General features: G+C 43.2%; 1 protein-coding gene, 1 non-coding gene and 2 pseudogenes across 2 annotated transcripts; 2 read left to right on the top strand and 2 right to left on the bottom strand.

The window, feature by feature from the left end:
- Positions 1 to 68,576: 68,576 nt before the first annotated feature.
- On the top strand, positions 68,577 to 562,377 carry LOC124545846 (optomotor-blind protein-like). The gene is made up of 9 exons (XM_047124804.1): positions 68,577 to 68,621; positions 68,808 to 69,253; positions 280,145 to 280,258; positions 289,480 to 289,642; positions 499,595 to 499,741; positions 501,852 to 501,928; positions 545,101 to 545,381; positions 550,317 to 550,638; positions 558,329 to 562,377. Exons 1-9 carry the CDS (start codon positions 68,577 to 68,579, stop codon positions 558,915 to 558,917), a joined length of 2,184 nt encoding a protein of 727 aa, XP_046980760.1. The 3' UTR covers positions 558,918 to 562,377.
- Positions 323,577 to 323,694, bottom strand: LOC124546283 (annotated as a pseudogene).
- On the top strand, positions 494,633 to 494,707 carry Trnak-uuu. Its single transcript has one exon. It is a non-coding gene; the product is annotated as a tRNA-Lys (tRNA).
- A 53,948-nt stretch (positions 562,378 to 616,325) lies between the features above and the next one.
- On the bottom strand, positions 616,326 to 616,444 carry LOC124546152 (annotated as a pseudogene).
- Between the last annotated feature and the right edge of the window lie 402,529 nt (positions 616,445 to 1,018,973).

Here is a 1,018,973-nt window from a genome sequence, read left to right as displayed (position 1 = left end):
CGTACTCAAACATTCACTAAAGTGACACACAATATTTTTAGCGCAACGCAATCTGACTTTCAGTAATCGCTACGAAGAATGGCCCTGACTAACATTAACCTATACCTTTCACAAATCACTTACCTCACAAAAATCTTCGTTACTCGAACTACTGCAATACAGCGAGCGCCACTACTGCCAGCTAAATAAAAGATTCAAACTACTGAAGGCACTAACTACTGATAGGCATAGTTACCAAATGAAAGATTTTGATAGAGAACAAACAATATATTTACCTAAATAGTCATAATATATATATAGCAGTTCATGCCATCAAGTCTTACAAATTTCAAAACTCCGCCATTTCTCTCCCCACATCCACCACTGCTGGCGGCTCAACTCCAACTGCGCAACGCTATGCGCTGTTCACATCCAGCTGCCCAACACTACAATGGCAGACAACAATGCAAACTAGCCACAGACTGCACACAGCACAGCCAGTGATTTTCATACAGAGCGCTACGTAACGTTGCCAATAAGAAAACATACACAGCCTACTTACAAGGGGTATGTAAAGGGTAAAACCTGTAACGACAGACAGAGATTGGAATACAGCCAACAAATAATTGAGCGCATAAGAGAACATAGGAGATAAATTCGTGGGGGGCTCATCTCACCAGTCAGAAAACTGAAGACGTAAAATAAAAACCGTAAAAATTCCAGGGACAACACAGTTCTAGTCTGATCAGACACACAAATAACAATACAAAACATTATTAGCATGAACGTACGTTTCCAACGGTGGTTACGAGTCCGTGACCAACGAGTATCTCAGCTACTGGGAATAGGATGAAAGTACATGAGCGGAGACCTCAAGGAATAGCTTCCATGCTGCTTGAGAAAGCTACAGACGAAAAAGACAGAGGCTGGAAGATGTCCTAGAAATAAATGACGAAGTAGAATGCAGTTCTACTCTGAGATGAAGATACTGTCACAGGATAATTCGTGACGGGTCGCAGAAAACGAGTTACAAAACTCGCGAAAAATACTAAATATTAAGAAAAAGAGTGAAGCTTCTACATGATCTCCGAACAACGGTATATCTTGGGATTCCATGCAATAACAAATCGTTCCTAGAGGTGAGATAAGATAATAGAGATGGAAAAAAACTTAGGACCACTTGACTACTGAATATCAGACTTTTAGACAGATACTTGTACAGACATTATTCAAAACTGCCTGAATGACAATTAGCGGTCCTGTGTCGATAAGTGGTCTTTTATGGAGCTGAATGGTACCATCAGGTGCCTACACACAAATTCTGTATTCTTTTCGTGTATCTTGGGCCCACATGCTTTCTGTTTTTGTTTTAAAAGGAGAGACTATTTGAAAGTAAAAAATGTTTAAGAATAGCTACTCTTGTACATGGTACAAAGTGAAATTAAACGGAAGGTATGGCTCATCGCACCGTCGATGTCGTGGTCTTCAGACACGGAGTACTTTCTCAAATTGCACTAAGCCAGCTGAGGGCCTATCTGCAGTACTAATGTGTAGAGATATGAAGATGGCACGACTGCGTAGATGCAGTTATAAGCAAATGAGGTGCAGGCTACAGTTCATTCTAAGGATACAAGGAAATAGCATATTTTTACAAGAAAGAATGACATACAGTACACCAGCATGACCGAACCCTCAATACTGCTGTCCTTCAGGTAGGGCTGACTTGGATTACGCAGCATACACTGATTAAGGAGGGGGGGGGGGAGATGTCTTAAGTTTTACTTTTATTGAATTTCGATTATACTTACCGTGTTTGGAAGTTTGAAGTTCAAAGATCTGAAGATCAGTACACTCATTCAACGTTATGCATCCCCAAACCATAACAAATGGATCATAAAAATGATGATGTTCGACAAAGTTCCTGGGTGCATTACGTGTTATAACAGTCGAACATGATCGTTTTGGTGGTCCAGGAGTTACTGTATCGAGAAATATAATGTTGCATGGGCGCACTAACCCCCAAATCTTTTCATACTGTAAACTCATCGGTCAACGTTATTGTGACACACAACTCCTTCCCCCTGTGTATATTTTGAGGGCAGAATTCGGCTCTGAATTCATTTTTATGGACGACAATGCGCGACAGTATTGTACAGCAGAGGTGGAAGAATCCTTGGGTCAGGAGGTTACTCCGTGAACGGACTGTCCTGCCCGTTCCCCATACTTAAATCCCATGGAGCACGTGTGGTGTGTGATGCGTTGGGGAGGCGTATTGCAGCAGGTCCACATGCAATATAACTTTTAATCCGTCTTGATTGCTAAATGTTTATTCATATGACCAGTTTCGGTTCCTTTAGAACCATCTTCAGATCTGATATTTGGGTTACAGGAGTAACCCGTCCAGATGTGTGTGAAATCTTATGGGACTTAACTGCTAAGGTCATCAGTCCCTAAGCTTACAAACTACTTAACCTAAATTATCCTAAGGACAAACACACACACACACACACACACACACACACACACACACACACACACACACACATACGCCCGAGGGAGGACTCGAACCTCCGCCGGGACCAGCCGCACAGTCCATGACTGCATCGCCCCAGACCGCTCGGCTAAGCCCGCGCGGCTCCGTCCAAAAACAGCAACTTTCACATGCCGAGTCACATGCTGTGACGCAGCATGTGAAAGTTGCTGTATTTGGACGGGTTACTCCTGTAACCGAAATATCAGATCTGAAGATGGTTCTAAATGAACCGAAATTGGTCATATGAATAAACATTTTGCAATCAAGACGGATTAAAAGTTACATTGTAAGATCACCTATTGCAACTATCCTATCAGACATTATGTCTGTTTTTGCAAAGGTCCACATGCACCAATGACCACCGGAAGTTGTCCACCGTGCTGGTGGTGGAATGGAATGCCCATTTACAAGAATTCTTACCAACCTGAAGGCCAGCATGGGAGCTAGTCGCAGAGCATGCATTGCTGGCTGCCGGTGGGGATCATACAGCCTATTCAGAATCATGTCCCACCTTTTGCAATGTCCAGGGGACCATCATGAATCGTTGAGACTCAGTGCAATTATTGTTTTTAAGTAGGAGTGTCATTTGATTTTGTGTCAGTGCTAGTTTCTTTTAATTATCTTCTGTACTATACTGTAGCTATTCTTTCTACGTATTGTCCACATTCCATCGACCTATGTTACTTGGTAGTGGCACATCTAGCGAAAGTTGCTTTCGCCCTTAAGTTCTGCACGCAAGTTTACTATCTCTATACCTAAACGAAGCGAGATAGATGGTATTATAAGGAATCTATTCGTCGTGGTGTGTAAGTGCACGATCGCTTTCCGATCTCGAACTGTAACATTACGCTATGCCAAAATTCACCAATATGGATGAAAACAGTGGCAGAGCGCGAACAGTTTACTACAGTTGTGTTCTTCCGCCTCTTCTGGAAAATACTGCGTACGAGGAACGACACAGAAAACTGAGACTTAGGCTTCCCATTTACGTATTTGCCAATTAAGTTCGATTCGTGGTTGTCACCTATAAAGCAGGGCCAACTTGAGTTTACATGCGTCTGCATACGCGCCTTTTGCGGCTCAGAAATTTTCTACGCGATGTTTTCCGCGGGGATATTTGAATGGTATGAAAACTGACAGTTGACCCTAAATAATGAAAAGTGTAAGGTCATCCACATGAGTGCTAAACGGAATTCCTTAAACTTCGGTTACGCGAAAAATCAGTGTAATCTAAAAGCCGTAAATTCAACTAAATACCTAGGTATTACAATTACAAACAGCTTAAATTGGAAGGAACACATAGAAAATGTTGTGTGGGAAGGCTAACCAAAGACTGCGTTTTATTGGCAGGTCACTTAGAAAATGTAACAGATCTACCCAAGCAGACTGCCTATACTACGCTTGTCCGTCCTCTTTTAGAATACTGCTGCGCGGTGTGGGATCCTTACCAGATAGGACTGACGGAATACATCGAAAAAGTTCAAAAAAGGGCAGCACGTTTTGTATTATCGCGAAATATTGGATAGAGTATCATAGAAATGATACAGTATTTGGGATTGACATCATTAAAAGAACGGCGTTTTTCGTTGCGTCACGAAATTCCAGTCACCAACTTCCTCCTCTGAATGTGAAAATATTTTCTTGACACCGACCTACATAGAGAAAGATATAGGTGTTCGTTCTTTCCGCGTGCTATACGAGATTGGAATAATAGAGAATTGTGAAGGTGGGTCGGTGAACCCTCTGCCAGGCACTTAAATGTGATTTGCAGAGTATCCATGTAGATGTAAATGTGGATGTGGGCTCTGTAGGAGATTCACTGTTTTTGCCTTCTGGCGGCTCACATGAAGACATCTGTTGCAAACTGGTCATTCAGAGCCACTGAGATGATTAGTTTCGTGTAGCTTAGCGTAGTATAAATATTGCTTGAGGTAGGAAAACGATTGAGCAATTGTGATGCCAAGACAAGTATTTCCTTAGCAGACGAGCGTTTTTGTTTTCTTTCGGACGAGGTCGTAGGCGTCTTTAGTAGACACAACAGAAGGAAGGAAGGATGATTACGGTTTGATGTTCCATTGCCGACGAGGTCATTAGAGCCAGAACTCAAGCTCGGACTAGGGAAGGATTAGAAATGAAACAAACCGGGTCCTTTTCGGGAAAACCGTCTCAGAATTAGGCTTTAAGGAAAACATAGCCGGACAGGACTTTGAACCATCGAGCTACAGAATGTTAGTTCAGTGTCTTCCTACCAGTGTACCACGGCGCTCGGTCAGACAGGAAGAGCCAGCTCAAGGGATCATCGCAATGCTAACAATAATCAGTCGTAGTCGATTGTATAACAGGCTGCCTTCATAAATATAAGACGTACAGGGTGAGCACAAAGTCTTTCCCCACTACAAAAATTGATTTATATGGAACTACGCTAGATACAGCTATACTTTTCGTTGCAAGTGATAGTGTAACCCTTTAAAGTTTTTTTTTCTGTATACACTTGCATATGACTCCGTTTTTCTACAGGTGATAACTTAACTCATGATTTTTTTTTTATCGAAACCCTTTTACTTCTGCTCTGACGGCATCTCATTTCTTTTCTCTTTCTCTCGTTACTGGTAGTGTAATTTTGGTCTACAACTGCACAATAACGTCTATGCACGAGAAAGACCAATGTTTCTTATGGGTCCGTGGAACACGGTCGCCTGTTACAGTTCAGCAACAGTTCCGAAGTGCCTATAATCGAGATGTGCCAGATGTGGCAGGTATCAAAGGCTGATACGAAAAGTCTAAAGAGACTGACAATATTGGTGATATGGCAAAATGCGGTAGATCTAGAGTGAATGACGACACTTCGATACCGTGCTTACAGCTTTTCAACTGAGTCCGCGGAAATGGACGTGTCGTGTTTGCAGAGAAACAGGAGCGCCTGAAAACACTGTTGTGAAGATTTTACGCAAACGACTGAATTTCTGTGCATGCTAAAGGCAAACGCTGCGTCCTCTGCAGCCATACAATAGGCCCAGTCGTGCTAAATTTCTAGTAGCACGCGGGACTGAACCGGTGCAGACAATGACTACCTTAATAAAGTTTGTTTCTCCTACGTAGCTACTTTTCTCTTCTCTGATAATGTAAACGAGAATAATATATGGATCTGGGGCTCCGAGAATCCACAAATCGTGGTACAGCAGATAAGAAATTACCCGAAAGTAAATGCGTATTGTGGCTTAATGCAGTACTCAGTTATCGGACCCTTGTATTTCACTCGGCTTTAATCATTAGGGCAACAGTTTACCTAGACGTATTGGATTTTCACGTTGCACCTCAGTTACAGGTATTTCAAACACGTAAATTGTTTCAACAAGATGGTGCACTGCCACACTGGGGGCTATTTGTTCACCAATCCTAGAATGAAACCTTTCCGGACAGACAGATGGGTATAGATTGTCCAACACCAAGGTCATCAAGGTCACAAGACATAATCTTTCTTGACCTTATTGTGGCGTAATGTTAAAGATAATGTGTTCATTTCACAAGTCCCTGATGTGCATACTCTTACGGCGCAAATGAAAAATGCTGTAGGAGCGTTGATACAACAGATGTCAGAAATGATATGAAGAGCAACTGAATATCGCCTAGACATAGTACAGGCAACAAATGGAATACTTTTGGAAGTGTATTCGTAAAAAACTTTATGATCTGAGCTACCATCTGCAACAAATCACGTAACATTATGTATTATGGTTCCTCAGAAATAAATTTTTGTAGTGATGGAAATACTTTAGTCACTCCCTATTTCACCGACGACATATATCAGATGGTTATAACTAAAGTGCAGGTTCTCACAGAGGTCCAGTGTGGGCTGTAATTTTCGTGTGACAGCGAAACTTGGTAGCGGAGCAGAATTAGGCTGGAAAAAATTAGTATGAGTTCGGGCCACGAGGTATCAATCTGCCTCTGTGAAAGCAAGAAAGACGTATATATATGCTTCCGTGTGTAACGGATTAGAAAAGGGATGTGGGCAGAATAGGTCAGGCAAGTGAGAAACGCATAATCTTGGTTTTATTGCTAACCGCCGTTTTCACAATTTGTTCAGTATGAGCACCAGAGATATCAACGAGATGCAGCGTCCATAAAACGACGTGATCAACAGTTACTCGCAGCTGTTTCGGTGGAATCTGAGCAACGTGTTGCTGTATACTAGTCTTCAGATCAGGTAGAGACCGAAGATGTAGCCGGTAAATGCAGTCATTTAAATACCCCGGAGCACATGGATTCAGATTAGGTGATCTTGCAGGGCACGCATATGGAAGACCTCTGGAGGTAACACGTTTGGGGAACACTGTATTAAGCAGGTCTTTCATTTTGCGAGGGACGTGAGCTCTTGTCCCATCTTGTATGAAAACGATTGTTCCCACACAGTTGCGCTCTTATAAAACAGGAATCACATGGTGTACAAGCAGGTCTCTATAACATGCAGACGTCACGATACACTTGACAAGACCTCTGAGTGTACTCTATATAAAGAAAAACTGGCCGAGAATAATGGTGCTTGGGAATCCACACCACACAGTAAATATGGCGAATGCAGTAGTTGTTCTTGCACAACACACAGTATAACAGTACCCCAAATTCGGCGGTTCTGTGTATTCACTGCGCTCTTTAGTGTAAAACGTGCCTAATCACTTCACAGAATATTGCCCAGCCGCATGTCATCAACTTTGATCCGTGCCAGGAACCGAAGAGCAAATTCAGAACGTTGCTGCAGATAAAACAGACTGCAAAATTTTCCATACTGTTGACCATGGGATGGACAATTCTCTTGACATTGCACTAGCAGTACCCGGAGCGCGTGGTGCACGGTCAGTTACAGCAGCAGCAACCTCAATAGCTTGCACTGGGATAGGACGACTCCCTCTTCCCGCTGCCACATCGAGTTCATCCGTGTTTTCGAATTTCTCCTCTTCTTTAAACCATTTAATGACATTGGCCCTTTTACAAGACTTTTAAGTCGGCGATGCGCTCACAATGCAGCACTGTAATTGCTGCTATTCACGTAAAACAATTTCACTATCAGAACACTCTCTCTCTTCTCGGTAGCCATTCTGTTCACTCATGTCTTATCAAGTGACAGCATGGATCTACAGGGTCACAATTATTGTACTATATGAAAAAAAGTATATCAGTTACAAACTACGGCGTGCACACACCTTATCTCACAAGTAAACGTCACTATGTAACGTGGCTATAATTTCGCACCTTACAAGAACACATCCACATACAACACAATTAGGTATCATGGGAGTGTCTTTGTTATAAAAACGGCGTAATGAATGATTGCCTATACTAGCAGAGGTTGGAACGCCAGTGGAGATGAAACGGCAGGCAGAACACAAGCTCTGGGTGGGAGGCCCTCACAGGTGTTGGTCCTGCTGAAACACAGGAAGTAGCTAGACGGACGTCGTGGCACCTGAGCTCTGGAGCACAATAGGGTGACGGCCAGCCACTATCACAGTAGGGGCCGGAAGGATAACCGGATAATACTTCCGAACGCTGGAAATCTTTGACGCGGGTGAGAGGAACGAAGAAGTGGCACCTCAGAAAAGACGCAGGCTGGGTTATTACCAAGGATTTTTACTCAGAAGCGTACCATTCATTGTACGAGTATAGGTTTTTTCTCGCAAACTTTCCGCGCTGGACGACAAAAGACTCGGCGTTCGGAATAATCTGTAGAGAGGTAGAATATTCCGTGGTTTCAGGAATATGATTCGTTTTCGGAATTACGATGGTGGGGATCTGAGCCTTGCTGGGAAGCCAGCGCTGGAGAGACGAGGTCTTATGTTGTGAGCGCCCGTGTGTGACGGTCGCTCGGGATCATCTTTGTTGGTACAGACGGACTTGCTGTCGTTGCTCTCAGAAGAGTTTATAGTTAGAACAGTTAGGCACTGTACTTTTGTGAACCTATACGATTCTGGACTTGACCTCCGGGTTGGAAGTCGTCGTTGAGTACGCGGCTTTCAGTAATTGACATCACTTCCTCTGCCTATACTTACGTTGAGACGCTATCTGAACTCCGTCCTTGCGGCTGGGACTTCGCGTTTCTCCTCTGTAGAACACAGAGAGGAGGAGACAGTATTAGAGTATATTAGTCAGAGCACCGCCTCCTGCCGTCCTAATGTTTGAAAGTGTTTTATTTTGTGGTTGGCGGTCTTCCATTGACACAGACGTGTACGAGAGCCGGCACACCGGCGCACCAGACGCAGTACATACGGTGATATCGCAAACTGCTTCGGCTTATTAGGGCTATAAAGCTAAACAGCTGTGATCTCGTTAGTGTATTTCCATTGAGGTTCCACACCACCGTAGATCATCTTTGAAAGTAGTGTCTTCTAGTGTTTGGTACGTAGATGATCGCAGTCGTTTCGCGTTATTGATGTTAGATCGCGCAGTCATAATAAGGGACAGAGTTGGACAATTGATTAGTAATTTTACTTAGGAAATGTAAACTTTGTAATATACAGGTTTTTTTAATCTACAATAAAATATAAGCAGGAACAACGTTTATCATTTAGAAGGATTAGTTGCCTTCATCATTCATTTGTGTTTAGATTGTAATTTATAGAATTAAGAGATCCTAAGATCTTCTTCACGGGGTAGTCTGACAGGGCCAAATGTTCATTCGTTTATTATTTTCCATTGCACACATTCATTTTACACCCGCCTCGAGTAGCATCTTGGAACTACAGATAATCAGATTTAGCTTAGGACGCGTTCGATATGCTGCCATCATTGGCGATTATGTGGGGCAGACAAATAGCGAAATTCTCCATGATTCGTTGAAGTGTGGGATCATCGATGCTCTCGATGACCTCCTAAATGGTTGTTTTCAGCTCAGCAATGATTTTGGGGTTATTGTTGTACACCTGGTGTTTAATAAAGCCCCACAAGAAGGAGTCGCACTTGTTTAGATTTGGAGAATGTGGCGGCCAGTCAAGGCCCTTGCCAGTGGCCTCTGGGTCCCCTATAGCGAGAACGCGGTCCCCAAAGTGTTCCTCCAGGATATCAAACACTTTCCCGCTTCGATGGGATCGGGCTCCATCTTGCATGAACCACATGTTGTCAAAATCATGGTCACTTTGGACAATGGGCATGAAATCATCTTCCAAAACCTTCACATACCGTTCGGTAGTTACCATGCCATCAAGGAATATCGCACCGATTGTTCCACCACTGGTAATTTTGGTAATTTGTGGTAAGATTTTATGGGACCAAACTGCTGAGGTCATCGGTCCCTAAGCCTACACACTACTTGGTCTAACTTGAACTAACTTACGCTATGGACAAGACACACACCCATGCCCGTGGAAGGACTCGAACCTCCGACGGGGGGAGCCGCACTGACTGTGATAAGGCGCCCATAGACCGCGCGGCTACCCCGCGCTGCCCGTGACTGGACATTGCAAACCACACAGTCACCTGTTGAAGGTGAAGAGACTTCTCAGTAGCGAAACGCGGATTCTCAGTTCCCCAAGTGCGCCAATTTTGCTTGTTGACGAACGCATCCCAATGAAAGTGAACTTCATCGTTAAATCGAACAACAATGTGCATACTAATCATCATCATGCCCAACGGCCAACCGTGCAGTTTGAACGTCCTAACGCAAACCATTCAGAAGTTAAGATGATTTTGTTTCATATAGTTCAATAACTGCCACCCTGTTATACCTTCATACAAACGGAGTGCAGTGCAAATTTGCGCCCAATAGTTAAAATTGAAACGAACTTTTTTTCCAACATAAATCTACTCCGCGTTAATACATCCACCAAGTTTCGCAGTCAGTTGATAATGTCACTGTAAATCCTTGAGTAATTTTACTTTTATTGAAACTTCCAGGTAGATCGTATAGATGATTGCGAAGTTTGGATATTTGAACTGTATCATCTCTACATTTAACACCTATTTTTGACCTACTTTGCATCTGTATCGATATTTCTATGTCAATCTGTAGTATTGCTTATGCATAATGTTGTATCTGTCACGGAAATTGTTTGACAATGTATAAATATTTCAGTTATGTGAAATTTTGAACGGTGTTATTTAAACATGCTTGTGAATTTAAATAACTACCGGAATAATTGTTGTATAATGTACTGTAAATGTATTGGTCCACTGTTAGGGAAAGCACTATTGAATGTAAGAGGTGTGAGGAAGCCCCGCAGCTACGGAAGTAGCCTGGCGGAGTGGAAAAGCTGTGGTTGGCGCGCAGGTGGCAAATAGCCCTATGTGATGGGTAAGGAGACTGAGCTGAGCAGTGCTGTGGTTAGCATCTCGTTAGCACTAGCTGATCATTGTGGCTCATATTCCTGGAGTTTTGAAGCCAGAAGAGCTTAAGGGCAGTATTTATGGGTCTCGGATGCTGCATCTGGGATGCCATTATCATGGCATGGTTTTTGGCCCCATAAATATAATTCCGACGCCAAGAAGATATGTAACAAGGATAGACCAACAGTACTGCTATGACTGCATCGCTGCCAGGTTAATAGCCACAGCAAATTATGCAGCCAGTACTACCAACATTCCACTAAATTGTTAATATTGGGCACTCTGTAGATTGACCAGGTATTTCTGAAATTTGGTTGATTTGATAACAATAATTGTGGTGTTGCTAAAAGCTCTGCCTTATACTCGTGATTATCACAAAGCTGGACAGGAATCTTGTCCTAGTGAATTTAATTCTGAGTGTCCTGATTTATTATGAGAAAGTGGTTGAGCTTGAATTTAATGTTGTGTTGTTGTCTGCACAGCCAATTATATTTTTGAGTAGGTCAAAGACAGCTTATGAAAGCACATTTACTATTTACAGAGTTATAGTTTGTTGTGCTTTACTTAATTAATAATTAATGATAAGAATACTTACGATTTCTCATACATACTGATATAGTTTTCTTAATGAACATGGCTCTTCAAGCCATGAAAGTTTAAGGGTCCTCATGTACCAGCCTAATTAGTTAATGAATCATTGCAAAGGTTCCTTCAGAGCCAGTGTAGTTAGATTTGCATTCTTTTTAGTTGCTTCAAACCAAGTTTAAGAAAGAACTATTTACTGTGTAATCTTTTCTAATGCAAGTTGATTAATGAAAAGGTATAGATACCATGTACTAAGAAATGAAGTTATAGACCCTCTGATTTAAATTAAATCCTTTCAAACTTTTTCCTGCTCAGTATTGCCGCTAGTTTGTTAGTGTTATAAACTGTTACAATTAGTTCATTTTTGGTATGTGTCGTTGACAGGCATATGTTACTGTTTATTATGTCATTGGTCATTTGTTTGTTAGTAGCACATTTATCTGCAAGGTTATGTTACTGTATTGCAGTATGAACAGATACAAGAAAGAGTTTAGTGTGTGTTGGGGAAGGTTAGGTTAGCCTCAGCACTGTCTTCTGCTTTAACATTTTGCTTGACACAAGAATGCCCAATCAGGCTGGCGATCCGTTTTAATATGTAATGTTCCAACTTGCTTTTGTCCTGGGAGAACGTCTGTTCCTGACCCACCGTTTATTGTTAGTTATACTCTGCTGCAGTGTTTTGGAAACGAATCCCAGTTTGACTGTTCTGTTTCCATTAGGTTATCTCACGGTAATAACTTTCGAAAATTCTTCGCATAGGTATAACGTTAGCATCGATTGCCGTTTTAAGGTGGTCGGTGGTACCGTTACATATAGATTTTCAACTAAAATGTATATCTAAGCGAGCTAACAAGTAAACGGAATTTAGTGAGTCAGGCACTTCATTGGGGATCTCCCAAATTGTTACTATACTCTCTGTTCTATTGTGATCTTGAGTTTGGACTGTACAGAGTCTAGGCAGTCCCGCTTTGATCGTGGTGCCGTAAGTGCACGCCGCTTTGGTGAGGATGACTGTGATAAAGAATGATATCAGGGACAACGCCAGTGGAACAACAACTAAACCCTAAGTAGAGGCCAAGAGGAGTGCACGATGCCAACCAGTCTCCGTGTCATCCTTCGCAATATGATGCCAATCGGAAGTGGTTTGGAGGGGCACTGCTCTCCCAGACGTTGCTGACTCTCCAAACCTTCACATTCCAGAAACCCCTCAGTTGGAATCCCAATACACTGCACAGCCTATTACAGCCCTCCCACCAAGGAAATTCGGCTAGCAGCACCGGAAATGAACCAAGGTCTTCTGCATGACAGACGCACTGCCCGGTCAGCTATGGTGGAATACAGTGCCAGGGGAAGCAGTTGTCGAAAGCTAATTGAGAAAATTCAAATGAAGTCGGGCAAATGACTGTGGATCAGAAATATTTTTAGGAGTATAATTTCTAAAGTCATTTGGATTTTAACCAGTTTTCCTTGAGCCGTTCTGGTTCATATCGATAGAGGTTGTCCCCTATTGTCTGTGGCAGTTACCTAACAACTGGTGTGATCTTTTTCCCACCTGCCAGCTTTTACAGGGCTCCTAACACAGGCTGAGATTCAGTTTGTTTTCACTTTCGGGCTGTAGCAAGCGAGTACAAAATAGTGCTTGCCAAGCATAACGGGCTTTGGGCTGTGCTGACTAGCAAGTGGAAGGCGACGCACATTCCAGATTGAATACTGCAAGGGTGTGCGGTAGCCCAAGGGCCTACATTGGTAGTGGACGGAGGCCAGATGGATTAAGGAACCAGCTGCCCACTCCATCCCATGCACCAGCTGCCGTCACCAATTAATAAAAGTTGGTGAGAACGTTGCTGAACATTTGCCTTCAATGATTTCCCGTTTTACAGACAGTGCCTCGTGTTTCGACGAGATAAATCTTGGCTAATATTGTTTCATTGCCAAGTTTCATCTATTTCTGTAACAACAAGGCAGTGTGACCAAATCATAACAGTATTTCTGACATTGAACACGGTGTGAGGCATGGCCCTTCTATTGCTCTCTGGCCCCAAAAGAGGCCTTCTGGAGTTTCGTTTATTGAAGCCTGATCTTTGTTTTGAAGTTTAACAAATTTATTAATTTACCTTGTATTTTCTAAAGTTCACAGTCGTAATTTCATACATTTTTTTGCTCTGTGTTTTCTCCAACTTAATCACTTTACTGATTCTTTAATTAATGTTATTAATTTCTGTTCCATGGTTTGAAGTGTAATAGTTTTCTTAATGTTTTAAAATTTTCAGTGCTCTGATACTTATAGGGTTTAAATGTTCTTGAGAGCATTTATCCAGTACATCCCATCATGGAAGCTTGCTACTTATAGATTTTAATAAGTTTATTTAATGGTATAGTATGTCCAGTTACTGTATGAACTTAACCGCGGCGTCGAGCAGAATGCCAGAGACTGAGGCTGGCTCCTGCTTGTATGGCCTGAGTTCGACCATCGTAAGTATATTTTATGTCAGACATGAGGTTTGTCTTGTTGTTTTTTTTATTTTATATATTTCGGCAAGTAATGCAATTTATTCTCTTATTGCCGTAGTTGCCTGAGGAAATAAAATAATTCTCATTCGGTGAAATAATTATTTTCTTGGTCTAGAAACTTCCACACCCAGCTCCTCATGCCCTACCTTTAGCAGAGCGTAGTTATTTGGCTGCAGCCAAAAATAGTTATATAAAAAAAAATCTTCTTAATAAATCAAGTTGCTGCAGGTTAAGAACTGAGATGTATGATATGCAGAGTCCACCCTTTTATGTTCGTGTTTTGCGTGCTTTATCAGCTATGCAACAAAGACGTGTACTGACGTTTTAGTATTTAAAAAAGGAGAGGGCCCAACATGAATTGATACATGATACAATAAATCGGTACATCAGGAACCTTTTTTCAACAGTAGATTAGGATACCAACCGTCATTATTGAAATTTACGATTCCATTCTTTATTCTACTACTTTTTTCATAACTTGCAAATCTGATTTTCAGTAAGGGAGACTTTGGGATCGATGTATTGTATGAGAACAATTATTTATAATTTCATCTTTTTTTCATGTGCTTCGTAATATTTTCAGAATCGATTTTTACCTGTCATTGTAAAAAAAGTTAGTTATCCAGTAAATTCCATTTGTTTCTTTTATCTGTTTTGCCATTATCTCATGTTTTGTATTGTTTGGTCATTCAGAGTCCATTCAAAATTTTGTGCAAAAATATGTAATCATAATATTGCTATAAATTTTCTTTACATCCTGAGTCACGTTTCCTTGGTAACTGTTGACGCAAGCCCACAGAAAAAAGTACAAGACTTATTTTGCTTATTTGTTAGTTTAGGAAAGATATAGAAATCACTTCTGTAAAGATGTATCCCTGATACATTTTAACAAAGAGTTGTGCTATCAGTATGTAATTTCCATGTAAAAGAGTCTTTGTTCAGCTTTCGAAGAGTACAGTCTAGTCTTGTCAGTGTCATTGAGTGAAGTTTTTCTGGCGTGACTTCGGTGAACTCATTGCACAACATGAATGTCGTGTTTACCTAATTCTACAACTGTTAATGAAACAGGGAACTGAAATGCACCATAGTCTCATCAATCTGGACTCCGTTTTAGTTTAACTGTGATTTTTTTTGGTGAAGTCAATAAAGTTGACAATATGAAGTTGATTCACCTACATCTATGTCGACACGGCTATTCTACAAATCACGCTTAGGGTTCGCCGAACCACCTCCACATTAATTTTCCATTATCCACTCTCGAACAGCGCGCTGAAAAAAAGTACACCGATATCTTTCCGTGCGAGTTCTGATTTTCCTTATTTTATTACGATGATCGTTTTTCCCCGTGTAGGTCAGCATCAACAAAATATTTTCTCATTCAGCGGAGAATGATGGTGATTGAATTTTCGTGAGAAGATCACACTCCAACGAAGAATGCCTTTGTTTTAATCATTTCCACCCCAAATCCTGTATCACGTTCGTGACACTCTCTCCTCTACATCTCGATAGTAAAAAACGTGCTACCCTTCTTTGAGCCTTCTCAATGCAGTCCGTTAATCATATTTGGTAAGGATCCCAAATCGTACAGCATCATCCGAAAAGGGGACAGACAAGTGTAGTGTTGGCAGTTTCTTTAGTAGATCTGTTGCATCTTGTAAGTCTTTGGTTCACCTTCCCCACAACATTTTCTGTGTGTTACTTCCTGTTTAAATTGTTTTTAATTGTAATTCCTGGGTATGTAATTGAATTTACGGCATTTACATTTGATTTATTTATCGTGTAACTGATAGTTAACGGATTCCTTTCAGCACTGATATGGATGACCCAACACATTTAATTATTTAGGGTAAATTTCCAGTTTTCACAGCATATGTAAATTGTTTTGCAATTGGTTTTGACCTTCTGATGACCTTACTAGACGATAAACAACAGCATCATCTGCAAACAATCCGGACAGCTGCTCAAATTGTCTCCTAAATCGTTGTAAGGATAAGGAACAGCACAGGGCCTGTAACACTACCTTGGGGAAAGCCAGAAATCACTTCTGTTTTACTCGATGACTTCCCGTCAGTTACTAAGTACTATAAGTTTTCTGACAGGAAATCACATATCCAGTCGCATAACTGAGATGATATTACGTAAGCACGCAATTTGATACTAGCTGCTTGTGAGATACGGTGTCAAAAGTCTTCTGGAAATGTAGAAATACGAAATCAGTTTCAAATCCCTTGTCGATAGCTCTTAACACTTCGTGTGATTGAAGACCCAGTTGTATTTTTTTTTTTTTTAAACTATGTTTTCGAAATCCGTGTTGACTTTGTGTCAATGGACCGTTCTCTTCGAGTTAATTCGCAATGTTTGAACACAATACATGTACTAAAATCCTTCTCCATATCGACAACGATGATATAGGCCTGTAATTTAGTGAATCACTCCTGTTGCCTTTTTTGAATATTGGTATGACCTATGCAACTCTCCAGTCTTAGGGCAGCACTGTCATCGAAAGTGTTTCCATTGCTATTGTGCAGAGAAGGCACTGGTTGTGTCTTGCCGCTAGCATATTTTACATACGACCAAAATCTCTTTGGACTTTCTGTCACATTTCGGGACAATGTTTCGTTGTGGAAACTTTTATAAGCATCTCGCACAGAAGTTGGTGCTAAATTTCGAGCTTCTGTAAAAGATCGTTGATGTTGGTGATTTTGTGTTCGTTTAAAGTTGACATGCTTTTTTCTTTGTTTTTGCTACAGTGCTCTGACTTATTCTGTGTACCATCGGGTCTCACGCCGGAATCCTTTGTTTTTGTGAAGGTGTTAATTTCACTTTGTGTGGTAGATACAGTGATCCGTTCTGAAATATGATTTTAAAAAAGAGTTCCTGCACCAAGAAGATGTAAAAATTTTGAATTTAACCTGGATATGAATATTACGGACCAAATTTGTTACAAGAGAAATGGTTAGTGTTAGCTGAGAGTAAAAAGAACAATAGAAAATATTTCTGGATAAAGTGGGTTGTGATCAAGTTATTAAAAATGATAATAACTGCAGTTATTCTGAATCAGGCAGTAGCACGTATCTCATATCAGTCGGATTTTAGACCAGCCGTAAGTTGATAACAGATCAGAACTGGACGATTTGCTACGAAAATTTTTAGGTCAGGTGGAAAAATTAGGCAGTAAATCAGAGAACATGGAATCTAAAAAATTGGAAGGATAGAATCAACAGCAAAATCCAAGAGTGACGTTTTTGAAATCTAAAATACAAAAGAATAATGAGCAAGTAAACAATCAAATCTCAGAATTAAAAATTAAGGTGGAAGCTGGCTTAAAAATGGTGAATGCCAGAATAGATATAGTTGAACAGAGTCACGGTTTTATAAAATGAATTCGTCAAAGAAAATTGCATTAGGGAAAGGACACCGAAGAGTTAAAATCTGTACACAAATGAATTGAGGACTTGGTTGATAATTAAGGTACTGAAACAGAGGAAAAAACAACTAAATCACTCACAGATTCGTAAATAAATGATATATGAGCAACTGTTACAAATGATGTGAATGTTTTAGTCAAAAAGGTAAATGAAATGTAGGAAAATATTGTACCTAAAAATAGTATATGAGTAGTGGTACAATGTGGTCCAGTTTATCAGTGAACATCTTTCCTTGTGACGAACGCCTTGTTGACATTTCAGACCTCTGTGAAGATGTCTTTGAGTCTGGTATATCAGAGAAGTTAAAAATTAAATTTGCCTCTTAAAGAGGAGGCTCTGTCATGGGTCAATCAAAATTTTGATCACTGGGGAACATTTAGTGATTTTAAGAAAATTTGTTTAAACAAGTTCTACTTACCATCTGAGGAAGCTAGAATTAAGAGTGAATTTCTGAATTGGTCTACTTGTACAGAGAGAAATGAAAGTATATAAAATTTTTGCAAAACCCCATTACAGAAACTAGTTCAATTAGATAAGTCTTTCGGTGAAATGACTCAGATTATGCATCTAAAGGAAGATTATCTGTAAGACTACAGTGTGGTCTATTTCTGGCGCCAGACGATTGACTTGATCAGCTTATTGAATACATAAATAGATTAGGTAGGATTATGGAGAGAAATCATTCACAAAGCTTTAACTTTGAGAATTATCACCATTGAAGAGAATTATAAAAGAAGTGATCATGGGAACTTTAGACTTGAAAATCAGGATGGTAGGGCAAGAGGTTACAATTGAAATGTATGATACAGAGGTTGGGAAAGAAATTTTAATAATAGAAATGGAACCAGAATGAAAATTTCACTCTGCAGCAGAGTGTGCACTTATATGAAACCTCCTGATGGATTAGAACTGTGCACCAGACCGAGACTCGAACTCGGGATGTGTTGCTTTCATGGCCAAGTGCTCTACCAAATGAGGTACTCAAGCACAGCTCACGACCTGTCCTAACAGCTCTTAGTTCCACAAGTACCTCGTCACCTACCTTCATGGAAGTTCTCCTAGGAAACTTGCACAACTATCACTCCAGGAAGAAAGGATACTGTAGAGACATGGCTTATCCACAGCCTGGGGGATGCTCCCAGCTTGAAGTTTTCACTCTACAGCGGAATGGGCGCTAATATGAAACTTCCAGGCGGATTAAAACTTTGTGCCAGACCTCGACTCGAACTCAGAAATGAAAGATGAGATGGAGAAAATAGAATGCAATAAAACTGAAGGCAGGTCAGTAGAGGAAACCATCTGGAAAACATTGGATCACTTCAGTAAGGACTTGCAGTTTCTGTGGTGAACAGATCAAATTACTATAGAATATCTAATTTTTTTGAAAAACAGAGATGTGGAATAATTTTTATAAAGAAACACAAATCACACAGGTATAGCATCAAATGAATGATTAAATTTCGATAAAAAATCTGGGGAACTATGTGGAACAATGATCCAGTAATGAATATGTATGTTCAAAAACGAGTTGAAAATTAAGTATGGGTATGGAGGCTGAGAGTGATTTTTTCAAATGGTTGAGAGTGAGGTTCAAAATAATAATGAAGAAAGCAAAATGTATAGCAGTTCTGAATTGGAGAGGGTGGGGGAGGAAAGAATAATGGTTTAGTGAATAATGGTACAGGGCTACATGAATCTGTAAAGATTATGCAGGGTGGGCAAAAGGTGAAGACATTGTTGTTGTGGTACTATTGTTAAGAAAAGAGATGTTGAGGATTATGAGGGTGATTATAATGTGAATACTGAATTAAATAAAAATGGAATTTTGAAGCTGTGTGTAGATAATATTTTTGTAGATGAACTCAGAGAGAATGTAGTGATTCCAGAATGAGATTTTCACTCTGCAGCGGAGTGTGCGCTGATTTGAAACTTCCTGGTGGATTAAAACTGCGTGCCCGACCGAGACTGGAACTCGGTACCTTTGCCTTTCGCGGGCAAGTGCTCTACCAACTGAGCTACCGAAGCACGACTCACGCCCGGTACTCACAGCCTTACTTCTGCCAGTATCTCGTCTCCTACCTTCCAAACTTTACAGAAGCACTCCGCTGCAGAGTGAAAATCTCATTCTGGAAACATCCCCCTGGCTGTGGCTAAGCCATGTCTGCACAGTATCCTTTCTTTCTGGAGTGCTAGTTCTGCAAGGTTCGCAGGAGAGCTTCTGTGAAGTTTGGAAGGTAGGGGACGAGATACTGGCAGAAGTAAAGCTGTGAATGTCATTTTTACTTAATTCTACAACTATTAATGATACTGCAAACTTTAATTAAATGCAGTCTTATCAATTTGGACTCCATGTTTGCTTGAATCTGAATCTCTTTAGTGAAGTCCATAAACCTGAAAACATTAAGTTGATAGTCTGAAATGTTGGACTGAAAATGAACTGCACTGTTTCAATACTGTGAAGTAACGTCTTCAGGTATGCCTAACAAACCCTGACCTCAAGAATCATACGTAAGATACATTAAGATGACGAGCTGAGGCTAGGTATTTCCGAAAATCGGGATGAGTGTAAAAATTGTTTTTGATTACTGCGTCACCACTTTTAAAACTGATATCCTACAGCCCTGTTTCCCATTGCATTGTGTTTAGCATTTACAAATCGGATACTTCTGATAAGGAAATCTTAATACTTCATTTACATGGTTGTAACATATTTTGTTGACTGGAATGAGTGAAGAGGACTGTTAGTGTGACTAGCTAGGGAAGACAGCATTAGTAAACTGTGTAGAAGACTACGTGTGGTGTTCATTTGCGTGCTATAAGTCGCTGTGGCCAACGTTGGTAAAGTAAGTGCTGCTCTAAGTGTTCGTTCTAGTGTTCAGTAATCTTTGCCAGTCTCAGACACATTGTGTGCAGGTTCAATTTAATCATTCGTATAACCGAGTCCAGGACTTAGTCAGTGAGTGCAAATAAGGATCAGATCCTACCAGCTGAAGAATTACAGAGTAAGTCACCAAGTTGCAAGTTATACCTAGTATATTAGAATGGTACGTCATACTATTTAACAGTAATGAGGAGTCTTCGTCTATGAGCGAAGTTGTAATACCAGCGGCAGTTGACAGGTCGCCAAGGGGTGGTGCTGGTGAGGTATCTCCCACAATTTAATAAGTTACCTGACCACATTCCGCCCATGCTTCAGAGTATTGGCAGTTTATCTCATGGGAACGGTTCTCAATTCAGTAAGAACACCATGCACAAATGGTTGAGGTTGTCCGTTTGGTTACTGTTCGAATGACACATCTCGTAATTCAGGGTTGCTTGGGCGGAATGGTTGCCCCAAATTTGCATTATGGGGATTTGATGAACGAATTACGGGGATGGGTTGTCCATGAAAATTTATCTAATTGACTCCAGAACGAACTTTCTAACCATACTACTTTCGGTTACAGTCTTGTGCAGAGATGGTCATGCACTTTATCAAGCAGATCCGAACCGCAATTTTGGCGTTGCCCTAAACGTCAGTGAAAGGTGACCAGTGAATAACATTTTGGGGGAGTGCGACCTGAAATTTGCTTTGCATATATTGTATACAAAGAAACCTAGGACTCTCGCTAGCCTCAATAAAATTGCTGCAGTTATAAAGACCATTCACTCTTATGATGAATAACGTGATGCTAGGAGTCAGGTTAACGATTCTTTCTTTAAAACTCGGTGGATTCGCAAAAAAAAAAAAAGTATTGTGTGATCCCACCCAAAAAGAATTTATCACTGCGCAAAGCCTAGGCATTTTGTTCAAGATTGTCCAACTGGATGAGAGAGATTTTGGAACTGCTGGCGCCGAAGAAAAATGAGCTGGTGCAGGGACAGCTCCCTGGTGTAACAAGATCAGAATGGTTGTGAAACAATCAAAATTGCGTGTGCGCTGTTAATCATGAACCTGTGTGCAACTTGTTAGATTCACGCAGCAGTGTATTAATTCTGGATTATGCCTGAATTCGAAGTACCTTGATATCTGTAAGTTCTATCTACTGCAGTCGGTAAATCATCAATTACGCTGCACTACCAATAGACAGGTATTGCCATTAGTGGTTATCATGACCAGAAAATTTTGTTATTAGCAGGGCCTTGTCCACTGATCTTTTGTTAGGTTGTGACTTTAATGAGAGGGCTATTTTGATTCTTGGGTGTTACGGAGGCAATTCTGTTTTAAATTTCAGCCATGTGAGATTTAGCGATTATGTAATCATAGGCGCAATCAAGGCACTAATAACATCTCAATAATTCTGTTGAATAAACGCTGCTCAATTGGAGCAACAGGACGCCAAACAGCTTTTAAGGATGCTTAAGCGGTTGCCTGATATACTGACTAACAGAATTTAGGTTCGAATAAGAGTCAGCATTAAATACAGATGACCTCTAGCGTAGTAGTTCGCCACGCACGATATTGGATATCCTCTTCAAAGATGGTTGTGCCAGATTATTGACAGTCTGGTCGCTGATGGAGTTATCGGGCCATTGACCTCGCTCCGTACTTTACCCATCTTACTAGCGCTCAAGAGAAAATCTTTGCTAATGCCCAAGAGAAATAGCGCAGGCTATAGGTCGGTCATGGAATATCGTGCCTTCAACTGAATGGTAGTCTTGCAGTCCACTTCATTACCAGATTCACGTAACTGTTTCATGTGGTTCACTGGGGTGCGTTATTTTATTATGTTAGGCCTTAACGAAGCATGTCATAAGGTACTCTTAGTAGGAGGAAGTAAACACCTTACAGCATTTTGTACCAATTGCAATTTATTTGAATTCAATCTTTTTCATTTCCGGTTATCTTAAGTTTAAATGTGTTTATAACTACACTCCTGGAAATGGAAAAAAGAACACATTGACACCGGTGTGTCAGACCCACCATACTTGCTCCGGACACTGCGAGAGGGCTGTACAAGCAATGATCACACGCACGGCACAGCGGACACACCAGGAACCGCGGTGTTGGCCGTCGAATGGCGCTAGCTGCGCAGCATTTGTGCACCGCCGCCGTCAGTGTCAGCCAGTTTGCCGTGACATACGGAGCTCCATCGCAGTCTTTAACACTGGTAGCATGCCGCGACAGCGTGGACGTGAACCGTATGTGCAGTTGACGGACTTTGAGCGAGGGCGTATAGTGGGCATGCGGGAGGCCGGGTGGACGTACCCACGAATTGCTCAACACGTGGGGCGTGAGGTCTCCACAGTACATCGATGTTGTCGCCAGTGGTCGGCGGAAGGTGCACGTGCCCGTCGACCTGGCACCGGACCGCAGCGACGCACGGATGCACGCCAAGACCGTAGGATCCTACGCAGTGCCGTAGGGGACCGCACCGCCACTTCCCAGCAAATTAGGGACACTGTTGCTCCTGGGGTATGGGCGAGGACCATTCGCAACCGTCTCCATGAAGCTGGGCTACGGTCCCGCACACCGTTAGGCCGTCTTCCGCTCACGCCCCAACATCGTGCAGCCCGCCTCCAGTGGTGTCGCGACAGGCGTGAATGGAGGGACGAATGGAGACGTGTCGTCTTCAGCGATGAGAGTCGCTTCTGCCTTGGTGCCAATGATGGCCGTATGCGTGTTTGGCGCCGTGCAGGTGAGCGCCACAATCAGGACTGCATACGACCGAGGCACACAGGGCCAACATTCGGCATCATGGTGTGGGGAGCGATCTCCTACACTGGCCGTACACCACTGGTGATCGTCGAGTGGACACTGAATAGTGCACGGTACATCCAAACCGTCATCGAACCCATCGTTCTACCATTCCTAGACCGGCAAGGGAACTTGCTGTTCCAACAGGACAATGCACGTCCGCATGTATCCAGCGCCACCCAACGTGCTCTAGAAGGTGTAAGTCAACTACCCTGGCCAGCAAGATCTCCGGATCTGTCCCCCATGGAGCCTGTTTGGGACTGGATGAAGCGTCGTCCCACGCGGTCTGCACGTCCAGCACGAACGCTGGTCCAACTGAGGCGCCAGGTGGAAATGGCATGGCAAGCCGTTCCACAGGACTACATCCAGCATCTCTACGATCGTCTCCATGGGAGAATAGCAGCCTGCATTGCTGCGAAAGGTGGATATACACTGTACTAGTGCCGACATTGTGCATGCTCTGTTGCCTGTGTCTATGTGCCTGTGGTTCTGTCAGTGTGATCATGTGATGTATCTGACCCCAGGAATGTGTCAATAAAGTTTCCCCTCCCTGGGACAATGAATTCACGGTGTTCTTATTTCAATTTCCAGGAGTGTATTTGTATGATGTAGTAATACATAGCAAGTATTTCAGGATCATCTGGAACATGTTAGGTGAGGATTAGTTCGTTTTGGTGAAGTGGGATTGATAGTGAAACCATCCAAGGTCGATTTCGCATATAAGGACATTTCCTTTCCAAGACATTTAGTTTCTGCTGCCGAAGTGAAAACTGATCATAAACCTACCAAAGCTATCCCGATTTCCTCCACCTAGGAAAGGTGTGGCATGATAAATTTCTATAAGAAATCCATATCTAATTTCGCACAGGTAGCAGCCCCCTCGAATCAGGAGATTCTTCATTCAATGGACTGATAGTCCGCACGCTTGATTTGATGTTCTCAAACTTGTCTTAAGTGGGGCTCCCGCGTGATTTTGAACGGGCATTTATACGTCAAACTGATGTTTCCAGTACTGGAACTGCTGATGCCCTCCTTTAGGATCGGAACAGTGACAGGAAACCAGTCACTTCTAGGGCCTCGTCTGCTACCGAACTTAAATACTCTGTCTACAAATTATAAATTTTGGCAGTTCTTTTCGCCTCGAAAAATTCAATTTTTATCTGGAGCATGTGGTATTTTAGCTAGTAACTAACAACCAAGCGCAAAGCACGGTGCTCGCCCAGCTGTATAAAACAGAAGGGATCACTTATTGCGTGGTCCGCATTTCGCCTTTCGTTTTTCAGTGAAACATACAACAGGATAAGACAATTCGGTCGCAGATGCCATGAGCCGTATGTCTGATCCAAAGAGATTTAAGTATACCGAGTAGGGAGGGGAGGGGAGGGGGCTCGATTTCGGCACTAATGGCCGATGTATTTCCGCTGTTCAGTAATGTAAGGAAAAACAGAATCAAGACCCATAGTGTTAAAAGGAGGCTTCTCGATTGGGAACACATACAGGTTTAATAAAGGATTCTTTGTTACCTCATCCATTATGATAAGAAATTGAAAATTTGTCTACACAAGTAGCTTGTCTCTGCGGTTTACCTGAGTCTTTGGTTGGAGGACTTGGGAATTTATGACACTGTAGTGAAAATCAAAGAGCACCTCAGTTCGGTCCGTAAACTGAAGGTGTCAGAAGGCTGGTTAGTGAGAGCGATGCCTGTAAGGTCGCTAACCACAGTCCTAATACTTGTTATGGTCTTCTTCCTTCTACCATGAAGAGAAGCCCATGGGGAAGTGTATAGATTATTTGGACTGCTTCCTCGACCAAAAAGGGCAAGACATATGAGCTTGTGATTGTCGACAGATTATCCAGTTTCCTGTAGTTAATACCCAGTAGAGAGATGATAGTCAGGTTCACCATTCGACATCTTGTTAACATTGCTTTCTATTTTTGCTCTTTATAGTACCCCCATTTTTGTGTCCAGAGAGTTTAGGTCATTCTACTTTTGGAATACGATGTCTCAAATTAACACCATTCCTTATCATCCGCAGGCGTCCTTTGCTGAATAGGTTAATCATAATCTTAAATCCACTCTCATTATTTATCATGCTCACACTCAGACTAAGTGGGATCAGTCTATAACCTGGCTGAATTTGGCATTTAATAGTACGCACTCAAAAGAGCCAGAAGGGATCCCCGGCTAGTCTGATGTTTGCTTATCCACTCAACTCTTCTCTGTCCCACCGGTGGCCTGTTAATGGTCTCCTTCCAGAGAAGGTTAACTCTGAGCTTATCCGAAGAAATTGGAGTCGTGCTAAAAATAATATTGACCTTGCACAACAGAGTGGCTGAAAGTTATAATTAGAGCAGGAGGCGCTCTGCCAATCTGAACGTGAAAGAATTCATCTCTGTCAAAAATATAGGGCCCAAGACCGGGGTAAAAAGAAAATTTCTGGTATATTATTACTACGTTTTGTAGCGCCCTGAAGGGTCGTTAAGATTTTGACCCCAGTTAGTCTGTTTGTAAAAATTCTGTCTACTATTGCCATGTTCACCTAAACGTTGCTAAAACTGAGCAATGTACATAACTTGTAAGCCATCATATTTTGTTTTGGGGAGTGGGTTGGAGGAGGCAGGGAGACTGAGCCATGTCAGCTCATATCGCTGAAGATTGTCCTACCTTATCTGTGGCAGTTACCTTGCAACTGGTGCCGCTGCATCTCACTATAGTGCACGACCTGCCTGCCGTCTCTCACAGGGCTCATCATGCAGTATGAGATGCATTCTGTTTTCGAGCTCGGAATGCTTTGGCCAAGTGCAAATTCGCGCCTGCCGAGTGCTGCAGGCCGTGGGATGTACAGACTAGCAGAGTGAAAGACGACGCGTTGGCCAGATTGTATCTTGCGAGTACATGTGTTAGCCCGAGAGCGCGGAGTGGTGGCTGACAGAGTCTGGATGGACAAAGGAACCTGGTGCTGCCGACACCATGAGCCAGTTGCCACTCCGAAGGAATTAAACTTGGTGAGAACGTTCCTGAACATTCGCTTTCAACATTTTCGCATTCTGCAAGCAGTTGATGACGCTGATCTCGGCTCGTGTTGTTTGGGTGGTAAGTTTCATCAGCTTCTCTGCAGATTGAGCAGTGCATCCTTGTCTTTGTACTGTTACTGACATTGTGCACTGTGTGAGGCATGGCTCTTCTATTGCCCTCTGATCATAACAGAGGTCAGTCGGACTTGGGTTTGACTGATGGCTGTTCTGTGCTTTGGAGCTCGACAAATCCATTAATTTCATCTAGTATTTTCTGAAGTTAGTGGTTGTAATTTCATTAATTTCTGCTCTTTGTTTCCTCTTCCTTAATCACATTACTGATTTTATTGATTAAGATTTATAGTCTTATTAATGTTATTTGTTTCTGTTCTTTATTCTCAAGGATAATAGTATTGTTAACGTTTTAAAATTTTCAGAGCTCTGACACTTTTAAGGTTTAAATATTCATGAAAATGACACTAAGTTTGTCTTATAGCTTTTTTACTGTAAGCCTTTTGGCAAGTAATTAATGTATTTTATTCTGTTAATGCAGCACTGAGCTATTGGAAATCATATAATTTTTTGAGGGAGGCCACCGCTTTACACAGTAAAGCTTTACTTGTTCACAGAGACAATATGAGGATGCTAGATAGTCTTGTTTATTTCCACACCACCATAGCTACTGTGAATGACCTTTTGATCATTACGATAACTTAAGACGTAGGCACAAAAGAAAGAAAAAGAAAGAAGGATGACTGGGGTTTAACGTCCATTGAACGGTGTGGTCATTAGAGTCGGCGCACAAGTTCGGAGTGGCTGGAAGATAGGGAAGGAAATCGGCCGTATACTTTTCAGTGAAACCGTTGTGGTTATGAACCACCGCCCTCTCGAAAGGAAGTCCAGTGTGTTCACCACTGCGGCACCTCGCTCATTAATGAGCAGTAAACGTATAACCGTCAAATAATCTGTATTTGTTATGACTGGATTATGTCCTCAAGCTCTGCTGACCTTTCTGTTTGCATATGTGGAGGACATACGTTCTTACATGTGTTTTTTAACTTCACACGACACCATATGACATTTATTTGCTTGCGCCGATGCATATACACATTGTACATGCAATAATGTGCACTGACGTGACAAAAGTCATGGGATACCTCCTAATATGGTGCCGTACCTCCTTTTGCCCAGCTTAGTGCGGCAACTCGAAGTGACATCGGCTCAACAAGCAATATTGAAGCTTGCTGCCTTTATAGCCGTTCTTAATTACCAAAATGTTACCGGTGCAAGATTTTCAGCACGAACTGACCGCCGCGCGGGATTAGCCGAGCGGTTTCGGGCGCTGCAGTAATGGACTGTGTGGCTGGTCCCGGCGGAAGTTCGAGTCCTCCCACGGGCATGGGTGTGTGTGTTTGTCCTTAGGATAGTTTAGGTTAAGTAGTGTGTAAGCTTAGGGACTGATGACCTTAGCAGTTAAGTCCCATAAGATTTCACACACATTTAAACATTTTTTTGAACGAACTGACCTCTCTATTAAGCCCTATAAATGTTCTGTGGGATTTGAGTGGGGTGATCTGGGTAGGCAAACCATTGTTACCCATTAAAACTAGCTATAGGTGAATTCCAAATAGCTTAACATGTCCATTTTCAGTCACTGATCGGCTCAGTTGGAGCAGAGAATCCAATCCACTCCTTATAAACACAGCCCACGCCATTATGGAGCCACCATCAGCTTTCACAGTACCTTTTTCTCAATCTGGGTCCAAGGCTTCGAGGGCTCTGCGCCTCACTCGAACCCTACCATCAGCTTACCAACTGAAATTGGGACTCATCTGACCATGTCACGGTTTTCCAGTCGTCTAGGGTCCAACCAATAATGTCACGAGCCCAGGAGAGGCGCTGCAGACAATGTAGTGCTGTTAGCAAAGGCACTAGCGTCGGTCGTATAATGCCGTAGCCCATTAGCGCCAGATTTTGTCGCAATGTCCTAACGTATATGTTCGTCGCACGTCCCGTAGTGAATTCTGCGGTTCACGCAGTGTTGCTTGTCTGTTAGCACTGACAACTCTACGCAAACGCCGCTGCTGTCGGTTGTTAAGTGAAGGCCACTGCGTCGTCTCTGGTGAGAGGTAATGCCTGGAACATGGTAATCTTTGCACACTCTTGACACTGTAGAGATCTCGGCAATCTGAATACCCTATCTCCGAAGTGGGATGTCCCAAGTGTCTAGCTACAACTACCATTCCGCGTTCAAAGTCTGTTAATTCCTGTTGTGCGGCCATAATCACTTCGGAAACCGCTTCACGCACTGCCATTTATGTACGCGATACTACCGCCATCTTATGGCAAGAAAAAAGGAATTAAAGTAAGCTAGTGTTAATACTTTCATCCTTCTTTACCTCCTCTGCATTACTGCAGATGACGTGTCACTGAGCACATTTGTACTGTGCATGCAGTACACGTGAGGTGTCTAGTTGTTTCCACTGCCCTGTGTGGAATACGTAAGTTCTTGTACACTTCACTAACCTGCTGTCATCATGATGATGATGTCCCCAGCGCAGAAAACAGCACGCAGGTCGTGGATTCTTTTTCTTGAGGCTGAAATTAATTTCACAAGGAACTGCTGCTACGAATAATGGATGCCACTCGCGTTTTTATTGATATAGACACGAGAACCTATTCTTGATCGCAACGTATTGAACATATCTTTCCACAGTCATTATATCTGGCTAAAATAACATGAAATGCATCCTGCCACAGACAACATGTCTGTCTACTGGAACCGTCAGAACTGGAGAATAAAATTACATGAATCAAATACTACTATTATAGACATGTCTGTACCTAGCGACGATCGGAACTGTAGTAAGTAAAATTGCATGAAACAAATACTGCTATAACAGACAACGTGTCTGTCTACTGGAACGGTCAGAACGGGAGAGCTGGACTGCCCGAGACACTTCGCGCGCCAAGCCAGCAAGGCGTGACCCGAACGCCACCGAAGTGCATCGGCAGTAATATCGTCAGTCTTTTGTTTTAGTAATACTTTGATTTTAATAATTTTGAAATGACTGATTGATAGCTGGCTATTGAGAGATGTTTATTCAAAAAAATGAAGTAATTTGGATGACAGGTTTAATTAATAATAGGAACTAAAGTTTAACGTTTTGGCGCCCTGAAACGTCCCCTTAGAAAAATTATACATGACTGTGCTTAAACTGACACACAATATTTTTTAGCGCAACGCAATCTGACTTCCAATAATCCCTACAAGAGAATGGCCCTGACTAAATTATCCTATACGTTTCACAAATCACTTACCTCACGAAAATCTTCGTCACTCGAACTACTCAATACAGCGAGCGCCACTACTGCCAGCTAAATAAATGATTCTAACTACTGAAGGCACTAACTACTGATAGGCATAGTTAGCAAAAGAAAAGTTTTGATAGAGAACAAACAATGTATTTACCTTAATAGTGTTCAAAAATCATTATATATATATATATCAGTCCATGATATCCAATATTACAAATTTACTCATCCTGAAGGACAGACGTCCAGATCGTCCGCTCTCAAAATTCCGCCATCTCTCTCCCCACATCCACCACTGCTGACGGCTCACCTCCAACTGCGCTGTTAACAGCCAACTGCCCAACACTACAGTAGCAAATTCCAACAATGCCACCCAGCCACAGACTGCAGACAGCACAGCCAGTGATTTTCATACAGAGCGCTACGTGGCGGTGGCGTTACCAATATAAGAACCTAAACAGCCTACTTACAGCCCTACCGCCGAACACAGCAGCCAATCAGAGAGCAGCAGCATCATGCAGGCGGTCTTTCTCACGGGAATGGTACCGAATCTGTCACCGGTACCTCATCTCACATTGCGTCATCTCTATGCTTCTTATCTCGTGGTCGTGCGGTAGCGTTCTCGCTTCCCTCGCCCGGGTTCCCGGGTTCGATTCCCGGCGGGGTCAGGGATTTTCTCTGCCTCGTGATGGCTGGGTGTTGTGTGCTGTCCTTAGGTTAGTTAGGTTTAAGTAGTTCTCAGTTCTAGGGGACTTATGACCACAGCAGTTGAGTCCCATAGTGCTCAGACCCATTTGAACCATTTTTTTCCTATGCTTCTTGCAACTCCACTGCCCTGGGAATAGCTTCCTGGAGCCTAATATGATGGCTGAATAAGCCAGAAATATTACAATCTGTAGACGTGCATATCGGTATCCCAAGACTTCTGTCATCTCATCGTATTATGAGTAAGAAAGTGAAGGAAGTGGCTGCGTGCCTACGAATAGTGAGAATTGAAAGAAACTGAGAAATTGAAGGGGGGGGGGAGGTGTTGGGGTGGGGAGACTGGCATTAAGCATGCAGAACGCGTCGCGGTGAAGGGCAGAGTTGTGCTCGCCGCCTTGAGCGAGGTGCCGCGCGCTCTGCGGGGCCGCGGTGTTGCGGCGTGAGGTGGCAGCGAGGCGAGGCTGCGCGCTGCGACACGCAGCATCGCATGCTGCCGCCACGCCGGCCGCCGGCACGCGCCGCACGCATTCCCGTCACGCAATGCGTACATCATTAAGGGGCACTGCCATTACCTGCCGAGCGCGCGACGCGCAGCCACTTCGATCTGCCGCTCGCGGTCTCTTCGATGACCCGCGGCACATGAAAAAGATCAGACAATGCAAGAAAATACGTGTGTGTGTGTCGAGTTTACGTACGCGTCACTGGCCAGAGGCTTGGATGGTGAGGCTAGTCATGGAACAGTCTTCATATCGAGGTATCGATTTTCAGACATTAGCTAACAAGTATGAAAAAATTGCTCCTAGCATAGTACAAAAAAGGCGAATATGTCCTGCGCCGAATTTGGGATGTAAAAGAAGAGAACTAGCTTTTCGACTGATGTGGGAACTGGAAAGACATTTAAATCAAAAGACTTTGACATATTCGCGCTTTTCTTTCTTTTTAGTATTAATACACTTGTCATCTAAAATAATTCATTGTGCCAAGTAAAGTAACATCATACATTGTGCCATGCCATATAACATACACATTCCGTCATGCCATCCGACATGACATTTGTCACGTCGTGCAAGATGACACGACGCGTCGTCAAAGTTTAGGACCCTGCATTCCCACTCTGGGAAAGTTCCTATTACAGATACACCCTCCACGCCCGCCGCTGTGGCCGAGCGGTTCTAGGCGTCCAATGTCGGCGTTGACGGGCCCAGGCGAGGCGTAAGGCTTTGTATCGTGCAGTCATCAAGGGCACACGAGTGGGCCTTAGTCTCCGAAAGCCCATATCGACGATATTTCGTTGAATGGGTCGCACGCTGACACTTGTTAACGTCCCAGCATTGAAATCTGCTGCAATTCTTGGAAGGGTTGTGCTTTTGTCACGTTTAACGATTCTCTTCAGTCTCGTTGGTCCCGTTCTTGCAGAATCTTTTTCCGGCCGCAGCGGTGTCAGAGGATCGATTTTTTACCTGATTCCTGATATTCACGGTACGCTCGTGAAATGGTCTTACAGGAAAACCCCACTTCATAGCTACCTCGGAGATGCTGTGTCCCATCGCTCGTGCGCCAACCATAACACCATGGTCAAACTCACTTAAATCTCGATAACCTGCCATTGTAGCAACAGTAACCGATTTGACACCTGCGTTGACACTTGTTGTCTAATATAGGCTTTGGCGACCTCAGCGCTGAATTCTACCTGTTTACATATCCTTGTATTTGAATACGCATGCCTATACCAGTTCCTTTGGCGCTTCAGTGTATTTTTCCAATTTGTGTAGCACAATGATTTTACTAAATCGTTATTTAGTTACGATTAGTCTTTATTCGGCTATTATGCGATTTTAAAGCGATCCTGCAATATTAACAATGGTGATTTTTTTGCGTAAACTTATAAAATTATATGGTGTATGGCTTATGTCTACACGATCCAGTCAGATTAGTTTGACCACCGCCTGCTCTCGACGTCAACGTTCAGTAACCTCCCACAAATGGCAAGTGGCAGCACTAGCAGTGGTGGGCACACGAAGCGCCTCGGTGGGACACGGAAAGCGGTGCAGTCATTGTCGCAAAGCGAAAACAGAGAGACTTATCTGACGTCCAAAAGGACATCGTCATTGGCTTTCACATCAGGAGTGGAAGCATTGCCGTAACCAGAATGAGATTTTCACTCTGCAGCGGAGTGTGCGCTGTTATGAAACTTCCTGGCAGATTAAAACTGTGTGCCGGGCCGAGACTCGAACTCGGGACCTTTGCCTTTCGCAGGCAAGTGCTCTACCAACTCAGCTACCCAAGCACGACTCACGCCCCGTCCTCACAGCCTTACTTCTGCCCGTACCTCGTCTCCTACCTTCCAAACTTTACAGAAGCTCTCCTGCAGACCTTGCAGAACTAGTACTCCTGAAAGAAAGGATACTGCGGAGACATGGCTTAGCCACACCCTGGGGGGTGTTTCCAGAATGAGATTTTCACTCTGCAGCGGAGTGTGCGCAGTTATAAAACTTCCTGGCAGTTTTAAACTGTGTATCGGGCCAAGACTCGAACTACGGACCTTTGCCTTTCGCGAGTAAGTGCTCTACCAACTGAGCTACCCAAGCACGAAAGCCAAAGGTCCCGAGTTCGAGTCGAGTAACCATTAAGTTTATAAACTGTTTGTGCGCCGACGTGGATAAAGTACACAGGACATGGCAAAGTGGTGACATCCAAAACTGGCGTCGAGGCAGCTATGGAGCACCGCGGGCCGCAGATAACAGGGGTGAAAAACGGCTGCGGAGATGCGTGAGGGCGACTAGATGCGCAACTGTTCAGCAACTGACGGTCCAAATGAACCAAGTTGTTCATCGGCGACGAAGGCTGGAATCTGTACTCCAGTACTACAACGGGGCGTTCACTGAGTGACAACAGGTGGCCTTTGCATATGAATCACGTTTTATGTTCCGTTGGACAGGTGGCTGTTGGCGTGTACCGTGTGAAACGTCTGAAAGCAAACACACTGTAACAGTCGACGGAATGGTGCTGGGCGGAAGAGTGAGCGTTACGGTCTTGGAAATGTTTTCGTGGCGCTCCCTGGGTGATCACGTCATTCTGGAAGACGCAATGGATCAACACAAGTATGAATCTATCCTTGGGGACCACGTCTATCCCCACCTGCTGTTAGTTTTTCCTCGGCAAGACGGCATCTACCAGCGGGACGAGTCAACGCGTCACACAGCTCGCACTGCACGTCCGTGGGTGGAAGAGCACCACGACGAGTTTACCGTACTCCCCTGGCCACCACATTCCCTGGATTAAAACCCTATCGAGAATCTGTGGGACCAGCTCAATAGGGCTGTTCGCAAAATAGATACTCAACCGTGAAACCTAGCGCAGCTGGCCACTGCACTGGAGTCTTCATGGCTCCACATCCCTGTCGGTACCTTCGAGAACTTCACTGACTCTCTTACCTGTCTTCCTTCGCGTTGCAAAAAGTGATTATTCAGACTTTAGAAAGATGGTCAGCCAACGTCCTTGCCATAGTGGTAAGATCCCGTCAGATCACCGATGTTAAGCGCGATCGGGCTGGGCTGGCACTTGGATGGGTGACCATCCGGTCTGCCGAGCGCTGTTGGCAAACAAGGGGCACTCAACTCTTGTGAGGCAAACTGAGGAGCTGCTTGATTGAGGAGTAGCGGCTCCGGTCTCGTAAACTGACATACGGCCGGGAGAGCGGTGTGCTGACCACTTGCCCCTCCATACCCGTTGGGCTCTCCTGGCCTGTTCGGACGGAGACAGATGGTCACATTACTGTGAGTGGACCGCGAACGTTGTTAATTATTTGCTTTACGTTTCAGGTGGTACAGTATAGCATCCCGGACTGATCTGCTCGCTTATTTTTCAGTTTTCGTGTCATTGTACTACATCAGAAATTTCATTTGCGCCTATATTCGTTTTACAGGAAAGCTTACTCCAATGATGCGTATATGTATACAATGAGTTTACATTAGTGGAAAAATTAATGGCGATAGCCGCATTACGAACATCGTATTGCTATATGTTTTCATGTATCGTGCAAAGATATTATTTGTGTTGAGAGTTCTGCTATTTTTAATGTATTTCCCGGTATCGTGAGGTGATGAAATTCACCCTCTTTTCTTTAGGAAATCAATAAAATTTTCTAAATATTGTTTGTGCTTTAGTTCCTTTTCTTGATTAAGAATTTTGTGGATACGCGTCTGTGTGGATGTAGATATAGAGCTCTTGCATGATATCCGTGAGAGTTCCTTCGGATACACATTGCAGAATTTTTGTTGAATTATCTATTCGTTCTGCTTTGTGTTTACGATTGCGTAAGCGCATGTAAAATGTAAACTGATTATTTTCTCAGAAGCGAAGTTCTTTCGTGTTTAGCCAATGTGAAATTGGTTACTATCATTGCATGAGATTTTACATAGCCTATTCAGCACCTCACGACACCAAGAAGCCAATTAAAAGCAGCAGACTCTCAAAACAAATACGGCTTTGCACGATAGGTGAAAAATATAATAGTATGACAATTGTAATGTAGCTATTAAAATTCATTTTCAGCGTATTTAAACACACAGGGTAATTTGTCTGGTACCGCACGCCGCGGAATTTAGAGCGAGGGCGCCAAAATGGAACACGTGGTTGCACCGGCCAATAGCGGCGCCCCCGATAGCGTACTTACGCGCCTGCCTCTCGTTCAGCCAGCCAGTCTAATCTCGCCTACGTCGTTGGACACCTCACCTTGCATTACACAGCTTACTTCCTTGTTCTGTGTACGATTCGACGTGTTTGTTTCCTTGTGACTCCGTTGTCGATCTTGTTGTAATGGTTCTGTCCTTCGTTGATCGTATCCGTCCTCTCCCGTTGTGTCGTTCGCGGGCCTCTCTGCGGGTCCCGCCGCGCTTTCCGTCATTGCTACCCCGCGACCGTCTCGGTCGCAGTTACAACAATTAGAGTTAAAATCATTTTCAAAATGGAGACAAAAAAATTTAACTAATATTTTACCACTAGATGGCGCTGTAAACGTCTGAATACGAAAACAAAAGTCGCGAGGGACACAGATGTTCCTCAGTTCGCATCCGAGACGCTCAGTATGACTGTCTCGATGAGTGATGTCGCACTGTTGGTGATGCTCTTTTACAAGAGCGGTGACTGTGCACCAGTAGCTCTTCAGAGGTTCCGGACACTCGACGGCACGAAAAAAGGCGTTGGTCCGATGTCTACCGAGGATCTGAAGAAAATGATTACTAAATTCTAAAAGAAATGTTCTTCTGAATCTGCAGCGTGACAGAGGAAGAAAAACAATTAATCTGACGTCACTGAATGTGGCCACAGCATTGCTGGAGGGCTCGATCGGCGGTCTGCAAACACACAGTGGGCGGGGAATTACACTGACTTCGGACTCGCCTAACAAGACGATGTATAAAATTCTACGGAACATTACTATCATTACAAAATTATCCAAATTCAGGAGTTGCTTCATGTTGACCAGCAAGTAACATTAACGTTAGATCTAAAATCTATCGCTCGCATGGAAGGGAACAGTGATGAGCCATGGAGCATCCTGTGGACAGACAGGGCCTTTTTCCATATCCAAGGACAGGTATACGCTCGGACATCAACTGATATCGCTTCATTCTGTAAAGGAAACTGTGTGGTGAGGCTTGACGGAATAGTTTATATTAAGGCCAAATTTTTTATGTATACTGTCATTCACTGACTTCTGTATGCTGCGGGCCCGTCAGAAATGAGAGTTTTAGATGTGGAGCTTTATTCAAAAAAATTCCTGGAGTCGGCGGGCTAAAACGTAGTAAGAAACGTATTGCTTCCTCCAATACAAATTCTGTGTAATGAACACGACGTTAAATTAGACAACTGCTGCTTTCGTACCAAGGGGCTCTGATGGTTTTTCATCTGGTGTATCGTCCGTGAAGGAAATGCGACTGCAGTGGAGCGATATTGGAACACAATGTGCCCTCCAACATACACCGGCATGCTGAGAAGAGACAGATGTAGATGTATAGACGAACTGTGATAGCGTTATCGCAAAATTCAGTCACAAACTGAACTGTAGAAGTGTTTGACGAAAGTAGTCACAATCCGCATAGTTAGACGCACTAGAGCGGCTCGACATTCGCCTTAAGAAGTTGCAAACTCTTGGTAACTCACACTTAAAGGTACACACCACCTTGGTTTAAGCGAACAGCGATTCGCTAATAGAACCTCGAGTCATAATCATACCTGTGTTGTAACTGATGTGGAGATGTGTTCAGGTCTGTCCAGGTGGCATGGTCATCTTCTCCGTATCCGCTATTAGTGCTAGTGGCCTGTAACGGTCTCAGTCCATCTCCTTGCTGGTCTGTCTTCGTCTCTTCTACCTCTGCGTTGGTATCTGAAGACTTTTAGGGGAATATGGCAGGTCTTCACTACTAATACATGGTCCTTCCAAGATGTTCTGTACTGTGTTGGGACCTGATTTTATTTTGAGATCCTTAAGAATTTCGTTAGAGCTTTTCCTGTCTTATATTGTTCTTGCTACGAACGGCATCTTGGTGTTCATTAATCCCTGTTAGTGATTTCCTTGGAGTATCCAAGCTTCATTGGCATGCAAGACGGTAAGAGTGGCCAAGGTACTGTGTAGTTAAGACAATGGTGTGGCGCTGAACAAGAGGTGGTCTGAAGATCTTATTTATTAATCCTGTGACTTTTGTGAATTTTGTGTTGTATTTATTTTGCTTGAATTTAGCAGAGTTCGCAACCTAAGTATGTGAATGCTGGTACTTGCTCGAGCCTTGTATTGCCTATTGAAATTTGGGTTCTCTTGTGATCTTTCCCCACGAAGATCATAACTTTGGCTTGATTGAAGGAGATCTTCACGGTGTACATTTTTGTAGTTGTGTCCAGGCCGTACACGGATCTCTGTGAACTGTCTTCGGATTCTGCAAAAAGTACCTGGTCATCTGCAAACATTAGTGCGTCTTGAAGGCAGCGTAAGTCAATCCCACTTCACTATGGAGGGCTCACAAAACTGGCGTGCGAAATGGCTGTATTAGATAAGGTCAAGAGAAATCCAGAAGATGTGTGAAGTGTGGGAAACTGTTGAATCAGAGCCTTCCGTTGTGGCCGAGCGGTTCTAGGCCCCTCAGTCCGGAAACGAGTTGCTGCTACGGTCGCAGGTTCGAATCCTGCCTCGGGCATGGATGTGCGTGATGTCCTTAGGTTAGTTAGGTTCAAGTAGTTCTAAGTCTAGGGGACTGATGACAGGTGTTAAGTCCCATAGTGCTCAGAGCCATTTGAACCATTTTTTGTTGAATCACAGTGGATAAACCTGACCAAAATTTTGAAAGAATCAACAAACGAGAGCATAGGTACATGGTATCCGTCTGTCGGACTGAAACACGAATCTGAAAACTTGCCATTTGTGGATAATACTCTTACCCACTGACTTATTTTCACTTCTGACAATACTTCTCTCCTACTCCTTCAACATCACAGCTCTCCCACATACCTTTTTGACAAGTCTGTCCTGGAAGGAGCGCTTCTACGAAGTTTTGCAAGTAGGGAGGAGGTACTACAAAGCGAAACTGTGAGACGCACCTGGATAGCTTAGCTGGTAAGATTTTTGCTCGCAAAGAGCGAAGTTCCCGGATCGAATCACGGTATGGCACACAGCTTTAATTTGCTAGAACGATCCAAACAACATACGCTCCACTGCAGAGTGAAATATTTATTTCGGATTTGCTGTAACGACAGCGAGTCTTGATTAAACCTAAAGAAATACATACAGTATTTGATCCTAAGTACCCGGACATCCTGCGTCATCTGGAATTGACCAAGAGGGGCGTATCAGACAGTATTCTTTTTCGTAGATCAGCGTCATCCACGTCTGTGCGGCATTGTTGGACGCTACACTGCAATTGATCTGTAGATCACCAGAGTTTCACAGTGAATCTCTGTCCAATGTATAGACGTATTGCCCACAAGAATCGCACTGTCTCGCAAACTTCAACTTCGTTAAAATTTCCGGTTCTCGCACCGTCTTTACTTGCAGTAGCAATCTGAGCAGCAGGTGGTAACACAGTGCCACAACGAACTGTCACAAACCCGATACTTCAAGGACAGCTCCGAGTCAGATGCCCTGTAGCGTGCATTCCACTGACCTCAAACTTCTACCATTTGCACTTCAGTGATGTCAAGCGGGAGCTCATTGGAGGGCAGAATGGAGGTCTGTTGTGTTTTCTGACGAAAGCTAGTACTGCATCGATGCCAGTGATGGTTAGAAGGAGGCCAGTTGAGGGCCTGCACCCAAACTGTCTGCTTGCTAGACACACTGGACCTACACCTGGAGCTGTAGTGTGGGGTACGATTTCTTATGACAGCAGGAGCACTCTCTCGGTTATCCCACTCATCCTGACTGAAAAACTGTACGTCAGTCTGTTGATACGACTTGTTGTGCTGCCATTCATGAACAGCATTCCAGTAGTTGCTTTCCAAGAGGATAACGCTCGCCTACATATTGCTGTTGTAACCCAACATACACTACAAAGTGTCGATATTTTGCCTTGGGCTGGTCGATTACCATATGTGTCTCCAGTTGACCACATCGGGGACATCATTGTACAATAACTCCAGCGTCATCCATGAACAGCGTTAACCGTCCCGGTATTGACCAACGAAGTGGAACAGGCACGGAACTTCATCCCACAAACTGATGTCCGACACCTGTACAACTAAGTTCATGTAGTTTCAATGGCTTATCTCGCGCTTACATTAACGTGTGATCTTCCAGTGTAAATCACATGAATATGTTATCCATATAACCGTATTTCGGAATTTCACAACTGTGCATTAATTACTTCTGCGTGCTGCGATTTTCTTCGTCACTGTATACCCGTATCTGTCGAAGGCACCGAAAGAACGCCAATATTTTGGTGTAACTGTTTCATCAACTCCGATGTAGCAGCCGTTGGGGTATTTTCCCATTAAGTGGAACTGCATAACTTCTCCCACTATTCCTGGTCCCATAACAAAGGAAATATCGCAGCACAACGTATGATATGATAACATGCTTGTAGACAACGGCTAATGCAACCGATTGCATGTAGGATATTTAGCACAAGGGATCTAGCAGGGAACTCTGTTCGCCCATCTTCCGTCACTTCAAGAGTCTACACGCTTCGGCCATCTCTATTTCAGTTCTGTAACACTCACGAAGCTAGTAGTGCTGCGTTACGGATAACAGGTGTATCACAGAGTGCGTCAAAAACGGCACAGGAACTGGAAAAGTACTCCGAAGGCGAAGTACCCGTCACAGTACGATTGTTGTCGGCAAAACGCCTATATATTTCACAGAGATTCACGGTGAAATTCTGGCGGGTTATGGACGAAATGAAATGTCGCATCCAGGCATAGTGAAATGGTGCCAAGAATTTGAGCAAGTCCGCATAGACGTGGGTGACTCTAATCGTGATTTTAGACCCTTGACGTCAATCAATATCAACACTGTCCAGACAATCGAGGAAAAACGTTTGGGGGAAAGATTTCCGAGGATAAGGATATTCACACAGCGGTTTTGAATCGCTCCGTAACCAAGTAGAAGATTTCTATCGCCGAGGAATTTATCGACTGGTCGAACGTTCCGACCATTGTTCATAGAGACTTGTGACTATGTGGATAAATACACCTGCCTAATATCATCTAGGGCTCCAGCGAGCACTCAGAAGTGTCACCACACGACGTGGCATGGACTCGACTAATGTCTGAAGTACTGCTGGAGGGAAGTGACACCATGAATCCTGCAGGGCTGTCCATAAATCCGTAAGATTACGAGGGAATGGTGATCTCTTTGAACAGCGCGTTGCAAGGCAACCCATACATGCTCAATAATGTTCATGTCTGGGCAGTTTCGTGGCAGCGGAAGTGTTTAAGCTCAGAAGAATGTTCCTGGAGCCACTCTGTAGCAATTCTCAACTTTTGGGGTGCCGCATTGTCCCGCTGGAATTGTCCAAGTTCGTTGGAATGTAAAATGGACATGAATGGATGCAGGTGATAAGGCAGGATGCTTACGCACGTGTCACCTCTTAGAGTCGTATCTAGACGTATCAGGGGTCCCATATCACTCCAACTGCACACGCCTCACACCATTACAGAGCCTCCACTAGCTTAAACAGTCCCCTGCTGACATGCAGCGTCGAAGGAATCATGAGGTTGTCTCCAAACTCGTACACGTCGACCCGCTCGGTACAATTTGAAATGTGACTCGTCGACCAGGCAACATGTTTCCAGTCATCAACATTCCAATGTCGGTGTTGATAGGCCCAAGCGAGGCGTAAAGCTTTGTGTCATCAAGGGTACACGAGTGGGCCTTCGGCTCCGAAAGCCCATACCGATGATTTTCCGTGGAATGGTTCGCTCCCTGGGGCTTACTGATGGCCCAGCATTGAAATCTGCAGCAATTTGTGGAAGGGTTGCTCTTCTGTCGCATTGAACGATTCTCTTCAGTCGACGTTGGTACCGTTCTTGCAGGATCTTTTTCCGGATATAGGGACGTTGGAGATTTGATGTTTCACCGGATTCCTGATATACACTGTACACTCGTAAAATTGTCGTGCTGGAAAATCCTCACTTCATCGCTACCTCGGAGATGCTGTGTTCCATCGCACGGGCCCGACTGTAACATCACGTTCAAACTCACTTAAATCATGATGACCTGCCACTGTAGCGGCGGTAACCGATCTAACAACTGCGCCAGACACTTGTCGTCTTACATAGCCGTTGCCGACCGCAGCGCCGTATTCTGCCTGTTTACATTTCTGTAGTTTCCTTGGCGCTTCGATGTAGTATCACGTATCTGTCTCGCTTTCAGGAGCACTGCAGCTGCTTGGCGTGCGATACAAATGTGAACAGTGTCCCCTATTCGGTTCTTATTTTATAAACCATTTTAACACTCCTCGGATAACTTAGTGTTTGTATCATTCGCACATTTTAGTTTCATTTGCCATTTTTTCGTGTCATAACCTGTAATACTTCTCTATTTCACAATCATTACGAAGTTAAGCTCGTGCTCCACACTCACTCTGCCAAATAAATTTCGAGCCAGGTTTTCTTTTCCTTCTGTGCCCATATGCTGGTCGTCTTTAGTTGCGCGAAGTACACGTACACTCATGTTCAGAAAAAGCAGAACAGCTTGAACGTCTACAGATAGGACCTTCATATTCACAGGACATGTACATTAGTGTGTTCTGCAGAAATGACTAGCATTTCTGATGTGTCGACAGAAGTGCCGACACAGTGTGGTTTGAGGAGACCGAAATGCACGCTATAAGCTCACGCAGGATGGCGCGAGGTCTGAAGCAGGATACGTAATGAATGCTATAAAGAAAAGTACGTAGCTTCTGGAATACTTAACTTTAATCCATCATTTGTATACATCGTTCTTGACGATACAAGTGAGACTTTGTAGATACATGCAATGTAATGCTAATGGCGCCTTGCTAGGTCGTAGCCATTGACTTAGCTGAAGGCTATTCTAACTATCTGCTCTGCAAATGAGCGGGGCTTCGTCAGTGTGCATCGCTAGCTAAGTCGTCCGTACAACTGGGGCGAGTGCTAGTAAGTCTCTCGAGACCTGCCGTGTGGTGGCGCTCGGTCTGCGATCACTGACAGTGGCGACACGCGGGTCCGACATGTACTAATGGACCGCGGCCGATTTAAAGCTACCACCTAGCAAGTGTGGTGTCTGGCGGTGACACCACATTTTCAGTCACCTCGCTTCAGCATGGGACCTGTTGCCTAGTTGGCACAGGGTCCGCCATGGGCCCTGATAACTTGTTTCACGCGTGATGGTATCGACGCATAAGAGGCGCGAAGGGCGTCCTGTGGTATAGTCATCCATGCTGCACTCACCTCGTTCCAAAGTTCGTCTGTGGTGGTTGACATTCGGTCACAGCGCTGCACCCGTCGTTTCAACGCATGCACACATTTTCGATAGAAGACAAGTCTGGTGATCGGGCGTGCCACGGCAAAAGGCTGACATTCTGTGACATCAGGAAGGCACGTGTTCGTGCAACAATGTGTGATCGTGTGTTGTCTTGCTGAAAAGTGGCATCTGGGGTGTTGTACAGAAAGAATGTGGCTACGGGTCCCTGGATGACATTCACGTAGGTCACACAGCGCCTGGATACGCACCAGCTATGATTTGTGGCTGTACCCAATAGCCCCCTCACCATAAGGCCTCGAATTGGGGCTGTATGTCTTGCGCAAATGCAGTCAATGTGATGCGCTCTCCCTGTCTGCGGCGAACCAAAATGCGGCCATCATTTTCAATCAAACAGACCCTGGAAGTATCCGAAAACACTACCTGAAGCCATTCCTGCCCCCGTGCCGTCGTTCCATACAACGTTGCCGTCTAGCACGTTTTTACACATTCGTCAAATGTAGGCGCAAAAGTGGACGACACGCGCTTCACCCTCGGCTTAATAAACGATGACCGTTATCCCAGATAGTGTGGGATGTGTTAGACTGTTTCAGTGTTGCGCCAGAGCCGAGGAGAATGCAGATCTGTTCTGGAATGCAATTCGGATGAGGTGTCAATGTTCTCGCGAGTGGTCTGGGTGATGCGACTTGACCCATCTTGTCATGTTCTACGGCCTTCCGTGAACTATTCTGCACTCACCCGTTGCACTGCCGAAAAACTTCGTTGCACATTAGCAGCAACTTCCAAGATGGATGTATCACATTCTTTCATGCCAACAATGCGCCATCTTTCAGGGTCGCTGATTTGTCGGTATGGTTCGCGCAGGCGTCCGTGAGGCATACTGAATGTCTGCTCAAGTCACGCTGATCCATTACCTTCGGTTTATAGTGACAACGAGGGGCCGGCCGCGGTGGCCGTGCGGTTCTAGGCGCTTCAGTCCGGAACCGCGAGACTGCTACGGTCGCAGGTTCGAATCCTGCCTCGGGCATGGATGTGTGTGATGTCCTTAGGTTAGTTAGGTTTAAGTAGTTCCAAGTTCTAGGGAACTGATGACCTCAGATGTTAAGTCCCATAGTGCTCAGGGCCATTTGAACCATTTGATCTGACCACGAGGCCGCAGTCACATTTTACCTGTAGGCGGTGTTACGCCGTGATATCAATGTTTACTTTGCACCTGCGGGCCGACATGGTTCAAATACTAATCATTTATGCACAACATACAAATGTACATGTCCTGCGAATATGAACGTCCTACCTCTAGTTGTTCAAAGTGTTCTGTTTTTTCAAAACATTTTATTTATAGACTTGTTCTGCAACTAAGCATCACTGTCTTCTCTTCAGCATAGGTCTACTTACATAATTCCGGCCTTCGCTCATACTTGCTCTATTAATTTCATCCAATCCTGTTCCAAGTTCTGCTGCGGTGACTGAATAACGGTAGAACAGTAATGAAGCGGTCCGCAGTTCATCACATTTACACTGTCTTATAAGGTCGAGGACACCTTGTCATGTAATTAGCTACCAAGAAAGGACGAAATAGCACTTCTTGATGAAACCTTCACAAATTCGATTCTTCCTTTTCGTCAGTCTGTCCAGTCATTATATACAGGGTGACTCCTTTTAAAGTTGAAAAACCCCCAAAGCGACTTAGGTGACCCTCATACAAGTAACTTAATATGAGACACATGGATCGAAAATGTCGGGAAATATCCCAAAAGTGGATGACAAGTGTTGAACACGTGACGTCGTCAGACGACGTAAGTCGCCGCACAAGTAGCGGTTGAACCTATCGATCTATCGCATCTGATCATCCCTACCCAAATAAAGAATTCACATCGGTGTGGCTCCGAGCCTACGTGGGTAACTTTAGCGCGTGCGGCTGTGGGTTAGAATCTTGCGTTTAGCAGGCAGTATTTTTTACATCGCGTTAAGCAATTGTGTGTTTACATAGAGGTAATATTTATTATTTTATCACCGGTCTCGCGGCCTCCGCTGGTTTATTCCAAAGTGCAGTACAACAAGAACTTACCGTATTGCGTCACAATTAAATTAGTATAAGCTTCCGAATTACGTCGTTACGAGTAAATGACCCACGTTTTCTTTACTAAGTAAAGTCTGTGAACGAAACAAGAAGCAAAGAAATGGAAAGAAACTCAAAATAAAAACAAGTTTTGCTTGGCTGCATCTGGTGACGTCATAGTCTAACATTTATCATCCCACTTTTGGGACATTTCCCGACGTTTACGGTCCTATTTATCAGTTTAGTTAAACTGTTCGTGTACAATGTGTAAAACATGTGACAGAAGTGTTACTATTTAGAAAAAGTTTAGCACCTACGTCTTCTTATTACCTCTGAGGACTGAGTACCTTTAAAAAAATCACCATTTACTGTAGTTTTTACGACATTGCTTAAAACATGAGGCTCGTACTTATGCAATGAGGAAACACATACCTTTTCAGATTGGAAATACGCCAGACTACTGATTACAGATATTGACAAAATACATAATGACGTTGATCGCGTGTACAAGGAGAGTTTCGTGTCGAAAGTTACAGGCCTTATCGTTACTGCTTGGGTACACGTGAACCGTCTGTTGTCACTCGGGGTTATCGTCACGGTTAGGTTTCGTAGTGGCAGCGTTAAGTGTCATGTGACCTTCGCTATCAGCACCGTGCGAAGTCTGAAAACACACAGCTCTTGTTTCCACGCCACGTGCGGTACTATCTTTGACGACATCGCCATTGTGGAAAAATAAAATTACTCCGTGGAAGGCGTTCCTATCAGAGAAGCAACCAGTGTTCGATTGGATATAAACCAACCGAATTCATATATGAAGATCGTAACCGTTCTTTCGGACATGTCCGTAAGAACAGATACCACCTTCATATAGTTAACGCTAACCGGCCGTTGACCTTCTTCTTCTATGCTGGATGCACACGCATTCCCCGAACTCTTACGGGACTCTGTAAGATTGTCTGCCGGCAGTAAAGAGTGTAATGGGCGGGGGTACTACGAAAGTAGCGTGCGGACATTAAGTTGAGAATGTGGGTCTCACGGGGAGCGTGCAAGGGATAAGTCCCTGAAGTCGCACTATCATCGGTGGCTCAGATGGATAGAGCGTCTGCCATATAAGCAGGAGATCCCGGGTTCGAGTCCTATTAGGGCCACACATTTTCAACTGTCCCCGTTTATGTATATCAATGCCTGTCGGCAGCGTAGGGTCTTGATTTAATTATCATTTCAACTTCGATTCAGTATTCGGTGTGGAAACTATAACCTAACGACAAAATTATTTACCTTATACACAGAATGCAACCAGTGGAATTGTAGAAGTATGTGAACATTAAATGGGGTTTGAATATACGTATGGGTGTCAGAATATCGTCGTGGTTTCGTAAAATAGCCATGTGTGAACAGGGAACAAGGGAAGTTTAATGTGTTAGCATCGATTATTGGCAGATGGGACCACATTATACTGCTTAAAAATATGAGATCGTCTAAAGTAATATCCTGACTCGTCGACCAGTAATAATAATCAGTGGAGACAGGAGGATTTCGGCGGTGTAACAATTCGGAATCATCGGCTACTCCAAATTAACATCACGTAAGAGAACAGAGTGGAAATTATTCCTCCTGAAACAAAGATGTTATTTATGTCAATGACTTTTTTTTAAAATGTAGCGCCTATTGTGCTGTAACGTAAATCAGTAGTCGACTTAAACTGCCGAACAGTTTCGCTAGTGCCCTATATCCTTCATTTACACTTGTGTACTGTATTGTCAATAAATTCTTGTCTAAAGCCAACGAACATTTACCTAAGGGGGATAACGATGGTTTACAAGAATATCGGTCCCGTTTTTGAAGTTTGGAAGTGAGCGGCTGATTTCAAACGTAGCCGCACTTTTCTTGACGATAGAGTAAGTGACATACACCTGAAAATTGCAATCCCAGATGAGTAAACAGAGAAAGTGAACAATATGCTGCCGGACGGCCAGTGATTATAGGCACGTAACATAACCGACAGCACAAGAGTACCGGAAGAAACAGTACGATGCATTGTACACAGAAAGTTGAAAGGTCCCTTCGTGTCATTACTCATCCTTTCCGTGTTGTTCGCAGTCTTATGGCACGCGTACACGGTCGAACTTAACTGTCAGAATCTCTCTTATCTACCCACGTATTTGTCGCAAGCCAGTACATGACCCAAGAAGTTTGTCACTTGAAGCTCACTTCTGAAGCTGGCGCTGTTCGTGTATGCTCTATTGTGACCCTAGTTGGAATGGTTACAAAAGCATACGAAGCCCCTCTGGCATTGACTCTGGCACATAAGGGTAGGAAAGGCGCGACACCTCTACCATTTTTGTAAATTCCAGTGTTATTTTGTTTTTATCCTATTCGTAGTTTCCATAATTATGGAAACTTATGACACAGTGAGATCAATTGTACTAAAACTGTTTTTCACTAAACGTATGCGGAGAGACGTCAACACAAACGTCCACCAAATTTTTCGTGAATCGAAATATCTCTCAAACACGTCAAACACACACTATGTTTGACAAACACTTAAAATATCACTGTACACTGTCAAATATTTATCAAAGATAGCAAACTTTGACAAATTTCTGAGCGTTACCGCGGCCAGGAAGCACACGTTCTGGCGGGCGCGACACAAATTTTACAACGTATTTCTCCAAATATTATCTAGGAAACGATTATTGGTGAAGTCAAGTGGGTTCACTGCGCTGATATATTTAAAAAATATTCTTGCTAAGGTTCGCTGCCTCGATTTTTCTGGTTAGGTGGGGTAAAATATGTCAGTTCTCCAAAACCAAATGACTGACGTCGAGGAGGTTTCTAATTACATTCAGAAAGATTCCAACATTAGACCACTAGACTGGATAACTTACATCATGAGTGACTACACTGCCTACACAGAATAAGTCAGTACGTCATGAAGTCCAGCAGAATAACCACAGTGCAATTTCCCACGGAAACAAGTGCAATTTTTCGCTCTCAATTAGGCCTCGCCAGGTCAGTGTCTTTTGTCTAACACCAGCTAGCTACTAGTTCCCAGTCGGATAGTGGGCACCTTTCTACCAACCACGAGGAAATTCATTAAACCGCAACAGTCGCCCACAAATCCGAATAATGCCTATTTAAAATTTTATACCCACAACCTAGAACGCCCTTGTAAATTCTTATAGGCTTTCTGCATCGATTGCAGAGGATCACTCGCTCGCAACGTGGAAGACATAAGACTGTTGAAACATAACCTACAGCCCTTAGGACGCTCGAGGCCTCCTACGTAGTAGAGCTGCAGTAATGCTCCAAGCAGCTCCACAGAATTGTTGTAGCGTTCAGACCTGTCAGGATCCAGCCTCTTGAACAGAACGAAAACTTTTTCTCGGGTCGTTCACTGCTCTCGCTAACCGCTGCGGCTTTGCTTCCTGCCACTTCTTTCTGCAAAGTTTATTTCCAACGGATTGTGGAAAGCACCAACTTTCTTAAGGAAGTACGAGTATGTAGGCCTGAAGCCAATCTAGTAGGCTTCACCCACAAACGACTCTAGCCTGATGACGGAGCGACCAACCCATTAGCTTCCATCTCGATAATGCCACCTAATGGTTAACGACTCTGCTGTCCCAAAATAGCTGTGAGGATGATCCAACGCTACGGTGTAGTCAGGAATAATGGTGTACAAAATCAACAAACTTTCTACAGCAAGAGTGTCACAGTTATTTAAAGGTGATAAAAAGCAAACGTAAATTCTTACCAAATTTAGAAGAGAATCTATCAGAATGTCAACAACAACTCATTTCTGTGGCTGAGACGTGTGTCAATCGCTTCATGCCAGAAGCGAACGAGCACTTATAGAATGTGGACTCGAACCAAACAAAAGCGAAGTCCCTCTCATCGTACAGAACTGTTACATCAACTATATTATGAAAAGGGTAGATTGCTACGCACCGTAAAGATGACTGACTGAGTTACAATCGGGCGCAAGGAAAAGACTGTTATACATTGAGTTTTCACCCAAAGCCTTCTTCGGAAAAGAAAACACACATTCACACAAGCAAGCACACACACACACATATATATATATATATATATATATATATATATATATATATATATATATATATATATATATAAAGCCTGTCTGCAACTCAGTGTGACGTCTTTACTGTGCGTAGCAATCTATCCTTTTCATAATGTTGTTGCTCTTGTAAGTAGGCTGTTTAGGTTTTTATGTTGGTAACGTCACGTAGTGCTCTGTATGAAAATCACTGACTGTACTGTGTGCAGTCTGTGGCTGGTTTGCATTGTTGGAATTTGCTATTGTAGTGTTGGGCAGTTTGCTGTTAAACAGCGAGTAGCGTTGTGCAGTTGGAGGTGAGCCGCCAGCAGTGGTGGATGTGGGGAGAGAGATGGCGGAGTTTTGAGAGCGGATGATCTGGACGTGTGTCTATCAGAGAGAGTAAATTTGTAAGACTGGATGTCATGAACTGATATATGGTGACTTTTGAACACTATTAAGGTAAATACATTCTTCGCTATCAAAATCTCTCATTTGCTACCTATGCGTATCAGTAGTTAGTGCCTTCAGTAGTTAGAATCCTTTATTTAGCTGGCAGTAATGGCGCTCCCTGTATTGCAATAACGAGTAACGAAGATTTTTGTGAGGTAAGTGATTTGTGAAACGTATAGGTTATTGTTAGTCAGGGCCATTCTGTTGTAGGGATTATTGAAAGTCAGATTGCATTGCGCTAAAAATATTGTGTGTCAATTTAGTGATGATCAGAATAAGTAAAGAGGGAAATGTCAGAGTACGTTCAGTTTTGCTCAGCTGTTTGAAAATCAAATAACGTAAGGGGTTTACCAGCACAGTAATTCACTAATTTTTGTAAGGGGACGTTTCACTCTTTCAACCTGGAGCTTCTGTTGTTAGAAATGCTACATGGATTGTTTCTGGAGTGCAAAGAAGAGTTCTTATTTTTGAAAGTTCGCAAAGAAAATAACAATAGCCACTAATGCTACGCAAGTCTACTGATAGAAATGTTAGTACAGTTCGTGAGCAGAAATCTGTAAGAAAACAAACTCGTTGTCAGCTGTCATCAGGACACCGCATCTGCCCACAATGATTTTCTTGAGGACAGGAATCTGGAGGGGTATTAAGAACGAACTGCTGAAACATTTTCTGTACTCACTCTTCTATTCACTATTCCATTTACTCTATTGCACCATCTGACCGTCAGCTAAGTCCACACCTAACGAATATTTTGGGAGGTAAATGTCTTTAAATGAAGGTATCGAGGCAACGGTAGATCAAAATCTTGTATATATTCAGCAACGGAATTTACTCATTGTAGGGAAGGAGCACATTATTGTATGATAGTGAATATTATGGAAAGTGCGAAAACCAGAACAGAAGAACGAACGTTGAAATGGCAGATATTGAAATAACCGATCGCGGAATTGAAAAGCAGCTACAATCGCTTAGTAGTGGAAAGGAGTCAGGGACAGATGAGATACCTATAAAATTCTATAAAGATTATGCGAAAGAACTTGCTACCCTTCTAGCAGCAATGTATCGTAGATCACTTGAGCAACGAAAGATACCTAACAACTGGAAAAAAGCGCAGGTCATTCCCGTTTTCAAGAAAGGCCGTAAGACAGATCCACACAATTATAGTACTATATCGATAACGTCAATCTGTGGTAGAATTATGGAACTTGTTTTATGCTCAAGGACTATGACGTTTTAGAAAAATGAACATCTCCTCTACAAAAATCAACATGGATTCCGCAAACAGAGGTGCTGCGAAAATCAGCTCGCTCCGTTCCTGCATGAGATGCGCAGCGAAGTGGACAACGGCGCTAAAGCTGCTTCCGTGTTCCTTGATTTCAGTAAGGCATTTGACACCGTTCCGCACTGCCATTTAATTAAAAAATACGAGCTTTCGGAGTAACGGAGCAGACTTGCGATTGGATTCAAGACTTTCTTGCAGATAGAACTAACCCACCGCTCTTAACGGAACTAAATCGACAGATGTAAAAGTAATATCTGGAACACCACAGGGAAGTGTGATAGGACCGTTGCTGTTTACAATATATATAAATGATCTAGTAGAAAGCGTCTGATGCTCTTTAAGGCTACTTGCTATTGTACCAAAGTAGCAATGCCGGAAGATAGTAAGAATTAACTGAACGACCTGCATAATTTATGAATGATGCAGGCTCTGGCAGGTGACCCTGTACGTAAATGAATGTAACATAATGTGCATACATAGGAAAAGAAATCCACTACCGTACAGCTACACTATTGATGACAAACAGCCGGAGACAGCGTCTGCCGTAAAATATCTAGGCGTAACTATCCAGAGCGACCTGAAGTGGAATGCTGACATAAAACAGATAGTGGGAAAAGCAGACACCAGACTCAGATTCGTCGGAAAAATCTTAAGGAAATGTAACTCATCCACGAAAGAAGTGGCTTATAAGGCGCTTGTTCGTCCGATTCTTGAGTGCTGCTCGTCTATCTGGGATTCCTATCAGGTAGGACTGATAGAGGAGATAGAGAAGATCCAACGAAGAGAGGCGCGTTTCGTCACGCGATCGTTTAGCTGGCGAGAGAGCGTTACGGGGATGCTAAACAAACTCCACTGGCAGACGTTACAAGAGATACGTTGTGCATCACGGAGAGATTTGCTATCACAATTTCGGGACAGCACTTTTCAGGAGGAGTAGGACAACATATTACTTCCCCCAACATACATCTCGCGTATTGACCACGAGGAGAAAATTCGAGAAAGTAGAGCTAATACAGAGGCTTACCAACAATCATTCTTCTCATGCACTATTCGCGAGTGTAACATGGTTGGAGGGATCAGATAGTGGTACCGAAAGTACCCTCCACCATACACCTTTAGATGGCTTGTGGAGTATGATGTAGATGTAGATGAACATTGAAGCCTTTGTGGTGTGGTGCTACAGAAAAATGTAGAAAATTAGGTCGACTGATAAGGTAAGAAAAGCCGAGGTTCTCCGCAGATTCGGCGAAGGAAGGAACGTATGGAAAACATCGACAAGAAGAATGGAGAAGAAGACAGAACATGTGCTACGGCATCAGGAAAATGCCTGCGTGGTACTAGAGGGTAAGAACTGTAGAGGAAGACAGAGATTGGAATACATCCAACAAACAATGGGTGATGTAGAGTGCAAGTGCTACTCTGAGATGAAGAAGTTAGTGCAGTAGGAGAATTCATTGCGGCCCGCATCAAACCAGTCAGAAGACAGTTGACAAAAAAAGTGTGCATACTCTTTCACTGTCACATGGCGTGCTTTATCATCTCACCCTCATAGCTGACTATATGTTCAGAATATGAGACGAATGGTAGAACCGAAATAACACGGCAATAGAGACTACATTGAAGAGGCCTTCATATTGTGTTATCGGACTGACGGTATGCAGAAACAGAACGCACAAATTAGGACTGAGGCTTACCAATCAAAATATTGTCCTCCTTAGAACTAAACTTGTAAGTTCCACGTCGTTAGCTGTCAAAAACTGCACCACTTGATACGCTGGCGGCCCACCTATGGGAATGGCGTGAAACCTATTAGCATTTCTCTATTAATAGTTAAACAGGGAGCAGATTTCGTTATTTACCTATGCATCACAATATACGGCACTCACCGGCTAATGACGTGGCTAATGACGTGTTTCATGACGCAGCAGGGAGCTTTGAGAGTGCCCATGTGAACCTAATCTCACGCAGCCTACCAGCAGCTATCTCAGTTCCGAAAACAAAATAAAATAGTCTACAGTGACAGCGGTAGCTCCGACGGCAGTAGTTATTGCTACCGCGATGTGATGTTTATAGTTACACCTTTGCGACGCAGCTTTGTATACGTCTTCTGCGACGCTCATGCAATGCTATTAATTGTTCTTGGGCGTCGTTTCAGAATGGTTACTGAAACAGTTGTCAGGCAAAAGAGAAACGGGAAAAATGATGGATATCGATCAACCGGAGGAGATGAGTTCATCTGAGGCAGAACACAGCTCCTACTGGAGAAGCACCATCGAAGAATTTGGCCGTAATTGTATTCAGAAATCTCTGAAAATTTAAATGTAGTGGGTGAGCGGGGTTATGAATGTCACTCCTCGTGAATACAAGTCTAACGCCATTTCTGGTAGCTTCATAGCATTCTTCTTCTTCTTCAGCTGAGACAGAAAAGGTACACCTATTGCCGGAATCGTTAGCAGACTCGACAAACCGTTGCGATTCTGTTTTGTCCCAGACAGGCTTTCTAGATCAAGAACGATTGCTTATATTACTTATTCCATGTGCCTGGCCGACTTCGGCTCCTTGACCGATTCCTGGAGGGTGACACCGAAGCCGCAGACCAATTTGCTGTTGCTTGCTTTTCTGTACGCGACTGTTGGAAATAGCAGCAAGCAATATCATTCTGGAACCAATTGCCAATCAGAACACTTTCCCCATATTCTTTTATTACAGTAGACAGAGCAGCGACTTGGTGGTGGTGCGTATTTAGTTACCCTATATGAAGAATAGTCTGTTACCGTAGCCCAGTGGTCACCGTGAGCGACTCCTATACGGAGGATCCGCGATCGATTCCTTGTGCCGCCAGAGATGTTTCCTCGGTCGAAGGAGCGGAACGCGGTACACTCTGCCTCGTAATACCAGCTGAGGAGCTACGTGAGCAAGGAGTACCGGCTCCAAGGTCAAGAAAGCCGACAACGACCGGGAAAGCGGTTTGCTAGCCTCACGCCCCTTCGTACCGCATCCGATTAGGGCATGTGCTGGGGCAGACATGGCGATCGCTAGGTCCTGATTGGTCCAGCAAGGTCAGAGCGAGGAGCTGCTTAGTTTAAATTTGAAGAATACACCGACGGGAGGGCATGCAGGTTAGGTTCATTTGTGTGATAAGTAGAGACACGGCCAGTATGTTTCAGAACTATTTATTATTTGTTATGTTTAGATGTATTGAGTCTTCTACCACTGTCGAAGGGCACATATTTTTATTGATGTTTTAATTAACCATCAACAGGGATTGCGGAGAAGAACGCGCCATTTAACACTTATAGGTCTGTCACCTACACTCTGCATTTTTTACAGAAGATCTTCTGCTCGCGACTCCGAGTGCAGTTTGTGTTGCAAGGTTTTGGGAAATTATTGTTCTGTCTTTTGTTTTTAACTGTATTGTATTGTATTACCTTCTGACTCGAATAGATAATAAAAGATGATAATAATCAGCTTTCGTGCTTCCGACAGAAGACAAGTCTTTGGTGACGTACTGTAATGTTGTAAATTGTGTAAAAGTATTTCAAATCGCTTTACGATCGTTTTACTGAAGGTATGCAATGTATCCATACACAACATGATTACTATACTGACACGGCCGGCCGTTGTGGCCGAGCGGTTCTAGGCGCTTTAGTCTGGAACCACGCGACCGCTACGGTCGTAGGTTCGAATCCTGCCTCGGGCATGGATGTGTGTGATGTCCTTAGGTTAGTTAGGTTTAAGTAGTTCTAAGTTCTAGGGGACTGATGACCTCAGATGTTAAGTCCCATAGTGCTCAGAGCCATATACTGATACGAGGGCTCGTTTTTTCCCCAAACTTCGATCGGTTGCGAAATTAGAACCACAGTGTAACTCCGATAAAGCTTTGCGCAGATGTCTTACGCCGTGTCTCTACTACCCTAGTCCAACGCATCACGTCGAGCGGACAACGAGCTGCAGACCACCGTAGGGAATTGGCGGAAATCACAAGCGACTGCCTTCTTTGACGAGGGTATTGGAAGGTAGATAACACGTTACGACAAACGTTTAAGTGAAGCGGTGACTATGTAGAGAAGTAGCTGGAAGGTGTGACTAAATCTTGCAAACAAAACATTTTTGATTTTCACTGTGGTCTCCATTTTGCAACCGATAGGTGATTGAAAAAAGATTGCCCTCGTATTCAACCCGTTTTACCAGTGACTGTCATAACTTTTCGAAGATTTGGAAGCGCCGAATTTTTTTTTTCTTTTTTCACGTCTACGCACAGAACAAATCTATTGGCGCTGTCTATTCTGATCACCTAGGCCATTTAGACGTATCACCCTTTGCCTGTACACTGTACCTCGTAGTTTTTTTCATACAGGATGAAACAACAAAAATAGCACGTAATAGGTTCAACATTGTAAAGTGCATCTAGAGAAAGTACACCTCCCCCGTACTATAGACCTCAAAGACGGCTGTTACTAAGCCGTCATTTTTCTGACCGATCGGAATCATCCACTGTCTCTTTCTCCTTACTGCTGATTGTTGATATCTACGTACTTACTAAATCCAATACAGTCAGTAATATAATATTAACCTTCTTCTTTACGTTTTCCCTAAAATGACCTTTCCAGAAGCTATCTAGTTATTTCTGCATATCTTAGCAGACTTTCCACTAACCAATCCCGTATTCTGGTAAGGGTTTTCTCTCTTCGTCTTTCCGATTTGTAATTTGTCTTTTGGCTTAATTTTGAATATTCTTCTGTGGCACCATATTTTATTAGATCCAAAGCAGAGCCAGCAAGAGAGGATCCCTGACAGTTCCAGTGGTCTTAGCGGGGCCGCTTCGAGAGTCTCCCTCAACTAATCACGCAATTCGATTTTGTATACGTCTCTACGCCAACGCCACAATACTTTGGCGTCCAATAGACGACTATTGTTCCTACGTGTAACCGTTCACATTTTGAACTTGAAAACTGAGGACAGAGGTGCCAGCAATCACACATAAACTCACACCGAGTGTACTACAGTTTCTGCTTCTTTGGTTGCTTTTTTTTCATCTTTAGATATCAGAGATTTTTCACTGCATTTACTGTATCTCCCCAGTTTTGAAGGAGAGCTTGCAGTGCTTTTCTTCTTTCAAATGCATGTCGTGACGTTACCTATAGCTTTCATTATGTCTTCCCTAAGGTTCGAAGCTTTGGAAGCTGCCCGCACTTCTCTTCTGCGCCTTTCTTACCTCAGCCCATGAGGTGTAAGTCGCAGCAACCTTAACACGATTATCTGTTCACTTACACTTTATTTCTGTTCCAGAATTTTCTTTTCCTCGTTCTTCGCTTCTTCGGCGAATGAAAGTGATCTTTTACCATGTTTACACTGACTTGATTGATTTTATTACTCTTTTAGGAGTGAGTGGTGTGATACTCCTTTCTAAAAAATTACTTTTTGTGTAAAATGTTGTGTTAAGATTTGTGACCAAAGAGTCGATATGTTAGCGTATACGTTATCTGTACAATTAAACGATGGTGCTGCCTTCCATTTTTTCTTGGTCAACCAGGAGATGCATAACTGTTCGCTTTTGTTTTTTACTTTCTCGCCTTCGTCGTGTAAGCGTCCTGCTCTTTAGCTCTACATAATTTGTAAAATATTAAGCTAAATCTCAATTAAAATGTGTTTCAGTACCTTCTTGCCATACCACTTAACTACCAGTGTATTACCTGTTGGATTTTCCATCCTTTTGTGGGACAGACGAATCATACCGACGTGGCACCGATCCGCCATTGGCGTGAGTGTATTACTAATTCTCAGTGTTTATTTATACCTTATTGTGCGACCTGGACCTGCAGTTTTTTGGAAAAGAAGTCCGAAAGTTTTATAATTACTCCGTATAGAGCGATTACTAGATAGCGATGTTCAGTTTACATTTCAAAATTCTATCGGTCTACATCTTTAGCTGGCGCTCCTCCCAATACCAGTCTAGGACAGTTACATTGTACATTCAGGTGATTTTTTAATGAGCGGAGGTGGAAGCCAACTCACAGGGGAAGGGGAGACAGGTGGGACGCACAGCTCCAGGGCATAGATTGTTTAATGAAAGTCAATCCACTTTGGGAAAGTTAGTCAGTTCTCTGAGCTTTTGCCCGCCGCAACATGGGCGGAGAATCACAGAGAAAAAAGTGGAGAAATTTGGATTTTTTTGAAAGATCAGGAGGGCTTTATTTGAGACTCTCGAGGAACGAGTTTAAAGCACAGTCTCATTCAGTTCCTTTTTTCTGACCACCGTCGACTCCTTTCTCGTTCTTGCCCAATCCGACCCAGCACGTAATCGCAAATGCCCTTAACGTCGACGAGGCATTAAATATTCTTCCTTCCTTCCAGCTGCAGTTGGAATAAGGGGTGGTACGAACATAGTGTCCACTCTCTTGGCACGGTTAATTGCCTTTTACTGACGTAGATTGCGATGTGACATTTGATTTGCGCAAAACAAACAATGAAGGTGAGGAGAACTGTTCTCCATCTGCATCTCGCCAGCGTGGTAGGCTCGCCGCAGAAGCGGCACCCCTTCGAGCGTTGAAGAGCTGGCTGGACCGGTGTTTTAAGGATTGTTACCACCACCCTGGCAGCACCGGCGGTGTTTGCGTTCACCGCGAGGCCAGGGGCGTCAGGTGACTCTGGCACCGTGTCTACACGCAGGGGCTGTTGGGGGCAGGGTGGAGCTTGTCTCTCGCCGAGGGGTGACGGGCAAGACGAGTTCTCGCCACACCCGCCTCTCTCGTGTCCGTCTGAATGGGACGCGAAGCGGACGCGGCTTCCAGAAGACCACTTGACTGGATCTTCTTTCTAACGTGATTAGCGGTTCTCTGGAGTACAGGATCCACTCAATGGCCACACCAGCCTACTGACTGGCCGCTTGCTGGTAGCAGTACCGGAAGCACTCTGGAGAACCGCATGCTGCTACTATGTATTACGACCGCAAGATGAAGTGCATTCATGCAAAGTGCACTCCACGTGTTGTTCATTTAAGGCAATCCTTTTGTTAAGAAACCATTTCCTTACAACGGTAACCATACGATAACTTACACAGGATTGGGGGGGGGGACTTGGGAGTGTGGAGTATTTTTAATCTTTGGAAGACGAATATAATCTAAGTAGCCATAAGAAAGTCCCAGTTCAGACGCTATTAAAAACCTGTTTAATGCCGAATTCTAAATCATTTTTTGAAAGAAAAACACCTCACTACACTTCCCTTTCCTGAAAGCTAGGGGGGCGCCCTGCCCCCCCCCCCAACCCCTCTCTTCCCCACCTAGCCAGGGGCATGTCAAAATGCGCCAGCTTCGGCTGTATTTCAGTCATTAGTTCAGTCACTAGAGTATATACGTCATTGACTCGTAGCGAAGGCTGACGATCACACTTCGACTGTATGCCAGCGACTAGATTCTCCGTCTCCTAGTGGACCTTTTGCTTTGTACCTTTCCTTGCAATTACTTATATATCTCACCCTTCATAACATGTCTCAAATAATGCGTCTTTCTTTGCTTCGTAAAATGTCGCAAAGAACTAGGAAGATCAATTGAACGAAAATGGATAGAGTCTTGGAAAAAGGTTGTATGATGAATGTCAACAAAAGGGGTAATGAAATATTTAATTAAATCAGGTGATACTAACGGAATTATATTAGGACATGAGACACTGAGAGCAGTAGACGAGTTTTGCTGTTTGAGGAGTAAAAAGACAGACGATGCTCGAAGTAGGATATAAAATTTGGGCTGGCAATAGCAAAAAATGGTTTTCAAGAGAATAGAAATTTCTTAATATCTAACATACATTTCAATGTTTGTAAGACTTTTCAGAAGGTATTTATCCGGGGTGTAGCCTTGTACGGATGTGAAACACGAAAAGTAGACAGCTCCGACATTAAGAAAATAGAAGCTTTTGAAATACGGTGCTACAGGAGACTGCGGAAGATTAGATGGGCAGATGAAATATCTGGAGAGGTACTTAATCCGACTGGGGAGAAAAGACATTTACGACACAACGTGACTAAAAAAAAAAAAGGGATCTGGTTATTGGACACGTTTTGAAGCATCACTGAATCTTTAGTTGCGTAAGGGAGTAGAGTACGGTGATTTGGGGGGGGGGGGGGGGTCAAAATGGGAAGCAAAATTGTGGGCAAAATGGGGGGCAAAAACTGTACCGAACGACTAAGGCTTGACTGCAGGGACCAAATTCAAATGGTTGTAGGTTGCGGTAGTTCTACAGACAAGAAGGAGATTGCACAGGATATTCTAGTGTGGATAGCTGTATAAAACCAGTCTCGACTGAAAAGCACGTCAACAACAAACAATTCCACTTGTTCTTTCACTTGATGAAAGTCTTTGACATCTGATATTTTTTATGTACAGGGCATATTCAGCAAATTATAATGCAAATAAATTTCAAAATCGTTAATTCCTTTTTCACTATTTGTGTCCAAGATTCAACTTTAACACGCATAAAGGAAAACAAGTAGTACGTAGCACCGAATAATCCTGGTTTTCAATTCGTAACTGTGGTACGACGTCATGAAGAGTTTCTTATATCGATGAATTGTTTCCCGGCTGTTCAATTCAGAATTTTTATCCCTCCTTAGGAGTCGCGTTATTAGTCCTATATGGCGCCGAAGTATTTGTTGGAACATGCGTTTTCAACTTATTGCATTTCTTGTGAGATTTGTTTAGATTTCCTTTTAAGAGAATACAATGAATGTTGGTCTTGGTAGGGTTAATAAATAGGCTTTTGAGTGTGGTGAATTAGGTGGTTAGTCATGTATTGATGCCTGATAATGTAGTCGACATACCTGTTGTTATTAACAAGTTTCTCATTTATTGTAATCTTCTGTCAACGAATCCTTGAAAAATTGCCTCGGAACAAATGTTGAACAAAGGAGGAAATAGTGCAGTCATCACGAACAGTCTTCATGGTTCAGGCCTTCTCTGAAGTTCCTTGATCAATTTAGACATCCACTATCTGATTCCAGTATATGTGAGTGCAGGTCGTTGCAGTCAATACCGACCTGAGAATGATCTTTCTTAGTTTTTCACGTTTTCCAATTTTTTGTAATCTACAGAAGAGATATAGATATCCACATTCACATCCTTGCACCGATGTTCAACACAGTTTTCGAAACCGAACCGATTCTGGTCTATGAGAGACGTGCTGCTAGGTTTATCACCGGTAATTTCGATCAACACACTTGTATCACGGAAATGCTCCGTGAGATTAGATGCGGATCCCTGGAGCAAAGAAATCGTTCTTTTCTCGAAACCGTGATGAGTAAATCTGGAGAACCGACATTTGTGACAGACTGCAGGACAGTTCTACTGACATCAAAGTGCATCTCGCGTAAGAAGACAAGATTAGACATATCAAGCTCGAAGCAGAAGCTTATAGAAAGTTTTATTCGCTGGCTTCATTTGGAAGTGGACAGGTCTGAGAATGGCTGGTAGTGGTAAAAGTTGCCCTTCGTCGTGCACCGTATAATGGCTTGCGGGGCATGTACATAGAGGCAGTCACGTTTCTTATGTATTCGCGAGTGTATGATACTCAAGAAAATTGTGAGTATATTGTACCTCATAGTAATCATATGGTAGTAGTCGCACTGAGATGAGACGAACTTCTTTGGCAATCGTATGAACTAAGGCAATAAGAGGGTCAAAACTAAAAGGACACGAACCTTAACATTTCGTTTACATGAACTAAAATACGTCTGAAGTAACACATTTACCATAATGAGTTTCCGATCTCAATATGGCATCACACACGTTTTATTTCCGAACTACCTTGAGTTTTCGCGCAGCTCTTCTTTGATCCAGTCAAATCGAACTTAATACCTTCTGATACATTTCTACTTTAGGGAAGATAAAATAATCTAGAAGAGACAAACCTGAGGTATTAAATGGATGTAGGACTGTTGAGACATGCTTTACAGTGAGGAAGTAACAATTCATTGCTTCCGGCTGAAGCAGAGCGTTGTCGAACAGTGAAAGAAGAGAAGTGAAGATGTGCGAGTCAACTCCTTGGCTTCCAGCAAGTAACCTTTTTACCACTTCCTAATAGAATTCATTACTTACTGCTCTACTTAGATGCATAAACTCTTTGTGACCGACGCCACTCCTCCTAAGAAAATGCTCAATATCATCTTCGTGGCAGATATTTTTTAAGTGCAGTTTCTAGGTCATGGTGATAATTCACGGATCTATTAGAAACAATGACGTTTTAAAAAGTTTAGATGAAAATTACAGATTCTCATAATCAGTAATAATCTTCCGTAAAACTTTCTCATCATGATGAATAATGTCTGTACTCACAGTGCGAAACACGAACACAGAACAATGAGTCACACACTTGCACGACGATGGGTAGACTGCTACCTCTCAAAATGACTGTCCAAAAGGATTCAAGCTATGTATTTGAACAGCCGTTCGATGGCTAGGGTTAACAGGAAGGCTGAGAACTTGTATTTCACATTCAGGTAAGCTACTGCTTGCAGTTAGATTTTTACTTCAGCCATTTTTAACCTCCTTATTACAATATTTTCTATAACAATTATGTTGATGGCAATGGGCCACCTTTGATGCTGCCATTGCAGACAATGCTGTCCAGTTGTCTGGTGAATTACTTTCTTCTATGCGCAAAAAGAGACACTGTACATTTCATTCGGCTCACACTGATTTCATGTGTGCTGTCGTAATAGCGATCGTAGACAGCAAGGGAAACATCATTGCGCCCACCATTACAAAAACATACACGGCAGAACAGTGGACGGAATAAAACACTGAGGGATTTTCCTCTCATAGGATGGCAAGGATTCACCAGAAAACTGAACAATATGATTTGCACTCATTAGCAGTTTTTCATGAAAAATGTTGCATTATTTGATTTAAGTATTGCTGAGGTTGTTCGGTATATTAATTGATGCAGTGCCTATAAGTGTACTGCCAGAGAGAGAACCGTTTCATAATTAAAGAAATTAAAGAAAACAATTATTTTGACTAGAAACTGAGAAGTGATTAGTAACGCAGTCATGTTAGAACGAGAAAAGGGTGACAGTTGTTATTTAAATGTTTAGTAGATCCTGAAATTGCCTTATGAAGTGGCCACTGAGCATAGTGGTGTACTTTGTAGGAAGTTAAACAGTGTGAAAGTTCATTCCCATATCATAGTGCTCTACTGGCTGGGCAGTATTGAACGTGGTGTGGCCTTGCTTGTCCAGAACTGCGGATTGGCTCTCCGAGTGAGCTACAAACGAATCCACATTTAAGCATAAAAAAGGTTTTCAGTTTCATATAATCGTTGACAGAAGTGGTAGTCGTATTAAGAGCTACAAAAAATGCTAAGAGTAACCTGAAAGCGAACAGTGGATGTGTAATCTGACGCATTCCCTTGGGCCAGCGACCAACGAAACCTGATATGATCTCAGAAAACAAATAGGCTTAACAATTGGCAGTTGCTAACGTAGACATGCTGCTTGCCTAATATACTATGATTAAAAAGCTGTGTGGCAAAGGAACAACTGTAAAGGGGCGGACTATGGAAAGAGAAAAAAAAATGGTTCAAATGGCTCTGAGCACTATGGGACTTAACATCTGTGGTCATCAGTTTCCTAGAACTTAGAACTACTTAAACCTAACTAACCTAAGGACATCACACACATCCATGCCCGAGGCAGGATTCGAACCTGCGACCGTAGCAGTCGCGCGGTTCCGGACTGTGCGCCTAGAACCGCTAGACCACCGCGGCCGGCTATGGAAAGAGACGTGTCAACATGGTTATCAACTACTGTTGGCCGACCTCAGGTCACACAAAGGAACTAGGAACGTCACTGGAGACACAGAATAAGGGCGGCGGTAGACTGTAGAGTCAGATTCGCAGGGTCCTCATCTTCTTCTTGTTTTTGTTCTCTTTGACAGACATTTCCCGTCAGAACAGGTGAATTCGATATTTTTAACAGTAGGAACGAAGTTTACCGGATCGCACTCTGATAAGTGAGATCGGTGCATACAGGAGTCCTATGGATGCAGTTGTTTTCACTGGAATAGCATTTGACAATTTTTTTATTGTTGGACTAATAAGGAGCAATAAAGATACAGTAAAAGAAAGAGAAATTGTTGGAGTTAAACATGCAATGCAATGTGCTAAGAAGAGCCCTTATTTCTTCCAGATCTCTGTAAAAGGAGCAGAATGTAACTACAGCAGCGCTGTTGAATAACTCATCGACAGTAAACAAAAGTATGGATATATCATGTTGAGTTGTATTGCAGGATAGGGCTCGATTTGATCTTAAGAAGTTCTGCACTTCGGGTAACTCTAAAATGAAAGCATTCACTAATGTGTATTATATGTTTAGCAATACATACATTAGTCCAAATGATATCCGATATTACGTAAACTATGAACTAAATCTACTTAGGGTCCCTGATTCCTTTAGTGTGGACTCTAGCTGATTGAAAATAGTTCAGGTATTTGTGATGTGAACGCGTACAGGTATCTTCTAAAAGATAAGCAAGTAGATACAGAGATACCAGTTGCGTTTATTACATCATATGGAGAGAAATAAACCAGATTTCTGGTGGATTTATGGAATCGGTAAGTCAGTTACTTGGAATGGAGGAAACGAAAAAAGGTCATAGCTTGGAATAGGCAAGAAAAATAATTATTTTTCGTGAAACACTGCCGAAGAACTGGGAAAGAAGTTTCCGAAAGCGTTTGCTTAGATGACAGAATTATTCTGAAGTGAAATCGGACGAGAAAAAAACTGATTCTGTGGGAAAATATTGAAAATGGAGAATACCGTCAGTGGAAAAAATTGGTACGGAATGATGTCTATTGAAAGCGTAGGCTTCCGTGGCTGCTGTCGTGTTCAGTACAAATTTTGTGGGTGTTCGACAGCGTCTTCATGTCGCTATATGGAGCAGTGTTTCGGTCACTTCCAACAGTGGTCGAGATTTGGTCAGTAATACAACATGATGGCGCGGTATCATAACCAAAAGAGTTCTATTGACGAATTCTGTTCAAATATTTTACCGACTCCACTAATAAATTTGGAAGAGTTTTACTGAAGGTTTCAACGCAGAACGTGTGGTTGCTCTAAACCAGTCGAAATGCCAGTGGCGCGCTAAGTGCTGTAGCGAATAAAATCACCGGATAAAGCACTTTCACAACCTAACATCCAATGTAGAAGAAAAATTATTTTGCCACCGAAGTCAATTTTTTCACGAACAGGTATCAAAACCACAAAAGTAACGAGAGTAGAAATGTGAAGTGGGACGTGTTTTAAAAACTAGTAACTTGGCCGGTACAGCCGTGAGAAAACGTTCAGTGACGGATGTGAACCTGATCTACATAAAGCGTACATTGTCAAGATCTTACATATCATATTATGATACATTCGAGGCCTGATAGAGTCCAAAGGATGAGAACGAGCAAACCGCCTCAGTCACATTCTTAAAAAAACTAAGTGCAACACAAAACGATACAGGAAAGAAAACGATATTTTTGTTTCAGGTTAAAATAACATACCGTTCATTCGGAAACAGCTTAAATGATTGAAGAAAATTTTGTAGCTATATATCACATGTAGGCGAACGGAGAAACTATATAATTATTTCTTTATTAGTAAAAATTTAAAATTTAGTAAGCAGTCGGTCGGCGAATATCCGGAAATTCAAGAGAGAATGTAAAGAAATGCCGTAATTTTAAAAGAAACTATCGTACTCCTTGCACGTAAGATGGAGAAATTCTTGTTACTGCGGAACGCTTGAACAATACATTATGCTACAATCAGAGTACTTGTGGGTGGATGGATAGTTATTTTCTCGACCACTTCTAGCTTTAAATACTTAACATTGTGCAATGAGTTTGTTTTATTGGGATGGATAGGACGTTAATGAGAACAGTTATGCAAATGGGTTTACGTGGTTTTCAGAAATGTCCTGGGCTCAGTGTAAACGCCAGAAAATGTGAGAACGTTATTTTTTCCTCTTCCTTTGTCAGAAAATTAGTGAGGATAAAGCATACAGGTCTGACTGGAACTTCCAACTCGGTTGGGCAATAAAAGCAAGAAGACCTAAGTGAAAAAATAATGGTTAATATCCGATCGTCAGTTCAAATACCACACTAAAAATCTTAATCTAACTGAAAGGCGTTATGCCTTTTACAGCCGCTAGCCTGTGAATCATTCATTCTAATCGTTATGAGGAAATGACAGTTCATTGTATGAGTAGAAAATCACGATTGCTGCTAAAGAAAGGTTCTGTCAGAAGTGAAACGCACTGAAAGTATCAGAGGTAATTGTTAATATCAACCCGACCATTTAATTCATTATTTGACACTTTCGCAGCCAATTAGTCTATTTCACCAGTGGCTCATGAAATCATATAAAAGTGAGGAATTGTCCCATCTTTGCGTTGCTTACGCAATTTTCAAGAAACAGACAGTAGATACTTGTCTGACTATATTAAGAACTACTATCATTTTGTTACTTATAGTTTCTACGTTCTCAAATCATCTAAGGTAAAGCGTTTTCTTGGACTGAGTATGACAGATTGTTACCGTCGGTCTTCGGTGCCCCGTGCGACAAACCAGAACTGCTATTTAACACAGAATTATTGCATAGTGATCAGTAACAAGCAAGACTGATCAATAATACGTCGATGCATATGACTAGGAGAACGCGACATGCGCCTTGATATTTCAACCACTGACTAGTACGTTATGTAGCAGTGGAGGTCGTAATATCAGTTCTCATTTCTTCAGTGATAGCGTTATTTCTGTCAATAAACAACAACGGGCTCACTCTTCATTGGTGAAGACGTGATCATGCCAGTCTTGAAGGTAGATAGTGGAACACGCAGATCAAGCTTAGCGCCAATATGTTTGATGCATAGCTGGATGCGATTTGGAAATCGTTTCGAGAATAATTGAAAAAGGATAAAGTTCTTTCCTTACTATTTTACGGAAGTAGTTTTTTCACATTCATTTCCAAAAAGTATTATTCGCAGGTTGCAGTTATATATTTTAGAGCGCATTATTTTTATCCTTAAAAATAGTGTAATGTCAGAAACATACGTGCACTAGGTTTTTATTTTCGAGAACAGTCATATGTTATACTGTTGATGCAGTAATTACAAATTTGCGTTAACCTACAGTCGTTTGGTAGGACGCTCTGATGTTTGGTTACGAGAACATTTGCACATACACACAAGGACCAAGGATTGAGTTATTTAAATGTATCCTAATTCTTGGATTAATGTTCCTCAACTATCGGTATCAGATACGCAAAGCTCATTGCGAAGCTACCAAATTTCCGCTCAGGGCTACGAAAAGTTACGCAAGAGTTTTCGAAATTGACAAAGTGTGATCCTCGATATGAGAGTACGTGATTCTCTTCCCGTCCCCCCCCCCCCTCCCCCCTCCCGAAATGCACCACAAACTAAAATGTCATCAGGCCGTGTTGTTGTGTTACTGGCCAACAAGCACGCAGACATTCGCCAGCGTCCATGTTCACTGGGCAGTTAACAGGACTGACTGTATTAAACACTAAGAAAGTTCAGATCAGTCAGTCTCGCAACATTTCTTTCGAGCAAAATTACTCAAACATGGTGACATGGTGATTCGAGAAATCTGTCTCAGTTTCCCTCAGCCAGATCAGTAAGTGATCTGCGCAGATTTCAACATTGTCGGGACGCAATATATGCCAATATCAATAACGACTTGTTTGTCTCGTCGGAGGCCACCATTGAGATGCTGAAATACCTCAACTGGCAGAGCCCCGAAGACAGACACCAACTATCTCGATAAAACCTAAAAGTTTCTAGTACCAACGGTAAGTGAGGATTTTGGAAATATACTACAACAGTGAATTTCGGGCTGGCATTCGGTGGAACATACTCAATGTATCGTAATTCATCCACTAAAGAACTAGTTCACGAAACACTTGTTCGACCAGTTCATGAATATTGTTTATCAGCACCAGATGCTATTAACAGAAGAGCTAGAGAACATCCAACGGAGAGCGGCCCATTTCATCACGGTATCGCTTGGTAAGTGCGAGAGCAATAGCAGAGTCCTAACAAATTCCAGCGTCTGTCTCTACAAGAGAGTCGTTCTGTATCGCAGTGAGAATTACTGTAGCAATTCCGACAGCGTATGTCCTCCGACATGTCTCTCAAGGCATGACTACAAGGTCAATATCAGAAGGATATAAGCTCATATGGAAGTTTGTGGACAATTGTTCTTCATATGCAGCTTTCACGAATGGAAGAAGGGTAATTTGGAAGAACACTTGCAGGCGATATATATCGAAGATGCGAAAAGACGGAGCCGAATATCCACAGTGAGGATCGATAGATAATGTGCGACGAAGGGAGCAACTTTTCGAATACGACATGAAACTAATATCCCGTGTTAACATGAACGTGCAACAATAATTGCGTCAATTTTATATAATTTATATAAAAATAGACACAGTTCTTGAAATGTTGGATGTACTTTTTATTACTCCTACAAAGTGTGGCAGCATAATTAACTCTGTATGACGAGCTCATATGCGTCTGTAATAAACTCCAATACTCCACATATACAGTCAATGAAGACCACGAGGCTGTCGTGCCAAGCCATCTCTTTTCCAAATGACCAGTGATTCGAATGATTTTTTGTAATTAAATCGAAGGGCGGAATATGTGAATGGTTTAAAGTAACTGGATCAGTTTTTACTGTCAAAAATAATAACACCGAACATATTGCTCCCACAGGGACAGCGAAATAAGGATTACGCTAATTACAGCGCAAACAGAGGCAATCAAAAAATCACCACACTGCATTTGGAAATGAAAAGTGAAGAAGCTATAGTAGGTAGTGCAATGAAAAGTACCCTCTGCCATGCACTTCACAGTAATTTACAGAGTATGGATGTTGATCCGCAGATTGTGGCTGCGCAGAGTGTAGTGTTCTTTTGTTTATCTCAGAGATTGTATGCGGCGAGCACGCGCAGTGTTTGACAAAGTGCGGCGAGGCGCGACCGCGCTAGCTGCCGGCATGGCGCCGCCGGCCGGCGCACGAATTACGAGATAAGCGATAAATAAAAAACACAGCGGAGCCCAAGGAGAGGAGGCTGGCTGGCGGAGCGCCAGGCTGCGGTTACTCACTGCGCCGCGCCGAGGGCCGCACACGGAGCTGTCACTCAGGGGCGCGAGGGGGCGGGGCCAAACCGCCGCCCTCCCTCCTACCACCCCCTCCACGGGCCGACACGCTCTGACCGCCGCAGCGCCGGACGTGCCACCTCCAGGGTGCAAAAATCTCTCCGCCGCCGTCGCCGTGGCCCAGGCGACGCAGTACGTACGTGTGTGTGTGTGTGTGTGTATATGGTTGGATGAGCGTCGGTGTGTGAGGGACGGGAGGGGTGATGAAGAAGCGGGTGGGAGGGGGCCGGCGCGGTCTGACGCCCCTGCCTCCGGAGGGGTGTCGCAGGGGAGGGGCGTGCGCGGAGTGGGGACGGGGTGTCAGGTTTCGAGGCCTCGGTGTTGCAGACCCGCGCCTCGGACCAGTCCAGCGTGAACCATTGTTTGCCGCAGCCGCAAGTCTGACGGCGCTCTCCCGGTTGGCGCTGCAGAAGGTCGTCCGGCTTCGCAGGCGAGCAGGGTAGCCGCCACGGCGACGGCATCTGGCGCGGCGCGGACTCGGCTGCTGTGGCTCCAGGCGCTGCTGCGAATATTTTCCTCCTTTTTGCGGCCGAGACACCGTACGGAGAACTGAGCGGCAAGACGGCGGCGGCAGCACAGCGGGAAAAGGAAGACTGGAGAGGAAGCGAGAGAGAGAGAAAGAGAGAGAGAGAGAGAGACGGAGTGAGGAGAGGCAGAGGGGATTACGACTACCAGCCGAGGTGTTAATGTTCGGACGCTAACAGCGCGCTCTTTCTCTGTCTCTCTTCCCCGCCGCGACGCTGCCCAGCCGCGCTACGGCTTCGCGCCCCCTCCACCAGTGAGAATCCCGACGCGCTTGCGCACTATTGGCCGTGCGGCGCCACCACTCGCGCCGCGTGCGCCAACCGGCGGGCGGCTACCCCCTCCACGGCCGAGCGTGCCGACCGCTCCACCCGGCGAGCCGGCGGGGAAGTGGCCGAGCGGGCGCCCCCTCCCCAGCGCGGCGCACACTTCCCCTCATTAACACTGGAGAGTGGCGCGAGGCCGGGGTGTCGCTCGGGTGCTGAATCTCACGCGGCAGGCGGCCGGAGCGAGGCGAGGCGTGGCCAGCGCCAGAGCGACGCCGACGCGGACGCGCACACCACGCAGCGCGCGCCCATATCGATTCGGGTACCGCCGCCGCAGTTTTAGGCCTACGGCTGGACTGTGTGGACGGTAGCGGCTTACCGCGGCGCCCGGCGCGCGCCACTGGCGTCGACAGTGACTGTGTGTGACTTGGGATTGTTGTCCTTTTTTTTCTCATTTGGTTTTTTGCGCCGTAGCGACGGTTTGTTTGGCTCCTCTTAGACAGTGACAGTTTCGTGTGCGAGTGCAGCCGGGACAGGACAGTGCCACGTGTGCGACCATGGCGAGGCCCCGAAGGAGGCGGCAGGTGTCGTCGTGCGAGCGCGATGCCCGCCGTCGCTGAGGCGGCGACCAGCGCGCGAGGCAGCGGGGATTTGCAGCCACAGCCCGTCGAGCCGAGCGCTCCCTCATGAGATTCGAGCAGAGCGAGATCCTGCGCTCGCCCCCGTCTCGCGCCATGGCCTACCACCCGTTCCTGCTGCAGCGGCCCACGGACTTCAGCGTCAGCTCGCTGCTAACGGCCGGCGGGGGCGGCGGCGGCCTGTCGGCGAGCGGTGGCGGAGGCGGCAGCGGGGGCGGCAGTCCGGCCCCACCGCCCCCGGCCGGCTGCCAGGCGGGAGGCGGCAGCAGTAGCGGAGGCAGCACCAGCAGCAACGGACCCGCGACGACGCCGCCCGGCGCCGCGCAGCAGCCGCCCCCGGCCCTGCCTCCGCCCCCGGCGGCGCCGGCCGTTCCTCCGCCGCCGCCACCTCCGCCGCCCCCGCACCCGGCGACGGCGGCGGCGGCGCACCAGTACCACTTCCTGGCGGCGGCAGCTGCCGCGGCGGCGCTGGGAGGTGCCGTCGGCCCCTACAAGCTGCCCCCGGTCGCGGTGCCGCCCCCGCTGGCGGCGCACGCCGCCCACGCCGGCCCCGGCGGCCCGGCGCACGCCTACACCACGGCCGAGGAGGTGCTGGCGGCGGCGGTCGCGTCGCACCACCCGCACCACCCCGCGCTCGTGCGGCCGCTGAGGCCGCCGCTGCCGCCCGACGACGACGGCGTCGTCGACGACCCCAAGGTGACCCTCGAGGGCAAGGAGCTCTGGGAGAAGTTCCACAAGCTCGGCACCGAGATGGTCATCACCAAGTCCGGCAGGTTAGTGCCAGTGTCTTCTTTCCGTGTGCAGTAGACCGCCTCCATTCGCCTGTGACGAGTGTACATGTGCTGCTGTGTGACTATAACGTCGTGTATAACCTATTCGTGGCTCTAGTAACTCTATCGGACGATTTACTGCCGAACAAATTTTTTCCAAGTGGTAAACTTACAGTTTTCTACGTTTTATACAGTACGAAAATCTTCTATAATGATACACCCTCGCCCGCACCATAAGCTTACTGAAAAGCCTTGCAAGTTCCGGTCAGATTATCATCACACGCAATAGCCCCCATTAATACTGTTCGGAATTCACCGTCGTAATAACAATGTCTCGTAGCCTAACCATTAAGCCTAACGCGCTACAGCGTTAGTAAACAACGGCAATACCGTCGTTAATCGGCGTTCACGCGTAACAAAATAGTTCATTCCGCATGGCTAATGACAATTCACAACAACAGAAACCAGAGTGTCGTCGCAGATAATCATACAAACACGTTTCACCACTTTTAAAATCGTTTTAATTGGTCTTAGTATTTTTACGCTATACGCATAATATTACGGACATTATTACCCATTTTGCATTGATTTTTAAAATTTTTCTAACAAGCTTCACTGCATCCGTACGTCATTTATACGCTATTTTATAACTGTGCACACAACTGCCCCTTGCCTTTGGTTGCAATTAATATTTGGCACGCATCTGCCCGAATGTCGCCCTGTTCTCTAAAAGTATAACCTGCTCCAGTCTTGCGTTAGAAACTATACGCAACGACTTGAAACAAACTCTGATGCCGATGAAGCATTGTAGATTATACGATAAAGAATTAACAGTATTGCACGTTTTTTAAAAATTTTTACTGCCTCTGTTAACGACGTAATTTATTTCTTACGGAACGTAGAGAGCTGCTGCTTCTACAAGCGTTCTTTTTTCAATAAAGCATACCAAGGGTAATTGAGAAGTGTAGTTTCCACTCATTCGTTTCGACACAAATTCTTGATACTATGCCCCAAATATAATTTTGCAGAGGCGTCATGCGAATGCAGTTTTACTCAGGGCAGCTACATATCTGTAATTTACGCTACCACATGCGTGTGTCGCACCTGGTTTCGACTGTTGTACTGTCACATGATCAGTGACGTCTGTTTCCTCTTATAGCTTACATCAGCAGTGTTAGTTATTTAAATGTTGTGCGGAAAGAATTTACGTTGCGTTTATATTTCTGTGCATCCTAAACAAATTTTTCGAACCACGTGGTGATACTCTTCTCTCATTGAAGACTGACTCATCGTTTGTAATCCGTTAGTGGTCAGTATATTCTAAAATTTGTAGTTATATTGGAAATGGGATTTAATGTTTCAATATACACAATACTATAAGGCACGAATATTCCGGATATTCATACGACCTCCTATTTTTTTGTTATTTAGGGGGAAAAAGTGAAATTTAAAATAACTTTCACAGTAACGATTGCTTTTGGCTTTCGATTAATCGTGCATCGAAATATTTGTCTTCATTGGAACTAATTTATCGGGCATCTATGTCAGGAACAATATCTTCGACGTTGTTGCTCAAATTAATTGCGTGAGAGAGCCGTCTGTTGAAATTCCCCAATAATTTGTAGCCCGAAATAACATAATAACATCCTATTGTAGCCTGAAAAAATTATACCCGATTACATTGAGGAAATTATAATCATTCAGTAACCATTTACACGATAATACGCTCCGCATCAAATAAACCCGGTTTAGAAAATATATTTTCATATCTTCTCGACACTCCTAAATCACGAAGTTAAACGTCAGAAAATACAGAACACTGGAACCAGACGTGCTTGTTTAGTATTTAACGGGAAACCCATGTTTCTACGTGACTGTCGTTTGTTGTACGCGAAGTTACGTATCCCGCAGATTATGCTTTCAATTCGTACAACCCAACAGTTGCCTTAATACCACGTAATCTTCACTTCCTTAATTCTCTTTATTTACGTGCGTAATAATAATCTAAACAGAATCTCGGATTTTTCTGTAATTTTGGGCGCTACACAACCCTGTCAGTCCTCATTAACGCGTGTCGTGTTGCAAAAAGGAGCTATGAATTGTAATAACTATTAAAATTAAAACCATCGGTGTTTCAGTTTCGATACTTTTTGAGTATATAGTCCTGTCTGAGTGAAACGTGTATCATTTGTCTCTGAAAAACATTATGTTTAGCGACGTTTGGCAAGTGTTTACCTAAAAGGGAAAATGTTAATCGAGAAAAAAAATCAGTTACTTTTTTTTCGTTAGTCACGAATTCTGAACACAAGATGATGTGAGTACTAAATTCTCTTTTGTTTTTCTTTATTATCTGTCAGTTTGCCTTATTTATGCCACAGTTATTGAAATAACCGTCTCATGATTGTGTTTTGTGAGGCGCAAGTGACTTCACGCAGACAGTTTTGGTGTAAAAGTAATCTGACTGAAATCTAATATACTTATAAACAGAAAATATAGAGTTTTCACTCTTTGTTACGAGTCAGCACAATGTATTAAGTTTCATTAGCTCCCTGCGTTCATATATTGTCTTAACAAGGTTACAAATTTGTCAGTATGCAAATCCGTCGCTGAACAAATTACGCCTACCCGCTCGCTACGAAGCGCGTGCGTTTAACTCTTTCCTCCTCTATGGGCTTGGCGAATTTGACGATAGAAGTCCGAGCGATGTATCTCTGGCCGCTTCATCACGATCGGCTGTTTGACGAGCTATTTGCCAGTCTACGATGAGCCCTAATGCGTTTGCCGGCGAGTAATGAACCGTGTTACAGCGGCCGTTACGACCTAGCCTCTCGAACTCGGATAATTTTTTGTTCGCGCACTGTCGTGTTCACACGCTCACGGGGAATTTTCCGGTAACCACCAGCATCCCGGAACTCGTTACAATACTCAGAAAAATTTCCTTAACCAATCGGACTGACGATCGTTGCATACGACAATTACAGTTTTCTCTCTGATTCACAAATTATGTTCTTGCTTCTACTGCGGTCGGACGATGCTTTTTCCGCGTGTCTTTGAATGCTCTCTTTGTTTATACTGCAAATTCTGATCGTTACTGTAACGCTAAATATGACTGTTACTCGTAATATCAATCCGAGTCCGTTAAAATATAGCGTTCTTTTCTTGGTTTCAGTAGCGTATCATGTGCTTCTCTCTCACACACCCCAGTCTGTGCTTGTAGTTCTGTTCTTTTGAAGCTCCTTACTTTAAATATTTTATTCCTGTGCACTGAGAGAAGTTAAGTAGATGACAATCGTACTGTTCAATATAATAACCGCAAACTCGACGGTTCTATAAGTAATTTTCTACAGCCACAATCAAACAACACATTTATAATATCAACTAAATTTTTCCCTTAATAAGACAGTACAATTGTTGCACAGAGTTAATAATCAGTAGTATTTAAACCACACGTTAGAAATATATATTATACTGTAAATTGAAAACCAGAAGCATAAGAGCACTAATTGAGAGAGGGACTGCACAAGGATGTGTTTTTCAGTTTTCCCTACTTATTCTACACTTCTAATGCTATGCCGCAACTGTGCAACACGCTGCTTCCCATCGTAGAATGAGAGGAAAGGTGCTTTCGTGTATCTTTATAAAGCCGTTCCGATACAAATATAATCGTATCAGTAAACACCAATTCCTTCAGACACGAAGAAGCTCTTTATTTTGCTACCAGTTTCCATCATAAGCAGTTATCACCAGTACAGATGCCTTCACGTTCGCGATAATTTGCACGGACAGAAATTATGCCTCTACTTTACTAACTTGCTGTGTGGTTTTTCATTCGCTTAAGCGACTACGAAGCTATCTGACGTCAAGTACTTACAAATTCCTAAAAAACTAAAGGATCTCTATTCTGACTTCTGCACTTGCAAGCAAACGTGGATTTCTTAGAATGGTCACTAACACTGCAGTGTAAGTAGACAGACGGGTGAATAGTTGCAGAAAATACAATCCGTCACCTACCTCCTAATATGAAGCCCAAAAACTGCGGCCATGCGTGGCATCACTAAAGAAAATGTTATTTGAGAAATTTTTACATTACAAGGACTCAGTTCACAGATGAAACAGTGATTTCCAGTGCACCCTTTATTTTTATTATGTAGGAAAATATGCTGAATGAATAGGTAAATGATTACACTCAGCAAGCAAGAAGAGGTGATACTGTGCTTTCCTCTCTTTTTTTTTATACTTTCCTCAAACATACCCTTTTGCTGCTGCTTTAAATATTGTAGTGACGCGCAAAATTTTGTTCTAATAACCTACCACTAAATTTGTTCTCATAATCTGTATCAAAGCTTGCTTTAATTCACTATAAACATCCCTGTGGTGTTTTACGGAAGTTACATCATGTGTAATTCTTTCGTTCTTAAGGATGCACTCTTCTAAACAGATGCGAGCAACTAATTGTTACCTTATAAATAACAGTTCCATTATCTTCTGTGTGTGTTTCCCAGTTGCAATGACGATATATTTATTACAGATAATTCACAAGAGTTATACGAAATAAAAATAATATGGAGGGAGCATTAAATTGTGACAGAAAAATATTTATGCCTCTCTTTGAACTTATGCCCGGTGTAGTCGGTTGCTTTTGGAACTGATGTGGTTCCTGCTATAGGACCCAAGCGACAGATTCACTTGCACTGCGCAGAAAAAAAAGACAGAGAAATAAGCAGCTCAAGAAAGTGGTAGAAAACGCGATATTAATTCATCCAGTAGTTGGTGATGTAATGATTGACGGATTTACGTCCTGTTATGACCTCATCGTTACTGACTGGAGTTGCAGTCTTTCTGGCAGACAACGCAGTATCATTTGTAGCGTCACTTGACGGGAGAAATGATGTGTAAGAAAGCATTAGATTTTTTAAAAAAAGCAGATGCATGCAATTCAAGCGCTTGACAGTGAAAATAATAAACGGCTGTTTTCTGTCACCGTCTCCGTGCAGCAGCTCTTAAGCCTCAACGCTATCGGTGAAGATAAAAAAAAAAAAATCAGAATAATCCCAATGCCCTCGGCTGCAGTTTCCGCAGACCACGAAGCAATTTTCACTGCACGACCAACGGCTCTGAAAAAAAGAGTTCAAATATTAAAGAAAGCACCCTTCGCTGAAAGTTTGTGCTTTACATCCCTTTAAATAAATTCTGCTGCAGTTTACTATCCACGTATACGACACAGTTTTTCTACAGTATTGTACCAGCCAGCTTGCGTCTAAAACTTACATTATACTATGGAAAGCAGTTTTCGACTTTCGAATTTCAGAATTTAGTGTGTACTCTATTTCACAAGTAAGTAAATATAAATTATGTTACTTAATAAACTGATACCAAACAAATTCGGAAGTAGTGATGTGCGATTACTGACATATCGCTGCACTTGTTCTGGAAATGCCAAAGCGGTATTCCAGACTGCTAAGTCGTTTAATAAGTAATATGGATTTAAATCTGCCATAAGAAAGCAACAAAAACTAACATAGTTTTATGTTCTTACTCATTTCAACATTGTTGTCTACGAGATTATTGTTTTCTTGTGCCGTTAAAACTGTGGACGAGGAGTGAATTATGTTCCAAATCTATCTTCACCTACGTTTTTTATTATAAGCATTTCCCACCTGCAGAAATGTTACTGAAAATTCATACAATTAGACAGGCGGTAATAGAGGATGTGAACGGAAATGATCACGATTTACCGCCAATATTTGCGATGTGCTTCATGAGGAACGGTAGAAAATAGCATAATTTTAGCAGCGCAGTCCTATGCAGAGAATTTGCATCAGTGAGTCATGGCGAAAGCAATTCCTTGACGTGCACTTTGTGAATTAAAATACTACTGCCAAAATTTAAATTTTAAGACTAAATTTGTTGGCTTTTCAGTAACTAAATGTGCATTCACATAATCGAAATTTTATTCGCATTTGCTCTGTTTTGAATCCCCGCAAGCCACTAAACATGAAACAGATTGTGCCAAGCATTTAATAAAGTTAAAACTTGTCATAAATAATGAAATTTAATGTCATATTTTTCTCACTTTATGTTCATCAGACAAGAAGCAGCCACAACAGCGTTGGCCTTGTAAGACGCCGTTTTCGGTTATTATGTTGAACATTTCCTACGTATACAGTGGATAAAGATGCATCAACACACTGCTGTTACCCTACGAAAAATTTTGTCCCCGTTATTCAGTTCAGCAGAAATTCCGTAAAAAGTGTTTATTTGAAAACACTAGATGCAAAGATATGTTGCACAAAATTCTGTCTATTATATATCGCCCACAAATAGCACTGCAGAGACATTATTTTTACCACAGAGACGGTTGCTATGCAAAATCTTGCCACTGAAATGTAGCTAGAAATGTTGTGACGAAGTTTCACATAACACCTATTTTCGTGTCGTATTTCCGATCGGTAGAGTTATACTCGCTTGCTGATTTGACTGTTGCGCATAATTTGCTTTAATTTTCACCGCTGGTGCTACCTGTAAAATATCGGGTTGTCTTTAACAGGCGAATCTGCAAATCTGTTACGATCGTATTTAAAATTTAGTTTAAACGCTGCATGTATAGGATATTTTCACATTGGAAAACGCAGTTTTACTGCATTGTAAAATCCACGCTAGCAAATAGTTTCCCCGTTTAGCGAAAACCGTTGGAATTTTTGAAACTTCATTCAAAGCAATTAAAAAGGTAGAGAATAGGGGGGGAAAACCGAATGCTAATTGCGGCCGGGACAGCAGTATTACAGGTAGAATGTACAAAGTTTAAACACGCCCCTGAAATGTAATATGCAGACAAAATAGCCAGCAGAGGGTTGTGTTAAACAGAGTATTGCATTTCGGAAAAGTGCTAAACTGACCGTGCAGTCCCCATTTCGTTCCCAACAAAGCGATGAAAGCAATTAGCGATGCGTCGCGAACATTACGGAGTGGAGAATGAAGGCAAAACACGCGGCCTGTGAAACTACAGCTATCAAATTCAGAGCTATTGTACCGGCGAGATTTTTTGCCCCAGTTCAGTGGCGATGTCGTTTCAATGAAAGAAACAAATTCAGAGGTTTCCTTTGACGACTGTTGCTGGGGTTTTCTTTTTCGTGCTTTTTAGTTGAAGTGAAAAATGACATGATATTATTTGGTGCTTGTGATTCACGTAAAAACTGGAAACTTCTATCGAGTCTGTCACATTTATAAAAGAGCGAAGTTTTTAAATCAAGTGTCCTAAATTAGGAATTCTTTACTTCTGCATGTCGTCTGGTTTGAAATGGTCATGCAGTTTAAACTACTTTAATCACGTATGAGAAGGTTTCGAGGGCGCAGATTTTTTTCTTTAGTTGCCTTAACCAAATGTACGTATCAGAGAACCCGCAAGTTTACCTGTGAAAGCCGTGTTGGGCAAAGTCAACATTTAATGAGTTTCGGTAAATCTATAGAGTTTTGTTTTCCTTGACTGTATAATGTAATCGTATCTCCTAAATGTACGCAGAACATAATATGACGGCAGTTGTAGCTATTTGTTCGTTGACAAAAAATTAGAAAGGTTTGAACACGAGAGATGTCAGATACTACTTCGCTGAGTCCTACATCGGAATCAACGCGATAACATCCATAGTTTAAATGCCCAACACACTTTTGTTTCCCTCATTCGTTTCATATTTGTTAAGAGATACTGACTGATTCGTCGCACCTTACATGTCTCTTCAAAAGTGAGTTTTGGCATCTCATATATATTAAGTTCTGCTTCTGTGAGAACTTGGTTCAAATTGCAGATTCTGTTAACAAATGTAGCTGTCCAGTCTCAGGAGGATTTCGTCCAAATCAATTGATTCCCACTGCATCATATGCTATCAAAGTAAAGTTACTGTGAGCTTAATGTAACTACCTTTAACTAATGACATTGGTTACTGACTGAAAATTCAAGGGTCTGTTACAAAGCAACCAATGAAAAGAAATCAATTTCTTACGTCTCGTCGCCAGTTGCCATCCATGCTTGCGTTGCAGGAAAATTACTGAAATAATTTTGTGCTCTCGTTTTGCTTTTGAATATGTTGCAATTATTTCTTAAGGTATGTAAACACACTGTGTAGCTTCCACTGTCTTGTACTTCCGTACAGAAATGTGGCGTGACAGTATCCTGTTCGGTGTTTCCTTAATACTTCAGATTTAATTGTTAACCGGTATATACAAGTATGACCAGCAGCAATAAAATTATATTGTTCGTAATAAAATATTGCATCGTATCTCCATCGTAGAAAAATCTCCGTAGGGACATTGAAAGAAACAAATCACATGAGATTTCCTCTGCACAACAGTGACTAGCGAATTCTGCGTTTTCGTATTTCTTCTCCTTCAGAAATTTTCCTTGGAGAGTAACATTTCTCCTCATTCTTTGATGCGCTTTTCGGTTTATTTCTGTACTCAATTGCATTGGTGTCACCCCGTGGCAATTTCCTGCCAACCTTCCAGTCGCAGACTGGAACATAACAGTACTACATACTACATTTGAGATCAGGATTGTTCTTGTTTTAACTGGCTCCAGGAGTGTAAATCTAAATCTAGTCTATAGCTGATCGACAAACAGTCCTCACATCATCATAGTTTTTATCGTTAAATTACAACGATTAACATTTTCATCGCGTGACAGATTCACGCTTCTTCTTCTCAGTACACCTAATTCATTAGTTTTCTGACCCACTTAACAGCAAATTTGCTGCTGGAATGGTAAACCAATCTGCCAGCTGGTATTTTCTTAATGCCCCTTTTACATAGTTACCACCATTTTAATCCATGTGAATTCGGCGCTTTCTAGCCGTTTGTACATTTATCTCCCGCAGCCTCTTTTGCGGTACTAGCTAAAGCCTTCCAGGAATATGTACAAAATTGTGCAAGACTGTTTTCTTTCAATGTTAACTGCCGCTTGTGACGTGGAGAAGTTTCTCGCTGTTCTTAAGTATTGTACTATCCTCTAGTTGCGTACCGTGGGGAACGAATAACGATTTGCGCTGTTTATCTTTGCTGTGTGTATCACAAACGCGCACGATAGGTCATGATTTTGAGATATACACGTACGGTATGCGTTGTTCGTCTTTGATATGTGCCATTAATACGCCCCGATAGGTCAAGATTTTGAAGTCTACTCTTAAGTAATCTTGCAAGTGTATCTTGTAAGTGGTTTTCGTGCATAAAAGTGTTACAGTGAATTTTAAACCGATTTTCCACTTGGTGCACATTATTATCCTAGTAGTAATGTCATGTTCTCCTCAAAAGCAAAACACTGACTTAAAAAAATACGATAGGAAAATTCATTCATTTGCGTAAAAATAACTACGAGTAAAACATTCTGAAAATGGACGGAATCAACACCCACCCACGAACTCTAAATCATGCGTCTACAAACCGAATGTAACGAATTTCACGAGAAGACTCATATTTCCAACTTTAGTTATTTAAGTTGGAACGACCACGTAATTGTAGTTAGAGATGAGACCCATGGATACTAACATCAGCAGGAAGAATCCCAAGGATGGAAGAAATCGGCCACGTACCAGATTCATTCAGCCGATTTTTCTGCACTGCCTGAATGAATTCGTGCCGCATTAGAGTCAACGGGAAAGGTACATAGGATGCAGAGAAGAGCTGTGCGATTCGCTAAAGTTTTGTTAAGGCAATGCGAGGACACAGCAGAAGCTATCAATGGCCTCTAGTGGGAGACAGTGGCTATCACTCTTAAAATTCTAGGGCGTTCCAAGAAGCTTCTAATTCCATGTCCTACTTCATGCCCCCAAAAAACAAATGAAGACGATGTGGGGACACTAACTACCAATTGCCATTTACTTTATGATGGTTTTTGTAGTGCATAAAAAATGTAGTAGGTTGTTGCTGTTTTGATCTTCCGTCTGGAGACTGATTTGATGCAGCCCTTCAAGCTAGTCTGTCCTCTGCAAGACTCTTCATGCCTGTATAACTAATGCAACCTACATCAATTTGAATTTACTTATTGTAGCCATTTCTTGGGATTCCTCTATAATTTTTACTCTCCAGACTTCCGTCCATTACCAGCTTAGCGATTTCTTGATTTCTCATAAGGTGTCCCATCAATCGATCCATTCTTACGTCAAATTGTGCCATAATGTTTTTTTTATCATTTCAAATCAGTACTTCCCCATTGCCTACTCGATCTGCACACCCAATCTACAACATTCTTCAGTAGCATCACATTTTGAAAGTTTCTATTCTGTGCTTCTCCGCACTGTTAATCACCCATGTTTCACTTCCACTCTACAATATAGACAAACACCTTCAGAAAAGATTCCCACACATTTACATTTATTTTAGATATCAACAAAAATCCTCATCTTCACAAATTTTGTAGCTACAGCCTGCTTTCACCATCATCATTTATTTTGTTGCCCAAATAGCAAAATTCGTTGACTACTTTTAGCATCTCATTACATGATCTAATTTCCTTTTCACTACCTTATTTACTTCTACTGTTTTCAATTACACTTGTTTAATTTTGTTGATATTTGCCATGTAATCTCTTTCCAAGAAACTACCTATTCCTTTCAACTGATCTTCCCAGTCCTTTGCCGTCTGACAGATTTACAGTGTCGGCGGCAAATCTCTAAGTTTTAATTTCTCCTCCCTGCACTCTTTCCATGCGTCTCTTCGATTCCCTGCACTGCTTGCCCAACGCACCGACTGAATAACGTCAAGAATACACTACGACACTGTCTCATCCGCTTCTCAATCACTGCTTCTCTTTCTGTCCTTCTACTCTTCTTTAAGGAGTGAATTGGCGCTGGGGTTAGCACTGTGGTGTCGCATTCGGGAGAACGACTGTTCGATCCCTCATCCGGTCATTCGGATACAGGTTTCCCGTGATTTCTCTAAATCACTCCAGGCGAATTCCAGGATTGTTCCATTGAAAGGGCACTGTCGATTTCCTTCCCCATCCTTGAAACAATCGAAGTTTGTGCTCCGTCTCTAATGATCTCGGTGGCGACTCGACTTTATATCCTTTTCTTACTTCCTTCAATCCTTCAACTGTTATAACTGCAGTCTCGTTTCTGTATTTCACTCCTACTGCTTCCAAGATTTCAAAGAATGCATTCCACTCAACATCGTCCAACGCTTCCTCTAAACCTACGGATGCTGTGAAATAGGTCTGCAATTCTTTAACTTGTGTTATGCTAGGTGGTTCAGCTGCCACCACCGATGTCCTTTTAGCAGCCCGCAATGCTATAGCTGGACTTCCAAAACCACGCTCGAGATTTTCATATTCTCTCGCTCTCTATGGGCAAATTATTGTAGGAAATTTAAGGTAATTAAATTTTGTACTGAAAAACAGAAAAACTTGCAAAAGTCACCTTCGGACGCACCCCCATTCCCACACTCAGCCCCCACGAGTCAGAATTTCTTGTATGTTGCTCATGACTACAACTGTACAAAAGTTTGCGACTGCACGAATTATTTCCCACATTCGACCATTTTTGGTCTTCATTGACTGGCCTTATTACACCACAGGCTTAGTCGAACTCTTGCAAATTATAAAAATGACGTCTGTGTAAATTGCAACCAACAATTTTGGAACTATAACAGTAAAGAGTAAACAATTACATCGTTGCTGTCGTCAGGCCTTCTAAATGCGAAACTGCTGTGTTTGTAATGATTAAGTTTGGCTCGAACTGTCAACGTAATTAGTTTTAGCGTAAGGTTTCTGAAAAGTCGTTTTTCTTTCATTACCAACGCAGGCACCTTTAAATTAATAGTGTGAACGAAACAGCCTACTGTTCTGGTGCCGTAATGGTCCAATCACTAGAGACCAAAAAAGGTCGAATATCGGGAAGAGTTCTTGCAGTCGAAATTTTTTGTATTGTGGTAGGAGGCGAGGCCACGGACAACATCCTAGAAATGCTGATTCGTGGAGAGATGGATGTGGGACGGAGGTGCATTTGAAGGTCCTTTTTCTGAATAACTCGAGAACTGTGGCATCGGGTGGTCACGTTTGGGATTTAACTATATTAAATTTCTTACAAGAAGGTCCTGTTCATTTCTTCTGCGCGGTTGCGAGTGAGAGAATATAAAAATCTCCCATGCAGTTTTTGAAGGGCGGATATAACGTTGCGGGTTGCATAAAACGGCATCGGTAGGGTTAGCTGAATCGTACTGTATACAAGCGGATGGTCAGTACGATATAGAGTACATTACTGAAATCGGTGTCGATTACTGGGCAGAAGCATGCGCGTGACTGTGGTCGGCACCGATCGTTGCGTGAAGCCGACAGACCACAGAGCTAGGAGCGTGTGCACGCTCGTAGGAGGACAGTTGCACAGACGTCGATGGCGGGCGTGCCGGGTGTTTCGGTATTGCATTCGATCGCCGGGGGCGCCTCATTCGGACCCGTTCGCACCGCAGCGTACCGCGGTCGGCGCCAGAGCCCGCATACATATTAATGTGGACCACACTAAATCACGCTCTCTCATCTCGCGAGCCAACGTTTTAACAGCGAACTGACTCACGCCGAGCTCTAAATCATGGCTTCAGCCGTCGTGGCGCGGCGCCACCTCCGTGCCGGCTGCACGAAAATCCTGCCGTCTGACCGTTCCTTTCCTGCCGATCCACCTCTTTCTCCGTAGCGTTCCAACTGAATTAGTGATTTCCCACGCTAATTCGCGCAAAGTAGCCTCGAAAGCTGCTCGAATTTTTGGGTTCCTCCTCATCGTACCAGCCATAAACGAGAGAGAGAGAGAGAGAGAGGCAGAGAGAACGAGAGACGGAGTTGGAAGTTTGTAGCTCGGGTCGTTATCTCCAGATTTATTCCATACCGAAAGGATTTCGAACGTTTCGAGAGAATTTCAGTGGGATTCGTTGGAACAGAAGTGATGACAATTGCAGTAATGTACAAGGTATCGAACTTTCTTGACCACCCCAATTAAGTTTTGTCAAAAATATATATATATATATATATATATATATATATATATATATATATATATTGTTGTGTAGCTACTAGCGGGACATAACCTACATAACCGCCTTTCTTGTAACTTCATTTCGTTACCAAGATACAAACAGCAGTACCTCTTTCGTAAACTGCATCACATATATTTTTAGAGCTCCGTGCCTCTCGATCTGTAAAAACGGAACCCTTGAAGTAACTCTTCGTTGCCCGTCTGTCTGTCTGTCTTACTGTTAAGAACCCTTTTCTCAGGAACGGATAGACTTATGAAGTTGAAATTTAGGTCACATACTAAGGTTTATGGTTCCCTGGCTATGTAAGAAAGTAAAGTTTGTAGGTCAATGCGGTCAAAAGATACACGCAAACTCACTCATTATAACCTGTAAGGTACATCTCGCTGGCGTAGAATCATGAAATTTTGGCAAGAAGAAAGGTTCACAGTAGAAGTAACGGAAAAAAATCAGAAAATTGTTAATTTGTAATTGTACGACACGAAAAAATATTTTTTTAACATTTGATATCAGACTGAGTGTCCCTCTGTTAAGTCCCCTGTTTCTAAGGAACGGGGAGACGTATCGAGCAGAAAATTATGTCGCAAACTAAGGTCTATGGTCCCTTGGCGGTGTAAAATATTTCAGCTTATACGTCAATGCAATCAACAAATTCCGCCGTTTGTGTCACAAACTTTGATAGCTTGCCGGTATGGATTCCGAGAACAGGCAACAATCAAAATGGCTTCAAGTACTATGGACTTAACATCTGAGGTCATCAGTCCCCTAGACTTAGAACTACTTAAACCTAACTAACCTAAGGACATCACACACACCCATTCCCGAGGCAGGTTTCGAACCTGCGACCGTAGCAGCAGCGCGGTTCCGGACTGAAGCGCCTAGAACCGCTCTGTCACAGCGGCCGGCTAGGCAATAATCGTCCACATTCTCGACTAACGAGATGGGTGAACAGTCTATTTACGTAATTAAGTTTGTACGGAACCCTCTATGCACAAGTCCCGGTCGCATTTATCTAGATTTTTTTTTTTTTTAATTTTGTAATCCACTTCCGTTCCTCAAAACTGGTTCAGAAACGTATCACAGTGTACCACTCGCTAAACATTGCTATCACAAAGTACAGGTACCGTGGGTACCATAGTTCCTCGACATGCAGGAGTTCACAGTAAAGAAATAGAAACAAAACCAAAATTTACAACTAAGAGAAGGTAGAAATGCTACTGATCTATGAAGGGTGTTAGTTAGCAGAATAGTAACTGCAGTAATCATTTCTTATTTAAAATACGTATAAATTTAGCACAGTAATGTACTAGTCTCAAACGATGTGTTCTGTTTAGTAAAGTCCCTTCTTCATTAAAAACTGTATCGTCATTACTTTCCTGTCATTGTGGTTGACTGGCCGACGGCTGTGCATTTCCCATGTGTCTCCATTTGTTTACTGTCAACTCCAACAAGTGGATGGGTTGTGCTACCCAGAGCACGTGCATTGGATGCTTGTACATAAGAATCAAAGCCAGTTTCGAGCAACGTTCTTATTATCTTCATGTTTACCTGAATGGTACGCCGTGATACGTTATTCAGCAGGTCTTGCTAGAGCAGAGGACGTGGATCACCGAATAAAAAGTATTGGTAATAATTTAAAAAAGAAGTACTGCTGTTCATATCTTCGCAACGAACGAAGATAAAAAAAGAGGCAGTCATGCTAGATAATGTCCCTCTGGTAGCTAACCACTAGCTTGGTAAATTAGGTTGTTTGGAATGGTGCGGTAAATAGAACACCCTATATATCGCTATTACATTCTCAAGTAACGACAGTGTTTGCAGAAGAACGGAGTACTGGAACCACCAGAAATTGTTGTAATAATATTTGTTCACGGAAAGATAAGAGAGATTCCTCGGCGTAAAATACGCCAAGAAACCTTTCTTAAGCTTGATGCAGTATCAATCTCAGACTTGAAGATCGCCGCTCGATTGAAACTAATTATTTTTGAATAAATATTTTATTACAGGATCTCTGGTTAATTCCATGATGCTGTTCTTTAAATACATTGAAGTTGTGTAACACTTCTCATGGAAGGAGTAAAATTTTAATAGTGTTCGAGAAGTACCGTTTTAATGTCTTTTATTGCTATGTGGCACAATCGATAACTTGTCATTTTCTTTCTCTGCAAATATCAAATATCAAGGGGTTTCTAGTATTTTAAGATATTTGTTTGGACAAGTAACAGGCCATTATAAGCGAATGGAGAGGAGGGATCTCCCACACTACCTAATTTTTTTTCTTTTTCCTTTCTGTTTTTTTTTTTCTGTGCATACCAATAAATTACACTTCACAGTTGCCCATTCTTCAGTGAATAGACCACTTAATGACATCTATCTTCGTAAGTCGGAGTGTTCGCTCATATCCGCTGAAGACAGGCGAGGAAGGCTTCCTTGGTCAAATACGTGGTATGTGAGAGGAATTTCATACATTGTTGACGTCTTCTGAACGACAGACGGAGATCTTATGGTTTGCGAACTAAGGATAAAAATAAATTTACCCGATCTTCTGAAGACTGTATTTTCATCTATCACCGATTGACAAAATACTCGAACAAGTCAAACTGTTTCTACAGAACCTGAATCGCTACTCAGAAACTAATGTAGATGCGAGAAAAATATTTCGAGAGAAGCCCCAAAAGAATTAAAAGCTGGCCGTCAGATAGACAATCGTGTTATACATTGGGTGGTATTGAACGCTGAGACAAGATGTTAAACTGCATAGTAATCTATAAGCTACTGCTTTTCCCGTAGCCCACCCCAGAACGAAATGGTAAGAACATTTTAAGATGTTTACAGCATAATTTACGATTTTATCGTGTGGGCAGGCATCAAATATGCCAAATAGAGATATTTTAAGGTTATATGGCATTCGAAACACAGCACAGATTGAATATCGTACTTCGTAAATGTGAGGTACGGATAGTGTTTAATGCATATAACAACATTAGCATTCTTGACATCTGACATATATATGAAATGTGTGACATTACTAAACGTTGTGATAACTATTTACAAACTGTGACTGATTGGTCGTATGACTCCCATATCCAATTTTTTCTGATTGCTTCTTTATCATTTTTACGATGGCTTCCCCATGCTCCTCTCAATAGATTTCGCGTAGTTCACACGGAATTTGGAAACAGATTATGCTAGTCAGTAAGAATATTAAATTAAACGACTGTCCTCACCAGATCGATTCCATTTGGCAGTTCGTGTTCCAAAAGACGAAGAATGAAAAATCTTTGGTTTGTATCGTTTTCCTAATCATATCTGCCGTCACTCATTTGCCGAATTGGTCAACGTTGTAATCCACAATCGATTTTATAATTTAGTGTGCGTATCCCGTAGATTTCCACTTAATATGGTTCAACGAAATAATAATTTTGGTTTTCCCAAGGGAAAGCAACGAACTCCGCAATTACTTCGACTGTGGAGGACGCTGAAAATATATACCATAATAAATTCCCAGCGAACTTTCAGGGAGGCAAATTTGAAAAGAACGTGAACAACGAACTATCTCACCTACCACCTTCTTCTCGTAATTGTAGAATGCATAAAAAACGACAAGAAAGGACTTTCGACGTTTCACTGAGTTTCAGGAGCATCGAACAGAATGCACTAATAGGCGCTTGTCAGTTGGCACTGTCCACTGGAATCTCTATTATGAAGCATAATTTCAGTTCTTAGACTACAATTACGCCATTGAAATCGATACTTGGATTTCTTTTTCCATTTCTGTTGCGTTTCACTGAGGATTCCTGCAGCCCTGATACTGTAACTGCCATCACAGATAAGTAGAATTTTGTAATCGTTATTAATTAAATCTCAGAAAAATATTATGCTCCTCAACTGTATTGTCCATTTAATTTATCACACTGTTTAGATCCTTTGTCCGAAACGCGGTTCACTAAAAGATCCCGATAGATGCGTTAGTAAAATACGCCCCCACAGAAGCGACTTGTGTAAACAGTTTGTGATGTTGACAGCAGTGGCTACATGAATGCGACGTCCCACCGTTAGCTGAGGAGCTGTTGGCGTGATTTGTGCAGTAGCTGTCTCTGCTACGTTCCACTCTGCGGCGACAGTCCACTGTCGTAAATATTCTTCGGTGCGATTTCGCGAACAATATCGCCGTCTACTAGTCCAGCACCCGTTGCGCCCGCTAACATATTTCAGTGACAAACAAATACGTAGCCAGTTACATATGCTTGCAGAGTATAATAGCTCCTTTATTCGTGATAGATAGGGCTCATAATTTCACCTCCGTTTTTCTCTTTCGTACTTCGAACGTCTTTATTTTTATTCCTTTGCGAGAAATCGCATCTACACGTCCCCATTTGGTTCCGTGGCTACCACTTTCTGCGTCTTTTACACATCTTTCAAATCGTTGGTATCACGTAAGTTTATGTTTATTTATTTAACTTTACAGCTACCATCAGCCCGAATGCTGGTTTTGAACACCGCAACACTACAAAAATTATTCCGCTTTGCAATGCTTTCCTGAGTTCACGAAAGTAATCAAGAAGAAAGCTATATAGCTCACGGCATAGCACCTCTTGGTTGCCCTCGAGTCAGAAATGAATATTTCTTTGCTGACATATTCAGTTTTGTTCTGATTAACTACGTCAGCTTTGTATCCTTAACCGTCAAAAAGTATGTTTAATTGAAAATTTACTTTTCCAGATTTTTTAAGTGATTATGATTTGTATCTGATGAGCGTGGAGACGTTTCTAGAACTAAATAGGGCACTGTTTCAAGCGTAAGACACAGATTTCGCTTCAAGTTAGGTTTCTGTGGTGACTGTAACTAAAACAAGCAAACAAGGAAGGACAATATGCTCTCGTGTGCTGGTTAGATGTGAAATATTTATTATTCACGTTGTGTGCAGTGATCCACTTTTACTGCTTCTGTAAATGCTTACGAATGGCTGATTTGATGGGACGTAATGATGACATTGAATTATTATTATTCCACTAAGGTTTTTTTAAAACACTTTCCGGAAAATAAGCCGCGTATCCGAAATGATGCGCTACGTAAGCAGAGTCTTGAGTATTTGCACGGTCTGACACTGCACTCATTTTTTTAAAAAAATGCGCGATGGTTTTATAGCTTATGTAAGCTCTTCGCAAGCTGATGCAGCAGTTCGTTTCAGAGTAACACCTCTTGTGCACTTACTCGTTGCAGACACTTGTAAGGTTTAAAAATCTACTTTAGAAAAATTGCTGAGAACCTTTTCGTGAATTGTTTTCATAGTTCTATATATTTAAATATCAGTGGAATACATGCTTCATTTTTATGTTCGTGTATATAAGCTATTTTCTGCACGCAGTAAAGGATCGACACAGTGTATTTGAACTGTCACAGTTATTCAAGCAAAAGGCAGCACTATTTTAAAGTTTGAATCTGTGCAGAAGATTTTCAGAAAACATCCGGAAACATTTAGTACTCGTAAGTCAGATCGTCATAGCAGTTTGCCTGTCTGGCATCTTTTAAAGGAAATATACTCTTACCTGAAATTTTTTACTTATTTTCTATGACTTTCCATCTCACATATTCTCTGAAATTCTGAATAAATATTCGGAGGTAAATCAAATGTCTGTTTCACAGTTAGAGGAACGTTAAGAATTTCGTTTCTAACTTTCTTTCTGACTGTATTGTTACATACTCTGACTATTGTCGCATTCTAACTGTCGATGTGGCTCAAATTCTTGTCTGTCACTTGGAACATTAATAGTTAAAATCTCAGAAAGTTCTTCCATGGTGACATTTCAGTCCTAAATTCAAAATAATATAAAAAGCTAGACGTCAAACTGCAGCATATTTAAGGTGAAACATGTGCATGTATCAAATCTGTAGGTATTTCTTTTGAGATTAATTTTTTTTATGCTGATGGGAAAGCTATAGCCATTAAGTAGATGCAGAAAGACGTTAGATGTTTTCTGTGGTGTGAAAATGTAGCTTTGTTTTTAAGCATAGCGGGAGCTGTACATTTGTTGTGGGAATGCATTTTGAACAAAATACTGACGAATTCAGAAGCCTCCTTTTGATATAACCCCCTATACTCGAATTTAAAACACTACCATGAATAATCGAATACTATATTTTGAAGACTGTTGCACTTGTATTAAAGATTTCCGCAACACTTCAGTGAAAATTGAAGGGTTCCTCCGGGAATCTGCTTTTCATTTGTTTAAATTGATTGTTAAATTTTGTAACTAATTTAGGTTTATATGAAAACACTTTATTTATTCGTGTAATCCGAAGGGTCTGTAGGCGAATATTAGGAACCTTTAGGTATTAATATTTATTTCTCAATATCTTCATCTCTTCTTTTGTTACACTGATTTAAAAAGAACTGGTATCTCGGCCCTTCTATCGAAGCTGTTCGATGAATTTGTACAAAAGTGTCTGCAGTTTGTAGAGTATAGGATCACTGACGATTTGAACTTGTTAGCAGATATAAGATTAGTTGTAAAGGAATAAGTAGCAATTTTGTGGTCACTCACTATGCAATAATTAACTTCAGTCAACAATACCTGTGCCTGAAATGAAGCTGGAGTTCAATTTGAATATTACTCAGTGGCACAGGTGCACAGAAATTGAAAACTATAAAACTTTCGACGTTTTCACGAGTAGGGTGTGTCTTTAATTTATTGCATTATGGTTTTCAAACCGGTGAACTTATAAACTGCATGAGGAACAACGCAAGCATTGTCTGACACGTCACATAGCTGTTAAAATAATGTCGGTTTAAATGACTCACTGCGGCATAAAAGTACTGTTGCCATGAATTTTCGTGTCGGATGGTAAATCTAGCGATTTGCACTCGTGTCGCTGAATAATAAGCCTATATTTCACATTTAATTCTGTTGAAATATGGATTCCTGTGTTTCCATATTGCTTCCTGAACTGAATTAACGGTTCACCCGGCAGTGATAAATTAATGAACGAAGTGCGGCCGCTTCGGACGCACCTCCGAAATTAACCCGCAGTGGACCTTTTCGAAATTTGCTCAGAATTATTGACTGTCAACCCAAATAAGTTAATAAATTTCTTCTTTCATCTGTTTGCCATTACCAGCTTCCGCCCTGGCGGTCGGTGGATTTGTTTTCGCTTTCGCTGCACCACTATTTGTCACCCGTCTTGTATGCGCCAAAATTCGGGGTTTGTTAGTGGGGCCTTTTCGCCACACGACCGGCGAGAAATAATGGCCCGTTTAATTAGAACATGAATCACGTTTTATTTCCTGGGAACATCATAATCTAGTCTTTTATTATGCGCCAGTATGTAATCAATCCGGAACAGCTGCGAAGATTACTCCGCACAGATCGTGTTTTATGCGTAAGTTCTATAATACAGTAGATACCATTTACAATTTGCCTGAAGCGCTCCTACTTGGTATTTTTAGTATGTCCCCTCTCTCTTCTCTCGATTATCAATTTCATTCCTCTATACCCTTCAAATCAAATTTCTCAATTGTTCTACCAACTTTCAGAAAAAACGTTACAGTTCCTTTTGTGTCAATTGCGTATCGCAGTTTTCTCCTTTCACAGGATCCATATAACACGGTAGACAAACACTTCTGAAAGCCAAGTTTTATTGATCGTTACTTCACGTTCTCTATGTCTGAAACGAATGCATTGTTTCGCTTAAGACAGTTATCACATATCCTCTACTGTACGCGTCAGTTGTTATTGTACTAAGAGTAAAAATTTCTACATTTTGTTTCTGGTGTCCATTTAAGATATAACAGTACGTCTGAAATCTTGTTTGCATACTACTGATAAAATGGTGTCAGGCGTATATGCCTTCTTGTCATAGCTGCTAAGAGCTTTTCCCCATTCAACGCAAAATTAACGTGAAACCCTTCTTCACCGTCTAACTCTGCAATGTTGCCTGCAAAGAGTATCCTGTCTACCCTTTCTGTCCTCCTTTAGTAGCTTTTTAGGTATTAAGGAGTTTATTCCTACCTTACCCACAGCCCGAATCATATTAATTTGTCGTTTCATTGAAACTGTTAAAAGAGAGACTCGAAGAAAGAACACCAGAAACGCTTTACGGAGAACTTCTCACCCGTGTCCGATGTGGGAAGCTGAATGCAACGTTTTAGGACAATTTAAAGATGTCACCAGACCGCTACACAAGTAAACAAATAAGGTATTATGTTCTTGTAGGAACTTGGTACATACTTGGAGGCAGAACGAAAAAATTCTTAAGGTCATAGTGACTGAATAGCTATTTATGTTGCTACTTAGTAGCTTCCTTGTATGAAAACAGTCAATGTAAGAGATTGTATTCGCTCTGGAGCTATCAATAGGACTAACTGTGCCAGTGGTACATTAATCCTTGCAACGTTAGTCTGTATGTCCGATTAAGATTACATACTTAACGTAGTTTTGCATCTTAATAGCCGATTTAAGGCAATGCTAATAATACAGTGACCCATAATAGTGTAATCACTGTTTCATACTTAAAACCGATCAGAGTTTTCTTCACTTACGATAAAATTAGGAGCCATAGTAGGTTTTGATTAGATCGTGTTTTTGGTAAGTTCAAATGTTTGTCAGCAAGAACATTATACATGGCAAACCAGGAGTGTCCTATAGAAAACGATTTAAAACAGCGTTGCAGTATATGGACGAAAGTAGCTATCACTCCTAAGGTTGGCAAATGATTAATGTAATTCTTCTACTAAGTCAACGGATGCTTTGGTAATTAAAAGAGGTGGGCTGCTTCGAACAGTGAAGAAAAAGACGGAAGTGATGTATCAGAGAGCCCAAGAACAATTTGTTTAACATAAAATTCTTGGTATACAAACCAGCATAAGAGGAACAATCTGATTGTCAAGGTGGTAAGGTTATACAAGATGTCCTTCTTACGAGGCGAAGAGGCAAGTCACAGTGACGTGCGTGATTGTATACGGTTCTCACTCTCTTATGCATCTAACTGTCACTGAAACTGTGCCGGTGGATGTGACGTGGCATTTTATTTTTACACTGGATGAGCTAAAATATTTGGATTAGCGTAAATACGTGGCAGATCGTCAATAATGTGGTGGACAACGACGCGAGATCGACTAATTGAAACAACGGTAGACAATGCGCGGTTTTTGGAAGTGATTTCCTGTTGTGTGTGAGATTCCGACAGCTGACACAGTATACAACCATTGATCCTATAAATGTTTCAGTCTCAGTGACAAAAATAACGTAGTTCATTGCTGTAACTTTACCAAATCTCGGGAGAGATTAGTTGCATATTAAAAATGGAATAAAAGTTGCGAGGTCCGTACTTCGTTAGGTTGCGGTAATATTATTGACAGTTTGTTCTCAAATCGATAAAGAGCTTTACATCATTTCGGTGTGGGCATTATCTCTGGTTGTTTGGAAGTCTTGCCGTTACACAAGTTCGATTATACATTGAAGAGAAATGTGTTTTCATTTATTCAGCACTATAAAAGACGTTTTTTTCAGATGTCAAAGAAGTATGAAACATTGAAAAATTCATCATCATCCATTTCGATCACTTGGTGAAGTGGCCTCTGACGTGCAACGTAAATTTCTGCCAATCTTGAGCCTCCTATAGGCAGCTGAATCCGGCTGTCTTTGTTACATCTCTGTCCCAGCTGTCCGCTGGTCATCCCCTCTTTCTGTTTTGGTAAATTAGCCTCCAGTGTAGTAACGTTTTTGACCATCTGACATGTTTTCTTTTGGCGACATGACCAGCCCATTGCCAGTTCAAAGTATTTACTCTTTCCATTATGTCACTGACCTTTGTTGTACCTCTACTACTTTCCTTCTCTATATAGCCCAACATTGATCTTTCCGTTCCTCTTTGAGATACCGTGAGATTTCTGATAGTAAACTCACTTAATACCAATGTGTCACAGCCATAAATTATTCCTGGCAGTATGCATTGGTGAAAAACTGTCTTTTCTTTTCAGCTCAGTCTACATCCTAGACGTGAAAACTAAAGAGTATCTTCCGCACGCCTCACGGCCCAATTTAATAGGTCGAAATATTCCTGGTTTGAAGTTTCCTTTCATATTTGCAAACTGACCCATACAGAAATATTCTGTGACCCTTTGTAGCTGTGTATCTGCAGCACATGTAATTCCCTCCTATGTCGATTCATTTATCATGACCTTGGTTTTATCATAATTCGTTTTTAGATCACCGTCAGAGAGGATTATCGCAATTTCGCTGACTAATTTCTGAAGTTCTGAAAAATCCTCATAAGCAAGGAATGTTAAAGTAAACAAAGAACTGACTATAGAACCTACTAATTTTATCGTGGGTACACTGTCACAAATCTAAAGATATTGATGTACGACGAAACTGAAGCTGTGTTACTCAAAATAGCTTCTTTGGTTGACTAGAAAAAAATACAGGTTGCATTCTGATAGGAAAGCGTTTCGTTTTATTCTGTTCTATTATTTCAAAAGAGACAGGATACAATATTCCATGCGCAGAATAGTACTACCAAATTCTATGCAGATAGGAGGTATTTTTTAGGTAACTGGTATCGATGAAAAACATATTAGCAAAGATAGCTCTCAGTCGCAACAACCTCTAACATCCGTCTTTTCATGTTGTTGTGTAGAATCCGTAAACTCCTCATCTCAAATTCTGAGGCTCTGTAGCCTATCTTCTGTTGTTTCGCAACAAAATGTGTCATATTGATCAGAAGAGATACGTCGTCAGCTTCGGAGCTACATACCATTTATGATACAATTACCACAGAAAGGAGCTGATAGCGCACAGGGAGGAGACAGAACGGCATGTACTAGAATTCCGAACACCGCTGTCATCACCTGTTCCATGAGCTTTATGTAACATGGCTGAACACTTAAATAGTGGAAGTGGCTAGTAACATAATCTGAACCTTCAGTGCATAATTGGTATTTCTGAGATTGCAACTCCTTTTGAAACGCAGTCTACAGTAGTTTCAAGGTTCGCCTCGCCGGATTACGCTCCGTTCGCTAGACCCCTGTCACTAATAACGCACTCGGCTACTTTACAATTTTACCTCATAACTGAAGTACAGTTCCTTCACATGGAATCCTTATATAATATCTTTTCGCTGTTAGATTATACGTTTCTTAACGGATATCTAGTACTTTGATTAATAGCATATAATATAGTGGATTTTCAACAATTGCTGCCGGTTAAAACTGAAGTTTTGTAACCAAGGGCGTAGATGAAGCTTGTGTAATGGTGACAATTAAATTTGTATACAGAGTTACTGACACCTAATTTCACACACACACACACACACACACACACTGAACGTCACTCGAAAATTTTCAGTTATGTTTAGTACATATTCCGTATAATAATAAACATCTAACAAAAATTAACGTGTCTCCGGTTTATGAAGTGTTTAGATTAAGGAGCTATCAGATGGGTTATTGATATATTCAGTGATTAAATTTGCAGCGAAATAATTCCCAGTAGTTCGCACTCAATAAAAACCACCATCGGCGACAGGCGTTTTCAGCCCTCCCTTTGCAGAATTATGTGAAACATCCTCATTCTACATTCCAACTCGTTTATAAGCTTGCCAATGCTTGCAAAGCAAGTTACCTGTCCGTCTCTTACGCATTGTTCAAGTCTGCATGCTTCGCTTTCTTCCACTCACACACAAAGCCTTCCGATGAACTAATAGAAAACTAAGGACACTGGTCATCGTTGGCGATCATTTGTTCTCAGAATTTTAGCTTCAGTCTGAAAGATGTAGTTATCCTGAAAATATATGCAGCAATAGCTGAAAGAATAACTTTCGATGAAACTGTATAGACGGCTTTGAACAACAAAAAGACACCATATTATTTTAAGATCGCACAAATGACATATTTATAGAGGAGCAAAATTAGAGATATGAACTGAAAATTGTAATAGTAAGTGGATATTGGGGAAACTGAGTTCTTTTACGCCTTAGACCTCCTATCATATATTCACAAATCATCATCTTTAGAAAATGGGACACATATTTATATGAATTTATGTATTGCAAGTGACGGGTATTTGCATTAAACATAAAAAAATTCCACTTCATTCATAAAGGATACGCCATTATGACCCAAATGAGTTTGCGTACGTTCGTTGCATATGCATTTACGCCGGTAGTTGTGTCTAGTGTGTGCTGCTCATGGCAGAAATAAACAAGGTAGGTACGAGATGACACAGTGTTCCATAAAATAAGTTTTTATTATTATTGTTTCTCATAGAGCTGCCCCGAGTGCGTGTAATTGTTATAAAAGCCAGTAAACTATGAACTATGTGTTATCCTGTAGTAAACCTCTTTTTAACAGACCTAGAGCAACCTGTATCCCGGCATTCTTCTAAAACCGGTGAAGATGAAAGCTGCGGGCTTGGAATGAATATCACATATTTTGTAAAATCTCTGCTTTACTAAATAATTTCGTTTGTTATGTTGCCTGAGACAAATAACAATCCTTTTGTCAACTCCAGTGGACACAATTAAATCAGATTTTAATACCTTTTCTGTTGCTATTTCTTAGTTTCGCCTTGTGTGGGTGATGGTCGACATCTCTCCATTTGCACATAATGTGAAGGACTATCAAACAATTTAAAATCAGAGATGGGAAAATAATCTATAGTAAAACTGAGTGCAAGTCCAGATCCGCACTAGCTGTTTATTGTGTTTTATACTCTGGAGGTATATCCTCAGGTCCGATCTATGAGGTTATCTCTCCAGTCGTAGAGACGGGTTAATGATCCTACTTCTGTGCACAGTAGCTCACAGGCTGTGGCCCATACAGCCTGATTTGAGTTCAGACTGTGAGTACACATTCCCTCGTAGCACCTGATGAATGCAACTAGGTCATCCGTCGAAAAACTGAATCGCATGGCCACCTGGACACCTACCTCGTACAAACGTGTTGTCTTTGTGGTCCAGTCCACTCTTCTGTATCGCACGAGTGTAGTCCCTGGTACTGATTTTAAGCAAAATACCTTGCGTCTAGTACTGTTAACACTACACAGATTATTTACTCATTACATTTCTAAAACCTGTCGAGTAACACTTAATGAACTTCGATCATGATATGTCGGCCACCTCTGATTACTATTATCTTCATATGTGCGTCCACAGCCTCGACGTAATTTCGAAAATCTAAATTTCAAATATCCACTGCAGGCTGTGAAATTCCTTTCACAAGATGACCTTTATTGCATCATGAACTCATTACGTTATTGGCCAGTTGTGGCCTGTGTCCGTTTTGAAGAGCCAGTAGTATGAATATCAACAAAATACAACGATAAAGTACTTTTTTGACATCGTTACACATTGGATATTATAACTGCTTTTAACGCTACACAGTTACATATATCACCGTCCCAAGTGTAAACAAGTTAACGGCCATTACAATAACCGAACTGTAACGATGTCAAAAATGCTGTATACATTTTTTTACTGTGCTGGTATTGTTATTACAGGCATCTGAACATGACCACAGACTGAAATTGGCCAGTAAGCTAACGTAATACATGACGCAATGCAGGACGTCTTTTATACAGAATATTACAGGCTGCGGTGGATATCTGAAACGGTTTTAGCATTCTATTATGGTTGAACCACTCATAACTCAACGTTTTTCTTTTTGCCACTAGTCTTGCGAATGATTTATCTGTCCTCCAAATTTTCCTTTCTTGTGTCAATCATTTCATTATTACACTCAACATCCCCAATCAATTACTTTTCGTCTCCCACTCCTTCCAGAGGGTACTACTGTACTTTCCTGTTGGCCCTGCCGCAGCACCAGTTTGACTTATTTATGGAAATCGCAGCAGTTTTCCCTTTAACCAGTCTCTTCTTCTGATAAGGATCGTCCCTAGACTTCTATCACTTGTTATTTTTCATACATCTTCATTTCGTATTTTTCTGCCCGCTTAAATTTTTACATTCTTGGATAGCACATTATTTGAAATCCTTCAAGTTTCTTCCTTTTCGATTTACGATCGTCTACGTTTCACTTCCAAACATTGCTGCGCTCTAGAAATGCCCTATCAATATTTGACACCACGAGAGCTCCTTCCCTTCTTGGTTCTGTCAGTGTAATTTTGCTTCTCTGAGAGCAGAATTCTTCTACTTCTTCCACTGCCGTGTTATTACCAGCTTTCGTGTTAGTAAGGTCTTTACCTTCCGTTTCTGCTACTCTTCATAATCTCTGTCTTCGTTTTGTTTATCCCTCCGTCACATTCTTTGTTAGATATACTGTCATTACGTTTCAACAGTTCATCTAAGTTTTCCATACGTCTGGCCAGAAGAGCTATGTCGTCTGCGAATCATTATCGGAGAAACAATGAAGGAAGTGAAATAAAACTTCAGAAGAGGAATCAAAGAGCTTTGGTAACAGACACCACTGCTAAGATTCCAATTTTGTCCGATTCGATGGTACTCTGTCGTCCCACTGATATTCTCTTAAATCTCTTGATCTCACTGCTTATACAGTTCCCTCTCTCCAAGGTTTCCTCGGCCTTCCACGTTTTCTGTGGATCGGTGGTATCTGCTGCATAGCCTTCTCAGGCAACCTGCATCCATCGACCCGTTGCACAAGACCATACCAAATTAATAGTTTCTGTTCGATGTCAGTTTTTAAATGGACCATCCACACTCATTCCTATTCGAAACCCTTCCTTACATATTTTATGTCTTCTGGAGATTCCTAATGACGGTCTGAACACGTCTGTACCGGAGGCCTCCAACTTTTCTTTCTGTTTCTTGTAACTCTCCGTGCTTCTGCCCCATAAAAGGCAGTTTTATAATTCGAGTTGCGCAGGTAAGGTATTTCCGCTTCTTTCCTATTTTGTTTCTCCAAAGGATTTAATTTGAACAAGAGGCCAGTCTTATAACATAAGTTATTCGTTTCACAACTTTTAATCATCTTTCCCCGTCTTATCAAATTCTACTCCTAGATACGAGTAACTGTTGCAAGCTGCAATTTTCTCTGCATGGAGTTGGATGCTAGACAGTCCTGCCCCTTTTCTTCACCTTCTTCCCTCACTTCAGAACCTCTTTCCGTTTCTGCTCGTCGGTTGAAAGATTATTTCACCTCATATGTGCATCAGGGAGATGTAAAGATGATAATATGATGCCCCAAGTCAAATGAGTGTGAGAGTGGTTCTAAACATCCCAACCAAATGAGTCCAAGAGCGCCTTGGTGGCTATAGTGGTATGAGGAGGGGCGTTGTTGTGCAACAGGCGCACTCGTCTCGCCAGCATCCCCCTCCTTTTGTTTTGAATGCTCGTTTTGAGATTTTTTTAGTGTCTCAAAATATCGTTGTACATTGATGGTGTGCCCATGCGGCAAAAATTCTATCAAAAGATGACTTTTCGGCCCCAAAAACACTGAGACCAGGATTTTTTCCCCTGAAATTTGGTTTTGAATTTTTAGCAGATAGAATATTGGTGTGACGCCACTGTAACGGAGATCTTTTTGTCTCAGGCGTGTAATGACCACCCTCGTTTCAACTTCAGTCACAAGACAGCTCAGACAATCCTCACCTTCAAATTCATGTCGCTCAAGAAACTTGCGGGCGCTATTGACCCGATTTTTCTGCCGCTGCTGTCAGCTGTTTCGGGACCCATCTTGCGCACTGTCACCTGTATCCCAGCGTTTCTGTGAGTGTCTCGCATAAGTCAGTTCTGCAGCGTTGTGGAAATACGGCAGAAATTTCATCCGCTGTCAGTCGGTGGTCTTCATGAACAGTTTCCTCGTTTTTCTGCACCAACGTGTCAGTCAGAATGGGGGATCTTCCACTCTTCTGTTCATCACGAACATCTGCTCTGCCTCCACTAAATTCCTTACACCACTTAAACACACTCCCTTATAACATCTTCGCTGTAGGCCTAAACCGTTTCTACTTGCAAAAAACAAAAGAAAAATGTAGTTGTACCTCCCGCAATTAGTAACTGGAGCACATTACGTGGTCGCAATAGGCGCGATTTCTTAGCGACATCTTTGTCGCAACTAGACACTACAAAGTGAGTTTAGGTACTACCGTGTTCCTTGCAATGCTCAGATATTTCTGCGTTTGGATCACTGCATTGTATTGTAGGGAAATATGGACTGTGGGAAATCCGGAACAGCAGAGAAGCGAAGAATTTGACATGTGGTCCTACAGAAGGATGTTGAAAATTAGGTGACTTACGAGGTAAAGAATGAGGTGAGTCTCTGCAGAATCGGCGAGGAAAGGGATGCATGGAAAACACCAACAAGATGAAGGGACAGGATCATAGGACATGTGTTACGATATCAAGGAATAATTTCCATGCAACTAGAGGGAGCTGTAGAAGGCAGAAACAGTTGAGATAGACAGCAAATAACGTAGGAAATAGGCCGCAAGTGCTACTCTAAGACGAAGAGGCTGGCATGAAAGAGGAACTCATACTGGGCCGTATCAAACCAGTCAGATGACTGATAACTCAAAAAAAAAATTAAAACTTTGACTACTGCTCGTAAGCTTGAACAAATATCATATGGAGGCTGACACTAGGAAGACTGTCGCTGTCTGGGGCGGGGGGGGGGGGGGGGGGGGGGGGGGTGAGTGGTGGATGAAAGGTGACGAGTCTCCAACGCTTGGTTGCACCGTCAACAATTTCGGCACCCAGCAAATTGCGCCCCCGCCTTGTGTGGCAGCCACGGAATGGGACGCATGCGCGGGTCCTTCGCACGGTTTCAAAGAGTTGGCGGGATTCTGCTGTACGCATGGGCGCCTGCGAATAACGGCGGCCGATCCTGGCCCTTTCGCCTCCGCCGATGCGTCGTTGTGCTCGGCGTCGGAGGCGTCGCGACGCTGAGAAATCTGCTTAGCGGCGGCGCGCACAGCCTAACAGGTTTAACGCCTCGTAAACCGGAATATTGTGTTATCTGGCTCAGCCTGCTCTGCTGAGGACGAGCTTTGAGTTCGGGGGAACCGCGATCGACCCTCAGTCGTATTCGATATCACAGATTCCCATAAGGGGATAGGAAGGGGAAACATTTATGCCAACTCCAAAACGCCGCAGCTCTATGAGCCGTGCGCGCTTGGTTTCTTAGATACACGACAGCTGACATCAGTCGGTATGATATCCTTGCAGTTGCCTCTTTAGTGACGTATCATCAACTAACAGTACTAATAAACAAATAATAACACACAGAGGGAGAACGTTTTGACGAAACAAACTTCTCTCTGCCACCATCCCTCCCTCCCTCCCTCCCTCCCTCCCTCCCTCCCTCCCTCCTCCCCACTCTCCCCCTTATTTAATAAAGTTTGACCATGATTGAACAACAACGCGATCTGATTTCTATTAGTGAAATGTTAGGTAATAAGAAATCTTTCAAAGCCCAACGGAATATGTGAAACGGCCTCTAACAAGTGTTACAGCTACGCAAAATTATAACGTAGATATTCACTCACTCTGACATAACATGTAAGCGTAGGTGCATCTTCTCTTATAGAGGAAACGCGTGACATGCAGATGTAAACTGCACCTTGTATCGCCAAACACGTGATAGTAAGTAACATGAATCACCAAAGAACCCACACTCGACGTATTCAGGACTGTAGTACCTGTCTTGAAGTTCTCCGCAAGTGAAACCTACCGAGCTGAAAACTGTATGCAAAGAAGGAAAGTACCTTACCGAAAACCGTTTCTCGTTGTGTTAATTTCGCGGAAGACAGTTTTTTTTTTCCAATGAGCATCGTGTACGAACGGTGACAAAGGATTAAGAAACCCACAATTGAGCACAAAGTTTAGAAATCCTAACGCAAAAAAAAGGAAGAAAAGATAGAATTGAAATTAATTCCCATTACTACACAAGATATGAGCATAAAAGTACATAAGCAAGAGATACATTTCACTCATCAGACTACGTATAAAACAATACAACTTATTCTCAAAAACATGAAAGAACCCCATGTATTCTCAAATCCCCATGATATTATGGACAAAGAGCTGTAACCTTGTGTACAATGGGAATACAGTTGCAAAGCTGAAAAACCATGTAATATAGAATGAAGGCAACACAACACTAGCAGGCAGATCTCTCACAAGGTATCCTGAATATTGCAGTGTAGAAACGCCCATTTCCGTAGTACAGAAGACACTAACGTCTGGGTTTAATGCATAGAACAGGTTAATTGCAACGGTCGCCGACCACACGAACAAACAGCGACAAGGGCAAGTGCAACTATCCAACGTGAGAGACAGAGGAAGGGGAAGTGTCTTCTTCCAACGCCTAGCTACCTGACTGATTAGCACGCTTTTGGCTTCAAAGTACAGCGTGTAGAGATGCTTTACTACACAACCATAGGCGAAAGTTCCCTAGCAGACGCCGGCCGTAGTGGCCGAGCGGCTCTAGGCGCTTCAGCCTGGAACCGCGCGACCGCTACGGTCGCAGGTTCGAATCCTGCCTCGGGCATGGATTTGTGTGATGTTAGGTTTAAGTAGTTCTAAGTTCTAGGGGACTGATGACCTCAGATGTTAAATCCCATAGTGCTCAGAGCCATTTGAACCATTTGGACCCTAGCAGTCGAAAACAGTGAATAGATAGTCCTTGAGCCATGCTAGTGTCTTGCTACTCATGTAGTGATCAAAATAATACGAACGACATTTAGCATTAGCAGAATCATTTTCCTATTCTTCGTTTCGTCTGTGGGTAGTAGGCAGGAAGAAAGGATGTCTCAACTCGGGGTGAAGTCGGACGCCAAGAACCAAATTTCGGAGATTGTTCAAGGATATTTTCTGAACATTTTGGTTCAAGGGATCCATGGTTTCCGGTGGCTTGGCTTGTTGCAGGGTACTGGCGTTGCGTTTGTTTTCTTACCCCCGTTTACCTTTGTATCAGTATTACACAGAAATTAACTACATAGAACTGCAAACGTTGGCGGTATGAGCTGTGCGTCATGTTTCGAAACAAACTCGTAGTATTCATTCACAATGTGATAGTGCTCACTCAACACAACATAGTTGGTTGGTTGGTTGGTTTTGAGGAAGGAGACCAGACAGCGAGGTCATTGGTCTCATTGGATTGGGGAAGGACGGGGAAGGAAGTCGGCCGTGCTTTAGTCTCTACTTTATCACAAGTATGTTTAAAACAATCCAATTAGAAAACAAACAGTTTTGTTTAACGACATGAGACAAACGTTGCTAAAATTGCTCGTGACTTATTGTTAATGTTGCTGATATATAGTGTACTTGTCGGTGCTTGTAACAGTCTTACACCCATAACACTGTATGTCACGTTCCAGATGTCTTCGTCTCCTAGAAGAAGTGATGGTAAATACAGGGTGATTCCGTGACAGTGTTACAAACTTTGAAAGATGATGGAGAAGGGTAAATGTATCAATTTGAGGTAAGGAATCCCTAGTGAGGAAACGACCAAGCCAAAAGTTATAAGCGAAAATCGCTCTGTTACCTCTGACGCTGGAACACATGTACTGTTACTGTTGTTGGTGAGATCGTAGGGCAGCCAACTTTCAGAGGTGATAGTATGGACTAAAACAAGAAAATTTTCTAGTAAGCATGGGCACTAAATTGCATACCTTCACAGGTATCTTAAATAGTGTGAAACACGTCTGGAAGCTCTTTGCTTTCCATATTTTGGAGGAAGGTGGTATTCACCAACACAAGATGAAAATGCCCAGCAACTGAGGGATCTAAAGTGCATACCTTAAAAGCTACGAGCACTCGTTCATCTTGGCTACTGTGAAAAACGTCTCTTCTACTGAACACACTTGTTCTTAAGGTATGCAATGTAGAGCCCATATTTATTGGACATCAGTCCGCAGCTCGTGGTCGTGCGGTAGAGTTCTCGCTTCCCACGCCCGGGTTCCCGGGTTCGATTCCCGGCGGGGTGAGGGATTTTCTCTGCCTCGTGATCGCTGGGTGTTGTGTGTAGTCCTTAGGTTAGTTAGGTTTAAGTAGTTCTACGTTCTAGGGGACTGATGACCACAGATGTTACGTCCCATAGTGCTCAGAGCCATTTGAACCATTATTGGACATTATTTCCTTGTTTTGGTCCATACAACCATCTCTGAAGGTTGCCTGCTTCACAATCTGAGCGACAACAGTACCAGTAGCATCTATCAGAGGTATTAGAACGATTTTCGCTTATAGCTTTCCACTCATTCGTTTCGGGAACAAAGTCTCTTACCTCGGATTGATACATTTACCCTTCTTCATCATGCCTGAAATTTAGTAACATCATCATGGAATCACTCTGTATTTGTTGTCGACCAGACTGTGGCGTCTGATATGGAATGCTGAAGAAAAACAATAGGCGATGTAGTCTTGGGCAATGATATCGCCCTTTCGTGCCTCGGTTGTTAGCCAGCACTTCATAGGCATCAGAAGTTCAAACAAACCATTAAAAAAAGAGGATTATCAAATGGAATTTTTGCTAAATTTTTGTTTATTAAGTAACCACTACTCTTACTACAGTGAGATGGAAGCAGTATCTACTTATCGGTTTCTACTTTTACAGTTAAATTTGCTGGCCGTCCATTGACGGAGTTCTTCTCGTACGCTACCGTCACACAGTCCACTGTTCCGTGTTTTCGTTATTACCAGCTTTTCCCGTTTTGTGTAAACCCGTTGTTGGTGAAAGCCAATCATCTGCATCTGTGACTGCGTCTTTCATGTCGACACTGTGCCACTATTCTCTGGCTCACATCCCTTCCTCACCCAATACGAGCAGGTACACAAGCAGAGCCACGGATTTTTAAGCAGAGGAGAAGTCGATGGGCCTCTTTCGCATGAGAACTCGCCAACTTGGGCTCAAGACGACAGCGTCTTTAACGAGCCGGCGGTCGCAGTAAGTGCGCTTATCGACTTTGCTGTCGACTTTTCTCGCCTGCTATCTCGCGTGCTCGGGGCGGTGTATCGACCAGCGCGCGGCGGCGCGAGTACACCGCCAGCCAGCATCCCGGAGCCACACAGACGCTGCGCTTTATTCTCGCCGTGGCACGGCCGGCCAAGGCAGCGGCGACCGCCCATGCTGTAACGCGACCACGATTAACGCCCTGAGTCCGCGCCAGCGCCCATAACTCACTCCCCGTAAGCTGCGGTCGTCTCCCAGCCTTTGTTTCCCGTGCCAGCAGGTTGTCTGTCTCTGCTGCCTGCCTCTGCTGCAACTGTTGTGTCTTACTCTCCACCGACAATCCGTCCCCGCTGAGGAAAACTGGCGAATACGTCAGACCTCCGTCGTCTAAAATTCACAGGCTGCATGCGATTCGTTTCTCGTTCTGTCAGGGCTTAAGGTCTCGTCAACATTCTCCAGAAGGCTTGACACTGTTGTTCAAGTCCGGCTCTCAATCAAACTGAGTGCAGTCTCCATCTCAGCTGTGCGACTGAATACATGATTTCCTGTCAGACAGATCACAGTTCGTAGTAACTGACGGGAAGTCATCCACTGGAGCCGAAGTGGTACCTAGGATTCATCAAGGAAGTGTCATAGGCCCTCTCCTGTTCTTAAGCCACATAAACGATTTACGAAGAAACTCTCTTAGGTGCTGTCGTCAAAAGTCATAAAAAGCTCAAGAAAAATTGCAAAATGATTCATACAAGATAACTGTAAGGTAATATTATCATCAGTCCCAAGATTTTTTTGAACACGACAGAACTTTCCAAGGCATGCTCCAACTGGAGGTGGTGTACCGTTGTCTTCTCCCGAGCTCTGAACGTTTCTCACATCAACAAGAATTGCCAGAGCTGAAAGAAGTGATATAATGACAGATATAAATCCTAGGATTGACCGGGCGTCGAACCTGAGACCTTTCGATTTGTAATCCGGCACTTTACCACTGAGCCATCTGATGCGAAAATTGGCAATAAACTGTAAACGATAACAAGTGTGGGACACTTCATATGATTTCTGAAACAACATTCGTTGAATTTCGGTTATGCATAAATCGAGCAAATTTAATGGTTGTCGATACAACTAAATACCTAGTGATCACCATTACGAAAAACTTAAATTGGAACTATCATACAGAAAGTGCTCAAAATGGCTCTAAGCACTAAGGGACTGAACATCTGAGGTAATCAGTCCCATAGACTTAGAACTACTTAAACCTAACTAACTTAAGGACAGGACACACATCCATTCCCGAGGCAGGATTCGAACCAGCGACCGTAGCAGCAGCGCGGTTCCGGACTGAAGGGCCTAGAACCGCTCGGTCACAGCGGCCGGCCCATAGAAAGCGCTGTGGGAAAGGCGAACCAAATGCAAGACACTTTCAAGGTACAACAAACCTAACGCATCGACTGTTTACACTACGCTTGTCCATCGTCTTCTGGAGTATTGCTGAGCAGTATGTGACTGTGGTTCGATTGACGAAGGACATAAAAAAAGTACGAAGAAGAGCAGCTCGTTTTGTATTATCGCGAAATGGGGGACAGAGTGTCACGAATGTGATATCAGAATTGGGGGTGGCAGTCAATAACACTATGGCGTTTCTCGTTGCGGCGAGATGTTTTCACAAAATTTCAATCACCCACTTCCTCCTCCGAATGCGAAAATACTTTACTGACTCCCAGGTACTTAGGGAGTAATGACCTTGATAATAACAAGAGAAATTAGAGCTCGACACTCTGTGATTTAGTTGCTCATATTTTCCATATGCTAATCGAATGTGGAACGGCCGAGAAATAGTCTGAAAGTAGTTCTGTAGACATTCCGGCAGTTGCAGAGTAGTCATATAGACGTAGAAATCGGTGAAAGATATCATCGGAGACGAACATTCGCTTCACTAGGACAGGGATGCAGGAGCTTCCAGATGTGGACCGTTTGTTGCTCAGTCCCATAATTCGTATAAAACAAACTACAGAAACAACTGTTTAGGATACCCTCTAAAAGTACTCTATGGGTACAGAGAAATTACAGGGGCAGACGTCTTCAGTCGGAAAGCTTTTTAGTTTACCCGAGACGTAGATCCTCGTTCAGCATTGACTACTGTTGTTTATCAGAATGACAAGACATGGCTTCCTTCAACTTAGTCCGTGTTTCAACGCACCAAGGTGTCCGTTCTTCTGAGTAATTACTGAGAGGAGTAGTCAAGCAGCGTCTGGGACTCCAACCTGGATGTTTCCCCGGATAGTTCAGTCTAAAGAACATTACCCTCATATGGGGGTTTTGTGCTTCAGATCCCGGTCTGGTAGAGTTTAACTTGTTACATTGAATGGGAATCAACAGAGAGATTGTATCCCTCACAAGAAAAACAAATTTCTTTTCGTTTTTTTCACATTTCACAAAGTCAAAGTGCCTGAAAGTAGTGAACAGAGAAGACACTCGTCTATTCTGCAGCGCTTGCGTTTTTTCATTAAGGGTTTTATGAGTCACTGTGAAGTCCAGGTACGAATTATTTGAAATCAACTGTCGTTATGCTCTTCAATTCCTTGTTGACACCTGTCTCCATGGTTGACGAACGAATGACTCAGTACATTGTGAATAGATTTAGAATGCGTCTGTTTGACGAATTTCTTACGATTGCTGGTGCCATCACAGAGTTTAATAAATAATTCTTCACTGCTGTTGTTTTAACTAGCTTTCACATCAGTACTAACAAAGACGGCTATTATGCTGAATTATAAAATACAGTATTACGTAACTAATAAAAACACCGTAAGGGTTTAAAATAAATTTGAATTCCATAGTGGTATAATGGATATCTTATGTGGTTTGATGATTTCTTTTTCTTTCACAGGTCTTTGCTATCGATTTTAATTTTTGCAGTTAAAAATATATGCTAATTTATTCTTCACCCTGCCCGATTAAAAAAAATACGATTGTTTTAACCCGTTGCAATAATAAATATCTTTTCCATACCAAGGAAACGTAATGAAGTTGTAAAAAAAGTTATACTGTATGAGAATATTTTATTTAGTATACAATGTTCATGCCTGAGTACTATCCCACAGTTACAGAAAAGCAGTCACAAGGTGGCCGAACTAGAGATAAAGAAACGATTCTGCTATCTTAAAATCAAGAGCTACTTTTATTTATAAGTTATCTTTTCCGAGATCAAAATGCTCCCGTATTCTTCCTTCATCGCGATAGTAGGTCAGAACAGAATCTACGTTGCTGCAAACCCTTAAAAGAATACTTTCCAAAGCTACACTTTAAACAGTCGACAAAAGGACGCCACTCTATTACGCTGTGTTCCGAGTACCCAATATTCTAAATTCAGTTAAAAAAACCAACGAAGAAAAATTAGTGATTATTCGATAGAGTTATTTCAGATTTATTCGCAATTGTACGTACACATAAAATGACATCTATATGTACACGGATACTCTGCAAGTCACTCAATAATAGAAACAAAACGCATATTTATTTATTATTCCCTGTTCAGAAAGAAATTTATTATGCTCCCTTACAAACTCTCTAAATATTTGCTTTCGTATATATACATAATACGCTGCAGATTCCAGCTGTTAGTCGGTTGCTGTTGAATTGTTGTCGCTTTTGAGATGGTTTCCATCTTGTTGGTGCATCGGTGGCGGGAGGGTGACGTGCTATGGGAATAAATAAAACTACAGCGACAGACACTACAGGGAAATTATTGCGAAGTAGAAAATATATAGATGTTCGCATCAAGCCGCTTTCGCAGCCCGCTAGTCAGCTGTTCGTCGCTGCGTATCTGCACCCACGTCGGTGTACGCACTTTGCCAATGGTACTCAGCTGCCCCGCCACTATCACACTACGCGCCACACCTGGCCTACACACATGCGAGAAATCGATTGCGCTAATTAGCAGATGCGTGCTTCGTTTGCGAAAATACTGCTGCGCTGACTTCTAAGGAGACTTCAAAGTCGGCGCAATCTTTTGTCGTTGCTCGCTCTTTACCATCGAAGTCATGTTATTACGGTATTGATCGACGTTTGCCTGTGTGTGTGTGTGTGTGTGTGTGTGTGTGTGCGCGCGTGCATGCCTGATGTGAGTTCGGTCGGTAACCAAACATGAAAGACCGCAGGAATATTAATTGCTGGAAGGTATTCGCTTGTAAAAGCCAGGCAACTTTATTTACCCATCGCATCGCCAGCAACTAGCAGCGTATGTGTGTTTTTTTTTAGCTCAGCGTTATAGAATTCCCCGCATTGTTCGTTGCCAGATCTTCATTGGACTTTGACGCACATTTCTCGCGGAGGTAATTACAGTGCTAATCGGGCCCTCAAGTGTTTACGCGGGACAATTAACTCGTTACTTCGGCCACAACAACATCAACAACAACAACGACAGCGGGCTCATCACATCACATCACATCACATCACATCGGCTCTCTTTTGAATGTTGACTCCAATGGATGACATTTTCAGTGACACGGCCTCTTCTTCCATTCTGTGGCGTAGCTAAGTGCACCCTCTGTCAATCCGTCGCTTCGACACCACGTCACGAAAACCGTCATTTGTGAATTACAGACGTCACTCTCACTGTTCGCGTAACAGGTATTTGTACTGAAAAGATAATTAGAAAGCACCTTTACTGTTCACATCAGAAGTATTTGCACCGAAACGATGATTAGAAAGCTGCCTTACTAGAAACTGATCTTACCCTGCTTACAGTGTGATCTATCAGTTAAATCAATCAGACTTGTCAGTGACGGCTGTTTACAGTATAACCAATTACTCTCTTGATGCAGTGCTACACGAGGTACGTTAGAATATCGTACTACAAATCGAGTCATCTCCACCTGCCTTGTCAGTCCGACGCTTCCTGTTTCCAGAGTTTAGTTTTTTCAGCTGAAGTTAAGTCATTTCAGATCATGAAACAGGGAGTGTTCCAAAAGCTGTTCTTCATTTCAGAGGTTGCTCTTTTAGGCTACAGTCAGAATGTGGTGGTATGTCACAAGACACCGTGGACAAGTGTTGGAAGTTACGTCCACACAGTCCCACGCACACTACATTAATTTCTAAAAACGTTTGCAGCACGTGTGACATGAATTAGATGCATACTGCTGTGCTAACTGAAAGTGATACTCACTGGTACTTCAGCTACCTTGAACCGCAGTACTGATATACTCGTGAGAATTTATTTTATTTGCTATAATTACGACAACCTAAACGATTATGTTGCACTTCAGACGTTGTTGCTCTGAGTAGACAGAATTCTTCGTAACTGATGCTCAGCCTGCTGAGCAATGGGCTCAAAAGCCTCTGAAGACGATACGATCACCGAGAGACTCATTTAGAATGTTATATGGGCGCTGGAGCAAAGAATTAGAAAACTTTCTCTTCGCTGGACTTCAGTCGCCATCCATTTTATTCTTTGAACACTGATATAGGAAATTTGTTGGTAACTCAGAACAGTATTTCTTCCGTATTTTTGTCTTATCTACAGATATCTCCGTAGCAAAATAGCTCCTCCGTTGGAAGCAGCATGACGAAATGCTGAAAGCAACTACCCAGCTGTCATTAAACTGCTGTATATCAGCCGAGTACCGGGTTCAATACAACAGTCTCCCACATGAAAAGGAAACAAATGAGTACCTTGAAATACTACTAAAGAAAAATATTCTTGGTAAAAAATATAAAATTAAATATTTAATTTCTTATAAACGTAAGTACGTAATTTGAAAGTTCAACGGGTTTTCGAAGGTATCTCATAACGGTTTCCCCTACTAAACACGTACATGCTTTTTCATGTTACCGTTGCTTCTAATTTTTGCAATGCTATTCTCTACACCTTCGTTTCTAGAGAAGAACTCTATCATTAATTTAGACATCTACTTTCTTACAAATGAGTTACAGAAAACATTACATAGAGTGTTTGGCTTTTAAGGATACAAAAACTAGCAAACTCTTCATAGTTAACGATAGGAGAAAAAAGTACTCCTCATAAATGTGTCACATTTTCCGATAAGCTGTATGTGAATGAAATTTTCATGGATTATAAGGTAATTCGCTCCAAGGCAGATGTGATACCGATAAGCAAGTGATGACATTTTTACTGTTTTATACTTACAGCTCTGCACGAACATGCGTGACTACCATAGCGTTAATTGTATTCTTCGAAAACGATACAATGAGAACACGTTAGAATACGAGAAATGGAGAGAAAGTTTCAGTACCCTTTTTGCGACAGGAATTCATCAGGAAGTGGCTTCACAGATACAGTTGCTGCCTTGATGACTGTTTACTTTAGAGTGCGTTACTCACAATGAAAGGGGAAATCGGTTCTCTACATACCACTGTTAATGTTTTTCAGGGTGATTACTGCATGTGACCCCTCATCATGTCTTTTAATAGAGGTCACGAACGTTTTTAATTTAAAGCAAAGAGTGTAGCTCACGTAATATAGTCTTATCTTTACAAAAGCGAATAGGTTGTCAATGTCTGAGAAAGGTGTATTGATTACAGTTCGTGTTTTCAAAATGCATTCTATGAATGTAAATGTCGATATGATTCATTTTTTCCTTACGTGCTTCTCTCTCTCTCTCTCTCTCTCTCTCTCTCTCTCTGATTGTGTGTGTGTGTGTGTGTGTGTGTGTGTGTGTGTGTGTAAATTTTCAGGTGTGACATGAACAGAATCTGTGATTATGTTGCCTCGGAAGAAATATACTCCAGATGCCGTACGGACGCATGGAGATATTTGTCGAAGCGTAATAGTCGTTGCATAGCTTCTACTGTGTTTTTTTCTCTTCGAGAGCTAAGAAAATGAAAATAACTGCTTAGAACTGTTTGCCGTGGTCTTTAGCTCAAAATGTGTCTGTAACCAAACTACCACAAAAAAACTCTCGGAAATTTTGTATCTATGTTTATCAACAATAATAAGCTGTGCTGGATACTCAGTCATTTTAAAAAATCATTCATAGAATGCAGTAGAATCTCGGGCCTTTAGCAGGTACCTAAAGTATACTAATTTTTTCCCCCAATCGTATAATACAACGTACCAGCGCAAGTTTTGTGCCTATGTGAAATCAGATGTTTAATAACTATTGTAGAATGATTAATCTCTTGCAGAAATAAGGTAAGATCTTATGGGACCAAACTGTTGAGGTCATCGATCCTCTTGCAGAAGTGCTTTCGCTTTTGTTCATCTACCAACATCGTTTCTGAACGAAATTAATTGAACGAACTTCTTCGTTATCGTTCCTACAACAATGTCTAAAAAATCTTTCCGGCAGCAGTACAGTAACAACAGTGATCTTAGCCTGTGAACGAACATTGAAGTACCAATTTTAAGACAAATACAAATTATTGTCGATTTTAGATAGCAGCAGTGTTGATGTTTGCAGTCAATAACTGCTCGCATTTCTCATGTGAACAGCAGATAAAGACTTGAACATTTTTCGTTGTTTTAAAGTGCGCTCTTTGCGACGTGCAAAATATGTCCCGTGTTTCAATCGCAGAAAAGAGCTTGCGCTTGTGGGATGTTAAACGTTTCCCTTCCCAAACTTAATCATTCCGTGGCCGATATTGTGACAGTTACTTAACCATAAAATTTCTCTCTTTCTTAACACGATACAGACACGCACGCACTTAAGAAATTCACTCAATAACAAATTTAATAAATTTTCACCACCCCATGAATCACTGTTGCACATGGACACACTGGTTTAATTGCAATTCTTCTATGAAACATATGTTTCTATTGGTTCGGCTCTGATTCTGCAAAAACCCACATCTCCGAAACATGTTCCGACTTCTTCTGTGATCCGCTGTCGATATATATATGACAACATGCGCGCGGGACTTACTCGCTTACGGCAATCACTCCTACTTGGTCTTTCAAAGTCAATAATTCTTACAAAACTTACTTTTTTAGAAATTTTATTTTGTAGGTATCCAATTTCATAATGTAAGATAATACAATTTATTGGTTCATGGTGCTTGTTTCTGGTAAATCAATGCCAAATGTAGATTTGTAAGCTCTTTTAGAGTCCTCCAATTGAATTTCATATTTCATCTGTTGTATCAATTATCAAAGGCTTTTGGGTAAGGACAGCAGTGAATATATGAGCTGGATAATCAACGCGTAGATTGTCAGCTGAGAATTGTGCTTTAAGATAGGTCACATTACTATTTGTCTGAAAATGACGCTGGGTTCAAAGACCGGGTAAAATTTTATTTTGCAGTTTTATTGAGGCATCAGTTCATACAATTCAAAATACCTTCCTGGCATTATCATAGCTTTCTGCAGCTAGACTTTACAGGACTGTATCATAAATGTTATGTACAACGTGTCCATGCGTATACCTTGTTTCATGCTAGACTGTGGCTAATAGAATACTAATTTTCCATGAAAGTTGTCAGTGATGTTGTTTGCATTCAATTTTCACGATCTGTTTCATGAACTAAAGATTGCTTGTACAACTTATGGCAAGCCTAGTTTATTGTATTTGGCACCAAATTACATCGCTCTTTTGTCAAGCACAAATGGAAGCAGAAATGAGTTTAATATTAAGATAACTTCAGAAGTGGAAATAAGTAATTATTTTTGAATTTAGTCGTCCATACTGTTCACATGAAACTTTTGTAGCCTGCTGTTGCTTCTAACTATTAAACTGTAGTCGTGTACATTGTATTTGCGTATTTTTCTACTTCTCTGCTATTTATACACTCCAGTATCAGTGTCCTTGGAGAACACACCTCACAAATCAGTTTGACCTTCACCCATCATGAGTTTGATCTTCATCTATCCTAGAGCTGTTATTAAACTGTACCAAATGTGAAATACTTTTCTATACATTTTCTAGCAACAGTTATTCTGATACTGATTCGTTCTGAGCAGACTGTGATCCATTTCTCTGCAACATGAAGCGTTTTTTATGTATCTTTATTCCTGTAGATGTTCTACCCCATTTTGAAAGTTCACGAAACAACTTGAACTTCCTTTCGGTCATTAACCTCAGTTTTAAGGGTATATCAGTCCTAAAGTTCAATGTTCCCGTCTTTATAAGGGCACAATTGTAGCGTTTTTGGCCTATTGCTCACAATCTGAGTTTTAGCGAGATCTGCGCGTCTGTATACCATATTCTTGCTTTTGTTCTGGAATTGTTCCGTATAATTTTCGTAAGATTTCATTTTTAGTAGCTTCTACTTATTTTTATTGCGTTTTCCTTTTTTATTTTGTATTCTTCCAACAACGTGTTTCGGAATAATATTTCATATTACTTTAAATAAGGGGTCTAGTGTTCTCTCCCACTTCACCTATTATGTATCGGGAATGTTAAGGAATTACCATCTCACAAAATTAAAGCTTCCTGTTGTTTTAGCTGTTAATCCTGGATAACAAAATTTAAGGACTGCTTTGACACCGAACGATATTTTTTAACAACGTGTAAGTAGGCTGTTTAGGTTTTCTTATTGGTAACGCCATGTAGCGCTCTGTATGTAAATCACTGGCTGTGCTGTGTGCAGTCTGTGGCTAGTTTGCATTGTTGTCTGCCATTGTAGTGTTGGGTAGTTGGCTGTTAACAGCGCGTAGCGTTGCGCAGTTGGAGGTGAGCCGCCAGCAGTGGTGGATGTGGGGAGAGAGATGGCGGAGTTTTGAAATTTGTAAGACTGGATGTCATGAACTGCTATATACATTATGACTTTTGAACACTATTGAGGTAAATACATTGTTTGTTCTTTATCAAAATCTTTCATTTGCTAACTATGCCTATTAATAGTTAGTGCCTTCAGTAGTTTGAATTTTTTATTTAGCTGGCAGTAGTGGCGCTCGCTGTATTGCAGTAGTTCGAATAACGAAGATTTTTGGTGAGGTAAGTGATTTGTGAAAGGTATAGGTTAATGTTAGTCAGGGCCATTCTTTTGTAGGGATTTTTGAAAGTCAGATTGCGTTGCGCTAAAAATATTGTGTGTCAGTTTAAACGCAGTCATGTATAAATTTTTCTAAGGGGAAGTTTCAAACGTTTATAATTTAACAACTTCAGTTGTTTCAATAGTGCGACGCTTAATTTCAGACGTTCACCAATGTATTATATTTGACCATACGTACCTGGCTTTAAGTGCTATTTTCAGTTAATCGTAACATGTTCACGACATACAGGTACGCTACATGCTGTCGTTGCAAAGCTTTTTAGACCAAGGTGAACATTTTCAACTTTGATAACATTGAGCTGTAGTGCCAGGTATAATTTCTTTTGAATATGTAGACAGGGGAAGACACGAAAATATCGTTTACGCATTAATGTTATACACCACAGCTACGGAAGTAGTAAGTATGTCCTTCTGAGTTTGAACGTCATAATGTCGCAGGATTCATAATGTGCAGAGGTGGCGCCCCACTGTCTACAAGGAAGCCTTCGATGTAGAAGAAGACTGTTATACAATGATAGCCTCTGTAACATGCTATTATCCGTTGCTCTTCCATGTGACGTGGTGTTAAATTCGATACCGCATTGACGCAAATTGATGTACATGGAGGTCAGAACAGTCGTGTGAAAAGACAGGTGTAATGCATAACGTGGTCGGAAAAGATTCCTTTACGAGGTAAGAGACTACTGGACGTTTGATTCCTTGTATCAGACTAATATATTTACACATTTGGTTCATACTTATTGCGCCTAAGTAAATTTGCGACGATCGGTAAATTTTATAGATACTCAGAACCCTTACTCTCTCATTTGTGGAAGTGAAAGGCACAGAAAATTAATAGAAACAGAAAACTGTTTCCCTAAAAATTACATGCATACATTGTCAAATCAGAAGTATCCGGACACTTCATGTAATGTGGAATTGACCACTAGATGCCACTAGAGGTGGACATGCCAGTATTCGAGGCTCACTCCAAAAGAAATGCACACTATTTTTGTAAAAATACAGTTTTCATTTTGCATGTGTGAAAGTTTCACAGTGTGTAGATACATCCTTCCCGCTTGTTTTCAAACTTAGTTAAACCTGTTCCCGTGAGTGGCGCCGTCACAGCATGTCTTCAAGGTGGCTGCTACACTTGACGTTCGCTAGAAGCAACGTGCTGTCATAGAACTCCTGTGCTGTGAAAACGAGACAGTGGGAAACATCCACAAGAGGTTGAAAAAGGTGTATCGAGATGCTGCTGTCGATTGCAGCACAGTTGGTCGGTGGGAAAGCAGGTTACGTGATGAAAGCGGGCACGGAAATGGCTCTGAGCACTATGGGACTTAACATCAGTGGTCATCAGTCGGCACGGAAATATTGAGGACTGTCCTCGCAGCGGCAGGCCTCGTGCTGCACATACTCCAGACAATGTGCAGAGAGTTAACGAATTGGTGACTGCTGACAGACGAATCACAGTGAACGAATTGTAACGCTACGTTGGGATAGGGGAAGGAGGTGTTTGCAGAATACTGAAAGTGTTGGCGTTAAAAAAGGTTTGTACCAGGTGGATTCCCAGGATGTTGACAGTGGCTCACAAAGAAACAAGAAAAACAGCATGCCTGGAACTTTTAGAACAGTACGAGAATGGTGGAGAAAAATTTCTTGGAAGAATCGTGACAGTTGATGAAACATGACTCCATCATTTTTCACCAGAGACGAAGAGGCAAGCAATGGAGTGGCATCATGCAAATTCACCCAAAAAAAAAAAAAAAATTCAATACCACACCTTCTGCTGGAAAAGTTATGGCTACGGTGTTTTGCGTTTCCGAAGGACTCTTGCTTGTGGACATCATGCCAAGTGGAACCACCATAAATTCTGATGCATGTCTGACGACACTGAAGAAACTTCAAGCTCGACTGAGTCGTGTTCAACCACATCGGCAAAAGCAGGATGTTTTGCTGTTGCACGACAATGCAATGCCACATGTCAGTCAAAAAACCATGGAAGCGATCACAAAACTCGGATGCACAACACTGAAACACTCACTTTACAGTCCGGACCTAGCTCCATATGACTATCATCTCTTTGGGGAACTGAAAGACTCTCCACGTGGAACAAGGTTTGAAGATGATGACTCCCTTGTGCACGCTGCCAAACAGTGGCTCCAACAAGTTGGTCCAAAATTTTACCATGATTGTATACAGGCGCTGGTTCCAAGATGCCGTAACGCAGTTGACACAGATGGAAATTATGCGGAGATATGAAAATACTGTTCCTAAAGGATGTATCTACACACTGTAAAACTTTCAAACATGTAGAATAAAAGATGGGTTTAAAAAAATAGTGTGCATTTCTTTTGGAGTGACCCTCGTAAAAGAAGGTGGGGAGTATTGTGTTGTCAGTAGAGAAATAATAACAACGGAATGGATCTGTCACGAAAACTCAGTGGCTCTGAACGTGGACTAGTCTTTGAATGTCTCCTGTGTAACAAATCCATCACGGATATGCCAGTCTTCGTAAGGCTGCCAAGCCATCTGTTGGAGACGTGATGGTTAAGCGAAAGCGCTAAGGAACAGCCACAGTTAAAGCAAGACTAGGCACAACTCATGTGCTGACGGACAGGGACCGCAGATCACTGCGGAGCGTGGCTGTAAAAAATCACATGAAATCAGCAGAGGGAATCAATCGTGATTTTCAAAGTGCTACGAGCAACAGAGGTAGCACGATGACTGTGCGTAGGGAGTTAAAAAGAATGGGATATAATGGCCAAGAAGCTCCTCATAAGCGACAAACGATGACTGAGATGGTGTAAATATCGACGCCACTGGACAGTGGATGACGAGAAAAGTTTGGAGTGCTGAATCATCCTGTACTCTCTGTCAATCCAGTAGATAGGTTTATGTTTGGCGAATACCAGGTGAAGGCTACATACTACCATGTGCAGTGCCAACAGTGAAGTGCGGTGAAGATTTGGAGGGGGGAGGGGGCCGTTATTCGTCGTTAAGGTGTGGAAAACGCTAAGTTTGGGAGGATATGGTAACATTTAACAAGATTGTGCGCAGTGTGTAGTATAAGAACAATTCGAAAGCGTTAATGGTTTGTACCAAGACGACAACGCACCCTGTCAGAAAGTAGCATCTCTGAGGCAATAGTTTATGGACAGTAGCGTTCCTGAAAGAGACTAGCCTGACCAGAGTCCCGACCTGAAACCAGTGAGACACATTTGGGATGAGTTAAAACGTCGAATTCTTTCCATACCCCATAACTCAACATCGCTATCTTCTCTAGTTTCTTGAGAAAGAATGGACTACCACTCCTCCATAGACATTCAGATAACACACTGAAAGTGTCCCCAGCAGAGCCGGCCGAAATGGCCGAGCGGTTCTAGGCGCTACAGTCTGGAGCCGCGCGACCGCTACGGTCGCTGGTTCGAATCCTACCTCGGCCATTGATGTGTGTGTGATGTCCTTAGGTTAGTTAGGTTTAAGTAGTTCTAAGTTCTAGGGGACTGATGACCTCAGAAGTTAAGTCCCATAGTGCTCAGAGCCATTTGTGCCCAGCATAGTTGAAGCCGTCATAAATGCGAAGAGTGAACACACACCACATTGATGTCCGCTAGCAGGTATCTACACACTTTCGATCAGACAGTGTATTTAATATCATGATGTCTATACTATTCTTATGAGGGAAACATTGCAATGTGACTCAAAAAAATGGTTCTGAGCACTATGGGACTTATCTTCTGAAGCCATCAGTTCCCTAGAACTTAGAACTACTTAAACCTAACTAACCTACGGACATCACTCACATCCATGCTCGACGGAGGATTCGAACCTGCGTCCGTAGCAGTCGCACGGTTCCAGACTTACGCGCCTAGAACCACTCGGCCACACTGGCCGGCAATGTGACTCAATTTAAATGAAATACACGTGCATGACCACAAGGTATATCTGCAATGATAAAATAAGGGGACACCGAAATATAGATCAGTTTGGAGTTGTGGCGTTTAGCATGGGATATGCAAACGATATCTTCGTTTCTTTAGCACTTGAAAGCACAACGGAAGTGCTGCGTGGTTTGCCATATCATAATTAAAACAGTGAAGTTTAGAGGAGAAATTTCGGAACCATTCCTCATAAAAACAGGCTTAAGACAAGGAGACTGCCTATCACCATTACAGTTCACCTGTGCACTGGAAAACATAATGAGAGAATGGTACAAGGACAACCCAAAAATGATAAGAATTGGAAGGGCAAAAGATGATATTAGCTTAAACTGCTTGGGATTCGCTGATGATCTTGCTCTCCTAGCCAACACCGTTCAAGAAGCCAGGCAAAAAGTGAAATCACTACAAGAAATAGCAGAGAAAGTAGGCATTAGAATATCATTTAAAAAAACGGAGATTATGCTAACTGATCCACCACTTGCAAACAAAATTACAATAGGAGAACAGGAAATCAAAATTGTTGATAAATTTAAATATTTAGGCGAAATAATAACATACAATCTAAATGAGAAGCCATCATGGCAGAATAGAATAAAAAAACTGAACTACGCAATTTACATTACCAAAGCTACATTCAACAAAAAAGCCTATCTATAGATGCAAAATTAAAACACTATAAAACAGTTACACAACCAGAAATAACGTATGCAGCTGAAACTATCTTCAAAACAACTAATACAGCAGAAATTGACAGAATACTAAAAGTAGAAAGAAGAATAATCAGGACATGTATAAATAAACAGTATAAAATAAATGGACATTGGAGAATAGCATCAAATGAAACAGTATATAAGAAAATAGAACCAGTCATGAGCACAATCAGGAAGAAACGCATCTCATTCTTTGGACATCTGATGAGAACTCCAGAAAACAGAATTAGTAAAAAAGTAATACAAAAATTGTGGAATAGCAAGAGCGACATTAAATGGATCACAGAAATTAAGGAAGATATAAAAGAACTTCAAATTACAGTAGATGACCTAAAAAACAAGACAGAGAGAACCAGAATACTGCAAGATCCGCAAACCAGACTACAAATGAAAATCAATAAAAGGAGTAGAGGAAGAGTGGTCTCAGATGAAGAAAGAAAGAAAATATCTGAAAGAATGAAGAAATATTGGGCAGACAGAAGAGCAAAACACCTTTCATACAAGAATAGACTCTAATAATTATATTACCTAAAGATCGTATTAAGTTATTGTTGAACCAAATTGCATCCCTGTGTAACAACTTATTTACAACTTTGTATTTTTGACTAGAGTGGTCCAATGAAGGCCATAAAATAAATAATAATAGTAATAATAAAACAATTCGTGCCCGTCGACCAGCTTTCCTCTGGCGCCCACACGCACCAGTGCTCTGCCGGTTCGCCAGCAAGCGCTCTACGCCCCCGCATTTCTCCCATTTGCTGACGCGTCACTACCACCACCAACCAGCGTAGCGTGTGGCCCCACGCGAACGGCGTCTCAGAGGAAACGAGACGATTTCCAGGCAGCACGTCCCTCTGCTCCGGCTGGCCAAAAGAAAAGCATTTGGCGCGCGGCTTTAAAGGCAGCGGCGCAGGGCTTAGCGGAGGCCGCTCGCAGCACAGGGCCGGCGCGCCGCGGCCCTATCGCCCTTTACGGCTGAGGGCTGGGCTGGTCGCTTCCCCGAGGAGCACCGCCACTGCCGCCTCCACCGCTTTTATTGGCTCGTCTTTCACGTGGTTTAGTGGTGCCGCGGGAATTCTTCACCCCTCCCCTTTTTAGCTAGCCCTCAACTTCTTTTCCTTTTGAAAGTCATATTAAGATCTCTTCCGCGGCGACGGATATACATAAAAAATGGAAGAGTGCCGGGGTATCAGAAGCAGCAGGAGTGAGGGAGACAGCGAGAGCAGAGAAGTGGAGTGGGAGATAAGAAATGGTCTTCCCTCTCTTTTCCTCCCTTTTTTGTGCATTGTTATTATTTCACCGTCACCCTCGGTGTACCGCCGACCGGTGTCGTCTCGAGAGCAAATCAGGGGAAAAAAGGGAAGAAACGAATGAAAACAGTGCAGTAGGCTTGGAACTGAGGCGCGATATTAAGCGATTAAAGAAACGCAAAAGAGCTTCCACCGTTTCTGAAGGCACGAGTCCCACTCGTAGCGAAAAAAAAAATGTAAAAATCAAACAGCTCGTTTCATTGCCAGCAAATCGAGGATTTGAAAATAAATTTCGACAATATTGACACTCGACAGCTCACCCTGAAAATGCGGTTTCTAAAAGTAATAGTAGATCTGGAAAACACCATGTTGATCATACAGGCCTACTTTCGTGCTCATATATGTATCCTCGCTCTCCACAAACTTTTGAAAAAAAAAAGTTTAAATGGCTCTGAGCACTATGGGACTTTACTTCTCAGAAGTCCTCTAGAACTTAGAACTACTTAAACCTAACTAACCTAAGGACATGACACACATCCATGCCCGAGTCAGGATTCGAACCTGCGACCGTAGCGGTCGCGCGGTTCCAGACTGTAGCGCCTAGAACCGCTCGGCCACTCCGGCCGGCCACAAACTTTTTAAACAGGATTTGTCCGACCGTGTAGCACCTAGATGATTCGTAACAGATGCTGTCACGTGGACTGTACAACAAAGCGTCTAATCGCCTCTCATCGCACTTGGCGGTGCTACACAATGTGTTTGTCCTGAAGGTCGAGTGTTCGTCGGAAACAAAAGCAAGGTCGGTCACGACCCGGGGGCGAGTGGTCTAACAATTCATGCTCTTAATATATGCAAAGGAAAGAGTGAACGACACTCTTATACTTTCGGATGGCGATGCTGTTCTGTATAGAAAACTACTGACCACTAAAAGGGAGGTCCATTCGTATTAATCTACCATTTTCCCTGTGCCTTCTGAGTAGAATCTCACTTTATCCGAAAGCAAATGCAAATACTGCATATAAGTACGGGGTGGCAGAGAAGCAAATGTGAGTATTCAGGTGTGTGACAGGAACAGTCACTTGAAACAAAAAACTTCATATCACCAGATGCCCTTTCCCCAATGGTTTTCAAGACAGAACGTATTTAATGTACATTACTATTTATTTTCTGTATTTCTCAATACATATTCGGGTTTACACATATACACCGGTACAACAGTTAGTAAACATTGCAACGAGCTGATAATTTTAACATGGTTTGGGGCCACAGTCATGTAAGACTTTTTAAATGAAAGTTCCTCAATTTAAATGTATAGATCGTTTATTCTTCTGTACAATCATGACTTCGGCGTTTGGCCATTATCAGGTACCACAATGTTGGGCATGATCGGACTTCATTATAAAAGAAGTCATCGTCGAAATATATTAAACTTGGTCATATATTGCAGGTGTCACAGTGTAAAAACGAGAACTAAAACATAAATAAACATAAATAAATTACAACATGTGTTTTACAAATTGAAAAATACGTATTTTAAAACATTCACTACCTCACGCGTCACATTATTGCTGTTTGTCCTGTTGAAGCAGATATGGCTTGATTCTCGCCTTCTATTTGTGCACAGTCAACAAACAACATGTGCCGATGTACTTTGTGGCTTAAATTGCTATCACCTAGACATGCTCATTTAATTTCAAATACTCTAACTTTACGTGGACTTTATCAAATAACAAATCGATCTTTCGCTTTTGAATTTACCCTAAAAAATTAACGACGAAGGCTGACGATCTGGTAAGCTTGGATGTGGCGGTTTCCCACATCCCATCAGATTCATACTGGGCTGGTACCCGCATCCCGCCTCCGATACACGCTACGTAAACATTTAGAAGAACCTTCTCGCACTTTCACGTGAATTCAACTCTAGATGATGAGGTACACAGATTTCGTCCTGAGGGGTGAATAAAATACTGTTTTCCTTAGATGTTAAGTCTCTTCAGATCCTTAATCAATAGCAGGAGCTCTTTTGAACTTCCACAGGAGAGAAATTTCCTCTACGTTAGTGGTGTATTTTCTGAACTGGATATTTTTGAGAGAGGGCTTGGAACTGCATGCCGGACTGACACATGAATTCGGAATTCAGGGAAGTGAGCTAGTGTGAAAGGCTCATGGACCGACTGTGAGCATCGCCAGAACAAAAAACCACGTGCTACCGCAGTGTGTAGCAGGCGGGAAAACGTAATGAGGTTACGGCCACGGTCTCGCGACGTGGCTATCAGTTTGACGGGTATGAGCGCCGGAATCCCTTTTCTTCTTCGCCGCCTGTTACTCTCCTTAATTAGTCTGCTTGGGAAGCGTGACTGTCGTTGAGAGCCGGTATAAAGGAGACCGTCTATGTAAGTGTCAGCAGCGATTGCGTTCTCAAGACGCCGTGACACAGGAAAATAACGGTGCAGGAAACGAGCACACTCCTACATCGTTGAATGTGGTGGGAAAATATTGGAAGTGTCGAAAACTGGTTGAATTCAAACAGAATTTTCATTACTCCACCATGGTCCAGCATACTTATTGAAATTTTGAAAGTAGCTGGAAGGAGGGGAAGGAATATCAAAACTACAGTATTTCTAAGAATCGAACGACGTGAAACAGAAGCAGCAGTTCAGAAGGGAGTGAAACATGGTTGCATGCTACGAGTGCGTGCTAATTAGTCTTTAACTTTGTAGGGAAAATAACTGAACAAAATTATTTGCTCAACACATTCCCCCTTGACCTCAGCACATTCGTGGCATCTTTGCTCTAACTTCTTTAATCCCACTAAAAAATAAATAAAAATTTAAAAAAAATCGATTTCGCTGCAAACCGCTCATTTGTAGCCTTTCTGGCTTTCTCACTGTTCAGAAATCAGCTTCCCTTTCGATGTTTGTTGAAGTTAGGGAACAGATGGTAGTTTGACTGGGATGGATGTTCTAGGATTTAAAACTGAGGAACTCTGATTTTTTTGCTGCGTGATGGCTGCCTTGGGAAGAGAGGCATTATCTTGCAGAAACAAGATCCCTTTCCTCAGCTTTCCTCGAAATTTGCTTCACTTTGTCGAGCAGTCGATAGGTTCTACATAGTACTTTGGCGTCTTGGTTTTACCATGTTGTAAGTAGTCAATAAGTAGGATTCCATCATTATCCCAAAAGAGCGACTTCTCTGCTGATCTAAGTGCTTTGAAATTCCTTGAACGTGGAGAAACACTGTGTCTCCATTCTTTGGACCGTTCTTTGGTCTCTGAATCATAAGTGTACATCCATGTTCCATCCATAGTGACGAGACGACCCAAAAACCCCACAGAATCCCGGCGAAACTGGGCCAGAATGACCTGTAAAGCAACCAATCTTTCCCGCTTTTATCTGTATTGAGACACTTAGGAACCCATTTGGCTCAGACCATTCCCATGATCAAAATCTCATGAACAATATGACCCACACGTTCTGGCATATGCTTAGGGTCTCTTCTGCTTTCTTAGCAGTTATGCTCCGACTATCCAGGATCACGGAGTGAACAGCATCCACTGTTTCCGGAACTATGACTTGAGTTAGCCTTCCAGGACGCTCTTCATCTGCAGTGATGAAATACCCCGTTTTAAATGTAGCAGCCCAGTTCTTGATAGTGGAGTAAGAAGGGCAGTTACCACAAAATGTACAAGACGTATCATCATAAATTTGTTTGGTCGTGTTCCCTTTAAAAAGGCACGACGGTCTTTAACTGTGAATACTCTATTTGCTTGAGCCATCTTCACTACAGACCCGCTCAGAAAAATAAAAATCAAAGTTGGTGCTGCCCAAATACTGTCACATGTAATGTATGGAAAAAAAATTAGTGCCAAAACATCAGAATCAATCTACATCAATTTTAAATAGGAAAAGCCGAGGATGTATCAGCAACCTCCCGTATGCTCGGTGTTATTCAATTTATAGCCTGTTTCAAAATGAATATCCGGATTTTAAGGCTTTGCAGCATTCAACTTACAGTTACATTCAACTTACAATTGTAAATAACACATCAAATAAAAAAAAACTCGGTTTTTCTTACGAGTATTCAATGTGAGCATCACTCACCGCAAGGCACATATCGAGTCAATATATGGCAGCTTTGCAAACGAAATGTTACCGCATGACACTGAAGATTTTCTAGATCGTATCGTCTTCAGTAATGAATCGACACTTCTCCTAATACAAATCTTTGATGTGCTCTTACTGGGGTCAGCAAGTCCCAGCAATATGGTGCAGTTCCAACGAGACTCTTCTAAATCGACAGTTCTTTTGTGCCATATCCCGGTGTAAACTTTATGGACTTCTCTTCTCCAGTGATGCAAGTGTAGCTGGTGTTTGCTATCTTGATGTGCGAGAACTATGATACTTTCCTTAACTGGAAGAAGCTGATCTGCGGACCTTTATTTTGTAGCAAGATGGTGTGCCGCCGCAATAACATAACTCAGTACTCGATTGGTTAAATGACTTTATACCCGACCGCTGTATTGTCCGCATTGGCCGGATGACAGAGCTTGTTTTGCATGGCCTCCACGTTCACCCGGTTTGCCATGCGTTTTACCTTTGGCGGTTCATAAAGGATCATGTGTACGTACCTCCGTTACCAGCTGACCTAGCCGACTTAAGGAAAAGGATTGAAGCCGTTATTGCAACAATTACACCACGCACAGAGAACAAGGCTTGGGGAGAACTCGTCTATCGACTCGATGCGTTCCTTGTGACGGATGGTCCTCACACTGAAAATTTCTAAGGAAAACTGTTCGAGATGCTCTTTCATTCTATGTATTATTTACAACTGTAAGTTGACCGTAATAAATGTTACAAAGCCTTAAAACTCGGAGATATATTTTGAAACACTCTGCATTATGTACATTGGACAAGCAGTAAAGGAAAAAAAAGATGGCTCTGAGCACTATGGGACTTACCAGCTTAGGTCATCACTCCTCTAGAACTTAGAACCACTTAAACCTAACTAACCTAAGGACATCACACACATCCATGCCCGAGGCAGGATTCGAACCTGCGACGGTGGAGGTCGCGCGGTTCCAGACTGAAGCGCCTAGAACCGCTCGTCCACCACGGTCGGCGCAGTGAAGGAAACCAAGGAGAAATTTGGAAAGGGCATTACGAGACAGGAGTGACAATTCCAGTGATAGTAGTGATCGGGAACGTTTCACGAGCAATCCAGTCTCAGCGTAATACGTGTCGTAGAGATGGTTAAAGTCTTAAGAATGACAGAGCAGTAACACATAGCACGCAGGCGCAAGTGCAAGACCACGGACAAAGTGTTTAGATGTGGCCTTGACGCCCCGAACAGTGATTGCTACTTGCGGCTGTGATTGTGCCTGTGGCGACGCGACGTTCACCTGTCGCCGCGGCCGAGACGTCGACTCATGGGATAATGCGCGGTCTACTGTCTGAGCCGACGCCGCCGAGGCGCGCCTGAAAATGCCTCGCCCAACGTGACAAAACGCTGCGAATTCACTATAGCGAGCCATTTTTGTTCGGGAACTTTTGTCACAACGAAGATTCCGGTACTCTTCTTTTGCGAATGCATTGCTTATCGGCACAAGAAATCAACACTTGTTTTCCTTCCTTTTACCCCAGTTCTGTTTCAACTGCAACGAGTTCACGTGTTGCTTTTGCTCTGTCCACGTCTCTTATGTGGTTCCTCTCTCTCTCCTTTCCCGACACCCCGAGTTCGTGTGGCTTTCCTGATTGTGCCTCGGTTCTACAATTTCTGCGATCTGTATTCTTTCGGCGATCCGTATTCCTTAAGGTCTTTTTCATTTTGTTCGTACCAGTTGGGTCAACTATCCTTATTTTTCAAGACTGTGTGTATCGTGTTGGTTAGTGTATTTTGGTCCATTCTTCCTCTGAGTCCGGTGCGCTGAACACTTCGCATATGTATTGTAACTAGCAAATGACGCTTTTAGTATTATTATTATTATTATTGAAACGTCACCGTAGAAAAATTTATGAATTACTGTGCTGATAAACCTCTTACATTATTTGGTTTTCAAACGGCTGAGCACAACTGAACGTACTCAGACATTTCGCTCTTTACTTATTCTGATCAACACTAAACTGACACACAATAGTTTTAGCGCAGCGCAATCTGACTTTCAATAATCCCAACAAAAGAATGGCCCTGACTAACAATAACCTATACCTTTCATGAACCACTTACCTCACAGAAATCTTCGTTACTCGAACTATTGCAATACAGCGAGCGCCAATACTGCCATCTAAATAAAAGATTCTAATTACTGAAGGCACTAACTACTGACAGGCATAGTTAGCAAGTGAAAGATTTTGATAGAGAACATACAATGTATTTACCTTAATAGTGTTCAAAGTCATCAGTTCATGACATCCAGTCTTACAAATGTACTCTTTTAGGCCAGCCGGTGTGGCCGAGCGGTTCTAGGCGCTTCAGTCTGGAACCGCGCGACCGCTACGGTCGAAGGTTCGAATCCTGCCTCGAGCATGGTTGTGTGTGAAGTCCTTAGGTTAGTTAGGTTTAAGTAGTTCTAAGTTCTAGGGACTGATGACCTCAGAAGTTAAGTCCCATAGCGCTCAGAGCCATTTGAACCATTTTTTTTTTTTTTTTTTACTCTTTCTGATGGACACACGTCCAGATCATCCGCTCTCAAAACTCCGCCATCTCACTTCCCACATCCACCACTGCTGGCGGCTCACCTCCAACTGCGCAACGCGACGCGCTGTTCACATCCAACTGCCCAACACTACAATAGCGACTATTCCAACAACGCCAACCAGCCACAGACTGCACACAGCACAGCCAGTGATTTTCATACAGAGCGCTACGTGGCGTTACCAATATAAAAACCTAAACAGCCTACTCACATTATTATTATTATTATAAACAGTAGTGTTTCACTTCAAATCGGCGCTCCTGTCATACCCATGAATATTAACCATTCCTCGTGGGACATCTTGTATTAAACCATGATAAGCAACTAATTTTCTTATTCGAAGCACTGACGCGTCGACAGGCTGTAACTTGTTACTCTGAGTAATAAATTTGAATATATAAACCGGTAATTAAGTATTTATAAACTTAACTGACATCTTCGTTAAGGTTTTAAAAATTTCATTTAGTGCCAATTAAGATCACCGGGTACACAATTCACCCACCGCCACCAAACTTGTGACACACACTCTCGTAATAACTCATAACGACACTAAAATATTTTACGACTGCGAGGCAACTTAACAAAGACTTGTGGGCTAACGGGCCTATCGCATATCATCACGCACCACAAATGATTCCGAAGCGTCGAATAAGAAAACACGGCGATACTGTAAGCCATTTCTGCGAAGTTTTTATTCCACATAGTAAATTATCTCTTTGTTAGCTGCTCTTAGCAACGTTAATTAGCAGGAATATCCGCGTGCACGACCTGACTTCCGTGCATGTTAGGGTCCCTTGTTGTGACGTTTACTGCATTTTTGCTCGGGCGAAGTCCTGGTTAAAAGAAATTTATATGCTAGCCAGCCTTTTGGTTCGCTTTACTATAGTGTTGCGGATATTTATCGGCGACAGGCGTCGCTCGTCATCATGCGAATGTTAAGTCTTTATATGCTTCGGAACTCAATGACCAGAACTTGATTGTGAGCTATGCGTCGACTGCGGCTCGAGAATGAGGGTTCATAAATGTAAATTCAGCCCGCAAAAATATCGCACTCCCACTCATATAAAATGAGAATCAAGAATACTTAGATAATCTTTGGAAGCGAGTTCCGTACACAGAAACAAGGAAAAACTACCAAGAAAAGATATATCTGGCAATTCATAGTTTTTGATTTATTATAGAGAGAACGACATTCATTTACAATATTCATTACCTTATAGAAAACGTTCACAGTCTTCTTACTGCTTCTAAGGAAGCACGAACTCTTCAGATTGAAGATAGTAGCTGGCTCTGAGCACTATGGGACTCAACATCTTAGGTCATAAGTCCCCTAGAACTTAGAACTACTTAAACCTAACTAACCTAAGGACATCACACACACCCATGCCCGAGGCAGGATTCGAACCTGCGACCGTAGCAGTCCTGCGGTTCCGGACTGCACCACCAGAACCGCTAGACCACCGCGGCCGGTGAAGATAGTAGCATCCTTTCAAAGGATTCCTAAAGTCCCATGTTTCTATGACATATTGAGGAAGTCTCTTCATGTCTGATATATTATTTGGATGCTGATGATGATATTTGGTTTGTGGGGCGCCCTACTGCGCGGTCATCAGCGCCCGTACGAAGCCCAATTTTGATCCAGTCCGATTTTGCCTCTGTTTCGAATGGTGGTGGTGGTGGTGGTGATGATGATGATGATGATGATGATGATGATGAAATGATGAGGACAACTAAGACACCCATTCCCCGGGCAGAGAAAATCCCCAACCCGGTCGGGAATCGAACCCGGGACTCTTTTGGTAGAAAGCATAGAGCTACCCGCAGACAAAGTGGAGTAGACTGCGGTCGGATGAATATGGTGACCACACAATTGATCTTCCTTCTGCTGCCTTGATATGTTATTCATTGGCAAAAATATTTTAACAAAGCAATTTAAATGTGTTTGGGCACAGAATCATTGACTCATAAGTCCTCTTATTACTAGAGGCACGTTTTATTGGAGGTTAGGAAGAGTTCTTCAAACGGTTCCTTTTTGTCGGCAGAGTCACATATACTGTTCTTTCCATTCGAAATTAAATATTTTTGCTCATAAATTAACGTATATTTTCCTTGTTCTGATGTTTAAGACACTGATTTGAACTTCAGGAAGTGCGAGTTTCTTCTAGCTGTACCGCCATCGGGGTTCTGGTTTCCTTAATTCGTAAGAGTCAGACACCGGGATGGTTCCTTTGAAAAAAAAACATAAGGAATTACTGTCGTCTGTTCTTCACTTTCCCACTTTTTGCTAAGTCTCGAATGAGCTTGTAGTCGATGGGACATTAAAATCTAATATTCGTTCATCCTTGCTTGTTGTGTTGCAAGCAACCTTCTCGCCAAGTTGATAGAGGTACTTCTGTTATAACCATTACGTTAATAAATCCAACTAGTAGCTATTAGTCAAGAAGCAATTCTCACTGTGTCCATTTTATTCGAAGTCCAGTTTCCTGAGAGACAAGAGCTCATCATTTCTTCCCGTCATTATTTGTTTCAGAAACTTATCCGTCTCACTTCAGTTTATTTGTTTGCTTGTTTTACTATCCCTGTTCCTGACTTTCTCTACAAGAGTTACACAAAGTCTTTTGACACTCGCTTGCTACACTCACCATCCTTTATTTGCAGTACTATAAGCCTCACTTCAGTTTCAAGTTTCAGTTCTTTCGTTTATTGAAAAATTATGTTTCTAGAACTGAAATGAAGGCGAACGTTGCAGCTTGATTAATTGTGTTGTCCCCTAATACTCATTCCGCCTCATTAGACGGGAGATATTTTAAGGTTTAGGTATTCAAGGCCTTGACACATTATCGCCAGATGGAATATTTCCGAATTAGTTGAACTCACAGAATGACTCTTCACTAATTTCATTTGTAAGGAAGCGAAACTTTGTTCCTCCTCCTATCTGGACGGTATTACCGGTTTCTTACCTTGTACTCAATATAAGTTGCTATACTTATGAAGCTGAGTTTCTCCTGATTGCATGTCACCGTCTACAAAATTGGAGCCATTATGTTTAGAATTAATTTCGTCTATCACTTTTACTGCAATATTTGATCGTTCTCTACGGGGACATAACCTTAACCCTTTCTGGTAAGCTGTCTTTGATCTCCGGATGAGTTTCGCTTTGTCCACTTGTGATCTGGTCCTACAAGTGAAATTAGGCTACTCGCCAGTGAATTATCCGCACAATAGTTCCTTTTATCGGAACCCTCCGTTAACATAACTGACAACACTCTCATTTCCTTTCTTGATAGAGCCAAATTAGGCGAAAGAGTGACAAAAGACTGGACTTTCATCTGAAAGAAACTGACTTCAGACTCAATTCGGCCACAATGTTTTTCGTTCGAGAGGATTGTTCCTGTTGCTGTTTCCGCCTATGTCATGCGGACATTGTTCTGTCTGTAAGGTCCTTTACCAATAGACAGAGCTCAGCGCCTAAGAAATAAGACCTTTCTTCGTATCTCCATCTGCTTAATTTCATTCAGGTTTTTCGTGGCTACCCTAACTGCAATCCACGAATCAGCAGCCATTTTACGCACATCTCTCTCTGTCAGTGTGCAAGTGAAATTCAGGTTTATTTGCGTCAGGCGGAGTGACAAGCAGAAATAAACTTTCGACTGAGGCTGTAATACCGCAGGCAGCACGTCGACTTTTGTTATGGATCATTTTCATCCAACACCCAAATGCCGAAACACAATTAAATTTTTATACGTTGTCTTCGGGCAATGTTTACGCAACATTAATTGGTATTTCAAATGTAAACATGAGCTTACGGTCACTCTAATTAATGGTAAATTAATTAAGCGGAGCGTGTATCGGATTTCGAGGGCGGCGCATAACGCTTTCGTCAGTCCGGCACGTAATGAAATTTGGCGTAGCGCTCTATTTGTTCCATCCCAGCCAATAGACGTCGATTCTGCGTCGCATCGCGCGCCATTGTTTCGCTTGTACGCGTTCGTTCACGACGGGGATGAATCGCTAAAAGGTTTCCTCTCACGAAAGTCGATGTAATCTCTTTTTCGCAGTGCGAAAATTTTCGTTTATGGTTCAAATGGCTCTGAGCACTATGGGACTCAACTGCTGAGGTCATTAGTCCCCTAGAACTTAGAACTAGTTAAACCTAACTAACCTAAGGACATCACAAACATCCATGCGACCGTAGCGGTCTTGCGGTTCCAGACTGCAGCGCCTTTAACCGCACGGCCACTTCGGCCGGCTTTCGTTTATGGTTTGGCGGCAATGCATCTATCGAGACTTTCACTGTTTATAATAGTTTCCAGATTCAGAAGAAGAAGAGCTACTGTTTTAACGTCCGGCCGTTGCAGGCTGAAGATTGTATTGCATCCTGGCAGAATTAATACTTAAACGGTATAAACTGTCTCTGCACCACCGAAATAGATTTCCGAACATTTGTCTCATAACATATCCCTTCGATGACGTGGTCGCTATAGAGGGACCAGAGAAGACACATCCTGTAGTTGATAGCGCCAGAGTCTTTCGACGCATATCAGCTTCAGTTCATTTCTGGAAGCTAGTATACGGTTTTAGAGCGCTCTAGTTGTGCACTGTACACGATTTATTTGTGCAGATTGCTCTCTTTCGCTAATTCATTTTTGTGAAAGTTAATCTGTTCTGAGAAGCTATGAGCGAAAGAGTTTCCTGGCAGTGTAAAGAGAAACCAACGATGCCTTTCGAGTACTGGATTCTTGGCGGACCGCTCGGTATAACCTGTTAAACAACCGACGTGCTTCGTCAGTTACAAAAGACGTAAATTATTACTAAGTTCAGTATAAAGAGTGGAGAGCGCTAGAAAGGAAAGAATCAGAAATTTCCTGCGAAGCAGAGAAGACACTTTATTCTTTTACCAAAAAGGAATTATTTTAAGTGTAGTTTCTTCCTCCGTACACTTTTTTTTTTAAAAAAAAGGGCATAAAATGAAGACACGGAACTAGTCGTCGATTATCATATACTGTTACGGCTCTCTTTTCCCATGCTTGCAAGATAATAAATTTATAAAAAGTGGATGAGAAAAAAGACCAAATTGTATCTTGCAAAAGACCGGTCTCGACATATTTCTCAGAGACTGACAGTAGCTGTGTAATGCTCTAATCCTTCTAATGATGTGACGTCTGATTGCTCTCACTTTTCCACATTTCAAAGAAATAAGTGCAGTCGCTGTGTTAATGGACAATTCTTGTTCGTGCTGTCCTTGTGGAGGTTATTATTACTCGACTTCTAGGTGCTCTAAGTAAATTATGCGTACTGAACACAGCTGCTTAACCCACACAGTTCCGTTACTGATCAGAGACCAAAAGAACATTCGCTCTATGCAAATCCTAGTCCACATAAGCAATTACATTCTGATATTAACAGTGGCGTTGTCAGAAACCGTCTAACTACAGAAAGAGGAACAGATAAGCGAGTATACTGCATTATAGCCACACATCAGGTTGGTGTTGGCATTGAAATTACTCAAGGCACGGATGACCTGCTATATTATTCTTATACAGCAGATACGGGAGACCGTGAACAGTCATGAAGATGAGTGACGTGACTGATATGTTAAATGTCTCCCACAACATTTAGCGAAATCAGAAACGAGAAGTTGAAATTTGCACAGTCAGCTGCGTATAGATGTAAAATTTTAGTGCGTCTTCTGTTAAGCGTGCCTGTTCGAGACGCCGTTGGACACAGCATAAGGACCGCAGCCTGTGGCACATTAGTGGTTTGCCAAGCTGATACCTGCAATTTAAAATCATCTGTCGATTTTCAAAAAGGCTTATTCTTTCACTTCGAATCACTTACTTTCTCCAGATAGCATAATTTCTTGTCTCGGTCAAGTGATCATTAAGACTGCGTCACAAAAAGCAGATTAAATGAGTTACCCTTCATGGTCCCCAATACTCTCAACTGCTGTTCGTTTCTCCGTAGGTGTCATATCCTACTGTACATGTTTCATACTTTGACACATATAGTAGAATAATGGTCTCCCGATTTTCTCTGCCTAGGCAAATGCGTATTTAGACGTATTTATCCTTTTTAGACGTTCCGTACCTAATTAAACTCCTACTGAAGACTACAAGAAACTGTGAATGGTTGTGATTGTTTTACCTACCTTTTTGTAATCTAAACATGCTATTGCAATCTCGACAGCAAGAAGAATCGACATTTCAAATGAACAATTCACGTATTGGAAAAATAATTGACGTATAATGTGAAGTAAACCACAATAGCTTATATTATTCTGCAATGTTCATTTCGAAGCATCGCTTAAGTGATTGTGCAGGCCTTCTCCACGATGTCAGTTCGGTGGAGAATATTACCTGAGCAAGTCTGATTGACTGTAGACGAAGAAATGGTTGCAAAGCACGTTGAGTGTACAGCGTGTTTATAAATTAGTTAAACAAAAACAATCTTTCATTGTGAGAAAGGTAAATAACGTACAGAAATGATTGATACAGCATCGAATTATGCATATGTTGCATTTACAAATGTTCAATGTGGTTTCGTTCTGTTACACGACAAATGTCCAATCTGTAATCAATTCCTAAAAAGCAAGTTTCGATGTATGGTGCCAGCTGCTTGTTTTATCCGTTGTCGCAACTCGTCGACGTTACCCGGAAGGGGAGGAAAAAACACCCTGTCTTTAATGTAACCTCATATACAGAAGTCCATTGAGGTTCGATCAGGTGATCGTGGTGGTCAAGGATATTGCACACCTCGTCCAATCCAAGTCTGCACATTCCTACAGAGGTACGCAGCGATTTCACTATGATAATGTGGTGGAGCGCTATTAATAACTCTCTTTTATGTGGTGGCTTGCGATATTTGTCTCTGAACTGTAGTAGCGGATTTGGATTCGTAGAACCATAAACAAAACTACGCACTGTCACACGACTCCATGACGAATGTGGGAATAATTCATTCGCGCATTTAACCTAACGGGAACGTCGGGAACTAACAGCATTAGGGGGGGGGGGGGGGGAATAAAAGGCCGCGCGGGATTAGCCGAGCGGCCTGAGGCGCTGCAGTCATGGACAGGTTCGAGTCCCCATGGGTGTGTGTGTTTGTCCTTAGGGTAATTTAGGTTAAGTAGTGTGTAAGCTTAGGGACTGATGACCTTAGCAATTAAGTCCCATAAGATTTCACACACGTTTGAACATTTTTTTGGGGGGGAATAAAACTTGAAGATAATACTGCATCCAGTGCTGTATCAAACATTTCTGCATGTTATTTCCTCTTTCACAATTAAAGGTTACTTTTGTATAACCAATTTATAAAACCCTAAAAACTGAATATTCCAGCTTACGATTTATCTTTGAACAAAGTGCTAATTTCTCGCGTATGACATCGCAATATAGCTGCTTCCACTTATCATTCCACTTTCACGTGCTGAAGAGCAGAAACTTTCTGTGAACTATTTATAAACTCGACAAAATGTCAAATAAACGTAGACTCGTATACAAAAGTGTGTTTATAGATTATCTCAAAATTACGAAAGTCAGTAGAACGATGGACTAACACCCACGCCGCATGCATCACTTTATGGTGTCAAAGTGGTAGGTACCATATAATACACACTAACTGAATTATCACTGTCTTCACTGAGGCTCGTTAGATGATGTGAAATGAAATTATTCTGTGTTTCGGCCCCGACGCGTTTGTAGTGCAGATCAGTTAGTATTTTTAGTAAGACTGGGGCCCATTTCAATTTGATGCTTCGATAGCTAGTTATATATATTAAATGCAGTTATCCGTTGTCAAGAAGAAATTTTTCTGGGATTGCCTACTAATTTCCCTGTGGCTACCATAAAACGCCAGTATTCGCATGACGTGATTTGGGAAAAGTACGGAACAGGGCACAGTAAAGAGAAAGGAAGGTGATAACGAGAGTGCAAAATCGTGCCAGTGGTGTGGCGCGTCGGTGGCTACATTAAACACTGGAGGTGATGGAGTACCGGCGGTCCACAAACGGAGCCCCGCGGAGCGCCGCGCCGTGCCGCGCCTGCGCAGTGGTAGCTGCGTGCAGCGCGCGGCGGACCACCGCGGTAGCAGCCTCTGGCCGCCGGCTGTTTATAGAGGCCGGCCGAGCACGGAAGGACCGCCAGACACGCGCCCCGGCCCGCCAGCCAGGTCCGCCGTGGGCGCGCTCGTCGCTCGCCGTCCCGTGGCAGTGTAACTGCGTTAGCGCTTTCACTCCAAGCTGCTACCGAGACCGTTAAAATTAAACGCGACCTAAACTTTCTGAAAGTGAACCCTTGCTGTGAAGAGCGCCGGAGGATGAAATCTAGGATGATGCGACACAAAACAGCTAAAAATTACCTTGTGAGACTTTTCCGTTCTTCTGTCTCTAGAGTTATCCTGACAGACCTAGCATCACTGCACGTTTGGCGTGCATCTTTTAATTGTCGCCTGGGCTGGACATGAGGTAGAAAAAATTAACATGTGTGTGAGGATGGGTAGATGGTGACGAAGACCAACAAACTGCACCCAGTGTAATACACGGTGATGCCATGGAAAGCTTCTTCCTTGTCATTCTGATGGGGTTAAGCCACCAAGGATTATCTCTGAGTTGGGAACTTTCATTTCGCTCTTGCGACGTACGATATATGAACAAAAAGTAACGGAATTTTCTAATGTCGTGGGCATTAAACAAGAGATTTTCAAATCTTTGTCTTGTTAGTACAAATGTTCCTGATGTATGCTTGCATTTTCAGTTATCTTGAATTCTTAACTTATTATTGATAGTCAGAAACATTATACTTGTTTTCATGTACTCGGTGAATTTTTACTTCCGGTAAAGATGGATCAAAGAATCTGCGTTAAGTTTTGTTTAAAAAATGGATTAAAGTGCAGCACCACACTCGAAATATTAACTGCGGCTTCTAGTGAATCTACCACGATTAGGACAAGAGTTTACGGGTGATATAGCCGCGAGGGATTAGCCGAGCGGTCTCAGGCGCTGCAGTCATGGACTGTGCGGCTGATCCCGGCGGAGGTTCGAATCCTCCCTCGGGCATGGGTGTGTGTGTTTGTCCTTAGGATAATTTAGGTTAAGTAGTGTGTAAGCTTAGGGACTGATGACCTAAGCAGTTAAGTCCCACAAGATTTCACACACACATGAACTTGCACGGGTGATATAAACGTTTCAAAGAGGGTCGAGAACACGTTCAAGACGACGACTGCTCTGCACGCCCTACCACATCAATTACTGACAATATTGTGGAAGAAGTAAAGAAAATGGTACTGAAAAACCGCCGAATCACCATCAGAGATGTTACTGATGATGCCGGCACATCCTCTGCCTCTTGCAGATTTTTGGGCGTGAAACATGTAGCAGCAAAGTATGTTCCGAAATTTTTGAATTTCGACCATAAACGACGTCGTATACACATCGCTCACGAATTTCTGAATGAAGTAAACGACGGTCCAAATTTTCTAAAGGAGGCTACAACAGGTGTCGAAGCATGGGTATACGCGTATGACATCGAAACCAAGGCGCAACAGTCCCAATGGAAACTGCCTGAAGAGCCAAGACCGAAAAAATTCGACAATTTCGATTACCAATGAAGATTATTTTCACCGTTTTCTTCGATTACAGTGAGACAGTGCTTCATGATTTCCTGTCTTATGGCCGTACGGTCAAGCTACCTCGAACTTATGCACCTTTGCGTCAAGCAATCCGAGGAAAACGACCAGAATTGTGGCGAAACCACTCGTGGAAATTGGTCACTATAATTCTCCCATTCATACCTCAACGTTTGCTCCCGATTTTTTGGCAAAAAACAGAACTGTAATGTGGTCTCAGCCACATGACCCCCTGCAATTTTTTTTTATTCCCATAGGCTGAGGACAACCGTGAAATGACGTCCTTTTGCCACCGCTGATGAGATAATAACTGAATTTCTAAAGGAGCTGAACACCGTAACGAAGAACGAGTTTCAAAAGTGCTTCCAAGATTGGGAAAAGCCGGGGCACAAGTGTATTATAGTTGAGGAAGATTACGTTGACAAAAGTGCTTCCAAGATTGGGAAAAGCTGGGGCACAAGTGTATTATAGTTGAGGAGGATTAATTTGACAAAAGTGATTCCAAGATTTGAAAAAGCCGGGGCACAAGTGCACTGTTGTTGAGAAGGACTATTTTGATGGGGACAAAGTTGATGTTGCTGAATAAATGAAGAATCTTTAACCAAAGCAAAAATTCCCGTTACTTCTTGATCACACCTTGTATTTCTGCCAGTACCTCCCAGTCAACTTGTGGGTATATCGTACTTCACATTTTAATGTAGTGCGTTTCATATTTTGACACTGGTGCAGCTGTAAACTTATGACATTTGGCCCTTCGTTCTGTGTTCAAGTGACGCCGATGTGAGTGGAGGGCTTCTATTAAAACTGTACATAACCCATCTTAAACAGGTTTCCGTATGTTTTAAAGTGACTGGCTTATCCAGTTTTAGTTTAATGATGCACCATTCACATGTATCTGCTGTTATTTTCTTATTTTTTGGTGCTGAATCTATTCTTTTTTACATATTAAACAGTAGACTTGCTACACGCTTGGGGCTAAACAAGTGCGTAGTTATAATCGGGAAGAAAAGTGTGGGAACACAATCTTTAGCACCGACACACAATTAAGTAATATAGCACTGTCGTAAATTACATGAAGGAATTTACTAATAAAGTAGAAATAGACAACGAATTTAATGAAAATTACAGTTGAGAATTATCTGATAATGTATAAATAAATATGAAACGAAAAATGTTTCATGCTTACCGGAGTAGAATAAGCCTAACAGAGGCAGCTAAGCACTAATTCCTAAACATCTAGAAACAATATGAGAATTTAACACAAAACTTTAAGACAGCATTGCAGACTTAACAGGAAAACGATCTGAACTTCGATAACAGACCATGCACTCGAATGTGCGCACTATTTTGTGAGCTCCAATAGCGGTGAAAGAAGATTGGCACCAAAGGCTGTAGTGGAGTATTGATAGAAATTGCTAGCAATGATATTTTTAAGAGGGGTTTTAGGATTACCGTTTTACGTACCATGGACGACGAGGTTTCTGACAGTTATAGGGAAAGAAACAGCCCCTATCTTTAGAAAGAAACTATCCGGCTTTAGTCTTAATTGAATGTCGAAATCGACGGAAAATCCAAATCTAGATGGCCGGATGGTGGTTTGAACCCCTATTATTTAAAATTCAAGTACAGTCTGTTATTTATGGTTCCGCTTACAGCTGAGATCAGCATGTTGTGAAGTATCTATGCACCTATGGATACACATGTATCTTTGACTCAGATCGAAGAAAGTAAACAAAAACATGTTGCCAGCGTGTCATGTTCTGTTTTGACTCTTTATTAGTTTTGTTTGACGTAAAGGTGCAGATGGTCATGTAATGCTCCTCCACGTTAGAAATTTAAGTGGATGGCTTTGGGAACACATCCGACATTCACTTTATGGATTGTGAGAAATTCCTAAAGGCCTATCAGGAGCTGGATGCCACTTACTCTATGGATGGTCAAAGTAATGTAATTGTAAATTAGGCTACAAATTTTTTACAGAAAGAGTTCAGTTTACTGCCTAATGAAAGTACCCGATCTGTAATTTTTTTCTGTTTAGAACAGGACAGTTTGTTATCAGTTGTCAGTTGTATATTTCCTTCGGGCCACTCACGCTGAAGTTACCGATTTCCGTCGTCCGCAAAATATAGCAAAGATATTTCGGAAAAAAGTGGTCTGATAGTGGTTTCAGAAACTTTTCTTCGAATATTAGATACTTTTTGTGCGGGATCTCAATGTATGAAGAGTCTGTGAACTAGCTAGTATCGTACCGAAAGCCTTTATTGCATGTTGCCATCTGAAGCCAGGAATTATTATATTGTCTTCCACAGTTCGTGTAATCTAGAAATGCGCCGTTAACCATATACCCAGTGAGATTCGCCGTACTTTTAAAGCAATGGACACGGATCTATGGGGTCGGGTATGTTCCCACGGCGCGACGCTTCGTACCCATTGTCCGGTTACATGCACCAACGGGAGACAAGACCAAGTACGAGTACAGAATTGATGGCTTCGAATGATTGCCTCAGCGGGCATAGATTATGTGGTAATGCCTAGTGGAGAATTACGCAGTTGACTTGGTCGCGTCTCTCGTTCTCCAGGTTGATATACGGACGAGCGGTACTGCACAGATTACCATACCGATGAAGCGCTGTTCGACTGATGTTCATCGAGCTTGTGTTTCTCAGAATATATTCGCTCGAAGAAAAACACATTTTCCACATGCCACTTTTGCACTACATGCCTTAACGTAAAGACGACATAAAATTTACTTTCACTTAATAGTGCTACCTATAAGATGCCTGCAACGTTTACATTTTTTAAAGTTTTTTGTTAAGACTTCAAGATTAACTGAAGTGATGTTTGAGACTTCGTAAATTTGCACGTTTGTTAATAATCCAGAACCAAACACCACTTACGCCAATGTTGTAGCGACAGTCATGACAAAATTTGTTCTATAGATGTACTACATCTATGTGCTTTTTTATGTAAGCGTTGCAATTTCTCTGCGTGTGTGACAAGCAATATTGGAAAATGGTTAACAGTAACTCCTTTTTGTACTTCACACTGTTAATAATTCATACTTGGGATATCATTCATCGTTAACACTAACACCGCACAACCGACGAATGACAGGAATCGTTAATCAGTAGATTTCACAGATTTTACAAAAGATACCGTAACAGTGGCATGATTCGTAAGAAACATTAAACATTTCCATGGTCCCTTGTTAGATTGCGTAAAAGTGCCGAATATAATGCTGTCAATGGATTGCTTCTTCATGTACAGAGAACATGGAAATATGGGAAATAGACTGTTAAACGAACAGCGAAAGAAATGGATTCCCCGACGTAAAAAGGAAACAGAAGAAATTATCCTTTTGTAACACCAATTTGACGTTGTACGTCATTGATAATCATCACGACGTTGAGCATCCAAAATGAACGTTGTACACGAAAATACCAAGTTAGATCTCTGTGAAACAAATACTAAACAGTGGGATAATCTCTGGTTGCGCACGAGTTCGTCCGTTGTTTTCGGCTAAATGGCGTCGAGAAAACGTTTTCGGAACAATATCAAGTGAATAAAGTTTCGATAGATACGAAGAATTTTGATGATGCGAAAGTATTCTGTAATCTAACAACGGGGAACGTTTCACGTTGAAATGGTGAGTGCTTGTAGTTACTTCCAAAAATGTATTCGCCAGCTTTACTGTATTACATGGAAAGTGACTGAATTATCTTAGGTAATGAAACACTGATAAGGCAGAGTACCTAGCGTATAAAATAACATACGAATAATTCACATTAGATTATAATGGATTAGTGCAAATGCAGAGTGTTTCTTGAACGAATAATCTATTCCGCAACTCGTATCGTTCATGTTCGTCAGAGATTACAAACAAAAGCGTTCCCTCTAGATCGCCTTAAATTAGTGATGCCGTAGGTCTCTGACTTAGTATCAAAATGCTGACCATATAACATTAAATATTCTGTCCTATGCTCGTACAGCTAATAAAAATAAGCTAAAAATATCAGCCAAAATAAATGTTACACATCACTTGATACCCACATAGATTTAACATTTTGCGGTTGTGACGACTAACACATTCACATCGATTTCTTTGGCGCTCGGGTGTCTTGTTCTTAATCAGAAGAACGCTGAAGGTTAGTGAAATACGTTATGTATTATTCAGATACCGCTAACACCTGCGCTGTCGCAATAGTAACCATAACGATTTTGTTGAATTTCATTTCAATTATGTTTGTGGGACCTGAAAATTACATTTTTTGCAGTGTACACCGTTACGCGCTATCATTTTATAAGGACAATTCTGACTTCGTTCATAGACACATTTAAGCTTTATGGGAATGTAGCAACACATTTGACCTTTGACAAGTCGGACTGAGAATAAATAAACATGGAGGTATTAGTGTCAATACTTGACTTGTTACCGCGTGACCGCTCCGGTTGCAGGTTCGAATCCTGCCTCGGGCATGGATGTGTGTGATGTCCTTAGGTTAGTTAGGTTTAAGTAGTTCTAAGTTCTAGGGGACTGATGACCACAGAAGTTAAGTCCCATAGTGCTCAGAGCCATTTGAACCATTTTTGAACTTGACTTGTTAGTTATAAAAAGTAAATATTTACAACCGGTATTCTAATAAATACACGTATAGTACAACTAATAATTTGTTTACGTGTGCGTTTGAAGAAACAGTGGTGATTTCGAACTTGCTGGCCGGCAACAGCAATTCCAGGCAGGAGTTCAAGTTCGCAATCTTTCCACGTAGCCTCAAAAAGAAAAAAAAATAGATTCAGATCTGAGAAATTGATAGCCATGGGTCTGGTCCCAGCTTTCTAATTTAACGAGATAATTAATATTTTTATAGAGAACCACTAAGGATTCTAATGGCATTTAATGTGTCAATAAAAAAATTCTAGGCGAATGATGTCTACGTGTGACCGATTAACCAAGCACTGTTTTTAAAAATAAAGCAAATTAAATTAAGTTTTACAACATTTCACCATCGGATTAACATATTTTTCGAATATTTTGAAACATTAAGAGTAGTTCTGCTGAGAATGTGTCTGCTTTTGTGACGCTAGCACTATTCTTAACGTTTTTTAAAGTTTTAATTCTTTTGTTGTGCTTACTTTTTCTCTGCATTCATTGGTCAATAGGTTTTGTGCATGTACTTTGGTCTGTAGTTTAGAAGCAGCGTCACCGTCCTGAGCGAAAGGCGCGGCTTCGAGTCTTGTCTCGGACATAAACGTCTCTTTCAAATGTGACTCTGCTACGTATGGTCTCGAAACACTTCAGAATGTAATTGAGAATCGACTCTGATTTCGAATTTTATGCTCTGCGTCTGATAAATGCAGAACTAGTTGAAAACATTTCTCTTGAACTTCAATTGCTAATATTTAAAAGATAGATTAAATTTTAAAGAAATATGACACACTCCAGTTGCAAGTTCCCGTCGTACATTTCATTCCGCATTTATTTTCTAACGATGACTTTAGCGAGCGACAAGAAATAATACATTCCTTCTAACAAGAAATCGTCGGTCCAATAATCTGTTCGATGTTTAATGTTGTTCTTATCATACTCCAGAACGCAATCAGGTAGTGCATTACGAATTGATGAGCTAGGTGATAAGAACGGAAACTCGTGAGAAAAAATTTGGATTTAAAGTCTCCTTGATGAAGAGGTCGTCCGCGACAGGAATCAAACTCTGATAGTGAAGCGTCCAGCCATCCCGATTTAGATTATCCGTGATTTCTCTAAATCTCTCCGCGCAAATGCTGGAGTGGTTCCCTTGAAAGTTCACAGCCGATTTCCTTCACCGTCCTTGAAACAACCCGAGTTTGTGCTCCCTCTCTAATGACCTTGATGTCGACGGGGCGTTGAAAACTAATCGTCCGTTTTTCCTCCTGCAAAAGCGAGATTCTATAAGGAAGTAGGTTGTGTGTTCTCAGAGGAACCATCCTAACATTCGATATAATCGACGTAGAGAAGCGACGGAAGACTTAAATTTGGATAGTAAGACAGAAGTTTGCATTTCGCATCTCTCGAATCTGACGTCTTTATCCAGCAATAACAACTAACAGACTTACTGCCGATAAGAAATCGTTAGACCAGTAGCGTACTTGTCGTTTCTGGTTGCTTTTTTGCATGCCCCAAAGCATCCACGAACAATATTTTGGGATTGATAAATTAGGTGATATGCATCTACATCTTACGTCTACATGGCCACTCTGAAGTTCACAATTAAGCGCCTGGCAGAAGAGTTATCGAACCACCTTCAACTTATTTCTCTACCATTCCACTCTCGAACAGAGCGCGGGAGAAACAAACACTAAATTTATACGTACCATCTCTGATTTCTCTTACTTTATTACGATGGTCTATCATCCCTATGTAGGTGGGAGTCAACAAAATATTTCCGTACTCTGAGGACGAAGTTGATGATTGAAATTTCATAAGAAGATCCTGCCGCAACTAAAATCTCCTTTGCTTTAATGATTGACACCCCAATTTGAGTATCATATCCGTGGCATTCTCTCCCCTATTTCGCGATACACGAAACGAACTGCCCTTCCGTGAACTTTCTTAATGTTCTGTTCTCCGTCAGTCCTGTCCGATGAGGGGTCCCACGCAGCACAGCAGTCCTCCAAAAGAGGAAGGACAAGCGTAGTGTAGGCAGTCTCTTCAGTAGACTGTCGCATTTTACAAGTGTTCTGCCAGTAAATCGCAGTCTTTCGTTTGCTTCCCCCACAGCATCATCTACGTGAGCGTTCCAATTTAAGTCACGCGTAATTGTAATCCCTAAGTATTTAGTTGAATTTACAGCCTGTCGATTTTGTGTTTTATGCTGTGACCGAAATTTAGCTGATTCCCTTTAGTAGTCATGCGGATGACTGCACACTTTTCATTATTTAGAGTCAATTGCCCCATTTCGCACTACACAGATGTCTTTTCTAAATCATTTTGCAATTTGTTTCAATCATCTGATTACCTTATTAGACGATAAATGACAATATCATCTGCAAACAATCTAAGAGGGCTACTCACATAGCCTTCTAAATCGTTTGTGTAGTTCTGGAACATAAGAGGACCTGTAACACTCCCTCGAAAACGCAAGACATTACGTGTCTTTTACTCCATTATTTTCCGTCAGCTACAACGAACAGTGGTCTTTCCTGAAAGGAAGTCACAAATCCAGAATGAAATTTCCATGCAGCGGATTGTGTGCTGATATGAAACTTCCAGCAGATTAAAACTATCTGCTGCACCGAGAATCGAACTCGGGACCTACGCCTTTCGCGTGCAAGTGCTCTACCGAATATTTTCTTTTTTTACTTGATTTTGTTCGTTAGCGTTTGATCGGGGCAGATGTCACACGACACCCGTTCAATTCGTTATTGCTTTCTTCACTCAGCTTTTTATCACAGAGGGCGGGCAACTCTCTCACTGAACACGTTGGCCGCGCAGGAATAGCCGAGCGGTCTGAGGCGCTGCAGTCATGGACTGTGCGGCTGGTCCGTGTGCTTGTCCTTAGGATAATTTAGGTTAAGTAGTGCGTAAGTTTAGTGACTGATGACCTTAGCAGTTAAGTCCCACCGGCCGGGGTGGTGGAGTGGTTCTAGGCGCAACAGTCTGGAACGGCGCGACCGCTACGGTCGCACGTTCGAATCCTGCCTCGGGCATGGATATGTGTGATGTCCTTAGGTTAGTTAGGTTTAAGTAGTTCTAAGTTCTAGGGGGCTGATGACCACAGATGTGAATCCCATAGTGCTCAGAGCCATATGAACCATTTCGAAGCATTCTGACAAGAAAGAATACTCGTATGAAGGATGGAGACGGGGGAGGAAGAGCACTGTGTCCTTTCCAAAAGACCCCCCTACCCATCCCCTCGGCTGAAGTAGGTTCAGAATGGTTAAAATGGCTCTGAGCACTATGGGATTTAACTTCTGAGGTTGGGGTTGTTTGGGGAAGGAGACCAGACAGTGAGGTCATCGGTCTCATCGGATTAGGCAAGGATGGGGAAGGAAGGCGGGCGTGCCCTTTCAAAGGAACCATCCCGGCATTTGCCTGGAGCGAATTAGGGAAATCACGGAAAACCTAAATCAGGATGGCCGGACACGGGATAACTTCTGAGGTCATCAGTCCCCTAGAACTTAGAGCTACTTAAACCCAAATAAGCTAAGGACATCACACACATCCACGTCCGAAGCAGGATTCGAACCTGCGACCGTAGCGGTCGCGCGGTTCCAGACTGTAGCGTCTAGGACCGCTCGGCCACTCTGGCCGGCGACTGAAGTAGGAAAACGAGGCAAAAACTAAATTCGCTTCGCCAGACGAAAATTTGACCTTAACTCCTCAAGAATTCCAGTTCACCATTGTGACCTCTGCGCTACGTCTCTCTCTCTCTCTCTCTCTCTCTCTCTCTCTCTATCTCTCTGTCTCTCTGCCGAGACTGGAGTGCCTGCTGACTTGCCGAGAGGCAGTGTTTGCCGCAATTGCCGACAAGCTCTGGCAGGCAGTGCAAATATTTCATATGGAGTAGGTGGCCACATAAATGTTTCGTGACTCCGGCAGTGTGTTCGACCTGAAGGCGCTTCGCCCGAACAAACGGAATGGCTGATCGGAGCCGTGCAGTATTCGCCCGTCGCCCGCGGACTCAGCGTTTATTCAGGTGGCCAGCCTGGAGTACCCGTCCGCTTCTTCCGCCGCCGTCGGAGACACGGTTGCGCATTTAGAATTTATCACCAGCGCCGTCGGAGACACAACGGGTGCCGCCAGTCGACGGCCCGTGGAAACACGAGAAGTAATCCGCGATAAATGGACGAAAATTGACGTCGTGTGCGGCACGGAAGGTGGCGTGTCTCCGCCCGCAGAGCCGCGCGGCTCGCGCCACCCGCCTGCCTCCTGTAACGCGCTTCGGCTTCAGTTCACAGAATTACGCCCGAAAGAAAAAAAAAGTGGAGCGGAAAAGGTCGCGTCATAGACGAATTCTGCCCGAACGCGGAACCGCAGTCGCGGTACTTTTGAAAGCGAGAAAAGGAAAATGCGAGGCAATCGCTGCCGGCAGGTCGGCTTGATCCGTTCGTATCTCGCGCTCGGCAAAGAATCGTGAACGCTCGGATCGCGTGAAAAATGAAGCGTGTCTGTGGGGCCGAGCCTTCTAGTCACGACATCCGCAAACGGCCGTCCGGTAACGATGTTGTTAAATATTTGTAACGGCGACAGAACCACGTCCGGAAAGGGAAAGGTGGACGGTACACTCCTCTCTTGCGCGTCAACTAATTCCCTATTGGTAGCTATATGCTATTACATGGATGCCTCCCGGCGGGACGTTCTAAATTGTAAGGAAATGCGTTACACGTTGGAAATATACACTACTGGCCACTACACCAAGAAGAAATGCACATGATAAACGGGTATTCATTTGACAAATATATTACACTAGAACTGACATGTGATTACATTTTCGCTCAATTTGGGTGCATAGATCCTGCGAAATCACTACCCAGAACAGCCACCTCTGGCCGTAATAACGGCCATGATACGCCTGGGCATTGAGTCAAACAGAGCTTGGATGGCGTGTACAGGTACAGCTACCCATGCAGCTTCAACACGATACCACAGTTCATCAAGAGTGGTGACTGGCGTATTGTGACGAGCCAGTTGCTCAGCCACCATTGACCAGACATTTACAATTGGTGAGAGATCTGGAGAATGTGCTGGCCAGGGCAGCAGTCGAACATTTTCTGTATCCAGAAAAGCCCGTACAGGACCAGCAACATGCGGTCGTGCATTATCCTGCTGAAATGTAGGGTTTCGCAGGGATCGAATGAAGGGTAGAGCCACGGGTCGTAACACATCTGAAATGTAAGGTCCACTGTTCAAAGTGCCGTCAATGCGAACAACAGGTGACCGAGATGTGTAACCAATGGCACCCCATACCATCACGCCGGGTGATACGCCAGTATAGCGATGACGTATACACGCTTCCAATGTGCGTTCACCACGATGTCGCCAAACACGGATGCGACCATCATGATGCCATAAAGAGAACCTGGATTCATCCGAAAAAATGACGTTTTGCCATTCGTGCACCCAGGTTCGTCGTTGAGGAAGTTTCACTACAACGTGTTCTCTGCTGGAAAGTTAAGGAGCAATTCTGAAACCCAATCACTCACTGTAAGTCAGACACTATCTACCTTATCCTTCGTGTCAGAGCTGTTAACCATCCAAGCGATTCAGGAGAGCATGTGCAATGAATGGTTGGATATTATCAAACAAATGCTCTGACTCGAACAGTGATACGTATTCTGACAGACCAGTGATTGTGGTATTACCTGAGGAAACAACACACTTCCGAACGGGCAGACTGGAACAAGATGCGTGCTGTCCACCAGTCACAGCTGTACCACAGTTTTATGGCGTCAACTACCCATGTTATTTACTATCAAGTTAGGCGTCGAATTGTAAATCAAAACTGCAAAACAAACAGGCATTCATGTGAAAACACGATGCAGATTAGAATAGTGACTCTAAACTGTCTCTCTTTGTTCCAGTGAATAGATTTAGGTGTGATACACTCTGCCTAAACTATAACACTGAGAGTTCCCGGTGCACTTAGATACACAAGGCCTATACTTGCCAATCATCACATGCTTTTTGCACTATCTTTCAACTAATCCACCAAGGTAAGTTAGTGTAAACGTCATATAGACATCGAAAATAAGAGTTAGGACACTAGTTCGGTCGGTCGGGGAGGGGGGGGGGGGAGGGAGGGGGGTAGAGCGGTTCTAGGCGCTACATTCTGGAACCGCGCGACCACTACGGTCGCGGGTTCGAATCCTGCCTCGGGCATGGATGTGTGTGATGTTCTTAGGTATGTTAGGCCATTGTCATAAGCACTGCACCATCTCACTCGGCTTGCTCACCTGAACTTTCGCGATTTTGTTCTTCATCGCTGTTTTCTTTTTTTATTTAATAACGGAAATCGCTCCGGAAGCTGTTACTTCCTGTCTGGGGAGAAGTTCGACACGGCTCCGGTTTCCTACAGCCCATTTCTTTGCTCTAGGTGGAAGGTTTTCTTTTCTTTTTTACGGCAGCAATTCCGGTAGTGCTGCGGCCCGAGCACGGTGTGTGGTCTATGACTGGCGTTTAACCTTCCGGGCAGCCCGGAGCAAAGCGTGGCAGCTGCGCCTAATCTGGTGAGCGACCGGGTCTGCCCGCTTCATAACTGCTCCAAGAGGGCCAGTGTTGGGGGGGGGGGGGGGGGCGTCGGCCCGCGCGTCCCGAATTAATATACGACTGACTGACTGTGTGTGCGCCCAATTACGATAGCTCAATCTCTTCTGGACCTTGTTTCCCTGGCCGTCACTCCCACCCCAACATTCCCGGCCTCCGTCTCAAAACACACACACACACACACACACACACACACACACACACACACGAGTGCCTTCTCCCTCCGCCCCTTCTTCCATCCGTTTCCCCCGTCTCAATCTATCCTTCACTTCTCTCCTCGCCCAGACACCGGAATACTGATGACGAATTTTCCAGGTAATCGCCCGCAAGTCGTCAAATAATTAGAGCAATCTTGTGCCATAAATTCGAGGACGATGTATCTGGTCCCGGGGTGTTTTAATAGCAATATCCCATTACGAGGCGGAGAGGAAGGTAGCGCCAGCGACTGGCAGCCGTCTGGGGGGGAGATGGCCCTGCGGATAGCGAGCCGCGGCGTTCTCGGGCGCGCCGTTAACAATTAGCACTGGCGCCGGGCTACCGGCCACCGGCTGCTACTTGGCTCTGGTTCTGCTGGCGCTGCTGCTTCAGCTACATTTATTATTACTCTGGTCGCGATCAATAGCCGGGAATCTGCCGCCGGCTGGAGGGACTCGGGCGGGCCTGGCTGAGAGGGAAACACAGGGACCACCGAACGCTCGGGAAGCATCTTATTTCAGCTCCCCCTCGCTTTTTTTCGATTATCGATTTTTAAAGGAGAAAATGATACCAAATGTGTACTATAGTACCCAGACGAAGACACTCTTTGGAGAGACAGTGAAACAGGGAGACAATTTCTCACACCATATCATATGAATCGAGAAATAAGAGAGGATTGTGACCCATCTTCCACGTTATCCATTCTGTAGATTGAGCGAGATGTATACGAAACCTAAGAGAAGTTGGACGGGGGATTAATGCCCATGGAAAAGATTATATAAAAGATTTGCCGGTGACACTGTTATTCTTGTAGTGACGGCAAGGGACTTGTAACATCGATTGAACGACATGGCTGTTAACTTGAAACAAGTTATAAGATGAATACCAACAAACCTAACATAAAGGCAGTAAAATGCAGTCTAATTAAATCAGGCGATGGTGACGAAATTAGATTAGGAGACATTAAAATTAGTAGACGAGTTTTGCTATTTGGGCAGCGAGAGAACTTAACAATGGCCGATATAGAGAAGAGGTAAAACGTAGAGTGAAAACCATAAAAAAAGGTTTCCTGAAAAAAAAAATTATCGTACGAAAGTGTGGTGTCTGTTCTTTCGGACACTGCTGCGCCAAGCGTTCGTACAACTGATTCGCCTCTATTGCCTACGGATGCACAACCTTCAGTGGGGAAGCACTTTTTGCGTTAGACCTCCAGCAGGAACGTCAAGATACTCAGCGCATTTGCAAGAAACACTATGTCCGAATGGGGCAGTGATTAACGCAACTGCCTAGTGTGCAGGAGATCTCGGGTTCGAATCCAAATCACACATTTTCACTTGTCGCCGCTGATTCCGCATAAAGTCCCGATGCGGCTGATACCATTAGTTACTTCCCTTCTCTTTCCTCTCTCCACCTCCAACGTCAGCTTGTGTAAAAATAAATTCGTTATCTATATAAATTTCTTATGCATATTGATTAATGGTTTGATATGAAGCTCAAAGGGCAACTAGTATGGTTTCAGCAGGCATTAAATGAAGCAAGCATCAACGTAATGGACACCCATAACAGTTATTTGCCAATGGCTCTGAGCACTATGGGACTTAACATCTGTGGTCATCAGTCCCCTAGAACTTAGAACTACTTAAACCTAACTAACCTAAGGACATCACACACATCCATGCCCGAGGCAGGATTCGAACCTGCGACCGTAGCAGTCTCGCGGTTCCGGACTGAGCGCCTAGAACCGCTAGACCACCGCGGCCGGCTAACAGTTATTTATTTAGGATAAAAATTGAGAAAATAGTCTCCAGAGACGAACAACAAAGGATAAGCGCAATAATTCGGACAATTTTGGAAATAGAGATCTAAACATGTGAACAGAATATGGGCGAAGAGGAAGAAGAATGTATGCAGCAAGAATTGGAGTGTTGATTTGACGTGCTCTATAATAGTGTGTGTTCAAATGTATGTGAAATCTTATGGGATTTAACTGCTAAGGTCATCAGTCCCTAAGCTTACATACTACTTAACCTAAATTTTCCTAAGGACAAACACACACACACCCATACCCGAGGGAGGACTCGAACCTCCGCCGGGATCAGCCGCACAGTCTATGACTGCAGCGCCTTAGACCGCTCGGCTAATCCCGCGCGGCTCTATAATAGTGCTACTCGAATAAATAAATAAATAAATAAAATAAATTTCTGAAGTCAATATCCTGGGGTGTAGGATTTTATGGAACTGAATTATGGACAATAAAATGGTTCAAATGGCTCTGAGCACTATGGGACTTAACATCTATGGTCATCAGTTCCCAAGAACTTAGAACTACTTAAACTTAACAAACCTAAGGACATCACACACATCCATGCCCGAGACAGGATTCGAACCTGCGACCATAGCGATCGCGCGGTTCCAGACTGAAGCGCCTGGAACCGCTCGGTCATAACGGCCGGCCCAGTGAGGAACAAACGCAGGTATGTTCCCCCAAAGACTATCAGATACACTAAAAGAAAAAAGAGAGAGGCAAAAATATTTAGAAAAAAAAGTGAAAGGAAGTCTGCTCATAGTCATCTTGCAGATCATATTTCAAGACACCTGAGACTGCTGGACTTTATAAGTGCTTTTCTTAGTTCTGGATTGATAGCAGTGGTCTGCTTCCGTGCTGTTCTGTTGGTATTCGTACCGCGAAGAAGTTCTTGTGTACAGTTTTGCTTGCATTGTTAACATGTAGAGCTGTCAAATCCGATAAAAACTAATCTTTTTTTTTTTTTTTTTTTTTTTTAATTGGACTTGTAGTCCGGGGTGAAAAGTTACAATACAGCATCACCGGTCTATTGCGGTCTAACTGTGTCGGTGAGGCAGTAAATTTCCACAGGGCAGTCAGAAACTGTAAACCTTAAACGACAAATACTTTACCTCATTCTCACTTCAAACCGTGTAAATTCCAACAAAGATTATTTTTCGTTCTTTCTTGTGTATGCTATAGAAATAATAGACGTTTATAGGCCCTTCTTTATCTGTTTTAGTACAAACATATGAATAAATATATTGTAGTGGAGTCATCAGTTTCATGCTGCAATGACGCTAGCCTTTCATGTGAACGGCCGAAAATTCTGCAGAAGACCGAACGCTGCAATAGCCCCAAATAGCAAGGACGCAAAATTATTCCTTTTAAATTGATCAAACAGAAACAGAAATGATGTGACTGTTTGTTCGTACTAGATGGCTTCTGTCCTCGAGAAGTCCTGAATAGGGCTGATGAAGGAGAGCAGAAAGGCCTCTTTCCTACTTTGCTTGAAGGTTGTACGCCACTGTGAAATATCGATGCAATTGTTTGTCGATGAAAGTACAGTCGTGTACCCTTTCAGAAGTTATAAATGTCAGAGCAATCCAGAAACACTACGCCGGAAATTTACTCCTTCTCCTACGTCACTGCACTGGCCGGCGTCGGCAGATCGCCTACAAATGACCGCAAGGAAAAGGGCGTAACCTTTTTTTTACAGCACCGTCGACATTATTGGCAGGAGTTTTGCAATGCACTATGACATCACCTACTCGTGTTGTTTAACACTTCTGTCAATGAAGCCTCCAAGAAAACAGCTGTTCCACTTTGCTTTTACCCGTCTCACAGTTTACTGCCCATTGTTCATCCCGGTAACAATGTTCACACCTCATGCCTAAAACCGGCAGTTCTAAAAAGTCCTCAAAATTATAGTTGTCACTCACTGCAGTAGTAGATGAACCTTGTCCAAAATTTTCTTTGTGTAACAATACCTTTAGCTGTTTTACTTTTTGGTAAATAAACACACGAGATGTAACACATCAAGCATATGAACTGGTAAATGACCACACGAGATGTAACACATCAAGTGAACTCTTTTTTCGGGTTATCAGTCGAGTAGCAGCGTCGTCTTAAAGGAATGTTCCCTATTTGGCCATTTTCGTTTGGAGAAGACTTGCATCTAGACCGGAAGTCACTCGGTCGGTAACCCAAGAACAACAACAAATTTCGGAAAGAATAATGTCTTCCCTTCTGGTGATCATTCCTATGGTCACCTGAGCGGCTCTGTAAGACTCTCATATTTATTTCTCGGCTAAGTTAACACACGAGAGGAAAGCTTTAAATTCCTTCGTCTTCCTCTTAATTAGACAAGGTAAAGAGCTCAGCCACCAGAACAATACTTACAAAGAGAATTGTTTTACACTCATAATATAGTTTTCACGGATAACTCGAAAACAGAACAATACTTGCACACATCGTACCCAAATGAGACATGTTCTTTAAATTTGCTCCTGCGTTTCCGGCATTTATGTAGCGTCTTACTGAGCGAGACGAATTTTTCTTTTCATTTATCCATTAGCCTGAATAATACCCATTTTCATACATTGTCCTCGCAGTCTTTCAAATCAATTAATGCACGATTTTTTTTCTTTCCTTTCCCCCAAAAATAATTTCACGCATAAGTCTAGTGGCCAGATGTTTGTGCGGATATCGCAAAATGTAATGCGAAGTTGAGAAACACGTTCTCCAATTTTTGTTCCCTTGAAAATCTCACTAACAGAAACAGAATTGAGCTTTTTAGAAAATCAAAAATGGTTCAAAGGGCTCTGAGCACTATAGGGCTTAACATCGGAGGTCATTAGTCCTCTAAAACTTAGAACTACTTAAACCTAACTAACCTAAGGGCCTCACACACATCAGTGCTCGAGGCAGGATTCGAACCTGCGACCGTAGGAGTCGCGCGGTTCCGGACTGAAGCGCCTAGAACCGCTCAGCCACCACGGCCGGCTAGAAAGTCAAGATCTGGTCTATATATTCTCTTCGCTTTTCCCATCCTCTCATGGTTACTATAGCCACATTGCTCGATCTACTTTAAATAAACTGTATGATTTTACGTGTTAAAAGTAAGTGTAATGCTGTAATGCGACGGGAAACGACGGTAGGTTTTCTTCATCAGAATATAGTCACTCATAAAAGGAAGTTTCATTAGCAATTATATGAGGAATACGTACTTATTGGACAGGGTTGACGTGAAAGAACCACCTACAAATAGGTGAAGGAAACCAAACCGACCTTCGCCTTACCCCCTTTCGAATCACACTCCTTCCCAATACAGTGGCTGCGCCATCTCGCTCAGTAAGTTCCCTGGCTTCATTTTGGTCATACCAGTGGTATGGCTTACAAACAGATATACCGTGTAAGTGCGTTCTTCACGTCAGTGTTGAGGGATCACTGGAGCTATTTGGTTGTCCTTACTTGTGTCTAGTGTACAGCCATTAATAAGTTGCGACCGTGAAATTGCGATTTTTACGCGAGGAGAGACTATAGAATTCTCCAGCTGCCACTTTGCGACTGAACAATGTCGTAGGTATCCGCTGCTCGGCCTGTCAGATATTAATGCGCCTGAATGGCAGAAATGACAGGCCTGGCGGACGCCACTTGTGACGAATAAAGGTTATTGATTCCGAGGTCCGCACTGCTGCTGCGACTTTTGAGGAAGAATGGAGCACCTCCGAACAGTGGCTCCTCGCCATCATTTTTTCCCATTGTACGTATTTATAGGCGCTACCATTATGGATGCAAATTAAAAAGATGCTTAAGCTGGGCGATTTGACGATGTATTTAAGACGTTCTGCTCCTGCTCAAGAGAAAGAGAAGAGCGCTAACATTTGCTGCTTCATTCCTCCGCGAAGAAACCATTTAGTAGATTTTTTTTCAGATGAATAAAATTTCTCTGTGGCAAAGTATTCGCTGAACCGGATGTTTGGAAAGAACTGAAACTCAGTGTTGTACTGGGACTCGAACCTGTCACTTTTTCGTGTTAGTACTCTTACAACAGAAGCGCAGTAGTTAAGGGACAGGAGTAGCTTTCGAGACTACCAGAATCATCATCTGACCATCACGATTAAATTATTCCGTGGTTTCCCTAAATCACTTAAACTGATTCATTGAATGGTTCCTATGAAAAGGACGAGGCCGAATTCCTTTCCCGTGCTATTCAAAAGTGACATTTACTGCGTCTCTAAAGGCCATGTCGTCGACGGAGCTTGGCAACAGGGCATACATTCAGTTAATCTTATACTGAACACCTGTAGGCATGGTTCCACCTCTCATTTATATAATCTGCCATATTTTTTTCTTTCTAAATTCCAAAATTTCATATCCTGGCAACGACAAAGTCAGTTATTCTGTGTGTTATGGTGTAATCCTAACCTGAAATCAATAATCTCATTCCAGTAAACTGGATTATGCTTCTGGAAGTGCAGAATCTTGCGGCTATTGACGTATCTGAATTGCTATCAGTAGTAGGTACAGGAGTATTTCAAATTACTCACCGCAATCTTGATATAGTTTTTATATTGTTTCATCATTAAGCAACTGCGACAGATGTATAGAAATCTGAACTTCACTGAGTCTCATTAGATAATTGAAATGCCTTCTCCAGGGTTCCAGAAATTACAAGTAAGCATTCAGCCTGTATCATTAGGTCGTTACATTCTCTAGACTTTAAATGGCGTAGTCTTTGAAAAAAATTGTAGCACATAGAACTCCCTTACGAACATGATCGTAACAGTATCGATGGTAGTTGCACCTCTTCCGTCCAACAAATGTGAAAAATGAAGCGATTGTCACAATCTTTATGCCTTAAATGGAAGATTAGGGTCTAACAACCCGTCGATGACAATTTCATTAATGACGAGAACAAACTCTGGATTGGAAAAATGTTGGGAAGGAAGTCGGCCTTGAATTTTCAAAGCAATCGTCCTGGAATCTGTCTTGAGCATTATATAAATAATAGAATATATATATATATATATATATATATATATATATATATATATATATATATATATATATATTCGTTTATGATGTTCTTTTCTTTACGGTGAAGTATATCTTGTTGACTCATACCAGGATCATCATTTCTCATACATAGGTTTTGATCCTGCATTGCGTTCTCTACTTCTCTGGATCTCTCAGTAAGCAAACTACGTAAATTATCACAAAAAACTGGATTCATTGCTGGGACAAGCTATTTGAAATGCAGTTTTGTCTTTATAATTTAGATTGCGTACATTTTAAGTTTTCGATTGTACAATGAAATCAGAGATATTTAGCAGTTGGCGATAACACGAAGAGGTATCAACGCACTTTGCTCAAATGAATTTAGCTCCACTTTGTTAAATAGGATTACAAGCTTTCCGTGTGGACCCCCGTTCACTTGTTGGACTTTTTCCTTCTCTGGCTGAGTCAGCAATGGGTGTTGCGTGTAGATGATGGCGAGAAATGAGCACCTGTTTTTCCCGCTGGCCGTGGACCTGCTGTAAGTATAGGCGTTCGCGAGTTATTTGTTCTCAGATAGCGAAACATGAGCAGTGTAACAAGTAGGTATTGAGATCTCGCCGAGAGATTACCGTGGTCTGCAGTGGTGGAACTGACGAACTCGTCCGCATGTATAATTCTCTCTGCATCGACCAATTTTCGCTGCATGTTTCACCCTTTTCGTACATTTATAATGATTTATGCGTTGATCGTTATCCACGTTCTCGCAGTTTGACAATTTGGTATTACCTTCGGAAGGCAAACAACCGAGAAGTGTGGAGCGTGATCGGTAGCAGGACTGGGATTTGAACACGGGACCTTTCACTTTGAATTCTGGTTTTATTGTTTCCTTAAAGGTTAACAAACGAATTATGGAATGGTTCTTTCAGTATGATAACGTTTTCTGCATGTCTCTAACATCACCAACTACTATTTAAAAATAAGCCGCTGAAAGTAATAATCTCTTACAAATTACTTCAGAAATTTCTAACATTTACACCTTGACTCACTGCTAATGTGTTAGCTTAGTGCTTCACTTGATAATGTTCTTACATTCCTTAGTTTTCCACTTAATTTATCTCGTAACTAATTCGGAATTACAATGTTCATCGATAGTATCTTGCGGACTGTCCCTCTGTTTAATTAGATACTTTGAAAGTTAAAAAAGGTAACAAAAGATCTCTTCTACAAATCATACTGAAGCAAGAAAATATATTTGTAATTCAGCAATTGAATCTTGCAAATAAGTGAATCCAGCTCTGAGAGAAATGGTCTACATAGACAGTATGAAAGGACGGGACAATGCTGCTATGGAGATAATTTATGAAAACTAGAATAACGACTAATAGCAAGTAGAAGAAACTGATTATCATCAGAAATTTTAAGCTTAAACACAGGCATTTAGGTCAATAACATAGTGTAATTATCTCGAGATGTCACCCAGAGTTATTATTACATTTTAATAGTATTTTTAGAACAGAGCACTGTACACACGGGAAATATCAACTACGAGAAAACCACAGCTGCCTCGTGGCCGTAGCAGCGAACATGGACTGATTTACATACGCTGAAATAGACATACATCTGTTATATGGGCCTGTGAATTAAAATGGACGAGCTGCAGTGAGAAGTAAGTACCGACAGCGCGATCTGAACCGACAGGTTCCACAACACCAACCTTCATGACGTCTGCATCACCAGCTACGTGAAACATGTACTTTCCATGCACGAATGCTTAGTACAGGTCGGAATACAACAGTGAGAACTCTCGAAATGGAAGACGACATTCTGCGACATGTTGAAGACTCTCCGTCTACAGCTACACAACGTATTGCACACATCCTTCGCGTCGGATGTAATCTCGTGTGAATTGTGGTACATGACCAGCACCTTCATCGTTTTCCTCTTCATTGCGTGGCTGCAGAACCACCTGAAGGTTTTCCCCAACGCTTGCAATTCGCACAATGGTTTTCACAGCAGAGTGCCCCCAATCATTATTTCCGGATGAGGTCCTGTACATCGACGAGGCTTTGTTTACCTCTGAAGGCTGTTTCTATATCCACATTTGGGCACACATGAAAGCACGAGATACTCGACCTCGTGCTCATCTACAATGATCCGGTGTTAATGTGTGGGCCGGCATTCTCGATGATAGTTTGATTGGACTATTCATTGTTCCATTTCGCCTCAACGAACTGAGAAATCACATATTCGTGAAACTTGTGTTGCTACAACTGAAGGAGGAAGTAACTCTGAGTGATATACAAAGGCTGTACTTCCAGCACACTGGGTGCCAACCCATATCAGCAATGCTGTGAGGAAATATCTGAGAGCCACCTTGGGAATCGATGGATCAGCCGAGGTGACACTGAGGCCTGGCCATCCGGATCACGTGACGTCAATTTTCTATATTCATCCCCCTCACGGCACATGAAGCAGCTGGTGTATGAAACCGCTGTGCTGTGCTGCACTTTCTTCCACTTCAGCTAAAATGTAATACAAATTCTTTGATTCATCTTCTCCGAAAGTGAGAATTCGCTGAGTATTCGAAAACATCTATAACCTTTTCGGCTGTCAACAGTAATGCAGAACAGCTGAAAATGCAAAGATACATGAGGAAAATCAGTACCAGCGAGATAAAAAAAAAAAAAATTGGAAATTTGATACATAAAGCCTGTGAAATTAAAAAAAAATTGCCGTTGCTTTTTGGTCACACCTTGTACATTTATTTTGATGTTCTTTGTCTCCTGTATTAATCTGAAATAATAGGAATAGGAGGAATGAGTAGTTGCAGTAAGCCAATAAGAGAAATAACGGAGAGCTGACAGCGTCTAGTTGTGCACTTGGCTGGGAGCAGCTCTCGGGCTACAGCAGGCGGTGCCTCCCACACTTTCTGTGCCCGGCGAGTGCAGCCGTGACATCAAACAGCGGGCACCAGAGCCGGCGCGCGGCTGTGGCGAGAGAGACAGAGCGGCTCGCAGTGCCGGCGGACCGGCGATCGATGCGGCCGTGTGGGCCGTGTCGGGCATTTAGGCGCGGACCTGTTTGCCGATGGCTATCTGGCGGCGCGTGTTTGACGGCGAACTGGGCCGCGGCCGGCCGGCGACACGAATTGCCTGTGTCGGGACACCGGACACTATGCTAATGCGCCGCGCCCTCCCGCACAAAAAGCTGCCGCCGTGCGTCCACGGGCTAGGCGCCTCTACATCTACATCTGTAGCGCCGCCGACCACTAACTTACCGCTAATGCGCCACACTGCTACCACACCATCTGGGACTGTCCTGGGACGGTCGCCAAATTTAATATGGCTCTTCCTGCATCATTCTGTACAGTGCAAGTTAGTTACAGCCGTGCGTCCACAGGCTAAGCGCATGTACACCTATATCTGTAATGCCCCTGGCCACTATCTTATCGCTAATACGCCACACTTCTACCACACCGTCTGCGACTCTCCTGTCACGGTCGCCATATTTAATATGGCTCTTTCTACCTCAGTCTGAACAATGTAAGTAAGTTACAGCTGTGCATCCACAGGCTAAGCGCATTTACACCTATATTTGTAATGCCCCTGGCCACTATCTTATCGCTAATACGCCACGCTTCTACCACACCGTCTCCGACTCTCCTGTCGCGGTCGCCATATTTAATATGGCTCTTTCTACCTCGTTCTGTACAATGTAAGTACGTTACAGCCGTGCGTCCACAGGCTAAGCGCATTTACACCTATATCTGTAGTGCCTCTGGCCACTATCTAATCGCCAATACGCCACGCTTCTACTACACCGTCTGAGACTGTCTTGTCACAGTCACCAAATTCAAAACAATTCTCCCTGCGTTGCAAAGTTCAAGGAAACTAAGTTGGAGACACGCAGCCACAGGCTGGGTGCCTCTACATATACACCTGTAACGCTGCTGGTCACTATACTGCTAATACTCGACACTTCTGCAGCAATGTCTGAGACTGTCCTGTCACGGTCGCCAAATTTAATACAATCTCTCTGCATCACTGTGTACTATGAAACTAAGCTGTACACACATGTCTACAGGCTAGGCGCCCCTACAGCTACATCTGTAATACTGCCAGCCACTAGATTACCACTCATAGGTCACACTTCTACCACGCTGCCTGAGGCTGTCCTATCATAGCCACCAAATTTAGTACAACTCTCCCTGCATCGCTGTTTATAATGAAACTGATACACTGTTGTAGTGCAACATGAATAAGAACATTCGTCATTAAACGATTTAGACACTATGTGTGAACCTCAGGCTGCACAGTGGGTCTAACTTTTCAGTCCTCGATCCATAAAGTTAAGAGAGACTAGGGATCAGAAAAACCGACCAGCCACTACCGGTGTTTTAGTTCTGAATAACCGATATTTTGTGATATTTATTTGATATCGGTTATAAGAGTCATTTTTATTTTTTTACTAATAACCGGGTAAAAAAAAGAAATATCAGCTAGTCATAGCAGCAGTGCTAAAATTTGTCGTTACTAAAGAAATATTTTTTAAAAAGGAAGAAGTTTTAATTCGAAAACTTTGCATTAGTTTGAAATATTGCGTTGTTACAGGAAGTTGGGAAAGCAATCAAAGCATTTTAAAAACAGTGCCGACGGAAACAAGTAACAATCACATGGCATAAGAATTGAAACAGCGCTGCTGAGATAATAATGTCCCTGTTGCCGTGTGTCGTGGCCTAAGGTACGTGTGTGCGTGCAGTGTGGAAGACTTGCACACACCTGGTCTGTATGGTAGTTTCTCGCTGACGTCGACAATTGTCCTTTGTATTGCAGAATGGCACCAATCAGAGTCTGGAAACACTTTACGAATTGACGTAGCAGTGAAGTACAATGCTTCATTTGCTTTGAAATATTAAAGCTTTGTGTGCCTTTTCTATGAACGAATAAAAAAGGAAGGAAATTATGGTAACAGTAACAAATCAAAAACTTAACATTTCATTCATAGTATACAATAAAAATAGAAAGTAACTGATCTGCTAACTGTGTGTACATAATACGCCTTTTTCTGCTCGTAGCATTTTAAAACGGACAGATTAACACGAATAATAAGATTCCTTCAGCATCAGTTTCACCCTTTAGCACTGACTATTCGTAATGCCCAAATAGTGGTACGATCCCCGGTTACAACATATTTTTTGAGCAGGATTTTTAAAAAATTGGAAACAATACTGGTTATTGTCTGTAGTGTTCAATTACTTATCACTTTTCGAGGAAAGCAGCGAACGGTGAATCAGTTAGTTTACTTTTATTTGCCTGTTTAATTTAATATTTTGATTCTGTGCATATTGAAACTAAGCAAGTCAGAATTTTCCAATCTTTGTTTGATTTCTTAGTTTATTACAGGAAATAATTAGGAACCAAAAATCGGCAATTTCAGAAAGGGGTTATTCTGAGTCGTTTTAACAGTCAGGTTAAACTGGCGTGGGAAGAAAGCCGTATAATCGAAAACCTGTTATTTCACCGATAACCACTTTACCTAAGAGCCACAGTTAATCAGAGTGTGCACGGATTCAGAAAATGTCGTTCCTGTGCTGCACAACTAGCTCTGTATTCTCATCACGTAATGAGTGCTACGACAGGGGATATCAAATTACATATTTCTGGATGTACAGAAGGCTTTCGATAACGTCCCTCACAGACTCCTTCTAATCAAGGTGCGTGCCTGTGTAGCGTCGTCCCAGTTCTGCGGGTGGATTCATGATTTCCTGTCAGAATTATCACAGTTCTTAGTGATTGACGCAAAATCATAGAGTAAAACAGAAGTGATATCTGGCGTTCCCCAAGGAAGTGTTATAGACCATATGCTGTTGCTAATCTATGCGAACGATTTAGGAGACAATCTAAGCAGACCTCTTAAATTGATTGCAGGTGCTTCTGTCATTTACGGTCTAGTAAAGTCATCAGAAGATCAAAACCAATTGCAAAATAATTTAGACAAGATATCACTATGGTGCGGAAAAGTGGCAACTGACCTTAAGTTACGGAAAATGTGAGGTTATCCACACGAGCTCTAAAAGGAATCCGTAAAAATTCTGTTACGACAAGTCACGCAAATCTAAAGGCTGTCAATTCAACCAAATCCTAGGGTTAACAATTACGATCAAATTAAACTGTTACATTCACAGAGATAATGTTGTGAGGAGGACGAACCAAAGACTGTGTTTTATTAGCAGAATATTTAGAAGATGCAACAAGCCTACGAAAGCGACTGCCTACACTACACTAGAGTATTCCTGTACGGCATGGGGTCCTAACCAGACAGAACGGAGGACAGCGAAAAAGTTCAAAGAAGGGCCGTTCGTTTTGTATTATGGTGAAATAGGGAGAGAGTGTGATGGATATGATACGTGAAAAGGGTTAGCAATCACATACGCAGCCTAGTAATATTAACGTGACCACCGCCTATGTTCGATGTCAACGTGCAATAACCACTAACAGACGGCAGGTGTCAACACAGTGTGCGTAGAATGTATCGGGGGGGGGGTCGCGGAAAACAGTGCAGTCGCTGTCGTAATATGAAAGGTAGAGATTTATCCGATGTCCAAAAGGACATGATCATTTGCATCCTGGCCAAGGCTTGATACATTTCCGTATTTGTATAACGTGCACTCAATAATCGCTTATTAACTGCTGTTCTGTGTCTACGCTCCTTTGGATTAAACAGCGTCACATACACTCCTGGAAATGGAAAAGAGAACACATTGACACCGGTGTGTCAGACCCACCATACTTGCTCCGGACACTGCGAGAGGGCTGTACAAGCAATGATCACACGCACGGCACAGCGGACACACCAGGAACCGCGGTGTTGGCCGTCGAATGGCGCTAGCTGCACAGCATTTGTGCACCGCCGCCGTCAGTGTCAGCCAGTTTGCCGTGGCATACGGAGCTCCATCGCAGTCTTTAACACAGGTAGCATGCCGCGACAGCGTGGACGTGAACCGTATGTGCAGTTGACGGACTTTGAGCGAGGGCGTATAGTGGGCATGCGGGAGGCCGGGTGGACGTACCGCCGAATTGCTCAACACGTGGGGCGTGAGGTCTCCACAGTACATCGATGTTGTCGCCAGTGGTCGGTGGAAGGTGCACGTGCCCGTCGACCTGGGACCGGACCGCAGCGACGCACGGATGCACGCCAAGACCGTAGGATCCTACGCAGTGCCGTAGGGGACCGCACCGCCACTTCCCAGCAAATTAGGGACACTGTTGCTCCTGGGATATCGGCGAGGACCATTCGCAACCGTGTCCATGAAGCTGGGCTACGGTCCCGCACACCGTTAGGCCGTCTTCCGCTCACGCCCCAACATCGTGCAGCCCGCCTCCAGTGGTGTCGCGACAGGCGTGAATGGAGGGACGAATGGAGACGTGTCGTCTTCAGCGATGAGAGTCGCTTCTGCCTTGGTGCCAATAATGGTCGTATGCGTGTTTGGCGCCGTGCAGGTGAGCGCCACAATCAGGACTGCATACGACCGAGGCACACAGGGCCAACACCCGGCATCATGGTGTGGGGAGCGATCTCCTACACTGGCCGTACACCACTGGTGATCGTCGAGGGGACACTGAATAGTGCACGGTACATGCAAACCGTCATCGAACCCATCGTTCTACCATTCCTAGACCGGCAAGGGAACTTGCTGTTCCAACAGGACAATGCACGTCCGCATGTATCCCGTGCCACCCAACGTGCTCTAGAAGGTGTAAGTCAACTACCCTGGCCAGCAAGATCTCCGGATCTGTCCCCCATTGAGCATGTTTGGGACTGGATGAAGCGTCGTCTCACGCGGTCTGCACGCCCAGCACGAACGCTAGTCCAACTGAGGCGCCAGGTGAAAATGGCATGGTAAGCCGTTCCACAGGACTACATCCAGCATCTCTACGATCGTCTCCATGGGAGAATAGCATCCTGCATTGCTGCGAAAGGTGGATATACACTGTACTAGTGCCGACATTGTGCATGCTCTGTTGCCTGTGTCTATGTGCCTGTGGTTCTGTCAGTGTGATCATGTGATGTATCTGACCCCAGGAATGTGTCAATAAAGTTTCCCCTTCCTGGGACAATGAATTCACGGTGTTCTTATTTCAATTTCCAGGAGTGTATACACCAGGAGCTACGTGGTGGCAATGTTAAGAGTATTTGTGACTGGCGTAACACCACGAAGGATACCAGAGAATCTCCGTTTTGAGAATTTCCTTGTTGTATCTTCTTTCGATAATAGAGTGCTGCGCAGTAAGCAGTGAATTAGCGAGAATGAATTCCCACGGTCAGTCTGACAATGAAATTCGTGCCAAATAAGGTGCGCTTATCAATTAGTCTGCCACATCATATGTTACATATTCCAGCACAGTTATTTAGCACTGTTAACGCTACCAACTCAGACTCTTACACGACAGCCAAGTTTCACCTCACAAGTGCTGTACGAGGCTGTGTCCCAAATTGGACGCATGGCATTTAGCTTGTTGCATTACCAAGTAACAGTGCCTTGTTAGCGTATTTCTGTCCTTTAAAGCTTTTTTCATGAGAAATTACTTTCTCAACTTTTGCCCAAGAGCATACGTTAAATGGGTCCACGAGAATAATGTGGGTAATGGAAGTCCGGAGAGAAATTACACGTTGCGTAAAAGAGTAATTTAAGGCAGCTGAGTTGATGGTTTCTCGGCATGTGATCCATGTAAGTAAACAACTAACTGGTGAAAAAGCGACCAGATTTACGATCCAGAAGGTAAATTGTCGCTTTCGCAACGTAACGCTCTTGACACAGAACGGGATGTGCCTTGTAAAAATGGTGAAATGCTGATTGGAACGGTGAGTTTTAATATTTGTTGATTTATGCAGTGCGTTACGTCACACACAAAATCCATCAAAGGTTGGCAGCAATAGGGTAACATTAATTTTCCATCAATCAGATCCAAAAAATAAATTTGCGTTTCGTAGGCACTGAATACCACTGGCCTCCACACATACCCGAGGAAATAAGTATGTTTCCTCATAACTTAGTACCACGTATAGGATTTTTTTTTTTTTTTAGCGCGTAGACTACGAATAGGAGATCAAAGGTTGTCAGTCCTGAAAACTAGATTTCCCGTCTCAAATTTTTGCGAGGTGTGCTGTCTGTAAACAACTACTGATCTTAAATTCGAAATGGAGGAATGTATCCTTTCATCATTATCGTACGTTCTTCTGGGAAGCTATGGATATTTCCGGTCGCTTATGTCTGATTTTGAAATGATAAAAACGAAAGAAAGGCCGAAAACCATATATAGCGTTGTAAATTTAGTACCACAAGGGCAGTAGAAATGTAAATATTAACAGATTTTTTACACTGGAGAACAAAATTTAATCTCTTTTGTCTATATCTTAGAGGAAAACCGCAAACCTGTTTCCTGGGGGCCTGAAAACGAAAATATTCATCAAGATATATCCAACCCTTATAGTTACTACTGTTTCTGTTACTTACATTTATTCCAGGTGTCCGTCACTAACAGGCCCAAAGTGTGGATGTAAGAAGTTTGAATCTAAGAACATATTTCACCTTATTGTCTCATAGCTCCACATGCAGTCTTTTCCTACTTTTGTACTTCCAAAGAAATGTTCAAATGTGTGTGAACTTCTAAAGGAGCAAACTGCTGAGGTCATCGGTCCCTAGACGTACACGCTACTTAAACTAACTTAACGCTAAGGACAGCACACACATCAATGCCCGAGGGAGGACTCGAACCTCCGGCGGGAGAGACTTCTATAGAAATTGGACACTTCATCAACTGAATTTAAGTCTATCTTATAAGTTGTGACAGTACTGTACAAACGGTTACCCATGAACATATTTCTCCCCAACGGGCGAAAGCAAACTCCTTTATTTTGGCTTCGCTGTGACGTGTTAGTTTCATAATCGTACAAAACTCCTATGCCAGTTTTGTCCGTGGCATGAGTCAAAAATTGAATGTAGGTCTAATTTACATCAGAAATATTGAGCAGAATTGACTGATTTCTATAAGTTCATTGCGTTATGTGCTCAACGTCGAAGTGACTGACACGTCGTCAAATATTGCTGTATGTAGCGACATGTTTCGACACAGAAACAAGAAGAAAAGAATTTAGAGCGATTTTGTTATAAGCTCAGTAATGTGAAAATCGCCTTGAAAAGCAGCCGCTTAAAGTGTCATACTCTTTTTATTGTATACATTATGTCATCAAAGCTACCCAGAAAACTACTATTAGATGTTAATGTGAGGAGAGTTTACCCATCGCCTTTATGACGGCTTGCACTGCTAGAGACACTTCCAGTAAGGCGTTTGAGTGTCTGTGGAGGATCGCCAGCCCATTCTTCCTCGAGAACCAAAGCCAGGGAAGATTATGATATGATGTTCGCCGCTGTGCACTGGTCAACGATCTGACTCATCCCAAAGATGTTCCACTGGCTGCATGTCTGTACCCTGGTAGGGTCAGTCCATTTCAGGAATGTTATTGTTCACAAACCGTTGCCTCACAGACGCTGTTTTATGGACAGTTGTATTGTTTTGCCCATACAACCATCGCCCCGAGCTGCTCCTCTACCGTCTACAGTACACAATGATATAAAACGTAAATCTGACTATGAGACAGAGCCATCTAAAAGGGAAATACCCGGTCACCCCTACGCAATGCAGAACTGACCACTAGTATCGCGAGAGATGGACCCGCCAGTATACTAGGAGACGGCGGGTATCGTGTTGTCAGCAGAGATGTAGTAACAGTAGAATGGATCTGTCAGAAGAGCTCAGTGGCGCCATTGTAATAGAAATTTGTAGTAAGTTCCTATCGGACCAAACTGCTGGGGTCACCGGTCGCTAAACTTACGCACTACCTAATCTAACTTAAACTAACTTACGAAGGACAACACACACACCCATGCCCGAGGGAAGACTCGAACCTCCGACGTGAGGAGCCGCGCGGATGGTCATTGTATGTCATCTGAGTTACGTATCCATAAAAGACGTTTCAGCCCTTCTAAAGCTGCCCTAGACGACTGTTGGTGATGTGAGTGTGAAGTGGAAACTTGAAGCAACAACTACAGCTAGACCAAGAAGAGGCAAACCTCACGCATTGATAGACAAACACCGTCCAGTATTGCGAAGGGTGGTTGTAAGGAATCCCACGAAATCTGCGGAAAGATCACTTTTGAGTTCCAAATTGCTACCAGCAGTCCAGTTATCACAATGATTGTGCGCAAGGAATTAAAATGTATGGAGTAAAATGATCGAGCAGCTCTTCATAACATCTAAGTCTACATGATTACTCTGCAGTCCGCAGTTTAGTGCGCCAGGCAGAGGGTTCATCATATCTGTACTCAGTGCTAAGCGATGCTTCGTGACTCTTGAGTTGGTTAAAGAGCGACGCAACTGGACAGTGGATGTATGGAAACGAGTGACCTGGAGTGATAAATCACTCTATACATCTGTTAGATTTCGTAAGGGACCAAACTGCTGAGGTCAACAGTCCCTAGACTTACACACTACTTAAACTAAGTTATGGTAAGAACAACACACACATCCATGCCCGAGGGAGGACTCGAACCTCCGCCGGCAGGGGCCGCGCAATCCGTGACATGGCGCCTTAAACCGCTCGGCCACTCCGCGCGGCTCGCAGCACTCTATACCCTGTCTCAATCCGGTGGAGGGGTTTGGGTTTGGGTTTGGATTTGGAAAATGCCTGGCGAACATTATCTGCCACTACGTGTAGTGCCAGTAATGAAGTACCCAGGAGGTGATATTACGGCAGGGAGGTGTTTTACGTGGTTAGTGTGTGGTGCCCTTATTGCGCTTAATAAAACGCTAAATGGGGAAGAATTACATTTTGGAGCATTGTGAACAGCATACAGTAGAGGAATAGTCCGGAGATAATGACTGTTCGTATCAGCACGACAGAGCACCCTGTCATTAAGCAGTGTCTGTGACGCAATGGTTTGTGGACTAAAATAGACTATCCCCCAAGAGTCTCGGCCTGAACACAATCGACACCTTTTGAAAGAGTCAGAACGTTGAGTTCGCACTGGACCCCAGCATCTGACATCACTCTGGTTTCGGCTCTTCCGGAATTTGGACTGCCTTTTCTGCACAGACATGCAGACACCTCATTCAAAGTGTCCCCAGCGGAGTTCAAGCCTTTATAAAGACGACGAGTGGACTAATAATAGGCGCACGGATACTTTTGATCAGATAGTGCACATTTTTGCAATTGGTCGTATATTACTCCACCAGCGCAAGTAGGACGTTACGGAACGAGAGAGAGGAAATGTCCGGTAGAGCAGATAGACCGGTGTGGTGATACCCAAGAAGGCGCGCCAGCTTGGCAGGTGCTAAAGTAATCGGCGGTGAGCCGGTATTTGCATGCAGATGGCCGCCGCAGCGATCAGCCGGCAAAGACACCGCCCAGTCTGTCACGCTGCTTCTGCCTTAATAGGAGCCGCGGCCCACGGCGCTTCCAGCGCTGGTTGGTCTCGCAACCCGTGGACGAAGCCGCTCTCCTCAAATGTCAGCTGCTTTCCACACCGCTCGCTCCTGGATCCCACTGTTACACCGTTTCTGCCTTGCGTATTAACGGTTATCCGGGAGCTTGGAAAACGAGCAATATGGAGATTCTATTACGGGGATTAAGGCTTGTGTGCCATGCAAGAAGCAATATTTCTTATGCTCATGCTGGCAAATTTGTGCTATCATCAGTGGATGCTTTTCTTTGGGTCTGTAAAATAAATCATGTTTAATGTCACATTTTAGTCTTCTTATGTGGATCTATAGCGTCGACGTAATTTATAAATGACAAAACCATTTCAAACATTCACCGAAGGTACAGAACAGCTATCTCGCAGATAAACCTCATCTTAAGGATATCGGAGAAAGATGGCCTATAAACCTCGAGAGCCAAGACAAAATTCACGAAAATTTCGAAAATACGCAGAAATCGTTGAAAATAGATTCCAGAAACGTTAATATTGTACTAAAGTTAATAAAGCGGAAAAATTTTAAATACTTCGGAGCTAGTCGCGCGACCCGATGATTCATTGCAGGAAGCTACGAGGGCGTGCTGAAAAGTAGCGCCTCCAAATTTTTTCTATGAAAAATCTTAAAGCTCTTTAAATAAAACAAATGTTAGTAACATTGTACATCTTTATTATTCATGCCTACATATTTATTTCTCAGCATAGTTAACCCGGCGGGAAAAGCATTTCTCTCAACAACATACTGGTTTGTTGACACTGTCAGTGTAAAATGTTCGACATTGTTGACGAACCTCACCCCAGCTGTAACACCCCCTCATCACTGTCGAAGTGAAACCGTCGAACGCGGTCCTTAAGTTTTGGAAACATGAAATTCGGATGGGGCCAAGGCAGGACTATGTGGAGGATAATCGATGACAGTGAACCGAAGGAGTCGAATTGCGACAGATGTCGCAGCGCTCGTATGTTGTCTGGCACAGTCATAATGGAGAGGATGCCCCATACATGGACGAACTCTTCGAATTCTAAATTCGATTAAGCACCCTGTTTCTCACCCACCTCACGGGTATTTTACAAGTTACACAGGTTCAGCAAGTGCCAGAGACGATGCCAATACGTTACGGAACTGTGATTTGTGAGGTTAGCGACTCTTCTGTGTGTGTGAGCGCGCGCGCTTGTGTGTGTGTGTGTGTGTGTGTGTGTGTGTGTGTGTGTAGTTGCGGAATAGGACGGAAATTTACTAGACTTGTATGCAACCCAGTCTAGAAACCACATTCAGGGTGTGTTATCCAGAGCACTGTTTCCATTCAGGATGCAAAATAGTGTTTTACGTATTACATTATACAAACATGTACGACGAAAATGATGAATATAAAAAGCAATCAGTCGTACTACCATTGAGATTATATTTGTAAAAAAACCAGAAACATTGCTCTCCGAAAGAATCAAACGAAAGAATCTGTCCGTCTATTCAAAACTCCATTACAGAACACAGATCACAAAACGGTTGTATTTGTTGGATGACTCCACTCTGACAGCAACTGTTACTTTTGGTCTGTTTGCGCACTGTTGTAAAATTGTGGCCTTTGGCCGTTGTCATTATTCCATTAAGAGGATGTTCAATAAAATAATAATAGATCTTGAGTACATCATTTTTACTTACAGTTAAAACGAATGACTAAACGTAATTTACACTAAGTATAATAACTTACTGGATACATTTGTAGCTCCTAGATCATAAGATGGAAAACTTTAACAATGTACTGGTAGTTGTTGTTTTAATGAACTTCTTACAGCGGTACACTGCATATTTGCAAAGATGATGCACATATGTGCCATAGATATTCCGTGGCTATCTACCAGCGTGCATAAAGGGCTAGGAATAGTACGAAACTTTAATGACACTTCAACATTGTGTAATCTATCAGTTACAATAAAATAATAAAGCTAGTAATATCTACATATTAAACACACATCATATTACGAAAATAAAGTAAAACTTATCAGTTGCAGGCAGTCATTGAAAAAGTTTATTCTAGATGTTTAGATTGCTTCTCGTACCTTTCCCTAAACCACCATATCCTTTTTGATACATACTTCCAACTTTAAACTGTGAATTCCCTGTCTTACGATTTACATCAATTTTAAATCTGCTAAAATTTTTCGGACTGCTATCCAGTGGTCACAGGGATTACATGGAAAATCCCAATGTTTCGTCCGCGACCATGAAGAACATCTTTATGAGAGGGGAAAGGTTGGGAAGGGGGGGGGGGGCTTGCTCAACGTACGAAAGCAGTGGCTTGCTACAGATAAAAGTGAGTTTTATTGCAGCATACACGTGCACTGAAGCTTGACATTTGATTCTGACATCGTGGTGCTGGCTGAGGTAGAAAGAGACCTTTGCAAATCGCAATTCTTTATCCACGATTAACGTCGACTCCGCTTTACCTTTTTTTCTGATATTAGTCAAGTTTTATCTCTTACTCTCCCGCCAGCAAGCTTTCTCCTTTTCATACCAATCACCCTAACCTATCCCTAGTTGTTCGCGATGAGAATTGGCACCAATTTTGTTAGCGTCTACAAATGCTTGTCTCATAATTCCAAGGGCAGACCTTTAAAAGCAACTGGTGACTTTATCTTATCCGCAGAAGAGCGTAAGTTTGTGTCGAGGCTATTCCCCCATGAGCTTGCACGCTAACTGGTTACTACTACAAGTAATGATAATACGTTACCCCCAACAATATCTGCGCAGAGCATATCTCAGAAGGTAATGCCGCGTATGTTTACCTTGACAGGGCCTGTATGTGACAGCTGGTGAATTACTTGTATTTGTGGAGTGCCGAGGGCTGTCACCGGCCATTCTCCGTCACCTATATCAAATTTAATATATTCTGCTTAGGAGCTCTTATAAATTAGACTACTGATCTGCAACGCGATTAATGTCTTGCGATCAGAGTCCAAACGAATGACTCTTACTTGGGCAGTTTATTTTTTCTGCTGGTGTTCTTGCAATTGAGCTATCGTAACAAGCCTCGGGAATATATTCAAAGGTTCATTGTATCATGACATATCTCTTTCTTTCTCATTCTTCACAGATGGTGGCACGCAAATTGTTCTGGCCTTATGATGTAGGGAACGCCGTAGCCACATTTAAGGATTGGCAAGAGTGTGGAAGAAGAAAGATGACAGGCAGAAAATTTCTGCACCAATTATCTGGAAAGTTAGTTCTCGACGATTTGTAGATTGGGATCTCGATTAAACACAGTTACTGCACGAATTTCCATCTTGCTGTGCTTTAACTTGAAAATCACAACGTTCGCACACGTCTCACGAAGATATCTTCATGGGGGAAGGATGGGGGGGGGGGGGGGGGGGGGTCGGAGTACGACCACTACATCTACAATAGCAAGCAAATAATGCGTCATTGGTGAGTACTTTTTTTCGGAACCGGACGAACGCTTACCAGACGTGTGTGAAACCACACTCAGATTGGTCTGCGTACCTCACCAATGGACGTTATCCAGCGCACGGTTTCGATTGAGGAGCCAAAATAGTGCTCTAGTACTACATTACACAAGCACGTACGACCAATACGATGTTTAGCCTATGAAAGGCAATATATCGCACAACCATTGCGATAATACTTGTAGAAACTAAAAGCATTGCTGTCCGACAGGATAAAAAGGAAGAATCCGTTCGCCTATATAAAACGCCATTACGGAACACAGATCGAAAAACTAATAATATCGTTGATGATAACGATGACCGTGAAAAGAAGAACGTTTACATTCGTACCAGATATAATTTTTTTTTACTGAGGTGTTTCGTTTCCTCGTTAAAGCGAAACATTCGCTGAATAATAATCAGGCGGATAAATGTGTGACTTACGACTGCGGTGAGTGCGCATGACATTTAGTACAGGAGTGGCGCTGCCGGCGGAAGGCTAGAGGAGGGGGCGAGTGTTGGGAGTTAGGAACACGCATTATCTCTCGAAATAAAATGACTTTATAGCTGTCTCGTGGCGGCGTCACAGGGCGTTAGCAGCGTTATGTACTGACTCTTGTGCCGCACTGCGGCGTGTAGATATTAAAAGCGTTCGCCATATAGCCTAATTGGCTTGACTTGACCGTGTTGCGTAAAGCGTAGCGCGCTAGCTTGTGACACAGGTAAGAATGAAGGAAGGTTCGCGTTTAACGTACCGTCGAGCTCAAGGACAAGCGTTGGGAAAGAAATCCAGCGTGGCCGTGTCTTTGCGTCTCCGAATTTACGTCGACCGATTTCGGATGTGAGAAGCCCGAACGGTACTCGTCATCCCCTACCTTCGTGAATATCAGCCCACTGTCTCGGTGAAACAGGGAAGTGAGTCAGATCTGCTAGGATAAAAACACTGGGAGAGGTGCATCGATATGTGGGAATGTGATTTCTTATCTGTTTCCCGCACCGCTTTAGGTAAGTGACAGTGTCCACGTCTAAAGCGCAATATATATCAAATAAATCATAGGAAAGAATCAACCCTTTCGTTGGTACACAGTGCTTAGCTTTATCGTCTTTTGTTAATTGCCATCAGCAACAACATCCGGCCACAGAAATACTACACAAATGTACTGGTGAAGGTCAAGATAAGCAAAACACGACTAATTGTACTTTAGTTTTAATAGTAAAATAATTATAAATCCTGATCCCTCATGGAGTTAAAGGAGGGAAAAATAATAATAATGGCAACAAAAATCTTCTTATGACTGGCTTCTATGTTAATACATCTGTCCCTTTTGACCTTTTGATTCGAGTAATCTACCAAACCTAACACAGGAAGTGTTCTTTCAGGCCGCCTTTTGTATCAGTCTCTCACGCGCCCCATTTGTGCGTAGTGATACCAATGAGATGTATTTCGTTCTCAGGACCTAATTCCTAAATTAATCTTATTAGATGGCGGGCCCTGGTGGTCCAAATTCAGCATGAAAAATGCAGTGGGTTTCCAAGTTAATACTTTCTGCTATTATTATTTCGTCACTGCCGTCGGGTTTCACAACGATAGTTACTACGGCATAGGTGAACAATGACCCAAAATGCGCTATCATGATGGCTGACGACCCCGTGGTATCGATCCGATACTTGATTCGACAAAAAGTTGTTGTTTTAAATTACACTTGAACTGATTTGGCAGACACATTCATTACGCTCTGCATTTTTAAAAGTCTGGGACAACACACAGAAATAAATAGATCCATTCCTACGCTCATTTATAAAATTCCTCCGTCCATTGTATAATTTTACGTCTCCAACAATGTCCTGGGTACCTGTGGCATACCAGTAATATTAGTTTTGTCGAGTGTTCGTACAACGCATACAGCCCAACGACATTATCCTAGGTTATGGGTAATTTCCAGATCTGAAATGAAACAACCGTGTTAACGATTCATTATCCCTCATCAACATACTTCGGTGTTTCGAAATAAGACGCCATAAGTGACCTGTTTCCATGAAATTGGTCGGTGCTTCATTGGTCATGATTAATTCGAAATGTTGCCTGCATTCTCTATACCTCACTGAGATTGTCGACAGGACACCTGTGTTTAATTACACTCACGGAAAAGTAATCACAGTAACAAGAAATAATTGAGCGACATAAACGAAAGTTGATCAGCTCTTTCTACATCCCAAAGATAGTGTCTATTCAAATTTCGCTAGAGTCGCATAAGAGTGACGCTATGAGGACAAAAGTCACGTTTGCTTTAAATACATGTTGTAATGGCCGTGAGCGTTAGTTAGCTTTGAGATTGCACGTAGTGAGTTGGATTTAGTCAGTAATGTCTTTCAGGCGACAAAGACAGCACTGTCAACACCTCACTGAGTTTGAACGAGGTTGTGTAATAGGGTTACGAGAAGCTGGACGTTCCTTTTGCGATATTGCAGAAAGACTTGGCAGAAATGTAGCCACTGTACATGACTGCTGACAGCGGTGGTCACGAGAATGTACAGTCGCAAGAAGACTGCGCTCCGAACGGCCGCATGACGCTACCGAGAGGATAGACCATTGTGTTTTGAGTACGGCTGTGGGGCATGGTACTGCATCTGCGGCAGGTAGATGGCAGGACAGTGACACAAACAGCTGATACAAATCGTTCACTTGAAAGGCAGCTCCGACACCCTGTAGCGTGCATTCCACTGACCCCAAACCACCGCCAGTTGCGACTTTGGTGTCGTCAAGTGAGAGTTCATTGGAGGGAAGAGCGATGGTCTGTTGTTTTCTTCTGATGAAAGCTGGTTCTGCCTCGGTGCCAGAGACGGCCATGTCTTGGTTAGAGGGGGCCAGTTGAGGACCTGCAACCAACCTGTGTTCGTGCTGGAGACACTGGACCTACACCTGGAGTTACGGTCTGAGGTACAATGTCGCATGACAGTACCAGCACTATCTTGGTTATTCCACGCACCATCACTGCAAATTTGCACTTCAGTTTGTTGATTCGACCTGTTGTTTTGCCATTTATGAACAGCACGCCAGGGGCTGTTATCCAACATAATAACGCTCTACCACAAACCACTGTTGAATCTATAATTCTCTACAGAGTGTCGACTTGTTGTCCTGACCTGCTCGGACGACAACTCCAGCGTCATCCACAACCTTCTATAGCCGAACATGTACTGACCGACCAAATGCAACAGGAAGGAACGGAACTCTATCCCAGAAGCTGACATCCGTCACCCGTACAACACAATCATGCACGTTTGCATGCTTACGCCGGCGTCTGTGGCCGAGCGATAAGGCGCTTCAGTCTGGAGCCGCGCGACCACGACGGTCACAGGTTCGAATCCTGCCTCGGGCATGGACGTGTGTGATCTCCTTAGGTTGGTTAGGTTTAAGTAGTTCTATGTTCTAGGGGACTGATGACCTCAGATGTTAATGCCCATAGGGCTCAGAGCCATTTGAACTATTTTTGCATGCTTACATTCAACAATTTGGTGGTTATACCTGATAGTAATTACCAGCATTTCAAATTTGCTATGCCTCACCTCGCACTTACATTAACCTTCGATCTTGCAATGTTAATCAACTAATCATCTTGTCTAGACAAAGATATTCCCGAAATTTCATTACTCTACATTAATTATTTTTTGGCGTAGCGATATTTGTACCATCAGTGTATTTACGGTAACGAATCGGACTTTTGTCTAAGTGATATTTCAGGTTCCAACTAATCTCCGCATTCGACAATTTATCTCTGTCTGTGGTACTGCTCTAAGCTTAATGTTACAGACTCCGTTCGAGATCGCTGGGGGGGAGGTAGTGTATGTTTGCGGTCAAGCAGATTGCATTAAGGTATCGATCGCCAAAACGGGTACCGCCTAATCAAAAGGAGTGATGTTTCTCCATTTAAGGCCAGGTCGAGTGGAGCGCTATCTCGCAAGACGGGACTCTGTGTGGGGCAGTGGTGCAGCGGCGAAAGCCAGGTGGCGTCTGGCGTCGCCCGCCCGCTGCGGCGGCCGTGAATGCGGCGCGCGGGGTGGCAACGCGAGGGCGCTAATTACGCGCGCGGGGGCTGCGAGAGGGCTAATTTGCGACACACGCGCCGCTGGGCCGCGCCGCGCCGGGCAGGCAGCGCAGCCACCGACTCCTGCCCCTGCTCGGAGCAGGCGCCCGGCATCCCGGGCTCCCACACACAGCAGACCGTTCTCTTAGACCGGCCTCACAGCTCCACTAGTAGTAGTAGCACGTAAAGTCCGGGCAGGGAAAGGGGAGGCTGACATTGTTTGCTCATTTTCGGCCGATCGGGGAAGTGCTGCTGTGACACAATCGTCGCAGACGCCCTGCAGTCTTTCTCAAAAGGTTTTACAGAAAGTATTCGGCAAAAAAGTTTCATTTTTGCGTTACTTATAGCTTTATACACTAACGAGTAACAACATTATGACCACCGACTTACTATCGATATAAACCCCTCCAGGCGATAGCAGTGTCACCTGGCGAGGAATGACTATAAGTCAGACACAGGCACAGAGCATGTAATGTCCGTGACCGTGTTGTACGTGTGTAGAACGGGAAAGGCACGTGATATATCTGGGCAGGCTGAGGACAGATTAAAATTACCCAGAGACTCGGCACGAGCATTTCGGAAACTGCACGACTTGTCGGGTGTTCGAGAAGTTCTGTGGTGAGTGTCTTCAAAACCTGGCTGAACCAAGGTGAAACCACGTCTAGACCTCGTGGGGTTGGGCAGCTGCTCCTTATTATGTCACAGGCTGGGCATACTGTTAAAACAGGATATTCGGCGGACTGTGGCGGAACAAACATCAGACTTTAATGCTGGACGGAGTACAAATGTGTCTGAACACACAGTGCACCGAACACTTCTAACGATGGGCCTCCGCAGCCGACGACCCGTGCATGTGCCAATGTTAACACCACGACATCGGCAACTACGACTGAAATGGGCCCGTGACCATCGGCACTGGACGTTGGCATAGTGGCAGAGCGTTGCATGGTGTCATGAATACCGATACCTTCTTCATCTTGCCGATAGGAGGGCGCGAATCCGTCGTCTTTCAAGGGAACAGCTGCTTCACAGGTGTACTGCGGGACAAAGTAAGCTGGCGGCAGGTTCGTTACGCTCTGGGAATCCATGGAACCTGCATGTCAGTAGGGGAATGTTCGAGCTGGTGCAGGCTCTGTAATGGTGTGGGGCGTGTGCGGTTGGGGTGAAATGGGACCCCTGATACGTTTAGATACGACTATGACAGGTGACACGTACGTAAGCATCCTGTCCGATCACCCACATCCATTCATGTCCATTAAGCGTTCCGACGAAATTGGGCAATTCCATCAGAACAATGCGACACCCCACACGTCCAGAATTGCTACAGAATGGCTCCAGGAACACTCTTCTGAGTTTAAACACTTCCGCTGGGCACCAAACTTCCCAGACATGAACAGTATTGAGCGTATCTGGAATGCCTTGCAATGTGCTGTTGAGGAAGGATCTCCACCGTCGTAATCTTTCTGATTTGTGCATAGCCATGCAGGATTCATGGTGTCAATTCCCTCCAGCGCTACTTCAGACATAAGTCGAGTGCATGCCCTTCTGCGAGTTCGCTGGGGCCCTACACGATATTAAGCAGGTGTACCAGTGCATAATGTTTAGTGTAAGTACATATGCTGCGCGCCCAAATATAATGCGACAAATTTCGAGGAATTTAGAATGTGTTTTGACGAACTAATCGAGGAACCCATGTCCGCAAACGTCATTCGACGACGCTACAGAGAGTCTTAGTTAAGAGACGCCAACGCCTGCTATTAGGCCACCCCTATTGCAGCAAACGTGACTGATCGTAGGCTGAACATTTCGCATTGTTGTTTGTTATTCAGTGGTTGCGACTGATAGCCATAATCGCCATTGGAGAAGATGAAGTTAGCTGATGCGGAGACAGACCTTGTCTTCTATTAATTTGATGCTCTGATGGCTCAGTGAATGACGGTTAAGGACAAGGGTTTTTATCTCGCAGTTTATTTTTCTCCTGGAACCCTCTAAAATCTCCAGTATTTTTCGATGTACAGGAAAATTAAACAAATGCAATATTAAAACCAGTACTATAGAACTTTGCAAATACTGGAAAGAAGGACGATCTACGCTGTTGGCAACCCACTACCTGTCATTGGCTGTTGGGGCAATTACCTGCGATCGTCGAAAACAAACGTACATAGCGAGACGCTCTGGCGACGATCCTTCATCGTATAAAGCCCTGTCTGCTGCCGAAGTGGTGACCCAGCGACTGGCGTCGACGCCTATGACTTCGACTCACTAAAGTTCGTTGGAAGACGCTTCCCGACACTGATTCCTATCCTTCATTGGCTCCTCGAGATACCCTCCACAACCTCTCAAAGTTTCTCCAATATTTCTTCGACACGCTGTATGATGTTCGCGTTGACGTTTGCACTGGGTGGTACTTCTAAGAAAGAAATAAAAAGTATACATCAGGACAAATGGTTCAAATGGCTCTGATCATTATGGGACTTAACTTCTGAGGTTATCAGTCCCCTAGAACTTAGAACTACTTAAACCTAACATCCAAGCCCGAGGCATGATTCGAACCTGCGACCATAGCGGTCGCGCGGTTCCAGACTGTAGCGCCTAGAACCGCTCGGCCACTCCGGCCGACTATACATCAGGACAAGTGAAATATTTGTACCTTTAGCTAATGGAAGTAAGTGCAACCACACTCGAGAAATCATGACAAACTTAAAATGAAAGAAACACCTCATCGTTCTATTGGTTGCTGCAGTCGATATTCAGGAACGAAAGGCTACAAATCAAACTCTCCATTCATTCTACAGCCGAAATTACGCAATATAACGACGAAGTTCGCGTTCTGAAACACGGCGGAGTCGCTAGGCAGTGAGAGGGTCTCTTCATTCCTCAACTTCCGTTGAGCCCAGCACGCCGAGGGAGGGTGTTCCAGCGGAACACAGTTGCGCGGAGGAGGATGTGGGTTCGCAGGTCACCACGGAGCGGCACGTACGTACACACCATTTGGCCGGTAAATTAGAGGAGTTCCTTAATTGCCGGCCTTAATCTGCGCCGCCGCATCTGCCGCGCATTAAGGCTGCCGCCCAATTAGAGGCTTCGTTACGCGGGGGCGTCTCCGGCGCCGGATCACCTGCACGCCGCGAAAGGAGCGCCGAGCTCGATGGTCTCAGGCCCTCCCGAGACCAGTCTCGCCCGACGGGCTCGATCACGGGTTCCGCCGCACACTGCCTTATCTACGCTATTTTATAGGCCCCTACACCTAATATCACTGCTATAGCCAACGGTTGAATTCAAGCGCGGCCCAGACGTCGGATTTGAAGGGGATCCCCTCAACTTGCTGTCATCCTCACTTATAACGTGTCACAGATTCAGGCGATTTTAATAATAAAGGCAATAAAATACATAAAAAGGTTCCATTACAATAATCTGTATCGAAATACATACTCCGGAAACCATTATAGGGTGCATGGCAGGTGATACCTTGTATCACTACTTGTAATTCAATTCCCTGTTTCACTCGCAAATGGAATGAGGGACGACTGTCTACATGCTTCCGCACGAGTCGATGATTTATCTTATCGTCTAAGTTCTTATGCGGTGTATACGTTGGCGGCAGTAAAGGGACATCTACGTCGTTCTCCGCTAGTCCCCTAAAGGTGCGTGGCGGAGGGTATTTTTGGTACCACTAACTGACCCCCCCTTTCCTGTTCCACCCGCGAATAACGTATGGAAAGAAAGCCTCTGTATTACCTCTAATTTCTCGAATTTTCTCATAGTGGTATTAATATGGGAGGAATAATATTTTGTCCGATTCTTCCCGGAAATTGCTCTCTCGAAATTTCAATAGTAAATCTCTCTGTGATGTACAGCGCCTCTCTTGTAACGTCTGCCACTAGAGTATGTTTAGTATCTCACGCTGACTAAACGATCCCGAGAGGAAACGCGCCGCTCCTCGTTGAATCTTCTCTATCTCTTCTATCAGCCCTACCCCCCGGTAAGGGTCGCACATTGATAAACAATACTAAAGAATCGGCCGAAGAAGCGCATTGTAAGCCGCTTCTCTGTTGGACGAATTACGATTCCTTAAGAGTCTGCCTATGAGTCTCAGTCTGGCTTCTGCTTTTCCTACTGCTTGTTTTATGTGTGAGGTCGATCTAGATAGGTACTACTAGGTGTTTTACGGTAGATGCTGTTTCCAGCAATTTCTAATCAACACTGTAGTAGTGCAGTAGTGTCTTCCATTTCCTATGAATGCGCAATATGTTACATTACTTGTGTTTAGGATTGACTGCCTAAGCCTGCACCATCCTCCACGGGACTTTCTGCAAACAGACTGAGGTAACAAATACCGTAGGATCGTGTCGCACCACCTTCTTCCCAGCGTATTGTAGCAAATCGACGTGGCATGGACTCAACAAGTCGTGGAAGTTCCCTGCATAAATTCTCCATTGTGGTGCTCAGACGTTGTCCACTGTTGCCTTGACGACGAGTATACCTGCGCTCTGTTCGCAAGCAGTCTAACATCGGGCCACTGTCACACCTGAACGCCTTACAAATCTGGATATTGCACGATTCGACCAGTCGGCGAATAGAGAACCACAATGACGCTCCTTCCAGTCTGTCAGGTAGCGATAACGCTGCCTCACACGAGTACGTGGTACTTCGTCTCAACGTATGACGCTGTTCAAGCTCCCCTAGGTCTGGTAACAACACTGAACGTGAAAAATCTAACACACTCTTGTGGCCATTCTACCCGTCACTTTAATTGCAACTTTAATCATTTACATAACTGCTTTTGGTGTGTACGAGTGGGAGGTTACATTGACATACGACCATGCTTCACTTCTTTTTTGTCAGGCAAAGTATTTAAATTTCAAAATAAGTGTCACACGCTGAGTATAATTTCTTGGAAGTGACGCAGACATTGTCAAGTGACGCCGCAATGCACCATAAGACGGAGAACGAGTTAAGTAGGTGATCATCGTCGAAGTGTTCCGAAATCCTTACATCACCGTTGGCGACGCCACGTCATCTTGCTTGACCACGCCCCCCGACCTGCGAGCGGCGTTGTCAGCTTGACGTTCCGAGTCGGCCAATCCACTTGCTGGCTCCATTGAGGCTGCTCTCTTCCTGCCACTTGTGACAGCGAGCGGCACGCTGGTTGTCCCGGCCCCTAAGTGACCGCTCTTCCGCTGGTGCCAATCATCATCTTCAGCAGCAAGCACTGTGTCATCTGTGAGGGCCAAGCGAGAGTGGCGAGAATTCTCACACATCACAGGTCTGGAGAACCAACGGCACGATAAAATTAAAAAACAAAAAGGAAGGAAGATCTGAATTTAGCGTCCCGCCGACATAGAGGTCATTACAGATTGAGCGCAAGATCGGATACGACTAAGGATGGAGAGGGAAACTAGCAGTCTCCTTTTCGAAGGAACCATCTCAGTATTTGCCTTAACTGATTTGGGGAAATAGCAGAGAAACTAAATATCGATACCCTGACGAGGATTTGAAGTCCAGTCCTTCCGAATGAGAGACCACTGACTTAACCACTGCTAGAGCGCTAAGTGTAAACGATTCTTCGTGTTCAGTTGTATGAATAAGCTAATTTAAACAGTCATTCGTCCGAAACTGGGGAGAAGGTACATTGCAGCAGAAATCAACACACATACTGAGCACACAACTAGTTAATTCTACTACGATGTAAAGGGAATAAGTCACGTCATATCTCATAAACATCCATTCGACCTTCACGTGCTCGATGCAAAGGAGATGTATATTACGATGTAGAAAAACATGAAAGTGTATCCCTCTGAAGATCTTTAAAGTTATTGGATCATATTCTGCTCCTACTCTCGGGGAATATGTTCCGCATTCGGGAGGATGACTGCTCAAATCCGCGTCTGCCCATCCTGCTTTAGGTTTTCCGTGATTCTCCTGAATCGCTTCAGACAAATGCCGAGATGGTTCCTTTGAAAAGGCGCTGCCGATTTTCTTCCCCATCCTTCCCTAAACCGAGCTTGTGCTCCGTCATTGTCGACGGGACGTTAAACACTATCTCCTCCTCCTCGTCCCCAGTATAACAAGGGGTCACGTCCCGTCAACGGAATTGCTCGTTAGATGGGTATTGAGTCAGAGAAGGGACCGTGTCCAAAGATAACCCGTTGATGAACATTGCTTTCCAGTTTCCACTGCTCAAAGGAAGTTGTAAGGTAGAACTTGCAGATAATCAAGCAGTCTAGTGTACCAGTTCCAATAAAAAAAGAAGAAACTAGACGATGTAAAAAACGATTCTACAAAACGTACTTGACGAACAGTAACCATTTTATAACAGTATATGCCAGTGGCCAATGAAGAATGGACAAGATAAAGATAGTTGAAAGATACCCACTATAGTCTGCTTTATCGTATTTTGACTGTCGTCGTATCTTGGGTATAAACCTGCGTGCTCGTTACAACCTCTTCTATTGCCATAATAAATACGAATGATGTAAATTTGCGTGACATTATCCTACTGTTGCAAACAGCCTTATCTAAATCTTCAGGTTCGAAAACTGTTCATCTCCATTACATTCAAACTGGATTACTGAGTCCTCTCGATGGTTAAAGTATGTTATGATGGTGAATTTTGTTTCATTGTGTAGCCAACTGCTACATAGTAACTCCACGAGACCATGCTTAAACCCGTTGCTCGACAGTTTTTTGTGTCTCCTGAAAAATTTACTTTCTGGGGAAATGAGCCCTTTTCTAAGTTACCGATTCAGCTGTTATATTGTTTTTTCCTGTTTTTTTTTTAAATTAGGTTAGCAATTTTTTTAGAAATTTTTTGTACGATGGTGGCTTAGATATGGGATGTGATTAAGCAAAAGACGAAAAAATCGTAACTGGAGGCTTTTTGATCATATTTCCTTTTAATTACCTCCCCAATACTTATTCAATCGTGATTGCGAAATGTGAGTATTCAGTGGTGTGACGATGGACGATTGGAACACCGGCGGGCCGCCTTCAGTGTCGGGGGACCCTTGGCAGCGCTGCGCCGGCTGGCTGGCTGGCTGGCTTTGGCGGCGACTTGAGCGCCGACGCCGGGCGTCGCGGCGCGCACAGAGCAGCCCTGTGGCCGAGCCCGTATCTGCGACTGCCATCGCGCGTGGCGACGGCGCGGCAGCCCAGAGGTGCGCTATCGACGCGTTATATCCGCCACACAGACACACACCACACATACCACACCTGCCCGGGCCGGGACTTAATTCTGCCCGCGCAGCTAGAGTTTCTGCGGGCGCCGCGTTCAACACTTTATTTGGCGGCGGTCGCGCTCTCCCGCTGCTCGACCCTTATGAAAGTCCGCTCTTTTTATAAATATACAAAATGGCGGCGCTCTACGCCAGAGATGTTATCCTTGTTGTAAATCATATCACCTTCAAATAGCGCGCTCCACAGGTATTTTCGTTCCCTTACGTCAGAGACTGTGATCATTGTTGCCTAATCTCTGGCAGCAACAATTCTCTTGTGGGGTGTACTGGTAGGAACTGCTGATCTAATGCTACACTATGTGATCAAAAGTATCCGGACATCCCCCAAACCATACGTCTTTCATATTACAAGCATTGTACTGCCAGGTACTCCATATGAGCGACCTCAGTAGTCATTAGACATTTTTAGAGAACAAAATAGGGCGCTCCGCGGAACTCACGGACTTCTAACGTGGTCAGGTACCTGGGTGTCACTTGTGTGATACGTCTGTAAGCGAGATTTCCACACAATTAAAGATCCCTAGGTCCACTGTTTCCGGTGTGATAGTGAAGTGGAATCGTGAAGGGACACGTACAGCACAAAAGCGTAGAGGCCGATCTCGTCTGTTGTCTGACAGAGACAGTTGAAGAGGGTCGTAATGTGTAATAGGCAGACATCTATCCAGATCATCACACAGGAATTCAAAGTGCTTCAGAATCCACTGCAAGTACTAAAAGGCGGGAGGTGAGAAAACTTGGAATCATGGTCGAGTGGCTGCTCATAAGCCACACATCAAGCCGGTAAATGCCAAACGACGCCTCGCTTGGTGTAAGGAGCGTAAACATTGGACGAGTGAGCAGTGGAAGAACGCTGTGTGGATTGACGAATCACGGTACACAATGTGGCGATCCGATGGCAGGGTGTGGGTATGGCGTGTGCCCAGTGAACGTCATCTGCCAGCGTGTGTAGTGCCAACAGTAAAATTCGGAGGCGGTGGTGTTATGGTGTGGTCATGTTTTTCATGGAGGAGGTTTGCACCCCTTGTTGTTTTTCGTGGCACTACCACAGCACAGATCTGTATTGATGTTGTAAACAATTTCTTGTTCCCCACTGGGGATTGCTTCGTTCAATACGATGGAGCACCTGTTCATAAGGCACGGCCTGTGGCGAAGTGGTTACACGACAATAACATCACTGTAATGGACTGGCCTGCAAAGAGTCCTGACTTCAATCCTGAAGAAAACCTTTGGGATGTTTTGGAACGCCGACTTCGTGCCAGGCCTCGCCGACCGACATCGATACCTCTCCTCAGTGCAGCACTCCGTGAAGAATGGGCTGCAATTCCCCAAGAAACCTTCCAGCACCTGATTGAACGTATGCCTGCGAGAGTGGAAGCTGTCATCAAGGCTAAGGGTGGACCAACACCGTACTGAATTCCAGCATTACCGATGGAGGGTCCCACGAACTTGTAAGTCATTTTCAGCCAGGTGTCCGGATACTTTTAATCACATAGTGTATGTTTGTGCCGCATCCGGTTAAAATTTCGTCATATTTCAAATACTCAAGATAGCTGTGTAGTCAAGGAGTACTAGAACTTCTTTTTTGTTGACGTCAGCGACGAAACATTCGTATGACGGTAATACAGCGTCAAATGAAGAATTAATTATCCGGTCCCGATCAAGGATCTGTGACCTCAAATGCAGTGTATCTTCATTGGGCGCATGATCTCTCCTTACTGCCAAAATTACTCCAACTTCCCTTCACGAAGACTACGTGTAAATGCTTTCCTCCTTATCTGATTCTGCCGGCCGCGGTGGTCTAGCGGTTCTTGCGCTACAGTCCGGAACCGCGGGACTGCTACGGTCGCAGGTTCGAATCCTGCCTCGGGCATGGATGTATGTGATGTCCGTAGGTTGGTTAGGTTTAAATAGTTCTAAGTTCTAGGGGACTGATGACCTCAGCTGTTGAGTCCCATAGTGCTCAGAGCCATTTGAACCATTTTATCTGATTCTCAGCTAAAGCGTCCATTATGATGTTGCATACGTATTGCGGAATTGACCACTAGGTGTCACAGGAAAAACGGCTCTGAGCACTATGGGACTGAATATCTATGGTCATCAGTCCCCTAGAACTTAGAACTACTTAAACCTAACTAACCTAAGGACATCACACAACACCCAGTCATCACGAGGCAGAGAAAATCCCTGACCCCGCCGGGAATCGAACCCGGGAACCTGGTCGCGGGAAGCGAGAACGCTACCGCACGACCACGAGCTGCGGACGTGTCACAGGAGGCCGACCCTCCAGTATATGTAACATTTCATCCTAATTTATTTTTTGCCTACTGAACATTACTTAATATAGTATAACGCAAGTGTAACAGTGTAACGAAATGTTTGGCTGTGTGACTTCACTATTTACCTCCATGAGCTTTACAATCGAGTACCGTTTAGACGACATGGGCTGCAATATAAATACGATAATCTCTGATTTTTATTGTATTCATTCCATGCACTGGCCTGACACGTCGAATATAAAGAATACGAGACTGTTTGTCATGCAAAAGGTCGACATAAACAGACAGCCAAAGCTTCCACTTCATATACTCCACCCTGATGACAGCTCTGGTTGTTATATTGTGCGATACTGGCGCGGATGGAAACCAGTCTCATCTCTTTCTACAACATGAAAATTAATAAAGGTAGCACGAAAACACTAGTGATGAGCAGACAAAACATCGTTGCCCAGTGCTCACTCAACAGTGAGCGACTGGAGACCGTCCAATTCTTTTCCTATCTAGGGAGTTGAAGTACTTCAGACCAATACAATAACCTTCTCATGTTTCGGCTCTTGGGGAAGAATGAACTGCCATTTCTGCACGGACATTTAGGCACTGTACCACACAAGCAGCTCGTAGTGAAATTGCGTGCTTATGGAATATAGTCTCAGTTATGTGACTGGATTTGTGATTTCCTGTCAGAGAGGTCACAGTTCGTAGTAACTGACGGAAAGTCATTGAGTAAAGCAGAAGTGATTTCTGGCATTCCCCACTGTAGTGTTATAGGCCCTTTGCTGTTCCTTATCTACATAAACGATTTGGGAGACAATCTGAGCAGCCGTCTTCGGTTGTTTGCAGATGACAATGTTGTTTATCAACTAATAAAGTCATGAGAAGATCAAAACAAACTGGAAAACGATTTAGAAAAGATATCTGAATGGTGCGAAAAGTGGCAGTTGACCTTAAATAACGAAAAGTGTGAGGTCATACACATGAGTGCTAAAAGGAACTCGTTAAACTTCGGTTACACGATAAATCAGTCTAATCTAAAAGCCGTAAATTCAGCTATATACCTGGGTATTACAATTACGAACAACTTAAATTGGAAAGAACACATAGAAAATGTTGTGGGGAAGGCTAACCAAAGACTGCGTTTTATTGGTAGGACACGTAGAAAATGTAACAGACCTACTAAGGAGAATGCCTACACTACACTTGTCCGTCCTCTTTTAAAATACTCCAGCGCGGTGTGGGATCCTTACCAGATAGTACTGCCGGACTACATCGAAAAAGTTCAAAGAAAGGCAGCACGTTTTGTATTACCGCGAAATACGGGAGAGAGTGTAACAGAAATGGTACAGGATTTGTCTGGACACCATTAAAAGAAAGGCGTTTTTCGTTGCGACGGAATCTTCTCACGAAATTCCAATCACCAACTTTCTATTCCGAATGCGAAAATATTTTGTTGACACCGACCTACATAGGGAGGAACGGTCACGACGATAAAAAAAAATTCAAAATCAGAGCTCGTACGGAAAGATATAGGTGTTCATTTTTTTCCGCGCGCTATACGAGATTGGAATAATATACACTCCTGGAAATGGAAAAAAGAACACATTGACACCGGTGTGTCTGACCCACCATACTTGCTCCGGACACTGCGAGAGGGCTGTACAAGCAACGATCACACGCACGGCACAGCGGACACACCAGGAACCGCGGTGTTGGCCGTCGAATGGCGCTAGCTGCGCAGCATTTGTGCACCGCCGCCGTCAGTGTCAGCCAGTTTGCCGTGGCATACGGAGCTCCATCGCAGTCTTTAACACTGGTAGCATGCCGCGACAGCGTGGACGTGAACCGTATGTGCAGTTGACGGACTTTGAGCGAGGGCGTACAGTGGGCATGCGGGAGGCCGGGTGGACGTACCGCCGAATTGCTCAACACGTGGGGCGTGAGGTCTCCACAGTGCATCGATGTTGTCGCCAGTGGTCGGCGGAAGGTGCACGTGCCCGTCGACCTGGGACCGGACCGCAGCGACGCACGGATGCACGCCAAGACCGTAGGATCCTACGCAGTGCCGTAGGGGACCGCACAGCCACTTCCCAGCAAATTAGGGACACTGTTGCTCCTGGGGTATCGGCGAGGACCATTCGCAACCGTCTCCATGAAGCTGGGCTACGGTCCCGCACACCTTTAGGCCGTCTTCCGCTCACGCCCCAACATCGTGCAGCCCGCCTCCAGTGGTGTCGCGACAGGCGTGAATGGAGGGACGAATGGAGACGTGTCGTCTTCAGCGATGAGAGTCGCTTCTGCCTTGGTGCCAATGATGGTCGTATGCGTGTTTGGCGCCGTGCAGGTGAGCGCCACAATCAGGACTGCATACGACCGAGGCACACAGGGCCAACACCCGGCATCATGGTGTGGGGAGCGATCTCCTACACTGGCCGTACACCACTGGTGATCGTCGAGGGGACACTGAATAGTGCACGGTACATCCAAACCGTCATCGAACCCATCGTTCTACCATTCCTAGACCGGCAAGGGAACTTGCTGTTCCAACAGGACAATGCACGTCCGCATGTATCCCGTGCCACCCAACGTGCTCTAGAAGGTGTAAGTCAACTACCCTGGCCAGCAAGATCTCCGGATCTGTCCCCCATTGAGCATGTTTGGGACTGGATGAAGCGTCGTCTCACGCGGTCTGCACGTCCAGCACGAACGCTGGTCCAACTGAGGCGCCAGGTGGAAATGGCGTGGCAAGCCGTTCCACAGGACTACATCCAGCATCTCTACGATCGTCTCCATGGGAGAATAGCAGCCTGCATTGCTGCGATAGGTGGATATACACTGTACTAGTGCCGACATTGTGCATGCTCTGTTGCCTGTGTCTATGTGCCTGTGGTTCTGTCAGTGTGATCATGTGATGTATCTGACCCCAGGAATGTGTCAATAAAGTTTCCCCTTCCTGGGACAATGAATTCACGGTGTTCTTATTTCAATTTCCAGGAGTGTAGAATTGTGAAGGTGTTTCGATGAACCCTCTGCCAGGCACTTAAATGAGATTTGCAGAGTATCGATGTAGATGTAGATGTAGACCTCAATGAATGTGTTCCCAGCAGAGCTCAAGCCGTCATAAAGGCGAAGGGTAGACAAACCTCATATTAACGTCCGTGAATAAGTGCCTGGACATTTTTGATGAGTTAGTGTATACTATAGTTAACGTAGTAGCTAACTCTATACATTTTGTTGACTGTTAGCCACAGTATGACTACACTGAGAACTATTACTAATCTCCGCCAAGTATCTTCTGTGGCGTACGGTCACTTTTAACCTCAAGAAAGCAAAAAAACCAAAACAAAAAAATCAGTTCAGTCGTAATCCAGCGACTTCAGCTGAAGATGAGAGCGAATCTTGGTTTTGTGGGAACGTCGAGCAGTCCGAGCCTCTCGACTATCGCGGCGACGCCTGCCCGCAGAGCTGTCGCGCGCAAGGTGAGCAGGTGGAGCGACTGCGTAATTGCCGCACACGCACACGCAGTCGCAGTGCGTGAGTGCGTAATGCGGCACCGCGGCCACAAGACGCGCCGCCAGGGCGACCTTCGCAACATGCCACTTGCAGCCACCTTATCGCGGACTTATCGCGTGCTTCAGTGCCGTACAGGTGAAAATGCAACTGTGTCTACCGCGTCCAAGGCCTTTCGCAATCAAGGCAGATGGCGTCAGTGAAGTGATAGTCGTACTTTAGGGGAGGAAGGCAAGATTTCTCAAATCAACGTACGAGTATCGTGGAATACATAATGCAACACATTTTTATTCTGAAAACAAGTTGGCTTTATTCAGGATTCCATTGCGCCATATTTTCTCCACATTTTTGGCTACAAAACCCTATTTTTCAACAGTCTCCGTTCAGTAAGACGTCCTTACATCACCCTGCTGTGAGGGCCAGTATGCCCGCATCGTACCACTCTAGAGGTCGACGTCAAAGTTGCCTCAATAACCTCCCCGTCATCCACGTACTGCTTCGCGCGAAATAATCCTTCATTGGGACAAAGAAATAGAAGTCGGAAGGTTCATACTCCATTGAGTATGGCCCACAGAGACGTCCAGTAGTGCAGCGAGGTGTTTGCTTGTGATCCGTCGACCACATCGAACGAGAGTGTCCGCACGTTCCAACACTGCAAGGAGTCACAGCTCTATGCTGCCGGGCGGCACGCGACAGATCAGACACGTTTGAGCGACCTTGTCGCGATAGTGAAAGACGACTCGTCAGCAGGTCACGGTGCTTTTCTTCACTGTCAGATGTCCGCAGACGTTCTGCAAGCGCCTATGAGTGACTGCGATGCTCTGCTAGTCCGCCAGTGTCCAGTAGATACCATCTTGGATACTAGCGAGAAAGCTGTTCGGTATCACTTGTGGGCGGCTGCTAAGCACTTATACAGTGTCCAGTCACATTAATCTGACCACTTGTCAAAAACCTGAAGAACCACCTTTTAGAGCGCGAGACATACAGCTAGAGAGTGAATGAGTTCCTGAAAGATGGAGAAAGTGATGTGGAGCCATGCAGACTCCAGTTCCGTGGCTAGTTGCATTAAGTTTCTCGGGTGGGGATTCATGGCGCGAACAGCCCGATTGAAGTTGTCCCACAGATTGTCGATTGTATACAAATCCGGAGAGGTTGGGGCCCAGTCGAGCAGTGTAAACTCATCCTGGTGATCTTCAAATGGTTCAAATGGCTCTGAGCACTATGGGACTCAACATCTTAGGTCATAAGTCCCCTAGAACTTAGAACTACTTAAACATAACTAACCTAAGGACATCACACACACCCATGCCCGAGGCAGGATTCGAACCTGCGACCGTAGCAGTCCCGCGGTTCCGGACTGCAGCGCCAGAACCGCACGGCCACCGCGGCCGGCCTGGTGATTTTCGAACCACATCCGTACACCTCAAACTATGTGACACGTTTGCATTGTCCAACTGGTAAACGCTTCTCTTCCGAGGAAAAACAAACTGCATGTAGATGTGGACATGGTTACCAAAGGTTAGATGCATACTTTTCTTGATCAATTGTGCTTTCCAGACTGACGAGACCACTCAGTGAATGCCACGAAAACATTCCCCAGACCAGAACGCTCCCTCCACTTTGCAGGGTTTTTACTTTCAGACGTATTTAGACGTACACGCCAACAGCCATTTCTCCGTTGGAACATAAAACGTGATTCATCTGATAAGGCCACCTGTTGCCACTCGGGGCATGTCTAGTTGTGATATTGGCGTGAAAATTCGAGCCTTCGTCGCCGATGAACTGTAGTCAACATGGATGCATGAACTAGGAGTCTGCTGCCGAGTCCCATACTCAACAACGTTGAGGAGACACTGTTGGTAGCCCCTTGGTTCATCTGGACGGTGAACTGCTCAACAGTTGCATGTCTATTCACCCGTACACATCTCCTTAGCCATCGTTCACTGGCGTCATCTATGGCCATTGGTGTACAACAGTTGCTTCGGAGTCGGTTTTGGATAGCGCCATTTTGACCTGCACGGTATAGTTTATCCACGGCGGCACGTGAACAGGTGATACGAATTTAGCCGTTCCGGAAATACTTCCACCCTTGGCCCGAAAGCCACTGATCATCCCTTCCGGCATTACTACAACGACTGCAACGTTTTCCGCGACTCCCGGCACGCTTTATATGCCCTCCACTGCAACTGCTGCCGCCTGCTGTCTGTGTGTTGTTGTTGAACCTTAACGTCGAACGTAGGTGGTGGTCATAATGTGAGTGGGCGGTGTAGATCACCGTAGATTCTTAGCGCTTCCTTCGTCTTGGCCATCGTGACACGTCTAGTGTCACCAGACCGAATAGGCGTAGCGCAAACTATGAGGAGGGTCTCCAATTCAGCTGTCAATCCCAGCAACTTCAGAACAAGATCATGAAGTTGTCGCTTGTAAATGTCTGTTTTACGTTTAGATTGTGGTGCCTGGCAGAGACGCTAGAGAAGTTCGGCTTAATTGATAAAGCGAAGTGCAGCGGCGAGCCGGCGGTATCGAGCTGCGGGCTGTTTGCGGGATGACCGCGGGGGCGGCTATTGTCTCCGCCGCCCATTGTGGGTGGCGGGGCGGCGTGGCGCGGAGCCCGCATTCGCCGCCGGCAGGCGCGCACTCCTCTTACAGGGCCGGCGCCGCGGCTGCACGCCGCTATGCCTCCAAACCGATTCCGCCGCCCTGCGACGGTGCAAGCAACTCCTAAAACTCCCTGCTCTCCTTTCAGTGAAATCTACGCAGCTCCGCCGTAAACATCGATCACGTCGAATATGAAAACTGAACACCAGTCATCACCACACGCTTTAAGACATTTATCCTACCGGATGATCAGCTCCTGTTTCGTAGAACGCGGTCGGTCGCTGACGGATCAACATCCGCACTCTCGTCGGACTGAAACCGACGTCCAAGCATGTCATTCTTCAGGTCATCAAAGATGTGGAAATCAGACGATTAAAGATCCGGGCTTTAAGGAAGATTCTGCAGTGTTTCCCAACCAAATCGCTGGAGCGTAGCCTTCGTCCGATTGTAGTTTCACGCCCGAGGAATTTGTTTTCATGTGGTCTCTGGAGTCCACGCAGTGAGCGGGCGAGGAATGCATATCACGTCTGTTACATAACTGTCTGAAGGGTAGTCGATTCGTAGGCTGTAGACGCATGGTACTACAACAGTTTAGACGAACGCACTAGTCGACTCCGCCGACAATTAGTGCCGTAACCCAACAACTGCGTGTACCTGAGAGGAGGCATTATGCCGTTCCCGTACCACAGCCGTGACAGTATTTAAGCGTAACAACAGTGGGGCCACCTATAGCGCGAAATGTGTGTGAAGACGAGTATTCGGTTTTCATTTGACTGCCTCTTACACATCGCAAGTGACTTCAACCTCTCTCCTTATGAAATACCTTTAAGAAAACAATCTACTGGCATATAACCAGTAACGATTCAGAAGAGATTGTTCTTGTAAAACACAGATGGCTCTATTTTCACACGAAGTGCTATCACCTCAGGTTGATTTCATGTTTCTATATATCCAATAAGCTTTTGGTGCTGTTTCTCATATGCGACTTCTATTCAAATCATGTCCCTAAGAGTTCGTCTGAGTTACGCGACTGCGTTCGTAATTTCCTGTCAGATAGTACATAGTTCAGGTAACAGACGGTCAGTCATCGAGTGAAACCGAAGTGTCGTCTGAGATTCCTCATGGGAGTACATAGATCCACTGCTGTTCTTAATCTATACAAACTATTTAGGGGACGATGTGAACAGCCCTCTTAAATTGTTTGGAGATTATTAGTCATCGGAAGATCAAAAAGAACTGAAAAATCATTTTGGCAAGATCTGCGCATGGTGTGGAAAGTGGAAACTGACCCGAAGCAAGGATAGGTTTGAGGCCCATCCCATGAGTACTGAAAAAATTTCTTAAAAATCAACAGATTCAACCGTGGCCATATCAATGGATTAAAACCAAAAATAAATTAAATTGGAACCGTTTCATAGAAAGTGTTACGAGGAAGCAAGACAAAGACTATATTTCATTGGCTGAACAGTTAGAAGCTATTACAAATCTACTAAAGTGGCTACCTACGGTACACTTGTCCGTCATCTCCTGGGACCGAGCGAGGTGGCGCAGTGGTTAGCACACTGGACTTCCATTCGAGAGGACGACGGTTCAAACCCGTGTCCGGCCATCCTAATTTAAGGTTTTCCGGTTTGGTTCCTTTGAAAGAGAACGGCCGACTTTCTTCCCCATCCTTCCATAATCCGATGAGACTGGTGACCTCGCTGTGGTTGATTTGAGGGAGGGGCCAACCATCCTCTAAAGTACTGCTGCATGGTGTGGAATCGTTACCAGACAGGACACCGAAAATGTTCAAAGAAGAGCTGTTCATCTTGTATAATCACAAAATTGGGTATGATAAACTAGTTGGGGTGTCACTCATTAAAACAAAGGCCTTTTTCGTTGTAGCGCGAGGTCTTCACGAAATTTCTATCAACGACTTTCTGCTCTTAGTGTCAAAATTTCTTGTTGACTCGTATGTAAATATGGAGCGAAGTCTATCGTAATAAAATAAGAGCTGCCAGTGTTCACACAGAAAGACAGAGGTGTTCACTTTTTCTCACATACTATGGGAGAGTAGAACGATCGACAAGTAGTCTGAAAGTGATTCTGTGAACGCTCTGCCAAATACGTAAGTGTGCATGTAGTAAGAGCTCTCCTTTTCTTTCTGTTGGTAGTTGTCAGTTGACTAGAGAATTCAGTGATTTTCATAAATAAAAAAAATACAGCAAGGACGCGAGTAAATGAATCCACCGGTTTTACGATGTACCTTTTTGAATACCACATAATTCCGTATTGCAGGAACTCTTACTAAGAAAAAACTATTGAGTAAGAAAACAGTTTAATGCCCAACCGGTAACAGCGTCTTTATATGTGTGAAGAGGAAGAGAACTCCAAGCTTGCTTTGTTGAAGGAGTAGTTTTAGAACTCGCTTAAAATGCAACATATTAAAACAGTGCTCCTCAGCTACTTGAATGTGTTGAATAAAGTCGTTTGTGCCGGCCGAAGTGGCCGTGCGGTTAAAGGCGCTGCAGTCTGGAACCGCAAGACCGCTACGGTCGCAGGTTCGAATCCTGCCTCGGGCATGGATGTTTGTGATGTCCTTAGGTTAGTTAGGTTTAAGTAGTTCTAAGTTCTAGGGGACTAATGACCTCAGCAGTTGAGTCCCATAGTGCTCACAGCCGTTTTAAAGTCGTTTGTATGTAATTGAAGCTGTGTAATACCAAAATATTTTTACAGTTTTGTCAGACGAGACCTCTTATTTGAAGAGAGTTCTGTTTTTGATGGCAGCATGTAAGTCGTCTTTTCATGTCAAGTGCGCTGAGCTGATACTTGCCCCGCATTGATTTGCTCACGACATCTGTACTTTATGCTTCGTAAAATGCTCAAAATTTTTCGAGTTACGAGTTTTGTTACTCGATTGTGAAACGTTTAAGTTCCTTTTAATTGTAATTTATACATATTATGGACTACTTTGATTCTTGAATCACTCACTCCCTTCTAGATTCCTCCTCTGTAGGCTGTGTTTGTCTCTGACCACTCTACGAAATATTTTTGCTGTAATAAAGCACATCTGTGGACTGCATCTTGCGCATTATGAATACTGTTTTCGATTGATTTTCTATAAGGTCAGTGCGTAATAGTTTTGATTTTCTGTTATGTGACGGCGCATCGAAAGAAAACTACAAGAATATGACCCTCAATCTTCACTTAACTTCTTTCTGGCCTAACAACTGGCTTCTAGCGCTGATCGTAAATGTGTTGTTATTCTAAATACAGGAGTGACAACTCACAGTCGGAATTTGTCACATTACTCAAATATGTGACTGCATCTCATTTATCAGCAGAGATACTGGTGAGCTAACCATTTCATTAAATACTACTCATAGTGCACACAAGTTGCACATAGAAATGAGTAGCAGTAGATCCATGGTCTTGTCGCTTCTTAACATTAAAAAATATTCATTTGTAGCCCCATGTTAGTACCACTCCATATATGAAATTAGGTCCAGGCAAAGTCTAATCTAACCGGCGACAGCAGTCATGTATAACGCCTGGAACGGAAAGCCACACGTGGTCGCTCTCCTATAACAGTTTTATGACCGGAGGTGTGCCGTGTTCGTACACTTTCTACGGGTAAATTTATTTTACGCTCAGAAGCGAAACACGGCTCTAGACCTTTAAGTGGCTGTCTTCCGAAGCAGTTGGTGTTTACGTGTGCAAATAGTGCGCGGAGTACACACGTTCGGTGTTAACGGTCTAGCGAGTGCCCTCTTCTCACAGTGCCGTTAGGAAGTGTCAGGAGAGAGGGAAGATTTCTCTCCCCGTCGACACAGATGGTGCGAAGACCAGGTAAGTAAAGAAACATGTCGTATCTTGCTTAAATACCCTGTATTGTAATTTCTTCGACTCAGAGCCTACAACAGTATAATGCGGCTGACCTTTGCTTTCTACAATAATATTAAATTCGTGCGTCTGCGTGTTTTAGGGTTTCAGACGAGGATGCGCCAGAGGCATGATATTTCTGTTTAAGAAAGAACTTTGCGTTCGGAAATCACTCTGAGTTTCATTGTGTTGCTGCAATTAGAATCATCTCGGGCGATTACTTAGCGGTCGGTAAGAATAGTCTTCAAACGGAAACACGTTTTTACTAGCGTCACTCCTAATTGCTCTGATTCAGTTCCAGTGAGACGACAGTGTTGTAGGACACAGAAATTCTCGAAACGGGTCGGATGTTTTAATTTAAATATTCCACATTTTTTCTCAGTCGCTCTTCCCGGGTATGCAGGGATAGTAAGCTGCAAGATCTTCCTTAACTGCCTGAGCCGTGATTCTTCTGTGGTGACCATGTTCTCGACAGAACAATAAATGCCGTTGGAAATAAGATGCACTCGTTGCATAGTCATATCTGATCGAATGTGTGCTGCATTATCACGTGTTAGTTACATCAACAACTTTTTCTTTTTAATTTATAGTCTGTTTCTCCTGTTTTCGATATTTCAGAGAATGGATAGGGCGTGACGATAGAATAGAGCGGTTCATCTGGATACTGACGTGCTTCTTACATATCTTCTAGTTACATTTACCTACGCGAATTACAACCCGTAAGACTTTATAGCGGTAATATTCTGGACCTCGGTGGGTGGGTGCTATTTTCGTTAACATGAATAAGCTAAGGAAGAGTTAAACGTTAGGACATTTACGGCTAAACGTCATGCTGAGATCGAGAAAATTCCTGGCGGACACGTAAGTTTCACGGAAGAGGTCGTTCTATCTTCAAGAAACCACCCCGGCATTCGCTTTAAGTGATTTTTGGGAATTCGGGTAAAACCTAAATCAGGATAGTCGGGTTTCAGTGCGACACTCGTTCACTTTACAGAAGGATGCTGAGTTAACAGTGAAAATTGGTTACAGATTCCAGCGCATTCTAAAGAATTTTTTTTCGTGAAATCTTTTCCTGGTACACAACGTATTGGATTTCTTCTCGGAGTCTTCGGCAGACATTTGAGTAACTATATGTGAATGGTATCTGTTCTTTCGGACGTGTCCGAAAGAACAGACGCCATACACATATAATTCCGGCGATGAAAAGCCAAGGATCATTTCTGTGCGGATGCACACATACGCTCGAACTCATGCGAGAATAGGCCTTGCCACGAACATTGGGCTGGGAGCACTACTTTTGTAGTGTGTGGAGTAAGTTGAGAATGTGGGTCTGCTGGAGAGGGGGGGCGGGGGGGGGGGACGTGCTCCGTATAAGTCCGCGCAACCGCATTTTTTCCTGTGTCCTCGGTGGCTTAGGAGTTAAGAGCGCTTGCCTGGTAAGCAAGAGATCGCGGGTTCGAATACCGGTCGGACACACATTTTCAACTCTTCAACGTCCCGTACACAGCTATATTTGTAATTCAACAAAAATTTTGATGGTTTACTCAACATTATTGGTGGTGGACTAGACCCAGTGGTGCAGGGTGACACTTTAACATAGTCAGTCACTAGTGTTGGTGAATTTCGAAGAAAAGGGGGAAAAATGCATTCGAGCAATCGTCGCCCGAAGAACCAGAGTAAACATCAGATTTTGACGTATACAGCTTCCATCACTTCAGAATATATTGCTAAGATAATTGCGCTGTTCTGCTCTGCGCCTTATGTTCCGCAGTAATAAGCACGCTGCGTAGATTCTGACTGCGGTCCAAGCGACATCACGCGACACTGGGCGGGGGTGGGGGGCGAGGAGCAGCGTTGCACTCAGATGAGGCACAATGCCTCTGTGTTATCTCCCCACCATCAGCGACCACTCTTCTCGCTGTGAAGAGCCTTCGATGAGAAACAGATCTGCTGTGTACGGAAAGAGTCACACCTCTCAGTAACCAAGATACTCCCTACTTCCACGACACAGCAGCCTTGCACGCGACGAAATATTGGTGTGGCGTTCAACAAGTATTCCAAGAATCATCTGAGTATGTTGGTCTTCCGTTACCACTACTAACAAGCGAAAAAAAGTTGTCCGGAAGTTACCAGAAATCGACGAATAAATATTTCAGAACTGTACTTCCAAACTGAAGACGAAGTAATTTCTTCCCGCTGTGTCATCTGGTAGCACCTCGGTATTGACTCCAGTATTAGTTCCGGAGTACTGTCGCTAACGAAATCTAGTGAAGTTGAGCAACTAGTCATTAAGAAAGTGGCGTTACAACGACACACTGGTGTCCTTGCATTTTGTCCCTTATTGACTAAAGTGAATATTTTTTTGGAGACAATATTCTGTCCCTCTTTGTGAAGTATATGCAGCATAGATGACGTGAGACAAGTTAAAACAGTGTGCCTGCATTCAAGCACAGTCCCCTACGCTTCCCTGTCACTGCTTAACCAAAATTTTAACTGATAACGATTTTCAGGTTTCAGAAAGACAATGTGAAGGAAACAGTTCTGTTTGCTGAAGAAAATATATGGAGTGCCATAGCAAGTTTTCCGGATGTTCCATACTGAAAATAATAGCGAGTAATAAAACCCACTGAAGACGATTTATAGCTGTCGAAACATATTAGGGTAAATAACAAGAAAGCAGAAACAGTTGGTGAATGACATAACCAGCCACAAATACTTTTTAATGTTTTATTTTAGTGCCGTAACCGGTTTAGGGATACCATGCCCATCTTCAGATGGCCATTATTTTTCGTTACGTAGATATTTTGATCAACTGCTCAACACTGCACAAGATTATTCGAATATTTGATGCCACTATATCAGTTGTTTTCTTAATAAAAATCCCCAAAAATGCTTGCATTTTTAAAATATATGTAGATGATGCAAAATATTTGTGTTTGCAGTGGGACTGCAATGCTATTTAAAGGCTGCACTTTCGCCGTTTTCCCTCTCCCACCACTCAGACAGTCTGACCGTGAGCCGAAATCTAGGTCGCCCCTGTTCTAGATGGTTCTTCTTATTGCTGTTAAGGGCCGCTATGGTGTCTCGTATAAGGTTTCCTGAATTAATGCTGCTTGAGATAATAAGCAGATAAAGTTTCCCATAGCTCTGTCGTGTTCCCTCATACATATAGACCTAATTCTCCACTAAAGGTCTCTAAACTGTCCCAGTATCATTCTTTCAGACTCTATGGAAGTTACCTGAGATTTTTGATAAGATTTAACTAGTGTGTTAAGCTCAAATGCAGTGCTTTCAGTAAAGAACGAAACTAAAATGCATAACTGCAGACATTTCAACATCTATGATTTCCCAGGACAAATGCCTGTTGTGCAAGGCATCCTATGTGTCACAGGCTTGAAAACTCTCTCTTCCCCTGACCTATAAGCTGCCCAGAAAAAAACTACAAAGCTGGCCTGTACTATTCCCACACAACACAACTGTCATGCGAGGCAGTCTATACAGCAGGGGCTGGAAAACGCGTTGTTGCCTGTATCTCCGCTCCTACTGGAGCTAGGAGATTATAAAACCCACAGTGCTCATACTCGTAAGGCCCGCTGTTTCGGTGCCAAATTTAGTTGAAACTGATCCAAGGGTTTGGAAGGAGATCCTGTACATACTCCGATACACTTTACATAACTTGAACTGACAGTGCTGAGAGATTGTCTGATCGTGAGATGCAGCTGGACCACAGTGTGGCCGGGCGAAAACTTCTGGAGCTTATTGAGCATCCCAAACGACTTGTGCCTCTGAGTGTAACTGGACAACGTAAAGTGTAGCGTCTTTCCTTGCCTCTTCAGATCAGATCTTAACCAAACACCAGTGAAGCAGATACTACTTTTTTCAGAGTAACTGATCCCTAGACATTCTCATCTTGCTACTACATGCCTTTTCTCCCTGTCAAGAGCTTTCTTGGCTACCGTATCATTGTGCAAGCCGGAAGACAATTCTCAAAGGTTGTCTCTTACAATGGTCTTCAGTCTTGTTAACGAAATCGTTAATTTAAGCAACCAAAATGAGTGTCCAAATATCTTCTAAATAGCATTTAAACTGTCTAGTATTGGGTCTGATCTTTCAGAATTTGACAAATTTCATTTTATTATTTAACTTTGTGGCCATATGCTCTTGTCTCTGAATCGAGTAAAATCTGTTCCATGTGTCAAAGTATTTCAACTGTCGATGTATCCTGTGTCTTTGAGGAACAGCCCAGCATTTACCTAAACGATCGTTGTAAGCCGCCTAAAAACCAATCAGCCGGTGTATCAGCCCTTGGTCGTTAACTCTCCGCGGGTCTCGAAAGTTAGCTGGTTGATTGTTACGCTATAAGAGCTGGTCAATGATATTACAAGCGTAAATATGTTGAAAAAGAACCGAGCATAGAAAGGATTCGGTGTTACAACTGTCGCTTCTGGCTTCATTAGGGAACATGCAGGAAATTAATCTTAGAATCTAAAGCCACATTAAATATTAAACTAATGTGAAATTACATTAATACGCTGCTCCAGCAGTCTGAAGTGCACTCTTACGGGCTGCCGAGTTAGCTGATACAAATGGGCTGACAGCCGTGATACTGCTGTTTCACGCCGAACCCCGTGCCGAGCGCGGCAAGACAGGTGGAGGGCGTCGCTGCGCGTCGAATCAATCAGCACGGGAATCAGCGGCAGACCCGCCCACACGTCAGCGCGCCGCCGCCCACGCACCGGGCTGCGTGTAGTCACCGCCGCGCGCTTCCCAAGCCTTACGTGCTGCGTGTTCGCGAACGAGTGTCTGCCGACGAGGGGGAAAGTACCGCCCCGCAAACGACCTTAAAACACCACAGTAGATGCTTACAAATTCCCGGCATCCAAGTCGTTGTGTTGAGACAGGTGCCGCAATGGCTATAACAGTTCCGTCACTTCCGGGAGGGGGGGGGGGGGGGGAAGGGGGAAGACAATTCAAATATACAACGCCCCATCTGACATGGAGCGTCCGGTTTTTGGCCCATCAGTCTCCTGACTGGTATGATACTGCCCGCCACAACTCATGTGACAACCTCTTCACCTCAGAGTAGCAATTTCTTCAGTTATTGGTGGAATATATTCCACTCTCTGTCTTCCCCTACAATTTTTGCGGTCTGCAGCTCCCTCTAATGCTGCACAAGTTAGTCGCTTCTGCCTTAGCAGATGTGCTACCGTCCTGTCCCTCCCTACAGACATTGCTTCCCACATTTCCTCGCCGATTTGCTGAGAACCACCTCATTCTTATCAGGCCACCAAATTTTTTGACACCTTATGTAATACCATGTCTTAAACGCTTCGATTCTCTTCTTTTCCTGGTTTCTCATAGTGCGTGATTCAGTTCCATATACTGTTGAGCTCAACACTTACAGACTCCGAAATTTATTTCTCAAATTAAGATTTTTTTGTTTGACATTAGTAGATTTCTACTAGAAATAATGCCATCTTTGGCTGAGATAGTCTGCTTCTTATATCCTCCTTGCTGCGTCCGTCGTGCGCGTTATTTTGCTTCCCAGCTAGAGTTCCTTGACGACATGGATCCCAATTCCGATGTTTAAGTTTAATTTCATTTCTGCCGCTCCACAATAATTTTGTCTTCCTCTGGTCTACTTTCAGTCTATATTCTAAGCTCATTTGACTTTTCATTCCATTCAACGGGTTCTGTAATTCTTCCCCACTTCACTGAGGATGGCAATGCCACAGGCGAATCTTCCGATTGATCACCTTGTATCACAAATTTTGATCCCATTCCATGTGCCTTTCCTAATTTTCTTTCATTACTTCTTCAACATATAGTTTGAGCAGTAGACCGAAAAGTCTCTCTTTCTCTCCGTTACACCGTTTTCAAATCGATCGCTTCTCTTTTGCACAAAAAAAAAAACAAACACACATTCAGTCACAGATCGTGCTATTTGTTTCAATATACAACGCATTTCAAGTTCTGGTGGCTCATCTTCAAGTGCCAATTTTTTGAATTTTGGTTACCACTGCTCTTGTTAAAGAGTACATAGGTACAGCACAGCAGGGCATATTGTGACTACAATTAATACAAAACTTACGCAAAACTGGAAAATAAATTAATGTGTACTGGAGTGGTTACATAGTTCCAACGCACGGTTTGAGAAGACATTTATGTACATACACAAGCTCTTTGTCTCACAACACATTTCTCAAACCAGTCAAAGTAGGTGCTTTGAATTTTGTATACACATGTGCTGTGAGACGAAAAGTGTATATTTGTATGAAGATGTCTGCCCATACTGTGTTTAAAAATACGAAACTACTGCAGGAAACATTCACCTTTGTCTTAGTTTTGTGAAATTGTGATAATGTGACACCTTGTAATATACCGATGTTCTCTTAACGGGACCAGCACAACACTAAATGAAGCAGACTGATAAAGCAGCTGAAGATGAGTCCAGTAGACTCGAAATGGATCGTGTATCGAAATTAAAAAATCACGATTTGTGACTAAAGACATTTGTTTTCCTCTTTGCGAAGGTGATACAACCGCAGCAGCAGCACTGACAGCAATGGACAAAATTAAACTCGCATCTCGTTCTCCCATTCCCGTTGTTGCCTCTTGGTGTTTGCTCAGTGTGTATAATTCCTGTCTCTCTTCGCTATTTTTTTCAGTGGTTTGGTCTTGGACTCTCATTCGGCAGAAGCGAGCTTCAATTCTTCGCTCCGGCGTCCTGAATAAGATTCTTCGAGCTTTCCGTTAACTGTTTGATCCTGTGGAACGGCTACAATCGACTTCTTGTCCCACCCGACTCATTTCCTGCTCGTGTCCATGTCTGATGGTTCAAAATGGCTCTAAGCACTATGGGACTTAACATCTGAGGTCATCAGTCCCCTAGACTTAGAACTACTTAAATCTGACTAACCTAAGGACATCACACACATCCATACCCGAGGCAGGATTCGAACCTGCGACCGTAGCAGCCGCGTGGTTCGAGACTGAAGCGCCTAGAACCGCTCGGCCACTGCGGCCGGCCATCTCTGATGACTGCGACATCGACGAAGCGACAAATCTCAGTTTTCCGTCTTACTCTACGCGTGATGTGGTTTCGCTCTGCGTGTGTGTGCACACGCAAGCACGCTGTCGTCTCACTAAGTGGTGGTGTTGCCGTGCAGCCTTGGCGACACGGTTGTCTTCAAGACAGTCGTCGCTGTGACGAAAGACGGAACGGCGCAGTGGCTGCTTCCACGGCGGCCGGAGAAGCGGTGCGCGGTAGCCTCGCCGGCCGAGAGTCGCATTCCTGGCCGGCGAGCGGTGACGGCGCCGGCGTGTGTCACCTGCTTGCGCAACGGGCCGTCCATTGCTAAGCGCGCAGAGCGGGCGCTTCCCATTGTATGCCCGGCCTTCCGACTGTGGCGTGAGCGCTCTGCAGTCGGCTGTGGAACAAATAAGACAAATAGTCGGCGACCGTTAATACATTTCTGGTGCAAATATACGCTTGAATGCATCTAGGTGAACCTCTATTCTGAGATAAAGGAAAAGCCGTCGTCAACGCGTAGGTTGGTCTGAAGTAGAGATCAGAAATGAGTTCCGCATATTCGCTTTAAACTCACCAACGAGTCCTGTAACGTCATCTCCGAACTCGCCGTCTTCGTATGCCCCTAGGCTCGACTCGTGGGTCTTCGTTGCAGCCCACCCGTCACCCGAGGCTGCTGTCGAGTACACGTGGACTCGATTCAGTCAGAAATGAGAGCGAGTACACGTGTTCGCAAATATAACCGCGGACTCGCGGCATTCCTGCTAAACATGCAACCGTTTTGAAACAAATTTCTTCCATTAAACTGTAAACCACTGCTCATTGATCTCACACAGTCATGATTTCGGGTTTATATCTGTGGTGTGCGTACTGTAAGACCTTCGGTACACACACCACCAGATTATTTGACTTGTCGCTCTAACGAAGTAGACGAGTGTCAGCAATATGACTCGTGGTCGTATCGTGGCGTGTTTATCTTCTGCCATTAAGTCAGGCGATAGAAATGTCACTTGCACGCTTAGAGTAGAGATTGACGGTGACCAACTTTAAACAGAACTTGATTAATTTTCACACACATTTATTAAAATAATAACAAGCATAAACATTACGTAACTTGATTCTGGATGCTATTTACAATTGACATTCTGAAGTTTTGGTCTTGGTATGTTAATCTTATTCTCACATATCTCTAATACTTGACAAAGTGTCTATACATTTATCTTCATGGCTATGTGAAGGAATATGATAATCTTCTTAGGTGCAGACTGGAACTTGACTATAGGCTGGTGCAGACAAATGCAGACTGGTACAGACTGGTGCAGACAAATGCAGACTGACTAATCAGAGGTCTGTACACTCGTTATAATACCTCGTGCGCTCAGGTATCACTGCACGAGTGTGATCCGCAAGGAGAAAAGGTTCTACATTAGCAGCAATCTCATTGGCTGCGTTACATATTAATACGCGGATCGGCGGAAGCAGAATTTGGTCCGTCTCTAAGGCAGCGCCATCTCGTAGTGCGGAGACGGACGAGCGCTGCGCCTGCGCTGTTGTGCTTAGCGGGGCGCACTCTAGTGGGAAAGTTGTGTACGTGCTGACTACGCGGAACTATGTACACAACAATATCCATCCTAAAGTGCAAGTTGGAATGTCACAGAATGTCCGACCTGCCTAAATGACAGAAGCATGTTCGATACAAAGACTGGCTGGTTAGCAGTGAATATTATTCTGTTTCTACATACATTTACATAGATAAAACTTTTTCGAAGAATGCTGTAAATTTATTGTAATATTTAATAACTGTTCAGATAGTGTGTAAGAATTACACTGGCGTATGCACACGTCTGAGGCGTCAACGAGTTTGTAACGACTGAACCAGAAAACATGAGGCTGAAATGCAATCTCTAAATGGTGACTGATTACTAAAATAAATTACAGAGAACAATCATAATCTACTCGACTCGCTGTTAGCCAATAAACTCAAGTTGTCATGACCAAATGACTACAGAAGTAGCGCGCTTTCCTGTCGCGAAGATTTAACAGTGACGTTGCTCTGTGCCCACTCTCGTTTGACGCAGTCCGTAAGTTTTCTCATGGTGAAGGTGGAAAAATAAAAATACAAACATTGGTCGAAATTGGTATGTTTTTCGTCTGAAGCGTGGACTGTAGCATGAAACTTACTCCAGGTATCAACCCTCCTTTACTGGAACACGACTGCAATTATGTACCATGCCGCAATTAATTTTCGTCTTACACCTCCACAGTGCCACAAAACACAGCTTCGTTAAAGACCATCTCAGCCGTCTTGTCAGTGCTACTTTGCAACAGCAAGTCGTGTACTGAACCTCCTTACTAGCAATAAGTTACTAGTAGCCTGACACTCCTGCATGCTTCAGTAAGAGGAACGATGTGGACGAGTATGAAGCGACCGTAGAGCCACAGTTCTCAGACTCGTCATGCTTACCGAACTACAGTGGTAACGAAGAAAGCCCGTTAACACTGCTGTAACAGCGGCGCCTTGATTTGTGAAGTATGCGACCCGAAAATTAGACTCCTAGTAGCTCCATTTCTGACCTGTAGTCTAAACAGCGCAGTGCTGGTCATCGTCTTATTGGAGGTGTCGGGTCCTTAAGTCCTCGTGACCTTTGAACTGACTTCCTTGCCCACTTATAGAGTAACTTACCATTGAACGTTTACACCAAACCGCGGTACAAATTGACATTTTTCTCATTAATAAATAATTTCCAGAGGTCTTCATGATCATAATCAGGGAGGAAAACGTAGGGAAAAATCGTGTCCACGTCTCGTGGGACTGCTTGTACGTCTGTTTTTCCTAAAACTTCCATTGGAATAATAGCTAAGCGTCACATAACCAAACTCTTCTTTTCGAATGACCTCGAATGGTGGCAGAAAAAAGTACATGGTTTTATCCCAGCAAACTACAAATGCTCAAGTTTACCGATAGATGAGAGCCTTGACCATACAGAATAACTTGTCGGAAACCTGGGTTGGATATCTTAGACCATTCTTTTTAATATGAAGAATAATGTCACATCACAGCAAGTTCAGTTGGACAAATTGGTTGGCCTGTTTTTTACACTCCACAATACAGCTCAGTAAAAGTGAAATCCTTCGACTGAAGAGATGTAGGACAAAGAGAGGCCAATATCTGGATCCTTCTCAAAATAATTGGTCGTAAGTTCTCAGATGGCCTATACCGACTGGAATGATTAAAAGTATGTGACACATCGAATCAATCAGGGAACGAACACATTAGGTTCTACGGACAACATTATTAAATGGACGAGAAACGATTAACGTTACTATTTTTATAGCTCTTCGCAGTATTAATGTTTCGGACAAATGCTTTAGAGAAGCTGGAAAATGTGCAAAAAAGACATATCGTGAAACACAAACACAGAACAGCGACCTTAGAAAGGAAAGAAAGCAAGCAGCCAGCCAGGGAAAAACTGAGACTCTGCGCAGAGACGAAGACAACCAATAAAGTGACAGCTGACCGTGTTCTCTTATATAACTTGTATAAGCATTACGACTGTGTTGAAACGATTACACTGTTGACAATTAACACTGAGTTCTAAACAAATAACATTAAGATGCCACGCGCTTCGAATGAATTCTATTCTTAATGACAAATATAGCATACAGAATTACATTCTCTCTCAAACTAAAGCTTTACCTACGTAAGAGTCTCATACGATTATGGCTTGTAGCATAATTAGTAAATAACGATTTAATGCATAAACAAAGTGCTTAACACTGTTTTCAATGAACCAGTAGGAATAATAAAAGGATCTGCGATCAATCGGACTACGTCGTTCGTATCCTCTCGTCCCTTATAGTGGCCGAATATCTTGTCATCTGTACTTATTTTTATGCTTCTATCAATAACGTGAGCACCAACTGTTAACTCTACGAGAAGTAACTGAACTGTAAACTGATGGTTTTAGACCAGCAGCATATTTGTGATAAGATCTTGGTTTTTAATAGTTGACTGTAATATGAAGATTATTTGAAGAGATGCAGCACTTATCTCATACGCCGTAAAGCCTCCATACGACTTGCAAATAAAATCTTTTTTACAGCACGCGTTCACCGTGTTTTTTATGTAACGAAATAAATACCAACGTGCTTAATTTTATATCATAACGGTTACAATAAGCACCTAACGGAAAATAGTAGAATAAAAGAATATCGTTTTGGAGTAGCTGCTCAATATTGTGTTTACGGCATCGTCATCTGACTTGCTCGCCTTTTTCGCCCTTGTACCTCGACACCGTTCCCCAGACAGACAACCTCTTCTTTGTTCCTCGTAGGGGACCATGATAAGCAGCTTATGTATACCGGACGCAGTGATCCACGCACCAACGTGAAAAATTGCATAATTCATGAGCTCTGCCCTGAAACAATTACATACCACTATTTCATAAAATTCTAGAGGCTGCCCCGTCAGTAATTGCTTGTGACAGCTCTCTGTCACCTTGGTATCCTGTACAAGGCACCAATTTGAATGCCTTTATTACCTCTCGTGTTAATTTCACTAAACGTGAAAACATAGTCATCACGCCGTTGTAGCATGATGAATGTCCACGATTTCCATTGTTTTGCTACGTCACACTGACAACTTCATCATAAAGTATGTAATTACTTTTGTAAAAGAGAGCTTATCTCAGATTGATCGGAATACTTTAATTACATTGCACGTTTGTCAGGATGTCACTTCACGGCTCTCCTCTGAGTTCGCCTGGTACCGAAAAAGCTGTCCCCCGCGCTTTGAAAGAATTTCTTCTCTTTCTTCCCATTGACCAATAGGAGCTTGTGCTACAATCATCTCATCTTCGACGAGACATCAAAACCTGACCTTGAGAAATGCAAAGCTGCTGGATTCGAGTCCTGGTCCGACACACAGTTTTAATCTGGGAACCACTTTCAGATCAGCGTTTATTCCGTAGCAGAATGAAAATTCGTTGATAAACCCAGACTTACTTACTTTTTAACTGCTACTCCATTCCACTCAGGATAGAGAATAAAGTTGCAAGTGGTATGTTTGAGCAAGTGGTGCAACAAAACGTTTACAATGCACTCATTCTTCTACGTGACAGTTGTTACGTGCAATGACTTCCTGACTTATTACCACAATGGTACAACAGGCGTAATACCAGTTGTAGAGGTTGCATTTTTTTTTTTTTTCGCGGTGTCAGTCTTTTGGCTGTTTTGATGCAATTTTATATCATTTACTAACCTTTTTGTCTATACGCTCTCTACACATCCACTACGCCCAACTTTTTAAACAAGTTTTGTAGATTTCGGTCTTTATGTACCCAAAATATGTAAACTATTGTAAAATGTAAACATTCACGGCAGAAAATGTCAAACCTATTAAAATATTCTGGGCTATAATGTCACGTTCAGGTGAGCTTGTTGTTGAAGCCCCTCGTTAAATCCCCATCTGCTGAGGACATCTTCTTGAAAAACTCTTGACCGATTTAATTAGATTTTTTAAACGACACTTTACTAAATATTTGGACAGACATAGGCAATAACTTTAGTGTAAAGTGCAAATATATATAATATATATTATAGGGAAATATTGTTAACAAAAATCTCTAAATGTTCTTATGCTATTTACTTCGCGATGTTCTAAAACTCATTCAGACGGACTAGGCTATATATTTTTTTTAAAAACCAATGTACGAGCTTACTGTTGAAACCGACTATATAGAAAAAAATATTTTGCTGAGCTGTGAAAATGTGCTGCGTCGTTTTCTTCCTCTGTCAGTGTTACCGACGACATCAGGGCATTTAAAACATCAGACAAATTATGTTTTCCTTCTACTTACGTATTTTTAAACAAAAATTCTATGCAATACCAATGTGCTGTTTTGTTTTCTTCCTCGCTATCGGTTGTTACAAGGAACAGGAAAGTTGTATCGGCTTTTGAGCAGAATATTACTAGGGAATCTGAATTGTCTGAAATTTTGTGATCCTTCGCAATTAAAACAATGCGAAATTCTGTCAATATAAGAGTGCAGAGTCTCGCGGTGGTAACATTCATGATGATGTTGATATTTGGTTTGTGGGGTGCTCAACTGCGTGGGTATCAGCGCCCGTACAAAATCCCAATCTTTTCACTGTCCAGTCACGCCACTTTTCGCGAATGATCATGAAATGACGAGAACAACACGAACACTTGCTAGTCCCCGGGCGAAGAAAATCCCCGATCCAATCGGGATTGGAACCCGGGACCTCTTGATCCAGAAGTAGCAACGCTGGCCACTAGTTCACGAGCCGCGGACCGGTAACATTGAATGAAATGTTCTCCCTTGATGCGGCTGGAAACCAGAGAACTTTTTATTCGCTGTCATTGAAGCAACTATCCTCAGAACTCCAGGAGCTGGAGATGTCTCTCTCATACCTCGTATTTGAATTATCCCAACCGATTTATTACATCATTTGGAGCAACTTCTATTCCCAGTCAACGTTTCCTTTTCCTATAGGCTACTAATCGGCAAGCCTCGAGGTCAGAATGAGGAGGGGAGAAAAGGTAGACAGAAAGAAAGGGGGTGGAAATGTAAGTGGAGAGGAGGATGGAGGAGATGGAGAGAGGGGGAGAGGAGCAGATTTAGAGAGGGGAGGGAGTGGAGATAGTGACAGAGAGAGAGAGAGGGTGGGAGGGAGGGAGGACGTGATAGACAGAGGGAAGTGGAGATTGACATAAAGAGATTAGGACATACACACATCAAAAAAAGTTTTGCATCACCTCGGTTCCGGGAGTTCTGGAACCTGTAAAGAAAACTGGAATAGAGATCAACATAAATATCATTTCCACGCTTTTTATTGCTCATGAAAGCCACACATTGCGTGTTGTACTACCATACAGCGAGACCTTCAGAGGCGTTGGTCCAGATTGCTGTACACACCCGTACTTCTAATAACCCTCAGCACGTCCTCTTGAATTGACGCACGCCTTTAGTCGTCGTGCCATATCATCCACAAGTTCATCCAGATTGTCCCACTCCTCAACGGCGATTCGGCGTAGATCACTCAGAATGGCTGGTGGGTCACGTCGTCCATAAACAGCACTTTTGAATCCATACCAGGTATGTTCGATAGGGTTCATGTCTGGAGAATATGCTGGCCCCTCTAGTCGAGCGATGTGGTTATCCCGAAGGAAGTCATTCACAAGATGTGCACGATGGGGGAGCGAATTGCCGTCCGCGAAGGCGGATGCCTCGCCAATATGCTGCCGATATGGTTACACTATCAGTCGGATGATGGCATTCACGTATCGTACAGCCGTTACGGCGCCTTCCATGACCACCAGCGGCGTACGTCGGCCCCACATAATGGCACCCCAAAACAGCAGGGAACCTCCACCTTGCTGCACTCGCTGGACAGTGTATCTAAGGCGTTCACCTTGACCTGGTTGCCACCAAACACATCTCCGACGATTGTCTGGTTGAAGGCATATGCAACACTGATCCGTGAAGAGAACTTGATGTCAATCCTGAGAGACCCATTCGGCATGTTGTTGGGCCCATCTGCAACGCGCTGCATGGTGTCGTAGTCGCAAAGATGGACGTCGGGAGTGAATCTGTGCATCAAGCAGTTTATTGCGCACAGTTTGAGTCGTAATACGACGTTCTGTGGCTGCACGGAAATCATTATTCAACATGGTGGCGTTGCTGTCAGGATTCCTCCGAGCCATCATCCGTAGGTAGCGGTCATCCTCTGCAGCCATTGGGCGCCCTGAGCGAGGCATGTCATCGACAGTTCCTGTCCCTCTGTACCTCCTCCATGTCCGAACAACATCGCTTTGGTTCACTCCGAGACGCCTGGACACTTCCCTTGTTGAGAGCCCTCCCTGGCACAAAATAACAATGCGGACGCGATCGTACCGCGGTATTGACCGTCTAGGCTTGGTTGATCTACAGACAACACAAGCCGTGTACCTCCTTCCTGGTGGAATGTCTGGAACTGATCGGCTGCCGGACCCCCTCCGTCTAATAGGCGCTGCTCAAGCATGGTTGTTTACATCTTTGGGCGGGTTTAGTGACATCTCTGAACAGTCAAAGGGACTGTGTCTGTGACACAATATCCACAGTCAACGTCTATCTTCAGTTCTGGAGACTGGTGTGATGCAAAACGTTTTTTTGATGTGTGTAAATGCAATACCCATACATCTTTAGGAATTACGGACTACTACCCTGTTCGCTAGTATTTTATAAGCGTGACTTCGTCATGCTTGGATGTGGTAGTCAATGTGCACTGAATTGTTCCTTTTTCTAGTGAAGGCCACGAATAGACTTTCGCCTGTACTTTTCCACTATTTTGCAGGTTACCCTTCCATTTAATTTTTAGAATTATTGGATTGCACCATATTTAAAATGCTCCTGCTTTCTTTCTCTGCGGTTTTCTGATAGTCCTCTTTTCTCTTCCGATACGAGAGTGCAGTAGCCGTTATCCTGAACTCCATCCAGTCACTTGCACTGTTACAAGGGAATGAGTTGTTTATAACGATGGACGTCAACAGGGCTCGAATAGTACGGCAGATGCCCCGCGTGGAAGCTGTGAAAGCGACCACCTGCCTGCAGACGCGGCAGCGAGACACCTGGCGGTCTCCGGGTGTGGGCCCGCACGTAGGCCGCGCCTTTAGATGTAGATGGGGCAAGAAACACCGGCAGTGCGCCTCGCATGGCTAATCCGGCATCTTCACCGCTGGCGGCGGGGTGCCGCTGTCCGCGGCCAGCATGCCGATGCGGGGCCACTGATTCATCCCGGAGTCGCGCCGGCTCGCGTGTAAAGCCGTCACATTATGGCAGGTATACTGCCACGCCCGCGCCGCCGACGCCCGGGCCCGTGTCGCGTCCGAGGCGGCGGGCGTGAGGAGCGTGCCGGACGCGTTCGCACCCGACCATGGCGCTCTCGCTCTCTCTCTCTCTCTCTCTCTCTCTCTCTCTCTCCCTCCCTCTCTCCCCTCCCTCCCTCTCCCTCTCCCCCCTGCCTCTCCCCTTCCCTCCCTCCCCCTCTCCCTCTCTCTCTCTCTCTCTCTCTCACCCTCTCTCTCCCTCTCTCACCCTCTCTCTCCCTCCCTCCTATCTCTTCTCCTCTCCCCTCCCTCTCTCCTTCGCGTAGGAGAAGCAGTCAGCCTCACATGCTCTACTCCTCAATGGCACCATCGACGCTCACACGAGGGTACCGTAGAAACATTCCGTCGTCGATTTCATTCGTATTGGTAGGGTCTGTAGGGTACCACTAAGATTTCAACATATACGTCGTGAAAATTAAGAAAACCGACGAACTGCAGGGACGGATTCCTGATTGAAAATGGAGGAAAAATGTTGTTATGAAAATCTGAGGTAAGATCTTATTGGACCAAACTGCTGAGGTCAACGGTCCCTAAGCGTATACACAACTTAATCTAACTTAAACTAACTTACGCTAAGAACAAAACACAGACACGCACACACACATGCCCTACTAGGGATGTTTCGAACCTCCGACGGTGGGAGCCGCGCGAACCATCGCAGGGAGCCCCAGACCGCAGGGCTACCCCACGCTGCATGTGTTCGGAAATGCACAGCGTGCGTGCTACGACAGCACATCGTCCCTAAACACAGTACAGAGCTGCATCCCATCACGTCATCACAGATGTTCAAAGTGATCTCCGTGGGATTACATTTTTTTTTATTTTCGTCTATGATCACAAAATGTTATATCCTCAGACTATCGATTTCGGTGAGCAATGAACATCTTTAGACCTGTTTTAGAAACATGTGCTAATACAATGTGGCTACAGGAACATCGTCAACGGTTCTAGGTGCTTCAGTCCGGAACCGCGCTGCTTCTACGGTCGCAGGTTCGAATCCTGCCTCGGGCATCGATGTGTGTGATGTCCTTAGGTTAGGTAGGTTTAAGCAGTTCTATGTCTCGGGGACTGATGACCTCAGATGTAAAGCCCTATAGTGCTTAGAGCCATTTTTTAACATCTTCAAAATGATAAACACAAAATCAGCTCAGATTCGTCACACATTAATGAAACATTGTCTATACCAGAGTCGTTTTGTTAACATCGCTACTGTTCAAAACAACCTCCGTGGGATTGCAGGTGATAGGTATATCAGCGGTTGTCATGCAGGATACACATAATCGTACTTTTGCTTACACCATGTTGGAGGGCCACTTCCCCGGACGTTGTGCTAGGGTTCGTATCAATATTGTGCACAACCCGGTCCTCCGAATCTGTGTTTACTCAGCCCGCCTCTTATCTGCTCGTTCGTCTCGCTGAAAGGACCCATGATCACACAAACGCCCAAAAGGGATTTGAAATGTTGCGTGATGTGGTTGATGTCTCTGAGGGTACTTGTTTTGGTATAGTCGTGCTGTCTCCCGACCGTTTCGGTCTGCTTGGCCGTACGCAAAAACCATTTAGGGTTGTTCCCGACATGAATACCGGACCATTCTACTGCTTAAGAACGCTGCGTCAGTCACAAAGCCTGCAACACACAAGGATCACACAGCACATGGACAGAGCGGGCCGAAGTGGCCGAGCGGTTCTAGGCGCTACAGTCTGGAACCAAGCGGCCGCTACGGTCGCAGGTTCGAATCCTGCCTCGGGCTTGAATGTGTGTGATGTCAAATAACAAACCTCGTATTCTTAATATCAGACATCTAAAACGTCTACTTTTAAACCTCGATAACTTTGGTGATACTGCCTTGTAAAGATATCGCAAGTAGGATCGAGTTGGTGCCGATAACGTCGCTGTACAGCGTTTATAGGTCTGGAACATAATAATTTCCACTTTTAAGAAGCTATTCTCTCAGGCTATGAGTCGCAGGGGGTTCTGCATTCGACGGCCGCACATCTAAATTGTTCCGGTAAACGATCGTGTCACGAATTATGTCAAATATTATGGCAATTAACTTGCAGAATCTTCTATCGCTTCTCTTCGTTTTATTTTCTTTGCGTCGAGTTTGTTTTATAAAGGTAGAGTAAAAAAGACGGTAACCTCGATGAAGGCGGAGGCAGTATTACTACCTCTGATCACCAGTCAAAGGAGCAAAACTTGCACTCGTGGCATGCAAGTGTTTCAGTTTTCTCGTTTTTGCACCTGTAGTTGCTCCGCCTCCTGGCACAGTGATGGGGGCCTGAGTTGAGGCAGACCTTCCTCCCACGGGCCAATCATTCGCTGAAGCCATAAACATCGCAGTGGCCGCTAATTGGTTGTAAGCAGCGAGTGCCTTGCCAAAATAAGTCACGCCAGCAGTCCATCACAGCGCCACAACCTGTTCTCAGCGCGCAGCTCACGGATGTGACGGCGTCCCACCTATACACTTCAGAATATATCGGAAGAGGGTAGACCGCATCGTATCCTTCTGAGGTCGTAAAGGCATGAGACCTACATTCGTAAAGGAGATCAGAAGCAGATTTTAGAAATTATCATCATTATTAAACCTTCCAAAAGCGTCACATACCTTTCACTACGTACACTCTACGGAAAAAAGACAAGGGCGCACCTCGAAGCGTTATCCGAGTGGAACGGCAACCGGTGGATGGATGTACAGGTACAGACAAACAAATGATTACATATTCAGAAAAATGAATGGTTTATTCGAGAAAAAGAGCTTCACAACTTGAGCAAGCCAGTACCGCGTTGGTCCTCCTCTGTCCCTTGGACAAGCAATTATTCGGCTTCGCATTGATTAATAGTGCTCTTGGGTGTCCTCCTGAGCGATATCGTGCCAAATTCTGTTGAACTGACACATTAGATCGTCAAAATCCCGAGCTGGTTGGTGGGCCCTGCCCAAAATGCTCCAAACGTTCTCAAGTGGGGAGAGATACGGCGACCTTGTTGGCCAAGGTAGGGTTTGGCAACTACGAAGACGAGCGGCAGAAACTCTCGTTGTGTGTAGTGGGCATTGTCTTGCAGAAACGTAAGCCCAGGATGGCTTGCTACGAAGGGCAACAAATCGGGACGTAGAATATCGTCGACATACCTCCGCACAGTAAAGGGTGACGCTATGAAAGGACATGGCACCCCAGACCATCACCCCTTGTTGTCGGCACGTATGGCGAGCGACTGTCAAATTGGTACCCCACCACTCTCCAGGGTGTCTCCAGAGACGTCTCCGGCCTGGAATCTAATTGACAGGGTAAAAGAGTCTTCTGTGATGAGTCCTGCCTCGAACTGAACTCCGATGATCTCCGAAGACATGTCTGGAGACGTCGCCCCCAAGATACAGGCGACTAAATCATGCACTTCAAGAGCACCGGATTTATGGTACTCAAGGGGTACTCGTTTCACAGTAATAGTGTTTACTCGCCGCCTCTTCAAAATTACATTATCGTCAGCGCCATTTTCTATTTTAGATCGGAATTACATAATTCTATAAGGTGCATTCAAACAGAAAGAGCATGAGGCTATGAAATGAAAACCGCTGAAGGGATCGTAATGCCATAGCCTACGGAAGAAGATATGGTTAGTGTAAGTGTGCTGAGACCACAAACTCGCCACTGGAGGTCTTGGGTGCACACCAACATGAAGACAGAGCATGGGACTTAACTGCTAAGGTCATCAGTCCCTAAGCTTACACACTACTTAACCTAAATTATCCTAAGGACAAACACACACACACCCATGCTCGAGGGAGGACTCGAACCTCCGCCGCGACCAGCCTCTCAGTTCATGACTGCAGCGCTTAAGACCGCTCGGCTAATCCCGCGCGGCAGAGCGTGTGCACGTCGACCCGAATACTGTGCTCAGTAATGCTGAAAACAGAGAAAAGAAGGCTTAAAAAGAAGAGAAAAGGAGTGTCGTGCGTTTTCTCACAGCGAAAGGTACGCGTGGATCGAAAATTCATCGAAAATGGCGCAAGCGTACGGAGAGCACTGCACGTCCGCTGCAGTTCTGACGCTCAATTCGACCTCTGGGGCAATGGCTGTCAGCGAAACTCTCCGGTCGTTAATAATGAGGACAGCCACCTGCTGGACAATGGTATCCATAATGCGGTATGGCACTTCACATTGTGCGTCATCGCTCAACGACATCCGTCCTTCCTTGAATCACTTTTGCCGCGCCTTGTCCCTTGCAACGGACACGCAGTACTCTCGGTTCACTCGCGCCATACTTCGATGAATTTCCGTTCCCTCCACCGCATCCGCTAAACGCGTGACACCCTGTGCTCTTCTTCAGAAGCCTCCATTTCACCATTTTCAGCACGCCTTAGTCCAAGTGACGATCGACGAGTGCGTGCGCTTGCATGGATGACACGTGGATGTGCGCCCGTGTCCCTCTAGCGGCAGGTTTGTGGTGTCAGCGCTCTTATACAGATACCTCTATATTCCACAGGCAATGGCATTACGCCAACGGCCTTGCCTCGGTGGTGCCACCGGTCCCTGTCAGATCGCCGAAGTTAAGCACCATCGAGCTTGGCTTGTACTTGGATGGGTAACCGTTCGTGTCTGCATAGCGCTGTTGACAAGCAGGGTGCATTCAGCTCTTGTGAGACCAGTTGAGGAACTGCGTGACTGTACACTAGCTTTTCAGGTCACGAAAACTAACATCAGTCGGGAGAGTGGTGTGCTGACCACATGCCTCTCCATATTCATATCCAATGATGCCTGTCGGCTGAGAATGACACGGCGGTCGGTTGTCACATTTGAGCCTTGCGAGGTCTTTTCGAAAGGAGAAGAGAGAATGGTATTACTATTTCTTCATCGGTTTTCATTTTTCCGGCAAGTTTATTTTAGAACGCACCTTGTACAAAGAGACGTACAGCAGCTAAGAAACACAACTACTTTCATCTATAGTTTTACATTGACTTACGTGTTGTTATTCTAAATTTACAACTGTTATCCCTGCTACTTAGCTCCTTCTTATAGAGCGAGTTTCTGCTCCTGCCAAAGAGGCAGGTGTGTCTGTGCCACTGTTTTGGAAAGTCTGTAGTAAACTCTAATATCATTACTTGCAATGTTTTTTTAGTAATTCCAACGTAGTGTATTAGTAACCACAAAACGAAAACTACTTCGGAGCAGCGCAACTATAAAACGAAAGAAACTGAACACATTATACCGCACCCCAGCAAGAACCGTGACGCAACTCCGAAACGCTATATTTGAGAAAAATCGACTTAGGGAGTTCTACGAAACTTATAGTGAAATAGTATCAGCATCTTTTAAATTTCAAATATGTAAATTTGGCAGTAAATTCCATCGTATTTCATATTACAGTAATATGGACAAACAGATATCTGTTCGCGACTAATGTGACGTGTTATCAGGTAGTTGTTGATTAGTTCTTTACCATTTTTCTTGATATTCTAGAAATGATACTGTACGTGTGAGGTGGCGGGCAGGCACGACTCTGTGAGAAAGGCAGCGCGGTCGGCGCCTGTGGTCTGCTGGGCTGAGCTGCCTCTGAACAAATATTTCCCGGAGCGGCGGCCAGGCCACCGCCGAGGAAGGTCCGCCGTATTTGTCGTGGGCGGCGCGGCGATGTTTATGTACAACAGCGCCCGATCGGGTTTCTCCGCGGCCCACCCGACCTGCTACAGGGCTGGCGGGCGCTCACCAGCCCGTGTCTCCGTGTGTAAGCCTACTGTTCTTCCGGCACGTAGTGTCCATCATCTGCATCTCGTTCTAAAGAAACTGGGACTGACCCAACGAGAGTGCTCGTAACCATTCCTGAAATGTAAGACAACACGCAGTCAGCAAACGTTCCTTTATTAATGTGTAACTAAACAGCAGTGAGTTTGGATCTCTCCCCACAACATTCATCGTATCAGTCTGAGCGAAAGAAAAAAGTGTGGAGAGTGGTAGATGGCATAGGGGTCATGACGTTCCCCTCCCCTCCTTCCCCCTTCCAAAAAAAGAACATGTTACTAACAGCGTTTGTACTTGTGAACTTGCACTATCTGAACTTGCACTATCTAGTCAAAAGTATGTGAACATTCCTATATAAAGCGCAATGGGCCCTGAATGTCACTAGACGCGGACTCGCCCGTACAAGAGGAGACAATGTAGCGTAGTAGTTAGTGCGTTTACCCAGGAGACCCAGGTTCGAATCCCGGCCTTGGTACAATTTTTCATTCGTCTAATCAGTCTGAGTATGTACATCACAGATGTTTGAGACATGGAAAGATCCCTGCAACCGCATAGTTTCATTCGATTAGAGACAAGGAGTATTGTGTTGTCAGTTGAAAAGCAGCAACAGCAGACTCAGTGACTTCGAACCTGGACTAATCATTTGATGTCAATTAACCAACAAATCAATTGAGGACGTTTCAACCCTTCTAAAGCTGCCAAAGTGAAACTCTCGGTGACGTAATTCTGAAGTGGAAACAGGAAAAAAACAACTACAGCTAAACTAAGACCAGGTTCAAATGGTTCTGAGCACTATGGAATACCCTTGATATTAGTTACAATGTAGCTTATCTCCAAACCCCAAAGTCCAACGTACTGTCTTCTCTGGTTTCGGCTCTTGAGGAAGAATGGCTCTGTCATTCCTCCACAGACTTTCAGGCACTTCACTGAAAGTGTTCTCATCAGATTTCAAACCATCATAAAGGCGAAGAGTGAGCACACTCCATATTAATGTCCACTAATAAATATCCGCATATTTTTGATCAGACAGTGTGCTGGTAATGAAATTCCGGGAATAATGTAGGGTGAAAGCAGCGTCTTGAAAATGGCAAGGTATGTTTAACAAAGGATACGTCGCAGTTGCTTCCCTTACGGCCTGCCCACTTGCACTGGCTTGCGGCGCACCTGCAGAAAACTTTCCAGTCAGGTAAGCAGATAACTCTGCCGTTAGCCAGGCTGAACATACGTGCTGCCAACAATAAATCCTACACCGTTCCTGACTCGACAGACAGATCCGGCAAGTCACTGGAAGTTGAGTAAGGCAAATCAGAAGTGGAAAAACCCTCCTCTCAGAAAATGCTGACATGAAGACTGAATAATCCGAATGTGGACGCAGTTACACGCCTGATTAGCCATAGCTTGCAGACCTGCGTTCACAACCGTAGTGACAGGTAAAAATACTTGCAATAGGGAGCACATTTCCACGTAAATTACGACATTGTCAAAGCTGTGAGCGTTCACTGGTTTAGTTTCTTCGGTCGCGTCCTCTTCGGTGAACCATCCCTGCATAATCTCTGAGCGATTCAGAAGGAACTACAGAAAACCCTAAATCAGTAGAACCACGTGGGACTGGAAGTCTTCTCCTTCCAATAGGAGTCTACTGCCTTGACCTCTACACACCCTCGCTCTATCGCAGTATTTTAATCACAAGACTCATAGCTGGACATCCAGATTCAGAAATTTTGGCGGTTTCTTCATCAGTCTTACGCGTTTCTAAGGGATGAAATAAAATTTATGTGCAAACTGATGCAAAAAATCCTGTACCTGCTGTCGACCTCCAGTAGATTTCCTGTTCCAGTAAAATTACTTACAGCGGTCACTGACGACATTCGACCTTAGCGTTAAGCTCCTAAGAGATTTATGTACCACATCTAAAGAAACTCTGAACGGTGTTCATAAAGTGAGACACTGTAGACGCTCTTCTTAAAGGTCTAGAAATATATTATCGGGAGTCTTATTCACGTCAGCCCACGACAAGTGTGGACTTCAAAAGTAATCTCCAATTTTTTTCATCTCTCGCAGAAAAGGAAGAAAAAAGTCGCACTGATCTCAATCTCTTCGCCGCAGAACATACATGAGTAGATGTAATCAGGCGTAGAAGTTGGTTTTGACATAATTTTGGGACCTCGTAGTGCACACATTGCTTGTCATAGGTCCTCTTCACTCTTCTGGAAGGCATACGAATAACTCCGGTAGCATCTGCGAATAAAACGACTTTCGCTTCATTTCTCGCGCAGTATCCAGCCATTATTAAGTCCCTGTTGCCCATCAGATTACCAACAGGAATATCGAATAAGATACACCGCGAGAGATGTGAAATCCCGTATGCCGTGTCACGCCCGACGATGGATGTGACGACGTCAAGCCGTAGTATAAGCTTACAATGTTGTTGGATCACACAACGTGCAGTTCCGCTTCAGATAAAATGCTCGAAAAGTTTTATTTACGTTGCACGTCGTGGGAAGACCCGTGGTATTACTCAAGCGCGTGTGGAAGAGCCGGAAGGTGGACACTCAGTAAGACGTGATGAGCTTCGGCAACAGACTGGTGGAGGTTCGGGTGAGCGCCGCGGACAGCCCTACGCAACATCCAAAGTACTGTGCTTCTACTGCAGTTCTCTGTTATGGACCATTCCACGTAACCTCCGCAGAGATTCGTAAATTGGACTTTTTTACTGCCATGTAAATGAGGAAACTGGCATTAGCATCTGGTTTACATGCTTCTCGTGCACAATGGTAGGAGAGACTAAGCAGTTCTTTCCATGAGCTTTGAGAACCGCAAAAGCTGCTACAGGATACTAATGAGAGAAAGTAGTTAAATAAGGAGAGGGAGGCAGAAAGCATATAGTTTCAGCATTTGGAGTGAGGAATAAGACTTTGGAGGAGTAGAAATCCATATTACATTGATTTACATAAGGCTATTCTTAATGGTCCTGACATGCATTCCCCATGTCCGATCGGTTAGTCGTTTTAGTCTGTTTTGGCAATTTTTTATGATTAATAGGTGAGAGTTGCAGATTAGTTTGTAAATGAGTGTTGGTTCTAGATATTTTAGTGTTTTAGTTAAATGGATTGTCAGGTGAAAATCTCTAAGGCGGAATGCTCATGTGGGATTTTCTATAATTATTGACTGAGTTTTCGTAGTACTAATGGAAAGGAACAGCTGATTATAGTAGCAGGTAAAGTTGTCGAGATAGGGTTGGAGGGAGTCGTTGGGATGAGTAGAGGATAAGATGGGCTCCCAAGAAGGTAGTGTCATAAGGGTATTAGTGTGCTGTTGTTGCTCAAGGGACGACTGAATAATTTGAGAACAGCTGTTCTGCAACTCATTCCGATGTGCTGTGAGCCTCCAAATTCCGAGCAGTTCGTACTAGGCATCTGTGTGGATAATAATTCGTCGTCTAGTTTACGACGAAAGTACAGTGTTGTGCTGACAGTTTCCAGGAACTGTACTGGGTTCATCATAAGAATAAAACTGATGGAAGGGTTATCCATGTATTCTTCCACGTTTGCTGGAATCTAACTGGATTTCCATTCACGTGGAACGGAAGCCAAGCTGTCTCCAGTCCAGTACCATGTAAAGATATGTTTTAAGCTGTGCGTTACGCGCACATCGCCAGAGCAATAATATGGGACAATACACTGGCCAACCTACACTGGTGTGAGCGGCTGCAGTTACGACTTAAAAAGCAACGAGCAGAGAAACATTATAGCTTAGAATGTTATTTAATTTTTAAACAGAATGGATTAATATTCGGCAGAACTCCACCAATACCGCACGCTTCTTAGGGGACCAGGCGGAAAGCATAACATTCTCTCGTTCGTAGATAACATACTATTGTAATTAAAAACAAGACTGAAGCCATTGAAGGTAGTTACAGTCAGTTGTCTGGTAATGTCACAATTAATTCCATGTTAACTTCCGATATTTCAGTACTGAAACTATCATCTGCTACGTTGATAACGAGCCGATCAGCAACAGAATCGATAAAGCCATCCAGACCCCCCCATTTTCTCCTCTTCTGTTATGACGGCTCAGTTCGGTTGTGTTCACATTGCAGTGGTACGCTGGGAACTATGAAAGTGCGGCATTTGTTTGGTGTACTCAGTGCTGTGAACATCATCGTTGTCATGTTTCCGCGACACTTAACTACTCTGACTCGCGTGAAACCACATTTGGGGCATAAAACAAAGGATACAATCCAAATAAAGAGTACCTGATTTTTAATTTTGGTCGTAGATATGTAATTTGCCATGTTTTCTTAATGTAAACAACCTTACCTTTATTCACAATCTTTTATAAAATATCTATAGTTAAGAATTTATATTTGCAATGAGAACTGGAATTTTGAATTTAGTGTGTAGTTAGAATCAAGAAGACGTGCATTTTTCTTTAAAATGATGATTAGATATATGTTAATTGAAATATATTTGGTGAATTCTACATTTAAAAGGTGTAGGTATTCCAAATTAAGCGAAAAAAGGTGAAAGCGAGATTTGAACCCTTGATTCATGGGTTGTGCAGAATTATTATTGTACATCGCTACCGATTCAGCGACGCATGTTTCACTACGGAACAGAAACCAGCGTCAGACGTTTTCACACTTCGTGCTAACAGCTCGACAATCAGAGCTCAACGGTACAGAGACTGCGACCGTACACGAGTTTTGAAATAGAAACTACATAGCTTAAATATGATTAAGAAAAAGGGTGATAGCTTTTAATACACTAGAATAACTTAAAGTTCCATAGGAATATGAAGTCCAATACATACGCAATACTTTAAAAGCGAACATTTTAGGTTAGCCTTTACCGAGACTGTTATTGACATTAAATGAAACAACAAGTTTACTATTAGCAGTCACTGTTTATTTATCTCGACGACGCGTTTCAAAGGTTTAAACCTCCATCATCGGGTGTATTTACATTTGTTGGTATGACGTGTGTGTGTGTGTGTGTGTGTGTGTGTGTGTGTGTGTGTGTGTGTGTGTTGTGTTATTATTTTTGGGGGGGAACTTAAGACAGTATACATGTGACGTGTTAAGAGTTACGACAGTGAAATGAACCTCTGACCACTGGAGACAGTCTATAGGTTCCACCGAAAAACAGTAACACAACACACACACGTCATACTAACAAATGCACCGAGTGATCAAAAAATGAGTATAAATTTGAAAACTGAATAAATCACGGTATAATGTAGATAGAGATGTACAAATTGACACACATGCTTGGAATGATCAGAATAGCAACAATTAACATAACAAAGTAAGACAAAGCAAAGATGATGTTCTTTACAGGAAATGCTCAATATGTCCATCGTCATTCCTCACCAATAGCTGTAATCGAGGAATAATGTTGTGAACAGCACTGTAAAGCATGTCCGGAGCTATGGTAAGGCATTGGCGTCCGATGTTGTCTTTCAGCATCCCTAGAGATGTCGGTCGATCACGATACACTTGCGACTTCAGGTAACCCCAAAGCCAGTAATCTGGGAGGCCAAGCATGACGAAAGTGGCGGCTGAGCACACGACCATCACCAAACGACGCGAGCAAGACATCTTTCACGCGTCTAGCAATACATTGTTTTTTTTTTTTGTTTTTTTGTTCTAATAAAACCTCATGTCATTCCAAGCATGTGTGTCAATTTTTACCTCTCTATGTACATCATTCCGTTGTTTATTAAGTTTTCAAATTTATACTGACTTTTTTGATCACCCGGCACATCCACCTGATGATGGAGGCTTAAACCTTTGAAACGCCTCTTGGAGGTAAATAAACAGTGACTGGCAACGGCGAACTTGTTGTTCCATTTAATAACATACGTAGGATCTACTTCTAAGAGCGTAACAGTGCCAATGTATGTGTGCTATTGCTGCTGACCAGTCATCTCGTTTGTGCTTGTTTGCATCAGTTTTATTCTTATGGTGAACGAGGTACACTCCATATTTACGTGTCATAGCCCCCCCCCCCCCCCCTTTCCTGCAGCGTTAACGTGTTGTAGGCGAAGCTCGTGGAGCGGGTGACGTGTGGAGAGGGCGCGTGCGGGCGGCGAGTTCGCCGGCTCCCGGCTCTGCTCGCGGGAACGTTTGATCGCACGCGGCGCCGGCGCCTGCGTCTGCGTCGGCTGTAACGCGCCTGCTTTGCACACGGCGGGCCGAAATGCGGCGCCGTTCAGCCGGTCGATAAACTTTTCATCAGAAAATGCGGAGCGGGGTTCGGAGGCGGCGCGGAGACGCGCTGCGCCAAGTCGCGGGCCGGCCGACGCCTTCGCGTGTTCTCCACCTCACCTTTGCACACCGCTCCAGCCTCCATGTTAACGCGATTATCTTCTTTTTTATCCTAACTAAACATCCGTAGCACACTGTTCCGCATAGAAACACCAGCACCCTAAAATCGGCAAGAGGCTTTATCTGACATGGGTTCAAATGGCTCTGAGCACTATGCGACTTAACTTCTGAGGTCATCAGTCGCCTAGAACTTAGAACTAATTAAACCTAACTAACCTAAGGACATCACACACATCCATGCCCGAGACAGGATTCGAACCTGCGACCGTAGCAGTCCCGCGGTTCCAGGCTGAAGCGCCTAGAACCGCTTGGCCGGCTATCTGACATGGGTATCGTCAGATTCTTGTGTAACATCTCGTTCACTATCAGGGAGATGGCCCATGGGTGCGACTTTTTGAAACCCTCTATACGGTCGCGCAGGTTATGGTCCAGGCTCCACACTCTGCAGCCATTGACGCTGGTGGGCCCTCTTTTGTGAGTAATCCGACAAAAATCAATTTCATAATTAGCGTGGTATTCTAGAGCTTTAAAAAAGTAGCAGCACGTAGATGGCGGTGTATCACAATGAATAAGTCACATTTATTGCGCGTAGAGGTTTGTGGGTTCGAATCTCCTCAGGTGCCTTCAATTTTTTTATTTCTTAATCCTCATTGAATTTATGTATGAAACGCACACGACACTGGTGTAATATTGTACAATATTTATTATTCTTTACATGAACATGTTGTCGGTTACTACGCCATCAGGTACAAAAAGCAGTGAAATTTTGTTGGATCAAAGATGTTAAACTACGGCATCTACAGAGCATCTCTATTTCCAGACATGAAAAATGTTAACGTTAGAATTAGGAATAAAACAAGATGGATAATTTCAGTGTAACTGCGATGTAATATTATTTGACTAAGATAAAAAATGTGGCACACTAAATAATAAACTGTAGACAAATTACAGTAGTTGCGCATAGAAGCACATAATTGAACAATAAACTTAGGTGACATTTACATGACGGTACAACAGCCGAACACTGGTTCGTGTAACAAATAATAAACGTTGGAGGATATTACACCAGTTTTGTGTGTATTTCATTCATAATGTACAAAATATTCTACCAAAAACCGACGGAAGGGTCAATCAATAATAAACGTTGGAGGATATTACACCAGTTTCGTGTGTATTTCGTTCATAATGCAGAAAATATTCTGTCAAAAACCGACGTAAGGGTCTATCAGTGACTGACCGAAATGATTTTCATCATTTTTTATTCAATTAATTGGTTTAAATGAAATATTTTTATTTGTAATCTTTTGTCACACATAAAAATTATCGTACCAACTTTTTTATTTGCTCTAATTTTTTCTTCCTTTTATTCTTTTTCCATTTGGAATTTACGTGCATTGAATTTAATTATGTTTATTTATCTGTCGTAATATTCAAATATTTGAAAGTACCGAACTATCGATCAGAAACAAAAGATGAAAAAATTTAAGCAACATGCACATTTTTTCCGATGCTAATCATCATACAAGTATTTAAAAAAACAATTTGTTATTAGACTTTGGACAAAATAACGCAGCTGAATATTTCAAAGGAGGAAATGGTTATAAGTAAAACGAAATTCAAGCAAAATGATGAATTGAAATAATGAATGCAATAACACGCACGAAAATATTAGATGATGAAACTAAGACATTAAATCGAAGTTAATTCATAATAGTAATAATTATAAAATCACACGAACAAAATTCCAAACGAGTGAAGAGTCAAAGAAAGAAACATGAGAGCAAATGAGAAAGGTGATATAATAATTACGATTATGTGAATAAGGATCAGAGGTAAAAATTGTTTAAATCAATTAATTGAATAAAAATAATAATGAAAAACATTTCAGTAAAGACGAAAAAATAAAAAATTTCAAATCATCGGAGAAGATTCGTTCCCACGTGAAGAAGACACCTTAACCATTACATTCCACCCCTAGCCCGAGTAGTGCCACTATTTTTAAACCTCTAGAAAATCACGCAAAATTACGATTTCTTTGTCGTTGATTACTCGCAAACAAGAGCCCACCAGGGTGGGGTGAATGGCTGCAGTATGTGAAACCTGGGACCCTAACCTACAAAACCGTACACATGGTGTTTGCTGAATGTAGATCATTGGCGTCTTACCTAGTTATTTCCACAGTCAGGGAAGAAAGTTAGCTGTTAAAAACCTCTTTAACTAGCGACTTGTGAATGTGTTGCACATACATGGGAACACCACATGTAACGAATTGTTTCCTCTGATACTGCTCGTGGGCTACCGTCTAGGTATATTTCGGGGATATATTTCACCTATTGAGAACTAGGTTGGCATCATACAGTGCTTTTATTCTTGACTATACAGCAGACTAGGATCAAATTTGGTTGCGACTGTTAGGTGAAACAAATTAAACTCAGGCTTTACTTGAGGTAATGACAGCGAAACTCGTGTGTTTCATGAAGTTCTGGTAGTACACGCTGTAGTTCTGCTATCTTTAGGCGAGTGAATGTTTGGTGTTTGCAGAGATAACTGTTGCATCTAAAAGGTTATTTCATAATATGTTATTTAATAATATTATCTGAGATCATTTTGTTTGTTGCTACTGTTTCGAGATCATTCGTCTTGTCTGTCGATACTAGTTGGTTTAAGATACACAGTGTTTTTCGAACTAACTGTCTGATCCCTAAATCTTTAGAGGGAGAAGGCAAGATCGCATTCGCTACACATGTATTACTGTTCTAAGCGCTTCAAGTTTTCGTGGCTCCCTAGGAGGACTCAGATACTTCTCACATTTCATTAAATATGCTGACAGACGTGACTACTTCTGTACTTCTCGGTACGCTCCAGCTGTTACATTCAACGGTCCAATTTTGGTCTCGTTAAGTTGGTATTAGTTGCTAGTATTTTAGTTCTAATTGTTCCGTTCTTCGTGTAGTGGCAATGTGTCGACGATATCAAGATATACAGGGTGGTCTGAAGCAGTGTGAAAAACTTGTAAGGATGTTACGGGGTGGGTTGTGCTGAGAATTAATTGTTAAGAATTACATTTGATATGTTGTACCGTTTCCGAGTTAATAAGCACTGAAGTTAGCCAATAATGCCGTTTGTCGTGCACTATCATTAGCACTATGAGAACGCCTAATTGTATCTGGCGGGCCGCTTGAATTTGCGCGCGCAACTGCCTGTTTGGCTAACTTCAGCGCTAATTAACGCAGAGACGGCATAACTTATCGAATTTTTTTCTTAGCAATTATTTCGCATTACAATCTACAGCCCGACAAGCTTTATGGACTGTTTCTTACCACTCTGTGTACCAACATAAATTCACGTTTATCTACTGAAGCTTAGATGGAAGAAATGTGAACCACTTAAAATTTACCAGTTGTTTTCTTTTATCTTTGATCGTCTTCCAAGATTACAAATTCTCCATAGAAAAATGTCATCTTCAGAGATCAGTTTTACTATTAGAGATGTTAATGATACTTGTTACAGGTGTAGCAGATGAGTGAGTGGAAAGTTTCTCACCGATAAGCGTCAATCCGTACCCACTTGCTTAGTTGAGTCCATGACGGGGGCACAGTCGTGTTGATAGCACCCTGCTCGGTGTGGGACTTGGGGTACCAGTTGTGCTCGGGCTCGGCGTAGCTCGCGTCAGCAGAAGGCCTGTCGCGCTTCGCACCGCAGAGCAATTTGTTCAAATAATCGAATCCATTAGGGTCAGCGAGTGACTGCGCAAGAACAAGGCCCGCAGGCAGCGGCGGTCGGCGACGAGTCCTGAGTCAGAGGAGGCCGCAGCGCGGGCGGTCCTGCGCGGTCGATCAGTCGGACCGGGCCACATTCATTCCTCATGCACAGCAGTCGCTCTAAGTCTGCAAGTTTTCGTTTGTTTTGACCAACGGAAACGGTGCCGGTGCAGATTTTCATGGCTTGCAGATACTGTGAAACACTATAGAATTCTGCCTGCTTCACCGCGATGTTCCGGAAAGAATTCTCTCTCCGGAAAGTCCGCAGCTCGCTGTCTAGTGCCTAGCGTTGCTGCCTCTGGATCGTGGGGTACCCGGTTCGATTCCCGATCGGGTCGGGGATTTTCTCCGCCCGGGGACTGGGCGTCAATGTTGTCCTCATCATCTCATTATCATTCCGGTAGTGGCGAGACTGGAAATGGGAAGACTGGAACTTGAACGGAAGCTGATGGCCACGATGTTGAGTGTCCCACAGACCAACATCACCATCATCTCTCCGGAAATCTTAATGTGTTTTGGGAGTCATGCTAGTAAACAAAAGCAATGTAGGGGGTTTAAACAAGTTCGTGGAAAATCAGGGACGTTTTTGCTTAAATATCTAGTCGGATCAAGTATTTGCCACAAGGTTACTTTAGTACAGAACACTTTTTTTAACTGTGGGTGTCTGTGAGTATCTACTCGTATAGTCAGTAATACCCCGATCCGGATCGCATGCTTTGTTGTCGTCTGGAGTCGGTCAGTGTCATTCCAGCTGACGCGTTTTGTCCGAATTCACATATTTTATTGACTGTTTTGTAGCCGTATTACGTAATACACATGACCATGACTCTTAATTGGGTCGAAATCGGTTGTGTGAATATAACTGTAACATAACTCGCAACACCGTTGAAGAACTCGGCGCTTCGAGGAGTGGCAGTTCACTCACTTCGTCATGAGTAGGACAACATGAAACTCGTTAAAATATGCGACGAAACCATGATCCATGCTTCTAAGACAATGGATTTTTACCTCTGCTACCACGTAAACCTCTGCCTTCAAATCGAACACATTTGCTATTCTTTTTTCTAAATTCTGGAGCACTTACTGAAAGACAAGTGTCATAATACTATGCTCGTTTTTGAAAGAGTTATCTAATATAGTTGAATAACAACATAGTTCCATTAAAAAACTGCAGCTGTGTCGTTAGACACGGCCAACAATATAACTTGGTCTTTTGCGTGCACTCTGTATTCAGAATTGTGTTTCGATATCGATGCTTATCAGACCAGTAGCGGTGTCCGTGTTACGTGACTTTTCCCGTGGCCAGTGTCGTTTGGTAGTTGTCTACGGTACAATGTTAGACAGGACATATCGTTGAAATACTCTGTATTATTTCTCCTTTATTATTAGCCTACCGCTCATCTTTAATTCGCCGGCAGAATTGATCTAACCATACACACACACACACACACACACTCACTCACTGACACACACACACTCACTCAAATGTATTACACAAAGTAAAATTTACATAATAGAAAACAGAAAGTAGGTCAATTATTTCTGTTGATGTGCTGTTCGTTATTCGGCTACGCGACTGTCACTTCTGTTAACTGAGCCTCTATCAATTCCAGCAAGTAAAGCTTTTACAGCCACATATCGCTAACGAGCTTACTGCTGTCACTCCTGCTCAGTTTGCGACGACCTACGAAGTCAGATTCACGTCTATCACCGAGTTTAACCCTCCAATGCATGTGCTACTGATTGACAAAATTTGTATGAAACATTTTCGTTTGATTTCGCCTGCGAGAAAGCTTCAACTAAAACTCTGATAATTTAAGTGTGTGCCTGCACTGACAACGCTATCTCACCAGCATCTTTAAAATCAAAAGTATACATTGGAATCGTGCGGATCAGAGGTACTGATTGCCTTTCTTCGTTTCTCTACAACTGAAAAATGTATGTGGCAGCTCGAAACGTTGCGCTCTCTCGCACAAAAATTTGCGTGTTATCTCTTCAATTCAGCCCGGGATAAATGTAGGAGACCTTGAAGGTTGGTACAAGAAACTCCATTGGAGTCACTGCTTGGCGCAAATGCCGTGCGCCATTTAGCAATGACTGAATCATTTTCTCCGCGATTTAACATCTGCAACAAGTCTGGGGACATGCAACGGAGTACCAAGGACACAATAACCGTGAAAAGATGTTTTGATAAGAAAAAAGGAGCATTTAGAATGTTTACCATTTCCACGCTCCATACGGCACATGACATAGATGCATAACTGAAAGTAAAGAGAGAGAGGAACATAAGGAAACAAAGAAAATTCCGTCACAGTACCAAAGGGAAGAAGTAGCGGTGCGCAGGACGTCGCCCGCCGGGGAGAGTCGCGTGGGTTGTGGCGCCCTCGCAGTCGCGATGTTATCACGCGCGCCCGGCACCCAGCAATTGAATTGTCTGCAAGTCGGCCTAACCACTATCATCAGCTAAACAAACATCCCATCTGTCAAATCCCCACTTGCGGGCCGCTCCTTCCCCCGGCGCCACGGAGCGTCTTCGCTGGCTCCGTCTGCTCCGCGCCTACTCCTCCTTTTCTTCCTGCCCGGGTCCTCCTCGCCCTTGTTTTATTTACGAGCCCCTGGCGCCCGCTCGGGACCGAGATTGCCGTACCGAGGCCCGGCAAAAACGAGCGCGTCGCGGACCGCAAGGTGCGCATTACGCGAATACTTTCATTACAAACTGCTGGTAATGCGGCGCTATTATGCGCTGCCAAATCACACAGTCTGCCGTGCGGGCCCCGACTCCGGGGCATCACACCTCGCGGTTTGGGGGCGGCTAAGTGTTTCGCTGGAAATGCGCAGCGGCGCGGTCTGCCGGTTCGTTACACACGCCCATTCACTTACACGAAGGAGGCAGCCCCGACCGGCGCTCGTTTCTTGCCGGGATCCTTCGGCAGCTTCCCACGGGCGCGCAGACATCTCCTTGTCACTTCCGCGCGTAATTTTGTTCCAGTCATTAGGCAACTACACTGCACAGGTAGCACACGAAGATCGTAGAAAAAACCTAGAATGAGAATCTCGAAGAGTGTGGCTGGAAATGAAAATTAAGTTATTAAATAGAGTTGTAAAATTACTAAAGGCTACAGTAGGCTATTATAAGTACGCTTAGACTACGGTAGTTTTCTTACCAGCCCTGGTCAGCTAAGATCGTAACTGCGTTACCAGTACATTAGGTCTGTTGCATACCTGTCAGGCGTTGCCTCACTTCGGTCTCTTTGTTTGCTTATACGATCAGTGTTTTACTAGATTATTCCAGAAACTGGAAGTGGTGAACCATCTAGAAAAAAAGCGAGCATACGTAATGGGCCGTGCCATCAACAGAACATTTCTGTATTTCCTTGTCCGTCACTTAAAAATAAACTGAAATTGTCAACATTTAATCCAGATTTAATTCGAAAATTGTTGATCCGTAACGTGAAATAGCGGAATGTTGTTGTAAAATAAAAAAAAAAAAAACAGATTTATCATACAGCGGCAGAAAATGCAAATTCTTCACAAAAAGATAAAATTAAAAAAAAAAAACACACTGTCTCTTGTCAGCGATCACAGGCCCTGTAGACCGCGCGCTACATCAACGATCTGCTTCCATCTCCTTCTATCTCTCGCAGCCTTTCTCCACCCTGTGCAAATTCCTAATGCTGCGATGTCCTTCTCAATGTCATCTTTCCACCTTGTACGGGGTCAGCCCAATGGTGTTGCTGCCTGAAGAGTTCCTTCAAATGCTTTCTTGGTGATTCTTTTGATTTCCATTCTAGCACACTGCACAAAAAAAATATAAAACTTTGCTTCAGTACTTAAGTATATAAAAGCTGTTTCTGTTATTTATAAACACTTTCTGCACTTATTAATAATAACAGGCATTCGTCAAACCCAAAACTTTCCAACGGATTGTCTCAGGGTATAGCGTGATTCATCGCTCCAAATCACTCGTTTCCAGCCATCCGTCGTCCAGCTGCGTCGCTCTTTACACCCCTTCAAGGGTCACTCAGCACTGACTACAAAAATGTGTGGGTTCTGTGGAATTGCTCGACCATTGCAGCACACTCCGACATCTAGTGGTCAGTTCCGAATCCACCTGCCACTGCGCAGTGCCAACACTGAAATACGGAGGAGGTGGTGTTACGGTAGTGAGGTGTTTCTCGTGGTTAGAGCGTGGTCCACTTCTTGCGCTTCAGAAAACGCTAAATGCGGAAGGATATGAACATATTTTGTACCATTGTGTACTGCATACAGAAGACGAACATTTCGGGAACGACTGTTTGTATCACCAAACAGTACTATCTGTTATAAAGGAGCGTCTGTGAGGCAATGATTTGTGTATAATAACGTTTCTGAAATGGAGTGCCTTGCCCAGAGGCTCGACCTCAACTTAACTGAACACCTTTGTAGTTAGTTAGAACGTCAGCCTCGGTTAAGACTTCCTTTACTTTCGCCTCGTGACGGGGAATGTGCTCAATCCACCATAATGGCAGAGGATGGACACGCTCCATAATAATGCCTAGTGACAGGTGTCCAGATACTACTCATCAGATAGTGTATTATGACTCGCCTTCTCCTTGCCAGGCGTCAGCTGCCTCGCTTGGGCCCGAAAATGCACGAATGCTTCGTACATTCTAGTCTCGTAGCCGGGACAGAAAAGTCGTGTTGGCGCGTTAGTACTCGAGTCTAAGGTAGCCCGTTCGATTTCTGAACGTGAAAAAAAGAACTTCTTCGCCTGTATTTGGTTGGGTAGGTGAGATGGAGAGGCGTCTGTTCGTGACCTCCAAACGGCGTGGGAAATTCCTGGTCGTAACCTCATAAAGTGAAGTCTTGTGACGCAGTAGCTGGTCATCCGCCGCGCGGGATTAGCCGAGCGGTCTGAAGGCGCTGCAGTCATGGACGGTGCGGCTGATCCCGGCGGAGCTTCGAGTCCTCCCTCGAGCATGGGTGTGTGTGTTTGTCCTTAGGATAATTTAGGTTAAGTAGTGTGTAAGCTTAGGGACTGATGACCTTAGCAGTTAAGTCCCATAAGATTTCACACACATTTGAACATTTTTGAGCTGGTCGTATATCCAACGGATGATTAATTTCGGTAGCCCCTTCGATGTGGTTTGTCGTAAGCGTAACGAAATGAGTATTTCGTAGGGACTACCTCCACCACACACGGGAACGAAAGGAGCAAAGGAACTGTGAACACAGGAAAGAAGAAAGCTGACAAATATTTTGAACATCCTTTTTGAGGGATTCTCAGCCGATCACGCCATATTTTTGTTTTGCCAGCCCCGTAGTGTAACCTAACAACCAAACGCAGAGCCGCTTTCTTCTCTAGACTATCGGCGAAACGGGTCAAAATGTACCACACTGAGTTCGGCACACTGTGCGTATCGCCAGAAAGCAAAGTTGTGTTAGCACGATGACACTAGTCGTGAAGGTTACCGGTTCGAGTCAATGTTTTGTTTGATAATTTCATCAAAAGTGTTTCCCACACAAGATATGAATACTACTGTTCCCATTTGCGGTGTCATACTGCAACAATGTCTGTGGACGAGACATATTGAAGGTGGAGAACGGAATTAAAGATAATCACAAGATCAAAAGGCGTTATAACTGTGTAGAAAAAGCGCGATTGTGATCGTGAATACAATTCCTAGCATCTCAGTTGCTATTTTCAGATCTGCAATACGGGCCAGCATGTAAGCCGATATGTGAGTTTGCTGCCGTGTGCGACGGACACGCGTCGCCTCCTTTGCTACTGTGTCCGCTTCCTTCATGGCCCGCTGCCCACCGGAAGGACACCTCTCTGACGAGGGGAATCGCGGTGGTGTACTATAACTACCGCCTGCTTTCGGTGAGCGGTATAAACAATCTCATAATAAAGACATAGTTCAACGTGGGGAGTACAAGGCTAGATTTATGACGCTACGTGTCGTTTAAGACTGGTTATGACCGTGGCATTTTGCAGTTCAACTTTCTCAAGTCCGTCTTAATCACATAGATTTCTTTACTCTTTATGACCGGTTTCGGCTTATCGCCATCTTCAGATCGTTAAAATATTCTGATATAAATCATCGTCAAGTTAGACATGTTTAACTTATCGCCACCTTCAGATCATGTTTAACTTGACGATGATTTATATCAGAATATTTTAACGATCTGAAGAAGGCTATAACCCTAAACCGGTCATAAAGTGTAAATAAATCTATGTGATGAAGACCGACTTGAAATGATCGCGGACTCATATACAGACTTTATGTCTTCAATTGATAAATTCTGCATTTCGTAAGCAATGTATGTAGGCTATCAATAGGTCCGTCTGCACCTCATGAAAGACAGTAGGCAACAAAATTTTGTGTTCCTGATTCGCTTTACTGACTGGCCACAGCCTTTGTCTGTTCTAGTGTTGGCGCCCTATTTTCATGCACTTCCACTACCTCAATCGGCGAGTTCACCTCCTAGGCTTGGAGGGACTTTCCTCCTTCTCTTCCTGTCATACATAATTCTAAAAGCCCTAAGCATGAACCAGATAAATTGCATAGTACATTCATAAAATGTAAAAATGAGCATAGACTTTAAAATAATATTTAATAAAAAATGCACAAATGGGAAAATATGGAAAATTAAGAAAACAATAAAATATATACTTGTATTTGTGCATGACTGAAAGTGTTGCCACTGTTACTTCACACGCCACGGTCGCAGGTTCGAATCCTGCCTCGGGCATGGATGTGTGTGATGTCCTTAGGTTAGTTAGGTTTAAGTAGTTCTAAGTTCTAGGGGACTGATGACCTCAGAAGTTAAGTCCCATAGTGCTCAGAGCCATTTGAACCATTTTTTTTTTTGTTACTTCACAGATACACCACGTGAGTTGTTGGGGTCTTCAGTCCGAAGACTGGTTTAATGCAGCTCCTTGTGCTATTCTATGCAGTGCAAGCCTCTACATCTCTGTATAATTACGCAGCCTACATCCTTCTGAATTTGCTTACTGTAATCATCTCTTGATCTCTATCTGCAATTTCTTTCCCCTCACACTTCCCTCAAATACAAAACTGGTGATCCCTTGATGTCTCAGAATGTGTCCTACCAACCAATCCCTTCTTCTAGTCAGGTTGTGCCACAAATTTCTTTTCTTCCGAGTTCTTTTAAGTATCTACCTATTAGTTTGTCTACCCACCCAATCTTCAGCATTCATCTCTAGCACCACATTTCAAAAGCTTATGTTCTCTTCTTGTCTAAACGGTTTATCGTCGATGTTTCACTTCCATACATGGCCACACTGCACACAAATACATTCAAAAAAGAGTGTCCAACACTTAAATCTATATTCGTTGTTAACAAAATTCTTTTCTTCAGAAGCTCTTTTCCTGCCATTGCCAATCTACATTTCATACCTCCTGTACTTCGCCCATCATCAGTTATTTTGCTGTCCAAATAACAAAATTTGGCTACTAGTTGAAGAGTCTCGTTTCCTAATATGATACCCTCAGAATCACCTGATTTAATTCGACTACTTTCCATTACCCTTGTTTTGCTTTTGTGGATGTTCTTCTTCTATCCTCCTTTCAAGACACTGTCCATTCCGTTCGACTGCTCTTCCAAGTCCTTTGCTGTCTCTGACGGAATTACAATGTCGTCGGCAAACCTCAAAGCTTTTATTTCTTCTGCCTTCCTACTCCTAATTTTTCTTTGGTTTCCTCTACTGCTTGCTAAATGTAAAGATTAAATAACATCGGCGATAGGCTACAACCCGGTCCCACTCCCTTATCAACCACTGCTTCCATTTCATGCTCCTCCTCCCTTATGACTGCCGTGTGGTTACTCTACAAATTGTAAAGAGCCTTTCTCTCCCTGTATATTGGCCCTGCTACTTTCAGAATTTCAAAGACAATATTTCAGTCAACATTGTCAAAAGCCTTCTCTAAGTCCACAAATGTTATAAACATAGATTTGCCTTTCCTTAACCTGTCGTCTAATATGAGTCGTAGGGTCAGTGTTGCCTCGTGTGTTCCTAAATGGTTCAAATGGCTCTAAGCAGTATGGGACTTAACATCTGAGGTCATCAGTCCAATAGACCTCGAACTACTTAAACCTAAAGACATCACACACAACCATGCTCGATGTAGGATTCGAAACTGCGACCGTAGTAGCCGCGTGGCTCCGGACCGAAGCGCGTAGAACCGCTCGGTTACAGCGGCCGGCGCGTGTTCTTACATTTCTCCGGTGTCCGAACTGGTCTTCCCCGAGGTCGGCTTCTACAATTTTTTTTTTCCATTCTTCTGTAATGAATTCCGTGTTAGTATTTCTCAGCCATGACTTGTAAGACTGATAGTTCGGTAATATTCACACCTGTCAGAAACTGCGTTCTTCAGAGAAAGCAGCATACACAGTTTACGTGTTACAAAATCTCTCAAATCTCAGATCACACACACACACAGGCCAGTGTGACTGTGGCGGTGTGCTCCGAGATGGCGGCCCAGTGGGTACCTTTCAGGCGTATTACGGGCAGTTAACACACGGCGGCTGCGAGCGTCTTCTCGGCAGCGGCTGGGGGCCCGGGGAGGGGGCGCCGTGCCATCTGCGTGTGTGGCGGGGGACGCGAACAATGCGCACGGCTAATTACCTGATGGGCAGGGACCGATCCGTCCGAGCGGGCCGCCGGTTGCCGCGGCCATTGTCTGGGCGCGCCTCGTGGGTGGGTGGGTGGCGGGCCGACATACACGTCGGCGCCGCTGACGCTGACGCTGACGCCCCGTTCCGCGGCTCATACGCGCTTTGTATGAGCGCGATTATGAGGCGCCCGTCAATGTTCCGGTCCGCGCTGCGGCTCTCAGCCTGTTCGCACAGGAACAACTGTGCGGCCGCTGCAACTCGCGTTCAGGCCGATACTGGTAGACGGCCTGTCAGCGGGGCAACTGTGCGTGCCGGCATTCAAAAGGAAAAGAAATACCTAGCTCGCTCAATGCGTCTGTCATCGATGGTACAATAATACATGACGACCCAGAAGAAAAGGGCAGGAACATGGGAATATTATACGTCTCACTGACGTCTAAGCCGTTGGACACATGACACTAACGGCTTGGTTCAAGGAGAAAAGTATACGACCGTAGGCTATATGATACCATTGTATTCGATCGAATTTTCTCATACTGAGAAATTACAAGAAGTAATATGTTTCCCTTGGGAAACCTTTCTGCCGGATGCTGTGGCCGAACGGTTCTAGGCGCTTCAGTCCGGAACCGCGAGACTGCTACGGTCGCAGGTTCGGATTCCCCTTCGAGCATGGATATGGATGATGTCGTTAGAACTATGTAAACCTAACTAACCTAAGTTCTAGGAGACTGATGACCTCAGATGTTAAGTCCCATAGTGCTCAGAGCCATTTGAACCAGAACGTTTCTAAATCCAAGATCGTAATAAATATTTATTTATTTACAAACAACCAGTTTCGACAGATTTCGCTGTTATCTTCCGGTCTTCAAAAGTGTGTCTTATAAAATGTTCTTCCCCGCGCCCGGCCATCCTGATTTAGGTTTTCCGTGATTTCCCTAAATCGGTCAAGGCAAATGCCAGGATGGTTCCTTTGAAAGGACACGGCCGACTTCCTTTCCCGTCCTTCCCTAATCCGATGAGACCGATAACCTCGCTGTCTGGTCTCCTTCCCCAAACAACCCAATCGAATAAAATACATCGTACATTTTTGAACATGGAACTCCGCAGCGGACCACCCTTACGTGTTCACATGTTGACCCAACGGCATCATCAGTTACGATTGCAGTGGACACGGGACCATCGCGATTCAACCGTCGATCGATGGAAAAATGTCGGGTCTTCAGGTGACTCACATTTTTGCTACGCTAGGTACGTGGTCGTCTGCACAAACGCCGTCATTGAGGTGAACGGCGGCTCGAAACGTGCAGCGCGTCACGGACACAGGCTGGTGGGAGCGGTATTAAGCCATGAGAGACATTCTCCTGCGCTTGCATGCGACCTGTGGTAGTAATGAAAGACACGCTGACAGCTGCGAACCACCTGCATCCCTTGACGCTTGATGTTTCCCCCGAAGGCGATGTTGTCTTTCAAAGTATAACTGTCCACGTCTCGGAGCCAGAACCACGCTACAATGTGGGACCCATCTGGGTCTCTATCGGGCGCTACCATGGCGTACGCAAATCAGCGGCTCGTTATTCGCTCGAATTACGTGACCTGAGCATTGAAATCTAATGCCACATTCCTTCACAAACCTACTGACAACTATCAGATTCGTGATACGCAGAATCATGTTGTATTTCGTTCCACAGACGGACATACGACCTATTAAGCAGGTTGTCGTAATGTTTTGGCTCGTAAATATATAACTAACATTGCGGGTTGCATAAAACGACGTCTGTAGGGGCAGCTGAATCGTTCTCTACGTAATAACCCAAACTAATAGTACATCCGCGCTGCGACAAATGCTGCAGAGAGGCAGCCGAATCGTCCTCCCGACTCCTGCACTGACTAATGTCTCCGATGTGGACGGCGCGTTAAATCGTAACCGGAGTGAAACGCGGCGACCCCGAGTGGCGGCACGAGAGGCTGTTTCCCGTATTTCATCGCGGGATGAGTCACGGCCGCAGATCTGGCCCACGGCGACTTTCAATTAGCGGCCGCGGCGGGCCGTGAGTCAGCGGGCAGCGGCGACAGCGCGATAGATAGCGACCGGCCGCCGCCTTTGAAGCAGCAACACGCCGCCCACGGTTTATCGGCTGCGATTGTTCCTACAAACAGGCTGCCGGCGCGCCGCCGCCGTCCCAGCCCTAACTCGAGAGTCCGGTCGTACTTGCCTACCACATAGCGCCGACCTGTCTCCAGCCATGGCGTCGCTTTCTCCCCAATATCTTCCTCGCCCTTTTCCACAGCTCCCTAAGATGTTCGGGATCCGGTTCCTCTAAACTCTCCTGACACAGCGATACTGTTCCAAGTTCCTTTCTGATTCGAAATAAGGAATGATGGTAGCATAATACAACGGGATGGTCAGTTTAGCCTTCATGTACCAGTGGCTTCAACCAGAAATCATTTTTTTAAGTAAAGTGCCTTTCGCATGAAACCATCAATCTTATTTCCAAGACGGAGACATGTACTGGTATACTGACGTACTTCTACAAATGTAGTGCACTGTACCAATCACTTATAGCGTTCAAAACAACAGCGCGTGCAAAGATTGCGCTACGTGACTGTAGGAGATCGTGACATATGTGTTTTTAGTGATCATATGGAGATCATTGACAATCCAAGTACCTGTATCTAAAGTTACAGTAACGTAACTTTTAGTTTTTACTACCGCTGTTGTGAGTGGTTCCGAAATGAAACCACTGGAGCAGTATGTTGGCTCTGAGCACTATGGGACTTAACTGCTGAGATCATCAGTCCCCAAGAACTTAGAACTACGCAAACTTAACTAACCTAAGGACATCACACACATCCATGCCCGCGGCAGGATTCGAACCTGCGACCGTAGCGGTCGCGCGGTTCCAGAATGTAGGGAGCATTATGTAGTATTGATATAAATTTACTAAATTTAGACCCAGTTTTGCTTGATATTTAGGACTATAATTTGTTTGGACTTTATGGGCTTATGGAAGTTTCGAGACGTGGGACTATGTATAGGAAAAACGCGAAATTGTTTCATATAATTACATTTCATCAAATGATTAGCGGTTGAAAACTGCATGTCCCACTGGTTCCAAAGCGAGACCACAATTTTAAAACAATTGATTGTTTACTTTTTTACAATTTCTTCTTTATTCGTTGCTTAACATGACAATGAAAATTAATATTCTGAAAAAATGTAAAAATTATATTCCAAAGTGAAACCACCTCCTTAAAACAAATGATTATTTAAATAAATTTTTTTTTGTTCTTGGGACTCAGAGGGTTAAATGGTGTAAATGTTCCAATAATCAAGTGGTGTTCTAACCACGAAAGTCTGAGCTAACAATAATGCTATTCCAACTCAAAAATCAATGGATTAGTACTCCTGTTATCGCTCTGTACCTTTTCTCACCGCACAAAACCCAGATCAGAAAAACACGCATCATTCTCCCACATCTATAACTATTATAAATTAAAGTCCCTCGCCTGGTTTTTTCTGTGTGTATGTTGCGGCTAATATCAGGAACGGCTGTAGAGATTTTGATACTGTTTGCCCTAACAGATAGGCAATTCAAGAGGAAGGCTTGTGTATGTAATCTATTGTTAATAATAATAATGAGTGTGTAATACACAAGGTGAACGAGAATTCCAAAGACAAACTTTCAGAGTTGGCAGTGTGGATCAAAATACGTACAACAAAAAAGGTCCAGTAAACGAGGGCTCTAAAGTGCTTACCTGAGATGTATGAGCACTTGTTCATCTTTGCTACTCTGAAACACTTCCCTTCTACTCAGCACGTGCTCGAAAGGTATGCATTAAAGAGTCCATATCCACTGGACATCCTTTTCTTGTTTTTCCCCACACTACTTACTCCCCAAACTGGGAATCTCTCGCATGGATCTTCAAGCGAATTTTCTCTGGTGTTTCGAACATAATTTTTGCAAGTTGGAGTCACCATCCCCCCTCCCTCACATCCCGCTCATCACGCCTCACATACGACGCCCTGCGTCGACGTAGAGGGTCGTTTGTTTCCCGTTACAAATTTATGTTTAAATCGTAATTTTACGTGCCCATTCGGTAGAGCGGTCCCAAAGTAATCTAGTGCAGTGATCGCGAACCTGGGGGTTACTAGCCCTTGAGAGGTAAAATGTAGCTTTCAGAGCAGTAAAAACTAAACGATTCGATTTTGTTTCTGTCACGAAACTAAATTATTTTGAAATGATCGTTACTGTTGTCACCATTTTGTAAGACTAATACTACACCGCGCGGCTTTTCTCAGTTAGTAGCATTAATGCGGTGGTTTCAGGTTCCTCACATAGTGATCCCACTACATGCACATGTTGTGCTTTGTCGCGCACACCGCTGGCGATAAAAATTATATGTATACGTACCAAATGCTAAATACCTCAAGAAAATGTCTTGTCCTAACTGTAGATAGTACCTGCAGCAGTCCAGAAATTGCTTCATTACTCGCTTCGAAACAGATAAATGAATTAATTTGCACCACTACACAGCAGTAACTACACAAGGGCTACTATAGCGCTGTTAGACACAAAACATTAAGAGCCTGAATTCGTCCAGTTTCTGCCAGTTCAGAAGTTAGGAGTGCAGCAATAAAGTGATTTAGGAACAACAAGTATAGTGCACACATCTGAACTTGTTTGATTTTAAATGGGGTTGCAGTGTGCAGGTCAAACAAGTGCCGCAATGGAGAGTAGTAATACAGGGGAAGCATGTTTTGTAACAAGTGTGTACTCCCGCTGTGGATAGAGAAGGAGTTATGGGTAGCAGCAGCGATGCACTAGGAATTCCTTCGTCATTCATTCTAACACACACACACACACACACACACACACACACACACACAGACGCGCGCGCGCGCTGTGTAGTGGATAGATTTTCCAACCATCAATATACGGTGTGCACGTGAACCTATCATAAGTGTGCTTTGTTCTGCCTGATTGAGATGCGCTGTAGGTGCTGCATTCAGATTTGACAGCAAACTAAATATCAAACATCATTCATCATTTTAAAAATAAAAGTGTTCCGAGAAGGTTCTTTCATTATACAGTTTCGTTAGATGCTCAAGTCGGCGATAATGTGGGGGAGGAGGGCAATAGTTGGCAGGGGGGGGGGGGGGGGGGGGGGAGGGCAGGAGTACTAGCTAATATTTTATTGCAGTCAGAGGTAATGGTCTAAGAAACGTTGGAAACCACTGGTCTGCTGTGTCACTCGTTTAATTGGTGTGTATTCTGCATGTCGGTAGCAGTCGGTGCGTGTCATGGCGGTGCTGTCGTTGCTAGAGTACTGGCTGTTCTGGCTGTTTGCCGTGATTCCTCTTTTTTTTTTTTTTTTGCCCATGTACACACATATCGATAAAACGAATATCGTCGAATGGGCACGAAAAATTCTACTTCAAAAACCATTTTGTTTGTAATGGGAAACAAACCGATGCCATCCATGAAAGCCGCGATGAGCTGTATTCGTTTCGGCTGATTCCGGCTTCACTTTGAAAAATCGAAATTGCAGATATGTGTCGAAACACTCGAGAAAATGCGCCTGACGCATCATAGACGAGAGATCCTGTATGTGGAAAGGAGAGCTTGCAGTAAAAGACATGTCTCTTTCAGTACCGAACATGAACAAGTGCTCAACCCTCGTAAGATACGCAATTTAGAGCCCGTGTTTACTAAACTCTTTTTTTTTTTACTTGTTTTGGTCCTTACTACCACCACTGAAAGTTTGTCAGTGCAGTTCTGGTTCGCCCTGTAAGTATTTTATCTGTTCCATATGTAATTGGCGTTTAGAGTGACCTCTCCTGGCGGTGATGGGAGGTAGGGGTTGGTCAGTTAAAGAGGAGGTAGTATCTGAGGGGAATACCTGTAAACATTCGCCGCAACTCCTGCGACCATCGAAGCTTGATTACAATTTATACACACGATAAATTAATGTCCCCGCCACTTTTTTCTGTCTTTGTATGGAGGCTAATCTCGGACCTGCCGCAGGGATTTTGATACGGTTTTCATTAATACATAATTCGTGAGGAAGGTTTGTGTACATCACTGCATATCACAAACAAGTCGTCCTGTCGCAGATATTTAGCGCTACCTCTACGAAGCCGAGGTGGGTCGTTAGCAAAGCAATGTTTCCATGAGTATAGAGTACTAGTATTTTTGAATAATAAGTATGGATGCACCCAGCAATAACTCTGTCATTAGTAATACACTGACGTGCCCAACCCTTGCAGCTTGCGTAATATTACAGACGAATCGACTTCAAACACGTGAACACCAGCTGTCAAATTTGAATGCAGCACCTGCAGCGCATCTCGATCAGGCAGAAAAAAGCACACTTATGATAGGTTCATGTGCACACCGTATACTGATGGTTTGAAAATCTATCCACTACACGATTTCTTTTTTGCACTTCATAACGTATTTGGTACAGCACCCAGTACGTGTGATACGGGGAAACAAGCAGTCGTCTTTGCTATGTTAAATTTTTTTGTTATTTACCAATGACACGTTTCACCTTTATTTAGGTATCTTCGGACTGGCTGATATTAGGTGCTGATGGGTACATGGGATACGAAACATAAAATATCCCAGCAGGTAAATGGCCCTTATCAAAGCTTTAAAAACGCTGTGCAGTGTCATTATTACGACATAGGCGCAGTCCACTGCAAACCAAACGTTATCAGGCCCACAGTAAAGCTTTACATCATAAACATGCCGGAGGTGTAGTACATATTCTGGTTACACACATCCGAAGATGCTAAATAAAGGTGAAACGCGTCATTGGGAAATAATAAAAGATATATAATACTGTAGCCAAGACTGTTTGTTTCTTCACAAACGATTTTTGTTATTTAATACGTGATAAATCAGAATTTGCGGAACGTGGCATGCACTGAATGAATAAGAGCATATGTGTTTACTATTGTACAAATGAAGAGAAATATTGTGAGAGGGAGGTGGAGAAAATATTACATCTGTGAGTTAGAACATGTGCTGGTATTAGCGAAATAGTACTGTAGACCCGAAATCGATCCAAGGCAATGTTACATGTGGTAAAGAGAAAACACATAATACGCAGCTGGCATAGTTGAGAGCCTGCTAGTGGTGCTTAGTGAAGGTCTTAGTTAAACAGAGAGCCTCGTGGAAATGATGCGGACCTTTAAAACTACCGAGCCCGTGGTGTCCAGTCAAAAGTATTCAAATATGTGTTAGCTATGCTCTTATATCCCTCAGGTAACTACTTTAATATCTAATGCCCTTCAGAATTTTACTTGTAGATTTCTTTTCATACATTTAGTTTCTGCGTTTATGGCTCCCTGTATAACAAATCAGCAACGTCGACGTATAACCACTATAACACTATCATTTTCAAATTGCTGCCTGCGTCAACACTAAAGTTGTTTTGAAGTTGCTAACAGATTGCGGAAATTGTTCAAAAAGTCTCATTCTCGTGTGTCTGCCATCCTTTAACACACCGGATCTCAATTCAGCCACCTCCTGGAACGTGTCGTCCCATAACAAAGTCTTCCGTAAAGGACCGGAAAATTTGATAAAAAAAAGTACATCCGAAGCAAATTTGAACTATACGTAAAACCAATATTTAAAATTGAAATTCTGATACAGAGAGAGAGAGAGAGAGAGAGAGAGAGAGAGAGAGAGAGAGAGAGAGATATGGACACGTGGAAGTTTATGCAAATGCCGTTTCGTAGCGACAATGTTCTTACGCATTAGAATACAGTTTCAGAAAGGGGCTCAGCAGGATTCGAACCCGCACCGCCTCGGGTTCTGAAGTGGGCGGAGCTGCGCATGCGCGCTCGGCCATCTGTCGACCTGCCCGCGCTCCCAAGGTGTGCAGCCGGCGGCAGCGGCTGCCAATACAAGGCCGGACCGCCCCCGCACACAGCCGGACCAGTGACCACAGCATCCGTACACTGTCTCATTTCACTTGGTGGGCTGCTGGCGGCAGTCCTACAGAGGCCTGCGACGAGACGAGAGAAAGACATGTTCCTAAACAAAGATCGCGAGAACAGTGGTCAATCACTGACGAAGGACGTTAGAAGAATAACATATTGCTAGGGCACAACAAAACGCAAGTTTCACATTATGATGGCAGGCCAAGTAACTTCAATTGACTATTGCATTACACTTCAAAGCGACACACACACAGTATACCCACCAAGACTGTAAATAAATGTCGGAAATTTCTACTAATTGTCGAAGACTCTCGACGAAAGTAATGCGCTCCTTGGTCACGGAGCCATTAGAGAATCTCTGTGTGAAGTCTTCATTCTTATTTTTCGTCCCCGGAGGTTGTTTCATCTTGCCGAACAGACGAAAATCGCTTGGTGAAAGTTGTGCACTATATGGCGGACCAGCATCGCCCTCGTCTGTTAGGCCTTGCTCAAATTGCTGGCATCATTTCACTGGGTCTGGTCGCGGCATTGTATTCGGTCTATACGTCACCAGAATTTCACGGTGTATCCGTGAGCGGTTTAGATGTTTTGTCCAGAAGAATCTTACCGTAGCGCGTACTTCAAATTTGAAGTAAGTCTCCAGTTAGCGCGCCATTTTACTCGCACTGTGGGATGCTCCTGTTACCCGTGCCGCAAGAGACCTGTGCTTCCAAGATACACGGAACATGTGCTCCCTTCTGACAATACTTCACTCTTCTTGCGTAATGGTCTTAAGATGTGATGACATGTATAACTTTAGTGTCTGAAGTCCCACCCTGATTTCTTAACTCTGTCACGGAATTTAGCAAGTAATTATCTGATTGAATCACGTCGCAGTTTTCTTTGAATCTGATTTCGTACAGTGTCAGTAATGTTAGCGCTACCATCACCTGTCGGAAATTTTGAGACAAGAATTTACTCGATAATTCCATAACATCCTTTTTCATAGTAACCTCAGTAAATATAACGCAATCAATGATTTAATATTTAACGTTTTTAAGAAGTAATTTGTTATATCTTGAACTTGCCCCAACTGCTTTTCCTAATTGATAACACTGTCTCTCTATTTTTGGTTAATCTGAAGTTGGGTCTTCAACAAATGAAACTATTATCTAACTGCATCTTTGTATTGCAATCTGCACGAATAAATTTATACTGAACTATTACGGGTCGCGTGTCTTCTTAATTGGCTGCCAGGTCTTATAAAATATGTAATACTATATATGAGGAGGACAACTATATAATTAACGAAACTAATTGGAACCAGATGATACAAAGAACGCTTGCAAGCTGTGGAGAGAGAAATCAACAACGATGACGAAATGAAATTCTAGAAGGTGATGGCTGGCTGCTTTATTAGTATACGGGTTGGAATGCTTCAAAATGTTCAAATGTGTGTGAAATCTTATGGGACTTAACTGCTAAGGTCATCAGTCCCTAAGCTTACACACTACGTAACCTAAATTATCCTAAGGACAAACGCCGGCTGGAGTGGCCGAGCGGTTCTAGGCGCTACAGTCTGGAACCGCGCGACCGCTACGGTCGCAGGTTCGAATCCTGCCTCAGGCGTGGATGTGTGTGATGTCCTTAGGTTAGTTAGGTTTAAGTAGTTCTAAGTTCTAGGTGACTAAGTCCCATAGTCCTCAGAGCCATTTGAACCATTTTTGAACCTAAGAACAAACACACACACACCTATGCCCGAGGGAGGACTCGAACCTCCGCCGGGACCTTGGAATGCTTGCCCCTAAAAAGTTTGACCTTATGCTGATACAAAAATAGCGTGCGATAAAATGTTGCAACGGTGCAGTTAAAAATACAAGTGATCAGAGGGAGACAACCAAGCGTTCTTGTCCATAATAACAGGAACTATACAGTAGGACGAAACTACATACAGACAATATCTTCTGAGAATGTTTGAGAAGAGGATTTCGAAGCAAATATTGGATTATAACTATACAGCATGACTATCAGTGGGAAGCCCAGGAAGAAGTTAGTGCAAGTGGAACATACTGTCTCATTCTCACTGCGAGCAATCAGGTGCAAGAATAGCAGAAAAAGAAACGAAGAATGCTTTCCAGCTTTCATGACTGTGTACAGAGAATAACCGTTTGTTTTTCGCAGGGCTTCACAGGCATCACGTCGACGGCTGTTTCTTACACGCCCTCTGCCTCTTCATTGGCCACCGCGTGTTGTCCCGGGTCAGTGCGGAAGCGACATAACTCCGCAGCGAGGGGCGGGTGCCGCAGTCCTGTCGAAAGGCGTAAATTAAAGTCGAGATATCTGAGAATCGGAAGGAAGGCGTAGCTCCACCCGTGTGCAGCACCACACAAAAAGGCGGGACACGAGTAATTAAAACAACCGCATTTATGAATTAATCATTCCTATCTAATAACGTTGTCAACCCACGCCCACCAATGGCCGTTTGTAACCGGGTCATCCATTATACATGACAAGTAGACCAAATTGCCTGACAAAAATCACGGTTATTACTGGGGTGTATGTTTCTGAAATTGATAATAGATTACGGCCTGTCGTTCGTTTTTCTCTTACGACTCTCGTCTATGCAGTCTCCCTCTTCGGCGTTCATTTCTTTTTCGCCCGTTCGCCCAGCCGTTGTCTTACCATATTTTTTCCTCTCTCCTTCGTTTTGTTTTGTTTGTTTTCTTCCTTCCTTCCTAACTCGGCATGCCCCGGCGCCAGGCGGACCCACCACCCCCACCCTCCCTCGCGCTCCCCGACCGGTCCACCCACTCCACCGAGACGGAGACAGAACATCTGCAAAAGTATGTATCATCATCGTATCAAGTTTCGGAAAATTACAGCTTGCGCCGCTGGTCCGCGCTGCACCATTTTTATAACGACCTCTAAAGAACGGGCGCTGGCGCTGGACCGGCCGGGCGCCAGCCACAAAAAGGAGCAGCGCGCGCCCGAAAACAAACACGCGGCCCCGTCAAATTATCTACTTAGACGTAATAGGTACGCGCGTAATTATTGTGTTTTGCATGCCATCGCGCCCGCTGCAGCCGTGCGCCTCCCCTTTTTTCGTCCATTCACGTAATGGTGGGGCAGTCTCAAGCGCAGGCGTACGGAGCAGGGCAGCAGTTATGCCAAAATTATTCTGCACCGATGATCCCTCGCGAGTTATAGAGACGTGAATTGATTGCCAGCTTGAATGTGGTGGGTGCGATTATTCGTGACGAGGCGCTACGTGCTTGTGTGTGTGTGGGGGGGTGTTTAGAAACTCGCTACTGGCATGACCACCCGTATATTTAGTCATGCACCTGATCTCCACGAACTAACGGACGGTGATACACCAATAGCCTATAATTCTACGCGTACCACTTGGAAGTGCACCAGTCTACGTTAAACACGATTTTGTGGCGTCTCACAAAAATACCTAACTCTATTATTTGTCTGATGACAAGAGCTGGATCTATGAACAGAACCAAGGCGAAATAAACTGAAAAATAATCGGCCAAAATAAAAAAAATACTGGGTAACGAGAAAAAGGAGGTACCAACATCAAACACACCCACTTCTCGGTTTTGACTGTCTAGAAACCAAAAGGAATAAATCAATATCCATTGGCTCAAATGGCTCTGAGCACTATGCGACTTAACTTCTGAGCTCATCAGTCCCCTAGAACTTAGAACTAATTAAACCTAACTAACCTAAGGACATCACACACATCCATGCCCGAGGCAGGATTCGAACCTGCGACCGCAGCGGCCGCTCAGCTCCAGACTGTAGCGCCTAGAACCGCACGGCCACCGCGGCCGGCCAATACCCATTACATGACCATAGAAATCACATGTTATGTTTCTTTTTGTACCAGATATCACTGCACTTCCTAGCAGAGGTATTCATTATTTTCGTACCTCAAGTTGCCTTTTTAAGGATCCGTGGTTCTATCTTAAAAACGGATACTTATAGACACGCTTTGTAGACCGTCAGTTCGTGTCTGACTGCTCGTATGGCAGTTAAGAACCCTTATCCTCAGGAACTGGTAGACATATGGAGATCAAATTTATGGCTCAAATGAAGAACTATAGTCCTTTGGTGGTGTAAAAGTTTTAGGTTTATAGGTCAGTTCAGTCAAAAGATACAGCCATTTATCACACATATTTTGATCCTCGAATACTCACCCATTAAAACCTAAAGGGTACTCCCCGTTGGCTTAGACTCATGAAATTCGGCAGGAAACAAGGTTTCAGAGTACACGTAGAGTAAAAAAAAAAAAAAGAAACTTTTACTTTGAACTTATATCCCACAAAAAATTTCTTTTCGGCATTTGAACATACATTGAATTCACCATTCAGAAGTGCAATAGACGAACATTACTGCGTGCAAACCTAAACTGTGAGTTGTAGTCATGGTGTTAGTAAAGAAATGAATATTTCGTCCATAAGGGACGCCATTATGAGGGCGGCTTCTGATTTATTTGTAAGTAAATAAATGTTTAATTAAATCTTCTCTCTCGCCATATATAAACTCAAGCTTCTTTTGTACATCTACTATAGCCTGAGGAACTACAGTACAGATTTTGATACGGTCTTAGAATTTCCGGGATCATTATCTTCACAGTATCGATATCGATAACAGCAAAATTCATATATCTCATAGTCTTCCTTCCCTCCTCATCTAACTTTTCTTTCCCTTCTTTTGTCGTTGAGAACGTATATTATGTAGTACAATTAATTCCCAGTTTCAGAAACGAATTTTAGTACCTGATGTTGGTGGTATCTGAGGGATTTTAACACGTAATTTCTTTCATCTTGGCCGGCTGAAGTGGCCGCGCGGTTCTGGCGCTGCAGTCTAGAACCGCGAGACCGCTACGGTCGCAGGTTCGAATCCTGCCTCGGGCATGGATGTGTGTGATGTCCTTAGGTTAGTTAGGTTTAACTAGTTCTAAGCTCTAGGGGACTAATGACCTCAGCAGTTGAGTCCCATAGTGCTCAGAGCCATTTGAACCATTTGAATCTTTCATCTTGCCTTTTTCACGACCGTTAACGGCATAAAATGAGCAGTTCTTGAGTGTTTGAGATACGAAATCTGGCGTAGTTTTTGTCCGCTGCAGAGATAAGTCGTTGATAAACCGAACAAGGTTGCGCTGTTGTTAACAGGTTGGCGCTATATTCAGGCGGACATTCCGATTTTCCCTAAATTACTTACAAATGTCTGAATGGTTTCGGCTATGAGGTCGCTGCCACCTACCTCTTCAATCACTGTCGAAGCTGGCCTGTTCTGTAGGTAAATGCATGTATGTATGAATTATGTTCTTAATCGTTAATTCCATCACATCCCCAGTATTTTAAACAAAGTGATCCACGAATGTAATACCATTACCACTTCATCGAAATTGAGGTACACTGAGGAGTGATATTCAACGTTTATCGGAAGCTGCAGCTTCAGACAAAAGTCCAACGTAGAGCATACTGCTTTACAAGCTACTGTGTTGTTGCCATTTGCCTTCACTGTTTCCTTACTATTACTGCTTTACAAGCCACTATGTTATTGCTATTTGCCTTCATTATTAACTTGCTATTACAAGTGATTATCGAAGTTCTCTTTTCCTTTTAAAATGTTGGTATAATGAACAACACCTACGAGAACTGGGATAGCATTCTTATTCAGTGGCATTTATGTTGTATTATATTCCTTATTCCCTAGAGTTCATTTGAGTTTTGAAGTAACAGAGGGAACTTAAAATGTGATGTCGGTTTCCTTGCTTGTATATTTGCTCCTCTTGCGATGGTATCGTTAAAGCAGTGTGACGACTGTGTACGGATATATCATTGATGGCGAAGAAAGAAAATAATTGCTGTCGCATGCAGGCAAACGAAGTGCTACAGCTGAAGAGTCCAGTAATTGTATAGATACGAAAAACAGTAAAGGCGCAATTAGAAATTTCATATATTTCAGAGATAAACAGACGGACAAGACAGAGTTGCGTCTTCTTCAAACAGTGGCTCAGAGGCAGGTCAAGCGCTCTCTGTAGAAAAATGCAACAGGTGTGCAATGTTCAGTAACAACAACGAAAGCCTGGCCGTGTTTCCGAATTTTTTCATTTTGATTCGACGATAACCAGGGCGATATCTGTGAAACCGCTGATGGAACGTGCTTGGGGCTGGAGTAAGTCTTAATGAATGGTGACTGCCGCGTGCTGGGTGTGACGACAGCAAGGGCTGGGGCGGTGGCCCACGGAATGTGGTGCTTGCCGTCTATGCGTGGTATGCGAAACGAGCAGCCGTGGCTTCGTCTCGTGCCGCCCAAGCCTGGCCATCCAACTGCACGCGCCCTTGAGACGCCGTGCCGCGCGGGTAGGTAGGGACTTCCCATTAACTTGCAGTGCTAACAGCTCAGCGAACTGCGATGGCGCTCTCCATGTTGGGCCCATCCCCGTTATTTTTGTTATGTCGATCATGTTTGCACCTGCTGGTCCAGAGGCAGGTTCGGGCAGTATGAACCTTGGTGTGTGTGTGTGTGTGTGTGTGTGTGTGTGTGTGTGTGTGTGTGTGCGCCCGCGCGTGTGTGTGCATACTTGGATGCGTGCGTGTTTGTTTTATGCGGAGAAGACAAAACTTACACCGTTGGTGGCACCGTAATAAATACGCTTCAATTGTTATCAAAAGGAACGGTTTTAGAATCTCGATCTCATTATTGTGACAAAAAAATTCTCATACATCGCTATAATCATTTCGGTTTAGTCACTTCCGTAAGACCGCGGCTGATATCTTTCCCCTATATTCTGCTGCAGAGCTGGTGCTCTGATAACCCCGATGCCGATGGAATTCCTTTCTAGCATCACATTTTGTGGGCACAAACTTTGCTTTCAGCTCATAGAGTGTGTTGCATGAAGCAATACTTCTTGCAGAATAAAAAGGATTTAAGTCGCACTGCGTACTACCTTGTTCTTCGCAGATATCCCAGATATTGACAGATGGAATTTAGGCTTTACCTAAGGTGAAAAAAGAGCTGTAACAACATTTCGTGAAGTAGATACATCTTGCAGAAGTCTCTGAAGCTTTTAAGAATTGTTACGCTCGCTTTCCAGTACATTTACTCTGCAGTGGGTTGTGTTACTGACACTAAAAATCAGTTTCATTTCACCTACGACAGAGCAAATCACAATTAACGACACGAAAATAATTTTTATTTAGGCTTTGTCTTCTTGTTTAGGGTTCAGAGTTGAGTTGTATACTATGAAGTAAAAGTAATCAACAATCTCCAGTTAACGAGTGTGAAACTGAGAATCACAACCAATTCATACGAAATTAGACATTCCTTCTACAGATTACCTAATTATCTACATTAAAGACTAAATATTCATTTATGTTCATGCCAAGTGCCAGTATTCGTGGCAAAACTGCTTGACAGGCAGGAGTGTGTTTTAAATAGACCTATTAAACTATTTTCTTTGAGAAACAGCCATTCAAAAAACTAAATATTAAGTTATATGCAGCGGATAAACAATACTACCTGATGAAGGAAGCAGATTTTTTTTTCAAATAAAGTTTTATTTATAATTTTCTAGATTCTATTAACAGTATGACAATTATTGAACTATATGAAAAAAAGTTTATTAGTTAAAAATTACGGCGTGCACACACTTTGTTCAACTGTAAACGTCACTACAGATATTCGGATTTAGTTTGTGACATGTTCGATATGCCTGCAATCATTGGCGATGATGTGACGCAGACGAATGACGAAACTGTATGACGCGCTGAAGTGTCTGAACATCGATGCTGTCGATGACCTCCTGAATGACTGTTTTCAGCTCAGCAATGGTTTTGGGGTTATTACTGTACACCTTGTCTTTAATATAGCCCCACAAAAATGAGTTGCATGTGTTCAAATCTGGAGAATGTGTACCCCAGAGCCAGAATGCGGTTCCCAAAATGCTCCTCCAGGATACTCCTGCTTCGATGAGGTTCGAGGTCCGTGTTGCATGAACCACATCTTGTCGAAATCAGGTTCACTTTGGGTAATGGGGATGAAATCATCTTCCCAAACCTTCACGTACCATTCGATAGTCACCATTCCATCAGGGAATATCGCATGGATTGTATCGTGTCTGGACACTGCACACCACACAGTCACCAGCTGAGGGTGAAGAGACTTCTAGGTTGCGAAATGCGGATTCTCGGTCCTCCAAATGCGCCAATTTTGTTTATTGACGAACCCATCCAAATGAAAGTGGACTTCTTCTGTAAACCATACCATATTCACATACTAATTGCCATCATGTACGCGGCCAGTCGTGCAGTTTGAACGTCCTAACGCAAACCGTTCAGAAGTTACGACGATTTTACTTCGTATAGTTTAGTAATTGTAACGCTGTAGCTGTCGTTAGTAAGTATTGTTGTCAGCAAGATATTGATACTTGATTGTTAATACAGTTTGCATTTCTCCTTCTTAATGCGATCTACAGATGAAGATGAATGAATAAACGAAAAAAAATAATTGCAGGCCACTTCCTTCAATTTGCCTTCAAGTCAGTTCTTAATATCTCTTCATTTTCATTGCTTCCAATGGATAGTTTACCGAACTGGTGTGGCAACGAACGGACAGTGTGCAGAGTTAGTATTAGTTGCCAAACACGAGAAACAGCAACGAAGGTTTAAACGATAGGGACTGGTGTGCCGGTCGACAGAGAGAGAGAGAGACAGAGAGAGGTGTAAACCAGTCGCCCTTTTCTCGTCCGGTGTAGCGTGAGCTTCATACGAGTAAGCTCAGAGCACGGTCGTGTTATTTGAATTAGGTGCTTTTACGTTCCCTAGTCGGTTTCACTGTATGTGTTTATTCGACGGCTACACGCTTTGCCCGACGACAACCCACGTGGGCACCGGGTTCGTAGCTCCGCTGTGCAGTAGAACCGCTGTGCAGTAGGCCAGTCATTAATCTAGAGAAATGTCTTCTCTGGAGACGAAGAGGGTTGTTCCCAAGCCATTCGCGTATATGTGACCCATGGGAGAAAATACGGTTCGGACGATAATTATCATCATCAAGAGTAAATTCGATGAAATACCACACACAGACACTTTTTATTTCTGCAGTTCTTTTTACTCTAACATTTTTGTTACAGTCTGTTCACTCGTTTGTCTTTACAATAATTATCGATATCGTTCCTATGTTTTATTTAGTTTGCAAACTCGTCTACTATCACTAAAATGATAAGGACTACTAAAACACGTCGATTTTATTCTGGTACACAGACTTACAGATACGGAAAAACACACACACATTTTCGTCAGCGAGGTATCGTCCCGGAATAAAACTTAAAATAGCTCCAACCCCCAAGTCCTTCGCCTATAAGCCAAATGTCAGAAGTGGTAATCCTCTCCAAAATATTCCAAATGCTTACATTGACACCGTTCTCAGACTGTCCGATCTATTCCTCGGTGTACATAATACTACTACTAATAATAATAATAATAATAATAATAATAGTAATAATAATAGTAATGCAAAACCGTACAGTAGAAAAATTTGTAATAAATGTAATAGTTAATAAAATGGAAAGAGCATTTTTTTAAAAAAGTCTACATCAAGAAAAACATATCTAGTCAAAGAAAACTAAAAGACTTTTTCGGAAAGCTAAGACCGGAATGTTTATATGCATATGAACGCTTAAGGACGAACTGTAAGCTAAACAGAAAGAGCTGCTTAGAAGCCGGATTATTAGAAAATAATAGGTGCAATACAAGCTAGAAATGTTTTAAAAATAAGAAGTAATGAGGAGATCTATGAAAATACGGAGGAAATATCAGAAGTAACAGCGAAACCAAGATTAATCCTCTTTGGACACTTCTTCCGAAAAAATGAGACTAGGTTAACGAAACAAATATTCCTGTATCTCTGGAAAAACAAATTGACAATATCTTGGATTACAATAACAGAAGAAGAACTATAGAAAAACTACGCCGAAGAAATGAAATTGCAGAAATGAATCTTTTTAAGGATAAAATACTTAATTTTGAAGTATTTCAGGGCATAACAAATAAGAAATGAGAAACAACATTGACAGAAGGAAGGAAACCACAACACGAGGAGAACATGAAGTACTGGAAGAATAGGAAACAACAAAGAAACAGGAGGAGGAAAATAATACTAATGAGGACAAAAATACTTAACACGTGTCATACAAATTTTTCAATGCCTCTAATGCATTTTCGAAAAAAAACAGCACATTGTTAACGATCAACGACAGCTATCATCAATGTTTTCCTGACCAGAGTTTCACCAATTCTATGAGGTCGTTCATAACTATTACCTGTGATGACGGATTTTTACCTTCCTATTCTGCCGAGACCCTTTACTGAAACCGCTGTGTAGTTTATACCGTTCCTCTTACATTTTTTGCAAAATTTCTGTGTGTACCTACTCTTGTTCTGTAGATGGCACAAATATCTTTGCAGAACATCATTAATTTCTTCTCGGTACTTGACTTTGAAACTCACTGATCTGTTTGTCTTATTTCTGGCGAGATATTCTTTGTTGTTCATGTTATCCATTCATCTATAGTTACCATTCCTTTATTCTTTTATTAGATACTTTTATACGGAAGTTCATGAGTTGTTTCAGAAAATGTGCATCTTCTATTTGGCTTAATCTGTTTAAAATTTTTCTATCTCTTATTTTCAGTCAGTTCCTACAATTTATCTACATTTTCTGTCCACGACAGCTACTGTTTTACACTGCTGCAAACTGGACCCTATAGAATGCAGCCAGCCTACAAAAGTGTTCATTCGATTAATGCCGAAAGTATGTCTGAAAATTCGTGGGCAAAAATACAGATAGAAACATAATTTAAAATACCAGCTGTTTACGCGGCAATTAACTGAAAATTAAAAACAGCTACCGCTGCAGTATTGCAAGAAGTTGAGAACAAGCCGACAGGCATCTGAGGTTAGTGTTGCGAGCCATTCTCGATACCCATTGCACGTTTTCTGGAAAGTGATGCAGCAAGAGCTTAATTGGGCATGGAGGGGGGGGGGGGGGGGGGGGGGGAAGCTTGAACCAATTTGGAGAAATCTCAGGAAAACTAAATCGGGATGAATGCACACAGATACCTATGCCCTTCCTCACAAACAACAATGCAATGTGGAGAATATTACACCCGCTCACTTGATGATTAAAAAGCAAGAAACCTCTAGCGGACAAGTCAGTATTTAGGTCTTGTCTTTCTTTAAGAATCACCAACAGAGCTTTGTTAGAATCGTGTCTTCGAAACTGCGCGCGAGAACCTCCCAAATATCCCTATGGAACAAGAAACATTTACTTTTCCCTCGTCGCTCTGTCATTTCTACCTCATCGTATTCCTGCAATCATTTTTATTATGAATACTAAATTCTTCCGTATCAAAACTTATTATGTATCGATCCTACGTTCATATTTTACGAGAACTGTTGGATTTCATACCGATAACATTAAACAAATTTATTGTCTATGTTTTGTGCTCATGAAAAAGTTTTGCTGATGAATGTATCACCATAATTTTCATCGGATGAATTCTACAGAGTTATTAAGCTGAAAGCTGCAGATGTTTCACTGTCAAGACGTACCTGATAAATCGGTTTCATGGGGAAAATGTACGAGCATCATAGAACGTCTTTCAATAGAATCCCGCTTCTGAGAGTACGAGCAGCTGAGATGAACACGAATAAGACGTGGTTATCGGAAGAGAGTATCCGAACACGGCAATTTGGTTGATGGCTGGATACCGTATGTAAGCATATTTCTATGATAAACGTACTTTCATAAACAAAAGTGTGTGTGGCATTTTTCATCCACCTAATGCAAGTCTTTTTATTTGACAGCAGTTCGGCAATTTTCGCGTCTATGATGATAAAATGGTGATGAGCACAAATCGCACATCCAGCCCCGAGCAAAGAAAATCCCCGACCCCGTTGGGTTGCCGGGTATTGAAAGCGGGACCCCGTGTTCATCAGCAACGCTAACCACAGACCACTGGCTGCTGACTGTACTTTAAAAAGAAAAGTACACGTGAGGGAAAGGACGCAGTGTCACTGCACTTTAGTAATTCGTTTGAAAGTCATGAAAATAGTGTTCTCATTTTCTTGTGTGAACTTCGCACAGGATTAAGAGCTGCGAACCGTTCGTTCCGCAGGAGTATTTGAGAGAACTGCTGCTGCCACGGCGTCAGCGGATGCACGGCAAACCCGGGGTTGTTTTTTGTGCCGCGTCGCGTCGTTCTCCGCCTGAGATTGTCTTAAACCTCAAATCACTGCTTGCACCACACACAGCCATTAAAGTGGCAGCCCGAGCCTCTTGTTTGCTAACGCGTCCTTCTGGCTCACTTGCTCTTGCGCAGCTGCTTTTGATGAGCCACGAGAGAAATGTTGGTTGGGTGCCGCTAGGTGGTTTCTGCCGCTTTCCGTATCGAACAGGCGTCCTCGTTCTTTAATAGCCCTAATTCTGGCTGGTGCGACTCCCGTTGGAACCGTATGATAAAAATTTCTGAGGGAGTACGACATTCGGTTGAGAATACTGAGGTGTATTTTCCAGTGAATAATTCAAAGGGTTCAGAAAAAGCGCACTAACACACAGGAGCATATTTTTAGTTATTGCATGTTACAAATTTGGCTGAATTCAAAGCGAAGAATATCAATACAATGAGATAAAACAATTTATGCATTAGGCTACATTTTCTAGCGGTATATATGGAAGTACTTAGTATCAAGCTGTGGTACATTCGAAAACACAACAGAGAACATTATCAGTTAATCCTTCGTAAATTGAGGGTTTGAACTTTCTTCCGCCAGCACCTTCAATCGAATATTATTTTAGTTTACTCATCACTTGCTGTTTAGCATCCATTCCACTGAAGTTTCGAGCACGAGATGTATTTTCCCGTGAATAATTCAAAGGGTTCAGCGAAAAAGCGCACTAACACACAGGAGCATATTTTTAGTTATTGCATGTTACAAATTTGGCTGAATTCAAAGCGAAGAACATCAATACAATAAGATAAAACAATTTATGCGTTAGGCTACATTTTGCGTTAAACTAACAATGTTCAATTTAAAATTCAGCTGTCCTCGCAATAATGTCGCATACCTTCTACCACACCTTCCTCCTCTTTCTCTCTCTTTTCTACACACACACACACACACTGATACGAGCAGTGACGTTAACATTAATTTGTTTCCAGTTAAAGATACTCGTAGTAGCTTCTGTCGATCCACTTTCCTCCACTTATATTACATTACAGCGTTTAGATAGGATGTTTGGCATCCAATCACTCTCAAGCGTCAGAGCTGTGACGTTCTTCCTAAAAACTGCGATAACAACGGGAACGGAAAAAAGAAGTATTGCATAATTTCGTTGGTATAAATGATTTCCTAATATTATTTCCCTATTTTCAATCTGTCACACTCTGTCCTCCAATACTAAATTGGTGATCCCATGATGCCTCAGAACACGTCCTACCAACCGATCCCTTCTTCTAGTCAAGTTGCGCCACAAATTCCTCTTCTCCTCAATTCTGTTCAGTTCCACCTCATTGGTTACGTGATCTATCCGTCTAATCTCCAGCATTTTTCTGTAGCACCCCATTTCGAAAGATTCTGTTCTCTTCTTGTCTAAACTATTTATCGCCCTTGTTTCACTTCCATACATGGCTACACTGCATACAAATACTTTCAGAAAAGTCTTCCTGACACTTGAATCTATACTCGATGTCAACAAATTCCTCTTCTTCAGAACCGCTTTCCTTGTCGCTGCTAGTCTACATTTTATATCCTCTCTACTTCGACCATCATGTTCTTTTGCTCCCCACATACGAAAACTCATTTACTACTTTAAGTGTCTCATTTCGTAATCTAATTCCCTCGGCATCACCTGATTTAATTTTACTACATTCCATTATCCTCGTTTGACTTTTGTTGATGTTCATCTTATATCGTCCTTTCAAGACACTGTCCATTCCGTTCAACTGCTCCTCCAGGTCCTATGCTGTCTCCGACAGAATTACAATGTCATCGGCAACCTCAAAGAAGAGATACTGGCAGATTTGAAACTGTGAGGACTGGTCGTGAGTCGTGCTTGGGTAGCTCAGACGGTAGAGCACTTGCCCGCCATAGACAGTTTTAATCTGCCAGGAAATTTCAAGTCTCGAAGTTTTTATTTTTTCTCCAAGGATTTTAATTCCCACTCCAAATTTTTCTTTTGTTTCCTTTACTGCTTGCTGGATAAACAGACTGAATAACATCGGGGATAGGCCACAACCCTGTCCTCACTCCCTCCCCAACCACTGCTTCCTTTTATATCTGCCATCTGGTTTCTGCACAATTTGTAAATAGCCTTTCGCTCCCTGTATTTTACCCGTGCCTATTTCAGAATTCAAAAGAGAGTATTCCAGTCATCATTGTCAAAAGCTTTCTCTATGTCTATAAATGCTAGAAACGCGGGTTTGCTTTTCTTAATCTATCTTCTAAGATAATTCGTAGGCTCAGTATTGCCTCACGTGTTCCAACATTTTTACGGAATCCAAACTGACCTTCCTTCCCTAGCACAGGAAAACAATGCTCAGGTCTCTGCGCCTCGCCAGCGAATTACGCCTCGAGTAAAAATAAATGATAGTGATGGTGGTACGTCCCTATGGGACCAAACTGCGGAGGTCATAGGCCCCCTAGGCTTACACACTACATAATCCAACTTAAACTAACTTACGCTAAGGATAGCAAACACTCCCATGCTCGACGGAGAACTCGAACCTCCAACGGTGGGAACCGCGCGTAGCGTGGCAAGGCGCACACTAGACCGCGCGGCTACCCGCGCGGCAAAAATAAATGGTATGAGAGGCGTTTTCTAACAGATGGCTTGCACCATAGACTACAGCGTCATCAGCAAACAGTCAGAGAATTGCTGCTCGCCTGTCCTAGGCGATAAATGCGCAGTTTCTTCAGCTGCAGCGTCTGACACACATACAAGCGAAAGCAATCCAGGCGTCGGCTCGCAGAGTGCGAACACGCACCGCGGCAGCCCGCGGCGCCCCCGTATCTAGATGGAGAAAAGCTACGGTGCTATCACAGTGCCCTGCGGAACGCGGCGCTATCTCAGGTTGGGAGAGACGGCGGAGCCGCTCGTCTCCGGGGCCGGTAGCCGGTCCCGGGTCGGCGTAATGTATGCAGCGAGATGTTTTCGATTTCCCGCGGCCGCCACCGCCGTCATTAAGTGGCGACGCGTATCTCTGCGGCGGCGCTCTAAGAGCCCCCGGGGCCGTGGCCGCGAGATAAGCGGGCGGCTACCGGCGGCTCCGCGGCCACAAAAAAGCATCACCGGGTCCGGCCAGCCCGTGCCGGCATCGGGCCATCTCGCGCCGACGCGACCCGCGCCTGCGCCAGGCCCCGTGTCCGCTGCCTTGCGTGCGGGCGCGCGTAAACACGCCTCGGCAGTGCGTGTCTCGCACGTCTCTGCTTCTGCGGCTGGGGGGAAAAGGGCGCAAGATGCGTGGGTGGACCGACTGGAAGCAAGCGCTGGAGAAGTGTGGCAGAACACATTAGCCTTGTATCACGATTGTTGGGCTGTACTTTGGAAATTGCGATTGTTTATGACATCAAGTACGCACATCAGAAAGGTTTTGCATCAATTCGGTCACGAGAACTCCTGAAGCTAGACGTTGACTGTGGATATTGAATCACAGACACAGTCCTTTTCACTGTTCAGTGATATCGCTAAATCCGCCCGAAGATGTAAACAACCATGTATGAGCAGCAACGGGGATCCGACAGCCGATCAGTTCAGTCATTCCACCAGGAATGAGGTACACGGCTCCTGTCGTTTGTGGTTCAACCATGCCTAGACGGTCAATACCGCGGTCAGATTGCGTCCGCATTGTTACTTTGCGCTAGGCTATGGCTCTGAGCACTATGGGACTTAACATCTGTGGTCATCAGTCCCCTAGAACTTAGAACTACTTAAACCTAACTAACCTAAGGACATCACACACACCCATGCCCGAGGCAGGATTCGAACCTGCGACCGTAGCAGTCGCGCGGTTCCGGACTGAGCGCCTAGAACAGAGAGACCACCGCGGCCGGCTTTGGGCTAGGAAGGGGTCTCAATAAGGGAAGTGTAGAGGCGTCTCGAAGTGAACCAAAGCGATGTTGTTCGGACAGGGAGGAGATACAGAGAGACAGGAACTGTCAATGACATACCTCGCTCAGGCCGCCAAAGGGGGATACTACGGCAGTTGGTGACCGCTACCTACTGATTATGGCTCGGAGGAACCCTGACAGCAATGCCGCCATGCTGAATAATGCTTTTCGTCGTGTTGCGACTGAAACTATGCGCAGTAGGCTGCAAGATGCGCAGCTTCACTCCCGACGTCCATGTCGAGGTCCCTCATTGCAACCACGACACTATGCAGCACGGTACTGATGGGGGCAACAACATGCCGAATGGACCGCTCAGGATTGACATCACGTTCTCTTCACCGATGATTGTCGCATATGCCTTCAACCAGACAATCGTTGGAGAGGTGTTTGGAGGCAACTCGGTCAGGGTGAACGCCTTAGACACACTGTCCAGCGAGTGCAGCAAGGTGGAGGTTCCCTGCCGATTTTGGGTGGCATTATTTGGGGCCGACGTACGCCGCTGGTGGTCGTGGAAGGCGCCGCAACGTCCGTACGATACGTGAATGCCATCATCCGACTGATAGCGCAACCATATCATCAACATATTGGGGAGACATTGGTCTTCATCGACGACAATTCGCGCCGCTATCGTGCACATCTCGTGAAAGACTTCCCTCAAGATAACGACATCGCTCGTCTATTGTGGCCAGCATGTTCTCCAGACATGAATCCTATCGAACATGCCTGGGAGAGGTTGAAAAGGGCTGTTTATGGACGATGTTACCTGCCAACCACTCTGAGGGACGTACGCCGAATCGCCGTTGAGGAGTGGAACGATCTGGTCCAAAAGTGCCCTGATGAACTTGTGGATAGTATGGCACGGCGAATACAGACTTGCATGAACGCAAGAGGACGTGCTACTGGGTATTAGAGGTACTGGTGTGTACAGCAATCTGGAGCACCACCTCTGAGGGTCTCGATGTATGGTGGCACAACATGCAATTGTTGTTTTCATAAGCAATAAAAAAGTGGGAATGATGTTTATGTTGATGTCTATTCCAATTTTCTGTACAGGTTCCGGAACTCTCAGGACCGAGGTGATGCAAGACTTTTCTTGATGTGTATACATTCTAAGACAAAAGAAAAAAAGAAAGACACGACGTACTAGGAAGGAATTATTGGGATGGGAAGATAATCATTTGATGTGATGTACAGGAAAAGATAAATAAATAATTACAATTTCAGAAAAATCCGATGATTTATTCGAGACAATAAGCTTCACAAATGGAACGAGTCATAAAGGCGTTGGTACAGTTTTGACCCACTCCCAAGCAGTTATTCGGCTTGGCGTTCATTGATAGAGGTCGCTGGATGGCTTGATGCGGGGATGTCGTGCCAGATTCTCTCCAATTAGCACATGAGATCTTCAAAATCTCGAGCTGGATTGTAGCGTCCCGCCCATAATGCTCCATTTATTCTCAACTGAGGAGAGATCTGGTGACCCTTCCGGTTAAGGTGGGGTTCGACAAGCACGAAGGCAAACAGTAGCAACTCTCGCCAACTGCGGGCGGGTGTTATCTTGCTGAAATGCAAACCCAGGACGGCTTGCCATGAAGGGCAGCGAAACGGTGTTAAAATATCGTCGACGTCGCGCTGTGCTGTAAAGGCGCCGCGGATGACAAAACGCCTCCTGCTACGGAAAGAAATGGCACCCCAGACCATCACTCCTGGTCGTCAGACCGTAAGGGGGGCGACAGTCAGTCTGTTATCCCACACCTGTCTAGGGCACCTACAGACACTTCTTCTGCCTGGCATCTCATTCACTGGGCAAGAATCGTCTTCAGTGATGAGTTCGCTTCGAACTGAGCCCCGATGACCAGTGAAGGAACATAATTCTGCCCGCAAACGGCAATAGTTTCTATTGCTTGTGTTGGCAGGTTTCAAACCATACCTTGGTCAGCAAGGTCGCCGGATTTGTCCCCAATTGAGAAGTTTGGAGCGTTATGGGCAGGGTCCTCCAAGCAGTTCGGGATTTTGGCGATCTGACGCGCTAAATGGATAGTATCTGGCATGATAACCCCGCAAGAGGACATCCAACAACTCTATCAATCAATGTCAAGCCTAATAACTGCTTGGATATGGATCACAGATGGGACAGAGCCTTAGTGACTGCTCAATTTGTGAAGCTCGTTGTCTTGAATAAATCATGGAATTTTTCTGTCGATTTCCGGTCCATTCTGATAATTCCTTCGTGGTACCGTTTTTTTTTTTTTTTTGTTTTTTTTTTTTTTTTTTTTTGTCTTGGAGTGTATAAGTTAAAACAATTATGTCAGTCACATTTATTTGACCCACAAAGTGTATAGGGGGGTTACGCCCTCATCCTTAGGTGAATCAGTGACTACCGTTACAGTTTCATTTGTTGGATATACCCGGCTACCTTATTTCACTACAAATCTATTGTATATTACTAAACGGCTGGATTGGTAGCCCGTTCCTATTGGTAAGCTGCCTATCGAACTCCTTGCAAAGCGCAGTCATAATCTACTCGTTAAGAGGTATAGTGATGCTTTAAAGGTATCTAATGAATAGCATCTCTATAACTCAGTCTGTGTGAGCACTGTCCGTGAAATCCAAAGTTCCGCGTTCGATTCCCGAACCGATCGATAATTTTAATCTTCCCGGATGGTTGAGGAAAAATGATTGTTATAGTGAGACTCTCGCAGGATGTCGTCAGCGTTTGTAAAATCGTTAATGCAACATTGTAACAGCCGATTTACATTAACACGCTGTTTTCAATCTACCACGTCGTGGCGCTTTAATGCATAGTGTTCGTCCAACTCAGTTGTATGCCAGAGAGCCAAAATGTAAGCTGTACCAACTTTCATGTGGTTACATGCAACTCAACAGTTTGTCGGTATTATGTACCCTGCGATGTTAGATTTTTGGTGGTAGGGAATGGATTCGAACATCTCACACGCATAACATCGTCGTATATTATGCATTAATGTATCGTTAGGCACTAGATTCAAAATAACATCATAATCGAAATCAACCGACAGCAAATACTATAAAGATGTTACAGAAGCGAGCAGTGACTTCATTTAAGTAATCTAGAATGCCTGCGGGAACCTATGTCGAGGAAACTCCATTGGGAATTGACGCAAACATGGATATGCTGCTGTGCAATGATCTGAATTGTTCAGTATTTGAGGTAACGGCTGCTTTTCTACGGGTATCTCTGTCAAGAGTACACGAAGACTGTTCCAACGCAGTCGAATTACGTGCGAAGGAATGAATTCTTCGACGAGTAGTAACGCTCAAAAGTCTTTTGTCAAAGCTACATTGCAGCTAATGACCTAACGAAGATATCGGGAAGTGCCCGAGGGAGGTCCGTGGAATTGGCGTGAATAAAGACGCCCACCATCCGCGCGCAGAGAGACAAAGTGCCTCAAAAATGGCAGATTGCAGACGTGAATGGCTCTAATTTCAGCGAGACTGGTCAGGCAGTTGTGTCGTTTTGAGGCGAAGCAATTGTTATCTCGGTATCGAGCTGACGAGAAGAACAGTCTCTTTACTTTTCCAATGCGCCATAAACTGCTAAGATATTTCGTAGGGCATTCTTCAAGCTGTACGAAGGTATAGAGGTTAATTTTCACCGAGCTCCGTCAATACTATTTTTCTACAGATCTTGACATTTATCAGTTATGTGACGTACTTATGACCTCGGAAGGTATACAGGTACAATCAGACTAAGAGAACAGGGTCTCTGTGCTATAACGCTGCATAACTTTAGGTGAAAACATTTTGAACTACACTGTTCTCCAAAACTTAAGGACGAAATAGATAAAGTAACATAAGATGTTAATTAGTCGGTGGGAATTAATGACAGTTCTGGAGCGTTTTCAAGAGGTCTCCCAGACGGGCACAGAAACCTGAATTCAGTGTGACTACAGCACCACTCAAAATGAGGCATTAAAGGAACAGGAAAAGTATAATGTGTGTGTGTCAATCAGCGAGCACTATGGTGGGATGTGATGTTCTTCATTGGAGTATGGTCCGGAGACAACATTTGGATGGCTTCACACGGGGAATGATGATGGAGAAACTGGCAGAAGGACGAAGTGTGACGACTGTAGTCCAAGAGATTTGAACTGCTCACATTATCGTTTCACATACATGGGGAGCTTCCCACATTACAGGCACTGCTGTTCGAAGCAGCAGAGGTAGTCGATCACGGTCAACTTCTGCGGCAGATGACTGCTGCATTGTACAACAGGCAAGAAGGGACCGACGGGAAACAATTGCCGCCACATCTAACAGGATTGGAAGGCACACAGTGTCATAGTCAGCAGTGGCACGGAGACTACTTGGAGATGGTCTCATTGCCCGACGTCCAGTACGTTCCACGTTGTGCACCGTTTGCGAGAGTGACAAGAGCATAGGGATCTTACTTTCATACTTACACTTATTGAACAAAAAGTGTTCACAAATACCAAAGAGGTAATTATGATATTTGAATTGTAAGAAGAAAATTAAAAGACGACAGGATAGAGAGCACATGTTTGCCCCACTACCTCAGGAATCCAGGGATGAAAGTCTGCATATGGTTCCTCGAGCTATAGCATAAAACTGGGCCAGTGAGAAATGGGGTAGCGTGCTCTTCTCGGATGAAAGCAGATTGAGTCTGAGTAGTGACTCTGGACGTACCCTCATATGACGAGAGGTGGCATCACTTAACGCTCGCAGGAACGTAGTCTGAGATGATTGTTTTGATGGTCCAATTATGCTGTGAGAGGCTATAAAGTTGCTTGTGCGTACTTTTCTCTGTAGCCTTCAGACTTCTGACTGGTTTGATGCGGCTCGCCACAAATTCCTATCTTGTACCGACCTTTTTATCTCAGAGGGGCACAACAGCTCCTCAGTAAGTACATACAGCCAAAAAAAAAAGGATGCACCACGAAAAAATTATCCGAATGGGACGGAAATCAATAGATGTGATGTACATGTACAGGAAAAAAAAATGATTACAGTTCCAGAGAGGATGATTTGTTCAAGAGAAAGGACTTCACAAATTGGTAACGCGTTGGTATACCTGCGGCACTTACGCAAGCAGGTATTCGCCTGCTGACAGAACTGGTGGATGTGTTCCTTAGAAATAAAGAGCCAAATTATGCGTTAGATCGTCAAAATCCCAAGCTGGAGGGCTCAACTGCGAACAGATCCGTCACCTTGCTGGCCAAAGCAGGGTTTAACAAGCACGAAGACAAGGTGTAGAAACCGTTGCCGTCTGCGGGCGGGCATTATTTTGCTGAAATATAAGCCCAGGATGGCTTGCCATGAAGGCCAACCTGATGGGGTGCAGAAAATCATCGACGTACCACTGTGCTGTAAGGGTGCCGTAGATGATAATCGGACTGGTTTTACTATGGAAAGAGATGGCAGCCCAGACCATAACTCCTGGTTCTCGGGCCGTATGCTGCGCGGGGTAGCCGCGCGGCCTAATGGCGCGTTGCCGGCCGGGGTTGGCCGAGTGGTTCTAGGCACTACAGTCTGGAAACGCGCGACCGCTACGGTCGCAGGTTCGAATCCTGCCTCGGGCATGGGTGTGTGTGATGTCCTTAGGTTAGTTAGGTTTAAGGAGTTCCAAGTTCTAGGGGACTGATGACCTCAGAAGTTAAGTCCCATAGTGCTCAGAGCCATTTGAACCATTTTTTAAGGGCGCCTTGTCACAGCTCGCGCAGCTCCCTCCGTCGGAGTTTAGACTCCTCCCTCGGGCATGGGTGTGTGTGTGTGTTGTCCTTAGCGTAAGTTAGTTTAAGTTGAACTAAATAGTGTGCAAGTTTCGGGACTGATGACCTCAGCAGTTTGATCGCATAAGATCTTACCACAAATCACCAAATTTTTGAGCTGTATGGCGGCAACAGTCACTTTGCTCTGGAATGTCGTTGACTGGAGTAGAATTGTCTTCAGTGATGAGTCTCGCTTCGAACTGAGCGCCGATGACGAGCAAAGACGTATCTAGAGAGTCCACAGACAGTGTTGGGATACCAGCCCGACTGTCGCCCCCCATACGGCCCAACACCTAGGAATCATGTTCTGAGGTGCCATTTCTTTCCAGAACAGGTCCTCTTTGGTTGCCATCCGCGACACCCTCACAGCACAGTGGTACGTAGACGGTATTCTATTCCCCGTTTTCTTGTCCTTCATGGTAAGCCTACCTGGACTTACTTTTCAGCAAGATATTGTCCGCCCGCACAAGGCGACAGTTTTTTAATGTTTATCTTTGTGGTTGACAAACACTACCTTGGTCACCAAGGTGGCCGATCCGTTCCCAATTGAGAACGTTTGGTGAATTTTGGACAGGGCCGTCCAACCAGCTCGCAATGGGCACGACATCGCACAGGAGGACATCAAACTATTCTGTCAATCAATGTCAAGTCGAGCAGTTATATAAGGGCCAGAGGTGGACCAAAGCATTGAACTTCACATTACATCACTTGTCAATAAGATGGTTTTGTCCTTGAGGGTGTTGTATATTTTATTCGCACAATACGTTCCCATGTACTCGACTTTTCAGTTGCACAGTACTTACCACCGCTCTGCTAATATCGTCACTCCTGTCGTCTAGTGCAGTTTCATTATTACCATCCCCTACCCCGAGGCGATCTCAGAAGAGTGCAGCGCTGCTTGTGGAACGCGAGGGGCGGTCCGGTCCTGACGCGGCTGTTTACGTTTGACAGGGGCGCAGGGCCTTCGGTGCCGCAGAGACAATGGCCTGCCGGACCTCCCGCTGGGACGGGCACGCCGCCGGCGCCACCGCTACGCCTAAACCCTGCCCAGGGCCCGGGCTGTGTCCTCGCCAACAACCGCCTGAATCCTACCTGGTGTCGAGTAAAAGTCCACACCGCTACAGCTCTCAGCTCCCTCCCTCCCCCCGTCCCTCCCCCCCTCTCTCTCTTTCTCTCTTACCATTCGTTCTCAGTTCCCCAAGCGAAATTACAGCAAACTTCATACGGTACGTTGTTATTTTTTACTTTGGGACCGTCTAATCGCAAGCGAATAAAACAAAACTTTTGTGCTATACGCGTTTCGCCCTTATGTTTGCGAGACATCTTCAGTGACACATTTAGTGGTTGGTGATCTACATGCGTTTTTGTTCCTTTGTTACGGCTGTTCACCGTCTACTACTGCCATTTTAATTGAGATTTCGCTGTCACGCTCCACAGTTTTTTTTTTTTTTCTTCTTCCTGAAACGGTTCTGCTTATACAGGTCGTTCACAGAGCCTCTTCTAAGCTTCTCTTTTCTCACACAGTCTATCATTTGGCATCTCCTCCCATTGCAGCCCTCTTCTGTTCACATTATGTTTCCTCTGATCTCTCCACCTCGTTCGCGCTCTTCCAGTTGAGCTACGTCCGCATTATGTCCATTCTGTGGCTCTTCTTGCAAATCTTTCGGGCCCCACTCTTTTAATGTGGCCAAACCATTTAAGGCTATGACTCTCCACTTTATCTGCAGGGTGTGTCGTATTGTTTCATTCACTATCCTGTCCCTTCTCCTCTAACCCAGGATTCCTCGCAGAAAGCACATCTGTTTTGCTTGTGTTTTGACGGATTTTTCTTTTTTTACTTCCAACACTGTGATCCATAGGTAAAAATTGACATATAATATGATCTCCATATCATGATCCTTGCTATGGCAGATATTTTCCAATTTAATTACGTCCAATACACAACAATAAAATTTCGAAGAATTTTCAGTTCTCTCTGAAATTTCATCCTTGAATCCTTGATGTGGATAATTTACTTCCTAGATACTTTAATGCATCTACTTCTTTAATAATTTTCTCATTGCAGTTTATATCCTACATTTTCCATTTTTTTCTGATGATTTTATTACTTCACTTTTTGTCAAACTTATTTACGTGTCTGTTTCTTCTATTATCATCACGCCATCTGCATTGGCTACGATTTTCATATCACCAGTTGTTGCCCTCCGCCAGCTCTCCTTATGATGTTGTCCACCACTGTATTAAAATGCACTGGTAAGAGCACAGTTCCTTACCGAACCTTCTGATTTTTTGTCGCCTGTCGTTGCACAATTCAAATGGCAGTAAGCAAAGAAGAACAGCTGCAACAAAGGAAGAAGAACAAGTGTAGATCAGCATCCACGATATCTCCCACTGAAGATGTGTTACACACAATAAAGGTGAAATGGTAATGGCACAAAAATAGTGTTTTGTTCAGTTGTAATCAAACGGTCCCAACGTACCGAAGTATTGTAAGCATCTGAGAAACACAGGACTACAGACTTAGAAGATGTTATAGTATGCTTGCTCGAGCCCTGGAAAGTTCTATCCGATGCGTTTCAGAATCATGAGACACTGTATAAGATCTTCACTTTCACTTTAACGTTATATAGCTGAGCACAGTTGGTTCCATCCCTAGTACCACATTCCTGAGCTTCCTAAATATTCACTTGTGTCGACAGAGTAGTTTTCACCTCCAGACATCTCATTTAGGAGTATCTTTATTCATACTTAGGTTACTTTTACCGGGATACTGAACATGTCTAGGTATGTATTACACTTCACGAACAACAAATGTATACAGTCATTTACATACTTACACGTCTAGTTTGATCAGGATGGGATACTTAATCGGCCGTGATCTTATGATAGGATCCATCCCGGCGTTTACCTGAAGTAATTTTGGGAAGTCACGGAACATTTAAATCATGATTTCCAGATGAAGATCAGAGCTCCTGAAAACAAGATCAATCTGTTCCAAATAGTGCTACCTTATTCTATTTATCCCTAGTGCACAATACTGTTTTATGGAGAAGATGTTTAATACTGTAAAAGACTAGTGCTACACCGTTCATTGAATTCTCACTGCCGGTCACTGCACACTCTACACACATTGTTTTATACCGTGAAACTGCACACACTATCGACAGATGTCAGGACCACGGCGACGACGCCTGGCTTCCGTTTCATGTACTGCAGCTTCCCATTCTCTAGCTTGAAAAGCTGAATCAGCAATCCTCTGTAACGAGTGATATGCTGAGTTCCCAAAGAGGATGAGATATTAGTATTATACATTACATAGCTTTGGGAGTAAGTCTTTACAGATAAGAAAAAAATAAGTACAACATAGTGTTATGCGAAATAATATCTGCTTTATTATTGTTATTATTATTACTTAACGTGTTACGTTTTCCACAGAACCCCAAATCTTTGTTACTAAGTAAATCTTTCAATGTATGGAATGTACTGCTGCACAGGTATATTTAACTGTCTATTTAAATAACCTCTTTAATCTCCCTAGGCATTTTATTGAACATGTTTATTCCTTGGCAGAAAATGCTGTCCATTTGTTCATCAAGCAGTACGTATTCAGTTTATCGTAGATTTCATATTTATTGCTTCACGTTACTGTCATGATGAAAACTATTTGCTTTTTTGTTTGAATATTGTCGGCAGAATTTTCATTCCCTGCTTTACTCTTTCCGTACGTTAAGTATTCTAATTTTCGTTTCAATGCAAGCCATTCGCATACCCATCCCGTTTTAGTTATAAACAAAGCACTTATAGAACCGAAAGTCAGGTCTGAACATCATAGCGCTTTACGAGGCTTGGTCCTCTCGTAGCCGGCCCTGTGGTCGAGCGGTTCCAGGCACTTCAGTCCGGAACCACGCGGCTGCTACGGTCGCAGATTCGAATCCTGCCTCAGGCATGGATGTGTATGATGTTCTTAGGTTAGTTAGGTTTAAGTAGTTCTCCGTCTAGGGGACTGATGACATCAGATGTTAAGTCCCATCGTGCTTAGAGCCATTTTAACTATTTTTGGTGCTCTCGTAAGTTCAGTATCCGTACCTGACTCCAGCCTGGTACAGCGATTAGGTAAAAAAAGTGTGTTTTCTTAATTTGATTCGAAATAGAGACGATCAATTTGGCTTTGTCTAGTGTATAGAATTTTTCTCAACATTTAAGAGAGAAACATTTTTAGGTATCGGTAGCGATTTTCGTCTGTTTTCAGTATGGTTCAGTCCTCATCTACAGCAGGATCATAATAATAACGTAGCTAAAAGGTACACTGAAACATTTACTACGGGTAATAGTATATTTGTTGCTTATTGCGACTTCCTGATTTGAAAGCTTCCTTGTCAGCTTGAAGTTTTATCTTCTCTTTCGAAGCTCCCTACCACTTTCTCTAAATGGGACTTGGACTACGACGATAATGAACTTAACCATTGCTCCACGAGGACTGGGAGCAGACATTGCGAGAATAAGTAAAAAAGGACGGTAGATGAAGAAGTTATTGTTGCTTATGAAAACTGAATGAGTTAGTGTTTAGACAAACGAAATGAATTTTGCGAACAGTACTGTCTTTGCTCTATCACCTGAGAAAAGAAACAACCTGTGTGATGAATGATTTACGGATTTTCTCTACCTCGTTATGACTGGGTGTTGTGTGATGTCCTTAGGTTAGTTAGGGTTAAGTAGTTCTAAGTTCTAGGGGACTGATGACCATAGATGTTGAGTTCCATAGTGCTCAGAGCCATTTGAACCTTTTTTTTTTTTTTTTTTAATGAATTACAGGAAGCAACAGGCCGGAGAATGTAGGACTCTTAGCCCTGAAGAATGGGGAACAAAAGGACAAGACTTTGTACAAAACAAACAAATGACTGACTATAGTTAAGGTCTCACTTTGTGACCAAATGTCTAGAATATGCGTCTTGAAACCAACTGTTGTTTCCTAACTCATCGCCTTCATGTGCCAGCTCTTCAGGGCCTGTCGAGACGAGACTGACAAAGCGCCACCCCACCCCACCCCACCAAGTCGCCTGGTTGCCCGCTCACCTTGAGACAGCAGCGTGAAATTCGTCACTTAGCCAGCCCGCGGACACAATACACTGTTTCCTAGGTAGCGAGCGACCCGTTGTCCGCAAGGTTGCCGCGTCTTCCTTTTCGTCAACAGACACTTTCTCCAGCTGTACAGACGTTCAGAAACTAGTGAATCCAACTGCTATAAGGTAACTGCTCATCTAGCGTCGTGCACCAGTGATAAAGCTGTTCACGAATCAGCAACTACCTCGGTTCTAATAATCTTGTCGTAAATATTTTGGCCACCCTTTAGCTTCGCTCCGCCTTCGTTTCGGCTTCACCTTGAACTGTAGATCCTCCTATCTAGGAAAGTTAGTTCAAATGTCATACAAAGACCAGGCATACCACCTGCTGCAGAACCTTGACTAATAATGCGGTACAGTGTTGAAAGCAAGCTTCCGGCTAAGGACACATTTACCTCAATATTGTACAACGATGTAATACTACAATGCGCCAATACCACTGCACCTAGTAAATGTTTTCCCATGAGAGTTCTTGTACCGTAGTGGTCAATCCACACTGAGCATTATGGAACAGAATTTCGAAAGATTCCACAAACAATTTAAAATTACGACATCCAAACAGGCCGTCAAAGAAACGGTGCGGGGTGAAATGAAAAGGAACGGGGCGGATGGGCAGGGTCTGTGTCACGTACTGGTATTCTCGCGAATAAAGTATTGGCGTTGGCGTTGGTTGGTGGAACAGGGGCGTAGTCTGCTAAGGTCGTAAGTTAACCCTACAGGAGAAGATCTCGTACTTTTATTTTTCGGTAATCCTGCTACCGCTTGTTTTGCTTTCGTGAGACACTGACATGGTTGCCTGAAGACTCGAATACATCTCCTATTAGTCTTCAGACTTTGGCAACTGGAAGAAGCGAAAAAATTGTTTAAGTTTTGCAGTGCCTGTACAAAGGAAAAATCTACCAAAAAAAAATGGTTCAAATGGCTCTGAGCACTATGGGACTTAACATCTATGGTCATCAGTCCGCCTAGAACTTAGAACTACTTAAACCTAACTAACCTAAGGACATCACACAACACCCAGTCATCACGAGGCAGGGAAAATCCCCGACCCCCCGGGCGCGGGAGGCGAGAACGCTACCGCACGACCACGAGCTGCGGACAAAATCTACACTGTGCAAGAATAAGAACGTAATGAATCTTCTTGAGGAAAATGTTAAAACAGCCAATTAGCTGCAGAAACGTAAGATTAATTTAGACCCCTTGACTAGGTTTCGACGTCTTTAGAAAAATCTTCTTCAGAAGACTCAACAGTTAGGCTGGTTACATAATGTTGTGAAGATGCGTTAAAATTATTGCCATAAAGCATCAATGAAAGATAAAATTCACCTACATGATAGTAAAACCATAAAAATCATATTGATCGTTGTTAGACGGTACTTCACAAATGTAACTAGTGCAGCTGCTGCTTCCGGCCGTGTTCAAGAACACAAAGAAACAATTATCACAAAATAATCCAGTCTTTACGGGTGAAAAAGTCAGTTCTATTGGAGATCAAAAAATTTCTTTTGACGTGATTTGGCACAGAGAAAGAAAATAAGATAGAGAGAATAAAGTAAAAAGGTGCTACGTACTGTTTTCTAAATATTGTTTGGCGTATTTGTATTTATAGATTTTCTTGAGAAACAAAGTTTCACGTTTTAAAAAGTTTGGACGTCACTGTACCTATTCTTCCAGTTCTCAGCCATGCTTACCGTACGATTCATCTTGCATTGGCCAATAAACTCACCCATCATTGCTGGTTCTTCAAGTATGGTACCATATTTCGCTTTCTTCCCATCGACCTCATTTTCACCGTCCTGTATGTACGTCTACGTATATACACCGCAAGCCACTGCGTAGTGAATGACAGAAGATGCAACGTATGCAACGTATCATTATTATCGATTTTCTTCCCTGTTCGATTCGTATATTTAACAAGAGAAAAATGACTGTGTACATGTCTCTGCACGGTCTTAATTCCTCTTATCTGGCATTGCCCCAAGCAAGTGTTATGGACACTCTGCGGTTTCTAACTTGATGCTTGTGTTTACCGTCTATCGGAGGATCTAGACCATTTGGAAAATGATTTAGATAAGATATCTGTAGAGTGCGAGAAGTGCCAGTTGATTCTGAGCAATAAAAAGTGTGAAGCTATGTGTACTAACAGGAATCTGTTAAATTTTGCTTACACGATGAGTAACACAAATTTAAATGCTGTCAGTTCAACTAAATACCAATGAATTACAACAGCGAACAACTTGAATTGGAACGATCGCGTAGAAAACATTCAGGGGAAAGTGAACCAAAAATTGCATTTTATTGGCAGAACGCTTAAAAAGATACAACAGTTCCACTAAGGAGACTGTCTACACCACACTTGTCCGTCCACATATTGCTGCGTGGAATGGGATCCATAGCTACTAGGATTGACGGAGGACACAGAAAAAGTCCAGAGACTGGCAGTTCGTTTTGTACGCTAAATACTAGAGAGTATGTCTCGGATATGGTACAGTTAAATGTACACCTGTCATGATTAATTTGCAATTCACACATAAATGCCTGGCAAAGGGTTCATCGAACCAATTTCACACTATTTCACCACTGTTTCACTCTCGAAAAGCGAGAGGAAAAACGAAGAATTAAATGTTTTCGTGTAAGCTCTGGTTTCTCTTATCTTATTTAGACGATTGTTTCTTATCGTGTATTGGGGCACCAACAGAATATTTTCGCACTCTGGGAAGAAAGTTCATGACAGAAATTTCGTGAAAAGCTCTCGGCGCAACAGACAACGCCATTATTTTAACGATTGCCATCCGAAATTGTGTATGATATCAGTGACACTCTCTTCTATTTCGATATAATATAAAACGAGATGTCCTTTGAAATTTTCGACGGGCTCCGTCGTCAATCGTATCTGATAAGGATGCCATACGGCGCAATAATACTGCAGCAGAGGACGGACGAGCGCTGTGTAGGCAGTCACTTTAGAGGGATTCCTTAGTGGGATTTATACGTGGTTCAAAATAGTTCAGATGGCTCTGAGCACTATCGGACTTAACTTCTGAGGTCATCAGTCTCCTAGAACTTAGAACTACTTACACCTAACTAACCTAAGAACACCACACACATCCATGCCCGAGGCAGGTTTTGAACCTGCGACCGTAGCTGTGGCGCGGTTCCAGACTGTAGCGCCTAGAACCGCACGGCCACTCCGGCCGGCATTGGAGATCTAATATTTGTAATAAACTAACCATAACCTATACATTTTGACTTCCTTTGAAAAAAAATTGGAGTAATACGATGTACGACAGTTCAGTAGCAATTTAATAGCTCCCTCCTTTAGTGTACTAGTGTTAAGTGTGATTTCCAGAGTGGTCATGTAGATGAAGGTGTAGATGGCATGATCTCTGGACGAGATATGCCTCGGTGGCAGCGTAATTGTGTAGTGTTATTGCAATACACATTATTTGAATTTCCCGATCAGTGTTCCACGAGAATTATATTGTCATTCTTTCGAGAATTCGACGAGCATTTCTGTTCCGTTTCGTATGGGCTTACCAACCTGTTACGGACAGTACGGGGCTACGATTGTGAGACTCTACTGCACGGTCCGTACAGCGCGAACACAGCTCCAATTCACAGTGGCTGCTCCTTCCATCCCTTTCTGTTGAGGTCCAGTGTGAATCGACGTCAGATCTGCGAGTGGCCGTGTGCCCTGTCGCCCCGTTAGCTGCGAGGCGTGTCGGTGGCGGCCGGGTCGGAGCAAGTGGCAACGCCGACCGCCGCTGGCTGCGGCGCCTCCCGAACAACGCGCCGGCTCTCATTTACACGGCTAACGGCCCGGAAACGCGCCGCGACCACCCCGGGCCGTCAGCGCGGCCAGACAAACGGACGATACACGGCCGGCCTCCCGCTGCGCCCCCTCTGTCCGCCACTGGCGCCAGTCCGGCGAGAGGGACGCCGTGCTAACTGGCGTGCCGCTGGCGCTCCGCTGCACTCCGTACAGCAGCCCGATCGAGCGAAATTGTGCGCGGTCGTAGCCGTAGTGGCACTGTGCAGCGTTTTGTATCCGTATTATACTCACGAGCAGAACACGGCAAGTGCAACAGCCCGATTTCCAAGAAACTTCGCTCACAATCAGTGGTAGAGGGGTCAAAACAAGAGACCACGTGTCTCGGCTTATCCGTAGACACTCGACCGTTTCTGAGAAAACGACCGTCAAAGTTTTCGACGTACTTTATGTGCCTCTTTGCGACTAAACAGTTCAACCGCAGCGATGGCACAGTGGCTAGCGTCGCGTCTTTGCGTTTTTGGGCTCCGTTTTCGAAGTTCGATAATTACTTTTAATTTTGATTTTCATATATCTACCCATGTTCGTAGAAGATTACTTAAACGCATGTTTTCCTGCTTGTAATGAAATAACGTTGTATATGAAGGTGGTATCTGTTCTTTCGGACATGTCCAGTAAGAACAAAAAAATGGCTCTAACCACTATGGGACGTAACATCTCAGGTCACCAGTCCCCTAGAACTTAGAACTACTTAAACCTAACTAACCTAGGACATCACACACATCCATGCCCGAGGCAGGATTCGAACGTGCGATCGTAGTAGTCGCGCGGTTCCAGACTGCAGCACCTAGAACCGCTCGGCCACATCGGCCGGCCAGTAAGAACATATACCATCTTTATTTACAGGGTGAGTCGTGTAAGGCGTAACACCCCCTTTATTCCGGGGGCGATTGCACGTATCGGCATGCGGTTTTCGGCGAATCATAGCGGACTATGGGGCACATAGTTGGTACATGCACAATAATCACAAGGTTTATATTGACCGAGATAATGAGGCAAGTACATGTTTTCTAAATGGGACGCTATACTTTGTTTACCATCATTTGAATGCTCTGGAAAAGACGCGTATAGTGATGTAACGCATGTTGCTATTGTGATTCAAACTTTGCTTAAAAGAGGGCGGATGAGTATTTACCTACGTAGCGTAGGTCGTGCATGCTGCATAGGGCACGGCAACTCGGCCTGCGGGTCGCGCGAGGCGTGTTTACAGTCTGCAGCCGCTTCCGACCGCCTCGACCTTCAATCGTACAATATTTCCCAGCGTCTTTTAAGCGAAGTTTGAATCACATGTAGCAACATGAGTTACATCACTATACGCGTGTTTTCCAGAGCGTTCGAATGATGGTAAAAAAAAGTATAGCGTCCCATTTAAGAAACATGTACGTGCCTCATTACCTCGGTCAATATAAACGTGATTATTGTGCATGTACCGAAGTATGTGCCCCATAGTTGGCTATGATTAGCCGAACACCGCATGTCGGCCGCCCGGTGTGGCCAAGCCGTTCTAGGCGCTTCAGTCTCGAACCGCGTGCCCGCTACAGTCGCAGGTTCGAATCCTGCCTCGGGCATGGATGTGTGTCATGTCCTTAGGTTAGTTAGGTTTAAGTAGTTCTAAGTTCTGGGGGACTGATGACCTCAGATGTTAAGTCCCATAGCGCTCAGAGCCATTTGAACCGCTTGTCGATACGTGCAATCGCCCCCGGAATAATGGGGGTGTTACGTTTTACGCGACTCACCCTGCATAGAGTTAAAGGCTCACCGGCCATTTGACCATCTTCTTTAGTGCGGATGCACAAACAGTGCCCGAACTCTTACGGGAATCGGCGGTAAAGCCGCGAGCAGTGAGTATGATGGGCAGGGACAATAAGTTGCGAATGTGGGTCTCCACGGGAGGCGTACCAGAGATAAGTCCCTGCAGTCGCACTCTATTGTGTGTCCTCAGTGGCTCAGACGGAGCCGGCACGGTAGCTCAGCGTGTTCGGTCAGAGGGTTTAGGTACCCTCTGTAATAAAAAACTGAGTGAACAAATCAACGAACAACATGAACGAGTGTCATCGGACGTCCGCCACGAACAAATTCAACGAACAATATAGAACAAAAATGAGATAAAAAAAAAAGATGGATGGAGCGTCTTCCATGTAAGCAGGAGAGCCTGGGTTCGAGTTCCGGTCGTGGCACACATTTTAAACTCTCCCCGTTGACTTATATCAACGCTTGTATGCAGCTAAGGGTGTTCATTTCATTGTAATTTCAAAATAACGTATTCCTTATTCGTCTACTAATACTAAAGTGAATGATTTGAAAAGACCAAAAAAAGACAATAAATGAATGGAAAAATCATATTTTCGGTGAAATTCCTGAAGTGTACTTTAATTCACAACCAACTGAAAGCGTCACGTTTCGGAAAAGTGATCTGTTACGTGTGGTTTGTCACGAAATTATTGCCAACGCGTGAAACATTCAGAAATGTTAACGGCATTTCTTTCCCTGGTGAGAATCACAAGAAGAAATGTCGCTGTGGCAAACCTGCCTTCGAGTGGTGCTCATTTTGTTTGGAATTCCTACGTTTCGAATGTTTCTACGATCGGTATCATCCCAGGGAATGCGCCAATTCTTCAAAAATGGTTCAGATGGCTCTGAGCACCATGGGACTTAACTTCTGAGGTCATCAGTCCCCTAGAACTTAGGACTACTTAAACCTAACTAACCTAAGAACATGACACACATACATGCCCGAGGCAGGATTCGAACCTGCGACCGTAGCAGTCGCGCCATTCCTGACTGAAGCGCCTAGAACCACTCGGCCACATCGGCCGGCTGCTATCCCTTGAGTTTTGACACTTGAGTGTATACTTCGTGAAATACAAAACAGTTAAACTGGGTCCATCTTTTTGAATAACCCTGTATATTACTGAGTGGTGAAAATCAGTATGCCATGACCAGGTGTTAAACATGGACATCATGGAACAGCTAGGAAGCAGCGCTTTATTCTGATACACAAGCGATGTCTCGCGTCTTTTGTAGTCTATTAGTATCTCCAGTCCCCAGTACCGGCGTCATATGGATGGGGGGGCGAAGTGTGTCTAAATTTGAGCCGGCTCTAAATGATGGGCGTGGTAAATCTTTGTAATCTAATTCACAGGCGATGATACTGCGCTGTTACACCGAATGAAAGGGGAAAGGGAGGGGTGTTGCGGAGGGCGCGTTAACAGATCACCGGAGGCAGGGGTCGCGTGAAAGCGCTGTCGGACCGGTCCGCGGCGGCCGGCGCGCGCGACCGTGAGCGTGAACGTGAACGTGCGAGAGAGTGCGCGTGCACGGGTGGCGGCTGTTGTGCCGGCCGCGGGCAGTTGGGGAGCCGCATCTGTCACCGCATCGATACTCGTCACACGGCCAATCGCAGCACGCCCCGCCGGCCTCGGGGCCGCAAAATGGCCGCCACCACATGCGGTACGTAGGCCAGGCCTCAGCTCCGGGACCGCGTGCTTTCACACCACACGCGCCGTCGCTCGCAGCCTCGCCAACCGTGTCTCGGACCCTGCTGCTGCGTGAGCTTCGCGGAACTAGCAGTGACGTAGTAGTACTAGGAAGTCACTTTCTTCCGCGTCGGTATTTACTTTATTTACTTATTTGTATTGGCATTTGGTCATACTGACCGTACAGTCATCTATGCATTAAAAGGTTCCAAAACACAAATACAGGGTGTTTCAAAAATAATGACCTGTTATAAAAACTCCACAATTATTGATAAAAACATACTAGAAACGGGTTGAATTGCAAAATACTCGCAAAATCTTGAAGTTGTAGCTATTCTACTGTGAATGTTCTGTGTGTCCACCACCAGCAGCAGCAATATCTGGACAATAGCTAAGTTCGTCATAAACTTTACACAATGTATCTGTTTTTACAGAAGTTATGGCGTCTGTTATTCTGTTCTTCACTTCTACGTCACGAGGTAAAGGGGGGATGACCACACTTTCCTTCGCGTGTCCCCACAAGAAAAACTCTCATGGGGTCATGTCTGGCGATCTTGGATCCCAAGAATGTAGGGCACTGTCTCGGGGTTGAGTCTAGTGTCATTGAGAAACACACATACTTCGTTGTGCCATAGTTATAGAGCTCCAACCTGTTGCAAAATGAGGTTGTCAGAGTCCTCCTGAAGTAGTGACAAAAACGAGTACTGCAGGATTTGAAGATAGCTCATTCCAGTCACTGTGCTTTCCTCAACAAAGAAGGGGCCGTACTCTTTCTTTCACGAGAAATGGCACAAAAATTTCACTTCAAGTGAGTCTCTTTCATGCTCAGTAATGGCCTGACTGTTTTGCAGTCCTCACATGAGCACGTTAACGCTAACATGAAATGTTGGCTCATCACTGAAAAATAAGCGTGGCAAAAACGTAAAAGGATGTCGTTCGTGTGCAGCTGGTGTACACATAGAGCTTTTGGAATAACGTAGCTAAGACTTTAATATTTTGCGAGTATTTTTAATTTCATCCCACTTTTGTAGCATGTTTTTATCAATAAATATGGGGTTTGAAATCAGGTCACCCTTTTTAAAACGTTCTGTGTGTTACATTCGCACAAAAATTTTGCTAATACTTGGTGGCCAAGATAAAACAGGCTCCGTGTTGTATTGAACATGGTATTTAAAGCTGAGTGTTGTTATTTCTTAACTCTAAGGCGGCGCTTTAGCGTGTTCACTCGGATGTCGAGCTGCGATTTAGAGATCAGTGCTGCATTGTTAGTAGTTATTTTGAGGTTTATTGTGAATACAGTTCTGCAGAATGCCCTTTTCCTTCGAACAAAGAGTGTTTACTGTTGTACTTTTTTTGGATGCAAATCGTTTAAAACGTTAAATGGAAGGTCCGCGATAAAATATCCAGAGACAGCTGCTCCTGCAAAAAGTGTTGTGCAGAAGTCGATTACTAAAGTTAGAGCAACAGGTTCAGTTGCTCACGCCACACGTAACGCGTAAAGTAAGTTGTTCGCCGGGAAATATTGAACGTGTTCACGAAACTATGGTAACAAGACCACGGAAACCAACTAGACGTCTATCCTCATAACCAAACATCAAACGAACGTTATGCCAGAACTTGTTGAAGCTGTTATGTATGAGAGCATACAAAGCAAGAGCAGTGGAAGCGTTAAAACTTACGGATTACGCCTACCGACAACATTGTTGCGAACGGTGATGGATATATTGATTCAAATCCTTACATCAGCTCACACGAAGCGTGGTTTCACCTTAGCAGGTACGTGAATTCTCAAAACACACGCTATTAGTCAACAGACAATCCCAGGGAACGCTTTGACGTGTGTCTGCACGATCTGAAAGTTGGCGTATGGTGCGCAGTTTAAGGCCAACAGACTGTAGGCCACATTTTCTTTAGAAACACTGAATTCGCAGGTGTGTATAGCGGAATTGCAACCATTCATAGCGCACCTGACGGAGGGAGAACGAGAGTATGCGTTTTTCTAGCAAGATGGCGCTACGACGCATACTTCACGGTTCTCGATGTCACACGTCCAAGAAGCTTTCGGAGACGTAGTAGTTTCCGCAGGTTTATGGCCTCCTAGAACTCCCAGTCTGTCTACCTGTGATTTCTGTTTGTGGCAATTTTTACAGGGTAAAGTCTACAGTAACAACACGCGTACAACTGAGGAATTGAAAACAATCATTCGCTATGCCATGCCGGAAATCACACCAAATGAAATGGCAAAAGTTTTCAGAAACATGTTGAGACCTGCTGTGTTGTTTATTGATGTTAACGGTGAACATGTTCAGCTCTTCCTATGAACTATCGATTTGTTGAATGTTCAGTACATTGTTCTTCATAGTGATAATTTAATGCTCTGTATTCTGCATTTGCAATAAATGTGTTAGTGCGGCCTTTTGTATTTTGCCTACCCTGTATTTTCATACAGTCTCGTATCGTTTGTGGGTAGCAAATAGCCATCAACAGTTGGCAGCTGTTGGCCACATAAAACTTAATTGGTTTGTAAATTTTTTATGATTGTGAGGTGTGGTTCGAAACTCCAACTGGTGTTTTATTACACTCAACATAGGTACCCAACAACCATAAGACTAGAAAATGAACCTGGTTGAATCAGACCCTTATAAGGTATACTATATGTCTTCTGTTTTCCGTAGAAAAAGGTTAATCAAAGTTTTGGCATACATCTGCCCGCATTTTTGCGTGTGTTTTGCATCTCCACTGTTCCCATTCCTGAAAGGCTCATTTTTTAAAAAAAGTACATTGTCAATTTCAAATTGTGTTTGTTTAAAATGAACAATACTTCCCTCTACAGTCTTTTGTTACAATGCCAGCTTCAGACGTTTCTAGGATACAGAACGTAGCCTTGTGTGTTATAGAGAGCAATCTACGGCCCTTTCTATAGACGATCTGCAGAGTATCAAGATTTGAGTGGGAAGAACACTACTGAGACTAAAGGTCGTAGTAAACGAGCAGCCACTTTGATAGTTTTTATTTTTCGAATTACACGTCGTGTTCCAAAATTAAGCATACAACAGATGTTGTTCATTATCATCATCAGCAGCAGCATCAATAATAAAACCATTTCTGGCTGAATCTAATCGCCGAACTCTTGGGCACAGCCCTCTATCCCTCGATGCTTCAGATTCCAGTAGTCCGTGTTTCTGTTTGGAACACTGTGCCCTTGGTTTATCCATTACACACATACGTTCAGTTGCCCGCATCTCGTGGTCGTGCGGTAGCGTTCTCGCTATCCACGCCCGGGTTCCCGGGTTCGATTCCCGGCGGGGTCAGGGATTTTCTCTGCCTCGTGATGGCTGGGTGTTGTGTGATGTCCTTAGGTTAGTTAGGTTTAAGTAGTTCTAAGTTCTAGGGGACTGATGACCATAAATGTTAAGTCCCATAGTGCTCAGAGCCATTTGAACCATACGTTCAGTTCATCTCTGTGTTCTTGTTTAGGCATTATGTATCTCCAGTTCTTGCTTTATATTTTCGTTTCTGCTCCTATCCTACAGCGTATATTTCATTTATGATCATTAGCACACTGAATTAGTGAAAATTTCGGAGTTTTATACTTACGTCGTAATTGGATACAGACTTGAGGCTGCAATACAGGTATCACAACTTCAGGAAAAATGGAAATTTTTTGTTAAGTCAGGATCGGAATTGTTACAGTGTCACATTCCTAGTTTCGTCAAAATATAAAGAGCATGGACCACAATCGTCAGATTCTTCCTTCGGGAGTAGCAACATCATTTCTTAGTGACGTCATTGAGTGAGTCTGGTCCAGTGAGAGACCAATGCGCTCAAACATCAACAGCATGATACCGCATAATGTTTTAACCTGTATGATGCAACAGCGAAGGTCTATTATACTTCTTTCTCTTGTCGTCCCACTATTAGGCTGACAGCACTGATTACGTTCCGTTTCCAAACATTCCACCTCGTAAAGGCGTGATATAGTGCCCGGAAATTGAAAGCAGCATCTTGTAGTCAATAATCAGTATTGGAAAACGTTAGTCCAGCAAGGTGGCCTTATCGCTGTTGATCAGTGGAGATGTTACAAAGTAAAACTGCACCATTTAACTTTCAATACATTTATAATTACATTTTTTTCTGTTCGCCAATGTCGCCACCACATCTGCATTCTCGGAAGCTGTTTGTTCTGTGCTTTGTCTTATTAACACCATATTTTTTTCTTAGATTATTGTTCCTGTTTGACTGATTCCTGTTTGATTGCAGAACTGTGCTCCGCAAAGAGAGTGACTGTGCTTATTTTATTTATGGTTTAGTATAACCTTGATCTGCTATTTTTTGACGCTGTTTGCAGCCGACACTGGCTACGTGAGTAGCAAGGCCCTCTCTGCAAGATGATGCCTTCCTTTTTCTGTGACGCTGAAGAGTTCTGCTGACTGAGTGTGTGGTGTTTTCCTTACAGGCAGATGTTCCCGCAGATGAAGTTTCGCGTGTCGGGGCTGGACGCGAAAGCGAAATACATCCTGCTGCTGGACATTGTGGCCGCCGACGACTACCGGTACAAGTTCCACAACAGGTAAAGGCGCCGGCTGTTGTTTCTCTCCCCACAGAGACGCGACTCGCACGGCCGGCCAGCGGACGCGAAATTACACGCGGACGGGATACTCGCGTTCTGTCACCAACGGCTGCAGAAAGAGATGTAAAAATGTATGACGAGATGTACAAAGCACAGGAACGGAAAGCATAGAAAGGAAAAACAAACACTCTTGTTTCTGTTTTCACAGACGCATGTTTCCCGCCTACAAAGTTCGAGTGACAGACCTCAACAAAAAGGCAAAATACATCCTCCTTATGGACATCGTCGCCGCTGATGTCTGCAGATTTAGGTTCCATAACAGGTACAACCAAAAAAAGATTGCATCTTATTCGCAGACGAAGTAGTGTCGGTTAGAGATGGTTCTTCCTGCCAGTCCATTCGCGGATACTGGTTTGTCTTTTTCGTGTCAATTGTGTTAGCAACTGAAAAGACACGCTTCTTCATTCCTTCCGTCCTGCGTGAATCTCGGTCAGACTAGCTTCCTTACTGTTCGTTGCGTTAGGCGAATTCTTCTCAGAGTTGTGGTGCTCCATAAAGGCTGGTTACATTACTGATTACAGTCAACACGAAAAAGACAAATCATTGGTAACAAAGACAATCTCATGTATCGTTTTCATTCATTACTGTTCAATGCGAAAGGTTTTACAATTTCATTCCTAGATTAGTGTAGTTTTTATTTGATTTTTACTTTATTTTTCCTGTTCTTTGTAATTCTGGCCCCTTTTGTTATAGACGTGGTGGGGGTACTATCTGCAGAATTAGTGAACGTTTTCACCCATTGTGAAACGCATAGTGAATCAAACCGCGTAACATTTGAGCCAAATACTTTTGTCGTACGAACATATTTAGTCCATCAAACGTGAATAAGCGGAACATGACCTAGCAGCATGATTTATACTGGGACTGACAATCTTTTTTTGGTTGTATTATATAAAAGCAAACCCTGAGTCGTTTTTCGAATCCAGTTCCAGCATCTTTTTCTGCAGCAATAAGTTCCTGTTCCCATATAAACCGTAAATTATCAAATGTTACAGTTTATCGTCTTTTATTTATTTTCGAGGTACGTTACAACTGGTTACTATGGGTTTCCCACGCAGGTCTAAGGTAGAACCGTCTAGTACTTCATAAAAGGTTCAAGATATTGGACGAAAGTTTTTGCAAGTGATTCTAAGAAAACAAAGCAGTATTTATATTAAAACAAAGGAGGGCATTTTACTGCGTGGTTAATCGTTTGGAGAAAGGCTTATTGTAAATTTGCTTAAAATGAAATTATGTCCATTTTTAAAAGGCATTCGATGCAGTGAAATGTATCACAGACACCGGCCACTGATATCCTGGATAGCAGGATGAAATTTGCCGCACAAACAAGTTCAGTCCTTTCTGAGAAATGTTATACTGCAATGAGTCTAGATATTTAACCTTCACTTTCAGCTACGAAACCGGAGCTCCTTTCCAAGTATCACTACAGACACGGACAAGTAAAACGAGACACATAATTTTTCGACAGCTGTACAATGTTATTAATAAAAGTACTTTAAAAAGCTTTAGAAACTTCAATATACTATCGCCTAAAAATTTTTGTTCCCACATCTTGAATTGTTCATGAAAGAAATCATGAACATGCTCCTTCTATGAAATAGCCTTTGTCTGCTGTTCAGAGTTCGCTTGCAACTTTCTACCTTCTTATTAATCAGGCCTTCTGTCAACTGCAGTTAGCTGCAATAACAGTTAAACCCCAAAAGCACAGCATAACCACTGATTAGCTTCATTTAGTGACGAAGAAACGGGGAATCTACGCTTCATTTTGAGGTGTACTTCTCGGATTTTAGATCGTCAATGCAGCGCTCAGGAATGAACCATCACTGCATATTCAGATATAATGAAGATATGTAGATCAACTTTGATTTAACACAGAAACATCATTTTTTATGTGCCGCAGCACATAAACATTTGGAGTTTTTTTCTTATTTTACATGTTTACTTAATGTAATGAGCTCTTTAGCTGAACTTAATACTATTTTCAGTTCTCTAAACGAATCTGTCTGCATAGAAATTACGCTGACGATCTAAGATGTACGATTGTCGTCTAAAAATGCAAGTAAATCTCAGAAACGCCTCCTAAATAAGTAACTTTTGCTTCAGTGGTTTAACAGACCAACGTACTAGTCAATTTATTTTAAAGAAGTTACGATACTATGAAAAATACGCAGCTGCAAAAGCAAATAAATACAAAGGGAATTTCTGTGCTTGTTTCGAAACGCTTCTGCAGCCGGTTGAGCAGCTTCGAACCGGCGTATCGGATCTCCTCCCAAGTTCCCGCAACATTTGATGGACTAATGACCCGTCCGCTAGCCGAACTTTGTGTGACGTGTGGTGTCTGCTGTTTGCTCTGCTGCTGCCGCTGCCGCCGCCGCCGCTGCTGCTGCTGCTGCTGCGACACGCTTGTGACCACTACGGCGCCCTCCGCTGCCCGCCGCAGAACAGTAATCCGACACGGGTGCGCATCGACTTGCCTTGTCTTGCCTTGCCTTGCCTTTCACCGGTTCTCAGACCGCAAAAGGCTCCTCGGTCCGGAGACCGCTTTGCGACCCACGCAGGATCTGGGAACTGTTCTACAGCGTCCGAGCTTATTGCGCGTCGAAACAGCGCCTAACTCGTCACGTAGGCGTTTCACGTCCACGTTCCACCCGCAGGATGTTGGCTATAACTGCAACCCACTACAGGGGTTTAGAACACCATAGGTGATCCACTGGTAGCGAGTATGGAACAGATTGTACAGGGAGGACATGTAATGATATCTTCTACAGCAGGAGTGTCCAACTTTTTATCTTACTTGTGCCACAATGGAAGAACACGAGTATTTTTGGGGCACACTTTACATACTTAACACTAACCGGTGAAAAAAGAAAGAAAAAATGGTCGGAGGTTTATAGTTGGCACATTTAAGTAATTTAGAATTTATTGATTTATGATTCTTTACTCTAAAAAAGCAAAATTAGATTAATCTGACATTTTACACATGAGATTTCATTAATAATTTTATATATAAGTGATTACAACTCATAGAATTAATGTCACAATTGACTTACGGTACTTAACAGTCTTACGGTACTGTGAGACAGCAAACATTGGCAGTAACTGCAATCCGCACGAGGATTTCTAACAAAGGTTCTCTATCACAACTGCAAAAAAATAACACAGAATTTCCTTGGATTTCCATAAATTAATTTCCTTGTACGTGTCTACATCTGTAATTTCGCAGTTGCAGTCGAAGTAGCCGTAAGACAACATAGCAAGCGCTTATGACGGATTGGCCGGTTATATGAACGAGACTCTGGGCTTTAAAATATAACACTAGTGGCAATGTTAAGAACGTGATGGACTAATGATAGAATAGTATCGTGTGACAGGAGTTTCAAATTGAAAATATTAAGTTTATAACAACTTAACATTTTTTTGTTTTTCTATTTTTACCGATTGTCTCATGCTCACTCTTTGGGCAGCATTGAAGTTGCTTTGGTCCGCATCCGGTATGTGGGTCGCTAATTGAACACCCATAACCTACTGCCTAAAGTATTAACAATATTATCTTATGATGATTTCCAGCTGTAGTCAAAATGGCAATAAAGTATTAATTGTGTCGTGCTGTCGGTGACACCCTAATTGAGTCTTTAGTGCATTCCGGCAGATTTCAAGATAACTCAACGCTTGAGAACAACAGCATAGAGTTACAGGAGAATAAACAAAGAATAGAGCTGAAAAATATAAGCAATGCCACAAAGGATTTCAGCGCAAAATGGATAATCCTTTATAAATGAAATCTTAAACTTCTAGTGTCAGAATTATAGATACTGCAGAGGATCCTACGCTACATGTGTTGAGATTTGGGACTAATAGCATTTACAGTTTTCGTTGGCAAGATGGAACGAGGTGGCAACAGCAGTTAGCCCACTGGACTCGGATTCAGGAGGACGTTGGTTCAAATGCCCATCCTGATTTAGGATTCACGTGATTTCTCTAAATCGCTCCAGGCAAATACCTGGATGGTTCATTCGGTAAAGGCACGGCCGATTTCCTTCGCCATCCTTTGGTAACCCGAGTTTGTAATCCGTAATTAATCACCGTGCTGTCAACGGGACGTTAAATTGTAGTATTCCCTCCTCCTTTTCTTTACTGACATGAAAAGTTTACACTCACAGCAATATTTTAACTTCACAGCAACTGCTTACTACCGCTGGTGTCAATGCGTGGATTATAGAGGCTTATAAAATTTTCCCACCCTCGTTAATATCCCTTTTGTCTGTTCTCACTATACTTGGTTTATTATCATCTGCGTACCTGTAAAATTTTGATCCTGATGCTATGGGACACCAGAATGCCTGTTATCTAATGGAGCTACTAAATGACAGGAAAATATAACAAAATTCGAATCCGCCAGAAGCTAAAAGCAGTTGTTGAAACAAAGTCGCCAAAATTCGTATCGACTATAAAAATAAAAAAAAAAACAAGTATAAAGTTGAGCCCCATGTCCAGTAGCTATTTTGTTAGAACAGTGGTTATGGTGATACGAATCTAATTAATATCGTTTCTCCCAACACTTCCAAAATGTAGCAGATATTCTTGAGAACCATAATAAAATCAAAGAAAGTAACATTTATGATTCTTTGAGAAAGGAAAACAAGGTTCAGAAAAAGGCAAATGGTTTGTGAGAAACTGAAAACAGGCGAAGACTGAAATCTCTAAATACGAAGAAAGCATATACTGGAGAATACACGTCTCGGGACACATTTAAATTCAGCGTGGGTGATATTACCAGCCAACAATGAAATCTAATTAATTGCTACTGCTCTCCTAAGTGGTGTGAATTGCGTATGTAATAATTATTCTTAGAGTTGTAGCTTTCCTGCATGTGGTCTGCAACGAAAATTAGGCTTACTGCGCATTTTCATAAGTGCAAACTGCCACAGCTTATCTGTTGTTAGCGACTGGCGATGTTGTCAGTACTGAAGACGAAATGATGTGCGAAACGTCCTCAATACGACTTTCTAGCCTGTTTGACCCCTTTTAAATATTCTTTTGTATAAAGCAAAATGATATCTCAATGTTTTATTGAAGATGACAATAACCCGGAAGCCAACGACTGCACTTGTAGGAAACTTGTTTGATAATGTTCAGCGGTGGTGATATTTGGATTTTTAAGGAACGTTTGTGGTCACAAGCCTGTTTCTGCCTTCAACTCTTTGATATAGCTATTTTATGAACGGTAGTGTAACTATTTTATTAAAAGTAGTGTAAGTATAAAAACATTTATCACGCTGAATGTGTCACTGATTTTTATTGATTATCTTATTCATAGTGTAAAGGTATTTTTTATGTTTTGGGTGTTGTGTTAATTCTGTTATTCATTATCTGTGTCGATTAGGAATCAATCAAGTGTTAAAAAAAATGATGAAATATTTCGTGAAAGATACCAAGTGTGTTCTGCCTACTTGCTGTCATTTTTCTCATTTTGTCCAGCTCATTTATTGGTAGTTAAATATAAATCTTACTTTTTTTTATTTTGCGAAGATGTCTGCTCTGCTGAACAACGTTGTAAATGATTTCTCGGTGAATCATTGCCCTCGACAATTCTCGTTGTACATTTCATACCCACTCTGGAACAAAGCTCAGCTTTGTAATGGTGAATACTGTTCTAATCACACAGTAGCTTTTAATGTAATCGACCCCGTGAATATGAAATTAATCCCTGGAAACAAAATTTCCTTTGTTATTTCTTGTCATGTCTCCTTGGTGTTCTTCGTTCGTCATACGCGGTAAATAAATTTTTATAGCTAAGACTCGTTATGGAACAAAAGACAGAGGACATAGAATATAATACTTACAATCAGGAATAGCGCTTTTATCGTGTCTACGCTTTGTGCTTATATTGCAGATGCTAGGAGTACGGCAGTTTAATAAACAATTTCTCGTATCAAAATCAGATACGTTAGAAATTATCTAAATGTACATTTAATTCCCAAAACTCTCTTCTTTGATACGTTCACAAATTCCTAGTAGCGTAAACAGTAAGGCTACAGTGAAAGCGGAATGAGGAGCGAGAAGTAAGAAGCAACGGACTCCTGTGGAATCACTTGAACCATGTCTGCAGCACATCCTCTACGCCGCACACGTGAGATGAAGTGTTTTTGTACCGACGGTTATGGACGCGGCTGGCTACTTAGAAAGCTCAGGAACGTTGTCGGGATTCACACATCATTGTTGACTTCATACTCCCAGCTGTGCGTCAGAGGTTATTCCAGCACTTGAAGTGAGGAGCAGGGAGCTGAACGATGTTTGCAATACAAGGCGCTTCCCTTGGGTAACTTGTACTTAGGCCGAAACACTGAGGCAAATATTTTGGCAGCAGACCGTGCCGAGAAATTCACACGTAATGTAGCACTGCACATTGGCGACCGTAAAACTGAGATATCAACAGACACCTGCGGCTGACCACATTTAAGCATTATAATATTTGTACTGCGTTTCCTATTTTTCTAGTCATCTAATTTATACTACATACCACACGCAAAAGGTCTCGCAGCATTCTACCCGAGGTTTCTTTTCCGCTGACTACGAGCACGTTAAAACATGGCTAATTCTGAAAGTTAAGCGTAGAAAACCGATGTTATTCTTCAGTACGAAAGTCATTCTCGAATGAAATAGTACATTTATGTTCCATGAATTTAATCTCTCGAATCATGACTTCGAGAAAGTTTGAAGGAAAAAGAATAAAACACAATACATGTAAATTTTCCAGTTTGTGTGAGAACGTAAAATTAAATGGTGGAATAAAAACAATAATCAAAGAAAGGAAACGAACTACAAAATTAGTTCTCACCTCACTTAGATAGCAATTACCAACCCGTACTTAATGAAGGTTTTCTATCAATAGCAGACATCATTGTAGCGCCTCGCAATTTATGTTTACCCGTGTCTTGTAAATCACCGTGAAGTGTGTCATAGAAGAGTTTTGGACTTATCATATGACTTCTCTTCTGGTTCACGAATGATGATTATGTTATTACTTTCACGAGACCACCATGAGCGGTATGTGAGAAGTCGCAGGGTATGTAGTCTATAGATTACTCACTAAACATAGCGTTACACAAATTTTATACGGATATTTTTCACGAGATAACCCCAGCGTTTCCTAATTTAGATTTCTCAATTCCGTTTTAATTAACAAATGTGTCGCCATTCGTACACCTACTCTCTCTGTGCAACGGGTATATCTAGTCACTCCACACTTTCAGTTTCTTTCTGAGACTACTTTTAGAGAACAACAATATTTCTGTGCCCCGTGCCGAATCTATTAAGGCGTACCAGTCACAGTGAGAGTAAAAGGCTTAAACAAATACGAAAAATTTGCAAAGGAAAAGTTATTAAAATAGCATACGAACAAAAAGTTATTTGTTGTCATTTTTTGTTACAGTCTCCACTTCTTTGCAATAGAATCAGTTCTGATTGCTGGAAGGCTAGGGCAATTGTGATTTCTCTGAAAACAATGTATTTGTGCTGGCGCACGCTAACCAATAACTACGTTCAGCTAATTCAATGTAATAACAGATAATTCATATCGAATTTCGCTATTAAAACACTCCCCCACCGCCCCTCCTTCCCTCTATCGCCCGTGACCCGCAAGCATTTCAGTCTATTGCAGGTACCAGCAGCGTAAAACAGCGTTCCTTCCATCATTAAATTTTTTCAAATTATTTCACTAGCAGCTAGTTGTCGCGATAAACGTTCGGTGTGGTAATAGGATGCTTGTGACTAGCTCTGTTCAGCTACAAGTGCAATTCTGAATCTGCATAATTTCATTTATAAACAACAGGAAAACTGCTATTAAAAGTATTTCAAAGTAATATATATTCAAAATACCACTGTCAAAGATTCAACGCTCAGGAAGAGTTTTCTGCACTTCCGGGCAGAACAACGTAGGGATAATGAAGAGGTGGAGGTGCACCGTTCCCTAACACAAATTCGAAGATTGACACCTTCAACTTTTGTAGTCGTATCTTCCTCAGTTGCTTGTAATATTACGGTATATTCACAATTTTTACGTTTTGGACCGTCTGTCTACAACTGTGTGAAACACAATTTTCGTGCCATACGCGTTTCGCCTTTATTCTCTGCAAGGGAACTCCAGTGGCCTGGAATACGTACATTTTGGGGCAGTGTACCCATAGGTTATAAACGATTCTGGTGTTGGTTTTTGCTATGATGTAGTAATATTTTAAAGTCTACTTGCAGGTTGCGTGGATAACTTTCTACATATTACGCTTCTGTTCCATTTCTAGTGCCGTTCCGCTTCTTATAACTGCCACTTGGGGTCTTTTCCGCATTTCACAGCACTAGGAACTGAACACCTGTTTTGGTGCGAAACTTGTGTTTCATTCAGTTGCAGTCAGACGATCCAGAAAATAAAAATTATCAATATATCGAGGAGTGGGAGATCTAGACATTCAGTTTTAGCAGTATGTTTTATTCAGCAGACTTTTATCTTTTTTTTTTTTGCCAGGTTCTTTTTCTAGTGGTGCAATTCAACTGTCGCGGAGATGATCATGGAGGAATAAGTGACATTTCACCTAGCATTGCAATCATACGTATGAATTCATATTTTACAACAGTTTAATTTCATAATGTCACATTGTTTTCAATAAACTTCGTAATTTTTTGTGTAAATTCTTACTATTATTAACAACCACTAGCTTCTAGTTCAGCATAATGGAAAAAATGTTGCGGCAATGGTTGCACAAGTCAGAACGATGGTAAGAGTTGTTCCTAGATGTATCGACGCCGTACAAATTTGGTATCATCCTATTTTCTGAAACTGACAGTGCCATTATCAAAGGTTTCCTTTTATGCCATTGATTAATCGTATTTATATTTTTAGAAGAAAAAAGTACAGCTTGCTTACCTAAGACTTCTTGTTGTGTGCCACCATTGTCAGTCATGAGCGATTTTGTGTTCTTATCTTGACGTTGCATCACATCCGATTCTTAAATCTAGTCAAGAGTAATGTAAAAGTACTTTGACATACCAGTCTTTTTAGTCGCTAAGCATTTCCTCTGCTCTCCGTCGGAGCGCGCCATATTTTGTAAATTTAGTGTCTGTTGCTAATGCAGTATGTGATGAGTGCTGTCTGTGTCTGCTGTTCCCAGCCGGTGGATGGTCGCCGGAAAGGCTGACCCTGAAATGCCTAAGCGCATGTACATCCACCCGGATAGCCCATCCACGGGCGAACAGTGGATGCAAAAAGTCGTTTCCTTCCATAAGCTGAAGCTGACCAACAACATTTCCGACAAGCACGGCTTTGTAAGTACTGTACGTTCGTATCCACCACATTATTATTCTCTTTTTCTCTTTTCCTTCACTAGATGTCGTAGTTTGTAGTTTGCATGTTTGAAGCGCAAGCGTTGTGGGTCACCTCTGATGAATACTGAAAACCAGACAGGTGCAACAAGAGAGCTGTTTGAAAGTTTTGGACGCGCTTGACAGCCACATAATTGAGGACAATCAGCTGAAAATATCGGAGATATATTTTATAGTAAATAATATTATGAAACAGAAAAACGAATTACTGTGCACCAAGTCTCGCTCTAAGTTTATACTTTACTCTAATGTGATATTGAGCAGCAAAAGCAGCATTCAGGAATTGGGACTTTTTATATCGTGCAATCATGTATTCAGTTACGTGTATAATTCATAAACTGTTGTTTAATTGCAACAGTTTGTTTTCATTTGAAATGTTATAGACGACCACGTCCAATTAGATAGCAACATCATCAGGCTGAATAGTATGCTAATCAGAAGAGTGGTGGCGAAAAAGTAGTTCTGTACTTAAAATAACTATAGATTTTTAAAGCGTTCCTGGAAGATATAGCCCATTTACCACAGTTCTGATTGCTACTTGCCCACGTTAGGTTGGCAAAGCTGGTAAACACAACGTCCATAGAAAGTTATGAGGGCTCTGTACTACAGAAGCTTTACTACTAGCCAGCGTGTGACAACCACTAAACACACATTGTGTGTTTCAGAAATATAGTGAACAGTGTTGATGAAATTACTTACTACGCAGTTTTAGCAGATTGCTCATTGCAGGAATTTTAAAACCTAGTGGTTCTGTTCAATGTTGCCAACTATTAACGTTTTAGCTGTGTACCTACCATAGTTGATGTAAGCATCTAAGAAGTTGGTTTTTAATTCTCAGCATGCCTAAGAACGACAGCTCTTAATATTTAAAGTCCGAAATAAAGTTCAAAATTCACTGTAGAACTATTGGATCGTTCGAAGAACCTTATTTGAAAGTGATTTTATTCATTTTGAGTACTATAGACTTTTGAATTACTAGCACTGGGAACAGTACACTGAAATTCAGTTGCCTGCAAGCCTATGTATAGTACAAGGAATATGTATTTCTAACGCACTTGGTAATCATGTGCATTTCACACAGATAATTTTAAAATGAGATTGCGTAATGTGTTGTTAAAGGATGTATGGCAATAACGTTGTACACGTAAGTGTAGCAGTATTTCGGTAAACACCTACATTCAAAAATTCTACAGTCTCATTCACCGTTTGAATCCTATAATTGTTTCGTAGTAGTGCTTCGAACATCGTATCACCAAAACCGCTAAACCCGACTACCGTCACAATTGACTGTCACCGTAGTGACTCAAGTATAGATACTGTGACTGCCCTGAACATTTGTTTCGACTTGCTACCAGTCATATTATTTATTTTGTTTTTTAAGGGGAGAGCACAATTGAATTAACAGACACTAAATACTAAGAAAGAAGCATATGGAATATCAGACCAACTATGTGACTGGACCCAAGAGTTTATTGCAAACATAACACAGAATGTCATTCTCAACGGAGAGAAGTCTTCAGATGTAAAAGGAACTTTGGTCGTGCACTCAGAGAGTGTGATAGGACTATTACTTTTCACAATATATATAAACAGCATTGTGGATAACGTCGGAAGTTCCGTGAGACTTTACGCAGATAATGTTGTTCTATACAGAGAAGTCGCAACCCGCCAGGAAAACGCAGCAAAGTGCAAGAGGACCTGCGGAGTATTGACGCCCGGTGCAGGGATTGGGAATTGATTCTTAACGTGTTGTGCACAAATAGGCAGAAAAGTCCATTGCTGTCTAATAACACGACCGCAAAACAATCACTGGAAGCAATCACATCCGTAAAATTTCTAGGAGTATGAGTGCAGATTGGTTTAAACTTGAACGACCACATGAAATTAATAGCCAGTAAAGCAGATGCCAAACTGGGATTCACTGGAAAACTCCTCTGGATTTACAAAAACGACGTTGAATCAATACTTGATTATTTTTCATCAGCGTGGGCTCCACACCAGAGAATAGGGGAAACGCAAAATGTCCAAAGAAGAGCGGCGCATTTCGTTGCATGTTTAGTAAACGCGAAAGGGTCGCGGAGATGTTCTGCCAGCTCCAGTGGCAGAGAGACGCGTTCTGCACGGCGTTCTGATTTACTGCTCGAATTCCGAGAGCGTAAATTCCTGGAAGAGTTTACCAGTATACTCCTTCTTCCTACTTATATCTCCCAAAAAAGGCTAAGGACGCTTACGAACAATCTTTCTTACTGCGAACCATTCGCGACTGGAAGACGAAAGGGGGAAGTGACAATGGTATGCAAAAAGTAAACCTCCGCCAACATTGTACATGGGTCTGTGGACTGTAGACGTAGGTACAACTTAACCTTTACGTATTTTAGTTCAAATTCGAAACACGTAATTTGATATCATCGCTATGTCCTGTAACCAGAGAGAAAGGCCTCACTTGAAGACAGAATTTCTCTATATAGTGGGCGGCAATGGGGCAGTCTGACTGTAGCGCAGGACAGATTAAATGTAATTGCTGCGCGGAGGGTGTGTGTCGGCGAAGATGGCACTACGCTCCACCACGGGGGAGCGCCTCCCCGTCTTGGCGAACAATGGAGCGGGTCGGCCATTGTGCTCCGAGGGGGCCCGTAGACAAATTGTGTCTTGCAGGGGTCGCGCGCCGATGACTCGCGCCCAGCCGGAGTCCGGCCTGTGGGCACATCAAAGCAGGCTGCCGGAGCGTCTTCGATATTCGTGGGAAGAAAATTCACTAGTGGACGGGATAACACGTGAGGCGGTGTTTTGCATACATTAAACCTGAAGAAAGTTCTGAGGTCCACTATTTAGCTGAATTTAATGCACTGGAGAAAGCAGGGGAGCTTAAACAAACGACTGGCTGGCTCTGAGCACTGTGCGACTTAACTTCTGAGGTCATCAGTCGCCTAGAACTTGGAACTAATTAAACCTAACTAATCTAAGGACATCACACACATCCATGCCCGAGGCAGGATTCGAACCTGCGACCGTAGCGGTCACGCGGTTCCAGACTGAAGCGCCTTTAACCGCACGGCCACACCGGACAAACGACTGGAACCTACGTGATATACTGATACAGAGTTCATTCAACTCGTTGTCATAAGTTCGGGACCTAACCATCGTTTCGCCCTAGGACTTTCTGTGTGACATTCGAGACACCTTTCACCTAGTACGAAGAACTGTAAAAGTACACAAATTTCTATTACTTTCTACAGCAACAACATAAAGTGTGCGCTACCTTGCAACTACCCAAAAACATTTTAAGGGCTTCTTTCTTCGGCCTAATAGTGAAACGTGTTATTCCTGAAAATTTCGTGTTACACTTCAGCTGTGCGGTATCGACTGACACCTGTCACAAACGATGAGCAATTATACACGGCGGATGCGTGCACCGGTTCCTCACGTTATCTTTAATTCAAAAATAAATACGCGTTTTGGAATGCTTTTTATTAAAATGTTAAGTATTCTCGCTGTTGTTCCACAGTCATGTCGAACGCCTGTATTTCTGTATTTAAAAGCCCAGAATTGCGGAATGTAACATCGAACGATAATAATCCAAATTATTTTATGTCAGCATTTTACGCAGCAAGTACAGAACTATTCGTTCTATAAGTTCAAAAGCCTTTCTTGTGCTAAATTATATGTTCCATACTCGTTTCGCCTTATGCAGTAGTCATGATCAGTCGATTTATTTCTTGCATTGTGCTGTTTCGTTTGTACATATGATACTTTTATTCATATAAAAATTATGGCGTGAATAGTTTCTGGTCTATAGGTACGGGACCTAAAGAAAAAAACAAAACTAATCTTGGAAAAATAAATCTATTGAAGAGGCCTTTAATATAAATGTCAAAACTTGAGCGTAACGTAAAGAAACCTTACTTTACAGGAAGAAAAGGCTTTTGAATTTATAGAAAGGATAGCAGTTCAGTAAAAATTAATTTTCGTCGGTAGAATCTACCAGAAGTGCAGTAGTTGACGTACAAGTGCTTTAATATTACTTTGGCATATTTTTTGACGTTCTGGGCGACAGACATTCCTCAGTTACGCTGATAGAAGCTACAAGAGCGGAGGACGAGAAAGCTATGCACTGCTTGAGGTGGGCGAGACATTTGCGCAATATAGCGGATAAGAAAAGAGTGCGGTATGTGCAGAATACGGGTAGTTGACTCTACGAAAATTTCACCCGGAACGTTTATTAGACGAATCCGAATTGGCAGGATTCATATTAAGGCTTGACATGAAACACATATATAAAGATTTCCCTCTGAAGAGTGAGCAAAGGCTCTTGGGATAAGCGTGCATTTTTGGATTTTTGAACTACTGCCCTGCTAATTGTTGAAGACTTGCGCCTAGAGTACTTAAAACATAGAAGTAAAGTACGCCGTGGACAGAGGTGGTATATCGGCGAGCAGGGCCGTCAGAACGCACGCCAATGGAGATCGTTTGGAGCGTTTGGAGCAATGCCCTCCAACCAGCTCGAGATTTTGACGATCTAACGCGCCAATTGGATATAATTTGGCACGACAACCCTCAGAAGGACACCCAACAATTCTGTCAGTGTCAAGCCGAATAACTGCTTGCGTAAGGGCTAACGCGTTTGGAGTTGCTCAATCTGTGACGCTCTTTCTCTTGCACAAACCGTGCAATTTTTCTGAGTAGCAATCATCTGTCTGTCTGTGCATGTACGTCACTCTTACGGAATTCCGCCCCATTCGCATAATTCCTTCGAGGTGCGTCTTTTTTTCTTTGAGTGTATTTCAAATTTTGAGAGTTGTTACTCTCTTTGGTTGAGAGCTACGGCCGGCGCTCAAATGGAGTGTTTTTGAGAAGCAGCTTAGGAACGTTGCACACGATTTCGCCCAGCATAAACTGCCTCTTAGAAGAAAGATTAAGGAAAGGCAAACCTACGTTTCTAGCATTTGTAGACTTAGAGAAAGGTTTTGACAATGTGAACTGGAATACTCTCTTTCTAATTCTGAAGGTGGCAGGGGTAAAATACAGGGAGCGAAAGGCTATTTACAACTTGTACAGAAACCAGATGGCAGTTATAAGAGTAGAGGGACATGAAAGGGGAGCAAATGTTGGGAAGGGAGTGAGACAGAGTTGTAGACTCTCCCCGATACTGTTCAATCTGTATATTGAGCAAGCAGTAAAGGAAACAAAAGAAAAGTTCGGAGTAGGCATTAAAATCCATGGAGAAGAAATAAAAACTTTTAGGTTCGCCGATGACATTGTAATTCTGTCAGAGACGGCAAAGGACTTGCAAGAGCAGTTGAACGGAATGGACAGTGTTTTGAAAGGAGGGTATAAGATGAATATCAACATAAGCAAAACGAGGATAATGGAATGTAGTCGAATTAAGTCGGGTGATGCTGAGGGAATTAGATTAGGAAGTGAGACACTTAAAATAGTAAAGGAGTTTTGCTATTTGGGGAGCAAAATAACTGATGATGGTCGAAGTAGAGAGGATATAAAATGTAGACTGGCAATGGCAAGGAAAGCGTTTCTGAAGATGAGAAATTCGTTAACATCGAGTTTTGATTTAAATGTCAGGAAGTCGTTTCTGAAAGTATTTGTATGGAGTGTAGCCATGTATGGATGTGAAACATGGACGATAAATAGTTTGGACAAGAAGAGAATAGAAGCTTTCGAAATGTGGTGCTACAGAAGAGTGCTGAAGATTAGTTGGGTAGATCACATAACTAATGAGGAGGTATTGAATAGAATTGGGGAGAAGAGGAGTTTGTGGCACAACTTGACTAGAAGAAGGGATCGGTTGGTAGGACATGTTCTGCGGCATCAAGGGATCACCAATGTAGTACTGGAGGGCACCGTGGAGGGTAAAAATCATAGAGGGAGACCAAGAGATGAATACGCTAAGTATATTCAGAAGGATGTAGGCTGCAGTAGGTACTGGGAGATGAAGAAGCTTGCACAGGATAGAGTAGCATGGAGAGCTGCATCAAACCAGTCTCAGGACTGAAGACCACAATAACAACAAACTGCCTCTACGTACGTAAGAAATTAGTACTAGGGCTGAGAACAAAAAAAATGGATATAATTTAATGCTGCACTAATTTGACGGAAAATGTGCGTAGACTGTGGAGAGTTAACGGAAGATACGGATTCATATTAGGTCGTGCCCTTCAGGCAGTGTATTAGACTGACGTTTGCATTTTCTCCGAGGGAATAGCGACGGCGCAACAGAGGGGCTTGCGCCTTATATCGAGCACGGGTGAGTGCGAGGAGTATCGCGCGGCGGCGAGGGACCCGATGCGAGCCCAGCGCGCCGCAAAATGCGCCCGGCCACGGGGAGCGGAACGGAGTAAAGCTATTTCCCCCGCCGCCTGGGATTCGGGACGTGTGGGTCTGCTTGGCGAGGCTCCTGAGGGCGCGTGCGCCGGGAATCGATATCCCCGGCGGGGCGGAGCGGGACGCGGGCTGGGAACGGGCTGATTGCTGACTTGGCTGATGTCTTCTTTCCTGGTGCTGCTGCTGCTGCTGCTGCTGTTGCCGCCGCCACAATGGCGGAAGTTCGTCCCCGAGCTGAGTCAGAGGTGACCCACCGCAGCCGCACCGCAGATAGTTGCTCGCATGTTGCTGCATGCCGCCGAGGAAGCTCCTTGAACAGCTCCGTCCCTAATGACCTCGATGTCGACGGGACGCTGAACTGCAAGTCGTCGCATTTTCATTCGCTTCCGGCAAACACTACCCTGTGTGCTAGGTGGTTTTAGGTAGGTACTCCATAACAAACAGCTTTCTCAATACCTTCCCCATCGTAGACCAAGAAATTTTCGTGACTGTACCGAAAAAAGGCGTGACGGTAATGACACACGGCTGGATGAGCGTTTTTTCATTAAGCTATGAACTCTTTCTTGCTTTTCTGCTCGCCCTTTGACTGCACTGAAAAATGGTTGCTTCTTGGTGCCGGTACATACTTGATATTCGCGCTCGAATTTTCAAAACACGGAAATTCGTAAGCTAGCCTGACTGGAAGGGATTTTGAATGAAAGGAGAAAAGAGACTGCTACCCTCTCCCGTAGCCGTATCACAACGTTCACGTAGATTAAGTTCTGCGCTAATATCCAAAATCGGAATACTCGTAATTGTCAGACTAAGTTTAGCAAGTCAGTGATCAGTTGCCTGACTGCAGCATTTCATTTGGTGCGTCATAACAACAACATTGTTACCCACTGTCACTTTAGCCGGCGACATTCGTATAACAGTAGCAAAATCTAATGTTCTGAGTCCATATTTTAGAAAGAAAGCTGCTACAGTTCCTTTCACACATAATTCAGTATAGGACTTCTTTTTCCTTGCGCATTTTCGTAACAGATTGTGTGTTACTTTTCTCTCACCAGATAATCAGCAGAGCTGTGGAAAAGAGTTTCTCACGCAGTCTCTGCCGTCAATAGTTTCGTTTTGCGTTGCGTTTGCGATGTTTACAGTGTTCAGTCTTGTGAGCCGAGTGTTCTGAGTGCAGATCATCAGAATATTGGCAGGAATTTCTGGAAACAGCACGTGGTTTAACGAAATGTGGGCCCTTCAGACACACATGTGTTTGATATTATTTAAAAACAGTTCGCTGCTAATCTGATGGGTACGCATAGCCTCACATTATAAGTAATACAAAGTAATATTCCCAAGCTTATCCTTAGTTCTAGAGACTGAAAGTACGATAACTGTAATACGTGGCAAAACCTGTATGTTTCTTGACAAACGCCATTTCCAAACAAATAGGGACTTTCAAATGTATTCCATGCACTCACCTCTGGTTACCCATTATTTCTATTTTTCCTTCTCCAAACGCAAATCACCACGAAGTAATTGACTAGAGCGTGTGAAAATTCATTTTCTGTACCTCTGTTGATCATCTACTAAAAGAGAATCAACGCACAATCTTTGATTAAAAATGCATTAATGAAAAAAAAAGCGACATGAGGAGTAGTGTGTCAACCAATTCCGAAAAGCAACAGTGGTTGGAATATCGCAGTGTAGCAACTGATTATTTACATTCCAAATTAATTTTGACACTTCTGAGTACTTCGACCGTGTTGATAAGGGATTTCTTTTACTCCCTCCAGACGACGCCTTACAAGAAAACAACACAAATGTGTAATAGCGCGTTCAAGTTCTTCCGTGAACTGTGCAGCGGCAAAAATCTTGTCGGACAATGGTCTGTTAAGCATTCTGCGATTGCTGCTTCCTTATATCGTTGTTCACGTCAGTATCTTTCAGTGCTGAAAGACTGAGTCCACAAAAGGAAATTTCTAATGTTAAATTCGAGCATGAGTTTGCTGCTCCATGCCGCCACATCCTTGAAAAGCCTAATCGTAGGTCATTCAGTAACGCGTTATATATATTTTTAGAGAAGCATATCTAACAAATTTGTCAATTCCTATGCACATTAGAATACCAAATATTTAACATCCTGTCTTTCTGTGCAGTTTCTTTCGTCTTTGAGTGTACCCAGGACACTATCGTAAAAGTAGTAAATGCACAGTTGAAATTCATGGAATGTAGGTGTGTTATAGAAATTTGTGATGCCAAGAATACACTCCAAAATGTGTTATTTTTTGATATGCAAAGGCTTTTGCTGGAACGTTTTCAACTAGCCTAGCAAATTTAAAGCTGTTCAGTGAGCTTCCTCTGTTATTTTACGATTTATACATATTTTTTTCAGGTTTGCTACACAGAAAATATTTGTTATATATCGTTGCTGTTGTTTTCTTGTACTGCCACTTAATTCATCTTAAATTAGCGCTAAATTAAGCAACAGAAAATTTATGGATTATCTCCTCCATTACGCGTATGCCGGAACTACTGCAACCTGGTGCCTACATATTTTTTGACGGAGTTGATTTTGTGTTTTGGTGTCTTACTATCAACAGAGAACATTTTTTTCTGTTTTTGCAATTCAGCATTCAATATCATTCTCAATGTAGTTGATTAAACATAAATGCTAGATGAATAGATTTTTTATTAAATTTATTTTAACCATCAGCTGTTTTTTTGTCCCAATAGTCATCTACGGTTTCTGTTATTAACCATCATCCAGGATGTAGTGTATAACAGATTAGATAAAAACATCCCATATTCTTTCGAAAATGAACAATATCGAAATTATCTGGTGAAATTGTACAAACACCTGACATAATTTGTCTTAGAATACTGACAGTCATATCTCATGTCAAATAGACAAACAACACAGGAAAAACACAACGAACCATTGCTAATTCTAAGACAAACTGTGTCAGGTGTTTGTACAATTTCACTGGATAAATTCGATATTGTTCAGCTTCAAAGGAATAATGGGTGCTTTTAACTAATCTGTTGAACCCTTCATCCTGGATGATGGTTAATAACCGAAACCGTAGATGACTAATGGAACAAATAAACAGCTGATTGTTAAAATGCACTTTATAAAGTACTTTACGGCTATTGAGCATCACTCTATGGAAATATTACGAATATTTTGTTGTCGATGGTATTGTCCGAAATCCGAATAATGGTCTGAAGACAAGAACTATTAGAAAACGTAAAAATTATACTCAAATATTTTTAGGATATAGTCTTCATGATGGGATTTCTTCGTTGCATATCTAACTGAAAATGAACTGCTCATTATTTTGTGGTCAACCGACATGCGATCAGAAGTTGGTCTCAATGAATGACTATCGGATTACCTGATGATTACGTTTTGGTCTTATTCCTTATTCTTTTGCCATCCAAACATTTATAACCTTCAAGATGCTTGACCATCTAACGTTCATGGCAGAATGTATTTAATCAAGGGTACGAACAGCTCTACATCATCACCTTCAGCGTGTTAATGTGATTTTTGAGCATTGACTATTTCTACATTGACGATGATATTCCAGACAGATTTTATTATAAACGTGGGTTGAATGCCTATGTAGCAGTAATGGTTCGCAACATAGGAAACGTGCACTTTGAGCAAGAGAAAGAGTAAGAAAGCGGCAGATACCGTCGGCGGTGTTATCAGCAACACTGAGTTACGGGCTCGGAGGAAGCAGCGGGCGCACAGTAGAGACCGATGCGCGGGCGACCAATTATTTAGCGCCGCGGGAGGGCCAGTCGATATGGTTATCGGCGATGCCGTGCGTGTGTCCCGCCTGGCCAGCTGAATATTTCACGCGCGCTTTCGTGCTGCAGCGCCGCGTCCGTGCTATCGCTGAAACTCTTTCCGCCACCTGCGGGCAAAAATCACGTAACAGGCGCCACGAGGGGCAGCCTTCCTAGTAAATCATGTTGGGTTACTTCTGTGTGTATGCTAGTACATCCATTTTACGTGTGAGAGATGTAGTTGCCAGGACTAGAATTACGCGTTTGTCAAAGCGTTGTTGTTTGGAAAGTAAACACTCGTACTAAAAAAAATGGTTCAAATGATTCTGAGCACTATGCGACTTAACTTCTGAGGTCATCAGTCGCCTGGAACTTAGAACTAATTAAACCTAACTAACCTAAGGACATCACACACATCCATGCCCGAGGCAGGATTCGAACCTGCGACCGTAGCGTTCGCTCGGTTCCAGACTGTAGCGCCTAGAACCGCACGACCACTCCGGCCGCCAACACTCGTACTAACTTCTAAGTATGCTAGAGCCGAATGACTTAGAACCGTTGCGTTTTTTTTTTTAACCATTTTGTGGTTAGCGGTCTCTCAACATGGATATAAATCGGATACCCGTACATCTGGCATTTATGGGAAAGGTAGTTACCGTCAAGCTATCGAGCTTAGCGATACTGTAAAGGCAAGAATATATTTCTGACCATAACCCAAGAGCTATACATCACTGCTCTTGCTGGTACAATGCTGCTGAGGGAAAGGTCAGTCTCTTGACAGTAATACGCTTCTCGAAAAATATCAGTTGAAAAAGTATATGTGTCGTGATCATAACTACGCTGAAACACAAGAATTCAGATTAATTCAGATCCGGTACGGTGCTTAAAATGGCCTTGCCGCAGTGGTAACATGAGTTCACCGAAGTTAAGCGCTGTCGGGCTGGGCTAGCACTTGGATGGGTGACCATCCAGTACGCCGAGCGCTGTTGACAAGCGGGGAGCACTCAGCCCTTGTGAGGCACACTGAGGAGCTACTTGATTGAGAAGTAGCGGCTCCGGTCTCGTAAACTGACATACGGCCGTGGGAGCGGTATGCTGACCACATGCTCCTCCATATCCGCATCCAGTGACGCCTGTAGGCTGAAGATGACTCGGCGGCCGGTCAGTACCGTGGGCCTTCATGGCCTGTTTGGGTGGAGTTTAGTTTAGTTTTATGGTGCTTAAAAACGAACGCGAGTATTTATTTGCCAAACGGAAGCGTGTTTAGTACCAATCCTGACATACGGCCGTGGGAGCGGTATGCTGACCACATGCTCCTCCATATCCGCATCCAGTGACGCCTGTAGGCTGAAGATGACTCGGCGGCCGGTCAGTACCGTAGGCCTTCATGGCCTGTTTGGGTGGAGTTTAGTTTAGTTTTATGGTGCTTAAAAACGAAAGCGAGTATTTATTTGCCAAATGGAAGCGTGTTTAGTACCAATCCCAGCGAGACTAAAAAAATGGTCTTTACCTGAAATGCGTCGTCTATTGCATAGTTCCAACAAAAAATCCCAAGTTAATTTTATAACGACTTATTTTTGGACTGAAGAATATGGATCCTAGTTTTTCTTACATCTAAAGCGGTTATTAGTACGTATTTTCAGTGAGAAGTATGTACTGTATATAACAGCAGAAGTATACGCTGTTAACATTTTATACAGCAGGGAGTCGCTATTAATCGTCATTTGAAAGATTTCATTCCTCATTCTCCTCCAAATGAACTACTTTTACGTCTCCAATTAATTCACTATCGACGAATCGTCTTATACAGTCTCGCTGGCCACAGAAATCTGACGGTTTCTTCGCACTCCAAAAGTTTTCTTTCTTGAATTTTTCAGCATAGCTGTAATGGTGATGATTCTTTCTTTTGACAAACTGCCTACTGGCTTCTGTCTCGGGTTCTTCAGTCCTACGTTCATCTAATGATTTTTCTGACGTTTCACCAGCACGAGTGGCTGACATTGTCAAAGCTTCACCCTCCATTGCCGGTGGTGGGTGAAGCTTTGACAATGCCAGCCACTCGTGCTGGCGAAACGTCAGAAAAATCATTAGATGAACGTCGGCCGAAGAACCCGAGACAGAAGCCAGTAGGCAGTTTGTCAACAAGTGGCCACGAAAGCCTCAACAATTTTGTATTCTTTCTTTTGTTACTTGCGACGCAATGATTGAGACACTGGTTTCATTTATGGGTCGAGAAGATTTCAAATTGTAATCCGCGCATCGAGGTACAGGTTCTACTGAACGATGTTAGTGTTATTGTTTCAGAAAAATCTCAGACGATTGTTTGGACCAACAGAGCCCAGATGAGATAGTATTCCGTCTTTAATATTCGCGATATAGAAAGGACTTGAAATTTAAATTATTTCACCTCTTTCATCTGAGTTTTGACTACTGCCCCAAGCAATTAGCACAGGCATTTTTTAAAAATTCTTTTGTATACTGTATGGGAGTTCCAGAAAATCTGATTACGGAATTCAGTCGCTCCTCAAAAATAATAAAATAAGGATTCGTATGGTAGGGAATGAGACAGAATATGGCGATAGTCAAGAAATTAGACAAGGTTGTCCAGTGTGCCTCATCTTTCACAATAATCGTACTGACGGTATCATTAGTAATGACACATTACGAAGTGATAATATAAATTACATGGCGCTGCTATTTCTACTATTTGCCTGTGATAAACTTATAATACGAGGATCAGAAGAAAACTTTTAAATTAAAGTAGACAAATAACTGAACAAGGCAGATGACGTAGACCAAAAATTGGCCAGATTCAGACAATTATGTGAAGCCATGCAACGTACATGAAATATAACGTGGGAAAGAAACGTTAATTAAACTTTACATGGTAGTAGCCATGCCTTTGCTGCTGAGTGTTTGCGGATGTCGGATCCTAGAAACTGATCAATAATGACGAAATAAGTCAGTCATCGGACCTTTAAAGAAACATTGATATGAGACAAGAACTAAATGAAGAGATCATTACCACTGTAAATAAAAAAAATGCAAACCGGACTGCGATCTAATGTACATCTAATGACAGAACAATTAAAGCTGCAACGCTATATAACCCAGTAGGAAAAAGAAACGTTAGATATCCCTTAAAGTACGCGTGAACAATTCTGAGGGGGTTAAATATCTTCAACATTTCGCGGCCTTTTCAGCAACTGTATAAATATTTTTATTTTAATTTTAATATAGAACAGTCTCAGTTGCACCGTTTACCCAGAATTTACCTAGGTTTCAGTCGGGATAACCCAACCTCCTTCAGATTAACAGTAACTACCGTCTGTCCATAGTGGACATCGTCAAACTAAAACTACAAATCCATAAATTATCGTCAGACTATAAAACTTATCTGGCACTGCCTCGGCCCCACTTTGCGACCGCGATGCGGCAGCACTAGTGCTGTACTGGAAATTAAATTAAAATTAAAATTAATTCTGAGGGGGAATAGGCCAATGAGCTTAATCGTTGCAGACAGTAATGCTGATGATGATGATGACCATATATTACCCGTCTTTCCCTACAACCTACAGCTGTTTTCCTGAGAATTTCGAACATCTTACATTGTCGATTGCTTTTTCTAGGCCATCCCCCCCGTCGAAGGTTCGAGTCCTCCCTCGGGCATGGGTGTGCGTGTTGTCCTTAGCGTAATTTAATTTGTGTGTAAGCCTAGGGACCCCCAGCAGTTTGGTCCCGCAGAACCTTACTACAAATTTTCAATTTCTAGGTCAACAAGTGTTATAAACGTATCTTGATTTGTCGCAAGTCTCACTTCCCCGATCAAGCGCAACACTGGACCGAATCGTTCAGTAAAGTCAGAGCCACTGGCCGCCCCGATCTAGAGCTCCGCCCCTGATGATCCGGCCGTCAACGGCCCGCTGAACCCTTCACGCCGGCTCCCTCGCAGTGGCCCACGCGCCGCCAGCGCCGCTTCCTGCGCGCTTACCTGCCGGACCGCCGCGGCGCGCCAAAGAGCGCGCGGGCCTTTATTTTAGAGCGGGCCGGGCCCTGCCTATCTGAGCAAAGAGGCGCTCGGCCCCTTTCAAGGTGTAATCTTAGATGCTGGGAAAAGCGAGCGCCCGTGTTATTCTACCCCCTCCACCCGACCCCTGGGCCAATACGTCCTCCTCCTTTCTCTCATCCAGTGCCCCCCTCCGCTCGATCCTCTGTTTCTGGTTCCGCCGGTCTTTCTGGGGTACCTACGTACACAGTGACCCCCGCGACGATGGTTGTGTCGGCGGCGGCCAGAGTGGTTGAAAAACTCAAACACGGCGCGGCTGGACGCATACCGCGACCCCCACCCCCTCCCTAGCCCACCGCTCGCTGCCGCTGGAGTGCGAGGGGGTGAGGAGGGGGAGGGGGGTGCATCCTGCCGCGGTGATATTTGCGCAGGCGGCGCGCTCGGCCTAAGTAGCGCTCTCGAGTTGCTGTTGTCCTTGGCGGCGGCGGCGCGCGTTTGACGAGGTGGACACCGCTCCCCGGCGCCTAATTGAGTTTCGCTGTCAGGGATGCAGCGCCTCCGGACCCCACAACCTGAAACCACTGGGGCCGGCGCCAGCGCCCAACCTCGGACACGCCGTCCTGCTGAACCTTCTACTCTCCCTTTTTTTTCTCCTCCCCTTTTAGGGATGCGCCCTCCGCGTATTTTTCCGGGTCGCTTTCGCCGTTGTCTGTCCGATCGCATCCAGTTCAATGACCTCATTGTCTAACGTCTGTAGATGCAGAACCTGGGAAGATCTTTCTAGAGATACTGGCAAGCAAACAGGCGCAGTGGTCCACCATTTAGAAAGGATGCCAGTTCAAATCCAATTTCTAGGTAGTGTCCTCTCGTGTTTTCCCTGGTCGCTTCAGCTGTTGCCTTTCGTATTGCATCCAGTTCAATGACCTCGTTATTTAGCGTTTGCAGATTCATAAACTAAGAAGGTATCTTTAGTAATACTTCCAAGCAATAAGACGCAGTGATCTGCAATTTAGGAAGGACGCCGGCTCAAATACCATTTTTGGGTTGTGCCGTCCCCATTATTTTCCAGGTCGCCTTCGGTGTTGCCTTTCCGATCGCATCTAGTTCGATGACCTCGTTGTAGCGTATGCAGATGGAGAAACTAGGAGGATATTTTTGACAGTACTACCAAGCACTGAGACGCAGTGGTCTAGTATTTTGGTTCACGCTGGTTCAAATTCCCGTGTGATCAACGATATATGTTTTCCGCAATTTTCCTGAATCGTTTCCCGCGAAGTCTAAGGGACCTTGACAAGGTTCGCTCGGTTTCTCCTGTCGGAGGTTTCGAGTCCTCCCTCGGGTATGGGTGTGTGTCTTGTCCTTAGTTAGTTTAAGTTAGATTAAGTAGTGTGTTAGCCTAGGAACCGATGACCTCTGCAGCCTGGTTTCATAGAAAATTTACCTGAACCGCTTAAAAGCGAATGCTGAGATGGGTCCCCGAAAAAAAAGACATGGCTGATATTCTTCCTCAACCCGAGTTTGCCACTAAGGATCTCTTCGTCGACGAGACAGTAAGCAATAATCCTCCTTCCTATTGTTAAAGTGACTCTGTAGCAGTACAACAGGAAAGATTCTAAATGCGGTTTAATGCAACAGAGAAGAGCCCCTAAATTTGTAAGACGGTTAGAGCAGACCCGAGTAGCGCCACCGACATATTTGACAGGCAGAAATGGTACACAAAGCAAAACGAAGAAAGAAATACACGGGCACCTACGAAAACCCTTAGCCTTATGATAGGATGACAGCGCTTAATGCCAGGGCTACTTGCTTAAGTTAGTACTCCGTCTAGCGTCCTTGCATGTAGATGTTTAGAGACAGTTCTCCAACATCTTTGCCCGGCAACACTTGCTTTATACTTCCAAACCGGTCTCTGCGCAACTTATTGATGAAAGGCTGTATGCTACACTAAAACAATACGGATTACTGTCGTCGATTAGTTATCCAACAATCTTTGCAGGAGAGAACGTTGCACAACTTATTTACAAGAGCTTGATTTACAAGTGTCAACGATTTTCTCCATCTGTTTCTTAACTCTCAAAATAATATAAAACAAACCACCAAGAAATACATCACAAGCTTTACACACAAAAATAGATACATATTGAAGAAGTTGTACGAAATGTTTTTACAAAATGATGAATAAATGGCTCAAGTTGGTGATGCATTTTGTCTTCTTTTAGAGAAGATATAATTTTTTTTTACAATAGGGTCATTCTTAGAGTCACTTATAAACAGGTTAAATTCTTCCGCAGCAAGCAGTGACTTAGTCACATGGCGACACCATCAATAGCGGGGTGGGCAGCGATGAGAGAGCAGTACCTCCATGCACTTGTTGCTCTGGTCAGCACGCTGTTATCTCATTAGCATACATGTCTCTTCCTGAAGCCGTTAAATACGACATTAACTATCCTAAAAAGTCTACGTAAACTATAGGGACTCGCTTCTGTGGCCTGTAGCCGCTAAATCAGTTATTTCAGTGATACGCTGCTCCATGAAGCCGGTTCTGCTCTAAAGCGGCTAGGGGAGGTAGATAAAATTGGCTGACATCGTGAGATGGTGATTGGTCAGCGCATAATACCTTTTTACCATATTGTTTCCTGATGAGTTGAGTGCAGTTACAAAGGCTGCCCCAATATCTTATTAGGTGAGGTCATGACTGTCATTCTTGTGTGGTACTACAACATGCCATCAACTAACAGCAAGAATTCAACTACATAACTCCTGGGGGAGAAACGTTCCTAGAGACCGAGTGGTTATTTGTTTCACAAAATATAAGGCATGGTGGAATTGCAACCTAGAGTCAGTCCGCAACTGAAGGACGTCCAGGTGTGCCTACTGACATGTACGGTGCTGGTCCGTTGGGAACTCATTTACTATGTTGCACTGCGCGACCTGGAAGATTGCGCATCCGAAGAGTTTAGAATTTCAGTTTTTTTGTGGTTGTAGCCTTCTGGCAGACAGGACGAGATGGGCCTACTATTCGGTGACTGTGTGCCCCTCACCCGCGGTCGGAACGAGCAAAAAATGGAACCCAGAGGAGTGAGCGTCGTCATAACGACTGCTGAAGTTGGACTGCCCGCTGGCGTAATGGAGTTCACGCCATCCGAGTACTTCGAAATATGGTAGTTTTCTTGTGAGCACAAAAAGCTCAAGATCGGAAAAGTTCAAAGAAGGGCAGCTCGTTTTGTATGATCGTGAAATAGGAGAGAAGGGAAGGTTTTCATGGTCATGTACTTACTTATACAGAAAACAGAAACGTTCTAGTACGTGAGTTAGTGAAAAACCTACCAAATATTGTCATATATTTTCCAAACGGTAATTGTTGAAGCTATTTATGTTTATTCTTTCGTCTGGCCATAATACTGTTTCTACAATATATACCGAGACTGGATTACGCCACATTCTTTACTGAGCGTGCTGCTGAACGAATTTTTCGATATCCCTGTGAGAAATAGTTGTTTCAGCAATGTTTTCGGCTTTCGAGTTCCGATTTCCGAATTAAAATGAAAGCTTTAACTTTATTTACTTCAAGTCGACAGAGAAATGATACAGATAACAACTAGTCAATATCAGATTCAATGTGTGCTAATGAGTTGAACAGCACATACGTACCTTTATAAGACTATTCTCCCCATGATATTTGTACTGTTACTTTACGTAAGGCATTTATCTCCTACGCTGGAATCATGTTTTGTTTTCATTTAAGTCCTTGATTAAACGAACCTCAAATGCTGCATACTACATGAACAATGCTTACCAAGCAATGCTATTCTCTGGTAGATTGTCACGGGCATGAACCGCGAGTTGCGGCTGCATCTTTTCACGAATTTCACATCACCAAGTTTCTGCTCCGAATGCAAAAATACGCAAATGATCAAACAAGCGAAATCAGAACTCACACCGGAAGATTTAAGTGTTCGTTTTTCCCGCGCGTTGTTCAGAACTGGGGCGGTAGCTTGAAGGTGGTTCGATGAACCCTCTGCCAAGCACCTTAATTGTGAATTCCAGACTCTCTCTCTCTCTCTCTCTCTCTCTCTCTCTCTCTCTCTCTCACACACACACACACACACACACACACACACACACACACTCTCTGTCGTCCTTCCGTTTTAAACATGGATACCATGTAATAGGACTCTATTCCTGTGTCTGCTTCATCTTGAAATGTCCGCGAATGCTTCATATTGCACTAGCATTGTTTGTATAATTTAGGATCACTCACTTCGGTTGACTAAAGCTTTTACGCTTGCTCGTATTCAACTTCCTCTAACTTTCGAATAAATTAATTGTCGAAATGATCTACACAAATTTTCATTTCCAAGAGAGAAAATTTTATTGACTATTGTCTGTCTTTGCTCTGCATTATGCTTTATAGTCTGTTCACCTATCTCGCTTCGAGCAGAATTACCCGTTATATATATGTATGTCACTCTGCAATATTGCGTGCGGAGTAGCGGATCTTCCGACAAAGCTTAACTGACTTCCAGAGCTGGACTCACAGACCGTCGCTTTAGCCGTCAAGCTCTCGTCAGAACAACTATCCAGTTATGCCCTAAAAACTAAACTGAAAAAAAAAAAATATTATCAGGAAGGCGACAGGAATGCCAGGAAGCTTTAAGAAAGGTCTCTTCCTTACCCCGCCCCGTTTTCTTTGTTGCATAGATAATGGGCAAGATTTCCAAGCAGTGAAGGCATTTACATTGATTCTAGATATTCATTGATGAATGGCTCGAAATCGAGACAAGCCATCATGATTTAGATACACTACTGGCCATTAAAATTGCCACACCAAGAAGAAATGCAGATGATAAACGGGTATTCATTGGACAAATATATTATACTAGAACTGACATGTGATTACATTTTCACGCAATTTGGGTGCATAGATCCTGAGAAATCAGTACCCAGAACAACCACCTCTGACCGTAATAACGGCCTTGATACGCCTGGGCATTGAGTCAAACAAAGCTGGGATGGCGTGTACAGGTACAGATGCCCATGCTGCTTCAACACGATACCACAGCTGATCTAGAGTAGTGACTGGCGTATTGCGACGAGGCAGTTGCTAGGCCACCATTGACCAGACATTTTCAATTGGTGAGAGATATGGAGAATGTGATGACCAGGGCAGCAGCCGAACATTTTTTGTATCCAGAATGGTCCGTACAGGACTTGCAACATGCGGTCGTGCATTATCCTGCTGAAATGTAGGGTTTCGCAGGGATCGAATGAAGGGTAGAGCCACGGGTCGTAACACATCTGAAACGTAACGTCCACTGTTCAAAGTGCCGTCAATGCAAACAAGAGGTGACCGAGACGTGTAACCAATGGCACCCCATACCATCACGCCGGGTGATACGCCAGTATGGCGGTGACGAGTACACACTTCCAATGTGCGTTCACCGCGATGTCGCCAAACACGGATACGACCATAATGATGCTGTAAACAGAACGTGGATTCATCCGAAAAAATGACGTTTTGCCATTTATGCACCCAGGTTCGTCGTTGAGAACACCATCGCAGGGGCTCCTATCTGTGATGCAGCGTCAAGGGTAACCGCAGGCATGGTCTCCGAGCTGATAGTCGAAGATGCTGCAAACATCGCCGGACTGTTCGTGCAAATGGTTGTTGTCTTGCAAACGTCCCCATCTGTTGACTCAGGGATCGAGACGTGGCTGCACGATCCGTTACAGCCATGCGGATAAGATGCCTGTCATCTAGACTGCTAGTGATACGAGGCCGTTGGGATCCGGCATGGCATTCCGTATTAACCTTCTGAGCCCACCGATTCCATATTCTGCTAACAGTCATTGGATCTCGAGCAACGCGAGCAGCAATGTCGCGATACGATAAACCGCAATCGCGATAGGCTACAATCCGACCTTTATCAAAGTCGGAAACGTGATGGTAGCATTTCTCCTCCTTACACAGGCATCACAACGACGTTTCACCAGGCAGCGCCTGTCAACTGCTGTTTGTGTATGAGAAATCGGTTGGAAACTTTCCTCGTGTCAGCACGTTGTAGGTGTCGCCATGGTTCAAATGGCTGTGAGCACTATGGGACTTAACATCTGTGGTCATCAGTCCCCTAGAACTCAGAACTACTTAAACCTAACTAACCTAAGGACATCACACACATCCATGCCCGAGGCATGGATTCGAACCTGCGACCGTAGCAGTCGCGCGGTTCCGGACTGAGCGCCTTAACCGCGAGACCACCGCGGCCGGCAACCTTGTGTGAATGCTCTGAAAAGCTAATCATTTGCATATCACAGCATCTTCTTCCTGTCGGTTAAATTTCGCGTCTGTAGCACGTCATCTTCGTGGTGTAGCAATTTTAATGGCCAGTAGTGTTTGGTTGGTTTGTTTGGGGGAAGAGACCAAACAGCGAGGTCATCGGTCTCATCGGATTAGGGAAGGATGGGGTAGGAAGTCGGCCGTGCCCTTTCAAAGGAACCATCCCAGCATTTGCCTGGAGCGATTTAGGGAAATCACGGAAAACCTAAATCAGGATGTTCGGACGCGGGATTGAACCGTCGTCCTCCCGAATGCGAGTCCAGTGTGTTACCACTGCGCCACCTCGCTCGGTGCCAGTAGTGTAGTTGTCCGTCACTTGAGGACTAAAAATCGACGATCGACGTGTTGTATGTCCGATTAGACTGGTGCTCCGTTTTTTATGACATCGCTGTTTCGGGAAAGGGGGGGGGGTCAAGTGTTATCACGGTGGAAACGAGAGAGGTTGCCTCTCCGGAGAGCGTCGAAGTCTGGCGCTGGTTGTCCGGCAGACGTGCCTCAACTGGAAGCAGGGCGGTGTTGACAGGTGTTTCGTGGACTCGCCGGCAGCGGGCGCGGCATGGCACGGCGCCGAACCCTTGCCGTGCTCGGCCGCTGCGGCTGTCGCCGGCGCTGGCGCTGGCGCTGCTGGGTGTGCGCGCGGCGCCCCGCTGCCGGCGGCAGCTGTGTCGGCAGACATCAGACGGCCATTGTGCCGCGCTGAGGGCCCAGGAGCGGCCAGCTGGAAGCTGCGCCACCCCACGCAGCCCCTGCCGCCGGCTGCCGTCGCTGCTGCTGGCTCCAAAAAACCTGGCCGGATCACCGCCCTGGGTGCAATGCGCGCACAGCCAGAGACACTGGACCCGGCTGGTCCCCCGCGATACGTTTGTGCCCGGCTTCCGCAGAAATTTATCTGACAAGCAGATCATCCGACCTGTTAACACTTTGCCTTCCGCACCACTCGTACGAATCTATTCGCTTGGCGCCGTGTGGTGTGCGTACTGTAAGACCTTCGGTACACACACCATCAGATTATTTGTCTTGTCGCTCTAAGAAGTAGGCGAGTGTCAGCAATATGTCTCGTGGTCTTATCGTGGCGTGTTTATCTTCTGCCGTTAGGTCAGACGATAGAAATGCCACTTGCACGCTTAGAGTAGCAGATTGACGGTCTCCAACTTTAAACAGAACTTGATTAATTTCCCCACACACATTTATTAAAATAATAAAAAATCGTAAACCTTACTTAACTTGATTCTGGATGCTATTTACAATTGACAATCTGAAGTTCCTTTGGTCTTGGTACGTTAATCTTATTCTCACATATCTCTGATACTTGACAAAGTGTCTATATATTTATCTTCATGGCTATGTACAGGAATATGGTAATCTAAGGCGCAGACTGAAACTTGACTATAGACTGGTACAGACAAATGCAGACTAATGCAGACTGACTAATCGGAGGTCTGTACACTCGTTATAATACCTCGCGCGTTCAGGTATCACTGCGCGAGTGTGATCCGCTAGGAGAAAAGGTTCTACGTTAGCAGCAATCTCATTGGCTGCGTTACATATTAATACGCGGATCGGCGGAAGCAGAATTTGGTCCGTCTCTAAGACAGTGCCATCTCGTAGTGCGGAGACGGACGAGCGCTGCGCTTGCGCTGTTGTGCTTAGCGGGGCGCGCTCTATTGGGAAAGTTGTGTACGCGCTGACTACGCGAAACTATGTGCACAACACGCGGGCAGCGCTAGTTCGGATTAGTTGGCTTGTCGCCGGACGATTGTCACCTTTCCGTTGATGACAAGCTTCAAACACATTGACTTTAATTTTCCTGAAATCTTCTATTTTGCCGTATCGTTCTACAAACACGAATCTTCTTTTCAAGCAACTTCTCTGCAAGTTCTACACTGTTATAGTAATCATCCCCGCACAAGTGAAAAATGTTCAAATGTGTGTGAAATCTTGTGGGACTTAACTGCTAAGGTCATCAGTCCCTAAGCTTAGACGCTACTTAACCTAAATTATCCTAAGAACAAACACACACACCCAGGCCCCAGGGAGGACTCGAACCTCCGCCGGGATCAGCCGCACAGCCCATGACTGCAGCGCGTATGACCGCTCGGCTAATCCCGCGCGGCGCAGAAGTGAAGCCACTTTCCATCACAAGGTATCAAAAGTTCCATCACTGTTTTTGCTAAGGGCTGTCCAGCGCCAGAATATATCTTGAACGAGGAAATGTATCCCGTACTCTAATCACACAGTATCCGAATGAGTATGCCGTATTTAGTAATTTTCGACGGATTGTAAACTTTGCAATGTAACCGTCCAAGCCACGGTATCATTCTTTCAATTTAGATGTTTTGACTTAGTTTAAACGTTTCTTTAAACTTTTTGGAAAAATAATCAATTACGAATTGCACTTTGACAAGCCGGTCGGCATTATCCGGTTTATTCTTGCTTTCGGAAAAATGTAAAAATTATAATATTTGGCCGGCCAGGGTGGCCGAGCGGTTCTAGGCGCTACAGTCTGGAACCGCGCGACCGCTACGGTCGCAGGTTCGAATCCTGCCTCGGGCATGGATGTGTTTGATATCCTTAGGTTAGTTAGGTTTAAGTAGTTCTAAGTTCTAGGGGACTGATGACCTCAGAAGTTAAGTCCCATAGTGCCCAGAGCCATTTGAACCATTTTATAATATTTGACTGAATCGGTTGCGGGACATTGTTTTGCGAAATATCGGTGTGTGTATCAACGGATTCGTTGACCAAAATCATCGATCCATGCTTTTTTTACAATTCCCATAAGGATAGCAAGACAACGTCGACAATTTTTTAAATCCAGTTTCCTTCTATTGCAATTTTGACTGTAGTACTCGTTGGTTTCGTTGCTCATATATTCAGTTATATCGTTCCCAATATATAATTCTACGATATCCTCGACGCTCTGTATCTCTTTGGGAAATATGTTTGGACTCGGGGACCGTCTCTCGAATGGCCACTAACTAGGTACTTAGGAGAGGTCCCTCTACAACATAGCTGGCACTCGTCACATTCCGTGATTAACACGTCTAATGGTCCCCTTGTGAAAGGGAGCAAGGTTCTACATCTTTTTTCATATAACTCATTTGGCGAGTTTGACACTGTATCGTGCCTCAAAGGCTAAGTTTGATATGATGTCCAGGTAACGATTGAGAGCTATCTACTCGAAGTTAGTGAGGTAATTTGCTTTGATTCGTAAGTGGTTGTCTCCGTGATAAAGTACCAGACTGTAGATCCAAAGATCTCGGGCTATATCCCCAGTCAGTCCTAGAATTTTTACCTGATGCTTTTCACTTCTTTCACCTCACGCAATGTTTGTTATTGCGAGAAATGGCGAGTTACACCTTGGTTTCTACGTTAATCTGTATATTCTCCTATATCTGGCTGGTAAGTCAGTTCAAAGCCTGGAGGAAGGTAAAGTATACCGCCTTTCGTAGGACCATGCCTAGTATGTCCTGTGGTGTTTAAGCTGCCCTTCCAGTTGTTGACAGCTGTATCTCTTTCTTCAAATAAATGGTTAGCGTATTTTATCAACGTATCCAAAGTATATCTTTGCATGTTGTTTGATTTTTGATTAAGTGATCTGAAATTACACACTTCTTAAGATTAAAGTCAAAGTATTAAGAAAAATTGCATTCATATACAAGGATTAAAGTGCTACTGGAAATTAAAAACCGGAAATTAAAAAAAAACGTAATAATGACAAAATCCATTTGGATATCAACAAAAATAACCAGCAAAAAACTACACATTAGTACTCTTCATAGTGGTGGCTCAGAAACTGAACATTGAGGACAGGCATTCAACTTTGATGCCATATATAACACCTTCTTTGCTTAGAGAACTTCACATCTGATCACTTTAGTCGATTTACGTGATGCTTTCATGTCTACCAGTGTATAATTTTGATTGGTATTATTAACGTTAAACAAATGTATTTTGAAAGCTATATTTTTTGGGTTGTTTAGGTAAGTGTAACCTGGCACCAGCATTCGACTAGCTAAATATAGGAAACCTCCCAAAATCACCTGAAACTGGCCGGGAGAAATGAGTTTTAACAACCAGGAATTGAACTACGGTGGTCTTCGTCTCCATCGTTTGGCACAGAATGTTGTGCAGCCATGTCAACTCATATTTCCCGTCGCGATCAGCGGTTTAGTAGAATCACAGACAGTCGTTGCTAAAATGAGCGATAATTTAGCTATGAGTAAAACGTCTATAGCCCCAGATTTCAGAAGGGGGCTAGTGTCCCTCTTACAATCGCGTCCTTAGGCATGCCAATGAATATGTGGCTGCCAACCGATTCTCGGTAAACGGCATTCCGTATCTAGTGTCAGGATTAACGTTTTCAAACACCTGCCGTCCCGCTTTATATAGACTACCTATATATTTTATGGGCCTTTTTGAGATGGCAACAAGATACCGCCGTTCGAAAGGACATTCAATATCAGGTATTAGAAGAATCGCCCATTAATGCTTACAGTTTGTTTACTTGGCTGATTAAGTTTCATTACGCAATATTTACACGAAACTGCGTTGTTCCAACATGCTCCGACTTTATCTTTAACATTTGGCCCAGTTTTTTCCATTAATTTCCGGTGAACATTGTTAACCGGAGAAGTCCTGCCATGAAGAGAAGTGGGACCGCAGATCATCTATTTTTGTTGGGCCGCATGTCGGATAACAGGCAGGTCCGCTGTCTGGGGCGCCTATAGTCACGTCTTCCCTGTTTGTCGGAGCTCAGTTCGAAGCGGGACTCATCACTGAAGACAATTCTACTCCTCTCAATGAGATTCCACGAGAAAGACGAGTCTGGAGACGCCCAGACGCCAGTGGATTGGGGTACCAAGTTAACTGTCGCCCACCATATGGTCTGACAGCCAGAAGTGATGGTCTGGGGTATCATTTAATTTCATAGCAGGACCCCTTTCGTTTACATTCACGGCACCCTTACAGCACAGCGGTACGTCGACGATATACTACGCCCCATTCTGTCGCCCCTCATTGCAAGGCTTCCTGGGTTTTCATTTCAGCAAGACAATGCCGCCCGCACACGGTGACGGTTTCTACTACTTGTCATCGTTCTTACAAAATCTTACCTGTGTTTGTCTGTACATGTATGTCACATCTACCGATTCCAGTCCTAATCGTATCATTTCTTCATGGTGCATCGTCCTTTATAGAGTCTATTAGTGATAAAAATTCCTTCCAGCACCAGGATTAGAGCCCATTTCAGCAGACTGGCGTGCATTAGCGACCTCGGCTTCTCGGGCAAGCTATTGTGCAACTGAGAATTCTTTCCCTCTGTGATCATGCTTCTATCGATGCGACATCAAACTTCAACATTCCTTTCTCCTTTACTTAAAAGCCCGATGTCCCAGGCGTAAATTAGGAGCGGTGGCAGGAAGCCAGTGGCCCGCACGGCAGTCCTGAAGATTCTAAGGATTGCGAGGGCGTTTCGGCAGGGTGCGATGCCTTTGGCCGCGACTGTATCCCGGACCCCGGAGACCCACCACCACGGTCGAACGACACGAAGAGCCGGGCGGCGCTATTTGGCCAAGCGGATTAGCAAGCTGCAGCGGCGGCGGCGTCTTCACCCTGTTAGCGGTGTCTGGCGCACAAGAAGAGGAAGATGACAAACAGAGGAGCCGCGCCGGGCCAAACTGGAGCAAACAGCCGAGGGCCGGGCCCGGCCGGCCGCAGGTAGGGAAGACACTGCGCGCTGACAAAGATCCGCCACTTAAGGCTTTCAGCCGACACCGAGCCGGCGCCGACGCGAGCACACACGCTCACACACACACACCCGGCATGCTACCCCCGCCCGCCTCCAGATCGCCCTCCAAATTGTTTCTCTTTGTTTCCGCCCCCGCTCTCGGGTTACAGTTTCCGCGTCGCGGGGGCGGCCGTCCGCTGCCTGCGGTCGCCCGACCATTAACTTGCTCCACCAAAGCGCCGCACGAAAGGATAAACATCTCTATAAACTGACCCTGCCGCTCTCTCCGATTTACCATCGCCGCTACAGCTGTCGCTCCGGACATAAATTTCCCACGCCAACAACCCTGCATCTGGTCACAAGCTGGTGACAATCCCCTTTTTTCGCTGGCAAAAAATTTACCACTGGCCTTCGAATAACTCTCTGTCGTTATTTATGTATCACATATTTCAGTCTCAGATTCTACTCCCTCCAACTACTGTTGAGCAATTATCAATAATGAATTGCGTAGATGAATTATCAACTATGTGTGTTGTGTGTATACCACATTAGTGGTAGTAGAACACAAAAAGAGAACAGTTCATCTTATCTTGTTACGGTGTCAGTTTCCAGAAACAGCTACAAACCATTCAGATACTCCAGAAATGACGTCGGGTCTTGCTACGAAATGACTGAAATACTTTTCTTAGAATTGCACATTTTTTATTAAAAACTTTGTTGTCACATCCATAAAGTTCACAACTCTTTTCATGAAATAGTGTAAGTTTAAGTTAGATTAAGTAGTGCGTAGGCTTAGGGACCGATGACCTCTGCATTTGGTCCCATAAGACCTTACCACAAACTTGCCACTGATGAGTAAAACGGCGCGAATGTGTCGAAATATTTTGATTTAAATGTCTTTGAAGCTGCCAGATAATTCGAAAAGATAGTTCCCTTCTGTCAAGTCGCTAACTCTGACCATGACATCATCATCTTTTTTGTGCTACGACGATGGCATTTCTCATTATGGTTTCCTTATGATGATAGAATTCCCTGTACCCAGCGTCTTCGTCAGAGAACTATCTTGTACGAATTGAACTTGACTTGCGAGAAAAGCCGTCATGCTCTTTCTTTTTTAATGTTTCAATGTCCGTCTTTACAATGGGACCAACAGGAGCATTAGACCTTTTTAAAAGTGCTCCTCGAAGCGCTACGGCGTAGCCTATCCGACGAGAAAGGCGTTGGTGGCAGAATGGCCGTGAGAGGTTGCACGTCTACCGCCGTCGGTTGCGGCCTCTTTGCAAACATTATCCTTCCTTTTAGCGATCGGCGGACCTGCAGAGCACTATTTTGCGGGGAGCGCTACCTGCGTGGGAACGCGTGGGCGGTAATTGGGGTGGCACCTCAAAGGCCCCGCCGCGGATCGAAAGCGTCCGCCCTCTGGACAGCTTCACGCCAGGGCGCGCGCTTTGTCTGTAAGATCACTCCCCGGAAAGAAGAAATAAAAAGTAATAAAATATCTGGTGGTGGGGCCAGCCTGACCTTACTGGCAGTCTGTTTCCGCGTAATCGCGCACATCAGCCTCTGACGTCATTACATGAAACGTTACTTACTCTCGCGTCCGCATCTTTAACCAAGGGCATCCGTCTGGTGTGAACAGCTCTGGAACGCGGCAACTTTCCGTGGGTGTAATGCTTGTCTGAAGTGCTCTGAAACAAGTGTATTTCTAGTCATAGCTAGTGATGTACTACCCCTTTCATTTCCAGCTCGCGGAACTTCCATTTGTTCCTATTGCAGTCGATCCGTAGCAGACGACAGGATACACACTAAGCTCACGGTTTTGCTTTACCAATAGTTACCTTTTTTTCAGGTCTAAGCTTTCTCAGGTACGACAGAACTGATGTGCGCGGAAATGTCGCTAAAACACCAGGTCGTAATGAGAGATGAAACAGCAAAATAAATTAATATTTTCATTGAGTTTCGAAGGAGCAGAACGCTACTTCCTGTTACTAAGTTTGGTCGATATTTGAAATATCACAATAGTTCTTGAGTACTATATAAACATTTGCTGCTCTCGCTCCTACGGAGATAATGACGGCTGCTTAAAACGTCTTTACTGACTGATGACAGTCATCTGTCATCGACGAGAAGAAATAATTTTGTCGCCAACAGTTTAGCATGCTGAAGACAAAAGGAAATGGAAAATGAAGCTACGAAGCTACTTTTTTGTTTTTCACCTTATTACTCACTCCGATCTCGTGAAAGTTAAAGGAGAAGTAAACATTGCTATCAAGTCTCAGTTATTGACAAATACTCAGGCAGTGACTGCTGACATCGCAAAGGATTTGTTGTCTTGTATCGTCTAATTTGGTTTTGAGGTTCTAGAATACATCTTTTCCAGTTTGTTAGTGTCTTCATAAAGTTTTGTTTCAGGACATATTCCATTACACGTCTCTCAACACTGCTGGGAGTAAATGTGTTGTGACTAATTTACTTTGTTCTTTAACGTTTCAGACATTCTGCTCAGGTTACTCGGAATCGTATCTGAAAAGCAAGTGGCTCGGTGGTTAAGCGGATGATTCATTGGCCCGGGAATCCGTCCTCTGTTGGCGCTATGATTATTCATTTCTTTATCGTTCCTTTCATTTGGGTAAATGATTGGAATAGGGTGTGACAAATGTCAAGCTGCGCCATGACTGGGAGTCCACTTGAAGCCGTAGTTGCCCCAGTAACTGGCTACGTACCAACAACCTTCGGGTTTATCTCAAATTTATCTTGTCTTAAAAATATGCTGTCATTTTCAGACCATGTTTAATTCCTGGACGTTGACAGAGATATCCATCTCAGTTTGTTTCTTAATGGGTGAGTGTCGAAAGCCATAAACTGTGCCTCGCATTTCATGATCGCTATGGTGGCTATTCTCAGGAAAATCGAAACAGTGTAATAAATGAACAGCTCATTAATAAATTCGGTCTACTGTCTTCTGAATAGATTTTTGCTGTACCAGTGTAGATTTCGAAGCCAACGGACCTTCATTGCTACTCATATGTAAATGTACCAGACATTCTGTTCAGGAAATATGCAATCTTATCTCAAAAATAAGTAGCTCGGTGGCTAATCGGGTAAAGTCCACCATAATTTCGCCAACTAGTACTACTACTACGTGATCAGGCCCAGTGGACCGCACGCATCTACAAGTTTCCTCCTCCACTGTACTCTGTCCATTGCTGCTATCCGCCATTCGTCCACATCTATTGACATTTGTTTTAAATCTTCATGGAGTCCATCCCTCCAACGCTTCTTGGGTCTCCCTGGCGGTCTCTTTCCTGTAGGTGTGAAATCCAGGAGCTTCCGAGGCCATCTGTGATCCTCCATCCGGGCCACATGGCCGACCCACTGCAATCGTTTGGCTTTGCAGCTCCTGCTATGTTGGGCTGCTGGTATAGTTCCTCAAGCTCTTGGTTGTATCTGATCATCTGATCCTCCATTCCCCTGTATCTGCATCCAGAACCGGACCGAAGATCTTCCGAAGCACTTTTCTCTCAAAGACAAGGAGCTTATGGAAGTCCTGTTTCCGGATACTCCATGTCTCACAGCCATATAGAACAACAGGCTGGATCAGGGTTTTGTACAGTCGAATCTTGAACTGTCTGGAGAGAGATTTCGCCAACGCCAATTAATAATATAGAACGGCAATAAATTTGGGGACAATATCATAGAAAATGAAGAAGAAGAAGGTGAGGATGAGAGGGGAGATATGATACTACAAAAAGAAGTTGATAGAGCAGTAGAAGAAGTAAGTGAAACAAGGCCCCTGGACTACACGACAATCCGTCACAATTATTTAAATCCTTGGGACAGCAAGTAGTCTCACAATTATTCCACTTTGTGTCCAAGATATGTGAGACAGACGAAATATCATCAGACTTCAGGAACAGTGTAATAATTCCAGTTCCAAAACAGGTGGGTGCTGATAGGTCTGAATATTCTATGCGGTTTCGGGATTGTAGCCGGATCATGTTGACTTCTTGCCACAATATTTCGGGTGGCAAGCGTGCAGCCATTTTCACCTGTGTATCCGCCACTGGAGACTGCTAGCTCACGGTGACGGCTTCAAAGGAAAAACTGCCGCGGAGACGCATGCGATAGTAGGCAGGTGGTCATAATGTTCTGGCTGATCAATGTATATGCCCTCCGTACGGGCCCTAATTTAGAAGAAACGTTCTGCAGTCAGCCTCAAAAGCCGATTCTCAAAATTTTCTCAATAGTGTTTTCAATTCTTTCAGTGTCTTCCCTACTCCAGGAACCCCTATTAGTTTTGCCTCCATAGAGGAGATTGTGCAACGATCAAACGACGGTATGTTTGTTCGAACCTCCTGGTTAAAATTTAAACGCGAAATTTAAAACTTCAGATTTCCTATTGCTGTCTTTTATTGCCACGTTAGAATGATCAACGAGTGACTGTATAGAAGTCTTAGACTCATTTAGCGATTTTACGGAGGACCAGAAATTTCTCGGGTTCTCGGCAATATCTTTTGTTACGGTATGACGGTGAAAGTTGTTGTGCACTTCGCTCATCGATCTTATTACCGATGCACCAATTTATACTAATTTTGGCAAGCTGGTTCAGACGGGAGCGGGATGTGGTAGATGTGCCGAAATGAAGAGGCTTATACAGGATGGAGTAGCGTGGGGAAGTATATCGAACCAGTCGTCGGACCGAAGACCTCATCAACAACAATGCACTGTAGGTACTATAGATAAGCATTTCTGTCTTGTCGACATCGCAATGATTGCCTTTACATAACGACCAGAGTTCCGCTCTACCAAAACTATTGTTCGGCAGTCTTGGTATACTACATAAATGACGTAGTAAATGGTAGAATTACCGATAATATTGACAGAACTGGCAGGGAAAGCAACATAAATGAATGTGAAAGAGAGAAAATTGGAGCAGACAACTTCTCTTTATTTTTTTGTTAATTTGATCTTTTGTTTTGCTCATAATTAGAACCTCAGATCGTTCAGTGTCTGACCATTACGTATTTTATATTCCTACAGAATATAAATTACAGTCTGTAGGTAATAAAAGTTGGTTGCTCGCAGAACTTCTGCGTATTTATGTAACCAAGGCAATTACTTTTGATGCAAGTACACTTTACAAGCAAAAACATGCAAAATATATATAATGATTGCTGTTTTTTGTACTCAGTTCAACGTTCTTCATCATGCTCAAAGGCAAGAGTTTCCTGTTATTATTGATAAGTGCGACAGCTGTTCACGAGTAACTGAAACGTGTTTTATATAAGATCGACGAAGTATTGAGCGGTATTTGATGTATTTTTGTTTGGAGGTTCTTTTCTTTTACCTTTTCGTTGAGGAAATTGTGCTTTATAGCGCTATGGAATAAATTTGTATCTTTTTAAATTTTTAGTACAACATTGCTTCTGTTTCATGTAACAAATCAACAATTTTCGAGCAAAACCTGAATTACACTTTGACTACTTTGGTTTTACTATAAATACACTATTTATTATATAACAGACAGGGGGATAACTACGTAAACAAAAATGTTCCCTAGGTCACTGGCGCTTTATATATATTCAGTCATGAGGCTGATCCCGGTGGAGGTTCGAGTCCTCCGTCGGGCATGGGTGGGTGTGTTTGTCCTTAGGATAATTTAGGTTAAGTAGTGTGTGAAATGGTACAAATGGCTCTGAGCACTATGGGACTTAACTTCTGAGGTCATCAGTCCCCTTGTCCCGGTCCGGCATACAGTTTTAATCTGCCAAGAAGTTTCATATCAGCGCACACTCCGCTGCAGAGTGAAAATCTCATTCTTGAAATATGCCCCAGGCTGAGGCTAAGCCATGTCTCCGCAATATCCTTTCTTTCAGGAGTGCTAGTTCTGCAGGGTTCGCAGGAGAGCTTCTGTAAAGTTTGGAAGGTAGGAGACGAGGTACTGGCAGAAGTAAAGCTGTGAGGACGGGCCGTGAGTCGCGCTTGGGTAGCTCAGTTGGTAGAGCACATGCCCGCGAAAGGCAAGCACTCAGTTTTAATCTGCCAGGAAGTTTCAGTCCCCTAGAACTTAGAACTACTTAAACCTAACTAACCTAAGGACATCACACACATCCGTGCCGGAGGCAGGATTCGAACCTGCGTCCGTAGCGGTCGCGCGGTTCCAGACTGTAACGCCTAGAACCGCTCGGCCACCACGGCCGGCCGGCCAGTGTGGCCACGCGGTTAAAGGCGCTTCAGTCTGGAACCGTGCGACCGCTACGGTCGCAGGTTCGAATCCTGCCTCGGGCATGGATGTGTGTGATGTCCTTAGGTTAGTTAGGTTTAAGTAGTTCTAAGTTCTAGGGGACTGATGACCTCAGATGTTAAGTCCCATAGTGCTCAGAGCCATTTGAACCATTTTGAACCACCACGGCCGGCTAAGTAGTGTGTAAGCTTAGGGACGGATGACCTGAGCAGTTAAGTCCCATAAGATTTCACACATACATTATACTCAGTCGGTTTGTATACGGTTCACTGCTTCCGGTTCTTAGGGGAGTCTAGTAAGACTCTGATTGCACACATAAAGAAAGCGATCGTTATGAAGAAACGCCCGGTAGGTACGCAACACACCTAACGCTCAGGTAACACGGGTACAGTCTTAATTGGCCAAAGTTGCTAGAAAACCTACCGTTGTCTACGATTACTTACAGTAGTCTACGATAGTTTTACCTCTTTAGTAGCGACTGAAGCACGACAATGAAGCAGCGAGTTCTAAACGTAGGTTGACGTAGTAGAAATGGTATTTAACAGACAGCAGTTGGGTTTGATTTGATCAAATTCTACTTTTTCACTGCACGTCGATGAAGCCAGACGTTTTGACCTGCGAGGGGACGTGTTCATCAGTGTATTTGGTCAGATGGCAGTACGGAAGAAACTCGTACGTGGAGAGCGTCCTCCGGTGCGCAGTAGGGCAGGGCCCGCGCCCCGCAGTCTGCTTGTGGAGGCACGGCGCGCCGGCGCCTCCGCAGCCGCCTGCCGCTTTGCGCGCGCCACGGCCACGCGCTGACTGAATTAAGGCGACAGCGACGTCGGCGACTGTGCCGGCGCTCGAGCTGCGGCTGGCCGCGCCATGTTTTAAACATGCCCGCCGCGTCCACAGCGCGCGCTCTCGTAAAGAGCTGGAGGGACGGCCGCTCTTCCCGGCGCCTCGTCACGTCTTCCCTTCCCGAGGATTCCACCGCCGCACAAACCGCACCATCTCCATGGGAATTTCGGTTCGGCGTGTCGGCTGCACAGACGGATTGCGCGAGTCAAGTAATTTCATGGCAAGATCTAGAATCTTCCAGCCGTCAGCGACTGTTCCTGAGCTACATACTTCTCGGTAGAGGATAAGGTCTTCCATACAGGGATAAAAACCTGCGCGTTAGGTAGCCTGGAGTCAGTTGCGCTCGATTTGTGTTGTGCTGTGACTTAATTCCTTTTGAAAGCATGCCACTAACTTTTTTACTTTAAAACACTAAACTCCTCCCGAACAGACCATGAAGGCCCAACGGCACCGACCGGTCGCCGTGTCATCCTCAGCCCACAGTTGTCACTGGATGTGGTTATGGAGCGGCATGTGGTCAGCACACCGCTCTCCCAGCCGTATGTCAGTTTCCGAGACCGAAGCTGCAACTTCTCCATCAAGTAGCTCCACAGTTTGCCTCGCAGTGACTGAGTGCACCCCGCTTGCCAACAGCGCGCGGCAGACCGGATGGTCACCCATCCAAGTGCTAGCCCCGCCCGATAGCGCTTAACTTCGGTGATCTGACGGGAACCGGTATTGCCACTGCAGCAAAGCCGTTGGCTTTTTTACTTTAATCTGGGAGTAGATAAGAGACTGTTGTGGTGTAGCCGTAGAACGGGGTATCAGGCAAAAGTGGGTACCTTACGATAGCACCGCAGCTAAAGACTCCAAACCCAAATCGAAGACATTGGCGTCGACACACCCCGAAGTGTTATATTACGCCACCAGCGCAGCCGAGAAATGATGTATGTTTGAGCGCAATGGCTCTCTCCCTCTGTTAGCGATCGATTGCAACAATCTCTTACGACGTAGTACATATCCGGCCCGGTGAGAACAGAACAGTTACGCTGAACTAAATATCAGCAGAGACTACTATACTCTAATATGAACTACCATTCTGTAGTGAAGTGCTAAATTTTGTAAGTGCCAACGGCAGCATCATTCATATTGATCTGTGTGAATACCACTTGTTTAAGAAGTTAAATTACTCTCTCCCTCTGTTAGCGATCGATTGCAACAATCTCTTACGACGTAGTACATATCCGGCCCGGTGAGAACAGAACAGTTACGCTGAACTAAATATCAGTAGAGACTACTATACTCTAATATGAACTACCATTCTGTAGTGAAGTGCTAAATTTTGTAAGTGCCAACGGCAGCATCATTCATATTGATCTGTGTGAATACCACTTGTTTAAGAAGTTAAATTTTAATAAATTACTAATAATCTCTGTGCGTGTTGTCGTATCCGCTCCACCTCCTCAACTACACTTGATCACAATACGCTACCCCTGTTTTTATGCGTGAAATGTTAACCCTTTTTATACATTGCCGGAAAATAAAAACGCAGTGCCCTCAAGGGCAAGGTCATTTCATGGACAAGTGATGTGACAGGCAAAAAAATTAAAAAATTTAAACAAATATTATCCAAGAATCAGTAAATAATGTGCAAAAAGATCTATGCTCATTGCTCCATTAGTTAAAAGTGGTAAAAATCGCTTATTTTATGGGGTGAGTGAGGACATTGGACCTTTAAGACGAATACCTTCAGAAATAGCTTCCTAACATTTAAATTCATATTCGTGCGTCGTAACAATTTTGTCTTCTTGAAATTTATCGTCAATAAAGGTTCTTCTTCAGGTCGCTTAGGTATATACCGACAGGTATTATTGTACATTTGTTTTTTCATGATACTGGTAGGGTAAGGGTGGCGTATTTGACAAATGCGCCGCTGGAGAGCAGCTCCCGGTACTTGCGAAGAACCCTTTGGGAACAAAAGTGGTGCAGATGCCTTGCTGTCATTTTCTTGTTAGTTCTGGAGAAAAATTACATCATCTGTTTTGGTAAGCCGAAAAGTTGTCGTTTGGTTACATAATTTTAGTATTAAGGCTTATTTTTCACGTGCTGCAGATTTTTCATTGCGTGCTTGGCAAATGTGTAGGCATGAAACTAAGCCAAAATGGCCACCGAGTTCGTGCTTAAAGACAGAAGCCGGAGTGGTCCATCCCTCCTTGACAATTAGGAGAGATAGATAATCGGGACAAATGGACCAGTGTTATTTGGGAGAGATGGACCACATGTTTTAATGTGAGAGAGCTGGAGCACAATTGAGTTTAGCTTCAAGGCACGTGCAGTAGTCTCGGACTATGGTTGTTTCTCGGAAGACTGTGCCAGCAAACGGAAGACCAGAATCTCACACGCAGGCCAACTAATCACTTTAGAACTCATCAAAAGACCTACTGATCCCAAACACACCAGAAGAGCAGACTTATCTGCGTAAGTCAAGTTCTTTCACTGACACAACTCCGGACTCAGCTCCTGCTAAATCTTAAAGTTTAAAGATAACCACCTCAAAACTGACTGTTCCTAAGCCAATAGGCTACATACAAAATCTCTGGGAAGAAATATCATCTGTTCCTTCAATTGATCAGTCCATGCATTTTAAGAGAGACACAGCAACTATATCCAAAGGGCTAAACTCTGCAAAAAATATTAAACCTGTAAAGAAAAAGAGGGATAAAAAAGCAGAAAAACGCAAAAAAGATTATCAAAGGAAGATACTAGTGAAGAGGAAAACAGACTGAAGAAGCTAAAAAGAAAAATACTGAAACAGTTCACCGTGTTCATCAGATGCCGACATTGTAGAAGATTACGAACATAACTCTGGTCGATGGGATGAGAATGAATGTGTTGGGTGTGCTGAAATTCATTACGAAACTAACAAAAATGACGATTTGATTCAGTGTGTTTTCTGTTCACGTTGCTCACATGAATGTTGATCAATATCTGGTAATTAGTGTAATTGCTGTGATGAGAGAAGCGCGAGGCAATGCTTGAACAAAGCTAACAACTCATTTGAAAAGCCAATGTTCAGTCAAGATTTATAATAAACTGATAAAATTGTTTTGGACTAACATATTTAATAGTATAATTCCACGTTCATTACGACATTCACCAAATAAAAATATGAAACTTCAACTGACTCTTTTCTTCATGTGTAGCCATTTTCATAGCGTCCATCTCTCCCAGTACACTGGTCGATCTCATCTACACAATTACGGATGAGACGGACGACTCACCTATAATTTCATTTTATCATATGTCTCGTATTTTAAGTGGCAGTGATATATTGCACTTAAGTTTATATGACACTCTATACGAACATGCTGCCAGAAGTCCAAAGGAGCTGAAAACCGCACAAATTTTATAGTGAAGGAAAAAAGTTATTAAAACCTCCCGGAGTTACCCTAGCGTTAACGATAGATGAATTATGGTTAATTTCTAAGAATTTGATTCGAGAGAGAGAGACAAGAGTTATTTTAAACAGCCGCAGCTAGTTGCTCGTTCAGGAAAAACAGCAGTCAAACTCTGACACTGTTTAAAACGAACCCAACAGCTGCGCGTGCAAGGTACTCAAAGGGACCGCGACCCGAGAATGTACTTTCCACTTTCGACGGCGGCTTCTCTCAAGTGCGCGCTCGTCTGCTGGAACTAGTATGCATAGGCGAGCCGCCGCGAATCACGATGCCAGCGGAAACGTGTCTAGGATGGCGTACTCGGCGCGCGCCATAGACCTGGCATTTGTTGTCGGAGACGTGCGCCTCATACCGCCGAGGGATCTCCTTGCGGCGACCGTGGCGCTCCGTTTCTCTTGGCACGCACGACGAAGCACCTGCGTACGAACACCCCTGCCGGTCTTACGTTACTCGCTAGAGAAGATCTAGCAGTGGCACCGATATACTGCAGCTCTCGATTGAGTTCTTGTATTGCCACGGCGATTCATCTGCTCGTCCCCGTTTTTGCTGGCACGTATTCGCAGCGAGGTCACCGTGACCAGTACTGCATTGCACTGTTCTTGTTTGGCGAAGTAACATCTGTTTCAGACCAACATAGCGTGTTAATCACAGAAGAAAACGACCTTAAGCAAAGCACTGGATATGTAACGCAGTTTGCTGATTGTTTTTATCTCGGCGTAAGAGAGGGACTCACTTGAAGTTAGACTTTTGACTCTCCTCTCATTTCTAATAGTGCGCCTTTGGCCAGGGTTTTCGGAGGTTCTCCTTGGCTATAGCCTGAATGCCAGAGCTGTGTCCGATAATTCCCAAATTGGAAGAGATAAACAACGACGCATCCATCCCCAACATCAAAACTTCAAATGGCTCTAAGCACTATGGGACTTAACATCTGAGGTCGTTAGTCCCCTAGACTTAGAACTACTTAATCCTTACTAACCTAAGGACATCACACACATCCATACGCGAGGCAGGATTCGAACCTGCGACCGTAGCAGCAGCGCGGTTCCGGACTGGAGTGCCTAGAACCACTCGGTCACAGCGGCCGGCTACCCAACATCACAGCAAAACGAAATAAAGATGCAAAACTGAATAAGATGTCCTCAAATTTGGCTGGAAAAGACAATGAATGTCTTAAAACAACTTACTCTTCCCTTAATATAGAGAGAATGAAACGTGATTTAAAAAAAAAAAAAGACATTGATAATGCACGTTTGGAGAGTAGCATTGTACGGTAGTGAATCATGGTCACTGGAAAACCCGAAACAGATGAGAATAGAGGCGTTTGGGATGTGGTGCTATAGGAGAATGTATAAAATCTGCTGGATCGATAACATAACAAATGAGGAGGTTCTATGCAGAATTCGATGAAGAAAGGAGAATATGGAAAACACTGACCAGAAGAAGGGATGGGATGATTTGGCAGTTACAAATAGCAAATCGAAAGCCCAAGTTTTAAATTTCGCGTTTAAGAAATTATTCACGGAGGAGAATCGTACTAACGTACCATCGTTTGACCAACAAACAAACTCCCCTGTGGACGACGTAGTAATAAGCATCTCTGTCGCAGAGAAAGAAGTGGAAAAGGTGAAAACTAAGAAGTCGCCAGGTCCAGATAGAATTCCAATTGGTTTTACGACGAGTACTCTACAGCCCTGACCCCTTACTTAGCTTGCATTAATCGCGAATCTTTCGCCCAGCGCTAAGTCCCAAGCGACTGGAAACAAGCGCAGTTGTCTCTTGGGTATAAGAAGGGTAAAAGCACGGATCCGCGAAACTACAGACCAGCATTCTTAACATCAGTTTGCTGTAGAATCCTTGAATATGTTCTCAGTCCGAATATAATATATTTTTTTAAGACAGAGAAACCTATGTCCACCAATCAGCACGATTTAAGAAAGTATATCTGGTGAGAAACTCTGCTTGCTCTTTTCTCACATGATATACTACGAACTACGGATGAAGGGCAACAGACAGAGTCCATATGTCTATATTTCCGGGGACCATTTGCACGCTGCACCGCTGCAGAACATTAACGAAGTCACGAGCATATTGAATAGGGCAACAGATATGTGATTGGCTTGAAGACTTCTTAAGTAATAGACACAGTATATGGTCCTCGACGGCTAGAGCTCACCAGAGACAAGGATATCGTCAGGAGAGCCGTGCGGTTGGAGGCGTCATGTCACGGGCTGCGAGGCCACTTCCGGCGGAGGTTCGAGTCCTAAGACTGGTTCACTTGTAAAGGAGACAGCATGTAAGATGCTGCTGCGGCCTATTCTTGGGTATCGCTCAAATGTTTGGGATCCATACTAGATCGGATTAAAAGAAGCCAGCGAAGCAGTTCAGAGGTGGGCTGGGAGATTTGGTACCGGTAGGGTCGACCAACATGTAAGTTTTACGGACATGCTTCGGGATCTGAAATGGTAATCACTGGAGGGAAGGTGACGTTCTTTCCGACAACACTATTGAGAAAATTTACGGAACTGGAATTTGATGCTGACTGTAGAACGATTCCACTGCCGCTAACATACATTTCTCGTAAGGACCACGGAGATAAGATACATGAAATTAGGGTTCATAAGATTGCATATAGACAGTCGATTTTCCCTTGCTCTGTTTGCGAGTGGGGCAGGAAGGTGGTACAAGGTACCTTCCGCCACGCACCGTACGGTGCCGTGTAGAGTATATATGTAGATGTAGATGATAAGATGCTACGGTCGCAGGTTCGAATCTTGCCTCGGGCATGGATGTGTGTGATGTCCTTAGGTTAGTTAGGTTTAAGTAGTTCTAAGGTCTAGGGGACTGATGACCACAGATGTTAAGTCCCGTAGTGCTCAGAACCATTTGAACCATTTTTTTAGATGATAAGACGTATGTTAACGTACTAGAGGGAGACAGCAGGTGGAATACATTCAGCTTGTAACTGAGGACGTAGGGTGTAAGTGCTACTCTGAGATTGAACAGGTCGGCGCATGAGAGGATTTCGTGGCGGGGTGCATCAAACCAGTAGAAGACTCACGATTCAAAACAAAACAGAATGCGAACTTGTCTTTTCTTTTAAAAAAAATTCTTATGTTCTTTCAGTATCTGTCCATCTGTAGCAAGCTCTGCTAATGATTAGAACTTGCCCATCCACAGTTTGTGGGATCCCTTCCTGAGGTCACAATAACCAGCTCCCCTAACGACGGAAAGCGCTATGCTCCATGTGCCTGTGATTCGAGTAGGTTGTTCTGTGTGCTGTTTCCAAGCGATAGGGGTCCAGGAGAGAAGTGTGGTAAAATGGCCTAAAAATCTCATAATCAGCGCGACAGATGATCCACATCAACGGTCATCAATTCAACAAGCAAATCCAACCTTAGTCTCATAAGCAAGCGCCCTGTGATCTCAGCATTTTAATGGTTAATTTAATAAAAGAAGATAGCTTCCTTCCTTGGCACTCACATTGTAACACAAACATTTTAGTGCTAAGAAGAGTGAAAAAGTGTAGCTCAAAACGTAATAACATCGTACTTTTAAGTACGAGAGTATAGTTTAATAATAATGGTTAAGGAATCTATTTGTTGAACTCCTCCGTTTACCGCGACCGTGGTTAACTTTGAAGGCACCTGTTACTCACGAAAGAACGTTCCACAAATAGGCAAAGATAACAATTCCTTGTATTCCGCACCCACCATGGTGTCAACCTGACACAATGGCACGCTTTCTCTATCACTGAGGAAACTGTCCCAATCCGAGGCTAGGGACTTTCAGGTAGAACCATGACGATTTCGAGGTAACTGTAGCACCCCAGCACACAAAGCCAGGGCAGGCGGTCGTTAAACCATTAACGTGGGTAGGGGGACAGGACAGGCGTCGCTGGCAGTTTCCTCGGAGTGCCAACTGAGCATTATCGCGCGTCAGATCTTGCTTCACACGTTACAGCGTTGCCATTTAGAAAAGTTGCACCAGGCGACCGCAGATTGCATAGCTAACATTACACGACAACCAACTCCCAGTCTGGGATTTTATCCCGGAATGAAATATTTGGTACGTCGACGAGCAATCTCCAGATGACCATCCAGCGTCAGAAGTCTGAAGCGTTGTGCAACCATACAGAGTCGTACAGCAAATCTGAAACGCATTTCACCAGTTTTCAAGCGAGTAAGATCATGCAGGAGCAAAATAAGTCATGAAGCTTAACATCCATATAAACCACTAATAATTCTACTTCACATAAAGAAGAATTTCCAGTGTCAATTCACGTTTTGAGTAAGTAGTTGAAATGAGATTTAAAAACTGCAGCGTCGGATTGTTAATCTGAGATAAGGGGCAATACCATAGATGAGAATATTTGAAATTTACGGCATCTCGCATACTAAAGGGCACAGTCAAAATGACTGCGAAATAGGCATAGTCGACTATCTGCATAATAACTAGAGGAAATAGTATCTATAACTTGTCTGTGGGTTGGGTTGGGTTGTTTGAGGGAAGAGACCAAACTGCGAGGTCATCGGTCTCACCGGATTAGGAACGGACGGGGAAGCAATTCGGCCGTGCCCTTTCAAAGGAACCATCACGGCATTTGCCTGGAGAGATTTAGGGAAATCACTGAAAACCTAAATCAGGATGGCCGGACGCGAGATTGAACCGTCGTCCTTCCGAATGCGAACTTCTCTGTGCTTATAATTACGCCCAAGGAATATTTTGGAGAGCACCGCCTATCCTAATTCCATTTGTATAGAAACCATGAATACTGACTTGAGTGAACGACTTCTTAGAGTACTTATCAAGATTTTGTGAACTTCCGTTGTTCATCAGTAGCACAGTGTGATGGCTCCAGACGTAATAACATTATGGAAGTCGGGTACAAGACAAATAAGGAAGATCGAGTTACATATTAAAATGCTTACTACAGATAATCTAAATATTGTCAGGTCAGCAGGTGTGAATCCGTTTCATTAATATATAAATATTGTACACGAACTTGGAAGTCAAAAAATAAACTTTATTGTAAACTCACAGCTCTTAATACTCTAGGAACTCAGCTGCCATAATTATTGTAGATCTTGAATATGAAAGTTATTACCCATGCCCCTTTTAACGAAAATCTCTTCGAACAGAAAAGAGAATTAGGAGCAGCAGAAAAAAGATTTGACAGCAAAGAAGTGCGGCTTCGTGATATAGAACTACTTTAAGACTGTTTAAAGAAATAGGTTGATCAAGAATTTATTGAGGGAACTGTATCTTAATCAGTCATTGTCATGACCTCAATTACTTTGAGTACTTAATATTATTCTGGTTGCTACACTCACCTGACAAGATACCTTAAGCCAAGTATTCACCATTTGGTGCCATTTCTTTCCTTACAATCTCTTCTACGCATCGAAACTCAGATACAGACAAAAAAATATTATGCTATGTGTCTATGTAGTATTTTTATGTAAGTATTAAGTACCTTCATCTAACCCAGTTGAGACAACGCTGTTGAACGAAGTACTTACGGACCTGTTACTACAGAGTAGAGGTACAGATGATGCTGTGCCATCAAACCTTGGGCTCACATTTAGAGTCAGAATAAAAAGAATACATTGTTCAATGTATGGCAATAAGAGCCTTAGTCACATATCGTGGCACACAGAAAATTGAGAGTATTAACCATAAAACAGAATACTTCCTTCTTCTCTTTTTATGATTTTGACCTGGCTGTGAATCAGCACGTTACGTGAGGTCTTCTACGTGCGATTTTCACCACTTGTCAGCTGTCTTTACTATTGAGTTACGAAACATAAGAACCAAAGTGTGTATTACGGTATGAACACGCTCTTTGACTGTAATAATAAGGGGTAAGCTGTGATTATTCATACATAAGTAATATGATCATTATAGTATAGAGTTGGCACCACATCTGCACACACAACTAACCTAATTCTTGTAAATTCCGGGGAGGGTTGAGAGACGATGAGCTCTCACATCATGTACAATCACATCCCAGATGTGTTTGAACGGGCTCGGATTTGAGGAGCTGGGTACCACCACATCAACTGGCACTCGCCACGGTGTTCCTCAAACCACTCCGTCACTGTCTCGGCCTTGTGACATGGCGCATTACCTTGCTGAAAAATACCACTGCCGTCGGGAAACATGACCGTCATGAAGAGGTGTCGTGGTCTGCAACCAATGTACGATACTCCTTGGCGTAGGCGTCTTGGCGTGAGCTCCACTGGACGCATGGATGCCCATGTGAATGTTCCCCAGAGCATAATGGAGCCGCCGCCAGTTTGTCTCCGTCCCACAGCACAGGTGTCAAGGAGCTGTTGCCCTGAAAGACGACAGATTCGCGCCTTCCCATCGGCATAAGGAAGAAGGTATCGTGATTCGTCATACCATGCAACACTCTGCTACTGTGCCAACGTCCAGTGCCGATGCTCACGTGCCCATGTCAGTCGTAGTTGGCAATGCCGTGGTGTTATCATTGACACATGCTTGGGTCGTCGGCTGCGGAAGCCCATCGTTAGAAGTGTTCGGCGTACTGTGTGTTCAGACATACTTGTACTCTGCCCAACATTAAAGAATGATGTTAGTTCCACCAAAGTTCGCCGCCTGTCTTGTTTTACCAGTCTTTCCAACCTGCGACGTCCGACATCTGTGATGAAAGATGGCCGCCCAACCCCACGACGCCTGGACGTGGTTTTACCATGGTTTCGCCACATTTTGAAGACACTCACCACAGCACTCTTCGAACACCCAACAAGTTGTGCAGTTTCCTAAATGCTCGTGCTGAGCCCCCGGACCATCACAACCTGCCCTCGATCAAACTGAGATACGTGGCGCCCTGCCCCAGTTAAAAAAAAAAAAAAAAAAAAAAAAAAAAAAAAAAAAAAAAAAAAAAAAAAAAAAAAAAAACAAAAAAAACCCTCTCTGTGTGAAATCTTGTGGGACTTCACTGCTAAGGCCATCAGGTCATCAGTCCGTGTGAAATCTTATGGGACTTAACTACTAAGGTCATCAGGTCATCAGTCCCTAAGCTTACACACTACTTAACCTAAATTATCCTAAGGACAAACACACACACCCATGCCCGAGGGAGGACTCGAACCTCCGCCGGGACCAGCCGCACAGTCCATGACTACAGATCCTTCAGATCGCTCGGCTAACCTCGCACGGCCCTTCCCCAGTCTACATACGAACAGCACGCTCATTCATACTACATGAACCGCGCGTATGTCTGACTAGCAGTCATTCCTCGCTAGGTGACGCTGCTATAGCCTGGACGAGTTTATATCGATAGTAGGTCGGTGGCAATAATGTTCTGCCTGATCAGTGTATGTAAGTGGCGTGAGGTAGGAGAGTGGAGTGATGAGATGGGAGGAAGAAGAGGATGAGCGTGTACACGCATTTCCTTGAAGGTTTCACGTTGTCGGGCACATCAGGGCTGGGAGATTAGGCAAACTTCGCTCTTGTTGGCCAGCACGGCAGACCTTCCAAAATTGATCAGTCTAATGTGGAATCATTCGACAAGTGATTTGTTCGCACAGCCCCTCGGCGCTACGTGACATTTGACCCGCTACACGGCGCGCTGTGTAATTAAAGGGTTGGGAGGCCGGCGACACGTTTGCTCCCGTGTTCGCGTTCACAACAGCGGCTGGACGACGAGTCGCTAAAAGTCGTGCGTCCGCTCGGACACAGGGGTGGCGGCGGCGAGGTAGGGATTCGCGCGGCTGGCGCGTAGCTAAACAGCCAATCAGAGCCGTCCCCCGACAAACATCATCAGCTTTTCAATTTGCGTAGCCCCCGAACTGTTTGGCCGGCCTGTGTTAAGTGCGCCGCGGGGCCTTCTGCCGCGGGGGAGAACAATGCGACAGTAGCGAGTGACCCGTGCAAATAGCACGCGCACAAACACACCGCCACGACACACACAGTGTCGGGTTGCGCTCGGTTTGCGCGGCGCCGGGCGCCGGATGTGGCCGCGGCGTCGGGGGCGGCCGGAGGCCGCGGGGGTGGGAACGGGGCCGGCAAGGGACCGCCGACCAGGCCAAACAACGCGGGCGGACATCAGCATGCCGGCTGCAGCCAGCTGGCCGCGCCGTGTCAATAGCAATTTAAAGCGGGCGTGAGCTGAGTGGGCCAAGTCCTCACACCGACAACGCCTCCCGGGCGCCCTTCATTTCGCGCGGCAGCCACAACTTGGCCTCGGCGAGGTAATCCTCTTCCAATTCACGAGATATGTGCTACGTTAAGACCGTACCCCCGATATCCCGATTTTATTCCTTTGTGGGATAAGTACTGTATTACACGAGAATCCTTCGAGTGAATATTCTGGGTACACTAACTTGCCCAGTAGACATGCAGAATGTTGAAAGTAGAAGCGTTTGCGTCCTATTAGCTTCTTTGCATGCAACATACATTGTGCAGCTGTGCCCTGCGCTATCTTTTTTTACTCATTAGTGCACAACATGATCGTGGAAGTGATGCTGGGGGCTAGGTCTCAGACTTGCTGACCCAATTTTTCCCACAGACTAACAGTCATCGGGGACAGTTAAAACTTCCGGGCTGAGAAGCTGTGGTCAATGTATTAAATTAGTTCCTGACGTTCCCTCCTTTTCGTTAGCAAGATTGTGGGGCGCACCAAAAATGGTTCAAATGGCTCTGAGCACTATGGAACTTAACCTCTGAGGTCATCAGTCCCCTAGAACTTAGAACTACGTAAACCTAACTAACCTAAGGACATCACACACATTCACGCCCGAGGCAGGATTCGAACCTGCGACCGTAGCGGTCGCGCGGTTCCAGACTGTAGCGCCTAGAACCGCTCGGCCCCCATGGCCGACGTGGACCGCATCGGGAAAGTGTTGGGCAAGTACGGCGATGAAACGATCCTTAAACATTTTATAAGAAGTCAATTCGAGTAACTGCAATATAATCTTTATTTGCCTCTGTTAGGAGATTTCTGCACAACTAGCTTGCTGTTTTTGCATACAATGTCGTTTTCAAATGCACCTGTGGGTTTTCTCAGTAGTGAATCTTATTTATGTCTCACTTATGTTCAACAAGTCAGTTTTAAAAATTACTTTTTGCGTAGTACCAGTAGTTGACGATCATACGGAATTTATGGGCCAACTGTGAGCTCTTTGTTATGAAATATTATTACCATAATCACATAGTTTTTATAATGTGAAATTTTTCAAGGTAATTATCTGACAGCCATTTGACAGTTATGGTCATTAGATGCTGTATTTTTACAGACTTTTCATCTTTACAGGTCAGGAATGGTGTTTGTTGCACAAATACCTGTGATATCGTGTGTTTCTATGGGTCAAAAATGTCAACAAAATTTTCTAAAAGCCTCTTAGAACCAACAGCAAAATGAAAGGGTGCTTCAGAACGACAAAAGTCGTATGACAACCACTAGCGACTCCTGGAGTATATGAAAATCCCTATCTGTGGGGAGAAGTGTACATTGGAACCACAAAAATAACTTTTAACGCCTGGTCAGCCGAACACGAAATAAACTGTCCTTTTACACAAACTGACACATCGGTCAAAGCGGAACATGATTGCCGGAATGGAAACCACGAAATAAAATTTACACAGACAAGTGTTTTAGCAATGACCACCAATTAACTTGCGCCCATAGAGACGCCATTGAGCTTTCATACATCATAATAATTTTAAAGGAAGGAGGAGTTAAGACAAATAAAATATTCGTGCATACTTTGTGGCAACAGATAGGCGATCGAATAATTTTCATCCAGAACGTTAACGCCAGCCAGAGAATATTACGCGTTCGGTACTATATGACGAACAGTGATGCACTCTATACAGCTTACACATTCAGAAGAATGGGAAATGGGGCGAAGCTTTGATACAGTTGCCGTTTGACCTCCGAAGATATCTCCCGCACTGAGAGATGAAACGTCACGGAGTAGTTTTAACTGACGGTAACATCTCAGTTTTAACTGACGTTAACCCCTGCCATAAAACCCTGCATTATGTAAATCGTTAGGGACTTTCATAGTGGAATGAAAACGCTCTTTGTTCTTGTTTCGGATGTCACTAAACGTTGATGAGATTTTATAATTTCCAGGGATTCCAGTAAGCCACCATTACTTCATTACCCTCACCCATAAAACACCAGTACCTATTCGTTGACCACATCACCGTGACCACTCCACGCTGTATCATTTAGCACCCTCACAACATCATTGCACACTTCTTATATGCGAAACCTTCCGTCTTTTAAATTTACCCATCAGATGACAATGAATATAATTGAGTTCCACGGTTGACTATGTAATAGACAATAGCTGTAAACATTTAATTCAAAACCTTTACTGAAAAAATAAATTCATATTATGATATTCATTGTACGTTTATAAACGTGCAGAACCAGAAGTGCATTGCGGGGCTAAATACATGCAGTGGCGGTGACAATGGTGAGGAATCGTTTGAACAGCACAAACTGAAAATCACCTCTGCGTCGTCTAGGGCTCTAGGCCATTCGATAGATACCTACAGAAACAGCCTCGTAAGATCCTTTCGTACGAAGTTAGTAAGTCAAACACTATCTTGAATTATGTTGTTTTGCGAAAAATTGTGAGTTTTCACTCTTAGAAGCAGTATAATTTGATTCGAGAAAATACTGTAATTCGAGAACATTCTCAAATATCTCTGAAACCAAAAACAGTGTTGTGGACACGAGATAGTAAATAGAGAGAGACAGAGGAATCAATGACATATAAATAACTAGCAGAAACTGAATTCATCGATGTATCTCAAATGGTTTCCGACAACAATAATCGGTAACCTGTTACAAAGTAGAGGTTGGGTTAAACACCGCAGTGCTTTACTAGGCATGGTCCTATTGCAGGTGTTCTCCTTCTGTTTTCCGACCTATAAACTATTACCCAGCCAGTTACAGGTGTTCCTACTACTTAAGGTGGTGTCCGAAACCCTGCATTTTTCACATAAGCAAATTATTTCCAAAGATGAAGCAAATAAAAATCTTAGAACGGCTGGCGGTCGAATCCACCGCCAGACATCGATAATCATGACCAGTTTTGGTGGATTGGCTCCAACCTTAGGTCACAGTCTTTCATTTTAGCTCACATGAAAAACTCTCAGGCACGCAAACTGAATAGATATTCTAAAATTAATTAATTAATTATTTAATTTATCAGAAAATGTAGGCATCTTTAAAGTATTGACACAAAGAAGTCTAGAATTTTGTCCCATTTCGGAATAAAGGACTATCCTGGAGAAGTGTGATTGTGAGCTTAATACTATTTTGAAAGTTCTTAAGTGCGTTCTGGAGAACTGTAATGACAAACTAAATCCGAACTTATCATCTGGAGATGGAACGCAGCTTCCGTAATGTGTCGTGCTTGATAGCAATAAATAGTTGCGGAGTGTTGCTGTTCTTTAAACACTGACGTAACCAGAATGTAACACGAGTTCCGGCTAAATGGAGATGTTTAGGTGCTTCGAAGCGCTCCAAGACGGCGAATTAAATTTTTTCCCTGTCTATAGCCTACGCGATAGACTCCAGGCTCCACAAAAGTACCATATGGGAAGAACCGAGCAGCAGCGCGGTGAACGACACCCCACCTAATCCTTTGATCGGCGGCCGGGTTCGCGGTAACAGCTCTCGCGGCCGCTAATAGGATTGTAATGCGGGCTGCGCACCCTCGGCAGCGTCTAAGTAGATTTGATATCGCCGCAGCTATCCATTACGGGGCGGGGCGGGGAGCCTGCCGCCCCTGGGACGGTTGATTTTAATGCTGATAGAGAGGCTCTGCCCATCCCTGCGCTGGTACAGGCCCGCCACACCACCGCTGCTGCAGCAGCAGAGTCTGTGTCGCGGGACGGTATCTTACGCCTGCTTGGCGCCCGCCCAGCGCACACTGGCTCCCGAAAGGATTTTACGGCAGTGGTGGATCTGGACCACATCATATTGGCGTGAACCAAGTACTCGACCGTACAGATGGTGTTATACACCAGATTGGTTGTGAGAGGCTATTCTCTCCCTATAGTGTTCAAAAATGGTTCAAAGGGCTCTGAGCACTATGGGACTTAACTTCTGAGATCATCAGTCCCCTAGAACCTAGAACTACTTAAACCCAACTAACCTAAGGACATCACACACATCCATGCCCGAAGCAGGATTCGAACCTGCGACCGTAGCGGTCGCGCGGTTCCAGACTGTAGCGTCTCGAACAGTTTTATATGGGAGTTCGGTCCTTTAAAGAAACGCAGGTGGGGGAATTAGTGGTATAGACTAAGAGAGAACGTACAGGGACTAAAATTTTGACAAGTCCGCCTACTTGTAAGTCTGAGAAAAATACGCAAACACAGCGCTAATGGCAGTTCGCAATCGCAGAATGCCGTTAAGAATGGTGCGCTCCTCCGTGTTTTGTTGCAACAGCACAGTGAGTGGCTGGAAACCGGCGAGGCGGCAGGTGAGAGACGGTGCGCCGTGTGCCGGGTCAGTGAGCTGGCGCGGACCGCGTAATTTGCAGACGAGGCCGGCAGTCTGCAGAGCGGCCTGTGTGGCTGGCCTTTGGGCGCGGCGTGGGTGCGGTCAAGCGGCGGCCGGCAGCTGGCGCTGGCGCCCAAAAGGCGGCGCCGCGCTTTGAAGTGCCGCCGGGCGCCTCATTAACTGCGCTCTCGCCAGGAATGCTCGCCGCCCGTCACACCTCCAAATGAACACGCCACGCCCTCTCCACTGTTCCGCAGCGCGGCCACACCGGTCACTTTACCCACCACCGCCGTCCGTGTCGCAAGCAGGACGCCACCGATCGACTCAACGGACTGATACTTCGTGATACTGCGCACTGAGCCTTCATCACTTCATCGTATGATGTCGTCATCTTGCGACCAGAAAACCATTTTTTCCATTCCCTAGGTAGAGCTGGATCTTCGGAAAATGAACTATTACAGAGTCTGGAACTTTTCAGCCAAATACCAGACTAGCTGGAAGTAGGGCAGAGGTTGTCCCAGCTAGGACAGTTTGGAGATTTCTAGATTCGACATTTGCCTCAAAACCGATGAAAATCTGCAGAAAACTCTAGTCAGGAATGGGGAAAGGGAATTCTTTTTTCTTCCCGGATGGAGCAATTGAGGACCAATTTATTCGTTGTTCTTTTGTTTTCTCCCAGTACTCTTTCATTTATTTTAACTAAAGTTCAGTCTTCATCACAACACTTTTGTCTCAATAACATAGGTGACCGGTTTCGGACCGAGCGAGGTGGCGCAGTGGTTAGCACACTGGACTCGCATTCGGGAGGACGACGGTTCAATCCCGTCTCCGGCCATCCTGATTTAGCTTTTCCGTGATTTCCCTAAATCGTTTCAGGCAAATGCCGGGATGGTTCCTTTGAAAGGGCACGGCCGATTTCCTTCCCAATCCTTCCCTAACCCGAGCTTGCGCTCCGTCTCTAATGACCTCGTTGTCGACGGGACGTTAAACACTACCCACCACCACCACCGGTTTCGGTTATATTTATATAACCATCTTCAGACCCATGGCTTCCTTGCAGGATGGTAGGCGGAGCTCTCCTCGGCTGCTACGAAGTCTACTGATCACTTCGTAACAGCTGAGGATAGCTCCGCCTACCATCCTGCAAGGAAGTCATGGGTCTGAAGATGGTTATATAAATATAACCGAAACCGGTCACCTATGTTATTGCGACATAAGTGTTGTGATCAAGACTGAACTTTAGTTAAAATATAATACTTTATTGATCACTGTTCCAAAAATGTTTACCAAAATTGTACTCATTCATTTATTCACTATGTTTTTTCGTCCTCTCTTCTGACCACTTCAGATCATCTTTTTTTTCACTCTCCTATACTGTAAATCCTTCTAAACTCAATACTTCATCTCTAAATACTTCTCCGTCATTATTTCAACAAATTTTATATAACTTCTTAAACACTGTTTCACTTCGTGGATCCAGTTTCTTGACTTCTTATCCTACAAATAAGTGAAGAACTTTATGGTCAGTGTACGGTCCTGCATTCGATGTAGATGTCCAAAAAATATCAGTCTCCTTTTTCTCATTATTTCTGATATGTTTTCTATCTTTCGATAAATTTCATCGTTTCTTCGTAATTTATAACTTTCCTTAGTTTTTTGTGGGCCTAATATTTTCCTAACGATTCACCTTTCTAGTATTTCTAATCTACCTAAATTAAAATTAACTGCTAAACATTAATTTGTATAGAGACATTCTGGTTGCAATACTGCATTATTAGACAGGCATTTCTTATTGTGAAAGATCTTAGTCATACCATATGCCTCTCCCATTTTATACACCCTTTCTTCTATAGCTGCCTTTTCTAATCCATTTACTTGAATTATCCCATCTCCTGAAAATATTTCTAATTCGGTTGTCTTTAATTAAAGTGAGAGGATATGCCAGTAACGTGTTTTTGAGAATGCAGACAGTTGTGAAACTGACCTCGAGTTATCAGTTCTCTCTGCATTACCAAGGCACAACTTGTGTGTGCTTTAGGTACACTGAAAGAATACCTTAACTTAACGATTCATTTATTGTACTCGTTTATGGGTCTTGTGTGTTGTCTATGCGTGCCTTCAGAACAGAGATTGGAAATCATTGATACCGGCAAACTTCTTGTTTTCAATATCTGTATTGTCTTCCTGAATTCAAGCTCTATTGCGGAATATATCATTATACTCACTGTGTATGTCATTGTTGGTACTGCATGTGGCTTTAGGAAGAGTTTGTTGCTACTTTTCTGCAACATCAGATGATTAGGTCTTAGTCATTTTCACAATTTTCCATTTCTTGTGGATTTTCTGTCACTCTACCCTGATCTCTGATTTGTTTGTTGTTACACTTTTCTGACTTTTCCAGTGTCATGTTTTATATATTTTATGGTAAATAGCCTGTATGATTGGAAGTAAGTGTGTATTGTATGACTCTAAAGAACTGTGTATTTGTGTATGTGTGAAAATGTATTTGTTTATGTGGACACAGAGTGAACGTGAAGACTTGTCCGACATATGCAGTATCCCTATGTTGGTGGAAACACGTAAATAACAGTCGTCCGTCTTATGTGATTTTTCTTTCTTTCATTTACCCTGCCTGTTGGATCGTGCTGTGTTATATTATCAAACATTATCATCTTGCTTGCATTGGTTGTTCCAGTTGTATTTTTCTCCATGTTTGCGAATTAAATTTGGTTTATTAAAGTCTGTCTTCTGCAAAACACAATGTATTTCTTTTTTCTATTCCACTCAAACGTGTGTCGACACGCATGTGTCATTTTTTGTGAGTCTTGATTCATTTTTGGAAACACATTCATTGTGAATCTGGATTTGTACAGTTTGGCTTACTTTTACGCACTTTTAAGGGTTGATGGGGCGTCGTGCTTTCCTACGTGTTATACACTTTTAGTTTTTTCTATTTTAATTACAAGTGCCGTTGGAAAGAAAACAAAACATAAAAAAGTACCTAACTGTTTATTATTTCAAAAGTAGCCACCATAACCGTTGATGCATTTATCCCTCTGCGAGACAAAACGGTCAGTGCCTTCATGAAAAAAATGTTTGCGATTTCCCGTGTAACCGTGATTGCACCCAGGTGTGCATCTTTTCGTCCGAAGAAGTCGATGGCCACGAATATCTTTCTTCAGGGCTCCAAAAATATGGAAATCACGCGGGGCTGATCTTGACTGTATGGAGGATGTGTAAGGGATTCCCAGCAGAACTTCCGCGGCGTAGTCGAAACACACTTGACAAAATGTATTAATAGTAATAGCGATTACTTTTGAAATAATAAATAGGTTATTTACTGCTTCTTCCATTTATATCGTTTCCATTTGACTGCACCTTATACAGACACCGTTTTTCGCACGTTTTACACTTCGCTCTGATATAGTACCATACATTTCCATACACGAAAACGATATCTTGGAGAAAACGTATGTCGCCATACTCATTGAGAGTTGATATGCCCTCAGACATTCGTTGCTACTGCGTTTTCTACGAAGACATGTGTGGTACATTCTCATTATATACTGTCGCAAATCATCACTAAAAAATTTAAAAAATAAAATTATCGAAGAAATCCCTCGTAGAAAGAATAACGTCATCTTCACATATGAACATTTGGCAGCACTTCTAAGAAATCTTACACGTTGAACGTTACCGTGCATTCGGAATTTTATTTAGACGCTCAGGTAAGTCAATACTTTGTAATTTCTAACCTGTTGGTGTATCTAGTAATCTTGTTTCATTTTATCAACACTCGTATTGAAAGATTTTCGGGATTAATGTCGATCTTGTCTTGGAAACTGCACGGTGTCCCAACGAGGCCGCTGTTCGTCATCTTTAGGTGCGACTGGAGGTGACTGCGTCTTTGACATACCGTGCAGTTTCCACTACAACATCCGAGATTACGACCGAGAACGTTTCAAGCAGTATTTACTTCGAGAAAGTCTCAAATAGACTAACGTTCTGCTTCATGCAACAATTAAAAATACGAGCACCCGACAAATTGATTGAAAATAAAATAATATGACTCTACTCTAGCTCGTTTTGTAAAAGAAACGACTGCCTAGTGAGAACAAAATAGAAAAGATGCTTGAAATAATATTACAAGCACTACGCTTTTAAAAATAATCTTCCTAACAAGTCATTAAAACATGAATGTTAATTGCAGTAGCTCTAGCCTGGCGCTGCTACGAACATGTCAGTCCAAAACAAATACAATAAAAGACTTACTGATCTAAAAACAAAATTTTCTTGTTACTGCACGGCAACAGTGAGTTGTGGACTCCGTGGTTTTTGGCCGATTGTTCACTTGCAAATAAGTCTTCACCTGTCGACCTTCTACCACCAGTCAGGAATAATCCGAAATTAACATTTTCTAACTTCTATTTGAAATTAATACTTCCGTGGGGAATAGAAAAAGGAATGCTACTGGACCGTTACAACTTTGAAAGTATGTACGTAAAAACTTTTCATTCCTTTATAACTCGAGTTGCTGTTCAGATGTTCTGCCATTCAGGAAGCCTTAGAGTAGCTGCTGTACGGAACATTCTGCAGAGGATGGCCGCTGGCAGTGTGTGTATTGCAGCAGGCAGGCGCCGGACCCCGCAGCGACCAGCGACTGTATCGTGCGTCATTAACATAACGCATTCCCTGGCAGGGTGTGCCGGCGCGCCACACGCGATAGCCCTCGGGGCGGCCGTCAGCCGACCACCAACTGCTGAGGACGCCAGGAGAGCCGAGGCGAAACAGCGCAGCCGCGCCGTGCACAGACGCTGCTAATCCGCACAGTGGTTATAAGCCATTCTGCTCCCTTCAGATCCAGACCACCGACGACTGCTACTCACTTGGCGTGTCGTTTCCCTCGTTTTGTGTACATGATACTTTGTTTTATCGTTGATAACTGCCAGTGGACTAAACCTTTACAATTCACTGTCGACTGTGTGACACGCCTGTGGCTTTACGATAGCAAGTTCGAAGGTTGGACGAAGATCATCCCAATGTTAACGGCTGATTGGATCACTAAATGTACTGCACTGGATAATAACGGTATGCTAATGCCAAGGTCTTCAAAAAGTGGTTCAAATGACTTTAAGCACTATGGGACTTAACATCTGAGGTCTTCAGTCCCCTAGAACTTAGAACTACTTAAACCTAACTAACCTAAGGACATCACACACATCCACGCCCGAGGCAGGATTCGAACCTGCGATCATAGCAGCAGCGCGGTTCCGGACTGAAGCACCTAGAACCGCCACATCCACAGCGGCCGCCCTCAAGTTGTTCGCTTCTCTCAGTTTTCGCTGAGTGACCATTGTCATTGTCTTCCTCTGATATGTTGCTGTGCTCTTCAGTCTGAAGATTCATTTGATACTGTTCTCCATCTAGTCTGTCCTGTGTAAATCTCTTCACCTATGCATAAATAACGCAACCTACAATCTTTCAATTTGCTTACTGTATTCAAGCTTTGGTCTCCCTCTACAAACCCTCCCGCCCCCCTCCCCCACTTCCTTCCGTTACCACTTGACCGTTCCTCGATGCCTCATAAGCTACGCGATCTACGCACCTAATCTTCAGCGTTCTTCTATTGCACCGCATTTCAAAAGCGTTTATTCTTTTTTGTCTGTGTTCCCATCGTCTACGTTTCACTTCTGTACAAGGCTTCACTCCAGACAAATGTCTTCAATGATGACTCCCCTAAATTTATGTTAGAAACTAATGAATTCCTCTTTTTCAGAAACGCTTTCCTTGCTATTCCCCGCCTGCATCTTATATCTTCCCTACTTCGTCCATCATCAGTTATTTTGCTGTCCAAATAAAAAAAATTTATTTGCTACTTTTAGCACCTTAAGCTTAATCTAATTCCCTCAGTACCGCCTGATTTAATTCGACTGCCTTCTATTATTGTTGTTTCACTTGTATTGATGTTCATCTTATAACCTCTCTTCAAGACAGTCTACTGCGTTCAAATGTGCTTCTAAGTCCTTCTCCGTCTCTGACAAAATTCCAGTGTCATCAGCACAGCTCAAAGCATTTATCTCTTTTCCCTGAACTTTAAATACCTTTCCAAAGTTCTCCTTGGTTTCCTTTGCTGCTTGGGAAAGGGCTGCAGCCTTATCTCATTCTCTAACTACGACTTCCCTTTCATATCCTTTGATTCTAATAACTTCAATCTTGACTCTGCGCAAGTTGTAAATATCGTTTCGGTAAGCATTTGTGCCTGCTACGTTCAAAATTCCAAAGAGCGTAATCCTGACCATATTGTCAGAAGCTTTCTCCAAATCCACATATGCTGGATACGTAGGTTTGCCTTTGTTGAGCCCATCTTCTAAGATAAATCGTAAAATTAGCATTGCTCCGTCTGTTTCTTGTAGATAACGTATCAAGAGTGTAACTGCACCTTGTTTATTTATGCGTGCAGTGCTATTTATGTGTGCAGTGCTATGTGTATGGGCGAGACAGTTTATGAAAAAGAGGGGATGGAAAAGATCATATGTGCTTCATCACAGACGGCATTCCTCTAACTTGCCACAAAGAAGCCTCCGTGCTTAGCATACCCGTTCGCTGAAGAGTTAACCATAGACAGTAAATTTATTCAGGAAACCATTCAACAGCTTGGCTGATAAAAGTCGAATTACTAAGTAACGTGAACCGTGCTTCTTTTGAAGAGTATGAGGGAGAACACAGAAATTACAGCCCCTTGCTTGCATGGAATCCACTGCCCTCATTCCTAATAATTTTACTGGAAGTACAATCAGAGAAAAGCTGCACACCAGAATATTCTCTCCGATTGTGGATCAGGCAGCAACGATCGTCTTCAGTCGAATTGGCAAGCTGCTTTTGAGAGCCGCCGCGTTACAGCACGCTCGATCATCTAGGTGACTGATTGTGTGATTACGTATTCTGTTATCAGTAGTCCGGTGATTAAATCGGTTTATAGATTTATAAAGCATCCACTGAAATAACAAATTCCACGAATTGAATTTCATGTTTATGACTGATTCTTTTTATGTCGTTTTTCATGGAAGGAGAATTTTAGGTCCTCTGTCAGATCGGCCCATGATGAACATTCTGTAACCGCCGCGGAGGCTTTGAAAGTGCTACCACATCAACGGCTGTCCTCTCCAATGGTCGTTGAGAGATCTCCTGGCCCAAAGTAGCCCTCGGCGCGCCTATATCAGTTGCAGCCACTCAACGTGATGAAACGCAGCGGGGACTAACTAGTGTCATTAATAAGCCTGAGGGCCTCATTTGGCACTCGCCAGCCAGAAATCACTTTGCCGTAACCTAAGGGCAGATCTGGATAGGCTGACCGGCCAAGCGCGATCTGCAGGCCGCAGAGCCATTAATCACGAGCCTGTTTGTCTGGCGACACGCGATACTACAACAGTCCGACAACAACCAGCACCACCTAATGACCACGCGTGTGTCCTCCCCCCCCCCCCCCTCCCCCCCTAACTCAGTGCAGTGGAGTTCTAACACCTAACTCTCATTCGTTGCAGCTGCTTGCCGCTAGATTTTGCTTGTCCATCCATTCATCCCTCATCCTTTTCTTCATCAACAACTTTTCACTAATGGACGTAAGACTACCTAAGTTTCGATCCTTTCTCGCGTCAATCACTGAAGAACGATAAATAGATGTGCTGTGCACTTCTTCTGGCTACAGTTACACAGCTGTGGATACTTCACTGCGTTATTAATCACTCCCATCCCTTCTACACTTTCCAGTGGGACATGAAAAAAAAGAGCTCCACAGCACATTCTAATCTCTCTTTTTAGTATTCCGTAGCCCTTAAACGTCATGACGTCACGGTAACTCATTGGAGGCTTGAACCAGTTGTCTAGGGACTAGGGTTAACATCTTTGGCTAGTGATCAAAACGTCCTGGCCCCTGGGTTCTAATCCAGCCACCACTGTTAAGTGAGGGAACTGGCCACCCACTGGCAAAATCAAAAGATAGTAACGAAATAGAACAAAAAAAAAATCGGTAAAGAGCCAGACAACAAATCGAAGCATTACGTGTTCGATGCCCGATCACTCCTAGCACTTTACTCTGTCATTTGCCATTTCTTACACCACTGGCAATGTTTGTTAAAGTGAAAATACTGAACTGACCGTAGTTTTCAGTCAACGTCAAACCATACGTCCCCTTATAATACACCCTCTACTTCTGACTGCCGGCCGGGGTGGCCGAGCGGTTCTAGGCGCTACAGTCTGGAGCCGCGCGACCGCTACGGTCGCAGGTTCGAATCCTGCCTCGGGCATGGATGTGTGTGATGTCCTTGTGTTAGTTAGGTTTAAGTAATTCTAAGTCTAGGGGATTGATGACCTCAGATGTTAAGTCCCATAGTGCTCAGAGCCATTTGAACCGTACACGCCAACAGCCATCTTTTCGATGGATCATAAAACTTGATCAGTCTCAAAAGCCCACCTACCGCCGCTCGGTGGACGTTCAGTTCCAGTATTAGCGTGCGAACTCTAGTGTTCGTCACTGATGAACAGCAATCAGCAACGTTCACTGAACGCTTGTTGTGATCTGGGTGTTGTGTGATGTCCTTAGGTTAGTTATGTTTAAGTAGTTCTAAGTTCAAGGGGAATGATGACCTCAGAAGTTAAGTCCCATAGTGCTCAGAGCCTGTTGAACCATTTCTACTTCTGACTGGGTAGCCAGTTGAAAGGTCGGAGGACGCCAACGGCGTATCGTTCATGACAGCTTTATTTACCTTCGCCACTACACAAATTATATGATGGTGTCCTCAGAATCTTTCTACAGGCTGACTTCAATACTGACCCTCTACAGCTGCTCATCTTAACAGTGTGCTACATTTCCAGAGAGTTTCAAGTAAGGTAATCGCTTTTCGAGAACTCTTTCATGGTTGCTACTCCAGCAGCACATTTCTATATTCAGACACCGACTCATTCCGTTGAGGATTACGAGCATTCGGCTAATTTAGAACAGCAGTTCTCATGAAATATTGTACGCAGTCTTCTTTGCAGAGACACTGCGCTCTCTCAAATATCTCCCAATAAATCTTTCGACTCTCAGGCTCTCTTCAATCCGTTCCCTCTAACAGCTCTTATGTATTCCTTGGTTTCAGTACACTTTGCGGCGTTCAGGGCTACACATCGAAATGATTGAGCGAAGTACGATATAACCTTATAATGTGCAGATCAGCGTGATTGTTAGACTAAAAAAACGGTATATTGACACAGGCAACCACAAAATAATTATACAATTACATTAATCCTCATGACGCATACAAATTAGTCTCACTACACTAAGGAAGGTTACCTTATTGTTCCAAAGCTAAAATGGAACAAAAATCTGGATTAGAACCAATGACTAGGCAACTACCAATGACAATGACCAACAGCAACTAACGTATTTCACCGTGATCAGAGACCAGGATTCACTTTCACGGAACAGACCTTCGGTGACGAGAATACTTTCCCTGGAAACTGCCTTTCGATTCTCAAATTGAGCCATCAATCATAGTCGAAAATGTTCTGCAAAGGCATTTTGGAGTAAGGTTTGCTGTAGTCATGTGAGATTTTCAGTGGAAATACAGCGGAATTTATATCGCCGCGTAAAAGAAATTGCAAAATCGAGGGGAGTCACCATTATTGTGTATGTGTGTGTGTGTGTGTGTGTGTGTGTGTGTGTGTGTGTGTTTGTGTGTGTTCGAGAGAGAGATTGAGAGAGAGAGAGAGAGAGAGAGAGAGAGAGAGAGAGAGCTGAATATTGTACGAAAAAACCGCCGTTTCGGCTGCTCCCATCGTCACGCAACAAAAAACCTGCAACGTCCATATTAAGGTCCAGTGCCAGTGACAGCGTTTTTATGGTGACACAGAAATTTGTTTTCCAAGTTCTAAGATCTTTGATATTTGAGGACGGCAGTAGTCGAAACGACATGAGAAATAAAGAAATTTATTAACAGACCAATTGAGTTTTATTCACAAAACATTCAAGTGGCCTTTGCTGAAGGCTGCTGGCGAACTGCAGCATCCTCTAGCAGTTACCTCTACAAGATTCAGTGGCGTGAACCGGCAACAGACCGGAGTACTGTGGCTTGGGGCACATGTTCGCTTGGTAACGTCCTCTGGTGAGCCGTGGTCGCTGGCGCCACTTATTGTAGGGAGTGGTTGCTTCCGGTGGCGCCACGCAGCGCTGGCGTATGCCGCCAGCTCCCAGGGACCAGGCACCTCGCCGCCAGTCGGCGCGCAATGGGCACCAATTGGCGCGCAGCGTGTCGCTCGTTCGCTCAAGAGGGAAGTGCTTCCTCGCTGCCGTGAGAGGCGTCTGCAGAGGCGCGAGGCAGTCCGGGCTTCCCACCGCGGCCCATCACAGTGCTGCGTCTTCAACATCTCCATTCGCTAAGGAGCCGTCAGTTAGGCCTTAACAATATGTTGTAAGAGGCGATCAAAAAATTTCCGTTCGGAGGTCGTACAGTCCAGATCGGTATGCCAATAAGACAAAATCGCCTTGAGCACTGGAGGCAATCATCCCAACGACGCACCAAGTCGTTAGGTAAAACACCTTCTTGCTGCTTGAAGGAGTTACGACTGCCTACTGCACAGCCTCGAGATCTTTTTTTAGGGAACCAAAGGCATGATAATAGCACTGGGGGAGATCAGGACTGTAGGTCGGGTGATAGAATGTTTCCCATTTGAGTTGGCGTAACTTCTGCGTTACGACATTCGTGATAGGGGGAAGTGAGTTATCATGAAGCAGCAGCGGCCCTTGTAGTTTTCCTGGACGTTTCGCCTTCATTGCACGCCGCAATTTCTCCAGCGTTGCGCAGTACCGTTCCCTAGCGATGGAGACACCAGGTTCCTCGAGGCTGGCCTCCCAGATCGACCAGTGTCTTGTGTCGAATTGAAAGCAGCACCGAACTCGGTTCACCATTCCACAATCGTGATTTTCGACAGACGTGCTGCACCATACACATTCTTCATTCTCCGATGGTTGTATACCGGTGTTTGACCTTCGACACCCAAGAAAAGAGTAACAAAGTTTTGTCCCTGTTTGGGTGCATTTGGTAATAATGTCGCCATAGTTCACACTTCCGTATTTACCGTACGCACATCGGAAACACACGGTTGCCACATTATCCCTTGTCTGCATGTCGTTGCTTATACAGCAGCATCGGAGTCGCGCTATATTGTAAATACATTGCAGCAACGCCCTCCAACGGAAGTTTTTTATCACCCTTATACTATAATGAGAGCGGTTACACGATATCGAATAAAAAGGTATCGATTCTTTACTCATAAATAGTAACGTAAAAAAAAAACTATTGTACTCTTTTAAGTATCGAAAGAGGTGTATCGAGATCCTGAGGTTTTCGTGAACTGTAGACTGGAAATGGGAAACACAGAAAGTGAAAACTAAGTAAACAACAAAAAATTCCTTGATAGATTTACATTAAAAATTATTTTATTCGAACGGATACAAACTATAATTTTCGTGCACATTTTCTACGAATCTTGGTGCCCTAGTTTCTGAAACCGTACAAGCAGCTAGAGCAGACCGGTTTTAAATTGGATTTTTGTGTTAGGCCAAATAGGATAGAGTGTGTTTTATGTCATATAAATTGGTTTATTCAAGACCATCACAAAGGGACAGAATGAGGAATGATAGCTTTGTATATAAAAGAATTTAGAAGTCAAACTGATGGGTAATATTATGTGTGATGTATGGAAGTAACTAACTTTTATTGGTGTAAACACCCCCGCCTCTTTCCCCAGCGAGAAATGTGGCCATTTTTCCCGATTAGATGCCATGTCGACATTAGTGGTTCATTGAGGAAACTGTCAAACCGAAAGAAACAACAAGGAACAAAATTTATAGGGGAAACGACGTTGTTTCGACATCAATAAGATATAAAAGTGTTACTTTATGCATAAGTGAGGAATAATGTAAACGACTGACCTTTCATTTCGCCACTGAAAATCGGAAAAGCTTTTACTAAAAAATGAAAGAGAGAGTTTCCTGTTCCCAACTCAGTAACAATGATGGTGTGTATTAGAACCAGGTTGACCACTTACCGGCAGGCAGCAGCACGGTTCAGGGGAAAAAAATCGATAACAACTCTTCCGCCCTGGCCATTTCACCATACTTTTCTCCAAAAGATATTGGTTTTAGGGTTTCATATCTCAGTCGGTAAATGTCGAACCCTCACAGGATCACTGTCTGTTTGTCCGTCTGTTAAAACCCCTTTTCCTCAGGAACGGGTAGACGTGTCAAGTTTTAATATGAGTCAAATACTAACGTATACGATCCATTGGCGGCGTAAAAAAATTAAGCTTCTGATTTCCTGGAATTAAAATATACTCCAATTGCTTTCTCATGGAGCACATACTCATTCTCGGGGTAGGCTGGTGTTCTCCAGAACAAAGTTTGGGAACCCTGTTCTAAGCGGCTGCGTTCAAAATATACGACCATTTATGTCACATATTTTGATACTTTCAAACTCATTCATTAAAATCTGTAGGTATCTATATACATAATTAAATCTGTAGGCCTACACAACCCACCGAGCGTGAGTTCATGCTCACACTTGTCTGGCTTTTTTTTGTAATCTTAACATAGTTATGTTTAAAGAAAATAGGCAATTGTGTTAAGTCCATCAGATATCCGGTATGCAAGAGCTTGATTTCAATCGATATGCTCTTTTGATGTAGTTCCTTGCAATTTACGGAGGGCGTTTCATATTGATTTAAACTTTATTTTTTACCATCATTTATGGTGCGCCATTTGACTCATCATTACAGTTGCTACTAGGTTTTCATCTAACCGTAGGACAATCACTAGAAGTGTAATCCTACCACAGTTCATCCCATCTTCCGACTGCTGTAATTACGATAGCGGACAGGTTCGACCATCGGCAGCCCTGGACGATGTGGTTTATGTAGAAGGTGGGTGTAAACAATGTGGATATTCACACTGTGTGGAAAGTGTGCACCATCACCAAAAATGCTCTCGCAACACAACAATGCTCGACCACATACGAGCTGAAAAACCACGACTGCCGTCACTGAAATGGGGTTGGACATACATCGACGGTATTCTCCTGATTTGGCCCCTTTAACTTCAGCATTCCCTCCTCGAAGCACTCACCACAGGACAGCTGCTTGCAGCCAAGCCAGGAGAATACGGTGGGTGGGGCAGTACCTGAAACCACACTTCAGCGTCGTTTCGAAAGAGCACTTTTTGTGACAGTGCACACTCTTCTCTCTCTGTCACCAATCCCTTGTGAATATGCCCTCTTTCCAAGGAAACTACGTTATTCAGCGCTGCCCCTGGTGATCACATAATGACTGCAGTTGGGAAAATAGGCTGTACTGTGGATACTAGAATACATACATGTAGGGGTCCGCGCAGGCGGCTGTAAGCTGTGACGTCACCGTGGACCCTCTAAAGACTCCGCACTGCATCGGAACTTATGGGCACACATATTTCACTCATACTCAGGTATGAACATAATCGAATTTTCCATGTTTTAGTATATTTACTGCTATTATTATTAAACTTTACGTGAGTTAGACAACTTTTTCTACGGTCGGTGAAATGCTAGTGTAAAGTTTCCGAAGGACGTCAACTTCTTTCATCATCTCGAAACGCATTGATTTATTTCTGGGCGAAGAGACTCACTCAGGCTTAGGCCTCATACACCTGTAGTACGAAGAAATCCCCATAATGTCATTTTAATCACTTTAACTGTTTTAACATGTTTCGTTTTTCTATTACGGAAAGTTATGTTGCAACTTTTTTCAGTTTTTGTCTTTGTTCATTCTCAGTATGCTTGCTACCTTTGCTCTTTTTTCTTTGCCTTGTTGATAACTTTCATTGTGATGAAAATGCTCGTTCTACGAGACACATTACAGCAAAGTCCTGACAAAAGGTGGCGCTTTATAAAATAGGCAACGTATAATCGCCGCGTTTGCAATATCTTCAGATGACCAGTTAGAACACCGTCCCTTCGTAATCACTTTCTATTAACCAAGAAAGATCCCTGAATCACATTTCGAATATCTCTTAATTTCAGGAACTCAGCGCTACATAATGAGAGATGATCCTGTAAATCTGGGTTCATTTGCCTAAGATCTTTGATTTCTGTTTCCATAGTTTCTAAATTTTTGCGTGAGCACGCCTTGCCGCATTTTCAATTGTACTTCTTTGCACGGTTAACGTTGTGTCTAGTAGTAATTCTTCTTAATTAGTAATATATTTACCTGTAAAATATTTTATGCTTTCCGGTAGCTTCGATTTTGTACCCGAATGTTTCCTTCATTGCACCAGAGGATGGTACATTTAGATCTGAAACGGTATCAGTCTTCAACTTGCGTTTCGAATGAATAATCAACAGTTCCCTTTTCAAGTGCCTTAATACGAAACAGTGAGAAGTGTTGGGCAGACGCCAGCATTTTCAACTAGACACGAGCGTTTTCAAATGGAAACGAATCTGCATCGTTACAAGTATTTATCAATTTCGTCTCATTCTTTTTACGAAATGTATGAAATTTAACTCCTAACTTATTTATTTGTCTGCTGTTCTAAGTACAACTGGCGATCGCGCAACAAACCATTGTTTTTCACTTAAAAACTTACTCTGAGAAATCCTTAAAAATACCGAAAATTGCGGCGTCATCTGTACTCAATCGACAGTTACTAAGAAAAATTCACGATTCCGTAATCAACCTTGTTTTCACTCATAAATGCAATTACCACGCATTACGTCATGGCAAGTGCAGGCTACTGAGTGCTGGGTTCACTCTGACGTCAGTGGCGCGGTTTGCTACTGCGCGTACACCTTGTGATCCCTACCGTGCATTCCTGTATCCGTGGGCTGTACTGTGCAGGGATAGCACTTCTCGTGATGGCCTCGTCACCTACGGTTAGACCATAATACTACATACCTGCAACTTTAATGATGAGTCAAATAGGACACCATAATGATGGGAAAAATAAAGTGTAGATCAATTTTGGACGACCTTTGTATGTATCGATCATAGCTGTCGTATTTGGAGGAACGTTCCAACTATTGACGTAGTATAATACTCTCGGTAGAGACCAAGAGGAATTCGCAATACTAGCTGCTTCGTGGACGTAAGGGATCAGATGGAGGGAGGAGGAGTTGCGGCCGGTAGGTGCGTGTCAGGTGGAGCGCGTCGGACTGTACCGCTGTCCGCTGTTTGTTTTTGTTATAATGAGCTGTTTGTTTACGGCCGGGCCCCCGGCGAGGTCGGTGATGGATGGCGGAGAGGCGCCCGCTTCTACCTGCGCCGCGCCCGCGCCCACCTGCTGGCAGGCGCCGACAGCTGATCGGCGTCGGCGCCAGCCCGTTCCGGCGTCTTCGGCATTCCTCCCTCCCCCCTCCCACCCTTCCCCTCCCCATAACAGTCGTAATCCTCCTACCCCCACCACTCGAGCTTTGTTCCGAGGCGCCGGCCGGTCGTTAGCTGACCAGACTGTCCGCCAGATAACTGATGTAATTTGTTTCGTGTCTACTGCGGCGCGGGAAATCTGATGCCACATCTTCTTCCACGCTTACATTCGTCTGGCTGTGCGGTAGGCGCCCTGTGTAAATGTGTGACGCGGTATTCGAATTCCATCGCCTACCTGCGCCGCTGCGCGCATATCGCTGATAAAACGTCCGGCGGCTACTGCGACCTTCCCGGCGCCGTTAATGTGGCGCGTTGTGTTTATTCAGGCACAAATGCTGTATGATGGGCTGCGGGACGCATCCTCCGACATTCTTTCTCGATGATCGAGCCAGCTACTAACTCCGGAGAGAAATTTGCATTTCACAGTAGCTACGCATCCTATCTCGTTTCTCCCCGTAACTGTTGAGAACGAGGCTGTTAAGTCCCCAGAAGTACCCCATTAAGTCGGCGCACCAGGAAGTTGTCTTCGGTTTCCTGCTACGACGTACATTCTCCGACGCTCCCACGTTCTTTTGACTTCGTGTGTGACCGTCTCTCATTGCCTACTCTCAGTATTTGAGGTCCCTGGGTGTTTGTGTGATTACAATTGAATGATCGCTTGTATAGGGGAAAGCCGGATTCAGTCCTCAATTTGTTTCCAGTGGTTATCCTGAAATTTGTTGAAGCGAATTCACGTAGTTAGAGACACAGCAGTTTAGCCTATTGGAATTTATGCATGGTCAGGGAGACATAAATGGAATCTTCCTCTCCGCCACCCCTTTCCAAAGTAATAGTACCATGCTGTGAGCGAATCACCGGCTTTTCAGTTCTTGTTGATAAACTCTAGCGTATCGTTGAACGCTCTACATTCCGAGGAACTTATCAAAGTACTTAGCAAGTCATCTCTCTTCTACGGCGGCGGCACTACAATTTTGTGCGATAATCTGCATGTAATTAAGGACGCAGTTTACTGCGCCACCATCATATAAAGAGCCTGTCGATGTTTGAAAGCCAGGTCTTGGAGAAATTAGTGTGCTGAGAAAATAAACAGCGACTGGCTAGATTCTGCTGTGTGTTTTTACCCCTGAGTTACAACTTCACGAGAATGATGTTTCATATTCCCGTCTGCCCATCCAGATCTAGTTTATTCATAGTTTTCCTTGATCGTTTAAGACGAATGTCGTTATGGTCCTTCGAAAAAGACATAGCTAGATTCCTATCTCATATCTCCCCCCAATAAAACCTCAGACTCCGCCTCGAATGACAGTCCTCGGCAAAATGTTAATCGCTAACCTTTATACATTACGCCCCAGCGTTCAGTAGCAATTGAAATAGTCAAGGTAAACTGATCTGCATGTATTCCAGTTAATGAAGTCACATTATTACACTGTAAGAACTTAATGTCCTTGTATTTTACCAATTTGTATTTAATATGTTTGACGTTTATTCAATAACGTACACTGTCCTTCAGAAACGTAAGTGGGAGCTTATAAATATACGTCAGGAGCAGATAAGAATGCATACTGATACACACACAAAAGTTACGAGAATATTAACGTGACGTAGAAGATGATTCAGCTGCCCCCACTGATGTCGTTTTATGCAACATGCAGTGTTATATCAGGTCTTCAAAAACCGCGCACGAGATTTCCAATTCTCTCGCTTGACACGTGCAAACCATTAGTTTTGAATAAGTTTTTGCTGGAGGCCACGGTTTTCTAGTAATTCAATACAAACGCAAAAAAATGACCTTCAAACGCGCTTCCAACCCCACACTCATCCCTCCTACCATTGTACAAAAATTTTTGACTAAGCGAACTATTCCCGATATTCGACGTTTTTGGTCCCTATTGATTGGGTTATTATTCCACCAGCATAGCATTTCGTTAACAGTGTATCAGTTATTATTTTATTATTGATTATTCAACGCGCCTGTGAGGGTAATGAAAGAAAAACAAATGTTGTAAACGTTACGCTAAAACTAATTACTTCGAAAATTCGATCGAATTTAACCCTTACAAGCACAGTAGTTTTGAAATCAGAAAACCTGACAAACAAAACGATGTAATTTTTTATTTTATGCTGTCATAATTCACAAAATTGTTAGGTAAAATTCACACGAACGTCAGTTTTACAATATGTAAATGCTCGACTAAGTCGGTGGCATAATAAGGGCTGTCAATTAAGACCAAAAAAAGGTCGAATGTGGGGAAATAATTATTGTAGTCGCAAATTTTTGTGCAGTTGTAGGAGGTGGTATCCTGACCGATATACTAGATATCCTGACCGGTGGGTCGGAGTGTGCGAGTGGGGGTACATTTGAAGGTCAGTTTTGTACATTTTTCTAGAATAACTTGAAAACTACGACCTTCAGTAAAAACGTATCGCATTTCAAAATTCAACTACATTAAATTTTCTACAAAAAGGTTATGTTCATTTTTCTTTAGGACTAAATAGCGTGTGGTGTTTGAAGTCCAGGTTAACATTGCGGGTTGCCTAAAACGATATCGGTAGGGGCAACTGAATCAACCTGTGCGGATAAAAAGAGTCTCAGTAAAGCAATGATGCGTTCCCGAGCTGATAGAAGCTGCGTACGATTAGTTCCTTGCAAACCCTAACTACCTAATTTCACTTAGTCGTGTGTTAGAATATCACGAGTGAGTCGACAGCCGATCCTCCAGGATAGGTGGCGCTTGTGCTGGCCTGGCGCAGCTATCTGAGGTACCACGCATTGCGTCGTGCTTTAGAATATGATCGAGTTTGCATGAGGTAGGAGACTGCCAAGTGAGAAAAGGGGGAGGGACTCAGGAGGAAGGGCGATAGCAGCGCCAGCCAGCCTGCCCGCCCGCTCTTTGCCCTTCGCCCTTCCGAAGCGACCCGGCCCCGGGCCATTTCTCTGCACCACAAAGGTCGCGTCTCACTTCGGCCTTAATCATGTTCTGTAGCGGTACAGTCGACTGCAAGTGTCTGTGGAGCAGCTCAGCCCACCAGGCCCGTACCTTCTGCCTCCCCCCTCTTCCTCCTCCTCCTCCTCCTCCTCCTCCTCCTCGGGTCTTTGTTCACAGTCTAAGAGTTAGTGTCTTAAAATGGTATATACACCAGCTCACTGCAATCATCACCCTCCTCAGACGAACAGCAGACAGAACACCTCTGAGAGCTATACTACAAACTTGTACTTCCACGTAAGATCCGAACTTATAATGGTAACTTTCTGACATCTACGACTGCAGAAAGAACGGAAGGAATTGCAAAAAATGGTTCAAATGGCTCTGAGCACTATGGGACTCAACATCTTAGGTCATAAGTCCCCTAGAACGTAGAACTACTTAAACCTAACTAACCTAAGGACATCACACACACCCATGCCCGAGGCAGGATTCGAACCTGCGACCGTAGCAGTCCCGCGGTTCCGGACTGCAGCGCCAGAACCGCTAGACCACCGCGGCCGGCGAAGGAATTGCAGATACAATAAGATCTCGTGGGCAAAACTTGCCTCCCGACAAGAAGTCAAGCATGAAACTGGATATAAAAGTGCTTTAAAGTGACAATTTAGGGTGTATGATGAAGCGTATGTACTCTGTGTACCACTTTCACTGCCCCTATATACTTATTCCAGACGAAAGTTGTTCGTGGAAAGAACAGTTGTAAGTCTCCATGTGAGCCAGAATCTCTCTCATTTGACGTTCGCGGCCTTTACTCGAGATATGCGTATTAGTTGTCTCTTCTTTTAACGTGCGCTTTCGGAATTTTAACACGAAACCACACTGTGCTGCAGCACGCCTCCTATGCACCGTCTGGGACTGCAGTTGGCTGAGGCTTTAGCACTTACTAGATGGACCTGTGACGAAACACACTGCTCTTCTTTGGATCTTCTCCATTTCCTCTATCAATGCTACCTGCTGTTGATCCCAGACACTCTAGTATCTACCTTACCTACAATTGGGTCACTTTATATCGCTCCCTACTCATACTCTCAGAATTTAATGCAGGTAACCGTTTCTAAGGATTATTCTGAAATCAAATAATCTTACAATAAAGGGTTGTACGCACAATACGTTAAAACTGCTTATGTTGCAACTGCATCCAACTTTGATGCTCTGCATGTGTTCCTGCATTTCGATACAGTATACAAGCGGACTTACAGAAGATAGATGCTTGCTGCAGGTTAAAGAAATGTAATGTACTGCTCATAAAGAGTCAGAACACCCCATTATTTTTAAGATCGACGCCTGGTGCACGGATTTATAGCTGAAACGAGCGCACCAGTCGTAACTGGAACAGGCAAGAGGGCTCTGAGAACTATGGGACTTAACTGCAGAGGTCATCAGCCCTCTAGAACTTAGAACTACTTAAACCTAACTAACCTAAGAACATCAGACACATCCATGCCCGAGGCACGATTCGAACCTGCGACCGTAGCGGTTGCGCGGTTCCAGACTGTAGCGCCTAGAACCGCTCGGCCACTCCGGCCGGCAGGCAAGAGGGGCAGAGAGAGTTGTACATAGAGAGATGCGCTCTACCAAAACTACAGCGCTGTAGTTTTGGTACACTACATAAATCAGGTAATAAATGGTAGAATTGAGGATGGTACTGATAGCATTGGTACGGAAAGACGCATAAATTACTGTGTGAGAGAAACTGAGACCCGAAGAGTTTTCTATACTTGTTTGTTGATTGGTTTGTCTGTCTATCTTGCTCATAATTTGGGACCACTCATCGTTGAGTGTCAGTCCACTGTGTATTTTATATCCTCAAAAAAAGTTAAATACATGTTAAAGTGATAAAAATAAGTTGATCGCGTAATTTCTGCGCTTCTGTGTAACCAAAGCAATTGCTTTCGATGCAAGTACAGTTTACATGCACTACCATAAAGTATCTGTAAAACTGTTGTTATTTTGTTCTCACTAGAACTTTCTTCAAAACGCCTCTGAGCACTATGGGACTTAACATCTTAGCTCATCAGTCCTCTAGAACGTAGAGCTACTTAAACGTAACTAACCTAAGGACATCACACACATCCATGCCCGAGGTAGGATTCGAACCTGCGACCGTAGCAGTCACGCGGTTCCTGACTGAAGCGCCTAGAACCGCACATCCACCGCGGCCGGCCAGAACGTTCTTCACCATGATCAAGAGCAAGAGTTTTCTGTTGTTACTGATTAGCTCAAAAGTTGTTTGTATAAAACACAAACGTGTTTTATATAAGTTCGACGAAGTAATGAAACGATGTTTGATATGTTTTTCTTGTGGGGTCGTCTTTTTTCCTAAATTTTACCTCTTTTTGAGGAAATTGCTTTCTATCTCTGTGATAAATAAGTAGTAATATATTTCCACATTGAAATTTTCACTCTGCAGCGTAGTGTGCGCTGATATGAAACTTCCTGGCAGATTAGAACTATGTGCCGGACCGAGACTCGAACTTGGGACTTATGCCTTTCGATGGCAAGTGCTTTACCTCATCCCGAGGTCTAGCCTTGGTGCGGCACACGGTTTTAATCTGCCAGGAAATATCAAAACTGTATTATTTCTTTTGCTATAATAGTCCTCTGTTTCAGGTAACAATTCAACAGTTTTTATATTAAACCTGAATTATTCATTGTCAGTTTCAATTTTGCTATATATACTACTTACTCTAAAGTAACAGACAGCAAGATAACTAAGTAGAATGTAAATGTTCTAGGTAAGAGGACCATTTACGTTTCCTCATTCAGTTTGTAGATGGTTCACCGCTTCCGGTTTCTAGGAGAATCTAGTAGGACACTGATTACATATGCAAACAATGAGATGAAAATGAGCTTAGCCCCGATAGGTATGAAAGACATCTCACGTAAAAGTAACGCTGTTGCGACCTCTACAGGAAATCAACGTTAGTCTACGCTTACATACGGTAGCTTACGGTAGTTTTACAACTCCGATTGTACAAAAACCATCCTCCTCCATTCGCGATAAGGCTGCTTGCTGAGTACAGATGTAGATGTAGAGCAGAAGTTTCACAGGAATCAACGCACTTCGAACTCAAAACACTCGCGGCAGCGCGTCTAGATTCATCAAGTGGAGCAGTTTGCAAAAACTGCATCTGCGTCGGATCACAGATTTTGGAGGTTGCCACTGCTCTCGTGGCAGTAGCTCAGTCGTAGTAAGACGGGTAGATTTCAGAGCGGCGCCCCCATTGTCGTGCGAAGAAATTTGGCGTATTGCGGGTGCTCACGCAGGACCTCGCGCCGCTAATGCCCTTTGTGCGTGGAGAGGAGGCAGCGGCCGCGGTACATTACGGCGCGTCCGCTGGCGCCGTCGCCGGCGTCGGCCGCAGGTGGGATTCGCTTTGAAGTGCACGCCCCCGGAAATTCAATCTCCCCGGGGACGCCGGACGGCGTCTGCGCGCGGCGTCTCATCCGGCGCCACGGTCTGGTCGACGGCAGATGTAATGAAAACTCCCTGTGCTCTGCGCCCTCCAACGAATTTACTCGTTCGGCGCCATCGCCGGCAGCTCGTGCTCGTCGCAAACGGCAGTTTTGGATTAGCTGACATTGTGACCGGTATCTGGAACTTGAGCCAATCGTTCGGTTTCTGCTTCATCGCAAATAGTCTCTGACAGTACCACTGCGTTACGTACGTTGTTGTTGTGGTATTCAGTCCGAACACTGGTTTGTTGCAACACTCCATGCCAGTCTACCCTATGCAAGTCTCTTTATGTCCGAACCAGTAAACCCGGCAATGTATCGCAACTCATGATATACAAAGGTACAGTATAACATCCTAAACACCTTCCTTCCCTCTCTCTGTGCCCATCACCTTCTCCCCATATTCCAACTCCTCCTCCACCCCCATCTGTCGAAGCTTCACCTTCTCCTCCCTCTCTCTGTCCATCACTTCGTCCCTACTTTCTATATGCATTTCCTCCCCCCCCCCCACCCCCCCGCTTCACTGTCCTCTTCCCATCTCTTTGTCCTTCCATCTTGTTTATTGTTACTGCAAATGATTTGATTGAGAACTGATGTTGCTTAAAATGAATAGCTAAATTGGTCGGGATCATTGGTACACAGTGTATGAGAGAGACCACGCAAGCTGTTGGATCTGTGAGGTAGTAGCTTCAATGACAGTGTTTTGCATAGCTTCAGTCTGCAAATGGTTAGGATTGTGATGTTTCGTACCATTCAGATTCCGTAGATTTATTGCAATCATAAGCCAATATGCCATAAATAAAAGTTTCCCGTTTTCTTTTAAAACCGGAAGAAAATCAATTATGACATTGTTATGTATACAAGTTTTCTTTAAAAATCTATATGGAGAGAAAGAATATGTTTGGGAGGGGGGGATTTTTTCTAGTGATTTAAATGCTCTGCTATCGTATTGTGGATCGACTGCGAGGGAGAAAACGATACTGCACATTTTCACTGTGCAGAACAGCATTTTCTTTCTCGCAGTTGGTCTTAACAGAAAGCCTGCACATTATCGTTACGTTAAAAGAAATACGTAACCTACGTCTATCTCTGAAAATTTGTTGGAGTGTTGTGCAAAACTTTGAACAAAATCGGTCAAAAACTTTTCGAGATTTTTGGTAGCAATGTTAAACATCAACTTGCCTGCATATAATAATATAGAAGATTTTAAACATATGTTTATATACGAATACAATTTAAAATTAAATAGTCTGAATCTGTGCAAAGGTTTATTAGAGTTCTCGCGTAAGAATCTGAAGTTCGGCAACCGTATTTCGCGAGATATTTACTAGTAACATTGCTTCTATGCATAGTGCATAAATTCTTATATATTCCAAAAATAAGTAGCCTATGTCCGTCCTAAGGTTTATTGGAGTAATGTGCAAAATTGGAAGCAAATCGGTCAACAACCTTCCGAGATTTTTGGTAATAGTGTTGAACTCAAACCTACCTTTATATGGCAATATAGAATTTAAATGTATGTTTACGTACCAAATACTTTAAAAAAGATGTAGCCTATGTCCTTCCGAACTTTCGTTAGAGTATAAAGTAAAAACATGAAGTAAATCGGCAAAGCATTTTTCGACATTTTTGGTAACAACATTAAACAACGACTTGTCTTTATATAGTAATGTAAATAACTACTGCAACTATAAACAGCTGAACCTAATTCTCTATACATCCCTTGGGCTGCCTCTATATTTCTTATCCCCCACATTTCCCTCTACTGCCAAACTGCGAATTCCTTGATGTCTGAAGATCTGCCCTGCCAACCGACCTCTCCTTTTACTCGAGTTGTGCCATACTTTTGTTTATTTCCCAATCGGATTCCCTCCCTCCTCATCAGGTACTAGAACTATGCATCTGACCTTCAGAACTCTTCAGTAGCCCTCCATTACGAAAGTCTTTACTCTCTTCTCTTCTGAACTATTTGTCCTCCACGTTCCACTTCGGTACAAGACTACACCGCATACAAATACATTTAGAAAAGGCTTCCCAACTGTATTAGAAGTTAAAAAAATTCTCTTTTCCAGTAATGCTTTTCTTATTATTGCCGACCTATGTTTTAGACTCTCTATATTTCGACAATCCTCAGACAGTTCACTGCCCAAATAGCAAAACTCATGTACTACATTTAGTTGTACTTTCGCCTGACTGAATTTGACTATATCCCACACCATTGTTTCACTCTTCTAGATGTTCACCTTGTAATTTCCCTTTAAGGCACTATCCATCCCTGCTCTTCCAAGCCTTTTGCTATTTCTGACACAATTACGATATCAACAGCAACCCTGATGTTTTTATTACTCCCCCCCCCCCCCCCCCCCCCGAATTTTAATTCGTTTCTCAAAATTTCTCCATGGTTTTCTTTACTGCTTGCTGATGTATACATTGAATAACACCGGGATGGACTGTAATGCTGTCTCACTCCCTTTCTCTATGCTGTTAAGTGCATACCCTAACAGCTACGAGCACTTGTTCATCTTCGCTACTGCTCACATCTCTTCTAGTGAACAAATGCTTATAACTCTTAAGATATACATTTTTGAGCCCATGTTTACTAGACATTTTTGCTTCGAATGAACGATCCTGTCACAGCCCTGATACTAACTATTCCTCTTGGGACAACTTGTATATTCACCCTGTATATTAGGACTTTTTGTATCAGGAATATCATCACTTTTACCGTTCGATGTAGCTCTAAGGGAAGTGGCTTTGTGTTGACATTCCGTCTTGTGTAAACACACCTTAATTTAACGGTGATATTCTCTTCCATTCGGTAACAAAGGGATGTTAACGTTTAACGTCCCGTCGACGACAAGTTCATTGAAGATGTAGCACAAGCTTGATCTGGAGAAGAATGGGAAAGGTAATATGCGGTACAGTACAAAATTAACCATCCCTGTATTCACTTTTAAACGATTTAGGGAGATGAGGGGAAATCTAAATCTGTGAGGCCGGACGAGGCTTTGAACCTCTGTCTTTCGGAATATGAGTGCAGTGTCTTACCAAAGTACAACTTCGCTCGATCCTTCCGATACGTTGACGCTCAGTGCTAATCGATCTTATCTTCAAATACCTTTCTTACAGATTGCTTGCTACTGGAGTCCTTAACCTTAAGAGGAGAGGTATTTGTATGGACTCTTCGGATTTGACTTCTGCCTCTGGAATCTGTGGTATACGTTCGGGATAGGGTGCGAGCTGATGACACGGAGTGATAGTGTTTTGTTTCCGATTTGGCTCAGAACGCGGCGTCAGCTGGTTGGGTGCCGATGGGGCAGAGCAGATACTAACGGCGAACCATCCGGAAAATGCGGGGTAATTACAGCAGGCGGGATCCCGGGGCTACCTGCAGCGTGGTGCCCGCGGCCGCCTCGTTTCCCTGCTCGGGCGCGGGTTCGCCTCCCAGGGCGATTTAGTGGCGGGTAAATTTAGTGGTGAGGTGTCAGCCCCGGAACGCCCCCGGCATCGGGAGCGGATAATTACGCCCTCCTACCTGCTCCTTCCTATAGCCGGGCCTCGCTCCAACCAGACACGCAACTGCCGTCCCGAGCTGCTCAGCGCGTCCTCACACAGTCCGCTGTGCCTTTACCGTTCCTCGAGAAAACGCGTGCCCACACTTGTGACAGGTACCTAAATATGATCTACATGAAATGTATTCGCTATTGCGAATATGGACAACCGTCACTTGTATAATAGAATGACGACAATGTAAATTTTTGCTGGACCGGCACTCAAACCTGGATTTCCCACTTGTCGCGAGCGGTTATCTTAGCATCAGGCTATCCGAGAACGATTCATGTCGAGACCAAAATTTCCAAATACCGTCAGCCATGTGTCGATAGCCTGCACTTGTACACGCATTGTGTATATTGCCTTACAGGGGAGTCATTTTAATTTGGAGAAGCTTGCCCGATGTCGGTGTAGGAACAGATGTATTGATTGTATGCACAGTCTTGATCAGGATGGGTGACCAGTTTCGACCACTGTTGTGGTAATCTTCACACCATTGAGTAGGAACCTCTTTCTACTGATTCTCCAGCAGAAAGAGGTTCCTACTCAATGGTCTGAAGATGACTGTTGTGTTGGCAGAAGAGTCAACACCGTGTTACTAGAGGAGGCCGAAATGCACGCGTTTTAGCTCACGCAGGCTGGCGTGAGGAGGGACGGACTATACTGACGTGAGGTCTGGAACATGACCAGTTTCGACCACTGTTGTGGTAATCTTCACACCATTGAGTAGGAACCTCTTTCTACTGATTCTCCAGCAGAAAGAGGTTCCTACTCAATGGTCTGAAGATGACTGTTGTGTTGGCAGAAGAGTCAACACCGTGTTACTAGAGGAGGCCGAAATGCACGCGTTTTAGCTCACGCAGGCTGGCGTGAGGAGGGACGGACTATACTGACGTGAGGTCTGGAACATGACAAGGAATTAGAATTCAGAAAGCGGACGTAATGTGTTTGATACTTAACTTTAATCCATTAATGATGAACGTCGCTCTTGACGGTACATGACACACAAGATTATCTGTTCAGAAGACATAGTAACCGAATATGGCGCCTTGCTAGGTCGGAGCAAATGACGTAGCTGAAGGCTATGCTAAACTGTCGTCTCTGCAAATGCGAGCGTATGTAGACAGTGAACCATCGCTAGCCAAGTCGGCTGTACAACTGGGGCGAGTGCCAGGGAGTCTCTCTAGACTAGACCTGCCGTGTGGCGGCGCTCGGTCTGCAATCACTGATAGTGGCGACACGCGGGTCCGACGTATACTAACGGACCGCGGCCGATTTAAAGGCTACCACCTAGCAAGTGTGGTGTCTGGCGGTGACACCACAATGACCACAGCAGTGGTCGAAACCGGTCACCCTAATAAATAAATCGTAATCAAGACTGTTTTTAATAGTAAATATTTGTAACACATTGATCACTGTCACTCCCATAATGTACTTAAAAGTAATTAAAAGAAATGGTTGAAAAATGCTTCCTTGTGGAAAACCTCACTGCTTTTGCCCCCATCACAACTGGAATACTATTCAAGAATGTGATAGCTTTCAAATGGGTCTTGGTGGTGTATTTGAAAGAGTCTCTAATACGAATCCTTGTGGATCGCTAGACGTTACTTGCGCGTGTGAAGGAGCCTCGGCCCATTATTCGGCACGAGAATGCGTGTGTCCCACGAGAACACGGGCGGGAAGGGCGCGCGCCCGGCGTCGGCCGCGCACCACCTCGCCTCCCACACGGCGCCATAAAGCGTGCTCCGTGGCGCCGGCCCCTAATGGTGATCCGAGTAACTCCACAAGTAGGCAGGCGGAGCGACGGCCGCCCCGCGATGCCCCCGGGCTGCCCACGGCTCAGCCGCAGCACAGCGTCCGGCTATCGGCCGCATCTTTACTGCTGCTTACATTAACGGTGATTTACGCCCGTCACAAACTTGTAGCTCGCTGGTTGCTTTGCTCCGTTTATTGCTTGGCTCCGGGGGGCGTCGATATCATTAGCGGACGCGCGCCTGTCAGTCTCCGGATGGGCTGGGAGGGGCGGAGCGGAGGCGACGTAAGAACAAAGGATTCGCCAACTCGGCAGCGTCGCGTCGCTCAGCCGTGAAGCGGCCTCCTGCGACACGCGGCCCCCGTGCGATCAGTCGACGCCTCTTGTGACGACATTTTTCGTCGTTCGCCGACGGACAGGTGTCGGGGCCCCAACCCTCCGAGTCAGCCGTAATTTTCTGTTACTGTTATTTATTAACCCAATCATTTCACACGGTACTGAAATAAGGATAACGATTTAAACAACAAGTTACTATCAAGCTAATTTGTTCTCCGAAAATCGGTAGAACTGTCCGATATTACCACAGTGACTATATGTACAGGCATTTGTTTACACATGGCTTTGCTAATCCGTCTGCTTCCGTAGCTGAATCGTCGGCGTTGTTAACTGCCTTGCGGAGGGCCCGGGTTCGATTCCCGAACCTGACAAGGGATTTTCCTTGGTGAGAGGACCGGTACTGGGTGCGCTCAGCCTCGCGAAGCCAATTGAGGAGCTACTCGACCGAGTAATGCCATCTCATAGTCACAAAAAGCGACAACGGCTGGGAGAGATGTGTGCTGACCCCACGGCCCTCCGTACCGTATCCATTACGGTTCACACACAATCTAAAAGAGTAATAATACTAGGGCTATTCGAAAACTAAATTTGGAAATTTGTGGTAACGTTCAAAAATGGCTCTAAGCACTATGGGACTTAACTTCTAAGGTCATCAGTCCCCTAGAACTTAGAACTACTTGAACCTAACTAACCTAAGGACATCACACACATCCAGGCCCGAGGGAGGATTCGAACCTACGACCGTAGCAGTCGCGTGGTTCCAGACTGTAGCGCCTAGAACCGCTCGGCCACCCCGGCCGGCCAATTTGTGGTAAGCACTGTGGGATCAAACTGCAGAGGACATCGGTCCGTAGACTTACACACTTCTTAATCTAACTTAAACTAACTTACGCTAAGGATAACGCACATACCCATGCCCGAGGGAGGACTCGAACGTCCAACAGGGGGTACCGCGCGAACCGTGGCAAGGCGCCTCACACAGCGTGGCTACCCCGCGATGCTCAGACAGTGATGTACGATCTGTCGCGAAATGGAAACCACTGTGAAAATCAGCTGAAGTTTTGCACAGGTGTGTCGGGCAGTGTCCCTAGTATGCCCATCGATAGAGGCATGTCGCTCCTTCCGATTCTGAGCGGACAGTGAACACCTAACGATGCTTAGAACAATAGCGTCTACCGCCAGGTGCACTATGTGACCAAACGTATCCGTACCCCCCAAAAACATACGTTTTTCATATTAGGTGCACTGTACGGCAACCTACTGCCAGATAAGCAACATCAGCGACCTCAGTAGTCGTTAGACATAGTGAAAGAGTAGAATGGGGCGCTCCGCGGAACTCACAGACTTCGAGCGTGGTCAGGTGATTGGGTGTCACTTATGTCGTGGGAGATTTCCGCACTCCTAAATGTCCTTGGGTCAACTGTTTCCGATGTGATAGTGAAGTGAAAACGTGAATGGACACGTACAGCACAAAAGTGTGCAGCCCGACCTCGTCTGTCGACTGACATAGACCGCCGACAGTTGAAGAGGCTCATAATATGTCATAGGCAGACATCTAATGCAGACCATCACACAGGAAATCCAAACTGCATCACGATCCACCGCAAGTACTATGACAGTGAGGCGGGAGATCCGAAAATTTGGATTTCATGGTCGAGCGGCTGCTCATAAGCCACACATCACGTCGGTAAATTCCAAACGACGCCTCACTTGGTGAAAGGAGCGTAAACATAGGAAGACTGAACACTGGAAAAACGTTGTGTGGAGTGACGAATCACGGTACACAGTGTGGCGATCCGATGGCAGGGTGTGGGTAAGGCGAATGCCCGGCAAACGTCATCTGCCAGCGTGTGTACTGCCAGCAGGAAAATTCGGAGACGGTGGTGTTATGGTGTGGTCGTGCTTTTCATGGAGGGGGCCTGCACCCCTTGTTTTGCGTGGCACTATCACAGCACCGGCCTCCATTGATATTTTAAGTACCTTCTTTCTTCCCACTGTTGAAGAGGAATTCGGGGATGGTGACTGGATCTTTCAATACGATCGAGCACCTGTTCATAATGCACGGCCTTTGGCGCAGTGGTTACACGACAGTAACACTCCGGTAATGGACTGGCCTGCACAGAGTCCTGACCTGAACACCTTTGGGATGTTTTGGAACGCCGATTTCGTGTCAGGCCTCACCGACCGACATCGATACCTCTCCTCATTGCAGCTCTCCGTGAAGAGTGGGCTGCCATTGCGCAAGAAACCTTCCAGAACCTGATTGAATGTTTGCCTGCAAGAGTGGAAGCTGTCATCAAGGCTAAGGGTGGGCCAGCACCATATTGAATTCCAACATTACCGATGGAAGGTGCCACGACCTTGTAAGTCATTTTCAGCTAGGTGTCCGAATACTTTTGATCACATAGTTTATGAGGACCTGGAGAGAGATTACGTCTGATGTCGTGCAGCATACATAACATGACTGTAACGCGTTTCGTTCTTCATGACAGTTCTCGGCCGCACTCTGCACCGTCAGTGCCCCGTCAGTGGCTCGTCCTGGTTCAAAAATGGCTCTGAGCACTATGCGACTTAACTTCTGAGGTCATCAGTCGCCTAGAACTTAGAACTAATTAAACCTAACTAACCTAAGGACATCACACACATCCACGCCCGAGGCAGTATTCGAACCTGCGACCGTAGCGGTCACGCGGTTTCAGACTGAAGCGCCTTTAACCGCACGGCCACACCGGCCGGCGCTCGTCCTGGTCTCATCTCTGCTCACAGGAACCGGTCGCTATGAAGATAACATTTTCGACGCTGACCACGAACTGTAGACGAGCGTAGAGAAATGGCGAAGAGCATAGGCAGCTGCCTGTTATGATGAGTGTATCGGAAAGTTGGTTCAACGCTACGACAAATGTCTAAGATGTAATGTGTAGCTAAGTATTGCTAATAAAACCTTTTTGTTTTTCACAGAGGTTTCCATTTTGCGATCGATCGGAATTTACTTTCCGAATAGCCCTCGTAATAGTACTACTGATAATAATAATAACAGTGTAGACAAAAGTGGTCGGAAGAAAGTAGACAAACCTTCCCCGAAAGAATGAAAGCCTGCTGGAAAAACGCGCTGAACCTAAAGAAAATTTGAGTGAGTTATTTCGTTAACGTCTTCCGTTTATTGGTAGAGTCCGCTAATAATAATAATAATAATAATAATTACTATTATTATTATTTCTTTCCTTTGTCAGACGTTATGTCTGGTTAAAAATGGAAAGTGACACGGACCTTGATCAAGCGTGACTTCCTTTTAACTGTACGGTATATGTTACATTGCATTTAGGAACTTTCGGGTAATTGAACATGTATCAATAATTACAGATTTCTGTAGTTGTATATATACGTTTGGATGTAGCTGTATTGAGTTGATGTACTGGTGGATATTGTGTGGTATGACTCCTGTAGCTGATAGTATAATTGGTATGATGTCAACTTTATCCTGATGTCACATGTCTTTGACTTCCTCAGCCAGTTGGATGTATTTTTCAATTCTTTCTCCTGTTTTCTTCTGTATATTATTATTATTATTATAACTGTTAGTATCCAAGTATTGTTTCCTTTTGCTGATGATGATACTCCCTCTGATAGACTGACAGTTAAGACAAATGACGTAGATACCATTAGATACCGAAGAACGATGGATCGTCAGCAGAGTATTCACTGATGTACCCTCGGAAACTCTTGTACCAAGAAAACGAAAATCTGGCTACACACACAGAAAGAGATTGGTTTAATGGTGATTATTCGAGATAAAATAATAAAACTCAACCAGTATCTGAATTCCAGACAGAAATAAAACAATGCAGAGGATGTGGTATACTCGTGAAATTATAGATCTTACTTACATATCACAATATGCTGACAGTCGCTTCGCAGCTTCTGTTACACGCACCGTAGCTGCAGCATCTTAACCAAACTCTCATAATCATAGAACTGACAAAACTTGTTATTAGCCGTTGTGTGTGTGTGTGTGTGTGTGTGTGTGTGTGTGTGTGTGTGTGCATGGCATTTGGAAGGACCTGGAAGAGCAGTTGAACGGAATGGACAATGTCTTGAACGGAGGATATAAGATGAACATCAACAAAAGCAAAACGAGGATAATGGAATGTAGTCGAATTAAATCGGGTGATGCTGCCGGAATTAGATTAGGAAATGAGACACTTAAAGTAGTAAAGGAGTTTTGCTGTTTGGAGAACAAAATAACATGATGGTCGAAGTAGAGAGGATATAAAATGTAGACTGGGAATGGCAAGGAAAGCGTTGCTGAAGTAGAGAAATTTGTTAACATCGAGTATAGATTTAAATGTCAGGAAGTCGTTTCTGAAAGTATTTGCATGGAGTGTAGCCATGTATGGAAGTGAAACGTGGACGATAAATAGTTTAGACAAGCAGAGAATGGAAGCTTTCGAAATGTGGTGCTACAGAAAAATGCTGAAGATTGGATGGGTAGATCACATAACTAATGAGGAGGTATTGAATAGAATTGGAGAGAAGAGAAGTTTGTGGCACAACTTGACTAGAAGAAGGGATCGGTTGGTAGGGCATATTCTGAGGCATCAAGGGATCACCAATTTAGTGGTGGATGACAGCGTGGAGGGTAAAAATCGTAGAGGGAGACCAAGGGATGAGTTCACTAAACAGATTCAGAAGGACATAGGTTGCAGTAGGTTCTGGGAGATGAAGAAGCTTGAACAGGATAGAGTAGCATGGAGAGCTGCATCAAACCAGCCTCTGGACTGAAGACCACAACAACAACAGTCGCAAAATTCGAAGAACCATGGAAGAAATGCGATGATAGACTCGTAGAAAGTAATGCACTCAGACCATGTTTTTCCTAGCGCAGAATCCGTCGCTAGAGTGAGGAATGCACATGCTATCTCTGGCATGTCGTACAGTGATGTAAGAACGAACTAAGAAACTGGAAAACGGAGGAATGTAGACTACAACTTACTCTAAAGAATACAGCAGAAGGGAAGGAAGTTACTCTTTGACGAGTTCAGCCTTAAGAAGGTTGCACAGACTCAGTTGTACAAGGTCGAGAGGGAAGAAAATGAAATCCATTTCACGTGATTCACGGAACCTATGTACAAAATCAAGACGGCTGCAAGAGCATTAGGACCCCATTCCTGAGTGAGAGTCTAGTAACATAACAATGCTGTTCCTCTCTCACTCGAAAATAGATGTCAATAGAAGTAAGTAACGACTATCGAAATACTCGCTATAAGAACTTTTCTTCAGTTGTATTAAGACGTTTCCGTAAATTTCCATGTTGCTTTGTCACGCTTCTCATTTTCTCTCCTTATGCAAATATGATTGTCGCATTTCTCAGGCATAGCTGGTACTCAGTCCCGCAACATGTAATCTCTGGCTTTTTTGTCGGTGTTCGCTATACGTTGGGGCGTTTTTATACAGACTGCACCGTGCTTTATAGACGCGCGTCGGTCGAGCTTCGAGTCGGAGAGTGGTATTACGTTACGTAATCAGGCACTGATGCTATTTAATTGCGGCGTGGAAGTCGAAACTCGTAATTTTTCAGCGCGTCAACGAGCCGCTGTTAGTGCCGTCGGGGCGTCAGCCGTAATAACCGTCCGAGCCCTCTGGTGGGAGAGGAGGCCGGAAAAAAGGAAAATGAAACCAACGGGCTGCCAGTTATCCGTAGCTAGTAAAAGTACCAGCGGGCTCACTGGGTGTGCTGTGTGTCATGAAACGCGGGTAGAGTTCTGCCCATGTATTTGTATGTGCATATATATATGTGTGTGTGTGTGTGTGTGTGAGTGTGTGTGTGTGTGTGTGTGTGTGTGTGTGTGTGTGTGTGTACGCGTGCGTGCTACATAGCCAGAATCTCGTAGTACCTCATAAATTTTGCGATTACTGCCTCCACGTCAACAATTAATGTGAAAAAGCGCGTCAGAAGCTCGTTTCCACGCAGATGGAATAACCAGAGGTAAGCTGTAACTGGGAATATTTAATGCTCGGGCAGTGTTGTTACGCTAGAATTTATCAAATCTTTGAACAGGTCACTCTATTTGGTGACTGTCTATACTATAGACCCATCTCTGTGATACTGTTACCGTCTCCGCTAAATCGCAACGGAAACCTGTCGATGAACAACTTGTTTCTAGTACGTTAACTTGACCGGATAATTAGCACTAGTCAGTCGATACAACTAATGCAACACTAAAAACATCAGTTGTGTGAAATCTGATGGAGGTTACCGACTGGAACATTTGTGATGCACCTATTTTATTGAACAGATCTCTAAGTAGCTGCAGAATTTATATCGGAGTTTCAGTTTTGTAACGGATTGATAACTTTTAAAATCGGTTCCGAATAACTTCGTAATTGACCCAACTTAAGCCCAAATCTTTTTTCGTGTGTTCCTTCGAGGGGGGGGGGGGGGGTAATTACGGGACCACTATTTTTATCATAAATATCAGTCGCTTTGCTGATAATTTCAGTTGCATACTTGCGCCTTATGACGGTCGCCAAAATGCAGCATGACACATAAAAACTACTTCGTTTCATTGAACGTGTATACTGTATCTGAAAAACGACATCATGTTAAATGCTTGCAAGATATGATTTGAAATGCTGTTAGTGTCAAAGATCGTATCACATCTAGTCAAAGAGAAACATCGGTAATGATCATTCCAGATAAGGTTTAGCAGAATTATTGTTTAATTCCAAGTGAGAAACGTTTTCTCATTGCAAGGTCAGGTGCTTAGTGCAACTCTACTGCCTGAAAGCGTAGTGTACGTGCGAAAAATGCGGTTTTATGGCCACATTGATCTGTCGTATTTCACTTGATTGCCCGTAACTGCTTGTATTCATTGCCTCTGATTGCGGATGAAGGGCCTTACATACAGTTTTTCCAAACAGTAGAGCAGTGTATTCTTTAAATAAGCTGCATGTTGCTAGCCTCCAGCACAAATTAAAAACTTATGAGTTCCACTTCATTAAGGCTACTCCAGTGTTATCAGCATACTATTTATCAAGTATTCACGGTGTCATCGCTTGACGTACGATTACTTTTTGTAATACATTTAATGAACTAGGCTGCCATGTAGGTAGAAGAGCTGGAACATCCAAAAACGAAAATAACTACGAAAACAACCAAAACAAGACTTATACAAATGTGGCTTATACGCACTTCAAAGTAATGATTGCAGTTGGTCAGTAATTTACAAATCTGGAAACGAATTTTACCCGTGTAAAGTATTCCGAAAGTAATGGGTGCATTTAACCATGTTTTTATCAATTATTATTAATTAACATAGATTTTAATCGACTGATATATGAAATATGTTACACAATTTCCAATAACTATACAGAAATAAAAATGGTACTGAAATGCTTCCTTGTGGAAAGGTATCACTGTTCAGAGTCTGTAGGAAGATACAGGATGACTTTGACAGAATTTCTAGTTGGCGTAGTGAATGGTAGTTCGCTCTAAATTAGAAAAATGTAAGTTAAGGCAGATAAGTAGGAGAAACAGTCTCGTAAAGTACAGACACAGCATTAATACTATTAATACTGTGCCACTTGCTCGACACAGTCGCGTCGATTAGATATCTAGGCGTACCGCTGCAGAGCGATATGAAATGGAAAGAGCTGGTAAGGGCGGTAGTAAGGGAGGCGGATAGTTGGCTTTAGTTTATCAGGAGAATTTTAGGAAAGGAAAGGAGAGAGCGTGTAGAATACTAGTGCCATCCATACTTGAGTACTGCCCGAGTGTGTGGGATCCCCACCAGGTCAGATGTAAGAGGCACATCGAAGTAGTTCAAAGGCGTGCTTGTAGATTTGTCACCGGTAGGTTCGAACAGCTCGCAAGGAGTACCGAGATACTTTGTGAACTCAAATGGGAATTCCTGGAGGGAAGATGACATTCTTTTCTCGACGCATTATTGAGAGTATTTAGAGACCTGGCATTTGAGCCTGACTGCAAATCGTTTCTACTGCCGCCAACATAAATTTCGCATAAGTATCATGAAAAAAAAGATAAGAGAAATTAGGGGTCGTAGGGAGGCATTCAGAGACTCGGTTTAACCTTACGGTAGCTTGCGGAGTATTTAAGTAGATGCAGATGCAGAAACGTCACTGGTTTAATACAGAGTCTTTTAGGCGGAACATTTCACCTGTATTGAAGTATTTTGGCGTCGTACATAGGCGGTGGTATCTCAATTGCTGCAAAGTGAGTTTTAAAGTAAGTAAGCTGTGTTTTCGTGGGACCAGTTCATGGAAGATAACCCTCCAAAAATCGGGTTACGTCACTGCGAGTAAGAAATTCTCCCGACTTCCAATAAATGTTAGGGAAACCAAACGCGAAAGCTTCCAAATGCAAGATGTGAGAGATAAATATAGTTAAAATATACTGATATGATAGTTTTAAAACTATGGTAGCCACAGATGAGGTAGTTATGTGTAATTGACTGAGCAGCTCATACAGTACATCACTTCCGGCTACCGGGCACACTGTGGATACCTCGTAACTTGGGTTGTCGGCCGGTACTATTACTATTATGTTGGGTGACAAACATACGTAAGCGTATCGGCTTCCGGACTCAATATTTTCCTGGTTAACATTTACGAGCGACATCGTCCATTGCTTGACATAGTCCTACAGGAACATATTTTAATCGGTAAAGTGATGACAGTTCGTGATTTTAACATAGGTTCAAATAGTTCAAATGGCTCTGAGCTCTATGGGAATTAACTGCTGCGGTCATCAGTCCCCTAGAACTTAGAACTACTTACACCTAACTAACCTAAGGACATCACACACATCCATGCCCGAGGCAGGATTCGAACATGTGACCGCAGCGGTCGCGCGGTTCCAGACTGTAGCGCGTAGAACCGCTCGGCCACTCCGAACACCGGTTCGACATCCATCATTGGTGATGGTTTTACCAAGTGAAGGCAGAAAACTTAGCCTAACCACGCCAACCGTTACCCTCTGGCATCCTCTAGTAGCTTCCTATACCACATCACATTGCATTATATTCAACTGAAGATAATACTTTAAAAGTTGCGAAACATGTTGTGTGAGTTTCTAACCGACTCCAATAGAAATAGCTACTGCGGACTGTTGGACTTTCCATTAGGTTGTAGACTGTAATAGCTTTAACACCTGTATATACATACACCTGGTGTATTGTATGAATTGGTCAATCAGTTATGTATAGACTGACATGAATAAGACCGGATAATTTCAGCTAATTTAATGTCGTACCCAAAAGTGTCTCTTATGTTACATCGAAACCAACTTTAATTCGCTAAAATTGAGGCTATGATTAACAAGAGCCCTCCATCTGAAGCGGTCGCTTACGTGGAATGCTTGGAATCGGTCACAGATTGACAAAAAGAGTGGAGAATTATACGCAGAAGAACTAATGCAGCTGATAGTGCCTGAAGAAGCAAAGAGCACGTCTCGAGTGACTGGCGTCCGACGAAACACGCTCGGCCGGGCAGGCAGACTGCGGCGCTGGAAAATTGGGCAGCGTCTGGCGCCGGAGCCCCGCGGGAAATTGGGGTCACGGAAGTGTGAAGTTTGTTTTACCATTATGTAAATAACAGTGCTCGCCACCTACCATATCATTAAGTGTTTCTGCCTGGAAATTTGTAGGAGGTATTAAAAAAGAATTTAGTGTGTGTAATGGCGGGCGAGCGGGCCCGGGACGGGAGAGATGCGAGGACCGGTTTTTGTGGCGAGCAGCCCCGTCTCGTTGTCACTGGCTAATGGCTCAGGCCGGCTTTATGGCAGCTCGCCTCAATTGGCTTGCGGTCTCTGTCGGAGCGAACGGTCACTGACATTCCGGAGGAATCGCTGCCGCTGTACGCGGCCAATTAGAGCTGCCGAGTAATTCCCGTAGTGACCGGCGGACACTTAGCGGGTACCGACTTATCGCTGACCTCCCCGCAGGGGCACGGCCGCGGGATTTTATCTGATGAATGCTCGGGAGTGGAGCCTCTTTTGCTCATGCCGAAGTGCCAGCGGCGCTGCAGTAGCTTGTCAGCGCTCCACACTGCGCAAAGGTGTAAGGCGGAACAGTTTAGTTTGTGTCTGAATTCCTAAGGGATCAAACTGCTGAGACTTACGCACTACTTCACTTATCCAATGAATAGCACAAACACCAATGTCCGAGGAAGGACTCGAACCTCCGGCGGGAGGGGCCGCGCAATCCGTGAAATGGGGCTTCTAACCGCGCGGTAGTGAAAGTCAGTAGAACTTATTTTTAAGATTTCAAAATCCATTGACACGTATGAAGCAGGATACAAGATGACTTAGCCTGAATTTCTAGCTGGTGCGATGAATGGCAACTTGCTCTAAAATAAGTAAATAAATAAATAATAAAAAATACACACACACGTCTATTAAATACGATACTGCAGTGCCTATGTTCTTAAGAAGTGCAATGTAATGTTCCTTCCGGCTTGCCGAACCAATATGGCATCGTACATCTTAACAACACAGGCTCTGCACGGATACGCCGAACGAACATTGTATCGTGTTTCTTAACGACACAGGTATTGCTGTATAGTATTTGTCCGCCAATACGAAGCAACAACTTTCAATTACAGTGTCCTCCCCCCCCCCCTCCCCCCCCCCCCCCTACCGTACGGGAATTGCATAAAGTCTACGAGTGCAGGTTGCGTCCGCCCCCGGATAATCTGTAGTATATGTAAAAAAGTTTCTTCCACTTCTGCTCCATCTATCATGGTGATGTTTCTCTCATACTCTCCCACCTAACAGTGTAAACTAGAGGAAGAGATCAAACCAGAATACACAATGTGCTTGTGGCATCACAAGTGCTTCACATACAGAAACATGAACTCAAAATCTATGCATCGATGCTAAATATAAACTGTTATGCCTGTCCTGCAATGTCTACCCCAAAAAAAGATGACAATGACCATGTAAAAGGGTTTAAGGAACAACAATAAGAGGAAAACGAAAAAGGAAAAATATAAAAACGAAAACCTATAAAATGACAGTAATATTAACTAACATTAGGAATATAACAGGTTAATAGAATAAAATGTCTTTTTTAAAAAATGTATCGTTGTTAATATATTTAAATAAATGTATATGGTTAAAAAAAAGGTAGCTGAGTGGTCAGCGCGACAGAATGTCAATCCTAAGGTCCCGGGTTCGATTTCCGGCTGGGGCGGAAACTTTCTCCGCTCAGGGCCTGGGTGTTGTGTTGTCCTAATCATCATCATTTCATCCCCATCGACGCGTAAGTCGCCGATGTGGCGTCAAATCGAAAGACTTGCACACGTCTAACGGCCTACCCGACGGGAGGCCCTAGTCACACGACTTTTTTTTTTTTAGTTCAATTTGTGACGCATAAACGACGACATATTTGAAGTTTGGATCCGGCCGTGAGTCGTGTACATGGACAGTCACAGGGGTTAAGGCGACAGATCGTTCAAAACTAAAAATCCGGGAATGGGAAATACACATGCAGTGAAAGCATTTGTATACTTGGACGTCCATATTGTAGATGACTACCTTGTTTCTGAGTTGGCGAGACAGTGTATTTCCAGACAGTTTGGTTGCTTAACAGTATTACTAACAATGTCGTACAAGTTCCCTGATTATTAAGGTGTGCAGCACTTGTAATGAATACAACCAGGCTGAAGAAGTGTCAACAGTAACGGTTATTAAACTACCGGCTGACGAAAAACTCCTCTGAATTTGGCGGTTACTCAATCGCTTCTCATGTCCGAACACCTTTTTGAAATGCGCACTGCTACCGTGTGGCGACAAATGCCGTCAAACGTACTGACTATGAAGAAGTAGCCAGCCTGTAATTCCTTTACGTCTTAGCGAACCATTACATGTTTACACATGTCGTGTACCCTACGTTGCTTTGAACCAGCTTACCGAGTTCATTTCTTGGTTTCTCTTCACAGTTTTTACTACTACTGTTACTAGCCCATGAATTATTAATAAACCCTTACGAAGTTTAAGTTAATCAACAATACGAAACTTTCAACGTATTCATCCATTGGACATTTAGGATGACTGAAAAACATTTCAGTACTGTATTATTTATTCATTATCGCTATTAATTATAGTTCTAGTATTTAAACATATAACATTATTCGTCATAAATCTGATCTACTCAGCAAGAAATATTTTTGAGAAATGATCTCTTACTGCCAATCCGACCATCGGGATTCAAGTTACTCGAAATTCCCCTATTCCCTTATTAAGTCCAGGCGAATGTCAGCATGGTACCTTGAAACGTAGCCACGGTCTATTTCGTTCCGCAACCTTTTCCACCTTATTCAGGCATTCACGTAGTAACATAGCGTTATTAGAGGACGTCAGTCTCCTTCCATCCTTCACTCTTCTAGTGCTTCTCCTTACCGTAGCTCCCTGCAAAATAATGCTCATTATACGTCAACATCACGCCATCATTTCATATTGCCTGTACAGATCACCCCAAAATCTGCGTATTATACTAATTGGAAGTTCAGGTCTGACATCTGCCGAGAAAGTAAGTGAATCAGATACGTATGTTAATTACTTCTTAATTGTGAGAACGAGAAGGTGCAGGATTTTATACCACTTTCCTCCATCCTGGAAAGTCTTCACGCAGACTTGGGCCTTCGCTGTTCATCGAGTATACGAGGCTAATTAGGGGATCGGAGAGACGCGAGGGAAATAACTGGGCAGCTGCCGGGCGTGAATACTCCGTCTTATCTCTCACCTCTTAGCAAGGCTTTTCGAGGTGAACTTGTACCCCAGGCCCTTTTAACTTGAAACTCTGCCCTTATCACGTGATTTTATGATACTCAAGCGTTATAGCAAAATCTTGACGCACCACTACTTTGCAGTACCGCACGTGTTACGTACCCGTACTCATTATTCACTGCATTAGCAGTGAAGCTGAAGTGGGAACGAAATAAAGTACCAGCAATTAAGATCATTTTGTTTCTTTTGCTTCATACAACTCCTTGAGTGCAGCGCTACAGCGAGTACTGCAGTTCCCGAGAAGTTATCAAAAATGTATTTTATGTGAAAATATCACTGTCTACCACTACAAACTTCAGTACCAACTCCTCCAAGGAGAGAGATGATGTTTGGGAGGCACGGAGCTATAGTCCCTGTAACCCATTCACGCCTGTATTTAGACTTTTTTGGTTTCCTTAAGTCGATAAGACTTCCCCGTTCTTCTTCACCAGAGCTTGTGCTCCATCTCTTAATGATCTCGTCATAGTCTGATCAACTCCTGCACTCAACGTATTTCGAAGATTATTTGAAAATTACGTGCTTCACTACATCAGTAGATAAAAGGTGAGACAATTGGGAACACAACAAAATGCCTACCCGTAGCTTCAGCTAGCTCAGAATAACGTGGCACCAGCGAAGAAACACATTTTCACCGTGAGAGCTGGACGATTATGTCTTGTTGTTCCGAAGGAGAGGGTACCCCAGTTGATCGGCTGCACACTTCGAGCGTTTTCATGGCACATATGTATTCATGCACGGTATGCAGGGAATGTTGTTTGTGAGCAGCTATCATCAAATTTTGTCAGAATAGGCGAAAAGGAAGCAGAAAGTCTCATTAAAGATTGTGTTCTTGAGAGGATTACAAGAACCGATACGTATTTCAGTTTCTCACAAAAGAGAATAGAGAAGGAGAGAGAGGGGGGCGGGGGGGGGGGGGGGTGTAGGAGCGGAAACGTAGCTAAAAGTAGTTCCTAAGACGTGTCTACTTTTGACAGATGTACAGGAACAAGAACAAAATTTTATTTTTAGGTAATATTGTCGAAGGACTTGTCAAGGAATTGACATACAATTTTAAGTTGACACATTTTCCTTATTTTACTTTTTTCAGGGTTGTAATAAGCGATATTATCTGCTATCTTTTGTATGTATGGGCATCATGGTCGCTAAAAATTTATCCAGGGAAGCCATTGTCCTCTGAAGGCTGTTTTTATTTTTGAAATGAACACTGTATTTCACGCTTTTTCGCTATTAGCTAATTACAACTCCTTGGGTATTTCTAATTCGGGGGGACGACGGTTCAAACTTGCTTCCGGCCACCCAGATTTTTGTTTTCCGTGATTTCCCTAAGTTGCTCCAGGCAAATGCCCGGGTGGTTCCTTTGAAAGGGCACGGCCGATTTCATTCCCCATTCTTGGCATAATCCGAGCTAGTGCTCTGTCTCTAACGACTTCGGTGTCGATGTCGTTCGTTTTTCATCCCTTCTTTGTTTTATGAGATTTCATTCTGGGAGTGTGTGATTGATCTTGTTCTCTTTGGCTGATCCTTTGTTTATGATTCTTCGACATTCTAATGAAAACTGCTGACTTTGAACGTCCAAATTCGTCGAATACATAATCTGTGAATACGATTGTTTACAGACTTACTGGTTGTAGCTTACAAGATATGCAAGGTTTGTCTGTAAGCTTTTGCTGTTGAACTCGGCGTCCCCTACCGTACGGTGCCTGTTCACAATGGAGCCCCCACTACTAATATTGTCCCCTCCCCTATTGCGCCGTCCGCGAAGGTACGAGTCAAGTTATTTTGTGCGCACTGTAACTATTACTTTTGGAGATAGCTGATGTTAAATGCTTAAGTGAAACTCTTTTATAATGAAATCGATATGTGTTCTCGCCCAAGAATATTTTGTATTGTCTCCTGCAGCATAGCGGCAGCAATAAAGAAGGTAACACAGCGTCAGATCCAGAATGAGAGATACCTAGATTGTGGCGCTCGACGGTAGCACTACTGCACCAAACTCGAAGCTCACTGCGACACCATACGAAACATGGAGCGCATCACACGCTACCAGTCCACAGCAAAAGAGTTAGGGCGTTCGGGCGAATAACCGCGCCGTGGTCCGGTTAATGAGGCCCCTAGGGGGGAGCGGCCGAGAGAGACAAGACTCCAGAGGTTCTGCGGCGAGGTCCACCGTTCGAAGCCCGCGGCTCTGCGGTTTCCAGTTCCCACAGCGCCGCCTTTTGTCGGGTCGGCTTTCTCGTCTCGCAGGTGCGCTGTCGCTTCACTGCAGTCCTTATTGGAAGCGATGAAGTCCCGAGCTTCATATCCCTCATTAAGGCTTCCGAAAGGGAAAGGAGAGTACTACGCCGCCAGCATTAGTAGCGAATAATTAACCAGAGTACAGCGTGACCAGCAGCAAAGTGATGAAGAACACAGGTTCGTATCCCCGAAACTGTAATTTTTCTGTCTTAAGTATATTGCAATGTAAGAGAGTGTTACACCAGATATGCTCATCCTGCATATTGGTATTACTGTCTTCTTAGAGATGTGGTTCTTCGATGCAAATAAATGATAGGCTTTTTTGTGTCTTATGATTTGCTTCCTTTATTAGCCCCTAATATATATTTGTGGTGTTCTGTAATGTTTCCAGATGTCTTACTAGATTAGATGTTTTTTTCGTTATTTTCGTATTAGCAGATAAGAAACAACTTTTTGGAGCCTAGTACCCATCTGTAAGTGAATCATGAAAAAACTATAATTAGTAACGCATCTAGAAATACTATAAAACACATTTATATTATGGAAACAACAAACATCTATGGATGCTGCGTAAATAAAAGGAAGCGAAACAGTACGGCATAAAAACAAATAGACTTTTTTTAACGCTGAATAGATGGACCACATCTCCAGGAAGATGATAAAAATAATACACTGTATACCACAGTCATCAGCAAACTCTGTTTTTAATCTGTGAGATTTAAAATGTAGTGGGATATCGTGTATAGTACATTTCCACAACGTCCCCTGGTGATGCTCTATTTATAAAAGCGAAACGCATCTCGCGTAGCACTCCTCTAAACTTTAGTATACTTACGTTACGACAAAAAAAAAAAAAAGGATGTAGCAGTTACGGAAACGACCATCCAGACAAACACTGTATATTTATTTACATAACTGAAAATAGAAAACGTAACAAAATTTATTAGTTGGTAAAGCTTACGCGACAAGTGGGCTGTTGGTGCAAGTGCAAGAATAGCGAAGAATGTTACCTTTCGATTCAGATGAGCAGAGAGAGAGGGAGAGAGAGAGAAGAGAGAGAGAAAACGAGTCACTTTTGTTACAATTCGAATCGCCATGCGGATTTGGGAGAACCCTGAGTCACAAAATTTGATGTGGCCAGATGATGCGAACTTCCATCAACCGCAAAAGAGTCCAGCGACTAAATCACATCGCTCCGTAAGTACATGTAGACATTAATTTTCTTTACGACCAAGAAAACTGATCAGCTTGCGGAATAACAGAAGTAGCTTCTAGAAACTGCATTTAGTACTGTTTTGTAGGGACTGATATGCCATCGGACGAATGTTAAATTCATACGACCTCTCAGATGGAACTGGTCTTTGTGGCCGAGCGATTCTAGGCTCTTCAGTCCGGACCCGCGCTGCTGTTACGGTCTCAGGTTCGAATCCTGCCTAGGGAATGGATGAGTCTGATGTCCTTAGGTTAGTTAGATTTCAGTAGTTCTATGTTCTAGGGGACTGATGACCTCAGATGTTAAGTCACATAGTGCTCAGAGCCATTTGAACTAGTTGAACATCAAATTGGGCGAAAGTTAATGCTATCCTCCTTCCCTCCATACGCGATTCACATGTTTCGCAATAGTTTTGTAGGAGGCGTCGCATATACGATGCCATCTTTTCCATTCTTCTCCGTTCCATTCGCGAAAAGTCAGTGCAATGAAACACCATCAGTACGTCTCAATTTAATCTATAATCCCTCTTACGTTGTTTACATGATCATTTTGCAAGACGCATGTGAGAGGTAGTAATGTATTTCTCGACTCTTGTAGGCGTTACAACAGTAATCCCATCCATGATGCGCAACTCTCTTTCGTATCGTCTGCTATGGTCGACCGAATTTTTTGTTGACAAGGTACTTTGTCCTAAGTTTCTTCCAGTGAATCTTAGCCTCGCTACTGCTTTTGCTAATGCTAATATAATGTATTCATTTCACTTTGTGTTGCAACAAACGACTGATCCCCTGTATTTTAGAGAAAGGAGAAAATGATTCGGATTGTATTTTACTGAAACACAGATTTGACATTAGCATATATCTGAGTGGCGTCTTCCCCGACGGCCGCGCGGGATTAGCCGAGTGGTCTCAGGCACTGCAGTCATGAATTGTGCGGCTGGTCCCGGTGGAGGTTCGAGTCCTCCCTCGGGCATGGGATAATTTAGGTTAAGTAGTGTGTAAGCTTAGGGACTGATGACCTTAGCAGTTAAGTCCCATTAGATTTCACATACATTTGAACATTTTTTTCTTCCCTGTCAGGCAAGTCCGACAGATATCTATATTTCTGAAAAAAAAGGATAACTGTTCCTCGACGTTTGTTACAGCGCGAATGCAGAAATACTATCTGAACTCCTACGGGAATCAGGATTTGCTAGTATTGAGTTTAATAGACGAGGAAAGTTGCATTGCAGCGTGCGGTAGTTAAGCTGGAACTCTGAGTCGTTTAGAGACCGTGTCCGGATGGCCGAAAAGGTTAAGGCAACCGACCATGAGAAGCGCTAAGTCCGGCACAAATTGTTAACTTTCATCCTTACATTACCACAATGCTTTGTGCGGAATGCTGTAACGATATCCCACTCAGCCTTTCCCTTTCCTTCTCTTCCCCTTATTACATTTCATGTTACATAGATTTCACATCTACTTACCTTTTGACATCCATTTGTATGAATGATTTTTCTACAACGTCTTTCATATATCAATTTGTGGCTTGATAATGTTCGACAGTAGCACAGCATATTTTTCCCCTTGAGACTCTACAGCACATCTCATTTCATGCTGAGGACTCTGCCCGCTTGCGGTATTTGCGGGGCAGGAGGTACAGTGTTTTGCAGCAGCACGCGCGTGGCGCGGGCTTTTGCGGTGAGCTGTACCGGCGCCGCCGCCGCCACCACGCCCACGTCTTCTCTAATGGACGGCGTCGGCGTCGGCGGGTGTGGCGCCCGGCCATCCTGGCGTCGCAAGAAAGGGAGGACGTCCCGGCGCCGCATTAAGCGAAATCACATTGCCGGGGACCCGCCCTGCGCCAGACGCCGGCCGCCACTCCCCACAGTAGACTCCTGCACCAGCTCCCAACTCAGCCGCCTCTCCAGGGAACTTCTGATCACACGGCGATTTTCCTCGGAAACATATCCATCTCGCCACATTGCTGTTTCTGCTGTGTACCACACAGCAGGTGTTACATCGCTAGCATCTACTGCAATCTGCAATCACTTCTTGACGAAAAACTTCCATTCAGTTTTTGAGGGAAGCTGACTGACTGGTAAACCAGTCTCGTGACATTTATAAAGGCCGTCAAAAATTTTCGTTTATACGTTTTGAGCTTGATTGTATCCATTGACGATCATGTCCTTTACAGCTGTGCAAGGTATATGGTTTTTACAGGTATTTATTACGTCTCTTTCTTATCTATCATTTCTGTTATTACAAATTTTGCAACTGATTTTAAACAAACTTCCCCATGAGCTAGAGATGCAGTATTAACTCGGTTTCTTGTTGGACTATTCGGTAGGGGTTGGGATGAAAAATATCTGTAGCACCTGACATCTTGGCTTTTCTGCACGACCAGTGTATTGTGCAGGTAGTATCGAAATGTATTCCAGGAAGTATGCGAGCTGAAGGGCATGAATGAGCAGAGCGAGGGGAAGAGGACAAGGGCAGGAAGAGGAGTAGGAGAAAATGGGTTCAATATATGCCACATACACGTACTTGGGTGTAGCTGTAGATAAAAAGTTAATAAAAAGCAGAAAATAGTTATTACCAAAAAATTTGGTGCACGTGTTTACAAACTGGACTAAAAAGTATAAAATAATTTCTTTTTCTAAGACCATACAGATAGTCATGAAAATAAGTGCTTGTGACTTTTTAATATCTGTGACAGTACTTCTAAAACGACAAACGTGTAACACATGCAATAGATAACTGTTAGGATGTGAACTATTCACGCATCAATGATGTACTGCATGTGCCCCATGTTTCCCGTTATGAATCTTAGAAGTATTGTCATAGTTGTTAGATATTTACAAGCAAGAAATTTTAGAATTATTTATATGGGGTTCGGAGAAATTATTTTATACTTTTTTTTCCGATTTGAAAACAAGTTATGTAAGGGGCGATCAAAACGTTTCCGTTTGAGGGCGTTGCTGCAGCGTATATGCAATGTAGGGCGAATCCGACGCTGGTGCATGAGCACCGACATGTAGACAAAAGACTAGCGGAGCATTCTTACCTTTCCGAAGAACGTACGATACATGCGGAAACGTGAACTATGGCGACGTTATTAGCGAATGCGAGCAAATAGGACCAACGTTCTGTTATTCTTTTCTTGGCTGACGAAGGACAAATACAGGTAGACATCCGTAGGAGACTGGAGATTGTGTATGTGACAGCATGTCCGCCGAAAATCCTAAACTTCGGGGAAAACTACGACAAGGTGTGCCGCTGCTTTATAATAATGCAGCTCCTCATCTCGTAAATGTAGAACGCAGAAATGGTAGGCACTCGAACACCGTTCCTATAGTCCTGATATCTCCCCAAGCGATTTTCACTGCCTTCCGTCCCTTAAAAAAGGCCTTGAAAGGTTGACGGTTCCGATCAGACGAAGATGTCCAGCAGCCGATCACGCTGCGGACATGGCGTTTTACAAAACAGCTATCTTGAACCTTTGCCCTTCGATGGGACGATCGCCTTAGTGCGCAGGGTGATTTTGACTAATTGACATACTGATTCTGGATTGCACGGCCTTCGGACGGAAACTTTTTGATCGCCGTTATAAGAAAACATTATTTTTATTTAAATAATTTTTGTCATCTATCAATGAGCATACATCTATTTGTTCTCTTGAAAATGAACCACACGTTCGAAACCAGTCACTAAGAACCGAGTGAAAACTATGTCATTCTTTGAAGTTTTTCATCCAGAAGAAGTAAATAAACATATTAACCACACGCAGTTGCATTATCCTAAAACTAAAAAGGCACTCTTCGATTAGACCCGGTTTGGCTTGACTGCAAGATGTGAAACGTTCCTTTCATCCGTTTCTCGGACCAACCGAAACTTGACCTGCGGCCTAAACAGGAATCCAGATACTCTTGGTGATGTGTGGCTAGCGGGATGAATTACACGACGTGCCGCTCCCGAGGTTTACGGGGAAACGTTTTTGGCGGTTCCAAAGCAGCCTAAAAAACGATGACCAAGCTCGCTTTGATCGACGAGGCACATTTAAGCTTCTCACTACTCCAAAGTCAAAAATTAAAGGTCCTGTTACAATCCATCCACTTTAATTAAGATTCTGAGTGCCGATTACTGCACACTAACAGTTGGTACACCACCTCTACCTGTCTCCTAGCAACTTCCGACAACAAAATGTTCAAATGTGTGTGAAATCTTATGGGACTTAACTGCTAAGATCACCAGTCCCTAAGCTTACACACTACTTAACCTAAATTATCCTAAGGACAAACACACACACACCCATGCCCGAGGGAGGACTCGAACCTCCGCCGGGACCAGCCGCACAATCCATGACTGCAGCGCCTGAGGCCGCTCGGCTAATCCCGCGCGGCCCCCGACAACAAAGCCAGTGGGGAACGAGCCACGCAAAATACCAGACTTACATTTGCACAGAAACAAATGAAATTTATAGCCTTCAGTTAACCTTAGACAAGTCCGTCACTTTTATCCAGCACTACCTCCAGTTAGTTACTGGTTCACTTTCTGTTCTAAGGCATCTTTTTGCCGACAAGTCCACAGTCCCTAATACACAACACTCATGGGGATAAAAAGCGAAGCCACAAGGAGCATCGCACGCTCGCGCAACCAGAGCGCACTTTCGAGAGCGTCGCAGGTTTCCTGTACTGGAAAAGTAACCTTTCTGGTCATACTGGATCACTAGCTTCGATTTCTGGAAGCATTACTATCACAAAACACAAACTCTGCCCCAGAGAGACCACACTTCCCACTTCAACCACAATTTCTAAATATATATCTTTGACTGTATCCAGCTTTTTGGTGTGTTTCGTCTGATTTCTATGATTGGTCTTCTACAAATCTGTCAATGTCAGGGTTGTAATTTCAAAACTTGTATGTCGATACAACTCGGTTTTTTTTTTGTTACTTTAATAGATTTTCACCTGCCACCCCCCCCCCCCCCCGCCCCCCCCCCCCCTCCCCCGCCTCTTGCATGCATTCATGTAAAGCAATGACGCTGATGACTTCTCCGTTTAGCGTCCTAAACGTATGGTCACCATCATCATCAACGCCATGAGGTCTCCCCAATATCGCAAGCCCCAAAAAGACCTCACGAAATTAGCTTTCAGTCCATCCAGATAATATCTGCTTCGGATGTTGGAAACCAATGGCCATTATTAGGAAATTACCAGTCACAGAAATCAGCCTACTCGTTTCCGACCACTGCCTATTTAGGAAGATTAGGGAAAGACAGGACAAACGTCCAGAGGCCAAACATCAACCTCCAATTTGCCGATACAGGCCCCAGCGATCGCGACAGCGCACAAGAATAGCACACTACCGCGTCCAGAAAATGAAATGTTGCAGATGATCCTCGATATATATATATATATATATATATATATATATATATATATATAGAATGAGGCGCAGTATCGGTTGATCGGCTGTGGTCGCCACAGCTTGTTTCGACCTCCTCTATCCCGCTCCACGGCTTACGGCGGCAGCGGCGCATTATCTGCTGCCCCTCGTCGGCGCGTACTGCTACAAAATAGCAATCGCCCGCAGTCTCACTTAACGACCTCCGCCGCTAGAGCGCGCGCCGCCGGTGTCCGTCATCGTTAAGAGCCACCGGGCCGGCGACATTTTTCTTGCCGCGGGATCAGATAAAACGAGGAAGGCGCTTTTTCCGCCGCCGGCTCGCCGGGAATTTTCCTTGTGCTCGGCGTTTTAGACTCCTACGGGAGCTGGCGACGGAAACGGGGCCCGCACGTCATCCGAGGTGTTCTTGTCAGCGGGGACGTCCGGCGCGTGACAGGTGCGAGGCGCCTGTGCTCACACGGCAGCGGCCGGTTACTCGGCTGGCTTTGGCAAGGACCGTACTTCTTTATTTGTCTTATATTCTCCCCAAGGAACGCGTCTGTTAGGTTAGATGTGCTGTACCTGGTCCTGTCTCATATTATACGGGGATACTCCGAACCAAAGAGTTTCGCTTAACATTTGGTCTGACACTTCATGATATGGACATGTACAACAGCAAAACGCCGGTTTTCGCTGACTGTCATCGAGGTGGCCGCTTTGACCCCTAGTAGTGGAAAATAATTTAATACCAGTATTTGACTGCCAAGAAGGACAAGAATACCCATTTGTAATGTTACAGTAGCATCAGCAGTCTACACAAACACTACTCACACTATCAGAATGAATTTTCACTCTGCAGTGGAGTGTGCGCTGATTTGAAACCTCCTGGCAGATTAAAACTGTGTGCCGTGCCGGGACTCGAACCTTTGCCTTTCGCGGAAAAATATTGTACCGACTGAGCTATCCAGGCGTGATTCACAACGCGCTCTCCGTTTTACTTCCGCCAGTACCAAGTCCCAGGTTTGAGTCCCGGTGCAGCACTGTGTCCTAATCCGCCAGGAAGTTACTCACCATAATTATTACCACAACACCAACGGCTTGTTAGTGTCGATACAGTGGAGGGCTTTAATTTCTTGAGTATATCCTACAAACAATTTAAATGGACCAAAAAGTGTCAAAGATGAAAGAATCGACGATAGGGAAGGAGATTATCGCTTCGTTTCTATCGTTTTTTCTTTTCACCGTCATTTGAAACGGACTGTTAAAACCGCTAGACATAAACGTATCCTGAAACGACCGATTTTCGGTTATTTTTATTCCTACCTATTATTTCCTGTAATAAATGTAGAAAGTGAAAACATGGAATAATTTTAACTCCCTCAGTTTCAAGATACATAGTAGATCAAAATATTAAATCAAATAGACCAAAGAAAATTTAGTCCGTCCACTTTTCGGTCCTTTTTTTCGTGAAGTTATATATAGCTGACTAGCACAAAAAAAAATCACCAGTATTCTCTCAGTAGCTTCAAAATTTTTGAAACTCCGCTCAAATGTCACACTGTAACCGGGAATCATACCACTATTTGGACATACAGGGAGTTAGTGCTACAGGATGAAAAATGAGGTTGAAAAACTCTATTTTTTGTGTTAATTTGTCCGTTTTCATTGGTACAAGCAAGGCGTATTACGTAGACACATGCAGCATATTAGCTGGTTTCTATTTTTATTGTACGTATGATTGTACTGTTACGCTCTAAGTTTTCTATTTATATTATGTCACAAGTTTGTTGTGGCTTCTCCCGTTTTTAAACATTTAAAGCAAATGGAGCATTGGATTTCCCTGATAGCGCACTTCGTAACATATTTCCAGACTAGGGATGGTGCCTTTCTGTATTACAACTGATATCTGACGACCGAAGTGAGGCATTGCCTTGGAGACGAAAAGGGGTAAGTCTCGCATATTGCATCTACATGTGCACCGTGTAACAGGCGACGCCACATGGTAATAGGCAAATTAACGTCTCAGCAATGCTGTACCAATTCTAATGTCATGTGTTACTCGTTTCTGTCAGCATTATTATGAAAATAGCCCTGATAAAAAAAAAAAAAATGTTCAGAAATGGCTCTGAGCACTATTGGATTTAAATTCTGAGGTCATCAGTCTCCTAGAACTTAGAAATACTTAAACCTAACTAACCTAAGGACATCTCACACAACCATGCCCGAGGCAGGATTGGAACCTGCGACCGTAGCGGTCGCGCAGTTCCAGACTGTAGCACCTAGAACCGCTCAGCCACCCCGGCCGGCAGCCCTGATCACTTCTCCCATTTTCTGTAATAACGCAAGATTTCGAAGCAATGCAAATATTACAAATAAAAATTACTCGTTCTCTATAAAGGGAAAGAAAAATGTTAGCACAGCTGCTATGGGTGATTGATATTTCGGTCTTTCACCCTGTTGCGATTAAATAATAAAAAGTCTGTTACAACCGAGACCAAACAAATACCTAAAAATACCGGTTATTCGAAACTAAAGTACCGGTATCGGTTTTAACCGGTCGGTTTTGCCCGTGCCTATAATCGACGCGGTATACTAAAAATGATGTAGATGTCAAGCCAAGTAAAGAGTTGGGTCACACGGAAGAAAGTGCTATTGTATATTTTTCGAGCTCACTGTGTCTTTTCCGCAGGTAACTCCGGAAGCTTTGGAAATCCGCCCGGCCAGCGCTGTGAAATATGGACAGCGCCCTTCCACGGGAAAGACGTGTTGTGTCTCTGAGGTCACCGCGAAATATTACTTAATTATAAATAAGAGGCAGATAGGAGGACCTGAAAGGCAGGGCGGCCACTTTTTGGCCGCGGGCCCCCGCTGAGACGTCTCTGGACAGTAAATCCGTGCGCTCTGGCCGCCGCCGCCGCCGCCGCGGGTTAATCAGTCGGTCAGCGGCGAGGCGAGAGCAGCGGCTACCGTGGGCCTTCCTCCCGCGCTGTCCAGATAAACCCCATAATTCAGCGCGCCGCCGCGCATTAATCACCCGCCCGCTACCGGCTGACGTGAAAACATTAGTCACGGCCTCTACTGGCCGGCCCGCAAACATCCGGCAGCGCTGACGGTAATTACCAGCAGATTGTACACACAGTCGGCGGCCTAACTCATATTACACCTCTCTGCGCGCGCGTCTCCTCGGGAGCTGCCACGTTTCTACGGCTTATTAATCACTGGCGGGCAGTCACGGTCCGCGTAAAAGGGCGCCCCTCTGTGCGGGGAGTATTCCTGGAATGAAATAAGCGGCCACAAAATAAAACGAGCGCCCTAAAGCGCCGCTGTGTGCCTCTTGTGGTGACCGCTGCTGGGGGTGCGCCAGATATGAAACGTTTCCCGAAGGCGACGCCGATGTTTTGGGACATTTCGTGGTAGGAGTACACAAGACAAAGCCGCGTAAGAGGCTGCAGCTCATCAGCGATCTTATATTACACTTACATGACTTTTCTTCCAGATGATAAACTTACTGTACATTTTGATGGAACCATTAGACTTCATTGAATGACCAAAGCTGGTACCTTTGTGTTTCCCATGGATTACCCAAATCATAAAAGCCGAATACTACTATAGTTAGTACTAATAAGTGACAGCTGATATTCTCGTGATCCCGTAGCTGGGGGCTCTGAACTACTGTTCTACATGAAAGCGCCGGAATTCGGTGAAAATTAATCGAAGTCTTACCTCTCGTCTCGTCTCGTTTCCGTCACGTCTTATTAGCAGGCGACATCCAGTAAATCTCTGCTGTCTGCCGGTGCTAAGTGTTTGGTACTGAGAAGTTCAGTTAGGTCGCGATATGTCGTATCTGTAATTAATAAATAAAAACAACTGTACTTGAGGACCGATAGCCGGCCAGTGTGGCCGAGCGGTTCTAGACGCTTCAGTCTGGAACCGCGCGACCGCTACGGTCGCAGGTTCGAATCCTGCCTCGGCCATGGATGTGTATGATGTACTTCGGTTAGTTAGATTTAAGTAGTTCTAAGTTCTAGGGGACTGATGACCTCACATGTTAAGTCCCATAGTGCTCAGAGCCATTTGAACCATTTGATTTGAAGACCGATAAATGCTTTATTCCAAATTTCAGTATGTCGCCTACCGATCGAATATACATCTGCGCACGTCTGTGGCAGCAACCAAAATACCAAAGAGCGATGTATTAATCTCTAAAAATATCTTAGTTTGTTCACCAAAAGCATTCTAAGCGAAACAACAGAATCACTGTAGAAATGTTAACTAACTGAAACAGATTCGCTGTCTGGGAACATTACAACATGTTCCCCTTTCTTTGTCGTTGCTAAAGAAAGTAAAATGAAGCACTCTCATTATTACTGATATTGTTTCCATTGCTATATTAATTCACAAATTTCTCATTCACCGTTCTGGAATAATGAGCTCTTGAAAGAGATGAACTCCAAGGGCTGTGTTTGAGGAGTCTGTTGAAATGCAAAAATCAGTAGTAAGATCGTGGTGAGGTAACAGGGGTGCATCTATAAGGTGTTTTAGTGTCTCAAATTCCTTTTGAGCAGTATTGCACGGAATTCCGTGCAATGGATGACGATGGCTCGAAGCGTGGGGGTAGAAAGTAGAAGTCAGTGTGGTTGGGTTTTCTTTAGACACTGCGACCCAGGGATCTGTCCGTTCTGCTTTTAACTAACAAACCGAGAAGAGGTAGCTGGTCTTCTCTTCCGAGTTAGGTTATAAATTTTATATTTATTTACTGCTATTCAGCTTAGGCCTTGGCTCACTTAGGAAGTAAGACTCGAACTGAGAGGCTGCCGTATGACGAAGCGTGGGGAAGCTGACGCCACCCGTGCGATGGCGGGCTTTGGCGCCGGCCGAGATGCGTATCCCGGGAGTCGGCACAGAGGCGCGGCTGTTCCCAGGGCAACACCGGGAGCTGGCCCGCACAGTGGACGCTCTGTCTTCGCCGCATTCCGGCCCTATAGCCAGCCGACACGGGTTTGTCGGCGTTTTCACACAGCGCGGCCCGAGAAATACGTGACGGCCTTTCCAGGACCCCTCCCGCCGTCTCAAATAGAAGGCAAATGTCAGACTTACTGATTCCATTTAACTACATTTTTTCTTCTTCATATTCTTCTTCGTCTACATATTTTTCCATCCATTTCTGGCGCTGTTCGGTCTCACCTATTAAGTCTACCAGCATTCCCTCTGCTTCCTGGGTGTTAGTGAAGTTGCTCTGCATGTAGTATAGGGCTTTTCAAAGAGATTCATCCAGTTTCACAACACTGTATTTTGTTCGTGATTGAATATATCGTTTAGCGAGCAAGATATGAGCTTACCGAGTATATGGCCCAATTTTGACAGGATTCACGACTTTCTAAGAGACAGAACTCAGCATGCTATTCCTATCGGGATGAAATCGACAGGTGCACACAATTTCTGAAGTACCACATAGGGTCATTTTGATGTGTATAAATGATGTAGCGTGTAACGTCGGAGCCTCTATGAGGCTTGTTTCAGAAATATGCTGTCGTCTATAGTGAGGTTCCAACTCCAGAAAAATGCAAAAAGACAAGACGGGGACTGGTTGTGGACTCTGAATGTAGGTAAATGTATCATACCGCACGTAAATAAGGAAAGAGATCCTTTTCTGTTCGATTATGCTATGGTTGAGAAATCACTGGACACAACAAGAACCGTAAACTATCTCAGAATAAACGGCCGGAGCAATCTGAAATGGAATGACGGCATACAATAAAATGTAGGAAAGTAGATGTCAAGTTGATATTCACTAGCAGATCTTAAGGAAATACAGTTCATCCACGTAAGAAATGGCTTGTGAAGCCATCAAGCTGGGACTCTTTTCAATTAGGATTAACAGGAGAGATAGAGAGAGAGAGAGAGAGAGAGAGAGAGAGAGAGAAAAAAAATAAGAGAGAGAGAGAAGGAAAGAGATCCAACGAAGAATGTTACGAAGATGATCAACAAACTCCAGTGGCAGTCTCTACAAGAGATGTGTTGTGTATGGAGTTACTGCCGAAATTCTGAAAGCGTACTTTCGAAGGAGAATCTGGTAACGTATTATTTCCTACAGCATAAGTATGAGCACTATGGGACTTAACATCTGAGGTCATCAGTCCCCTAGACTTAGAACTACTTAAACCTAAGTAACCTAAGGACATGACACACATCTATGCCTGAGGCAGGATTCGAACCTGCAACCGTAGCAGCAGCGCGGTTCCGGACTTAAGTGCCTAGAACCACTCGGCCACAGCTGCCGGCGAATTAGAAATGATACGAAAGTTTATCGACAGTCATTCTTTTGATACACCTTGGGCAAATGGGACAGAGAAGGTGGTAAGACCAACAAAACACCCAGAATATAGTTTCACTATAGAGCCCATTTCAGTCAAATTCTCATAAAAGTCCTTCCGTGAACGATTAAGTTTTGATTAGTATGCTAAACCTGTGTTGGAACAATTAAGATTCAGTATTTGGTGAAACTGTATAGTTTCACTTTAAAGTTTATTGCAATCAGTGCTCACAGAACTGCCAAGTGTGTAGACAATGACCAACTCGTAGCTTGGTACAGTTGAGTCCTGGTCATATGCGGTTACGGACTGCCTGGCTACCAGCAATCCCATTCGAACGTGCCGCCGGAGTTTGCCACCCACTAGCTTCAAGTAAACAGGGTCCAACAGTACAAACAAGCTGGCGCAAGAGTACTGCCGCCGAAATCTCGCTGCATGAGAACGCTACCTCGGGGTACAACTTGATGATTCGCTCTTGACCACCAATCAATCACCTACTCGAATGTCTGAGGCAAAACCCAATCGCGCAGCCAGCCCACCGTAGGCATCCATACTTTGGGCGGCACACCAAAAAAATGACAAGGAAGACTATCCCAGAATCTATCAATTACTTGGCCTTAGGAGGACCGCTGCATAGACAATCCCCGAGGGGTATAGTGGTTTTAGTGTTTATAATGACTCGGCCCAACACCCAGAATGATTTTATGCATATTGTTCCAGTGCCTTGACGCATGACGCCAGGATCGATCGAACTGACAGACACGCCGCTAGGATGGTAACAGGTCGGTACAGTCCCTAAGAATATGTAGCTTCTGTGGGACTGCTTGGAAGGAAGACGACGTACTTCTCTGTGTTGGGTGAAATTTAGAGAAGCTATATTCGATGAAGACTGTCCGACCATTGAGGTGCCACCACGGTACGTCTAGCGTAGGGATCGTGAGAATAAGACAAACGAGATTAGCGCATCTTCGGCGACTCACGGGAAGTCGGCGTCCCTGCACCGCCGCCGGGAGCATCCGTATCGACTGGCGGCCATGGCACCCCGGCTGTCGACATGCGCACTGCCCGCCGTCGCCGCTGTCTTCGCCACGTTCTCCGGACCAAGAAGTCGCGCCACCCACACACTTCCCTCCGCAACTCTAAGACAATCGTCATTCGAAAGTAGCTTCCCTAACACCGACGTTTTCTTCCGTCGTATTCATCCAACACTCGCCGGATTTTAGAGAAGAAGCAGTAGCATGAATCAGAAGCGAATTGTGCCAACAGTTTACTCGATGGAATTTTAGAAATCTCAGTACTAAAATTCTGCTCGGGTGTTATGTGGCATGAGGAAGAAACTTCTCTTGGGCGTTCCAATAAAAAAATCAACAAGACGCCATAGAACCATCCAAGTTACTATTTCTGCAGATTGAATTTCATCGAATAAGAATGCTAATACTGATTTACCAAAAGCTACTTCACTTAAGTCACAATCTATTCTGTGCCCGGAGGAATACGATGTACTCCAGGCTGCCACTCGACAAAGTTTTGACTTTGCAGTCGAGTAACATCATCCTGGATGCAAAAAACTGTGTAGTTCATATTTTCCAGTTTCTTGGCTCGGAGCGTCAGTGAGGAGCAATTTCATTCTAACACATAGTTTACTTCAGTCAATGCTTGCAAACTGTTATTACTCGTTGTATCAATTTCGACTGTCTAACTTATTCATTATCAAAGTTCATAAATATTGTTTAGCTGATGGCTGCATCACAACATGGCAAGAGTCAATATTTCACTGACGCTCCTAACATGTTTTACTGCAGTCATTAGCCAAGCATTATTTATGGACTTTTGATAACAGCTCTCAATTGAAACAAAGCCGAACGATTTTACCACCTAGCGGGAATAGCACCATCTCCTGTTAGAAAACAAATAGCTGCGAATGAAGAAAGAAAGTGGGGGGGGGGGGGGGGAGAGAGAACATATCCTCTGTATGGACACGAGGCGCATCCACAACGACTGAAGTCAATGAGGAATTTCTTTAGAACATCGGCGGGACTTAGAACGACTGCTGAAGAGGTAGGTAACAACTATGGAAGGTTACAACTCACCTTCCCCATGGCTGGAAAAGAGTTTTAGAAACTCTACCTCCTGGTTTTGACGAGAAATGGATGACTTGGAAGTCCACGGATGGACTGAGATCTGGAGTTGGCAGATCGAATGTTAATTTAGCAAGATGGCACTACATTGATCAGGACTATATTTAGTGCGACCGTTCATCATATGCTTCAATGCCGACTTTGACGAGCCTCCTGTACAGAGACGAACCTCGTCAAGGAACAGAAAACGCATTGGAAGTGGCGAAGTTTTCGGCAAAATTAAATATAGTCATAACTATGTGTAACATTTATGTTTCTGATAGTAAATTAACAAATAAACAGTATCAAGGGGCCACAAGAGAGCTGTCAACTTCTCTTTGCAGGAAGACACTACCCCTGGGTACAAGCTACCGATTCGCTATTGTCCACCAGTCCCAAGACAGAGTAGCAAGGCAATAGCCTACCGTACAACCTCCGAAAAAAAAAAAAATGGCTCTGAGCACTATGGGACTCAACTGCTGTGGTCATAAGTCCCCTAGAACTTAGAACTACTTAAACCTAACTAACCTAAGGACAGCACACAACACCCAGCCATCACGAGGCAGAGAAAATCCCTGACCCCGCCGGGAATCGAACCCGGGAACCCGGGCGTGGGAAGCGAGAACGCTACCACACGACCACGAGATGCGGGCTACAACCTCCGAGTCTACAGGAATCGTTATTTCGAGCTTTAGTTGCACTTTACCAAAACTACAGTTTTGTATTTTTGTTACAATGCGTAAATGACGCAGTAAACGGTAATATTGATATTCGTAATGGCAGGGAAAGAAACACAAATGAATGTATGAGAGAAACTGGAAGACGAAGACATGGCTTTCTTTTTTGTTCGTTTATTTGATCTGCACTTAATTACAACCGCACATCGTCCGATGTTAGTGCACTGTCAATCCAAAATATAAATTGCATTTTATAAGTAAAAATGAATAGTTGTTCATGTAACTCCTGCGGTTTTTTTGCAATCAAAGTAATTGCTTTTGATGCTTGTACAGTTTTACAGTTTACATGCACAAACAATATATATATATTCATTTTGTACTCGATTGAACGTCGTTCGTCGGGATGAACGGCGAGTTCTGTGTTGCTATTGATAAGTGAAAAAGTTGTATATAAATAACAGAAAACTCGACGAAATACTGAAGCTATGTTTGGTACATTTTTGTTGTGGAATATCTTTTTTATTTTATCTTTTATTTGAGAAAATTTCATTTCCTAGCACTACGTGATAAATCTGTATTTTTTTAAATTTTTACTGTAATACTCCCCTATTTCACGTAACCAATCAACAGTTTTCGAGTTAAACCTGAATTAAACATTGACAAATTCCTATTTTGCTGTAAATACTACTTATTTTTAAATAACAGGCAGCAAGATAACTATGTAGAACAAAAAGTTCTATATGCTGTGGGACCGTTTACACATACTCACTCAGTTTCTGGACGGATCGCCGCTTCCGGTTTCTAGGAGAATCTAGTAAGACACTAATCACATTTGCGAACAAAGAGATTGCGATCAGGTAACGCCCGATAGGTGTGCAACACACCTAATGCAGAGGTGATGTGTTTACGACCTTAATTGACCGAGGATACTAAGAAAAGTACCGTAGTATACGTTTACTTTTGGTGGTCTGCACCGGCCGGAGTGGCCGAGCTGTTCTAGGCGCTACAGTCTGGAACCGCGCGACCGCTACGGTCGCAGGTTCGAATCCTGCCTCGGGCATGTGTGTGTGTGTGATGTCCTTAGGTTAGTTAGGTTTAAGTAGTTCTAAGTTCTACGGGACTGATGACCTCAGAAGTTAAGTCCCATGGTGCTCAGAGGTATGTTTTTGGTGGTCTACGGTAGCCTGTGATAGTTTTATAACTCTACTTTGAAATGCCCAAAGGCACCCCAGGATGTGACGTCAGCTTTCACCTGACAACTAGAATAAGACAGTATATAACGAAGAGCTTCAACACAATCTAACACTTGAACACCCTGTAGAAAACCACTGCATAGAATTGGTCGAAACGCCGGTGGTACAGTTGTTTTTGTGATAACAGCAAAGCTGCCCAAAAACCGAAGTGATTTCATCAAGACTGACACAGGCCACGGAAGCCTACAAAATTACATCACTGGAACAATATTCTAGGGCTGATCTTTCAGTCACTCTTCGCCAACGATACGGATCTTTTTGGCGCCGCAAGCTGATGTAGCAGGTAGGACACTACCCTCCCCAGGGCTGACACGGTTGTAGTCAACCACCAGAGATGGTAGGACATTTTCGCTGCACGGGCGGCGCGTGTCGAGACTGGGAGCGGGCGGGCGGTCGGCGGACGCTGCGGCGATACCATCTGGGGCGACGCACCGAATAAACCGAGCCCGATGCGCTTATCAGCGTGCATACGAATGCGCTACAAGCGCCGCGGCCCGTGGCCCGCAATAAACAAAGAGGCGCCTGCCTTATCTGCCGGCGTCGCGTCGCGGTGCGCCGACTGATGACCGCAGCAGGCGGCTGTCACCAGCGACGCGCGCGTCCCTCGGACAAACCTGCTCCGAGATTTTTCTGTGGTTTTCCGCGTACAAACTTTCAAAGACGCTGTTATTGCTGACTATCCTTCTTTGTTGGGTAGTCTGGCGACTTACGCATCAAGTAACACAGCGGACTGACTCGTCTGACTGTTACGTATCCCTGTGTGTCCGGCTAACAAATAAGGGGATCTACTTCTACAACTACATCATACTCCGCAAGCCACCTAACGGTGTGTAGTAGAGGGTACTTATGGTATTACTAACGATCCGACGGCCGGGGTGGCCGAGCGGTTCTAGGAGCTACAGTCTGGAACCGCGCGACCGCTACGGCCGCAGGTTCGAATCCTGTCTCGGGCATGGATGTGTGTGATGTCCTTAGGTTAGTTAGGTTTAAGTAGTTCTAAGTTCTAGGGGACTGATGACCTCAGAAGTTAAGTCCCATAGTGCTCAGAGTCATTTGAACCATTTGCACTAACGATCCCCCGTTCCATGCACCAGTCGCGAATGGCGCATGGGAAGAAATGGCCCCAAGCACTATGGGACTCAACATCTGAGGTCATCAGTCCTCTAGACTCAGAACTACTTAAACCTAACTAACCTCAGGACATCACACACATCCATGCCCCAGGCAGGATTCGAACCTAACCCGCGACCGTAGCAGCAGCGCGTTTCAGGACTGAAGCGGCTAAAACCGCTCGTACACAGCGGCTGGCTGCGCATGGGAAGAATGATTGCCGGCAAGCATCTGTATTAGCTCTAATTTGTCAAGTCTTCTCGTCGTGGTCATTTCGCGAGATGTATGTTGGAAAAAGTCATACGTTCTCCGACTCTTCCCGGGAATTTTTCTCTCTATTTTCAGTACTAAACCTCTCCCTGATGCACAATGCCGCTCTTGTAACGTCTGCCACTGGAGGTCGTTTAGCATGTCTGTAACGCTCTCGTGCTGACTACACGATAATCTTCCTTGGATCTCCTCTGTATCTTTTGTTAGTGCTACTGTACCTGGTAATGATCCTAGATTAATGGACAGTACTCAAGAATCCGTCGAACAAGCGACTTGTAAGCCACTTCCTTCAAGTATGAGTTACATTTCATTCAGCTTCTTCCTATGAACCTCAGTCTGTCTTCCACTGTTCATAATATTTGTTTTATGAAGTCATTCCACTTAAGGTTGCTCAGGATAGTTCCTTCTAGATATTTTACGGTAGATACTGTTGAAAAATTTCTCTAAGCACTATGGGACTTAACTTCTCAGGTCATCGGTCCCCTAGACTTAGAACTACTTAAACCTAAGCAACCTAAGGACATCACACACATCCATGCCCAAGGCAGGATTCGAACCTGCGACCGTAGCAGCAGCGCGGTTCCCGACTGAAGCGCCTAGAACCGCTCGGTCGCAATGGCCGACGTAGATACTGTTTCCAGCAATTATTCATCAACAGTGTATTTGTACAGTAGTTTGTTTCTTTTCCTACGTGTGCGCAATATGTTACATTGAGGGTCAATTGATACAGACTGCGCCATTTATAAGTCCTTAGCAAGCCGTTTAGCAAATCAGTGCTGTCTTACCAGCGGCGGTGAAGAGACAATTGTTTCCAACACCAATCTATCCTTTCTTCTGTTTTCTTTCCTTAAAACTTAATATTTTATAGTTTTCCGTTCTCTAATTTGATGCATTGTAATTTCAACAAGTAATCACAGCTGTACTTCAGACAAAAATGGGACATAATACCTCCACGCAGCCTCACCTCCACCTGGTACGGCCTGTACAACGATGTCCGCGGCCTCGGCTGCTTAGTCAAATTTGTAAGTAGGCTGTTTAGGTTTTTATGTTGGTAACGCCACATAGTGCTCTGTACGAAAATCGCTGACTGCGCTCTGTGCAGTCTGTGGCCTGTTGGACTTATTGTTGGAATATTCGCTTGTGAAGTGTTGGGCAGCTGGATGTGAACAGCGCGTAGCGTTGGGCAGTTGGAGGTGAGCCGCCAGCGTGGTGGATGTGGAGAGAGAGATGCCAGAGTTTTGAGAAGTTACTATAAGCGAACGATCTGGACGTGTGTCCGCCAGAAAAAGGAAATTTGTAAAGATGGATGCCATGAATTTATATATATATATATATATATATATATATATATATATATATATATATATGATGACTTTTGAACACTATTAAGATAAATACATTGTTTGTTCTCTAACGAAATCTTTCATTTGCTAACGATGCCTATCAGTAGTTAGTGCCTTCAATAGTTTGAATCTTGTATTTAGCTGGCAGTATTGGCGCTCGCTGTATTTCAGTAGTTCAAGTAACGAAGATTTTGCTAAGGTAAATGATTCACGAAAGGTATAGGTTGTTGTTAGTCAGGGCCATTCTTTTGTAGAGATTATTGAAAGTCATATTGCGTTGCGCTAAAAATATTGTGTGTCAGTTTAGTGATGATCAGAATAAGTAAAGAGAAAACTGTTGAGTACGTTGCGTTTTGCTCAGCTGTTTCAAAATCAAATAACGTAAGGGGTTTATCAGCACAATAATTCCTAATTTTTCATATGGGACGTTTCAAATTTCGTTGCGCAGTGGGGACCGCGTAAGTGGACAAAATGTATCAGATGGTGGAGCCTAATTGTCTAGGTTATAGACAACGCAAATATTCTAGTATTTTATAATTTCTAAACGTCATTACCCGGCTGAGCGCTATGAAGGCCGTCTAATGTCCAAGATCAGCGCCGGGATAAGGCGAAAGAAAGGTAGAGTCTGTGGCAAAAGCCGGAAACCGGGCTGTTCTCCTAACTGTAGATAGAGTAAGGCGTTTCTTCGCCGCGGCACTAGGAGGGGGTGGGTGATGTATCCACGGGAGAGTTTCGCGTTAGTCGTTTGGAAGCACTCTGTGTGGACGTGGGGCCTTTCTGGAGCGATTGGAACTACGAAAAATCTCCACCCGTCCTCTACCTCTACCGCCGGAGTCTAATGCTCAACCCGTTTGCACCACCGCGGTCACCGGAACAAGGAGATAACGCCCGAAAAAGAGTCGCGTCTGGTAAAATTTAGTGTCTCGTTATGAAATGTCCGCCTCGCGTTAACGGAGCTGCTGAATGTGTAGAAGAAAGAGGACGACCGGTTCCCATGGGAGATAGTGGAACGTGCGGGGCGACAGGGCAGCGGAAGTCGGCGACCTGGCAGGAGGGCCCAAAGGCGCCGCCCCCGCGTCTCGGGCGCCGGGTGCGCCGCCCTTGGCCTCCGGGTTCCGCAGATAAGGCCCACCAGCCCCCACACGCGGGGGGCGCTTCGCAGCCCTCTAATGAAGGAAGCCGCCGGATAAGGGTTACACCGCCGGCTCCTCTGAGGACAAAAATAAATAAATAAATAGCGGTAAAAAGAAGTGGGCGGCAGGGGGGGCCGTCATTTGTCAGCGCTATCGGCGTTAATCCCGCGCTAATGGCGCGCACACGACTCGCCACCGGGCCACGGGCAGCCTGCGGCGGCGCGATTTTCCACCAGTTTCCGCCCGCGCAGCTGAGATAACAAATGTCGCCTCGCGCCGCCTCACGGATCCATTCCGACTCCCAATTTACGGACGGGCCCGCAGCGGTTGGAGGAGGTGTCGCCCGGCGGGGCCATCTGCCACGCAGAGCTAGCTCCACGCGACCACAGGACACTTCTCAGCGGCCTGGTACACTGGAAGAGTGGCAGTGCTGAATCTCACATTTGTCGTGACAATAAGAAAAAGTATCTCCTTTTGTACAAAATGTATTTGTATCCAAGAAACCGTCCACGTGAGGGTTTCTTACAAACTCAATTACGTATACAGACAATTCATCCATTACAGGGATCGAGGATCTCGACGATTTTTGCCTGTTATCCACATTCATACATACGAGGTATCGGTCCCAGGGATTCCAAGACTTTCTAAGATGCATCATCAAAGTCGGATAACAAATGACAAGAGAATAATTTTTTATGTGATATGTTTACAAATTGCCGATTGTCGCATTTTTTCCCCTTTGCTTGTACTTTTTTTTCACTAGCTGCTTATATTTTATGACCCACCGTCTAATTTCTTATGGTGGGTCGTATGTTGCCACTTAGCCACTGTGACTGGGTCCGGGGTCCGAAGTGACTGAAAGTAACACCACACCGGCTCCCGTCCCCACTCACACCGTTGCCCGTGTCCCGCCACGTGGAGGCGGGCTCTATTTGTTTACGTCCATTTGATATTTTTTTTCTTTTTTTTGTGCAGCATTAGAAAAATTTATAACTAATACAAAATCAAGTGAGATATTAATAAACAAAACGAAATTAAATTGCTTGTACTGCGGAACCTTTCTTGTGGCCAAATTTAATGATTCTACCCTGTAGATTTTAATGGGTGAATCTGCATTAAAATATGTGGCGTAAATGGGCGTACCTTGCATTGGCTTAGAAGCTTAATATTTTCACACTATCCAAGTTCTGTAGACTTAAGTTTATGATATAAATTTCAACTTCATACGTTTACCGCTCCTGAGTCAAAGAGTTTTGAACAGTTGGATAGCTGACGGACAGACAAAAAAGTGATTCTACAAGGGTTCCGTTTTTACCGGCTGACGTACAGAATCCGAAGAATTAAGAAGTTACTCTGATACCAGAGAATTCTGCTCCTCAGCGCATCAATGCAAAAAAAAAACTAAAGCGACAAAATAGAAAATTAATAGTTTATTAAGAGTATTCTATGTGTCACACTAAGGAACTGACTGGTTCAGTTAATAGTTTATTAAGAGCATTCTATGTGTCACACTAAGGAACTGACTGGTTCTAAGTGTTAATAAGAAAGTTTTTGTTTCAAGCGCCATTAATACGCCTGGGGCACTTTGTTTTATTTGTGAGAATACGGAATTACAGCAGTAATGTTTTAACCAGAAGAAATATAGCCAACAAACAAGTGTCTGCTATTTAGTGTGACTCGTTGCCTCAATGCATTAGGGCCTCTGTTTTTTTCTAAGATTTGTTCTGACAGTTACAGCTTTATCTCTCCTATCAATGACTTCTTAATGTAATTTAATAACTAATTGCACCATGGTCTGTAGTTCATGGCTGTATATTCTTCTCCAGTAGGATGGGCGATTCAGTTCAATGATCAGGACCGTAAACTGTAAAGTGCTGAGCCTAAATGGACATTGGACTTATACCTCGTCACGTAGTTATTTAAGTCTGTCAAAATGTTAGACGATGCTTGATCCTACTCACTAGTTAAGTCTGTATTAATCAGTCCAAGAACATTTTGGGACATGGTGAATGCTCCTAACATTACAATGTCACTATGCTCTGTATCCACAGAGGATGTGGTGCTACGATATCTGCTTTCGGAGCATTCACTTTTTTACAAAAATGGTTCAGATGGCTCTGAGCACTTAACATCTGAGGTCATCAGTCCCCTAGAACTTAGAACTACTTAAACCTAACTAACCTAAGAACATCACACACATTCATGCCCGAGGCAGGATTCGAACTTGCGACCGTAACGGTCGCTCGCTTCCAGAGTGCAGCGCCTAGAACCGCTCGGCCACTAAGGCTGGCCACACTCTCTAACACATCACGTCTAAGAAGTGATGCAAAAATAACGACTAAGACACTGGAAGGCACTGTGAGAGAGAAAGTGAACAACACTTGAACCTATACAAGAAAAAGCTGGGAGGGAATTTAAAAAGGAGGGCACTTGAGACGGAACATAACTTAGGTTGGTCAACAATGAGGAAAGAAGTAGTCAGTGGCGTTCTGAAGGAGACGCTCTGGTGTTTGTTTGAAGTGATTTAAGAAAACAGCTAAGAAACCTAAATTTGGAAACTCGTTCTCATTAGATGTATAAATGTCGTGTCTTAACCACTCAACAGCTCACTCGGTAAAAACAAGAAATAAAAAGATGACAACTGACTGACGTTTTGTAACAATTGTACTTAGTGCATGTCCATTTGCTCTAAATGATATACTTGCGAGGGGCGTTGAATAAGTAATGCACACAGTTTTTTCTCAAAATAGATTGGTTATGCTGAGGATCCATTGCACCGTATTATTCCCCATTCTTGTAGCTACGAAACCCTGTTTTTTAGCACAGTCTCCGTTCAATGCAACGGCCTTACGCAACCTTACTGCGAGGGCTTCTAAGACTGCATGTCACCACTCTAATGGTCAACGTCGGAACCCAAGTCTTGCTGCGTCATCCGGCTACTGTTAACCGCGGAGTGTATCCTTCACTGGGTCAAACAGACGAAAGTCCGGGCTGAAGGATGGATGAGGAAGAACAATCCAATGAAATTTTGTGACTTCTTGTCGGCTGCGCAGAGTTGCGTGAGGTGTTACGTTGTCACGGAGAAGAAGATAGTTTGCAAATCCGTGGCGACGAACACGCCGAAGTCGTTTCTTCAGTTTCCTGAGGATGTGTGCGGCAGACCGGCACGAAGGGGACCTGACAGGTTTACGCGACCTTTTTGTGATTATGACAGACGTCATGTTTAACGGCTCACCGTACTTTTGTGTCGCTGCCAGGTCACCGTAGACATTCTACAAGCGCCTATGAATATCTGCGATGATCTGGTTTTTCACTAAAAGAAACTCAATGACAGCTGTCTGTTGCAAAAGCATCTCTGTTACAGACGCCATTTTGAAGACTGCGTATAGCGATGCCACCTATCTGAACTTCGTGAAACCGTAGGGGTTGAAGCGGAAATATTCTACTACATCCCACAACAAGTGCCGCATTTTTTAAAAATAAATTGGCCGAGAGAAAGAATATGTTGTATTACTTACTGAACGCCCCTCTTTCTAGATGGTGTCGAAGATGTAGAGCCGGCCGCGGTGGTCTAGCGGTTCTAGGCGCTCAGTCCGGAACCGCGGGACTGCTACGGTCGCAGGTTCGAATCCTGCCTCGGGCATGGATGTGTGTGATGTCCTTAGGTTAGTTAGGTTTAAGTAGTTCTAAGTTCTAGGGGACTGATGACCACAGATGTTAAGTCCCATAGTGCTCAGAGCCATTTGAAGATGTAGAGTAATAACAATGAAGATTTCCTTTTGCACTGTAGTCCTATAAATTTATTCGTTTATGAATATTACGTACGCAACAATTTCCTTTTGAAAAGGTGAACATTTTATTGATATGTTAGCAGTATCGACACGAGCTCTTTGATTCCACTCACTACGTGAAACAGGAGAATAGGGGTCTTCTCGGTTTCCTTCTGAATACCGAGACCTTCGTAGTGAAGTGGGATCAGAGACACTAATTTTTACAGAAGTAAGTTATGGCTAGAATAACGATTCCGTATCAAAGAAGCTCTCGTCACCTCCTTTCCCGACTTTTAAATTATGCAGTAACCTTTGCACAACTTTGGCTGGGGGAGAACTTTGAGGTAGTTTCGCGGAGCTGCACAGCAGTTTTCTTGCCCACGAATGTCTCCGCCGCCAGGAAGGAAATCGCATGCCACACTGTTTGGTGCGACGGCAAGCCGAAGCCGAAGGAGGAGGCTGCCTCAGAACGGCGACAAATTATGACCCCTGGAACTCGGCCAAGCCGGCCGGCTCTGTGAACGCCGCCTCGCCGCTCGCCAGCGCTCAGGTGCCGTCGCGTCGCCGCGCCACGTTTACGATCTAACGGGGAAAAAAGGGAGTCGAATAAAAGTTATTTTCTGAGGAGGCACTAAACACGGTGTCATGAAAAAAATATTCACTGTTTTATCGGAATTTACTGCTCTGGAACGTGGCTCAGCCTGTAAGCAGTACTAAACGCGCTATGTCTGCTGTCGACACCGAACGTGATCTCATAAAAAATGGCACAACTGGTTGATTCCATTTCCTGTTGTAGTTTCCGGATACATCTGCCTCGTCCAGCATAACTCGAGGAATTGTAATAGTTTATCTGAACTGACTGTTACAAAACCTGAGTTCTGCATTTACATCCATCCATCCCCAGTGTAGTTCACACTTCACCAGTACGTAAGACACGTGCAAGCCACTCGATTTTCGATTCTGGAAATGACAACTCATCCTTGCCCTGTTCGAGCTTTTGCTCGGCCCCTAACGACTACGTGGTCGAAGGGATGTCAAACCTCGATCTTGCTTTCCGCGTCACATTGATTTTCCTGCAGGCTTCAACCCGTCATTATTTCCAGACTTCCATTTAAATCACGCTGAAGTTAGTCGGGTTGCATACTGCCTAAAAGTCCCGAAAATGTTTCGATACAGCTCCATCACTTACGACCGTCTGAGCAAAAACGGCACGTTTTATGCCTCTGTCACTCCCTATTACACGAAATAGCGAGAAGCGTTTCGGCACAACTCTGACGTCTTCAGATGTGTAAATTATGAACGCAAGTGGATAAATCCCTACAATACTGCAAGTATTTTTCGGATAAGATGTTCCAAAACCATTATAAAAGGAATAATAGTAGGATGTTTGGTTTTTAACGCGAATGAAGCAGTACTGGGTCACACCGTTACACAAAATGTGAAGTATCGTGAATTTTTAAGATACGGAGAACTTGTAGAACGGGGCAGCACGAACTCGGAACGGAGTCACTGTTCTTTCATCTGCTGCAGCTCTTTGATGAGCAAGGGAAATAACGTAAGAAGCAAACCACAAATGACGAATGTATCGAGAGGGTCTGAAATATGTGGTGTAATACAACAAACTAGAAATATTTGTGACAATAAGTAATGAATGCTATACTTCCTGCTAACTACGATACAGATTGTAACAGAAGCCGAAAGGAAATTGGCAAGCTAGAGACTTCACACACTTGCTAAAATTTTCCGGGCTGTTATGCCGTTCTCGTATGAATTTTTTGTTGATATCCAACGTTACGTTCCCTACTGTGGAGGATATCTTCAAGGGCGATTGTAGGTTTGTCCGATGTCCGATGCACGCCGTGACTTGCTTCAGTTAGTAGCTAACCATAGCGTGCAGGTGACCTTTGAAAAAAACTGCAACCTCCCTTCAAGATGTTCTCCGCAGCAAGGGACGACACGCTAGTTGTCAATAAGACATTCGTCCGACCGGACATAATAACCCGAAAAAATTTCAATAAGCGTGAATTTTCTTACCGGGAAAGTCTAGATCTTACAAGCTAGAGATCTGGTCGGTCGGCCAGGTAGTTCAAGTGGTAAAACTCTTGTGCTGTATCTCGCACAATAAGAGAATAATAATTCAGGTTTGTTTTCCTTTTATGACAAATGTCAGGGAACAAGTTTCTCCTTTTTTCCAAGTAGTTCGCATGAACACTTCTGAATGAAGTCGATGATTTTCATTATTTCTCTGACAGGAGTACTTACTCTCTATATGCATTTGGAATAAGACATTTCATGAATGTGAATTATTTGAGAAATACATGAGTCGTAGTTAAAAGCACATTTATTTCGATACACTAAGTAATGTCGGATGTGAAATACGATGACTGTAGGTGTTTATCGTGATTCGGTGGTACAGTAAGTAAAATAATGTTTTATGGTGTCGTGCTCCCTATCAAAAGTATGTTAATAGTTTACAATAAATTAAATATTCGTTCCAAACACTTAGAGAACTTGCCTAACAGCCGTCAGCTGTGGTGTTATTCTGGTGTGGAACTTTCCAAATTGTTCAAGTGGCTTTGAGCACTATGGGACGTAACATCTGAGGTCATCAGTCCCCTAGAACTTAGAACTACTTAAACCTAACTAACCCAAGGACGTACCCACACATCCATACCCGAGGCAGGATTCGAACCTGCGACCGTAGTGGTCCCGCGGTTCCAGACTGAAGCGCCTAGAACCGCTCGGCCACACCGGGAACATTGCAGAAACAATTTTGCATTTATTTCTTGCCTCACGTAACCCGTATAACACGACGCTCTACAACGCAGAACTGGCTCAGAGTTCCACCGTGACATGGGAATTTGACCGTCACGAATATTCCAAGAAACCTTATTCCCAGCAGACCTGAACCAGAGTCATCAGTTCCGGAGTGGATCAGGAATCCGACAAGCTAGAGATTTGGTAGGTCGGCCAGATGGATAACTCAGTTGATGAATTTCTAAAATCCAGAACTGGGCTCTAGTCTATAGGCATACAAACTTGACTCGACAGTACCCCACAGTGTTGTGAGAAACCTTATTTTACAATAAACCTTAGTGAGTAACATCGGTTCCGGAATGGAGTCAGGTTCTTCTGGGTCAAGACTCTCGCAAGCTTCATAGGTCATTCAAATGAAGTGGAATAGCTCAGCTGGTAAACCTCTACAGTGGAGAACTGGATTCGAGTTCAGCATGGCATACAAATTGGACTTGACAGTATGGCATGGCGTAACGGACCGGCCAGTGTGGCCGTGCGGTTCTAGGCGCTTCAGTCTGGAACCGCGTGACCGCTACGGTCGCAGGTTCGAATCCTGCCTCGGGCATGGATGTGTGTGATGTCCTTAGGTTAGTTAGCTTTAAGTATTTCTAAGTTCTAAGGGACTGATGACCACAGATGTTAAGTCCCATAGTGCTCAGAGCCATTTGAACCATTTTGAACGGCGTAGCGAGAAGTCTTACTCTACAATGAACGCGAAAGAGTGACGTCGGCTACGAAGTGGAGTCGGTGTCCTCTGAGTCAGCAATCTAGATTTGGTGGGTTGGCAAGATGTTCTTGGATATCTCAGATGATAAAACTCTACGATGCAGAACTGGGTTCGAGTCCCACAGTGGCATGTGAATCTGACTGTCACGAATGTTGCGAGAAATCTTGTTCTACAGCGATCTGGGGTGAAGGACGTTGGTTCCGGAGTGGAGTCAGTGTCCTCTGGGTGAGGAATGTGGCGCTCTTTCGTACACCGTCGGTATCTCCGAGCTGAGACGAGAGTTATCGTGAGGGCGGGCCACGGGCCACCCAGTGGCGCCGGGCTGTTGGCGCTAATGGCTGCCCGTCTGGGGTGGCGACAGGCGGCGGTGGCGCGAGCGGAAGGCGCGCCGGCCGGAAGCTGGCGTGGCGGGGACGGGGGTGTCGCCGCGTCTGAAGTTGCCGACTCGGCTAATGAGCGGCCCGCGTCGCTACCTGATACAGATAGCGGCGCCGGCGTGAGCGCGGCCCGGTCCCGGCGCCAAGTGCTCCGCAGTTGCCTGCCTCCCCCTCGCCACCTGACGACGGCGCTCGCTCACAGCTCTGCGTGCCCGGCGGGAGCGCAGCTGCGGAACGGTCAACCGGGTGTTCGCAGTAAGGCAATCCCAGCCTTGCCACTTCGCAGTACATAAACATCAACAGATGGCTGGGAAGACGTCGTGGAATAAGGGATGGGATGTTGATGAGCAGGCCGAACACTAGTTCGATGCAGACTGAAGCGACGAATGGAAATTTGTACCTGGCCGCGATTCGAACCTCGGTCTCCTACTCGCTAAACACATGCGCTAACCACTACGCCATCCTGGCACAGTGACCTTACACAACTTCATGGACTACGCTAGCAGCCTCCCTCCGCAATCCAAATTCCCATTCACTTCTTCGCCCACTGCTTAGTGAACAGGAGACCAAGGTACGAATTCTGTCTGGGCTTGGTATAAATTTTCATTCGTTGCTTCAGTCTGCATACACACATAACACAGGGTGAGCACAAAGTCTTGCCCTGATTATAACAATTTATTACAGAATAACCGTTTGACATAATAATTTACATTTGATGGCGCTACATAGGTTAGTGTTACTAGTTTTTTTTAAGACCACTTATGTTAGTAAACCTCAACGTGTGCTCTCTTGGTAACTCGGAGAATGTCGAGGCGTTATCCAATTCCGGCCAGGTGTTTCGTAACATGTGTTCTGTCACAGTACCCACAGCAGCTTGTATCCTAGCCTTCGTCGACGTCAGCAACTGGTGTGACGAAGACTCTGTCCTTGACATAGCCCCAGAAAAAAAAGTCAAGGGGCGTAATGTCTGGAGAGCGAGGTGGCCAGGGAGTTGGACCGTTCCTTCCAATCCACCGATCCGGACATTACTCCCCTCTCCAGACAGTAACCTGTGTAACGGCATCAAATGTAACTTACTATGTCAAACGGTTATTCTGTTATACATTTTTATAAGCAGGGAAAGACTTTGTGTTCACCCTGTATATGTTTGAGCCTTCAAGAGGTCTCTGGAATCTTGTAGTTTCAGCTGCAACCTTGTCGTCTGTACACAACTACTACAACCTATTTTGGTAAACATTTTTGGAAACAGTGATCAATAGAGTATTATATTTTAACTAAAAGTTCAGTCTTGATCACAAAACTTACGTCTCAATTACATAGGTGACCGGTTTCGGTTATATTTATATAACCATCTTCAGACCCATGGCTTCCTTGGAGGATGGTAGGCGGAGCTCTCCTCAGCTGCTACATCAGTTGACTTCGTAGTCATGCCTCGGGCATGGATGTGTGTGATGTCCTTAGGTTAGTTAGGTTTAAGTAGTTCTAAGTTCTAGGGGACTGATGACCACAGCAATTAAGTCCCATAGTGCTCAGAGCCATCCAGTTCTACCCTGTTGTTCTCCCTGGTCTCATAAGGGCTTTGTGGCATCCTGCAACGATCTGTGATCTCGTTGCAGGGCCTGATAGATCCTTCCTGCCTTACGATCGTTGCGTTTGCATTTTCTTAGAGGTAGGAAACTCGTCTTAACGACATTTTCCAAATTTATGCCCCCTCTGGCCGAGCGGAAGGGTACGTGAGTGGATGGACTCGCGCCGGCGAGAAGATTGCTAATATTCCGTCCTTTCCCTGTCTCCGGCGGTCGATGGTGCCTGCCGGGAGAGGCGCGTCAGTCTGCTCCTTAGCGGGCGTTGTTTTAATCTGGAGCCGCTGACAGCAGCGGCAGCGGCGGACATTTTGCCTTGTCACCGTCTCCGGCCGCTGAAATATCACGCCGCTTCATAACCACACTTCCCGCGTTTGTCTCCTCTGCTCGCGGTCCCGCTCTCCGCCAGTCTCCGTTTCCCTTTCCCTTTTTTTATGTTATCCCCGTCCTCCTCCTGCTCCTCTCCGTCATGTCTTGTTGTCTTTATTTCCCTGACAGAAGTCCTCTGTCTTGAATACCTTTGTTTGTTGCACCCTGCGGCCTCTGGTGTTGCTGGTGGTGGTGGGGCGAAATATTTTTGCCAGGCGCCTCGCAGGAAAAATGTAATACAGATGTCACGCTTAGATGCCGAAGGTTCTTCGACAGCGCGATGGAATGTGTTAATAACATCGACGTGGAATTCGACAGCCACTTTGTAGGGACGGATTCGACAATTCTTTTGACGGAATCCTCAGGCGGAGCTGACATCCTGCAACTTCTTCGTGTCTTATACTTCTGATCTACGATATGCACCTGTATTAAGCTCCACTCTCCATAAACAGCTGTCCTCTCTATCTGTACGCTAAAAATGAGCACCTCAGCTGTCTACTTCTACATCTGCATGTTGCTCTGCAGTTCACAATTAAGTGCCTGGCAGAGCGTTCATCGAACCACCTTCAAGCTGTTTCTGTACCGTTCCACTCTCGAACGGCACGGGGGAAAATAGTGCTGTGCGACGTCTGATTTCTCTTACTTTATTGCGATAGTCATTTCTTCCTTTGTAGATGGATGCCAACAAAATATTTTCGCTGTCTGAGAAGAAACTTGGTGATTGCAACTTCACAAGAAGATTATGCCGCAACGAAAATCGCCTTGGTTCGCGGGTCACAATCCTATTTCACGATAACTCAGGAAGGTAGTGAGAATGTTTTCTTATTTGAGCAATAAAATAGCCGATGATGGTTGAACTGGAGAGGCTATAAATGAAGACTGTCAACAGCAAGGAAAGGATTTCAGAAAATGAGAAATTTTGAAACATCCAATACAAATATAAGTACGTGAAATGTATTCACAGTTGCGAATACGAACAACCATCAGCTGTATAAGGGAATGACGACATTGAAAATTTGTGTCGGACCGAGACTCGAACCTGGATTTCCTACTTAACCGCTTTGGCTATCCTGGTACGACTCACTGCCTGACCCAAAGTTCCATATGTTGTCGTTCACAATTATGTAATTTCCGTACAGTGGAGAACATTTTAATTGAAAATTGCTGCCAGGTACCGGCGGATGAATGCGACAGACCTACTACAGTTCTTCTTAAGAGCACTGGCACTGCAATATAGTATAAATATAAATGTTTGGAAGACTACTCTGAATGTATTTGTAAGGAGCGTAGCCTTCTGTGCAAGTAGAACGTGAACGTCTTTTGAAGTATGGTGCTACTGAAGAATGGGTGGATTGATAGGTCGAATAACAAATCAGATTGTAGTTAATAGAATTGGGGAAACAAGAAATCTATGGCACCACTTGACTAAAAAAGGGATCAAGGAGTTGTCAATACGGTAATACAAGGAATTGTGGGGGATAAAAATTTGTAGAGGTCAAAGGTGGGTTGCAGTAGTTACTCGGAGATGAAGAGGTTTACACAGGATAGACTAGCGTGGAGCACTGCATCAAAGTAGTCTTCGGACTGAAGATCACCAACACAACAATAACTAATTTATTAAGCGTCAGAAGCACGTAGTTTTTGCGGCTTAATAAGCCATGGGGAGCTATCTATCATACTGACGTATACTTTTAAAAAAATATTAAATACATCAGCTCAGTTGTACAAAGATGAAGAAAGAACTCGACTGAAGATTATTCAAATTCCCCACCTTTCGGGAGTTCGCCTAGAGTGATTTAAGGAAAAATCGGAAAAACCTAAATCTGAGTGGCCGGACAGGGATTGGAACTTAGAACTTAGAAAGTGAGTCCAAGACGTTCAGAATTCCCTTTCTGTCTCAAAATTTATTACATGTGTATACCCGTATGGTTCAGTCAGTAAAAACAATCTCAATTCCTTAAAATTTGCCCACCTGAATTGTTCTTCTGTCTCTAATAACTTGTCTGCACACCTGATTCACGTCTCTTGCCAGTCACATTTCTTGCACCCAGAGGAAAATAATTCAAATACAACAATAATAGAGCATAATGATTTTCTCCTATATTACACAACTTTTTCAAAAATACAGTATATTTCTTACAACAAAAGCATGATATTAAACAGAAAAACACTTCCCAATGTTTTGCAAATTTATATTTATTTGTTCTCGAACCGTCTTTCAGTTTCTCAGGCCATCTTCAGGTGGCAACTGAATGTCACAGACACAGATATACATTATGTGCGACTTACCAGATATTATTTGTACCGAAGATATAAAAATAGCAGTGTGTTTACATAGTAAAATATTACAATAATTTCGTTAGCTAAAAAAGCTATGTAAACCATGTTTGATGTGGAGATATATTTAACAAATGATGAGAAATATGATGAAATTGCATTTTGAATCTGGTATTTGTAACAAAAACTTAACTAAGAGTAAATGGAAATTGAGTTTGATAATTTAATTCTATGTCATGTGTTTGTTGATTTCCTGTATTTCCAGTAGGGTCATCTTTCTGCTTTTCTTGACAGAATGTAAAACTTCACATTCCACACAATATCGATGGATTTCCACTAAAAGATGGTGAGCAAAGACAGAACCTTTCTTCCTTAATCGCCAACTTGTCTCATGTTCACGTAGACCTATCGCCTCAGCTCTGCCTGACTGACCAATACGCTCTTTCTCACACGGCTTGCAAGTGATTTTATACACGCCACTCTGTGGCAACGGTTGAAGTTTGTACTGTCGAATAAAAATTTTGATATGTTATTGGTATTACAAAATGCAGGTCTGTAGTAGCGAGATTCAAATTTTTTGCAAGATTGTCTGAAATTTTGCCAATATATGGAATTTTAGACCAGGATTTGTAACTAGTTACTGTAATTATTGCAATATTTTCCTATTTAAACACTTTGTCATTTTTTTATCTTCCGTACAAACAATATCTATGTAAATCGCACACCAGGTATTCTGTGTTTGGGAAATTCAGTTGACGCCTGAAGATGACCCGAGAAGCCGAAATCCAGTTCGTGAGAAAATAAATATAATTTTGCAGAACATTAGGACGTGTTTTCCTTTGTAGCGTTACTATCATGTTCTGTCAAGCACCGACGGAAAATTCAGTTAAGGAAAAGTAATCTATAATTCAGATAATCGATATGCTTTGTTTGTTTTCGTGTGTAATATTATCTCGGGAGAAACGAGATACCCGTCTCGGCGAGCGTTCTCATCCATATGTAATCGTAAATATTAATTTCGTCTGTAACATAAAAGCGGTTGCAGCAGTCTAAGCCTCGGCTCGAAGCGCAGTTCATTTGTTACGCGCAATAAAAATTATCACATCGTCTTCGATTCTTCGTTCCAATACAGCTACCACATCCTTTTGGGAAATTTTCATTATTTCTGAAATTGCATTTCGCTTTAACTACGTATCGTCGAAGGTAATTTTTTCCCTTTTCAAAATTACGCCTCGGGCTTAGCCACATAACGAATTTTTATTCAAACGGATGTAGGCTGTAAATGTTATGAATTAAATTTTCAGTGATATGAACACTTTAGTGTAACTTGGTTAACGCCGAGTGCATGAAAACCTTATAACTATTTAATTAGGCACACTTTGGTAAAAACTATAATTCTAAAAACAGTAACTGGGAAGTTGGGCTCCTACTACTTAAGCACAGCCTACAAAATTTTATAGTAGCCGCTGTTGGCATCCAATTCGATGGGAAGTTGTTCCGAACAGGTCCTCAGGAACAAGTGCAGTGGGACGAAATCAGTTCATTAAAAAACAATTAGAAAACGGTTCTCTGGAAAGCCGCTAAGGCATGAAATACTTAAACGATTTTGATATTTGTTGCACACTGCAAATGTTGTTTAAAACTTTTATCTTCCAGAAACTATAATAAAGTTGATCAGCTGTATTTTCATTAGACGACCTCTAATGTTTGCAACATTTTCGTTTGGTGCGAAAACTGTTTGTAGACAAGAGTGAAAAAAGGAAACAATTCATTAATGTCCGTATTAATTGCATTAACATTAAATTAACACACTAAGGTAATAATGTAGCACACGGCTATATGAACGTTTATACTTCTGTGGTTCCGAGAACCGGTTTTTTTTTTTTTTTTTTTTTTTTTTTTTTTTTTTTTTTTTTTTTTTTTTTTTTTTTTTTGGCACGATCTGTAGAAAAGTGTGAAAGAACGATGATAATGTTTAGTAAGTTTGGAAGACATAGCGATGAGATTTCTTTTGTGCTAGTATGGTGTATCAGGGCAAAATCACTAAATTAGAGACACGTTTGTAGCATGTTTGTAACTTGAAGATGGAATTCTTATAACGAATAATATAACCGTATCTTTCGTTTTAAAATTCTGCTTAAAAACGAAAACAACATTCTGTCTCTAATTTTCCTGTGTCAGCAGAAAACTGTTTAGTTCCAGATGAAAGCAGAATGCTCATCGACACGAAGTCGTTTTATAGACAAAGACCTTTTTATGACATATGCCCTCGCCTTTTTATAACATCTGAACTAAGTTACTCAGATAGTTACATGGGGATTTAAAATCTTACCACCGAATCCGATTTCCGGTAATTTAGTTCCCATTTTTTAACATATACAATTATTGGCAAATGTGCAAACTACGATAACAGATAGGAAAAGAGAATGCTAGTACCAACTGTGAACCAATAAAGCAAGAACATTTCAAGCGGCATACATCTTCAGTAATGTCTAGCAGAGACTCCTACCTTACGAATCCCCAAATGTCCGATATCAGACTACACCCTAACTGCCTCGGAAATTTATACGGAGCCACAGATGTAAAGGTACGAAGAAGTCGTCGAGCACGATAGCAATGATTTCTCCACCGTAACTTTCAATATAGAAAAGCGTTGATATAACAATGAAAGACCTCCGACATACAAGTGAATATCTGACGATGAAGCTACACTTCGAAATGTACATTGGTGAACGAAATACGCGATTGAAAAGGGACTTATTACGTCTTCCATTCACTGTCTTGCTTTCGCCCGACTACAGTGAAATGAGTGCTTCGTTGAAGTCCGAAATGACATGCTGGGATGAGGTGAAGCAGAGAGATTCAATTTGAGGATGATCATTAACACTTCGCCACCAAAGTGGATCATAATATGACGCACCATAGAACCGTGTCCTCGCTACGAAGCCCATCCTGTGACGCACCAATGAATGTGTGCCCTCACTGGGGGAACGAAACGAAACTTTTGAACTATTCAGTATTAACAACGAAGTGCTATAAACGTAATCTAGCCTATTAGTTCTTTTCCATCTTTCTTTTATTTCGTCACTTTCTCGCAATGTGTTTTGGAGGAAATAACATACACAGTGATCAACAAGAAGTATTCCGTGTTTCAAGAGCTATGACCAATTGTTCACCTGAAATACATCTCTTCTACTGCAAGATGCTTGCTGTTACGAACAATATACAGAATGCAGTAAACATACCTCTGTCATTGTCCTTGGATACAGCATCCAGTAAACAACTGTTAATGAATCACTTTTACATTGTAGTGTATCTTTGTCCTTGATAGCACACAGGAAATGGCAGGAATGATCTTCTTTTATGGTCTGGCAAATGAAAGAAACCGTCGAGCCCGTTTCCTGTATGCTGAGGAACATCTGCACAGTTATTCAGCCGGTCTTTTCCAGTGACTAACAAACAGACTCTGGCTCCGAAAGGCTCCAGCCTGTTTCCTCCGAAATGTCAAAGACTGCGTCACACAGACATTTAATGGCCAGTGGATCGTTCGGGAAGCTCCTTTACGTTAGTTAGCTCGTTCTGCCGATCTTAACCCAGTGAAAATTTGGTTGTGAAGACTTTTGAAGTATTTGGTGTATGCAAGCCCCAGTATTGACGTACCAACACTACAGGAGCGCGTCGTCAACTCTTGGCAACACATCTGTTACCTACCTGGAGTTTTTTAGAGAGTGAGAAGAGTCGGACAGAAGCAAGCCTCATTATGGATGGACACCATACTGATAATCTCTTTCAGCGATGGCCACAAGTGCAGAGCGTGTGTTATAGCAAGCAGGTTACATCGAAGCTTTCTCTTCCACGGTAATGGAATAATCTGTTGTCATTGGTTTATTCATTTGCTTACTGCTTTCTGTAAGTCGTCCGTAATAGCAAAGAGCGACCAGTAGAACAGATGTGTTTCACATTAGCGAAGATGAACAACTTCTCGTAGCTCTTAATGTATCCATTCTAGACCCTATGTTTACTGGGCATTTTTTCTTGTTTTGGCCGTTACTACCACTTCTTAAGATCTAGAATACATATTTTTAACGCTCTGTAGACCTATAAACGAATCTTTACTGAAATTACCAATTCTACTCATATTTCTTTTATTTTCTTACCTGTTTCTAGACTGGAGATTTCTAACAAAATGAAATAAATTATGGCTAAACCATAGCGACATGCAGTTGTCTTTGTTACGCAAAATCTGTTCTGTACTCCATCTTAAAAATAAATATTTTGCAATTACTTATGAGTTAAAACTGAATAATCAACAGAGACTCGTATTTCTAACTTGGCCATTGCTGATTCGAAGTCCAAATCAAGTGAGTGACGGGAAATAAGTATGAAGTCGTGCTGAAAAATATTGGCTCTCAATTTTTTATATGAAAACTCTTAAAGCTGTTCAAATAAAATAAACGTTATTAACCTTCTAGATTTATATTCTTCTTGTCTAATTATTTATTTCTCAACATAGTCGTTCTGGCGATGAACACATTTCACCCAACGAGAGACCACTTTATTGATACCGTCACTTTAGAGCGTTTGAATTCGTTGACGGACCTATAGCCTCACCTCTACTTGTATCGCCTCAGCACTATCGAAGTAAAGCCTGCGGAAGTGTTCTTTTAAGTTTTAGACACTCGGTCGTCCATTCCGACCTCTGCCACATACGTTAAACTCTTCGAATTTGTACGTGCAGAGACTCGATTACAGCGCGCTGTTTCTCATGTGTAGATATGTTTACGTTACACAGTGCCCTGTTAGACGTTACTACTCGCAGCCTTCTAACGTCAGAGGATTGTATCTTGCGACAGTGAATGTCGACCGAGTAATGCGCATGACATGTTATAACCTCGACCAATACTGACCATTTATTTCTGTGTACAGCGGAGCTCGCTCGCACCGATGTTTCCTTACTATATGAGGCTGAACCGTGCGCTCGTCGCCGGAGTTAAAGGGTTAAATAGACAGGTGCTGCACGGACACCTATCTTTTCCTTATGTCGGACAGCGTAGGAACCAATGTTGACCCCTGTGGGAGCCACGGTAGGCAGCCAGCGCGCCCTGCCGCGCCACCGATATTTAATAACGCACGCGCTCGGTTTTCCGGAGTTAATTATAAGCGGGCAGGGCTTTTATTTCTGGACCCGTTAGTTCCGGACGGTTGCCCCGCGTTCGGGAAACGCGCCATATGTCGCAGCGAATAAATCCCCCGTGGCGGCGGCGGAGGTAGCGGGCGCGCATATCGATAGGTCGACACTTTTTGCAGCATTGCAAATCGGCGGCGCATTAGCATGCAATTATGCCGGAGAGCGCACTAATGCTCGCCGCCATTACCGGCCGTGGGAAGCGGCGTGCCGGCCGCGCAGATTTTTACCTCCCCCGCGTGCGGTGCGCATTTTCTGCAGGGGTCACGCCTCGGGTCCCGTCCGAATTATTATTGTATCGGAGCCGGACAAAAACGACACAGAATTTTTAATTTGGGTTCGTTTTGTGAAATTTTGTTTTGTTAACGCTTTGTTATCGGGAGTAGTCGACAGATGATCGCCACTGAAACGATCTAAAAGGACAATGGTACTGTAGTAGTTCTTGCAACATAGCGAATCTCCTATTAGGACTATCGGATTCTGGAACTTTTTCGATGTGGAAAATGGGCCTCTATAGGACTGTCCGCCGTTTACCAGTACACACAAATTTCAGACTTCTTTAAAAAAAAAAGCATTACAGCAGCCCACTTTTCCCCTTAAGTACGTTGTGAGGAACTTCTTAACAAATGTATGACAAGTGTAAGTCAATAAGGTACATTTCCTCACTGAAGCTTTTTTTATTGGTACAGGGGCGTTCTTCTAAATTTGGTGAAATGTATTTAGGTCCTAAAATTTGAAAAATGAGGGACAACTTATTCTCGCGAAATACAATAGCATGGTTCATTTTTATGCTAGGTATGTTCCTCCATGCCGATAACTTCACTTTTCCTATCTCTGCTGTAATTCAGACAACGTAACGATTCTTTGCAGCCGCGCGGGATTAGCCGAGCGGTCGCCAGCACGGTAGCTAACTGTGTTCGGTCAGAGGGCTGCTCGCCCTCTGTAACAAAAAGACTGAGTAGACGAATCAACGATCAACTTGAACGAATGTCTTGTGACGTCCGCCCAGACCAAACGCAGCGAACAACGTCGAACAAAATGCAAAAATAAAAGCGGTCTAAGGCGCTGCAGTCATGTGCGGCTTGTCCCGGCGGAGGTTCGAGTCCTCCCTCGGGCATGGGTGTGTGTGTTTGTCCTTAGGATAATTTAGGTTAAATAGCGCGTAAGCTTAGGGACTGATGACCTTAGCAGTTAAGTCCCATACGATTTCACACACATTTGAACATTTTTTTTTTATTCTTCGCAGACAATGTCGATGAGTTCAGTAAGTTACCTGCAACGACACTCCTGCCTTTCCTTATTCATATTACATGTTTGAAATATTTTGTAAACCTAGGTTAAACAACACTTTCATAGACACTAAGATTTTCAGGAGAACTGGGAAATATTAAGGTTAAACGTTGCGTCGAGAGCGAGGTTAATAGGAATGAAGCACAAGCTCAGAAGGACCAAGGATGGGGAAGGAAATCGACTATATCCTCTTGAAAGAACCCACCCTCGATATGGCTTAATGTAGTTAGGGGAAATGAAAAGGAAACTGAAGACAGCATTACACGACATTCAATAATTTTATTTTACTGGCTTTCGGGACGTGCAATGTCATTTATAACGGTACGAAGTTGAGGACAATGCAACAACCAGTCCCGGGGCGGAGAAAATCTCCGATCCGGCCGGGAATCGAAAACTTTCAATAATTAATAACGAACTAACATTTAATGGCATTTCTACAAATTTCGCCAAAAAGGCGTGATGTGTAGCAAACTAAATTTAATGTATCTTCATGAAAACGTGTGGGCACTTAGGTTTTAGTGTTTTTAAAGCTGTTTCGGCGGCATTAATAATTTACCAATTCATAATACTTGAAAGTTGTTACAAGTCATGACGTAAGGTTTAATGCCGTGCATTGTATCAGAGTCCACGTAACAAATTGTTGTTGATGAATATTGTTCAGTTGTTTATTAGCTGGGACAGTTTTTGAGGGGGAAAGTGTGGGAGCATCGCAATGTTTAGCTCCAACAAAATTTTATTAAAAAAATAGGTAATTTGGAAGAATTATTTCGAGACGATTGTTCAATTCTAATTTTTTGGTGGCAATGCTTGTATTTACTTACTACAGATTTTTGTGTACTTCAACAACTGCAACATAATTTTCACATGTGTGTAAATGAAACCTATTTCTTAAAGTCCAAGTAACAAAAATTAGTTTCAGCGAGTTTATAAAATGCTTACAATTTGCATGGTTTTTCCAAATTTTTACGTTGTAGAACAAAACATGATTACAATTATGTTACTTTCCGCAGCCCTGGTGTTTTCTGTTGCTTTTGTCGATTATATATGAGCAACATTTAAGAAGATGTAAATTTTTTACATAGCTTTATCAATTTCATGAATAATCGGGGGTTATGCTGCTATATTCTCTAAGTTACGTTAGTATCTAACTGTAAAATGGCTCTGAGCAGTATGGGACTTAACATCTATGGTCATCAGTCCCCTAGAACTTAGAACTACTTAAACCTAACTAACCTAAGGACAGCACACAACACCCAGTCATCACGAGGCAGAGAAAATCCCTGACCCCGCCGGAATCGAACCCGGGAACACGGGTGTGGGAAGCGAGAACGCTACCGCACGACCACGAGCTGCGGACCTAACTGTAAAAAGTAAATGTTTCACTTCCACGTTAAAGGAGATATTTAACAGATACCGAAAGATATCCTGCGTTAGCAGATTCAAAGACAATATAGAAACGGCGAGAATAAATATAAAATTGTACAATTAATATTTATGAATTTATTGCGTTGAAAAAAACGCAAATCGATGTATACAACTTCGCCGCCAAAACTTGGCTATATAATTTTACTTGCTAAGTTTCTATAAATTTCGTGTACTCTTACCGAAGATGTTCTTTTGTTAGTCGTGAGAAAAATGTGATAGTTATGCGTTACCTACTAGCTACTGACGGGGTCTCTCATACTTTCGTATTACCATAATACAACTTGTCAGCAAGCTTCTCACATATAATGAAAAATATTGTACGGCTTAAGATATATTTTTCACAACAAAACTGTCTTGCTTCTCACTTGCGATGAACTGTTTTATAGGGTACGGAGGACCGTTTGAATCAGAGTAGGATGATTTAGGATGCACTTAAAATAAATTTGTCGAGATTACATCGGTAACACTTTAAGAACGTGGAACGCAATTTTTTTTTTTTTTTATTTTGTCCCGAGTCTTTAACGCTTCAGTGTAAGGCTCTTACCGGAAACTGCTTAGTTGTTGGTAGTACCGCACCCGTGAATTGTATGTAGCAGAAGAAAACTGCGATAATTGTATGGAGGGGAAAAAAAAAGTACGAAGTAGCAGACTGCGCGCTGAGACGGAGCCAGCAACCTCGTGCTCGGCCGGCGGCGTGGCGAGAGTAGTTGGCGGCGCGGCCGCTGCGCGGCGCCACGTACCGGGACGCCGCGGCCGCCGGTGGCTGGCTTCCGGCGCCGTGTCGCGCGGCGTTACAAGGCCCGTGCGGCGCTGTTCGCAGGATTACAAGCGGCCTCCTCCCGGGATTACGACCTGACTCTGCACGTGCAAGTTTTCTGCCGGCGCTGCCACGTGCGTGGGGTCACCTTGGAGAAACCCACCGTACGTGCGGCAGCGCTCGAAACTTCCGCCAACATCAGCTAAAGTCGCGGACGCACTTACTTTTACCTTTCCACTTTTTTTCTTCTTTTTAACTAATCGGTAGAAATAGTGCTATGAAACAAATTACGCTTCGCTCTGCTTCGTTATTTCCCAAAGCGTTCAAAGAGGTATAAGATAGGAGTTCATACACTGCCACAGACACTCACTCTTCATCCAGTAATACCACGTCAATGCACTGCTGACTTTCAGCTTCTAGGATTTTTTAATTAACTTGTGCAACTTATTCTACATATTTTTTATTCACTTGGTAGAATAATTGATGGCCCCTGAAAAATGTCATTTTTACCTCAGGGTTAACTCCCGGGACATACTATTAAGTTTCAGCTAGAACTGATGAAAATAAAACAAAAAATGAAAAGGACAAAACTAAAGACCACTTTTTTTCTGGACGTTATATTTTCAGTTTCTTCGTGAACAGAAAATGCCTGAAAATCATCTATCCTCATTTCGAGCTTAAGCTCGACTCTAATAACCTAGCCATCATCAGAATGTTAAACTGTAACCTTCCCTTTTTCAGTAACTAATGCCTTAGCTAATGTCTTAGTTAACCTTTTGTTGGTTAGGTATCAGTACAAGTTACAATATTTAACACTTTACAGTTTGTCCCGAAAACTGTACTTCAAAGGAAAATAAATTATGGAGTAGTGTGGTTCTTAGTTCTTGGTAACCTTTGGATAAAATCACAATCTGTCGTCTCCGTACACATCTATGGGTTTGTATTTGACTTGTAACCATAAAATTAACAAGCAGGGAAGCATACAAAAGTGAAAAAATATCTTATGTTTTGCTAAAGATGAATTACTGTACATCACAAATATCTGTAGAACGAGAATAATTCCCTAGAAGGCATCACACAGTGGACTATTAGAGCCCTTACTTATCTTTTGAGCCCGTGTAACAATATACAGCATATGGATCGACATATCTGCTTTATTCGTCTTAATTTAGACACGTTCCCGTAAAATTTCCTAGTCGGCAGTGCATTTTTATTTCCTGTAATATAGAATACAATGACGTATAAAATGTTTTTATGGGTGTGCGGTTTTGATAACTTTCTAGGAGTTTCTGATGTTTGATAGACTCAGTCCCCCTTCCCCCTTCCTCCTCCTCCCCTCCATGTCGCTTGCTGCAACAGCACCAGAACAGAATATCACGAAAACACCGGAATATAATATCACAAAAGTGGTAAACAATTTTCGCAGCACGTCTGCGTAAAGAGGCATAAAAGTGTATTTTGTAATAAAGGCAGTTCCACACTCTACATGTTCTATAGATGAAAATACTAAATTCATGTTTGGTGTGCGTTAGCAGTGGAATTACAGCTCACACATGTAATGACAAGAGGAATTCCGCTCGCATTACTCATCAGTAATAACAGCAGTTCGGTCGCAAACGAAAACAATGAAGCGATTTTCATGTGTTTAAAAAATTGCGTTCTGAGCTTTTCTGGACAAACTATATTGTGCACTGAAAACAAAGACGTCTTATTTTCATTGCAGAAATGTGTTTTAGTCCACTACCTTTACTGATAACGGTGGTAAAAGATAAACAATGGTTTGTTAAACTACAGCTACGCACCAGCTATGTTTAAATGTGTCAGAGCAGACACAATAGCTTCTCAATAAACACATCCATTCTTCATTTAACAGGTGTTTTCAGCGGATTTCACTTTTAGTGTCTAAACATATAACTTTCCAGAGATGCGAAGTTTGTTTCATGCTGTTGAAAATAATAAAAATTCTAAAAGGAATTATGAGTATAAATTTTGTCTATGAGCCCGGTATAGGAAATCTGACACACCTGTCACTTCAGCTTTAATCGTCTCCTGCTTAAAAAACATTACAAGACATTTGAATATGAAAGCAGCATGTTTAACACTGGGCTCATAAATCTTACGGGAAAATTCATATTCACCTTTTGCTGCAAAATCATCATCTATTCGCTCTTGTGTAAACCATAAATTTCGAGTTGGCAGGAAAAAAGTCTAGCGCTAGTACTGTACGAAACATTTCCTTTTACTTGTAATAAACGACGACGATTAACAGAAGGTACGTTCGGCTCTCGTCTGCTTCCAGAAACATTCTGTATTTTTTGTTACAGCACGTTGCGACTGGACACGCTAGAGGTACAATCCTATCACCTGCTGGCTCCAAAGTTACTCTCTTAATTTGTAATAGTATGTGGGCTGGTATGGTTTGAAGTACGTCAGTATATTTGGGGAGCGTGTGAAGTATGAACTTCGGTGTCGTCTTATGCATTGGTAGCTCGCTGGGCAGTTTCGGGCATTTAAACGAACTACTCTCACGTTCGGCGTTCTGTATTATGATTATGCTATAATAAGACGGTACGGGAGCCCGCGAAAACATTGGATCATGCACAGTTAAAATGAATTACGAAATTTAGGAGGAGGAATGTGCGACAATCCTGTTCTTCCACAGTACATCTAGCACAGCGATAGTGAGAAAAAACGACATTGTGGCTCATACCTATGCACTTTGAAAAACATTTTAAACCATCGTTGTGACATCAGTCCTGTGGCAGGCCTGGTGTCAACTCTGTGTCAGTTATCTGTTGGACTCATTGGTTTGAAAAACAAACAAATTCTTGTTTTGTTCTACTCGTATTTGTTAATTTCGAACCGCTTTTCGGCATTCATTAGTAAACAACTGACAAGGATACAAAAGAGATATTACAGCGAAGGAAACCAGGTATTAGAAGTTATGATGCTATCAACACACATAGTATCTTTGGTTGTGGCATTGGGTGAGAGTTGTCAGACCGGGCTGTCATCACTCATGTTATGCTCCAAATATCTTAAATTGTAGTGTTACAGTTTACAAGATAGGTTGTAATTCAACACTGTATTTAATGTGTTTGTTGCATAACATGAGTGATGACCGCTTGATTTGACAGTTCTCAACTAATGTCATGACTAAAGATTTTGTAGGTGGTGGTCATATCTCGTTTGGTTTCCTAATATATGGCGTCTCTTGTGGATATTAGTGAGTTGTTCCCTACTGCCTAATAATTGGAAAACTGGTTCGAAATGAATAATGTTAGCACACCACAAAAGCAATTTGTTTGTATTTGAACTTTGAGTTCGTAATTTTTCAAAAAGTGACGGAAGAATCCACAAGTATGAGCTGTTGGATATATATTCCAATCTCCGTATTCCCCCACAGTTTTTACCCTCTACAGCCCCCTCTAGTATCGCCATTCAGTGACGTCTTAACACATGCCCCACCATCCTATCCCTTCTTCTAGGTGGGTCCTAATGTTTTTCACATATCGCTTTCTTCGCCGAGTCTGCAGAGAACCTGATTATTTCTCATCTTTCCAAGGGAATAGGAAAGCAAATCGATAGTATCGGAATTAAGTACCCGCTACCATCACCTATATAATAGAGATTTGCGCAATACACAGGTTGTTTTACCATTATAGGTACAAACGAAAGGGCCAAGTAGAGGATAATGAAACAAGCAAATGATCTTAACAAACGTATGTCCGACAGACAATGTTTTACCCGATACGATGTATATACAAGTGCAGTCAAGCAAGTGTTACAACACTGGTAATGACAGAGGCTACGTTTATTTCGAAACACCGCAAGTTATCCGTATGTTACAAAGTGATTAACTGCCCTCGTTTGACTTTGCCATCATTCCGGATACCCAAGTAGGGGAAGACAGCGTTTCGACAAGTTTGTTGCTCATGGCTCGGCAATACCATGGCTACCAGGTCCCTCGCTTTCAACCAGTTGGATTTTTTTTTTTGTGTGTGTGTGGAAATATCTAAAAGCTCTGGTGTATTCCAGTCCTGCTGATACTGTCTTTGAATTCCAGGAAAGCATTGTGGATGGTTGTCGATGCGACACGTCTGGGATTTCTAAAGGTGTGCGGTCACCGATAAGGAGGAGAGATGAAAAGCATGAACATGAGCATGTGGGACGCTTATAATGTGTTTGTCCTCAAGTATGTACCTGCAGTTTGGAACCTCGGGAACTCTGTTATGAACTGTTCGCGTTCTGAGTCATAATACATCTTTGGGGAAGCAGTGATTTCCAGACCTATGTTTGTCAGAAGTATTTGCTCGTTTCATTGCCCTCTACTCGCTCTTTTCGTCTTTGCCTTTGACAGCACCCTGTAGTTGTAAATGTAGACGTAGGCGACCTATTTGTGAGTGTAAGAAATGAGAAGATGTTGCAGGCCAGCTCAGACATATTTGAAAGCCAAGTGCATACAGTGTGACAGAAGGGTTGTTCATCCTGGTGCTATATGTTCGAAGGTTCAAGGAAATGGTTAGTAACTGATGAGTAATCCAAGACACGTCAAATGTTTCCTTGTTAAAGGTTGAAACGTCCCATTTGAACAATTGTACAAGACTGTGCTTAAACTGACACACAATATTTTTAGCGCAACGCAATCTGACTTTCAATAATCCCTACAAAAGAATGGCCCTGACTAACATTAACCTATACCTTTCACATATCACTTACCTCACAAAAATCTTCGTTACTCGAACTACGGCAATACAGCGAGCGCCACTACTGCCAGCTAAATAAAAGATTCAAACTACTGAAGGCACTAACTACTGATAGGCATAGCTGGCAAATGAAAGATTTTGATAGAGAACAAACAATGTATTTACCTCAATAGTGTTCAAAAGTCATAATGTATATAGCAGTTCATGACATCCAGTCTTACAAATTTCAAAACTCCGCCATCTCTCTCCCCACATCCACCACTGCTGGCGGCTCACCTCCAACTGCGCAACGCTACGCGCTGTTCACATCCAGCTGCCCAACACTACAATGGCAGACAACAATGCAAACTAGCCACAGACTGCACACAGCACAGCCAGTGATTTTCATACAGAGCGTTACGTAACGTTGCCAATAAGAAAACATAAACAGCCTATCTTCTGGTAAACCTTCCGGTCGTGAAAGCCTTCATACTATAAACAGCCTACTTACAAGGTGTGTGCTTGGGATGGCGACGGGGTGTGTGTGGCAAACTGCGCCCTTTTTCAGCTAGCAGTTGAATGTATGTGGGAAACTGATTTTTTTTTTTTTTTTTTTTTTTTTTTTTTGAGTTATTAATCTTGTGAGTGGTTTGACGCCGCGTGCCACGAATTCATCTCCTATGCCATCCCATCTCAGACTGAGAATAACTCTTTCGAGGTACTTCCTCAATTGTTTGTTGTATATATTCCAGTATCTGTCTTCATCTACAATTCTTACCCTGTAGACGTCCCTCTCATAGCAGGGTGCTATTCACTGATGTCTTAAGACATGTCCTGTCAGCATATCAGTTCTTCTTGACAGTGCTTTTCACATGTTTATTTCGTCGCCAATTCTGTGGAGAACCTCCTCATTTCTTACATTATCGGTCCATCTAATTTTCAACATTCTTCTGTAGCACCACATCTCAAAGCTTCGATTCCCTTCTATTCCGGTTTTCCCACAGTCGGTGATTCACTACCATCCAATGCTCGGCTCCAAATGTGCAGTCCCAAAAATGTTCTTCCTAAAAATGAGGACTGTGTTTGACGATAGTAGACTTCTGTTGCTCAGGAGTGTCAAATGGTTCAAATGGCTCTGAGCAATATGGGACTTACCTTCTAAGGTCATCAGTCCCCTAGAACTTAGAACTACTTAAACCTAACTAACCTAAGGACGTCGCATACATCCATGCCCGAGGCAGGATTCGAACCTGCGACCGTAACGGTCGCGCGGCTCCAGACTGCAGCGCCTAGAACCGCTCGGTCACCCCGGCCGGCTCAGGAGTGTCCTCTCTGTTTGTTCCAGTCTGCTTTTATGTCACCCTTTTTTCCTCCGTCATGGGATATTTCCTTCCAGGGTGACACAACTCATTAACTTCGTGATCACCTATTTTGATGTTACGTTTCTTGCTATTCTCGTTTCTGCTACTATTGATTACTTTTGTCTTTTTCCGGTTTACTTGAGAGTATCCATTACACTGTTTATTCCATTTAACGGATCCCGTAATTTTATTCATCTTCACTGAGGACAGCCATGTCGTCAGCGAATCTTACCATTAACATCCTCTCACCTATAATTTAAATCCCACTGTTGAACCTTTCTTCAGTTTCCACCATTGCTTCTTCTATGTTTAGATTGAACAATGGGGGCGAAAGACTAAGTATCTGTCTTCTTACATCCTTCCCAATACGAACACTTCGTTCTTAGTCTTCCAGTCTTATTGTTCCCTCTAGGTTCTGGCGCATATTGTAGATTATCACCGAAACTCAAGTCTGGAACCGCGCGACTGCTTCGGTCGCAGGTTCGAATCCTGCCTCGGGCATGGATGTGTGTGATGTCCCTAGGTTAGTTAGGTTTAAGTAGTTCTAAGTTCTAGGGGACTGATGACCTCAGATGTTAGGTCCCATAGTGCTCAGAACCATTTTGAACGGTAGCTCACTCCAATTTTTCAAAAAATGGCTCTGAGCACTATGGGACTTAACTTCTGAGGTCATCAGTCCCCTAGGACTCAGAACTACTTAAACCTAACTAACCTAGGGACATCACACACACCCATGACCGAAGCAGGATTCGAACCTGTGACCGCAGCGGTCGCGCGGGTCCAAACTGTAGCGCCTAGAACCGCTCGGCCACTCCGGCCGGCACTCCAATTTTTCTCAGAATTTTGAACATCTGTTATACTGTTAGTAAAAATGTGTACGAAAGATTCTCCGATCACGGTCGCAGTCTGTGTTAACTTGCCAGTCATTGCATAAGTCGCTAATGGGTAAGTTTGCTGCTGGAAGGCGTACAATTTCAATGGTATTCCACGGCCGACCGCCCAACGAGGGCGGAGAAATCTCAAAGCAGCAACAATTTGGTTCCCTGCCCCTGCCGCGACAGCTGGACCTCACTGGGAGAGGGAACATAAATCGCGGCGACAGCCACCTCGTTTACCGGCGATAGCCGCGGCCGTCGGTTCAGCGCTTTTCCTCTCGCGGGCCGGACAATTTTCTCACTTTTTTTCCTCGTTTTTCCCGCCGGCCGCAAGTCGGCGGAGAAAAGGAACGGGGAGCTCGCCGGCCTGCGACAATTTCCCCCGGTAGCGCGCGGGTGCGTGTGTGGACATTGGCATGCCGGCGGCGGCCGCTGGCCACAATGGCACAATCACACGGACCGGCGCATTCCGGCCGACAGATTACAGGCCGGGCTTTTTACCGGGGGCGGCGGGGGCGCGTAATTTCCCACCTCCGTCTCCGTCTGCGTCGCCCGCACCCCCCGATCCGCCCTGTGGGAGGCGCGGTTACCCCAGTCGCCGGCTGCACGCCGGACACGTGCGAGAAGCCGAACAAGACGCGGTCCTGCTCCACGAGCAACTGCCAAGGAAAGTGGGACCTCAGCTTCCCACGGCGTATACAGTGTTTCAGATAACTTACGGGTATGTAGCCGGCTGACGCCGTCGACAACTACCGAAATTTCGACAGGAAAGCACCCTGTCATTTTCATGGGAGCCGGCCGAAGTGGCCGAGCTTTTAAAGGCGCTACAGTCTGGAACCGCACGACCGCTACGGTCGCAGGTTCGAATCCTGCCTCGGGCATGGATGTGTGTGATGTCCTTAGGTTAGTTAGGTTTAAGTGGTTCGAAGTTCTAGGGGACTTATGACCACAGCACTTGAGTCCCATAGTGCTCAGAGCCATTTGAACCATTTTTTTTTCATGGCAAAACTGCGTCAAGTAAATGCTATGAGGGCGAATTTAAAACCTCAGTTTTCAGAGAAACTCTGTAAAGATACGGCGCGCGCACACACACACACACACACAGATATATATATATATTCTGTAAACACTAGGGCGAACACAAAACAAAGATGACCATCGTCAGTAGTTATTGATAGTGAGATTAATAATCAACAGGTCAGGTAGTATAACCACTGTCCTTTTGACAAGTGATAAAGCAGGACTCCACGCAGAATGTAAACAAAACCATCTCTGTTCCTAAGGCTACTTGCTAATTTAATATCATCAGCTGCCTTAATAACACTATCCCGATGGAAGGAAGTGCATGCCAGAATCTCCAAGCCGGCCGGAGTGGCCGAGCGGCTCTAGGCGCTACAGTCTGGAACCGCGAAACCGCTACGGTTGCAGGTTCGAATCCTGCCTCGGGCATGGATGTGTGTGATGTCCTTAGGTTAGTTGGGTTTAAGTGGTTCTAAGTTCTAGGGGACTAATAACCACAGAAGTTAAGTCCCATAGTGCTCAGAGCCATTTGAACCAGAATCTCCGTGTTGTTCTATCCTCTAGGATGACAGTTGCCAAGCCAATGTTCTGCAGTGGCGGATTTTCTCGGCTGTTGTAAGGGTGTGTGCTGCTTGTGCTCAGTGTACCGGTCCTCCACAGTCCTGAGAGGCTGACCAATATATGACATGCCGCAACTGCAAGAATTACGATATACAACCATCTTATGCAAACCAAAATCATCCTTTACGGAACGTAACAGGCCCCTGATCTTAGATGGTGGTCAAAAAACACCCTTTACCTCACATTTCCGCAAAATACGACCAATTCTGTTCCAAATGCTCCCTGCCTAACGCAAAAAAGACCGTAGATTTTGGTGCCACATCGGTGTTATCATGACTCACCCGGCGCACAGTAGGTCGATAGCGCCACACATGTTGAATCTGTCTGTCACTATAACCATTCTGAGAAAGATGACTTTGAGACAGGTCGACCAATATTATTGATTTCACTATCGGAAACTTTGGTTCGTGAAGGCGCTAGTGTTTACAGCGTCTGTGTGTGTGTTCTATCTCTATGGAGTTTCTCGGAAAATCGAGAGGTTTTGAACTCGCTTTACTTGCTCTAATTTTGCATCGAAAGTGGCAGGGTATGCTCCTGTCGAAATATCAGCGGTTGTCGACAACGTCACCCGGCTGCAGTCATGTAAGTTATTTGCCCAAGGACGGTGCTAATGTTGCTACTTCATTACGGAGTGTCTTCGCGATACGTGTTCGATGAATATTTGAGTAATAGGACTCAGTACACGGATACACAGTCGGACAACAAACGAAAGAAATTTTCGTGTGATATAATTACAAATTAACGATTTTTTGATTTTTCCTTTGCTTCTTCTGTTAAACCTTGGTTCTTACCAAATTTCATGATTCTAGGTCAACAGGAACTACCATATAGATTTTAATGAATGAGTCTCCGAGTATCATAATATGTGACATAAATCGCCGTATTTTTTGCTTGAATTGACTTAAAAGCTTACATACCTCCAAGGAGCTATGCAGTTCAGTATGTGACATAAATTTCAACTTATCGAATAAGTAAAATGTCAGAATGCTTCCTTCGAAATGGTGCGACCGTTTTCCTTCTCAATCCTTCCCTAAACCGAGCTTGCACTGTGTCTCTAATGACCTCGTTGTCGACGGGCCGTTGAACTCTAATCTCCTCCTCCTCGTCCTCTTCCTAAATTTCCACTTGATACGCCTACGCCTTACCAGACGGACGGACACACAGACAGATAACAAATAACAGAAAATTTTTTTCTATAATATAATTACAAATTAACAGTTTCATAAACTTTTCCTTTATTTGTACTGTGAAATTTGGCTTTTGGCCAAATTTCTTGATTCTAGGGCAACGGGAAGAGCCCTACAGGTTTTGATGGGTGAGTTTGGGAGTGTCAAAATGTGCCATAAATAGCTCTATCTTCTGATTGTATTGGCTTAGGTGTTTCACTTCCTTACATCACCAACGTATGTATGAGAGTCAGGTTTTAAGTTGATACGTCTTCTCATCCTTGAGAAAAATGGTTTTTTAACACTCCGCAGACGGACAGACAGACAATGGACAACAAACTAATCCTATAAAGGTTCTGTTTTTACCAACTGGTATACGGAATCCTAAAAAGCAAGTAAACTGTTTATTATTTCATAAGTAACCTCCATAACTGTTAATACATTCATCCCACAGTGAGACGAAACGGCCATCGCCTTCATGGAAAAATGTGTGCAGTTGCCTACGGAAGCATGATTGTAGCGAGGCATGCACCTCTTTGCCCGAAGCATTTCGACGGATACGAATGTCTTTCTTCAGACTTCCGAACCGAACATATGGAAATCACATAGAGAGAGATCGGAACTGTATGGAGGACGTGTAAGGCTTTCCCAGCGAAACTTCTGCATCGTAGTCGAAACAACAGGCCCGTCAGCTCCAGCGAAGTCGTGATGACCTTTTTCTTTGACTGCAATGGCTCTTTGCTCATTGACTTTCTGCAACACGGCGCCACAGTTAACCCACAGCGGTACATGGACACTCTGCAAAAACTGAAGCGCGCCACCGTGTCCAAACGCTCGGGAATATTGACGGACGGCATCATTCCGTTGCAGGATAATGCTCGCCCGCAAGTTGCCAAGGCTGTTTCCACAAAGCTGCAGAAGCCGTTGCACATCCTCCGTACAGTCCCGATCTCCCCACGTGCGATTCCCATGGTTTTGGAGCACTGAAGAAGGACATTCGTTGCCGTCGATTTGCTTCGGTCGGAGAGGCGCACGACTGAGTACAATCATTTTTCCATAAGCAACTGCAAACATTTTTCCATTAGTGCTCTGACCGACTAGTCTCACAGTGATATAAATGCATGAACTGTTATGGTGATCTCTTTTGAAACAATAGGAAGGTCACATACTTTTTTCCATTTGTCTCGTTTTCATTAGAATGGCCCTTATATTAAAAAAAAAAAAAACTGGATGATATGTGGGTTTCGGTTGACTAGCTATCTATGCTATAACTGATCTCTATATACAGTGTTAAACACACCAACATCGTTACTAAGCGTAACTTGTCAGGCATAGGGTAAGCATGAATGGTAGCATACAAAACCATCAGTGTATTCTACTGATTTTATATGCTAACAGTCATGCTTTCACTAACCTTTTAATACTGACCAATTACTCTTAGTAACGACATCGTTGTAGTTAGCACTGTACTCACGTGCCAATTAAGGTAAAGCGAGGTATATTCGTGACAGATTTACACTACAACATTGTTCACTCTCTAACATGTAACCATTTCACCCGGTTATATGTATCATATTGACAGGATAAACTACAAGTAGAAATGTGACAATTTTTATGTTACATGTAGAACTGGATCAAGTACCACAGTCAGTAAGTAATTTCGTGATATATGTAGGTACGTGTAATTTCGTAATAGTTATTAGATGAGTTGTAGAGCGCAGTTAGGTCAACAATATCTGGCAACGATGATAATTTATTAGTACAGTGAGCTACCAGCCGAAAACATGTTCATGAAATTACCTGTATCACGAAAATAGTTTTCTTTACCTTATAGTGTTAAAATTTATAATAAATAACACAGATTCCTGTGTCTCCCTCACCTGATGATGTCATGTCTTACAAACTAACCTATCTGGTGTCCGTCAGTTCATCTAAGTGTGACTACTGCAACAAACATTCATTTCAACCTGTTTAATGATTGTGAAGCAAGACAAAAAAAATCTTATATGTATTTTCATTTAAACGTAGGAAATAACTTGCACAAAACACGTAAATATTCAGTAGACTGAGGTGCATATAATAAGTCTTAAGCTGCTTTAGTCATTCGTCATCGGACAGAAACATCATATTACAACACTTATTTAGAATGATCGCATTACTGTACTGAATTTGTACAGATATCAGATTGTGCTAATATTCGTTATTTGTAACATATACACGTCAGCTGGTTCTACTGAGAAACTTAACAGTGGAGTAGATAGAGTTGCCCACAAATAAATAATTTAGACTGCTTTCAAACTGAACTTTATTAGTAGTTAAGCGTTTTAAGGCTGCTGACAAATTATTGTAAATATGTGTTCCTGAATAACGGACACCTTTCTGGGCCAAAGTCTTCATGAAGATTAGTGTTACTTCTAGTACTGATTCCATGAACGGAGCTGTTGGCTTGGAAAAAACAGATATTTTTAATGACAAATATTATTATGGAATAAGTATATTGAGAAGCAGTGGTTAATGTCCCTAGTTCCCTGAATAGGCTTCTGTGGCATGTTTTTGAGTTTCACACCACATATACTTGTTGTTACACGTTTCTGGATCCGTGAAACTTTAGCTTGGCTTGATGAGTAACCCGAAAAAGTAATCCCATAGGACATTATGAAGTGAAAGTAAGCTAGATTTTTGGAGGCTTATATCACCTACGTCTGACAGCATTCGCACTACAGGCAGGCGCTTCAGTAATTACGAGATATGCTCCTCCCAGACGAATTTATTATTAAGCCTAACCCAAGAATTTTACACTGTCCATTTCCTCCGCTTCTTTTTCGTCATATTTGAGGTGCATACCGGCGGAAACCTTTTACAAGTTCTCAACTGCATGAAATGTATTTTTTCAAGTTTAGTGACGAAGGAATGGCTAGGGAATATTTATTAATGTCCGTGTCATTAATCGATCATTTTAAGACTATACTTGGTTTCCTGTTGATTTCAACGTTAAATAATTTGTAACAAAACACACTTGGCATTTGGAATGTTACATGTGGAAGGTCATTGTTATACACAAGAAAAAGAAAGGGGGCCTACGATGGAACACTATGGGATACTCCATGTAATAAGTCTCCAGTTGGAGGATGCCTGATAGCTTAACGTATCTCTCATTCCTATTGACATGCTTTTTTACCTGACGGAGATAGAGGATTACATAAGCAGTGATAAATATCTTAAACGTATCACACAACACAAGTGTTTAGTTATAGCACTGAGAAGCGATATGAAATGGGACGCTCATGTAAAATCGGTATTACGGAAGGTAAATGGAAGGCTTATATTTGTTTCAAGGATTCTGGTAAAGTGCAGTTTAAAGAAAATTGTATGGAAGGCGCTAGTACGATCATTGCTACAGTATTGTTCCTCTGTTTCAAGTCATAAACAAGTAGGAGGACGATATAAAAAAAAAGAGATGCCCTAAGATGAATAGTAGACTGTTGCTATGAAACTATGTAGGACTAGCCACTACTAGTCCTTGGATCAGTCGCCGATCGAAACTAGAACACTTAGAGAACTTATATGAAACTGTGTCAAAAGAAAGCCTCAGGCACACACAAATTTTTAGCATTAGCACTGCTACAGAACCTATCATCCATCCTTGACTGAAGTATATTCATGATTATAGAGAGTATATTCTCTGCCTGCAACGTAACGATCGGCAGTTTTGTTCTACCTTATTTTCTGTAAATAGTTCGAATATACTTAAAAAATTATCACATGTACCATGATAAGATAATACACACGATGCTGTATCTAAATGTACGATATGCTGTTGCTTTGTAGCGAAAGGAAATTAACTATTATATTCATTTTACTGTTTGAGATACGGAGCCCCATGTGGGCATTGGGCAGTGCTGACACGAAATATATTATTTTGTTGCACTTAATGGCATCAAAGCCGCTAAAATCGAGTGGAAATATCATCGACTTATTCTCAAAATAAGAATCTCTGGATTGCCGAGATTACAAGCTAGTTCTGTACGTTTCGCAGCAGTACCTACGTCAGTGGAAGCTGAGGCAGGTGGTTTCTTTACACTGTACAGCACGAACATTCAGCCACCTGCAGAAACTGTCGAGGAGCGGCCGCGCTCAGCTTCCCACGTCAGGTCCCTATCTGCGACGCATCGCGCACCGGAGCACTTCTCTTACAAAACACCGGCTGGGAGTCTTCTGTAGCGGCCTGCCTGTTCTCTGCGTTCTGCGCTTCATTCTTCTGGTTTCAACTGTTGCTCGACAAACTGGTCCCAGTTTCCTGTTCCTTTCTGCTCTACGTCAATTCCCTCATTTCTTTGTATCAAAAAATACCACACGCTAAATTATTTTATAGTACACATTCCAGCATGCAATTTGTACTCTTTTCTCTCAGCTTTCTTACACTTCACCTGCTGTGAGCTTTCTTATATGTTTCTATCTCTTTCTTATATTGTTTGATGCAATACCTCATACCTTCCATCTCTCACTTCATGTCTCTTATATCACACCATCAATTGTTATGTCCCACGGGTTCCAAACTTTATATTCCTCTATGATTTACTAACTGCTCCATCGCTGCTTTCCTTGATCTAAGTTCTACTATAAATTTGTTTTTTGGATAAGCACACATTTGGGGTAACACAATTTTTTCTCTTTTTTTACCCAAACATGTTTCACTGAAGTTACAGTATTTTCAGTTTTTTTCTTTTTAACATTTACTTTCTTCTTAACACATGCTGTGGTTTCTGTAGCTTTCTGTGCTTTTCAGTTTGTCATTTTTTCCTGGATTCCACATTGTCTTCTATGTGAAACTACAATTGTAGGTTACATTGTCTCACTGTTTACGTACCTGTGTAAGAAAGAAGAAAAATTTTTATTTGCTCGCGGCGGAACCTGTCCAGAAATAAATTTATTTGTATGCAAAGACGGACACAACAGTGGGCTTCAACCTCAAGACGAATATATTTCATTCTACACTCCTGGAAATGGAAAAAAGAACACATTAACACCGGCGTGTCAGACCCACCATACTTGCTCCGGACACTGCGAGAGGGCTGTACAAGCAATGATCACACGCACGGCACAGCGGACACACCAGGAACCGCAGTGTTGGCCGTCGAATGGAGCTAGCTGCGCAGCATTTGTGCACCGCCGCCGTCAGTGTCAGCCAGTTTGCCGTGGCATACGGAGCTCCATCGCAGTCTTTAACACTGGTAGCATGCCGCGACAGCGTGGACGTGAACCGTATGTGCAGTTGACGGACTTTGAGCGAGGGCGTATAGTGGGCATGCGGGAGGCCGGGTGGACGTACCGCCGAATTGCTCAACACGTGGGGCGTGAGGTCTCCACAGTACATCGATGTTGTCGCCAGTGGTCGGCGGAAGGTGCACGTGCCCGTCGACCTGGGACCGGACCGCAGCGACGCACGGATGCACGCCAAGACCGTAGGATCCTACGCAGTGCCGTAGGGGACCGCACCGCCACTTCCCAGCAAATTAGGGACACTGTTGCTCCTGGGGTATCGGCGAGGACCATTCGCAACCGTCTCCATGAAGCTGGGCTACGGTCCTGCACACCGTTAGGCCGTCTTCCGCTCACGCCCCAACATCGTGCAGCCCGCCTCCAGTGGTGTCGCGACAGGCGTGAATGGAGACGTGTCGTCTTCAGCGATGAGAGTCGCTTCTGCCTTGGTGCCAATGATGGTCGTATGCGTGTTTGGCGCCGTGCAGGTGAGCGCCACAATCAGGACTGCATACGGCCGAGGCACACAGGGGCAACACCCGGCATCATGGTGTGGGGAGCGATCTCCTACACTGGCCGTACACCACTGGTGATCGTCGAGGGGACACTGAATAGTGCACGGTGCATCCAAACCGTCATCGAACCCATCGTTCTACCATTCCTAGACCGGCAAGGGAACTTGCTGTTCCAACAGGACAATGCACGTCCGCATGTATCCCGTGCCACCCAACGTGCTCTAGAAGGTGTAAGTCAACTACCCTGCCCAGCAAGATCTCCGGATCTGTCCCCCATTGAGCATGTTTGGGACTGGATGAAGCGTCGTCTCACGCGGTCTGCACGTCCAGCACGAACGCTGGTCCAACTGAGGCGCCAGGTGGAAATGGCATGGCAAGCCGTTCCACAGGACTGCATCCAGCGTCTCTACGACCGTCTCCATGGGAGAACAGCAGCCTGCATTGCTGCGAAAGGTGGATATACACTGTACTAGTGCCGACATTGTGCATGCTCTGTTGCCTGTGTCTATGTGCCTGTGGTTCTGTCAGTGTGATCATGTGATGTATCTGACCCCAGGAATGTGTCAGTAAAGTTTACCCTTCCTGGGTCAATGAATTCACGGTGTTCTTATTTCAATTTCCAGGAGTGTATGTCACACATTTCCAAATGCATTTTTCTCACGAATTGTACCTTTTTATTGTCTGTCCCAGGCAATGTAATCTGCTTCTCAATATCCCTGTTATTTCTCACTATTCAAAGATTCAGCTTTAGAAATATCTTTATCGATACCACTTGTTGATATTTACCTCGTACGTGACTCTAAAGTCACCTTTCGTTGAGCCACTCATGACGAAGCAGGGCCTCCACAAACCCATGTCTCACATGGCGTGGCTGCTTCAAGACTTCGGTACTACCTGAAATATTCACTTCTGACCAACAATTTTACCTTGGAACTCTTCCATTGGCCCACGTTTTCATACAATAGTACTAACAGCTACTCATCCACTTGCAGTTGATATGATGTATGCCGAGAAAAACGGCAACAGAAAGGTGCAGAAAATATGCCGGAAACAGCGGCAACAATCATAAAACCGTGCTGTGACGTATAGTAAATAAGGTATTATGAAAGAATTCACACATAACACTATTAAAAACCCAAGTAGTACACAGTAATAATGTTTTATAACTAAGCTATTTCTGCATGTTTTAGAGTAAAAGAGCCCACTGATCATGGTGATATATTGTTGTCATTTCTGACCAGTTCTTCCTCATTTCATGGTCCTTTATCGTCTGCCCACTTTTGACCCTTTCGGATAGGTGTTCACGTTTTGGAGCTGACGCGTGGTGAGTATAAGCCACGTATTCCGTCTCAGAAAATCAGAATTTCCTCCGATTTTGAGGACACCGATCACTTTGATCACGTGTTAAACTGAAATTACTACCCACCCTTCTTGGTTTTCATCTGTCACAGTGTACATTATCCACTTTTTGAGCCACATGAAAGTCTGCAGTCAACATTTTTTTGTTAGTGTAGTAGTTAAGAGCACTGCATCAAAATTTAATCTTTTCTTAAGCACGCTAAAGTCAGTCCTCAGTTCTGAAAAACCTCTGAGAAATTCGAGAGCTCTCGTGGCTCACTTGAAGTTCACTCTGTCGATAATCCATTACGTCACGTCACAACAATACAGCCTGCGAGGGGGAGTTTGAAAAGTTTAAGTAGCGATCAATAATTCATCACAGACAAGGACGTCGTCATACTTCCTTTCTTAAAAAAAATATTACTCGCACTATACAATGACGAGTTCACTTGATTAGTTTAAAAATTGTTGTGGACAGTGTCGTGTTTTATGGTAATAGAAATGAGGTTGTACGAAGAGAATACTGAAAGGACTTTCTGTTGAGTCTCCAATATTTACGCCGACCGGCAGTAAATAAATTTTGCTGCCTGCACGGGTACTGTTATTAACTGACATGTACCCTAATTAAATGTGTAAACAATTACACATTTAATGTGTAATTATATATATATATATATATATATATATATATATATATATATATATCACACATAAACAATTACACCTATAATTAGGGTACATGTCAGTTAATAACAGTACCCGTGCAGGCTGCAAAACTTATTTACTGCCGGTCGGCGTAAATATTGGAGACTCAATAGAAAGTCCTTTCAGTATTCTCTTCGTACAACCTCATTTCTATTACCATAAAACACGACACTGTCCACAACAATATATAAAAGAGACAGAGAGAATCGTTTCCAGAACGGATAGGAAGCTTGCAAAATGTGGAACGAGTCAATTAAATTCGTTAGCAGACTGATGTAGGTAACAGAAAGCATCTCCTGACAACTATCCCCTAGCCTTCGCGTCGTGCCTAATGCTTCAGACGCTTCAGAATAAATGTGGCATTCGATATTATGACGCAAATTCGGTTCATATAGTCATAGTGTCGTTTTTCGAAGGTAGTGTAACCACGCTGAGCGTATTGCTTATGCTGGAAATATTCAATACGTGGTTTTCTATGGCCTTAGCCGGCATCACAGACAAGATTTTGATCAGGCGTACCAGGACTTCGTGTGGATTCCACGCTCGCGGCAACACGAGTCGGCAATTTCAAAGTATAATCAGGCATCACGTGTCCGGTCAAACACCGAACACCACGTGGGGAGGAAATAAAAAGGAGATGCTGCCCGGACACCGCTGCTGCTGTTGTTAGCGAGGGTGTTGGTGTTGGGCGTGTCCGCGCGTTGCCAGACGAACGGCTCCCGTAAAAGCTTAATTAACGGCCGGCTGTTAACAAGCAGGGACAAGCCGGTGGCCGGCAGGTAAACAGATTAGCTGACAAATAGCAGACGCGCGCCTGTCGCCGGTGGAGACCGCCGTTTACTCAGTTCGCAGCCACCGACGCAGGGTTCGACTACGCGATGTTTCGCTCTTTGTACGTTTCTCATGATAGCGTCCATAGGTGACTTGACGTGCTTTGTAAAAGCTCGAAACACATTATTACGATTCCTTCAAGCTAACAGCATGCGAAAATTGCAAGTTTTTGGGAAGTACCTGGGGAAAACTGATAAACAAATAAGAACGCCAATTTGCCCGCCAGATACCGAGGAGTAGCATTTACGGCAACAGGTTTTTATTCGGTATGAGGCGAGTTCAGCTCCTCGTCCGGTCATATTAAGTTAGTTGTTTCGTGCTTTTGATAAATAAGTTTCTAGCCGATATCAAATTATTTCCCATCGCTAAATTGTGCCAAATTTTCCTTTTCAATCTTTGTCCAACCGAGCATATACTCCACCCCTAATTACCACGTCGCCGATGGTACCCTACCTTCTAACCTCGCTTGGGAATCAGTGAGACATCTCGATAAATATATGGTTCTTAGGCGAACATTTATTTAGTGGTCATGCGTTGACGGACATTATTGCTAGTTTGATTCATAGCACACTCGTTATGGAAGATCCTCATTTCCTTAGGAAACACAGATTGTACAGCCACGCATGGTGGAGAAGCTCACAACCCAATTCGTCACCGTCACTAACTTACACTCTTCCAGCAGTTCTTGTAGGGCGTTTCTTAACTTTTTCTCTTTAACGAGGCCACATGGATGAGTTCGAGGAATCGGATAATGGAATTCGTCGGAGGAGACAATCTCCCGTCAGTTCGCGGACTTCTGTCAGTTTCGTGGAAGTGTAGGTGCGGTTGTAAAATATTTCTGTACTGGACATACCTCGGGGTTCACTATATTATCGTTTAAAACTCACATCGGATAATGAGGAACAGCCTGTAGTCCATCCACCACTCGTCACTTATCTTCATAAATGCCTTATACATCGGTTTTTAAGAGTTTACTATCAGCCATAACTTACAAGCCACCAAAAAGATTAAGCATAATGTTGAAATGTAGCCAGAGGATTTGTCAATAAACCATTAGTAATTACGTCATTACAGTTATGTGTTAAATGGTATTCAAGTGACCGATGCTCAAGTGCAAAAACGCAGCTAGGGAATTGTGGTTTCAATCCTACGTACATTTCTGAGAATTTCGTTGTGGTTATTGAAGCACAGCTGGTTCCTTTTCTTTAGCTGCAGGTATTCTCATTTGACATCAGCGAGAATAGGCCGCAAACAGAAGCAATGGGGGTGATTCGTTAGGGTTTCAGGTTGTGGCAATGCATATACCTCACGCAGAAAAGACACGTGATTTAACGCTGAAGTTTGTGATGGAAGTTTTCTCTCTCTGTATGCATCTCTACTATCTCTCTCTCTCTCTCTCTCTCTCTCTCTCTCTCTCTCTCTCACACACACACACACACACACACACACACACACACACACACACACACGGCAAGGAGAGGAACAGGCACAGAGATCCCCTTCTTGATTACTGCGGTCGCTACTACTAACCTGACCACGCGTAGCGCAGTGGAATACGGTATCCGTGATTCATCTGGGGTTTGTGGTTTGTGGAAAGGGTCGAACAGAAGGTAAATAACAAAACCTAATACGTTACAAAACGTCATATATACGGAAAATCACTGAAAGATCACAACTCCGATCGTAGTGAAGCTCTGGCCCAATGCGTTTGTGCAACACAGTATCTGATTATTGGTGAGAAGAATTACTGCTGCGAAGAAGGCTCCATACGTGAACACCCGCAATATTACGTGCCGTATACGTCGGTGCTACGGTGAAGGAACCGGATAGAAATTTTTATTCTTTAGTTACAATACAACGCAATAACCGAGTCCGGCCAGATTGCCTTTAGAGTTTACCACTTTCATGGGAAATTTTTGTGGAACCTCCAGCGACAACATAACAAGAGTCAACTGTACACTGAACTCGTAATTTCAAGAATTTTCAAACACTGCTCAGATAAATATATCGTTCCATTTGAAAACCACACTAGTTACTCGCATGTACAGTAGTTGAGAGTACTGCATAAATAACTAAATGACGTGTTTATCTGCAGCTATCATTTACGGTAAGCTTCGTTGCGATATCTGGAAGCGTTCACGAAATTAAACGGGTGGAAGTTTTGGGTGATTCACTGAATGTATTGACCAATATTTTTGAGAAATACTGCAAAACTCGTACCCCGGACTTTTCTTTCATTTCCCCTAGTAGTAACTTTCTGGGCTGTGTCGGAAAACTGCGTTATTCTTCAATCATTCGACTTGTTCTCACTACTGTAGTGGAGAAAGCCTTCTAGCAATAACATATAAACGGTCCCAGAATAAGTGATACAGCTTGCTGCCCGGCAAAGCGAACTGAAGGCAGGGCAAGCTGGTAGCACAACTGTGTTTACGGCCAAGAAGCAGTGAGGGGGGACAGCAGAAAGCCTACAACCCTGTGTCCGTACAAGGGGTGAACTGTCACGCACCGTCATTGACCGATACCCTGCATAGTACAACAATTTACCATCGGTAAACATTTTTGACTGCCAGTACTTCTCACTATACTGTCACTTACAGGTTTATTTGCAGCCAGTGCTTGTGGATTCAATCGTACTTAATGCCTCTTTTATTATGACACCTTTTAAAACAAAACGCCGTAAAGAGGACAGTTTTATCTCAGAGATTCCTTGCTAGCGTGATGTTCAGTTCTGTTCAAGAAAACTATGAAGTTTTACCCAAGCTGGTATTTCATGGTATTGTTAATAATATCGCAGAAATTGCCGCTTGATGAGACTTTTAACCCTATTGGTAATGGAATATTTATTTCGTGCACTTTGCATTTTCTTCTTTTTTGAATCCTACTCAGCTCGGCATAGTGTCTCTCCTGCAGTTATCTGCACACCACTGGCTTCACTATCTCATCAAAAATATCTGAACAACTATTTGTGGACATTAATGTGGGGTGTATCCACCGCGCGTCTTTATAGCTCTTGAACTCTGGTGGGGACATTTCTCATAATTTCAGCAAGGTGTCTGAATGGCTGTGGAGTAATGGTAGACCATTCTTCCTCAAGAGCTGAAACCAGAGCTGGTAGTGGTGTCGGACGCAGGGATCTGAATCGAAGTCGACTTTCTAACCTACCTCAAAGGTATACCACTGGGTTCAGGTTGGTCCATTTCAGGAATGTTATTGTCCACAAACCATTAGCTCACAAATGCTGCCTTATGACAGGGTGCATTGTCATGCTGATACAAGCAGTCACTTCCTGATTGTTCGTCTACTGTACGCAGTACATAATACCGTAAAATGAGTTCATAACCTTCCGCACTTAGCGTCTTCTTAAGCAAAATAAGAGAACCGCACCGTTTCCGTGAAAACACCCTCCTACTCCAACACCACCTATTCCGTACTTCACCGAGCGAGGTGGCGCAGTGGCTAGCACACTGGATTCGCATTCGGGAGGACGACGGTTCAATTCAGCGTCCGGCCACACTTATTTAGGTTTTCCGTGATTTTCCTAAATCACTCCAAGCAAATGCCGGGATGGTGTTCGTCTACTGTACGCAGTACATAATACCGTAAAATGAGTTCATAACCTTCCGCACTTAGCGTCTTCTTAAGCAAAATAAGAGAACCGCACCATTTCCGTGAAAACACCCTCCTACTCCCACACCACCTATTCCGTACTTCACCGAGCGAGGTGGCGCAGTGGCTAGCACACTGGGCTCGCATTCGGGAGGACGACGGTTCAATTCAGCGTCCGGCCATACTTATTTAAGTTTTCCGTGATTTTCCTAAATCACTCCAAGTAAAGGCCGGGATGGTTCCTTTGAAAGGGCACGGCCGACTTCCTTCCCCATCCTTCCCCAATCCGATGAGACCGATGACCTCGCTGTCTGGTCTCCTTCCCCAAACAACCCATTCTTCCGTACTCCACCATTAGGACTACACGTGATGGTAGGTACGTTCTCCAGGCAACCTACAATAGCAAGCCCTGTAGCGAGGTTCATCACTCCAAATACCCATTCCCAGTCATCCTGTGTCCAGTGGTTTCGCTCTTTACACCACCTCAAGCGTCGCTGAACACTGAATAAAGAAATGTGTGGCTTATGAAGAGCTGCTCGACTCTTGTATCGTACACTTTGCGATTTGGCATACTGGTGTTCAAGTTGTGACATCAGCGGCGAGCGCTAACCAACTGAGTAGCATTTAAATTAACTCAGGCACGTTTTTAGTCTCTTCCTGACGTAGGTAAACGAATGTAAAGTTTAATATAATTGTTTCTTTTAAAGTCACGAATACCATGCAAGAGTATTTTTTTATTAGGCTTCTTTTTCGTCTCTACACACTTACGAGACAAGTGTTTTGAACACATCATTAGTATCTGTGTGAGGTCATCCACATGAGTGCTAAAAGGAACTCGTTAAACTTCGGTTACGCGATGAATCAGTCTAATCTAAAAGCCGTAAATTCAACTAAATACCTAGGTATTACAATTACGAACAACTTAAATTGGAAAGAACACACAGTTAATTTTGTGGGGAAGGCTAAGCACAGGCTGCGTTTTATTGGCAGGACACTTAGAAAACGTAACAGACCTACTAAGGAGACTGCCTATACTAAGCTTGTCCGTCCTTCTTTAGAATACTGCTGCGCGGTGTGGGATCCTTACCAGGCAGGACTGACGGAGTATATCGAAAAAGTTCAAAGAAAGGCAACACGTTTTGTATTATCGCGAAATATTGGATAGAGTGTCACAGAAATGATACAGGATTTACGCTGGAAATCATTTTAAAAAAAGGCATTTTTCGTTGCGACGGAATCTTCTCACGAAATTAAAATCACCAGCTTCCTCCTCCGAATGCGAAAATATTTTGTTGACACCGACCTATGTAGGGCGCAACGATCACCACGATAAGGGAAATCAGAGCTCGTACGGAAAGATATAGGTGTTCATTCTTTCCGCGCGCTATACGAGATTGGAATAATAGAGAATTGTGAAGGTGGTTCGACGAACCCTCTGCCAGGCACTTAAATTTGATTTGCAGAGTATCCATGTAGATGTAGATGTATCTGCAAGCACAGTTTTCAAGTGACTAGCGACATACTCATTGCCCTATGCTGTCTTTGCGGAGAGTTACACTTTTTATCCGTTACAAACTGTATTCAGCTGTTTATACGTAAATAACGATTCTTTGAAGTCAGTATTTTTTCTTTAATAACATTTTCGATAGTATTGTGTGATTAATTTTATTGCGCTATGTGGTTAGCATCTTTTATTGCCTTTCTTACTGTGGCTTAAAGGACCAATTTTTTTTTCTTTTCAAGCGTTACAATTAAACTTCAGTCGAGATTTTTACTGTCAATTTTTAAGGACAGTTCCGGGAGAGGGCTCCCGGACCCGTCCCCAACACCCTTGTCCCCATAGCTTCTTTCCAAATTTGGGATCTCCGCCTACGGCATGAAACTTCTGAAAGCAGACATGGATGGAGTGTTATGAAACGAAGAATGTTTCTGTGGCATTCTTTAGGTGATCTCGGCACAGTGGATCAACACAAGTATGAAACTATCCTTGGGGACCATATCCATCCCTAAAAGTAGTTTGTTTTTCCTCGGCATGATGACATCTACCAGCAGGACAATGCGAAGTGTCACACAGATTGCAGTGTACGTTCGTGGTTCGAAGGGCACCAACATGAGTTTACCATACTGTCTTGGCCACCCAACTCCCCAGTGGAGCGTCTATAGGACCACCTCGATCCCGCTGTGGGTGCCATGGATCTTCAACTGACAAACCTAGCGCAGTAGGCCATAGCACTGGATTCATCATGGCTCTACATCCCTGTCGGTATGTTCCACAAATTCATTGACTCTCTCGGTGCACATCTCGCAGTGGTTCGCGCTCCAAATGTTTCTGACAAGCGGTCACATTAATGTGGCAGGACAGTGCAACTATATCACTGTATCGAAAGCTAAGACTTGTTAATCCGGAACGAGTCACTGTGTGAAGTCAGGGGGATTCTCCCGCCAGACGAGGATCGACCAGCCGCGTCGCGGCGCCCTCGATGTCGCATCGCCGCCGGAGGCCTGTCTTGGCAGCAGCTAATAACGGCGACAGCCACAATTTGCCCTGCCCGGGGGCTCGAACCGGGCCTCGGCTGCTGCGGGGCTTCCCCTCGCTAGTCGTGCCGCACGGGCCGGGGCGAGGCGGGGGTTCCCCGATTTATGACTGCGGGCGCGGCGCGCCGTCAGCTGCTTCCTGGCCGCTTCCTTCCTGCGCCCGCGCATTGTGGTCGCCGCCACGCTGTCATTCGGCGCCACGGCACGGCGCAGCGCGTAATTCTTGCGTCGCTTCCTTCCACGCCGCATTACTCACCGCAGCGCACTCCCAGCGCACTGCCAACGCAGCGCCAGCCGAGGCGGGGGCACGTCCGTAGCGGGGAGCGCTCGCCGCCGGCGCAAGCCGCTCCCTCATTGACGTCTCCTTTATGCCGCCTAATTCAGAAACTGCATTTCAGTCAATAGGGGACGTTTGCCGCACTTCAGCCCGCGGCGGTTTATTTGACGGGTGTCCAATTGCGGGGGTGGGGAGCGGCAGGACGGAATTAGGTGACGGCGACAACGCCCTATCCTCAGTGTGCGTGGTCTTGCATGTCTGTGTGTGTGAGTTTCCTTTTTTCCCTTCCTTGAGCGCCAGTAATTGTCAGTACGTGTGCGCGATGTCGCACCAGTACATTTTTATTCTCGATAAGGAATGAAGCTGAAGTAGTGAACTACAGTTTGCGTCAAGGATGGAAATTGAACACGGGTCTCAGATGGGTTGTCCACTACACCACGCAGGCAGTGAGGCTAACACAGCTGCACGGATTACTCTAGCTCAATGCCCTCTATAACACAAATTTCAGTTCACACCTCAGCCCATCTTTACTCCCCTCTACTTAGATCGTCAAAACTGCAGAGGCTCTGTGTTGTTATCATGCCTGCTGGTGTCCGCCCCCGGTAGCTGAGTAGTCAGGGCGACGGAATGTCATACTTAACGACCCGGGTTCGATTCCCGGCTGGGTCGGAGATTTTCTCCGCTCAGGGACTGGCTGTTGTGTTGTCCTTGTCATCATCATTTCTTCCCATCGACATGCAAGTCGCCGAAGTGGGGTCAACTCGAAATACTTGCACCAGGCGACCGGTCTACCGGACGGGAGGCCCTAGCCACACGGCATTTCCATTTCCCATGCCTGGTGGTGTACATGAGGAACGTGAGCACCGTCAGATGTTGCTTAATCATTGTGAATGATAAGCAGACGCCAAATATTCGTGTGAGACAACGTTATTGCCACCTGACGGAGTTTGAAAGGGACCTCGTGTACGGACCTCGTGTACGGGCCTCCGTTTGGCTGGCTGACCGAACTGTGCAATATCTAGATTTGTGGGACATTTCGGATGTGACAGTGGTCCGATGTTGGGACTGCATGGGAATTTGAAACAGACTTACTCATCGATAAGGTTCCGATTTGACCACCAGAAGGGAGGATCGTCGTATTGCACACCAAGCACATTGTAACCGTTTCACATTTGTGACTGCTATCCGAGAACAGGTAATGTACAACATTCTGTATCACCCTACATCTTTCTTCTGACGCTAGCTATAGCCGGACTAGGGAAGTACCGTCATATGCGTAGCCTACCGATAACAAAGCGACACTAACAGCTGCATTATAATGGTGCCGTGGCCGGGAACCATGGACTGATGACGAATGGCGTAGTATTCTATTCTGTGGTAAACGTGGTTCTGCATTACGCCGGAAGAACATAGTCGGTGAGTATGGTGACGACTTGTGAGGGAACTCACTCTACCAGTATTTTGGAGAGGTATAGCTGCGTTACTCCTGGCTTCGCGGTGTGGGGAACGGTGGGGTATGACCTAAAATCATAGCTAGTAGTGACCGACGGAGCTCTGACGGCACAACGATACGTCACAGCCATTCAGCGCCCTCTAGGCTACAGTATAGTGGCGTCATTTTTCAATAGGACAACACTCGTCCACACATGGCATGTGTCTATGAACTGTCCGCGAGATGTTAAAGTACTCTTGTGGTCGGCAAGACCGCCAGATCTGTCGCCGATAGAACATGTGTGAGACCAGCTCGGATGTCAACACCGTCTCAGTGACTAGTTGCAACAGTTGTGGGCCAGTTTACCTCAGGAAAGGAGACAAGGATTATATGACACCTTTCACAACCTAAGCTGTGCACGCATCCAGGACACACAAGTTATTTGTAGATTTGATCGATATTGTGATCACTGAAATCACATGATATAATCCGTGAAGTTTCCTCCTCCTCTTTTGGAAACTTCTCTTTGGCAGCAACATGGTGTGTTGTGCAAAGCAACTTGTTCACCATTTCTATTTCTTGAGTGAAAAATGAACGTCCTGGGTAAATTACGAGAGAGAGAACCCATCAGACTGACTAAGGTAGCGCATTTATTAGTACAATGAAACAACATTGGGCAGAGTGCAGGTTCAGATTTTATCCAGTCATCCTAATTTATGTTTTCCGTTTTTACGTGAAGCCGTTAAGGAATATGTCTGGACGGTTCCTTCGAAAAAGATGCGATCGATATTGTTTACCAGCTTTGCTCAATATGTGCTCATGATTATTAATGACATAGTCGTCAATCGGACGTAAAATCATGCAGTCTTTTCGCATCAGATGGCAAAATATGAGCTGGAAGTAGTAATGTTATTCATATAATGTTTTCCACCTCTGGAGCTTATGTCAATATGACTGCTTCTCTTTCGATTCACAGCACTGACAAATTTTTCTTATCGGAATGATTGAAATTGTGTCCACTGCATATAGCGATGACAACTGTAAGGCAAGTAGTAGCTCGACGATGCATAAAGGCCAGGCAACCACCAATAATGGAACTCTTTTAACCTAAAAATATGTTATTGGACAGATTTGAGTACAAAATTATATTCAATATATTTTATACCAACAAAACGCTTGTAGTGTACACGCGCTCGCACATGAGACACACTAAACATAAAACCCTGTCTTTTCACAATGGACAGAGCGATCTGTAGATTACATGTCACAAAAGAATGGATAAAAAATGATTGTATCAGTGTTGTAGTAGTCGAGTAATATTTCTCTACACATTGATTGTAATACTCGAGATACGAGGCAAAACGATAAATCTCTAATTCACAGCTCACGTCTACACAGTTTTTCAGTTGCTACTTGGAATGGTACCAATTGATTCTCTGGACAGTTTTGCACCACATGACGATGTACATTTAGAGGTGGCACATGTCCAGTGCTAAACATTAACAAGGGTGCCGGAGAGCATGTGATAGGAAGGAGGATAAGGTTCAACTCTCCGCCATAGTTGAGATCATTCGGCGTGGAGCACAAACTCAGTCTAGGGAAGGAATTCGACGGCGTTGTTTTCGAAAGAATGATCACACTTTGATTTGAGTAACTTAGGGAAATCACAACAAACGTAAATTTGCTTCTCCTAGGCAGAGATATGAACACCTCTCCTGCCGAACGCGAATCCAGTGTCATAGTTCACTTTATCGCTCAGCTCGTTACGAACTTTTTCCCTCATTACATATCTAGTTTATTGCTCCTCCGTAGCTCTCTAAACCAGAAAAAAACTTGTCTTTCTAGACAGGTTTTCTTTTCTCTCTTAGTGAGAGAATTACGGAGGACAGTCATCAACTCGTCTGTTCTCTGATAGCCCATCAGTTCATGCCAGAAAGTACCTCCGCATTTCCCCTCGTTTTTCATCCCCATGGAGCTGGTGGTAAATGATTATTGCACTGCTCTCTAATCGTGCATCTGTATTCTCTTCTTGTTCTGTTGCCTTATCCCGTTTCCTCTACGGGATCACCACTGGTATGTGGGTTGAGGCATATTTTTGGTAGTCGGATGTCGTTCTTGACGGAATCTGTGTACCCTATCTCTCTGCGTCGCGAATAAATCCGTATTTAAGGGTGTGGATGTTTCTAAATATTTTGCATAGCGCGTATCTAAAGCAGAACGTGGGTAACAGCCGATATTTCCTTAGCTAGATGTGGGAAACCACCTAAAAGCCACATCCTAGCCGGTTGACTCACAAGCCCTCGTCTTTACTCCGCGATGCGGATTCGATCCAGGCCAGTCTCGGCTCCCCATATCCTGCAAGCGACGCGTTAACGCTACCCTGACGATGCTCTCGAATCGAGCGTAATACACGTGAATTAACCCGGCGTGCCTCTCTACAAAATAGGTGGCTACTACGCAGGCTAGAGTCTTTTGACATAAGCCTGCGCGACACAGCTAAAGATAACCGTCGAGAACGGAGCTTCATGAAAAGGCGCCGTAATGAGTGGTTTGTGGCGCGTCCCGCTGACCGCTATACGACGCTGGGGGTGGAGGGAGGCGGTCCTCGTATCGATCCCCGGGCAGGGCGCGCCGTCCCCTACACGCACAGCCCCTCCTTCTTACTAGCCCTGGGCGCCCTAGCGCGAGATAAGCGCGTCTCCAGGACTGCGGAGGTATTAAACGTGCTCAAGTTGCAGGCACTGCACCACGACGAAGCCAGTGGCGAAGCGTAGCACAGTGTCAACGTAACGTGAGAGGATGTTACACCTGCTGAGAATGGGGACTGTGATGAAATCTGGAAACAAGGCTCGTAGGTCATAAACACGTGAAAACTGAGAGAGTGGGAGAAGAGAACGGGAGGGATGGAGAACAGCATCCACCCTTCAGCATCAACAAGCGGCGGAGAAAATAAATAAAAAACAATAATGCTCGCTTTGAGTGAATTCAGGAGATCTTTAGTTTCTGCTTATTTGGCCGAAGATTCGTAATCTCAAATGCATCAGAAACTCCAGTGTTCTCATAAACTCAGTGACCGCGAAAAATGCAAATCGTATTTCAAAAAGTATTTCAAGCAGCTAAAAGGAAAGTGGTTTTTAGATTAGAGCATGTATGTGAGTACTTCTACACAGCCACTGAATCTGTCACAGAGAAGACTTGGTGTAGGTGGCTGGCCTTTGCCAAACACTAGCATGAGTATTACGTTCATCTGCGTAATTTTTAAATTACCTTATTCCGGGACTTCATAGGGTCGACATGTTAATCTGGACTTGACAATGTTCGCAGTAGAGGGTGGCCAAAAGCCCTTCCTGTCGCCCGCAAGGATGGAATTAGTGTACCTCATCTGACTACGTTTAGTGTTATTCCATGAGAAGTTCTGGGAACGTTTTCGAAGCGGCTTCATGTTGTTTAAGTGAGGCGGTTCGAGGATAACAGCCCGGTATTCACCTAGTAGACTGCGTGAAACCGCCTAAAAACCACACCCAGGCTGGCATCTGCGCTCGTTGTTAATCGGACTGGCAGATATGAACCGGGCTGGCGCGCCTCCTCGAATCCCGGAAGAGATGTGCTGACGCGGGTTATGTATATCTACCCAATGGGATTGTCCAATGAGGATTAGTGAATGCAGTGCACGAACACCTAGGGGTTAAATATTGGTTCAAATGGTTCAAATGGCTCTGAGCACTATGGGACTCAACTGCTGAGGTCATTAGTCCCCTAGAACTTAGAACTAGTTAAACCTAACTAACCTAAGGACATCACAAACATCCATGCCCGAGGCAGGATTCGAACCTGCGACCGTAGCGGTCTTGCGGTTCCAGACTGCAGCGCCTTTAACCGCACGGCCACTTCGGCCGGCGTTAAATATTGGAATGGAACGCCGAGTGAATGACGTTCATGATGAATAGTTTCCTTTTCTATGGAAATAAAACACATGTTGTTCAGCTGAAATTACCTACTCGATCGACAGGTCACTGTAGACATAGATTCATGCCCTAATGCTAAAGGCAGTTTGGAATTTAATTCAATGCACTGCAGCCGTGAATGGTGCCCAGGAATGTCTTCTTCTTTGCTGGTGTCAATCAAATCATCAGAATTCGTTCTACTTACCCCCACCTTTATGGTCACCGTGTCACTTAGCTGTTGCTACCACGGGAAGGAATGCACCATGTGTACATGTAGGAGACAAGGGTAGAAAGACAAAAGTATTCTGTATTGAATAAAAAATATCTAGTAAATTAAAAATTAGAATACGCTGAGGAAGCGTTCAGTTGTTATGAGAAACGTTAATTCTAGTGTTTATGTAGCTTCTATTAAATAAAGAAACTACATGCTAATTAAGTACTCGAGTTTACGAAGAAAATTCTGTGTCCTGATTCAAAATCCAGCTCACTCCTCCCATATATAGGGTAATACGTTCTGGAATGTGTTGTTTGAAGAATACAGGGTGTCCCAAGAAAACTCGACAAACTTTAGGGACAAGTTCCTTACACAGAAGTATCTAGCAAACGTGGCGTCAAAATGCACGCATTGTTCGTCCTGAATACTAGGAAACAGATCTCTTCTACTGCGAGGTATTTACTTCCCGTGTTTTGGTTGGAGAAAGTATTAACCAAAACAAGTAAAATATGTGTAGTAAATATGGGTTCTAAAATGCATACTTCCAGATCTGTGAGTAATTGTTCATCTTCTCTAGTGTGAAAAACCATCTCTTGTACTGAACAAAATACTCATAGATCTTAAAGTATGCCCATGTTTACTTAACATCTTTTTTCTTGTTCTGATCCATGCTACCTCCTCCCAAAAGCTTGCAGTAGGACAATGTATTTCATAGTATGTATTAGAACCCTTGTGTACTAGATTCTTGTTTTGGTGTAAGGAACCTGTCTTTAAAGTTTGTCAGTGATTTTTCTTTTTGACACACTGTATGTAGCATTCGCAGTCGTGGTGAGAATACGTCGTCCATTCCTGTTTCTGTAAGGAGTCTCCGCGCTTTCTCACGGCAGTTCAAAGGCGGCTCCCAGGTTCTCGATTTTCGCCTGGGTAGAGAAGTCAGTATGTCTATCGTGAGAGTGATGATGAGCATGGTAAGTTTCCTTTTTCCCGAACATCGGAAAAAATAAAGGGGACTGTCTTTAAGTAGACAGTCAATACTTCAAATTTCTGCTTTCGAGAATTGCTTTTCTCATCGCTGGTCCACTAACTAAACTGTCCCGATGCTGATTCGTTATTATTGGGAGTGATGGAAGAGGATTCGGATATATCGTACTGATAACCTGACAATAGGTCAGTGACGGCACTTAGCGCCGTCCGAGTTTGCTCCAATGCGATAAATACCGTCTGCGGCGGCTCGGTCGAACTTCGTGTGAGGCGCTAGCAGCGCGAAACTTTTCATCGCGACAAAGGAGGGCGGCGCACAGTAATCTGTGGGGAGCGCCTCAGAACCACAAAGGAGGCTGTTATTGTCCCGCCTTGTGGCGCCAGTTGCGAGTTATTTCGGCGCATTACGTATTGTGTGGTGGCGGTTCGCCTATAATAGCCACGGAGCTGAGACAAAGGGAATGGCCAGCGGAAAGGGTTCGGACGAGGGGCGGAGGGCCGCGGAAAAGTATCCCACAAGACGCTTTTTTCATTACGGCTTATTTCTAGATAGGCTATCCTTATAATGGAAACTGTACTAGAAATTTGTGAGAAATATCCACGTTCAATTCCCTTCTTTTAATGTCTTACTCTAATTATAGAGAGGACGAGATCGTATTAAAGTGAGTCTAGCCTTTTAGCTTTAACATCTAGATATCATTACAGATGGTGAAAAGGAAAAAGTCATCTTTTTACGTTTGTGTCAGCACGGTAATCGTTAATCATTTGGATGTAGCTCTTAAATGTTTGAGAAGTGAAAGAAGTGATTCACAGGTTTGCGTTGTGTTTGTGTTGCTATGGACGAGTGTAGAAGTAAAACGAATGGCATTTTCCCAAAATAATGCCATATCTTCGTATCGTTGCACTGCAGCATCTTTGACACTCACGCACTTTCTTAAGTGTTTATTTGTTTTCATATGTTGTAAATAACAACATTTGGTGCACATGGAAAATGCGTTTTGTGACCAAACGAAAGTGGTTTGAAATGCAGTGCACCGTTTGTGACTGTAAGAATACAAACATCCTTAAGAACGTATTCCATTGCAAGAAAACTACAAAACAAATGTACCAGAATGACATTTCACGCAAGTTGAATTCCAACATAAACGTGTAGCGCACCCATTTGGTCTACAATTCTGAATTATTGTTTATTCTAGGGAAACTCACAGATAAACTAAGTATAATTTGTTTTGATTAAAGCATGAAAAAATGGCCAGGCACGCACTCAGAGCGCAATACGCGTCAACCTCAGTGACGTCACGTAACACCAGTTTATAACGACTGGAGAGATATCTGCCCTAACACATTGGCGCAGAGCTTGTTGATCACGTACTGATCATTTATATTTACTAAGAAATCGTCAATCTCAGAGTTGTCCCTCTGATTAAATACTGTGGTCGAGACGGGCTGTTCATCTTTAAGTTTTATTAAATCACTTCAGGGGATAGCTGAGATGCTTACTTTCACTGCACCTCAACTTGAACACAAATATCAACTTCTATAGTTTCTATAGATTTATTAAGGATTGAAATCGTGACTCTGCCGAGCTGTAAGCTTTCCTCAATCTTAAAAAGTATTTACACATCGCAGCTAGTAAGTTTCTGTCTTCAAGAACACTACCGTGTAGTATCTCGAACTATCAAAAACAGTGTCCTCCTATATATTACTGATTCATGAATTTGGTTGGTAATGGGCCTCTAATGAAGAAATTTCGACATCCATGAGGGGAGTAACACGTAGTGCCTGATAAAAAAGAATGAAGCACCTAGATACATAGTCGGATGTCAGTTTAACCTCGAACGTACACAAAATCAGCGGATATGTAAATGATAAGAGCTGCGATTCTCTGTGTCAGCTAGAACGCTCACCAAAGTGCATTAGTGTTATTAGTGCGTAGTATCGTTACTAGGACTGACAAAATATGTAAGGAACGTGAACAGCGTCAGATGTTGCGCGATGACGGCGGAGGACACGGGAATGCAGCGTACTCGCGTGGGACAGAGTTATCAGCACCTCATAAAGTTTGAAAGGAGCCATTTGGCCGGATGATCGAATCTTGCGGTATCCAGATTTGTGGGTCATTCGGATGTGACAGTGACTGGATGCTGGGCTGCAAAGGGAGCGTGAGGGCAGGCGTACTCGTCGTCAGAGGTCAGACTGACCACGTGTGACCACCACAAGGGAGGATCCCAATACTGTGCACCAACATATAACATCTCTCCTTCACATCTACGCCTGTCATCTGAGAGCAAGTACAGGACTCCATGCAACATTCTATGTCGTCTCGCAGCTTTGGCTGAGGACTATCATCAGCCATACTAGTGGATTAGGTCCCATGTGTAGGCAGCCGTTAACAGCACAACACAAACAACTACGTTTTTAGTTGTCCCATAGACTGGGAAGCATGGACTGCTAATGAATGGCATCGCACTGTATTCAGCGAAGAATCCCAGTACGATACTAGCCCAGACGACTGTAGTCGGTCAGTATGGAAGAGACCTGGGGAGACATTCCTCTAATGTTTGGACAGCCATATCGGTGCTACTCCTGACGTCATGATGTGTGGAGCCATCGAGTATGACTCCATGCCACGGCTGGTAGTGACTCGGGCAACTCTAATGACACTGCGGTACGCCATGGACGTCCCGCGTCCTCATGTGTTGCCTCTCATGCGACAGTTATCATGGCGCCACTTTTCAACAGGACAATACTTGTCCAGTACATGACAAGGGTCTACACAATATATCGTTGGGCTATTTTTCAACTGGACGATACTTATCCAGTACATGACAAGTGTCTCCAAGATGTATTGTGGTGCCATTTTTCAACAGGACGATGCTTGTCCAGTACAAGGCAAGTGTCTGCACGATGTATTGTGGTTCCATTTTTTAGCAGGACAATGCTTTTCCAATACATGGTAATTGTCTGCATGATGTTGAGGTACTCTCGTGGCCAGCAAAACCCTCCACATCTGTCTCTGATTAAAAACAAAAAAAAAGTGTGACCCTCTACTGTCAAACTCCGCCTCAGTGGCTGAATCCAGAATATCCAAGACGAGTTACAACAGCTGTGGATAAGCTTGTCTCAGGAGAGGATACAACGGATTTATGACACCCTTCGCAATAAAATCAGTGCGTGATCCATTGCGCAACGCCACACTGATAAGTGGCCTCTTACTACCAAGTTATTTGCACGCTTGTCACTCAGCTTTGTAAACACTGAAATAACGTAAGATACACTTTCAACCCGTGAACCTCCGTTACCTCCTGCCCTCCTGTGTGTTCCACTTTCTTGTCATACAGTGCATAGATAAAGAGTGAGAATCGTAGGAAAATGCTAGCAGCCCGTGGGGACAGTTTCACACGTCTAATGACCTTAATTTCAAGGACCATTAAACATTCAAAAATGTGCGCGACGTGAGTGACCGTGAGAACATTTGTGTGTGCGACCACCCGCACGCGTTTCGGCCTATGCTCGCGGCGGCGTCTTCAGGTGTGAGAATATTCGGAGAGCCCCGCGGCCGGCGCGACGTGTCTTCCGGCGCGTGAGCGCGCGGACCGTATGCGGCTCGCAGCCTTCCGCCGATACGCGCCTTTGATCCAGCCGATCTGTCGCTGACCCACCGTGTCAGATTTACGTCTAGCGTTATTTAGGCAGCGCAAGTATCGAGGACCTAACACGTTACTATTTTTCTTAAAGCGGTTTTAGATTGACAGATGTATGCGGTACGTCATTATATTATAAGATATAGTTCAGAAAAATAGTCGTCTCCGGTTAACAATTGAATAAGAGAATCACGTTGACGTATCCGGAGAATTCCTCTAAGAATTTGCCCAACTAATCCTATATTCGCACGCTTTTCTATGCTAATTTTTTTCCATTTTTGTGTTTAAGTTTCGATTAAACTTATTCCCTTTAACCGTCTCTTTACTGAAGCTTTTGTTCTGTTCTGTATATGGTCCTCTATGTTCTCACATTTGTCTGTAATATAGATTCTTGAAGACTATTAAGTTGTAACCATGCCAGTTGTGCCAGTGCTTCGAATGCCTGTTCACATCCACTCTATGCTGGAATTTTATGCTGCACAATCGGGATGAAACATCCATGTACGCGTCCGTCCAGATTCGGCTTTCTCGTTGGTTAAACCATTTCAGGTGAACTCCGAGATGGTTCCCTCAAAAGGCAAAGGTCGTTTTCCATCCCTTTTCTTGGACATTTGAATTGGTACAAGTAGAATGTCGAGATCGTAGCCATAAGAGAAGCAGGTTCAGAGCTGTGTCTAACTAAATGACTCTTCGTGAACTGTCCTGGCAGTTGTTAAGACTTGTCCCCTTCCCTATGCTTTCCAGACAAAGCTAAAGCTCCGACTAACTCGCTGTCCGTGTGTTAAACCCTTGAAAACACACGTGGACGCCTTGGTGACCGTCGTCGGTTTCTCTTTTCAGGAATAACTCACGAACATTAAAATATCACGTCTAAGTTTAAGAAAGGAAGTAAAAGTACCCGTGTAAATGTAAAACTGGGCATAAGTAGAAGATAAATTTGTGGCTTGTTTATCAGCCAATCAACATTGTGACGTTGTAGTTTTCACTCCATTCTCTGTTATTTTCAATGCGTCGATTTTTCAAGGCCGTGATTGGTGAATGCATCACTGCTCAACCAACTAAATAATTCTATAACATATATGAGTCAAGTAATTGCCGGCAGTTCAGTATTCTAAAAACACTCTACTCAGATATAGCTCGATTTTTTCGGACACAGATGACTGAGGTAAAACTACAATATGTGTTTATGAACATCCTACAGGTGATAAGTTTTTGTCTTGTTCTGTCTTTGATCTACCCTATCCTCCTAAACACATAGTACAGCTTTTACTTCGGTCATCTGTGTCAGACAAAAACTTAACTACATCTCAGTAGCGTGTTTTTAGAATACTCAGCTGCCGGCAATCCATCAGACCCACAAACATTACAGAAGGTTTACTTGGCTGGATAATTATGCGTTCAGAAATCACGTCATTGGACAATCGACTTATTAAAAATAATAGAGAAAGGAATGAAAATGCAACATTATGATGTTGATTGGTTGACAAACAAACCACAGGATCTGCCAGCACAGTAGTGCTGAAAATGGCTCCAGAATTGACGAACGATTCTTTTGTTTTACGTTGAGAGCATAGTGCCATCTGTTAAAGCGCCAGTTATCAAATTCCTTGATGTCAGTTAGTAACTACATTTTAAATGAGGTATTCTAGGCTCTGAAATAATTTCTAAAGCCAATATCGCATAATTATTTATTTTCAATAATCGGTTCCGACAGACTTTGTTGGAATCTGCAGGACTTCAAAATTTTGAAGACCAGGTGAAGACCTGAAGATGACAGCAAGGTATGGCGAAACCATTTGTTGAGAATAAAGACATATTTTTGCCGTCTTGGCTTTAGAAAGTTTTTACCAGGTAAAACAGATCGTTTCTTCTAATTTCTCAACATGAGAAAATTCTGTCAACTTCTGAAATGGTTTTGGGAATTAATATGGCTGTTTTAGTTTCTTTATAACATGACTCTACGTTTTATTGCTTCACTACCTACTTCCATCCCTTACTTTAATGATATTTGAAATGAGCAATAAATGATGGGCGTTGCTGCCTCACGGTGAATACTGATGTTCGGCTACCGGTAGTTGTTCGCGTGTGTGAGTTTTGACAAACTTTGCAGGAGTGGCGACAGCCTCGAAGGCCCAGGAATCTCGTCGTCGGTGCCAAGAAGTATCACTCATTCACATTCTCCCCCCGGCTGCGTTTAGCACCCTTGGGACGGCGCCTCTCTCTCTCTCTCTCTCTCTCTCTCTCTCTCTCTCTCTCTCTCTGTGTGTGTGTGTGTGTGTGTGTGTGTGCGTGTGCGTGCGTGCTTGTGCGTGTGTCTGTATGTGTTTAGGTGCGTCCTGCGCACGCCGTTAGCATCTCGCATGCGAGTCCACGCACCGTCATAAAGCATCGGCGCGAGAGTTGGTCGTGATGCGAAGGCCCCCGAGAGGAGCTGTCGCGATAAGCAACGGCGGCGGGCGGGCCGGCGGTGATTCATACGACCCGGGGTTCGGCTGCCTCGCAACGCATCAGCTGGCCTACCGCATTGCGTCCGCACTTTATAAGAGCAAGCTTTTGCGGCCAGAGAATGTTTCAGTAAAATTTTTCGTCGGTGACCCTGATGAAGGCTGGCTGCGATAGTAACCGAAACTTCGCTAGTTGTATCACATATGACGTGGTCAAACATCCAGAACAGTTCTACTGAAACACGCTCAAGTCACGCTTAGCTGTATTGCTGTCTAAGGGTTTCTCCACTCTTCAGCAGTTTCCCTCGTTTCCCTCGATCCCCATTAGCCATCATTCACTATTGTATTGTGTTAACCGGAGACCTAGAAACGACGGAGATGCTTCGTCCCGTCGTAGCCCTGAGTGGTTCACAACCCAACAACGGGCCAGCAGTTCACCCACCCCTCCGCCGCCCCACACCGAACCCTGCGATTCGGCCCCCAGTGGACGCCCCCCCCCCCCCCCCCCCCTCGCCCCGGGAATGTCTCATACCAGACGGGTGTAGCCCCAAATGTCCATATGTTTGTGTGGTAGAGTGATTATGGTGAATGCGTACGTGGAAACTTTGTTAGCGCAGCAATCGCCGACACAGTGTAACTGAGGCGGAATAAGGGGAGCCAGCGCGCATCCGCCGATGTAGACGGAAAACCGCCTTAAAAACCATTCACAGGCTGGCGGATTTGTGCCGGGGACCGGCACGCCTTCCCGCTCGGGAAGCAGCGCGTTAGACAGCGCGGTTAGCCGGGCTAGCTATCATTCACTATCATTGCAGTCTTCCTCTTTTAGTCCTCTCTTCCTCATCATTCCATCTATTCCATATCCTTTACATTCCTGTTTCGTCATTCCTTCTCCTCTCTGTTCTGCATATCGTGGCTGCCCTTCATATTCCACCCATCTCTACTACCTGTAGTCTACCTCTCTGCCGCTTCCCCACACTCCATCCGACTGCACCATATGTTACTATACTTTCAACTACTGTTTGCAGAAGCCCCTTCTCTGTTTCTTCTGAACTGTATTAATTGCCCACGGCATCCCGCGTTCCACGTGTGATTTACAGCTTCCCGATGTACGGATAATCGATCCTAAGTATTTCAATGGCTTTACTGCTTCAATAGTTTCTTGGAGCAGCATTATGTGCCTTCCATCTTCTCCCACAACTAGATATTCTGTCCTGCTCATATATATTCTAAGCTCGCCTCGTTCAAATGCTTCGTTTGGTTCGAAATCCTCTCTGTTTTGTGCTATCAATACCTGATATCGAAAGTAATAATGAGAAGGTAATTACATGCAGGTAACGAATTCCCACACTTCAGTACGACTGATTGCCTTGTTCCATGTATACTGCATATACTAATCAGTGTCAGCGACGTACTGCAGCTCCGTCGAAGTCCTTTCGATGTTTGAAATGGGTCACTAAACTCCCTCTATACTTTAATTACTGCATACGATAGCTGACGTATTATCCGAATTAGAGATATTAGCTGCGCTTCTGTATATCACTTCCAATAGTGCGTTCATATACACAGAATGATAAGCTTAAAAATCGATAAAAATAGGTTTACTTCCTTACCTTTAGAACACACCTTCTCACTTATAAGGCTGAAAATATGGTTCGTACAGGATCTTCCAACCGCAAAACCTGCCTGGTCCTCTCGATCTTACCCTGAGTCTCATTCTCCTGTCTGTTTTTCAGTATAGCGTTAAGTCTGCTGATAGATCCCATAATGCTAATACCCCTACAATTGCTTGTGCACTCATTGTTTCGATTTTTATAGAGAGCACATACGTCTGACACATCCCATTCTCTTGGTATTTCTTCTTCCCCACAATCTGGCTTAACAATCTACAAATAAGTCTCGCCATTCGAGGGGGACAAAGCTATACCCATGGACACCATCCCGTGATTCTTCGTCGTGACGGCCTCCTGCAACCTCATCAAGTGGTTTCTCTTGTCTGGTTCTCTGACGGTTTGCCCCTTACGTGCATAATCTGTTAGTGCAATACCGTGTCAGTCGCAAAAATGATTCAGATCATCTGTCCCAATGGTAGTTGGGTCTTCACATTTTTCAGCAATGGTGAATCCACATGTTTGCACTGCCTGCTTTGATCATTTATCTTTGGTTCATAGTGATACACCCAGTCCTCGTCTATGGTGATTAGACAACTAAAGAAGTCATCTGGCTTGGCCTAACACATCTGCCATATTTTCGCTACTGCTACGGTTTGAGGGTGTTTTTGTATGAGTGTCAGAAGATGTAGAACCCCGTGGACGGCGACCTTAGTCATGTTCAAAATGTCGTTCGAGATGCTGAAAACTGATCCATGGTTGATCTGAACTTTCATCCACTATAGCCTCGATTGTGGCACGCCTGTGTTCGATTACCAGTGCTTCCACTTTTCTTACGATACCCCCTTCTTCACAGAGAGACGGCCTGCCACAGCGTTCTTCGTCCTTGCTTGGTTCACCTCTCTGGAAGCGTCAACGCCACCTAAACGCTGTCATATGATCATTTAAATCAGAAGTGACCCTCACGCTTCGTTCTCCTGTAATTACATTGCCAGCCTAGCTTTCCCGACAGTATTGCCAAGTGTGGCTACGCAGCTGCCTGCTGCTGGAAGTTCAGCGGACAGGACAAGGTGCCTCATGCGAGCACGAAAGTCGCGTAACCAAGAACGCGGTGCAATTAACGCCTGTCGCCGCCGCCGCCTGGGCAGGGAAAGTACCCGCGTCGGTTTATGCCCGCTTTACTGCCAGTGTTTTCTGCCCCTGCCCGCTCAGGGCGCCGTTAACTTTTTAGGGCCGTCGCCATCGCCGAGAAGAGTCCGGTTTTAAGGTTGTCCGGGGCCCGGCTTTGTTTGCTGGCATAATTTACGCCATGTGCGGATCCGTTCGGTTCCCGTCTCCGCCCTCGGGAGCAGCGTTTAGGATCGTAATAAAGCTATTCTGTTGGCCTGACCGATGTCGACAAGCCCGCGGCGACTCGCCGCAGCGAGGACTGAAGAAAATTCCTCTGCGACTTTCATTCATTCGTTACGACGAAATACATTTTGTTTTAATAGGGTGTCCGTCAAGCTAACAGCACGCACCATTGAGTTTATAACAGAACTTAATAACACGATCGTTGGGATGTGTGTGACACTAAACAACACATGTACGGGAAGCAGCAGCAGAAACGCCCGACTAGTGGTTTTGGAGGCACTGGTTACGCGATCTCTTCTCATGCCACGTGGATCTACATCTACAACTACACCCTGCAAGCCACCTTTCTGTACCAGTGTTACTTGTCTCTTTTCCTGTTTCACTTCGTATGCTTCGTGGGAATAACCATTGCTGGGCTCGAATCTCGCTGAGTTTATCTTTATAGTCTTTTCACGAGGTATATGTAGGAGCAAGAGGTGTATTGGTTGACTCTTGTAGGAACGTAAGCTCTCGGAACTTCAACAGTAGACTTTAACGTGGTGGAAAACTCCTTTCTTGCAACTGCCACTGGAGATAGGTCAGCGTCTCCGTGACGGTTTCGTCCTTCCTAAATTAAAATTTAACGCAACGTCTTTGAACCTTCTCTGTTTCCTCTATCAGTCAAATCTGGTTCGGATCCCATATTGACGAGCAGTACTGATTCAAAAATGGTTCAAATGGCTCTGAGCACTATGGGACTTAACTGCTGAGGTCATCAGTCCCCTAGAACTTAGAACTACTTAAACCTAACTAACCTAAGGACGTCACACATATCCATGCCCGAGGCAGGATTCGAACCTGCGACTGTAGCGCCTAGAACCGCTCGGCCCTCCGGCCGGAACAATATTGGTATTCAAGTATAGGTCGAACGAGTGTTTTGTAAGCTACTTCCTTCGTTGACGGACCACATTTCCTGCGGATTCGTCCAATGAATCGCATCTGGCATCTGCCTTCCCCGTGATAAATTTTATGTGACCGTTCCAATTCAAATCGCTCCGTACGTATACTCTTAGGTGTTTTATCGAAGTAACTGCCTCTAGTGTTTTTTTTCTGCACTCCTGTAATCAAACAATGAAGGGTCTTACTGTGTCTGTATTCGCAGTACTTTACATTTGTCTATTTTGATGGTCAGTTGCCACCCCCTGCACCAAAGGGCGATCTATCCTGGTCTCCCTGCATTTAGACACAATTCTCTAGCGTCGCGATTTCTGTTTTTACGACAGCAGCATCCGCGAAAGCCCCATGCCACTTCTGAGATTATCTAATTGGTCATTCTGACATACTGTGAAAAATAATGATCATATAACACTCAAATTTCAGGCGACTGCATTCAGCTAACCTTGTTTCACTTCTGTTGATATTCAAGACACTATACGTTTCGCTCAGTTTCTCTTTTGCGTAACCAAATAGCAATGTGAAGCAGTTACAAGCCCAGGTGTCATCTGCCTCAGAGATACCAATACGCAGATCCAATGAAATGGAGACTGCCAGTCGCTGACGCCTTTCCGGATGGGACTTTTTCCCGCAACGTGCGCGGTGTTCGGACACCGCCGGGTCCGGCAGCCTTAAAATTCCCACGCAGCGCAACGGCGACGCTGCTTTACCTGGAGCCGGGCGGCAGCGCCGTGCGGTGTTTTATGTGTGGGCGGTCCCCGTAATTCCCTTACTCGTTAGGCGCCGGCGCTAAATCTGCCGCACCTCCTCCTGCGAGGACCAAATTAACGCTTTCCGGCCCGTCTGCGCCACAGATCTGTTTTAGTGCGCCCAGTCACGTATTTTACAGCGCCGGAGGAAACCGAGTAGGAAGGTATCTGCTTGACTGGGGATGATGACGTGTCAGAAACAGCTGAAGAACTAGGTGCTGGTCCTCAGAGTTCTCCGTTTTAATAAACGTTTGGGCTTTTGGAATTCTTAAACACACACACACACACACACACACACACACACACACACACACACACACACACACACGTCTGTTTTAAAATAATAACCACTATTTTTACATTACGTCTTAATAAGAGAAAACATGGTCTTTACTAGCTCTTTACGACGACTTGTCTTTCCAAGTACATGTCTAATATTACGTAGCAATTGTCAAACTATTTCTCGCTACACGTAAAAATAAGGCGTTGTATCCCATTCTTATCTTGTGAATGGATCCACATTAACATGACAACTTTAAACATCATACAAACAATACTTAAAGCTAAGTTCTCACTATTTTGTTTAAATCTGGCACGTTAATGTGGATCATCCATTCACAATTTATGAATGGAATATAACGTCTGCGTTTTACGTGCAGTGAAAAATAATTTGACAGCTACGACATGTAACACGTAATATTATGCATGTGAATGAAAATAGCGGACCATGTTTTCTTTTATTAAACATTTGGAGTCTGCGTATCATCACTAAAACAAAAAATTTTACTCCCGGTGTCTCTTCGTTAGTGTGCAGTGTACTTACGTAAACCTTCAACTGAAGACGATTGACTAATTGTCCGGCGTGCATTTTTCTTGTTTTCCATTTGTTTACTGTCAGCTCCTGTAAGTGGTGGAGTTATGTCACCCCCACACACCTGCACTGTCGAGAGCTGTAAAAAAATTTAAGACCACTACCAGCAAATATCATTTACCTCAACCATGTCCTTAGAGTAAAAGTTTGAAAAAAAAGAGAAAAAAATTTCTAATTCAATGATATGGAACCAATTAATTTTTTCGTTTTTTAAATGAAGGACGATTAATCACCTAGTTTTTAAGGAGGAAAATGGTCTGGTTGAAAAGTTGCTCATCACAGGGTTGAGAGCTTTGGTACACAAACAGAACAACGTAAGGTATTTACTACTGTGCGTTACTAAGAAAACTATACAAAATTTGTTGTACCCTATTTTTTGGGTTTCTTTGTTCTTAAAATGACATTTCAAAACACTGAAACATAAAACAAATAACTCGTGAATAAGAGAAGGTAGGTGTATCACAGAACTTTTAGAAGGTGTGAAACATCTGAGTCTCTCTTGCCAACCGAAAGTCAATGTAGGATATCAAAAACCCGCTAGAAAAAAATAAAGGTCGATAAAAAATAGATCATTTTAAGAACCAGACACCCCATAATAATGACGTAAAACAAATTTTGTACTTTTTTGTAATGTACAGTAGCAAACGCCTTATAATGCTATGTTTTCTGAGGGTCCTTTGATGAGCGGCTTTTCATCTAGACCATTTTACCCCTTAGGTGATTTGCCGGGATGGTTCCTTTCAAAGGGCACGGCCGACTTCCTTCCCCGTCCTTCCCTAATCCGATGAGACCGATGACCTTGCTGTCTGGTCTCCTTCCCCGAAACAACCAACCAACCTTAGGTGATTATTCGTCATTTATGAACACACAGAAAAATAAATAACTTCTAAACCATATGAGTTAGAGTTCCCTTTTGTTGCAAAATGGTTCGCCAATAAGTCAGAAAAAAACAGTTTTAATACGGAAAAAAATTAAAGTAAGTTTAAGTGCAGACTGAGATAACTGATAATAGGTGGTGGTCTTAAATTTTATTCCGGCAGTGTGTGTTAGTACATGATAGTGCAAATCAGTTTTGTGTTATGTTTTTAATACCGTCGTGCTTAGGTGAATAGTACACTTTGATACGGATTTGAACATGTCTTGAGGAGATGAAATTGACTACGGACTTAAAAACATGTTCAAATGTGTGTGAAATCTTGTGGGAATTAACTGCTAAGGTCATCAGTCCCTAAGCTTACACACTACTTAATCTAAATTATCCTAAGAACAAACACACACACCCATGTCCGAGGGAGGACTCGAACCTCCGCCGGGACCAGCCGCACAGTCCATGACGGAATTAAAAAAAAAAAGTATTTAAAAAAGGTGTTCTGCTAATCATATCTTTCAAACGGACAATGTTAAAAGACAGGTGATCATGCTGGTTGATGTCTGCACAGTAGCTAAAAATTTCCGCAAATACAAATATGTTGTTACGGCCACCGTTTACTGCAGTGCCAAATATTGTCATAATTAGTATAAAAGTATTTGAAATTTTCGACTAAATCTATACCTAAATTAATACGTAATTGTTTTATTAAAGCATTGAAATATTCAACACAGGTGACTTGCTCAGTGAATACTATCTGTGCTCTCGATATGAGGATGTAGGAAACACAAATGTAAAAAAAAATGAGGCATATAATGTTTTGTGAGAGTTGATATAACTTTAAGTAATAATAACTTGCGTTTTGAGTTAAGAGATAAAGTGATTCTCGCTCGACTATTACGAAATACTGAATTATTAAAGAAATACCGACACTCAATCTTTCACCAGACATATATTTAAGCATACCGTACAGTGAGACTAGGAACTCTCACTGCCTTCTTTAATTTGTTCTCACGGACATTCTGCATTTTCCAAGCCCTTCTACACACACACGCACACACACACACACACACACACACACGCGTATAGAAAACTATGTCCAGGAGTCATAAACAGTGTGGAGCTAGAGAGTGGGTAATAGCCACAGAGTAGATACGCCTCTGGTTCGTTTGGCTGGGTGTCGTTAATACCTCGTTTCTGTATGCGCAAATTCGCTATGATTTAGTGCTGTTCCTCCCTCTCTCTCTCTCTCTCTCTCTCTCTCTCTCTCTCTCTTACCAATAGCAACCCGCTTGCATTCTATTACGAAAGTAAATATTAGTTTCTTGCCGAGTCAAGGGAGGTCTAAATCAGCACCCGCAGCGGTGGCCTTATCGCTAGCCTTAAAGATTGAAATGTTAATTACAAATGGTTACTGTCAGCGGTGCCAGACCCCTGGAGGAACGGCGAAAAAAAAGGGGTGAAGGTGGACCATTCTGCACGACGCGGAGCTGGTGAGTTCATCAAAAGTAATATATTCGTGCTGGCCGGCGGACCGACCGTGGGGTAATTTAGTACCGCCACGAACGGCCCAGGGAAATTAAATATTTTGCACATGTTTACACAGGCCGCCGTCGTTAAGGGGCGTCGCGCGTTTTGCGGCCGCATCAGTAAAAATTTCACTTTCCGCTAATTTACGATCGTGTTTTTCCCCTATGCGCACCCACCCACCCGTGCTTCGGACTGACCTTTCTCTCTCCGCGCGGCTTGCTCCCTCACTCGTCGGTCTCGCCAACAGTTTACGAACTTTGTTATAGTCTATTAAAAGTGCGCGTCTTGTACAGGAGAGAGAGAGAGAGAGAGAGAGAGAGAGAGAGAGAGTGGAAGAATGGCGGAGCGAAAAAGAGCCGATAACGGCCTCCATACCCGCGGCTATATTTCAATCAAGTTTATCGCCCTTATTACGACATAACTGCACTGTGTAAAAACCGATCTGCTTCCCCGCCCTTGCACCTCGCTGCTGGCGAACAAAAGACTTGAGCGTGGTACGTACGCTCCACAGATTGAGCTTCGCATGTACAGCGAAACTCCAGCAGGTAAACCGTTCACGTCAAACTCCGTTGTTGCCCCTTCTCGCGTTCCTGATAACATTATTGCTGCTCCCAAAGTTCCATGGAAGCTCCTGTTTTTGTTGTTCGAAGATGATCGGGAGTCTGATGAACCGATATTGTTATGCAAGTACACGTTCTTTGTATATTACTACTGTCGTCTGCTGCAACTGGTCCTTCAACAGGAATAAAACGTATTTCTTCCTTATTCTTGTTAGAAAGACGTTAGCTCTCTACTTACCTCTTCGGACGGACTGGACTTTGAGTACCCCGCGGTTTACCTATGGCACTTCGGGCGATTGCTTCAAGCGACAAATGTTTTCCTGTGTGATCCCCGTCCACATGGGACACTGCTTCTACAATCATCTTGTTACCGGGAGCCACTTAAACAATGACGGCCCTTTCTTATAAAGCTGAGAATACCTCATTTGCGGAATTAATAAGCCACAGATGGTGTTAGACGCGTACAGTAGATGCCTAGAAGTGCTAGCATTAACGTGTGAGAAACAAAATTATTACAATCAGTCACGAATAAAGCAAGTAGCGGGCATTGTTTTACTAGTAAGATACTCGGCAACTTCACACACAGGACACACAGATCTGGTTTTCGACAGAACCAAGCTGCAAATTCTTCTTCTTATGACGTGATATAGAATACTCGTTGTTTGAGAAAATGAAACCTGAGTTATGGCGGGTACGATACGATAAGGCAACGGACCAGTCATTCAAAAATGGTTCAAATGGCTCTGAGCACTATGGGACTCAACATCTAAGGTCATCAGTCTCCTAGAACTTAGAACTACTTAAACCTAACTAACCTAAGGACATCACACACACCATGTCCGAGGCAGGATTCGAACCTGCGATCGTAGCGGTCACTCGGTTCCAGACTTGCCTAGAACCGCTCGGCCACAGAGGCCGGCACCAATCATTCCTGTACTCAGATTTAAGCTACATGAAAGCTCCAAACGTAATGACTCAGATGTTTAGCTGTTTTCTAACCATTCTTGCTTTCTCTACTGAAATCATGGTATTTGAATAGAAATCGAGTGTTTTCACTATCGTATTCCTCAATTTTTTCTCCTCCTTAATTAGTCTATTAGAAATCGATATACGCATTAAAACAACCCCAAGTTCAGTTTTTCATCATACCGTTCCTTTTACGATCTTGCTTAATGATTTATTCACTAAAGTAATTTTTGTATTGCAAATATTCTGAACTATGCTAAACCCCTTCAGTTACGAGTAGCACTGAAAACATAGAAACCATATTTATTCCACGATGTATTTCATTGTAACTCCGTGATACGATACATTTAGTTGTTGTTAATACATAATAAACGGCTTTAAAAATACTACTTTTGAATTTTATTTTGTAGGCCATCCCTAGCACATTATCAGTGTTTAGTCAAGTGAAGCGTAAATAGGACATTTTGAAGAGCAGTATGTGCCGCTGTGCCAGTTCCCAATTCCCACAGAAACCGTCCCCAATAGACAGAAGTCAATAGACCAGTTACATCTGAGGATGAAGTTACAGCTCGAGGAAAATAACTTGTAATTGAAAAATTGCAGGTACAGGGTCAGTGTCTCCGGAGTGCATCGAGCCACACTATACACGGTTCTACAGGAGCCTGCGAAATGAGCAACACAACTATAACGTATAGTTCCAGCTCACGCCTATCCTTGAGATCATTGAAGCCTCAATCACAGAGTTGTTTCAATAGAAGTGTGTCATCACTTTTTATATATTTGACGATAATTCTTAGACAAATGCCAGTACATCTTTTACAGTGGGCTGGTTTCAGCACTTACGGCTATTTTCAAGAAATCAATACGTACCATTGAGTACAATCAAGTTCAGAGAAAAACAGAACTCCTTGAACGACTAGAAACAGGACGCTCATATTCGCAAGACATGTGCATTAGTATGTTCTGCGGAAATGATTAGCATTTCACTCACCTCGGTTCAGCATGTATCCTGCTCCCTAAAAGGCACAGGGTCCGCCATGGGTCCTGACAACTTGTGCCATGCTTGATGCCATTGACGCGGATAAGGTGCGGATGGCGTCCTGTGGTATAGCCATCCATGCTGCATTGACCTGGATCCAAAGTTTATCTGTGCTGGTTGGCAATGGGAGACATGGCTTCACCAGTCGTTCCGCCATCGCCCACACATTTTCGAATGACGACAGGTCTGCTGATCTGGCGGGCCAGGGCAAAAGGTTGACAACCTGTGACACCAAGCAGACACACGTTTGTGCAGTAACATGTGGTCGTGCATTGTCTTGTTGAAAAATGGCGTCTGGGGTGTTACGGGGAAACGCTAATTCAAATGGTTCAAATGGCTCTAAGCACTATGGGACTTAACATTTGAGGTCATCAGCCCCCTAGACATAGAACTAATTAAACCTAAGTAGGCTAATGACATCACATACATCCATGCCCGAGGCAGGATTAGAACCTGCGACCGTATGTAGTGATGACCAAAGCGACTCTATGACCGACTGAAAAACAGTAAACGGACAATGTAGGAAGGAGAGGGAACTATGATGCCTCTAATGTTCGTCCCTTGAGGTCTGTTTACTGTTGAAGAGTCGGTCATAGCGCCGCTCTGACCATCACTGCAGGAGGAGTTTTTGTACATACGCTGCCGCCTGTATCGTGATGCTTACGATGCGAATGGTTTGAAAATGGACACAAGTGTCCGAAACTAGTCACTATCAAGAAGTAAAATGAGATAATTCTTAATGACACTTATGACGGAGCTACAACCTTTTTTTTTTCAATTGTAATACAAGTCGCGGACCTATCTTCACTTACAGCATGCTGCAGGTTCATATATAAAAGTATGAGCTGCGTTAACCACATATTCTGAACTGTGCCAGTTTACTGCTAGTCGTTTTGATACTTTGTGTGCGGGACTCGAACCAAAACCCTTGCCTTTTGCGGGCAAAGTTCATACCAACTGAGCTATTCTGTCACGGCTCAAGACCCGGCCTCACAGCTATAAATTCGGTAACATCTTTTTCCTACTCTCCAAGCTTCACATTCGTTCTCCTGCATACCTAGCACCCTTGGAAGAAATGATATTGTGGAATATGGCTTAGCCACAGCCTAAAGAACTATTTCCAGAATGATTTTTCACTCTGCAACGGAATGTGCACTGTTAAAAAACTTCCTGGCAGTTTAAAAATGCACTAGAGGAAGTAAATCTCTGAGGATACGCCGTGAGCAGAGCTGCCAGACCCAAAATCTGGAAAAGGCGTTATATTTAGCTGTATGGTGATTCAAGATGCTGCAATGTGTAGTTTTCATGAGCAATGAAAAGGGCGGAAATGATGTTTATGTTGACCTCTATTTCAATTTTCAGTGAGGGTTCCGGAACGCTCGGAACCGAGGAGACGTAAAACTTTTTTTTGAAGTGTGTATATGGTCGTATGCAACCGTAAGAAGCCGGGCGTGCCCGGCTAAGTTCTGACACCTGATAACCCCACTCGTGAGTCTTGCCTGGATAGCCCAGTTTCTGCTACTTTTAAATTGTTTCTGGATACTGCTAAATCGATCACTTACACACATATGTTTTTGCCGAGCAGATAACGATTTCCCTGAAATGCAGGGTGGAATTGTAAAATGGATTTGGCTGGGTACAGGTGTGATACTCGTATGAGTCTCAACTGCAAATTGCTGCACCCCGTTCGGGAGAAATAAGTTGAGCGTATCGCGTTATCTGAGCCAGCCCATCGCTTTTCCGCCCTTCCCTGAAACCATCGCTCCGCGCGATTCGCTTCCCGCCGTTTCTGGCCACCGCTCAACCCGCTCGATGCCGGCGGACTGCCTGTGGACTGAAAGTACGACTGAGGTCGCGACGCCGCTTGCAGAAGATTTACGAGCGGCTCGTGCGGCCCACTGGTTTCTCGCGGCGGGCCATTGTGTGGCCGGCGTCCTGAATTGATGGTGTCAATGAGGAGGGAAGCGCGACACGGCGGTAGCTTAGCCCGAGCAGCCTTGTAGCCGCCTTAATTAGACAACACCTCCGGCTCTGAGCGCCGATAGCGCAGCCGCTGCTACCGTCGCCGCCTCTTTCAAGTCCGCCGACTTGCCGACCCGCGGCCAGTGATACCAACTTTTTCAGCGCGCCTGGCGGCCGCGAACTTTCAGTCGCAGTATCTCCCAGCTACCTGCGAGACAAGGATGGGGAGACCGACCTCTTGCTGTGACTAACTGCCGTGTCACTTATAGCTGGACTCACATCGATCTTTACTAAGCAAAAACAGACATAATGTCTGATACGATAGCGGCAAACAGTGATTTTGTAAATTTTAATCTGTCTTCATTGCAAAATGTTTATTCATATGACCGGTTTCGGTTCCTTTAGAACCATCTTCAGATCTGATATTTCGGTTACAGGAGTAACCAGTTACGTAAAACGTGACGCAGCATGTGAAAGTGGCTGTATTTGGACGGGTTACTCCTGTAACCGAAATATCAAACCTGAAGATGGTTCTAAAGGAACCGAAACCGGTCATATGAATAAACATTTTGCAGTCAAAATGGCTCTGAGCACTATGGGACTCAACTGCTGAGGTCATTAGTCCCCTAGAACTTAGAACTAGTTAAACCTAACTAACCTAAGGACATCACAAACATCCATGCCCGAGGCAGGATTCGAACCTGCGACCGTAGCGGTCTTGCGGTTCCAGACTGCAGCGCCTTTAACCGCACGGCCCATTTTGCAGTCAAGACGGATTAAAAGTTACATTGATCTTTACTAATACGAATTACGTGGAGTGAGCGTACATGACATTTAAATGGAATGAAATCATACTGGTGAGAAAAACGTATTATGTTGGTGCATAAGTTCGTAGCGTTTTTGTCTTGCTTGTTGGTATTCTGATTCCTATGGGCTTATTTATCGATTGCAAGTTTTCCTTTGTAGTTCACTGACGCTATTTGAGTTTACATATTGTCATTTTCTCTTCTGGAGAAATTGGAGTACCACGTGGAGAAATCGTAACATTTCCGACATATTCTTCTGTTTGAGTTCAATGGGGAGATGGCAGCAGCAGAGTCAGTCAGGAACATTTACGCTGTGTACGAGGACAACATCATTCGCCGGAGCACGGTAAGAAAATGGTTTTATCGTTCTAAGAAGAATCGTTTTTATATTAGTGACTGTCTACGTTCCAGAAGACTTTCGCAATTTGATGAAGGTGGTTTACACGCATTAATCCACAATCCTCCACGTCAGTGTACTCGAGAACTGACAAATGTGACGAACTATGATCATTCCAGCATCGTGCGACATTTACATGCAATGGGGAAAATTTAAAAATCGGATGTACGCATACCGCATGCTTTAAGCCAAAACCACAAAAATCAGCGGGTGGTCATAAGCGCATATTTGCATGCTCGCCATCAATTAGCCCGTGAACCACACCGACCATTCCTGTACTATACCGTTACTGGTGACGAGAAAAGAAAATTGTTGAGGCCAAACAAAGCATCAAATCCTCTTACAAAGAACTGCGCCCATCCACAGAAGATATTGCTAAGCATCTGGTCGAACAGCGACTGTGTGATGTAGCTCGAATTGCTTCCCCAGGGTGTAACTATAACTGTTGACAGTTATTGTCAACAACTGAGACATCTTGCGGACGACCTGAAGATTGCGAGAAGTGATGCTACTCCATGATAACGCCCGCACTTTCTGCTAGATTGACAAAAAACACTATAGAGGAGTTGGGTTGAGAAGTCAACCCACATCCACCTTATTTGCCAGATCTTGTGCCCTCAGTTTTTTACGTTTTCCGCTCTCTGACTAACAATCTTCAAGGAATATGTGGTCTGAGGCTTTCCCGGTGAATGTGCTGTATCCAAGGTTCTCGGGTGTCCAGCCGGATTCGATCGTCGAAGTTCCACGATATTTCGGCGAATAACCGTTCCACCATCATCAGGTGGTCCATCAGCACCACCTGATGATGGAGGAACGGTTATTCGCCGAAATATCGTGGAACTTCGACGATCGGATCCGGCTGGATACTCGAGAACCTTGGATACAATCTTCAAGGAACTTTCTTCCGGAATGAAAATGCATTCCGTACATGGCTTGACGAGTTTTTCGCCTCAAAACCACGAGATTTCTAAACTCACAGAATCGAAAGGCTATCCCAGCATTGGCAAACTGTTGTAACAATGAAGGAAAAGTCTCTGTCATATGTATATATTGTGTTTAAACACATGCAAAAAACCTATGAACTTATTCGCCAGCCTAGTATTACGGTTTATGGACAAAAAAAGATTTTATCATATTTTATGTCACTGTTATGCCTGGTTTTGCACCGAATAATGCCATATTTAGATTTAAAACTGAAATCTAGCACTATCTGCATCAGCTAGTATGGTGGTGTGGATATGTCAGTTCTAACGATGCACACCATCTGACTTCAGTGGTAGCAACAGTTTTAAATCTGAAGACGGGCTGATCAGAGCTACACCGCTCAGTTCGCAAAGTAATAAAACAAGTTCGCTGACATCTCATGCGACACAGAGCCGCTATTCTGTACGATATAATGAGTTACTTTTAATGGATATCACACTGCTTCTGATATCTTTTGTTATCTTTGCCTAAGCTTTCTGATAATCGTCTCCCATTATGAGGCATTCGGATATGTGCGTTACAAATGTCGCAATTACCATTACATACGCCTGAAACTGAGTTTCTTCTCTCATACCAGAATTCGCGAACATCACTGTCGCCGGTGCGAAAATGATGACTGTTCGCTTTCAATCAATGTTTCCAATGGCGCAGGAAACGTCATGTGCAAGTGAGGAAAGTGTCTGGGCACTGCGTGTAGCGAGGCTTCGTGTTGCGATTGATGGGGTTGTTCCATACACTTGTGTGGAAGGCTGATTGCCACAGCTGGTACCATCAAACCCAGTACCGTTTGCTAAAAACCTAGTAGGTATGTTTGACACTACAAATCCAAATATCTCGTGATCTCTTTTTTCCGACTTTTATCGCTTCTTTCAACACCTACAATAATTTATGTATGTGAAGAATCTGCATCGTGGGTCATTGTCCACGCTAAATTGTAGATTCCCCATAATTTCCTAGAAAAATCACTTCGACACTTCAAGGAAGATAGACCACCTTTAACAGTACCACGACTATTGCAGCATAGACGTGTTCAAATCGATCTTCGAACTGAGGACAATTCTGACTTTTTTTATATGCAAAGTGCCTCACATAAAACCGGTAAGCCTCGAGTAGAATACCGATTAACCATTTCTAGCCGTATTGCTTGTGAAGTGGCATGGATGCCTATGGCCACCACTTCCAGCATCTCTTATAAAAAGGTAACTACATGTTTTTTTAAGGTTACTGTTATCTATTCTTTTATAGTTAGTTCATTGTTACTTGGACCTCGGCCTTGAGGTGTACCGGTTTTATGTGTATGTTGCTTTCAGACTGAAGAACTTCTTGCTCCTCATCAGCTTCAAAATACACTTCAATTAAGACTGTGCGTGCTAGTTCGTCGACGTGTCTGATACAGAGCGCGAATAATAGTGTCATAAACAACGGACGAATTAGGGATCTGCCTTGATTATGTTTTGTAGCGAGTTGCGTGGAAGAGGCGTGAGGAAGAAAGAGGAAATAATTATAAGGCCGTAAACTACCGAGCATAGTAATGATACGCCTACACGCGTGACGCTTTCTGCTACGCTTCTTGTCGGTGAGAAGGATACAAAATTGTAGCTACTGAGGAAGTGCATTCCCACAGTGGTTAACGCAATAGAACAGAACAGCAATGCAACACTTGAGTTCTGTTCTGAAACAAGATATACTGAATTCGGCTGTGCCTTCAGAAAATATGATTCAAGCACGCATGCGTTCCATGAAAACAAGAAGTATACCGCAGGTCTTCCAAATAAACCAGTGAACCAAGTACATTGTTGAAGCGAGGATAATATTAAAGACATGTTAAAAAGTACAAAATATCGTCTCAGATTGAAATAACAAATTACTGTCAAATTCTATTCAGTTACTCTGAAATTAATTTTCGATATGAATTGAAAGACTATTGTAAGAACCTGCACGTTGCTCTCACCGAAAAATCAGTCCGCGGCCCGTGGTCTTGCGGTAGCGTTCTCGCTTCCCCCGCCCGGGGCCCCGGGTTCGATTCCCGGCGGGTCAGATAACTGGGTGTTGTGTGTTTTTCATTATCATTTCATCCTCATTCACTCGCAAGTCGCCGTAGTGGCGTTAAAGAACTTGCGGTGCGGAGGCCGAACCGCCCCGCGAGGGATCTCCCGGCCACCAATGCCATACGCTCCTTAATTTAAAAAAAAAAAAAACATCTGTAGGGACTGATATGATGAAGTCAAATACTGCACACATTTTTTCCTCGCAGTTACATACTTGCTGAAAGAGGACAGCAGATGGTTTAGATCTCCGAGCGACTAATTTTCACAGTCACGAAGGGTTCCTTTATGTTACCTTCCGCATCATTTTTCTGGCCTCTTCATTTCTGATGTTGTCTAAACATGGGATTCTACCACTTCGTCTCGAGCAACTTATTTTCAAGGCTAGTAGTTGATCTTTTAACCTCATACATATTTCTCAAATTTCTGATCCATCTCTACATATTTCTCTATTACTTTTTTCTCTTTGGAGTATTATTAGTCCTAAGGATTCTACATCTACATCTACATCCATCCTCCGCAAGCCACCTGACGGTGTGTGGTGGAGGGTACCTTATGTACCTCTATCGGTTCTCCCTTCTATTTCAGTTTCGTATTGTTCATGGAAAGAAGGATTGTCGATATGCCTCTGTGTGGGCTCTTTCTCTCTGATTTTATCCTCATGGTCCCTTCGCGAGATATTCGTAGGAGGGAGCAATATACTGCTTGACTCCTCGGTGAAGGTATATTCTCGAAACTTCAACAAAAGCCCGTACCGGGCTACTGAGCGTCTCTCCTGCAGAGTCTTCCACTGGAGTTTATCTATCATCTCCGTAACACTTTCGCGATTACTAAATGATCCTGTAGCGAAGCGCGCTGCTCTCCGTTGGATTAAGTTTAACTGTCGAATAACACGCTTCTCTCGCCTAATATTACTTCTGCACTTTTTCCATTAGAAGGTGTTGGTCACATAATAAAAGAGAAATTTTGTTTACAAGTCTTTAGCTTATGCCGCTGTTTTATTACGGCTGTGAAACTGTCGAGCGTGGCGGTAAGACCGCAGCACTTAGGCGCTCAGCAGCCGTAGCAGTCCACGCCTGAGCTGTGCGAAAGGCGTCGAGGTGTGTGCCGACGCTTCCTTCTTTTCCCTCGTCTGTGCAAGAAGTTGGCAAGCGCGGGCGTGTGACGCGGCACGTCCGCTGCCGCTGAACTTCAAAGGGCGCGGAGCGGCGGCGGCTGCGAAGACCCGCTGGCTGCGCCGGCAAATTCCTTGTCGCTACCAGCCGCGGTCGGAGGCAGGCCGCGCAAGGCGCACGTGTTCCCGCCGACGCCGCCGTCGGCAACTTGTGAATACGCGCATTAGCACGTGCGCTACTAATCAGCCAGTTCACAAACAAATCTTCCGTTATCATTTTACGACTTGTTTTATTAGGGGCGATTAAAAAATTTCCGTTTGATCGCTTCCCTGCAGCGTATATGCAGCGCAGCGCGACCTAATGCGGGAATGAAAGTACCGACTTGTAGGCAAGGCATTATCGAGGCATTCGTGTCTTTCCGAGGCGAATGCGGTAAACGCGAAACGTGAACTATGGCGACGTTATTACCAAATGCGTCCAAACAGGACTAGTGTGCTGTTATTCTTTTGTCGGCTGCACGACGAACACCGGCAGACACCCATCGGGGAATGCAGAATGTGTATGGAGCAGCATGTCAATCGAAAACCACCGTTGTGACCGATTATCGAGCTTTCGGTTCCTTAAAAAAGGCCTTGAAGGGTCGACAATTCCTGTCGGACGAGAACATCCAGCAGGCAGTTGAGGACTTCTTCATGCTGCAGGCCACGGTGTTTTACCAAACGGGTATCTTCAACCTCGTGCGTCGGCGGAATGATTGCCTCAATGCTGACGGCGGTTTTGTCTGACTGGCTTACCGATTATGAACTGTACGGCCTTCATAGGGAAAGGTTTTGATCGTCCCTTACGTTATTAAGTTATGACAATTCAGTGCCTCGGGTTTATGTAGGATGTCTGAGAGAAGTTCGCGTAAGCCTTAATAAAACGCGATGGGAAATGTGTTCCACTGCCGCTCCGTCACCAATGACATCGCCGAGTCGTCTAAGGCGCTGCAGTCATGGACTGTGCGGCTGGTCCCGGCGGAGGTTCGAGTCCTCCCTTGGGCATGGGTCTGTGTGTTTGTCCTTAGGATAATTTAGGTTAAGTAGTGTGTGAGCTTTGCGACTGATGACCTTAGCAGTTAAGTCCCATAAGATTTCACACACATTTGAACATTTGAACCAATGACATCCGTTTCAGGCACCACAGGCAACAATTCATAACCTCTTTAAGGAGATTTGAAAATTAAAGGATTTAAATCGAAGCTCGCGAAAACGAATTATCTGACGACAAGGTTCAAATAGCTCTGAGCACTATCGGACTTAGCTTCTGAGGTCATCAGTCTCCTAGAACTTAGAACTACTGAAACCTAACTAACCTAACATCACACACATCCATGCCCGAGGCAGGATTCGAACCTGCGACCGTAGCAGTCGTGCCGTTCCAGACTGTAGCGCCTAGAATCGTTCGGCCACCTCGGCCGGCTGACGACAAGGGGCACCGATTGTTGCCTGCCGTGATTTACAGATGCCCTATCTCGCTCAGGTGTGTTTGCGGTACATCGCAGTTTACACCTTAGAAATATGGTTTTCTAGTGCAATGAAGATCCTAGTTACGTGCAACAGTTGGGAAGGAACTCGACTCATCTTATGATACGGCTTCAGATGTTAACGCGATACCTGCGCACATTTTATCACGCCAGCCATTTCAACTCTATATGGCGAATAATCAAGTCGCATGTTCTTCATCGTCGGTTTCAGTACTGACGAACATTAACACCGATCAGCGCGGTGGATTGCTAGGCAAAGGGGGCCGAGTTCGATTCCTGGCCGGGTCGGAAATTTTCTCCGCTTGGGAACTGATTGTCGTGTTATCCTTACGTTCGCATCGTCATAACTGATATACGAGATATGTTTCACAGTTGCTTAGGTTATATACATTAACAAATTCATATACATTAACAAATTATATACATTAACAACTTCACTTAGGTTATATACATTAACAAATTCATATACATTAACAAATTATATACATTAACAACTTCAAAGTTAATAGACATTTTTCTTGTTTTGGGCCATACTACCTCCTCCTAAAATATAGACATCAAAAAGCTTACAGTAGAAAAGGTCCAATGCCAGAGTTATCAGAACGAATTTTGCTTTCAACTTCCGACTCAGTAGTTTCCGGACCAGTGTCCCTTACCCCAAACTGATACCTTTACCCTTTCCCATCGCCTCTGAAAATTTGTGACCTCATCACGAAATCGTCCTGTTTACATACACACCTAATGGCTCTGAGCACTATGGGACTTAACATCTATGGTCATCAGCTGTTTACATACACACCTAATGGCTCTGAGCACTATGGGACTTAACATCTATGGTCATCAGAACCCTAGAACTTAGAACTACTTAAACCTAACCTAAGGACATTACAAAACACCCAGTCATCACGAGGCAGAGAAACACCTGCTAATGCTCCCGTGGTAGTTGTTATATCCACGGCAAGGCGTCACTGCCACAAGACGCAGATAGTCGAGTGCGCTGCAAGTAAGCACGTTAGGGGCGCTAATGTGCACAGTCTGATAGTCGTATCGTTGGCTCGGCTAATATTTTATGAAGCATTCCGGATACTGGTACAAGGACTTCAGTAAACGATAGTGCTCAAAGCGACATTGTACTGTATTTTATCTACTGAGACACGAAAGCAAGGCTTTCTGCACATATTTATAGTCACAGATATGGTCGTCGAGTGCGATAATGGATAATGGTAAGGCTAAGACTATCTTCACAGTTAAATTTTCAGCCATTTTACGTCCTGTCTCAACAAGTTTCGGTGTAACGTCTAGCACATTTCCGCGCTATTTTTGCGATAAATCTGAACCACTATATTTATCATCAGACGCACTAATGTACGTCACTGATATGTTACTAGATTTGCATAATCCCAGCTTACAATTTAAAACTTGATAAGCCAATGTCTGCGATGATAATTCACGGTCCAGTCACATCAATGCGACCACCTGGCAAATGCATTAATAATCACTGTTTGCTGAGCGCACATGCAAGAAGAAAGTCTCTAAAGTTCTTGAAGGAATCCACAAGAATCTGGAGCCATGCCGCCACCAGAGCCGCGACCAGCCGCGCTACATTTCTCGGATGAGAATCTATGGCGCAAACAGACCGATCCAGGTGGTTCCACTGATTCTCGGCTTGATTTAAATCTGGGGAATCTGGTGGCCAAGGCAGTGAAGCAAACTCACGCTGATGCTTATCGAACCACGCATGTGCACTGCGAGCTATGTGGCACTTTGCATTGTCCTACTGGTAGATGCCATAGTGCCGGAAAAAAAAAAACAAAGTGCATGCAGGGGTGAGATCATCGCCAAGGACAGATGAATACTTGTGCTGAGCCACTGTGCGTTCCAGAGTGACTAGATCACCCAGGGAATGCCAGGAAATATTCCCCAGACCGTCACGTTCCCTCCTCCGGCCTGCACCATTCCAGCGATTGTTGTAGGGCTGTACACGCCAAGCCGGCCGAAGTGGCCGAGCGGTTCTAGGCGCTACAGTCTGGAGCCGCCGCGACCGCTACGGTCGCAGGTTCGAATCCTGCCTCGGGCATGGATGTGTGTGATGTCCTTGTGTTAGTTAGGTTTAAGTAATTCTAAGTCTAGGGGACTGATGACCTCAGATGTTAAGTCCCATAGTGCTCAGAGCCATTTGAACCGTACACGCCACCTTTTCGATGGATCATAAAACTTGATCAGTCTCAAAGGCCCACCTACCGCCACTCGGTGGACGTTCAGTTCCAGTATTAGCGTGCGAACTCTAGTGTTCGTCACTGATGAACAGCAATCAGCAACGTTCACTGAACGCTTGTTGTGATGACTGGGTGTTGTGTGATGTCCTTAGGTTAGTTACGTTTAAGTAGTTCTAAGTTCTAGGGGACTGATGGCCTCAGATATTAAGTCCCATAGTGCTCAGAGCCTTTTGAACCATTTTTGAACGCTCGTTGAGGAGAGTCTGTTGGTAACTCCTTGGTTCATAGCGCCATTTTGCGATGCACTGTATACTTCAACCACTCCGGCCTGCGAAGAGATTACTAACTAAGAAATTTCGGAAAAGCTTCCACACTTAGCCTGAGAGGCAGTGATCATGTTCTTTAGGACTTCAGATAAATCGATCCGTTTCCCTATTATAACGACTGCAATGTTTTTCGCGTCCCCCGACTCGCTTTATGTGCCCTCAACTGCTAGTGCTGCCACGTGTCATCTGTGAATGGTTACTGCACAGCCGACCGTGGTGGCCGAGCTGTTCTAGGCGCTTCAATCCGGAACCGCGCGACTGCTACGGTCGCAGGGTCGAATCCTGCCTCGGGCATGGATGTGTGTGATGAACCTTAGGTTGGTTAGGTTTAAGTAGTTCTAAGTTCTAGGGGACTGATGACCTCAGCTGTTGAGTCCCATAGTGCTCAGAGCCATTTGAACTTTTTTATTTTTTTTTATTTTTTGTTACTGCACGTTGACGTCAAGCAAAGCATAGGCAGCGGTCACATTAATGTGGCTGGACCTCGTAGAACGAATCTAGTGTGAACTATATGTTCGAATAAGAATCTTAGAGATATAATTGGAATGGTCAAACAGAATGTGATGGGGGATTGCTGAGACGCAAGATACAATCTCCGGAGGACCTGGGTTCGACTATACAAACTTAGGTTGTCCGTGGCTTCCGTAAATCGCCAGAAGCATTTGGTGGGATGTTTCCTTTGAAAAGGACACGGCTGGCTTTCTCCATTATGCTTTCCCTATCCAAACCCGTACTCCCTCTCTAACGATCTCACCATCAAGACATTGTGCCCTAATCTTCATTTGGAGTGATAACGGCACACGCAGCTTAAGTAAATTAACGGACTTACGTAGGTGAAGAGTCAGCTCGCACTGTAGACTCGACGTCTGGTCTCGCAAAGTGCTGGCGGCAGCTAATAGGCCCTGGAACGAGAGCACTACGGCGGAAGGAAGGCGGCGTTCAACAGTTGGCAGTGTCGCTGCGGCTGGAGTCTGAATAACAAGGCGGCCGTGAAGGGCCGCGCCGATCGCATCGGCTGTCGCGGTCACGGCTCTGGAAAGCTGGAGCCTCCAGTTTGGAAGTCAGGGGACGTGCCGCGCATACCGCGCCGGGCCGCCCTGCCGCTCTTCACACTCGGCGAGGGGAGACACCGTTTTCTGCAGAGTCTCCGCTCTGCGGTCGCCCAGTTGTAGCCGAAGGACAACTGCGTCCGTACGATTGAAATTTCAACGGACCTTCGGAGCGAACCGCTAGGACACCCTCTGCAACACTGCACTGTAACTATCTCGGTAAATTAACTCATATATTGAATTTACATATTGTGAATAAATATTAGCGTCAGCTATTTACGACAAATGAAAATTTATGGCGGACCGGGACTCGAACCTGGATTTCCTGGCTGTCGTGAACGGTCACTTTAACCGTTTCGGCTATGTCCAAAATGTTCAATTGTGTGTAAAATCCTATGGGACTTAACTGCTAAGGTCATCAGTCACTAAGCTTACACACTACTTAACCTAAATTATCCTAAGGACAAACACACACACCCATGCCCGAGGGAGGACTCGAACCTCCGCCAGGACCAGCCACACAGTCCATGACTTCAGCGCCTTAGCCGGCCGGGGTGGCCGAGCGGTTCTAGGCTCTACAGTCTGGAACCGCGTGCCCGCTACGGTCGCAGGTTCGAATCCTGCCTCGGGCATAGATGTGTGTGATGTCCTTAGGTTAGTTAGATTTAAGAAGTTCTAAGTTCTAGGGGACTGATGACCTTAGAAGTTAAGTCCCATAGTGCTCAGAGCCATTTGAACCATTTTTTGCAGCGCCTTAGACTACTCGGCTAATCCCGCCCGGCGCTTCGGCTATCCGAGCATCCTCCCTCTACCGGTCCACACTTCCAAGCGGCACGCAGTCACAATCCAAATGCTCGCACATTCGTGAAACTAAGCACAGGAAAACTATTGTTATTTGCATCGTTATTTTAGCCCCGCCAGGCGTGATTACAGCGTTAATGGCGATAGTGTTTGTGCTGATGTAGTAACAGGATTTATTACATCAACACAGACATTGTCGCCATCAAACGTATTCTATTTCTCAAGTCAACATTCCATTTTCTCAACAAATACCAATCAGACAGGGATGAATGAGGTATCATTAGAAAGATTTTTTAACCGGTTTCTGACGCTGCATACCGATATTGCTCTAAAACTTATTAGCTGCGGAGAATCTTGACATCAAAGAGACTTTTAACTATCAATAGGCAAAAGAGAATCATAGATTCCCAGCTTCGTGGCTATATTTGATGAAACTAACTTATCAATCACGTACAAGAGACTCCCTTTTCACATTATCTCAGTACAAATACCATTTTATCTGTTTTACGTACATATTAACTAGATAATAACCGTGAACACTGCAGTGGTCCATTACCTCTGCCCCTATCTCTTAAAGAAAATGAAGAACGAAACTACACGGAGATTACGTTTTACGGCAAATATCGTTTACACCGAGGTTTTGAAACGCTCTGTAAAGAATTTTTTAAATAATTTATGTGTATGGGTATATCATAAGTTCATGATTATTTTTTACATCTTTCGGTTCGTTTTTAAACATTTCATTTCATGTTACTCCCACAGCAACACTTATCCCAGCAACTACACGTGTTCTAAATACTGTCATTATTTAAAACTATGAAACTGCGAAAGTTACGCACGAGTCCCCTGGTTAACTTATAATTATGCTTTTGGAAGTTTTCTCGACGAATAAAATATTCCATCAACTTTCGGGCGTGCGCCCACATTCGTTAGCACTGTGGTGCTGCTAACTCTGCGATTGGTTGGGTTGGGTTGGGTTGTTTGGGGAAGGAGACCAGACAGCGAGGTCATCGGTCTCATCGGGTTAGGGAAGGATGGGGAAGGAAGTCGGCCGTGCCCTTTCAAAGGAACCATCCCGGCATTTGTCTGGAGCGATTTAGGGAAATCACGGAAAACCTAAATCAGGATGGCAGGACGCGGGATTGAACCGTCGTCCTCCCGAATGCGAGTCCAGTGCCTAACCACTGCGCCACCTCGCTCGGTCTGCGATTGGTATAGTTCATTCTTCAACGCATAATGTGTCATCTGTGACTGACGCTCCTGTTGCCGACAGTGTTATCTCTGACTCACGTGCATTTACTCTAGAGTAAAGTGTAAAGTAAAGAGTAAAATGCCAGTGACGACTCACGACCCACGCTCACATCTTTACTTCTGCTAGTACCTCTTGATTACTTTCACATCTTCATTTCTGCTAGTATCTCTTGATTATTTTCCAAATTCCTGCACATCGTGCGGGACTAGCAGTCCTGAAAGAGATACTGCAGAAAAACGGCTTAGTCACAGCCCAAGATTGTTTCCAGAACGACTGTTTCGGTCTGTAACGGATTGTGCGCTGGATTGTTTGAAAAGTAGGAGAGATATACCAGCAGTAGTAAAGCTTTGGGTGGGAGTCGTGAGTCGTGCCTGGATGGCTCAGCCAGTAAAATAAATGTCTATGAAGGGCAAGTTTCCCGATTGAAGTTTCAGTCCGACACACAGCTTCAGTCTGCTAGGAAGTTTCACATTGGAGTTATTCACTGCAGACCCAGTGCAGATAGCGTCGTATGTGTCAACAGTTGCAAGTGCGGTATGTTTGGTGGCACAGTCACCTGAGGTGAACTGTGATTATATATGGAGGCTGTGTCGAAGTCGCCGTTCTCTCGCTGAGCTATCACGCGTCTCGCCGGCAGACAAAGAGTGCCGCTGGGTCCGACGTCGGCAGACGGCGTTATTTGTGAGATCCGGGAGCAGTGCAGTTTCCCTGGCTGATGTTTCCCGGAAAGCGGCAGACTGCGGCCGCATCAGCTTTCACCTGTCGTGGCGAACACACCAGCTGCCGGCTGCCACGCGACAAATCAGTCAGCTTTCAAGTCCCACGTGCGAAGTGCTGCGGGCCGACAGCTTTCACCGCCACCCCAGTTCCACACAGCAAGGATCTGCGCTCTCGCAGACTCGCCCCACCCTCCCTTTACACTTATACCGGGTGGTTATGGTTAAAGTGCTGCTATTTACGGAGCTCCAGTGTGGGCTGTAATTATCAAATGACAGGGAAACTTGGTAGATATGCCAATGCGTTAATACGGAGCCTATTTACGCTAGAAAAATATTGTTCCAATTTTGGCGACCAGGTGCAAATCTGGCGCTGTACGGCATCTCATCGACGTTTCCGGTTCTCATACTGAACGAATTGTGTAAGCGGCGGTGAATAGTAAAATCAGCACTGTGCGTTTCTTGCTCGTTTGACCCTTCCCGCCCACGTCCCGTTCCTTGCTCAGAACATACGGAAACATTTCTGTTCGTCCTTCTTATTTTCACAACAGCACCAGATTTGCACCTGGTAGTCAAATTTGGAACTAATTTTTCTCGAGCGTAAATCAGTTCCATATTAACGCATTAGCATCTCAACCAAGTTTCGCTGCCAGCTATGAGTAGCTGTACTTCAATTGTAACCACCAGGTATGTTGTGCGCTTCACAGTACACAGGTACACCGTGACAAATGGCGAGTCAGTCAGAGACGTTCTCTGGTACACATAATAACAAATCTGCATAATATACAGCTAACTTGAGGTATGATCCCACTTGCAGTTTGCTTGTCGCTTATCTAACGGCTTCCAAGGACTACGAGACTTTGATTTTCAATATTTCATGTAGTTATTGACCGAATTTAAAATGTAGTCATACTCTACTAGTTAAGAGGTATAATTTTATGTTAAAGGTTTGACACAGTAAGACAGGTATTACACTTGGAAACTGTGTACACGTGTAACTCGGATTGCCCATGATGAACAAGTATGATTTTCCTGCCCTCCTTGTTTTATCCCCCGATGGAGGACAAAAGTGTCAACTTATTGGCGAACCTCTTCACAAATCCGAACTTATCTACATCGCCGTCGTACTGAGAGGTATGAAGCGTGAAATGTAAGCTCTCGAAATTCTAACAAAGGCCATACGATCACCGTAAAGAATGGCACCACTCTACGTTTTTGTGATAAAAGTGGAAGTACTGCGAACTGAAATAAATTTAAAAGTCTAAGCTATGTTGTAAGAGAGGGTATGATATTCGTCAAATCTAGATCCTTACTCTGCAGGTAGTTGAAGAATGCGTGGCAGAGAATATTTCGAGTTGTTTTGAGTCGCTACCATTATCTTTGGCCCCGCATAAGGAAACAGCAAAGAACAAATGTATTTCTCCTCCATTCGAGCGCCGTATTCTTACGGTTCTTGTACTGAATAGATGACATAGCAATAGAACTGTTTTTTACATAACACGGAATACTGATACATTAAATTTCCTCATTATTGACAGAGGGACGGCATGATTCCTCAATAGATTATCACTTAACATCACGCTGATTGAACTGTCTGCTGCACTCCTTGAATTTCTTCTGTATTGAAGAGAGTACTAAACATTACTGCATAATTTAAGAATGTTCACACACGCTGAATTTTTTCAGGGTTCTATCAACAAAACTCGGTTAAATATTAACGTTTCCGTAGTTGGTTGGTTGGTTTTTTTGGGGAAGGAGACCAGACAGCGTGGTCATCGGTCTCATCGGATTAGGGAAGGATCGTGAAGGAAGTCGGCCGTGCCCTGTCAGAGGAACCATCCCGGCATTTGCCTGGAGTGATTTAGGGAAATCACGGAAAACCTAAATCAGGATGGCCGGACGCGGGATTGAACCGTCGTCCTCCCGAATGCGAGTCCAGTGTCTAACCACTGCGCCACCCCACTCGGTAACGTTTCCGTAGTCGCTTCAGGCTAACGCTAGAGATTCTTCTTTGTGAAGGTAAAGGGCGCTGGATGAATTTAGTCGACCATACAAGACCACACAAATGACAAAAAAAAAAAGTCCAGAGATAATGTGATAGTAAGTCCCCTTCAGGTTTTGTATAGGAGGTGTACAATTACTTAAGCCGTTCGTAGCTGTCCTTCAGAGTAACCACACTGCACGGTTTGTCCATACGGAAACTTTCAAATAGCACGCGTCTGTGATTTCTATAGACGTCGCTGCTTTAACGTAAAGCGTATGCACTTGAAATTTTTTATAAAGACGTCCAGTTCTGTGGCACTGGAGCCATGTATTTGCGTGTCATGTGTATCTGGCACAGTTAATGTGCTAGGCCATCTACTGTCGCCTGGAGTTCAATACATATCACTAATTGGTGGTAAATGTGGCGCAATATTATCTAACAGTTACTTTTTTCCGGAATTATCACCATCTGTTTTGCTACTCCCAGCTGGAATTCTACTTGGTCGGGTCTCGTTGAGCCGGCGGGGTGACGCAATAAATTGAGTATTTCTTTGCGGCGTTTGAGTCGCTACCGACAAGCTTGCGGTTCTCCCCGCTATTTCCTTATTCCATCGGCTCGCAATTCCTCTGGCACGGCCATCCCATTATTCTGCAGAACCGTGTAGCAATCGAGCACTTGTCGCCTTGGGTACAAGAGATGCGCTGCCCATTACGGAAGTTTCACCGAGCAGAATGGATTACCGCCGGCTTCCCTTCCCGGTAAACCGGTTTCCTTTGTCACAGATCTTCTTCTGTCCGGCTACATAAGTCACGGTAGAAGCCTGCGAGAGGAGATTGTCGTGTTGCGCACCCATTAAGCGCGCGCTTCTTAAGTACTTGAGGGGATTCAATTGCTAAGTGATCCATTATTTTTTATTAATTTTCTGATCTCCGAATTAAAAACTATATATTCTAACGCGATTAGGAAGTACATACTATTTGACGGCATCTGTCATATTAGTAGCGTTATCACTCGTGTGGAGCTGATCAGCTATCGATAGGAACGTGAATTTTTTTCCTTGCTTCTCTTTGGCGTTAGTGTCCCATACAATGAAAACTCTTAGAAGACGGTGGAATTTGAGTTTACACATAATTCAGAAATTCGATTCAATTGCTACCGTTCAGCCAGTATAAGAGGAGGACTCTTTATTTTAAGAACAACGATTCGATGCGCAATATTCAGTATTAAACAACGTTGTCCTTTTCTTGATCTGATCCAGAGCAAAGAATATTTTATTGTTTATAAAGATGAAGGATGACTTACGGCAGTTACATTGGACGGGTAAGGATCTTATTTACATCGTTAAGCCAAGTGTGCATTGCTTTACGATTCTAAGCGATTTAAGAAGTGTCCGCTGCTAGGTTTTCCTGATTTTCGTCCGGACGGACAACTATACCGGTATCCCAAAAGTCTTTCCCTGATTATAGACGTCCATACAGCATAAAATGTGGCACATAACAAATACTTTTTATCTTGAATTGTACTCAAGTTTTTGTGTGCGTACATACCTACTGTTACTTTGTTTGTTACGTGGCCCAGTCACGAAACAACACCGGAAACGGACACTATCTGCGTACAACATATGCTCATACCAGGAGAAAGCGCGATATGTCCTCTGAACCACGAGATACAGTCACCAAAAACAGTCCACAGAAACTTGCAGATGGCATACCATAGACAGCCACCAGAAGTTAAAAGCCTCAAGATGTGGAATGCGAAGTTTAAGGAAACAGGGAGCATCTGTGATCTCCCTAGAACAGGCAGGCCTGCGCCAAGTGCGAAATCAAATGTGTGTGAATTCCTAAAGGACCAAACTGCTGGGATAATCGGTCCCTAGACTTACACACTACTTAAACTAACTAATACTAAGAACAACACACACATCCATTCCCGAGGGAGGCCTCGAACCTCCGGCGGGAGGGGCCGCGCAATCCGTGACATGGCTGCCCCTAGTACGCAGACAATTCAGACCGCGAGACATACCTTCGTTTTAAGTCCTAGAAGTCAGTCCGGAATTCACTGTGGACTGTTTTAGGTCACTGTGCCTCTTGATATGAGAGGACACATTGGATTTTCTCCTGGTTTGGGTACACATTGTCGGCAAAAGATGCCCGATTTCGCTGTTGTTATGTCACTGGGCACTGTAACAAGCAATGTAACGCTAAGTACGTATGTACACAAAAGCTCGAATATGTAACATGCAATTCGAGGTAAAATGTATTTGTCTGTGTATCTTATTTTATGCCTCATGAATGTCTGTAATTAAGGAAAGACTTCTGGACACCCGTTATTTCAAACACGACCTGATCTGTCGCAATCGAAGCGTCGTAACCGCCGTCCCAGGCCGGATCTGGGAGTTAAACAGCAGGCCTGCCACCCTTGACCCTGTGCCCCGGTCAGCGACGCCAGCAAACGTTCGACCTTGGCCGCCTTTCAGACACTCCACAATATCTGCTTCCTGTGCTCTTGCAAGTGAATGAGTTCCTTATTAATTTAAAATGTTATCACTGGCGAAACTCGTACGTAACATTTCGTCTGTGTCGAGGTGAAGGATGCGGATGCGTAATGGCCACGGTCTTTTACTGTTTCTAATCCCTGGGAGTGCTATCAGACAGCGGAAATGTGAAGATATATTAATGAGTTACTACAGTGTATTACTGAGGCAGTATCCGAGCCAACCATACGTCAGTTTTTTATTTGCGCTATTGTCTGACTAATGTTTCCCTTAGTTTGAGCTACAGTAGCAGCTGAGATGGTGAAGTTACTTGTATCGACATTCACATCATAAAACTCTGTTAGGCCGCTGACGTAGGGCGGTTGAGCTGCAAGATATGACGCCAATTCTCTCATTTTTCGCCCCAATGTAAGATTATTTTGGTCTGACACTTTGCCTTGTCCTTTTCGTTAGCGTCTCTCTCCACCTCATTCACATAAATTTCATCTGATCCACAACACCATCTCCGTAACCTAAGAGTCATTAACGCTGAAAGTCATCCAAGACAAAAGCGAGCAATGCGGCAGATTCTGCAGTCAATGGTTCTCTGTTCGACTACTTATAACGCGTTTAGTGTTTAAATATCACTACTGGTGGAAACTCCACTCCAGTGAAATCTCCAAAACAAAACCATATTAAGCATTCAGCAGCCTCCGACATTTTCGTAAATGACTGTCGCGTCTTTGGTCATCTTTCTGATCTTACTGTGGTAGAAGTGAACGTAAGTAAGTAAGTAAACTGCAGTTTTAAATTTTGGAGCCTGGAGGTACCACTAACTGACCACGGCTCATTGCCCGCATGCGGGTTGTGAAGAGCACTTAATGTGTGGCATGAGGTTAGCTATGGTGGGGGGAGCTCTAAGGACATGTCAGTGTTGTCGAGCATTGCTCGTGGAGAGATTTAGCCGCAGCTTTAGTAAAGGAATCATGCTAGAATTCGGCTAAAACAATTCAGAGAGAACGTATAACACGGAATCTCGATGGCGAAGCTATTTTCCTAGTCCCCCCCTCCAATCTCTCTCTCTCTCTCTCTCGCGCACACACACACACACACACACACACACACACACACACACACAGTTACGATGGACGACATCACCTCAGAGATGAAATAAAAATAGTTGCAACACGCTTGGTTCCGATCAAAGTTTTCGGGAATTTTTCCCTGATCACGTGGTGAATGTCGGAACTCTGAATTCACTGTAAAATACCCGGAACTGGTAACCTCTTTGTCCCACTCTTAGCCTACTGGGACAAGGCTGTAGATGGACGAGCATGAGTCAGTAACTGCCGACATACTCTCACGGGTAGGAAATGAAAGACAGAGAGAAAAAATTCGACGAAGCTAGGAACTGCAATGAGTAGACGTTCTTGGTGTTCTGGTACCTCCACTGCTGGGTATCGATATGGGTTTTGAATTTAGCATCATTTTACCTTATACATACGGCGTATGACATCGAAGTGAGGGTGTAAACCGTAATATACAGGGTGACCCAGGAATAATTGTCAATATTCGGGGATATGAGGGGAACGATCATTGGAAGAAAACAAGTATAGTAAGCATGGGCTCTAGAAATATTACCTTACTAACTATGAGCGCTTCTTCAGCTTCGATACTGTGAAACAGATCGCTTCTACTGCAAGTTCTTCGCTACCGATATTCTGGGAGGAGGTAGTAAGATCCAAAACAAGAAAAAGATGTCAACTTGGGCTCTAAAGTGCATACCTTAAGAGCCATCAGCACCTGTTCACCTTTGTTACTATGAAACACAGCCCTTCTACTGAAAAAGTGCTCATAGCTCATAAGGTACTTATTTTAGAGTCCATGTTTACTGGACATTTTTCTTGTTTTGGTCCATAATACCTCCTCCGAAAACACGGAAAGCTAAGAGCCTTTAGTAGATGAGTTTTGTTTAAAAGTATCGGGGGTTAAGAAGTGCACATAGCTGATAAAGTATGCATTGTATAGTTCACGTTCACTAGTTTTTTTTCCGATCGATTGTTTCTGTCGTACCCCTCAATCTTCACTATTCCTCCTGGGACAACCTGTACAATGTAGGACGATTTGAAGGATGACTGCATAACAACACTGAGTTGATGGTTGTTGCATTATGTTTCGGTGTGGCTGCACAGCCGGCCGCGGTGGCCGTGCGGTTCTAGGCACTTCAGTCCGGAACCGCGTGACTGCTACGGTCGCAGGTTCGAATCCTGCCTCGGGCATGGATGTGTGTGATGTCCTTAGGTTAGTTAGGTTTAAGTAGTTCAAAGTTCTAGGGGACTGATGATCTCAGATGTTGAGTCCCATAGTGCTCAGAGCCATTTGAACCATTTTTTTGTGTCTGCACACAGTTTCAAACTGTCGCGAAAATATCACCCCAACCAATACTTCACGTGGTATCCTTCGATGGGACCGTGCACAAGGCTGTATTTAGATTCCGTATCACACGCTCAGATCTGATAACGCTCCGGGAGAGACCAGTCGCAAGCTTCATGTAAAGCGTTCCGAAGATTCCCAAGGATAACTCGTAATAGCCATGTCTGGATGCCGGACGGGTATCGAACAGCGACCCCCGCGATGGCCGGACGCCTCCCTCTGCCAGTAAAGCAATATTTCTGATGCGCTTTTGAGCTGCGTGCTGCGGCGCGCGGTAGGAATAAAGCGGCGAGCCGGCAGTGGCTGTGGGAATAGCCGACCAACACGCGCCGGCGCCGGTGTTGTCCGCGCGCGGCGCGCCCGCTGGGAAGGGGAACGAGGCACGCGAAGAGGAGTGAGCGGTGATAAGCCGGCTGGACACGCCACGGCGCGGAAGCGGCCACCACATACCACTGCTGGTGCTGCCGGTGGACAAAGGCTGGCCGCGCACACTTCCAGCACGTCGACACTACTGCGCTTTGGGAACCCGGTGACACCGAGATACTGCCCGCAAATTTTCAAATTTTGCGATCGAACGTGACTCGGAAAAAGTTTAGGTCGTGGGTTCCATCAGAATTGGAATTATAGTATGCACAGGCATGGAGTCTTAATTATCACCTCGAAAAAATGCGGTTACACAATTAATTTTATGCTTGTTCCGGGATCTACATCTACATCGATGCTTCTCAGACTACTGTACTAGCTATAAAATTTGTCTAAGTCGCCTTGTATCCTCCTACAGTCCACTTGGTTCAAATGGCTCTGAGCACTATGGGATTTAACTGCTGTGGTAATCAGTCCCCTAGAACTTACAACTACCTAAACCTAATTAACCTAAGGACATCACACACATCCATGCCCGAGGCAGGATTCGAACCTGCGACCGTAACGGTCACGCGGTTCCAGACTGTAGCGCCTAGAACCGCTCGGCCGCCCCGGCTGGCAGTCCGCTTAACTGTGACACCTTGCTGTAAACACGGCATCATAAGGAAAGAACCGCGGATTACTGCCCACTCTGTCCACCAAATCGTTTCTGTATGTAGAGGACAACAGTGGTCCTGTCACACTTTATTGGGGGCACTCCTGACAACAACCTTGTCTCTGATGGACATTCGCTGTCGAGACCAACATTCTGGGTTCTATTACTTAAGAAGTCTTCGAGCCACTCACTTATCTGTGAACTCATTCCATATGCTCGTACCTTCGTTAACAGTTTGCAATGGGGCACGGCGTCAAATGCTTTCCGGAAATCTAGAAAAAAAATGGTTCAAATGGCTCTGTGCACTATGGGAATTAACTGCTGAGGTCATCAGTTCAAAAATGGTTCAAATGGCTCTGAGCGCTATGGGACTTAACATCTGTGGTCATCAGTCCCATAGAACTTAGAACTACTTAAACCTAACTAACCTAACGACATCACACACATCCATGCCCGAGGCAGGATTCGAACCTGCGACCGCAGCGGTCACGCGGTTTCAGACCTTAGCACCTAGAACCGCTCGGCCACCCCGGCCGGCCCGGAAATCTAGAAATAAATGGAGATGGTATGTGTTCTTGTGGACTTATCTCAAAGCACAGGTACCATCTCAATATAGTTAAGGCTAACCGGCCATTGACCTTCTTCTTCTGTCCGGACGCGCACGCATAGCCTGAACTCTTACGGGACTCGGGAAGATTGTCTGCCGCGAGTAATGAGTGTAGTGGGCAGGGGCATTACAAATGTAGTGTGTGGACATTAAATTGGGAATGCTGGTCTCACGGGGAGCGTGCAAGGGATAAATCCCTGCAGTCGCACTATCCTCTGTGCCCTCGGTGGCTCAGATGGACAGAGCGTTTGCCATTTAAGCAGGAGATCCCGGGTTCGAATCCTGGTCGGGGCACACATTTTCAATTGTCCCCGTTGATTTATATCAACATCTTTCGATGGCTTAGGGTATTGATTTAATTATCAGTTCATCTAGAAATATGGAATCTGCCTGTAGTCATTCATCCATAGTTCGCAGTACATCATTTAGGCAGTCCTGCTGCACATTAAAATCCTCGCACCACAGTATGCCGCTAGAACGAACGAGAAGAAAAAGGCGCGTTCCAGTGATAAAGTGGAGTACCACGCTGTAATTCGTTTCCGGCATCAGTGAAAATTTTGCAGCTGTGGCCGAGCGGTTCTAGGCGCTTCAGTCTGGAATTGCGCGACCGCTACGGTCGCAGGTTCAAATCCTGCCTCGGGCATGGATGTGTGTGACGTCCTGAGATTAGTTAGGTGTAAGTAGTTCGAAGTTCTAGGGGACTGATGGCCTGAGATGTTAAGTCCCATAGTGCTCAGAGCCATTTGAACCATTTTGTCTGGTATAAAAATAGTATTTAACTGCAGTAAGCTTAAGACGAAAAAAAGGAATAATTATTGGCTTTGCGTCGATTTGTCACGTAAATGCAAAAGCACCTGCAGCGACAGTACATTGCTATAACGTAGCTTAAAAAAAATGGTTCAGATGGCTCTGAGCACTATGGGACTTAACTTCTGAGGTCATCAGTCCCCTAGAACTTAGAACTACTTAAACCTAACTAACCTAAGGACACCACACACATCCATGCCCGAGGCAGGATTCGAACCTGCGTCCGTAGCGGTCGTGCAGTTCCAGACTGATGCGCCTAGAACCGCTCGGCCACAACGGCCGGCTATTACGTAGCTCTTCGTATTGGAAAGCTGTTCACGAGTTAAGGGTTCAGTTGGCGAAAAAGGACGGCTTTCCACAAGATGATATTTCCACCGAGAAATAAGTCGTTGCTCTCTTGAAAGTAAAGTATAATAGCGGAGATTTGTTGTTGAGGATGATAAAACAGCTCCAAGCCACTGCATCAGTCTTCGATCCTCTGCAAGTCTTCCTGCATTTCGCTAGTCTTCTGGCGCTGAAACCTCCCTCCGGACAACGGCATATCGTCTGCGAACAGTATCATGAAGCGTATGACGCTCCGGTTAGGCGGTATTTCATTCTTTTGTAGCAACGCCTAATTTACACCTTGTTTTACCTCGACTACTCGCATCCTTCTTTCTGTTTCATTTCAGTTGTAAAGAACTGAATATTTGTCATTTTCGCATGTGCTGGGTCGAGAATGCCAACTGACCAAAATGTGGAAAATCGGAAAAATCAAAATGCGCGGTGTTGTTCCTTCAATGACGATCTCAGAAGGCCGGGACGGTAGCTGGTGGATTGCTGGTGTGTTTGTCGTACTTGGAGAGGGAGGCCAGCTGGCGATCGACACTACCCGGCCAGGACGGAAGTCGTACGTGCGCAGGACGCTTCGACGTTTCCGCCCTCTTATCGAGATGGACGCTCAAGCCATCCCACGTCAGAGCGCTACCTCCGTTGCGGACTTCACATTCACTGGGCGCTCCTCTCCGTCAGTGATCCCGTGAATGACGCACGTACCTCCACTTGTAGTCTGCTCTGCACTCGCGTCTTAATCGCTAACCTTGTAGGCTCGTTACATCACCAATGTTACGTACTTCTGTCCAGGCAGAAGCGGACTATTTGACTGCTTCTTCAAATCAAATTTGTCCACGACGGGCGGTAATAACTGAAGCCAGTAATGGTAAATACTAGTCGTGGCGGAACAACAGGTAATTGGCATTAACGTTTCAAAACTCAAGGCACCCGCACCGTGTCCTAATAGGGGTAACAATTTTCATCAGTAGGTTCGTCAGAGAGAAATAGGTGTCTTACATTCAGGTGTTCATCACCAGATGATGCTCTAATGTCCTGGGTTTAACTTCCAACAACTGCACTGTGCCTTACGAACGTCCAGCATTCTGTGTTTATGTGCGCAGTAACAGTTCGCTTTCACATTTTTGAGATGGTTTTTCCATTTCGCTGGCCACTGTGGCCGAGCGGGTCTAGGCGCTTCAGTCCGGAACCGCGCTGCTGCTGCAGTCGCAGGTTCGAATCCTGCCTCGGGCATGGATGTGTGTGCTGCCCTTAGGTCACTTAGGTTTAAGTAGTTCTAAGTCTAGGGGACTGATGACCTCAGATGTTACGTCCCACAGTGCTTACAGCCATTTGAACCTTTTTTTTTTTTGCATTTCGGAAATACAATTTTTGGTTACGCTACGATAGTTTGAAAATGGGCCCCGGCACGAAAATACTCAACGAGTGAAAAAAAAGTGAAATTTGCAACTTTGGCTTGTTTTTCGTAGTACTAACAAAGCTTTACGGTTCGAGGGCACAATATCATTGGCGTTTTCTTATATGTAAATGACAGACAAACATCTGATGCGTCATCCAAAGGTCGGAGAGAGGCAACAGAAGTTCATCTGTACTCGGATTCTGCCATGACTTCGATGTGGAGTGTACGTCGCGAGTCCTTTTCCCATTCGTCGACGTCAAGATCGGTCATGTAATGATAAGCCAGATTAGTTTAAGTAAAACTGTATCTAAATGAATTCAGTATTGAGTTTGTGGCACTAGTTCCAAGGGTGAAGTCAATGATTGGGAAGTAGGTGGTTTGAATTGCGGTAGTGTGTAGAGTTGTCACGGAAATTTAACCAGAAAGAATACCTGCCGCCGCATTATCTTGAGGGGGAAGCTTCTCTTGACATATTCGTATTTCTCTCATCCGTTTAATGGTTTGACGTGTCACAGAAAAGTGGCGTCAGAAACAGCGGACTACATTCGCTAGGACCTTATCGCTAGAACCTAATAGCTGAACTGTTGTTGGTCACTACGACAGCCGTTAAAACGTTGACTCTAACGTCGTTTGTTTCTCTGTCATCACGTGGAGTGTTATCGAAGGATTTGCATAAGTTAGAGACACGACGGAGCAAACAGTCACTGTATAATTAGTGGAGGCGCTATGGAGAAATACTTGTAAGGCTACCGTCACCTTTTTTTAAAAATGAATCTTATTGAATGGAAGAACTTGGAGAATTGTTTTGAGAATTTGTTACCCCTTGAAACTGATACAGAAAATTGTTTTGGTTCTTCTTCAGGTAAGGTATGTGTTACTTTGAAAGGAGAATTCAAAACTTATAGTGTCAGATATTTGACTCAGGAAAAATAATTTATACCACAGTAGACTCACTTCCTTGTATTAAAAAGTATTCATTGAGATGCAGCAAAATTAACATTCTTTGTCCTGTAATGAAATCGTAAAAATATAGAATTCCCAGCTAATTTGATAAACATTTACAAGTTACCTAAATTGTATCAGATTTCTACATAATAGTGATTAAATAATATGGTTCTCTTGCTAGTTATTCATCATTAAAAGACATTTTTATAGAGTCAAGTATTGTTAAAACAAATGACAGTGTTATCAGTTGAAACTGAATTTATGTTATGTTAGTGTGTATTTTAACATAAGCAGCGCATTAACTAACTAATTATTTAACTCATTAGTCGGAATGATGCATGAGTAAATTTAGCTGAATGTTGCTGTAGAATTTTTCTCAAGTAGTTAGCAGTAATTAACAGATTATTAACAATGATCTTGTTAACCTTCATCATGCTCCACACATTTCCCTTTGACTATCAAACAGCCTAAAAACATATAAGATTTCCCTCCTCCCATCCTTTATTACAGATCAGTTAGAAAGGATACATTAAGCGCTACCTTTGCTCGTGGGCTTAAGTTCAAAATACGAGATATGTATTACCGAAATTTGTTGTTCTTTATTTAGGATTCCGATTCAACAGGATCTGTTTAATTAGTGACGTGTTAAAATAAACATTCACCCATATTATAAATAAGTTTTTATATTCAAAAGTTGAAGAGATTTATGTTTTGCTTAAAATACAACTGAGATATGAAAACAGAAATAGCATTTCTGTCGATCAGCAATAGCAGTAGCAACAGCAAGTAGTCAACATAACAGCTGCTTGAAGATAATTCACAAGTTAACTCTCGGTTTCGGAATAAAATTCGGTCGCAGGTTGCACAGTTATTTTTATTTCCCTTTACCGATTTTTGTAGATCAATCTGTCATCTTTAGAAGCGTACAAAATGTGGGATGTTAAGAATCATTAGACGTTGGCCTTATTTATGTAAAGTGTAAGAAGTATATTACAAAAAACTTATTGGATATTGGTTAAGCAGATGTCAGTTTCTTCTACACATAAGTTTAGTGTCATGACATGTCCAAAATTCACATAATGTATTGAGAATTATAAACAAGGATCGACGCATTAGATAATGAATAAGTAGGAACTTATTCATCGTGCATCCTAACTCGGAGCTGGATCACACGCCTGATGTGTCTCGGAAACTTGATATTAATTTCGTCCAAGCAGCATCCATTGAATCTTTTATTTAAGACACATCTAGTTTCGAGAGTTCAACTTTAATTTCAAAATGTTAGGAGATAACTTGATTTGCTGATGCCTGCACAAGTGATCTTCGTGACGTTTAAAAGTCAGAGTCTACTCTCGAAACTTCTGACGTCCTGAGTGGTGATTTGATGGTGAGTGTTCGATGAAATGTTATATCAAGTTAACAAGCCACAGTGCACCGTTTCTCAGACAGATGAATAGTGTTCAATCACAGAGAGAAGACAATTTCGGTATTCTCGTGGCGTGAGGTGCGGTAATTAGAGCATATGACTCACCGAGAGACCGGTCTGTGGCGAGTCGTGTACTAGCCGTACTGCTGGATCCAGGAACCCCAAATTCCCGCCCCCTTGTCCCACCTGCCACCGTGCCTTCCTGTGTGGAGAGATGGAGGGATAAGCAGACCCGAACAACGTACTGCTGCACGCGCACCTGTGTCTGTTGCAGACCATCCTCAACTCGATGCACAAGTACCAGCCGCGCTTCCACCTCGTACGGGCCAACGACATCCTCAAGCTGCCCTACTCCACGTTCCGCACCTACGTCTTCAAGGAGACCGAATTCATCGCCGTCACCGCCTACCAGAACGAAAAGGTGAGCAAAGTGTGTTTTGCTTTCCGTCATGTCGCTCCCTGTTCCTAGAGTCGCTGTAGAAAATACCCCTCGCTTCTCACTACTTCCATTGTCGTTCCTCAGACCTACTCTGACACTGGAGCCCCGTTGCTTTTTATGGTCACTTTCTTTCTTTCTTTCATTCATTTTTTCCTTAATCCTATCCTTTCAATCACATTTGCTTGTAACTGCCCAGGCTTCCAAGACCAGTGTCAATTTGAATAAAAACGATATAGTAGTGCCTGTGTTGTTCAGAAGTACGATATGACGCTTATTCGGACATGCATACATGCATGCATGTTTGAAGGCGCATTACATCGTACTTATGAACAATGCAGACTCTGCAATACCGTACTTATCCGCCGACAATGGGCGACCCACTTTCAATTAAAATGTCTCCCCTATACGGGAATACACTTAATAAATGCACGAATGCAGGTTCTAGCCACATGGTTGACAACATGTGGGAAGTTTTGGTCTGTCCGTGAGTCTTGTTCAGATAGCCTAATGATAAGGCGACTGTGTTCGGTAAACGGGAAATTCGGGTTCGAGTCCCGGTCCGGCGCGAAATTACATTGTCGGCATTGTGTTACACAGCTGGTGGTTGTCCATATTCGCAACTGCGAATACATGTCATGAATTTCAATAAAATACTGTTGATGTTGAACAGTTACATATCCCTGAGGAGGGCCACAGTAAAGACGGTCGAAACGACGTTTTTGTAGTTGTGTTAGTCTTTCGTAATGACATGTCCTAACACTCAAGACGACTTCATTAGAATATTGCTTTTATGCTCTACTTTTATTGTTCTAAGTGAAAGAGAAGGTTATCTGCGTGTGTCTGTATCAAATAAGCCACTATGAAATACACGTTCCCAGCTGAAGTCCAGAGTGTGTTGTGGTTTCCAGATTTTATTCATTTTTATTTTCAATTTTGCTCATTTTTGCACAAGCGATCGTACCAATAAGATAAATTCTCGATTCTGAAAGTTTAATAGGCGATGTGAGAAGAAGTAGGTATATGGATTAAAATATTACGAATAAAAATAAGGAACTAAGCCGACAGCGATCCTTTGAAGCCCAGATATATCTGTCCTCCATAGTTCACAGTTTTGTATTCAGATAATAGTAGTCCAATATGTTACGCGACGTATGAACCATTAGTCTATAAATGAAGTGGAAGAAATTAATCGTCCGAAATGGTGTGAGTTTGGAAATCTTGCGCTGGAGCAGCACAAACGCTGTTAAATCGTGTGATTCCTCATTGGTAAGGAAAGTTTTCACGTCAACAGATGCGTAAATTGACACAAATCCCGTATTTTCGATTCGGAGCAACAGAACGAGCTGTATTTGAACGTGATCCGCCCCGAGAACATACGTGCCGTGGACGAAGTTGCACAAACGTTATAGGCCTCTTTTTCTTTTTACTTGCAAAAATAAAATCGTTTCAATCGACATCAAAGCTAATATCCTGTAGTGTTCCACTTTTACGGAAGAAGACACTGAAAATGTTTCCAAACAGCACGGTATAACCTAATTTTTCTGCCTAAATAACGTTTTGGTTAAGTATGGGCTGGTAGAGTAGTGTCAGCGATCCACCTACTCGAATCACGGACCTCCTGCTGCTCGATGCATACTCATTTCCGTAAAAGCTCGTGAAGTACATATTGGCTTGGCTTACTAACGAAGGCTGTTATGACCTTGGCCAAACAGACATAAGGAACATTATTTTAAAAAATCGTTTACGAGGGTGTCACCATATAAATAATGTCGACGTGAAAGTCTATGATAAGCCCAAGTTTGTACGAAACTAAACATCTTCGTCATACACAAATACAGCAATGTCATTCCTTTTCGAAAGATCCTCGTATGCAAAATGAGACAAAAAAATCGTAAGAGCTTCTCCTGAATAAGGCCTTGTATTGTTTATCAATCATTTCGAGATGAATTTGTGGTTACTTTGTTGCTGGTGAAAGAAGTTGTCGAAAATAGTTATTGTCAGACCAGTGTGTGTATAGTTTGACGTTAGTTCGATCCTCCCGCAACCGCCTGTATGAGCGCTAACGTGTGTGTGTTGCTTGTCATGTTTGCAGATCACGCAGCTGAAGATCGACAACAACCCCTTCGCCAAGGGCTTCCGCGATACGGGGGCCGGCAAGCGTGAGAAGAAGTGAGTATCTCCTCTAGACACGCAAATGTTTCACCGTCTTGTCACTAAACATGCTTGAGTAGCAAATAGCTGAGATTATCAGTGGCAACATAATATAATTTCTTTCGAAAGAAAATACAGTACCAACAATGTGTAGAATAATGTGGATATGAGTTCCTGCGTTTTCAGGCGGTGTACTGGATTTACTGCTGTTGAGTTACAAACCTTCGCTTCTGCTGTGGCACAAAGTCGATACGTAAATTCGCTGTTCCTGGCAGTAAAGCGAAACACTGTTTCTCTATCCCGTGTGATTCTTCACGGTCAGTTGAGGCTAACTCATTAATAGCTGTTACACTGTTTCGGGGGCGTCGTTTTTACCGCAAGGACGCTCAAATTCTTAAACTCATCATGTGTATCTGTCCAAGAGAGACAGTTATTGCCCTCGAAGAAAACTAGTAAAAAGGACAGAAGACTTCGTAGTCGGGGCAGCCAGGACATATTATTTTGATGATGAAATCAATTCAGCTGTGAGTATTTTATTTATAAGCGTGAACGGTTTCGCAGCGTTCCAGCTGCATCATCAGGCGCCGTAAAATCAAGTCATGTTCTGATCAGAAAAGCGAATGCGATGACCCAGCTTCCATAGCAATTTTTCACTGTGTATGTTATAACTGGCGTCCTCTGCATAGCGAAAAATTGCTGACTGTGAACGCTGGCTCATCCTGTTCTCCTTTCTGATCAGAACATGACTTGATTTTATTGCTCCTGTTGATGCAGCTAAAATGCTGCGAAACCGTTCATGCTCATGAGTAAAGTACTTACTGCCGAAGCGGTTTTATCTGGTGGTGGTGGTTAGTGTTTAGCGTCCCGTCGACAACGAGGTCATTAGAGACGGAGCGCAAGCTCGGGTTAGGGAAGGATTGGGAAGGAAATCGGCCGTGCCCTTTCAAAGAAACCATCCCGGCATTTGCCTGAAACGATTTAGGGAAATCACGGAAAACCTAAATCAGGATGGCTGGAGACGGGATTGAACCGTCGTCCTCCCGAATGCGAGGCGGTTTTATCTCCAAAGTAGTAATAACGGATTGTGCCCTATGTTCGCATATCATGACTTTTAGGCTTCACATACATCTTCATCTGCATTCCTCAAGCCACCTTCTGGTGTATGACGGAGAGTATCCGTCCTAATCATTTTGCAACACATGTGTCGGAGGAAATAATATGTTACCCGATTATTGTTGAAACGAACGCTCTCGAAACTTCAGTTACAACCCTCTCCGTATTACACGACGTCTTTCTCGTAACGTTTGCCACTGACATTTGTTGACCACCTCCATAATACTCCTCTAGCTCCGACCAAACGATCCCGTGACGGTATTTTCCGCTCTTCGTTGGGTCTTTTTGTGTCTTCTGGTAGTACTACCTGGTAAGCGTTCCTCACTCATATCAATATAACACTCCCTTGGGGTACTCCAGAAACTACCTTTACATCTGTTAATGTTGTCCCGTTGATACTACCTTATTGAGTTCTATCTCTTAGAGGTCACACCAATATTCAAATATTCAGGAAAGGTAGTAGGAGCAATCCACCAAATTTCAAGTCCATTTAATTAACGTCGATATGCAGAAGAATTTTGCAACACATATTATGTTTGAACATTACGAATTATCTCGAAGAGAACGGTCTGCTGACACACAGTCAACACGGATTTAGAAAAATCGTTCTTGCAAAACATAACTAGTTCTTTACGTACACGAAGTGTTGAATGCAGTTGACAAGGGATTTCAAAATGATTCCGTATTTCTAGATTTCCAAAAGGCCTTTGACACTGTGCGACATAAGTGGCTTGTAATGGAACTGTATGCTTGTGGAAGATCGTCTCAGTTATGCGACTGGATTCGTGATTTCCTGTCAGAGAGGTCACAGGTCGTAGTAACTGACGGAAAGTCATGAGTAAAACAGAACAGATACCTGCCGTTACCCAAGGTAGTGTTATAGGCCCTCTGCCGTTCCTTATCTATATAAACGATTTAGGAGACAATCTGAGCAGCCGTCTTAGGTTGTCTGCAGATTATGCTGTCGTTTACCATACAGTAAAGTCATCAAAACATAAAAAAATTGTAAAACGGTTTAGAAAAGATATCTGAATGGTGCGAAAATTGGCAATTCACCCTAAATAATGAAAATTGTGAGGACATCTAAATGGGTGTTAAAAGGAATCCGTTTAATTTCGGTTACCCGACATAAGGGGAAGCAAACCAAAGCCTACGTTTTATTTAGAGAACTCATAGAAAATGTAACAGATCTACTAAAGAGACTCCCTATGCTACGATTGTCCGTCTTCTTTCGGAGTACTGCTGCATGGTCTGGGATCCTTACCAGATAGGATTAACCGAGTACATCGGGAAAGTGCAAAGCAGAGCAGCACGTTTTTTACTATCGCGAAATAGGGGAGACAGTGTCAGTGACATGATAGGAATCTCATGAAATTTCTACCACAAACTTTCTCCTGCAAATGCGAAAACGTTTTGTTGACGCTGACCTACATAGGGAGAAACGTCCATCATAATAAAATAAGGGAAAACAGAGCTCGCACGGAAAGATACATGTGTTCGTTTTTTCCGAGCTGTTCTAGATTGGAATAATAGAGAATTATTGTAAAGGTGGTTATAAGTACACTATGCCAGGCACTTAAGTGTGATTTGCAGACTATCCACGAAGATGTAGATGTTGATGTAGAAAGTCCTAAATCCAGTCACCAGTATTGCTCGTTAAACGGCGGTGCGGAAGTGTATCGAACGCTTTCCCGTGACCGGCAGTCCTTAATGCCAAGAACAGTTCTCCGTTCAGCGTTAAAATTATGGTTATGCCACTGTTACAGTATAAAGCAAAACGCAATTGTTCTTATAAACCATTTTGAAACTATGAACAATAAATTGTAGCGTATACGAAGAAAGTATTACAAAAGGAAGTGACGCGACCGAGGTTTGGTGCAGAACTGACATTTTACGTAATAGTGTGTTATGCCCAGAGTAAGAGAGATTGAACGTAGTGCTAACTGGGGTGTACCATCGCTGGTCACTTGAGAACGGACGGACGTTGCTAAGAAAATGCCCCGCCAGTTTCTTGATGTTTGGTCTTTACCACGTTATAATAGTCTCGTGGTTACTTAGAGCTTCTGCCTCCTCCGAATTTGTGCAGTGTTACACTTTTGTTCCAACCGGATGGACGTGCAAGATTACGTAAGAAAGAGGCCACGGTCAAACGCTTGAAAACGGCTGAAAGATAACGGTATCGAACTTAAACTTATGTGCCCATATCGCACATTTGCATAACGATAAGAATTTGCAAAATATGTTTCCTGTAGAAAAACGAGTATCTAAATGTTGTTGAAACGAGGCCACAATTTTCAAGGCGGTATGTCAAGGAAACTGAAGTTTTCTGAAAGGAAAAGCAATTTTTATGCAGTTTTAGACTGTCAGATAGTGTGTTTAGCAGAGTGATTATAGGTATAAGGTGTGACGAAGGAGGTTTGACGGAGGAAGCTCTCCGACAGAAGTCCAGCTTAAGAACTTAGGACGTTTTATCACAGCGAAACACTTTAAGTTTTTCCAAGATATCGTCAAAGACGCAGGAGTGAAGACTATATTGGCTGATTCTAAAACGACTTAACAACTTCTCTTACGTACAGAATTTTATTGAGATGACTAGAACATGTGGTTAAGGTGGCATCTTGTAGCAAAAATTTTATTCATTTATTGTTGTAGTACCGAATTCCGTTACTAGGAACTACAGGAAGTTGGAAATCAAAATAGCAGACTACACAGGATATGATGGGTAAAGTGTGACAAAAAATTAACCTCGGATGGGGCATTTCCTATATGACCTATGACAGTCATATTCAGCCACAATGAAACTTACAGTAGAAGTGAAAGTGAATGTATGGGATGATACTTGCAGTATTATGCTACAAGATGTCACCTCTATAAGCCTTCTGAACAAAATTCTGTGTGTAAGTAAAGTTGTAAAGTCCTTTCAGAATCGCCTTATATACGTCCCTATTTTCACAGTTACAAAATAGTTTCGACGTTTATAGGAACTATCACATACTCATATTAGACTTCGTGAGGTGCCCAGCACGCCACATATCAGAAGTAAGGAAATCAGAAAATCCGAAAAACAACCCCTCTTGTTTTGACGTACAAGACGAGGACGACAAACGCATATGTGAACAGATATCACACTAAGACCTTATGAAACTCTCTCGGCTTTCACTAACATAGAATGGAAGATGAACGTTTGCAGAAAACCGATACCATATTGTTTCAACAAAATATCTTTATAATTTAAGCAACAGTCTTCTCTGTATGAGCGTACTGCTAGGCACGTAAATTTCTGAATCATTTCAAGTAGTAATTTTGTTACTTTACACTATACTCCATCGTTACAAACGTTGACACATGCTAAGCTAGAACAAATAGTAATCGAGAAATGAAGTGCCTAGTATATTAATAAAATCCCTAAAATGAAGCTATCTAGATCGCTTGACGTATTTTCATTTATAACTATACTTGGACTAATGCGATCGTCAGATCGAAACATATAACTAATAAAACAAAAGATCAGTATCATTTGAAATGAAACCTATGCTCCAGCGGGGTGTCGACTAACGTATATGAGGAGAGATAAAACGTAATTCGCTAATAAGAATAGGCTAGGAGATACGGCTTCACGACAGCACACTAATGTTTACAGTTGCAAACGATATCTAATGGGAGGTTTCTGTTCAGACAGGATTTTAAATACCTTTTGATACAGATAAATTTAGCAAACATGTCTGAAAATATACGCCTCTCGTTTCAGCCACAGAATTACGTTTTGTCCATTCCATAATATTTCCTCGAGGGAACTGTTCGGTATCGTTAGCCAAAATCACAGATCACAGTTGCCTCCTGCAAATATTGTAGAACATTCAAAACGCGATCTTGTGGCGGAAGCGAAAGCCGTGCACTGAACATATCCGCCGGCAAAGCCTAAAGGGTCGTATCAAGTTTGAAAATCGTAATGTCAACATGCGTCCACTATGGATCATTAGCACTTGAAGATTGTCTGAAAAACCGAAACTTGTTATAAAACAAACATACGCTGGCTGTCAAATAAATGTAATTCGCGTATCAGCTGTCGCTGTGCCTATAAATAATGCGTTCCATTCAGTACTTAACAGCTGCAAAGCAGCAAGTATCACATACATTTCATAACTAGTAGAAAGAGACTTTTCATTTTTTTATGAGAAAAATTCTGTGTTTTGTAGCTGAATCCTTTTGTTTTCAATCATCCATGTCTCGCTTGTTCGTGCTAGGCATCATCAGTGGTATACAGTAAGAAGAAAACTATTTAACTCCATATTTATTTTATTTTGATATCTGCAGCTTGCCAAAAAATTAAAAAAATACTAATTCAATAAGAAAAGGTAATGAAATGAAAGTTGAGACACACACACACACACACACACACACACACTCACCCCCCCCCCCCCCACACACACACACACACAGACAGAGAGAGAGAGAGAGAGAGAGAGAGAGAGTGCTTCCACCCCCACTCCCCTCCAGCTCCCATGATTCTTCAATCAACCCTACAACAAGTTTGGAGTGTGCAACAGGAAGTGCTATGTGCTATGAAATGTATCAGTGTGATCTACTACCAACTACAGACCTGTAATGTTTGAATCCAGTGTTTACAAAAGAGTCAAGGAACACATAAAAAGGATAGGAAAACAAGGGTAAGTGGTAAATCACAACCACATATTTATGTGTGCAAACTGAAGCGACGTCTGAAAATTTGTACCAAGGCTGGGATTCAAACCTGCGTATCCTGGTCACTAGGCAGATGCGTTAACCACTTTACCACCCTGGCACAGTCGCTTTGCACAAACGCATGGGCTACCATAGTACGCCTCCGAATTCTCATTCACAACTCAACCCACTTGGTATTTCTGCTAAACTCTCCAGCTATATTAACAGAACCTCTCCGCCGAACTAAACGGAGGATTCTGCCTGAAACCCAGCCATAGGTCTTTTAATCAGATGGAACTATGGTTCCATATACCTTTTCAAGTCTCAGACACCTGTGATGTATGGATGCAGACTGAAGCGACGATCTAAAATTTGTACCAAGACCGGGCCTAGTGAGCAGAAGACAGGGCTCTGAATCCTGGCCTTGATGCAAATTAGCTTCATTTGACCTCACATTTGTAAATAGATAATTTTCTGTATTTTATTGACCACTGACGATGCCTGATATGGACAAGCGAAACGTGTTTGGCTAAAACAAAAACGAAAGAAACATTCACTTGCAAAAGACAGTATTTTTATATCTGCATGATAAATGTAATCGAAGTAGCAACTGAGGAAGAATATTAACAAAATGAGTTACTGTTCTTGGAGGGATGGGCTTTTCTCTTTGTTACTTGTTTTGAAGCGGAGCAGTGTAAACTGTTCAAGGAGGGATGGGCTTTTCCTTTTCTTACTTTTTTGGAAGCGGTACAGTGTAATGACTTTCCTTGGAAAATGAGAATCGTGGTAGCCCGGAGGCCCGCAGAGTGCTAGCGCCGCTCGAGGCCGGACGGTCTGTGCAACTGGTGCAGTCGTGTTTCAATCAAGCGCAACAGCTGTAAGCCAGTAATGTCATTAGGGAGCGCTGCGCGCACAGAAGCCGACGCTGCGGCCGCATCGGGAGGGTTTCCAGATGGGCTTCCGGCCAGCCGCGGTGGCGGCCCGGCCGCGCTCGCTAGCTGGCTGGTGCTCCAGTCGGCGGCCTTACTGGTTCGCACGAATACCTGCTGCTGCTGCTTGCACTTCACAATAGGGTCATACACGCTTGGTGTTACTTTGTCCTGTGTGTCAACAACAGTAGGTCCTTTCGTTAGCTGTAAGTTCTCTGAGAAAAGGTTTGCAGTAAATTGCTCACCTGGCTATGCGAGGTAATGGTTTGGAGGGAAGAGATCGGCCCTACAATTCCTTTTGGACCAAATGGACAACACACTCCACTTTCCACGTCACGCAGATAATGCCGCCTTCCGTACTATCCGAGCAAAGGGCCGGTGCATTATGTGATAACTTGAAGCCGTGTACGGGCGTGTTGGTTCCCGTCTAGCGCATGATACAGCGTTTGCGTCGCACTTGAGACGCCTTGTATTTCAAATTATATTGCAGAAAGGATAGGACATACATTATATGAATCTACAACTTCTACATTTGCACTTCGGAAGCCATGGTGCTGCGTGTAGCAGAAGACAGACTACGTAACAAACCAGTATCATTCGGGTCAGGTTTCAATTTTGCCCAATTGTACTATATTGGAAAGGCTTTAGTGCTTTCTTTGGAGCAACTAGGGCAGTGTGGACATAAACCTCCTAGCAGCGTCGCAGTTAGGATTAAGGTATAGCCAGCTGACATGATCCCACAACCGTAACTTCTGTCTCAGGAAGGTAATACACCTTGGCCGAGCATAGGAAGGAGTGACATGGTCAAAGTAGTGACTTATAGTATGCATGGATTCATGGCTAGCTACATCTACCGTGCTCAACTGCTTCACAGTACAATGGATTTCATAGGTCTAAACACTGGACTAATTTTTCTTTAATGTGAGTTGGAAACATTTTTCAGAATTTTTGAATTTCATGTAGGCTAAGAGAGATTTCCTGCACTTTGCATCAGTTAGGTTTTCCCACTTTAGACGCTCATCCAAAATTATACTACCGTCTTTTAAAGTTTTTTCAAATGGTAATTGGATCCTTTTAAGAAGTATGTCTGCAGATATACTTTCGACATGGTATGAGGATGACCTATGACTTCTGAGGTACAGCGGGGTCATGTGGCCCGAGTGTTGCAGACCTTGTAGCAGGTCACACTGATGTTGCACGATGGTAGACAGGGCAGCAAGTCCATAAAACCAGTTCCTCAGCCGTAGTGGGACCATAAATGCAGTGAAAATAACAATATGATCTACTTAGCAGAATTCATTCAGCCGTTGTACTATAAAATTATACGTTGCCGTGTTGGAAGTCAGATCTGGAAGCTGGAGAGATCTGTAGAGATTGACTAAGAGTCCCTAACTGTTCTTTCCACCAACTTGTCGTCTTCTAATGTTGTGCCCTCAGCGCAGAAGACAGCTTGTCGGTCGTGGGATCTTCTTGGGCGGAGACTGCTATGCTGTCATCTAGAACTTGAACATGAGTTTGTGCTTTTTTTGTGGGATGCCACTTGCCTAGGTATATACAGAGGGAAGGATCTGTAGTACTGACAACCATGGTAGACAACACCTCTCATTAGTATATCGTGTTTGTGTATATTTTAAAATATCACTTTTTACACTGTCTTTTACAACACTCAACATAGCTTTCTTAACAGTACGGTAACTTTTCAGACAACTTCGGATATAGAGTACGACATGTCCGTCCGAAGCAGAGATACAAGTCCGGCTCTGAGGAACACCCGAAACAGAGTGACTAACGCAGCCGAAGTACTTCGTCTCGCAGGCACGCCAAAGCGTCCCGAACGTGTCCGAAGCACTTCGTTTGTAATATTATTACTCTTATATTTCTGAAAATTAGTCACATTTAATAAACAATAATGGTAGACTCGTAGGGTAACCATGAGAGATTGTCATACTGAAAAGTGAGTTAAATAAAATGAAAAGTTTATAAATAATTAATAAGAGAAGTTAGGCGGTTTGGAGCCTAATACCCGAATGTTCCGACCAATCAGAAGCAAGTTCAGTACAAGTGGCGGACTCTCCCACGGGAATAGTACACACTGTACCATCTGCTGCTTGTACCGCACTCCACTTTTGTACCATGTGCTACATCACGTGTAGCAAGCTGCATCAAGGCGAGCTTCTAGCAAGATAAAATACTGGCGGCCAAGGCCAGGAATATCACAGAAGTTCAGTGCCCCAATGGCGCATGTTGATCCTGGACGGCAGTGTTCGCTTGTTTCAGCTTGTGGCAGTACGGAACGGTCATCAGTGCAGGCTGGAGAGTGGTCACAGAAGAGGCGAAGTCAGCACCTCGGGGTGTGCGCATGTGAGGCATACAGTGGCAGTCAGGCATTGAGTGCAGGCGATCTACGCTGATAGACAGTGTTTTCATTTAACTACAAAATTCCTCTCTTTCAAGAAAAAATCAACAATTTTGGAAGTAAACCTGAATTAAACATTGATAATTTCAATTTTGCTATAAATACTATTTATTTTTAAGTAACCGACAGGGAGATAACAACGAAGAACGAAAATGTTCCAAAGGTTACACGGCCCTTCATTTATGCTCACTCAGTTTCTAGACAGCTCACCACTCCCGGCTTCTAGGAGAATCTCGTAAGACGCAGATGGCATATACAGACAAAGAGATCGATATGAGGTAACGCCCGATAGGTATGTAACTCACCTAGCATACAGGTTATGCGGTTACGATGTTAACTCTCCAAGGACACTAGGAAAGCTACCGTAGTCTGCGCTTACTTATGAAGTCTACGGTAGGCTACGGTAGTTTTACAACTCTAGTAGTGGCGTAACATAGGCTTAATTTAAGATCCAGAACTGGCACTCATCGTGATGCAGGGCACAGGTCGTCATTCATACTGCAGCAGAACTGGGAGAAGGTGATGTGAGATGAGTGGTGCTGGTCGGCTGTGAATAGCCGTAACCGCACAGTGTACCGGGGCTAGCGCTGAGCACTGTAGATCCGCCTGCTGCGACGCTGCCGTCGACGCCGCATTTCGCAGAAGCTCCGCAGCCGCATTCCTCGGCCGTCGTCGTCGGCGGCGGCGTCTGGGGCCACACGCGCGTGGCGCGGCTGATTGCCGATGCGCGCCGCCACTTTCACGCGGCGTGGCCGGCTATTCCCCTCGCTCCTCCCACCCTCCTGCCCGGTTCCCGATAACCGGCGTGACGTCCGCCCGCGACGGCCAGCTGCGAATAGCTCGCGGCTGGCGGCGCTTTTGGCAACTTCCGCTGCACACGGCTGCCAGCGCCGGAATCCCCTTTGATGATGTATGCCCGCCGCGCCGTGTGACCAAACTACGCCAGCGCCGGCCGTGACGCACGGGGCAGTTCCTCTGGCGCAGCTCACGCGGCGCTCACGCCCCCTCCCATCCACCTTTCCTATGCTTCCGCGGTGCGTACGCTGCGGCACCTGCCTGCAGCCTACACTCTGCTACCCTGTATAACCTCTGCTTCAAGCCCGATTACACACCAATTAATTAAACTGAAAAACCATTTTTAGGAGATGCTACATGTAGTTGACACGCACGAAACAAGAACTGATCGGGCATTAAGGAAGACGTTTGTGAAGCTGTACTTCTGAAAAGCAGACTTATATAGAAGTGGAATATAGTGCATGGGTGTGTGCCAGTGCCAGTGACAAAGAGACGGAAAAATTACAAATATTGGAAGATAGTAGACAGTGGTTGTGTCATAGAAAGAGCGAAGGGACGATGGCAGTGTGAGACAAAGAGGGACACAATGGGAGTGAACATAATTGACAGTTACAGAACAGTGCCAGGAAAATAGTGAAGGAGACAGTACCAGGGGGGGGGGGGGGGGGGAGATTAAAGAGGAAGTGAAAGTGAGTGGGAGCCATTGATAATGTCAGACAAAATCTATGACAATGACAACGAGGAGGGGACAGATAATGACAGTGAGAAGAGACAGTAACCGGAAGAAATTAGGGATGAGATATTAACTGTAAGAGAAAGCAAGAGGGAGACAGTGACGGTGAGAGGAGATTTTAGTAGTATGACACGACGAAGAAAACTGTCGCTAGTATAGATGAGACAATGACAGAGGGACTGAAAGAGATAATAATGATGAACTGGGCTGAAAGAGAGAGCTTGTTTATTTAATCATATGGCTAGGGCCCCCCGTCGGGCAGACCGTTCGCCGGGTGCCGGTCTTTCAATCTGACGCCACTTCGGCGACCTGCAGTCGATGAGGATTGTAGGATGATGATGAGGACAGTACAACACCTAGTCCCTGGGCGGAGAAAATTCCCCGGCCCGGCCGGGAATCGAACTCGGGCCCAGAGGATTAGACAACCGTCACGCTCACCATTCAGCTACCGGAATTCGACAAAGAGTGAGTAAGAAAGGACAACTGCGAGTGGATGGTGGTGTCAATTTGACACCGTCAACCCACCTTACAGGTCACGTGAACTTTTGAGCTGCAGCCTTTTGTCGCTTGTGTGGACAACTTCATTCTTGAAACGTCCTTGAGCCCGAGGCTGACGGTGCAGGGCGCCACGCTTTTGTACCATTAAAGAGGAAGGCTCTAGACATCTTTGAGCCAAATTTCAGACTTATGCGTTGCAATGGGAGACAATTACGGAGTTCAGAAAAAGTGATCTTTTAATTTTGTTTTGGAGTGTAGTTAAGCGCCACTGGAAGCAGCAGAGGAGAAAAACTGCGTGGAAAGTAGATAATTTGCCATCTTTCGATTTGCAGCTCCTTGTACTGGCCGTGTTTGCAATTAAAAATTTTTGGATGTGGGGTGCGCCAGTTATGCAAAACACCGGTTTTCTCAGTACCCAAATATGTTTCGGCACCACTGTACCTTCATCAGTGGGTTTTCGTTTTTATTTATTCTGCAATGTGAACATTTTTGTTAAATGATTATAAAATTATGTGCATTTTTACTTCAAACAACACATAATTTTTTTTGTACATACCTTTACATTTAGTGTGCATGAACTTTCTGGATCACTTTTGTGTTAATTACTGCAGGTAGCTTTTCATCTGCAACCAAACGAATTTCGTATTTACTTACGTTTTCGTGTGGCAAGCGCTTCCATTCTCCACATCATCTCAGCATGATGTGGAGAATGGAAGCGCTTGCCACACGAGAACGTAAGTAAATACAAAAATAGGACCGAAAACATCGCGAACAACTAAATTATATTCTAGAAGATGGATTAACTCCCAGCAAAAAACTTTCTCATCAACATCGTTTGGTTGTAGATGAAAAGCTACCTGTAGTAATTAACACAAAAATGATCCAGAAAGTTCATGCACACCAAATGTAAAGGTATTTACAAAAAGAAATGATCTGTTGTTTGATGTAAAAATGCACATAATTTTATAATCATTTAACAAAAATGTTCACATTGCAGAATAAATAAAAACGAAAACCCACTGATGATGGCACAGTGGTGCCGAAACATGTTTGGATACTGAGAAAAACGGTGTTTTGCATAACTGGCGGACCTCACATCCTTAAATGATTTGGGTTTAGTAGCTATGCACGTTAAGGGCATGACACCGTTATGAGGTCGTACTGATGATCCGGGCAGCAGAAATGTGAGGCTGTCAGGGGAGGACGGCACGTGGAGAGACCAGAAGCCCAGTAGGTAAGGAAGGCAGCTGACGTCTGTGGAGCAGCGCGCTGCGCGGACTGTGTGGTCAGGACCGACCGCGGGGGCGGCGGCGGCAGCACAGGTGGCCGGAGGACGGCTGCTATCAGACATCTGGCCGTACCGCACGGACGACACGCGCTTCCGGCGCGGCGCGCTCCGAGCTTCCGCCGTCGCCGACAGCGGCGGCCGGCATATGTGGGCTGGAGATAGCGCGAGCCCGCCACATACGGCACTGTACATCTCGCTGCTGTCACTCCTCGGTCGGCGGAGATGGCCAGACGGCACTCTCCTGTCTGTTGTAACACTTCCGTGAGTACGGCTAAAACCGTCACAGTGACATACTAATGGTTTCCTGGGGAGTAAATGGACTGGCACTGAGATGGAAGGACGTCTTGCGTAGTCTTTGAACACAAGACTGCGCCAGTGGCCAATGTTTTATGCAGTGACTTATAGCGCTGTTGGTAATTTCCGCTGAAATTGTAATACCTGAAAGGATAGCAAACAGCGAAATTTCACTTGTTGTACGCATATAGGGTAGTAAGACGGATTGCATTTAGAGTTGATTTGGGGTTTTGCAACTTGCGAACTTTATACAAAGCGCTGGTGCCTATGGCAACAACAACTGTTTGAGCCCGTCGAGCATCTAGTAGAACTGACGTAGGAGCCAGACTCGAAAAAAATGCTTCAAACGGCTCTGAGCACTATGGGACTTGACATCTGAGGTCATCAGTCCCCTAGAACTTACAACTACTTAAACCTAACTAACCTAAGGGCATCACACACATTCATGCCCGAGGCAGGATTCGAACCAGCGACCGTAGCGGTCGCACGGTTCCAGACTGAAGCGCCTAGAACCGCTTGGCCACACCGGCCGGCAGCCAGACACGGATGTACGTCATACCACGCGGATTCAGTTGCATGCTAGCGTCTATCCATCGTAGTGGCTGGCGAGAGGTGCCGTACAAATCTCTCGGTAGCCCGTTGTCGGAAGTTTGCAGTGGGTGAAAGGTATGGAGAGTTTGCCGGTGATTTAGAACGGATATATGTTTGGTGCGAAAATCGGCAATAACGGAAAATGTGAGGTCATCCTCATGAGAGCTAAAAGAATCCGTCAAACTTCGGTTACATGATAAATCAGTCAAATGTAAAGGGCCGTAAATTCAAGTAAATACCTAGGAATTACAATTACGAACAACTTAAATTGGAAGGAACGCATAGAAAATGCTGTTGGGACGGCTAACCAAAGACGGCGTTTTATTGGCAGGACACTTAAGAAATGTAACAGATCTACTAAGGAGACTGCCCACACTAGGCTTGTCCGTCCTCTTTTAGAGGACCAGATATAATTGGCGGAATACATCAAAAAAGTTCAAAGAGAGGCAGCGAGTTTTGTATTATCGCGAAAGAGGGTAGAGAGTATCACTGAAATGATACAGAATTTGGGATGGCAATCATTAAAACAAAAGAGTTTTTCGTTGCGGAGTAATCTTCTCACGAAATTCCAATCACTAACTTTCTCCTCCGAATGCGAAAATATTTTGTTGATGCCGATTTACATAGGGAGAAACGATCATCCATAGTAAAATAAGGGAAATCACAGCTCCCTCAGAAAGATATAGGCGTTCGTTTTTTTCCGCTTTGTTCGAGATAAGAATAACAGTGAATTGTGAAGGTGGTTCGATGAACCCTCTACCAGACACTTAAATGAGATTTGCAGAGTATCTATGTAGATGCAGATGTAGAAAGCAACATTCGACAACCCTCTACATACAGCGTGTATCAAAAGGTATGGTACAAGCAGTGGTGGTTGGTAGATGGGTACCTCGTCAGCGTGTAATGCTAGTAAGCTTAAGTTTCAGAACGCTTCGTTTGCGAGTTACTGTTTCTGAAATGTGGAGGAGGTTCAAAATGGTTCAAATGGCTCTGAGCACTATGCGACTTAACTTCTGAGGTCATCAGTCGCTTAGAACTTAGAACTAATTAAACCTAACTAACCTAAGGACATCACACACATCCATGCCCGAGGCAGGATTCGAACCTGTGACCGTAGCGGTCGCTCGGTTCCAGACTGCAGCGCCTTGAACCGCACGGCTACTCCGACCGGCTGTGGAGGAGGAAGTAGGCAGTTTGGTCCAGACAGGCTAGGCAAAGAGCAGGGGACACACTATATATTATTGTCAGTAAACACCACGTGCTCAATATGACCGCCACTAACTGCAATACTTTTTTTGTGTCGCCTCATTATGCCTTGCCAGAATGTTGGAAAGATTCCCGAGATATCATGAATGATTCCGACTGCCACTTGTCTTCGTGCCACAAGATTGTGATGACTCCACGGATTTCTGGCGCATCAGGGTTTTCATGTAACCCAGAATTGAAAATCCATTTCTCATAGGTCTGCTGAGCGACGAGGGGTAAATGTTTCTGCAAATATCATCGGGTGATACACAAATGTATCTTAGCTGGTGTCAGTCATATTGAGCACTTCCTGTAAGAGGATTAAACTAGTATTTACTGACAGTAACGTACATCGTCTCCTTTACTCATTATCTATCTTGTGTGGTCCAAATTTCCTACGCCCTCCTCTACATTTCGGAGACGCTAGGTCGCAAACGAAGCGTTTTAGAACATACGTTTACTGGCAAAATATGCTCACATGGTATCTATACACCAGTCACCACACCTTGTAACTTGCCATTTGATACAGCCGGTAGAGGTTGGCAGGGATAACACGGACAATATGCGGCCTCTCGTTACTTCTTTTACTCAACTGAGACCTAGAAGATAGACACAGCCACCGGCCTTAACGCATCGTATATGTAATTCTTGCTGTCCAGATTATTGGCTAAGCGAATCGCAGTTGACCATGTTGTGTATCCAGTGGCATCCAATACCATCACACAATTTAATGTGTGGGGAGTAAAAACTATAGACCAAGGCATGAATATAGTAATAAGGTTCAAATGGATGTTGGTTGCAGTAGTTATTTTTGAGAAGAAGTAGTATGCACAAGACACAGTACCGTGGAGAGCTGCAACAAATAACTGTTGGCCAGTGAAGTTGAGGATTAGAGTGAGTTTCGGCAATACAGCAATAAGTAACACTTAGGGATCACTTGTAACCATATATTCCTAAGTTTGAAAACTGTATTGTGCGCTTGTGGTCTCTGACCTCCTTGGTACAGTGAATATTTACTTCATTTAATTGTTTGGCTATTCCACATGTCATGGAAATGTAGGTAAAGGTTTACTCTGTTTTAAGCTGTTTTTAAGAAGCGTGACGATATTATGAAGGAAAATGGCTATTGACAATTGCGTACTGAACTTTTTGTAGTGCATTGAACTGTGTTTGTTAGTAAAGTTGTAATATTCGTGTAAGTTTTACTTACTCTAGATCAGAGGTGGACTTCTCTTTGAATTTTCTGTTATTCTTCATCTGACGAGAGAATTGTGAAACACATTTTACGCTATTAAACAATAGATCCCAATCTCTTTAAGCCAACCCCCGCGATACTGAGTAGCTATTCTGTGAAATCTCTGTGGCGTCAGAATTTTAGTTTCTCTACTTTTTTATTATAGGTATTTTATGTTTTATGTATTGTGCACACTTCGGAAGAGATAAATAAGTATCAAGTTTTCCTTGCAGTTGTGCATGTTTGGAATCTGCTGATTCCAAAATTCAAATCAATAACTGTTGCCAGCATGAGTAATATAGAAGCAGATATTCTCGGTCTACCAAACCCCTAAATAAACTTAATAAAGGCAAGTCTTTCGGTCCAGACAGGACATAGATATCATTACTTTAAAAATATGCTGGTACAGTAACTCCATACTTAGGGATCATATACAACTGTTCGATCGACGAAAGTCCGTAGCAAAAGACTGGAGAGTTGCACAGACCACAGCAATATTTAAGAAAGCGACAGGCCCGTATCACTATAGTTGATTTGTAGTAGGCTTTTGGAACATATGATGTCTTCGAATGTTATGAATTACCTTGAAAGTAACGCTCTATTGGCACGCAGTCATCATGTATGCAGAAAATATTGGTCTTGTGCAACAAAGGAGCTCTTTATTCGCAAGAAGTAATGAATGCTATCGACAGGGAATCTGAAATTGATTCCATATTTTTTGATTTCCAGAAGGGTTTTGATGCCGTTCCTCATAAGAGGCTTCTAATGTGATTGCAAGCCTATGGGGTATCGACTCAATAGTAGATTCGTGGTTTCCTTCATAGTAACTGACGGAAAGAAGTGGTACCTCGCGCTCGCAAGTAAGCGTTATAAGCCTCTGTTTTTCCTAATCTACAAGAATGATCCAGGACACAATCTGAGCAGCCGTTTTAGACTGCTTGCTGATGACGCTGCCATCTACCGTCTAGTACAGCAATCAAAAGATCGAAATCTATTACAGAATTATTTACACAAGATATCTGTGTGGTGGGTAACGTGGTAACCGACTCTAAATAATGGGAAGTGTGAGGTGAATCACGTGAGTGTTAAAAGGAGTCCGTGAAATTTCAGTTACACGATAAATCGTGCAAATCTAAACGCTATCAATTCAGCTAAATACCTAGAGATTACGATTAAGAACAACTTAAATTTTTTAAGTTTACGTAGATTATGTTGTGGGTAAGGCGAATAGAAAACTGCGTTTTATTGGTAGAACCCTTAGGAAACGTAACACGTGTTCTAAAGTACGATGCTCCAGTGGCTGTTATTCCGAATTACGATGCAGAGCTCCTTTGGACATGCATGCAAGAAACTTCTCTGCTAGAGTATTGGCATGCTGCATGAGATGGTTACCGGATAGGATTGACGGTGGACATCGAGAAGTTCAGAGAAGGGCAGACCGTTTTGTATAGCTGCGAAATAGAAGAAAGAGTGTTACGGATATTGTGTAGTAATAATCGAATCTAAGGCATTTTTCATTGCGGTGAGATCTTTATACGAAGTTTCAAAAGAATGGTTCAAATGGCTCTGAGCACTATGGGACTTAACATCTATGGTCATCAGTCCCCTAGAACTTAGAAGTACTAAAACCTAAATAAACTAAGGACATCAAACAACACCCTGTCCTTACGAGGCAGAGAAAACCCCTGACCCCACCGGGAATCGAACCCGGGAACCCGGGCGCGGGAAGCGAGAACGCTACCGCACGACCACGACCTGCGGACACGAAGTTTCAATCAACAACTTCCTCCGCCGGATGCGAAAATAGTTTGTTTATGCCACGCTGTATAGGGAAAAATGAGAGAAATCAGAGCTCGTACACGAAGTGTTCGTTTTTCCTGCGCACTGATCGAGATTGGAATGATAGAAAACTGGTGTGAAAGTGACTCAATGAGCCTTCAGCCAGGCACTTAAATCTGAACTGCAGAGTTGTCATGAACACGTAAACGTACAGAATGTTGACGGCGTTACTCCTGTCAACTTTGCGTGCTTCTGCTGAAATGCTAATCGTTCGCAGAGCGTGGTACTCTTCCCGTCTATTTGTCGTTTGTTGCAGCTGCCTTCGCGCTGTTGCAGTTTTGATGGCCAGAAGTACATTTGACTTCCCGCACAGGTTTCGGCTTTAGACAGTGGCAGTATTTACATAGATAGGGCGCCTTGGGGCCGGCGCTGGGTCCGGCAGCTAAGCCCCGTCTTTTTCCGCCCACGAGATGAGCGTTATCTGGCGACGTCGGACGAGTCCCCCGCGGAGGAAGAAGCTGTTAGGCGCAGTCCCCGCTGGCGGCTTTATTGGCCCACTTTGCGAGTTATCGGTCGGGCATCGGCTGCTGCGAGTTACGGCTGGCGACCTCCCGGAGCAAGCTGATCGCCTCCGCCACCGCCGCCGGCGTCGTCTTTCTGGCAGCAGGCGCTGCCCGTTCCCAGGATCTGGACGTACAAGCCAGTTAGGTAGTGTACGGCCGACATGGACCACCAGAATCACTAACGGCAGAATGGAAATGTCGCGTACGACTTTGTACACAACAGTAAGAACAGGGGGTCTACGGAATGGTGCGGCAACTATCGTCGTTGGACAGGAGCAGAAGTGATTAGTGACCAAGTAACTCAGCAAACAGAAGATTTACTTGTATTTCTCCAAACGAACAATGACTCTTTACAAATGATGCAACGAAGAATTGACTCCAGCTGTTGCAATAGCAACAACGATGGAGTCGGTGCCGTCTGCAAAGCGGCTCCGGGCGCGATTTGATTAAATCGCCGCCGCTGGCCGTCCTATACTGCGGTTGCAGAGGGCGCTCGCAGACCATAGCCGCTGGAGGGTGGCTCAGCGGGCGTGCTCCATTGGGTTCGCTGGATCCTACACGACCGATATCGGCATTGGACGGAAACTTGTTGTATTCCGTTGCCAGCTTGATACGCAAGTAGGTTGATATCGATATATGATACTACAGGAAGAATTTTCAAAATACGTTTTATTGTATCACACTAGTCCAGCTGGCTGGGCACATCGTTTATACCAGACATGGAACTTATCCACAGTCATAAGACGGCTTTACGAACAGGTATAATTCACAGCTTACAGCAGAGACGAATAGTGATGACAGGGCTTTTGTCATAATAAGGAGAAAAACTGAGAAAACGGGAACGATATTACTTTGTTAGTGAGATGATATGCCTCATATAGGATTCTTCAAAGAAGGAAATTCAAATTTCAAATTTGTGTGAATTCCTAAGGGACCAAACTGCTGAGGTCATCGGTCTCTAGACTTGCGTACTACTTAAACTTACTTAACGTTCAGGACAAGACTCACACCCACGCCCGAGGGAGGACTCGAACCTACGGCGGGAGGGGCCAGAGGATTACTGCGCAGAAGGAAGACCAATTTAGTTTTGTTCTCACGAAAACAGGGGACTTCACAGATATCAGTACTCGGTGGCCTGCCGGCAGGGTGGCCGAGAGGTTCTAGGTGCTACAGCCTGGAATCGCGCGACCGCTACGGTCGCAGGTTCGAATCCTGCCTCGGGCATGGATGTGTGTGATGTCCTTAGGTTAGTTAGGCTTAAGTACTTCCAAGTTCTAGGGGACTGATGACCTCAGATGTTAAGTCCCATAGTGCTCAGAGCCATTTGAACAATTTGAACCTACACTTTGTTACTTTATTTCGAGTTCTTCATAAAAACGATGGTCCCTCATAACCTCAGTTTCACCACTGAGCTGCCAAACTGCTCAGTATTCCGCAATGATGACACATGAAATTTTGCCGTTGCCGTGTGACAGTAAACGATCACTCATGGCAGGCGAGACTAAAACGCCAGAGGCGCTCCAATAGAGTAACCACGAGTGGTTGATTTGAGACACGGAAATCGCTAGCGTAAAAGGAGTTAATCACTCAAATAAGGCTACAGCTGATCCTCTTACCATGTCCTAGTACAAACTGAACTGTGGTTCGTTGATTGTGATGGGCAGACTCGCAGATGAAACCCAGTACACTCTAGAGGAATAACGGGAAGTCTGCCAAACTATGACGTTCTCTGACCAACATGGGAGCTTTTCATTATATGTAAGAAGTATTTCCATGTTCAACATTGTTGCTTTCGTTAGTGCTCTACTGATTCAATTCTCTCTTTTTGTTTACCTTTTGATACGTCGCCGTGGTTAGTTCAATGGACTCGCATTCGGGAGGACAACGCTTCAAATCCGCCTACGGCCATCCAGATGTAAGTTTCCTGAGATTTCCCTAAAACATTCCGGGGAAATGCTGGGATGATTCTTTTGAAAATGGCAGGGCCGATTTCCTTCCCCATCTTTCCTAATCCGAACTTGTGTTCCGTCTCTAAACAGTGGAAGTTCAACTTAAATCTTACTACCGTTCTTCCTTCAACTATCTTCTTTGATTTAGTGTTATATTAATTCTAAGACACAAACTTAAGAGTAAACCTCCGTTGCAACTAAAGCCCCAGGAACATTGGAATGTGATATATCAGTTTCTTTAGTCGTAACTGTCACTAATGTCCAAATTCCGCATTTCAGCTAAACACGTAAGTGGTAGGTTCGTCATTGCCCCTTCAAGTATGAGGTTAGTGGAACATTCCAGATCTAAACCATCCCACGTAATGAAATGTGACAAGAAAATATTGAGTTCTGCTGCTGTATAAAAGTTCGTTCCTCTGAGACGCAAGCTGTAAACTCGGTTCTGTGCTGGAGTCACGGTGAAAGAAAACCACGAACGGTTTGCGGTCGGGTGAGAAGGGGGTGACCTACCCGAAAGAAACAGCGCTATAGGAGGGTTGCGCAACCCCCCAGGAATTGGCGTCGCTCAGATGACAATGGTGGTCGTCGAGTGGGCGCGAAACCGCAAGCGCGTGTGCGGGAAGGGATGCTGGCCGCGGGGTGACAATATCGCAACGGGAACGGGCCAAAGGGTTGCTGGCCACTGTGTGACAATATCGCCGCGGGGCGGCGTTAAGTGGCCCAGGGGCCTCCGGGAGGGTTGCCGGCATTGGCGACAAAGTGCGCCGGAACAGACGCCGACGAGTCCGACTTGTTGCTCTCTCCCCTCGCTTCCGGCAGAAATCAATCAACTGACAACGTGCTGAGAAACCCTTAACGCGTTGCAAAGAGTCCCATAACGGACGTATAATCTATATTACGTATGAATGGAAACAATGCATAGAAATTTCGTTAAAAATTGTGGAAAGTTCACTTCCAGTCAGTCCCTCTCTCTTGCTCTCTCAGTCACTCACTCACTCTCTCTCCCTCTCTCCATGACTCTATGAAACGTTTCGACATTTGTTTCATCTTCAGATACATATGATTTCTTATGCTGTTTTACCAATATTTTCATGATATTTTCATCAGTACTTCTTTTCTGCCTCACCATCAGTTGTTGAATTGCCTAGTGATTGGTACACTCATGCTACGTCACCACCTCCTCCTCTCTTGTGCTTTCCTCGTTTGTTACACGTAGTAATCGGTTTCCTCCCTCACATTATTTCTCAGCCAGAATATTCTGCTCCCGACCCTCCCTCTTCTTTCACAACCTCTTCACTTCGTTGCTAGAATCTGCACTGGTGCCTCAAGATGTGGCCTTGTCATTTCTTCTTTCTTTTCATCGACTCTTCTCAACACTTCCTCGTTACTGACGTTGACTTCCCAACTCGCACCCTCCAATTTCCTTTACACGCCCTACGTCTCCAGCTTTCGATTCTCATCTTTCCGCACTGTCTAAGTTTCTGCGCATTTAACACCAATTATCCGTACATAGCATGTGACCAATCTTTTCTTCAGGTTTTTATTCTGTGGCCAAAATAGTGGTTTTCTCCTTTTGCTCAACGCTTTCCTGGCAGTCGCTGATTTCGGTCACATTATGTGTCGTATTCGAAGCCCTAAGTTATAATCTTTCCGACGAACGTGAGTTCTCCAACCTTCTCTATTGGTCCACCTATTGTGATTTTAGGCCCGATTTCTTTTTTTTTTCCAGTACCAAGCGTTTGGTCTTTCTGTTAACAAATAATATTGGCAGGCAGCCAGGAATGAGCACACGTTCTTTCGTCGTTGCAAATACCACCGCAATGTACCAGACTACTGTACGGATGAAACGTCCTGGCAGATTAAAACTGTGTGCCGGACCGAGACCCGAACTCGGGACCTTTGCCTTTCGCGGGCAAGTGCTCTACCAACTGAGCTACCCAAGCACGACTCACGCCCCGTCCTCACAGCTCCACTTTTTCCAGTACCTCTTCTCCTACCTTCCAAACTTTACAGAAGCTCTCCTGCGAACCTTACAGAACTAGAACTCCTGAAAGAAAGGATAATGCGGAGACATGGCTTAGCCACAGCCTGGGGGATGTTTCCAGAATGAGACTTTCACTCTGCAGCGGAGTGTGTGCTGATATGAAACTTCCTGGCAGATTAAAACTGTGTGCCGGACCGAGACTCGAACTCGGGACCTTTGCCTTTCACGAACAAGAGCTTCTGTAAAGTTCGGAAGGTAGGAGGAGAGGTACTGGCAGAAGTGGGGCTGTGAGGACGGGGCGTGAGTCATGCTTTGGTAGCGCAGTTGGTAGAGCACTTGCACGCGAAAGGCAGAGGTCCCGAGCTCGAGTCTCGGTCCGGCACACAGTTTTAATCTACCAGGAAGTTTCATATCAGTGCATGCTCCGCTGCAGAGTAAAAATGTCATTCTGGATACTGTACGGATGATTGGCAATAGACTTGGGCTTCCCCGCACTGTACAATAAGATTCCTGTATACGCCACCTATCGTGTCCTGAGTCACGAATATATTCAGCCGTCTGGGTTTGCGGCTTGAGCCGTCGCTGTCCCTTAGCGTCGCGAGCGGACGACGTTATTAGGCAGGGTGTCGGGCCAGGACGTAAACAGTGCGTTGAACAGCTCTGGGAGCCCCGGGGCAGCTTCCTGCTGAGACGCCCCGGTGGGCCGTTGGAGACGCGTACTGTAGCGGGCGGGCGTGAGAGCGCTGCACGCGAGGAAAGGGTTTGTCTGGCCGCCGGCTGCTGCGGCTGCTGACAGCTGCGGCCGCGGTAAGGGGCCCCCCGCCGGCAGCCACTTGGCCGCCGCCCCGCTGCCTCACGTGTGACAACAGTCTCCGCATGTTGGCGCCCGCGTCCTGCACTTCTGCGCGTGTGGCCGGAGGCTCCGTGTCACGTACCGCACGGAACGAAAGTGTGTCGCCGAGGCGAAGACTCGACACGGCTAACGTATCACAGCGATATGTTTTATTAAGGCCTACGCTGGAATGAGATTTACACTCTGCAGCGGAGTGTGCGCTGATATGAAACTCCCTCGCAGATTAAAACTGTGTGACGGATGCGAGACTCGAACTCGGGACCTTTGCCTTTCGCGGGCAAGTGCTCTGCCAACCCAGGCTGTAGTTAAGCCATGTCTCCGCAATATCCTTTCTTCCGGGAGTGCAAGGTTCGCAGGAGAGCTTCTGTGAAGTTTACCGTCCGGGGGGGCCGAGCGGTTCTAGGCGCTACGGTCTGCAGCCGCGTGACCGCTAAGGTCGCAGGTTCGAATGCTGCCTCGGGCATGGATGTTTGTGATGTCCTTAGGTTAGTTAGGTTTAAGTAGTTCTACGTTCTAGGGGACTGATGACCTCAGATGTTAAGTCCCATAGTGCTCAGAGCCATTTTAACCATTTTTCTGTGAAGTTTGGAAGGTAGGAGACGAGGTACTGGCGGAAGTAAGGTTGAGAGAACGGGGCGTGAGTCGTACTTGGGTAGCTCAGTTGGTAGAGCACTTGCCCGCGAAAGGCGAAGGTCCCGAGTTCCAGTCTCGGTCCGGCACATAGATTCAATCTGCCAGGAGGTTTCAAGAACTACTGTATGTACCGTCTGACTGACACACCGATTCATGATCGTCCAGCGCAAACCCTAAGGATACAAACTTGAAATTTTGAGAGGGGTGTGGCTCTTACACTGTAGACATCGTTTAAGAAGGGATTGTTTGAAATTCCACTCCGAGGGGCATAAAATAGGGAATGAAAGCCCTTTTTGGGAATACGTCGTTATTAATCCTGGAATGGTACCTTTCATCGCTGCGACGAACATGCAAGGACGTTTAGTGTACTGAGCCAGAGTACCGCTGCCTAGCGTCGTGCGCGGTCAGCTATGCTTCGAGTGATCAGTAGTCCACGTGACCTTGGCGCGAGCAGTCGGCGGCACGCAGCCCTTGGTGAGTTTCCTTCAATAGTTTAGATGTCGGTTCGCAGAATCGACGAATGGGTAGCAGTGATCGTCAAAAATTCTTGGGTAGCATTCCAGGGTTAAGGCAATTATGAAGCTAGAACTACTCATGTGATCAAAAGTCTCCGGACACCCCCAAAAACATACCTCTTTCATATTAGGTGTATTGTCCTGCGACCTACTGCCAGGTACTCCATATCAGTGACCTCAGTAGTCATTAGACATCGTGAGAGAGCAGACTGGGGCGTTCCACGGAACTCACGGATTTCGAACATGGTCAGGTGATTGGGTGTCATTTGTATCATACATCTGCACGCGAGATTCTCACACTCCTAAACATCCCTAGGTCCACTGTTCCCGATGTGATAGTGAAGTGGAACCGATGGAGGACGCCACGATCTTGTAAGTCATTTTCAGCCAGGTGTCCGGATACTGTAAGTCACATAGAGTATACTTGTTTGAGTATTATTGGGAATTCAACCACTAAAGGAGTAAAACAGTGGGCGAAAGTTATTTTGAAAATAAATCGTTATTAGAGAAAGTAATAAAGCATTTTTAAAGGTACATCTATAAAAATTGATATTTGGCTCCTCGGTTAGAAACGGAAAAATATGTCTTTCAGTGTTTTTGGAAATTCAGCCTCCTAAGACCGTGATATAGGAGATAAAAAGTTGTAGGTACAAATGGCTCTGAGCACTGTGGGACTTAACATCTGAGGTCATCAGTCCCCTAGACTTAGAACTACTTAAACCTAACTAACCTAAGGACATCACACACATCCATGCCCGAGGCAGGATTCGAACCTGCGACCGTAGCAGTCACGCGGTTCCGGACTGCAGCGCCTAGAACCGCTCGACCACCACGGCCGGTAAAGTTTTAGGAAATTATTTCATTATGAAAGCACTTTCAAACCTAAATCTGTAAAAATTTGTGTTTTGCTTTTCTGTTACAAATAGAAATAAATGTTTTTAACTGATTTTGGAAATTAAGCCTCTAAGAGGATGAAATAGGGGGTGAAAATTTCAAGAAAATATTTATTCATATAAAATTTTTTAAGGTAAATCTATGAAAATTGATATTTCACTTCTCGGTTAGACATAAAGAGGTATGTCTTAGGGGATGGAAGTTTCTATGGGGATATCTCCACAAGAAGGCATGATGAACAAAAACTTTGGGCTCCAGCTACTAGAATCGCTTTTTGGTCAGAAGCACTTTCAGAAAAGACCATCCTTCAATAGACTTAATTATAGTGAAAAGTTTAGAAGCTGTTGCAATTTTGTAGTTAGGGCGTCTTGTGAGAGTCTGAGGTGAGTTGCAAGTTGAAAAACATGTGAATATATTCATAAGCTAATACTTTTGGGAAAAATTTTGAAAATGGCGAGGAAAGGAGAATGAGGCATCTGGTACCCACTTTTCGGTCAGAGTCTTTTAAATGAACAAGAACATGTCCGATAGGAACATTTTTCCGCTGGCCATATTTTTAACTGTGTACCGTATTTTCTGAGAGGGAGATTGGTGACTAGGGCAGCAGTTGCCTGAACTAACTTGAAAAATCGCCTGAAAGAGAAAAAGCTCGCCTTCGAAGTAAACCATCGGTCATAAGTAATTTCCAAGCAAAAAGTAAAAACGATCCGATCGAGCCAAGGTAACTACAACAACCAGTTCCTATTCCGATCCTGCTCCTTCTTCAAGTGGCTCCGAAATTATTTTCAAGTGGCTCAGCGAATCGCGTTAGCCTTCCCCTTCTCCCGCTAAGGTGGTGGTGGTGGTGGGTAGTGTTTAACGTCCCGTCGACAACGAGGTCATTAGAGACGGAGCGCAACCTCGGGTTAGGGAAGGATTGGGAAGGAAATCGGCCGTGCCCTTTCAAAGGAACCATCCCGGCATTTGCCTGAAACGATTTAGGGAAATCACGGAAAACCTAAATCAGGATGGCCGGAAACGGGATTGAACCGTCGTCCTCCCGAATGCGAGTCCAGTGTGCTAACCACTGTGCCACCTCGCTCGGTCTCCCGCTAAGGAATGTTCGCTATCTCGAGGACTGAATCCTGATCATTGAATATCTAGGCACCCTTGCCTCTCAGCTGGGGAGTGTCACCTGTAAATTTCAGACGTTAGCTTTTGAAACTACTTAAAAGTAAACGGTTATGTGTATATTGTAATTTTAGTCATAACAGCAGGAATTTGAGCAACTGGTGCCTATCCACAAAGAAGAAGTTAAAAAACCTTTCTTATCACCCACGCTTGAGTTCTGTAGATCTTCTAGGGGTCTTTAAGAAAAGAGATTTTTGAAGCGGAAGAAAAGATGGTGTTTAGCCAGCTCAGGAACGTTACTGGTAACTGAAAAATTTGGACAAGGTAGTAAGGAAAAGAAATAGTTGAGAATAAAAAGAAGGTTCGCTCTGGAAGTTAATAGAAATTGACTGGGAGAGATGTAAAAGAATGTGAGCCTATTCCATACGTACACGATACACAATAATGAAGACGAAGTTTGAGGTTGTGGGACACAACTGGAAGAGCAGAGATAACGATTGTACAGCATCTGTTTCTATTACAGTCAAAATGTAAATGGCGAAGACATTATTAAAATACTGAAACATCTTCCAGATACCACACATTGTTGTTTGAAGTTTGATTACAAGCAGTCTTAACGGAGTCTGCGTCATCTCTGAGTGCAAGCCAATAAGCCAGTCTTGACCAACTGTGTACTTATTGCACGCTATGAATGTATTCTTGGACTCTCAGGTATGTAGTACTGAGAGTACCTGTAGAACCTCTTGCGTTGTACTTGTTTCATTTCCGGAGCTATGCATATCATTGCTGAAAAAATATTCTACGGAAGACAGTTTCGCCATCTTGTATCTACGGCAATTCGTGTCGAAAGTGGGCGAAATAAATCGAGTGATAAGACTTTGTTCTTTCGTCGACGAGCACTAGCATGAGGTAAAGGGACTTTTCCACAAGTCATCTTTCACCACGTAGCATATCCAACATAGTGTATCAAGGAAAGTGAGAACTATCTGATAACTGCAAGCTGACACGGTAATAATTCTTCGTTCACACTTTCAGTTTTAGAGATCGACAAGTGGCATGAGAGTTACGATACCTTAAATATAGCGCAATGGTCTCAGATGGAGATATTTGGGGCTAGGGTGATAAGGGGGGGGAGTGGCAGCAGGAGGCGATGTATGTGCCGGTAGGAACAGAAGGCGGATGGTGCTTCCAGAAGACGTCCTTGAAAGTAATGGTCTTTAGGATTACGTGAATGTCATAAGTAAAGTGCTGTCGCATTCACTCATGGAGACAAAGTTTGGAATGAGTTACACGCACCGGCGTCCCAGACAAAAGGCCATTTGAACACCACTGCGTTTAGTGATGCATAAATACAGCGGAAATGTTGTTATTTAATGTGCCATTGATATGCAGAATTTCCTGAGGCGACGTACTTGCCTTTGAAGCACCTTGTCGCTATGATGCTTCCCTGACAGACCTACACTCACGCCGGCCGGTGTGGCCGAGCGGTTCTAGGCGCCTCAGTCTGGAACCGCGCGACCGCTACGGTCGCAGGTTCGAATCCTGCCTCGGGCATGGATGTGTGTGATGTCCTTAGGTTAGTTAGGTTTAAGTAGTTCTAAGTTCTAGGGGACTGATGACCTCAGCAGAAAGATTTATAATCCAGTAGCGTCCGCATTAAAGCTTCACCAAAAAGAACAAACAAGGAAAGCTGCGATTATCTGACGAGTGGAACACTGCGGGGTTCCTCTTGGCCTGGTTTTACTGTATGGGGAGTGCATTCCCCTTTCTTCTGATCTGATAACAGCTCGATTAGGCAGTTCTAACAATAACATAACTAAACACTGGATTTAAATCATCGTGCAAGTTGACGATCTCTAATGGTTAACCACTGGCAGGGCAAAGGTCACATTAACTGCTAGGAAACATCCTGGGAAATACGAAAGTACAGTGACATTTACTGACGCAGCCGCCAAACAGGCATGCAGTAAAATCAGAAAACGCCTTACCTGTAGGTGAAAGTAATCAGCGGACTATGATTTATTGAGGGATTCTGAAGATAAAATCTTTCGCAAACAGGGTGAGGCACAAAACCTCTCATTCGGCATCGTTTAATAGCGTGCAGTTATCGCAATATCTTGACGATAGAGATGATGGAGTACAAAGATTGTGTGTGCGATACATGATGCTTTATTTATCTACATTGACGTGACAAAAGTCATGAGATACCGATATGCTCATGTACAGTTGTCGGTAGTATCGACTACACAATGTATAAAAGGCCAGTGCCTTGGCGGAACTATCATTCGTACTCAGGTGATCCATATGGAACTGTTTCTGACGTGATTGTGGCCGCACGACGGGAATAAACACACTCTGAGCGTTGAGAGGTAGTTAGAACTTGACGCATAGGAGATCCCATTTTGGGGCCTATATTTGACGACCCTAGAGTAGTGGCATTTGCATAGAGTTGTCAGTGCTAACAGACAAGCAATACTGCGTGAAATAACCGCAGAAATCAATGTGGGACGAACGACAAACGTATCCACTAGGACAGTGCGGCGAAATTTCCCGTTAATGGGCTACGGCAGCAGGCGACCGACGCGAGTGACTTTTGTAACAGCACAACAGTACCTGCAGCGCCTCTCCTGAGCTCATAAACATATAGGTTGGACTTCAGACGACTGGAAAACCGTGGCGTGGTTGGACGAGTCCCAGATTCAGCTGGTAAGAGCTGATGGTAGAGTTCGAGTGTGGCATAGTCTTGAAAAAGTCAAGGACCCACGTTGTCAACAAGACACTGTGCAAGCTGGTGGTGGCTCTATAATGGTGTGGGCTGTGTTTACATAGAATGCAGTGGATCCTCAGGTCGGACTGAACTGATCGTTGCCTGCAAATGATTATGTTTGAGCACAAAATCCTGCACCGGTAACACTTCCGCAATTATGGGCAGCTATAGAGGCAGCATGGTTCATTGTTTCTGATGGGGACTACCAACGACTTGTTGAGTCCAAGCCACGTCGGGTTGGCCGGGGTGGCCCAGCGGTTCTAGGCGCTACAGTCTGGAACCGCGGGATCACTACGGTCGCAGGTTCGAATCCTGCCTCGGCCGTGGATGTGTGTGATGTCCTTGGGTTAGTTAGGTTTAAGTAGTTCTAAGTTCTAGGGGACTGATGACCTCAGCAGTTAAAGTCCCACAGTGCTCAGAGCCATTTGAACCACGTCGGGTTGCTGCACTACACCGGACAAAAGGAGGTCCGATACGATACCAGGAATTTTGTCACGGTCTCTGACCGGTTGAATTAACAGAAGAGATAGGCAGGATCCAACGAATTCTGGCGTGTTTCATCATAGGGTTGTTCAGTCAGCTCGAGATCGTTCCGTAGATGACTCAACAAACTCCAATGGAAGACGCTACGAGAAAGGCGTTGTGTGTCGCGCAGAGGTTGACAATTGAAACTGCGAGGGAGTACGTCCAGGAAGAATGGGGCAGCGTACTACTTCCTCTCATAGGTCTTTCGTGAAATGACCACCACGAGAATATCCGAGATATTAGAACTAATAAGGAGTCTTACTAACGTTCTTTCCCCGGGCCATTCGCGTATGGAACAGCGGATGGGGGATCAGAAAGTGGTTCCAGAAATACCCTCCGCCATACACAATAATGTGGCTTGTGGAGTATAGAAGGAGATGCAAATGTCCGATGACAACAAGTTCTTTGTCTTCCGACAATGTACGTGAGTCCGAGTCCGAAGACGGAATCGGCGACAAAGAAGCATCGCAGAGTATGTGATACCGAAGTTTAAAAGAGCCTGTGAAGACAGTGACCGGAGAGCTGAAGAGAAAAGCAGCGACTACCGCGTAGACGAGAGGCGGACTTGGGCTTCAGACGTCCCCGCGCTCGCAGGGTGTGGCGTATCTCCCCCATTGCTGGCGCTGCCGTCTTGAGCTTTCAATTTGCCGGCCGGAATAGCGCATCTCCTGCCGCCTCGTTTCCATGTAAATTCGGCCTCGGCGGTAAGCTGAGCTGCCTAACCTACATTTAGCGGAGCCAGCGCCGGGGCGACAGTTAATAAAATTTGCACATTCATGACGGGTGGCGGTGGGCGGTTCACAGGGCGCGCGCCACGCCGGCTGCGAGATGGTCGGCCTAACGAGTTTAGGCGCGCATCAGGGGTCGCGGACGCGGCGGCGGTGGCGGCGGCGGCGGCGGCGGCCAGAGGTCGCTTTAAACCCGGGGGTAATTCCTCGCCGAGCCCTAACTACAGGGCCCGTGACTCAGAGGACAAATATTAAACAAGCGCCTCTCCCCGGGATAGCCGCAGCCACAAAGGGTCGCGCCCAAACCGCACCGCAACGCCGCGCCGAGATAAAATAATTTGCCGAGGCCGAAAGCGCATCGGTTCCCCTAGCAGCCATCTCCGCTATCCATCCATCTGTTCAGTCTACGGATCGTCTCTACCTGGACGTCTCTCCACCTGTAAGCTTAATACACCCCTTCATTTGAGCGGACGTTTTTATAGGTGGACCAGTCACCGAAACAAACATACACATTCATTTATAAGAGGACTATTATTTTTTTTTTTTTTTTTTTTTTTTTTTTTCGTTTTCCGATCGGTCACGAAATTAAAACCCCCTGTGAAAATCCAGTGAAACTTTCCGTTGATGTGTTGAAAAATGTCTCTAGTATGATAGTCTATCGCTTCACGTCGCACTTTTCAATTTTGAGCACGCAATGAGACCGTAAAGATGCTTGCAACTAGAGCTGTAAGACTATCGTAGATTGCCATAAGGAAGCGTATGAAACCTCCCCTTAGAAAAATTATTGAATTAGTGTGCTGATAAACCTCTACGTTATATGATTTTCAAACAGCTGAGCAAAACTGAACGTACTCAGACATTTCTCTCTTTGCTTATTCTGATCATCACTAAACTGACATACAATTTTTTTTTTAGGGCAACGCAATCTGACTTTCAATAATCCCTACAAAAGAATGGCCCTGACTAACAATAACCTATGCCTTTCATGAATCACTTACCTCACAAAAATCTTCGTTACTCAAACTACTGAAATACAGCGAGTGCCAATACTGCCAGCTAAATAAAAGATTAAAACTACTGAAGGCAGTAATTACTGATAGGCATAGTTAGCAAATGAAAGATTTTGATAGACAACAAACAATGTATTTGCCTTAATAATGTTCAAAAGTCATCATATATATATATCAGTTCACGATATCAAATATTACAAATTTACTCTTTCTGATGGACTTACGTCCAGATCGTCCGCTCTCAAAACTCCGCCATCTCTCTCCCCACATCCACCACTGCTGGCGGCTCACCTCCAACTGCGCAACACTACAGTAGCAAATGTACCAACAATGAAAACCAGCCACCGACTGCACACAGCACAGGCAGTGATTTTCATATAGAGCGCTACGTGACGTGACCAACATAAAAACCTAAACAGCCTACTTACACGTAGACTACGGTAATTAAAGATCGTAAACGTGCTACCTGTACATTAGGTGCGCTGGGTACCTATCGGTCTTTACCTCATTTCAGTCATGCGATCAGTGTCTTACTCCATTGTCCTATACACCGGAAGCGGTGAGACGCCTGGAAACTGAGTGAGCATACGTAAATGACTGCGTGCTGCGTCATATATGGAACATTTTTGTTCTAAATAACTGTCTTTCTCTCTGATTCTTAAAAATAAATAATATTTATATCAAAATAATTAAAAAATTGTTGCTTTGTTGTATATATGTACATAACAGTACAGGTTTATGACATGTGACTCGAAAACATAACTTCCTGAAAGAAGGCAAAATTAAAAAATACACTGTACAGCAAAAACATATCAAACATCACTTCAGTACGTCGTCGAGCTTATGTAAAACATATTTCTGTTATCTATAAGCACCTAATGCGCTCATCAGTAATCACAACAGGAAACTCTTGCCTTTGATCATGACGAAGAACGTTCTACGGAGTACAAGTAACGACAGATTTTTATGATTCGGCATTTAAACTGTAGTTGCATCAAAAGCAATTGCCTTCGGTACATAAAAATGCATGGGTTACGCAATTCACTAATTTTTATTACTTTTCAAATGCGATTTATATTTTATGAGGCTGTAAAATACACAGTGGACTAACACTGAAGGTTGTGCAGTTCTAATTACCTGCAAACAAACGTGGAAAGAACCCAATTGAAATTTACAACGCTTTGAGAGACTATGTGGATCGTAGCACAGCATCACGGTGGTCTGCTCGTTTCCAAGAAGGTCGGATAAGCATTAAGGACAGCCCATGAAGTGAAAGGCCATCCGCTGCAAATAAAGAAAAAAAACTGCACCTCTAAGCATATTGCCAATAGCATTCTGAGAGAGGATCGATGGAAATGACGTGAGGAAATTACGTTGGAGGCCACAATGTCTGTCACTTCAATTTACAGAATCGTAGTTGAAAGATGAAAAAATGGTTGCGAGATGGGTTACACATGGTCCTAGTGAAGAGCAGCAAGCAGGAGGCCAGAAATAGCAGAAGAATTGCTTCAACTTTATCGAACAGAACTACAACAAAACGATTGTCGTACTTGATGAAACTTGGAAACTGGGAAATTTATTTTTGGGTGGCATCACTCATATCAGGACTCTTGGTGGGTGGGGAAGTATTTCTCATCCATATTTTTCGAGCGTTCGTCTCACTGGTAGGGAATATACGGTCTTGCGTTATCGTACAAAATGAGACCACCAGCTGCAAGCATGTCAGGCCTTCTTTGGCCAATTTTCGCATGCTAAGCAATTTGCGGTATCAGCTTGTAATACGCGCTTTTTACAGACGTCCACTACGTGTAATCAGACCTGACTCGGCTTCAGCTTCTACTTTAAACCTGAATTACTCACGACTGAGCCACGCGAAATAGTAAACGCATGTCGACCGTCACGCCCAAAGTCTCGCTCACAACTGACGTAAATTTCAAGGTGAACACGCCACTCTAGAGATGGCGCATGTGCAGTGTTCAGGACTTTTGAAACGACCCTCGTAAGTAAAACTTTATGAAGCACGAGGGTAAACATTACCAAATGCGCTATTTGGGTACAATACCGGTTCAAATGGTTCAACTGGCTCTAAGCACTATGGGACTTACGGGGGGTAGGACGTCAAACGGGCCGACTAGGAGCAGGAGAGGCACCACAGGACATTTTAATTTCCACTGTTTACACTTTTACAAGTAAATCCATAAAACTTTGTCAGCATGACCAGGAAGGATTCAGGATTCACACTCATAGCAGAGGAAGTTCAAAAACATAACAAAATAATTTTTTTACATGTGAAATTTCATCATTTTTTCACTTACCGTTGGCTGCATTTGTTGCTATAAGTACACTTTTCTTCATAAGTAAGAGAGACTGTTCAATAAATTTTGCACAGCATACAAACCATACTTACAGGTGTCTGAAACTCTAGAATCTATTTAATTTATGAAAAAATGAATGAGCTGTTACGTTTTAAACTTTTATGTTTAGAAAAAAATCAAATTTTGTAGTTAATTATCTCACGTTTTATCAGAGTTTTTAATAGATTTGGAAAATTCTAGAGTTTCATACAACTGTAAGTATGGTTTGTATCTGTGCAAAATTCATCAAAGAATCTCTCTTACTTGTGAAGAAAAATGTACCTGTAGCAACAAATGCAGCCAACGGTAAGTGAAAAAATGATGAAATTTCACATGTAAAAAAATTTATTTTGTAATGTTTTTGGAATTCCACTGCTATGAGTGTGAATCCCGAATCCTTCCTGATCATGCTGACAAAGTTTTATGAATTTACTTGTAAAAGTATAGACAGTAGAAAATAAAATGTCCTGTGGTGCCCCTCCTGCTCTAAGTCGGCCCGTTTGACGCCCTACCCCCCTTAACATCTGAGGTCATCAGTCCCCTAACTAACCTAAGGACGTCACGCACATCCATGCCCGAGGCAGGATTCGAACCCGCGACCGTAGCAGTCGCGCGGCTCCGGACTGAAGCGCCTAGAACCGCTCGGCCACAGCGGCCGATCTACAATACGGGAAACCCTGTAAAATACCCTGGAACTGTCGAAAATGCGGGAGGCAAGAGAAAATGTAGGTAAAATGCGGGAGACCTGGCAACTGTCGGTGACACGCCTCGGTGGTTCACGTTTTGCCCCGGCTGAAGCACTATTAAAGGCGTCGGTGCGGCGCGTGACAGCGTCGCCGACGCTGTGTGGGGCAGTGGGTGGCGATCAACAGCGGCGACGCTGGCAGGCGCGGCGCGGCGCCTGGTGTGAGCCGAGAGGCGGTGAGCACCCTCGAAGCGACGGCCGACGCTTGCTCCGCATTATCGACAGCTCCTCGTGAGCTCGAGGAGGATCCAGATCAATAGCGAGGCGGCGCGGCGCGGCAGCCGTCTCGTAACCGCCTCACCGCCACCACTCGCCTAGGAGCGGCCTTAGAATCCATTACGCAACAACACCTGCGGAGGACCAGAGGTCTGTACAGGGACTGGCAGCTGTTCCTCGACACAAGCAAACGTAATTAAGTGCGCATAAACAGGCAGAAAGATCCATTATTGCTTGATTACACGACTCCAGAACTATCGTTGGAAGCAGACACATGTGGACAGAGATGTAGAACTACCGTAGGCTACCGTAAGCAAGCATAGACCACGGTAGGTTTCCCAGTAGCTTTGGTCAGTGGATGTCATAGCCTCGTCACCTGTACAGTAGTTGTATTGCGTATCTACCGGGCGTTTCTTCACAAGATCGTTCTCTTCAAGTATACGATAAGTGTCTTACTGGATTCCCATAAAAACTGGAGGCAATGAACCGTCTAGAAGCTGAGTAGGGATATATAAAGTGCTGGGTAACCTTCAGAATAGTTCTGTTCTACATACTTATCCTCCTATCTGCTATCGAAGAGCAAACAGTATTTATAGCAAAACTGCTATTGCCAGTGTTTGATTCAGGTTTTATTCGAAAATTATAGGTTTGTAACCTGAAAGAGAGGTATATTGTAATAAACGTAAAGAAAACATACAGATTTATCATATAGCGCTAGGAAACGCAAAAATATGTCAAGGATCGCTTCAATTCTACGTCGAACTTACGTAAAACATGTTTATATCATTCATGAGTAACTTTTGCATTTATTAATAATAACGGGAAACTCTTGCGCGACAATAATTATACATATTTCTTATGTTTGTGCATGTAATCTCTACTTGCATCAAAAATAATGGTGTTGGTTACAAAAAAGCGCATAAAGTACGCGATCAACTAATTTTTGTTACCTTTAAAATGTAATTTATACAGGGTGGATCCGCTACGGTCGCATGTTCGAATCCTGGCTCGTGCATTGATGTGTGTGATGTCCTTAGGTTAGTTAAGTTTAAGTAGTTCTAAGTTCTAGGGGACTGATGACCACAGAAGTAAAGTCCCATAGTGCTCAGAGCCATTTGAACCATTTTTGTAAACCTCTCATGGCAAAGGTGTTCATGAGTTTGAGCCACTGCTGCGGTCGTGCTTACGCATATGAACGGTGCAAGGAGCATTTGAAACTATTTGAGGGTGTCACATCCTTGTCCTAGATGACAGCGGTTTACCGCTGAGGTTTCTAACCATCTCGATGTCGACGCGACGTTCAACACTAATATTCCTTCCTTCCTTCCAACATGTTACGAAGTGCTAAGAGTGTGTTTGTATTGTGTGGTAAACAACGTTGCTTGCCTGAGGAGTATGGAATTTTGTCTGTGTTGTTTGTTGTAGAAGAGTATGAGCTCCGGTGAAGGGAGAGGGTCAACCCATTGCCGGCACATGGCCTGCCCTACTCGAATAGCACCGAAGGGAACTCCTGTCTTCGGACAGACTAGCCTGAACTGTATCATCATAGCGGAGAGGTTTGCAGTTTAATCGAGGACGGTAGTGCCATGTCGCTAGACCAGGATTTTAATGTCAGCATCTCTGTTCCCTTTGCGAGTCCAGTACTAGCGACGAAGCTCCCGTCCACCAGTATTGGTCGAGGCGGCTACGTCCGTGTACAACGTGGTTACCCAGGATTACGGAAACTAACGCGGGCAGTGTGTGTGAAGGCCATTCCCTGCGTCTGTTCTTTTAGTGAGGAAAACAAATACAATAATTAGGCATATTTGCTTTTAAAATATCTTTATTTCATCGTAAAACGTTTTGTACTTGCACACATCCTCAGATGTCTTTAAAGCAGTTACGTTGTCGTTATTTTTATACTGAATGCGATATCCTTCATTCAACAGAATGCAGAATAATAACGCATGCTTAGGAGGAGAACGCGAAGTTTTTGACTGAAGTACTAAAGACAACTGAAGCGCTCAAATTGTAAATCGATAACATTCCATCTGATCGAGCCACGTGGCGCAGCGTATTCGGGTGGAGATTTAGGTTTTTCGTGATTTAAATCACGGAAGCCAAAGGCCGATGTAGTTCTTTTGAAACGTCACGGCCGATTTTCTTCCTCATTTCGAGCTTTCACTACTTTTTTAATGAACCTTTCTTCGTGAGACGTTATACTTTAAACATGCTTTGAAGTGATGAATGGGAGCTTCAAACATGGGAAAATGTAAATTAGTGAATATGAGTAGGGAAGCGCTCTTTTAATGTTCACATACAGCATTAGTAATGAACAGCTTGTCGTAGTCACGTCTGTCAAACATCAAGACGTAATGTTGCAAAAGCGACATGAAACGGCACGAGGACGTAAAGTCGGGTGTAGGGAAGAAGAGAATTCTGGGAAAGTGCAGTTGCTCTGTAAAGGAGACAGTGTGCAGAACACTTGTGTGACCAATTATTGAGTAATGCTCAAGCGTTTGGGATCATCACTAAGTCAGATTAAAGGAAGACAGCGAAACAACTGAGAGGTGTGCTGTTATACTTGTTACTAGTAGGTCCGATCAACATGCGATATTACGGAAATGCTCTATGAATTCAAACGTTAGACCGTGGTTCTTTTTTCGAAACGCTGTCGAGAGAGCTTAGAGAACCGGCAATAGTTATTGACCTGAGAACGATTCTACTGTTACCATCTAACATACCGCATGAGAACCAAAAGACAAGATGAGAGAAATTAGGGCACACACGGAGTCAATTACACAGTCGTTTTTCCCTCGCTGTTTTTGCGAGTGGAAAAAGAAAAGGAATGCTAAGATCGGTACAGGGTACTCTCCCTGTTGTACTGTGTGGCGATTTGCGAAGTAAGATAAGGCGAAATTTCGAAACGCGTTTCAAAAGATGGTGTTTCGTTGTTGTATTCACGTTCGCTGTACTCAGTTATTACCAAGAAAAGTGACCTGATATTAATACTGTACACGTTTTTACTTCTGGAAGCGAACTTCACAAGGGCCCAGCGCACCTGACTCCAAGTCGTCGGCGGCCGCGCGGGCAGCGGGCGTCCAACTGCGCAGGCGCAGCTACGAGCGCAAAGTGGCTGAGCACCCTCGAGCCTTGTTAGCGCCGGTTTTGTCGCCTGCGTTCATTAGCCGTGCCGAGCCGCTCACACCAGCCGCTTTCTAAACACGACACCCGCCCGGCCCGAGTATCGCAGGCGAGTACCGCCTCTGGGTAGTCGTGTGTAACCTCGACGCGACGCCAATTTGTACCGAACGCCGGCTCCTAATTTCGATTCACATCCTCTACATGTACATGCGGCGCTTGCTTACAGCTAGGTGAGACTAAAGCGCGTACACAAAACGAGCTCGCAGCGTTGTAAATCGTTCCAAGTACACATACGGTGACGTCTTAGCGATAATCGCGCAGCCACACTAGATTGGAGTCTGAACGTAAGAAGAAGAGAGCAGGCAAAGCACTGTTTACACCAAACATATGAAATAACAGGATATATTTTATACTGTTTTTATTGACTGAAGATATCTACGTTCATGTAAAATGGCTATCGCTAGGGAGGAAATCATTTGCTGGTTAGGAATATTCCAGTATTTGAATGGTCATATTCGAGCGAAAACGAGTACACTGAATAATATAGTTAGTGAGGTAAAAATTGACACACGTGCGTGAAGTGACATGTGGTTTTATTGAAATCAAAAACGAACACAGAAACTGGCCAACAGTTGGCGCTGGGCAACAACACGTCGGTGATGCCGTTTGAGAAACATATATAAAATGAGCTGTAGTGAGAGAGGGAGTCAGACCATTCCTAGGGCTTTTATGCAAGATGGCATTTCAGCCCATATTGCTACACATATGACAGATCTCTTGCGCACATCGTTTGGTGAGGATCGCGTGCTGAGCCACTGCTTCCGTCATGCTTAGCATCCCAGGTCCCCAGACCTCAATCCTCTGATTACTGGTTGTGGGGTAACGTGACGTCGCAAGTATACCTCGACCGTTCAACCTCATTAAGGATGCTAAAAAGACAGTATCAGAACCCAGTTTCTTACCATACCTAATGATGTCCTGTACAGTGCTGTTCATAACGTTGTCGCCGGCCGCGGTGGTCTCGCGGTTCTAGGCGCGCAGTCCGGAACCGTGCGACTGCTACGGTCGCAGGTTCGAATCCTGCCTCGGGCATGGATGTGTGTGATGTCCTTAGGTTAGTTAGGTTTAAGTAGTTCTAAGTTCTAGGGGACTGATGACCACAGCAGTTGAGTCCCATAGTGCTCAGAGCCATTTGAACCATAACGTTGTCCATTGACAATACTGAGCGAGGTGATGCAGTGGTTAGGGCACTGGATTCGCGTTCGGGAGGACGACCAGCCATCCTCATTTACGTTTTCCGTGTTTTCCGTAGGTCGCTATAAGAAAATGTCAGGATGGTTCCTTTAAAAGGGCACGGACGACTTCCTTCCTCACCCTTCCCTAAACCTGCTTGGTCTCTTCCCCCAAATCAACCAACCACCCTACCTCCTCCCATACGTAAGTCTTAACGTTTTGACAACTGGGCCACCCCTATGGGTGTCTATCGGTTATTCTTCATCAATGTTACATCTTGCAGGCAATTCCATTTAGAGGTCCACGAAACTCGCGTTCGACAACAGCTTCTGTACCAGTATGAATTATACGCTTTGTCATCAAATACCGTTCTCCTTTGGACAGAATCAAACACTGTCATGACTTTCTATTTTGCCATTGAGTAACACTAACGTTTCTTTCCCTCTGATACATGGACAGCTAATTGTACCTCCGTGCATTTTATGATACCAGATGCACTGCATAGATACTCGTATACATCAAAACCCGGATACAGGTGACATACTTTGCAAGCTGTGGTTATTTGATTTGAATTTTCAGTGAGACAGCCCGAAACTGTTGAAATATTATCAGCCACATTATGTAATACGTGGTTTGTTTCGCGCATTTGATTGAGAATAGCCTAGCGATAATTCGCTGTCACTTAGGTTAAGTCTACTTATACTTACATTACACACTTAGAACGCTTCTCACTGTTTAAAACGTATCCCTCTTGTTGAAAATACTGACGTGAAAGTCGTCCTGCGCTTAACTTCTTCTGATCACCGAGGTAAGCAAGAGGATGCCTTGTTTCGGTTCCCACAGCTGTTTCCCCCGTGGAGGAATCAATTTTTGTTTCCGACACCCCCACAGACAGGTGACTTCCTACGACGTTATTGGAAGTGGCGCGCCAGCAATATCAATAAAGGCGTTCCACGGCCCCTCTCGCCATGTCATGCCCTGCCACCATCTACGCAGCTGCCCCAGCAAATTACTCGCATCGCTCGCAATATTATGTTACTGAAACAAGGAAGCTGTCTCCAGCAACAACACAGTATATATTTTTCTTCATAAATATTTTTGACTTTCTAAACTCTTAATGTTTCCGACTCCAACGAATCTTGTTTCACGAGCTAAAATTACCTATGTAATTAAAAGTTTCAATTTTCAGTGCATTTTATTACACTTACTAAGTTCAATAGCCCCTGAAAGACACGCTGATACATGACGGTTATTAGATAGCAGCCATTTTTCACGAAAGGTCTCCATCCCACCAAACTAACCTCATTCAGTGCGATATGATGGGAATTGGATCAGAAGAGTACGAGTTGGTTGGCCACCAGCATAATCGGTCTAATTTCTCTGATAACAGGTGAAAAATTTGACGTATTCAAGCCAACAGACACAGTAGAAAATACCATGGCTTACATTTCAGCAACTTTCAATATTATATTCATATCCATGTCTCACCACTTACAGCTACGGAATTTCACGAAATCACTCGAAGTGAATGCCACGAGCGTTTTATGGCCGATTCTTGTCCACCTTGAAATTTTGTCCCACTTTTAAAAACCATGTGAAATATATAGTATCTTCCAATATTTTTTCATTTATTAGTGAAATACCAAGAACTTTTACTTCTGTATACAGTCCTTTCGCTACGTATATTTTTTTCTATTTGGATGAGGTACTATTGAGTTATGACTGTTGTAACATTGCTGCAGTTAAAAAAAGTACTTAAAATGTAACTGGTAGCCTTACTCTTTGTCATTTTCTTCCACCGCACTGTGATTCAGTATCTACAGAGAAAAGGCAGGGAGTTTTCGTCTATTACTGGTCGTCTGTAATTTGTTACGTACGGTTTTCTTCACCCTGCATGTTTTCGAGTTATAAGCAGCTGGAAATAATACTTCTGCTTCATATAGCTTTACCGTTGTCTCCGCGAAACTAGTTCTATTCTGTTCTGATTATTCCAGTGAGGGAAAATTACTGTCAGCTCTGGGGATAAATAAGTCTTGCTCCTGCCCGCCTTTTTGCAAACTTTACTGTGGGAATCGACGTTGGCGTCTTGTGTCTGTCATACTATTTACTCGCTTAAACAGTGTCTCTCTTGGTGTCACAGAGACGAAAGGATCTATTCGCGATTGTTCGGCGTCAGCTTCCGATCTTCGTTTTTGAAGTGTAAAAATAAGAAGACGCGTTATGCGCGGAAAGAATCAAACAGAGAGACAGAGAGAGAATAAGACAGAGAGAGAGAGACACGGAACGTATTTTGCGGCCTCCGTAGAGTGGTCTCCGTCCTTGCCCCACGCCGTACACTCCAGCCACTGTCTAGTTTGGTAAATGGCAAAGCTTCGGTGAGTGACAAACGGTCCATTGCTTTTGCATCTGATTCTCCCTAGAAAAAATTAATGTGCTTGGCAAGCTATCGTTTTCCTTTCTTAGCGTAATGCTAGACGTGTCTGATTTATCCCTCCATAATGAACACTACAATAGCTGAGTGTATTCACCATACTTAGACTACATTGTGGAGCGCTCGCCACAGACGGAAGCGGCTGAATGGTGCTATTGCCTGGAGTGTCATGTGGTACACTGCTCATCGTCACTGTGCATAGCCCCACCATCCGTCTTCTTACACTCACCGCTGAACCGCTGGAGGTGGTCAGTATTAGGGGCAGAGCAGGGTTTCCCTGAGTGACAATAACGGCGCTGGCAGTTCACCACAGAAGAGGACACGAAGCCAAAATAGGATCTTCTTGTGAACAAAATCGTATATATCGCTCAATATAGGTCTTTTTGACATCGTCGTTTCGGCTACTGCCATCATCACACTGTAATTAAGATTAAAGGAACATTAGAGTGAGAGGTATTTGTTACACATCATCAGGCTCCAAAATATGGAAAAAATTAAAAAGACAAACAGTTTTAAAAAGTTCATTGAACAAAATTTAGAACTTCTTAGACAACGTTAGCTGTCAGTATCAGTAAAGCTTGCGCTTAAGCGGAACGTCAACTGTCAGCCCTGTTAAAAGAAATTCAAAACATGTGAGTGCTAGATGAGAGTGGCACTAGAGTGATGGACGTTGTCTTCTCTTTTCCTGATATGCCACACTTATAAAACAGCAAACATTCAAAGTTAAATAATAATATACATATAAATAATAATTTAACTGTGAATGATTAGTTTCCTGATATGCCACACTTATAAAACAGCAAACATTCAAAGTTAAATAATAATACACATATAAATAATAATTTAACTGTGAATGTTTATTATTTTAAAGACTGTCTATTATTTTGTAAGTAGGATCTGAGAGGGGAAAAAAACAAGGTAAAAAGTGAAGGCACCACCTCTTGCCTAGCACTTGAAACATCTTAAAATTATTTTGTGTTGAGTTGACAGTTACTGCACTGCTTAAGTTTTAGAGACCGAATTTTTAAAAAAAATTCCTTTATTTAGTTTTTCATTTTTTTATAACCTGATAATGTATAACTAACACCTCTCACTCTTATGTTCATTTAGCCGGCCGCGGTGGTCTCGCGGTTCTGAGCGCGCAGTCCGGAACCGCGCGACTGCTACGGTCGCAGGTTCGAATCCTGCCTCGGGCATGGATCTGTGTGATGTCCTTAGGTTAATTAGGTTTAAGTAGTTCTAAGTTCTAGGGGACTGATGACCTCAGATGTTAAGTCCCATAGTGCTCAGAGTCATTTGAACCATTTTTTATGTTCATTTAACCTTAGTCATAGATTTTATGCAGGCGATAGCCAGAACAACCTTTTGTGTATATATATATATATATATATATATATATATATATATATATATATATATATATATATGGTAGCCTAATACTAAACGATCCAGTCGGATTAATTCACAAAAATTCATAATGATCGCGGTCTCGTTTAGGAAATTTATTTCCTCTAGAAACGTTAAGTGTTTGTGTGTATGCTTGGTGATTTTGAGGAGAGTATCATATTTTCTTTTTCTTTCATAATTATTGAAAACCATACTGACTGCTAGGTTGTTGTGTAGCGACACTGCTAAGGTCATCAGTCCCTAAGCTTACACACTACTTAACCTAAATTATCCTAAGGACAAACACACACACCCATGCCCGAGGGAGGACTCGAACCTCCACCGGGACCGGCCGCACAGCCCATGACTTCAGCGCCTCAGACGTGTCTCCCTAACGTACTTTGGAGTCGTATCTACCATATTGAAATGTCATGATTTATAGCAGCATTCGTCTGCTTGCATATGTGGTGTGTTATAACGTCTGCGTTTTCTGTACCAGTAAGATTTAGACACGGAGATGTAGAATGTCGGTAGGAGAGTGCTGAACAGGCGCTGAGACACGTTGGCTTGTTGCAGAAGGCAGGCGCTACTGGCAGCTCAGAGGCATCCCGTATCGGACAGCGGCGGCGGCGGAGGCGGCGGCATGCCCGGGGGCGGCCACCACCAGCCCGGCGGGGGCGGAGGTGGGGGCGGCGGGCCCGCGGGGGGCGTGGGAGCCGAGCTGAAGGCGCGCCAGGCGGCCGCGGTGGCGGCGGCTGCGGCGGCGGCCGCGGCGGCGGACGAGGACGACCGCCTGCTCGACGTGGTGGGCACCGGCGCAGACCCGCCCCCGCTACACCTGCACCATGCCCACTCCGGTGAGTCCCAACTCCGGCGCACAGCGAACGCTTCTGGCGATACGTCGCTACTGTGGCGTGGGATAATGACGCCGCAAGTGGGAAAGTTGATTTTCGAATCCAGCTATTGTGATTTTGTGACAACAAGGAATACTGTTTAATGCATAATCGATGAAGCTGTTCAGGTAGTGATATTGTTACTGAGATGTGTTGGTGCCCGAACAACTGATGTCTTTTGCCCACTCAGTCAACGGTTCTCCCATTGCTAAGTCTCCATATTCGAAATCCTGACAATCATACGCCTTAAAAATTTACGCTCTGGCATTTCGTGTATACCGTAAATTAGTTGAACAGTTTCGAGGCGTACCATGGCACGAGAGCTAAGTTTTCTAGCTGACACAAAAACTTACCATATTCCACAGGATTGATGGTTATCCGCTCAGTGTTTCTGATAGGTAGATTATCTTGTTATTTAAAAGGTAAGCCGAAAGAAGCAGCATAATTTTCCATGAGCACTGTAAACCAAACAAACCTAAATTATACAGCAATTGCTAATGCCGTAGCATTGTACCAAAGATATCAGCCACATAAGGGTAAAAAACCAGAGGTTTTTTGGAGCACGGGAAATTACATACAGAAGCATACGAAAATTCATCAATGAACAGCAACACTGCACTCAAAATTCCAAGGGGGGGGGGCCTCAAAACATTTATACGTACACGGCACTCTTTTTTTTTTTTTTTTTGTGGTGATATTGCGCTTGGCTGGTCCTATCGTCCAGCAGCACATCCAAAGACGCAATAGTCATTAAGGACGCTGGGAAACGAGGAGACTAGCAAATCAAGTAAATAAATGTACTGAAACAAAAGTTTCCTGGGTGCTGGAAACTGTAGTGTCGAATTTTGGTTGTTCTGTACAGTGTCTCTTTTGCATAATTTCGTTCTCCTTGTTATTGAACCATTCCGTTCCACACCGATTTCCACGGACAACATTTGGGCAAATTGGTTACAGTAATAGAAAGGTAGGGTGCAACAGCACGCTGCAGGCCACAGCCTGGTGCCTCGGTGACAACAGCAAACACGAACAAACGTTTGCTTCAAACTCTCATTTTTTTAGTCTGACTTAATATTCTGGGAATACTGTTTGCCGTTTTTTTGTTCCGTCTCAACACAAATCCCAGTTCCTCCTCCTGTGAGGTACTTGACACGGATAGTATATATTTCTTTATCATTTTTTCATCAGGGTGTGCCCTGTTGATTCTCTAGCGCAGGTCGTTTGACAGATCAGCACTATATAGCCAACCATCGTTCTGAAAATTTGAGTCATAAAGTGGTTTCTAGCTAAACAAAGAATGAGATGTAACAAAATGTGTACGATAAAGTGAAGTGACATGATATACTTAAAAAAACAATATAGCTTAAGGAAAAAATTAAACCCCATTTGTATATCTTGTTGCTTTCATGGCGTAGGATATTGGGAGTGTCAGCTGTGAACTGTATTTGAAATATAATTTAATTTGTCGTAGTACTTTCCAGAGAGCTGTGTTTATTGTTTATTTTGTTTGCAATCTATGTTGAAGCAAACTACAGCTTCATATTTAGACATTTTAGTACAGTCTTCGATGTGATATATCATTGTAGGTATATCCTGTCAATATATACCAGACTCTTCTAGAGTGAGTCTGAAGTTAATCTAAAAAAATGAGAGTTATTTCTATTTTTCGCACGATCAAGGTTTCGTGACCGTCTAGGAAGAACTTCGAATCTTGGCAGCCCCTAACCTAAGCGAATTTACTATCTTCTGTTTTCCTGCGTTAATATCTTGCAGTACCTTACAAATGGCAACATTTTCTGCCTGGACTGTTATTACATGTATTTATATACAATCACGATTTCGGCCTGTTATGCCGTTCTCAGATGACAGCTGTAACAAAATAATTTGCTTAGAGACACGTTAAATCATAGGGATACATTCTTTTCTTGAAAATTTTCTTTCCACACGAATAAAATTATCCTTTTAAAAATATATTCTTCTTCTTATCTCACTATGAAATGTGTCAAAGTACAATTGTTCCTTTTAAGAGGACATTGTCCTCACGACACTCACGTACACATATGCTATGCGTATAACACATGATTGACATAAGGACCGAATCCTCTTATGAGGAACGATTGTATATTGACATAATTCTTATTTTCGTCCTACTACGTCTTTTTCTTCTTCCTCTTAACGTCATCTATTGAGCAAATTACCTGTTCCGTTACATGTCTTGTACGATCTTTCTGTGTTTCTTCATGCATTTGTCACTGAGAGCTTTTAGCGGGACTCCTCTTCCCATACAGTCTAAGTGTTCCTTCCATTTACCCATACCTTCTTTTATTTTTTAGTTTAGGTTATTTATTCCTAGATCTTTCCTTATACCTTAGCTCCTTTTACGGTCTTATTGTGTACGTCCTTTCCCTCATTTGTTGAACTCTGACTTGGTGTTTTGTTGTCATTCGTGCTTCCCTTTACTTTTCTGGCTTTGTTCTGCAAACATTTTGCGATAGTTCCACGTATGGAAGTACATTTATTTAGTTTTTAATCAGGTTAAAGTCATACTCATAGTTACGTCGCATCCATTATATTTAAAATGTTGAACTTGGTTTGAGATTCTGTTATTCACGACTTCCTCTGAACTTATTGATTGTATGCCTCGAAATGGGATCACTACAGAGAATTTGAGGTTGTAACGTGAGATTAACTACTGTAACTTTTTTCAGTCAGGGTCATCTGAATACAAAACTTCATTTCGTCTAGTGTTACGATCTAAAACTATTCCTTTTTCACTGAACCCTTTCCATTCACTGATCACTTCATCTATGCATTTACAGAAGAGTATTGGAGAAATATAGCATCTTTCTCTTAGCCCTTTGTTCGTGCTCATAAGATTTATGGTTATATTACCCACATCTACAAAAGTTTTGGTGTTTGTGTATAGGTGTACAGATATTTCATAGTGAGGTAAGGGATATATATATATATATATATATATATATATATATATATATATATATATATATTAACTGTGGTTGTGATTTTTTTAAGAGGACTGTTCTTTTCGTAATTTATGTTGTTGCAGCTATCACTCGAAAATGGCAAGTAAGCCGAAATTGCGACTTTGAATAAATACAATTAACAACGGTCCAGGAGGAAAATATCATATCTACACTGAAGCGCTAAAGAAACTGGTATAGGCATGCGTATTCAAATACAGAGATATGTAAACAGACAGAATACGGCGGTGCGGTCGGCAACGCCTATATAGGACAACAAGTGCCTGGCGCAGTTGTTAGATCGGTTACTGCTGCTACAGCGGCAGGTTATCAAGATTTAAGTGAGGTTGGACGTGGTTTTATATCCGGCGCACGGGCGGTGGGATACAGCGTCTCCGAGATAGCGATGATGTGGGGATTTTCTCGCACGACTATTTCATAAATGTTCCATGAATATCAGGAATTCGGTAAAACATCAAATCTCCGACATCGCTGAGGCGGGAAAAAGATCCTTCAAGAACGAGGCCAACGACGACTGAAGAGAATCGTTTAACAAGACAGAAGTGCAATCCTTCCGCAAATTGCTGCAGATTTCAGTGCTTGGCCATCAAAAAGTGTCATCGTGCAGACCATTCAACGAAACATCATCGATATGGGCTTTCGGAGATGAAGGCCCGCTCGTGTACCCTTGATGACACCACGACACAAAGTTTTACGCCTCGCGATCGTTCGGTTGCAGACTGAAGCGCCTAGAACCGCTCGGCCACACTGGCCGGCTACGTGACTTCGCCTTTGGATTCGACAACCGACCTGGAAGTTTTTTATTTCCCCAAGCCTGGTTTCCACACGCGGCAAAACTGACGATACAGCATATAGAGTGTTGCTCAAACTGCTGTGGAGCGGAGAATTACGTTTTCCGATGGTGGAGTCAAAGTTCTAGTTACCTTTTGTCAGGACTTTGCTGTAATGTGTTTCGTAGCACTATGGGACCTAACTTCTGAGGTCATCAGTCCCCTAGAAAAAAATGGTTCAAATGGCTCTGAGCACTATGTGACTTAACATCGGAGGTCATCAGTCCCCTAGAGCTTAGAACTACTTAAACCTAACTAACCTAAGGACATCACACACATCCATGCCCGAGGCAGGATTCGAACCTGCGACCGTAGCGGTCGCGCGGTTCCAGACTGACCCGTCAACAGCGACATTGAACTGTTGATGACAGGAAACATGGTGGCTGGTCGGACGAGTACCGCTTCAAATTGTATCGAGCAGATAGACTTGTATGGGAACCCTGAATGTGAGCAGGCGACTGTTCAAGCTGGTGGAGGCTCTGTAATGTTGTGGGGCGTGTGCAGCTGGAGTGATACGGGACCCCTGATACGTGTAGATACAACTCTGACAAGGAACACGTACGTAAGCATCCTGTCTGATCACCTGCATCCATTCGTGTCCCTTGTGCATTCCGACCGGCTTGGGCAATTCCAGAAGGGCAATGCGACGCCTCACGCGTCCAGAATTTCTACAGAGTGGCTCCAGAGACACTCTTATGAGTTTAAACACTTCCGCTGGTCGCCAGACTCCCCATAATATTGAGCACATCTGGGATGCCTTGTAACGTGCAAGAGATCTCCATCCCCTTATACTCTTTTCGGGATTTTTGGACAGCCCTGCAGGATTCATGGTGTCAGTTCCCTCCAACACTACTTCAGACATTAGTCGAGTTCATGGCAGGTCGTGTGCGGCACTTCTGCGTGCTCGTGCGGGTCCTACACGATATTAGGCAGCTGTACCAGTTTGTTTGGCCCTTCGGTGTAAGTAAGTTTAAGCAGTCTGCCAGGTACAAGGGAGGAAACGCGGCACTGTGTGTTGAGTGTGAGTGTGTTGTTGGTGTGGAGACGGGCCCTGACGGGCCGGCCCTCAGCGTGGTTCTCGCTGTCCGCAGCGGGCTCGGCCCCCGACATGTCTGCGGGCGAGGAGGCGGCGCTGCGGCGGCGGCTGCACCAGCACCAGCACGCGCACGGCCACGCCGTGCCGCCCCCGCCCCTCGGCCACCACGACGACAGCGAGCGCGACGGCAGCGACTCGAGCTGCTCCGAGTCGACGGTGGCCGCCGCCGCCTTCAGCCGCGGCTCGCCGCCCCAGGGCGCCGCCGCCGCCGCCGGCGACTACCCGGCGCCCAACATCTCCGTGGGGCCGCCCATTCACCCGCCGCCCCACCTGCTGCCCTACCTCTACCCCCACGGGTGAGTACCTCCTCTTCTACTGTCACAATACTGTGCGGAAAGAGAGATAAATTTGTTTCACATATCTACACTGACCACTGTGTAAGAGGTCCATCACTAACGAATTTGTTGCTAGCGCACTCGACCAGATGTAATTTCGATGGATTGCTCACGCGCTGCCTGCGATATGTAAGCTGTAAGAGAATCTCAGACCAGAGATCAGTGTTGAGAGCTGCAGGAACTGTGTAGCAGTGGAGTAAGTAGTAGCTAGGAGTCGTGTGTGTGGAGTTGGCTGGGCCGGTCGTGGGGAACGATGGCGGTGCCTGAGCGATGTAGTATGAGGTAAAAGCTGCCTCTCGCATATATACTTTTGTTATATCAAGTCCCATGAAAATAATCATTCTTAAAAAAATTAACTTTTGACAATCATTCATCTCAATTTAAAGAATTTACTAATTTTTCCAATCCATGGTCATCCCAATTATTGTAAAGAAAAATCAGTTGTTCGTTTTATACATGACAAATCTATCGGCCATCATTGGACTGGGCTGTGCCAGAAAAAATTTCTTATAGGAGCAGATATATATGCGTTATCCGGCGACCTTATTGAGGTAAGAATTTTCAGTTTATTTAGAATGATCTTTCAGGGCCATGACGCATCACTGCTGACGTCCAAATTTACCACTTTAAATTCACATTCAATTATTGAAATGTTATAAGTGAGCCACAATTTTATTGAGAGATTAGTCACATTGTATTATTGGTAGGTTACGGAATTTTTTATTGGGAGGTTACGCTGGATGTGAATGTTATAAATAATTATATTTTTACTGTTGGGAGGTTTTGGAATTTTTCTGTTGGCAGGTTACACTTAAACTGAAAACTCTTACCTGAATAAGGTCGCCGGATAACGCATATATATCTGCTCCTATAAGAAATTTTTCTGGCACAGCCCAGTCCAATGCTGGCCGATAGATTTGTCATGTATAAAACGAACAACTGATTTTTATTTACAATAATTGGAATGACCATGGATTGGAAAAATTAGTAAATTCTTTAAATTGAGATGAATGATTGTCAAAAGTTAATTTTTTAAAGAATGATTATTATTAAGAGATTTTTTAAAACATTTTCGTGGGACTTGATACAATACTAGCTACTACTTACTCCTACTCCAGACAGTTCCTACTGCTGACAACAGTGCTCTCTGGTCTGAGATTCTCTTATAGTTTACATATCGCAGGCAGCGCGTGAGCAATCCATAGAAATTACGTCTGCTCGAGTGCGCTACCAACAAATTCCTTAGTCATGGACCTCTTACAACTGATATTATGAGTATTACGGTTATATCCTAAGAAAGCTCACGAACGTAAAAATTAGTCATCCTAAGGTGACATCAGGCTTCTGCCGATTAACTCCGCCTCTTGACTATAGCATGAATCCGGCGAGTAACTGTGTCCTCATGCGTCATCAGGTATTTTTCTAAAACCACGTAGAATCTTATGCGAGCCGTATTTCACATAGTAGTAGAATAATTTGCAATTAAAACCCTTAAACCATGTAGTACACTTGTTGATCATCTACACTACCACCGCATCAGATGGCTTACTGGTAGCTCCTAATCACTACCAGCGGGACACCTCAGTATTAAGGAAGCTATGTCTTCACGAATCCCTTGTTGCAGAATTCTACATCTACGACCTACGCTGACATTATTAACGTCTGTGTCAGCGTATCACCAATTGCCGAGGACAACATCTACATATCTAGAAGCGGATCGTTCTGAAACTTTTTTTTTCTTTTAGTTGTATGTTGCTACCCTCTCTAGCTTCCTGTAGTACCATGGAGATTATTCCCAGGCATCTTAAGGCATCTCCTATCATATTCTCCCTTCTTCTTGTCAGTGTTTTCCATATATTTATTGCCTCTCAGATTCTGAGCAGGACCTCCTCATTCCTTACTTTATCATACCACCAAATTTTCAACATTCTTCTGTAGCACCAAGTACCACATGCTGCGATTCTCACTTTCCCACTGTCCATGATTACTACCTGTAAGTGCTATGCTCTAAACGTACATTCTCTTCCCCAAATTGGGACCTTCGTTTGATACCAGTGGCTTTCTCTTGGTCAGTAATGCCGTCGTTCCATATGCTACTCTGCCTTTCATATCCTCCTTGCTTAGAACGTCATGGATAATTTGCGTCCACCGTAGCAGAATTCCTTACTTTAGTCTACTTTCTGATCATCAATTTTAATACCAAGTTCCTTGCTGTTCTCATTTCAGCTGCTTCTCATTACATTTCTTTTTCTTCACCTTTATTGAAGCTAACAACGTGATAAGCGAATCATCATCGATATCCTTTCATCGTGAGTTTTAATCTCATTCTTAAACCTTATTTTTATTTCCCTGTTCTATTTCGATGTGTAGATTGTATAATATGGACGAAAGACTTCATCCCTCTCTTACACCTTTTTCAATCCGAGCACTCCGTTCATGGTCTTCTAATCTTATTGTTCCCTCCTTGTTCTTGTACACATTGTGCATCACCCACTTTCGGTGTAGATTCCTCCTATTCTTCTCAGAATTCCGAACATCTTGCACCATTTCATATTGTCAAACGCTTTTCCTGGATTTTGATTTCCTTCTTTCTCGTTTCCATTACCAAGTCCAAAGTCAGAACTGCCTCTCTGGTGCGTTTACCTTTCATAAGGCCAAACTGATCGTCATCTAACAGATCAACAATTTTCTTTTCAACTTTTACTTGTATTACTCTTGTCAGAAACTTGTATGCATGAGCTTTCATGCTGATTCTGTGGTAGTTCTTGCACTCAGTTTGCATTTGCTATCGATATTTTTTCGAAGTCTAGTGGTACGTCGCCAGTCTCGTAGATTCTACACAGCAACTTGAATGGTTGTTTGGCTGCCACTTTCTCCAAAGGTTTCAGAAATTACGATGGTATGTTATCTATCCCTTCTGTCTTACTCGATCTCATCTCATCTATAGGTCTTTTAAACTACGATTCTAATACTGGATCGCTCATATATTCGTTACAGTCTCCAATTGTTTCTTCTGTGACGTCATCAGAAAAGTCCTCACCTGTACCATCCCCAATCAGTCTCGAACCCACCGCGCGTCTGCTCTGGAATGGGGACACAGGTGACATAGCGCCGTCGTTCGCAGTTCCACCTGGGTCAACCAATGGGACATCACTGATCCTACAGCCCCGTGCCCCGTTCTCCCCACAGTCTGCCCTTTCTTGGAGGCCCAAATAAGTCCCCGACATGTTCTTACTCATTCTCCTGGTTCTGCCACAGTTGCTACGCTGCTTCTACTCGTCCTTTGCATCTGACTTACTTCTGATGTAGCTGCATCCTTGAGGATATTCACTGCTTTCACAGCATTCAGTTCAGCACTATCACGTACAGCCTTATTATCTCTTACAGAACCTTTATTTTCTAAATATTTTCAAAGCTTCTTGCTAGTGGGTTTTCCACGTGCCACTTGTCTTTGTTTCTAACAATGCCAGTTAGTACCCCAGCGGCTGCTATGTGAGTCTGCAGACCTTCATAGGCATTGGGTTCAAGTATGATGTAAAGAAGTGATCATAAAGTTTCCGTTCAAAGGCCACACAGTCCAATGACTAAAGACCGCCGTGGGCATTGAGGCAAATGTCCCACCGACGCACCAGGATATAGATAGCCGTTTGTTAAAAAATGTGTTCTGCTGCGTGAACAATTCCGTAATGGCCTGCTGCACATGATCTCCCGACAGGAATCGTTGACACTTCAAGGCCTTTTTAAGGGTCCGAAGGCGTGATAATGCCATGGAAAGAGATCAGGACTATAGGGCGGGTGCTGTAGTGTCTCCCACCAGCTTCCGTCGTCTGCAATACTGTGCTCAAGGAACGTGTTGTGTCTTGTGTCAAACTGTGACCGGCATGGAACTTGGTATACCATTATGCAATGGAGGTTTTCAACAGATATGCTTCCCCACACACATTCTTCATTCTCAGTTGGTGTCTACCTGTGTTCGTTCTTCGGCAGCCAAGAAAAGAATAAAAGCATGTTCGTCCTGTTTGGACGCGTTTGGTAATAACGTCGCCGCAGTTCACGTATCCACATTTACCGCACGCGCGTCGGAAAGACAAGAATGCCGCACTGGTCACTCGCTTATATAAGGCGACCGCGTGGGAGTCGCGCTACGTCGCATTTACGCTGTCAGCAACGCCCTCAGACGGAAACTTTTTGATCGTCCTTTATACTCTGGTGTACCACTGGCACCAGTGCACACACACTTGTCGAACTTTTCTTTATCTTACGTAAATACTGAGAGTATAGTCCAAGGCCTCTGATGTAGTGAATCATTCTCCTAAATGGATGCTATATGTATCTGAAGCCAATCGTTGATCATGGCACGACGTGGAACTACCAAATTGCAGAGACGTTTTTTGCTACGATTCAGCCGCTGTACCAAATGGTACCAGACAATTTCTGTGAGGTTAAGATTGAATGGGTTAGCGGACCTGTCGATATGCAGTAGAGTGCCTAAGTGTTCATCAGATCATGAATGGAAACTTGGAGCCCCGTGAACAAGTCTGATGCCGTCTTGCAAGACGAGACCATCCACGGCATGCTCACCATAAAGATGTGGAAGAAATGGGAACACCTGGTCACCAGGTATGTTGAAACAAACATCCTGGTTTACGTTCGCGGGAAGCTGAAGGTGTCACCGATAGTAAAACACCTCTCCCTCTCCTCCCCAAATGACAGAAGCACCTCTGGCCTAACTGCACCCTCAAAACACTGTGGTTTAAACGCCTCACTGATCCTTCGATGTTCTCGACGTCTTGTATCTTTTGAAAAGAGGCAAAATCGCGACACATCGGCTCACATTGAACGTCTTCAGTCAACTGCTGTCCACTTTCTGTGAACTTTGGCCAACTGGAGGCGTACAGTGTCATGAGCTGCTGTGATCGGTAGCCTATTGCTAGGTAACATGCTCCAAACGTCAACGGCAAGCAGCTCCATTCGCAGTGTTCGCTCGGAAACTCCAAGAGACGCAACTGACTTCACTGAAAGCAAGAATTCCTGTCTGGTTTGAAGCCGATTGCCACTGGCAGTGAATGACACTCGTCCCTGGTCCCTCTCAGTTAGCGCATTTATACGACCACAGTTCTCACGCTGGGTTACATGACTGCATGTGGTACAGCATTACTTATAAAAACTTCGGACAGCCTGCGCTGATGCAATAGCAAATCAGGCCATTTCATTTACTGTGATCGTGGGCACTCCAAAGCGACCAACGAGCTCTTTTAAGGATCTGGCTTATATTTGATCCTGTGAGTGTCATTGTCCAGAGCAACCTTCTTCAGGCCCTCAGTGATAATCCTATAATCGGATGTTATCAAGTTCATTTTTATAGGCAATTTAGTGTATTGAGCCACAGACAGAGTTGTCTTTAATTATTCCATTTGGAGATTCAGTAATTATTCTTCATGTTCTTTCGTTCACCCAAGGATTATACTTTTCTGACTTTGTAAGCATTGCTGGTGGAGTAATTAGTGATACTCTTCTCGGAATTACAGTAAGATATTCGAGTCACGTTGACACAGTATTTCTGCTGTCTACTTAGCCGTCATATTCAAATGAGACACTGCTATTGGCGACTCCCATCGAACTGATGCTACGCTAGGGCCGGCGCGTCCATATAGGCCAGCAGAGAGTACTCTCTCAATTGAAAAAGATACAAGCAGCGCCTCCGGTTGTGAAGACGAACAAAAACGAGGTATCGCCGCTTTAACTAATTGTCAAATTTTTCCGTCGATTGAGAGCTTCCAGTCTTGGCATAGGTTAGTGCCGGCTTCCTCGATTTGCTCAGAGTACAGCCCTTGTCCCTTCTAATAAGATAATCAGTCAGAGTAAATTCACCGAATTTCTTCAACGTAGGCCCGGCAATGAGAAGCAGCAGCAACCAACCTGTGTGTCATTACATTTCATTGAGTGTTCCTGGGCTAAAAAATGACCGCCATTGCGGATTTCACATTCTATCAGATTGCTGTAGCCTTGTGAGACGGAGATGCTCCTTACACCTGTTCTTAACAGTGCGAATACACGAGTCAATGTATGCTTCACCACAGTGTCACGAAATCTAATAAACGTCGTCCTGCCTTAGCCGTAGATCATCTGTAGTATAACGCCAAAGCAGCATTAATCTCGGCTGAAGAACGATGTGCAGTCTCGATGATACAATTTCTTTTCGGTTCTCTTAAAGATGAGCTGCAAAATGGGCAGAGTCTGTAAAATTCATATCAATATGATGAATCTGGTCGCATTGTTGAAGACAGGTTTGCAGAACATTGTCACTATACAAGATTACTGGAACCCGGAAAATTCGCGATGGCGGAGCATTACTTAGCCGTCGGACACGCAATGAAATGTAATGAAACACAGGTGGCTGCTGCTGCTTTTCGTTCCTGAGACCGTGTTCCGAAGCAATCGATTAAATTCTGACTAGCTGATAACTTTATTTAAGTGGCAACTGGTATCTTCTGAGCAAGTCGAAGAACCTGCACTGACCTGTATTAACACACGTCGTTCCCATTCTGAAGAAGAATTTGACAATTAGTTACAGGAGCAATACCTGTTCGCCTTCATCACCAGCGGCTCTACTACTACCTTTTGGTTTGTGAACAACACTCAACAATGTGATTCTTCAATTTCTCCATGCGTATTTTATGACGAAATAAATCTCGGGTGAGCCGGCTTCGGTGGCCGTGCAGTTCTAGGCACTTCAGTCCGGGACCGCGTGACTGCTACGGTCGCAGGTTCGAATCCTGCCTCGGGCATGGATGTGTGTGATGCCCTTAGGTTAGTTTGGTTTAAGTAGTTCTAAGTTCTAGGGGACTGATGACCTCAGATGTTGAGTCCCGTAGTGCTCAGAGCCATTTGAACCATTTTTTGAATCTCAGGTGAACAGCCTGGTAAGAGTGTGCATAGGACACAATATTTCGGCCATCGACCACGTTGCCATCATCAGGTGCGCTGATGGACCGGCTGTGGGCCGGCGCCATGTATATATAGGACAATCCCCCTCCTCCCTCAGGCGCTTCCTATGAGTGGGTGAGGTCCGCGCCCCACACGCTGTCCAGGTACAGCGTCCGTTCTGCCGCCGTCTGGGCGCTGCGACCTAGGTCTTCTCGTTCAGGAGGGTCTGCCTGGCGGGAGAACGGACGCTGTACCTGGACCGCGCGCGGGGCGCAGACCGCACCAACTTATAGGAAGCGCCTGAGGGAGGAGGGGGATTGTCCTATATATACTTGTCGCCGGTCCACCGCCGGTCAGTACATCAGCGCACCTGATGATGGAAACGTGGTAGATTGCCGAAACATTGTGTCCTATGCACACTCATACCAGGCTGTTCACCCAAGATTTATTTCGTCAACACTCAACAATGCTTGGCGCAAGCTCCCGCATAGCAACAGTTCGACGAGACTCAGCAACAGTAGTTTCTCACGTGAAGACTACGGCGAGGTGCACCGAGCTACATTTTTTCTGCTTGAAGGTCTGCAAACTCGAGAGGTCTATACTGTTGTGTAAGAAACGGCGTCGCTAGGGAGCAAACTGGTGTTGCAGCAGCCTACAGGTTGCTGCTTTACCTTTGGAGAGATGAGTAGTTCTTTTACAAATACGTGTGTCGCTCGTGTTGCAGGCTGTACCCGCCGCTGGCGCCCGGCCCGCCGCTGTCGCTGTTTGCGGGCCCCGGCGGCGCGCCCGGCGCCGCCCCCGGGCTGCTGTTTAACGCGCAACTGGCCCTGGCCGCGCAGCACCCGGCGCTCTTCGGCCACTACTCGGCGCTGCACCACCCGGCCGCGACAGCCGGCGGGGGCGGCGCCGGGGGCGGCGGCGCGCTGCACCACCCGCTGGGAGCCAAGGGCGGCCGCTTCGCGCCGTACTCGCTGCCCGGCAACTCCGTGGGCTCCGCCTTCGAGACGGTGACGCCCGGAGGCGGCACCGGCGGGGGTGGCAGTCCCAAATCGCACCTGCACGCGCCGCCCCCGCAGCACACGCCTCCCGGGCCACTGCCGCAGCCGACGCCCCTCGGACCGCTATCCACCGGCTCGAGCTCGCCCCCAGCTTCGCCGCCGCACCAGCAACAGCAGGAGGCGGCGCCGCCCCCACCACCCGCGCCCGCCGCCACCGCCAGTGAGCTCAAGAGCATCGAGAAGATGGTGAACGGCCTCGAGGTGAAACCGCGCGACGCCTCTCCCAAGTGCGGCGACGACAAGGTGGTGGTCTAGCGATCGCGGACTCCCTGCGATGTCGTCCTTTCCTCCAGTCGGCGCGGCTGAACCCGGGGTCGACGTCTCTGAACGCCTCCAGTCCTTCAATATCTTCCACAGTCCAAAAGTCGGGCTGTTACCTTGTTGTACAGTTAGTAATGTGCTATCGACGATAACTCTGACTGCAGAATAAAGTGGGAGGAGCGAGCATGAGTTTAAGCGCTTCATACACTGGCTGGCGTCTTTCAGAGGCAGTAGTAATTTAATGGAGCATTTTTGTTCATAAAATCCGTATGATGATTGCGGTCTTGGTTGAGATGTGCTTCTCCTACAGAAAGTACAACTGCTGTTCCATCAACAATTTGAAAAAAAGATATGTCCTGTCCGATGGTTATTAAAACCAAACATTTCGTGTCACTAATGAAAGAACATCATTTTGTGTCACTATTGGAAGAACCACCTTCTTTACGGATGTGCGTTTCACTGTACACGCCATCTATAGTAAACATAGGTGCTGCCTACATTGCCGTGTAGTATGACAGCCTGTTGACTCTGCATCCTCCTCCCACGTATTCTCCATGCTGTAAGAGCTGACATCGTTTTTCTAACGATAGAACACCGACTGAGAAAAAGGCTATACACACAAAGAACAATGAAAATTGCTGCATTGAAGATTTTTTGTTTATAATTTTCCGCCTTACTAGAAACCGCTTAGTTTTGTGGAACTAACAGCGGCCTTGTCAAATTCATTTCCACTACTGTACAGAAGTTTATAATTTTGCCAAGAAGGACAGCGGACACGCCTAGAAACGAGTGAAACGAACCGTTGGTACATGGACTTCTCTTTTGAAGATAAACGAAATGGACATTTTGATCAACGAGTTTCGACACACCGTCTGCCCCCCATCTGAAAACTAGCGTCGAGGTTGCGCTTTGTAATACGATATCTACAGCTAGCTGTACACATATTATACATAAATAATTTTAAACTATGTAAATAGAAGAAGATTCAGCAAATAACAATATGCATCATGTACCATAGAACGTCTGTGTATAAGTGAATAAAATGTTTTATTTATACCAAAGAAAGTATGTTTGTTTATAAAAAATACAAAATTATTGTCTCTTGTAAATCATAGTGAACATACGAAGCTGGAGCATGTGCAGTGACGAATAGATGAAGTAGGTCTTTGAGCTTTTGTGTGTCCCTGGCCTGCCTTTGTATAATAAAACAATTTTTAAAAAACTGAAAAAGATAATAAGCACGTTTGTAAGTACAATCATGTAATTCTTTTCTGTTTACTGATTTGTAAGGCATGGTAAGATAACCTATCTGCTTGTGATCTTGTTTCATTAACGACACGATTTGTACGTCTCCTTTTATATGAAACGCAGTAATTTGTTGAGAGCATTGCCACACGTATTATACGATTTACTCTGACTCTGCATGCGGAATATTTTATGCAATATATTCTGAAGAGTACAAATTTCTTACCTGTGACGCCAGTCTCGCCTGTAACTCATGGATTCACACAACAAACGAAAATAACAAGACTCATTCCTTTCTCGTAGCACCCACAATATCTACCTGCCAATAGTAGTGCTTTTATAGGTAGTTCTGGCTAGTAATTTATTGACTTGCCCTCCATTGAGGAATAGATCTGGGCATATTCACTAGTTTCTCATAAAAATGCCTAAAGAAAGCATTATCGAATCACTGTGTTTTAACACTGTGTTATGTTACAGGGAAAATAACAGGAAACGTTGCATTTAATAGGAATCAGTCAGCAACCAATTTTTTTTTTCCTTCTGAAATGTAGTGTACGTTAAGGAAGTTCACGACACCCTTGTGCAATTTTTATATTAAATAAGTTCTGTATGGAGCTTCTCATATTTCAGTTCCACATTTGGAATAAGAAGATACAGATTTTGCGCTTTGCTCACTGCATAGATTCTCTGTACAGGCGTTTTCAGATCCTTGGTGGTAAAAAAGCGGGACTCGTTTCCAGCTTTCTGGAGAACGTGGCCCTACGACTTCGATTTCTGAAGATCCTTCCCCGCTATCGATGTCAGAGATGATTGGTCTTTAACAACAAGTGTGTCCTTGCAACATATTCTAGGGAGTGCTGATACATCACATCCACTCGCTATCAATCCAGTGGGTTTTGTATGGTTCTTCTTGAGTGGATGAAGTCAGAGCATGTAACCAAAAGACCATGCTGATTGTACAGTTATTACTGGGAGTCAGTCAGAAACCCTCATACTCTGATATATTGGTGAGAACCATGATACCACTTTTTATTAATCAGCTCATTACATAAGTGTTGTGCCAGTGTAAAAGGGATTACATTTCTCCACAGAATTGTGCATTAATTTTACTGTCGTACTGTAACTACATAGACTACCAACCAGTATGGGAAATTAGTTCTGTAATATCCTACTGAAGGGCATGCTGTCTTCCATAAGATAAAAGTGTAAGAGCAGAGTAGGCAGTTTTTGACTACTAGTCCTAATGCAGCGGTTCCATACGTTTTCCTATTAAAAAACCTTAAAAAATTACACCATCCCATGGATCCCAATTTCATACTACAGTGGCTGCAAAACCAAAACATTGTGTTGAATACTGCTGTTACCTGCTGTTACATATTGCCACCACATGCAAAATCGGATAACCATATCAGAGTTGACAGCATTTTTTTAAATTTAATTTTCATAATTGACTTACTCAGTTTGATATCAAATACCCTTTGCTGAAAACTCTGTGCACCAATGGGAAGTATTAGTATTCTGTATAATACAGTTTGGAAACCACTGCGGTAGCGGATGTACCCGATTTATGCCCGCTAATTTCGTTATTGTTAATGAAACACATATATTTGAAAAATACTACACTCCTGTATCAAATTTTTCTTTTAAATATGTTTTAGTTTTGGAATAGCTAATTACCAACACACAAGTTTCTCTAGAACCTACAAGCAAGGTTTTTATAATCCAAATAAAACAAATTCATCACCTGTTATCCATATCAAGGAAAAGGCATCACGGTTTCCAGTGGCGAGCCTGTTTCCTCCCAGTCGTATTGCAAGAGCTTGCCTGCTTCTCATTATTTTCTGTTGATTTAGTTTAAACTTCATAGAAATATAGTTATGATGACATTACCGAATCGCTATTTTAAAATTATTTTTTAGTTATTGTTACATGTAAGCACTTACCTCTCGAGTTGTGTCTTACTACTTACTGCTGTATTGTAATTGCGTTGGGGAAGCCGCTTCTCGCCACATATAACTGACAGGGAATACAGGTATGTCGCTGGCGCCGTTCCCCGCTTGCAACGCCATAAATACGAAGCTGTCAAGACAATGACGAAACGGTTCTGTCCACTTCTCCCGAACTGCAAATACTTCACAGGAAAAGTGAAGGAACCGAACTCTTAGCAATAAATAACTTTTTCTTAGGCTGCTGTTATTATTGTGAAATAAAGCCGTAAACAAGAAATAACTCAATCTGTGTTTAACATTTCTTCTTTACCAACCCTGTTACCCGTCCAACCTCTGTAGAAATAAAACTATAACTTTTCAGTAGAGGAAATCAATCGAACGGCTGGAAAGTAATTAACTGTCGGTGCTGCCTCTTAATGTTGCTGAAGAATTTTGAATCGTTTTGCTTTGCTACGGCGGCGGTAAAAACATTTTCCAGGACTGCGTAACTTGTTGACATAGGTAAGAAACCAGTTCTGTCTGATTCTGATGAAGTAGATTGACGCAGTTTTCTTCTTACTTGACATATTGATCTCTTCTACATGTGGCACGTTAACAGGATCTTGGCTTGACGCTTGGTTTGTAGTACTACATGATCCGCCCACTAAACTTTTCTGCTTTACTCCTAATGAAATAAGTAATCAGTTTAAAATCACTATTTTAAAAGTATGATAATTACCTGATAGATCCTGACAATAATTCAGTGTAAATTATTACTCACACTTCCTTAACATCGAGGGGTGATGTACATTTAGTGGTTTCTTGCTAACGTCACACTCCAAACTGTCTTCAACCACTCCTGAACATGTAGCAAGTCGTGGCCAATGGACGTAGCCCCTTGAAGGAATTTATCGACATTTTTTGCTATAGATGTACCGTGAGTTGCAGAAATTTATATTATAAATGTAAGGTAGGTTCAAATATCACATTTGACAGTGATTAAAGGGAGAACCTTCTAAACATACTCAGTCAAGTGCCCTGTCAAATGCCGTGCTTGGTAGTAGCACACAACATGCGCAGCGGATAGTTTTTATATACTTTAGGAAAATACACATTCAGTACATAATCTATGCTCATAAAACGAACTCAATTACATGTGCCATATCATAACAGCTTGTATATAGATAGATAAACGCTGAAGACTAAAAATCAAAGCACTAGAATGCTGGGAAACATCCAACTCGCACATCAGGTATTAAGTTCACGAGGTGAAACACAGCCACAATGTTGTGGTCTATGTTGTTCTGTCAAAAGGAGTCTCAAAGATGGTAACATCAATTACAGAGAAGTTACTACATGTTCTCTACAGATAAATGATTAGTCATAGAAAGTATATCTCAGACGCCAAGTTGCTGTAAGTTACGTGTACTTAACAGTTTTTGACCATTCGTTGACGACAGAGGTATCCTTTGAACTGTTAATTATTTATCTATAGAGAACTTCTACAATTTCCGACGTTTTCTCCGCGATAAAAGAGCAAACAGCACTTCCGACTAGCTGCATGTTGCACCCCATTCACTATTCTCTGATATGAGTTGGGTGCTTTCCTACATTCTATGATTTTGATGCAGTTATTCTTTAGCTTTCATGTAAATACAAGTCGTCATGATTTGACACATGTCCAGTAGTGGTGGTGGTGGTGGTGGTGGTGGTAAGTTCCTATGGCACCAACCTGGTGAGGTCATCGGACCCTAGGCTTACACACTACTCAATCTAATTTAAACTAACTTACGCTAAGTACAACAAACACACCCACGCCCGAGGGAGGACTCGAACCTCCGACGGGGGAAGCATCGCGAACCGTGGCAAGGCGCCCTAGACCGCGCGGCTTGTCCAGTAGTTGATGCCGTGTTGTTAAGCATGGATTGTGTGAGAGATATTTTATACATACAAAATATTGTTTTTCTTTGTGACCACTGTGCCTAATTATGGTCTTTTTCCTTCTACATGGATATCTGAGGATGATGTATTGCTCGACCAAAACTGGTTGTGTTTGGTAGATATATTGCTAACGTGCAAATCGTGATTATTTAGACTTTTTTTAAAGTTGTAAATCACCTCCTCTTCAGAATAGTGTAAATATTACATGCTTAAGACTGAATCAAGAGTTTGAATGCTCGTTGCTGATAATTTGACTTATTAGATCAATATCGACTCCTGGAAGGAGTTATGGCATAAGAGACGAAATTTTGATTGTGACTGAATATATTTAAAGAAACACGTCAATTACATATTACTTCACTGCTAAACACTTAAGCCCGGCATGTGAGGAAATATCTAAAATCGTAGACTTGGTTTCAGTGGAATAATATAATAAAAAGCATAAATACAAATTCTTTCGAAATGTTAAGAATATAATTTCGGAGACAATGACGATTGAAAACGGGAAGCTTGGGTTTGCTTCGAAGAAGCCTGTTGGCACTTGGGTGAAACTCACCATGATGGACTAGAGTTTGCTGTCAAAGATGAAACCAAAGCAACGTCTAAGTGTCAGAATAAAGACGCGATCTCTGGTTTTGAACAGTATGCCTTACTTGAATCCAGAGACTGGTACGGTATGAAGAATTCTGTGGTAACCAAGTACTCGGTCATTTTCTTCTTGTGTACCACGTGGATCAAAGAGAGGCCTGTACTGGCTTCAAATTTTGTTTCATACCTCGTGTGGTTCTCAGTACTTCTTTTGTCTTTTTCGTTATATAACCTCACTAATTTTCATAGTGTACAGTCATCAGATTCTACAGAATGATTATTCCTTGTTGGATGGTATTGTGTTATCAATTAGGACATGTACGATCAGTTTTGGCGGTGTGTCTACATTCCCGAATCATTGTAAAATGTAAGCTTTCACGGCCGGAAACGTCACAGTATCACAGTAACGAGCCAGGGTGTGAAACTGGCATTCAAAGAAGCTACGATCCCCTTGAAAATGTCCTCCGCAGATGGGGACGGAACGTTGGGTTTTAGGGTGAAATCCATTCGACCGTAGCCAAATAGCTCGGAACATTTTATTAATTGTGATTCCTGAATCGGTCGAGTACAGCATTTAATTTCCAGCAAAAACTTCATTTCAGATGAACATATATTTGACTGATTCGGAAATGTTGAACCTATCGATGCTATGCGTCTGCTTCGATCCACAACGTCATCAAAATGGTTGTCACAAGCCGCTCATAGTAATCAAACAAGCGTAAAATACGTGCCATAACGAGAATTATAGTTACCCTAAAAACATCACGTCCATTGGTTTCGTCATCTTACAGCCAAATAGTCAGCTTCCAACACAAAATACACTGTCTGTCAAAAAGTGAAAGCCGAGAAGGGGAGAAGCAAACAGAATAGAATTTCATAGGTTGAGAAGATACGTGATGTTATTTCAGTGGTTACCATATCAAGTAAATTAAAAAAAAATTGTCAATTGAGCACACTTATTAGTAAGGCGTGGCACCCCCTCTCACCTGATGCACGCATTGATTCGGTTCATAAAGGTGTCATACAGCCATTATGTCCTCTCCTGAGGCAAACTGGCCCATAAATGTTCCTTGGTATAGTGGAAACTGGAACTCCTAGAGTCTACATCGGAGCTGATTTTATGCGAGTCCTATAGGGGGCAGATCTGGCGATCTTGCTGGCCACAGGAGTATCTCACCATCATGCAGAAAGTTCTTAGAAAGACGTTCCATGTGTGGATGAGGACTGTCCTGTTATAAAATGGCACCCCAACATTGTCGCATGACGAGTAACAAACACACGAGGGCACAGAATGTCCGTGATGTGCTGTTTTTCCATCAAAGGTCCCCAGATCACTACTAGCTGTGACATAAATCATAATCGACGGCTCTCCACACCGTGAGGCCAGCAGTAACACCGCTTTGCGTCTACAAAGCATTGGAAGAATAGGACCTCTCCCCAGGTCGTCGCCATACTTGCGAACTATGTTTATCCTGGGTAGTACAGAACCGTGATTCATCTCTGAACACAATGCGACGCAATTAATCAGCAGTTCATGCTTCCTCCTCAAGGCACCACTCCAAACGCAACCGTCTGTGTTGTGATGTTAACAGCAGCCTAGCGTACCACGCTAATTCCCCATACCAGCGTTAGGCGTTAGTCTCCAACCAGTGGGGCGGGATGACACCGGATGTTGCACTGTCTGCGTCTTGTTCTCGGACGGCAGAGGCAGGTGTGAATGTGATAACGATGTGTTTGGTGTATTAACGCATTTCATACCCCTTATGTTGTCTACCATGCCTGATAACAGCACTAACCGCGAGGAACACTAATGCATACTGGTGGCCGTTCTACATGTCACAGAGAATTGTCAGTCTCATTACACACATTAAAAAGTCTTGCATCCCCTCGGTTCCAATCAACCACCACCTTCAGAAGTGGTGGTACAGATTGCTGTACACACCAGTACCTCTAATACCAAGTAGCACATCCTCTTGCATTGATACCGACCGAGGTGGCGCAGTGGCTAGCACAATGGACTCGCATTCGGGAGGACGTCCTGATTTAGGTTTTCGTGATTTCCCTAAATCGCTCCAGACAAATGCCGGGATGGTTCCTCTGAAAGGGCACGGCTGACTTCCTTCCCCACCCCTCCCTAATCCGATGAGACCGATGACATCGCTGCCTGGTCTCCTCTCCCAAAACAATCCAACAATCCAATCTTGCATTGATTCATGCCTGTATTCGTCGTGGCATACTATCCACAGATTCATCAAGGCACTGTTGGTCCAGATTGTCCCACTCCTCAACGGCGATTCGGCGTAGATCCATCAGAGTGGTTGGTGGATCACGTCGTCCATAAACAGCCCTTCTCAATTTATCCCAGGCACGTTCGATATGGTTCATATCTGGAGCACATGCTGGCCACTCTAGACGAGCGATGTTGTTATCCTGAAGGAAGTCATTGACAAGATGTGCACGATGGGGGCGGGAGTTGTCGTCCATGAAGACAAATGCCTCCCCAATATGCTGATGATATGGTTGCACTATCAGTCGGATGATGGCATTCACTTATCGTACAGCCGTTACGGCGCCTTCCATGAACACCAGCGGCCTACGTCGGCCCCACATAATGCCACCCCAAAACAGCAGGGAAACTCTACCTCGCTGCACTCAATGGACGTGTGTCTAAGGCGTTCAGCCTGACCGGTTTGCCTCCAAACTCGCCTCCGACGATTGTCTGGTTGCAGGCATATGCGACACTCATCGGTGAAGAGAACGTGACGCCAATCCTGAGTGGTCCATTTGGCATGTTGTTGGGCCCATCTGTACCGCACTGCATGGCATCGTGGTTGCAAAGTGGACCTCGCTATGGATTTCAGGAGTGAAGTTACGCATCATGCAGCCTATTGCGCACAGTTTGAGTCGTAACGGGGTATGTCATCGACAGTTCCTGTCTCTCTGTATATCCTTGATGCCCGAACAACATCGCTTTGGTTCACACAGAGATGTCTGGATACTTACCTTGTTGAGAGTCCTTCCTGGCACAAAGCCACATTGCGGATGCGATCGAACCGTGTTATTGATCGTATAGGCGTGGTTGGAGCACAGACAACACGAGCGTGTACCTCCTTCCTGGAGGAATGACTGGAACTAATCGGCTGTCGTACCCCCTCCGTCTCATAGGCGCTGCTCATCCAAGGTTGTTTACTTTTTCGGACGGATTTAGTGACATCTCTGAACAGTGAAAGGGACTGTGTCTGTGATATAATATCCACAGTTAACGTCTATCTTACGGAGTTCTGGAACCGGGGTGATGCAAAACTTTTTTGATGTGTGTATTGAAGTACTCACAAATGGTGTGTGTATGCGCGGTGTTACATTGACGGCCGTAATTGTCTTCTGGGTGTGTTACTTCTTTTTGTCAGACAGTGTAGATATTAGATCGCATTAAAAACCAACATAATTGTCTCTGCATGTCTCACTTTTTTTATCAGACAATGCAGATATAACGCTACATTAAAAACCGTTCTTTAACCACAAACGACACCCCAAAAGAAATACAGGAAGTAAGTAAATGTTGTCAGCGGTATGTTCCTTCTCAGTTTGCGTGCATATGACTCTACAATGCATAATATTACGTCATGGTTCAAAGATGACGTCTGGTGCAGGTAGGTTTACCTACACTGGTGCTTTCATAAAACTCAGTATTGAATATCGTAAATAAACAGAACTACGAACTTAGAGCAATATTTGCGATATCTTAACACCCAGCTGAAGTGCTGCAGTTTACATGGCGGTAAGTCAGAAAAATTAGCTACCGAAGGAGAGGGATATGTCTCTATGTTGACGCACCACCATCTATGCCACTAAGTATTTTCAAACCGTTTCCACATCAGAAAATTTACCCTTCCGCTTGTGTCAAGCCATGGGATTTCGGACAATTTAGATCGTGTGTACAGAAAAGAGTAAACGAGGGAAGTATGTGATGTCGTACCGAAATAGAAACTACAAACAAAAACAAACAAACACCGTCCGAACAGACCTTGAAGACCCAACAGTACCGACCGGCCGCCGTGTCATTCTCAGCCTTAGGCGTCACTGGATATTTATACGGAGAGGTATGTGGTCAGCACCCCACTCTTCTGGCCGTTGTCATTTTTTCATGACGGGTGTCGCAGCTTCTAAATCAAGCAGCTCCTCAATTGACCTCACAAGGACTGAGTGCACCCCAGTTACCAACGGCACTTGGCAGACCTGGACAGTGAACCATCCAAGTGCTAGCCAAGCCCGGCAGTGACTAACTTTGGGAACCGATGTTACCATTACGGTAACGTCGTTGACACCTTGCATTATATCTAAGATGAATTTTCCATTCAACGGGTGCAAAGATATGTCAGTATGAACAATAGAATTCTGTTCCAAGATTATTGATAATAATCTAAGCAAGGACGGTCGTTATCAACTACCACACACTATGTGGAGAGTTTTAAAACAGCGAAATGCAGGTGTGGCCTGGCACAGGGGCGTTCTTCTGAAATAATTCATGTTGTGGTTTATGTTCTGCTGATAGATAAAAGTTCTGAGTATCGGCTTATTTCCCATTATGTACGCAACTGATACTCTACGTGATCCAAAGTATCTGGGTGCCTACAGTGGACATTAAGGTGGCATGTGTCCACCCATCGCCTTTTTAATGGTTTTAAATCTACTGAGGACACTTTCAGCGCTGTGTCCCAGTGGCAGTGGAAGAATGGCAACCCATTCTTCCCCAGCAACCGAAACCAGAGGAATTAGTGATGCTGGAAGCTGGGGTCTGGAGCGAAGTCGACGTTCCAGCTGATCCCAGAGACGCTCCATTGAGTTGAGGTTGGAATCTGGAAAGGTCAGTTTATTTTCAGGAATGTTATTTTCCAGAGACAATTGTCTCACAACTGCTGCTTTATGATTTTGTGGACTGTCATACTGATACAAACAATCATTGTCTCTGAACTGTTTCTCTACTGTACATAGTACACAATGCTGCAAAATGTGTTCGTATCCTTTCGTATTGAACAACTTTTTAAGCGCATCAGCGACCACACCCTAACCATGGAAAACACCCCTTGATCATAACACAATCTCTTTCGTACCTCATTGTTAGCACTGCACATGATGACCCAAACCTGAACCTCCCATCTTGTTACCATAGGGTATAGAGTGCTTCATCCTCCCCAGATCACTCGTTTATAGTCTCCACTGTCCAGTGGATTCTCTCTTCACACGGCCTCATGTGTCACTTAGCGCTGACCACAGAAGCTGGTGGGTTATGAGGAGCTGCTTGACTGTTATGCCGCATTCTTCTTAGTTCCTCTTGCACATTGTGCTGTCTGGACTGCTTGTGCACTTTGGAACTCACTTTCTGCTGATTTCAGGTGATATTTCACAACCACCCTCTTCAATGCATGACATTCTTAGTCCTTCAGCACATGAGGTCTGCCTAACCTTAATTTAGCAATGGTTGTTCCTTCGCGTTCCCACTTCACAATCACACAACGAACAGTCCACATTGACAGCTTTAGAAGGGTTGAGATGTCCCTGGTGAATTTGTCACTCAGGGGGCATCCACTGACTAGCCCATGTTCCAAGTCACTGAGCTCTGCTGTCCTAGTAAATCAGCTGTCAACTGCTTCTCTTCTGAAAACACAACATTCTCCATCTCCTTTTACACTGACAGGTCCACTTCTTGTTACGTCTAGTGGTAGAGTTCACATTACGTAAATGTGTCCGTATACTTTTGATCAGACAGCATGTACTCGAGAGAATATCATGCTCATTCTAGACTGAAACGCTTGCAAAAAGTTTAATTTGGTTCCTCATTCGTGTAAAAACTGCAAGTAAACGAGGTACAGAGAACTGTCTGCCTCTATTTCCTGCACCGTTAGTAGAAAGAAAGATGACTGTAGAAATAGCTACTTCATATGACTTCAAATCGTGAGAGACTGCATGAAACATATGTCCTGCCACTATGGAACTGGAGTCAATAATATCAAAATTGCTGTCAATAAGAGAATAAATGAACAAGTGAACAGTTTTAATTATTTAACAAACCAAATAAATCACCAGCATAATAGAGACACAGACAACTAACTTAATAAGTTTCAGTATATACATGGCGCTATCAACAGAAACTTAAAGGAAGCAGTTAGAAATGAAGCCAAAACAAAACTTAATAAAGCTACGGCTGTGACGTCTCTGCTGAACGGGAGTGAAACCTTAGTTGTAATAAAGAGATACAGACCTAGGAGCAAAATACAGGGTGTCCCAAAGAGAATGACCCGATTTTAAATAGAATTATTTATTAGGAAGAAGGGCTTAACCCCAACAAATTGCGTACTAAATTACTCCGAAAAGACAGAAGTTTATAAAAACCCATCATAAATGTTCAATATGTCCTCCATCGGCTACACAGACGACATCTAGCCAATAGCCAAATTCATCCCAAAATGAGAGTAAGGTGTCTTCTGTCACTAATGCTACAGCAGCTGATATTCTGGTTTTTAGTTCATCAACGTCATGTGGTAAGGGAGGAACGTAAACACATTGTTTAACATATACCCATTGGAAGAAATCACTTGGGTTAAGTCAGGGGACCTAGGAGGCCATGAGTGTAAAGCCTGGTCTTGCAGTCCCATACGACCTATCCAACGTTGAGGCACTTTGGCACTGAGGAAACTGCACACGTTTTTGTACCAGTGTGGTGGTGCTCCATCTTGCTGATATATGAAATTGTCAGAGCCAAGTTATGGGAATAACCAGTTCCACAGCATTGCAAGATATGATTGTCCTGTTACGGTTTCTTCCTCAAAAAGGCAGGGTCCATAAACCTTGCTTTGCGAAACCAGCACAAAAAACAATTCACTTTAGGTGAATCACGTTCGTGTTCAATTGTTTCATGAGGATTTTCGAGCCCCCATATACGCACATTATGACGGTGAACCTTAACACTAATATGGAAAGTTGCCTCATCGCTGAATATCAACCATGACATAAAAGTGTCATCTTCCATGTCCTCTAGAATAGCATTGCTGAAGTCCACTCGCTTCACTTTGTCAGTATCTCGAAGAGCTTGTATCAGTTGTAGTTGGTATGGTTTGAGGGCTAAACGACACCGTAACATACACCACACTGTCACGCACGGTATCGCTAGTTCTCGGCTAGCACGACACAGTAGACTTGCGGGGGATCCGCTCAAATGTTTGTTCAGGAACGTGTGGCCGGCCCGAACTTTTGCCTTTACAAAGGCACCCTGTTTCTACAAACTGTTTATACCACCATGGAATGTTCTTTGGTGATGGTGAGTTAGCACGAAATCGAATATGAAACGCCCACTGAACTGTGATCACTGATTGAGTACGACTAAATTTAATAACAATACGCCTTCTGTTGCGCGGACGCCATATTGCGCGAGACTGGCTGCACGCTCCAGGTCAGCGCTCGTAGCGACATCTAGCGGATTTTTTTCTGAAACTCTAGACCATGCCGATTACATCTATCGCTGTTTCAGTTACCTAGTGACATTTGTCTCAATATTATTACGAGTTACAACCGGGTCATTCTTTTTTGGGTCACCCTGCACAGGCAACTGAAACGAGACTTCTAAGAGCAGTGAAAAGTTACACACGGCAAGATCGGATCAGAACAGAGCAAATCAGAAAGGAACTGAATGTTGAAGCGACAAACAAAACAACAGAGAAATACAGAAACAGATGGAAAGTGCATCTGAGCAGACTGTCATAAAGAAAATGCTCACGAAACGACTGTTGAGATAGAGGCCGACGGGAAGAAGAAACCGTGGTAAACACAAAATGAGATGGGCTCAACAATAATTTTTGAAGACGGAGCAGGCAATTAACCTAATCCCTGGAAGTAATGATGATGACGACGACGACTGTACTCTAGGTATCCTTTTCTGTGCGTTGTCAAGGATAACGTTTGTTCAGAATGAAATTTGGTTTTGATACCTGAAATTCCGCAAAGAAGGAGCGACAGGCTGAAGTTAGGTGATGTGCGCGAGTAAAGTGGAAAGGCTTACAGATTTTTGGTATGTTCTTTTAGTGATTTAAAGCGATAAGGAAGGAGAACTGGAACACAAAGCACAGGCGCAACTGCTTCTGCTTAGTCAGACAACGTGTTACTGGTACAAAAACCTCCGCAACGAATTACGTAACCGTATAGTGTAGTGAGCGGTAAGCAACAAAAAAGCTGAATAGAGACGGGCGGGGCAATGTATTATTTATATTAAATAAAAGCTCAATAGCTGCTGCAAGGCACGAGACTGCAAAAACAAAAAAACAAAAAAACGAAAAAAGTCTAATCGCAAAAGCATTTGAGTAAAATAATAGAACGTATAATCTCCTTCGAATGCTTGAACAGTTTTGTCTTTGTTGTTAGTTAATATGCCATCTACCACCATACAAATTTTTTTTGAGATCCTTGAAATAAAATGAATAATGATATACTACCCAAGAAAATCATGATGTACTATCAAACAGGAAGAAGAAGAACAGGTCGACAAAGGAATAATGAACATGAACTTCGTGAAGACGGAACAGGTAGATGCGCAATTGGTAAGATAATTCTGCAGATGAGGAATGAAGTCAAGGAACCAGTTTAGGAATCAGTGTCTAATGCAGTTGAAGACAACAACTCGATGGATATGGGGAGAAATGAACAGTAGATTAAAGCGACAAAGGGTGCATTTAATAAATCAAATAGTATGCACAAAATGAAGCCAAAAGCCTTTCAGAACCTGGAAGTTCTCAACAGTGAGTATTTTTTGTTGAGGCAGGACGTGAGCGAATTGATAGCCCAATCACTTGGGAACTTAAATACTTATATTTAAAATACATTTGTGCTAACTAGGACAATATATCAAACTAAAGTAGTTCACAAACACACATTCGGAAATATCTCGCAAACGGCTTATTTGGGATCCATGTTGACTGCAATGTTTTTGGTTATACATACACACACACACACACACACACACACACACATACACACACACACACAGGCAGTATATACAAACACGAAAATTTTACAGAGTATTCGGAGAAAATATCTCAGGATATCAACCACCGAAATACAATATAGAATACTGGAAACAAACCCGAAAAAAATCTGAAATATTAGTGCAATAATTCGACAAACTGCTAAACTGTGATAAACTGAAGCAGATTCTACGGTTCTAGAAGCCATAACCTAACTTCGACTCCAAATTTCCAACACACGAGGAGATTGTGAAAATAATAAAACCATTGAAAAATAGTACAGCACCAGGGAAAAGGGATTGATTTCGGAAACCTGTAAGTTAGACCAGAAAAACATTACACCCAAAATCCACAGAATCGTCGAAAACATTTGGGGAACAGAAAATGTGCTGGAAGAATGTAAGTGAGTCCTAATACAACCGCTCCGCAAGAAAGGAGATAAAACAGACCATAATAACTACGGATGAATTTCACTACCGCCTTAACATTCAAAATTCTATCTAAGGCCATGTTAAATCGGCTACAGTCTCAGATAGATCCACAGACAGGAGAATACCAAGAAGGGCTGGGAAAGGGAAGCTCATGCAATGAACGTATCTCGTGCCTGATATCAACGTTAACAACGAGAAAGTCCAAGAAGATCAAAGTAACATTCGTCGAGTCCGAGAAGACGTACGACTCTATGGATAAAGGAACGCTCTTCAGCACACTGGAAGAAATAAAGGTGGGCAACAAGACCAGAAAGCCAATCCAGGAATTCTAAGTGAAGTTCATATGCAAGATCACTGAACCATTCGATATCAAGACAGAAGTGAGACCGGGAAATGGCATGTCACTCATTTTATTTAACTCGGTTTTAGCGAAAATAATCAGGACAGGGACAAAGGAATCAGTTGGATAAAGATGGGGAAACACAAGGATAGAACTGTCAACATAAAATATCTTGTCTTTTCTGATGATGTAGCCATTGTAATAAATAACGGAACAGAACCCAAAGTAGCTCTAGAGACACTCAGCGCAATCTCAGCCAAAACAGAACTACAAATCGCATATGAAAAACCTCTCAGTATATGGACACAAAAACCACAGACAGACATCCACTGGTAACGAAGTATGGAAAAATAACAGAAGTGAAAAGTTTTACTACCTAGAAGAGATTATTCAGAAAATAGGACTGAACTCGACATCCAATGAAAAAAAGGTCACAAAACTAAAAAAAGCGTACAGACATTACGACGAAGACGTTTATCCATGAATGCCAAATTAAGACTCTATAGTCTTACAAGAGGCCTTGTATGCCTCAGAAATGACAGTAATCATGGGAAGAACGAAAATCAAGGAAATGGAAAAACAAGCGAGTAAAACACGGTACTGAGAAAGATGTACGGGCCAGTTCAGAAAGAGGAGATCTGGATAAAGAGAATCGTACAGACAGACACAGACGATTACAAACATCACCAGGAGAACACAGGCAAGGTTCGACGGATATGTATACATAGGATGAACTGATCAAGACGATCTTTAACATAGTGAAAACAAACTGGGTAAAGGAAACCGTGGAAATGTTCAAGAAACTGAACATCTCCACAGAAGAGATGACAGGAGGGAAATGTGCAGGGAAAAAAGTCAGAAAACAGAAAATTCAGTAAACGCCCAAAGAGAAGGAAACAAGAAAGAAGAGAAGAAACACAGTGAATATGATAGAGGTTTATGGGTAGAAGGAAGAAAGAGACAGAAAACGTGCTATGAAAACTGATTGTGTTTTAGCGCTCTCTTTAAGGAGGAATTAACGATGATGATGGTGATAATGATAATAATAGTAATATAAAGGAGCGATCAAAAAGTTTCCATCTCAGGACTTTGCTCTAGCGTACATGTAACGCAGAGCGACTCCGATGCAAGTATATGAGCACCGACCTGTAGATAAGGGTAGTGTGGCATTCGTGTCTTCCCGACGTGTAAGCGGCAAATGCGAAAATGTGCTCTGTGGCGACGTCATTACCAAATGCATCCAAACTGGATCAATTTGCTACTATTCTTTTCTCTGTTACCGAAGGACAAATATCGGTAGACATCCATCGCAGAATGAAGAATGTGTATGGGAGAATGTTCTGGGATAGTGCTGGTCGCGATTCAACACAAGATGCCGATAGTTCTGGGAGGCCAGCCTGAAATGGAGGATTCAAGTGGGAAACATTCGAGCGCCCGCTCTGTAGTCCTGATCTCGCCCCATGCGAATATCGCGCATTCGTCCCTTAAAAATGACCTTGGAGCTTCGATGATTCCTGTCGGATGAGGACATGCAGCAGGCAGTTATGGACTTCTTCAGGCAGCAGGACACCGTGCTATACCAAACCGTTCTGATCAACCTGGTGCGTTGGTGGTTGCCTCATTGCTTACGGCGCATTCAGATGATTGGCATACTATACTGGATTGTACGGCTTTCGAGCCTTTGTACTACTATGGATACATTCACCTGTGACAGTTTCCATTAATAATTGCGATATTCCCTGTATATAACCAATTAAACCATTTCGGTACGCAAATATTTGTTTCTTTAAGATACATGATGAATACAGTACACAAATAACGACCATGTTTAGCAAAAACCGTTAGTACATAACGAACTGTCTAAAACAACGAATAAATTTTATGTGTAACAAATTTCATTAACAAAAAATCGGACAGAATGACACAGCTTTCATAAACGTATACACCGACACAGTAAGCGGGTATTCTGTAATGTATTGGCAAGATCTCTTATAAAATAGTTAACATTTTCTAAATTTCAATGTAAATTTAGCTCCCACGCAAAATACAGACTTTCATTCTAGCTTCTCCTAAAATAAGTAATTCTTCATAAAGTATGTAACCCTGTCATACTAGCAGATCATGGAGTGTGTGTAATCAATTCCATATTTCTCGAAGTGGTAGACATTTCAAAATAACGCAAATAATCAACAAATCCATAACAGGCCCCTAGGAGCTGGAGCAACTATAGTCCACATTGAAAAATTCGTAATGACTCTGCATGTGTAACACAAAATAAGGAAGCTGAACTTCGCAGAAACTCTAGAAATTCTGATACATAAAACTGTATGTTGAAAGAAGACCGACAGTGAAATACGCCACAGTTCAAGACATTTAAGAAAATTTGGTTTAGAGACACCCACGTACTGTAATCATTCTGTTTCATTTCTACTTCAGTTTCTTCCCTTTGTTCGAAAATTAAAATTAACTTGTTATTTCTGTAAAACCATTTACCAAAAATTTTCATTTCTTCAGTTCATTTCTGATGCACGTCATTAAAATTCTTAACACTTCGACAGCAATCTTCCTCTGTAGGGTGATATGTGTGTAAATCAGAAATATTTTAGACTGATGTCTCTCCAACTAAACAGCTCATGTGACTTTGAAGTGATCGCAGCATTCTGCACATGCTGTTAATATGAAGCTAAGATTGCTGTAACTTGTGTCAAACTCTATTTGCTTACGATATTCACGGAAACCAAAACTTACGTATTAGACGACATTTCGTTTTAAGCACCTTTTTATTTGAAATAGTAATGGTGGATTAGTGTGACTCATCAGGATGCAAAGAGATATTCTTGAATTTCAGAAGAGTCACGTTTTGAAAAAATATACCACGAAGATATGATCATTGTCATGACGCTAATAAGAGACGCTTTACATATTGAAAAACATCAATAAATATTGAGAAAAAATGAAACAAATATTGCAATTTGCTAATTTTCTGTATGTAATAGTTCCAAATTCAATGTTTTTGAGACACTTTCAGCGACACTGGAGAGCTATGCAGCCATTTCATAGTACCACCGCAGCACAGTTTATTGGAAAAGAGACTCGACAACATGAATAATACAAAAGGCACAAAGAAGCCGTGGCTGCACTTCCCTTGGTCACCAAAAGAAACAACAGACTTCAGAGCTACAACTCTTGATGCAAGAAAATAAAACGCCCGTGAATTTTCCTTTCAACGTTTTAAGCCACAATCGTTCCTGATATGGAGAACAAATTAATCAAACACCCTTCAAAAGCATGGACAAAATCAAGTAGTTTTGATCGTGATCCATTTGTACAAGCAATGTAATGAGATTTAAGATCAGCTGTGAGTACAAGTAAACATCACGCCGTACGAAGTCATGTGACCAGGGAGGCAATGTATTTAGACAACATCTCCAGAGATATTCTTTGCATTTTAATGACATGCATCGTCTTTGCCTAGCAACGTAAACAACGTTAATAATTTCAATGATACCGCACAATGTCAACAACTTTGCATTTCTTTGGTAATAATTTCACGATATATTTGTGCGCGATACATTTTCGAATTCTGTTGAAATCGTGCGCTTAAAGAAAGACAGTGATGGTGGTGAAAAAGAGTCTACTTGCTGTACAGCAAGGGCGCCAGCCCGACTAAGATGACGGCGACCGAAGTTGTGCCTAGAGAAATAGCACAAGTGGGTGATGCACGATGAATGCAACGACATGACCACCTGTAGGGTATCAGACGGGTGTAGATAAGGACGTTCTGGATCTAAAAATTAACCGCAAATGTGCAGTGGATGTAAATTTTGGTGCCAGAAAATTGGTTTTAAGATTCTTGTCAGGATTTCTGAAATATGAAATACCTATAAAAACATACCTAATGTGAAAACAGTGTGTGCACAGACAGTTAATATTTAAGCAATAATGAGAATAATCCATACATATTATAAAAATGGATGCATATATAGGAGTGCGTATATGTAAGTGCGACATGTCCGCTAAAACTATTGAACTAATTTGTACCAAACTTGGTACACAAATTCCTTATTGTCAGGGAGCAATACCTCTCGGGGTAAGACCCACCTACTTATCATAGTTCAGGAGATATGACGTTATAAACAATGAGATGCGAGAAAAACTGCTGCATCATGTAGGCTGTTTAAACTTATTACTTTTTAGCTTTTAGCTCTAGTTGCAATAAATTTCGCACACAGTACCCGCATCTACTAAATGCATCTACAAAATTACAATGTTATCATGTCATACACGGTTCAGGAGATATGACGTTATAAAAACTGAGATGCACGAAAAAGCGTCCCACTGTGCATGACGTTTAAATTTGTTATTCATTTGCTACTCGCTCTATTCGCAACACATTTTGCAGACGCATCCGCATATGCCGCTGAATGAACCCACAAAATTATAGTATTGAATGACAAGTGACATTGTGCATGGGACAGTGCATCATATAGTGGCGGATTTCGGTAAGGTTTGAAGAAGGTTAGAGCGAATTAATTGGTATGATTGAGATCATATGCAGGAACCACACGAGTTAGTATCTCAGGCAGAAAGAAGAATACGTCATTACACTGACAGTAATAACGATATGTGTCGTGCGACTGAACGGTCCGACTCCAGGCGTGAAGATGAATGGAACTGTGTGCCAGCAGATAATGGTCACGTACGTGGCGTGAACGGTAACAGAAACATCCAAGGACTCTCGCCGCAACAAGGAATGGAAAATTTTGACTGCAAGCACCTCCTGTCGGTGCCAAAATTTGAGGTCTGTCATAACTCGCCCAACAGCATACATCCGAGGTCGTGGTTGGAGCAACTCGAAGTATTCTTGCGGAATGACAGCCCATTCTGCAGGGAGTGCTGCGCTGAGGAGAGGTATCGAAGCCTGTCGGCAAGCCATGGCACGAATTCGGCGTTCCAAAACACCCTAAAGGTATTCTACAGGATTCAGGTCTGGACTGTGTGCAGGCCAGTCCATTACAGGGATGTTATAGTTGTGTAACCACTCCGCTACAGGCCGTGCAATATGAAAAGGTGCTCGATCGTGCTGAAAGATGCAGTCGTGCAGTCGCCATCCCCGAACTGCTCTTCAACAGTGGGAAGCAAGAAGTAGCTTCAAGCATCAATGTAGGTCTGTGCTGTGATTGTACCATGCAAAACTACAAGGGGTGAAAGCCCCCTCCATGAAGAACGCGACCACACCGAAACACCTCCGTTTCCGAATTTCACTGTTGTCACTACACACGATGGCAGATGATGTTCACCGGGCATTTGCTATACCCACACTCTGCCATCGGATCGCCAGATTGTGTACCGTGATTCGTCACTCCACACAACGTTTATCCACTGTTCAGTCGTCCAATGTCTACGCTCCTTACACCAAGTGAGGGATCGTTTGGCATTTACCGGCGTGATGTGTGGCTTATGAGCAGCCGCTCGACCAAGGAATCCAAGTTTTCTGACCTCCCGCCTACCTGTCATGGTACTTGCAGTGGACCCTGATGCAGTTTGGAATTCCTGTGTGATGATCTGGATAGATGTCTGCCTATTACACATTACGACCCTCTTCAACTGCCAGCGATCTCTGTCAGTCAACAGACGAGGTCTGCCTGTAAGCTTTTGTGCTTTGCGTGTCGCTTCAAGTTTCCACTTCACTATCACATCGGAAACAGTGGACCTAGGGATGGTTAGGATTGTGGAAACCTCGCGTACAGACGTATGACACAGGTGACACCCAATCACGTTTTACGTCCGTCAGTTCCGCGGAGGGCCCCATTCTACTCTCCAACGATGTCTAATGACTACTGAGGTCGCTGATACGGAGTACCTGACAGTAGGTGACAGCACAGTGCCCCTAATATGAAAAACCTATGTTTTTGGGGGGGTGTTACGATGCTTTTTATCACGTAGTGTAGGTACTGAAGGAACTGAACTGGGAGACTCTTGAAGATAGACGTAAGCTATCCTGAGAAAATCTATTAACAAAGTGTCAAGAACTGGCTTTAAACGATGATTCTAGGAATATACTGAAATCCCCTGCGTGTCGCTCGCATAGGGATCTTGAGGATAAGATTAGAATAATAACTACACGCACCGGGGCATTCAATCATTTTTCCTGCGCTAGATACATGAATGGAACTGGACGGTACTGTTACAATGGGATGTATCCTTTACCACGCACCTCAAAGTGGCTGGCAGAGTACAGATGTAGATGTGTCCAGAATATTTCAAACGTGTGGCGTTGGGTGCAGAGTTAGGTCCCATATTAAAGTTAGTACTTCATGATGTAGCCATAAGCTAAAGACAGTCGCTACCACATGCAGCACCAATGAGATACGTCGACGAAGATACGCTCTCAGGGTATTCCGTAAGCTGCCGCTGCTGAAAGTCTACTTACATCAGAGTGCAGCGGTGACAGCCGGCTCTGTCAGCAGCCTCATCTTACTTCAGATCCTGGAGCGGGCACGTGTCGTTAATCAGAACAATGTACCAAAATACAGGCTTAAATGTAGAATTATATTTGACTGTCATTAGGCACAAGAACAAAGAACAGTGAGACATTACAGTGCTGTTACTCTATGTAACAAGGTATTACTGTGTTCTCACGTTTTATCAAATGTATATCTTCACTCGTATGGACATGGCTGTCTCTGAGATTTAAGTATTTGTCATTAAAATGTGGTGCTGGAGGTGATATAACGTTAATTACATGTTGTAACAGCAACTCGACCTCTTGCAGAAGTTGAATACATAGAAGTGTCATCTAGGCTTGACACGACATCTAAAAGAAGTTGATTTTCTGATGAATATAGTCGGTGTTTGGAAAATTTGAGAGGTTAAAGGGGTTTAAGAGTTCACTGTATGTTCCTATAATGAGATGTCAGAGAAGGAATGGTTGATAGGAGATTGTAGTGTCTTTTCCAGTGAGGTCTTCTTACGTTGCACGAGTTTTCCTTTACAAGACTGTGATGGTAGAGAATGTTGATTTACAAAGGGGCTTTATAAATAAATTTAGTGTGTTTTAGTGACTACCTCCAGGTGATAACTTTATCAAGATTTTTTGCTGCTGCGTTGTTGTTTTGATGATTTGAGTATGATGAGTTCGTTAATTCACCTTCACGCAGACGTTTCTGTGAGATGATTTTTCTAATTTTGCCTGGTAAAGACAGTTGTGCTATAGTCAAGAAGATCCAAAAAGGACTTTTACTTCTTCTGGACATAATTGTGAATTAGTATGAATATTCCCAGAGTCTGAAATGGAAGGAAGGACATAACCATTATTTTATGCACAGGTTTTGTGGGTGTTATTTATTACTATTGTGTGATTGAATATGTTTACATTATGGCGTATTTCTTTGGCTAGTTTTCATACGCATTTGCGACTTACATTTTTGCTTATGAATCCTGTACATTTTTACTATTAGTTGCGTAAGTGATTTACTATTTTAATTGTCTAATTTTTGCGCGTACCATTAGTGACATCTAGCTGTGTTCACTATACGCAAATGATAAAGCCACATTTTTATCTACCAGTTATGTATGTAAGGCTGATTACACTTGAATAGCAGAACACGTCTTGTAATTTTACACTCTGACCTATAGTTTCATTGCTTTTCATATACAACAGTGGGTTCTATTAGTTTTTGTTTGTTCATGTGATTTTCGTACATTTTGCTTTCATAATTTCAATTCTACTAGGAACTCTGAATTGTGACTTGTTGCACTATTATATCGAAGCTCAAATTCTTTGCTTGTACTGATTCATTTTGTGGATACTGCTGGGTGTCGGTGGCACTATTTTGGATAACACTAGATGCGAAAGTACGATCTCTGGAGGCCTACAGAGAAGCAAAGCATTCCATATCACCATTCAAGTCAGTTAATGGAAGTAATAATGTCATGCAATGGAAACATCTTACTGAAAATTAACAGAGAAGACCAAACCAAGGGCAGTAATAGGGGTGCCACGCCACGCACATAAACATATTAATGAGAGGAGGGATCATCTAATCTGTAACAGAAGCAAGTGGTCAGTGTAAAAAACAGATATATTTTCGTAAACAGAAACACATGGCATACCCACTGAGGCGAACAGTTGAACATTTAGTGCTGGGACAAGGAGATCTACTGATGAACTGTAACCTTGTCACAGATGAGTGGGCATGATAAGTGCAAGGTTACGTGATAATACAGAAATACGACCAGTGATTGTAAGCATGATTAGGAAGTTACAGAAGCAACAGGGAAAAATGTGATCGAACACCACTGAGATTGTCAAAACACATAATGAAAGCAAACTATCCGACTGCAAAGTATTCAAACGGAGTGATTAGCTCTTGAAGAGAGTGAACTAATATTATTGTATTCCGATCGAATCGATGATCGCAACGACACGGCGTCTTACCATACTCTTAGCGTAATGCAGAAAGCAGCAGCAGTGGCAGCTTAATACCCTGAATTCAGTTCTCTTTCTGTACTCACTAGGAGAGGTCCCAGTAGTAGGATCGACTTTTTGAAATGAAGTCTACCGTCTTGTAGGTTAAGATGCCAGTATCACGCCGTGCAGCCATTCACGCTGGTGGGCCTTCAATTGGGAGTAACTGACGAAAAAGTTTGGGTATTATGCATGGTGCAAAAAAAAAAAAAAAAAGTTCAAATGTGAGTCGAATCTTATGGGACTTAACTGCTAAGGTCATCAGTCCCTAAGCTTACACTCTACTTAACCTAAATTATCCTACGGACAAACACACACAACCATGCCCAAGGGAGGACTCGAGCCTCCGCCGGGACCAGCCGCACAGTCCATGACTAGAGCGCCCGAGACCGCTCGGCTAATCCCGCGCGGCTGCATGGTGCAGAATAACGTTAAAAAAGTGGAATAACGAAATTTGGTTGCGTGGTGTAATGGATTAGATAACAGCTTCACATGCAAAGGTTTATGGAATCGAATCTCGTCAAGAAACTATTTTCTTAATTTTTAAATCTTTATCAAAATGAACTTAATCATTATTTTTATCCAATTAATTGGTTTAAATGTAATTTCTTATTTCTATTCCTTTGTCACATTATTTTATTGACCATAAGAACTTCTTCACTTGTTTAATTTTTTCTTCATGTCATTCTTTTTCCAATCAGAACTTTTATGAATATGAATTTAATTATAGGTATCTATTATAATATGCAGTTATTTGAAAATACCGATCCATCAGTTAAAAAACAAAAGACAAAATAATCTACATATTTTGACTGTGCTGTGATGTGAAAAATGTATTTCTCGTCACCAGATGTGCTATTTCCTTGTATGGTAATCGTCATATAAACATTTAAAACATTATTCAAATACCTATCGCAATATAGACAAAACAAGGCAAATGAAGATTTAAATGAAAGAAAGGTTTATAAATATAATGAAATTCAAAGAAAATGAGAAATGGATATAATGGAAGTAATAATGTGAGCGAAAAAAGGGTTGATAAAACAAGGGAAATTAAATCTAAATTAGTACATAAAATTAACTAAAAATTCGTGAACAAAGATTTCCAGTGGAAAAAGAATGATACGAAGAAAAATGAGAGCAAATGAAGAAGCTGATGTTATGACTAAAATGAAGGAATGAAAATGAAAAATTACATTTATATCAATTAACTGAATAAAGTGATGATCAAAGTCAGTTCGATAGAGATTTAAAAATAAAAAAAATACAGTATCGTATGAGATTCGAACCCACAACCTGCTGACTGTGAAGTTAATATACTACCCCTTACACTACGCAACCATACTGTTTGCTGCAACTGTTTAAAAACACAACATTCCGAATTTTTTTTCTCGCAAATGAGGGCCCACCAGAGTCAATGGGTGCAGTGTGTGACAACTACGATCTTAACGTACATAGCCATATAGATGGTTTGAAAAAAATCAATCCCACCTGTAGGGACCTCTCCTTGTCAGCACTTCAGTGGAACATCCTTCTCTGTGACCACAAGGCACGCCTCACCAGTCGTCAGGCAGCCTCCGTCATTATGTTTCAAACTCCCAGCATGAAGTCATCACCCTTCCATTCCGTAGCATAAAGGGATTAATCCTCCGTCTCCTGAAGTGTTCTCTTTGTGGGCACACTCTAACTTGACTGCTTTTCACTGGATTAGGAATTTGTCGGCCAGTGGTGGCAGACATTGTGAAGTCCATTCAGTAAAACTCAAGTAAAGATAATCTCCTACTCTTTCTGATTGCCGTTACTCCTACCAGCAGCGCAATGGGGTCGGGAGAAAGGCAGAAAATCTCTACTCCTGTATGACATAATTTTGAAACTGATCCATCAGGCGACAGACATGTGGGCATCATCAAGAAACTGCGTACTCTATGGAAAATAACAACAAAAGCCAACCAGAACGCTGGATTCTGGAAACTGAAACTGAACGTTTTTTCGTGGTGTCACTCCTGGGGTAACGAAGATGGCATATATAGAATATCTAAATTAGTAAACCAAATGCAACGTTACAACTAATATATGGCAATATGCAACAAACAAGAAAAATAAATCAGTGGTACAACTGGCTTAGCACAGTAATACAAAGTAAAATTCAGTAGGACACTGCCTGACAAATAGCAGCAGCAAATGCTATAACTTATACCGAAACGTGACAGAGCACAAGTAGAAAACATATTACAGTAAAGACAGCAATGCAGATAAGGGAAATATATGTCTAAGCTTACAATAACATGTGTGCATCTATGCTCATCAAACTATGCAAAGCGCCAGCACAAGGAACAAGATCTATACTATCTCCCATGGGAAATGTAATTGTTCTGTCACATCTTAACACTAAAGTAGTACACCACAAAACCTTATTCTGTCAAAAACAGTTACCAAGTTCTTGAAAAGAAAATTATGTATGCAGTTTCTGTCACTAGTACCTTCTCCTTTTTATTGTTCTTTCCTTTCCAAGTGCTCTTTTCTTTTAGAATGTGGATCATAAAATTATTATTTAAAGGATCTATTGACAAAAAGTGTTCACACTAGCATATGTATTAAATTTTATTTTATAAAAGCAGTGTTATAGTGCAGCTAGAAACCAGATATCAAGCAAAACAATAAGCAAATATGTAAAAGCAAAACATAAAAACATTATTCAGTAGCCATGTGGCATTTTGTAAGTCAGTAGTAATTCACTCGACACTCATAGAAAGACACATGTTATAATCAGGTATGTAAACATAAGAAAATTTCTCATCAGTTCAGTGGGTAGTTTCTTTACATTTGTCTTACCATGTAGTTTTCTCTTTTTGTCTGCAGCAAAATTCATATTTTTAATAGCCAAATCAATTATGTCTTAATGTCGAAGTTTACGTGTACTCGGAAAACGTACAAGCTATCTGATTCTGCTCGGTGGTTCCTCATTCCTCAGTACAAGAGTAGGTGGTAAAGCAGTGGAGTCACGAGGCATTTCATTCAGCACGTTTTTAAATACTGATGCTTCCTACGACAATGAAGTCTGCAAAGCTTATTAATTTCTTTCATAATGTATTCAGACGGGTTACATTGTGGAGAGTACAATGAAATAAAAAAGGTCTGATTTTACCATTCCGAAGCATTCGTGACCAACTAGTAGATCTGAATTGTTGTCTGTTATCTGAAATGACCTTTTCAAGGTGTCCAACTTCACGTCAGAAGTTTTTAACAAAGGCGTTGGATACAGAACGTCCAACGACTTTGCGCAACGGTGTGAAAGAAACAAATTTTGAAGTAAGTTCAGTAGCGACGAAATCCATCCAGTGTAGTAATAAGGGGTCCCTGAAGATCAACTGCAGCTAATTCTTTTAATCTAGTAGGACTAACAGGAAACAATGGAGCACGATGTGAGATGGTGGATGGTTAAGCTTTTTGACAAAGTTTGCAAATAGACAGAACTCTCCTAATTCTCTTTTCCATGTTGTTAAAATAACAAGTCATCCGAAGTATATGATAACATTTTCGCGGACAAACACGTGCGTAGCTGAAATGGACGTACCAGATGAGCTTGTTACCAGGTGGAAATGAAATGAGCGTAGGGTATCGTTGGCCGCGGGGCCCCATCCGGAGAAGTTCGGCCGCCGAGTGCAAGTCTTATTTCAGTCGACGCCACACTGGGCGACTTGCGAGAGGATGAAATGATGATTAGGTCAACACAGCACCATATCCCCCAGCCGAGAAAATCTCCAACCCGGCCGGGAATAGAACGTGGTTCAAAAATGGTTCAAATGGCTCTGGGCGCTATGGGACTTAACATCTGAGGTCGTTAGTCCCCTAGACTTACAACTACTTAAACCTAACTAACCTAAGGACATCACACACATCCATGCCCGAGGCAGGATTCCAACCTGCGACCGTAGCGGTTACGCGGTTTCAGACTGAAGCGCCTAGAACCGCACGGCCACACCGGCCGGCTAATTGAACGTGGGCCCGCTTGCACGGGAGGCGAGTACGTTACCACCCAGCTTATTACCAAATTGTCAGGAATACAAAGTAACTATAGCTGGTTATCAACAGTGCAACGTTTTGAAGAATATGTTATTTCTAACCAGATAATAATGATGAATCAGCGTGTGTGTCTTTCCATGCCATTTAATTTTAATATCTTTCCAAATCAGATCCTTGTCTTGCTCATGAGAAATGTCCCTTAAAGATGCAGTGATAAAGCTTTCAAAAGCTGCTATTTGAATGTAAAGAATACGGAAATTTTTCTCAAGGCTTGCTTCTGTGTTGCTTTTCTCAAGGCCGGCCGGTGTACGTGAAAGTGCAACCGCAACAGTGTGTTCCGTGCCAGGAAACCAGACTATTTTGAAGCGGAATTCTCGAAGAAATAATGCCCAACGTTTCAACCTGTCATGATTTAATTTTGAAGACATGATTTTGATGATAACTACAAATTTTACATGCCTGCCAAATGCCCAAACGATAGCTAAGCCTTCCAATTCAGTAATGGAATTATTTTTCTCAGATTTTGTTAGCATTCGGCTAGCAAAAGCGATGGTTTTGTGATCAGTAATGTAATTTTCTATAACTTCTTGAAATAAATGGGCACCAAGACCAACTTTAGAAGAGTCCGTGCTAAGACAGAAACCCTGTGACAGATCTGGGTGAGCTAAGATTGGCGCTTTAAGCAGCACTTCGTTCAGAGAATCAAATTCCAACCGTGCCCAGATCCAAACAGTGTTTTTGCTAGGAAGAGGACGAAGTTTTGGAGTTACCAAAATTTGCATATTCAGGAAACGATGGTAGAAATTCGGGAGACCTATAAAACTGCGAACTTGTCATTTTGTGCGTGGAACAATAATAGCCCTAATTGTTTCCATCTTTTCAGTATCCGGTTGAATGCCCTCAAATATAAATAATGTGACCCAAAAAATTTCACCTTGTCCTACGGAATTCAGGTTTTTCCAAGTAAACTAATATAGCAGATTCAACAAAAATACGTAACAAACTGTTAAGGATAAGGTTATGTTGTTCCCAAGAGACTTCTGCTTTTAAAATATCGTCCACGTACGAGGTAATGTGTCGTTTTAAATACTCAGGTAATATGGAATTTAGCCCACGAATGAAAGCTACCGAAGAAATGTTCAAACCAAAAGAAATTTCAGAAACTGATAACCAACTCCGAAGAAAATAAAAGCCATGTATTTTACACATTCTGAATGAAGTTCAATTTGCCAAAATCTGAATCTGAGATCAGTAGAAGACAACACTTTTAAGCCATTGAAATTTTAAAGAAGTTCTTCCTACGTTTGCGGCCTGTCTGTTTCAGAAATGATTTTGGTATTTATTTGTCTGGAATCTGAAGCAAGCCTGACCGATCCGTTTTTCTTCTCAACGACATGTAATGGATTATTGTGTAAGCCTACCGCTGATTCAATAATGCCCTCGTCAAGCGTAGATTGTATTTCCGTTCTAAAACGGTCCATATAACGTGCCAGAATTACATATGGTCTGACGCAAAATTTTGTATGCCCACGAACACGAAATTTTTACTGAAATTCTATAATTTTTCCTGTTTTGTGAGTAAAAACTGTGCAATGTGATTGTAAGATGTCAAACAGATCCTGCCTATCAGTGTCAAAAATGGTTCAAATGGCTCTGAGCACTATGGGACTCAACTGCTGAGGTCATTAGTCCCCTAGAACTAACCTAAGGACATCACAAACATCCATGCCCGAGGCAGGATACGAACCTGCGACCGTAGCGGTCTTGCGGGTCCAGACTGCAGCGCCTTTAACCGCACGGCCACTTCGGCCGGGTATCAGTGTCATTACAGTTCTTAATTATCTGAAATTTTTCCTGAATTAAAACGTTAGTATCCAATACGACATCAGTATCATTCCTGTCAGTACTTGCAAAGTGGTCATTAGTGTCAAATTCCGTCGAAAGTTCCGAACTGTGATCTGACATAAGGGCCGGCTGCGGTGACCGAGCGGTTCTACGCGCTTCAGTCCGGAACCGTGCGACTGCTACGTCGCAGGTTCGAATCCTGCCTCGGGCATGGATATGTGTGATGTCCTTAGGTTGGTTAGGTTTAAGCAGTTCTAAGTTCTAGGGGACTAATTACCTCAGATTTTAAGTCCCATAGTACTCAGAGCCATTTCAACCAATCTGACAGAAGGTAAAGCCGATTGATTTCCTCATCGTGGTTTGAAAGCCAATCTTTAAATTTCAAAGCTACTGACTTACCTTCTTTCTCTAAACTTATTTCAGCGTCAAAAAAGTTTAAAATGGCTTTATATTCATTTAAAAAATCTACACCTAATATAAGCTCCGTCGAAAATAATGGAAAAATAAGAAAATTCGTAATAAATCTGTGGCTTTCACAAAAGTATTCTAAGTTAGTTTGTTGGCGTACATCTACACTTTTTCCAAAAATTGCACCTTGTAATTTAATTTTAAGTAAAGGAAATGTAGAGCAATTTTTCGATTTGTTACTTTTACTGAAAGCGGTTTCACTACTTACCGAAATAGGACTGTTGGAGTCAAGTACTGCCTCAAATTTTATGTCATTAGTTGTGATGTCTTCCATTCTCACGTAATTGATAGTCATAATAGCTACGTCGTACATTTTGTAGCTGCCTGCAGTGCGAGTCATTGTCTGCTATCTCTTTGTTGTCGCGCGTCGCTACTGGGATTTGGAGGTCTAACTTCTACAATTTCAACTTGTCGAGAGGGCCCTGAGCTATTTGAATCATTCCACTTCTGATTAAATTCACGTCTGTTGTCATGACTTTAGCGGCTGTCGTCTTGTCAGTAGTTTCTGTAGTTTCTTTCTTGTCGGTTACGGCTGGAGAATTTCTCCCGGAATCATAATTACGGGGTGCACTGTTGAGTCTGAAGTAATTTTGTCTCTAATAATAATAATAATTATCCTGGTTCCCATATTGTCTATTCATGCGGCTGTCTCTGCCATGTCATTACCACAGAAATGTGATTTGTCTCTGTAATTATTATTATTCTCAAAATGGTTGCCATCCGGGTGGTGTCTGTTTTAGTCATGATTTGCGGTATAGCGGTATACTTGTCGTGGACGGTTATTGTCTCTGTCGTCACGAAACTGTGATGGATGTGACTTATAATTGTTGTTGTTTTCCTGTTTTCGCATCATGCGATTGTCTGTGCCGATTTCCAGTTCTTGCAACAGCCCCTGAAGACCTTCGATAACAGTCTAGCCAAAATAGTATGTCTTAAGTGTTCAGGCAATTTAATTAAGCAACTGCGGAAAAGTTCCTAGGGGCTGTACGGGTTTGACAAATACTGATTCCTATGTAACATATCTTCAGAATATTTCACAGGGCTGGAAAATTGAGACTGCTCGAAATGCTTCATCATTATAATACTGTGTTTTACTCGATCTCGTGTAGCCTGAGACTAATATGACGAAAGGAAGGCATGATAAAAATCTCCTTCACTGCGACAGTCGTGAATAACCAATCGCACTCTTACAGCTGGTTCATTTTCTAAATACCCACCCATAAATTCTAATCTATGCTCTAATTACCAATTAGGAGGAAAACAATGAAAAAATTGATGAGGCCAAGCTTGTGGATGTATGTCACTACTAGAGTTCTCGAATGTTTTAAACTTACGCGTCGTGATGAAGATCTTATAGTCAGAGTCATTGTGTCTGCGAGTTGTAAATCGGTATATGTTACGTCGTGTCGGCGGTTCCGTCTCAAGGCTCAATGCACCGTGCCGAATCCTTTCAAGATCTCCGAAATACCATGTGTTATTACCGTGTGACTTTCCGTGTTTCTAAATCCCTCTTCCCGTGTCGGAACGTGAGTATTCTCTGAAACATGTAATTCTTGTGTCACCTGTGCAAACTTATCTACACCTACATTTCCTCCTATTCCTCTGTATCAGTAAAGGCTACCGGTGTTGTATCGTTCAAATCATTATCTACCTTCGTAGATACATTTATTAACTGATCCGAAAGTTCGACTACTTTTTCCGATATTCTGCTAATTTCCTCCGTGTGTTTTTCTGAGCCAGGTTTTAGTGTGTCCATTTGTGTCGTAATCGTATCTACTGACTCCTTTAAGTTTTTCTGAATTTTTACAAGTTAAGCAACCATATCGGAAGATGCAACAGAGTCGATTTTAGCCTGCAAGAAGTCGTGATTTTCGTGTACAATGGTCTGCAGTTCTTTTATTGCTGCTTCATGGTTCTGTAATGTGTCTTCATGTAGCAAAAAAATAGGCTGAAAATGCTCACAAATTTGTGTTTTTACGTCTTCTGAAATGTTTTGATATTTCGATTTGATTTTGTGTACCTTAGCGGTTAAGTCTTCACTTGTTTGTTGAAGTATTTGTTTAATGTGGTCAATTGTATCTAACTTTTGAAGCTGTTGCTGTGTTTGTTTCTGATGTTCTTACATTGTGTCTAACTTTGGAAGCTTTTGGTCTGTTTGATCAAATTTTTGAATTAATTGCAGTTACAATGCATTAGTGACTTAAACATGTTCCTTCGTCTTTTTTGCCAGTGCGTTTGCATGGCAATATTCGTATTTTGAAAATCAGAGAGTGTGTCTTGACTTAATTGAGAAAAGTGTATTCATACAAGACCTGAATCTACGGTATTTGCAAGATTCTGTTCTGTTATTTCGTATTCCTGAAGCCACTGTTACCGAACGATCAATCCTCAACAGTTCCATTTTCACTCATTGTTTCAATTTCCACTGTTATTTAGTGTCTGGTCCATGTCTCTATGCACTGTTTCCAAATTATTGTCTTGAACATTTGTCATTTCGTTACTAGGTGATGCTAACAAGCTACGCTCGTCGTCACTGTCATTTCTCAATTTGCTTTGCAGCCTAGTGTTACGCTATTCACTTGCCGTGATTATCACACTATTTTGCAAATTAACACAGAAAAAACACTTTGAAAAGCCAAAATAAGAAGAAACATTAAAATAACTCTGAAAATAATACATATCTAATTAGTTGCAAAAGCGAACGTGAGGCAGCTTAGTGCAAATCCACTTGCATGCCACAACTACTTTGCTCATGACAATAGAGCACAAAAGTAAGAAACTACAACTACAACGGAAATTCCATACATACAATTACGCGCTAGCAGTAAACGATAACTGAATTCTATCTATTGCTCCTAACACATAATTTTACATGAATGTGCGTTTTCAAGTAAGTATAAAGTTTTTACAAGTTTTTAAAGTTTTCATTAGTTCTTATTACATTTTAATTCATGATAAATTCAAGTTATAAGGGTATTTTTGGATGTCACTGCTTGACTCGCTTTTGGAAAGTATGTCCTGTCAATATTTTAACTTCATTTGGTAAAAAATTATTAAAAACAGCTCCTTTAACATAGAGGCTTTTCGCTGTTAAAGTTAATCTTCTGTTAACCATATAAAAATATTTTCTATGCCTTGTTTCATAGTTGTGAATATCCATGGTTCTTTTTGTGACAGTGTCTTCTTTCACTAGCATTATAGTTTCTAGTATATGCATGGCATAAGAGAATATTGTGTCTAATGAATAGGAGTTTGCAAGAAGTTCCTGGTTTTACTTTTGATGTGATCCTTGGGGCTTGCTTCTGCAGTATGACAACTCGTTCATATTAATTTGAGATGTCCCACCCCACAGTACTATTCCATAAGACAAGAAAGGATACACTAATCCATAGTAGACAGTCCTTAGGGTTTCAGAATTAAGATATGTTGATAATCGTCTTAATTCACATAGACTGGGTACTATTTTTTTCCAGACATAATCAGTTTTTTGTTTCCATGACAGTCGATCATCTATACATAAACCCAAAAATTTACAATCTGTACAGGTTTTTGGTAGAATTACATCAATCACAGTATTTTGTCTGTTTGAACCACTTTCTTTAAAATGAATAATGTTAGTTTTTTCTATGTTTACTTTCAGATTCCCTCTTTCAATGTGAGCTCTTGCCATTTCAATAAAGTTATGTATCTCTTCAACTAGGCTGGGCTCATTGTCTGCATAGCAACCACCAGATGTATCACCTGCATACATAGTGATCAATTGCTTACTGTCAAGAGAACTTGGGGAACCATTTACATAGCATATGAATAGGAGTGGACCTAAAATAGAGCCCTGAGGAACACCAAAATGTATATTTCTTATATTTGACCATCTCCTCTCCAGTATTTCTCCATTAGAGTACATAATCTCTGGGCACTGTTGTCTACCCTTTAAATATGTTTCTAGCAATTCCATGAGTTTTCTGTTGACACCACTCTTTGCAATTTATGATAAGAGCACATTATAATGTACTCTATGAAAAGCACTTGAGAGGTCCAGGAATACTCCCGCTGCCTGGGATTTTTCATTTATTTATTCAAGTACATTATGAACAAATTGTACTGCTGCTTAAGTGGTACTTCAACCTTTTCTGAAATAATGCTGGAAATCGCTTAATATGTCATCATTGTCGTATTGTTCCAACATTTTTTTAATATTATTTTCTCTATCAGTTTGCTGAAAGTTGAAATTAGTGCAATGGGTCTGTAGTTCTATACATGCTATATTTCCCCCTTTTTGTGTAATGGTTTCACTGCAGATAGTTTCAACATGCCAGGGAACACACTGTCTTTGAGAACACAGTTTATTAGATGAACTAGTGGTTTCATTAGTTCATGCTTACATTTCTTCAATGCATATGGAGAAATTTCATATAATCCTGCTGATTTTTTGTTTCTGAGGTTATCAATAAGCTGCAGAATGTCATATGTGCTTACTGTGGGTACTACATTGCAGTTCTGTTTGTTACAGAACTCAAATGAGTGTTGTATATCCTGTTTCATAGAGACATAATTTTTGACAGTGTCTATGGAGTAATTACTAAAAATATTGCCAACTAGAAGAGGATCAGAAATATCTTCATCATTCACAGTTAATTGTACGTTATTATTTTTGGTTTCTGTTTCATTGTTTCTGATTTTATTTACAATTGACCGGCAAGTCTTTTAAACATTATCTGAACCTCATATCTGTTGACTGATTCTTTCTGATTTTAATCTCCTGACTTATTTGCGGTAATTTTATTTGTACAGCTTGTAGAGTTATTTACGTAACTCTGAGCTAGTCACTCTGTGTAAGTTATACATGTTTCCCATTTTTTCTTTCAGATCTTTTGTTTTAAGATTTAATGGCACAGATTTTGATATGAAACGTTGATTTTTCTGGATAATCACTTTTTTTAATGGTATGGCTGGCTCTATTTAAGTGCTCGGTCATATTTTCTGTGGAAATGTTCCATTTATTGTTGACACCAATGGTAGTCATAACTGATTCCCATGATTCCTGGCTTACACTGTGTATTAGTGTATCGATGTTGTTTGCAGATAGTATTCGCCTGTGCTCATACCTTTTTCTTGGTTTGAGTTGGTATTACATTTTAACAGTAGTGTTTAGCCTAAATGATCTGAGAGGTGACCATTTATTAAGTCTGTTGAGATGATGTGGTCATAATTTGTGATAACATAATCAGTTGAACTACTACGTGTGTTAGCTATTGTGGTGGGTACTAGTCCAAGAAGATCTTTAGCCCCTTAAGACAGGGTACAATCTGTAAAACGTTTACTTTCCTGACCATCATGTAAAGTGTTGATATTCAGATCTCCCAGTATGACAAGATCTACACTTCTAAAGCCTGACATTAGTTTACTTAAAACTCCATCAAGTGATTTCAGAAAAGCAACAAAGTTTCCACAGGGGGATCTATGAGATAGAAAGGAACAGTGCAAAATGTGATTTTAAGAATTGAAATTTCGAAATCTTTGTCAAAATAGAAACTGTTCCACCATAGCACTTTTTCTGTGGTGGTTAGGAACTTACATTTTCTTGAGGAGATGGCAACACTAGCACCTTTATTGTGTGTTCTGCAGTAGAACATAACTAGGTTGTAGCCTTCTAATTTGCAGTACTGAACGTTGTTCACTGTTTTCTAGTGTTCTGTAACTATTACTACATTTGGAGACAGTCCTGTGATAAATGATTCAAAAGCATCTATTTTGTTTCCTAAACCCTATACATTATAATGCAAAAGTGATAAATTATTCCCGTGTGGACTGACGTCTGCTTGAGACACATATGAAACACATACACTTGCATCTGGTGTTGTGCTGGTGGAAGGTTATAATGTCTTAAAAAAACATCGCTCTTGTCCTCCCGATGTATTGTTTTATTGACCTGGCACTTCGTGAATGTTTCTCCCAAGTATTAGTTATTTTTTCCTTGAGAGGGATGGCCTCTGTAGCACAATACTGCACATTCAATATGCTGGTCACTATTTCTTGGATCCGTTTTATTAAGTCCTTCACTAGTCTGTTGAGATGTAAGCCTTGTGATGTGTGGAATCTTCTTTCTACACAGAACATATCCACAAAAGTAACATTTTTGAATCTCGTGCATATATTTAGGATCTGTTTATTTGCGCTTCGCACTTCTTTATTAACATACGATCAGATTGGCAAGTCATGTCGATGTGGAACAGGGAAGACGATCACGTTTGAACTTAACAGCTCATATAGCCTTCTTTTAAGTGAGATCACTAGGTCTTTCGATCCGTTTTTTGCTACGTCATTTCTTCCCGCTTAGAACACGAAACAGTCGTTATTTGTTGTTGCTGTTTTCATGTCATGGTTCATGGAAGCCACTGCCTGAAATTTTGCGCCTGTTTTCACTATGCTAGTTATTTTATGGCTGCTCCTAGACTGAATTTCGGCTGCCATGTTCCGTCCTTGACGACCTGCAAATAGGTTTGTTTTACACTTTTTTGTTGGTTGATGATAATTGTTTCTAGGCCTGCCGGTATTTGGGTGTTGCGTCGTGGCACTGTTTTGTTTTGTCTTTTTTGTCCATATTAGTCGATAACCCAACTTGAGGAACACTTCATTTTGATTCAGTATCGGCGACTACACTCACGATTGAATTTCTTTTTCCTGTGGTTGAAAGCGATCCTGTCGTTATTTGTTTCCGATATTCTTTTTCTTTTCATGTTGTTCGACGCAGCTCGTTGAGATATCACAGTCTACAGTTGAAAGCACTTCAAAAGGGTTCTCGTGCACAAAGATTATGTCACCGGTACTTTAACCGTTTACGTGATTTTGCAGTTCTTGCGTGCTGTTTTTGTAATTGACTTTAATCCGCTTTTCGCTAGCAGACGCGATGCTTTGTGGAACTTGTCGAGTATTCGGCTCGCTTTTTCCATTCTGAAAACTCGAGATATCGATATATTAAGAGCACTGATTATAAATTGTAAGCTGGACACGCGTTCGTTTGACTTCGTGATTTCGTCTTTGCAATTTGCAAACGCCTTCTTTTTAACTGCAAAATTAATTCTTGCTGCGTCAGTTTTTCCCTTAGTCGTAGCTTAGACCGAAATGTAGAGAGGTTTAACTTGATCACCAGGCCAGTTGTGTGAGCAGATAGTCAAAGGTAAGTTGGCAAGTGAGTGCTGCAATCATCTCTGGTGGCTACCCCTACTACAGAGGATAGAAAAAGTGGTTACCACTCGTCCAGCTGAAGAATACTTTGTTGCTGACATTGAGAGAGTGTGGTAACAGACGTGTCTTAAGACACTCTGTGGATAGAGGTATTTGGATGTATTTAGTGTGTGACTTTGAACGAATACCTACATGTGTGTATATTTTCTTCATTTTCGTGCTATGGACTTTAGCGGAGTTTTCACAAATTGGCACTTGCCCAGGATTCAACCAATACTTCTCCGCAGGGTATGTAGTGGGCCCCATAATTATCACTATGGAGATTTACCTCCATCAATTTTCCTTTGGTGATTCGATGAGTGTGTGATCACGACTGTTCTATCTGAAACCACATTTTCTTTTTGCTTTTGTTTTTTGTGAACTTATCTCGGCATTTCCCAATCACTATTCAGTGTTGACATACTGCTGAAGTTAATGCTCATGTATTGTGGGAACCATACATGAGTATTACATTCATGAGAGTGGTTTCATTGTGTATATTCAGATTGGATGAACCATGTTTGCTAAATAAATCATCTGAACAGAATGTTGAAAATAAACTCAAGACTTACATATATTTCAGTCCTGACAAATCATTAATGTATTCACGAAAGACAAAATCAGTTACTCACAAGGAAAATTGGATGTGACACTCTGATATTTTTGTTCAATAATTGAAATGAAATATAGCTATCTGTAAAAAATTTTATGAGGAGCAGAGTCATATTTCAATCACGACAAGTCGGTTAGCAACAAAATAATCCTGCCATGATCATTTATATGTTACCAGTAATAGTAACCATTATGGTGATGTTCTCCAACATCGTTGGTATTTTATTGTCTAGGAGCTGATGATAAACAGTATCTATTAATTTGCCCAGTAAAGCGTTTCTATCTATGGCAGTTACCTACAATTCCTGCCCATACATTTATGGTAAAGCCTGGCTTCCGCGGTAGCTCGAAGATTTGTATCTGCACGCACTTGATTATTGTGGTAATTTATTATCTAACTTTTCGTAAATCCCGCCTCATTCACAAATAATAATAATAATAATAATAATAATAATAATGGCGTGTGACGAGGGCCTCCCGTCGCGTAGACCGCTCGCCTGGTGCAAGTCTTTCGATTTGACACCACTTCGGCGACTTGCGCGTCGGTGGGGATGAAATGATGATGATTAGAACAACACAAGTCCCTGAGCTGAGAAAATCTCCGACCCATCCGGGAATCGAACCTTTTTTTGTAACCATATATTTTTATTTACTGTATTAACAACGATACATTAAAAAAGACATTTTACTCTATTAACCTATTATATTCCTAGTGTTGGTTAATATTACTGTCATTTTATAGGTTTTCGTTTTTATTTTTTTTTCCTTTTTCGCTTTTCTCTTATTGTTGTTCCTTGAACCCTTTTACATGGCCATTTGTCACCTATTTTTTTTTTTTTTGTGAGGGGGGTAGACATTGCAGGACAGGCATAACAATTTATATGTAACATCGACACATTGATTTTGAGTTTATGTTTCTACATGTCATGCACTTGTGATGCCACAGGCACATTGTGTATTCTGATTTGATCTCTTCCTCTAGTTTACACTGTTAGGTGGGACAGTATGAGGGAAACACCACCATGATAGATGGAGCACAAGCGGAAGAAACTTTTTTACATGTACTACAGATTATACATAAATTGAAGAAGAGAGAAAATTTTGTCATATTATATAAGAGAAGCAGAAATAAGAGTGTGAGTAAACAATATAATTTTATAGGCACATTGTAAAGAAAATCATTTTAAAAAAAATTATGAGTAGTTGGCACTTTTCACTAAGTAATGCTTGTCTCCTAGACAATATAGTACAAATAATGAAAAAAATTATTTAAAAAAACTGGTAGTACTACTGGGAATACTTCTGACACTGTTTTAGGTGCGAGCATGACAGATGTTTGGTGAGAAGCACTTTGTATCACTGATTTCACTAAGAAGAAACACTTTCTATTACTATACTTCATCATTTGATGCGAGAGAAGAAAGCACTTTATCTTTTCTGTTGCACTTATTCACTATCACTGCACACGTTATTCTTGTGGTGAGTGTGGTGGGGTGGCTGGTGGCGGTGCTGAGGGTCACAGGCTGGGGAGGACTCTGGCGATCGCTGTCTGCAGTGGAATCTGCAGGAAGTCTCTGAAGTTCTCGTGGTAGCGCCTGTGCTGCTGGTCCGTCTTGTTCTCCTCCCAGAGGCCCATCAGGAAGACCAGCTGGTCAGTCTGCCTCCGCGCTACGATGGCGGGTGCCGTCATGGCGAGGATCCAGAGAGTCGCCAGTCGCTTGGGTCGCGGAAATGGGTTGCAGTCTGGGGCGGTGATTGCTTCCACTGTGATGCTTCCCGGCACCGTTCTCTTGATGTGGGCCACCATCTGCTGGCATGCTTCCCAGATGTTGATGGCATTCCCGCAGGTGAATCGGTGCCCGAGGGTGTCGCTCATGGCACATACGTCGCACTTGTCACTTGCGACGAGATATGCCTCCTTCGCATGTTTAGGCAACACGTTTTCCGAGAGGTTTCCCCATATTTGTTTCCAATTGTATTTCGGGACTTTGTGTTCAATTTTGATTTTTGCCGGCTTCCCCCTGAGGGCCCAGTATATTCTCTTGGCTCTTCTGTGGCTGGGGTTCGCCACGGTGTCCAGAACGTAAATTTTGTTGGCGTAGTGCAGCCTGACGTGTCGCATTCTGAAGGGAATCCCGGGCCCTTAGGATTGACAGTCTGTCACGCTGAGCACTCAGCTACCGGGGGCGGACCATTCACAAATCAAAAGCGAGCAGTGATTTGCCAATCTTAAGCGCTCCGATTTATAACTGTAATCCAGTATGATCATCTTGTGGCCTGAGAACTAGCCCTCGCTGTGAGAGAAACCAGTTGTTATTAAACACCAAAGAAGTTGTCTAACCATCTGTTCACAATTGTTTCCCAAGCACCTTCATGGGACTGTGTGGGAAGTGCTACCACATAGTTCCCCTACCCGCCAATGTTACAGATGTTTCAGATTCTAGCATATCAACAAACAGTCTAGCAAGTACTGTAAAAGAACTGGATACACTCATATGGGAAAGTTGGCAGTACTGCTATTGGTACAATTCAGTATATATGTTGGAGGCGAAGGACGTACGTCAACTAACTACACAGTCATTAATTTAAAGCGGTTGCACTGTGGAGGGTGCCATCTCGCTATGGGTAAGAACTGTCCCGTTCTTTTAGGAAGTGGATTGAGAAGGAAACTATGAGATTGCAGTCTCTCTCGGCGTATTCCACTGATGATTTCATCTCGGGTTATCAGCCGAGTGGTGGCGTCGTCTTGTCGCAACGTTTCAGTGAGTTTCGTATCCATCATCTTCTGGCCAGACGATGATGGGTACGAAACTCATTGAAACATTGCGACAAAACGACGCCACCACTCGGCTGATAACCCGAAAAGAATTCATCAGGAGAACGAAACTGCTATGCTCAATAACACATTATGTGACCAAAAGTACCTGGACACCCCCCAAAACATATGTTTTTCACATTAGGGGCATTGTGCTGCCACCTACTGTCAGGTACTCCATATCAGCGACCGCAGTAGTCATTACACATCGTAAGAGAGTAGAATGGGGCGCTCCGCGGAACTCATGGACTTCAAACGTGGTCAGGCGATTGGGTGTCACTTGTGACATACGTCTGTACGCGAGATTTCCACATTCCTAAACATCTCTAGGTCCACTGTTTCCGATGTGATAGTTAAATGGAAACGTGAAGGGACACGTACAGCACAAAATCGTACAGGCCGACCTCGTCTGTTGACGGACAGAGACCGCCGATAGTTGAAGAGAATCGTAATGTGTAATAGGCAGATATCTATCCAGACCATCACACAGGAATTCCACACTGCATCAGGATCCACTGCAAGTGCTATGACAGTTAGGCGGGAGGTGAGAAAACTTGGATTTCATGGTCGAGCGGCTGCTCATAAGCCACACATCACGCCGGTAAATGCTAAATGACCCCTTACTTGATGTAAGGAGCGTAGACATTGGACGATTGAACAGTGGAAAAACGTTGTGTGGAGTGACGAATCACGATACACATTGTGACGATCCGATGGCAGGGTGAGCGTATGGCGAATGCCCTGTAAATGTCATCTGCCAGCGCGTGTAGTGAGAACGGTGAAATTCGGAGGCGGTGGTGTTATGGTGTGGTCGTGTTTTTCATGGACGGGGCTTCCTTCCCTTGTTGTTTTGCGTGGCACTATCACAGCACAGACCTACATTGATGTTTTAAACACTTTCTTGCTTCTCTCTGTTGAAGAGCAATTCGGGGATGGCGACTTCATCTTTCAAGACGATCGACCACCTGTTCATAACCGACAGCCTGTGGCGCAGTGGTTACACATTAATAACATCCCTCTAATGGACCGGTCTGCACAGAGTCTTGACCTAAATCCTACAGAATACCTTTGGGATGTCTTAGAACGCCGACTTCGTGCCAGGCCTCACCGACCGACGTCGACACCTCTCCTCGGTGCTGCACTCCTTCCAGCACCTGACTGAACGTATGACTGCGAGAATGTAGGTTGTCATCAGGGCTAAGGATGGGCCAACACCATGTTGAATTTCAGCATTACCGCTGGAGGGTGCCACGAACTTGTAAGTCATTTTCATCCAGGTGTCCGGATACTTCTGATCACATAGTGTATGTCGTGCAAACACGCCGAAGTCAGACTTCGTGAAAATGCTTTTGAAGGCGTCACTAAGAATAAACGTTTGCATGTACTCATTTATCAAGCGCCGCCATACTGCATTCGAACTAATAAACCTCAACCTAAGGATGGTTTCACTGCCATAAATCAAGAGAACTTTGACGGATGTCGTTATTCAGGGAAAACCAAAAGAATAAATCCTTTTCCTCCTCAAGCACCAACGCAAGCTCGAGAAATACCGAACTGGAGTACGTTAGCGAACTCTTCTACGGCAGAGTTATACACACTAGACCTGCCTCATTATGTAAATTACATTCTCGTTATTGCATAAAGAGGAGAGAAGAAAAATGGGGCGATATGAATAACTCAGTGGAAAGGAAAAATTGACAACGAGGTGAAGGTCTCACGACGTTCGTAGATTTGACACCTGACATGTCGTTAAATTGCTATGGAGACCCGGATCACTTTGCACATCGTACTCCTGGATTCCTGCATGAGGAAAATCCTATACGTTCGCCTGATCTGTCTCCCCTTGTGTTCTTCTCGTGGGAGAAGATTTTTGTGTGCAGGAAACTTGTCCAGATAGAAGCGGACCTAATGGTTATAATTCTCGCTGCCTGAATCATTGTTCGAACCATACCGCGATTGTTCGTGATGGGTGCGAAAGATTTGTATTGGATATGTCTGCACACAAATTTCGGAAAGTCATTTTGACCAAATGTGATGAGTGTAGCTCATTGACGAAGCTGCGTAGATAAATAAAATTATTATGAACATGTATCTACTTAATTTTTCACATCACAAGTAAAACAAAGATAAATTTGAAATTCTGTTAATTTCGCTTGTAGCTTTTTTCCTGTACAAGCTTCTTGTCTAAAATTGATATATTCGCTCTTCTCGAGCATTCCTGGAAGTCTGTACCATCATCGCAGGAACATTCTTTAGTTATTTAATATACAACTGTACGTAATGATTCAAATCCAGATGCACCTGTTGTGCGTTAAATTTAAGTCACTGTTTATACGATTAACTGTATATATGTATCGTAGGACTCATGAACAACGGTATAGGATTTCGTGCCCGCCTTGATGCAAAACACTTTTATTATTTATTCATTTATTTCCCAACCTAGTTTCAGCGACAGATATCACCATCATCAGTGGGTTTTTTGATTCTAAAACATACATAAATAAATAACAAAAGTGTTTTGCATCATGGCGGACCCAGAATCTTACATAGTTGTTTTTGTATGCAAGCACGGACCATGGAAGAGTCTCGAATTAAAAATATGGTAGGACTCATGCCTGTCTAAGAGACCCACTGCAACCACTCTAGATCCTGCCATAGAGTTCATTATTTTAAATATCTGAGTGTGATCTTTACAAAGGATGCATTGCGAGAGGCAGAGATCAAAGCGAGATTCAGGTCAGAGAACAGTCGTACTACAGTTTCCGCTAGCTTTTTAAATCCCCATACTGTCAAGGAATTTCTAACTCCAGCTATACACTGATCAACCCATAGTACTGTATGATTGCTAAAATTAGAGTCTCTAGTTTTCACCTGGAAAGTTGTAGAGTCTCAACATCTTCGGAAACGCTCGATGTTACTTTACATTGTCATTAGATGGTAAATGATTAAAATTTTTGGTAGGGAAACGAATATATAATTTTACCTTAATTCAGCAGTTTTCAAATGGTTCAAATGGCTCTGAGCACTATGGGACTCAACTGCTGAGGTCATTAGTCCCCTAGAACTTAGAACTAGTTAAACCTAACTAACATAAGGACATCACAAACATCCATGCCCGAGGCAGGATTCGAACCTGCGACCGTAGCGGTCTTGCGGTTCCAGACTGCAGCGCCTTTAACCGCACGGCCACTTCGGCCGGCAGCAGTTTTCATGCAGCAATTTGATGATAAAATAGTACCGGTAAGAAAGGCAATCGTTTGGAAGAGTATTGCAGTCATTGGCAAATCACGTGAAACAATGTGGTTCAACCGGTGAAAAGCACATAGTGGGACGCAGGGACGCAAAAGCACTGGATGGGAGGCCAAGGTAGCGTCACAACACAGCAGAGTAGGTTAGGACGTCGAAAGTGGTGGACGTAAGAGTCAACGATGGCGAGTCATATGGAGTGTTGTAGATATACTGAAATAACCAACAATTTTAGTCAGTACGCTGAGGGCACAAGATAGGTACGACTATTGAATAGGAAGATTATCGAACGTGTTTTATTTAAACAAAGTGGTGAACATGGTGAAATAACGAGTTGCAGTCAATGGTAATACAGGGTAAATCAAAAGGAAGGGCAGATTGCAGCTGTTTAATACAGACAAACTATGGGAGATAAGACACATTGAGCGTGTCACTGAATAGCAGAAGCTTGCACAGACACTATACTATACACTCACCTTCAGCAGCATGCGTTGCTCGAGGAAACATCGAAACGATAGTCCAGTTCCACACGAATCAACATATCACTGGTTATTGAATCGACAGATTCAACAGTTCGATTCCTCAGTTCTTGAATAGTAGCTGCCGTGGGTGTACCGCCACAGAAAAATATCGCAGGTGTGAGATCTGGTGACCTGGGAGGCCAAAAATAATGAAAAAGATATTGTTTTCCACCTCTTCCAATCCATCGTTTTGCAGCCTGTCCAGGTATGTCATTTCTGTCACAGCTCCCCCCCCCCCGCAAGAAAGAGCGATCCATAAACTTTGTGAACAGAAACAGCAGAAAACACATCGAGTTTCGGCGAATCTCTTTCATATTCGACGACGACCCCCAAATTCTTACATTATGGCGGTTTTCTTACCAAATAGATCAAACGTTGATTCGTCAGAAAAGATGAGTCGTTTGGATAAAGTTTCCTCTGGCATATCCTCGAGAACTGAAATACAAAATTTGTACCCGCTGTTATGGTTCGCCAGAACCCAGTTGCTGGAGTAACTATAACTACAACTTGTAAGGCTTCATATGCAGGCGTCTTTTCACAACTCAGCACACCGTCATTTGAGGAAGTTGAAGTTCCTGGCCCGCTCGTCTTGTGGACTGCCGAGGGCTCCGTGCGATCACATCTCGAATACGCTCCACATTTTCTTCAGACGTGCGTGAGAGCCAGTGTTCTTCCCTTGGCGTTTGTAACCAGATTCCACGAATCTTTTATGCCAGTCTTAAATCTGCTTGTGCAGATCGGCTTCTTGCGTTTGAAGAATGGATTGACTTAGCTCGAGTTCCAACACAAAAAATGATTTCTCTTGTAATGTAGTTGGCAAGTTGTAACAAACAAATGGCAGCACAGCTGCGAAAAAACTTTGAAACTCCCTCTATCCGGTGCCATGCGCAATGTGTTTCTGTATTTTACAGTTTGTCTGTAATAAACAACTGAACTCTGTTCTTTCTTTTTTGAATCACCCGATGTTGTACGGTAACCGTAAAGTAAAGTTGTATTAATAAGTTATGACTCGAAAGGAATAACTGTAGATCCAGTACATCACTGAATAATTTACCTACGAATCAGTGTCAAGAAGAGATCGCTGCACGCACCACGGAAGTCCGCATCAGCTTCCAGGAAATACAGAGCATATTGTACGCACGCGTAGAATACTTCAAAGTAGGAGATACATCGGAACACTGATTTGAGGTAAGGTCTAGACATTTTCTGTGATCAAGATTAAAGTTTACTTGGTGCACATTTCATTGCAGTCAGGTGACATATGAACAGATAGAAACTGTGTTACGCAAAGTGACATTTAAAACCTGAAAAACAGAAAAATTCAGAAAACGGCAGTGATAAAGCTTTAAGGAAGATCTACGTTCCGACATATGATGAGATCACTTGGATGAATGGACAATCGAGCATAATTGTGAGCCGGATTACATCTGCAACAGACCAGATACTGAAGGCTGATGAGAACCAAACACCTTGTTTGGAACGATATGTCGCTCGGATGGACGAACGCCTATCGTCTTTGAAATCTATTGATTTTACTACCCGTGGAAGAACAACAAATAGATAAACCTAAGGGAATTTGGAGAGAGACTTAACCCAAAAGAATTTGCAGCGGATGGGCATAGAATGTGGTTGGTGGCAGATAGGAGGCAGTAGAATCCAGCGAAGAGGAGCCTTGTAGCTGCTCCCTGTCCAAGTTAAAGGGAGAATCCATGGAGCTCAACTTGTGAACGCTTCTGGCCTGACTGCGGGCTGAGTCCAGCGTTCCGTTCGCCGCGGCACTAGAAAGATGCAGGTGGCGAGCCCTTCGGCCTGGTAAGATTTTATCCCCTGAAAACCGACCAGTACTCAGTTTGATACTAGACCGAGTGAGCTGTGACCATCCTGGAGGGACTGAAGTTAAATCCTCGCTGCTAACAGGGACTGAACCGGGGCCTGCAGGATCAGGGATCGAGTGCTCTACCCACTAGATCAGCACGGCGACTTAACGTAAGAAAGTTGTGTCATTGTTGAGTATTTGCCCTACTGTATATCAGTGTTATGGTTCGGCATATCGTCACGTCACCTGATGTACATTAATGTTGTAATCTGTAATATTTGCGAGTGATTATAAACAGCGCATGTGAAGGGACTGCAGGTGTTTTCGCGATACAGAAGAAATTTGAAGTTGGGAATCCGCTCTATATCATCTGAGTAATGAGGACAAAACTAAAGAATAATCATCATACACGGTCCAGTCACATTAATGCGACTACCTCCTACGTTCGGCTGAACATGGTATAACTATTCTCAGACGATAGGTGGCAGCACTACCAGTGGAGTGTGTATAAAGCTCGTCAGGGGGGAGGACACGGGAAACATCCAGAGGATATGAAATTGGCTTTCGGACTGAGGTGGAAGCATTTCCGAAACGGCTTAGCTTATAAACTGCTCACTAGCTGGCACAGTTATACTGTGCATGGCAAAATGGCGCTATCCAAAACCGGCACCGAAGCAGCTGTGGTGTACCACAGGCCGTAGGTGACAGGGGTTAACGACTCTGCGGAGATGTGTACGGGTGAACAGATGTGCAACCGTTGAGCAGCTGACAGCAAAGATGAACCAAGTGGCTAGTATCAAAACGAAAGCTCAGCGATCGTTGCTGCATGTGGACCTCCGTAGCTGGCACCTGATTCATGCACCCATACTGACTGCCTTTTTTTTTTTCTTTTTTTTTATTTAGGTGTGGAGCCCCTCCACGCCCACACCGGCATGATGCCCAACTCAAAAGATCTGCCATCTCTGCATAAGGGTTAGTTTTCACTAGAGTGAGGTGTCGCAGGATGTGGGTACTGCAATGTTTACGTACGTCTGGTTTTGGTTAACCACTAATACTCGCTCATCTGGAGATAGATTCGGTCGAAGTCGAACGAAGGGTAGCAGTTTGGAGGGCAGAGGAAAATAAGTGCCAAGGCCAGAGCCAAGGGAAAAAATACCTCTGCGATAGTTAGGTCGGGTGGTAAGAGCAGTAGCGGATGGCTTGCTGCGTGCGATAGGTCGTTCGAGGGTAAGCTTTGTTAGTAGTGGGTATCATGCATGTCGATACCTTTGACGTTGTGGGGTGCTGTTGCTCGGCGGCTGCCGCTGGATGGCGGTGTTGAACTCTCGATCAGCGTCAGCAACCTGCAACAGTTAGGTTTATCATCGTTTTGTGTCCGATAGGTCATATATCGGATGGACAGTGTAGGGTGCTGTCGACGATTTGTTTGTGTGTCAGTGGGCGTGCTCGCCGGTTTCCCTGCTGTGGCCCGTTGGTCGGCTCTAATAGCAGCTGCTAATTTCCAGTCGACGTTGCTGATATGCAGGGGCTTGCCGACGTTTGTCGCTTGTTGGAGTATGTTAGCTTGCCATAGGTGGTTATGCCATAGTTAGTAGTGTCTTTGGCCGCTTATGCTTCCACCTGTGGTTATGAGCTGACTGCCGTTCATCACTGACGAAGGCTGGAATTTGCACGCCAGTACCACAAATAGGAGTCTACTAAGTGGCGACAGGTACTCCTTTCAGATGAGTCACGTTTTGTGCTCATCGGACGGATGGCCGTCGGCGTGTACGGCGTGAAACGTCTGAAAGCAAACATCCTGCGACAACATTACAGTCTGGGGAGAGTCTTCGTGGCATTCCGCGAGTGATCTTGTCATTTTGGTATGCGTAATGGATCAACACAAGTTTGCTTCTACTCTTGGGGCCGTGTCCTCCGCTGTATGAAGTACAAAGTGTCACACAGGTTGCAGTGTGCGTGAGTAGTTCGAGGAACACCAAGATGAGTTTACCCCACTCCTCTGGCCACCAAACTCCTCAGAATAAACCCAACCGAGCATCTGTGGGACGACCTCCATCAGGCTGTATGTGCCATGGATCCTCAGCCGAGAAACCTAGCACAGCTGGTCACTGCACTATGGTCAGTACGGATCCACATCCCTGTCGCTACCGTTCAGAACCTCATTGACTCTCATCCCGCACATCTCGCAGCTATCTTCGCTGCAAAAGGTGCTTCATCAGTGGCGGTGCGTGGTAGTATTGCTGTGTTGTGCAACTGTCAATAATTTTACACTTCGTATGTCCTCTTTTCTTAGGAAGCCTAATATATACAATGAAATATGTTACGGTCAACTACCTTAGCTCGTGCAAGGTCCTAATGCTTTGTAACGGGCCCAGAAACGCCGCCGGGTTCGGAGAAAACTGGGGGAATTCGCACTCCCATCACATCTCCCTGGCAACTCCATTGTACTACGAGCGGGGTCGGATCGAGACCTGTCTGTAGTACCAGGTAGTACGCTCGTCTGTGACGTCACAGTTTGTTACAGTCGCCCGCATCTCGTGGTCGTGCGGTAGCGTTCTCGCTTCCCACGCCCGGGTTCCCGGGTTCGATTCCCGGCGGGGTCAGGGATTTTCTCTGCCTCGTGATGGCTGGGTGTTGTGTGCTGTCCTTAGGTTAGTTAGGTTTAAGTAGTTCTAAGTTCTAGGGGACTTATGACCACAGCAGTTGAGTCCCATAGTGCTCAGAGCCATTTGAACCATTTTGTTACAGTCGGCATGCAAAGTCTCTCTTCAGAAACAGTTCCAGTTGCCTTGCTAGGTGCACCACTCTGCGGAGGACGTTTCTCCCACCTTTCTCTCCCCCTGCAACGTTACTTTGTTGTCCAAGTAGGTAGGTACGCCATTCCACCACACACAAAGTTTCCAGTATTAATATTGCAACAACAATGATAACTTTGTTTCATCCACAAATCTGGTTTGAGGACAGAAATTCGGAGGAAATATTTTCGCATCATCCTAACTGTATTCAGCATTAAAGAGGTTAAATTTAATCCTAACAATGTGATATTTGGGAAAGTGACTGGAATATTGCGATTGTCTATGTTACTGCAGGCCGTAATGTTTATTTATCACATTCTTGAATATTAGTACGAAGGAGCGTGTGTATACATTGTAAGTAGGCTGTTTATATGCTTGTAGGTAGCGCTATATAGCGCTCTATATTAAATCTCTGACTGCGCTGTGCGCATTCTGTAACAGACTCTCCCTTACTGGTCGGACTGGCAGCTGGAGGTGAAAAGCCAGCGGTGATGGAAGTTGGGTGTAAGTAGTCAGGAGTGATATGGGTTAGAGGTTAATAATTAGCAGTGTTGGAGGCTTGCAGTATTAGCGCGAGCGGATGATCTGGACGTGTGTAGTTCATGGGAATGTGATTTGTCGATGATTATATAATTTTTGGAACTGGATGTCATGGATGGTTATGTAATTTTTGAACTGGTTGTCACATTATTAAGGTAAAAATACATTGTTTGCTTTGCAACAAAATCTTTCCTTTGCTAACCACATGCCTATCAGTAGTTAGAGCCTTCAGTAGTTAGAATCTTTTATTTTGCTGGCTGTATTGGCGCTTTCTGTATGGCAGTAGTTCGTGTAATGAAGACTTTTGTGAGGTAAGTGACTTATGAAATGTGTAGGTTATTGTTAGGATTTCTACTGATTCAGGGCCATTCTTTTGTATTAATTATTTGAAGTCAGGTTACCAGTTTTAAAGCAGTCAGATCGGGTTATTCTTGAATATTATGAGTAATTAATGAACAGGAAATGTTTGAGCTGTATTAGTGAGGGCAAATTTTGTAGGTCAGGGTTGATATGATTAAGAGTAGCAAAGAGACGGTATATTCAATTTCACTCAGGAATATAAGCAGAAAATTTAAATAAAAAAGTTTCACCTTCCCAGTTATTGCAGTTTAAGTAAAAAATCTTTATTAAGAGGTTCCATCACGTTGTGATGTTTTAAGGTAATTGAATATTTTGGTTCTTGATACTGCTGTTTCCTACACGTTGCTGTATCTGGTGCGTTCTGAACAGTGAGAACTATCTCTCAAATAGTTTCGAGGTTGTGGAACGCAATTAAAAATGAATAGCGAAAATAATTTACTGTTTACCGAGTTTTCCTCCGTTTCTTGTGTGGAAAAGCTTGCTGTAAAGAGTCTAGGACGATCATTAGCAGTTGTAAATATCGTGCGAAATATTAGTACTGGAAATCGAGAATTTAAGAGAGCATATAAAAAGGATATCTGTAAAAACAGAGATTGGTTATGTGGCTAGGAAGATAAAAACGCGTAGGTCTAAGTGAAAAGCACATTATTCCGCTACTCATGACTATTAAGTGTGGGAACCATCATGGACGAGGGGGAGAGTTATGGACATAAATCATCTGAGCAGCAAAGAAAAAAAGCATAAATCTTCAGCTGCTTACATGTAATAATGTTTTAGAGTGGCACTTTTAGGAACTGTCAATGTAGCCGAACAATTGGGAGGAGGATGTAGGGGGAAAGTTGCGAAGTGTAACAAAGAAGTTAGGAGTAGTGGGTAGATGTTAAATATTTTGATAAACTGTCCTTTGAATTGGCCTTAAGGAGTCTGAACCGTCATCAAACCCTGGTGATTTCAGAGGACTAATTAGTTTTAGCGTTGAACTGGACGCAGCAATATAAGATCATTTGGATGACGTAACTGTTTTTAAAGGAAATCCAAAACAATTCACAGTGTATGTCAGTTCCTCTAATTACGTAGCTCATTACGCAAGGAAAATATTTTTTATACGCTGGTCAAAACAATTAGGGGATCAGTTCAGATATCTAGGTTCTGAAGTATTGTCGTCGGTAGAATGAACTAAAATGGTTCGACGTCTTTCTGTCAGTTGTACGGAGTCGAGAAAACAACATTACGGTCACCGAGATAGAGGTAATAACGGAAAGTTGCTGCAGAGGGTATTTGTGTTGACTTGTGTTCACTCTTCCAAACGAATTACACAAGCGGTTGGGTTCAGATAGTGTAGTGAGCAGGTAGTGCAATGCAACAACAACGTGACTTAATTGAAACTATGGTATGGAGAGCCATAGGACGGCTGGAAGCGGGACAGACGCAGAGGGATGTGGCTGCAGCTATTGGATTGTCCCAAAGTGTAACCTCCAGAGCCTGGACGCGATTTCAGATAACAGGAACCGTTAAAAGAAGGAAAAGCCAAGGTCGTCAACGGGTAAGTCAGCAAGAGATGAAAGTTATCTCCGTCGAGACAGGAGGCTGAATGCAACTCAGCTGCAACGCACCCTCCAGGGAGAAACAGGACGTGCAATACAACACGAACAGTCAGAAATCGCCTTCGGGAATGTGGCCTCTACGTACGGAGGCCTATGGTGTGTGTCCCATTAGAACCAAGCACCGTTTAGCCCGCAGAAACTGGACGGAGGAACATCAGGATTGGAGTCGTAAGGCATGGCGCCGATTGCTGTTCACAGATGAGTCATGATTTTGGTTTCAGCCAGACAATCGTCCTTTCCTCATCTGGAGAGAACGTGGAACTCGGAACAATCCTGCTTATGTGCAGAAAACATCATCGTATCATGGTGGTGGACGAATAGTGTGGGCAGGAGTCAGTATTGGCGGACGAAGGGACCTATATGCCGTATCTACCCTAAGCTGGTGCCATAGGAGATGAGTTCCTTCTGGTTGACGATAACACTCGTCCCCACAGAGCTGCATTGGTGGACAACATGTCTGAAGCTGAGGGAACTGAACGAATGGAGTGGCCAGCCTGTTCACCGGACTTAAACCCGATTGAGAATGTCTGAGATAGACTTGGCAGACGCATTGCTGCCAGACCAGCACCTCCCACAACTGTTGCAGAGCTGTATATTCCACTCGTGGAAGAATGGCCAAATATCCATCAAGAGCTGATTAATAACCTCGTACTGTCCATGCCACGCAGGTGTGCAACAGTACTGGCCGTCCGAGGTGATCACACACCATATTAGAGGGCAACGAGAATAACTGTTTCACTTTTATGGTAGTCCCATGGTGCCTCGCGCTACGTAAACGTCATTTAAACTTCAAGCAAAGCGCTGAGACAGCAAAATATGGTACTGTATCACATCCAAATTACACTTGTAAGCGATACCTGAATAAAATACTTTACCATATTATGTATATTGTGCATGATATCTCACCTGATCCCCTAATTGTTTTGAGCAGTGTAGATAGTCGAAAAACCGTAGAATGCTCATTACCACAGATTTTTTCGGTCACAGATACATCTCTATTCTTTAGCAGGATCTTAAATTGGATTTAACAGACTGAATTTTGTGACTTTCATGAACCATGAATTCTAGGAGTGTTATAACGAATGACGAGAAACAAGGTGCCAAGTTAAAGAATTTTCTACCTTGCAAGATTGTCATAGAAAAATTCGACTTTGAAATTTCGGTGCAAGATCCAGCTTCAGATGCCAGCGGCCGCCACTGTTACTCGAGCTTTTGACAGGTGATCATATTAATGTGGCTGGACAGTGTATGACGTTGCGTGAAGGGCTATTTGGGTACTGTCTGAAGCACAGATAAAACTAATCAGGCAGTTGTAGGAGCTGGAAGGGAGGGCACCTGTGTTGTTTCACAGCTGGGTTTGTCACCTGCTTCTGCTCTGACAGGCACGCGCCCCAGCGTGATCAGTAAACGCGCTCGTGCGCCACAGCACACGACAACTGTCGTTGGCACGCCTTTCTCTTTCCCTCTCTCTCAGTGTGTGTGCGTGTGTGTGTGTGTGATCACTAATATTTACGTTCACATCCCCCCCGCCGCACCCCACGCCGGTACGCGCCGCCGAAACGACACAAATCACGCAACCCGCCTGACAAAACCTATTTCTGTTCTAACGAAAAGGCTAAAAAGAAGAGGTGGGAGGCGTGGCGGGAGAACACCAGTAGAGGGGGGAGGGGGAGGGCAGGGGAGAAAGAGGAGACGACGACTGCCGCCGCTGCTACTGCGAGCGAAAGGGCTGGCGGGGGCGGCGTGGGGCCATCGCGAGCTGCCGCCCGCCCCCGTAACAATCGCCAGCAGATACCTATCCGAAATGGGCCTCGCGTTTTATAAAGCCGCCCGCAGGCGGCGGTAAAATATGTCGTGGAGGCGGCACCGTCCCCGCCCCCCGCCGTGGCTGGCCGCGACGACGCCGGCGCGCCATTATCGGTTCAAATTTTGTTTGAGGTCAGATCTTATCGGCGGCGGTGAGCCGCACATCGGAGAATTTCAATTTAAAGGCATTAAGTTTATACCGCGAGCGGAGAAATGGCCGTGTAGTGGGCGACGGGCGAGGGAAGGCTGTGAAAGAGGAACGGCGGGACGGGCGGAGGGAGGGGTGGTGTAGTAAAGAGTGCTGAAGACGTGGGGTGGGGGGCGGAGGTAGTAGTGAGCGACACACACACACACACACAGAGCGCACACGCGTGGCTGCCAGTACCACGCCGTCCCAGGTCGCACCGCCGGCGGCAGCGCGGCCTCGCGCGACGCGATCAAAAAACTTGCTTAACTCCGGCGGCGATCAGATTAGGCACGAACCGAAAAACGACAATCAATTTATTAGCGGCGCGGCCGTGCCAGGCCGACGCGGCGCCGGCGCCGCCCCCGCCAGCCGAGCTGTCGCCGCCCCACCCACGAGCCGCGGGCCACGGGCCAGGAGCCGGCAGTCGTCAGCACGGTCTCCTTCCGCCCTGCGGCCTTTTTTCACCCCCCAACTAACGAGAAGTGGCTCCGTCCCGCCTCCGCGACCTCCTGCAAGTCTCGGCGCCGAACGAGATAAAGGACCGGAGAGTCCAGTTCGCTAAATGAGCTCGAGTTGCCGCCGACGTGGAACCCTGTCGAGAGAGCGACACACACACACACACACACACACACACACACACTCGGGTACTTCTTTTCGTGCTCTTTGTCGCATTTTCTTCCTTCCGGTCTTTGCCTTCATGAAGCTGTCCGAAGCTGCAGTCCCCGTCAATTCTACTTCTACATCTATACACAACAAACCACCTTATGGTGTGTGGCGGAGGGCACTTTCCGTACCATTTGACGCTTCCAACCCTTTCCTGTTTCAGTCGCTAGTGGTTCACGGCAAGATCGATTGTTCTTAAGCCTTTGTGTTGGCTCGTATCTCTGTAATTTTACCATCACGGACTCTTCTACATCTTTATCTACATCTACATCAGTATACACACTCAGCAAGCCACGGTATGGTGAGTGGCGGAAGGTACTCTGCACCACTACTGTTCATTTCCTTTCCTGTTCTACTTGCGGATAGAACGGGGCAGAAACGTCTGTCTAAATACCTCCGTATGAGCCCTAATTTCTCGCACCTCGTCTTCGCGGTCGTTACGCGCAGTGCAGACAACAGAATCGCTCAGCAGTCAGCTTCAAATGCTGTTTCTCTAAATTTTCTCTATAGTGTTCTCCGCAAAGAATGTCGCCTTCCCTCCAGGGATTCCCATTTGAATTGCCAAATCATCTCCGCAACATTTGCGTGTTGTTCGAACCTACCAATAACAAATCTAGCAGCTCGTCTCTGAGTTGCTTCAATGTCTTCCTTTATTCCGACCTTTCACGGATCCCAAACAAATGGTTCAAATGGCTCTGAGCACTATGCGACTTAACTTCTGAGGTCATCAGTCCGCTAGAACTTAGAACTAATTAAACCTAACTAACCCAAGGACATCACACACATCCATTCCCGAGGCAGGATTCGAACCTGCGGCCGTAGCGGTCGCTCGGTTCCAGACTGTAGCGCCTAGAACCGCATGGTCACTCCGGCCGGCGGATCCCAAACACTAGGGCAGTACTCAAGAATAGGACGCACTAGCGTCCTACGTCCTCCCAATAAATCGGAGTCGATCATTCGCCTTTCCGAGCACAATCCTCACACTTCCGTTCCATTTCATATCGGTCTGCAACGCTACGCCCCAATATTTAAAGACCTGACTGTCAAGCTGGAAACTACAAATACTTTATCCGACAATAAAGGTTTTTTTCCTACTCATCCCCGGTTATTTACATTTTTCTACATTTAGAACTAGAAATTTTGTCTAAGTCACCTTCTATCGTCCTACAGTCAATCAATTTCGACACCTTACCGTACGCCACGGCATCATCAGCAAACAATCGTAGACTGCTGTCCGCCATGTCCATCCAATCATTTATGTATATAGAGCATAATTCCGGTTCTGTCACACTTCCCTGAGGCACTCCTGACGACACCCTCGTCTCTGATGAACACTCGCCGTCGAGGACAACGTACTGAGTTCTACATCTTACGAAGTCTTCGAGCCACTCACGTTTCTGTGAACCTATTCCATATGCTCTTACCTTCTTTAGCAGCCTGCACTGGGATAATGCGTGAGATTCTTTACGGAAATCTAGAACTACAGAATCTGCCTGTTGTTTTTCATCCATAGTTCGCAGTATATCATGTGAGAAAAGAGCAAACTGTGTTCCGCGCGAGCGACTGTTTCTAACACCATGCTGATTCTTGGGCATAAGCTTCTGGGTCTCAAGACAGTTTATTATATTCGAATTGAGAATATTCTGCAGCAAATCCATGTTAGGGATATTGGTTTGTGATTTTGCGGGTCCGTTATTTAGCTCTTCTTATACACAGGAGTCAACTGCGCTTTTTTCGAGTCGCTTGGGACTTAGCGCTGGACGAGAGATTCGCGATAAACGCAAGCTTAGTAAGGGGCCAATGCCGTAGAGTACAAAAATCGAATTGGGATTCTTTCCGCACCCGGTGACTTATTTATTTTCAATTCCTGTAGATGTTTGTCTACGCCAGCGATGCTTATTACTACTCGTATGTCGTCCGTACGGGAGATTGTTCAATAGTCTAATGATGATATGCTTTTACGATTCTCTTGCGTAAACGATTTCTTGGACGTGAGATTTAAAAATTCGGCTTTCGTTTTGCTATCTTCAACTGGCACGCCAGGGTGGTCAACAAGTGACTGGATGGAAGCCTTAGACTCACTTAACGATTTTACAATGGACCAGAATTTTCTCGGATTCTCTTCCAGATATTTTACTACGGTATGACGCAGGTGATAGTTGTATGCTTAGTGCATAGATCTTTTTACAGACGTACGAATCTCTACTAACCTTTTGTTGCCGTCATTTGCGCGTTTTCTTTTGGACCGAGAGTGCAACAGCCTCTGATTCCTCAGCATTTTCAGAATCTAGTTATTAAACCATAATGGGTCATTTTCGCCCTTAATCCCCTTACTAGGCACATAATTCTTCAGACCACGATTTACAATCCGCTTAAACTTTGCTCATAATTCCTCCACGTCCATCTTACTGGAACTAAGTGATGCCAGTTCAGTAAGTGAGATACTAACAACTGGTTATCTCCTATGTCTAGCAGAAACACTCTCGTAGCCTTCTTAACTGATTTATTAACTTTCGTAACCATAGTTTCTATAATGACATTAGGATTGCTAGTCCCCGTTTCTATACTAACATTGTCGGTAAGATCCGTCCTATTTGTAGCTACAAGGTCTAAGGTATTTCCATTGCATGTGGGCTGCCGAACTAGCTGCTCAAGACAGTTTTTAGAAAACGTTTTCAAAAGTACTGCGCCTGACCGTCTGTCTGTACCCTCTACAATGAATCCATAGATATTTCAGTCTATACTCCATAGGTTGAAGTCGCCTCTAACTAATAATGCATGATCTGGGTATTTACGCGCTACTAACTGTAGACATTCTTTGAATGGCGCTAGAAGTCTGGTTGTTTGCTTTCGTGATCAGTGCCGCTACTTGTGAATCAAGTAGCTTCTCAGTTGGCCACACAAGGGCTGAGTGCACCCCGCTTGACAACAGCACTCGGCAGTCCCAGGCGGTCATCCATCCAAGTGCTAGCCAAGCCCGACAGCGCTTAACTTCGGTGATCTGACAGGAACCGATGTTACCACAGTGGCATGGCCGTAGCCTCCTACATCTATACGTTACTGTAAAAGTGAAGTGATTGGTAAATCCTAGAATTTACCTGTAAAACGCAACATTTACCATCGTGTTGTAGTAATAGTTCAAATGCCACTGAGCACTATGGGACTTAACTGCTGAGGTCATCAGTCCCCTAGAACTTAGAACTACTTAAACCTAACTAACCTTACGACATCACACACACATCCATGCCCGAGGCAGGATTCGAACCTGCGACCGTAGTGGTCGTTTGGTTCTAGACTGTAGCGCCTAGAACCGCTCGGCCACTCCGGCCGGCTGTAGTAATAGTCCGAAATGTCTTATCACATGCATAGAGTTTTAGCTGTTACTAACAGCCACTGTTAACTCTTAGGATTTACCCATACGAACTGGTAAAACCGTATTCACAAAAAGTATCACATTAGCCTTTATTGAATAGTTTGTACTGATTGCAAAATTAAGTTATTTAAATATTATTGCATTCCAATATGATTATAATGAGTATTATTCCGTATTAAAACTGGTGAAAAATGTTATACAAAGATATTACAAAAAGTATAATCAGTTTTTTTCGAAGATAGTCCTTGGAGGATAGAAAATTTTTTCAGATGATTCTGGTATACAAGCATGAACTTCGATTTACTGTCTGAGTTTGCCTGCATGTCGATTAAGTCGATTCGGCATCATGAATTCATTTCACTGTGTGTGATAGGTTTTGCTACAACACTGCTTTTCAGCACTTTTTGTTGTTTTTGACGTTTTTCACATAGCGTCAAAATATATAACAATTGATTCAATAGCCACATTCCTGTATTTACGATTCATTTCCATAATCATCCGAGTTCAGCCGCCGTGGCCTATAGCAACTTAGATGTCTTGTATTACGTTCAACAGTTAATCAAAACAAACGTAATAACGAATTTCTTCTTTCCCAGCAGATGCTGGTGGTATGAATTTCTCCTCACGTCCGATGCTCAAAACATCATATCGCTTCAAACGTCTGTAGTGAACAAATGTTTCATTGGTAACAATTTTTGCATTTTCAGTTCACTTCACAGACTATGATATTTCTCAGTAGTTACACAAAAATTGTTGTCCTCTTTCTTATAGACTGATTCACTCAAAAGTTCATAAAATCTGTTACGCCTGACGTCACTCATTCCGATGCAAAGTTGCACAAGAAACAAACCCCTAGAAAGAGTCGTAACGATGACCGTACATGCGCGCGCAGTACTCGGTACGGACTGAAGCTACGCAGCGGTGTGAAAGGTCTGAGAACTAAAAATTTACAACGAAGAAACACTTCTGAATCTGCACGGCGGAGGTGGGAGTCTCCGATTCAGCTTTTACCAGTTCGCAAGGGTAAATCCTAAGACTTACCAACGTCTCTTGGTAAAATTTCGGAATGTCTGCATGTAATAAGAAGTTTAGGACTGTTAGCATGCTGTGATGGCAGGAGTTAGGATTTACCAATCACCTTACTTTTACAGTAACATATACACTGCAAGCCATCTTACGGTGTGTGGTGGATGGTACCTTGAGTACGAATGTCAGTTCCAAACCTTCCCTGTTCCAGTCACTAATGGTTCGCGGGAAGGCCGACTGTTGTTAAGCCTCTGTGTGCGCTCGTATGTCTACTTTTATCTTGGTCTCTTCTCGAGATATACGAAGAAGGACGCAATATATTAGTTGACTCTTCTAGGGAAGTACGCTCTCGAAATGCAGTTCGTGATACAGAACGCCTTTCTTGCAATGTCTGCCATTTTATTTCGCTGAGAAACACCGTGACACTTTCGTGCTTACTAAAAGGTCGTTCCAAGTATAGTGAAGTTTTTTTGACGTTTATAACACCTTCTCTATCTGTAACATTTTCTGTGTATATGGTTTATATTCAGGCCATCTGCTTTTCATCTTCATGTCAGTATTTCAATGTAAACTGAACAAATGTTTCACCCGCATCCATGGAACGACTGTAATTGAACCTGAGGTCGGGATTTGGGGCGTACTCACGTAATACCAGCTGCTGGTTCATACGAACTGTAAAGCCGTGAGGGACATCAACATCTACATCTACATTCATACTCCGCAAGCCACCCAACGGTGTGTGGCGGAGAGCACTTTACGTGCCACTGTTATTACCTCCCTTTCCAGTTCTAGTCGCGTATGGTTCGCGGGAAGAACGACTGCCGGAAATCCTCCGTGCGCGCTCGAATTTCTCTAATTTTACATTCGCGATCTCCTCGGGAGGTATAAGTAGGGGGAAGCAATATATTTGATACCTCATCCAGAAACGCACCCTCTCGAAACCTGGACAGCAAGCTACACCGCGATGCAGAGCGCCTCTCTTGCAGAGTCTGCTACTTGAGTTTGCTAAACATCTCCGTAACGCTATCACGCTTACTAAATAATCCTGTGATGAAACGCGCCGCTCTTCTTTGGATCTTGTTTATCTCCTCTGTCAACCCGACCTGGTACGGATCCCACGCTGATGAGCAATACTCAAGTATAGGTCGAACGAGTATTTTGTAAGCCACCTCCTTTGTTGATGGACCACATTTTCTAAGGATCTCCCAATGAATCTCAACCTGGCACCCGCCTTACCAACAATTAATTTTGTATGATTATTCCACTTCAAATCGTTCCGTACGCATACTCCCAGATATTTTACAGAAGTAACTGCTACCAGCGTTTGTTTCGCTATCATATAATCATAAAATAAAGGATCCTCCTTTCTACGTATTCGAAATACATTACATTTGTCTATGTTAAGGGTCAGTTGCCACTCCCTGCACCAAGTGCCTAACCGCTGCAGATCTTCCTGCATTTCGCTGCAATTTTCTAATGCTGCAACTTCTCTGTATACTACAGCATCATCCGCGAAAAGCCCGCATGGCACTTCCGACACTATCTACTAGGTAATTATATATATTGTGAAAAGCAATGGTCCCATAACACTCCCCTGTGGCACGCCAGAGGTTACTTTAACGTCTGAGAACAACATGCTGTGTTCTGTTTGCTAAAAACTCTTCAATCCAGCCACACAGCTGGTCTGATATTCCGTAGGCTCTTACTTTGTTAATCAGGCAACAGTGCGGAACCGGATCGAACGCCCTCCGGAAGTCAAGGAAAATGGCATCTACTTGGTAGCCTGTATCTAATATTTTCTGAGTCTCATGAACAGATAAAGCGAGATGGGTCTCACATGATCGCTGTTTCCGGGGTCCATATTGATTCCTACAGAGTAGATTCTGGGTTTCCAAAAATGATATGATACGCGAGCGAAAAACATTTCCTAAAGTTCTACAACAGATCTATGTCAGAGATATAGGCCTATAGGTTTGCACATCTGCTCGACGACCCTTCTTCAAAACTGGAACTACCTGTGCTCTTTTCCAATCGTTTGGAACCTTCCATTCCTCTAGAGACTTGCGGTACACGCTGTTAGAAAGGGGGCACGTTCTTTCGCGTACTCTGTGTAGAATCGATTTTGTATCCCGTCAGGTCCAGTGGACTTTCCACTGTTGAGTGATTTTAGTTGCTTTTCTATTCCTTGGACACTTATTTCGATGTCAGCCATTTTTTCGTTCGTGCGAGTATTTAGAGAAGGAACTGCAGTTCGGTCGTTTCGTGAGCTCAGAAGCACCGGCAGTGCCTTCATCGAGCTCTGGACAAACCCAGATCGCAGTACGGAGATTCATGGCGAGCGTCGCACCTGAAATTAAACGCCGAACACACAAATCGGCGGGAAACCAAAGCAAATGGATAAATGAACTCTCCGGAAACAGAAACTATTGACTATTGGCGGAAACTCCGTGACACGGACTATGAAGTGAATGGAATAAATGAAGATGCTACGATTCGAGCTGCTCTTCATATATCTTCACTGTTTCCTCTATCAATTCCATTTGGATCGGATCCCAGACTTACGAACAGTATTCAAGTACTGGTCAGAGGAGGGTTTTTATACTCGCAGAGCCTTCTTCCAATGAATCTGAGTCTAGCATCGGCATGACGTGATTTCTCCACTTTAATTCATTCCGTAAACATAAACTAGATACTTCCTGGCACGTTAAAACTGTGTGCCGGACCGAGACTCGAACTCGGGACCTTTGCCTTTCGCGGGCAAGTGCTCTACCATCTGAGCTCCCCAAGCACGACTCAAGCCCCGTCCTCGCAGCTTTACTTCTGCCAGTACCTCGTCTCCTACCTTCCAAACTTTACAGAAGTTCTGCAAACCTTGCAGGACTAGCACTCCTGAAAGAAAGGATATTGCGGAGACATGGCTTAGCCACAGCCTGGGGGACGTTTCCACAACGAGATTCTCACTCTGCAGCGGACTGTGCGCTGATATGAATCTTTCTGTCAGATTAAAACTGTGTGCCGGACCGAGACTCGAACTCGGGACTTTGCCTTTCGCGGGCAAGTCTCGGTCCGGCACACAGTTTTAATCTGCCGGGAAGTTTGATATCAGCGCACACTCCGCTGCAGACTGAGAATCTCGTTTTATAAACTAGATGTTTTATGTATGTGACCGCATTTAGTGATTATTCTGCAATTCCGTAATTACACACCAAGGGGTCTATCTGCCTATCCATGGGCATTACGTTACATTTGTTTATGTTGAGGATAAACTGCTAATCCCTGCAACAAGAGTCTATTCTCTGTAGGTCTTGCTGCACTTTGGTGCAATTTTCTAGAGTCACAGTTTCTCTGTATACAATACCATCATGCGCGAGAAGCCTGGTGGTACTTCTGGCGTTATCCACTGGGTCATGTTTATATACTATGAAAAGTAATGGTTCTGTAACACTCCATTGAGGTATATCCGAAGTTACTATTACGTTTGAAGATTTCCCTCTGTAGAGAGTGACATGCTGTTTTCTGTTTCAGAGAAACTCTACAGTCCAATCACACAGGTTGTATGATATCTCGTACACTATTATTCCGTTCATTAGTTTGAAGTGCGGAAATGTATCGCACGCCTTTCGGACGTCAAGGAACACGATATCAATCTGGCCGTCGGAAATGGTTAGATGATAACCGTTATCTACATCTACATCTATCACCTGCATTAATGGGCATCCCCACATATCTTTCTGAGGGCTACAAAGATTTTAAAACTGACAGTTCTGTTGTAACTGATTCAGAGAGTCTCAAAACGTATTGTTCCCCATGACCTTAATTTGACAAGAAGTAGACAAATTATGTTCTGTCTCAAGCAACTGACAGTTATCCACTTACAATTTTTAAGATATATTACTTTGACACCTGTGTCGTAAGCATATTTCAGTAGTATACTCGTATGCAAAGCATATCTTTTTGTGTTATCAATACGAATAATGATGACAATTTTTGAATCATCAATCTATAAAGAAGACCTATACCAGCGACAACACACAATTAATACCTTCACTGTGTGATAGCAGCGGTAATGTGACCGACGACAGCTTTTAAACCGAAAATTACGAAAGACTTTTTTCCGAAATTCATTCAGCAAGGAATATGCAGTAAATATTTCAGAATTCGAATTAAGAACAGCAGTCAACACGAATAATTTGGAAGTAAATACCCTCGGTGTTGTGAAGGAACTTAAGTCGCCTAATAAAGGCAAATCTTCCAGTTCAGATTGTGTACCATTTAGGTTTCTCTCGTCGTATGCTGACGTAATGACAATCATATGCAACAGCTCGCTTGATAACAGACAAGAGAATTGCACGAATCACACTAATACACAAGACAGGAAGTAGAATAAATTCTCTGAATTATACACCCATAATCTTGCCTTTGTTTTGTAATAGGAATTTTAGAACATATGCAATGTTCCAACATTACGAAATAATTCGACCAAACTGTCCACTGTCGTATTACCAGAACGTAATGAGAAACTGTGCGTAAAGAGTATCAATTCCTGTCAGAAATGTCACAGTTCCTAGTAACTGACAGAAAGTCACCCAATGACACAGAAGTGACAACCGGGGATCGCCAAGGAAGTGCTCTTAATCTATGTAAACGATATAGGATACAATTAGAGCATCTCAGAACGCAAATGATGCTGTTATTCAACATCTAGTAAAGTAATCACAATCAAAGTGATTTGAAAAACGATTTCGACATGCGTCAGCATAGTTCGAAAAATGCCAATAAACAGTAAAAGGTGTCAGGTCTTTCATATGAGTACTAAAAAGTGCATTAAACTTTGGCTACACGATAATTCACTTTGAACTAAATACCTAGGGATCACAATTAAGGACAACGTATTTGGAACGATCACATACAGAATATTGTTGGGAAGGAAAACAAAACATTGGGTTTTACTGGAAAAATAGGTAGTAGATGCAACGAATCTATTAAAGAGACTACGTATAATACGCTGCCCTTACTCTTCTCGAGTGCAGATGCGCGGCATGGTATCCTCAAGAGGCGGGATTGACGAAGACATCCAAAAAGTTCAAAGAAAGGCAACTTGTCTTATATCGGAGTGAAATAGCCGAAAGAATGTCACAGATACGACAAGCAAGTTGAGGTGTCAGTCATTAAAACAAAGGCATTTTTCGTTGCTGCGTGATGTTTTCAACAAATTTCAGGCACCAATGTTCTGCTCCAAACACAAAAACGTTTTATTGACTGCCACGTACATATGAAGAAATGATCAGTGTGATAAAACAAGAGAAACAGAGCTCACACGTAAATATGTAGGTGCTCTTTTTCCTCAGGAGCTATCTGAGAGTGGAACGGTCGAGATGTAGTGGGAATGTGGTTCTATGAACCTCCTGCGAAACATTTAAGAATGAATTGCAGAGCAATCACACAAGTGTGGATGTACTAGGGGACCCCAAAAAGGAAGTTACCTACTATTATGGCAGGCAAAGCAACTTTTATTTGATTGCTGCACTACACTTCAAAGTGACGCAGGTACATGATAGTATTTTTCTACATAGTCATCAAGCCTTTGCACACAACAGTCGGAAGGTGCTACCAATCATTCAGTTACTCCACAATACTAGTCCGCTCCTTGGTGGCGGTACTCTTGACCAATTTACTTCAATTTTTCACATGATACTCTAGTAAACGTTCAGACGGCCATAAGCTGCATCTTTCATGTAAGTATGATATACAAATGTCTATGTACTATATAAAGGGGAAGCGTTGTTAGCAAAAATCTAGAAAGGTTCTTGAACGATTTACTTCAGATTTTTACACAATACTCTAATAAAGATTTGGGCGGACACTGGCTATATATATATCATTAACAGGGATACGTTGTTAGTAAAAATCTCGAAAAGCTCTGGCCCGATTTAATTCACACTTTTCAACGATGTTCTAATAAACGTTCTGACGTATCTATATATTTTAATATATGTGATGTAAGTTCATATATAAATTCCTCGCTACTGTATAAAGATAAGTGGACGTTTAACGTTGTTACCAAAAATCACGAAAATTTCTTCATCAATTAACTTAAAATTTTTACACGTTGCTTCAATAAATTTTCGGACATGTATAGGCTGCATAATTCTTCAATTTATATTGTGTAATAATGGACATATAATATTGTAGTACTATATAAAGGCAAATTGTTGTTTAAAATTGTTAAAAGGTCTCGAAAAGTTCTAAATCGATTTACTTCAAATGTTTAGACGATGCTGAAATAAACGTTCACATTAGTAAACTATGACCGTTTGAATAAAATTGGAGTACCGTGTAAACATTTCAAACAAATAGGTAAAGAATAAAAAGTAGTGAGATACTATATGGAAGACTTTTTGGCCGATTTAGATGAAATATTTACATGCTACTATAAAATATATTCAAAGGGCTACAGGCTAAATATTTTTTCAAACAACGTCGTGCATGTTTTGTGTTAAAAGTGATTGCGAGAAAGAAAATTCTGTGTTGTTCAAACTTCCCGTATCGTTTTCTTTCTTGCAGTCAGGCTTAACAACAACAGTAGGGCACTTAAACCACTTGATGAATTGTTTCTGGCAAATATAATCTTTCTGATTGTATATAATTTTAAACAAAAACCGTTTACACAATTATGTGCTGTTTTGTTTTGTTCCTAATAGTCGGTTTTATCAAAAAACAGTAAAATTGTTTTTATGGCTTATTGCTTTGTGGCTGGGACTCTACTCCTAATCTGAAACGTTGGAATTTTCGCAGTGCTATCCATTTTCAGAGCAAAACTATGCGAAATACTGTCAACGAAGTTACAGCCTTCACGGATCCATAACCCGGCGAGGTCCCTCGTACAATGATCCCAAGTTATTTATCCATTCATTTTAAGTTCCCACTCATGGAATCGTTGGCAATAACAATAACCGAGGTTCACGACCAGCGAGGCGGGGCAAAAGGAGATCGATAGAAAAGGGGGAGGAAATGGACATAAAGAGGGGGAAGGAATATACGGACAGAGAGAGGGGAAGGAAGAAGACATTGACAAAGAGACGGGAAAGAGGAGATGAACAGAGAGAGGGAGGAGAATGAGATTAGGACGTATGCCCAATTTCCACACCTGTTTAGCAATTGCGAAGCATTTTCAGGTTCAATAGTCACACAATAATGAGTGACGATCTAACTGTAATCGTTATTCTTTGTGACAGGTCCTAATTTCTAGTCGGGTTTTGTAATACGTTCGAGCACTATCGTTTCATCCAAAGCCAGATTAATTATTACCAACTGTTTCCTGGTCCACTTCCATACATGACTGCGATCACTGCATATGAAAGTGTGCGCTAACGTAGTGACAAGGTGACGCTTTTCGCAGAACAGGTTCAGCTTCAGATTTTTGTTGCACCAGTGGCCGCTAAACCTTTTTGCTCAAGAGCCAATAGTGACATTGTGGAGCCGCACCTCGCGCTGCACATGCACCAATCTTATGAGTAATTGGTAACCCACATACATTAAACATAATAGAGTAGCTACAGCAAGACTGCGGAAAGTTGTTGGGCGCCTCTCCCCCTCCCCCCTCGCCACCAGTACTGATCACTGAAAGTCGGTACCATCCGGAACAATTCGCGTCGACTCTTCTCTGTTTCAGATTGGTGCTGCCCCCCTTCCCCTTTATATTTACATGCATTATGTAGTATGAGACACGATCACAAGCGGTTACTAACTGTTCCGAATGTCATCTTTCTCTTGTTCAATGGGAAGTATTACAACGACCTTAATTTAATTTCATATTCCTTGCTACAAAATGTACTACATTGCACTTACGTTAGCGATTGTTGGCTATAACTGACTCCCTCGTCGAATAAAATTTTTGTGCAATTGCTGACAATGATCAGCCATGTCTATGAAACTGAAATCCTCCAGTGCAGGTAATAGGAATTTTAAATTGCCGATCGGTGGTTTGATGACAATGAGAATTTTAGTGATGCATACACGACAGCCGAGTGTTGGCGCTGACTGAAGTAATGTTTGTGGTCGTATGAGTCGGCCGCAGGATTCTCCAATGCCAGAATTTCACAGAATGTTAACCAAAATGTTTGCGACTGTAGAAAGAAACATACAGGGCTGTTGACCAGTTTTCAATAAACTGAAGTAAAGAATACTGTGCGACTATCTAACTGAATCCAGTCCACCTTATCCCTGTGAAAATAAAAGTTCGCCTGTCGTGCGTATACTTACACTGCTCATTTTCAATAAACTGAAGAAAGAATACTGTGCGCCTATCTAACTGAATCCAGTCCACCTTATCCCTGCGAAAATAAAAGTTCGCCTGTCGTGCGTGTACTTATACTGCTCATGCAGCTTGGCTGATGCATATGAACGGTGCTAGAAAGGATGGGACTTACTAGTAACTGGATTATTATGAGTCACTATCAAAAACGAGCCTGCTATCTGTGTATTTTAGACTGGAGGTAAGCGGCCAACTTGGTTTAGCTGATGGCCAAATTCACCAACGTCAACTAGAACTAAGCGCATATTAAAATATTACTGCGACAGTGAATATTTTTGTTTGTTATTGAGGTGAAAAAGTAGACTCTAAAGAATCTCTTAACGTTAGAGGACGTTTTTGGATTCGGCTGTTACTTGCTTAGCTGCTGGTAGTTGCAGAGAACGGCGAAAGGCACCAATGTTGGACATACTTTGACGACCAGTGTACTATACTCTTTTGATCCATCGTGGATACGGGACAGCGGCTGGTCGAATATTTACCAAAGAAAAATCGTCAAACAGCCGTATGTTTTCAGAATTTATTTTATTTAGATGACCAGTTTCGGCATTTCATTAATACCCCAACTAGCAACAATAAGACAAACAAACAACTTCTAAATATCACGTAGTGTCCTGAGTTGCAACACTCAATACACACAATCACAGTAAACATACAAAAGACCAAACCATTTCAGATGAGAATAGCTCGAGTTTCTACCGAGACCTTCTCACTGGAAATAAGTAGAAATAGGCTATTATCAACCAACAAGCTACTTAGACTATATTACAAATCCAAATATAGTATATCACTTCCCTCTACATATTAGAACTTATTTTCATCACCACGCCGCGCGGGATTAGCCGAGCGGTCTCAGGCGCTGCAGTCATGGACAGTGCGGCTTGTCGCGGCGGAGATTCGAGTTCTCCCTCGGGCATGGATGAATGTGTTTGTCCTTAGGATGATTTAGGTTAAGTAGTGTGTAAGCTTAGGGACTGATGACCTTAGCAGGTAAGTCCCATAAGATTTCACACAGATTTGAACATTTTTTTTTATTTTCATCACATTCATCGTATTATGTTTTTTTTTTAATTTTTCTTTGACGTTTCCATTATATAAATTAAATTCTTACCAACTAGGCAGAAAGAAATTATATAGAACCACTTAAACAACTGTTAAGCATTCGATTCGCTGTAATCTTAGAGAAATTTTTATGTGTAATGTATTCTTTGTGTTGTATTATGTAAAAAAGCATTAACTATTATATAAAAATGTTGTTGTTGTTGTGGTCTTCAGTCCTGAGACTGGTTTGATGCAGCTCTCCATGCTAGTCTATCCAGTGCAAGCTTCTTCACCAACAAGTACCTACTGCAACCTACATCCTTCTGAATCTGTTTAGTGTATTTATCTCTTTGTCTCCCTCTACGATTTTTACCCTCCACGCTGCCCTCCAATACTAAATTGGTGATCCCTTGATGCCTCATAACATGTCCTGCCAACCGATCCCTTCTTCTAGTCAAGTTGTGCCACAAACTTCTTTTCTCCCCAATCCTATTCAATACCTCCTCATTAGTTATGTGATCTACCCATCTAATCTTCAGCATTCTTCTGTAGCACCACATTTCGAAAGCTTCTATTCTCTTCTTGTCGAAACTATTTATCCAATATACTAATAAGATTGTAATAATGAGAAGTCTCTACTGTTATATTTAGAAGCATCCGACCCACCTTACATTTCAAGGCGGTGGGTTTCTCTGTACTGTTAATGAAATAAATAAATAAAATTAATTAATTTCATTAATGTCATCGTCAGGTCGCTATGTATTCCATGTGTAGGCAGTCAGATATATCGGTACTTACGTAAGTGGAGCCAGCGATACCTCGATTCCATGAATTCGTTTGTGGAGTGTTTATTTCGATGATTTGACGAGTCTTAAAACATACGGCTGTTTGTCGATTTTTCTTTGGTAAATAAATTTTGTTATACGGTTCTTCACCTGTGGAAATACCTCCTTTACTACGTGGTACCGTAGTGCAGTCACGCTAAAGCTTCATGTGGAACTGTTAAATGTAGTCCATCAACAAAGGAGGTGGCTTACAAAACACTCGTTCGACCTATACTTGAGTATTGCCCATCAGCGTGAGATCCGTACCAGGTCGTGTTGACAGAGGAGATAGAGAAGATCCAAAGAAGAGCGGCGCGTTTCGTCACAGGGTTATTTGGCAAGCGTGATAGCGTTACGAAGATGTTTAGCAGACTCAAGTGGCAGACTCTGCAAGAGAGGCGCTCTGCATTGCGGTGTAGCTTGCTGTCCAGGTTTCGAGAGGGTGCGTTTCTGGATGAGGTACCGAATATATTGCTTCTCCCTACTTATACCTCCAGAGGAGATCACGAATGTAAAATTAGAGAAATTCGAGCGCGCACGGAGGCTTTCCGGCAGTCGTTCTTCCCGCGAACCATATGCGACTGGAACAGGTAAGGGAGGTTATGACAGTGACACGTAAAGTGCCCTCCGCCACACACCGGTGGGTGGCTTGCGGAGTATAAATGTAGATGTAGATGTGTCTCACGGCTTTACAGTTCATATGAGGGTACTTCTCTCCTGTGTAGTTCCTCGTCAGACCACGAGCTGCGGACGTCTCCTGCGCAGACCTCTGCGCAAACAAACCGCAGCGTGTGGAATGTCCTCGAGAGGTTTGCCGCGAGATGCGCAGCGTTTTCCAGCAGTGCCAATGCGACGAGGCGGCCAGGTACGGCCGTCGGGCTGGCGCTGCCTGAAGCGGGTGCGAACGGACGCCCGCGGCGAAAGCGGCCCTCCGGCGCGCTGCCCGCGTCGCACTTCCTGCGAGCCGGCGAGGATGCGTAGCGGCAGATAGCGCCGCGATTACAAACCGGTCCCCTCGGCACGACAGCCAGGTTCGCAGCGCGTAGGAAGGAAGCGGGCAAGGCTGCCTCCTGTCAGACAGACAAGCCCGTACAAGCGCCGCCTTCTCCCATGACGCGCACACTCGACGCAGGTGATTCTCCTCAGCCCGTCACGCAACAAACTCGCTTACTTTCGGATACAGCCTGCAGCTCACATTTTCTTTTTCTTTCGATAAGTGTTGAGACGACGTTCCTTCAGCTTCCGTGGCATTGCGCGAAGTCACACTCGCTGTCGCGGTCCTAGCCATCCTCACGAGGGGCGTGTTTCTCATCACGAAACACTCCAGACGTGGTGTCGATCGCGGTTGCTGTATGCTCTGATACTACGTGCTACGTCTCACGGAACGTGCTCCTCATAGGGATCTCCGACTGCAGGGCAGTTCTCGGATGGATCTGAAGAGAAAATCACAAGGTTTGTTTATGAAAACGGACGCGCGTAAAATAGCTGCGTTCCATCTGTTAGCGATTGTTGAAGAAGAGCGGAGGCTTAGTACTTGTACCATAGACCTGTTGAACAGTTCTTTTATCGAAATGACGTCGAACGAGTAAGTTTATAGGACACGTATGGATGATTAGTTTTAACGTTAATCAAAACATTACTATTTTTGGTCACACTCATGGAAGAACTTTTTTTTGCGTGGTCTCGCGGTAGCGTTCTCCTGGGTTCGATTCCAGGCGGGGTCGGGGATATTCGCCTGCCTCGAGATGAATGGGTGTTGTGTCGTCTTCATCATCATCATTCATTCCCATAGCGGTCGGAGGAAGGCAATGGGAAACCACCTCCGCTAGGACCTTGCCTAGTACGGCGGTGCGGGTCCCCCGCATTGTCCCCCTACGCTCTGCCAAGGGGTATGGGACCTCATCATCACTAGTTTTTAAGTAGAATTTCGTTAAAGCAATAGAAGGAGTTGTCCAGAAGACATGATTTTAAAATAGATTTAAAACTCGTTTCGCTACATGTCGCACATTTTACATTATGGGGCAAAAGATAAAAAAAATGTTCAAATGTGTGTGAAAGCTAATGGGACTTAACTGCTAAGGTTATCAGTCCCTACGCTTACACACTACTTAACCTAAATTATCCTAAGGACAAACACACACACCCATGCCCGAGGCACGACTCGAACCTCCGCCGGGATCACCCGCACAGTCCATGACTGCAGCGCCCAAGACCACTCGGCTAATCCCGGGCGGCGGGCAAAGGATCGGAAATGTTTGTTTCTGCATACTGAACTCCTTTATGAGCCAGTGACAGCTGTAACAGTGAGAAATAAATGTCATTTTTCCATCTAGTGTTGTAGTTATGGACATCACTGTTCTTACCAAATTGCGATGGATTGTTTATGGCTAATTTCACTATCGGAAATATGTACTGTGACGGCGCAGTTAAAATGCCTAGCTCCTTGAAGAAGCAGCTACATGATGTCCGTCCTTGTACAACAAATATTATTCTTACTGCTCCCTTTTGTGCAATCAGTACTTTATTTCTAAGTGACGTGTTACCCCAGGAATTAGTTCTGTAAGACATTGTATGAGGTGGCTATAATTTCGCACCTTACAAGCCCTCATCTACATATTTTGTCGTGAACTACAAGGACAATTAGGTATCATTTGATAGGTTGTACATCGTATACGTGAAAATTTAAAGGAGACTGACATTGACACGTACGCCTTGTAAATAGTTTATAGTTAGAACTGTTAGGCACTGTACTGTTGCGAACCTGTACGATTATGGATTGCACCTCCGGGTTGGAAGTCGTCGTTGAGTACGCAGCGTTCAGTAATTGAAGAGCTCTCCCTCTGCCTGTACCTACGTTGAGACGTTATCTGAACTCCGTCCTTGTGGCTGGGAATTCGCGTTTCTCGTCTGTAGAACACAGAAAGGAGAAGACAGTATTAGAGGATATTAGTCAGAGGACCGCCTTCTGCCGTCCTAGTGTTTGAAAGCGTTTATTTGTAGCTGGAGTTCTTCCATCGTCGCAGGCGATTACGAGAACCATCACATCGACGCACCGGACGCACTACATACAGTGATATCGCAAATTGCTTCGACTTGTTAGGGCTATGAAGCTAAACAGCTGTGATCACGTTAGTTTATTTCCAATGAGGTTTAACACCACCGTAGATCATCTCTGAAAGTAATGTCTTCTAGCGTTTGGTGCCGGCCGAGGTGGCCGAGCGGTTCTAGGCGCTACAGTCTGGAACCGCGCGACCACTACGGTCGCACGTTCGAATCCTGCCTCGGGCATGGATGTGTGTGATGTCCTTAGGTTAGCTAGGTTTAAGTAGTTCTAAGTTCTAGGGGACTGATGGCCTCAGAAGTTAAGTCCCATAGTGCTCAGAGCCATTTGAATCTAGTGTTTGGTACGTGGATGATGTCAGTCATTTCACGTTATTGATATTAGATCGCGCAGTCATAATAAGGGGCAGAGTTGGGCAATTGATTAGTAATTTTACATAGGAAATATAAACTTTGTAATATAAAGGTTTTTGTTAATCTACAATAAATATGCAAGCTGGAACACTCGCTTGGAGTGGCATCTTGGAATTGTTGAGTGAAAGTATGCTAAATATATCAGGAGGTTCACACGATTGTTTACAAAAGTAGCAATTACACAAAAAGCACAAGTAACTGAACTTAATTGCTTAAGAAACTAAGTAATATGCCTCCTCCGAAGTTTTCATCAATATGTACACCCAAAACTTTGGAACATTCTACCCTGTTTACTGATTCCTGATCATGTGTTACACCATTGTTCGTATGACACCATCTGCAGTACACAACTGGATCTAGTGCTTTTTTTTCAAAATTTGGGGAAACAATCTCTTCTGTTGCATTCTCTCTAACGGGAATTACTATAACACCATTATCGTCTGAAAGAAGTACCAGTTGTTCCTGTTCCATGTTAAGTGAAAGGTCATTCAAATATACAGGTTGGGGCAAATAAAAGTGGTATGAGAACAGAGTTCCAGGGTACAAATAAACACCGCAGAAGTACGGAAATACAGGACTAACCTGACTATAGCAGATGTTGAAGTGACCCCATCCATGTCTTGGCGCTTCTGGGCCCTGGTCGGTAATTAACTCAGGGCGGATCGGAGCTAGACTGCTATCTCATCCGGAATGTTCAGCTGTAGTTCTTGAAGACTATGAGGGTTGTTGCGGTACACCTTAGACCTGAGGGATCCCAACACAAAGTAACCGCACGCTGATATCAGTAGACCTGGGTGGCCAGCTAGGGCCTCGACCAGACTGACCTCTGCTAACAACTGTGTCAGACATATAAATGTGCTACAAGGTTCGTCCGGCTGCATGGACAGTTGCTCCATGCTGTTGGAAGTAACTGTAGTCTTTCCCTCCTTCTTTAATGCGTACGTTGACATCTAACTGCACCCACTCGTCTGGATCACTTTTATTTGTCCCACCCTGTATGAAGAATACTAGTGGGCCCAAAATTGAACTTTGTGGATGTCCCTTTGTGATATTTTTACCCAAGTCACTAAAATTTGCTACCTTTCTGGCACCGTCTGTATTATCGTGAAGAGGATTTTGCACGTCTCCGTGGCTTGAACAGCAATATGCTGTTAGAGGTACACTACATAATGCTGTACAATGATCTGAGATACACACCAGAAGACATTTCTCGTGAACGCAATTGAACCTCCATCTCAATTTCGGCTGTAAATTGAATATAGTTGCAGTATAGTGCCTAATGTCAGTTTGCGCATAAGTGATATCCAAAGTGTAGATATTGTATTGATTACCATCACTCTCGGGCAGCGTACTTCGTTTAGTTTTCAACATCGGGATTCGCTTCGCAATTTCATTCGAATCGAAGAGGACACTGAATTATCGCGAAGGAGGTTTTGGACTCGTCTATGGCTTGAACAGCAATTTATTGATAGAGGAACACTACATTATTCTTGACAAAGATCTCAGGTATTAGTAGAAGTTATTCGTGAATTCAATTGAATCTCCGGTTCATTTTCTCTTTTAAACTGAATGTAGTTAATATATAGCCTCTTATGTCAGTCTGCGCATACGTAATATACGTGTTCTGGGTGTTGTATTGACTACCGTCACTTTGAAGTAACTCACTTCATCGAATAGGTTTCAATTCGTAATTTCATTCTAATGAAAGAGATTTCTCCGAAGCCATAACTGAAAAAGACACTTACGAGAAGGATACAAACTTGAGGCAGTGCATAAAACCAAGAGGTAGGTGTATATATTTTACACAAATTTTCATAATAGTAAAAATGTACAGTGCGTAACTTGTGTTTACATTCTGATGTAGACAGGCAGTCTCGTTAAATTTCTGGCCACTGGGGAAACGTTCCAGTCATTGGCCTACGCAAAAAAATTGCAGCAAATAAGTTATTTATAATGAATAACATCAACTGTTACAGATAATACTTATGTTAAATTAATGAAAAGACGCAGAGACACGGACCTGTTATCTTACACTGTGAATTTCACTAAACTATCAACAACACTACGGCTTCAACGTGGGAGTCGCGCCTCATTTACGTGGCATACACTGTGTAATGGCTGTATCAACAAACATCATCATTTTTATGACTGTAACAAATGGTACCCAAACGACACACTTTCGATAGCAGTAGCATTGAATCGTTATACTTTCAAAGCACACAAGTTATAAAACCAGAATTATCAAATGCGGTGTGGCGTGTGGTGTAATTGCGAGTGTTTTGTTGTACAATTTCAGCAAGATTACAATAAAACTAATTGCTTCTTATTAATGTAACATGCGGTTTTATTTAATTACTGCTTTTCCCGGCTAAATGACAGTTATTTTGTTAAAGAAATCTCCACCTGGGAACGTGTAGCAATGACGTCTGTCAAGCAATGTAAATGTCACTAAGTTCATTCACAGCAGTAATCATATACAACCAGCAAACAAGCTAAATGTTTGATAAGTAACCTGAAATGAACAATAGTCATGATTTTTAGTAACATCAGTGGTGTTGTTTAAAAGATACTTTGCTAGTTGCAGATCGATTATTGAATTTAACGCTATTGTTGTTCAGGTGTCAACACTTTTCTTTAAGCAAAATGGACAGTTTTGTCACACAATACCACACACACAAAACACTAACGTATTTTCTTGTCAAAATATTTCATAAAAGTTGTTACGAAATAACCAGGTTTCATACATCAGCAGATAAGAATTTATAAGATTTTGTTTGCATTCATAGAAGTTCAATGTATTCACAGTCCAAATGGAATTTATTACCTCAGAGTGGGTCCTCGGTCACCAACACACTATTATTATCGCAGTTATAACCAACATCTACAGGGTGTCCAGAAAAGGACTCCCTGATATCAAAATTAAATATCTCGAAAACAAAGATCGATAGAGGAATGCAGTAAACGGTACGTTTATTGTGAAAGCTGTAAGAAGTTTATACAGCAGTTTGAAATAATAGTTACAAAAGCTGCTAACAGATGGCGCTGTAATCGCCATACTAATGCCTAGTATAAATAGTGATCCGAAGCCCAGAGCGATCAGTTCCACTACAGAAACGTGAAAGGAGGTTAGCGTACCGAAGGAAGAGATTAAAACCATGTACTCTATTGAACAACGCGTTTTTCTGGTGCTAGAGTACCACAGGTTAGAAGAGATTCCTACGGCAACGAGGCGAAGTTTTCAAGTACGATTTAATGTTCCAAAAGGACCCGATGCGAACCATTCGTACGCTCTTCGCAAAATTTCAACGAACAGGCAGCGTAACTGATGATCTAGTGGGGCATGTTGGCCGCAAGCAAACCGCAATTACGCCCGAAAATATCGCCACAGTTTCTGGAATTATTCAGCGAAATCCAATGTCATCCGTCCGTAGAATTGCATATGAGACTGGTTTGAAGCGTTCCAGCACGCAGAAAATACTGAGAAAGAGGCTACATATGTTTCCATTCAAAATTCAAACGCACCAGGCCATACCCGTACGAGCTGTGCAACAAAGGGTTGGCTTTGCTAATCAGAGGCTCACAATGATTGATAGTGAAGGATTTGATGTTGGCTGCATCTGGTTTACAGATGAAGCACACTTCCACCTGAATGGATACGTGAATAAGCAGAACTGGCGATTTTGGGGTTCCGAAAAGCCATATTGGTGTGAAGCGAAACCTTTGTATTTTCCTAAAGTTACTGAGTGGGCTGCAGTATGCAGCAGAGGCATTATTGGCCCTTTTTTCATTCGAGAAACGTCACTGGTGCAGGTTATGTTGCAATTTTGGAACAATTTGTCGCCGCACAGCAAGCGTTAGACGATCGACCAGCTACTGAATGGTTTATGCAAGATGGAGCCCGACCACGTCGGACCGAACAAGTGTTTCGCTTTCTTGACGAGTACTTCGGGAATCGAGTCATTGCTTTGCAATATCCCAAATTTACTGGTGCAGGCATGGATTGGCCTCCATATTCGCCGGATTTGACTCCCTGTGACTTTCTTTTGTGGGGCACAGTGAAAGACATGGTCTAGCCGAAGCATCCCACCACGCTGGACGAGCTTGAATCGGCGATCTCTGTGGCATGTGAATCCATTTCGGTTGAGACACTACGAAATGTGATGGCGAATTTCATACTTCGTTTGCGCCACCTCTGTAGTGCCAATGGTGAACATTTTGAAAACATTGTGATGTGATCGTTTGAAAAGATTGTTTTCAAAGATTATTTCACTTATGTATGCTGATATGACGTGTACAGCGTAAAGCGCCATCTGTTAGGAGCTTTTGTAACTATTATTTCAAACTGCTGTATAAACTTCTTACAGCTTTCACAATGAACATACCGTTTACTGCATTCCTCTATCGATCTTTGTTTTCGAGATATTTAATTTTGAAATCAGGGAGCCCTTTTCTGGACACCCTTTATGTCTGTATATGAAATCAATTTGAAACTGTAGCTGCAACACTTCACTAAGATGGCGCTATAATCTTTTCGCACCTTGACTATATGCATTAACATTTGAAAATATTTCTCGATGTTACAAGACTTAATATTCACCATTTATTAATAAACTGCGCTGTGGATCAATAGCGCTAATGGCTGCGCTTTTTTGTAGCTAGGGAGAAAACATTTATATAGGACGAGAATTACAATGAAATAAAATTCCGAACAAAGAAGATTCATTTCAATGACACATAAACTCTATTTTCAAATATATACAGTTTTTTGCAGACCTCTGTGTTACGAGACATCAATCACATCCTATGAGTGCAACAGTTCGAACAAGAAAGATTTTTCTACAGAAATCATGGATAATAAAAGATTGAGATTTTCATTATCTTTTACATGGGTATCGTCTGAGATATAATTTTTTACAAGATGCTAAATTATGTCGTTGAAAATATTTGTTTTATTATTTTATTAACGGTGAAGCCCTTTTTATTAGTATTATGAGAATAAGATCAAATTTCCGTCACATTCCACACACAATGTTGTAGTGAATATTATTTTGGATAAAATACAGGCGAGGATATTACAACGGGAAGCCTTTAACTACAGATATGAAGTTTCCTGCCATTTTATTATTACAAATCGTACCTAAAAACGGCGCGTTTTCCAGCGATCCGCAATGCACTAATATGATGTATATGAATATGAAGTAAAGACGTCGTGAAATGAAACACCACAGCGCACCGACGGCAGCCATCGCAAACAGGTTAGTGGTCCCCGGAACATCGAAATGACAGCACGTGCGGCGCTGGTTCACGTAAGTAAATATATTCGTATTTGGTATTTTTGATCCATCTCACGAATTTTAACAAGCATCCTTCAGTGTTTCACTGTAAGGATGTACCTACTGTTTCAGTACATTACCTATGTTTCGTAACGTAACCAATATCTTGCTTTTATTTTAACATGTGTGATTAGGGCTAGATGTTCTGTTTTTTCGGGTGCACGTTGTGACCTTTGTGACCTCGGAACAAGTTGCCCCATTTCATTTGTACCACCCATGGAGTATAAATATCGTTACTTTTTTTTCTTTTGTAGTATGAGGACGTATACCCGAAAAACAACACGAAGTTCCGTCATAGGAGCTGATGCAAAAAGCAGCAGATGCAGTTCTCAGCGATGGTAGGAAAATAAAAACAATTGCCAAAGAATTAAATATTTGTCGTATGACTTTATACAGATTTATCAAAAAACTAAGATCTAGGGTAGAAAATATCGCGATTGGTTACAAAAAGTAAGATTTTACAATTTTGGTAATCATTTTTGGAAACAGTGATCAATAGAGTATTATATTTTAACTGAAGTTCAGTCTTGATCACAGCACTTATGTCTCAATAACATAGGTGACCGGTTTCGGTTAAATTTACATAACCATCTTCAGACCTGTGAATTAATTTTAGAAAATACTAGAGACCAATCTTAAAATAAAATGAAAAGTGTCTAATGACGACAAAATTTTAACAAAATAAAATAAAACTTATTATACCCATGGCTGCCTTGAAGGATGGCAGGCGAAGCTCTCCTCAGCTGCTACGAAGTCAACTGATGGTTATGAGTGCTGAGCGTGAGCTCAAATACACTCCTGGAAATGGAAAAAAGAACACATTGACACCGGTGTGTCAGACCCACCATACTTGCTCCGGACACTGCGAGAGGGCTGTACAAGCAATGATCACACGCACGGCACAGCGGACACACCAGGAACCGCGGTGTTGGCCGTCGAATGGCGCTAGCTGCGCAGCATTTGTGCACCGCCGCCGTCAGTGTCAGCCAGTTTGCCGTGGCATACGGAGCTCCATCGCAGTCTTTAACACTGGTAGCATGCCGCGACAGCGTGGACGTGAACCGTATGTGCAGTTGACGGACTTTGAGCGAGGGCGTATAGTGGGCATGCGGGAGGCCGGGTGGACGTACCGCCGAATTGCTCAACACGTGGGGCGTGAGGTCTCCACAGTACATCGATGTTGTCGCCAGTGGTCGGCGGAAGGTGCACGTGCCCGTCGACCAGGGACCGGACCGCAGCGACGCACGGATGCACGCCAAGACCGTAGGATCCTACGCAGTGCCGTAGGGGACCGCACCGCCACTTCCCAGCAAATTAGGGACACTGTTGCTCCTGGGGTATCGGCGAGGACCATTCGCAACCGTCTCCATGAAGCTGGGCTACGGTCTCGCACACCGTTAGGCCGTCTTCCGCTCACGCCCCAACATCGTGCAGCCCGCCTCCAGTGGTGTCGCGACAGGCGTGAATGGAGGGACGAATGGAGACGTGTCGTCTTCAGCGATGAGAGTCGCTTCTGCCTTGGTGCCAATGATGGTCGTATGCGTGTTTGGCGCCGTGCAGGTGAGCGCCACAATCAGGACTGCATACGACCGAGGCACACAGGGCCAACACCCGGCATCATGGTGTGGGGAGCGATCTCCTACAGTGGCCGTACACCACTTGTGATCGTCGAGGGGACACTGAATAGTGCACGGTACATCCAAACCGTCATCGAACCCATCATTCTACCATTCCTAGACCGGCAAGGGAACTTGCTGTTCCAACAGGACAATGCACGTCCGCATGTATCCCGTGCCACCCAACGTGCTCAAGAAGGTGTAAGTCAACTACCCTGGCCAGCAAGATCTCCGGATCTGTCCCCCATTGAGCATGTTTGGGACTGGATGAAGCGTCGTCTCACGCGGTCTGCACGTCCAGCACGAACGCTGGTCCAACTGAGGCGCCAGGTGGAAATGGCATGGCAAGCCGTTCCACAGGACTACATCCAGCATCTCTACGATCGTCTCCATGGGAGAACAGCAGCCTGCATTGCTGCGAAAGATGGATATACACTGTACTAGTGCCGACATTGTGCATGCTCTGTTGCCTGTGTCTATGTGCCTGTGGTTCTGTCAGTGTGATCATGTGATGTATCTGACCCCAGGAATGTGTCAATAAAGTTTCCCCTTCCTGGGACAATGAATTCACGGTGTTCTTATTTCAATTTCCAGGGGTGTATATGGAGGCTCCGCCTACTTCCTCTCACACTACTTCACAACTGCCAATCAGCGTTCATAATATGACGCTATTGTCAAAGTATAAAAGTATGAAATACACTAATAACATAAAATTTATTCATTTAAAATGTCTGATTAACAGATAGTTAGTAAGTGTAAAACTTACTTATATTTTAGATAAAAACGGTGAACTACGATGTGTAATAGCTGTGCCCTCTATGGGCAACCTTAGTACTATTACAGTGTCAGTTAAATCAAAGATGTAAAAGTCCTTCGAGTTGTGGTATATATCGAATATACCGAGTCGCCTACATCACAATTGCATCTTTGATGGATGTTGCAGAACCGTCTTACTTTAACTGTAGTTTTCATGGTGACATTCTTTATAACAGTAGGGTAGCAGCCAGGAGTACGTTCCGCATTATGCATGTTTGAATAACTGATGAGACCACTGATTAAATATTTAGAACTCATCGATCTAATAGTTTTTATAGTAATCAATCTCAATTTAACAAAAATTTTATATGACGTATAGAATATTTTTCATACATAGCTTTTGCCATGGGTATAACTAATCTTACATTTTAAAACAAAAGAGTATGTGCATCTTCATTATAAAATTTCGTCAAAAAGGTCTTTAAAATATTTTTCGTAAAAATCTAATTGTTCACTGAGCAGCATTGATGATTTGGTTTTCAAATGAGCTCACGATCAGCACTCATAACCATCAGTTGACTTCGTAGCAGCTGAGGAGAGCTCCGCCTACAATCCTCCAAGGAAGCCATGGGTATAATAAGTTTTATTTTATTTTGTTAAAATTTTGTAGTCGTTAGACACTTTTTCATTTTATTTTAAGACTGGTCTCTAGTATTTTCTAAAATTAATTCACAGGTCTGAAGATGGTTATGCAAATTTAGCCGAATCCGGTCACCTATGTTATTGAGACATAAGTGTTGTGATCAAGACTGAACTTCAGTTAAAATATAGTAAGATTTTAGCCTTTACTGAAGAAGAGGAAGATAAGTTAGCAGAATATCTGTTGCAATGTGCTTCAATTTTCTTTGGTCTACTGCCAGAAAAAGTCAAAAAGTTAGCGAACGAATGTGCACTGAAATTCAATGCTCACAATATTCCACCATCGCGACACGAAAATAAAAAAGCTGGTCCAGACTGACTGATTTTTTAAAAAGACATCCCCAGCTGTCAATAAGAACACAGGAGTCAACGAGTGCCAACAGGGCAACATCATTTAACAAACACAATGTTACCGAATTTTTTACAAAGCTGAGCAGTGTTGGATAAATGTAAATTTCCATCTTCAAGAACATTTAATTTAGATGAAACCAAACAGGCGTTACCACAGTGCTAAAACCGAGGAAAATTATAGCCAAGAAGGGAATGAAGGAAGCTGGAGCCATAGTATCTGCTGAACGACGGACATTGGTTACAGTGGAACTGGCAGTAAATGCATTAGGTCATGCAGTTCCTCCCATGTTTATTTTCCCAAGCCTTAAATACAAGGATCTGTTTATAAAAAGCTGCATATCCGATTTTGTTGCGCGATAATCACCAATCTCATATTGATAACAATGTGGTGGAAAAAGCGAAATCTAACTCCATCATAATGCTGTCATTCCCGCTTCGTTGTACACACCGCCTACAGTCATTGGACGTTGGAGTAAATGCGCCTTTCAAAAGCTATTGTGCAAAGGGTCAGGACAACTGGCTACGCAATAACCCTGCCAAGACAATGTCGATATATGAGATCCCAGACATTGTTAGATACGCGCTACCTAGTGCAGTGACTCCCATAAACGTAACGAGCACTTTCAGAAAAGCTGGCATTTGGCCTTAGGACCGCAACGTCTTTACAGAAAACGATTATGCTCCATTGTATATTACAGATCGCCCTTTAGTTTTAGTAAACACAGCAGAAGTGGCTCTGGGAACTTCAGATGACATCATCACTAATAGGTCGGAATCAGTATCAGGGACTGTCAGTAGCACAGACGCTAAAGCATCTGAAATTGTAAACATTAGTACAGATACAAGACAAATCGTTGATGCACCAGGGCCATCAGGGATTGTTAATCTGCCTGCATCTTCTGGTGTCATAGAAGAACAACTTGGAGATCAAGTTCCTTTCTCTCCAGAAGCAGTACGTCCTTTACTGAAGGCACCGCCAGGGATTGGAACAAACAAGAGACGTCTCCGGTAAAACAAATCTTAGCAGAAGAGCAAAGCAAGAAAAGGAGAGTAAACATCAACAATGAAAAAGTGAGAAAAAATAAAGGAAAAGGCAAGGATAAAACAACACAAGGAAATGGAAAAGGAAACGACAAAGGCAAGGGGAAGTCTGTTACGCGACAGGTTTTACAAACGAGTAGTGAAAGAACTGAGAGTGAAGAGGACAGTTTAGAGTATTATTGTCTAGTGTGCTGCGAGTTGTTCTAATTCATGTTCTGGGGAAGAATGGGTTCAGTGTCAAGAATGCCCATTCCAGATGTACGCAGAATCAAGCCTTATTAGCCTACCTATGCCCGAACTGTGATTGTGATATATCTTCTGACGATAAATTAATTATAAGTGTATATGTTTTTTGCCTATGACTCCAGTGTGATATTTTCAGCCTAAGACAAGGCCAATATGACTGAAGACTGAATTACCAAGGCTGAATAATTACAAGTTATTTGATAGTTACTTGTTATATAACATACAAATGTTTACATGATGATTCGCACAACATTGTTAATTATTAGTTAAATAAACTGACATGGTTTAATCATTTATTGTTAATTTATTTCACATAATAATAAACCGTATGGCATTGGTGGCCCGGAGACTCCTCGCGGGGCGGTTCGACCGCCACTCCACAAGTACTTTAACGCCACTACGGCGACTTGCGAGTGAATGAGGATGAAATGCACACAACACCCAGTCATCTCGAGGCAGAGAAAATCCGTGACCCCACCTGGAATCGAACCCGGGACCCCGTAGGCGATAAGCGAGAACGCTACCGCAAGACCACCAATTCACAAATGATAGCTTATCGAGTATGGCAACAAACTTACCTCGACTTGTTGGCAATTTGCCCCAAGTCGGGTTGTTATTTTACGGCTTTAGACATTAAAACATAGTTACTAAAAAAATCTCACAATATGTGACCTAAATAACTGTCTTAATATCGAAGTTACACATATAAGTTAATTTTGATTGCATCACATGACTACTAAAATCAACTATTCTTAACGAATTTCGAGTAACTAAAAATCGGAACTTGTAGCCCCGCTCTCCCCCACATGTTGAGTTCAAGACTGCTAATAAATGTATTTGGATTAAAAACATAAAAGCCCTAACATCAGTCTGGAAACTCCACACCCATCCTACCACTTGGCTAGCGAATACTGATGTAGCTCACCGTACTTAGTGTTACTGATGCTTGCGAGTGGCAGCTCTGGTGGCGGAAAATTCTAAGTCGTCTGGTCTGCACCAGGGCTGCGCTCCTACAGAGCCCAGGATCGAAATCCCTCCATCGATTGGAACATCCTTTGGTGTGTCTTGAATGAAAGAAGTTCCAAAGAGCGCTACCAACAGGAAGCAGAGTTTTTATTCTGCCTTTTTATGCCTGTGGCCTGTGCACCAATAAAATTATCCTTCGAGGAGCCGATCAATCAGGTCCACACTAATAATGCAACAACCTCCCTTCCATATTCATTTTAATCTATTAACCAGTCATGTGGGTCTTTTGTGCTGGAGTTCAGAAACAGGCAGGTCATGACTCTAAACACGTATTCTGTTCCGTGTTTTAGCCATACAGACCTTCTCCACATACACACATCGATATCCATTGGTACTCCCCCTATGTACCATGGACCTCGGCGTTGGTGGGGAGGCTTGCGTGCCTCAACGATACAGATAGCCGTACCGTAGGTGCAACCACAACGGAGGGGTATTGTTGAGAGGCCAGATAAACACGTGGTTCCTGAATAGGAGCAGCAGCCTTTTCACTAGTTGCAAGGGGCAACAGTCTGGATGATTGACTGATCTGGCCCTATAACACTAACCAAAACGGCCTTGCTGTTTTGGTACTGCTAACGGCTGAAAGCAAGCGGAAACTACAGCCATAATTCTTTCCGAGGGCATGCAGCTTTTCTGTATGATTAAATGATGATGGCATCCTCCCCGGTAAAATATTCCGGAGGTGAAATAGTCCCCCATTCGGATCTCCGGGCGGGGACTACTCAAGAGGACATCGTTATCAGGAGAAAGAAAACTGGCGTTCCACGGATCGGAGCGTGGAATGTCAGATCCCTAAATCGGGCAGGTAGGTAATAAAATTTAAAAAGGGAAATGGATAGGTTAAAGTTAGATTTAGTGGGAATTAGTGAAGTTCGGTGGCAGGAGGAACAAAACTTTTGGTCAGGTGAATACAGGGTTATAAATACAAAATCAAATAGGGGTAATGCAGGAGTAGGTTTAATAATGAATAAAAAATAGGAATGCGGGTAAGCTACTACAAACAGCATAGTGAACAAGTTTATATGCCAACTAGCTCTGCAGATGATGAAGAAATGGATGAAATGCATGATGAGATAAAAGAAATTATTCAGGTAGTGAAAGGAGATGAAAATTTAATAGTCATGGGTGACTGGAAATTGGTAGTAGGAAAAGGGAGAGAAGGAAACGTAGTAGGTGAATATGGATTGGGGCTACGAAATGAAAGAGGAAGCCGCCTGGTAGAATTTTGCACAGAGCACAACTTAATCATAGCTAACACTTGGTTCAAGAATCACAAAAGAAGGCTGAATACATGGAAGAAGCCTGGAGATACTGACAGGTTTCAGATAGATTATGTAATGGTAAGACAGAGATTTAGGAACCAGGTTTTAAATTGTAAGAAATTTCTAGGGGCTGATGTGGACTCCGTCCACAATCTATTGGTTATGAACTGTAGATTAAAACTGAAGAAACCGCAAAAAAGTGGGAATTTAAGGAGATGGGACCTGGATAAACTGAAAGAACCAGAGGTTGTACAGGGTTTCAGGGAGAGCATAAGGGAACAATTGACAGGAATGGGGGAAAGAAATACAGTAGAAGAAGAATGGGTAGCTTTGAGGAATGAAGTAGTGAAGACAGCAGAGGATCAAGTAGGTAAAAAGACGAGGACTAGTAGAAATCCTTGGGTAACAGAAGAGATGCTGAATTTAATTGATGAAAGGAGAAAATACAAAAATGCAACAAGTGAAGCAGGGAAAAAGGAATACAAACGTCTCAAAAATGAGATCGACAGGAAGTGCAAAATGGCTAAGCAGGGATGGCTAGAGGACAAATGTAAGGATGTAGAGGCTTATCGCATGAGGGGTAAGATAGATCCTGCCTACAAGAAAATTAAAGAGACCTTTGGAGGAAGGAGAACCACTTGCATGAATATCAAGAGCTTTGATGGAAACCCAGTTCTAAGCAAAGAAGGGAAAGCAGAAAGGTGAAAGAAGTATGTAGAGGGTCTATACAGGGGCGATGTTCTTGAGGACAATATTATGGAAATGGGAGAGGATGTAGATGAAGACGAAAAGGGAGACATGATACCGCGTGAAGAGTCTGACAGAGCACTGAAAGACCTAAGTCGAAACAAGACCCCGGGATTAGACAACATTCCATTAGAACTTCTGACAGCCTTGGGAGAGTCAGTCCTGACAAAACTCTACCATCTGGTGAGCAAGATGTATGGGACAGGCGAAATTCCCTCAGACTTCAAGAAGAATGTAATAATTGCAATCCCAAAGAAAGCAGGTGTTGACAGATGTGAAAATAACCGAAATATCAGTTTAATAAGTCACAGCTGCGAAATACTAACGCGAATTCTTTACAGACCACTGGAAAAACTGGTAGAAGCTGACCTCAGGGAAGATCAGTTTGGATTCCGTAGAAATGTTGGAACACGTGAGGCAATACTGACCCTACGACTTATCTTAGAAGAAAGATTAAGGAAAGGTGAACCTACGTTTCTAGCATTTGTAGACTTATAGAAAACTTTTGACAATGTTGACTGGAATACTGTCTTTCAAATTCTGAAAGTGGCAGGGGTAAAATACAGGGAGCGAAAGGCTATTTACTATTTGTACTGAAAGCAGATGGCAGTTATAAGAGTCGAGGGACATGAAAGGGAAGCAGTGGTTGGGAAGGGAGTGAGACAGGGTTGTCGCCTCTCCCCGTTACTATTCAATCTGTATATTGAGCAAGCTCTAAAGGAAACGAAAGGAAAGTTCGGAGTAGGTATTAAAATCCATGGAAAGAAATAAAAATTTTGAGGTTCGCCGATGACATTGTAATTCTGTCAGAGACAGTAAAGGACTTGCAGGAACAGTTGAACGGAATGGACAGTGTCTTGAAATGAGGGTATAAGATGAGCATCAACAAAAGCAAATGAGGATATGGAATGCAGTCGAATTAAGTCGGGTGATGCGGCGGGAATTAGATTAGGAAATGAGACACTTAAAGTAGTAAAGTAGTTTTGCTATATGGGGAGCAAAATAACTGATAATGGTCGAAGTAGAGAGGATATAAAATGTAGACTGGCTATGGCAAGGAAAGCGTTTCTGAAGAAGAGACATTTTTTAACATCGAGTGTTGATTTAAGTGTCAGGAAGTCGTTTCTGAAAGTATTTGCATGGAGTGTAGCCATGTATGGAAGTGAAACATGGACAATAAGTACACTCCTGGAAATGGAAAAAAGAACACATTGACACCGGTGTGTCAGACCCACCATACTTGCTCCGGACACTGCGAGAGGGCTGTACAAGCAATGATCACACGCACGGCACAGCGGACACACCAGGAACCGCGGTGTTGGCCGTCGAATGGCGCTAGCTGCGCAGCATTTGTGCACCGCCGCCGTCAGTGTCAGCCAGTTTGCCGTGGCATACGGAGCTCCATCGCAGTCTTTAACACTGGTAGCATGCCGCGACAGCGTGGACGTGAACTGTATGTGTAGTTGACGGACTTTGAGCGAGGGCGTATAGTGGGCATGCGGGAGGCCGGGTGGACGTACCGCCGAATTGCTCAACACGTGGGGCGTGAGGTCTCCACAGTACATCGATGTTGTCGCCAGTGGTCGGCGGAAGGTGCACGTGCCCGTCGACCTGGGACCGGACCGCAGCGACGCACGGATGCACGCCAAGACCGTAGGATCCTACGCAGTGCCGTAGGGGACCGCACCGCCACTTCCCAGCAAATCAGGGACACTGTTGCTCCTGGGGTATCGGCGAGGACCATTCGCAACCGTCTCCATGAAGCTGGGCTACGGTCCCGCACACCGTTAGGCCGTCTTCCGCTCACGTCCCAACATCGTGCAGCCCGCCTCCAGTGGTGTCGCGACAGGCGTGAATGGAGGGACGAATGGACACGTGTCGTGTTCAGCGATGAGAGTCGCTTCTGCCTTGGTGCCAATGATGGTCGTATGCGTGTTTGGCGCCGTGCAGGTGAGCGCCACAATCAGGACTGCATACGACCGAGGCACACAGGGCCAACACCCGGCATCATGGTGTGGGGAGCGATCTCCTACACTGGCCGTACACCACTGGTGATCGTCGAGGGGACACTGAATAGTGCACGGTACATCCAAACCGTCATCGAACCCATCGTTCTACCATTCCTAGACCGGCAAGGGAACTTGCTGTTCCAACAGGGCAATGCACGTCCGCATGTATCCCGTGCCACCCAACGTGCTCTAGAAGGTGTAAGTCAACTATCCTGGCCAGCAAGATCTCCGGATCTGTCCCCCATTGAGCATGTTTGGGACTGGATGAAGCGTCGTCTCACGCGGTCTGCACGTCCAGCACGAACGCTGGTCCAACTGAGGCGCCAGGTGGAAATGGCATGGCAAGCCGTTCCACAGGACTACATCCAGCATCTCTACGATCGTCTCCATGAGAGAATAGCAGCCTGCATTGCTGCGAAAGGTGGATATACACTGTACTAGTGCCGACATTGTGCATGCTCTGTTGCCTGTGTCTATGTGCCTGTGCTTCTGTCAGTGTGATCATGTGATATATCTGACCCCAGGAATGTGTCAATAAAGTTTCCCCTTCCTGGGACAATGAATTCGCGGTGTTCTCATTTCAATTTCCAGGAGTGTAGTTTAGACGAGAAGAGAATATAAGCTTTCGAAATGTGGTGCTACAGAAGAATACTGAAGATTAGATGGGTAGATCACAAAACTAATGAGGAGGTATTGAATAGAATTGGGGAGAAGAGGAATATGTGGCACAACTTGACTAGATGAAGGGATCAGTTGGCAGGACATCTTCTGAGGCATCAAGGGATCACCAATTTAGTACTAGAGGGCGGCGTGGAGGGTGAAAATCGTAGAGGGAGACTAAGAGATGAATACACTAAGCAGATTCAGAAGGATGTAGGGTGCAGTTGGTACTGGGAGATGCAGACGCTTGTACAGGATAGAATAGCATGGAGAGCTGCATCAAACCAGTCTCAGGACTGAAGACCACAACAACATCAACATCCATTGGTAGCTGCCCTCACTATTTCTCATCAGAGCCACAAGGCAGTTAATTTGGCACCATCGTGCTGGCAGTTGGTCCAGTGTTCTTAAGAACAAAAATGCCAATGACCTCCTGTCTCACTTCACTTCAGAGATCACATCTTAGTATTTCTTTTGGTTCTAGTGCTTCACCCTGCAGAGGGCCCGAGGGAACTGCGCTCTCTCATTGCATGCTCACGGTGCATCCCATTGGCACCAGTGAACTTCCCATGATAAAACATGATACGATGGCTTTCTGCTGTTTAGGACACAAAATAGACGATGCCTCTTTACCGAAGTTCAGCCTATACGCAGTGTACTGTTCCAAACTTTCTACCAGGCTTTTGTACTTCCCCTCGAGAACGTCTACATCTACGTCTACGTGATTACTCTGCTATTCACAATAAAGTGCCTGGCAGAGGGACCAATGGACCACCTTCAAGCTGTCTCTCTACCTTTCCACTCTCGAACGGAGCGCAGGAAAATGAGCATTTAAATTGTTCTGTGTGAGTGCGGCGGGGCGGGGTTTGTCTGTGCAGGCTGCAAATTTAAATTCACCTATCTCAGAACGGCGTCTGCTCGATGTCCCTTCACTCGGCAACGTAGATACTTACAGGATGATGTAAAATCAGCGCTGATAAAAAACACCATCTAATATCTACGATTACTGAGGCCGCGCAACTCTAATAATGAAATAAAGTTTTGTAGAAAAACTGTCATTAAAATTTCATCGGGCAGTAAGGAAATGGATTGGCTTCTGGAAAATAATGTCCGAAATTTCCACACAAAAATGTTTATTTTGTCCTTATAGACGAAGGAACGGTACTATTCAGTCCACATTTAAACTATCGGCTATTACCTTCCGGTTCGTGATTCATACATACGTTTCACACGCACAGCAGCTAGAAATCTGTCCAAACCCAACCCGATTTAAACCACGTTTTAGCAGTCATTAATTTCACATCTTATATGAGTTATTACATTCGGTCCTTCATGTGGATAAAAAAAAAAAGAAACTGCTCGCCAAAAATGCTCAGTCGTTGAATACTGAAACATGCGATGCAGATAGCATGAAGGCCAAAGTTTCACAATCGAATATCATTCCAACAAAACAGTTCCAAAACTTCCAAACTTTAAAGAATTGTCCGTAACTATATCAGAATTATTCAAGACACGTATCAAACGCGAGGAATTCAATATTCCTTCACTTTACACACAATGAGAAACATCATATTTCACATGGCCTTCCGCGACGAAACTGGCGAGAGACTCCCTTCTTGCAGCCCTACTCCAGGTGGGAACCGTCTCATCATACTGATCGTACTCGCTGCCAATCAGAATGCTCGCTCATGATCATACTCGCACCAAAACTGGCCTGCACCAATTTTTATACACAGACGCATTTTCGTCATTCTGACATAGAAATATTAAAGTAATGTTTAATAAACGAAAAGGCAGTAATTCTAGAAATATTCTTTAGATACTGATTTTACTCCAGCTGAGTTTGTGGCTACTCTATTACAATAGCAATCACACGTAGACATACGTCATCAGCAAAGTGAGTAAATCCCCTAGGATCATTTTCCCACAACAGGCATGTGTAACTCTTACAGGTTACTTAAGACGGTATATAATGCAACATTGGAATTAAACGAATGTCCCACATACACACTCTCTTTTACTCACATTTACTCCCACAATCATATTAGACACAAATAATAACTTTGTCTGATTTTCATATTACGAAAACGAAAAATAATTGACGTTTTAATATGAAAATCTCAATTAATTAATACTGCACACTGAGAGTTCGATTTATGTTTCCCATTTATACCAAAAGATAAACTATCATATTTCCTAACTGAATTTAGTTCCCTAAGTGTCGGTTTTTGACTTTTTAGCAATTTTATCTATATATATCACTATGATAGTTACAAGGTTGAAATTTTTATACAATCTTCTCCTGAATAACAAAAAGGTAGTGCACCTATTCTGAAAATGATTGAATAATATTTAATATCATTTACTTAGGTTCTTGTAGGTGGTGAATATACGCGTTCAGTAAGAGACATTGAATAGCTTTCCCATGAAGGCCAGTGACAGATGCGCGGGTGTCTCCCCCTAATATAAGGCTTCAATGTACTTCTTCCAGCTATTCACTGTCTCATCTGCATTTAACAGTGGAATTCGCATTGCACTCTTAATGTTATCACCCTTGTTTTCAATTTCACGTAAGGCTGTTTTGATTTTTCTGCATGCTGAGTCAGTCCATGCGACAGCCTTTTCTTTTCAGATTTCTTCACATTCCTCATGTATCCATTTCGCCTTAGCTTCCTTGCACTCCTATTTATTTCACTCCTAAGTGACTTAGAGTTCTGTATTCATTAATTTTCCTGAACATTTTTGTACTTCTTTCTTTCATCGATCGACTGAAGTAATTCTTCTGTTGCCGGCCGGAGTGGCCGTGCGGTTCTAGCCGCTACAGTCCGGAGCCGAGCGACCGCTACGGTCGCAGGTTCGAATCCTGCCACGGGCATGGATGTGTGTGATGTCCTTAGGTTAGTTAGGTTCAATTAGTACTAAGTTCTAGGCGACTGATGACCTCAGAAGTTAAGTCGCATAGTGCTGAGAGCCATTTGAACCATTTTTGAACAATTCTATTATCCATGGTTTCTTCGCAGTTACCTTCCTCGTTGCTATGTTTTTCTTTCCAGCTTCTTTTTAGAGATGCCAATTGCTATTCTACTGAACCACCTGCCTATCCACACTACTGGCCATTAAAGTTGCTGCACCACGAAGATGACGTGCTACAGGAGCGAAATTTAACCGACAGGAAGAAGATGCTGTGATATGCAAATGATTAGCTTTTCAGAGCATTCACATAAGCTTGGCGCCAGTGGCGACACCTACACCGTGTTGACATGACGAAAGTTCCCAACCGATTTCTCATACACAAACAGCAGTTGACCGGCGTTGCCTGGTGAAACGTTGTTGTGATGCCTCGTGTAAGGAGGAGAAATGCGTACCATCACATTTCCGACATTGATAAAGGTCGGATTATCGCCAATCGCGATTGCGGTTTATCGTATCGCGACATTGCTGCTCGCGTTGGTCGAGATCCAATGACTGTTAGCAGAATATGGAATCGGTGGATTCAGGAGGGTAATACGGAACGCCGTGCTGGATCCCTGCGGCCTCGTATCACTAGCAGTCGAGATGACAGGCATCTTATCCGCGTGGCTGTAACGGATCGTGCAGCCACGACTCGATCCCTGAGTCAACAGAAGGGGACGTTTGCAAGGCATCAACCATCTGCACGAACAGTTCGACGACGTTTGCAGCTGCATAGACTATCAGCTCAGAGACGCGGTTACCCTTGACGCTGCATCACAGACAGGAACGCCTGCGATGGTGTACTCGACGACGAACCTGGGTGCACGAACGGCAAAACGTCACTTTTTCGGATGAGTCCAGGTTCTGTTTACAGCATCATGATGGTCGCATCCGTGTTTGGCAACATCGCGGTGAACGCACACTGGAAGCGTGTATTCGTCATCGCCATACTGGCGTATCACCCAGCGTTATGGTAGGGGTTCCATTGGTTACACTTCTCGGTCAGCTCTTGTTCGCATTGACGACCTTTGAACAGTGGACGTTACATTACAGATGTGTTACGACCCGTGGCTCTACCCTTCATTCGATCCCTGCGAAACCCTACATTTCAGCAGGATAACGCACGACCGCATGTTGCAGGTCTTGTACGGGACTTTCTGGATACAGAAAATGTTCGACATCTGACCTGGCCAGCACATTCTCCAGATCTCTCACCAATTGATAACGTCTAGTCAATGGTGGCCGAGCAACTGGCTCGTCACAATACGCCAGCCACTACTCTTGATGAACTGTGGTATCGTGTTGAAGCTGCATGGACAGCTGTACCTGTACACGCCATCCAAGCTCTGTTTGACTCAATGCCCAAGCGTATCAAGGCCGTTATTACGGTCAGAAATGGTTGTTCTGGGTACTGAGTTCTCAGGATATATGCACCCAAATTGCGTGAAAGTGTAATCAGATGTGAGTTCTAGTATAATATATTTGTCCAATGAATACCCGTCTATCATCTTCATTTCTTCTTCGTGTAGCAATTTTAATGGCCAGTAGTGTATTCATAACCGGAGTATCTATAGCCTAAGAGACCTTCACGTATATGTCTTCAACCCTTAGTGCTTTCGTATCCCATTTCTTTGTGCACTATTGCTTCCTGACTAGTCTCCTAAACTTCAGCCGATTGTTAATTATTCTGCAGTTAGAAACTCGGTTACAGCACGCTGTTTCTCACTGGTCGATGAAGCTATGTTACACACCGCTCTATAGTTCGGAATCCTCTAGCGACAGACGGATGTAAATAATATGCATAATATGTTATACGTCAACCGATACTTAGAATGGAGCAAAAAGTTGTACAGGCCCGGACAAAGCAGTATGCGGACGAACTCGCAGCACTAGCACGGTGCAACGCGGCTGTCGGTGGCAGTCGGCAGTAGTAGCGACCAACAGCAGCAACCGGCAGCGTTTGCGAAGCCGCCACCCCCAGAGCGCGCCGACGTGTCGCCCGCGCCGCCCGCGCCGCTCACAGTGCGCCGGCTCGCGGGTGGCCGCATTTGCATACGTAATTACACATTTCGCGGCCGGCTCGGGCTCGCTTCGCCTCTGCGTCCCACGGAAACGGCTCCTCCACTTCTGCTGGCGCCTCGCTCTTTTTACTCCATTCTTGCTTCCTTCTTTTTCCTCCTCCCTCTTCTTATTTTTCCTTTTTTCCGGCTGGTCCTCCCGCAACGCCTGCCAGTGGCAGGCTGCGCACAATCGCCGCTCTTCATGTGCAAACAAGCATCATCAGCGAGCAGCTCCTGGGCCCAACTGCCCTCCTCCCTAGATACACACATACACACACACACACACACACACACACCCACACACACACACAGACACACACACACACACACGCACTCATATACATACACACACGTGTAAATAACCGGTTTTCCCGTCGCTGGCGCTGCTCCACCGCGCTGCCCCGTCCCTGTCCACCGTGTTTCCTTCCTTATTAATTTTATGTTGCACGCGCGCATTAAAACAAATTACTCTGCAATAACCCTTGCCCCCCTCCCTTGGCGACCCTCCCACCGAGGGCCACCTCCCAGCTCGGCGCCGGCCGGCCGGCCGGAAAATGACCGTGCTGCGAACGCAGGCGCCGCGTACAAAATTTTTCAGTGGCCGTCAGGACTCATTTACTCGTCACAGATGTAGATAATCGGCCCTGATTAGTGCCCACAAATCAGCAGGTATTATTCGCTAATGGACGCTCCCGAGGAGCAGCAGCTATCGCGTCTGTGCGGAGGAATTTTTGCTCGGGATGTGTTGCGGCTTGTCAGCACCCATTAGGCGGCAGTTCGTCGCTCACAGCTACGCCGTTAACTGGACGCAACGCGTCCCGCAATTTACTGGCTCTGGATTTCTCCAGTGGCGATCGGCCTGCCTGGTTGGTGTTAGTGCTGCCTTCCAGCGCAGCTCTGTATTTATGTCCTGTCAGCAAGAAATCGCTGTCCTTCAGCACTACTAACACAGCTGCAGGTTTTACCCTAAGTGCTGCATCATCCACTTGATATCTAAAAGATAAGATTTAGTACCTCTTCAGTATCCACGACCACTCTAGAACACATCTTTTTCCTATTAGTGAAACCGTGTTTTATTAGTACGGCGCCTAACGTTACCCATGAGGTCTCTCCTTAGTCATGATGAACCGTAACCATATTTCCGAATATCGTGATCAAATTTTAAAGGAGCAGTAGGCTTTCCACCCAACGAGACCATATTCCGGCCGCTTCGTTATCCAACTCGGCATCTAGAGAACATACTTGGGAGAGGTCACATCACAGGCAGACATTCTTTCATCTAGTCGCATATGACATTCATACCCATCTGTTACGATGCCGGACGCTACCATTAGACATTACCGCTTAATAATGGTCATTGAGAGTTTTCTGCAAACTAAACCAATTTACGTTATCTGATCAAAAAGATCCGGACACCTATTGGTGGACATGAATATGGAGCGTGTCCACCATTCGCCTTTTTGATGGCTTGAAATCAGCTGGTCTCGCTTTCAGTGAGGTGCAAGAATGATTGTGGAGGAATGACAGTTCATTCTTTCATTGTTACCCAATGGTGATGCTGTGTTCCAAGGCGACAAGGCTCCTATTCACACAGCTCGGACTGCCCAGGACTGGTTTTGCGAGCATGAGGATGAATTGTCGCATTTTCACTGTCCACCGCAGTGACGCATGTTAGTGTCACTGTACTGAGCGTGTGCAGTCTACTTTGGAGAGATAGGTGCATGATCGCGATGCACCTCCATCAACGTTACCTGAACTTGCCACTATTTTGCGGGTGTCAGATTTACATGAAAACCATGTGTTTGTCCATTCCGAGACTACTGGAAGCAGTTTTGAATGCTGACGACTTTCCTACACCGTATTAGGCATGGCAATGCGTCGTGTTTCTGGTGTTTCCACATTTTAGTTCAAAATGGCTCTGAGCACTATGGGACTTAACATCTATGGTCATCAGTCCCCTAGAACTTAGAACTACTTAAACCTAACTAACCTAAGGACAGCACACAACACCCAGCCATCACGAGGCAGAGAAAATCCCTGACCCCGCCGGGAATCGAACCCGGGAACCCGGGCGTAGGAAGCGAGAACGCTACCGCACGACCACGAGATGCGGGCTCCACATTTTAGTCCAACCGCACTAAGTGAATAACTAGTCGGAGCCAGTACAAGCTTATTCATGATATGAATAACACCTAACTCGCTTCCAAACCAGTAATTCGTGGGTACAAGCAAATGAACTTGAAATCAGTTCTTAATGACATGCCAAACCATTATGAATCGAATCAACTGAACTTCTTACCAGGAAGAATTCAAATCCGTACGTAGGACCTGAGGAACAGAGAAACAAATTAGGGAGTTGAATATAAATGAAATGGGACAGCTCCAAATTCACAAAAGTAAATCTCGACTATATGTACAGCTTCAAAGCGTAGTACGTGGACACGAAGGACAAATTACTGTTAATGACTGACATAGCCAAGGAGGAGACAAGCAGTCTAAAATGGTTTATACGGGTAAACAGTATTTACCAATTTTTTTTAATAGTCAACTTCACAGTTATATCAGTTTAGGTTATGAAATTTCCTGGCAGATTAAAACTGTGTGCCCGACCGAGACTCGACCTCAGGACTTTTGCCTTTTGTGGGCAAGTGCTCTACGCCTATCACAAGTTAGTGCCTTCAGTAGTTAGAATCTTCTATTTAGCTGGCAGTATTGGCGCTCGCTGTATTTCAGTAGTTCAGGTATCGAAGATTTTGGTAAGGTAAGTGATTCATGAAAGGTATAGGTTATAGTTAGTCAGGGCCATTCTTTTGTAGGGATTATTGAAAGTCAGATTGCGTTGCGCTAAAACTATTGTGTGTCAGTTTAGTGATGATCAGAATAAGTAAAGAGAAAACTGTTGAGTACGTTGAGGTTTGCTCAGCTGTTTGAAAATCAAATAAGGTAGAAGTTTACCAGCACAGTCGTTCATTTTTCTAATGGGACGTTTCATATTTCATAATTTTTCAAAGGGAACGTTTCAAATGGCATACACCACGCAGTTAAAACATTATGTCTGCAAGACCTTTCGTACAAGAACACATTGAATATAGTTTTCTGTATACAATCATGTTACGGCAATAACTTGTCAGCAACATACAGTATGTGGTGCATTAAGAAAAGTATGCAAACAGATCTCTGAATGGGACACATACTGAATGTTGCTGACAAGTTTCGTTCGCGGCTTTGGCAGGTCTCCCAAAAGTACAGTTCTGCTGTGACCCCCTCTATAGCTCTTTATCCACAAAACACATTTGATCAAGCTGACTGATTCACTGCATAACTATCGTGTCTTTCATTTATAACATTGTTCGTCATAATTAAAGCTGAACAAATGTGCTTGACAACAGTATACTTTCGGGTTCTTAGTGTAGCGCCCAGCATTCGTTTAGAACAATATGGAAACACCTCCAAAAACGACACTTAAATGTACTTGCTACAAGGGATTCTTAACAACACAGGACTGAATGAAAACTATTCTCGTCTCATTAGTTTGAAATGTTTTGCAGTCATGCCAACTGTATTACAGAATTTGTGGCGTATGACTGCGTGTTGCCTTTTGTTGTTCCCCGTAAACTTCGACAATGTGCTCATCCCTGGAGACCTTGACGCTTCACACGGTATTTCCCCCCTGTCTTTTATCATAAAAAATGACATTGTGTTCTCCCGACTGCTGCGCTTGGATTGCATTTGGGTAGACACTTATTCAATATAACATAGGCCTCACAGTACTACCTAACAACAGATTTTAGTTTTGTTTGTGTACAGAAAAATACTAAACTATTGTTGCGATTCAGTTGTGGAGGTGGTGTCCTTAATGGAGCTGTGGGAAGATGTTGCCGAGGTGTACAAGGATCAAGATAATGTTGCACAAGGAGAGAGGAGAAGTATGTAGTGGGCCGATGGACCCTTGTACCGGTGCGTTGGAGTGGTCCTGTTACGCAGGCCAGTAAGAAAATTTCCGTAAAGTGAGAGCAAACAGATGATGTCGTGCCTTCGGCATACTGCCATCTTGACATCAGGGCAGTTACAAAACCATTGCCGCGGCAAAATATGTGGTATAACTTACAACAGCGTGACAACTAAAGAAACCTACATTGTATAGCGACTGCTGAAGCAATAATAATTCCCATCGATTTCTGCAACATACTGCTAATTCTATAGTTTAGTAAAATCACAGACAGTCATTTCTAGGAACAAAAATTTATGACAACTCTGCAACAAATAAAACGTTTGCCCCTGTACGCTTCCACCTTGCAAGTCCCCATCGTATCCCCCCCTCATCCCTCAGCCTTCTGTGGACACCTACACTGCACATCCCTTGTACGGGTATGAACTCCAGCCGCATAGTCTCAGATCGAGGAAAGCCTACTTACATATAACGGAGTCTCTTCTACCGTCTCTTAAGGTCCCGCCGTAATATTTTTATGTGACGCTACATCGGAAACGATATGTTCCTTTTTATTAAAAGTTATTGGAGTGGGTCAAGTCAACCTACAGCGCAAGCAGAGAGCCGTTTAATAGTCGTGCATAAGAGGACCTACCGATGCCAATGCAGTACTGTTCAACAGCAGACTAATCTTATTGAGAAGGCTTAAAATTTTGTTAAAGTTTTAAAAGGCGAGCTCGGAACAGAGTAAGTTACCGCTGGGCGGTGTGCCAGTCGTTATGGAAATATGAGCTACCACCAACGTAACAGATCTCGGAACAAGGCAACAGTACGTTGTTCACGCTCATATCTCAAATAACATAATAGTTGTTGTGGACTGGCAAGACAGCCAATCCACAGTGACGGGTAACCGAAAGGCACGCGTTTAATTACACGCAGGCTGGCGTGAGGTCTGAAACAGGATACGTAATGAATGCTATAAAGAAAAGTACGTAGCTGCTGGAACACTTAACTTTAATTCACAATTGGTGAACATTGGTCTTGTTACTGTACATGCTTCATTAGATACATAGCAAAGGATAAATGGCGCCTTGCTAGGTCGTAGCAATTGACTTAGCTGAAGGCTATGCTAACTATCGTCTCGGCAAATGAGAGCGTAATTGTCAGTGAACCTTTCCTAGCAAAGTCGGCTGTACAACTGGGCGAGTGCTAGTAAGTCTCTCTAGACCTGCCGTGTGGCGGCGCTCGGTCTGCAATTACTGACAGTGGCGACACGCGGGTCCGTCGTATACTAGCGGACCGCGGCCGATTTAAAAGGCTACCACCTAGCAAGTGTGGTGTCTGGCGGTGACACCACAATAGTCATGATTTTTTTAAAATCGGATGATTCCTTTTGATACACCCTGTGTAACACAACATACGAAAAATGTTTGACCACTTTTTCACAGTTTTGTGTAAAGTATTGGTATGTGGTATTCATCCTTTTGGCAATGTAATACGCCGTGCTACTTAAAAGGGCACAGTGAGGTAACACTATGTAACTCCACCTAACGAACCCCGCTACAAAGTCAAAAGTGGAAAGAAAGAACCGAGCACAACGACCCAGAATCGTTATTGAAATTAACACAGCACGGCAAGGAGCACTGATGGGTCGGACAAGTGGGAACAAATTCTTTCGTACAACCAGAGACAAAAGGTCATAGACACAGGCTCGACGTGCTAGGCAGAGAGGACTTCATGGCTCAAGAATTCAATATATCGTGCGACCTTCCTGTCTGTGTCGTTAGAACAAGACAGAATGACACTCTCTTGAGTCTCAGTAAAACCATGACATGCTGATCAATGATGGCCAGCCTGCTACTTGCTTGCCTACTTCAGCACTGAGAGGCAGCCAACCTGATGCATACCATAATCGCGGTCTGCCACTGCTGCCTTCTGGGCCACTGAGAAAACTGGTGGGCTGCCAGGCCTCCAACACTACCGAGTCATCGCGGATGATCTGCAAGTTGACATCTTTGTGCCGACAAGGCGATTCGCGTCCGTGCCACCTCTGGCCGATTCTTGAGCATCAGCTGTCTCGGTCGATCGATGGTGGATGACCGGGGCGAAATATTCACAACTGGCATCCTGGACTCTAGTTGGCGAACTCCAGCTGACTGTAAGAGGGAGTGCCATAGAGAACGCTGAGGTGGTTACCGCACTGAGTCATCGCAGTGCGTTGGGGTGGGCCTCGCCTTCTTCGCCCAGCTACCGCCGCCAGCACAGAATGCAGCATTTACCTCCTGCGGCGCTGTCATGACTCAATAACGAGTCTTACAGATAACGCTGACTGACGCCTCTGGTTGTCCACAGGTCCATTCAGTCTTTTTCTTCACTCGAACTCTTGAGCTCAATGTGGTCTCAACCACAGCTCGCTACAGTACAATGGCTGGAGGTCAGTCTGGCGATAGCATAGAGGAGCCTGGTGGTGGAACGGATGTTTACTATATGAGATGAAAGATAATGAACAGACTGGGAAATAAAATGTTATTGTGCATGGAGAATTTGAAACAAATGGGATACATCACAAACGACACACTCAGTCAATGTGGAAACTGCGAGAGGCGCAATAACTTTTTCTTTGTAGGAAGCTACAGGAGCCGTGTATTACATAGTACCTGCTCAAAACTTATGGAAACACGTTCAAATGGCTCTGAGCACTATGGGACTTAACAGCTGAGGTCAATCAGTCCCCTAGGACTTAGAACTACTTAAGCCTAACTAACCTAAGGACATCGCACACATCCATGCCCGAGGCAGGATTCGAACATGAGACCGTAGGGGCCGCGCGGTTCCAGACTGAAGCGCCTAGAACCGTTCGACCAGAGTGGCCGGCTATTGAAACACGGTTTTCCTCTTTGATGTTCGGCTCCTCGACGAATTTGTTTGATCTTATTTGTTCTTTCTTTCACATGTTTGACCTCTTTCGGTTGTATGTTCTGTATTTGTCCTCTTGTAGAAATTGTGTCTTTATTTCTTCTCTCAGTGCACTACATTACATTACAGTATTATGTCCTGTACACGAAACGTAAAGAAAATAACCTAGAAAAGTTGATCAAAGGTTTTCCCACTGCTTCATTCAATGAAATTTCTTTATTCGTAATTTCCAAATGTAGGCAGAACTGTGACTCACATTTCAAAAAAAATCTTTCATGTGTAGGAAGACGAAACTACAGCAGCTTCTTATAAATAGAAAACATCTGTATTACATTGCCAACAGGATGAATACCACATACCAATATTTTACACAAAACTGTGGAATAGTGGTCAAACATTTATCGTTTGTTGTGTTATACATGCTGAATCGCCGGCCGGTGTGGCCGTGCGGTTCTAGGCGCTTCAGTCTGGAACCGCTTGACCGCTACGGTCGCAGATTCGAATCCTGCCTCGGGCATGGGTGTGTGTGATGTCCTTAGGTTAGTTAGGTTTAAGTAATTCTAAGTTCTAGGGGACTGATGACCACATATGTGAAGTCCCATAGTGCTCAGAGCCATTTAACCATGTTGTATCAAAAGGAATCATTCGATTTTAAAAATCATAACTATTATGTGCGTGAACAACGTACTGCTGGAAAGAGCAAACTCTCGAGTTTTACATGGTTCTCGCAAGGTAATACCAGTGTACGCACACTTCAGTTCTATTAAAAAATGGTGTCGGGACAACAGAAAGCGTTTTGTGTTCTACGTTTTGCGCAGTGCGGTTCAGTAACAACTGTTCAACGTGACTTTCGTACTAGGTATGGTGTGGATCCTCCTGCAGCACAGAGCATTAGGTGATGGCATGAACAATTCTGAGAAACAAGTTGTTTGTGTAAAGTCAAATCGCTGGGTCGTCCACGAGTGTCCGACACAGACGTCGAACGTATCCGCCATAGTTTCACAAGGAATCCGTAGAAATCCTCAACACACCCCCGATGTCCATCTGGCGTGTGTTGCGTCGAGGTTTACACATGAAACTATACAAAATTCAGGTACTCCAACTCTTCGTGAAGGTAAAAAACAACAACGTGTTTCGTTCTTGGCAAGATGGAAGATGACAGTTTTTTTCCATGATTAATGTTTAGTGACTATTTGTTGTGGGGGCTTATTAAAGACTCTGTTTTCTGTGCCTGCGCTACCAACAACAATGAACGAACTGAGACATCGCACAACAGCAGCTGTGGAAGCTGTAACTCATGAATGCTCTCTGCAGTGTGGGAACAGTTTTAATAGCGCATTGACGTATGCCGTGCATCTCAAGGGGGATATATTGAACACCTATGAAGAGGCATGAAAAAAAATTTTTTTTGAGTGTCCCGTTCATCAAAAAACAAAACTCATTGTATACGTTTGTTAGTTTCAGAAATATAGACGTGCCAAATCGAATTATTTCTTTTCATAAACCGTATTTCTTTGAAAAAGGAAAGGTGTGATACAGGCAGAATCACTCACTGCTATGGTGAAGTCGGCGAAAGGAGATCCCTGTTACTTAGTTTCTGTGAGCTCGGTGCGGCTGCATGGCGCGTCTACCTCAACAAGTCACGTAGCGCGACTTTGTATACGTCTCAATGACAACGGGTTGTCGAAGCTCTAAACGCGGTTTTTCGGATGCAGACATTTGCGGTTTGTAGCTGAAAGCTTGCAATAGTGTTTCCAGCTGTCAAGGATCTCCTCTTGCTGACGCTACTATTGCCGATTTTAGCACTCGAATCGACAGTGGCGATCTACTATTCTATGGCCAAGCACTGAACATGAGCTTTTCATCCCCAACACTTAGTTATGACAGACAGTCGTATCAAAACAACGTGGATGCATCCAAACTCTATGTAGTGGTTCATCCTGAAACGTGTTATAACTCTCAGATATGATAAAAAACCTTTTTATATCACTTTTAGTTTTTTCTCATCATAATCCGTTCAGAATCTTTCAAAATTTGCCAGAAGATTTAACATTTTTAAACTTCTGAATGTGTCCACCGTGACTGAGTCCCAGAATACGACCAACTGGTTAGCGTACAACATCCACGAACAATGCAGAAGTATAATTCACCAGGTATTACGATCGTTACGGAGCGAACTGATGAAGCCATTGATTTCGTAAAAAGGAGGTGGGAAGTCTGATTTGGTTATAAGAGTGTAGAAAGTTAAAGCTTCATAAGTGTCAAGCGAAAATCTTATGTAACTCTTCGTCAAAAGTTGAACTCTGGTTCTAAGAAAAGGCATTTTTGGTACTTCAGACACAAGTGAGACAAAAAGAGAACAGATAGTGGCAGCACAAGGTTCAGGAACTTGAAAGACCGTCTAATACCACATACATAAATTGATTATACGCAGCAAGAAATGAATTGTTTGGTCCAGACCACTGTCCATCGAGGGAGTTGAAAAATGCTCACAATTACGCCTCATAGACTGACAGTCTAGACATCTATGGAAGAACTACTTCTTCGCGTTCTTTGTGAATTACGTAAACTTTACTGCCGTGGAAGACTTCCTTTCCGGTGTTCTCTAAATACCAGCAGAAGCCTGAACGGTAAGTGAATCGCCGTATAGAGGGTTCAGAACAGCTCAGAGTCGACTGACATCTGGATTTTAGAAATTTATGGTACGTTCCTATGGGACCAAACTACTGAGGTTATCGGTCCCTAGGTTTACACACTACTTAATCTAACTTAAACTAACTTACGCTAAGCACAACACACACACCCATGCCCGAGGGAGGACTCGAACCTCCGACGGGGAGAGCAGCGCGGACCGTGGCAATGCACCCGAGACCGAACGGCTACCCCGCCCGGCGACTGAGATCTGAAATGGCCTCCTGGTCCAGATAATATCCCCTTGGACTTAACTCTAAGTTGAGAATCACTAAGTACCTAGAGCCATTTAAAATGCTGGTACTGTTAAAACATCTATACCAGTGCCATAAACCAGAACAAAAATGGATAACTCTTCAAATAACACCTAGGTAGCGCCAGGAAACTTGCTACAGAAGACGTGTTGATGATCTTGAAGTTAAGTAAGTTTTCAGTGAAAACATTGGCAACAATGACGTATCAAAAACACTAGAAAATCACTACTGTAACAGAAAGGATCCAAAATAGTACAAAACTAGCACAACTAGAATAACATGATTTTTAATTATTTTTTGCGTGTTTATTTTACTGTTGGCGTGTGCAGCTGTTACGTTGTTCGTAAGACATATACAAGAACATAATTTCAGCATTGGTAGAATTTAACAGGACTCTTGATAGGTATATTCAGAAATATGACTAATTCTGCAGCTCCAAATGGCTGTTACTTAGTTAAGGAAAATCTCTAGGGGGACCAAGACTCAATGTCTATACCGTGGATGACATATTCTCGTGGCTTGGAGGTGGATTAGCTCAAATGTACACTAACCTCGTGAGTTCTACCAATTTTTTCTCCGACGACCACTATAAACAATGAGATTTTTCCTTCGAGCCCGGACGAGGATATCAAGTTTTGTACTTCAATACATTTAAGCCCCCTGTAAATCTAAATTATGTAGCTGCGGTAAAATGAGCTTGGAAATAAGTTAAGCACAAAGTTTTCAATTTCATGTGACATTCTAGCTCAAGATGCGCCTCAGCCAGAAGGCATTGGGCCCAAATATTAAATGCAGGAATAAAAAACTACACTACTGGCCATTAAAATTGCTACACTACGAAGATGACATGCTACAAACGCAAAATTTAACCGACAGGAAGAAGATGCTGTGATATGCAAATGATTAGCTTTTCATAGCATTCACACCTGGTTGGCGCCGGTGGGGACACCTACAACGTGCTGCCGTGAGGAAAGTTTCCAACCGATTTCTCATACACAAACATCAGTTGACTGGTGTTGCCTGGTGAAACGTTGTTGTGATGCCTCGTGTAAAGAGGAGAAATGTGTACCATCACGTTTCCGACTCTGATAAAGGTCGGATTGTAGCCTATCGCGATTGCGGTTTATCGTATCGCGACATTGCTGCTCGCTTTGGTCGAGATCCAATGACTGTTAGCAGAATATGGAATCGGTGGGTTCAGGATCCCAACGGCCTCGTATCACTAACAGTCGAGATGCCCGGCATCTTAACCGCATGGCTGTAACGGATCGTGCAGCCACGTTTCGATGCTTGAGTCAACAGAAGGGGACGTTTACAAGACAACAAACATCTGCACGAACAGTTCGACGACGTTTGCAGCAGCGTGGACTGTCAGCTCGGAGACCATGGCTGCGGTTACCCTTGACGCTGCACCACAGACAGGAGCCCCCGCGGTGGTGTACAGAACGACGAACATGAGTGCACGAATGGCAAAACGTCATTTTTTCGGATGAATCCAGGTTCTGTTTACAGCATCATGATGGTCGCATCCGTGTTTGGCGACACTGCGGTGAACGCATATTGGAAGTGTGTATTCTTCATCGCCATACTGGCATATCACCCGGCGTGATGGTATGGTGTGCCATTGGTTACACGTCTCGGTCACCTCTTGTTCGCATGACGGCACTTTGAGCAGTGGACGTTACATTTCAGATGTGTTACGACCTGTGGCTGTACCCTTCATTCTATCGCTGCGAAACCCTACAAAATCAAATGGCTCTGAGCACTATGGGACTCAACTGCTGAGGTCATCAGTCCCCTAGAACTTAGAACTAGTTAAACCTAACTAACCTAAGGACATCACAAACATCCATGCCCGAGGCAGGATTCGAACCTGCGACCGTAGCGGTCTTGCGGTTCCAGACTGCAGCGCCTTTAACCGCACGGCCACTTCGGCCGGCTAAAAACCCTACATTTCAGCAGGATAATGCACGACCGCATGTTGCAGGTCCTGTACGGGCCTTCCTGGATTCAGAAAATGTTCAACTGCCGCCCTGGCCAGCACATTCTCCAGATCTCTCAAATGTTCAGATGTTCAAATGTCTGTGAAATCTTATCGGACTTAACTGCTAAGGTCAGCAGTCCCTAAGTTTACACAGTACTTAACCTAAATTATCCTAAGGACAAACACACACAGCCACGCCCAAGGGAGGACTCAAACCTCCGCCGGGACTAGCCGCACGGTCCATGACTGCAGCGCCTAAGACCGCTGGGCTAATCCCGCGCGGCCCCAGATCTCTCACCAATTGAAAACGTCTGGTCAATGGTGGCCGAGCAACTGGCTCGTCGGAATACGCCAGTGACTACTCTTGATGAACTGTGGTATCGTGTTGAAGCTGCATGGGCAGCTGTACCTGTACACGCTATCCAAGCTCTGTTTGACTCAATGCCCAGGCGTATCAAGGCTGTTATTACGGTCAGAAGTGGTTGTTCTGGGTACTGATTTCTCAGGATCTATGCACCCAAATTGGGTGAAAATGTAATCGCATGTCACTTCTAGTATAATATATTTGTCCGATGAATAGCCGTTTATCATCTGCATTTCTTCTTGGTGTAGCAATTTTAATGGCCAGTAATTTAGTTTGTAAGTAGGCTGTTTATGTTTTCTTATTGGTAACGCCACGTAGCGCTCTATATGAAAAATCACTGGCTGTGCTGTGTGCAGTCTGTGGCTAGTTTGCATTGTTGTCTGCCATTGTAGTGTTGGGCAGCGGCAGCTGGATGTGAACAGCGCGTAGCGTTAGGCAGTTGGAGGTGAGCCGCCAGCAGTGGTGGATGTGGGGAGAGAGATGGCGGAGTTTTGAAATTTGTCATGAACTGCTATATTTATATATGATGATATCAAGGTAAATACATTGTTTGTTCTCTATTAATATCTTTCATTTGCTAACTATCCCTATCAGTAGTTAGTGCCTTCAGTAGTTTGAATCTTTTATTTAGCTAGCAGTAGTGGCGCTCGCTGTATTGCAGTAGCTTGAGTAGCGAAGATTTTTGTGAGGTAAGTGATTTGTGAAACGTATAGGTTAATGTTAGTCAGGGCCATTCTTTCGTAGGGATTTTTTGAAAGTCAGATTGCGTTGCGCTAAAAAATATTGTGTGTCAGGTTAAGCATAGTCTTGTATAATTGTTCAGAGGGGACGTTTCATATGTCGACCCTTAGCCGAGGATGCCTCACTGGAATCTTCTGATTTTTTCTTGTAGTTTGTGTAATTAGTGCAGATTTTGTTTATTGCTAGCGCGTAATCATAGAGAGAATTTCCTTTGTAGTTGTAGTTTTTCATTGTTGTACAGTAAAACAGTTGTGGCATGCATGTAGATTTGCACCAAGTATTTCACAGCTGCAATTAACTAGATATTATTTTCAGTGCTATGTTAATGTGTTCTCTTATATTTGATCTTCAAATTGTGTTTTTCTGTGTTGTCGTGTGAAATACTGTGACAATAATGGCGTGTGAAAAACGTAATACTAGGCTCCAAAGTAAACTGAGAAATGACAGTGAAGACGAAAGCAGTGTGTTAGCGCCGCAGAGTAATGAATTAGCTAATGTTCAAAGTAGTTCAAAATGGCTCTGAGCACTATGGGACTCAACTGCTGAGGTCATTAGTCCCCTAGAACTTAGAACTAGTTAAACCTAACTAACCTAACTAACCTAAGGACATCACACACATCCATGCCCGAGGCAGGATTCGAACCTGCGAACGTAGCGGTCTCGCGGTTCCAGACTGCAGCGCCAGAACCGCGCGGCCACTTCGTTTCAAAGTAGTAATTTGGTAATTGCGCATAGGGAAATTGAGCGGGCGGCAAACAATGGCGTAGGCAGTGAAACAGTTAGTGAACAGGGAAGCATTATCGATCGATCGATCGGCAACAGCTCGCCTCAGGAATCGGGAGTGACAGAACACAATATTGCAAATACTGTAGACTCAGGTTTTGGGTTCTCACCTTTTTCTCAAATGAGTCAAGAAACATTTTCTGCTTGTCAAAATGTGAATGTTGCCGGTGCAACTTCACTGCCGAAAAGCACTGAGGAACATGTTTCAGACACCAGTGCATTGTTATTACAATTAATGCAACAAATGGGACAAAAGCTTGAAAAGTTAGACACAATGGAACAACACCAGAGACAAACACAGCAACAGTTAGACACAGTGGAACAAAATCTCAAAAAGTTAGACACAGTAGAACAAAATCTCAAAACGTTAGACACAATGGAACAAAATCTTCAAAAGTTAGACACTACACTTGAACAAACACGTGAAGATTTAACCACTGAGTTACATAACATCGAATCGAAATGTCAAAAGGTCTGTAATGACGTAAAAACACAAATTTGTGAGCATTTCCAACCTATTTTTTCGCGTCATGAAAATGTATTACAGAATCACGAAGCAGCCATAAAAGAACTGCAGACTATTGTTCATGAAAATCATGAGACCTGGCAAGCTAAAATTGACTCAGTTGCATCTACCGATTCGGTTACGCAACTTGCAAGAACTCAGGAAAACTTAAAGGACACAGTAGATACCCTGAAAATTGGTTCAGAAAGACACATGGAGGAAATAAGTACACTATCGGAGAAAGTAGCCGAACTTTCGGATCAGGTCACTAACTTATCTGCAAAGGTAGATGATGATCTGAATGACACAAGACTCGTAGCCTTCACTGACACAGAAGAGTATGAACAAATAAGAAAATTCAAACAAAATCAAAATCAAATCAACACACAGTACAAAAGAGAAATCCGGGAAGTACAAGATCAGTTGATGCAGGTAATACAAGAATTACGTATTTCAGAGGACACTCGCGCTCCAATACGGGAAGAGGGACATAGAAATACGGAAAAACCACAAAATAATAACACAGGACACTTCGGAAATTATGAAAGAAATTGGCAACGCGCATTGGATTTTGAGATGGAACCGCCGAAACGAAGTAACAATGACCGACATGCGACTCGCCGACATGATGATTTTGACTATAAGCTGTTCATTACTACATGTAAATTCAAAACATTTAAGAATTCCGGCAACGACATTCATCCACAAGCGTGGCTCCATCAATTCTCTCATTGTTTTCCTCCCAACTGGTCATTGGAGCACAGGTTAGAATTTATGTGTGGCTATTTAGAGAATGAACCAGCTGTAAGAATGCGATCGGTCATTCACGATTGTCACAGTGAAGGAGAATTTTACCATGCCTTCCTCTCAGCGTATTGGTCTCAAGCCACACAAGACCGAGTAAAACATGGCATCATAATGATGAAACATTTCGAACAATCTGAATTTTCCAGTCTTGTGAAATATTTTGAAGACATGTTGCATAAGAATCAGTACCTGTCAAACCCATACAGCCCCTCAGAACTCATCCGCATTTGCTTAATCAAATTACCTGAACATTTACGACATATTATTTTAGCAGGACGTTGCAAAGAAGACATTGAGGCTTTTCAGGGACTGCTACAAGAACTGGAAATTGACACTGACAATCGGGGAACGCGGAAACAGGAGCACAACAATTACAGGTCATTCCGTCGCAGTTCTGCGATGAAAGAAATAATAACTGGACACGACAAGGCTATTCTCACAACACATATCGTGACCAAAATAGACACCACACATATGACAACCACTGGCAGAGTAATACTAGTTACAGAGAAAGACCGCATTTCCGTAGTATTGAATATGACAGAGATTGCCATAGAAAGAGACAATATAGGAACAAAAACGATTATTATCAAGGGAGACAGAATAACTCCAGACGCAACGGTCCAGCACGCAGTTACGATTCAGGGAGAAATTCTCCACCACTTAACCGACAAGAAAGACTCTACAGGAACTACCGACATGACGACAGACGATGTGATCGTATCGACAGACCTTAACTGCATCAGAACTGGCGGGATTTAAACAGGGCAGGGCCCTCTCGTCACGGTGAATTTGTAGAAGGTAGGTCTCCTAATCCCAATAACGATGCGCGCCAACAAAGGGACAGACAATGACTCGCACCGCAGGCAGCCGCTTGCGCCGGCTGGCTCAGAGAAAAATGACATAGACGCTAACCTTAAGAAAAATTCCAGTATTGTTTACGACGTATACCGCATGATAATTGCGTTGAAGTTGAAACTTTGGGTACTAGGAAGAGTAAAGGTTTACACCACATTTCACATGTAAAACCGTTTATTGAAAGATAATCTGCTTTTTAACTTAGTCTTTGCTATAAAACTTTTCACTTTACATTACTAGTATGCTTTGTCAGACTTAGAATCTGTTAATATGCAACAATGTTTGAAGTTAAATATCCAGTCAAGAACCAAGAGAACTTATTTAAACAGAAATTACGAATGCATTGTTATTGTGAACAGACGACACAGTGTTATTGTGTGTGTACATTCTTGCTTGTTAGTTGCACGTTTACGTAACGACTATAAGGCTCACATACTTAAAACATATACTGGTACTGCTAATGAGATTTTAATGCAACATTTTGGTTTACTTGAAAATATATTCTGGATTTAAAGTACTTTCTGTGAGATACCAGATGACACAGTGGTTAGTTTATGTGACAGCTACACGATTTTATCACGATGCTACTAATGAGTGACAATATGCAATGTTGCTTTTGCGGTGTTTCTGTTTTATATCTGCACAGTTTTTCTGTTTTATTCTGGAAAGTAAAACATGTTTTAGTTCAAATGGCTCTGAGCACTATGGGACTCAACATCTTAGGTCATAAGTCCCCTAGAACTTAGAACTACTTAAACCTAACTAACCTAAGGACATCACACACACCCATGCCCGAGGCAGGATTCGAACCTGCGACCGTAGCAGCCTCGCGGTTCCGGACTGCAGCGCCAGAACTGCACGGCCACCGCGGCCGGCCATGTTTTAGTAGTAACTTTTGTGGTATAGCTACAATGAGACTGCCTTTTCCGTAGCACAACAATACGTTACAGCACAGTAATTTCTTCATCACGGCAATAAGCGTAATAACTAAGATATCTATACGCAAAGCATTTCACTTTTGTTTATCATGAGGTAAGTACATTGACTTCTGCAGAACTTAGCTTTCAGAGGACAATAACTACGACACTTTCACAGAGATTATCTTACAGCAAGACGCACATTTAGCGCTACAGGACATGTGTTTGAGTGATTAATTTTGTACTTAAATCATTTATTTTTAAAGATATTTGAAGGACAATGATACAAATGTTTTCCGTAATACATTTCATTCCATTGTTGTAATCTGTAACACCTGAGGGTATAATTACATTAATCCTCAGGGGGGTACACGTTTACTTTGTGTACCATGTGTTTGGCAAGCACAAGGAGCCCTAGCTAATATGGTATTTGCTTATACAACTTTACACATCGGTACCATATTTCTCTAACACAAATTATACAGCTATCTGATCATTTAACTGAGAGAGACAAACTTTTTTATTACGTCAGTGACAGATGTTTACGTAATTACACCGTTGTATAACTTCACACTTACGAAATTGTATTTTGTCTGTACTTTGTGAACTGTTCATATTTTTTCGGACCCATTGTGATATTATGAGAGCTTTGAATGATGTATTTGGTATGAGATCATGATTTTTAAAGTACGTTTGAGGCAGATGACACTTTTGACATGAGCAGAGAATTTTTTAGGTTTTGACATTAACGCAGAAAGCTACGACGTTTTTGAGATTTGACTGAGGTGTAATGATGTTATTTTTACGATGACGATGTGTATTATGCTGTTGAGGTATGTTTATGATCAATAAGCTGATGTTATATGAGGAATCTGATTATGCTATGTAGTTATTATGTGTTGATGAATACGAATATGTGTATGTGTAATAAGGTAAGGAATAATGAATAGTGGGTAGGGACTCTTGATTTGTGAAAAAGGATGTTGGAAACCAAGAATCGTACTTTAAGAGTTATGAAATGTGTGTAAATGCGTGAATGTATCACAATGCCGGCGAAAATTTTTTGGACACTGTTATATCAATAGCATTTTGTTTCTACACATTTGCAACGCAAATTCTTGACCTGTGAAATATTTATGAGACTGTCACTGTAGCGGAAACTGCTGTCGTAAATATTTCCGTAAGAAAGTTAAGTGACCACCTGCACGTGCGTCGTCGGCACACAGCTGTGTCAGACACCTGGAGAACAAGCCATTAGGGTGTGCCTTTCCGGAAGCACAGGTAGAAAAAAAAAGGGAGGCCATTATCCTCGCTATTGACATTTCCTTGTCGAAAGCACACTGTGGAGCTCGTAATTTATGATATTTACTGAAATGCCTGATGAAATGACGAGAAATATTTTTACATCTGCACACCTGATTACGACAAGCGTCTTTCTACGAGAGTTGAGAGAATTTCTACTAATTTATGTCACATGACTATTGAATGATATTTTTATGCTTTGCTTTTCGTAGTTGCTTATTTCACTTGATATCTGGTTTCCAGCTGTGTTGCAGCACTGCTTTTATAAAATAAAATGCATTTGCTAATGTGAACACTTTCTGTCAACAGATCTATTAAATAATAATTTTGTAATCCACATTCTTTAAAAAAGGAGCACTTGGAAAGGAAAGAACAATAAGAAGGGACTAGTAACAGTAACTGGACACATAATTTTCTTTTCAAGTACATGGTAATATTTTTTTTACAATAAGTTGTTGTGGTGCACCACTTTAATTTACATAGACATTAAGATGTGAATATACACTTCCCTTATCTGCATTGTTGTTTTTACTGTAATATCTTTTCTGCTTGAGCTTTGTCATGTATAGATATAAGTTTTATATTTTTTATATTTGCTGCTGCTGTTTGCCAGGCATAGTGCTACTGAATTTTAAATTGTGTTACTCTGTTAAGCTAGTTAAACTACTGACTTATTTTTCTTGTTACTGCACATTGGCTCATATTAGTTGTAATGTTGCATTGCTTGGTAATTTATATTTACTGTAGCTTGCTTTGCAATTTTCCATTTTTTTTGCATTGCTGTTTGTGTTAATTTGTTATGTGCTGCTGCATTGCCTCGTCCCTTAGTTTAGCATCTGAGCTCAGTAGATTTAAGTTAGCTTAAGAGGAGTAGACTATATAAGAAACTAACTATTATAAATTTATAAGAAATGCATTGAGAAGCTATCAGAAAATGGTCTGGCAAAATAAAAAGGATACTGTACAGTGGAGAAAAACTATTATTGACAGAGGATGTGAACAGAATACAGAAAGCAGGGAGAAAAACTATTTTTGACAGAGGATGTGAACAAAATACAGAAGGCAGGCTTAGATAGGACTTTTGGGAATAATGATGAATGAAGGGAGATCTCCAAGAAGCAAAGAGAGTTTTGTTTGCAAAATACTGCAATAAACAAACCCTGTCCTTTCCTTTTGTGTTATCCCACTATGTGTTTGGGTATCCTTGTGTATATATGTTCTTCCTGTCTTTATATGTTTACCTCATAAGACTTATGTTGTAGAATTTTTCTCATACTCAGCTACATGAACTATGATGAGGAATACTGTTATCCTCAAATATAATTTGCATTAATAATATGTTATTTACTTTGTAAAGATGCTTAGACATTATTTATCCTGTTCTGTTTTAATGTTCATGTGTGAAGTTGATGTTTCAAAAGTTGTTCTGATCTTTTATGTATGTACTTATGTCATAATTCCTGTAAGACTGATGTATATGTTATTTCGATTCTTTTGTAAAGCCCGTATTACTACAAATGTTATCTGTATTATTATGTTTTTAATGATGTATTTTGTACCTTTGTAATTGTATTTTTATACTATAAAATTGTAATTGTCACCAGTTCATCATATTATTAACTTGTAAGTTACATTTCACTGCACACGTTTCTGTTGGTCATAGTATATGGACAATGTGTGAGAAGTAGGGACTGTTAGTGTTTGCACGTGTGTTAATAATTCAGCAAGGGACTGGATAACAGCATTGCTGGTTCTAAGGACAATTCCAAAAACTTTGTGAGTGCACAAGTGGTGGTTATGGACTTGCTATATTATCCGCAAAACTCTTCAATGGTGATTGTGCACCTGCACAGTCACAACAGATGGCTGCTGGCCATCTCTACAAGGACTACAGTGGGTCTACACCTTTGCTGACTCACCAATACCACAATCTCTACCAGGACTACAGTGGGTCTGCTCTGTGATGACCTACCTACCAATATTCTTCAAACCTTCGAATGACTCTGCTGTGGGTTTGCTCTGTTGTGACCCATTACTTGTCTGCATGTCGAGAGTCAGCACTGTCTTTCCGTTGGAAGGACAACACTGCTTCTTCAAGACTGCATGGAAATCCACTACTTCTGTGTGCAATTTCTTTTACTAATGAGACTTTGTGAAAAAAAACTGTAATTACTATTATGATGAATGATTAGGACTATCTTTATGGACTGTGAGAAAATTTTAGCTTTTGACCAACATTGTATCAATAAGTGTGTGCATTTGATTTCTTTGTTATTGTAATTATGAAAAAATTTTTCAAATCTGTATTGGCCACTGCCCAAACCAATTTGTAAAATTTTTTGTGGGGAGCATGGGGGCTATGTAAGTAGGCTGTTTATGTTATCTTATTGGTAACGCCACGTAGCGCTCTATATGAAAAATCACTGGCTGTGCTGCTGTATTGCAGTAGCTTGAGTAGCGAAGATTTTTGTGAGGTAAGTGATTTGTGAAACGTATAGGTTAATGTTAGTCAGGGCCATTCTTTCGTAGGGATTTTTTGAAAGTCAGATTGCGTTGCGCTAAAAAATATTGTGTGCCAGGTTAAGCACAGTCTTGTATAATTGTTCAAAGGGGACGTTTCAAGTTGACTTACTTACTATGCTCCATGTGACATCGAAATGAAAACAAACTTTCGCCGATGTGACCACCACTTATGTGGCACGCCGAAATACTTCCTCCTGCCCTCCATAGCGGCGGTCGCTGGCACCTGCTGTTGTCGCAGCCGCGAGTTGCCCGGGTCGGACACCGCTCTCCTGCAGCGAAGCCAGGACAGCGACGCCGCGGCTGGCCCACCTGCAGGCGGGTAGCGGGTAGCGGGTAGCGGGGCCTTTGTGCGTCGCTTCGGATTCCGCCTTAATTTGTCGGCGCCGCGGCGCTGGGTCCGCCAGCATTCAGCTGTCAGCCGCGCCACCGGCCGACCAATCGCCAGTCCGACCCGCTCCGCATTCTCCAACTTCCTGCGGCGAGTGCTTCTGGTTTCGATCCTCCGAGCGAAAATACTTCTCACCAGGACGCCAGATTTGCGATGGAGATGGCTCCATCTGGCAGTGATATGATCGACCAAGGGATGTCGTTACGGCTCTTGACACGCATTTGTGAAAAGCGTGGTTCAGAGTCTCATCTGGCCGTTTGTATTTAGATTTTCCTCTGTTTACCTGCGTTAACCCACGGCTGAGTTCCTTTCCATGCCTAGTGAACGAAATAGTGAAAATGATTGTATGTGAAGTAAAAAGAAAAAAAGAAACAAAACGACCAAAAAGCAAAAAAAAAAAAAAATAAATAAATAAATAAAAAGATGACGTTCAACAGAGGAATTGTTCGAATGAGATGGAAATCGACAGATATCTCACCGTGTGCGGGCAGTTCTTATCTTGCTGAAATGGAAGCCCAGGATGGCTTTCCATGAAGGGCAGGGAAACGGGGCATACAATATCGTCGATCTACCGCTGTGCTGTAAGTTTGCCACGGATGACAAACAAACAAGAAAGATTGGGGTTAACGTCGACATCTAGGTCATTTGCGAAGGAGCACAAGCTCGTACTGTGTCAAGGCTAGAGAAGAAAATCGGCCGTGTCCTTTCAAAGGAACAATTCCAGCATTTGCTTGGAGCGATTTAGGAAAATCACGGAAAACATAAATCTGGATGACTGGTTGCGGGTTTGAACCGTCGTCCTCTCGCATGCGAGTCCAGTGTGCTAACCACTGTGTCGCATTGCTCGGTCAGCAACTACAAGGGGTTGTGCCATAAGATGAAATTGCATCCCAGATCATCACCCCTGGTTGCCACGCCGTATAACAGGCAACGGGCAGGTTGGTAATTCACCGCTGTCTTGAGCATCTCTAGATACGTCTTGGGCCTGGAACTCATTGACTGTAATATAATTGTCTTCAATTATGACTCCAGCGTCGAAATGAGCCCCGCTGAACAGCGAAGACATTTCTGGAGACGCCCCAAATCTTACCATGGGCAGCACTATAGCCGGATCTCTGTCCAATTGAAAACGTTTGCAGCACTATAGTAAGGCCCTCCACCAATCTCGGGACTGTGACGACCTTACACGACAATCGGACAGAACTTGGCACGATATTCCTCAGAATAACATCCAACAACTCTATTAATCAAGGCCAAGTCGAATAAGTGCTTGAATAAGTGACAGAGGTGGACCATCGCGTTATTAACTTGCTCAACTTGTGAAGCTCTTTTTCTTAAACCAGCAGACTATCAGTTTGAAAAATGACTATTCTTTTACTGGCAACGAGCACAACTAACTATCTCTGCTGCGGCAGTATGATGAGAGCTGTAGACGAGGACAGACGTATTTTATATAGAGGTGGAAGGACGCTCACACTTGTATGTGGTAGAGACGAGACATCCATTAGTCAGCAGAACAGTGGTCCATAAATACTTTAATCATTAAGATCAACTAGCTTTATATCCAGCGAAGTAATTTGGTCGTTATGCACTGTACTACAGCTGAATGAAACTGGCATCACTCTTGGTGTCTAAATGTTCACTTACATACAATGATGGCTTTCAAGACCGGATGTTTCAGCTGCCGAGAATTCTTCCGGGTTGTATGGCCGCGGTCCTTGGAACTCTTCTGTCCCTGACGTTTCGTCCAAAGCTACATTGGACATCTTCGGAGGTTAAGGAAACATAACGTTCGACCGATTTTCAGACCAACTAAGAAAATAGGCCAAGCACTTCGTTCCGTTAAGGATAAACGTCCCCCTCTCTCTACAAGTGGTGTATACAAGATTCCGTGTACATGTGTTAGGGTCTACATTGGAACTACAAAGAGTAGTGTGAATACACGGTTGAACATAAAATTCTCTGCCGACTAGGAGAAACAGACAAGTCAGCCGTGGCGGAACATGCTCTTCAGTCGGGTGATCACGTAGTGAAATTTTCGGAAACTTAAGTTTTATGTACTATGACGAAGTATATAGCCATCGAAATACATACACATGGGGATAGTTTTAACAGAAAAGAAGCAGCTATGAAACTCAGCGATGTAAGGACAGTGGCGCTACAGAATAGATAAAAAGCTTTTATCTTTAACGTACTATGATCGATAGTTATATTTTATGCTTTACAAGGTTTACCTCTGCTATCACGTGAAATCCAGACCACGCCCACTTTCCTCGGTATTTAGGCCGTTCTTTGACGTCCGACTCGTCAGTCGGCAAGACTCAGCACAACCAGGAGCACCTCCGAAGATGTCCAACGTAGCTTTGGACGAAACGTCAGGGATAAAAGAGTTCCATGGACCGTGGCCATACAGCCCGGAAGAATTCTCTTCGGCTGTTCACTTACAGTTGGAGTAGCTGAAATTCTCACTTAAAGAAATGCGAAACAAAACAATGCAAGTACAACAACGTACAATTATATGTGTACGATATATACACTACCTGATCGAAATCGCTGGATGAAAGTAAAGTGCAGTGACTTGGACATTTACCACTAGACATTAATATGGGGTATGTACGCTATTCGCCTTTATGACCGCTTGAACTCTACTAGGGACAATTTCAGTGACATGCCTAAGTGTTTTTGGAGGAACAGCAGCCCGTTCTTATTCAAGGGCCGAAACTGGAGAAGGTAAAGATGTTGGATTCTGGGCTCTGGAGCGACCTCGACGTACTCACTCACCCCACTGGGTTCAGGTCGCTACTCTGAACAGGTCATACCATTTCAGGAATATTTGTCCAGAAACCATTGGCTCACAGATGCTCTTTTATGACAATCACGGCCTCGGAACTGTTCCTCTACTGTACACAATGCAGTAAAATGTCTTCAAATATTTTCGCCCTTAGCGTTTTCTCAAGCGCCATAGGGGAATCACAACATTATAGCGAGAAACTGCCCCATATACAAAACCTAGCTCCTCCGGACTTCACTGTTGACTCTACGCAAGACACCAGGTAACATTCTACAGGCAATGCCAAATCCAAAACTTCCATCGGACTTCCATAGGCTGCAACGCGAATCATCACTCCACATCACTCGTTTCCAGTGATCCACTGCCCAATTGCATTGCTCTGTACACCACCTCAAGCGTCGCTCAGCACCGACTGCAGATATTTGTGGTTAATGAGGAGCTGCTCGACCGTTCGATCCTATTATTTTCAACTTCCTAAGAGCATTCCTGGTACTAGCTGGACTGCTGGCAGCCATTTGGAGCTCACGACTGATTCCTTCCACAGATTTCACGCGATTTTTAAAAGCCACTCTCCGCAATGCTCTATGGTCTCTGTACGTCAGTATATGAGGTCTGGCCGGTCTCGGTTTAGCTGTGGTTGTTTCTTCGCGTTTCCACTTTACGATCCTATTACCAACAGCCGACTTGAGCAGCTTTAAAATGTCCCTGATAGATTTGTTATTGAAGTGATGTCCTGGCGCACGTTCGAAGTCACCGGCCTCTCCTAACCGACCTATAACGCTGCTACTGCTTCTCCTCTGACAACACAGCACTCCCCCCTCCTTTTTATACTTGTGGGCCCAGCTTTCGTGGCATCTAGTTGTAAGTTCAATATCACATAGCACTGTCCGGTTACTTTTTATGAGATAGCGTAATTGTACCAATGCCATTGCCAGAGCCCTCATTGACATTGAAACTAAATGGTTTTCAATAAATAAGAAGTGCAATTAGAGGCAGTTATTGCAAAGTAACGGCATTATTATACTTTAGATCCTCGTCCTCTGTCAGTGAGCGACTTATGTTCTAGAAACATTGTAAAATGTATACTTATTTTATTTTCGTTGGAATTTTAATGGATTGATTGTTATTTTATCACCGTTGGTGAGAACAATGCCAGTACGGTGGTCTGCCTTGTGTAGAGATAGGTAATTCGCATCGGAAGTTCTGTAGGTTTTGTTGATCCCTTTCTAAAGTCAATGAGAACTTTTTAAAATATTAATTTAATATATTTTAAGAAGGTTGTGCCTTACAGCTCCTATACACACATCAAAAAAAGTTTTGCATCACCTATGTTCAGAGAGTTCCGGAACCTGAACAGGAAATTGGAATAGAGATTAGCATAAACATCATTTCCGCCCTTTTATTAATCATGAAAACCACACATTGCATGTTGTACCATCAAGCCGCGAGACCTTCAGAGGTGGCGGTCTAGATTGTATTCGTCGTGGAATACTATCCACAAGTTACTCAAGGTCCAGATTGTCCCCCTCCTCAACGGCGATTCGGCGTAGAACCCTCAGAGTGATTGGTTGGTCACGTCCTCCATAAACAGCCCTTTTCGATCTATCCCAGGCATGTTCGATAGGGTTCATATCAGGAGAACATGCTGGCCACTCCAGTCGAGCGATGTCTTTAGCCTGAAGAAAGTCATTCACAAGATGTGCACGATGGAGGCGTGATTTGTCGTCCATGAAAACAAATGCCTCGCCAATATGCTGCCGATATGATTGCACTACCGGTCGGAGGATGGATTCACGTACAGCCGTTACGACGCCTTCCATGAACACCAGCGGCGACCGTCAGCCTCACATAATGCCACCCCAAAACAGCAGGGAACCTCCACCTTGCTACACTCACTGGACAGTGCGTCTAAGGCGTTCAGCCTGACCGGGTTGCCTCCAAACACGTCTCCGACGATTGTCTGGTTGGAGACATATGCGACACTCATCGGTGAAGGGAACATGATGCCAATCCTGAGCGGTCCATTCGGCATGTTGTTCGGCTCATCTATACCGAGCTGCATGGTGTTGTGGTTGCAAAGACGGACCTCGCCATAGACGTTGGGAGTGAAGTTGCGCATCATGCAACCTATTGCGCACAGTTTGAGTCGTAAGGAGGCATGTCATCGACGGTTCCTGTCTTTCTATATCTCCCCCATGTACGAACAACATTGCTTTGGATCACTCCGAGATGCCTGAACACTTCCCTTGTTGAGAGCCCTTCCTGGTACAGAGTAACAATGCGGACGCGATCGAACAGCGGTATTGACCGTCTAGGCATGGTTGAACTACAGACAACACGAGCCACGTACCTCCTTCCTGGTGGAATGACTGCAACTGATCGGCTGTCCGTCTAATAGGCGCTGCTCATGCATGGTTGTTTACATCTGTGGGCGAGTTTAGTGACATCTCTGAACAGTCAACGGGACGGTGTCTGTGATACAATATCCTCAGTCAACGTCTATCTTCAGGAGTTCTTTTTTGATGTGTATATATTGGAAAAATGCAATATAACCACCATGAGCTGCTGGTGAAATATTTCATTTGCGAGCGTGCAACCAGTTTCAGTCGTCTGAACATCATTCGACTCTCACACAAAAATGATCACAGCATCATGTTAAGTGAAACATTAAATAGTTATCGTTAGGTGATAAAATATTATTATGTTGTGATACAAATTACGTCGCTAGTCTGGCACTGTAATATAAATTACGTCACCGGTCTGGCACAGTTTTTATAGACTGACGACATAGTTTATATTACGACAAGACAACAGGATATCACACATTGTTTTAACACCTGCTGATAACGACTTTATATTTTTCCTAACATTATGCAGTGAATATTTTTATGTGAGAACCTGATGACGGTCAGACGACTACAACTGGCGGTATAAATAAAGTACTTATTCACTAGCAGTGCAATATTCCGATAGCCATCATAACTAGGAATTTGCTGGGAGCCATACAGAGAAACATTATTTTCACTGAGTTGGCGATAGTCGGTCCTATTTTATTATAACCCGCACTGACTTTTCATTAGATTACGGCCGTAATCTTGTCTGCCTTTAACGTCAGATGGTCTTGCCTTGTAATAACAGATTAGCATTTGTGCTGCACAGACTCCCTAGAACCGCACTTTAGGTACGGAATTTGCTCGAAAAGCTGCAACCTAAAATGAGTCTACGCAAAAAATGACGTTTTCAATGTAAAAGATCTTTTCCTGCAACACTACAAACTTTTCAACTCGTCAAGGAGGGTGGGTAGGTGGGTAATCTTTTTCCGACCTCTGGAGACTTGTTTCTCTTTTTTTTAAATTTGGTCATAGCTTTTAACCGTCACCCATAAAACCAGCTTCAGAATGATTTTTAACATTTAAGTACATAACAGCCTGAACATTAAATAAAAGTTGTCTGTTACATTCAATTAATTTCGAATTAAGTAGGTGATCTAAAGAATTTAAAATAGCGTCTTTAATATGAAGGGGGAATTGATAGCACTAATCATACCCATTTATTTACTATATTATAACAGAAAAATTTAAAATAAATACATCAAATTTAAGTAATACAAAAAAATATTGCGTTTTCTGTATTCTTATTTGTCCTTCTATTATAAAATCTTATAGTACACTGCACAACAGAATTAAAGGATCACTTTTTCAAAACCCCATAACTACCTCCCATTGCAACGTATGAGTTTTAAATTTGGCTCAAAGGTGTACACAGTCCTCCTCTGTAATAGTGAGATAGAGTGGCGCCCCGTGACGTCACCCTCGGGCTCGGGGTGCTAGAAATGTGAGGTGCCGACACTTGCGAAAGAAATGGCCACAGCTCGGAAGTTTATGGGTGCTCTAAGATGGGTTAATGATGTCACATTGGTACCACAGTTCTTTCCAGCACCACCGTGGGTATGTCACGTGATGAGAAGGTACTCACAGCTTCTCTTACCCAAGTTTCACATCTTCTTTTGACGTCTCTGAGACGGAGATCAGAACCGTGACACCCGGCGTCGACATTTCGCGGTTGAAAATGACAGTTCGCAGTACGATGAGCAACAGGAAGATTTTCTTGACAATCTTTGATACTGCAGATCCCTCGGACGTCCCAACTCCTCTGTAAGGAATTTTAAGGCCACATCTCCACTGAAGTGATCGCACCGCTTTGGAGTGCAGCGCGATCGCTGTTTTTGTTCTCGTGTACAGTCTGGAATCATCAAGGACCATTCAAAACTAGTCTATGAAATTTAAACGTTTTCCGAAACGTCAAAGGGCATTTATGATTTTTCAGGCCTCCTGTTTGCCGCCTTCCGGTGGCGTGATCATGCTGAGTGTAGCTTCAGAAATTTCTAATCCAAATCAGCCTGGTGGCTGCTGTAGAGCCGGAGAGTTAGGCAAACTCTTCGACACCCCTTGGATGCGGTTTACCTACCTTCAGGAAAGCCTGTCATTAATATCCTCTTGTTGCTCATCGCACTGCGAACTGCCGTTTTCGACTGAGAAGTACGTGGGAATCATCGACCCTAGGGAAAGAGTGGTTTCATTGGCGCCCTTTATGCATCCCCTGTGAGGCCTTACTGTCTCGGTTCTGAACGATGATGTGTGTGAAATATTTTCTTCGGCTTCCATAAGAAAATCTTGCGGCTTCAACGCTGAGAGTTGTGGGTCAAATCCCACTGCAGACACGTCAAGAGAAGGGGTGAAATGTGTGTAAGAAGGCATGTGACGAACTTCTCATAGTGTGAAACGTGCACGGTGGCGTTGGGAAGAGTTGTGCTCAAATTCGGTGCCAACGTGACATCATCAACCCATCTAAAAGCCCCTGAACTTCCGAACTGTGACTTTTTTTCTCACTTTGTCGACACTTACTGTCTGAAGCGTCGCTGAGCCCGAGAGCGACGTCAGAGAGAGCCAAGCTTTTGCACCATTAGATGGGTAGGTTGTACGCCATAGGAAACAGTAAAGAGGTTTCTAAAGAATAAGCGTTTTATTTACTTGAATAGTTTAGTTTATACACTTTTATGCCTTCTGTTGGTAAATGGCTTTGGCGGCCAGTATTTGCATCGTTGGTAATTTTCGTTTTAGTGGCGTCAGGCGGTGATGCCTAACAATCCGTCTCCTAGTGCTGGAGACATCATCCGATGGTCTAAAGACTCAGATAGTAGTTTCAGATTATGATTTTTATCAAGATCCAGTTATTACACTCATGCTCATAAATTAAGGATGCAGAATGTTGTGCCACACAACGTGGCACGACACAAAACTGGCGCTAATAGCATAGGCACATAGGGAACACACACGACACAGATCTGTAAGTCCACGGTATTGGTGATAAGTTGAGAAACCGTCCCGAAACACATGTGCTACAAAACGCCGCTGTTGTCTGCGCAGGTACTCGTACATCACTATGGGATATGATCACCATGCACACGTACACAGGCTGCATAACGGGTTGGCATACTCTGGATCAGGTGGTCGAGTAGCTGCTGAGGTATAGCCTCCCATTCTTGCACCAGTGCCCGTTGGAGCTCCTGAAGTGTCGTAGAGGGGGTTTGAAGACGAGCAGCGATACGTCAACCGACAGAATCCCAAACTTGCTCGATGGGGTTTAGGTGTGGAGAACAGGCAGGCCACTCCATTCACTTGATATCTTCAGTTTCAATGTACTTCTCCACAATGGCATCTCGGTGGGTCCGTACGTTAACATCCATCAGGAGGAAGGTGGGACCCACTGCATCCCTGAAAAGGCGAACACACTGGTGCAAAATTATGTCCCAATACACCTGACCTGCTACAGTATCTGTGTCAAAGACATGCAGGGGTGTACATACACCAATCATAATCCCACCCCACACCATCAAACCACGACCTCCATTCAGGTCCCATTCAAGGACATTAAGGGGTTGGTATCTGGTTTCTGGTTCACGCCAGATGAAAACCTGGCGAGAATCACTGTTCAGACTATACCTGGACTCGTCCCTGAACATAACGTGGGCTCACTGTTCCAATGACCATGTACTGTGTTCTTGACACCAGGATTTACGGGCTCTCCTGTGACCAGGGATCAGTGGAATGCACCTTGCAGGTCTCCTGGCGAATAAACCATGTCTTTTCAGTCGTCTGTAGACTGTGTGTCTGGAGACAACTGTTCCAGTGGCTGCGGTAAGCTCCCGAGCAAGGCTACCTGCAGTAGTCTGTCGCCGTCTGCGGGCGCTGATGGTGAGATATCGGTCTCCTAGTGGTGTTGTACACTGTGGACGTCCCGTATTGTAGCGCCTGGACACGTTTCGTGTCTGCTGGAATCGTTGCAATAATACTGAGATCACACTTTGTGGTACACGGAGGGCCCATGCTACAACCTGTTGTTTTTAACCAGCCTCCAGTCACCCTAGTATTCTACCCCTCATAACGTCATCAATATGTGTTCTTTGAGCCATTTGCAACACACAGTCACCATTAGCACTTCTGAAAACGTCTGCACGTTTACTCGTTGTATCGTACTCTGACATGCACCAACACACCTTGTAAGTAGGCTGTTTAGGTTCTTATATTGGTAACGCCACGTAGTGCTCTGTATGAAAATCACTGGCTGTGCTGTGTGCAGTCTGTGGCTAGTTTGCATTGTTGTCTGCCATTGTTTGTTCTCTATTAAAATCTTTCATTTGCTAACTGTGCCTATCAGTAGTTAGTGCCTTCCGTAGTTTCAATCTTTTATTTAGCTGGCAGTAGTAGCGCTCGCTGTATTGCTGTAGTTCGAGTAATGAAGATTTTTGTGAGGTAAGTGATTTGTGAGTCGTATAGGTTAATTTAGTCAGGTCCATTCTCTTGTAGGGATTACTGAAAGTCAGATTGCGTTGCGCTAAAAAAATATTGTGTGTCAGTTTAAGCACAGTCATGTATAATTTTTCTAAGGGGACGTTTGAACCTGTGCGTATGGGAACTGCTGCCAGCGCCGCCGAGCGACGACCGCAGGACAAATGCACCGCATGGTCACACCCCGAGGTGATTTAAACCAGCCAACCGCCCAGCAGAGCGTTATTTCACCATGTATCAGCATTATCCTTAATTTATGAGTTTGAGTGTAGTATGCTAGGATATACTGAGAGTCAATAGAAACCGAAAAACACAAAAATAAGTTTAACAGAGAAGAGACAGGACTGAAATTAGGAGCGCTAACTCTTCCTCATCAAAAGCTATATTACATGCACTGTGCGATTTTAGGAAGCGTTCAGATTATGTAACAGATAGTTGAAGATCTCCCTCAAACAATTCCCTCAGAGTTTCACGATTTTTCGGAAAGAAATGATAATTGTGGTTTTCCCGTTTCAGTATTTATTGATACATTTTATTACGTATGATCAACTGACACACTATATATTATAGAAAAGAAATATGTATTTAGCCCATATTACAATGCCTAGGAAGTATCTTAATTTTTATGTAGCTTTCCGTGTAAGAATGTTACATATCCAATAAAAGTACATTGTGGAATAACGTTGTATACGACAAAATAAGATTTTCTCTTACAGTGGCAAAAATAATGGGAAGTATTAACAGAATATATTATTTACTTAACCTCCAAACTAAAGAAAACTAATTCTATACAGGGAAAGGAAGAATAATAAGGAAATAATTAAACAGAGGAACAATAAACTGAACAGTTCACTTAGAACGTAAGTTCATATAAAATTCCCTCTATCGTAACTCAAGGTATTTACACATATCCAGGCAGATAGTTTTATATGTTTGCGAAATAGGGTCGAGCGTGACACGGATTTGATGCGCAAGTTGGGACGGAAGTCGTTAAAATAAAGACGTTCTTCGTTGCAGTCAGATGTTTACACGGAATGTAACGTTCTCCTACGAGTGCGAAAATATTTTATTGGCACTCATCTGCACAGGGAGAAACGATCATTGTAATAAAATAAGAGAAATCAAAAGTCGCACGAAAAATTTAAGTGCTCGTTTTTCCTGCGCACTGCTAGAGACTGAATGGGGCAGAAATAGTGTGGAAGCGGTTCGATGAATCCGCTGCCAGGCACTTAACTGTGAAATGCAGAGTAATCAAGTAGGTGTAGGAGTTGGAAATCTCATAACAAGGAACTTGAGGCTGATTTTCTCTTATTTTTAGCAGAGAATGACATAGCCATGGCTGACTCACATTATGACTAAGACGCGTATGCACTGCATTTGGACCATCTGCATTGATATTTAACCATGTAACTACTAATTCTCGAGCTTGGGTCACACTTCTGAATTCCATTTTGAACGTTGACAGCAGCAAAATGATTCTGGATCATTTTGTTTATTATAAAAGATGTACTTAAGCAAACTTCAAATATTACATATTTCCATTCATTAGTAATCGCGTCATCCATTACCAGTACTCTTTTTTTTACGATTAATGCAAAAGTATGATCCCAGTGCAGAAAGCTATGTCTCGAAACAATAAACGTTTGGTATACCGTTGTAAAATACCCTGTCAAAACTAGGTAGCTGTACAAAAGTACCACTGTCCTGTTGTTATTTTGCTGAAACCAACGCCTAGACCAAACAAATAATTCTAGTGGACAGTTGTTACGTTAAGCATTTAAAGAGTTACAACTTTTTGCAGATACAAAATTTGATGATTTTTCAGGCAAGTCTTTACCAGCTGAATATACACTCCTGGAAATGGAAAAAAGAATACATTGACACCGGTGTGTCAGACCCACCATACTTGCTCCGGACACTGCGAGAGGGCTGTACAAGCAATGATCACACGCACGGCACAGCGGACACAGCAGGAACCGCGGTGTTGGCCGTCGAATGGCGCTAGCTGCGCAGCATTTGTGCACCGCCGCCGTCAGTGTCAGCCAGTTTGCCGTGGCATACGGAGCTCCATCGCAGTCTTTAACCCTGGTAGCATGCCGCGACAGCGTGGACGTGAACCGTATGTGCAGTTGACGGACTTTGAGCGAGGGCGTATAGTGGGCATGCGGGAGGCCGGGTGGACGTACCGCCGAATTGCTCAACACGTGGGGCGTGAGGTCTCCACAGTACATCGATGTTGTCGCCAGTGGTCGGCGGAAGGTGCACGTGCCCGTCGACCTGGGACCGGACCGCAGCGACGCACGGATGCACGCCAAGACCGTAGGATCCTACGCAGTGCCGTAGGGGACCGCACCGCCACTTCCCAGCAAATTAGGGACACTGTTGCTCCTGGTGTATCGGCGAGGACCATTCGCAACCGCCTCCATGAAGCTGGGCTACGGTCCCGCACACCGTTAGGCCGTCTTCCGCTCACGCCCCAACATCGTGCAGCCCGCCTCCAGTGGTGTCGCGACAGGCGTGAATGGAGGGACGAATGGAGGCGTGTCGTCTTCAGCGATGAGAGTCGCATCTGCCTTGGTGCCAATGATGGTCGTATGCGTGAGCGCCACAATCAGGACTGCATACGATCGAGGCACACAGGGCCAACACCCGGCATCATGGTGTGGGGAGCGATCTCCTACACTGGCCGTACACCACTGGTGATCGTCGAGGGGACACTGAATAGTGCACGGTACATCCAAACCGTCATCGAACCCATCGTTCTACCATTCCTAGACCGGCAAGGGAACTTGCTGTTCCAACAGGACAATGCACGTCCGGATGTATCCCGTGCCACCCAACGTGCTCTAGAAGGTGTAAGTCAACTACCCTGGCCAGCAAGATCTCCGGATCTGTCCCCCGTTGAGCATGTTTGGGACTGGATGAAGCGTCGTCTCACGCGGTCTGCACGTCCAGCACGAACGCTGGTCCAACTGAGGCGCCAGGTGGAAATGGCATGGCAAGCCGTTCCACAGGACTACATCCAGCATCTCTACGATCGTCTCCATGGGAGAATAGCAGCCTGCATTGCTGCGAAAGGTGGATATACACTGTACTAGTGCCGACATTGTGCATGCTCTGTTGCCTGTGTCTATGTGCCTGTGGTTCTGTCAGTGTGATCATGTGATGTATCTGACCCCAGGAATGTGTCAATAAAGTTTCCCCTTCCTGGGACAATGAATTCACGGTGTTCTTATTTCAATTTCCAGGAGTGTATATAAGTTTTTCCACTATTACACTCCTACTTTTCTTGGTATTCTGCTTCTACTTTGATCGATTTATTTTTCTTTCTATGCTTTTATGTAAAGATACAATATCATTTACAGTGAAAGTTACATCAGCCATATCCTCAGTTCTTATTGATATAAAACGTTCTTCAAGGATGGTCAACTTTACAACTACAAATAGCTCAACTTGCAAACAGAAAAAAAGACATCCACTGCTATGGTAGCAAGTCTCATGAGATGTTCCACCTTATTCCAGTGAAAACTCAAGTGCCAAAATCCTGATATACAACATTTTTTGAGGAAGGTTTTGAATTGTTCGTATACGCATAAAGAGATCGTCTTCCTATGCTTGCATAGCACTATCTGGTTCTTTAGAGACTCTGTTGAAGTCTTCAGCATTAGGAGACGAAACGTTAGGCGCTGTTGTGCCTTAGACCACGGCTTAATAACCTTCAAATAAAAATCACCAAAAGGATATACCTCATGTAGCCGCATCACTTATTGTTAGTTTTGAGAATACATAAATTACAGTACTAGCCATTAAAATTGCTGCACCACGAAGATGACGTGACGTGCTGCAGACGCGAAATTTAACCCACAGGAAGAAGATGCTGTGATATGCAAATGATTAGCTTTTCAGAGCATTCACACAAGGTTGGCGCCGGTGGCGAGACCTACAACGTGCTCACACGAGGAAAGTTTCCAACCGATTTCTCATACACAAACAGCAGTTGACCGACGTTGCCTGGTGAAACGTTGTTGTGATGCCTCGTGTAGGGAGGAGGAATGCGTACAATCACGTTTCCGACTCTGATAAAGGTCAGATTGTAGCCTATCGCGATTGCGGTTTATCGTATCGCGACATTGCTGCTCGCGTTGGTCGAGATCCAGTAACTGTTAGCAGAATACGGAATCGGTGGGTTCATGAGGGTAATACGGAAGGCCGAGCTAGATCCCAGTGGCCTCGTATCACTAGCAGTCGAGATGACAGGAATCTTATCCGCACGAACAATTCGACGACGTTTGCAGCAGCATGGACTATCAGCTGGGAGACCATGGCTGCGGTTACCCTTGACACTGCGTCACAGACAGGAGCCCCTGCGATGGTGTACACAACGACGAACCTGGGTGCACGAATGGTAAAACGTCATTTTTTCGGATGAATCCAGGTTCTGTTTACAGCATCATGATGGTTGCATCCGTGTTTGGCGACATCGAGGTGAACGCACATTGGAAGCGCGTATTTGCCATCGCCATACTGGCGTATCACCCGACGTGATGGTATTGGGTGCCATTGGTCACACGTCTCTGTCACCTCTTGTTCGCATTGACGGTACTTTGAACAGTGGACGTTACATTTCAGATGTGTTACGACCCGTGGCTCTACCCTTCATTCGATCCCTGCGAAACCCTACATTTCAGCAGGATAATGCACGACCGCATGTTGCAGGTCCTGTACGGGCCTTTCTGGATACAGAAAATGTTCGAGTGCTGCCCTGGCCAGCACATTCTCCAGATCTCTCACCAATTGAAAACGTCTGGTCAATGGTGGCCGAGGAACTGGCTCGTCTCAACACGCCAGTCACTACTCTTGATGAACTGTGGTATCGTGTTGAAGCTGCATGGGCAGCTGTACCTGTACAGGCCATCGAAGCTCTGTGTGACTCGATGCCCAGGCGTATCAAGGCAGTTATTACGGCCAGAGGTGGTTGTTCTGGGTACTGATTTCTCAGGATCTATGCACCCAAATTGAGTGAAAATCTAATCACATTTCAGTTCTAGTATAATATATTTGTCCAATGAATACCCGTTTATCACCTGCATTTCTTCTTGGTGTAGCAATCTTAATGGCCAGTAGTGTACTTCCAGAACGTAATCTTTTTATGTAATTATATCACGAAGTTCCTGCTAAGAGGTAGGTTGTGGGAGAAAAGCTCACAAACAAGTGAGTGAATGGCTTTATCGTGCTCGATTACATGCTGCGCAATCGTGGAGAATGCGTGTTTCGCGGTCGTCAACGTTCTTATAGTTGTAGGTGGGTCTGATAAGGGCAAAACAATAAAGAGGTGGTTACTCGTGCAGCAGAGCGGCAAACACCTTAGATCTGAGTTACCACTGCAGTCCCAAAGTGGCGGCGAAAAAGTGTACTTCCGTTGATTCCTAAAAATTATTTATCTCGGTGACGCGCTAACGCTTATTTACGGAAGACCTATATTGTATATGGTATCAGACGAAATTTACAACTCCATTGAGGATTTCCTCGTAGGGAGTACGCGGCACCAAACAGCTGCGTGTAACAACTTGTCGTGATATAAAACTGAAATGACCGCGAAGGCTCAGTCGTAGGTGAGGCAGGCCGTAGACATTTACATCTTCATCAACATCTATACACTGCAAATCACTATACATCTCATTGTACTGGTTATTAGGGCTTCTAATCATTCCATTCACGTAATTAGTGCGGAAATAATTACCGTTTAAACGTGTCTGTGCGCTCTGTAATTGAACTAATCTCGTCTCCGCGATGCCTACGGGAGTGATACGTAGAGAGTTGTAGTATATTGCTAGATTCATCATTTAAATGTTTCTTGAATCTTTATTAGTAGGCCTTCTAGGGATTGTTTGCCGCTATGTTGAAGAACCTGCCAGTTCTGTTCCTTCAGCATTTCCGTAACACTCTCCCAAATGCCACATAAACTTGTCACATGTGCTACCTTTCTCTGTGTTCTTTCAATAACCCCTGATAGTCCTGCTTGGAACGGGTCCCGCATAAGCGAGAAATATTCTAGAAGTATAGAAACATAGAAATACTGTATGTTATGAAACATTCATCCCACCCTTCCAAGAATACTGATCAAGTTTGTGAAAACCATGCCAAGAAAAAGAACTAAGAGGGGATATTGAACACATACAAGTAGGGGTGTCAGAAATCTTGACAGAATTGTTTGAAACGCGGGAGGGCATCGGAGATGATGAAGGAACTGAACTGGCCAACTCCTGAAGACAGATACGAGCTATCCTACGAAACCCAACAGTTTCAAGAGGCAGTATTAAGAGAAGAACTTAGTAATATACTACAGCCCCCTGCCTTGAGAGCACCCTCACTTCCGTAAGGATCGCGAAGGGAAGATTGGTATAATTATATAGTAGGGTGAAAATTGGCATTTAAGCGGCCATTCTTACAGCGCGTCAGATGCAGATGTAACTGGAGACGTAGACTAGCAGGTAGTCTGACGCCTTGTTTCAAAAACCCTTGCTGGCTGATGGTTTCAAGAAGTGAAATGAAAGGTGGAGGATCAGTTTTTTGACATGATGTAAAAGTAAGCGCCAGAAAGTAATAATGTAAATTCATCCAGTGTGGAATGCGTGTTTTATTAATGTTAAAGGGACTTACAAGGGAAACCATTGCACCCCCCTCAGATTTAGTGTTAAGATGGTCCTGTGGATAGTCAGTCAAAAACTGAACACAGAGCAAGCATGAAAAAAGCTTCTTTTTTCACAGTTCAGTACAACTTATTCCTGTTTTCATACTTGATCTTTGTTCAGCTTTTGACCGGCTACCCACTGCGCCGTCTTACCACTAAACCTGAGAGCGGTGCAATGGGAGTAGTGGGACAAGGGGGACATCACCCCAAGGGGGACATCACCCCAAGGGTAGAGATAACCCAGTTGACCTTTGTTTACCGCCAAAATTCAAACTTGGCACCAGTCGAGTGACAGATTAGTGGAGGTAGCCCAAGTGGCCTATCTTCCCCCCATTTTCTTTGGTTAGTTGAGGTTGCATTGTCCTGATGTAATTTGAACTTATGGCCATTTTTCTGGGAGAGGGGGGGCATGACACTTTCCCACCAAAATTCAAACTTCCCGCCAGGGGGGTGTGGCACTTCCGTCATCAGTGACGTCTCAGACGTCATCATCTGCGGGTGACGTACTTTGGGGTGACCTACTTTGGGCCGATGTCATCGCCGCCATGTTGGGGGAGTGTCTGTGACGTCATGGACGCCATCTTGGGGTGTGTGTGACGTCCTGGTCTGGGGTGGCCTACATTTGGGTGACGCTCTCCTTGGGGTTGGGTGACGTCATCGCCGCCATCTTGGATTTGGGGTGATGTCCCCCTTGGGGTGATGTCCCCCTTGGGGTGATGTCCCCCTTGGGGTGATGTCCCCCTTGTCCCACTACTGATGGGGACTTCCCCTTGTTAGTTAACTTGACACTATCCAAGACAAATTAGGCAGTTTACCCATTCATACACCCATACATAATATAAAAATGGATGTACATACGAATGTATGTGTATATGTTTGTCTGACGTCATGTCCCTAATCACTCAACCAATTTCAATCAAACTTGATTCACATATGACTTACTGCCTGGAAGGAGACGCTGTAAGGTTAGTAACCACTTATGAATCAAATGGGAGGGGATGTGAGAGAAAAAAGAAGTGCAAACACCCGGTCCTTATTCATCCAGTAGCTGAGAATAAGGAGGGATCCCCAGCGATGGGATAGAGTTTTTGAAACAGTCTATATTGCTATGTAGGTTAAGATCCAAGGAATCGCAGCCTGTAGCTATTCACCCTGGTGGGCCCTCGTTTGGAAGTAATCAACGAAAAAAGTTTCTGGATTTTGTGGCCTTCTCTGGAACCCTATCTAATGCATGACGCGATTTATTAAACCGATATGAATGTAATGCAAAATAAGAAAGTAGTGTCGGTAATGTTGTTGTTGTTGTTGTGGTCTTCAGTCCTGAGACTGGTTTGATGCAGCTCTCCATGCTACTCTATCCTGTGCAAGCTTTTTCATCTCCCAGTACCTACTGCAACCTACATCCTTCTGACTCTGCTTAGTGTATTCATCTCTTGGTCTCCCTCTACGATTTTTACCCTCCACGCTGCCCTCCAATACTAAATTGGTGATCCCTTGATGCCTCAGAACATGTCCTACCAACCGATCCCTTCTTTTGGTCAAGTTGCGCCACAAACTTCTCTTCTCCCCAATCCTATTCAATACTTCCTCATTAGTTATGTGATCTACCCATCTAATCTTCAGCATTCTTCTGTAGCACCACATTTCGAAAGCTTCTATTCTCTTCTTGTCCAAACTATTTATCGTCCATGTTTCACTTCCATACATGGCTACACTCCATACAAATACTTTCAGAAATGACTTCCTGACAACTAAATCTATACTCGATGTTAACAAATTTCTCTTCTTCAGAAACGCTTTCCTTGCCATTGCCAGTCTACATTTTATATCCTCTCTGCTTCGACCATCATCAGTTATTTTGCTCCCCAAATAGCAAAACTCCTTTACTACTTTAAGTGTCTCATTTCCTAATCTAATTCCCTCAGCATCACCCGACTTAATTAGACTACATTCCATTATCCTTGTTTTGCTTTTGTTGGTGTTCATCTTATATCCTCCTTTCAAGACACTGCCCATTCCATTCAACTGCTCTTCCAAGTCCTTTGCTGTCTCTGACAGAATTACAATGTCATCGGCGAACCTCAAAGTTTTTATTTCTTCTCCATGAATTTTAATACCTACTCCGAACTTTTCTTTTGTTTCCTTTACTGCTTGCTCAATATACAGATTGAACAACATCGGGGAGAGGCTACAACCCTGTCTTACTCCTTTCCCAACCACTGCTTCCCTTTCATGTCCCTCGACTCTTATAACTGCCATGTGGTTTCTGTACAAATTGTAAATAGCTTTTCGCTCCCTGTATTTTACCCCTGCCACCTTTAGAATTTGAAAGAGAGTATTCCACTCAACATTGTCAAGTCTGATTATATTTTCTAAGAAATATCGTAAATATTTTCCATTAATCGCAAAGATAAAGAACACGGCAGTTACTACGTTCCACTAAAGCATGGTACTTCAAGTGTAATGTATAAACACAAGAGTCATGTTGCTCGTCCCTGTTTGTTCTCTGTTTTTCGCCTGTTTTTTCTCTCTCACCTGTGAATCAATGTATGTACAACTAGCTGTCTGTATGAGTACAGTATATTGTTAATTGAAACTATCTTTGTTTCCTTACAAAAATATCTCTTCTTGCACGTGAAATTTATGTAAAGATAATAATAATATTGCTGTCGATTGCCTATTGGCTTCGACTGTGTTGGTGTATTATAAAATATTTCAGTGTTTGCGGGCTTCACTCGTAAACGAAAATAATTATAGTGCTTATATAAATGTTTACAGTCAGTTTTCAATATTAAAGATAGTTAATAATTTTGATTACGAAACTTATTCAGAGATTCAACACTGCAGGACTGGTATAAAATATTTTCAGTTAATTCAAAGGACTAAAAGTTAACTCAGCTGTTAAAGACGTAAAGTTAAAGAAATGCCTTGTAATCATTCAAAAAATGCGCACGTGTTTGTACCACTCTTTCCTTCTATTAACATTAGATTAACTTGCTGGGAAAAGAAATCATTTCATGCGCTGTATTATCGATGCGTTGGTTGCACGTTACGTTACGTTGACATTCATTGAAAGAGAGCGTAACGTTTCCGTCAATAATAAATAGCTTTTTGCCTGGGTATTGACATTAAGTCACGCTACGTATATGTAAGACACATTTACTCGCGCTCAAAATATACGTGGCGTTCAAGAAACAATACTCAGAATATGAACTGCTACGTTACATTATCATCGATGTAGGTTGCGACTGACGACTGCGCACCTATTTCAAACCACACGTAGCAATCTGCACTGACTTATACAGAATAACTAAATTAATTCAACATCGCAACAATTACGCAGAAATGAGGTAATGATACAATTTAAAGTAATGATATAAAGCTTTGAAAATTGTTACAACTTACAGAGTGGTTGCACTGCTAACTGGTTAAGGTACTTACCTCGTATGCAAACGGATGTGAGTTTGGATATCGTCGCACGACTTCAATTTTTTCAATTTTTTAATCTCTATCAAAATGTCTTCGCTTACATTTTTATTCAGTTAATTGGTTGCGTAAACAAGAGCTTTCAAATGCCGCCATAAATAAAAGTCAAGAGGGTTGAGGTCAGGAGAGCGTGGCGGCCATGGAATTGGTCCGCCTCTACCAATCCATCGGTCACTGAATCTGTTGTTGAGAAGCGTACGAACACTTCGACTGAAATGTGCAGGAGCTCCATCGTGCATAAACCACATGTTGTGTCGTACTTGTAAAGGCACATGTTCTAGCAGCACAGGTAGAGTATCCCGTATGAAATGGTTCAAATGGCTCTGAGCACTATGGGACTGAACATCTGAGGTCATCAGTCCCCTAGAACTTAGAACTACTTAAACCTAACTAACCTAAGGACGTCACACACATCCATCCCCGAGGCAGGATTCGAACCTGCGACCGTAGCGGTCTCGCGGTTCCAGACTGTAGCGCCTAGAATCGCTCGGCCACTCTGGCCGGCCCCTTATGAAATCATGGCGGTGAATCGAGAAAGTACAATACATACTGACGAAACTAAAATCAGCTCTAACATGGAAATTAAGCTTTTCCGGACACATGTCCATATATCATCTCTTCTTTATTTGTGTGTGACGAATGTTTCCTGAAAGTTTGGCCGTACCTTTTTGTAACACCCTGTATATTAAACAAAACTTTAAGTAAAGACATCTCGGAGACAATTTAACCGTGCGACACAGAAACGGTACACAAATAAATCAGTGTGTTTGGTCAGGGACAAATTTCGGAATATAGCCTCAGTGGCACACTATGCAAATAGGCACCATCACACTTTAAAGGAATATATAAGTAAAAGTTATAGTTCTGTAACTGTACAAGATCTGAAGATGGCAGCGTGCTGCCGAAATGTGTCGTAAAATGTAACGTAACAAAAACTATTGGCAAATAAAAGTGACCGAAGATGAAAAATTGTTTTATAAATTTTATGACACAGCCGCAGATCTCACCACATTCCATACAAAATGAAAAAAGTTACGAGAAAAATTCCAGCCTCTTTCTGATCGAACATATTTTTTTTTCGATTATTTACTATCGAAAACAGTCTTGTCACAATTTATTTATTACGGTGACCGGTTTCGACCACTACTGTGGTCATCTTCAGACCAATGAGTAAGAACCTTCTTTCGTTGCAGAATCACTAGTAATTCTCCAGCAAAAGGAGATAACACATTGATCACTGTTCACTCCCATAATGCATTCAAAAGTAATTTTCTTTTCGATGTTTTAAATTTTTGTTTCCTTCGCCCTGTTGGTGTACTTTATATTGAACGCGGAAACGTTTTCACGGTTTTCCATACGCAAATGGATCATTAGCTATAGTGAAGCAGAAAGCTACTTTCAGTGATTACTCTGTGCTATGACGACATATCCATATAAGACATCGATGGACGCGCGCATCGTTTAAGGCGTGGACGCATGTCAGGCGTCGACGGCTTTGCTTTGACGCTCGCGTCTGTGAGACTGTGGGCGGCGTAATTAGCAAAGCTGTGTGCGCTGTGGCAAGAGGCAGCGCGGCCGCTGGGCGACCCGGGTAGAACCAACACACTTTGATTAAACTCCAAGACAATAACACAATGTTAAAATGTGTGCGAATTCCTAAGGGACCAAACTGTTGAGGTCATCCGTCCCTAGACTTACACACTACTAAAACCAACTTACGCTGAGGACAACACACACATCCATGCCCGAGGGAGGACTCGAACCTTCGGCAGGAGCGGCAGCGCAATCCGTGACATGGCGCAGCTAACGGCACGGACAAGCCACGCGGTAAACAATACAAATACAATAAAACAAAGCAGTTGATACAGCGTAGTACAGTGACTTCAAGCTACACATACGAAACTACACTGAAGAGCCAACGAAACTGGTACACCTGCCTAATATCCTTTGTGGCCCTCGTGAGCACGCAGAAGTACTGCAAAACAACGTGGCATGGACTCGACTAATGTTTGAAGTAGTGCTGGAGGGAACTGACACCATGAATCCTGCAGGGCTGTCCATAAATCCGTAACAGCACAACGGGGTGGACATCTCTTCTGAACAGCATGTTGCAAGGCATCCCAGATATGCTCAGTAATGTTCATGTCTGGGGAGTTTTGTGGCCAACGGAAGTATTTAAACTCATAAGAGTGCTCCTGTGGCCACTCTGTAGCAATTCTGTGCGGTGGAGTGTCGCATTGTCGTGTTGGAATTTCCCACGTCCGTCAGAATGCACAATGGACATGAATGGATGCAAGTGATCAGACAGGATGCTTACGTATATGCCAGCTGTCAGAGTTGCATTTAGAGGTATCAAGGGTTCCATATCACTCCAACTGCATACGCCCCACACCAGCTTGAATGGTCCCCTGCTGACATGCGTGGTCCACGTATTTACGAGGTTCTCTCCATACCCGTACACGCCCATCCGGTCGATACAATCTGAAACGAGACTCGTCCGACCAGGCAACATATTTCCTGTTATCAACAGTCCAATGTCGGTGTTGACGGGCTCAGGCGAGGCGTAAGGCTTTGTGTTGAGCAATCATAAAGGGTTCACGCGTGGGCCTTCGGATCCGAAAGCCCATATCTATGGTGTTTCGTTGAATGGTTCGTACGCTCACACTTGTTGATGGCCCAGCAATGAAATCATCGATGTTGGAGATTTGATGTTTTACCAGAATCCTGATATTCACGGTACACTCGTGAAATGGTCGTACGGGAAAATCCCCACTTCATCGCTGCCTGTACAGGCGTTGCCGACCGCAGCGCAGTATTCTGCCTCTTTACATTTCTCCGCACTTGAACACGCATGCCTATACCAGTTTCTTTGGCGCTTCAGTGTAGCTGTTACCAGAATGTGGTGCATTTAGAAAGACAACCACTTATTTGACCAGGCCAATCTTTACCAAACTGACGCCCAGCACTTTCTTGCAACGAACCATTCAGTTTTGTGCTTTGATATACTTATGAAAGTCACCAGCATTGCTTTGAGCTGCAAGTCGTGTTTAAAACAGTCACTTCTCCATCGAAAAGTACCCTGTAAAGGTCTGTTAGATGATGATCAATTTGAGCTTTAGCACAAGAGATTCACGTCTGTCGTTGAGGCTGATAATAGAAGAAATACTTCAGAAAGTCAAGACACGTCCGTATGATATGTTGGCCTATAAAAAGCGTTCGGCAACGTAAAGTGGTGCAAGGCAATTTAAATTCTCAGAAAAATTGCATAAGCGATAGCGAAAGATCGATAATATACAGCATAAAAGACGAAGCGGGAAAAATAAGACTGGAATATCAAGAAACAAGTAGCTGGATTACAAAGGGTGTAAGATAGAAATGTCGTGTTTACCCTGTACTGTTCAATCTAAATATCGAAGAAGCGATGATGGAAATAAAAGACAGGTTCAGCAGTGGGTTTAAAATATAAGGTAAAATGGTATCAGTGATAAGATTCTCTGATACCATTGCTACGATGCGGTGCTGTAGAAGGAGGCTGAAAATTAGGTGAATTAATAGGATAATAAATGAGGAAGTTTTCCGCAGATTTGGCAAGGAGAGGAACACGTGAAAAACATTTACAAGATCGGACAAAATGATAGACCATGTGTTAAGCGATCAAAGAGTAATAACTTCCATAGTACTAGAGGAATCTGTAAAGGGTGAAAACTAACATGGAACGCAGGGTCTAGAAGACGTCCAACACATAAGTAGTTGGCACGGGAGAGCAATTCGTAGCGGATGTAAGCGATATAAGCGAATTTATGATGATATGGAGATTAGACCACTGACTGACATTCGTGAAAATATCGGAAAAATATTACCAATTAGTTTTCCTCGACCACTTTCTGGAACGCATGTACTATTTCATCTAAACTTTCTGTACTGGCAGAGTGACTTCGCCGATCACTGCGAATCAGTAACTTCCACAATTTTGAAATATGAAACCCTCAGACACATCACGTCCGCCACAATGCGCTCACGACTAGCATTTTACACCCAGGAGGTTTGCGGCTGAGTCGTCGACTTCGTGAGCTCCCCCCAACTCCCGAAACTGTTGCAACATTCAGGCCTTTCATACTGCCTGACGCATTGTCATTGGTTATCCCCTTCTGGCAGTAATATCACTTTCACAAAAAATGCGACCTCCCACGATGACTGATTCTAATACAGGGTGCGTCAAAGAGAATCATCACATATCACAAGACTGTATCTCCCACATCAATGAATATAGAAACTTGGGCCCAACATTTAGTTATGCATCCAATTTAAAGGTTGTTGCCAGTTCTAGGAGGAGCGTTCAATACGGATTGCCACATTTTTTTCTGAAAACAGGTTGCTCTTATTCAGCAGTACAATACACCACATTATTCCTCACTCTTGTGGCTGCAAAACCCTCTTGTCCGTTCAATGCGATAGTCTCACGCCACGTTCCTGTAGGGCCCGTATGTCCGCATAGAAGCACTCTACTGGACGACGATGGAGCCAACGTTTTGCTGGCCCAATTACCTTACATACTGCTTCTCTTCACTGGGCCAAAGAGATGGAAGATGAGAGTTTTGGCCTTAGGGTGGATGAGGAGGAACAGTCCATTGAAGTTTAGTGAGCTCCTCTTGGGTGCACAGATTTGTGCGAGGCCTTGCACTGTCGTGGGGGAGAAGTTCGTTTGCATTTTCGTGTCGACGAACGTGCTGAATCCTTTTCTACAGTTTCCCTAGGGTAGCGCAGTACGATTCAGAGTTGATCGTTGCACTATGAGGGAGGACATCAAACAGAATAACCTCTTCAGTGTCTCAGAAGACCGTCGCCGTGACTTTCCCGGCTGACTGTGCGACTTTGAACTTTTCCTTCGGAGAAGAATTGATGTGTCGCTTCTCCGCGGACTGCCGTTTTATTTCCGGTTAGAAGTGATGAACACATGTTTCATCGCCTGTGACGATGATCAACAATAATTTTCACCACCAGCCTCGTAATGCGCGAGCAATCCCTGACAGATTGTGCTTCTTTGGTCAATAATATCTTCTGCGAGGCGGTAAGGAATCCAATGGGCACACACCTTTGAGTATCCCAACTCGCACACAAATGTGTCAGCACAACCGAAAGAGACGTCCAGTTGTGTAGCGAGGTGCTTGATTGTCGCTCGTCGATCGCCTCGAATGAGAGTGTCCACACTTTCCAACACTGCAGGAGTCACAGCTGTGTGGGGCCGGTCGGCACGCGGGAGAATGGACAGGTGTCCACGACCATGTTGCAATGATGACAGACACGTCGCGCAACGACTCACCTTGCTTTTGTTCACTGCCACGTCTCCGTAGACAGTGTCCAAGCGGCTATGAATATCTGTGATGCTCTGCTTTTCCGCCAAAGGAAACTCAATGACGGGGCTCTGCTTGGAACACACCTCCGCCACGGACACCATTTTGAAGGGTATGTATAGCGCCGCCACCTATCGGAACTTCATTGAAGTGTAGGGGCTGAAGCGGGGACATTCCACGATGTCCCAGATTCTTACCGTGCTACATCTATATCTATATTTCATTTCGCAAGCCAACTTACGGCCTGTGGCGGAGGGTACATTGTGTACCATTGCCCCTTCCTACCTTTCGTGTTCCAGTAACGAATGGTTCGCGGGAAGACAATTGTTGATAAGCCTTCGTGTTTTTGTTTGTTTCGTGGTCAACAGTTGTAAAACTCTAATTCGTCTGTCTCAAACCCCACCCTATAGGGAGATAGGGAGAGTTTTAGTTTTAGCGAATCAAAATTTACGAAGTAAATAAGTATTTTTTATTCATCCGTAACCGCTTTCCACGCAAAAATGAGAACAGGGATTTTCTTGAATTACAGCGGTAACTGCCAAGAAACAAAACAAATGTTAACGACAAAGCGTACGTAGTTTTTTATGTAGAATCTGATTCTGCAATAAAAAATGGGAGTTCCCATTTGAAATTTTAAAGTTGCCCCTCCGCCCCACCCCCAGGGGGCTGGGGTAGCGGGCTAATTTTAGCACCAGCAGATGTCCCCCTCGAAAATAACCAACTCTGAATTCTACACTTTTTTTGCGTGCGGAATTTTAACCGTAAACCACACAGTGATGCAGAACGCTTCTGTTGCACCGTCTGCCACTGGAGATGACTGAGTTTCTCTATGACCCTTTCGCGCCTATTAAATGTTTCTTCTCTATTTCTCCTATCAATCATATCTGGTGCAGATCCCAGAATGACGAGTAACATTCAGTTACCCATCGAACGAGGGTTTTGTTAGGTACCTCCTTTGCGAGTGGGCAACACTTCCTGAGGCTTCTTCCAATGAATTACTGTCTGGCATCTGCGGTAACTACTATTAATTTTACGCCGTTGTTCCGCTTTAAATTACACTGTATCCATACTCCTAGATTTTTTATGTATGGAATGCTTCCAGTGATTGCTCTGTAATCACGCAGCCATACAATAATGAGCATTTCTATGTGTTTACGCCCATTACCTTACATTTGTTTTTGCTGACTGTGTATTGCCAATCCCTGCACGAGGCGTCCATCCTCTGCAGGTCTCCCTGCATTTCACTATATTTTTCTACCGCTGCCTTTTCTCTGTATAGAACAGCATCATCGATGAAAAGCCTCATGGAACTTCCACTGTAGTCCACTAGCTTATTTTTATATTTAGCGAAAACTAATCGCCGGCCGGAGTGGCCGTGCTGTTCTAGGCGCTACAGTCTGGAACCGAGTGACCGCTACGGTAGCAGATTCGAATCCTGCCTCGGGCATGGATGTGTGTGATGTCCTTAGGTTAGTTAGGTTTAATTAGTTCTAAGTTCTAGGCGACTGATGACCTCAGAAGTTAAGTTGCATAGTGCTCAGAGCAATTTGAACCAGACATTTTGAATACTAATCGCCCTATAACATCACTTTGAGGAGCGCCAGAAGTTACTTTTACGTTGAAGATTTCTCTCTATTGGATATGACGTACTGCCTCCTCGAGGAAAGCTAGAAGTCACTTTTAGATCTGAAATGTCTCTCCGTTGAGAATGACTGTTTGGAAAAAACTCTTGAATTCAATCCTACAGCCGGTGTGATGACCCTTACGTCCGTATTTTGTTCATTTGGCAGCGAAGCGGACCTGTATCGAACGCCTTCCGGAAGTCAAGATACATGGCATCAATGTGGGAGCTGGTATCTACCGCTCTTAGAGTCTCGTGGACCAAAAGAGCGGGCCGTGTTTCACACGAGCGCTGTTTTCTGAAACCATGTTGATTTCTTGTGTGATTTTGTCACCCACCTCTGTACTCTAAAAGTGACGTTACGTCTGAAAATGTCTGCTATCATTCCAGTCTAACAATATGCATAGAGTCAATGTCCGATCATTTTGATAGACAATAGCGGCTGGGTGATGGTGGGTGTTTGCTGGGGACTTCTTTTGGTTGGCTCCCAACGGCTTGTGGCCTGGATGGTAGCCGTCCCTTAACTCCTAACCCCCCTGCCTGGACAGGTAGTGGTCCGATCTCTCTCATTCTCTGTCGGAGGGCAGCCGGACGTGTCCTCCGGGCGAGTGTTACCGTTTTTGTAAGACAGCAAGAGGTAGAACAGTCCAGACTGCAATCGACTTTTTTACTTTCCAGCCCAGTGATTGACTCTGGGTCGTTTTCTGTTTAGCAGTCAGAGAACTACAGGCCTCCTGTGCGTGTTGTGGGGGTGTTAACTACTTAACTTTGTACAGCGTGTCACAGCGAGGCCGACAATTCATTGAGACATAACTGCAAGGGTAACGGAGTAAAAGGCTCATCGTTCACCTATTAATGCTTGTCTCACTGACGCAGGCATAATTTCGCGGCAGAGCGAACCCGAGCGAGGGAGCCACGCGGACGAAAGGAACATTTCAGATCTACTGGTCTTTTAACACTGAAAGGGAAAGAGGGGGGAGAGGTTCGCTGTTACTTTCTATCTACGTAAACGATCTTTTGGATAGGATGGATAGCAATGTGCGGCTGTTTGCTGATGATGCTGTGGTGTACGGGAAGGTGTCGTCGTTGAGTGACTGTAGGAGGATACAAGATGACTTGGACAGGATTTGTGATTGGTGTAAAGAATGGCAGTTAACTCTAAATATAGATAAATGTAAATTAATGCAGGTGAATAGCAAAAAGAATCCCGTAATGTTTGAATACTCCATTAGTAGTTTAGCGCTTGACACAGTCACGTCGATTAAATATTTGGGCGTAACATTGCAGAGCGATATGAAGAGGGACAAGCATGTGATGGCAGTTGTGGGGAAGGCGGATAGTCGTCTTCGGTTCATTGGCAGAATTTTGGGAAGATGTGATTCATCTGTAAAGGAGACCGCTTAAAAACTCAAATACGACCTATTCTTCAGTACTGCTCGAGCGTTTGGGATCCCTATCAGGTCGGATTGAGGGAGGACATAGAAGCAATACAGAAGCGGCCTGCTAGATTTGTTACTGGTAGGTTTGATCATCACGCGAGTGTTACGGAAATGTTTCAGGAACTCGGGTGGGAGTCTCTGGAGGAAAGGAGGCGTTCTTTTCGTGAATCGCTCCTGAGGAAATTTAGAGAACGAGCATTTGAGACTAACTGCAGTACAATTTTATTGCCGCCAACTTATATTTCGCGGAAAGACCACAAATATAAGAGAGATTAGGGCTCGTACAGAGGCATATAGGCAGTCATTTTTCCCTCGTTCTGTTTGGGAGTGGAACGGGGAGAGAAAATGCTAGTTGTGGTACGAGGCACCCTCCGCCACGCACCATATGGTGAATTGCGGAGTATGTATGTAGACGTTGATGTAGATGTAGAGAGAGGCAGGGAGATAGAGAGAGAGAGAGAGAGAGAGAGAGAGAGAGAGACGGAGAGCATTTTTGCGTGATAAAGACAAATGTAATCCTACAATGTGTCTCAAAGGAAGGGAGTACGTGGAAGCCTCGGTTCGTTCCGTTTAATTGCCACTGGAAGGGAACATCTACTAATGTTTTGATATTATTTTTTCATAGCGGCTTCCAGCACAGTTTGTGAGGGCACAGGTACAGATTATGTACTTGGTGTACTTGGCGGATCGCTTCTTTGCTAAAGCGCAGCAGAATGCTGTATAGAGCCGGTCGGAGTGGCCGTGCGGTTCTAGGCGCTACAGTCTGGAACCGATCGTCCGCTCCGGTCGTAGTTTCGAATCCTGCCTCGGGCATGGTTGTGTGTGATGTCCTTAGGTTAGTTAGGTTTAAGTAGTTCTAAGTTCTAGGCGACTGATGACCTCAGAAGTTAGGTCGCATAGTGCTCAGAGCCATTTGAACCATTTTGAACCAATGCTCTAGAGGGAACAGATTGGCGCCTGGAGATCGTTTGACGTGAAGGAGTCAGTCGCACCAGAGCCACAACGAAAGTAGGACGCACGTGAGTCTGAGAGAAGCGGTCGTGGTCAAAATAATAATTTTGAGGCTCAGGATTAATTTCGTATCGGAGAAGTTGTTATACAATTAAAAGGCCACGTACGGCAAGGAATCGACAGTGGTGAAGTGATATAAGCTCCCGACAGATGAGCGACTGTAACTGCAGTGCTGATTTAGATGTTGTGGGAATTTTGATTACTTAGACGATATGATCGGTTATTGAATACCAGTTTGCAGTGTGTCTGCCTATAAGATTTCGTTCCGTAAGGGAGGATCATGGTACGTTGATGGCTCTCAGCTTTAGATTGTGTGGTTGTAAGTTTTCTAAAAGCTTAACTAAGATATTGTATATGGTAGAAGGGATAATTATCGCTGTGCAGACGTGAATATTGATTGTTAGTGGTCACGGAAGCAATAAATGGGCTTTCGTGATGAACGAAAGTTGACGCACGAATTGTAGAAGATGTGTTCTAGGTTTCGAAAGTTAGATGTTTAGAGGAGTTGTAGTCGGTCACAGAATTGGACTACTAGTTGATATTCGTGGTTATCTTGACGCGCACAAGACAATGATAGTCGTTGAGGCTGTATTTAATGGTTTTTGAGGTGCGCACGTTCTAATTAATTGAGTGTTAATAATAATTTTGTGGTTGGCGCAGGAGGCACAGCTAAGGTAACTGAATGTTTTGCGCTTGTTATCGTTGTGGTTTTAATACGCACTACTGGGTTGGTGGCGCAACCTACTTGGCGTATGTATCGTTGAGCAAGAGTCTCTATCGGTAATTAATAATTGCCAGGAACCAGTATCTGCACAGCGCATACGTTGAAAGAACACTCCTACTGTTGCCGGCGAGTGTGTGACTGCAACTAGTGCGGACAGTTTAGTACCCTAGCAGAACCAATAAACATAAAAGCCGACGTTATTGCATTGCTTGTTAGGATAACGAGTGACATTTCAAATAGGGACTATTAGTAAGAACGCTTGAGCCAACACCTGTAGGGGCTGAGTTTTACCAAATAATTTATTTTAATTCAGGACACAAGTGGTGGTGGCATACAGGTTTTCTCTTTTCTATGTTTTGTCTTTCCTATTTCCATTTCGTGCGGGATTAGTTTTTAGTCACTCGTTCAATATAAAATTTTAAGCTTGTACTGGATTTAATGAACTAAAAGTAATCAAAGAAAGAAGTAAAAATAAAAATTGTGTTACGAATCTTCATTTAGTGGAAATAATAGAATACGCACTAAAGTTATTTGCGCAAGTAGTTTTGAAAGGAAATAGGTAGTTGACTCTCGCTGGTCCATAATAAAATTTCAACTTTGACTGGATCGATCGAAATTCACGTAATAACATACGAGTTTTGAAATACCCACGTACCAATTCCAACGCTCCTCAATTTTACTGGCACGAACAGTTAATTGTATTCATAGTAGTTTGATGTTTTACACACGCACCGGTGACCTACGAGTGTTTTCTTATGTATTACTACAGCAGATGCGTTAATTTCGATCAGCCACGATGACATAAACGTCATAAACAATCCTGGATTAAAATTTAACTTTGTATTCGTACTGGGGGTGAGGTGTTGCTACTCATAAAGGCAGGGCTAGAGTGTTATCGAGATGTGTTATAACAGAACGCATACTAGGCTCACGGTCAGAACTTAGTTACCGAGCACGTACCTGGGGAGTAAGTCTGTTCTCTTAAACTGACCAGTGACGAATGTCGGATCCCTAATTTTCCAAGTGACAATCAAGTGTAACTCAATAAATAGTACGGTGTGGTGTTTTACAGCCTGCACCTAATTCATTTATTACATTTCCCCAGTTTCTTTCGACACACTACATATTTTCCCCACAGATGCAAGGTGGGAACTTATGTCTGTCTGTGCTACCTACATATCGTCATTACCTCTCCATTCCAAGCTTCCGAAAGACGCGACCACGCCCTCAATTGTCCTAAATTACAGGTTTTTCATTAAAGTTGTTACCTGAGTCCAGCCTTGCATTCAGGTTCTTTACAATTCTAACAAGAACGACACAACTGATCTAAGAATAGCTCATAAATAGAAGTCTTCTTAGCTTAGAGTTGGCATTCGTCTTCTTCCACGGTGGCGTGATGCTAAAGGGATAGTGTAGCTTGATGATACTGGGTTACTCGTGATGCCTAAAACAGCTAGACCACTGCTTCTGCTGTTTTAAAGTTTTTCCCCTTGAGTGTCTCGAGCTATATTGTGCAGCATCAATTGTCTAAAGCTATATAGTGTCTTAACTGACGTTTAGCCTCCATCTATTGAGACATAATGATCCGTCCCATGCCGTATGCACTCCGAAAATTGACCAATACTAGACAACTGCTTTCCAACTTTGGCTCGTGTCTAAGCAGTTTTCACAGCTAATTACATAACGAGTCGCCATTACCTTTTTCTCTGCTGGAGCTTCTACTATTTTCGAGCCTAACAATATTTGCATTCTCCGCTCCAATTTAGCAATACAAAGACATAAAAAAGTACGAACTTCTTCCTTACACACCATTAATAATTTTATTTCTCGTAGAATAACATAAAAGAGTTACCAACGTGTGCACTTACGAATCTCCACTCCTGGAAATGGAAAAAAGAACACATTGACACCGGTGTGTCAGACCCACCATACTTGCTCCGGACACTGCGAGAGGGCTGTACAAGCAATGATCACACGCACGGCACAGCGGACACGCCAGGAACCGCGGTGTTGGCCGTCGAATGGCACTAGCTGCGCAGCATTTGTGCACCGCCGCCGTCAGTGTCAGCCAGTTTGCCGTGGCATACGGAGCTCCATCGCAGTCCTTAACACTGGTAGCATGCCGTGACAGCGTGGACGTGAACCGTATGTGCAGTTGACGGACTTTGAGCGAGGGCGTATAGTGGGCATGCGGGAGGCCGGGTGGACGTACCGCCGAATTGCTCAACACGTGGGGCGTGAGGTCTCCACAGTACATCGATGTTGTCGCCAGTGGTCGGCGGAAGGTGCACGTGCCCGTCGACCTGGGACCGGACCGCAGCGACGCACGGATGCACGCCAAGACCGTAGGATCCTACGCAGTGCCGTAGGGGACCGCACCGCCACTTCCCAGCAAATTAGGGACACTGTTGCTCCTGGGGTATCGGCGAGGACCATTCGCAACCGTCTCCGTGAAGCTGGGCTACGGTCCCGCACACCGTTAGGCCGTCTTCCGCTCACGCCCCAACATCGTGCAGCCCGCCTCCAGTGGTGTCGCGACAGGCGTGAATGGAGGGACGAATGGAGACGTGTCGTCTTCAGCGATGAGAGTCGCTTCTGCCTTGGTGCCAATGATGGTCGTATGCGTGTTTGGCGCCGTGCAGGTGAGAGCCACAATCAGGACTGCATACGACCGAGGCACACAGGGCCAACACCCGGCATCATGGTGTGGGGAGCGATCTCCTACACTGGCCGTACACCACTGGTGATCGTCGAGGGGACACTGAATAGTGCACGGTACATCCAAACCGTCATCGAACCCATCGTTCTACCATTCCTAGACCGGCAAGGGAACTTGCTGTTCCAACAGGACAATGCACGTCCGCATGTATCCCGTGCCACCCAACGTGCTCTAGAAGGTGTAAGTCAACTACCCTGGCCAGCAAGATCTCCGGATCTGTCCCCCATTGAGCGTGTTTGGGACTGGATGAAGCGTCGTCTCACGCGGTCTGCACGTCCAGCACGAACGCTGGTCCAACTGAGGCGCCAGGTGGAAATGGCATGGCAAGCCGTTCCACAGGACTACATCCAGCATCTCTACGATCGTCTCCATGGGAGAATAGCAGCCTGCATTGCTGCGAAAGGTGGATATACACCGTACTAGTGCCGACATTGTGCATGCTCTGTTGCCTGTGTCTATGTGCCTGTGGTTCTGTCAGTGTGATCATGTGATGTATCTGACCCCAGGAATGTGTCAATAATGTTTCCCCTTCCTGGGACAATGAATTCACGGTGTTCTTATTTCAATTTCCAGGAGTGTATTTAGATTCTTGTCTGCCAATCAGGGGAAGCTTATGCAACCCGCCTGAAGTCTCGTCGAACAGAAAAAACTTCCTGTGAACTCGAGCCTATCTTACAAGTCTCCTAGAAACACCCTTAATAGTGCAACCCGTATCACTACCCGTGTGATGACGCTCACAGGATTTTAAACCAGGTTGATATACGCTCTGCAGTTTCTCCGACGGCCGTAAAATCTTCCAGATCCACACCTGGCTTGGACTTTTATAGCTGCTAGCATATTTACATCTTGTCAGAGATATCTAACCTCTGTATAGAGTCGTGAAAGTGCTGTAACTGTAAAATACACCCCACTTGTTATTAAACGACTCGATTCCATTTTTATTTCCAATCGTTCGCTAAAGCAATTAGACAAGCAATTCGCAGGCTCTTTCGCAATCCTAAGGCACGCTACTCTGTCGCCTCAGGAATTTACGATCAGTGTACCATATTTACCGAGAAACTGTCACTCGAGTAATAATATTCTTTACCAAATTACACTGACGTACGGCCTCCCTAGAAAAGGGTCTTGATCGGACATTCTCACCGACACACATGCTTCTTCTTCGGCGTTTCATCTTAGGATTTACCCGTTTTCGACCTCCACAGGCCTATTTCGTTTCAGTTATCTTGGTCTATAATTATGCCCTCCATTACTTCCTGTATGTATTTGTCCCCTCTTAGTACTGGCATTCCTCTCCTTCTTCAAGGTTGCTCCCATTTCAAAATCTTCCTAGTTGACCAACTGTTAAGCGTTCTCTGTACGTTTCCATACCACTGACGTGCTCTATTCTCCAAAGTATTTGTTATGGAGCACATTACTCCGGTCGCGGCGATGTCATCTCGTGTAGTATCCTATCTTGTCTCGTTAGCTGTTGACATTTTCCCATATACTCGATTTTCACAGTAATAATTTTCCACCCCAACTTTCGTTGACTGAGGGCACATCTCAGCTCCAAGTAGAACTACGTTCTAAACCACACAGTAAAATATTCTTTTCTTAGTGCGCTACCGAATATTACGAAGGACGTTACGAAAGTAAGTTTCGTCATTGTTTTTGAGGAGAAGATGATAATCAGGTGACATAACAAACATCATATGAATCCTCACACGTTGCTGGTCCAACGACGGAAGGGGAGGAGGAGGAACGACGCATGTATAGAGTGTCTAAGAAGAGAGACAAGTAGCAGACCAGCGTGCCAAAGGTTATGCGAGTAAACACCACGATACGTGCACCGAGAACACGGTCGCCATTGGAAGTGTGTGCTGTTACAAGTGGGGTTAGTGTCCATCATCGGTGAACGGCTACATGTATGATGAAGAGGTCATGCTTCATCAAATGGTTGGTTGCTGGTATTGTTTGATCACGGAAGGACTGCAGAGTGTGGACGGTGAAGGTCGAAGTGGGCATCCCTCCACATTCACAAATGAAGACGACATTGCTGGAGTACATGATATGTTGTTAGCGGACAGACGCGTAACGGTGTCAGACATGGCGTTCACATTGCGAGTTTGCCGTTTTCAGGCCCATCACAAGCTCCATAATGTGTTGGTTTCCGAAAAGTGTCTGCTAGATGGGTGCCAAGAAACCTGACCCCCATCTCAAAAGAGTGCAAGAATGGGAATCAGTCTCGATCACTTGGTGCGGTGCGCACGAGGGGGAAATGAGTTTCTGTTCAGAATCATCACAGGCGATGAGACATGGGTGGACCACTTTAGCCAGTATCCAAGGCCGCCTCAGAGATGTGCAAGAATCCCATTTCACTAGCCACGAAAAACCTGAAAGTGTCACCTTACATTACAGGGCACCGAATTTTACCAGAGTGGTTCCTTCAATCTGACAGCAGGCTATGACAAATGTATTAACGTCGGCGGCAATTATATCGAAAAACAGTGGTAAGTCATAGTTCATGCTACCACAATGTATTTGTTTTGGGCAGTAAGGTTTCCGTGTGAAAAACCATGACGAATCTTACTTTCGGAGAGCCCCCGTATTATTCCATGTCATATGCAGAGCATTAGTAACAGTTTTTGTGGTGTCACCGCCAGACACTACACTTGCTAGGTGGTAGCCTTTAAATCGGCCGCGGTCCGTTAGTATACGTCGGACCCGCGTGTCGCCACTATCAGTGATTGCAGACCGAGCGCCGCCACGCGGCAGGTCTAGAGAGACTTCCTAGCACTCGCCCCAGTTGTACAGCCGACTTTGCTAGCGATGGTTCACTGACAAATTACGCTCTCATTTGCCGAGACGATAGTTAGCATAGCCTTCAGCTACGTCATTTGCTACGACCTAGCAAAGCGCCATTACCAGTTACTATTGATGCTGTAAAACACGTACCGTCAAGAGCGATGTTCACCATTTACGAATTAAAGTTAAGTATTCCAACAGCTACGTCCTTTTTTGCTAAAGTCTAACTTCCTTGTCATGTTCCAGACCTCACGCCAGCCTGCGTGAGCTAAAACGCGTGCCTTTCGGCTTCCTCTCATCGTGGGTTGGCTCTCTTGCCAATCCACAACAGTTTTCTCCATTGATATTTTGAAACTAATATACCTGTCACATGTACAAGAGCTATTCCAAAATATCTGTAGCTTCTGCAGGCTTTTATTTCTCCATTCCCTTTGTCAATCAAGAGTTCTCAGCACGTGTGCCATATTTTTCTCATCTTCAGAAAATATATTTTGTCACGCACAAATAAAACAGAATGAAGAGTACCGTCATCGATCTTTATTCCCTTGCCTGATCATTTCCTGTACCAAGCATTCAGTGCCAGTTCCAGATAAAAGTTGAAAAGAATAGGTGACTTTCAACAACTTTGTTTCAACGAAAATACTTCCGATAACCTTGTTTCCCATTTTAATCGTTACTTTTGTGCTCTTGTATAACTTTTTAGCTAGGTTAAACCGTTTTTATTTCACATTAACCATTCTCATTGCATTCATAAGTTTATTCGAGGGGCGTTGTACCGCTCCTTCAGCAGGTCCACAAAGATCATGTACAAGCTTTTGTTTTCATTACTGCATTTTTCCAATAACTGCCTAATACAATGAATATTGTCAACAAATGATTATCCTATCCTAAAACCGTGATGCGCTTCTCTTAAGGCTCATACATCCTTTTCTATTTTCTTACTCAAAACATTGGAGAAAAGCTCAGCTGTAGCTGGGATAATATTTATTCTTCTACAATTTCTGCATACCCTCTTCTCAGCTTTTTTGTACATCGAGGACATATATAACAAATTCCATCCCATAGGTGGATCTTCTCCCACGTCTATTTTCCCAAAAAGATTCTGTACATTAAGATATATACACTTCCCCCATAATACGGAAGTTCCATTCGTATATTTCCTGGTCGTGGGACTTCATTCACACTTGACTTTGACAGCGCTGCTTTCACATTTTCTTCCTTTATTTCTATATTGTTTTCTTCTGAAATCTTAACTTCTTCTTCTCTTCCGTAGTTAAACCTATTTTCCTGCAGTAATGTCGAATAATATCCTATCAACCCTTGAGCGGAAATTTTTCATAATGTTCTTACACTTATTGTTATTTCTCATTTTTTTTAATAACCTTCGATTCTTCGGTAGACTTATTACATTCTATTCTCTCACCTATGTTCCTGTACAGCCTGTCCCTAACCATGATTTAAAATATATAATTCTGGCACTTCAGAATTTCACTATAGGCGCTCACATCTTTGGTCGGCTGTTTCCATGACTGTTTTAAATGTAGATCGAAACAAACTTAAATTTAGCGACTAGTTACGTTGTGTTTTTATTGATATTTGAGGCTTTTAATTAGCATTTAAATTAATTCAGATGTTTTGAATTAATAGTGTGTTATGATGGAACTCCACTACCTTTCACTTCCCACCAGTCGCAGTCCTTCCCACTCCTGAGTTCAAGTTTCTAATTTTTACTCCTAGCCCTCTCAGGACCCTTCTTCAACTCAGTACCTCACACTCAACTCAGAGAGTTGCATAGCATTTCGAACATAAACTGTACTCTAATTCCGTGATTCACCTTACGATGCGTGTGTGATTTCGAGCACTTAACTAAAACTGTAGCACTGCCAGACTTCACTATCAGTTTGTTAGTAAAAGTAGCATGAGACAGCAGCATACCTTGTCACTGGCTGTACTCCCAGTAAGAATTACACTAGGCGTTAAGCTACGGCTCTCACCGTATTTTGAGTTTTTTTTTCAGGGTGTGTATCTTTATTTATCTCTTCATTTGTTGCTGTTGGTGTTTTTTGGCAGCGTCCATGAAGCCTCTCTTTACCTTTTGAAGAAAATAATTTAGATAACAGTAATACAATAACTGGAAGAGAAACGATTATCTGCTCCAACAGAAGGTGATGCATGTGGTTTTATGACTGTACGCAGGACGATACGGTCGGCTCCTATCAAAATTATGTAGGAGAAGGATTTTCATGCAGATGTGACAAAACTCTATCCTTTGTCAAAGTCGCTTAGTCCAGTGGTTTTCTCCCATTGGCAAGTAGTATCGGCGCTAGAAGGTTTCCCAGTTCGTTTCTGCTCGAATTACATACTTTCCCTACCGGGCAACGTATCCGCAAAGCCAGAACGTTTGCTCTCTATCAAAACTACACCTCGGTAGTTTTGGTAATCTACATAAATGGCTTAGCAAATAGTAGGACTGTGGATAATATTGGTTAGCATCGGTAGGGAAAGATACATAAATGAATGTGTAAGAGAGAAACTGGGAACTGACCACTTCTCTTTGTTTTTGTTTGTTGGTTTTTCACATAATTGGAACCACACATCATTCAATATTAGTCCTTAGTGTATTTTACATCTTCACAGTATATAAATTGAATTTTATAAGTAGTAAGAATTAGCTGATCGCTTAACGACTGCGTATTTATGTAATCAAAGCAATTACTTTCGATGCAAGTACAGTTTACGTGCACAAACAAAAAATATATGTAATTATGATTGTTATCTTGCACTCAGTAGAACGCTCCTCATCGAGATCAATGGCAAGAGTTTCCCATTGATACTAACAAATGTGAAAGATGTTAGTGGATAACAGAAACATGTTTTACATAATTCTGACGAAGTCTTGAAGTACGTTTCATATGTTGATGTTTTGCAGTTCTCTTATTCTGCCTTTTTGTTGAGGAAATATCGTTTTCTAATTTTGCTATAAATTCTGTTTTTTTTTAAGTAATAAACAGGATAACTTTGTAGAACAAAAGTTTTCTTTAGTTTACCCAACCCATTACATGTCCTCACTCAGTTTTTAGGCGGATCACTGCTTCCCATTTTTAGGGGGACTCTTACACTGATCACATATGTTTGCTAAAGTTATCGAGAGGGTTGTATATACAGGGTTACTGCAGCATTTAAATTCACATAATTTGCTGTCAAATGTACAGTTTGGTTTTAGAAATGGCGTAACAACTGAAAATGCTATAGTCTCTTTTCTCTGTGAGGTTTTGGACGGATTAAATAAAAGGTTGCGAACGTTAGGTGTCTTCTTTGATTTAACGAAGGCTTTTGATTGTGTTGACCACAAAATATTACTGCAGAAGTTGGAACATTATGGAGTAAGGGGAGTAGCTTACAATTGGTTCGCCTCCTACTTTAAGAACAGAAAGCAGAAGGTAATCCTCCGCAATAATGAGAGTGGTAATGATGTTCAGTCCCAATGGGGCACTGTTAAATGGGGCGTTCCCCAAGGGTCGGTGCTAGGGCCAGTGCTGTTCCTTATTTATGTAAATGATATGCCTTCTAGTATTACAGGTGATTCAAAAATATTTCTGTTAGCTGATGACACCACCTTGGTAGTGAAGGATCTTGTGTGTAATATTGAAACATTATCAAATAATGTAGTTCATGATATAAGTTCGTGGCTTGTGGAAAATAATTTGATGCTAAATCACAGTAAGACTCAGTTTTTACAGTTTCTAACCCACAATTCAACAAGAACTGACATTTTAATCAGACAGAATGGGCATGTTATAAGCGAGACGGAACAGTTCAAGTTCCTAGGCGTACAGATAGATAGTAAGCTGTTGTGGAAAGCCCATGTTCAGGATCTTGTTCAGAAACTAAATGCCGCTTTATTTACCATTAGAACAGTATCTGAAATAAGTGACATTTCAACACGAAAAGTAGTATACTTCGCATATTTTCATACGCTTATGTCATATGGTATTATTTTTTGGGGTAATTCTTCCGATTCAAAAAGGGTATTTTTGGCTCAAAAACGGGCTGTTCGAGCTATGTATGGTGTAAGTTCGAAAACCTCTTGTCGACCCCTATTCAATAGTCTGGGAATTTTGACATTGCCCTCACAGTATGTATTTTCTTTAATGTCGTTTGTTGTTAGCAATATTAGCTTATTCCCAAGAGTTAGCAGCTTTCACTCAGTTAATACTAGGCAGAAATCAAATCTGCATGTGGAATGCACTTCCTTGACTCTTGTGCAGAAAGGAGTGCAGTATTCTGCTGCATCCATTTTCAATAAGCTACCACAAGAACTCAAAAATCTTAGCAGTAGCCCAAACACTTTTAAGTCTAAACTGAAGAGTTTCCTCATGGCTCACTCCTTCTATTCTGTCGAGGAGCTCCTGGAAGAGATAAAAAATTAAGCAAATTCCAGTGTTACATTCTTGATTTTCTTTATTTAAACTAACGACTTGTCACCTGAATATGTTTCTTATATTTCATTTTATCTGTTTCTACAATCGTGTTATAATTTCATGTATTGACTCGTTCCATGACCATGGAGACTTCTCCTAAATGTGGTCCCACGGAACAATAAATAAATAAATAAATAAATAAAAAAGAAAGAGATTTTTATGAGATAACGCCTGGTAGGTATACAACACACCCAATGCAGAAGTAGCGAGGTGTGACCTTAATTGACCCAGGCTCCCAGGAAAAATACCATAGTCTAGGTTTATTTATGATAGACTAAGTGCTGGTATAAGGCCTTAGTGTCGCCTGTGAACGATTAGGTAAGTATAAACCATTAATTTCAACTCTTTTGATTAAGGTCTTATTACAAACAATCGCTCTATTTCCAAGGGGCAACGAATCTAAAATCGTTATCATAAACAAGAAATAGCCCATTTTTTCCCTCAGTAACGTCTGGACGCTGAACTCGGCCACAGTTATATTTTCGCGCTTCGAAATTCGAGCTACTATTCAGAAGCTGCGATGTGGCTTCAACATTGTTCAAAGGAAACTCTAGTTTTTTTTTCTTCTTTTTCGAGCAGCTTTGGAGTCGACAGTCGTAAACGTGAGCGGTGTCGCAGTGGCGGAAACTGCGCTCTGCCTGATGGTTGACGGGTGCTGGGCGGACTTTCTGACACTGACACCTGTCCGCCAGAGATGCGCCTCCCTCCGACAGTTTCGACAAGCTTCGCCGTCCTTTATTGTATATTCTTTTTCTCTTTTTTTGCGTAACGAGATATACACGCACTGGACTACGAATCAACCGACGACAGGTCTTCCCCCGCCGCTGTCACGGTGCAAAATACCAGCTTCAAACGCATCTGGAAGTGGCTTTTTGCTGCTGTAAGTGAAACAAGGGTCAAGATGACTCACTGACAGAAAAGCTATTATTCGCTCGTCAGACGGAATTACTGGGTTGTGGTTTAATTCGGGAATCAATTCCGCTCCGACGTCTCTGCACTGTCGGTCTGATCGGTCGCGCTCTGTGGTGGGGTCGGAGTTTTGGTTGGAGCAGACAGGGTGGAGGTCGGGGGGGGGGGGGGGGGGAGGTCAGGGCGTTGCTTTCAATGCGGAAGCACTCGCGAATGTCACAGGCGTAGGGTTGCGATGCTGCTACCGTCCGTTCCACGGTATCGGTCCACAGTTGCGTCCCTGCGATACAAAATTTGGCCTGTCCGTGGGCGGAATCGCTGCTACCAGCAAGAGAAACACTGTAGCATTCATCAGCTTATCATTTGTAAACACATCGTCATGTTAGAGCAATAAATAATGCGTCAGTTATTATTCTCGAATGCTTCTCAGATAGCTAGATGTTTAGAAATTTCAGTAGCCGTTTTTGCGTTATTTTTTGTTACCTTTCGTTGTGTGAAAGATGAAACATGGTCTCTAGAGTAGACGACATTCTAGCAGTATTACGGAGAACTTTGGGAGAGCCTGCCATGAAAAACAATACCACATGGTGTGAGCGTGTGGGTGCTGTTCTGTCATTCTGTGCAACGGATTAATCTGAAATGTACCCTTTACCCTGTGGTTCCTGCAGGATGCAATTTCCGCCCCTGCACTACTACAGAAGTCAGACAGACGCTCCTAACGTTCTAAAGAGAAATGCCTGAAAAACGTTCAGCAATAAATATCTTCTGCAGTCGTCCGCTGTAAGAAAATGGCACAAAAATTCGCAATTTCTTACATAACTAGTGGGATACTTGGGTACTGGAGTAGTGCTAGTTAGTGTAAGAAAAACATGAAACTAAAGAAAATTATTATTTATTTTGCAAAAATTCTGAGAAACCACAATAGCACTTTTAGTTATGAACTGAACAAGTTATTTCCGGGTTCTTTTCGGAATGTGAAGTTACCTCTTAAGGATAGGATTCGCTAATGAAACTACTATACAATGTTTAAGATTGTTATTGACTTGGAAGAATGGTTGAAAGCCGCGCCTACTCAATTTGAATAATTATCTGTTAGAATATTCCTAGGTACAGTCGAGGCTGTCGCGTGTGAAATGCAGTGAAGTGTATTGTTGTGGAGGAAATATGGGGCTCGCAAGAGCTGTAGTGCACAATACCATAAGCTGCGATGACTGCTGTCTGCGCCGCTCGCTGCTGACAAATAAGGTAACTCTCGTTCTATGTGGATTGACCTTTGCCTATCAAACTCTCCCTATGCCTTGATGAGGTCAAGGACTCCTATTTGCCCTTAGTCTAACTATTGGCGTGGTACACCGGTCAGATAACCAGTCCACCGCGATGCCACTCAAAAATTCGCTCACAGGCGTTTAACTATAACTCTGTCCGTTCACACCGCACAATAAGTGTGGAGGCCAACACAGTGACAACGCTCAATCGCAAGGACTCAATATGGAGTCGTATTCTGATTCGCCCTCAACATAGGTGCTCTCCCAGTGAAGTACTGAGGAGAGACTTGTTCCTCGCTGTTTGAGTACACGTACGAGCACACACTCTCTCGTTATGTGTTCCCGCTCCAAGAGCGACAACAGAACGGCCCCTCTCCACGCCAGACGTGAAGGGGTATATCTTTCGGTCTCTTCCATTACTCCTTCAGCTCAAGGTGTCGGAAATATCGTCTGCCAATCAGCATTGCTCTTCTAAAACGGGAGAATGATGTTTCGTTTAAGGTGACCAATCCGGAAATCTGTAGCATCGGCGTTTGGTGTTTGCTGTCTCCCTGTGAAAACCTCTGAAACTGCGTGCTATGTTTGTAAAGATTGCGTAGGCTGGGTGCTCCCACACAATGTAGCGGAATTTGCTGTTAAGCTGAACACGGGGTCTTTCTCCCCTTTCACTCGGGCAAACGCTGTCCACTCCACGGGCGGTAATCATCCGACGTAGATAGGCTGAATCGTCCTCTGAAGGGACTGGCCTCTCGGCGTGCGATCCGCCTGTCCCGAACTAAAAGCTCTTGTGGCCGTCCTGTCTTGAATGTGTGTGTGTACGCCAGACTCGAGTATCTCAACCCCGGTGCGCACTTGTTATTTGCGTATCGTTTACATGAATTCATACAACATTGACTTTATCTTATCGAGTTTGGGTTCGAATGAAGCGCCTTGATGTGCGGAATATGATTGTGAGGGCGGAATATGTAACCAATGAAGGTCAGGAGACCACGACGTCTTACAATGGTCTGAAAGATGTATGAGACAAGTGAAACACCCTCAGACTTCAAGAAAAATGTAACGACTCCATTTCCAAGAAAGATAGGTGCTGACAGCTATGAATGTGACTGAACTATAAATTCGGTATGTCGTTGTTGCAAAATACTTACAGAGGAATGGAAGAACTTCTAGAAGCCAACATTAGAGAATACAGTTTGGGTCCTGGAAAAGTGTAGGAACACGTGAGGAAATAGCAACCCTACGACTTACATTAGAGAGAGCTTATAGAAAGGCAAAGCTACGTTTGTAACATTTGTAGATTTGAAGAAACCTTTTGGCAATACTGACTGGAAATCTTTCTCCGAAATTCTGAAGGGATAAAATGCAGGGAGCGAAAGGTTATTTACAACCTGTACCGAAACCAGGCTGCACCTTTTAGAGCCAAAAGACATGAAAGGGAATCAGTAATTGAGAAAGGGTAGCTCCAGGGTTGTAGCCTATCCTTGGACAGGGAAATTTGTGGTAAGTGTTGTGGACTGACAAGACAGCCAGTCCACAGTGACGGGTAACCGAAAGGCACGCACTTAAACTCACGCAGGCTGGCGTGAGGTCTGAAACAGGATACGTAATGAATGCTATAAAGAAAAGTACGTAGCTGCTGGAATACTTAACTTTAATCCACAATTGGTGAACATTGGTCTTGTTACTGTACATGCTTCATTAGATACATAGCAAAGGATAAATGGCGCCTTGCTAGGTCGTAGCAATTGACTTAGCTGAAGGCTATGCTAACTATCGTCTCGGCAAATGAGAGCGTAATTCTCAGTGAACCTTTCCTAGCAACGGCGGCTGTACAACTGGGGCGAGTGCCAGTACGTCTCTCTAGACCTGCCTTGTGGCGGCGCTCGGTCTGCAATTACTGACAGTGGCGACACGCGGGTCCGTCGTATACTAGCGGACCGCGGCCGATTTAAAAGGCTACCACCTAGCAAGTGTGGTGTCTGGCGGTGACACCACAGTAAGTTCCTATGGGACCAAACTGCTGAGGTCATCGGTCCTCAGGCGTACGCACTGCTTAATGTAACTTAAACTAACTCACGCTAAGGACAACACACAAACCCATGCCCGAGGGAGGTCTCGACGGTGGGAACCGCGACAGGGAATTAAAGTTCGTTGAGCAGAAATCAAAACTTAGAGATTTACTTGTGACGTTGGAATCCTGTGAGAGACCGCAAACGACTTCGAAGAGCAGTTGAGAGGAATGGAGAGTGTTGCGGAAACAGAAAACAAAATGGACATTAACAAAAGGAATGAAATGCAATCGAATTAAAACAGGTGGTGCTGATAGAAATGGACAAGGAAATGTGACACTGGGTAGCTGATGTGTTTTGCTGTACACAAAGCAGACAAAAGATGTTCATGCACCGCATGGTCATAACCCGAGGTGATTTAAACCCGCAATCCGCCACAAGAGCGTTGTTTCACCATGTGTCAGCATTATCCGTAATTTATGAGTAAGAGTGTAGTTGCCACTATTTAAGTTCCAACCGTCTTCCTTAACTAAGTACGCACGTATCCCTTGGAGCGCGAGTCTTGCTCGTACTTGTACAGTTTCTTTGTAGACTATTGTATGCACTACTCACGACCGATGCCCCTTCATGGAGTTGACGGAATCACTAATCAGATATAGTTCCTTTCGTTCTATTTACTCAATTAACTGATCCTGGTATACTAGTGCAGACTAACGCGGATGTCCTTTGACCTGACTTAAGGATGTAAATGATGTGCATATCCCTACATTAGCACAATTTCCCAGTAATCTATCACGAAATATAGCGAAAGACTTCTCATGATTCGTTGACTTTCCACTTTTCTTTTCCATTTTAATTTTTCCATGTTTTTCCTTTCTTTTATTTCCAGAGGCACCTTATCCTCGTTCGTTCCAGTTTACTCACGCCTCTGCTATTACCTCTAGATAGTTGCCGTAACTGTGTGGTGATCGCATTCCGCATATCTTGTCAGAGTAAACAACACATCCGACGCGATGCAGATCTTAACAATACCGAGGCCTCTGCAGCGAGCCATGCCGTTGCTTAGCAACAGTTTTAGAAAAGACGACCAACGAGCAACATGGCTGTGTCCGCCTGCAGTCAGCAAAATCATAAGGAAACTGTGAATTGCGGTAGAAACAGGAGCAACGACAGCAGTCACAAGGTAAGTTGTCAACTAACATCTAAGTTCCGCCAATCCTTGACACTCAAAACGCAGGCTTCAAATCTATAGCAGCTTTCTGCGGTCGGATAATTAGAGTTCTCCCAAACATGTATATGTAATGAGTATCGATAACATTGACGCTACACATGTATTTAGGGTAACGTCTTTTGCAAAACAGTCATCCAGACTGTTTCTAAAGACTTGTCTGAGACAGTTTGTGTTGGATGAACATAAATTTCATAGATCTTGTAATTTAAGGAAAATCGGAATACTCCAAATTATACATTTTCATACACAATTTCCGTTCCAACAGATCCCCCTTCGTTTGCATGGACGTTGTTCAACATAATGTTTTACTATTCATGTATCACAAGGAATTTCTAAAGACTATACACGAATTTCAAATTTTATGCAGTATATTTCTCAGAAAATGGCTCTGAGCACTATGGGACTTAACTCCTGAGATCATCGGTCCCCTAGAAGTGCTTAAACCTAACAAACCTAAGGACATCACACAATCCATGCCCGAGGCAGGATTCGAACCTGCGACCGTAGTGGTCGCGCGGTTCCAGACTGTAGTGCCTAGAACCGCTCGGCCACCCCGGCCTGCTTCTCAGGAAACTAATTTCCTGTAAATCATATTTGTGTCTCATGAATGGAATGAAATTTCCATTTGAAGTTTGCTTGTGCGTACATATAACTAAATAAGATGAGACAGATTTCGTCTTTGTGGCAGGGCAGTTCCTATCCTCACTCTCAGTGAAGTACGACCACATTTTCTTGGCTACTCTTCTCCCTGGTACAGATTCGGTAGATGTTGCTGAAATTCGAGCCGCTAATATTTTTATTCTTCTCGCTGCCAACTCAGATCTGACACTACAGTTGTCATTGTTTAATGCTGAACTTCGTTTCGATGATGAGTAATTTGTAGCAGTGAGTATCATTTGTACATGACCTCTCGCACCATCATATACTTGCTGACCTGACACAACTGAGAAAACTCTAGGAGTAATGGCTGCCGAAATGATCAGCGTTTCTTTACGTGAGAACCATTTCCGAAAGCAAATTATTATTTTAACATAGATAACGATTTCATTTTACTGATCGATTTAGCTACTTTTACCTGTGGGTTTTTGTTATTTCTTTCTTTCGAGAGCCAGGTACAGCTATTAGACACCCGGTTTAACCGCTGTGAAAGGTGTGTCATACTTTTTCACTCTGCCTGTCCAAGCATTATCTCAAACTTATCATACACACAGATTTACGGCCGTTGCCACGCACCCGCTCGTTGGTTTAACAAACCCAGCTACCGGAACAATTAGCTAGATCAGAATGGACAGTGCACATGGTATCGTGTGTTTTACAAATCGGATCAACTGCACGACGTTGCTGATGGTGAAAGGCTATTAATATACACGAGAAAAAGTAACAGCTGCGAGATGGACCAGTAGGAGATACCCGACATAGTTACTTCTCCACCACAAAACCACTACGACATTATTCTTGATTTCTGTGCTCTGTCCATAGAGCTGCTAAACAATTGATCGGCAATAAACGAGTGAAGATGGCTTTTAGCTGAAGGATATTTAATTTGGCATTTTTCCTCCTTTAGCTTTCACCATTTCGTCAATATTGATGACGTAGACAAAACAGATTAAAAGTCGTCCTGACGACTCATAATGTATTTTCTTTGTAATCTGTCGGAACCCGTCTGTCAGAGTTTGATGGACATAAAATATCTCAAACACCTTAATATTAAACTACTAAGTAAAAAGATTCCATAAATTTCTCTCAACAAAGTAACCAGCTTTCATGAATAGCAACTGAAGTTCGTTGAGTTTGTTTTCGTTCGGTGTAGTGCTCCTCATACGTTTGTTTCTGCTACACTGCTGCATGATAGAACTCAAGCAAGGTTTGATACTAAATAATGAAAGGGCCATAGTGTCCGTATATGACATCCTGAATGTCCAGACTGCTTCTAAGCTAATTCTATTATTCAGTTTCAAGTAGGGGAGATTGTTGTACCTAGAGGATAGTGTACCTACGAGCACATGATGTGTTTCGTTTGGTACTTCAGTCTAGTGACTGATTTCAGAATTACATGAAGGAATGAAACTGTAGAAGGTTTTTAACTGTGGAACATGTAGTACTTGCAAATGAAGTGAATTTCTTTAATGTCTCAACATTTTCTCCTGTCTTGAAAATGGAAATTTGTGTTAGTTCCCAGTCGCTTCTTTTTCAAAGTATATTTAACTTGCGATCGGTTTTTATCAAGGCTTCTGATTATTTTGTTCTCACTTATTATTGGTGTATAGTAGAGTAATAATGTAACAGTTAGACTACAGAATCCGACAAGATTTTCTCGATTGCAACACTTCGAAATTTCAGTAGAATATTGGTCCCTAGGTACATTACGATGCTGCACCTTGGAACAAGTTTCCATCTTAACTTCCCAGAATATTTTTTTATAATTTCAGAAAAAAACACCAGAGCACGTAAAAAGAGAATTACATTCATTAAAAATGGAATAAAAAACTATATAAATCTTCTATTACAGACCTGGTTAGAGAAAAAGGTCTAAATAGTGTGACAAGGTACGCTGTGACAGACTATTTACTATCTGACAAGTTACGCATGAAAACATCAAGGACAATTATATTATGTCTATTTGGTGTTCGTCACAAAAATAGGTCTGTCTCTTATTCAAACACCACAAAACTAGGATCACCGGTTGCGAAGTACTGTAAACATTTAGAGCGTCTTATAATGTATGCTGCTTGCTGTATGGTGCACAAACCATGACAGATGAGGATGTAATTTACTCATGATACGCAGCGGCAAAAGAAAGAAAATTGTGCTGACCAAGGGCGAAACGCTGCCAGCCACGGCTTCAATGAGTTTCCGAACGAAAGCAGTATAATACTGGCCACAATGCATTTCGTCAACCTCAAAGTAGTAAAACAACTGCTTATTTACGCAGTTGTACGAAATGTAGAGGAATGCTGTGACTTATAGGTCATCTTGAAATTCTAATGATTCACCTTTCTCTCCCTAATACCTGCTCTTCTTCCTGCTGCAGTGAGTTCTATGTTGTTATTGTTGTCGTCTTCAGTCTGTTTCGCTACAGTTTTACATGCCAGTCTAATCTGGGGAAGCTTCTCTATTTGTAGCTATTAACTGTAGCCTACAGTCATTTAAACCCGCTTACTGTATTCGACCCTCAGTCTTCCTATACAGTTTTTACTTCCAGATTTTCTTTTATTACACTACTGGCCATTAAAGCTGCTACACCACGAAGATTACGTGCTACAGACGCGAAATTTAAACGACAGGAAAAAGATGCTGTGATATGCAAATGATTAGCTTTCCAGAGCTTTTCAGAGACATGAGGAAAGTTTCCAACCGATTTCTCATACACAAACAGCAGGTGACCGGCGTTGCCTGGTGAAACGTTGTTGTGATGCCTCATGTAAGGAGGAGAAATGCGTACCATCACGTTTCCGACTTTGATAACGGTCGGATTGTAGCCTATCGCGATTGCGGTTTATCGTATCGCGACATTGCTGCTCGCGTTGGTCGAGATCCAATAACTGTTAGCAGAATATGGAATCGGTAGGTTCAGGAGGGTAATACGGAACGTCGTGCTGGATCCCAACGGCCCCGTATCACTAGCAGTCGAGATGACAGGCATCTTATCCGCATGGCTGTAACGGATTGTGCACCCACGTCTCGATTACTGAGTCAGCAGATGGGGACGTTTGCAAGACAACAACCATCTGCACGAACAGTTCGACGACGTTTCCAGCAGCATGGACTATCAGGTCGGAGACCATGGCTGCGGTAGCCTTGACGCTGCATCACAGACAGGAGCGCCTGCGATGGTGTACTCAACGACGAACCTGGGTGCACGAATCGCAAAGCATTTTTTCGGATAAATCCAGATTCTGTTTACAGCATTGTGATGGTCGCATCCGTGTTTGGCGACATCGCGGTGAACGCACATTGGAAGCGTGTATTCGTCATCGCCGTACTGGCATATCACCCGGCGCGATGGTATGGGGTGCCATTGGTTACATGTCTCTGTCACCTCTTGTTCGCATTGACGGCACATTGAACAGTGGACGTAACATTTCAGATGTTTTACGACTCGTGGCTCTACCCTTCATTCGATGCTTGCGAAACCCTACATTTCAGCAGGATAATGCACGACCGTATGTTGCAGGTCCTGTACGGGCCTTTCTGGATAAAGAAAATGTTCGACTGCTCCCCTGGCCAGCACATTCTCCAGATCTCTCACCAACTGAACACGTCTGGTAAATGGTGGCCGAGCAACTGGCTCGTCACAATACGCCAGTCACTACTCTTGATGAACTGTGGTATCGTGTTGATGCTGCGTGGGCAGCTGTACCTGTACACACCATCCAAGCTCTGTTTGACTCAATGCCCAGGCGTATCAAAACCGTTATTACGGCCAGAGGTGATTGTTCTGGGTAGTGATTTCTCAGGATCTTTGCACCCAAATTGCGTGAAAATGTAATCACATGTCAGTTCTCGTATAATATATTTGTCCAATGAATACTCGTTTATCATCTGCATTTCTTCTTGGTGTAGCAATTTTAAGGGCCAGAAGTGTACTAAACTGACGATTCCTTGAGACATCAGAACGTGTCTTATCATTCGATCCCTTCTTTTACCCATGTTGGGGCACGAAATTCTTTTTTCCAAAATTCGATTCGGGTATTGTTATTCGGACCTACAAATATAATCTGCAGCAGTCTTCTACAGTAGCTTATTTCAAAAGCATCTACTCTCTTTTTGTCTGACTAGTTTACCTCTGCATGAAACTGGACTCGAAACAAATATATTCAGAAAGCACTTTCTACCACTTAAATTCGTATTCAGTGTTACAATTTTCACATTTTCTGAAACGCTTGTATTGCTCTTACCAGTCTGCATTTTATATCCTGTCTTCTTCGATGATCATCAGTTTTTTTCTGTTCTTACAATGAGGTGACAAAAGTCATTGGATATCTCATAATAACGTGTCGGGCCACCAGTTGCCCTGCTTAGTGCAACAACTCGACGTGGGATGAACTGAACAAGTAGTTGGAAGCTCCCTGCAGAAATATTGAACCATGCTGCGTCTATAGACGTCCATAAAGGCGAAAGCGTTGCCGGTGCAGAATTTTGTGCACGAACTCACCCCTCGATTGTGTCCTATAAATATTCGGTAGGTGGCCAAATCATTCGCTCGAACTGACTGGAATGTTCTCCAAACGAATAGCAAACAATTGTGGCCCTGTGACTTGGCACATTATCATCCATGAAATTCCATCGTTGTTTGGGAACATCAAGTCCATAAATGGCTGCAAAAGGTTTCCAAAGAGCTAAACATAATCAGGCCCAGTGCTTTTCATGTTAACACAGCCCACGCCATTATGAAGCCACCACCAGCTTGCACAGGGTCTTGTTGATAAATTGGTTTTACGGCTCCGTGGGGTCCATCAGATAACACCAACGGAAATCGGAACTCATCTGATCAGGTCACGGTTTTGAAGCTGTCTAACATTCAAGCCATATGGTCACGGGCCCAGGAGAGACGCTGCTCGCGATATCGTGCTGTCAGCAAAAGATACTACCGTCGGTCGTCTGTTGCCATAGCCAACTAACGCCAAATTTCGCCGCACTGTCTTAACGGATACGCTCGTCGTACGTCCCACACTAATTTCAGCGATTACTTCACACAGTGTTGCTTGTCTGTTAGCACTGACATACGCAAACGTCCCCTTGCCAGCCATTGTATTGTCCTTGGTAAGAGGAAATATCTGAAATTTGGTGTTCTCAGCACGCTCTTGACACTGTGGACCTCGGAATATTGGATTCCGTAAGGTTTTCCGAAATGTAAAGTTTCATGCATCTACTTCTAGCTACCATTCTGCTTTCAAAGTCTGTTAATTTCCATCATGAAGTCTTAATCAAATCACAAATCTTTTGAAACGAGCCTCCTGAATCAAATGAGCCAAATAACAGCTCCACCGATGCACTGAAGTTTTATATCTTGTGTGCGCGGTACTATTGCCTTCTGTATATGTGCCGTCTGTATGCTGTTCGTTTTTGGATTACAACCATACGACCAGCTTAGAGACAGAAGTGTTCACTTTCTGCAGGACCTGACCATCATTTCGCAGGACAATGCTCAAGCACGTACAGTGCAAGCTGTTACTCACTTGTTACACTGATGGGGCTGCTAAGTGCTATACCACAGACTGCACTCCACTGACTGAAGCCCTCGTAAGTTCAACTCGATTTACAAACTGAAGGAAACACTTCACGGCATTCGCTTCAGAACTGTCACTAATTCGTCGGGCAATAGACAGCACTGCCCGAACTGTCAACACAACTGGCACCGCTAAGAGTATCCTGCGACTTCCACATCGCTGGCAGCGCGCTATACACAATGCTAGTGACTGCTTTTAAGGTCAGTAAAACTTTGAATCACGCATCTATTTTCTAAGAGCTGTAAATGGTTCAAAATGGCTCTGAGCACTATTGGACTCAACATCTGAGGTCATCAGTCCCCTAGAACTTAGAACTACTTAAACCTAACTAACCTAAGGACATCACACACATCCATGCCCGAGGCAGGATTCGAATCTGCGACCGTAGCAGTCGCGCGGTTCCGGACGGAAGCGCCTAGAAGCGCTCGGCCACCGCGGCCGGCGAGCTGTAAATAAATAGTTGCCCTAATTGAAGTTCCAACCCTCGTATATAGGTAGTTAAATCATCCCGAGAGTCTCTATAATTTTGCCCTGTTACCGATTCGACACTGTCAAGAAAGCTGCCTGGGATACTCCAGAATTTTCGGTAAGGTATTAATTTTGAGTTTTAAGATGAAATTTCTTGTGTGATTTCGCATTGAGTATAGTGATTTTTCATTGATTTCGTCAGTTTTGGAGTTATGTTAACATACTTTGTTAAATGGCAACCGCAGATACTTTGACCTGCTCTGCTCTCATTCCTTTTGCGATTACTGTTAAAATTTGACAAAGTGTCCAGAGAAGAAAACGGTACAGTGGGCCATAGGGCTATTGTTACTCCAGTGTCGAATTGTTCTGTGGAATCTCTTCAATGAATATTTCTTGGGCTATTGGTGCCTCACTCCAAAGTATGCATCAGTTACGAGTATTACTTTGCTCTGAAACAGTACAGATCCCGTACGTGTCGGAAGGATAGTCTGTCAGGGAAAGTTTGTGAGGAGATAGAGCCTTCGTGACGAGGAAGTCGGGCGGCCTTACTCCTGCCATCACTAGAATGTGAGGCACCGTTTCCACAACGCTAGAGGATTTCACTTAATCGTAGCTCAGTCAATTAGTACGAAAATTTGTAAATTGTGCACACAAAGGTACCTCGTGAATCACTCTACCTCTTACTGAAAACCAGTTTGAAATCCCTACAAAAGTTCCCATGACTGAAGGCAGGTTATGAATGCACTGTAAGTTTGTAATAGCAAAAAAATTATGAGATACAACTACAAAATAATAACTTCCAGACTTTTTTCCTTTGATTCTACTGTTAAACCTTGCTTCTTGCTAAATTCCATGATTCTAGATCAACGGTAAGTACTGTACAGTATTTGATGAGTGAGTTTCCGAGTATCCTAAAATTGCCGTACCTTTTTCTTGCACTGACTTACAAATTTACGTTATTTGCACCGCCAAGGGATTGTAGACCATAGTACGTGACATGAATTTCAACTTGATGCCTTTAACCGTTCCTGAGAGAAAGGGATCTTAACAGTCGGACAGACCGGGAGACAGATAGACGAATAACGAAGAGATCCTAGAATAATTCCCTTTTAGAGCCTGAGGTACGGAGATTTAAAAAAAAGTCAAGTCACATCATAAATTCGATCCTTAAAGACGCTTCAAAGGCCAAGTGACTGGTCAAAAAACACACCCCTTTTTCGAAACAGCTGAGAATAGCTGCATTTTAGCTTTTGTCGCAGCATGCTATGGTGATGGTCAAAAATGGTCAAATGTGTGTGAAATCTTATGGGACTTAACTGCTAAGGTCATCAGTCCCTAAGCTGATACACTACTTAACCTAAATTATCCTAAGGACAAACACACACACACCCATGCACGAGGGAGGACTCGAACCTCCGCCGGGACCAGCCGCACAGTCCAGGACTGCAGCGCCCTAGACCGCTCGGCTAATCCCACGCCGCTATGTTGATGGGATTTAAAACTTGTTCTGTGAGTAGTTCCAAGGTAACGCTAAGAACATCAAATCCAACGCATTGTGATGGCAGAGAAGGACTCTTCTGTATGCTTGAAGAGAGGTGTACAGACGTTCTTGAGGTAGCAACAGGCCTAAAGAATCTTATCACTGTCAGATTTAATATAACCTACTAGGAATAATTAATATAGCACTTACGGCGATGAAGCGTGAGAGTAAGTACTTCAAAGTTGTATAAGGCGTCTTAGGAATGGCGCTATCAGAAATAAAGATGGAAGAGTAAGGTTAAGTGTCTCGTCGACGACGAGGTCATCAGAGACGGACTGCAAACTCAGGTAGCGGAACGATGGATAAGTAAACCGATCGTATCCTTTTCAAAGGCACCATTCCGGCATTTGCCTTAAGCGTTTCGGGGGAGAAATTGCGGGAAACCTCAACTTATACTCGCATAGCTGGACGGGGGTTTGAATCACATTCCTCCCAAATGCGAGTCCACTGTTATACTCTGCGACATGTCGCTCGGTTGCTCTGGTAAACACCTGTATCTCTCGTCCAGCGCAGAGTCCTACATTGCGAACTGTGGGTGAAGGACAATAGGCAGATTCCATGTTTCTAAATTTCCGAAAAGCATTCGACACGGTGTCCCACTGCAGACTGTTAACGAAGATAAGAGTTAGCGGTTTAGCTTCCCAAATACGGGAGCGGTTCGAAGACTTATTGAGTAACAGAACACGGCATGTGCTAATGATGCTGTGGTGTACAGGAAGGTGTCGAAGTCCAGTGACTTTAGGACGAGTCAAGGTGAGTGAGACAAAATTTCTAGCGCCTGTGATGAATGGCAGCGAGCTCTGAATGTGAAAAAATCTAAGTTAATTCGGACGAGCGGGAAAACAAAACAGTGATGTTCGGCTACAGTATTAGTAATGTCCTGCTTGACAAAGTCACGTTTTAAATATCGGAGCGAAAAGTTGCAAAGAGATGTGCAATGGAACGATCATTTGAGGATTTAGGTAGAAAAGGCGATTGGTCAACTTTGGTTTATTGGGAGAATTTCTGAAAAGTGTGACTCATCTCTAGAGGAGACCGCATATAGGAGGCAAGTGCGGATTATTCTTGACAGCTACTCAAGTGTTTGGGATCCGCACCAGGTCGGATTAAAGAAAGACGTCGAAGGAATTCAAACGCGGGCTGACAGATATGTTACCCGTAGGTTCGAACAACATGCAAGTATTGCGGAGATTCTTCGGAAACTCAAATGGGAATAGCTGGAGGGAAGGCGATGTTCTTTTAGAGGAACACAAATGAGAAAATTTAGAAAACCGGTGTTTTAAACTGACTGCAGAAAGATTCTACTGCCGCAAATATGCATTTCGAGCAAGGACCACGAAGGTAGATACACGAAGTTAGAGCTCATACGGAGGCACATAGGCATTCGTTTTCCCTTCGCTATCGTTCTATTTGCGAGTGTAACAGGAAAAAAAGTGACGGTAGGGGTACAGGTCACCCTGCGCTACACACCATGCAGTGGCTTGCGGAGTGTGTCTGTAGATGCAGGTCTAGACGAAAGCATAGTGCAAAAATCTTCTTGAAAAAAAACTTTGAACACCTGTGAAAGCTGGGTCATCGAGAGAAAATTGGCTAACAAGCGAATTAACGCAGTAAAAAAGCAAATCTACGAGGTTTGCGAGGACGAGAGCCTGACAGAGGCCCCGACTGAACTTCAAGTAACAACTTTTTAAACCGATGATTGACAAGATTCATTCGCGACTAAATAACAGGTTTTATGGAATAAAGAATGTTATAGAAGCATACGTAGGAATGCAGCCTTTTTTCACTACTTCTGCCTGAGATGAAGACCTTAAAAATAAAGAACTTACGCTTTCAGTGACATTTTACAAAAACAGTTCTTTTCTGTTTCCAGCACAGCTATCGTTGATGCGAACTTTCTTCAAGTCGTCCTGATGTATCTAACACAAGTATCATCCTCTCCATTCCGAAGACTGCAAGGACCGACAAGTGCGACAATTATCACACATCAGTTTAACAGCTCTTGCATTCAAGTTACTGATAAGAGTAATATACAGCGGAGTGGAAGAGAAAACTGAGGATATGTTAAATGACGACCAGTTTGGCTTTAGGAAAGTAAAGACACCAGAGAGGTAGTTCTGACGTTGCGGTTGATAGTGGAAGCAAGACTAAAGAATCATCAAGACTCGTTGATAGGGTTTATCGGCCCGGAAAAAGTCTTCGACAGTGTAAAATGGTGCAAGATGTTCGAAATTCTGAAAAAAGTAGGGGTAAACTGTAGGGAGAGATGGGAGATGGGCAATACACAACATATATAAGAACCAAGAGGGAATAATAAAAGTGGAAGACTAAGAACGAAGGGCTCCGATTAAAAAGGATATATGACAGGGATGTAGCCTTTTGCCCCTACTGCCCAATCCAGACACAGAAGAAGTAATGATGGAAATTAAAGAAAGGTTCAATAGAGGAACGAAAATTCAAAGTGAAAGGATATAAAAGATAAGATTCGCTGATAACATTTCTATCCTCAGCGAAAGTGAAGAAGAATTACAGGATCTGCTGAATGGCATGAACAGTCTAATGAATACAGAAAATGGACTGAGAGTAAATCGAAGAAAGACCAAAGTAATGGCCGGCCGTGTGGCCGAGCAGTTCTAGGCGCTTCAGTCTGGAACCGCGCGACCGCTACGGTCGCAGGTTCGAACCCTGGTTCGGGCATGGATGTGTGTGATGTCCTTAGGTTGGTTAGGTTTAAGTAGTTCTAAGTTCTAGGGGACTGATGACCTCAGATGTTAAGTCCCATAGTGCTCAGAGTCAATTGAACCATTTTGGACCAAAGTAATGAGAAGTACCAGAAATGAGAAGTGAGAAATGTAACATCAGGATTGATGGTCATAAGGTAGAAGAAGTTAAGGAATTTTGTTACCTAGATAGCAAAATAATTGCTGACGGACAGAGCAAGGACATCAAAAGCAGACTAACACAGGCAGCAGGAGCACTCTGGGCCAAGAAAAGTCTGTGAGTATAGATCATAGGCCTTAATTTAAGGGAAAAATTTCTGATAGTGTATGTTTGGAAAACAGCGTTGTGTGGTTGTGAATCATGGACTTACGGGAAAGCTGGAAAAGAAGAGAATCGAAGCATATGGTGCTACAGAAGAATGTTGTAAATTAGGTGGACTGATACGGTAGTGTTTCAAATGTGGGTTAAATCTTATGGGACTTAAGTGCTAAGGTCATCAGTCCCTAAGCTTACACACTACTTAACCTAAATTATCCTAAGGACAAACACACATACCCATGCCCGAGGGAGTACTCGAACCTCCGCCGGGACCAGCCCCACAGTCCATGACTGCAGTGCCTTAGACCGCTTGGCTAATCCCGTGGGGCGATAAGGTAGTAAATGACGAGGTTGTGCGCAGAATTTGGGAGGAAAGGAATATATGGAAAACACTGACAAGGAGAAGCGACATTTGTTATCTGATGACATCACCCAAGATGGAGGATTTTGGCGGGAAGATAGGTCAATTGGGCTACCTCCACTAACATAACACCCCCTCCCCCCCCCCCTCTGCCAGAAAATGGTGGGAAGTTCAAATTCCATTAGGGCAATGCAACACACCATGGCTAACTCTACTAACCTAAGAAAATGGTGGGGAAAATAGGTCACTTGGGCTACTTCTACTAACCTAAGTCATCCAACTGCCACATCTTCCTAGGAAATGGCGGGAAGAGTACTTGGCCTATGCTGGACATAAGTCTTTATTTTGCATTCAATCTTTACTTAAACAATTTGAGGTACTGCCACCATCCAGTGTGTTCAACATGAGGTCCAGAGTCCAACTGACCTAGCACACAGTACTGCCACCAGAGGGCACTGTCATCCAATCTCTGATGTAATCCAAGATGGCGGTCTGGGTGGAGAAAAATGGTGGGAAGCACTATGTTCACCATGAGGTCTGGGCCTAGTACACTGTACCGCCACCAGAGGCTACTGTCGTCCTTTCTGTGACCTAGTCCAAGACGGCGGTCTGCTGGTGGAGAGGAAGGGTTTCATAACAGGAAATTCAAGGGTACATTGTTTATTTTTTAAAAAAATCAGTTTGTGGGGGTTAGATTTCTCTTGCTCATCATTCTCTGCTGTTTGGAAACATGCAGGTCTTGTAAGAAGTAATCACATGGAGCAAACATGTTGCATAACCTAATGTTCGGCACTGTACTCAGGGTGTCTTAACCTAATGTTTGGCCCTTTGTCGGCACTTAACCTGTTGTTCTGTTAAGTGGTTTTCCATGTCACCCCCATTTCCTTTTGAACGCCATTTCTGGTGCATTCTTCTTTGTCACCCATCCCCTTAAAATAATGTACTGCATTTTACATAAAAATTAAGGAAATTAACCTACTGTTCTGCACTTAACCTGCTGTTCTGCTCAATGTCACCCACTCACGCACATCCTCCCCATACCTATTGTACCGCTAAACCATGTTGATATAAAAAATTTATGCAAATTAATTAAATCGATATTTTTCACATGTATGGGGTAATTTTTTTAATTTGCAGCATCCTATTGGTCAGTGAAATCGATGGAATACAGTTGAAACAAGAGATCGCTAGTATAAAACACATCCCACCACCACCGTCGCCGCTGCTTCACCGGGCCCCGACACTGCCCCGGTCGCGGCCACCCAGCATCGCTCTTTTTTTTTTTTTTTTTTTTTTTTTTGGGTTTAAGGGCGCTCAACTGCTGAGGTCATTAGCGCCCAGTCACTGTTGTTAGAGCACATGCAATCTGGTAAAACTCAAGGGGATGGGGGGGACACCAGAAGGACCTGACACAGATGCAGATAAAATAAGTAAAAAGGTTAAATGTCTTTGGACAAGCCAGTTAATGTTATAAAACGCAGAATACGAGCAGCTGCTCGAGCGTCATCAGCTAAAACATCCGGTAAAGTAGATGGCAGGGACAGGACAACACGAAATTGACTAAAACGGGGACACGACAATAAAACATGGCGCACTGTTAATGCCTGACCACAAGGGCACTGCGGGGCTGGGTCACCGGAGAGCAGGTAGCGGTGGCTAAACCGGCAATGCCCAATCCGCAACCTGGTCAGGAGGACCTCCTCACACCGAGATGGTCGGGAGGAAGTTGTCCAAGCAGTTGGGAGCGGTTTTACTGCCCGGAGCTTGTTTCCTTGGAGGGATGACCAAGCATCCCACCACAACGACACAAGCCTCTTACATACATCCCCACGAACGTCAGATGACGGGACACAATAGGAGGCTGGCCGAGGCAGGAGGACTGCAGCCTTGGCTGCAGCATCAGCAGCCTCATTCCCAGGCACTCCTACATGTCCGGGAACCCACAGAAAGCTGACAGAACCACCATTATCAGCGAAAGAATGGAGGGACTGCTGTATCCGTTGAATCAAGGGATGGACCAGATAAGGAGCTCCAAGGCTCTGAAGAGCACTGAGTGAGTCAGAGCAGAGTACATACGATGAATGGCAGTGGCGGCAGGCATACTGAACAGCCTGATGGAGAGCAAAAAGCTCGGACGTAAAGCTGGAACATTGGTCGAGGAGCCGGTATTTAAAGGTGGCGGCCCCGACAACAAAGGCACAGCCGACACCATCGTCAGTTTTGGAGCCATCGGTGTAAATAAAGATGTGACCGGCAAGTCGAGCACGAAGTTCGACAAACCGTGAGCAATACACTGCAGCCGGAGTACCCTCCTTTGGGAGTGAGCTGAGGTCGAGATAAATATGAACCGGAGCCTGGAACCAAGGTGGTGTCGGGCTCTCACCCTCTCTGAAGGTGGTAGGGAGGGCAATATCCAATTGTCGAAGCAGGCGACGGAAGTGGACTCCAGGGGGCAGCAGGGCAGACACATACAACCCGTACTGACGGTCGAGAGAATCGGCGAAGAAGGACTTGTAAGAGGGGTGGTTGGGCATAGACAACAGCCGGCAGGCATACCGACACAGCAGTACGTGGCGCCAGTAGGTCAATGGTAACTCGGCAGCTTCAGCATAAAGACTCTCGACAGGACTAGTGTAGAAGGCTCCGGTCGCAAGACGTATCCCCCGATGGTGGATGGAGTTGAGCCGACGTAAGAGGGATGGCCGAGCGGACAAGTAGACGAAGCTCCCATAATCCAGCTTCAATCGGACTATGGACCGATACAAGCGAAGCAGGACAGTGCGATCCGCTCCCCACGATGAACCGCTAAGAACTCTGAGGACATTAATGGAACGTGTACAACGGGCTGCCAAATAAGAGACATGTGGAGACCAACACTGTTTCCTGTCCAACGTGAGCCCTAGAAACTTAGTTGTGTCCACGAATGGGAGAACAACGGGACAGAGATGTAAGGATGGCGGAAGGAACGCTTTATATCGCCAAAAGTTGATACAAACCTTCTTCTCTTCAGAGAACCGGAAGCCATTTGTCACGCTCCATGAGTAGAGGCTGTCTAGACAATGCTGAAGGCAGCGCTCCAGGAGGCATGTTCTCCGGGCACTGCAGTAGATCGTGAAGTCATCGACAAAGAGAGAGCCGGAGACATGAGGTGGAATGCAATCCATAATTGGATTGATCGCGATGGCAAAAAGGGCTACGCTCAAGACGGAGCCCTGAGGCACTCCGTTCTCCTGGAGGAAGACGTCGGACAATACGGAACCCACACGTACCCTTAACTTTCGATCCGTTAAAAAGGAATCAATAAAAAGTGGCAGGCGACCGCGTAGGCCCCACCTGTGCATAGTGCGGAGGATACCTCCTCTCCAACAGGTATCATAAGCCTTCTCCAAGTCGAAGAACACGGCAACCGTTTGGCGCCTTCGCAAAAAGTTGTTCATGATGAATGCCGACAAGGTCACAAGGTGGTCAACAGCGGAGCGGCGGCGACGAAAGCCGCATTGGACATGAGTAAGCAGCCGTCGAGATTCAAGAATCCAGACTAACCGAGCATTAACCATGCGCTCCATCACCTTACAGACACAGCTTGTAAGAGAAATGGGGCGGTAACTAGAAGGAAGGTGTCTATCCATCCCGGGTTTGGGTATAGGAACAACAACGGCATCACGTCAACGCATGGGGACTTGACCTTCGGTCCAGACGCGATTGTAGGTACGAAGAAGGAAGTTTTTGCCCGCCGGAGAAAGGTGTGCCAGCATCTGAACGTGAATGGCATCTGGCCCCGGAGCAGAGGACCGGGACAGTGCAAGCGCACGTTCGAGTTCCCGCATAGTAAAGGGGGCATTATAAGTTTCCAGATTCAGCGAGTGGAAGGAAGGTCGCCGAGCCTCTTCTGCCTCTTTCCTGGGAAGGAAGGCAGGATGGTAATGGGCGGAGCTTGAAACCTCCGCGAAAAAGCGGCCAAAGGCGTTGGAGACAGCCACAGGATCAACAAGGACCTCATTACCTGAGGTCAGGCCAGGTACCGAGGAGTGGGCCTTAATGCCCGACAGCCGGCGCAGGCTACCCCAAACTACGGAAGAGGGAGTAAAACTGTTAAAGGAGCTGGTGAAGGAGGCCCAACAAGCTTTTTTGCTGTCTTTGATGACTCTACGGCATTGCGCTCGGAGTCGTTTGTATTCAATACAATTCGTCAACGTAGGATGGCGGCGAAAGGTGCGTAAAGCACGTCGTCGAGCACGGATAGCGTCCCTACAAGCCTCGTTCCACCAGGGGACGGAAACGCAACGTGAAGAAGAAGTAGTACGAGGAATGGAACGTTCGGCAGCATCGATGATAACAGCCGTGAGGTATTCGACCTGACTGTCACAACTGGGAAAATCGTGGTCCGGAAACGTCGCCAGGGAGGAGTAAAGTCCCCAGTCAGCTTTCAGTATGTTCCAGCTCGAAGGACGTGGGGATGGGGTTTGGTGCAGGAGACGAACGACACAGGGGAAGTGGTAGCTCGAATAGGTGTCAGAAAGGACATACCACTCGAACCGATGGGCAAGAGTGGTAGAGCAGATCGAGAGGTCCAAGTGGGAGTAGGTATGAGTAGAGTCCGAGAGGAAAGTCGGGGCGCCGGTATTGAGGCAGACAAGATTGAGATGGTTGAAGACATCCGCCAAGAGTGAGCCTCTTTGACAGGATGCAGGAGAGCCCCAAAGGGGATGATGGGCATTGAAGTCGCCAAACAATAAAAACGGCGGGGGAAGCTGAACGATCAGGTGCATCATGTCAACCCAGCTAACAGCAGATGACGGTGGAGTGTAGATGGTACAAACTGAAAAAGTAAAAGCAGAAAGAGTAATGCGGACAGCTATTGCTTGGAGTGGGGTGGTCAATGGGATGGGATGGTAATAGACATCGTCCCGAACGAGCAACATGACCCCGCCATGAGCCGGGATACCGTCCACAGGGGTGAGGTCATACCGTTCCGAGGTATAGTTGGTAAAGGCAATACGGTCAGTCGGGAGCAACTTGGTTTCCTGGAGACCAAGGACGAGCGGACAGTGCAGGTGGAGGAGCAGTTGTAATTCCTCCCGATTAGATCAAATACCTCTTATGTTCCAATGAAACAACGCCGTCGCTAGTCAAAAAGTTGGTGGAACGAGACGAGGGAAGAGCTGGCCACCTCGATGGCCGCGGAGGGCCAGGTTGCGAGGGAACAACGCTACAACTGACGGGAGGCGGATCCGGTTCCATCGACACGTCGCCAGCTGCGGCCGCTGTCCCTGGTTGTGTAGGAGGGGCAGCATCATTTGCCGACGAAAGGCCAGCTGAGCGCCTGGCAGCAGAGCGTCCCGGCGAAACTGAGGACGGCCGGGAGCAGCGACTCACGGATGGAGTGTCAGACGAAACGCGCCGGGGTGGAGAGGGGGATAGAGACTTCTTCTTGGAGGCCTTCTTGGAAGGCCGAGGAGGCACAGGGATGGTGGGCTGGACCCGAAGAAGGTCCTCACGCGCGGGGTCCGTTTTGGAGTGCCGGACCTCGGAAGCTGGGGTCCGGAACGTTTCCCCGATGGACGCCTGAGAAGAGGATCGCTTCTCAGGTGGCGTGGGGGGAGGAGGAGGGGGAAGGGTGGCCCCTGGGGCAGAGGGGGTGGGGGCCACGGGGGAGGAGGATTTGGAAGGGAGGGATTTGGGAGGCGGAGGCAGAGCCCCCTGATGGGTGGAGGAGGCAGAGGGGGGACAGGATAGGGGTGAGGATACCGCGGAAGGATTGGACACAACTGAGGCAAATGAAGTGGTCAATGGCACGGGATGGAGGTGGTCATACTTCTTCCTGGCCTCAGAATAAGAGAGCCAATCCAAAGTTTTGATTTCTTGTATCTTCTTCTCCTTCTGATATGCGGGGCAGTCTCAGGATCTAGGCGAGTGGACGCCAGGACAATCAATGCACCGAGGTGGTGGGGTGCATGTATGTTCCTCATGAAGAGGATGTCCACAATCGCCACAAAGGGGCTCAGCCTCACACCGTGACGACATGTGCCCAAAGCGCAAACACCTAAAACAGCGCATAGGAGGTGGGAGGTAAGGTCGCACGTCACACCGGTAGCACATCAGCTTTACCTTCTCTGGGAGAACGTCCCCCTCGAAGGCGAGGATAAAGGTCCCGGTGTCGATGCGATGGTCTTTGGGGCTGCGCTGGACTCGCCGGATGAAATGCACGCCTCAGCGCTCCAGGTTGGCCCTGAGCTCCTCATCAGATTGTAGCAGGAGGTCACGATGAAAAATAACCCCCTGCGTCCTATTTAGTGCCAGATGTGGGACAATGGATACTGGGATGTCCCCTAGGCGGTCGCACGCCTGGAGCGCCGCCGACTGTGTGGCGGAGGTGGTCTTGATAAGAACGGACCCTGAACGCATATTGCTGAGAGCCTCGATTTCCCCGAAGATGTCCTCAATGTGCTGAACAAAGAACATGGGCTTGGAGGTGGCGAATGTCCCCCCATCGGTTCACGTACAGACCAAATAGCGGGGGAAGTACTTCGCCCCAAGCCAGTGGGCCTGTCCCTCCTCCCATGGAGTGGCCAAGGGGGAAAGGGCAGGAGAACCAGAACTAGAAGCGGTACCTTTTCTTTTGAAAGACCGCAGGGCGACCTGATACATGTTGACGTTTCATCTGTGAAACGTCCGCCCCGATACCACCCACTCCGACCAGGGGCTCTCCCCACGGGCGCCACCCAGCCGCAGCAAGGGCCACCTGGCAGGATGACCATTGCCGGGAGTCCTGATGCCCCAAGGAGACGGGCATCTACTCCTTGGCCGACGTGGGGAGGGTGCAGCGCAGGTATCGGCAGTACGATCCCTGTGTTGTCAGGGGGCTACAACCTAGAGGGTACATGACGACCCCACCACAAGGGGCTGGCTACCGTGCTGGATTTCTGGTGCCATGGAAAGTCCATCATGATCGCTGGTGCAGATGGAGATGCACTATGGGCGTAACTTGGACAACCCATCAGGCGTTTAGGCCCAATTTGAGGAATAGTGGGTATGGTTACAACGCCGGTGCAATGCTGAGTGCCAAGGTCTTAGTGCACTTAGGACCAGTGGTACACCACGTAAGGTGTCCTTCCCCAAAAGGCTCGTACTTCTGTAGAATTTTGAAAAATGGAGGTCAAACCCCAAGGGGGACCATCACATGGAAGGCCGAAACGGTTGAAACTCCTTTTAGTCGCCTCGTACGACAGGCAGGAATACCTCAGGCCTATTCTTACCCCGGACCCGCAGGGGGGCCAGCATCGCTCTGACGTCCATGGGCTGCCCTCCCTCGGGCTAGTGGGTTACCGCTGCAGAAGCCATGCTGCTCGCAGCGTACCCTCAGAGTCTCCTCCTCCTCCTCCTCCTCCGTCACATCCTTGCTGATCGTATGACGTAAAGCACACACCTCTGGCCACCATGCCACAGAACTCTAAGGGATGCTCACACTGATCCCATACGCGAAACGCCTCTGGGCAGCACGTGTGTTTATCGTTGCTGACACTATACCTGTGGATACTGACGTCACAGATCGCGCTATAGAAATCTGTTCCAGAATAGCACAGGCTGCTTTCTCCCTAGCGATCCTAACGGGACAGCTTGCGTTTCCGACCTATCCAGTGTAAGAAATATATTTCAAGCGCAAGATATACGTCCTTCTTCCTGGTTTTTCTACGATAAACTATGTTGTTGTTGTTGTGGTCTTCAGTCCTGAGACTGCTTTGATGCAGCTCTCCATGCTACTCTATCCTGTGCAAGCCTCTTCATCTCCCAGTACCTACTACAGCCTACATCCTTCTGAATCTGCTTAGTGTATTCATCTCTTGGTCTCCCTCTACGATTTTCACCCACCACGCCGCCCTCTAGTACTAAATTTGTGATCCCTTGGTGCCTCAGAACATGTCCTACCAGCCGATACCTTCTTCTAGTCAAGTTGTGCCACAAACTCCTCTCCTCTTCTCACCAATTCTATTCAATACCTCCTCATTAGTTATGTGATCTACCCATCTAATCTTCAGCATTCTTCTGTTCTATGTTACCGAACCGTAAAACTAAGAAACTACTTCCTTAAAACATTGTCGCTGTGTGATACGAGCACGATATAGTTTTCCAGAGATGTATAGCATCCACTGTTCACATCCGATCACGCTTCAGAAGTTATACTATGCCTGCATCAGTTCTATATAAAATTATCGTTAGTAACGGGGAAGCAGATAAACGCAGAGCAGTAGTGTTAGACATGTGAAAATTACAAGTCAATCCCCCACTAACTCTGTAAACATCACATGCGATGTACTCCATCCCTCTGTCGCACCTTAGGTGTAAAATCAAGACTTCAGCTTCATAACTAACTTAGCGATAGGTGCTTGTGAGGCACTGCGATTTCCGTTATACATCTGCGTGACAGAGATCTGAAAAGCTAGTGTTCATTTCTTACGACCTCAGTCATCACACCACCTACTACTGTTGGTGATCCTTCTCAAGGAATCATCGCCTATAACTCAGTGGATGCATCGCAGGACCTCTCACATGGCATCGAGACAGAATGTTTTACAAATACCGGAGGAGTATCTAGGGACAGCAGCGTGAGGGAGTTGCAAATACCAGTTTCATACCAAGCTCCTTAGCCAAGTCACTTTGAAAATTCGGTAATTTTATTATGAGGGTGCAGCGTCGGCGACGTGTAACCGTACAACTGGTGTGATAATATACACTCCGGTTATCACCATCTGTATTCAGTGTCACAGTATTTGTCTGAAAAAACCACATCATTCGTATGTAATGCCATACGTGGATCTCTAAAGCTGGCATACCTTTTAACATGGATACTTGTGTGCACCTGTAGAACCGAGACTGCTTGTGATGGTAATATGGTTGTGTTTTTTTTTAACATATAGTCGTTTGCAAGACGATTACGCCTCTCTTTCTAAAATACGGTGGTAGCACTCGCAAGAAAAACTTATGAGACATGCCCGCTATTTCTGGGGTAGGTGAGGGGAGAGGGTAGCCCAATTGACCTATCTTCCCGCCAGATTCCTCCATCTTGGATGACATCATCAGATGGCGTCAATATTGGATTACGTCGTCGACGCCATATTGGTACTTGGGGTGACGCCGCCCTTGTCCCCCTACTGAATACGTGTAGCAAATAATTGAGGACTTAGGTTGCAAGTGCTACACTGAGATGAAGTGGTTAGCGCAGGAGTGGAATTCGTGGCGGACTGCATCAGACCAGTCAGGGGACCGATTAAAAAAAAAAAAAAAAAAAAAAAAAAAAAAAAAAAAAAAAAAAAAAAAAAAACGAAAATCAATAACATAAAGGTTGCGACAATGGTCATTGACTGAAAGTGTGACAGAAATGCTGAAAAATATTAACTGGCAGAATTCGAAACAATACGCCGTACGTCTCTCAAGAAGGTGCTTGGAAAATTCGAAACCCTTTTTTCAGTGTAGATACCACGAATGTTCTGCAGTCTTCTAAGTGTCTACCCCGTAAAGATCGTGCACATAAAGTTATGGAAGCAACAGCTGACCCAGAGTGGCACAAGCAGTCCCTCTTCACATGCCGTATCCGCAACTGCATCAGCAACAGATTTTAATGTGTGCTTCAACATAAAATATCCTCTACTACTGAAAGAGCGTGAAATATTGATTTTCATAAAGTAATGACCATTTTGCACATGCAAGAACGAGGAAAGACGCATTTGAGTAACTCAGGAATTTAGGTCTCAAAGCATTTACAGAGATATGATATTGCAGTGTCTGCGATGTTAAGAAGTACGAGGCAATGTTTCTTCGGACAAGCAAACATGTCTGAAGGAACAGACATTGCGGCGACTGCAGCTGTCCTGATATACAGGAAATGTATTAGCAGCTGCGAATACAGACAACCATCACCAACATAATGGAACTCGAATCCGGATGTGCAGCCCAATACGTGCGGTCGCGTTAAACGCTTTGGCTACCCTTGCACGACTCACGGCCAGACTAAGACTTCCATATGTCGTCGTTCATGCGCCATAACCTCCACTCGTAAGCACTGTGCAATACCCGTGCGTGGGATGTACGGGTTCGAGTCCCGGTCCAGGACAACTTTTCATTGTCGTCATTCCATTAAACAGCTGATGGTTGTCCATATTCGCAGTTGCGAATAAATGTTATGCGTATGCAGAGGGTGGACAAAAATATGAAAACACCACAAACAGACAAAATATTCCACGCCTTATACCGTGTAGGAAAACTGCTCGCATTCAAATCAGCTTCCAGTCATCTCAGAATGGATAAACACAGTTCCTGTATGGTTTTGAAGGGAATCTTATACCATTCTTCCTACAAAATAGTGGTAACGACGATGGAGGTTGATAGCGATAACGTGCCCTTCTTTCCAACGCAGACCACAAAGGCTCAATAACATTGCGATCTGGAGACTGGTGGTCAGGGGAGAGGCGACAATGCGTTCTCGTTCTCACAAAACAAGTGACGGACGATGGGAGCTGTGTGACCAAGGGCCCAGTCGTCTTGGAACAGCACCACCAGAGGGGAACAAACATTCTACCATGGGATGCACCTGATTAGCCAAGACGGTCTTATAATTCTTGGCAGTAACGCAACATTACAGAGTGACAATGAGTTCCACGACATACATGGCTGCCCGGATCATCAATGCCATGTGTCACTCTCGTGACGTAAACTCGGGTAGAAGTTGGAAACAGTGTGAAACAAGACTCATCCGACCCAGCGACATTCTTCCGTTGCTCCGTTGTTCAGGCTTTATGGCTTTGGCACCACGTTTACATGCAACGGGCATTTGCATCATTGGTGAGTGGTATCGGAACTCCAGTTGGCCCTGCAGTTCCGGCTCAAGGGGCTCCGGAAAGGCTCAAAATCATGAAAAGTTCAATTTTTACTTTTTTGCGTTTTCTGAATCTGCAGACTATTACCTTTTAATAGATATATAATTTATTCAATTCCGAAGACTTCAACTATTTTTAAATTTTTTTTGAAATGTGTTCTACATGGGCGTGACCCACTGTGGCGCTGTTAAACTGCTGTCAAATGGTGTTATTATTAACGTCCGTGTTCATCAGGTACATTTTAGTGATGTGAGATAAAGTATGTGTTGTGGCTAACCTGTGATGGTTCAATATATATCGCTGGTGTGATTGTCGATTGTTTCATGTTTATTTACTCTGTCGTTATCTCGAAAATATTCGTAATTAATTCTGTTTCTTGAGTCTCTGTTTTGTTGAAGTATAATAATGAGTAAAAGTAAAGTTATTAGAAATCCTCCGAAGGCTTTTAAGAAAAGGAGAAATGTTGGAAAGCCAGAGGTATGTGTTATTACTGTAAACAATAAAGACGATAACCAAGTGAGTGAACCTAACCTCTCAAGTACACCTGCCCATAGCAGTCAAAGTGGAAAAGAAAATACTTCACAGAAGAAGCTTGGTTCAATGAGTGAAAACTATGAATGTTTTATGGGCGAATCGGATGTGAATGAAATATTTGATATGTCGGTTCTCAAAGGAATTTTTTCAAACTGTGTAAGATGTATTCATTGTAGTGAAGTTGGTCTGGAACTCTCCATAATAAAGCACGTAGGACTTGCTAGTGAAATACAACTGAAATGTGATAAGTGTTCATACATGACCACCTTTTGGAACAGTGTTGCAGTAGCTGCAACTGAAGAAAATGGTAGCAAAATCTACGAACACAACAACGAGCGATGCTTGCTTTAGACAAGGAACGCCTTCGGGCTGCAGACAGGGCTGTAAAGAGTCTAGAAATACAAGCAAGAGTAAACAGGAGGAGGAACAAGAGGAAGCTGGAGGAGGAGTTTGCAGAGGATGAAGATAATCCATCCTATGGACCTGGAATGCACTAAAAAGTTAATCCAATCTTTGTCGCTCGATTCCCAAAACTTTTATTTTCTCATACTAATTACACGTTTTCTAAGGATCTTCCAAACATATTTGCTTCAAACTTTCAGTAAATGTTACACAGTACCTTCTGCATAATTTAACACAGCCTTTTTCCAAAAAACTGTATTTTTGAATATATAAATAAAAAATTGCAAAAAAATGTTGTGAATTTTCATTACAATTTTAAAAAAATCATCTTTAATAACTGAACTAAAATTTTGTAAAATCCCTGTGTTAAGTTGTAGCCCATATTCCAATAAATAATCTGTAAAAAGTTCAACTTCCTACCTCAAATACTTTGTGAGGAAAGATGTAATTTCTAAGCGTTATTTTAACATTGCAAGTATAGGGCGTTCCGGAGCCCCTTAAGGAACTCCTTTTATGTTGTTTTGGCACTGACAGGATTCGTGAGTATGACATTCAGTTCCCTAGTGACTTTTACAGCTGGCCTCCTCTTATTTTTCACCGCAATCCTAGTCAATGACCGCCTGTCACAATCATTCGCCGCGCATTTTCGTCCGCACTTTGAATAAGCGGAAGATGTTTTCTCACTTTCCCCGCATGCGATATAAATCTCAGAACGATGCTTCTTCAAACACCAAAATCTTCGACTACCTTCATTGCGCAAGCATCCATCATATGAGCGCCAACAGTTTTCCCACATTCGAATTCAATGAGTTTTGACACAATGGGCCCACACCTGCCGAGAACACTGGGATTCTAATAATGAACGATACGACCATACTGACGCAGCTGTAGAGCTTTAATCAGTTTACTAACACTAACAAATATTATAGGAAATAATTTGGAGAAACAGCTAATTAGGAAAATAATTACGTTGGAAATGCCTACTAAGACATGTACTTTAGTAAGCAGTGATTGGATAAAGAATAGAGAGGGAAGAAATATGACATTAGAGGTAAAATGAAGCAGTGTTGTTCGATAATGGAAATAGAGGGGCTGAGGAAGATGGAGGACACACATTTTTTAAAGTCGTTACTCAGGAATGGAAGGTGTAGAAAGACCCCTAAAACCTAGCGAAGACCTACTTTGGATATCAGAAGAACCAGTTTTCAGATTTCAAATTGCGTGTACTTTCGATTCTTTGTACGTGCTTAATCAGACCGAGAAGAAACAGGGGAACGTAAGTGATGCACTCTGATCCGTCGCTCTGTTCTCTGGAGGCAGCAAAATATAGCTGGACCCGACGTGGTGGCCGATCTGGTACGAATCGTAGAGACAAAAAATAAATACATTCCTGTAGTAGTAAATTGTGTGTTTGTATGCATGTCCATCTCAGACCACAGCAGATAGAAATAAACAAGCTGCATGTGACAATATATTACTTCATTGTTCTCTGAAGGTCAGTGACACTAACATTATCACATTTATTCGTAGTAGAAGTATTAATACACAACAGTATTGGTTGTGGGCTCACTGTGTCGTAGTCATTTAAAAATTATTATTAGTATTATTAATACGAGGGTTGTCCAGAAAGTAAGTTCCGATCGGTCGCTAAATGGAAACCACAGTGAAAATCAGAAACATTTTATATGCAAGAGTTAGCTACACTTTCCAGATACTTCTCTACATAGTCGCCGCTCCGACACACATTTGTCGGCCTGTGCTTTCCGAAAACTGTCTACGCTTGTCTACAGCGCGTAGCCTGCGCCCAAGTGTTGTCTTCGTATCCAGGGTTTCATGTGAACAGAGATGGTATTCAGGACGAGCCAATTAGGGCTGTGTTGTGGGTGATCGAACACTTCCCATCGAAAAGGCTGCAGGAGCGTCTTCACTGCCCCTGCAGTGCGCGGCTGAGAATTTCCGTGAAGGAAATGCGTAGCAGTTGTATTAGGTGGGCTGCATTCATTGAGGAGAAGCCTCTCAGCGGGTCGTCCTAATGGCGGGACGCATTGTTGTTCTAGGCACCTTTACTCGCTGACAGTGATCTCACAAATGAAAAGAGCGTCTTGATGCGGTCACACTAGAGACACAGTAGGAACAAGACTTTTGGTCAGGTGAATACAGGGTTATAAATACAAAATCAGATAGGGGCAATGCAAGAGTAGGTTTAATAATGAATTAAAAAAAATTGGAGAGCGGGTAAGCTACAACAAACAGCATAGTGAACGCATTATTGTGGCCAAGATAGACATGAAGCCCACGCCTACTACAGTGGTACGAGTTTTTATGCCAACTAGCTCTGCAGATGGCGAAGAAATTGATGAAATGTATGATGAGGTAAAATAAATTATTCAGATAGTGAAGGGAGACAAAAAATTAATAGACGTGGGTGACAAGAAATTCGGTAGTAGGAAAATGGAGAGAAGGAAACGTAGTAGGTGCTTATGAATTGGGGGTAAGAAATGAAAGAGGAAGCTGCCTGGTAGAATTTTGCACAGAGCGTAACTTAATCATAGCTAACACTTGGTTCAAGAACCATGAAAGAAGATTGTGTTCATGGAAGACCCCTGGCGATACTAGAAGGTATCAGATTATATAATGGTAAGACAGATTTAGAAACCAGGTTTTAAATTGTAAGACATTTCCAGGGGCAGATGTGGACTCTGACCACAATTTATCGGTTATCAACTGTAGATTAAAACTGAAGAAACTGCAAAAAGGTGGGAATTTAAGGAGATAGGACCTGGATAAACTGACTAAACCAGAGGTTGTACAGGGTTTCAGGGAGAGCATAAGGGAACAATTGACAGGAATGGGGGAAATAAATACAATAGAAGAAGAATGGGTAGCTTTGTGGAATGAAGTAGTGAAGGCAGCAGAGAATCAAGTAGGTAAAAAGACGAGGGCTAGTAGAAATAATTGGGTAACAGAAGAAATATAGACATGCAGTAAATGAAGCAGGCAAAAAGGAATACAAACGTCTCAAAAATGAGATCGACAGGAAGTGCAAAATGGCTAAGCAGGGATGGCTAGAGGACAAATGTAAGGATGTAGAGGCTTAACTCACTAGGGGTCAACAGGAAAATTAAAGAGACCTTTGGAGAAAAGAGAACCACTTGCATGAATATCAAGAGGTCAGATGGAAACCCAGTTCTAAGCAAAGAAGGGAAAGCAGAAAGGTGGAAGGAGCATGTAGAGGGTCTATACAGGGACGATGTTCTTGAGGACAATATTATGGAAATGGAAGAGGATGTAGATGAAGATGAAATGGGAGACATGATACTGCGTGAAGAGTTTGACAGAGCACTGAGAGACCTAAGTCGAAACAAGGCCCCGGGAGAAGACAACATTCCATTTGAACTACTGATTGCCTTGGGAGAGCCAGCCCTGACAAAACTCTACCATCTGGCGAGCAAGATGTACGAGACAGGCGAAATACCCTCAGACTTCAAGAAGAATATAATAATTCCAATCCCAAGGAAAGTAGGTGTTAACAGATGTGAAAATTACCGAACTATCAGTTTAATAAGGCACAACGAGAATTATTTACAGACCAATGGAAAAACTGGTAGAAGCCGATCTCGGGGAAGATCAGTTTGAATTCCGTAGAAACGTTGGAACACGTGAAGCAATTCTGGCCTTACGACTTATCTTAGAAAATAGATCAAGGAAAGGGAAACCTACGTTTCTAGCATTTGTAGACTTAGAGAAAGCTTTTGACAATGTTGACCGGAATACTCTCTTTCAAATTCTGAAGGTGGCAGAGGTAAAATACAGGGAGCAAAAGGCTATTTACTATTTTTACAGAAACCAGATGGCAGTTATAAGAGTCGAGGGGCATGAAAGAGAAGCAGTGGTTGGGAAGGGAGTGAGACAGGCTTTTAGCCTATCCCCAATGTTAATCAATCTGTATACTGAGCAAGCAGTAAAGGAAACAAAAGAAAAAAATTCGGAATAGGAATTAAAATCTATGGAGCAGAAATTAAAACGTTGAGGTTCGTCAATGACATTGTAATTCTGTCAGAGACAGCAAAGGACCTGGAAGAGCAGTTGAACGGAAAGGACAGTGTCTTGAAAGGAGGATATAAGATGTACAGCAACAAAAGCAAAACGAGGATAATGGAATGTAGTCGAATTAAATCGGGCGATGGTGAGGGAATTAGATAAGGAAATGAGACACTTAAGGTAGTAAATGAGTTTTGCTATTTATGGATCAGAATAACTGATGATGGTCGAAGTATAGAGGATATAAAATGTAGACCTCAATGACGAGGAAAGCGTTTCTGAAGAAGAGAAGTTTGTTAACATCAAGTATAGATTTAAGTGTCAGGAAGTCGTTTCTGGAAGTATTTGTATGGAGTGTAGACATATATGAAAGTGAAACATGGACGATAAATAGTTTGGACAAGAAGAGAATAGAAGCTTTCGAAATATGGTGCTACAGAAGAATGGTGAAGATTAGATGGGCAGATCACATAACTAATGAGGAGGTATTGAATAGGATTGGGGAGAAGAGGAATTTGTGGCACAACTTGACTAGAAGAAGGGATCGCTTGGTAGGACATGTTCTGCGGCATCAAGGGATCACCAGTTTAGTATTGGAGGGTAGCGTGGAGGGTAAAAATCGTAGAGAGAGACCACGACATGAACACATTATGCAGATTCAGAAGGATGTAGGTTGCAGTAGGTACTCGGAGATGAAGAAGCTTGCACAGGATAGAGAAGCATGGAGAGCTGCATCAAACCAGTCTCAGGACTGAAGACCACAACAACAACAAACTAAAGACACTACCCAACACATCTGTGGAAAGCTTCATGGGGTTTTCACTGTAGTGTCCATTTCGCGACCGATCTGAACTTATCTTTTGGACAAACCTCTTATAACTTTCGTTAGTGTAGTAGTTGTTACTAAAAGAAAATCAAGATAGATGTAGTAGTAGTAGGGACAGCACCAGTTGCGTTGTTTGTTGTTGTAGTAGTTTATATTCTTTCTTAACAATACTAATAACAGTTTGTATGATAGGTACGACTATAAAATTAATCCAGATAATATGAAACAACGAAAAGCTATCGCTCTTTTTCTGTCGCGTGAAAGGAGTATCGGACAGGAAGTGGAAAAAGAAGGAAACTATATGAAGAGTAGAGTATAGGCAGCCCTCTGAATTTTAGAGTGATAGGAGCAGGAATATATACCAAAGAATTGTTCCGGGTGATTATAATTAAAGGGCAGCTACTGACGGAGTTCGTGTGGTCTGTAACTATCGTAAAAAAAACAAAAAAACAAAAAAAACACACACACATTAGTTCCAATTACGACCACAGTGAAAATCTGGCCCTGAACACTGTTTATATGACGGTATGGCACCCACGCTGTCATTTGACAAGCCATAACGTTAGTGAATAGTATGACTATCAGAAAGAGAGACCCTGCGCTGTTAGTGAAACTGTTTTAAGCGAACGGCAGCGATTACATACAAAAATATGCGAAATTTTGTGAAAGCCCATACAACAGCCAAAGCTTCAAGTTCCGTAATCGAATAATTCTTTTCTGATTTAGAGAGAACACGACTTCCAAATGCAATAGTTCTTTGTACTACAACGCCGTTTTCTTCTACCTCTTGAAATAAATGTGCACCTAGGCCATTGTATGATGAGTCTGTCGCCAAACAAAAATCTTTAGATAAGTCTGGATGTGAAAGAAGTGGAGCAGCAACTAAAGCATCTCGAAGTTGTTCAAATTCTGATTGAGCTTCCTCATCCCAACACCAATTAGATTTCTTTCCAGATAGTTTACATAAACGAGGTGTGGTCAAATCGTCCAATTTAACAAAGCGTCTAAGAAAATTACAGACACCAAGGAAACTGCGAACATCACGTTTTGTGGTAGGGACAGCATAATTACGAATAGCGTCTAGTTTCTCTGGATCAGGAAGAATACCTTCTGTAGAAATAATATGACCAAGAAATTTCACCTGAGAACGACCAAATTCAGATTTTTCCAAGTTCACTGTAATGCCAACTCTTGCAAAAATACGTAATAATGAATCCAAAATTTTGTTATGCTCACTCCAAGAACGTTTAGCAATAAAAATATCGTCAACATATGACGTAATATTGTCACGAAGATAAACAGGTAAAATTTCGTTTAAACTACGAATGAATGCTGCTGAAGATACAGTAAGTCCAAACGGTAATTTCCGAAACTGATAACAGTTACCAAAGGCTAAAAAGGCAGTGTATTTTCTACAATCAGGGTGGAGCTCTATTTTCGAAAAACTTGCGCGCATATCAATCGTGGATAAAACTTTAAATCCATGGAAATGTTGAAGAAGTTCATCTAAATTTTGTGGACGGTCAGTTTCAGGAATGATGATATTGTTTATCTGTCTGGAATCCAGAACCAAACGAATTGACCCATCCTTTTTAAGAACGACGTGTAATGGGCTGATATAAGGACTGACTGCTGGCTCAATAATGCCTTGATCTAACATGTATTGAAGTTCACTCTTAACCTTGTCTCTGTAAGCCAAAGGAATAGCGTAAGTTTTCCCCCGAAATGGTGTGTGTACTTTTACTTTAAATAAATATTGTAAGCCTTGTATAGTTCCTGTGTGATGACTAAATACTGTAGCATGTGATGTCAAAATTTGGTGCAGTTCTTCTCTTGCAACGTCATCTGGCACTTCAGCTTTCTTAACCTTTTCATTAATTAATTCTTCGCTATTAGTTACATCATCCATCGCGTCTCTGTATCTATTGTCGTTGTCATGAATGAACACATTGTCGTCATAATACTCAGCGAAAACATCAGAAGTAAGAAACCTTAAACATTTTGTATCTGATTCAAATCTTGTTAAACACTCGAAAAATTTCAAACATTTCGGCATTCCGGCAACAGTCAAATTCGCACTTCCTTCTTTAAAGTTCAAAATTGCCTTATGTGTGTTAAGAAACTCCATTCCTAATATAATTTGTGTACTGAGTAATGGAACAATTATAAAATTAGCAGAAAATTCGTATCCTTGACAAATGAAATTTAAGTTGGTCTGTTGTTTGACTTCCACACTTTTTCCACAAATAGCGCCTCGAATTGTAGTTTTAGAAACAGGTAACACAGGACAGGCAATAGTTCTTACACATATACGAAAAACGGATTCACTAACGACATTCAATGGGCTCCCAGAATCTAAAACTGCAGTGAACTTATTCTTACCCACACATACTTCAATAACAGGATGTAAAAATGCGTCTGCATTATTTTCCTTTTCGTCTAGCAAAATGTCTCTCATGTCTTCCAGGCGTACGTAGTGTAAATTCGTAGTGTCATTACTTTCTGAACCGTCTATATTGCTGCCAGAAGCCGAAGCTACAAGTCATTGTCGATTGCCTGCGTCACGTCTTTGATCATTCGCGTTATTTCACGGATCAATTTCTATGATTTGCACTTGTCTCTCGGAATTTTTGTCACGCGGAGGATGCCAATTAGGTCCCTCCTGTCTGTTAGATGTAAATTCTTGGTGTTGTCTGTTATAAAAATCTCTATTTTCCTATCTATCTGAACGACTACTTCTTGTGTAATTTCGACTGTCACTTCTCAAATTACTGTTAGATCTACTACCCTGGTTATTTCTGTAGTAAGAATTTATATTATTGTATGAATAATTTCTGTCTTGATGATACCGATTACTGTTTCCGTATGATTGATCATTCCGGTAGGAATTACCGTTATTATAATTGTCTGTGTAATTTCTGTTAGAACGACTGTTATTGTCATAAGGCTGGTATCTATTGTCCTGTCTGTTTCGTCTGTCATTCTCAAAATTACCCATATAACGTCCGTTCCGATCATTATCCATTCTCTCTGAAAATCTGCTGTGATTACCGTTACTGAAAAAATTACAAGAAGTCCCGTCGTCGCTGTCATACTCAAGTTCTTGTAGCAAAGTCTTAAAAGTCTCAATGTCATCGTTACATCTTCCGGCTAAAGCAATTTGTCTTATCGATTGTGGCAGCTTAGTTAAACAAATGCGAATTAATTCAGTCGGGCTATAAGGGTTGTAAAGGAACTGATTCTTTCGAATTATGTCTTCAAAGTATTCTGCTGGCGTGCGGAACTCAGACTGTTTAAAATTACGCTGCATAATAAGACTGTGTTTGACTCTGTCTTGCGTGTTTTCGGACTAATATGCCGATAGAAATGCATGATAAAAATCATTTAGATTACAATCTCTAATAAGTGCGCGAATGCGCGTCGCCGGTTCGTTTTCTAAATATCCACACATAAATTCCAGTTTGTGACTTAGTGGCCAATTTGGTGGAAGTGCGTACATAAATTGATCTAACCATGAACAGGGATGTATGTCATTCTTAGAATTGCGAAAGATCTTAAATTTCCGAACAGTTAATAAGTGTTTATAGTCAAAGTTTTCTCCTCGTGGCGACAAAGACCCACCGCGTCTGTCCCTGTCCCAATGTCGATTATTGTCAAGTTCGCGCGCCTGGCGCTCTCTTGTTGCTTCTCGAAAATGAAATAAATTACTTTCTTCAAACCCCTCTGCTATCTGTGATTCTAAATTTCTTCTGCTGTCTTTTTCAACGATTTCACCTTCAATTTGTTTGACTTGCTTTCGTAATGCCTCAAATTCCCTTTTGACGCGTTCATTAAATTTTCCTTGATTTTCAACATGCTTATTTATGTTATGGTACTCTTCGGTTTCTGCCAATGGCAATGGAGCTGTATCATGTGAGTCTCTGTCCCCATTTAAACTAAGACTTGCCAATCTATCTGCAATCTCCTCAACTCTTTCCGATAAGTCACCTATTTTTTCTTTCTGTTTATTTACGTCTTCCGTAAGTGTCGCGACTCGGATTTCAGTATTGACACATTTAGTAGTTAACTGTTCATATTGTTGTGTTAGGTTATTGAATCTGTCATTTGGTACGGATTCCTCCATTCTCTCAAATATTTCTTCCTTATCATGTGCACGTTGTAAATTTAACTCTGAAAATTTTTGTACTATCGCGCGATCTCTTTCTTCCTGTTCTCTATCCTGTTCCTTTTGTCTGATTTCTATTGAAATTAATCTATTATTGTGAGCATTAAAATCGGTTGTACTTCCTCTCTTAATTTCTTTCTTTAATTCATCTTTCATGTTTTTGAAACATGTCCCTATTCGTGAGTCTAACCGTGTTTCCATTGTTTCCATCTCTGTTTTAATTGTTCCTATTTGTGAGTCTAACCGTGTTTCCATTGTTCCCATATCAGTTTTTAACCGTGTTGCCAAAGTTCCCATCTCTGTTTTAAATTCAGATCGTAACTGTGATCCCACTGTTTTTAATTCAGATCCCAAATTAAATATTGCACTCATCAACTGCTCCATATTAACTGGTTCGAAATTCTTTTCGCCCCTAACATTTCCCGCAAAACCAACTTCTTCCGTCAAAGCTGTAAAGCTATCTGTGTTCGATACTATTCCAGAGTCTTCTGTCGTTAATCTCGTATTCTGAAAATGTTTTGATTGTGAAAAATTTTGAACTGGTTCTGGACTATTTTCCCTGCTTATTAAATTGTTTTCTACTTCATTATTCATCATCCTGTTCTCCTGTGTTGGCGAGTTCGCCATGTCAACAATTTCGTTATTCTGACTATCCATCATTTTTGCCTTTTTCATCGATCGCGTAATCATTTACAAAACATACAAAACTCGTCACTGTACGAAAATTACACACAATGAGACTATCTCCAACAATACCATTCACACGAAATGCTTCCCGACAAACACACCTAACGAACAATTAAAACCTTCACAATTGCACAAAATTGTCAAACCCGTATACAAGACATCAAAAATTTAATTCTGCAAAAATACCATTAGAAGAAAGACAAGACAACTACAAATGTTCATTGCCAAATCTGCACATGCAATATAGACTACAATTACTAAACTACGAATTACTACAACAATACTACTGTCTGCTATTTTTACTATCAGAAGAATTCCAAGGGACGATCCGAAGCAGCGGTCGCCACCTGCGTGGGGGCTTAATTAAATAATGAATGCAAATACTTTTTAATTTTAGTAGCTGTCTGTCCGATTACGCAGTCTCGTAACCGGTTGGCCCTGACTGGTATTAGTACGCAATCTGACTGCATAGAATAACAACAAATAGTGAAAGAAAACTTCCGTTAACACAACTAATTAATTAAGTCACCAGCAACTATAAAACCTACGAAACAACAAAACACAAATGTAACTGTTCTGTGTGTGGAAGTGTGATTCAACGTACACATCTGGCACGGTTCTTCCTCAATAAGACAAGATATTTTAAATACCATTTACACTGAATTAATTAAATAAAACTGAAACACTATAATTGCACATAGAAACCAGAATTACATCTAATACATGAACACAAGCCAGATGCTTTGTTGACTGAACCTGTGACCAAGAGGCATTAGTGTTTAAGACATTTGAAATAAAAATAAAAAAAAATTATTACCTTCATATATATTGATGAAAAGCACACTCTGATCATTACAGCATCCTCAATCCAACAATATCTGGTGTCTAGCCCATCAAAACAATATGACAACATCTGAACAAGCACTCTCCATGGGAACTTCTCAACAACGACTCACCAGTGCTACATCTCAACAAGCACTCTCCACTGCTACTTCTCAATAAGCACTGCCAGTGGAGGCGGCGGAATAAAACTCTTTGGCGCAATCTCTGGCGCTGTGGATCAATGTAGCCACCTTTCACAGTACTATTTTACTCTGGGATCCGTACTAGATCCATACGCTGCAGCAACTGAAACCTGATGATCCGCAACAACGTTCTGAATTTGTTCTTCAGTTCCTGGTACGGATCGAAGTCGATGGCCGGGTAACATTCTATGTATTGCCGAGGCACATTTTACACTACAGGGTGCAGTGGATACACAGAACTGCCGAATCTGGGGTACTCTAAAATCAGGTGGTGTGCGCCAACAGCCATCGCACTCGCCGTGTGTGTCTGTGTGGTGTGTGTTCACAAGCACTTTTCCTCTCAACCCGTTCTTCTTGAAAGAGAATACATCCAGAGGGCCTCTCAGGTATACCGTGGTGTCCGCACATTACCGAGACCTGCTTGTAGGGCATGTGACTCCTGCTTTGGAAGAACGCAACTGTGTGGAAACCGCTGTTCTCATGCAAAATGGGACCTCATGTCGTTCGCCGAGTGAAGCATCTGCTTAATGCAACCTTCCACGAACTTATGGCCACAGATTTTGTAAGTAGGCTGTTTAGGTTTTTTTATTGGTAACGCCACCTCTGTATGAAGATCACTGGCTGTGCTGTGTGCAGTCTGTGGCTGCTTTGCATTGCTGTAATACTCGCCATTGTAGTGTTGGGCAGCGGCAGCTGGATGTGAACAGCGCGTAGCTTTGCGCAGTTGGAGGTGAGCCGCCAGCAGTGGTGGATGTGGGGAGAGAGATGGCGGAGTTTTTAATTTGTCATGAACTGCTATATTTATATATGATGATATCAAGGTAAATACATTGTTTGTTCTCTATTAATATCTTTCATTTGCTAACTATCCCTATCAGTAGTTAGTGCCTTCCGTAGTTTGAATCTTTTATTTAGCTGGGAGTAGTGGTGCTCGCTGTATTGCAGTAGTTCGAGTAACCAAGATTTTTGTAAGGTAAGTGATTTGTGAAACGTATAGGTTAATGTTAGTCAGGGCCACTCTTTTGTAGGGATTTTTGAAAGTCAGATTGCGTTGCGCTAAAAATATTGTGTGTCAGGTAAAGGACAGTCGTGTATAATTCTTCAAAGGGGACGTTACATATGTCGACTCTTAGCCGAGGATACCTCACTGGAATCTTCTGATTTTTTCTTGTAGTTTGTGTAATTAGTGCAGATTTTGTTTATTGCTAGCGCGTAATTGTAGAGAAAATCTCCTTTGTAGTTGCAGACTTTCATTGTTGTACAGTAAAACAGTTGTGGCATGCATGTAGATTTGCACCAAGTATTTCGCAGCTGCAATTAACTAGATATTATTTTCAGTGCTATGTTAATGTGTTCTCTTATTTTTGATCATCGAATTGTGTTTTTCTGTGTTGTCGTGTGAAATACTGTGACAATAATGGCGTGTGAAAAACGTAATACTAGGCTCCAAAGTAAACTGAGAAATGACAGTGAAGACGAAAGCAGTGTGTTAGCGCCGCAGAGTAATGAATTAACTAATGTTCAAAGTAGTAATTTGGTAATTGCGCATAGGGAAATTGAGCGGGCGGCAAACAATGGCGTAGGCAGTGAAACAATCAGTGAACAGGGAAGCATTATCGATCGATCGATCGGCAACAGCTCGCCTCAGGAATCGGGAATGACAGAACACAATATTGCAAATACTGTAGACTCAGGTTTTGGGTTCTCACCGTTTTCTCAAATGAGTCAAGAAACATTTTCTGCTTGTCAAAATGTGAATGTTGCCGGTGCAACTTCACTGCCGAAAAGCACTGAGGAACATGTTTCAGACACCAGTGGATTGTTATTACAATTAATGCAACAAATGGGACAAAAGCTTGAAAAGTTAGACACAATGGAACAACACCAGAGACAAACACAGCAACAGTTAGACACAGTGGAGCAAAATCTCAAAAAGTTAGACACAGTGGAACAAAATCTCAAAAAGTTAGACACAATGGAACAAAATCTTCAAAAGTTAGACACTACACTTGAACAAACACGTGAAGATTTAACCACTGAGTTACATAACATCGAATCGAAATGTCAAAAGGTCTGTAATGACGTAAAAACACAAATTTGTGAGCATTTCCAACCTATTTTTTCGCGTCATGAAAATGTATTACAGAATCACGAAGCAGCCATAAAAGAACTGTAAACTATTGTTCATGAAAATCATGAGACCTTGCAAGCTAAAATTGACTCAGTTGCATCTACCGATTTGGTTACGCAACTTGCAAGAACTCAGGAAAACTTAAAGGACACAGTAGATACCCTGAAAATTGGTTCAGAAAGACACATGGAGGAAATAAGTACACTATCGGAGAAAGTAGCCGAACTTTTGGATCAGGTCACTAACTTATCTACAAAGGTAGATGATGATCTGAATGACACAAGACCCATAGCCTTCACTGACACAGAAGAGTATGAACAAATAAGAAAATTCAAACAAAATCAAAATCAAATCAATACACAGTACAAAAGAGAAATCCGGGATGTACAAGATCAGTTGACGCAGGTAATACAAGAATTACGTATTTCAGAGGACACTCGCGCTCCAATACGGGAAGAGGGACATAGAAATACGGAACAAACACAAAATAATAACACAGGACACTTCGGAAATTATGAAAGAAATTGGCAAGGCGCATTGGATTTTGAGATGGAACCGCCGAAACGAAGTAACAATGACCGACATGCGACTCGCCGACATGACGATTTTGACTATAAGCTGTTCATTACTACACGTAAATTCAAAACATTTAAGAATTCTGGCAGCGACATTCATCCACAAGCATGGCTCCATCAATTCTCTCATTGTTTTCCTCCCAACTGGTCGTTAGAACACAGATTAGAATTTATGTGTGGCTACTTAGAGAATGAACCAGCTGTAAGAATGCGATCGGTCATTCACGATTGCCACAGTGAAGGAGAATTTTACCATGCCTTCCTCTCAGCATATTGGTCTCAAGCCACACAAGACCGAGTAAAACATGGCATCATAATGATGAAACATTTCGAACAATCTGAATTTTCTAGTCTTGTGAAATATTTTGAAGACATGTTACATAAGAATCAGTATCTTTCAAACCCATACAGCCCCTCAGAACTCATCCGCATTTGCTTACTCAAATTGCCTGAACATTTACGACATATTATTTTAGCAGGACGTTGCAAAGAAGACATTGAGGCTTTTCAGGGACTGTTACAAGAACTGGAAATTGACACAGACAGTCGCGGGATGCGAAAACAGGAAAACAATCACTACAGGTCACTTCCGTCACAATTCCGTGACGACAGAAACAATAACTGGACACGACAGGTCTATTCTTACAACGCAAATCGTGACCAAAATAGACACCACCCGTACGACAACCGTTGGCAGAGTAGTAATAATTACAGGGAAAGATCACCTCTCCGCGGTAGTGACTATCACAGAGACAATCAGAGAAACAGACAATATGGGACCCAAAATAATTATTATTACGGGAGACAGAATAACTTTAGACGCAACGGTCCAGCGCGCAGTTACGATTCAGGGAGAAATTCTCCACCACTTAACCGACAAGAAAGAAACTACAGGAACTACCGACATGACGACAGACGATGTGATCGTAACGACAGACCTGAATTGCATCAGAACTGGCGGGATTCAAACGGAGCAGGGCCTTCTCGTCACGGTGAATTTGTAGAAGTTAGGTCTCCAAATCCCAATAACGACGCACGCCAACAAAGAGACCATAGGCAATGACTCACACCGCTGGCTGCCACAAAACGTACTTATGAAACTGACGACGCAGCTGCCGTAGCTAGTAATTACGTAAAAATGGAAGACATTAGGGACATCTTACTCCAAGAACACGACGTAAAACATAACAACATTGCATATCCTGTGATTCACATTACAGTAAATGACGTAAAATTTACGGCAGTACTTGACTCTGGCAGTCCCATTTCAGTAATCAGTGAAACAGCCTTTAGCAAATGCAACAAATCGAACGATTGCCCCACACTTCCGTTACGTAAGATTAAATTACAAGGTGCAATCTTTGGAAAAAGTGTAGATGTACGCCAACAAACCAACTTAGAATTCTTTTGTCAAAGCCACAGCTTCTCTATGAACTTTCTTATTGTTCCATTATTGTCGACGGAAATTATACTGGGAGTAGACTTTTTGAATGAATACAAAGCAATCTTAAACTTTCACGATGCTGAAATAACTTTAGAAAAAGAAGGTTAGTCAGTAGCTTTGAAATTTGAAGATTGGCTCTCAAACCATGACGAAGATATTAATCGGCTTTACCTCCTGTTAGACAACAGTTCGGAATTTTCGACGAAACTTGACGCTAACAATCATTCTGCAAGTACTGACAGGGATGATGTCGACGGCGCATTTGACACTAATAAGTTAATTCAGAATAAAATTCTAACAATTGAGAATTGTAATGACACTGATAGGCAGGACCTTTTTGAGATTTTACAAGCACATTCCACAGTTTTTACTCACAAAACAGGAACAATCAAGGGATTTCAATACCAATTTCTTGTTCGTGAGCATACTAAATTTTGTGTTAGACCATACGTAATTCCAGCACATTATAGGGACCGTGTTAGAACAGAAATACAATCTATGCTTGACGAGGGCATTATTGAGCCTGCAGTAAGCTCATACAACAATCCGTTACATGTTGTTGAAAAGAAAAATGGATCGATCAAGCTTGTCTTAGATTCGAGACAAATCAATACTATCATTATTCCTGAAACAGACAGGCCGCAGACGATGGAAGAACTTCTTCAAAATTTTAATGGTGTAAAAGTGTTGTCTTCCATTGATCTCATATCCAGCTTTTATCAGATCGAACTTCATCCAGAATGTAGAAAATACACAGCTTTCCTTTGTTTCGGAAACTTCCTTTTGGTTTGAACATTTCTTCAGCAGCATTCATTCGCGGGCTAAATTCCATATTACCTGAATTCTTAAAACGTCACATCACCTTATATGTAGACGATATTCTGATAGCAGAAGCCTCATGGGAACAACACAATCGCATCCTCAACAGCGTGTTACATATTTTTGCAGAATCTGGAATTACAGTTAACTTGGAAAAGTCTGAATTCGGTAGGACAAAAGTGAAGTTTTTGGGACATATTATTTCTTCTGAAGGCATTCAGCCGGATCCTGAAAAGTTAGAAGCAATCAGAGCCATTCCAGTTCCATCTACAAAAAGACATGTCTGCAGTTCTCTAGGTCTCGTAAATTTTTACCGTCGTTTTCTGAATATGCAAATTCTTGTTACACCAAAACTTTGTTCTCTCACTGGAAAAAATACTATTTGGAACTGGGACGAATAAGCACAGTTGGAATTCAATTCTTTGAAAGAATCGCTACTTAACGCGCCAATACTAGCTCATCCAGATCTGTCACAAGATTTCTGCCTTAGCACGGATTCTTCTAAAGTCGGTCTTGGTGCCCATTTATTTCAAGAAGCCATAGAAAATGACACTGCCGTTCAGAAAACCATTGCTTTTGCTAGCCGAGTGCTAACAAAATCTGAAAAAAATTATTCCGTTACTGAATTAGAAGCTTTGGCTATCGTTTGGGCATTTGACAAATTCCGTTTCTTTCTTTCTGGTAAGCACGTAAAAGTATACGGTGATCATCGTGCATTACAATTTCTTATGTCTTCAAAATTAAATCATGACTGGTTAAAACGTTGGGCATTGTTTCTCCAAGAATTCCGCTTCACAATAGTCTACATTCCCGGCAAGGAGAACATTGTTGCGGACGTACTGTCACGCGCACCGGCTGGACTTGAGAAAAGTAACACAGAAGGCAACCTCAAGAAAAATTTCAGTATTCTTTACATTCAGAAAGTCGCCTTTGAAAACTTCATCACCACATCTTTAAAGGACATTGCTCATGAACAAGATAAAGATCCGATTTGGAAAGACATCAAGAGCAAATGGCATGAAAAGACACACACACAGATTCGGCATTATTACCTGGTTAGAAACAACATACTCTTCAAACGCTGCACTGTTAATGACAAGCTATGGGTACTTTGCATTCCAGACGATTTTGTTAATAAGCTCATTTGGTACATTCATTTCAGCTACGCACATTTTGGTCCACGAAAATGTTATCATATTCTTCGAACGACTTGTTATTTTAACAATATGGAAAAGAGAATTTGAAGAGTCTTGTCTATTTGTAAACTTTGTCAAAAGGCGAAACCATCCACTGTCTCACATCGTGCTCCGTTATTTCCTATTATTCCTTCTAAATTTAAAGAATTTGCTTCTGTTGATCTCTTGGGACCGCTTGTCAGAACATCTAATGGATTTTCGTACGTTTTAGTCGCTGTTGAACTTACTTCAAAATTTGTTTCTTTCACTCCGTTACGTAAAGCCACTGGACGATCTGTATCCAACGCCTTTGTTAAAAATTTCTTACGTGAAGTTGGGCACGTTAGCAAAGTCATTTCAGATAACGGACCTCAATTCAGATCTGCTGTTTGGTCACGCATGCTTCGGAATCATAAAATCAAACCTGTTTTTATTTCATTGTACTCACCACATTGTAACCCGTCTGAACGGATTATGAAAGAAATCAATAAGCTTTGCAGACTTTATTGTCACAGAAAGCATCAGCATTGGGACAGATATTTACACATATTTCAAAATGTGCTGAATGAAATGCCTCATGATTCCACTGCTTTACCACCTACTCTTGTACTAAAGAATGAAGAACCACCGAACAGAATCAGAGAGCTTGTACCTTTCCCAAATACACGTAAACTTCGACACAAAGACATAATTGATTTGGCTCTTAAAAATATAAAATCTGCAGCAGACAAAAGGAGAAAACTACATGGTAAAGCAAATGCAAAGAAATTGTATATTGGTCAGAAAGTTCTCATTAAAGCTCATTCATTGTCACATAAGAAGAAACACTTGAGTCACAAATTCTTTCTAGTTTACAATGGACCTTACAGAATCCGACGTATACCACATGATAATTGCGTTGAAGTTGAAACTCTGCGTACTAGGAAGAGTAAAGGTTTACACCACATTTCACATGTAAAACCGTTTATTGAAAGATAATCTGCTTTTTAACTTTGTCTTTGCCATATAACTTTTCACTTTACATTACTAGTATGCTGTGTCAGACTTAAGAAACTGTTAACATACAACAATGTTTTAAGTTAAATATCCAGTCTAGAACCTAGGGAACATTTTTAAACAGAAATTACGAATGCATTGTTATAGTGAACAGACGACACAGTGTTGTATTTGTACATTCTTGCTTGTTAGTTGCACGATTACGTAACGACTATAAGGCTCACATACTTAGAACATTTACCAGTACTGCTAATGAGATTTTAATGCAACATTTTGGTTTACTTGAAAATACATTCTGGGTTTAAAGTGCTTTCTGTGAGATACCAGACGACACAGTGGTTAGTTTATGTGACAACTACACGGTTTTATCACGACGCTACTAATGAGTGAAAATTTACAATGTTGCTTTTTCGGTGTATCTGTTTTATATCTGCACAGTTTTTCTGAATTCTTCTGGAAAGTAAAACAGGTTTTAGTAGTAACTTTTGTAGTATAGCTACAATGAGACAGGGTTTTTCGTAGCACAACAATACGTTACAGTACAGTACTTTCTTCATCACAACAATAAGCGTAATAACTACGATATCTATACACAAAGCATTTCACTTTTGTTTATCATGAGGTAAGTACATTGGCTTCTGCAGAACTTAGCTTTCGGAGGACGATAACTATGACACTTCCACAGAGATTATGTTGCAACAAGACGCACATTTAGCGCTACAGGACACGTATTTGAGTGATTGATTTTGTACTTAAAATATTCATTTTTCAAGATATTTGGAGTACAATGATACAAAGGTTTTCCGTGATACATTTCATTCCATTGCTGTAATCTGTAACACCTGAGGGTATAATTACATTAATCCTCAGGGGGGTATACGCCTACTTTGTGTACCATGTGTTTGGCAAGCACAAGGAACCCTAGCTAATATGGTATTTGCTTATACAACTTTACACGTCGGTACCATATTTCTCTAAAACATAAATTACACAGCTATCTGATCATTTAACTGAGAGAGACAAACTTTTTTATTACGTCAGTGACAGATGTTTACGTAATTACACCGTTGTATAACTTCACACTTATGAAATTGTATTTTGTCTGTACTTTGTGAACTGTTCATATTTTTTCGGGCCCATTGTGATATTATGAGAGCTTTGAATGACGTATTTGGTATGAGATCATGATTTTTAAAGTACGTTTGAGGCAGATGACACTTTTGACATGAGCAGAGAATTTTTTTAGGTTTTGACATTAATGCAGAAAGCTACGACGTTTTGAGATTTGACTGAGGTGTAATGATGTTATTTTTATGACGACAATGTGTATTATGCTGTTGAGGTATGTTTATGATCAATAAGCTGATGTTATATGAGGAATCTGATTATGCTATGTAGTTATTATGTGTTGATGAATACGAATATGTATATGTGTAATAAGGTAAGGAATAATGAATAGTGGGTAGGGACTCTTGATTTGTGAAAAAGGATGTTGGAAACCAAGAATCGTACTTTAAGAGTTATGAAATGTGTGTAAATGCGTGAATGTATCACAATGCCGGCGAACATTTTTTGGACACTGTTATATCAATAGCATTTTGTTTCTACACATTTGCAACGCAAATTCTTGACCTGTGAAATATTTTATATGAGACTGTCACTGTAGCGGAAACTGCTGTCGTAAATATTTCCGTAAGAAAGTTAAGTGACCACCTGCACGTGCGTCGTCGGCACACAGCTGTGTCAGACACTTGGAGAACAAGCCATTAGGGTGTGCCTTTCCGGAAGCACAGGTAGAAAAAAAAAGGGGAGGCCATTATCCTCGCTATTGACATTTCCTTGTCGAAAGCATACTGTGGAGCTCGTAATTTATGACATTTACTGAAATGCCTAATGAAATGACGAGAAATATTTTTACATCTGCACACCTGATTACGACAAGCGTCTTTCTACGAGAGTTGAGAGAATTTCTACTAATTTATGAAATGTCACATGACTATTGAATGATATTTTTATGCTTTGCTTTTCGTAGTTGCTTATTTCACTTAATATCTGGTTTCCAGCTGTGTTGCAGCATTGGTTTTATAAAATAAACTTAAATGCATCTGCTAATGTGAACACTTTCTGTCAACAGATTTATTAAATAAGTATTTTCTGATCCACATTCTTCGAAAAAGGAGTTCTTGGAATAGAGAGAACAATAAGAAGGGACTAATAACAGTAACTGCATCTATAATTTTCTTTTCAAGTACTTGGTAATTTCTTTTGTAGAATAATTTGTGGTGCACCACTTTAATTTACATAGACACTAAGATGTAAATATACACTTCCCTTATCTGCATTATTGTTTTTACTGTAATATCTTTTCTGCTTGAGCTTTGTCATGTATAGATGTAAGTTTTATATTTTTTATATTTGCTGCTGCTGTTTGCCAGGCATAGTGCTACTGAATTTTAAATTGTGTTACTCTGTTAAGCTAGTTTTACTACTGACTTATTTTTCTTGTTACTGCACATTGGCTCATATTAGTTGTAATGTTGCATTGCTTGGTAATTTATATTTACTGTAGCTTGCTTTGCGATTTTCCATTTTTTTTCATTGCTGTTTATATTAATTGTTTTATGTGCTGCTGCATTGCCTCGTCCCTTAGTTTAGCATCTGAGCTCAGTAGATTTAAGTTAGCTTAAGAGGGGGTAGACTATATAAGAAACTGACTATGGAGAATAGGTAAAGAATGCATTGCGAAGTTATATGAAAAAGATTTGGGCCCAAATGAGTATTGTACAATCAGAAATAATTATTTTGAAAGAAATATGAACAGAATACAGAAAGCAGGCTTAGATAGGACTTTTTGGGAATAATGATGAACAAAGGGAGATCTCCATGCAAAATACTGCAGTAAAACAAACCCTGTCCTTTCCCTTTTGTGTTATCCCACTATATGTTTGTGTACCCTTGTGTATTTGTTTTCTTCCTGTCTCTGTGTAGTTTCATAGAATTTTTTCTTCTTTTAATATTAAGCTACATTCACTATGATGAGGAATACTGTTATCCTCAAATATAATTTGCATTAATAATATGTTATTTACTTTGTAAAGATGTTAGACATTATTTATTCTGTTTAAATGCTCATGTGTGAAGTTGATGTTTCGCAAGTTATTCTGATCTATGTATGTACTCATGTCATAATTCCTGTAACACTGATGTATATGTCTATTTCTATTCTTTTGTAAAGCCTGTACCACGAATGTTATCTGTATTGTTTTGTTCTTTAATGATGTATTTTGTACCTTTGTAATTGTATTCTTATGTTATAAAATTGTAATTGACACCAGTTCATCAAATTAAGTAACTTGTAAGTTACATTTCACTGCACACGTTTCAGTTGGTCATAGTATATGGACAATATGTGAGAAGTAGGGACTGTTAGTGTTTGCACATGTGTTAATAATTCTGCAAGGTACTGGATAACAGCATTGCTGGTTCTAAGCACATTTCAAAAAAAAAAATTTTGTGAGTGCACAAGTGGTGGTTCATGGACTTGCTATATTATCCGCAAGACTCTTCAATGGTGATTGTGCACCTGCACAGTCACAACAGATGGCTGCTGGCCATCTCTACAAGGACTACAGTGGGTCTGCACCTCAAATGGCCCACCAATACCGTAATCTCTACCAGGACTGCAGTGGGTCTACTCTGTGATGAACTACCTACCAATATTCTTCAAAACTTAGACTGACTCTGGTGGGTTTGCTCTGTTGTGGCCCATTACCTGTCTGCATGTCAAGAGTCAGCACTATCTTTCCGTTGGAAGGACAACACTACTTCTTCAAGACTGCATGGAAATCCACTACTTCCGTGTGCATTGTCTTTTACTGCTCAGACTTTGAGAAAAGAAACGGCAGGTTCACTGTGATGAATGATCAGGACTGTCTTTATGGACTGTGAGAAAATTTTAGCTTTTGACCAACATTGTATCAATAAGTGTGTGCATTTGATTTCTTTGCTATTGTAATTATGAAAAAAATTTTCAAATCTGTATTGGCCACTGCCCAAACCAATTTGTAAAATTTTTTGTGGGGAGCATGGGGGCTATGTAAGTAGGCTGTTTAGGTTTTTTTATTGGTAACGCCACCTCTGTATGAAAATCACTGGCTGTGCTGTGTGCAGTCTGTGGCTGCTTTGCATTGTTGTAATACTCGCCATTGTAGTGTTGGGCAGCGGCAGCTGGATGTGAACAGCGCGTAGCGTTGCGCAGTTGGAGGTGAGCCGCCAGCAGTGGTGGATGTGGGGAGAGAGATGGCGGAGTTTTTAATTTGTCATGAACTGCTATATTTATATATGATGATATCAAGGTAAATACATTGTTTGTTCTCTATTAATATCTTTCATTTGCTAACTATCCCTATCAGTAGTTAGTGCCTTCCGTAGTTTGAATCTTTTATTTAGCTGGGAGTAGTGGTGCTCGCTGTATTGCAGTAGTTCGAGTAACCAAGATTTTTGTGAGGTAAGTGATTTGTGAAACCTATAGGTTAATGTTAGTCAGGGCCATTCTTTTTTAGGGATTTTTGAAAGTCAGATTGCGTTGCGCTAAAAATATTGTGTGTCAGGTAAAGGACAGTCTTGTACAATTGTTCATAAGGGGACGTTTCAATTTTCCAAATGCATGGCCTGCTAGATCATCTGATCTGAATTCATGTGACTCATGGCTCTGGGGATATCTAAAATAACGCGTTTTCCTGGGACACATTCATTCTCTACCTGATCTGAAGGCCAATATACATGAACACGTTGCTTAAATTCCACCGGAACTGCTGCAAGCAACTGTTGATCACGTCGTTTTACGGATGGAGCATCTCTTCCACGTCTCTGGTGCACTTATCGAAAAAACTGTATAAGCGGTGGTTAACAATAGAATCTGCCTGTCTCACTTGTTTGACCTTTTCAGCCCACGTTTCGTTTCTAATCCATTAGGTAAGGAAACATTTCTACACGTCTTCTTTTACGTTCACGGAACCCGGTTTGCAGATGGTGGCCAAAATCGGAAGTAAGTTTTTGTCCAGTATAAATCAGTTCCGCATTAACGCATTAGAATGTGTACCAAGTTTCGCTGCCTTATAATAATTACAGCCTTCATTGGACCTCTGTGAGTCGCTGCAACTTAATTCTAACCAATCGGTTTTATAGACAATGTAAAGTTAATTCAGTGTTTGTTGTTGTTGTTGTTGTTGTTGTGGTCTTCAGTCCTCAGACTGGTTTGATGCAGCTCTCCATGCTAATCTATCCTGTGCAAACTCCATCTCCCAGTACCTACTGCAACCTACATCCTTCTGAATCTGCTTAGTGTATTCATCTCGTGGTCTCCCTCTACGATTTTTACCCTCCACACTGCCCTCCAATGCTAAATTTGTGATCCTTTGATGCCTCAGGACATGTCCTACCAACCGGTCCCTTCTTCTAGTCAAGTTGTGCCACAAACTTCTCTTCTCCCCAATCCTATTCTATACCTCCTCATTAGTTACGTGATCTACCCACCTAATCTTCAACATTCTTCTGTAGCACCACATTTCGAAAGCTTCTATTCTCTTCTTGTCCAAACTGTTTATCGTCCATGTTTCACTTCCATACATGGCTACACTCCATACAAATACTTTCAGAAACGACTTCCTGACACTTAAATCTATACTCGACGTTAACAAACTTCTCTTCTTCAGAAACGCTTTCCTTGCCATTGCCAGTCTACATTGTATATCCTCTCTACTTCGACCATCATCAGTTATTCTGCTCCATAAATAGCAAAACTCATTTACTACTTTAAGTGTCTCATTTCCTAATCTAATTTCCTCAGCATCACCCGACTTAATTCGACTACATTCTATTATCCTCGTTTTGCTTTTGTTGATGTTCATCTTATATCCTCCTTTCAAGATACTGTCCATTCCGTTCAACTACTCTTCCAAGTCCTTTGCTGTCTCTGACAGAATTACAATGTCATCGGCGAACATCAAAGTTTTTATTTCTTCTCCCTGGATTTTAATACCTACTCCAAATTTTTCTTTTGTTTCCTTTACTGCTTGCTCAATATACAGATTGAATAACATCGGGGAGAGGCTAAAACCCTGTCTCACTCCCTTCCCAACCACTGCTTCTCTTTCATGCCCCTCGACTCTTACAACTGCCATCTGGTTTCTGTAAAAATAGTAAATAGCCTTTCGCTCCCTGTATTTTACCTCTGCCACCTTCAGAATTTGAAAGAGAGTATTCCAGTCAACATTGTCAAAAGCTTTCTCTAAGTCTACAAATGCTAGAAACGTAGGTTTCCCTTTCCTTGATGTATTTTGTAAGATAAGTCGTAAGGTCAGAATTGCTTCACGTGTTCCAACGTTTCTACGGAATTCAAACTGATCTTCCCCGAGATCGGCTTCTACCAGTTTTTCCATTCGTCTGTAAAATAATTCTCGTTAGTATTTTGCAGCTGTGACTTATTAAACTGATAGTTCGGTGGTTTTCACGTCTGTCAACACCTGCTTTCCTTGGGATTGGAATTATTATATTCTTCTTGAAGTCTGAGGGTATTTCGCCTGTCTCGTACATCTTGCTCACCAGATGGTAGAGTTTTGTCAGGACTGGCTTTCCCAAGGCAATCAGTAGTTCAAATGGAGTGTTGTCCACTCCCGGGGCCTGATTGCGACTCAGGTCTTTCAGTGCTCTGTCAACCTCTTCACGCAGTATCGTATCTCCCATTTCATCTTCATCCACATCCTCTTCCATTTCCATAATATTGTCCTCAAGTACATCGCCCTTGTATAGACCCTCTATATACTCCTTCCACCTTTCTGCTTTCCCCTCTTCGCTTAGAACTGGGTTTCCATCTGAGCTCTTGATATTCATACAAGTGGCTGCCTTTTCTCCGAAGGTCTCTTTAATTTTCCTGTAGGCTGTATCTATCTTACCCCTAGTGAAATCAGCCTCTACATCCTTACATTTGTCCTCTAGCCATCCCTGCTTAGCAGTTTTGCACTTCCTGTCGACCTCATTTTTAAGACGTTTGTATTCCTTTTTGCCTGCTTCATTTACTGCGTTTTTATATTTTCTCCTTCCATCAGTTGAATTCAATATTTCTTCTGTTACCCAAGGATTTCTACTAGCCCTCGTCTTTTTACCTACTTGATCCTCTGCTGCCTTCACTACTTCATGCCTCAGAGCTACCCATTCGTCTTCTACTGTATTTCTTTCCCCCATTCCTGTCAATTGTTCCCTTATGCTCTCCCTGAAACTCTGTACAACCTCTTGTTTAGTCAGTTTATCCAGGACCCATCTCCTTAAATTCCCACCTTTTTGCAGTTCATAAGCAATAGATTGTGGTCAGAGTCCACATCTGCCCCTGGAAATGTCCTACAGTTTAAAACCTGGTTCCTAAATCTCTGTCTTACCATTATATAATCTATCTGATACCTTTTAGTATCAGTTTAGTATTCAGTGTTTAGAATAGAAAAAAGAGGAAGTAAAATAAACAGATTATAATGAAAAATCATATATTTCAAATGTTCAAACGTGAGTGAATTCCTAAGAGACCAAACTGCTTAAACTATCTTATCCTTGGAACTACCCACACACATACACACACACACACACACACACACACACACACACACACACACACACACACACACGCCCGAGGGAGGGCTCGAACCTCCGGCGGGAAGGGGCGCCCAATCCGTTACATGGCGCCTCTAACCGCGCTGCCACTCCGTGCCGCTCACGTATTTGTAAATGTAGATGTAAACGGTACATTGCTGTGATAAAGAACGTTGGCCTTGATATATAAATAAATATCTCTTGCGGGGAACACACGAGGACAAAATCTGACAAACGGAAGCTGTCAAGGAGGTACCTGGTCAATCAGTGTATACTGGCTCCATCTATGAATGAAAACATAAGGTATGACACTCTGTAAGCTACTCACTGCCATGTAGTTTATAATAATTCGCAGTCTTGACGTGGATACAGAAAACACTATCGCATCCGTTTATCAGTGACTAATAAACCCATGTCTTCCTGTCTCTCTAAAGTCGCCATATCTTTTGAGACAGCGGCAAGAGGAAAAGCTTTCTTCCGTTCGTGTTTTGAAATGTAGTTCCATTAAATCTAGTTAATACTCGGTGCCGTTTACAGCTGTGAGTAACGGATTTAGGAGACATAAACACGCACCGAGGTAAGGGGGATCCCATTTGGGATGGAATTTCTACCGCCAGAGGGACCCACATTCGGTGCAGGTGCGCCGTGCCCATTCCTTCTCACGACCGACCCGACTGGCAGCAGACGGATCAGGTGTGACTGGTCGCGTTATCCGGACTCTCAGGAAGACAGCGGTAATTGGGGAGCGTCACAGGGCGTCGAGTCGCAAGCCGTTAATGCCTTTCCGGCCTCGGGGGACTACTTGGCCTCCTGGGTGGGGAGCCACCTGTCCCTCCGATGACGCCACCGTGACGTTAAGTGGGCTGAAATATACCAGAGAGATGCGGGCAAGTGTACCGGTTAATTACTGAGCGCGAAGGCCTCCTTTTTCTCACCTGCTCGCTATTGTTAAGCCTGGGAATTTCGTGGAAGACTCATTACATGTCAAGAGTTCCATGCAGTCTTTTGACTGTACTCTGAGTTTGGCGTGTCCCACTTCTCTGTACTACTTCTGCTTATCACTTCTGGAAAAAAATTTAAGTCGCGTAATTAATTTTTTCGTTCATCTACAGTTCTGTTACACACTGAAATCCCTGCGCAACAGCGCCGTAGCATGCCTCTACGTGAGCCTTTAACCCTTAACTGGAGAGTTAAGCTGACGCTGAATAGAAACTTATTTCGTCTAAAGTTGTGAGTTTCTGGAATAACTGACTAGGTTCCGCATTTTGACGACCTTGTCAGCATCGAATCTCTCAAGTGCGGCAATATTGTTGGCACTAGCAAATCGAGCTTCGTAAATTAAAAACCAGGCAAGTTCTGAGTAATTACTGTAATTCGTAGAGGTCTCAGTGAGATAGCCGTAGTGGTGGATAAACAGACATCGTGCAAGCCGGTTATTCGCGTTCATACAGAGTCATCCACACTTCCACTGTAAAACCTGTGAATAATGTACCAACGATATTAGTTGTACAAAGTAAAATTACATAATACAAGGATGATGAAAAAATAAGTATTATTCCCAGTTAAAGAAACTTACGTTGGCCACGCGTGATTAACCGAGCGGTCTAAGGCGCTGCAGTGATGGACTGTGCGGCTGATCCCGGCGGAGGTTCGAGTCCTCCTTCGGGCATGGGTGTGTGTTTTTGTCCTTAGGATAATTTAGGTTAAGTAGTGTGTAAGCTTAGGGACTGATGACGTTAGCAGTTAAGTCCCATAAGATTTCACACACATTTGAACATTTTTGAACTTACGGTGATACATGCATCGTAACAGACCGCACCTAGAAGGAGGAAAGTTGAAGAGGGAAGTAACAAGTGAAGCATGTCAGACAAAAGACGGATATTGTTTTACAATGATAAAATGTGTCATATACAACTGTTTTTTCTTCATCACAAATAATACATTTACAGTCAGACTATTTGCTCTCAAATACAACATTTTTACAAAACCAAACAAAAAGAGAGAAAATTCCTGGTACGTCGTTATAAGCAAAAAGAAAATATGCAACCCATTGATAAAGTGGACCGGCCGCTGTGGCCGAGCGGTTCTAGGCGCTTCAGTTCGAAACCGCGCTGCTGCTACGGTCGCAGGTTCGAATCCTGCCTCGGGCATGGGTGTGTGTGGTGTCCTTAGGTTAGTTAGGTTTAACTAGTTCTAAGTTCTAGGGGACTGATGACCTCAGATGTTAAGTCCCATAGTGCTCAGAGCCTTTTGAACCATTTGATAAAGTGGAATGCCGTGCGGAAATAGCTTTTTTTCTCTTTTGAATGTAAACTATGTCGCAACAATCCATAAAGAGTTGGTACAATTATCTGTATCAATATCACAGTCTAATATATACAGTCACGACCTCACTGCTGTGAAAGTTGTTATTGTCTGACAGTTGGAACGACAGCCGCCAGATAAATGTTCGCTTTTAATCATTTTTCTACTTAATTAACGAAATAACTACTACATTTTTCCGTTCCAAACATTAGTTAATGATAAAGAGACACGACCAATCGTGAAATAAATATCACTGATTCAATGACAAAAGGTCCGCCCCGATACCTGAGTGGTCAGCGTGATGGATTGCCGTCCTAAGCTGCTCGGGTTCCATTCCCGACTGGGTCGTGGATCTTTTCCGCTCAGACATTGGGTGTTGTGTTGTCTTCATCATCATTTCATCCCCATACCGCTCGCAGGTCGCCCCATGTGGCCCCCCTAAGGGGCCTTCCGGCTAATGACGCCAAACGCTCATTTCCATTTGCAATGACATAAGCTACAACTTATTCGCAAAAAAAAGAAAAAAAAAAAAAAAAGAAACTGTGCTTTAGGAGCAGGAAAATATAAACAAAACACATATTTCATAATTGAGAAGCATATTTTACTGCTGCTGTCGCATTACGATAGCCACTTTCCTTGACTCGTAATACACCGTCTGGTAACATTAACGTGACCACCTCTCAGAAGCCCGAATATTCCACCTTTTCACCACGAGACGTATATATGAAGGGAGTCAGTGAGGTTCTGGAAGGCACTGACAGTGATGTGGAGCCATGACGACTCCAGTTCCGTGGCCAGCTGCGCTCGGTTTGAAGATTGAGGACCCACATCGTCAACAATTCGAGCGAGGTGATCCCACACATTTTCAATTGGGTATAAATCCGAGGAGTTTGGTGGCTGGGGAAGTACGGCAACCTCATCCTGGTGCCCTTCGAACCACGCACGTACACTGTGAGCTCTGGAACACACTGCGTTGTCCTGCTTTCAGATGCCATCAAATGGTTCAAATGGCTCTGAGCACTATGGGACTTAACATCTGTGGTCATCAGTCCCCTAGAACTTAGAACTACTTAAACCTAACAAACCTAAGGACATCACACACATCCATGCCCGAGGCAGGATTTGAACCTGCGACCGTAGCAGTCCCCCGGTTCCGGACTGAGCGCCTAGAACCGCTAGGCCACCGCGGCCGGCTAGATGCCATCTTGCCGAGAAAAAAAACTGCCTGTAAGGGCGGCCATGTTCCTCAAAGATAGATGCTTACTTGAGATGATCCATTCTGCGTTCCTGAACGACTTAATCACCTATGCAATGCCTTCCCTCCTGTACCCTACTGACGATATATCCAGGTAGTTTGCTTTCAGACGTTTCATGTCGTACTCATCGATGGCTACCTGTCCGATGGAGCATAAAACGTGGTTCATCCGAAAAAGTCACCTGTCACCACTTAGTGGACGTACAAAAAAAAAAAAAAAAAAAAAAAAAAAGTGGTTCAAATGGCTCTGAGCACTATGGGACTTAACTGCTGAGGTCACCAGTCCCCTAGAACTTACAAGGGAACCTCCCCATCGCACCCCCCTCAGATTTAGTTATAAATTGGCACAGTGGATAGGCCTTGAAAATTGAACACAGATCAATTGAGAAAACAGGAAGAAGTTGTGGGGAACTATGAAAAAAATAAGCAAAATATACAAACTGAGTAGTCCATGCGAAAGATATACCACATCAAGGAACGTTTGAGCTCAGGAGCGCCGTGGTCCCGTGGTTAGCGTGAGCAGCTACGGAATGAGAGGTCGTTGGTTCAAGTCTTCCCTCGGGCGAAAATTTTAATTTTTTTTATTTTCAGACAATTATCAGAGTTCAGGCATTCACACATAATCAACTTCGCTCTCCAGAATTCCAGGACATGTTCAGATTTGCTTGGACATATGCAGGATTTGACGCTCTCCACACGGAAAAACTTGAAAACGTTAAAAACATATGTTTTGACAGAGCACAGGGAAAACTGTGCGACTGTGAAACTGTTGCATTCATTTGTTGCAGTTTATGTGACAAACTCTTATGTTTTCATTACTTTTTTGGGAGTGATTATCACATCCACAAGAAAACCTAAATCGGGCAAGGTAGAAGAATCTTTTTACCCATTCGCCAAGTGTACAAGTTAGGTGGGTCGACAACATATTCCTGTCATGTGACGCACATGCCGTCACCAGTGTCGTATAGAATATATCAGACGTGTTTTCCTGTGGAGGAATCGGTTGACCTATGACCTTGCGATCAAATGTTTTCGGTTCCCATTGGAGAGGCATGTCCTTTCGTCTACTAATCGCACGGTTTTGCGGTGAGGTGGCAAAACACAGACACTAAACTTATTACAGTGAACAGAGACGTCAATGAACGAACAGACAGATCATAACTTTGCGAAAATAAAGAAAGTAAACTTTTCACCCGAGGGAATACTTGAACCCAGGACCTCTCGCAGCTGCTCACGCTAACCACCGGATCACGGCAATCCTGAGCTCACATCCTCCTTGACGTTGCTTATCTTGCGCATGGACTACTTAGTTTGTATATTTTGCTTTTTTTTTTCTTAGTTCCTCACAACTTCTTCCTGTTTCCTCGATTGATCTGTGTTCAGATTTTCAAGGCTTATCCACAGTGCCAACTTATAACTAAATCTGAGGGGGGTGCGATGGGGAAGTTCCCTTGTTAGAACTACTTAAACCTAACTAACCTAAGGACACCACACACACCCATGCCCGAGGCAGGATTCGAACCTGCGACCGTAGCGGTCGCGCGGTTCCAGACTGTAGCGCCTAGAACCGCTCGGCCAATCCGGCCGGCGCTAGACGTACAGTCGCCGTATTAGCGCTTAAATTCCAGCTTTCGGTAAACAGAAGTCACCATGGGTGCAGGAACCAGGAGCCTGCTACAGAGACCCATACAGAGAAATCTTTGCTAAACGGTCGTTCAGGAGACACTATATGTAATCCCTTGATTCGTCTGAGCAATAAGATGCTCAACAATTTTACGTCTATTCGCCCGTACACACCTCCGCAGGTGTCGTTCACCCATGTCATCTATGGCGCGTGATGCACTACAATTCCCTTGCCGGGTGATTTGGATAGCGCCATTTTGCGACGCATAGTGTACTTTAACCATGGGGACTTGAAACTGTTTCCAAACTTAGCCGTTTCGGAAGTGCTTCCATCCTTGGGCCGAAAGCCAAAGATAACGTCCTTTTGGACGTCAGACAAATTGCCCCGCTTCCGCATTACAGCGACTGCATCATCCTCCCGCGTCCTCCCGACACGCTTTATGTATCCTCCACTGCTAGTGCTGCCACCTGCCGTGTGTGACTGGTTATTGTACGTTGACGTCGAACACAGGCTGTGATCACATTAATGTGACAGGACCCTGTATTTTTCTATGTAGTGTAATCGTCCGAGAGTAGTAATTCGCACGTTCTTACAATTCACACCCGACAGTCTGATACCGGTACCCGAATACTTTTTTTAAACGTAATTACTTTTGCTTCAGAATTGAATGAGTTGAAAATTATTGCCGTTCTTGGCTTAGATGTGACAACAATCCTGGAAATAGTTTCTCGTGTGTTGGGAAACAGTTGTATTGCTTTTGACGTTTTATTATCATGCCTGTGTACTCTTCCCTTCGGCAACAGTTGTAGCGGCTTATTTGGCACCTTAAATAAAGTAGGTATTGCATTCCATGCAAGTTTCCCTCGTTCTATATTCACTACTTTGAGTGGAAGTGTTGTGGAGAAAAATTCTGTGCGTTGAGCGGATATACGACATCTTTCTGCAAAAGGTCACACCGTCTGTTATTTATTAGCCATTTTTTCCGTAAAAGTAAACGACATGCGTCATTAGACGCTTTTGGGTTACGAGAGAAGCATAAGTAGACCCATAACGTGGCGAGTTATTCCGTGTTATCATAGGTCCAGTAAAGCCAGTAAAGTATGGGGTGTAGCTCCAGAAGATTCGTTCCTTTTTCTTTACTCAGAACGCAACTGATGCCCATATATCAGAGGCCACCTGTTTCAGTGACTCAGGCTGCCAGTAGAACGCTACGAAATTTATACTCCCCATATGTCTAAATAAACTACATTACTTATTCTCCGATTTTGTCCAAACTTGGCACGTTGCGTTTTGTTATTGCTAAATTTCTTGTCCAAATTTCTTGTCTTTATTTACCAAAGTTTCAAGGAAAGAAAATTTGACCTAAAACATTATAACAATTTCAATTTTTATTTGACGTATACTGAAAGCATTTAAAACTAATATTCAGTTGTATTTTGTTATGTGAGTGCTTGGGAGTGATTAAGAGAGTGAATGAGGGACATATGAGATTCGAAATGTTTTATTTCGTGACGATCTATGTGAAAACCAAAACAGTGGGGAAAATTCCTGAGTGAGCATCCTTTTGCAAAAGGCAGCCAGAAAAGAAGTTAATAACGGAATATGTTTGTTATTTTATTTTGGAATTATTTCATACTCTATTTGGTTTCTAATTAAATGTGATGTGATAAACTGAAGTTATGCTTACGTAAAATTATTTTCTAAATTGTAATTGGATAAGAGAGGCTTTTGCCGCTGGAATAATCTAGGAAGAATGTTCTGATTGATCTTCAGATCAACAGCCAATCAGAATCTAGAGCCTCCCACGCGGAGACATGGGTGCTATCTGCATGAGGACACTGCCTAGGGAGTTGCTTCCAAACCACTGTACCAAATACATCATGTTAGATTGCTCTTCGCAAAGAGTATGTAGAAAGCAGAATTAGAGACGTAAATTCGGTTCGGCTATCGCCAGCAGAAAGCGACCTGAATGGGAAGTATTTTAGTGAACGTCTGATAATTTTATAAGCTCCTGTATGAAAGACAACCATGTGTGAAATATTCTACTCGAATTCAGAAAATCCACGTGGCATGTTCCGCGTTCGTGACGGAAGAGTAAGGAGCGTACTCCTGTATCGGAAGACCACTGAATCGACTGAATGTTTAACTCGCGTGATGTGACTCAGCGACCGATTAGATCATGAATAATATTCTGGTCTAACTTACAAAATTTTTGGCTGTTTTCGTGTGGCTATGTGTAGAACATCTTTATAACTGTAAACTTGCAGAGAAAATACTGGTGCAGGGTAAATACGGACGTTATAGCCATTTCGTGAACCATAGTAGGAATAAATAGTGAGCAGAATGCCCTATATTTATCATGAACTTTCAGGAACTGGTTTTTAACTAGAGTTTTGCGGCCTCCATCTGGCTGGTAATATGTGGTGATTTCTTTAATACCTGCTACGACAGAGTGAAGGGACAACAAGCAGACAAGAAGTGTATCGAGGTAAGTGCATTGAACTGTGTGAATGTGATATCAAAACGAACAGTACCGAGATCCGCCCAGCCGCAGACTGCTCCGTAATACCGGGTGATCAAAAAGTCAGCATAAATTTGAAAACTGAATAAATCACGGAATAATGTAGATAGAGAGGTACAAACTGACACACATGCTTGGAATGACATGGGGTTTTATTAGAACCAAAAAAATACTAACGTTCAAAAAATGTCCGACAGATGGCGCTTCATCTGATCAGAATAGCAATAATTAGCATAACAAAGTAAGACAAAGCAAAGATGATGTTCTTTACAGGAAATGCTCAATATGTCCACCATCATTCCTCAACAATAGCTGTAGTCGGAGAATAATGTTGTGAACACCGCTGTAAAGCATGTCCGGAGTTATGGCGAGGCATTGGTGTCGGATGTTGTCTTTCAGCATCCCTAGAGATGTCGGTCGGTCACGATACACTTGTGACTTCAGGTAATCCCAAAGCCAATAATCGCACGGACTGAGGTCTGGGGACCTGGGAGGCCAAGCATGACGAAAGTGGCGGCTGAGCACACGATCATCACCAAACGACGAGCGCAAGAGATCTGTCACGCGTCTAGCAATATGGGGTGGAGCGCCATCCTGCATAAACATCGTACGTTCCAGCAGGTGTTTATCAGCCAGGCCGGGGATGATGCGATTCTGTAACATATCGGCGTACCTCTCACCCGTCACCGTAGCAGTTTTGTTGTCCAGCGCCATCTTCAGACTTTTTTGAGCTTTTTTTTGTTTATAATAAAACTCCATGTCATTCCAAGTATGTGTGTCAATTTTTACCTCTCTATCTACATTATTCCGTGGTTTATTAAGTTTTCAAACTTATACTGACTTTTTGATCACCCTGTATATCGTTCCATGCGTCCCTGCGTCCTCAGGAAACTAAATAAACACAAATGTGATGTAATTTTTTAGATGTTGCCGTTTTTCGTGGCACTACATATGCTGCAAATCAATGTCAATAATACCATTCCCACTTATGTCGCATCCGGAAGAGCAGCTTTTCGTCCGCTTGATGCGCTGCTATCACACTGTACATCAAAAATGAGCAGGAGAGTCGTGACTGTATGTGTTAGACTTTGCTAATATTATAAATGGGAAAGTGTGTTTGTCTGTTACCTTTTCACGACTAAACCGCTCAACTGATTTACGAGGGGCATTCAGTAAATAATACAACACATATTTCTCTCAACCAATTTCAATTCAAAAAAATGACGAATCTTTTGTGGGCGGTCGCGGAATATTCCTGCTTCAGCCTCTAAAGTTTCATGAGGTTCCCACAAGTGGCGGCGCTACACACAGCCTTCAAAATAACGTCTGTAACGGAGACGTGTTCCAAGCAGAGAGCTATCATTGAGTTCTTTTTGGCTGAGAATTAGAGTATCGCACATACTCATAGGCGCTTACAGAATTTACAAATCTTTAACATAATGCAGCGCGTCAGCAACCGTGAAATGTACAGAAAATAAACAATGCGCTTGGCCGCGGCCGAGCCTCGCTGCGGAACTGTTCGCGACGCCTAGTTTCCGTGCCGCTCACGTGTGGTCCTTATTTCTGGCCGGCGTAGCTCCGTCTACGTTCGCCTTAATGGTTTTAATTTTGACAGGCATAATCTTATGATTATGCGTCTTTATTGTTTTAATTTTTAATCTGTGACATGGCCAGTATTTGGCTCTCAAAATAATTTAATTTTCTGTAAGTATCACGATTTCTTTATTATTCAATCATTAGACTGATGATGCATTTCAGTGAGTAATATATGTCCGTATGTGGTTTAATTTATAGGTTCTGAAGAAGATTCCATTACTGGAATCGAAACCTAGGTAAGCGAGTAAAAATTACCTTGCAACTGAAGGCTGAAAAAATTGTTTATTTTCTGTACATTTCACGGTTGCTGACGCGCTGCATTATGTTAAAGATTTGTAAATTTGTACCTGCCAACGCAAGTAAAGCAGCTAACAGATATATGGACATAGTGTATAAAATACTGAAAACAGGTATGGCAATATCTTTCATTAAGCAATGCAAGCTGTCAAATGTAGTACCTGATTTTGTAAAAGGCTATATTAAAACAAAGTTTGTAATAAGTCCCCTGGTCTTAAAAGGAAACTCGTACACCAGATTTTAAATGAAAGAAGTGCTGAGTTGTACTCCAAGAAAGACAGCCTGAATGAAAAAGCTTATGAACTGTATCTTGAACTTTCAAAAATTTTTAAGACTTCCTTTAATTTTCAAATTGATTCTTTTTTGATGCATATTAGTTTATGGTTAGCAAACCGTAAAACCTAAATTAGTGTTAGACATGAAAGAAAGCTAGCCAAATTATTAAATTGTGTTGAGGTTTCTGGCGTTCACAACACACGTAATGGGGCGGCCGCCCTACCCCAATTTTACGATCGCGTAGTGAATAAGACTAATATTTGTTTCTCCGAAGCTGAGAACGAGCTTTTATGTAAAGGTTTAAAGTTTAATGTACAACCTAAATGTACTTCTCAAAGTGTAGAAAATTTAATTGTCGACCTCAAAGTTGGGCTTGATTGTTCTAAAATAGCAAAAAATGCGCAAACAAGAATAGCTTATGACGCCTGTAAAATTGTCCAAAAAGATTACTCTGTTCAAAATCCTGTTTCTACTGTACATCAAACGTTGAATAGCATTAATCTTAAGCTTAAAAATAATGAAGCACTGATAACTAAGGCCGACAAAGGCAATTCCCTAATTATCGCCCACAAAAGCGAATACATCCGTAAAACGGAAATGTTTTTTGAGGAAAATGGCATCGTGCCAATCGAGGTGGACCCCACACCCGTGATCCAAAAAGAGATAAGGTCGGCTCTTAGCAGTACAAAAAAGTTAATCGGCGAATTTTATAAAAAATGCCTTATAAACATGAATCCGAAACCACCTATTTTGAGAAGCCATTTTAAGGTTCACAATATTTCCCATCCTATCCGTCCGATCGTTGACAGTACCAAAAGTGCATACCACAAACTATCTAGGTTCCTACACCGTAAATTGAAAGAGAATTTTGCGTTTGAAAAAAATTTCTCCGTAAAAAATTCGGTAGACGTGGTCAACAAACTTAAAACTTTAGCCTGTTCTGACATCACAAAACTCGTATCATTTGATATTAAAAATTTATAAACTAATGTACCTGTTGAGCAGACGATGGACATTGTAGAAACCAATTTGCGATACCATAGAAAAAATTATCTGCCCCTGAGATCGATGAACTAATGGTTCTGTTACGCACCACCCTCAAGTACAATTATCTCTCTTTCAATAATAAAATATATTCGCAACCCTGTGGTCTAGCTATGGGCAGCCCGTTAGCTGGTATCATGTCAGATACTTTTATAAACCCAATGGAGCAGATGTTTTTTCGGAATTATCCAGATTTGGCAAATAATATAATATTCTATGCGAGATATGTAGATGACTTGCTGTTTGTGTTTGAAGGTTCCCATGAAGAACTAGAACTGTTATTTACCACTTTCAATAACCTCCATGAAAAAATCAGTTTCACGCAAGAAAATCAGACATCTGATAGGACCTTAGACTATCTCGATCTGACTCTATCCATTATTGGCAACAAAATAGATTTCAAAATTTTTCGGAAAGCAACCTATTCCGACATCATCATCCCAGCTGATTCCACCCACCCTCAGGCCCATAAAATGGCCTTTTTTCACTCGAGTATACATCGAGCCCTTTCCATTCCACTTTCGCCAGTCAACTTACAGAACGAATTAAAAGTCCTCTAAAACATCGCTCAGAATGATGGATATAATCCCAGTATAGTGAGACAGTTGTTTAACAAAAAAACACGAAAGAAGACTACCACCCTTTCCAGTTCAGGTAGCCACAATCAACACCAGGCAACGAAAGACATATCAGTTCCCTTTATAGGTAACATATCCTATAAGGTAGGTCGATTATTAAAAAACCTAGGGTGTAAAGTTTCATACTCTACCACCAACAACCTCAAAAGAATTTAGTTCATTCTCTGAATAAAGGTACTGATAAATCATCGCTGTCAGGTGTGTATAAGGTCACGTGTGCTGAATGTCCTTCTTATTACATTGGCCAGACAGGAAGGGCCCTGTCCGTTAGGTTTAAAGAGCATCTGCCGACAAAAAGCGGTGATGGAACACGAGGATCTACATTTGCTGAACATCTGGTCCAAAAGGCGCATGCTCCCAATCCTCTAAAAGACGCAGAGCTTTTGCATAATGAAGTCAAGGAATGTAGGCTAGACACCCTCGAAGAATTGCAAATTTTTAAACATCTTATTATTGATAGACAACTTACTTAATGATCAGCTGCAACTAAAAAATAGAAGTTATTTCGAAGGATTCCAACCTTTACTCCAGTGGAGTTGACCCACAGTCCGCTTCGAATGCCCGATGCTGTTTCCCTATCTGCTTTGTCGCTTTATTATAGTGCGGTTGTACATGTGTGTCTTTGTATTTCGTAATATGCTTGGTAATGACACACAGATGCTAAGGCGTTTTTATGTTTAAGACATTTTATGCTTAGCACGCATGGTTTCGACACTAATTTTTTAGTTACTGTAGCGGGGCTTCGCCCTCTTACTATAATATTTAAATGTAAAAAAAAATTATACCTTGGCTATGTAGTTTGTTCTCAGGTAAATTGTTTAATGTTGCTATACCAATAGATAGGTCTGTCCATTTGTAGGACGGCTTTCAGTCACATTTTGTTTATATGTATATTTGCTCTAAGTAATTTTGAGACAGTTTGTCTCTCGCGCCTGCGCTTGGCCGCGGCCGAGCCTCGCTGCGGAACTGCTCGCGACGCCTAGTTTCCGTGCCGCTCACGTGTGGTCCTTATTTCTGGCCGGCGTAGCTCCATCTACGTTCGCCTTAATGGTTTTAATTTTGACAGACATAATCTTATGATTATGCGTCTTTATTGTTTTAATTTCTAATCTGTGACATGGCCAGCGTTTGGCTCTCAAAATAATTTAATTTTTTTTAAGTATCACGATTTCTTTATTATTCAATCATTAGACTGATGATGCATTTCAGTGAGTAATATATGTCCGTATGTGGTTTAATTTATAGGTTCTGAAGAAGATTCCATTACTGGAATCGAAACCTAGGTAAACGAGTAAAAATTACCTTGCAACTGAAGGCTGAAAAAATTGTTTATTTTCTGCGCTTACAGAATGTCTACGGGGACCTCACAGGGAACAAAAGCACTGCGAGTCGCTGTTCGAGACGTTTGTCATCATCACGAGAAGGTCGTGCAAACCTGTCCGATGTCCCGCGTGTCGGCCAGCTGCACACAGCTGTGACTCCTGCACTGTTGGAACGTGAGGACACACTCTTTCGAGGTGATCGACGGATCGCAATCAAGCACCTCGTTGTACAACAGAACGTCTCTGTTGTCAGTGCTGACATACGCGTCCACCATTTGCAGTACTCAAAGGTGTGTGCCGACTGACTTCCTCGCCATCTATCAGAAGACCACAAAGAGCAACGAAGGACAATCTGTGCGGAGTTGCTTGCTCGTTTCGAGGCTGATCGTGACAGTTTTTGTCGAACATCATCTCAGACGATGAAACATAGGTTCATCATTTACAATTGCACATAACAGCAATTCATAGAATGGCGCCACATCGTCTCTCCTCTGAAGAATAAGTCAAAGCTGCACCCTCAGCCGATAAAGGCATGGCGACGGTCTTCTGAGATTGTGAAGGGGTTATTCTGTTTGATGGCCTCCTCTTCATGGTGTAATTATCAACTCGAAAGTGCATTGTGCTCCCCTCAGGGAATTGAAGAAATTACTTCAGCGCGTCACCATCAAAATACAAACAAACTTCTCCTTCTCCACGACAACGCAAGGCCTCATACAACTCTGTGCACCCCAGAGGAACTCACAAAACTTCATTGAACTGTTCTTCTTCATCCACCACACAGCCTGGATGTCGCACCTTCCGACTTCCATCTATTTGACCCAATGAAGAATGCACTACGCTGGTTCAAATGGCTCTGAACACTATGGAACTTAACATCTGAAGTCATCAGTCCCCTAGACTTAGAACTACATAAACCCAACTAACCTAAGGACATCACACACATCCATGCCAGAGGCAGGATCCGAACCTGTGACCGTACTAGCAGCGCGGTTCCCGACTGAAGTGCCTAGAACCGCTCGGCCACTACGGCTGGCACACTATGCTGGAATCAGTACGTGGATAATGGGGAGGTTATTGATGTAGCAAGACTTCGGCACCGACGTCGATCAGTAGAGAGGTTTCATGCCGGCATACAGGCCCTCCCAATAAGGGAGGTCGATATTATGTTAAAAAAGTAGGGCTTTGCAGCCAAAAGAGTGTGTTCTGGAATCCTGAATAAAACCAGCCTGGTTTTAGACAAAAAATGTATTTCATTACTAAATAAATGCCCCTCATAGATGAAATTCGTTATGTAGATTGTCTGAATGCTAAGGAAGAGTATAGGGTACTTTAGACACTGTGTAGCAGAAGACAATTCTTACACAACCCTCAACGCGTTTAATCCACACTTCCATAGTAATATTATAAATTCAAAAGTAACTCTGTCAGTTATGAATAAACGGCTGAACAGATTTCGGTGAAATTTGGTACGGTCATAGCTTAAGCAAAAATGGCTCTGAGCACTATGGGACGTAACATCTGTGTTCATCAGTCCCCTAGAACTTAGAACTACTTAAACCTAACTAACCTAAGAACATCACACACATTCATGCCCGACGCAGGATTCGAACCTGCGACCGTAGCAGCCGCGCGGTTCCGGACTGCGCGCCTAGAACCGCTAGACCACCGCGGCCGGCATAGCTTAAGCCCTGATGGGGGACACAGGCTACTTTAGAAAGCAGGGGAAAAAATCAGTGACTTAGAGGATGTAATATAGACTAGAACGACTTTTTTTACATCAGTGAATATTAAACAAATTAAAAAATTACTGAACTTGCTACTTAATGTGTGCGTCGTTTAATACGTAGCTAATTCAACAACACGATGCACAGATGCGCGCTCCTGCCCGCCCCTCTCCGCATATACCGCTCGGCAACTATTCTCAGTGCGCTGCCATGACGTTCTGGTAACTCCCATCCATTCAATCGCTCCCCGAATGGATACCGCAGCGAAAATGTTGTAGGTGTTTCGGGCCGGTGACTTCTTTACCCGCCTAGTCACCATGGACAAGTACTGGGTGTATCACTATGACCTCGAAACAAAGGTGCAAACCAAACAGTGGAAAGAGAAGGATTCACCAAACCTGAACAAGACGAAGGCCCAACAATCATTGGAGAAGGTGATGCCGAATATTTTTGGGACTGCCAAGGTGTAGTCTTAACAGATTGTTCTCGTAATAGGCAAACGTTCATAGGAGCATACTCTACAATTTTGACAAGTTTGCGGTATGGCTTGAGAACGAAGTGCTTAAAGAGAGCTGTCCTACACGGAGTTCTTGCTCCACATAAGGGCGCCACCTCATTCTGCGCAGGACACAAAGACACACGTCCTGCTACTCTGGAGTATCAAATCCTGCCTCCCTCCCTCGTACTCTCCTGCCATGCCACCCACATGCGTCTTCCTCTCTCCTCGTATGACGTGAGTGATATTCGAGGTGGAAATATTCCTGAATAGCCAAAATTGAGCCTTCTGCAAGAAAAATCTCTTCGAAGTCATCCGTCCTTGGGAAACATGTGTCGTATGAGTCTCAATTCGAAGCAAACTGTTTTGTACAGTTGTACACAGAATAAATTAGACTGCCTGTAACACTCCCACCTTTTATGAATATCAGAAAATTAATAAATATACTAAAACGGTCCTAACGTCTCTTTAGTATTAGTGTTCTGTTAAGACTGTTTATGAAAAGTTTCAGGCACTATCACTGGGCTACGTGTTGTATAATGGTACTCACAGTATCCTACAAGTAAATACACAGCTGATACCTACCCCCAACTTTTCAATTAGCTTGTAAAATTCGAAAGTGTCTTACTGCACGTAGCACATAGGAGTTCTGTAGCAAGACGTTCACCAAAATATCTCTGAACTGAAGTGATTGAAATGTTACATACCTGTCCATTCAGTCGTCGGAATGGCTCTGAGCACTATGGGACTTAACATCTATGGTCATCAGTCCCCTAGAACTTAGAACTACTTAAACCTAACTAACCTAAGGACAACACACAACACCCAGCCATCACGAGGCAGAGAAAATCCCTGACCCCGCCGGGAATCGACCCCGTGAACCCGGGCGCGGGAAGCGAGAACGCTACCGCACGACCACGAGATGCGGGCTCCATTCAGTCCATCGCCTAACCAGACTGCTTCTATCCTGAACTAATGTGTCTAATCAATCGTTAGATAATAACCGTCTCTAAGAATGATACTGATCGCAAATATGGAACTCAAACACTCTACAAAATACATACATATAAGTGTGACAGATAAACAGATAAAATGCTATTTAGCAAGAGCTGTTGTAGCAATAAATAATTGTGGAAATGTAGGTCGTCACAGCAAGTGTGTTATACGGAAAATTCCTTTCACCAAGCTAGATAATTTTGAGCATATTGGCTTATTAATGTCAGCAATTTAGATCCGCTAGAATTCAGGATATCCTTGGTGGGAAACTTTAACTATTAATTAGAGCAATCAACAAACAAACATATAATTCCTGATTGGAATAAAGTTAATGTCAGCACTGCAAAATGAGTGATGACCTGGCTTTAGATAATGTGTCTACAAGGAGTTCTGACTGCAAGCAGTATTTAGCTGATCTAAAGGCTTCAGCATAGCCGCTTATATCAACACGCTTGGTATTGGACAAGTACGCGAAGTTCTGGCATCTGAAGTCGCCTTTTACAGCACAGAATATAAATTTAATCTGAGGTGTTGCTGCCGGCCGGAGTGGCCGTGCGGTTCTAGGCGCTACAGTCTGGAGCCGCGAGACCGCTACGGTCGCAGGTTCGAATCCTGCTTCGGGCATGGATGTGTGCGATGTCTCTAGGTTAGTTAGGTTTAAGTAGTTCTAAGTTCTAGGGGACTGATGACCTCAGAAGTTGAGTCCTATAGTGCCCAGAGCCATTTTTGAGGTGTTGCTGGAGAAGAACTGTTGAACGGTGAATTTAAAACTGACTTGAATTTACCAATGAACTTTAATAATAGGAATTCGTATTGACAACGTGCAGCAATCTAATGTTGGTTGACAATTACCGATGTGATTACAGAGATGGGCGTGTTGCAGCTCTCTACCTCAGACGACTGCTGTAGGGTCTTTGGTGTCGACGATCTGTTGTCTCGTTTTTCGCTGACTCGTCGAATTATCGACGATAAACTTTACTGGTTTCACAAGAACGGAACAGGTCGATCGAGTAAATTTAATATTAAGAACACAGTAGACAGTGGTCTAGTGGTCGAATATCCACACTTGACTACAGTCCGCCCGTTTATCTTTCACAGTGCCTGAATTAAATTGTGTAGGAACTCGGCCGTCACATAAATTTCAAATACAGTTTTGAGCATATGGAACCTGACCATATACAGATCACCGTCTGAAATAATGACAGGACGTCTTGCTCTTAGTGTTCAGTCTTACTGGTAATTGCAGTATACCATCACGCTCTATCGCTCCTTGCAACTGTCTCTTTGTAGCACTCCCCACAGATATTTTATTTTTCTAACGGGCCAAAGGTCCTCTAATTACTACGAAATTACATAATACACGAGAACAACGTTATCACTACTTCTGTCCACAATAAATAATAATACTGATTATACGTAATATATTATGTTGTATCTGCACATACAAAATCATTATAATCCAAGATAATCAACATTAACACAGAAAAGAAAAACATACAGAAAAAAATACATACAGATTTCATCAACATTTTACAGTACGATAAAGATCAGTAGTAGTAGTAGTAGTAGTAGTAGATGTACAACATAACATTAGTCGAGTAAGCTCGTTACAATACGCGTCCGATTAGCCGAGCAAATTATAGGGCCGTTCCCGGGACGGCAGGGTGCGCCGCCTACGGATCATATACACCATTAGAATTAACGACGACGGTTGGTGTGCCGAATAGTCTGGATGTGGGTTTTGGGCGTTTTTCCACATCCAACTAGGTAAACACTGTGCTGGTAGCTAACTTCTGCCTCAATTACACGATACGCAAACATTTCGTAAACTTCGGCTCATTTCTACTTGACTAACATGACACGCAGACAATTGGGGGTGCACATATACTATACTGGGAAAAGCTGGGAAAGGGGGGGAGGGAGTAGAAAGGGCACCTTCAACTAACCATTTAAACATACTGTCGCTTGACCATCGCACAGACTCCCGTATGGAATAAATAGTATTGGGTATCTCTGGAGTGCAGAAACAACTGAAAAATGTGGGAAGAAATAAGTCGCCAGGTCCGGATGGAATCAAATGGTTCAAATGGCTCTGAGCACTATGGCACTTAACTTCTGAGGTCATCAGTCCCCTAGAACTTAGAACTACTTAAACCTAACTAACCTAAGGACATCACACACATTCAAGCCCGAGGCAGGATTCGAACCTGCGACCGCAGCGGTCGCGAGGCTCCAGACTGTAGCGCCTAGAACCGTTCGGCCGCACCGGTCGACCGGATGGAATCCCTATTCGGTTTTATAGTGTACTGTACTGCATTGTCCTCTCACGTAGCTTGCCTTTCTTGCGAATTTCTCGCCCAGTGCAAAGCACCAAGCGACTGCAAGAAACCGCAATACAACAAATTTCCTTGAGGCATGAAACTCTGTCCACGATTCAGCACGGTTTTAGAAAGAATAGCTCGTGCGAAACTCAGCTTGCCCTTTGCTCAGGCGACATCCAGCAAATCATGCATGAAGGGAAACAGACAGATTCCATATTTCTAGATTACCGCAAAGCAATGTGCCCCACTGCAGACTGTTAGTGAAGGTACCAGCATACGGAATAGGTTTCCAAACCTGTAAGTGAGCCGAAGACTTCGGAAGCATCAGAACCCAGTACGTTGTCCTCGATGGCGAGTGTTCATCAGAGACAAGGCTATCATCAGAAGTATCCCAGGGAAGTGTGACAGGATCGCTGTTATTTTCTATATCCATAAATGGTCTGGCAGACAAGGTGAACAGCAATCTGCGGCTGTTTGCAGATAATGGTGTGGTGTACCAGAAATTTGACTGACTGTAGGAAGATACAAGATAAACTCCGTCCGAACAGGCCATGGCAAGCCCAACGTTACCGACCGGCCGCCGCGTCACTGCATGCGGATATATAGGGCATGTGGTCAGCATACGGCTCTCCCGGCCGTATATCAGTTTACGAGACCGGAGCCGCTACTTTTCAGTTAAGTAGATCCTCAGTTTGCCTCACAAGGGCTGAGTGCACCCCGCTAGCCAACAGCGCTCGGCAGACTGGATGGTCACTCATCAAAGTGCTAGCCCAATCCGACAGCGTTTAACTTCGGTGATCTGACGGGAACCGGTGTCACCACTTCGGCAAGGCCGTTGGCAAGATACAGGATGACGTAGACAGGATTTCTAGTTTGCATGATGAATGGCAGCTTCCTTTAAATGCAAAAAAAAAGTAAGTTAGTGAAAATTATTAGGAAAAACAAATCCCTAACGTTAGAGTACAATATTATTAGTGTTCTACTTGACACAGTAGCGCTGATAAAATATATACACGTAACGTCGTAAAGCGATATGAAATGGAACGAGCATCTAAGAGCTGCAGTAGGGAAGGCGAATGGCAAACATCGGTTTATTGGGAGAATTTTATGAAAATGCGTTTCATCTGTAAAGAGACCGCGTATAGGACACATATGCGACCCATGCTCGAGTACTGCTCGAGTGTTTGGGATCCGCATCTGGTCGGATTAAAGGAAGACATCGAAGCAATTCGGACGGGGGCTGCTGGATTTGTAGGTTCGAACAACACGCAAGTATTACGGAAATGCTTCGGGAACTGAAATGGGAATCCCAAGAGGGAAAGCGACGTTCTTTTCGAGGAACAATATTGAAAAATTTAGAGAACTGGCATTTGAAGCTGACTGCAGGACGATTCTACTGCCGCCAGTATACATTTCGTGTCAGGACCACGGAAATAAGATAAATTATGGCTGGTACGAAGGCAGATAGGTACTCGTTTTTCGCTCACTCTGTTTGCAACTGGATCAGGAAAGACAACGACTAGTTGTGGTTCAGTTTATCCTCCAGCACTCATCGTACAGTGGCTTGCGGAGTATGTATGTGGATTTATATGTAGACATAGAAAAGGCACAGGAAAAAGAAGACAAAATTAATAAATACAAGTTAGGCATATGAGTAAGTTATTATATCGTTTAACTTGCATTTACCTTGCGTATGAGACAGGCGAAATACCCTCAGACTTCAAGAAGAATATAATAATTCCAATCCCAAAGAAAGCAGGTGTTGACAGATTTGAAGATTACCGAACTATCAGTGTAATAAGTCACGGCTGCAAATACTAACGACAATTCTTTACAGTTACAGACGAATGGAAAAACTGGTAGAAGCCGACCTCGGGGGAGATCAGTCTGGATTCTGTAGAAATGTTGGAACACGTGAGGTAATACTGACCCTGCGACTTATCTTAGAAGATAGATTAAGGAGAGGCAAACCAACGTTTCTAGCATTTGTAGACTTAGAGAAAGCTTTTGACAATGTTGACTGGAATACTCTCTTTCAAATTCTGAAGGTGGCAGAGGTAAAATACAGGGAGCAAAAGGCTATTTACAATTTTTACAGAAACAAGATGGCAGTTATAAGAGTCGAGGGGCATGAAAGGGAAGCAGTGGTTGGGAAGGGAGTGAGACAGGGTTTTAGCCTCTCCCCGGTGTTATTCAATCTGCATATTGAGCAAGCAGTAAAGGAAACAAAAGAAAAATTTGGAGTAGGTATTAAAATCCAGGGAGAAGAAATAAAAACTTTGAGGTTCGCCGACGACATTGTAATTCTGTCAGAGACAGCAAAGGACCTGGAAGAGCAGTTGAACGGAATGGACAGCATCTTGAAAGGAAGATATAAGATGAACATCAACAAAAGCGAAACGAGGATAATGGAATGTAGTCGAATTAAGTGGGGTGATGCTGAGAGAATTAGATTAGGGAATGAGACACCTAAAGTAGCAAAGGAGTTTTGCTATTTGGGTAGCAAAATAACTGATGATGGACGAAGTAGAGAGGATATAAAATGTATACTGGCAATGGCAAGGAAAGCGTTTCTGGAGAAGAGAGAATTGTTAACACCGAGTATAGATTTTAGTGTCAGGAGGTCGTTTCTGAAAGTATTTGTAGGGAATGTAGCCATGTATGGAAGTGAAACATGGACCATAAATAGTTTGGACAAGAAGAGAATAGAAGCTTTCGGAATGTGGCGCTACAGAAGAATGCTGAAGATTAGATGGGTAGATCACATAATTAATGAGGAGGTATTGAATAGGATTGGGGAGAAGAGAAGTTTGCGGCACTACTTGACTAGAAGAAGGGATAGGTTGGTAGAACATGTTCTGAAGCATCGAGGTGTGGTGTCCCTTTTGCAATATTAACCATTATCGAGGTGAAACATATATAAAAATTACTGTATGTGACTCAAAATGAATCGCAAACATTGATTTATCTGCGAAAGGTAATAACACTAACTGTAAAAATATACAATATAGATCGATAGATGCAGAAAAGACATTATTTTTATTGTATGAGATTATAATGTGTAAGTAATTAAAAGAAGTATTATCATCTTTGTAAGAGTATAAAACACAATGCAATGTTCATTCTTCTGTCTGGTCTGTTTTGCTCTGTTCGTTCTGGTGTTAGCTGGAGTAAGGTACGCAAGCTACTGTGCTGCGCTAGCATTTGTTTCTGTCGTAACGTAATTGCAAATATTTAATGGTGTAAACTGTGTCCTAGTAAGAATATATTAGTATAAAGTGATCTCTGTGTGTTATTTCAAGAACCTACGCCACATTTATCTTATGAAAAGAATATTTAATGAAAATTATTTAGCATGTTTCCAGCTGTTGCGGAGCGAGTAACAGTGATCTCTGACTGTTAACAATTAGCCGCCATTACGCGGTACATTTAAAAATTATTTTTTCACAGCACAATGTCTGATAGCAGGTGCGGAAGAAATTATGTTAAAATATTCAGTGAGATTAATTGAAGGAATCCAGTGAAATAATGTTATTAAAACTTGTCTATTTTCTGTGATAGTGTACTAGAGCTGAGTAATACTACGCTATTGCTTTTACAGTAATTTGTAGGGAGCCTGGCGCTCGATAAAACCAGATATAATAGGCAATTGGCAACCTACGAAATTCATTATTTTTCTTATTATATCTCTTCTGTGTTTTTCTTTGAAAGCAAGACGTAAAACTAACCTCACTAAAAATCAGTAACATGTCACGATAAATCAAAGGACAAACAAATTTACTAGGAGAGTGTTTCCTCTAAATAAATAGTTACATTATTTTTTAAAGAGATATAATAAAGGGGTCACAAATTTAGTATCGGAGGGCAGCGTGGAGGGTAAAAATCGTAGAGGGAGACCAAGAGATGAATACACTAAGCAGATTCAGATGGATGTAGGTTGCAGTAAGTAGTGGGAGATAAAGAAGCTTGCACAGGATAGAGTAGCATTTAGAGCTGCATCAAACCAGTCTCTGGACTCAAGACCACAACAACAACATTACCTTGCTCACATAAAAAACTCCAGAAAATGAGTGCTTCGTGTTTTATCACATCTCAACAATCATGAAAACAAAGCAATAGAGTGTAACGTATCAGACGCAACATATTCTCTTCATAAGTTTTATATGCAAACTTATGACTGTTACTAGTTTTGTAATTCCTTTTATGGATTCACAATAAGAAATTCCTGCACTGAATGTATACGACGTCCATACCACTTGGCCCGTGGAGAAAACTTGTTTGTTTGTAAATTACCTTGAAGGTAAACAAGTATAAATGATTAATTAATAACAAAAAAAGAAGCCCGTTTGTAATTTCCCAGCAGCTCAGCTGAGACCAGAGGTGGAGAAAATGAGACAGTCGTAGTTAATGGTAACCTAAATTCAATTTATCTTTGGCGAGAGGGGTCATTAGTCATCTGAAGACACTGTTTCTACCTCTGTATTAATCTTTTCGTCTCAGTCTAGAAACTGAACCCATTGTTCTCAATAATTTGTTAATAATATTCGAATCTCTGCAGTTTTTGCCCTCTACGGCTCCCTGTAATACTAGAAATGCAGTTCTCTCGTGTCTTAACATATGTTCCGTCACGCTATCTCCCATTTTTAAAATGTTTTTCACATATTCATTTCCATGCCTACACTGCGGAGAATCAAATCATTTATTATCGCATCAGGCCTCGTATATTTTAGAATTCTGCTATAATACCACGTATCAAAGGCTTAAATAATCTTTTCTCTCGGTTTTACTTCTGCCTGTGATCCACTCCTGTACGATGCTGTGCTCCAGACGTACATTTTCCAAAATTTATTTCTCACATTAAAAACCCAAATATCCAGTATTGATGTTCCACAATAATATTTATTTTACATTTCTTGTGAATCTGCTTTCTAAACCATCCTCTGACAATTTAAGGCTGAACAGACAGTCTACACTACATCACTGAGAATTTATATCTGTACAAAGATTGCTTCTCCCAAGACATGTCGTCATGCTACTATTATACAAGCATACTGAAACACACAAAGAAGCTGTGAACAAATAAACACGTAACATAATTCTCGGAGATTAGAAGTACAAAAATGTTGATTCCAAAACAGAACACAAATGAGTACTGGCACAGACTATTATGTTACATGGTTCAGCGACAGTAATGTGACCACAGCTTACGTTCGACGTCGGCGTGCAACAACCTCTCACAGAGAGCAGATGCTTGCCCTAGCAGTGGAGGGTGTATAAGCCGTGTGGGGCGACGCTGAAAACAGCGCAGTCGTTATCGTGATGCGGAAACGGAGCTATTTATCTGACATCAAAAGCGGCATGATCACTGGCTTTTGGACCAAGGGCAGAAGCGCTTCCGAAATAGCTAAGTATGTAAACTGTTCACGGGCTGCCGTTGTTAAAATTTACCGTGATGGCAAAATGGCACTATCTAAAACCGGCGTCGATGCAACTGTGGTTCACCAGGGACCATAGACAGCAGGGGTGATCGACGGCTGTGGAGATGTGTACGGCGAATAGACGTGCAACTGCTGAGCAACTGAACCGATGACCCAAAGAGCTACCAACAGTGTCTCTTCAACGACATTTCAGCGAACTTTGATGCCTATTGCACTCCGCAGCAGCCGTCTGGCTGATTCACCCCCCCCCCCCCCCCCCCCCTGACTGCTGTTCACCGCCGACGAAGGCTTTAGTTTGCATCCCAGTATCGAAATTTGACGTCCACCGAGTGGCGACAGGTGGTGTTTTCAGATGAATCGCGTTTTACTTTCGATCGGACAAATGGCCCTTTCGTGTACGGCGTGATAACATCTCAAAGCAGTAATTGTGGTAGTGTTATGGTCTGGGGAGTGTTTTCTTGACATGTGAATAGTATCGTCATTCTGGAAGGCACACTGGATCAACGCAAGCATGTATCTATCCTTGGGGACCATTCCACCCGTACATGGAATTCCTTTATTTTTAGCGCAGTGGCATTTACCAGCAGAATAAATCAACATGTCAAACAGTTCGTAATATACGTGCGTGGTTCGACGAGTCTCAGGAATGAGTCTATCCTACTCCCCTGGGCTCCAAACTCCACGGATTGAATCCCTATCGAGAATTATGGGACAACCTCAATCGGGCTGTTCTCGCCATGGATCCGAAACCTAGGGTGGCTGGCCACGCCACTGGAGTCGATATCGCTCCACATACCTGTCGGTACCTCCCAGAAGCTCACTGACTCTCTTCCTGCAAATGTCTCAGCGGTCAGCGCTGCAAAAGGTGATTATTCAGACTATGGACACGTGGTCACATTAATGGCACTGGAAAGTGTACATGGACAAAATAACTGGTGAATGTAATAAACAGGCAGAGAAGAGGGACAGAGGTGAGGAAGAATCAGTGGCACGAGAGTTGGGAAAGGCTCTACTGTTTACAACATGCATACGATCTTGTGGTAAGAAAAACAATGACTGGATGCTGTTATTTTAGCAAGAGAGTATAACGGAACTGTATTTAGTCATTAAGCATTATGTCAGGATTCTTTCATTGGTGTATACTGATAGCCCGAATTACAAGTAATTCTAGTTTCCTGCCAATTGAGACTATGCCAGATAATAATCAAAATGGTTCAAATGGCTCTGAGCACTATGGGACTCAACTGCTGTGGTCATAAGTCCCCTAGAACTTAGAACTACCTAAACCTAACCAACCTAAGGAAATTACACACATCCATGCCCGAGGCAGGATTCGAACCTGCGACCGTAGCGGTCGCACGGTTCCGGACTGCGCGCCTAGAACCGCGAGACCAGATAATAATCGATTTAGATCTATGAAAGAGGAAGGCACCAGAGTCTTCACGTTACGCATGAAAAAGCATGAATATTAAGTACAATCAAGATACTTCGATAGAATTTGGTGACCTATAAGAAAAGTTTGACAGTTTACTTTGATACAAGGTGTTCGATATCCTCAGAAAAATAGGTGTAGGGTAAGGCAGGCATTATACAACTCATACAAAAAGTGGCAGGGAACACAAAGCACGAAGAGAGAAGTGCTCAAATTACAAATGGGATAAAACAGAGATGCTAATTTTCTCCTCTGCCGTTCAACATCAACGTCGAAGACACCATGAAAGAAATAAAAAAGGTTCAGAGGTGGGTAAAAATACAGGGTGAAAAATATTAATGATAAAATTGGCCGATAACGTTGTTATTCCCCATATAAGTGAACAAGAATTAAAGGATCTGTTGAATAGAGCGAACTGCTGAGCACAGAATAACCGAAGGAAGATGAAAGCTTTAAGCAGCAGCAGAAATGAGGTTAATGACAAACTGCTAATGAAAATGGAGACCTTCCCTCTTCACACAATTTTCTAGGTTCCCTATCACATTCAGGCTGCTGACGTTTCTCTCTGTGACTGGTAAATTGTTGCCCTTCCTTAGTTTTATGATCTTTTTCCCACGAGTGACTCTCCTTCCCGGAGATCAGAATAGAAAACTAACCCGTAGTCTTCTGCCAATGGATAGAACTTTTCTTGTGTATAAATATTTTATGTGTGTGTAATACAGTGTTTCTGTTGTCTGCTCCACTCTTTTGCCTTTGATCTGTCAGGTTTCTTTCATCTTTCGGAGTAGTTTGTCATTTCAAGGACTAGATGGTGTCCTAAAAAACTATACCCCACTTCACGCTCTTTCGACAAAGTCATTGGCAGAATGAGGGTACCACCTTATAATAGAAGACTTCGGCCAACTTTGGTGACGATTTGTATTTAAAATCTAAGCATCAGCTGAGATATTTGGATTAATAGTTAAGGTATTAACCCCTAGACATCTGCTGATACTATTTTTAAATTATGATGATGTTGGAATTTAGGTTAATGATTTAAAAACTGAAGTCACACGAGACTTCTGTAGGTTAAGGTACAATAATTCCGATTTGACTTAAGCTCTTTTTACTGTGATCTTCAAGTCTAAACGGCAACTGGGTACTTAATGAGAGAATTAGCGAGTGTAGTTCAATTTGATCAACTTATATAGAGCCTCCACATCTGGTACAGGATAACGTATGCGTTCATCAGTGTACTGGATACCCATAATTTAATTTTGGGCGCCTTCCACTTTTTAATTCAGTATCTGGGATATTTACTCGTCTTATTTAGTCCTTTGCGCTAACATAACCTGCACTGAGCCAGTAATCTCCCATCAAATTATTCCAATTGAATCCGTATTGAAAATTTTTCCACTAGAACTTTGACTCCAGCATGTGGAATAAGTAATTCTCCGCCCCACAGGACTTTGAGCCGCACTCTACATGCTGTAGCGTCACTTTAGCCGGTTCTGGAAACCTGGCTTGGGAGAAATAAAAACTTCCAGGTCGGTTGTCAAATCCAAAGGCGAAGTCACGTAGCCGGCCAGTGTGGCCGAGCGGTTCTAGGCGCTTCAGTCTGCAACCGAACGACCGCAACGGTCCCAGGTTCGAATCCTGCCTCGGGCGTGGATGTGTGTGATGTCCTTAGGTTAGTTAGGTTTAAGTAGTTCTAAGTTCTAGGTGACTGATGACTTCAGATGTTAAGTCCCATAGTGCTCAGAGGCATTTGAACCATTTTTTTGATGTCACATAGTGACCTATCGGAATCCAGAAATAAGGGCCGTTGTTTGACGCATGCACACTCAAGGTACACCATAGTTGACAACCTCCTGATAGCGTCCACCAACGGTCAGTACCTTCGACAGACGACAGCGAGCAGTGTCAGGGAGTTATTTTCCAACGTGACACAATCGTCTGCTTGATTACCAAAATGTTTTGCCTTCAAAAAGTAAACACTGAGGCATACGAGTGAAACTCTTACGATATTTAAGGTGTTTCAAGCAGATACAAATAATGAACGTGACTGTGCACCTGTTAAGGTGCTAGGTACAGCTGATAAAGTACTGGGTTATTACCATGGAGTAGTGTGGCTTAACCTTTCCTTGGTTGATGGGATACATGTGTTCCTCTAATTTACTTCGCAGTTTTGAGCGTCTAATGCTAGTATGTAGTGAGATGCTTTCGAAATTTGGAGAAAAATACTACTGAGCACTAGGTTGATGTACAGAAATCTGCGAGCCGTCGAATGTTGCGGCGTTTGTTTATAGGTGTCACAGTGCTTTGGTATCACAAAAATCAGATCAAATCACATCTTCTCCATTCTAAGAATTTCTGAAGCGACTACCTGTTTTCTTACACAACATAGACATTTCTTGGAAACTATTCTACACACCTCAGTAATTCTAATGGTTTGTACATAATTTGTCTGTAGTGGGGGACGTAATTGCCCCAGAAAACTAGACATAAAGTAGAAAACATGGGTGTGTGGCATGTCAAACCCATCTTCAAATGTTATGTTGAAAACTTGAGTGCGTTATTTCATGTTTTCCATTGTCAGGAGACTAAATGTGATTTGGTACTGGCTTGTTACACTTTTTTCTGTAATTGCCATCCAGATAAAATCAAGGTATATTAAAAATTTAGCTCAGAAAATCCTTGGAGCATAGAACAGCGTGGGTCTAGTTAGATCCGTGGGACACATGTCACATTTCACCGATTTTCAAAATGGGTCAATTTAATTTTTTTTGTAGTGGAAGTGTTTTATTAATCACAAGGGTAGATAGTTTTTGATCTTTTATATTTGAAATATAAGGAAAGTAAATTTTAACCATGAAAGACTTAAAGTCGTTGTTCCGCTGTTGCATAAAAGACCGTGAACAAATATTATCACTGAAATAGATACCTATGTCCTGATTCAGTCCGGACTTACTAGGATTGTAACAGGTGAAAAGGGTGGCTGCTAAACATGATCGTGCTCCGTAGCCAGCCTGCAAGTTATTCAACTATTTAGGGACTGGTGCAAGATGTAAAGAAATAGCAGTCCTCATCATCCAAATAGCGACGGTCTTGAGTGTGTATCCATTTCAGTTTTGCTTCAGTTTACGGAATTATTAATGTGAAATTACTTTAATTTCTTTAGTAGCAAATTTTTGTATCTCTGATATCTGGTAATGTCGACCGAGAAATTGTACTGATGGTGCGAGTCCATGATTCAGCGCTTGTTTAGGAGTTATTCAGTCTTTTTTCATCCTTCTTCTGGGTTGCGATGAACTAGATAGCGGTACGAATTCCGACTGCTGCTGGGATTGCTCTTACTGTATAGAGGAACGACTGCATTGCCGTCTCAAGACTTGAGCTCTCTCACCAAGCGAGGTGGCGCGGTGGTTAGCAGACAGGACTCGCATCTTGGCGGACGATGGTTCAAGCCCGCGTCCGGTCATGCCGGGATGGTTCCTTTGAAAGAGCACGGCCGACTTCCTTCCCCATCCTTCCCTAATCCGATGGAACCGATTACCTCGCTGTTTGATGCCTCCCCCAAGTCAGCCAACCAACCAACCAACCTGAACTCTCGTATTTATCAACATATTTATGTTGATGTAAACCACAATACCAAATAACTGTAAATAATAGCAAAGCGGCAGAAAAAGAATCAATTGTTGAACTGATCTGTATTTGTTAATGTTTCTTTTGTGGTGACGAGTTAGCAATCTAAGGACGACCACTGCTGTTGGCCGGCCGCGGTGACCGAGCGGTTCTAGGCGCGTCAGTCCGGAACCGCGCTGCTGCTACGGTCACAGATTCGAATCCTGCCTCGGGCATGGATGTGTGTGATGTCCTTAGATTAGTTAGGTGTAAGTAGTTCTAAGTCTAGGGGACTGATGACCTCAGATGTCAAGTCCCATAGCGCTTAGAGCCATTTGAACCATTTGAACCACTGCTGCTGCTACATAGGTGTTGTGTAGATACCCTCGCGTTCGATCAGCGTTTAATCAAACGGACTTGCCGAATGGTACTTGGAGATGATGTTAGAACAGTGCTGCTGAATATCAGAATAGATTGAAGAAAGTGGTTTTTCTGAATATTACTTTTAATTAATATCTTATTACCTGTGGTATGATAATATAATGAATACTAAAGTAAATCTAATAATTATACGACGGCGTATGTAAACCCGAAAGCCTGATTATGTGAAACGTCGTACTTGAGAGATTTGATATTAACAGAAAAGCTGTACTGGTGGGAAAAATCCGAACTTCTCTCTTCTCATGGCACAGTAACAGCAACCGAGAGAGTAGCTTTCTCGCCCTGTCGACTTACCACGGAGGCAGTGGATGAGATGGGGCGCTGTCTCCGCGTGGTTAAAATTCAGGACGCTGCTCCACCTCAAGATTAACATCGAGGCTGAGCGTACAGCGAGCCGTGCGTCGCCCTTAGAATTTCGTGCTCGTGACGAGATCATGCGAAGGAAAGGGACAGTTAATTACTTCTACCGTCTCGTGGCTTCGAGGGTAGAAATGTACCCGAGTTGGCCAGCGTATCACACGTACAGTCGTCCTTGCAAGAAGCATCTTCGTTGATCACCACGGTACAGTATACGAACTTGTTTCGCTTTTATTTCCTTCTCAGTGAAAATGAAACCGATTTCGTACAGTTCGTTGTCTCAGGAGAACAGTGAAAGAGTAAAGTTCGTTTCACGCTTTGCGATTCAGAATTATGCTTTCGTCCCAAGCGAAAAGTTTGTAATCCAAATGCAGTCAACTGTTTAGTTACACATTCCGTCGAAAAGTATTCAAACTCATATTAGTGGGCATAAGTACGGGTTCTGTGCACCCGTCGGCTTTGTGATGGCTTGGACTGTGCTGGAGACGCCTTCATTGAGCTGTCTGAATACCTGTGGGAGAATGCCAGACCATTCTTCCTCAAGAGCTAAAACCAGGGAAGATAGTGATGTTGGAAGCTGAGGTACTTACCGAAGTCGACGTTCTAACTCATTCCAAAGGCGCTCCAGGTTGGTTCAAATGGCTCTGAGCACTATGGGACTCAACTGCTGTGGTCATAAGTCCCCTAGAACTTAGAACTACTTAAACCTAACTAACCTAAGGACAGCACACAACACCCAGCCATCACGAGGCAGAGAAAATCCCTGACCCCGCCGGGAATCGAACCCGGGAACCCGGGCGTGGGAAGCGAGAACGCTACCGCACGACCACGAGATGCGGGCGGCGCTCCAGGCGAGCACATTCTAGGATTGATATTGTCTGTAAAACATTGCCCCACAGATACTGCTTTATGACAGGATGCATTTTTAGGATGATACGGTCACCCTCACCGAACCGTTTCTCTATTGTACGCAATACACAATGCTGGCAAATGTGTTCATATCCTTCCACATTTAGCGTTTCCTTCAACACATTAAAAGGACAAAACTCTAACCGTGGAAAAACACCCTGATATCGTAATACTACCTCCTTCGTGTTTCACTGTTCCCTCTACACAAAGTGGCAGCTAACATTCTGCAGACTTTCGCCAAATCCAACCGCTTCCTTCGGATTACGGCAGGGCATTATGTGACTCGTCACTACAAATCACCAATTTCCTGTCATCCACCATCCTGTGACGTGCCCCCTTTAAACTACCACAAACGTCGCTTAACACTGACTAAACAAATAAACTGAGGTGATAAAAGTCGTGGGATAGCGATGTACACATATACAGATGGCGGTACTACCACTTACACAAGATATAAAAGAGCAGTGAATTGGCGGAGCTGAATTTATACTCAGATGATTTATGTGAAAATATTTCCAACGTAATTATGACTGCACGACACAAATTAACAGACGCTCAATGCTAAATGTTAGAAGGAGGTAGAAGCATGGGATATTCAATTTCGGAAATTGTTAGGAAATTCGATATTCCGAGGTCCACATTGTCAAGATTGTGGCGAGAACACCCAATTTCAGGCATCACCGAGGACAATGCAATGGCCGACGTCTTTCACTTAACGGCCGAGAGCAGCGGCGTTTGCGTAGAGTTGTAACTGCTGACAAACAAGCAGCACTGCGTGAGATTACCGCTGAAATCTGTGTGTGAAGTATGGCGAACGTATCCGTTAAAACAGCGCGGCGAAATAGGCGTTAATCGGTTAGTGCAAGAGCTGACCCACGCGACTTCCTTTTCTAACAGCACGACATCGCCTGCAGTGCCTCTCCTGGCTCGTGACCACGTCGGTTGGACCTTAGCCGACTGGAAATTGTGTCCTGGTCAGTTGAGTCCCGATTTCAGTTGGTAAGAGCTGATGGATGTGTGTGGCGCAGTCCCCCCAAAGCGATGGACCTAAGTTGTCGACTAGGCACTGTGCAAGCTGGTGGTGGTTTCATAATGGTTTGGACTGTGGTTACATGAATGATCTGGGTCCTTTGGTCTGACTGAACCGATCATTGACTGGAAATGGTTATGTTCGGATACCTGGAGACCATTTTCAGCGATTCATGGACTTCACGCTCCCAAACAAAGAAGTGTCATGTCACCAGGCCACAATTGTTCACGATTGCTTTGAAGAACATTCTAGACAGTTCGAACGAATGATCTGATCACCTAGATCTTCCAACATGAAGTTCAAGGAATATTTATGTCACAAAATCGAGAGGTTAGTTCGTGCACAAAATCCTGCACCGGCAACACTTTCGTCGGGCAAAAGGAAGTCTGATACGACATTAAGAGGTATCTCACGACTTTCATCACGTCAGTGTATGAGGAACTGCTCGACCATCCACCCCATTCTCTAGCTGGGCTGCAGGTAATACTTCGGACTCACTGATGATTCTTCCCTCTGATTTCATGCTATTTTTTATAACCACCTCCGCAATGGTCGACGGTCCCCGTCCGTGAGTATATGAAGTGCCCTATGTTGGTTAGCTGTGGTTGTTCCTTCGCATTTCCATTCCACAACGATATCACCAATGGTCAACTTGGGCAGCTCTAAAAGGGTTGAAATGTTCCTGATGGATCTGTTACGCAGGTGATATCCAATGACGAGTCCACGTTCGAAGTCACTCATTTCCCTAGTGATGGAGCAATACTCCCGACCTCCATTTATACTGTTGACTCAGCCTCTCGTGACATATAGTGTGGTTATTTCCGCATTTTATCGAGGTGGACGAATGCTTTTGATTAAATACTGTAGCAGAAATGTACTTTTGATAATTTAAAAACATACTTCCAAGATGAATCTTTCCCTCTGGAGCGGAGTGTGAGCAATATTGACACTTTGTGACACGTTGAAACTTTGTGGCGAACCGGTACTTGAACCCAGAATGATGCCTTTCCGGAAAATGTTCTTATCGACTCAGCTATTCAGGCACGACTCACACCTCGTCCTCACAGCTTAGCTTCTACCAGAACTTCTCTCCCACATTCAAAACTTTATTACTACGGTATTTCTTCCGAGTGATCTCGTCCAATAAGGTATGCATGAGAACTTCTGCGAAGTTTGGAAATCGTAATGGCTGCAGATTCAGACACACTGGTGACCAGCTCGCCCTAGAGAATCTGTCGGTGTCTCTAACACTAAACACTTCATCTCCCGGCGCAAAAACAAATATCCCGCATTTCCGAGAAAAAATTTCTCTGACAATTGGAGTAAATGTTGTTGAATTAGGAGGGGTAAGATAGTACCAGCCAGCACGTTCTCCGAACTCACTGTTATGGATTTATGCTACGGGCGCAGGTTCGAATTCTGTCTCGGGCATGGATGTGTGTTATGTCCTTAGGTTAGTTAGGTTGAAGTAGTTCTAAGTTCTAGGCGACTGATGACCTCAGAAGTTAAGCCGCATAGTGCTCAGAGCCATTTGAACCATAGTGCTCAGAGTCATTTGAGCCATTTTATTATGGATTTATTTCCGTGGGGGGAGATGAAACGTTTGGATTATGAAATACTGAATGATTCTCAAAAGGACTGATAGCTCGTTTTGCTGCAGCTGTTGCTATTATTAGTAAAGCAGTTGGCTCTTTTGAGCGTGCTAGGAAATCATTTACACGCAGATTCCAATTGAGCATTAATGTAAGTGGACGAAATTTTCAGGAAATACCCATCACTCTGCAGTCTGAGGTCGATCTCTGAGGTTCAATAGCGTCAAAACCTTCATGGAGGAACCTGTGACATTTATGACACAGAAATTTTTTTTTAACTCCTCTGGACGCTTGAAAACATTGTATATGTAGATTTTCATACCCTATGCGTAAATGCAACCAGAAAATAAGCAGTCTTACTAATCACTGCAAATTCACGCAAGAGACAGTACGTTTGACTGAGCCCCTGTCCTGTTCGAGATTGGAAAGCTACGTTTCAGCTTACTACATTCCCGTTTCAGAATAATACGTAGCAAGACAAAAGTAACGCAGCACTTCGTAAGTTGTTCACTACTGTAATTTTCAGAATAAAATTGGCAAACCAGCACCTCACACACAGTCATGATGGCAATGGCAAACACCACTATTACATGTAAAAGACATGGATACAGACCTCCCCGTTCTTCCAAGAAGCTGGTTAATATGTATTAGATATGGACTGAAAGCCCACAGAAAGCATCCCCATTTGTCTGTCTATAGCGCTATTTGTACGGCACAATATCTTAAAGAATCGATCAAAATTCCCTACTCAGCTGCATTATGCAAGCGAACTTTATCGCCAGCTCGATTTTATTGCATCAGTTACACAAACAGAACTCGGAAATTTCGAGCTGCAAAAGTTTTAACCGACTGCATTTCCCATTGTGCAGATGATATGCTGATGCAGTTAGCAGTATCAGCTGACAAATGTGCGGACACGTTTACTCGCTCTGGTACGGAATTCTACTGGCATATTTATGCAGCTCGGCCAGTATTTAACTGGGAATTTGTTGCAGAGATGTAAGTTCCAAACGACCAGTCCGCTTTTCATTCTGAATAGTACGCCCCGTTCTCTTACTGTCGAAATGTGTCGTCGATGGCACTAGATCTGAATAAATGTCCTGAAATAGTGCAGTCGCTACCTCCTTCGAGTAATGGTCAGTGCTCAGTCGGGGCACCAGAACTTTAGTCTGGCTGTCAGCACAAGTCAAGTTTGAAACTGCTATCGGCGTAGTTTCCTTAAGAGGTCACTGCGTTCTATACATTACCTTTGGATATTCATATATTAGCCGTTAACTGACTCGGGCTGCACGCCCACACAAACCAGATACTTTTTGTTGAATTATAACCGTGAAACGAACAATACACTTTACTCTTTCGACTGCTAACATAGCAGAGTTTTGAGAAATATCGTATTATATTACGCGTCACAGGAAGTTAATTTTGTTTATCCGTATCTAGAATATTTCTGGATATTTAATCGATTTCATCAGTTGTAGTCACACACTTTATAAACGATCTAGTCACGCTATTGTTATTACCGCCTCTCTTCGAAATCAGCTATTCATAGACTATGAACTACTTTCCGTTTCGATACTAAAAGTTGTTTGAGTGTTCGATGTTATTCTCCCTAGCACCCGTAATAAAATACTGAAGAAACGAATGTTTTAAAAAAATGATAACACTTTATTATTTCTCTCTTTCCCTCTCTGTCTGTCTGTCTGTCTGTCTGTCTCTCTCTCTCTCTCTCTCTCTCTCTCTCTCACACACACACACACACACACACACACACACACACATTCATCCACGCGTACGTGCACCGAAGGCAAAATTTTGAAAATTCGACACTCGTCTCGTCGTAATGTAAAAATACAAGTAAAATTCCCATTTGTGTTATTGGAGGATGGCTCTTACAAAATAGATTGAAACCGACTCAGAAATAATAGTAGCGGCGAGAACTTTCCGTACTTCTTAACAGTTATTCGAAGATGCTGCTCAGATAACACAACAAAAATCAAAACTGTAAGCAGCACAAGCAGACCGGCAGAAATAAATTAAGAAGTCAAACATGGACGTCCACCTTCACCAGCCCTTTTTAATAAATATACCGACGAATGATCAGACATTATTAACCAATAAAATAACGATTTACAGAATGTCATTTCCAAGCTGAATGAAACATCTAAGGAGTAAATCACCAACATTTCTGTTGTTAATGCAACGGCTGTGATTTTTACGACCTAAAAAACAATAGTTTGAAGTAAGTAATTATAACATAGTAGGGTCGAGTACTGTACCTGGCGGAGAGTGTACCTAGTAACACTTGACGTTACCTGGTCAGTGTTTCAATCTAGTGAGAGACTGTACAATCACACGAGGGAATGCGAACTACAGGTCGCTATAAACAGTTCTCAATAACTCCATCTGTTTTGGGTGATGTGAGACATTAGATTGTGTTTTGTGCAGAATTTGCAAATAGTTTTAGTTATACATATTTATGTAGTGTATAGCATTTTAAAGCTATTTGTAAGAAATGGTCAATTATTCCGTTACAGTATTTTATGGTGATCAAAATTCTCCATATTTTAAAAACTGCTTATATTACGGGTTGCCGGTGAAGACATACTTGCTCAACCGTGCACCATCTTGTACCCTGAAACAGGAGAAGGCCTTCTATCTCGAAATTGATATTTGCAAATGAACTAAGTTTCTTTAACGTGTTATCAATTTTATCTGTGTTCAGAATGGAAATTTGTGTTGGATTCCAACAGCTTCTATTTCAAAATGTATTGTAACTTATTTTCGATAACACTTCTACTTAAGTTGAGTTCACTCAGTGATTGTTATTTGTAATAGAGTAAGAATGTAACAGACAGTCTACTAAATGCGGTATTGAAAAAATTTTCTCGAATGAAACTTCAGATTTCTGGTGCAAAAAGACAGCCAGAGTTGCGAGTAAAATAGATGTTTATCCAGTAGGTGACCGGTTTCGGGCTAATATCCATTTACGAGCCAAATAAGGCAATTGATATTAACGATGAACACATCTCTTACTAAATAATCAACTATTTCATTCGTAACGCTGTCTGTTTTCTTGCATCATAATTCAATAAAAACTACTGTCCTACAACATCCAGCATGTTGGAAGTTTGTATATTTTACATTTAATTAGAATATGTGTTCCTAGGTATATGACTATGTTTCACCTTGGAAAATTTTTTCACATTTGGAAAAACCATATACAAGGACAGTTTAATATATTAGGGGAAGAAACGGAAATATTAACATAGAATTAAATATTCATAATAGATTGCCAAAGATGATTAACATGTAGATTCAGTGGCAAAACCGTAATAACCTACGCCATCAAGCAATATGTACCAGGAGGAAAACAATACTTGCAAAGATCAAAGAAGTATTGAAATTAATGTGACGTATGAAAATATATCTGCAGCACAGTCGTCACAAACTGGTCTTTCCTTGTGGCCGAGTACATAATAGTACCATTTACAGAGATTTCAGCACCACTTCATCACGTTCGTGCATTCGTGTGTTTGAAAAGAGGAACGCCACAGTGCGGGATTGTTGCTTTCACACACACACACACACACACACACACACACATATATATATATATATATATATATATATACATATATATATATATATATATGTGTGTGTGTGTGTTCAAAATGGTTCAAACGGCTCTGAGCACTATGGGACTTAACATCTATGGTCATCAGTCCCCTAGAACTTAGAACTACTTAAACCTAACTGACCTAAGGACAGCACACAACACCCAGCCATCACGAGGCAGAGAAAATCCCTGACCCCGCCGGGAATCGAACCCGGGAACCCGTGCGTGGGAAGCGAGAACGCTACCGCACGACCACGAGATGCGGGCTGTGTGTGTGTGTGTGTGTGTGTGTGTGTGTGAGAGAGAGAGAGTGAGAGAGAGAGAGAGAGTTGCGTTTGTATATATATATATATATATATATATATATATATATATATATATATATATATACGGGGTGTTACAAAAAGGTACGGCCAAACTTTCAGGAAACATTCCTCACACAAACAAATGGTTCAAATGGCTCTGAGCACTATGCGACTTAACTTCTGAGGTCATTAGTCGCCTAGAACTTAGATGTAATTAAACCTAACTAACCTTAGGACGTCAACACATCCATGCCCGAGGCAGGATTCGAACCTGCGACCGTAGCGGTCACTCGGCTCCAGACTGTAGCGCCTAGAACCGCACGGCCACTTCCTCGATTCACCGCCAGTTGGCCCAATTGACGGAAGATAATGTTGACTTCGGTGCTTGTGTTGACATGCGACTCATTGCTCTGCAGTACTAGCATCAAGCACAACAGTACGTAGCATCAACAGGTTAGTGTTCATCATGAACGTGGTTTTGCAGTCAGTGCAGTGTTTACAAGCTGTTTAGTCCCCCTTAAACATCCCAACAACCACCACCAGTGTTTACAAATGCGGAGTTGGCAGATGCCCATTTGATGTATGGATTAGCACGGGGCAATAGCCGTGGCGCGGTACGTTTGTATCGAGACAGATTTCCAGAACGAAGGTGTCCCGACAGGAAGACGTTCGAAGCAAAGCAATTGATCGGCGTCTTAGGGAGCACGGAACATTGCAGCCTATGACTCGCGACTGGGGAAGACCTAGAACGACGAGGACACCTGCAATGGACGAGGCAATTCTTCGTGCAGTTGACGATAACCCTAATGTCAGCGTCAGAGAAGTTGTTGCTGTACAAGGTAACGTTGACCACGTCACTGTATGGAGAGTGCTACGGGAGAACCAGTTGTTTCCTTACCATGTACAGCGTGTGCAGGCACTATCAGCAGCTAATTGGCCCCACGGGTACACTTCATACGGGATACCCTACCTGTGCTGCTTGAACATGTGCCTTTACAAGTACGACGCAACATGTGGTTCATGTACGATGGATATCCTGCACATTTCAGTCGAAATGTTCGTATGCTTCTCAACAACAGATTCGGTGACCGATGGATTGGCAGAGGCGGACCAATTCCATGGCCTCCACGCTGTCCTGACCTCAACCCTCTTGACTTTCATTTATGGGGGCATTTGAAAACTCTTGTCTACGCAACCCCAGTACCAAATGTAGAGACTCTTCGTGCTCGTATTGCGGACGGCTGTGATACAATACGCCATGCTCCAGGGCTGCATCAGCGCACCAGGGATTCCATGCGACGGAGGGTGGATGCATGTATCCTCGCTAACGGAGGACATTTTGAACATTTCCTGTAACAAAGTGTTTGAAGTCACACTGGTACGTTCTGTTGCTGTGTGTTTCCATTCCATGATTAATGTGATTTGAAGAGAAGTAATAAAATGAGCTCTAACATGGAAAGTAAGCGTTTCCGGACACATGTCCACATAACATATTTTCTTTCTTTGTGTGTGAGGAATGTTTCCTGAAAGTTTGGCCGTACCTTTTTGTAACACCCCAGTTTCACCTTACGTAAAAAATAAGTATATTGATAAAATTGAGACAAATAACTTTTTTCGTCTATTCCCATCCTAGGGGTGTGAAGGTGAAATTGAAGAGACAGCTTATCGTTCATTTCAGTACGTGTGAAAATTATCCCGAGGCCCTCCAAGGACTGGTTCATTTCTCCGTCGGGAGGCTATTGCTCCCCAAATTGAGCTATAAACGTTGGTCCCACTATCAAATCGTCACGCGACCGTTTCGAGCCGCTTCTCACGAGACCAGATTCACGAGTGCAGCCCATTGTTTGGCAGAAAGTGGAAAACGGGACTCATTGAGGGAATCAGATCGCTTGCAGAGATCGGAAAAAAAGCAGGCGACGTATTCTCATAATTAGAGAATGAGATTTTTACGGAAAATTCAGCGAGTGTAATGAGACAAATTTGTACATTAAGGGTCTCGTTAGAATTTTCCGATTAATGAGGAAATTAAATTTAAGCGTCTCAGTTTAAAGGTTCGTGTATTCGTAGGTTTATATCTTACCTTACGTAATAGCATGAGCATATTATTTATCCCGTTATCTTCGTTGTTGGGTAGTCAGTGTTAATCAGTTGCCTCTGGAGCGATAGTTTCTCCTGCGCGTTTCACAAAAGACTATTACTGCATAATAAGTAATGTTCAGGAAACTGTTGCAGTATCATCAGCTGATGAGCTAATTCGTTCTGGTAAAATGTTCAGTAAAATGTTCTCGAGCTCTCAGCCACGGTAACAGGCTACAACGGCACTAGCTTCGACCAAGTAGTCCTTGGCCATTGAGAAGTGGAATAACAGCTGACTGGTTGCTAGCATTATTTTCTGCCTCCGCCATTAATGGGTCCTTTCTTCACCCTGTGTAACAGCTGTGACTTTAATGTATCTGTAATTATTATTTTCGGTGGGTTTTTAATGATGGTGCCACCATTAAGCCGTAATAAATTTTATTTTAATGTTAAACGACCCAGATTTCGGTCTTAGACCACTTCCGAGTACAAAACTAGAATAAACAATAGTAATATAAATCACAAAAACAAGATCAGGGTAACCACGAAAAATACTTTATAAATACCATGGTTCTTTACGTTTTTATATGTAAAAGACATCAGACTGGTATAAAATACTTGTTGAAAAAGCATATCTGGTCATGAAGGCCAGATCTGTCACTAGTGAAAGTGAGAACATCTCCAGGATGACTAAATATATAGCAGACTTCCATTTATGGACCCAGTAGCACAATTGTGATATGAAACTGTTAACCAATACACAGGTATACGCCACACTATTGTGTCTGAACAACAACTGACACGTACACAGATGAAACGATCTTACAAAGATCGCCTGAGAGAAGTCTGTAGCGTGTTGGCTGAACTGTTCATTTTGCGTGATAATTACATTATTTTTGCATACATTTCCATGTAACAGTACTTACAGTATGTTACATAGAAGTATACTATTAAAGTTCACGTGCAAACATTGTGAAGGTTCTTAACATAATATATTTGTAACATACATAGAATTTCTACCTCATAATACAGTGAATTATGTGAAACATAGTGCACTATATGAGCGAGTAGTGATGTGCATCGTCAAAAACTACAACAGTAGTACACAAATGCTCCCAAAAGTCCCTCAGAGTCACAACCAAGAAAATCATAACACAATGGTGACAAAACGAAGGGAAGGGAAAGGACCATTATGTAACAGCCACAGAAAATCTACAATTATTCCACTACACAGTATATTTCATGTGGTTCCTGTTTAAAGAACATCCTACTATTTCAACAACTAAGGTTTCTATACTTCGTTTTTATTTTTATTTTTACATGAGAATAAATGTAAGCGTTACATATGTGGATACGGATGGTATTATACCAAATGTTAAATTGCTATCCATTATTATTAGTAGCGTTAGTCACCTTGCCCCATTTTTCAGAGTACCCCGTCGTTCCTCGATTCCAACCGTTCCTTGCCACCCACACCACTACCACCCCTATCCAGTTCAAATAATGTCTCAGGTTCTAAATGTTCAGATGTGTGTGAATTCCTAAGGGACCAAACTGCTGAGGTCATCGGTCCCTAGTCTTACACACTACTTAAAGTAACGTATGTGAAGAACAACACACACACACAGACACACACACACCCATGCCCGAGGGAGGACTCGAATCTCCGGAGGGAGGTGCCGCGCAGTCCGTGACATAGCGCCTTAAACCGCGCGGCCACTCCGCGCGGCCCCGAGTTTCTGTTGGCTCCACAGCTGGATTCATGTTCCTTCCCCCTCCCCACCATTTCGTCACCACTGTGTTGTGGTTTTCTTGACTGTGCTGGTATGAGGAGCTTTTAGGAGAATTTGTGTGCTTCTGTTGCCATTTGTAACGATACATATTACTACTGGCTTGTATAGTGCACCATGTTTCACATAATTCACTGTGTTACAATGTAGAAATTTCATGTTTCTTGCAAGTATATTACGGTAAGACCCTTGACGATGTTTACATGTAAACTTTATTTGGGGACCTGAATGTAATACACTTTACACTCTGTCTTGTAAGAATGTTTGCAGATATAATGTAATTATCATGCCAAATGAACAGTTCAGCTACCTTGTTCCCATACACATCACAGATTGCATTGTGCAGACTCTGTTGGCTCTCAGGCGATATCTGGAAGATCGCTTCATCTGTGTCCATGTCAGTTGTTGTTCAGACACAATAGTGTGGTGTGTATCTGTTTATTGGGTAACAGTTTCATATAACAGTTGTGCTACAAGGTCCAGAAATGGAAGTCTGCTATAAATTTAGCCGTTGTGGAGATGTGTTCATTTTTTCTAGTGACAGATATGGTCTGTATGACCAGATATGCGCCGGCCGCGGTGGACGAGCGGTTCTAGGCGCTACAGTCTGGAACCGCGCGACCGCTACGGTCACAGGTTCGAATCCTGCCTTGGGCATGAATGTGTGTGATGTCCTTAGGTTAGTTAGGTTTAAGTAGTTCTAAGTTCTAGGGGACTGATGACCTCAGAAGTTAAGTCCCATAGTGCTCAGAGCCATTTTAGCCTTCATCATGTCTGCGATTTATACTTCTATTGTTTAATCCATTTTTTGTACTTGAAAATGCTTTAAGGCCGAAATCTGAATTGTATAACAATCAAACAAAAATTATCACAGTCAAACAGCGGCCGCATCATAAAGAAAGAGAGAGAAACAATAGCACCAAGAGACCGCCAGGTTTAATACCCAAGCAACGTACGGGTCATCATCAGCAGTGTCCCTCAGTTTATGACACAATGAGAAGAAATTTGGAATTTGATACAGGATGTTAACGTCAAGCCTGAAGATCAAAAACTTTAAACAACGCCCTTCCTCCTCTTTCCGACGAAATGCTGGTGGTAAAATTTCATCCGCCACCAGGAATCGAAACTGCAACCTGGACCACGCAGGTGTGCGTTTGCAACGTCGTCGACTGGGAAAGCGGTTTCAGGCGTATACTAAGGAGTAGCAACAATATTGTTTCTAATGCGTCATAGGTAAACGGAACGGGAGACGAGAAAATTTAGAAGTAACCAATCTTTGGCAGACAAAATGAAACTGAACGAAGCCAAAATTTGCTTAAGTTGGACCATACCTGAAGCATTCAACGGATTCGAAAGTAAAACTGTGTTTAACGATGTGACAGAAAATCCTAAAGAGTAATGGTTTCGTGTTAAGTCATCTGTCTAGGCTCTCATCGATCATAGTGCTATCGAAACGAAGGAAGAAAGAGAAAAGGAATAAATACTAAATTTATTTATCTGAAATTGTTTTACTCAGCAAGATCATACTGCTCTTCTTCCTTTTAATTGTCACACGAACGTCAGCAAAACAAGTATCGATATAAGGGACCGCTGGAGAATAATCCACTAAACCACTTATAAGAGGCAAAGCGAGTGGACCTGATGAGATATCTACATTTAGATGATTATTCTGCAGTTCACAATTAAGTCCTGGTAGAAGGTTCATCGAACCATCTCCAAGTCCTTTCTTCATTGTTCCATAATAGAAGAGCGCGCGGGAAAAACCGTCACTTAAAATTTTCCGTACTAGCTCTGATTTCTCTTATCTTATTGTGTTTGTGACTTCTGCCTATGTATGTGGATATCAAGAAAAGATTTTCAAATTCGTATCAGAACACTGGAGATTTAAATTTCGTGAAGAGATCTCACCGCTACGATAAACGCTTTCGTTTTATTGGATGTCACCCCAATTCGCGTACCATATCTGTGGCATTCGCTCCCCAATATCGCCGTATCACAAAACTAGCTGACGTTCTGTGAACTTCTTCGATGTCCTTCGTCGATCCTATCTGGTGCGGATCCCACACTGCGTAGCAGGAGGGAAGACAAGCGTAGTGTAAGCAGTCTCTTTAGCAGCCCTGTTGCATTTTCTAAGTGTTCTGCCAATAAATCGCAGTCTTTGGTTTGGTTTACTCACAGCGTTATTTGCGTGAGCGTTCCAATTGAAGGCATTCCGAATTGTGATCCCTAATAATTTAGTTGAATTTACAGAATTTCGATTTGTCTTTTTTTAACATGCAACCGAAATTTAGCGGATTCCATTTAGTACTCATGTGTATGACTGCACACTTTTCATTATTTAAAGCCAACTGCCACTTTTCACACCATATGCGTATGATTCCACAAAATGCGAAAGAAACCATCCCTGTCAGCCACATAGTATATCCATGGAAGAACTAACCATTTATAGTGATTGGAAAATGCGCAGGTGCCATTTTCAAAAACATATCCGACCAGGAAACCCACAGCTACGAGTATGTTATGCCTATATCAGTAACACCAGTATTGGAAAAGTTTTATACTTACGGGTTATGTCTTATCTGATTTGTTGGAATTACCATGGATTCCACAAACAACGATCATTTTAAACCAAGCTAGATCTTATAAGTTTGTATAGGCTTCCAAGGCTGGGATCAATTTGAATAAAGTCATTCTGGGTGTTACTCCGCGTCAGTACTAAACACTAAAACAAATAAAACACCGATGTTTCGGTCGAATGGAGTTGTCAATTTGAGGGCGACTAACTGCTGGATTTGGTGATTGTCTGCTGCTACATACTGTCTTATTTAGGTTGTCACGTTGTTGTCAACGTCACATTCTGGGGCGCCACTGTGTAACCTCTCCACAGTAAAATAATATAAATAATATTCACATTTAGTGTAACCTTCCAACAGTAAAGTTCCGAAACCTCCCAACAGTAAAAAAATATAACTATAACATTGACATTTAGCGTAACCATCCAATAAATAAACTGCGTATCCTATCAATAATATAATGTGACTGATCTCTCAATAAAAAAATTGTGGCTCACTTATAACCTTTCAGTAATTGACTGTGAATTTAAACTGGTCAGTTTTGGACGTCAGCAGTGCTGCGTCACGGCCCTGAAAGATCATTCTGAATAAATAGAAAATTCTTACCTCAATAAGGTTGCCGGATAACGCGTATATATCTGCTCCTATAAGAATTTTTTTCTGGCACAGCTCAGTGCAATGTTGGCCGATAGATTTGTCATATATAAAAAGAAACAACTGATTTTTCTTTACAATAATCAGGATGACCAAGGATTGGAGAAATTAGTATAATCTTTAAATTGAGTTGAATGATTGTCAAAAGTTAATTTTTATAAGAAAGATTATTATTAAGAGATTTCTTTTTAAATGCATTTACATGGGACTTGATATAACAATATTAGATATGCGCGAGGCTGCTTTTACCTTATACTACAACGCTCAGGCTCCGCCATCGCTCCCCACGTCCGGCCCAGCCAACTCGACACACACGACTGGCCGTTAGCAACTACTTACTCCAACTGCTACACAGTTCCTACTGCTGAAAACACTGCTCTCTGGTCTGAGATTCGCTTATAGTTTACATATCGCAGGCAGCGCCTGAGCAATCCATCGATATTACATCTGCTCGAGTGCGCTAGCAACAAATTCCTTAATCATGGACCTATTGCAACTGGACAATTCTAGGTATAGATTCCTATTGACGGCAGGCTGTACGGAAGGAGCCGGTCGGTGTGGCCGAGCGGTTCTATGCGCTTCAGTCTGGAACCGCGCGACCGCAACGGTCGCAGGTTCGAATCCTGCCTCGGGCATGGATGTGTGTGATGTCCTTAGGTTAGTTAGGTTTAAGTAGTTCTAAGTTCTAGGGGACTGATGACCTCAGATGTTAAGTCCCATAGTGCTCAGAGCCATTTGAATCATTTTTGTACGGATGGTTATTGTTAAGTCAGGCCACTGCAGGCAGACGCAAAGCAGCAACTTGCACCGGGATAGTGTTTTCCGGAGCAAGACGTTGATGCCGCAGGCAGTTCTGTTGTAGCCGCTTGTTTTTCTGGTGAACTCGAGACACGTGGATTTGCTGCGGTGCGCGGGGTAACCGCGCGGTCTTAAGGCCCGTCCACACGCAACGATCTATCTGCGCAAATGTCTGCGCACATCACATATGCGCAGACAGATAGTTGCGTGTGGACCAACCTGAGGTGTGTGAAAACCTGGAAGTCGGAGTTGAAGGTTTGAGCGAAACCTCTCAAATCTGTGGGTTCAAACCACATCTGCGCAGACAAGTTGGAGCGTGTGGACAGGAGATCGCCGCAAATATGGCGCGAAACAGCAGTTTGCTCAGTCTAGTGTTTGTATTTGTGCGCACAGGGCATTAAAATGGCTGATACTCATCAGTGCTCTCGAGAGTTTGTAAGTGAATACATTGAAATATATAGATGACACCCATGTTTGTCGAAGATTAAAAGTAAAGAATACAGTGACCGAGACAAAAAGACAGCAGCATTCAATGCTCTAATTGAAAAATTGCGGGCAGTTGACGCCTGGGCAAACAGAGAAACAGCAATAAAAAAAAAAAAAAAATCGTTGCCAACTGTTTACCGAAAAGAGTTATCCAAAGTTCAGAGTAGATCAAGAATACCAGCCAACGTTATGGTATTTTGATCTGCTTGGCTTTCTTAGTGATCAAGAAACGTCAAGACCAAGCAGGAGTACAATTGAAGATGAAATTGGAGTGTCAATGTGCGAGGAAATGGAACACGACGTAATGTAAAACAATATATTTTTCATACGTTTATCAAAAGTTTATTCAAAAGAATATATTTGTGTGCAAACATAATAGAAAATTAACTACTGTTATAAATAGAAACATGAATATACTTGTCATTGTTTTAGGTTCGCCCTACAACTCTGGTAGTAAATTTACGTGAGAAAACTGCTTTCGCTTTAGCAGCCACTGTCTACACCATTTGGCCGCTTTCTCTGTTTCCTGCGGTTAGTCTGAATGTTTCTTGCAACACAAATTGCGAACACAGACCACAACAGAACTTCCTCCATTTCTATACTTCAAAATAACTGAATTAAATTTTTGATGTTTACGGGGAGCGTAGTCGCTTGCCACTGATATTTCTTTTCTACACCGACAGATGGCGGGCGAGTAGTAGATTGGAGTTTGTGTCGTGTGAACACACCACATTTGCAGCGATCTTTTGCATGTACAGACATCTGCGCCGATGTCTGTGCAGACAGATCGTTGCGTGTGGACCGGGCTTAAGGACGCCTCTTCACGGTCCACGCGGCTCCCTCCGTCGAAGGTTCGAGTCCTCCTTCGGGCATGAGTGTGTGTGTTGTCCTTAGCGTAAGTTAGTTTAAGTCAGATTAAGTAATGCGTAAGCTTAGGGACCGATGAACTCGGCAGTTCGGTCCCATAAGACCTTACCACAAGTTTCCAAGGATCTACTGCCTGGCGAACACAAGCATCCCGCTCGACTGTGATCGCTGACAGCCAGGTGGTCGATAACTTGAAGCAATCCTCTCTGTTCATACTGTTATGCTGTTTAATTATTTCGATAGCTTCTCTTACTTTTCGATAATGACTGCACGGCTACCGAGCAAGTTCGTGAGATTTGTGAAAATTAGTAGAGCGACTACGGTCCTGGCGATATTCAGCTATAGATATGACTTTTCGTGCTTTCCCGACGGATCCGTTGCAAATACGCTTCTCGGGTTTGCCGCCGGATCGTATTGTGTAACTCGCACAATATTTCATCGATGCAACTGCTCGACATCATCAGGTGATGGTAGCTGCTAATGTCGCTGCTGCGAGGCGCGACTGATGATAATCACGAAGCGACGCCAGAACTTATCATGCAGGCAATACGCGTGCGCGGGAAAACTCTCTTACTTGGAGGAAAGCGACGCCCCTAGTGGCCCCGCAGGGAGCCGCAGAAAGGCGACCCGCTCGTGCGCTATGGGCAATGACTTCGCTGCCGGACGCCCCTGTGGTTAAAGGCTGAATTAAATCTCAGTAGTTCTTTGCGTCACGTGATGAATCGGAAGTTCTTGTTTTCCCTGTTTTGATTTAATGGCAGCCAGTGCTGGATTCCAGGCGGCGCTTAGTTGAAAACCTGCATCCCTTTTGATAAGATTGTCCTCCATACGGATATGTATGGCCTCCTTAACAACACAGTCCCGGAAAGACGACACTGGGGATAATATTTCCGTCTGTTCGTAAAGCATGCGATGTCCCGTGTCCAATCAATGCTCCGCTACCACTGATTTATCAGGCTACCTCAGGCGTGTATGACGATGGTGTTCGACGGAACGTTCTTACGCGGTTCGGCATGTCTGCCCAGTATAAGATCTTCCACATTGGCATGGGATTTAATACACGCCACGTTTCCTAAGGCCAAGTTCGTCTTTGACCGAGCACAATAAATTCCTCAATGTTTCTGGTTGAGGATTCTTTCTTCCCTTGAAGACATGCAGCCAAAACAGGGCAAGAACGCTGTTCCAGTGGGTGTCTCCGCATAGTCATTTACATCTCTGCTTCGAGTTTGCTTAGAACGGAATGCATGGCGTATATGCCTTTCGGAATAGCCATTCTGTTGGAATACCGTTCTCAGGTGTTGAAGCTCATCAGGTAGACTTTCGGCATCAGAGACCACATGTGCTCTACCCACCAAAGAGCGTAAGACACTACCGCGTTGCGCAGGGTGATGACAACTTGTGGCCTGCAAATATAGCTCCGTATGAGCTGATTTACGATAGACGCTGTATTCCAGTGTACCATCAGCTTTTCTTCTACGACGTCCAGGAATGGTAAAATGCTATTCTCTTCCACTTCCGTTGCGAACTGTATATCGGGATGGAGCGAGTTCAGATGCCGGAAAAACACAGATAATGTCTCTATTCCGTGGGGCCACACCACAAATCTATCTTCTGCATACCGCCAGAAGCAGGAAGGTTTGAGACTTGCCGAATGCAGTGCTTTCTTCTCGAAGTCTTCCAAAAAATAGTTGATCTCCATGGGAGACAGAGGACTTCCCATGGCGACACCATCCACTTGTTCAAAATACTGGTCATTGAATAAGAAATAAGTTGAGGTAAGCACATGTTTAAATAATGCCACAATGTCGTTCTCAAACTGGTTGGTTATAGGCTCTAACGAATCCTGCAGAGATACTTTCGTAAACAAAGACACAACGTCGAAAGTAACCAAGGTATCTGACGCTTGTAGCTTAAGTGTCATGAGGCGTCCTCGGAATTCCGGATATGGTGATCACACCTGCCTATGAGAGTTCCCAACAGTGCAATAAGCTATTTGGCTAGCAAATAGATCGGAGCACCAATGTTGCTCAGTATTGGGTGAAGAGGAGTCCCATCTTTATGTCTCTTTGATAGGCCGTACAATCTTGGGGGAACTGCAGCCCGTTGACGTAGGCTCGTAGTCTCTTTAGAAGGAATAGAACTCTTCTTAAGAAGATCTAATGTTTTTCTCTGAATTTTGACAGTCGGATAGTCTCTTAGCCTGCGATAGGCAGGATCGTCGAGCAGCGCTTCCACCTTGTTGTTGTATTCAATTCACGAGAGAAGGACGGTGGCGTTCCCCTTGTCGGCGGGTAAAATAACGAGTTCTTTGTCCGTGTTAAAATTCGGCGAGCGTCCCCCCTACCCTCTTCTGCAACGTCACGGGGAAGCTTCAAAATTGCCTGTTCTATGCCAACTATGACATCTCGGGTTGGAGTTGTCCTTGGTGTTGATGCATAGTTCAAACCTTTCTCGAACACTGCAACAGCTGAGTCGTCCCGCATACTATATATGAGATTCAACACGGTGCGTCGACGTGGTGCATTCCCTTCTTGCTGTTCGGCCTCGTAATAAGAGAGGCAGACTGCTGTGCATTATGGCGTATTTATTGAGATGCTGTGACAAGCAGATTTCTGGCTCTATTGGTCCACGAGGCGTAGGTAGTAGATAGCGTTCGATATAGTTCCGCACAGCCACCTAGTGAAATAAATAGGAGAGTACGGAATATTAGATCAGGTTTGTAATTTGACGGAAGACTTCCCAGCAAATACAACAATGCACGTCATTCTTACTACAGAGAAATCTTTAGACGTTAAAGTACCTTCAGAAGTACGCCAGCGAGGTGCTATAGGACCGTAGTTATTTACTATAAATGGTGTAATAAAACTAGGTGTACAAAATTTTAAAGTATTTAAAGGGGATAAAAAGAAACACGTTTTATAAGATAAAAATGTCACAAGAACACCGTTTCGTCACTAATTGTCCGTGAAGGTTTTGACGCAAGTGAGGCGCCATGTCACGGGCTGCGCAGCCCCTCCCGCCGGAGGTTCGAGTCCTCCCTTAGGCATGGTCGGTGCGTTGTCCTTAGCGTAAGTTAGTTTAAGTAGTGTGTAAGTCTAGGGACCGATGACCTCAGCGGTTTGGTCCCTTAGGAATTCACACACATTTTTTGACGCAAGTAATGTTCAGAGACGGTGTTCAATATGCCGTGTGATAGATGTTGTTTTAGACGTGTTGCTGAGAATGTTGTCTGTTTACATTAATGCTCAACTGCTACCTGCGTGGTAGTGATTGTTTAGCGCACTGAAAACAATCTGCTGTTTTACAATTAGTGGATGCAGCTTCACCCAAACGGACAACCAGCTCCTCTGGAGTGTCTTTCTATATCTCGTGGACCAAATGCCTTACCTCCCACAACACCACACCAAAAAGAAATCCATTGGAGTGAGGTTGGAAGAACGTGGTGGCCACGATACTGATTCAAAATGGTTCAAATGGCTCTGAGCACTATGCGACTTAACTTCTGAGCTCATCAGTCGCCTAGAACTTAGAACTACTTAAACTTAACTAACCTAACGACATCACACACATCCATGCCCTAGGCAGGATTCGAACCCGCGACCATAGCGGTCGCTCGGCTCCAAACTGTAGCGCCTAGAACCGCACGGCCACCCCGACCGGCGGTACTGATTCAACTGTCCCTATAGCACAACTGGGGAAATGTTCTCGACATCGACAGCAGACAGTGGTGAGTCACTCTAGAATTATTATCGTTGCCAGACTTATACTGGGATAGTCTCCAACGATTTCTGTAGTACTTGATGGAGAAAAATCGGTAATTGCCCCTACCGAGCGTGTTAGAAGGAAGATAGCCGCCACTCAGATAGTCGTCAATAACGCCAGTGCACACATTTGTGCTATATCTCTGTAGGTCCCTTAGGATTTTCCAGCTCCCAAACTCGGCTTTTGTGGCTCCTGAATAATGCTTCCTTAGTGACGATAGCCTCCACAGACACCAGAACACACTTCTGTAAATGAGAGATGCTTACAATTTGGTGTAAGGGATGTACCGCGTCAAACTCTTCAAGAACACGGCGGGGGAAATGGTCCACTTGTCTTACACAACAAGTTTTTTTATCTTCTCTAATTTATCTAAAATTTGTACATGTAATTTTTTTCCTTTCATAACACTCCATATTTGTATATATATATTACACCCTGAATAAGTGGCTTGGCTCTGAGCACTATGGGACTCAACTGCTGAGGTCATTAGTCCCCTAGAACTTAGAACTAGTTAAACCTAACTAACCTAAGGACATCACAAACATCCATGCCCGAGGCAGGATTCGAACCTGCGACCGTAGCGGTCTTGCGGTTCCAGACGCAGTGCCTTTAACCGCACGGCCACTTCGGCCGGCCCTGAATAAGTGTAAATGACCTCGTGTATAACCTCAAAAGCTCCATGAGAGTATCTGCGAATGTTTCTGTTGTTTACAGAGAAATCACAAGTGTAGGAAGACCTAAAAAGGATTCATGCTTGGTGTAGAGACTGCCAACTGACACTCAACGTAAACAAGTATAACATATTTCGCCAAAATAGGCGGATCGGCTTGTCGTTGTGTGCTCAGACAATTGCTGAAAAATGATTGGAAGTAGTCATATTCATAGAATATCTGAGAGTATACACACGGAGCGATTTAAAGTAGAACTACCATATGTAAACAACTCTCGGGAAGGCGGATACCGGGCTGGATTCGTTGGATGAACCATCAGAAAATGTTGCTTATCTTCATTGTACGTCAATCTGGTACACAGATTAGGAGGATCAGCGGAGAAAACAGAAAAAATTCATGGAATAGCAGCACCTTTCGTCATCCCTCGTTCAATAAGCTCGGAGGTGTCATAGAGACGTTCATCAACATTCAGTGGCAAACGTTGCAAAAGAACTGTTGTGCATCGCGGTATGTTTCGTCGATGAAATTCCGTGAACGCGCTTTCCTAAAACAGTCTGCTGCCTCCTCCTTTCTCTGACTTACATTATGCGAGGCGATAATTAATGTAAAATTAAAGAGCTCAGACACCGGGTTACCAACAGCAGTTCTCCCCATACACCATTTACGATTGGAACAGAAAAGGGGGAAATGACAGTGTTGCACAAAGTACCCTATCCCCACACACTTTAAGCTGACATGCGTAATGCAGATGAAGATGTGAAAATAATTTTGGTATGCCAAGTTTTCTTCGCCAGATCGATGACTGCATCATTCAAATGCAAACATTGTCAAGCCTATTGTAAACGAATGTAACATGTTGCACACAAACAAGCGGATGGGCTTGTTATTGTGTGCTCGGACGAATGCTGAAAAATCATTGGGCGCATTCACATTCACTGAATATCTGAAAGTATATGTACGGAGCGATCATTCAAAAGCAAACCTACATTACCAAGCATGTGTGGTGTCTCAGGAGATATATCTCGCCAACTCACCACCCGTCTTCTATTTTTAGGAGCCCGCTTTGTTCAGTATCCAGACTGCAGTACCCTCCTTCCTCATAATTATCAATAACCACCTAATTTTTTATCACATTCTCCAGGAGAGAGGGTGGTAGCAGTCAAAGTGTTAACAGCATATTCTAATTGCGTCATCTGAGATCGTGAATCTGCTGTACACGTTCTCCCTCGTACTTTCAGTTCTTGTCTTATTCTTCCTCATTGGCTTGTCCAAAAGCCAGTACACACAATCAGTTTTAGAAATGTGACTTTTATGTGTCTTCATCAGTCAGTTTATGTGGTCCTCCTTGACTTCGGTCAAGCTAAACAGTCATAGACAATACCTTGTTCATATGTGTAATCCACCATTCCTCCAAATTGTGTAGTTCCCACTAAGTTAATGTGACGTTGGCTTAATGAAGTGTTTATTTGGTCTAAATTAGTCTAATTTCAAGCTCTTGTCTGACAAGGATAAACAAGCTGTATCCATTTTCAATGAATGTGCTAGCCACTAAAGTTGCAACATCAGGAAGGGATAGAAATAAATAAAATTACTTATTGCGTGTACACGGTACAGTAGGAAGAATACATAATTACACTTCTAGGTGATTTATTTGGCAACAGCAGTAGCTGTAACCCCGCTGTGTATCAAGTCACACTGGGCTTGGATGACAAAGTCATGCCATGCTGCTTCAACTACATGTCAGACTTCATCAATCGAAGTGGCTGGTGTTATGTGTCAGCTTTTCCCTAAGACTGTCACACAACATATTTCATTCTGTTATACCCTCATCTCCTTCAGTCAACGTGGTAGCACTCTTACGCTAAATCGTAAGTGCAGACAATATCCAGCACTATCAGTGACAGCCCAGCTAACTGCCTCTTCCTTCTTTTTACTAGGGCAAGGGCGTGTTATTTTCTGCGGGGCTGAAAGCTTCCAATCTGGCTGGGACGAGATAGGAGTTTACTTAATGGAACAGGGAGAAGCATCATAAATGTGTGAAAAGCTGAGGCCTGCCTCCCAACGCAGACAGCCAAGAACGGAATTCGCTTCACCCACCACGACATTCCTGGCGGTTTACAGGGCCAGCTGTCTCACAAACAATATCCATTTGCCTCAGCAGTCACACTACGGCAGAATGTTCAACCTAAACTTTTCTAAAATGCTTCCTCGTTGAACATACTGTTTTTTTTCCTTTTTTGTAGAGCACGCCCTTTCTTGTGTGTGTCTACATGCTACATTCAGAATGTCCTATTTGTTAGCATTAGAATCATTGTGTGGGAGTGGTGTCCTGCCCTATTCCTCATATCGCAGCACTATTGGTTACTACGAGCCATATCCACAGGATTAGAAGCTTGGTTAACCTTATTACAATATTATTACTGGATGGATCTCGCATTGTCTGCCACTATTGGCCGGCAAATCGCTGATCTGGCAGAAACAGCCAAGTTTTGGAGCACTGAGAGAGGACAGTTGATGCTGGAGACCGAAGAGTGAAGACTTGCTGCTAGACATGCCTTGTTGTTGTATAGAAGGAAGTCTCCAATTTAATACTGAGTACAGAGGACGAGCTCAACTCAGAATCTCCAGGCGTTACTGCTGTCGCCTTCCACATTTATGCTGCACGAGTAAGGTAAGAATGAACTGACATTGGAGTAATTGTTTTGGTAGGGACGTGACGTTGGTTATCTTCCACCAGCGGCAAATTGTACAGTTAGTTGCTTTCATCATGCACTTTGGCAATCTTACTGATGTTCTTATTTATTTTTCCGTAGTCTTTCTTTCACCATTAACCACTCTTGCAGTAATTGGGTTTATCCACGAATTATTCTCATGATTACGCTTTTGCTGTGTTCAGCCGTCTATGCTAAGGTTAGATTTCTCAATTAGAATCCCTCATCTCCTTGTTAAATGTTCGTTCACTATTTTCAGTGGCTAATTTAGATGTTTACGCTTTACGTTAAAAACCTGATTTTTACAGGGAACACTTGTTTGTGTTGTAGATACATGATCCCTCCTCTCATTAATATAACTATGTGTTGTGTGGTGCTCGCATTTTCTCTATTAATTGTCATTCAGTAAGGCATTTTTATTTGTGGAGCATTATTATCTTCAGGTGACTGGTGACGTCAGATGTTAAATCCAACAGTGCTTAAAGCCATTTGAACCATTATTGTCTTCTTAAAATTCGATGATCTTATGGGGTGCTTTCCTTCTCTGTAGGTCGCCTGAGATCGGACTGTAACATCTTCAGGGTGTGCTAAACAGCACAAGCGAAGCTCCACAGTAGCTACTAGCGGCAACCCATGGTCGGATGTTCTCAGTGGGTGTAAATTGTGCTGGCTACAGTCAATTACCCTTTGTACCTAGGCTGGTGACAGAAGTGCAGCCAAAATGTGATTTTGTGGCATATTGTTGAAAAATAACACCATGTAGACCTTGGAGAGAGTGTAACCACCGACTTTAACACGTCAGAAATGTAACACATGTCCTCCGAATTACAATTTATGCAAACCATATGTGATCGTGTTGTGTACCCAACGACACCCCATATCATAATGCTAGATGCCGGGCACGTATGTGATGAAGGATGCAGTTTGGTAACGTCCAATCTCCTTGGGGCCTCCCTAGGAAGATATGTCCATCGTTATGCTACACAGAAAAGTGGGACTGGTCTGAAAAGGTGACGTGGTGCCACTCCTGCTGGAATGATGTTTTTGTTCCCTTTACTTGAACAGAAACACTAGTTCTAAATTCAGTACTGGTCGAGAAATCTGCACACGATGCAAACATCTGGCTAGCTGTATTTACACAAAATATGAACAATGCAATTTCGTGAATAAATCCCCAACCTGTCATACAATTATGAAAAATACTGGCAGAGTCAAGCACCATATACAGTCCAATCTCAAAGCGTAGGTCACACACAAAAGATATCCCGTGTGTACGGTCTTAACTTATTGATTAAATACGGTACTTGTTTGTTGTCGCTGTGCATGCAGGTTTATCCAACTCTGCAGACCACTGCATAAGACCGTGGCATACCACCATGTGACGTGACGTGTCGGAGGAGAGCGTGTTCCCGGTGGAATTACAGCGTGGTCGCTACCTGCTGCGTGAGTGTGGCGTCGCCCGCTGTGAAAGGGAGTAAATACGGTAGTGGAAATCAGTATAAAGGCATGGATATTTGTACGAAAATTAACAATGTCGGGTGAAATATTAGTGGGCAGTGTATATGCCATGGAATGGCTCTGAGCACTATGGGACTTTACATCTGAGGTCATCAGTCCCCTAGAACTTAGAACTACTTAAACCTAACTAACCTAAGGACATCACACACATCCATGCCCGAGGCAGGATTCGAACCTGCGACCGTAGCAGTCACGTGGTTCCAGACTGCAGCACCTAGAACCGCTCGGTGACCCCGGAAGGCCTTTTAGTTATGAGACGGTTCGATGGAAGTTTGGAATATAAAGTTTTTCGGAAAGTAACACATACTGACAGATATTTGCATAAAAACTCCAATCACCATCCACATCAAAAGAGAGGTGTCGTTAAAAGTCTTGTCGACAGAGCCGAACGGATATGCACATCGGAACACCTGGACGCAGAAATAAAACATTTGAAGCGGGCCCTCCTGAAAAGTGGCGACTCGTTGAAAGAGGTAAAGAGAATTTTGCGACCAAGGAACAGAAAGCCGAAGGACAAGAATGAGCCACAACGACGGAAAAATACAGTTTCTCTCCTTTTTATCAAAAAAGTAATGGATCTGATCGGTAAGATTTTACAGAATCATGACATCAGACCGGTCGTTAACGAACAAAGAAAATAAGTAAATTACTCAGATCTGTGACGGATAAACGCCCTCCTCTGTCGACACGTGGTGTATACAAAATTCCGTGTAGGTGTGGTGAAGTTTATACTGGAACTACTAAGCGCATACACGGCTAAAAGAGCACAAAAGTCTTTGCCGACTAGGAAAAATAGAGAAATCAGCTGTAGCAGAGCATGCTCTTCAGTCAGGAAATCACGATGTGAAGCTTTCTGAAACAGAAATTTTATCTACAACGTCATATTATTATCCACGACTATGTAGAGAAGCCATTGAAATTTATAAGCAGCAGAATAATTTTAATAGGAAATAGGAGGCAATGAAATTTAGCAACATATGGACACTAGCTCTGCAGAATCGCTAGACGATTTTATCTCTGTCAGGACGACAATCGATATTTAAGTTTTATCTTTGACAAGGATTATCTCTGCTCATCACGTGTTACTTCGTCCACGACTCCTTTCCTACAGTTTTTATCTCGTTCTCGGACGTCCGACCAGTCAGCCTGCAAGACAGCGGAGGAGCGCCTCTGATGATGTCCAGTACATCCCTGGACGAAGCTCTGGCCTGCACGTAGCACGAATTCCAACGCTGTGAAAAAACTTTGGGGAATACTTGCAAGGCGTGTTCATCGCAATGGTACGCTATTTAAGATCATACGTGAGCTTACAAGAAGAACATGAGGAACGTGGGTGACCATTCCACTGCAGGAATTATAAACCCTCACAAAATCAATGGCGAAGAAAATTTTTGAGGTAATTAAGAATAACGGAGGTTGGACAACTTACTAATGATGCAGTAACACAAGAGGACTGTGAGTGCCTATATACCACCCATATGATACTCCAGGCGGGTGTAAAAAATGAATGTGCGCAACGGAAAATAATAAACGCTAAAATGATGATTTGGGATTATCTTACTACCCCTTGAAGCAGATCTTAGGAGCTCTTAATGCTCTTTTTAACATATAAATTACAATCTAAACATAAATGAATGATGAAGGCTACTAATACGATTAAATGATAAATTCAGTTGTTCAGTATATATTTATTATAGATTAAAATCAACCCTTTAAGTACAATTGTCTATATTCCCTAACTAAAATTATTAATCAATTGCCCAACTCTGCTCCTTACTATGACTGCGCGGTCTAATATCAATAACGTGAAATGACTGACATCATCAACCTACCAAACACTAGAAGACACTACTTCCAAAGATGATCTACGGTGGTGTGGAACCTCAGTGGAAATAAACTACTGTCATCACAGCTGGTTAGCTTTATAGCCCTAACAAGCCGAAGCAATTTGCAATATCACTGTATGTACTGCGTCCGGTGCTTCGATGTGATGGTTCTCGTACTCGTCTGCGACGATCGAAGAACTCCAACTACAAATAAACGCTTTCAAACACTAGGACGGCAGATGGCGGTCCTCTGACTAATATACTCTAATACTGTCTTCTCCTTTCTGTGTTCTACAGACGAGAAATGCGAACTCCCAGTCACAAGGATGGAGTTCAGATAACGTCTCAACGTAAGTATAGGCAGAGGAAGTGCTCTCAATTACTGAACATTGCGTATTCAATGGCGACTTCCAACCCGGAGGTGAAGTCCAGAATCGTATAGGTTCGCAACAGTACAGTGCCTAACTGTTCTAACTATAAACTCTCCTGAGAGCAACGATAGCAAGTCTGTCTGTACCAACAAAGCTGATACCGAGCGACCGTCACACACGGGCGCTCACAATGGAAGACCTCGCCTCTCCACCGTTTGCTTGCCAGCAAAGCTCTGCTCCCCACCCTCGTAATTCCGAAAACGATTCATATTCCCGAAACCACGGTATATGCTCCCTCTCTACAGATTCTTCCGACGCCGACCAACGATATTTTAGTTTTCTGTCGTCCAGCGCGGAAAGTTTCCGAGGAAAAACCTGTACTCGTACAATGGCACGCTTCTCAGTCAAAATCCTTGGAAATAACCTAGCCTGCATGGTTTCCGAGGTGCCGCTGCTTCGTTCCTCTCACCTGCGTCCAATATTTGCAGAGTTCCCGGTTATGCTTCCAGTCCTGCTACAATAGCGGCCGGCCGTCACCCTATTGTGCTCCAGAGCTCAGGTGCCACGACGTCGGTCTAGCTACTTCCTATTTCTAAGCAGGACCAACTCTTGTGCGGGCCTTCCACCCAGAGCTTGAGTTCTGCTTGCCGTTTCATCTCCACTAGCATTCCAACCTCTACTAGCATGGGCAACCATTCATTACGCCGTTCTGATAATAAAGACAATCCGTCACCTTGCATGCAATAAGTGTTAACAATTATTTACAAGTCGTGCGTTTTAATGTCAGTTTCCTTTAAATATTCATATACACGATGTACAACCTATCAAATGATACTTAATTGTGGCTGTAGTTCACGGCAAAGTATGTGGATGAGTGCTTGTAAGTGCGAAATTATGGCCACCTTACAACCAGTTTCCATCCAGGAACTATGTAATTCCGTCATGACTATTTCTGTCTTATATGTACCTACTAATATCGTAATAAATTTGATACATGTACCCTACAGACATCGTACTATGACTTCCGTAGGAACCCGCCCTTTACACTGACTTCCAATACTGTAGTTCTCGCTGGCTATAGCAGCACCTGTACCCTGCAGAGTTATCGCACGCAGCACTACCGCATCAAAGGAATACGCCACAATGGTAGACGAGCTGGCATTTCGTTACATTGTTTGTGTGGATACTTGTCCTGTTGGAAACAAGACCTTTTCATGACTCAACGAAAGTGGCATGTCTGTAGGGTCCTACGTGGCCTAGTGAACATCTATTGTCTCGGACAACCGGCTGAAGTGGCCGAGCGGTTCTAGGCGCAACAGTCTGGAGCCGCGCGACCGCTACGGTCGCAGGTTTTAATCCTGCCTCGGGCGTGGATGTGTGTGATGTCCTTAGGTTAGTTAGGTTTAAGTAGTTCTAAGTTCTAGTCTGCAGCTCGTGGTCGTGCGGTAGCGTTCTCGCTTCCCACGCCCGGATTCCCGGTTTCGATTCCCGGCGGGGTCAGGGATTTTCTCTGCCTCGTGATGACTGGGTGTTATGTGATGTCCTTAGGTTAGTTAGGTTTAAGTATTTCTAAGTTCTAGGGGACTGATGACCTCAGAAGTTAAGTCCCATAGTGCTCAGAGCCATTTGAACAATTTTTTTGTCTCGGACAACAGTCGCGTTGACATCCCGTTGGTGTTTAGTATGGGGTTGGTGCAGTAAGCTCGTAGCGTTTTTCCATAAGTATAATAAATACAACTGAAACAAGTAAGAGAGACTTTAGTCGTCAATAACACATTGTCCTTCACTATTTTCGACAGCCAACCAACGCTGGGGTAACATATCGACTCCGCGAAATCACGTGGTTTCGAGACAAAGAACTCGTCAAGCCATCTTCGAAGCGCATTTTCATCCGGAAGGGAAGTTCCTTGGAGGTTGTTTGATAGAGAGAAGAAAGGGTGAAATTCTGAGAGCACAAGATCAGGTGAGTAAGATGGGTGAGGACTGATTTTCCAACACAACTCCTGTATAGTGTTTTCTGTCAGTGTAGCAGAATGCGGGCGGGTGTCATCGTGGACTAGCACCACTTCACGCAGTCCTCCTGGTCGTTGTTCTTGGACTGAATGTGCAAGGCATCTGATTTCTTGACACATGTCAGCAGTAACGGCTGCACCACAGGGAAGCAATTAGTAGTACACTACACCGTTACTGTTCCACCAGATGCATAACATTGTCTTTTGTGGATGCGCGCAGGACTTTCTAGCGGAGTTGCTGCTTTGTTTGGGCTCAACTATTTCTTTCTTTTCCTGATGTTAGGATAAAGACACCATTGCTCGTCACCAGTAACGATAGACCAAAGGAACGGTTCGGTGTTGATCGCGAGTCAGTTGATGACAAACAAGCAGAGATGCACGTATGTCTACCCACTGATTTTTGTGATTTTGGCTTAGAGCACACAGTATCCATACACCCAATTTTAGAATCTTCCTCACTGCACTGCAGTATTGCAGCACGATAGTGAAACGATCACAGTTCATCACATTTGCCAGTTCTCGAGTACAATGACGTGGTTCATGTGGATCAATACATTTAAACGCTCTTCATTAAACACCGAAGATCTTCCTGAACGCCGCGCGGGATTAGCCGAGCGGTCTTAGGCGCTGCAGTCATGGACTGTGCGGCTGGTGCCGGCGGAGGTTCGAGTCCTCCCTCCGGCATGGGTGTGTGTGTTTGTCCTTAGGATAATTTAGGTTAAGTAGTGTGTAAGCTTAGGGACTGATGAAAAAAATGGCTCTGAGCACTATGGGACTTAACATCTGTGGTCATCAGTCCCCTAGAACTTAGAACTACTTAAACCTAACTAACCTAAGGACATCACACACATCCATTCCCGAGGCAGGATTCGAACCTGCGACCGCAGCAGTCGCGCGGTAGGGACTGATGACCTTAGCAGTTAAGTCCCATAAGATTTCACACACATCTGAACATTTTTTTTTCTTCCTGAACACTTGAAACGTCCCCTTAGAAAAATTATTGAATTACTGTGCTGATAAATCTCTTACATTATTTGATTTTCAAACAGCCAAGCAAAACTGAACGTACTCAGACATTTCGCTCTTTACCTATTCTGATCAACACTAAACTGACACACAATATTTTTTAACCCAACGCAATCTGACTTTCAATAATCCCTACAAAAGAATGGCCCTGACTAACATTAACCTATACCTTTCACAAGTCACTTACCTCACAAAAATCTTCGTTACTCGAACTACTGCAATACAGCGAGCGCTACTACTGGCAGCGAAATAAAAGATTCAAACTACGGAAGGCACTAGCTACTGATAGGCATAGTTAGCAAATGAAAGATTTTAATAGAGAACAAACAATGTATTTACCTTAATAGTCATAATATATATAGCAGTTCATGATATCCATTCTTACAAATGTACTATTTCTGATGGACACACGTCCAGATCATCCGCTCTCAAAAATCCGCCATCTCACTTCCCCACATCCACCACTGCTGGCGGCTCACTTCCAACTGCGCAACGCTACGCGCTGTTAACAGCCAACAGCCCAACACTACAATAGCAAACAACAATGCAAACCATCCACAGACTGCACACAGCACAGCCAGTGATTTTCATACAGAGCGCTACGTGGCGTTACCAATAAAAAAAAACCTAAACAGCCTACTTACACACTGCGCGAGGTGGCTCAGTGGTTAGCACACTGGACTCGCATTCGGGAGGACGACGGTTGAAACCCGCGTTCGACCATCCTGATTTAGATTTTCCGTGACCTCCTTAAATGGCTTCAAGCAGATGCCGGCATGGTTCCTTTCAAAGGGCACGGCCGACTTCCTTCCATAATCCGATGGTCCCGATGACCTCGCTGTTTGGTCCCCTCTGCCCAATCAACCAACCAATCATGAACGTCAAGAGTCACTAATGTCAAAATGAACCCCCTTAAAACGAGAATACCATTTTATTGCCTTGTTGTGTGCAGTGCTGTTATCCCCATACACGGCACAGATGTTTCTGGCTGTCTACGTTGCTGTCACGCCTCTACTGAACTGAAACAAAGGAATATTTTGGAACTTTTCCGATTTCTCCACTTGGGACTCCATTTTCTATCGCTCCAGTCGCTGTCTCCAAATGACACCATGACCACATGTAAACATAAAAAGCCTCAATTAACTAAAAAAAGTAAGAGAGAGAATCGATAAATAAATCAATAGCAACTGGAATACCTGTAAGAGGTCGATGACTAAGGAATTTATTGCTAGCGCACTCGAGCAGATGTAATTTCGATGGATTGCGATATGTAAGCTATAAGAAATGGTTCAAATGGCTCTGAGCACTATGGGACTTAACATCTATGGTCATCAGTCCCCTAGAACTTAGAACTACTTAAACCTAACTAACCTAAGGACACCACACAACACCCAGCCATCACGAGAGTCGTGTGAAGTTAGCACCCCTTTTTCGAGAAATATACATTTTTTTCACAGTTCTTGATAGATGTAGCATAGTTCTAGAGTTCTTTGTACAAAATTTCAATAGTTCTGCAGAATTTAGCGACCAAAACAACAATACTCGAAAAAATTTTCGTATCGAAAATGTTCTTTGGCAGTTTCCGCAAAATGTAAATAAGTACAAGAGTTCTGAGCACAGTTCTGAACAGAGCTCCAAGAGTTCTTTCGAAAATCCAAGTAACATTTTTTTGTGCAGCTAATAGTTTACGAGATAATTGCATTTTAATGAGAAAATCTTTTCACTTACTGTGAAGTTGGCACCCTTTTTTTCAGAAATATATATTTTTTTCAGAGTTCTTGATAGATATGGCATAGTTCTAGAGTTCTTTGTACAAAATTTCAATAGTTCTGCAGAATTTAGCGAAGAAAACAACAATATTCGAAAAATTTTTCGTATCGAAAACATTTTTTGTCAATTTTCGCAAAAATTAAACTTGTACAACAGTTCTGAGGACAGTCCTGAACAGAATCCCAAGAGCTCTATCGAAAATCCCAACAACATTTTTCTATGGCGATAATGGTTTGAGATAAATTGATTTAATATGGGACACACTTTCTTTACGGAAAATATAAATATATTCGTACAACAGTTCTGATGACAGTTCTGGACACCACGTGAAGAGTTCTATCGAAAATCCTAGTGAAATTTTTTTGTGCAGGTAATAGTTTAAGAGGTAATTGCAACTTAATTAAGAACCCCATAAGAGCTCCTACTGTGAAGCTGGCACCCTTTTTTTCGGAAATATGTATATTTTTCAGAGTTCTTGATAGATAAGTCATAGTTCTAGAGTTCTCTGTACAAAATTTCAATAGTTCAGCAGAATTTAGTGACGAAAATAACAATACTCGAAAAAATTTTCGTATCGAAAATGTACTTTGGCAGTTTCCGCAGAATGTAAATAAATACAAGAGTTCTGAGCACAGTTCTGAACAGAGCTCCAAGAGTTCTTTCGAAAATCCTAGTAACATTTTTTTGTGCAGCTAATAGTTTACGAGATAATTGCATGTTAATGAGAAAATCTTTTCACTTACTGTGAAGTTGGCACCCTTTTTTTCAGAAATATATATTTTTTTCAGAGTTCTTGATAGATATGGCATAGTTCTAGAGTTCTTTGTACAAAATTTCAATAGTTCTGCAGAATTTAGCGACGAAAACAATATTCGAAAAAATTTTCGTATCGAAAACATTCTTCGTCAATATTCGCAAATTGTAAATAAGTACAACAGTTCTGAGCACAGTTCTGAACAGAACTCCAAGAGTTCTATCGAAAACCCAAGTAACATTTTTTTGTGAAGCTAATAGCTTACTAGATAATTGCAATTTAAGGAGAAAATCTTTTCGCTTACTGTGAAGTTGGCACCCTTTTTTTCACAAGTGTATACTTTTTCAGATTTCTTGATAGATATGCCATAGTTCTAGAGTTCTTTGTACAAAATTTGAATAGTTCTGCAGAATTTAGCGACGAAAAGAATATTCGAAAAAATTTTCGTATCGAAAACATTCTTCGTCAATTTTCGCAAATTGTAAATAAGTACAAAAGTTCTGAGGGCAGTTCTGAACAGAACCCCAATAGTTCTATCGAATATCCTAATTACAATTTTTTGTGCAGCTAATACGTTACGAGATAATTGCAATTTAAGGAGGGAACCTCTTCACTTACTGTGAAGTTGGAATCCTTTTCTTCAGAAATATATATTTTTTCAGAGTTCTTGATAGAAATGTCATAGTTCTAGAGTTATTTGTACAAAATTTGAATAGTCCTGCAGAATTTAGCGAGAAAAACAACAATACTCGAAAAATTTTTCTTATCGAATACATTCTTTGTCAATTTTCGCAAAAAGTAAATTCATACAACAGTTCTGAACAGAACACCAAGAGCTCTATCGAAAATCCTAATAATATCTTTTTGTGGCGATGATAGTTTATACGGTAACTGCTTTGATGTTAGACCCACTTTCTCCACAGAAAAAGTAAATTCGTTCAACAGTTTTGATGAACAGTTCAGGTTAACACCTCAAGACTTCTATCGATAATCATAATAACATTTTTTGTGGTTATAATAGTTTGTATGGTAATTGATTAATTGTGGGGCACTCTTACTAAAAAAAAAAATTATGTCTGTTCGGATGCTCTGATGCCAGCTCTGGATAGCACTGTAAGGGTTCTATCGAAAATACTAGTAACATATTCTGTGCAGGTAATTGTTTACGTAGGAACTGCCTTTATTAAGGAATGCTTATGAGCATTTCCCGTGAAGTTTGAACCCCTTTTACGATAAATATAAATTTTTTTCACAGTTCTTGATATATATGCAATACTTCTAGATTTCCCTGCTCAAAACGCGAATGTTCTACAGAATTTCGGGAAGAAAACAATAACTCGGCAAAATTTTGGAATGGTAAAAAATTATTTGTCAGTTTGGAAAAAATAAATTTGTATAACAGTTCTGTTGGCAGTTCTGGATAGCACCGGAAGAGTTGCATTGAAAATGATAAGAACATTTTTGTGGCGATAATAGTTTATACAATATTAGTTTTAATCTGATACTCACTTTATCTAATACAGCAAAATTCGTAGAATAGTTCTGATGACAGTTCTGAATATCACCCACAGAGTTCTACCAAAAACTATAATAACATTATTTGTGACGATGACATTATATGAGATAATTAATGTGGGACTCACTTTTGTCGTGTAAAAGTAATAAATTCGTACAAAAGATCTTATGGCATTTCTTAATACGACCCTAAGAGTTCTACCGACAACTGTAATAACATTTTTTGTGGGGATAACAGTTAATGAGATAATAGCATTTTCGAGAGACCCACTTGGTCTACATTATAATAAATTGGCACAACCCTTTTGCTGACAGTTCTGGATAGCACCTAAAGAGTTCTTTTAAAAACCCTCATAACATTTTTATGGTGCCAGTAGATTATGAAATAGATTGTGTGTTCACTCTGCAGTGGGTGTGCGCCGATGTGAAACTTACTGGCAGATAAAAACTGTGTGCCGGACCGGGTCTCTAACCCCAGGCTGTGACGAAAGAATATCGTCACAATATCCTTTCGTCCAAGAGTGCTTCTGCAATTTTCGTAGGACAACTTCTACGAAATTTGGAACGCAGGAGATGAGGTATTGCTGGAAGTACAGCTATGAGGACGATCGTAAATTCTCACTTTTAGTTTGGAAAACCGAAAATCGAAAACCCGGATGTATATTCTACTAAATACAAAAAGGCTAAATGTTCAGCACTATACAAATGCCAGTACACCTTCTTAAGACTGACTGTAGTAACTGTAGGTGGAAGCGTGGGATGTGCATGCTTAGATGATTCAAGGAGAGAAGGCTCGTCAGTGCAAAACAAACAGATGGCTGAGAGAGCAGATACATTCACACGCGCCACTAACCAGATGGTGTCACACCTGTCGAGAGTCGCATCAGAGGTACAGTGAGCTGTGGTGGAGTGCTGTTGGCGTGGTTACTATGCAACTTACTTGATGGGCATCAATACACCGTTATATTAATGTACAATACTTGAGAAACAATGTCATTCACACACTCCGAGTTCCTCATCACTCAGTACTAGACTAAATTACCGGCCTAGTGATAAGCAGCCTATGTACCTCACCGACTACACATCTTCGTGTTATAAGAAAAAAAGAGAAAAATACCAAGGGACACAAAATATGAATCCGGATAAACCGGAAATCCGGATTACTGAGGACCAAATAAACGAGGTTCTTATTTACAAATTTCGAACTTGTTATTAACTTTAATACTGTATCCCCTCAACATTATAACACCTCTATCAGTCATGTATTGAATTAGGATTCAAACATACTACTTAGTTCGTTTGTACGATATATTCAGTAAATATACTTACATTTCTATACATTGTAAAAACTTTTAACTCTCGCTGTAGTGTAACTCATCAAACTTCCACACTTCCTTTCTAACTAGAACAAATGTTTGCGACAATATTAACCACAGCAATTTCAAATTTATTCGTTACACACAGCACATGTTTTTATGTATCCTAGCGACTGGTGATGTTGCCACATAACTTTCATCCATGAGGGTCCTGGGCATATTTTTAGCTGTTAGTGGGTCCTGGATGTCATGAGAGCTCAAAACAATTACTGTTTTACGCAATAAAGTTCATCTGGTTCTTCCTGATTCTAAAAATATACACTTCATGTGTGCCTTTCAATGTTGTATGATTCAGTATCGACGCTAATGCTCTCTTGATGAGATATGAGCCGATTGCTCGTTTTTATCCACTGTGCCCTTTCGAATTTCATTTCAGCGATTAATTTATTTGTTTATCAACGTAGTAAGTAGTACAAAGCTAATCCAGAATGTAAACTGCACTTAAATTCTGTTTTAACTGTTTAATAGTCAGTGTCCGCTGTCTGAACGTCAAATTTCAGATTAATACACTGCGCCTGGTTGCGTTATTTTATAGGAATTTTATTATTGTAAGTGGGAAGTACTAGATAATGTTGAATAAATCCAAAGCATATTATTCGAAGAGCATAATATTATACGAAATTTACCTGTACCAATAGGTGCAGCCAAAGCAGCATTTGTGATGCTGTAATTACCTCATAGATAACGATATTTGTCTATTGTAGTTTTGTATTCCAATCAGAATTTTGAGAGCATCAAAGCCTCATTTCAGCGTGAGAGAGGGGTAAAATCAATAGATGATATTGAATTGAAAGCCTTCATCAGTCTCTTGTTTTTAATTGTTGTTAACAAAAGTAACAGATAAAGCCTGGAATATCTGTGTGGAACTGATGGTGAGGGCATTGAAAAATTTCACCTTCCAAATGAACATAAAACGTTTCAAATTTATTCTGGAGAGCCTTAGATTTTACAGTCGCGCTATTCGTGATGAAAGGAGACAATTAGACAAGCTAACAGCTATTCGGGAAATATTTACTGTGTTTGCACGCAACTACCACAAATCTTACATCCTTGGAGAAAATGTTACAGTAGACAAGAAGCTGGAAGGATTCTGTGGAAGGTACAGTTTTTGCCAATATGTATCAATCAAAACAAACGAGTATGGATTCTTAAGTGTGCGTTCTTAAGTATTTTACCTGTACAATTTGGAAATATACGCTGTGTTGCAACCAGAAGGATTTACCAACTGAGCAATAAACATTTTGATGTTGTTCTGTGACTGTGTAAACCTATACATCAGTCAGGTCGAAATGTGAAAGCGGACAACTGGTTTACTAGTACTGGAATGATAATAGAGCTATGAAGGGAGAATTTTTCTTTTGTTGGCATGATGAAGAAAGACAAGCGTGGAGATTTGTCTAGAGTTTGCTATCAGTAAAAGAAGGGCTGCCCACATTTCCTTTTTTGGCTTCCACAAGACTGAACTCTAGTTTCCTCCGTACCTAAAAAGGGGAAGTGAATGATCCAGGCATCACGTTTGCATGAAGATAATTCGATAGATGCTGACATTGTAGATAAACGGAAGCCATCCACCGTAAATTTTAAAATAGTGTTAAGTGTGGTATTTTCACAGCGGATAAGCCGAATACTTTGTACAACGCTGCAAGAAATGTGCGCCGCTGGTCAATGATTGTATTTTTGTAATGATCAGTACAGTTGGAATCTATGCACAAGTGATTTATTGTGGCAACAGTAAGAACTGTATCAGAAGGAAAGGGTTCCTGAATCAGCTTTGTTATGCAATGTTGTTTTCTTCGCTAAATTCTGCATAACTATTGAAATTTTGTACACAGAACTCTATAACTATGACTAATCTATCAAGAACTCTGAAAAATATACATATTTCCGAAAAAAAGGGTGCCAGCTTCACAGTAGGAGCTCTTATGGGGTTCTTAATTAAGTTGCAATTACCTCTTAAACTATTACCTGCACAAAAAAATTTCACTAGGATTTTCGATAGAACTCTTCACGTGGTGTCCAGAACTGTCATCAGAACTGTTGTACGAATATATTTATATTTTCCGTAAAGAAAGTGTGTCCCATATTAAATCAATTTATCTCAAACCATTATCGCCATAGAAAAATGTTGTTGGGATTTTCGATAGAGCTCTTGGGATTCTGTTCAGGACTGTCCTCAGAACTGTTGTACAAGTTTAATTTTTGCGAAAATTGACAAAAAATGTTTTCGATACGAAAATTTTTTCGAATATTGTTGTTTTCTTCGCTAAATTCTGCAGAACTACTGAAATTTTGTACAAAGAACTCTAGAACTATGCCATATCTATCAAGAACTCTGAAAAAAATATATATTTCTGAAAAAAAGGGTGCCAACTTCACAGTAAGTGAAAAGATTTTCTCATTAAAATGCAATTATCTCGTAAACTATTAGCTGCACAAAAAATGTTACTTGGATTTTCGAAAGAACTCTTGGAGCTCTGTTCAGAACTGTGCTCAGAACTCTTGTACTTATTTACATTTTGCGGAAACTGCCAAAGAACATTTTCGATACGAAAATTTTTTCGAGTACTGTTGTTTTGGTCGCTAAATTCTGCAGAACTATTGAAATTTTGTACAAAGAACTCTAGAACTATGCTACATCTATCGAGAACTGTGAAAAAAATGTATATTTCTCGAAAAAGGGGTGCTAACTTCACACGACTCATCACGAGGCAGAGAAAATCCCTGACCCCGCCGGGAATCGAACCCGGGAACCCGGGCGTGGGAAGCGAGAACGCTACCGCACGACCACGAGATGCGGGCAGCTATAAGAGAATCTCAGACCAGAGAGCAGTGTTGGCTGCAGTAGGAACTGTGTAGCAGTAGCAGTAAGTAGTAGCTAGCTGTCGTGTGTATGGAGTTGGCTGGGCTGGTCGCGGGGAGTGATGGCGGCGCCTGAGCGATGTAGTATGGGGTAAGAGCAGCCTCTCGCATATATACTTTTGTTATATCAAGTCCCATGAAAATGCTTTTAAAAAATCTCTTAATAATACTCTTTCTTATAGAAATTAACTTTTGACAATCATTCATCTCAATTTAAAGAATTTACTAATTTCTCCAATCCATGGTCATCCCGATTATTGTTAAGAAAAATCAGTTGTTTCTTTTTATACATGACAAATAAAGAATTTACTAATTTCTCTAATCCATGATCATCCCGATTATTGTAAAGAAAAATCAGTTGTTTCTTTTTATACATGACAAATGTATCGGCCAGCATTGCACTGGGCTGTGCCAGAAAAAATTCATATAGAGAGCAGATATATACGCGTTATCCGGCGACTTTATTGAGGTAAGAATATTCAATTTATTCAGTATGATCTTTCTGGGCCATGACGCAGCACTGCTGACGTCGAAAATTTACCAGTTTAAATTCACAGTCAATTATTGAAAGGTTTTAAGTGAGCCACAATTTTATTGAGAGATTAGTCACATTTTATTATGCCAAGGTTACGGAATTTAACTATTGGGAGGTTACACTAAATGTGAATGATGTAATTATATTTTTTATCTGTTGGGAGGTTACATACCAACATGCAGAACAAAAACGCTGTGAACTTATGTACCAACCTAATAGTTATCGTTGTCCGAGTCGCTGGGTAAAGCAACTTCTGTGACCTGTTTGGCTACCAGGAGCGCTGCTTCCACGGCAAAGAAAGACATACGCGACAGTAGTTGAGAGTTGACTGGTCGTGGTGCTCGAGACGTCGGTTACACCGTCTGTGTGGATACTGTGTCGTTGGAAACGAGCCCTTTTCGTGACTCAAGGAACGTGACGTGGTCCTACGATCCTTCGCAGCCTAGAGAACAGAATATATGCTCTCCAGTGCAATATCCACATCGAAATCCCGCATGATGTTTATTGTATGTTAACCGGGGACCTAGAAACGACAGAGAGGCTCCGTCCCAGCCGCAACCACAGTGGTCCACAACCCCACGAGGACTACCGCAGTCCACTTCACCCCTCCGCCGCCCCACACCGAACCCAGGGTTATTGTGCGGTTCGGCCGCCGATGGACCCCCCAGGGAACGTCTCACACCAGACGAGTGTAACCCCTATGTTTGCGGGGTAGAGTAATGGTGGTGTACGCGTACGTGGAGAACTTTTTTGCGCAGCAATCGCCGACATAGTGTAACTGAGGCGGAATAAGTGGAACCAGCCCGCATTCGCCGAGGCAGATGGAAAACCGCCTAAAAACCACCCACAGACTGGCCAGTTCGCCGGACCTCGACACAAATCCACCGGGCGGATTCGTGCCGGGGACCAGGCGCTCCTTCCCGCCCGGAAAGCCGTGCTTTAGACTGCACAGCCAACCGGGCGGGCTAGTATCACCATACTGAAGACATCAATTCCATGTAGATACAGTTTTGCACGTATTTACATTTTTTGCATGCCGCCTTCACGGTGTCGCGGTATTAATGGTCAGGATAGTACGTGGTGCCGACTTCTTTGGAATACGAGTGAGCGCGTGCTACCGTTGGCTCGGCGCAGGCAGGCAGGCAGCCAGCCAGCCAGCTAGCGGCGGCGGGAGATGCGGGCCGGTTGCGGGGCGTCGCGTGTGGCACCTGGGCGCGCCGCGCCGGCAGGACGGCCGGGCTGCGCTATCTGCGGTAACGACTTCCGGCGCGGGCCGACACCTCGCGGCCAATTACCACCGGCGGCCAGCACCTGCTGCCCAGGGACGCCCGGTCCCACGGCCGGGGTCGACGGCAGGCGGCGCGCGTCGCCGTCCACCAGCGCGACCGCAAATTAAGTCACTAGCCGTCGCGAGCGCCTCCGTCATCGTCTCGCCTGCCTCCGCCCCGGCCTGCCACCCAGATGTCAGCAGTCGGGGCGAGCGCTCTGTGCACGTTTTCCGGCTGCTTTGCTTCGGGCCGATATGCAAACGAGGTGTAATTTAAAAACTCACCGAATGAAGTCGACAAACCCTGCAAAGAAAAATGTAAAAAAGAATTCAGCCCTCGACAGAAGGTGTAACAGCAGCGGGGAAAGTCATGCTCTTGATTAAGAAGTCCCTTCCAGGCGCATAGTGCGCCATGTCAGTGACACTAATGACTACAACGATAACATTTAACGTTGGCGTACGTAAATCCATTCGCACTTGGGCGAACACACATTGCTATTTTAATTACGAAATAGGAGGGGCGTTCGATTATTAATGCAACACACTTCTTATCGACCATTTACGACTGAAAAAATCACTGAATATGTTGAGGGACATCGTGGTATATTTCCGCTTCATCCCTTACAGTTTCCTTATATGAAACAACAAGTTTACTGTTACCAGTCACCGTTTTGTTTATTTCCACGAGGCCTTTCAAAGGTTTAAACCTCCATCATCGGGTGGATTTACATCAGTTAGTATGACATTTCTGTGTGTGTTGTGTTAAGATTTTTTGGAGGAACTTGTGGCACTGCCTAATGGAGAAACAAGATACTATTTCAGAACATGGTTTTGGATTTCTTCTGACAAACAATTAAACTGATATCTAATGGTAAACATAAAGTGAGTAAACTAGAGTACTTCCAGTGGTCACAGGTTCCTTTCGCTGTCGTAAGACATCACATGTATACTGTCACATTTGTAAACATATATGGCGTCTGGGGGGTGCAAAGTTCGTATAGCAGAAGAGAAGTCATAATCGCAAAGTGCAAAGAATATACATCGTAACAACATTACAACAGAATAATTGTTTAAAGCATTTGGAGGTGTTTGTTTTGAGGTGTCGAATATATGTGTGTGTACTTCAGGTGGCATATAAATCCAATTTTGACAAGTTAAAACAGCTTAACATTCGTACTCGTTTATACAATCAGGTGAAATGTTAAAATGGCTTAAACTTCATACTTGTTAATAACAATCAGGTGAGATGTTACAGACTTGAAGTATAATAAACATATAGGCTACAGCAGTAAAATCATACATAGGCGACACTATTTGATTGGGATTAGGCTGGAGGCAGAAGGAGAGGAAGAGAGAGAGAAAGTGATATAGAGAGAGAGAGAGAGAGAGAGAGAGTGGAAAGAGTGATTATATGAGAGCAAACATTGACATGGCAAGGGGTCTTAAGATTACATGTTACATATATTAGCTGCCTAAAGGTTGGGGTAATACATTGGTTAATGCTATAAAATACGCAAACAGATGTCCAATTTGTGCCAGTTTCGTCAACTTCTGGTACGTGGCGGCGCTAGATGCAACCTTCAAAACGGCGTCTCTAACAGAGGTCTGTTTTAAGCAGACAGCTGTCATTGAGTTTCTTTTGGCTGAGAACCCGAACATCGTAGATATTCATAGCCGCTTACAGGATGCCTACGCAGACCTGGCAGTGAACAAAAGCACGGTGATTCGTTGGGCGACGCAACTGACATTGTCACAACAAGGTCGCGCAGACCTGTCCGATTTCCCGCGTGCCAATCACCCGCACACAGCTGTGGCTTCTGCAATGTTGGAACGTGCGGACACTCTCACGCGAGTTGAGCGATGGATCACAGTCAGACACCTCGCTGCTCATCTGGACGTCTTTGTTAGTTGCGCTGACATAGTGATCCATCATTTTGGGGTCCTCAAAGGTGAGTTCCAGCTGGGTTCATTGCCACATAAAGGACCATCTGCGTGGAATTGCTTGCTCGTTGCGAGACTCATGGCGACAAGTGTTTGCCAAACATCGTCACAGACGATGAAACATAGATTCATCAGTTCGAACTGGAAACAAAACGGCAATCGACGGAGCGGTGCCACACCACCTCTCCTCCGATCTTCCGACTTCCAGCTGTTCGGCCGAATAAAGGATGCACTCCTTGAGAAGCAGTACGCGAACGAATGATAGGTTACTGATGCAGCGGACATTTGCTGTACCGTGAGACTCACCTGGCTCGTCTCATCGCCACTCAGTCAAAACCGGTAAGGACAGAAATGTGAAACATAGAGGAAAACTTTATCGATGCACCTTTAACCAAGAGCTACGAAAATTGATATCTGGTTTCTCAGTAAGAAATAATGAAATATCCGTTACATTATTTTAGAAAATTTAACTCCTATGGATTAGAAATAGTGATGAATTTTTTTTTCAAAAAAAGCTCATTTTCAAGGAACTACTACTACATTTTTAAAACTACATCTATCAAAATTGGCATTTGACCAAGAGAAAAAATAAACTCACAACTGTTGTTTCTGTGTCTAAAACGACCAAGATGCAAGACCACTTAAATCCAAATCAATTTTTCAGCGACTACTCTGTGTCGTACGCAAAGATGATGACGTTGCTCAAAACATGAAACACGAACTAGCAGCAAGGCCTACTGCGCTGTTTGACGGGACGTTGATGCGACAAGCTGCAAAGTCTGCGTTGATCGACCGTTCTTGGTGAAATGGCACAGCCCAAAAATGAATTTCCATCCAACGCAGTGTTTACAATTAACGGCGAATCCCTGTCTCATCGGGTGGTATGGTCGCATGCAGCAAATTACAGTCAGCTCTGCCTCCAGTACGTCAGTAACCACTTCGGTACGAACGTCACTATTGTTTTCGACGGCTACAACTCTCCAAGTAGTAAAGAGAAACAACACATCAAAAGAAACACGAGGGAACCATGGGCAGAGGCTGTAACTGACGACCTACACCAACAACATCTCCTGGAGCCTTTTCGAATAGTGTTAAAAACAAAGTGCGCTTCATTGCTGTGTTGTCCAGACTCCTGATAAGAGCTGCGATCGAGGTAATTGTGCCTCCCGGGTCCGCGGATACTGTGCTGGTGGAGACTGTTATGCATCACGCCAACAACAGTGCACCATCCGTGAGGTTAGGCGAATACTGATAGTCTCTTCCTTTTGGCCACTACGTCTAACCCCTGGCCTAGTGACGAGAAAAACGGACCCGTTAAAACCGATACCGGTGTTTTCCTTCTGAATGACCGCCATTTTTTGGTATTTTTGTGGTCTCGGTCATAAAAGGTGTTTTCAGTTTTTACTAATAACCGATTAAAAAACGGAAAATCGATTAGCCCTAGCAGCAGAGCTAAAATTTTTCGTATTCAAATATATCATTTTTAAAAAGGAGTGAGTTGCATAGGCTTGAAATACTGCGCTTTTACAGAAAATTGGAGAGTCGATCGGTGCTATTTTAATAACAATATCAACAGAAACGTGCACGACACGTGGCCTAAGAATTGGTATGGTATTGCTGAGGCAATAATCGCTCTGTAGCCGCGGTTTCGTTGCTTAAGGTACGTGTGTACGTGCAGCGAACAAGATTTGACCCCACCTGGTCTATAAGGTAGTTTCTCGCTGTCGTCACAGGACATCAGTTCGATGACAGACTAGCTGTAACCCCAGGCTGAGTAATTGACAACCACAGGACTCTGTGTAATCACCAGCCCTTTTCAATATTTATACCAGCGATACGCCCAACACTAGCGCAAAAAGATGCTATTTGCTGATGATATAGCACTATATTATCAAGCAAGAAAGCTGGAAGAGTGTTAAGGGTCTCTGACCACAGATTTATACACAATTTCGAGAACTGGAGATTGAACCCAAATCCATCAAAAACGGAGGTAAATGCTTACCATCTTAATAGCTGTGAGGCAAATCACAGTTTCAATACGGGCTTCGAAAACGTCCCCCTGGAACGTAACCAACACCCAAAATATTTGGGGGTCATTTTGGACCACGTTCGTATCTTTAAGAATTATTTACAAAATGTAGCAAAAAAAGTGAGCACCAGAAATCTGAGCGAGTTAGGATGGGGTGCAAATGCAGATACTCTTCGTACTGCTACATTAGCATTAGTTTACCCCACAGCAGAATACTGAGCTTCAGTACGGAAAATAGTGCACTTGTACTCCTAATTGACATGACATAGCATCAAGCAATGAAAATAGTCAGTGACACTACTAAATCTACGCCGCTACCATGGCGCCACCATCAATAAAACGTGAAGCATCAGCAATAACAGAATTCCAAAAGTGTTTCACTTACCAAAGCTCTCTTCTACGTAATCGACTACGGAAAACGTCGGCCAGCAGACTCAAATCTAGAAAACCACCGCGGCCAACGCAAGATGCGCCTTTTGTATATGATGTTTGTCAAGATCGGAAAGAGGTTTGACAGAAGTTTCCTCTAATTCTCATCTTATAACTGACCTCAACAAACGTGTGATTGGACACCCCTGAATCGATCTCATACAGATCATGGAAGATATGGTGTCTGTTTGTAACAACGGAGGTTCAAAGATGCCCCAGCGTGTGACTGTGGTGTCCTATGCAAACTGTGCATCCCCTGATAGATTTCCTTGTGGGGTCAGTGAGCTGCATTTGATGACGCAAAGAGTTGTAGAGTGATTAACAGACATGTATATTCAGGTATACTATTTTCTCTGGGTTACTTGTTTATATTACGTATACTTTCGTGTATATTTAACATCTTATATACGAAGTCTTTAAATAAGACTGTATAACGAGCAAGTAAACCAAACCAATAAATAAATATGGAACCCTCGTCTAGAAATATTTTTACGAAGTGACGCAGTAATGAAGTACATTGTGTCATTTGTTTTCAAAGATTAAAGATTTTTCTACCATTTGTATGGAATACTAAAAGAGGAAGCAAATTATGTTAACAGTAATAAATTAAAAACTTAACAATTTATTCGAAGTATACCGTAAAAGTAGAAAGTAGCTGATCTACTTCCATTGCTTAGATAATATGACTTTATCTGCTTGAAGCCCTTGAAAACGTACAAATTAAAAAGAAAAACAGAGAGCCTCAATCGCAATTTTCACTCTTAAGCCGTGATTGTTCGTGATGCCCAAATAGTGGTACGATCCACGATTACAACATGATTTCTGAGCAGAGTTTGAAAAAGTTAGAATTAGTAGTAGAATACTAGTGATTTTTTTGTATTATTAATTCACTTACCACTTCTCGAGAAAAGCAGAGGACGGTGCACAGATTCAGTTTCCTATTATTTGCCTGTTTAATCTATTATTTTGATACCATGCATCTCAAAACTAAAAGAATCAAAATTTTTCAGTATTTGTTTGATTTTTACTTTCATGACAGGAAGTAACTAGAATAAAAAGTGGAAAATCGGTTATTTCAGAAAACGGTTATTTTGAGCGGTTTTAACAGTCAGGTTAAACTGGCATGGGAAAAACCCGATGTTACCGAAAACAGGTTCTTTAGCGACAAACGCCATCTCTGCCCTGGACTTAACCTTCGAGTGCTAACACCCCTCGGTTTCAACAGCGAAGAGGGCATCACAGCCTTTGGAGATCTTTGTGTCAATCTTCTTTTCTTTTCCACGCAGCAGCTGGACGCGACACAACTTCTGCTCTGTTCAGAAAAGGCAAAAATGGATCGTTCGAGAATATCAAAGAAGGCGCCTATTTAAGGGAAAGAGTTACTATCTTCAACACAACCGGATGCTACACAGCTGGAAATCACAGCAGCTCGAGAACACCTTTTAGGTTTGTACGGCAACGATGTTGAAGACAGCCTAACGGCGCCAGACACCGGCCGTACTGCAGGACTGTTGGAAATCAGTCCATCAAAACAACATTTGCTTTGGTCGCACTTCCACTAACATCCGCAACGGCTAAAAGGGATTCGTGTTGTGTTTGCAACTGGGTGAGGAAGACGTTATCTTCGTTAATTTCGTCTAATATAAAAACAAATCCTCGGATCATTAGCTGATTTGCATCATTACCTTTAGGGTCAAGTATGGATAGCAGATCACCTTCCAGAAAAAGAATGGGGATGGGGCGAGCATGCCGGTGCGCTTAAACCAATTCCGACCGAAGACGAACCAGCATCGGAGCATGTACCTCGTCTGCAGCTGTAAACCTGGTTGCGAAAACAACTGTGTATCCAGGACAAGCGGTTTAAACAGTACCAGCGTGTGCTGCTACAGCACTGACCATGGGTGCACAAATCGGTTGGACTGCGCAGACTAACACGGAAGACGACGTCGAAACTTTGACTGGTTTGTTTACATAAAAACGGTAAACAGCCACAAAATATAAACAGTCATGTCCATAGTCTTTTCATTTTTCTAAGAGCAATTCTAATATTAGTTTTTTTGAGATAACGTCTACCTACCATTAAGTTTTCTCCGTGAGTGAGCATCGCTTCAATGATCCAGTCGAACTTTCAACAACCATGGGACCAAATTGCTAAGGTCATCGGTCCGTAGGCTTACGCACTACTTAATCTAACTTAAACTAACTTACGGTAAGGACAACACATACCCATTCCCGAGGGAGAACTCGTTTTAGACGATAGCGGCGCGTAAGCTCATCAATCTGGTGCAAAAATGAACTCAATGGGACGCTTGGTTCAATTCATCATCATCTGCCAGTCCTGTCACTTAATAATGTGGCCTCTTTGAGTCGGCGTATAACAAAGCATCCCATAAGATCTTCCATTTCTTCTGATTCTGAGCTTCCCGTTGTCACTTGAATCTTATCTTATATCTTATATCTCTGTCCCATCTGTCTGGTGGTCTTCCTCTAGTTCTTTTTGGTAGGTAAATTGGGCTCCAGTCTAAGACTTGTTTAGACTATCTACCTTCTACACCAGCCCACTACCATTTCAATGTATTCACTCTTTCCATTATGTCGGTGACCTTCGTTGCTCATCTTATTTCAACTGCTATCTTCCTGTCTTATTTCGTGTAAACCGACATTGATCTATCCATTCCTCTTTGGGCAACTGTTAGCTTCCTAACAATGAACTCATTTAATGTCCATGTTTCGGAGCCATAAGTTATTACTCGCAATATACATCGGTCAAAAATAGATTTCTTCAGCTCAACTGACATCTTAGATTTCAAAATTGAAGAATGGCTCCCTTAAGCTTGCTAGCCCAATTTAATTAGTCGTAATATATCTGGTTTTAAATCTCCTTTCATGTTTATCAATTGATCCAGATAGATATGCCCTGTGACTCTTTGGAGTTGTGTACTTCCAACTGACATACTTCCCTCAGGTGTCCAATCATTGATCATTATCTTGGTTCTATCAATGTTCATTTCTGTCCAACTTCAGAGCACACTAATGCAAGTTCGTTAACTAATATTTGAAGTTCTTCTATGTCATTTGCAAATAGGACAATATCATCCGCAAACCTTAAGTTGTTCCGTCTTTTTCCGAGAACCTGAATTCCTTTTCTACCAAATTCAATTTATGCATGGCTTTCTCTAAGACTGCTTAAAATAGTTTGGGAGATATAGAATCACCTTGCTTCACACCCTTTTCTATGGGAAATTTATCAGTATCTTCGGCAACGCTCACAAAGGCTGAGGAGGTTTTGTAAATGTTAAGTAGGATTTTGATATAGCCCTGTTCTACTCCTTGTTCTTTTAGAGCCGCAAACATAGCTGGGTAACTGATCGAATCAAAGGCCTTTTCAAAGTCTATAAAAGCAAGGCAAAGGGGTGGATGGTACTCATTTGTTCTAATAATTATTTCCTGTAGCGAGAAGACATGATGAACTGTGCTAAATTCTGACCGGAAACCGGCTCGCTCAGTGGGTTGAGCCTGGTCGAGAGTAGTGCTCAATCTGGTAGTCAAGATCCTAGAGAAAACTTTTGTACGCTGTGGAGAGTAAGCTGACAGGGCGACAGTTCTTTATATCTTTGATACTATCTCTCTAATGTATTAGAATTATTTTATATTTATTCCAGTCTCTTGATAATGTTTCACGGTGCAAACAACCTGAAAATATCTTAGATGTATCCATCAGCTTTAGAACATCGACTGGGAGGTCATCACTACCTGGAGCAATCCCTTTTTTCATATTGTCTACAAACATACATACATTGCATCTATTGCATGTTTGACATCTGATGGGAGTATTTCTGGAATTTGGGAGACAGAAGCACCCAATTCGTCTAAAATCAAGGTATCATAATTGATTTTACTGTATAGGTTAGTATAGAAATTTCCACTATATTCAATTATTTTTTTCTTGTCTGTAATTCGACCCTGATTTGTGTGTAGTGCTATTAGCTGATTCCTTCCAATCATAAGCATTCGCTTGGCTTTCTTTAAACGAGATTTATTCTCAAGACTGGCTATTAGCGTGTCTTCTTCATACTTCTTGATGTCGTCTTTCATGCTCTTTCTCAGATCTTTGCACAGCTCTGCATATTTTATCTTATCTTTGTCTGTATCAACTTTCATTCTTCTTCTCTTGTCCATCAAACCTGTTGTTTTATTTTTCAGTTTCTTGGATTGGTTTCTGTATTTATATAAGCCACCCACTTCTTCAACTGTTGTAATTAATACCTTTGATACTTCTTCTGCTTCACATTATTATTATTGTTTTAATTCTTTCTTGATATTCCTCTTTCCGTTCTTCAAGATTTTTTACATTTAAAATTTTACTTTTTCGTTTAATTAGTTTTTATCTATCATATTTTGTATTAAATTCAAATCTTGCTCTTACTAACCGATGATCACTGCTTGTCTTGAGTCTGTTTAACACAGTGACATCTCTAATGTTTTGAGGCCTACTGGCGAGAATGAAGTCTATCTCGTTTTTCACTTCAAAGTTAGGACCCCTCCAAGTCCATTTGCGACTTGGGTGCTTCTTGAAAAACGTATTCGTAATAGGTGTTTTCATGCATTCTGCAAATTTGTAAGAGGTCCAAGCAGATGTAATTTCGATGTATTGCTCATGCGCTGCCTGTGATGTGCAAGGTCTCTGACCAGAGAGCAGTGTTGACTGCAGTAGGAACCGTGTAGCTGTAGCAGTAAGTTGTTGCTAGTCTGGATCTGCTCTGGTCTGGTCTGGTGTATCGTGTTGGCTGGCCCGGTCGCGGTGCAGCGATGCCGGAGCCTGAGTATTATTGTACAAGGTAAAAAGCAGCCTCGCGCATATGTAGTAATGTTATCTCAAGTCGCATGTAAATGTTTTAAAACTCTCGTAATAATAATCTTCCTCATAAAAAGTAACTTTTAACAACCATTCATTTCAATTTAAAGAATTTACTAATTTCTCCCATCCATGATCATCCCGATTATTGCAATAGAAAAATCAGTTGCTTTCTTTCATAAATGACAGATAGGTTGGCCAGCATTGCACAGAGCTGTGCCGGAAAAATTTATTGTAAGAGCAGATATATCCGGCGACTTCATTGAGGTAAGAATTTTTCCTTTTTTTATTCAGAATGATCTTTCAGGGCCATGACGCAGCACTGCTGTCATCCAAAATTTGCGAGGTTAAATTCACGGTGAATTATTGAAAAGTCGTAAGTGAGCGACAATTTAATTGAGAGGTTAGTTACATTGTTTTATTACCAGGTTACTGAATTAAATTTTTTATTGGGACGTTACACTGAATGTGAACAACATAATTATAATTTTTACTGTTGAGAGGTATAGGATTTTTGTTGTTGTGAGGTTACGCTAAATGTGAATGAATTTTGAGCTTGGATTAAATCAGAAAGAATTTTGTGTGGAGGTTAAATGTGAATGAATTTCTGTAGGGAGGTTATAAATGGGAACGAATTTTGTGGGGAGGTTACACTGTGAAATAATTTTGTTTTGTGGTTACACTAAATTAGAATCTTATTCATATTATTTTTTTTATGTTGTGGGGAGGTTACAAATTGTACCAATCTTCCACCATTATCATGTCTTTCGTCTATTCCATATTTGCCAGAATCTGAATCACCTTCTTTGTATGTTCCAACTTGCCAGTAAAGTCTCCAATTTTGAATTTATAAAAACAATCTCTGCCTTTCTCATAGGTTTCCTTCAGACATTCATAAAAAGATTCCATCTCTTCATTCCATTCCATATGTCTGGTTTACATCTAAAAACTATATGAATTTAGTGCCTTCCAGCATTAAAGCACCATTTGAATTTCTTCTGAGCTCCAATATCCCTGTTGTCTATTATTCGAAGAGATGGATAGGAAGGAAGGAAACACATAAGATCCTTCACAGTTTATATTTATTAAAGTCTATCACCTAAAGATGCATCTCTTCTGATGCAAAATTGGAAGTGTCTCCTTAATAAGGCTATTGCAACAGCCAGTATGGAAGATTTTATTCATTGTGTTACAAACAATCAAGTAAGGGCAGCTTGCCTGAATATTTGAATGTAAAGAAAATGTTCCTGAAGATCAAAGAACTTTATGCTACAATTGATACTTCCTATGCAACCTACAGATACTTTACAACTATGACTTTCAATATATGCATGTGACAGCCATGCAGAAACACTTGCACTCATTGTGATACATTCTAGACAAATTAAAACCACTGTCAGCAGAAAATGATAAAAAGAAATTAAAAAGTTAATCATGAATGTTCTTCACAAAAGAAAAGGTGAAACATTCCACCAACACCAAAGACATGTAAGATACAACAGTATGAAAACCAAGTCCATGGAGCCAGTCTGTGCGGATTTTACTAAAATATCTAAAAACACAAATATAACTACATTGTATATTATGAAAGTCACCTAACAATGTATTCATTTAACAGCCACATTCTCTCCATCGGTCTCTTAGCTTTCTATGAATACCGTGTGGTTATCGCCAATAAAGGTCCTAACAAGGTAGCGTCATTTCTTTTTCATTTCGTTACAAACTACCTAGATAATGTCCTTGAAGAACTTCAGTGCTTTGTGATGCTGCTGAAGGGCAAAACAAGAATTCCACAATTTTCCTCTACTTACACTACAGCGTTCATATTAACGCTCATGGCTTGACAAACATGAAGATCAAATTTATAGAATTAGGTACCTTGCGTATGGAATGTGATAAGAACGTTGGCAACTGGAATTTGAAACAGAGGATGGAAACCCTATATGACTTCATGAGCACGACTGAAAATCCTAGAATCAAACCATCGCCTTTCATTGTGGAGAGAATCTATCAGGGAATGGCATACGACTGGAATTATGTACTGAAATACCCGTTTAAGACCAGACCAATGAAGGAAACCAGGCACCCTCGACTGATGAACTGAAGAGACAATTATAGTTGATCCACGGTATGCTATATCATAAGAAAGCCTGAGAGAAGTGGATCAGTACAAAATGCAGGAGAATTTAGCAACTTTCTTTGTTCTGTACAGGTAATTTTAGGTAGACATATTAATGCCATCGTTCAAATTTTCGTTTAGAGTTAGTTACATGCAAAAATATTTAACAAAAGTCTCAGTTATCTGAAGGATGCCTATCTATTTCCAGAGCAAAGTATCATGAAGTTCTTCCATGGATTGTCGCATGACTGACAACTTAGAAGACAACTGTGAGTTTTCATTGTTATAATAATAATATTAGAAGTGATGATAATAGTAATAGAAATGTTAACATAATTTTAAAAATGACAATAATACTGTTAGAAATGATAAAATGTTAGACATAACAATAAAAATATTATAAATGATAATAATAATATTAGAAATGGTAATAAAAATATCTGAAATGGTAGTAAAACGTTTATACACACAAATAAAACAAAGAGTAGCTGACTGACATACTTCGATCACTTTCTGTTTCAAGAAACGTACCTGGTTTCTCTCCTGATAAGTTGGTAGCTTGGGTGAATTTTTTATTTATTTTCGTATTATAGTTGTTAAAAACATTAAAAATCATCTTTTTGTTCACCTATTATTTCAATTTTGACATTGTTAGAAAATATTACTTTGTATGAAAAGTACTGATTGCATTTTGAAATTAAAACTTCGCTTTCTGATTTTCATTGAGGGAGTGACTTATTTAGTTCTTCTCTGGGTACTTCGAGTGCCTAAACTTCTCACATGATTTACAATTCCTAATCGTTGTAAGCATGTGCTCAGCATTTCACCTTCCAGATAATGATATACAAATTCGGCAGCAGCCCAAGATGATTGATGTGAAAAATGAAATTGGTCCAATGAAGCATGACGATCAATAATATTTGAAGTATTTATGGAAACCTGAGTCTTTTTAACAGATAAGTAATTGTTGTAGTCAAAACTGAACATGCTTTAACGCTTTACAGCTTCGTTGATGAAATGACTATGAATATTATGGATTCTCCTCCTAGTGCAATAATAGTGCAATAACGCACAGGATCTGGCTCATCTTCATGGCCGCAGTCCATATCATATCAAGTACCTTCAGCAACATTTCCACCTAACGTTCCCTCAATCTTAGATACTCTCTCATGTAATTCATGACCTAATTCTCTTATTTTCTTATTAATTTCCATATGACCTTCCTTACACATTTATAATGACCTCATCTCTTCAGAATCACCAACAGCCACAGGTATAGTACCACTGCAACACTGTGCAACAGAATTTGCCAAATTATTCACCTTGTTAACTGTGTGGTTCGTCTCTTCCCTATTTTCTGATATTTCTTTCTCAGAACTAACCTTCAGTTCCTCAAAATTGCTTTCTAAACCCTGTAGCAATGAAGTGTGACTTGAAATTTGCTCTGCCTTGGCACCACCTGCAACCTCTCTGACGGATCTGTCTTATCCCTTTACATTCCTCCCCTATGTGCTTGAATTCCTTTTGCGACCGTTCACTAACAACCTTTTGAAATTTAATCTGACCTTCCTGAACAGTGGCAAGGTTGTTTTGAAGAGCAGAAATATTATCATTAAAATCTGAATGCAGCTTTTCTCTCAAGTGTGTGCTGAGCACATTAAATTTCCATGCAACACTCTTATTACTCGATTCAAATTTTTGTTCTGAACGATGTATCTATTGCTGTAAACAGATGGTGATAACGTTAGCTTGATACTGCACGGGGTTTTCTTCGATCCACTCAGTTAATTCCTTGGTATTGCTCTCTATGGTCTCTCCTAATTCTGTATTTTTAGTAGACTAATTCAGCCTTTGCAGACACTACCAACCTATTGAAAAAGTCTTGCTTATCAGTAAGTGTTGAAACTGAACTAATTTCTTGCTTTTTAGTTTGAGCAGTGCAAGATGCAGAACCATCTGCTGATACATCACATCTACAAGTAACCTAAAGTAGCTCAACTTCTCCTTCATTCATGACAAAATGACTGCCTCCCTGAGGTGAATCATTAATATCACTGACTCCAACACAGTCTACTTAACTAATGGAAATACTAAATGGATCAGTGTTGGATATACTATCATCTTTCTGGGTAGCAGAACCATACAAGATACCAAAATCAATGTTCCATCAGCTTAGATTTGCCCCTTCTTTCCTGGGTTTTTCAAAATATGCCCTTCTCGTGTTGTTGTCTTCTAGATCTCATACTGAATAATACAATAAAAAATATATGCAACAAATTCCTCACACAACCACAATATCTGAATCCTACAGAACTTTAACAATCAGATATAGATTCAAAAAACGAAAATCACGCACTAAATTCCAACAGTGCTCTGCAAAGTACCTAATTATCAAGACAAGAAATGTTACTGCTCACAATTCTTTCACAGTTCAACATGTCAGCATCAAAATCTGAAATTCAGACAAAAAATATATGATTTAATTTTATCCATATTTTGCAGCATACAACGTGACTGTATTCAAAACAGTGGAGCTATGAATTAAACAACGCCTTCAGTCACAACTTTTTCGTGTTTTATTAGCTACACGATGCATTTCGGACCCTGTGGGTCCATCGTCAGTTGTAATTTGTCTGAATACATGTTTTATTTCTTTTCCTGAATGATGTGAAATGCAAATTCCTGTCACGAAAAGGTTTAGTGTTAGGTTATGAATTTCGTAAGTCGAACGCGAAAAATATGTGCAAAATAGTGGAAAATGACCAGTGTAAACTTACCACATCATCCAAGTACAGCATTTTTAACGTTTTGGTACCGGCAAACATTCTTTTCTCCGTCGTTTTAGTGCATGTCACTTCATTCAAGTCGTACATTTGCACACACTTGTTTACAAACTCTTCACAGATGAATTTATTCGTAGCGCTAAAGACATAACTATTACACAATCACAATATGCAAGAACTAACTTTAGAATAGGTCTTTAAAATTGGATTGCGAATCTGTTTGTTCATTTGACATAGATTCTGGTTTTCTGATTTTGTGGAGGTATATCTCTAGTTGTTCTAACAGACTTAGCGTCTTACCATTGGCTTCGTTATGTAGTATTACCAAATTGTTTTCTAGACTGTTGATGATATGTTTCGTTTCCAACATATGTAGTGCAATGACTGATTTTTCGAAATTCTTGAGCCTGAAAGCATTTACATGTTCTTGAAAACGGGTCTTGAAGTTTCTTCCTCTTTTCCCTACATAGCAGGCAGGAAAACTGGGCCATGACACTTTGTACATTCGGTTGTTGTTGTATGTTTGTGTATCTGATTTTACGTTATGGATGAGTAGGTTTCCCAACTTATTATTGGTTGAGAATGCACTGTTACATTTGTTTTTCTGAAAAGGTTGGCGATTTTTTGTGATATGGGGCCCAGGTATGAGATACTGGCGAATATTTTCTCTTCTTTCACAGTGTTTCCATTCGTTGTCTTCCTTTTATGCATTTGTCTTCTTAAATTGTCAACTGTTTTGGTTTTGTAGCCATTGCTTATGCAATGCCATTTATTGTATCTATCTCATTCGTGACAGTGTTTTCTTCTAAATAAAGGGATTGTACTCTGTGTAGCATGGACCTAAATGCAGCACGTTTCTGTGTGGTGGGATGGTATGATGAGTTGTCCAGTGTTATGTCTGTGTATGTGCGTTTTTTGCGTATGCTGAACTTGTGTTTTTGTTGGTGGTTGGTGATTTTAAGATCCAGGAAGTTTATGCTTTAGTTGTCCTCATGTTCTATTGTGAATTTTATGTTTTTGTAGAAAGTATTGAATACTGCTGATAGTTCTTCGAGCTCATCTTTTGTTCCATCAAATAGCAGCAAGGTGTCATCAACACATCTCCAGTAATATACTATTTTACTTTTGAGTCTATTGCCTTCATTAAAGAACTTACTTTCCAGATGAGTGAGAAATATGTCTGCCAGAAAACTTGAAATGCTACTGCCCATGGCAAGACCCTCATTCTGTTGGTAAACGTTCCCATTAAATGTAAAGTAATTGTGAGAGATTATTAGGTGTAACATGCCCTTGACTTCTGATATTTCTGCAGTTGACCATGTTTTATTGAGCACCGTACCGACACTCGAGACCTTTGCCTTTCGCGGGAAAGTTCTCTACCATCGTCCTTTTCTTTTCTATATTGGTCGTTGAATTTGTTCGGGGCGGACGTCCGATGACACCCGTTTAAGTTCTTTGTTGATTCATTCACTCAGATTTTTGTTACAGAGGGTAGCTATCCCTCTGACCGAACACGTTGAGCTACAGTGCCGTCCTCACAGCTTGAAAGGTATGAGACGAGGTACTGGCAGAAGTGTAGCTGTGAGGACGGGGCCTGAGTCGTGCTTGGGTAGCTCAGATGGTAGAGCACTTACCCGCGAAAGACAAAGATCCCGAGTTCGGGTCTTGGTCCGGCACACAGTTTTAATCTGCGAGAACGTTTCTAATCATAAGAATTATTATTCGTACACACTACAGAATATTTATCACATAACCATCAATAAATTCTCACAGAAAAAAGACATACTTTTACCTTAAATCGTCAGACAGTAATCCCCTACTCTCTGAGCACTGTTCTTCCATGTATTTCAAAATAAAAGACAGGTTTCCATAGTATATTTAAGTTTGAACAAAATTTTAATTACAGTCCGATGCCACATTATTCCACGAATTCTCTACAATGTATTACCACATTCCTCAGCGTAATATCAATAAATGATCACAAATAGACTGACCTCTTTTTCTGGACCACATAGGTAATTAAAATCTGACCCTTTGTATTTCGTCATCACAACACAAATTCACCAAACAATTTTCATAGCCCAAAAGTACAGATAAATATGAAAGTAATCAGTAAGTTAAACAAGTGTAAATGTGAAACTATGTGTTCTCATCATAAGTAGCAATATTAAACTAAAAAATTAATCAAAAAATTGATAAGCATTGCACTTAAATGAAAGAATTGTGGTTAAGAAACTATCTGAAACCCATAAGAAAGAGAAATTCTGTAAAGGTGGTCGAAAATCGTAAGGTTTCCCCTAACAGGAATGAACATTAAATTATTAGAATGCAACAGAGTGAGATAAAGCCAGGTGTTACCAATAATGAATATTTTTTTGACACTGTTATTAAGAACATCAAACACAACGGCCTGTAATAGAAGCGAATCAGAAGTTACAAAAAAATGGTTCAAATGGCTCTGAGCACTATGGGACTTAACTTCTGAGGTATCAGTCCCCTAGAACTTAGAACTACTTAAAACTAACTAACCTAAGGACATCACACTCATGCATGCCCGAGGCAGGATTCGAGCCTGCGACCGTAGCGGTCGCGCGGTTCCAGACTGTAGCCCCCAGAACCGCTCGGCCACTCCTGCCGGCTTCGGAAGTTACACAGGAAATAATTATTCTGGATGATACACCAAAACTGAAAGCCATATTTTGTTATAGAAGCAATTATTACAGCCGTATGTAGTTTTAGCTAAGCCCTGAAATCTCCAAGCTAAGCAACACGTATATTTCTCAGGCCGCAGAAAATAATTTAGAAACGCTGACTCGTAAAATTGAGTAGAAGTAATGACACACACACACACACACACACACACACACACACACACACACACACACACACACACACACACGCGCGCGCGCACACACACACACACACACACACACACACATACATGCATACATACATACGTGCATACGAGTACATACACTATCATAATTCCGCAATGCGTGATGTTGCTTGGCTTAAAGGTGCATTGTCAAGTGGAGCGTTTAAAAAATCGTAAGCAGACCCATTGCTCATAGTCAGAATTTACCACTCAGAGAATATCGTCGATACTACGTCGAATGACGGATGAAGAAGACGTGGTTCATTCTTTAAAATCTACCTGCATCGGTGTAAACAGCGGAGCAGCTCGCTGCAGGGGAAGGCAAAAGCGGCCAGCACGAACGACAGCTACAGAGATGTGTACGGACGAACAGACATGCAAATATATGAAGATGGTATCTGTTCTTTCGGACATGTCCGAAAGAACCGATACCATCGGCGACCACGCACCGATCTAAAATGAAATGATAATTAAATCAAGACCCTACGCTGCCGACAGGCGTTGATATACATCAACGGGGACAGTTGAAAATGTGTGCTCCGACCGGGACTCGAAGTCGGGGTGTCCTGCTTACATGGCAGACGCTCTGTCAATCTGAGCCACCGAGGGCACAGAGGAGAGTGCGACTGCAGGGATTTATCCCTTGCACGCTCCCCATGAGACCCATATTCCCAGCTTAATGTCCACACACTACACTCGTAGTGCCCCTAGCCAGTACACTCATTGCTCGCGGCAGATAATCTTACCGAATCCCGTAATAGGTAGTGTGAGATTCCACTAGCAGTTGATATGACCGCCGGCCAGGGTGGCCGAGTGGTTCTAGGCGCTACAGTTTGGACGCGCGACCGCTACGGTCGCAGGTTCGAATCCTGCCTCAGGCATGGATGTGTGTGATGTCCTTAGGTTAGTTAGGTTTAAGTAGTTCTAAGTACTAAGGGACTGATGACCTTAGAAGTTAAGTCTCATAGTGCTCAGAGCCTTTTGAACCATTTTTAGTTGATATGACCGTTACCCCTTTCGAGGCAAACACCTGCCCGTATTACAGTCCATCACTGTGATTGACTGCTTTGTTTGGAGATAGCGCACCGAAACTCTGATTTTCTATCATTAACCGAAAACTATGCATCAAATATAGGCATCTCTAAATAGCAGGCTATCGTCCGCGTATTTCAAAAGTCACATTAATAAGCAAAACTAAGAATAAAAGTTAAACGAAAAGGGAGACTTCGGGTATCTTCGGGTCCCGCCTGAATTGTGAACCCAAGAGAAGGGATTCGTGTTGTTTTATCACTCTGGAACGAGAAGTCATGAGGCACAGACGCGTTGCCTGGTGCGACTGGTTGTATTTATTTATATGAAGGAAGGTTAAGTCCAGAACAGTCAGAAGAATAAGTAAATGTGTGATCATCTACCGGTATTTAGAGAGAAAACTTGTGAAATTATTAATTCATTGACTGTTAAATAGACAGTGAATAAAGGTTGTAATCCGCAGTTTTTCGTGTTCAGCTAGAATAAATACCAGTGGCATCGAAAAAATTAAAGAATCAGTCACTTAAGTAATATCAGTTCACTACAGCCTCAAGACAGCGGATCTACGACCAGCGTGCTGTTTTCTGCGCAGGGGCCATGTGTAAAAGACTGCTGGTTGGCGAACTTTACCAGAAGTCCCATGAATTTCACTCGGAGCAGTGAAAGCAGCTAAGTACCTCGCGTCTACTGCATGCTCCGAGAAAATGCAAACACCGACACGTATTCTGTGGTAATACGGATTAGGTAAATATTTGGAAAGACAAACAAAGTGTTTCATGTAAGTAGGCTGTTTAGGTTTTTATGTTGGTAACGCCACGTAGCGCTCTGTATGAAAATCACTGACTGTGCTGTGGGCAGTCTGTGGCTGGTTGGCATTGTTGGAATATTCGCTATTGTAGTGTTGGGCAGTTGGATGTGAACTGCGCGTAGCGTTGTGCAGTTGGAGGTGAGCCGCCAGCGGTGGTGGATGTGGGGGGAGAGATGGCAGAGTTTTCAGAGCGGCCGATCTGGACGCGCATCCGTCAGAAAAAAAAAAGTGTTGATCAGAATAAGCAGAGAGAGAAATGTCTGAGTACGTTCAGTTTTGCTCAGCTGTTTGATAATCAAATAACGTAGAGGTTTTCCAGCACTGTCATTTATAAATTTTTCTAAGGGGATGTTTCAAATGCTAACACCGACACGTATTCTGTGGTAACACGGAGGAGGTAAATATTTGGAAAGACAAACAAAGTGTTTCTCAAAGTAAAACTCTGTTACGGCGCAAGCATACAACGGCTTCACGACACCCTTCCCAACCGAATCAGCACATGCATACAAACTAGAGGGGATGCAGCGTAATACTGATGAGTCGGATCGTACGTCCAAATTCTTCGTAGATTTGATTAATCACTGAAGTAACATTGTATAGGCCTATCCTCTCAACCATTTCCTTTCTTCTTCCACCTCCAGTTTTTTTTGTCAGGTAACGTACTTTGATTCATGCAATGATACTCCATGTTCATGTGTCCAAACGCTCAGGTACCCTGTCGTTATTAAGTTTACCCTTTCCGTTTGTTGGCCCGCCGATACGGTATTATTAAAAGGCAACCACTATGTCAGTTGGAGGGGGAAACGTAGATCAAGTAAGCCCAACTGGGATTCGGATCAAACTCCTCTCGGATACCAGTCTCTTGACCATCGCGCCACCTCGCTTCTTCACGTTACTTCGATTCTGTCGCGCTCGAAAATCGAATAACAAGAGACTGGGCTGCTCTACCTCAGAGACGTCATGGGACATAAAATGTTTAGTTTATTTGTGTTCGCCGCCCTAAATACGCGGTAAGGTTAAGACCGGTGGCTGAGATGTCATCGCGGCTGCCGCTGCCCTGGAAAGCTTTCAGGGGAGGGCGACGCGGCGCCGGTGTGTTTACGGCGTCGTTGGCTCCACCTGCCTGCTGCGGGCCGCGCACTCCGCGGCGCTTGTAGACCTGTTCCGATACGGGGAACGACTTCTGCTTTACGATGCTATCGCCGGTGTTGCCCGGCTAACGGTTGGCTGGCAGCTGCGTGTGAACAGCCAAGCGCAAATGTTCCATGTTCCTCGTTTTCACTTCGCCTCCAGGGAATTATAGTGCGAAATTACCTCGTATTTCGTTGTCGCAGACCGGCTGATGCTAAATGTTGCGTGAGTGGTATCTCGACATCACAGTTTTTTTTTCTTTCGGGAAATACAGTTATTAAATAGTAACAGCGTAGAGTATTTACACATTCCTAAGACAAGAGACGTCGACAGTTGCTTAATGATAGAATGTGCAAGGTAGATAGGCACGTGGGACAAGAAAAATAAGTCACTCGCCTAGAAGACAACATGCTAGTACCATGCATGGGGGCGCAGTAAACGGTGCACAGAACCAAAAGCGTTTCTACTGTGGTCTTCATGACATCACTGACGACTTCCTGGCGCTTATATGTTGAGAGCTGTGCGATTTCCTAAATGTTGTGGTTTTCACTTAGTTACTTTTGTTCGGTGTGTTCAAAAATGGTTCAAATGGCTCTGAGCACTATGAGAGTTAATATCTGAGGTTATCAGTCCTCTAGAACTTAGAACTACTTAAACCTAACTACCCTATGGACGTCACACACATCCATGCCCGAGGCAGGATTCGAACCTGCGACCGTAGCAGTCTCGCGGTTCCGGACTGAAGCGCCGAGAACCGCTCGGCCACCGCGGCCTGCGTTCGGTGTGTGATTTGTAAGTTAGACTGTTCTGGCTATCTGCAAACAATGGCAGCTTGTGCTGTTGTTCGCTGTTATCTTCACGACAGTAATACGAAAGTGACTGAAGGAGTGCTTCATACTCTCACACAGGATGGAAATTTGCAAAAGGTGTGACTGTCGGCATGCTGTAGGAAAGACGTTGTGAATATTGCAGACGCTGAAATACGCTGTCGTAATTCGAAGAAACTGATTGTATAAAGGGATTGCATCTACATCGACTAAATTTACGTGGCTTGAAACAGCTATCAAATTCGAATTAATTTTTGGCTGTGGTCATGGATACGACAATACGTCGAGGAAAAATACCTGTGTACTACACGTGCCGAGTGTACTTCCAGCAATGTTCATCCGGAAATAATTAAATTTTACGCGAGACCGTGAACATTTATCCATGTGCGTAGCTAGTGATCAAAAGATATAATAGCGGCACCTCATTATCGCAAAGCAAGGTAGTGCCTTTTATCATTGCCTGAAATGAACAATACGTTTGTAATTTATGTTGTATAGATTAGTATCAGAAGTGGAGCTTCCTTGACAGCGTTTGTCTGAGAACACTGCAACTCTAATTACCCAGCAGTATGATTGATAGTGTCAAGATTTAGTTTATTACGCGCACCGTATTCCAGCTTTGTTGAACGGAGAGCACTGCAATGGAATTCGCTTGTATTTCCTGTACAGCGCATTTCCCAGCACTGTTAAGTTTTTGAGCAAATTTTCTTATATTGAATGAATTTTAACAACTTGTAAAGGTATTGTTTTCACATTTAGATAAAAAATCCAAATGGTAGTGTTGTAAGTAAAGTTACAAAAGCGTGTATGGTATTATATTAGCTCACTCTAATGCTTTATATGGCACTTTGATAATTACTTGACTCAGAACACAATGTGCGTCTGTCAGTTGAAGCTTTTTTCAGTTTGTGATGTATACAAAATGACAATAATGCATTGTCAAGATCTTAGAGCAAATTCAAAAAATTGCGTGCTCATTGACAACATTCAGTTGACAGAGAAATAAATAAAAAACTACATTTTCAGCTTTCTGAGCTCTGTGCGTTTTTCGATGTGACAGTCGCTTGAAGTTTGTTTAATACTCTGGTGTCTGTTTACAAGCTAGGCCAGTAAGAGATTCAGGCAGCAAAGTACTGGCAGTAGCAGAATATCTACATCTACATAGTACTCCACAAATCACCAAAGTGTGTTTCGTGTAGTGTGCTTCTGGTACCACTAACTGACTCCCCGTTTCCTGTTCCACTCGCGAATGGCACTTAGCAAGAATGATTGTCGGCAAGCCTCTGCATTACACATAATTTCTCGATTTTTCCCGTCATAGTCATTTCGCGAGATGTGTGTGGGATGAAATAATAGCCGGCTGCTGTGCCCGAGCGGTTCTAGGCGCTTCAGTCCGGAACTGCGCTGTTGTTGCGGTCGCAGGTCCGGTTCCTGCCTCGGGCATGGATGTGTGTGATGTCCTTAGGTTAGTTTGCTTTAAGTAGTTCTAAGTCTATGGGACTGATGACCTCAGATGATAAGTCCCATAGTGCTTAGAGCCATTTGAACCATTTTTGAAGAAATAATATGTTGTCTGACTCTTTCCGCTGTTTCTGGAACTGTAAATATTTGTTTGTATATGTACACCAAATATATCCATTTCCGTCCTATTCGGGAGTTCCATAGCTTTTTTTTAGCGTATTATACTTGTCAGCGGCTTCGATGCATGAGCTGTTAAGCTGAATGTGCTATAGTTCTTGCAGTTACCACCTACCTTCGATCTCTTCAGAATTGTGTGGTTGATACTTTTGCGTAAAGTCCGGCAGTGTGTCGCCAATCTCATGGATTCTACACATCAACTTGAATAGTCGTTTGTTTGCCAATTCCCCCAATGGTTTCAAATGTGTGTGAAATCTTATGGGACTTAACTGCTAAGGTCATCAGTCCCTAAGATTACACACCACTTAACCTAAATTATCCTAAGGACAAACACACACACCCATGCCCGAGGGAGGACTCGCATCTCCGCCGGGACCAGCCCAATGGTTTTAGATATTCTCATGGAATGTTCTCTATCCTCTCTGATTATTGTATTTCAAGTCTTCCAGAGCTCTAATTTCTTCTTACAGTTTTAAACATGGCTTTCCCTCAGCAAACGTTTCTCACTGAGAGACACCATGAAAACCGGTTGCAAATAATTTTTGATGCACTGATATGGGTTTCGACACCTCTAAGGATGTCTTCATCGGAATGAAATTTTGACAACCGTAAAATTACACTGTGAGGAGCCATTAGTCAAAATTACGCCCAGACAAACTCAAGTGCAAAAATAAAAAATTAAAAATGTTCCAGTGTTTGGTACGTATACCTTGTAGTAAACATCAGTTTGATGTCGTTTCCTGCAAGGTATACGTACCAAACGCTGGGACATTTTCAATTGTAAATTTTTGATTTGAGCATGTCTGCTCGTAATTTTGACTACTGCCTGCTCGCAATTTAACTTTGTGGTTGGTAAAATTTCATTCTAATGAAAACAGAGTTGTGAAGCCTAGGTCAATGTATTAAAAATTATTTGGAACCGGTTGGCTGTGGTATTTCTCTGTTGGAATTCTAATTTCTTCTTCTGTCAAGTCATGAGACAGGTTCTCTCACTTCAATATACTCTCATCACCTATTCGCTCTCTCCTCTAAGTTAAACAGTGGAATTCTGTAACCATCTTATCTTTGGTTCCCTGCACTTCCTGTCCAAATACATACGGAACCATTGAGATGATCGACGCACTTGCGTCCTCCCAGGCTGGTCCTGCTGTTAATGGCCCACGAAACACAATAGGGAGAAGTACCTCCAGCTCATTACGTGGCGACAGGCGGCCGTGGCGAGTGGTTTGCCAGACAGCCTCCCCACGCAGTTCTCTGCTGCTGCCCCGGTCTGCGCCCCGCGGTGACCAGTCATCCTTGTCTGACAGGAGCAACGATCGGCGACCCCTCTATTGCCGGAAATCAAGCAGCATGCGGGCTTGTCCGCGCAGGGCAAACATCGACCAACGCCCCGCTCCCCGGAAACTTGCTCCGCGCTCCAGCCGATCGAGAACAGATCCACAAAGGGAAAAAAGACGACAACTTGTAATGATACTAGTACACACGCAAATATAATTCTTTTCGCTTTGTTTCTGCTGTATAGAGGTAAGTGGTGTACAGTCGGGTATACGGCTCGAACCTGGCACCTCCACATCTCTGTGACTAATGCTACCACTGGTATGGTAAAACTTGAAGCTGCTAGTAGCCGCCAAGTTGGGGAGTTGTAGGCAATCATCGTTAGCAGACGCACGTTGTCTTTCCTTCTAGATGTTTTAAAGTTTTTGCTGACATTTTCTGTGATGTTGGCGCTATTTGCAACAGCGTTTTGAACAGAAATGTTTTCTTTTTGATGCGGCCCGCCATAAATTCTTCTCCGGTGGCAAACTTTTCGTTTCAGAGTAAGTAACACTTGCAACTACAGTTTTTCCCTCTCGGCTCCCTCTAGTACCACGGATGTCATTCCCTGACATCTTAACAATTGATCCATCATCCTGTTCCTTCTCCTTGTCAGTGTTTTCCATGTATTCCTTTTCCCTCCGATTCTGTGCAGAACCTCCTCATCCCTTACCTTAGCATTCCACCTAATTTTCAACATTCGTCTGCAGCGCTACATCTCAAATGTTTCAATTCTCTTTTGCTCCGATTCCCCACACCGTACAATGCTGTGCTGGAAAAGTGTATCCTCAGAAATTTCTTCCTCAAATGAAGGCCTATGTTTGATATTAGTAGACTTCTCTTGGCCAGGAATCCCCTTTTTGCCAATGCTGGTCTGCTTTTTATCTACTCCTTCCTCCGTCCGTAACGGGTTATTTTGTTGCCTACATAGCAGAATTCCTAAACTTCATCTGCTTCGGAATCACCAACGTTGATGTTATTTGTCTCGCTGTTCTCATTTCTACTACTTCTCATTACTTTCATCTTACGTCGATTTACTGTCAATCCATATTCTGTACTCATCAGACCGTTCATTCCATTCAACAAATCCTGTAATTCTTGCTCACTTTCACTGAAGTTAACAATGTCATCGGCGAATCTTAAATGTTCAAATGTGTGTGAAATCTTATGGGACTTAACTGCTAAAATCATCAGTCCATAAGCTTACACACTACTTAACCTAAATTATCCTAAGGACAAACACACACACACACCCATGCCCGAGGCAGGACTCGAACCTCCGCCGGGACCAGCCGCACAATCCATGACTGCAGCGCCTGAGACCTCTCGGCTAATCCCGCTCGGCGTCGAATCTCATCATTGATATTCTTTCACCTTAAATTTCAATCCCACTTTTGAACCATTATTTCTTAGATGTATAGATTGAACAGTAGATGCGAAAGACTACATCCCTATCCTACGTCCTTTTTAATCGGAGCACTTCTTTTCACGTTTTCCAGTTTTATTGTCCCTCTTGGTTCTTGTACTGTAACGCCGGAAATGCATATCCTCCTATTTCCATCTATTGTACTATAATTAGTTTTCCTTATTTTTGCTACCTGAATATATGATATTTCTGTGTCTTTACATATTGTAATTGTTTTACTATTTGTATATATATATATATATTTATGCATTTATGTCGATGTATAATTGGTTTGTTGTGTAAAGATTATTTGTATTTTTACGCTGGGTCTTGTCTAGGGAAAACTGCTATCGAACGATTACATCGGTAGGTCGTGTGAAGAATCAAAGTGTTTAGGATCTTTGGTAGTGTTAACTCTGCCGCGTGGAGCGCTGGCTGAGCAGGGGGAGTCTGGCTGGAGTAGTGCAGTGGAGCAGGTGTGTTGTGTGAAGCTCCCGCGAGTTGCCGCGCTTTCGGGGTTTGGCAGCATGTAATTGCGCTCGACTTGCGATGATAGTTTCTGACATGGTGTCGCGGACGGGAAGCATTAGCTGGCGCACATCAAGAGCCCGTTTCGTCTGGTGACCGTGTCGAGAAGAAGGCGCGCCAACATCCAGCTTCTGCAACAGCGACGGCCGACAATGAGTGACTGTCGCCACCTCCTCGATCGACGACTTCAAACCTTCAATCAACCAACAAGAAAGACTAAAAGCACGTAAAGTTTCAGAACTGTATAGCAGACCTCAGCATTTCAAACTGTTCCATTTGCCTCGCAAAATTACAGCAACTTAGCATGAACTTTTGTTGCTCATTGTCCCAATTGCATTACCAAGCAGGGTCCCTTCCTTTTCCGGAATGAACCCGAGTGTCGTTGAAATTCAAACGCCAGCATCATTCAATTTCACTGCCTTAATTTCAAAGTTCAGTTAAAGTATTCATAGCTGGCTACAATATTTAGATTACACAAACACAAATTAAGAGTGCGAGTTCTGTTACCATATTTTAGCTTACCTGTGACTGCAGCTCAGCTTGGTACGTACAAAATTTTACTATTGTTAATTGTTCAGAATCATTTAATTCAAGTTCAAAGTTAAATCTCTTATTTCTAAATTGCGCAGAGTCAAGTTGCTTTTGAAATGATTGTTGAGGTAGTCCAAGACTAACCGTATTTTACTGAATTTCGATGTGCTTAAGAAAGAAAGCTTCTTATTAATTTCAGTCACTAAATTAACTTTCAGTTTTCTGGTTTTATTAATTCTTTTGCTAAATTAAGTCAGAGTGCAGCGAAAGTTATTACTTCTGACAAACTTTCAGTTTTCACACTACACGTGTCAACCTTCAGTTGCCAAGCTTCTAGTGCTAATTATATGTGTAATTACCTTTCTTTTTCAGTTACTATAGTAATTGTCCTTAGGACTGGCGACCGTAATTTCCCCCTAATCTCAAATATCTAATTACCGCTAGTTAATTGTTGACGTAACGGCCGCACATTTACTTTCTTCTTTAACTTTACCCCTTTCCAAAATTAATTTCCACCAGTTTCATTTGCATTTTTCCTTTCATTTAGATGTAACCCTTTCCTCCCTCTTTACCGACAGATTAACTTCGGTGACGATTGCTTTTCCCAAATTTCCATTAGGTACACGCGGTTTAATTTTTCACTGTCATTAAGGTCGATAAGTGAGGGGGAGGTTACACGTGGCGACCTGGTGACCGGACAATCTTCAAATTTGAGGTTGTTCTGGACACGAATTTTGCATTGTGCAAATCTCGTAACAAAGTACTGGTTACGAAATGGTCGATACGTCAGCGAGAATATTAGTGTGAGGAATCCTAATTAGAGTTGAGATTTTGCATTTATATCGAAAATTATTAAAATGAGTGAAGGCAACAATTACCAAAATTTGGTAGGCTTAGATACGGAACAATCGGTCGAACAGTGGGAAACGCGCACCGCGGTACCCATTGTTCCGGGGCAGGCGGCTAGCATGAAAGATGCGACCGCCGAAACGCAACAAAGAGCAGAAATGGAATTCGAGACTTTAGAAAATGTTTCGGAATCGGAAGTGAAAATCAAATCTGAATCCCTTGATGACGAATACGGGGGGACAATTAAAGAGGAAGCCGCTACGGAAGTAAAACCGGTAGTTTCCGGGAATTTAACTGATTTATTGAATGTTTTGATTAACGAAATCAAGAGTCAATCGGCAGAAATTAAAGCTCTGTCTGCCAAGCAAGACGATCAGGCTGCCAAGCAAGAAGCTCAGGCTGCCAAGCAAGAAGCTCAGGCTGCCAAGCAAGAAGCTCAGGCTGCCAAGCAAGAAGCTCAGGCTGCCAAGCAAGTAGCTCAGTCTGAAAAAAATTGAACGAATGCTAGACAATCAGAACAAAGCTATTAATGTTGTTAACAACAATGTTGAAGTTGTTAACACAAAAGTTGATAAAATCAAAGACGATATTTTCGTGATTAATACCAAAATCGGTAATCTTAAACAGGAAATGATAGGCGTTCAGGCGGAAATTGCGAGCATAAATACTCGTTTTCATTCCGAAATTAGCAGAATCAAGAAAAGTGTAGGAGACGCAGTTGCTCCGATCATCGAGAATAAGGTGACGGAACAAATTCAATTAGTGAGAAAAGAGGATCAATAGAAGGTGGAAACTTTAAAGGCTTTAGTATCCGAAGTAGATACCAAAGTGACGAAGCAGGCTAATACCTGCGAAGAGAAAAAGAGGGAAGTGGAAACGCTTGCGACAACCACTTGCCAAGTAATTACGAGAGTGTCGGAATTAGAAAAGAAACTTGACGAAAAACAGAGCTATGTGCCAATCTGTGCACATAGTTCGGAATTGTTGACGAAAGAGGAGCGGTTCGACCCCTTGAAAAAAGGCGGTATACACGCGACGGATTTCATTAAAAATTGTGAAAGAGTTTTACCCAGATCATGGACTAATGAGAGAAAAATTAATGCGGTTATTGATGTGTTGGCTGGTGATGCCAAGCGTTGGGGCTTAAACCTCAACATTACGAACCTGACTTTTGACGAATTTAAAAATTTGTTTCTGGCTGAATACTGGTCAGAGCAAAAGCAGCAAAGTGTCTGGCGCGAATTTGTCGTATCGAGGCCTTTCGATGCGAATTCGCGCGGCTCGATGAAGGAGTTTTGTGAGGGCTGGATCCGCAAGTTGGAATATTTGCGTGATCGCCGCACGGAATCCGAAATAGTCTGGGAACTCTACAAGAAGCTTCCAGATGATACAAAACGCTACGTAGGAAGCAATTACAGGACAATCAATGATTTCCTGGAAAGAGTTGAGGACGAGGACAATTGGCGCAATAATCACGATACTGGTAGAGGCCGTGGTAACAACAACGGGTACCACAGCAACCACAACAATGATAACTATGGGAATAATGCATACCGCAATCTTGGCAGCAATAACAATAATGGTTCGGGCCGTAATGACAATCGGTACAATGCAAATAATAACCGGAATGACGGAAACCAGTATCATACTAGCGTGATACGGGCTGCGCAGAATAGTAATAACGCCAGAGGGTGTGACCAGCCGCCTCAGCAGTATCCGGGGAGCGTATCTGCTGGGACGAGACAGGGAAACCATTAGCCGCGCCGGTGAGGGGCCGACCGGGCGTGGAGAAATTTTGGCGGCCCAATAACAGGAGAAAACCCAGGTGTCGTCGTTATGAAAATTCCGTATGGAATAATCAACGGCGGGAGAGTGTGCCAGTGTTAGGAGAAAGGAGTGCGCCCACAAGTAGTAGATCAGCTTTAGACACGGCAGTAGAAAATACATTCACTGTCAGTGAGAACAATTTAAGCAGTGTTCCGGAAATCGATTATAAAGTGGCAGCTGTAACACCCACAGTGGATCTGGAGATTGAGTTTAAGAATGATTCGCAAGTGTTGAAAGAAGATCAGATGTCGGATAAAACGTCCGTCATCGAGTGAGGGGATGCAGAGAGGGATGAGGTCTGGTTAAGGCAGTTCGGTCGCTTATAAGAACTAAGAGATTATAGGGGCCTGTACGGGAGAAGTGTTTATGGGGAGCGCGGGCAGGATTTGCCGCGTCTCGTCCCGCAGAAGATAGTGATTGTGAAGTGATAGAAAGTTCTGGCCCTAACCGGGAGACTTTACTAGAAATAGTTGATGTTAAGGGGGAGCACGAGCAAGATGCGTCGTGTTTCGTCCCGCAGGAGTTGAATGTTGAAGTAGTAACGGAAAGTTCTGGCCCTAACCGGCAGACTTTACCGAAAGTTGTAGTGGTAGAAGTAGCCGACCCATCCGACGCGAACATCCAGTTTAAACATTGCGAGAGTATTAAGGAGAAAGATTACGAAAATTTTAGTGATAGCCGAAAACGATTGGTAGAAAAGCACGTAGATTACAGCGTGTATGAGGTTAGAGCTGACGTTTTACGGTCAGCCGGTAGCAGTGTGGGTTGCGCAGATCCAGAGGAAGTAATTTCAGATGCTACTGGGCACATTCTTCCAGGTAGATTGGCAGATGAGATCAATCTGACCAAAGTGGAATCAACGAAGGTGACAATTAGTGAATTGATAGCAAAGCAACACTCACTAGTTGACGAGTTACAGGAAAAGGTTTCGGTATTGGAGGCGAAGCTACAGACTAAGCCTCAGGACAAACGTGTTGAAATTAAAACTGTATGTGAACAGAGGCTGAAAAAGCCGCCAGATAAGCCGAATTTAGGATCAAAGCCGGATGGTTGTTTCTGGTGGTGGTGGTGGTGGTGGTTAGTGTTTAACGTCCCGTCGACAACGAGGTCATTAGAGACGGAGCGCAAGCTCGGGTTAGAGAAGGATTGGGAAGGAAATCGGCCGTGCCCTTTCAAAGGAACCATCCCGGCATTTGCCTGAAACGATTTAGGGAAATCACGGAAAACCTAAATCAGGATGGCCGGAGACGGGATTGAACCGTCGTCCTCCCGAATGCGAGTCCAGTGTGCTAACCACTGCGCCACCTCGCTCGGTGGTTGTTTCTGGAATGACATGGATATAGACGAGGATTTATTATGGGAAAATAAAGAAACAGTCGAGGACAAGTGTAGACAGATAGTAGTGTCTGTTAATATGCACGAACTACAACTAAACGTGTTGATTGACACCGGTGCAGAATTGAGTGCTGTATCTGGGAAAATATTTGAGTTACTGAAAGACAGACCTGGCATCGTAGTTATGCCAGTAACAGGAGTGAAAATTATCGGTGCTACTGGGAAGGCCAGTAAACCGGTCACAAAACAGATTTTTGTCAACTTCGAGATATGTGGGGCACGATTTGAGCAAGAGTTTGTCGTCGTGCCAGACATAACTACGGAAGTAATTATCGGGTTAGATTGGCTATTAAAGTACCGTGAAGTGATTAATTGCGAAAGCAAAACTTTGACATGTACATCCCAAGATAAAACAATAGTAGTTAGTTTTGACGAGGCAGGGGACGCTGTGCATAGGCAATACCAGCCTATACACATTGTTAACTGGCCGGATGACATTGACGCAGGAATGAATTTGAACTGCTGTAACGTGAGGAATCTCAGCATTGACAATAGAGTAGAAAGTGAATTGGAAAGTATTGTAGACAGTGTGTCAAACGTAACACACGAACAAAGACGAGGCCTGTATGAAGTAATAATGAGGAATAAGAGTGTGTTTTCAGACAAATAGGGACTAGTGGAAGAGATAATCAAATTTCCTCCACGGATTGACATTAGTATTGGTGTGAAAAAGGATCGTTTGCGAGAAGTAATGAAGCTAAAAGCCGATTCTCGCATACGTCGTCATGACGCTAAAGCGCATTTTGCTAAGTTTGCAATCGGAGACTTAGTACTTGTAAAAGCTCATGAGAAATCGAGCGAGATAGACAATGAAATCTCTAAATTTAAGTTTGTTTATAATGGACCATATAAAGTCATTGGTATACCTCACACAAATGCTTATTGCTTAGAGTATCCAAGCTCTGGAAAACTATTAGGTATACGGAACATTGTAGACTTGAAATTGTACCGACCTAGGATCGATTAATACCACACAATGGGTAATTTATACAGTATGTAAAATAGAGTGTAAGATTTAACGATTTGCTAGATTGCCATGCTTTTGACTGACCAAGGTCATTAAAGAAGTTGTAATTAATAAGTAATTAATTTTGATTAATCAATTTAATTTTAATCAATTTAATCATGATCTAATCAACTGAAAAATCCAAGCTGCTAGTTTAAGTTTTCAGCTGAGTCACAGTAGATTAAGGAATGTAAATATGATTTTGTAAATAGCTGTAAGATTTCATAAATATGTGATTTACTAGTCATTGCCGATGTACTTAGACGCTGTTTTAAGTTTCAGGCTAGTACATGCGTGTGATGATGGACAGTGTTGAGTTATCCACTGTGATAGTGTTTATGGACTCCTTGAGATTACTCGGGAGTGAGTTTTTCCTAAAGAATTCAGTGAAACGGACGTTCTGGAAATGCCGTTACGCAGGCGAGTGAGATCAAGCATGCCGCACAGGCGGGCGCAACAATACTGGCGAGGCGGAGCCGCTGTCGGCTCTTCTGCCGCTGTCGGCTCTTGTGCCGCTGTCGGCATTCTTTGTGCTTGCGAGTACGGAAGGCGGAATTGTTTTTCTTCCCTGACAGCTGATGTGAAGGAATTCTGCTGACAATATTTATGTTTTTTTTCGATCTGATGTGTATTATTTTCTTGTTTACCGTTTAAGTGGACTCTCATGGCGAGAGTATTAATTATGAAAAGGTTATATAAAATGTGTATTCTATGTAATTAATTATTAATTTGCATATTTGATCTACCTGTTTTTATGACCATGTACTCTGATTAATTTTGTAAATAGTATTCCATTTCTTGATACTGTTAGGAATTTTGACAATTTTAGAATAGCTAAACCATTTTCTATGTTTTCTATGAATTTTAATATGTTGTCAACCTGTTTTATTTTGTGTAAGATGACAGAGTGGAATAAGATTAGGAGTGTCTCCACTCAATTATTATGGTCTAAAAATTGATTTATGCTCAATTAGACGAACGCTAAATTTTGTTGATGTTTTGAGCATATGCATTTCCGCTGTTTCTTTTTTGGGACATTTTCTGAGTCTGTTTACGTTACACGAACATCCTCAGACAATGTGGGGCACGTGTAACGCCGGAAATGCATATCCTCCTATTTCCATCTATTGTACTATAATTAGTTTTCCTTATTTTTGCTACCTGAATATATGATATTTCTGTGTCTTTACATATTGTAATTGTTTTACTATTTGTATATATATATTTATGCATTTATGTCGATGTATAATTGGTTTGTTGTGTAAAGATTATTTGTATTTTTACGCTGGGTCTTGCCTAGGGAAAACTGCTATCGAACGATTACATCGGTAGGTCGTGTGAAGAATCAAAGTGTGTAGGATCTTTGGTAGTGTTAACTCTGCCGCGTGGAACGCGGGCTGAGCAGGGGGAGTCTGGCTGGAGTAGTGCAGTGGAGCAGGTGTGTTGTGTGAAGCTCCCGCGAGTTGCCGCGCTTTCGGGGTTTGGCAGCATGTAATTGCGCTCGACTTGCGATGATAGTTTCTGACATGGTGTCGCGGACGGGAAGCATTAGCTGGCGCACATCAAGAGCCCGTTTCGTCTGGTGACCGTGTCGAGAAGAAGGCGCGCCAACATCCAGCTTCTGCAACAGCGACGGCCGACAATGAGTGACTGTCGCCACCTCCTCGATCGACGACTTCAAACCTTCAATCAACCAACAAGGAAGACTAAAAGCACGTAAAGTTTCAGAACTGTATAGCAGACCTCAGCTTTTCAAACTGTTCCATTTGCCTCGCAAAATTACAGCAACTTAGCATGAACTTTTGTTGCTCATTGTCCCAATTACATTACCAAGCAGGGTCCCTTCCTTTTCCGGAATGAACCCGAGTGTCGTTGAAATTCAAACGCCAGCATCATTCAATTTCACTGCCTTAATTTCAAAGTTCAGTTAAAGTATTCATAGCTGGCTACAATATTTAGATTACACAAACACAAATTAAGAGTGCGAGTTCTGTTACCATATTTTAGCTTACCTGTGACTGCAGCTCAGCTTGGTACGTACAAAATTTTACTATTGTTAATTGTTCAGAATCATTTAATTCAAGTTCAAAGTTAAATCTCTTATTTCTAAATTGCGCAGAGTCAAGTTGCTTTTGAAATGATTGTTGAGGTAGTCCAAGACTAACCGTATTTTACTAAATTTCGATGTGCTTAAGAAAGAAAGCTTCTTATTAATTTCAGTCACTAAATTAACTTTCAGTTTTCTGGTTTTATTAATTCTTTTGCTAAATTAAGTCAGAGTGCAGCGAAAGTTATTACTTCTGACAAACTTTCAGTTTTCACACTACACGTGTCAACCTTCAGTTGCCACGCTTCTAGTGCTAATTATATGTGTAATTGCCTTTCTTTTTCAGTTACTATAGTAATTGTCCTTAGGACTGGCGACCGTAATTTCCCCCTAATCTCAAATATCTAATTACCGCTAGTTAATTGTTGACGTAACGGCCGCACATTTACTTTCTTCTTTAACTTTACCCCTTTCCAAAATTAATTTCCACCAGTTTCATTTGCATTTTTCCTTTCATTTAGATGTAACCCTTTCCTCCCTCTTTACCGACAGATTAACTTCGGTGACGATTGCTTTTCCCAAATTTCCATTAGGTACACGCGGTTTAATTTTTCACTGTCATTAAGGTCGATAAGTGAGGGGGAGGTTACAGTACAAATTGTATATTACTCGTCTTTCCCTATAGCTTGCCCCTATTTTCCTCAAAATTTTCTTAAAATTCCAATTGATATTGTCGAATGCTTTGTCCATATCGACAAATGCTTTGAACATGTCTATAGTTTTTTTCTTTTTCTTCAATCTTGGTTCCGTTATCAACCGCAAAGTCAGAACTGCCCCACTATCGCCTCTATCTTTCCTAAACACAAATTGATCGTCATCTAACAGATCCTCAGTTTCTTTTACAATCTCCTGTACGTTATTCTTGACAAATAGAAACATTACCTGATAATAAATAAGCAATTATTATAATTAAGCGTGTTTTTCAGGGTATTTCAGTGTTGGTATGCTGCTCATAATGTGAATGTTAACATTCCAACATTATGTTGTGTTCATTTTTCCACTATGGAGTAAATCCGGGTACAAAATATGGGAAAAAACCGGGCCAAGAGCGGTTCAAAGAAAACATAGAACCGCTAGGCAGAGCACTACAAAAAGCTTGGCCAATCCAAGATGATGTCCCTCAAACCAATTTGTTCCAAGACACAGTTTCTCAGCCTTCTACAACAGAAAAATTTCCGGATCGACAAGATGAGTTCCTTGGACTTGGGAAATGAAGTCGGTCGGAATGGTTACCGAGCCGTGGCGGCTGGCGCTAGGGTGTTCTACTTGTATCGCTGATATCGATATTCAGCTGTCCTGCTACCTTTGACTGCTCCCCGGCGGTTTTCCGGGTGAACGTGTGACGAGGGAGTCTCCGGTCGGCGTTCAACGAGCCAACTTGTGTTGAAAACAAGCCCGCGTCCCTAACTGTGGAACATGGGCCTGGCCATACTCCCCGCTCTTGTCTTTTGGTGCGCGCCTAATGTACGATGCCGATCATTGGACGCCTTGACGTGCAAAATTGCGGTGGATTCGTCGTCTCAAGCTGAACAGCTTCCCAGCTCGTAATTTGCAAACTCAAGTTACGTATGACTTTTATTCTGTGTTTAACTAAGAAGATTGCTGAAACTTATTGTGGCATGGGTAGCTACCGGATATGGTTCTGAAGTTGGTCCCACAGTGGCTATTTTAAGGAGGCTGATGTTCCTCATTCCGTTTTTGATCATCCGTGGAGTGCGTGTTTTAAGGTGTTTTCATGCAAATTTTAACTTGTTTTAGGACATATTGTCCGCTTTGGGACTGGCTGCGGTTGTGTACGTGCCCGGCAGCCGTAGAGTTAATGGTTTAATCATTTGTCATGGCCGCATTTGATATGTTTATTTAATGTTGACAGTGCCTTAAGGCAACTGGAAGTGATCTCTAAGTTTCCTGCTAATTTACTGGGAGACGGGTAACGTTAGAGTATTGCTCCATAATAATTTGAGGGCGTGCTTATTATATATTCCAGTGTGACTGTGATTTGACCTTGTCTTCATTGCAATCTATTTGTGCTGCAGGCCATTTGTTAAGACTGCTCGTTCCCTGGCGTCGGCACGGTTATGAATTCTTGTCAGAACCGCTTATTGTGGGGCCGGTCGGATTATATATAAAGACACACCGCCCGCTATGTGACCCTGTGCACAGGCTGTGGGGAGTGAACGCTCGTACTGCCCGCCGGCCGTAGCGTTATTGCTTCCAAACACTGCTGTGGGCCTTAATTCTGTTCTCTAAAGTTAAGTGCAATTTGCGAATCATTCTGAGTCATTATGTCCGTTAGTTAAGTGAGGCCACTTTGTTAACATTAGCGTTTCTGTAAGTCATTTTACTAGTTGAGATATTACTAGCTATTCTTATTTAACACTTACGATAATCATTTGTGTATTTTTAATGAATGTGCAACTTATTATTCCTGTGTGCAAGTTTTGCGACTTTGATTGGCCCACTTTGTAGCTTTAGTATAAGCATGTCTCACAGTGTATAGTGTTATTAGTCTCTTGAGATATGGTTAAACAAGAACGATTGTTTGTGATCGATTATTCACCGTGCCTGCTATCAATGATTTTGGTTGCGGACGCAAAATAATATGATTCTTACTCGTGTTTATGTAATTCAGTCAAAGTGAAGATTTGTATAATGTATCAGTAAGAGGGCATATGTCCGAATTGAAGGTTATTATAAAGTCTGTTTTGAGTCAAATTAAAATTGTAAAACAATCACGAGCTTGTGCATTACCAGTGATCCCGGGCTTCCTATTTCCTTTAAATAACTGTGGTGGGTGAGATTGTAATTTTGATTTTCTAAAGAACTGAGTAGTACCACGGTTCAGTTGTTATTACTGCAACTACTGAGAGTCCATCGGCGTTCTCCGTATCACCAAAGTTTTTGAGACGTCCGCCAAAGCTTGACTGGGAAGAAAGTGCTAAGAAAATCATCAGGGAAAAATGGAAAAAACAGTAATACTGATCTCCTCTCCATGCAAGAATAATTTTGGAGCTGAAGGAAAAGCCAGGTAAGAATAGAAGGAAAGAAACTAAAAAAGAAAACTTTTTGTGTGGTGGAACCAAATGGGCAAGTTATAAAGAAGAAGACAGTTTGCAAGCTATAAAGAAGAAGACAGTTTGACAGACTAGACAGGCTTGAAAATTTTCTAAAACAAGATTCTACATCAGGCTACGAAGAACCAAATGAGGCATGCATATTTTGTAATATTAAGACTCATATTGGAGGAAGGATAGATTCATTGTCTATCGTATCAAGGCTGGGCTCATGAACGATGTTCCATTGCTAAGCAAGAAGATAGATACTTCATCTCCGATTTCTGCTCCTAATAACGTGTGTTTTTGTTTTTATCAGCACAAAAATTTTGCGAACTTTTCTTATAACAGTACAATATTTTGAAAATTTTAAATTCGTTGGTAAAACCATTTTTGGTTGTTGAAAAAGATTTATCGAATCTTTAAGAACTTCTATAAGCTTTCATATATTTTTTGTAGTAGAATAAAACTGTTTTCAAGATTATCCACGGGTGGGACAAAATCAGGTACTTTTTACCTAATGACGTTATTATTTTTTATGCTAAGATGTTTTATTTTAAGCTACAACTGGACCAGAATCATTGTGTTGAATATATAAGAGGTCTGAATAACGATAATTTGTGAACTTATTGACCACTGAAAATAATTTATATGCGTTAAAAGTTAAGGTGCCCGATTTTACCCTACTTTCCCTCAATAAATTCTTTAATCTGATTAAATAGTATTTTTTTCAATTGCGATACCTCTCTGTTCAAACGTAATACTGCATCACATTTAACTATAAGGATATGATTGTCTAAATTGGTAGCCAAGAGGGAATTTTATTGTTCAGCCTATGTACTGAAGACACAATAATGAAAATAAATTTTGGATGAAAGGAAATCAAAGAAAAGATTTACAGATGATATCAGTATCCTCACTGACAATGAAGAACTACGTGACACGTTGAATGGAGATGAAAGTCTGCTGAGAACATAATATGGACTGCAAGAAATCCAGAGAAAAGTGAAAATAATGAGAAGTGGTAGAAAGATAATAAGCAAAAGCTTAATATGAAAAATGGGGACCTTGTAGCAGACAAAGTTAAGGAATTTTGTTATTTTGGTAACAGAATAACCCATGACGGATGACGCAAGAAGGAATTTTGTTATCTTGGTAACAGAATAGCCCATGACAGATGATGCAAGAAGGAATTTTGTTATCATGGTAACAGAATAACATATGGTTCAAATGGCTCTGAGCACTATGGGACTTAACATCTGAGGTCATCAGTCCCCTAGAACTTAGAACTACTTAAACCTAACTAACCTAAGGACATCATACGCATCCATACCCGAGGCAGGATTCGAACCTGCGACCTTAGCGGTCGCGCGGTTCCAGACTGAAGCGCCTAGAACCGCTCGGCCACACCGGCTGGCTAACAGAATAACCCATGGCGGATGATGCAAGAAGGAATTTTGTTATCTTGGTAACAGAATAACCCATGACGGATGATTCTGCAGTGAGGTGTCAAAAGTAATGGGATACCTCGTAATATCGTATCCGACCTCCTTTTGCTCGGGCTGGGGGAAGTAACTCGACGTGGCATGGACTCAAAAGTTCGTTGGAAGCCCCCTGCAGAAATACTGAGCCATGCTGCAACTATAGCCGTCCATAATTGCAAAAGTGTTACCAGTGCAGGAGTTCGTGCGTGAACTGGCCTCCCCATTATATTCCATAAATGCTCGATGGTATTCATGTCGGGTGATTTTCGTCACCAAACGATTCGCTCGAACTGTCCAAAATTAACTTCAAACCAGTTGCGAAAAAGGGGGGCCCCGTGAAATGGTTCACTGTCATCCACAAAAATTCCACCTTTGTTTGCAACATGAAGTCCATGAATAGCTGCAGATGATCTCCAAGAAGCCGAACATATTTCCAGTCAATGATCGGTTTCCCTGGTCTAGAGGACTCATTCCATTCCATGTGAACATAGCTCACATCATTTTGTAGGCATCACCGGCTTGCACAGTGGCTTGTTGATAACTGCGGTCCATGGGTTTGTATGGTCTGCGCTATCCTCGAAATCTACCATCAGCTCTTACCAGCTTAAATCGGGTTCATCTAACCAGGGCACGGTTTTCCAGTGGTCTAGGGTCCACCCCATATGGTCTGGAGCCCAGGATAGACGCAGCGGCCGAAGTCGTGCCGTTAGCAAAGGCACTCGCGTCGGTCATCTGATGCCACGCCCAATAACGGCACATTTCGCCGCCCTGTCCTAACGGATACGTTCATCGTACGTCCCACATTTTCTTAGCTGTTAGCACTGACAACTGTACATATATGCAGCTGCTCTCGGTCGTTAAGTGAAGTACTTCGGCTACTACGTTGTCCATGGTGAGATGTAATGCCTGAAATTTGGTATTCTCGGCACAATCTTAACATTGTGGGTCTCTGAACATTGAATTCCTTTAGGATTTACGGAATGGAATGCCCCATGCATCTATATCCAACTGCCACTCCGTTTTGAAAGTCTGTTAATTCCCGTCATGCGGCCATAATAACTTCGAAACCCTTTCACAAATGAGATACCCTGATAAACTCGCAGGACAGGACATGTAGTTTAAGTTGTAGAAAGGGGTCAAAATAAGCAGATGTCAGCTGCACTCGAACATACAACCTTTTATTTGATCAAACATTACAAGAGCCAAGAAAAATTTAAAAACAAACACACAGCTTTAATTTTGGAAATTAATTAGCGGCTGATTACGCCGTACAATCTCATACCTTAAGGTCAAGACCACTTTAATTAAAAAACGTCAGAGAGCCAATAACTTGAAGCTCAACTAAAAACAGAAATTTAAAACGCAAACCTTATCGTTAAACAGTTCCTTAATTATGCTGAAGGCCCAAAGAATCTGACACTTTCAGAGCAAATAACTTAAATTTAAAATCGGCTGAAGGCCCAACACTTAAGACTCAATAACATTAATTTTAAAAATTCCAAAGGCTTTACGTAAAACATTTCTTAAATTAGGCTGAACGCCCAAACCAGCTGACTCCTTAAGGGCAAAACAACCTTAATTTAAAAATCGGCTAGAAGCCATACAAGTACAAACAACAAGAACAAACGAGAAAAGGCAGTACACCCAAGGGCGCCCAGAAATTCCGTGGGTCGACCTGGAATTCAAACACTAATGTTCGCTTGGGTGAGACAGGCAGTCGACCCAACCATTCTGGATTTGATGACAATCCAACCGACAGACAGTCAACGGACACACCGACAAGATAACCTCCGCTTCACCTGACCAGCACACAACAGGAAGTTCAATGGAACAACGTAGTAGGTATTGGCACCCACAACCAATTATACACTGAGCTGTCAAACTACACACCATGCTGGGTAGTGACAACACGATGAGGAAAATACACTGCCTGAATTTACGTCAGCGGTCAGGGCAGGTAACCGGACATTAACGGCCACAAGGCAGAACATTCTGCTGGTGCACTTCAATTCAAATAAGCAAATACAGTTAAATTCCACCTGAGGGTGGCTAAAATTTGCCAACTTGAAAACACACGTTGTTTGCTCGCTGGAATATCCCAACAGCCGACAACGAACTCCAAATGACACAACGTGAACAGTCGTGACTTGCTGGTAGATTAAGTCAAAACTCAACTTTCATGTCCAGGATTGGTGAGCCACGAATCTCGTAGCAAAGGGAACAGCACCACACACTCCAACATCAGATAGAGGCTGGCAGCAGGCCCGACCAAACTACGCGCCGTGATTTCCTCGCTGCTCCACGCCAACCGACCAACTGCTCAGTCCCGGAAAGGGTGAAAGGACCAAATATACGTCGGCCGATGAGACGACCAACCAAACGACCAACCAGCGGTCGCCCGCTCCAATCTCCCTCCGTCGGACAGTTCATGTGTGTCGCCAGCGGTCGGCGAGCACTGGCTGTCCAAGCCTCACTGGCGCTCCGTCCCCGACTTCACTGCTGCTGCGTCCCGACTGCACTGCTGGTCCGTCCCGAACTGACTCCCAGACACACGACGACCCGGAAACACTGTCGGTCGCTCCAGAGATTGTACGACAGTGCACTTATCGATATGTGCTGCTGCTGCCGCTCACGGGCAAGTAAGGGAGGAAGTTAGTGACGCCAGTAAATGGAATAAGAAAATGTGGCGGCAGTACCGATGACAAACAGTAAATGGGATAAACGCGAGCCGTGCACAGATCACACGAATCACCTGAATACAAATGACAGTCTACGCCAACTTGTGTGCTCGTTACTACCGCCATCTGTATATTTGCATATCGCTGTCTCATGACTTTGGTCATCTCGATGTATGATGCGCACTAGCAGAGGCAAATAGACCATACTTCGATGAAAAAAAAGGGGTCTGCCACCATCAAGCATAGACGTTAATTCGAGATAGAAATTCTTGAGAATGTACATCCGGAGGACAGCATTGTATGAAAGTAAATCTTGGATTGAAGGAAAACCTGAGAAGAAAGATTTGAGGATTTGGGGCTGTGGTGCCACGGAAGCATGTTGAATCTTAAATGGAGTGATAATAATCAGGTTCTCCCCTGAATCAGCAGGAACCGTGTATTTAGAGAACACTGAGTAGAAGAAAGAACAAGATGATTCGACATGAGACATCAAGGAATAACTTCTATGGCAGTAGTGGAAGCCGTAAAGGTAGAAACTTTAGGGGAAAAACAAACATAGGAATATAGCTAACGGATAACAGACGTGGAGCGCAAGTGCTACTCCGAGATGAACAGGCTGACACGGGAGGAGAAGTAATTGCGAGTCACATCAAACTAGTAATGAGCCTGGAAAAAGGATGTAATTTTTGAATATGTTGGCCAAGTAATGTCATAATTAAATGTGAGTGTTCGTTGTCCGTGCGATTTTGGCGCATTGCTTGTCATGAAGATCAGTCGCTCAGCAACAAAGCTGTAATGAAACGTTGATGGGATTATTCCTCAGACTGCCGGTCTTCTCAAAAGATCCAGAACGGTAGCAGGTGATCCTTATTTCAACTGCAGGTGACGATTAATATGCAGTTACTGAACTGAATACATTAAACGCTAAGGCAACAACATCACAAGTCTGATGTTGGTGCTATCATGTTCTGCAAGCCAGTTTAGAGGTTAATTAACAGCTTGCTGTAAACTTGAACCACTCAATTACTCGCAGAAAACATTAAGCTAATTTTGACACTTGGCTCCCCACCCTCTCCTTGTGCGCCCCCGGTAGATGAGTGGTCAGCGGGACAGAATGTCAATTCTCAGGGCTCGGGTTCGATTCCCGGCTGGATGTTGTGTTGTCCTAATCATCATCATTTCATCCCCATCGATGCGCAAGTCGCCGAAGTGGCGTCAAATCGAAAGACTTGCACGCAGCCCCTACCCGTTGGAAGGCCCTAGTCACACGACATTTATTTTACACCCTCCTTCTCCCCCTACTCACATTTCTCCTGTTGCAAATTGAGATAGTTAAGAGAGCAACCCAGGTTAAAATTTTCCATTATTCTTCTCGGACGTACAACATCGTATAATGATTCACGTACTTTCTGCAGCGTCATTACGAGATAACTACTTAATAAAAATCGGACCTGTTGAAAATCATATTTCCAAATTTGTCAAAGGATTGTTGTGGAGTGGCCTTGCCTTGCGATAAAAAAGTAAACTATGTTGAACGGCAAAGACTGTTAGACTATAGACGCTACGTTGGCGCCACTTTGATAACTACGCAAGTGTTAAAAAATCAAAGAATTAATCTGCGGAGTTAAAGAACCAATATTTATTGACTAGCTCCAGTGCCAATACTGTACTGTGTCCTATTCTACGCATATGAAAGAGGGATGCACAGGTATAATCAAAGATGTGAAACCTGGCAGCAAGTCGTAAGTGGATAGCCTGATCAATAATCTGCAAATGGCAAGGTTCTAGGTTACGATCCGTAAGTGTACTTTTTACGATGGAGTAATACATAGTGGGAGCCATTTCAGCAAAACGTTTAGAAAATAAACTATAACAATTCTTGGTCTAAATTCTCTGTTCCTCGTAGAAATTCAATCTTGTAGCTAGATCACAAGTCTAAGAAGGAAATGTTACCAAACACGTCACGAAAGTTTTATGTTACCGAATTAGGAAATACAGTATCATTGATTACAGATAAGGGGAGGTCGTTCTAACACAGTTACTATGCGTTTTCAATTTATTGCATCTGAGTAAGAGAAAGTTTATAATGGGAAATTATAGTTTAGGCTACATGAGTACTACTGTCCACGATAACTTAAAAATAAAAATGGTTCAAATGGGTCTGAGCACTATGGTACTTAACATCTGAGGTATCAGTCCCCTAGAACTTAGAACTACTTAAACCTAACCAACCTAAGGACGTCACACATCCATGCCCGAGGCAGGATTCGAACCTGCGACCGTAGCGGTTGCACGGTTCCAGATTGAAGCGCCTAGAACCGCTCGGCCACAAAGGCCGGCCGATAACTTCAACACCGTGAAGGAAGCATGAAAACTAAATGAAACATATAAACATATCAAACATTTCTTGTAGCATATGGCATGTAACGCACCTTCTGAATCTTCTGAACGGATCCGTTAAGTGCGTATATAGCACGTGAGCCGTGCGCGCTCGGTCTTCTATTGATGTCACTTCTCGTTGACGATCTACATCTGGATAAATTTGGAAGTACGCCGGTGGTGCCATCGGTAGGGACAAAAACTGCGAAGCGGGATTGTTTTTGGACTGTGAGTGTGTGTGGTGTGCCGAACGTGTCGGCGAGAGGTTTGGAGTTCTGGATGGCACGCGAGAGAACGAATCGTCTCTTGTGAAGGTGCCAAGCGTGGTTTTGACTATCGGTTATCGTCTGCCCTGTGGGGGAGTATCCGTAAGTGAAGATGATATCTAGGAAAACACAACAGCGACTCGGAGGTTATTTCGCCGGTTCAGTACTAGTGAAGGTGGTCCGGTCACTTGCAGCCTTAAGGAGTGGAAGGACGGCGGTCCAACTTAAAGGACTTCCGTGTACATTCTTATCTCTCGCTCTTGCCGTTCGCAGCCACCGCTCCTCCTAGGGCCGAGTTTATGCAACCACATTTCATAATTAATAGCTGCTGTTTAAAAGTCATTTGGTTAAAAACTGATCAGTGAATTTTGGCTAGCTGTACCTGACTATTCAATGACTGTTAACTGTTTTTAAAATTCTGTACCTTTGCTGTCTACTGAGTGACAGTGGGTTCACCATCATAAGCAGCTGTTTAAAAGTCGTTTAGTTAAAAAAAAAAAAAAACAGATCAGTGAATTTTTCTAACTGTAGTTAATTGTCTCCAGAATGAAATTTTCGCTCTGCAGCGGAGTGTGCGCTTGTAGTTAATTGTTTTTAAAATTTTGCACTTTTGGTGTGTAGTTAATAGTTGGTGGCACATTAGAGTCAGCTGATTAAAAGTAATTTTTCTAAAGTCTACTCAGACTATTTTGCTGTTGATTATTCTTAAAACTCGCCTGAATGTAATAAAGGAAAGTTATGTACTAAAGATGATGAACGCAGAAGCAGCTGCCTGGGGACTCCAGTCCTTCCATTAAGGTGGTCCGTCCCAAATCTTCCCACACAATTTCTTAGTTATCAACTGGTAATCCAGAGCGTGGCTATTTTCCTTTTTCTGGAAAGACCCAGAGGGGCGGATGGCGTATGGCTATCCTTTCTCTTCTTGCAACAGCAACCTTACTTTTGTTAACTGTAAACTGTATTTGGTTAATTATCTATTGTTTTCCAGATTGCAATAGTCAGCATGGACGTCACGCTGTCCCCAGGAATAGGCTACTTCGAGAAAGACCACCTTTGTACAAGTTATGAATTAGGCAGCAATCGGGCCAGGGGACAGTTCCTGAATTGGCTGCTCGTTTGTGCGGTGCCATGGGGAAAGTCTTGGGCATCAGCCTCAGCTCAGTCGTGTGAAGTTAGCACCCCTTTTTCGAGAAATATACATTTTTTTCACAGTTCTTGATAGATGTAGCATAGTTCTAGAGTTCTTTGTACAAAATTTCAATAGTTCTGCAGAATTTAGCGACCAAAACAACAATACTCGAAAAAATTTTCGTATCGAAGATGTTCTTTGGCAGTTTCCGCAAAATGTAAATAAGTACAAGAGTTCTGAGCACAGTTCTGAACAGAGCTCCAAGAGTTCTTTCGAAAATCCAAGTAACATTTTTTTGTGCAGCTAATAGTTTACGAGATAATTGCATTTTAATGAGAAAATCTTTTCACTTACTGTGAAGTTGGCACCCTTTTTTCATAAATATATATTTTTTTCAGAGTTCTTGATAGATATGGCATAGCTCTAGAGTTCTTTGTACAAAATTTCAATAGTTCTGCAGAATTTAGCGAAGAAAACAACAAATTTCGAAAAAATTTTCGTATCGAAAACATTTTTTGTCAATTTTCGCAAAAATTAAACTTGTACAACAGTTCTGAGGACAGTTCTGAACAGAACCCCAAGAGCTCTATCGAAAATCCCAACAACATTTTTCTATGGCGATAATGGTTTGAGATAAATTGATTTAATATGGGACACACTTTCTTTACGGAAAATATGAATATATTCGTACAACAGTTCTGATGACAGTTCTGGACACCACGTGAAGAGTTCTATCGAAAATCCTAGTGAAATTTTTTAGTGCAGGTAATAGTTTAAGAGGTAATTGCAACTTAATTAAGAATTCCATAAGAGCTCCTACTGTGAAGCTGGCACCCTTTTTTCAGAAATATATATTTTTTTCAGAGCTCTTGATAGATAAATCATAGTGCCGGAGTTCTCTGTACAAAATTTCAATAGTTCAGCAGAATTTAGTGACGAAAACAACAATACTCGAATAAATTTTCGTATCGAAAATGTTCTTTGGCAGTTTCCGCAAAATGTAAATAAGTACAAGAGTTCTGAGCACAGTTCTGAACAGAGCTCCAAGAGTTCTTTCGAAAATCCAAGTAACATTTTTTTGTGCAGCTAATAGTTTACGAGATAATTGCATTTTAATGAGAAAATCTTTTCACTTACTGTGAAGTTGGCACCCTTTTTTTCAGAAATATATATTTTTTTCAGAGTTCTTGATAGATATGGCATAGTTCTAGAGTTCTTTGTACAAAATTTCAATAGTTCTGCAGAATTTAGCGACGAAAACAATATTCGAAAAAATTTTCGTATCGAAAACATTCTTCGTCAATTTTCGCAAATTGTAAATATGTACAACAGTTCTGAGCACAGTTCTGAACAGAACTCCAAGAGTTCTATCGAAAACCCAAGTAACATTTTTTTGTGCAGCTAATAGTTTACGAGATAATTGCAATTTAAGAAGAAAATCTTTTCACTTACTGTGAAGTTGGCACCCTTTTTTTCAGAAATGTATATTTCTTTCACAGTTCTTGACAGGTATGCGATAGTTCTAGAGTTCTTTGTACAAAATTTCAATAGTTCTGCAGAATTTAGCGACGAAAACAATATTCGAAGAAATTTTCGTATCGAAAACATTCTTCGTCAATTTTCGCAAATTGTAAATAAGTACAACAGTTCTGAGCACAGTTCTGAACAGAACTCCAAGAGTACTATCGAAAACCCAAGTAACATTTTTTGTGCAGCTAATAGTTTACGAGATAATTGCAATTTAAAGAGAAAATCTTTTCACTTACTGTGAAGTTGGCACCCTTTTTTCAGAAATGTATACTTTTTTCAGATTTCTTGGTAGATATGTCATAGTTCTAGAGTTTTTTGTACAAAATTTCAATAGTTCTGCAGAATTTGGCGAGGATAACAACATTCGAAAAAATGTTCGTATCGAAAACATACTTCGTCAATTTTCGCAAATTCTAAATAAGTACAACAGTTCTGAGCACAGTTCTGAACAGAACTCCAAGAGTTCTATCGAAAACCCAAGTAATATTTTTTTGTGCAACTAACAGCTTACGAGATAATTGCAATTTAAGAAGAAAATCTTTTCACTTACTGTGAAGTTGGCACCCTTTTTTCAGAAATGTATATTTCTTTCACAGTTCTTGACAGTTATGCCATAGTTCTAGAGTTCTTTGTACAAAATTTGAATAGTTCTGCAGAATTTAACGAAGAAAACAACAATACTCAAAAAAATTCGAATAGCAAACATTCGTTATTAATTTTCGCAAAAAGTAAATTCGGAGAACAGTTCTGAGGGTAGTTCTGAACAGAACCCCAATAGTTCTATCGAATATCCTAATTTCAATTTTTTGTGCAGCTGACATGTTACGAGATAATCGCAATTTAAGGAGGGAACTTCTTCACTTACTGTGAAGTTGGAATCCTTTTCTTCAGAAATATATATTTTTTCAGAGTTCTTAATGGAAATGTCATAGTTCTAGAGTTATTTGTACAAAATTTGAATAGTCCTGCAGAATTTAGCGAGAAAAACAATACTCGAAAAATTTTTCTTATCGAATACATTCTTTGTCAATTTTCGCAAAAAGTAAATTCGTACAACAGTTCTGAACAGAACACCAAGAGCTCTATCGAATCCTAATAATACCTTTTTGTGGCGATGATAGTTTATACGGTAACTGCTTTGATGTTAGACCCACTTTCTCCACAGAAAAAGTAAATTCGTTCAACAGTTTTGATGAACAGTTCTGGTTAACACCTCAAGACTTCTATCGATAATCATAATAACATTTTTTGTGGTTATAATAGTTTGTATGGTAATTGATTAATTGTGGGGCACTCTTACTAAAAAAAAAAAATTATGTCTGTTCGTATGCTCTGATGCCAGCTCTGGATAGCATTGTAAGAGTTCTATCGAAAATACTAGTAACATATTCTGTGCAGGTAATTGTTTACGTAGTAACTGCCTTTATTAAGGAATGCTTATGAGCATTTCTCGTGAAATTTGAACCCCTTTTACGATAAATATAAATTTTTTTCACAGTTCTTGATATATATGCAATACTTCTAGATTTCCCTGCTCAAAACACGAATGTTCTACAGAATTTCGGGAAGAAAACAATAACTCGGCAAAATTTTGGTATGGTAAAAAATTATTTGTCAGTTTGGAAAAAATAAATTTGTATAACAGTTCTGTTGGCAGTTCTGGATAGCACTGGAAGAGTTGCATTGAAAATGATAAGAACATTTTTGTGGCGATAATAGTTTATACAATATTTGTTTTAATCTGATACTCACTTTATCTAATATAGCAAAATTCGTAGAATAGTTCTGACGACAGTTCTGAATATCACCCACAGAGTTCTACCAAAAACTATAATGACATTATTTGTGACGATGACATTATATGAGATAATTAATGTGGGACTCACTTTTGTCATGTAAAAGTAATAAATTCGTACAAAAGATCTGATGGCATTTCTTAATACGACCCTAAGAGTTCTACCGACAACTGTAATAACATTTCTTGTGGGGATAACAGTTAATGAGATAATAGCATTTTCGAGAGACCCACTTGGTCTACATTATAATAAATTGGCACAACCCTTTTGCTGCAGTTCTGGATAGCACCGAAAGAGTTCTTTTAAAAACCCTCATAACATTTTTATGGTGCCAGTAGATTATAAAACAGATTGTGTGTTCGCTCTGCAGTGGGTGTGCGCCGATGTGAAACTTACTGGCAGATAAAAACTGTGTGCCGGATCGGGTCTCTAACCACAGACTGTGACGAAAGAATATCGTCACAATATCCTTTCGTCCAAGAGTGCTTCTGCAATTTTCGTAGGACAACTTCTACGAAATTGGGAACGCAGGAGATGAGGTATTGCTGGAAGTACAGCTATGAGGACGATCGTAAATTCTCACTTTTATTTTGAAAAACCGAAAATCGAAAACCCGGATGTATATTCTACTAAATACAAAAAGTCTAAATGTTCAGCACTATACAAATGCCAGTACACCTTCTTAAGACTGACTGTAGTAACTGTAGGTGGAAGCGTGGGATGTGCACGCTTAGATGATTCAAGGAGAGAAGGCTCGTCAGTCCAAAACAAACAGATGGCTGAGAGAGCAGATACATTCACACGCGCCACTAACCAGATGATGTCACACCTGTCGAGAATCGCACCAGAGGTACAATGATCTGTGGTGGAGTGCTGTTGTCGTGGTTACTATGCAACTTACTTGTTGGGCATCAATACACTGTTATATTAATGTACAATACTTGAGAAACAATGTCATTCACACACTCCGAGTTCCTTATCACTCAGTACTAGACTAAATTACCAGCCTAGTGATAAGCAGCCTATGTACCTCACCGACTACACATCTTCGTGTTATAAGAAAAAAAGAGAAAAATACCAAGGGACACAAAATACGAATCCGGATAAACCGGAATTCCGGATTACTGGGGACCAAATAAACGAGGTTCTTATTTACAAATTTCGAACTTGTTATTAACTTTAATACTGTATCCCCTCAACATTATAACACCTCTATCAGTCATGTATTGAATTAGGATTTAAGCATACTACTTAGTTCGTTTGTACGATATATTCAGTAAATATACTTACATTTCTATACATTGTAAAGACTTTTAACTCTCGCTGTAGTGTAACTCATCAAACTTCCACACTTCCTTTCTAACTAGAACAAATGTTTGCAACAATATTAACGACAGCAATTTCAAATTTATTCGTTACACACAGCACATGTTTTTATGTATCCTAGCGGCTGGTGATGTTGCCACGTAACTTTCATCCATGAGGGTCCTGGGCATATTTTTAGCTGTTAGTGGGTCCTGGATGTCATGAGAGCTCAAAACAATTACTGTTTTACGTAATAAAATTCATCTGGTTCTTCCTTATTCTAAAAATATACACTTCATGTGTGCCTTTCAATGTTGTATGATTCAGTATCGACGCTAATGCTCTCTTGATGAGATATGAGCCGATTGCTCGTTTTTATCCACTGCGCCCTTTCGAATTTCATTTCAGCGATTAATTTATTTGTTTATCAACGTAGTAAGTAGTACAAAGCTAATCCAGAATGTAAACTGCACTTAAATTCTGTTTGAACTGTTTAATAGGCAGTGTCCGCTGTCTGAACGTCAAATTTCAGATTAATACACTGCGCCTGGTTGCGTTATTTTATAGGAATTTTATTATTGTAAGTGGGAAGTACTAGATAATGTTGAAGAAATCCAAAGCATATTGTTCGAAGGGCAGAATATTATTCAAAATTTACCTGTACCAATAGGTGCAGCCAAAGCAGCATTTGTGATGCTGTAATTACCTCATAGATAACGATATTTGTCTATTGTAGTTTTGTATTCCAATCAGAATTTTGAGAACATCAAAGCCTCATTTCAGCGTGAGAGAGGGGTAAAATCAATAGATGATATTGAATTGAAAGCCTTCATCAGTCTCTTGTTTTTAATTGTTGTTAACAAAAGTAACAGATAAAGCCTGGAAGATCTGTGTGGAACGGATGGTGATGGCATTGAAAAATTTCACCTTCCAAATGAACATAAAACGTTTCAAATTTATTCTGGAGAGCCTTAGATTTTACAGTCGCGCTATTCGTGATGAAAGGAGACAATTAGACAAGCTAACAGCTATTCGGGAAATATTTACTGTGTTTGTACGCAACTACCACAAATCTTACATCCTTGGAGAAAATGTTACAGTAGACAAGAAGCTGGAAGGATTCTGTGGAAGGTACAGTTTTTGCCAATATGTATCAATCAAAACAAACGAGTATGGATTCTTAAGTGTGGATTCTTAAGTATTTTACCTGTACAATTTGGAAATATACGCTGTGTTGCAACCAGAAGGATTTACCAACTGAGCAATAAACATTTTGATGTTGTTCTGTGACTGTGTAAACCTATATATCAGTCAGGTCGAAATGTGAAAGCGGACAACTGGTTTACTAGTACTGGAATGATAATAGAGCTATGAAGGGAGAATTTTTCTTTTGTTGGCATGATGAAGAAAGACAAGCGTGGAGATTTCTCTAGAGTTTGCTATCAGTAAAAGAAGGGCTGCCCACATTTCCTTTTTTGGCTTCCACAAGACTGAACTCTAGTTTCCTCCGTACCTAAAAAGGGGAAGTGAGTGATCCAGGCATCACGTTTGCATGAATATAATTCAATAGATGCTGACATTGTAGATAAACGGAAGCCATCCACCGTGAATTTTAAAATAGCGTTAAGTGTGGTATTTTCACAGCGGATAAGCCGAATGCTTTGTACAACCCTGCAAGAAATGTGCGCCGCTGGTCAATGGTTGTATTTTTGTAATGATCAGTACAGTTGGAATCTATGTACAAGTGATTTATTGTGGCAACAGTAAGAACTGTATCAGAAGGAAAGGGTTCCTGAATCAGCTTTGTTATACAATGTTGTTTTCTTCGCTAAATTCTGCATAACTATTGAAATTTTGTACAGAGAACTCTATAACTATGACTTACTATCAAGAACTCTGAAAAATATATACATATTTCTGAAAAGAAGGGTGGTAGCTTCACAGTAGGAGCTCTTATGGGGTTCTTAATTAAGTTGCAATTACCTCTTAAACTATTACCTGCACTAAAAAATTCTACTAGGAATTTCGATAGAACTCTTCACGTGGTGTCCAGAACTGTCATCAGAACTGTTCTACGAATATATTTATATTTTCTGTAGAGAAAGTGTGTCCCACATTAAATCAATTTATCACAAACTATTATCGCCATAGAAAAATGTTATTAGGATTTTCGATAGAGCTCTTGGGGTTATGTTCGGAACTGTCCTCAGAACTGTTGTACAAGTTTAACTTTTGCGAAAAGTGACAAAAAATGTTTTCGATAGAAAAATTTTTTCGAGTATTGTTGTTTTCTTCCTAAATTCTGCAGAACTATTGAAATTTTGCACAAAGAACTCTAGAACTATCGCATACCTGTCAAGAACTGTGAAAGAAATATACATTTCTGAAAAAAAGGGTGCCAACTTCACAGTAAGTGAAAAGATTTTCTTCTTAAATTGCAATTATCTCGTAAACTATTAGCTGCACAAAAAAATGTTACTTGGGTTTTCGATAGAACTCTTGGAGTTCTGTTCAGAACTGTGCTCAGAACTGTTGTACTTATTTACAATTTGCGAAAATTGACGAAGAATGTTTTCGATACGAAAATTTTTTCGAATATTGTTTTCGTCGCTAAATTCTGCAGAACTATTGAAATTTTGTACAAAGAACTCTAGAACTATGCCATATCTATCAAGAAATCTGAAAAAAGTATACATTTGTGATAAAAAGGGTGCCAACTTCACAGTAAGTGAAAATATTTTCTCCTTAAATTGCAATATCTCGTAAACTATTAGCTGCACAAAAAAATGTTACTTGGGTTTTCGATAGAACTCTTGGAGTTCTGTTCAGAACTGTGCTCAGAACTGTTGTACTTATTTCCAATTTGCGAAGATTGACGAAGAATGTTTTCGACACGAAAATTTTTTCGAATATTGTTTTCGTCGCTAAATTCTGCAGTACTATTGAAATTTTGTACAAAGAACTCTAGAACTATGGCATATGTATCAAGAAATCTGAAAAAAGTATACATTTGTAAAAAAAAGGGTGCCAACTTCACAGTAAGTGAAAAGATTTTCTCTTAAATTGCAATTATCTCGTAAACTATTAGCTGCACAAAAAAATGTTACTTGGGTTTTCGATAGAACTCTTGGAGTTCTGTTCAGAACTGTGCTCAGAACTGTTGTACTTATTTACAATTTGCGAAGATTGACGAAGAATGTTTTCGACACGAAAATTTTTTCGAATATTGTTTTCGTCGCTAAATTCTGCAGAACTATTGAAATTTTGTACAAAGAACTCTAGAACTATGGCATATGTATCAAGAAATCTGAAAAAAGTATACATTTGTAGAAAAAAGGGTGCCAACTTCACAGTAAGTGAAAAGATTTTCTCTTAAATTGCAATTATCTCGTAAACTATTAGCTGCACAAAAAAATGTTACTTGGATTTTCGAAAGAACTCTTGGAGCTCTGTTCCGAACTGTGCTCAGAACTCTTGTACTTATTTACATTTTGTGGAAATTGTCAGAGAATGTTTTCGATACGAAAATTTTTTCGAGTATTGTGGTTTTCTTCGTTACATTTTGCAGAACTATTGAAATTTTGTACAAAGAACTCTAGAACTATGGCACATCTAACAAGAACTGCGAAAAAAATGTATATTTCTCGAAAAAGGGGTGCTAACTTCACACGACTCCTCAGCTCCACTGCTGAGGCAGATGCTGTGCTCAGTAATGCTGGCGTTGGCAGGACTATGAGAGAATGTGAATTTTTTACGGGTCAGTCAGCCTGCACACAAATAAGTTATAGGGTTCAAACCAGGAATCTTTGCAGTCTGATGAAATCGCTGCCATTGATAGCTTTATTAGTCAATTTATAGAGCTAAAGATAGATCTGAGTCTTCTTGCATTAGATGACCTAAGTAGTGTAAGCGAGAGGGACGGTGTAGGTGACAATCCGCACCATCAAGACAGTGGGGAGGAATTCTAGGAACCAGTAGGAGATATCTCCTCTAATGCTTTGCTAGGTTGCCAAACCCGATTTTGCATCTACCACAAGGGATTAATGAGTTTTCATTGAGTAGGTTGAAAGAGGTTGAATTAAAGTTATGGTTAACGGTTCGGTTTCAGTTTGGTGCTGATCTTCATGCATTTCACATGCCACTGTTCTTCAGCTTCTTTATCCTTTAACCCACGTGGTTTTCAGCTAGATTTTCTCTGAAATTAAGCAGAGTGAAGGATGCCTTCGTGATATGAGGCAGCGCATTATTCAACTGAAGTTGTCTCTCCAGATTAGGCATAAGTTGTAGCGCAAGCATTTTTGGTGTGTGCAATACCAGCACGAGACGTTGCCAGAATGCATTGATGAGATCCACATCGCTCTGTGGTTGCAAGTAGTTGAAAGTAGCGTCATTAAGACCATATTTGAAGGCATGAAGCCTGAGGACTGGTTACGTTTAGGTTTTTCTAGGAAACCTATCGTCTTCGTGGAATTAGATGGTTGCAAGATGGAAGGGTTAAGATGTGCTCATGAGCAACGGCAGGTGGGGGTCGCCTAGTTATTCCATCTGAGAGGAACCAGTAGGATGCTGCGGGCTTTGCGATTGGTAAGGTTAAACCTAAGGTCTGTTTCAGGTGTGTTGAAAGTAGACATTCTGTGTGATCATGTCAGGTGAAGCGGCACCTGTATCCGAACATCTAACACCATAGGACACCAGAGGGAAGATGTATGCATCTTCCTGTTAGGAACTGCTCCCACTTCAAAGCAGCGCGAAATTTGGTGCTTCCTTATGTGTGTGCTAACTTCAATAATGATCCTGTGCGTGTTATTTTGGATTCTGTGAGTTCTGTTTCACTTCTTGATTATAACTGGTACCTCAAATTTGGGAAATTTTGTAGGACACCTCTTCTGTGCCTCCCCTCCTCCCTCCCCCCCCCCCCCCCCCCCCCATCTCAGACATGTTGTTTGCTTAACGGATAAGAGTGTCCTCTGGTAGGGGAGTTTAGGCACAAGTTAAGTGTACTGGGGTTTTACATGGACTGTCAGCTTTGTCTTTGCTAAGAATTTGTCAGTTAATTTGATACTGGGCTGTGATTTCATTGAGCATATCAGTCTGGTTCTTGATTATCAAGCTCACGCATTTTATTTCAGATTTTGCCTTAATGAAATAACAGCATTGTCTTCATGTCGGCGATCTCAATCGATTAGTAGTGTGCAGTCAGGGTCGTCTGTGTCTACCACTGATCGTTTGGAACCTGGCAAGGCTATGCTACTGTTGAGACTGCTATCCCGATGTTCTCACTAATAAATTAGGCGTCACTAGTGAGATCCGAAATAAGAGTCCCTTGGTTGACGATATTCCTGTTCGTCAAGTGCCTTACTGATTATTCCCACCCAAGATGACGATTTTGCGCTGGCTGATTAATAACTTGCTCCAGGATGGTGACATTAGACCTACGACTTCTCCCTGCGCTTCACCCATTTTTCTTGTTCCTAAAGGGCAGACTGGCAAAGATCCAAACCAGTAACTGTCATTTTGCTGATTGGAACATTTACGAGTTTAATCGGTTTCCTTTCGAAGTGTCTATGGATGTGGCCATGTTGTCTCATCATCCGTCGATGATGTGATGATTTATAGTTCGGAGTTCGCGGAGCATTTGTACAACCTTGAAGAAGTTTTCTTATGCCTTAGGTAGGACAGGCTTGCTGTCAAGCCCTCTGAGATTACCTTGGCTCGCCCTTCCATATTCTTTTTGGGTCTGGAACGGGCACGTTGACACCTTCCTTGTGTTACTCCCTCCCCCCTCCCCCCCCCCTCTCTCCCAAGATCATGAAGGGAGTGGTCACATTTACTGGAATGGCGAATTTCTTTCGGAGTTTATTCCTAATTAAATCCAATTGGCAGGGCCCTTGAATACCTTCCTTTGGATGGAAACCACCAAGCTTCCTTTGAAGCAATTAAAGCCGCCCTTTGCAGCCCTCCAATGTTAACTATCCCGAATTTCAGCAAGTCCTTTGTTGACCAGACAGACGCATCCAATTTGGAGGTAGCGACTGTACTCCTCCAATAATATCAGGGGGAGAGGCATCCCATCGCCTCAGGATTACGCTGCTTGTCTCAAGGTGAATTAAAATATTCACTGTATGAATGGAAAGCTTCAGCAGTTCTCTTCTCCTTGGAGAAGTTTAAGTTCTACCTAAATCATAGGGAATTCGTGTTCGAGACTGATAATCAGGTGTTGAGTTCAGTATTGGCGCACCAAGGAAAACTGGTAGGGTTGCTCGTATCTTCGCATTTCGTTTCAAAGTTCATCGTATCGTATGTCCACACAACAGCGTGGCCGATGCTTTAAGTTACCTGTAAGAAGATTGTGACTCCTCACAATATGCGAAAGATGGCGGCCAACATGCCTTGGGCAGTGCTGTGTTGATTGAAGTTCCTGAACTCTTTTACCATCTCAAGGGGAGACAGGAAGTAGATCCCCATATTTTCCACATAAAAATAAAGGCATTTTAATGCCGAGAATAGATGGGTATTGTATTGTACTGTATTAAACTGAGGACCTAGAAATGACGGAGAGGCTTCATCCCCATCGTAACCTGGAGTAGTACAGAACCCCGCAACAGGCTACAGCAGTCTATTCATCCCACCTCCGCCCCTCACCGAACCCAGGGTTATCGTATGGTACAGCCAGCCCCCAGTGGACCCCCCCCCCCCCCCCCCCCGGGAATGTCTCACACCAGACGAGTGTAACTCCAATGTTTGCGTGGTAGAGTAATTATGGTGTACGTGTACGGTGGAGACAGTGTTTGCGCTGCAATCGCCAACGTACTGTAACTGAGGCGGAATGAGGGGAACCAGCCCACATCCACCGAGGCAGATGGAAAACCGCCTTAAAAATCATCCACAGACTGCCCGGTACACCGGATCTCGACACTAATCCGCCGGGCGGATTTGTGCCGGGGACCGGCACGCCTTCTTGCCTGGAAAGCACTGCGTTAGACTGCAAGGCTAACTGGGCGGGCTATAGATGCACTCTGTCTCCAGGCCACAAGTGGCCCATCGGGACCATCCGACTGCCATGTCATCCTCAGCTAAGGATGCGGATAGGAGGGGCGTGTGGTCAGCATGCCACTCTCCCGGTCGTTACGATGGATTTCTTTGACCGGAGCCGCTACTATTCGCTTGATAGCTACTCAGTTGGCATCACGAGGCTGATTACACCCAGAAAAATGGCAACAGCGCATGGCGGCCCGGATGGTCACTCACCCAAGTGCCGGCCACGCACGACAGCGCTTAACTTCGGTGATCTATCGGGAACCGGTGTATCCACTGCCACAAGGCCGTTGCCCGGGCTATAGATGGGTACATTCTTAATGAAGGTGTTGTATGTCAAAGGAGGAAGGGCGACTACATACTCGAAATTTGTTTTCCTCAGGCATTGATTCCCGCAGTTTTTATGTCTTTTTATAGCCCCTTGTTGAGTGGTCATCCAGGTTTCCATAGAACCTTGGCCAGATTAGACGACGTGTGGTTTGCCTGTCTATGTGTAAGGATATACGTTAGTTAGTGGCGGGGGTGTCAGCTGTACAAACAAGCGAAACCCACTCCTAACTGACAGAAGTCTTCTCGGGTCTACATCTACATCTACATTTACACTCCGCAAGCCACCCAAAGGTGTGTGGCGGAGGGCACTTTACGTGCCACTGTCACTACCTCCCTTTTCTGTTCCAGTCGCGTATGGTTCGCGGGAAGAACGACTGTCTGAAAGCCTCCGTGCGCGCTCGAATCTCTCTAATTTTACATTCGTGATCTCCTCGGGAGGTATAAGTAGCGTGAAGCAATATATTCGATACCTCATCCACAAACGCACCCTCTCGAAACCTGGCGAGCAAGCTACACCGCGATTCAGAGCACCTCTCTTGCAGAGTCTGCCACTTGAGTTTGCTAAACATCTCCGTAATGCTATCACGGTTACCAAATAACCCTGTGACGAAACGCGCCGCTCTTCTTTGGATCTTCTCTATCTCCTCCGTCAACCCGATCTGGTACAGATCCCACACTGATGAGCAATACTCAAGTATAGGTCGAACGAGTGTTTCGTAAGCCACCTCCTTTGTTGATGGACTACATTTTATAAGGACTCTCCCAATGAATCTCAACCTGGTACCCGCCTTACCAACAATTAATTTTATGTGATCATTCCACTTCAAATCATTCCGCACGCATACTCCCAGATATTTTACAGAAGTAACTGCTACCAGTGTTTGTTCCGCTATCATATAATTATACAATAAAGGATCCTTCTTTCTATGTATTTGCAATATATTGCATTTATCTATGTTAAGGGTCAGTTGCCACTCCCTGCACCAAGTGCCTATCCGCTGCAGATCTTCCTGCATTTCGGTACAATTTTCTAATGCTGCAACTTCTCTGTATACTACAGCATCATCCGCGAAAAGCCGCATGGAACTTCCGACACTATCTACAAGGTCATTTATATACATTGTGAAAAGCAATTTTCCCATAACACTCCCCTGTGGCACGCCAGAGGTTATCTTAACGTCTGTAGACGTCTCTCCATTGATACTCGTGAGAGCAGACTCATGGACTGTCTCTTTGTAGATTACGTAGGACCCCTTCCATGTACCTAGAGGGGGGAGGGGGACAGTTATTTTGGTGCTGGTGGACGCGTTTTCCCGTTTTAGGTGATTAATTCCCAACTGTGTGGTCATTAGTGGCCAAACCATACAGTGTCTTACCAAAATCTTTGCCATATTAGAGCCACCAAGCATCGTAGTAGACGATAACGCTCTGGCATTTACATCTAACGAATTCAGAAGATTTTGTTTCGATTATGATGTTAGGCATTTTACCACTACTTCTCACTAGCCCCAGCCATCCTTTGATAAGCGCATGAATAGGAATAGGAAGGCCATGTTGACAATATTTCATGCAAAGCCTCAAAAACGCTGGGATCTTTCTATCCTGTGGTTAAATCTTGATTTTAAAACTGCTCATCATGAAGCCACCGGTGTCACTCTAGCCTCATTAACCCTGCCCTATCCGATTAAATCTCCCATGAGTAATCTTCGGACCATTGATGGGCTGCTCCCTGAGCGATCACCCCCAAACCATCTAACATAACTGGGAAAGAGCGACACGCAGTATAGAGCTCGGACACAGGCACCAAGTGCCTAGTTGTGGGAGGTGCGAGTTCAAGGGCAAGGTGCGAGACCGTACGTTTATGCCCAGCTATAACGTCTGAACCAAGGCTGGAGCAACCCCTTCTAGTAAACAGGCTCACTATTTTATAGGCCCTTGTTAATTTTAAGATTTGTGAGTCCAGTTAATATCTTGGTCCGTAATGAATTGAACAGGAAGATTTTTAGAGTTCAAGTAATTCAGCTTAAAGAGGATAGTTGGCCCCATATTTACCTCCTGCCCTCGGAACCGGACCAAGCAGGGCATCATTGCATATGAGTGGGGGACACTGAGCCGTATGGGTTCGGCCTTCTATCCACTTCGCCCCTCATTGACGATCTTTGTCTGGAAAACTTCGGAGGTACGCCGGTGCCGCCATCAGTGGGAACAAAAGCCGCGAATCAGGAAGGTTTTGGACAGTGAATGTGTGGCGTGCGGAGCGAGTCAGATGCGGGCGAGTGAGATTTGGAGTTGTGGATGGTACACTAGAGAATGAATCGCCTTTTGTAAGTTCGCTGAGCCTGGTTTTGACTGTCGCTTACCGCCTGCCCTGTGAAACAGTTTCCGTGAGTGGGCATGATATTTTGTAAAAATGAACCGACTTGGAGGTTATTTGTCTGGTTCAACGTTGGTGGAGGTGGTATGGTCTCCTGCAGGCTTCAGAAGTGGAAGGACAGCGGCCATCCTGTCGATGTTAAGTAACTTCCGTGTAGGTCCTTACCTCTCGCTCTCCCCCTTCACGCAGCTGCCGTGGGGTTTATGCAACTACCACTCATAATCAATAGCTCCCTGTCGAATTAGAATGGAGTGCAGGACAGGGACTCGATAGGGGATCCTTTGCCTTTCTGGAGAAAATGCTTAGTTAACACTATATCAGAATAAATTTTCACCCTATTGTTCTATTTGCGTATGTTATGGGAAAAAATTGCGGATGTCCTCGTGTATAAGCCTGAATTTCTGAAACTATACAAGCATAGACATTATGTGAAAGTTATTTGCGCGAAGTAAGACTATTTTATTTTATTTATTTTTCTATATGTATTGCCACGTGGTTTCTGGAAGTTTGAAAACTAAGCGTCTACGTATATGGTGTTTCTGAGACATTGAAAGTTTGTTAATAAAAATTCTCTATTTAAACTAGACTGAACTGCATGTGACTGCTTTAGTCTTTAATAAAACTTGCATCTGACTGCGTATTTAACTGAACTGAACTTTATCTGACTGCATGAAAATATTGTTGGAAAATTAATACTCAAAATACACATCTGACTGCATGAAAGCTTAGTGGTAAAAATAAATGAAAGTCACCAACCTGCATCTGACTGCGTCTGTGGACTTAGCTCGTGCACTCCTTCCCGTTTAGCCGATAATAAAACATATATTCAACTCAGCCGTAGTGCAATGGCATAAAATTGTCATTCTAGATAACTTTACTCATTTTGGCCCTGTTTGTTACTTAATAAAAATTCTGTCATGATCTGAGTAATTTGCGAACTGTGGAATGGCATATAGATTATTTTACTCTGATGAATGAAATTATTAGCTTTACCCATGGGAACTTTACTTTAATGTACCTTTTGGTTCAATGCAAGCACAGGATGTGGAGAGCGACATAAGGTGTGAGATGAAACTCTAATTTTATCTAAAAAGTATTTATTGTTCAAACTTTTAAGGCACATGTGAAAAGCTAAAGTAAATTCCTATAGCATGGATTTACGAGAAAGTTTCACAAAACGCTTATTGCATCAACAATGGGATTTCTATCTAGCTTTTAGACATTATTTAACCAAAGAAAACCTATTTTATTAATTATTCTTTCTAGTTTCCCCAGGTATGTGCCGAGTTTCGCTCAATATATAGCTTATTATGTGCGTAGCGCCAATTCTTACTTTGATGCTGTCAGGACCCGGCTGCATCCTGCAGGCATCTAGCTCCGACTCCAAACACGTCTGCTGTCTCTGCGCATCTCCTCACCACTACTCAAACTTTTACCGCGTGCACCTAGCTCCGTTAGCTGTCAAAGATCTTACTACTCGAAGATGTACTACTTGTCCAACCTTGCGGTTGGGAACTATCGACATTTTTCACTGGCTCTGTCCTGATCGAGTCTCAGCACATACCTTTCAACATCTGCTCCCTACTTTCTTAGAAGACACCTCACTCCACCTTTGCTCACGTATGTGCTTCCGATTCGGTGCAACCACAGCTCCCTGTGGAAATGCATTTAGTGAAAAACTGCGACAAGTTATATTATGAAACACATACGCGGGTCATGTTTAATGATCAGCTCGTTCAGTTGCCCAACCCAACCTAAGATTTTTGTTCTGGAATTGTGTGAACAGTTTGTCTAATGAGATGCCTGTCGGGACCAAAGACGAGCTGTCCAAAATAACTAAAGTGTTGGTGTACCGCTGCTTCATCTTAGAAAATAAAATATTTGAATACTGAAAGAACCGACGTTTCCGCCGTGTTGCATCGGTCTTCCTCAGAACGTACTTTGATTTAGCTAGGAAATGGGTGGTTAAGTATACTGCATTTCTGACGCTGTGTAACGGTTCGCCAATGACCACCGTCGTTACATTATTTCCATCCTAGGGTACATCGTAAATATAGGAGATTCTATCGATCAGTATTATTGAGCGGCAGAGCGAAGCTACAAGTGGGGAAATGTGATATGTTAACGTTCGTACACTGTATTGCAGAAACTGTTTACTGTAATGACGCCACGCAGTATGCAGAGGTGCTGGGGAAGATGAGATTATCTGGCGTCCTGCTGCTTGAGCAACGAATATAGGGAGACAATATATCGGCACCAAGAGAGCGTCAGGTCGTCGCTGCTGCATAATATCAATATGATATAAATGTTATACGCCAGTGTTGCTCACGTATTTGCAGTCGACTGACGTAATATTATATTTTGCGTGATGGTAAATTAAACGTGAATAAAACGGCAAAGTCCGCAGCTCGTGGTCGGGCGGTAGCGTTCTCGCTTCCCGTGCCCGCGTTCCTGGGTTTGATTCCCGGCGGGGTCAGGGATTTTCTCTGCCTCGTGATGACGAGGTGTTGTGTGGTGTCCTTAGGTTAGTTGGGTTTAAGTAGTTCTAAGTTCTAGGGGACTGATGACCATAGATGTTAAGTCCCATAGTGGTTAGAGCCATTTGAACCATTTTTTTAAAACGGCAAACCGCTCGTAAGTGATGAGTTATTCACGACGCGACGATTAAAGCAGCATCTTCAGCTGGGTCTACATAGAAAGGAAGGCACCCTTGTAATCCATTTATTTAAAAAGTTAAACTATAATATCCAACAAAAGTAAACATAAATAAAAGTACTTACAGCAGTGTCGTATAGATTAGCACACGGAGACGCCTCCAACGTTCGTAGTGACAGAACCCAACCCCATTAAGAGGGGAAGAGGTCAGCAGTTAATAACATCCGCCACAGGACAGTGGTGAATATTTCTGGGGATGAGGAACCACGGCGAAAGGTGCCGTAGTCAACGCATTAAACATAATTATAGTGTAATATAAGAAACATAAAATAATATACCAACAGCGGAGCTTCTGTCTGAGAATCTTAACCCGTTAACCAACCCCACTAGCACAAAGACAGAAACCAAGGGAAGGATAAAATTACGCAGTATTGCGGTACTCTGGTCTTGTTTTAATTTTATTTTTTTGTACACCGCCAGCCGGAGTGGCCGTGCGGTTCTAGGCGCTACAGTCTGGAGCTGAGCAACCGCTACGGTCGCAGGTTCGAATCCTGCCTCGGGCATGGATGTATGTGATGTCTTTAGGTTAGTTAGCTTTAATTTGTTCTAAGTTCTAGGCGACTGATGACCTCAGTTGTTAAGTTGCATAGTGGTTCAAATGGTTCAAATGGCTCTGAGCACTATGCGACTTAACTTCTGTGGTCATCAGTCGCCTAGAACTTAAAACTAATTAAACCTAACTAACCTAAGGACATCACACACATCCATGCCCGAGGCAGGATTCGAACCTGCGACCGTAGCGGTCGCTCGGCTCCAGACTGTAGCGCCTAGAACCGCACGGCCACTCCGGCCGGCTAAGTCGCATAGTGCTCAGAGCCATTTGAACCATTTAATGTAGACCTAAATTTAATTTAAACTGTTATGAAAGTTATTAGGTTGTTTTACCATATGTACATCCTCACTTCTGTTGAGTAAAATTATTTTTTAATGTTGTCCTTCTTCCTCTTTGCACTTCCAGATTCGCGAGCACACACGAACGTGCGAGCACATGCACAGGCGCACTATTTTTACGAGTATTTAGTTTTGCTGTTTCCTGATTAGTTACCGTTATATTTATTTACTATTTAACTAAGTCATTTTTAATTATGTTACCGCTAGGCTATCAAAGATGAAGTTTCCTCTATCTGACCCTACTTTCGACATGTAATCTGTTCCTCAACTTTGTTCACGACTACTGTACCCTCTTCGAAGAAGATAGCCAGTTAAAGTCTGATGAAAGGTTGTAAGCCGAAAATCGCTTGACGAAATAACCAAACACTGTAGAACATTCGCAATACTGTGGACTTCAATTATAATTATGAATTTGCTCTACGAAGTAGCGACAGGAGTATTAGTCAACATACCTTGCACCACTTTAAACTGTCGAACGAATTTTATAGATTGGCAAATCCTACGAAAGATTCTATTTTTGTAGCTTTGAGTTTCAAACTCAACATCAGAACTGCCTGTGATGCCATTACCTTTGCTTAAGCCAAACAGATCGCCACATAAAAAATCCTCTGTTTTCCTTTTCCATCTTCTCTAAGTGAGGCTCTCTTTAGTTTGCTTGAACATATCCGAAGGCCTGTCACACTCTGATTCCTGCTACAGGACACCTGCGCCCTTCGAATCCATACCCACTTCTTCTTCTCTCAAGCTAGGAGCCAGTTTATCCCCCTCGTAGAGGCCTTCACTGCACTCTTTGCGAGTATGCCCTTTGTCTCTGCAGTTAACTGTGGAGTTCCTTTTACTCTCTTAAAGTCGAAGTCTTTGCTTTGATTTCAGTGGAGCTATTATATTTAACAAGCAACCGCTTGAGTGTGGTGTCACAAATTTCAACTTTATTAAGGCACGTTTGAATGTATTGTGTTAACAAATATTAGCTGCCAATGACTCACCATAGGCATCAAGAGGGCGACGGAAAATGAGTGTCCGGAATGCGCACAGGTCAAACTTCTAAGGGATGTACGTATTACGCTTCAAAAACCGACATCGTCGAAATTCAAAACATTTTCAAACCGAACTATTTACTTGCACCATCAACACCGAATGAAAAATGGCGCCCCACTTTGATCACACAGGTTCACACCATCAAGATCGAAGGCGAATTCTTTGGGATTTACAAACAGTGCAGGACGTTCAGCGAGATATCCGCTCTTAAAGAATGCATTTAGAATCATATTTATGTAACAGAGTGATGACAACTAATCGAATATGATGGCATGGAACTGTTGCGAAACGGTCTGTCATGGAGCTTATGTGAAACTGGCTATCCTTTAAGGCATAGGTGCTGAGAGTGCGATAATATGTTTTATAAGTACGGAAAATACGAAAAACTAGATGTGAATTGGTCCAGTGGTTCCAGATGGTATGAACTGCCATGTCGGCTACTTTTCAGGAGGGATACTTTGCTGTAAAGGAATAGGTCCAGGAAGCAAGCAAAAACAAAGTTATTTTCACCAGCTGTCGGCCAAAGGCAGTACACATACCATAGTTGCAGCTGTGTTACGCCCATTTTCCAACTCCTGCTTACAGTGACGTAAATATTCGCTACTGCCTTTGCAAGATCATGCACACGAGAAAGAGTTGAAACGTCCCCTTTTTGAGGAATTATACAAGACTGTGCTTATCCTGACACACAATATTTTTAGCGCAACGCAATCTGACTTTCAAAAAATCCCTACAAAAGAATGGCCCTGACTAACATTAACCTATACCTTTCACAAATCACTTACCTCACAAAAATCTTCGTTACTCAAGCTACAGCAATACAGCGTGCGCCACTACTGCCAGCTAAATAAAAGATTCAAACTACCGAAGGCACTAACTACTGATATGCGTAGTTAGCAAATGAAAGATTTAGATAGAGTACAAACAATGTATTTACCTTAATAGTCATAATATATATGTCAGTTCATAATTTTCCAGTCTCACAAATTTCAAAACTCCGCCATCTCTCTCCCCGCATCCATCACTGCTGGCGGCTCACCTCCAACTGCGCAACGCTACGCGCTGTTCACATCCAGCTGCCGCTGCCAAACACTACAATGGCAGACAACAATGCAAACTACCCACAGACTGCACACAGCACAGCCAGTGATTTTTCATATAGAGCGCTACGTGGAGTTACCAATGAGAAAACCTAAACAGCCTAATTACATAGCCCCCATGCTCCCCACAAAAAATTTTACAAATTGTTTTGGGCAGTGGCCAATACAGATTTGAAAAAGTTTTTCATAATTACAATAACAAAGAAATCAAAGGCACACACTTATTGATGCAATGTTGGTCAAAAGCTAAAATTTTCTCACAGTCCATAAAGATAGTCTTGATCATTCGTCATAATAGTAATTACAGTTTTTTTCCAAAGTCTCATTAGTAAAAGAAATTGCACACAGAAGTAGTGGATTTCCATGCAGTCTTGAAGAAGTAGTGTTGTCCTTCCAACGGAAAGACAGTGCTGACTCTTGACATGCAGACAGGCAATAGGCCACAACAGAGCAAACCCACTGCAGAGTCAGTCGAAGTTTTGAAGAATACTGGTAGGTAGGTCATCACAGAGCAGACCCACTGTAGTCCTGGTAGAGATTACAGCACTGGTGGGCCACAAGAGGTGCAGACCCACTGCAGTCCTTGTAGAAATAATGGTACTGGTGAGTCATCAAAGATGCAGACCCACTGTAGTCCTTGTAGAGATGGCCAGCAGCCATCTGATGTGACTGTGCAGGTGCACAATCACCATTGAAGAGTCTTGCGGACAATATAGTAAGTCCATAACCACCACTTGTGCACTCACAAAGTTTTTGGAATTGTCCTTAGAACCAGCAATGCTGTTATCCAGTCCCTTGCTAAATTAGTAACACGTGCAAACACTAACAGTCCCTACTTCTCACATATTGTCCATATACTATGACCAACAGAAACGTGTGCAGTGAGATGTAACTTAATTTGAAGAACTGGTGTTTATACAATTATAAATTTACAACATGAAAATACAATTACAAAGGTACAAAATACATCATTAAAGAACATAATAGTACAGATAACATTTGTAGTAGTGCAGGCTTTACAAAAGAATCGAAATAACATATACATCAGTATTACAGGAATTATGACATAAGTACATACATAAAAGATCAGAATAACTTTTGAAACATCAACTTCACACATGGGCATTAAAACAAAACAGAATAAATAATGTCTAAACATCTTTACAAAGAAAATAACATAGTATTTGAAAAATTCTACAACATAAAACTTATTAGCTAAACACATAAAGACAGGAAAAAGATAAATACACAAGGGTACATAAACACATAGGGGGATAACGCAATGGAAAGGACAGGGTTCGTTTTCAGTGTAACATTTGGTACTGCAGTCCAACCCAAAACTTCATTCCATAGATCTTTCGTCTTATTTCATCATTTGTTTCCACCAAAAAAAATCCTATTCAAGCATGCTTTCTGTATTTATATGTTCTCATATTTCTTACCTCATTATTTATTTTCCATTATCTTACCTCATCATTTATTTCCAAGAAAATCCTACATAAACCTGTTGTCCCTAAACCCTACTGTTTTGTTCATATCCTCTTTCAAAATACTTTTTTGGCCAAACTATTTTCATATAGCTTCTCAATGCATTTCTTCCAATTCATCAAAACTCATTCTCTTATATAGTCTACCCCCTCTTAAGCTAACTTAAATATACTGAGCTCAGATGCTAAACTAAGGGATGAGGCAATGCAGCAGCACAAAACAATTAACACAAACATCAATGACAAAAAATTCAAATTGGCAAAGCAATTGCAATATTGCAACTAATATAAGGCACTGTGCAGCAAACAAGAAAAATAAATTCGTAGTAAAACTGGCTTAAAAGAGTAATACAAAGTGAAATTTAGTAACACTATGCCTGGCAAACAGCAGCAGAAAATGAAATAACTTATACCTAAACATGACATAGCTCAAGCAGAAAAAATAGTACACTAAAGATAACAATGCAGATAAGGGAAATGTATAATCACATCTTAATGTCTAAGTAATTAAAGTGGTGCACCACAAGAAGTTATTCTACCAAAAAAGTTACCAAGTACTTGAAAAGAAAATTATGAATGCAGTTCCTGTGAAGGTAAATGTCTTTTTGTGCTCCCTCATTTTTTTGGAAAAATTATTATTTACTCGATCTGCAGACAGAATATATTTATATTTGCACATCTATAAAATTTTATTTTAACCAATGCTGCAGTGCCGCTAGAAACTAGATATCAAACAAAATGAGCAATCTCTCAACTAGAAAGAGAATGGATGTAAAATGTTTCTCATCATTTCATTAGGCATTTTAGTAAATATCATAAATTAAGAGCTCCACAGTGTAATCATATGTATTCAAGTTCGAGCGTGTCGTATTTGCGATGCTTTCTGCAAAGGAATGTCAATAGTGAGGATGATGGCCTCTTTTTTTTTTTTTTTTTTTTTTTTTTTGTACCTAATGGCTTTCTTTTGTCAGACGTCTACCTCTCAGCTGGGCGCCCAAAACGCATTACGCCAAGGTCACCTACCTTTCTTGCTGAAATATTTACGACGGCAGTTTCTGCCACAGTGACAGTCTCATATAAAAATATTTCACAGGTCAAGAATTTGGGTTACACATCTGTAGAAACAAAATCCTATAAATATAACAGCGTCCAAAAAATTTTCGCCAGCATTGTGATACATTCACGCATATACACACATTTCATAACACTTAAAGTACGATTCTTGGTTTCCAACAACCTTTTTCACAAACCAGAGTCCCTAACCACTACTCATTATTCCTTACCTTATTCGTCGACACTTCTTCAATATTTCATCATTACAGATATGTAGCATAATCAAATAACTCATATAGCATCGGCTTACTGATCATAAACATACCGCAACAGCATAATACACATAGTCATCGTAATAATAACATCATAACACCTCAGTCAACTCTCAAAATCGTCGTAGCTTCCTCCAATAATTTCAAAACCTAAAAAAATTCTCTGCTCATGTCAAAAGTGTCATCTGCCTCAAACGCACTTTAAAAATCATGATCCCATACCAAATACATCATTCAAAGCTCTCATAGTATCACAATGGTTCTGAAAATTATGAAGGGTTCACACAGTACACACAAAATAAAATTTCATAAGTGTGAAGTTATCCAGCTGCGTAATTGCGTAAACATGTGTCACTTACGTAGGAAAAAGAATGTTTGTTTCTCTGTCAAATAATCAGATAGCTGTGTAATTCTGTGTTAGAGAAATATGGTACCGATGTGTAAAGTTGTATAAGCAAATACCATATTAGCTAGGGCTCCTTGTGCTTGCCAAACACATGGTACACAAAGTAGGCGTGTACCCCCCTGAGGATTAATGTAATTATACCCTCAGGTGTTTTACAGCAATGGAATGAAATGTATCACGGAAAACCTTTGTATCATTGTACTTCAAATATCTTTAAAAATACATGTTTTAAGTGCGAAATTAATCACTCAAATACGTGTCCTGTAGCTCTAAATGTGCGTCTTGCTGTAAGATAATCTCTGTGGAAGTGTCGTAGTTATCGTCCTCCGAAAGCTAAGTTCTGCAGAAGCCAATGTACTTACCTCATGATACACCAAATTTCAAGTAAACAAAAATGTTGCATTAACATCTCATTAGCAGTACTGGTACATGTTCGAAGTATGTAAGCCTGATAGTCGTTACGTAATCGTGCAGCTAACAAGCAAGAATGTACAAATAACAACACTGTGTCGTCTGTTCACTATAACAATGCATTCGTAATTTCTGTTTAAATAAGTTCTCTTGGTTCTTGATTGGATATTTAACTTCAAAACATTGTTGCATGTTAACAGTTTCTCAGTGTGACAAAGCATACTAGTAGCGTCAATTGAAAAGTTTTATGCCAAAGACAAAGTTAAAAAGCAGATTATCTTTCAATAAACGGTTTTACATGTGAAATGTGGTACAATCTTTTACTCTTCAAAGTACTCAGAGTTTCAGCTTGAACGCAATTCTCATGCAGTATACGTCGGTAAAGAATACTGGAATTTTTCTCAAGGTTAGCTTCTATGTTATTTTTCTCTGAGCCAGCTGGCGCACGTGGTTGCCTGCTGTGCGAGTCATTGTCTGTCTCTTTGTTGGCGCGCGCGGTTATTGGGATTAGGAGACCTAACTTCTACAAATTCACTTTGACGAGAAGGCCCTGCCCTGTTTAAATCCCGCTAGTTCTGATGCAATTCAGGTCTGTCGTTATGATCACATAGTCTGTCGTCATGTCGGTAGTTCCTGTAGTTTTTTTCTTGTCAGTTAAGTGGTGGAGAATTTCTCCCTGAATCGTAACTGTGCGCCGAACTGTTGCATCTGAAGTTATTCTGCCTCCCTTGATAATAATTGTTTTGGTTCCCATTTTGTCTGTTTCTCTGATTGTCTCTGTGATAGTCATTACTACGGAAATGCGAAAATTCTCTGTAACTAATATTACTCTGCCAGTGGTTGTCATATGGGTAGTGTCTGTTTTGGTCACGATTTGCGTTGTAAGAATAGACTTGTCGTGTCCAGTTATTGTTTCTGTCGTCATGGAATTGTGACGGATATGACCTGTAATTGTTGTGTTCCTGTTTCCGCTTTCCGCGATTGTCAGTGTCAATTTCTAGTTCTTGTAACAGTCCCTGAAAAGCTTCAATGTTGTCTTTGCAACGTCCTGCTAAAATAATATGTCGTAAATGTTCAGGCAATTTGAGTAAGCAAATGCGGATGAGTTCTGAGGGGCAGTATGGGTTTGAAAGATACTGATTCTTGTGCAACATGTCTTCAAAATATTTGACAAGACTGGAAAATTCAGATTGTTCAAAGTGTTTCATCATCATGATGCTATGTTTTACTCGGTCTTGTGTAGCTTGAGACCAATATGCTGAGAGGAAGGCATGATAAAATTCTCCTTCACTGTGACAGTCGTGAATGACTGATCGCATTCTTACAGCTGGTTCATTCTCTAAGTAGCCACACATAAATTCTAATCTGTGTTCTAACGACCAGTTGGGAGGAAATGTTGTTGTTGTTGTTGTTGTGGTCTTCAGTCCTGAGACTGGTTTGATGCAGCCCTCCATGCTACTCTATCCTGTGCAAGCCTTTTCATCTCCCAGTACCTACTGCAACCCACATCCTTCTGAATCTGCTTAGTGTATTCACCTCTTGGTCTCCCTCTACGATTTTTACCCTCCACGATGCCCTCCAATACTAAATTGGTGATCCCTTGATGCCTCAGAACATGTCCTACCAACCGATCCCTTCTTCTGGTCAAGTTGTGCCACAAACTTCTCTTCTCCCCAATCCTATTCAATACTTCCTCATTAGTTATGTGATCTACCCATCTAATCTTCAGCATTCTTCTGTAGCACCACATTTCGAAAGCTTCTATTCTCTTCTTGTCCAAACTATTTATCGTCCATGTTTCACTTCCATACATGGCTACACTCCATACGAATACTTTCAGAAATGACTTCCTGACACTTAAATCAATACTGGATGTTAACAAATTTCTCTTCTTCAGAAACGCTTTCCTTGCCATTGCCAGCCTACATTTTATATCCTCTCTACTTCGACCATCATCAGTTATTTTGCTCCCCAAATAGCAAAACTCCTTTACTACTTTAAGTGCCTCATTTCCTAATCTAATTCCCTCAGCATCACCCAACTTAATTAGACTACACTCCATTATCCTTGTTTTGCTTTTGTTGATGTTCATCTTATATCCTCCTTTCAAGACACTGTCCATTCCATTCAACTGCTCTTCCAAGTCCTTTGCTGTCTCTGACAGAATTACAATGTCATCGGCGAACCTCAAAGTTTTTATTTCTTCTCCATGAATTTTATTACCTACTCCGAATTTTTCTTTTGTTTCCTTTACTGCTTGCTCAATATACAGATTGAACAACATCGGGGAGAGGCTACAACCCTGTCTTACTCCCTTCCCAACCACTGCTTCCCTTTCATGTCCCTCGACTCTTATAACTGCCATCTGGTTTCTGTACAAATTGTAAATAGCCTTTCGCTCCCTGTATTTTACCCCTGCCACCTTTAGAATTTGAAAGAGAGTATTCCAGTCAACATTGTCAAAAGCTTTCTCTAAGTCTACAAATGCTAGAAACGTAGGTTTGCCTTTCCTTAATCTATCTTCTAAGATAAGTCGTAAGGTCAGTATTGCCTCACGTGTTCCAGTGTTTCTACGGAATCCAAACTGATCTTCCCCGAGGTTGGCTTCTACTAGTTTTTCCATTCGTCTGTAAAGAATTCGTGTTAGTATTTTGAAGCTGTGGCTTATTAAACTGATTGTTCGGTAATTCTCACATCTGTCAACACCTGCTTTCTTTGGGATTGGAATTATTATATTCTTCTTGAAGTCTGAGGGTATTTCGCATGTTTCATACATCTTGCTCACCAGATGGTAGAGTTTTGTCAGGACTGGCTCTCCCACGGCCGTCAGTAGTTCCAATGGAATATTGTCTACTCCGGGGGCCTTGTTTCGACTCAGGTCTTTCAGTGCTCTGTCAAACTCTTCACGCAGTATCATATCTCCCATTTCATCTTCATCTACATCCTCTTCCAGGAAAACAATGAGAGAATTGATGGAGCCATGCTTGTGGATGAATGTCGTTGCCAGAATTCTTAAATGTTTTGAATTTACGTGTAGTAATGAACAGCTTATAGTCAAAATCATCATGTCGGCGAGTCGCATATCGGTCATTGTTAGGTCGTGTCGGCCGTTCCATCTCAAAATTCGGTGCACATTGCCAATTTCTTTCATAACTTCCGAAATGCCCTGTGTTATTATTTTGCGGCTTTTCCGTATTTCTAAGTCCCTCTTCCCGTGTTGGAGCGCGAGTGTCCTCTGAAATTTGTAACTTTTGTATTACTTGTGCCAACTGATCTTGTACTTCACGGATTTATCTTTTGTACTATATATTGATTTCATTTTGACTGAATTTCCTAATTTGTTCGCACTCTTCTGTGTCATTAAAGACTACCGGTTTTGTGTCATTCAGATTATCATCTACCTTCGTAGATAAATTAGTGAACTGATCCGAAAGTTCGGCTACTTTCTCCGATAGTGTACTTATTTCCTCAGTGTGTTTTTCTGAACCAAGTTTCAGAGTATCTACTGTGTCCTTAAAGTTTTCCTGAGTTTTTGCAAGTTGCGTAACCGAATCGATAGATGCAACTGAGTCAAATTTAGCTTGCAAGGTCTCATGATTTTCATTAACAATAGTTTGCAGTTCTTTTATGGCTGCTTCGTGATTCTGTAATGCATTTTCATGCCGCGAAAAAATAGGTTGAAAATGCTCACAAATTTGTGTTTTTACGTCATTACAGACTTTTTGAAATTTCGATTCAATGTTACGTAACTCAGTAGTTAAATATTCACGTGTTTGTTCAAGAGTTTGTTCCAATGAGTCTAACTTTTGAAGCTGTTGCTGTGTTTGTCTCTGATTTTGTTCCATCGTGTCTAACTTTTGAAGCTTTTGCTGTGTTTGTCTCTGATTTTGTTCCATCGTGTCTAACTTTTGAAGCTTTTGCTGTGTTTGTCCCATTTGTTGTATTAATTGTAATAACAATGCATTGGTGTCTGAAACATGTTCCTCAGTGCTTTTCGGCAGTGAATTTGCACCGGCAACATTCACATTTTGAGAAGCGGAAAATGTGTCTTGACTCATTTGAGAAAATGGTGAGAACCCAAAACCTGAGTCTACAGTATTTGCAATATTGTGTTCTGTCATTCCCGATTCCTGAGGCGAGCTGTTGCCGACCGATCGATCGATAATGCTTCCCTGTTCACTACCTGTTTTACTGCCTACACCATTATTTGACGCCCGCTCCATTTCCCTATGCACAGATACCAAATTACTACTTTGAACATTAGTAAATTCATTACTCGGCGGCGCTGATAAGCTACGCTCGTCGTCACTATTATTTCTCAGTTTACTTGGGAGCCTAGTGTTACGATTTTCACACGCCATTATTGTCACAATATTTCACACGATAACACAGAAAAGCACAATTTGAAGAGCAAAAATAAGAGAACACATTAACATAGAAATGGAAATAATGTCTACTTAAATACTTGGTGCAAATCTACATGCATGCCACAACTGTTTTACTGTACAACAATGAAAGACTGCAACTACAAAGGAGATTTTCTCTACAATTACGCGCTAGCAATAAACAAAATCTACGCTAATTACACAAACTACAAGGAAAAAATCAGAAGATTCCAGTGAGGTATCCTCGGCTAAGGGTCGACATATGAAACGTCCGCTTTTTGAAGAATTATACAAGACTGTGCTTATCCTGACACACAATATTTTTAGCGCAACGCAATCTGACTTTCAAAAAATCCCTACAAAAGAATGGCCCTGACTAACATTAACCTATACCTTTCACAAATCACTTACCTCACAAAAATCTTCGTTACTCAAGCTACAGCAATACAGCGTGCGCCACTACTGCCAGCTAAATAAAAGATTCAAACTACCGAAGGCACTAACTACTGATATGCGTAGTTAGCAAATGAAAGATTTAGATAGAGAACAAACAACGTATTTACCTTAATAGTCATAATATATATGTCAGTTCATAATTTTCCAGTCTCACAAATTTCAAAACTCCGCCATCTCTCTCCCCACATCCATCACTGCTGGCGGCTCACCTCCAACTGCGCAACGCTACGCGCTGTTCACATCCAGCTGCCGCTGCCCAACACTACAATGGCAGACAACAATGCAAACTACCCACAGACTGCACACAGCACAGCCAGTGATTTTTCATATAGAGCGCTACGTGGAGTTACCAATAAGAAAACCTAAACAGCCTACTTACAGAGTCGTAGGGGCAGAATACTTCCAACTTCTCGCAGCACAGTAAATAACTTTCCACCCAATTTACCATTCAGCTTAACAGCCGGCATAATTGTATACAATTGAGTCAAGGCATTAATATTAGTCCAAAACGGTTCTAATGGCTCTGAGCACCATGGAACTTAATAACTGATGTCATCAGTCCCCTAGAACTTAGAACTACTTAAACCTAACTAACCCAACGACATCACGCACAGCCATGCCCGAGGCAGGATTCAAGCCTGCGACCGTAGTGGTCGCGCGGTTAGTGGTCGCGCGGTTCCAGACTGAAGCGCCTAGAACCGCTCGGCCACATCGGCCGGTTTAATATTAATTGATCTTGAGACAACTCTCTTCGTATCTCTAATATACTGGGTTGCTTTCATACGCATTTACTCTTCAAATCCTGACTGGTCGAGTTGAAAACAATTTCCTGGCGGTTTGTTTATCCCATCTACAAATTTTTGGGTCGATTCCACAGTTTGCTGTGCACCATTAGTTTGACGCTTGTTTCGAAAGTTCTTTTTCTTGTGTCTTCCATTTCTGTAGCTCAGTTTGAAGCTATATAAGCGTTCATTGCCGCCCTTGAAATCACTGTAATCTACGCTGCGTGCTGTTTGATGTGCACAACGCAGCAGGCCACTGTCATACACGTACTGTAAAATGTATCGAGCCTTCTTGAAACGCGCAAACACCACATTTGGTAACACGTGCGCCTTGTCCATCCTTGAACATCCGTAGTTTTTCTCATGCACTGCACGGTTATATTGCTGCAGACTTTTGAGAAATCTGGTCATATAGTCCTTTTTTTTATACTGTGTTGCGGACGATCTTCCATGTACTTAATTATGTTTACTACCCACTCCTTGCACAACGATTGTCTTCTACTACGTTTCACTGGAGACGGATTTGAGGTCCCCTGCCCAACAAAGATGACGATCTGGTATCACTTTTCTTTGTTAAACTCTCGTTGTTGTGCTGTACCCTTGAAGCCTATTGCCCGCACAGTCGAATGTATACGACACCACACCTTCCACTTACTCATCTTGCAGAAATGCTAATATTTCATCTGCCACTTCTTTCTCGCTCTGCGAAATTTCTTGGGTTTCTTCCTGCCTAAATGTCAACTTCGGCGCCACTGGATGCCTCCAGTCCTGCCCACTGTTGCCATTTGCAGTCTATATTGCGGTTGCATGGGAGACATGACGTGGGGCGTCGAATGCCAGAAACACCATTGGCATTTTGCGACTTCGCACTCGAGGGAGTGCTTGTAATTAGTATTCCATGAAGATCCTAGTTCGACCCCCGGCCTGTCACACGGACGTACCCAGTGAGGAAGGTTTAACGTGCTGCCCACGTATGTGAACAAGTGAGCGGTCTCTGTCCTGCCCTGGTGAGAAGCTGCACTGTAAACAGCTAGTGGCTGGGGCGGGGGGAGGCGGCTGTGTCGGCGGCGCCGACAGAGGTCCGTCCGCAGTGGTATCACATTCCGTCCCGGCCGGGGCAGCGCCTATCGCGGACCACACACGGCCGAGAGCAATGTCGTGTCGCCCTAATTCCGGGGGCCCCGCGGACGGCAATTAGTAAGATGCTATCGCCTGCACCACCGGCGGTGGGCCAGACTTCATTAGCTGCTGCCTCTGCCGGCACACACCCTCTACTCGCGGCCGGCGTCGGCACTGTCCGCCAGCAGCGTGACGTGGGCGAGCCTGGCACACCCCGCTAACCAGTGTCAACGAGGCTAGTAGCTAACACGCCAGTGATAACTTTGGCATACTGCTACGATGCAGCACAGCTTCAGTGCCACGTAGCATTTGACTCATGAGCGAAGATGTGGAGCTAATATTGTTGTTGTTGTGTTCTTCAGTCCTGAGACTGGTTTGTTGCAACTCTCCATGCTACTGTATCCTGTGCAAGCTTCTTCATCTCCCAGTACCTACTGCAAGCTACATCCTTCTGAATCTGCTTAGTGTATTCATCTCTTGGTCTCCCTCTACGATTTTTACCCTCCACGCTGCCCTCCAATACTAAACTGGTGATCCCTCGATGCCTCAGAACATGTCCTACCAACCGATCCCTTCTTCTAGTCAAGTTGTGCCACAAACTTCTCTTCTCCTCAATCCTATTCAATACTTCCTCATTAGTTATGTGATCTACCCATCTAATCTTCAGCATTCTTCTGTAGCACCACATTTCGAAAGCTTCTATTCTCTTCTTGTCCAAACTATTTATCGTCCATGTTTCACTTCCATACATGGCTACACTCCTTACAAATACTTTCAGAAACGACTTCCTGACACTTAAATCAATACACGATTTTAACAAATTTCTCTTCTTCTGAAACGCTTTCCTTGCCATTGCCAGACTACATTTTATATCCTCTCTACTTCGACCATCATCAGTTATTTTGCTCCCCAAATAGCAAAACTCCTTTACTACTTTAAGTGTCTCATTTCCTAATCTAATTCCCTCAGCATCACCCGACTTAATTCGACTACATTCCATTATCCTCGTTTTACTTTTGTTGATGTTCATCTTATATCCTCCTTTCAAGACACTATCCATTCCGTTCAACTGCTCTTCCAAGTCCTTTGCTGTCTCTGACAGAATTACAATGTCATCGGCGAACCTTAAGGTTTTTATTTTTTCTCCACGGATTTTAATATCTACTCCGAATTTTTCTTTTGTTTCCTTTACTGCTTGCTCAATATACAGATTGAACAACATCGGGGAGATGCTACAACCCTGTCACACTCCCTTCCCAACCACTGCTTCCCTTTGATGTCCCTCGACTCCTATAACTGCCATCTGGTTTCTGTACAAATTGTAAATAGCTTTCCGCTCCCTATATTTTACCCCTCACACCTTCAGAATTTGAAAGAGAGTATTCCAGTCAACATTGTCAAAAGCTTTCTCTAAGTCTACAAATGCTAGGAACGTAGGTTTGCCTTTCCTTAATCTACCTTCTAAGATAGCGTATGAATAGTAAAAGTCGTCATGAACCTTAAACACTCAAGTCGGAATCACTTTGTCATATACAGTGCCCGATCGCATTCATGTGACCACCTGCCGAGTAAAAACAAACTGCATGTGAAGGTGAACACGGTTCTGAAGGATAGATGCCTACTGGTGTTGGTCCGTTGCGCCTTCCGGAATGACTAGATCACCCAGGGAGCCGGCTGACGTGACCGAGCGATTCTAGGCGTTTCAGTCCGGAACCGCGCAAGTGCTAAGGTCGCAGGTTCGAATCCTGCCTCGGGCATGGATGTGTGTGATGTCCTTAGGTTAGTTAGGTTTAAGTATTTCTAAGTCTAGGGGACTGATGACCCCAGATGTTAAGTCCCATAGTGCTCAGAGCCATTTGAGCCATCACCCAGGGAATGCCACGGAAATATTCCTCATACCATAATATAATGTTCCCTTCTCAAGCCTGCATCCTCTCGATGACTAGTGCAGGAAGTTTCCCTCCTATCCGATGGAGTCTGAAACGAGATTCATACGAAAAGCCATTCTATGGACGTCTAGATGCAGTATTGGCGTCCACATTTCAGCTCTAGTTGCCAATGAACAGGAGACAGCATGGGTGCGTGAACCAGACGCCTGTTGCTGAGGCTCATACCCAGTAACGTTCGATGAACGGACGTTGAAGAGACACTTCTGGTAGGCCCCCGTTTCATCTGGGCGATCAGCTGCTCGACACTTTCAGGTCTGTTCGCCCGTACACATCTCCACAGCCATTGTTCACCCCTGTCATCGACGACCCGTGGTACACCACCTCATTTGCTTCAGCTCCATTCTGGACAATGCCAATTTACCATGCACGATATGCTTTAAGGGGGGTAGGACGTCAGACGGGCCGACTTGGAGCAGGAGAGGCATCACACGACATTTTAATTTCCAGTGTCTATAATTTTGCAAATAAATTCATAAAACTTTGTCAGCAACACCAGGAAGAATTCAGGATTCACACTCACGTGCCTCGTCATGCCGCAAGCTAAGCTCCATTTCGGCAAGACGACGGTCCACACTCCGCTTCCACAGCGGAATGTCTTTGTGCACTATCTCTTTTAGATCCTGCACATCCGCACTTGAGCCCACATCTCTGGCCTCAATTGCGGCGTGCACTTTCTGATCTATTTCTTTTATGACTTCATTTTCTACTTTGTGCACTTGTTCGATCACTTTGTCCTCAATTACTTGAGTTGTGTCAATCATTGCAGTGGAAGTTCGAAAACATAACAAATTAAATTTTTTTACGTGCTAAATTTCATCGTTTTTTCACTTACTAATGGCTGCATTTGTTGCTATAGGTACACTTTTCTTCATAAGTTAGAGAGAGTCTTCGATGAATTTTGCACAGCATACATACCATACTCATAGGTGTATGGAACTGTAGAATTTATTTAATTTATGAAAAAACGAATGAACTATTATATTTTAAACTTCATGTTTAGAAAAAACACAAATTTTATAGTTAATTACCTCTATTTTTACCACAGCTTTTAATACATTTGGAAAATTCTAGAGTTTCATACACCTTTAAGTATGGTTTGTATACTGTGCATAATTCATCGAAGAATCTCTCTTACTTATGAAGAAAAGTGTACCTAAAGCAACAAATACTGCCATTAGTATGTGAAAAAATGATGTAAAAAAATCATTTCGTTATGTTTTCGAACTTACACTCCTATGAGTGTGAATTCTGAATTCTTCCTGGTCATGCTGACGAAGTTTTATGAATTTATCTGTAGAAGTATAGACAGCGGAAATTAAAATGTCCTGTGGTGCCTCTCCTGCTCCAGGTCGGCCTGTCTGACGTCCTACCCCCCTTAACCAAGGCGTTACGCGAACAGTTTACAAACTTATCCGTTTCGGAACTGCTTCCACCCCACATCGCAGAACCAATAATCATGTCCATCTGGACGTCAGATAAGTCATTCCATTTCTGCATTATGACAATGACTGCAACATTTTTCGAGTCCCCTGGTCACTCTTTGTAGCCCTCAACCGCTGTGCTGCCACTTGCTGTCTGTGAGTGGTTACTGTTCGTCGACATTGAACAGAAGCCGTGGTCACATTAATGTGACTGGACCAAGTATATCTGTGGACGAGCTGGGTTGTTATACTAATTATCGTACAGTGCGACACGCATAGCTTCATATGACCATTACTGCCATTCGGCCGTGGGATTTCTAGCACGCTGGTATCTACTACAGCTGCCTTAACATGCCGAATGTGGCAGTTCTCCGACAGCAGGTTGGTCTCTCATCCATTGTCAGTGTCAGTCTCCTGCTACACTAAAATAACGAGATGACCGTGACTCCGAAACAACTTGGTTCAAATGGCTCTGAGCACTATGGGACTCAACTGCTGGGGTCATTAGTCCCCTAGAACTTAGAACTAGTTAAACCTAACTAACCTAAGGACATCACAAACATCCATGCCCGAGGCCGGATTCGAACCTGCGACCGTAGCGGTCTTGCGGTTCCAGACTGCAGCGCCTTTAACCGCACGGCCACTTCGGCCGGCAAAACAACTTGAAAGGGAGTATTCATATACAGTACCGTATCATTTAAACTGGGGTCTTAGTTTAAATGTATCCTTCATTAAGTAGTACTAGCTTCGGACACCAAACTAAAATGTAATCGTCCCCTGGAGACAACTCTCAAATGCCGTGTAACATCTTCTATAGCTTCGTCTATAGCCCTGAGAATGGCCTCAGCTTGGCGAGAAGGAGATTCCACAAGTTTCTTCAGATATGCATACCCAGCTGCTGAAGCCTGTCACTGATTATGGCCAAAATGCAGATATGTTGATTGCTACTTTTCCTCCAGTGTTCCAACTAATCTCAGGTATTGTCTGTGTAGATAAAAGAAAATCGTATACAATATGATATGTGTCAATTCACTGCCAGACTAGCATACCTCGTGTCTCATTCCTAACTGATTTAAAGTTACTTCTATCTGAATTCTATACCCTTCAGTTCATAAAATGTTTAGTACTAGCAATGAGTAACATCAATGATTTCCGGACTTAAACCATCTATTAATTTTGTCTCCTTCCTGATAGCTGTTACGCATGGAATTTTCTCTGTTGTTAGGCTGAGTCACTGATGAGCCAGGCTGAACATAGAGGTCCTCTCCCGTGATTCGTACCCGGAGAGTTCCCCTGGAAGTTGAGCCTCACCTTTCAGAATTGAGGTGAAGTGACGATCCTTGGCAGGTACCGCATGTCAGCCCAAGCATTATTCAGCACGGGCATCTGGAAGCCCCATTCTGGCAGCCGTTTACATGATGCAAACTGTGCAACATGAGCCTACATTCAGTGGAAGTCATAAAACGAAGCTGGATGAACACCTGCACTCGGGCAGAATCTTACTTTTACAAGCAGTGCCATCTAGCCAAATCAAATTTCGAACGATCTTTGTTTTTTGCCGATGAGTCGCCTTTTGAAAACGGTTTGTGAGGGGCAGTCAGATAAAGATCTCAGCTTTCCTTGAGAAATGACGGAGATGTATTGTGGTCAGGAATTTTCTTCTCTTTGTAAACCGACAGGCTGAATTTTATGTGACGTCTAGAAAAATGTAAGAGGGCTCCTCATTGGTTAATCTTAAAGAATAACAGAGCTTCCGATAAGTGCAGGTGTGGAAATAAGCATATTGGTTAAAGTGGAAAGTTTACTTCAAGAATGGGAGTGTAGCTCAGATTTAACTATGTATTAAGGTAGTATCTGTTCCCGAAAGAATAAATACCATTGATGACCATGCAGCTTCTCTAGAATGAAATGATAATTAAATCGAAACCCTAGCTGCAAACAGGCGTTGATGTACATCATTGGGGACATACTGAAAATGTGGGCCTCAACCGGGACTCGAACCAGTGATCTCCTGCTTATATGGCAGACACACGATCCAGCTGAGCCACCGAGGACACAGAAGGTAGTGCGACTGCATGGACTTATCCCCTGCACGCTCCTAGTGAGACCCACATTCCCAACATGTCCAGACAACGATGTATATCAAGGCCTATTTGCAGCTAGGGTGTCGATTTAATTATCATTTCATTCTAGAGAAGCTGCACGGTCATCAATGGTATCTGTTCTTTCGGGAACAGATACTGCCTTCATATATAGTTAAGAATATGGCTACCCAGCCATTGACCTTCTTGTGCGAAAACACACTCTATGCCCCAACTCGGACGGAACTTGGTAGATTAATCTGCCAGGAGTAATGAGTGTGATGGGCAAACATCTACTAGGCGCACTACGAATGTAGTGGCGTGGACATGTTGAGAATGTGGGTTTCACGGGCAGCGTGCAAGGGATAAATCCCTGCAGTCGCACTACCTCCTGTGTCCTCGGTGGCTCAGATGGATAGAGCGTCTGGCATGTAAGCAGGAGATCACGTCCCCAATGATGTGTATCAACGCCTGTTTGCAGCTATTGTGTCGATTTAATTAGCTCAGATTTGTTTAAAAACTGCTTGCATGGGAACAGAATAACGAAGATGACGTGCTAAAGACGCGAAATTTAACCGATAGGAAGAAGATGCTATGATATGCAAATGATTAGCTTTTCAGAGCATTCACACAAGGTTGGCGCCGGTGGCGACACCTACAAAGTGCTGACATGAGGAAAGTTTCCAACTGATTTCTCATACACAAACAGCAGCTGACCGGCGTTTCCTAGTGAAACATTGTTGTGATGCCTCGTGTAAGGAGGAGAAATGCGTACCATCACGTTTCCGACTTTGATAAAGGTCGGATTGTAGGCTATCATGATTGCGGTTTATTCTATCGCGACATTGCTGCTCACGTTGGTCGAGATCCAATGACTGTTAGCAGAATACGGAATCGGTGGGTTCAAGAGGGTAATACGGAATGGTTGATCCCAACGGCCTCGTATCACTAGCAGTCGAGATGACAAGCAACTTACCGCATGGCTGTAACGGATCGTGCAGCCACGTCTCGATCTCTGAGTCAACAGATGGGGACGTTTGCAAGACAACAACCATCTGCACGAACAGTTCGACGACGTTTGCAGCAGCATGGACTATCAGCTCGGACACCATGGCTGCGGTTACCCCTGACCCTGCATCACAGACAGGAGCGCCTGCGATGGTGTACTCAACGACGAACCTGGGTGCACGAATGGCAAAACGTCATTCTTTACAGCATCATGATGGTCACATCCGTGTTTGCGACATCACGGTGAACGCACATTGGAAGCGTGTATTTGTCATCGCCATACTGGCGTATCACCCGGCGTGATGGTATGGGGTGCCATCGCTTACACGTCACCTCTTGTTCGCATTGACGGCACTTTGAACAGTGGACGTTACATTTCAGATTTGTTACGACCCGTGGCTCTACCCTTCATTCGATCCCTGCGAAACCCTTCATTTCAGCAGGATAATGCACGACCGCATGTTGCAGGTCCTGTACGGGCCTTTCTGGATACAGAAAATGTTCGAATGCTGCCCTGGCCAGCATATTCTCCAGATCTCTCACCAATTGAAAACGTCTGGTCAATGGTGACCGAGCAACTGGCTCGTTTCAATACGCCAGTCACTACTCCTGATGAACTGTGGTATCGTGTTGAAGCTGCATGGGCAGCTGTACATCTACACGCCATCCAAGCTCTGTTTGACTCAATGCCCAGGCGTATCAAGGCCGTTATTACGGCCAGAGGTGGTTGTTCTGGGTACTGATTTCTCAGGATCTATGCACCCAAATTGCGTGACAATGCAATCACATATCAGTTCTAGTATAATATATTTGTCGAATGAATACCCGATTATCATCTGCATTTCTTCTTTGTGTAGCAATTTTAATGGCCAGTAGTGAACATAAACAATTTTTTTAAAATCTTTTTGTGAAACACTGTCGACAAAATTTAGATACGAGAGATTAGGGCTCATACGGAGGCGTACAGACAGTCGTTTTTCCTCGCTCTATTTGCGAGTGGAACAGGAGAGGAAATGACAAGTAGTGGTACAGGGTAAACCCTGCCACACACCGTACGATGGTTTGCGGTATATCTATGTAGGTGTAGATGTAGAAATTATTGAAAATAGGGCTTCGTAGAAAAACTGTGTGGCATATCATCAGAAACACATAGCTTTGTAAATAGAAGAAAAAATCGTCAATAAACAAAAAAAATATTCTAAATACTGTATTGCAAAAATAAATTGTTTATAATAAAGCCTGAAGTTAATTTTTAATATCATCGTTATTATTTCCAAACGGTTTCACTATAGAGCTTTTGTTTGCATCTAACCTGAACCTCTTCCTCATGATGCTCAGACCTAGAATGAAGAGATCTATACAGTTGTGCCAGTTATATAAGGTGATAAGGGGGAGTAGGAGGAGCTTGAATCTTATTGGTCCATTGGCTTTCCCACGATTTTATAATGCTCCCTCTAGCTGAGAGAGATAAGTAGGTGGGAAGGGCTTTTCGACAATTTTGTATCATGTGACAAGTATGAAGCTGAAAGTAAGTGGTCCACTTGTCTAATACGTGTGGGTAGGTCCACGTGACTGGTGTCGAGTTACGTCATGACCTTGAATATTACTCGCACAATTGCCTAAGATGTGTCGGGGTTCCCCTGGATGAACTGGACCAGTTCCCAGTGGTCGCAGGGGTGGGGATTGAGCGGTGGCCTCGAATAAAAGTCACCCAAGCGTGTAACCAGATACTCCCCTTATCTTACTTGTGACCTTGAACTAAGATCGTTATCTCACCTGAAATGCCCACTGTTATCCTGCTGACGCCCACGGACGCGACAGGAGGATCGAGTGCTAACAATCCTTAAACAAGTGTATCAGACACCGGTGCAAGACGAAGCTGCAGACCGTCGACGATGGGCTGCAATCTCCAGTAGATATCTCCTTTGCTGTGACTGACCGACTTCCCTTTTTTAGTGCTTCTTGTAATGTGTTATTCTATAATTCTTTAGTGTGTGCAGTCTTAATTCTCCTTCTTTAGAGTGATTTTTTCCTTCTATTATGTGCTGTAGGCCTTAAATGCCCTTTAACGCAGTACATGATGATGATGATGATGATGAAGTCAGCCCAAAGGCATGAGGAGGACAAGAGTATATCACCCCCAACAGAGTCATGCATATGTTTTGTGTGTCAGAATGAAGATACCTGACCACATTCAACCCTGTTGTTAGCTTTCAAAGTCGAAGTGCGAAAGACCGCCGTTGGTTCTGATAGAAAATCATGGCTACGTGGAACTGCGGTAATACTAAGCAATCACCATAAAAAAGCACGATGAACCCTCTTAGTCGTCGGCCTACGCGAGCGGACTGTTATGAACAGAGTGAAAGTATTAAACAGTCGCCCGTGCGAAATGGGCGTTGCTTGAGGTTCGTCTTTCAAGTTAGAATGTCTAAATTTTGATCAGGCCTGTTCAAATACGTTGTGAACATTTGTATCCATATCTATACCCTCAAAACCAATGCTAAGTGCTTGGCAGAGGTGGACTCCCAATTATTAGCGTATTTTCCATTGCACTCATGTATTTTGTGTAAGGTAATTTTTTCTGTTGACTAAATATCATGCAACCACACGCAAATCGATCAAAGGGGGCACAAATTTCACATCAGATTATTTTTAACTGTTATCTGTATTGAGAGTGCACATTAATCAAAAGTGCATTCGGTGTTGTGGCAATCAAATGTTGGATCTACCGTCGTATTATTACAACTGAAGCAGAAACGCTGAAGCTAATTCATAGCCCTCTGTAAGTAGGCTACTAATCAGTCTCTGCTCAGTGGGAACGCTCATAAAGTATGCTGTATTTTTCTGCAGGAATAGCTGCTGATTGACTTTCTAAAACAGGGCGCCAGTATTAACTTACAGCTTTATGCGCAATTCCGCAAAAACTGAAGCAGGCCATCAAGTTCGATTGCACAGAAATGTTGATGGACGGCATCATTTTGCGGCAGTGTAATGGCCGCATCCATGTTGCCAAGGTTGTTTCGACTACGATGCAGAAATTTCTCTGGGAAGACCTTACACAATCTCCTTACAGTCTCATCCCAGATTTTTGGAGTCCAGAATAAAGGCATTCATGGCTACTGATTTTCTTCGAACGAAGAGTTGCCCACCTGGGTAAATCATTGTTCCATAGGCAACTGCAAACATTTTTCTTTGACTCTAATGATCGTCTTGTCTCACAACTGAATAAATGTATTAACAGTTATGGCGATTGCTTTTGGAGTAATGAGCTGTTCACTTTATCTACCTGTCTCGTTTTCATTTCACTGCCCCCCCCCCTCCCCCCTGAAAGATCACTGACTTGTGTTTTACTGCAGCCATCACCGTTAATTCTCGTAAAGTAATAAGTGAACTTGAATATTTAGAATGAAAAGACTAGTTTGGATTCTTATGATAACCAACTAAAAATCTCGGAGATAACGTCAAGTCGATGAGCTGCAGACGTTGCACATCTCTGGTTCTCGCAGCAATACAATAAACAGCAGCAAAATTTTATGCGATTTTCATGCAAAAATTTATTACTGAAATGTATCGGAAGTTGTTGTGGCCACCAATCCTTTAAAGGAATTATCAGTTCGAAACCACATGTGCCATCAATCTTCGGAAGCATAATGATTCACTGTCCTTTTTAATAAAGGTAAGAATATTATAAAGGTAATTTACACCTTTCCAAGACGCTACTCCAGGCGGGTGTAAAATGAATGTGCGCAACGGAAAATACTGAACGCGAAAATGAAAATTTATCCGTGTCTGACCACACTCTGAGGCAGATCATAGGATCTCTTAATGGTGATATTATTTCCTCCTTGTTGCACTTTAACAAATAATTTACATAAATGAATGATTTCGGGAACTAGTAACTACAAAATGATAAATGTTGACTCTGCTTATACATTTATTGTAGATTAAAACCCCTTTTATATATTATAAATGTTCATATTTCCTAACTAATATTACTTATCAATGGCCCAAATCTGCCCCTTTTTATGGCTACGTGATCTAATATAAATAATGCGAGATGACAGACATCATCTACGTGCCAAACACTAGAAGACACTACTTTCAAATATGGTCTACAGTGGTTTACAACCTCAGTGGAAATAAAACTTACATGATCACAGCTGTTTAGCCCTATAGCCCTAATAAGCCGAATCAGTTGGCAATATCATCATAGGTACTTTATCCCGTGCGCCTGAATGATGGTTCTCGTACACGTCTGTGACGATGGAAGAACTCCAGCCACAAAATAAACTCTTTGACACACTAGGAGAGCAGAAGGCGATTCTCTGACTAGCATAATCTTATGCTGTCTTCGCCTCTCTGTGTTCTAAAGACAAGAAACGCGAAATCCCAGCTCAATTCAGATAACATCTCCACGCGATTATAGACAGAAGAAGTGCTCTCAGTCACTGAATGCTGCGTACTCAATGATGACTCCCTACCCAGAGGCAAAGTCCAGAATCGTATAAGTTCGCAACAGTACAGTGCCTAACTGTTCTAACTATAAAATCTCCTGAGAGCAAAGGCAGCAAGTCCGTCTGTACCAACAAAAGCTGATACTGAGCGATCGTCAAACACGGGCACTCAAAACGGAAAACCTCTTTCTCTCCACCTCTGGCTTCCCAGCAAAGCTCGGCTCTCCTCCCTCGTAATTGCAGAAGGTGAATCATATTGTCGAAACCACAGAATATTCTCCCTGTCTACAAATTCTTCCGAGCGCCGACCAATCATATTTTAGACTTTTGTCGTGCAGCGTGGAAAGTTTGCGAAGAAATACCTTTATCCGTTAATTAGGAATCCATACAATGGTACGCTTCTCGGAGTAAAAATCCTCGGAAATAACCTAGCCTGCGTGATTTCTGAGGTAACGCTTCCTCATTCCTCTCTGTGGTGTCCAAGATTTTCGGAGTCTCCGAAGTATTATCTGGTTATACTTCCAGCCTCGCTACAAACCGGCCGCCCGCCGCTGTATTGTCCTTCAGCGCTGATCCCTCCTTCCTAATTTCACATTGGCGCGTGGGAGGAATGCTTTTCGGTAAGCTACTTGTATTAGTTCTAACTTCTCCAATTTTGTCGTTGCCGTCATTACACGAGATGTGTGTGGGCGAAAGTAATATGTTGTTCGACTCTTCCCTAGAAGTGCTCTTTCGAAATTTAATCGTAAACCTTCCCGTGATGCACAACGCCTCTCTTGTAACGTCTATCAATGGAGTTTTTGAGCATCTGTGCAGTGCTCTCGTGCCAATTAAACGATCCCATGACGAAATGCACCGCTCTTCTTTGGATCTTCTCTATCTCTTCTCTCAATTCTACTTGGCAAGGCTAGCAGGTAGATGAAGAGCACAAAAGAATCGATCGAACAAGGGCTTTGTATGCCACTTCCTTCATGGACGAGTGACATTTCCTTAAGATTCTTAATAAGAATCTGTCTTGCATCCGGTTTTCCTACTGTTTGATTCACATGGTCATGCGACTTAAGGTCGCTTTGGATAGTTGCTCCTAGATATTTTACGGTAAATACCGTTTCCAGCAATTTGTCATCAATATTGTAATTGTAGAGTTAAAACATGGTTCACATGGCTCTGAGCACTATGGGACTTAACATCTGAGGTCATCAGTCCCCTAGAACTTAGAACTACTTAAACCTAACTAACCTAAGGACATCACACACATCCATGCCAGAGACAGGATTCGAACCTGCGACTGTAGCGGTCGCGCGGTTCCAGACTGAAGCGCCCAGAACCGCTCGGCCGCACCGGCCGGCGTAATCGTGGAGTGGTGGATACCTTTCCTTTTCCCATGTACGCGCAATACGAGGTGTATCAGAGAAGTAATGAGACTGGCAACACTGCGAGCGATCTGCCAACGCTGTGTTGTTCCTCTTGTGTAGACCGGTGTGTGCATCCCGGAAATGCTCAGCACGAGTCTCCACTTCCCTCAGCCATCACGTGCTTTTTGATACCGCCATCGGTGAAGTTGTGCTTCTGTTGTGTGTTACGAAAATGGAACAGCGGAATTTAGAGCAACGTTATGCAATCAAGTGTTGTGTTAAACCTGGGGAATCAGCGCGTGTGACCTTCGAAAAGATGGTTCAGGGCTATGGGGAACATTCATTATCAAGAACTCAAGTTTTTCGCTGGCACAAACATTTTTTGAAGGCCGAGAACACGTTGAGGATGAATATCGCACAGGGATAGCATCAAGTTCAAAAACCGACGAAAACGTCGAACGTTTCCTTTTTCTTATGAGATCGGACCGACGTTCAACCATAAGGATGACCGGTGACCTGTTAAACATTTCCACCGTGCATCAAGTTTTGACCGAAATTTAGCTCGTGCGAATGACATATGCCAAATGCTGCCGAAAAACCTCACAACTGAGCAGAAAAACAATCGAAGAAATGTGTGTGTTGGGCTTCTTCAGAGGATTGCCACTGACTACGAATGGTTCAGTCATGTGATCACAGGTGACGAATCCTGGATTTCGAAGTACGATCCTGAGACAAAGCGGGGAAGTGATTAGTGACACACTGAAGCGTCTCCTCGACCGAAAAAAGCTCGAATGAGCGAATCAAAGACCAAAACATTGCTGACTTGCTTTTTTGACACCAAGGGTACAGTGCATTAAGAATTTGTCTTTCCAGGGCAAATTGTCATCCAAGAGTTTTACAAAAACGCCTTGAAAGGCTCGGGAAAATGGTGAATCGGGTGAGACCAGACATTCAGAAAACTGGATGCCGCACCATGACAGCGCCCCATGTCAAACGGCCACTACCATCACAGAATTTTTGACTTCAAAAGGTATTCCTGTTGTTCCATAACCCCCCATACTCATCTTTTCTTTTCCGGAATTGAGAAATGTGTTAAAAGAACGTCATTTTGGGTCTCTGGAGAACCTTCAAAAGAATGTGACATGTTAAACTGCATACCAGCTGAAGCCTTTCAGCGCTGCTACCAAGACTAGCAACGACGACTCGGGAACTACAAGGTGTACAACATTGCTTCCGCCGTTTTTTTCCCCAACATTTGAGGCTATAATGAAACATATTGGTTACACAAGTATCATTCAAAGGATTTTCCATCTCTGGCCACTACTTTCTCCCATCTTTCGGGCAGTGTACGAATCCCGCGTCGAAAAAATTGTTCATCTTTTGAAGCGATCCACGAATCGATTCAGTTTGTGACTTCCTCATGAGACTGGAAGTGCTGGTCAGCCAGGCCATGCGCCAATGATCTAAACAGGTGATAGTCAGGGGGAGCAATGTCTGGAGAATATGGCAGGTGGAGTAGGACTTCCCATTTTAACGTTTCCAAGTACGTTTTGAGCTCTTTTGCAACGTGGGGTCGAGCGTTGTCGTGCAGCAAAATCACTTTATCGTGTCTCTCGGTGTATTGCGGCTGTTTGTCTTTTAATGCTCTGCTCAATCGCATTAACTGTGGTCGGTAACGAGCACCTGTGATTGTTTCACTTGGTTTTATAACACCTCATAGTACAAGACGCCGAGCTGGTCTCACCAAATACAGAGCATGATCTTGGAGCCGTGAACATTGGGTTTGGCGGTCAACGTGGAAGCATGGCCGAGATATCCCCATAATTTTTTGCATTTAGGGTTATCGTAATGAACCAATTTTTCGTCCCCGGCTACAATGCGATGCAGAAATCCCTTCCGTTTTTGCCTCTGAAGCAACTGTTCACAAGCACACAAACGCTTTTCAATATCTCTTGGTTTCAGCTCACACGGGACCCAAGTTCCTTCTTTCTGAATCATCCCATATGCTTGAGACGTTTTGAAATGGCTTGCTGTGTCACTCTCACTAATCGTGCCAATTCTTCTTGAGTTTGACGCGAGTCTTCACTCAGCAATGTCTCCAATTCTGCATCTTCGAAAACATTCTCTCTTCCACCACTATGCCGGTCTACGATGTTAAAAACACCGTTCTTGAAGCGTTGAAACCACTCACGACACGTTCTTTCACTAATAGCGTCCTTACCACACGTACTTGGGAGCATTCGATGAGACTCAGCCGTTGTTTTCTTCATATTGAAACAAAACAGTAACACCTCCCGCAAATGACGAGAATTAGGCTCGTAAACTGACATTTTCAATCAAGAACAACTTCATGATGCAGACACAAATCGAGTAATGTTTGAATGAGGTTATGTTGACGGAGGTCCAAGCTAACTGCATGACGTCTGCGATTTGTTTCTTTCGACCGCTACTTGCCGTTGTCGCCACCTATCGGCAAACTGTGGAAGCAAAGTTGTACACCTTTTAAATAGAAGGAAGCAATATTGCTGTTTTTTTTTTAAATATAAAAACTTTAGTAGATAAGAAATCGCTCTCATTACGTTTCTCACACATCTCGTATGTTACGTCTATTTACGTTCCGGGTAACTGCCATAACCTGTAGCATTCATCAACCCTCTGCAGGTCACTCTGGCGTTGCTACTTTATTATACACAACCGCATCATCTGCGAACAGTTTTAAAGGACTTCCGGCGCTTTCTACTAGATCATTTATACACATTGTAAACAGTAACGATCCTATCACCCTCGTAGGGATATTCTCGAGATTACACTTACACCTGTAGATTTTCTTCCGCTAAGAGCGACGTGCCAGTCCTTAGGACCGCGTAATTCACTGCGGTAGACCAGCAAAGTGGAGGACATGCTAACCAAGGAAACGTCTCGCGAACTGCTCACGAGGTGCCCTCAACGCGCAAGAAGTGTGTGAAACGGCTGCCTTATCAAACGGAAACGCATTAAAGGCGTGTAGTGGTCACCAGGATGGTCCCGGAGCTGGGAGGTACTACGCGTTTCCTTGACGGCGCCGCGGCTGCCTGGCCAGAAGATAAGGCCGCTGGTGACGAGTGTCCATTTGCCTTGCGTGCCGCTTCAGCGACCACTCAGCAGCCATCTCTGCCGCCCCTTGACTAATGGCGCCGACGGCGCCTCAAGAATTTCCGACGTTCCCAGCTACCAGCATAAGCTGTTACCCGGCCCACTAAACTGGAGCCTTTAGTACGACACGGCTCTGCCCTCCGTTTAATGATCTATGAATTCCTCCTCCGCCGCCGCCGCTGCCTCGGACTTTGTTAATGAGGTGGCGGAGCCGCGCCGGCCGCCAACATTCCCGCACAGGTTTGCGCGCGCCGCCAGCCAGCGGTTCCTTTCAGACGCCCACCGCCTCCCACTTGATATGCGGCCTCCGCCCTTGCCCGGCGTGTCCCGAGCCGTTTAAGCTTTTAATGCGCGAACTGTTTGCACCTGTCGGCGGGCTTTCCGAGTGGCGGGAGGGCCGGTTTGCCGCATTCCGATAATCGCCTCATTACATCGAAACTCCCGCTTCCAGTGGGCTGCGGTGGGTCCCTTTATCTTCCTATAGCCGAGTGTTTTAGAAACGTCATCATTTCTCTTGCTTTTTGCCTTTCTTTGTGGGAGAATTTACAAGCCATTTTACTTTCTGTAGAAAAGCTGACGCTGAAGTCAAAACCGATTAATTCGCCTAGTTCGTCACGTATTTATGACTACGGGCAGAATTAAATACATGGTTGTCACATGCAGGAATGTGGCGAACTGAACTGGGCGCAGTTACCCTAAAGCAAGCCCGCACGGTTAGCCGTGCGGTCTAACGCACTGATTTTCGGGCGGGAAGGCGTGCCGGTCCCCGGCACAAATCCGCCCGGCGGATTAGTGCCGCGGTCCGGTGTGCCAGCCAGTCTATGGATGGTTGTTAAGGCGGTTTTCCATCTGCCTCGGCGAATGCGGACTGATTCCTCTTATTCCACCTCAGTTACACTATGTCGGCGATTGCTGCGCAGACACTGTCTCCACATTCGCGTACACAGTAATTACTCTATTACGCAAACATTGGGGTTACAGAATGAGATTTTCATTCTGCAGCGGAGTGTGCGCTGATATGAAACTTCCTGGAAGATTAAAACTGTGTGCAGGACCGAGACTCGAGCTCGGGACCTTTGCCCTTCGCAGGCAAGTGCTCTATCAAATGAGCTACCCAAGCACGATTCACGCCCCGTCCTCACTGCTTTACTTCTGCCAGTACATCGTCTCCTACCTTCCAAGCTTTACAGAATCTCTCCTGCGAACCTTGCAGAACTAGCACTCCTGAAAGAAAGGATATTGCAGGCCCACAGCCTGGGGTATGTATCCAGAATGAGATTTTCACTCTGCAGCGGAGTGTGCGCTGATATGAAACTTCCTGGCAGATTAAACCTGTGTGCCGGACCGAGACTCGAAGTCGGGACCTTTGCCTTTCAAGGAAAAGGTCCCGACTTCGAGTCTCGGTCCGGCACACAGTTTTAATCTGCCAGGAAGTTTCATTCGGGTTACACTCTTCTGGTGTGAGAGGTTCCGGGGGGGGGTGGGGGGGGGGGCGGCGGGAGGGTCCACTTATAAGCTCCCGTCTCCTTGGAAATTATATGGGTTAATTAATCATTATTATGTTGCAATCCTCTTGTTGTAGTTGACCGTGTATATCGAGACTTCGTTCATTGTTAAATTGCAATGGTGTGGTACTAACTGATGGAGAAGCGTAAAGAACTGGTAAAATTTAATTTATTTCCTTTATCACACTGCACAAACATAAACACACTATTATTCAAACTGTGTGCCACGACTATTAAACATAGAGATAAATCCTTCGCTACGCAACCTTTGGCTCACGCAGCCTACACCTTCCACAGCCTCTCAACAACTGCCTCTGCTTGCGACTCTCTGCGCCACTGGGCATTGTCGCCCTCCAAAGAACAACCACTTACAGATACTACACACCCGTACCCTCACACACTGGGGTGACAAACCGCACAATACCCCTGGGTTCGGTGTGGGGAAGCGGTGGGGTGAGTGGACTGGCGTAGCCTGTTGAACCACAGAGGACTACGGCGGGGACGAAGCCTCTCCGTCGTTTCTAGGTCCCCAGTTCCATACAATACATTACAATACAATACCCTAAAGCAGCTTAGTATCCTGTTGAATGGTAGAACTGCGTCAGAAGGCAAGAAATCGGCGTTCACAGTTGAAAACAAGCATAATCTTTTATTTACATGAAACTCAACAGTCTTGCAACCTCAGTAAAATATCTTTTAAAAACAAGTAAGAAATTAAATACCTTGTCGAATTTTAACGAGGAAATGAGATTAGCAGGTGACTTCAGCAAAGAATTTTTAAACAATAAAGAAACTAAACAATTTGTGAAACATTAGTAGATATCTGAAGTTAGCCAAAACTCATATTAATATTCACAACCTTGACATTTACCAAATATTTCAACTTGCTATTAAATTTAAAATATTAAATTGGTAACAATTTACAGGAGCCGCCCAAGCGATGCGTCACATGGGTTGGTGACATAAGTTCAGAGCCAGGAAAAGTTGTAAAAATACGAGGGTCGCTCAATAAGTAATGCCCCACATTTTCTTCTCAGAACATATTTGTTGTTAAGAGTCATAATTTGGTGACAATATACATCAACATGTCTTCTCCATGTCCTATTTTTCTACGTAGTCTCCATCACGTTCTATGGCCGTACTCCAACGTTTTGGAAGAGCCTGTATTCCTTGTTGGTAAAAGCTCTTGTCTTCCCGTGTTCTCAGACTTGTGTGTAGGCCTAAATTATCGTGTTGGAGCAACATTTCTGCTGTACTCTTGTCCGATCGAACATGTCGGAAACGGATCTTGAGTTTATTCAGAGTCATCAAGTACGCCTCTGAATTGATTGTTGAGCCTCTTGGCATGATATCCACGAGAATGACCCCATCACAATCACAGAAGACTGTCACCACGTCTATTCTGGCAGATGAGGTTTTTTTGTGGTGAATGAAGATGATGCCACTCCATGGATTGCCTTTTTGTATACTGTGTAAAGTGATGCATTCAGCTCGCTCTGTTCCTCCATGAGATCCACACCGCAGTGGACAACGGCGCTCGGGCTGATGCCGTGTTCCTCGACTTCAGTAAGGCATTTGACACAGTCCCGCATTGCCGTTTACTGAAAAAAATACGAGCTTACGGAGTATCGGAGCAGACCTGCTATTGGATTCAAGACTTTCTTGCAGCCAGAACTCAACACGTCGCTCTTAACGATATTGAATCGACAGCGGTAAAGGTAATATCGGGAGTACCATAGGAAAGTGTGATAGCACCGTTGCTGTTCACAATATAAGTAGATGATCTAGTAGAAGGCTTCGGATGCTCTTTAAGGCTATTCGCTGATTATGCAGTTGTTTATACCAAAGTAGCAACACCAGAAGATAGTAAGAATTTGCAAAACGACCTGCAGAGAATAGATGAATGGTGCAGACTGTGGCAGTTGACCCTAAATGGAAATAAATGTGACATTTGCGCATACGTGGGAAAAAAAACCACTACTGTACGGCTACACTATTGATGACAAACAGCTGGAGACAGCATCTGCCGTAAAATATCTAGGCGTAACTGTGCAGAGTGATCTTAAGTGGAATGACCACATAAAACAGATCGTGGGTAAAGCAGACACCAGACTTAAATTCATCGGAAGAATCTTAAGGAAATGTAATTCATCCACGGAAGAAGTGGCTCATAAGGCGCTTGTTCGCCCGATTCTTGAGTATTGATCATCTATCTGGGATCCCTATCAGGTAGGACTGACAGAGGAGATAGAGAAGATCCAACGAAGAGCGGCGCGTTTCGTCACGGGATCGTTTAGCTGGCGAAAGAGCGTTACGGAGATGCTAAACAAACTCCACTGGCAGACGTTATAAGAGAGACGGTGTGCATCACGGAGAGATTTACTATTGAAATTTCGGAACAGCACTTTTCAGGAGGAGTCAGACAACATATTACTTCCCCACATACATCTCCAGTATTGACCAAGAGGAGAAAATTCGAGAAACTTGAGCCAATACAGAGGCTTACCAACAATCATTCTTCCCACCCACTATTCACGAGTGGAACAGGGTTGGCGGGACCAGATAGTGGTACCGAAAGTACCCTCCACCGCACATCATTCGGTGGCTTGCGGAGTATGATGTAGATGTAGATTCAGCTTTCGTTCCCCGTAACGATACGTGACAGAAAGGCCTCTCCGTCGGTCTCAAAATGCTCCAACAATTCAGATGAAATGGCCTCTCTCTGAACCTTGTGGTCCGTTGTGAGCATTTGTCAAACCCATTGTCAGAACCTCTTTGAATATGCAAGAGTCTCTATCGTTGCAGACACGCTTCCAATGCTGACCGACAACTGTAGAGCCAATTGTCGACTTTTGATGCGCCGGTCGGCACGAATAATGGCATCCGCACAATTCAGCATGTCTTGAGCAATGGCTGTGAGAGGACGTCCCGAGCGTGGCTGATAATGGAGCTCTGTTTCTGCATTTTCCTAAGGCTCTAATTTTCTTTACCCATCGCCCTACTGTACTCGTATCAACTGCAGCACCGCCATACACTGCACACAAACCTTTATATACGTTCATCACAGTTTCCTTTCCTGGACACAAGAATTCAATAACAGCACGCTGCTTGTAACGTGAGTCGTATGTAGACGCCATTTGGACGCTGTAATACGGCTGTGCCATCTGCCAGTACGGTTCGAAACTTCACCGGCGCACAGAACAAACATCAAACGTGAAGCAGCAACAAGGACGTTTGTCTGTGTATATTAACGGCTTTTTTTTAATGTGGGTCATTAGTTACTGAACGACCCTTGTACAATTCAGCCCCGCGACAGGCGGATAGCCAGACCGACAGGGTGGGCGGTGTGAAATCGCCACCCACATGGGTGTTGGTGGTTGGGGTGCAACAGACTAAGAACTAACCTTAGAAAACTAGTAACACTGCATTGCTTTACAAAGGGTGGCATACATTTCATTGCATTACCATTTAAGAGGCAAACATAAATAAATAAATAAACATGCATCTGTCCAATCAGACATGGATGTGTGTGATATCCTTAGGTTAGTTAGGTTTAAGTAGTTCTAAGTTCTAGGGAACTGATAACCTCAGATATTAAGTCCCATAGTGCTCAGAGCCATTTGAACCAATTTTTTTTTTTTTTTTGTCCAATCAGGAGTGTGGTGATAAGCAACCAAGCACTTAAAAGGCTGGGTAACACTCTTATTGCTGGAATGAAAAAAAAAAAACTATAAAGCCTACGTGCCACTAAAATTGGCTGAGAAACAGTTAGTTGCGCTAATTATGCTGGAGGAATAGTCATTATAACACTATTTTGCAATGGAAGAAGATTCAAACTCGCTCACTTCTAACATGTTTTGCAGTAAGACACTATCCGTCTGTAACGAATCGGGCAGCTGTTACTAACGTAAACTCCACTATTTGAAATAGCTAAGCAACCGAATTTCCAGATGTTAAACTTGGTTTACCAGGCTGCCAGTAACAACTACAGTGGAAAAGTACATTCTTATTTAAGCATAATTTATCATAGAAAATCTCAGGGTGGGTCAACTAACAACCCCACCTAAACGTTTTACAAATTATTAACTAAAATGATTACACTAAAAGGCACTCTGATTAGATTAATCGAACTAAAATGTTTTACAAATGCTTAAGTGAAATGATTACAATGAAAAGGCACTCGCGTTAAATTTGACTAACCCCATTAAAACGTTTTACAAATGTTTGATTAAAATGATAACAGTGAAAAGGCACTCTGATTAAATTAGACTTAACTGTATTTAAAAGTAAGAACAACACACTGTTGAGCCATCAACATGGTCCTCACTAAGCCCCTCGAAATATGACCAGTTGCAAAAGGACGTTCTGACTGGCTTTACTCCACGAGCTCTAGAACACAGACCGCGCAATTTTCACACATTTCACAAACAGTTGCGACTAACGTCTGTAGTGAAATAGAGTTTGTAATGTCCCCACAGAAAATTCCCTCTACAACGCACCAATTAATCATTTTCAATCAAACCATCCACATTCATTCGCTTTGGAAAAGTTATCTGATCTGATTTTCTCGTAATATATGCGGCGACAGCTCGACGACGCCAAAGTATTTTCTAGTGCGTTTATTCTTTGAAATAACAGAGATGCATATATGCATTCTCCATTGTTGTTAGAGTGGTAACTATGACAGCTTCTGGAGTATCTTTTGGGGGATTGACGTGTTTCTGAGAGATACGTATTCTGCTTTTCTTCTCGCTAAAGCGAGCCAATTAACATTTGTGCCGCTAGCGGTTTGTTTGAGGAGAAAGAGACTGTAAAAGGAAAATAATTAAGGCGTGGAATCACCGGGGATCCAGATATGTAATGGAGATGGATTTAATACACAATTTCCTCCATAAATGAGGTTTGTGACTTTTTTGTTCTGGAGTGAATGAACGAATGAGTTTTTTCTGAATCATTTGATGATCACGTTGGCCCTGTAATTAGTGGGGAAGTTTCAGCTGTGTCGAAGAGAGCCTGTAATCACTGAGTCTGTGTTAAATCGTCCAAAAAGGCTTCGTACACATCTGGAATTCGCAATCTTTCGTAAAAGGAACAAATTGTCCAAACGATTGATTCTCCCGACTGACTGCAGTGTTTAACAGTAATAATAAATGTAAAGATCTCTTACAGCAAGCCAGCCGCTGATTACCAAGACGAAGGACTCCACCAAAGATTCTATTTGGCTGATTTCACGTAATGAAATATTATATAAAAAACTGTACATAGATAAAGGACAGAAAGAGAGAGAGCGAATGAAAATAGAGATAATACTAATAATTCTCCATTAGTGTAATTTTTCGCCTGTCTTCTCACGGATCAGCCAAGAACTGGGAGGGGCTTACTTTACTGTATAGACTTATGTGTGAAGGTGAAGGGATCTTAAAGACAACAGATACACGTCTATACAGACAAGACATTACACAGAGATAGCGGCTAGCTGCATTCATCATCTATTCTTAGATAAAGAGACGGCAACTTATTATCCGAACATTTAAAAATGTTAAAAGTTGCTTCCATTAACGTGAACTTCAGGTCCTTTGGAGCGAAGCTCCACGAACAGCAAACACGGCAGACATTCCCGGAAGGAGAAACTAGAGGCAGCACTACGACTTTGACAAAACAAAGAGCAGAAGTCACAGAAAGTGTCCCACCAACATATATGATGAATTGGTAGTAGCGAAGTGCACCAACATATCTGATGAATTGGTAGTAGCGAAGTGGCACTCAGAATCTCCACACTCTCAACGCGGCCGGATTCCCAGAGTCCTATCGCTATAACAGTCGACCCAAAACTCCGTCTTCGCGGGATGAGGTCTGTGCTCTGCAAAAGCCGGCTCCAGATAGCGGAGGTAAACCGGCCTCGCGGCCGGCAAGTGCTCCTTCCAAGTCGGCCCACCAATTCTGTCAACATTCGTGCCGGTCAAAGCTCTTTGTGCCGAGAACCACCAAAGATCGTGAACCACTACCGCGATCGAACGATCTATTGATCGATGCGAGCTGGAACAGCTCACGAACGATAGCACAGAAGTTCAGAGTTACAGACAAAACTCACTGCTGGTCGTAAAACTACCACACCTAAAAGTATAGCAAATAATGATGTTGTGTTTATTGTGCATACACAGCATAGTACAGTGGGTTTCAGACTTTCTGAGCACACAGCTCCCTCGATCCGAACATAAATACTCGCCACAATTTTCGGACATGACATACAGGAGAGTCGGGCAAAGTGGCCAGGTATTCCAATTTTTTTAAGCTGAATAGCAACGGGCAGAAATGCATATAAATAAATGACTGTAATCTGCAACTATCCAAAAAATTTAATTACGTCATCGAATTAAGTACTTCAAACAATTCAGTTTCACAAAGCGGCAAAATGCCACTTTGTTTGATATGTGCGGGCAAAGGGCCATTTAGTTTTAACGCAAAAGTAAAGGATAAAAAACTGCTTTAACAAAGAACTAAACATGTTTCATTGTAAATCATATTTAAAGTTAAATTATTTACAGTTTTCATAAATAAAAATCAAACTGTGCTCCTCAATTTCCGTACAGTGATCGTGAACCCAGAGGGAGCACAATTGGCACTAATCCACAGCTCTTCTGGCCTTGAATGTAAAAGTTTTCCTTCGCAGTACAAGCACGCTCTGTCTTCATCATTATCGTCAAAGAAAGCTCTTCTGGGATTGAGTTTCTTGCTCTTCACACTCTTCCTCTTGATGCCTTTCTTCTCTTCGGCTGCTTCCCCTTTTTCCTTCTTTCTACTCTTCTCTTCACTTTGTTTATTTGCCGCTACTAGGTCACTCTTATGTGGACTTGCTGCAAGATCGCTGCGGAGTCCTTCTTTGGGACGCTGTTGTTACGTGTTCCCCTTCCTCAAAGCGGCCAAAACCCACCGCCGAGTTGGTCATTTTGTCAGTATTGACACCGTTACACAAAAATCTAGTAATATGTCCGAAATTTTAAGAACTATAGTAGAATTACGGAGTCACGATATTACGCTTTAAAAAGACGTAAGTCACATTCCCTCTTCACAACACATACACAGACTGACCATTTACCTTACATCAAGACAACTAAAATCCCCAAAGTTATTGTAATTTTGTGGACAGGTACATCAAATAGGTTAGACCTCATGGGGTGACTGGGACCTCCAGGCAGAATAAGCTGAGACATTTCCCGCGCCATGCACCCAGGACCCCTATGACAACTTTGCCCGCCGTGGCCACTTTTACGGCTTTCAACTACTACACGAAACGTGCGGTAAATAAACTCCCAAAATTGAATAAGAGTAGTTATTTCTTTATTAATGGTTGCCATAATCCATTTCAATCATCTTTTAATGTTATTGCATCTTATTGTAGCAACGAAATGAGTATGAGGGGGAGACTGCTTCTTTATCATCAGTTCTTCAAATCTCGGTACAAGACTGGTTCAAAATGGCTCTGAGCAATAACTACTGAGGTCATCAATCCCCTAGAACTTAGAACTACTTAAACCTAACGAACCTAAGGACATCACACACGTCCATGCCCGAGGCAGGATTCGAACCTGCGACCGTAGCGGTCGCGCGGTTCCAGACTGTAGCGTCTAGACCTGCTCGGTCACCCCAGCCGGCTACAAGACTGGTAATCCTGAGTTAGTCGCTTGTATATGTGAGGGTATTTTTTCTTAACTCAGGGCGCACTTGGATTTACTTTCATCCGTACAATTGATCAGCTTTTCATACGTAGTGAGAGCTTTACGACGTTTACACGAGAGTTTCTCAATCTCAGGTACTGGCAAGTGATGCGTGCCTGTCTGTCACCATCCCATGACCAGGTGTTTTGACTGGTGACATATACGGATAAGCTGCTGGCCAAGGCAAGCAGAAAACTCTATGTATTGAGGTAGGTGGGGATGGGTAACAAGCATTCTTGTGTTATCTTTGTGAAAGATGTCGTCACGGAGACGTCTAAGACAGGACACAGTACGCGTCTTAACACGTCATGAATGTTAGGCCTGCTGTCCAAATTACCGGCTAAGTGAACCAGAGGTGATCGAGTTGTGTGCTCAGTCTTTGCCTCTTAGCCGGCCGGAGTGGCCGAGCGGTTCTAAGTGCTACAGTCTGGAACCGCGCGATCGCTACGGTCGCAGGTTCGAATCCTGCCTCGGGCATGGATGTGTGTGATGTCCTTAGGTTAGTTAGGTTTAAGTAGTTCTAAGTTCTAGGAGACTGATGACCACAGCAGTTCAGTCCCATAGTGCTCAGAGCCATTTGAACCATTTTTGCCTCATATCGTGGTGAAGGCAAACAACAAACTTTTGTTCTCCTCTGAGTTTCTACAAGCGGATACAAGAGCGTGCTGATAAGTCCTTAGCGTTTGCTGGTTAAAACTGATGTAGACCGATTCATGTGCTTTGACATTAAACCTTGTTCTTTATAAATATTTGTGATAGTAATTCCGTAGCAGTAACATAGGTTTTTATTTTTCAGGGCAGGTTTGAAGTGAACATGGCGCAATTAAATAAAGAATTCACACTGAAATATAATCATGCTGTGATTAAGTACCTTTTTTTTTAAAGGGAACACGACCAAGAAAATTTGTGATAATATGCCTGGATGCTCGGTAGTAACTGCCCTTCCTATTCCACTATCAAGAATTGGGATGCTACATTTGAAACAGGACATTTCAGCACTGAAGGTGAAGAATATCCAGGAAGGCCAACTCGAGTCACGGCTGCGGAAACAGTGGGTGCTGTTCATCCATGATCCAGGATGATCGGAAGATAACTGCGAAAAATTTAGAAGAGATCCTGGGCACATCGCGACAGCGCGTGGATCATACTCGCATTATTCGTGGATTAAGACAATGAGGCCATTACAGAAGGGACACAAGCTCGTATTAGTGAAGGACAGAGAGTGAAAGCGGCCGTGCCCTATCGAAGGAACCGCCCCGGCATTTGCCTTAATGCTTTCGGGAAACCACGGAAAACCTAAATCACGATGGCAGGACGCGGGGTTTGAAACGTCGTCCTCTCGAACACGAGTGTGGTGTGCAACCACTGCGCTACCTCGCTAGGTCACATTATTCATGACATTTTGGACATGAGAAAGCTCTCAACCAAATGCATTTCCTAAACGTCTCAATGCAGACCACAAGCACTAGCGAGTGTTTGCTTCAGAGGCGAAAAAAAAAATGGTTCAAATGGCTCTGAGCATTATTCGACTTAACTTCTGAGGTCATCAGTACCCTAGAACTGAGAGCTACTGAAACCTAACTAACCTAAGGACAATCCACACATCCATGCCTGAGGCAGGATTCGAACCTGCGACCGTAGTGATCGCTCGGCTCCAGACTGTAGCGCCTAGAACTGCTCGGCCACTCTGGCCGGCTTCAGAGGCGACTTTGGTTCAATTTCGCCAGGATCCTGTGGGATTTTTGGATCGTATCGTCACCGTGGATGCAACATAGATGTGCACTTATGATCCAGAGACCAAATAACTGCCCAAAGAATAAAGAGGCAGTATTTCTCGACGTTCAGAGAAGTTCAGAACATAAAGATCAGCAGACAAGCCGCTCTCAACCGTCATTCAGGATAAATATGAAATCTTACTTATTGAATACTTACAACAAGGTAAAACCATCACGGAAAAATCCTATGTTGAGCTTTTCGACAAACTGAAGCAACAAGCGGTCTCCAAACGTCGAGGAAAGCTGAGAAAAGGAATCTTGTTTCTACAAGACACATCCCCTCTTCACACGGCAGCCATCATGCTGCAAAAATTGGCAGACAACCAGTTTTAAATCCTTAGACATCCATCCTGTTACCTGATGTGGCCCCCTCAGATCGTCACCTGTTCCCAGACTTCAAGAAACATCCCAAGCGAAGACAATATCTGGAACTTAGGTGTGTTGTGCTTGGGGGGAAATATATCGATTACAATTTTTTCAAACCTATAACAGCATTCTTTCTCTGTAAAGCCAAAGACTAACCAGCACCCCTTCGTATCTCCATACTCCTGCTGTAGTCAGAATCGGGACTCGTTTCAAAAGACGAGTTGTCGCCACTCCTGTGTGCACCTCCTGTGCACAATATTCTTGTTGGGTGCACCACTACCGCGCTTCTCTCTCACTCCCGCTGTGTCTTAGGTGAGCTTTCTTAAAATTACCTCAGTTCGTGGTGGAAGATATCAGGCGCACATACCCAGAAATAAACATGTACAATTTTTCAATTTTTTGTTACCAAGTAACTCTAAGGTACAATTTTTGAAATTTTCTTACTCCAAGGAAGACAGCAAGACTAGAAATGTAAGTAGCAACGATAAAGACCATCAAAAATGAACGACAATATTTCTCAAAACATATACAGTTTCAACATTAAAGTAGATAGTAATTTCTCTATGGGTGCAATATTTCCCAACAGTTTTTATGGAGTAATCTCTCCGTCCGGCATTCCAAACATGTTCCCTTCTCAGTTGGATATCAGCCATTAAACAGAGGTGATCACACTGTTAAGTGATCAAAAATACATATAAGATACTATTGTCACAAATGTCTTGAAATAGAATAATTAAAACATTTTACACTCTAAATCAAAGGAAAACTTTACATAAAAAACCCTTAGTTGATAGTGTGCTTGGTGCACAAGATGGCCATCCTCCCCTGCGGGCAAACTTGGACAGCTGAAGCTTGATGGTGAGAGTGACTGTCGTCACGCTCCCATGGCACTCTATCATCAGACCTCTGCCATATTCGAATACCTCGGAAACCTAGAAAATGCGCCATTCGACCCGCTGGACAAATCGAATCCCACAATGAAGCACCTTTCTGACGGTGCCAGGTGCTTATAAAGGTGTGTCAAATGGGTACGCAACATTTTTGTGTCCTTCGTAGTAAACATTCAAAATGTAACGCTGTTCTCACCCGTACATACCGTACCAGCTAACAGTACTAATGAACACTCTTGGCCATTATCTCACAGAGAATTCCAACAATTCTTCCTTAAAACATAGAACATTTAAAGGCAATCAATATAAAAATAAAAGGCGATACTGAACCATTTTTATACCTGACAGTGGTGTGTTCATATACGAAGGTTGGATCTTTAATAGTGGCAACTATTTACTTACAGCTCGTACAAAATAGATACGTGTTTCAAAGTTTTACTGACCTTCAAAGTAGTCACCAGCATTGTGTATAACCCGCTGCTAGCCGTGTGGAAGTCGTAGGATACTCTTAGCGGTGCGCTCTATTGCCCGACGAATTTGTAGCAGTTCTGAAACGAATGCCGTGAAGTGTTTCCTTCAGTTTAAAAATCGAGTTGATCTCACGAGGGCTTAAGTCAGGGGAGTGCAGTAGATGGTATAGCACTTGGCACCCCCAGCAGTCAAACAAATCAGTTTATTCCATATACAGGCGCACTCTCGGGGAAAATCGCCCGCACTTTGAAGAAACACCGGGTCGAAACTCTGTTTTGTCCTCCGAATAAAACTCGTGCACTGGTGGGGAGCGCCAAAGATGACCTCGGTTTGAGGAAGGCCGGCGTGTACCAGATTCCGTGTCAATGTGGCAAGTCGTATATTGGTCAGACGATGCGTACCGTCGAGGATCGATGCCGTGAACACCAGAGGCACACTCGACTGATGTGTCCGAGCAAGTCGGCGGTCGCTGAACATTGTTTGTCGGAAAATCACGCTATGGAGTATGAACGCACGAGGATTCTGGTACAGACGTCGAGATACTGGGACAGCGTTGCTAGAGAGGTCATCGAAATTCGCACCAATGACGACCTCATAAACCGTGACTGTGGCTATAATCTTAGCAAGGCTTGGGAACCAGCGATTGGGTTAATCAAGAGTAAATGGAACAAACGTATAGCTGTGACGACCACGTCGGACAGAGCCATCACACCGACGTCATCTCAGACGCCGTCGCAATCTGTTCCACCGCGCGACCGTGGCGCGGGGCGCGGACGGCGGAAGGAGCGCGCCGCGGGCGGAGGGTATTTAAATCGGCCGCCGTCGTGACCGAACTTAGTTCCCTCTGAGCAGCCATAGCGTACGGATCTCCGTGCCGGCACGTTCACAGGAGCTCAGTCCGTCAGTTCATCTGATGATGGCGACACGTATGATCGCCAAAATATTGTGCGTGTTGGACACTGTAGACAGGCAGTACACCCGTGGATATTTTGATTAAATCAGTAACAGCTTGCACTGTACGTGCTTGAGCATTGTCCAGCAAAATGATGGTCAGGTCCTGCAAAAAGTGTCATCACTTGTGCCTCTAAGCTGGTCGTGGGTTGTGTTCCAGAAATGAACAGCATAGAGAGAGAAGTGATGACACTTTCTGCAGAACCTGACCATCATTTTGGAGGACAATGCTCAAGCACGTACAATGCTGTTTCTGATTTGTTTGACTGATGGGGCTGCTAAGTGCTATACCATCTACTGCGCTCCCCTGACTTAAGGGGATACGGAATCGGATTTTGGGTTAAAAAATCGAATTTTTTTTATTGGCGTATTATATTCTGCCATGTTTCCTCTTTAAAATGACGTATCATACATAGCTCTACTACAATTATAACTATTTTATTTTTATATATTTGTGAGATCGGGTATTGCGCTTTAGTTATACACGTCTCTCGTGGCTGACCATGAACTTTTTGGCAGTACCTTTAAAGTGACATGAATTCAAATATCCCGGTTTCCAGCGACTATTTATACACTAGTTGCCCGAAAATGTTTCTCTCTGGTTTCCTCAAGTTACTCTTTGACTTTGTGGCGGGACTGTTTTGTAAACAGTGTGATATAAGAAAGTAGTTGTTGTTGAGTTATTTCGTATTTAGTGCTTCATTTTTCGCAGTGAAAATTCCTAGAGCTAAAGCAAAAGTATTTCAAAAGCGTGTGAACTGGCAAAAGAAAAGAAATAATGATTCATTAGCAAAGCAAAGCAGTTCATCATCATCACTGTTGGAAAATGTGAATCCACTTGTTACTGATTTGCCGAACGAACTTACACCAAATGAAAACAGTGCTTCTCATAAAAAACTAAGAGATTTGGAAGAGAAATATAATTTACTTGATAGAGGGAATGAAGTTTTTGAACTCATTGATACGAATATATTGTGTGAAGCTCTTGAAAACAGTTTGTGCTGCAAAAAATGTCATGGAAACGTTTCTCTGAAAGTAGAATCCCATGTTGGCCTGGCTGCCCAGTTTAATTTAATATGCAGTGTTTGTAAATACAGCTGTAAGTTTCCAAGTTCGGTTTCAGTAACTGTAAATAATGGATACAAGAAAACTGAACTTTATAGTGTAAATATTAGGTTAGTTTATGGATTGCGAGCAATTGGTAAGGGCAAAGCAGCTGGTGATATGCTATGTGGTGTTCTAAATCTTCCAAGTGCACCTTCAAAGTTTGAAGCTTACAATTATGTACTAGGATCTGCAGTTGAAGATGTAGCACAGAAGTCAATGCAGGTTGCTGTGGAAGAAGCAGTGGAAGAAAATGACGGCAGTCGTGACCTCACAGTGGCGTTTGATGGCACGTGGCAGAAAAGGGGCCACACCTCCAACAATGGTGTTGTAACAGCAACTAGTGTTGATACTGGCAAGGTTATTGATGTTGCAATAATGTCTAAATACTGTAGGTGCACAGGCAGGCTGAAAAATGAACACAGTGATGACTGTATTGCTAATTATTATGGTAGTAGTGGTGGCGTGGAGGTTGCTGGGGTGAAGAAAATTTTTCATCGCTCTTCACAGTGGTATAATGTTCGCTATGTCAAATATCTGGGAGATGGTGACTCTAAAGCATTCAAAGAAGTTTTGGAAAGCAAACCATATGGGAACAGTGTAAATATAAGCAAACTTGAATGTATAGGACATGTGCAGAAGAGAATGGGTGCCAGGCTGAGAAGGTTAAAATCAGTTATGAAAGGGAAAAAACTAGATGATGGGAAAACCTTGGATGGCAGAGGAAGATTGACTGATTCCATAATAGACCACATTCAGAACTGCTATGGCCTTGCAATCAGGCAAAATACAGGCAATCTTGAAGAAATGAGGAGAGCTATATGGGCTTTATATTTCCACACCGCATCCACGGATGAGCATCCACAACATGGTTTGTGCCCCAAAGGTGAAAACAGCTGGTGTAACTACAATAGGGGACTAACAACAGGAGAGAAATACATTCACCACCACAGTCTACCATCAGCCATCATGGCAGAAATAAAGCCCATTTTCAGAGATCTGGCTGACAGAAGTCTTCTGATGAAATGTCTTCACGGAAAAACGCAGAACCCCAACGAGTGCTTGAATAGTGTGATATGGCATCGTCTCCCAAAAACAGTGTTTGTCGGAATTAATACACTACATTTTGGTGTGTATGATGCTGTGGCAACCTTCAATCTTGGAAATATAACTAAATGCCAGGTCCTTCAAAAGTTGGGTATGTGTGTTGGTTCCCGTACGGTACGTGCTATGTTCTTTTTAGATCAGCACAGACTAAGGCATGCTGATAATATAATCAAGACATTAGTGAAAAAAGCAAGACAGGTGCAGAGGGGTGCCAAAAGAAGACTTGAAGATGATTATGAAGACTGTGAAGGGGGTATTAGCTACGGATCAGGAATGTTTTAATCTTCTTTCTCCGTTTCCCGTAAGTTTACTTTTTACTTCATCTAGGAACATTATCTCAGGTACTGGTCAACCTAGAAGTCTGAAATTTTTATGACGTAGTGACATAGGTCCCTATTACATACTGAAACAACGATTTTTTAATTACTTGATTTACAAAAGACTTAGGGGTGATAGTCTAGTAAAAAGCGCTGGAAAAAATTTACTTAAAAATAAATGTACAATATCTCTGTAAGAAAATACTTTGACAATAAACTGTTGTTTCAGTATTGTTGTAACATATGAATGCACATACAGTAAAATTTTTACCTCTCTGTCTCCAGTAGTTTGTGAGAAAATGTTCCCTATAGTAGGCATATATTAACATTGCGGGGATAGGTGATTCCGTATCCCCTTAAGCTCTCGTGAGTTCAGTTCCATTTCTAAACTGAAGGAAACACTTCACGGCATTCGCTTCAGAACTGCGACTAATTTGTAGCGCAATAGACAGCGCTGCCCGAACTGTGAACACAACTGGCACCGCTAAGAGTATCCTACGACTTCCACACGGCTAGCAGCGGGTTATACACAATGCTGGTGACTACTTTGAAGGTCAGTAAAACTTTGAAACACGTATCTATTTTGTACGAGCTGTAAATAAATAGTTGCCACTATTAAAGTTCCAACCCTCGTAGAAATTTACACTGACATATGACCATGTCTTCAGGGTACTTCACTTTCTTGTCAGACAGTGTATATGCGCTCATGCTCAGATAAAACACATTGAACGACTAGAGATCGGACGTTCATATTCACAGGATATGTACATTAATATGTTTTCCAGAACTGATTAGCACTTGAACCATGTCGGCCCTCAGGTTCAAAGTCAACATCGATATCGGGGCGCAACACCACCTACCGGTAAAATGTGCTAGCAGCTCTCGTTGTCGCTATCAGCCGAAGGTAATGGACTAGTGACTTGAGCAGACGTGCAGGATGCCTCGCAGACGTATGTACGAACCGTCGTCAAATTAGTTAGTCTGAAAGAGGGCGCATTATTGGTGTGAGAGAATGTGATGCATCCGTCCAGAACACTGCTGCTCGTGTGGGACGAAGTGTTTAAGCAGTGGAAAGAGTGTGTGCAGAATAGTTCACGGAAGGCCCAGACCCCCCTCCCCCCCCCCCCCCCCCCCCCCACAATAAGATGGACACCTCATCCGAATGGCACTGCAGGGCAGATCCGCACCCTATGTAAATCTGCAGGCTTTCGTGGCCGTTGTCACTGAAGTTAAAATCTTCTGAGTTATTAGGCCGCGTCATATTTCTTCTAAAATGATCGACGTTTCGACCCCTCTGCTGCGATCTTCCTCACTAACAGCTGGGGACACCAGAAGATCCTGAGGAAGGTCCCAGCAAAGGGGTCGAAACGTCGATCATTTTAGAAGAAACATGATGTGGCCTAATAACTCAGAAGATTTTAACTTCAGACCCGCATCCTGCTCGGGTCTGGTGCAACAGTGGAACAGTGTAACACATCGTACGCTGTTAGGAATGACAGTCCATCGCCGATTCTTACCGCATGCGTTAGGTGCGCGTCGTCCACTTCACCGCCTAGATTTGACGAATGTGCAGAAACGTGCTAACCAGCAATAGTATGTGGAACGACATCACTGGGGACAGGAATGGCATCAAATGGTGTTCTCGGATGAATCCAGAGTCTGTATGCTTGAAAATGATGGCCGCATTTTAGTTCGCCGCAGGCAGGGGGAGCGGCATCACAGTCACTGAATTCCCACAAGACATACAGCGCCAACTCAAGATCTTTTGGTGTCGGATGCTATTGAGTACAACCGCTAATCTCAGTTGGTGCGAGTCCAGGGCACTGTGACGTACGTGAATGACATCCCGTAACCCTGTAGCATGCCCTTTCTGCGCAACAACTCAGAGACCATTTTTCAGCAAGACAATGTACGACCACGAATTGCTGCACGAACACGTGCCCTCTTGGTGTCGCAGGATGTCAGCCTTTCGCCCTGGCCCGCCAGATCACCAGACTTACAGCCAATCGAAAATGTGTGGAATATGGCGAAACGACAGGTGTAGCGCTGTGACCCAGTGGCAACCATCACAGATAAACTTTGGAAACAGCTGGATGCAGTATGGATGGCTATACCACAGGACGTCATTCGCGGCTCATACATGTCGATACCCTCCCGCGTGGAACAAGTCATCAGGACCCATGGTGGCCCCTACGTCTACTTGAGAAAGGGACACAGGCTGAACTGAGGTAACTGAAATGCTAATCATTTCTGCAGAAAATACTAATGTACATGTCCTGTGAATATGAACGTCTTATCTGTAGTGGTTCAAGGTGTTCTGTTTTCTCTGCACGTGAGTGTAGCAAGTGGAAAGGCACAGTCTGAGAAGTTTGGTAGGATCACACACCGCGTGTTGATGGATACAGTACCATCCAGAATGAGATGAACTGAGCATTTGCAGTCGATTTCTCAATACGCCAAGGTACGACGAGCAAACCTAATGTGTCCTTATCAGATACAAGGGAGGAAGACAGAAATCCCTATTAGCACACGACTGACATTTCTGGTAATTCCGAACCAAGATTAATCACCAAAAATGGGATATAATACTTCCCATAAATTGTAACACTGAGCCACAATGGCATCACAATGCTGAATGCATTCGGTACTTTGTTTAACAATCCCGTCGTACAGTGTAGACATTCAGCACAAATTACTTTATAACATACACACTTCGTTTGTTCCTCAGTCGAATTCACAGTAATAATATAATTATTTAGTATGATACAGTTTGAAGCAATATGAACCATCACATATGAAAATTGTTGCATCATGAACATCAAACAGTTTGGCCATGCCCACTGATACGCTGCATCTAATTTCATCCTTCTGCGATCCCATTTTCGGTAAAGAGAAAAGACGTTCCTACAGATGAAGAATGATATAAATACATGTTAGCTATTAAGTGAGTCTAACCTTATTGTAACTTTTCAACTGGAGATCGTATTATAACATTCCAAGAGCGTTTGCACATGCAGTTCATCACCATCTTCCACGGTTTGAGGATGACCAAATAATTGGTAATAGTGACATGTGTCGACGTAACTACAGATCGCACAGGCAGTTGTATAGTGCAATGACTGCAGAATGAGTCGTGATGAGATGGAGTCAGGAAAAGAGTGTGGCGTGGCGAGTATGCATGGGTCCTGCCAGAAGGACTACATTATGAGAAGATCCCATGAGTGTTAGACTGGCTCTGAAGAATAGATGAATGACAGTAACTGAAATCTGGGCAAAGGTTATGGACAAAGTATCATCCGAAACCTTCAGAAATGGATTAGTGGGAGCAGGATTGTGATTCTAAGTTGACATGCATGCTTTACTACTGTCACTATTCCACAGACAATAGAAACTATCGTAGTGAGCAGACAGAGTCAGTTGGGAGACTGAGTGGCATTGTATGATGTTCACTGATAAGTCTGGCTTCTGTTGGGGCTGCAAGAGGATAGCTATCTGTGCTGTAATTGGTACTGATATCCTACTACCCTGTCTGTAGATAATCTGGTGAAAGGCCATAGGAAGCAGCGATTCTTGTAAACTATACTTCTTGTTAAATGACCTGTTTTACCAAGCTGTCCTGTAAATTATGTAAAACAGATGAGAAAGGGTCAAACTGCATTAGAATAAGCTAAACCCCATGGGTTAATAAAATGTGAATCAGTACCAGTGACAGCCAATACTTAACTACGTACATATTATCGTGAAAAGTATTTTTGCCTAGTGTAACTGAAGAGTTGTGAGTTAGTGACTGTGGTCCATCGTACTTTTCGTTAGGGCTCCAGAATTTTTCTGTTAGTCTAAAAAATAGTCGTCTTTGGTGTCGTTGATGGGAAGATGCAAGACTCTACGCAGAAATATGAGTCTATGTCGACATCTTACTTCTTTGTCAGTGTTTCGTTCCCACTGATAATGTGGACTTCATGGTGAACCCTTTTCTGTAAAGGGCAGAAATTCTGTCCATGACTGACGTGAGTCCCAGTGCGTCCTGGTTCCTTTCGGGTCTTTCTGTTGTGAATGAAGGCGCTCGTTTGTATTTTTCTACTAGGCTGTCTTTAGCCGCTTGGTGAACATTTATTCGCAATTTGTGGCGGACGTTGATTACAATTTGGATTCCTCGTACATCGTGATATTTCTGACTTTAGCAGCCATTAAATCTAATTCCAAGATTCTTTCCTCAGAGCAGCATAGGTGGCAGCAATTATGCATAATCCGCTGATAACGTGTAATCCATTCCCGGAACAAATGGGATCATTAAAATGTAATCTGTTGTAAGAAAGAAGAGGTTGTTGACAAGACTCGGTAATTCAGTAGCCACCTGTGTATTAAATATACCGTGATTTTTTTTCCTTCCCTGCTGGGCTCAACTAATTCTTTCTGTATATAAGATAAAGTACTGCTGTTGTTTGTTTGCCTGTTTCTTCCTGAAATTGTTTGTCTTCCTTTTGCGTTCTACATTTAAATTACACTGAAGAGCCGCAGAAACTGGTACACCTGCCTAATATCGGATAGGGCGCCCGCGCGCACGCAGAAGTGGCGTGGCATGGACTCGATTAATAACTGAAGTAGCGCTGGAGAGAACTGACACTGTGGGTGTCGCATTGACCTGCTAAAATTGCCCAAGTTCGTCGGAATGCACAATGGACGTGAATGGATGCAGGTGATGAAACAGGATGCTTACGTACGTGTAACCAGTCACAGTCGTGTCTAGACACATCAGCGTCCCATATCTCTCCAACCGCACAAGCACCACACCATTACACCGACTCCACAGCTTGAACAGTCCCCTGCAGGATCCACGGATTCATGGGGTTGTCTCCATACTCGTACACGTCCATCCACCGATATAATTTGAAAAGAGACTCGTCCGACCAGGAAACATGTTTCCAGTCATCAACAGCCCAGTGTCGGTGTTGACGGGCCTAGGTGAGGTGTAAAGCTTCATGTGGTGCAGTCACCAAGGGTACACGAGTGGGTCTTCGGCTCCGAAGGCCCATATCGACGATGTTTCGTTGAATGGTTCCCACGCTATCACTTGTCGATGACCCAACACTGAAATCTGCAGCAATCTGCGGAAGAGTTGCACTTTTGTCACGTTGAACGATTGTCTTGAGTCGTCGTTGGTCCCGTTGTTGCAGGATCTCTTTCTGGCCGCAGCGATGTCGGAGATTTGATGTTTTACCGGATTTCTGTTACTCACGGTATGCTCGTGGAATGGTCGTACGGGAAAAATCCCCACTTCATCGCTACCTCGGAGATGCTGTGTCCTATCGCTCGCGCGGCGACTATAACACCACTTTCTAATTAACTTAAATCTTGATAACCTGCCATTGTAGCAACAGAACCGATCTACCAGCTGCGCCAGGCACTTGTTGTCTTATATAGACGTCGCCGACAACAGCGCCTTCTTGTGTCTGTTTACATATCTCTGTATTTGAATACGCATGCCTACACCAGTTTCTTTGGCGCTTCAGTGTACATATGATACGGGCCAAGAGGCTTTCATATTTGTAATTAGTATCTTGTATGATTTGCAACACCTGATTCCTTCTAAATCCCTCTTTTATGATTTGCTACAGCTGATTCCTTCTAAATCCCTCTTAAGTAAAACCAAGAAAAACCGCCTAAAGGCGGCTTTTAGTCTAAGTTTGGGTCGTTCGTTTGCGGCACCGTACAAGTTCTAGTACATGGTGTTTTGCTCGGTCATTGCGCCTTAAGTCTCTGTATGTCCAGTTTTTTTATCTATGGTGCAGGACTCGGCTGTTCGATAGAGGATGTCAAATTAAACACCTTTCACCCATCAATTGTCAACCTTATTTTATTGGGCAACCAGTTTCAGCGTTTTACTACGCCATTTGTTTATCTAACAGTCGGCCTATGACGGGTGAAGTGTTCACTGTAACAAATATCTACTAATACCAGTGTTGCTGGCCCCTGTTTTGGTTACAAGTGAGGTAGATTATTCCTTCACGTCGGTCAGGGGCCTGAAGATGGCGCAGGAAAACGCTGAATCAGGTTGCCCAATAGAATAAGGTTGACAATTGACGGCTGGAAGGTGTTTAATTTGGCATCCTCTATTGCGCCTTAAGGCTCACTGCTTGATAGCCTGCCTGCCCGTGGAGATAGCTTTGGATCCATTTAAAGTGATACTCAGCTTTCCTCCGGTTTCTTCCTGCCAGAAATCAAATACTACCGCGTAATGTAATGACGAGAATCAGTTGATTGTTAGGTATGGAAACGTTTTAGTGACATGACACCTATTGCTGGGTCCATATGGCTACAACTAAAGTCATCTGGTAACATTCAGTCCCCACAGAGCGTCCACACATCGATAAGCGTCGTCGTACCTATCGAAAGTATAAGCGTAATCGATATTGATCCCTATGGCACAAATAAAAATGACACTGATATGCAAAACTTAATGATAAGAGTAACTTTCACATGATGTGTCACAGGCAATGACATAATTTGTTGAAACTTGCAACTTTAACAGAAAGACCTGAAACACTGCAGTACAGAAGGTAATCCAAAGAAATACGCAATGAAAAGAACGGAATTGACACTTTTATTGAAATAGAATGACTACACTGAAGTAACTGCCATTCGTGATGGCCCCATGGACATTACAAATGACGGGACATGGTTCTTAATATAGTGGGTGATCATGCATGCCCTGCAAGGTGCTCCCATGCTGGCCACAAAGTAAGAAGGGTGTTGTTGTGCTGGAGGGCTCCATTCCTCCACCACCACGACTGACAGATGCTAGACGATCGTTTGTGCCTGTGGACGTGCTGCAGTATGTCTGCCCAAAACATACAACACGTGCTCGATGGGATTTAAGTTGAGAGAATGGATAGGGCAAACCATTCGTCAAATGACCTCACGTTTCAATAGGTCCTCCATCGGCCCCATTCGATGCGGTCGCTTATTGCCCAATCAGCTTCCGCCCTACCCCCCATCACCCCCCCCCCCCCCCCCGCCTCCAACGGACCTAAATAACATCGAATACGAGTGGGATGCGACAGAGAAACATATTGTAGCACGTCCACATGTCAGATTGGGGGAAGAGGTGTCTGGCAAAATCTTACCAAATGTCATAAAAAAGGGGGAAGGAATGGAAATCTCAAGTATTAATTCATAGAATATAAATTATTATAACGGATAACATTTTGTTTTATAAAATTTATCCGAGCATAGGTATGGGAATTCTCTGCTGTGCATATTGAAGTCACTGCTTGTCAGTCACACTTGAGATTTTGCAACGCATTCGATGTTACTGTGTTCTTCGGTTTGTATTGAAGGTTTTACAGTGCGTATGTTAAGTGGCATGCCGACAAGTCGAAACACTCGTGTGACAACGAAGTTAACCGTTTGTGAAAGGAATCTAAGGTGTAGTTCTCTTGTAGATCATATAACTCAAGAGATGAAAAATCTTCGAAATCATATAGTTCAAAGGAAGCTACAAACAATGTTATTTTTCATTTCCAAAGTAAGTAAACGTTCAGTAACATTTAATGTATATAATTTAACAATAAAAGGTTATTTTTAAGTGCTTTGTCAAGACGGTGAATACTATTTTCATGAAGTCTGTATGTCCGTCTGTCTCTGTATGTCTGTCCGAAAATTACTCAGGATGGGGACGTTTAAAACGAAGTGCTCTTAATCACGTGTTAAAATCACTGTTTAATAAACTTTCCAAATGGAACATGTTTTAATAGTGTTTTAACCAGTGTTTAAAATAAAAGAATTCATTTTCACATATTTCTACCCGACTACGCTACGGGGTAAAGCATCACGTGACGGGGAGGGGATGGGATTCCAGAGGGGAGGGGATTCCACTGCATCTGATCACGTCTCACCAAGTACTCCCTTGGTGAGATGTGGTCAGATGTGGTGGAGGACCAAACTTCGAAAAAATTATAATTAGTGGGTGTCCCCTTATCAACTGAGTTGGTAGAAGAATGGAACGCCCTTCTACAAGATCTCCTTGCGATCAGACCTCCTATCGAGAATCATGTCGCGCACTTTATGATTTCCGGGGATCATCCCAAATCGCGGCGAATGCAGTGTAATTACTGTATTTCAATAAAAGTGTGATTTCTGTTCGTCTCATTGCGTATTTCTTTCAGATACCATCCTTAATACAATAATTCATCATTAAGATTTCACCATCGGTGCATTTTTGATTTATACCATAGGGTTCAATATTGGGGCCATTTACATTTTCGATATGTGTAACGATACTTATCCATATGTGGAGGCTCCGTGGAGAATGAACGTTGGAGTTCGTTGTCGTGATACGGAACCAGAAATGGGTGTCATGCATGATACCGGATGTTTCCAGAACTACCAGACAATGAGTTGATTCCCAAGTCATCAATACAACCCACAGTAGCATCATACGTGCAAAAAAAAAAGAAAAAAAGGGGGGGAGGATTACTTTAAATGGGTCCATACAAGCAAATACAAATCACTAAAATATGGACACATTGCAGAGCATGCTTTGTCGTCCGTGGTGATCACGCACCCTATTAAGAACCATTACCCGCTTTTTTTAATGTCCAGGGGACCACTATAAGTCGTGGTGACTGCAGAATATTAGTTTGCAATTGATTAAAAGTTCCCTTTCCGCTCGTCCCTTGGCGTATTTCCTTGTTGTCTTCTGTAGTGTACTATAACGTATCTTTCCATGTGTGTTCCAAGTTTCATTGAGCTACATTATTTGGCAGTAACACTTGATGCGAAAGTTACTTCTGTCCTTACGTTTTTCACACCAGCGATGTTAGTGGACTCAGCATTGATCCTTGTGGGACATACCAAAAAGAAAGTGGTAAGAATGTCACTGTGCTTTTTTGTGTGGCAAGGAACACAGTAGATCAATTACGTCATCCATACTCTCTACAAAATTTGTAATTTAGAACCTTCCAGACCGAGTAAAGAAACCACTGGCAGTCGTCAGCTTTCAGATCAGTATCGTACTAATTTTGTGAGACCATTCCGTTCGAAGCAATAAGGCGAGCTATATAGCTTGTGCTGTCACACTAGCGTAGCAATATTTCGTCCGGGAAAGTGCTCTCTATTACGGGGCCCGCGGCTGTGACGGTTGCGGCCGGCGGACAATGCGGCCGGCGAGTGCCGGCGTCGAGCCCCGCCGCCGTATTTCAGGGCGCGCTGAGTGACAGCTGAATGCGCGCCCCGGCCGGCATGCGGTCCGCGGCCACTTCACGCGCCCGCCCGGCCGAGCCCACCGCTTTCTGGAAACCTGCGGACACCTGCAAAGAAGTCGGCCGGCGGCGACACGGCGAAACGCGGGCCGCGCCACCCTTTTTGCCTCGCCCGCTGGAGGCGGCGCTTCGTCTCCTCGCACAATAACGCGCTATCTTCCAGGAATTTACTGCCGCTGGAAACACGTACGATGAAACAGGAACCTGCCGAGTTGAGCGGCGCCGCGCCCCGCGTCGTATTAGATTTGTGGTCACTTCTCTTGACGTTTCACATTGCTTTCCAGGAACCCGTCGGGAAAAGTTTTCTCAATAAACACCACACTGCATTCCACAAACAGGTCGAGTCGCGCGAGGCTATGGCGGTGCCTTGTAAATGGAATTACTTCCGCGGGATCAATTAGCAGGCTGGTGTAAACTGATTTACGTTTCCAGAATGAGATTTTCACTCTACAGCGGAGTGTGTGCTGATATGAAAATTCCTGGCAGATCAAAACTGTGTGCCGGGCTGAGACTCGAACTCGGGACCTTTGCCTTTCGCGGGCAATTGTAGAGACTTGGCTTAGCCACAGCCTGGAGGATGTTTCCAGAATGAGATTTTCACGTTCATCGAAGAAAGATCGTAAATCCATCATAAAAATATGGAGTGAGGAGCATCGGCTGGTCGGATTGTTACAAAAATACACTGACGGAAAAAAATCGCGATACCAAGAAGGAGCTGTGCAAGAGGAACCAAAGTTAGTGGACGTGTATCTACATCTGAAAGATGACGTCTATAGAATTTTCGCTCCGGCCGCATAAGAGAGGCACTAGTAACGTCTCTACCAGGATGCAAAACAGGTTTGCCTTAAATCCACCCTTTAACGATCGTGAGCCTTAGTTACCTTCGACATCGGACGCAGTGAGTTGGTGTACGTCAAGAATACCTTTAAGGCGACGAAGACGCCATTATCAACACCTGACTGAGTTTGAACGGAGTCGTGCAACAGTGCTACGAGAAGCTGAAAGTTCCTTCTCCGATACTGCAGAAAGACTTTGCAGATAAGTAGCCACTACACATGACTGCTCGTGTGGTGTTCACGGGTACGTTCAGTGGCAAGAAGACGGGACACGAACGGTTCAAATGGTTCTAATGACTCTGAGCACTATGGGACTTAACATCTGATGTCATCACTCCCCTAGAACTTACAACTACTTAAACCTAACTACCCTAAGGACAGCACACACATCCATGCCAGAGGCAGGATTCGAATCTGCGACCGCAGCGGTCTCGCGGTTCCAGACTGAAGCGCCTGGAACCGCTCGGCCACATCGGCCGTCCGGGGACACGAACGGCCACGTGGCACTACGGAGACGAAAGACCATCGTGTTTGGCAAATGGCTCTGGCGCTTCGTATTGAATCTGCAGCAACAATCTGAGAAGCAGTTGGCACCACAGTGATACGATGAACTGTTACAAACTGGTTACTTCAAGGGCAGCTCTGAGGCAGACGCCCTGTAGCGTGTATTCCACTTGCCCCAAACCACCACCATCTGCCATTTCAGTGCTGTCACATGAGATATCTCTGAGGGTAGGGTGGAGGTCTCTTGTGATTTTTGATAAAACCTGGTTCCGGCTCGGTGCTAGTGAAAGCCGTGTGTTGATTAGGGGGAGGCCGGTTGAGGGCCTGCAACCAACCTGCTAGACACACTGAACCTACACCTGGAGTTCTGGTTTACGGTGACGTTTTCGTATGACTTAAGGAGCATTCTCGTAGTTATCCCACGCACCCTCACTCTAAATCTGTACGTCAATGTGGTGATTCTACCTGTTATGCTGCCATCCATGAGCAGGATTCCAGGGGGTGTTTTTCAGCAGAATAACGCCTGTCCCTCAGATCACTGTTGTAGCTCAACATGTTTTACCGAGTCTCTGCGTGTTTCCTAGGCCTGTTCGATCACCAGATCTGTCTCCAGTCGAGAGCATGTGGGACATTGTCGGACGATATCTCCTGCGTTAGCCACAAATAGCATTAACCACACCGTCATGGAGCTCCATCCCACAAACTGACGTTCGGCATCTGTACAACACGATACATGCACATTTTCATGCTTTCATTCAACATTCTGACGGTTACCCCGGTTATTAATGTACCATCATTTCACATGTGGCTTATCTCGCGCTTACATTAACATATGATCTTGCACTGTTAATAACTTATATATGTTACCTAAACAAATGTATCCCCCAAATTTCATTGGGAAAAAAATGGAAATGAAGTCCCATGCTTCTTTACAGAGCGTAAGGGAACGATGCGGGAGACCCGCACCGCCTTACTAGGCAAGGTCCTAATGGAGGTGGTTTGCCGTTGCCTTCCTCCGAATTTCATTACTCCACATTAATTATTTTTCGGTGTTGCGATATTTTTTTGACAGTGTGTATTTCATCATCTGTGATTTATTAATACTTTATTTAGGCTACTAGTTTCAACGCCTCAGTAGCTCTTTCAGGCCTCAATACATCTACCGTTCGGAGTATTCCAATAGTACATGTACATAATACAGTAAACACTGTAGTAACTTTATTCCTCTGAAGACTTTCGAACAGTGTATACTCTCCGCACGTAAAACAGCAACTACACAGTTGGATGTTATATGTGCGTAGAATACACACTGTTCGAAAGTCTTCTACGAAATCCTGTTACTACAAAGGATCCCGTCTTACTTACATATAAGACTGGAATACTCCGTACTAAGAAGATGCTACTGAGGCGTTGATACTAGTAGCCTAAATAAAGTTTTAAAAAAATCACGCCTCATGGTATATATTTCTGCAACATAAAGAAAAACAGAACAGCAGTTTCTCTGGAAAGTACCGAGAAATTACCAAAAATTTGAGTAGGGTTTTAGCTCATAATAAGAGCGGATAACCAAGAACGATGTGCTCGGATTAATGGCTCTGAGCACTATGGGACTTAACATCTACGGTCATCAGTCCCCTAGAACGTAGAACTACTTAAACCTAACTAACCTAAGGACATCACACAACACCCAGTCATCACGAGGCAGAGAAAATCCCTGACCCCGCCGGGAATCGAACCCGGGAACCCGGGCGCGGGAAGCGAGAACGCTACCGCACGACCACGAGCTGCGGACTGCTCGGATTAAAAAGGGTGTAAGACATGGATGTAGTCTTTCGCCCCTACTGTTCAATCTGTACAGCGAAGAAGCAATGATAGAAATAGAAGAAAGGTACAGGAGTGGAACTGACCTGCCGGGTTAGCCGAGGTCGCTACTGCGCTGCTTCCTGGCCCCAGATCGAATCCGACCGGCGGATCAACGACGAGGGCCGGTGTGCCGGCCAGCCTTGATGTGGTTTTTAGACGGTTTACCACATCCTACTAGGTGAATATCGGGCTGGTCCCCACATCCCGCCTCAGTTACACGACTCGCAGACATTTGAAAACGTTCGCACTATTTCATGGTTCAAATGGCTCTGAGCGCTATGCGACTTAACTTCTGAGGTCATCAGTCGCCTAGAACTTAGAACTAATTAAACCTAACTAACCTAAGGACATCACACACATCCATGCCCGAGGCAGGATTCGAACCTGCCACTGTAGCGCCTAGAACCGCACGGCCACTCCGGCAGTACACAGTACACTATAATTCCGTCCGGGGAGGGGGGGGGGGGGTATGGGGTGGAGAGAGGAAGGGCATCCGGCCACCCTCTGTCACTAACATCGCCAATTCCATAGTAACAAGACCGACCCCGCACTGCAGTGGGACAAAGGCCCAAAGGAAATGATGTTCAGGAGTGAAAGTAAAACTCAAAGTGAAAGGGTATCAATGATACGATTCACTAAAGGCATTGCTATCCTGAGTTAAAGTGAAGAAGAATTACATGATCTGCTTAGTAGAATAAGCAATCTTATGAGTACAGACTACGGATTGAGAGAGAGCAAAACCATAGAGGAAGACAACAGAGGTTGGAATACATCCAGCAAATAATGGAGGACGTAGGTTGCAAGTGCTGCTCTGTGATGAAGAGGTTCGCACAGGAGAGGAATTCGTGGCCAGTCGCATCAAATCAGTCACAAGACTGATTACCCTCCCAAAAAAAAAAGAAAATGCTTCAGGTGGCGTACATGGTCTACCCCACTTGAGTGCAGGGCACAGAACTTTCATACTGTACGTGAAATTGTTAGAAGAGTCCCTACAACTTCCATGTCATATTGGCTTGAACGTCTTTTACATCGTCAGTGCATTGACCCTTCATGTGAATATCTGCACCTTGTCGTTTTGTGGTAGATTCATATTGATATGACCAAGTCTCGACACCAGTGATGATTGCTTCCAGAAATGAACTGTGCTCGATTACCATTTCGATCCAAGTCGCGGTAGGTATCCAAGTGTCGTTGTTCTTATCATGGAGTCAAGTTGTGTGGGATAAACTTTGCACACACTTTTCTCTTCTTCAGAACATTCTGCAGACTGTCATGAACACTTCATTTAGATACGTTGCTCCATTGCGATTTGTGAACGACACCGTTGCCATACTAGGGCCGAGCACGTCCACTAGTTAATATAGCCTGCCCACAACTGATTAGTGGAATGCTCACCTGTTCTTTAGAGTTGTTAGTCCATGGTGCCACCGTACTTACTGCGCTGACGTCGCTTTTACCCAAAATCAGTCTAAAAAAGGGGCGTCAATCTTCCTTTGACCTGAGAGACAGTACTCCTATACCATCAAGAACTCCCTGTAGCAATCTCACTACTTTCAGAAAGACTTCGAGATCGGACCACCATGCTGCAAAACGTACATTGCTAACATTTCGCCTCCGACTTCTAGTCACGGCTGCTGATAATCTCCACAAAGACAAAACAGGAAATCAGTTGATGAAGACACACGAAAACACTACGGAAACAAATGGAATTTAACTAGCTTCAATTAGACATCAAACACTCTACCTCGTTCATTAACACCACCTCAAGCTACCTGGTGGCTCCATGGTTTGATAAGAGGCCTGACATCGTATAAACTGAGATGCGTGAAAAACGCCTCATCATGAACGTCGGTTAAATTTATTACATCACTGCTAATTATTGCACTCACGATACATTCTGCAGACAGTGCACACCAATGCACGTAGCTGCAAATTTATATCATTGTCCGACATATTATTCAGAAGACAACACGTCATAGAGACTGTGCTTTGTGAAATCGAAATTGCTGAATGACATTAACTACAGATACAGATGAAATATGTGTACAAATTAGTATGAAACATATTGAATATATGTTAAATACGTGTGACATGTGTTTACTCTGGCAAATCCACGGGTAAACAACTCCCTCTAAACCCCTCGATCGATTTTAACCAAATGTGGTACAGATATTACTAGCTGGAAAGGAATACTGTAGGGGTAAAAAACAGCAACCTCCTGTTGGGGTGAGAGTGATAGTGTGCAGAAAAAAGCGAGAGGAGGGAAAAGATAGATAGAGAAAGGGAGGACGACATAGAGAGGAGGAGGGAGGACATGGACGCAGATAAGACGGAAGTGGAGATGAATACAATAAAGGGAGGGAGAAATGGACATAGAAAGGGAAGAGGAGGAGATTGACTGAGAGAGGACGGAGGTGGAAATGAGCAGAGAATGGGGGAGGAGGAGATAAAGGGCGCGAGGAGGAAATAGAGGAGCAGGAGGAAAAGGACTCAGGTGGGAGGTGGAGGAGATAGAGGGGAAAGGAAGGAATAGACAGAGGATGCAGTAGCAGATGGATACGGAGAGTGGAGAGGAGCCGATGGAGAGAGGTGAAGCGGACAAAGCGAAGGACTTTAGGAGATACATAATGGAAGGTCAAGGAGGTGGACAGGAGAAGGGGGGGAAGAAATGGACAGAGAAGAGGGTAAAGGAGCAGAGGGGGAAGAAGCAGATGCACTAATACAGTTGGAATAAATACGTACACGATCAGTGTTGGGCTATCGGCTAGTATCCAATAAAAGAAGCAGATTCTCTACAGCCCATTTAATTTTCAATTTCGAAAACATGAACGACAAGAGTCATCGAGTAACTGAACCCTACAAAAAAATGTCGAACTTATGTGGATGGTTGCCGTGTTGACGTGGGCATTTCGTATTGTAATGATATTTTAATGGTCTATTTCATCTCGTGATCCAGGACATAAGTGTCTACTTTCCTTACTAATAATATTTCTCCCCTGCCAATATAATAAGTTCATTCAAACTTTTTTCCTTTATTGCTATTTCATCCCGTCTCACCCCATATGGGCAGCGGGAGGAGAAATGGACAGATTGGGCTGGCCGGGATACAGACAACCCCCTCTTTACGCAGTAGAACTTGTCTCTAACTTAGGCGTTAAACATCATCATCATCATCATCATCATCATCGTCATTTAAGACTGATTATGCCTTTCAGCGTTCAGTCTGGAGCATAGCCCCCCTTATACAGTTCCTCCATGATCCCCTATTCAGTGCTAACATTGGTGCCTCTTCTGATGTTAAACCTATTACTTCAAAATCATTCTTAACCGAATCCAGGTACCTTCTCCTCGGTCTGCCCCGACTCCTCCTACCCTCTACTGCTGAATCCATGAGTCTCTTGGGTAACCTTGCTTCTCCCATGCGTGTAACATGACCCCACCATCTAAGCCTGTTCGCCCTGACTGCTACATCTATAGCGTTCATTCCCAGTTTTTCTTTGATTTCCTCATTGTGGACACCCTCCTGCCATTGTTCCCATCTACTAGTACCTGCAATCATCCTAGCTACTTTCATATCCGTAACCTCAACCTTGTTGATAAGGTAACCTGAATCCACCCAGCTTTCGCTCCCGTAAAACAAAGTTGGTCGAAAGATTGACCGGTGCACAGATAACTTAGTCTTGGTGCTGACGTCCTTCTTGCAGAAGAGAGTAGAACGTAGCTGAGCGCTCACTGCATTAGCTTTGCTACACCTCGCTTCCAGTTCTTTCACTATGTTGCCATCCTGTGAGCATATGCATCCAAAGTACTTGAAACCGTCCACCTGTTCTAACTTTGTTCTTCCTATTTGGCACTCAATCCGTTTATATTTCTTTCCCACTGACATTACTTTCGTTTTGGAGATGCTAATCTTCATACCATAGTCCTTACATTTCTGATCTAGCTCTGAAATATTACTTTGCAAACTTTCAATCGAATCTGGCATCACAACTAAGTCATCCGCCTATGCAAGACTGCTTATTTTGTGTTCACATATCTTAATCTCACCCAGCCAGTCTATTGTTTTCAACATATGATCCATAAATAATATGAACAACAGTGGAGACAGGTTGCAGCCTTGTCTTATCCCTGAAACTACTCTGAACCATGAACTCAATTTACCGTCAACTCTAACTGCTGCCTGACTATCCATGTAAAGACCTTTAATTGCTTGCAAAAGTTTGCCTCCTATTCCATAATCTTGTAGAACACACAATAACTTCCTCCTAGGAACCCGGTCATATGCCTTTTCTAGATCTATAAAGCATAGATACAATTCCCTGTTCCACTCATAACACTTCTCCATTATTTGCCGTAAGCTAAAGATCTGGTCCTGACAACCTCTGCCGGCCGAAGTGGCCGTGCGGTTAAAGGCGCTGCAGTCTGGAACCGCAAGACCGCTACGGTCGCAGGTTCGAATCCTGCCTCGGGCATGGATGTTTGTGATGTCCTTAGGTTCGTTAGGTTTAACTAGTTCTAAGTTCTAGGGGACTAATGACCTCAGCAGTTGAGTCCCATAGTGCTCAGAGCCCACAACCTCTAAGAGGCCTAAACCCACATTGATTTTCATCCAATTGGTCCTCAACTAATACTCGCACTTTCCTTTCAACAATACCTGAGAAGATTTTACCCACAACGCTGATTAAAGAGATACCTCTGTAGTTGTTACAATCTTATCTGTTTCCATGTTTAAAGATTGGTGTGATTACTGCTTTTGTCCAATCTGATAGAACCTGTCCCGACTCCCAGGCCATTTCAATTATCGTGTGTAGCCATTTAAGACCTGACATTCCACTGTATTTGATGAGTTCCGATTTAATTTCATCCACCCCAGCCGCTTTATTGTACTGCAATCTATTGACCATTTTCTCCACTTCCTCAAATGTGATCCTATTTCCATCATCATTCCTATCCCATTCTACCTCGAAATCTGAAACATTACTGATCGCATTTTCACCTACATTGAGCAACTCTTCAAAATATTCCCTCCATCTGCCCAAGGCATCCACAGGATTCACCAGCAGTTTTCCTGACCTGTCCAAAATACTTGTCATTTCCTTCTTACCTCCCTTTCGAAGACTGCTAATTACACTCCAGAATGGTTTTCCAGCAGCTTGACCCATAATCTCCAACCTGTTTCCAAAGTCTTCCCACGATTTCTTCTTGGATGCTGCAATTATCTGTTTGGCTTTGTTTCTTTCTTCAACATAACTTTCTCTGTCTACCTTGGTTCTGGTATGTAGACATTTTTGATACGCCTTCTTTTTCCTTTTACAGGCTGCCTTGACTGTATCATTCCACCAAGCTGTTTGCTTCATCCTACTTTTACACACTACTGTTCCAAGACATTCTTTAGCCACTTCTAGTACTGTGTCCCTGTACCTTGTCCATTCCTTTTCCAATGACTGTAATTGACTACATTCAGCTAACTGGTACCTTTCTGAGATCGCTGTTATGTACTTGTGCCTGATTTCCTTATCCTGAAGTTTCTCCACTCTTATCCTCCTACATATGGCCCTGACCTCCTGCACTTTCGGCCTCACAATCCCAATTTCACTGCAGATTAAATAATGATCAGTGTCATCAAAGAATCCCCTTAATACACGTGTGTCCCTCACAGCCTTCCTGAATTCCTGATCTGTTATTATATAGTCAATGACAGATCTGGTTCCCCTGCCTTCCCAAGTATACCGGTGAATGTTCTTATGTTTAAAAAAGGAGTTTGTGATTACTAAGCCCATACTGGCACAGAAATCCAAGAGTTGTTTCCCGTTCCTGTTGGCCTCCATATCCTCTCCAAATTTACCCATAACCTTTTCATACCCTTCTGTTCGATTTCCAATCCTGGCGTTAAAATCACCCATGAGCAGAACACTGTCCTTGCCCTTTACTCTAACAACTACATCACTGAGTGCCTCATAAAAACTATCCATCTTATCTTGATCTGCCCCTTCACAATGCGAATATACTGACACAATCCTAATTTTCTTGCTAGACACTGTCAGATCTATCCACATCAGTCGTTCGTTTACATACCTTATTGCAACTACGCTGGGTTCCATTTCTTTCCTGATGTAAAGCCCTACACCCCATTGTGCTATTCCTGCTTTGACTCCTGACAGGTAGTCCTTGTATTCTCCCACTTCCTCTTCTTTCTCACCCCTTACCCGAAAGTCACAAACAGCTAAAACGTCCAGCCCCATCTTACTTGCAGCCTCTGCCAGCTCTACCTTCTTCCCAGGCGTTAAACAAAAAAAGAAAAAAAAAAGCAGAACAAGGAGACATGTTTATCATGAATTTCAAATTATTTTAAAAGGTGATGGTAATGTAATATAATGCTGTCTTCATTGATGGTTTAAAAACAGTGATAAAAAAGACGGCACAGTTAAGAACACTTGAGGAACACCACATACTTGCAAAAAAACTCACAAAACACCGATAACGACATAAGTTACACTGACCATTAAAAATGGAGCACAATACACTTTTACTAAAACAGGAAAAGGACCTGTGGTGGGACGGTAGACCGCTGACGAATACAAAGGTGGGTGTGGAGGGCGGTAGAGCTTAGAACTACTTAAACCTAACTAACCTAAGGACATCACACACATCCATGGCCGAGGCAGGATTCGAACCTGTGACCGTAGTATTCGAGCGGTTCCGGACTGAAGCGCCTAGAACAGCTCGGCCACAACGGCCGGCGGAAGAGATTCTCTCGGTTTCGAGTGGCTAACAGAAGTGGTAAAAGCTGCCAGTCTTTCTTTCGAGATGAAAGCAGAGCTCACCAATTGTAGCAAAGTCGACAAGACAGAATGCGGATCTCTGGTACAGAGCCGAGTGGAGGGTCTGAATCAGACGGCTCTGCGACCGCGTAGGTTGCAAAATGCTCGACTTGCCCGACAGGGTGGTTGTGTTTCGGGTTCTGCTGAATAGCTCAGGAGTCCATTACACGCAGAGGCGGCTACAGGGGGAACAGGGGCTGCGTGGCGTGAACCGGGCGGTCTTTTAGGTTAGAGGGTCTCGGGAAAACACGTAACGGGCTTCAGTCTCAAAGCGTGCAGGCCGAACACAGTAAGAATGTAGATACAAGAACCATCGGTATAGCAGTTGTGAATTGTCGTAGCTGAGTCGGGAAAGTAACCACAGCTTCAAATGCTAATAGAAGGCATTGATGCTCAAATCGTTATAGGCACTGAAAGCTGGCTAAAGCCGGAGATAAAGTCAGCCTAATTTTTTTCTAAAATCCTAATGGTGTTCCGAAAGGATAGGATAAACACAGTTGGCGTTGCAGTATTTGTTGCTATATGAAGTACTTTATCTTGTCGCGAAATTGAAGTAGATATTTCCTGTGAGTTATTATGGACAAAAAATGGTTCAAATGGCTCTGAGCACTATGAGTCCCTAGAACTTAGAACTACTTAAACCTAACTAACCTAGGGACATCACACCCATCTATGCCCGAGGCAGGATTCGAACCTGCGAACGTAGCGGTCGCGTGGTTCCAGACTGTAGCGCCTAGAACCGCTCTAGTATGGACAGAGATCATTCTTGGCTACCGGAATAAAATAATAATTGGATCCTTTTAGCGACCTCCCAACTCAGATGATAAAATTACTGAAAGGTTCGAAGAAAACTAGAGTCTAATTTCAAACATGTACCCGATTCGTACAATTAAATTTGGTGGTGATTCAATTTACCCTCAATATGATGGTGAAAATACTTGTTTAAATCCGCATGTATGCGGAAAACATCATCCGAAATTGTGCTAAATACATTCTCTGAAAATTATTTCGGGCAATTAGATCGTGCGCCCACACGAATAGTAAGCGGTTGTGAAAACACATTTGACGTCTTAGCAACAAATAATTCTGGGCTAATAACAAACATCAAAATGGATATAGGGACTAGTGAACACATGGTTGTCATAGCGAGACTGAATGTTGTAACCTCCAAATCCTCCAACAATAAACGAAAAATATACCTATTCAAAAAACAGATAAAAATTTCACTGGACACTTTCCTGAGAAACGGCCGGAATTGCCACAATTAACAAAACATTCCGGGTTATTATACCTTGGTCGAATGAATGTCCGATTCACACCCTCGCTAGCTACTGATTCAGTAGCGAGCGAGGGTGTGAATCAGACGTTCAACAAAGCTACGATAGCCCTTGAAAATTTCCTCCGCAGATGGGGATGAAGCGTCGGGTTTTAATGTGAAATCCATTCGACCACGGCATAATAGACCGGAATATTTTATTAATTGTGCCTTCCTGAGAGACAATCTCCACTCCTTCCAAATTTAAAATGTAAGTGTAGGCCAGATGTGGCTTGAATTCAGAGAAATCGGCAGCAATTGACAGATTTATACCAAATAAATTAATAAACGACGGAGCTGATCCTCCTTGGTACACAGAAATGGTCAGAACACACTTGCAGAAATAACGGAAAAAGTGCCAAATTTAAACGGACGCCAAATCTCCGAGATTAGCGATTTTTTACAGAAGCTCGAAATTTAGTGCGGATTTCAATGCGAGAAGCTTATAATAGTTTCCACAACGAAATTTTGTCTCGAAACCTGGCAGAAAATCCAAAGAGATTTTGGTCGTATGTGAAGTATGCTAGCGGCAAGACAACCAGTGCCTTTTCTGCGTGATAGCAATGGAAATACTATCGACGACAGTGCTGCCAAAGCGGAGTTACTAAACTTAGCCTTCCGAAATTCCTTCACCAAAGAAAGCCAAGTAAATGTTCCAGAATTCGAACCAAGAACAGCTGAAATTATGAGAAACGTAGAAACAGTTGTCCTCTGAGTAGTGAAGCAACGTTAATCACTTAACAAAAGCAAGTCTTCTGGTCTAGACTGTGTATCAGTTTGGTTTCTTTCAGAGAGTGCTGATACAATAGCTCCATACTTAGCAATCACATACAACCGTTCCCTCGACGAAAGATCCGTACCCAAAGACTGGAGAGCTGCACAGGTCACACCAATATTCAAAAGAGGTAATAGGAGTAATCCGCTAAATCACAGGTCCATATCATTAACGTCGGTATGCAGCAGTATTTTGGAACGTGTATTCTATTCGAACGTTATATTCTATTCGAGCGTTGTATATTATCTTGAAGAGAACAGTCTGTTGACACACAGTTAATACGGATTTAAAAAAACATCGTTCTTTTGAAACACAACTAGCTCTTTACGACACAAAAGTATTGAGTGCTGTAGACAAGGGCTCTCAAATTGATTCCGTATTTCTAGATTTCCAGAAGGCTTTTGACTCTATACCGCACAAACAGCTTGTAGTGAAATTGTGTGATTATGGAATATACACTATGTGATCAAAAGTACCCGGACACCTCAAAAACATACGTTTTTCATATTAGGTGCATTGTGCAGTCACCTACTGCCAGGTACGCCATATGAGCGCCCTCAGTAGTCATTAGACATCGTGAGAGAGCAGAATGGGGCGCTGCGCGAAACTCACGGACTTCGAACGTGGTCAAGTGATTGGGTGTCACTTGTGTCATACGTCTGTACGCGAGTTTTCCACACTCGTAAGCATACCTCGGTCCACTGTTTCCGATGAGATAGTGAAGTGCAAACGTGAAGGGACACGTACAGCACAAAAGCGTATAGGCCGACCTCGTCTGTTGACTGACAGAGACCGCCGACACTTAAAGAGGGTCGTAATGTGTAATAGGCAGACATCTATCCAGACCATCACACAGGAATTCCAAACTGCGTTAGGATATACTGCAAGTGCTATGATAGGCGGGAGGTGAGAAAACCTGGATGTAATGGTCGAGCGGCTGCTCATAAGCCACACATCACACAGGTAAATGCTATTAACGATGCCTCTCTTATTGTAAGGAACGTAAACATTGGACGACTGGACAGTGGAAAAACGTTGTGTAGAGTAACGAAGGACGGTACACAATGTGGCGATCGGATGACACGGTGTGCGTTTAGTGAATGTCCGGTGAACGTCATCTGCAATCGTGTGTAGTGCGAGTAGTAAAATTCGGAGGCGGTGGTGTTATGGTGTGGTCGTGTTCTTTATGGAGGGGCTTGCACCCATTGTTGTTTTGCGTGGCACTATCACAGCACAGGCCTACATTGATGTTTTAAGCACCTTGCTTTTTTCCCACTGTTGAAGAGCAATTCGGGGATGGCAATTGCATCTTTCAACACGATCGAACACCTGTTCATATTGCACGGCCTGTGGCGGAGTGGTTACACGACAATAACATACCTGTAATGGACTGGCCTGCACAGAGTGCAGCACTGAATCCTATAGAACATCTTTGGGATGTTTGGTAAGCCGACGTCATGCCTGACCTCACCAACCGACGTCGACACCTCCTCAGTGCAGCACTCCGTGAAGAATGGGCTGCAATTCCCCAAGAAACCTTCCAGCACCTGATTGAACGTATGAATGTGGGACTGGAAGCTGTCATAAAGGCTAAGGGTGGGTCAACACCATATTGAATTCCAGCATTACCGACGGAGGGCGTCACGAACTTGTAAGTCATTTTCAGCCAGATGTCCGGATACTTTTGATCACATAGTGTCCTATCGGAGAGATCACAGTTCGTAGCAACTGACGGAAAGTCATCGAGTTAAATAGAAGTGATATCTGGCGTTCCCCAGGGTAGTATTATAGGTCCTTTGTTGTTCCTCATCAATATCAACGATTTCAAATGGTTCAAATGGCTCTGAGCACTATGGGACTCAACTGCTGAGGTCATTAGTCCCCTAGAACTTAGAACTAGTTAAACCTAACTAACCTAAGGACATCACAAACATCCATGCCCGAGGCAGGATTCGAACCTGCGACCGTAGCGGTCTTCCGGTTCCAGACTGCAGCGCCTTTAACCGCACGGCCACTTCGGCCGGCTATCAACGATTTAGGAGACGATCTGAGCAGCCGTCTTAGGTCATCCTCATGAGTGCAAAAATGAATCCTTTAAACTTCGATTACACGCTAAATCAGTAAAATTTAAAGACCGTAGATTCGACTAAATGCCTAGCAATTACAATTACGAACAGCTTAAATTGGAAGGAACGCATAGAAAATGTTATGGGGACATTTATAAAAGATAACACATGTACTAAAGAGACTGCCTACACTACTCTTGTCCGTCCACCAGATAGGATTGACGGAGTACATCGAGAAACTGCAAAAAGGGGCAGCACGTTTTGTATTATCGCGAAATAGTGGAGAGAGTGTCACTGATATGATACAGGATCTGGGGTGGACAGCATTAAAACAGAGGCATTTTTCGCTGCGGCGGAATCTTCTCGCGAAATTTTGGTCACCAGCTTTCTCCTCCGAATGTGAAAATATTTTGCTCACGCTGACCTACATAGGAAGAAACGTTCATCATAATAAAATAAGGGAAATCAGAGTTCGCACGGAAAGGTACAGGTATTCGTCTTTTCCACGCGCTGTACGAAACTGGAATAATATAGAATTACTGTGAAGTTGATTCAGTAAACCCTCTGCCAGGTACTTAAATGTACTCCACGTACTCGTAGATATAGCTGTAAATGTAATACGGTAGTGACCAGGGAATGTGTTCATTTTCTGTGAGGTACTTGGTTTATGTCTTGTGCTGTGACTAGGGAGCTTAATTTTGTTCGAGGTATGTTGTTCAAGAACCGGAAGCAGAGAACCAGGGACGGGACTGTGAAATCTGTGTGTTCGTTGGGAATTGGCAGTAGTCAACGCGAGATGAAAAGACATCAGAGAGATAAGATGCAAAGTAATTGGCTTTGCTCAGGTCCCCAGGCAAGGAATAGATGTTGTGAAATATAGGATAATGAGGGATATGATGGGTACTAGTAAGTCGTTGAAATGTTTTCAAGTATTTGGAAGAGTTAAATGGGAGTGTAGCTTTGAGTCTGGTGCATGTCTGGCGCCACTCCCAGCTTTTTTTTTTTTTTTTTTTACTCTGAGTAAATTTATAATGTGTCGCTGTATTTGCTGGTGGTTTACGAATGTGTTCCAGTCACGAGTGGGAAGAAGTGACACAAGCAACAGGAATCACGGAGAAGAAGTACAGATTGTGTGGAGAGAGTGAAGTTTAGTAGTGATATGGGTGGGGATATTATTTGACAAAGTCTGTTGCAGGAAGGCTGTGGCATAGGGGATATCTTCTCATTGCTGGGAGATTAGGGGGTGGCTTCCTATCTGGATAGCTATGGATTTCCAGCAGGCATTCCAGTTGTCATGACGGTAGTCATGGATATCCTCTGGATGGAGATTGAGATGGGGTGCATGAGTGTGTAGGATAAAATGAGGAGGAGAGTTAGGTGGTCATTTCCAATTGGACATCTGCAGTGAGGTGTCAAAGTAAGTTGGGGGATGCTAGGACAACATCTGGGGTGATGTTGCTTTCAGGATGGGTGTGCTGTTGGATGAGGACATAGTCACCTTGAAGGGAGTGTGTAAACTGACGCCATCACAGAGCTCTGCAGGCGATCTGCTATGGATCTTGAGGTCAGCGGCAATAATATAGGTGGAAAGGGTACTGTAGATGTGGGTGAGGAAATCACAGGGATGGGATTATTAGGTAAGACATAGATGGTAGTACAGGTAGCAGTTAAATCTTAAAGAAGAGTCCAAGGATGAAGAGTTGAATTATTGTGGCTGACTGAAGATGTTCCTTTTATGTCCAATTGCTACTAAACATCTGTCCAGGCGGAGGGGTTTATCAGTGTGGTGGAGAATATAGGGAGAAGTATGGATGCTATCATGTGGTTTGGAGGAGTGTCTCATTGAGGAGGAATATATCGATATCTTATTGGAAAAGAGTAAGCATAAGAAGGGGCTTATTAGAGGGTAGGAAGAGGGTGTTGTATGTAGGATGCTGTAGTGCTGTTACACCATGATGAGACGCTATGAAGCAGTTTGTCGGGGCTGCTTCCACGATGGGTGAAGGTGAAGACGATGTGGATCTTATTTTGGGAGTATGTGGCTAGGGTGCTGTGATGGACTAATGAGTGGGCAACAAGAGGTGGATATTTTGGAGGACGAATTTAAAGAAATGGATGATATTCTTAGGAGTGGGGGGGGGGGGGGGAGTAGAGAGTGTTGTTGGGATGGATGGATGATCGTTAGGATGGACAGGGATCTGGTCTTGCACTTGGCAGAGTAAGCAGGGTGGGCATCATCATTAGTGGTGTTGCAGCTGGGGGGGGGGGGGGGAGGGGGACCTAGTTTTGGACGTTGCTTAAGAAAGTGAGGTTGCTTACAGTGGGAACAAATGGGAGGTTCCTCACGATCAGTGATAAGTTGGTCATTATACAGGAAGCATTTTTGACATCTGTAGAATTGGGGAGGGGACGAATTTGGAGTGTTCGACTTTGTGATAATGTCTGTAGATGAGGGCTCTGTCCATGAGGAGGCAATTTATAGTGTGATCATACTCTGTGAATACTCGCGTGAGGAAGATGAGAATGAAGTCCACATTTCTATGGAAGGACTGGAATTGAGTTCTGCAACCACCTGATGTCAGAGCCAAGCTTCATGGTCACATCTATGAGAGTGGAGCGGCACTGGGGAGTCTCAGGTTGTTTGGATGGGGAAGTGTGGTTGTGAAGGGAGTGAGAGGGGCACGAGCACAAATCGTGGGGGAGTTACATCGGTTGATTTGATGAGGAGTGAGTTTTTGTGGGGGCTGATTTGGGTGACAGGAATTTGGGGAACATATTTTCTGTTTTTGAGGTTGAGGGTTTGGTGTTTAGAAATTGAGTATCAGGGTGGGATAGGAGGAAGGTATGGACAGCCAGGGGAGAGGATGCAGGAAAGGCAGCTACGTCCATGTGTTCATTGGGGTCTGGTTTGGTTTGAGGTTTCTTGGTGGTAGAGTTGGCTGTGGTGTCTGCATTGGGTCGCTTCTGGGATGTTTTGGTGTCTTTGTGATTGGTGGGGGTTGCGTAATTGAAGGATATGGTGCTAGGAAGGTCCTATCAGAGCGCAGGGGTCAGTGCAGCTGCTAGTGAATGGTGTTGTGGAGTCTGCTGTAACGATGGGAGTGTGGCAAGATGTACCTTGTGCAGGTGTTGCAGGGTCAGTGGTGAGTGTGGGAAAGGATGGGAGTAGAGGATAGGCGAACGAAAAAGTGGATGGTAGGGAACGTGTCGCAGGATGGGGAGGGTAGGCGGCTGATGCGACTGTGGATGGGGGAGAAACTATGGGGAAGGGGTGGACGTATGGTGGCAGGACGGAGGAAGCAGTCCATGTAGTGACGGTGGGAGCAGGGTAGAGGATGGTATAAGTAACTGAGTTGGTCGGGATGTCCACTGTGGGCAAGGTTGATACGTACCGGCAATGGAGTGTCACCGAGATGGTGGATGATGGTCTCTACGATGTCTGAGATGATGTGATAACGGCTGATGAGGGGTGGTGACCGTGGAGACGAAGACGAGTAGCTAGAGGCGGCGAGCAGGCTGTAGCGGCGATTGTGACGACGGAGACTAGTACAGAGACGGATGCGGGAAGGCGGTGGCAGCGGTGGTGGTTGGCAGTGACGACGGATGGTAGCTGCGGAGGCGACGACAAGGAAACAACAATACGCAAGAAGATAATGATGAACACCCCCCACCCCCCCCCCCCACCCCCCCCCCCACACACACACCTACACAAAGAGAGAGAGAGAGAGAGAGAGAGAGAGAGAGAGAGAAATCTCGACAATACGAGGTGCATTCAAGTTCTAAGGTCTCCGATTTTTTTTCTAATTAACTGCTCACCCGAAATCGATAAAACTGGCGTTACTTCTCGACGTAATCGCCCTGCAGACGTACACATTTTCCACACCGCTGACGCCATGATTCCATGGCAGCAGGGAAGGCTTCTTTAGGAGTCTGTTTTGACCACTGGAAAATCTCTGAGGCAATAGCAGCACGGCTGGTGAATGTGCGGCCACGGAGAGTGTCTTTCATTGTTGGAAAAAGCCAAAAGTCACTAGGAGACAGGTCAGGTGAGTAGGGAGCTTGAGGAATCACTTCAAAGTTGTTATCACGAAGAAACTGTTGCGTAACGTTAGCTCGATGTGCGGGTGCGTTGCCTTGGTGAAACGGCACACGCGCAGCCCTTCCCGGACGTTTTTGTTGCAGTGCAGGAAGGAATTTGTTCTTCAAAACATTTTCGTAGGATGCACCTGTTACCGTAGTGCCCTTTGGAACGCAATGGGTAAGGATTACGCCCTCGCTGTCCCAGAACATGGACACCATCATTTTTTCAGCACTGGCGGCTACCCGAAATTTTTTTGGCGGCGGTGAATCTGTGTGCTTCCATTGAGCTGACTGGTGCTTTGTTTCTGGATCGAAAAATAGCATCCACGTGTCATCCATTGTCACAACTGACGAAAAGAAAGTCCCATTCATGCTGTCGTTGCGCGTCAACATTGCTTGGCAAAAATGCCACACGGGTAGCCATGTGGTCGTCCATCAGCATTCGTGGCACCCACCTGGATGACACTTTTCGCATTTTCAGGTCGTCATGCTGGATTGTGTGCACAGAACCCACAGAAATGCCAACTCTGGAGGCGATCTGTTCAACAGTCATTCGGCGATCCCCCAAAACAATTCTCTCCACTTTCTCGATCATGTAGTCAGACCGGCTTGTGCGAGCCCGAGGTTGTTTCAGTTTGTTGTCACACGATGTTCTGCCTTTATTAAACTACCGCACCCACGAACGCACTTTCGACACATCCATAACTCCATCACCACATGTCTCCTTCAACTGTCGATGAATTTCAGTTGGTTTCACACCACGCAAATTCAGAAAACGAATGATTGCACGCTGTTCAAGTAAGGAAAACGTCGCCATTTTAAGTATTTAAAACAGTTCTCATTCTCGCCGCTGGCGGTAAAATTCCATCTGCCGCACGGTGCTGCCATCTCTGGGACGTATTGACAATGAACGCGGCCTCATTTTAATACAATGTGCATGTTTCTATCTCTTTCCAGTCCGGAGAAAAAAAATTGGATGCCTTAGAACTTGAATGCACCTCGTACAAGCAAACCTAGACAGATGAACAGATACAGAGGCAGGTCATTGGGGAGTGCCCCCTATCAGACTATACTAAAACTAAACATCAGCAACAAATGGACTAGTGAAGCGACTGCTAGTCAGTTGGTGCTGATGTTCATTCCACTGACTTCAAGTAACATATATCGTGACTCTGTCAGCTGGCCCGATGCTGTAATAAGAAATAAAATCTCTATCTAACCAATACAGTTCTTTTACAGGAAAGGAAATATAAACTGCATTTAGTGGTCCCCACCTATAGATGCTTATCTGTTGATCCATCCTGCCTTCCAGAATGGTGAGATCACACAGGGAATGCCACAAAAACATTCCATAGACCATAACACTTTTGCAGGTTGTTTCCTTAAGGGCTAAACAAAAAATATGTATTGGTTTCTACGTGCCACCCGTAGTTTAGGGATAGCGTATTTGCTAGAAATCGAAACGTTGCCGGTCCCGGGTTCGAAACCCGCCACTGTTTAAATTTGGTTAATAATCAGCTTGGACGGCCGAAGACTTCCAGCATAAGAAGTCACCAACATTCTGCCAATGAATGTCAAAGAAGGCGGAGGAGTGAACAGAGGTTCAGGGAACTCTCTTGTCCTTGGAATGGGAAACTGCTCCTAAAAGCGGAAGATTATGCAATGTTCAACGGCATGAGAATGGAGAAGCCCATGGAAACCACTGCCATAAAAACACATAACGTGTATCCACAGCTCATGTGGCCCATCATTGAAGAAGCGTCATGATGATCGCTCTATTGGCAAAAGAGACCGGAATAATCCTCCATTCGGATCTCCGGAAGGCGAACACCAAGGCAGAGGTGACCATGAAAAAGACTGAATAGCCAACCAAAGGATAACGTTCTAAGTGTCGGGGCGTGGAACGTCAGAAGCTCGAACGTGATGGGGAAGCTAGAAAATCTGAAAAGGGATTGTTAAGGCTCAGTACGGATAAAGTGGGGGTCAGTGAAGTGAAACGGAGGATTTCTGGTCAGAAGAGTATAGGTCAATATCAACAGCAGGAGAAACTGGTATAACGGGAGTAGAATTTATTATGAATAGCATGGTAGGGCAGAGAGAATGTTACTATGAGCAGTTCAGTGTTAGGGTTGTCCCCATCAGAACCGAAAACAAACTAACACCAACATCGCCGGCCGGGATGGCCGAGCTGTTCTAGGCGCTACAGTCTGGAACCGCACGACCGCTACGGTCACAGGTTCGAATCCTGCCTCGGGCATGGATGTGTGTGCTGCCCTTAAGTTAGTTAGGTTTAAGTAGTTCTAAGTTCTAGGGGACCGATGACCTTAGAAGTTAGGTCCCATAGTGCTCAGAGCCATTTGAACCATTTGAACACCAACATCGATATTTCAGGTATACATGCCGACGTCCCAAGCTGAAGAGGAAGAGAGAGAGAAAATACAGGAGGATATTGAATGGCTAATCCAGTACTAAAAGGGAGATGAAAATCTAATAGTCACGGGTGACTGTAAGCTGTAGGGGAAGGAGTGGAAGAAAATGTTAGAGGAGAAAAGGACTTGAGACAAGGAATGAGAGAGGAGAAAAACTAATAGAGTTCTGTAATACATTTATGCTCGTAATAGCGAATACTCTGTCCAAGAATCACAAGAGGAGGAGGCATACTTGGGTAAGGGGGGATGCTACTGAAAGATTCTGCAATCAGATACTGGATTGTAAGGCGTACCCAGGGAAGTTATAGACTCGGATCACAACGTAGTAGTGGTGTAGAGTAGGCTGAAGTTTAAGAGATTAGTCAGTAAGAATCAACAAGCAAAGAAGTGCGATACGGAAGTACTAAGGAATGACGAGGTACATTTGAAGGTCTTTAAGGCTGTAGATACAGCAATAAAAAATAGTCCAGTAAGCAGTACAGTTGAAGAGGAATGGATATCTCTAAAGAGGGCAATCACAGAAGCTGCAAAGAAAAACTGGTACAAACAAGGTAACTGCAAAGAAATCATGGGTAACGGAAGAAACAATTCAGCTGATCGATGAGAGAAGGAAGTACAAAGGGAAGTTAAGACGAAATGACTCTACGAAAAATGTGAAGAAGTCGAAAAAGAAATAATTCTTGGAAAGACTCACTCAGCATATAGGAAAGTCAAAATAACTTTCGTTGATATTAAAAGCTCGGGTGGTATCATTAACACTGCAGCGGGAATTCCACTGTTAAAAGAAGAGAAGAGAGCGGATAGGTGGAAAGAGTACATTGAAGGTCTCTATGAGGGGAAGATTAGTCTAACGTGATAGAAGAAGAAACAGCAGCCAATTTAGAAGAGACAAGGACCAAGTATTAGAATCAGAGTGTAAGAAAGCTTTGAAGGACTTAAAATCAAATAAGGCAGAAGAAATAAATAACATTCGACCAGAATTTTTAAAATCATTGCTTTATGCTTAGCGGGTCATACATCCAAGTTCTGAAAAGAATAATGTACAGAAGAATGGAAAAAAAATTGAGGATGTGTCAGATGATGATCAGTTTGGCTTTAGGAAAGGTAAAGACACCAGAGAGGCAATTCTGACGTTGCAGTTGATAAAGGAAGCAAGACAAAAGAAAAATCAAGACACGTTCATAGCATTTGTCAACCTGGAAAAAGCCTTCGACAATGTAAACCGGTGCAAAATGTTCGAAATCTGAGAAACATAGGGGTACGATATAGGAAGAGAAAGGTAATATATTCTCTGTACAAAAGCCAAATAAAATAATAAGTGTCGACGACCCAGCACGAAGTGCTCGTATTAAAAAGGGTGTAAGACACGGGTGTATTTTTTCGCCCCTACTGCTCAGTCTATACGTAGAAGAAGCAATGATGAAAATAAAATAAAAGTTCGGGAGCGGAATTAAAATTCAAGGTGAAAGGATATCAGTGATAGGTTTCGCTGATGACATTGCTATCCTGAGTGGAAGTGACGAAGAGTTACATGATCTGCTGAATAGAATGAACAGTCTAACGAGTACAGAATATGGATTGAGAGTAAATATAAAAGAGACGAAAGTAATGAGAAGTAGCAGAAATGAGAAAATCGAGAAACTTAACATCAGGTTTGATGGTCATGAAGTAGATGTAGTTAAGAAATTCTGTTACCTAGGCAGCAAAATAACCAGTGACGGATGGAGGAAGGAGGACATCAAAAGCAGCCTAGCATTGGCTAAAAGGGCATTCCTGGACAAGGGAAGTCTACTACTGTCAAACATGGACCTTAATTTGAGGAAAAAATTTCTGAGAATGTACGTCTGGAGCATAGCATTGCATAGTAGTGAAACACGGACTGTGGGAAAACCGGAACAGAAGAAACTCGAAGCATTTGAGATGTGGTGCTACAGACGAATGTTGAAAATTAGGTGGATTGGTAAGGCGGGGAACGAGGTGTTATGCGCAGAATAGGAGGGGAAGGAATATGTGGAAAACACTGACAAGGAGAAGGGACAGGATGGTAGGACATCTGCTTAGACATCAGAGAATAACTTTTATGGTACTTAAGAGAGCTGTGAAGGGTAAAAACTACAGAGGAAGACAGAGACTGGAATACATTCAGCAAATAATTGAGGACGTTGATTGTAATTGCTACTCTGAGATGGAGAGGTTGGCAGAGGAGAGGAATCCGTGGAGGGTCGCATCAAACCAATCAGAAGACTGATGACTCAAAAAAAAATTGGTCTTTAAATGTTTTATGTCTGTAATCTGTTCATATATGTAGGCTTTTGGAAGCCAACCATCTGTATGTATCACGCGTAGTTTGTAATAGAGCAACAAATGTGATTTTCTATTTATTTTTATTGAAATTTATATTAATTGTCTCTGATTAATAATGGCACTGCCACGCACCATGTTCTAATTCCCCGCGCCCACTGGCCGTGGAAGCACACGTGAACATAAGACGCTAGTGTTATGTTCAAATGTCCACGAAACTAGTGCTTGAATTTGTTTAATGTTTGTACATTTCTTATTGTCATTCACTACATTGATATCAAAATTAATAAAGTTGCTTAGACGCGCCCACATCCAAAACGCTACACCCCCACTGGCTGAGGGCGTGCGCCTGTTCGTGAGGCATAACACTAGCGCAATCCAAAGTCTCCTCGTGCTGTTTGTCATATTAACTCCAGTTTGATTTTGACTCACTAACAGGCACATGTGGTTTGTGACAACCATTCAGCGTACATTTTATAAAGCATATATTTCCATTTCGATTTTTATTATTAATGTCGGTCACCATATGTGTAGGTATGTTTGAATTAGAGTAATTAATTTCCGTGACATTTGAACTATTTATTGTAATTCCACTTTTGTATTCACTGATCACTGACGACTATGTACTGTCTTTTTTTTCTTTTTCTTTAGAGCCTCAGTAGGCAAGGCTTGAAAATGAACCAGTTGGTTCGAAACTAGTCGCCAAACACATACACTGCAACTGTTGACAGATTCGCTAATATACGCCTGAGGAAATATTAAAATTCTTGGTTACATGTCAACAAAATATTGAAACTGAAAACATTTTTCTTTCTCCTGTAGATGCGTGCTATGTCAGTGTGGTGCGGGAAATTCGCTGTGAATACCAAGACTACTAAGATGTACCTTCAACCAAACAGAAAATTAAGTACGTTGCTCAAGTTTTTAAAGTCATAATTGCAACTTTATGACAACCTGTTGCATGTTCAGAGAAAGGCGGATAGAGTGAAGAGGGAAGCAAAGAGGCTGAAAAGGGGGGTGAGTACATCTATCTATATTTATTAAGAAGAATCATTAAAAGGACAAGAAAGACATCTGCTGCCTTCTGCAAGGTAATGGTGTAAGGGAAACACACGCTCGGAATTTTGGAAAACGATCACGTCACTTTAAACGTTAACACAGGAGCAAATAAAAAGGAACCATAGGGACAGCAGTAGGTCATCAATCCAGACGAGATAATTTAATTATGTTAAAGTCCTCTGATGTAATTTAAATATAAAAATAAGATAATGATCTACAGGGTGTCAACATCCAGAGATGTGACAGGGAAGCTAATATGAAACAAATATCTTCATATGGAAATATGCCCTACTTCGAATGGTTTCTGAGATGGAATACATTTAATGCACATTTGTTTCTGAGTTAGTGGTGCACACGTATGTGTCTTATCCAAGCAATATTTTTGACGTTCTATTCTAGCCCAAACATAGACTTACTAAAAACAACTGGCGCTAATGTAGCGTTCCCATATTGAAGCCGCCATTTACAAGACAACGCTTCTTCGCACTTTGTAAGTGATGTCAAATATGTGATACAAAGTTGCACGATTTAATATGTGCAAATGACGTTCGCTATTACAAACAAGCGTGAAACCGAAGTAACTAGTTCCAGTTATATTGGAGATTACAATTATTCAGGTCCATGACACTTGAAGAAAGATACAATAAAGTTGTGGAAACGGAGGTAGATAAATTTGTGCCCGACAAAAATAACTTAAAGCCTGAAGAGTAATCACGAAAGACAGAGTCAGAGAACATGCCATGGAATATTAAACAACTGAAAATGAAAAACTTGGTAAATGATAAAATAATTTCACTATCTATTACTTGCGAAGTTTCATTAAGTTTCATGTAACTCATTAAGTTTCATGTAACTCTCTTGAATCGATACCTTGCCACAGTTTCGCTCATACTTGTAAGGAACGAACCATACGTTTTTGATTCCTATCGCTTCCCGTCTTTTGATATAGGCCTAACACAGCAAACTCAGAAACTACATTCACCTAAGACAGAGTTGATTATTCAGTAAGAGTTGAGGTATAAACATCCTTGCTGTGGCATCGTCCAGAGATCGAGTTGGCACACCAGAGTCGGCGACACTTATCAATACCACAGACGCCAGCACGTGCTCGCTGCAGTCCGCAGCGGCGTATGGGAGGCGCTTCTGAATATTACGCTTTTCCCCAGCACCACGGCGCCCTCAGACGGAGGTCAGTATAGTGTCGAGCATGCAAGAGCTTAGCAAAGTTCGGGACCTCAGCATCATCGTGTAAGCAGTGGCATTCAAAGTCTGATATCAACTTGTATTGATGTAAACGTCGAACATAGTACCTCAAGAGGACAGTTTGTTACTTAGTGCATCAAGTGAGGCTTTCATAGTCAACGACAGTTGTAAATTACTCAGTCCTACTGAGTCAAATTTAAGTAAACCTTCTTTTCATTTATGCAATAAAGTGAACTAACTTTGCGATGTTTTACACTGAAGAGCCAAAGAAACTGGTACACCTGCATAATATCATGTAGGGCCCCGGAAGCACGCAGAACTGCCACAACACGACATGGCATGGACTCCACTAACGTCTGAAGTATTGCTGGAGGGAACTGACACGATGAATCCCCGACCGGCAATTTCAGGGGACGTCAAATTCACACACATTCTTGAAGGAAAAAAAACCTTGTTTCACAAAGCTCCTAGCATCCAGCTCACGTTGGTCTATCGATTGTCCATATGATTTTGAAACGCATCTGTGTTGGTTTTTGAACATTTTTGAACACGTTCTAAGTTGATTTCTGAAAGAATCTTGAGTTGATTTTTGAATGCGTGCAAAGTGCATGTGATGTCGCTGCCAGTGTAATCCCCGTCGGATAGAGAAATAAAAAACTTCCCCGCAGACAATAGGGGACGGGGCTGTACGAACTGAGCCGAATAAACCCGAGTGGGTGAGTGCCTGTTGCTGCTTGTTTATGTGATTTATTGGACGTGTGAATGATCAGCGTTATCAAAATTACTAGCGAAATCCATAGATTCAGACTACAAGAGTAGAAATAAACAATTAACAGGAACAACAGGTAAGAAAGATTACATATTAATCTTCTCGTTTTATACAAGAAAGTGAAATTTTGAGAGAAAATTTCTGCCAGACTGCTACACTACTAGGGGCCAGGTGAACAGTCTTCGGTTAGCAGCCACTTAAGTTCTATTCTCGGAATAGCGCGAAAATAGAGTTGTACGAACACATAATAAAGCCTAACAAAGAGAAAAAATGTGGGATAACTGAACTGGTGATTCTGAGAGGGATAGTGAAGTAACCGAATAACATGCTTTGACAAAGACAGAAATAGTTACGGAACTAGTGATGACAAACTTGTTTGTTAGAATGAGGAAGGAGAAGAAATGAGGAAATCACAGAAATTACATGGAAGAATATGACGATTCCAAATTTATATAAAAATTTCTTACTACAGCTTTTTGATCTTATGCTTTAGAAACTCGAGTGTATGAATGAAATGTGAAACTATTTCCTAACTTACAACTTTTTGCTTGTAGTGGGCTTAATAGGCATTCAATAATGGTGCTTCGTGAATTATATTCTGTCGTGTTATTTATGTAAATGAGGCAGATAAAAAGACCATTTGTGCCAAAACAATATCGCTTATTTGCCGTTTGCTACACATGCTGCAATATTAAAAAGGCCTTTTTCGTTGTATCTAGCAGACAGTGACAAAATAGAAGCAATCAAATCGAGATAACACACCAGTCTTAGATACAGTTCTTGTTAACAGCTTTTTCAATATTAGACAAAGACATTTTGATTTTTCGTGTAGCTAAACGCTTGACGAACTTTGATGAGACAATTGGAAGCATTCTGTGTAAAGCTGTAGGAGGTTCAAAGAGAAGGATTAAAGATATGTGTCCTGTCAAACTTGTCTCTTGCCTTTACAGGTTTTATGATTCCTATATTTAATTTTAGATCACACAAAAGAGAACGTTATTAGCTAATAGGCAATAAAGAGTTCTTATTCTCCCAGTTACAAATAATCCCATCCAGTATTAGTTGTGACTTTTTTAAGGGGGTAGGATGTCAAACCGGCTGACTGGGAGTACAACAGGCACCACAGAAAGCTTTAATTTCCACTGTCCTGAATATAGTTTTGATGGCTTCCATTACAAAGTATACACGTTTGAATTCCACAGAGCGAAGTACAGTTAGTGCGACAGAATGATGTGTGCAGAGGCTTGGCGCTGCAGTTTGACACACTTAAAATCAAATAACATATCTTACATTCCCTCGAACATTATGTTTTATATATCAAACTCTTCAATAACATATGCGCTTCAAAATGAACAGTTTTTGAACAATAGAGTTTTTTTTTTATTTCTGATGTCCTATCTCAAACTCGGAGGGAGGGAGGCGCCACTATCAAGTATTTGCCCCGTCCGGAAATATCGTAGATCCGGGGCTGCTCCCCCGCACACCGGAGATGAAAGCTACTTAATACTGCATTGCCATTCAATTCTGAGCTATGTTGAAAATTTCAAGGCTCTAGTTAGTTTAAAATCAGTTGCGAAATTTGTACTGAACAGAGAGAGAGAGAGACGGACAAGAAAACTATTAAAAAGAGGAGTCGTCATACTAGATGCAGTTTCAGAGATTGTAGCATTACTCAGCGTCTTCCTACATCACGAGATAGATGCCACCTTCTTGGATAAATATTTGACCACATAAAACAAAAACAGAAGAAACGAACCAAAAATGAACTGAATCACGTGTGAATTCAAACTGGCACAAAGATTTATATTTGGAACCAATACCCTCATATTTAATGGAAGAAACCATTTTAAAAGCATTCTTGCATGGGAATGTCCTTACAGAGTTGTTTCATTTACTTAGGCGCACTGTATTACACGCCGCGGAAAGGTACATTATATGTATGATTTGTGATTCGTTCCAGTGATAGTTAAGATTTGATGAGAAAACTTGCGGAAGATTTCTGTTCATTAAATCATAATTAATATGGGTAGTGGGACGCGGAGTGTCACTAAGTTTCGTAATATTTCAGTTCAAAGCTATGGACTCGAATGAGGTGCGTACGTTACTAGCACCTGCATGTTAATATCTGCTACAGAGATACATATTATTCTTCAATAAAAGGTTAATCATCGTTATATTGAACCATTTCTTTAGATCGTGCTTCCATGAGTATTTATCGTCTCGAAGTTACTGTGATTGCTGTTGTGATCTCGGTGGAACCATCTCTTCCGAATGAACTGCTCGCTCAAGATTGTTTCAAGAGGCTACGCTGTCTGAAGTGAGACGACATACTGCCTACTCGTATATCGTCTACTGGCAAGAAGGCATCAGCCAGCCAGAACATACAAGTAGTCTGCCTAAAGAGTCAAGTGGAGATGGGAAGACGGATGCCAACTGCCATATACCAGTCCTGGAACGGGGACGGACGTTAATTGCGTTTCTTACAACCGCTCTCACTGCGACGGCGTACTGAGCTTATACGTACACAGGAATATCGTAGCTCAGTACAAGAAACTTCTACGGACTGCAAGTCGTGGAATATGATAGGGGGATTTGCTTTTAACATGTTCAATGAGGAGCAATATTATCCTGATCGCTGAACAACAGAATTTAATAACAATACTGAGTGTTTTAAAGTACCTGGTACTAGTTATTGTGCATGTAGTGCCCTTAGCATTGTGACATATGTGAGAAAAGACTGCCATAATACACATAACCCTTTTGATGATGTCCTTTCCCGCTTTTCGCTGCTGGTGGTTTTATTGTGCTGTGACTGGTTTTATTGTGCTATTTAAATTTCATCTTATGTGAGAAACGCGGACAATGACGTCATTAAAACAACGGAGGGTGTGAACTCACATTACAAGAAGTTAATGTAACCCCTTCTTCGGTCTGCTTTGTTCTGTTAATGGAAAGTTATTCTTCATGAGCTTCAAAATTTCTTGCACTTTTTCCTTCACACATATACCACATGTATCACAACTTTGACTAATTGAACATACATTACACATTACATATCTTGGAATAGATCCGACAAATTAGCAAGACTATTCAAAAACACGGATGTAAAAATCAGCTTCAGCACCAACAACAACCTAAGTACGAAGCTTATTCACAATATAAAACCGTCAGATACAAGTCTTGGTACATCTGACCTTTACAAAATTACCTGCACCCAACGCAATAAATATTATATAGGCCAAATAGGCAGAAATTACAGTATTCAGTTCAAAGAACATTTAGACTGCTACAGAGTTGATAAATATAACAAGTCATATGTAGCAACTCACAAAAAAAAATGCCTGTGAGCACTACGGGACTTAACAGCTGAGGTCATTAATCCCCTAGAACTTAGAACTACTTAAACCTAACTAACCTAAGGACATCACACACATCCATGCCCGAGGCAGGATTCGAACCTGCGACCATAGCGGTCGCGCGTTTCCAGCCTGAAACACCAAGAACCGCTGGGCCACACCGGCCGGCTAGCAACTCACATTAAAGGCACAAGCCATCCTTTTTAAAATCGAAGACAAACTCGAAATTTTACACAAAATAGGAAAAAGTAAAACAATGGATATCGTGGAAGAAATGGATATTTTCATTCATAATACAAAAGATGGAGATAACATTCTTTTGTATCCCGCCTGGAAGGCGGCCCGTGGGTCTGCTTCTAAAAACTTAAAGCTTGGCCGAATGAAGGAAGCGAGTAGGAGCAGATGAGGTAAAACAAGTCGGTACTGCAAGTAAATAAAAGGGGTTTACTGCTGCATGAATATCTACAGAGGCATAGATAACTTCGTACAGCTGAGCTCGTAGGTGCGAAGCCCTTGACCCGTCGTAAGTGGTGCAAAGTCTCTATACCAAACGAGATGAAGCGAAGTGTCCCGGCCGTCTGCTCTTGATGAACTGAGAAAGTGGAGCGACGCTCGTAGAGCTGCACAGCGTCGGCCAGAGGGCGCTGTGGTCGACGAAGATCTTCCGCTCTCGTAGTGACAACCTAAGAACGGGCACCTACGCTGTGGCATCGTAGCTGTCGATACCATACATTATTAATGAGATAGCAGAATTCAAAAACTCAAAATTCTTCAACAGTCATAAGCCAGTTCTACCTCAATACATTCAAGATGTGTCAATGTAAATAAATGACAACAAATCTGTCAGTACCAAGAATATCAACACAAAATCTCGATAATCGATACTGACTCACATGCGACAAGTCCGCCATCTTGCATTAAGTGCATAATGTTTACATGTATGTCGAAACAATTTGTGCAGTGAACTACGTCGGAAAACAGTGACAAAATACAAAGTGCAATAGTGAAATGTTACTCAACAGCTCCGCCATTACACCAGTGATGCAAGTGAAGCTACAAGGAGATGAAATCCTAAGTGACAAACTGCCATATAAAAGCCTTTCACACTATTTTCACAACACACAACCGATGGAAAACTATCTGCACCCTTTACAGGCTGTGATGTCATACATAACCAACCGCAAGAAGAACCAGCAAAAACATCACTGACATCGATTTCTGACCATCTACTGTTCCCCACCCACCCAAATGTCACACCAGCCACTGCAGTAACGAACAATGGACAAAAAGTTCTAGGTTCGTTTAATACAATTTACTTTTAAGTATCGTTTCTCTGTATGCATCTGTGTATAAATGCCTGACGGTGAATGGAACGTATTCGAAACGCGTTGTATTATGTTAGATTAAACATAAAACAAATAAAAATAAAAGTAACTTGTAGCAGAAATTACAAATAAATAATCATGTAAGTGATATGTTACAATACTTTATCATGGACGAGTAAAGAAACAAACCGTACATACCATAAAAATGTTTGAACATACATATGTATGTATGTGAATGTTCCACATCCCATACTAAAAAATCGCTGACGGGTAAGAGCCTATCGTAGTTCAGGAGATATGAAGTCATCCACAATGAGATGGTTGAAAAATTGCAGCATTATACACGACGTTTAAATTTATTACTTGTGTGCTAATAAATCTATTCGCTACATATTTTGCAGGCACTATCCACACACACCGATGAATGTATCTACTCAAATACATGGTTGTACGGCACATAGTTCAACAAATGTGACGTCATAAACACTGACATACGTGGAAAATGTGGCATTATGCATTAAGTTCTAATAGATTTATTCTTTACTACTAAGGCACTCCAACAGTCGAGTCAACTTAAGGAAATCCCTGACAACTGGCAGCGCTTTTGACGGTTTGCAGTTGCGAAGTGCAAACGGCTGTATGCGAAAAGAATAGCCGTCTATAGAGCTATGGAGAGGTGTTGCCATACAAAATCGCATTGTAGTCGCGCGAAGCAGCTGTCATACATTTTTACATTATGCGTATTCCTTTATACGACTATTTCATAATTTCTAAAGTGTTTTCAAGAATACCTGGAAATGAAATTTTTTCAACGTTACACTACAAACGCATTTCATTTTTTGTTTCCGTTTCTAACTGAAAATTGGCAAAATGAATAGCGGGCCAACGCTGGGTTTGTCAGCTAGCAGCGATATAAGACACATGAAGTGAATACAATAAACGGGTTTTGAATTGTCGTTAAGAAATACAATTATAGTTACGTGATATGCTTCAAATATCAGGGTTAGTGCAATACTGTCAATTGACTTGATAAAGAAGTCTTGAAAGCATGAGCCAGAAAAATTGAAATAGCTCTGCAATGCAAACAAAACATTGACAACAAAAAGGGCTAATCCACAAATTCCAAAATATGTCATGACCTCCTAAAACCAGTGTGTCGGTACCCACTCTAGTATCCTATTTCTCTCCGTGAGCATGTTTACTTGGGGAATTAGAAAAAAAGAGAAGAAGATCTTACACGATATACTGGATTCAAATTATAAAAACAGGGTCTACGTAAAAAATGGGAACCATTTAATTGAGGATGGCAGAAGTAAAAATGTTACGAAATGCTGATTAACAATGCCAAAAAACACATTTCTGAAGAAGAGAAATATGTTAACACCTAAAACAATGTTAAATGTTGCGCAGTCTTCTGAAAACCTTATTAAATTACGATCTACGGGTTGGAGAAACAACATTTTTATACGCACAACCAAACAGCAGCTGCTGTAAAAGTCTATTTCGCTGAAACTGGTTTAAATATCGTTTTCTTCGTGTAGATATGGAATGACCTATACTACTAAGCGAGTATCCCGGTACCTAGCACCAATTGCAGGTTGGCTATCTAACAGCTTCCGGGTGCAATAAAAATTTGATTCTCAACATTTCACGTATTTACTAACAGAAATTAAAAATTTTAAATACTGACTTAATCTACTCATTAGAGGTATAATTTTATGTTTAAAGTGTAACACAATAAGACATGAATTACAATTAGAAACTGTGTGTTTCTCTTCAGGGTGCGTAACTGATATGGCACTCACTCACCCGGACTTCATTCACCCAATATTTGTGAATCAGAGTATTAGTTTACACCTAATTTCAAACCCTTACGAAACTTTTTCTAGCTGACACCGCCACAAAGTGATGGAAGGAAACAAGGTTTTCGTTTACTACATTTTCGCTGCACATGCAGTAAAACTTCAGCATCAGACACGACGTTCTATTTTATTATTATTTTACTACCGGCTCTACTAGCAGACAGATTCCCTATATAGGATTGATTGCGCCTGCGAATTACATCATTGTACGACGCATGGTTCAGGAGTCATAAGTATTGAGATGCGTGAAAAATTTGCTTTTGTTTAAAACTGAGCGCAAATTATTGAGACCGTATTATCCGGACTATGTTCGGCCATTGTTTCACAATGAGAGTACTTAGCAGGCTTCTAGTAAACTTTGAACGTAATGTCAAATCTTTCCTAAGCCCTTTATGCTCACATGGTTAATGTCAAATATTTGACACATTAAGGCATTTTTAAAGTAATCGGACGTTGGGAATAGTTTTATTCTGTATATGAGATTCTGATGTTTAATATATACATAATGCTGAGGAATTAAGTGGGTCTATAAACACAAGCGTAATATACATCGGAACATTGTACTACATATCATCTATGTCTATATCTACATGATTACTCTGAAATTCACAATTAAGTGACTGACAGAGGGTTTGTTGAACCACCTTTAAGCTACTTCTCTACCGTTCCACTCTCGAACAGCACGAAGGAAAACGCACACTTAAGTCGTTCCGTAAGAGCTCTCTCTTATTTTTTATTAAGATCATTTCTCCCTATGTAGGTGGACGCCAACAGAATATTTTCACCCTCTGAAGAGAATGGTTATAATAGAAATTTCATGAGAAGTTTCTGCCACAGCGAAAAAGCCTTTGTTTTAATGATTGCCACCCCAATTCGTGTATCATGTACGCGACAGTCTCTCCCTTATTCCGTGGTACCACAAAACGAGCTAACCTTCTTTGAACATGTTCGATCAGTTCTGTCTGATGTGGATCTCACAACGCACACCAATACTCCAGAAGATCGCGAACGAGCGTGGTGTAAACAGTCTCTCTACTAGAACTATTACATTTTCTAAATCTGCTGCCAATAAATCGGAGTCTTTGGTTAGCTTTCCTGACAAAATTATCTGTTTGGTCGCTGCAGGTTAAGGTATTTGTTATTGTAATCCGTAAGTATTTAGTTGAGTCTGCAGCCTTTAGATTGGTGTGAATTATCGCGTAACAGAATACTAGCGGATTCCTTTTAGTACTGATGTGGGCACACTTTTCATTATTTATAATCAATTGCCACTTTTTGCACCATAAAGAAATGTTGTCTACATCATTTTGCAATTCATTTTGATGGTCTGATGACTTTGCAAGACGGTAAACCATCTGATTGTCTCCTAAATCGTTTATGTAGCTCAGGAGCAATAGAGGACCTATAACACTTCCTTGGGGAACCCCGGATATTACTTTTGTTTTACTCGATGACTTTCCGTCAATTATTACGAACGGTGACCCTTCTGCGAGGAAATCACGGATCCAGTCACTTAGCGGAGAGAAACTCCATAGGTACGCTACTTGATTGTAAGTCTCTTGTGAAGAACGATGCTAAAAGCCATCATCCCCTATCGGTAGCTCTCATTACTTCGATCGAATAAAGAGCTGGTTGTGATCCATAAGTACGATATTTTCTGAATCCTTGTTGACTATTTGTCAATAAACTGTTTTCTCCCAAGTAATCCACAATTTTCGATCACAGTACTAAAATTTTATTGCATATCAGCATTAGTGTTTCGCTTAAATAATACAACATTCAGTGGTTCACAAAGAACCTACAATCTAAAGAATTAAAATATCGGAAACTTTTTACAGTCACAGGCTACCAGGTGTGTGGCATGACATAACCCACCAACCAAACGATATGGATAGGTGTTCAGTGCTCCGTCTACTTATATGTCAGACAGGATATATCGAATTACTAACGTGTAACGAGTACTATTGCAGTTCGACACTAACATATATGGACCAATGCAAACATGCTTATGTGGGAGCAAAAAAAAAAAAAAAAATATATATATATATATATATATATATATATATATCCGCTTTAAAGGACTCTAAGAGAGACGTGTGGACGGGTTGCCTCAACCTCATTCTGCCTTCCTTGCCAAAAATTTTGGCATGCAAACATATTCGCGCTCTTTTAACCCAGAACACTCTAAATACTTTTATCCAGCCTCTCTTTGTAGTTAAGCTTTCACACTCAGCAATGACAATGTCAACAACTGTCTCTCTTCCACTGTCTCCTTTTTCTCCCCAGATTTACACTATATCCCATTGTTACTGTCACTTACATTGTCTCCTTTCGTCTTTCTTGCACACTACCACTGTTTCCATCACACCTAGGTAGACCAAAAATTCTGGGGCCCAATTTATTTTTACCCTTATGTCCAAGTGTTTAAAATTTCTGTACAAAATACGCCCTCCTCTATGCTCATGTGTTAATGTTCGCCGGTCTGAGGTGTTCAGAACCCCACGCCCACCCAATCGCATAAACGATCTCTACTCATCTGTGTTTTTTTCACTTTCCACTCTCTCTTCTCGCTTTTGCTCCCATTGCTTCTCTCTCCACCCACTTCTCTTTTTCTTTTACTGCCACCATCTCTCATAGACCGTCCTACAATTCCTCTCTTTTGTGCCCATTGCTACTGCCGTCATTCATCTCTCTTCCTCGTTCAGTCATTTTCTCTCTCCCACCATCACTGCCTCCTCTCTCTCTCTCTTTACCTTTGGCATTGTCTCCTCACTCCTACATCGTCACTAACTCTCTGTTACTTTCTTTCAGCACAAAAAGCGCGAATATGTTCGCATACCAAAACGTGAGGAAGGCGAAATGAAGATTGACGCAGCTGGTTCCCCAATTTTATGTCAGTCTTTTAAAGAGGAATATCTTTATGTACTCCGAAAGGATCATTTTTCCGCTGGTCCCTTTCTTTTCCTTGCTAGAGCTGCTTGCATAAAACAGATCATCATTATAATTTCGATAGTTTTTTTCTACACATCTATATACTTTGAACATATAAATAACAAATATGCATGCATAATATAGGGTTAACACAAAATAGTTTGCTTTACATTTTTTCTCAACATTTTACCCATCAGTCACAATTAATCGAATACGTTCGGCTCATGAGCTGTCTCTTAAAACATTACAAATGTTATTAGAAATATTTTACTGAATTTGCAGTCCTCTTAGTTTTATATAATTTTTGGCAGTTATTTTAAGTTCTTTTTAGGCGTGTTAAGGCCCTTTTTAGCCCCTTTAGCCCATTTTCGTCACTGTAGTACCACTTTGAACATATTTGTATAGGCCTTAAATGCCCATTACACAGATACAGTGCATCATAAAGTGTTAATGGTCACAAAATATTGACAAAAAATAGTTGAGTGACGTCAGAATCCTTGCGATGACCCTAGAACCCGTGCCATGCGCTCGCTGCTCCAATTAAATTACGTTTACGCCTCTAACATCTCATTATGTGCATATTAAGGAAGATTAGAGTTTAACGTCCTGTCGAGAGCTAGATCATTAGAGACGGAGCATTATCTCGGTTTAGGAAACGATGGGCAAGGACATCAGCCGTGTCATTTCCGAAGCAACCATCCCGTCATTTGCCATACCGATTTCGGGAAATCAAGAAAACCTAAGTCAAGATGGCTGGACGCGGGTTTCAACCGACGTTCTCCGAATGCGAGTCCGGTGTGATAACCACTGCGCCACCTCACTCCGTAGTGCATATTTTACGTGAATAAGTACGATAACTCTGAACTTCTGAACATTCACGAGGATATCATCTTAAGATGATACGTCAAAAATTTCAACGACTGCTACAAAAAGAAATTAAACAAGTTGCCATCCCCACAACTGACCCTTTTTGTACCCAAAAATCACGGGTTTTCCAAGTTTTCTCAGGAACCTCGCACGAACAAATGGCGTTTAAACAAGCCGCGTAAGGTCCACACAAGACCAAACCTAATGCAGAAGAACCAACAGACTTGCTCATTTTGCCTGGGCTGGAGGTAGTGTGTGAAGTTTAAATTTTGATCCTGTGGTGTAGGTTATCTACAGAATTCCCGTTCCTCCGATGGGTATACATATGTTCGCTAGGCTAAGGCCTGTTCAAAACACTTGACCCCTGTGCATTTTCAACTTCTCGCGGCGTAATGTATAGTCCATTAAATTTCGGGCATGCAGCCGCACAAATAAAATTTCCTCCATTGATATTTCAGTCGCGTATCGTGTAGCCATCCTCAGAGTGAGTCACAAGACTGACGAAAAGATGCGAAGCGCGGCCTTCTATGCTCCACCGCGGCGGTACTACGCATGCAGGTCACAGATGCTGGTCGGCGTCAAACAAATACCCTTACACATGTTCAAATAAGGCCGTAATGTTCTTATCAAAATGTGAATGCTGTTCGATAAAAAGAGTCACCAAATCCTTATAAACCTGTACAGCTGTATTGCAATTAACTTTCTGTATCGTGCAAGGCAGTGAACAGTGCTACAACGTGTGACGTCAGGGTACGTGACTTGCTGTTCCAACACATAAAACTTGCAGAACAAAAAAACTGTACACAAAATTACAAATCAAATTTTGAAAGCATGAATGTCGAAAATGCTTTTATTAAAATGTCCCGTAAATTTAGGTACCCTTACTGACTAAATAAAACTACAAAGTTTAAACGACACACACGCGAATGTTAACACTAGACGGTAAAAGTAAGACCGTCTGACAAAAAAATTAAATTAGAACTGAACTTTACTGAACTGAGCCCGATAATAATTTTGAAACGAAAAGCTTAACTGTAAATGGTCTTATTGTGTTCTGACTGTGATGTTTAACTGGCCCTAACAAATATTCATGTCTTACCTTGCGCAACGGGGACCCTTTACTGCTCGAAAGTGGTGAATATTAGAATACAGTGCCGCAGCAAATCAGCCAAAGAAAAATAAACCTTGCCCAAGTGCAGTGCAAGGAAGGGCAGCTATGCTAAATACATCATGCTTTACTTTGAATCACTGCGTTCCGCGCAGCGCAACGTGGCAACAGATAATAACAAAATCAAACTTTCGTGACGGGACGGTGATAGAAGCTGAATTTAGCAAATGATGTAGAAGAAATTAGCATTCAAAAATTGTATCGTGAATTATGAAATCAATTCCTTAACAGTTACAACAATCTTTTCAAAATTCATTTCTTATTAAAATTAATTTTCTGTGTCACATCATACGTTACTGATAAGGTAAAGAAGTAGTGAAACAATAACTCTAAGTCGAAGCTATATGAGCATATAACTTTGCTTGACCACGTCTCGACACTCAAACTTACTCGATCCAATCAAGAAAAATCATGCCAAAAAAAATTTTCCTTTCTCAAATCCATGATAAATTACGCACGAGCAAACAACGCAGCGACCACATTATCTGAATATTTTCAATCTTTTCAAATCATTCTTTATAAAACCGTATTTCCAAAAGGCAGCATCATCTGCGTATGCATGTCTGTGTTCTGCTACTTACTTCCAAACTCCACAGTAGCGTGACTTACTCCTGCCTGAACGCTCTACTGGCAACGACAATGCTACTGACAACCAAAGATCACATTGCTTGTGCTCAGAATCTCTGTGGCGTAACATGTCGACTACTGAAGACTTTCATTTGAAAATCATCCAGTGCACAGATACGGAGTGTGTCACATCGAATAAATAGATAATTCACATCACTCTACTAAGTACTAAAAATAAGCCAGAGACGTTACACTGTCCGATGGAGTTCACTCTTCCCGAGTGTAGGACTACTTTGCTAATGCAACAATCGACAGTATCCTCACAGAACCAACTGGCGGCTAAAGTTCCGGAATGGTACCGTTTCAGTGGACGGGTGTCCGCCCCCGGTAGCTGAGGGTCAGCGCGACAGAATGTCACTCCTAAGGGCCCGGGTTCGACTCCCGGCTGGGTCGGAGATTTTCTCCGCTCAGGGACTGGGTGTCGTGTTGCCCTAATGATCATCATTTCATCCTCATCGATGTGCAAGTCACCGAAGTGGCGTCAAATCGAAAGTCTTGCACCCGGCGAACGGTCTACCGGACAGGGGGCCCTAAGCACAACGACATTTACATTAAGTGGACGGGTTCCAAACAAGCTCATAGGTTAGCTTTTCACTCCTTTCGGCAGGGTCCGGTTAAGGCGCAAGTGACGCGAGGCACCGCTTGGAGAGTCAAGCTGAAACGGGTACCACAGGTGTCCAAGTGCAAGATATGTATACACTGTGTATCACAATTAGTAGCGAAAACAGAAAGGGGAGACTCTATGCGAGGGAAACGGAGGCGAGGGAGGGCAGCGTGCAATAAGTGGCCTTCTTGGAAAATGTTCTCGGATCTGCCCTGTCTTTCGGGACAAACCCTCTCACCTTCGGTGCCGACTAAGCCTCTGTATAATTTAATTGCTCAGTACATATTACATCATTCTCACGTCAAGATCTCCGTGATGCTTGTTCTTCACAGAAACGTTTGTTTCCTTAGAAAATCATCTTTTCCTTCTGCGGAATTCTTTTCTTAACAACTTTCCATAGTAACTTACTTCGTACCCAGTGCATATTTTTACTATCATCTGTCGTTTATAATCTCGAGAACTTTATCAGTTACCCACAACTGGAAAGACGTAAAGATAAAAATATATGGTCAAATTTGTTAATTGGAGGAAACGGTTGAGAGAAGAGAAAGGATCCCAAGATTGAAAGATATACTTAAACTATTACAACATACAAGCTCTTCAGAGAGTACAAAAAGTAAAGAAATACCCACAGTCAGAAAACATGGAAGTAATGCAAAAAAATCGTTTGATATATTTACGAAACAGATTCTGATCTGTAGGACCAGTCTGAGTACGCATTTGGTAAACTACAAGTCAGACCTGGTAGCCAAGGAAGGCAAGATTCGGTTACGATTGTGGACGGGGCCCGAATCAGTTACTATTGCTTTGCTTTTGCAATTTCACACATTTATTTTAAGACGATGATTCCAGCCTCAGCAATAAATTTAAAACAATATCACACGTTAATAATAGGGAAGAATAACTGTGTGATTAATAGTACCTTCAGTACGTTACAATTTACCAAATGAGCATAAAATACAGATACAGAAAATAATGTTTTGAAAACAAGCCAATGTGGTCGAAATTAGAATTTTAAAGCAAGTAACCACAGTCACGGCTGAAGGCCTTTAACCCCAAGGATGGCAATTATTAAAAAAAATTAACAAACATACATAAAATACAGACACAGCAAATAATGTTTTGAAAACAAGACAATGTGATCGCAATTAGAATTTTAAGGCAAGTAACCACAGTAACGGCTGCAGGCCTTCAACGCCAAGAACGGCAATTACTAAAAAAATTTAACAACTCCTACTGTCAAAGCAATGCAGTAGCAAGTGTTAGTGTAAAAGACAGGCAACTGACCACCAAACAGGTGAGACAAAATGATAGTAAACTTGGTCCAAAATGGTTCAAATGGCTCTGAGCACTATGGGACTTAACATCGATGGTCATCAGTCCCCTATAACTTACAAGTACTTAAACCTAACTAACCTAAGGACAGCACACAACACCCAGTCATCACGAGGCAGAGAAAATCCCTGATCCCGCCGGGAATCGAACCCGGGAACCCGGGCGTGGGAAGCGAGAACGCTACCGCACGACCACGAGCTGCGGACTAAACTTCGTAGCACAATGGTTTAAATTTGCGGCTACGTCAAGAATGGCCATTGTATTAAAAAATTTAGAAACATACAATAAAGCCGCGTGGGATTAGCCGAGCGGTCTAAGGCGCTGTAGTCACGGACTGTGCGGCTGGTCCCGGCGGAGGTTCGAGTCCTCCCTCGGGCTTGGATGTGTGTGTTTGTCCTTAGGATAATTTAGGTTAAGTAGTGTGTAAGCTTAGGGACTGATGACCTTAGCAGTTAAGTCCCATAAGATTTCACACACATTTGGACATTTTGAACATACAACATAACAGGAAATGTAATAACAAAGGTTAATTCAAAAGGACAAGCAACTGATCACGAAACAGGTGAGACAAATGATAGGAGTTTGTTAATACAATAATAAAATAATAACACAATAAAAAACACAAGAGCCAGTCACAGACGGTGCTCCAGGAATCGACCTCTTAGTAGGTCAGGCCAAAAACACTTTCTCGAGCGATGAGAAAGACAGCCAAGAGTTGCATTCACATCACCAGATAGTAACTTAGACTAGTGGCAGTCTAACGAGTGACTAATGATAACCTTGGTGAGGCTACCTGACGCGCAAAAAACCAAATGCAAAGATGTAAAAATACGCCAGAGCCGGAACCGCCGGTCTGGACTCCGCCCGCAGAATACTGTACTTAGAGAACAAGGAAGGAATCACTACCACCAAGGTAGAAGAATCGTCAACCAACACTAATCCCCAGGGCAGGTAACTGGGGCGTTAGCGGCCACCAGGCAGGAAAATACCGATGGTTGAACTTAACAACAGTAACAAGCTGAAGGCAGTAAATAGTAATTAGAAGCCCAGGAACGCTAACAAATCCGCCTTCTGCAAGCACTCCACTTGCTGCTCTTCGCCTCAGCGACGCAACAAGCAGCAACACGATCCCAAGTTACTGGAGAATCACGAGATTTCACAATGGTGGAGGTTTCTCTACTCGAACTGAAATGCACTCAACTTAAAACTTGCAGGATCCGGTTTCGACGAGGTCGTACACCCTCGTGACCACAGCTCTTCGATCCGGCAGTCCATGTGCGCCACCAGTATGTTCTCGCTCTGCGCGGACCTGGTTCCTCCTGCGTCCCCAAGCGATCTGCTTACCGACACGACCCGGAAAAAGAACGACATCGCCCCAAAGGTAGGGCCACAGTTGCTACATATCGATAACCGCCGCTTTGCCACTAACGGACAGGCAACGCTCGCGAATCCAAGTGGCGCCAGTCAAGACGAGAAGAAGACAAACAACAGCAACCATGTCAACTAAATGAAACGGACTGGCCTCCAACATAGGACAGAAACCTACAAACAGCACCAAACTTGTTGAGCATGGTTCATCAAGGTTATTAGGAATTATTTACGAAACAGTTTTGGTCCGCAGGGAGTCTGCCCTACATCGAGTATGCCTTGAAAGTTAACGATAGGGCCTGGTAAGCTAGACATTTCAGCTGTGGTTTTTAGGTGATTTCCCCAACAATCTAGGTGAATTCCGGTCTCGTAGCCATGCCCCGCATCGTACATATGCCACGCAAACATTTAGAAAACGTTCTCTCACTTGAACATGAGATTTACTCTAGACGCAGACAGACGAGGCACACAGATTCCGTCTCAGGGGGAGTGGTGTCGTCGGAAAGGCCATGCGGCCACCAACTGTCACTAGCTTTGTGAAAACCCCTATAACAATGTCGTCCCATAGAAAAATTGGAATAAGCCAAGGAAGAAGAGGAGGATAATGAAGAATTTTTTGTGGCCTTATGCAGTGTGGTATTGTCTAGAGATCGTTGTGCCACAGCAAATTCGGCAACCCACATCGATACCACAGGCATTAGTGATGTCTCGATGCAATCCGCATCGACAAATGGAAGCAGTTGGAAGAGACACGCCCTCTCTACAACACAGCAGTGTCCTTCCACAGAGGTCAATATAGAGCCGGACATCAAAGGGTTCAGCCCAGTTTGTGACTGCAGCTGAAGCAGTCAACATCAATGAGTAGGACTAACGAGTTATTTCAGTCTCAAATGGAAGTATACTTTTTGTGAATGCTGACCATTGTACTTCAATAGAACAGTTTGTTAATTAGTGCATCAAGTGATGCTTCAATAGTCAATGCCCTTTGTAGAATGTCAAGCACTTCTGTGGCAAAGGATTGGATCAAGATATATTTCGTTCATTCATGTAATGAAGTGAACTAATATTTCATACGTTGTAGTTCCAATGAGACATTTCCTATATAGTTTCGTCTGATCATAACATGCAGTACCGTCATGAGGTTGGTGGCATGTTAATCTCGACTCGACGATGTTAGAGGTAGATGGTGGCCGGATGCCTTTTCTGTAGCTACTGCTGCCCCCACTTCCTCTCCCTTCCCCCGCCTTCCCTCTCCCAGGATTGAATGCACGTGCCCCATCTGTGTGCTTCTAGTGTTATCCCATGTGAAAGTGGAGAAAGTCTTTTTAGTGTTTCTAAATCGTGGGTATCCGCCCGGTTTTCGCCTTGTCAACTGTGGGAAACCTCCTAAAAATCACATCCAGACTGTCCAACACAACGGCCTTCGTCGTTAACTTACCAGGCGGATTCGATCTGGGACCGGCGCGTCTCCCCGAATCTCGGAGCCGCTGTGCTAAGGCCTGTGGCCTCATGATTGTGTCTCATGAACGCGAGATTATAGCATAAAAAATAATGAGAAAGACGGAAGATGTACCAGGTACTAGACTCACGAGGAGTTAAACTACATTAACCCGTTTCTGCCTGAATTATTTTTTTCTTCTGATTTCTACAAAGTAGATATTTATGTGTTTATTGTCATCAAATAAAAGCAGCACAACAATCAAAACAAAAAAATAATCAATAATTGAAACAAAACAGGGCGTAACATATATGTCACGTTAGGCAGAACATACATTTTAGGTAGAATATATGACAGCATGCAAAATAACACACTGTGTGTGATTTACATAAAGTTCAGGCAACAGTACTCACTTTCTGTGATCTGGCACAAAACATTCTACGCACGAACCAACATCACATTTGCAACACATTGTTCTTGAGGTTCCTTTGCAGTTTTCCGCCGCACAGCGTCTTCTTTTTTCTGTGGCACCATGGCTACCACATGATTTGTTTCATCATATCTAATATCATACAGTATTCTGCCTTTATTTGCATTACCTGCAGGACGTCCAGGACCTTTTGGTACTGCAGCATTGGAAATCAGGTAACATTTCACAATGTAGCGCCGGAAGGGCAGCTGAGGCATATTTATACCAGTCTTTCTATGACGAAGTCACCCATTATGTATAGAGATATCTAGAAGCCATGTAAAAATTAGCCACCACCATTTATTTCCTCTGACACTCACTCTATATAACGCTACATTTTCGTCCATTCGGTCAGTTCCTCGCATATTTTTGTTGTATTCTCCAATTACATTATGTCGAGGTACAAGTATTCTTTTCTTCTCTGGCCTAGAGTATCGGGCAAGGGTGCTGACTGGACTGATATCATGGCTTGTGGAAGCAATTGTTACTGTAGAATTATCTAGCCATCTGGCAACGATTATTCCACTTTCGTTGCTGCTCTTGTAATCAAAATCTCCTCTCTTCTTCCTTTTGGATATAGTGTTAGAAGGTATGAGATGACACTCTTTAGCCAGACGATTTTCACGAATAGTCCCAGTTGCACCAAAACCTCGTTGCTTCAGGTAAATCAACAATGTTTGTGATGTAAACAGGTTGTCAAAATAAAACCTGTAGGGTAGGTCTTTTCAGGAAGAGAATTGATCATTTGAATGAAAGGAGCAGCATGTTTTCCAAATGCTTTCTCATATTTTTCATTCCTCTGAGGATCAGCTCCTTGGTACATTTGAAAGTCCACTAGAGAACCCATGGTTGTGTTTAGACACCATGCTTTGTACCCAAATCTAATGGGCTTACCTTTCAGAAACGGTTTACATCCATGTCTACCAAAATACTTTATCATACTCTCATCGTAAGACAAATCTTGCTCAGGCTGAAAGTTGAGAGCAATCTTTTTTCTTAGCATATTTATTAATGGTCAAAGTTTCCACATTCCATCATTAGCATCTATTTTTGTGTTGTCACACGGGTGAATGAATCTCATAATTGTTTCAAATCTGTCCATTCTCATCGTGCTGTGGACCATTTCATTTCTCATGTCCAATCCAGAATCCCAGTAATATCTTCTGCTAGGTAAAGGGTTATAGCCAGAAGGAATTAGAATTCCTAGAAAGTCTTTTATCTCTTCATATGTTATTTTTGGATCTGAGCAGTTCTTGAACAAAGCATACTTCGTCGATTCAGTGAGAAGAAATTCAATTACTTCCTCGTTCCAAAATAATTCGAAGCACTGAACTGGAGACAAGTTTCTGTATTTACTATAATCACACACCACGCAGATCGTCTTTTTTCCAATCTCTGATTACAGTTTTTATGATATGTGACTTTTCCTGTTCATCTGGTGTATCATCAGGAGAGAAATTAATCTCAGGTTCACTACCTAACCTGTTTTTACTTGCCAAAACCACTTCTGCACCAGCCTGGAGCTGCCTTGGTCCAAGATTATCGACGTTTCCTCCCCCATCTTCTTCCCCAGAATCTTCATCCGAATCCGCATTAGCTTCCGGAGGTTCAAAATATATATCTGTTGCATCTTCCTCCTCCCCTTCAAGAATAACCAGGATCTCATGGAGAGATAGACCCCTAAAGAGAACGAATCGTTATTTTCACTGTTTTGCCTAGCGCGACATATATGCAACACAAAATTAAAACTGTATTTGGAGCCATAAAAATAAGAATTGCATTTTGTAGATAATCATTAACATAAATTTCAGTACTTTTAACATTATAATCAACCATAATTTAAACAAATTGTATTATAATTTTCGATAAAAATGATACTTACTTCTTGTTCCAAGACATAATCTCACTCAGAAAAGTCTTCCGTACTTGAAGCACCAGTCACTGACCACTTAATGCTTGCAACTGACTGACACTTACCTAAACATGAACAAGAAAGCCTCCTTATCTGAAAGCCATACAACAATAGCAACTCCAAACGCAGGCATTGTTGCCAACGAGAGAAAACAATGACAGGCTGTCCCGTGACATATATGTTACGCTAGGTAGAAATGGGTTAAGGACACAAGTATTTTAGATAGTTGAGCAGGAATAAAAAATGAAAGATAAAGTCATAAAAGAGGAAGTGAATTAGAACTGTGGAAAGTGAAATAAAAGAAATAGGCGTGAAAGAAAGCATTTGACAGATGAGTAAGTTACATTTCATGTAATAAAAGGCCGATCTACAGGACCCCAAAAAGCTGCTGTATAACTGTCAATTAACCATGCACACTCGTAAAACGGGAATCCGACATTATTTACATGTGACTGACACCGGCCCACAAATGATGGGCTACAGAGGTAATAACACAATGACAGGAACGTAAATGGCCTGCGGCAACTTTTTCCGAGGCCCCGGAGCCGTCGCGGTGCAGCGAGCAGGGAATCAACCTGCCAGCAGCGGCGAACGTATGCCGCCAAGATGGATGGGCGCGATTGCTCGCGGCCCGTGTGTGTCTCTTTCCGTATTCTGCGCAACAATCTCCGAAACAAGGCCGCTATAACGGCCAAAACGCGGGGCTAGCTGGTGTCGGGCGGCCTTCTTTTTCCTCGGCCCCGGCGCGATTTTCCCATTCTCGACAAAATAGCGCGCCGCGGACAGAAAAAAAACAGGTGTGCGCAAAGTTTGTTACTCCCGGCTCGGAACCTTGTAACGGGGCAGAAAATACTGAATCCGGCGCGCGAGCGGCTTTTTCTGGCGCGCCGGTGTCGAGATGCCGTCAGGCGTCGGGGGCGGCGTTGGCGCAGCAAACAGGTCCCCGGTGGCGGTGCCAGCGCCTCCGCTTGTGCCACATTCCGGGGCGCGACATTTCCACATAATGAGCGGCCGACACGCCGCCGGACACCTAACAGACCGCCGGCGCTGGCCGCCGCCTCAGACACCTGCGCCGTCGCCAATCAGACGGGCAGGCGGGCCGAGGAGCGGCGACAGCTCGCAGTCGCGGCCCACCTGGGGCCGGCGAGGCCCGACAGAGACGCTCTGGGGCCCCAAAACCGTTCCTCTGAAGTCGAGCCGCGAAAATGTTTCGCCTGTTCCCTACGCGCCACGCCTAATGCGACGGCTATTGCAGCAATCAGCTTTGGGCAAAGTTTACGAGGGACAGTGAAAGTTCCCTCACGTCAAATAATGAAGTTACGTAATTATCTTTTTGCGTTTACGGAAGTTTTCTCGGCGTATAGAATATGTAACGGTATGCATGTGACAACATGAGTGTCTATACCGAAGCACTAAAGGCACTGATACAGATACGCGTATTCAGATACAGAGATATGTATACGGCGGTCGGCAACGTCTATGTAAGACGACAAGTGTCTGGCGCAGTTGTTAGATCAGTTACTGCTGCAACAATGGCCGGTTATCAAGATTTAATTGAGTTTGAACGTGGTGTTATAGCCGGCGCACGAGCGATGTGACACAGCACCTCCGAGATAGCGATGAAGAAGGGATTTTGCCGTACGTCCATTTCACGAGGAATCCGGTAAAACATCAAATATCCGACATCGCTGCGGCCGAAAAAAGATCTTGCAAGAACTGGACCAACGACGGCTGAAGAGAATCGTCCAACGTGACAGAAGTGCAACCATTCCGAAAACTGCTGCAGATTTCAAAGCTGGGCCATCAGCAAGTGTTAGCGGGCGAACCATTCAACGAAACATCATCTATATGGGCTTTCGGAGTCGAAAGTCCATTCGTGTATCTTTGATGACTGCACGACACAAAGCTTTACGTCTCAGTGGGACCATCAACACCAACATTGGACCTTTGATGACTGGAAACATTTTGCCTTGTCGGACGAGTCTCGTTTCAAATTGTATCGAGCCGATGGACGTGTACGGGTATGAAGACAACCTAATGAATCCATGGGCCCTGGATGACAGCAGGTGACTGTTCAAGCTGGCGGAGGCTCTGTATGGTGTGAAGCGTGAAAGTTGGAGTAATGTGGTACCCCTGATATGTCTAGACACAACTCTGACAGGTGAAACGTACGTAAGCATCTTGTCTGATCACCTGCATCCATTCATGTCCAGTGTGCATACCGACACACGTGACTATTCCAGTAGGACAATGCGACACCCCACACGTCTAGAACGGCTACAGAGTGGCTCCAGAAAATCTCTTCTAAGTTTAAACACTCCCGCTGGCCACCAAACTCCCCAGATGTTAACATTATTGAGTACATCTGGGATACTTGGCAACGTGCTGTTCAGAAGAGATCTCCATCCCCTCGTACTCTTACAGATTTATGGACAGCCCTGCAAGATTCAGAGTATTATTTCCCTCCAGCATTATTTCAGACATACGTTCAGAAACGGACTCTGCCAGATGACACGTATGTAATATCATCTACATCCAGTCATGTCCACTGTGCATTCCGATGGAGCTGCGCAATTGCAGCAGAACATTGGGACACCCCACCCGTCCAGAATTGCTACTGAGTGGCTCCAGGAACACTCTTCTGAGTTTAAACACTTCCTGTGGCAACCAAACTCCCCAGACGTGAATATTATTGACCATAACTGGGATGCCTTGCAACGGGCTGTTCGGAAGAGATCTCCACCCCCTTGTACTATTAAGGATTGATGTACAGCCCTGCAGTATTCATCGTGTCAGTTCCCTCCGGCACTGTTTCAGACACTAGTCGAGTCCATGCCACGCCATGGTGCGGCACTTCTGCGAGCTCGTGGGGATCCTGCACGATATTAGGCAAATCTACCAGTTTCTTTGGCTCTTCAGTGGAATATGTTCCAAAACGTGGCACATAAAAACGGAATTTTCCGGTGCTCATAGCTCGGGTTCTATTGATGATAGAAATTTAAGGTCAAACTTTTTGGATAAACCTTTGGATAGGGACCATTTGTATATTCAATAGAAGTTTCGTCTTAATCACTTTCCTCCTGATTAAAAAATGGAACAAATCAGTTGGTTCTTGTTGTATTTGATGTGGCCTACGTTGGGTTTGATGGAACTTGTGGAGGCACCATTAGTTCATGGACGGTTCTTCGGAACACCCCACAAAGGTTTTTTCTTTACTATATTTCCGCCGTCACCAGCCGACCGAAGCCCAGCCGAGCATTCCAAGAGAGTTATGCACAGAAAATGGCACAAATTTTTACGATATATTTCTAAGATCCCGATCTCGAAGAACCACATAATTTGCTTGACATCTATATCCGTTTCCGAGGCACAGACGATGGAAGTTACACTACGTGTACCCGTAAATATCCGTTGTAAGGTGGAAACGTAGTTTATTAAGTGACGTAGCTCGAAGAAATATGCTGTAAAGGTCTCCGTTATCATCCGGAAACACCATTTTGTAGTACTGAAGCACATGCAAAAATTTTTTGCATGTACGATCCGGTCTGAGGTGTAAAATTAGTTTTGTGTTATTTGAACTTCGTATTAGTAACCTCTCTAAATTTTCCTGACCAATACATACCTTTTCATATGAGTTACATGCCCTGCTGCAGCAGAGAAGAGAAGGGAACCAGAGGAAAAATGTTCCTGTCGTATGTGTTCGTATTTATTTAAAAGACTGACTGAAAAGTGAGGTACCAGGTGCTTCATTCCACGTCCCTCATCACCTTTAAAATTTTCCCAAAAATTTTGGCATGCGAACATATTCGCGCGTTTTCTACATTAAGAGACAAGAAGACTGACATTGGTAAAGAAACAGCAAAGTAATAAATGAGTAATGGAGAGGAACAGTGATTGCGTTATAGAAAGAGCAAAGGAGACGATGGCAATGTGAGAGAAAGAGAGGGACACAAAGCAGTACTAGGAAAAGAGCGAGGGAGACAGTGCTAGGACGGGAGGAATAAAGAGGAAGAGAAAGTGGAAGTGAGTGAGAGCCAGTGATAATGAGAGTATACGACGCTAATAACGATGAATAGAGAGATAGTGACAATGAGAACAGGCAACAGCAGTAGGAAGGAAGGAATGAGATACTAGCGGGAAAGAGAGAGCAAGAGGGAGACAGTGACACTGATAGCAGACTCTACTAGTAGGACAGAACGAAGGCGACTATGAGTGACACAGGAGACAGTGACAGACAGACGCAAATACACAATGACAATGAGTTGGGCTGGACGAAAGAGTGAGAAAGGGTAAACAGGAACGGGTGGGTATGAGCGAATTGCAGCGATGGACTTGTAGGTGTGAGTGAATTGCAATTAGGGGAGCTTGTAGGAGCTTTAGATGAGCTGCATGTTAAGAAAAGCGTGAATAAGTTCTCATGTTAAAAAGTTATGGGCAAATTTTCAAAGTTGCTACAGAAGGTAGAATGAGGCAGCTGGTAAAACGCTTTACAGTTAGAGAGCCGTCCACAGTGGCCGAGCGGTTCTAGGCGATTCAGTCCGGAACCACGCGACTGCTATGGCCGTAGGTTCGAATCCTGCGTCGGGCATGGATGAGTGTGATTTCCTTAGGTTAGTTAGGTTTAAGTAGTTGTAAGTTCTAGCGACTGACGACGTCCGATGTTAAGTTTCATAGTGCTTGGAGCCATTTGAACCATTTGAATCAGTTAAAGACTTTTAAATAAACTGGAACATATTCGCATTCTTTGTGCTTCGAGAAGAGTATTTTTCCTTTGTCTTTTTCCTCCAGTATTTTGGCTGATAAGTGTAATCATGTTCAAGGTACAGGAGGGGATGAAATTTTGGAAACAGCTAAATCGCAACACTCTGTAATGCCTAGTACAGTGTAGGAAACACGTTCGCATTTACAACAGCTCCCATTCATCTCAGAAATATTAAGCACGGGAACTGTATGGTTTTGAAGGAAATCTTAACCTATTCTTCCTGCAAAACAGTGTCAAGCTCAGGTAAAAATGACAGAGGTGCATAGTGATCAGACACTTTTCTTTCCAAAGCAGACCACAAATGCTCAATAATATTGCAATCTAGTGACTGTGGAGGCTAGGGGAGGTGCGAAAATTCACCCTCGTGCTCATAAAACCAGTTCTGGGTGATGTGAGCTATGTGAACAGGAGCCGGCCCGGGTGGCCAAGCGGTTCTAGGCGCTACAGGCTGGAACGGCGCGACCGCTACGGTCGCAGGATCGAATTCCCCCTCGGGCATGGATGTGTGTGATGTCCTTAGGTTAGTTAGGTTTAAGTAGTTCTCAGTGATGACCTCAGAAGTTAAGTCCCATAGTGCTCAGAGCCATTTGAACCATTTTTTTGTGTGAACAGGGCGACTGACGCCTTGGAACACAGCATCACCATTAGGAAACAACCTGTTGCGGTATGAAGTCAAGGGCCGGGACGCCAGTCGGAAACGTTAGAGCAGAGACGGCTATGAAGAAGCCGTCAGTCAATAGCACACTGACTGACCCCTCTTCAGCACGACAACGCGACGGCAGAGCCCTCTATGCGAAGAGAAGGTAAGCGCCGCACCGACTGGTCGCGGCCCAGTTCTACAGTACCGTCAAGACCAGCCAACTGGATAGGAGCATCCACTGTATTACTTCACTTATACTGGAATCGTTATACTGAAGGACATTGATTATACCGCATGTCGCCCTTTGCTTGCGACACCTCTACATATTTCTCAAAGTTTAAGTATTGTCATCTATTTTCTGCAATAAAATTCATTAATACGATTTGCTTAAATTGTTGTCTAGCCGTTCCAGAAAGCAGGTTTCCTAGGCGTCTCATATTTGAGGAGTAGACAGGATAAAACCCAATAATCGAACCAAGGGATGAATCTAACCAGCCAAAATTTTCACAGAATCCATGGCTGTAATGAGACGTTAAAAAGTAACTATAGGGACAGTGGAATATCGCGATATAACTGTCCAAACCTTCACCGAACACCATATGTTTCACTCTTGGGACACAAACTCAGCCAGAAATTGGTAACATTTGAAACAAAACACATCCGAGCAAATGGCTTTCCTCAATTCCTCTATAGACCTGGTTTTATAACTTAGGAGCCACCTTTTCCTGTTAAGGACATTTGCGTCACTGATGAGTGGTTTTGGAAGTTCAGCTCCCCCAGCAATTCTCTGCTTCTGGAGCTCCCTTCATGTTGTTCTGGTGATGACAGGGTTCCCGACTGTGACATTCAGTTATGCAATCACTTTTTTGATTCTCATCTACTTATTTTTCCTCACAGTCCTCTTGATTGACCGTCTGCCACGACCAGTCGACACATACTTTCGTCTGCATTCAGACTTCGCGGATGATATTTTTCCACTTTCCACGTGTGCGATATAAATCATCGATACGTTGCCACTTGAAACAGCAAACACTTCGGCTACCTTGGTTACGAAAGCAACCGCCCAACATTCTAACCACGTCTAAATTCACTTGGCTGCGACATAATGCACTCACAACAATGCAGAACACTTGTTCTGACCGCGACTGACTCGGGCAACGTATTGGGGACAATGCACAGGCGCTGTTCGTGATCAATTACAGCAGCGCAGCCTACTGCTCTGTTAGCATCTTGTAACCTCCCCACAGATAAAAAAAGTATATAATTGACATTTAGTGTAACCTCCAACTGTAAAAAAATTAGTATAATTATGTATAGCATTCACATTTAGCGTAACCTCCCAATAGATAAATTCCGTAACCTACCACTAATAAAATGTGACTAATCTGTCGATAAAATTGTGGCTCACATATAGACTTTCAATAATTAACTGACTGTGAATCTAAACTGGTAAATTTGGACGTCAGCAGTGTTGCGTCATGGCCCTGAAAGATCATACTGAATAAACTGAAAATTCTTACCTCATTAAGGTCGCCGGATAACGCTCCTATAAGAAATTTTTCTGGCACAGCCGAGTGCAATGCTGGCCGATAGATGTGTCATGTATAAAAAGAAACAACTGATTTTTCTTTACAATAATCGGGAGACCATGGATTGGAGAAATTAGTAAATTCTGTAAATTGAAATGAATGGTTGTCAAAAGTTAATTTTTATAAGAAAGATTATTATTAAGATATTTTTTTAAAAGCATTTACATGGGACTTGATATAACAACTGTGCAAATGCACGAGGCTGCTTTTACCTTATACTACATCGCTCAGGCACCGCCATCGCTCCCCACGACCGGCTCAGCCAACTCGATACACCAGACTGCTAGCTACCAGTTACTCCTACTGCCACACAGTTCCTAATGCATACAACACTGCTCTCTGGTCTGAGATTCTCTTATACCTTACATATTGCAGGCAGCGCGTGAGTAATCCATCGAAATTACATCTGCTCGAGTGCGCTAGCAAAAAATTCCTTAGTCATGGACCTCTTACAATCTGCATTTATGTTTAGGCAAGCGTAATTTCCACATTTTGTACTACTCCTATAGGTTGTTGACGTAATTAAAAACCAATCACACAACCTCTCTCTCTAGGTTTTAGTCCTTTCCGACTCACTGCGACCATATCAACTATGACGCTAGTTTTATTCTACCCTGCACTGTCTCTCAAAGACTTTCGAGGTTGTAATCCATGACTTCTGTGATACTATCTACCCATCGCATCAAATGGTTCAAATGGCTCTGAGTACTGTGGGACTTAACATCTGAGGTCATCAGTCCCCTAGACTTAGAACTACTTAAACCTAACTAACCTAAGGACATCACACACATCCATGCCCGAGGCAGGATGCGAACCTGCGACCGTAGCGGTCGCGCGGTTCCAGACTGAAGCGCCTAGAACCGCTCGGCCACCATGGCCGGCCCATCGCATCCTTTAGCGTTCTCCTTCTACTTGTAGCTTCGATCTTCCCCAGCATTAAGGTCTTTCCTGACGAATATGACTTTTCACGATGTGCCCAACGTAGAGCAGTTCTTGTTTGAGTATGAGACCCTTAAAGCAGCAGTCTGGTTTTATTTGCTGTAATATGATCTCTTAGTTCTCACTGAAGTCCATGGAAGACAGAAGATTCATCAGATCCATATTAATTCTTAGCATTGCTGCAGTATTGATACCATTAAAGGCCGGCCGCGGTGGCCGTGCGGTTCTAGGCGCTCCAGTCCGGAGACGCGCTGCTGCTGCTACTACGGTCGCAGGTTCGAATCCTGCCTCGGGCATGGGTGTGTGTGATGTCCTTAGGTTAGTTAGGTTTAAGTAGTTCTAAGTTCTAGGGGACTGATGACCACAGCAGTTGAGTCCCATAGTGCTCAGAGCCATTTGATACCATTAAATTAAGCGTCATCACACCCGCTTTGAATCTTGAGACCTATTTTCATTACTCTGAAAGGGGGTGTTTGAATTTTGTTGGGGTACTTATCTTTGCTCGATCGTCTGTGGTTATCTGGATTGCATTTACGTTCTTCGTCACATTCTTAGCACTACATGCCCGTTTCATTAACTGAGTTCATGGCATAAAACAAGTCCAATAATTAGTGTTTATTATTATTATTATTATTATGCTCAACGGACAGCTAGGATGAAACTTATTGTTTCGTCGAGAGGGATGTGGGCCACATGTTAAGTAATTGCATGGCCTTTTGGCTCTTTTTAATTTCATAAAATCGTTTCCTAATCGTGATTCTTTCTCTATTCAACGTACACACATGGGCATCATGAATGCCAATATCTCGAGGCATTCATACAGAACTGGCTGAGGAATGAGATTATGCAAAAAGGAGCAGGCCTGATTAGAAACAACGTTCGTTAATCACAATACGAATTTATCTTGCAGGAATGAGGATTCACATCGAAATACCATCTAAGAGAGACATTTCTGTACATCATCATACGCTTACTAAATCAAGAAGGATATATTGTTGAATAAATAAATGAATTCTATGTCGAATTATTCCGTAAGTGGTCCCTCGTAACGCGGAGACTTTTTGGGGACATTGAACACGCACGGCGCTGCAACAAAAGATGCCTGGGACAATCCCTATCGCAAAGAAACAGATCCAAACAAAATTAATTCCGTAATTCCAACATAGAATCGGGTTGCCTACAAAATATCGAGGTTATAGATAATAATCTCAAACAGAGCTGACCATTGATTAAAAAGTCATCAAAATTAATTTATCAGTTACGCAGTTAAATTAATTTTCCTCAGCCAACGGCAACCACCGATGGATTGCCTTTATATAGGACCATCGAATGCGAGAGGGACTCCCCCGGACAGCCTTTGTGGCAGAGACATGCTTGTTGTATGCTCTCAAAAAGTCTCCACGTTACGAGGGACCACTTACAAAATAATTCGACATGGAATTCATTTGTGTCAGTTAGACCGTCAGCGTGAGCGCATCGCTAGTTCCTGCTACTACTAAGGCGAGTACACCGTTCGCTTTTTACATATCTTTACGAGCTTGAAACAGGAGCGACTTATTTTCAGTTATCTGTGTAGTTACTAGTTTATTTTTGTAATTTCTTGCGTGTTCGAGTGCTTACTAGCCACAACCTTGTATTTCAATAACAGTGTTTTGCACAGTTCAAATGGTTCAAATGGCTCTGAGGCTATGGGACTTAATTTTCTGAGGTCGTCAGTCCCCTAGAACTTAGAACTACTTAAACCTAACTAACCTAAGGACATCACACACATCCATGCCCATGGCAGGATTCGAACCTGCGACCGTAGCGGTCGCGCGGTTCCAGACTGTAGCGCCTAGAACCGCTCGGCCACTCCGGCCGGCTTGTCCACAGTACCGCCGTTGATATCGACCGCTATATCGACTCTCGTATCGTGCAGGCTTTTGTTTGTTTGGTTAGAACAGCTCAGTGTCAGTCAGACCGTCAGCGAGAGCGAACCGCTAGTTCCTGCTACTACTAAGGCGAGTACACAGTTCGCTTGTTGCATATTTTTACGAGCTTAAAACAGGAGGAGTGCAGTAATGGATAGGAACTGTGATTGTTGTGTACAGATGCGAGCTGAGTTGGGGACTCTTCGCTCACAGTTTCAGGCTGCGTTGGCTTCCGTCACACAGCTTGAGGCTGCTGCCAAGGGGCGTCACTGTGGGGGATCGGACGCGGGGATGCGAGGGACGTCGAGCACGTCCCACGTGTGTCCTTTTCGATCCACCGCTGCGACCTCCCCGGGTACTGCCTTCACTGAGGTTGAGTCCTCACCCATGGTCGAGTAGCAGATCATTCCAAAGTCTGGCAGGCAGCGAAAAACTTTCCGTGGGGCCGATCGTAGGGCCTCCCCGGTTCGTTTGACGAACCGGTTTCGGGCGTTATCTGTGGCTGACGATGTCTCTGAGCCGGATGCAGTCGTCCACCCCGTTCCAGAGGAGGTTTCTCGGCCTGCAAGGTCTGGGCATTCACAGAGGATGGGTTTGCTGGTAGTTGGGAGTTCCAACGGTAGGCGCGTAATGAGGCCCCTTAGGGATATGGCTGCCAAGGAGGGGAAGGAAGCCAGTGTGCACTCTGTGTGCATTCCGGGGGGAGTCATTCGGGATGTGGAAAGGGTGCTTCCGGATGCCATGAAGAGTACAGGGTGCCGCCAACTGCAGGTGGTGGCTCATGTCGGTACCAGTGACGTGTGTCGCTTTGGATCGGAACAGATTCTGTCTGATTTCGGGCAGGTAGCGGAAATGGTAAAGACTGCCAGTCTTGCTTCCGAGATTAAGGCGGAGCTCACCATCTGCAGCATCGTCGATAGAACCAACTGTGGTCCTTTGGTGCAGAGCCGAGTGGAGGGTCTGAATCAGAGGCTCAGGCGGTTCTGTGACCGTGTAGGCTGCAGATTCTTTGACTTGCACCATCGGGTGGTGGGTTTCCGGATTTCGCTTAATACGTCAGGGGTCCACTACACACACGAGGCGGCTACACGGGTAGCGGGGGCTATGTGGAAGGGACTGGGCGGTTTTTTAGGTTAGAGGGTCTCAGGGAACCACAGAAGGGGCGTCCGTCAGAAAGTGGGCAGGTAAAACACAGTAAGGTAGTTGTAGAAACGATTGGCATTGTAGTTGTAAATTATCGTAGCTGTGTTGGGAAAGAACCAGAGCTCCAAGCCCTAATAGAAAGCACTGAAGCTCAAAAAGTTGTAGGTACAGAGAGATGGCTAAAGCCGGAAATAAGTTCAGCCGAAATTTTTTCAAACGATCTGACAGTGTTTAGACAGGATAGATTAAATACAGTTGGTGGTAGAGTATTTATTGCTGTCAGAGGTAGTTGCCTTGTAGCGAAATTGAAGTAGATAGTTCATGTGAAATAGTATGGGTAGAGGTTATACCTGACAGTTGGACTAAACTATGGATCGTTTTACCGACCTCCCGACTCAGAAGACATAGTTGCTGAAGAGTTCAAAGAAAACTTGAGTCTCATTTCAAGTACCCCGCTCGTACAATTATAGTCGGTGGTGACATCAATCTACCCTCGATATGCTGCCGGCGGCAGGCATAAAACATCATCCGAAATTATACTGAATGCTTTTTCAGAAAATTATTTTGAACAATTTGATCATGAGTCCACTCGAAGCGTAAATGGTTGCGAAAGCATACTTGACCTTTTAGCAACAAATAATCCTGGACAAATAGTGAGTGTTGTGACGAATACAGGGATTAGTGACCACAAGGCAGTTGCTGCTATGCTGAATACTGTAACACCTACAACCATAAAAAAGGAACGCCTTTTTAAGAGACAGTCTTCACTCCTTCCAATCTGATCATGTAATTGTAGAAAAGTTGTGGAATGTTTTCAAAGAGATAGTATCAAAAGCAATTGAGAGATATATACCACATAAATTGATAAGTGATGGTACTGATCCCCCATGGTACACAAAACGGGTCAGATCGTTGTTGCAGAAGCAACGAGAAAAGTATGCCAAATTTAAAAGACCCCAAAATCCCCAAGATTGGCAAAGTTTTACAGAAGTTCAAAATAAGGCGCTTACTTCAATGCGAGATGCTTTTAATAATTCCCACAACGAAATTCTGTCTCGAAATCTGGTGGAAAACACAAAGAGATTCTGGTCATACATTAAGCACACCAGTGACAAGACACAATCAATACCTTCACTGCGCGATAACAACGGTGAAGTCACTGATGACAGTGCCACTAAAGCAGAGTTATTAAACATGGTTTTCCCAAACTCCTTCACCAAAGAAGACGAAGTAAATAGTCGTGAATTCCAATGAAGGACAATTGCCAAGATGAGAAACATGAAAGTAGATATCCTCGGTGTAACAATGCAGCTTAAATCACTTAATAAAGGCAAGGCCTCCGGTCCAGATTGTATACCAGTCAGGTTCCTCTCAGAGTATGCTAATAAAATAGCTCCATATTTAGCAATTATATTCAGCCACTCGCTCAAAGAAAGATACGTACTTAAAGACTGGAAAATTGATCAAGTCACACCAATACCCAAAAAGGGAAGTAGGAGTAATCCGCTGAATTACAAACCTATATCACTAACGTCGATTTGCAGTAGGGTTTTATAACATATACTGTATTGGAATATTATGAAGTACCTCGAAGAAAACGATTTATTGACTTATAGTCAGCACGGATTCAGTAAATATCGTTCTTGTGAGACACAACTGGCTCTTTAAACTCATGAAGTAATAAGTGCTATCGACAGGGGAAGTCAAATTGATTGCATATTTTTAGATTTCCAGAAGGCTTTCGACACCGTTCCTGACAAGCGTCTTCTAATCAAACTGCGTGCCTACGGAGTAAGTCCGCAGTTGTGCGACTGGATTGGTGATTTCCTGCCAGAAAGGTCACAGTTCGTAGTAATAGACGGAAAGTCATCGAGTAAAACAGAAGTAATATCCGGCGTTCCCGATGGAAGTGTTATAAGTCCTCTACTGTTCCTGATCTATATTAACGACATAGGAGACAATCTCAGTAGCCGTGTTTGATTGTTTGCAGACGATGCTGTTATTTATCGTCTTGTAAAGTCATCAGATGATCAAAACGACTTGCAAGATGATTTAGATAAGATGTCTGTATGGTTCGAAAAGTGGCATTTGACCTTGAATAAAGAAAAGTGCGAAGTTATTAACATGAGTACTAAAAGAAATCAGCTAAATTTCGATTACGCGATAAGTCACTCAAATCTGAGGGCTATAAATTCAACTAGATACTTAGGGATTACAATTACAAATAACCTAAATTGGGACGACCACATAGATAATATTGTGGGTAGAGCAAACCAAAGACTGAGATTCATTGGCAGAACACTTATAAGGCGCAATAGGTCTACCAAAGAGACTGCTTACACTACGCTTGTCCGCACTATTCTGGAGTACTGCTGTGCGGTGTGGGATCTGCATCAGGTGGGACTGACGGATGACATCGAAAAAGTACAAAGAAGGGCAGCTAGTTTTGTATTATTGCGAAATAGGGGAGATAGTGTCACAGACATGATACGTGAATTGGAGTGGCAATCATTAAAATAGAGGCGTTTTTCGTTGCGACGGGATCTTCTCATGAAATTTGAATCACCAGTTTTCTCCTCCGATTGTGAAAACATTCTGTTGGCACCCACCTACATAGGAAGAAATGATCATCACGATAAAATAAGAGAAATCAGAGCTCGCACGCAAAAATTCAGTGTTCTTTTTTCCCGCGTGCCGTTCGAAAGTGGAACGGTAGAGAGACAGCATGAAGGTGGTTCATTGATCCCTCTGCCAGGCACTTTATTGTGAATAGCAGAGTAATCACGTAGACGTAGACGTGTTTGTTGAACAGCATATCCTCCTTGATCTTGTAAGCGTATGATGAATTATGTCAGCAAAGGTGGCCGAAGACTTACGGCATTAGAAGTCATCCTCGTTCTGTAAACGGCCTTGTCAAAGCGGGTAGAGGAGCGGACAGATGTTTAGGGCACTTTCATGCTTTCGGCTGGGAAACTGCCCCGAAAAGGCAAAAGAATCATTAATGATAAACGGTATGAGGATGCAGAAGGCATTGAAAACCACTGCGTTAAAGACAAATAGCGTGTAACCACAGGACAGTCGCCTGTTATTGAAAAAGTGTCGTGATGGTCCCTCCTGGGAAACTGCCCCGAAAAGGCAAAAGAATCATTAATGATAAACGGTATGAGGATGCAGAAGGCATTGAAAACCACTGCGTTAAAGACAAATAGCGTGTAACCACAGGACAGTCGCCTGTTATTGAAAAAGTGTCGTGATGGTCCCTCCAATGGCAAAAAATTCAGGACTCGTTCCCCATTTGGATCTCCGGGAGGGCACTGCCAAGAAGGAGGTGACCATGAGAAAAACATTGAATAATCAACGAAAGGATAACATTCTACGAGTCGAAGCGTGGAATGTAAGGAGTTTGAACGTGGTAGGGAAGTTAGAAAATCTGAGATATAGTGGAGGTCAGTGAAGTAAAATGGAGAGAAGACAAGGGTTTCCGGTCATATGTGTATAGGGTAATACCAACAGGAGCAGAAAATTATATAACGGGAGTACGATTCGATATGAAATGGATGATAGGGCAGAGTGTGAACTACTGTCAACAGTTCAGTGATAGGGTTGTTCTCATCAGAATCAACAGCAAACCAACGCCGGCAACAATAGTCCAGGTAAACATGCTGATATTGCAAGCGAAAATGTAGAGATGGAGAAAGTATACGAGGATATTGTATTTGTAATTCAGTACGTAAAGCGAGATGAAACTCCAATAGCCATGGAAGATAGGAAATTGGTCATAGGGGAAGCAGTAAATGAAAGGATTGAACGAGAATATGGGCTTGGTAATCGGAATAAGAGAGGACAACGACTAACTGAGTTCTACAATAAATTTCAGCTAGTAATAGCTAATACTCTTTTTAAAAATCACAAGAGGAGGAGGTACACTTGGAAAAGACCGGGAGGTACGGGAAGGGTTCAGTTAGATTACATCGTGGTCAAGCAGAGACTACGAAAACAGATATTGGATTGTAAGGCGTATCGAGGAGCAGATATGGACTCAGGTCACAGTTCAGTGATGACGAAGAGAATTATCGAGAAGAATCAATGAGCAAAGAAGTGGGATACAGAAGCAATAAAGAATGAAGAGATTCGCTTGAAGTTCTCTGAGGCTGCGATAATGAATAGCTCAGTAGACAGTTCAGTTGAAGAGGACAAGGACAACCAAAAAGTTGGAAAGAAAATTACACGTGCTAGGAACGTAACTGCGAAGAAACCATGGATTACAGAAGAATAGAAGAGAGAATGAAGTATAAAAATATTCAGGAAATTTCAGAAATAGAGAAATGAATGTCACTTCGAAATGTGATAAATAAAGAAGTGCGGAGACGCTAGGGCGAAATACTGCATAATAACTGTGAAGAAACAGAAAACGAAATCATTGTCAGAAGACAACATTTGATGAAATTGAAGCAAAGGCGGTAACAGTGCAATGGGAATGCCACTGTTAAATGCAGAGAAGAGAGCGAGTAAGTGGAAGGAATACATTGGAGCCCTCTAAGGTAGGGAGTACTTGTCTGATGACGCGATAGACGAAAAAACAGGAGTCGATAGGGAAGAGGTAGGGGTCCAGTATTAGCATCAACATTTAAAAGAGTTTTGGAGGACTTAAGATCAAATAAAGAGGAGGGGTAGATAACATTCCGTCGGAACTTCTAAAATCATTGGGGAAAGTGGCAACGAAACGACTATTCACACTGGTGTGCAGAATGTATGAGATTGGCGATATATCATCAGACTTCCCGAAGAAAACGTCACTCACACAGCTACGAAGATTGCAACGGCCGACAGCTGCGAGAATAATCGCAGAATCAGCTTAAAAACTCACGCATTCAAGTTTCTGACAAGAGCAATATACAGAAGAAAGAAAAAGAAAATTGACAAGTTGTTAGATGACGATCAGCTTAAGCTTTAGGAAAAGTAAAGGCACCAGAGACGCTATTATGGCATTGCGTTTGATAATAGAAGCAAGACTCGTTCATTGCTTTGTCGACCTGAAAAAAGCTTTCGACAATGTAAGGTCGTGCAAGATCTTCGATATTCTGAGAAAAATAGGGGTAAGCTTTAGGAAGAGGCGGGTAATATACAATACGTACAAGAGCCAAGAGAGAATAATAAGAGAGGACGACCAAGAGTGAAGTGTTCGGATTTAAAATTGTGTAAGTCAGAGATGTAGCCTTCCGCCCTTGTTGTTCAATCTATTCATCGAAGAAGCAACGACGGAAATAAAAGAAAAATCCAAGACTGGAATTACAACTCAAGGTAAAATGACATCAGTGATAAGCTTCGATAACGAGTCAATTGAGTACAGAATATGAACTGAAAGTAAGCAGAAGAAAGACGAAAGTAATGGCAGGTGACACAAACGAGAAAAGCGAGAAACATTACATGAAAATTGGTGATCAGGAAGTGAATGATTTTTATGAATATTGCTACATAGGCAATAAAGTAACGCCGGTCGGAGTGGCCGAGTGGTTCAAGGCGCTTCAGTCTGGAACCGCGCGATAACTACGGTCAAAGGTTCGAATCCTGCCTCGGGCATGGATGTGTGTGATGTCCTTAGGTTAGCTAGGTTTAAGTAGTTCTAAGTCCTAGGGGAGAGATGACCTCAGATGTTAAGTCCCATAGTGTTCAGAGCCATTTGAAACATTTGAATAAAGTAATCCATTTTTGAGGAAGAAATTTCTGAGAATGAACGTTTGGAACACAGCAGTGTACGGCATTAAAATATGTACTGCGGTGAAACAGGAGTGGAAGAGAATTGAAGCATTTAAAGTGTGGTGCTACAGAAGTATGCTGAAAATTATGTGGACTGATAAGGAATGATGAGGTTCTCCACAGAATCGGTGAGAAAAGGAATATATGGAAAACACTGACAAAAAGAACGGCAGGGTGATAGGACCCATGTTAAGACATCAGGGAGTAACTTACATGTCACTAGAGGGAGCAAAAACTGTAGAGGGAGACAGAAAGATTGGAATACATCGAGCAAATAACTGAAGACGTTAGTTGTGAGTGCTAATCAGAGGCGAAAATCTCGTTCGAAGGTCATTTTTGTACGGTTTTGTTGAATAACTCTGAAACTGTGGCTCCCAGTGAAAACGTATCCCAGTACAAAATTTAATTACGTTAAATTTTCTACAAAGTGCTCCGGCTATTATTTCAGCTTGTACATACCGAGAAAGACAATATGAAGCTCTCGAGATGTTTTTGAAGGCTTTGCGGGTTGCATAAAACTCTAAGGCAAGGACAGCTGAATCACCCAGTATATTCGCATTTAATCTCATTTACTGGCTCTTATTGTTCTGTAGCTTTTGCTGTTCCTCTTCTTACTTAAATTAATCAATTAGGCGATGAAATATTTGCTAAGTGAAGAATTCTCCAGCGTCCAGGGACAAAAGATCGTCAAGTGAATACTACTTCTTCTCTGATATTAAAACGTCGGTAGGCAATGATTTTCCCATTTTTATTCATGTCACTAACATCTATGGACCATTTTCTACTCATTTAACATGAACTTGAGCAAGAATACTCAGTATAAGAAACAGAAACAAATACAGCAGAGATTCATTAAGTGAGAGGGAAGAGAAGAACATTCAGTTGACTTGAATCCATCACATACAGAAATCGAACCACATTTACATCTACAATTTACCAACACTTACATGATCAGAGAGTAACTGTGAATACCAGAGGCGTGTATCGGGTGAATGCCAGGACGTGTGGGCACATATGTTCATGACAACTGTGCAAAAGGAAATAAAAAAATGAACGTCAGAAATTAAAAGAAATGTCCCTCACAAGCAATACTCATTATCCTCAGAATAATGTGTTTACAATTCAATTTAGGTCACATAACTGTAGTAACCGTGTTCTGAGCTTATTGTGGGATTACAGCTATCAATTACACTATCAGTGAAAACTAGGAAATTGGAAAATACGCAGAAATTCCGTACACATATTGGTATTCATTGTCTCCATTACATTGAGACTAATAGTCATGGGAGACTGGAATGCAGTTGTAGGGGAAATAGTAAAAAAATGGTTCAAATGGCTCTGAGCACTATGGGACTTAACATCTGTGGTCATCAGTCCCCTAGAACTTAGAACAACTTAAACCTAACTAACCTAAGGAGATCACACACATCCATGCCCGAGGCAGGATTCGAACCTGCGACCGTAGCAGTCGCGCGGTTCCGGACTGCGCGCCTAGAACCGCTAGACCACCGCGGCCGGCGGGAAATAGTAGAAGAAAAGGTTACGGGAGAATATAGGCTTAGGACAGGCAATGAGAGAGAGGAAAGACTAATTGAATTCTGTAATAAATTTGAGCTCCTAATAGAGAATACTCTGTTCAAGAATCACAAGAGGAGGACGTACACTTGGAAAAGACCGGGTGATACGGGAAGATTTCAGTTAGTTAAATTATGTTCGGACAGACATTCCGAAATCAGATACTGGATTGTAAGGTGTAAACAGGAGGAGATATAGACTCAGATCACAATATAGTAGTGATGAAGAGTAGGCTGAAGTTAAAGAGATTAGTCAGGGAGAATCATTACACAAACATGTTGGGTACGGAAGTACTAAGGAATGACGAGATATACTTGAAGTTCTCTAAGGCTATAGATGCAACAGTAAAGAACAGCTCAGTAGGCATTACAGTTATTACAGTTGAAGTAAAACGGACGTCTCTAAAAAGAGCCATCACAGATATCGGACAGAAAGACATAGGTATAAAGAAGGTAGCTGCGAAGAAATGATGGGTGACAAAAGAAATACTTGAGTTGATCGTTGAAAGAAGGAAGTACAAAAATGTTCAGGGAAACTCAGGAATACAGAAATACAAATCGCTGAGGAATGAAATGAATAGGAAGTGCACGGAAGTTTAGACGAAATGACTCCATGAAAAATGCGAAGAAATAAAAAAAAAATGTTTGCCAAAAGGACTTACTCAGTATATAGGAAAGTCAAAAACAACCCTTGGTAAAATTAAAAGCAAGGGTGGCAACATTGAGAGTGCAATGGGAATTCTACCGTTAAATGCAGAGGAGAGAACGGATAGTTGGAAGGAGTACACTGAATGCCTTTATGAGGGGGGAGGATTTGTCTGAAGTGGTAGAAGAAGAAACAGGAGGCGATATAGAAGAGATAGGGGATCAAGTATTAGAATCATAATTTAAAGGAGCTTTGGAGGACTTAAGATCGAAAAAGGCAGAAGGGATAGATAACATTCCATCAGAATTTCTAAAATCATTGGAGGAAGTGGCAACAAAATGACTATTCACGTTGGTTTGAAGAATGTATGAATGTGGCGATATACCATCTGACTTTCGGAAAAAATGTCATCCACACAATTCCGAAGACTGCAAGGGCTGACAAATGCGAGAATTATCGCACAATCAGCTTGACAGCTCAAGCATTTATGTTGCTGACAAGAATAATATGCAGCAGAATGGAAAAGAAAATTAAGGATGTGTTAGGTGATGACCAGTTTGGCGGCTGATAACGGAGGGAAGACTACTACAGAAAAAATCAAGACACGTTCATAGGGTTTGTCGACCTGGAAAAAGCGTTCGACGGTGTAAAACGGTGAAACATGTTCGAAATTCTGAGAAAAATAGGGGTGAGATATATAGAGAGGCGGAAAATACATAATATGTACAAGAACCAAGAGGGAATAATAAGAGTGGTCGACCAAGAACGAAGTTCTCAGATTCAAAAAGGTTGTAAGACAGGAATGTAGTCTTTCGCCCCTACTGTTCAATCTGAACATTCAAGAAGCAATTATGGAAATAAAAGAAAGGTACAGGAGTGGAATTAAAATACAAGCTGAAAGGATATCAGTGATTCGAATCGCTGATGACATTGCTATCCTTAGTGAAGTGTAGAAGAGTTACATGATTAGCTGAATGGAATGAGTACAGAATATGGACTGAGAGTAAATCGATGAAAGACGAAAATAATGAGAAGTAGCAGAAATGAGAACACCGAGAAAGTTAACATCAAGATTGATGGTCACGATGTAGACGAATTTAATGATTTCTTCTACT

The sequence above is a fragment of the Schistocerca americana genome, chromosome 8, assembly GCF_021461395.2.
Source record: "Schistocerca americana isolate TAMUIC-IGC-003095 chromosome 8, iqSchAmer2.1, whole genome shotgun sequence".
NCBI lineage: Eukaryota > Metazoa > Arthropoda > Insecta > Orthoptera > Acrididae > Schistocerca > Schistocerca americana.
Note: the sequence above shows the minus strand (reverse complement) of the source record. Positions and strands in the feature narration are given on the sequence as shown.

Coding starts and splice junctions, on each gene's coding strand:
- LOC124545846 (XM_047124804.1), top strand. CDS start 68,577: ATGGCCTACCACCCGTTCCTGCTGCAGCGGCCCACGGACTTCAGC. Junction 68,622..68,807: donor AGCGGCCCACGGACTTCAGC/GTCAGCTCGCTG, acceptor GGCGCCGCGCAG/CAGCCGCCCCCGGCCCTGCC. Junction 69,254..280,144: donor GTCATCACCAAGTCCGGCAG/GTTAGTGCCAGT, acceptor TTTTCCTTACAG/GCAGATGTTCCCGCAGATGA.